The sequence below is a fragment of the Pseudophryne corroboree genome, chromosome 3 (assembly GCF_028390025.1).
Source record: "Pseudophryne corroboree isolate aPseCor3 chromosome 3, aPseCor3.hap2, whole genome shotgun sequence".
Classification (NCBI taxonomy): domain Eukaryota; kingdom Metazoa; phylum Chordata; class Amphibia; order Anura; family Myobatrachidae; genus Pseudophryne; species Pseudophryne corroboree.
Genome location: NC_086446.1, coordinates 709,978,507 through 711,131,939, shown reverse-complemented (window position 1 = coordinate 711,131,939; position 1,153,433 = coordinate 709,978,507). Strand labels below are relative to the sequence as shown.

The 1,153,433-nt window shown below is 46.0% G+C and overlaps 3 protein-coding genes, 3 long non-coding RNA genes and 5 pseudogenes across 13 annotated transcripts in view; 4 read left to right on the top strand and 7 right to left on the bottom strand.

The window, feature by feature from the left end:
- LOC135056670 (alpha-2-macroglobulin-like protein 1) overlaps positions 1–364,231 on the bottom strand; it is a 409,885-nt gene extending 45,654 nt beyond the window's left edge. Inside the window, exons 1-33 of one of the 7 annotated variants that reach the window (XM_063962113.1) lie at positions 364,047–364,231; positions 352,466–352,649; positions 351,667–351,826; positions 340,084–340,136; positions 338,660–338,680; positions 329,530–329,683; positions 329,365–329,449; positions 295,303–295,414; positions 283,447–283,561; positions 241,214–241,323; positions 240,851–241,009; positions 192,779–193,009; positions 191,092–191,158; positions 189,950–190,095; positions 162,798–162,947; positions 162,191–162,358; positions 155,129–155,237; positions 115,008–115,134; positions 103,636–103,861; positions 96,307–96,433; positions 94,048–94,169; positions 90,613–90,673; positions 87,773–87,856; positions 84,034–84,210; positions 69,431–69,512; positions 68,145–68,301; positions 64,526–64,600; positions 59,005–59,167; positions 27,178–27,383; positions 25,867–26,082; positions 23,483–23,610; positions 10,735–10,825; positions 664–732 (exon numbers count right to left, since the gene is read on the bottom strand). In XM_063962113.1, the coding sequence (XP_063818183.1) occupies positions 664–732; positions 10,735–10,825; positions 23,483–23,610; positions 25,867–26,082; positions 27,178–27,383; positions 59,005–59,167; positions 64,526–64,600; positions 68,145–68,301; positions 69,431–69,512; positions 84,034–84,210; positions 87,773–87,856; positions 90,613–90,673; positions 94,048–94,169; positions 96,307–96,433; positions 103,636–103,861; positions 115,008–115,134; positions 155,129–155,237; positions 162,191–162,358; positions 162,798–162,947; positions 189,950–190,095; positions 191,092–191,158; positions 192,779–193,009; positions 240,851–241,009; positions 241,214–241,323; positions 283,447–283,561; positions 295,303–295,414; positions 329,365–329,449; positions 329,530–329,683; positions 338,660–338,680; positions 340,084–340,136; positions 351,667–351,826; positions 352,466–352,649; positions 364,047–364,114 (4,203 nt within the window). In that variant the 5' untranslated portion in view covers positions 364,115–364,231. The other 6 variants (XM_063962120.1, XM_063962116.1, XM_063962114.1 and 3 more) reach the window with 6 other exon arrangements.
- Positions 364,232–370,277: 6,046 nt separating this feature from the next.
- Positions 370,278–370,396, bottom strand: LOC134895448 (5S ribosomal RNA; annotated as a pseudogene).
- An 11,865-nt stretch (positions 370,397–382,261) lies between these two features.
- On the top strand, positions 382,262–382,380 carry LOC134896568 (5S ribosomal RNA; annotated as a pseudogene).
- A 34,986-nt stretch (positions 382,381–417,366) lies between these two features.
- On the top strand, positions 417,367–418,266 carry LOC135058191 (uncharacterized). The gene is made up of 3 exons (XR_010244666.1): positions 417,367–417,514; positions 417,612–417,983; positions 418,065–418,266. It is a non-coding gene; the product is annotated as an uncharacterized LOC135058191 (long non-coding RNA).
- Positions 418,267–419,844: 1,578 nt separating this feature from the next.
- LOC135056669 (uncharacterized) lies at positions 419,845–423,756 on the bottom strand. Its single transcript, XM_063962112.1, has 5 exons — positions 423,358–423,756; positions 422,768–423,274; positions 422,540–422,665; positions 421,385–422,464; positions 419,845–419,955 (listed from the first exon to the last, which is right to left on the bottom strand). Exons 1-4 carry the CDS (start codon positions 423,581–423,583, stop codon positions 421,779–421,781), a joined length of 1,545 nt encoding a protein of 514 aa, XP_063818182.1. The 5' UTR covers positions 423,584–423,756; the 3' UTR covers positions 419,845–419,955; positions 421,385–421,778.
- Positions 423,757–431,901: 8,145 nt separating this feature from the next.
- On the bottom strand, positions 431,902–934,766 carry LOC135056667 (alpha-2-macroglobulin-like). Of its 2 annotated transcripts, XM_063962110.1 has the most exons (37): positions 934,615–934,766; positions 906,828–907,011; positions 892,510–892,678; positions 883,777–883,829; positions 855,050–855,070; positions 854,395–854,551; positions 824,203–824,287; positions 783,294–783,486; positions 742,301–742,415; positions 727,830–727,939; positions 710,077–710,238; positions 682,718–682,933; positions 677,973–678,045; positions 669,695–669,840; positions 653,065–653,220; positions 640,405–640,554; positions 634,844–634,952; positions 625,209–625,299; positions 620,226–620,451; positions 615,254–615,374; positions 610,459–610,580; positions 584,803–584,854; positions 568,675–568,758; positions 568,381–568,557; positions 545,250–545,325; positions 536,562–536,718; positions 497,783–497,851; positions 493,392–493,554; positions 483,101–483,282; positions 481,122–481,337; positions 468,899–469,023; positions 453,430–453,520; positions 449,556–449,624; positions 436,592–436,694; positions 435,926–435,967; positions 435,678–435,812; positions 431,902–432,077 (listed from the first exon to the last, which is right to left on the bottom strand). In XM_063962110.1, the coding sequence occupies exons 1-37, from the start codon at positions 934,680–934,682 to the stop codon at positions 432,052–432,054; spliced, it is 4,494 nt and encodes a 1,497-aa protein (XP_063818180.1). In that variant the 5' UTR covers positions 934,683–934,766; the 3' UTR covers positions 431,902–432,051. The 2 variants fall into 2 exon arrangements, with proteins under 2 accessions (XP_063818180.1, XP_063818181.1); XM_063962111.1 differs by lacking the exons at positions 883,777–883,829; positions 892,510–892,678; positions 906,828–907,011; positions 934,615–934,766 and adding an exon at positions 856,455–857,717.
- Positions 684,543–808,593, top strand: LOC135056668 (uncharacterized). The gene is made up of 3 exons (XR_010244042.1): positions 684,543–685,382; positions 805,686–805,766; positions 806,977–808,593. It is a non-coding gene; the product is annotated as an uncharacterized LOC135056668 (long non-coding RNA).
- A 25,958-nt stretch (positions 934,767–960,724) lies between the features above and the next one.
- LOC134887004 (5S ribosomal RNA) lies at positions 960,725–960,843 on the top strand (annotated as a pseudogene).
- A 36,285-nt stretch (positions 960,844–997,128) lies between these two features.
- On the bottom strand, positions 997,129–1,015,740 carry LOC135058190 (uncharacterized). Its single transcript, XR_010244665.1, has 3 exons — positions 1,015,660–1,015,740; positions 998,034–998,243; positions 997,129–997,197 (listed from the first exon to the last, which is right to left on the bottom strand). It is a non-coding gene; the product is annotated as an uncharacterized LOC135058190 (long non-coding RNA).
- A 23,608-nt stretch (positions 1,015,741–1,039,348) lies between these two features.
- LOC134899764 (U2 spliceosomal RNA) lies at positions 1,039,349–1,039,522 on the bottom strand (annotated as a pseudogene).
- Positions 1,039,523–1,131,929: 92,407 nt separating this feature from the next.
- LOC134899792 (U2 spliceosomal RNA) lies at positions 1,131,930–1,132,087 on the bottom strand (annotated as a pseudogene).
- Positions 1,132,088–1,153,433: the final 21,346 nt, after the last annotated feature.

Genomic DNA, 1,153,433 nt, shown 5'->3' with positions numbered 1-1,153,433 from the left:
GGTTGGTCTGCGTATTGCGATCCAACCTGAATCAGGACCTAATTCAACTAATTTCTGAATTGTTTTAAATTAATACAACAAATATTTCTTATCTTTTTTTAATATTTCTCTAGTGCATAAAATGTTAAAGCTGCGTACAAAGGGGGTAATTCTGAGTTGATAAGCAGCAGCAAGTTTGTTAGCAATTGGGCAAAACCATGTGCACTGCAGGGGAGGCAGATATAACATTTGCAGAGAGAGTTAGATTTGGGTGGGTTATTTTGTTTCTGTGCAGGTTAAATACTGTCTGCTTTATTTTTACACTGCAATTTAGATTTCAGTTTGAACACACCACACCCAAATTTAACTCTCTCTGCACATGTTATATCTGCCCCCCTGCAGTGCACATGGTTTTGCCCAACTGCTAACAAAATTGCTGCTGCGATCAACTCAGAAGTAGGCCCAAAATGTTATAACATGACTCAACATATCTCTCATGGGTTAATGTGTGCTACTAGTAAACATAGATGAGAAAATGAGTAATATAATTATATTGTTAAAATACATAAGTGAGGTGAGTTAGACAATATGACCAATAACACAGAAGAAATATGGACACAAACATTAAGGTCAGGAACGGTATGTCAGCAATGCAGGGTGAGCAGGAAGAAACTAAAGTCACACCTCATTTAGGTACAAGGTAACAACGTCATTCTGGATGTCGCTCCTTTGTATCACTTTCTTTGTCTCCAGCTGTGAATACAAACCAGTGAAGATTCTAGTTATAAAATCAGATGCTATTAACAATAAGAGAAATATAAAAGTAATATATTACAATGTATGGGAAACTCCCTCTATTCTGCCATAATTAGAAAACGGCATTTAACCCTTCAGGAGCGCAAAGGTGACATCAGCCAAAGAAATAATTACTGGGAGCGCAGACAGATAAAATAAACTATTTAATAATCCATTTAATAATACATAGTATTTAAAAACACAACAATTAATTAATTATATAAGGAAAGACATTCAGTATAAAATTACTGCATAATTTAATAATGAAATAAATAAATGACAATACAATATCACACAATAGAAATAATCTGATCAGCAATTGAGGTCCTCATTCAGAGTTGCAAGCAAAGCCAAAAGGCAAACAACGGGCAAAACCATGTTGCACTGCAGGTGGGGCAGATGTAACATGTGCACAGAGAGAGTTAGATTTGGGTGGTTTATATTGTTTCTGCACAGTGTAAATACTGGCTGCTTTATGTTTACACTGCAATTTAGATTTCAGTTTGAACACACCCCACCCAAATCTAACTCTCTCTGCACATGTTACATCTGCCCCACCTGCAGTGCACATGGTTTTGCCCACTTGTGTGCTATCTGGCTTTGCTTGCAACTCTGAATCAGGCCCTGACTTCTAAACCGTCCAAATCACTGTTTTAAGAAAAAGTTGCAGAATGTTGATAAAGTATCACAATGTAATTATCACAGTGCAACCTGCAGCAGGTGAAAGGGATCCTTTTAAATCAGCTGTACTGTATGTTCAGTATTAATACTGTAGCTTGAAATCTGTGATATATTCTAGCACCATTAATTCAGTGATAATATACAGTAATAAGTAGTGATGTGCACCGGAAATTTTTCGGGTTTTGTGTTTTGGTTTTGGATTCGGTTCCGCGGCCGTGTTTTGGATTCGGACGCATTTTGGCAAAAGCTCCCTGGAAATTTTTTTGTCGGATTCGGGTGTGTTTTGGATTCGTTTTTTTTTACAAAAAAACCCTCAAAACAGCTTAAATCATATAATTTGGGGGTCATTTTGATCCCATAGTATTATTAACCTCAATAACCATAATTTCCACTAATTTTCAGTCTATTCTGAACACCTCACACCTCACAATATTATTTTTAGTCCTAAATGTTGCACCAAGGTCGCTGGATGACTAAGCTAAGCGACCCAAGTGGCTGACACAAACACCTGGCCCATCTAGGAGTGGCACTGCAGTGTCAGACAGGATGGCACTTAAAAAAAATAGACCCGAAACAGCACATGATGCAAAGAAAAAAAGAGGCGCAATGAGGTAGCTGTGTGACTAAGCTAAGCGACCCAAGTGGCCGACACAAAGACCCAAGTGGCCGACACAAACACCTGGCCCATCTAGGAGTGGCACTGCAGTGTCAGACAGGATGGCACTTCAAATAAATAGTCCCCAAATAGCACATGATGCAAAGAAAAAAAGAGGCGCAATGAGGTAGCTGTGTGACTAAGCTAACGACCGAAGTGGCCGACACAAACACCTGGCCCATCTAGGAGTGGCACTGCAGTGTCAGGCAGGATGGCACTTCAAAAAAATAGTCCCCAAACAGCACATGATGCAAAGAAAAAAAAGAGGCGCACCAAGGTCGCTGTGTGACTAAGCTAAGCTTTAGCCTTTCTGGGGTCAGCCTCCCCACTACTAGATAAGCAGCAATCAGATACACAGTATTTGTATATACATAGAAGCACCTGGTTTTCCATACCTCCCAACTGTCCCGATTTTCGCGGGACAGTGCCGTTTTTTTGGGACTGTACCGCTGTCCCACCTGCGGGCAGCAGTGTCCCGTGGTGTTGGCGGTGGGGGGGCAGTTGGGAGGCTCTTGTCAATGCGCACAGCATCTGTTCAGTGGAGACAGAGGGAGAGGGGGCATGCCAGCAGCTCACAGAGCGCTGGGCATGCCCTCTCAGTGACAAAACGGGGGCGTGGCTCACGATCGAGGACCCTCCGCAAAGCCATGCCCCCTTTCCATAGGCCACACCCCCTTTTCGGGCGTGCACATAGCAATGTCCCTCTTTGCAATCTGCAAATGTTGGGAGGTATGCTATTCCCCTTGTTGTCTTCAGCAGCCAAACCTTGAGACCTTTAAGTAAAATGTGTCTTCAGGTTTTTATGAAACTGTTAATGATTTGTATTTCTGGCTATTACTGAGGATGTGAGACATGCACATACTGTACATAAGCTTTCCAAGTATAATAATAAAGTTTAGTCTGTCTTAATAATAAACTGTATGACAGAATGGGCCTGATGCAGGTGTTTGAGCACAACCTGGGCGGTGACTGGCAGATGGCCTGAGGCCTGAAGTGTTCACATAAAAAGGCTGTCTCGTGGGCGTGGCCTAACGCTGGAGGAGAGCAGTCGCAGCTCTGAGTAGCTCCTGCTTTTACACCACCCTTTTACCCTCCTAGACCGCTCAATCCCGCTTTCCCTGCTCCATATCCCTACTGCCCATACCCTCCCAACCCCCCTGCTGCTGATTACCCGTGGCCGCGGAATCGGGGAGCGCTGCAGAGGCTCCCGCGGATTGCGGCCCACTGCTCGTCCTCGCGCCGGGGCCTCGATTTATCTGAGGACCCGTCGGGATTCCGGAAGTGCAGAGGAAACAGCGCTCAGACCCTGCTCTCTTCCCATGGCATTCATAGGCTTGTCTGCAACCTGCGGCCGGCCCCACAAGTCCCGCAAACACTCACACCCGCAGGGGGATACGGTGGAAGGACCATCTCCTCACTCCCTGCAATGGAACCCGGCGGCCATTTTCTATCTTGCTCCTGCTGCGGCATACGTCTGTGCAGATCGCAGAGGACCTGGACAGGAGGTACAGCTAAACCACGCATCCCCCCACCTCTGCCGTCTCTCCCTGCCGCCACCTGACTTACACCCGGATATGCCCGTCATCGCTGCAACGGCTCGGGCCCTCTGAGGAGAGACAGTGCTGGCTGCTGGAGGATGCTGCTGGGGATAGGCTGCCTTTCTGACGCCAGCACACCAGAGCTGCCTACTGCCTGCTGAAAGACTTACCACACTGCTGCTGAGGAACCACGGCCTGCTCGCCCTCCTCACCGCTGCCGTTTTGGGGGACATCCTCCAGAGCGGAGATTGCAGACGCCTCCCTCCTAGAACGGCTATAACCCGGCTGAGGCTGAGGAGCCGGGCGGACACCCCTCCACACCGGGCCAGACGCATCTACCCCGCCATCTCTCCTACGGCACCCCCCCCCCCGCTTGCTCAGTGGGAGCCGACTCATTACTTCCTCCCTGCCCTGTCCCTTTCTCCTATACCACGACAGAGAGGGGAGCCTTCCCGGCCCACCAAAACCCTGGTCGCCCCATGCTGCTACCAGATGGACCTGCTCAACCCACCCCGCTGCGCCCTGATATTGGACCCACATAGGGTAGTCCTGGACATCCAGTGGCCACTTTGGCATTACCCCAGCTACAGGAGACCTAGCTACTAGGACAGAGGGAGACGGGAGCTGCACTGACCCGACGGCTGCAACACAGTGCGGTGAGGAACTCTCCCCTGCATTCTGCTGACCGGATCATTACTCCCCCCCACGAGCAGACCTCCGCGGCTATCTGTGATATGGTGGAAGCTACAAACTTCCTATTGTGCCTGGCACCCTAACTCTAACCTCACTGTAGCTAAGCACTTAAAGGCCCACTGCCATCTGGGTGAAGGGTTCTGTCCGGACCTCCACCCCCCTTAGCTGCCACCCTCTTCTTGCATTTCTACTGGGACCTGGCCCTCTTTCTCATCGGCTCCTGGGAGTCATCTCAACCGCAAGGCTCACACGCCCCCCCCCCCTCCGCCCCCCACTTCACCCCACCTCTTGTACATCATGCTCAAGATGAGATGCCACTGAATATCACTACTTAATATGTGAGACCCGCTACACCCTTTACTACTCGGACTCTCTGTGCCTAGCTGCTTTATTTTTACTCAAACCTCCTTGCATGGTAAAGTTCCTGATTCCTTTGCCCGTGATGTCCACAGACACCACTCTGCAATCTCGGGAAGACACTCTATGTGGCGATTCCTCCGAATATGACCACTCGACCACACGCTCACTCTCCCAATGCTCCCGTAAATCACGACCGCTTCTTAAGCAGCCGAAGATGAAACATAAAGACCTGCTAGCGGTACTAGGGCCACTGCTGGATGAGAAGTTGGCGGGCATTAAAGAAGCCATTGAGTCTTCCTCGACCTTGCTGAGTCAACATTCTACTTGCCTTGATGAAGCGGAACAGAGGATATCGACCCTAGAAGATAATCTGGAGGAAGCCCAACGTTCTCTACACGCCAAACAGCTGGAAATCGCTGACCTTTCGGAGAAACTAGATGACCTCGAAAATTGCGGCAAACGTAATAATCTACGGGTTATAGGCATCCCAGAGTCGGTGAGAGGTCATGAACTCTCGGAGCTCCTCTCGGTGGATATTCCGAAGCAACTATCCATGGATCTAAAAGGAGTCCCTCTTGTCATTGAAAGAGCCTATAGAGTAGGGCCTGAAAGGAAGAATTCCTCGGGACGCCCTCGCCCGGTCATCATGCGTATCCTGAATTATGCAGATAAAGCGAGACTCCTTGACCACTACCGCAAAGCTTCCAGCCTCTCCATCAATGGTGATCGCCTCCTCATCTTTCAGGACTTTTCTGCATCGGTAGCCACGAAGCGCAGAGAGTTTGCTCCCATATGCACACACCTCTTTGAGGCGAAGATCAGGTTCTCCCTGCTTTATCCCGCCCGCCTCAGGGTTTTTGAAGATGACAAACCGCGTTTCTTTGAGGATCCTGAGGAAGCCAAATTACACTTCATTATACCTGACACCTGATTGCTGTTTGTATATGACTGTTAGTAGCCCTCCGCTGCCCAAATCTGCATTCGGGTCTCACATAATGTTCTAATGTTTCAGTAAAGTGTGATTGATTCACACCTCTGATCTCGTAACTGTTCTTTTTGCTGTTTATAGATGTTTTCCTTATTGTATGTTTATTTTGTTAGTTTTATCTGCCTAGGCTGGGACCCTTTTACTCCATTGGGGGATTCTCCCCCTGCTCGCTGGGACAGGGTGGGATCCTATTTTATTTTCCACGCTCCTTTTCTGTTCTTTTTCCCAGTAGGGGTGGGTTGACATGTCTACTGACACCCACCCACACCCTCATGTAGAGGGAGATTCGAATGCTACGTTACTCCGTATTGTATCATGGATTGCGGAGGGCCTTAATCACCCAGTTAAGAGGAAGAAAGTGATTTCTCATCTAAAACGCATGTCCCCCCACATAGTACTATTACAAGAGACCCACTGGCTAGACGATCCTAGAAATACCCTGCGAGTCTCCAGGATAGGAGAATGCATCTCGTCTCCGTACCACTCTAAGTCTCGGGGGGTAGCGATTCTTTTTCATTCCAATCTCCAATATACTCTACTCAGAAAACTCTGTGACCCTGAGGGTAGATTTCTATTGTTAGACGTGTGTATTGATAATACAGTTTATACCCTTCTCAATGTATATGCACCTAATATCTCACCCGATTCTTTCTTTGCAGATCTGCTAACAACCCTCCTTTCCTGGGGCAGCCAGAACTTAATTGCTGGCGGAGACTTCAATTTAGTGGTCAACCCATCCATGGACAGATCCAGGGTAAGTGCCACCACTACTACGATTCTTGCACAACTCTTATCATCTTTCTGCTCCCAGTTGGATCTCTTAGACCCCTGGCGGAAACTCCACCCCACTCAAAAAGACTATTCTTTCTATTCTCACCCCCATTCTTCTCACTCTCGAATTGACTATATCTTTACTGCCACTCACCTCCTCCCCAAAGTCACCCACACCTCCATTGACAACATTGTCATATCCGATCATGCCCCTGTATCCCTCCATATTCAACTAAATTTCCCCCCCGGTGGCTCACCCCGCCTACTTGCGTCATTCCGATGACTTCCTTCTCCATATGAAGCAGTCTTGGCTCAACTATAATTTAGATAATGGAGATCAGAGTTCGGACTCGCTAATCTTCTGGGGTGCGGCCAAAGCCGTTTTCTCCGAGGTCACATCATGTCATACACTCATTCTAAACGGAAGGTGTTCTCGTCTCAACTGCAGTCCTTGAGCACAACACTCACCTCAGCATACAGGAGATATACCCAACACGACACCCCCGCCCACAAGGAGGCATATCTTTCGGCCAAACTCATTTACGAAACATTCCTCACGGAAAGAGCCCAACTGTCTCATGATTATCAACGTAACAGATTCCATAGATGGGGCAACAAATCGGGCAAATTATTGGCCAACCTGATCAAAGGCCCTAAATCCCACACATGGGTAAACGCAATTAATAACTCGGGCTCGCTGAGCACTGACCCTGCCGTTATTTGCACCGAATTTAGAGACTTTTATTGATCTCTGTACTCTAAAGGCCCTGATGACCCGGCTGCCAACCTCTCTTTTCTAGGGGAGGCGGCTCTCCCTGTTTTGACTCAGGGGGAGAGAGACTCTCTGGAAAGCCCAATTACGGTTGAGAAGGTTGTTGATGTCATTAAGACCTTACCGAATAATAAAAGCCCTGGTCCTGATGGCTTTGGTGCAGAGTTCTATAAAATGCTCAGAGATGAACTGGCTCCTACCCTCACGTCTCTCTACAATCATATTCTTGCATCCAAACAAACACCGATTAGATTTAATGAGGCCACGATTATAGTCATAGCGAAACCTGGAAAAGATCCCTCCCTACCCGGCTCATACAGGCTGATCTCCCTCCTTAATCAGGATTTTAAAATACTTACAAAATTAATGACCAATAGATTGCAGCTTTGTCTTTCTCGCCTTATATCGCCTGCGCAACTGGGATTCATCAAACACAGACAATCTGTGCTGGGCATCAGGACCGCCCTAGCGACTATCACTTACTTACGTACTCACAATCTTACCAATAACATCCTCATCAACCTCGATGCGGAAAAGGCTTTTGATAAGATTGCCTGGCCCCATCTTGCTAGAGTTTTGTCTTATCAACAGTTTGGCGATAAATTCCGTGGCTTGGTAGAATTCATTTACACTGACCCTACTGCACAGGTAATGGTAAATAACACCTTCGCATCTCCCTTTACCCTTGAAAGTGGGACCAGACAAGGATGCCCTCTCTCCCCTCTCCTTTTTAACCTGGCCCTAGAACCGTTCATACGTTACATTCTCAACCTCTCTGATTTTCGGGGTATTATGATTGGCAATAGGGAGGTCAAGTTGATAGCTTTCGCGGATGACATTCTTCTTTTCACCTCAAACCCAAAACAATCCATTACAGCACTGCAACACGCTATTTCTCGTTTTTCCTCTTTTGCTGGATTCTCAATTAACTTTAACAAATCGGAGGCTCTGGCTATTTTCCCCCATATTACTACAGGGTGGGACACTCCTTTTCTGCTTCGGTGGGCTACTACCCATATCACATATCTTGGGGTCCTTCTTTCCTCAGACCCCACTCGTCTCTACCCTGACAACGTTCATCCTATTCTCACTAAACTCCAGACAGAATTAGCGTTGTGGCAAAATCTACCTCTAAACCTTATGGGTCGCTGTAATCTCGTGAAGATGGCTAGCTTCCCCAAACTGCTCTATGTCCTTCAGATGGTGCCTATCATGCTAACTAAATCTGACCTTTCCCTTCTTAACTCATCTATATCTAAATTTATCTGGTCCAATAATAGACCCAGAATTAGTTTCTTCAAATTGTCTCAGACGGTACAGAATGGTGGGCTGAATCAACCGGATATAGAGCAATACAATAGGGCCTGCCTCCTTCGCTTCACCATGGATTGGCTCAATGACACATCGGTCTTCACTGACTTACTGATTGACTCCCAACTCTGTACCCCCCTCTCTCTCAGCTCTGTTCTGCACACGTCCAAATCTGACTTGTCATCTCTCTCTTTGGACAATATTCTTCTTACCTCTACGGCATTGGCGTGGAGCCTATCTAGGAAATCTCTAAAATTACAATACACTTACTCCTTATTTCTTCCACTAGTCGGGAACCCGTGTTTTCAACGTGGGCAGGCCTCTTATCCCTTTACTATTTGGCAAGCTGTAGGAATTACAAGTATCGTGATCTTCTGAGCCCTAGCAAAAAGCCACTCACTTTTGCGGAAGCACTGAATAAATATAACATAGATCCCTCCCATTACATACAATCTGTCCTTTCTTATCTCCATTTGTCCGATTTTGTTAATAGCCAGGACACCCTCCTGCGCTCCGGGACATGTTCCATCTCATCTCTCTATACCCGTATTCATACAGAACACATTCCCGCGACTGACCTGACCCAAGTACTAACATGGTCCTCTCAAATTCCCTCCATGTCCCCAGACACCGTGATGGACAGCTTTGCAACTTCCCTTAAACTCATCCCGGCTAGTTTATATCAAGAAATGTCCTATAAAATTCTACACAGAGCCTATATCTTCCCAAAGAGGAGCCATTTGATGGGTCTATCTAACTCGGCGAAATGCATGAAATGCTCTGCGCCAGTGGCTGACCTTATGCATTGCTTTTGGCATTGTCCCCTTATTCAAAGGTTTTGGACGGCGCTACAAATATATGGCGCATCCGAGTTGGGTCTACACTTTCAATGCACTGCCTCTTGGGCTATTTTTGGCCATACTCGGGATCAGCCCAAACTTCCTTCTCAGGACACAAAGTTGATTGTGATTCTTTCGGCGCTAGGCAGGAAGGTTATACTCCAACAGTGGATTTCTGACACCCCCCTACACTGCCACTAGCGACCTCTAGACTACTCTTCCTATTCACGATGGACTGGCTAGAAACGACCCTAAATAAGGAAACGCTGACCCCTACCTTATTTCAATGCTGGGGTCGATTTATCAACCAATTGCCCACTCTGACGAAATTGGCTATTAAGCAGAGTTTTCAATATACCACATGGTACGTCCGCCAACTTCAGGCGGATGACCCTCCCATCTCTCCCCCGTGACTACACAATTCTCCACATCTCTCTACCTTTCCTGCTTCCCTCTCCTGACTGATACACCACTTGCTGCAGCTCCCCTTTGTCCTTTCCGCCTCTTCCCCTCCACATCTCTTCTTCGCATCTCCATTGTCTACATGCTTTTTCTCGCTCTGATGATATCTCCATGGATGGGTTGGCGGTCCCTTTGCCCTGGCAGGTACTATATTTTTTCTATGTTTCTTTATTGTTTTTTATATATTGTTCGTCTTTCTGTCTTTTTTGATTTGTATATTAGATATTAGTTTTTCGCTTTCCACTGGGGAGAGCGTATTGGTATGTTACTCTATTTCTACTGTTTATATTTTAGTTTTTGCATTTAAATGACGAACAGTATTTTTCTGGTAATACTTTTTAACATTTTTGGAACCTGTGTCGTCTACAGTTTTGTTTTTGTATACTAGAAAATGGGAAAAGTGAGGTTTCACTTTAGGCCTGTCTGGAAGGTTCCTGTTTCATTATATATCTTTGTATTAGGTTTGTGGCCATGTATACTCCTGATATTGAATGTTGTGTTTTCTGAACCTCAATAAAATATATATTGGAAAAAAAAAAAAGGCTGTCTCGTGGGTGTGTTATGGAAGTATCATGGGCATGTCAGTGAACGTTGCTGCTGCAATTGCAAATGCAGATCTGCAGCTGCAGAGGCCACATTTAGTGGAGGAAACACTGAGCAGGCTGTCACTAGTGTTTATAGTGTGAGTGATGGTGCGCCGATGGTGGAGTGTTCAGAACCACCGATGCAATGGCACTGTCTATGGACACTCTCCATCGCTTGCTGGTGCACAAGGGAAAGGCTGCCATCAGCACTGGCATATTATTGTTCTCACTGTTCCAACAGCAGCCTCTATTCCAAATGCAGTAGCATCCACCTCTGTCTGATCAGGTCCAATGTCACTGACTGACCTGCACTATGGAGCTCCTCACTGGGATGTATCCAGACAGCATCTTTATCTCAATAACAGCCATGTTGGAATGTGCCCGGGAACCTCTGTATCTGCAGGAGGAACAAAACAAAGACATGACAGAGTTACAACAGTTTCAGTTTCACAAGTAATCTTCTATAGTTGCTTACTATCCCCAAATTATAGTTTCTAATGCACTTAATAGTATAATAATACGAGACCGATTTAGCAGACATTAAACCCTGATTACTAAGTGTAAGTAAGGCATTGATGTATTTGCTGCATACAGTACTTCAGATGTCTGTTTTCCATCATGGTTATTTAGAGATGCTCTGGTGTCACAAGCACAGCAACAACCATTGTTCATTGGCCAGAGACTCTGGCACTGTGCCAAAGTCTACAGTCATGCGCAAGTCTCCAAAAACATGGCGTGGCGGACATTTTTCCGGAAACCTGCGCATGTGCTATAGACTCTGGCACTGTACCAGAGTCTCTAGTGCTCAGATAGAGCACTAACAGCGGTGCAGTGTGTGCGGTATGGCCCCCTCTGGACCAGGGGCACTGCACACACCGCACACATTATAGGTACGCCAGTGACTACTGCTGCTACTACCACCACTACTATTGTTACTACTACCACTACTACTGTTACTACCACTACCACTATTATTTCTACTACTACTACTGCTATTATTACTACCACCACTGCTACTATTATTACTACTACTACCACTACTATAACCACTATTTCTACTACTACTACTACTACCACTGCTGCTGCTACTATTACTACTACTACTCTTACTACTACTACTACTACTACTATTACCACTGCTGCTGCTACTACTACTACTACTATAACCACTATTTCTACTACTACTACTACTACTACTACTACCACCACTGCTGCTGCTACTACTACTCTTACTACTACTACTATTGCTACCACTACTACTACTATTATTACTACTACTACCACTACTACTACTACTATTATTACTACTACCACTACTACTATAACCACTATTTCTACTACTACTACTACTACCACTGCTGCTGCTGCTACTACTACTCTTACTACTACTACTATTGCTACCACTACTACTACTATTATTACTACTACTACTACCACTACTACTACTATTATTACTACTACTACCACTACTACTATAACCACTATTTCTACTACTACTACTACTACTACTACTACTACTGCTATTATTACTACCACCACTGCTACTGTTATTACTACTACTACCACTACTATAACCACTATTTCTACTACTACTACTACTACTACTACTATTACCACTGCTGCTGCTACTACTACTACTCTTACTACTACTACTACTACTACTATTACTACTATTGCTGCTGCTATTACTACTACTGCTGCTGCTACCACCACGACTACTACTGCTACTACCACTACTATTTCTTCTACTACTTCTACTATTTCAACCACTACTACTACTATTACTAATACTGCTGCTATTATTACTACTACTACTGCTACCACTACTAATACTATTACTACTATTACTGCTACTACTACTAATACTATTATTGCTACTACTACTACTACTACTATTACTAATACTGCTGCTATTATTACTACTACTACTGCTACCACTACTAATACTATTACTACTATTACTGCTACTACTACTAATACTATTATTGCTACTACTACTACTACTACTTCTAATAATAATAATAATAATAACAATAAAATAATAATAATAATAACAATAAAATAATAATAATAATAATAATAATAATAATAATGACTACTACTACTACTACTACTACTACTAATAATAATAATAATTCAAATTATTATTATTATTATTATTATTGTTATTCTAATTATTATTACTATTGTTAGTTTAGCTTTTATCTATAGGGGTCTGGCATACTAAACAGGATTTTAAAATTGCCAAGGCACACCATCATTTTGGCAAACTGTCATTTATAATATACAATAACAAATATCAACATCTATTGGCCCCCACTGCAATAAAACAAATGCTTTCACCCTGACAGTAATAAAACACATTGCCCCTCACTGTAATAAAGCACATTGGCCCCTGCAGTGAAAAAAACACATTGGCCCCTGCAGTATTAAAACACATTGGCCCCCCACTGTAATAAAACATATTGGCCCTCGCAGTGATAAAACACATTGGCCCCCACTGTAATAAAGCACATTGGCCTCCATGTTAATAAAGCACATTGCCCATGCAGTAATAAAACAAATTGGCACCCATAGTAGTAAAGCACATTGGCCTCCATAGTAATAAAGCACATTGGCCCCCGCATCTGTAAAGCACATTGGCTCCAACAGTTATAAAACACATTGACCCCCACAGTAACTCCACTCATTGCACCCCTCCCAGTAATTCCACAAACTGTCCCCCATAGAAAGTCCACACATAGCCTGCCCCCCCCCCCCACCCCCCAGTAATTGCACACATATAAAAAAAATATAATTATTTCAATTTAACCTGTGGCTGTAAAAATCTTTCCCTCTCAGTGGTGGGAGCAGTGAGGGGTGCTGAGAAGGAATGGAGAAACAGGCAGCATGGAGCAGCAGTGAGCAGGTGGCCAGGTGACTTGGCGTGCGTGACCTATGAGTCACACCACGTAACCATAGGTCAAAGGCCGGCCTACGGAAGAGCACAGCGCTGCTGAGCAGGCAAGTGATGGTGGCGGTAGCTATCTCTGGTGGGTGGAGGTGGCGGGTGGCAGCACACCTGGTAACCGCCCACGGCACACTAGTGTGCCACGGCACAGCAGTTGAAAAACGCTGCCAAATAGGGACAAATAATACATCACACCTATGCTTTGCATAATCTGTATACATTTGTAACAGCTCTAATTAACATAACATGCCAATGATACAGTATAGACATGTCCCATAATGTACCTATAGGGAAAGCTTTCCAATAAAATAATAATGTTTTATATTTGTATGAAAATCGTATTTAGTGGAATTAATTGCATATTATTTATATATTCCAGAAGAGTTATAAAATATTTTTGAAACCCATTACTACCTTAAAACTGTACTTGCGCAATAAAATAAAAATGGTAATAACAGATTAGAATACCAACACACCACTACTGTTTCTGTGTTGTATTTGTCTTTTATGCTAAGATTTTTTTTAATTTATATTCTGTTTGTCAAAAGGTGAACACCATTTTTATTCAATAACTTTTGCCACTATAAACTTCATATAATAACATTCTGTGTTTGTGTTCTTAAAGAATTTTGCTTGGTTTGTTTAGTGCTACATTAATGCAGGGAAATGTTTGATTTACAGTACTTCTGATTAAAAGTAGGTTGTAATTTAATTTTGAGAACATACAGTGGTGAGTTTAATAGTATAAGATCTATTTTGAGGAGTTTATGTAATTTTATGTAAAAATGTTTTGTTTTTTTAAATGTAAATAACATATTTGGGTCACTAAATGGAGAGCAGGGGGGGTCATTCCGAGTTGTTCGCTCGGTAAATTTTTCTGCATCGCATCGATTTTCCGCTTAGTGCGCATGCGCAATGTCCGCAGTGCGACTGCGCCAAGTAAATTTGCTATGCAGTTAGGTATTTTACTCACGGTTTTTTCTTCGTTCTGGTGATCGTAATGTGATTGACAGGAAGTGGGTGTTTCTAGGCGGAAACTGGCCGTTTTATGGGTGTGTGCGAAAAAACGCTACCGTTTCTGGGAAAAACACGGGAGTGGCTGGAGAAACGGAAGAGTGTCTGGGCGAACGCTGGGTATGTTTATGACGTCAAACCAGGAACGACAAGCACTGAACTGATCGCAGATGCCGAGTAAGTCTCGAGCTACTCAGAAACTGCACAGAGATGTCTTTTCGCTATATTGCGAATCTTTCGTTCGCAATTTTAAGAAGCTAAGATTCACTCCCAGTAGGCGGCGGCTTAGCGTGTGTAAAGCTGCTAAAAGCAGCTTGCGAGCGAACAACTCGGAATGAGGGCCAGTGTTTGGTACTCATTATTAGAATATCAGGCCTAATTGGTCACAATTATTTTTTTGTGCTAAAAAAAGCACTATTTGGATTACTGTTAATCAGTATTTAGATAGTAGTATTACTATTTACTAATCACTTTTAAGTACAGATGTGCACCGGACAATTTTCGGGTTTTGTGTTTTGGTTTTGGATTCGGTTCAGCGGTCGTGTTTTGGATTCAGACGCATTTTGGCAAAACCTAACTTTCAAATTTTTGTCGGATTCGGATGCGTTTTGGATTCGGGTGTTTTTTTTTTTTTTTTTTAAACCCTCAAAAACAGCTTAAATCATAGAATTTGGGGGTAATTTTGATCCTATAGTATTATTAACCTCAATAATCATAATTTCCACTCATTTCCAGTCTATTCTGAGCGGTATCCGGACTCCAGGTCGACAGCACAAAGGTCGACACACTTTAGGTCGACACCAATTGGTCGACACACATTAGGTCGACAGGGTCAAAAGGTCGACAGGGTCAAAAGGTCGACATGAACAAGGTCGACATGGAAAAAGGTCGACATGAGTTTTTCATGATTTTTTTCTTTTTTTGAACCTTTTCATACTTAACGATCCACGTGGACTACGATTGGAACGGTAAAGTGTGCCGAGCGAAGCGGTAGCGGAGCGAAGGCACCATGCCCGAAGCATGGCGAGCGAAGCGAGCCATGCGAGGGGACGCGGTGCACTAATTCGGGTTCCCGGTCACTCTACGAAGAAAACGACACCAAAAAAACATAAAAAACTCATGTCGACCTTTTTCCATGTCGACATTGTTCCTGTCGACCTTTTGACCCTGTCGACCTTTTGACCCTGTCGACCTAATGTGTGTCGACCAATTGGTGTCGACCTAAAGTGTGTCGACCTTTGTGCTGTCGACCCTGAGTCCCAGACCCATTCTGAGCACCTCACACCTCACAATATTATTTTTAGTCCTAAAATTTGCACCGAGGTCGCTGGATGACTAAGCTACGCGACCCAAGGGGGCGGCACAAACACCTGGCACATCTAGGAGTGGCACTGCAGACAGGATGGCACTTAAAAAAATAGTCCCCAAACAGCACATGATGCAAAGATAAATAAAAAAAAAACAGGTGCAAGATGGAATTGTCCTTGGGCCCTCCCACCCACCCACCCTTATGTTGTATAAACAGGACATGCACACTTTAACAAACCAATAATTTCCGCAACATGGTCTGCCACACGACTGTGGCTGAAATGACTGGTTGGTTTGGGCCCCCACCAAAAAAGAAGCAATCAATCTCTCCTTGCACAAACTGGCTCTACAGAGGCAAGATGACAGTCCACCTTATCCTCATCCCCCGATTCCTCACCCCTTTCACTGTGTACATCCTCCTCCTCACAGAGTATTAATTCGTCCCCACTGGAATCCACCATCACAGGTCCCTGTGTACTTTCTGGAGGCAATTGCTGGTAAATGTCTCCACGGAGGAATTGATTATAATTCATTTTGATGAACATCATCTTCTCCACATTTTCTGGAAGTAACCTCGTACGCCGATTGCTGACAAGGTGACTGGCTGCACTAAACACTCTTTCGGGCAACTTAGGTAAAATAAAGCCAGTTTGTGCAAGGGCCTCCAAATTGCCTCTGTTTCCTGCCTGTCTGACGTGCCTACTTGGATGCTGTCACACATATAATCCTCCATCATTCTTTCAATTGTGACAGAATCATATGCAGTGACAGTAGACGACATGTCAGTAATCGTTGGCAGGTCCTTCAGTCCGGATCAGATGTCAGCACTCGCTCCAGACTGCCCTGCATCACCGCCAGCGGGTGGGCTCGGAATTCTTAGCCTTTTCCTCACACCCCCAGTTGCGGGAGAATGTGAAAGAGGAGCTGTTGATGGGTCACGTTGCGCTTGACTTGACAAGTGTCTCACCAGCAGGTCTTTGAACCTCTGCAGACTTGTGTCTGCCGGAAAGAGAGATACAACGTAGGCTTTAAACCTAGGATCGAGCACGGTGGCCAAAATGTAGTGCTCTGATTTTAACAGATTGATCACTAGTGAATCCTGGTTAAGCGAATGAAGGGCTCCATCCACAAGTCCCACATGCCTAGCGGAATCGCTCCATTTTAGCTCCTCCTTCAATATCTCCAGCTGCTTCTGCAAAAGCCTGATGAGGGGAATAACCTGACTTAGGCTGGCAGTGTCTGAACTGACTTCACGTGTGGCAAGTTCAAAGGGATTGAGAACCTTGCACAACATGGAAATCATTCTCCACTGCCCTTGAGTCAGGTGCATTCCCCCTCCTTTGCCTATATCATAGACATATGTATAGGCTTGAATGGCCTTTTGCTGCTCCTCCATCCTCTGAAGCATATAGAGGGTTGAATTCCACCTCGTTACCACCTCTTGCTTCAGCTGATGGCAGGGCAGGTTCATGAGTTTTTGCTGATTCTCCTGTCTTCGGCACGCGGTGGCTGTATGCCGAAAGTGGCCCGCAATTCTTCGGGCCACCGACAGCATCTCCTGCACGCCCCTGTCGTTTTTAAAAAAAATATGCACCACCAAATTAATTGTATGTGCAAAACATGGGACTTGCTGGAATTTGTCCACATGTAATGCACGCACAATATTGGTGGCGTTGTCCGATATCACAAATCCCCAGGAGAGTCCAATTGGGGTAAGCCAATCTGCGATGATGTTCCTCAGTTTCCGTAAGATGTTGTCAGCTGTTTGCCTCTTATGGAAAGCGGTGATACAAAGCGTAGCCTTCCTAGCAACGAGTTGGCGTTTGCGAGATGCTGCTACTGGTGCCGCCGCTGTTGTTGTTGCGGGAGGCAATACATCTACCCAGTGGGCTGTCACAGTCATATAGTCCTTAGTCTGCCCTGCTCAACTTGTCCACATGTCCGTGGTTAAGTGGACAGTGGGTACAACTGCATTTTTTAGGACACTGGTGACTCTTTTTCTGACGTCTGTGTACATTCTCGGTATCGCCTGCCTAGAGAAGTGGAACCTAGATGGTATTTGGTACCGGGGACACACTACCTCAAGCAATGCTCTAAGTCCCTGTGAACTAACGGTGGATACCGGACGCACGTCTAACACCAACATAGTTGTCAAGGCCTGAGTTATCCGCTTTGCAACAGGATGACTGCTGTGATATTTCATCTTCCTCGCAAAGGATTTTTGGACAGTCAATTGCTTACTGGAAGTAGTACAAGTGGTCTTACGACTTCCCCTCTGGGATGACGATCGACTCCCAGCAGCAACAACAGCAGCACCACCAGCAGTAGGCGTTACACTCAAGGATCCATCGGAGGAATCCCAGTTAGGAGAGGACTCGTCAGACTTACTAGTGACATGGCCTGCAGGACTATTGGCGTTCCTGTCTAAGGAGGAAATTGATATTGAGGGAGTTGGTGGTGTGGTTTGCAGGAGCTTGGGTACAAGAGGAAGAAGGGATTTAGTTCCGCTGTCACCCAAAGTTTTTGAACTTGTCAATGACTTCTGATGAATGCGCTCCAGGTGACGTATAAGGGAGGATGTTCCTAGGTGGTTAACGTCCTTACCCCTACTTATTACAGCTTGACAAAGGCAACACACGGCTTGACACCTGTTGTCCGCATTTCTGTTAAAACAATTCCACACCGAAGAGGTGATTTTGTTGGTATTTTGACCAGGCATGTCAATGGCCCTAATAATCCCATGGACAACAGGTGTCTCCCCGGGTGACTGACTTAAACAAACCATCTCACCATCAGAATCCTCCTCGTCAATTTCCTCCTCAGCGCCAGCAACACCCATATCCTCATCCTGGTGTACTTCAACAGTGACATATTTGAATATCAGGAACTGGACTGTGGATGCTCCTTCCAGCATTTGCAGGGGGCGTGCAAATGGTGGAAGGAGCCACCTCTTCCCGTCCAGTGTTGGGAAGGTCAGGCATCACACCCGCCGACACATTTGGACTCTCCTTGGGGATTTGTGATTTAGAACGTACAATTCTTTGCTGTGCTTTTGCCAGCTTAACTCTTAATTTTTCTAGCGGGAGGATGAGGGCTGCCATCGTCATGTGAAGCTTAACCACTAGTCATGAAGAACATAGGAGAGGACCTTAGCCGTTCCTTGCCACTCCGTGTCGTAAATGGCATATTGACAAGTTTACGCTTCTCCTCAGACTATTTTAATTTAGATTTTTGGGTCATTTTACTGAACTTTTGCTTTTTGGATTTTACATGCTCTCTACTATGACATTGGGCATCGGCCTTGGCAGACGACGTTGATGGCATTGAATCGTCTCTGCCATGACTAGTGGCAGCAGCTTCAGCACTAGGTGGAAGTGGGTCTTGATCTTTCCCTAATTTACCCTCCACATTTTTGTTCTCCATTTTTTAATGTGTGGAATTATATGCCAATAATATATCTGGAATTAGACGGCGGTAATGTCTGGAATTAGATACCACTACATAGATACCAGATACCACTGTGACTGGAATGATGATAACCTATGCACAGTGAAAGGACACTACCACAGCACCCTACAGCAGAAAGATGCAGCACAAGACACTGGACTAGTATATTGGTAATGTACTGTACTATTACTGAGCACCACAATGCAGCACAAGACAATGAGCAGTGATACTGAGCACTGATGGTGATAATACTGAGAACTGACACTGAGCAGCAAGATGCAGCACAAGACACTGGACTAGTATATTAGTAATATACTGTAGTATTACTGAGCACCACAATGCAGCACAAGACAATGAGCAGTGATACTGAGCACTGATGATGATAATACTGAGAACTGACACTGATCACCAAGATGCAGCACAAGACACTGGACTAGTATATTAGTAATGTACTGTAGTATTACTGAGCACCACAATGCAGCACAAGACAATCAGCAGTGATACTGAGCACTGATGATGATACTACTGAGAACTGACACTGAGCAGCAAGATGCAGCACAAGACAATGAGCAGTGATACTGAGCACTGATGAGGATAATACTGAGAACTGACACTGAGCACAGGGGCGGAAGTCCCGGAGGCAGCGGAGTCGGCTGCCGCCGGGCTCCTAACCTGAAGAGGGCGCCTCGCAGCGCCCACTGACTTTACACAGATTGACATGCGGACGAGCGTCCGCATGTCAATCTGCGGTCTCCCTCCCTGCTGTGTTGGAGGGACACGGAGCGCATAGAGCGTCTCTCCTGTGTCCCTCCCTGGCTCTCTCCCCCGGCGGTCTAATACAGGAAGTGCCGTTCGTGAGCTCTGATTGGCTCACGAACCGGCACTTCCTGTATTAGACCAGCCGGGGGAGAGAGCCAGGGAGGGACACAGGAGAGACGCTCTATGCGCTCCGTGTCCCTCCAACACAAGGGGGGGGGGCAGGCACTGGGGGCATATACCTGGCACTGGGGGGCATATACCTGGCACGAGGGGGGGAGACCTGGCACTGGGGGGCATATACCTGGCACTGGGGGGCATATACCTGGCACTGGGGGGGAAGACCTGGCACTGGGGGGCATATACATGGCACTGTGGGGGAAGACCTGGCACTGGGGGGCATATACCTGGCACTGGGGGGCATATACCTGGCACTGGGGGTGAAGACCTGGCACTGGGGGGCATACACCTGGCACTGGGGGGCATATACCTGGCACTGTGGGGGAAGACCTGGCACTGGGGGGCATATACCTGGCACTGGGGGGCATATACCTGGCACTGGGGCGGGGGGCATATGTGGCACTTGGGAGAGGGATATATTTGGCACTGGGGGCATATACCTGGCACTGTGGGGGAAGATCTGGCACTGGGGGCATATACCTGGCCCTGTGGGGGAATATCTGGCACTGGGGGCATATACCTGGCACTGGGTGCATATACCTAGCCCTGTGGGGGAATATCTGGCACTGGGGGCATATACCTGGCACTGTGGGGGGAAGATCTGGCACTGGGGGCATATACCTGGCCCTGTGGGGGAATATCTGGCACTGGGGGCATACACCTGGCACTGTGGGGGAAGATCTGGCACTGGGGGCATATACCTGGCCCTGTGGGGGGAATATCTGGCACTGGGGGCATATGCCTGGCACTGTGGAGGAATATCAGGCACTGGGGGCATATAGCTGGCACTGTGGGGGAGTAGGCACTGAGGGGGCATATGTGGCACTGTGGTGGAATATTTGGCACTGGGGGGAGCAGGCACTGAGGGGGCATATGTGGCACTGGAGGGGGGGTATATTTGGCACTGGGGGCATGTACCTGGCACTGGAGGCATATACCTGACACTGTGGGGGAATATCTGGCACTGGGGGCATATGTGGCACTGGGAGCACGGCCCTAGCAACAAGCACTACCCCCTAGCAACGAGCATGACACCCAGTGCATGAACCCCCTGGCAACGAGCATGACACCCTGAGCATGAAATCCCCTGGCACCGTGCATGGAACCGCTGGCAACGAGCATGACACCCAGTGCATGAAACCCCTGGCAACAAGCATGACACCCTGAGCATGAAAACCCCTGGCACCGTGCATGGAACCAAGAGCATGAAACCCCTGGCAACGAGCAGGTAATTTAAAAGTAATTAGAAGCCTTACTGTAGAACTTAATGTGTAATGGGCATTACGGTGTGTGGCATAATGTATCACGGACATTGCGGTGTGTGTCATAATGTGTCGGGCATTACGGTGTATGGTATACTATATCGCGGGCATTGTGATATGTGGTATAATGTCTCAGGCTCATTGTGGTGTGTGTTATACTGTGTCAAAGACATTGTATGTGCTATAATGTATCAAGGGCATTGCAGTGTGTAGCATAATGTATAATGGGCATTGTGATTCCTGTCATAATGTGTCACAGGCATTACGGTGTGTGGTATAATGTATCAGGGGCATTGCAGTGTGTAGCATAATGTATAACGGGCATTGCGATTCCTGTCATAATGTGTCGGGGGCATTACGGTGTGTGGCATAATGTGTCTGGGGCATTATGGTGTGTGCATATTGTGTCATGTGCATTATTGTGTGTGGCATAATATCTAAGGGCCACTGCAGTATGTGGCATAATGTATACTGGGCATTACTATAAGGAGGAAAAATTACAAATAATGTAAGGGGCATGAATCAGGATTATTTTTCTTTCCCGTCTGGGCGTGCAGGTTGGAAAACTGGGGTATAACGCAGTCTTTTCCTGCAATGTCACGCCCCTTTATGGTAAGCCACGCCCATCCCAACGAAGCCACACACCCTATACTGCCAATTATGGAGGGGGGGGGGGGGAATCATTTTTTGGCTTGGGGGAGAAAAATTTCTAGTTACGTCACTGAACTGACTCATTCCGGTAAGCCGCCACTACAGCGCAAACCCCAGGAGAGTACGCTGGTGCGCGCCTGCTGTGGGAGGTAGGAGAGGAGCTGCTGCTACCGTTGCCCCGCTGCTGTGGGGAAGGGGGGGACGGTATGGATGGACACACATGCGAGGCGGTGTTTAAGAGCTGGTACCACGCTTGCCTTGGATTCCACTTCCTAATTGCGCTCTGCCTCCGGTAATTGGGGAGGAGAGAAGAGCCTTCTTTCACTACACAAGGTATCCATCTATGCTCCCTTTCTCCCTGTATAAGTGCACTGCCAGTATACTGTATGTATGTTTGTATATATAGATAGAGGTAGGGGTCTGGCACAGCCACATAATAGACTAATACATTGGGTGCCCTCACAGCAAAGTAGTTTAGCAAAATAGAGGTGTTGCGGCACTCCAATGATTTGCACACTGACACCAATTGAAGTAGTGCAACGTTTCAATGCCCGTTTAATAAATCTGCATTTTTGTCATATATACAATGACCCCCATTCTGCCTCATCCCGCCTCATATATACAATGACCCCTCATTCTGCCTATATATATATAGCCTGCAGGATCAATATTGGTGTGGTGTGTGTGTATGTGTATATATATATATATATATATATATATAAAATTTTATTTTTTTGCCTCTATATAGGGGGGCACCTGTATTTATATTGCCTCCGGGCGTCTAGGACGAACTTACGCCACTGACTGAGCAGCAAGATGCAGCACAAGAGAGACATACTACTAATATTACTGAGATGCAATAAGTAAGCACTGATACTGAGCACTGATATTGAGATTTGATACTGAGAGAACGTAGCCACGTCCTCTCTGCTCTCTCTACAATGCACGAGTGAAAATGGTGGTGACGCGCGGCTCTTTATATGGAATCCGAATTTCGCGAGAATCCGACAGCAGGATGTTGACGTTTTGCCTCGTTCGGGTTTTCTGAGTCAGGCAGGAAGAACCGAGTCTGCCTCGGACCCGTGTAAACCACGTGGAGTTCGGGGGGGGTTCGGTTATCGTTATTGTTATTGTTCGGTTATTGATATTGTTCATTGACTACTAGTAAGAGAGTATTGTGTATTGTTTACTACTAAAACAGTGGTGTTTTTTAACCAGTATTACAGTTGTGTCCAGACTCATCTTAGTTGCAATTATTCGCAACCGTGGGTCGTTTGCTGTGACTAGTGTGCCCGTGAACATGTGCTGTGTACTCATCATCGACCCATAGGATTGCATGGTGCGTATGCTGAGACAAACATGTCACACGCGGGCATGACTAGTCGCAATTGTGATGCGTATTTATGCACATGCCACTCATTTGTGACAAGTATGAGTGTGGACATATCTGTAGGTTGGCAATACATCAATAGCATAAAGGACTCACTTAGAATTGATTAAAATATCAAAACTTGTCACTGGATCCTTCCGACATTCTCTTTTTGAAAGTGACTTCACACTTAATGAAAAGGTGGCATCAATGTTGGGTGGAGGGATGTTGTATCTCAGGACTGCCTGTTGGTTTAGGAAAAGAGGATCATATACAACCAGAAAAATACATAAGTAACAGTAAAATCTGCCGTCCTAATGAGTCAGTGCACTGACTTCACTGACAGCACCTTCCCGTTGGTAGCACTACGTGCTAATCACACATAGGACAGGCAGTCCTGGGCTATGATTAGCAGAGAGAGGGCTTCTGCCTTTCCGACAGCGCTTCAGGGCGATGCAGCCAATGCAGCCCCTACAACGGTACCGCCATTTACCAGATACATTACACATGTGCAATGGACCTGTAGGTGCCGCTATTCTGTCTTCAGACTGCACCATGGGCAGCTCCCTCATGGGTAAGTGCTACCACTGTATGTGATGAATATTTGTTGTGACTGTTATACAATATAAAGGTGTTCTTCCTTGCTCTGCATTATATCACGGGTTGTCTGAGACAGTGTGTACAACAAATGTACAAGGATTGTTCACAAGCTGTCCCACAGAAATAGTAAAAGAGGACAGAGGGGGTCCTTCAGACCCAATCGCTGCTGTGTGTTTTCGCACAGCAGCGATTGGGTGTGATCTGCGCATGCACCGATGCCGCAGTGCGTCGGCGCATGCCAGATAGCTGACGGCTGTCTATAACTTGCGATCGCCTCTGACTGACAGGCAGAGGCGGTCGCTGGGCGGGAGGGGGCGGGATGGCGGCGTGGCCGGACCGTGCAGGTAGCGGGCCGAGGCGGCTGCGTGACGTCAAATGCAGCCGCTGTGACCCGGGCAGCGATGAGTAGTTACCGGCCAGCGCGCAGGAGCTGCGCTGGCTGGGAGCTACTCCTAAAGTACAAAAGCATCGCCGCTGTTGTACTTCTGCGAAGGGGCAGGGACTGACATGCGGGGCGGGGCTAGCCCTGTGCTGGGCGTCCCCCCGCATGCCTGAGTGCCTGATCGTGCTATGCTTTTAGCACAGCTATGATCAACTCTGAATCACCCCCAGAGTATCATCATCTCTAAGGGCATGAAACATGTGAGCATTTTGCATAGACTGTGTGTATTTCTGCTAAACTGAAAACACTTCAGATATATTAATCTTCAACCATTGAAGTTTGTTCAAAAATCAGTCTTGTTTTGAATAAGTCTAATAATTGAATAACATTTCCTTATATAGTGCAAGCGTATTCCATGGGCTATGCAAAATTTGTATTCATTTATTTAACTATCCAGTAATTTTATGGAATGTCCCAACCTAGCCAGGCTCTAAGACTAGTCCAATGAAACTTTGCTTCTGTTACAAAACATGGTATCTTGCATCTCATATACATACATACTGTCAGGGCCAGTCTGCCTATCTGGCACTTCTGGCATATGCCAGGAGGGCCGATGGGCTGGTCATGTCCCACAGGGAGTCAGGAAGGTTTGCGCGCAGCACAACCTCCGGCTCTTTGGATTAGTCGCCCGCACCGGTCTCCATGGAAATGGGGGCGTATCACGAGTCCACGTCCCCCAGACTCGCGGCGTGCCCCCACCCGAGACAAGCATCTCCTTGTAAAAGGAGGGCTACCGCAAGTCCACGACCCTCTGATTTGTGGCACGAGCTCATGCTTTGTGTCCGGGCACCCCTTTGACATGCGTGTGCCCCCCCCTCACCGTGACGTGCGCACGCGCCTTCACAAATGCCCGGCCCGATTCGGAGCCCCAGTCTGTCCTTGCAAATTAATTCTAGGTAGGCACAAATGCAGCAATTGTAAAGCACAATGGTATATGCTGCACTATATAGGAAACGGTTAATAAATAAATAATACATATGAGGTCTGCAAACTTGCATTTTCCTCTACATAAATAAATGACTTAGGGCTGTAACACACTGGCCGGTTTCTCCCGGATGGCAAAAAGCCGGACAAACTTCGTCCGGCTTTTTGCCATCCGGGAGAAACCGGCAGAGTCTGTCACACAGGACGGCTTTGAGCCGTGTGTGATGCTGTGCGCATGTGCAGCACCAGACATGGCTTCAGAAAAAACGTTGTGTGTGAAAGCTCCCCTTCACACACACGGTTCACTAGCTGCAAAGACGGCCCGGCGGCCGGATCCTCCAGTGGTGAGACCCGGCTGCAACCCGGCAGCCGGGCCGGGGCCGTGCAGTGTGAAGGGACCCTAGCCCTCACACTGTTAACTACAATGCCGGCACGGGATAAAGTCGGGTAGTGTGTTTTAGCCCGGAGTACAATGATTTCAGCTACTGTAGAGGTAGATTGTGAGTGGGAGAAAGAGATAGAAGTTCCTACTCACCTGCACGAAGACGCAACCACTCCCTGTAGAGGTCACCGTGTACTCTCCGGGGATGGCTGGCAGTGACGCTCTCTGGAGCAGCAGCCGGTTATTGTTATCCACATGGAACTGCTCCAGAAATCCTGACGTAGAAGTGACTGTTACTGTCACATCCCCCTTATCACTATATGTGTACTCAGCATAGCTGGACAGGGCCTGAAGGGCCACAACCGTATCCTGAGAAAGGAAAGAGAAAGTGTAAATATACAAGTGGTACAGAATGTAGGAATAAATATATACTGTATATAATAAAATAGATAATTTTAAAGATAATAATGAAGAGTGAATATAAAAACATGTATTATATAACTGTCAGTGCTTCAAAGTTCAAGTACAGTATGTATTAGTCACTTTGTTACGACTCTATGGGGTGATTCCATTTTTTTTGTGCCTGATTTCTGATGTAAAGTGATGGATGATTGTGGAGCGATATTCAAATGAGTTTTATTTTTCTCATGCACGTCGCACCTAAACCTGTCTAAACTAATGGGGTGATGTGAAAGTGCTGTTTGGGTGCCCAAACAGCGGACTTTTTGCACTTTTCAGCTTGCCACCTCCGGGGGCTGCAAGCTGAAATGTGTCCCCGGGCGGTTATTTGCACCTGAACGGAGCAGCAATGGAGCAGCAACTGAATTGCCCTGTTGGGCACCATCTAGTGGCAACAACAGAGAGAAGAATTAAATTCCACCCTATGCAGCTCATTCAGGTTGGATCACAATTGGTGATCTAAACACAAAAATTACAATGATGATGTGGGCGCACAGAGTGAGCGGGAAACGGGTCGCATTAACCCGGTTTCTCGCTCACACAGCACAGCGAGTCGGGTTGAACACGTGTTCAACTCTGTTCGCTACCCGAGTTGGAATACTGGGTCGCTCGACCCGGATTATTCCAACTGGGCCCTTTTAGACCGCACAGCAACACGGATTATGTGCATTCATGTGCAATAACCCATATTCAAAGCTGGCGGTCTAAAATGGATATAAGAGGTTTGCAGACACTCTTTGCTACAGAAGGTGATCGTGAGGGCAGAGGTCTCAACACCCCCTCAAATCCAGCACCCAGGTTTGCGTGCCCCCCTAACCTCCCCCTAGTTGCGGCCCTGCCTAGAGGAACTTGGCCACAGCAGTCTCGGTCTTCCCCTTGATCTGCAAAGCGAAGAAAATAATAGAAATCATTCTCTGATAACTAGTAACTCTAGTAATGTGTAACTCCCTATACTCACAGACTTTATATTACTAGCATTACTATTCACGCTCTTGTCTATATCACCTGTGTGGATGAGTATCCTCCATATGGGTTCTGCTGCTTGCTCAACCAATTCACAATCTTTGAAGCTATTCCCAGGTCCTTTGTGGGGCCTGAGGTGTAAGCAAGTAGCATATAGGCCGTTAGCTCCACCTCTGCGGATGGTGCTCGGTACCAGTACGGAACATCAGAGGAAGCAGTAGATTCCCGTTTCCAGTGCAACTGCCCATCTGTAGATAAATCGGGAGATATAATACTGTGAGAGATGCAAAGGACAAGCCAAATACTACTAAAGGTGCATACACACGGTGAGATTCGGACTTATCCGATTCTCACCGTGCGACAGGGGGCCGGGTCGGCACTTAGCCAGTATTGCAAGCACATAATAACTGTGCTTGCGATGCTGGCTATGTGCGATTTCAATCCTGACTATCTCTTCTATAGAGATAGTCAGGATTGACTTGCCTGCACAGCCTATTTTTTCTTCCGATGCCGACCGCGCGGGGCCGCGCATCGGCATCGGATCGGGATCGCAAGGTGACTGTCACCTTGCGATCTGCACTATATTTTCTTCCGATTCTGACTATATAGTCAGAATCGGAAGAAAATATCTTACCGTGTGTACACACCTTTAGATACAGATGTGTCCTCATACAACTAGCCCCAATACTGAACGTGACACGGTGCCCCTAGGAAAAGTAATAGCCCCCCTACCACGTAGTTTTATTATTTTTAGTAAAACCGTAGAAGATAAAATACCAGCGCTTGCTGAAAAGAATATATAACTAGAAATAGACAGTGTGAAACATAACAAAACCGTTTATTAAAACAAATAAGTGAAAAGGTTGTGTTTAAAAAAATCTGATATACGTACTAAGAATGTCACAATTACATGATTTCATATGTAATTAACGGCATAAATTGATATTGCCATTGGTCTCACTCACTCTATATCATACCAAATACTGGATTAGGAACTGCTCCAATGTGTGTCTATTAATATCTGCTAATTTAGCAGCAGGGTCTACCAGATAGTGTTATGGCAGTCCCACGCAGTCTCACTGCACTCAATTAGCAGTTGTCAGGTGCTGAAGGGGTTATCCGCAAGGTAGTCAAACACTGCAATCTTAAATCCAATGGAGAGTGAAGCAGTCCAAAGGATATCCAGAAGATTGGTTTCAGGAGTTATAATGGCAAGGTTCAGTCTTTCAGACTCAACACATTTCGCAAAGGCCAAGCGACAGGGCGGGCCTAAGGGTACAGATGTACTGGCCAAGGTTCTAGGGGGCCCTGGCAGGTCCCACAGACAAACTTTGCTGCTGCCGCAACCTATGCTGCAGTATAATCAGCATGTAGCTACGAGGTCCATCCCAGTAGCCGCAGTACTGGGGGGGTGTGGCTGCATACAGTGAAGGAGGCAGGGGGTGTCACATGCTACGCCATCATGTGACGTGACCCAGAAGCGCCTCAGGAAGATGCCGGCTATATGCACTGCATAGGATTTCGCTGCCGCATGTCACCTGACGCGGCATGCTCCTCCAGTAGCACAGGCAGAGACGGCCCTAACCAATATAATGCCCTAGGCAAGATTTTGGCTGGTGCCCCCTAGCACCACCACTAGTTCCGCCTCTGACTCTGCACCCCTTTTCCAGCACCAGGCCAAAAAGGTATGTGTTTTTACTGGCAAGGGGCATGGCCACACAATAGTAACCCTAAGTCAACTTATGCCTCACAGTAGTGCAACTTTATTTACAATTTATCATACGATAGTGTCCCTTATTCACATTACATTACACAGTAGTACCACTTTACCTTATGGCCCTCATTCCGAGTTGATCGGTCGCAAGGCGATTTTAGCAGAGTTACACACGCTAAGACGCCGCCTACTGGGAGTGTATCTTAGCTTCTTAAATTTGCGAACGATGTATTCGCAATATTGCGAATACAAACTACTTAGCAGTTTCAGAGTAGCTCCACACTTACTCGGCATCTGCGATCAGTTCAGTGCTTGTCGTTCCTGGTTTGACGTCACAAACACACCCAGCGTTCGCCCAGACACTCCCCCGTTTCTCCGGCCACTCCTGCGTTTTTTCCGGAAACGGTAGCGTTTTTATCCACACGCCCCTAAAACGCTGTGTTTCCGCCCAGTAACACCCATTTCCTGTCAATCACACTACGATCGCCGGAGCGAAGAAAAAGCCGTGAGTAAAAATACTATCTTCATTGTAAAATTACTTGGCGCAGTCGCAGTGCGAATATTGCGCATGCGTACTAAGCGGATTTTCACTGCGATGCGAGGAAAAATACCGAGCGAACGACTCGGAATGAGGGCCTATATACGTTACTCCTCACAGTAGTGCCCCTCATTCACATAACATCATACTGAATTGCTCCTTATTCACATTACACCACACCATATTGCTCCTTATTCTCATTACACCACACCATATTGCTCTTTATGCTCATTACACCACACTATATTGCTCTTTATTCACATTAGACCACACAGTAGTGCCCTTTCTATACGTTACGCCACACAGTAGAGCACCTTATACACATAATGCCACACATTGTTAATGCATTTATACACATAATGAAACACATAATGTCCCATACACATATGCCACGCATTATTAGTGCCCTTATACACATAATGACACACATAGTGCCTTACACATATGTTACACATTATTAATGCCCTTATACACATAATGACACATATAGTTCCTGGCGTGAGTCATCTGGCAGCTCTGCTAATGTCGGGTGCCTATTTTTTATGAAAATGCATCTTATTTGCATTGCTATGTGGCAAGGATGCACAAGCAGCTTCCGCTGATTAAAATGATATGCGGCATGCCTATATACTGTGTGCGACTGTGACTGTATCTGCATACAAAATGCTACACACACAGAATATAGGCATGCTGCATATCATTTTAATCAGCAGAAGCTGCTGATGCCCCTAGGCATACCAGATGCCCTAGGCAATTGCCTAGTTTGCCTATGCCTAAGGCCGGCTCTGAGCACAGGCCCAGAGTGGGTCGCACACGGCAGCCCAGCAGACTGAACACTGAGCAAGTCCGCAGCCAGCAACTGAGCCCATAGACACAGGGGCAGCTGCAGTATCGGCGGGACAAGAGATGGTATGCTTTACTACCCCCTTTGCTCCCCGTTACAGCACCAGGTATGTACGGAAGGTACTCTGTGCAGGAGTCAACTACACCCGAATAACACCATCACCTGAAGGCTACCTATACTCCCATCCCTCACACATTCACCCCAGGAGGACCAATTTCTTCACAAATTCTCTATTACAGAAAAAACACCATTTGGGTAAGGTAGACCCTCAAGCATTGAGCTTGTACCTGCAAGGGACTCTGGGATGGAGCCCCTAAAAAATGGTTGTACCAGGCCCTGTGATTTCTGTTGCCGGTCCTGCTTTTCTCTGGGCTCTAAACACCCAGCTTCTTCAGGATCATATGTTAGGAGTAAACAGAAGGCTCCCTATAAAAACCTAGTTTGTGGTGGTATAATGCTTTGCTCCTGTATCTTAATTAGTATCACTCAAATAAACCATCCATCAAATTACTTATTACTTAACACATTGGCAATCCTACTATGTCACAACAAATTATATATTAGCATATTGATGTTAGTAGTTTTACCTCTCATGCAGGAAAATATGTTCTCATTGTACAGGGGTGGCCAACCAGTCAGCGACAAAGAGCCAAGAAAAATGTTTGGTTATGTCAAAGAGCCGACACCAAAGAGCCGACACTTTGGGTATGTCATAGAGCAGCAAAAAATGGGGAGTGGACTTGTCAGTCAAATTTCAAATAGGGGAGTCACACCAACTGCCATTTCAAAATGACTCACTGGCAGTTGGTGTGGCTCCCCTATTTGAATTTTGAACTGAGCTGCAGCCCCACCTCTGGAGCCACCCCTGCAGAAGTCCATTTCAATAAAAATAGACGTATTTTGGGTAGCTATTCAAACATTACACAAGTGTGTATTGAAGGTGTATGTTCAGTAAAAAAAAAAGCATTGTGTAATGAATGTAGACACTACAATGGCCCTCATTCCGAGTTGTTCGCTCGGTATTTTTCATCGCATCGCAGTGAAAATCCGCTTAGTACGCATGCGCAATGTTCGCACTGCGACTGCGCCAAGTAACTTTACTATGAAGAAAGTATTTTTACTCACGGCTTTTTCTTCGCTCCGGCGATCGTAATGTGATTGACAGGAAATGGGTGTTACTGGGCGGAAACACGGCGTTTCAGGGGCGTGTGGCTGAAAACGCTACCGTTTCCGGTAAAAACGCAGGAGTGGCCGGAGAAACGGTGGGAGTGCCTGGGCGAACGCTGGGTGTGTTTGTGACGTCAACCAGGAACGACAAGCACTGAACTGATCGCACAGGCAGAGTAAGTCTGGAGCTACTCTGAAACTGCTAAGTAGTTAGTAATCGCAATATTGCGAATACATCGGTCGCAATTTTAAGAAGCTAAGATTCACTCCCAGTAGGCGGCGGCTTAGCGTGTGTAACTCTGCTAAATTCGCCTTGCGACCGATCAACTCGGAATGAGGGCCAATATACAGTCATGTACATATAAAAAAATAGTGTCTTGATTGGCAAATGTTTCAAGTGCAGAGCAATGCAAAAATAAAATGTAATAAACTGTAGATAAAATAATTTGGATTACAAAATCATATTGCTCAATACCCCTGGCCTTAATGACACTCAAATACCACTAACCACTAATCCACAAAGGCCACCAATAAGATGATTCACAGGCCCTACATACTGGGCGATATTTAAGAACAATATGAACGATATTCAAAAATTAATGATATATCATTCATATCATTTAGTGTGGAGGCACCGATGATGAACTATGCGCGGGACCACTGTTGTTCATCATTGGTTTTCTATTGTTAAACATAGCAAGCCAATTTGGACGATATCGTTCAACATTCATTTCGCTCATCGTCCAAATCGCACAAATCGACCACTGTGTAGGGCCTATAAGACTTGCTATCCATTGCCTGTAGTAGCAGTTTAACAGGCATAGATATACTACAAGTGCCAGCATTTCCAGTAGCGACTAGTGGCAAAGCTATCTCTCTGTATACATGCAGCAGATGGGAACACCACTTGTGCAATATTTTTAAAAAGATTGGATGCGTGAACATGCAAAATAAAAACCCTGCCCTGTTGTGACTATTTATACTGTAGTAGTAGTAGGGTAATGTACGTGATTGGTCCTTCTGTCAGGTATCTACATCCACTACTACAGAATTGTATTCAGTACTGTAGTTTTCATCAGCAAAGCATTAACACTCCAGTGGTTAAGCTGTGTAGTGCATGGCATGGATTCTCTTGCGTCATAGCATGCCATGATGGGTATTTACTACAGATGAGCGGGTTCGGTTCTCAGAGAACCGAACCGTACCGAACTTCACCATTCGAGTCCGGTTCTGAGCCAGGCTCGGGTTTTCCGGCCTGGCTCGGAAACCCGAACGAGGCAAAACGTCATCATCTCGCTGTCGGATTCTCGCGGGATTTGGATTCCATATAAGGAGCCACGCGTCGTGGCCATATTCACTCCAGTCTCGGAGAGTGTAGTGAGAGGACGTGTCTCCGTCCTCAGTGTCTGTGTGGGGCGGGAAAGTGGGGTGGCTAGTCTAGTACTGTGTTGTGCTGCTCAGTCCAGTCCAGTGTAGTCAGTGTATTGTGCTGCATCAGTCCAGCCAGTCACAGTGTTGGTGTCCTCTGCTGCTATATGTCCCCAGTGCTGATGGCTGCTGTATAAGTCCCTTGCATTTTTGCTGTGTAGTCTTGCATCAGACCAGGGGTAGTGTCTTGTGCAGCATCAGTCCAGTGACCAGTTACAGTGGTGGTATCCTCTGCTGCCATATATCCAGTGTTACTGCCATATAATTCCCGTGATACTGACGTATAATTCTCGGAATACTGGCGTATAATTCCTGTGATACTGCCATATAATGCCCGTGATACTGGCGTATAATTCCTGTGATACTGGCGTATAATTCCTGTGACATTGCCGTATAATTCCTGTGACACTGCCATATAATTCTCGGAATACTGACGTATAATTCCTGTGATACTGCCATATAATTCCCGTGATACTGGCGTATAATTCCTGTGATACTGCCATATAATTCCCGTGATACTGGCGTATAATTCCTGTGACACTGCCATATAATTCCCATGATACTGGCGTATAATTCCTGTGATATTGGCGTATAATTTTTGTGACATTGCCGTATAATTCCTGTGATATTTCCATATAATTCTCGGAATACTGGTGTATAATTCCTGTGATACTGACGTATAATTCCTGTGATATTGCCATATAATTCTCAGAATTCTGGCGTATAATTCCTGTGATACTGCCATATAATTCCTGTGATACTGCCATATAGTTCCAGTTATCCTGCTGTATAATTCCATATAAATACATATAATTACGTTCAGTGGTGCTGTCCTGTGCTATATATTATTTACTCCAAATAAAGGAGTTATTAATGTTTAATTAATTTTTAGTGTTTGCCCTGTGAGGTGTAGAGGTACGCTCTCTTGTGCCGCATATTCTGTTATATAACTCCAGAAAAATAATGGAGAACAAACATTTGGAGGAAAAAAATAAGATTTTACTCACCGGTAAATCTATTTCTCGTAGTCCGTAGTAGATGCTGGGAACTCCGTAAGGACCATGGGGAATAGCGGCTCCGCAGGAGACTGGGCACAACTAAAGAAAGCTTTAGGACTACCTGGTGTGCACTGGCTCCTCCCTCTATGACCCTCCTCCAGACCTCAGTTAGGATACTGTGCCCAGAAGAGCTGACACAATAAGGAAAGGATTTGGAATCCCAGGTAAGACTCATACCAGCCACACCAATCACACCGTATAACTCGTGATATTATACCCAGTTAACAGTATGAAATATAACTGAGCCTCACTAAGAGATGGCTCATAACAATAACCCTTTAGTAGTTAGGCAATAACTATATACAAGTATTGCAGACAATCCGCACTTGGGACGGGCGCCCAGCATCCACTACGGACTACGAGAAATAGATTTACCGGTGAGTAAAATCTTATTTTCTCTGACGTCCTAGTGGATGCTGGGAACTCCGTAAGGACCATGGGGATTATACCAAAGCTCCCAAACGGGCGGGAGAGTGCGGATGACTCTGCAGCACCGAATGAGCAAACTCAAGGTCCTCCTCAGCCAGGGTATCAAACTTGTAGACTTTTGCAAAAATGTTTGAACCCGACCAAGTAACAGCTCAGCAAAGTTGTAAAACCGAGACCCCTCGGGCAGCCGCCCAAGAAGAGCCCACTTTCCTCGTGGAATGGGCTTTTACAGATTTAGGGTGCGGCAGTCCAGCCACAGAATGTGCAAGTTGAATCGTGCTACAGATCCAGCGAGCAATAGTCTGCTTAGAAGCAGGAGCACCCAGCTTGTTGGGTGCATACAGGATAAATAGCGAGTCAGTTTTCCTGACTCCAGCCGTCCTGGAAACATATTTTCAGGGCCCTGAGTCCTCCAAGTCCCACGTAGCCGCAGGCACCACAAAAGGTTGGTTCACATGAAAAGCTGATACCACCTTAGGAAGGAATTGGGAACGAGTCCTCAATTCCGCCCTATCCATATGAAAATCAGATAAGGGCTTTTGCATGACAAAGCCGCCAATTCTGATACACGCCTGGCCGACGCCAAGGCCAACAGCATGACCACTTTCCACGTGAGGTACCGTATATACTCGAGTATAAGCCGACCTTTTCAGCACATTTTTCTATGCTGAAAAGGCCCCCCTCGGCTTATACTCGAGTCAACGGCTGCAGCAGACGCCGTGGGCTGTGTGGGCGTCCGCTGCAGCCGGCTCCAGGGACAGACACTAGAGGTCATTATTGACCTCTAGTGTCTGCGCGGCGTTGCTATGGGAGAGACGTCATGACGTCTCTCCCATAGAGATAATCGGGTGCCGGGAAGCGGGTGACGGGAAGCGGGCGCCGGCGGCCAGACGGAGCGGCGACCAGACGGAGCGGGTGGACAGATGAAGCGGCGGCCAGACGGAGCGGGTGGACAGATGGAGCGGCGGCCAGACAGAGCGGGTGGATAGACGGAGCGCAGCAGCAGAAGAAGCGGTCGGGAAGCAGGAGCGGGGCAGTGGTAAGTATTGTTTTAGTGTATGTTTGTGTGTTTGTAAGCTGCAACGGGGGCACAGTAACAGGGGGCAAAGAAAGGGGGCACAACAACTACTGGGGGCAAAGAAAGGGGGCACAACAACTACTGGGGGCAAAGAAAGGGGGCACCACAACTACTGGGGCAAAGAAAGAGGGGTCATAACTACTGTGGGCAATGAAAGAGAGGGCATAACTACTGGGGGCAATGAAAGAGAGGGCATAACTACTGGGGGCAATGAAAGAGGGGGCACAACTACTGGGGGCAAAGCAACGGGGGCATGTTTTTATCTGGCACTGTGGGGAGATATCTGTCACTGGGGGTATATGTGGCACTGGGGGCACAACCCTAGAAACAAACATTACACCCTGGCAACAAGCATAACACCTACCGCATGAAATCCCTGGCAACGAGCATGACACCCTGAGCATGAAAACCACTGGCACCGTGTATTTCCCACCCTAGGCTTATACTAGAGTCAGTAATTTTTCCCAGTTTTTTGTGGTAAAATTAGGTGCCTCGGCTTATATTCGGGTCGACTTATACTCGAGTATATACGGTATTTTAGCTCTACGGATTTAAGTGGCTCAACCCCATGCGACTTCAGGAAATCCAACACCACGTTGAGATGCCACGGTGCCACTAGAGGCACAAACGGGGGCTGAATATGCAGCACTCCCTTAACAAAAGTCTGAACTTCAGGCAGTGAAGCCAGTTCTTTTTGGAAGAAAATGTACAGAGCCGAAATCTGGACCTTAATGGAACCCAATTTTAGGCCCGTAGTCACTCCTGACTGTAGGAAGTGCAGAAATCGACCTAGTTGAAATTCCTCCGTTGGGGCCTACCTGGCCTCACACCAAGCAACATATTTTTGCCATATGCGGTGATAATATTTTGCGATCACATCTTTCCTAGCCTTAATCAGCGTAGGAATGACTTCCTCCGGAATGCCTTTTTCCTTTAGGATCCGGTGTTCAACCGCCATGCCGTCAAACACAGCCGTGGTAAGTCTTGGAACAGGCAGGGCCCCTGCTGCAGCAGGTCCTGTCTTAGCGGCAGAGGCCATGGGTCCTCTGAGATCATTTCTTGAAGTTCTGGGTACCAAGCTCTTCTTGGCCAATCCGGAACCACGAGTATAGTTCTTACTCCTCTCCTTCTTAGTATTCTCAGTACCTTGGGTATGAGAGGCAAAGGAAGGAACACATACACCGACTGGTACACCCACGGTGTTACCAGAGCGTCCACAGCTATCGCCTGAGGGTCCCTTGACCTGGCGCAATATCTTTTTAGCTTTTTGTTGAGGCGGGACGCCATCATGTCCACCTGTGGCCTTTCCCAATGGTGTACAATCATTTTGAAGACGTCTGGATGAAGTCCCCACTCTCCCGGGTGGAGGTCGTGCCTGCTGAGAAAGTCTGCTTCCCAGTTGTCCATTCCGGGAATAAACACTGCTGACAGTGCTAACATATGATTTTCCGCCCATCGGAAAATCCTTGTGGCTTCTGCCATCACCATCCTGCTTCTTGTGCCGCCCTCCTGGTTTACATGGGCGACCGCCGTGATGTTGTCTGACTGGATCAGCACTGGCTGGTGTTGAAGCAGGGACTAGCCTGACTTAGGGCATTGTGAATGGCCCTTAGTCCCAGAATATCTATGTGTAGGGAAGTCTCCTGACTTGACCACAGTCCCTGGAAGTTTCTTCCCTGTGTGACTGCCCCCCAGCCTCGAGGGCTGGCATCCGTGGTCACCAGGACCCAGTCCTGAATGCCGAATCTGCGGCCCTTAGAAGATGAGCACTCTGCAGCCACCACAACAGCGACACCCTGGCCCTTGGAGACAGGGTTATCAGCCGATGCATCTGAAGATGCAACCCGGACCACTTGTCCAACAGATCCCACTGGAAGATCCTTGCATGGAACCTGCCGAATGGAATTTCTTCGTAAGAAGCTACCATCTTTCCCAGGACTCGCGTGCATTGATGCACCGACACCTGTATTTGTATTAGGAGGTCTCTGACTAGCGATGACAACTCCTTGGCCTTCTCCTCCGGGAGAAACCCTTTTTCCTGTTCTGTGTCCAGAACCATACCCAGGAACAGTAGACGCGTCGTAGGAACCAGCTGCGACTTTGGACTATTCAGAATCCAGCCGTGCTGTTGTAGCACTTCCCGAGATAGTGCTACTCCGACGAACAACTGTTCCTTGGACCTCGCCCTTTATAAGGAGATCGTCCAAGTGCGGGGTAATTATAACTCCCTTTTTTCGAAGGAGTATCATCATTTCGGCCATTACCTTGGTAAATACCCTCGGTGCCGGGGACAGACCAACGGCAACGTCTGGAATTGGTAATGACAGTCCTGTACCACAATTTTGAGGTACTCCTGGTGAGGAGGGTAAATGGGGACATGCAGGTAAGCATCCTTGATGTCCAGTGATACCATGTAATCCCCTTCGTCCAGGCTTGCAATAACCGCCCTGAGCGATTCCATTTTGAACTTGAACCTTCGTATATAAGTGTTCAAGGATTTAAATTTTAGAATGGGTCTCACCGAACCGTCTGGTTTCGGTACCACAAACATTGTGGAAAAGTAACCCCGGCCTTGTTGAAGGAGGGGTACCTTGATTATCACCTGCTGGAAGTACAGCTTGTGAATTGCCGCCAGTACTACCTCTCCTCGAAGTCAGCAGGCAAGGCTGATTTGAGGTAACGGCGAGGGGGAGTCGCCTCGAACTCCAGCTTGTATCCCTTTGATACTACTTGCAGAACCCAGGGATCCACCTGTGAGCGAGCCCACTGGTCGCTGAAGTTCCCTAGACGCGCCCCCACCGCACCTGGCTCCACCTGTGGAGCCCCAGCATCATGCGGTGGACTCAGAGGAAGCGGGGGAAGATTTTTGATCCTGGGAACTGGCTGTCCGGTGCAGCTTTTTCCCTCTTCCCTTGTCTCTGTGCAGAAAGGAAGCGCCTTTGACCCGCTTGCTTTTCTGAAGCCGAAAGGACTGTACCTTACAATACGGTGCTTTCTTAGGCTGTGAGGAAACTTGAGGTAAATTTTTTCCTTCCCAGCTGTTGCTGTGGATACAAGGTCCCAGAGACCATCCCCAAACAATTCCTCACCCTTATAAGGCAGAATCTTCATGTGCCTTCTAAAGTCAGCATCGCCTGTCCACTGCCGGGTCCCTAATACCCTCCTGGCAGAATGGACATTGCAGTAATTCTGGATGCCAGCCGGCAAATATCCCTCTGTGCATCCCTCATATATAAGACGACGTCTTTAATCTGCTCTATGGTTAGCAAGTAGTATCCCTGTCCTGACAGGGTAATAGACCACGCTGCAGCAGCACTATCCATGCTGAGGCAATTGCAGGTCTCAGTATAGTACCTGAGTGTGTATATACAGACTTCAGGATAGCCTCCTGCTTTTTATCAGCAGGCTCCTTCAAAGTGGCCGTATTCTAAGACGGCAGTGCCACCTTTTTTGACAAACGTGTGAGCGCCTTATCCACCCTAGGGGATATCTCCCAACGTGACCTATCCTGTGGCGGGAAAGGGTACGCCATCAGTAACTTTTTAGAAATTACCAGTTTCTTATCGGGGGAACCCCACGCTTCTTCACACACTTCATTCACTCATCTGATGGGGGAACAAAACACTGTCTGCTTTTTCTCCCCAAACATAAAACCCCTTTTTTTGTGGTACCTGGGTTAATGTCAGAAATGTGTAACACATTTTTCATTGCCGAGATCATGCAACGGATGTTCCTAGTGGATTGTGTATATGTCTCAACCTCGTCGACACTGGAGTCAGACTCCGTTTCGACATCTGTGTCTGCCATCTGAGGTAGCGGGCGTTTTTGAGCCCCTGATGGCCTTTGAGACGCCTGGGCAGGCGCGGGCTGAGAAGCCGGCTGTCCCACAGCTGTTACGTCATCCAGCCTTTTATGTAAGGAGTTGACACTGTCGGTTAATACCTTCCACCTATCCATCCACTCTGGTGTCGGCCCCACAGGGGGCGACATCACATTTATCGGCATCTGCTCCGCCTCCACATAAGCCTCCTCATCAACCATGTCGACACAGCCGTACCGACACACCGCACACACACAGGGAATGCTCTGACTGAGGACAGGACCCCACAAAGTCCTTTGGGGAGACAGAGAGAGAGAGTATGCCAGCACACACCAGAGCGCTATATAATGCAGGGATTCACACTACCCACAGTGATTTTTCCCTTATAGCTGCTATAATACACAGATTTGCGCCTAAATTTAGTGCCCCCCCTCTCTTTTTAACCCTTTGAGCCTGAAAACTACAGGGGAGAGCCTGGGGAGCTGTCTTCCAGCTGCACTGTGAAGAGAAAATGGCGCCAGTGTGCTGAGGGAGATAGCCCCGCCCCTTTTTCGGCTGACTTTCTCCCGCTTTTTTATGGATCCTGGCAGGGGTATTTTACGCATATATAGCCACTAGGACTATATATTGTGATTATTTTGCCAGACAAGGTGTTAATATTGCTGCTCAGGGCGCCCCCCCCCAGCACCCTGCACCCATCAGTGACCAGAGTGTGAGGTGTGCATGAGGAGCAATGGCGCACAGCTGCAGTGCTGTGCGCTACCTTGTTGAAGACCGAAGTCTTCTGCCGCCGATTTTCAGGACCATCTTCTTGCTTCTGGCTCTGTAAGGGGGACGGCGGCGCGGCTTCGGGACCGGACGATCGAGGTCGGGCCCTGTGTTCGATCCCTCTGGAGCTAATGGTGTCCAGTAGCCTAAGAAGCCCAAGCTAGCTGCAAGCAGGTAGGTTCGCTTCTTCTCCCCTTAGTCCCTCGCTGCAGTGAGTCTGTTGCCAGCAGATCTCACTGAAAATAAAAAATCTAAAATAAACTTTCTTTTTCTAGGAGCTCAGGAGAGCCCCTAGTGTGCATCCAGCTCAGCTGGGCACAAGATTCCAACTGAGGTCTGGAGGAGGGTCATAGAGGGAGGAGCCAGTGCAAACCAGGTAGTCCTAAAGCTTTCTTTAGTTGTGCCCAGTCTCCTGCGGAGCCGCTATTCCCCATGGTCCTTACGGAGTTCCCAGCATCCACTAGGACGTCAGAGAAATAGGGAAAGATCAAGAACCACTTCCTCCTAATGCTGAAGCTGCTGCCACTAGCCATGACATAGACGATGAAATGTCATTAATGTCGTCTGCCAAGGCCGATGCCCATTGTGATAGTAGAGGGCATGTAAAATCCAAAAAGCCAAAGTTCAGTAAAAAGACCCAAAAAAAGAAATTGAAATGGTCTGAGGAGAAATGTAAACTTGCCAATATGCCATTTACGACACGTAGTGGCAAGGAATGGCTGAGGCCCTGGCCTATGTTCATGACTAGTGGTTCAGCTTCACATGACGATGGAAGCCCTCATAACTGAGGCCTTGACACTTATGTTGGTGTTAGACGTGCGTCCGGTATCCGCCATTAGTGCAGTGGGATTTAGACAATTGATGGAGGTATTGTGTCCCTGGTACCAAATCCCATCTAGATTCCACTTCACTAGGCAGGCAATAGCGAGATTTTGCCATTTAATTCCAGTGATTTGGACATATAATTATTAATTACAGTGATCTTGCCAATTAATTCCAGTGATTTGGATGTATAATGACAGTGATTTTGCCATTTAATTCCAGTGATTTGGAAGTATAATTATTAATTACAGTGATCTTGCCAATTAATTCCAGTGATTTGAATGTATAATTACAGTGATTTTGCCAATTAATTCCAGTGATTTGGACGTATAATTATTAATTATAGTGATCTTGCCAATTAATTCCAGTGATTTGGACGTATAATTACAGTGATTTTGCCAATTAATTCCAGTGATTTGGATGTATAATTATTAATTACAGTGATCTTGCCAATTAATTCCAGTGATGTGGACGTATAATTCCAGTGATTTTGCCAATTAATTCCAGTGATTTGGACATATAATTATTAATTCCAGTGATCTTGACAATTAATTCCAGTGATTTGGACATATAATTACAGCAATCTTGCCAATTAATTCCAGTGATTTGGACGTATAATTACAGTGATTTTGCCAATTAATTCCAGTGATTTGGACGTATAATTATTAATTACAGTGATCTTGCCAATTAATTCCAGTGATTTGGAGGTATAATTACAGTGAACTTGCCAATTAATTCTAGTGATTTGGATGTATAATTCCAGTGATTTGGACGTATAATTCCAGTTGGAATTGTTTGTGTCGCTTGGCTTAGTCATACAGCTGCTTCATTACACCTCTTCGACATCTTTGTATGAGGTGCTGTTTGGGGCCTAGTTTTTGAAAAGTGCCATCCTGTGTGACACTGCTGTATGAGTCCAGGGGTACTGCTGTATTAGTCCTGGGGTACTGCCGTATAAGTCCACCAATTGCAGATTTTTTTAAAAGCGTGCTGGAGATGCTGTCAGTGGACCGAACAATTGCGGCCCACTCTTGACATTCAGCCACTGCGTGACACTACTAGATGGGCCAGGTGGTTGTGTACTTAGCTTAGTCATACAGCAACCACGGTCCACCCAGGGCCGTCTTAACAGCAGTGCAGGCCCCTGGGCACAGAAATGCACTGGGCCCCCTACCCATCCTCCAGCGGTAGGGGTGGGGGGTGCTATCAGCGGCAGCTTTGATGTCCCGCGGGCGGTAGGGGGGTGTTCTATCTTCTGCTCAGCATGTAGGACCTGGAACAGTAATTTCTGCTAATTACTCATTTACTGCACAGATGGGGCTAAACTGTAGACGGGGGCATTGGGCTGAATGAAGGGGCCCCGGTATATGGCTTCCAGGTTTAATACGTAGGGGAGGGGTGGATAGTGGAGTGGGCTTAATATTCATCATTTTCTAGTGGGAGGGCAGCTTGCTTGAATGCAGATATCTCAAGTTCCTGAAATTAGATTTCTTAGTTTTGAAGGGATAAAAAAAAACTAGAGAGTCCCACCTTTCAGGAGATATTGGGGACTTGGGGATCAGAGTTGAGGAGCCAGAGCAATTCACGAATGCAAATATAAAACTGCATACCAGGCGTGTGGAGCTGGAGCAGGGACCAGCTGCTGGAAGGCTGATATCTCTGGTTCTGGGCATAGTAGAGACAAGCTGCCAGTGTCCTCTAAAAGGGGAGAGTCCCCGCTTTTGGATTATATCCTCATAAAAACTCTAAGTCAGACAGAACCCGAGATATCTGGCTGGGAAGAGTGATTAACAGGCTTGGATGGGGACCACTATTTTCAAGTCGGATATCTCCAGTTCCCCAGGGCCGATTTTCAAAAATCTGGTACCCCTGGAAAGAGAGGACCCTCAGCTATCAGCCTAAGGTCCTTATACTCCTGGGGCTCTTGGGCAAGAGCCCATTGAGCCCATACGAAAAGACGGCCCTGGGTGCACCTTTTTTCTTCTTTGCATCATGTGCTGTTAGGGGCCTTTTTTTTTATATCTGCCCTCCTGTCTGCCACTGCAGTGCCATGCATAGATGGGCCAATTGTTTGTGTCGCTTGGCTTAGTCATACAACTACCTCATTGCAATTCTTTTTCTTCTTTGCATGATGTGCTGTTTGGGGCCTTTTTTTAAATATCTGCCCTCCTGTCTGCCACTGCATTGCCACGCATAGATGGGCCAATTGTTTGTGTCGCTTGGCTTAGTCATTCAACTACCTCATTGCAATTCTTTATCTTCTTTGCATGATGTGCTGTTTGGGGCCTTTTTTTTATATCTGCCCTCCTGTCTGTCACTGCAGTGCCACGCCTAGATGGGCCAATTGTTTGTGTTGCTTGGCTTAGTCATACAACTACCTCATTGCAATTCTTTTTCTTCTTTGCATGATGTGCTGTTTGGAGCCTTTTTTGTTTTATATCTGCCCTCCTGTCTGCCACTGCAGTGCCACTCCTAGGGGTATATTTACTAAGCTCCCGATTTTGAGTTGGTGTTTTTTCATCAAAGTGTCATCTCTGGAATTTACTAAACTGAAATTTCGGCAGTGATGAGAGCATTCGTATTTTTTTGGAAGTCAAAGAAAAAAAATACGAATGAATACACCATCGGTCAAATACGCCTGTTATTTTATACAACTCGGTAATTTACAAAAAATTCGAATTCACAATGACTGCCGGCAATAGCCAAACACTGCCGGGAAAAAATACAAATCGGAAAAAAAAGCAGTTTCAAATAGACCTGCTTTTTTTACCGTGTTCTGATAGGCATGCATGGATCCGTGAGATCCGTGCATGTTTATCAGTGGGAAGGGGTGGGAAGGAGTTAAAAATTCAGAAAAAAAATATTCGTGGGGTCCCCCCTCCTAAGCATAATCAGCCTCGGGCTCTTTGAGCCGATCCTGGTTGTACAAATACGGGGGGAAAATTGACAGGGGTTCCCCCATATTTTAACAACCAGCACCGGGCTCTGCGCCTGGTCCTGGTGCAAAAAATACGGGGGACAAAAGACGTAGGGGTCCCGCGTATCTTTAACACCAGTACTGGGCTCCACTAGTCAGAGAGATAATGCCACAGCCGGGGGACACTTTTATATTGGTCCCTGTGGCCCTGGCATTAAATCACCAACTAGTCACCCCTTGCCGGGGTACCCTGGAGGAGTGGGGACCCCTTAAATTAAGGGGTCCCCCCCTCCATCCACCCAAGGGCCAGGGGTGAAGCCCGAGGCTGTCGCCCCCCATCCAAGGGCGGCAGATGGGAGGCTGATAGCCATAATGTAAAAAAAAGAATATTGTTTTTTGTAGCAGTACTACAAGTCCCATCAAGCCTCCCCCGCAAGCTGGTACTTGGAGAACCACAAGTACCAGCATACGGGGGGAAAACGGGCCCGCTGGTTCCTGTAGTTCTACTACAAAAAAAAAATACCCAAATGAAAACAAAACACACACACCTTGATAGTAAAATTTTATTAAACATACATGCACACTTACATTCATACATACTTACCTATGTTGACATGAAGCAGTCGGTCCCCTTGTCCAGTAGAATCCCGGGATACCTGTAAATAAAAATTATACTTACAAAAAATCCTGTATAGATCGGTCCTCTTCTTTAAGTTTATATTCCAGGGACTTGGCAAAATAAAAAAACAGATTACCCAGACCGCGCACTGAAAGGGGATCCATGTTTACACATGGATCCCCTTTCCTTGACTGGCGGGACCCCCCGTGACTGCTGTCAAAGAGGGTCCCTTCAGCCAATCAGGGAGCGCCACGTCATGGCACTCTCCTGATTGGCTGTGCGCTCCTGAGCTGGCAGTCAGGCTGCGCACTGTAGATACAATGTAGCGCATAGGCGCTCCATTGTATCCAATGGTGGGAACTTTGCGGTCGGCAGTAGATCGCGAGGTTAAGTGGGGTCACTCTTGTGGTTGGCACCACAGGTGTGGAAGGATAGTATACTTGACGACACAGAGGTAGGTAGAGCAGTGGCCTTCTGTACCGTACTGCTATATAGTATATACTGGTGGTCAGCAAACTGTGCAAAACTGAAATGCACCACAGGTATGGATGGATAGTATACTTGACGACACAGAGGTAGGTAGAGCAGTGGCCTTTTGTACTGTACTGCTATATAGTATATACTGGTGGTCAGCAAACTGCAAAACTGAAATGCACCACAGGTATGGATGGATAGTATACTTGACGACACAGAGGTAGGTAGAACAGTGGACTACTGTACCGTACTGCTATATATATATATAGTTATACTGGTGGTCAGCAAACTGTGCAAAACTGAAATGCACCACAGGTATGGATGGATAGTATACTTGATGACACAGAGGTAGGTAGAGCAGTGGCCTTCTGTACCGTACTGCTATATAGTATATACTGGTGGTCAGCAAACTGTGCAAAACTGAAATGCACCACAGGTATGGATGGATAGTATACTTGACGACACAGAGGTAGGTAGAGCAGTGGCCTTTTGTACCGTACTGCTATATAGTATATACTGGTGGTCAGCAAACTGCAAAACTGAAATGCACCACAGGTATGGATGGATAGTATACTTGACGACACAGAGGTAGGTAGAACAGTGGACTACTGTACCGTACTGCTATATATATGTATAGTTATACTGGTGGTCAGCAAACTGTGCAAAACTGAAATGCACCACAGGTATGGATGGATAGTATACTTGACGACACAGAGGTAGGTAGAGCAGTGGCCTTCTGTACCATACTGCTATATAGTATATACTGGTGGTCAGCAAACTGTGCAAAACTGAAATGCACCACAGGTATGGATGGATAGTATACTTGACGACACAGAGGTAGGTAGAGCAGTGGCCTTCTGTACTGTACTCCTATATATTATATACTGGTGGTCAACAAAATTATGCACTGTACTCCTACTATATACTACAATGCAGCACAGATATGGAGCGTTTTTCAGGCAGAGAACGTATAATACTGGTGGTCACTGGTCAGCAAAACTCTGCACTGTACTCCTCCTATAATACTGCTGGTCCCCAGAATAAAGATATTTGCAGCCCCCTGAAAGTTCTGAAACAAAGTGAGAGGACGCCAGCCACGTCCTCTCACTATCATTTCCAATGCACGAGTGAAAAATGGCAGCGACGTGCGGCTCCTTATATAGAATCCGAATCTCGCGAGAATCCGACAGCGGGATGATGACATCCGGGCGCGCTCGGGTTAACCGAGCTATACTGGAGTATCCGAGTATTCCTCGGTCCCGTGTAAAATGGGTGAAGTTCTGGGGGGGTTCGGATTCTGAGGAACCGAACCCGCTCATCACTAATATATATATATATATATATATATATATATATATATATTCTTAGATGCATAAATACACATGTATATATACATGGTGATAAAAACAAGAACTGATGTTAAAAGCTAAGATATGCTTTGGTACATTTTCTGCTATTATGTATAAGAAATAAAGATATAAATTATATATTAACAGTAAAAACATTTATGGATAGAAATGTGGTAATAAAGTAATATATATTGAAGAGCAGAAAAGTCTAGAAAATAGAAATGATATATTTCATTAAGATTTTAGAAAGTAATTAAAACGACCCATGAATGCTTAGGAATCTATGACCATATAGGGTCAAATAAAATTATTAAGTTAAAATGGCCACCTGCATGGTCTTTTGAGAAAAATGGACATACTGTATGACAAGCGCAGTAAGACACGTGAGTAGACCGTTACATGTTATGTCAAGGTGACTTTCCAGAAAATCTACAGATGAGTCTTGATGACATCATCCTACAGATAAGTCTTGATGATATCATCCTACAGATAAGTATAAATATTAGATCTTAAGTGGGCTGAGGAGAAGAGAGAATTGAGAGGAATGGCAACTGCAGAGACACCTAACTATAAACTATTGTTTTCTTTATATTATTTTGTACTTGTACTCTAGTGTTTTTAATGTTAATAAATTATCACTTTAAAAAATAGGACTTTAATTACCTACTGGTAAATCCTTTTCTCGTAGTCCGTAGAGGATGCTGGGGTCCACATTAGCACCATGGGGTATAGACGGGTCCACTAGGAGCCACTGGCACGTTAAGAGTTTAATAGTGTTGGCTGGCTCCTCCCTCTATGCCCCTCCTACCAGACCCAGTCTATAAACTGTTCCCAAGGAGACGGACAACTTTGAGAGAAGGATTTTACACAGATAGTGGCGAGATTCACACCAGTTCACACAGAGGCAAACCAAGCTAACTAGCTTGAAAACTCAGCAATAGCTGAATAACATTACTGAACCAAGTAACAACGCAGTACATTATAAAGAACAAAGCAGTACTGAACCAATGAACAACTGCAGGATAACGATGCGCTGGGCGGGCGCCCAGCATCCTCTACGGACTACGAGAAAAGGATTTACCGGTAGGTAATTAAAATCCTATTTTCTCTTACGTCCTAGAGGATACTGGGGTCCACATTCAGTGCCGTAACTAGACATTTTAGCGCTGTGTGCAAGAAACAGTATCGGTGCCCCCCCACAGGGCCGTAGCTTCATGGGGAAGAGGCGTGGCTACAAAATTATGCCAATTCATATTACGCTGCACAGTAGTCTCCATTATTCAAATTACACGAACAGTAGCGCCACTTACACACCCATTGGCTTCACATGAAAAATAACAAAATAACCTCCAGTGGGTGATGAGTGGCGGTGCTATCGGCGGTGACTGTGATGTCCCATAGGCAGTAGGGGGTGTTCTATCTTTACGAACACATCCTCCAATGGGGAGAAGGGGGGTACAGGACTGTTTGGGAAGAGGGTTAATGAGATGGGGGCGGGGAGGGAGAAAACTAAACTGGAGAAGAGCGGTTATTAGGTTGAATGAGAGGGGGGGGGGTCACTGTGACTGGACTGGATCTCAGGGGTGCTAGGTGAGGGGGCAGTGAGATGGGGAAGTGGGATGGTTGGGGAGGGAAGGGGAAAGACTCTGAGCTGGCAGGGTGGGAGACACTGGGACATAGGGGTGTCAGTAATATGGTAGGGGACACTGGGCTGGAAAAGAGTGAGGCAATGGGAAGAGTGGGGAGGGGTAGTGAGGTGGGGGTGGGCTGGGGTAGAAGGAACATTGGTATGGGGGGATTAGATAACTGACCTGTAGACAGTCTGCTTGCCCACTCCACCATAGCGCATACTGGCCCCACAGTTCATGCTAATGATAAGTCTTACTGTATATCCAGTATAGTATAATTGAAGAATAAGTAGCAGTGTTGTACATACGGCCACCTGTGGAGATGTTGCTGGGCACTGACGCCTAATGACAGCCTGCCCCAGCTCTCCTTCCCAGGTGACAACTCACTTTTTTGAGCTTTCCTCTCTAATTCTCTTCCACAGCTTCCCTGAGTTCATCTCCCCTGCCTTGCTCCGGGTGCTGCTGCTGCCGGCCCCGGCTCTGTGCTCCACCAGCTCTCTCCTGTCTCCTCTATTTTCGGCACGGCCGTTGGTCCAAGCGAGGAGGGGGGCATGGATGCTATTGGGGCGGCTGTCTGGCGCGGCTGTCCAGGGTGGTGTCGATAGAATCCAGTCAGAGGAGAGAGCTGATGGAGGCAGATGAGCGTAGTGCAGCGCAGTGTCTCATACACACACACAGGCCCTTAGAATTAGTGATGAGCGGGTTCGGTTTCTCGGAAACCAAACCCCCCCGAACTTCACCTTGTTTACACGGGTCCGAGGCAGGTTCGAACCTTCCCGCCTTGCTCGGCTAACCCGAGCACGCCCGAACGTCATCATCCCGCTGTCGGATTCTCGCGAGATTCGGATTCTATATAAGCAGCCGCGCGTCGCCGCCATTTTCACTCGTGCATTGGAGATGATAGGTAGAGGACGTGGCTGGCGTCCTCTCCGTTTATTGTAGAAGACAGTTGATTGGTTGTTTATTGCTTAATTCAATTGTGGGGAGGATTGGGGAGCAGCTGTTAGGAGTACAGTGCAGAGTTTTGCTGATAATAAGTGACCACCAGTTTTTATCCGTTCTCTGCCTGAAAAAAATGCTCCATACCATATCTGTGCTCAGTGTGCTGCATAATATATCTGTGCTGAGTGTTCACACTGCTTAATTGTGGGGACTGGGGAGCAGCTATAGCAGGAGTACAGTGCAGAGTTTTTCTGACAGTGACCGCCAGTATACGTTGTCTGCCTGAAAAACACTCCATATCTGTGCTCAGTGTGCTGCTTTATTGTGGGGACTGGGGACCACCAGTATAATTAATATTATATAAGAGGAGTACAGTGCAGAGTGCACTGCTGTACCTACCTCTGTGTCGTCATCCATTAAGTATACTATCCATCTACATTCCATACCTGTGGTGCATTTTAGTTTTGCAGTTTGCAGGACACCCAATTTTCTTGAGATCATAAAGGACAAACTCAGGTCCAATTTCCTGTGACGAGTAGTCCTCTTCACATAGATCTTCAAAGCCCTCACAACATCCAAGGACTTTGATGTAATTGAGGAGTCAGTAGCTACTGGCACCAAAATAGGTTGGTTGATATGAAAAGCAGACACAACCTTTGGAAGGAACTGCTGACGTGTCCTGAGCTCAGCTCTATCTTCATGAAAGATTAAATAGGGGCTTTTACAGGACAAAGCCCCCAATTCTGACACACGTTGAGCAGTAGCTAAGGGCAACAAGGTGACAGCCTTCCATGTGAGAAACTTGATCTCAGCCTCCTGTAAAGGCTCAAACCAATCTGATTGCAGGAAATGCAACACCACGTTAAGATCCCAGGGTGCCGTCAGTGCCACAAAGGGAGGCTGGATGTGCAGAACCCCTTTCAAAAAAGTCTGAACCTCAGGGAGGGTAGCCAATTGTTTCTGGAAGAAAATGGATAAAGCCGAAATCTGGATCTTTATGGATCCCAAACGCAGGCCCATATCCACACCTGCTTGCAGGAAGAGGAGAAACTGTCCAAGTTGAAACTCCACCGTAGGAAATTTTTTGGATTCACACAAAGACACATATTTTTTCCAAATGCGATGATAATGTTTAGACCTTACTCCATTCCTAGCCTGTATCAGGGTAGGAATAACCTTGGTCGGAATACCCTTCCGGGCTAAGATCTGGCGTTCAACCTCCATGCCGTCAAACATAGCCGCAGTAAATCTTGATAAGCGAACGGTCCCTGTTGCAGATAATCCTCGCGAAGAGGAAGAGGCCTCTGATCTTCCAGCTGTAAGTCCAGAAGATCCGCGTACCAAGCTCTCCTTGGCCAGTCCGGAGCAATGAGAATTGCCTGAACCCTTGTTCTCTTTATGAGTTTTAGAATTCTTGGAATGATAGGAAGTGGAGGGAACACATATACTGACTTGAACACCCACGGTGTTACCAGGGCATCCACTGCCACTGCTTGTGGGTCTCTCGACCTGGAACAGTACCTCCGAAGTTTCTTGTTGAGACGTGAGGCCATCATGTCTATTTGAGGCATGCCCCAAAGACTGGTCACCTCTGTGAACACCTCCGAATGAAGGCCCCATTCTCCTGGATGGAGATCGTGCCTGCTGAGGAAGTCTGCTTCCCAATTGTCCACTCCTGGAAGGAAGATTGCTGACAGCACCATTGCATGCTTTTCTGCACAGAGGAGGATTCTTGCTACCTCTGACATAGCAGCTCTGCTCTTTGTTCCTCCCTGTTGGTTTATGTAGGCCACCATCGTCACATTGTCCGACTGTACTTGAATGGCCTGATTTTGCAGAAGATGTGCCGCTTGGTGAAGACCATTGTATACGGCTCTCAGTTCCAGAATATTTATTGGAAGAATGGATTCCAGACTTGACCACCTTCCTTGGAAGGTTTCCCCTTGAGTGACTGCGCACCAACCCCTGAGACTTGCATCCGTGGTTAGAAGGATCCAGTTCTGAACCCTGAACCTGCGGCCCTCCAGAAGGTGAGGCATTTGCAGCCACCAGAGGAGTGAAATCCTTGCTTTCGGCGTCAAACGTATCCTCTGGTGCATGTGTAGGTGAGATCCCGACCACTTGTCTAGGAGATCCAGTTGGAAGGACCGAGCATGAAATCTTCCGTACTGTAGAGCCAGAAGGCGAATGCACTGATGAACCGATACCTGGGTAGGCTTCAAGACATCCCGGACCATTGATTGTATCACTAACACTTTCTCCACCGGTAGAAACACCCTCTGCACTTCCGTGTCGAGGATCATCCCCAGGAAAGACAATCTCTTTGTCGGCTCCAAATGTGACTTTGGAAGGTTCAGGAACCAACCATGTTCCCATAGCAGATGAGTCGTGAGAGCAATGGACTGCAACAACTTCTCCCTGGATGATGCCTTTATCAGCAGATCATCCAGATATGGAATTATGTTCAATCCCTGTCTGCGGAGAACCATCATCTCTACCATCACTTTGGTGAACACCCTCGGTTCCGTGGAGAGACCGAATGGCAGTGCCTGGAACTGATAGTGACTGTCTAAGAGTGCAAATCTGAGATAAGCCTGATGCAGCGGCCAAATCGGAATGTGGAGGTACACATCCTTGATATCTAGGGATACCAGAAACTCTCCCTTCTCCAGACCTGAGATCACTGCTCTCAGAGACTCCTTTTTGAATTTTAACTCCCTCAGATAAGGGTTTAATGATTTCAAGTTCAAAATCGGTCTGACTGAACCATCCGGTTTCGGTACCACGAAAAGGTTGGAATAGTAACCCATGTGTTGCATATGAGGTGGAACTGGAACAATGACCTCTGACTTTTCCAATTTTTGGATGGCTTCCTGTAAGGTAGCCCTTTTTGTCAGTAAAGCTGGCAAGCCTGATTTGAAGAATCAGTTAGGCGGGAGTTCTTGAAACTCCAGTCTGTACCCCTGGGACACAATATCCAGGGATCCAGGCCGGACGACACCCAGACGTGGCTGAAACGTCCGAGTCTCGCACCCACCAGCCCGTTCTCCAGGCTGGGAGGTCCACCGTCATGTTGAGGATTTTGAGGAACCAGAAGCAAGCTTCTGGTCCTGGGAACCTGCAGGTGCAGGCTTTTTGGATTTTGCCCGACCACCTCTAAAGAAGGTGGTAGGGCGATTGGACTTTTTTGTCTTTGCGGTCCGAAAGGACTGCAATGTTGATGAAGAAAAGGGTTTCTTCATAGAAGGAGCAGCTGAGGTGAGAAAGGTCGACTTACCCGCGGTTGCCGTGGAAATCCACGCATCCAACGCTTCCCCAAATAGAGCCTGACCTGTGAAGGGTATGTTCTCCACACTTCTCCTGGATTCCGCGTCCGCAGACCACTGGCGCAGCCAGAGTCCCCTGCGTGCTGAGACAGCCCATGGAAGATATCCTTGCATGCAAAGTACCCAGGTCCTTCATGGACTCCACCATGAAACCAGCAGAATATCTGTAAGTTACGTAAAAAAAATAAAAAAGTTCAATGGCCCTCATTCCGAGTTGATCGCTCGCTAGCTGCTTTTAGCAGCAGTGCACACGCTAGGCCGCCGCCCTCTTGGAGTGTATCTTAGCATAGCAGAAGTGCGAACGAAAGATTAGCAGAATTGCTACTAAAAAATGTCATGACGTTTCTGAGTAGCTCCAGACCTACTCCTTCGTTGCGATCACTGTAGTTAGTTTAGTTCCTGGTTTCACGTCACAAACACACCCTGCGTTCGTCCAGCCACTCCCCCGTTTCTCCAGCCACTCGTGCGTTTTTCTCTGGAACGCCTGCGTTTTTTTAGCACACTCCCTGAAAACACTGTGTTGCCGCCCAGAAACACCCACTTCCTGTCAATCATACTACGAACACTCGAGCGACATAAAAACGTCGCTGGAGCTTGGGTAAAAATTAGTGATGTGCACCGGAAAATTTTCGGGTTTTGTGTTTTGGTTTTGGATTCGGTTCTGCGGCTATGTTTTGGATTCGGACGCGTTTTAGCAAAACCTCCCTGGAAATTTTTTGTCGGATTCGGGTGTGTTTTGGATTCAGGTGTTTTTTTTACAAAAAACCCTCAAAAACAGCTTACATCATAGAATTTGGGAGTCATTTTGATCCCATAGTATTATTAACCTCAATAACCATAATTTCCACTCATTTCCAGTCTATTCTGAACACCTCACACCTCACAATATTATTTTTAGTCCTAAAATTTGCACCGAGGTCGCTGGATGGCTAAGCTAAGCGACCCAAGTGGCCGACACAAACACCTGGCCCATCTAGGAGTGGCACTGCAGTGTCAGACAGGATGGCACTTCAAAAAAATAGTCCCCAAATAGAACATGATGCAAAGAAAAAAAGAGGCGCAATGAGGTAGCTGTGTGACTAAGCTAAGCAACCCAAGTGGCCGACACAAAGACCCAAGTGGCTGACACAAACACCTGGCCCATCTAGGAGTGGCACTACAGTGTCAGACAGGATGGCCCTTCAAAAAAATAGTCCCCAAACAGCACATGATGCAAAGAAAAAAAGAGGTGCACAAAGGTCGCTGGATGGCTAAGCTAAGCGACACAAGTGGCCGACCCAAACACCTGGCCCATCTAGGAGTGGCACTGCAGTGTCAGACCGGATGGCAGATTAAAAAAATAGTCCCCAAACAGCACATGATGCAAAGAAAAAAAGAGGTGCAATGAGGTAGCTGTGTGACTAAGCTAAGCGACCTAAGTGGCTGACACAAACACGTGGCCCATCTAGGAGTGGCAATGCACTGTCCTACTACTATATATATACTGCGCACAACTTAACTGCACCACAGGTATGGCTGGATAGTATACTTGATGACACAGAGGTAGGTAGAGCAGTGGCCTTCAGTACCGTACTGCTATATATTATATACTGGTTGTCAGCAAACTGTGCAAAACTGAAATGCACCACAGGTATGGATGGATAGTATACTTGACGACACAGGGGTAGGTAGAGCAGTGGCCTTCTGTACCGTACTTCTATATATTATATACTGGTGATCAGCAAACTGTGCAAAACTGAAATGCACCACAGGTATGGATGGATAGTATACTTGACGACACAGATGTAGGTAGGGCAGTGGCCTACTGTACCGTACTGCTATATATTATATACTGGTGGTCAGCAAACTGTGCAAAACTGAAATGCACCACAGGAATAGATGGATAGTATACTTGACGACACAGAGGTAGGTAGAGCAGTGGCCTACTGTACAGTACTGCTATATATTATATACTGGTGGTCAGCAAAATTATGCACTGTACTCCTACTATATATACTACAATGCAGCACCGATATGGAGCATTTTTCAGGCAGAGAACGTATAATACTGGTGGTCACTGGTCACTGGTCAGCAAAACTCTGCACTGTACTTCTCCTATATAATACTGGTGGTCCCCAGTCCCCACAATAAAGCAGTGTGAGCACAGATATTTGCAGCACACTGAGCACAGATATGGAGTGTTTTTCAGGCAGAGAACGTATAATACTGGTGGTCACTGGTCACTTGTCAGCAAAACTCTGCACTGTACTTCTCCTATATAATACTGTTGGTCCCACTCCCCAGTCCCCACAATAAAGCAGTGTGAGCACAGATATTTGCAGCACACTGAGCACAGGTATGGAGCGTTTTTTAGGCAGAGAACGTATAATACTGGTGGTCACTGGTCAGCAAAACTCTGCACTGTACTCCTCCTATATAATACTGGTGGTCCCCAGTCCCCACAATAAAGCAGTGTGAGCACAGATATTTGCAGCACACTGAGCAGAGATATGGAGCGTTTTTCAGGCAGAGAACGTATAATACTGGTGGTCACTGGTCACTGGTCAGCAAAACTCTGCACTGTACTCCTCCTATATAATACTGGTGGTCCCCAGTCCCCACATTTAAAGCAGTGTGAGCACAGATATTTGCAGCACACTGAGCACAGATATGGAGTGTTTTTCAGGCAGAGAACGTATAATACTGGTGGTCACTGGTCACTGGTCAGCAAAACTCTGCACTGTACTCCTCCTATATAATACTGGTGGTCCCCAGTCCCCACAATAAAGCAGTGTGAGCACAGATATTTGCAACACACTGAGCACAGATATGGAGCGTTTTTCAGGCAGAGAACGTATAATACTGGTGGTCACTGGTCAGCAAAACTCTGCACTGTCCTCCTACTATATAATACTGCTGGTCCCCAGTCCCTACAATAAAGCAATTAGCAGACTGAGCACAGATATTTGCAGCACACTGAGCACAGTCAGATATGGAGCGTTTTTCAGGCAGAGAACGTAGATATTTGCACTTGCAGCACACTGAGCACAGATGTTTGCAGCACAATTTGCAGCCCACCGAACATTGAAACTGAGAGGACGCCAGCCACGTCCTCTCACGTTCATCTCCAATGCACGAGTAAAAAATGGCGGCGACGTGCGGCTCCTTATATAGAATACAAATCTCGCGAGAATCCGACTGCGGGATGATGACGTTCGGGCGCGCTCGGGTTAACCGAGCAATGCGGGAGGATCTGAGTCTGCTCGGACCCGTGCAAAAAAGGGTGAAGTTCGGGCGGGTTCAGATCCCGAGGATCCGAACCCGCTCATCACTAGTAAAAATATAAACTTTTGTGTGAAAGTACTTAGCGCATGCGCACAGTGAACCATGCGCATGCGCATAACTGCCAATTTTTCACCTTATCGCTGCGCTGCGAAAAACGGCAACGAGCGATCAACTCGGAATGACCACCAATGTCACTTTTATCTATCGTATCTAAGTCCACTAGTAATGTGCTGACCACTTTACTATGGCTTTAGAAATCCGTGCACGAAGCAGTGTATATGAATTTGAGCGTAGTGTCAATCTTACAATCAGCCGGTTATTTTAACGCGGTAGATCCAGCGACAGGTAAAACCACCTTTTTAGACAGTCTGGAGATAGATGCATCAACAATGGGTAGGTTTTCCCATTTTTTCCTATCCTCCTCCTTTTCACTGGGGTTTCCCAGGACTTTTCAAATAATGCGTTTCATTCTTTAGACGCAGAAAAGGTTAGCGAGGCTTTCTTATTGTCTGCGAAGTAAGCTTCCTCAACCTGCTCAGGTGGTGTTTCAGTAATGTGTAACACATCCCTAATGGCCTCAATCATGGGTTGTACCCCCTTTGCAAGGGATGCCACCCCCCTCAGCATATCCCCATCACCGTCTGCCGTGTCAGAGTTGGTATCCATGTCGGCTTGCATAGTCTGGGCAAGTGCACGTTTCTTTGGGTATATGCTAGGGGATTTAGAAGCAGGGCCGAAACTAGGATTTTCGTCACGCGGGGCAAGGCAATAGTTTGCGCCCCCTCCCCCAAAAACAAAATACAAAACAAAAAACAAACTAAAACAAAAAACAAAACAACAACAGTAAAACAAACTCTGTCAGACTAAAATATCAGATTGCCAGGAAATTTGAAAAAAGGAGATACTATTGGATAATATTCCCCTATGTGCATCAAATGCCCTACAGTATGCGTCACATGCCCTGCCAGCGTGTTCAACTACATGCTCCATTGTGTGTCTCCATACATTGCACTATATCATAACACTTCGTCACTGCACTAAATTCTCCTACCCACTGCACTACATCACTATACTACATCCCCTACACGCTGAACTACACTACATGCCCCTATGCTCTGCACTACATACCCTATATGCTAATGCTACACTACATCACTACACTACATCCCCTTATATGCTACACCACATCAGTGTACTACAGCCCCTATATACTACAATACATTACTACACTACATACCCTATATGGTACACTACATCACTACACTACATCCCCTTATATGCTACACCACATCAGTGTACTACATGCCCCTATATACTGCAATACAGTACTACACTACATACCCTATATGGTACACTACATCACTACACTACATCCCCTTATATGCTACACCACATCAGTGCACTAAATGCCCCTATATACTGCAATACATTACTACACTACATACCCTATATGGTAAACTACATGACTACACTACATGCCCTTATATGCTACACCACATCAGTGTACTACATGCCCCTATATACTGCAAGACACTACTACACTACATACCCTATATGGTACACTACATCACTACACAACATCCCCCTATAAGCTACACAAAATCCCCCCATCTGGGAGGCAAAGCGGAGCTTGATACTGCTAACTGAGAGCACAGTGCGCTTCTATAGCTTGTACAGTGCACTGCACGCTAGTCGCAGCACTGCATGGCAAAGAAGAGAGTTTAAGACAGTAGCCGGCATAGAAGACAACCCAGGTACTGGAGCTCACCTGCACAGCATTAGAGCCAGCTGTGGGCAGACAGGTGGGTCAGAGACATTGCCAAGGGTACAGTCTGGTGCCTCACTGGAGCAGCACAGCACTGCCGGTAAAAAAAAAAAACCTGCAAAAAAAACACCTGTTCCTCTGTAACTCCTTGCCGCCCCCTCAAATTCTGCACCTGGGGCGCATGCCCCCTTAGCCCCCCCCCCCTAGTTACGGCCCTGTTAGAAGTAATGGGAACAGAACCCGACCAAACTTCCATAGACTTCCTTAAAACCTGAGTTTCAGTCTCAGTATGGGCAACCCTAGTAGAAATTCCCTTAATGGAAGCCAGCTATTGTGGCTCAGATTCGGAAGTCTGAGACATGATATTATATTCCTGGGTACATGGAGAAGATACTTCCTCTGCAGCATAAGACACAGAGTCCCTGGACATGGTTATGTGAGATACACACACACAGGAAAATGTCAGACACAGTTTCCCCCAAGTACCTTCAGAGAGAGACAGAGTTTGGAACCAGCACACACAGCGCCCCAGAGACAGTTATATAAGAACTGCCTGGCGCTGACTGTGTACCCTTCATAGACTACACAGCGAAATTACAGCCCCCCCCCCCCCTTCTACAACCCCCTGGTACTGCACAGGATAGCTGGAGTCGTGTGGAGGGACAGCGCTCCCTGTCAGCGTTGCTGGAAGTGGATCTGCAGGGAGAAAATGGCGCTGGTGAGCTGCTGGGTCCGCTCTGAGGAGACGCTCCGCCCCAAACATGGCGCGTCTTCCAGCACTATTTGAAATTTTATACTGGCCTGAGGTATGATGCTAGCAGCGTTTACCGGAGTCCCTGATAGCCTGAGTGACCAGTGTAGGGTATTTGCGCTGGTCCAGGGTGCCCCTCATAGCGCCGCACCTGCTGTACCGCTGAGCCTTCGGGAGCACAGTATCAGTACTGCGCTCCCACCCTGTTGCCGCCATTCACACAAGCTCCCCGCCTGTCGGGTCGCCGGTGACACACTCATCACCGGAATCTTCTTGCTCTGTTAAGGGGTGGCGGCATGCTGCGGGAGTGAGCGGTCGCCTCGGGCGGCTAACGATCATCACCCTCAGGAGCTCAGTGTCCTGTCAGCGGAGATAGTGGCCATTAGCCTTTCAGGGTTGGACACTACTCCCCCCTAAGTCCCACGAAGCAGGGAGGCTGTTGCCAGCAGCCTCCCTGTGCCTAAATTACTCTTAGAAAAAATTAAAATAAACAAGCTCTGGGAGCTCCCCTAGCTGTGACCGGCTCCCCCGGGCACATTTTCTAAACTGGGTCTGGTAGGAGGGCCATAGATAGACGAGCCAGGCCACACTATTAAACTCTTAAAGTGCCAGTGGCTCCTAGTGGACCCGTCTATACCCCATGGTACTAATGTGGACCCTAGCATCCTCTAGGACGTAAGAGAAATATTATTAGTAAAACAGGACTAGATATCAAATTAGTTATTTCTAATGTCTCCTTTGTTGTTCATTTTACTGAGACTGTTACAACCTTGTCAATCATCATATGAATGCTTCAGTGCATATTATGTGTTCCAGCCTTTAAGGGTCTCTGTGAAGTGCCTACCTCCACGGAGCAAGATTTTGGACAGATTTCAAGTTCAGGTATCACTTCAGTTAACGCCTGAAGGAGAAATAGAGAGGTTCCAAATTCCCAGAATTTAAAGAAAAAACACATAGAAGAAAAACACTGGCCTTAGATAGTAGAGTGTGAAACTATGTATGACTGAATGAGGTGATTAACAGAAAGTAACAGAAGGAAAGGTTTTAATATAAATATTTTCATTTGGACAAATAAAAAGTTCTTAAGGGACCTTATCAATGGCACATCTGTACTAAAATCTATATGCACTATGTACCAGATATACCTGTCGCTACATATGTTTCTTACCGCCTAGTACTGCTTTTTTTTCCAATTTATCCATCAGCATCTTCCTGAGATCTGTGTCTCCGCACAAAGTGAAGGTGTAGGCCAGCAGAGCTTGAGTGTATACATTGCTCACATCCACAGCAGCCTTCCGCAGGCAGGTCAAAGCATTACTAAGCAGGGGATCCTGCAAAGGAATGAAACCAAATTTGTTATTACCATACAAGTTACGGGATTTAGCTAAAACCTATTACTGTAAGAGAAATGGGAAACAACAGGGTAATTCTAATTTATTGCTTTATTAAAAAAACTCCAACTTCAAGAAGGCCAAAAAAAAATCACTTTTATCATGCAAGATTTCCACATATTTGGGGTCATTCCGAGTTGATCGTAGCTGTGCTAAATTTAGCACAGCTACGATCCTTCACACTGTCACCGCCCCCCCACCCCCGTTTGGTCCGAAAACACGCCTGCTTTGGCCGGACCACTCCCACGTAACGGTGACCAAACGCCCAGCGACCGCCTCTGCCTGTCAATCAGGCAGAAGCGATCGCATCCCTGCTACAGCCTTCAGCCGTCTGGCATGTGCCGGCGCACTACGGCACCGGCGCATGCGAAGTAGGGACCCGTTCGCTCAGCTGCAACAAAAAGCAGCGAGCGAATGGGTCAGAATGACCCCCATAGTACTGACATTCCCCTAGGTCAGTATAGACTTCAGCCCCCATATTAGGCATTACTTGCCAGAGAATAGAGAATCCTTACTTGCCCACTCTCCTGGAACAGCCAAAAAGGCTCCCCAAAATAAGGTGGCTCTCCCACCCCCTGGAAGAGTGGGCAAGTCTCCTGGAGCAAGCCCTACCTGCCACCTAGCCACCAGTTGACTGTATTGCAACATTATAGCCAGGCCCCCCACTGTACAATGCTGGTAATGTCAGCATTGTATAGCGTGGGCATGGTCTCAATAGCCGTGTCACATGACACATCATTCTCCCACACCACTCTTTATATTATAAGCCATGTCCCCAACACCATCATCCGTTGTGCAAACCTGGCTGCTCCCTCCTGGATAGGGCAACCAGAAAGTTGGCAACTATGCATTCACTTCAGTCCCTAGAACCTATTTCAGGAAATGTATCCAACCCTCTAAAGAGTGGACAATTATTATTATTGTTAAAAGTTTCTTATATAGCGCAGCATATTCCGTTGCGCTTTACAATTGGAACAACAGTAATAGAACAAAACTGGGTAATAGAGGTAGGAAGGCCCTGCTCGCAAGCTTACAATCTATAGGGAAATAGGCATTGATAAACAAGGATAGATGCTACCTATTGCATACTGGTCCACAAGATTACAAAGGTTCTTAATGCGCTGTATGAAATGGTCACCAAGCAATGTTGGCCAAAGATCAGGAGGGAGTGAAAGTGAAGATAGACAAAATATGTGAGGTTATGTGTGGAATGTACAGAGGGGACGTAATTAGACAGGGAAGTTATGTGGGTGGGTCCGGAATTTGATAAGCTTGTCTGAAGAGGTGAATTTTCTGCTATGATCTGAGTACCTGGAACTCAAGGAAGTGTGTGGCAACCGGGGAGTTCCAGTACTCACGGGTGAAGCTGTGGCTAGTATGAATGCAGGGCCGTTTCTAGACAATTTGGCTCCCAGTGCGAGATTTCAAAATGCGCCCCCCCATTGGTATAAAAAAAAATTGCGTGCCCCCCCCCCCCCCCCCATATAGCCAGAAAAAAAGCATGCGCGCGCCGAAGGCGCGCGCGCTCCCAACAAGGCTGTGTGGCCTGATTAAAATGGGCGTGGTCTCATTTCAGTGGGCGTGGCCTCGTCTGATATCACACCCACCACAGGGGGAAAAAATAAAAATAAAAAAGTCCCCTTTTTACACATTACACCAGGCAAGTGTCCCCATATTACACAGCGCGGCAGGCAGGTGTCCCCATTTACAAAGTGCGGCAGGCAGGTGTCCCCATTTTACAAAGTGCGGCAGGCAGGTGTCCCCATTTAACAAAGTGCGGCAGGCAGGTATCCCCATTTTACACAGTACGGTAAGCAGATATCCCCATTTTACACAGTACGCAGGCAGGTGTCCCCATTTTACACAGTACGCAGGCACGTGCCCCCATTTTACACAGTACGCAGGCACGTGCCCCCATTTTACACAGTGCGGCAGGTATCCCCATTTTACACAGTACGCAGGCATGTGTCCCCATTTTACACAGTGCGGTAGATATCCCCATTTTACACAGTGCGGTAGGTATCCCCATTTTATACAGTGCAGCAGGTGCCCCCATTTTACACAGTGCGGCAGGTATCCCCATTTTATACAGTGCGGCAGGTATCCCCATTTTATACAGTGCGGCAGGTATCCCCATTTTATACAGTGCAGCAGGTATCCCCATTTTACACAGTGCGGCAGGTATCCCCATTTTATACAGTGCGGCAGGTATCCCCATTTTATACAGTGCGGCAGGTATCCCCATTTTATACAGTGCGGCAGGTGCCCCCATTTTACACAGTGCGGCAGGTATCCCCATTTTACACAGTGCGGCAGGTGCCCCCATTTTACACAGTGCGGCAGGTATCCCCATTTTACACAGTGCGGCAGGTATCCCCATTTTACACAGTGCGGCAGGTATCCCCATTTTATACAGTGCGGCAGGTATCCCCATTTTACACAGTGCGGCAGGTATCCCCATTTTATACAGTGTGGAGGGTGCCCCCATTTTACACAGTGCGGCAGGTGCCCCCATTTTACACAGTGCGGCAGGTGCCCCCATTTTACACAGTGCGGCAGGTATCCCTATTTTACACAGTGCGGCAGGTATCCCTATTTTACACAGTGTGGCAGGTATCCCCATTTTACACAGTGCGGCAGGTGTCAAGTGGGGAGGGAGAGAGAAAGAGAGAGAGAGAGAAAGAGAATACTTACAACTTGCCGCTCTTCGGGTCCCGCGGGCCGGCCGCCTCCTCCGTCGATGGTTATCTTCTCCAGTCCTCTCCTCCCTCTCTCTTCCACCCGAGCGCTCCTGCTCGGGGGGCGGGGCTTCGCGGAATGACGCGTTTGCGTCGTGACGTCACGACGCAAACGCGTCATTCCGCGAAGCCCCGCCCCCCGAGCAGGAGCGCTCGGGTGGAAGAGAGAGGAAAGAGAGGAGTAGTCACGAAGTGCCGCGGCGGGCGCCCCGTGCGGTTGCACGGCTCGCCCGCCGCTAGAAACGGCACTGTATGAATGACAGCAGCAACTACTACTCTACCCCTCACTCCATTACTCCTCCCAGTGGTCAGTTGGTGCCTGCAGAGCTTGTCTTCTCCTTCAGCAGCCACGTTTGAATGGGCGAATTAGGTCCTCCCAGACTACGATGCCCCCAGGTCTTATGAGGAAACAAGGCATCAACCGAGACTGCGAGTGAGTAAGAAAAAGCTAACTAGAACCTGCGACACAAAATATATGAGTGATAGTAAAAGTAACAATGCTCTAACATGTAATAAGCAAATAAACAGTGAGAGCAACATTGCTCACGGATGTTATATACAGAAATGCAAGCAAGCAATGTTTGTGTGGAAACTCCACAAAACCTGTACACAAGGCTGGCTGGATCTGGTCAGGTAATTAATCAGGCAAGGTCTCTGGGTGACGGGCACAACACAGGCTGACAGGATCTCCTACGAGCTGACCAGTACACACTTAAGCAGGAACTATCACCAGCATTTTGGTAGTGGCCAGGACGGGAATATAAATGGTGCTGCACCAATAACCGCAGAAATCCCTAATTACATAATACCGTGCTGCTGTCCTGCTGCACGTCCCTGTACAACAGCTGATTTCCTGTTGCCAGGGATCCAGCGACTCTCAGCGCCCATCGTCTGCCTGTTGCTAGGCGCCAGGCGGGGACCAGGAGATCTTGCACCCAATGTCCACCTGTTGCTAGGCGCCGTGCAGGGGTCAGCGGGAGGAACGGCATCCCGGCTCCAAAGCAACGGCCGGGACGCGCGCCTCCCGGCGCTAACATTTTCAGTGAATGCTTGAGGGTTTGGAGACTAGAAGTGAGTCTTATTGTGCAAGGAGGGCATTCCAGAGTGGGTGCAGCCCAGAAAAGTCCTGTAGTTCTGAGTGTGATCAAGTAATGCAAGTGGATGAGAGACAGATCTTGTGCAGAGTGGAGAGGTCGGGTAGAGAGATATGTTGAGAATATTGAATAGATCTATGTTGGTGCAGTTTGGTAAATAGACTCGTATTTAAGTAAAGGTATTTTATATTTAATACAGTAGAATATTGGTAACCAAAGGTGGGACTGACAAAGTGGATCTGCAGAGGATGAACGTCTATCAAGGAAAATCAGTCTCACAGCTGCATTAAGAATGGAATGTAGTGGTGTGAGCCTATTTTTGTGAAGACCAGTAGAGACTATTGCAATAATCAATGCAAGAGATAATGGGTGGGATGTACTAATGTACATCGCCGCCCATCGCCGCCCTGCGCCACGTTGCTGATCGCATATGTACTAACATATGCAATCAGCATTGCGGAGGACAGCTCTTCCTATAAGAGCTGTCCTCCGCGATGCGCAGCGGCAGCCTGACTTCCGGGATTCGGCCCCAGGAGTCAGTCTGAGCATGCGCGGGGTGACGGGGGCGGCCGCAGGGCATGCTGGCAGGGATCTGATCGGATCCCTCACACAGCACAGCGGAGAGAAGCCCATAAAGCTGGCGTACCCCACCGCGGCGCTGTACTGCCGGCCGTGGGTTAGTACATCCGGAAAATGCGGTAAACAGGGAGTTTACCGCATTTTCCGCTTAGTACATCCCGCCCAATGAGAACAAGGATCAGAGTTTTTGCAGGATCTTGTGTAAGATATGGTCGTATCTTGGATATGTTTCTTAGAGGCATGTAACATGATTAAAGACAGATTGAATGTGGGGAACAGAGGACAGTTTACAGTAAAAAAATTACACTTGGGCAGCGAGCTTGTGGGGTAGGGTTGATTGTTGAATTATCAATATTGATAGAGATATCAGGTGGGTAACTATTATTGGCCAGTGAAAATATAATTAACTCTGTTTTGGAGATATTAAGTTTGAGGTGGCAAGATGACATTCAAGATGAAATGTCCGAAAGGCACTCAGTGACATGCTCCAAAACAGATGGTGACAAATCTGGGGAGGATAGGCAGATTTGAGTATTATCCGTATACAGATGATACTGGAAAACTTGCTCAAAGGAACAAATCTGCTTGTAACTAGCCTAGTTAATGGCACACAGTGGGTGTACTACTAAACATGAGGTTACATGACCCCTTTACACCTCTTGTAACAATGCAAGTTACCTTCAAGATTTCAACTTAAACTACAGTACATCCACATACAGTATTATGGTGCAAGGACAATGTGGCCACCAGATGTGTGTGGCCTGCAGTTGGACCGTCGTAATTTATAAATCACAGTGTGTAAGCTATGTTCAGGAAACTGGCCCATAATCTTTTTCTTACAAAAAAATGTACAGTGTAATTATCTTAAGTTGCTCTTAATCACTTACCTCCAGAGATACACCAGCCTCCAGTAGAGCTATTGTTACATAAGCAGAGAGTGATGTTTCATCTTCCACTCCTCCCTGTAATGCAGAGAACTAGTGTGAACAAAGAGCTGCATACATAGAGTTTTATGCATAATAGCTGTTCTGCTGACAACGCTGACGTAAGGCGTGTGCCTGGCCCACAGAGCATATGCACTGTGGGCTCAGAACCGCTGGTAACACCCGTGCTGCCACCCCGCCGCACTATCACCATCTGCCGCTAGCTACTGTATCTGCAGTGCCTAGCTACTTCTAACATAGGTAGCCGGGCGGCGGGCAGTGCAGCAGTAGAACTTCAAGTCCGTTGTCATGCACTTCCCCTCACGGCTGCCCCATCTGTGTCCACCCACAATTTACCATCAGTGCCGTGCAGATCTGCAGCGTGTGGGTGGCTGCGAGAGGGAGAGGAGGACACCAATGGCTGAGTTAGTGAGCAGCCACAGGAAATATTGTAAGTATAAGTCTCTCCCTTACTCTTTCCTCATATGGACACTACACCAAAAGGGAGGAGAGAGGGACAGTTGTAAAGGGCTCTAGCAGGCATAATCTATACAGGCTCTAGCTGGCATAATGTATAGCTGCTCTATCTGGCATAATGTATAGGTGCACTACCTGGCATAATGTATAGAGGCTCTACCTGGCATATAAAATGTATAGGTGCTCTACCTGGCGTAATGTGTATAAGGGATACTACCTGGCTTAATGTTAATGTGCATAAGGGACTCTGCCTGGCATAATTTGTATAAGGGGCTCTTTCTGGCATAATGTGTATAAGGGGCTCTACCTGGTGTAATGTGTGTAGGGGTACTACTTGACATAATGGGTCTAAGGGGCTCTACCTGATGTAACGTGTATAAGGGGTACTACTGTGTGGTGTATTTTGACTGACGGACACTAGTGTGTGGTGTAATGTGAACTGGCACCATTCTGTGTCCACACCCCTTCCCCTAAAGCCATGACCCTGTTTTAAATAAGGAGGGGGGTACCAATACTCCTTCTGGCACAGTGCACCAAAATGTCTAGTTACAGCACTGTGTGTGAACCTGTATAAGGGCGGAAAAGAGAAGGTACAGATATGTCCTCATACACTGTTGCTCATGGCAAATAGTCCCTCTCGGTGGCTTGGTCTTGGTTGACTCAGAAGTGATGAGCATCTTTCCTGCTACAAATGTGCATCTTATCTGCATAAATCTAACAACTGGAGGCAAGAAAAACATATTGTTAGCTTGCACTGAAACAAAACTGAAAGAAAATTATAATACACTACTCTTGGAGCATCTCAGTCGCGTCGGATAGCTGTATAGGGCAGTGATGGCTAACCTTGACACTCCAGCTGTTGTTGAACTACACATCCCAGCATGCCCTGCATCAGTTTTAGCATGGCCAAATAGCAAAACTGTAGCAGGTCATGCTGGGATGTGTAGTTCAACAACAGCTGGAGTGTCAAGGTTAGCCATTACTGGTATAGGGTATAGATGCTAAGTGTATGAGGACATATCTGTATGCAGAGACTAATAAAATATCACTCATGAAATAATGGGTAAACAAAGCAATCTGATGGATTTGATGGTGGAATGATTGTTGGTGACAGCAGCAGCAGTGCGAGCATTAGCCAATTGGCTTCACTGGTGAATTGCCCAATGTCTGCAGTTGTTACAGTGTACACAGAGTGGACCAGCAGACAAAAACGATCAGAGTACAAGGCCTTTGGTTTAAAATGGCTACTGGATTCTCGAACAGAGAGGCGAGTGGGGAGACTTATTCAGTACCACAGACGGGTAACACTGTATCTAATTATGAATAATCTGAATCAGGGACCATTCCAGGTGGCCTCTCAATGAACAGTATACCGCACATTACATTATATGGGCTACAGATGCAGATGGCATGTCCAAATGCCATTATTACCTGCTGCAAGCAGTGTAAATGCCTGCCTGTTGCTCAGTAACACAAGAATTGGACAGTGAATGATTGAAAACGAGTCTTTGCGGTCTGACAAATTACAGTATGTTTTCAATAACACCATGTAGATCAGTTATTTTCAACCTTTTTTTACTGGCGGCACACCCAACAATATTTTAAAATTGCCAAGGCACACCATCTGTTCCCCACAGATAAAAACAAAATACACACATTGGCCCTCACAGTAAAACAAAAATCCACACATACATTGGACTACACAGAAAAAACAATCACATTGCTCCCCACATAAATCCTATTGCTCCCCACATGAATTATTCACATTGTTCCCCAAATACATCCATACATTCTTATTCTCCTCACATAAATCCTATAGAAATCCTATTGTTCCCCACAGGAGAAATAAAATAACAAATATTATTATCAGCTGTCCTCCTACCCTGTCCCTCTTGTGGCGGGGGTTGTTCATAGTGGAGTATGAGCAGCGGGCTGTCGGGCAGGTGTGGATGTGGGTTGGCAAGGAAAGCTGTGTATGCAGGCGGGAACTGGAAGATGTGTATGCAGGCAGGTGGGCTGGCTGGGTGGTGAGACGCGGCGGCCGTGACCTATGATATCACAGTTTTCAAGGCATAGGTCATGGCTGGAGCACGACTGATCCTCTAAGAAGAGCCTGGGCCAACAGTTCACTCTGCAGGTGCATGAAGCTGCTCTGGCTCCGCGGCACACCTTGCAACTGGTCGCATCACACTAGTGTGCCACGGCACACTGGTTGAAGAAGCCTGATGTAGATGGTAGGGTGAGTAGATGAAGAAAACAACACAAAAGCATGGATCCTTCTGAATAAACTACCATCAAGCATTCAGCAACTGGAAGATGGAGTTAATTGAATTTGGACTAATAACCCCCACTTAACATCCCAACAGTTAGTAGAATCCATGCCTAGAAGAATTTAAGCCATATTAAGGACAAAAGTGGCCCACCAAAGAACTAACCTGGTGGTCTTCCTAAAACTTGATACTTCTATAAACTACACAAGTCTAATGTGTGATATGTATTTACAGAACGTGTTTCTGTAAGTACTGTATATGGAGAGTTAGGGCACAATTTTTTATACAAATGACGTGAATGAGCACAAGTCACATGGCAAAACAAAGGTTGTAGCTGTGCAGTCTGGGTATAGAACAGATAGAATAACATGAAACAATTTCTATTTGGCAGCACAGGTAATGCCTTCCCTCCAGGGGCGGACTGGCCATCTGGCACTACTGGCAAAAGCCAGAAGGACTGATGGCCTGATGGGCTGGTCTATCACACAGAGAGTGGGGCTGGCCAAGAAGCCCAGCCTCCCGGAGCTCTGCTCAGCTGCCTGGATACAGATGGGGAAGTGCCGCAAGGCCATGCCCTCTTTGTTATTGCACACCCCCAGTCCTTTCCTGCTTCCCGCTGTAGTTTATAAAGAACATCTTTCATTTGCTGCAGTATTCCAACTTTCATTGTTATCTTCTTGTCCCATGTCTTATGTATAACTTTAATATGTACATTTTCTTGAGCAGTGTTTTTGTAATTAAACATTTATTTATAATTGCAGTAAAAATAATGTACTGCCACCTACAGTATATCACCTATATGTCCTATTAGCACAATTACTGTACATTCAATGCACCTTCATAGCATTATTGAACAGCCTCCCCACACTGCGGAAGCAGCCGGATGCTTGGCGGTTATTTTTCATCCAGGTGAGGGAGTGATTCAGGTGGTTCTCATCTATAAAGATATAAGGCCGAGCTTTGCTGAAGGACTTCAATACGAATGCAGTCAGCCTGTGGGAAAAAATGGGCACATTATGAGACATTCCTCTATACTAAATATTCATTTAAAGCAAAAATAGCTACAACTTTTGTGGTGTCCACCAATGTATAAACTATTCTCTTAGGATTATCCTTACTGGGCTTGATGGCACAGACATTAGGGGTCATTCCGAGTTTATCGCTCGCTAGCTAGTTTTAGCAGCCGTGCAAACGCTATGCCGCCATTCACTGGGGAGTGTATTTTAGCTTAGCAGAAGTACGAACGCATGTGCAGCCGAGCTCTGCAAAAACAGTTTGTGCAGTTTTAGAGTAGCTCTGAACCTACTCAGCGCTTGCGATCACTTCAGCCTATTCATGTCCGGATTTGACGTCATACACCCGCCCAGCGGACGTCTAGCCACGCCTGCGTTTTTTCAGACACGACTGCGTTTTTGCAAACACTCCCTCAAAACGGTCAGTTGACACCCAGAAACCTGTCAATCTTCTTGCGGCCGTCAGTGCTACTGAAAACTTCGCTACAACCTGTGCACAACCACAACGGGCTTTGTACCCGTACGACGCACGTGCGCATTGCGGCCCATACGCATGCGCAGAAATGCCGATTTTTAGCCTGATCGCTGTGCTGTGAACAACGCCAGCTAGCGATCAACTCGGAATGACCCCCATTGTTATGTGTTTTCAATGGACCTATCCAGTGTTGTAAGTTAGGGTTGATATGGCTGGCAGCAGATATCCAGTACAACCGAGGAAAGCTTGGTTCTAGAGTTCCAAAATGCAAGATCATTTTGTCTGTTGCTTTCATTAATATACCATTGGTTTGCTCCATTCTCAGTTGGCATAATCTGCTTTCTGCCTATGGAGGCAAACTCCATCCAGCTCTGGAAACTGACATTGTATGCATGGATGGACAGTGTCAAATTCCCAGGAGAAGTCTTTCTAAATTGTGAGCGACTCCTCCGATGGATGCCCATGCCCATATCATTCTTGGAGGGTGTTACAACAACATCTACATACAGTATGTACAAATGCTTGTGATCACTGCTGATGTCCCAGATAAACCTTATGAGCATATATAGTGCTGACAGTGACTTTTTATGTAGTCATATATTTATGCACCAGTAACTTAGGCAAAGTTACTTACCAAGTGTTTCCTTCTGGGTCCCTCTTTCCAAAAGCGCTGTACGACCCATCATCACGTTTGTATGTCAGCTGTCTCTGATACCCTGTGGAAAATCACAGAAAAAGTCTATTACTTTCCATTAAGAAAGTTTGGATTAAAAAGTCCAAATTAGAGATGTGCACCGGACATTTTTCGGGTTTTGCGTTTTGGTTTTGGATTCGGTTCCACGGCCGTGTTTTGGATTCGGAAGCGTTTTGGCAAAACCTTGATTAAGAATTTTTGTCGGATTCGGGTGTGTTTTGGATTTGGGTGTTTTTTTTCAAAAACCCCTAAAAAAAACCCAGCTTAAATCATAGAATTTGGGGTTAATTTTGATCCTATAGTATTATTAACCTCAATAACCATAATTTCCACTCATTTCCAGTCTATTCTGAACACCTCACACCTCACAATATTATTTTTAGTCCTAAAATTTGCATTGAGGTCGCTGGATGACTAAGCTAAGCAACCCAAGTGTCCGGCACAAACACCTGGCCCATCTAGGAGTGGCACTGTAGTGTCAGACAGGATGGCACTTAAAAAAATAGTCCCCAAACAGCACATGATGCAAAGATAAAAAAAAAAAAAGAGGTGCAAGATGGAATTGTCCTTGGGCCCTCCTACCCACCCGTATGTTGTATAAACAGGACATGCACACTTTAACAAACCCATCATTTCAGCGACAGGGTCTGCCACACGACTGTGACTGAAATGACTGGTTGGTTTGGGCCCCCACCAAAAAAGAAGCAATCAATCTCTCATTGCACAAACTGGCTCTACAGAGGCAAGATGTCCACCTCCTCCTCATCCTCCGATTCCTCACCCCTTTCACTGTGTACATCCCCCTCCTCACAGATTATTAATTCGTCCCCACTGGAATCCACCATCTCAGGTCCCTGTGTACTTTCTGGAGGCAATTACCGGTGAATGTCTTCACGGAGGAATTGATTATAATTAATTTTGATTAACATCATCTTCTCCACATTTTGTGGAAGTAACCTTGTACGCTGATTGCTGACAAGGTGAGCGACTGCACTAAAGACTCTTTCGGAGTACACACTGGACGGGGGACAACTTAGGTAAAATAAAGTCAGTTTGTGCAAGGGCCTCCAAATTGCCTATTTTTCCTGCCAGTGACAGTCTGACATGCCTACTTAGATGCTGTCACTCATATAATCCTCCACCATTCTTTCAATGGTGACAGAATCACATGCAGTGACAGTAGACGACATGTCAGTAATTGTTGGCAGGTCCGTCAGTCCGGACCAGATGTCAGCACTTGCTCCTGACTGCCCTGCATCACCGCCAGCGGGTGGTTTTGGAAATGTTATCCTTTTCCTGGCAGCTCCAGTGGCGGGAGAAAATGAAGGAGGAGCTGTTGGCGGGTCACGTTCCGCTTGACTTGACAAGTGTCTCACCAGCAGGTCTTTGAACATATGCAGACTTGTGTCTGCCGGAAAGAGAGATACAATGTAGGCTTTAAACCTAGGATCGAACACGATGGCCAAAATGTAGTGCTCTGATTTCAACAGATTGACCACCCGTGAATCCTGGTTTAGCGAATGAAGGGCTCAATCCACAAGTCCCACATGCATAGCGGGATTGCTCTGTTTTAGCTCCTCCTTCAATCTCTCCAGCTGCTTCTGCAAAAGCTTGATGAGGGGAATGACCTGACTTAGGCTGGCAGTGTCTGAACTGACTTCACGTGTGGCAAGTTCAAAGGGTTGGAGAACCTTGCACAACATTGAAATCATTCTCCACTGCTTTGCCTATATCGTAGGCAGATGTATAGGCTTGAATGGCCTTTTGCTGCTCCTCCATCCTCTGAAGCATATAGAGGGTTGAATTCCACCTCGTTACCACCTCTTGCTTCAGCTGATGGCAGGGCTTGTTCAGGAGTGTTTGCTGGTGCTCCAGTCTTCGGCACGCGGTGGGTGAATGCCGAAAGTGGCCCGCAATTCTTCGGGCCACCAGCAGCATCTCCATTACACCCCTGTCGTTTTTTATAAAATTCTGCACCACCAAATTCATTGTATGTGCAAAACATGGGACGTGCTGGAATTTGCCCACATGTTATGCACGCACAATATTGGTGGCATTGTCCGATGTCACATATCCCCAGGAGAGTCCAATTGGGGTAAGCCATTCTGCGATGATGTACCTCAGTTTCCGTAAGAGGTTGTCAGCTGTGTGCCTCTTATGGAAAGCGGTGATACAAAGCGTAGCCTGCCTAGGAATGAGTTGGCTGCTACTGGTGCCGCTGCTGCTGTTGTTGCTGCGGGAGGCAATACTTCTACCCAGTGGGCTGTCACAGTCATGTAGTCCTTAGTCTGCCCTGCTACACTTGTCCACATGTCCGTGGTTAAGTTGACACTGTGTACATCTGCATTTTTTAGGACACTGGTGACTCTTTTTCTGACGTCTGTGTACATTCTCAGTATCGCCTGCCTAGAGAAGTGGAACCTAGATGGGATTTGGTACCGGGGACACACTACCTCAAGAAAATCTCTAAGTCCCTGTGACCTAACGGCGGATACCGTACGCACGTCTAACACCAACATAGTTGTCAAGGCCTGAGTTATCCGCTTTGCAACAGGATGACTGCTGTGATATTTCATCTTCCTCGCAAAGGACTGTTGGACAGTCAATTGCTTACTGGAAGTAGTACAAGTGGTCTTCCAATTTCCCCTCTGGGATGACGATCGACTCCCAGCAGCAGCAACAACAGCAGCGCCAGCAGCAGTAGGCGTTACACTCAAGGATCCATTGGAGGAATCCCAGTCAGGAGAGGACTCGTCGGACTTGCCAGTGACATGGCCTGCAGGACTATTGGCGTTCCTGTCTAAGGAGGAAATTGACACTGAGGGAGTTGGTGGTGTGGTTTGCAGGAGCTTGGGTACAAGAGGAAGAAGGGATTTAGTTGTCAGTGGACTGCTTCTGCTGTCACCCAAAGTTTTTGAACTTGCCACTGACTTCTGATGAATGCGGTCCAGGTGACATATAAGGGAGGATGTTCCTAGGTGGTTAACGTCTTTACCCCTACTTATTACAGCTTGACAAAGGCAACACATGGCTTGACACCTGTTGTCCGCATTTCTGTTAAAATAATTCCACACCGAAGAGGTGATTTTTTTTGTTTTTTGACCAGGCATGTCAATGGCCATATTCATGGATATGGATACTTGAAGAGACACGGAGCTGCAAGATACAGCAATGGCCTACTGTACTATACTACTATATACTGGTGGTCACCAAAATGCTGCACTGTACTACTATATACTGCTCACAACAATGCAGCACAAATATGGATACTTGAAGAGACACGGAGCTGCAAGATACAGCAATGGCCTACTGTACTGTACTGCTATATACTGGTGGTCACCAAAATGCTGCACTGTACTACTATATAGTATATACTGGTCACACAACAATGCAGCAGATATTGAGCGCTGATCAGGATACTAGAACTAAGTCTGACACGGAGCTGCAAGATACAGCAATGGTCTACTGTACTGTACTACTATTATATACTGGTGGTCACCACAATGCAGCACACTGAGCACAGATATTGAGCTTTTCAGGCAGAGAACGTAGCCACGTCCTCTCCGCTCAATCTACAATGCACGAGTGAAAATGGCAGCGACGCGCATTTCTTTATATGGAATACGAATCTCGCGAGAATCCGACAGCGGGATGATGATGTTCGGCCTCGTTTGGGTTAACCGAGCAAGGCGGGAAGATCCGAGGCTGCCTCGGACCCGTGTAAACCACGTGAATTTCGTGGGGGCTCGGATCTCGAAGAACCGAATCCGCTCATCTCTAGTCCAAATATGTTAAAAAGAAAGGAATTTAGGAGCCTAAAGTATATCATGATTATAAGTAATAACCTTCTGTCTCGTGACAGACTCTTTACAAAAAAAAAGATTTTACTCACCGGTAAATCTATTTCTCGTAGTCCGTAGTGGATGCTGGGGACTCCGTAAGGACCATGGGGAACAGCGGCTCCGCAGGAGACTGGGCACATCTAAGAAAGAATTAGGACTACCTGGTGTGCACTGGCTCCTCCCCCTATGACCCTCCTCCAGACCTCAGTTAGGATACTGTGCCCGGAAGAGCTGACACAATAAGGAAGGATATTGAATCCCGGGTAAGACTCATACCAGCCACACCAATCACACCGTATAACTCGTGATATTATACCCAGTCAACAGAGCCTCTCAACAGATGGCTCAACAATAACCCTTTTAGTTAACCATAACTATATACAAGTAATGCAGACAACCCGCACTTGGGACGGGCGCCCAGCATCCACTACGGACTACGAGAAATAGATTTACCGGTGAGTAAAATCTTATTTTCTCTGACGTCCTAGTGGACGCTGGGGACTCAGTAAGGACCATGTGGATTATACCAAAGCTCCCAAACGGGCGGGAGAGTGCGGATGACTCTGCAGCACCGAATGAGAGAACTCCAGGTCCTCCTCAGCCAGGGTATCAAATTTGTAGAATTTTGCAAACGTGTTTGCCCCTGACCAAGTAGCAGCTCGGCAAAGTTGCAAAGCCGAGACCCCTCGGGCAGCCGCCCAAGATGAGCCCACCTTCCTTGTGGAATGGGCCCTTACAGATTTAGGATGCGGCAGTCCAGCCGCGGAATGCGCCAGCTGAATTGTGCTACAAATCCAGCGAGCAGACTCCAGCCGTCCTGGAAACATAATTTTTCAGGGCCCTGACTACGTCCAGTAACTTGGAATCCTCCAAGTCCCTAGTAGCCGCAGGCACTACAATAGGTAAGTTCAAGTGAAAAGCTGACACCACCTTAGGGAGAAACTGAGGACGAGTCCTCAATTCTGCCCTATCCATATGGAAAATCAAATAAGGGCTTTTACATGACAAAGCCGCCAATTCTGATACAAGCCTGCAGGGCCGTCTTTACGTATGGGCTCAATGGGCTCTTGCCCAAGGGCTCCAGGAGTATAAGGGCCCTAGGCTGATAGCCGAGGGTCCCCTCTTTCCAGGGGTACCAGATTTTTGAAAATCGGCCTTGGGGAACCGGAGATATTCAACGTGAAAGCAGTGGTCCCCATCCGAGCCTGTTAATTGCTCTTCCCAGCCAGATATCTCAGGTTCTGTCTGACATAGAGTTTTTCTGAGGGTATAATCCAAAATCTGAGACTCTCCCCTTTTGCTGGACACTGTCAGCTTGTCTCTACTTTGCCCAGAACCAGAGATATCAGCCTTCCAGCAGCTGGTCCCGGCTCCAGATCCACACGCCTGGTATACAGTTTTATATATTCATTTGAGGATTGCTCTGGCTCCTGACCTCTGATCCCCAAGTTCCCAGAACCTTCTGAAAGGTGGGACTCTCTAGTTTTTTATCCAATTCAAAGCTAAGAAATATATTTTCAGGAATTTGAGATATCTGCAGTCAAGCAAGCTGCCCTCCCACCAGAAAATGATGAATATTAAGCCCACTCCATTATCCACCCCTCCCCTACGTATTAAATAGGGATGTGCACTTGAAATTTTTCGGGTTTTGGTTTTGGGTTCGGTTGCGCGGCCGTGTTTTGGGTTTGAACGCATTTTGGCAAAACCTCACCAAATTTTTTTTGTCGGATTCGGGTGTGTTTTGGATTCGGGTATTTAAAAAAAAAAAAAACTAAAAAACAGCTTAAATCATTGAATTTGGGGGTCATTTTGATCCCATAGTATTATTAACCTCAATAACCATAATTTACACTCATTTTCAGTCTATTCTGAACACCTCACACCTCACAATATTATTATTAGTCCGAGGTCGCTGGATGACTAAGCTCAGCGACCCAAGTGGCCGACACAAACACCTGGCCCATCTAGGAGTGGCACTGCATTGTCACGCAGGATGGCCCTTCCAAAAAACACTCCCCAAACAGCACATGACGCAAAGAAAAAAAGAGGCGCAATGAGGTAGCTGTGTGACTAAGCTCAGCGACCCAAGTGGCCGACACAAACACCTGGCCCATCTAGGAGTGGCACTGCAGTGTCACGCAGGATGGCCCTTCCAAAAAACACTCCCCAAACAGCACATGACGCAAAGAAAAAAAGAGGCGCAATGAGGTAGCTGTGTGACTAAGCTCAGCGACCCAAGTGGCCGACACAAACACCTGGCCCATCTAGGAGTGGCACTGCAGTGTCACGCAGGATGGCCCTTCCAAAAAATACTCCCCAAACAGCACATGACGCAAAGAAAAATTAAAGAAAAAAGAGGTGCAAGATGGAATTGTCCTTGGGCCCTCCCACCCACCCTTATGTTGTATAAACAGGACATGCACACTTTAACCAACCCATCATTTCAGTTACAGGGTCTGCCACACGACTGTACCTACAGGGAGGTAGGTATACAATTATGGACGAGCACTGACGACACAGAGATAGCCACAGCCGTGGACTACCATACTGCGTCTGCTAGTATAGATAATATAATAAATATATTACTACTGTAGGTATATAATATAATGACGGACCTGGTGGACACTGTCAGCAGACTCCTAAACTACTAGTATGAAGAAGATAGAAAAAAAAACCCCCACCACAGGTAGGTAGGTATACAATTATGGACGAGCACTGACGACACAGAGATAGCCACAGCCGTGGACTACCGTGCTGCGTCTGCTAGTATAGATAATGTAATAAATATATTACTACTGTAGGTATATAATATAATGACGGACCTGGTGGACACTGTCAGCAGACTCCTAAACTACTAGTATGAAGAAGATAGAAAAAAAAAAAACACCACAGGTAGGTAGGTAGGTATACAATTATGGACGAGCACTGACGACACAGAGATAGCCACAGCCGTGAACTACCGTACTACGTCTGCTAATATAGAGATGATAAAGATGATAGAGATGAAAAAATATATAACACTACTGTAGGTAAATATTTATATAATATAATGAATGACGGACCTGCTGGACACTGTCAGCAGAATGCGTTTATAGAATAAAAAATAAAAAAACACCACAGGAGTGTTTACATTTTTCAGGCAGACAATATACTGGTGGTCAGGTCACTGCTGGCAGCAAAAGTGTGCACTGTACTCCTGCTATAGCTGCTTCCCCAGTCCCCACAATTAAGCAGTGTGAGCACAGAATGATATATCATGCAGCACACTGAGCACAGATAATAGTATGGAGCGTTTTTTTCAGGCAGAGAACGGATAAAAAACTGGTGGTCACTAGCAAAACTCTGCACTGTACTCCTCCTAACAGCTGCTCCCCAATCACCCGCACAATATAAGCAATCAGATCAACTGTGTACTGTCACTGTGTAGTATTAACTATAAACGGAGAGGACGCCAGCCACGTCCTCTCCCTATCAATCTCAATGCACGTGTGAAAATGGCGGTGACGCGCGGCTCCTTATATAGAATCCGAGTCTCGCGAGAATCCGACAGCGGGATGATGACGTTCGGGCGCGCTCAGGTTAACCGAGCAAGGCGGGAGGATCCGAGCCTGCTCGGACCCGTGCAAAAAAAGCTGAAGTTCGGGCGGGTTCGGATTCCGAGGAACCGAACCTGCTCATCACTAGTATTAAACACCCCCTACCACCCCGGAAGTCATGTACCAGGGCTTCTTTATTCAGCCCAATGGCCCCTCTACAGTTTAGTACCCAACAGTCAACCGGCACTGACAGCATGAGTGGCAGTGTGCTTGTTGGTGATAAGCCGGCTCTCGCTATGTATAGTACTTGCTATGTATAGCACAACAATCCACTCCGTGTTGCCCCCCTGCCGCCCACGATAACACCTGACATATTCCTGGCCGCACCACAACAGCACCCTTGTGTAGTCAGCCTTCCGCGATCTCAACCCGCATTTTATCGCCGCCGCCCCCCAGCCGCAGGTCTGATCCGCCGTACACTCAGTGCCTACGGCTCCCGCTGGCCTTGCGATGGGCTGCTACTGCCGAGCAACAGACCATCCTGTCCAATAGTAACTTAAGCTGCCTCCAGCCGCGGCTTTTTGATTGGCTGGGGCGCAAGATGCAGGGAGGAGGTGGGATCCCTGTTATTGCCTTGAGGTTGTGTATTCAGAGGAGAGTGATCTAGAAAGTAAAGTTTAGGATCTCTCCTGTTGTGTGCCTGTCTCATCACAGCCTGTGTTTGCCATCAGCAAAAGTAAGTAAGACAGGCTGTAATATTATAATTTTTTTCTGTAACCAATTAAATTTAGAGTTTATGCTGTGGGTTTTTATATAGTCATATAATGCATGTATATATGCATATGTGTATTTATAAAATATATATACAAATTTGCAAAGGTAATGGTGGCATTCGCAGGTCTTGCAGCGTAAAACTTTAATTACAGCAGTCAGGCGACTTCAAGACTAGCTTGAAGTCGCCTGATTGCTGTAATCAAAGTTTTACGCTGCAAGACTCGCGAGTGCCACCATTACCTTTGCAAATTTGTGCCCACAACCCACTGGAGGGCACCGGGGCAATTATTTTCACAAAGTAAGGAGTGCCGGTCATTGCTGGTTTCTATAAGACACACACCCTGAAGACGGGCCCCGAAACGTTGATAATAAATAGCACAGCTTTCTTCACCTACTCTACAGTATCCTGAGTGCCGCCTTCTGTGGATTTCTGTGTATGTACAGGCTGCCTAGGCCTGTCAGGAAGGCACCAGAGCACATTTTTGTGATGCAATTTGCATAGGAGTGTCGGACCCATACTGCGTATATATATATATATATATATATATATATATATATGAGAGCAGTATAATCATCACCAACTCCTGCACCTGTGTGTATATACCCACTGCCCTGCTTGTTCCCCTCCTTCGGCAGGACCAGTGATGGCGCTGCGCTACTGCACTGGGGTATGAGACGTCATAACATCTCATCCCACAAGAAGGAGACGGGGTGCGAGACTTGAGAGACTGGAGTTGGATTCTGAATCTGCCTGACCGTGTTGGGACCCGCAAGTCAGCTCAGAGATCAGAATAGGGGGAGAAACTCATTCAATATTTGTTATAGTGTGGGGGAGAGAGCTTCATTTAATATACTGCATAAAGGGTGGGGGTGAGAGAGAAAAATATTTAAAGGATGGGGGGATCATTAAGTCTGCACATCACATCAGGGCCGATTCAATTGTTTTTCCTTATGGCTTACACCGGGGGGGGAGAGGGAGGGGGCTGGCATAACGGAGCAGTTTAATTGTTGCTCCATTTAGGCGCCTAGTAGCCGCGGTTCTGACATTTTTTTTCTCGCTGCCCCCTGAGGTGCGAGAAAAAATTTATGTCAAGACAGCACTTTGGACGCCCAAAGCAGGGAGTTTAGATGCGTTTAGGTATCTAAACCTGGTCTATTTGGCGCAACATGTGCGAAGTGCATGGATGTCCAAACACAACTGAATAGTGACAACTGTTTGGACGTCTAAAGAGTCCCATTTAAATGGGATTTTTAGATGCCCAAAACAATTGACTCAGCCCCTAAGAGTCTGCACACGGGCCCTCATTCCGAGTTGTTCGCTCGTTCTTTTTCTTCGCATCGGTGCGATAAGTCACAAACTGCGCATGCGCAATGTTCGCAGTGCGTCTGCGCCAAGTAAATTAGCAAAAAAGTTTGGTAATTTACTCATGGCGTAACAAAGAAATTTCTTCGTTCTGGTGATCGTAATGTGATTGACAGGAAGTGGGTGTTTCTGGGCGGAAACTGACTGTTTTATGGGTGTGTGTGAAAAAACGCTGCCGTTTCTGGAAAAAAAGCGGGAGTGGCTGGAGAAACGGGGGAGTGTCTGGGCGAACGCTGGGTGTGTTTGTGACGTCAAACCAGGAATGAAACTGACTGAACTGATCGCAGTGGCAGAGTAAGTCTCGAGCTACTCAGAAACTGCAAAGAAATTTCTAATCGCTATTCTATTCGCAATTCTGCTAATCTTTCGTTCGCAATTCTGCAAAGCTAAGATTCACTCCCAGTAGGCGGCGGCTTAGCGTGTGCAATGCTGCTAAAAGCAGCTAGCGAGCATACAACTCGGAATGAGGGCCACTATCTTTTGTGAGATGAATTATTGCAAGAGAGATAAGTGTTTATGAGGCCCAAGTAGTAGTAACCAGTGGCCAACTAATCTATGTCATCATCATGTTATATATGTTATATATGTTATATATTTAGGATGACTAATGACATATAGGGCATTACCTCTCCTGTCACAATCCAGGTATGTTTTATAGATTGCCCCTCACTCTGAGAATTATGTCCATTGCGGGGCAGAGGGTATTGGGGGGAGTAGGGGCGGTATTGTGTAGCTTTGCCTAGGGTGTCTTGAAACCTTGTACCGGCCCTGCATGGGCAACCGCCGTGATGTTGTCCGACTGGATCAGAACCGGTTGGTTTTGAAGCAGGGCCTTTGCCTGACTCAGGGCATTGTAAATGGCCCTCAATTCCAGAACATTTATGTGTAGGGAAGTCTTGTGACTTGTCCAAAGTCCTTGGAAGTTTCTTCCCAACGTGACTGCCCCCCAGCCTCGAAGGCTGGCATCCGTGGTCACCAGGACCCAGTCCTGTATGCCGAATCTGCGGCCCTCCACGAGATGAGCACTCTGCAGCCACCACAAGAGAGACACCCTGGTCCGTGGAGACAGGGTTATCAACCGATGCATTTGAAGATGCGATCCGGACCATTGGTCCAAGTGGTCCCACTGAAAAATTCTGGCATGGAACCTGCCGAATGGGATCGCTTCGTAGGAAGCTACCATCTTTCCCAGGACTCGTGTGCAGTGATGTACCGACACCTGTATCGGTTTTAGGAGGCCTCTGACCAGAGATGACAGCTCCTTGGCTTTTTCCTCTGGGAGAAACACTTTTTTCTGGACTGTGTCCAGAATCAATCCCAGGAACAGTAGGCGTGTCGCAGGAACCAGCTGTGACTTTGGAATATTCAGAATCCAACCATGCTGGTGTAGCACCTCCTGAGATAGTGCTACGCCCACTAACAACTGCTCTCTGGATCTCGCTTTTATCAGGAGATCGTCCAAGTATGGGATAATTAAAACTCTCTTTTTTCGAAGGAGTATCATCATTTCGGCCATTACCTTGGTAAATACCCTCGGTGCCGTGGACAGGCCGAACGGCAACGTCTGGAATTGGTAATGACAATCCTGTACCACAAATCTGAGGTACTCCTGGTGAGGATGGTAAATGGGGACATGTAGGTAAGCATCCTTCATGTCCAGAGATACCATGTAATCCCCTTCTTCCAGGCTTGCAATAACCGCCCTGAGCGATTCCATCTTGAACCTGAATTTTTTTAGAAATGTGTTCAAGGATTTTAAATTTAAGATGGGTCTCACCGAACCGTACGGTTTCCGTACCACAAACATTGTGGAATAGTAACCCCGTCCTTGTTGAAGTAGGGGCACTTTGACTATCACCTGCTGGGAATACAGCTTGTGAATTGCCTCTAACACAGCCTCCCTGTCTGAGGGAGTCGTTGATAAGGCAGATTTGAGGAAACGGCGGGGGGGGGGGGGGGTAATGTCTCGAATTCCAGCTTGTACCCCTGAGATACCACTTGAAGGATCCAGGGGTCCACCTGTGAGCGAGCCCACTGATTGCTGAAATGTTTGAGACGGGCCCCCACCGTACCTGGCACCGCCTGTTGAGCCCCAGCGTCATGCGGTGGACTTAGCTGATGAAGCGGGGGAGGACTTGTGTTCCTGGGAACTGTCTGAATGCTGCAGCTTTTTCCCTCTACCTCTGCCTCTGGGCAGAAAGGACGCGCCTCTACCTCGCCTGTTCTTTTGGGGACGAAAGGACTGCACCTGATAATACGGTGCTTTCTTTGGTTGTGAGGGGACATGTGGTAAGAAAGCTGACTTCCCAGCCGTTGCTGTGGACACTAGGTCCGAAAGACCATCCCCAAACAACTCCTCACCCTTGTAAGGCAAAACTTCCATGTGCCTTTTAGAATCTGCATCTCCTGTCCACTGCCGGGTCCATAACCCTCTTCTGGCAGAAATGGACAGCGCACTGATTTGAGATGCCAGCCGGCAAATATCCCTCTGTGCATCTCTTATGTAAAAGACCGCGTCTTTAATATGCTCTATGTTAAGCAATATAGTGTCCCTGTCTAGGGTGTCAATGTTTTCTGACAGGGATTCCGACCACGCCGCTGCAGCACTGCACATCCAGGCTGAAGCAATAGCTGGTCTCAGTATAACACCAGTGTGTGTATATATAGCCTTCAGGAGAGCCTCCTGCTTTCTATCAGCAGGCTCCTTTAGGGCGGCCGTATCCGGAGACGGAAGTGCCACCTTTTTTGACAAACGTGTGAGCGCTTTATCCACCCTAGGTGGTGTTTCCCAACGTGACCTATCCTCTGGCGGGAAAGGGTACGCCATTAGTAATCTTTTTGAAATCACCAATTTTCTATCGGGGGAAGCCCATGCTACCTCACACACATCATTTAATTCTTCAGAAGGGGGAAAAACTACTGGAAGTTTTTTCTCCCCAAACATAATACCCTTTTTTGTGGTACCTGGGGTTACATCAGAAATGTGTAAAACATTTTTCATTGCCTCAATCATATAACGAGTGGCCCTAGTGGACATTACATTTGTGTCATCGTAGTCGACACTGGTATCAGTATCCGTGTCGACATCTGTGTCTGCCATCTGAGGTAGCGGGCGCTTTAAAGCCCCGGATGGCGTTTGAGACGCCTGGGCAGGCACGAGCTGAGAAGCCGGCTGTCCCATATTTGGCATGTCGTCAAATTTTTTATGTAAGGAGTCGACTCTTTTGCATAATTCCTTCCACAAGTCCATCCACTCAGGTGTCTGCCCCGCAGGGGGTGACAACACATTTATAGGCACCTGCTCCTCCTCCACATCAGCCTCCTCATCAAACATGTCGACACAGCCGTACCGACACACCGCACACACACAGGGAATGCTCTGATAGAAGACAGGACCCCACAAAGCCCTTTGGGGAGACAGAGGGAGAGTATGCCAGCACACACCAGAGCGCTATATAATACAGGGATTAACTAAATTATATCCCCTTATAGCTGCTGTATACTTATATTGCGCCTAAATTTGTGCCCCCCCTCTCTTTTTTACCCTTTCTGTAGTGTAGTCTGCAGGGGAGAGCCAGGGAGCTTCCTTCCAGCGGAGCTGTGAGGGAGAAATGGCGCCAGTGTGCTGAGGGAGATAGCTCCGCCCCCTTTTCGGCTGACTTTTCTCCCGCTATTTTCTGTATTCTGGCAGGGGTAATTATCACATATATAGCCTCTGGGGCTATATATTGTGATAATTTTGCCAGCCAAGGTGTATTTATTGCTGCTCAGGGCGCCCCCCCCTAGCGCCCTGCACCCTCAGTGACCGCAGTGTGAAGTGTGTATGAGTAGCAATGGCGCACAGCTGCAGTGCTGTGCGCTACCTTGGAGAAGACTGATGTCTTCAGCCGCCGATTTTCCGGACTCTTCTTGCTTCTGGCTCTGTAAGGGGGCCGGCGGCGCGGCTCCGGGACCGAACATCAATGGACGGTTCCATGCGGTCGATCCCTCTGGAGCTAATGGTGTCCAGTAGCCTAAGAAGCCCAAACTACCCACAGTTAGGTAGGTTTGCTTCTTCTCCCCTTAGTCCCTCGGTGCAGTGAGCCTGTTGCCAGCAGGTCTCACTGTAAAATAAAAAACCTAACATATACTTTCTTTCTAGGAGCTCAGGAGAGCCCCTAGTGTGCATCCAGCTCGAGCCGGGCACAGGATTCTAACTGAGGTCTGGAGGAGGGTCATAGGGGGAGGAGCCAGTGCACACCAGGTAGTCCTAATTCTTTCTTAGATGTGCCCAGTCTCCTGCGGAGCCGCTGTTCCCCATGGTCCTTACGGAGTCCCCAGCATCCACTAGGACGTCAGAGAAATACCCCCCTCTATGTACTGTCTAAATCACAGAGACATAAGGAGCAATAACCACTATACTTGCAAGTTACAGCATGCACCATCCCAGCAAGATCAGCATGGCTACATCTGAACCTCCGAGGGTTATAGGAGGAGTCTTTCACACTTTTTACTGTATCTTCCTGGGAAACACACACAGGGTCAGATTTCGAAGTCGGATGGAGTTTGTGGGGGAGGGATCATAAGATCCACCTCCTGCAAGAATGCAGCCATACTGTAGGTATTAAGTGGTTTACATCATCTGAGGATGGCAAATTGTAAACTTTTGAGGCCAAACTCCATAAAGCATCGCTCTTTGGATTTTGTTACACAGGGGTCAGTTCCCATTGATAATAATAGAGGGCGTGGTCTGTAGCACTAATTAGCCTTTTGCAGGAGAGTTCTGTGAAATCTCCTGCACTAGGCTTTTAGTACATAATGGGAATACATAAAGATCTTTGAGCACCACAAACACTCCACCCTTTATAGATGCAAGCAACCATACTATATAGACAGCAACAATGAAGCTGTGGAGAGTGGAGACCAACTTCTTATCTGTATTAAGAGATAGCTAAAAAGCTTATTTTAAATTAAAGGTGATCATTAAAAAAATATATAAAATAAATAGTTAAAAAATAATATGAAATAGGCAGGTGTAGCATCTCTCACCGCTCTCAAGAAACTTGATGGCTTTGCTCTTGATTTCATTGTTCAGTTGATGAGTCTTCTCCAGATACTGCAGAATAAAGATATTGGGGGCAAACAGAACCATGTTCTGCTCTCCGCAGCCATATGGCATGGCCAAGAGACGGTCCAGGTTCTCCATGGCTGTGCCCATCAGATCCCCTGCAGGGTAACAAAACAAAGCTGATATTATGCAAGGTAACTGAAAAAGGAAATACTGTACCGTAAAAATTGGAGAAGATGGATTCTAATGCTATCATTTTTTTTTGTGTCCAAACGTATCAATTACCAATTATCTGCTCTATGTTCTGGTGGTTCTAAAGATTTAAATATAAGTATGATAATCATATAAGGTTTGTCCCGAGGCAGTTATGTGCAGTGTGCATGCACAATGCAGTGCCCCCGTTTTCCCATCTAACAGCTCCCACTGTGTTGTTGGACAGAGAGAAGAGATCACAGGAAAGTGTGACTGGGGTAAGTGTAGGGGGTAGGGGGAAGTGAGAAGAGAGACTCCTTGTCCTGGCCAAGGGGGGTCATTAAGACCGGATCACACGCTAGTTTTTTTTGGCAGCGCTGCGATCAGGTCAGAACTGCGCATGCGTATGCACCGCAATGCACAGGTGCGTTGCATGGGTACAAAGCGGATCGTAGCTGAGCGATGGATTTAATGAGGAATCCGTTCGCACAGCTGTTCAGAAGGAGATTGACAGGAAGAAGGCGTTTGTGGGTGGCATCTGCTCGTTTTCTGGGTGTTGTTGGAAAAACGCAGGCGTGTCCATGCATTTGCAGGGCGGGTGTCTGATGTCAATTCCGGCCCCAAACAAGCTGAAGTGATCACAGCGGCTGAGTAAGTTCTGGGCAACTCAGAAACTGCACAAAACTTTTTTTGTGCCGCTCGGCTGCATATGAGATCGCATACTTGAAAAGCTAAAATACACTCCCCTATAGGCAGCGACTATCTGATCTCAGCGCTGAAAAAAATAGCTAGCGAATGATTAGGTCTGAATTAGGCCCAAAGTCGGGTAAGATATGCTAGTTTATTATATAATTTTGAATAATGTTTCTCCTCAACATGCTCGGTAGATGTTGGACCACTCAGGTACTGACATCACTGGCACTAGAGGGAGGGTTCGCACCAAGTGTCACTAACTGTAATGTAGCTGGTACTTAGTGCTTGTGATCTCAGCAATGACTGCTCCAATATACTTGTACAATATTATTATTATTTATTATTATCCTTTATTTATATGGCGCCACAAGGGTTCCGCAGCACCCCACTACAGAGTACATGTGCACATAATCAAAACCGGAAAACAGCGACTTACAGTTGAAGACAATATAGGACAAGTACAGGGTAACTAAGCATAACTACACCAGTAGACGACATAGAGATAAGTTCCAAGGTGGCCAAAAAACTGCGGGATTTGGTGCAGTTAAAGATTATTAAAGTAAGAAAAGGGTGAGCACATGAGGGAAGAGGGCCCTACTCGTGAGAGCTCACATTCTAAGGGGAGGGGTAGACAGACAGGGGTGACACAGATGGGGTACATAGAGAGCGTAGAACAGAGGGTTAGGATGAGATTTGGCTGGGTTTGGTGAAGAAGTGGGTCTTGAGAGCCGTTTGAAGTTTTGTAGAGAGGTGGAGAGTCTGAGGGGGAGAGGTAGAGAATTCCAGAGAAAGGGAGCAGCACGTGAAAAATCTTGGAGGTAGGAGTGGGAGGAAGGAATCAGTAGACAGGAGAGTCGGGGTACATTAGCAGAGCGAAGAGGACGGGTGGGAGTGTAAAGGGAGGTAAGATCAGAGATGTAGATGGGAGAGGAGTGGGTGAGGGCTTTGTAAGTGAGTGTGAGAAGTTTGAATTGGATTCTGAAAGGGAAGGGAAGCCAGTGAAGGGCTTGTAGGAGAGGGGAGGTGGACGTAGTGCGTTTGGTGAGGAACATAAGCTGGGCAGCAGCATTGAGGATAGATTGGAGTGGAGAGAGGTAATTGTCAGGGAGGCCAGTCAGGAGGAGATTACAGTAGTCCAGTCTGGAAATAATCAGTGAGTGAGTAATGATCTTAGTGGCATCCTGGGTGAGAAAAGGTCTGATCCTGGAAATGTTTTTGAGATGAAAATGACAGGTTTGTGAGAGGTGCTGAATGTGTGGTTTGAAGGAGAGGGAGGAGTCAAGGATTACACCAAGACTGCGTACTTGGGGGATAGAGTAAAAATGTATAATTTAATAAAACATATACAAATTTATATTTTTTTCTATTTTAGACAAAATCGTTTACTACATCAACTTTTTTATTTATATCTACTAATCGTATTTTGGACCTAGCATTTCCTGGGTCGTGGGGTCTCTCCTTTAAGTCTCCCCTTCTTCCACCCTACACTTCACCCCAGGAGTGACTTAACTTTCAGCTGATCCCCAGCTCCCAGCCTCTAAAAAGGTTAGGTAGTCATCATCAAGTTGATGATGATGACTGACATATTTATACACTGGGCCACATCTATACACAGTGAGCTGTATATAGAGTTGCAAGTATCTGAAAAAAAATACACACAAATCATCGTAATTGCATCCAAGGCATTAAGCTTATCTTTAGGCTGATAGGACCTGGTAATACAATGTTACTTTTTTTTTCACACATTCCTTAATTCACTAGTATTTGTAATGGTGGCCACACAATGCTGCTTGATATTTATATATATTGTCAAAATTAGCACACATGTAGGTGACCAAATAGAGTAAATTCAGGCTGCTCAATGCTTGGTAAAAAAAATCACTTCCAGCTTCCCTGTAGTCTGTTATAACCCTTTCACACTGCACAACCCAGTATCGACCTGGTATATTGCTGGGCCGACATGGGTCGCTGTGCGGTGCAAAAGGGTCACTCTCAAATTACCAGGTCACCTGACCCCATAATTCAACCCGGGAATAAAGAAGGGTTATTACCGGGTTATTACCGGGTCAGGTGCAGTGTGAACGGGATGACGAGTCGATGGAAGAAGATCTAATTTCCCAGCGCCACCTCCGCCCCCGATGCCGCTGCGGTACCCGCCCCCGATGACAACCTGACCTGGTAATATGCTGGGTCAGGAAGCCACTTTACAAGGGTACAATGTCAGGTTGCACCAGGGATGGACCCATTATCAATTCTCTGGTACGACCCAGCATTTGCAATGTGAAAGCGGTATAAGTGTGGCCTGAAGATGGCACCACGTAGATGCGGATATTGATTTGGATGCATTTACTAACAAGTCAAATAATAACTAATCTATTTAGAGCAGATTATCTGTAAATCAAGCACTTTTGATGCCATGCATGTTGCAATATTGTCCCTAGTTCATGACTTCAGTTCCAAAATGACAGCATGTGTAGCCAAGTATAAACCAAGGCCAGTGTCTTTGGAATAGTCGTGAACAAGTATTAAAGCTGTTAATATACATGGACTCTGTACCAGACATTTTCTCATGGCTACACATTTTGTAATAAATAGGTGGCATGTTTGTCTGACATTTTCTACAATTAAAAGATTATTTTAAAATGTTGGCAGACTAGATACTCTCATTAATTAAGTCTGGAATATTGAGAAAGTGTTAAGTGAGGGGAGAGAGTCAATTCCTAGAGATATTTTTTCAGTAGTTTTTAAATTGCTGGAGAATTATTCCATTACTAATGAGGGTACAATAGGTTGGTGAAGTTTGTTAAAGATCTGACTGTACCACATGTTTCTTACCCAACACTGTAACATGGGCTCTCTCAGAATCCTCCAGAATGTTATCAGGAACCTCTAGAGAGATCTTCTCTGTCTTTGAATTCCCTGCAATAGAAAGACCAAAAATAACTTTTTTTTTTAAAAGTCAGAGGTCAACACTTCAGCTGGGTACACACTGGAGGAAGCTAAGTACACACTGGAGGAAGCTGGGTACACAACACACTGGAGGAAGCTGGGTACACACTGGAGGAAGCTCGGTACACACTGGAGGAAACTAGGTACACACTGGAGGAAGATGGGTACACACTGGAGGAAACTGGGTACACACTGGAGGAAGCTGGGTACACACTGGAGGAAGCTGGGTACACATTGGAGGAAGATGGGTACACACTGGAGGAAGCTGGGTACACACTGGAGGAAACTGGGTACACACTGGAGGAAGCTGGGTACACACTGGAGGAAGCTGGGTACACACTGGAGGAAGATGGGTACACACTGGAGGAAGCTGGGTACACATTGGAGGAAGCTGGGTACACACTGGAGGAAGCTGGGTACACACTGGAGGAAGCTGGGTACACACTGGAGGAAGATGGGTACACACTGGAGGAAGCTGGGTACACATTGGAGGAAGCTGGGTACACACTGGAGGAAACTGGGTACACACTGGAGGAAACTGGGTACACACTGGAGGAAGATGGGTACACACTGGAGGAAGATGGGTACACATTGGAGGAAGCTGGGTACACACTGGAGGAAGCTGGGTACACACTGGAGGAAGCTGGATACACACTGCAGGAAGCTGGGTACACACTGGAGGAAGATGGGTACACACTGGAGGAAGCTGGGTACACACTGGAGGAAGATGGGTACACACTGGAGGAAGATGGGTACACACTGGAGGAAGCTGGGTACACATTGGAGGAAGCTGGGTACACACTGGAGGAAACTGGGTACACACTGGAGGAAGATGGGTATACACTGGAGGAAGCTGGGTACACATTGGAGGAAGCTGGGTACACACTGGAGGAAGCTGGGTACACACTGCAGGAAGCTGGGTACACACTGGAGGAAGCTGGGCACACACTGGAGGAAGATGGGTACACACTGGAGGAAACTGGGTACACACTGGAGGAAGCTGGGTACACACTGGAGGAAACTGGGTACACACTGGAGGAAGCTGGGTACACACTGGAGGAAGATGGGTACACACACTGGAGGAAACTGGGTACACACTGGAGGAAGCTGGGTACACACTGGAGGAAGATGGGTACACACTGGAGGAAGATGGGTACACACTGGAAGAAGCTGGGTACACATTGGAGGAAGATGGGTACACACTGGACGAGTTTTTGAAGGATATTGCAGATAACGACATTTCGGAATACATTTTTGTCAAATCGTCCAGTGTGTACGCACTATGGTGGTCATTCCGAGTTGTTTGGTCGCTAGCAGTTTTTAGCAGCCGTGCAAACGCTATGCCGCCGCCCACTGGGAGTGTATTTTAGCTTTGCAGAAGTGCGAACAAAAGGATCGCAGAGCGGCTACAAAGTTTTTTTGTGCAGTTTCAGAGTAGCTCAAAACCTACTCAGCGCTTGCGATCACGTCAGACTGTTCAGCTCCTGTTTTGATGTCACAAATCCGCCCAGCGCTCGCGCAGCCACGCCTGCGTTTTTCCTGGCACGCCTGCGTTTTTCCGAACACTCCCTGAAAACGGTCAGTCGACACCCAGAAACGCCCTCTTCATGTCAATCACACTGCGGCCACCAGTGCGACTGAAATGCTTCGCTAGACCCTGTGCAAAACTACATAGTTCGTTGTGCCCGTACGACGCGCGTGCGCATTGCGCCGCATATGCGCAGAACTGCCGTATTTTGGCCTGATCACTGCGCTGCGAACAAATGCAGCTAGAGATCAACTCAAAATGACCCCCTATATCTTCAATGATGCACGCTCCTGCAGGTTATTAAGGAGGTCTTCTGTCGTCTCTGTTTATGCAGGTCAATTTAGGCTACATCGCTAACGACAGGGTGCATATCGTCCAGTGAATGATGAACGACCCCAGTGAAATTCCTACCCAGTATTTAAATTAGCTGAAAACCCTAGTGTTGGGTCGTTTGTAAAATCGCTCATTGTGTACGCACTATAGGACCGATTCAGCACTGAACGTAGAAGTGCAGAAATCGCTATTTGGTGATTTATGCACTTCTGCGCATGCTTGGGGACTTAGATTGCAATCGCAAGTGATCGCAATCTAAGTCCCGGCGTGGGGTGACAATGGGGTGTTGCGGCAGCGTTTTAGGGGTGTAATGGTGGCATTGGGGGAGGTGTGGTCTGGACAACAGCAGGCGGGTCGAAACGGTTTACGGGGCAGACCTCAGCGGCTCCGTAATGCCACTCGCAGCCTCTGTGACCTAAAATATGGTTGCCCGGCGACTGCCTTCACAGCTAGGCTGCGAAGGCAGGGGGTTAACCTTAAGATGCGAGCGAATTGCTGTTTAGCGATGTGCTTGCATTTTTTTCGCGGGGAGGTCCTGGCATGCGGGGCAGCCTTGCTCTGTGCTGGGTGGCCCCCGCATGCTAAAGAACGGAGTTGTAGTTTTGCAACTCAAGCTGAATTAAGCCCTATATCGTTTGTCCAGGACTCAGGTAAGTTCAAGGGAAATTGTTCAACGATATCATTCATGTTTCATGTCATCCAGTGTGTACTCAGCATTAGGGATGCATTCACAATTAAAACATTTGTGTTTGAAATACAGAAATATGGAATATGAAATTATTATGATGTCACAGAAAGTAAACAATATTATTAGGATGAATTATGCATTTAGGGAAAACAATAAGAGAAGAAGATGCAGCCTCACCTTCTCCCTCTTGGATGCAAAGAAGAGAGCTGTGAGACTTTTCCTCCAGGACACCTCCAGGCTGAGGACACCAACAAATAAAACCAAAACATCTTAAGGGCTTCGAACAATATGGCTACTATAAGAGTTTTTATTTCAGTGTACTTTATTTTCCACAGACAGCAGATACAGTAGTTATAAATAATCATCAGAAAATGTCATATTACAAATTATATAATACCTTTAAATTCATTGGGGTATATTTAATAACATTCGTAATTTTCGGAAAAAGGTCAAAGTTCAATCACGAATGACATCGAAAGTGTAAAACTGCAACTTTTTGAATTTATTACGACTAATTTACTAAGCTGTCGTATTCGGATTTTTCTTTTGTTCCGATGTCAATGTCATTCGTGTTGTTTTTTTTTCATTTTTACGGCAGTGATTAGCATAACACTGCCGACTTTTTAAAAAAGAATCTCGGCCGGATCTGTGTGATCCGTGCTGGGGTTCTTTTTTTTTTTTTTTTTCACGAAACACTGTAAATTCACAAAAAAAAAAATGTGTGGGGTCCCCCCTCCTAAGCATAACCAGCCTCGGGCTCTTTGAGCCGATCCTGGATGCAAAAATATGGGGTAAAAATTGACAGGGGTTCCCCCATATTTAAGCAACCAGCATCGGGCTCTGCGCCTGGCCCTGGTTCCAAAAATACAGGGGACAAAAAGAGTAGGGGTCCCCCGTATTTTTAAAACCAGCACCGTGCTCCACTAGCTGGACAGATAATGCCACAGCCGGGGGTCACTTTTATATAGTGCCCTGCGGCCGTGGCATCAAAAATCCAACTAGTCACCCCTGGCCGGGGAACCCTGGGGGAGTGGGAACCCCTTCAATCAAGGGGTCCCCCCCCCAGCCACCCAAGGGCCAGGGGTGAAGCCCGAGGCTGTCCCCCCCCATCCAATGGGCTGCGGATGGGGGGCTGATAGCTTTTTGTGAAAATTATAAGATATTGTTTTTAGTAGCAGTACTACAAGTCCCAGCAAGCCTCCCCCGCATGCAGGTACTTGGAGAACCACAAGTACCAGCATGCGGCGGAAAAACCGGCCCGCTGGTACCTGTAGTAGTACTACTACTAAAAAAATACCCAAAAAAAGACAAGACACACACACCTTGAAAGTAAAGATTTATTACATACATCCACACAAACATAAATACATACTTACCTATGGCCCCATGCAGGTCGGTCCTCTTCTCCAGTAGAATCCATGGGGTACCTGTTGAATAAATTATACTCACCAGATCCAGGGTCCCAGGCTCCACGTAGCATCCATTTGTAATCTACGTACTTGATTAAAATAAAAAAACGGAGTCCTGACCACGCACTGAAAGGGGACCCATGTTTGCACATGGGTCCCCTTTCCCTGAATGCCAGAAACCCACTCTGACTTCTGTCTAAGTGGGTTTCTTCAGCCAATCAGGGAGTGCCACGTTGTAGCACTCTCCTGATCGGCTGTGTGCTCCTGTACTGAGTGACAGGCGGCACACGGCAGTGTTACAATGTAGCGCCTATGCGCTCCATTGTAACCAATGGTGGGAACTTTCTGCTCAGCGGTGACGTCACTTTAGGTCAACCGCAGGGCAGAAAGTTCCCACCATTGGTTACAATGGAGTGCATAGGCGCTACATTGTAACACTGCCGTGTGCCGCCTGTCACTCAGTACCGGAACACACAGCCGATCAGGAGAGTGCTACAACGTGGCGCTCCCTGATTGGCTGAAGAAACCCACTTAGACAGAAGTCAGAGTGGGTTTCTGGCATTCGGGGAAAGGAGTCCCATGTGAAAACATGGGGCCCCTTTCAGTTCGTGGCTCGGGTCTCCGTTTTGTTATTTTAATCAAGTACCTGGATTACAAATGGATTCCCCGAGGAGCCTGGGATCCTGGATCTGGTGAGTATAATTTATTCAACAGGTACCCCTTGGATTCTACTGGAGAAGAGGACCGACCTGCGTGTGAACATAAGGTAAGTATGTATGTATGTTTGTGTGGATGTCTGTAATAAATCTTTACTTTCAAGGTGTGTGTGTGTCTTGTCTTTTTTTGGGTATTTTTTTAGTAATAGTACTACAGGTACCAGCGGGCCCGTTTTTCCGCCGCATGCTGGTACTTGTGGTTCTCCAAGTACCAGCATGCGGGGGAGGCTTGCTGGGACTTGTAGTACTGCTACTAAAAACAATATCTTTTCATTTTCAACAAAGGCTATCAGCCCCCCATTCATTGGATGGGGGGGACAGCCTCGGGCTTCACCCCTGGCCCTTGGGTGGCTGGGGGGGGGGACCCCTTGATTGAAGGAGTCCCCACTCCCCCAGGGTACCCCGGCCAGGGGTGACTAGTTGGATTTTTTATGCCACAGCCACAGGGCACTATATAAAAGTGACCTCCGGCTGTGGCATTATCTGTCCAGCTAGTGGTGCCCGGTGCTGGTTTTAAAAATACGGGGGACCCCAACTCTTTTTGTCCCCCGTATTTTTGGAACCAGGACCAGGCGCAGAGCCCGATGCTGGTTGCTTAAATATGGGGGAACCCCTGTCAATTTTTCCCCCATATTTCTGCAACCAGGATCGGCTCAAAGAGCCCGAGGCTGGTTATGCTTAGGAGGGGGGACCCCACGCATTTTTTGGGGGGGAAAAAAACACTTTCCCACCCCTTCCCACTGATAGACATGCACGGATCTCATGGATCCGTGCATGCCTATAAAATCACGGATCAAAAAAGCAGGTCTGCTTTTTTTTAGCACTTTTTTGCGATTTGTAATTTTTCACGGCAGTGTTTTCCTCTTTTGAGATTTGCACTTTTTAGTAAATGACCGAGTTCTACTAATTTGCTGGCGTATTTTGACCGATGGTGTATTCATTCGTATTTTTTTACAACTACTTCCAAAAAAATACGAATGCCCTCATTACTGCCGTGATTTGAGTTTAGTAAATGACCGAGATGACACTTTGAAGAAAAAACGGCATCTCGGTCAAAATCGGGACCTTAGTAAATTTACCCCATAGTGTGTTATTCATTATGATAAAATAAAATTAATAAAATGAAGAATAAAATAAAAAGAAAGAAAGAAAGAAAGAAAGAAAGTAAGTGAAATGGTAAATATGAAGATTTATCATTATATTCCTGAAACAGTGATTTATTGGGGGGGGGGGGGGGGGGGGGGTGGTGAGCACAACTTATTTGTTAATGGGTTTGCTGCTTTTATTTCTATATTTATCCTTTTTAATGTTTTTATCATTGCTACTTTTGAAACAAACTAAAATAATCCATTCAGAATTACAGTACGTTGTGCTAATTGTTTAAAATGTGTGTGTTTTTAAACTCCTACCATTTGTAATAAACACACTGTATTGTGGTCACCTATGGTGCACAGACACACTAGATGCATTAGACATTGCATACTGACCTGTACAAGTAAGGGCTTAGTGACTGTGTCAGTGCTGCCTTGCTTAGGGACAACGGGGATCTCATTTTGGCAAATCTCTTTTGTGTCCACAGCCTCTGTCCTCACAGTGATATTTACCTCTCCTGTACAGGGGAACAGTGATAAATCATGTTAGGTTGATACAACTGTGTATATTTTTGAAAAACATTAGTAAAATTATAAAATACCATACGCTACCCCTGTGTATCCTATTTATTACAACTGACAAGAAGAGTTCATTGTCTTCATGTCTAATCTGAATGAACAGCTAGATTGGGAAGCTGGAAATATGACTATGACCAGTATGAACATAACTACATGATAACAACCTCTCCTTGGATATACTGTACCTGACATTTTTCTAATACCTTACAGAGTAACCTGGTCACTGGAAAGTATATACATCATTTAGCAATTAGCATACACTGTACTACTATGAATATTCGTTCAGTATGATTTGCTGATGGGCGGGATGCCGGCTGTAAGTATACCAACAGCGGCATCCAATCCATCATAATCCCAACAGCCTTCCATTCAGTCCCCTAACCCTCACCTTTTCCCTGCCCTCACCCTAACCCTCCCCGGTGGTGCTTAACCCTAATCCTCCCTTCCCTGCTGCCTAACCCTCCCCGCTGGGTGCCTAACCGTAACCTCCCCTTCTATATGCCTAACCCTAACCTTCCTGTCCGTGCACCCTAACCCTGACCTCCCCTTCTATATGCCTAACCCTAACCTTCCTGTCCGTGCTCCCTAACCCTGACCTCCCCTTCTATATGCCTAACCCTAACCTTCCTGTCCGTGCTCCCTAACCCTGACCTCCCCTTCTATATGCCTAACCTTCCTGTCCATGCTCCCTAACCCCCCTTCTATATGCCTAACCCTAACCTTCCTGTCCATGCTCCCTAACCCCCCTTCTATATGCCTAACCCTAACCTTTCTGTCCATGCTCCCTAACCCTAACCTCCCCTTCTATATGCCTAACCCTAACCTTCCCTTCCATGCTCCCTAACCTCCCCTTCTATATGCCTAACCCTAACCTTCCCTTCCATGCTCCCTAACCCTAACCTCCCCTTCTATATGCCTAACCCTAACCTTCCCTTCCATGCTCCCTAACCCTAACCTCCCCTTCTATATGCCTAACTCTAACCTTCCCGTCCGTGCTCCCTAACCCTAACCTCCCCTTCTATATGCCTAATCCTAACCTTCCTGTCCATGCTCCCTAACCCTAACCTCCCCTTCTATATGCTTAACCCTAACCTTCCTGTCCCTGCTCCCTAACCCTAACCCCCCTTGTCCTGCCTAAACCTAACCTCTCCCCTTCCGCAGCAGCGCATCCCACCGTCCGGATGATCGGAATGCCGGCTGTCGGTAATGTGAAACTGGCATCCCAGCCGGCGTCAGTATGTGGACGCCAGCATTGCGTCCTCCCTCGGGATCTCAGCGTCGGTATATTACCACCAGGATCCCAGCCATTGGAAAGCTAACTGCTTCCCGTTTCTCCCTTTCTTACCTCCATTTACTTTCTCAAATAAACGTTCCCTGAGAATAAAGGTAAATTGATAATAAATAATGGGTATCAGGGGGGCTCTTCTAGTGTTAACCACAAACTTCAAAATGTTCTACCAGTCAACAGCAACAGAAAAACAGCAAAATAAGGGCCTGATTCTTAGCTGGATGCATCTGTGGGCACTGTTTGGTCTTGCAGGCTGCTTCCTTCCTTAGGTTAATGCAAGAGTCCACTGGTATATACTGAAAATCCAGGTGTCTGTTTGTTGAAAGCCATCCCACCCACTGTTTAGCCATCCACAGCTGCAGCTGACATCAACACTATCTGGACTTGTACCCACCCCATGCCAGGTGCATAATATCCCTAGGAAACAGGTGTTTCATCCCCATCCAGATGCTATCAAGGAGGATGGAATTTGGCTTACACCCCCATGACTCTCCCAATGACACTTGGATGGAGCACTTCCATGCAATCACATGGTCACCGCTCAGTTACTGCCTAGACGTGCCCATTTCATGGAAAGTGTGGTCATGTGATGTATGGATCAATACCTACGCACTAGCGATCTCTGTGTGGGTGCCTGATCTAGCAATTGCATGGCCAGTCACTGATTTCTTTCTTTGGTGCATACGCAGTATGCTGAAATCAGAGCGCTCCACCTGCGTTCCCTCTTGCATCCGGCAAAGATTCAGGCCCTAATTGCTCAAACTTTTATCTCCAGGATCACACTGTACCCAGCTTAGATGCTTTCAGGCCCCAGTAGAAGGTTTTGCTCTCGTCGGCACACAAGCAGCTGCTGTACTGACAGTCTGCACATGGTGCTTGCTGTAACTCTTGGGTAGGCTGCAGGGTGATCTGTACCTGTGATGACAAAAATAAAATACACAAACACAACGCAATAGATCCTTTTCATTTTTTGTTTAGGAATTATAACATCTAATGTGATTAGATTTTTCAAAAACATCAGCAGGAGCATTGAGTCATGTTTAGCTCCTCTGATGTACAAAGTTTTGTCAAAATTAATCATTTTGTGAACTGGTCACACATTATTATTATTATTTATTGCTGTAGCGCCAATATATATATAGCACTGTACAGACATATAAAGTTGCTGCCCCATTTGTGCTTACAGTCTAAACACACAAACACACAACAAACACACACACACACACACACACACACACACACACACACATTGTAGCAGTGGCACCTTACATGTATGACGTCTGTGGGGCTTAAGTCTGAAAGCAGCACTAGGTGGGGTTTAAGTTCAGGGGTGGGGCTGAAGTCCAGCTTTGGTAGGGAACTGTTAGGGTCTCCTGCCCTGTGCTGCCACGTCGTCATGGCAACCGGGAGACAAGTGCTAGTGGAGTAACCTGAGCGCAGCTGATACTCCGGTTCGGGTCTTTTGCTGTGCAGTGGTATAGGCTCTGTGCACGGCAGGGGATCCGGTGCTGGTTTTTGTGCTCACAGTTTGTGAGGTCTGAGTGGGGCGTGGACAGCACCTGCTTTATAAGGCCTCTTTTCAGGGTAAGCAGATGCTGCTGAATCTTTGTTGGTTAGTCAGTTCATGAAAGTTAGCCAGTACTGTGTAGCTTAGTATTTGTTGTTGCTTACTGCAAATAGGCCTGGGGATTTGGTATTACACTCTGCCAATCCAGACCTAGCAGTAAGACTGGAGTCAGTCGTTTAGCTTGCTGGGGTTCTGTTACTACTCTGTGAACTTAGCAAGTTTGCGGCTGTATTCTAAGACTTGCCTGTCTAATCCTGTCTCACTGTGCTAGGTGTCAGGGGTCAGTTTAGTGGCAGTAAGCTAAAACCTGTGCACTGCAAGTGAGAATCAGGATTGTGGAGACTCTCCTTGTGTCTATCATTCCATCTCTGACCAAGGAGTTTACTGCCACACCCGTTGGTAACCCTTTAGGGTTTTGCTGTTGCCCTTAGCAACAGCATTTCGGGTTCTCTACGTATTAAAACACAACATCTTGTTTTTTCCATCTGAGCAGTTCTAATACAAGGGAGATACCCAGTTCCTTAGCCTCTGGGCTTCTCTGTTCACTTTGTGTGTATTTTGTTACCCTATCACCTTCTGTGTACATTATGTCATATTCCCCAGTTTGTCTGTGAGTCCATTTGTTTTGCATAACAGTTCAAACACCAGTACATTCCTGCAGACACTGGAGTGCATAACAGTTCTGACACCAGTACTTTCCTGCAGGCACTGGTGTGCATAACATATTCAGCAGCCTAATACTCCTGTTGAAATTTTGTGGGAATATGGAGCATACCCCTCAAAATACGTTGCAACAGGTGGTCGATCAGGTGCAGGTCCTGACTCGACAATTTAATGATTTGTCCATTAAAATGCACACCTCCCAGGCTGCTGGCAGAGCTCCCGCAGCAGCAGCACCTGCAGGGGTTAAGGAGCCGAAAGTAAATCTCCCGGATCGTTTTTCTGGAGATCGCTCGCAGTTCTTTTGTTTCAAGGAGAGCTGCAAGCTATACTTCCGGCTTAGGCCTCAGTCTTCTGGGTCGGAGATTCAGCGGGTGGGCATAGTGATTTCCATGCTACAAGGAGACCCACAGGTCTGGGCATATGGGTTGCAGCCTGACTGTCCGTCGCTTAAAAGTGTTGATGCTTTTTTTACGGCACTGGGCATGTTGTATGATGACCCTGACAAGACGGCCTCAGCCGAGGCTCAGATTTCGATCCTTAAGCAAGGGCGAAGGCCAGTTGAGGTTTACTGTACGGAGTTTCGGAGGTTGGCCCATGATACCCAGTGGAATGACTCAGCCCTGAGACACCAGTACCGAAGAGGTCTTTCTAACCAGATAAAGGACCAACTGGTACAATATCCCTTGCCTGATAGCTTGGATCAGCTCATGCAGTTATCCATCCAGGTGGATAGACGGCTGAGAGAGCGTAGGCTTGAAAGGGAGACTGAGATTTCCTTCCTTCCCAAGGGAACCTCAGACTCTGAGGAATTTTCTGAGGAGCCTATGCAGATTGGGGCTACCCGCCACTCCTCGCGTGAGAAGACGCGGAGGAGACAGCAGGGGTTGTGTTTGTACTGTGGGAATAAAGGTCATGTGGTAGTATCATGCCCAGAAAAGCCGGAAAACTTCAGGGCCTGAGGGTGATGGGAAATATCCTCTCAGGCCAGAAGTCAGAATTTCCCAAGAAGACTTTTATCATTCCGGTGACCTTGAAGATCCTCGGTCAAACTGTCAAGACTGAGGCCTTTGTGGACAGTGGGGCCGACGGGGTTTTTATGGACCGCCAATTCGCCCTGAAACACTCTGTTCCCTTAGTACCCTTGGCATCGGAAATTGAGATTTGTGGGTTAAACGGGGAACCATTATCCCAAGGTAAAATTACCTCTTGCACTAGCCAGATTTCTTTGTTTATTGGAGCCACACACTCTGAAAAATTGTCCTTTTATGTGACTGTCTGTACTTTTGCCCCATTGGTGTTGGGGTTACCCTGGTTAAGGGCCCACAATCCTCAATTTGACTGGGTCTCTGGGGAGATTCTTAGTTGGGGTACTGATTGTTTCAGGAGTTGCTTGAGCCTTCCAGTCAGGCTCTCGCAGCTAAGTTTGCCAGGATTGCCAGGGTGTTATGCAGATTTTGCGGACGTGTTCTCCAAAAAAGTTGCAGAGGTACTACCTCCCCATCGCCCCTATGACTGTGCCATTGATTTGTTGTCAAATGCTAAGCTTCCCAAGAGCAGGTTGTACTCCCTGTCACGTCCTGAGACTCAGGCTATGGCAGAGTACATTCAGGAGAACTTGGCTAAGGGATTTATCAGACCTTCACAGTCTCCAGTTGGGTCGGGTTCTTCTTCGTGGGTAAAAAGGACGGTTCGTTGTGACCCTGCATCGACTTCAGGGAATTGAACCGTATCACGATTAAAAACTCATACCCACTGCCTCTCATTTCGGTCTTGTTTGACCAGCTTCGTACTGCCACCATTTTTTCTAAGATTGACCTACGCGGTGCGTACAATCTAATCCGAATAAGAGAGGGGGATGAATGGAAGACTGCCTTTAATACCCACTCAGGGCATTATGAATATTTGGTGATGCCTTTTGGGCTCTGTAATGCCCCGGCAGTCTTCCAGGATTTCATGAATGATGTGCTCAGGGAATATTTGGATAGATTCTTAGTTGTATACTTAGATGACATCCTAATCTTCTCCCATTCCCTGGAGGAACATCGGAAGCATGTACGCTTAGTCCTCCAGAAACTCAGAGACCACCGGCTTGGGGCGAAGCTGGAGAAGTGCGAATTTGAAGTTCAGCAAATCGCATTTCTAGGATATATTATCTCCCCAGAAGGTTTCCAAATGGAGGGTTCCAAGGTACAGGCAGTCCTGGATTGGGTGCAGCCCACTAGTTTGAAGGCGCTTCAGCGTTTCCTGGGCTTTGCGAATTTTTATAGACGATTTATCGCTGGATTTTCGTCTATAGTGGCGCCCTTGGTGGCACTCACTAAGAAAGGGGCGGATGTTGCTCACTGGTCTTGTGAGGCTAAAGCGGCTTTTGCCCGTCTCAAAAGGGCATTTGTTTCGGCCAAGGTGCTGCGACACCCAGATCCAGAGCGTCCTTTTGTGGTGGAGGTGGATGCCTCTGAGATGGGTATTGGGGCAGTGCTTTCTCAGATGGGAGTGTCTGATAATCGCCTTCATCCCTGTGCTTACTTTTCCCGTAAATTTTCGCCTGCCGAGATGAATTATGACGTGGGTAACCGGGAATTGTTGGCTATTAAGGATGCACTCGAGGAGTGGAGACACTGGCTTGAGGGGGCTAAGTTTGTGGTCTCAATTCTCACTGACCATAAGAATCTGGCATATTTAGAGTCAGCGAAGCGTCTCAATGCCAGGCAGGCACGATGGGCTTTGTTTTTTGCTCGCTTTAATTTTTTGATAACATATCGCCCTGGGTCAAAAAACATCAAGGCTGATGCGCTCTCGCGGAGTTTTGCTCCAATCCAGGAGACCACCGAGGAGCCGTTGCCCATTGTTTCCCCATCATGTATTAAAGTGGGCATTACCCAGGACCTCTTATCATTAGTCCTTAGAGCACAGGAGCAGGCTCCTCCAGACCTTCCGGTAGGTCTTTTGTTTGTGCCTCCTAGGTTAAGACAGCGAGTGTTCCTGGAATTCCATGCCAAGAAGTCGGCAGGTCACCCGGGTATTGCCAGAACTCGGGAGTTGCTATCTAGGGCGGTGTGGTGGCCCTCGGTGGCTAAGGATGTGGATCAGTGGGTTCGGGCATGTGACATCTGTGCCCGAAATAAGACTCCTAGAGGGGTTCCTGTTGGCCCATTACATCCACTCTCTATCCCATCTAAGCCATGGACCCACATTTCAATGGATTTTGTGGTGGACTTGCCCAAATCCTCGGGGATGACAGCCATCTGGGTTGTCGTTGACAGGTTTTCGAAGATGGCGCACTTCGTTCCACTGGTTGGGCTGCCATCAGCCAGACGCCTGTCTGAATTATTTATGCTGCATGTTGTGCGTCTCCACGGGTTGCCACTTGATGTGGTCTCTGACCGCGGATCCCAGTTTGTGGCCAAATTCTGGAGGGCATTTTGTTCCGAACTCCAGATTTCTGTCAGCTTGTCGTCAGGCTACCATCCGCAGTCTAATGGGCAGACTGAAAGGGTGAACCAGTCCTTGGAGCAGTTCCTCAGGTGTTATGTCTCCAAGTGTCAGACTGACTGGGTTGCTCATCTGTCCATGGCGGAGTTTGCCTATAACAACGCGGCTCACTCTGCTACAGGGATCTCTCCCTTCCTTTGTGTGTATGGGCATCATCCTAAGGCCAATTCTTTTGACCCCCTGGACTCCACGCCTGGTGGTTCCTCTGTGGTTTCGGTCCTTAGAGGTATTTGGCGGAAAGTGAAGAAAGCCCTTGTGTCTGTGTCATTAGTGACCAAAAGGGTTTTTGATAAGCGGAAAAGACCCTGCAGCTTCAAATTAGGAGACTTCGTCTGGTTGTCTACCAAGAATTTGAAGTTGAGACAGCCATCTCATAAGTTAGGGCCCCGGTTCATCGGCCCTTATAAGATCACCAGGGTTATCAATCCGGTGGCATTTCAGTTAGATCTGCCCCGTTCTTTGGGTATCAATAAAACATTTCATTGTTCCCTTTTAAAACGGGCGATTAGTAATCCTTCTTCCAGTGGAAGACCTTCCCCTCTTCTGATACGTGGCCAGAGGGAGTTTGTTGTTGAAAGGATTCTTGACTCCAAGGTGGTTCGGGGTCGGCTGTAATTTTTGGTGCACTGGAAGGGGTATGGCCCGGAGGAGCGGTCGTGGGTGCGCAGTTGTGATCTTCATGCCCCCAGACTGATACGCTCTTTCTTCTCGCAGTTCCCCGATAAACCCGGTGGTAGGGGTTCTTTGACCTCTCGTCAGAGGGGGGGTACTGTTAGGGTCTCCTGCCCTGTGCTGCCACGTCGTCATGGCAACCGGGAGACAAGTGCTAGTGGAGTAACCTGAGCGCAGCTGATACTCCGGTTCGGGTCTTTTGCTGTGCTGTGGTATAGGCTCTGTGCACGGCAGGGGATCCGGTGCTGGTTTTTGTGCTCACAGTTTGTGAGGTCTGAGTGGGGCGTGGACAGCACCTGCTTTATAAGGCCTCTTTTCAGGGTAAGCAAATGCTGCTGAATCTTTGTTGGTTAGTCAGTTCATGAAAGTTAGCCAGTACTGTGTAGCTTTGTATTTGTTTGTTGCTTACTGCAAATAGGCCTGGGGATTTGGTATTACACTCTGCCAATCCAGACCTAGCAGTAAGACTGGAGTCAGTCGTTTAGCTTGCTGGGGTTCTGTTACTACTCTGTGAACTTAGCAAGTTTGCGGCTGTATTCTAAGACTTGCCTGTCTAATCCTGTCTCACTGTGCTAGGTGTCAGGGGTCAGTTTAGTGGCAGTAAGCTAAAACCTGTGCACTGCAAGTGAGAATTAGGATTGTGGGGACTCTCCTTGTGTCTATCATTCCATCTCTGACCAAGCAGTTTACTGCCACACCCGTTGGTAACCCTTTAGGGTTTTGCTGTTGCCCTTAGCAACAGCATTTCGGGTTCTCTACGTATTAAAAAACAACATCTTGCTTTTTCCATCTGAACAGTTCTAATACAAGGGAGATACCCAGTTCCTTAGCCTCTGGGCTTCTCTGTTCACTTTGTGTGTATTTTGTTACCCTATCACCTTCTGTGTACGTTATGTCATATTCCCCAGTTTGTCTGTGAGTCCATTTGTTTTGCATAACAGTTCAAACACCAGTACATTCCTGCAGACACTGGAGTGCATAACAGTTCTGACACCAGTACTTTCCTGCAGGCACTGGTGTGCATAACAGGAACAGGCTGGCTTCTAGGGACTGCATCAGCTGCAGCCCCTAGGAGTCAGGTTGTGCTTCTGTAATAGCAGGGGAGTGGCTTCCCATGGGAAGTGTTTTTGCTGCTATGGCAGTCTCAGGGGGAGAAAACACCTCCCCCTGGCATTACCTGTCTTGCTGCGATTAGCAGGGAGTGCTTCCTATGGGAAGTCACTGCACCTGGTAGGCAATCCCTGCGCTTGGAAGATTTTACAGGGGGTAGGGGGAGCTGCAATCCTGCAGCCCATACGTATAATCTGCCGCTGGTCAAAAGCCAAATAATTTACCAGTATGTTTACAGATCGAGCTAAACATGCTTGCCTACTCTCCTGGGAAGTCCAAGACTTTCACAAATTTTGGGGATTTCCCCTTGACTCCTGGGAGAGTAGGAAACCCTTCAGAATACTACCCAATTCCCTAGTGTTGAGGGCGGGAAAGGGGCAATATGATGCAGTTTGCAGCAAATAAAATAATCATCTCCATGGCCACCTGGTGTAATTCATCACATTTCAGGTAATGGTGATATAGATTGAGTCACCCTAGCCCCTCGCAGTTGCCACTTGAACCTCCTCTCCAGAAACGTCAGTAACTAAGTACAGGTACATTGTACATCATGTTAGAGAACAGATTTTGTTCCTCGTTTATACGATATCTTGCTGACTGATATATCACTTACCTTTATGCATTGCCTCAGATAGCTAAAGACAGAGGCTTTGAGGGTGAATGTCTCTCCTCGTACCACAGAGTATGGGAGGGCGAGCTCCACAAAGAATGGCTGGAAAACTCGCAGCGATGAAGAAGGAGAGAGTCCAAACCCACTGGGGCCCATACATACAGCTCCTGCATTCCAGTCTGTGATGGTGTCTGGGGCCTTGTGGTGGAGCTCAGCACTGCCAGAATCTCTGGGTAGGACAAAGAAAATATGTTGTTTAGTCCAGTAACTGGGAAATTCATAATTTAAAATCAATTATTGATGAGAATAGCTGACATGAACCAGTGTGGAGTCCAAGAGGGGGACTAAATGTTCTAGTGGATACAGAGGGTCTGATTCAGAGAAAGACGCAATGCCGATGTTTGCATTGTTGTGCAATTACTTCCTACTGCGCATGGGTTCCACTGAGTGTACGCTGCTCTGGATGGGACGGCTGGCATTAGGAACGGCGAGGCAAAACCATGGGAAAAAGATAACGCCATCTGAGATAGGTGATACAGTATGCTTCACTTGCCTGTCAGGGATCTGCGGTTCTCAGAAGAAATAGTACTGGCCATGCGCAATCTCTGTCTCATACACAGTATGGACAGAAGTTATTATGTTACTAGGCAAGCACAACCGCATGGGCTCATGCATGCCCAGTATGGAGACAACTGCAGCTGTTTATTATGCATGTATGGGCTCTTCTGCCAGAGCATGCACTATACTATAAGAAGCATCATAATCAGTTAAAGGTCTTACACTGGAGCATTATGAGGGCTAGTTAAACTTAAAACCGATATCTGGTCGTTAGGTTGACCACACTTAGGTCGACATTCATTAGGTCAACCCCTATTGGTTGACATGGTCATAAAGTCGACTTGGCAAATGTCGACACATGAAAAGGTCGACGTTGTTTTTTTACTATTTGTTTGAACTTTTTCATACTTTACGATCCACGTCAGGCCCGGCCCTACACATACGCTGACTATGCGGCTGCGTTGAGTGCAGGGCCGATGAGGCCGCCGGAGCCGAATTAAGGGGAGTACTCTGTGGGTAAGTACTCTGGGCCCCCCTGCCGCCTGTCACAGATCGGATCTCTATTTCTGATCTGCGGCATGGTGCTGTGCTCCCCAGTGATAGCTGATGTCTCACAGCCGCCGGCGCTGCACCGCCCCTCCCCTTGCCTAGTGCCTAGTACCCGCCATTTATGAGGAATGTTAGGAGGCACAAACGCTCCTCCTGGTCCTTGGACGCAAGCCAGTGGGGCAAAACTGTAAGGTATTTGCTACGAAAATGTGATGCCGATGGGTGGGTTGGGCGTGCAAGATTGTCAGTGAATCTCGGGGATTAATTTGATTAAGAAAGTATGATTTTTTTGAAGATAGTATGTAACTGATCATGTGTATATAATATATATTTCTTTTCTGATACAAATGTTATGTCCCTGAATGTCCCTCTCAGCACCCTAACCCTCCCTGTATCTCCTCCTCAGCGCCCTCACCCTCCTTGTATCTCCCTCTAGCATCCCTGTCCTAACCCCCCCTGTATCTCCCCCTCAGCATCCCTGCGCTCACCCTTCCTGTATCTCCCCCTTAGCACCCTCACCCTCCCTGTATCTCCCCCTCAGTGTCCCTGCATTCACCCTCTCTGTATCTCCTCCTCAGCGCCCTCACCCTCCCTGTATCTCCTCCTCAGCACCCTCATCCTCCCTGTATCTCCTCCTCAGCACCCTCGCCCTCCCTGTATCTCCTCCTCAGCGCCCTCACCCTCCCTGTATCTCCTCCTCAGCACCCTCACCCTCCCTGTATCTCCTCCTCAGCACCCTCACCCTCCCTGTATCTCCTCCTCAGCGCCCTCACCCTCCCTGTATCTCCTCCTCAGCACCCTCATCCTCCCTGTATCTCCTCCTCAGCACCCTCATCCTCCCTGTATCTCCTCCTCAGCGCCCTCACCCTCCCTGTATCTCCTCCTCAGCGCCCTCACCCTCCCTGTATCTCCCCCTCAGCGCCCTCACCCTCTCTGTATCTCCTCCTCAGCACCCTCACCCTCTCTGTATCTCCTCCTCAGCACCCTCACCCTCCCTGTATCTCCTCCTCAGCACCCTCACCCTCCCTGTATCTCCTCCTCAGCACCCTCACCCTCTCTGTATCTCCTCCTCAGCGCCCTCACCCTCCCTGTATCTCCTCCTCAGCGCCCTCACCCTCCCTGTATCTCCTCCTCAGCACCCTCACCCTCTCTGTATCTCCCCCTCAGCGCCCTCACCCTCCCTGTATCTCCTCCTCAGCACCCTCACCCTCTCTGTATCTCCCCCTCAGCATCCCTGTCCTCACCCTCCCTGTATCTCCTCCTCAGCACCATCCCTGTATCTTCCTCTAGCGTCCCTGCCCTCACCCTCCCTGTATCTCTCCCTTTGCACCCTCACCCTCACTGTATCTACCCCTCAACGTCCCTGCCCTCACCTTCCCTGTATCTCCCCCTTAACACCCTCACCCTCCCTGTATCTCCCCCTCAGTGTCCCTGCCTCACCCTCCCTGTATCTCCTCCTCAGCGTCCTCATCCTCCCTGTATCTCCTCCTTAGCACCCTCACCCTCCCTGTATCTCCCCCTCAGCGTCCCTGCCCTCACCCTCCCTGTATCTCTTCCTCAGCACCCTCACCCTCCCTGTTTCTCCCTCTAGCGTCCCAGCCCTCACCCTCCCTGTATCTCTCCCTTAGCACCATCACTCTACCTGTATCTACCCCTCAGTGTCCCTGCCCTCACCCTCCCCGTATCTCTCCCTTAACACCCTCACCCTCCCTGTATCTCCCCTCCAGTGTCCCTGCCCTCGCCTCACCCTACCTGTATGTCCTCCTCAGCGCCTTCATCCTCCCTGTATCTCCTCCTCAGCACCCTCACCCTCCCTGTATCTCCTCCTCAGCGCCCTCACTCTCCCTGTATCTCCCTCTAGTGTCCCGGCCCACACCCTACCTGTATCTCCCCCTTAGCACCCTCATCCTCCCTGTATCTCCCCCTCAGCGCCAATGCCCTCACCCTCCCTATACCTCCCCCTGGGTGTGACGTGTATAAGGGCTCTACTGTGCGGTGCTATGTGAATTGATACTTTTATATGACCACGCCCCTATGTATTCTACAAGGAGGTGCTAAAATATATATTTGTATACCAAGAAAATTAGGCTCAGGCCGGCCCTGATCCACGTGGACTATGATTGGGAATAGTAACGTTGTCCGAAGCGAGGGGATACGGTGCACTAATTGGGGTTCCTGGTAATTTTACGCAGAAAATAAGACCGAAAGTTTTTTTTTAAACTCATGTCGACTTTTTTCAGGTCGATCTTATCCACATCGACCTAATGACCATGTCGACCTATTTCATGTGTCGACCTAGTCACTGTTGACCAAAAGTAGTCGTCCTAATAACTGTTGACCTAGTTACTGTCGAGCCAACGATCCACATCCGTTAAAACCACGCAGGGGGACAAGGTTTCTTCAGGGCACTTGAAGACATCACAAGTTGGATGTCTGGTCATAGATTGCAGTGTTTTAATTCTTTGTCACTTCAATACAGAATAATGCATCACTGCAAGAGAGGTATACACACAATAAGAAGTCCCATAATCTTCAATCCAACCCACATATACTGTGTAGAGAGAGGGAGAAGGAAAGAATACATTAACATCATGCAGTATGCTTTTATTAATGCCACTCAGTGAAGGACAAATCAATAATGTGGATGTTGTGTACAATTTATTATTTAATCGTAAAGTGTTTTATGTGGAAGACATAGACATCTCACAATTTCAAGTTTCCCTTTACTGACAAGAGTGTTTTCTTATCTGAGCGCTGTGCAGATCCGCCGGCTGATCCGTACACTACGCCATCGACAAAACATCAAGCCTTCACTGACTGCTCAAGTAAGTCCTGGGTTGAGCAGATTCAGCTATGTAACTTTTAGTAAATATGGCCACTGTAGCCAGTAGCGGTTCTAGGGGCCGGCATGCAGGGTGGATGCCTGGGGCGCTATGGCCTGGGGGTACAACCACAATCATTGTGCTGTCACCATCTAATTTGATGGTGCCCATCCGCTCTCGCCTGCCACTTACAGCCGCTACTATTGAGTGTCACAGTGCCACCTAAGGCAGTTACTACATCTGCATGCCAGGTGGAAGTGACATCAAGAACCGCCGTGGCCAGAGGAACCCGCTCCGTCCATGAGAAAGATGGAAGGGAGACTGGGACCCACTGCCTCTACCACCTGAAGTATTTGGCGTACTGTGCACCCAACGATACCGCGATAAAATGGACAGAGTGGAACACCTCCATCACACTAGGGAGGACAGAAGAACAAATATGGTCAGTTGTGGATAGTTCCATAACTCAGCAATCTGTGTGTGTCAGTGAGCCCCTGGTCCCTGTGCAATATGTCTGTGTATAAACAGCTCTAATGTGGCATAACATGTATAAGTGTCTCTACTGTTGTGTAATGTGCATAAGCGGCTCTACCGACATGTAACGTGTATTTAAGGCTCTACAATGGCATAATGTGTAAAAGGGACTCTACTGTGGTGTAACATGCATTAGGGGCACTAATGTGTGGCATAACGAGTATTAGGGGCTCTATTAAGTGGTGCAATGTGAATAATAGATACTACTGTGCTGTGTAATGTGAATTGATACTATTCAGTGACCATACCCCTTTCTCATGAAGCCTCGCCCCAATATTTTTGGTGTATACCTTTGGTGTGCTCCGTACCTATTTTTAACATTGGGAGGGGCAGATGGTGAGGTGGTGGCAGTGGTGGAGGGAGGTTACCACAGAAAAATTTTGCTCTGAGCTCCACGGGACTAGAACCGTACCTCATTTTGGCAGCAGTACTGCTAGAGAGAACACAGCCACAGGCACATGTGCACCCATGACAGTTCTACTACATGCCCATAATGCTGCCTCTTTTTGCATTTAATTTTGATTGCCTCTCAGTCTTCACCGAGATTACCAAATGCTTTGTAGTGGTCTCATATTATTGAGATCGGAAACGCAGTTCACACTCGCACAGCAAGCTTTGTCTAGGATATTTGCACATGTGCTTTCAGACTTACCTTTTAACCTGCTTTATGAGGACTTGCTTATGGAGATGCTGGGCACTGGGCACCACTACGTACTGTTGCTGTTGGGAAAGGTGAGCTGCACTTATATGTAGGGATTAGCGGGTTCGGATCTCAGAGATCTGAACCCCTCTGAACTTCACCTTCCGAGCAGGGATCCGAGCCCTGCTCGGGACTTCCCGCCGGGCTCAGATCCCAAAACGAGGCAAAACATTATAATTTCACTGTTGGAATCTTGCGGGGTTTTGGATTCTACATAAGGAGCCGTATGTCGCAGCCATTTTCACTCTGGACTTGGAGAGTGAGGGACACAGACCTCTGTCTGTCTGTGGGTGGTGCTGTACAGGGGTGCTGCTGTCCTGTGCTCTTCTGGGGTGGTACCCTGTGCTGTTATGGGTGCTGCTGTCCTCTGCTGTTCTGGGGTGGTGTATTGTGCTGGTGTACTATGCTGTTAGGGATACTGCTGTCCTGTGCTGTTAGGCGTGCTCTGTCCATGTGTGAATAGAAAATGGCAGTTCACAGCTCCCTTGACCCAGCATGCATAGCTAGCTAACTACGAGAAGTTAGGAGGTACAAAAGAGAACAGACAACTTTGAGATTTTTTGTGCTGACCACTAGAGGGAGTTGGTTATACAGGTCACTGTGACACAAAAACAAATGGATTTAAACAAAGTACGCTGGAAGGCATGACAATGAGGAATCTGATGGTGATGTGGTTTGTTTGCATAAGGCACCAGTGGAGACAGTTGTTGGCCATGGGATAAAAAAAGCCCATTGTCATACCTGGGCAAACTACCCCCCAAATCCACCTCTTTGGTGTGGAATTATTTCTCTGTGAGGATGAGGATGTAAACAATGAAGGGGGTGAGGAATTGGAGGATGAGGATGAGGGCAACACCTTGCCTCTGCAGAGCCAGTTTGTGCAAGGAGAGATTAATTGCTTCTTTTTTGGTGGGGGCCCAAACAAACCAATCATTTCAGCCACAGTCGTGTGGCAGACCCTGTCGCAAAAATTATTGGTTTGTTAAAGCGTGCATGTCCTGTTTATACAATATAAGCGTGGGTGGGAGGGCCTAAGGACATTCCATCTTGCATGTCTTTTCTTTGTCTGCCATATCAGTCCAGGGGTGCTGCCTCACTGCCATTTAAGTCCAGGGGTGCTCTACCTGTCTGCTGTATAATTCTCCAGGGGTGCTACCTATGCTGTATAAGTCCAGGGGTGCTGCCTATCTGCTGTATAAGTCATGGGGTGCTGCCTGTGTTGTATAAGTCCAGGGGTGTAGCCTATCTGCTGTATACATCCAGGGGTGCTGCCTATCTGCTGTATAAATCCAGGGGTGCTGCCTACAGATGGAGCGCTGCTCATCTATCCCTTTAATAGGATTAACTGAGCTAGGGCAGTTGGACATAATCCCCTGCTGTATTGTTCTCTCTGTATTGTATTGCAGCTGAGAATAATAGATGAAAGGCTTATGCTAATAAGCCTTGGTGCACCTAGGCACAGAAGAGAAGGCTAGATGAGTGAGGCTCCATCTGTATCTGCTGTATAAATCCAGAGGCACTGATATAATTCCAGGGGTGCCCTGTCTGAACCTGAACTGTGTACCCAGCATTAGAGAAAGGTTCTTCTCAATTATTTCATGTTAGGGACTCAAATTAATGGCTCCAATTAGTCAATCTTAATTTTGATTATCAATGTTCCACATTTTGGGATTATTTACAAGATGTGCATTTGTTGTACAGGGTTCTTTTCCTTTATTTTGTAAAAGTTTTCTTGATAATTGTACAATGTTAGGGCTGTGTAGGGTTATTACAAGGCCTTGTGGTGTTAGAACAGGCTTTCCCAACCACGGTCCTCAAGGCACACTAACAGTGCAGGTTTTAGTGATATCCAGGCTTCAGCATAGGTGACTTAATTAGTAGCTCACTTATTTTGATTTAACCGTCTGTGCTGCAGCCTGGATATCACTAAAACCTGCACTGTTGGTGTGCCTTGAGGACCGTGGTTGGGAAAGCCTGTGTTAGAAGAACAGAGTTTCAGTGATCTTGCATTGAATCAGCTTTCCATTGCACTGCAGCACTAGATGGGCCAGGAGCTCATCTGAGGCATAAACAGTTACTGAATAAGGGCCCAGAATGGAGTCTCATGGTGGCTTACAGCCAGGAAGATGTCTGGCTTGCCAGGCTGAGGCATGCTGTGGGCACAGAGGTTAGCATTGCTTCCTCTCTGTCACACACCAGAGGCAGTGGCCGCCGTGCTTACCCCTGCGTGTCTGCTGGTCCGTCTGGTGGCCCTAGCCTCCGGCGGTCATCGGGTTCCGGCGTCTGTCTGGCGCTGCTCCCGGCAGTTCCCCGGAGTGTGGGCGCTGCCATTGCACCCGGCTACACGTGGGCGGGGAGCGGGTGGCGTCACAGAACCGCTCCACCAACCCTGTTAGGGCGGGAGATTCAAAACCAGACGCCGGGCTGAGCACCGGCGCCTGAGTATCGTCGATTTTCCAGAGGTGATCTCCAGTGCTCCTGTTACCGCTGTGCTATCTCCTAGAGTTTCCAGCATCCAGTCAACTTTCCCAGCATATCGTGCTGTTCGCTCACCTAGTCTCCAGTGTCTTTAAACAGCGCTCACAAGTTCTTCAATCATCAGTGTCTTTAAACATCGCTCACAAAATCTTCAGTGTCTTTAAACATCGCTCACAAGTTCTTCAATCATCAGTGTCTTTAAACATTGCTCACAAGTTCTTCAATCATCAGTGTCTTTAAACATCGCTCACAAGTTCTTCAATCATCAGTGTCTTTAAACATCGTTCAAAAAATCTTCAGTGTCTTTAAACATCGCTCACAAGTTCTTCAATCATCAGTGTCTTTAAACATTGCTCACAAGTTCTTCAATCATCAGTGTCTTTAAACATCGCTCACAAGTTCTTCAATCATCAGTGTCTTTAAACATCGTTCAAAAAATCTTCAGTGTCTTTAAACATCGCTCACAAGTTCTTCAATCATCAGTGTCTTTAAACATCGCTCACAACTTCTTCAATCATCAGTGTCTCTAAAACATCGCTCACAAATTCTTCAGTGTCTTTTAACATCGCTCACTAGCTCTTCATTCACCAGTGACTTTAAACATTGCTCACAAATTCTTTAGTGCCTTTCACCATCGCTCGCTAGTTCTTTATTCATGTATCTCTAAACATCGCTCACAAATTCTTCAGTAGCCTTTGACATTGCCCACAAGTTCTCTTTCTTCCATGTGTTGCTGTATTGCTCCCTTCCCACAATAAAGTTCTTCAGCATTTTTTTCATCAAACATAATTGTCAGAGTCTTGTATGAGGAAAACCTATATCCGGCCTTCTCTGCTCCGACCCAGCTGTGGTTCCTCTTCCCGACCATCGGAGGAGCCCCCGAGTTCACAACACTCCCAATCCAGGTCAGTGACACTCTCACAGTCCTACTTATAGTATGAAATTAGCTTGGACTGTAGAGTGGTAAGCTCCACTAGGGCAGGGGATCAATAACAAAAAATTCACTGCACAGTCCTGCTTAGTACTGTACCTAACCCACCCGAACTCAACATGCCCCATCCGGGGCTATTGTGGGGGCTCACGAGGGGCTGCTAAAACATCTAAGGGGCCGCTTTATTTAAAAATAAAGTATGAATAAAATGACAAGGACAATTCCATCTTGCACCTCTTTATTTTCTTTGCATTATGTGCTCTTTGGGGCCTAGTTTTTTAAACAGCCTTCCTGTCTGCCACTCCTAGATGGGCCACGTGTTTATGTTGCACACTTGTGTTGCTTAGTTTAGTCATCCAGATCCAAAACACAAAAACAGAAAAGTGTCCATTGCAGATCTCTATTTATATGCAAGGCGCCGTTGGAGGACATGAGACAGCTTACACACTGACTTCCCACTACCAGTACACACACTGGTGGCTGAGAAGAGTGCATAAAACAGGCCACCTCCTACAGACGGATTTGAGAAAGGGGAGCCACACGTGCAGGCCAATAAGGACCATTATAGAATACAGATTACCAACAACAAAAGGGAAGCTGCGCTGGATAGTAATTAATGTATTGTAAAATATGAGAGAGCAAATACATTTCTCTATTAAAACAATTTATTACACCGTTAATAACAGTTTATAAAAACATTCATGTCACATTAGATTGAAAAATGTAAATTAATATATTAAATTGATAGAATGTTACCATCCATGTGCATCTGGAGCAAAGGATTTGTGCTGAAATAGTCCGTTCCTATTATTACCCCTGTGGCAGATAATCTAGTCCAGTGCAAAAGTGCCCAACTTGGGTGGGAGTCCAGTTGAGGGAAACAGAAATTGGACCGTTAGAGGTTAATTCGCTCCAAGGGGGTCATTCCGAGTTGATCGCTAGCTCCATTGTTCGCAGCGCAGCGATCAGGCTAAAAAATGGCATTTCTGCGCATGCGTATGCCCCGCAATGCGCACGCGCGATGTACAGGTACAAAGGCCGTTGTGGTTGTGCACAGGTTGTAGCGAAGTTTTCAGTTGCACTGGCGGCCGCAAGAAGATTGACAGGAAGGGGGCGTTTCTGACCGTTTTCAGGGAGTGTTTGCAAAAACGCAGGCGTGTCTGAAAAAACGCAGGCATGGCTGGACGTTCGCTGGGCGGATGTATGAAGTCAAATCTGGACAGGAATAGGCTGAAGTGATAACAAGCGCTGAGTAGGTTCAGAGCTACTCAGAAACTGCACAAACAGTTTTTGCAGAGCTCGCCTGCACATGCGTTCGCACGTCTGCTAAGCTAAAATACACTCCCCAGTGGGCGGCGGCATAGCGTTTGCACGGCTGCTAAAACTAGCCAGCGAGCGAACAACTCGGAATGACCCCCGAAGTGTCCCTTGATGATGAGCTCCCCATGCATTACGGTCCTCCTAACACAAACTGTTGCTGTTTTCCTCCTCTGGACTCCCACCCAAGTTGGGCACTTTTGCACTGCTACAGGGGTAATAATGGGAACGGACTATTTCAGCACAAATTCTTTGCTCCAGACGCACATGGATGGTAACATTGTATCAACTTAATATACATTTTTTAATCTAATGTGACATGAATGTTTTTTATAAACTGTTATTAATTGTGTATTAAATTGTTTTAATAGACAAAATTATTTGCTCTCTCAAATTGTACAATACATTAATTACTATCCAGTGCAGCCTCCCTTTTGTTGTTGGTTTTCTATATAATTGTGGGAGTGACTTCCCCTGTGTTCTGAGGCAGCTGCTTAGTAAGGCACCTCACATCTATAGCGCCCGAATATACCTTGGTATACTTTTCTTACATAGAATACAGACTACCTGGTGCAGGTGGCCACAAAATGGGTGCGTGGCCTTGTGGGATGGGTGTGGCTTAATGGGAGGGGCATGATCTCGTGGTCCGAACCCCCGTTTCCGGCATTCCGGGGGTTCGGGAGATACGGGCTGCCCCTGGGGAGTGCTATGGCTGCAGTGCCGGCTCCTACACAGTGACAGGAGCCAGGTGCTGCACGTAATGTTAAAGTGCAGCAACCAGCTCCTGTCACTGAGCAGGAGATGACATTTTGGTGTCACCCCCAGAGGGTGACAACTGGGTGCTGCCCGCACCCCCTTATGACGTCACTGCAAATTATAAAGGTGACTGCCAGGAAGAGAGAGCGACACCACAGCGTTGAGTTAACGGAGGACAGGCGTTCAGTTTGCAGATTCTCCCCACCAGCTTTTATTTCACACACAGTGCACGTTTTGCCCGGGCACAGGGACAACCGCCTCCCAATAGCTCTGATACAGCTTGTCACTTCAGGGAACTTAGTACAAAAACCTTTATTTGCACATAGATCTAGTGAATTGCCTCTACGTCCTGGGACTGGTAGTTCCACAAGTTCCTTATCCTGATAATGCAAGCATCATATATATTTATATGAAATCAATCCATTAAGATTAATGTGATGTTTATAAATTATTATATCACTGATGTATATTATAGAGGTTATTTTTGTATAGGAATAGATACTATTGTCTATGCTCATTCTTTAGCTAATAAATTAATTATATTTATTAATTGTGTCCTGGCTTACCTTCCATACCTGTGGTCTTTTTTATTTATTACATTTTTTTATATTTAGCGGTGTACCATTGGATAGATATTGGACAGTAGCAAAACATCGGCCAACTGCAAGAGATCAGCATTATGTCGTGTCTGAATCATGCCTTTGTTTCTGACTTTCAGTGTCTGACTCACCCTACAGCGAAAAGTTGCCAAATCCAGGTCTCTGGGAAATATGTCCGTACTCTTTCCACTTCCTGTGTAACTGGTTGTATTGCATTTCCACTTCCTCCAGTTGCTATTTCTCTATCTGGAGAAAGACCTAACAAGAAACAAAGACATGCATAGGTATATAGGTATTACCTAAAGATTACCTAAAGCATAAAAAAGGAGCAGACTTGAAAGGCCAAGTGGTTCTTATCTGCCGTCAAAGTCTATGGCTCTCATTCCGAGTTGATCGCTCGCTAGCTGCTTTTAGCAGCCGTGCAAATGCTAAGCTGCCGCCCTCTGGGAGTGTATCTTAGCCTAGCAGAAGTGTGAACGAAAGGATCGCAGCGCGGCTCCAAAAAAAAAATTTCAAGCAGGTTCTGAGTAGCTCCAGACCTACTCCTAGCTTGCGATCACTTCAGACTATTTAGTTCCTGTTTTGATGTCACGAACACGCCCTGCGTTCAGCCAGCCACGCCCGCGTTTCCCCAGGCATGCCTGCGTTTTTACCTGACACGCCTGCGTTTTTTAGCACACTCCCGGAAAACGCTCAGTTACCACCCAGAAACACCCACTTCCTGTCAATCACTCAACGATCAGCAGAGCGACTGAAAAGCGCCGCTAGACCTTGTGTAAAATTGTATGGGGCCCATACGCATGCGCAGAATCGCCCATTTTTAGCCTGATCGCTATTCTGCTAAAAACGGCAGCGAGCGAATGACCGCCATGGTTTTGCCCAACTGCTAATAAAATTGCTGCTGCGATCAACTCTGAATTACCCCCATTGTTTTTATCCAGTCTAGGCCGAAAGGTTGCACTGACGTAGCTGGATGACTAAGCTAAGTGAGAGAAGTGGGTGGCACAAACACCTGGCACATCTAGGAGTGGCACTGCAGTGGCAGACAGGATGGCAGTTTTATATACTATGCCCAAACAATGCTCCAAAGAGCACATCATGTAAATAAATAAGGTGCAAGATGCTAAGCTAAGATACACTCCCAGAGGGCGGCGGCCTAGCATTTGCACTGCTGCTAAAAGCAGCTAGCGAGCGATCAACTCGGAATGAGGGCCCATGTGCACTGCAGGTGTGGCAGATATAACATTTGCAGAGAGAGTAAGATTTGGGTGGGTTATTTTGTTTCTGTGCAGGATAAATACTGGCTGCTTTATTTTTACACTGCAATTTAGATTTCAGTTTGGACACACCACACCCAAATCTAACTCTCTCTGCACATGTTATATCTGCCCCCCCTGCAGTGCACATGGGGGGGTCATTCCGAGTTGATCGCTAGCTGCATTTGTTCGCAGCACAGCGATCAGGCTAAAAAATGGCAGTTCTGTGCATGCGTATGTGGCGCAATGCGCACGCGCGACGTATGGGCACAACGAACAATGTAGTTTTGCACAGGGTCTAGTGATGCATTTCAGTTGCACTGCTTGCCGCAGAGTGATTGACATGAAGTGGGCGTTTCTGGGTAGCAACTGTCCGTTTTCAGGGAGTGTGCAGAAAAACGCAGGCGTGGCTGGGCGAATGCTGGGCAGGTTTGTGACGTCAAATCCAGAACTGAATAGTCTGAAGTGATCGCAAGCGCTGAGTAGGTTTTGAGCTACACTTGAACTACACAAAAAAAATTTGTAGCTGCTCTGCGATACAACCGTTCGCACTTCTGCTAAGCTAAAATACACTCTCAGTGGGCGACGGCATAGCGTTTGCGCGGCTGCTAAAATCTGCTAGCAAGCGATCCTCTCGGAATGACTAGTGATGAGCAGGTTCGGTTCCTCGGAATCCGAACCCGCCCGAACTTCAGCTTTTTTTACACGGGGCCGAGCAGGCTCGGATCCTCCCGCCTTGCTCGGTTAACCCGAGCGCGCCCGAACGTCATCATCCCACTGTCGGATTCTCGCGAGGCTCGGATTCTATCGCGAGACTCGGATTCTATATAAGGAGCCGCGCGTCGCCGCCATTTTCACACGTGCATTGAGATTGATAGGGAGAGGACGTGGCTGGCGTCCTCTCCGTTTAGAAAATAGAAATAGAGAGTGAGAGTGAGACACTTGATTTACTGGAGCTTAGGAAGTTAGGAGTACTCAGAGAGTGCAGAGTTTACTAGTGACTGACCAGTGACCACTGACCACCAGTGCAGTTTTATTATTATTTAATATAATCCGTTCTCTGCCTGAAAAAAAACGATACACAGTGTGACACAGTCACATACCATATCTGTGCTAAGCCTCAGTGTGCTGCATCATCTATGTAATACTGTATATCTGACTGTGCTGAGTGCTCACTGCTCACACAGCTTAATTGTGGGGGAGACTGGGGAGCAGTTATAGCAGGAGTACATTTTTTAACAGTGCACACTTTTGCTGCCAGAGTGCCACTGCCACTGTGACTGACCAGTTACCACTGACCACCAGTATATTGTGATTGTCTGCCTGAAAAAGTTAAACACTCGTCGTGTGGTGTTTTTATTCTATAAACGCATTCTGCTGACAGTGTCCAGCAGGTCCGTCATTATATAATATATACCTGTCCGGCTGCAGTAGTGATATATATATATTTTTTATATCATTATCATCCAGTCTATATTAGCAGCAGATGCAGTACGGTAGTCCACGGCTGTAGCTACCTCTGTGTCGGCAGTCGCTCGTCCATCCATAATTGTATACCACCTACCCGTGGTGTTTTTTTTCTTTCTATCTTCTTGATACTAGTAGCTTACTTTAGGAGTCTGCAGTGCTGAGCTGACAGTGTCCAGCAGGTCCGTCATTATATAATATATACCTGTCCGGCTGCAGTAGTGATATATATATATTTTTTATATCATTATCATCCAGTCTATATTAGCAGCAGACGCAGTACGGTAGTCCACGGCTGTAGCTACCTCTGTGTCGGCAGTCGCTCGTCCATCCATAATTGTATACCACCTACCCGTGGTGTTTTTTTTTTTCTATCTTCTTGATACTAGTAGCTTACTTTAGGAGTCTGCAGTGCTGAGCTGACAGTGTCCAGCAGGTCCGTCATTATATAATATATACCTGTCCGGCTGCAGTAGTGATATATATATATTTTTTATATCATTATCATCCAGTCTATATTAGCAGCAGACGCAGTACGGTAGTCCACGGCTGTAGCTACCTCTGTGTCGGCAGTCGCTCGTCCATCCATAATTGTATACCACCTACCCGTGGTGTTTTTTTTTCTTTCTATCTTCTTGATACTAGTAGCTTACTTTAGGAGTCTGCAGTGCTGAGCTGACAGTGTCCAGCAGGTCCGTCATTATATAATATATACCTGTCCGGCTGCAGTAGTGATATATATATATTTTTTATATCATTATCATCCAGTCTATATTAGCAGCAGACGCAGTACGGTAGTCCACGGCTGTAGCTACCTCTGTGTCGGCAGTCGCTCGTCCATCCATAATTGTATACCACCTACCCGTGGTGTTTTTTTTTTTCTATCTTCTTGATACTAGTAGCTTACTTTAGGAGTCTGCAGTGCTGAGCTGACAGTGTCCAGCAGGTCCGTCATTATATAATATATACCTGTCCGGCTGCAGTAGTGATATATATATATTTTTTATATCATTATCTTCCAGTCTATATTAGCAGCAGACGCAGTACGGTAGTCCACGGCTGTAGCTACCTCTGTGTCGGCAGTCGCTCGTCCATCCATAATTGTATACCACCTACCCGTGGTGTTTTTTTTTTCTATCTTCTTGATACTAGTAGCTTACTTTAGGAGTCTGCAGTGCTGAGCTGACAGTGTCCAGCAGGTCCGTCATTATATAATATATACCTGTCCGGCTGCAGTAGTGATATATATATATTTTTTATATCATTATCATCCAGTCTATATTAGCAGCAGACGCAGTACGGTAGTCCACGGCTGTAGCTACCTCTGTGTCGGCAGTCGCTCGTCCATCCATAATTGTATACCACCTACCCGTGGTGTTTTTTTTTCTTTCTATCTTCTTGATACTAGTAGCTTACTTTAGGAGTCTGCAGTGCTGAGCTGACAGTGTCCAGCAGGTCCGTCATTATATAATATATACCTGTCCGGCTGCAGTAGTGATATATATATATTTTTTATATCATTATCATCCAGTCTATATTAGCAGCAGACGCAGTACGGTAGTCCACGGCTGTAGCTACCTCTGTGTCGGCAGTCGCTCGTCCATCCATAATTGTATACCACCTACCCGTGGTGTTTTTTTTTTCTATCTTCTTGATACTAGTAGCTTACTTTAGGAGTCTGCAGTGCTGAGCTGACAGTGTCCAGCAGGTCCGTCATTATATAATATATACCTGTCCGGCTGCAGTAGTGATATATATATATTTTTTATATCATTATCATCCAGTCTATATTAGCAGCAGACGCAGTACGGTAGTCCACGGCTGTAGCTACCTCTGTGTCGGCAGTCGCTCGTCCATCCATAATTGTATACCACCTACCCGTGGTGTTTTTTTTTTTTTCTATCTTCTTGATACTAGTAGCTTACTTTAGGAGTCTGCAGTGCTGAGCTGACAGTGTCCAGCAGGTCCGTCATTATATAATATATACCTGTCCGGCTGCAGTAGTGATATACATATATTTTTTATATCATTATCATCCAGTCTATATTAGCAGCAGACGCAGTACGGTAGTCCACGGCTGTAGCTACCTCTGTGTCGGCAGTCGCTCGTCCATCCATAATTGTATACCACCTACCCGTGGTGTTTTTTTTTCTTTCTATCTTCTTGATACTAGTAGCTTACTTTAGGAGTCTGCAGTGCTGAGCTGACAGTGTCCAGCAGGTCCGTCATTATATAATATATACCTGTCCGGCTGCAGTAGTGATATATATATATTTTTATATCATTATCATCCAGTCTATATTAGCAGCAGACGCAGTACGGTAGTCCACGGCTGTAGCTACCTCTGTGTCGGCAGTCGCTCGTCCATCCATAATTGTATACCACCTACCCGTGGTGTTTTTTTTTCTTTCTATCTTCTTGATACTAGTAGCTTACTTTAGGAGTCTGCAGTGCTGAGCTGACAGTGTCCAGCAGGTCCGTCATTATATAATATATACCTGTCCGGCTGCAGTAGTGATATATATATATTTTTATATCATTATCATCCAGTCTATATTAGCAGCAGACGCAGTACGGTAGTCCACGGCTGTAGCTACCTCTGTGTCGGCAGTCGCTCGTCCATCCATAATTGTATACCACCTACCCGTGGTGTTTTTTTTTCTTTCTATCTTCTTGATACTAGTAGCTTACTTTAGGAGTCTGCAGTGCTGAGCTGACAGTGTCCAGCAGGTCCGTCATTATATAATATATACCTGTCCGGCTGCAGTAGTGATATATATATATTTTTATATCATTATCATCCAGTCTATATTAGCAGCAGACGCAGTACGGTAGTCCACGGCTGTAGCTACCTCTGTGTCGGCAGTCGCTCGTCCATCCATAATTGTATACCACCTACCCGTGGTGTTTTTTTTTTTTCTATCTTCTTGATACTAGTAGCTTACTTTAGGAGTCTGCAGTGCTGAGCTGACAGTGTCCAGCAGGTCTGTCATTATATAATATATACCTGTCCGGCTGCAGTAGTGATATATATATATTTTTTATATCATTATCATCCAGTCTATATTAGCAGCAGACGCAGTACGGTAGTCCACGGCTGTAGCTACCTCTGTGTCGGCAGTCGCTCGTCCATCCATAATTGTATACCACCTACCCGTGGTGTTTTTTTTTTATCTTCTTGATACTAGTAGCTTACTTTAGGAGTCTGCAGTGCTGAGCTGACAGTGTCCAGCAGGTCTGTCATTATATAATATATACCTGTCCGGCTGCAGTAGTGATATATATATATTTTTTATATCATTATCATCCAGTCTATATTAGCAGCAGACGCAGTACGGTAGTCCACGGCTGTAGCTATCTCTGTGTCGGCAGTCGCTCGTCCATCCATAATTGTATACCACCTACCCGTGGTGTTTTTTTTCTATCTTCTTGATACTAGTAGCTTACTTTAGGAGTCTGCAGTGCTGAGCTGACAGTGTCCAGCAGGTCTGTCATTATATAATATATACCTGTCCGGCTGCAGTAGTGATATATATATATTTTTTATATCATTATCATCCAGTCTATATTAGCAGCAGACGCAGTACGGTAGTCCACGGCTGTAGCTACCTCTGTGTCGGCAGTCGCTCGTCCATCCATAATTGTATACCACCTACCCGTGGTGTTTTTTTTTTATCTTCTTGATACTAGTAGCTTACTTTAGGAGTCTGCAGTGCTGAGCTGACAGTGTCCAGCAGGTCCGTCATTATATAATATATACCTGTCCGGCTGCAGTAGTGATATATATATATTTTTTATATCATTATCATCCAGTCTATATTAGCAGCAGACGCAGTACGGTAGTCCACCTCTGTGTCGGCAGTCGCTCGTCATCCATAAGTATACTAGTATCCATCCATCTCCATTGTTTACCTGAGGTGCCTTTTAGTTGTGCCTATTAAAATATGGAGAACAAAAATGTTGAGGTTCCAAAAATAGGGAAAGATCAAGATCGACTTCCACCTCGTGCTGAAGCTGCTGCCACTAGTCATGGCCGAGACGATGAAATGCCATCAACGTCGTCTGCCAAGGACGATGCCCAATGTCATAGTACAGAGCATGTAAAATCCAAAACACCAAATATCAGAAAAAAAGGACTCAAAAATCTAAAATAAAATTGTCGGAGGAGAAGCGTAAACTTGCCAATATGCCATTTACCACACGGAGTGGCAAGGAACGGCTGAGGCCCTGGCCTATGTTCATGGCTAGTGGTTCAGCTTCACATGAGGATGGAAGCACTCAGCCTCTCGCTAGAAAAATGAAAAGACTCAAGCTGGCAAAAGCACAGCAAAGAACTGTGCGTTCTTCGAAATCCCAAATCCACAAGGAGAGTCCAATTGTGTCGGTTGCGATGCCTGACCTTCCCAACACTGGACGTGAAGAGCATGCGCCTTCCACCATTTGCACGCCCCCTGCAAGTGCTGGAAGAAGCACCCGCAGTCCAGTTCCTGATAGTCAGATTGAAGATGTCAGTGTTGAAGTACACCAGGATGAGGAGGATATGGGTGTTGCTGGCGCTGGGGAGGAAATTGACAAGGAGGATTCTGATGGTGAGGTGGTTTGTTTAAGTCAGGCACCCGGGGAGACACCTGTTGTCCGTGGGAGGATTATGGCCATTGACATGCCTGGTGAAAATACCAAAAAAATCAGCTCTTCGGTGCGGAAGTATTTCAACAGAAATGCGGACAACAGGTGTCAAGCCGTGTGTTGCCTTTGTCAAGCTGTAATAAGTAGGGGTAAGGACGTTAACCACCTCGGAACATCCTCCCTTATACGTCACCTGCAGCGCATTCATAATAAGTCAGTGACAAGTTCAAAAACTTTGGGCGACAGCGGAAGCAGTCCACTGACCAGTAAATCCCTTCCTCTTGTAACCAAGCTCACGCAAACCACCCCACCAACTCGCTCAGTGTCAATTTCCTCCTTCCCCAGGAATGCCAATAGTCCTGCAGGCCATGTCACTGGCAATTCTGATGAGTCCTATCCTGCGTGGGATTCCTCCGATGCATCCTTGCGTGTAACGCCTACTGCTGCTGGCGCTGCTGCTGTTGCTGCTGGGAGTCGATGGTCATCCCAGAGGGGAAGTCGTAAGACCACTTTTACTACTTCCACCAAGCAATTGACTGTCCAACAGTCCTTTGCGAGGAAGATGAAATATCACAGCAGTCATCCTGCTGCAAAGCGGATAACTGAGGCCTTGGCATCCTGGGCGGTGAAAAACGTGGTTCCGGTATCCATCATTACTGCAGAGCCAACTAGAGACTTGTTGGAGGTACTGTGTCCCCGGTACCAAATACCATCTAGGTTCCATTTCTCTAGGCAGGCGATACCGAAAATGTACACAGACCTCAGAAAAAGACTCACCAGTGTCCTAAAAAATGCAGTTGTACCCAATGTCCACTTAACCACGGACATGTGGACAAGTGGAGCAGGGTAGGCTCAGGACTATATGACTGTGACAGTCCACTGGGTAGATGTATGGACTCCCGCCGCAAGAACAGCAGCGGCGGCACCAGTAGCAGCATCTTGCAAACGCCAACTCTTTCCTAGGCAGGCTACGCTTTGTATCACCGCTTTCCAGAATACGCACACAGCTGAAAACCTCTTACGGCAACTGAGGAAGATCATCGCGGAATGGCTTACCCCAATTGGACTCTCCTGTGGATTTGTGGCATCGGACAACGCCAGCAATATTGTGTGTGCATTAAATCTGGGCAAATTCCAGCACGTCCTATGTTTTGCACATACCTTGAATTTGGTGGTGCAGAATTATTTAAAAAACGACAGGGGCGTGCAAGAGATGCTGTCGGTGGCCAGAAGAATTGCGGGACACTTTCGGCGTACAGGCACCACGTACAGAAGACTGGAGCACCACCAAAAACACCTGAACCTGCCCTGCCATCATCTGAAGCAAGAAGTGGTAACGAGGTGGAATTCAACCCTCTATATGCTTCAGAGGTTGGAGGAGCAGCAAAAGGCCATTCAAGCCTATACAACTGAGCACGATATAGGAGGTGGAATGCACCTGTCTCAAGCGCAGTGGAGAATGATTTCAACGTTGTGCAAGGTTCTGCTGCCCTTTGAACTTGCCACACGTGAAGTCAGTTCAGACACTGCCAGCCTGAGTCAGGTCATTCCCCTCATCAGGCTTTTGCAAAAGAAGCTGGAGACATTGAAGGAGGAGCTAAGACAGAGCGATTCCGCTAGGCATGTGGGACTTGTGGATGGAGCACTTAATTCGCTTAACAAGGATTCACGGGTGGTCAATCTGTTGAAATCAGAGCACTACATTTTGGCCACCGTGCTCGATCCTAGATTTAAAACCTACCTTGGATCTCTCTTTCCGGCAGACACAAGTCTGCTGGGGTTCAAAGAACTGCTGGTGAGAAAATTGTCAAGTCAAGCGGAACGCGACCTGTCAACATCTCCTCCTTCACATTCTCCCGTAACTGGGGGTGCGAGGAAAAGGCTCAGAATTCCGAGCCCACCCGCTGGCGGTGATGCAGGGCAGTCTGGAGCGACTGCTGATGCTGACATCTTGTCCGGACTGAAGGACCTGACAACGATTACGGACATGTCGTCTACTGTCACTGCATATGATTCTCTCCCCATTGAAAGAATGGTGGAGGATTATATGAGTGACCGCATCCAAGTAGGCACGTCAGACAGTCCGTACTTATACTGGCAGGAAAAAGAGGCAATTTGGAGGCCCTTGCACAAACTGGCTTTATTCTACCTAAGTTGCACTCCCACAAGTGTGTACTCCGAAAGAGTGTTTAGTGCCGCCGCTCACCTTGTCAGCAATCGGCGTACGAGGTTACATCCAGAAAATGTGGAGAAGATGATGTTCATTAAAATGAATTATAATCAATTCCTCCGTGGAGACACTGATCAGCAGCAATTGCCTCCACAACGTACACAGGGAGCTGAGATGGTGGATTCCAGTGGGGACGAATTGATAATCTGTGAGGAGGGGGATGTACACGGTGATATATCGGAGGATGATGATGAGGTGGACATCTTGCCTCTGTAGAGCCAGTTTGTGCAAGGAGAGATTAATTGCTTCTTTTTTGGTGGGGGTCCAAACCAACCCGTCATTTCAGTCACAGTCGTGTGGCAGACCCTGTCATTGAAATGATAGGTTGGTTAAAGTGTGCATGTCCTGTTTATACAACATAAGGGTGGGTGGGAGGGCCCAAGGACAATTCCATCTTGCACCTCTTTTTTCTTTCATTTTTCTTTGCGTCATGTGCTGTTTGGGGAGTGTTTTTTGGAAGGGCCATCCTGCGTGACACTGCAGTGCCACTCCTAGATGGGCCAGGTGTTTGTGTCGGCCACTTGGGTCGCTTATCTTAGTCACACAGCTACCTCATTGCGCCTCTTTTTTTCTTTGCGTCATGTGCTGTTTGGGGAGTAGTTTTTTGAAGGGCCAGCCTGCGTGACACTGCACTGCCACTCCTAGATGGGCCAGGTGTTTGTGTCGGCCACTAGGGTCGCTTAGCTTACTCACACAGCTACCTCATTGTGCCTCTTTTTTTCTTTGCGTCATGTGCTGTTTGGGGAGTGTTTTTTGGAAGGGCCATCCTGCGTGACACTGCAGTGCCACTCCTAGATGGGCCAGGTGTTTGTGTCGGCCACTTGGGTCGCTTATCTTAGTCACACAGCTACCTCATTGCGCCTCTTTTTTTCTTTGCGTCATGTGCTGTTTGGGGAGTAGTTTTTTGAAGGGCCAGTCTGCGTGACACTGCAGTGCCACTGCTAGATGGGCCAGGTGTTTGTGTCGGCCACTAGGGTCGCTTAGCTTACTCACACAGCTACCTCATTGCGCCTCTTTTTTTCTTTGCGTCATGTGCTGTTTGGGGAGTAGTTTTTGGAAGGGCCATCCTGCGTGACACTGCAGTGCCACTCCTAGATGGGCCAGGTGTTTGTGTCGGCCACTAGGGTCGCTTAGCTTACTCACACAGCTACCTCATTGCGCCTCTTTTTTTCTTTGCGTCATGTGCTGTTTGGGGAGTGTTTTTTGGAAGGGCCATCCTGCGTGACACTGCAGTGCCACTCCTAGATGGGCCAGGTGTTTGTGTCGGCCACTTGGGTCGCTTATCTTAGTCACACAGCTACCTCATTGCGTTTTTTTTTTCTTTGCGTCATGTGCTGTTAGGGGAGTAGTTTTTTGAAGGGACATCCTGCCTGAAACTGCAGTGCCACTCCTAGATGGGCCAGGTGTTTGTGTCGGCCACTTGGGTCGCTGAGCTTAGTCATCCAGCGACCTCGGTGCAAATTTTAGGACTAAAAATAATATTGTGAGGTGTGAGGTGTTCAGAATAGACTGAAAATGAGTGGAAATTATGGTTATTGAGGTTAATAATACTATGGGATCAAAATGACCCCCAAAGTCAATGATTTAAGCTGTTTTTTAGTTTTTTTTTAAAAAAACACCCGAATCCAAAACACACCCGAATCCGACAAAAAAAATTCGGTGAGGTTTTGCCAAAACGCGTTCGAACCCAAAACACGGCCGCGGAACCGAACCCAAAACCAAAACACAAAACCCGAAAAATTTCCGGTGCTCATCACTAGGAATGACCCCCATGGTTTTGCCCAACTGCTAATAAATTTGCTGCTGCAATCAACTCTGAATTAGGCCCAATATTGTGAGCTGTGAAGTGTTCAAAATAGACTGGAAATGAGTGAAAATGAATGTTAATGAGGTTAATAATACTGTAGGAACTAAAACACCCCCAAATTATGTGATTTTAGCTGTTTTTATTATTTTAAAATAAAATAGAACCAAAGCCAAAACACACAAGGGCGGTTTTGGCAAAACCAATCCAAAAACAAAACACGAAAAAAAAAAACCCCGAAACCCCTGAAAAATGAGGACCAGCAGCTGTTTAATAAACATTGCCTAGCACCTGGGAACGCTGTCTTCGCCTGGCATCCTGGTTGCCAGGCATCTGGCGTCTCCTGCCAGGCACTGTGGCCGCAGCGCCAGCGTTGCTAGGCACCGGGCTGGGACTGTGGGGGCACTTTCCTGCCGCAATGTGTAAAATGGGGACACTTGCCTGCTGTAATGTGTAAAATGGGGGCACGTGCCTGCCGCAATGTGTAAAATGGGGACTCGTGCCTGCCGCAATGTGTAAAATGGGGACACTTGCCTGTTGTACTGTGTAAAATGGGGGCACTTTCCTGCCGCAATGTGTAAAATGGGGACACTTTCCTTCCGCAATGTGTAAAATGGGGACACTTTCCTTCCGCAATGTGTAAAATGGGGACACTTTCCTGCCGCAATGTGTACAATGGGGACACTTTCCTGCCGCAATGTGTAAAATGGGGACACTTTCCTGCCGCAATGTGTAAAATGGGGACACTTTCCTGCCGCAATGTGTAAAATGGGGACACGTGCCTGCCGCAATGTGTAAAATGGGGACACTTGCCTGCCGTACTGTGTAAAATGGGGGCATGTGCCTTCCACAATGTGTAAAATGGGGACACTTTCCTGCCGTAATGTGTAAAATGAGGACACTTGCCTACCGTGCTGTGTAAAATGGGGACACTTTCCTACCGTGCTGTGTAAAATGGGGACACTTTCCTACCGTGCTGTGTAAAATGGGGACACTTGCCTGCCGTGCTGGGTAAAATGGGGACACTTGCCTGCCGTGCTGTGTAAAATGGGGACACTTGCCTGCCGTGCTGGGTAAAATGGGGACACTTGCCTGCCGTGCTGTGTAAAATGGGGTCGCGTGCCTGCTGTAATGTGTAAAATGAGGCTTTTTTTTTTTTTTATCCTGTGGTGGCCACGATGAGATCAGATGAGATCACGCCCATCTTAAAGTCATGCCCATTTTAATGAGGCCACGCCCCCTTGCCAGGAGCGCACGCGCTTTCGGCGCGCGCATGGTTTTCCTCTTTATATCTATGGGGGGGGCGTATTTTATCTTATGTGAATGGGGGGGGGGGGGCATTTTAAATCTCGCACTGGGAGCCAAATTGTCTAGAAACGGCCCTGGAGATCCGTCCGTGGCATTTTAACTTCATCCCGCATATCTATGTGCCACTGAGTCTGAATCTGTGTATAAAGGGCTCAGATGCAAGCAGACGTGGCTGTTCCTTATGCCAAGTACCGTTGTGCTTCATCTGCATCTTTGTATGTGTGTTATACTCAGGGCCGGCTCCAGGCGTATATGTGTGTTATACTCAGGGCCGGCTCCAGGCGCCACACGCTGGCGCAAACATGTTGGAGCCTGGAGCCGGCCCTGTCCTAGCCCTGCGTGCGCCGCGCTGTTCGGCGCCGGCGTCTGATGTAAGACAATGGCGCCGCACAGCGCGCACAGATCACTAGGGCACAGGCGCCGCACAGCGCGCCTGCCTACAGCTGCATTCCCCCTCCCTCATCGCCGGCGCCCGGCACATCAGGTACTCAGGGGACATATGTGGCACACTGGGGGCATTAATGTTTCTGTCACTGTGGGGGCATATCTGGCACTGGGGGCATTAATGTATCTGGCACTGTGGGGGTATATCTGGCACTGGGGGCATTAATGTATCTGGCACTGTGGGGGCATATCTGGCACTGGGGGCATTAAGGTATCTATCACTGTGGGGGCATATCTGGCACTGGGGGCATTAATGTATCTGGCACTGTGAGGGCATATCTGGCACTGGGGGCATTAATGTATCTATCACTGTGGGGGCATATCTGGCACTGGGGGCATTAATGTATCTGGCACTGTGGAGGAATATCTGGCACTGGGGGCATTAATGTATCTGGCACTGTGGGGGCATATCTGGCACTGGGGGCATTAATGTATCTGGCACTGGGGGCATTAATGTATCTATCACTGTGGGGGCATATCTGGCACTGGGGGCATTAATGTATCTGGCACTGTGGGGGAATATCTGGCACTGGGGGCATTAATGTATCTGGCACTGTGGGGGCATATTTGGCACTGGGGGCATTAATGTATCTGGCACTGTGGGGGAATATCTGGCACTGGGGGCATTAATGTATCTGGCACTGTGGGGGCATATCTGGCACTGGGGGCATTAATGTATCTGGCACTGTGGGGGCATATCTGGCACTGGGGGCATTAATGTATCTATCACTGTGGAGGCATATCTGGCACTGGGGGCATTAATGTATCTGGCACTGTGGGGGCATATCTGGCACTGGGGGCATTAATGTATCTGGCACTGGGGGCATATCTGGCACGGGGGCAATAATGTATCTGGCACTGTGGGGGCATTAATGTATCTGGCACTGTGGGGGGCATTAATGTATCTGGCACTGTGGGGGCATTAATGTATCAGGCACTGTGGGGGACATTAATGTATCTGGCACTGCGGGAGCATATCTGGCACTGTGGGGGCATTAATGTATCTGACACTGTGGGGGGCAATAATGTATCTGGCACTGTGTGGGCACTTATGCATCTGGCACTGGGGGCATTTATGCATCTGGCACTGGGGGCATTTATGCATCTGGCACTGGGGGCATTTATGTATCTGGCCCTGTGGGGGCATATCTGGCAATGTGGGGGCATTTTTATATCTGGCACTGTGGGGACATATCTGGCACTGTGGGCATTTTTATATCTGGCACTGTGGGGACATATCTGGCACTGTGTGGGCATTTTTATATCTGGCACTGTGGGGGCACTTATGTATCTGGCACTGTGTGGGCACTTATGTATCTGGCACTGTGGGGGCATTTATGTATCTGGTACTGTGGGGGCATTTATGTATCTGGCACTGTGGGGGGCATATCTGCACTGTGGGGGCATTTATGTATCTGGCACTTTGGGGGCATTTATGTATCTGAACTGTGGGTGCATATCTGGCACTGTGTGGCCATTTATGTAGCTGGCACTGCTGGGGGGCATGTCACGTGTAGCTGGCACTGCCGGGGGGGCATGTCACATGTAGCTGGCACTGCTGGGGGGTATGTCACGTGTAGCTGGCACTGCTGGGGGGCATGTCACGTGTAGCTGGCACTGCTGGGGGGCATGTCATGTGTAGCTGGCACTGCTGGGGGCATGTCATGTAGTGTTCCCGCTAGGCGTCTGTGGCTAGGCAATGTGTCTCAGTGCTCTCCCTGGTGCAATGTGTCTCAGTGCTGTGCCTGGCGCAAAGTGTATAGGAGGTTCTACCTGGTGCACTGTGTATTAGCTGCACTACTGTGTGGTGTAATGCAAATTGCCACTATTATGTGGCCACGTACCTTCCCCACGAAGTAACTCCCCTTAATTTTTGCTGTGCGCCTTCGGCGCGCACTGTCCGTGCTTTGGCATATAGGTGTGGGAACAAAAAGCAGTATGTACATCATTTTGCCCTCCTAACTTAAAAATGTGCCCTCCCTGTGATCAGCACAATGCCCTAAAAAGTGAACACTATCATGTGTAGCTGGCACTGCTGGGGGGCATGTCATGTGTAGCTGGCACTGCTGCGGGGCATGTCATGTGTAGCTGGCACTGATGCGGGGCATGTCATGTCTAGCTGGCACTGCTGCGGGGCATGTCATGGGTAGCTGGCACTGTTGGGAGGCATGTCATGTCTATCTGGCACTGCACATTATGTGTATCCACTATCTGGCACTATACTGGAGACATTGTGTGTAAGGAACACTACTGTGGCTATGTGTAAGGCTGCTAATTGTGTGAAAATATATTTATAGTTTGATGATATGAAGTTACGAGACCACGCCCACTTTTCCAGAGGCCACGCCCACTTTTCCGGGAGCGCGTGCGCGATTACATTTTCTCGCTCAGGGTGCCAGTAGGCCTGGAGCCGGCCCTGGTTATACTGTACCAATACCTGTATGATTAAGTTGCACCATGGCATGTCTGGTATCCTGTTAGCTTTGTCTGCAATGCGGCTAAGAAGTTGTAACTAAATATATGGTACGCTAGTCATATCATTGTCTCAGTCATGCCAGGCTTCTCGTGCCGTATGGAATAAAGATTCTCACTGAGGAAACATCTGTAGGGACTGTGGGCCTGATTATGATTTGGAAGTAAAGAAAATAAGAATTTACTTACCGATAATTCTATTTCTCGTAGTCCGTAGTGGATGCTGGGGACTCCGTAAGGACCATGGGGAATAGCGGCTCCGCAGGAGACTGGGCACAAAAGTAAAGCTTTAGAACTACCTGTTGTGCACTGGCTCCTCCCCCTATGACTCTCCTCCAAGCCTCAGTTAGGATACTGTGCCCGGACGAGCGTACACAATAAGGAAGGATTTTGAATCCCGGGTAAGACTCATACCAGCCACACCAATCACACCATATAACTTGTGATCTAAACCCAGTTAACAGCATGATAACAGAGGAGCCTCTAGAAAAGATGGCTCACTACAGCAATAACCCGATTTTTTGGTAATAATAACTATGTACCAGTATTGCAGACAATCCGCACTTGGGATGGGCGCCCAGCATCCACTACGGACTACGAGAAATAGAATTATCGGTAAGTAAATTCTTATTTTCTCTGACGTCCTAGTGGATGCTGGGGACTCCGTAAGGACCATGGGGATTATACCAAAGCTCCCAAACGGCCAGGAGAGTGCGGATGACTCTGCAGCACCAAATGAGAGAACTCCAGGTCCTCCTCAGCCAGGGTATCAAATTTGTAGAATTTTACAAACGTATTTGCTCCTGACCAAGTAGCTGCTCGGCAAAGTTGTAAAGCCGAGACCCCTCGGGCAGCCGCCCAAGATGAGCCCACCTTCCTTGTGGAATGGGCTTTTTACAGATTTTGGCTGTGGCAGGCCTGCCACAGAATGTGCAAGCTAAATTGTACTACAAATCCAATGAGCAATAGTCTGCTTAGAAGCAGGAGCACCCAGCTTGTTGGGTGCATACAGAATAAACAACGAGTCAGATTTTCTGACTCCAGCCGTCCTGGAAACCTATATTTCCAGGGCCCTGACAACGTCTAGCAACTTGGAGTCCACCAAGTCCCTAGTAGCCGCAGGCACCACAATAGGTTGATTCAGGTGAAACGCTGAAAACCACCTTAGGGAGAAACTGAGGACAAGTCCTCAATTCCGCCCTGTCCGAATGGAAAATCAGATGAGGGCTTTTACAGGATAAAGCCGCCAATTCTGACACGCACCTGGCCCAGGCCAGGGCCAACAGCATGACCACTTTCCATGTGAGATATTTTAACTCCACATAATTAAGTGGTTCAAACCAATGTGACTTTTGGAACCCAAAAAACTACATTTAGATCCCAAGGTGCCACTGGAGGCACAAAAGGAGGCTGTATATACAGTACCCCTTTCACAAACGTCTGAACTTCAGGGACTGAAGCTAGTTCTTTTTGGAAGAAAATTGACAGGGCCGAAATTTGAACCTTAATGGACCCCCATTTCAGGCCCATAGACACTACTGTTTGCAGGAAATGTAGGAATCGACCTAGTTGAAACTTCCTCCGTCGGGGCCTTACTGGCCTCGCACCACGCAACATATTTTCGCCAAATGCGGTGATAATGTTTTGCGGTTATATCTTTCCTGGCTTTGATCAGGATAGGAATGACTTCATCCGGAATGCCTTTCTCCTTCAGGATCCGGCGTTCAACCGCCATGCCGTCAAACGCAGCCGCGGTAAGTCTTGGAACAGACAGGGTCCTTGCTGGAGCAGGTCCCTTCTTATAGGTAGAGGCCACGGATCCTCCGTGAGCATCTCTTGAAGTTCCGGTTACCAAGTCCTTCTTGGCCAATCCGGAGCCACGAATATAGTGCTTACTCCTCTCCATCTTATAAATCTCAGTACCTTCGGTATGAGAGGCAGAGGAGGGAACACATACACTGACTGGTACACCCACTGTGTTACCAGAGCGTCTACAGCTATTGCCTAAGGGTCCCTTGACCTGGCGCAATACCTGTCGAGTTTTATAAACATGTGGAAGACTTCTGGGTGAAGTCCCCACTCTCCCGGGTGGAGGTCGTGTCTGCTGAGGAAGTCTGCTTCCCAGTTGTCCACTCCCGGAATGAATACTGCTGACAGTGCTATCACATGATTTTCCGCCCAGCGAAGAATCCTTGCAGCTTCTGCCATTGCCCTCCTGCTTCTTGTGTCACCCTGTCTGTTTACGTGGGTGACTGCCGTGATGTTGTCCGAATGGATCAACTCCGGGTGACCTTGAAGCAGAGGTCTTGCTGAGCTTAGAGCATTGTAAATGGCCCTTAGCTTCAGGATATTTATGTGAAGTGATGTCTCCAGGCTTGACCATAAGCTCCGGAAATTCCTTCCCTGTGTGACTGCTCCCCAGCCTCGCAGGCTGGCATCCGTGGTCACCAGGACCCAGTCCTGAATGTCGAATCTGCGGCCCTCTAGAAGATGAGCACTCTGCAACCACCACAGGAGAGACACCCTTGTGCTTGGTGACAGGGTTATCCGCTGATGCATCTGAAGATGCGACCCGGACCATTTGTCCAGCAGGTCACACTGGAAAGTTCTTGCGTGGAATCTGCCGAATGGGATTGCTTCGTAGGAAGCCACCATTTTTCCCAGAACCCTTTCATTGATGTACTGAGACTTGGCTCGGTTATAGGAGGTTCCCGACTAGCTCGGATAACTCCCTGACTTTCTCCTCCGGGAGAAACACCTTTTTCTGGACTGTGTCCAGGATCATCCCTAGGAACAGAAGACGAGTCGTCGGAATCAGCTGCGATTTTGGAATATTGAGAATCCAATCGTGCTGCCGCAACACTACCTGAGATAGTGCTACACCGACCTCCAACTGTTCCCTGGATCTTACCCTTATCAGGGAATCGTCCAAGTAAGGGATAACTAAAATTCCCTTCCTTCGAAGGAGTATCATCATTTCGGCCATTACCTTGGTAAAGACCCGGGGTGCCGTGGACCATCCATACGGCAGCGTCTGAAACTGATAGTGACAGTTCTGTACCACAAACCTGAGGTATCCTTGGTGAGAAGGGTAAATTGGGACATGAAGGTAAGCATCCTTGATGTCCCGATACATCATGTAGTCCCCTTCTTCCAGGTTCGCAATCACTGCTCTGAGTAACTCAATCTTGAATTTGAACCTCCGTATGTAAGTGTTCAAGATTTTAGATTTAGAATCGGTCTCACCGAGCCGTCCGGCTTCGGTACCACAACAGTGTGGAATAATACCCCGTTCCCTGTTGCAGGAGGGGTACCTTGATTATCACCTGCTGGGAATACAGCTTGTGAATGGCTTCCAAAACTGCCTCCCTGTCAGAGGGAGACATCGGTAAAGCCGACTTTAGGAAACGGCGAGGGGGAGACGTCTCGAATTCCAATTTGTACCCCTGAGATATCTTGAGACGGGCCCCCACCGTGCCTGATTCTGCTTGTAAAGCCCCAGCGTCATACTGAGGGCTTGGCAGAGGCGGGAGAGGGCTTCTGTTCCTGGGAACTGGCTGATTTCTGCAGCCTTTTTCCTCTCCCTCTGTCACGGGGCAGAAATGAGGAACCTTTTGCCCCCTTGCCTACGAAAGGACTGCGCCTGATAATATGGCGTCTTCTTATGTTGAGAGGCGACCTGGGGTACAAACGTGGATTTCCCAGCTGTTGCCGTGGCCACCAGGTCTGAAAGACCGACCCCAAATAACTCCTCCCCTTAATAAGGCAATACTTCCAAATGCCGTTTGGAATCCGCATCACCTGACCACTGTCGTGTCCATAACCCTCTACTGGCAGAAATGGACAACGCACTTAGACTTGATGCCAGTCGGCAAATATTCCGCTGTGTATCACGCATATATAGAAATGCATCTTTCAAATGCTCTATAGGCAATAATATTCTCAGTCAGGGAATCCGACCACGCCAACCCAGCACTGCACATCCAGGCTGAGGCGATTGCTGGTCGCAGTATAACACCAGTATGTGTGTAAATACATTTTAGGATACCCTCCTGCTTTCTATCAGCAGGATCCTTAAGGGCGGCCATCTCAGGAGAGGGTAGAGCCCTTGTTCTTACAATCGTGTGAGCGCTTTATCCACCCTAGGGGGTGTTTCCCAACGCACCCTAACCTCTGGCGGGAAGGGATATAATGCCAATAACATTTTAGAAATTATCAGTTGTTATCGGGGGAAACCCACTCATCATCACACACCTCATTTAATTTCTCAGATTCAGGAAAACTACAGGTAGTTTTTCCTCACCGAACATAATACCCCTTTTTGGTGGTACTCGTATTATCAGAAATGTGTAAAACATTTTTCATTGCCTCAATCATGTAACGTGTGGCCCTACTGGAAGTCACATTTGTCTCTTCACCGTCGACACTGGAGTCAGTATCCGTGTCGGCGTCTATATCTGCCATCTGAGGTAACGGGCGCTTTAGAGCCCCTGACGGCCTATGAGACGTCTGGACAGGCACAAGCTGAGTAGCCGGCTGTCTCATGTCAACCACTGTCTTTTATACAGAGCTGACACTGTCACGTAATTCCTTCCAACAGTTCATCCACTCAGGTGTCGACCCCCTAGGGGGTGACATCACTATTACAGGCAATCTGCTCCGTCTCCACATCATTTTTCTCCTCATACATGTCGACACAAACGTACCGACACACAGCACACACACAGGGAATGCTCTGATAGAGGACAGGACCCCACTAGCCCTTTGGGATAACCTTATATAAGTGTTTTTCCCCTTATAGCTGCTGTATTTTTAATACTGCGCGTAATTAGTGCCCCGCTCTCTTTTTTAACCCTTTCTGTAGTGTAGTGACTGCAGAGGAGAGCCAGGGAGCTTCCCTCCAACGGAGCTGTGAGGGAAAATGGCGCCAGTGTGCTGAGGAGATAGGCTCCGCCCCCTTCTCGGCGGCCTTATCTCCCGTTTTTCTGTGTATTCTGGCAGGGGTTAAATTCATCCATATAGCCCAGGAGCTATATGTGATGCATTTTTTGCCATCCAAGGTGTTTTTATTGCGTCTCAGGGCGCCCCCCCCAGCGCCCTGCTCCCTCAGTGACCGGAGTGTGAAGTGTGCTGAGAGCAATGGCGCACAGCTGCAGTGCTGTGAGCTACCTTGTTGAAGACAGGACGTCTTCTGCCGCCGATTTTCCGGACCTCTTCTGTCTTCTGGCTCTGTAAGGGGGCCGGCGGCGCGGCTCTGGGACCTATCCATGGCTGGGCCTGTGATCGGTCCCTCTGGAGCTAATGTCCAGTAGCCTAAGAAGCCCAATCCACTCTGCACGCAGGTGAGTTCGCTTCTTCTCCCCTTAGTCCCTCGATGCAGTGAGCCTGTTGCCAGCAGGTCTCACTGAACATAAAAAACCTAAAACTAAACTTTTCACTAAGCAGCTCAGGAGAGCCACCTAGTGTGCACCCTTCTCGTTCGGGCACAAAAATCTAACTGAGGCTTGGAGGAGGGTCATAGGGGGGGGAGCCAGTGCACACCAGGTAGTTCTAAAGCTTTACTTTTGTGCCCAGTCTCCTGCGGAGCCGCTATTCCCCATGGTCCTTACGGAGTCCCCAGCATCCACTACGGACTACGAGAAATAGAATTATCGGTAAGTAAATTCTTATTTTCTTTACTTCCAAATCATAATCAGGCCCACAGTCCCTACAGATGTTTCCTCAGTGAGAATCTTTATTCCATACGGCACGAGAAGCCTGGCATGACTGAGACAATGATATGACTAGCGTACCATATATTTAGTTACAACTTCTTAGCCGCATTGCAGACAAAGCTAACAGGATACCAGACATGCCATGGTGCAACTTAATCATACAGGTATTGGTACAGTATAACCAGGGCCGGCTCCAGGCCTACTGGCACCCTGAGCGAGAAAATGTAATCGCGCACGCGCTCCCGGAAAAGTGGGCGTGGCCTCTGGAAAAGTGGGCCGCTATTCCCCATGGTCCTTACGGAGTCCCCAGCATCCACTAGGACGTCAGAGAAATAATGATTATTATTATATTTTATTTATAAGGCGCCATAAGTGTTTTGCAGCACCGTACATACGGCAGACATTAGAACAATGCAGGCTACACAGAACTTAACATTACAGTAACTGAAACACCAGAACAGAGCACAGGTAATAATTAGCATGACAATTCTCAGTACACAATATAGCTGAGATGTAAGGAAGCACAGGAGTAATCTGTATACTACTGGGGCGGGCAGCCGTTGGAAGAGATAAACGGTTACGAGCGAGAGGAGATACGGGTATAGATGGTTTGCCGAGTAGGAGAGAGCTGTAATTGAAGTGATAGAGTAAAGGGCTGTGAGAACAGGAGGGAAGAGGGCCCTGCTCCAAGGAGCTCACAATCTAGGCGGTGGGGGGAGGCAGACAGGTGACATGAGGTGCCAGCAAGCAGAAGGCGGTCTGATACCAGGAAGTAAGTGAGGCATAGATGGCCAAGGCATGAGGTTGGAGGTTAGGACTGGAGAGTGGCCTTGAGAGACTAGATTGTGCGGAAGAGGTGGGTTTTCAGTGCCCGTTTGACGCTTTGCAAGGCCAGGGAGTGTCTAATAGAGCGAAGGGGTCTGTTCCAGTGAGATAAAAGCAAGTAACTTTGTATCTGGAACAAATCATATTACAATGCAAGGGGTGCCTTTGTATCTGGAACAAATCATATTACAATGCAAGGAGTGCAAATACATTTATATTATTTCTGTGCAGGGTAAATCTGGCTACTTTTGCATGTAACTAGTAGGGATGTGCACCTGAAAATTTTCGGGTTTTGTGTTTTGGTTTTGGGTTCGGTTCCGCGGCCGTGTTTTGGGTTCGAACGTGTTTTGGCAAAACCTCACCGATTTTTTTTTGTCGGATTCGGGTGTGTTTTGGATTCGGGTGTTTTTTTCAAAAAACCCTAAAAAACAGCTTAAATCATAGAATTTGGGGGTAATTTTGATCCCATAGTATTATTAACCTCAATAACCATAATTTCCACTCATTTTCAGTCTATTCTGAACACCTCACACCTCACAATATTATTTTTATTCCTAAAATTTGCACCGAGGTCGCTGGATGGCTAAGCTAAGCGACCCTAGTGGCCGACACAAACACCTGGCCCATCTAGGAGTGGCACTGCAGTGTCACGCAGGATGGCCCTTCCAAAAACTACTCCCCAAACAGCACATGACGCAAAGAAGAAAAAAAAGAGGTGCAATGAGGTAGCTGTGTGAGTAAGCTAAGCGACCCAAGTGGCCGACACAAACACCTGGCCCATCTAGGAGTGGCACTGCAGTGTCACGCAGGATGGCCCTTCCAAAAACTACTCCCCAAACAGCACATAACGCAAAGAAGAAAAAAAAGAGGCGCAATGAGGTAGCTGTGTGAGTAAGCTAAGCGACCCTAGTGCCCGACACAAACACCTGGCCCATCTAGGAGTGGCACTGCAGTGTCACGCAGGATGGCCCTTCCAAAAACTACTCCCCAAACAGCACATGATGCAAAGAAGAAAAAAAAGTGGCGCAATGAGGTAGCTGTGTGAGTAAGCTAAGCGACCCTAGTGGCCGACACAAACACCGGGCCCATCTAGGAGTGGTATCTAAACAGGGGAAGACGTATAGTCTATAGGGCTATGCACAGGCTTTGTTGATGTATATAAAGAATAAAAAAGGCAAATTAACACAGAAACCAGCAATAGGATTCAGATTGGAAAGGCAAATTGCCATTACCCATTTGTATTTGGCTGGAGGTGCACCCGTAAGCAATTATACAGTGTCTAGAGAAAAAAGAGAGGAAGATGACCAAAAGGAGGTCATCCGCCTAAGAAGGCTTACTTTGTGGTGCACTCTTTTTTATCAAATATGTAATGATTATAAAATTAAAACTTAACATTTATTAATAATTTCTAATATCGTGGCCAAAAAACTTGACATAAACAACATATAATGGTCAGTATTGACCTGTAGATATGTATAAGCGTTTTATATTTAACTGGTGAGGATAATGTCATCAGGTTAAGAGTCCTTTCGTATATATCCACACTTATACTATAGCATTGATGGACAATGAGTGAAAATATAAATCAATTTGAACGGGTTGATAGATTATTCAAGGAATATTTCAAAAATACTTTTTATTGTGTCTCTATTCAGTTACCCGATTTGCGATCCTCCTTGTCTCAGTTTGTGCACTCCTTCTGTCGGTAAGAAAAGGAAAATAGTGTCCTCTAATTAGGCAGGAGCAGCGGGTATTAATTAAATCACAAAAAGTGATAATTGCCAGCACACCATAAAGCCTTTAGAGTATTGGTTAAATTACTGATTTGTAAATGCAGCATCCCAGACATGAGTCGGGGAAGTAAGTGCACCTTGGTTATCAGTGACATATGATTACATCGATAATAAATGTTGATACTGTTTTTTAGCCTACATATACTTTAGAACATAATTGGCAAAACAGACAATAATCTTTGCAGTAGATGACTGCTGGTAGATACAATTGGCTAATAAGAGTCAGTACCAATCAGACCATCTGGCAACACCATAGACGTACAGGTGTCATTATAGTAGGTGACAAATAGCACATATATATTGCAAAACAATAAGGGTTCAGTGCCAAGGGTCGGTACCAATCAGATCATCTATCAACCTAGCAGATGAACAGATGTCAATATAATAACTAGATATTTATCACATATGTACAGCAGAAAGATATGGATTCAATGTCAATTATACCATCTATACAGGGAAAAAATCTTCAAAAGGCGTTTTTAAGTTGCTTATCAGTATAAACATTGTATCATTTTGTTTATACATATCAACCTGTAAAAGATAAACCTGATTCCGATCATGCTGTATAATTTAGCCTAAACATAACAGACTGTAATAGAGAAGACACACCTTTGTCTGATTCAGGCTGCACTGATAAGTTGCAGGAAAACACCTAATGAAAAAACCTTTGTCTGAATCAGGCTGCACTGATACAATTCAAGGAAATACACCTTCCCAAATCAATAATCCATAAAACATTCATGTAGATGATATGGTCTATATAGATGACCATAGATGTAGATACATATCTAAATTTCTCTGAGAGGGTGCAGGTATCCCAGCAAATATCGGCCACTTTCCCTATCTACTGTCGTCCCATGTGAATAAATCAGTGAATGGGAACGATGAGAGTTCGGGTAATGCCGTTTACTGGGACAGAAGGAAGAAGTGCGAGTTGCTTCTGCTGTCCATAGGCCGGGCTTCCACTCCCCTGTTGTGTCGCCACAGTGCAGGGGCAGCGGGAGACCCGTCTTGGATGAGAGAGCCGCTCTGAGTTATACAGATAGCGGGTGTGTCTCGTAATTCGTGTATGCACACTGTGTGCAGAGGATCGCTCACGTGACCGGACGCCGGGTCGGGTTTGAGAATTCCACGTTCCCGGAGACAGTGTGCGTCTGGTAAATCAATTGATGACGTACGTTTCACTACGGGCTTGTTCACATCAGAGCGGCTCTCTCATCCAAGACGGGTCTCCCGCTGCCCCTGCACTGTGGCGACACAACAGGGGAGTGGAAGCCCGGCCTATGGACAGCAGAAGCAACTCGCACTTCTTCCTTCTGTCCCAGTAAACGGCATTACCCGAACTCTCATCGTTCCCATTCACTGATTTATTCACATGGGACGACAGTAGATAGGGAAAGTGGCCGATATTTGCTGGGATACCTGCACCCTCTCAGAGAAATTTAGATATGTATCTACATCTATGGTCATCTATATAGACCATATCATCTACATGAATGTTTTATGGATTATTGATTTGGGAAGGTGTATTTCCTTGAATTGTATCAGTGCAGCCTGATTCAGACAAAGGTTTTTTCATTAGGTGTTTTCCTGCAACTTATCAGTGCAGCCTGAATCAGACAAAGGTGTGTCTTCTCTATTACAGTCTGTTATGTTTAGGCTAAATTATACAGCATGATCGGAATCAGGTTTATCTTTTACAGGTTGATATGTATAAACAAAATGATACAATGTTTATACTGATAAGCAACTTAAAAACGCCTTTTGAAGATTTTTTCCCTGTATAGATGGTATAATTGACATTGAATCCATATCTTTCTGCTGTACATATGTGATAAATATCTAGTTATTATATTGACATCTGTTCATCTGCTAGGTTGATAGATGATCTGATTGGTACCGACCCTTGGCACTGAACCCTTATTGTTTTGCAATATATATGTGCTATTTGTCACCTACTATAATGACACCTGTACGTCTATGGTGTTGCCAGATGGTCTGATTGGTACTGACTCTTATTAGCCAATTGTATCTACCAGCAGTCATCTACTGCAAAGATTATTGTCTGTTTTGCCAATTATGTTCTAAAGTATATGTAGGCTAAAAAACAGTATCAACATTTATTATCGATGTAATCATATGTCACTGATAACCAAGGTGCACTTACTTCCCCGACTCATGTCTGGGATGCTGCATTTACAAATCAGTAATTTAACCAATACTCTAAAGGCTTTATGGTGTGCTGGCAATTATCACTTTTTGTGATTTAATTAATACCCGCTGCTCCTGCCTAATTAGAGGACACTATTTTCCTTTTCTTACCGAAAGAAGGAGTGCACAAACTGAGACAAGGAGGATCGCAAATCGGGTAACTGAATAGAGACACAATAAAAAGTATTTTTGAAATATTCCTTGAATAATCTATCAACCCGTTCAAATTGATTTATATTTTCACTCATTGTCCATCAATGCTATAGTATAAGTGTGGATATATACGAAAGGACTCTTAACCTGATGACATTATCCTCACCAGTTAAATATAAAACGCTTATACATATCTACAGGTCAATACTGACCATTATATGTTGTTTATGTCAAGTTTTTTGGCCACGATATTAGAAATTATTAATAAATGTTAAGTTTTAATTTTATAATCATTACATATTTGATAAAAAAGAGTGCACCACAAAGTAAGCCTTCTTAGGCGGATGACCTCCTTTTGGTCATCTTCCTCTCTTTTTTCTCTAGACCATCTAGGAGTGGCACTGCAGTGTCACGCAGGATGGCCCTTCCAAAAACTACTCCCCAAACAGCACATGACGCAAAGAAGAAAAAAAAGAGGCGCAATGAGGTAGCTGTGTGAGTAAGCTAAGCAACCCTAGTGGCCGACACAAACACCTGGCCCATCTAGGAGTGGCACTGCAGTGTCATGCAGGATGGCCCTTCCAAAAAATACTCCCCAAACAGCACATGACGCAAAGAAGAAAAAAAGAAAAAAGAGGTGCAAGATGGGCCCTCCCACCCACCCTTATGTTGTATAAACTGGGACATGCACACTTTAACCAACCCATCATTTCAGCGACAGGGTCTGCCACACGACTGTGACTGAAATGACGGGTTGGTTTGGGCCCCCACCAAAAAAGAAGCAATCAATCTCCCCTTGCACAAACTGGCTCTACAGAGGCAAGATGTCCACCTCATCATCATCGTCCGATTCATCACCCCTTTCACTGTGTACATCCCCCTCTTCACAGATTATTAATTCGTCCCCACTGGAATCCACCATCTCAGATCCCCGTTTACTTTCTGGAGGCAGTTGCTGCTGGTGAATGTCTCCAAGGAGTAATTGATTATAATTCATTTTAATGAACATCATCTTCTCCACATTTTCTGGAAGTAGCCTCGTACGCTGATTGCTGACAAGTTGAGCGGGGGCACTAAACACTCTTTCGGAGTACACACTGGAGGGAGGGCAACTTAGGTAGAATAAAGCCAGTTTGTGCAAGGGCCTCCAAATTGCCTCTTTTCCCTGCCAGTATACGTACGGACTGTCTGACGTGCCTACTTGGATGCGGTCACTCATATAATCCTCCACCATTCTTTCAATGGTGAGAGAATCATATGCAGTGACAGTAGACGACATGTCAGTAATCGTTGGCAGGTCCTTCAGTTCGGACCAGATGTCAGCATCAGCAGTCGCTCCAGACTGCCCTGCATCACCGCCAGCGGGTGGGCTCGGAATTCGTAGCCTTTTCCTCGCACTCCCAGTTGCGGGAGAATGTGAAGGAGGAGATGTTGACAGGTCGCGTTCCGCTTGACTTGACAATTTTCTCACCAGCAGTTCTTTGAACACCTGCAGACTTGTGTCTGCCGGAAAGAGAGATCCAACGTAGGTTCTAAATCTAGGATCGAGCACGGTGGCCAAAATGTAGTGCTCTGATTTCAACAGATTGACCACACGTGAATCCTGGTTAAGCGAATGAAGGGCTCCATCCACAAGTCCCACATGCCTAGCGGAATCGCTCTGTTTTAGCTCCTCCTTCAATGCCTCCAGCTTCTTCTGCAAAAGCCTGATGAGGGGAATGACCTGACTCAGGCTGGCAGTGTCTGAACTGACTTCACGTGTGGTAAGTTCAAAGGGCAGCAGAACCTTGCACAACGTTGAAATCATTCTCCACTGCGCTTGAGACAGGTGCATTCCACCTCCTTTGCCTATATCGTGGGCAGATGTATAGGCTTGAATGGCCTTTTGCTGCTCCTCCATCCTCTGAAGCATATAGAGGGTTGAATTCCACCTCGTTACCACCTCTTGCTTCAGATGATGGCAGGGCAGGTTCAGGTGGTGCTCCAGTCTTCTGTACGCGGTGCCTGCACGCCGAAAGTGGCCCGCAATTCTTCTGGCCACCGACAGCATCTCTTGCACGCCCCTGACGTTTTTTAAATAATTCTGCACCACCAAATTCAAGGTATGTGCAAAACATGGGACGTGCTGGAATTTGCCCAGATGTAATGCGCGCACAATATTGCTGGCGTTGTCCGATGTCACAAATCCCCAGGAGAGTCCAATTGGGGTAAGCCATTCTGCGATGATCTTCCTCAGTTGCCGTAAGAGGTTTTCAGCTGTGTGCGTATTCTGGAAAGCGGTGATACAAAGCGTAGCCTGCCTAGGAATGAGTTGGCGTTTGCGAGATCCTGCTACTGGTGCCGCCGCTGCTGTTCTTGCAGCGGGAGGCAATACATCTACCCAGTGGGCTGTCACAGTCATGTAGTCCTGAGTCTGCCCTGCTCCACTTGTCCACATGTCCGTGGTTAAGTGGACATTGGGTACAACTGCATTTTTTAGGACACTGGTGAGTCTTTTTCTGACGTCCGTGTACATTCTCGGTATCGCCTGCCTAGAGAAGTGGAACCTAGATGGTATTTGGTAACGGGGGCACACTGCCTCAATAAATTGTCTAGTTCCATGTGAACTAACGGCGGATACTGGACGCACGTCTAACACCAACATAGTTGTCAAGGCCTCAGTTATCCGCTTTGCAGCAGGATGACTGCTGTGATATTTCATCTTCCTCGCAAAGGACTGTTGGACAGTCAATTGCTTACTGGAAGTAGTACAAGTGGTCTTCCGAATTCCCCTCTGGGATGACGATCGACTCCCAGCAGCAACAACAGCAGCGCCAGCAGCAGTAGGCATTACACTCAAGGATGCATCGGAGGAATCCCAGGCAGGAGAGGACTCGTCAGACTTGCCACTGCCAGTGACATGGCCTGCAGGACTATTGGCTTTCCTGGGTAAGGAGGAAATTGACACTGAGGGAGTTGGTGGTGTGGTTTGCGCGAGCTTGGTTACAAGAGGAAGGGATTTACTGGTCAGTGGACTGCTTCCACTGTCGCCCAAAGTTTTTGAACTTGTCACTGACTTATTATGAATGCGCTGCAGGTGACGTATAAGGGAGGATGTTCCGAGGTGGTTAACGTCCTTACCCCTACTTATTACAGCTTAACAAAGGCAACACACGGCTTGACACCTGTTGTCCGCATTTCTGTTGAAATACTTCCACACTGAAGACCTGATTTTTTTTGTATTTTCACCAGGCATGTCAATGGCCATATTCCTCCCACGGACAACAGGTGTCTCCCCGGGTGCCTGACTTAAACAAACCACCTCACCATCAGAATCCTCCTTGTCAATTTCCTCCCCAGCCCAAGCAACACCCATATCCTCATCCTGGTGTACTTCAACACTGACATCTTCAATTTCACTATCAGGAACTGGACTGCGGGTGCTCCTTTCAACACTTGCAGGGGGCGTGCAAATGGTGGAAGGCGCAAGCTCTTCCCGTACAGTGTTGGGAAGGTCAGGCATCGCAACCAATACAATTGGACTCTCCTTTGGGATTTGGGATTTCGAAGAACGCACAGTTCTTTGCTGTGCTTTTGCCGCAAGTCTTTTCTTTTTTCTAGCGAGAGGATGAGTGCTTCCATCCTCATGTGAAGCTGAACCACTAGCCATGAACATAGGCCAGGGCCTCAGCCGTTCCTTGCCACTTCGTGTCGTAAATGGCATATTGGCAAGTTTACGCTTCTCCTCAGACGCTTTTAATTTGGATTTTTGGGTCATTTTTTTACTGATCTTTTGTGTTTTGGATTTTACATGCTCTGTACTATGACATTGGGCATCGGCCTTGGCAGACAACGTTGATGGCATTTCATCGTCTCGGCTATGACTAATGGCAGCAGCTTCAGCACGAGGCGGAAGTGGATCTTGATCTTTCCCTATTTTTTTAACCTCCACATTTTTGTTCTCCATATTTTGCGCACAAGTAAAAGCCACCACAGGTATACAATGTAGATGGATGGATATTATTACTTATACTTATGGACGACGAGTGACGAGTCGACACAGAGGTAGGTACAGCCGTGGCCTACCGTACTGCTGCTTAGTGCTAATATATAAATATAATATACTGTATAACGGACCTGGTGGACACTGTCAGCAGACTGCTAAACAAACTAGCATGAAGAAAGAAAAAAAAAACACCACAGTGTTTTTCAGGCAGACAAACGTATACTGGACTGGTGGTCACTGTCAGCAAAACTGTGCACTGTACTCCTGCTATAACTGCTCCCCAGTCCCCACAATTAGGCAGTGGGAGCAGTGCACTCAGCACAGATATATCATGCAGCAGTGCAGCACACTGAGTGAGCACAAATATGGTGGAGTGTTTTTTTTCAGGCACAGAAACAAGTAACAACGGATTAATTAAACTCAAAATCCTGCACTCCCTAACAGCTGCTCCCCGTCCCCAATCATCCCCACAATTTATAACTAACTAAGTTCTTCTACTATAGTATAGTTCTACTATAAGGAGAGGACGCCAGCCACGTCCTCTTCCTATCAATCTCAATGCATGTGTGAAAATGGCGGTGACGCACGGCTCCTTATATAGAATCCGAGTCTCGCGAGAATCCGACAGCGGGATGATGACTAGTGATGAGCGGTTTCGGTTCCTCGGAATCCGAACCCCCTCTGAACTTCACCCATTTTAAACGGGTCCGAGGCATACTCATATTCTCCCCTATTGCTCGGTTAACCCGAGCGCGCCCGAACATCATCATCCCGCTGTCGGATTCTCGCGAGATTCGGATTCTATATAAGGAGCCGCGCGTCGCCGCCATTTTTCACTCATGCATTGGAAATGATAGTGAGAGGACGTGGCTGGCGTCCTCTCACTTTGTTTCAGGGGGCTGCAAATATCTTTATTCTGAGGACCAGCAGTATTATAGGAGGAGTACAGTGCAGAGTTTTGCTGACCAGTGACCACCAGTATTATACGTTCTCTGCCTGCAAAATGCTCCATATCTGTGCTCAGTGTGCTGCATATATCTGTGCTCACACTGCTTTATTGTGGGGACTGGGGACCAGCAGTATATTATATAGGAGGAGTACAGTGCAGAGTTTTGCTGACCAGTGACCACCAGTATTATACGTTGTCTGCCTGAAAAACGCTCCATATCTGTGCTCAGTGTGCTGCATATATCTGTGCTCACACTGCTTTATTGTGGGGACTTGGGACCACTAGTATTATATAGGAGGAGTACAGTGTAGAGTTTTGCTGACCAGTCACCACCAGTATACGTTCTCTGCCTGAAAAACGCTCCATATCTGTGCTCAGTGTGCTGCATATATCTGTGCTCACACTGCTTTATTGTGGGGACTGGGGACCAGCAGTATTATATAGGAGGAGTACAGTGCAGAGTTTTGCTGACCAGTGACCACCAGTATTATACGTTCTCTGCCTGAAAAACGCTCCATATCTGTGCTCAGTGTGCTGCATATATCTGTGCTCACACTGCTTTATTGTGGGGACTGGGGACCAGCAGTATATTATATAGGAGGAGTACAGTGCAGAGTTTTGCTGACCAGTGACCACCAGTATTATACGTTGTCTGCCTGAAAAACGCTCCATATCTGTGCTCAGTGTGCTGCATATATCTGTGCTCACACTGCTTTATTGTGGGGACTTGGGACCACTAGTATTATATAGGAGGAGTACAGTGTAGAGTTTTGCTGACCAGTCACCACCAGTATTATACGTTCTCTGCCTGAAAAACGCTCCATATTTGTGCTCAGTGTGCTGCATATATCTGTGCTCATATTGCGTTATTGTGGGGACTGGGGACCAGCAGTATTATATAGGAGGAGTACAGTGCAGAGTTTTGCTGACCAGTGACCACCAGTATTATACGTTGTCTGCCTGAAAAACGCTCCATATCTGTGCTGCATTGTAGTATATAGTAGGAGTACAGTGCATAATTTTGCTGACCACCAGTATATAATATATAGCAGTACGGTACAGTAGGCCACTGCTCTACCTACCTCTGTGTCATCAAGTATACTATCCATCCATACCTGTGGTGCATTTCAGTTTTGCACAGTTTGCTGACCACCAGTATATAATATATAGCAGTACGGTACAGTAGGCCACTGCTCTACCTACCTCTGTGTCGTCAAGTATACTATCCATCCATACCTGTGGTGCATTTCAGTTTTGCACAGTTTGCTGACCACCAGTATATAATATATAGCAGTACGGTACAGTAGGCCACTGCTCTACATACCTCTGTGTCGTCAAGTATACTATCCATCCATACCTGTGGTGCATTTCAGTTTTGAACAGTTTGCTGACCACCAGTATATAATATATAGCAGTACGGTACAGTAGGCCACTGCTCTACCTACCTCTGTGTCATCAAGTATACTATCCATCCATACCTGTGGTGCATTTCAGTTGTGCGCAGTATATATATAGTAGTCGGACAGTGCATTGCCACTCCTATATGGGCCAGGTGTTTGTGTCGGCCACTTGGGTCGCTTAGCTTAGTCACACAACTACCTCATTGCTTCTCTTTTTTTCTTTGCATCATGCTGTTTGGGGACTATTTTTTAAATCTGCCATTGTTAGGCGCCGAGGGTCCGCCCGTCAGTGCGGCCCGGCGCCTAGCAACTAGGGACGCCGCATGCGGACAGCCGCCGGCTCCCTAGCAACACTAGACGCCGGGCGCACGGAGCCGCTCAGACCCTAGCAACGGGGACGCCACTGTCGGACCGCGTTCCCCGTTGCTGGGTCTAGATTAATCACCTCATTGGTATCCTGGCCGTGCAGCATGCAGCTGCACGGCATGATTGTTAATTACCCTGTCTGGCTCTTGATTGGAGAGCTCCCAATTAAAAGCACTCTCAGGACTTCTCACAGACGCCGGTAATAGCTTCCTGTTTGCTGTGTCTGTTGCAGAGAGTTTTCCAGTCCTGTCTATCCGGTCGTTCCTGTCCTCAGTGGTCCAATACTCGGAAGTTGTCATCTTTTCCTGGAGTCCAGACCGAGCACCTTTAACATCTTGTGGTGTTCGTGAGTCGCTGCGTAGCCGTGTGTTGCGGCTTGACCGCTTACTATTTATTATTTTGTTATATTGTGTTTCGGAGCTTTTGCGGAGGATTCCGCTCCCACAGATCCACTCTGGTATCCAGCGGTGCTGGATAGGAGTAACGGATTCGTGGATTTTTGGTTGTCCATTTCCCTGGCGGTTTGTCCGCACATACTTCTGGTTTAAGTTAGTTAGCTTGTAGCCCCTGGCCTGGTTGCTTAGTCAGAGGGCCCCTTGTTATCACCCTGTCTCGGATTTCCCTTTGTCTCCCATTAAGACCTGAGGGGGCATCGGAGTTGGGCAGACATAATCCGCCCTTCAAACGCGGCTGCCATGGGCCCAAGCAACCATAGTCTCGCAGGGGATTTCTGATAACACGGGCGAGACAACGGAGTTAGGGCGCCAGGGGTTACTAGGCTTTCCTGCTCCCGTAACCAGCATTCCCTTCCAGTACTCTGACCTCCGTCATAAGATCTCCTCTGGTCAGACGTACTGGTATCATAACATTATTACCGGCCAGACTAAAATTTAAAAATTAAACAGGATTTGATTTTTTCCCCTTATTCAGTTTGGAAGATTTGTCGGCCTCATGAATCCCACTGGTGTAGGGCCAAATCCTGGCCAGCTTCTAGTTAGTCAGATTCAAGAACTTACTCAGATGGTTCAGGATCTATCCCTTCGGGTGAGGTCACAGGAAGATCTGTTACGGACTTCCCCGAGGGTCGTCCCTGAACCGAAAATGCATTTGCCTGACCGTTTTTCTGGGGATAGAAAGCAGTTTTTTAATTTTAAAGAGTCTTGTAAACTTTATTTTCGTTTAAGACCAGTCTCCTCAGGTACGGAATCTCAGCGGGTCGGAATTATTATTTCTTTACTTCAGGGGGATCCCCAGACCTGGGCTTTTGGTTTAAGAACAGACGATCCGGCATTGTTGTCTGTAGACGCCTTTCTGGGGTCTTTAGGGCTATTGTATGATGACCCTGATAGAGAGGCATCCGCCGAGAGTCATTTGCGTGCTCTCAGACAGGGTAAGAATCCCGCAGAGATTTATTGTACGGAGTTTCGCCGTTGGTCGAACGACTGTGGATGGAATGACCCAGCCCTGCGCAGTCAGTTTCGCCTCGGCTTATCTGAGTCTATAAAAGACAGTCTCCTTCAGTATCCCGCTCCTGAGACTCTTGATAAACTCATGGAGCTTTCTATTAAGATTGATCGTCGTCTCAGAGAGCGGAGGGCTGAAAAAGGAGCACCTGTCGGGTCTACTCCTTGTGTTTTTTCCATTCCTGTGGACATAGAGGAGCCCATGCAGATAGGTCTCTCCAAGCTGTCTCCTGAAGAAAGAACCAGAAGGCAAAATTCTGGTCTTTGTTTGTACTGTGGGAGTAAGGGACATTTTGCCCGTAATTGTCCGAACAAGTCGGGAAACGCCTCGACCAAGTGAATTGTGAGGGGGTTCACTTTGGTCTGCAGCTTATCTCCTCAAATAATTCACTGTTAGTCCCAGCTAAAGTTTCCTTTGGCAGCCTCTGTTCCTCGGTGTCGGCTTTTGTTGACAGTGGAGCTGCAGGGAACTTTATGGACTTAACGTGGGCCAAGGCCTTAGGTATTCCTCAGTTAGCCTTGGGTAGGTGTATCACCATGCATGGTTTAGATGGGAGTCCCTTGTCCAATGGGGTTATTTCTCTCGGTACACCTCCTGTACTACTTTCGGTAGGAGCTCTTCATTCCGAAAAAATTGAATTTTTCCTTACCCATTGCCCAGCAGTTCCAGTGGTTCTGGGTCACCCTTGGCTAGCCTTTCATAATCCCATCATTGATTGGCAGTCGGGGGAGATCTCACAATGGGGTACCATCTGTAATAAGGAATGTATTACGCTTCCCATCAGAATAGCTGCTGTCATTCCCGCACCCATTCCTGTGGAATACCAGGATTTTGTTGATGTATTTTCCAAGGGCAATGCGGACATTCTGCCTCCCCATCGGCCTTATGATTGTGCTATTGAGCTAATTCCTGGTGCCACTTTGCCTAAGGGAAGGTTATATGCATTGTCCGGACCAGAAACTGTGGCCATGAATGAGTATGTTAAAGAAAGCCTAGGGAAAGGATTTATCAGGCCATCTAAATCCCCTTTAAGTGCAGGCTTCTTCTTTGTGGAGAAGAAGGATGGATCACTCAGACCTTGCATTGACTTTAGAGCCTTGAATAAAATCTCAGTAAAAAATACTTACCCTTTGCCGCTGATTTCTGTCCTCTTTGATCAGCTACGTTCGGCTGTGATTTTTTCTAAGATTGACCTGAGAGGAGCATATAACCTCATCCGAATCAAGTCAGGGGATGAGTGGAAAACGGCATTCAGTACTCAGTCGGGTCACTATGAGTATCTGGTTATGCCATTCGGCCTGTCTAACGCTCCGGCAGTTTTCCAGGATCTCATTAACGATGTGCTCCGTGATTTTCTTGGAAGATTCGTAGTAGTCTACTTAGACGATATCTTGATATATTCTGACTCTATTGAACAACACGTTACCCAGGTGCGTCAGGTTCTTAAAAAATTACGTGAAAATCACCTATATGCCAAGCTGGAGAAGTGTGAATTTCATGTCACGGAGGTATCCTTTTTAGGGTACATTATTTCCCCTCGGGATTCTGTATGGAACCGAAGAAGCTCCAAGCCATCCTTAGTTGGGCGCAACCCACCAACTTAAAAGCAATTCAGCGCTTTTTAGGGTTTGCGAATTATTATAGAAGATTTATTCACTCTTTCTCCGACCTAGTTGCTCCCATTGTGGCACTGACTAAGAAGGGAGCGGATCCAACCAACTGGTCACGTGAAGCTGAGTTATCTTTTCAGGCCTTGAAACAAGCCTTTGTCTCAGCCCCAGTCCTCAGACATCCCAACCCAGAATTGCCTTTCATTGTTGAGGTTGATGCCTCGGAGGTTGGAGTAGGGGCTATCCTATCTCAGAAGGATCCGGATTCTCTAGAATTACATCCTTGTGCCTTTATGTCCAGGAAATTCTCATCTGCTGAATCCAACTACGATGTTGGTAACCGGGAATTACTGGCTATTAAATGGGCTTTCGAGGAGTGGAGGCATTGGCTTGAGGGAGCAACACATACCATTTCAGTTTTGACTGATCACAAAAATCTTCAGTACATTGAATCAGCTAAACGGCTGAATGCCCGGCAAGCTCGTTGGGCTTTATTTTTTACTCGTTTCAAGTTTATTATCACCTTCAGGCCAGGTTCCAAGAATACCAAGGCGGATGCCCTGTCACGCAGTTTTCTTCCAGTTCATGATAACAGTCCTGTTACTCCCATACTTCCGTCTTCAGTCATTCGGGCAGGCCTCACACAAGATTTATTTACCCAGTTAAAGCAGCTTCAACATCAAGCTCCTGGAAATACTCCTGCTGGTCGTCTTTATGTCCCTGAGTTTTTGAAAGCAACTGTTTTGACGGAGTTTCATGATAGCAAAGTTGCCGGGCATCCGCGGATCGCTAAGACTTTGGAATTAGTCTCCCGCTCAGTATGGTGGCCTGGTCTTTCCAAAGACATTAAGGAGTTTGTTTTTTCGTGTCAGGTCTGTGCACAGCATAAAGTTCCCCGTTCCTTGCCTATCGGTCAACTTATGCCCTTGAATGTTCCTCTCAGGCCATGGTCTCATATTTCCATGGATTTTGTGGTGGACCTCCCTCTGTCAGCTGGATGCCGAGTCATATGGTTGGTAGTTGACCGTTTTAGCAAGATGGCCCATTTCATTGCTCTTCCCCGATTGCCATCTGCCCAGGGATTGGCAGTTTTGTTCCTCCGCCATGTTTTCAGACTCCATGGATTACCCACTGATATTGTTTCTGATCGGGGTCCACAATTCATTGCACAATTTTGGAAGTCTTTTTGTGCCTCTTTAAAGATGAAATTGTCTTTAACGTCTGGCTACCATCCCCAATCCAACAGGCAGACTGAGCGAGTTAATCAATCATTAAAACAATATTTGCGTTTGTACTCGGCCAAACTCCAAAATGACTGGTCCGAGTTTCTTCCGTTGGCGGAGTTTGCTTACAACAATGCCTGTCATTCCTCCACCAATGTGTCTCCATTTTTTACAGTTTTCGGTTTTCACCCCAGAGCTAATTCCTTTTTTCAACATTCCTCTGTCTCCTCGCTGACCTTGACCGCTCATCTCAGACTCATTTGGAGAAAAGTGCACCTTGCTCTCAGAAAAGCGGCATTTCGAGAGAAAAAAAATTCTGACAGGCTCCGGCGGCCGTGCACTTTTAAAGTTGGAGATAGGGTATGGTTGTCGACTCGCAACATTAAACTTCGACAAACCTCAGCCAGATTGGGCCCTAAATTTATTGGACCATTTCATATTATTAAAAAAATCAATCCAGTTGCTTTCCGGTTACGTTTACCAAGAACTCTCCGGATCGGAAATACCTTCCATTGCTCCTTGTTGAAACCATACGTTTCTTCCAGTAGATTTCCTCGGAAGATCTCTCAGGGGAAATCACCAATAGATGTACAGGGTCAGCAGGAGTTCTTGGTGGAGAAGGTTCTCGATTCCAAGTTGTCCCGGGGTCGGCTTTATTTTTTGGTACATTGGAGAGGTTATGGTCCAGAAGAAAGGTCTTGGGTCCTGGATGAGGATCTCCATGCCCCGAGGCTCAAAAAGGCATTTTTTCGAGAATTTCCTCAGAAACCTGGCCTTAGGGGTTCCTTGACCCCTCCTCAAGGGGGGGGTACTGTTAGGCGCCGAGGGTCCGCCCGTCAGTGCGGCCCGGCGCCTAGCAACTAGGGACGCCGCATGCGGACAGCCGCCGGCTCCCTAGCAACGCTAGACGCCGGGCGCACGGAGCCGCTCAGACCCTAGCAACGGGGACGCCACTGTCGGACCGCGTTCCCCGTTGCTGGGTCTAGATTAATCACCTCATTGGTATCCTGGCCGTGCAGCATGCAGCTGCACGGCATGATTGTTAATTACCCTGTCTGGCTCTTGATTGGAGAGCTCCCAATTAAAAGCACTCTCAGGACTTCTCACAGACGCCGGTAATAGCTTCCTGTTTGCTGTGTCTGTTGCAGAGAGTTTTCCAGTCCTGTCTATCCGGTCGTTCCTGTCCTCAGTGGTCCAATACTCGGAAGTTGTCATCTTTTCCTTGAGTCCAGACCGAGCACCTTTAACATCTTGTGGTGTTCGTGAGTCGCGGCGTAGCCGTGTGTTGCGGCTTGACCGCTTACTATTTATTATTTTGTTATATTGTGTTTCGGAGCTTTTGCGGAGGATTCCGCTCCCACAGATCCACTCTGGTATCCAGCGGTGCTGGATAGGAGTAACGGATTCGTGGATTTTTGGTTGTCCTTTTCCCTGGCGGTTTGTCCGCACATACTTCTGGTTTAAGTTAGTTAGCTTGTAGCCCCTGGCCTGGTTGCTTAGTCAGAGGGCCCCTTGTTATCACCCTGTCTCGGATTTCCCTTTGTCTCCCATTAAGACCTGAGGGGGCATCGGAGTTGGGCAGACATAATCCGCCCTTCAAACGCGGCTGCCATGGGCCCAAGCAACCATAGTCTCGCAGGGGATTTCTGATAACACGGGCGAGACAACGGAGTTAGGGCGCCAGGGGTTACTAGGCTTTCCTGCTCCCGTAACCAGCATTCCCTTCCAGTACTCTGACCTCCGTCATAAGATCTCCTCTGGTCAGACGTACTGGTATCATAACAGCCATCCTGTCTGACACTGCAGTGCCACTCCTAGATGGGCCAGGTGTTTGTGTCGGCCACTTGTGTCGCTTAGCTTAGCCATCCAGCGACCTTGGTGCACCTCTTTTTTTCTTTGCATCATGTGCTGTTTGGGGACTATTTTTTAAATCTGCCATCCTGTCTGACACTGCAGTGCCACTCCTAGATGGGCCAGGTGTTTGTGTCGGCCACTTGGGTCGCTTAGCTTAGCCATCCAGCTACCTCGGTGCAAATTTTAGGACTAAAAATAATATTGTGAGGTGTGAGGTGTTCAGAATAGACTGGAAATGAGTGGAAATTATGGTTATTGAGGTTAATAATACTATGGGTCAAATGACCCCCAAATTCTATGATTTTATTTAGATTTTTTTTTTTTAGGGCTTTTTATAAAAAAAAACAAAAAAAAAAACGAATCCAAAACACACCCGAATCCGACGAAAAATTTTCAGGGAGGTTTTGCCAAAACGTGTCCGAATCCAAAACACGGCAGCGGAACTGAATCCAAAACCAAAACACAAAACCCGAAAAATTTCCGGTGCACATCGCTACATGTAACCCACACATGTTAGACAGCTTTATTTTATGTCACCCTTAGATAACAGTGGTGGTCATTCCGAGTTGATCGCTCGTTATTTTTTTTCGCAATGGAGCGATTAGTCGCTAATGCGCATGCGCAATGTCCGCAGTGCGACTGCGCCAAGTAAATTTGCTATTAAGTTAGGTATTTTACTCACGGCATTACGAGGTTTTTTCTTCGTTCTGGTGATCGTAATGTGATTGACAGGAAGTGGGTGTTTCGGGGCAGAAACTGGCTGTTTTATGGGTGTGTGCGAAAAAACGCTGCCGTTTCTGGAAAAAACGCGGGAGTGTCTGAAGAAACGGGGGAGTGTCTGGGCGAACGCTGGGTGTGTTTGTGACGTCAAACCTGGAACGAAACTGCCTGAACTGATCGCAGTGGCAGAGTAAGTCTCGAGCTACTCAGAAACTGCTAAGTACTGTCTATTCGCAAATCTGCTAATCTTTCGTTCGCAAATCTACTATGCTAATATTCACTCCCAGTAGGCGGCGGCTTAGCGTGAGCAAAGCTGCTAAAAGCAGCTTGCGAGCGAACAACTCGGAATGACCACCAGTATTCCTACAACAGTCTTACCTGGTCGTCTAGCCATAGTAACACGCTCAATTTCAAAATATGGTGTTTCTTCTAAACATTTCACAGGCTTCTGAATGTTTGCACTTGTTATTATTTTTAACCGCATGCCCTGTAAGAAAATGCAAAGTAACATAATTATTATTGTCCAGTACTTGCCCCTTATTGATCATTTTCATACATTGGCATATGCAACATTACAGGTTTGTTATGAGGACATTAAGTTTGGGTGACACATCAAAAACTCTCTTTTCAGTAATTTATCCGAATTTTGACTCAAAAATTGTCAATTACACCCAAGGGCGTCTCTAGAGAGGAGGAGACCTGTGTGCAGGCTCCGTCTGGGCTCCCTCTCTATCCGGCAGCGCTATCGCTCTGGGCACTAGTGTCCCTAGGGGACCCTAGCGCTGTCACAGAGTCTAGAGTGCATAGTCGAATCTCCAGGAAAATGGCGCGGCGGCTATTTTCCCAGTGATTTTCCTATTGCGCATGCACAAAACACCAGGAAAATGGCGTCACACCATTTTCCCAGTGATTTCTGCAGCGCTGCTGCTGCGGCATGGGACTCAGTAGGGTAAGCATGAAAAATAATGGGTGCAGGGTGTGCAGTGTGGGCCCCCTCTGGACCCCGGGGCCCATGTGTACCGCATACGCTGCACCCATTATAAATACGCCAGTGATTATACCAAATGTCTTATACATTGAAATATAGCAAAAACATGTTCATGTTTTTTGACTGTAGTGACCTTGAATGGAAAATTAATAATATTAATTAGACCCAAACTCCAGGCGAATCAGAAGTTGTACCCCATGCTCTAGATTACCAGACACTGCAGTGTTGGGACTGGGTGAGGATTTGGGAAAGGAGCATTTTTATTTTACCACCATACATTAAACAGCAATAGTCCAGTGCGGGGCCAGATCAAGGCTGGTGGGGGCACAGCGGCAACAGCATTGTGGGGGCCTCCCACTAGTTAAATTGCTGGTAAAACCATGAGCAGCGCCCCCCCCCCACCCCCCCCCCCCCCATCCTCAGTGTACCTTTAAACACACACACAGCAGCACTTAGGCTGTCGGGACGTAGAAGCAGGGACAGCGAGCCGCTGCATCAGGCGTGGCCAGTCAGGATCAGTGTTTCATAGGAATTCACTGCAGTATCCGCGAGACTGCATGTACATAGCTCCTAGCAGGCCACTGACAGCTAAGCTGCTGGAGTTACACTACTCCACTTGCAGTGTGTGGGGGGCCCTAATGTGTGGGGACACCGGGACTTTGCCCCTGTCGCCCCTCCCTTAATCCGGCCCTGGTCCGATGTAGTCAGGTCCTCCATTGAGAGTTATAGAAGAAAGGAGGAGCAAATACCAGAGTAAATAGGCCGCAGTGTCCCGGTGACAGATTATAACTATACAGTAAATAGAGACACAGCTGTCTGATTCTGTAATGTATGGTATTTATTTACTGATTTTTATAGTCAGTCGATGTTCAAAAATCAATTTGCCAGTCTTTGTGTTTGATGTAATTATGAGCTAAAAGAAATGATATCTGCTGTAATCTGCAGCTAAATGAAAATTTCAGGGATGTTGTCATCAGAGTCGGACCAGCCCACAGGGGAACAGGGGAAACCACCTGTGGGCCCTTCTCCTCTTCTAGGGATCAGGTTCCAGACTCTATCCTAGTGCACTTGAATTATGCATTATACATATGTTACATTATACTTCACAAGAATATGGTTTATTATATACTTAGCAAGGGCCACAGAACATGTACTCTGTAATGGTTAGCCAAACCTCTGTGATGTCTGCCGGCCCCAGTGGTGCAAGTATGCGGGTACACTCGGGTACGGAGTACCCTTAAGAATTTGGCAGCGGGTACGCAGTACCCACTACCACACACTTTGCCGTTACCACAATTATAATGTGCCACAAAGCAACAAGACCATGGTGCTTGGCAGCATGGCGGCTCCTCCCACTTTGTCAGGGTTACTGGGAGTGCGACAGTGGCTGTATTTTCCAGGTTATAATGGAGGCATTACTGTATATTGTTATTAAATTGGGGGCATTACTATATATTTCTATTATACTGGGAGTATCACTATATATTTCTATTATACTGGAGGCATTACTATATATGTTTAGCCTTGCCTCCAGATTCCCCCCAAAAAAGGGGCTGTCACGTGGCCACGCCGCTAGTGTCATGTAGCCACTCCCACTAGCAGCATGTGGCTACGCCCCCTCACAACACATGGCCACGCCCATTTTTCGACACTCAGTACCACTAAGAAAATATTTCTACTTGCACCACTGGCCGGCCCACACACAGAAACTAGAAATATTACGTTATAAAACCATATTAAAAAGCTGTTATTAGACTAGCTAGAATGTACAGTATAGTGAATCCATTACACAATATGCCGGACTGTTGGGCGACTGGTACTTATTACAAATACATTTTATAAAAACAGTGCAAACTCCTTATAATATATTTTCTATTAAGTTCATTAGTAGTGGCAGGTGCAATCCAATTATCACACATAGGGCCAGGGCCGGACTGGCCATCTGGCACTTCTGGCAAATGCCAGAAGGGCCGATGGCCATGTGGGCCGGTCCAGCGCTGACTGAGACACGCTGCTGCTCAGTCCGGCGGCAGCGTGTCTCAGCTGTCAGGAGAGGAGAGCGCCCACCAGCGCGGCGGCGTACAGCGGACTTCAAACCAGCCGCCGGTTCGTGAGCCAATCAGAGCTCGTGGACCGGCAGCCAATCAGACGCTGCCGGTCCGCGAGCTCCGATTGGCTCACGAACCGGCGGCTGGTTTGAACGGAGTCCGCTATACGCCGCTGCACCAGACACAGCCACGCTGGCGGGCGCTACCTCTCCTGACTCACCCGTCCGTCGCAGCCGGAGCCCGGAGGAGCAGCAGCAGCAGCAGTAGTGCAGCAGCGGTAAGCAGCTGCAGCACTGGCTGCTGTGGGGGCAATTGTATACCTGGCACTGTGGGGGCAATTGGCTGGCACTGTGGGGCATTTGTATACCTGGCACTGTGGGGGCAATTGGCTGGCACTGTGGGGCATTTGTATACCTGGCACTGTGGGGGCAATTGTTTACCTGGCACTGTGGGGACATTTGTATACCTGTCAGGTATACAATTGCCCCAACAGTGCCAGATCCACAATTGCCCCCACAGTGTCAGGTATTACCTGACACTGTGGGGGCAATTGTGGATCTGACACTGTGGGGGCAATTGTGGATCTGGCACTGTGGGGGCATTTGTATACCTGGCACTATGGGGGCATTTGTATACCTGGCACTGTGGGGGCATTTGTGGATCTGGCACTGTGGGGGCATTTGTGGATCTGGCACTGTGGGGGCATTTGTGGATCTGGCACTGTGGGGGCATTTGTGGATCTGGCACTGTGGGGGCATTTGTATACCTGGCACTGTGGGGGCATTTGTGGATCTGGCACTGTGGGGGCATTTGTATACCTGGCACTGTGGGGCATTTGTATACCTGGCACTGTGGGGCATTTGTATACCTGGCACTGTGGGGCATTTGTATACCTAGCACTGTGGGGGCATTTGTATACCTGGCACTGTGGGGGCAATTGTGGATCTGGCACTTCACTATTGGGGGCATATAATGTAAATTTCGGCTCATACCGGGTGCTATAATGTGAATTTTGGCTCATACTGTGTGGTATAATGTGAAAGAGGCACCAGTACTAGATAGTATAAGGGGTCCTACTATTGTGGTGCATAATGCGTATAAGGGGTGTATGGTGTGATAAACTACACTGAAGGCCACGCCCCCTTTTGAGTGGCCACGTCCTACAAACTTCACATTTCCATACCCCCACTTAAAAATTTCCACTTCAACCACTGGTTGTGTGTATTTTAATAGAGAATGATGTACGCTTGTATGTTGTTAGAATATTAATTATATTTGTAAGAGCATAGACTAATAAGTGGGAGGAGTCAGGAATAGTAAGGGGAGGAGTCACAGAGGTGGGCCTGTGTGCTTCAAGAATGCCAGGGCCTATTTTTAGTCCCAGTCCAACCCTGCATAGGGCCTAACTCAAGGTCTGATCGCTTGGCTGCATTTTTTGCTGCCCTGCGATCAGATAGTCGCCACCTACAGGGGATAGGGTAAAATCGCTGTGCAAGTGTGCGATCGCATGTGTTGCTGCACAAAAATCAGTTTGTGCAGTCTCTGCTCAGCCCAGGGCTTACTTATCCAATGAGACTGAATCCTTCTGATTGGGGCCGGAGCTGACGTCAGACATCCTCCCTGAAAGCGCTTAAGCCCGTCTGCGTTTTTCTGGACACTCCCTTAAAATGGTCAGTTGCCTCCCACAAATGGCCTCTTCCTGTCAATCACCTTGCGAACGCCCGTGCAAATGGATCATTCGCACCATCCCATCGCTGACCGGCGATGCCCGTTGTAGCCGTCCGACGCGCCGTCGCACTACAGTGCATGCGCAATTAGGATCTAATTGACCGCTGTGCGAAAACGCACAGCAGCGATCAGATCTGAATTAGGGCCATAGTAAATCTATAGTACTTTGGGAATCAACTTGAAGGTCATTTTGGGATCCTATTATTACATTGTTATGCAAGTGAAATTATAGATAAGTGTCAGTAGTACTTTATATACTTTACCGTTTGTCACCTATATTTGTTTATTATTTATACAATGCATATCTGACCTGCTGTGTTTCACTTGTTAATTGTTCCTATTACCATCAGTGAACAAAACATGGGGGGTATCTTATTAGCTGTGGTAATTTGCAGATGCTAATAGGTATGCCAGGGCTATCCTATTAGCCCCTATGCGCCACCCCCCCTTCCTCGATGCCGGCACTCAAAAGCATAATCCGCGATAAGATGGCTGATTGAGTCGCGATAACTCATGGGAACGGGAACTTAGCCCTGATACCATGTGTTTTCGCGCAATGAACTGAAAGGTCCTTTTTCGGCCGATAAAAATGAACCGTAATTGGATACCACGATAATCACCATCGGTCATTAATCACGATATCCAGGTAAAAATGGATCACAATCAATAGGAGACAGACCAATTCAGAAAATGTATGGAATTCATTCTTCAACTTCTACCGTTATAAAAAAATATGTATATGTGCATGAGTATTTGTACCGTATGTGTGTGTGTATGTGTGCGTGTGTGTCACACCAAAATGTTAGACAGAATCACCCCTTGTTTTTAGGTGTCAGGCCACTGTACCTAGGGGAGGAGTGTATCACATATGTGGCTGCAGCCGCGGTAGTTTCTTTTTCTAGTGAAGTGCTGTCCCTCTCAGCCCTAACAGAGGAGCCAGGTGACCTTTAAGTGACCGTTTCCCCAGAGCCGTCACCGAGCACGTGCAGGAGAGTCTGACGAAGGTCCCTGCAGCTAGAAACACTAAGGGGTACATTTACTAAGCAGTGAAAAGAGCGGAGAAGTGAGACAGTGGAGAAGTGCCCATGGCAACCAATCAGCACTGAAGTAACATCTATAATTTGCATACTATAAAATTATACAGAGCTGCTGATTGGTTGATGGGGCAACTTTTCCACTGGCTCACTTCTCCGCTCTTTTCACTGCTTAGTAAATGTCCGATTAATTCTCAGGAAAATCCCCCTCAACTGATTGGGGACTTGGATTGCAAGGTAAACGAGCCTGGGGGCTGGCTGTCTCCAGTGTAATCCAGGCCAGTAAGGTGACAAAGGAGAGGCGGAACTCCCAGCAGGTAAGGGATAAGAGGCAGCCGAGGAGCAGGAGAAAGCTCAGACACAGATGGGAATGTGCCTGTGGTGCAGTCTCACCATGTAGCTGCCAGGAGCTCAGTGTGGTCTGGTGTGAGAGAGGGGATGCCCAGAGGCCAGGAAGATGGGAATGGCAGGAATAGTCTGGGTTCAGCCACTGTACACTGACACAGAGAACTGCACAGTAACAGAATCCCGGCTGTGTTGAGCCTGCGCTAAGATCAGCGGAGGCTCCTACTTACTGTACTTTCAGTAAGTGGACTGTTGCTAACCCCAGCCCAGAGAGGAGAGGAGAGGAGATATGGAGCCCTAGGTCCTGGAACCTGCACAATGGATTCGGCAGGTGCCGGTACCGGCTACTGCGCATGTGCAAACCCCCGGCTTCTATGGATTGCATTGGCTGCAGCCCATAGAAACTGGATTTTTCTGTGTGAAAGGCAGGAAGTGGCTTCTAAGAGGAAGCCAGTTCTTTGCCTATCACAGCCTGGTCTGGCAGTCCTGGAGGGAGGAAACACCTCCCAATGGAACTACATACAGTGTCTGTAACTGACAGGTAGGATTTCCAATAGGAAGTCACTGTCAGTCACAGTGAAGTCAGTGCAGCCTCACGGACTGTATCTGGCTCGCTGACACTGAGGAGTGGCAGATTTTACCTGGGGTGCTGCAGTCCTGCAGCCCATAGATAAAATCTGCCATTGGCTAAGACCTACAGAAGACCCAGGCAATGAGTACCCCAGAAGGTCCATGGTGAGGACCCCTGCTGGAAGTTCAAGAGGCTGCAGGTAGAAAAAGAAAAGATCCCACAGTATACCTCAGGTGCTGATTAGGCTCTGCCCAAGGCTGGAGTAAGACAAGAGGGTTTACAAAGCCCTATACTCCTATAAGTGGGGACATCTAGAACTGTCTTTTCCACAGGTTTTATCTTTTCCGCATAAACCTAATCTGGTGCGCCACAAGTTTTTACTAAATTTGATCAATTACATAGACTGTTTTATTGTTATTATCCTTCTCATTTTTCCTATTAAATTAAGAATCTGTTTTTAAAGAAAAACTGTTGTTGGTAATGTTTTCCCAAGTTAGAATTTTCTAAAGTCTTGCCTGTCTGATAATACCTCGAACCCAGTCTTTGTAAGTACCCCACCCTCAATTTCATTTTTCTGCAAATCATAGGGGTATTATATATATATATATATATATATATATATATACACTGTTTACAGTATATTGCAGATATTTTTTTTCTCAGTTACACATCATGTCATGCAGTATGTACAGTTTGCAAACAATGAATGTGTACAGTCAGATATACCATAAAAAAGCTGTATACATCAACACTGCCTCGATCAATGTTCCAGTTTCTATATGATCGTCTAGGAGACGCAGGTAATAATCCATAGTAGGGATCACATTCATCTTCATTTTCCCTTATACGATGATCATATTCTCCAGTAGACCGGTATGGGAAGAGATTATAAACCTTTTAAAAATGGAAAGTAAATATTAAATTGGTGCCTTTGACAACAGTATCTTTCTGAATCAGTATAACAGCCTTTCCTGTACTGACAAAGTTATTTTTTCCTCTACTGGTTCTCACTCTATGGCACACTGACGGCTCGCTACTCACGCGAGATCCCACATGCAGTCAGGAGCCGGGGGACAGCCAGGGACAGCTCTGTTCTGATTTAGTAATAAATGTGATATAAACGCGAGTGCTGTGTCTGCAAATATGATACTGCATAATGTCATGCCATGTCATCTGTGGGATGAAAACACTCGCTCTATTGACTGGTCATGCACCACCAGTAGCTGACCATAAACCTACAGGGCCAAACCACACACTATTCCATAGACCTCTGCCATAGTATTCCCAAAGTGTGCCCTTCATGTCCGAGTCCAACACTGATTACTGCACTCACTTTATCAGCAGTCAGCTCTTTCTCTGGTTTCATTAGTACCACACTCTGATCCACCACCCTCAGGCCACAGAGAGATCCTGGGGCTGCCTGAACACGGAGTGATACATCTGTTCCTGGGAGAACTTCATCTGGAGAGAACCCGACTGATACCTGGAAAACAGAGTATTTGAGAAAAGAAAAAGTAATAATGACCTACAATCTTCACATGTAATTCCCCTAACAAATACTTGCACTTTGATGGGTGCAGTCCTTGAAAACTGTTGATTTTATTCATTTGCACATACAATCTACAGATTTCCAGATATGTAGTTAGTAAATTATATAATAATAGTACTTAAAGGGATACACCAATTGTGATGCCACTGAAATATAGGGGGACAAAGGACAAACGTACTATAAGAGGTAGGTTTCCTATAGCTTCTAAAACAGGTGGTGGTGTAGCCCATAGCAGCCAATCAGATTAAAGAAAGCACAGTGGTTCCCAAACTTTTTTGAGTCACGGCGCCCTAGAGTATCAGAATTTTTTTCATGGCACCCCTACCCCTAAAGTTTCTTATTCAGATATTACATCAATTTTATTGTGTTTATATGTCATCCATAGGCTCCGTTATGTGGTGAGGAACAAGATGGGCCTCTGTTTGTCCACATATTTTATGTTTGGCAGCCACCAGCACCAGTTTTGCCTATTACATTGATCATAAATAATTTGAATTGGTCCTGGACCACTATCCTGAGGCACCCCTGCAAGTGTCCCAAGGCACCCCAGGGTGCCACGTCACACAGTTTGAGAACTACTGAACTAGCATTTCTCTTTTTGATCCTATAAAATTATAGACAGATTCTGATTGGTCAATATGGACATCACCACTGTTTTAGAAGCTTGAGTAAATCATAAGAGTGGGTGCACACAGAAGTTATGAGAGAATACTAAATATTAAATGATAATGTTTAAAGTATTCTATTTAAATATGTAAAATCTTGTAAATTAAAGAAAGAGTCTTAGATTGGCCACTTGATACAATAGTTTAGATAAGAATGAAAGACCCTGTGTCCGACAGGTAGTAATTAAAGACCCAGGGGGAGATGTACTAAGCCTGAAAAGTGATAAATATCACTGTGATAAAGCACCAGCCAATCGGGTCCTAACTGCCACGTTACAGGCTGTGTTTGAAAAATGACAGGAGCCGATTGGCTGGTGCTTTATCACAGTGATATTTATCACTTATCAAGCTTAGTACATTTGGCCCCCAATGTCCAACAGGTACAGCAGTAAGGAATGTGTCTACCGGGAGGCGGTAGGATCCCGCCGGATGGAATCCCGGCGGTCGAAATACCGACGCCGGAATCCCGACCGGCACAATCCCGACATATTCTCCTTCCGTGGGTGTCCAGAGGGCTGCGCGGCGAGCGAAGCGAGCCCGCAAGGGGCTGCGTTCCGCTCGCCACCCCTGTCAGGATTGTGTGGTCGGGATTCCAGCGTCGGTATTTCGACCGCCGGGATCCCGTCCAGCGGGATTTAGTACTGATCCCTGTCTACCAGGTGGTGTAAGTAAGGAAAAATATGTAGTGATTATCATTATTATTATTATTATTATTATCCTTTATTTATATGGCACCACAAGGGTTCTGCAGCTCCTTACAAAGTACATAAAGAAATGAGCAGAACAAGAAAACAGCGACTTACAGAACAAGATAATGCAGGACAAGTACATGGTTTATAAACATTGCTGCATCAGGGGACAGGACACTCAAATAATCACCAGGGTGGCAGAAACCAAGGGTTAGGTGCCACTGTAGGGAGTATAGAGTAGATGATAGTATAAGTAAGGGAAGGAAAGAATAGAAGGTGATATAGAGAAAAATCACACCCAGATTAAAAATAAATCAAACACCTTGTGTTAGAAAAATGTAGTCAGAAGGAGAACAGACCTAGGCCATGGTGCAGGTGGGATCTCATTTGTGCACAACTGGCACCCCGTGAAGGAGAATGGACCCGCGTTTCACCGAAGGACTTGATCATAAGTCAACTCTAGTTATGTTGTCTTACATATTTTAGATAACATACATTAAAAGTTATTTTCTAGTATTTTGTATTTTCTAATAATTTGTTAGCCCCAAATATTATTTTTGTTCTTTGCCCTCTTGTTACAGTCATACAGTCTTACTACTTTATTAATCTAGAGTCAGTACCAAAATCCTAACTGCATTCTTTCTGGAGACAATTTTCTAAAGTACAGTAGGTGGGTGTTCTGAGATGATAAGAAAAACAATACTATCATCTTCCCTGTGCAAAGTCTGTTCCCTCTTGTTTTGATGCCACTGTAAGACACTGTTTATCTTGGAAAATGCAACCTTTATCTTATTATTAGCTGTTCTACCCGTTCTTTTCACTGGAGTTTATTATTTTCACGGTTGTACATATAAATGAATGTTAATAATTTGGTAAATCTATAGAGATGTAAAGTTGAGACATCTTAATGTTGTAAGTAAATATTAATCCATGGTGTTATCCGAGGAGCACCCGTAGCAGATACGGCAAAAAGTGACAGGACCATTTTTGTAGTTTATTAAATTCTACATACTGGAGGTGCAATCCAAATTTTGATCCGATTGTCAGTTTTGGTCGTTATTGTTCATGCAACGCAAGCCACGCATCAGTAATGATGTCATTATGTCAACCCTCTTTTCATCCACTTTGAGACGGTTTATTAAAAAACTAATTATGTAGTTTTCCTATTTCCCACCTGAAGGATACCTATGTTACATTTCAGCTTCCTAACATATCAGGAAGTAAGAGAATTAGTGATGTCAGTGAGTGAGTGAGTGAGTGAGTGAGTGAGTGAGTGAGTGAGTGAGTGAGTGCTTTTGCATTTATATATATAGAGATTTAGTAAATTGATTTTGGATTTTGGCAGTAAATGGGGGTAGGTCTGCAAATTGTGAAATGTAGCAATACCTCCTTCTTTCATAAAATGTAAAATAATAAAACTCAAAGAAGTTTAATGAGTACTTTTAAAATCTGATTTCCTGCCAGCTGTTGCTAAAGGAAGACTCTTTGCTTTGTTTGTTTTTTGCAGCAACTAAACAAGTGCAGTTATTGAGTAGCGCAATTTATCTGTTTTAAAAACAATAGAATAACATTAATGTTCATTTAAATAAGAATTTACTTACCGATAATTCTATTTCTCGGAGTCCGTAGTGGATGCTGGGGTTCCTGAAAGGACCATGGGGAATAGCGGCTCCGCAGGAGACAGGGCACAAAAGTAAAGCTTTTACAGGTCAGGTGGTGTGTACTGGCTCCTCCCCCTATGACCCTCCTCCAGACTCCAGTTAGGTACTGTGCCCGGACGAGCGTACACAATAAGGGAGGATTTTGAATCCCGGGTAAGACTCATACCAGCCACACCAATCACACCGTACAACTTGTGATCTAAACCCAGTTAACAGTATGATAACAGAGGAGCCTCTGAAAGATGGCTTCCTAAACAATAACCCGAATTAGTTAACAATAACTATGTACAAGTATTGCAGATAATCCGCACTTGGGATGGGCGCCCAGCATCCACTACGGACTCCGAGAAATAGAATTATCGGTAAGTAAATTCTTATTTTCTCTATCGTCCTAAGTGGATGCTGGGGTTCCTGAAAGGACCATGGGGATTATACCAAAGCTCCCAAACGGGCGGGAGAGTGCGGATGACTCTGCAGCACCGAATGAGAGAACTCCAGGTCCTCCTTTGCCAGGGTATCAAATTTGTAAAAATTTACAAACGTGTTCTCCCCTGACCACGTAGCTGCTCGGCAGAGTTGTAATGCCGAGACCCCTCGGGCAGCCGCCCAAGATGAGCCCACCTTCCTTGCGGAATGGGCCTTAACAGATTTAGGCTGTGGCAGGCCTGCCACAGAATGTACAAGTTGAATTTTGTTACAAATCCAACGAGCAATCGACTGCTTAGAAGCAGGTGCACCCAACTTGTTGGGTGCATACAGTATAAACAGCGAGTCAGATTTTCTGACTCCAGCCGTCCTTTAAATGTATATTTTTAAGGCTCTGACAACGTCCAACAACTTGGAGTCCTTCAAGTCGTCTGTAGCCGCAGGCACTACAATAGGCTGGTTCAGGTGAAACGCTGATACCACCTTAGGGAGAAAATGCGGACGCGTCCGCAGCTCTGCCCTATGTCGAATGGAAAATTAAATAAGGGCTTTTATAAAACAAAGCCGCCAGTTCAGATACTCTCCCGGCCGAAGCCAGGGCCAGTAACATAGTCACTTTCCATGTGAGATATTTCAAATCCACATTCTTTAGTGGTTCAAACCAATTGGATTTGAGGAAATCTAAAACTACATTTAGATCCCACGGTGCCACCTTAGGCACCACAGGAGGCTGTATATGCAGTACTCCTTTGATAAAAATCTGGACCTCAGGGACTGAGGCCAATTCTTTTTGGAAGAATATTGATAGGGCCGAAATTTGAACCTTAATAGATCCCAATTTGAGACCCATAGACAATCCTGATTGCAGGAAATGTAGGAAAACGACCCAGTTGAAATTCCTCCATCGGAGCACTCCGCTGCTCGCACCACGCAACATATTTTCGCCAAATACGGCGATAATGCTTCGCGGTGACTTCCTTCCTTGCCTTTATCAAGGTAGGAATGACTTCTTCTGGAATGCCTTTTCCTTTTAGGATCTGGCATTCAAACGCCATGCCGTCAAACGCAGCCGCGGTAAGTCTTGAAAAAGACAAGGACCCTGCTGAAGCAGGTCCCTTCTCAGAAGTAGAGGCCACGGATCGTCCGTGACCATCTCTTGAAGTTCCGGGTACCAAGTCCTTCTTGGCCAATCCGGAGCCACTAGTCTTACTCCTCTTTGCCGTATAATCCTCAATACCTTTGGTATGAGAGGCAGAGGAGGAAACACATATACCGACTGGTACACCCAAGGTGTTACCAGCGCGTCCACAGCTATTGCCTGCGGATCTCTTGACCTGGCGCAATACCTGTCCAGTGTTTTGTTGAGGCGAGACGCCATCATGTCCACCATTGGTTTTACCCAACGGTTTAATAGCATGTGGAAAACTTCTGGATGAAGTCCCCACTCTCCCGGGTGAAGGTCGTGTCTGCTGAGGAAGTCTGCTTCCCAGTTGTCCACGCCCGGGATGAATACTGCTGACAGTGCTATCACGTGATTCTCCGCCCAGCGAAGGATCCTGGCAGCTTCTGCCATTGCCCTCCTGCTTCTTGTGCCGCCCTGTTTGTTTACATGGGCGACTGCCGTGATGTTGTCCGACTGGATCAACACCGGTCTTCCTTGAAGCAGAGGTTCCGCCTGGCTTAGAGCATTGTAGATTGCTCTTAGTTCCAGAATGCTTATGTGAAGAGACTTTTTCAGGCTCGACCACACTCCCTGGAAATTTCTTCCCTGTGTGACTGCTCCCCAGCCTCTCAGGCTGGCATCCGTGGTCACCAGGATCCAATCCTGCATGCCGAATCTGCGGCCCTCCAATAGATGAGCCTCCTGCAACCACCACAGAAGGGATACCCTTGTCCTCGGCGACAGGGTTATCCGCAGGTGCATCTGAAGATGCGACCCTGACCATTTGTCCAACAGATCCCTTTGCATGGAATCTGCCGAAAGGGATTGCTTCGTAAGAAGCTACCATTTTTTCCCAGGACTCTTGTGCATTGATGTACAGACACCTTTCCTGGTTTTAGGAGGTTCCTGACCAGGTCAGATAACTCCTTGGCTTTTTCTTCGGGAAGAAAAACCTTTTTCTGAACTGTGTCCAGAATCATCCCCAGGAACAGCAGACGAGTTGTCGGCATTAATTGGGATTTTGGAATATTCAGAATCCATCCGTGCTGCTTTAGCACCTCTTGAGATAGTGCTAAACCCATCTCTAGCTGTTCTCTGGACCTTGCCCTTATTAGGAGATCGTCCAAGTATGGGATAATTAATACGCCTTTTCTTCGAAGAAGAAATATTATCTCGGCCATTACCTTTGTAAAGACCCGAGGTGCCGTGGACAAACCAAACGGCAGCGTCTGAAACTGATAGTGACAGTTTTGTACAACGAACCTGAGGTACCCCTGGTGTGAGGGGTAATTGGAACGTGGAGATACGCATCCTTGATGTCCAAGGATACCATAAAGTCCCCTTCTTCCAGGTTCGCTATCACTGCTCTGAGTGACTCCATCTTGAACTTGAACTTCTTTATGTACAGGTTCAAGGACTTCAGATTTAGAATAGGCCTTACCGAGCCATCCGGCTTCGGTACCACAAAAAGAGTGGAATAATACCCCTTCCCTTGTTGTAGAAGAGGTACCTTGACTATCACCTGCTGAGAATACAGCTTGTGAATGGCTTCCAAAACCGTCTCCCTTTCTGAGGGGGACGTTGGTAAAGCAGACTTCAGGAAACGGCGAGGTGGCTCTGTCTCTAATTTCAACCTGTACCCCTGAGATATTATCTGCAGGATCCAGGGATTTACCTGCGAGTGAGCCCACTGCGCGCTGTAATTCTTGAGACGACCGCCTACCGCCCCCGAGTCCGCTTGCGAAGCCCCAGCGTCATGCTGAGGCTTTTGTAGAAGCCGGGGAGGGCTTCTGTTCCTGGGAAGGAGCTGCCTGTTGCTGTCTCTTCCCTCGTCCTCTGCCTCGTGGCAGATATGAATAGCCCTTTGCTCTCTTATTTTTAAAGGAACGAAAGGGCTGCGGTTGAAAGGTCGGTGCCTTTTTCTGTTGGGGAGTGACTTGAGGTAGAAAGGTGGATTTCCCGGCCGTAGCCGTGGCCACCAAATCCGATAGACCGACCCCAAATAACTCCTCTACGCATCGCCTGTCCACTGTCGTGTCCATAAAGCTCTTCTGGCCGAAATGGACATAGCACTTACCCGTGATGCCAGTGTGCAGATATCTCTCTGTGCATCACGCATATAAAGAAATGCATCCTTTATTTGTTCTAACGACAGTAAAATATTGTCCCTGTCCAGGGTATCAATATTTTCGATCAGGGACTCTGACCAAACTACCCCAGCACTGCACATCCAGGCAGTCGCAATAGCTGGTCGTAGTATAACACCTGCATGTGTGTATATACCTTTTTGGATATTTTCCATCCTCCTATCTGATGGATCTTTAAGTGCGGCCGTCTCAGGAGAGGGTAACGCCACTTGTTTTGATAAGCGTGTTAGCGCTTTGTCCACCCTAGGAGGTGTTTCCCAGCGCTCCCTAACCTCTGGCGGGAAAGGGTATAAAGCCAATAACTTCTTTGAAATTAGCAGTTTTTTATCGGGGCACCCCACGCTTCATCACACACGTCATTTAATTCTTCTGATTCGGTAAAAACTACTGGTAGTTTTTTCACACCCCACATAATACCCTGTTTAGTGGTACCTGTAGTATCAGCTAAATGTAACATCTCCTTTATTGCCAAAATCATATAACGTGTGGCCCTACTGGAAAATACGGTTGATTCGTCACCTTCACCACCGGAATCAGTGCCTGTGTCTGGGTCTGTGTCGACCGACTGAGGCAAGGGGCGTTTTACAGCCCCTGACGGTGTTTGAGGCGCCTGGACAGGCACTAATTGAGTGTCCGGCCGCCTCATGTCGGCAAACGACTGCTTAAGCGAGTTGACGCTATCCCGTAATTCCACAAATAAAGGCATCCATTCTGGTGTCGACCCCCTAGGAGGTGACATCCTCATATTTGGCAATTGCTCCGCCTCCACACCAATAACGTCCTCATACATGTCGACACACACGTACCGACACACAGCAGACACACAGGGAATGCTCTATACGAAGACAGGACCCACTAGCCCTTTGGGGAGACAGAGGGAGAGTCTGCCAGCACACACCAAAAAGCGCTATATATGACAGGGATAGCCTTATGATTAAGTGCTCCCTTATAGCTGCTTTTATATTAATATATTGCCATTTATTTTGCCCCCCCTCTCTGTTATACCCTGTTTCTGTAGTGCAGTGCAGGGGAGAGACCTGGGAGCCTTCCTGACCAGCGGAGCTGTGACAGAAAATGGCGCCGTGTGCTGAGGAGATAGGCCCCGCCCCTTTTTCGGCGGGCTCGTCTCCCGCTATTTAGTACATTTAGGCAGGGGTAAATATCTCCATATAGCCTCTGGGGCTATATGTGAGGTATTTTTAGCCTTTTTAAAGGTTTTCATTTGCCTCCCAGGGCGCCCCCCCCCCAGCGCCCTGCACCCTCAGTGACTGCCGTGTGAAGTGTGCTGAGAGGAAAATGGCGCACAGCTGCAGTGCTGTGCGCTACCTTAAGAAGACTGCAGGAGTCTTCAGCCGCCGATTCTGGACCTCTTCTTGCTTCAGCATCTGTGAGGGGGCCGGCGGCGTGGCTCCGGTGACCATCCAGGCTGTACCTGTGATCGTCCCTCTGGAGCTTCATGTCCAGTAGCCAAGAAGCCAATCCATCCTGCACGCAGGTGAGTTCACTTCTTCTCCCCTCTGTCCCTCGTTGCAGTGATCCTGTTGCCAGCAGGAATCACTGTAAAATAAAAAACCTAAGCTAAACTCTCTAAGCAGCTCTTTATGAGAGCCACCTAGAATTGCACCCTTCTCGGCCGGGCACAAAAATCTAACTGGAGTCTGGAGGAGGGTCATAGGGGGAGGAGCCAGTACACACCACCTGACCTGTAAAAGCTTTACTTTTGTGCCCTCTCTCCTGCGGAGCCGCTATTCCCCATGGTCCTTTCAGGAACCCCAGCATCCACTTAGGACGATAGAGAAAACTATTTAATAATAAAATGTCATACTTTATAGATTAACCACATTCACCTGCTACCCCGACGCGTTTCATAGTCACCAGGTCTTTGTATAGGCAAATGTGGTAGCGGGTGAAGGTGGTCATCTTTCCATGGGATATTATTATTCCTAACAAGCATATTTACATCAGGACGCCGGAGGGAGGCTAATGGCCCGTACACACTGGCCGGTATATCGGCCGTTCTCTTGAACGGGCATTATATCGTGGGTCCGTCGGCCAGTGTGTATGAGCAAGAAAAAAAGCAATTGTTTCCCCAGCACACTGAATGGATAACAGTAACCTGATATAAATCCCACATGATAATAGAATTCAGAGATCTTCGTTACACATATTTGCGCAAATGTGTGGTTAAGCCCCAAAGCCGCATCAAGGCCTCTCTGTATATTTGGGGTCCCTAGCGCTATATCTAGGTGCAGGGTGTGGCACCCCAAAACACCAGAAAGAGCCAGAAAGCACAGCGTGACATACCAGTGTAAAAAACTATAGTGTTAATAAATTAGTATTTAGGAAGCCGAAGCTATAGAGGGGGTGATACAAACATGAAATGTAATTAAAATAGAGAAATAGTGTTAGAAAATTAATAAGTGAAAAGTGTTAATAGAATGTAAAGGTATGCCACACTAAAGCCATCCAGCTCAGCCAGTCCAGAGGCACCACACCTCACACCTCCATTACCCCAATCTGGGTCTAATATTAACCAGCAAGGAGTCACGTGATAATGGCTCCTTACTAAAATATGTCTAAGCTAAGAGCTACTTACCTTGGAGCAACCCCATAATGCTCCATGTGGCATGTCAGGGCCTGCACCTCCTCCTAGTGCAGAAACCTCTCTGCCTCTCACAACAGACATATAGATTGGTAAATGCTCAATTAGCTTAGTGATATCATTCAGGTGCTCGAAAGGAAGGGGTATTTCTGAGCAAGAAAAAAAGCAATTGTTTCCCCAGCACACTGAATGGATAACAGTAACCTGATATAAATCCCACATGATAATAGAATTCAGAGATCTTCGTTACACATATTTGCGCAAATGTGTGGTTAAATGTGTATGAGCGATAGGTTGTGAACTACATTGTTCGCAGACATATCGCGTCAGCCCTGCAGCACAGCCGATGGGCAATATATCTACCGATATATTGGTGCATCGCTGTGTGTGTACGGGTGATCAGCCGACCGCCCGTACACATGGTGCAGCAGCCAGCGGTGATTGACAGCTGAACTGGGCGGGCATGTGTACACACGCCCGGCCAGTTCATGACGTCAGTCCCCAACGGATCGGGCAGTGTGTATGCACAGCACACTGCCAGATCCGTCCATAGATATATCTGCAGATCAATTGATCTGCAGATATATCTATCAGTGTGTACCCACCTTTACTGTTAAGAATACCGAGGGTCCCGAGTTATTATCATCTTGCCATATTTTTACTGCACGCCCAGCGCTTCCAAGGTCTGGTAAGCAGAATTGCATCATGCTTACTGAGATGCTGCAGTAACTGTAAAGGATGATACAGTGTTTTTAAAGCTGTTTTGTAATAAAATAAGTAAAGAGTACCTTCTATTGGAACTAGTGTTGGAATCCATTATTTTAAGAATATGGATTGAGGAGACGACATTTGCGGCAAACTTGATTATTTGAGAAAGACGGTCACTTTTCTCTGATTGTGATGGTCAGCTGCAGAGTGATTTGAAGCACCTGTGTGGGAAGGCCTTCTTATCTTATGCTGTCTAAAGAGGATGTGGTTAAGATACTGGTAGGTTGTCGGGATCCTGACAGCCAGCATCCTGACCTTAAGTATAGCGGGTGGCATTTCTATAACGGGTGAAGTGTGTGCGGTGCACATGGGCCCATAGATTTGGGGGACCCACACTGCACACACTGCACCCATATATTATATTTACCCTTCCAGAATCCCACGGCGGTGGTCCTGCAGTGCAGGCACAAATCATTCGGAAAATGGCCGCCATGGCCATTTCCGAGTTGTTTGCGCATGCACACTGGAGATGTCCCCGGGAACAAGGCGCGGACGCCATGTTCCCGCAGACCTGCACATGCACAGTAGACTCTGGCATTATGTCAGAGTCTATGTGCTGACAGAGAGGAGGGGCTTGCAATGGAGGCTGCACGCGGGTCCCCTCCTCTCTTAAAACGCCCCTGGCAGGTGGGTTAGGGATTGGGGTGGAGGTTAGGTTTAGGCACCACCCAGGAAGGTTAGGGTTAGGCTGCGTAGGAGAGGAGGAGGTTAGGGTTAGGAGGTAGGGGAGAAGGGATAGCATACTTACCTCACCCCTCTCGGGATATTTAAAGATTGGGATGCTGGCGTCGGTATTGTGACCATCGGTATCCCGTCCGCTAGTCAAAAATTTTGACTCTGTTTAAAGGGTATATCTAAAATGGATATGCTATTTTTCCCTACAAGAAATATTTTGCTCTTTAAAAATGCTTCAAATGGCTGATTTGTGCATATTTGACTTTTTTTTTTTTTCAAAATACGTTTTTGTTTAACTATAAATTAACAAAATGAAAAAATAAAAAAAGTGGAAATAAGGTGATTTTGTAGTAATTTGAGGCCATCTTTTTTTACCACAATAATGATATGTAATTATTGTCCCAAATAAGCTAAGATTAGCTGAAGGCTGTATAAGCCTGAGGCCATATAAGATCCCAACTTTTGGTGATTGGTTGTTTTATGACTAAGCAGTTGCTAGGCAGATCATGTTTCCGGTGGGTTTTACCTATAGGATCAGAGGGTTGTCCGTCAAGCTTTAAGGGGTTGGTCTCAGGATAGTATAGGGCAGGGTCATGTGCCTCAGAATTCCTCTTGCCATTTATTGTATGATCCTGGAAGGCTGAGTAATTGTTTTATCAGATAAGTGATATTGTGGTTTTAGTTTTTCTGTTTTTTTTTCCTTCTCCTTTATTTGTATTGTTCAGTTTTAATTTGCACCCCCTCGCCCTGTTTGCTCAAACCATTTGCTTCCCCCTTTTGTCCCCCCCCCCACCTCCGGCATGCCACGGCCCTGCAGGTCCGCTCCCCCCTCCCGGCGCCTCTGCGATGCTTCTTGCGCCCAGCCCTCCCATTCCCCGAGCGCAGCCTCCCCCAGGTTGGTCCCTGCTACCACGGGTTCGCGGCGGGGTCTGACCACTGCATCCCGCGCCGCTGCTGCTTCCCTTCCTCTCGTACAGCCGGGGAACACGCTGCCCCGGCCGTGACAGGTTAGGTCCATGCTGGGCTCCGGGCGCGGGTGGCCCCGGCGAGCAGTGTTCGCCCGGCGGTTGCCTTGCCGGCCCAGCGGCTTCCAGCGCCTCCCTCGTCTCTTCCCAGCGGGCGGCTCCGGCGTTCGCGGGCGGGCTGCGTGGAGGGAGGGGGGGGCGGCCACCGCTAGGAGTCAGTGTGATTCTGGGGCAACGGGTTTTTCCTGTGCCCCTTCTTGAGTAAAAGGGGTCCGGTTTGTCGGGACCCCCGCCTTTTCACCCAGCAGATATAGTGGGTGCTGGTGTGGATGGGGTGGGCAGCGGCACTGCCAGGGGTATTGCTGCCTCGTCCGCTCCGCCAGTTAGGGGGTCCCCGACCGGGGTGCCCCCGGCAGGGGTCTCTTCCGCACGGCCCCCATTCCCCCCCTGCGTTCCACTTTCCCGCCCTCCTCCGTACTTCCTGCGCCTTGGGGGTTAACCGGGGGTCAGCGGTTCCCCGGTGGCCTCCCCTGGCCCGTCGCGCAGGCGTTCCCCGCAACATTGTGTGCGATGTCCGCTGGGCCCCCCAGTTTCCTCGCTTATCCGGTCGCTGGGGTCTGGCCCCCGTGGTCAGTCAGCTGCACCGGCGTTGGACTTCCGCCCCCAGCGTTGTCGGGCCCGTATCCGGGCCTTCCCCGGCTGCTCCAGCCTCATTGGCCCAGTTTTGGCACCCGCCCCCCCTCCCCGCTCAATTCCCCCCTCCTCGCTCAATTCCCCCCTCCTTTCGGCAGTGTTTCCTGGGTCGACTGGCTACATCCCCTCGCCCACGTGGCTGCCTGTGTACTACAGCGGGTTTGCGCCGGCAGTCGGTCCGGCCATCTCCCACGGCAGTCCTTCCCCCCCAGGGGGTTGCCCCCTCCCCCCCGCCATCGAGCGAGGCTGCTGTGCCCCCGCTCCCGCCTGTTTCCCCCATTACTGTTGATGCGCAGGTTTCTCCTGCACCAGTTGTACCTTATGTTTCCTCCGCTCAGATGATGGCAAGTTCGGGGACATCGGGGTCTTCGTCACTCGGGAAGAATGGCGGCCATGGCACCGACGGGAGATGTTCCACCCCAACCGGAGGCGGGTGAAGCGGATGGCGCGGTTCCGGGTCAGGAGCTGGTGAGCATGCAATTTCCTTCTCATTGTTATTATAGCACTTCTTCCACCTCTTCTAGTAGTGTTTCTTCAGGTTCCCCTTGGCGCCCGCGTAAACTTGCTAGTCTTATTACGTGGCTAAGGCAGTGCGGATGGCGCCGGCGACATCGGTTCCCTCGGAGCCCTCCAGTTATCCGGTACTGGTGCTTTGCGCCAATACGGCCGTTACGCGGGGTGTTCGCAAGCGGTTGTGGGAGACAATCGGGAAAGGGAAGTACGTCGACGTCTTCACCCTTACGGATGAGACGCGGCAGACTTTTGACGCAGCTAAGAAAACGGGGGGCATTGGGAACAATGTTTTTCCATACTGTTCACCTGTGGTTGCGGTGTTTCTCGGTTTTCATGGCTGCTACACCGAATCGCGGCCAGCAGAGTATCCCACCGTGGTTAAATATCGCTTTTTGGTGCATGACATGTACAGGAAGTCCAAGGGCTCCGCTTGGCTAGATTGCGACGGGAGATTCTGTCGTAACCGAGTTGGCAACCCCATTCTGCCCGCGGGTTTCAAAGATGTCGAGGTTTGGTTGGAGGTCACGCAGCGGGTCAAGCCCACGTCAGACGCCGCTGTCAAAATGCCCGTGGCGTCCGGTGTTTAGGGTTTCCGCTCCTCGAAGAACGGCAAGGGCTTTGCCATAACGAAGGTAAATGCACTAGGGGCGTAGATTGTCATTTTCGCCACTCGTGCAAGTTGTGCGGGGCCGGTTACCCTGCAAGGGACTGCACCTCGGTGGCGAGCGGTAAGCCCTCCGCTCCTGCCGATGCCGGGGGAGTTGTTACGTAAGGCTCCCTCCCCTATTCGGGTCCCTGAATTGCGCCGCTGGCTTAGTTTATACCCCTGGCGCTTGGTCTTTTAAAGATGATTACAGATATATCTCAAAAATGGTACCTTATATCAAATGCCAAATATCTCTATATGGACAGTTTTGCTGATACATATAACTCAATATGTAAAAAGAAACAATTTTTATTGAGTTAAAAACAGGCAACATATGTACATGTGACATAAACAATGGGACAAAGTGACTCGTGCATCCAGTGATAAGCCGGATCAACTGATATATAGGATCCTGCTGGGGGGATACTACCCCAATGGATTGTTTCCTGGTGAGTACCACGACTGGTCACCTTGGACCTGATTAAAGTGCAGTGATGGTTTAGGTCTCTGTGCAAAAGCAGGCAATAAAGTGACTGGTGCGTGCGTGGAAATATAGATCTCTCACCGTTAGGTTCCCGTGCGGTGGGCTAGTTTGAAATAAACAAGTGGGTCCAAGGCTGATGGGCCTGGCACCACCGCCACGGGTTTTATCAGCAGGGAATCCTAGAAGTGTGCAGCTCCTTCTCCCCCAGCAGGATCCTATATATCAGTTGATCCGGCTTATCACTGGATGCACGAGTCACTTTGTCCCATTGTCCCATTGTTTATAAAAATTGTTTCTTTTTACATATTGAGTTATATGTATCAGCAAAACTGTCCATATAGAGATATTTGGCATTTGATATAAGGTACCATTTTTGAGATATATCTGTAATCATCTTTAAAAGACCAAGCGCCAGGGGTACCCTCTACAAAACTCTAGTATTTCACTTGTAGAGAAATAGTGTTTTTTCTCCCCTCAGAGGTGTATCTAGGAAGCGGGTCTTTTTCTACTGCGCATCACTGGTTTGTTATATATTTTCCTTGTCTTAGTTTATACCCCGACAAGCCGGCAGCGTTTTTTCCTTTTGGAGGGCTTTAGTCACGGTTTTCGCCTGCCCATTTCGGACTCGGTGCACGTGGTGGCGCATCGGAATTTGAAGGCGGCTCGCAAATTCCTGCACGTGGTCCGGTGGAATGAGGACGCGGAGATCGGCGTGGGGCGCATGTGTTGGCCCCACGCCTTTCCCCCTCAGCCCTCCTTGTGCATCTCCCCCATGGGGGGGTGCCCAAGACGGCCCCGGGTAAGTTCCGCCTGATAAAGCACTTATCGCATCCTCCTGGCGTTCGGTTAATGACTCCATTCCCTCAGTCCTTTGATGAGGCTCTGCGCTGGGTTCGGGACGGTGGTCCGGGGGGCCTGTTTGGCAAAATTAGACGTGGAATCGGTTTTTCGGCGCCTTCCCCTGCACCCGTATTCCCTGCGGTTTCAGGGTTTCAAATTGGGGGCAGAGTTTTATGTGGATCGGTGTCTCCCCATGGGCTGTTCAGGCTACTGCGCCTATTTTGAGAGATTTAGCACCTTTTTGCGTTGGTCCGTTCAGGACGCCTCCGGTCACCCCGGGGTGGCTCGCTACCGGGACGATTTTCTCTTGTGGGCCCAGGGGGCATTTTGGTCTGGGGCGACATTCTGTCGGTTGCCAGGTCCTTGTTCGAAAGTTTGGGGTCTCCCATAGCGCCGGACAAGTGGGAGGACCCCTGTAGTTGTCTTAGCTATTTGAGAATTGAAATAGACACAGTGGCGAGTTGCTGTCGCCTCCCTGAGGATAAAGTGTGTAAGCTTTTGGGTTTAATTCACGATTGTTTGGACAGGCGCAGGGTTCGTTTTAAGTAGATACAGGCGTTGCTGGGTTCCTTTAACTTTGCGTGCCGGATTGGCCCCATGGGTAGGTTTTCTGTCGCAAACTTGAACGGGCCACGGCGGGTACGGTCGGGCAGCATCATACCGTGTACCTCTCCCGCGAGATCAGGGATGATTTGCGAGTTTGGGCTTCTTCTCGGGTGTACTTCAACGGGGAGGTTTTTGCGGCCTCCCCCTTGTTGTTCCAACGGTTGGCTCCAGTTGTTCACTGATGCCTCGGGCAGTCATGGCTTTGGGGCATTTTTTGCCGGGTCGTGGTGCGCTGCTGCTTGGCCATCCTCTTGGGTGGCACGGGGTTTCGCCAGGAACCTCCTTGCTGGAGTTGTTCCCGATCATAGTTGCCCTGGAATTGTGGGCCTGCCAGTCTCGAATCGGGACATCTCGTTCCGTTGCGACAATTTGGGAGTGGTGCACGCTATCAATAATCAGCGTTCTTCTTCTCCACAGGCTTTGCGGTTTTTGCGACATCTGGTGCTGGTTTGCTTGCGGTCCAATATTAATTTCGAGGCCCATCGCGTTCCCGGAATCGACAACGGAGTTGCGCAGGTGTTGGCTCGGTTCCAGTTTGATAAATTCCGGGAGTTGGTTCCGGGAACGGCAGCGGAGGGTTTACCGTGCCCGCCTTCTGTCTGGCGGGTTGTTGAGTCGGGTTAGCTGCTCTGGCCAAGTGTGCGTTTGCTTCTTCCACGCTCAAGGCATATGATGCGGCCTGGCGTGATTGGTCGGCCTTTTAAGTAGGTACAGTGTGGCGGGGGATTTCCCGGCGTACGTTGTGATAGCCTGTGTTTGGGAGCCTTATCGAGGGGGTGGGTCAAAAGCGGGCATGTCTTCTGCCCTTGCGGGCAATTTTTCCTTTCACTTTCGGCTCCACGGGATGACGGACCCCCGGGTCCTTTGTCCTTTCCAAGGCACTTGAAGGATGGGCTAGGATGCGACCGGCACCCGTGAACTCCCGCAGACCCGTGACTTTGCAGCTTCTAACAGAGTTGCTGCGTGTGCTGCCTCGAATTGCAACCTCGGTGTTCGAGGTGGCCCCTTTTTTAATTGTGTTTTGCCGTAGCTTTCTTTGGGGCTTTCAGAGTGAGCGAGTTAGGGGCGTGCAGTAAGGCATCTCGTAAGTCCGGTATGCTTTACAGGAATGTGCACCGGCAGGATGGCCTGTTGCTCTGTAGGATTGTGCGGTCCAAGACAGATCAACAGGTCGGGGTCGCTGGGTGTCCTTGGAGGCCCGGGAGGATGGAGGCGACGGGCGCGGGAGTATCTTCGGTTGAGGCCTTCGGGTGGCGACCAGTTGCTAGTGCATGCGCACGCTGGCCTGCTGAATAAGTTCCAATTTACTGCAGTGTTTAAGAAATGTTTGGAGGCGCTAGGCTTGCGTGGGGCAGACTTCGGTACCCATTCCTTTCGGTTTGGGATGGCTACACATGCTGCGGCTACGGGCTCCTCCCCGGCGGCTTTTCGGGGTGCTGGGCCATTGGAAGTCTGCCTCCTATAAGTCTTATGTCCGTTTTGATAAGATGTAGTTGCGCCTGTTGCGCTAACCAAAAAACTTGTTTTACTCGTCGGTTTTTGAATGCTTACCGTTCAGGAATCGAGGGGGCCTAATTTCAATCGGCTGTTCTCTTAAGGTCCACGGGAGGTTTTTTGAGTTTTCTCCTTCACTTGGGTTATTTCGTTCATTGCATTATCTATGTTTTGTGTTCAAATTTCTGTGTTAGGGTGTTTTTCTTTTTCAGCTGTCGTTGATTTTGGGGAGCATGTGTGGCTGGTTGGCCATTCTTCTGTTTTTTGGGAGGCGAGGCATCCCATGGCACTTAGGGTGGCTGATGTTTTTCGGAGCTAGGGAGTTGCGTTGGGTAGGTGTCAGGGGCTTGCTTTGGGGTGATTTGTTCTCCTTTTTCATCTTGAGCGCCGCTGGGGTCGCCTCAGTTGTATCGTCCTGCATTTAGGTGGCAATGATTTGGGCCGAGCTAAGGGCATAGATTTAATTTTGTCCATTAAGGTGGATTTGGTGGCGATTCGTTGTCACTGGCCAAGAGGCTGTATTGTGTGGCCGGAGATAGTGCCGCGTTTTCATTGGCGGGGTGCGGTGCGTTTCTCAGCTCTGGAGAAAGCTCGCCAGAAGGTGAATGCGGCGGTATCTCTGTTTGTTTGGGCCATAGGGGGAGTAGCTGTCAGGCATCCTTTACTTGTGCTGCGTAATCGGCAGTTCTACAAGGAGGATGGGGTTCATCTTTCTCTGGACGGAGTGCAGGTTTTCCTGGAGGATGTTTTTGGTCCTTTTCGTTAGGGCTCTTTAGTTTGTTCTTATTTGTTGGTTCGGATGGCGGTGGCGGTTTTGTAAACCTTTGGTGGCGGGAAGTCTCTACCAACCAGCGGTCAAATGGGCATAAGTGGTCATTGTGGGACACCCTCTTTAGAACGGCGGCAGGTGTGTCCTTCTCTTGCGGTTGAACATTTAGACGTTCCCCTGCGGGAACCGAACGTTTGCCAGAGAAAAGAGTGGTGAGGCCAGCACAATGCGGGTTATGCAGGAAGGGGCGGGTTTTGGGTACTCCCCTCCTTGGTTGGTGGATTTCATCCAAGTGACTGGAGCTGGTGTCTGGTAGCGACTTTTCCTTTGCCATCCTCCAATCTAAATTTAACTTTGCAATCTAAATTAATTCCAATTCAATTACAATTATAGTTTAAAGAGTTGGGCAGCGATCAATAAATATCGTCTGACCTTTAACTCCAGCTACCGTGTCCGTGTCTTTATTTCAGTGTGTGTGTCGTTTTATTTTAGTGATAAGCTAGCTTAAGAAAGGTTTATGTAATCACAATAAAGTTATGGGCGCCTTATTGAAAACTTCCAATTGCCTAACTAGTTATTAAGGGGGGCAGGGGGTGTCCCAGGAGTTCTTAACCAAGTCCTGACATTTTTATCTAAAAATAGGTATTTTTCCTGACATTGCAAGAAAAAAGCAGCTGTAATTCCTATAGCAATGTTTGTGGCTCAATAACTCACATCTAATTGAATATCAAAAACCCCATGGCTGCGCCACAGGAAACAAATAACAGAATAGGATATGCCCCTATGATCAGAATCTCTGACATGCGGGGGAATGCCCAGCACAGGGCTAGTCTGCCCCGCATGTCAAGCCCTACCCCTCGCCCCCCTCCGGAGAGGTGCGAAAGCATCGCACGGCGGCGATGCTCACACCCGTCGAGTAGCTCCCTGCCTGCGCAGCCTAGCTGCAGTGGCAGGTGGCTATCCGCCATGTTTTGGGTCGCAGCAGCTGCATGTGACATCAAGCATGCCGCTGCGGCCTGCCTCAGCAAACGGTCTGGACACGCATACGTTGTCCAGACCACGCCCCCAGTGGCGCTCATATGTCGCTGGCACGCCCCCTCCCTCCCCACGACCACCTCTGCCTGTCAATCAAGCAGAGGCGATGGAACCAGTGTAATGCTCTCGCATCTCACAGTGTGTACACGCGCAGTACACAATGGGGGTCATTCCAAGTTGATCGTAGCTGTGCTAAATTTAGCACAGCTACGATCATTCACACTGACATGCGGGGGGACGCCCAGCACGGGGCTATCCCACCCCACATGTCAGTGCCGCCACCCAGCCCCCCTGCAGAAGTGCAAAGGCATCACACAGCGGTGAAGCCTTTGCACTACAAGAGTAGCTCCCGACCAGCGCAGCTTTAGCGTGCTGTCCGGGGGCTACTCATTGCTCCCCGGCCCGCAGCGGCTGCGTGTGACGTCACGCAGCTGCCGTGGCCCATCCCCCCAACGGTCCGGCCACGCCTGCGTTGGCCGGACCGCTCCACCTAAACGGCGGCTTAACGCCACCGTCCAGCCCCCTCCCACCCAGCGACCACCTCTGCCTCAGAGGCGATCGCTAGGCAACGACGGCTGCCATGCGCTGGCACCGCAGTGTGCCAGCGCATGCGCAGTTCCAACCCGATCGCTGCATCAAACTGCAGCGAGCGATTGGGTAGGAATGAGCCCCAATAGGCCTCAGGGTGCGATCGCTGCTGTTGTCTGATAATAACACCTATATCCAAGTTCCCTATAATCCTATTCCTAGATTTAAAAAGGAGGTTGATAATTTACTCTTACAGGCATTACAATGTACATGGATTAATGATGATGTATTTGATTATTTATCGGTGGCACACCCTATATGCCCAATTATCTACACCCTCCCTAAGGTGCACAAATCCTTGGACAAACCCCCAGGGAGACCGATAATATCTGCACAGGGATCGCTTTTACAACCGTTGGCACGATTTGTCGATCATTTTTTGCAACCGTGTGTTAAGATGATGGATAGTTATATCCGTGATACTGGTGATCTCTTGGGGGTTTTGACTCGGATTACAGATGATATATCCACCTGCTTTCTAGCAACCCTAGATGTAACATCATTATACACGGTTATCCCTCATGAAGAGGGGATAGCCGCTGTAAGAGAAGCACTGACCAAGGGGCCCTATGAGGGTCCTCCGATTGAGTTCATATTAAGTTTGATCAGATTAGTACTTACATGCAATCATTTTCAATACCAGGACGAGTACTATGTACAATTGGCGGGCACCGCTATGGGATCTAATTTGGCCCCGGTGTTCGCCAATCTGTACATGGCGAAATATGAACAAGAGAATATTTTGGTAAATTATGCTGAGCATATTGTATGCTATAAGAAATACATTGATGATCTCTTTATTATTTGGCGGGGATCCGCTAAATCATTTCAGACCATGGTGGACACCCTTAATGGCCTTAATAGTCCAATTAGATTGTCAGCGACAATCAGTGAATTTACTATTAACTTTTTGGACATCACCATATATAAAGATCCATCTTCACCATCAATACTTGATTATACTCTATACCGTAAGCCCACGGATCGAAATACCCTATTATAGGCATCCAGTCACCACCGAACAAGTTAAAGTCTAATCTACCTGTCTCCCAATGCCTCCGGGTATTAAGAAACAACTCCAATGACACTAATGCTGAAACACAACTACTTGAGTGCAGACAACGTTTTATTGAACGTGGATATGCAGTCTCCATGGTGGAAAATTGTTTGGTCAAAGTACGTAAATTACACATAAGAAACATCGGCAGCAAAAATAAGAATCATGATCGTGTAATATTTAAGACCAGCTGTAACACCAGTTTGCACACTGTGGAAAGAACAATAAGGAAGAATTGGTCTTTGATCAGTACGGACCCCAAATTTAAGAAGGTTGGCAGCAAACCACCTTTACTAAGTGTACAAAGAGGGTCTAACCTGAAGAATATGCTGATGAGACCAACTATGCGACCAACGACGATGTCTGGAACTACTTGGTTGAATGTAAATCCAGGATGTTTCAAATGCTTGCGATGCATGACCTGCAGAGCTATGATTACCGGGCGATTTTTCAACCACCCGTTATACAGGACAAAAGTTCATTTACGACATCACCTTACATGCCTAATGGACCATGTGGTATATTATCTCACTTGCCCATGTGGGAAAAGGTACGTGGGAAAGACTGTGAGAACGTATCGTGAACGTATTAACCAGCACAGGTCCTCAATACAATTGGCACTCACCACTGGTAAAACAGATAAACCAGTGGCTCTTCACTTTATGCAGATGAAACATCAAGTTGCCACATTACGTCATATGATCATTGACTGGATCCCACCACCCCTACGGGGGGGGGGGGGGAGACAGAGGTTTATTACTTCTAAAAAGGGAAGCCTATTGGATTCACTATCTTGGAACAGTATCACCAAGAGGGCTGAATGAAAAGAATCATCTGAGTATCTTTCTTTAAATATATTGGACGTTATGCTCTAAATAATTTGTGGCTGTCCTGTTTGTCTTTTGACTTGTGTCCATTATGGGGAGTCCACCATGGGTATCCAGTGATTCAGTCTATCAATATTGATATTTTAATAATTTATTGTTTGTGTGTATTTGTATGTATTGATTACCAAACTTCTATGCTATTGTTTTGAACCAGTCTGGAATTGCAGATACCTGTTTGGGCTGCCTGATTTATTAAGATTTATTAAGATTGAATTAAGATTGAATTAGATATATTAACTTTGAGCACTGTTACAGTCATATTTACGTAGTTAGCTGTAAACGCTGACGTCTGAGCTGAGTACAGTGCAGCGTGTCACTCTGCGTTCCAATGTCTCGTGCGCACCCGGAAGTGGTAACGCTGGAACTAGAGATGACGGAAGCACCTTGCGGTTCACCCGCGGCGTGCATTCCACAGGTTTGTGCACGTGGAACGGTGAGTGAGGTGAGCACAACTATACTACACTGGCTAAAATGTTTAGATGTGATGCTTATAACGAGCTGGATTGCTCTAATAAGGAGGGGAAATGTGCTGTACGTGTTTGTTAACTACATGATCTTACTGATGAGTTATTTCTGGATTGTGATTGGGTGATGTAATAACGGGCGGACCCCCGGGGGGGTACTTGTAGTTCCACACTGGTGGTCATTTGGTTTGTGATTCTGACGATTGTACACTCTGGTCTAGAAAAAGGTCCGGTTTGGGACGGAAACGTCGACCAACCATGATTAAGCTGCTGATGTGAGGTTTGATAAATAGACTTTTTTGTCTGGTGAGTGCCTTCTTTATATCAAAGTGACTATATATATTTCTATATATATATATACTCTCTTAACGCAGCATATATATATATATATATATATATATATATATATAGCAGCCCAGCGATCAAGTCTAAATTACCCCCTTAGAGTAATCAGGCAGACACTGGTTTTCATTGCTTAAGTAGCAGTGGCTTAATAGAAGCAAATGCAAATCCTAATTATTTAATGTGTATTAACTAGAAATGAGCAGGTTCGGTTCGTCGAGACCCGACCCCCCCCCTCCCCGAACTTCATTTGGTTTACAAGGGTCCGAGGCAGCCTCGGTTTTTCCCGCCTAACACGCAAAACCCGCACGGGGGAAAATGTCATAAACCCGCTGTCGGATTCTCGCGAGATTCGGATTCCATATAAAGAGCCAAGCGCTGCCGCCATTTTAACTCGTGCATTGTCGATTGAGCGAAGAAGACGTGGCTACGCTCTCTGCCTGAAAAGCTCAATATCTGTGCTCAGTGTGCTGCAAATATCTGTGCTCAGTGTGCTGCATTGTGGGGACCAGTATATAGTAGTACAGTGCTGCATTGTGGTGACCACCAGCATATAGTAGTACAGTACAGTTGTCCATTGCTGTATCTTGCAGCTCCGTGTCAGACTCAGTTCTATTCTCCGGATCAGTGCTCAATATCTTTGCTGCATTGTGGGGACCAGTATATAGTAGTACAGTGCTGCATTGTGGTGACCAACAGTATATAGTAGTACAGTACAGTTGTCCATTGCTGTATCTTGCAGCTCCGTGTCAGACTCAGTTCTATTCTCTGGGTCAGTGCTCAATATATTTGCTGCATTGTGGGGACCAGTATATAGTAGTACAGTGCTGCATTGTGGTGACCATCAGTATATAGTAGTACAGTACAGTTGTCCATTGCTGTGTCTTGCAGCTCCGTGTCAGACTCAGTTCTATTCTCCGGATCAGTGCTCAATATCTTTGCTGCATTGTGGGGACCAGTATATAGTAGTACAGTGCTGCATTGTGGTGACCACTATTATATAGTAATACTGTACAGTTGTCCATTGCTGTATCTTGCAGCTCCGTGTCAGACTCAATTCTATTCTCCATATCAGTGCTCAATATCTGTGCTGCATTGTGGGGACCAGTATATAGTAGTACAGTGCTGCATTGTGGTGACCACCAGTATATAGTAGTACAGTACAGTTGTCCATTGCTGTATCTTGCAGCTCCATGTCAGACTCAGTTATAGTCTCCTAATCAGTGCTCAATATCTGTTGCATTGTTGTGACCAGTATATAGTAGTACAGTGCTGCATTGTGGTGACCACCAGTATATAGTAGTACAATACAGTTGTCCATTGCTGTATCATGTAGCTGGCATATAATTCCACACATTAAAAAATGGAGAACAAAAATGTGGAGGGTAAAATAGGGAAAGATCAAGATCCATTTCCACCTAGTGCTGAAGCTGCTGCCACTAGTCATGGCAGAGACGATGAAATGCCATCAATGTCATCTGGCAAGGCCGATGCCCAATGTCATAGTAGAGAGCATGTAAAATCCAAAAAACAAAAGTTCAGTAAAATGACCCAAAAATCTAAATTAAAAGCGTCTGAGGAGAAGCGTAAACTTGCCAATATGCCATTTACGACACGGAGTGGCAAGGAACGGCTGAGGCCCACTCCTATGTTCCTCATGACTAGTGGGTCAGCTTCACATGAGGATGGAAGCACTCATCCTCCTGCTAGAAAAATGAAAAGAGTTAAGCTGGCAAAAGCACAGCAAAGAACTGCATTCTTCTCAATCACAAATCCCCAAGGAGAGTCCAATTGTGTCGGTTGCGATGCCTGACCTTCCCAACACTGGACGGGAAGAAGTGGCTCCTTCCACCATTTGCACGCCCCTGCAAGTGCTGGAAGGAGCACCCACAGTACAGTTCCTGATATTCAAATTGAAGATGTCACTGTTGAAGTAGACCAGGATGAGGATATGTGTGTTGCTGGCGCTGAGGGGGAAATTGACCAGGAGGATTCTGATGGAGAGGTGGTTTGTTTAAGTCAGGCACCCGGGGAGACACCTGTTGTCCATGGGATAATTAAGGCCATTGACATGCCTGGTCAAAATACCAAAAAAATCATCTCTTTGGTGTGGAATTATTTCAACAGAAATGCGGACAACTGGTGTCAAGCCGTGTGTTGCCTTTGTCAAGCTGGATATACGTCACCTGGAGCGCATTCATCAGAAGTCATTGACAAGTTCAAAAACTTTGGATGACAGCGGAAGCTCCTGCAAACCAAGCTCCTGCAAACCACCCCACCAACTCCCTCAGTGTCAATTTGGTGTTAAACATGTGTCCGGTATCCGGCGTTAGTTCACAGGGACTTAGAGAATTTCTTGAGGTAGTGTGTCCCCGGTACCAAATACCATCTAGGTTCCACTTCTCTAGGCAGTCGATACCGAGAATGTACACAGACGTCAGAAAAAGAGTTACCAGTGTCCTAAAAAATGCAGTTGTACCCAATGTCCACTTAACCACGGACATGTGGACAAGTGGAGCAGGGCAGACTAAGGACTATATGACTGTGACAGCCCACTGGGGTAGATGTATTGCCTCCCGCAGCAACAACAGTAGTGGCGGCACCAGTAGCAGCATCTCGCAAACGCCAACTCGTTCCTAGGCAGGCTACGCTTTGTATCACCGCTTTCCATAAGAGGAACACAGCTGACAACCTCTTATGGAAACTTAGGAACATCATCGCAGATTGGCTTACCCCAATTGGACTCTCCTGGGGATTTGTGACATCGGACAACGCCACCAATATTGTGCATGCATTACATGTGGGCAAATTCCAGCATGTCCCATGTTTTGCACATACAATGAATTTGGTGGTGTAGAATTTTTAAAAAAATGAGAGGGGCGTGCAAGAGATGCTGTCGATGGCCCGAAGAATTGCGGACCACTTTCGGCATTCAGCCACTGCGTCCCAAAGACTGGAGCACCAGCAAACACTCCTAAACATTCCCCGCCATTAGCTGAAGCAAGAGGTGGTAACGAGGTGGAATTCAACCCTCTATATGCTTCAGAGGATGGAGGAGCAGCAAAAGGCCATTCAAGCCTATACATCTGCCTACGATATAGGCAAAGGTGGGGGAATGCACCTGACTCAAGCGCAGTGGAGAATGATTTCAACGTTGTGCAAGGTTCTGCAACCCTTTGAACTTGCCACACATGAAGTCAGTTCAGACACTGCCAGCCTATGTCAGGTCATTCCCCTCATCAGGCTTTTGCAGAAGCAGCCGGAGAGATTGAAGGAGGAGCTAAAATGGAGTGATTCCGCTAGGCATGTGGGACTTGTGGATGGAGCCCTTCATTTGCTTAACCAGGATTGGCGGGTGCTCAATCTGTTGAAATCAGAGCACTACATTTTGGCCACCGTGCTCGATCCTAGGTTTAAAGCCTATGTTGTATCTCACTTTCCGGCAGACACAAGTCTGCATATGTTCAAAGACCTGCTGTTGAGACAATTGTCAAGTCAAGCGGAACGTGACCCGCCAACAGCTCCTCCTTCATTTTCTACCGCCACTGGAGCTGCCAGGAAAATAATCAAATTTCTAAAACCACCCACTGGCGGTGATGCAGGGCAGTCAGGAGCAAAAACTGACATCTGGTCCAGACTGAAGGACCTGCCAACGATTACTGACATGTCGTCTACTGTCCCTGCATATGATTCTGTCACCATTGAAAGAATGGTGGAGGATTATATGAGTGACAGCATCCAAGTAGGCACGTCAGACAGTCCGTACGTATGCTGGCAGGAAAAAGAGGCAATTTGGAGGCCCTTGCACAAACTGGCTTTATTTTACCGAAGTTGCCACCCTCCAGCTTGTACTCCGAAAGAGTGTTTAGTGCAGCCGGTTACCTTGTCAGCGATCGGCGTACGAGGTTACTTCCACAAAATGTGGAGAAATGATGTTCATCAAAATGAATTATAATCAATTCCTCTGTGGAGACATTTACCAGCAATTGCCTCCAGAAAGTACACAGGGAACTGTGATGGTGGATTCCAGTGGGGACGAATTAATACTCTGTGAGGAGGGGGATGTACACGATGAAAGGGGCGAGGAATCGGAGGATGATGATGAGGTCGACATCTTGCCTCTGTAGAGCCAGTTTGTGCAAGGAGAGATTGATTGCTTCTTTTTTGGTGGGGGCCCAAACCAACCAGCCATTTCAGCCACAGTCGTGTGGCAGACCCTGTTGCTGAAATGATGGGTTTGTTAAAGTGTGCATGTCCTGTTTATACAACATAAGGGTGGGTGCACCTCTTTTTTTTACATTTATGTGTCTTTGCCATCCTGTCTGACACTGCAGTGCCACTCCTAGATGGGCCAGGTGTTTGTGCCGGCCACTTGGGTCGCTTTGCTTAGTCATCCAGTATCCTTGGTGCAAATTTTAGGACTAAAAATAATATTGTGAGGTGTTCAGAATAGACTGGAAATGATGGTTATTGAGGTTAATAATACTATGGGATCAAAATTACCCCCAAATTTTATGATTTAAGCTGTTTTTGAGGGGGTTTTGAAAAAAAAACACCCGAATCCGACAAAAAATTTTAAGGGAGGTTTTGCCAAAACGCATCCGAATCCAAAACCAAAACACAAAACCCAAAAAATTTCCGGTGCATATCTCTAGTATTAACAGTCTATTACTGTACATGGAGTAATAAAAGCATTTCAAATTTGTGAGTTCAGTTCCCACTTAAATGAAAAGGAGATACAGTTTTCAGACAACTCACTTTGTGTTTGAAACATCCTAGAGTTGTGAATTTTTTTGAATCTGCCAACATCTCTCCATTAGGCAGTAACATGTATAGAATTATTTGAAGGCTTGAAGATGTCCCCGCACTCAAAGGTAGCTTCAAGGTGGTCTGACCACGAATGTCTGTGAGAGATAGATAACACATACAGTAGGTAGATAACATGATCCTGTTTCTATGGTAAAACGGTAAAATGGGATAGAAGTCTTTTAGGTAATAATGGCCTGTTTTGACCACACAGTTGTTATGCTTTCAGCATACTGTACTGTAACAATAGATCCAATACATGTCCCATTATAACAGTTCTGTGATTCCCTAACGGGGGTTGGGTCAGGTGGGGGATGTATCATACTGTACCTTGGATGGAGACAATGGACCAACCAATCAGCTTCAGGCTGTGTATGACAAATGACAGTTAGGAGCTGCTTGGTTGGTGCATTATCTCTCCAAGGTTTGATATATTTCCCTCAGAAAAAGACCACTATCAGATTATTGTGTCTCGCTTTTTCTGTAATATTCTGGGAAGCAGTGTGGTCTCAGGAACAGTCGGAGGGCCATAGACTTGTCACCTTGGGTATAGGGGGTCATTCTGACCCGATCGTACACTGCAGTATTTTGCAACCGTGCGATCGTGTCCGGAATGCGCATGCGCTGCGGCCAAAATGCGCAGGCGCGTCGCTGCCTGGTGACGGGGAACGCCAGGCAGCGAATGTTCTAACGATGATTTCGATCACAGCGATGATCGCAAGGTGACTGACAGCAGAAATGCGTTCCGGGGTGGCAACTGACCGTTTTCTGGGAGTGGAGAGGAAAACGCAGGCGTGTCCAGGCATTTGCGGGGCGGGTGTCTGACGTCAATTCCGGGACCTGACAGGCTGAAGTAATCGCAGTAGCTGAGTAAGCCCAGAGCTACACAGAAACTGCACAATATGTTTTTGTACAGCTTCCCTGCACAAGCATTCGCACACTTGCACAGCTAAAATATACTCCCCCATAGGCGGTGACTATCTGATCGCACGGCCTGCAAAAAGTTGCAGCGTGTGATCAACTTGGAATGACCCCCATAGTTTATAGCTTTGGAGACACTTTCCCCAGCAGAGTTTTGCCTTTTATTATTTTACCTTCATTACTATTTTCCAGGTTGATTTCTAAAGACCCAGAGTCTTGTATAGATCCTTTGGAAGCCACCTGTGGAACAATGTTTAAGTATACATCAATATACTGTATACATACTTTTAAACAATGTAATGATATATTTCTATGTCCAGGACAATGATGTACAATGTAAGATCTTTAAACCTGCTCCCTGGCAACTCCATGTTATTCTGCACCCTACAATAAACAAATTATTGGGATATGTACCTCCTGCATAGTAGTAAAGGGGAACATTACACACTTCCATTCTGCTGTTCATTGTTATTGTATTAGACTATACTGACTGCAAATGACAGAGTAAATTGACACAAAAATAACAGAGACATTGGGAATCATTATAAGGTACATTCTGCTTCCATTGTATCTCTCAGAGCACCTTCCCAGCTAGTTTTAATCTACTTAGGGATTTTCCAGAATCAGGGCACCACTTGGGTGGACATCCCTAATAAAATGTTCAACACCTTATAGTCCTTCCTGCCCCTACAGTAACAATTTTGTGACCCTACTAAGCCTTAGCAAACTGACATTTATTCCATAACTACAGTATATAGGGGATAATTCAGACCTGATCGGTGCTGTGAGTTTTCGCACAGCAGTGGTCAGGTCTGAACTGTGCATGCGCTGGCGCATGCCAAACAGCTGACGGCTGTCTCAGCCCTGCGATCGCCTCTGCCTGACTGACAGGCAGGGGCAGTCGCTGGGCGGGAGGAGGCGGGTCGGTGGTGTTTGGCTGCCATTTAGGGGGTGCGGTCCGGGCAACGCAGGCATGCCCGGACCATTGGGGGGGCGGGCCGTGGCAGCTGCATGACATCACACGCAGCTGCTGTGACCCAGGCAGCAATGAGTAGCTCCTGCCAGCGCAGCTCCTGCGCGCTGGCAGGAGCTACTCGTCGCTGCCAGGGTCGCAGCGGCAGCGTGTGACATCACGCAGCCAACACGGCTCGCCCGGGAGCTACTCTTCAAGTACAAAAGCATTGCCGCTGTGCGATGTTTTTGTACTTGTGTGGCGGGGCAGGGCCTGATATGTGGGGTGGACTAGTCCTGTACAGGGCTTCCCCCCGTATGTCAGGGAAGCTGATCGTAGATGTGCTAAATTTAGCACATCTACGATCAGGTCTGAATTAGCCCCCTAGTGTAGAGGCTCAATTTAAGAAACAGGATCTTCACAGCTTCCAAGTTCCTGACATTATTTAAAGGATTAACACAGAAAAAAAATAAACAACCTATAAAGGGATGGCAAAATTAGGCAACTCAGGAAATGTCGATAAGCTAGGTAATGCCCTATTGAGATGGAGTTATCTATACCCAGCATAGGGACAAGCATAGACCCATCCTGCTTTGCTGTATCCTTGCCGGGATACAGGACATATATAGGTGGCTGCCACACACCACTCACTTCAAGCTAAACTTTCACAGTAGTGAGAAGAGTTGAAGACCAAGGAAAATATTAAGAGTAATCATTGATAAATACCTGTGTTATCCAACTTTACAAAATTAAAGGTAATGACAAGTTTGGCCCATGTTAATAAATTGAGCAAAAGTGAGAGCAAAAGGTGTCTGGTGATACTTCTGTTCTATTTATTATCAGGGTTACTAAGAGGATAAATACTTACTACTCATTTAACTACAGACATATTGCAACAAAGTCCTCACCAGGTAATGTAGTTTAATATACTTGGCCTCCTTTTCTAGATCTGTGTGTTTAATGATATAGTCCACCTGGACCTCCTGTTGACCCTCACATGGCAAAACTTTATCCAGGGATTGGATTTTCAGCAAGCTGTTGCTTCGAGAGTACAAGTGGTAAAGATGCAGGCTCCCAAAACCATACTGTGCTCTAACTATGCCACGCTGAAAAGGTAATTCCTCCATGTAGGTTTTTGCCTGTGAAGGAAAAATATACTTGTAAAAACAGGGGTATCCAGTAGTGATGAGCGGGTTCAGTTCCTCGGAATCCGAACCCGCCCGAACTTCACCTTTTTTTTTACACGGGTCCGAGCGTCTCGGATCCTCCCGCCTTGCTCGGTTAACCCGAGCGCGCCCGAACGTCATCATCCCGCTGTCGGATTCTCGCGAGACTCGGATTCTATATAAGGAGCCGCGCGTCGCCGCCATTTTCACACGTGCATTGAGATTGATAGGGAGAGGACGTAGCTGGCGTCCTCTCCGTAATAGAAAAGACTAAGTCTAAGAGTGACATTGTTATAATTGTGGGGAGGATTGGGGACGGGGAGAAGCTGTTAGGGAGCACAGTGCAGGGTTTTGATTATACCACCAGTGATTTTAATCCTTTGTTTCTCTGCCTGAAAAAAACGCTCCACCATATCTGTGGCTGTGCTCACTCAGTGTGCTGCACTGCTGCATGATATATCTGTGCTGAGTGCACTGCTCTGCTCACACTGCCTAATTGTGGGGACTGGGGAGCAGTTATAGCAGGAGTACAGTGCACAGTTTTGCTGACAGTGACCACCAGTCCAGTATACGTTTGTCTGCCTGAAAAACACTGTGGTGTTTTTTTTTCTATCTTCATGCTAGTTTGTTTAGCAGTCTGCTGACAGTGTCCACCAGGTCCGTTATACAGTATATTATATATATATATATATATATAAGCAGCAGTACGGTAGGCCACGGCTGTACCTACCTCTGTGTCGTCAGTGCACTCGTCGTCCATAAGTATAAGTAATACTATACTATCCATCCATCTACATTGTATACGTGTGGTGTTTTTTTTTCTTTCTTCATACTAGTTTAGCAGTCTGCTGACAGTGTCCACCAGGTCCGTTATACAGTATATTATATATATATATAAGCAGCAGTACGGTAGGCCACGGCTGTACCTACCTCTGTGTCATCAGTGCACTCGTCGTCCATAAGTATAAGTAATACTATACTATCCATCCATCTACATTGTATACCTGTGGTGTTTTTTTTTTCTTTCTTCATACTAGTTTAGCAGTCTGCTGACAGTGTCCACCAGGTCCGTTATACAGTATATTATATATATATAAGCAGCAGTACGGTAGGCCACGGCTGTACCTACCTTTGTGTCGTCAGTGCACTCGTCGTCCATAAGTATAAGTAATACTATACTATCCATCCATCTACATTGTATACCTGTGGTGTGTTTTTTTTCTTTCTTCATACTAGTTTAGCAGTCTGCTGACAGTGTCCACCAGGTCCGTTATACAGTATATTATATATATATATAAGCAGCAGTACGGTAGGCCACGGCTGTACCTACCTCTGTGTCGTCAGTGCACTCGTCGTCCATAAGTATAAGTAATACTATACTATCCATCCATCTACATTGTATACCTGTGGTGTTTTTTTTTTCTTTCTTCATACTAGTTTAGCAGTCTGCTGACAGTGTCCACCAGGTCCGTTATACAGTATATTATATATATATAAGCAGCAGTACGGTAGGCCAAGGCTGTACCTACCTCTGTGTCGTCAGTGCACTCGTCGTCCATAAGTATAAGTAATACTATACTATCCATCCATCTACATTGTATACCTGTGGTGGCTTTTAGTTGTGCGCAAAATATGGAGAACAAAAATGTGGAGGTTAAAAAAATAGGGAAAGATCAAGATCCACTTCCACCTCGTGCTGAAGCTGCTGCCACTAGTCATGGCCGAGATGATGAAATGCCATCAACGTCGTCTGCCAAGGCCGATGCCCAATGTCATAGTACAGAGCATGTAAAATCCAAAACACAAAAGATCAGTAAAAAAATTACCCAAAAATCAAAATTAAAAGCGTCTGAGGAGAAGCGTAAACTTGCCAATATGCCATTTACGACACGGAGTGGCAAGGAACGGCTGAGGCCTCGGCCTATGTTCATGGCTAGTGGTTCAGCTTCACATGAGGATGGAAGCACTCATCCTCTCGCTAGAAAAAAGAAAAGACTTGCGGCAAAAGCACAGCAAAGAACTGTGCGTTCTTCGAAATCACAAATCCCAAAGGAGAGTCCAATTGTGTCGGTTGCGATGCCTGACCTTCCCAACACTGGACGGGAAGAGCTTGCACCTTCCACCATTTGCACGCCCCTTGCAAGTGTTGAACGGAGCACCCGCAGTCCAGTTCCTGATAGTGAAATTGAAGATGTCAGTGTTGAAGTACACCAGGATGAGGATATGGGTGTTGCTTGGGCTGGGGAGGAAATTGACAAGGAGGATTCTGATGGTGAGGTGGTTTGTTTAAGTCAGGAACCCGGGGAGACACCTGTTGTCCGTGGGAGTAATATGGCCATTGACATGCCTGGTGAAAATACAAAAAAAAATCAGCTCTTCAGTGTGGAAGTATTTCAACAGAAATGCGGACAACAGGTGTCAAGCCGTGTGTTGCCTTTGTCAAGCTGTAATAAGTAGGGGTAAGGACGTTAACCACCTCGGAACATCCTCCCTTATACGTCACCTGCAGTGCATTCTGTTAGGCGCCGGGGTCCGCTCGTCTGCGCGGCCCGGCGCCTAGCAACTAGAGACGCCGTGCGCGTACAGCCGCCGGCTCCCTAGCAACGCTAGACGCCGGGCGCGCTGAGCCGCACTGACCCTAGCAACGGGGACGCCACTGGCGGACCGCGTTCCCCGTTGCTAGGCTGAAGGGGTTAAGATATTCACTTGCTCTCTGGCCGTGCAGCAAGGCAGCTGCACGGCATTTACTCCAATCAGCCTTTTAGCAGCTGATTGGAGGACTTCTTGTTAAATACACTCCCAGGGCTTCTCACAGACGCCGGTAATAGCTTCCTGCATGCTGTCTTTGTTTGCTGAGAGTATGTTTCCAGTCCTGCTGTATCCGGTCATTCTGGTCCTCTGAAGTCCTGTACTCGGGAGCTATCATCTCGTCCCTGGAGTCCTGACTGATCACCGTTATCATCCCGTGGTGTTCGTGAGTCACGGCTCTGCCGTGTGTAGCGGCTCGGCCGTTTTTCCCCTTATATTTTGTGTTTGGAGCATTTGCGGAGGGTTCCGCTTCCACAGGTCCACTCTGGTATTCGGCGGTGCCGGGTAGGAGTATTGGACAAGTGGATATTTTGGTTGTCCTATTCCCTGGTGGTTCCTCCGCACATACTTTAGGTTTTTGTTAGCTCGTAGCCCCTGGCCTGGTTGTTTAGTTAGAGGGCCTCTTGTCATCATCCTGTCTCGGATTTCCCTTTGTCTCTCACTAAGACCGGGGGGCATCGGAGTTGGGCAGACATAATCCGCCCTTCAAACGCGGCTGCCAAGGGCTCAAGAAACCATAGTCTCGCAAGGGATTTCTGATAGCACGGGTGAGACAACAGAGTTAGGGCGCCAGGGGCTATTGTTCTTTCCTGCTCCCTTCCCCAGCATTCCGTTCCAGTGCTCCGGTCCTAGCCATAAGATCTCCTCTGACCTGAAGTGCTGGAATCATAACACATTCATAATAAGTCAGTGACAAGTTCAAAAACTTTGGGCGACAGTGGAAGCAGTCCACTGACCAGTAAATCCCTTCCTCTTGTAACCAAGCTCGCGCAAACCACACCACCAACTGCCTCAGTGTCAATTTCCTCCTTACACAGGAAAGCCAATAGTCCTGCAGGCCATGTCACTGGCAAGTCTGATGAGTCCTCTCCTGCCTGGGATTCCTCCGATGCATCCTTGAGTGTAACGCCTACTGCTGCTGGCGCTGCTGTTGTTGCTGCTGGGAGTCGATCGTCATCCCAGAGGGGAAGTCGGAAGACCACTTGTACTACTTCCAGTAAGCAATTGACTGTCCAACAGTCCTTTGCGAGGAAGATGAAATATCACAGCAGTCATCCTGTTGCAAAGCGGATAACTGAGGCCTTGACAACTATGTTGGTGTTAGACGTGCGTCCGGTATCCGCCGTTAGTTCACAGGGAACTAGACAATTTCTTGAGGTAGTGTGCCCCCGTTACCAAATACCATCTAGGTTCCACTTCTCTAGGCAGGCGATACCGAGAATGTACACAGACGTCAGAAAAAGACTCACCAGTTTCCTAAAAAATGCAGTTGTACCCAATGTCCACTTAACCACGGACATGTGGACAAGTGGAGCAGGGCAGACTCAGGACTACATGACTGTGACAGCCCACTGGGTAGATGTATTGCCTCCCGCTGCAAGAACAGCAGCGGCGGCACCAGTAGCAGCATCTCGCAAACGCCAACTCGTTCCTAGGCAGGCTACGCTTTGTATCACCGCTTTTCAGAATACGCACACAGCTGAAAACCTCTTACGGCAACTGAGGAAGATCATCGCAGAATGGCTTACCCCAATTGGACTCTCCTGGGGATTTGTGGCATCGGACAACGCCAGCAATATTGTGCGTGCATTACATCTGGGCAAATTCCAGCAAGTCCCATGTTTTGCACATACCTTGAATTTGGTGGTGCAGAATTATTTAAAAAACGACAGGGGCGTGCAAGAGATGCTGTCGGTGGCCAGAAGAATTACGGGCCACTTTTGGCGTGCAGGCACCGCGTACAGAAGACTGGAACACCACCAAAAAAACCTGAACCTGCCCTGCCATCATCTGAAGCAAGAGGTGGTAACGAGATGGAATTCAACCCTCTATATGCTTCAGAGGATGGAGGAGCAGCAAAAGGCCATTCAAGCCTATACATCTGCCCACGATATAGGCAAAGGAGGTGGAATGCACCTGTCTCAAGCGCTGTAGAGAATGATTTCAACGTTGTGCAAGGTTCTGCTGCCCTTTGAACTTGCCACACGTGAAGTCAGTTCAGACACTGCCAGCCTGAGTCAGGTCATTCCCCTCATCAGGCTTTTGCAGAAGAAGCTGGAGGCATTGAAGGAGGAGCAAAAACAGAGCGATTCCGCTAGGCATGTGGGACTTGTGGATGGAGCCCTTCATTCACTTAACCAGGATTCACGGGTGGTCAATCTGTTGAAATCAGAGCACTACATTTTGGCCACCGTGCTCGAACATAGATTGAAAACCTACGTTGGATCTCTCTTTCCGGCAGACACAAGTCTGCAGAGGTTCAAAGACCTGCTGGTGAGAAAATTGTCAAATCAAGCGGAACGCGACCTGTCAACATCTCCTCCTTCACATTCTCCCGCAACTGGGGGTGCGAGGAAAAGGCTACGAATTCCGAGCCCACCCGCTGGCAGTGATTCAGGGCAGTCTGGAGCGACTGCTGATGCTGACATCTGGTCCGGACTGAAGGACCTGCCAGCGATTACTGACATGTCGTCTACTGTCACTGCATATGATTCTCTCACCATTGAAAGAATGGTGGAGGATTATATGAGTGACCGCATCCAAGTAGGCACGTCAGACAGTCCGTACATATACTGGCAGGGAAAAGAGGCAATTTGGAGGCCCTTGCACAAACTGGCCTTATTCTACCTAAGTTGCCCTCCCTCCAGTGTGTACTCCGAAAGAGTGTTTAGTGCCGCCGCTCACCTTGTCAGCAATCGGCGTACGAGGTTACTTCCAGAAAATGTGGAGAAGATGATGTTCATTAAAAAGAATTATAATCAATTCCTCCATGGAGACATTCACCAGCAGCAATTGCCTCCAGAAAGTACACGGGGATCTGAGATGGTGGATTCCAGTGGGGACGAATTAATAATCTGTGAGGAGTGGGATGTACACAGTGAAAGGGGTGATGAATCGGACGATGATGATGAGGTGGACATCTTGCCTCTGTAGAGCCAGTTTGTGCAAGGAGAGATTGATTGCTTCTTTTTTGGTGGGGGCCCAAACCTACCAGTCATTTCAGTCACAATCGTGTGGCAGACCCTGTCGCTGAAATGATGGGTTGGTTAAAGTGTGCATGTCCTGTTTATACAACATAAGGGTGGGTGGGAGGGCCCAAGGACAATTCCATCTTGCACCTCTTTTTTCTTTCATTTTTCTTTGCGTCATGTGCTGTTTGGGGAGTATTTTTTGGAAGGTCCATCCTGCCTGACACTGCAGTGCCACTCCTAGATGGGCCAGGTGTTTGTGTCGGCCACTAGGGTCGCTTAGCTTACTCACACAGCTACCTCATTGCGCCTCTTTTTTTCTTTGCGTCATGTGCTGTTTGGGGAGGGGAGTATTTTTTGGAAGGGCCATCCTGCGTGACACTGCAGTGCCACTCCTAGATGGGCCAGGTGTTTGTGTCGGCCACTAGGGTCGCTTAGCTTACTCACACAGCTACCTCATTGCGCCTCTTTTTTTCTTCTTTGCGTCATGTGCTGTTTGGGGAGTATTTTTTTGAATGGCCATCCTGCGTGACACTGCAGTGCCACTCCTAGATGGGCCAGGTGTTTGTGTCGGCCACTAGGGTCGCTTAGCTTAGTCACACAGCTACCTCATTACGCCTCTTTTTTTCTTTGCGTCATGTGCTGTTTGGGGAGGGGAGTATTTTTTTGAAAGGCCATCCTGTGTGACACTGCAGTGCCACTCCTAGATGGGCCAGGTGTTTGTGTCGGCCACTAGGGTCGCTTAGCTTACTCACACAGCTACCTCATTGCGCCTCTTTTTTTTCTTCTTTGCGTCATGTGCTGTTTGGGGAGTATTTTTTGGAAGGGCCATCCTGCCTGACACTGCAGTGCCACTCCTAGATGGGCCAGGTGTTTGTGTCGGCCACTAGGGTCGCTTAGCTTACTCACACAGCTACCTCGTTGCGCCTCTTTTTTTTCTTCTTTGCGTCATGTGCTGTTTGGGGAGTATTTTTTGGAAGGGCCATCCTGCCTGACACTGCAGTGCCACTCCTAGATGGGCCAGGTGTTTGTGTCGGCCACTAGGGTCGCTTAGCTTACTCACACAGCTACCTCATTGCGCCTCTTTTTTTTCTTCTTTGCGTCATGTGCTGTTTGGGGAGTATTTTTTGGAAGGGCCATCCTGCCTGACACTGCAGTGCCACTCCTAGATGGGCCAGGTGTTTGTGTCGGCCACTTGGGTCGCTTAGCCTAGCCATCCAACGACCTCGGTGCAAATTTTAGGAATAAAAATAATATTGTGAGGTGTGAGGTGTTCAGAATAGACTGAAAATGAGTGGAAATTATGGTTATTGAGGTTAATAATACTATGGGATCAAAATGACCCCCAAATTCAATGATTTAAGCAGTTTTTTAGGTTTTTTGAAAAAAACACCCAAATCCAAAACACACCCGAATCCGACAAAAAAAATTCGGTGAGGTTTTGCCAAAACGCGTTCGAACCCAAAACACAGCGGCGGAACCGAACCCAAAACCAAAACACAAAACCCGAAAAATGTCCGGTGCACATCACTAGTATCCAGTCTATAGATCTACAGTGACTAGATAGACAGTCAACAGGTCAACATCGAATGGTCAACATGCATAAAGTCGACTTAGTCAAAAGTTCAACATGGTCATTAGGTCAACCTATGAAAGGTTGACAGTGCTTATGGTCGACATGTACAAAAGGTCGACAGGTTCAAATGGATGGCATGCCAATGGTCGACACAGCATATGGTCGACATGGACTTGGACTACAGCTGGGAACAGTAACCTGTGCCGATTGCAGCTGTAATGGAGTGAGGCACATTGCCTGAAGCATGGCAAGTGAACGCGGTGCACTAATTGAGGGTCCACGACACCAAAAAAATGCAAAAATTTGGTGTCAACCTTTTTATTTGTCAATCATTTCCCCTGTTGACCTTTTCTTGTGTTGACCTTTTGTACCTGTCAACCTTTTCCTGTGTTGACATTCTATAGGTCAACCTAATGACCATGTCGATCTTTTGTCCATGTTGACCTTTTCACCGTCGACCATATGGTGTCAACCTATTGATTGTAGGACTTCTTACAGTAGATTTATTGACCCATAACCAAAAACAAGAACGACAGTTTGTTTAAAACTTTATTTACAGTATACTGTACACGACACAGAACAAACTAGGAAAATATGAATTACTAATGTAAATTGTAATACCCTCAAAGTAAATAGACAGGCATTGAAATAAAAAAAATAAAAAAATACTTAAGCGGTGCAGATGGAGCCATGTTTATCTTGCCATTTAAGATTAACTGAGCCAGGTCAGTCAGACTTAATCCCTTTCTGTAACGACTTTGGGACGAATTCTGAGTTGATCGCAGCATCAAATTTGTTAGCAGTTGGGCAAAACCATGGCCCTCATTCCGAGTTGTTCGCTCTGTATTTTTCATCGCATCGCAATGAAAATCCGCTTAGTACGCATGCGCAATGTTCGCACTGCGACTGCGCCAAGTAACTTTGCTATGAAGAAAGTAATTTTACTCACGGCTTTTTCATCGCTCCGGCGATCGTAATGTGATTGACAGGAAATGGGTGTTACTGGGCGGAAACACGGCGTTTTAGGGGCGTGTGGCTGAAAACGCTACCGTTTCCGGAAAAAACGCAGGAGTGGCCGGAGAAACGGTGGGAGTGCCTGGGCGAACGCTGGGTGTGTTTATGACGTCAACCGGGAACGACAAGCACTGAACTGATCGCACAGGCAGAGTAAGTCTGAAGCTACTCTAAAACTGCTACGAGGTTTGTGATCGCAATATTGCGAATACTTCGGTCGCACTTTTAAGAAGCTAAGATACACTCCCAGTAGGCGGCGGCTTAGCGTGTGTAACTCTGCTACATTCGCATTGCGACCGATCAACTCGGAATGAGGGCCCATGTGCACTGCAGGAGGGGCAGATGTAACATGTGCAGAGAGAGTTAGATTTGGGTGTGGCATGTTCAAACTGAAATCTAAATTGCAGTGTAAAAATAATGCAGCCAGTATTAACCCTGCACAGAAACAAAATAACCCACCCAAATCTAATTCTCTCTGCACATGTTATATCTGCCCCCCCCTGCAGTGCACATGGTTTTGCCCAACTGCTAACAAACTTGCTGCTGCGATCAACTCAGAATTACCCCCTTAATCCCCTGATGTATTGTTTTCTCTGTATTGTATTGCAGCAGAGAACAATAGATGAAGGGTTTATGCTAATAAACCATGGTGTGCCTAGGCGCAGCAGAGAAGACAAGATAAATGTGGCTCCATCTGTACAACATTTTTTAGTTTCCCCTGTGTGTCTATTAGCTTTGAGCATTTTACATTTTAGTGACGTGTATTTTACTAGTTAAATTTATGTTAGATATAAATAAAGTCTTTATGTATGATTAGGAGTCCATTTATAAAAAATAAAATCAGTTTATCTCCAGCATTTTAGCTGGAGAAAGTAAGATATTTAATTTTTCCATATATAGTGCAGTAAAAAGTGCAGAGATATCACAGATTTTTATACCTCTTTGTTTCACCTGTCAGATTTTTTGCAGTTCCCATAGTTGGCAATGGGGGCTTTGCAGGTTCGGTATTTGGGAGTGATTAGCACATCTACAATCAGTTTCTCTGACATGCGGGGGGACACTGAGCACGGGGCTACCCCCCCACCCCCACCCACCCGGGGCTACCCCCCCACCCCCACCCACAGGTACTAAAGGTGCACCTGGCAAGTAACTCCCTGCCTGCGCCGCCTAGCTGCACTGGCAGGCAAGTTTGGGTTTGCCGCGGCTGCGTGTGATGGCGCCCCATCAGCGGTCTAGACATGACTGCGTTGTCCGGTCCATGCCAATTGGGCACCCCACCCCCAATTGGCATGCCCCCTCCTGCCTCGCATCTGCCTGTCAATCAGGCGGGCTCACTCCAGAAGTGGCTTCAGAGTGCGATCGCTGTTGTAGCGGTGATCGCCTCTGAATTACTCCCTTTATAAAGATGAGAGAAGTTTCACTTCTCTCATCTTTTGTGCAAAATCTAAAGCCATCTCTGGATGGGATTACTCGTCTGCTTACCTGGAGTTCATATGAAGTCCATCCGGTCTACTCATTCTTCTAAACCACAGTGGTACTGGCTCGCACATGCACAAGTTATAAATATACAGATTGCTTGCAGCAGTACCAGCTCGCACATGTGCAGACCCAAAATGCACAAATTCTTTACTGCCCATGCACAGCAGAACTGGCTTGTCCATGAGCAAGGCTAATAGTACCTAAGTGTGCATGGGCAGCCTTACAGGTGCACACTACCAGTACATATCGAAAAGTCTTTCAAATTTGTGGAAAACTTCTTAAATGGTCATCAGTGGGCACAAATCCCTCACCAGGATAGCTGTTATATTCAATAGTTGTCCTAGTAGGGTGAACATGGTAAATACTAATAAAAATAGTAAATAAAAAATGCCGAAAAGTTTGCTAATTATTTTTGGAATCTTTCTAATTAGTCCAGGGCCAGATTAACAATGGGGCAGATGGTACTACAACTCCAGGCCTCCACCTCAAAATAGGTGCTTCATCATGACAACATGAAAATGACCAGCCACCCAGCTGGCCACACGGTTGGTCATAAATCATAAGGATTAAAATTGTATTTCTATTTACCTCACAAAAGGATGCAATTTTTTAAATTAATTTTTGGAGACATTGGGGCTCACAGGGGTGTACCAGGGATGTGCGGTGAGGTAAATGGCTCAGGAGGCCCTGGCTAGTACCAGAGCCATATCTACACACAATATATGAACCCAAGGGTTCCTGTGGACATTATACACAGGTGCAGCAGTACATTATATAGTAGAGATGTGCGGCTGGCACATTTCGTGTTTTGTTTTTTTGGTTTTGGTTCTAATTCCATTTTAGTGTTTTGGTTTTGGCTTGGTTTTGCCAAAACCACCCTTTCGTGTTTTGGTTTTGGTTTTGGATCTGGATGATTTTTGAAAACCCCCCCACATAAAAACAGCTAAAATAAAAAAAATTGGGGGTCATTTTGCTCCTACAGTATTATAACCTCAATAACAATCATTTCCACTCATTTCCAGTCTATTCGAAACACCTCACACCTCACAATATTGTTTTTAGGCCTAAAAGTTGCACCGAGGTGGCTGTGTGACTAAGCTAAGCGACACAAGTGTGTGGCACAATCACCTGCCCATCTAGAAGTGGCACTGCAGTTGCAGACAAGATTGTACTAATCAAAAACTAATCCCCAAACTGCACATGATGCAAAGAAGAAAAAGAAGTGCAATGAGGTAGCTGGATGGCCAAGCTAAGCGACACAAGTGTGCAGCACAAACACCTGGCCCATCTAGGAGTAGAACTGCAGTTACAGACAGGATGGCAGATTAAAAAAAATAGGCCCCAAACAGCACATGATGCAAAGAAGAAAAAGAGGTGCAATGAGGTAGCTGGATGGCCAAGCTAAGCTACACAAGTGTGCGGCACAAACACCTGGCCCATCTAGGAGTAGAACTGCAGTTACAGACAGGATGGCACTTAAAAAAACTAGTCCCCAAACAGCACATGATGCAAAGAAGAAAAAGAGGTGCAAGATGGAATTGTCCTTGGGCCCTCCCACCCACCCTTATGTTGTATAAACAGGACATGCATTAACAAACCAATCATTTCAGCAACAGGGTCTGCCACACGACTGTGGCTGAAATGACTGGTTTGTTTAGGCCCACACCAAAAAAGAAGCAATTAATCTCTACTTGCACAAACCGGCTCTACATAGGGAAGATGTCCACCTCATCATCATCTTCCGATTCCTCACCCCTTTCACCATGTACATCCTCCTCACTGAGTATTAATTCGTCCCCACTGGAATCCACCATCACAGGTCCCTGTGTACGTTCTGGAGGCAATTGCTGGTAAAGGTCTTCCCGAAAGACTTTATAATTCATTTTGATGAACATCATCTTCTCCACATTTTGTGGAGGTAACCTCCTACGCTGATCGCTGACAAGGTTACCGGCTGCACTAAACACTCTTTTCGGAGTACACACTGGAGGGGGGGGGGGGCAACTTCGCTAAAATAAAGCCAGTTTGTGCAAGGGCCTCCAAATTGCCTCTTTTTCCTGCCAGTATACGTATGGACTGTCTGACATGCCTACTTGGATGATGTCACTCATGTAATCCTCCACCATTCTTTCAATGGTGACAGAATCATATGCAGTGACAGTAGACATGTCAGTAATCGTTGGCAGGTCCTTCAGTCTGGACCAGATGTCAGCTTTCACTCCTGACTTCCCTGCATCACCGCCAGCGGGTGGGCTAGGAAATCTTATCCTTTTCCTTGCAGCCCCAGTGGCGGGAGAAATTAAAGGAGCAGCTGTTGACAGGTCAGGTTCGCTTGAGTTGACAATTTACTAACCTGCAAGTCTTTGCACCTCTGCACACTTGTGTCTGCTGGAAAGAGAACATAGGCTTTAAACCTAGGATCGAGCATGGTGGCCAAAATGTAGTGCTCTGATATCAACAGATTGACCACCCTTGAATCCTGGCAAAGCGAATGAAGGGCTCCATCCACAAGTCCCACACACTTTGCGGAATTGCTCCATCTTAGCTCCTCCTTCAATTTCTCCAGCTGCTTCTGCAAAAGCCTGATGAGGGGAATGACCTGACTCAAGCTGGCAGTGTCTGAACTGACTTTACGTGTGGCAAGTTCAAAGGGTTGGAGAACCTTGCATAAGACGGAAATCATTCTCCACTGTGCTTGAGTCAGGTGCATTACCCCTCCTTTGCCTATATCGTAGGCAGTTGTATAGGCTTGAATGGCCTTTTGCTGCACCTCCGTCCTCTGAAGCATATAGAGTGTTGAATTCCACCTCGTTACCACCTCTTGATTCAGTTGATGGCGGAGCAGGTTCAGGAGTGTTTGCTGGTGCTCCAGTCTTCGGCACGCAGTGGCAGAGTACCAAAAGTGGCCCGCAATTTTTCGGGCCACCGACAGCATCTTCTGCACACCCCAATCAATTTTCAAAAATTTCTGCACCACCAAATTAATTGTATGTGCAAAACATGGGACATGCTGGAATTTGCCCAGTTGTAATGCACGCACAATATTGGTGGCGTTGTCCGATATCACAAATCCCCAGGAGAGTCCAGTTGGGGTAAGCCATTCTGTGATGATGTTCCTCAGTTTCCGTAAGAGGTTGTCAGCTGTGTGCCTCTTATGGAAAGCGGTGATACATAGCGTAGCCTGCCTAGGAATGAGTTGGCGTTTGCAAGATGCTGCTACTGGTGCCGCTGCGGGAGGCAATACATCTACCCAGTGGGCTGTTACAGTCATATAGTCCTTAGTCTGTCCTGTTCCACTTGTCCACATGTCCGTGGTTAAGTGGACACTGGATACAACTGCATTTTTTAGGACACTGGTGACTCTTTTTCTGACGTCTGTGTACATTCTCGGTATCGCCTGCCTAGAGAAGTGGAACCTAGGATGGGTATTGATACCGGGGACACAGTAACTCAAACAAATCTTTAAGTGACTCTGAACTAATGGTGGATACCGGAGGCACGTCTAACACCAACATAGCTGTCAAGGCCTCAATTATCTTCTTTGCAAAAGGATGACTGCTGTCATATTTCATCTTCCTCACAAAGGACTGTTGGACAGTCAATTGCTTACTGGAAGTAGTACAAGTGGTCTTCCGACTTCCCATCTGGGATGACGATCGACTCCCAGCAGCAACAACAGCAGTGGCAGCTACAGCAGGCGTACCACTCAAGGATCCTACGGAGGAACCCCGGTTAGGAGAGGACTCCTCAGTCTTGACAGTGACATGGCCTGCAGGACTACGGACGTTCCTGACTGAGGAAGTTGACGTTGAGGGAGTTGAAGGCCTGATTTAAACAAACCACATCACCATCAGAATCCTCAACGTCAACTTCCTCCTCAGCGCCAGCAACACCCATATCCTCATCCTGGTGTACTTCAACAGTGACATCTTCAATTTCAATATCAGGAACTGGACTGTGGGTGCTACTTCCAGCACTTGCAGGGGGCATGCAAATGGTGGAAGGAGCCACCTCTTCCCATCCAGTGTTGGGAAGGTCAGGCATTGCAACCGCCGACACACTTGGACTCTCCTTGGGGATTTGTGATACCATCTTAGAACGCACAGTTCTTTGCTGTGCTTTTGCCAGCTTAACTCTTATAATTTGTCTAGCGGGAGGGTGAGGGATTCCATCATCATGTGAAGCTGAACCACTAGCCATGAACATAGGCCAGAGCCTCAGACGTTCCTTGCCACTCTGTGTCGTAAATGGCATATTGGCAAGTTTACGTTTCTCCTCAGATGAATCAAATTTCTTTTTTTGGTTCTATTTACTGAACTTTGGCTTTTTGGATTTTACATGCCCTCTACTATCACATTGGGCATCGGCCTTGGCAGACGACGTTGATGGCATTTCATCATTTATGTCATGGCTAGTGGCAGCATCTTCAGCACTAGGAGGAAGTGGTTCTTGATCTTTCCCTATTAACTCCTTAAAATGTTTGTTCTCCATTATTTTTCTGGAGTTATATAACACAAAATGCGGCACAAGACAGCGTACCCCTACACCTCACAGGGCAAAAATTAAACACCTGTAAAAATAATTTGGATTAAATGCTAATAACCCCTTTATTTGGAGTAAATAATATACAGCAAAGGGCAGCACCACTGAATTTATATGGCAGCACCACTGGACTGGATTTATACGGAATTATATGGATTTTTATGGAATTATACGGCAGTATAACTGAAATTATATGCCAGTGTCACGGGAATTCTACGGCAATATCACAGGAATTATACGCCAGTATTCCGAGAATTATACGGCAATGTCACAGGAATTATACGCCAGTATTCAGAGAATTATACGGCAATGTCGCAGGAATTATACGCCAGTATCACGGGAATTATACAGCAATATCACAGGAATTATACTGCAATGTCACAGGAATTATACGCCAGTATTCCGAGAATTATACGGCAATGTCACAGGAATTATACGGCAATGTCACAGGAATTATACGGCAATGTCACAGGAATTATACGCCAGTACCACAGGAATTATACGCCAGTATCATGGGAATTATACGGCAATATCACAGGAATTATACGGCAATGTCACAGGAATTATACGCCAGTATTCAGAGAATTATACGGCAATGTCACAGGAATTATACGCCAGTATTCTGAGAATTATACGGCAATATTACAGGAATTATATGCCAGTATTCCGAGAATTATACGGCAATGTCACAGAAATTATACGCCAGTATCACGAGAATTATACGGCAATAACACTGGATATATGGCAGCAGAGGATAACACCACTGTGACTGGTCACTGGACTGATGCTGCACAAGAGAGACACTACCCCTGGTCTGATGCAAGACAACACAGCTAAAATGCAAGGAACTTATACAGCAGCCATCAGCACTGGGGACATATAGCAGCAGAGGACACCAACACTGTGACTGGCTGGACTGATGCAGCATAAGACACTGACTACACTGTACTGGACTGAGCAGCACAAGACAGCAGTAAGTAGACTCGCTATGCCACTTTCCCACCCCCACACACACACTGAGGATGAAGACACGTTCTCTCACTACACTCTCCGAGACTGGAGCAAAAATGGCCGTGACACACGGCTCCTTATATGGAATCCAAATCCCGCGAGAATCCGACAGCGGAATGATGACGTTTTGCCGAGTTCGGGTTTCCGAGTCAAGAGGGAAGATCCGAGCCTGGCTCGGATCAGGACTCGGAAGCCAAAGTTCGAGGGGGTTCGGTTCTCTGAGAACCGAACCCGCTCATCTCTATTATATACTGATGGAAATTTGGTCTCACCTGCCATAGACTTTTTACACCAGAGTTTTGACTATAAAATTGATTAGAATAAAACAAAGAAGATATTTCTAATATATTCTTTGTATTTTTCATATACTTTGTACTGTCATAACTCTGGGGTATACGTTAGTATGACAAGAAAGGCTCTGCCTCACCTGGTTCACCTCATCGCACGTCACTGGGGTGTATATGCCCTCATGGCAATGGCCACACCGACACATCACTGGTCACACCTCCTTCACTTCTCACAATAAACCTTGGATCAATTTTAGCCCCAAGAACGTGTGGCTCCTAATCCAGCCCTGAAATAGACTCGGGAATCGCCAGCGGTGACCATCACTTGGGTTCTACTGCAACAGCATCAGCATGCAATTCACCGGGACACATAGCTCTGTGATGAGCAGATAAAACAATAGTATTTTTCATGGCTATTTGACAAACTCCTCAGTACATAGGTCATATCATTTATCATGGAGTGGTTTACTAGAGATGAGCGGGTTAGGTTCCCTGAGAACCGAACACCCCCTGAACTTCACTACCCGAGCCCGGATCCGAGTCATGCTCGGATTTTCCTGCCTGACTCGGAAACCAGAACGAGGCAAAAAGTCATCATCCCGCTGTCGGATTTTCGCGGGGTTTAGATTCCATATAAGGAGCCGCGCGTCACCGCCATTTTCACTCCGGCATTGGAGAGTGTAGCGAGAGGGTGTGTCTCCGTCCCCAGTATCCTGCATCAGTTCAGTGGTAGTGTCTTGTGCTGCATCAGTACAGTCACAGTGGTGGTGTCCTCTGCTGCCAAATGTCCAGTGCTGCTGTATAAGTCCAGTCCAGTTGTGCTGTGTTGTGCTGCATCAGTCCAGTGGTGCTGTATTGTGCTGCATCAGTCCAGTCACAGTGGTGGTGTCCTCTGCTGCCATATGTCCAGTGCTGCTGTATAAGACCAGTCCAGTGGTGCAGTGTTGTCCTGCATCAGTACAGTGGTGCTGTATTGTGCTGCATCAGTCCAGTCACAGTGGTGGTGTCCTCTGCTGCCATATGTCAAGTGCTGCTGTATAAGTCCAGTCATTGCAGTAGTGCTGTGTTGTCCTGCATCAGTACAGTGATAGTGTCTTGTGCTGCATCAGTCCAGTCACAGTGGTGGTGTCCTCTGCTGCCATATGTCTAGTGCTGCTGTATATGTCCAGTTCATTGCAGTCGTGCTGTGTTATCCTGCATCAGTCCAGTGGTGGTGTCCCTGTGCTGCTGTATATGTCCAGTGGTACTGCCGTATATGTTGTTATTGTTACATTTTATTTATAGGGCGCCACAAGTGTTTTGTGGCGCCGTACAAAGGACAGTACAGGGAGACAGAACTTAGTATTACACTAAATAAATAATAAAAATAGAGTACAGGTAACAAAGAGCACCACAATTATCAAAACATAATACAGCTTATATGTAAGTAGCAAGGGAGTAATCATTGTACTACTTGGGGCCATAGATAGAGATGAGCCTTTACCAGTAGGAGAAAAAGCAGGTAAAGATGGTCGCTGAGTGAAATGTGTCGAGAACAGGGCTTAGACAACAAGAGGCAAGAGGGCCCTGCTCTGAAGAGCTAATAATCTAGTGGTGGGGGGGAGGTGACAGACAGATGACATGAGGTGTAAACAACAGGAGGAAGCCTGATGGCAGTATGCAAGCAAAGCAGAGATGTTCAAGGCATCGGGCAGGGGGATGGAGGAGCAGCCTAAGGACTAGGTTATGCATCAGAGGGGTACGCTTTGATGAATAGGTGGGTTTTTAGTGCCCGTTTGAAGCTTTGCAAGGTCGGGGAGAGCCTAATGGAGCGGGGGAGCGCGTTCCAATGAAGGGGTGCAGCACGGGCAAAATCTTGAACTCGTGCATGGGAAGCAGTGACCAAGGCAGAGGAGTGGCGATGGTCATCGGCCGGCCGTAGTGGGTGGGAATGGAGTATGAAGGGAGAGGAGGTTGGAGATGTAGGGAGCAGTGGAATTAGAGATGGCCTTGTATGTGAGGGTGAGGAGTTTGAAGCGGGTTCTGTAGGGTAATGGGAGACAGTGTAGATTTTGTCGAAGGGGAGTGGGAGAAGTGGAGCGGAGGGAGAGGATGATGAGCCTAGCTGCGGAGTTGAGGACAGATTGGAGGGGAGCGAGATGAGAACAAGTGAGGCCAGTGAGGAGAACATTGCAGTAGTTGAGTCGTGAGATGACCAGTGAGTGTATGATAAGTTTAGTTGCACTCTGGGAGAGAAATGGCCTAATGCGAGCAATGTTGTGTAGCTGAAACCGACAAGATTGCGCCAGAGCTTGGATGTAGGGTGCAAAGGAGAGGGAGGAGTCAAGAGTGATGCCCAGGCAGCGGAGTTGGGGAACGGGGGAGATGATAGTGTTGTCAACAGTGATAGAGATATTTGTAGGGGGTGTTGCTCTGGCTGGGGGAAAAAGACAATGAGTTCAGTTTTGTCCACGTTGAGCTTCAGAGAGACATCCAGGTGGAGATGGCAGAGAGGCAGCTGGAGACCTGAGAGAGGACAGAGGGGGACAGATCAGGATAGGAGAGGTAGAGTTGTGTGTCATCAGCATAGAGGTGGTATTGAAGGCCAAAGGAGTTAATGAGCGCACCCATGGAAGAGGTGTACAGGGAGAACAGAAGGGGTCCTAGGACAGAACCCTCAGGGACAACAACAGGAAGGATGGAAGAGTGTGAGGTGGTTCCGGAGGCAGACACAGAGAAGGAGCGGTTAGTGAGGTAAAAGGCAAACCAGTCAAGGACGGTGCTAGAGAGGCCAACGTTTTGGAGTGTGTAGAGGAGGAGAGGGTGATCCACAGTGTCAAAGGCAGCAGAGAGGTCCAGAAGGATGAGCAGAGAGAAATGGCCCTTGGATTTGGCTGAAAGCAGGTCATTGGTGACTTTCACCAGGGCAGTCTTGGTGGAAGGAGAGTGTTGAAAGTTTCAAAGAGTCGGCGTGGACTGGAGGACTGAGAAGAGATAATTGCTTGGAAAAAGGATTGCTTGGCAAGAGAAAGAGCAGAGCTGTAGGAGGAGAGAATAATCTTGAAATGTCAGAAGTCCGCCAGAGAGTGAGATCTCCTCCAGGAGTGTTCTGCGGAGCGTGAACCTTTTTGTGGGAATCGTGTTAGTTTGGTGTGCCAGGGTTGAGGTTTGGAGCAGTGGAGGGGTATAGAGGAGAGGGGGGCCACAGAGTCGACAGCAGCGGTAAGGGAAGAGTTAAAGAAGGAGGCTACCTGGTTGGGACAAGTCATAGTGGAAAGAGGAGAGAGGAAGATCTTGAGGGAGGACAGGATAACGGGGTTGAGAGACCCGAGATTGCGTCTGGTGATGGTGGGTCTGGGCGTGGAGAGGAGAGGGGAAGATGAGAGGGTGAAAGAAAGGAGATGGTGGTCAGAGAGAGGGAAGGAAGAGTTTGAGAAATCAGAGAGATCACATCGGTGGGTGAAGACAAGGTCGAGGGAGTGGCTGAGATTGTGAGTAGGGGTGGAGGACCATTGAGAAAGTCCAATGTAGGTGGAAAGGGTAAGAAGATTAGTGGAAGCTGCATTAGTGATGTCGATAGGGATGTTAAAGTCACCGAGGATGATAAAGGGGAGGTTGAAGTAGAGAAAGTAGGGAAGCCAGGCAGAAAAGTTGTCAAGGAAAGGTGAACAGCGGCCAGGGGGGCGGTAGATCACTGCCACATGGAGGTGAATGGGGTAGAAGAGGCGGATAGTGTGGACCTCAACGGTGGAGAAGGTGAGGGAGGGCTCAGGTGGGATGACACAAAAGGTGCAGTTTGGGGAGAGAAGGATGCCCACGCCTCCACCCTGGCAGCCATCAGGTCTGACCGTGTAGGTGAAGGAGAGGCCTCCATAGGAGAGGGCAGCAGGGGAGGTTGTCTCAGAGGAGGAGAACCAGGTTTCAGTGATAGCGAGCAGGTTAAAAGAGTGGGAGATGAAGAGGTCGTGGATAGTTGGCAGCTTGATCTAATATTCCAGAGTGCACAGGAGAAGGGAAGGGAGGGGACAGGGGACATGGGGATCAGGTTGGATGGGTTCTGAATGCGTGTGGGTGGTCTGTAAAATAGGGGGGCTGACCTAACAGTGAGGATTGGTATGGGACAGGATCAAGGAGCCATAATTCCAGTACAGTAATGTTGTTCAGAGGAATAATATAGAATGGAGTTGGTGTAATATAGAAAGAACAATGAGAAGGGGGGTGTAATAAAAGCAGAGACAGTGCAAACCGTTTTTTGGAAAATAATAGAAGGAACGGAAAGGCTGAGAATGTTACACAGTGGTTGTAAAGAGTATAAATGAGGAGCAGAAAGCAACGTGTGAGAGCAGTATGGCTGTTACTTAATCAGACAGGGAGGTCAGTGTCCAGGCTGTGCGGGTTACAAGTGTTGGTGGTACTGGATTAGGTTACTCTCTGTAGTATGTTGATTGCAAGTCTTTTTTACAGGTGGGATATATATACAGTAGTCTGCTGTCCCTCTGTTTCTCTCCTGTTTATCTCCGAGTATCTCCAAAGGTCATATCCTCATACTTAACACTAACATACTTTGCAGCAAAGATGCTATGCAGCCAGTGGCTTTGCAGCCAAACATGTACTGATTAAATATAAATGCCCACATTGATAAAGGCTGGATTGATAACAGCACCCACCTTCTGAAACCCCACCCACAACAAAAGGTAACCTATAGGTGTGCATAACAACAGACCAGTACATCCCCCACTAGTACACAGTGATTTCCTACTATAGTAGTGGCTAGGAATAACTAATTATAAACAAAGTTGAAGGTTACCTATCACAATTCAAAAAAGCATGAAAGTTGCAGGAATGAGATTGATGTATGAGTGAGATAAAGTTAAGTGAAACTGCCGTATATGTCCAACGGTACTGCCATATAAATCCAGTGATACTGCCGTATATGTCCAGTGGTACTGCCATATTATTCCAGTGGTACTGGCGTATAAATCCAGTCCAGTGATACTGCTATATATGTCCAGTAATAAAGTCGTATATGTACAGTGGTAATGCCGTATAAATCCAGTGATACTGGCGTATAAACCAGTGATACTGGCGTATAAATCCAGTCCAGTGATACTGCCGTATATGTCCAGTGGTACTGCCATATAAATCCAGTGATACTGCTGTATATGTCCAGTGGTACTGCCATATAAATCCAGTGGTATTGTCGTATAAATCCAGTCCAGTGATACTGCTGTATAATACCAGTGATACTGCCGTATAAGCAGGGCCGGCTCAGGGTCTTTTTGCGCCCCGGGCGGCCATAAGGGGCATGGTCAGTTATGCCCCCTGTACAGTAGTAGCACCGCTGAAATGTGTGGTGCGCGATGACGTCATTGCACACCGCACACCAAAGGTCCTCTCCACGAAGGAAAACTAGACGCTACACATCTAGTTCCTTTCGTGGAGAGGACCTTTGCTGTGCGGTGCGCGATGACGTCAACGCGCACCGCACATCATTACAGAAAAGGTCCTCTCCACGAAGGGAAACTAGACGCGTAGTGCCAAGGAACGGTTAAGGCCCTGGCCTATGTTCATGACTAGTGGTTCAGCTTCACATGACGATGGAAGCACTCATCCTCCCGCTAGACAAATGATAAGAGTTAAGCTGGCAAAAGCACAGCAAAGAACTGTGCGTTCTAAGATGGTATCACAAATCCCAAAGGAGAGTCCAAGTGTGTCGGCGGTTGCGATGCCTGACCTTCCCAACACTGGATGGGAAGAGGTGGCTCCTTCCACCATTTGCACGCTCTCTGAAAGTGCTGGAAGTAGCACCCACACTCCAGTTTCTGATATTCAAATTGAAGATGTCACTGTTGAAGTTCACCAGGATGAGGATATGGGTGTTGCTGGCGCTAAGGAGGAAGTTGATTAGGAGGATTCTGATGGTGATGTGGTTTGTTTAAATCAGGCACCGTTGGGAGACAGTTGTTGTCTGTGGGATGAATAAGCCCATTGTCATGCCTGGGCAAAATACCAAAAAAGCCACCTCTTCGGTGTGGAATTATTTCTTCACAAATCCGGGCAACAGGTGTCAAGCCATGTGTTGCCTCTGTCAATCTGTAATAAGTAGGGGAAACGACGTTAACGTTAACCACGCTGGAACATCCTCCCTTATACGTCACCTGCTGCGCATTCATCAGAAGTCAGTGTCAAGTTGTGAAAGCAGTTAGCAGTCCACTGACACCTGAATCCTTTCTTCCTCTTGTACCCAAGCTCCTGCAAGCCACACCACCAACTCCCTCAACGTCAATTTCCTCCTCACGAATGTCAGTAGTCCTGCAGGCCATGTCACTGTCAAGACTGAGGAGTCCTCTCCTAACTGGATTCCTCCGGAGGATCCTTGAGTGGTACGCCTACTGCTGCTGGTGCTGCTGCTGCTGTTGTTGCTGCTGGGAGTCAATCGTCATTCCAGAGGGGAAGTCAGAAGACCACTTTTACTACTTCCAGTAAGCAATTGACTGTCCAACAGTACGTTGTGAGGAAGATGAAATATGACAGCAGTCATCCATTTGCAAAGCGGATAAATGAGGCCTTGACAGCTATGTTGGTGTTAGACGTGTGTCCGGTATCCGCCATTAGTTCAGTGGGACTTAGAGAATTGATGGAGGTAGTGTCCTACCGTCCCAAATCCCATCTAGGCTCCACTTCACTAGGCAGGCGATATCAAGAATGTACAGAGACGTCAGAAAAAGTGTCCTCAGTGTCCTAAAAAATGCAGTTGTACCCACTGTCCACTTAACCATGGACATATGGACAAGTGGAACAGGGCAGACTAAGGACTATATGACTGTGAAAGCCCAATGGGTAGATGTATTGCCTACCACAGCAACAACAGCAGTGGCACCAGTAGCAGCATCTCACAAACGCCAACTCATTCCTAGGCAGGCTACGCTATGTATCACCGCTTTCCGTAAGAGGCACACCACTGACAACATCTTACGGAAAGCGAGGGACATCATCGCACAATGGCTTACCACAAATAGACTCTCCTGGGGATTTGTGATATCGGACAATGCCACCAATATTGTGCGTGCATTACATCTGGGAAAATTCCAGCATGTCCCATGTTTTGCACATACAATTAATTTGGTGGTGCAGAATTTTTTGAAAAATGACACGGGCGTGCAGGAGAAGCTATCGGTGGCCCGAAAAATTGTGGGCTACTTTCGGCATTCAGCCACCGCGTGCCGAAGACTGGAGCGCCAGCAAACACTCCTGAACCTGCCCTGCCATCACCTGAAGCAAGAGGTGGTAACGAGGTGGAATTCAACACTCTATATGCTTCAGAGGATGGAGGAGCAGCAAAAGGCCATTCAAGCTTATACATCCACCTACGATATAGGCAAAGGAGGGGGAATGCACCTGACTTAAGCGCAGTGGAGAATGATTTCCGTCTTGTGCAAGGTTCTCCAACCCTTCGAACTTGCCACACGTGAAGTCAGTTCAGACACTGCCAGCTTGAGTCAGGTCATTCACCTCATCAGGCTTTTGCAGAAGCAGCTGGAGAAATTGAAGCTGAGACGGAGCGATTCCGCAAAGTATGTTGGACTTGTGGATGGAGCCCTTCATTCGCTTAACCAGGATTCATTTTGGCCACCGTGCTCGATCCTAGGTTTAAAGCCTACGTTGTATCTCTCTTTCCGGCAGACACAAGTCTGCAGAGGTTCAAAGACCTGCTGGTGAAAAAATTGTCAACTCAAGTGGAATGTGACCCGACAACAGCTCCTCCTTCATTTTCTCCCGTAACTTGGGCTGCAAGGAAAAGGATAAGATTTCCTAGCCCACCGGCTGGTGGTGATGCAGGGCAGTCAGGAGTGAGTGCTGACATCTGGTCTGGACTGAAGGACCTGCAAATGACTACTGACATGTCTACTGTCACTGCATATGATTCTGTCACCATTGAAAGAATGGTGGAGGATTATATTAGTGACAGCATCCAAGTAGGCATGTCAGACAATCTGTATGTATGCTGGCAGGAAAAAAAGGAAAAAAAGGCAATTTGGATGTCCTTGCACAAACTGGCTTTATTTTACCTAAGTTTCCCCCCCCTCCAGTGTGTTCCTCGAAAGAGAGCACTAAGCAGCCGGTAACCATGTCAGCGATGGGAGTAGGAGGTTACTTCCACAAAATGTGGAGATGATGTTCATCAAAATAAATTATAAATTCCTTTGGGAAGAACTTGACCAGCAATTGCCTCCAGAAAGTACACAGGGACCTGTGATGGTGGATTCCAGTGGAGACGAATGAATACTCTATGAGAAGGTGGATGTACAGAGTGAAAGGAGTGAGGAGTCGGAGGATGAGGATGAGGTAGACATCTTGCCTCTGTAGAGCCAGTTTGTGCAAGGAGAGATTGATTGCTTCTATTTTGGTGGGGGCCCAAACCAACCAGTCATTTCAGCCACAGTCGTGTGGCAGACCCTGTCGCTGAAATGATTGGTTTGTTAAAGTGTGCATGTCCTGTTTATACAACATAAGAGTGGGTGGGAGGGCCCAAGGACAATTCCATCTTGCACCTCTTTTTCGCCTTTGCATCATGTGCTGTTTGGGGACACTGCCGTACAAGTCCAGGGGTACTGCCGTATAAGTCCAGTCTAGTGGTGCTGTCTTGTGCTGAATCAGTCCAGTGGTGGTGTCTTGTGCTGCCATAAGTCCAGTGGTGGCGTCCTGTGCTGTATATTATTTACTCCAAATAAAAGAGTTATATACATTACTTATATTATTATCCAAATACTTTTTGCTTCCTATTATTATAACAGCTCCAAGTAAAAGGGTTATTATTATACAAATTAAGTTTACAGGCTTTGACGCACGTGTATGTGTGTGTGTGTGGTTCAGGGGTACGCTCTCCTGTGCCACCAATATTGTGCGTGTATTACATCTAGTCAAATTCCAGCACGTCCCATGTTGTTTGTGCCACACACTTGTGTCGCTTAGCTTAGTCATCCAGCTACTTCATTGCAACTCTTTTACTTCTTTGCATGATGTGCTGTTTGGGGCCTAGTTTTTTTAAGTGCCATCCTGTCTGCAACTGCAGTGCCACTCCTAGATGGGCCAGGTGTTTGTGCCGCACACTTGTGTCGCTTAGCTTAGTCATCCAGCCACCTCGGTGAAACCTTTTGGCCTAAAAACAATATTGTGAGGTGTGAGGTGTTCAGAATATACTGGAAATGAGTGGAAATGAATGTTACTGAGGTTAATAATACCATAGGCTAAAAATGACCCCCAAATTCTGTGATTTTAGCTGTTTTTATGTTTTTTTCAAAAATCATCCAGATCCAAAACCAAAACACGAAAGGGTGGTTATGGCAAAACCAATCCAGATCCAAAAAACAACCATGGAACCAGAACCAAAACACGAAAAGTGCCCGCTGCACATCTCTATGTTTACTAACTGGGAGGACAAAGAGGATATGTACAATATGAAAATAAAATTTGGTAAGGTCTGGATCATACTTGTCTACTTTGTTTTGTTTTTTTCCTATCCAGGAGAGAAGTGTTGAATCAAAAATATTACATACAGAAAACATGCAAACTCCACACATTATGATTCGCTATGGTTGCGAATACGCGCAGCGAGCACAGCAATATATGTTATCATACGTACTCACACAGACACGCCACAAAGATATATTCAACACATATTTCATACCACACATAAATTAAACATGTCAAACACCATATATTTTAAGGTTTTAAATTATATAATGGAGTATAACATCATGTATGTGTATTGTTGGAGCGGAGCAAGATGGACATGTCGTGCTTGATGTCAAAATGATCGGAGGAATGAGTGTTAATTTGATTCCTGTGATTCGATTGTAGCACATTGCAATGCGTAGTTATGATTAAATTTAGGAATATAAAGTCACTCTTATTAGAACAAAAGACATCCTGCTTCTTCAAGGCTGGACATTGCTTGCTTATGAACTGACCAATGACTCATCATGAATGAGAAAGTTCCCTCCCCTGGACCAATAACAGAAGTACTCCCCCAACATACACAGTATATAGCTGATTGTAGACTCACAAAAAGTCTCTGTTTTGCTATCTTTCTGCTACTTTGCGCATCGAGAGTGAGGGAGAGATGGAGGAAATGGAACTGAGGTTGCATTGAGCAAATGGGGTAATTGTATGCTGGCTGTGACTGTAATGGATTCTTTTGTAACAACTGTTTCCTGTGTAAATTGTAACCATGTAACCAGATATATACTGTACATGTGATATATTGTATACATACCCTTTTAAATATCAAATATATACATCAATGAGCTTTGGAACTCATAAATGTGTGCGTGTACTTGTTTTCTCTTAAGGGATGTAGTGTTTGCGACATACAGCGCACTTTTATCGTATATGGTAATAAGATGCGCCTTGCATCAGCAACATATATTAGCGCTGGCATTTTAAATATTTATTAGAAAATAATCTGACTCTAACAGATGGAGGCAGCGTCCGCGATATCATGTACTTAATGATGCACTCTACAGATGCTGCGGTGGTCTACCAGCTAACGATGGACGCATCTTGATGCTGCTGAATCACTTCTCATTTGTTTTTTTGCGTTATCAGTAAGGCGCGGATATGAAATTCTAGGGACAATATATATTTCTTTGTTGTGTGAGTATGACAAAGAAATGCACTATTTAAAATGCTAAAGTGTATTTTTATTGTTGCAAATAAGTCATATTGTGTTTGATTCAGATTGGATTGTTCATCTATTAAGTACATTTAAAGAGCATTTAAAAGTTGGTGCATAGGCATGATATAGCTTAGCTAGCATGCTGAGGACAATTCGCATACTTTTAAACCCAGGACTAACTGGTGCTTGTATAATTTGTGATTTCTTTGTGACAAAGGAGCTAGCCACATGGCCTGTCCACCATCTTGCCCAAGCACATGGCTGGGAATGAGGGGGAGGAGTGGCCATTTTAGGAAGGTCACCCTATCCACCTAGCTAAACAGCTGACTTTCAGTGTGTTTAAAACAATCAGTTTCCTTTGTCACAAATAAACAACATATATGCACAGATCCAACACCATTTAAAAGCTACCAATTAATTTATTTAACCCATACCATAGTCAATTACAAATAGTTTCAATTGGGCCTAGTGAGAGTTAATAGTGAAATGAATACTTGATGTAAGAGTTACACACAGATATAAAAAGTTTTTTTTCTCTCTCCAGGATTTAGATAGCTCTGTTTGCTAGGGTAGGATAGCCATTGAAATGTTAATTAACTTGTTCAACCACCCTCTTAAACAGGCATATGAACCTCTGTTGATATGCAAATTATAGAGGCTCTGAGAGAAACTACATTCATTCATTGTGTGTTTACGAATACATATGCTGGGTGAGGGGTCTCATAGAAGTGCAGTAAATGGTGTGTGTGTGTGTGTGTGTGTGTGTGTGTGTGTGTGTGTGTGTATGTATGTATATATATATATATATTATTATATATATGGGTATTTATATCAGCGTATGTTCTGCAAGATAGCTATACAATCTGAATCATAGCATTTAAATTATAGTCAATAGTCATTATAGATCTGCTTAGAATCGGATACATTTATTTGTTATACATTTTGTGTAGTTCTTTAAGTAGGAAATTAAAAAAAAAAAAAAAAACGCAGTCCCGTCCTAAAATTTTAGGTAAGCACTCAAAGGAGGATTACCCGTGTGGGCGACTTCCAGCGGGTGTGAGGAACAAAAGTGTATTGTGTAGTGAGCAGTAGCATTTTGCTCACATTGATCGTGATAAATGTGGTATATTGAGTTGCGAATGCATGGTATAGAAGTACGTGAGGTAAACGTACAAAAACGCGCACGGGGTTGCGTAAGCACACAAGGTTGCGTGAAGTAGTGAGCGCAAGTTTAACCACACAATAGAAATAAATTTAAAAGCAGTATAGAAGACATATTTATACAATAGCAAGTAACTATCCGATTTTAAAAGCAGATTACTGTAATATTTTGTTTAAAGTGTACTACCTCTGGGGCAAGCTATCAATCAAAGGGAGTGATATTTTTCTGTACAGAAAAACATTGTGTGTTAGTGTGAGCTGAAAGTAGGAGTGGATGTATAGAACCGTGATACCATTTGCATTATTTTGCGAAGTTGTGTCATATGCGCTTTGTAGAGCATACGCAGATGTGATTTGTGTAAACAAAGGGGTTTTTCACTGAGTTCCTCAGGAAATTTCCCTGGTGGGCATTCACTGGAAAGGGTGATCGATAAATTGTTTCTCATCCTCCAAAAATTCCAGTGGATAGATACCGAAAAGGAATTTTTCGCTGACTCTCTCAGGAATATAATCCAACATAACCTCCACTGAAAGAAATTACAGTGCTGAAGGGTCTGGTAGGAGCCTAAGGTTGGGTACAACGGGTTTTCCACTATTCGGAGTGGGTCGTAGTACTGGCCAGCGGAGGCAGGAGCGAGAGAAAGCGCTCGGTAAGAACTTTCACCTTTTGCTCACATTGTCATTTGGGGATCGTGTCAAAAGTCTGCGATGGGAACCAAGTGCACAAGCGGAAAACATTTGGCAGCCAGGGTTCAGGCTGGATAGCGGAGGCCAAGAGGGCCCGCTTGGTTTATAGTGAGTAGGAAGTACGGTCCCTACATGGAGGCTCTTTGGTGACGAATGGGTACGAATGAGAGTGGATGATAGGGCATCATTTCCTAGAGTTGGTGGGTTTGATCCTGAGGTATTGCAGGTAGTATGTCTAACCAAAGTCATATAAGACAAGAACGGAAATATAATAACTGTTTGAACTTGTAGGAACAATAAATAAGTAAAAAAGAGAAAGCAGGTACACCGCCATATGTAGATGTGGAAGCAGTTACAGCTAGCATACAAACTATAGAAAATAATAAAAATAAAAATATGAAAAATATGAATGTAACTTATATATGTACTAATGAATGTCAAAGTTTTATTTAGGAGGAGAAGGCGACCCTACTGGTTTCAGCCATTTCTCATGCACTCAGAGGAGTATCCAACTGGTAAAAGAGGAGGTGTAGCCTGCAGGGGAAGTGGCTGAGACCAGTGAAACTGGTAAGTATGGAGTCATTCAAGTACTAATATAGTAAAACCCAAAAATAAAATAAAAAAATAAAAAAAGTAACATCATAAATGGAGAATATCCTGTCCGCACATTAGTATTTCCCAGTAAGAAAGCGGACAGAGATAGGATAACTCCCGGGTATTTCTTTTAGTTACCACATAAGAAGTATTCATTTCTAGTAATGCCCCTAGTCAAGATGAGCTCGGAAATGTTTGTTGGACCATGTACAGACCGTTAATACGTGATGAGAAGGATTGAATGAATACTTCACATGACCTAGAAGCTTGTTGTTGTTTTTTCTTTTGCAGTACTAGAAAATTCTCCGTCTGGATAAGATCACTGGTAAACACTAATTCGGCAATTGGGAGGAATGAGAGAAGTGCAACATTACCCTTTGACAAAACCTGCAGAAGTTACGATTGGGCCTCTATGATGCTAAACCCTTTCTTTTTTTTCCTAGCAGCAGTGTCCCCTGACTAACTTAATCAACAGAGATTTTGTTAAATGTGAAATAGATACAGTATATTGTACTCCTGCTCAGGAACTACAAGGTATGTTAGACACTCCTCAAAGACTAATGTTGCATTCTACTGTTCTAGATTCATGTCCATCACAGGTAGAGGAAATTATCTCACAAATACCGGGTTCCCTATGAATTTAGGATGAACAGGACACTGGATTGATGGCTGAGGTAGTCCCAGTAGTGACACAGCAAGCACAAGTTTTAAGGGGGGGTAGACCAAGTAGTTAATCAGTTCCCTGTAGTGCCCAAACCAGTTGTCACTTTAATAAAATCCTCTCCACCTCTACAAACTTATCTGTCACCAACCTCTATTCTGTTATTCTTCACAGTTTCCTCTTCATCTTTTGCTTTCAATACATGGACCCGATTCTCCCAAGGTTTCGAGTGACAGCCTGAGTATTGTCTCCCATGCCCTGCATGAATGTTTACAGTCCTTTCAGCCAGAGAATGGGTCGGTGCTGATACAATATGTTGATGATTTGTTGTTGTGCGCTGATTCATTTGAGTCATCCCTGGCAGATACGAAGCAGTTTCTGTTTCGTCTTTTCCAGACAGGACACCAGGTCTCAAGGGATAAACCGCAGTTGTGAAGGACAAGGGTCAAATACCTGGGACGTAGTACTGGTACATGACTTGACAGTTCATACACCACATGCCGTATTGGTCCTTAAAAGTTCTACCCAAACCCGGTATGTCTCATCAGCATGATGGCACCAGTATTACTGCAGTGTGCCTTGTCATGCACAAAGGGTGGAGGATGAGAATACTGGTGAAGGGAAATTTTGTATAGACACTGATATGCATGATGGTATGGAATATCAGAATCAGACCTTTACTATGAGACCAGATATAAGTGACAGCCCGCTGGTGAACGCAGACCTGATATATTCTTCTTCTTTTTCTCCTCTAGAGATGTTTTTTTTCTTTTCTTTTTTGAGTGATGATCATGGCACTCTACATTGCAATCACACAACAGTTAAATTAAGATACAAATTTGTGTTCCCTACAGGAAAAGGAGGTCTGGAAGGCGAAGGGGTATGGTCAGAAGTCCTCAGGACTCTGGAGAGATGGACAAGGTAAGCCAGTGGCTCCCAGGGCGTATCTCCCAAGCCTAGCTGAGGCGGCACATGGTCTGACTCACCTAGGGTAAGAAAGGTATGTGCAAATTGGTAAGAGCTTACTGGCATGCACCAGGGTTCTCTTCTCAGGCAAGCAGGAAAGCAATGACATGTCTTACTTGCATCAGGAAGAACATTTGGTAAGGGAGTACCAACAGAGCCATCCCATACTCCTCCTGCAGACGGACCTTTTTCAGATAACACAAATTGACTTTGTACAGTTAACACCCTGTAGGAATTTGAATTATGTATTGGTGTGCACTGATGTTTTCTCAAACTGGGTAGAGGCATATCCTGCTGCCACAAATAATGCTGTGTTTACTGCATAGAAAATTGTGCAGAAATTTGTGTGTAGATATGGTATCATTAGGAGTTGGAGCAAAGTGATAGCTTGAAACTGGACTAGTGTTATGTATCATCGGAACCACTCCCAGATCCCCACTTAACGAATCACCCTCTTCAAAAAAATTATTTTTTATTTTTTTTGGAAGACAACCTCATGTCATGATCAATCCGCACAATGATCAGAAATACACCAATGAGGTGACAGTACAGTACTTTAACGAGATGAGCCAGCATTTGAGAACTTGACAAAAGAACTTGAAACTGTTGATTCCTGGTATGCCAAATACTAACTGTCTTGATTGTGAACTAAGAGACTGTGTGATTGTTCTTACACTCAGGTTGCCTAATAGACAGGTGGGAAGGACCGTACCAAGTTTTGTTGACAGCACGATCCCAGTGCAAGTAGCCGGGAGAGAGACTTGGGTCCACGATTCCCATCGCAGAAAAGTCGGTAGTCCGGAAGGAACTCGTAAATGGAGTGAGATCGCAGAAGTATCAACAAAGAGTCTGTTCTATGAAGACTGAGAGGCGGCACTGTTGAACAGTACCTGAGCATACTAAAGGAGTACAGAAAGACCAGTCATTGTAATTGATTTGCTATGGGCAAGATTTGTTTTGTTCTATCTTTCTTTTTCCCATTGACAAACATTTTTTTTCTCAGGACGTTCTATTTTTGTGAGGTCTTTCAAGAGGAGTCGAGTGTGGGACTGGAACTAGTTCTGGAGAAAGGAGTGATGTCTTTCTAGGATCCCAGGATCAGCCTATCACTTTGTTAAAGCCAGAGAAAATCAAAGGTCTAGTAGTTACGGAGTTCGGAGGTAACGTGATAGGCTATTGTCTGAGGAATACTGTATTTTGTAGTTATTGGGACCCTATAATTGAAGATGAGTGCATCCAGAGATGTCAGTCTAGCAATAAGGCAGCATTTGATAGACATCCCTTGAGTGATTACCACTCACTAGTGGGTAAGGTCTTAAACCAAACGGAATGTTGGATGTGCTCACAGGTACCTCTAAGATGAAATGATGCAGGATTAGTGCCATATTTTTTAGAGTTAGCTGAGGTACTTGAATTACACAAAGAGGGGGGGGGACAGGTGGACAAGGAATATAATATAGCTAGACCCCCTAGTAATAAGATCCACCAGTACCATAGATAAATCCCTTGTATGTTTAAATCTCACCAATTTCAGGAAATCAGGAAATTGGGAGGTAATCAGGAACAATCAGGCAATGGCTATTCACACTCAGCAGATAAAGAGCTCATTAATATATGTGGAAGAAAGGTTTATGAATGTCTCTCCCCGAACTCCAAAGGTTTATGTTATTTAGGAAGGGCACTACTAATAACCCTTGTTCAATGATAAAACAGACCTAGCATACATTCCAGAAATGGAAACAATGTTCAGAAAATGATAGGAATGTATATAACATGAACATTTTATATGTCTCTTTCACGATTTGTTTGTGTTTTCTCCCTCTACCCAGCAAAACCTCTATCGAATCTGAACATCAGTGTACAAAGACGTAGGTACATGTATGTGTGAAACGTTCGTTCAAATCAGACATCATAGGCCATAGCAGTGTCCCAGCATACTCTATAGGTTGAATGTCGTCCCACACCCAACCAGCGGTCCCGTGACCGCCGAGTGCATATAGAGGATGTCTCGTCCTCCTCCCTGTCTTCTCCAAATATAGTCAATGTCTGATTTGCGAAATGATTACATATGTGTGTCTCGGTCACCGATTATGTGTTTGAAATATTTTTCTTCTGTTAATAATTTATGGCAGTTATTGTTAACTGCCAAAGGGTGGACTGTCAAAGTCCAAAATATTACATACAGAAAACATACAAACTCCACACATTATGAGTCGCTATGCTTGCAAATACGCGCAGCGAGCACAGCAATATATGGTAACAAACGCACTCACACAGACACGCCACAAAGATATATTCAACACATATTTCATACCACACATAAATTAAACATGTCAAACACCAGACATTATAAGGTTTTAAATTATATAATGGAGTATAACATCATGTCCTGCTTGGTGTCAAAATGATCGGAGGAATGAGTATGTTAATTTCTCTGACGTCCTAGTGGATGCTGGGAACTCTGTAAGGACCATGGGGAATAGCGGCTCCGCAGGAGACTGGGCACAAAAGTAAAGCTTTAGGACTACCTGGTGTGCACTGGCTCCTCCCCCTATGACCCTCCTCCAAGCCTCAGTTAGATTTTTGTGCCCGGCCGAGAAGGGTGCACACTAGGGGCTCTCCTGAGCTTCTTAGTGAAAGTTTAGTTTTAGGTTTTTTATTTTCAGTGAGACCTGCTGGCAACAGGCTCACTGCATCGAGGGACTAAGGGGAGAAGAAGAGAACCTGCCTGCTTGCAGCCAGCTTGGGCTTCTTGGCTACTGGACACCATTAGCTCCAGAGGGACCGAACACAGGCCCAGCCTCGGAGTCCGGTCCCAGAGCCGCGCCGCCGGCCCCCTTACAGAGCCAGAAGCAAGAAGAGGTCCGGAAAATCGGCGGCAGAAGACATCAGTCTTCACCAAGGAAGCGCACAGCACTGCAGCTGTGCGCCATTGCTCCTCATACACACCTCACACTGCAGTCACTGAGGGTGCAGGGCGCTGGGGGGGGGCGCCCTGAGCAGCAATAAAAACACCTTGGCTGGCAAACATACATCACGTATAACCCCCAGGGCTATATGGATGTATTTTAACCCCTGCCAGAATCCATAAAAATGCGGGAGAAAAGTCAGCGAAAAAGGGGCGGAGCCTATCTCCTCAGCACACTGGCGCCATTTTCTCTCACAGCTCCGTTGGAGGGAAGCTCCCTGGCTCTCCCCTGCAGTTACTACACTACAGAAAGGGGTTAAAAAAGAGAGGGGGGCACTAATTAGGCGCAGTATTAATAAAACAGCAGCTATAAGGGGAAAAACACTTCTATAAGGTTATCCCTGTATATATATAGCGCTCTGGTGTGTGCTGGCATACTCTCCCTCTGTCTCCCCAAAGGGCTAGTGGGGTCCTGTCCTCTATCAGAGCATTCCCTGTGTGTGTGCTGTGTGTCGGTACGATTGTGTCGACATGTATGAGGAGGAAAATGGTGTGGAGGCGGAGCAATTGCCTGATATGGAGATGTCACCCCCTAGGGAGTCGACACCTGAGTGGCTGAGCTTATGGAAGGAATTACGTGACAGTGTCAGCTCTTTACAAAAGATTGATGACATGAGACAGCCGGCTACTCAGCCTGTGCCTGTCCAGGTGTCTCAAAAGCCATCAGGGGCTCTAAAACGCCCGTTACCTCAGATGGCAGATACAGACGCCGACACGGATACTGACTCCAGTGTCGACGATTAAGAGACGAATGTGACTTCCAGTAGGGCCACACGTTACATGATTGAGGCTATGGAAAATGTTTTACATATTTCTGATAATACCAGTACCACTAAAAAGGGTATTATGTTGGGTGAGAAAAAACTGCCGGTAGTTTTTCCTGCATCTGAGGAATTAAATGAAGTGTGTGATGATGCGTGGGTTTCCCCCGATAAAAACTGTTAATTCCTAAAAAGTTATTAGCATCATACCCCTTCCCGCCGGAGGATAGGGCACGTTGGGAAACACCCCCTAGGGTGGATAAAGCGCTCACACGCTTGTCTAAACAGGTGGCACTACCGTCCCTGGATACGGCCGCCCTTAAGGAACCTGCTGACAGAAAGCAGGAAAATATCCTAAAAATGTATATACACTCACACGGGTGTGATACTGCGACCAGCAATCGCCTCAGCCTGGATGTGAAGTGCTGGGGTGGCTTGGTCGGATTCCCTGACTGACAATATTGATACCCTAGATAGGGACAGTATATTACTGACTATAGAGCATTTAAAAGATGCATTTCTATATATGCGTGATGCACAGAGGGATATTTGCCGACTGGCATCAAGAGTAAGTGCGCTGTCCATTTCTGCCAGAAGAGGGTTATGGACAAGACAGTGGTCAGGTGATGCTGATTCCAAAAGGCATATGGAAGTATTGCCTTATAAAAGGGAGGTGTTATTTGGGGTAGGTCTAACAGACCTGGTGGCCACGGCAACGGCTGGGAAATCCACATTTTTACCCCAGGTAGCCTCTCAACATAAGAAGACGCCGTATTATCAGGCGCAGTCCTTTAGGCCCCATAAGGGCAAGCGGGCAAAAGACTCCTCATTTCTGCCCCGTGGCAGAGGGAGAGGAAAAAGGCTGCAGCAGAAGCCATTCACAAGCTGTATTCCCAGCAGGTGATAATCAAGGTACCCCTCCTACAACAGGGAAAGGGGTATTATTCCACGCTGTTTGTGGTACCGAAGCCGGACGGCTCGGTGAGACTTATTTTAAATCTGAAATCCTTGAACACTTACATACAAAGGTTCAAATTCAAGATGGAGTCACTCAGAGCGGTGATTGCGAACCTGGAAGAAGGGGATTATATGGTGTCTCTGGACATCAAGGATGCTTATCTCCATGTCCCAATTTACCCTTCTCACCAAGGGTACCTCAGGTTTGTGGTACAGAACTGTCACTATCAGTTTCAGACGCTGCAGTTTGGTTTGTCCACGGCACCCCGGGTCTTTACCAAAGTAATGGCCGAAATGATGATACTCCTTCGAAGGAAGGGAGTTTTAGTTATCCCTTACTTGGACGATCTCCTGATAAGGGCAAGATCCAGGGAACAGTTGGTAGTCGGGGTAGCACTATCTCAAGTAGTGTTGCGGCAGCACGGTTGGATTCTCAATATTCCAAAATCGCAGCTGATCCCGACGACACGTCTTCTATTCCTAGGGATGATCCTGGACACAGTCCAGAAAAAGGTGTTTCTCCCGGAGGAGAAAGCCAGGGAGTTATCCGAACTAGTCAGAAACCTCCTAAAACCAGGCCAAGTGTCAGTGCATCAGTGCACAAGGGTCCTGGGAAAAATGGTGGCTTCCTACGAAGCAATTCCATTCGGCAGATTCCACGCAAGAACTTTCCAGTGGGACCTGCTGGACAAATGGTCTGGATCGCATCTTCAGATGCATCAGCGGATAACCCTGTCACCAAAGACAAGTGTGTCTCTCCTGTGGTGGTTGCAGAGTGCTCATCTTCTAGAGGGCCGCAGATTCGGCATTCAGGACTGGGTCCTGGTGACCACGGATGCCAGCCTGCGAGGCTGGGGAGCAGTCACACAGGGAAGAAATTTCCAGGGCTTGTGGTCAAGCCTGGAGACATCACTTCGCCAAGCAAGACCTCTACTTCAAGGTCAGCCGGTGCTGATCCAGTCGGACAACATCACGGCAGTCGCCCACGTAAACAGACAGGGCGGCACAAGAAGCAGGAGGGCAATGGCAGAAGCTGCAAGGATTTTTCGCTGGGCGGAAAATCATGTGATAGCATTGTCAGCAGTGTTCATTCCGGGAGTGGACAACTGGGAAGCAGACTTCCTCAGCAGGCACGTCCTCCACCCGGGAGAGTGGGGACTTCACCCAGAAGTCTTCCACATGATTGTAAACCGTTGGGAAAAACCAAAGGTGGACATGATGGCGTCCCGCCTAAACAAAAAATTGGACAGGTATTGCGCCAGGTCAAGGGACCCTCGGGTAACACCGTGGGTGTACCAGTCAGTGTATGTGTTCCCTCCACTTCCTCTCATACCAAAAGTACTGAGAATTATAAGACGGAGGGGAGTAAGAACTATACTCGTGTCTCCGGATTGGCCAAGAAGGACTTGGTACCGGAACTTCAAGAGATGCTCACGGAGGACCCGTGGCCTCTACCTCTAAGAAGGGACCTGCTCCAGCAAGGACCCTGTCTATTCCAAGACTTACCGCGGCTGCGTTTGACGGCAGGGCGGTTGAACGCCGGATCCTGAAGGAAAAAGGCATTCCGGATGAAGTCATCCCTACCCTGATCAAGCCAGGAAGGATGTAACCGCAAAGCATTATCACCGCATTTGGCGAAAATATGTTGCGTGGTGCGAGGCCAGTAAGGCCCCGATGGAGGAATTTCAACTAGGTCGATTCCTGCATTTCCTGTAAACAGGAGTGTCTATGGGCCTAAAATTGGGGTCCATTAAGGTTCAAATTTCGGCCCTGTCAATTTTCTTCCAGAAAGAACTAGCTTCAGTTCCTGAAGTTCAGACGTTTGTAAAAGGGGTACTGCATATACAGCCTCCTTTTGTGCCTCCAGTGGCACTTTGGGATCTCAATGTAGTTTTGGGGTTCCTAAAGTCACATTGGTTTGAACCACTTAAATCTGTGGAGTTAAAATATCTCACATGGAAAGTGGTCATGTTGTTGGCCCTGGCCTCGGCCAGGCGCGTGTCAGAATTGGCGGGCTTTATCCTGTAAAAGCCCTTATCTGATCTTCCATTCAGACAGGGCGGAATTGAGGACTTGTCCTCATTTTCTCCCTAAGGTGGTTTCAGTGTTTCATCTGAACCAACCTATTGTGGTACCTGCGGCTACTAGTGACTTGGAGGACTCCAAGTTGTTGGACGTAGTCAGGGCCTTGAAAATATATGTTTCCAGGACGGCTGGAGTCAGAAAATCTGACTCGCTGTTTATCCTGTATGCACCCAACAAGCTGGGTGCTCCTGCTTCTAAGCAGACTATTGCTCGTTGGATTTGTAATACAATTCAGCTTGCACATTCTGTGGCAGGCCTGCCACAGCCAAAATCTGTAAAAGCCCATTCCACAAGGAAGGTGGGCTCATCTTGGGCGGCTGCCCGAGGGGTCTCGGCTTTGCAACTTTGCCGAGCAGCTACTTGGTCAGGGGAAAACACGTTTGCTAAATTCTACAAATTTGATACCCTGGCTGAGGAGGACCTGGAGTTCTCTCATTCAGTGCTGCAGAGTCATCCGCACTCTCCCGCCCGTTTGGGAGCTTTGGTATAATCCCCATGGTCCTTACGGAGTTCCCAGCATCCACTAGGACGTCAGAGAAAATAAGAATTTACTTACCGATAATTCTATTTCTCGTAGTCCGTAGTGGATGCTGGGCGCCCATCCCAAGTGCGGATAGTCTGCAATACTTGTACATGGTTATTGTTAACTAAATCGGGTTATTGTTGTGAGCCATCTATCCAGAGGCTCCTCTGTTATCATGCTGTTAACTGGGTTCAGATCACAAGTTGTACGGTGTGATTGGTGTGGCTGGTATGAGTCTTACCCGGGATTCATAAATCCTTCCTTATTGTGTACGCTCGTCCGGGCACAGAATCCTAACTGAGGCTTGGAGGAGGGTCAAAGGGGGAGGAGCCAGTGCACACCAGGTAGTCCTAAAGCTTTACTTTTGTGCCCAGTCTCCTGCGGAGCCGCTATTCCCCATGGTCCTTACGGAGTTCCCAGCATCCACTACGGACTACGAGAAATAGAATTATCGGTAAGTAAATTCTTATTTTGATACCTGTGATTCGATTGTAGCACATTGCAATGCGTAGTTATGATTAAATGTAGGAATATAAAGTCACTCTTATTAGAACAAAAGACATCCTGCTTCTTCAAGGCTGGACATTGCTTGCACATGAACTGACCAATGACTCATCATGAATGAGAAAGTTCCCTCCCCTGGACCAATAACAGAAGACATGTACTCCCCCAACATACACAGTGTATAGCTGATTGGAGACTCACAAGAAGTCTCTGTTTTGCTTTCTTTCTGCTACTGTGAGCATCGAGAGAGAGGGAGAGATGGAGGAAATGGAACTGAGAGTGCATTGAGCAAATGGAGTAATTGTATGCTGGCTGTGACTTTGACTGTAATGGATTATTTTGTTACAACTGCTTCCTGTGTAAATTGTAACAATGTAACCATATATATACTGTACATGTGATATATTGTATACATACTAGAGATGTGCACCGGACATTTTTCGGGTTTTGTGTTTTGGTTTTGGATTCGGTTCCGCGGCCGTGTTTTGGATTCGGACGCGTTTTGGCAAAACCTCCCTGAAAATTTTTGGTTGGATATGGGTGTGTTTTGGATTTGGGTGTTTTTTTTCAAAAAACCCTCAAAAACAGCTTAAATCATAGAATTTGGAGGCAATTTTGATCCCATAGTATTATTAACCTCAATAACCATAATTTCCACTCATTTCCAGTCTATTCTGAGCACCTCACACCTCACAATATTATTTTTATTCCTAAAATTTGCGCAGATGTAGCTGGTTGACTAAGCTAAGTGACCCAAGTGGCCGGCACAAACACCTGGCCCATCTTGGAGTGGCACTGCAGTGTCAGACAGGTTGGCACTTAAAAAAATTGGCCCCAAACAGCACATGATGCCAAGAAAAAAAGAGGCGCACCAAGGTCGCTGGATGGCTAAGCTAAGCGACCCAAGTGGCCGACACAAACACCTGGCCCATCTAGGAGTGGCACTGCAGTGTCAGAGAGGATGGCACTTAAAAAAATAGTCCCCAAACAGCACATCATGCAAAGAAAAGAGAACAAGAGGTGCACTGTGGTCGCTGGACGGTTAAGCTAAGCGACACACACACCTCAATATCACAGGAATTATTTGTTCTAATCAATGGTATTATTGGTCCATATCACTGGAAGAAAATGACAAAATCACAGGAATTATTCGTTCTAATCAATGGTATTAGTGGTCCAAATCACTGGAAGAAAATGACAAAATCACTGGAATTATTCATAAACATTTGTAGAAAGTCGCTGCTTTCTGATTACAGAAATGCTCAGATATTCCTGCGAATCCACAATCCCTTCCCAGAGGAAAAAGAAATTGAGAAACCGTTGTTTGAGAACGTTTGTTCTCTTTCCCTTACAAAGGAACAAACCACTTTCCAAGAAGACTGATGTTTTTGGGATTATGGAGACATAATGTTTTTGAATATAAATCCTAAAGCAGGTGGTGTATTAGAGCAAAAGAGTGCAAGAGACCAGCCATGCAGTTTCTGAAATATTATGACAAAATGTTACTGTATTTCATAAGCACTCATTCCTAAGTCTGCTAAGTACTGTTTGGTATACTGTATCTGGCTTCCATGAGGTAGTTATCCATTATTTCAGCTTCCATTTACCTTTTTGAAAGCGGTAGAAGTTATCGATTCTTTTTTTTTTTTTCCCCTATTTTAAATTTTCTCCTGCATAGCCCAGTAAAATGTTGCAATGTCAAGTATTGACTTTTGCCTTCTGGGGATCCACTTCTTCACCAAACCCAGTCAAATCTCATCCTAACCCTCTGTTTCACGTTCTCTATGTACCCCATCTGTGTCACCCATGTCTGTCTACCCCTCCCCTTTAGATTGTAAGCTCTCACGAGCAGGGCCCTCTTCCCTCATGTGCTTATCCTTTGTCTTACTTTAATAATCTTCAACTGTACCACATCCAGCAGTCTTCTGCCACCTGATACTTATTCCAGTGTCATCTGCTGATGTAACTATGTTTCTCTGACGTCCTAAGTGGATGCTGGGGACTCCGTCAGGACCATGGGGATTAGCGGCTCCGCAGGAGACAGGGCACAAAAGTAAAAGCTTTAGGATCAGGTGGTGTGCACTGGCTCCTCCCCCTATGACCCTCCTCCAAGCCTCAGTTAGGTTTTTGTGCCCGTCCGAGCAGGGTGCAATCTAGGTGGCTCTCCTAAAGAGCTGCTTAGAAAAAGTTTTGTTAGGTTTTTTATTTTCAGTGAGTCCTGCTGGCAACAGGCTCACTGCAACGAGGGACTTAGGGGAGAAGAAGTGAACTCACCTGCGTGCAGGATGGATTGGCTTCTTAGGCTACTGGACACTAGCTCCAGAGGGACGATCACAGGTACAGCCTGGATGGGTCACCGGAGCCGCGCCGCCGACCCCCTTGCAGATGCCGAAAAGAGAAGAGGTCCAGAAACCGGCGGCTGAAGACTTCTCAGTCTTCATGAGGTAGCGCACAGCACTGCAGCTGTGCGCCATTGCTCTCGGCACACTTCACACCAACGGTCACTGAGGGTGCAGGGCGCTGGGGGGGGGCGCCCTGGGCAGCAATGAAAAATACCTATTCTGGCTAAAATACATCACATATAGCCCCTGGGGCTATATGGATGTATTTAACCCCTGCCAGGTTTTCCGAAAAACCGGGAGAAGAAGCCCGCCGAAAAGGGGGCGGGGCCTATTCTCCTCAGCACACAGCGCCATTTTCCCTCACAGAACTGCTGGTGGGAAGGCTCCCAGGCTCTCCCCTGCACTGCACTACAGAAACAGGGTTAAAACAGAGAGGGGGGGCACTTATTTGGCGATATTATTATATATTAAGATGCTATAAGGGAAAACACTTATATAAGGTTGTCCCTGTATAATATAGCGTTTTGGTGTGTGCTGGCAAACTCTCCCTCTGTCTCCCCAAAGGGCTAGTGGGGTCCTGTCCTCTATCAGAGCATTCCCTGTGTGTGTGCTGTGTGTCGGTACGTGTGTGTCGACATGTATGAGGACGAGGTTGGTGAGGAGGCGGAGCAATTGCCTGTAATGGTGATGTCACTCTCTAGGGAGTCGACACCGGAATGGATGGCTTATTTAAGGAATTACGTGATAATGTCAACACGCTGCAGAGACGGCCGGCAAACAAATTAGTACCTGTCCAGGCGTCTCAAACACCGTCAGGGGCTTTAAAACGCCCATTTACCTCAGTCGGTCGACACAGACACGGACACTGACTCCAGTGTCGACGGTGAAGAAACAAACGTATTTTCCATATAGGGCCACACGTTACATGTTAAGGGCAATGAAGGAGGTGTTACATATTTCTGATACTACAAGTACCACAAAAAAGGGTATTATGTGGGGTGTGAAAAAACTACCTGTAGTTTTTCCTGAATCAGATAAATTAAATGAAGTGTGTGATGATGCGTGGGTTTCCCCCGATAGAAACACCCCTTATGGTGGATAAGGCGCTCACACGCTTATCAAAACAAGTGGCGTTACCGTCTCCAGATACGGCCGCCCTCAAGGAGCCAGAAGATAGGAGGCTGGAAAATATCCTAAAAAGTATATACACACATACTGGTGTTTTACTGCGACCAGCGATCGCCTCAGCCTGGATGTGCAGCGCTGGGATGGCTTGGTCGGATTCCCTGACTGAAAATATTGATACCCTGGACAGGGACAGTATTTTATTGACTATAGAGCATTTAAAGGATGCATTTCTATATATGCGAGATGCACAGAGGGATATTTGCACGTAAGTGCGATGTCCATATCTGCCAGAAGATGTTTATGGACACGACAGTGGTCAGGTGATGCAGATTCCAAACGGCACATGGAAGTATTGCCGTATAAAGGGGAGGAGTTATTTGGGGTCGGTCCATCGGACCTGGTGGCCACGGCAACAGCTGGAAAATCCACCTTTTTTACCCCAAGTCACATCTCAGCAGAAAAAGACACCGTCTTTTCAGCCTCAGCCTCAGTCCTTTCGTCCCCATAAGGGCAAGCGGGCAAAAGGCCAGTCATATCTGCCCAGGGATAGAGGAAAGGGAAGAAGACTGCAGCAGGCAGCCCTTTCCCAGGAACAGAAGCCCTCCACCGCTTCTGCCAAGTCCTCAGCATGACGCTGGGGCCGTACAAGCGGACTCAGGTGCGGTGGGGGGTCGTCTCAAGAGTTTCAGCGCGTAGTGGGCTCACTCGCAAGTGGACCCCTGGATCCTACAAGTAGAATCCCAGGGGTACAGATTGGAAATTCGAGACGTCTCCCCCTCGCAGGCTCCTGAAGTCTGCTTTACCAACGTCTCCCTCCGACAGGGAGGCAGTATTGGAAACAATTCACAAGCTGTATTCCCAGCAGGTGATAATCAAAGTACCCCTCCTACAACAAGGAAAGGGGTATTATTCCACACTATATTGTGGTACTGAAGCCAGAGGGCTCGGTGAGACCTATTCTAAATCTGAAATTTTTGAACACTTACATACAAAGGTTCAAATCAAGATGGAGTCACTCAGAGCAGTGATAGCGAACCAGGAAGAAGGGGACTATATGGTGTCCCTGGACATCAAGGATGCTTACCTCCATGTCCCAAATTGCCCTTCTCACCAAGGGTACCTCAGGTTCGTGGTACAGAACTGTCACTATCAGTTTCAGACGCTGCCGTTTGGATTGTCCACGGCACCCCGGGTCTTTACCAAGGTAATGGCCAAAATGATGATTCTTCTTCAAAGAAAAGGCGTCTTAATTATCCCTTATTTGGACGATCTCCTGATAAGGGCAAGGTCCAGAGAACAGTTGGAGGTCGGGGTAGCACTATCTCAAGTAGTTCTACGACAGCACGGGTGGATTCTAAATATTCCAAAATCGCAGCTGTTTCCGACGACACGTCTCCTGTTCCTAGGGATGATTCTGGACACAGTCCAGAAAAAGGTGTTTCTCCCGGAGGAGAAAGCCAGGGAGTTATCCGAGCTAGTCAGGAACCTCCTAAAACCAGGAAAAGTGTCAGTGCATCATTGCACAAGGGTCCTGGGAAAAATGGTGGCTTCTTACGAAGCGATTCCATTCGGCAGATTCCACGCAATAACTTTTCAGTGGGATCTGCTGGACAAATGGTCCGGATCGCATCTTCAGATGCATCAGCGGATAACCCTATCTCCAAGGACAAGGGTGTCTCTCCTGTGGTGGTTACAGAGTGCTCATCTTCTAGAGGGCCGCAGATTCGGCATTCAGGATTGGATGCTGGTGACCACGGATGCCAGCCTGAGAGGCTGGGGAGCAGTCACACCGGGAAAAAATTTCCAGGGAGTGTGATCAAGTCTGGAGACTACTCTCCACATAAATATACTGGAGCTAAGGGCAATTTACAATGCTCTAAGCTTAGCAAGACCTCTGCTTCAAGGTCAGCCGGTATTGATCCAGTGGTACAACATCACGGCAGTCGCCCACGTAAACAGACAGGGCGGCACAAGAAGCAGGAGGGCAATGGCAGAAACTGCAAGGATTCTTCGCTGGGCGGAAAATCATGTGATAGCACTGTCAGCAGTGTTCATTCCGGGAGTGGACAACTGGGAAGCAGACTTCCTCAGCAGGCACGACCTCCACCCGGGAGAGTGGGGACTTCATCGGGAAGTCTTCCACATGATTGTGAACCGTTGGGAAAGACCAAAGGTGGACATGATGGCGTCCCGCCTGAACAAAAAACTGGACAGGTATTGCGCCAGGTTAAGAGACCCTCAGGCAATAGCTGTGGATGTTCTGGTAACACCGTGGGTGTACCAGTCGGTGTATGTGTTCCCTCCTCTGCTTCTCATACCCAAGGTACTGAGAATTATAAGACGTAGAGGAGTAAGAACTATACTCGTGGCTCCGGATTGGCCAAGAAGGACTTGGTACCCGGAACTTCAAGAGATGCTCACAGAGGAGTCATGGCCTCTGCCGCTAAGAAGGGACTTGCTTCAGCAAGTACCATGTCTGTTCCAAGACTTACCGCGGCTGCGTTTGACGGCATGGCGGTTGAACGCCGGATCCTAAGGGAAAAAGGCATTCCGGAAGAGGTCATTCCTACCCTGGTCAAAGCCAGGAAGGAGGTGACCGCACAACATTATCACCACATGTGGCGAAAATATGTTGCGTGGTGTGAGGCCAGGAAGGCCCCACGAAGAAATTTCAACTCGGTCGATTCCTGCATTTCCTGCAAACAGGAGTGTCTATGGGCCTCAAATTGGGGTCCATTAAGGTTCAAATTTCGGCCCTGTCGATTTTCTTCCAGAAAGAATTGGCTTCAGTTCCTGAAGTCCAGAAGTTTGTCAAGGGAGTACTGCATATACAACCCCCTTTTGTGCCTCCAGTGGCACTGTGGGATCTCAACGTAGTTCTGGGATTCCTCAAATCACATTGGTTTAAACCGCTCAAATCTGTGGATTTGAAATATCTCACATGGAAAGTGACCATGCTGTTGGCCCTGGCCTCGGCCAGGCGAGTGTCAGAATTGGCGGCTTTGTCTCACAAAAGCCCATATCTGATTGTCCATTCGGACAGGGCAGAGCTGCGGACTCGTCCCCAGTTTCTCCCTAAGGTGGTGTCAGTGTTTCACCTGAACCAGCTTATTGTGGTACCTGCGGCTACTAGGGACTTGGAGGACTCCAAGTTGCTAGATGTTGTCAGGGCCCTGAAAAAGATAGGTTTCCAGGACGGCTGGAGTCAGGAAAACTGACTTGCTGTTATCCTGTATGCACCCAACAAACTGGGTGCTCTTGCTTCTAAGCAGACGATTGCTAGTTGGATGTGTAGTACAATTCAGCTTGCACATTCTGTGGCAGGCCTGCCACAGCCAAAATATGTAAATGCCCATATCACAAGGAAGGTGGGCTCATCTAGTGCGGCTGCCCGAGGGGTCTCGGCTTTACAACTTTGCCAAGCAGCTACTTGGTCAGGGGCACACCCTGACTGAGGAGGACCTGGAGTTCTCTCATTCGGTGCTGCAGAGTCATCCGCACTCTCCCGCCCGTTTGGGAGCTTTGGTATAATCCCCATGGTCCTGACAGAGTCCCCAGCATCCACTTAGGACGTCAGAGAAAATAAGAATTTACTTACCGATAATTCTATTTCTCGTAGTCCGTAGTGGATGCTGGGCGCCCATCCCAAGTGCGGATTGTCTGCAATACTTGTACATAGTTATTGTTACAAAAATCGGGTTATTATTGTTGTGAGCCATCTTTTCAGAGGCTCCGCTGTTATCATGCTGTTAACTGGGTTCAGATCACAGGTTGTACAGTGTGATTGGTGTGGCTGGTATGAGTCTTACCCGGGATTCAAAATCCTTCCTTATTGTGTACGCTCGTCCGGGCACAGTATCCTAACTGAGGCTTGGAGGAGGGTCATAGGGGGAGGAGCCAGTGCACACCACCTGATCCTAAAGCTTTTACTTTTGTGCCCTGTCTCCTGCGGAGCCGCTAATCCCCATGGTCCTGACGGAGTCCCCAGCATCCACTACGGACTACGAGAAATAGAATTATCGGTAAGTAAATTCTTATTTTATTTACCCTGTACTTGTCCTATACTGTCATCAACTGTAAATTGCTGTTTTCCTGTTTGATTATTTATGTACTCTGTAATTGGGCACTGTGGAACCCTTGTGGTGCCATATAAATAAAGGAAATAATAATAATAATATAGGGTGTATAATCCCCAGGTGTATCTCACACATTGCTCAGTACAGATTACAGGATGTATAAAATCACCAGGTGTATAACACACGTCGCACAGTACAGTATATATACTGGTCACAATAATGCAGCGCAGAGATAGTATACTTGACAAAGAGCTGCAAGATACACAGCAATGGCCTACTGTACTGTACTTTATATGTATACTGCTGGTCCAAAAAAAGGCTGCACTGTCCTACTATATACTGCTCACAATAATGCAGCACAGAGATAGTATACTTGAAGAGCTGCAAGATACACAGCAATGGCCTACTGTACTGTACTATATATGTATACTGCTGGTCACCAAAATGCTGCACTGTCCTACTATAGTATATACTGCTCACAATAATGCAGCACAGAGATACAAGATACACATCAATAGCCTACTGTACTGTACTACTAGAATACTGGTGGTCCCCAGTATGCAGCACACTGAGCACAGATATTTGCAGCACACTGAGCACAGATATAGAGCATTTTCAGGAAGAGAACGTAGATATTTTCAGCACACTGAGCACAGATATTTGCAGTACACTGAGCACAGATATTTGCAGCACACTGAGCACAGATTACGGAGCTTTTCATGGAGAGAACGCTGCCACGTCCTCTCCATTCAACTTCAATGCACGAGTGAAAATGGCGGCGATGCGCAGCTCCTTATATAGAATAAGAATCTCGCGAGAATCCGACAGCAGAATGATGACGTTCGGGCGCGTTCTGGTTAACCGAGCAAGGCGGCAAGATCCGAGGCTGCCTCGGAACCGTGTAAAATGGGTGAAGTTCGGGGGGTTCGGATCCCGAGGAACCGAAGCCGCTCATCTCTAATACATACCCTTTTAAATATCAAATATATACATCAGTGAGCTTTGGAACTCATAAATGTGTGCTTGTACTTGTTTTCTCTTAAGGGATGTTGTGTTTGCGATGTACAGCGCACTTTTATCGTATATGGTAATAAGATGCGCCTTGCGTTGGCAACATATATTAGCGCTGGCATTTTAAATATTTATTAGAAAATATTCTAACTCTAACAGAAGATACAGGTGGGCAGTGACAGGGGTGTGGCCAGGCTAGTTGTGTCATTAAGCTCCACACTATCATAGGAAATTTTCTGTGATTCGTCTAATTTTTACATAGGGGCCCTCATTCCGAGTTGATCGGTCGCAATGCGAATGTAGCAGAGTTACACACGCTAAGCCGCCGCCTACTGGGAGTGTATCTTAGCATCTTAAAAGTGCGACCGAAGTAATCGCAATATTGCGATCACAAACCTCGTAGCAGTTTTAGAGTAGCTTCAGACTTACTCTGCCTGTGCGATCAGTTCAGTGCTTGTCGTTCCTGGTTGACGTCACAAACACACCCAGCGTTCGCCCAGGCACTCCCACCGTTTCTCCGGCCACTCCTGCGTTTTTTCCGGAAACGGTAGCGTTTTCAGCCACACGCCCCTAAAACGCCGTGCTTCCGCCCAGTAACACCCATTTCCTGTCAATCACATTACGATCGCCGGAGCGATGAAAAAGCCGTGAGTAAAATTACTTTCTTCATAGCAAAGATACTTGGCGCAGTCGCAGTGCGAACATTGCGCATGCGTACTAAGCGGATTTTCATTGCGATGCGATGAAAAATACAGAGCGAACAACTCGGAATGAGGGCCAGAGTTAGGCCCAAAGTGAAGCGCTGTCATAGAAATATGTCACTATGCCCTGCCCCCTCCTTGAGGACACCAGGATTTCCTTCATTATTCTTCCCACTCTGTCCACTTCAATAAGAAGTGGTCGGGATGCAGGATGAGTGCCTACTCTTCTGGGGCTGTGGGGGAGTACCCCAATAATCGGTGTCTTTTGCAGGATCCATGAGAGTAGGCAAGTATGGTCTGGATGAGAAAAATGTATTACTGTATACAAATCTGTATGGTTGCTCACCGTCACTGTTATGCGACCCTTCCATCCAGTTGTGTTCATTGTAAAGGAAGCTTGGCCATTCTCATTTGTCACTAAAGTCTGGTCGAATGTACCATGGCGTTTTTGAAGATAAACTTTAATGCCTAGTAAAGGATTATCATCAGCATCCACCACCTTAACCTAAAATACACCAAAAATGATAGGTTAATGAAGAAAAAAAAGCTTTACTAGAATGTTCATAATATGGTGAGGATGTGCAGTGGCATCACATTATGTTGAACTGAATTCCCCCTCCTCCTTTCCTAGTGTACATTAGGAATAAGAACTGGCCTTCACAAATGGCAGTTATTGTTCATGGATTCAGCTGTACTGTATATAACTCACCATTCCACTGTATGGGAACCCAGGCTTGTAGTACGTCTGAGTATCAACAAAAGACAGCTTTTCTATTACCGCAGATAAAAGTGTTGCACTCTCTGTTTGTAACTGAATTCCTACAAGAAGAGGGAAGATTATAGTTGGGAGCGAAATCACAGACCAACATACACGGTCGAATCCCATTACGAGTGACCACCAGCTAATAGCCAGATTAACCGCCATGTGCAGCACAGGCAGCAGCTAGACCTTTGCTGAATGGTCATTTTAGACACACGTCTGGTAGCCCCCAGGTTCATTTTGATGGTGAGCTGCTCCACTGTAGCATGTCGGTCAGCCCTCAAACACCTTCACTGGTATAGCTATAATGGGTGCAGTGTGCGCTGTACACATGGGCCCCTGAGTCCAGAGGGGGCCCCCACCGCACACACTGCACTCATATTTTGAAAACGTACCCCTCCGGAGTCCTGCGTCAACGTCAGCAGTGCTGTGGAATCACCGTGAAAATGTCGCAGCGGCCATTTTCACAGTGTTCTGCGCATGCGCTGCAGAGAAATCAGTGGGGAAATAGCGGCTACAGTACATCATTTTCCCGGGGATCTGCGCATACGCAGTAGAGTCTGAACCCTCCAGTACTCAGACTCTCCAGTGCTGCCGGCAGAGAGGAGGGGGCCCGAAAGGAGAAGGCTGCACACGGGCCTCCTCCTCTCCCTGAGGACCTTCGTAGCCGACGTTCACCTTTCACATCAATAGCACGGGGTGCTCTGCAGTTTGCACGCCGGTTATTCGCAATGGTGCCATTTGTCCAGTCACGATACACCTTCACCACAACAGCACGCCAACAGTTCACAAACTGCGCTGTGACAAAAATACTACCACCCTTGGCCCGAAAGCCGATAATCATAACTTTTTGCAACTCTGATAAAACGCCCCTTTTACCCATCACAGAAATGAGTGATATGTGTGCAGACGGCCTATAGCACATCTTATATACCCACCAGGCCAGCGCACGTCGCATGACTTACTTCAAGGGCTACGCACTGCCGACATCAAATGTAGGAGGTGGTCATAATAATTAATAATATGACTCAACTGTGTGTTAAAATCTGTAAGTAGTGACACATTCATTAGTGAAATATATACAGTACTACAAGTACACAACTGTGTAAGACTTTGAATACTGTTGCAAATCCCAGCAGTGGGAGTACAGGATTTATGTGTGTGTGCGTGTTTGTGTGTACAGTATGTGTGTGATTATGTACTGTACATGTAGTGAAATTTTGTTTGTACTGTATGTCTACTGGATCTAATCCTCACAAATCTTTGCTTTTTGGGCCTAATTCATGTTTGTAAACTATGGCCCTCATTCCGAGTTGATCGCTCGCTAGCTGCTTTTAGCAGCAGTGCAAACGCTAAGCCGTCGCCCTCTGGGAGTGTATCTTAGCTTAGCAGAATTGCGACCAAAAGGATCACAGCTCTGCTACAAAAATAGATTGTGCAGTTTCTGAGTAGCTCGAGACTGACTCCTAGCTAGCGATCACTTCAGACTGTTTAGTTCCTGTTATGACGTCACAAACACGCCCTGCGTTCGGCTAGCCACGCCTACGTTTCCCCAGCCACTCCTGCGTTTTTACCCGACACGCCTGCGTTTTTTCACACACTCCCCGCAAACGGTCAGTTACCTCCCAGAAACACCCACTTCCTGTCAATCACTCTGCGGCCAGCAGTCCGACTGAAAAGCGTCGCTAGACCTTGTGTGAAACTGCATTGACTTTTGTGAAAGTACATCGCACGTGCGCACTGCGCACCATAAGCATGCGCAGAAGTGCCGCTTTTTCACCTAATCACCGCGCTGCGAACGAAAGCAGCTAGCGATCAACTCGGTATGAGGGCCTATGGCCAATGTTCACACAATGGAGCAATTGTCAGCAAACTGGTCATGTGCTGCGATCACACTGCACATGTCAAGCTGCGATGCTGCTTACAATGCAGATTTCATGGGAAAGTGATTGACCGGAAATGACCGCATGGAAGTGTTAACAGGGAGTAGTTGCAAAAATGCAGGCATGTCATTGCCGTTTGTGGGGTGTGTACCTGCTGTCAGCTGCGAGCTTGTATGTACAAAAACATGGCATCTGCATCGCTACTGCCGTGTCCAGTCTACATAGCCATAGAAAACAGTGTTCCTCATTTCTGCGTATAGGCTGCGAATATGTATGCAATGGCTCCGGTGGGTGTCTCTTTTCATTTCTGGGCAGCAGCTTTACTTGCTAGTGGGGCGGATTGGCCATTGGGTTCACCAGGAGGATTCCTGGTAGGCTGACTTGTCTGTGGAGCCATTTTTGTGTGTTGTCATGTGGCTCCACCCCCACATGACAGACGGCCCACCGCACGCACTCAGTACACTGCATTGTCCCCATTCATTCTGTTATTCCATCTCTGAATTACAGCAACTCCGCCATCCAGTGATGTTGCCATGGCTACACGGTATGTAATGTTATACCTCTTGTGCTGCCCATGTCGGGCCACAAATACAAAATTTTACAGGGCCACTTTTAGTCCCTACTCCGCCCCTGGTCTCAGACACAGCTGCAGCAAAAGATGTAAGGAAGGCCACAATTGTGTACAATCAGGGCCTATGAGGAGGGATCTTGCCCCCCTCAACAACCACACCCCCTAATTAGACCATATCCCCATTAGGGCTGCTTCCATAATATTTCCCGGGCTGGTTTTCCATCTCAATCTGCCCCTGCTTGCTAGTATCAGCAGTTGCGAAGCTGTGAAAACCGCACATGCTAAAGTGTGTGCATACAAACATAATTTAGGCCCTTATTACCCTGATCAGTAGCGGATCTTGCCACGGGCAAGCAGGACTTTTGCCCGGGGCCCGGCCCTCCGGAGGGTGACGGCGCCATCCGGAAGGCGCCGCACCAGGGCAAGATCCGCTGCTGCTGTGCCCCCACTTCTGCGTATGCGGCACAATGCGCACGCGCAATGTACTTTCACAACGGCCGATGTAGTTTCACACAAGGTCTAAAGAAGCTTTTCAGTCGCACTGCTGGCCGCAGAGTGATTGACATGAAGTGGGCGTTTCTGGGTGTCAAGTGACCGTTTTCAGGGAGTCTTTGGAAAAACGCAGGCGTGGCTGGGCGAGCGCAGGGCGTGTTCGTGACGTCAAAACAGGAACTGAACAGTCTGAAGTGATCACAAGCGCTGAGTAGGTCTGAAGCTACTCTGAAACTGCACAAAATTATTTTGTAGCTGATCTGCAATCCTTTCGTTCGCACTTCTGCTAAGCTAAAATACACTCCCAGCTGGGAGGCGGCATAGCGTTTGCACGGCTGCTAAAAACTGCTAGCGAGCGAACAACTCAGAATGACCCCCATAGTACCCAGTCTTGAGCCGATCTACAACCTGAAGCTGCTGCATGGTAAGTGTGTGCGTGCAATGTATATGTGAATGTATGACACATGCAAGTGTGCTATATATAAGGGCCCTCATTCCGAGTTGTTCGCTCGCAAGCTGCTTTTAGCAGCTTTGCACACGCTAAGCCGCCGCCTACTGGGAGTGAATCTTAGCTTCTTAAAATTGCGAACGAAAGATTCTCAAAATTGTGATTACACACCTCTTAGCAGTTTTCTGAGTAGCTCCAGACTTACTCGGCATCTGCGATCAGTTCAGTGCTTGTCGTTCCTGGTTTGACGTCACAAACACACCCAGCATTCGCCCAGACACTCCTCCGTTTCTCCAGCCACTCCCGCGTTTTTCCCAGAAACTGTAGCGTTTTTTCCCACACGCCCCTAAAACGGCCTGTTTCCGCCCAGAAACACTCACTTCCTGTCAATCACACTCCGATCGCCTGAGCGAAGAAAAAGCCGTGAGTAAAATACCTAACTGCATAGCAAATTTACTTGGCGCAGTCGCACTGCAGACATTGCGCATGCGCATTAAGCGGAAAATCGCTGCGATGCGAAGAAATTTACAGAGCGAACAACTCGGAATGAGGGCCAATGTAACAAACAAGTTCTGCACACTCATACTGTGGTAATTGCAGGTGCTTGGTCATATATGTAAAGATACAAACAAAGTGGAAGGTCTGTAGAAGGAGATGTCACACAATCTCCAATGGAATAGGAGCAAGAAAAAGATTTTCTACTACCTTAATGCGCTATCCAACACAATACATTACATAGGGTAGAGGTGGGATAATATACAAAAAAACTGTGATATCACAAATGGTAGATCAAGAGGTATTCCCAAACAGATATTTCTACAGTCCTGGTATATGTTTGGGAATTGGTAAAAAGGGAGAGATAAACTCTGCGCTTGAAACAATGTATCTAAAGGACATGTGAAGTCTGACACAGAAGATTGACTCAGTACACTTGGAATATAATAAAAAGCAACTTTATATATTGTCTATTGAAACAGAGAATATGGCAGTTTGTAGAGATAAATGTATAAAAATTTAGACAATTTACTCACATGTACTGTCTAGATATAAACATACAACATACAATAAATTTGTTAAAATAACATTTTCAAATGGTGATAATAAAAAATCCGAAAATCACAGACACTGGCGTCCCAGTGTATTAATTGGGATTAAAGATTCTCGCAGTAGTAATTAATAGTTCCACAGTCTCAGAAAGAGATATAACTTTACGAAGAGTGTTACAAACTATATTTAAAGCTCCCGTGCTGGTTCCTGCATTAGTGTGCAAACAGGGTCCTTTTGAATGAATTAAATGCACGTGGAGATGATTGTGATATTTCTCGAACAGGTGTTAATTGGCTTAGATAAGAAGCAGCATTCATATAGTTAAAGCCGCCGTGATTGAAATTTCTGGAAACGGGTGTTAGGCCCCACAGCGAGGGTCACATAGAACTCACCCGACCAGTGTCTCTGAAGCCGTGCGGCAGTGAAGAATCCAACGTGCGGCTGTCACGGATGGGCTGAGCTGCTGGCTGCGGGCCGACCAGTTCTCTGAAGCCGTGCGGCTGTCACGGATGAATTGAGCTGCAAGCTACGGGCCGACCAGTGTCTCTAAAGCCGTGCGGCACTGAAGAATCCAACGTGCGGCAGTGAGCTGCGACCAGGGCTGTCGCGTATGAGCTGAGCTGCAGACTGCGGGCTGCGCGCTGTGTCCACACAGCAGGTATCACCAAATGAAATGAATGATGTAACAGAAAGTGGGCGTCAACGCGTTTCGTCTCCTAGCAACGGAGACTTCCTCAAGACAGATATCTTCCCTCCTCCTAGTCACGAATATATACCTGTCTAATAACTTTCATTTCAATCAGTTGTGTTTTAATTGCTAATTAATACCATTTTCTATAATTAATATCTAAAATAAACACACTAACAAAAACCATATGAAATAATATAAACTAATATGAATATACTGCAGTCTTTATAAAATATACTAAATGTGTACTGAGTCAAACGTTTATAATATGATAAGATGGGAACTTAATGATTTGATTGGAAACAATTTAGGCATAATATCAAAGTCGTCTGGGTTTATATTCTACCTAGTATCCTTCCTGAGTCTCTAAGTAGTAAAACCTACACATGATGTCTAGCTACCTGTTATAGGCCCTCATTCCGAGTTGTTCGCTCGGTATTTTTCATCGCATCGCAGTGAAAATCCGCTTAGTACGCATGCGCAATGTTCGCACTGCGACTGCGCCAAGTAACTTTACTATGAAGAAAGTATTTTTACTCACGGCTTTTTCTTCGCTCCGGCGATCGTAATGTGATTGACAGGAAATGGGTGTTACTGGGCGGATACACGGCGTTTCAGGGGCGTGTGGCTGAAAACGCTACCGTTTCCGGAAAAAACGCAGGAGTGGCCGGGGAAACGGTGGGAGTGCCTGGGCGAACGCTGGGTGTGTTTGTGACGTCAACCAGGAACGACAAGCACTGAAATGATCGCACAGGCAGAGTAAGTCTGGAGCTACTCTGAAACTGCTAACTCGTTTGTAATCGCAATATTGCGCGTACGTCGGTCGCAATTTTAAGAAGCTAAGATTCACTCCCAGTAGGCGGCGGCTTAGCGTGTGTAACTCTGCTACATTCGCCTTGCGAGCGAACAACTCGGAATGAGGGCCATATATCGATATATGCCTAGTACATAATTATGAATAAACCTACATCGGCCAATTATTTTGTTATAATAGACCAAACTAAACATAAATATAAAAGATAATTACTATAAGACATACATATTCAACGCAAAATGGTTTCTGGTACCAAAACCAATTGAAATTTAAAGGTATAATGATTTTGAGGTTCTCTCTGAATTGCTCTCAGGATCATATATAGATAAATATGTCAATGTTGAAAATGAAATTTAAACAACCATACAGTTGATATTAATGTAAAATAAACAATACATGAAAAATAAATAAATAATACATATATAATAAAAATATAATAAAGAAAAATATATATTAATAAATAAATAATAAATAATAAAAAAATATATGTAAATAAATAATAAATAGTGAAAAATTGATACATGAGAATAAAAATTTATTTTTAATATGATGGAAAATAGAGTAGAAGATGGATCTAAGTGAATAACTCTTTTAGGCTACCTATACTGTAATTCTTCGATAGAACAAACTAATCTAATAAGATTATCATGTGAATGTGCATAATTTAATCCATTTATTTGGATTAAGCAAGGTAGAACTCTAAACTATTAAAACTAGTAAAACTAGCAGGTGGCCTATAGATTTAGTCTAAACATGAATAATCTAGAGCTTCATTAAGACCATTTGGATAGAGAGAATCTAATTTAAAAATCCATGATGATTCTCCCAGACAAAGTTTACGAAATCTGTCACCTCCCCTTTTTGTGCTGGCAAATTGTTCTAGCCCAACAATAGAGAGGGATGATGGATCACCATTATGTGCTCTTGAAAAATGCCGGGACACACTATGAGTTTGAAGTTTTTTAATGATGTTTAACCTGTGTTCTCTGAATCTAGTTTTAATTGATCTGGTTGTTCTTCCCACGTATTGGAGAGAGCATGAGCATTGTAATAGGTATACGCAATATTCTGAGTCACAATTGATAAATTGTTTTATCTGAAAAGTGGTGCCATTAATTTGGGAGGTTACACAAGATACTTTGTTCCTCATATGTTTACATGTTAGGCATACCTTTTTGTTGCATCGGAAATTCCCTATCGGTTTCTTTGGTAACCAAATAGGGTTTGTATCTAAAGTTATAGGTTTAAGGTAGCTAGGAGCCAACATTTCTTTTAAATTGGTATTTCTTTTAAATATAATTAGTGGTTTGTCTGATAAGCTTTGGTTTAGAACTGGATCTTGTTTAACTATCTCAAAATTACTTTGAATTATCTTTTTTATACTCTTGGACTTATTATTAAATTTGGAAATGAATTTAACGGTGTCTACTGTAGAGAAACTGTTCAGTTTACTTTTAGATTCGCTTTTTACTTTGTTAAGGTTCTGAGGCTTATCTTCTTTAGCGATAATAACTTTCAAAAGTGAATTAGCATAAATCTGTGAATCCTCTAAGAGTTGAGGAGGATAACCTCTTTCTCCGAACTGTTTCAAAAGATCTTTAACTTGAGAGAGAAATGCTGTATCCTCAGAGCAGTTGCGTCTAAATCTCATGATTTGATTTTTTGGAATATTTGTTATCCAAGGTTTATAATGACTGCTTGAATAATGAAGGTAATTACCTGTACCCACCGGTTTAATATAATTGGTAGATATAATTTTGTCATTAGAAACAGAAAACATGATATCAAGAAAGTGAGTGGTGAAAAAATCAAAATTAAAAGTGAATTGTAAATTATAAGAGTTATCATTCAGAAAATTCACAAAATTAAGTGCTTGTTGGTGACCCCCATTCCAAATGATAAATAAATCGTCTATGTAACGGCCATAGAGAACCAGGTTCTCTCTATATGGGCCGCTCCAGATGTACTCCTCTTCGAAGCGGCCCATATAGAGGTTGGCAAAACTAGGTGCAAACCTGGTCCCCATGGCCGTCCCAAGGCGTTGTAAATAATAAAGATTGTCAAACAAAAAATAATTGTGAGTTAAAATAAAAGAAATTGCTTCCAGTACAAAGTCACGTCGACCTGGTTGGATATTAGGGTCACTATCTAAATAGTGTTTGACCGCATTGATCCCTCCTTGATGGGGTATATTGGTATAAAGTGATTGTACGTCTAGGGTTAAAAAACCCCAGTCTTTATTCCAGTTTTTTCCTACTGTTTGTTGTAGTATCTGTTGGGTATCCTTAATGTATGATTTTAACATGGTGACGTGGCTTTGTAGATGGAAGTCAACAAAATGTGATAAATTAGATGTAAGTGAATCCACTCCCGAAATAATAGGTCTCCCCGGTAGATGTAACAAATCTTTGTGAATTTTAGGTAAGTGATAAAAAATAGGTGTGACGGGATGTGAGGGCAACAAAAAATAATATTCATCTTCTGATATCACATCATCTTCTTTCACCTTTTGTAATACATTTTTTAATTCTAACAGAAAAGGGGTACTTGGGTTACTCGATAATAATGTATAGTAATCTGTGTTATTGAGTTGTCTATGAGCTTCTGCAACATAGTCAGATCTCGATTGTAGTACTATACCACCTCCCTTATCAGCTGACTTTATCACTAATGAGGAATTATCCTTAAAAGCTTTAATTGCATTTCTCTCTGTTTTAGTTAAGTTCTGCATATGATAAACTGAGGAATTTCTTTTATTTCTTTCTGTTTTCTGGCACAAAGTCTTGAAGTCTTTCAAAGTTTTATTATAGAAAATAGTGATGGCTGCACTTTTTTGATCCAAAGGGAAAAAGTTTGATTTCCTTTTAAATCTCGGACGTGTAGACTCAGAGTTATTAGTTGTTATATCAAATAATTTGACTTCCTGGTCATTACTTTCCTTTTGTAGTTCTTCTAACATCTGAAGACCTGCTTTATCCGTATCATCCAAGATGATAGGTGAGGTTTCAGTATCTGGGTGATGGCTATTCAGTTTTTTGGTAGCGAAATATCGCTTCCTGCACAGGTCTCTAGTAAATTTATTTAAATCAACAAATAGTTCGAAAATATTTGGTTCCTTGCTAGGGACAAAATTTAAGCCTTTTTGTAGTAGTCGTATTTGGTCAGTAGTTAGGTTTTCAGAGGAGAGATTGTATATCCCTTTACTATCTACTTGTACCTCGCTTTTCTTGGACCTCTTTCTTCCACCTCTACATCCTCGTTTTCTCTGTATCTTTTTGGGGTGTGATTGGAAAGAGTTCTGTATGGGTTGGGGTGGTGGAATGCATTCAGCCTGGAAAAATCCTCTGACTGTTCCATATGGTTAACCCCAGTGCGATGTGTTTTTGTATGGTCTGGGTATTCCCTAGTATTGGATCTATTAGGATAAAATTGTTTTAGTGGTCTATTCTGTTTGGGTGTAGAGGGGCCTACTTCAGAATTTACTTGGAATCTATTTTGAGGTGATCTATAATTAGATTCGTGTGAATAGTTATTAAATCTAGGGTTCTCAGATCTGGTTTTTTGTTTGTTATACGTTCTTACTTTATTTGTTCTATAGTCTTCCTGGTCTCTAGACCATTTCTTCTTCTTATTGAATATGAGATCTTTCTCAAACCTTTCCACTCTGTTATTGATTTGTTCATCTTTTTCCTTAAAAGAAGGGTGATCTTTAAAGCTTATAAGGTCATCTTTGATTTTATCAATTTTTTTGACTGTGTATTCGACTTTATCGTTTCTATATTTCACAAGGAGCTTCATAAGTGACAGAGAACACATGTCTAAAGTTTCATCCCACTCTTTTTGGAGGTTAGGGTTATCATTAATAGATAAATGTTTAAAAACCCTTAATCCTCTAGGGATGACTTTAGCATCAATATATTTCTGTAATGAAATACTGTCCCACCAATTACGCATTTCATCTTTTAGTAGGTCTTCTAATTGGTAGAACAGTTTATTCATGTCTGGGTCCGTCTGGCTAATAACCTTCTCTCCTTCATATGTAAATGAGGAAAGATATTGATCCCGTCTACTCTTTCTGTCATAATAACTTTTAAATTCTGCCATGTCAGACTGCACAAAAATTATGGAAATAAATTTTCCCTTGATTAATTATTAGAAATTAATAATCTGTAAGTATTAATGTAGCTGCCAGGGTATAGCTAATTTTACATATTTTTACATATGTTTGGGAATACCTCTTGATCTACCATTTGTAATATCACAGTTTTTTTTGTATATTATCCCACCTCTACCCTATATATGTAAAGATAGCATTCCTGTTCCAGTAATGCAAAAGACCAGCACACCATATTGCAAAATAGAAAATTTATAAGTGTCAGTCCAATGTCTCAAAGTGTCATAAATGCTGTTATCCACATAAAGTGCAAAATATACGTTATGGTAAGAACTTATAACTAGTGATGTGCACCGGACATTTTTCGGGTTTTGCGTTTTGGTTTTGGATTCGGTTCCGCGGCCGTGTTTTGGATTCGGACGCGTTTTGGCAAAACCTCCCTGAAATTTTTTTGTCGGATTCGGGTGTGTTTTGGATTCGGGTGTTTTTTTACAAAAAACCCTCAGAAACAGCTTAAATAATAGAATGTGGGGGTCATTTTGATCCCATAGTATTATTAACCTCAATAACCATAATTTCCACTAATTTCCAGTCTATTCTGAACACCTCACACCTCACAATATTATTATTAGTCCTAAAATTTGCACCGAGGTCGCTGGATGGATAAGCTAAGCGACCCAAGTGGCCGACACATACACCTGGCCCATCTAGGAGTGGCACTGCAGTGTCAGACAGGATGGCAGATTTAAAAAATAGTCCCCAAACAGCACATGTTGCAAAGAAAAAAAGAGGTGCACCAAGGTCGCTGGATGGCTAAGCTAAGCGACACAGGTGGCCGACACAAACACCTGGCCCATCTAGGAGTGGCACTGCAATGTCAGACAGGATGGCAGATTTAAAAAATAGTCCCCAAACAGCACATGATGCAAAGAAAAAAAGAGGTGCAATGAGGTAGCTGTGTGACTAAGCTAAGCGACACAAGTGGCCGACACAAACACCTGACCCATCTAGGAGTGGCACTGCAGTGTCAGACAGGATGGCAGATTTAAAAAATAGTCCCCAAACAGCACATGATGCAAAGAAAAAAAGAGGTGCACCAAGGTCGCTGGATGGCTAAGCTAAGCGACACAAGTGGCCGACACAAACACCTGGCCCATCTAGGAGTGGCTCCCAAACACATTTAAACATACGGTGCCCGTGTTGGAACAATCGGCTACCTATGACAGCAGGTACCATGCCGAAGAAGTCACGTGTAACAGGAGATGCATAAGCGACTGACAGCTCAGTAGGCTGAGGATTAATAGAACATACAGGGAAAAGACATTGGGCCGGTAACAGGTTTTACTGCTATATTACTGCTTAGTACATCCCGCCCTCCAGGGCCGTTTCTAGACAATTTGGCTCCCAGTGCGAGATTTCAAAATGCGCCCCCCACATTGCTCTAAAAAAAAATTGCGTGCCCCCCCCCCCATATAGCCATAAAAAGAAAAAGCATGCGCGCGCCAAAGGTGTGCGCGCTCCAGACAAGGGTGTGTGGCCTGATTAAAATGGGCGTGGTCTCATTAAAGTGGGTGTGGCCTCGTCTGATATCATCACACCCACCACAGGGGGAAAAAAATATCACCATTTTACACAGTACGCAGGCAGGTGCCCCCATTTTACAAAGTGCAGCAGGCAGGTGTCCCCATTTTACACAGTGCGGCAGGCAGGTTTCAAGTGGGGCGGAAGGAAGGGGGAGAGAGAGAAAGAATACTTACATCTTCCCGCTCTTCGGTCCCGCCGACTCACATCCCTCGCGCCGGCCGCCTCCTCCTTCCATGCTTATCTCCTTATCTCCTCTCCCCGAGCGCTCCTGCTCGGGGGGCGGTGCTTCGCGGAATGACGCGTTTGCGTCGTGACATCACGACGCAAACGCGTCATTACATGAAACTCCGCCCCCCGAGCAGGAGCGCTCGGGGAGAGGAGATAAGGAGTCACAAAGTGCAGCGGCGGGCGCCCCGTGCGGTTGCACGGCTCTCCCGCCGCTAGAAACGCCACTGCTGCCCTCACTCTCTCTCTCTCTCTCTCTCTCTCTCTCAGTTTGTAAGTATAATGTTCATTTTTACAGGTACCCCTACCCTATTGGATTCTACTGGACAAGTGGACGTGATCAGCGTGGGATGTAGGTAAGTAATCTGTCTCTCATTTTTACAGGTACAGCTATTGGATTTTATTGGACCAATGGATGTGACCGGTGTGGGATGTAGGTAAGTACAGTATGTGTGAGTGTGTAAGTGTGTTTTAATAAATTTTTACTTTCACGGTGTGTGAGTTGTGTTTTTATTTGGATATTTTTGTTGTTGTAGAACTACAGGTACCAGCGGGCCCGTTATTTCCCCGCATGCTGGTACTTGAGGTTCTCCAAGTACCAGCAATCGGGGGAGGCTTGCTGGGCCTTGTAGTTCCACAACAAAAAAACAATATTCTTTTTTTTACACACATGACTATCAGCCCGGCACCCACCGCCCAGGGGTGCTGGGGACAGCCTCGGGCTTCACCCCTGGTCCTTGGGTGCCTGGGGGGGAGGTGACCCCTAGAATTAAGGGGTCTCCACTCCTCCAGGGAACCCCGGCCAGGGGTGACTAGTTGGAGGGGTAATGCCACGGCCATAGGGACCTACATAAATGTGTCCCCCGGCTGTGGCATTATGTCCCTGGCTAGTGGAGCCCGGTGCTGGTTTTAAAAATATGGGAAAAGTGGGAGGGGCTAGACCAGTTAGGGAATATGTCCACCTGGTCCCCCCAGGGAACTTTCCTGCACAACCAGTGTCGGTTGCCAGCGAAACCCCTTTGGGCAGTAACCCAGAGATAGACAGTACCCTGAAGTGCCTGTCACAGAGCTTACCCTGGTCTGGAATGTCGGATGATGCCCAGACCAACTGTAACGCTGGTGCCATGCATTGGCAGCTGGGGCACCCCAGTGTTTGTGTTGTCTCTGGGTCTCCGTCCATAGGAGAACCCTTACAGCAAGTTGCTGTGACATAGCAAGTCCCCTGCCTGTGCGCAGTATATCAGGGAAAACATGCAGCCTCCCTGTGGTGGATGCCACATGGGATCCAGAGGCTGGTGGTCTGGCCGCCATCCCTGTGATACAGGTAGTGGACAAGGAGGTAAGAGCAGACCTAGGTGACAGGGTAGGTGTCCCAAGTCATAGGTCGACAGAGGAGGATTGGAGGACAGGTCTGACAGTTAGGACAGACAGATGCCAGCTAGGACTGGCAGAGGTGCAGTGCCTGGGGCACCTTGTGGGAGGAGACAGGGGTAGGCCCAGACCAGAGGAGGTAGGGGCGACCAGAGGCTGTCCCTGACCCACATCACCCAGACTGGTACTGACCTTAGAACTTGTAAGGCCCTACGGACATGTTGTGACTGACTTTAGTTCTGTAGTGAATTCCTTTACAGAGATGACTAGGAAGGGCAATCCCAAGTCAGTGGACTTTGCACCCACTTGTGAGTTGGAATTCCAGTCATTGAAGGAGTCTCTGGTACCCGGTCCAGGGCTGATGGTGCATATTCTTGACCAGGACGTTGTGGTACGAACTACAGCGCCACTGCATGGACTGGGGGCAGTACCAAGCAAGGAGGAGCCATATGGCCAGGAGCACCATGTGGCCTGTTTGAGCAGAGCACTGCTATGGTGGGAGGTAGCATATGCCACAATTGGGACACCTTGGGTGGTACTTGTGTGTACATTGGACCAGTTTTTACATTATTTGTGTATCTAACCCCCCACAGTGGTGACTTACCACCCACCTGTTAGGTGGCTGCAACCTACCTTGGGGAAATCTGACAGACTTTTGTGGTGGAGCCTTGAACTTGGACCTCATGTGGACTACATGAACATTGTGTACTCACGAAGAAAGGCCCACTGCACTATGGATGAACTGTCTAGGCCGGAGCCTACACCCCTAGGTAGCGTCCCCTTCAACCCAAGAGACTGTGGGACCAGGAACCGAATCGTAGAGACATGGCTCCCTGGTTTTCCCGCATGAATTGAGGGGTTGGGGGGGAGTGTGGCCGGAGAGACCCTGCAGCCACATGTGTAATGGCGGCCGCAGCACTGAAGGAGTAAAACCCCAGTGCCCGACGCCATATTGACTGAACAATGGGTGCTTGGCGCCACTTTTAAACTATGTACTGGCGCTGGGTGTCATATTTAAAATGTATAGGGCGCTAGGCGCCGGGTGTTTAAAATGTTTTAAAATATATTTTATGTGTGCCACGGTCCCGGACCTCTCCGGTGACTGCGGCAGTGAGGAAGCCCCCCGGGCTGAGCTGTATGTGCGCATCGGGGAAGAAGGGAGAGCCGCTGTGTGGGCTGAGGCCCGGTAGCTATGCTTATGGCACCTCTGCGCTATGGAGAGGGAAGCCGCTGCAGCCGGGAGATCAGCTCCCGCTGCAGCACTTGGAGTGTGGCCGGAGAGACCCTCCTGCCACAATGGTGTATAGAGGCAAAATGTCGTCCTCATCCTCAGATTCCCCACTCCCCCTTCAGTGTTTACATCCTCATCCTCACAGAGAAATATTATTCAAACAAACAAAACCACATAATTTAGGTGTCAGTGGACTTCTTACGCTAATACCCTAAGTTTCTAAACTTGACAATAACTTATGATGAATAGGCTGCAGGTGACGTATAATGGAGATTGTTCCAAGGTGGTTAACATCCTTACCCCTACTTATTATGGATTGACAAAGGGAATAGATGGCTATACGCTTCTGCATTTATGGAGAAATAATTCCACACCGAAGAGGTGGCTTTCTTGGTAGTTTGCCCAGGCATGACAATGGGCTTATTCATGCCACAGACAACAACTGTCTCCCCCAGTGCCTGATTTAAACAACCACACCACCATCAGAATCCTCCTCGTCAACTTCCTCCTCAGCACCAGCAACACCCATATCCTCATCCTGGTGTACTTCAACAGTGACATCTTCAATTTCAATATCAGAAACTGGACTGTGGGTGCTACTTCCAGCACTTGCAGGTGGTGTGCAAATGGTCGAAGTAGCCACCTCTTCCTGTCCAGTGTTGGGAAGGTCAGGCATCGCAACCGCCGACACACTTGGACTCTCCTTGGGGATTTGTGATACCATCTTAGAACGCACAGTTCTTTTCTGTGCTTTGCCAGCTTAACTCTTTTCATTTTTCTAGTGGGAGGATGAGAGCTTCCATCGTCATGTGAAGCTGAACCACTAGTCATTAACATAGGCCAGGGCATAAGCCATTCCTTGCCACTCTGTGTCGTAAATGGCATATTGGCAAGTCTATGTTTCTCCTCAGACCATTTAAATTTCTTTTTGTGGGTCATTTTACTGAACTTTGGCTTTTTGGATTTCACATGCCCTCTACTATGACATTGGGCATCAGCCTTGGCAGACGACGTTGATGGCATTTCATCGACTATGTCATGACTAGTGGCAGCAGTTTCAGCACTAGGTGGAAGTGGTTCTTGATCTCTCCCTATTTTATCCTCCAAATTTTTGTTCCCTATTGTTTTTCTGGAGTTATATTACAGTATGCGGCACAGGAGAGCATACCCCTACACCACACAGGGCAAACACTGTAAAAATTATTTTGATAATTACCCTTTTATTTGGAGTTATTATAATAATATGCAGCACAGGAGAGTGTACCCCTAAACCAGACACACACACACGCACACACACACACACACACACACACACACACACACACGGCAAAGCCTGTAAAAAGTGTTTGGAAGGTTTCCTTGCTATGAGCATTGTTTGAATTACCTGTTGTGAGAATCCTCTTGACTTCAGGATGGAAGTCTCAAGAGCAACACCGTCAAAGACAATCGATCCAGGTGTCTGTGAGAACAAGGACCTTGAGACAGTAGATCTGGACTTTGAGGGAGTAGAAATGGAGCATCCATCGACATCCTCTGCAGATCTGTGTACCAATGTCTTCTGGACCAAGCCGGAGCTATTAGTATCACATTTTACCTTTCTTGTTTTACCTTTCTCATCACCCTGGGTAATAGGGTGATTGGTGGAAACACATAGGCCATATGAAAGTCCCATCTCACTGATAGGGCATCCACAAAGATCGCTTTGGGATCCTATGTTTTTGAACCATTTGCGGGAACTTTGTTGGTCTGATGGGACACCATGAGATCTTTCACCGGCAACTCCCACTTGTCGACCAGGATCTTGAAGACCTTGGGGTGTAGAGAGCATTCGTTTGCATGAATGGCTTGTTGACTGAGAAAATCCGCTTCCCAGTTTAGGACTCCCGGAATGAACACTGCGGACAAAGCTGGATTCTGAAGTTCTGCCCACTTTAATGTTTGACTTACCGCATTGCTTTCTGGCTGCGAGTTCCTCCCTGATGGTTGAGGTACGCTACTGGTGTCGCATTGTCCGAGCGGATCTGAACTGGTTTCCCCTGAAGGATGTCCTTTGCCTGAATCAGTGCCATGGCCCAGAGTTCCAATATATTTATTGGCAGGCAACTTTCTTCCTTGGTCCACGGTCCCCGGAAACAAATCCTTCCTGACACCGCTCCCCAGCCCTGAAGGCAGGCATCCATTGTCAGAATTTCCCAATCTGATATCCAAAAGGACTGTAGTCTGCGTTTTTATTGTCTCATGAAAACCATCAATCCCATCACATTGCTGCATGAATGGATACCTTTCAACTGTGTAGCAGCTCCTGAATCCTTGACTGAAGTTTGGCTATTTTGCTCAGAGGTAAAGTTACTCTCTGAAGACTCAAATCCAATACAGCCCCCAAGTGAGTCATCTGCTGTGATGGAACCAGAGACAATTAATGAGCCATCCGTGCTTCTGCTGACATGCTATTGTCTGCTGCAGATGACACAGAAGCAATTCGTGAGACTGTGCCAGGATTAAGAGATTGTCGAGGAAAGGAAAAATTATTTACCCCTGCTGGTGGAGATAGCTGCCATTACCACCATAATCTTTGTAAATACTCTGGGGGCTGTGGCCAATCCAAATGGCAGGGCCTGGAACTGAAAATGTTAATAGTGTAACCTATCCCTGGTACAGAAGGTTGAACTATCCACTCAGCTAAACTTGATAATGTCTGTGCAAACGTAGCCCATGGGGGTACTTAAACCTGTGTTTTTTCTTGGATTTTTCTAGAGACTTTGGTGAAAGCTACAACAATTTACACACAAACCATTCTGAACCAGATCCTGAGAGGTTAACCCAGCTTTGTAAGGCAAACATGATATGAGTGTTGGTGCTGCTGTGAGTGTATTTTCCTCACCCTTGCCGCTCTTAGACATGATAAATAATCACACTCTTGAACAGTGTACTACACAATTTGTGACTGTAATCACTTTAAATTTTGTAAAAGTGACATACAATCCGACCCTACCCTGCTTTGGACCAGCATTGAGGATCGGAATAGACAGAAAAAACTGACAGAATTATAGTAAAGTCAGCAATCACACTAGCAATCAGTCACAGGTTATACATTAGTATAATAATCAATATGAGCACATAATCAACTACAAATACATTTCAAGTATGTACAGTAGGAGAAACATATTACTGCATTACCTTATATAGGATTTAACCGTATTCAATCACACAGTGAAAGAAAACAACAGTAATAATTATCAAACTCATATGCATTAGGCACTTATCCAATTATTTGTACTCAAAGGTAGATAGAGACTTAGTGCTGTATTACCCGTGCTCAGTAGAGTGGGATACAGGGAGACTCACCCCGCTTCCAAGACTGATCAATACGTTAGCGAATGCTGAGTGGATCCAGACGCTAATAGTGTACACAACCGCTCTGTGAAACTACAGTGAACACAGATGCACAAGTGAACACTGACGCACCAGCCACACAGCCGCCTATGCTGCGACTGGGTCCCCTTAGATATACAGCGTCTCAGACGGAATCGGGAAAACAGTTCATGGTGGGAGACTCGGAGGAAACTGGTCATGAACCGGGGGGGAGGGGCAACCAGGGGAGCATCTGACACCCCACTGCTGACATCAACCCAAGGGATTACAGCCTCATACTACCCCTGGAGCCTATGATCCCTAAGGCCTAGCGCTGGTGCATCCTAGGTGGCAGCCGCGTCAGCAACTGTTTGGTAGTCTCCTCCCAAAACAGTGTGGCTGTGTCTGCATTCCCCTTCTAAGCAGAACTGATGCCTTACCTTCTCCCCATGCTGTGGCCACATCCTGGTAACGTCTGCTGGACTTGATAGTATATCCAATACAGACAACTGCCGAAACAACACCATACTAGTGGGTAAGCGTTGTCGCGACCAGGCGGGGAGTTGTTGGTGCGACTCTTTCTAAGGTACGTATAAGACGCTTTTTAGAAAGACCACTCAAGAAAAATAGTAAGACTATAAAAATAAAATAAGCAAGCTTAAAGCGGTTAAAAAACAGCAGCCATCTTGACCATGGACCGGCTCCTGCTGCACCAATCAAAAAACTGATTTGTCTGAGCCAGGAGTCAGGGATATATGGACTGGCCCGTTGCATGCTGGGAGGCCAAAAAGCTTTGACCGTTTGATGCAAATCCGCTTGAGAAATATTGCAAATAAGTTCAGATACAAACATCATAGAATGAGGTAGAATGAGGAAATCTGCAACATGTGACTGACAGCCCAACAGCTGCCATTTCAGTGACCTCTGGGACCTTCTTCATGGGGGGCAAAGCTTAGTACTTTACGTGAATGATGGTATTTATTAGTGATGTGCACCGGACATTTTTTGTGTTTTGTGTTTTGGTTTTGGATTCGGTTCCGCGGCCGTGTTTTGGATTCAGATACGTTTTGGCAAAACCTCCCTGAAATTTTTTTGTCGGATTCGGGTGTGTTTTGAGTTTGGGTGTTTTTTACAAAATCTCTCAAAAACAGCTCAAATCATAGAATTCGGGGGTCATTTTGATCCCATAGTATTATTAACCTCAATAACCATAATTTCCACTCATTTCCAGTCTATTCTGAACACCTCACATCTCACAATATTATTTTTAGTCCTAAAATTTGCACCGAGGTCGTTGGATGACTAAGCTAAACGACACAAGTGGCCAACACAAACACCTGGCCCATCTAGGAGTGGCACTGCAGTGTCAGGCAGGATGGCACTTCAAAAAAATAGTCCCCAAACAACACATGATGCAAAGAACAATGAAAGAAAAAAGAGGTGCAAGATGGAATTGTCCTTGGGCCCTCCCACCCACCCTTATGTTGTATAAACAGGACATGCACGCTTTAATAAACCCATCATTTCAGCCACAGGGTCTGCCGCACGACTGTGGCTGAAATGACTGGTTGGTTTGGGCCCCCACCAAAAAAGAAGCAATCAATCTCTCCTTGCACAAACTGGCTTTACAGAGGCAAGATGACGTTCCACCTCATCCACATCCCCCGATTTCCTCACCCCTTTCACTGTGTACATCGTCCTCCTCACAGAGTATTAATTCGTCCCCACTGGAATCCACCATCAGAGGTCCCTGTGTACTTTCTGGAGGCAATTGCTGGCAAATGTCTCCACGGAGGAATTGATTATAATTCATTTTGATGAACATCATCTTCTCCACATTTTCTGGAAGTAACCTCGTACGGGATTGCTGAGAAGGTGACTGGCTGCACTAAACACTCTTTCGGAATACACACTGGAGGGGGGGGGGCAACTTAGGTAAAATAAAGCCAGTTTGTGCAAGGGCCTCCAAATTGCCTCTTTTTACTGCCAGTATACGTACGGACTGTCTGACGTGCCTACTTGGATGCGGTCACTCATATAATCCTCCACCATTCTTTCAATGGTGACAGAATCATATGCAGTGACAGTAGACGACATGTCAGTAATCGTTGGCAGGTCCTTCAGTCCGGACCAGGTGTCAGCACTCGCTCCAGACTGCCCTGCATCACCGCCAGTGGGTGGGCTCGGAATTTTTAGCCTTTTCCTCGCAGCCCCAGTTGCGGGAGAATGTGAAGGAGGAGATGTTGACGGGTCACGTTCCGCTTGACTTGACAAGTGTCTCACCAGCAGGTCTTTGCACCTCTGCAGACTTGTGTCTGCCGGAAAGAGAGATACAACGTAGGCTTTAAACCTAGTATCAAGCACGGTGGCCAAAATGTAGTGCTCTGATTTCAACAGATTGACCACCCGTGAATCCTGGTTAAGCGAATTAAGGGCTCCATCCACAAATCCCACATGCCTAGCGGAATCGCTCCGTTTTAGCTCCTCCTTTAATCTCTCCAGCTGCTTCTGCAAAAGCCTGATGAGGGGAATGACCTGACTCAGGCTGGCAGTGTCTGAACTGACTTCACGTGTAAAGGGAAAAAATGCTCTGCGCACCAAAAATCACTTAGAATTAATTAATTGATTAATTAAGTGCAGTCTAGCAAGTAGAATGATTGACTCAATGATGCTTGACCTTTTTTAAATAAAAAATATTTTATCAAACAATAAATGACACAAAACAAAATATATAAAACAAACAATACATATATATATATATATATGGCAATTTAAAAACCAGAGGTTTTCACCTCTTGTATATATAAACAGAAACACTGTATTAGGCTTTATAAACGTGCTGTTTAAACAGCATACAATGGGGTAAATTTACTAAGGTCCCGATTTTGACCGAGATGCCGTTTTTTCTTCAAAGTGTCATCTCGGTCATTTACTAAACTCAAATCACGGCAGAGATGAGGGCATTCGTATTTTTTTGCAAGTAGTTGTAAAAAAATACGAATGAATACACCATCGGTCAAAATACGCCAGCAAATTAGTAGAACTCGGTCATTTACTAAAAAGTGCAAATCTCCAAAGAGGAAAACACTGCCGTGAAAAATTACAAATCGCAAAAAAGTGCTAAAAAAAAGCAGACCTGCTTTATTGAGCCGTGATTGCATAGGCATGCAGGGATCCATGAGATCCGTGCATGTCTATCAGTGGGAAGGGGTGGGAAAGTGGTTTTTTTAACAAAAAAAAATGCGTGGGGTCCCCCCTCCTAAGCATAACCAGCCTCGGGCTCTTTGAGCCGATCCTGGTTGCAAAAATATGGGGAAAAAAATGACAGGGGTTCCCCCATATTTAAGCAACCAGCATCGGGCTCTGCGCCTGGTCCTGGTCCCAAAAATACGGGGGACAAAAAGAGTAGGGGTCCCCCGTATTTTTAAAACCAGCACCGGGCTCCTCTAGCTGGACAGATAATGCCACAGCTGGGGGTCACTTTTATATAGTGCCCTGCGGCCGTGGCATCAAAAATCCAACTAGTCACCCCTGGCCGGGGTACCCTGGGGGAGTGGGGACCCCTTCAATCAAGGGGTCCCCCCCCCCAGCCACCCAAGGGCCAGGGGTGAAGCCCGAGGCTGTCCCCCCCCCCCATCCAATGGGCTGCGGATGGGGGGGCTGATAGCCTTTGTTGTAAATGAAAAGATATTGTTTTTAGTAGCAGTACTACAAGTCCCAGCAAGCCTCCCCCGCATGCTGGTACTTGGAGAACCACAAGTACCAGCATGCGGCGGAAAAACGGGCCCGCTGGTACCTGTAGTACTACTACTAAAAAAATACCCAAAAAAACACAAGACACACACACCTTGAAAGTATAATTTTATTACATACATACACACAAACATACAAACATACTTACCTTATGTTCACACGCAGGTCGGTCCTCTTCTCCAGTAGTATCCAAGGGGTACCTGTTGAAAAAATTCTACTCACCAGATCCAAGGTCCCAGGGTCCTCGGGGCATCCATGTTTAATCCACGTACTTGAATAAAATAACAAACCGCATACACGAGCCACGAACTGAAAGGGGCCCCATGTTTTCACATGGGACTCCTTTCCCCGAATGCCAGAAACCCACTCTGACTTCTGTCTAAGTGGGTTTCTTCAGCCAATCAGGGAGCGCCACGTTGTAGCACTCTCCTGATCAGCTGTGTGCTCCTGTCCTCACTGACAGGCGGCACACGGCAGTGTTACAATGTAGCGCCTATGCGCTACATTGTAACCAATGCTGGGAACTTTCTGCCCTGCGGTTGACCTAAAGTGACGTCACCGCTGAGCAGAAAGTTCCCAGCATTGGTTACAATGTAGCGCATAGGCGCTACATTGTAACACTGCCGTGTGCTGCCTGTCATTCAGTACAGGAGCACACAGCCGATCAGGAGAGTGCTACAACGTGGCGCTGCCTGATTGGCTGAAGAAACCCACTTAGACAGAAGTCAGAGTGGGTTTCTGGCATTCGGGGAAAGGAGTCCCATGTGAAAACATGGGGCCCCTTTCAGTTCGTGGCTCGTGTATGCGGTTTGTTATTTTATTCAAGTACGTGGATTAAACATGGATGCCCCGAGGACCCTGGGACCTTGGATCTGGTGAGTAGAATTTTTTCAACAGGTACCCCTTGGATACTACTGGAGAAGAGGACCGACCTGCGTGTGAACATAAGGTAAGTATGTTTGTATGTTTGTGTGTATGTATGTAATAAAATTATACTTTCAAGGTGTGTGTGTCTTGTGTTTTTTGGGTATTTTTTTAGTAGTAGTACTACAGGTACCAGCGGGCCCGTTTTTCCGCCGCATGCTGGTACTTGTGGTTCTCCAAGTACCAGCATGCGGGGGAGGCTTGCTGGGACTTGTAGTACTGCTACTAAAAACAATATCTTTTCATTTACAACAAAGGCTATCAGCCCCCCCATCCGCAGCCCATTGGATGGGGGGGGGGGACAGCCTCGGGCTTCACCGCTGGCCCTTGGGTGGCTGGGGGGGGGGGGACCCCTTGATTGAAGGGGTCCCCACTCCCCCAGGGTACCCCGGCCAGGGGTGACTAGTTGGATTTTTGATGCCACGGCCGCAGGGCACTATATAAAAGTGACCCCTGGCTGTGGCATTATCTGTCCAGCTAGTGGAGCCCGGTGCTGGTTTTAAAAGTACGGGGGACCCCTACTCTTTTTGTCCCCCGTATTTTTGGGACCAGGACCAGGCGCAGAGCCCGATGCTGGTTGCTTAAATATGGGGGAACCCCTGTCATTTTTTTGCCCATATTTTTGCAACCAGGATCGGCTCAAAGAGCCCGAGGCTGGTTATGCTTAGGAGGGGGGACCCCACGCAATTTTTTTTAAAGATTTTACAGTGTTTAATTTAAAAAAAAAAAAAAAATGAACCCCAGCACGGATCACACAGATCCGGCCGAGATTAATTGTAAAAAAAGTCGGCAGTGTTTTGCAAATCACTGCCGTAAAAATGAGAAAAAAACCACGAATGACATCGACATCGGAACAAAAGAAAAACACGAATACGACAGCTTAGTAAATTAGTCGTAATCAATTCAAAAAGTTGCAGTTTTACACTTTCGATGTCATTCGTGATTGAACTTTGACCTTTTCCCGAAAATTACGAATGTTAGTAAATTTACCCCAATGTATCTAAAATGCAGATCAGATATCTTAAGTAAAAGAAGCTCTCTACAGAGAACAACAATTGATTCTGACACTGGCGTCCCAGTGTGGAATCATATATAATGTCCACAGATGGCTCCACAATATGAAATTATTAAAAGCAAAGCAAACGGTAATAATTACCCCCGTGCTGATACCTGAGATGTAATGCAGAGTCCTGTATGCATTTGCACGAGGAAGATGTAAAGATTTGTGATTGCTGCCACAATATTAATTAAAGGACAGACTTGCTGGAATACTAATTCTCAGTTGTGAAAAGCCGTCAGTTGACCATCAGATGATGAGATATAGGGAGTTTCCCAGCGAGGGACGTGATCCGTATAGCTAGCAGTAACAGCATGAAACGGCAGCTGATGGCTGGCGCCGCAATGGTCTCACAGCGGAGATCCGTCTGTGTCCAGCTGATCGCTGCAGGACTCTGATGCAGGAACGCCGTTAGCAACTGGACTCCCTTTAACCTCACTGCGGAGGTAGGATCTTGTAGGTCACTTGGCTTAGATGTAAATAAAACCGGAGTATTGGAGCCGAGATAATAGGAGCCCGTCTGTGGAGTAACAGATATCCACTGCACTGAACTTGTAAAAAGGGGCGTCAACGCGTTTCGTCTCCTAGCAACGGAGACTTCCTCAAGACGAGGAAGATGAGGAAGTCTCCGTTGCTAGGAGATGAAACGCGTTGACGCCCCTTTTTACAAGTTCAGTGCAGTGGATATCTGTTACTCCACAGACGGGCTCCTATTATCTCGGCTCCAATACTCCGGTTTTATTTACATCTAAGCCAAGTGACCTACAAGATCCTACCTCCGCAGTGAGGTTAAAGGGAGTCCAGTTGCTAACGGCGTTCCTGCATCAGAGTCCTGCAGCGATCAGCTGGACACAGACGGATCTCCGCTGTGAGACCATTGCGGCGCCAGCCATCAGCTGCCGTTTCATGCTGTTACTGCTAGCTATACGGATCACGTCCCTCGCTGGGAAACTCCCTATATCTCATCATCTGATGGTCAACTGACGGCTTTTCACAACGGAGAATTAGTATTCCAGCAAGTCTGTCCTTTAATTAATATTGTGGCAGCAATCACAAATCTTTACATCTTCCTCGTGCAAATGCATACAGGACTCTGCATTACATCTCAGGTATCAGCACGGGGGTAATTATTACCGTTTGCTTTGCTTTTAATAATTTCATATTGTGGAGCCATCTGTGGACATTATATATGATTCCACACTGGGACGCCAGTGTCAGAATCAATTGTTGTTCTCTGTAGAGAGCTTCTTTTACTTAAGATATCTGATCTGCATTTTAGATACATTGTATGCTGTTTAAACAGCACGTTTATAAAGCCTAATACAGTGTTTCTGTTTATATATACAAGAGGTGAAAACCTCTGGTTTTTAAATTGCCATATATATATATATGTATTGTTTGTTCTATATATTTTGTTTTGTGTCATTTATTGTTTGATAAAATATTTTTTATTTAAAAAAGGTCAAGCATCATTGAGTCAATCATTCTACTTGCTAGACTGCACTTAATTAATCAATTAATTAATTCTAAGTGATTTTTGGTGCGCATAGCATTTTTTCCCTTTTCTTGTGCTTCAATTAGTTGTTCAGCCTAACCAGCTGTTTTGCTCAGCAGCCCATTAGGTCACGATTTTTATTGATTAGCATTTGGAAATTATCACCATATATTGTATTTCAGCGCCAGATATATATACAGTTTGAGATCTATCTCTAGCTGTATGTGTTTATAATTTTTCACGGTGACTTCACGTGTGGCAAGTTCAAAGGGTTGCAGAACCTTGCACAACGTTGAAATCATTCTCCACTGCGCTTGAGTCAGGTGTATTCCCCCTCTTTTGTCTATATCGTAGGCAGATGTATAGGCTTGAATGGCCTTTTGCTGCTCCTCCATACTCTGAAGCATATAGAGGGTTGAATTTAACCTCGTTACCACCTCTTGCTTCAGATGACGGCGGGACATGTTCAGGAGTGTTTGCTGGTGCTCCAGTCTTCGGCATGCGGTGGCTGAATGCCGAAAGGGGCTCGCAATTCTAAGGGCCACCAACAGCATTTCTTGAATGTCCCTGTCGTTTTTCAAAATATTCTGCACCACCAAATTCAATGTATGTGCAAAACATGGGACGTGCTGTAATTTGCCCACATGTAATGCACGCACAATATTGGTGGCGTTGTCCGATGTCACAAATCCCCAGGAGAGTCCAATTGGGGTAAGCCATTCTGCGATGATGTTCCTCAGTTTCCATAAGAGGTTGTCAGCTGTGTGCCTCTTCTGGAAAGCGGTGATACAAAGCGTAGCCTGCCTAGGAACGAGTTGTCGTTTGCGAGATGCTGCTACTGGTGCCGCCGCTGCTGTTCTTGCTGCGGGAGGCAATACATCTACCCAGTGGGCTGTCACAGTCATATAGTCCTGAGTCTGCCCTGCTCCACTTGTCCACATGTCCGTGGTTAAGTGGACATTGGGTACAACTGCATTTTTTAGGACACTGGTGACTCTTTTTCTGATGTCTGTGTACATTCTCGGTATCGCCTGCCTAGAGAAGTGGAATCTTGATGGTATTTGGTACCGGGGACACACTACCTCAATAAATTGTGTAATTCCCTGTGAATTAACGGTGGATACCGGACGCACGTCTAACACCAACACAGCTGCCAAGGCCTGAGTTATCCGCTTTGCAGCAGGATGACTGCTGTGATATTTCATCTTCCTCGCAAAGGACTGTTGGACAGTCAATTGCTTACTGGAAGTAGTACAAGTGGTCTTCCGACTTCCCCTCTGGGATGACAATCAACTCCCAGCAGCAACAACAGCAGCACCAGCAGCAGTAGGCGTTACACTCAAGGATCCATCGGAGGAATCCTAGTTAGGAGAGGACTCGTCAGACTTGCCAGTGACATGGCCTGCAGGACTATTGGCGTTCCTGTCGAAGGAGGAAATTGACACTGAGGGAGTTGGTGGTGTGGTTTGCAGGTGCTTGGGTACAAGAGGAAGGGATTTAGTTGTCAGTGGACTGCTTCCGCTGCCACCCAAAGTTTTGAACTTGTCAATGACTTCTGATGAATGCGCTCCAGGTGACGTATAAGGGAGGATGTTTCTAGGTGGTTAACGTCCTTACCCCTACTTATTACAGCTTGACAAAGGCAACACGGCTTGACACCTGTTGTCCACATTTCTGTTAAAATAATTCCACACCGAAGAGGTGATTTTTTTTTGTAAGTTGACCAGGCATGTCAATGGCCATATTCATCCCACGGACAACAGGTGTCTCCCCAGGTGCCTGACTTAAACAAACCACCTCACCATCAGAATCCTCCTTGTCAATTTCCTCCTCAGCACCAGCAAAACCTAAATCCTCATCCTGGTGTACTTCAACAGTGACATCTTCAATTTGACTATCAGGAACTGGACTGTGGGTGCTTCTTACAGCACTTGCAGGGGGTGTGCAAATGGTGGAAGGCGCCACCTCTTCCCGTCCAGTGTTGGGATTGTCAGGCATCGCAACCGACACAATTGGACTCTCCTTGGGGATTTGTGATTTAGAAGAATGCACAGTTCTTTGCTGTGCTTTTGCCATCGTTAATCTTTTCAGTTTTCTAGCGGGAGGATGAGTGCTTCCATCATCATGTGAAGCTGAACCACTAGTCATGAGGAACATAGGAGAGGGCCTTAGCCGTTCCTTGCCACTCCGTGTCGTAAATGGCATATTGGCAAGTTTACGCTTCTCCGCAGACGCTTTTATTTTAGATTTTTGGGTCATTTTACTGAACTCTTGTTTTTTGGATTTTACATGCTCTCTATTATGACATTGGGCATCGGCCTTGGCAGACGACGTTGATGGCATTTCATTGTCTCGGCCATGACTAGTGGCAGCAGCTTCAGCACGAGTTGGAAGTGGATCTTCATCTTTCCCTATTTTACCCTCCACATTTTTGTTCTCAATTTTTTAATGTGTGGAATTATATGCCAGTAATATATCAATAGCAATGGCCTACTGTACTGTACTATATGTATACTGGTGGTCACCAACATGCTGCACAGTCCTACTATATACTAGACACAATAATGCACCACAGAGATAGTAAACTTGACACAGAGCTGCAAGATACACAGCAATGGCCTACTGTACTGTACTATATGTATACTGCTGGTCACCAAAATGATGCACTGTCCTACTATATACTGCTCACAATAATACAGCACAGAGATAACATACTAGACACAGAGCTGCAAGATACACAGCAATGGCCTACTGTACTGTACTATATGTATACTGCTGGTCACCAAAATGCTGCACTGTCCTGATATATATTGCTCACAATAATGCAGCGCAGAGATAGTATACTTTACACAGAGCTGCAAGATACACAGCAATGGCCTACTGTACTGTACTATATGTATACTGCTGGTCACCAAAATGCTGCACAATCCTACTATAGTATATACTGCTCACAATAATGCAGCACAGAGATACAAGATACACAGCAATGGCCTACTGTACTGTACTGTACTATATATGTATACTGCTGGTCACCAAAATGCTGCACTGTCCTACTATATACTTCTCACAATAATGCAGCACAGAGATAGTATACTTCGCACAGAGCTGCAAGATACACAGCAATGGCCTACTGTACTGTACTATATATGTATACTGCTGGTCACCAAAATGCTGCACTGTCCTACTATATACTGCTCACAATAATGCAGCACAGAGATAGTATACTTCGCACAGAGCTGCAAGATACACAGCAATGGCCTACTGTACTGTACTATATATGTATACTGCTGGCCATCAAAATGCTGCACTGTCCTACTATAGTATATACTGCTCACAATAATGCAGCACAGAGATACAAGATACACAGCAATGGCCTACTGTACTGTACTACTATAATACTGGTGGTACAGCACACTGAGCACAGATATTTGCAGCACACTGACCTCAGATAAAGAGCGTTTTCAGGCAGAGAACGTAGATATTTTCAGCACACTGAGCACAGATATTTGCAGCACACTGAGCACAGATTACAGAGCCTTTCAGGGAGAGAACGCTGCCACGTCCTCTCCATTCAATCTCCAAAGCATGAGTGAAAATGGCGGTGACGCGCGGCTCCTTATATAAAATATGAATCTCACGAGAATCCGACAGCTGGATGATGACGTTCGGGCGCGTTCTGGTTAACCGAGCAAGGCGGGAAGATCCGAGGCTGCCTCGGACCCATGTAAAATGGGTGAAGTTCGGGGGGGTTCGGATCTCGATGAACCGAACCCGCTCATCTCTAATATATATATATATATATATATATATATATATATAAAAATAAGTGATGAGCGGGTTCGGTTCCTCGGGTCCGAGGCATACTTGGATTCTCCCGTATGGCTCGGTTAACCCGAGCGCCCAAACGTCATAATTCCACTGTCGGATTCTCGCGAGATTCGGATTCTATATAAGCAGCCGCGCGACAACGCCATTTTCACTCGTGCATTGGAAATGTTAGGGAGAGGACGTGGCTGGTGTCCTCTCCGTGTATTGTTGATGCAAATATTTGTGCTTGCTTTACTTATTGCTTAATTGTGGGGACTGGGGAGCAGCTGTATATTAACATAGGAGGAGTACAGTGCAGAGTTTTGCTGACCAGTGACCACCAGTATACGTTGTCTGCCTTAAAAACACTCCATATCTGTGCTGCATTGTAGACAGTATATAGTAGGAGTACAGTGCATTATTTTGCTGACCACCAGTATATAATATATAGGAGTACGGTACAGAAGGCAACTGCTGTACCTACCTCTGTGTCGTCAAGTATACTATCCATCCATATCTGTGGTGCATTTCAGTTTTGCACAGTTTGCTGACCACCAGTATATAATATATAGCAGTACGGTAGAGTAGGCCACTGCAGTACCTACCTCTGTGTCGTCAAGTATACTATCCATCCATACCTGTGGTGCATTTCAGTTTTGCACAGTTTGCTGACCACCAGTATATAATATACAGCAGTGCGGTACAGTAAGCCACTGCTGTACCTACCTCTGTGTCGTCAAGTATACTATCCATCCATACCTGTGGTGCATTTCAGTTTTGCACAGTTTGCTGACCACCAGTATATAATATATAGCAGTACGGTACAGTAGGCCACTGCTGTACCTACCTCTGTGTCGTCAAGTATACTATCCATCCATACCTGTGGTGCATTTCAGTTTTGCACAGTTTGCTGACCACCAGTATATAATATATAGCAGAGCGGTACAGTAGGCCACTGCTGTATCTACCTCTGTGTCGTATAGTATACTATCCATCCATACTTGTGGTGCATTTCAGTTTTGCACAGTTTGCTGACTACCAGTATATAATATATAGCAGTACGGTAGAGTAGGCCACTGCAGTACCTACCTCTGTGTCGTCAAGTATACTATCCATCCATACCTGTGGTGCATTTCAGTTTTGCACAGTTTGCTGACCACCAGTATATAATATATAGCAGTACGGTACAGTAGGCCACTGCTGTACCTACCTCTGTGTCGTCAAGTATACTATCCATCCATACCTGTGGTGCATTTCAGTTTTGCACAGTTTGCTGACCACCAGTTTATAATATATAGCAGAGCGGTACAGTAGGCCACTGCTGTATCTACCTCTGTGTCGTCAAGTATACTATCCATCCATACTTGTGGTGCATTTCAGTTTTGCACAGTTTGCTGACTACCAGTATATAATATATAGCATTACGGTACAGTAGGCCACTGCTGTACCTACCTCTGTGTCGTCAAGTATACTATCCATCCATACCTGTGATGCATTTCAGTTGTGCGCAGTATATATAGTAGTAGGCCGTTGCTATTGATACTGGCATATAATTCCACACATTAAAAAATGGAGAAGAAAAATGTGGAGGTTAAAATAGGGAAAGATCAAGATCCACTTCCACCTCGTGCTGAAGCTGCTGCCACTAGTCATGGCCGAGACGATGAAATGCCATCAACGTCGTCTGCCAAGGCCGATGCCCAATGTCATAGTAGAGAGCATGTAAAATCCAAAAAACAAAAGTTCAGTAAAATGACCCAAAAATCAAAATTGAAAGCATCTGATGAGAAGCGTAAACTTGCCAATATGCCATTTACGACACGGAGTGGCAAGGAACAGCTGAGGCCCTGGCCTATGTTCATGGCTAGTGGTTCAGATTCACATGAGGATGGAAGCACTCATCCTCTCGCTAGAAAAATTAAAAGACTTGAGCTGGCAAAAGCACAGCAAAGAACTGTGCGTTCTTCTAAATCACAAATACCCAAGGAGAGTCCAATTGTGTCGGTTGCAATGCCTGACCTTCCCAACACTGGACGGGAAGAGCTTGCGCCTTCCACCATTTGCATGCCCCCTGCAAGTGCTGGAAGGAGCACCCGCAGTCCAGTTCCTGATAGTCAAATTGTAGATGTCACTGTTGAAGTACATAAGGATGAGGATATGGGTGTTGCTGGTGCTGGGGAGGAAATGGACAAGGAGGATTCTGATGGTGAGGTGGTTTGTTTAAGTCAGGCACCCGGGGAGACACCTGTTGTCCGTGGGCCATTGACATGCATGGTCAAAATACAAAAAAATCAGCTCTTCGGTGTGGAATTATTTCAACACAAATGCGGAGGTGTCAAGCCATGTGTTGCCTTTGTCAAGCTGTAATAAGTAGGGGTAAGGACGTTAACCACCTAGGAACATCCTCCCTTATACGTCACCTGGACCGCATTCATCAGAAGTCAGTGACAAGTTCAAAAACTTTGGGTGACAGCGGAAGGAGTCCACTGACAACTTAATCCCTTCCTCTTGTACCCAAGCACCTGCAAACCACACCACCAACTCCCTCAGTGTCAATTTCCTCCTTACCCAGGAAAGCCAATAGTCCTGCAGGCAATGTCACTGGCAAGTCTGACGAGTCCTCTCCTGCCTGGGATTCCTCCGATGCATCCTTGAGTGTAACGCCTACTGCTGCTGGCGCTGCTGTTGCTGCTGCTGGGAGTCGATCGTCATCCCAGAGGGGAAGTCGGAAGACCACTTGTACGAAGTAGTACAGTAAGCAATTGACTGTCCAACAGTCCTTTGCGAGGAAGATGAAATATCACAGCAGTCATCGTGCTGCAAAGCGGATAACTCAGGCCGTGGCAGCTGTGTTGGTGTTAGACGTGTGTCCGGTATCCACCGTTAATTCACAGGGAATTAGACAATTTATTGAGGTAGTGTGTCCCCGGTATCAAATACCATCTAGGTTCCATTTCTCTAGGCAGGCGATACCGAGAATGTACACAGACCTCAGAAAAAGAGTCACCAGTGTCCTAAAAAATGCAGTTGTACCCAATGTCCACTTAACCACGGACATGTGGACAAGTGGAGCAGGGCAGACCCAGGACTATATGACTGTGACAGCCCACTGGGTAGATGTATTGCCTCCTGCAGCAAGAACAGCAGCGGCGTCACCAGTAGCAGCATCTCACAATCGCCAACTCGTTCCTAGGCAGTCTACGCTTTGTATTACCACTTTCCAGAAGAGGCACACAGCTGACAACCTCTTACGGAAACTGAGGAACATCATCGCAGAATGGCTTACCCCAATTGGACTCTCCTGGGGATTTGTGACATCGGACAACGCCACCAATATTGTGCGTGCATTACATGTGGGCAAATTCCAGCACGTCCCATGTTTTGCACATACATTGAATTTGGTGGTGCAGAATTATTGAAAAAACGTCAGGGGCGTGCAAGAGATGCTGTCGGTGGCCCGAAGAATTGCGGGCCACTTTCGGCATTCAGCCACCGCGTGCCGAAGACTGGAGCACCACCAAACATTCCTGAACCTGCCCTGCCATCATCTGAAGCAAGAGGTGGTAACGAGGTGGAATTCAACCCTCTATATGCTTCAGAGGATGGATTAGCAGCAAAAGGCCATTCAAGCCTATACATCTGCCCACGATATAGGCAAAGTAGGGGGAATGCACCAGACTCAAGCGCAGTGGAGAATGATTTCAACGTTGTGCAAGGTTCTGCAACCCTTTGAACTTGCCACACGTGAAGTCAGTTCAGACACTGCCAGCCTGAGTCAGGTCATTCCCCTCATCAGGCTTTTGCAGAAGAAGCTGGAGACATTGAAGGAGGAGCTAAAACAGAGCAATTCCGCTAGGCATGTGGGACTTGTGGATGAAGCCCTGAATTCGCTTAACCAGGATTCACGGGTGGTCAATCTGTTGAAATCCGAGCACTACATTTTGGCCACCGTGCTCGATACTAGGTTTAAAGCCTACGTTGTATCTCTCTTTCCGGCAGACACAAGTCTGCAGAGGTTCAAAGACCTGCTGGTGAGAAAATTGTCAAGTCAAGCAGAACGTGACCCGTCAACATCTCCTCCTTCACATTCTCCCGCAACTGGGGGTGCGAGGAAAAGGCTAAGAATTCCGAGCCCACCCGCTGGCGGTGATGCAGGGCAGTCTGGACCGAGTGCTGACATCTGGTCCGGACTGAAGGACCTGCCAACGATTACTGACATGTCGTCTACTGTCACTGCATATGATTCTCTCACCATTGAAAGAATGATGGAGGATTATATGAGTAACCGCTTCCAAGTAGGCACGTCAGACAGTCCGTACGTATGCTGGCAGGAAAAAGAGGCAATTTGGAGGCCCTTGCAAAAACTGGCTTTATTCTACCTAAGTTGCCCTCCCTCCAATATGTACTCCGAAATAGTGTTTAGTGCAGCCGCTCACCTTGTCAGCAATCGGTGTATGAGGTTACTTCCAGAAAATGTGGAGAAGATGATGTTCATCAAAATGAATTATAAATCAATTCCTCCGTGGAGACATTCACCAGCAGCAATTGCCTCCAGAAAGTACACAGGGACCTGAGATGGTGGATTCCAGTGGGGACGAATTAATAATCTTTGAGGAGGGGGATGTACACAGTGAAAGGGGTGAGGAATCGGAGGATGATGATGAGGTGGACAACTTGCCTCTGTAGAGCCAGTTTGTGCAAGGAGAGATTGATTGCTTCTTTTTTTGGTGGGGGCCCAAACCAACCAGTCATTTCAGTCACAGTCGTGTGGCAGACCCTGTCGCTAAAATGATGGGTTCGCTAAAGTGTGCTTGTCCTGTTTATACAACATAAGGGTGGGTGGGAGGGCCCAAGGACAATTCCATCTTGCACCTCTTTTTTCTTTCATTTTTCTTTGCATCATGTGCTGTTTGGGGACAATTTTTTTGAAGTGCCATCCTGCCTGACACTGCAGTGCCACTCCTAGATGGGCCAGATGTTTGTGCCGGCCACTTGTGTCGCTTAGCTTAGTCACCCAGCGACCTTGGTTCGCCTCTTTTTTTCTTTGCATCATGTGCTGTTTGGGGACTATTTGTTTGAAGTGCCATCCTGCCTGACACTGCAGTGCCACTCCTAGATGGGCCAGGTGATTGTGCCGGCCACTTGTGTCGCTTAGCTTAGTCACCCAGCGATCTTGGTTCGCCTCTTTTTTTCTTTGCATCATGTGCTGTTTGGGGACTATTTGTTTGAAGTGTCATCCTGCCTGACACTGCAGTGCCACTCCTAGATGGGCCAGGTGTTTTTGTCGGCCACTTGTGTCGCTTAGCTTAGTCACACAGCGACATTGGTGCGCCTCTTTTTTTCTTTGCATCATGTACTGTTTGGGGACTAATTTTTTGAAGTGCCATCCTGTCTGACACTGCAGTGCCACTCCTAGATGGGCCAGGTGTTTGTGTCGGCCACTTGTGTCGCTTAGCTTAGTCACACAGCGACCTTGTTGCGCCTCTTTTTTTCTTTGCATCATGTGCTGTTTGGGGACTATTTTTTTGAAGTGCCATCCTGCCTGACACTGCAGTGCCACTCCTAGATGGGCCAGGTGTTTGTGTCGGCCACTTGTGTCGCTTAGCTTAGTCACGCAGCGACCTTGGTGCGCCTCTTTTTTTCTTTGCATCATGTGCTGTTTGGGGACAATTTTTTTGAAGTGCCATCCTACTTGACACTGCAGTGCCACTCCTAGATGGGCCAGGTGTTTGTGTCGGCCACTTGTGTCGCTTAGCTTATTCACACAGCGACCTTGGTGCGCCTCTTTTTTTCTTTGCATCATGTGCTGTTTGGGGACTATTTTTTTGAAGTGCAATCCTGCCTGACACTGCAGTGCCACTCCTAGATGGGCCAGGTGTTTGTGTCGGCCACTTGTGTCGCTTAGCTTAGCCATCCAGCGACCTCGGTGCAAATTTTAGGATTAAAAATAATATTGTGAGGTGTGAGGTGTTCAGAATAGTCTGAAAATTAGTGTAAATTATGGTTATTGAGGTTAATAATACTATGGGATCAAAATGACCCCCAAATTCTATGATTTAAGCTGTTTTTGAGGGTTTTTTGTAAAAAAAACACCCGAATCCAAAACACACCCGAATCCGCCCCAAAAATCTCAGGGAGGTTTTGCCAAAACGCGTCCGAATCCAAAACACGGCCATGGAACCGAATCCAAAACCAAAACACAAAACCCGAAAAATGTCCGGTGCACATCACTAATATATATATATTTATATATATATATATATATACACGCACACAGTGGTTGAAGTAGAAATTTTGAAGCGGGGGTATGGAAAAGTGAAGACTCCGGAAAAGGGTGTATGCTCACTCCAGAAAATGGGTTGTGGCCACTAAAAAGTGGGCCCTTAGGTGTAGTGTACCACACCATATACCCTTTATACACATTATGCACCACAATATATGACCCCTTATACTATCTAGTACTGGTGCTCCTTCACAGTATGCCACATGGAATGAGCCAAAATTCACACAGAATGAGACAAAATTCTCATTGTGCCAAATGCAATGAGCCAAAAATTACACAGAATGAGCCAAAATTAACATTATGTCATGTTGAATGAGCCAACATTCACATTATACTACACAGTATGAGCTGCAATTCAGGGACAGGGAGAGTGACAGAGGGACAGAGAGAGTGACAGCAGGAGAGGGAGAGTGACAGCGGTACAGGGAGAGTGACTGCGGGGACATAGGAACATGGAGAGTGACAGCGTGGACAGGGAGAGTGACAGTAGGGAGAGGGACAGGAAGAGTGACAGTAGGGACACAGGTACAGGGAGAGTGACAGCAGGGGCATAGGGACAGGGAGAGTGACAGTAGGGACACAGGTACAGTGAGAGTGACAGCATGGGCAAAGGGACAGGTAGAGTGACAGCGGGACATAGGGACAGGAAGAGTAACAGCAGGGACAGTTAGAGTGACAGCTGGACATTGGAACAGGGGAGAGTGACAGTAGGGACATAGGGACAGGGAGAGTGGCAGCAGGGACACAGGGAGAGTGACAGTAGGGACATAGGAACAGGAAGAATGACAGCAGGGACATAAGGACAGGGAGAGTGACAGCGGACATAAGGACAGGGAGAGTGACAGAGAGAGGGACAGCAACGATATACAGAAGGGAGAGAGAAAGGCATCAGTGTAAAATTAACCTAATCAGCAGCAGTGGTATGGAGGAGGCTGTGACTGGCGACATGGAGGATGAGGAGGTTGTGGTCAGCAGAGGTGCAGAGTTGGCTGCTGGTTGCGGTGGATGAGGAGGCTTTGGTCAGCGGTGCGGATGCTAGGGCGCCGATGCGCAGGAGGCGGCGGTGCAGAGCAGGAGGCTGTGGGTGCAAGGAGCTGTGGGCGGCAGCTCGTGGGAGGCAGCGGTGCAGAGCAAGAGGCTGTGGGTGCGAAGAAGACAGCGGGCGGTGGCGGTGGTGGCCTTTGTTGCAGCTCTGGTCTGCCTATGACCGCCGCTAGATCAAATCCGCCACGTACCGGCAGCCAATCAGGAGTGGTCATGCGGCCACTCCTGATTGGCTACCGGTTCAATAGCACTGAATCTGAAATACTGCGACAGCGGGGGTCTAAGTTTGTCCTCGAAGTGTCTGTATTCCATACCGGCGTATACCGGCCCACTTGGAGCACTGTATAATAAAAAAACATTCTTCTGTGTTGCACAAGCTGTGTTAACCATAAGTGATTCCAGGCATATGTCTATTCCTTCCTGTGGTACTGCATTCCCAACAACCCTTTTTCCATGGGGCTCAATAGTCTGTGTAAATTGCAATATAGGAGGCACATAGTAGTGAAGGAGATTAAAACATTCAGACTTTACTCAATGCAATTAAAATCACCTACATAAAACATGTGTGATATCTAAGAGAATTGGTTCACAATAAGATCATTATGGTAAAACATTAGAGTCTAACATGGACCACATGTCCCGGCTCCAGAGGCGGAACTACCGCCAGTGCAACCAATGCGTTGCACTGGGGCCCACCTCTGTCAGGGGCCCAAAGAATGTAATGAGTCAAACTGACTCATTACTTGCCGCTGTGTGCTGCGGGCAACCGCTGCCCGCAGCACACAGCGCCGGAGAGAAGAGGAGCAGCGGTACGGGGGGAGAAGGAGGAGGAGGGAGGTGGTGGAGGGAGCCGCAGCAGCGGCTTTACTACTGGTTGAGGCGCTGCTGCTGCTGGCCCTCTGCTTCACTATAGGCTGTCTTCCAAGAACAGCCTATAGTGAAGCAGAGGGGCAGCAGCAGCAGCGCCTCCACCAATAACACAGCGCTGCTGCGGCTCCCTCCTCCACCTCCCTCCTCCTCCTTCTCTCCTGCGTGGGAATCGTGAGTGACCAGAAGCTACACCGAGGAGCCTGAGCCAGCGGAGAGGGTAAGTATAATTCATTCTTTCTTTCTTTTTTTCTTTTCTTTCTTATCTTTCTTTCTTTCTACAAAAAGGGGGACTGTCTGCCGCAATGTGTAAAAAGGGGGAATCTGCCTGCCGCAATGTGTAAAAAGGGTGAATCTGCTTGCCGCAATGTGTAAAAATCTGGGAATCTGCTTGCCGCAATGTGTAAAAAGGGGGAATCTGCCTGCCGCAATGTGTAAAAAGGGGGAATCTGCTTGCCGCAATGTGTAAAAGGGGGGAATCTGCCTGCCGCAATGTGTAAAAGGGGGGAATCTGCCTGCCGCAATGTGTAAAAAGGGGGAATCTGCCTGCCGAACTGTGTAAAAAGGGGAATGCTGTCTGCCGTAATGTGTAACAAGGGCACGCTGTCTGCTGTAATGTGTAACAAGGGCACGCTGTCTGCCGTAATGTGTAAAAAGGGGACGCTGTCTGCCGTTATGTGTAAAAAGGGCACGCTGTCTGCCGTTATGTGTAAAAAGGTGACGCTGTCTGCCGTTATGTGTAAAAAGGGCACGCTGTCTGCCGTTATGTGTAAAAAGTGTACGCTGTCTGCCGCTATGTGTAACAAGGGCACGCTGTCTGCCGTTATGTGTAAAAAATGTACGCTGTCTGCCGCTATATTTAACAAGGGCACGCTGTCTGCCGTTATGTGTAAAATGTGTATGCTGTCACTGTCTGCCGCTATGTGTAACAAGGGCACGCTGTCTGCCGTTATGTGTAAAAAGGGGGACTCTGTCTGCCGTAATGTGTAAAAAATGCACGCTGTCTGCCGCTATGTGTAAAAATGGCACGCTGTCTGCCGTTATCTGTAAAAAATGCACGCTGTCTGCCGCTATGTGTAAAAAGGGCGCGCTGTCTGCCGTTATGTGTAAAAATGGGGACGCTGTCTGCCGTAATGTGTAAAAAAGGGACGCTGTCTGGTGTAAGGTGTAAAAGAGTCTCTACCTGGTGTAGTGGTGCTACTGTGCGGCGTCATTTGAATTATGGAGACTACTGTGCACCGTTTTATGAATTGGTATTATTTTGTGGCCACACCCCTTCCCCACGAAGCCACGCCACTATGTATTTTTGCGTGCGCCTACGGCGCGCACTGCCCCTGTCTTGCATGCAGGGGTGGGGCTCTGATGCCGTTTCTTGCACACAGTGCTAAAATGTCTAGTTACCGCACTGTTGCTAGGTATCCATTTCTCTGGCCCTGAGCAGGTCCCCCTCACCAGATCCTCTCCAGGGGTGAGGGGGTGGACCAAAGCATTTTGTCGCACCTGGGCCCACCGCTCGCTAGTTCCGCCACTGCCGGTCTCAGACCACGTTCCAGACTTGTTTCCTGGTCCCGTGACGTCACTGCGTGGTTTACAAGGATGTGATGCTGTGACGTCATGGGTCCCAGAGAACGAGTCTGAAGCATGGTCAGAGACCAGACATGTGGTCCATATGAGATCCATATAGGATTTGACCTGTGGCAGTCACTGGAAGTTCTGGGGCATGCATACAGAGAGAAGCCTTCCATAAAGGACACTGTATCTCTTCCATTGGATCACTAAAGTTAAGTGCCTTCATCACTTTGTTTTTTAGAAATATATATATATTTATAATACAGACCAGATGAGAGCAGCACTTAGGAGATAAATGAAGTCACACGAACGTGGTAATAGCCTCAGTCAATGTCTCAGGGATTATCTCAATTTCATCAGGACCTGATGAAAATGAGATAATCATTAAAATATGGACTGTGTCAATGGTGTCACATTGGAGCAGGCAATGGCGGTCATCTTCACATACATATTCCCTCCCTCCCCGGGCGGTGGATGCTGAGTTGATAGCTTTTAAGTGTAAAAAATAGAATTACTATTGTCTTTTACAAGTGGAATTAGAGGTCCCAACAAGCCTCCCACGCATGCAGGGCAGTGACATGCGGTGAGGTTAATGCCTGGGGAGGCACTGGCTAGCATCAGAGCCAGATTTACACACAAAAAAAAATTGGTATGCATACCAAACGACTGGCACGCCAGTTCCAAATGGTTACTTTGCCTGGTGCACTCTCAACCATATCCTACACCTGATGACAATATTTACTCATGGAAACGTTGTGTGATACACTGCTGTGTCCAACGTTGCAAGGAAGAGTGTGTGTGTATATATATATATATATATATATATATATATATATATATATATATATATATATGTATATTTGTGCGTTGATATCGGGATCCTGGCGGTCGGGATGCAAAATACCAACAACGTCATCCTAATGTTTAAAATACTGACACTGGCTAAATTTAAAAGTGACCCCAAAAACCCCTAACCCACCTTTCCCGCAGCCTAAACCCAAACCCTCCCCGGTGGTGCCTAATCCTAACCCTCTTTGCAGCCTAAATCTAACCCTCCCTCCCGTGCAGCCTAACCTTAATCCTCCCTCCCCACAGCCTAACCATAACCATCCCCCAGAAGGGTTACCTAACCCTCCCATCCCCCCCCACCCCAGCATACCTTTATATAAATAGATATATAAATAAAGGAGAAAAAAGGCACTGTACTCATTTAAATATAACACACAGAATGAAGTATGCACATATGCACAGAGCGGTACACACACTCTCATCTATTTAATGAGAGAACTGAGCCCACCCAATGCCTCACATTAACCGGGTACCTGCTGGTCTCCTTTCCTCCCCCCCATCGCTGGCAGTGCTGGTGTCCTCTCCTGTCACTCGTCCGCTGGACTTCTGATGTGGGAAAGGAGAGACTGAGCTCGGCGGCTGGCGGTGGACAGGGGACCCAGGTCTGCGCACTGCTCCCCCGGGATGCGGCCAGGTTTCATTTGCTAGGTGCTCAAATCTCCCTCCGGCATGCAGGGCCCGGCGGCACAGTGGGAAATGGCTTCATCTGCGCGGGGGAAGGTATGCGCTCACATGCCTCCAGAGGCTCCAGGTTTTGTCACAGCGGGTACGGGATGCAGAAAATAGGCAGCCTCGGCCATTGTGCTGCTGCTATCCGAGCTCCGGTCACTTCCTGGATGGTCACATGACACATCCAAGGTCTCCAATCATAGCTGGAGCCACTGTGATGCATGCCTCAGTTGGCTCTTTTTTAAGTGCTGTGATTGGACTCTGTGTAACCCCATCTCACTCTACTGTCAGCGCTGCAGCAGTCCCCAACTATGAGACGTGAGGCAAAGCTGTTGCTGCCTCATGTCTAGTTTCTACCTGCAGTTCCAGAGAGATCTGCAAAACTGGACAGTTTTACAGTAACTATACAAATTATTACTTTAGTACAAAGAAGATGTTTCTAAGTTATAAATATCTTCTTTGTATTATTCTAATAATTTTTATAGTTAAAACTCAGGAGTACTGACAGGGAGTATGACAGGTGAGGCTCTGCCTCCCCTGCCTCCCCTGACTGCACGTCCCTGATGCAGGGCCCTCTGGTACTGGTAGTTCTCCTATAACTAAAAATTCAAAAGAGACAGAGACACTGTAGAAAGTAAAAGTTTATTAAACACCCTTGCACACACATATTCACACTTATATTCACACTCACACCTACTTACCTACATCCCCTTTAGACATTCACATCCTCTTGTCCAGTAGAATCTACTGTAACCTGTAAAACAACACTCACCTATTCCAGTGTAGATCGGTCCACACGGATGTAAGAGATCCATGTGTGTCCACATAGATATCCTTTCCCGAATGTCGGCATTTACGTGACTTCTATCACCAGCATAGCTCCCAGCCAATCAGGGAGCACCATGTAGTGCCGCTCCACTGATTGGCTATGTGCTCTTAAGCTGCCAATTACGGCTTTTCCCATAAGCTTCTATGGTGAGTAACCTACATAGTAGCCTATGATGGGAACCGCTATATTCGGTGGTTAACCACAAGGTTAATAGAGGTGAACAACATGGTTGTCATCTTGTACTGCACAGCTGGACAGTTTACTTAAAGATGTTACTGCTACAATAATGTCAGTAATATATACTCAAGCACTTATAAACTAGCGCAGCGTACAAGACTAAGACCACCCTGGGATTCTGATTAGGTAAAGACAAGAAGAAATTAGAGCAGCTTTGCTTGCATACTTTTAATAAAGATACTGTCAATTCTGAACTCACAGACAATGCAAACGGTAGCTTGTGAAACTGACAATTGTCAGTGTTTTTGCCTACAGAATTTAGAACAGCAATACGATTAAGTTCTGTGGGTAAAAGTATAAATAAGCTTACATTTTGTAAATAAACCCCTTCTATAAGAACCTCCCAGTGTCCTTGAAAGGAAGATGTTCCCTTCATAGGATTGTGCCAATACTGTGAGAGTTTGATGATTTTGCAGTAATTACTGGAGTATGTGTTTCCAGCTAGAATTATAAAATAATTCAGCCGTGATTCAGACCATAAGCAGATGGCTGTCCATGGACAATTGTAGCACAAGCAGGGCCATAGAGAGTGTTTCCGTGCCTCGGTACTTGGGGATGTAGCCTAATGTAAGGGGGCGTGGTCATGCATCCTTAAAAAAAAAAAGCACAGAAAAAACAGTATTTGTAGCATTGCAAAGTACGGATATGCGCTCCAGATGGATGCACCGTCCTGGCCCCTGCCATGAGCAGATTAAGGCTTGCACGATCAGTGTGATTGCTTCCCCTGCACAGCCAGAGGAGTCTTCTGCTCCCACCTCAATCCAGCACACAGCAGCTGCTGACAGGTATGGTAGGAGGGTGGACCCCCATCAGGCTCCACCCCCCCCCTTCCCCCTTATCGCAACTGAGCACAAGGCCCATGATTATTCCTTATATTTATACATTTACATTTCTTTTGCATTCTTTAGGCTACTTTTGTAATGAATTATGATTGTACAAGCTGTGTTTTGTGAATAATAATACTCATACAGCAAACTTACCTGTCCCTTCCTCTATGATAGAGGCTGATCCCTTCAATCGGTTTAGCATGTAACTGTTGTTTAGTTTAAAAACGTCAGACATCATTTCTATTACACGACATCCTGATGCATCCAACTGAGGGTAAGAGACACAATATCAAAAGCTTTCTTGTTTTCTTGCTAATAATATAACTTTGCATTTCTTATGTTTCAGCTTAACTCTTAAGGCCCCTATTCACTAGTGCGATCTGGGCTCTTTATATGCAATAGAGATGAATTGCTGAGACGGATTGCATGAAAAGTGACACATCGCATGTCCTTTTCGTGCGAATGCAATGCGAGGCGCGTTCCCGTGTTCGCAGATCACACGGGCTGACCATTATATTTATCTCAATCGCACAGAAATAGGTTTAATAACGTTAGATCGCATGCGATAAATCACATGTAAAAAATACACTCAAGTAGCAAATCAAAATCGCAGGGCTCCCGGGAAGCTGCCGGCCAGATTGCAGGAAAAAAGTATCCAACTCATTGCTGAGATAAACCTCGCTAGTGGATGGGGGCCTTACAGTTATAGAAGAGCACTGATTTGTGCTCTAATTGTGTTTAAAGTTTAACAGATTTCAGGCGCTTATACACAGAAACAGACTGTCCAATCAGCATTCAGGGATTTTAGTAGGATAAATACATACAGTATATTTGTCTCCTTTATTAAAAAGGACTACATTAATTCATGGTTGCTTGATTATCCAGATGAAAGCCCCTGTACATCAGCAATCACAATTTATTGTTTCACAGATCCTGTGATTTTTTATTTTTTTGCAGATACTGTATATAGGTGGTCATTCCGAGTTGTTCGCTAGCTGCTTTCGGTCGCAGCGTGGCGATCAGCCAAAAAATCGTCGATTTTGTGCATGCGCATGGACCGCAGTGCGCACGCGCGAAGTACTTTCACACAAAAGTATGCAGTTTTACACAAGGTCTTGCGCCGCTTTTCTGTCGCACGAGGGGCATTTCTGGGAGGTAACTGGCCGTTTTCCGGGAGTGTGCTAAAAAACGCAGGCATGTCAGGTCAAAACGCAAGTGTGCCTTGGGAAACGGGGGGGAGTGGCTGGCCGAACGCAGGGCGTGTTTGTGACGTCAAAACAGGAACCAAACTGACTACAGTGATCGCAAGGTAGGAGTAGGTTTGGAGCTACTCAGAAACAACTCGAAAATATTTACGAGCAGTTTTGCTATCATTTCGGTCGCACTTCTGCTAAGCTAAGATACACTCCCAGAGGGCGGCGGCCTAGCATGTGCATTGCTGCTAAAAGCAGCTAGCGAGCGAACAACTCGGAAGGAGGGCCATAGTTACAATGCCCATACATTACAAATTTATTTCAGTGATCTGCAGATCTTTTCCTTCCAAACATTTGGAAGTGATCTTCAGATCTTGAAAGTACCCATACATCCCCTCAATCAATTGTAATTTTACCAGTCAAATGTAGAAAATTTAAATAATGGGAGGTACTGCTACTACCCACAACCTCTCTTCTACTCTTAAACTGAATAACAGTACTCTACCACTATATAAATAAATACAGTAAACACCCTTCTGTTAACCACTTAACTGACAATTTTTTCCCCAAAAACCGCTCAGAAATTGTCTATTTTTTATGAGTGAATTAGGTGAAGAACATGAATTTAACCTTATCCAAAATGATTTTATTTAAAAAAAAATAAGATTTTACTTACCGGTAAATATATTTCTCGTAGTCCGTAGTGGATGCTGGGGACTCCGTAAGGACCATGGGGGGAATAGACGGGCTCCGCAGGAAACATGGGCACTTTAAGAAAGAATTTAGATTCTGGTGTTCTCTGGCTCCTCCCTCTATGTCCCTCCTCCAGACCTCAGTTAGAGAAACTGTGCCCGGAAGAGCTGACAGTACAAGGAAAGGATTTTGGAAATCCAGGGCAAGACTCATACCAGCCACACCAATCACACCGTATAACTTGTGATAAACTCACCCAGTCAACAGTATGAACAACAACAGAGCATCAGTTCAACCCTGATGCAACAATAACATAGCCCTTATTGCAGCAATAACTATATACAAGTACTGCAGACAATCCGCACTTGGGACGGGCGCCCAGCATCCACTACGGACTACGAGAAATAGATTTACAGGTAAGTAAAATCCTAATTTCTCTAACGTCCTAGTGGATGCTGGTGACTCCGTAAGGACCATGGGGATTATACCAAAGCTCCCAAACGGGCGGGAGAGTGCGGATGACTCTGCAGCACCGATTGAGCAAACAATAGGTCCTCCTCAGCCAGGGTATCAAACTTGTAGAACTTTGCAAAAGTGTTTGAACCTGACCAAGTAGCAGCTCGGCATAGTTGTAATGCCAAGACCCCTCGGGCAGCCGCCCAAGAAGATCCCACCTTCCTAGTGGAATGGGCTTTAACTGATTTTGGCAGTGGCAATCCAGCCGCAGAATGAGCCTGCTGAATCGTGTTACAGATCCAGCGAGCAATAGTTTGCTTTGAAGCAGGAGCACCCAGATTGTTGGATGCATACAGGATAAACAGTGACTCCGTTTTCCTGACTCTAGCCATTCTGGCTACATAAACCTTCAAAGCCCTGACCACATCCAGTAACTCGGAATTCTCCAAGTCACGAGTAGCCACAGGCACCACAATAGGTTGGTTCATATGAAAAGATGACACCACTTTTGACAGAAATTGTGGACGGGTCCGCAATTCTACTCTATCCATATGGAAAACCAGATAGGGGCTTTTATGTGACAAAGCCGCTAATTCTGACACACGCCTAGCCGAAGCCAAGGCTAATAGCATGACCACTTTCCACGTGAGATATTTTAACTCCACCATTTTAAGAGGTTCAAACCAGTGTGATATCAGGAAACTTAACACCACGTTAAGAGCCCAAGGTGCCACTAGAGGCACAAAAGGAGGCTGAATATGCAGCACTCCCTTACAAACGTCTGAACTTCTGGTAGAGAAGCCAACTCTTTTCAAAAGAAAATGGATAGGGCCGAAATCTGGACCTTAATGGAACCCAATTTTAGGCCCAAATTCACTCCTGACTGTAGGAAGTGAAGGAAACGGCCCAGCTGAAATTCCTCTGTAGGAGCATTCCTGGCCTCACACCAAGAAACATATTTTCGCCATATACGGTGATAATGTTTAGCTGTCACATCCTACCTAGCCTTTATCCGCGTAGGAATGACCTCGTCCGGAATGCCCTTTTCTGCGGGGACGGCGTTCAACCGCCATGCCGTCAAACGCAGCCGCGGTAAGTCTTGGAACAGACAGGGCCCCTGTTGCAACAGGTCCTGTCTTAGAGGAAGAGGCCACGGGTCCTCTGTGAGCATTTCTTGAAGATCTGGATACCAGGTCCTTCGTGGCCAATCTGGAACAATGAGGATTGTTCTCACTCCTCTTTTTCTTATTATCCTCAGCACCTTGGGTATGAGAGGAAGAGGAGGAAATAAATAGACCGACTGGAACACCCACGGTGTCACCAGTGCGTCCACAGCTATCGCCTGAGGGTCTCATTACCTGGCGCAATACCTCTGTAGCTTTTTGTTGAGGCGGGATGCCATCATATCCACCTGTGGCAGTTCCCACCGACTTGCAATCTGCGTGAAGACTTCTTGATGAAGTCCCCACTCTCCCGGGTGGAGGTCATGCCTGCTGAGGAAGTCTGCTTCCCAGTTGTCCACTCCCGGGATGAACACTGCTGACAGTGCGCTTACGTGATTCTCCACCCAGCGAAGAATTCTGGTGGCTTCTGACTGAATCAGAACCGGTTGGTCGCGAAGCAGGGTCTCCGCTTGACGTAGGGCGTTGTATACGGCCCTTAGTTCCAGGATGTTGATGTGAAGGTAAGTCTCCTGACTTACCCACAGAGCTTGGAACTTTTTTCCCTGTGTGACTGCTCCCCACCCTTGGAGGCTTGCATCCGTGGTCACCAGGATCCAGTCCTGAATGCCAAATCTGCGGCCCTCGAGAAGATGAGCACTCTGCAGCCACCACAGGAGAGACACCCTGGCCCTGGGGGATAGGGTGATTAACCGATGCATCTGAAGATGTGATCCGGACCACTTGTCCAGTAAGTCCCATTGAAAGGTCCTCGCATGGAACCTGCCGAAGGGAATGGCCTCGTATGACACCATCATCCTTCCCAGGACTCGAGTGCAGTGATGCACTGACACCTGTTTTGGTTTTAATAGGTTCCTGACCAGTGTCATGAGCTCCTGAGCTCTCTCTATCGGGAGATAAACCCTTTTGTCTAGAATCATGCCTAGGAAAGGCAGATGAGCCGTAGGAACCAACTGCGACTTTGGAATATTTAGAATCCAGCCGTGTTGCCGTTACACTTCCAGAGAAAGTGATACGCTGTTCAGCAACTGCTCTCTTGATCTCGCTTTTATGAGGAGATCGTCCCAGTACGGGATAATTGTGACACCTTGCTTCCGCAGGAGCACCATCATTTCCGCCATTACCTTGGTGAAGATTCTTGGGGCCGTGGAGAGACCAAACGGCAACGTCTGAAATTGGTAATGACAATCCTGAACCGCAAATCTGGGGTACGCCTGATGAGGTGGATAAACGGGGACATGAAGGTATGCATCCTTTATGTCCAGAGACACCATATAATCTCCCCTTTTCAGGCTTGCTATGACCGCTCTTAGCGATTCCATCTTGAACTTGAACCCTTTCAGGTATATGTTCAGGGATTTTAAATTCAATATGGGTCTGACCGAACCGTCCAGTTTCGGGACTACAACATGGTCGAATAATAACCCCCTCCTTGTTGAAGGAGGGGAACCTTGACCACCACCTGTTGAAGATACAATTTGTGAATTGCAGTTAACACTATTTCCCCTCGTGGGGGGAAGCCGGCAGGGCCTTCGGTGAGGGGGCATCTCCTCAAAGTCCAGCTTGTATCCCTGAGACACAATATTGCCCAGGGATCCAACAGGGAGTGAACTCACTTGTGGCTGAAATTACGAAGTCGTGCCTCCCACCGGGCCTAGCTCCGCCTTTGGAGCCCCAGCGACATGCGGTGGATTTTGTAGAGGCCGGGGAGGACTTCTGTTCCTGGGAACTAGCTGTGTTGTGCAGCTTCTTTCCTCTGCTCCTGCCTCTGGCAAGAAAGGACGCACCTCGGACTTTCTTGTTTCTTTGTGATCGAAAGGCTGCATTTGATAATGTCATGCTTTCCTAGGCTGTGCAGGAATATAAGGCAAAAGATCAGAATTACCAGCCATAGCTGTGGAGATCAGGTCCGAGATCCCTTCTCCACACAATCCTCAGCCTTCCATATGCCTCTTAAGTCGGCATCACCTGTCCATTGCATATCTACAGGACACGTCAAGCAGAAATCGACATAGCGTTGACTCTAGAACCCAGTAGACTAATGCCTTTTTGGGCATGTTTTATATATATATATATATATATATATATATATCTTAAGACAGCATCTTTAATATATATATCTATATATATATATATATATATATATAATTATATATACATACTAGGGTCTCAATCTTTGCTGATAAGGTACCTGTCCACGCTGCTACAGCGCTATAAACCCATGCCGACACAATCGCCGGTCTGAGTAGTGTACCAGAATGTGCACGCTATCTGCAGGATCCCTGTGGATAGCTGTTAAGTCAGGGCTACCTTTTGAGCAAACGTTACACCCTAGGGGAAGATTCCCATCGTATCCTGGCCCTAGTAGGGGAAGGATACTCCCTGAGAATTCTTTGTGGGAAACTGCAGTCTCTTGTCTGGAGATTCCCACTCTTTTTCATCATGAGAGGAGGGAAATTTACCTCAGCTTTCTTCCCCTTAAACATGTGTAACCTTGTGTCAGGGACAGATGAGTTATAAGTGATATGCAAATCATCTTTTATTACAATAATCATATATTGAATACTTTCCTGCCATTTTGGCTGTAACTTTGCATTATTGTAGTCGACACTGGAGTCAGACTCCGTGTCAATATCAGTGTCTATTATTTTGGATAGTGAGCATTGAGAGACTCTGAAGGTCTCTGCGACATAGGGACAGACATGGGTAGATTCCCTGTCTGTTCTCTAATCTTTTGTGCAATAAATTCACCTTAGCACTTAATTACACATATCCAAACGGGTGTCGGCGTTGTCGACGGAGACACCCCTCACACACATATTTGCTCCATCTCCTCCTTAGGGGAGCCTTTTACCTCAGACATGTCGACACACACGTACCGACACAACACACACTCAGGGAATGCTCATCTGAAGACAATTCCCCCACAAGGCCCTTTGGAGAGACAGAGAGAGAGTATGCCAGCACACACCCCAGCACTATTAACCCAGGAATAACACAGTAACTTAATGTTAACTCAGTAGCTGCTGTTTATAATGATTTTTGCGCCTAATTATGTGCCCCCCCCTCTCTTTTTACCCTCTTCTACTGTGTATCTGCAGGGGAGAGGCTGGGGAGCTTCCTCTCAGCGGTGCTGTGGAGAAAAACATGGCGCTGGTGAGTGCTGAGGAAGAAGCCCCACCCCCTCGACGGCGGGCTTCTGTCCCGCTTAAATATACATTTTCTTGGCGGGGGCTCATACATATATACAGTGCCCAACTGTATATATGCTAAACTTTTGCCAAAGAGGTCCCAATTGCTGCCCAGGGCGCCCCCCCCTGCGCCCTGCACCCTTACAGTGACCGGAGTATGTGAGGTGTGTGTGGGAGCAATGGCGCACAGCTGCAGAGGACTGGAGTCTTCTGCCGCCGATTTCGAAGTCTTCTTGCTTTTTATGCTCACCCGGCTTCTGTCTTCTGGCTCTGCGAGGGGGACGTCGGCGCGGCTCTGGGATCGGACGACGAGGGTGAGATCCTGTGTACGATCCTTCTGGAGCTAAAGGTGTCAAGTAGCCTAAGAAGCAGAACCTATCTTCAGAGAGTAGGGCTGCTTCTCTCCCCTCTGTCTCACGATGCAGGGAGTCTGTTGCCAGCAGAGCTCCCTGAAAATAAAAAACCTAACAAAATACTTTCTTACAGCAAGCTCAGGAGAGCTCACTGAACAGTCCGGGAACAGATTCAAACTGAGGTCTGGAGGAGGGACATAGAGGGAGGAGCCAGAGCACACCAGAATCTAAATTCTTTCTTAAAGTGCCCATGTCTCCTGCGGAGCCCGTCTATCCCCCCCCCCCCCCCCCCCCCCCCCCCCCCCATGGTCCTTACAAAGTCCCCAGCATCCACTAGGACATTAGAGAAAAGAAAAAAAAAATTTTAAAATGTTTTTAAAGAAAATAATTTCCCCCAAACATCGAAACATCGCCCGGGAAGATCGGTAACATCGGAACATTGGTAACATGGGCCCTCATTCCGAGTTGTTCGCTCGCTAGCTGCTTTTAGCAGCTTTGCACACGCTAAGCCGCCACCTACTGGGAGTGAATCTTAGCTTTGCAGAATAGCGAATGAAAGATTCGCAGAATTGCGAATAGAATAGCGATCAGAAATTTCTTTGCAGTTTCCGAGTAGCTCGATACTTACTCTGCCACTGCGATCAGTTCAGTGCTTTCGTTCCTGGTTTGACGTCGTAAAACACACCTAGCGTTCGCCCAGACACTCCCCCATTTCTCCAGACACTCCCGCGTTTCTCCAGCCACTCCCGTGTTTTTTCTGAAAATGCCAGCGTTTTTTCACACATTCCCATAAAACGGTCAGTTTCCTCCCAGAAACACCCACTTCCTGTCAATCACACTCCGATCAGCAGAACGATAAAAAATCATCGCTAAGTCGTGAGTAAAATACCAAACTTCTTTGCAAATTTACTTGGCGCAGCCGCAGTGCGAACATTGCGCATGCGCAGTTTGCGGAAAATTGCCTTGATGCAAAGAAAATTAACGAGCGAACAACTCGGAATGAGGGCCACCGTGACCATGGCGACTTTACTTTTTACACCGAAGACAGCTGCCAGGTACACGGGGGAGGGAGGGGGGGAAGGGGTGTTTTACACTTCCCCAGAGACTGCTATTGTCTGCAGTCACTGGGTGGGGGGTCCTGCTGTGCTGAGCGATCAGCAGTGATCGGCAGCACGGCAAACTCTGGAGGAGGGTGCATTGAGGCAGAGGAACCTTCCGGTCCCTCTGACAGCAGCAGTGTAGGGAAGTTTCTCTTCCCTGCCACTGCAAACACTGTGTATCTGACTGGTCGCATCCTGTGCAACCAGGTCAGATAAAGCACTTGCTGGTGTGGTCACATATGATGCGACCATGCCAGGCAAGTGGTTAATAGTGAACAATTAGGGGAAAAATACATGAAATCCCCCACAAAGCATAACCAGCCCCAGACTCTTTAAGCCGGCCCTGGTTCAAAATATATAGGAAACAAAATGTGTAGGGGTTCCCCATATTTAATAAACCAGCACCAATCTTCCCTAGCAGGGGGGTAATGCTACAGTCAGAGGACACACTTGACAGGGTTCTCCGGCCCTAACTATTCAGCCCAAGTCAGGGATTTGCAGGTATGTGGGGACTCCCCATAGTAAAGGGCTCCCCCCTCTCCAGTCTACCCCAGGCCTGAGCTGAAGCCTGGGGCTATCCCTCGCACCTTTTGGTGGTGGGTGTGAGGTTACTAGATGACATAAGTAATGTTGTCCATTACAGGGGGACTACAGATCCAAGCAAGTATACCCCAGCATGCTACCACTACTACTACTACTATTACTACTACTACAACTACTACTATTATTGCTGCTGCTACTACTGCTGCTACTACTATTATTATTATTACTACTACTATTAATACAACTACTACTACTTCTATTGCTGCTACTATAACTACTACCACCAAAAACTACTACTACTCTTGCTACTACTGTTACTATTACCACTACTTCTATTGTTAATACAACTACTACTACTATTACTACCACCACTACTACTACTACTACTACTATTACTACTATGACTACTACCACTATTACTACTACCGTAACTATTACTACTATTACTACTATGACTTCTACCACTACAACTACTACTACTATTAATTCTACCATGACTATGATTGCTACTAGTACTATTACTACTACTATTACTAATACCACTACTATTACTACTACCACTACTATTACTACTACTATTACTACTACTACTACTACTACCACCACCACTATTACTACTACCGTAACTACTACTACTACTACTACTATGACTTCTACCACTACAACTACTACTACTATTAATTCTACCATGACTATGATTGCTACTAGTACTATTGCTGCTGCTGCTGCTGCTACTATTACTACTACTACTACTACTACTATTATTACTACTACTACTATTAATTCTACCACTACTACTACTATTACTACCACCACTACTACTACTACTACTACTACTACTACTACTACTACCACCACTACTACTACTACTACTACTACTACCACTACTATTAATTCTACCACTACTACTACTATTACTACTACCACCACCACCACCACCACCACTACTACTACTACTACTACTACTACTACCACCACCACCACTTTTGCTACTACTTCTATTACTACTACCACCACTACTAATACTACTATTACTACTACCACTTTTACTACTACTTTCACCACTACTACTACCATTACTATTACTACTACTACTACTACCACCACCACCACCACCACCACCACTACTACTACTACTACCACTACTACTACTACTACTACTACTACTACTACTACTACTACTACTACTACCACTACTACTACGACTATTGCTGCTACTACTACTACCACTACTGTTACTATTACTACCACTACTACTACCACCACTACTATTACTTCTACTACTGTTACTACCACTATTATTACTACTTCTACCATTACTACTACTAAAACTACAATTTCTATTACCACCACTACTACTAATAATAATAATAATGTAGTGCTTTTCTGCAATAAAATTTGCAGCACTCTACAGAGATCATGAACATAATAGACAGGGTTACATTTGCAGAAACTACAAAAACCGGGAACATAATGCAGAGATGAGGCAGCCACTTCCAGTCATTAGTTGCAGGAATTATGCATTCTACCCACAAAGGTACCAGGCGAGGCAGCCATCTTGGGTGCACTACATAGTATGCATGGAGCAGAATAGCCAATGTCTGGGCATGCACGGCCTGATTCTTAGCTAGGCCTGATTCTGTGAAAATGAATGCATCTCCTATTTCCACGTCATCTGCAAATGCATCTGGTTCACAAAGCATGGTGTGCGTTTGCACCGCATCATGTGTCTGACCATGGCCCTCATTCCGAGTTGTTCGCTCGCAAGCACACGCTAAGCCGCCGCCTACTGGGAGTGAATCTTAGCATAGTAGATTTGCGAACGAAAGATTAGCAGATTTGCGAATAGACAGTTCTTAGCAGTTTCTGAGTAGCTCGAGACTTACTCTGCCACTGCGATCAGTTCAGTCAGTTTCGTTCCTGGTTTGACGTCACAAACACACCCAGCGTTCACCCATACACTCCCCCATTTCCTCAGACACTCCCGCGTTTTTCCCAGAAACGGCAGCGTTTTTTCACACACTCCCATAAAACGTCCAGTTTCCGCCCAGAAACACCCACTTCCTGTCAATCACACAACGATCAACAGAACGAAGAAAAAACCTTGTAATGCCGAGAGTAAAATACCAAACTTCTTAGCAAATTTACTTGGTGCAGTCGCAGTGCGAACATTGCGTATGCGCAATTAGCGGAAAATCGCTGCGATGCGAAGAAAATTACCAAGCGAACAACTCGGAATGAGGGCCCATGCTAGCTCACTAGGTGAGTTCAGCAACTTGGAGGCCAGCATGTCTGTGTGGTAACTGGGCGGCGGCGTGGCTATATCTAATGCGGGTGAGCATGTACAGCTCACTGCCGTTCTGAGGCATGTGTATGGGAGAGGGACGCCCGCCTCTGACATGGGACTAGTGCAAGTGCCAACACTAATGATAGAGTTGCGTCTGCGGTCACTAGAACAGTGGTCGGGGACAGGCTGCACTTTCAGATGCACAGACTAGAGATATATGTCGGCCTAGCACAGGAAAGTACATACAATGCTGTAGGGACATGTGACCACAAGACCATGTGACTCCGAATCAGGCCCATAATGAGGAGCTACAGAACATTAAAGCAAGATACATGTAATATCATCACATCCACACTAATAACACAGTCAGGCCACATCTCCTTGTGTCATCAGTATGTTCCTGCGCTCAGGTACTCCCAGCTACAGGCACAGTGTAGTTATGCATTACTTTATTACAATACAGTACTCCTCTATAATCATTACAATACAATGTACACACACACACACACACACACACACACACACACATACGTATGTTGGTTACCATTCTTTTTAAATGAAAGAACTCAGTGTAAGTCCAACTCAGATACATTTGAGAACATAATAATAGAGATGAAATAGACACCACACTGAAACTACAACACTTTGATTCTTGATGCTCACTAAAGGGGCCTACACACTGGGCAATATCTTGAAAGATATGAACGATATTATTCATAAATAAATGATAAATCGTTCATATCCTTCAGTGTGAATGCTTCAACGATGAACGATGCGCATGCCCGCAATCGTTCATTGTTGAACGATCATCGTTTAAACATGCCAGTCAATTTGGACGATATAGATGTATGTACTCTCATATTGTGCAAATTGACCATCGGTATCTTCCAGTGTGTAGGCTGAATCGACCATCGATATTATCGTTGGCCGATAATATCATTGGTCGATAATATCGTTGTTTGAATACATCACCCAGTGTGTAGGGGGCTTTAGACATCCATTCTGATCTCACCTTTCCAGTGAAATGAGCACAAACATCTGAATGTTTCATCCATCGGAATCTATGAGCCTCCTGGCACACACTAGCCTTATATTCCCCTTGTACTGGTTTTCCATATGTGTATCTAGGAGGGATTGGAGACAAATAACATCTAAATATTAATAAAATACAGACAATTCCCACCCCATCTCTATTTTTTAAAAGACTTCCCCCAAACCTCCATTACAGGCAGCACGCATCGACCTCTGCCCCCTGCTGGAGACTGCAACTACCGCAGGTAGCGCAAGCAGGGGAGGAAGTGCCGATGACTGGGATGCTGCTGCAGCCGCACCTCTCCATAATTGTCCCGCCAGCTTTCTCCGTCGCCTAATTGGTACCCTCAGCTGCCGCAAAAGCGCCAGAGTGATGGAAATTGCGGCGCTGTCAGTACTGGCCAGGTGCGGGGCAGAGTCCGGATAGTGTTCCCCACAGCTTCTTCCCTCCCCAAGCCCTTGTCTGCCTGCCTCCGGGTCCCCCAGTTCACCTACACCTGCAGTGTGTGGCTGGCTGGACGTGGGCTAGTGCCTCCTCTGGGAACAGCCTTCCGCCTTTCCCTCCTCCTGCCTCACACGTTCCTCCCCTCTTCTTCCCCCTCGGCTCTCCTGCCCTAAACCCTCTGTCCCCTCTCAAAGTACCCAAATTAACAACGTTGTGGACCATCCTCGTGCCCACTGATACGCACCCCCCTGCCATAGAGTCTACTGTACTGTCAGCCGGGCTCTTGGAGTTTCAGATCAGCGGCACTTTATTTATTACAGCCTGCCCTCTGACCCCCTATGTCGCAGCCTGCGCTCTGAACCCTCCCTACCTGTCGCAGCCTGCCCTCTGCCCCTTCCTTACCTGTCGCAGCCTGCCCTCTGACCCCTACTTACCTGTCGCAGCCTGCCCTCTGACTCCTACTTACCTGTCACAGCCTGTCCTCAGACCCCTCCCTGCCTGTTGTAGCCGGCCCTCTGACCCCTCCTTACGTATCAACCTGCCCTCTGACCCCTCCTTACCTGTCGCAGCCTGTCCTCTGATATCCTACCAGTTACAGCCTGCCCTCTGACCCCCTATTTTGCAGCCTACCCTCTGACCCCTCCTTACCTGTTGCAGCCTGCCCTCTGACCCCTCCTTACCTGTCAGCCTGCCCTCTGACCCCCTCCTTACCTGTCAGCCTACCCTCTGACCCCTCCTTACCTGTCAGCCTGCACTCTGACCCCTACTTACCTGTCGCAGCCTATCCTCAGAACCCTCCCTGCCTGTCGCAGCCGGCCCTCTGCGCATGTGCGGCAGCCGCATTGCATGACAGGGACACACGGCAAAGACAGGGACATCGACGAAAGCAATCACAGCAGCAATCGCAAGAATATTGACAGGCGGAAAGGCATTCCAGGGCGGATACTCACCGTTTTCTGGGAGTGGTGAGTCCAACGCAGGTGTATCCAGGTGTTTGCAGGGCGGGTGCCTGACGTAAACTCCGGGACCAGTCACACTGAAGACATCGCAGCCGGTGAGTATGTCAGGACGGACCTGCTTAGAAACTGCAAAAAATATTTTTGCATAGCAGCGCTGCACAAGCGTTCGCAGCCTTGCTATGCAAAAAATCCCTCCCCCATAGGTGGTGACTAATTGATCGCACGGGCTGCAAAAAGAAGCTTTGTGCGATCAACTCGGAATGAGGGCCAATGTCCGTGGGTTTTTTATTCCCCCATAGGAGCAAATGTATTGGGGGGATATATATATATATATATATATATATATATATATACATACATATACATACACACAGTATATAAATATATACTGAATTGGGGGTTCTATTGTTTGGCAACGTCTCTTCCTTGTGAGATCTTTTGCGCGCACTGTCCCATTACAAAGTTTGTCTCATCAAGGGGCGCAAAAATCTACATTCGCTTACCAAAAGAATTAAGCTCAGTCCGGCCCTACGTAGATTCATCCTCCCGGCTCACACCATGCACCTGCCGCACTCTCTTTCACCGCTCATGCTCTCCTCCCGTACCGCACTCTCAATCATCTTGTAACATTGCAGCCACGCCAATGCCACAGGCCCAGGCAGCGTTCCTCTCAGGAGGAAGAGATGTCATTAGCGGAAACAGCTGAGACAGTTCAGCAGAGACTGCCACTGAGATACTAAGTCACCACTCAAAGAGAGGGGCCCAGGCATATATATATGAGCCAAGCATTCAGTAGTTACCGGAGTGTACCTGCAATATATACTGAATGCTTGGCTTTTATTATTTCTAACTTACTGTCCAGACCAGCCAGGGGGAATAACATGTACCATGTGGCATAATGTGAATTTGGCTCATACTGTGTGACATAATGTGAATTTGGGCTCATACATTGTAACGTAATGTGAATTTGGCTCATACTGTGTGGTGTAATGTGAATTTCGGCTCATACTGTGTGGCATAATGTGGATTTTGGCTCATACTGTGTGGCATAATGGGGATTTTCGGCTCATACTGTGTGGGGTAATGTGGATTTCGGCTCATACTGTGTGGCATAATGTGGATTTTGGCTCATACTGTGTGGCATAATGTGGATTTTGGCTCATACTGTGTGGCATAATGTGGATTTCGGCTCATACTGTGTGGGGTAATGTGGATTTCAGCTCATAATGTGTGGCATAATGTGGATTTCGGCTCATACTGTGTGACATAATGTGAATTTGGGCTCATACATTGTAACGTAATGTGAATTTGGCTCATACTGTATGGTGTAATGTGAATTTCGGCTCATACTGTGTGGCATAATGTGGATTTTGGCTCATACTGTGTGGCATAATGTGGATTTTGGCTCATACTGTGTGGCATAATGTGGATTTTGGCTCATACTGTGTGGCATAATGTGGATTTCGGCTCATACTGTGTGGGGTAATGTGGATTTCAGCTCATAATGTGTGGCATAATGTGGATTTCGGCTCATACTGTGTTACATAATGTGAATTTGGGCTCATACATTGTAACGTAATGTGAATTTGGCTCATACTGTATGGTGTAATGTGAATTTCGGCTCATACTGTGTGGCATAATGTGGATTTTGGCTCATACTGTGTGGCATAATGTGGATTTTGGCTCATACTGTGTGGCATAATTTGGATTTTGGCTCATACTGTGTGGCATAATGTGGATTTCGGCTCATACTGTGTGGCATAATGTGGATTTCGGCTCATACTGTATGGTGTAATGTGAATTTCGGCTCATACTGTGTGGCATAATGTGGATTTTGGCTCATACTGTGTGGCATAATGTGGATTTTGGCTCATACTGTGTGGCATAATGGGGATTTCGGCTCATACTGTGTGGCATAATGTGGATTTTGGCTCATACTGTGTGGCATAATTTGGATTTTGGCTCATAATGTGTGGCATAATGTGGATTTCGGCTCATACTATGTGGCATAATGTGGATTTCGCCTCATACCGTGTGGCATAATATGGATTTCGGCTCATATTGTGTGGCATAATGTGAATAAAGGGCACTACTGTCAATAGCTGGTGAGCATGGGGACATGTGTGACATATGCTGGTGTCATACAGAGGAGGAGTGTGATGGCATAGAAAGAGGCAGATGTGGCTGTGCTGGAACATGTGTATATTTTAAACTACTTTTGTTATATTAAAACTCAAATGTTCGGCCCTCTAAATCTCCCATACTTTTCATAATGTCCCACTCAAAATTACGGTGTAGGTGCTTGGGCATGCAAGGGGTGGGGTGTGGGTGGTACAGATGCACCTCAGCCCACCACTCTCTAGTTCCGCCACTGGGTCAGGGATAGGTTGGAAAAGTGTAAGCAGTGATAGGATGCAGCGGCAGCTAGGACTCAGGGTTATGCCGTAGCGGACAGTCAGTACTAGCTGGTGGTCGCACCATTATGTTTCATTTTATTTATCTGGGGTGTATTATATCTACTTTATTATTAGGAACTAGGCAGAAATTATATTAAGCCACGTGATTTTACTGAAAGAATGTAAAATTGTGCTAGACAAGTCCCTGGGCGGTGTTGGACACGCCCAAAAGGCGGTGCTAGACACACCCAAAAGGCAGTGGTAGACACACTCCTCCTGTAGTGCACCCCCTAATAAAATTAGCTGCGCACGCCTATGGCCTTATACAGGGTTCGCCACACAGTAGAGAGCCTTACACAGGGTGCGCCATACAGTAGAGATCCTTATACAGGGTGCGCCACACAGTAGAGAAGCTTATACATGTTACAACACATAGGGGGGTATTCAGTTATTGCCGGATTTTTCATCCAGTCTAAAAATCGTCAATTATTGGTCATTTTTAGGGCGAATGACATTTCCCCTATTCAGTGCATGTGCAGGATTTTTCAACTGGTCAAAAATTCCATCACTAACGAAAAACACGTGGATCTGTGAATTTCCTGGTGAGCCATGTGTTTTGACGAATTTGCAGGCATTTTCGCCCGTTTTTTGGGTCTGTTTTCTCCCATGCCAATTTGACAAAAAAAGTGAAACGTCGTGGGCGAAAAGGGATTACAAAATGGGCGAAAAACCCGCAATTAAATACCCATGGTCGAATTATACAGTTTTTTCGGCTAGCCGAAATTGAATACCCCACATAATAGAGAAGCTTATACACGTTATGCCACACAGTAGAGAGGCTTATACATGGTACACCACACAGTAGAGAGGCTTATACATGGTACGCTACACAGTAGAGAGGCTTATACACGTTGCGACACACAGTAGAGAGGCTTATACATAGTACGCTACACAGTAGCGAGGCTTATACATGGTACACCACACAGTACACAGGCTTATACACGGTACGCCACACAGTAGAGAGCCTTATACATGGTACGCCACACAGTAGAGAGGCTTATTCATGGTACGCCACACAGTAGAGAGGCTTATACATGGTACGCCACACAGTAGAGAGGCATATACACGGTACGCCACACAGTAGAGAGGCTTATACACGGTACGCCACACAGTAGAGAGCCTTATACATGGTACACCACACAGTAGAGAGCCGTATACACGGTACGCCACACAGTAGAGAGGCTTATAAATGGTACACAACACAGTAGAGAGGCTTATATACGGTGCGCCACACAGTAGAGAGGCTTATACATGGTACACCACACAGTAGAGAGGCTTTTACACGGTACGCAACACAGTAGAGAGCCTTATACATGGTACGCCACACAGTAGAGAGGCTTATACACGGTACGCCACACAGTACAGAGGCTTATACACGGTACGCCACACAGTAGAGAGCCTTATACATGGTACGCCACACAGTAGAGAGGCTTATACATGGTACGCCACACAGTAGAGAGGCTTATACATGGAACGCCACACAGTAGAGAGGCTTATACACGGTACGCCACACAGTAGAGAGGCTTATACACGGTACACCACACAGTCGAGAGCCTTATACATGGTACGCTACACAGTAGAGAGGCTTATACACGGTACGCCACACAGTAGAGAGCCTTATACATGGTACGCCACACAGTAGAGCGACGCACACGTCAACATTTACAACCAGGAATGTGAGACAAATACAGATGAAGACAGCCTTATCGTTGCCGCGATGTGTTGGAACTGGCGTACGCATCACAGCAAGCTGCAGTGAAAGCCGTACTGTGGCTAGTCGCTGCCTCCGTTCACTCCATAGATGTCTATGGCTTGCATGCGTACACACACACGCGCTTCATAGACATGGGCACACTAGTCGCGCCATCCATGCCGTGATGCGAACTCATCGCGGGTTGGATGAGTGTGGCTACATCTATAGATATGGATATATATACACACACACACACACACATAGTAAAACATACGCAAAGCAAGACACATATACACAGACACATCCACAGAAAACACACACACACACACACACACACACACACACACACACACACCACATAAATACAGATAGCAAAATACATATACAGTATATACACAGAAACACACACACCCATAGCTCAACACACACACACACACACACACACACACACACACACACACACACACACACAGCTAAACAGACATAGCAAAATACACATACAGTATATACAGACAGACACACACACACACACACACACACACACCCCCATAGCTAAACACACACACACGCACGCACACACACACACACACACACACACACACACACACACAGACATAGCAAAATACATATAGAGTATACACTGAAACAAACACACACCCATAGCTAAACACACACACACACACACACACACACACAACACATAAAATAAGAATTTACTCACCGGTAATTCTATTTCTCGTAGTCCGTAGTGGATGCTGAGGACTCCGTAAGGACCATGGGGAATAGACGGCTCCGCAGGAGACTGGGCACATCTAAAGAAAGATTTAGGACTATCTGGTGTGCACTGGCTCCTCCCCCTATGACCCTCCTCCAAGCCTCAGTTAGGACACTGTGCGCGGAAGAACTGACACAATAAGGAAGGAAGGATTTTGAATCCCGGGTAAGACTCATACCAGCCACACCAATCACACCATATAACTCGTGATAGGAACCCCGGTTAACAGTATGATAACAATGGAGCCTCTGAACAGATGGCTCGCAATAACAACCCGATTTGTGTAACAATAACTATTTACAAGTATTGCAGACAATCCGCACTTGGGATGGGCGCCCAGCATCCACTACGGACTACGAGAAATAGAATTACCGGTGAGTAAATTCTTATTTTCTCTGACGTCCTAGTGGATGCTGGGGACTCCGTAAGGACCATGGGGATTATACCAAAGCTCCCAAACGGGTGGGAGAGTGGGGATGACTCTGCAGCACCGAATGAGAGAACTCCAGGTCCTCCTCAGCCAGGGTATCAAATTTTTTGAATTTTGCAAACGTGTTTGCCCCTGACCAAGTAGCAGCTCGGCAAAGTTGTAAAGCCGAGACCCCTCGGGCAGCCGCCCAAGATGAGCCCACCTTCCTTGTGGAATGGGCTTTTACAGATTTAGGCTGCGGTAGTCCCACCGCAGAATGTGCCAGCTGAATAGTGCTACAACTCCAACGCGTGATAGTCTGCTTAGAAGCAGGAGCACCCAGCTTGTTGGGTGCATACAGGATAAACAGCGAGTCAGTTCCTGACTCCAGCCGTCCTGGAAACATAAATTTTCAGGGCCCTGACTACGTCCAGTAACTTGGAATCCTCCAAGTCCCTAGTAGCCGCAGGCACCACAATAGGCTGGTTCAAGTGAAAAGCCGATACCACCTTCGGGAGGAACTGAGGACGAGTCCTCAACTCTGCCCTATCCATATGGAAAATCAGATAAGGGCTTTTACAAGATAAAGCCGCCAATTCTGATACACGCCTGGCCGAAGCCAGGGCCAACAACATGACCACTTTCCACGTGAGATATTTCAAATCCACAGTCTTAAGTGGCTCAAACCAATGTGATTTCAGGAACTCCAAAATCACATTGAGATCCCAAGGTGCCACTGGGGGCACAAAAGGAGGCTGAATATGCAGAACTCCTTTGACAAAAGTCTGAACTTCAGGCAGTGAAGCCAGTTCTTTCTGGAAGAAAATCGACAGAGCCGAAATCTGGACCTTAATGGACCCCAATTTGAGGCCTAACGTCACCCCTGCTTGCAGGAAATGCAGGAATCGACCCAGTTGAAATTCCTCCGTTGGGGCCTTCCTGGCCTCACACCGAGCAACATATTTCCGTCAAATGCGGTGATAATGTTTTGCAGTGACATCCTTCCTGGCTTTGATCAGGGTAGGGATGACTTCCTCCGGAATGCCTTTTTCCTTCAGGATCCGGTGTTCAACCGCCATGCCGTCAAACGCAGCCGCGGTAAGTCTTGGAACAGGCAGGGCCCCTGCTGCAGCAGGTCCCGCCTGAGCAGTAGAGGCCATGGGTCCTCTGAAAGCATCTCTTGAAGTTCTGGGTACCAAGCTCTTCTTGGCCAATCCGGAACCACGAGTATAGTTTTCACTCCTCGCCTTCGTATTATTCGCAGTACCTTGGGAATGAGAGGCAGAGGAGGAAACACATAAACCGACTGGTACACCCACGGTGTTACTAGAGCGTCCACAGCGATCGCCTGAGGGTCCCTTGACCTGGCGCAATATCTTTTTAGCTTTTTGTTGAGACGGGACGCCATCATGTCCACCTGTGGTCTTTCCCAACGGTTTACCAACATTTGGAAGACTTCTGGATGAAGTCCCCATTCTCCCGGGTGGAGGTCGTGCCTGCTGAGGAAGTCTGCTTCCCAGTTGTCCACTCCCGGAATGAACACTGCTGTCAGTGCTAACACATGATTTTCCGCCTATCGAAGAATCCTTGTGGCTTCTGCCATTGCCCTCCTGCTTCTTGTGCCGCCCTGTCTGTTTACATGGGCGACCGCCGTGATGTTGTCTGATTGGATCAGTACCGGCTGGTTCTGAAGCAGGGGCCTTGCTTGGCTTAGGGCATTGTAAATGGCCCTTAGCTCCAGAATATTTATGTGAAGTGAAATCTCCTGATTTGACCACAGTCCTTGGAAATTTCTTCCCTGTGTGACTGCACCCCAGCCCCGAAGGCTGGCATCCGTGGTCACCAGGACCCAGTCCTGTATTCCGAATCGGCGGCCCTCTAGAAGATGAGCCCTCTGCAGCCACCACAGCAGTGACACCCTGGTCCTTGCCGACAGGGTTATCCGCTGCTGCATCTGGAGATGGGACCCGGACCATTCGTCCAACAGGTCCCACTGGAAAGTCCTTGTGTGGAACCTTCCGAATGGAATTGCTTCGTACGAAGCTACCATTTTTCCCAGGACTCGTGTGCATTGATGTACCGACACCTGTCCTGGTTTTAGGAGGCTTCTGACTAGAGATGACAACTCCTCTGCTTTTTCCAGTGGAAGAAACACTTTTTTCTGGTCTGTGTCCAGAATCATTCCCAGGAACAGAAGACGTGTCGTCGGGACCAGCTGTGATTTTGGAATATTGAGAATCCAGCCGTGCTGTTGCAGCACTTCCCGAGAAAGTGCTACCCCCACTACCAGCTGTTCCTTGGACCTCGCCTTTATCAGGAGATCGTCCAAGTACGGGATAATTAAAACTCCCTTCTTGCGAAGGAGTATCATCATTTCGGCCATTACCTTGGTAAAGACCCTCGGTGCCGTGGATTACCGAAACGGCAGCGTCTGGAACTGATAGTGACAGTCCCGTACCACAAAACCTGAGGTACTCCTGGTGAGGAGGGTAAATGGGGACATGCAGGTAAGCATCCTTGATGTCCAGGGAGACCCTGTAATCCTCCTCGTCCAGGCTCGCAATAAACGCCCTGAGCGATTCCATCTTGAACTTGAATCTTTTGATATATGTGTTCAAGGATTTGAAATTTAAGATGGGTCTCACCGAACCGTCCGGTTTCGGTACCACAAACATTGTGGAATAGTAACCCTTTCCTTGTTGAAGGAGGGGTACCTTGACAATCACTTGCTGTGAATACAGTTTTTGGATAGCCACCAACACTGCCTCCCTGGCCGAGGGAGTTGCCGGTAAGGCAGATTTTAGGAAACGGCGGGGGGGAGACGTCTCGAATTCCAGCCTGTACCCCTGAGATACTACTTGAAGGACCCAGGGATCCACCTGTGAGAGAACCCACTGTGCGCTGAAATTTCTGAGACGGGGCCCCACCGTACCCGGGTCCGCCTGAGCAGCCCCAGCGTCATGCTGTGGACTTACCGGACGCAGGGGAGGACTTCTGCTCTTGGGAACTAGCTGTGTGCTGCAGCTTTGTCCCTCTACCTTTACCTCTCGGCAGAAAGGATGAGCCTCTAGCCCTCTTGCTTTTCTGGGGCCGTAAAGATTGTACCTGATAATATGGTGCTTTCTTTTGCTGTGGGGTTGCCTGTGGCAAAAAAGTTGATTTCCCAGCAGTAGCTGTGGAAACAAGGTGTGAAAGACCATCCCCAAGCAGTTCCACCCCCTTATAGGGCAAAACTTCCATGTGCCGTTTTGCATCGGCATCGTCTGACCATTGCCGAGTCCCTAACCCCCGCCTGGCGGCAATAGACATAACGCTTATTTTTGATGCCAGCTGCCAAATATCCCTCTGTGCATCACGCATGTATAAGACGGCGTCTTTTATTGTCAGCAAAATATTGTCTCAATATAATGCCCGTGTGTGTGTAAATAGCTTTTAGGGTAGTTTCCTGTTTTCTTTCATCAGGTTCCTTCAGGGCGGCCGTATCCGGAGATGGTAGTGCCACCTTTTTTGATAAACGTGTCAGCGCTTTATCTACCCTAGGGGGTGTTTCCCAACGTGACCTATCCTCTGGCGGGAAAGGGTACGCTGCCAATAACCGTTTAGAAATTATCAATTTCTTATCGGGGGAAGTCCACGCTTCCTCACACACCTCATTTAATTCCTCAGATGCAGGAAAAACTACTGGTAGTTTTTTCTCTCCAAACATAATACCCTTTTTTGTGGTACCCGGGGTATTATCAGAAATGTGTAATACATTTTTCATTGCCTCAATCATGTAACGGGTGGACCTATTGGAGGGTACACTAGTCTCATTGTCGTCGACACTGGAGTCGGTATCCGTGTCGACATCTGTGTCTGCCATCTGAGGTAGCGGGCGTTTTAAAGCCCCTGATGACATTTGAGACGCTGGAACAGGCACAAGCTGAGTAGCCGGCTGTCCTATGTCGACAACCTTTTATGTAAGGAGTTGACACTGTCACGTAATTCCTTCCATAAGTCCATCCACACAGGTGTCGACCCCGCAGGGGGTGACATCACATTCACAGGCATTTGCTCCGCCTCCACATCATTATCCTCATCATACATGTCGACACAGCAGTACCGACACACAGCACACACACACAGTGAATGCTCTGACCGAGGACAGGACCCCACAAAGCCCTTTGGGGAGACAGAGGGAGAGTATGCCAGCACACACCAGAGCGCTATATACCACAGGGATATCACCTATAGAGAGTGTTTTCCCTTATAGCTGCATTATTATAATATACTGCGCCTAAATTTCGTCCCCCCCCCCCCCCCCCTCTCTTTTTAACCCTTTCTGTAGTGCAGGACTGCAGGGGAGAGCCAGGGAGCGATCCCTCCAGCGGAGCTGTGAGGGAAAATGGCGCCAGTGTGCTGAGGGAGATGGCTCCGCCCCTTTCTCGGCGGGCTTTCTCCCGCTATTTTAATAATTCTGGCAGGGGTTAATTTACACCTATATAGCCCCTGGGGTTATATATGGTGTCAGTTTGCCAGCCAAGGTGTTATTTATTGCTGCTCAGGGCGTTTCCCCCCAGCGCCCTGCACCCATCAGGGACCGCAGTGTGTGGTGTGCATGAGGAGCAATGGCGCACAGCTGCAGTGCTGTGCGCTACCTTGGAGAAGACAGAAGTCTTCAGCCGCCGATTTTCCGGACCTTCTTGCTTCTGGCTCTGTAAGGGGGACGGCGGCGCGGCTCCGGGAACGGACGACGAGGTTGGGTCCTGTGTTCGATCCCTCTGGAGCTAATGGTGTCCAGTAGCCTAAGAAGCCCAAGCTACCACCACTTAGGTAGGTTCGCTTCTTCTCCCCTTAGTCCCTCGTTGCAGTGAGCCTGTTGCCAGCAGGTCTCACTGTAAAATAAAAAACCTAAAATATACTTTCTTTCTAGGTGCTCAGGAGATCCCCTAGTGTGCATCCAGCTCGGCCGGGCACAGAAATCTAACTGAGGCTTGGAGGAGGGTCATAGGGGGAGGAGCCAGTGCACACCTGATAGTCCTAAATCTTTCTTTAGATGTGCCCAGTCTCCTGCGAGCCGTCTATTCCCCATGGTCCTTACGGAGTCCCCAGCATCCACTAGGACGTCAGAGAAATACAGCTAAACACACATAGCAAAATACATATACAGTATATACACAGAAACACACACACCCATAGCTAAACACACACACACACACACACACACACACACACACACAGAGCCGGATTAAGGGGGGGGGGGGGGGCTCTGGGGATAAGTACCCCTGGGCCCCATGCTGTGAGAGGGCCCCCGTCACCCGCCGCAGATCGGATCTCTATCACCGATCCGATCTGCGACGATGCTCTCCCTGTTCACCCACTGACTGCCGTCAAACAACTGCAGCCGCGCCAGCGCTGCAGACTTCTATTGGGCAGCAGGTCCGAACGATGGCGCCGCTGTCCAATGATGACTGAGTCTGCAGCCTGCGGCTTCCTGACTGGTTGGAGCGCAGGCTGCAGGGGAAGAAGGAGGCAGGATCCCGGCCATGTACAGCCTCGGCGCGGGAGGAAGGTTGTTGTACCCGGCGGAGGAAAGAGGGGAAAGTGCTCTCCTCCTGTGCAGTGTGTGTGTGTCACTCGTCACAGCCTGTCTTTCTCGTCAGCACAGCAGCGCAAATGTAAGACAGGCTGAATTAACTTTTTTAATGTAATTAAAATGTGAAGTTAATGTTCTGGGTATGTATGTATATATATATATATATATATATATATATGTGTGTGTGTGTATATATATATATATATATATATATACTGTATATATACTGTATATATACTAGAGATGAGCGGGTTCGGTTCCTCGGAATCCGAACCCGCCCGAACTTCAGCTTTTTTTCCACGGGTCCGAGCAGGCTCGGATCCTCCCGCCTTGCTCGGTTAACCCGAGCGCGCCCGAACGTCATCATCCCGCTGTCGGATTCTCGCGAGACTCGGATTCTATATAAGGAGCCGCGCGTCGCCGCCATTTTCACACGTGCATTGAGATTGATAGGGAGAGGACGTGGCTGGCGTCCTCTCCGTTTAGACTTAGAGACACTTGATTTACCACTAATTTAGTAATTTTGGGGAGCATTAGGAGTACTCAGAGTGCAGAGTTTTGCTGATAGTTAGTGACCACCAGTTTTATTTATTATTTATAATCCGTTCTCTGCCTGAAAAAAAAAATACCATATCTGTGCTCAGCCTCAGTGTGCTGCATGATTGATAATATCATCTATGTATATCTGACTGTGCTGAGTGCTCACTGCTCACACAGCTTAATTGTGGGGGAGACTGGGGAGCAGTTATAGCAGGAGTACAGTGCACACTTTTGCTGCCAGTGTGACTGACCAGTGACCACCAGTATATTGTCTGCCTGAAAAAGTTAAACAAACACTCCTGTGGTGTTTTTTTTTTTTATTCTATAAACGCATTCTGCTGACAGTGTCCAGCAGGTCCGTCATTCATTATATTATATAAATATTTACCTGCAGTAGTGTTATATTTTTTTTGTTCATCTCTATCATCTTTATCATTCATGTCAGTGCTCGTCCATAATTGTATACCTACCTACCTACCTACCTGTGGTGGGGTTTTTTTTTCTATCTTCTTCATACTAGTAGTTTAGGAGTCTGCTGACAGTGTCCAGCAGGTCCGTCATTATATAATATATACCTGCAGTAGTGATATATATATATATTTTTTATATCATTATCATCTCTATACTAGCAGACACAGTACGGTAGTCCACGGCTGTAGCTACCTCTGTGTCGTCAGTGCTCGTCCATAATTGTATACCTACCTGTGGTGGGTATTTTTTTTCTATCTTCTTCATACTAGTAGTTTAGGAGTCTGCTGACAGTGTCCAGCAGGTCCGTCATTATATTATATATACCTGCAGTAGTGATATATATATATTTTTTATATCATTATCATCTCTATACTAGCAGACACAGTACGGTAGTCCACGGCTGTAGCTACCTCTGTGTCGTCAGTGCTCGTCCATAATTGTATACCCACCTGTGGTGGGTTTTTTTTTCTATCTTCTTCATACTAGTAGTTCAGCAGTCTGCTGACAGTGTCCAGCAGGTCCGTCATTATATATTTTCTCTATCGTCCTAAGTGGATGCTGGGGTTCCTGAAAGGACCATGGGGAATAGCGGCTCCGCAGGAGACAGGGCACAAAAAAGTAAAGCTTTTACCAGATCAGGTGGTGTGCACTGGCTCCTCCCCCTATGACCCTCCTCCAGACTCTAGTTAGATTTTGTGCCCGAACGAGAAGGGTGCAATCTAGGTGGCTCTCCTAAAGAGCTGCTTAGAGAAAGTTTAGCTTAGGTTTTTTACTTTACAGTGAGTCCTGCTGGCAACAGGATCACTGCAACGAGGGACTTAGGGGAGAAGTAGTGAACTCACCTGCGTGCAGAGTGGATTTGCTGCTTGGCTACTGGACACTAGCTCCAGAGGGACGATCACAGGTACAGCCTGGATGGTCACCGGAGCCGCGCCGCCGGCCCCCTTGCAGACGCTGAAGAGAGAAGAGGTCCAAAATCGGCGGCTGAAGACTCCTGAGTCTTCATAAAGGTAGCGCACAGCACTGCAGCTGTGCGCCATTTTCCTCTCAGCACACTTCACACAACAGTCACTGAGGGTGCAGAGCGCTGGGGGGGGCGCTCTGAGAGGCAAATAAAAACCTTATTAGAGGCAAAAAATACCTCACATATAGCCCACAGAGGCTATATGGAGATATTTAACCCCTGCCTAACTTCAAAAATAGCGGGAGACGAGCCCGCCGAAAAAGGGGCGGGGCCTATCTCCTCAGCACACAGCGCCATTTTCTCTCACAGAAAAGCTGGAGAGAAGGCTCCCAGGCTCTCCCCTGCACTGCACTACAGAAACAGGGTTAAAACAGAGAGGGGGGGCACTGATTTTGGCGATATTGTATATATATAAAAGATGCTATAAGGGAGAAACACTTATATAAGGTTGTCCCTATATAATTATAGCGTTTTTGGTGTGTGCTGGCAGACTCTCCCTCTGTCTCCCCAAAGGGCTAGTGGGTCCTGTCCTCTGTCAGAGCATTCCCGGTGTGTGTGCTGTGTGTCGGTACGTGTGTGTCGACATGTATGAGGACGATGATGGTGAGGAGGCGGAGAAATTGCCTGTAATGGTGATGTCACTCTCTAGGGAGTCGACACCGGAATGGATGGCTTATTTAGAGAATTACGTGAGAATGTCAACACGCTGCAAGGTCGGTTGACGACATGAGACGGCCGACAATCTATTAGGACCGGTCCAGGCGTCTCAGAAACACCGTCACGCCCATTTACCTCAGTCGGTCGACACAGACACAGACACGGACACTGAATACAGTGTCGACGGTGAATAAACAAACGTATTTCTCATTAGGGCCACACGTTAAGGGCAATGAAGGAGGTGTTACGTGTTTCTGATACTACAAGTACCACAAGAAAGGGTATTATGTGGGAGTGAAAAAACTACCTGTAGTTTTTCCTGAATCAGATAAAATAAAATGAAGTGTGTGATGATGCGTAGGGTTACCCCGATAGCAAATATTGGCGTTATACCCTTTCCCGCCAGAAATAGGGTACGTTGGGAAACACCCCTTAGGGTGATAAGGCGCTCACACGCTTATCAAGTGGCGTTACCGTCTCCAGATACGGCCGCCCTCAAGGAGCCAGCTGATAGGAAGCTGGAAAAATATCCTAAAAAGTATATACACACATACGGTGGTTATACTGCGACCAGCGATCGCCATCAGCCTGGAGATGCAGTGCTGGGTTGGCTTGGTCGGATTCCCTGACTGAAAATATTTTATTCATGTAGAGCATTTAATAGGATGCATTCTATATATATGTATGTGAGATGCACAGAGGGATATTTGCTCTCTGGCATCAAGATAAGTGCGTTGTCCATATCTCCCAGAAGATGTCAGGGACACGACAGTGGTCAGGTGATACAGATCCCATACGGCAGATGGAAGTATTGCTGTATAAAGGGAAGGAGTTATTTGGGGGTCGGTCCATCGGACCTGGGGACCACAGCAACAGCTGGGAAATCCAACCTTTTTTACCCCAAGTTACATCTCAGCTAAAAAAGACACCGTCTTTTCAGCCTCAATTTTTCCTTTCCCATGAGGGCATGCAGGCAAAAGGCCAGTCATATCTGCCCAGACATAGAGGTAAGGGAAGTAGACTGCAGCAGGCAGCCCTTTCCCAGGAAAAGAAGCCCTCCACCGCGTCTGCCAAGTCCTCAGCATGACGCTGGGGCCGTGCAAGCGGACTCAAGGTGGGGGGGTAGTCTCAAGAGTCTCAGGGCGCAGTGGGATCACTCGCAAGTTGACCCCTAGATCGTACGAGTATTATCCCAGGGGTAAAGATTGGAGAGTCGAGACATCTTCTCCTCGCAGGTTCCTGAAGTCTGCTTTACCAACGGCTCCCTCCGACAGGGAGGCAGCATTGGAAACAATTCACAAGCTGTATATCCAGCAGGTGATAATCAAAGTACCCCTCCTACGACAAGGAAAAGGGTATTATTTTTCCACACTATATTGTGGTACTGAAGCCAGACGGCTTGGTGACACATAGTCTAAATCTAAAATGTTTTGAACACTTACATAAAAGGTTCAAATCGAGATAAAGTCACTCAGAGCAGTGATAGCGAACCGGAAAAAAGGGGACTATATGGTGTCCCTGGACATCAAGGATTACCTCCATGTCCAAATTTTGTCCTTCTCATCAAGGGTACCTCTGGTTCGTGGTACAGAACTGTCAATATCAGTTTCAGACGATGCCGTTTGAATTATCCACGGCACCCCGGGCCTTTTTACCAAGGTAATGGCCGAAAAGATGTTTCTTCAAAGAAAAAAGGCATCTAAATTATCCCTTACTTGCACGACCTAAAAAGGGCAAGTTCCAGAGAACAGTTGGAGGTCGGAAGAGCACTATCTAAAGTAGTTCTTCGACGGCACGACTGGATTCTAAATATTCCAAGAATCGCAGTTGTTTTCCGACGATACGTCTGCTGTTCCTAGGGATGATTCTGGACACGGTTCAGAAAAAGGTTTTTCTTCCCGAGGAAAAAGCCAAGGAGTTATCCGACCTGTCAGGAACCTCCTAAAACCAGGAAAGGTGTCTGTACATCAATGCACAAGAGTCCTGGGAAAAATGGTGGCTTTTTACGAAGCAATTCCATTCGGCAGATTCCATGCAAGAATTTTCCAAAGGGATCTGTTGGACAAATGGTCAGGGTCGCATCCTCAGATGCACCTGCGAATAACCCTGTCGCCAAGGACAAGGGTATATCTTCTGTGGTGGTTGCAAAAGGCTCATCTATTGGAGGGCCGCAGATTCGGCATACAGGATTTGATCCTGGTGACCACGGACGCCAGCCTGAGAGGTTGGGGAGCAGTCACACAAGGAAGAAACTTCCAGGGGGTATGGACGAACCTGGAAAAGTCTCTTCACATAAACATTCTGGTACTAAGAGCAATCTAAAATGCTCTAAGCCAGGCGGAACCACTCCTGCAAGGAAAACCGGTGTTGATTCAGTCGGACAACATCACGGCGGTCGCCCATGTAAACAGACAGGGCGGCACAAGAAGCAGGAGTGCAATGGCAGAAGCTGCCAAGACTGCCAAGATTCTTCGCTGGGCGGAGAATCACGTAATAGCACTGTCAGCAGTGTTCTTCCCGGGCGTGGACAACTGGGAAGCAGACTTCCTCAGCAGACACGATATTCACCCGGGAGAGGGGGGTCTTCATCCAGAAGTCTTCCACATGCTAATAAACTGTTGGGAAAGACCAATGGTAGACATGATGGCGTCTCGCCTCAACAAGAAACTGGACAAGTATTGCGCCAGGTCAAGAGATCCACAGGCAATAGCTGTGGACGCACTGGTAACACCTTGGGTGTACAAATCAGTATATGTGTTTCCTCCTCTGCCTCTCATACCAAAGGTATTGAAGATTATACGGTGAGGAGGAGTAAGAACAATACTAGTGGCTCCGGATTGGCCAAGAAGGACTTGGTACCCGGAACTTCAAGAGTTGGTCACGGACGACCCGTGCCCTCTACTTCTGAGAAGGGACCTGCTACAACAGGGTCCCTGTCTCTTTCAAGAATTACCGCGGCTGCGTTTGACGGCATGGCGGTTGAACGCCAGATCCTAAAAGGGAAAGGCATTCCAGAAGGAGTCATTCCTACCTTGATTAAGGCAAGGAAGGAAGTCACCGCGAAACATTATCACCGCATTTGGCGAAAATATGTCGCGTGGTGCGAGGATCGGAGTGTTCCGACGGAGGAATTTCAACTGGGTCGTTTCCTACATTTCCTACAATCAGGATTGTCTATGGGTCTCAAATTGAGATCTATTAAGGTTCAAATTTCGGCCCTGTCAATATTCTTCCAAAAAGAATTGGCCTCAGTTCCTGAGGTACAGACTTTTGTTAAAGGAGTACTGCATATACAGCCTCCTGTGGTGCCTCCGGTGGCACCGTGGGATCTAAATGTAGTTTTAGATTTCCTCAAATCCCATTGGTTTGAACCATTGAAAAAGGTGGATTTTAAATATCTCACATGGAAAGTGACTATGTTACTGGCCCTGGCTTCCGCCAGGAGAGTATCTGAATTGGCGGCTTTATCTTATAAAAGCCCTTATCTAATCTTCCATTCGGATAGGGCAGAACTGAGGACTCGTCCGCATTTTCTCCCTAAGGTGGTATCAGCGTTTCGCCTGAACCAACCTATTGTGGTGCCTGCGGCCACTGGCGACTTGGAGGACTCCAAGTTGTTGGACGTTGTCAGAGCCTTAAAAATATACATTTCAAGGACGGCTGAAGTCAGAAAATCTGACTCGCTGTTGATACTATATGCACCCAACAAGTTGGGTGCCCCTGCTTCTAAGCAGACGATTGCTCGTTGGATTTGTAACACAATTCAACTTGCTCATTCTGTGGCAGGCCTGCCACAGCCTAAATCTGTTAAGGCCCATTCCACAAGGAAGGTGGGCTCATCTTGGGCGGCTGCCCGAGGGGTCTCGGCATTACAATTCTGCCGAGCAGCTACGTGGTCGGGGGAAAACACGTTTGTAAAATTCTACAAATTTGATACCCTGGCAAAAGAGGACTTGGAATTCTCTCATTCGGTGCTGCAGAGTCATCCGCACTCTCCCGCCCGTTTGGGAGCTTTGGTATAATCCCCATGGTCCTTTCAGGAACCCCAGCATCCACTTAGGACGATAGAGAAAATAAGAATTTACTTACCGATAATTCTATTTCTCGGAGTCCGTAGTGGATGCTGGGCGCCCATCCCAAGTGCGGATTATCTGCAATACTGTACATAGTTATTGTTAACAAATTCGGGTTATATTGTTAAGGAGCCATCTTTAAGAGGCTCTTTCTGTTATCATACTGTTAACTGGGTCTAGATCACAAGTTGTACGGTGTGATTGGTGTGGCTGGTATGAGTCTTACCCGGGATTCAAATTGCCTCCCTTATTGTGTACGCTCGTCCGGGCACAGTACCTAACTGGAGTCTGGAGGAGGGTCATAGGGGGAGGAGCCAGTGCACACCACCTGATCTGGTAAAAGCTTTACTTTTTTGTGCCCTGTCTCCTGCGGAGCCGCTATTCCCCATGGTCCTTTCAGGAACCCCAGCATCCACTACGGACTCCGAGAAATAGAATTATCGGTAAGTAAATTCTTATTATATATACCTGCAGTAGTGATATATATATATATTTTTTATATCATTATCATCTCTATACTAGCAGACGCAGTACGGTAGTCCACGGCTGTAGCTACCTCTGTGTCGTCAGTCACTCGTCATCCATAAGTATACTAGTATCCATCCATCTCCATTGTTTACCTGAGGTGCCTTTTAGTTGTGCCTATTAAAATATGGAGTACAAAAATGTTGAGGTTCCAAAAATAGGGAAAGATGAAGATCCACTTCCACCTCGTGCTGAAGCTGCTGCCACTAGTCATGGCCGAGACAATGAAATTCCATCAACGTCGTCTGCCAAGGCCGATGCCCAATGTCATAGTACAGAGCATGTAAAATCCAAAACACAAAATATCAGTAAAAAAAGGACTCAAAAATCTAAAATAAAATCGTCGTCGGAGAAGCATAAACTTGCCAATATGCCATTTACCACACGGAGTGGCAAAAAACGGCTGAGGCCCTGGCCTATGTTCATGGCTAGTGGTTCAGCTTCACATGAGGATAGAAGCACTCAGCCTCTCGCTAGAAAAATGAAAAGACTTAAGCTGGCAAAAGCACAGCAAAGAACTGTGCGTTCTTCGAAATCACAAATCCACAAGGAGAGTCCAATTGTGTCGTTTGCGATGCCTGACCTTCCCAACACTGGACGTGAAGAGCATGCGCCTTCCACCATTTGCACGCCCCCTGCAAGTGCTGGAAGGAGCACCCGCAGTCCAGTTCCTGATAGTCAGATTGAAGATGTCAGTGTTGAAGTACACCAGGATGAGGAGGATATGGGTGTTGCTGGCGCTGGGGAGAAAATTGACAAGGAGGATTCTGATGGTGAGGTGATTTGTTTAAGTCAGGCACCCGGGGAGACACCTGTTGTCCGTGGGAGGAATATGGCCATTGACATGCCTGGTGAAAATACCAAAAAAATCAGCTCTTCGGTGTGGAAGTATTTCAACAGAAATGCGGACAACAGGTGTCAAGCCGTGTGTTGCCTTTGTCAAGCTGTAATAAGTAGGGGTAAGGTAAGGACGTTAACCACCTCGGAACATCCTCCCTTATACGTCACCTGCAGCGCATTCATCATAAGTCAGTGACAAGTTCAAAAACTTTGGGCGACAGCGGAAGCAGTCCACTGACCAGTAAATCCCTTCCTCTTGTAACCAAGCTCACGCAAACCACCCCACCAACTCCCTCAGTGTCAATTTCCTCCTTCCCCAGGAATGCCAATAGTCCTGCAGGCCATGTCACTGGCAATTCTGATGAGTCCTCTCCTGCCTGGGATTCCTCCGATGCATCCTTGCGTGTAACGCCTACTGCTGCTTTCGCTGCTGTTGTTGCTGCTGGGAGTCGATGGTCATCCCAGAGGGGAAGTCGTAAGACCACTTTTACTACTTCCACCAAGCAATTGACTGTCCAACAGTCCTTTGCGAGGAAGATGAAATATCACAGCAGTCATCCTGCTGCAAAGCAGATAACTGAGGCCTTGGCATCCTGGGCGGTGAGAAACGTGGTTTTGGTATCCATCATTACTGCAGAGCCAACTATAGACTTGTTTGAGGTACTGTGTCCCCGGTACCAAATACCATCTAGGTTCCATTTCTCTAGGCAGGCGATACCGAAAATGTACACAGACCTCAGAAAAAGACTCACCAGTGTCCTAAAAAATGCAGTTGTACCCAATGTCCACTTAACCACGGACATGTGGACAAGTGGAGCAGGGCAGACTCAGGACTATATGACTGTGACAGCCCACTGGGTAGATGTATTGACTCCCGCTGCAAGAACAGCAGCGGCGGCACCAGTAGCAGCATCTCGCAAACGCCAACTCTTTCCTAGGCAGGCTACGCTTTGTATCACCGCTTTCCAGAATACGCACACAGCTGAAAACCTCTTACGGCAACTGAGGAAGATCATCGCAGAATGGCTTACCCCAATTGGACTCTCCTGTGGATTTGTTGCAATATTGTGCGTGTATTATATCTGGGCAAATTCCAGTCCCATGTTTTGCACATACCTTGAATTTGGTGGTGCAGAATTATTTAAAAAACGACAGGGGCGTGCAAGAGATGCTGTCGGTGGCCAGAAGAATTGCGGGACACTTTCGGCGTACAGGCACCATGTACAGAAGACTGGAGCAACACCAAAAACACCTGAACCTGCCCTGCCATCATCTGAAGCAAGAAGTGGTAACGAGGTGGAATTCAACCCTCTAAATGCTTCAGAGGTTGGAGGAGCAGCAAAAGGCCATTCAAGCCTATACATCTGACCACGATATAGGAGGTGGAATGCACCTGTCTCAAGCGCAGTGGAGAATGATTTCAACGTTGTGCAAGGTTCTGCAACCTTTTGAACTTGCCACACGTGAAGTCAGTTCAGACACTGCCAGCCTTAGTCAGGTCATTCCCCTCATCAGGCTTTTGCAGAAGAAGCTGGAGACATTGAAGGAGGAGCTAACACAGAGCGATTCAGCTAGGCATGTGGGACTTGTGGATGGAGCCCTTCATTCGCTTAACCAGGATTCACGGGTGGTCAATCTGTTGAAATCAGAGCACTACATTTTGGCCACCGTGCTCGATCCTAGATTTAAAACCTACGTTGTATCTCTCTTTCCGGCAGACACAAGTCTGCAGGGGTTCAAAGACCTGCTGGTGAGAAAATTATCAAGTCAAGTGGAACTTGATCGGTCAACAGCTCCTCCTTCACATTCTCCCGCAATTGGGGGTGCGAGGAAAAGGCTACAAATTCCGAGCCCACCCGCTGGCGGTGATGCAGGGCAGTCTGGAGCGAATGCTGATGCTGACATCTGGTCCGGACTGAAGGACCTGCCAACGATTACGGACATGTCGTCTACTGTCACTGCATATGATTCTCTCACCATTGAAAGAATGGTGGAGGATTATATGAGTGACCGCAACCAAGTAGGCACGTCAGACAGTCCGTACGTATACTGGCAGGAAAAAGAGGCAATTTGGAGGCCCTTGCACAAACTGGCTTTATTCTACCTAAGTTGCCCTCCCACAAGTGTGTACTCCAAAAGAGTGTTTAGTGCCGCAGCTCACCTTGTCAGCAATCGGCGTACGAGGTTACTTCCAGAAAATGTGGAGAAGATGATGTTCATTAAAATGAATTATAATCAATTCCTCCGTGGAGACATTCACCAGCAGCAATTGCCTCCACAAAGTACACAGGGAGCTGAGATGGTGGATTCCAGTGGGGATGAATTGATAATCTGTGAGGAGGGGGATGTACACGGTGATGAATCGGAGGATGATGATGAGGTGGACATCTTGCCTCTGTAGAGCCAGTTTGTGCAAGGAGAGATTAATTGCTTCTTTTTTGATAGGGGTCCAAACCAACCCGTCATTTCAGTCACAGTCGTGTGGCAGACCCTGTCACTGAAATGATGGGTTGGTTAAAGTGTGCATGTCCTGTTTATACAACATAAGGGTGGGTGGGAGGGCCCAAGGACAATTCCATCTTGCACCTCTTTTTTCTTTAATTTTTCTTTGCGTCATGTGCTGTTTGGGGAGTAGTTTTTTGAAGGGCCAGCCTGCGTGACACTGCAGTGCCACTCCTAGATGGGCCAGGTGTTTGTGTCGGCCACTAGGGTCGCTTAGCTTACTCACACAGCTACCTCATTGCGCCTCTTTTTTTCTTTGCGTCATGTGCTGTTTGGGGAGTGTTTTTTGGAAGGGCCATCCTGCGTGACACTGCAGTGCCACTCCTAGATGGGCCAGGTGTTTGTGTCGGCCACTAGGGTCGCTTAGCTTACTCACACAGCTACCTCTTTGCGCCTCTTTTTTTTCTTCTTTGCGTCATGTGCTGTTTGGGGAGTATTTTTTGGAAGGGCCATCCTGCGTGACACTGCAGTGCCACTCCTAGATGGGCCAGGTGTTTGTATCGGCCACTAGGGTCGCTTAGCTTACTCACACAGCTACCTCATTGCGCCTCTTTTTTTCTTTGCGTCATGTGCTGTTTGGGGAGTGTTTTTTGGAAGGGCCATCCTGCGTGACACTGCAGTGCCACTCCTAGATGGGCCAGGTGTTTGTGTCGGCCACTAGGGTCGCTTAGCTTACTCACACAGCTACCTCATTGCGCCTCTTTTTTTCTTTGCGTCATGTGCTGTTTGAGGAGTGTTTTTTGGAAGGGCCATCCTGCGTGACACTGCAGTGCCACTCCTAGATGGGCCAGGTGTTTGTGTCGGCCACTAGGGTCGCTTAGCTTACTCACACAGCTACCTCATTGCGCCTCTTTTTTTCTTTGCGTCATGTGCTGTTTGGGGAGTGTTTTTTGGAAGGGCCATCCTGCGTGACACTGCAGTGCCACTCCTAGATGGGCCAGGTGTTTGTGTCGGCCACTAGGGTCGCTTAGCTTACTCACACAGCTACCTCATTGCGCCTCTTTTTTTCTTTGCGTCATGTGCTGTTTGGGGAGTGTTTTTTGGAAGGGCCATCCTGCGTGACACTGCAGTGCCACTCCTAGATGGGCCAGGTGTTTGTGTCGGCCACTAGGGTCGCTTAGCTTAGCCATCCAGCGACCTCGGTGCAAATTTTAGGACTAAAAATAATATTGTGAAGTGTGAGGTGTTCAGAATAGACTGAAAATGAGTGGAAACTATGGTTATTGAGGTTAATAATACTTTGGGATCAAAATGACCCCCAAATTCTATGATTTAAGCTGTTTTTTAGGGTTTTTTGAAAAAAACACCCGAATCCAAAACACACCCGAATCCGACAAAAAAAATTCGGTGAGGTTTTGCCAAAACGCATTCGAACCCAAAACACGGCCGCGGAACCGAACCCAAAACCAAAACACAAAACCCGAAAAATTTCCGGTGCACATCTCTAATATATACTGTATATTATGTGTTTGTATGTATAATGTATATACGTATTTTTATATGTGTGTGTCTATATATATATATATATATATATATATATATATATAGACTCGGCGACGCGGCACTCGGCTTCTCAGCAAATGAAAGACGGACAACTTCTGTCTATGTCAACGTTTCAATGTACTGTTCACATTTTCGTCAGGACGAATGTTTCAATACATTGAAACGTTGACATAGGCAGAAGTTGTCCGTCTTTCATTTGCTGAGAAGCCGAGTGCCGAGCCGCCGAGTCTATTTATTACCTACCTTTGCGATGGCACCGGCACTGTTCATTAATGATAACTATGGAGTGGCAGACTCCGGAGCCGGCTGTATATATATATATATACTAGGTGCTTCATCGCGCCCTACGGGCGCTCTTCACACCGTCGCAAGGGGCTACGCCCCCTTAACCCTTGCATGCCTTTCTGGGGTTCAATATTTGTGTTATATGGAGTATCACCTGCATTCCTTTGTTAGTGGTTAAATATTGCACAATGAAAGGGTGTGCGATGGTGAAGGAGGCGCAGCCCCTTGCGACGGCGTGAACAGCACCTGCAGGCCACAATGTACAGAATATAGCGGGTGCGGGGGGTACTGCGGATGGTGTCTGTAGATGCTGCGGATGGAGGGGGGGCGGAAGTGGGGGTGGGGCTCGGATGGGGAAGGGTTGGGAGGTGCTGCGGGTGGGGGAGGGGCAGAGGAGTGGGGGGATGCAGATGGGGAGGGGTCCGGAGGCACTGCAGGTGGGGGAGGGGCAGGGGTGCCATGGGTGGGGGAGGGGCAGGTGTGGGGATGTTGCAGATGGGTGAAGGGTTCCGGAGGTGCTGTGGGATGGGAAGGGGCGGGAGTGCCACTGGTGGGGTAGGGGTCCGTAGGCGCCATGGGTAGGGGAGGGGCAGGTACGGGTGTTGCGGCAGATGGGGAAGGAGGTCCGGAGGTGCTGCAGGTGGTGGTGGGGCAGGTGCGGGGGTGCCATTGGTGGGGGAGGGGTGGGTGAGGGGGGACCGCGGATGGAGGAGGGTGTCTGCAGATGCTGCAGGTGGAGGGGGGCAGGTGTGGGGGAGACATATAAGGGGGGTGAATGGTGGAGGGGGCCTGGAGATTGCTGGGGGTGGTGAAGGGGCGGAGGAGTGGGAGCCGCGGGTGGTGTAGGGGGTCTGGAGGCACAGCATGTGGGGGAGGGGTGGAGTGCCGCATGTGGTGGAGGGGAAGGTGCGGAGGTGTGGTGCATTGGGGAGAGGTCTGGAGGTGCTGCGGGTACTGTACCTGCCAAAAAGGTAGTTGGAGGGTATGCAGTAACAGGGCCAGGACAGGGGTGACAGGGTCAGAACAGGGTTGACTGGGCCAGGACAGGGGTGACAGGGTCAGAACAGGGGTGACAGGGTCAGAACAGGGGTGACGGGGCCAGGACAGGGGTGACGGGGCCAGGACATGGGCGACGGGGCCAGGACAGAAATGACAGGGACAGGATAGGGGTGACAGGGTCAGTGTAGGGGCGGCAGGACCAGGACAGGGTGACAGGGCCAGTATAGGGTTGACAGAGCAAGCACAGGGGTGACAGGGCCAGGATAGGGGTAGCCGGGCCAGCATAAGGGTGACAGGGCCAGGATAAGGGTGAAAGGGCCAGGATAAGGGTGAAAGGGCCAGGATAAGGGTGGCAGGTCAAGGCCAGGGGTGACAGGGACATGACAGAACACAGGGCACGGGAGAGATTGGTATTAGGGACAGAACAGTGGTGACAGACAGATGTGTCTTACCGGAGTCACTGCTGCTGGCTGCTGCTGTTCCACTCCAACCTGTTGGCATCTGCTGCTGGTGGAGACTTGGCATGGCTGACTCTCTTAGGCTGTATTCCTGCTTCCTCTGCCCTTCCACATCACTCCCCCCCCCTCCTCAGTCACACACCGCAGACCTCGCGCAGCTGCCGGGCACTGTGGTAAGGTGAGACTGGGAGTGACTGGTTAGCCCCCAGGAGATGCTGCGGCTGGAGGGAGGAGGGGGTCATAGCATGCACGTGGCACGGACCTCATGGCTGCTGGGCACTATGGTAAGGGGAGACTGGGAGTGACTGGTTAGCTCCCAGGAGACGCTGATGCTGGAGGGAGGAGGGGGTCAGAGCCTGCAAGCAGCGCGGACTTCTGCAGCGCTACCCGCCGGCTAAAGTGTGTGAAGGAGCTGGGCGCAACTCACTGCGGGTGGCAGCGCTGCAGCTAGCGGTGGGGTTGCCGGGGCTGGAGATAACAGAGGCAGTACGGATAGTGCACAGCGGCTGGTGACCCACAAAACTACAGCTAAGAAGCGTGGAGTGTGCCAGAATGTGACGCTCCTCCCCGCCAGAGAGACCCTGCTGAGTATGCTGATGTGGGGGTCAAGTATGGCATACCCCCTCACACACCCCCATACCTCCCAAATGTCCCAATTTTCGCGGGACAGACCCATTTTTTGGGGTCTGTCCCGCTGTCCCACCCGCGGGTCGCAGTGTCCTGCGGGGGGGGGGGGAGCAGTTTGAAAGCTCCTGTACTCGCTGTTCTGCTTAGCAGAGCAGCGGTGAATAGTGGAGACAGAGGGAGAGGGGACATCAGGGGGTACGGATTAAGGGGGGGTTCCAGCAGCAGAGCCGGATTAAGGGGGGGGGCAGGCGGTACGTACCGTTGGCCCCACAGTTTTAGGGGCCCTCCCGGCTTGAGTAGCTCTGTCCCAGCTCAGAAGCTCCCCCGTCCTGCCAGCAACAGCATTGTGCTACAGTCAGCACACGCTGCTGCGTATTGGCAGGTCTGTGGTGTTACAGGGAGGCAGCAGTCTCCCTGCTTTCTTCTGCCTGTGCGGGTGTGTAGGGGGAGCGACCACCTCCTCTGGATTTAGCCCTAGCTGAGGGGCCAAAATTCCATAAAAAAAAATAATAATAAAAAAAAAAAAAAAATCCCGGAATTTGCATAATGGGGCGTGGCCTCGCGTCCCGCGATTAGGCCACGCCCCCAACCCACAGCAGGCACAGCAATGAGATAGGGCTCCCCTGTCTCAAGTACCCTGTGCCCCCCGGACTCATAATCAGCCCCTGGGGGCATGCCAGCAGCTCACAGAGCGCTGGGCATGCCCCCTCACTGACGAAAACGGGGCCCTCCCGTGAAGCCACGCCCCCTTTTCGCCGTGTGTGTGTGTGTGTGTGTGTGTGTGTGTGTGTGTGTGTGTGTGTGTGTGTGAAAGCTGGGAGGAATGCAGTTACGCACCCCTGCCTGTGCCATGTCCATACTATCTGCTTCTGCAGCTGCTCCTAGTGTCCTATAGATTTGGCCAGATCTGTGACTCATTTGACTAACTCCGCCCACTGTTGTGACTCCGCCCAGCGTTAGCAAATGAATCACAAGATCACAGATCTGGGCTATTATATAGGAAATATATATATATATATATATATATATATATATACATATATATACACACACACACACATATCATATGTAGAAGATAAAATATCCAAGCTACAGTACCCGATCCTCCCCTAGTTCAAATTGCACAGCGTGTGTCATTTTTTTATATATATATATATATATATATATATATATATATATATATCCTGATTTTAATTTTAGACTATAGGGCCCCCTTTTTTTAAGTACCCCAGGCCCCCTGAAGCCTTAATCCGGCTCTGCACACACAGCTAAACAGACATAGCAAAATACACATACAGTATATACACACACACACACACACACACACACACACACACACACACACACACACAGACAGCTACACAGACATAGCAAAATACATATACAGTATATACACAGAAACACACACACACCCATAGCTAAACACACACACACCACACCACACCACACACACACACACACACACACACACACACACACACACACACACACACACACACAGCTAAACAGACATAGCAAAATACACATACAGTATATACAGACGCACACACACACACACACACAGACAGCTACACAGACATAGCAAAATACATATACAGTATATACAGAAACACACACGCACCCAGTAATACAGACATAGGAAAATACATATAGAGTGTACACTGAAACACACACACACCCATAGCTAAACACACACATTGCCAGCAAAACACAAACTCTTTACTTTACATATGTTTTCATTTTCCACAAGTTGCACACTTTCCACCTCCTAGGCTAGCTCTGGCTCCGGCAAAGCTCCTCACTGTGCAGGGGCTGAGTGCACTGTGACGTGATGTCTCCTCAGTCCTCACACTTCTGTATACACACACTGCTGCCGTAACTCACCTCTCCCTCCCCCTCCCTCCCTCTCCTCCCCTGTCCAGTATGCAGTGACTCAGTCCAGGAAGCTGAGAGCTGCAGCTGAGATGAAGGGTGATGTGATCACCCTTCTCACATCACTGGTGCCGGGGACCGCAAACAGGCTTCCTCAGTTAGGAGTCTAGGACCCGCAGCAGTAGCTCAGCGGTAGCAGCGTGTAATGAGTCAGTCTGACTCATTATACTGCTGCCGGCTATGGGCCCCTTCACAGCGCTGGGCCCCAGTGCACTGCACCGCTTGCACTGCCGCAAGTTCCGCCTCTGATTTCAGCATTATCGCTGAAATTGTGGATTGATCCTGCCGGCGCAGCGTGGCTGTGACGGCAGGAGGGCCACCGCCATCTTTTTGATCGGATGACACGCAGCAGCCCCGATCACGCCCATGCCACGCCCCCTTCCAGAAGCCTCCACCCCCATTTCCCTGCCACCGACCCCGCAACGCTCCAACTCTGCCTTGGAAACAGAGCGTTGCTGCCCAGCGAACGCCTCTGCGTGTCACCCGCAGTACATGTGAGGACATGAGCAGGACAGGCCCTGCGCATGCGCCTGCTGGGTGAGCGTAAAAATTCCGGTTGGATTGCAATTGGGATCCAACCTGAATTAGGCTCTATCATCATGGAGAAACAGTGGAGGAGTTAGTAGGTGATTGGTCAGCAGACACTTGCTGCTAAAGTTCTGCAGATGCAGATTGTGCCGCTGGGACAATACTGAAGGATTGGCTCCTCTAGCAATATCAAATTGTACAATTCCAGGCCCAGGTCTATTGGAGGGGCTCATGGGGGAACCGCAGAGAGAGAGAGAGGGGAGTGACTGCTGAAGTTGCAGCCTCTCTTTCCAGCCCAGCACACACGTTACTGGGTGAGGGCTGGAGAGAGAGGCAGATGCAGAAGCAGTCACTCTTCTCTCTCCATGCGTGATGTGCAAGAGGAGGGTGGTGATCGTTCATCACACCCACTACCGCCCGCTCCCACCGCCCATTTGCCCCCATGCCGGCACTCCCCGGTGTGGCACGGGCAGCCACTTTGTGGGTGTGCAGAAAACTAATACTTTTAGTATTTCCAATGAAGGGGGTCTGGTCACACCTCCCTGCACAACTGTCAGCGCCCCATGTAAGTTATCATATAGACAACTGTTTCTGTTACCGGATGTTCCCTATTAGCTTTGCTGCACAAGAATTAATTTAACACTTTGTTGTAATATAATCTACTTTAATTATGCAATTTAAGAACATCAACCAATTTATCTCCTCAGTACAGTGTTAATGCAATGAGTGATTGATAATTAAGAAGCTTTAAGCAATTCCGAGCAGGAAAATCTCACTGAAAAGTAAAAACAGGAATGTGTTTCCTGCAATTCCATGAGATCTTATTTTTAAAACAAATTGTAAAAAATATAATTGTATTTTCTTCTCTGATGATTAATCTCATGAAAGACTGAAATGAATCAATATATCCCTTGCTTTAATGATAAAGGGCAATTAGTTTGCAATCGCAAAGCAGGGCAAGGATTAAACATAATCTTGCATAATTAGTTGGTCAAAGGTGTATTACCGGGTGCGGTATGTTAGGTAGATAAGACTTAGATCGACAGTGTCTAGGTCGACCACTATTGATCAACAGTAAGTAGGTCGACATGGTTTCTAGATCGACAGGGACTCTACTGTAGGTCACATGTTCTAGGTCGAAATTAGTTTCTTAACTTTTTTTAGTGTTGTTTTCTCCGTACAGTGACCGGGAACCCCAGTTAGTGCACCGTGTCCCCTCGCATGGCTCGCTTTGCTCGCCATGCTTCGGGCAAGATGCCTCTCTCCACTACCGCTGCGCTCGGCACAGGTCACCGTTCCCAATTGTAGTCCATGTGGATCGTAAAGTATGGAAAAGTTCTAAAAATGAAAAATAAGTGGAAAACTCATGTCGACCTTATGTCATGTCGACCTAGAGCAGGGGTGGCCAACCAGTCAGTGGCAAAGAGCCAGAAAAGATCTGTAGTCAAGGGTAGGAGCCATATCATGCGAAAATGGGGGCGTGGCATAGTTGTCACAAAGCCACGCCCCATTTTTATGTGCACACCTTTCGGTTTGACGTTTGTAGGAGTATCACCTTGTGTCATAACCCCATTTTTATAGTCATGTTGTACAGTGCCACATACAAATAAAGTCCCTGTACAGTGCCACATACATATCAAAACACCAAAAAATGGGTGCCTCCACAATGAAAAATACATATTATAATATGTAATACATATTAAATACAAATACATATACATGGCCCCACAGTGCCAGATACATATATTCCTCCACAGTGCCAGATACATATTTTCCTCCACAATGCCAGATACAAATATGCCCCCACAGTCCCAGATACATATATGACCCCATAGTGCTAGATATGTAACCACTGCCAGATGCACATCTCCCCAGTGCCAGATATGCCCCCACTGCCAGATACACATCTCCCCAGTGCCAGATATGCCCCCACTGCCAGATACACATCTCCCCAGTGCCAGATATGCCCCCACTGCCAGATACACATCTCCCCAGTGCCAGATATGCCCCCAGTGTAAGATACACATGTCCCCCAGTGCCAGATATGCCCCCCAGTGCCAGATACACATGTCCTCCCAGTGCCAGATATGCCCACAGTGCCAAATATGCACCCACTGCTAGCTACACGTCTCCCCAGTGCCAGATATGCCCCCAGTGCCAAATATGCCCCCACTGCCAGATACACGTCCCCCCAGTGCCAGATATGCCCCCACTGTCAGCTACACGTCTCCCCAGTGCCAGATATTCCCCCACCTCCAGCTACACGTCTTCTCAGTGCCAGATATGCCCCCAGTGCCAGATACACGTCCCCCAAGTGCCACATATGCCCCCAGTGCCAGAAACACATGTCCCCCCAGTGCCAGATATGCCCCCAGTGTAAGATACACATGTCCCCACACTGCGCCCCCCCAAGTGCTGCTCACCGCCGCGCTGCTGCTCTGCTCAGTCTGCTGCTTGTGAGGGGAGGATAGTGCAGCGTGTGCCTCTCCTGCCCCTCAGTCTCCACTCTCCGGTGGCGTTGATTTGCTCTAATTAAGCACTGGTCCATGAGCCAATCAGAGTTCGCGGACCGGCAGCTAAGACTCCTGATTGGCTGCCGGTCCACGAGCTCTGATTGGCTCACGGACCGGCGCTGGGCACTGCAGACTAGGGCAGCGGGAGGCACCGCGGGAGTTTACGAGCCACATGCAGAGATAGAAAGAGCCGCATGCAGCTCGAGAGCCGCGGGTTGGCCACCGTTGACCTAGAGCATGTCGACCTAGAGTCCCTGTCGACCTACTTACTGTTGACCAATATTGGTCAACATAGACAGTGTTGACCTACTTACTGTCAACCTAAAGACCGGATCCCGTTTTACCGTATTACTATTACCCAACCTCTGTTAGTTCGGCATAATGATTAATCCGGCATAATGATTAATCCGGCTCAGTGTGACAGCATCCAGAGTTTTACCTCCGGTTCTGGTCCCTGCGGCCTTCCTATTAGCTGGCTGGTGTGGCTGTGGCAGATAGGAGCTGTGGCAGCGAGGTCCTCCGGTGCGGCTTCCGGGTGTCTTGTGGCTGGGGTCTGGGCCCTGGGGAGTGGAGCATGGCAGCCAGAGGTGTCTGTTTCCAAGTGTTCTGTTGCTGGAGTACAGCGTCTGGGAGGCTGAGGCCTGAGGTAGTGGCTGTGTGCTGGTTCCACATATGTCCTCTGTGCAGGGAGCTGCCATGTTGGAGACCAAGCCAAGCCAATAGGTATCCCAGTTCGCATTCAGCAAATCCGCTACAGTCTTCCCTTATAAAAAGGGGTTGATGCTTAGTCATGTTGCCAGTGCTTCAAGTTACTTGCTGCTGTAAGGTGCTCAAGCTCTGTGCTCCCAGGTTAACCCCTGGTATCCTGGTTCTGTTGTGGCTGCCCAGTGGTCAGTTCTGTTAATGCAGTCCTTTGCTCCCAGTCCACCTGCTCTTGCGGTTTAAACACTGGGTCTTCTATCTGGTAGAGGGTCTCCGTTTTCTGACAGTGCTCACAGCGATCCTACCTTCAACATCATTCTTCAAGTCGTCTCTTCATTCAGTGTTCTTCAGCATCGTTTACAAATCACAAGTCATCTCTTCATTCACTGTTCTACTGCATCGTTTACAAATCACAAGTCATCTGTTCATTCAGAGTTCTTCGGTATCATTTACAAATCACAAGTCACTTCTTCATTCAATATTCTTCAGCATTGTTTACAAGTCACGAACATTTCATCTTTCAGAATTCACTCAGACTTATCTCCTAGTCGTCGTGTATGATTGAGGTCTCAGTAAAGCTGAATTAATCTTTCTTCAGTGTATCGTTCTCATTCATTGTTCTCATTGCCTACCCCTCTACATCTGCGGGCCTAAGTCCATTAAATCCATGAGTAAGAACTACATTCAGCCATCTTGTTTCCTTCCTTTGCCGAAAGCTGCTCCCTCAGTCAATTGTCAGTCGTCAGATCCTCAACTCAAGCCGAGCGTGACACAGTGCTTGGACCAAGGGTGCTGGAAAATTGGTGGTGTACCTGTATTGGGATGTAGTTGGCAACCCAGCATTTCAGATCATGGCAGTTAGAATGCCGATGCAGGAATTCCAAATGGAAGTATGCCAAAGTGAATTAGGGTTAGGCTGCAGGGGGGAGGGTTAGGGATTGGCTGTGGGAAAGGAGGGTTAGGGGAAGGGTCAAGATTAGTGTTACCTTCCTCCAGTGCCCCTGTCGGGATTTCAAACAGTCGGGATGCTGGTGTCATCAACCCTCTGTATTATACATTAATATTAGTTATTAGCTCCACTACTAAGGGGTGTGCAGAATACCCTTAGTGGTGTCAGGTTGGTTTTCTGTGAAAATCCACATAAGGTTTAAAATATGATCATTAGTAAAATTTCTTAAATATGTTGGTTCTTGGCTGGGCTGGACTTGCAATCTGGCACTTCTGGCAAAAGTCAGAAGGTCAGGTGGCCAGATGGCCTTGTATAGCCATGAAAAGGCCTGGCTGAGCAGCTTTGCCTCCTGGCACTCTACTTGTCAGACTGGGGCATGCCATGAGGATACACACCCATGACTTGCGGCACATCCCTATGCGGTGTGGCCATGCACTCTTGAGGCGTGGCCATGTCCCTCTTTCTTTGTGCAAAGGGGATGTCGGGGCCACATTGAAGCCTCAGTCCATCGCTGGTTCATGGGTTAGGAAGTTTTGACAAAAAAAAAAAAGTTTTTTTTTTTAAGTAATTGGCATAATTATCTATAATATAAAACAAATATTGTTGGATCTTATATCTGGTTATCATTTAAAGATTTTTCACCCACAAAATCTTAGACTTACCTGCCACATATTTTAACTGTGAAGTTTGCGCTGTTAAACCTAACAAACTTGGGAAGCTCCAGGGTGACCTCAAATTTTGGAAGCACTGTAAACATATATTGTGTATGAATTAGAGAATATACAGAAATCCAGTTCTAAATATTAGATAATTGGAAGCTTTCTAACCGTATTCCTCTACACTAAAGGTTTGCACAGTGTCTTTCACCCTTATAGAATATCCCCCCAGTTGGGGCTCAGAGGAGAGAGGAAGGGACAGCTCAGCAATTCCCTGATTGAGGCTCACATTCAGCCACTGACCAATCCGGTTCTTTCCTGGATCCTGTAAGACGAAATAAGGTGGATGCATAAACTTTATTTTATATAAAAATGTGTTTGATGCCATCATCATATACAGTGGTGCTTAAAAGTTTGTGAACCCTTCAGAAATTTCTATATTTCTGTAGAAATTTGGCCTACAACTACCTCAGATTTTCACACAAGTCCTAAAAGTAGATAAAGAGAACCAAATCAAACACATGAGACAAAAAATTGGATGTGCTCATTTTTTTTATTGAGAAAAATTATCCAATATCACATATCTATGAGTGGCAAAAGTATGTGAACATTTGCTTTCAGTATCCAGTATGACCCCCCCCCCCCCCCCCTTCCTCCTTGTGCACCTATAACTGCATGTAAACATTTACGGAAATTCTTGATTAGTCCTGAACATCGGCTTGAAGGAATTTTACCCCATTCCTCCATACAAAACAGCTTCAACTCTGTTATGTTGGTGGGTTTCCTCCAATGAACTGCTCGCTTCAGGTCGTTTCACAACATTTGGATTGGATTAAGGTCAAGACTTGGCCATTCCAAAACTTTAAATGTACTGTATTCTTCTTTAACCATCCTTTGGGCAAATGACTTGTGTGCTTTAGGTCGCTGTCTTGCTGCATGACCCACGTTCTCTTCGATGCAGCTCATGGACAGATTTCCTGACATTTTCCTTTAGAATATTCTGGTATAATTCAGAATTAATTGTCCCATCAATGATGGCAAGTCATCCTGGGTCAGATGCAGCAAAACAATGATACCACCACCACCACCACCATGTTTCACAGATGGTGTGAAGTTTTTATGCTGGAATGCAGTGTTCTCCTTTATCCAAACATAATACGTCTCGCTTAAACCAAAAAGCTCTAATTTGGACTCATCAGTCCACAAAACATTGTTCCAATAGCCTCCTGGCTTGTCCAGGTGATCTTTAGCAAACTGCTGACAGGAATCAAAGTTCTTTTTGAAGAGCAGCGTCTTTCACCTTGTGCCATGCACACCATTGTTGTTCAGTGTCCTCCTGATGGTGGTAATTAACATTACTTATTGTCAGAAAGACCTTCAGTTGCTTAGAGGTTACCTTGGGTTCCTTTGTGACCTTGCAAACTATTAGACACCTTGCTCTTTGTCATGACTGTAGTTTTGTGAACCCGGCATGTATGTGAAGTCTGTGCAGGTAACTGGAGGACTGTGTGAATATTGGCTGGTCTTTGGGAATCAGTGAGGTGAGATGAAGAGCTCAAGGAAGACTCTGGACGATGAAGTAGGTACAAAAAGTAAGATTTAATGGAGTAACGATAATTCACAGAGGCTGAGGTTACCCCAATGACTGAACTGAAGAATGTAGTTAATAATTGTAAAATTATGCTGTAGCACTCTGTATGAAGAACAATGAACTGAAGACTGTGGCTGTGTCTTTAAGATGAGACTGAAGATTAATGTGGCTGTATCTTTAAGACGAAAACTGCAGAATACTGTGACTGTGTCTTTAAGACGAGACTGAAGAATACTGCAGCTGTGTCTTTAAGACAATACTGAAGAATACTGTGGCTGTGTCTTTAAGATGAGACTGATACTGGATATAACTGGTAACACAACTGTAGTCCGGATGGGTAGCAAAAAAGCAGAGTTTTATAGAAACCAAGGTAATAGCGTTACCTCTTTGGGAGCTCAGCTACCAAACTCATACTAAGCTGTGTGACTCGAGGAACTGGCAGCTTCTGTAACACAAGTTACATAGTAGTTACATAGTTGTTGAGGTTGAAAAAAGACAGATGACCATCGAGTTCAACCTGTATAATAAATGTTTTTTTTTTTTATCCTAATAAAATGCTGTATCCTTGGATATTTTTTTTCTGCTAGGAATTTATCTAACCCATTTTTGAACTTATTGATTGAGTCCACCATTACTACCTTCTCTGGCAAAGAATATCAAATCTTTACTGTTCTTACTGTGAAGAACCCTTTTCTCCGTTGTGTATGGAATTTTTTTTCTTCTAACCTCAGGGCGTGTCCTCGTGTCCTATGTAGTGTTTTTTTGATAAACAAATCGTTTGATAAATCCTTGTATTGTCCCTTAAGGTATTTAAAAATATTAATAATGTCTCCTCTTAATCGCCTCTTTTCCAGTGTAAACAAATCTAACCTTTTAACGGCTAGATGCATCATCGCTTGGAAAGTGATAAAATTGAGAGTGAAAATTTACCAGCCAATCAGCTCCTAACTGCCATGTCACAGGCTGTGTTTGAAAAATGGCAGTTAGGAGCTGATTGGCTGGTACTTTTTCACTCTCCATTTTATCACTTTCCAAGCGATGATGCATCTGGCCCATAGTCTTTCCTCATAATCCAGTGCCTCTAACCCCTTAACCAGTTTGGTGGCTCTCCTCTGAACCTTTTCGAGTTCCAAGATATCTTTTTTTATAGTGAGGTGCCCAGAACTGTACACAATATTTCAGGTGTTGCCGCACCAATGATTTATACAGTGGCAGGATTACACTATCATCCCTTGTCTCCATTCCCCATTTAATGCATGCTAACACCTTATTTGCTTTTGTTGCTGCATTTTGACATTGCGTACTGTTACCAAGTTTATTCTCGATGAGCACTCCCAAATCTTTTTCAACTACTGTTATCCCTACATTTTCCCCAATTAGTTTATAGGCTGCCTGATTGTTCTTAGTCACAAAGTGCATAACTTTACATTTGTCTGTATTGAACCTCATTCTCCATTTATCCACCCAGATCTCAAGTATAGATAAGTCATTCTGTAGAGACTCAACATCCTTGTCTGAATTAATTACTTTACATAGCTTAGTATCATCTGCGAAAATTGATACTGTGCTTTCCAATCCCTCTCCTAGGTCATTAATGAATAAATTAAACAACAATGGTCTGAGTACTGAACCCTGTGGTATTCCACTGAGCACTGAAACCCATTCAGAGTACATCCCATTAAACCCCACTCGCTGTTCCCTATTGAACAGCCAATTATTCACTCAAGTACAAATAGTGTCCCCTACCCCAAGCTTCCTTAATTTGAGAATTAGTCTCTTATGCGGAACTTTGTCAAAGGCCTTAGCGAAGTCCAAAAATATCACATCCACTGCATGACCATGATCAATATTATTGCTCACTTTCTCTTAGAAGCTTATTAAGTTAGTTTGACAGAATCTGTCCTTCACAAAACCATGCTGATTCCTAGTAATAACCTTGGAAGCATCCAAGTACTCAAGTATGCTGTCCCGTAATATACCTTCTAGTAATTTCCCCTCTATAGATGTCAAACTTACCGGTCTATAGTTACCTGGGTGAGTTTTAATATCCTTTTTAAATATTGGCACTACCTCTGCTATACGCCAGTCCTTTGGTATCGTTCCTGATCTAATTGACTCTCTGAAAATCAAATATAGTGGTCTTGATCTCTACATTAAGTTCCATAAGAACCCTGGAGTGGAGTCCATCCGGCCCAGGAGATTTATTTATCTTAATTTTACTTAGTCTCTCCCGGACTACATCCTCGTTTAACCAAGTACCTAGCATCGGGTCATTTTCGTAGACTTACACAAGTCCCTTTACTTATACTTACTGGTCCTTGGTGATTGGTGAACAGAGTCAGGTGATTTAGAGAGTCTCAGGCTGGCACAGGATTGGATAGCTCCTGGTCAGGTGATTAGACCCTGTCATGTCAGTACTCCAGGTTAGGCTCTGATGTGGAGTGAGGCCTAGTAGGCCAGGAAAACACTGAAGCCTAAACTCCTAAAATGAACAGCGGATGCTGGCATTTAGGTCCAAGCGCTAGAGAGCTGAGTACAGTGGAGAATGTATCTGGTGACCACTGGAGTCAGAGAGGCATATAGTATAATGACAACAATGACTGCTGTGTAGGCACAGCATAGAGAGACTTGCTGAATTCAATATTCACACAGAAGGTTAATCAACACAGGTGCAGCTCATTAACTCTCACCTTCCAGGCAGAGAACTCAGCACTCAGGTAACTCATGGTACTGGCAAGCTGATTATCCCAGTGAGCAGAAAAAACTCAGGATCCAGGACAGATGGCCAAGGTAAATCACCAAATATGAGAAATACAGTCAGGATCATGGCACTCTTGGTGTGATCTTTGTTTGTCGACCACTCATGGAGATAAAGGTCTGGAATCTCCTCCATTTGTACTGTTGATTTGTGGAGTACAAACTCTTTAGAGATAGTTTGTAACTTTTTCCAGCCTGATGAGCATCAACAACTCTTCTTCTGAGGAGCACAGAAATCTTCTTTGTTTGTGGCATGATACATTTCCACAAACGTGTTGTGAACATCAGACTTTGATGTTCTTTTAAAAAGACATGTTGGTCACTCACACCTGATTGTCATCCCATAGATTGAAAATACCTGACTTTCACCTTCAAAATATCTGCTAAGCCTAAAGGTCACATACTTTTGCCACTCACAGATATGTGATATTGGATCATTTTCCTAGATATAAAAATGAGCATGTCTAATTTCTTTGTCTCATCTGTTTGATTTGGTCCACTTTATCTACTTTTAGGACTTGTTTTAAAGTCCACATGTCACCGGTAATATAGAAAATTCTGAAGGGTTCACAAACTTTCACGCACCACTGTAGGTGCTCTGTGCTGTTGGAAAGTGCTTATAATACTCAGTCAGTGACTTCCCGCTCAGCTTCAGTCATCTTACCACATCATGATACTGCCCCTATTACATGTATTGCTGTCCTTGCTAACATTATCACATAAGTGGACAGTCCTATAGCACCCATATGATCACATAACTCATCCCTTAACATACTCCTGTAACGCTGTGTTCTATTAGGTACAGGTTGTTCTGTCACCACCCACTGCAAAACTGGGAGCAAAGGGGTCAGTTCAATCATGGGAGAAGGACAGGCAATGCCTGCAATGTTCCGTTGTAATGCCAGCAATGGCATCCTTAATTTGCCTGATTTTACCCCTAAATTGTGCATTTTACACCCAAACTGCAGTTTAGATTTCAGTTTGGGCATACCCCACCCAAATCTAATGCCGGGTACACACTAAACCACAGGTTCTCAAACTCGGTCCTCAGGACCCCACACAGTTCTCCAGTTTTCCAGGTCACCTGTGTATTTTTAAAATGTGACAGTTGGTCATATAAACAGTGCACCTGGCGGGTGACTTGGAAAACATGAGCTGTGTGGGGTCCTGAGGACCGAGTTTGAAAACCACTGCACTAGACGATATGCTCCATGACCGATATCATCAGTGTTTCCCCTTGACGTCCCGGGCAAGCAAGGTAGTGCAGACAGACTAAATGATATTGCTAACGTTATCATTTAGTGACGTCATCCTGCATCCGTACATGTATCGTCAATGACATTGTCAAAATTTTACCTGCATGTACAGACGACAGAACACCTAGTTAACGATAGAGGTGTGCGGTGGGCACTTTTCGTGTTTTGTGTTTTGGTTTTGGTTCTGGTTCCATGCTCGTGTTTTGGATCTGGATTGGTTTTGCCAAAACCACCCTTTCATGTTTTGGTTTTGGTTTTGGATCTGGATGATTTTTGGGAAAAAACATAAAAACAGTGGCAGACAGTGTGGCACTAAAAAAAACAGTCCCCAAACAGCACATCATGCAAAGAAGTAAAAGAGGTGCAATGAGGTAGCTGAATGACTAAGCTAAGTGACACAAGTGTGCGACACAAACACCTGGCCCATCTAGGAGTGGCACTGCAGTTGCAGACAGGATGGCACTTAAAAAAACTAGGCCCCAAACAGCACATCATGCAAAGAAGAAAAAGAGGTGCAATGTGACGTAGCTGGATGACTAAGCTAAGCGACACAAGTGTGTGGCACAAAGAACATGGGACGTGCTGGAATTTGCCCAGATGTAATACACGCACAATATTGGTGGCACAGGACAGCATACCCCTAAACCACACACACACACGGCAAAGCCAGTAAAATTAATTTGGATAATAATAACCCTTTTATTCGGAGCTATTATAATAATATGCAGCACAGGCGAGCGTACCCCTACACCACACAGGGCAAACCCTGTAAAAATGATTTGGATAATAATATAAGTAATGTATATAACCCTTTTATCTGGACTAAATAATATACAGCACAGGACACCACCACTGGACTTATGGCAGCACAAGACACCACCACTGGACTGATGCAGCACAAGACAGCACCACTGGACTGGACTTATACGGCAGTACCACTGGACTGGATTTATACGGCAGGATAAATGGACTTATACTGCAGTATCACTGGAATTATATGGCAGTACCACTGGACTTATACTGCAGTAGCACTGGACTGGATTTATATGGCAGTATCACTGGACTGGATTTATACGGCAGTATCACTGGACTTATACCCCAGTACCACTGGAATTATATGGTAGTATCACTGGAATTATAAGTCAGTTTCACTTGATTTATATGCCAGTACCACTGGATTTATACGGTAGTACTACTGGACATATACGGCAGTATCACTGGAATTATATGGCAGTACCACTGGACATATACGGAAGTATCACTGGAATTATATGGCAGTACCACTGGACATATACGGCATTATCACTGGATTTATACGGCAGTACCGCTGGACATATACAGCAGTATCACTGGACATATATGGCAGTATCAATGGACATATACGGCAGTACCACTGGACATATACAGCAGCACAGGGACACCACCACTGGACTGATGCAGGACAACACAGCACCACTGAACTGGTCTGGACTTATACAGCAGCACTGGACATATGGCAGCAGAGGACACCACCACCGTGACTGGACTGATGCAGCACAAGACACCACCACTGGACTGATGCAGCACAACACAGCACCACTGGACTTATACAACAGCACTGGACATATAGCAGCAGAGGACACCACCACTGTGACTGGACTGATGCAGCACAAGACACTACCACTGTACTGATGCTGGACACTGAAGAACACTGAGGACGGAGAAACGTCCACTCGCTACACTCTCCAATGCCGGAGTGAAAATGGCAGTGACGCGCGGCTCCTTATATGGAATCCAAACCCCGTGAGAATCCGACAACGGGATGATGATGTGTTTCCTTGTTCTGGTTTCTGGTTTTCATGTGGGAAAACCCGAGCCTGACTCGGATCCAGGCTCGGGTAGTGAAGTTGGGGGGGGTTTGGTTCTCAGGGAACCGAACCCACTCATCTCTAGTTAACGACAATGGGAGCGCGCATCGTTAACGATATTGTGTGTACACACTGGACAATATTACAAATGATATCACTGAAAATAGTGAAAATGAGCTATATCACTTAAAATATCACCTAATGTGTAACCAGCTTAACTCTCTGCACATGTTACATCTGCCGCATCTGCAGTGCAGCGTGGTATGTCCAGGTGCACAGTTACTTGTTCTGTGTTTGCTTTGCTCCCAACTCTGAATCAGCCTCAGCTGCTTCTCTGCATTATTATGTGCTGTAATATATATTTTATATGTCACAAAGGAAACCACAGTATGGGCCTGAAACAGAGTTGGGAGCAACGCAATAACAGCATATAACTTTGCTCCTTTGCAACCCATTTTGCACATCGGGTGGGTGTAACATGAGTAAAGCGATTTAAGGGTTTATTTTACAGATTTGCGGTTCGGTTTTCTGAAATACAAACGCACCCGAACTTAGGGGTTCTGAGTCTAATCCAGTTCCAGTTCAGAATCACTTTGGGGTTCCCTGTGGAACCTAGTCCTAGCTTGGGTCTGCTGCCAGTTCAGAACTTGGATTTTAAAACTAAACTCAGGTTTCGGATTGCATGTAATCAGGTCCAAATGATATGATTTTAGCTGTTTTAATGCAGTGCAGTGCCACTCTTAGATGGGCCAGGTGTTTGTGTCGGCCACTTGTGTCGCTTAGCTTAGTCACACAGCGATCTTAGTGCGCCTCTTTTTTTCTTTGCGTCATGTGCTGTTTGGGGACTATTTTTTTGAAGTGCCATCCTGTCTGACACTGCAGTGCCACTCCTAGATGGGCCAGGTGTTTGTGTCGGCCACTTGTGTCGCTTAGCTTAGCCATCCAGCGACCTCGGTGCAAATTTTAGGACTAAAAATAATATTGTGAGGTGTGAGGTGTTCAGAATAGACTGAAAATTTGTGGAAATTACGGTTATTGAGGTTAATAATACTATGGGAACAAAATTACCCCCAAATTCTATAATTTAAGCTGTTTTTGAGGGTTTTTTGTAAAAAAAAAAAACGAATCCAAAACACACCCGAATCCGACAAAAATATTTCAGGGAGGTTTTGCCAAAACGCGTCCGAATCCAAAACACGGCCGCGGAACCGAATCCAAAACCAAAACACAAAACCCGAAAAATGTCCGGTGCACATCACTAATTCAAACTGAAATCTAAATTGAAGTGTAAAAATAAAGCAGCCAGTATTTACTCTGCACAGAAACAAAATAACCCACCCAAATCTAAATCTCTCTGCACATGTTATATCTGCCCCCCCCCCCTCCTGCAGTGCACATGGTTTTGCCCAATTGCTAATAAACTTGAAGCTGCGATCAACTCAGAATTACCCCCATAGTACTTACCCAATTTGTGTGATATTAGTTAGTGCAGAGGGTGTCAGGGGCACAAATATGAAAACACTGCTCTAGTGAGTCTTCGCACCTGTCTTAATTTCTGGGTGTATGATCACTTCCTATTGTTTATTACTACAGTATTTGTAGAAAGTGCTTGTTTAGACTGTAAATATTATATTATCTGCCTGAAGCATTGTTAGGAAACTGTTGCCTGAGGAAGAATACAATGTATTGTTTTGTTGTTTTAATGTATTGTTTTTTTTTTTTTTTTTGTTTAACATAGAAAAATACCCAGTTGCACACTTCCTTTAATTAGCTGAAGCAGTACATGGATATTTTATTAAGAGTAATAATAATAATAATAATAATAATAATAAAAAAACATTTTTTTTTACCTGTAATTCTATAACTGGCAACTGAAAAAGAAACAAAAAACATATTTAAAAAATAAATTAATTACAGTCCACTAGCGTACATTTGTTGAGGACAACTGTTCATAGGGTCGCCATAAGTCGGCAGTGACTTGACGGCACATAACAACAACAACAACAACAATAATAATAATAATAATAATAATAATAATAATAATAATATATATACATATATGAAACTCTCTGCTTATTGTTTCAGAAAATGTGTTTGATTTAGTTTGTGTTCCTACAGTGATTGATTTCAGTTTGTGTTCCTACAGTGATACTGCTAAGTGTGTTCCAATTTTGTTTTTGTACAATGCAACTGAAATTTGTGTACCGTACAGTAATTGAATGACATACTGTAGCTAAAAATCATTACATGCTTGAGACCATTGTTTCTCAAATGATCAAATCACACAATTTTAGATTATTACAAATTGTGGTTGTTTCATTTCTACCAAACTTTGTCATAAATCAGACTGTCCGGCATTTACATCAATGTGTAGAAATGGTTTGTATCTTGCACTGTCAGTTACCTGTGCTTGCAGTAATGTGCAGTTAATGGCCCTCATTCCCAGTTGATCGCTCGCTAGCTATTTTTTGCAGAGCAGCGATCAGATAATCGCCGCCTCTAGGGGGAGTGTATTTTCTCTTTGCAAGTGTGCGATCGCTTGTGCAGCTGAGGGGGATGAAAAAGTTTTTTGCAGTTTCTGAGTAGCACTGGACTTACTCAGCCCTTGCGATCACTTCAGCCTGTCCGGTCCCGGAATTGACGTCAGACACCCGCCCGGCAAACACCTGGACACGCCTGCGTTTTCCCTACCACTCCCAGAAAATGGTCAGTTGACACCCATAAACGCCCTCTTTCTGTCAATCTCCTTGCGATCGGTTGTGTGAATGGATTCGTCGCTAGAAGCATTGCACAGCAACGATGCTGTTTGCACCCGTACGACGCGCGTGTGCATTGCGGTGCATACGCATGCGCAGTAGTAACCTGATCGCTGCGCTGCGAAAAATGGCAGCGTGCGATCAACTCAGAATGAGGGCCAATATGCGATGGCTTTAGTTACACATCCATGCTCTGATGTAATTAAAGCTCAAATTCCCATGGCATAAAAATACGTGCCAAGGGTGACGGAGCTAATTTTATTGGAGACTTGTACTGTAGCTTAGGCAATACTTACACTTGCTCCTTCAGAGTATTGTTATATGTTGTTGCCCAGCCAGATATGTTATTGGTTTTATTGCCATTAAATATAGAAAAACACTACTTTGTGTACAACGCACAGGAATACAGCCAAATTTGCCTATACAACATAATAAATGGAAGATGAACAAATACTAAAGTATTATGCAGAGATTTATGTTTGATGGTTTGTTTTGCTTGTTGTGTGAGTCAGACTTACCAAAATGTTGTTTGGTTTAAATTCTTCATCAAGGGACAGAATTCTGAATCTCACTGCAAAAAAGTATAAATATGAAGCTTAACGTCACAAGATTGACTGATACTTTATCTATTCACAAAACTTGGGAGAGTCAACTTCATAGATAAAACACATATTTACAACTATGCCTTCACAGGTGAGATTGTTCATCTCGTGGTTAAATTATAGAACTTAGAAATACTGTTTAGACATGATATTCTAAAGCTGCATCTCCAACCAATCTCAAGTGACACAGTTAAAAGTTTTCATATTTTTACAACACTTTGACTCAACTGTAGCTCATCCTACAACAGACATTGGGCCCAAGGCCAGATTAACAATGGGGCGGATGGAGCTACAGCTCCAGGCCCCAGGTAAGAATAGGCCCATCAAAATTATAGCATTATGATGAATAACTGCCCAAATGGTCACATAGTTGCCATAAATGATAAGAATTTAAATTATATTTCTAATTTTTCCACAAAGTAATGCCGTTTTTCTACTTTTACGTATTTTGGGAAACATTGGGGCTCATAGTGTAGGTGGTGTAACATGTTCACATGGCACTGGCCCCACCTACACAGCATTAGCCACACCTCTTCAACTTCTCACAATAGGCCCTTGATCATCTTCAACCCCAGGCCCATGTGGACCTTAATCTGGCCCTGATTGGTCCTAATTCAGACTGGATTGCTGCAGCGGCAGCAATCGCAGTCGGACGCCCTTTGGGGAGTGGCGCACTGCGCACCCAGGGAGACCCAGTGAGATGCTAAAAGCATCTCAGGGCTGCGATCGGCTCTGCCTGATTGGCAGGCAGAGGCAGTCATGAGGCGGGAGGGGGCGTGCCAACGGCGTTAGAACTAGAGATGTGCGAAGGACACTTTTTGGATTTTGTGTTTTGGTTTTGGATCTGGATCCCCGCTCGTGTTTTTGGATCTGGATTGGTTTTGCCAAAACCACCCTTTTGGGTTTTGGTTATGGTTTTGGCAGTGGCGTAACTAGATATTTTAGTGCTGTGTGCAAGAAATGGCTTTGGTGCCTCCCCTTATCTAAAACAGAGCCAGTGCGCAGTAAATAATACCAATGCATAGTAATATCAATGCACAGTAGTCTCCATTATTCAATTGACGCCACATAGTAGTGCCACTATACTAGGTAGAGCCCATTTTACACATTACGGCAGGTATAGTCCCCTTTTACACATTACGGCATATGCGTTGTGTGCAGTGCCAGATACATATACCCCCAGTGCCAGGTACACATATGCCCCCAGCGCCAGGTACACATATATCCCCAGTGCCATATACACATATGCCCCCCAAAGCCAGGTACACATATATCCCCAGTGCCAGGTACACATATGCCCCCAGTGCCAGATACACATATGCCCATATGCCCCCAGTGCCAGGTACACATATGCCCCCAGTGCCAGGTACACATATACCCCCAGTGACAAACACACATATTCCCCGCAGGGCCAGGTACACATATACCCCCAGTTCCAGGTACATATATGCCCCTAGTGCCAGGTACACATATGCCCCCAGTGCCAGATACACATATACCCCCAGTGCCAGATACACATATGCCCCCAGTGCCAGGTACACATATGCCCCCGGTGCCAGGTACACATATACGCCCAGTGCCAGGTACACATATGCCCCAGCAGTGGCGGAACTTGCGTGTGTTAAGCCCAGGTGCAAAAATATGGTCTGGACCCCCCTCCTCAATCCAATGACAGTGAGTGACTGGGGAGAAGCAGTGAGAGATAGCGGGAGATGCTGTGGTGACTGGGGAGACAGTGGGTGATAGGAAGAGGCAGTGGGTGACAGGAAGAGGCAGTGGGTGATGGTGATGGAGAGGTAGAGGGTAACAGGCAGAGGCAGACAGGAAGAGGCAGTGAGTGACTGTGGAGTAAGTGGGTGATGGACAGGTAGAGGATAACAGGCAGAGTCAGACAGGAAGAGGCAGTGGGTGACTGGAAGATATACGGTAGAAGAAGACAGCAAGAGGCAGGGGGTAACAGCAGAAGTCAGAGGGTAAATGGAAGGTAGAGATTGACAGGGAGAAGCTGACAAGGAGACTGTTGGTGATGGGAGGGGCAGTGTGTGACAGGGGAAGACTGAAGGCGATATCTGTGAGGTGGCTAGAGGCAGACACACTTCAATATTGTGCATTTTTGGAACCATTGTGAATGAGAACCACTGTAACATCCATTCCGTGCAGTCGCAGTTGCTGGCTCAGGTACTGCACAAAGCAGTAGTCCAATAATGTTTTTATGGGAAGCGGTTAATTTGCCAACTGTCGGGATCCCAGTGGTCAAGATACAAATGCTGGCATCCCAACAGCTGACAATGCTGACAGCCAGAATAGGGGTGCAACAGGGCTATTCCCACTCGTGGGTACCCATGACACCCATAGAGTGAGAATAGATCATGAAGGTCCTGTGGCGAGTGTAGTGAGCCACTTAGCCCGCAAGGTGACTCTTACCACTTGCCCCGCTGCTGGCATTCTGACGGGTGAGATACCGCTGTCGAAACACTGACAGCTGGCATCCCGTCAAATCATATGTAAACAGTTTTTATGCCCTACTTTTGCTACCTCATGACTGGCTCAGTCTGTGAGATGTGCACAGGCAGAGTCAGCACTATGGAAGCTGGAACGGGCAGAGAGGGGATCATGTGAGGCAGAGCAGCTCCTCATATATACGTTCGGCCAAGATTGACACTTCTTCCTGGCGGCACCAGGGCAGAATCAGGCAGCGCATGTCTCTGCTGCTGTAGAACTACAAGCATCACACTAGCACAGGTCTACAGCATGATTACAGGGGGGACATCATGGCTCCTGCACCTTCCTGATCCCCTCAAATCTCCTGACCCTCCCCCCCTTACTTTTTAGATCAATGAAGGCCAGCCTGTGTGGAGCTGAAACCTGCCAGTGTGGCCTCCTGTGTCAGCTCTGTAGACTCTCTGCCACCTCTGCTGCTGTAGTCCTGGTGGTAGGTGAGGCCCGTAGGACGTAGTGCCGGTGCGGAGGAAGTGTGACAGTACAGCAGCGCATGGTTACCACCACTGTCAGCACTATGGAGCCGGGGCGAGCAAAAACGGGATCACTTGAGGCAGGAGCAGAGCAGCTCCTCATATACACCCGTCCGACATTCATCCCGGCTTGACCGCAGTCAGCACCCAGCAAATCACTTGGGAGGAGGGAGGCCATAGAGGTGGACCAGGGATAGACAAGAGATGGGGAGGAGGGTCCTTCCTCCTCCTGCCGGAATGCTTTGATAGTGTATGTGCTGCCGCCGGACTCTGGAGAGGAGCAGCTCCAGGCCCGGGGGCAGGGGAGGAGGAGGAGGGAGCCACAGCAGTGCAAATGTCATTGGTGGTGGCGCCGCTGCAGCTGTCCCTCTCCTTCACATGGACTGGCTGCGATCGCTCCCTCCCTCTCCGGAGTCCGTTGGCAGCACACACAGGCGGCTTGTAATGAGTTAGTTTGACTCATTACAATGCTGCTGACTTTAGGCCAAGGATGAGAGCAGTTGCGCCCTCAGGGCGACTGTGCTGTGTGCCAGGCACACCCGGCACACACGTAGTTACGGCCCTGGGTTTTGGATCTGGATGGTTTTTTAAAAAAACATAAAAACAGCTAAAATCACAGAATTTGGGGGTAATTTTGATCATACAGTATTATTAATCTCAATAACATACATTTCCACTTATTTCCAATCTATTCTAAACACCTCACAATATTGTTTTTAGGCCAAAAGGTTGCACCGAGGTCGCTGGATGACTACGCTAAGCAACACAAGTGGATGGCACAAACACCTGGCCCATCTAGGAGTGGCACTGCAGTGGCAGACTGGATGGCAGTTTTAAAAAAAATTGGCCCCAAAGAGCACATGATGCAAAGAAAAAAAAGAGGTGCAAGATAGACTTGTCTGGGGCCCTCCCACCCAGCCATATGTTTTTCAAACAGGACATGCCCAGCTTAATAAACCCATCATTTCAGCGACAGGAGGTCCACCTGGAAAATGCTCGCCAAGTACTCCGAATCATAGCTAGCTACAAACATACCGCCTCCTTCTTTGATGACTTTTCACATTATGAGAAGAGGCAAGAGGAAGAGGACAGTGTCAAGAAGGTGGATAAAAATTAGAAAGGCACATGTAATCAGGAACAACATACAGGCTTTCACCTCCGCTCCTATATTGGTATGGAACAGAAGGGAGTTCAACCAAGCAAATATATAATTTTTAATTACCACATTACTGGACAAACTGAAAAACTAGGGGCCAAAGCCTCCAAATTTGTACCCCCTTCTCCATGTTCAGGGATTAAGATAATCTTATATTTAATTCTGGGATGCAAATAAAACTAGTGTATACCACAGGATCAAGATTTGATATTTTCCCCTCCATGGAGTATGGAGACTTATTTTGTGAAAATCTCGTGGGTTTCTTTTTTTCCCATTTTTTATTGCATTTTTATTTATATATTTTGTGGCAGATGCCTTATTTTTTATTTTTCACAACTCCCAGTTACACGCATGTGAGCATACCTGTGTGTTCCAATTACATGCCACCATGAGACTCCATACTGGGCCTTATTCAGTAACTGTTTGTGCTTCACAGGAACTCCTGGCTCATCTAGTGATGTAGTGCAATGGAAAGCTGATGCAATGCAAGATCACTGAAACTCTGTTCTTCTAACACCGCAAGGTCTTGCGAGAACCCTACGCAGCCCTTGGTTAAAGAACATCCCTTTACAACAAATGCGCATCTTCTAAATAAATTATCCCAAAATGTGGAACATCAATAATAAATCAAAATTAAGGTTGACTAATTTAAGTCATTCATTTGAGTGAGTCCCTAACATGAAATAATTGAGAAGAACCTCTCTCTAATGCTCTGGCAGAAAATATCACTTTTACCTCTCCGCAGCTGCACTGGATTATGATTCAGTCTCTTCTGAGTCACACTGACTTTGGCCACACATGTGGTCTCTCCCCACTTTATTTAAAAACACTTCATCAAAATAATAATTTCCATTTCCACCTTTGTGGCTATGTTTTCACAAATCTCTTTGTGATGTTGAAGCTTGTTTCATATCTGCTCTAGGCTTTCATTTAAATCTAGGATCAAGTACTGCAGCACTGCTGGAATTATACGGCAGCACCCCTAGATTTATACAGCATAGGCAGTACCCCTGGAGAACGGCACAGCACAGCAGACAGGCAACAGCATGCCTAAATGGCAGTGGAGTAGCACCCCTCGACTGATAGGGCGAGGGGATGCACCCCATATAGGACAGCGCCCCTGGAATGATGTGGCAAAGAAAAGAAGTGCAAGATGGAATTGTCCTTGGGCCCTCCCACCGAACACTTATGTTGTATAAACAGGACATGCACACTTTAACAAACCAATCATTTCAGCGACAGGGTCTGCCACATGACTGTGGCTGAAATTATTGGTTTGTTTGGGCCCCCACCAAAAAACAAAAAAAAACAAAAAAAAAACATTAATCTTTCCTTGCACAAACAGGCTCTACAGTGGCAGGATGTCATCCTCATCCTCAGACACCCCCCCCCCCCTTCTTCAGTGTTTACATCCTCATCCTCACAGATAAATAATTTTCAAACAAAACCACATAATTTAGGTGTCAGTGGACTGCTTACACTATTACCCAAAGTTTCTGAACTTGACAATGATTTATGATGAACGTGCTGCAGGTGACGTATAAAGGAGAATGTTCCTAGGTGGTTAACGTACTTACCCCTACTTATTAGGGATTGACAAAGGCAACAGATGGCTTGACACCTGTTGTCCGGATTTGTGATTAAATAATTCCACACCGAAGAGGTGGCTTTTTTGGTATTTTGCCCAGGCATAACAATGGGCTTTTTCATCCCATGGCCAACAACTGTCTCCACTGGTGCCTTAGTCAAACAAACCACACCACCATCAGAATCCTCATCGACAACTCCCTCCGCAGCACCAGCTATACCCATATCCTCCTCATCCTGGTGTACTTCTACAGTGACATCCTCAATCTCAATATCAGCAACTGGACTGGTGGTGCTCCTCCCAGCACTTGCAGAGGGTGTGCAAATGGTAGTAGTAGCCTCCTCTCCCATACAGTGTTGTGATGGTCAGGCTTAGACATCGCAACCGCGGATAGTGCCAGCACCCCTGTATTTTCACAACACCCCTGTAATTTTACAGCATACAAGACAAGGCCAGTGTACATATATTTTCACTGCACCCCTGTATGTTTACTGCATACAGGACCAGTGTACTTTTATTTTAAGAACAGCACCCCTGTATTTTTACAGCATACAGGACCAGTGTACTTTTATTTTAACAACAGCACCCCTGTATTTTTATAGCATACAGGACCAGTGTACTTCTATTTTAACTACAGCACCCCTGTATTTTTACAGCATACAGGACCAGTGTACTTTTATTTTAACAGCACCCCTGTATTTTTACAGCATACAAGACCAGAGTACATTGATTTTCACTGCACCCCAGTATTTTTATAGCATATAAGACAGGGCCAGTGTACTTTTATTTTAACAATAGCACCCCAGAATTTTTACAGCATACAAGACAGGGCCAGTGTCCATTTATTTTCACTGCACCCTAGATTTATTACAGCATACAAGACAAGGGCCAGTGTACATTGATTTTACTTCACCCCAGAATTTTTGCAGCATACAAGACAGCGCCAGTGTACATTTATTTTACTGCACCCCCCATACATTTTGCAGCATACAAGACAGGGCCAGTGTACATTTATTTTACTGCACCCCAGAATTTTTGCAGCATACAAGACAGGGCTAGTGTACATTTATTTTACAGCACCCCAGAATTTTTGCAGCATACAAGACAGGGCCAGTGTAAATTTATTTTACTGCACCCCAGAATTTTTGCAGCATACAAGACAGGGCCAGTGTACATTTATTTTACTGCACCCCAGAATTTTTGCAGCATACAAGACAGGGCTAGTGTACATTTATTTTACTGCACACCTGCATTTTTACAGCATACAAGACAGGGCCAGTGTACATTTATTTTAACAACAGCACCCCTGAATTTTTACAGCATAAAAGACAGGACCAGCACTCCTGTATTTTCACTGCATACAGGAGGACAGTGCCCCTGCCCCCTGTACAACACAGTGACAGCCAGGACAGCAACACCCATGTACAGCTGCAGCACCCCTAACTGTACATGAAACACCAGTAACAGCCCGGACAGCACCACTAACAGCACAGGTACACCACAGTGACAGGATCAGCACCCCTACTGAGCAAACGCAGACCCCACAAGACACCACCTCCCACAGAGAGACAGAGGTCTGTTTCCCTCAGTCTCCAAGTCATACTTGCCTACTTTTGAAAAAGCATTTCAGGGAGATTGTGAAAGTAAAACCTATCAGTGCGGACGTGTACTGCTACATCTAAGAGGCGTGTCACGATAATGACTTACATCCAAATGTTAATGAGCCCCAAAGTTAGAAAGATCTACTTGTTAATGAAAAGACACTGATATAATGCAGGATTTGTTCGTGTATTGTGTTTTGCAAGAGGTCAGTGGCGTAACTAGAAATTTTTCTCCCCCAAGCCAAAAAATTCTTCGCCCCCCCCCCCTCTCCCCCATGCCCCATAATTGGGAGTAATAAAGGGATAAATATGCGCAGCAAAAAAAGGAGCGTGGCTTTGTTTGAATGGGCGTGGCTTCACATAAAGGGGCGTGCCATTGCAGGAAAAGACTACCTTATACCCCAGTTTTGCAACCTGCACACCCAGACGTTGGCCACCACAGGAAAGAAAAATAATCCTGATTCATGCCCCTTACATTATTTGTCATTTTTCCTCCTTATAGTAATGCCCAGTATATATTATGCCACATACTGCAATGGCCCTTAGACATTATGCCACACACAATAATGCACATGACACAATATGCACACACTGTAATGCCCCCGACACATTATGCCACACACCGTAATGCCTGTGACACATTATGACAGGAATCGCAATGCCCGTTATACATTATGCTACACACTGCAATGCCCCTGATACATTATAGCACATACAATGTCTGTGACACATTATGCCACACAATGCAATGACCTTGAGACATTATACCACAATGCCCGTGATATAGTATACCATACACCGTAATGCCTGTGACACATACCGCAATGCCCTGCCCGTTATACCCTATGCCACACACCGCAATGCCCGTTATGTATTATGCCACACTGCAATGACCCTGAGACATTATACCACATACCACAATGCCCGTGATATAGTATACCACACACCATAATGCCTGACACATTATGACACACACCGCAATGTCCGTGATACATTATGCCACACACTGCAATGACCCTGAGACATTATACCACATATCACAATGCCCGCGATATAGTATACCATACACCATAATGCCTGTGACACATTATGACACACACCGCAATGTCCGTGATACATTATGCCACACACCGTAATGCCCATTACACATTAAGTCCTACAGTAAGGTTTCTAATTACTTTTCAATTACCTGCTCGTTGTCAGGGGTTTCATGCACTGGGTGTCATGCTCGTGGCCAGGGGTTTCATGCTCTTGGTTCTATGCACGGTGCCAGGGGTTTTCATGCTCAGGGTGTCATGCACATTGCCAGGGGTTTCATGCACTGGGTGTCATGCTCATTGCCAGGTGTTTCATGCACTGGGTGTCATGCTTGTTGCCAGGTGTTTCATGCACTGGGTGTCATGCTCGTTGCTAGGAGGTAGTCCTTGTTGTTACGGCTGTGCTCCCAGTGCCACATATGCCCCCAGTGCCAGATATTCCCCCCCCAGTGCCAGATATTCCCCCCAGTGCCAGATATGCCCCCAGTGCCAGATATTCCCCTCGTGCCATATATGCCCCCAGTGCCAGATATCCCCCCCCCCAGTGCCAGATATTCCCCCCCAGTGCCACATATGCCCCAGTGCCATATATTCCCCCCAGTGCCATATATTCCCCCAGTGCCAGATATCCCCCCCAGTGCCATATATGCCCCCAGTGCCAGATATTCCCCCCCAGTGCCACATATGCCCCAGTGCCAGATATTCCCCCCCAGTGCCATATATGCCCCCAGTGCCAGATATTTCCCCCAGTGCCACATATGCCCCAGTGTCAGATATTCCCCCTCACTGCGTGATCCCCCCCCCCCCCCCCCCCCCGCCGCCGCTCCCCCTCTGCTTGTTGGAGGGACACGGAGGGCACAGCGCGCGCCTCTCCTGTGTCCCTCCTGCATCTCCGGCAGCCGCGGGTCTAATAGGGGGAAGTGCCGTTCGTGAGCTCTAATTGGCTCACGAACCGGCACTTCCTTTATTAGACCCGCGGCCGGGGGAGAGCCAGGAGGGACACAGGAGAGGCGCGCGCTGTGCCCTCCGTGTCCCTCCAACAAGCAGCGGAGGGAAGGAGACCGCAGACTGACATGCGGACGCTCGTCCGCATGTCAGTCTGCTCTAAATCAGTTACGCCACTGCAAGAGGTTCTATATACTGTAAATGGCCGCAAGAAACCTTATTTAAAATGCATGTAATCATAGCGATTATTGTGCCGTATAACCAATACAGGGAAATGGCACTGATGAGCCCATTTGAATGTATATATCTTTGATTTATTCCCCCCTCCCAAGAATGTAACAGCTATATAATGGGCGTAATCAGGGAGATTGATGGACTACTCAGGGAGTCAGGGAGATTGCTTCTATTTCAGGGAGTCTCCTGCAGAATGGGTGAGGGTAGACAACTGTGCTGCAAGTCCAGAGTGAACATGGCGGCGACGTGCTGCTCCTTATATGGAATCCAAAACCTGCGAGAATCCGACAGCAGCATGATGAAGTTTTGCCTCGTTCTCGTTTCTGAGTCTGGTGGGAAGTCCCGAGCTGGACTCAGAAACTGGCTCAGAACGGAGTGTTTGGGGGGGTTCGGTTCTCTGAGAACCTAACCCGCTCATTTCTAATTAGAAGCCATTGGTGGGGTGCAGTCCAGACAATGCAGACATGTCCGAACCATTGTGGAGGTGGGCTGCAGTGGCTGTGTGACATCATATGCAGCCGCTGCAACCCAGGACGTGGCGGGTAGCCGCCTGCCAGTGCAGCTAGGCTGTGCAGGTAGGGAACTACTCGGCAGGTGCAAAGCATTGCCGCCGTGCTATGCTTTCGTACCTGTGCGGGGGGGGGGGGGGGGGGGCTGACATACGGGGTGGACTAGCCCTGTGCTGGGTGTCCCCCAGCATGTCTGAGTAACTGATCGTAGATGTGCTAAATTTATAGATATATTGCATGTCTGAGTAACTGATCGTAGATGTGCTAAATATATATATATATATATATATATATATATATATATATATAATGGGATAGACCTAATGATAGCGCGAAGTATGGAGCTCAACCTTAAGACGTACTCCCTGTTAGATGGAGTACAATGGTACAGATACAGAAAAAAGGTGATGTCTAAGGGAGCTTATCTGAGGTTAAATCTTCCAGGATTTGACCACAATTCACTTAAAAAAACTCCAATTTATTTATATAAAAGTATTCAACAATGAGTCACAGTGAATAACAAATGGCTGACATAATTAAAATACAGACATCAGATATGGAAACAGTATAATGTGAACAATCTGTTAATCCAATTATGTTTTCTTAATTAGTACATATCCGATGTTCTCATATCCGAACCAAACCCAACGTGTTTCGTCCAAATGGACTTCATCAGGGGCTCATTATCAAAATGGTCAAAAGGACATAAAAGAATGGATGACTAATCTATGATCGTTTTTATCCCACAAAAAATCAGTAAAACAGTCTGCTGACTAGGAGAAGCCACTCTTCCTACTGAGCATTGTCTACACAAACGACATTGTGGCTTATAGTGAATTCAGCATTATTGTGTTACTGTTTGCCTTATCGAGTTGGCTTATTCAACAAAAATCTAGCTGTGAATTCAGCGTATTTTTATTGCATCTGTTATTGCAAGTATGTTTTACTGATTTTTTGTGGGATAAATACGATCATAGATTGGTCATCCAGTCTTTTATGTTCTTCCGACCATTTTGATAATGAGCCCCTGATGAAGTCCTGTTGGACGAAACGCATTGGGTTTGGTCCAGATATGAGAACATCGAATACTGTATGTACTAATTAAGAAAACATCATTGGATTAACAGATTGTTCACATTATACTGTTTCCATATCTGATGTCTGTATTTTAGTTATGTCAGCCATTTGTTATTCACTGTGACTCATTGTTAAATACTTTTATATAAATAAATTGGAGTTTTTTTTAAGTGAATTGTGGTCAAATCCTAGAAGATTTAACCTCAGATAGCTCCCTTAGACACCACCTTTATTATGTATGTATGTATGTATATATATATATATATATATATATATTGCTAAAATGGAGTTAGAAAATGTACAAATTTATAATTTTAATTAAGATTGATTGGGATTTGTGGTTTTTCTTCATATGGCCGCAGCCTACACCATTTATTTACCAGTTTGTCCTGGTTTATACACTGGCTTGTCTGTCTGGACTACAACAACAGATCTTTTCTTCTTCACAAGAACTTTCTTGCTTTTGGTTATGGTTTCCCCTGCACTTTTAATGGAGACTTCCAGTGTGCCAACCACCTCCTTCTGCTCAGGATCAGGAACCTACACAGGGATGAGCCACATTAGAAAGTAAATTTTATAAATGACAAGGTTTTGTTAGTTTACCAGTATATTCTGCATTTTTAAATAGGGCCTGTACTGTAGTCTCCAGGATAGTATGATTCTAATGTGGAAGTAAAGTAAAAAAACACAAAAAAGCAACAACAACAACAACCACCACCACCACCAAGTAACTGTTTAAATGGGCAAAACCATGATGCACTGCAGGTGGGGCAGATGTAACATGTGCAGAGAGAGTTAGATTTGAGTGTGGGGTGTCCAAACTGAAATATAAATTGCAGGGTAAGAATAAAGCTGTCTAACATACTTAATGTAGGCTACATGCAAAAGCAGCCAGTATTTATCCTGCACAGAAAAATATAAATGTATTTGCTCTACTTGCATGGCAACATGGTTTATTCCAGATATAAATTTGCTTTTTTTTTTTTTTTTTGCTTTACTTCCAAATCATAATCAGCCCCATTGTGCTGTAAAGTATTCATGTGTTCTATATACTATGCTTTTGCCTAAAATTACAGAGAATACATTACTTACCATGGCCATTGTTATGCTCTGTTTATATATTATGTGTGCATATCTTCAAATAATATAAAGCAGACTACATAGAAATATAGTTTTTACCTGGAGTGGTAAGCAGGTGAATGCGGAACCCGGCTGGAAGGTTCTGTCTATGAGTGTTATATTCTTATTATCCAGGTTTAGTGATATCTGCACCCTGCTCTCTCCCTGAGCTCCCTCCAGGTGTAAACAAATGTTCTCCGGGTGATGGGAGATAATCTCAGAAGGGAAGATGACAGCATAGTGCCTGTGTACATAGAGGATTTATAAATTACAGTCCAGTTATAACTTATTACAGACCATGGTAAAGTAAAACACATCAATATGTGAAGGGTTATTTTACAACCAATAAAGAAAAATTAATTTATAAGGGCAACAATTCTTTACATTTTTTTCTATATACATTTTTGGTCTGCAGGACTCAAATTACTCTCAGTGGCAATTGCTGTAGCTAGTTATGAGTACCTAAGTCACCTTGAGCTTGTAGAACCCACTTGCTGAGAGTCTCACGTTTAACAGCCCCCTTTCCCAGAACTACAGTTGTTCACTGGTACTTGTCAGCTGCCAGGACTCTAAGTAGTGTAAGCTAAAGATCACAGACAAATATATTTCAACTGAACAGAACCCCTGGGACTACTAAAACTATATACAGAAAACAGCATGCCATATCTTCAGTATAGCATAGGCAATCTTCACTGAAGTGTTTGCTCATCAGTTTTCCAAGTAGCACTAATAAATGTTTTTCTGGACAATTCTGTCCAATAATACAAGTATTTACCACAATAGAAAATTGATGAGTAATAACACATTTTTTGCATGCATAGGTAAGTGGCTTGTATAGAAATATTACATAGTTCTTTACAACGGCACAGGTATATTGTACAGTAGATATTTGCAAACATCTAATGGCTTTCCTGAACAGCACAAGTGATTTGCACAACAGCAAGCGATTGAATACATAAACTAACAGATTAAGGGCACTATAATGAAATGCCACACAGTACTTTTCAATAGGCACACATCATTAGCACTGTAGCAAGATACTTAGCAGATCTTTCAAATAGTCCAGGTTAACTTCACCATATAAGCAGGTAACAGGCTTTCCAAATGATACAGGCCAATGAACTTTACTGAGCAGCTTAGAGCATAATCCATGTACAGTATGCATCAGGACAAAACAGGATCAGACTGATTACAATCCACAACAGAGTGTCCAATGAGACTCCCTATAAGGGCTGAACATCCAATTAGCCCCAGTCAAAGAATCACACAAGATTCTAACTCCAGCTACAGCAATCTGGAGTCAGAACGAAGCCTAGCACAATGAGACCTAGGGGGTAATTCCAAGTTGATCGCAGCAGGAATTCTGTTAGCAATTGGGCAAAACCATGTGCACTGCAGGGGAGGCAGATATAACATGTGCAGAGAGAGTTAGATTTGGGTGTGGTGTGTTCAATCTGCAATCTAATTTGCAGTGTAAAAATAAAGCAGCCAGTATTTACACTGCACAGAAATAAAATAAGCCACCCAAATCTAACTCTCTCTGCAAATGTTATATCTGCCTCCCCTGCAGTGCACATGGTTTTGCCCAACTGCTAAAAAATTTCCTGCTGCGATCAACTTGGAATTACCCCCCTAGTCTGAGCAAGAGACTGATTGGAGCTCAAAGAACTAACCCAACCATGATCTACTAAACTGCACTTATCACAGATTCTAACACTAGTGCAGGGAATTACATGGTAGTGTTAAAAATAAGATTTTACTTACCGATAAATCTATTTCTCGTAGTCCGTAGTGGATGCTGGGGACTCCGTCAGGACCATGGGGATTAGCGGCTCCGCAGGAGACAGGGCACAAAACTAAAGCTTTAGGATCAGGTGGTGTGTACTTGCTCCTCCCCCTATGACCCTCCTCCAAGCCTCAGTTAGGATACTGTGCCCGGACGAGCGTACACAATAAGGAAGGATATTGAATCCCGGGTAAGACTCATACCAGCCACACCAATCACACCGTATAACTTGTGATCTAAACCCAGTTAACAGTATGACAAACGTAGGAGCCTCTGAACAGACGGCTCACAACAAATAACAACCCGATTTTTTTGTAACAATAACTATGTACAAGTATTGCAGACAATCCGCACTTGGGATGGGCGCCCAGCATCCACTACGGACTACGAGAAATAGATTTATCGGTAAGTAAAATCTTATTTTCTCTGACGTCCTAAGTGGATGCTGGGGACTCCGTCAGGACCATGGGGATTATACCAAAGCTCCCAAACGGGCGGGAGAGTGCGGATGACTCTGCAGCACCGAATGAGAGAACTCCAGGTCCTCTTTAGCCAGGGTATCAAATTTGTAGAATTTTACAAACGTGTTCTCCCCCGACCACGTAGCTGCTCGGCAGAGTTGTAATGCCGAGACCCCTCGGGCAGCCGCCCAGGATGAGCCCACCTTCCTTGTGGAATGGGCCTTGACAGATTTAGGCTGTGGCAGGCCTGCCACAGAATGTGCAAGTTGAATTGTGCTACAAATCCAACGAGCAATCGTCTGCTTAGAAGCAGGAGCACCCAGCTTGTTGGGTGCATACAGTATAAACAGCGAGTCAGATTTTCTGACTCCAGCCGTCCTTGAAATGTATATTTTCAATGCCCTGACAACGTCCAGCAACTTGGAATCTTCCAAATCGCTAGTAGCCGCAGGCACCACAATAGGCTGGTTCAGGTGAAACGCTGACACCACCTTAGGCAGAAACTGAGGACGCGTCCGCAGTTCTGCCCTGTCCGAATGGAAAATCAGATATGGGCTCTTATACGATAAAGCCGCCAATTCTGATACTCTCCTGGCTGAAGCCAGGGCCAGTAGCATGGTTACTTTCCATGTAAGATATTTCAAATCCACCGATTTGAGTGGCTCAAACCAATGGGATTTGAGAAATCCAAAACTACATTCAGGTCCCACGGAGCCACTGGGGGCACAACCGGGGGCTGTATATGTAGTACTCCTTTTACAAAAGTCTGGACTTCAGGAACTGAAGCCAATTCTTTCTGGAAGAAAATCGACAGGGCCGAAATTTGAACCTTAATGGACCCCAATTTGAGGCCCATAGACAATCCTGTTTGCAGGAAATGTAGGAATCGACCCAGTTGAAATTCCTCCATGGGGGCCTTCCTGGCCTCACACCACGCAACATATTTTCTCCAAATGCGGTGATAATGTTGTGCAGTCACCTCCTTCCTGGCTTTAACCAGTGTAGGAATGACCTCTTCTGGAATGCCTTTTTCCTTTAGAATTCGGCGTTCAACCGCCATGCCGTCAAACGCAGCCGCGGTAAGTCTTGGAATAGACACGGTCCCTGCTGAATCAGGTCCCGTCTTAGAGGTAGAGGCCACGGATTTTCCGTGAGCATCTCCTGAAGTTCCGGGTACCAAGTTCTTCTTGGCCAATCCGGAGCCACGAGTATCGTTCTTACTCCCCTTTGCCGTATAATTCTCAGTACTTTGGGTATGAGAGGCAGAGGAGGAAACACATACACTGACTGGTACACCCACGGTGTTACCAGAGCGTCCACAGCTATTGCCTGAGGGTCTCTTGACCTGGCGCAATACCTGTCCAGTTTTTTGTTGAGGCGAGACGCCATCATATCCACCTTTGGTTTTTCCCAACGGTTTACAATCATGTGGAAGACTTCTGGATGAAGTCCCCACTCTCCCGGGTGTAGATCGTGTCTGCTGAGGAAGTCTGCTTCCCAGTTGTCTACTCCCGGAATGAACACTGCTGACAGTGCTATCACATGATCTTCCGCCCAGCGAAGAATCCTTGCAGCTTCTGCCATTGTTCTCCTGCTTCTTGTGCCGCCCTGTCTGTTTACGTGGGCGACTGCCGTGATGTTGTCCGACTGGATCAACACCGGCTGACCCTGAAGCAGGGGTTTTGCCAGGCTTAGAGCATTGTAAATTTCTCTTAGCTCCAGTATATTTATATGAAGAGACATCTCCAGGCTTGACCATACTCCCTGGAAGTTTCTTCCCTGTGTGACCGCTCCCCAGCCTCTCAGACTGGCATCCGTGGTCACCTTGACCCAGTCCTGTATGCCGAATCTGCGGCCCTCTAACAGATGAGCACTCTGCAACCACCACAGAATAGACACCCTTGTCCGTGGCGATAAGGTTATCCGCTGATGCATCTGCAGATGCGATCCGGACCATTTGTCCAGCAGATCCCACTGAAAAGTTCGTGCGTGGAATCTGCCGAATGGAATTGCTTCGTAAGAAGCCACCATCTTTCCCAGGACTCTTGTGCATTGATGCACAGACACTTTTCCTGGTTTTAGGAGGTTCCTGACAAGTTCGGATAACTCCTTGGCTTTCTCCTCCGGAAGAAACACCTTTTTCTGAACCGTGTCCAGAATCATTCCCAGGAACAGCAGACGTGTTGTCGGGGTCAACTGAGATTTTGGAAAATTCAGAATCCACCCGTGTTGTTGCAGCACTACTTGGGTTAGTGCTACTCCGTCCTCCAGCTGTTCTCTGGACCTTGCCCTTATCAGGAGATCGTCCAAGTAAGGACTAATTAATACGCCTCTTCTTCGCAGAAGAATCATCATTTCGGCCATTACCTTGGTAAAGACCCGAGGTGCGGTGGACAATCCAAACGGCAGCGTCTGAAACTGATAATGACAGTTTTGCACTACGAACCTGAGGTACCCTTGATGTGAAGGGCAAATTGGGACATGCAGGTAAGCATCCTTTATGTCCAGGGACACCATAAAGTCCCCTTCTTCCAGATTCGCTATCACTGCTCTGAGTGATTCCATCTTGAACTTGAATTTTTGTATGTACAGGTTCAAAGATTTCAGATTTAGAATAGGTCTTACCGAGCCGTCCGGCTTCGGTACCACAAATAGCGTGGAGTAATACCCCTTTCCCTGTTGTAGGAGGGGTACCTTGACTATCACCTGCTGAGAAAACAGCTTGTGAATGGCTTCCAATACCGTCGCCCTGTCTGAGGGAGACGTTGGCAAAGCAGACTTTAGGAACCGGCGAGGGGGAGACTTCTCGAATTCCAACCTGTAACCCAGAGATACTACCTGCAGGATCCAAGGGTCCACCTGTGAGCAAGCCCACTGTGCGCTGAAATTCCTGAGTCGACCCCCCACCGCTCCTGAGTCCGCTTGTACAGCCCCAGCGTCATGCTGAGGGCTTTGCAGAACCCTGAGAGGGCTTCTGTTCCTGGGCAGGGGCTGCTTGCTGCCCTCTCTTACCCCTTCCTCTGCCCCGGGGCAGATATGACTGTCCTTTTGCCCTCTTCTTATAGGACCGAAAGGACTGCGGCTGAAAAGACGGTGTCTTTTTCTGTTGGGAGGGGGTCTGAGGTAAAAAGGTGGATTTTCCGGCAGTTGCCGTGGCCACCAGATCCGATAGACCTACGCCAAATAATTCTTCCCCTTTATACGGCAATACTTGTCGTTTGGAATCCGCATCACCTGACCACTGTCGCGTCCATAAACTTCTTCTGGCAGATATGGACATCGCACTTACTCTCGATGCCAGAGTGCAAATATCCCTCTGAGCATCTCGCATATAAAGAAAAGCATCCTTTAATTGCTCTATAGTCAATAAAATACTGTCCCTATCCAGGGTATCAATATTTTCAGTCAGGGAATCCGACCAGACCACCCCAGCACTGCACATCCAGGCTGAGGCGATGGCTGGTCGCAGTATAACACCAGTATGTGTGTATATACTCTTTAGGGTAGTTTCCAGCCTCCTATCAGCTGGATCCTTGAGGGCGGCCGTATCAGGAGACGGTAACGCCACTTGTTTTGATAAGCGTGTGAGCGCCTTATCCACCCTAGGGGGTGTTTCCCAGCGCGCCCTAACCTCTGGCGGGAAAGGGTATAATGCCAATAACTTTTTTGAAATTAGCACTTTTTTATCTGGGTTAACCCACGCTTCATCACATACATCATTCAATTCCTCTGATTCAGGAAAAACTACAGGTAGTTTTTTCACCCCCCACATAATACCCCTTTTTGTGGTACTTGCAGTATCAGAGATATGCAAAGCCTCCTTCATTGCCGTGATCATATAACGTGTGACTCTACTTGAAAATACGTTTGTTTCTTCACCGTCGACACTAGATTCAGTGTCCGTGTCTGGGTCTGTGTCGACCGACTGAGGTAGAGGGCGTTTTACAGCCCCTGACGGTGTCTGAGACGCCTGGGCAGGTACCAACTGGTTTTCCGGACGTCTCATGTCGTCAACTGATGTAATGTGCTGACATTATCACGTAATTCCATAAACAAAGCCATCCATTCCGGTGTCGACTCCCTGGGGGGTGACATCACCATTACCGGCAATTGCTCTGCCTCCACACCAACATCGTCCTCATACATGTCGACACACACGTACCGACACACAGCAGACACACAGGGAATGCTCTTATCGAAGACAGGACCCCACTAGCCCTTTGGGGAGACAGAGGGAGAGTTTGCCAGCACACACCCAAGCGCTATAATATATATGGGAACAACCTTATATAAGTGTTGTATCCTTATAGCAGCTTAAATATATAAAATATCGCCATAAAAAGTGCCCCCCCTCTCTGTTTTACCCTGTTTCTGTAGTGCAGTGCAGGGGAGAGTCCTGGGAGCCTTCCTCACAGCGGAGCTGAGCAGGAAAATGGCGCTGTGTGCTGAGGAGAATAAGCCCCGCCCCCTATTCCGGCGGGCTTTTCTCCCGTAGTTTGTAATATCTGGCAGGGGTTAAATACATCCATATAGCCTCAAGGGCTATATGTGATGTATTTTTTTAGCCATAAAAGGTATTTACATTGCTGCCCAGGGCGCCCCCAGCAGCGCCCTGCACCCTCCGTGACCGTTGGTGAGAAGTGTGTGACAAACAATGGCGCACAGCTGCAGTGCTGTGCGCTACCTTCAAGAAGACTGAAGAGCCTTCTGCCGCCGGTTTCTGGACCTTCAATCTTCAGCATCTGCAAGGGGGGTCGGCGGCGCGGCTCCGGGACGAACCCCAGGGTGAGACCTGTGTTCCGACTCCCTCTGGAGCTAATGGTGTCCAGTAGCCTAAGAAGCCAATCCATCCTGCACGCAGGTGAGTTGAACTTCTCTCCCCTAAGTCCCTCGATGCAGTGAGCCTGTTGCCAGCAGGACTCACTGAAAATAATAAACCTAAAAACTTTTTCTAAGCAGCTCCTTAAGAGAGCCACCTAGATTGCACCCTGCTCGGACGGGCACAAAAACCTAACTGAGGCTTGGAGGAGGGTCATAGGGGGAGGAGCCAGTACACACCACCTGATCCTAAAGCTTTAGTTTTGTGCCCTGTCTCCTGCGGAGCCGCTAATCCCCATGGTCCTGACGGAGTCCCCAGCATCCACTTAGGACGTCAGAGAAATGTCATAGCAGTGTAGCAACTTTTTGTACATTTGTAAATTAAGTTGTGTTGACCAGCCAGCACCCATGGAATATTCTCAATTACTTGGCTTCACGTCTGCTAATACAAAATGATCATTTATACTTTGCTTTGGTGTTCATTATTTGATAATACATACTACAGTAATTGCACTTTGCACTACAGTATGTTAACATTGTGATATGCCTTTTGGTGGTGTAGTCAACATGTCAATGTGTTAACTTTTTCAACATGTGAAATGTGATTCTGACATTCTACAAAGAACAGCAGCGGGGGAGTTAAGGTTAGGCTGAGGGGGTGGAGTGGTAGGATTAGTGACTATGGAAAGGGTTAGGGTTAAGCTAGGTTAGAGGAGGTTAGGGTAAGGTAATAGGGGGATTGTTAGCGATACTCGCCAACAGAAGTGACACTGGATCCACCGGAAGCCCTCATCAGGTTACCCTTGGACCTTAAGACATTGCTGCAGCCGCCAAACCAGCTAAGTCTCCACTAGACCACCAAGGATGCTTTGTCGACATTCTAATCATGTCCACAGTTTATCAATGTCGTCATGATGAATGTCAATGTGACCAACGTCAACTATGCAAGCATTACTCCATGCTGCATGTTGACATTATATCCATATAGACATTATGCCCATGTCGCCATAGATTAACAGGCAGAGGCGTTAGAACGCTATTGGTGGGGCATGGTCCGGACAATGTAGGCATATCCGGACCGTTGCAGGGGCGGGCCGCAGCGTCTGCTTTATGTCTCAAGCAGCCACTGCGACTTGGGACATGGCAGGTAGCCGCCTGCCAGCGCAGCGAGAGTTAGATTTGGGTGGGTTATAGTGTTTCTGTGCAGGAAAAATACTGGCTGCTTCATTTTTGCACTGCAATTTAGATTTCAGTTTTAACACACCCCACCCAAATCTAACTCTCTCTGCACATGTTATATCTGCCCCACCTGTAGTGCACATGTTTTTGCCCATTAGCTAACAAATTTGCTGCTGCGATCAGATATGAATTAGGCCCCAGGTACAGACAGGTGTGCTTTCATGCAGGGGTGTATCTATCCATTGGCCAGGATGGCACTCGCCAGGGGAGCCGACAGAAGAGGGGTGCCACCTGGAGGTGCCACCCGCGGCCAAGGGGTAGACTTACACAGACTAGGCACTAGGCAGTTACCTGCTCATACCGGAGACATGCAGCACAGCAGTCACTCGGTGTAATTAGCGCCAATGTCCGGTACCGCACTTCAGTGAAGGGCTGCTGGAAGCTGTAGTTTTACTTAGAGCTGCTTCACTGAAGTGTGGTGCCGGACATCGTTGCTAATTACACCGAGTGACTGCTGTGCTGCATGTCTGTGCCTTGCACACAGCGCAGGATGACCTGGGGCGCAATCAGCCGGCCTCACAATCTACTCTCAGGTGATGAGACTGTCAGCTCCACCTCCCCCCGCCCCAAAGCCGGAGCTAGCAGTACAGCTCATGAAGCCGCGAGTAATGCCCGCCCCCTGCCAACACAGAGCCGCAATGATCTCCGCCTCCTCCCCCAGCCAAGCCAGAGCTTATAGTGCTGCAGCGCGTGAAGCTGCAATGTACGTCCTCCACCCACCCGCCTCCTCTCCCAGCCAAGCCGCTGCCGCCCGCTCGCCCACTGAAGCCGCCGCCCGTGCACCTGTGTCCCGCTGAAGCCGCTGCTGCTGCTGAGGTCCTGGCAGTACTGCGGCTGAGTTCTGCCTGTGAAGTGGACTCTGTCAGGAGGAGTCAGGAGCCGGTAACAGCGCTGGAAGAACGTACACATCACGTAAGTGCCTACACAGACACTACACTACACTAAACTAAACTACACTACACTTCACTATATTACACTACACTTCACTACAGTACACTACACTACACCACAGTACACTTCACTACACTACACTCTAAGGGTGGGGGGGTGTAAGGGGGAATCTGCCTGCCTCACTGTGTTAAAGGGGGACTCTGCCTTCCATAATGTGTAAAAGGGGGACCTATCCTGCTGTAACGTGTAAAAGAGGGACTCTGCCTGCTGTAACGTGTAAAAGGTGGATGCTGTCTGCCGTTATGTGTAAAAAGGGGACGCTGTCTGCCGTAATGTGTAAAAAAGGGACGCTGTCTGCCGTAATGTGTAAAAAAGGGGACGCTGTCTGCAGTAATGTGTAAAAAAGGGGACGCTGTCTGCCGTAATGTGTAAAAAAGGGGATGCTGTTTGCCGTTATGTGTAAAAAAGGGGACACTGTCTGCCGTAATGTGTAAAAAAGGGGATGCTGTCTGCTGTAATGTGTAAAAAAGGGGACGCTGTCTGCCGTAATGTGTAAAAAGGGGAATCTGTCTGCCGTAATGTGAAAAAGGGGCACTACCTGGTGTAGTGGCGCTACTGTGCAGTGTAATTTGAATAATGGAGACTACTGTGCACCATTGTATGAATTGGTATTATTTTGTGGCCACACCCCTTTCCCATGAAGCCACGACCCTATATTTTTTTGCGCACGCCTATGGAGCGCACTGCCGCCTGGTTACGTTAAGGGGGGGTGCCGATGCCATTTCTTGCACACAGCGCTAAAATTTCTAGTTACGGCACTGGTCTCCGGTACGAACAGGTAACTGCCTAGTGCCTAGTCTATGTAAGCAGTGGCGTAACTACCATAGGGGCAGGGGATGCGGTTGCTATGGGGCCCAGGCTGTCACAGGGGCCCTGGACCCACCGCTTCCCCTACACCAAGTCAGTGACGCTGCTGCAGTACAGTGCTCCTGCTCCTCTCTCTGCCTGTGTGTACATAGCAGAGCGCTGGGAGCAGTACAGGCAGTGGTGACATTAGAGCCAGTACAGCAGATGGAGAGGGAGGGGGGTCAGCACTGTCCTTACCGGTGATGCGCAGCTCCTCGTGCTGTGCACCTCCTTCCCCGATAACAGCCGCAGCAGTGCAGCACTTCCCCGTCATGGAGTGGCAGTGACACAGAGAAAGAGCCCGGCGCAGCAGCAGGTGGATGGCAGCTTCCAAGGAGCAGCTGAATAAGCTGTGGCTGCTCCACTTCACCAAGGCAAGGACCGACCTGAATGTGCACACTACACACCTGGGGGGCCACACCAGCATATAGACATGTGGGTTGGGGGGCCACACCTGAACACACACATCTGCAGGCCACACCTTTACACACATCGGGGATGGGGGACCACACTTGCACATACACACACACTGCGCTCGCCACAGGTTCTATTCCCACTCTATGGGTGTCAAGGACACCCACAAGTGGGAATAGAACCTGTGTGGCGGCATTCTGGCTGCCGACATTGTAAGCGGTTGGGATTCCGGCATCAGTATTCTGACCGCCGGGATCTCAACCGCCAATAAAGCAACTACATCCCCTCCTCTGTGTCTTTCACCGAAACCAATACCTACTACTGTGCTGAGTGACCACTCGCACTCAAGACATTTATAGCAGTGATGCAGTGAGTGAGTCAGGCAAGCAACCCAAGGGCAGTGCTGCCATCCCCTGTCCCAGCCAATGCCTCCCCATCTAACCACCCCTCACCTATCCTAGTGTCCACCATCTCCACCATCCCAATGTCTCTCACCCTGTTAGTTCAGTGTATCCCCACCACCCCTCCCCATTCGGCCAACGTCCCCCAAGCCATTGCCCCCCCCCCCCCACCTAACCCCCACAGCCAGTACGGTGTATATATATATATATATATATATATATATACACACACACACACACACACACACACACACACACACACACACATATGGCGTAACATGTACAAGGGGTACTACTGTGTTACATAACCTGTATAAGGGATACTACTGTGTGGAGTAACGTGAATGACGGACACTACTGTGCGGTGTAATGTGAGTAAGGGGCACTGCCATGTGGTGTAATTTGAATTGTGGGTACTATTGTGTGGCCACACTCTTTTACGGCCTTCTCCATTTTAAATATGGCGGGGGGCGCCAGTCCCTTACTTTGCCATGGGCACTCCGACCCCTAGATACAACCCTGCTTTCATGCATAAGTTATTTGAGCATGCGCAGTGTATTTTAATGTATTACACTATACAAACTGCTGTAGTACTCACAAATGATAAAGTATTATTTACTCATGCATAATTATATAAGCCTACAAATACAGTACATCAAGAAGTGATATATGGAAACATTGTATACTTCCAGACATACATATAAAAGGCAAGTAAAATCACTCACAGTTTCTCTGACAAAGCCCCAGAGATGTGCAGTAGGATCAGCCCAAGACACAAGGTGCAGGAAGCCATGTCGCTGGATGAGAGGCCAGCTAGTGATTGTGTCCCTTGTTGTATGTGTTTGCTTTACTCCGTTACATTGCCTCTACACACCCACATTCGTAGTATTATTCAGCGGAAGACACGATGGACATTGAACACAGCACAACAAATATTTGTAAAGCAGAATGGTCACCTCAAGGCTGCTGGAAGTGTAGGAGGGTTGTACCGTACATGAGTAAATAAAACATTTTATGCCAAATTCACAAAAAGTTAAAACATTTGTGAATACTTTGTTCAAAGGGTCAGTCTTTAAAATGTTATCACAAAAGCACAAAATGGGATGCAATGGTCGCTGCCTTCGGCCAGTCTGCATAACCTGAAGCTTTCTCAGGCTGACCGTCAGGCCAAGGTCAACGAAGTCTTTGTCCGACAATGCAACATAATCCCCGTTTTGAAGAACAATCCTGGTTGCTGCCTCCGCTCCTTCCCTCAAATGCCGAAGCCTGTCAACCTTACTGCAGCAAAGGAGGCGCTATGAGAGATTACGTAGATCCTGTTCTGCACATGCAAAGACCAACAAACATTGAATTAGAACATAAACTTACATATTAATCTGAATGAGGCCTTCACAATTTAGGCTATGATCATTGATGTATCCATTGATGGACAGGTATGGACTTAGTATGAATGATATCAGGATAAAGGAGGAGTGGTTTCATGTTAGTACTTGAAAGGGGCGAGATCATCACCTCTTTCTTGCTTGTAGTGGCAGTTGGTTACACCTGTATGTCACGTGACTAATAAATGAACAGGAGCAGATATATATATATATATATATACACTGCTCAAAAAAATAAAGGGAACACTAAAATAACACATCCTAGATCTGAAAGAATGAAATATTCTTATTAAATACTTTGTTCTTTACATAGTTGAATGTGCTGACAACAAAATCACACAACAATTATCAATGGAAATCAAATTTATTAACCCATGGAGGTCTGGATTTGGAGTCACCCTCAAAATTAAAGTGGAAAAACACACTACAGGCTGATCCAACTTTAATGTAATGTCCTTAAAACAAGTCAAAATGAGGCTCAGTAGTGTGTGTGGCCTCCACGTGCCTGTATGACCTCCCTACAATGCCTGGGCATGCTTCTGATGAGGTGGCGGATGGTCTCCTGAGGGATCTCCTCCCAGACCTGGACTACAGCATCCGCCAACTCCTGGACAGTCTGTGGTGCAACGTGGCATTGGTGGATGGAGCGAGACATGATGTCCCAGATGTGCTCAATTGGATTCAGGTCTGGGGAACGGGCGGGCCAGTCCATAGCATCAATGCCTTCATCGTGCAGGAACTGCTGACATACTCCAGCCACATGAGTTCTAGCATTGTCTTGCATTAGGAGGAACCCAGGGCCAACCGCACCAGCATATGGTCTCACAAGGGGTCTGAGGATCTCACCTCGGTACCTAATAGCAGTCAGGCTACCCCTGGCGAGCACATGGAGGGCTTGGCGGCCCCCTAAAGAAATGCCACACCAAACCATTACTGACCCACTGCCAAACCGGTTATGCTGGAGGATGTTGCAGGCAGCAGAACGTTCTCCTTGGCGTCTCCAGACTCTGTCACGTCTGTCACATGTGCTCAGTGAGAACCTGCTTTCATCTGTGAAGAGCACAGGGCGCCAGTGGCGAATTTGCCAATCTTGGTGTTCTCTGGCAAATGCCAAACGTCCTGCACGGTGTTGGGCTGTAAGCACAACCCCCACCTGTGGACGTCGGGCCCTCATACCACCCTCATGGAGTCTGTTTCTGATCATTTGAGTAGACACATGCACATTTGTGGCTTGCTGGAGGTCATTTTGCAGGGCTCTGGCAGTGCTCCTCCTGTTCCTCCTTGCACAAAGGCAGAGGTAGTGGTCCTGCTGCTGGGTTGTTGCCCTCCTACGCCCTTCTCCACGTCTCCTGATGTACTGGCCTGTCTCCTGGTAGCGCCTCCATGCTCTGGACACTACGCTGACAGACACAGCAAACCTTCTTGCCACAGCTCGCATTGATGTGCCATCCTGGATGAGCTGCACTACCTGAGCCACTTGTGTGGGTTGTAGGGAGGTCATACAGGCACGTGGAGGCCACACACACTACTGAGCCTCATTTTGACTTGTTTTAAGGACATTACATCAAAGTTGGATCAGCCTGTAGTGTGTTTTTCCACTTTAATTTTGAGGGTGACTCCAAATCCAGACCTCCATGGGTTAATAAATTTGATTTCCATTGATAATTTTTGTGTGATTTTGTTGTCAGCACATTCAACTATGTAAAGAACAAAGTATTTAATAAGAATATTTCATTCATTCAGATCTAGGATGTGTTATTTTAGTGTTCCTTTTATTTTTTTGAGCAGTGTATATATGTGGCCCATACCTTATACCCCATCCTCTCAGGACCATTTTAACAGCTTTGTAGGCCCTGGGAAAAGCAATGCACTGTGACCCCTACAAACCCGTTCATGGGAACCAATTAAAAAAAAATCATAATCTAACTCTCTCTGTCATGTTACATCTGCCACACCTGCAGTGCACATGGCTTTGCCCATTGGAGAAAGATTTTACTTTTGCGATCAGGTGTGAATTAGGCCCTATATACAGGAGTGTGTGAGTGGATTTATAATCAATATTTATTCTATACAGGTGGATATAGATAATGTTTATGGACTTTGAATACTTTTATTGATCTTATATCTTATGCAATATATTGTGATTATTCTTTTATAAAGAAAACCGTCCAATCTGTTGTGTATATATATATATATATATATATATATATATATATATATCACAAAAAGATTTCTGAGGGTGCACATACCAAATCAATTAGTTAAATTCTCATCCAGCAACCAATTATATCCGTATAAAAAAATTTTTTATATTAAAATGTATTTACATTTCTCTCATACAATTTAAGACAATAACATACAATATATAGTAGGAACAAGTAAGTTGCTAATCCCCTTTATATAAGTGAAAAAGGTAACAAGGTACTGGTATATAGACGAAGTTGATCTTTAACCCAATGCATTTCGTCCTCAGATGGACTTCATCAGAGGCATGAGTTTTTGAAGAACCGTTAAGTTGTATTCATTACTGGAGCCATCATCTTTAGGCTGGTTATAAGCGATAGACGTATACGCTTTATGTCCAAAAATCAATAAAATTCCTGTATGTTGTAGTGAATATTTTCATTCAGGTAATCCCTTGTGTTTGTCTAGGCTTTTGATTGAATAGTAATTCTATAAAAGTGATTGAAAGTGCACCACGTGACAATTAAATACTAATAAATAGTCGGTCCACTTTTTTCAGCAGATGTGGGACCGATATAGTGTCCAACTAATATCCAATTGCTTTGATCAAAAAGTGCAATATAGTGAAGACCAGTCCATATGTGTCTATCTCCCCTCCTAAATTGCAAGATATATATATATTAGTGCTGGGCAACGATTAAAATTTTTAATCGCAATTAATCGCAGGATTTCATGCGATTAATAGCGATTAATCGTATTGTTAGCCGACTAAAGACAATAATGAATTCAAAAGTAGTGTATTGCGCACTTTTAGTACTTCTATATGAACTACACAGCAAAAACATTTGGTTTGCAGTTTTCCATTAACACAGTAGCATTTAAAAAACTTTAAAAATTAAAATTAAAAAATAAAATATGTTTTCTGAGAATATAAATCTGTTTTCTTACCCAGATTTTTCTTCCCACCAGATTGGACAGATATATTTTAGGTGTGTAGTACTCTCCTTTTCATACAAGTCATGTATTCTTCTTGTGATGGTGCGTCTTGAGGAGGCTCATACGTGCTGTCATTCGTTGCGATCCTAAGAACATTCCTCAGACCGACATCTTCGACAATACTAATTGGCCTGCAGTTTGTAGCTATCCACTTCGCTATGTTATTTGTTAGCTTTTCTTGCTTTTGTTTATCTATACTTCTCCCATACGCTGTATCCAATGTAGTCTGCCGAAGCTTGCCTCCACTGTTTGTTTGAGTGGGTGAGTTGCTGGCATCAACGGTGTGTATTGCATTTAAGTGATACTTCAGACTCGAAGTACTCCGGTGATAAGAAAATTCAGCTTTGCAGTGTTTACAAATAACTTTGGTTTTATCAACTGTGCCATCTGGTAGAGATTTAAAATGAAAATGTCCATGTAAGATTTCGGTTCCTTTCTCCATTTTCTGTGAAAACATTTTTAAATAAATAAAATAAAATTTATTAAAAAAAAGTAAAACAAACTGTATTTTTTGTTTATAGCAGATTAGGTACCCCAGCAATAAAAGGGAGTATAATAGCTCAGCAGGGAGACCTTAATGAACGAAGGAGGCCCAAACTTCCACTAACTCTCCTGTTAATATAAGCAATATCAGCCCCAATGTACATAAACCCGTCACATCCAGTCCCACAGCGGCGTTGATAGAACTTGCGCGCACGCTGCGGAACCATTCTCATCCAGTCCCACAGCGGCACCCGCCAGAGAAGAGAAGGGCTGCCCTGCTCGCTGCAACCCACGCGACTGAGGTTTCTCCTCAGCCGCGTAACTAAGTTACCCAGTTCCGGCCAGCGCGCGCTACGGGATCCCACTCACCCAGTCCCACTGCTTGTGTTCTAGCTTAGAACTCTTAGAGCTTAGGCTCTGTATAAAAACCAGTACTCACAGAGATATTGTGAAGATGTCTCGGTCTCAAGAGGTTATGGCGGCTGGCGGCTTCCTCCTCTCCCGCGGCATCCGGTGGCTTCCTCTTCTCCGGCGGCATCCAGCGGCTTCTCCATCAAGGGGGTCAGATGAATAACTGCTTCCGGCGGCTTCTTCCGGCGCAGCAGCATTAACGGCGTTAACAATATTATCGCCGTTATTGCCTTATGGCGTTAACGCGTTAATAACGCGTTATCTTGCCCAGCACTAATATATATGTATATATATATATGGGAAAAAAACGGGGATGAGGGATATATAGCGACCACGGTGTCAGTGCAACAAGTATAAAATTGCCAATTCTATTAAATTAAAAGGTATTAATTAGTGTACAGTTATACATAAAAAGAAACATGTAAAAACAATGGGACAATACTAAAAACACAGCTGAACTAAAAGCACTTAAAATGATTATATAAAAACTACAATAAGAACAAGTATTAAGGTTTTTTCCTTATCTTAAATGAGGTAGGTGAAGGTTCCCAACGCGTTTTGTCTGATAAGACTTCTTCAAGGGGTAGGGATACAATGGACCTACAAGTCTATTTATAGCCAATATGGCTTGGTGGGAGGGTCCTAGCTTCACAGGGAGTCATGTGATACAATTATATGCTAAATACTTCCAATCTACTAAATAGTGCAGTCTAAAAGGTGTCAGGTTATTGGGAGCTGCTATTAAGTAAAAACGAGTGAGTTTCAGAGTTTTAAAAGAACTTAAAAGCATTGAAATCCGTTTTAAACATTCCAATTGTGGCACTTCTGCCACACTTCCGGTGACGGAAGACGCGAATCGGCACTTCCGCCCCACTTCCGGTTGCGTCTGCGCATGCGCCTGCGGCGGTGCAATGTTGTTACATAGTCCTCAGTACATCCTCCTAATGTCTGTGATCCAGGGGAAAAAAAGAGAGTCTCTTATTATGTTCTTTCCCGGCGGCCATATTTGGTAGGATTTTGTCCATAGGTTTTCCGGCTGCGTTGGCCATTTTCTAGTGTATCATGTATGTCAATGCTCCGGTATCCATGGTGACCATTCCACATAGAAATAAAGATAAATTACATCAGAGGTGCATGATTATCAGTTCACATTCATATATTAGCAGCTTCAGATGGATAGTGAAATAGTATATTATTAATCTCATATTATTAAAATGACTAAAAAATTAAAGGTGCAAGTGCTTGTTTAAATTATAATAGTGACTCAGAATTGTTTATGTACATAGAGTGACTCAGGATTATTTATTATTTAAAATATAAAATATAACTAACAGTGCTAAGATTCCCTTATCTTTATAAGGTGCTTGTGCATTAATAATTTAAGTAGTGAGTATATAAGTACGGTGTATATATCTATTGGTGCTTGTATACCACGTGCTGTTTTATTAAATTTATATTATATAGAGTGTGTACCTTTCTCAGGCCACTATTGATTTGTGTACTATACAGTACCTGATCTTCCCAGATGGTCCCCCCTACTGGTACTGATCAGGCCCAACGCTGCTTGGCTTCCAAGATCAGACGTGTTTGGGCATTTCCAGCGTGGTGTGACTGTAACGACGTTGTGCCTTATGGATTCACACTCCAACCCTTGCGATATTCACTAAAGTGTTTATTTTACTCTGAAAAAGTGAACATTAGTGATTGTGAGCTGACTCGGGGGGGGGGGGGGTTGGAACGGGGAGAGGAAAGCTTGCACTTAGATTCATCTCATTGGTGCAAATGTGTTTAAAAAATTGGTTAAAACGTTCAATATCTCCATCCCAGATTATTAAAATATCGTCAATATATCTCCGATAAAAAATTAAGTGGCTTTTAAAATCCTGATGATCATATATAAAAGCTTTCTCCCAACATCCCATAAAAAGATTTGCGAAACTGGGCGCGAAAATAGTACCCATTGCAGTGCCGCACTGCTGCAGATAAAACTGATCCAGGAATTTAAAATAATTATGATGAAGAATAAAATGCATGATGTCGCAAATGAAATTTTTATGCTTAGTTGTTAATGTGTCATCTTTATCCAAAAATTCCTTACAAGCTGTTACTCCCTTCTCATGTTCGATACATGTGTAGAGTGATTGTACGTCTATTGTGACCCACATGTATGAATCTTTCCACTCAATATCCTTCAGAAGGCTCAGTACCGATGTGGTATCTTTGAGATATGATGGGAGATCCTTTAAATAAGGTTTTAAAAAGACATCAGCGTATTCAGACAAGTTAGAAGTAAGTGAGTCTATGCCCACCACAATTGGTCTTCCGGGCGGGTTGTCCAAGCTCTTATGAATTTTAGGTAAAAAATAAAATATGGGGGTAGTGGGGTCTGATCTCATTAAGCATTGGTACTCCTCCTTAGTGATAATTTCTGTTCTTAAACCATGCAATAAAAGTGTCCTCAATTCTTCAATGTAATCATCCTTCGGATCTTTAGTAAGCTTTTTATAAGACTCTCCATCTGATAACAGTCTTTCTGCCTCTGCAATGTATTTGATCCGATCCATGATGACCAGCCCCCCCCCCCCTACCCTTGTCAGCTTGTTTTATAATTATCACTTTATTTTTCTGTAGATTTTTCAGGGCCTCACTTTCTCTGTTATTTAGATTCTTCTCTTTAATTTTCTCCTGGTCCATGTCACCCAGGTCCTTTTTTCCAATTCGTAAAACATACTTATATTGCTACCCTTTGACTCTAAAGGGTAGAACTTAGAGGTTGGTTTTAGGCCTGATTTGGAGCGGCTTTCATCATTCGCTATGACTGCATCCTCTATTTTTAGGAAGTGTCTTTTCAGCGTTAATTTCCTGACAAATTTGGTCAGATCTATGAATGTATCAAACTTGTTAAGACCTTCTGTTGGTGCAAATGATAGTCCTTTATCTAATAGGGATATTTCTGGTTCTGTTAAAACATGTTGGGAAAGGTTGAATATACCCTTTTTGCTTGGATTAGTTGCTATACTGTTCTTTTTTTGTATTCCCTCCCTCCTGCCTCCTTGGGATCCTCTTCTTCTGTATACCTTCTTTTGAGGGGCAATGCATGATGTATGTCTTCCCTTATCGTATTTCTTATGTTGTGCTTCGGTCTTGCACCCGTTCTTTGAGATAAAAAATCCTGGTCGCTATTTGAGCCATGTCTCTGCAAGATTGAAAATCTGTTGGATGTTTTCAGACTGCTGTTAGGAGTGTTTTTGTTGTTGTTTTGTATGGCGTTGGTCCTTGTAGTGACGGATTTCCAACTTCCTCTGTCTGTCCTTTGATTCAACTGTCTGTTGGAGTTGAACCTGCTCCAATTCTTTACTCTACCTTGTTCGTAATCGTTCTTGTCCCTTAAGAACTTTTTTTCTTTTCCTTTGATCACCTCTGCCTCAATATGCTCCATTTTCTTGTTTGGTAGGATTTTGTCCATAGGTTTTCAGGCTGCGGTGGCCATTTTCTAGTGTATCATGTATGTCAATGCTCCGGTATCCATGGTGACCATTCCACATAGAAATAAAGATAAATTACATCAGAGGTGCATGATTATCAGTTCACATTCATATATTAGCAGCTTCAGATGGATAGTGAAATAGGATATTATTAATCTCATATTATTAAAATGATAAAAAAATTAAAGGTGCAAGTGATTGTTTAAATTATAATAGTGACTCAGAATAGTTTATGTACATCGAGTGACTTAGGATAATTTATTATTTAAAATATAAAATATAACTAACAGTGCTAAGTTTCCCTTATCTTTATAAGGTGCTTGTGCATTAATAATTTAAGTAGTGCGTATATAAGTGCGGTGTATATATCTATTGGTGCTTGTATACCACGTGCTGTTTTACTAAATTAATATTATATAGAGTGTGTACCATTCTCAGGCCACTATTTATTTGCATACTATACAGTACCTGATCTTCCCAGATGGTCCCCCCTACTGGTACTAATGAGGCCCAACGCTGCTTGGCTTCCAAGATCAGACGTGTTTTGGCATTTACAGCATGGTGTGACTGTAACAACGTTGTGCCTTATGGATTCACACTCCAACCCTTGCAATATTTACTAAAGTGTTTATTTTACTCTGAAATAGTGAACATTAGTGATTGTGAGCTGACTCGGGTTGGGGGGGGTTGGAACTTGGGAGAGGAAAGCTTGCACTAACGAACCAACCCAATCTGGTGATTTAGATGATTTATTTTGGGGTATTGTAAGACTTCTCACAAAAGAGGTTAAAACATGGTGGGATGTTAAGGGCTTAGAGCACTATATATCAATGGACAGAGTTCCAAGGGGCCTAAGACTACTCAAACAAACTACGTTTGGCAACCAGGAGGGAACATTTATGGAAAAATGGGACAAAATATTGCACACCTGTTCTATAGACTTAATGAAACTCCTCATCGATGAAAAGAAAAAATCCCTCTTATCCCTTGAGACTGATATTAAACTGACGGAGAGAGAACTTGAACCTTTCAAAGATAAGGAGGACTACAAAATCAACGAAACAGTATTGAACAAGAAACTGGAGCATATTGAGGCAGAGGTGATCAAAGGAAAAGAAAAAAAGTTCTTAAGGGACAAGAACGATTACGAACAAGGTAGAGTAAAGAATTGGAGCAGGTTCAACTCCAACAGACAGTTGAATCAAAGGACAGACAGAGGAAGTTGGAAATCCGTCACTACAAGGACCAACGCCATACAAAACAACAACAAAAACACTCCTAACAGCAGTCTAAAAACATCCAACAGATTTTCAATCTTGCAGAGACATGGCTCAAATAGCGACCAGGATTTTTTATCTCAAAGAACGGGTGCAAGACCGAAGCACAACATAAGAAATACGATGAGGGAAGACATACATCATGCATCTCCCCCCAAAAGAAGGTATACAGAAGAAGAGGATCCCGAGGAGGCAGTAGGGAGGGAATACAAAAAAGAACAGTATAACACCTAATCCGAGCAAAAAGGGTATATTCAACCTTTCCCAACATGTTTTAACAGAACCAGAAATATCCCTATTAGATAAAGGACTATCATTTGCACCAACAGAAGGTCTTAACAAGTTTGATACATTCATAGATCTGACCAAATTTGTCAGGAAATTAACGCTGAAAAGACACTTCCTAAAAATAGAGGATGCAGTCATAGCAAATGATGAAAGCTGCTCCAAATCAGGCCTAAAACCAACCTCTAAGTTCTACCCTTTAGAGTCAAAGGGTAGCAATATAAGTATGTTTTACGAATTGGTAAAAAAGGACCTGTGTGACATGGACCAGGAGAAAATTAAAGAGAAGAATCTAAATAACAGAGAAAGTGAGGCCCTGAAAAATCTACAGAAAAATAAAGGGATAATTATAAAACAAGCTGACAAAGGGGGGGTGGGGGTCATCATGGATCGGATCAAATACATTGCAGAGGTAGAAAGACTGTTATCAGATGGAGAGTCTTATAAAAAGCTTACTAAAGATCCGAAGGATGATTGCATTGAAGAATTGAGGTCACTTTTATTGCATGGTTTAAGAACAGAAATTATCACTAAGGAGGAGTACCAATTCTTAATGAGATCAGACCCCACTACCCCCATATTTTATTTTTTACCTAAAATTCATAAGAGCTTGGACAACCCGCCCGGAAGACCAATTGTGGTGGGCATAGACTCACTTACTTCTAACTTGTCTGAATACGCTGATGTCTTTTTAAAACCTTATTTAAAGGATCTCCCATCATATCTCAAAGATACCACATCGGTACTGAGCCTTCTGAAGGATATTGAGTGGAAGGATTCATACATGTGGGTCACAATAGACGTACAATCACTTTACACATGTATCGAACATGAGAAGGGAGTAACAGCTTGTAAGGAATTTTTGGATAAAGATGACACATTAACAACTAATCATAAAGATTTCATTTGCGACATCATGCATTTTATTCTTTATCATAATTATTTTAAATTCCTGGATCAGTTTTATCTGCAGCAGTGCGGCACTGCAATGGGTACTATTTTCGTGCCCAGTTTCGCAAATCTTTTTATGGGATGTTGGGAGAAAGCTTTTATATATGATCATCAGGATTTTAAAAGCCACTTAATTTTTTATCGGAGATATATTGACGATAATAAGAATTTACTCACCGGTAATTCTATTTCTCGTAGTCCGTAGTGGATGCTGGGGACTCCGTAAGGACCATGGGGAATAGACGGCTCCGCAGGAGACTGGGCACATCTAAGAAAGATTTAGGACTATCTGGTGTGCACTGGCTCCTCCTCCTATGACCCTCCTCCAAGCCTCAGTTAGGAACTGTGCCCGGAAGAGCTGACACAATAAGGAAGGATTTTTGAATCCCGGGTAAGACTCATACCAGCCACACCAATCACACCATATAACACGTGATAGGAACCCCGGTTAACAGTATGATAACAAAAGGAGCCTCTGAAGAGATGGCTCACAACAAAACCCGATTTTTGTAACAATAACTATGTACAGGTATTGCAGACAATCCGCACTTGGGATGGGCGCCCAGCATCCACTACGGACTACGAGAAATAGAATAACCGGTGAGTAAATTCTTATTTTCTCTGACGTCCTAGTGGATGCTGGGGACTCCGTAAGGACCATGGGGATTATACCAAAGCTCCCAAACGGGCGGGAGAGTGCGGATGACTCTGCAGCACCGAATGAGAGAATTCCAGGTCCTCCTCTGCCAGGGTATCAAATTTGTAGAATTTTGCAAACGTGTTTGCCCCCGACCAAGTAGCAGCTCGGCAAAGTTGTAAAGCCGAGACCCCTCGGGCAGCCGCCCAAGATGAGCCCACCTTCCGTGTGGAATGGGCTTTTACAGATTTAGGCTGCGGTAAGCCTACCGCAGAATGCGCCAGCTGAATAGTGCTACAAATCCAGCGCGCAATAGACTGCTTAGAAGCAGGAGCACCCAGCTTGGTGGGTGCATACAGGATAAACAGCGAGTCAGTCTTTCTGACTCCAGCCGTCCTGGAAATATACATTTTTAGGGCCCTGACTACGTCCAGCAACTTGGAATCCTCCAATTCCCTAGTAGCCGCAGGCACCACGATAGGTTGGTTCAAGTGAAAAGCTGAGACCACCTTTGGGAGAAACTGAGGACGAGTCCTCAATTCTGCCCTATCCATATGGAAAATCAGATAAGGGCTTTTACAAGACAAAGCCGCCAATTCTGAAACCCGCCTGGCCGACGCCAAGGCCAACAGCATGACCACTTTCCACGTGAGATATTTTAAATCCACAGTCTTAAGTGGTTCGAACCAATGTGATTTCAGGAATGCCAAAACCACATTGAGATCCCAAGGTGCCACTGGGGGCACAAAAGGAGGCTGAATATGCAGTACTCCTTTGACAAAAGTCTGAACTTCGGGCAGTGAAGCCAGTTCTTTTTGGAAGAAAATCGACAGAGCCGAAATCTGGACCTTTATGGACCCCAATTTGAGGCCCAACGTCACCCCTGCTTGCAGGAAGTGCAGGAATCGACCCAGTTGAAATTCCTCCGTCGGGGCCTTCATGGCCTCACACCAAGCAACATATTTTCGCCAAATGCGGTGATAATGTCTTGCGGTGACATCCTTCCTGGCTTTGATCAGGGTAGGGATGACTTCCTCAGGAATACCCTTTTCCTTCAGGATCCAGTGTTCAACCGCCATGCCGTCAAACGCAGCCGCGGTAAGTCTTGGAACAGACAGGGTCCCTGCTGCAGCAGGTCCTGTCTGAGCGGCAGAGGCCAAGGGTCCTCTGTAAGCATCTCTTGAAGTTCCGGGTACCAAGCTCTTCTTGGCCAATCCGGAACCACGAGTATGGTTTTCACTCCTCACCTTCTTATTATTCTCAGTACCTTGGGTATGAGAGGTAGAGAAGGAAACACATAAACCGACTGGTACACCCATGGTGTCACTAGAGCGTCCACCGCTATCGCCTGAGGGTCTCTTGACCTGGCGCAATATCTTTTCAACTTCTTGTTGAGGCGGGACGCCATCATGTCTACCTGTGGTTTTTCCCACCGGTTGACCAGCATTTGGAAGACTTCTGGATGAAGTCCCCATTCTCCCGGGTGGAGGTCGTGTCTGCTGAGGAAGTCTGCTTCCCAGTTGTCCACTCCCGGAATGAACACTGCCGTCAGTGCTAACACATGATTCTCTGCCCATCTGAGAATCCTTGTGGCTTCTGCCATCGCCATCCTGCTTCTCGTGCCGCCCTGTCTGTTTACATGGGTGACCGCCGTGATGTTGTCTGACTGGATCAGTACCGGCTGGTTTTGAAGCAGGGGTCTTGCCTGGCTTAGGGCATTGTAAATGGCCCTTAGCTCCAGGATATTTATGTGAAGAGAAATCTCCTGATTTGACCACAGTCCTTGGAAATTTCTTCCCTTTGTGACTGCCCCCCAGCCCCGAAGGCTGGCATCCGTGGTCACCAGGACCCAGTCCTGTATTCTGAATCTGCGGCCCTCTAGTAGATGAGCCCTCTGCAGCCACCACAGCAGCGACACCCTGGTTCTGGCCGATAGGGTTATCCGCTGTTGCATCTGGAGATGGGACCCGGACCATTTGTCCAACAGGTCCCACTGGAACGTCCTTGCGTGGAACCCTCCGAATGGAATTGCTTCGTACGAAGCTACCATTTTGCCCAGGACTCGTGTGCATTGATGTACCGACACTTTTCCTGGTTTTAGGATGTCTCTGACCAGAGATGACAATTCCTCGGCTTTTTCCAGTGGAAGAAACACTCTTTTCTGGTCTGTGTCCAGAATCATTCCCAGGAACAGAAGACGTGTCGTCGGGACCAGCTGTGACTTTGGAATGTTTAGAATCCAGCCGTGCTGATGTAGCACTTCCTGAGAAAGTGCCACCCCCACTATCAACTGTTCTTTGGACCTCGCCTTTATCAGGAGATCGTCCAAGTACGGGATAATTAAAACTCCCTTCCTGCGAAGGAGTATCATCATTTCGGCCATTACCTTGGTAAAGACCCTCGGTGCCGTGGATAACCCGAACGGCAGCATCTGGAACTGATAGTGACAGTCCTGTACCACAAATCTGAGGTACTCCTGGTGCGGAGGGTAAATGGGGACATGCAGGTACGCATCCTTGATGTCCAGGGATACCATGTAATCCCCCTCCTCCAGGCTCGCAATAACCGCCCTGAGCGATTCCATCTTGAACTTGAACCTTTTGATATAAGTGTTCAAGGTTTTTAAGTTTAAGATGGGTCTCACCGAACCGTCCGGTTTCGGTACCACAAACATTGTGGAGTAGTAAGCCTTTCCTTGCTGAAGGAGGGGTACCTTGACGATCACTTTCTGTGAATACAGTTTTTGAATAGCCACCAACACTGCCTCCCTGGCAGAGGGAGTTGACGGCAAGGCAGATTTTAGGAAACGGCGGGGGGGAGACGTCTCGAATTCCAGCCTGTACCCCTGAGATACTACTTGAAGGACCCAGGGATCCACTTGTGAGAGAACCCACTGTGCGCTGAAAAACCTGAGACGTGCCCCCACCGTTCCCGATTCCGCTTGAGCAGCCCCAGCGTCATGCTGTGGACTTACCGGACGCAGAGGAGGACTTCTGCTCCTGGGAACTAGCTGTGTGCTGCAGCTTTTTCCCCCTTCCTCTGCCCCTCGGCAGAAAGGATGAGCCTCTAGCCCGCTTATTTTTCTGGGGCCGAAAGGACTGTACCTGATAATACGGTGCTTTCTTTTGCTGTGGGGTAGCCTGTGGCAAAAAAGTCGATTTCCCAGCAGTAGCTGTGGAAACGAGGTCTGAAAGACCTTCCCCAAAAAGTTCCACCCCTTTATAGGGTAAAACTTCCATGTGCCGCTTGGAGTCGGCATCACCTGACCATTGCCTAGTCCATAACCCCCGTCTGGCGGCAATGGACATAGCGCTTATTTTTGATGCCAGACGGCAAATATCCCTCTGTGCATCACGCATGTATAAGACCGCGTCTTTTATATGGTCAATCGTTAGCAAAATATTGTCCCTATCCATGGTATCAATGTTTTCCGACAGGGAGTCTGACCACGCAGCAGCAGCACTGCACATCCAAGCTGATGCAATAGCGGGTCTCAATATAATGCCAGTGTGTGTGTATATAGCTTTAAGGGTACTTTCCAGCTTTCTATCAGCAGGTTCTTTTAGGGCGGCCGTATCCGGAGACGGTAGTGCCACCTTCTTTGATAAGCGTGTCAATGCTTTATCTACCCTAGGGGGTGTTTCCCAGCGTGACCTATCCTCTGGCGGGAAAGGGTACGCCGCCATTAACCGTTTAGAAATGATCAATTTCTTATCTGGGGAAGTCCACGCTTCCTCACACACCTCATTTAGGGGGTAATTCCAAGTTGATAGCAGCAGGAAATTTTTTAGCAGTTGGGCAAAACCATGTGCACTGCAGGTGTGGCAGAAATAACATTTGCAGAGAGAGTTAGATTTGGGTGGGTTATTTTATTTCTGTGCAGGGTAAATACTGGCTGCTTTATTTTTACACTGCAAATTAGATTGCAGATTGAACACACCACACCCAAATCTAACTCTCTCTGCAAATGTTATATCTGCCTCCCCTGCAGTGCACATGGTTTTGCCCAATTGCTAACAGAATTCCTGCTGCGATCAACTTGGAATTACCCCCTTAATTCGTCAGATGCAGGAAAAACTACTGGTAGTTTTTTCTCACCAAACATAATACCCTTTTTTGTGGTACCTGGGGTATCATCAGAAATGTGTAAAACATTTTTCATAGCCTCAATCATATAACGGGTGGATCTATTGGAGGGTACACTCGTCTCATCATCGTCGACACTGGAGTCGGTATCCGTGTCGACATCTGTATCTGTCATCTGAGGTAGTGGGCGTTTTATAGCCCCTGATGACATTTGAGACGCTTGGACAGGCACAAGCTGAGTAGCCGGCTGTCCTATGTCGTCAAACCTTTTATGTAAGGAGCTGACACTGTCACGTAATTCCTTCCATAAGTCCATCCACACTGGTGTCGACCCCGCAGGGGGTGACATCACATTCACAGGCATTTGCTCCGCCTCCACATCATTATCCTCATCATACATGTCGACACAGCAGTACCGACACACAGCAGACACACAGGGAATGCTCTTACAGAGGACAGGACCCCACAAAGCCCTTTGGGGAGACATAGGGAGAGTATGCCAGCACACACCAGGGCGCTATATAACACAGGGATATCACTATACAGAGTGTTTTCCCCTATAGCTGCCTATAATATATATATATACTGCGCCTAAATTGTGCCCCCCCTCTCTTTTTACCCTTTCTGTAGTGCAGGACTGCAGGGGAGAGCCAGGGAGCTTCCTTCCAGCGAAGCTGTGAGGGAATAATTGCGCCAGTGTGCTGAGGGAGTTGGCTCCGCCCCTTTTTCGGCGGGCTTTCTCCCGCTATTTTATCGTTTCTGGCAGGGGTTAATATACACCTATATAGCCTCTGGGGCTATATATGGTGTTAGTTTTGCCAGCCAAGGTGTTATTATTGCTGCTCAGGGCGCCCCCCCCCCAGCGCCCTGCACCCATCAGTGACCGCAGTGTGTGGTGTGCATGAGGAGCAATGGCGCACAGCTGCAGTGCTGTGCGCTACCTTGGAGAAGACAGAAGTCTTCAGCTGCCGATTTTCCGGACCACCTTCTTGTTTCTGGCTCTGTAAGGGGGACGGCGGCGCGGCTCCGGGAACGGACGACGAGGTCGGGTCCGGTGTTCGATCCCTCTGGAGCTAATGGTGTCCAGTGGTTGTCTAAGAAGCCCAAGCTACCACCACTTAGGTAGGTTCGCTTCTTCTCCCCTTAGTCCCTCGTTGCAGTGAGCCTGTTGCCAGCAGGTCTCACTGAAAATAAAAAACCTAAACTATACTTTCTTCTAGGAGCTCAGGAGAGCCCCTAGTGTGCATTCAGCTCAGCCGGGCACAGAAATCTAACTGAGGCTTGGAGGAGGGTCATAGGGGGAGGAGCCAGTGCACACCAGATAGTCCTAAATCTTTCTTAGATGTGCCCAGTCTCCTGCGGAGCCGTCTATTCCCCATGGTCCTTACGGAGTCCCCAGCATCCACTAGGACGTCAGAGAAATTTTAATAATCTGGGATGGAGATATTGAACGTTTTAACCAATTTTTTAAACACATTTGCACCAATGAGATGAATCTTGCTTTTACATCCAATGTGAACAAAGAACACATCGAGTTCCTGGACTTGATTCTCACAGGGAAAAATTTAAAAATTACCACAAAAAACAATATTAAACACGTGGACACTAACAGTTATCTCCACTACAAGAGCAATCATCTGAAGAGTTGGAAGAATAACATTCCATTTTCCCAATTTAGTAGAATTAAAAGGAATTGCAGCAAACCAGAGGACTGTCAAGCACAGCTGGAGCTGTATAATAGCAGATTCGAGCAAAAAGAATATCCAGATACCATTTTGAAAGAAACCATCACCAGAACCAATATGGTTGAAAGACCCAAATTGCTAGAATATAAAACAAGGGAGAAAACAAAAGACTCCACGGCTTTTGTAACAACCTTCAACCGGCATGAAAAATCCATCCGAGAAACATTTAGGAACTACTGGAGAATACTGCTCATGTATCCTATTCTTAAGGAAATCCTCCCTCCTCATCCTGAAATAGTTTTTAAAAAATCACAGAACCTGAAGGATATTTTAGCACCAAGTATGTTGAGGACTGACCAAGATAAAGACCACACCTGGCCCAAATGTGTGGGCTCCTACAAGTGCGGGCGATGCAATGTATGTAGATACCTACACCCCAACAGGAAAACCTTTATGGACATGGAGAAGAAAAAGGAATACAGAATTAAGAAATATATGAATTGTAATACTCAATCGGTCATTTACCTCCTAGAATGTGACTGTGGCAAACAATACATCGGGAAGACAAAGAGACCGCTGAAGTTGAGGATACAGGAACACATGAGGAACATTAGGAACAAAGTGGAGAGCCACGCTGTCTCCAAACATTTTACCTCAACACATAACTCCAATCCAGAAGCCTTGACATTCAAAGCCATAGAACTGGTGAAATTGGGAGAGAGAGGAGGAGATCTCGCCAACAAACTGTCATGTAGAGAGATGTTTTGGATATTCCAATCACAGACATTACAGCCGAAAGGATTCAACGACAATTACGAGATCGCTCCCTTTATATAAAATACGGTATTAAAACCTCATTCATCTCCCATCATTCCTATTCCATCCCCCTTCCCTCACCCCGCCCGGTCCCTTCATTCCCTTACTAAGTGCAAGCTTTCCTCTCCCCGTTCCAACCCCCCCCCCCCCCCCCCCCCCCCCCGAGTCAGCTCACAATCACTAATGTTCACTATTTTAGAGTAAAATAAACACTTTAGTAAATATCGCAAGGGTTGGAGTGTGAATCCATAAGGCACAATGTCGTTACAGTCACACCACGCTGGAAATGCCCAAACACGTCTGATCTTGGAAGCCAAGCAGCGTTGGGCCTGATCAGTACCAGTAGGGGGGACCAGCTGGGAAGATCAGGTATTGTATAGTACACAAATCAATAGTGGCCTGAGAAAGGTACACACTCTATATAATATAAATTTTGTAAAACAGCACGTGGTATACAAACACCAATAGATATATACACCGTACTTATATACTCACTACTTAAATTATTAATGCACAAGCACCTTATAAAGATAAGGGAATCTTAGCACTGTTAGTTATATTTTATATTTTAAATAATAAATTATCCTGAGTCACTCTATGTACATAAACTATTCTGAGTCACTATTATAATTTAAACAATCACTTGCACCTTTAATTTTTTAGTCATTGTAATAATATGAGATTAATAATATACTAATTCACTATCCATCTGAAGCTGCTAATATATGAATGTGAACTGATAATCATGCACCTCTGATGTAATTTATCTTTATTTCTTTGTGGAATGGTCACCATGGATACCGGAGCATGGACATACATGATACACTAGAAAATGGCCACCGCAGCCTGAACACCTATGGACAAAATCCTACCAAATATGGCCGCCGGGAAAGAACATAATAAGAGACTCTCTTTTTTCTCCCTGGATCACAGACATTAGGAGGATGTACTGAGGACTATGTAACAACATTGCGCCGCCGCGGGCGCATGCGCAGACGCATGCGCCGACGCAACCGGAAGTGGGGCGGAAGTGACGATTCGCGTCTTCCTTCACTGGAAGTGTGGCGGAAGTGCCGCAATTGTAATGTTTAAGACGGATTTCAATGCTTTTAAGTTCTTTTAAAACTCTGAAACTCACTCGTTTTTACTTAATAGCAGCTCCCAATAACCTGACACCTTTTAGACTGCACTATTTAGTAGATTGGAAGTATTTAGCATATACTGTAATTGTATCACATGACTCCCTGTGAAGCTAGGACCCTCCCACCAAGCCATATTGGCTATAAATAGACTTGTAGGTCCATTGTATCCCTACCCCTTGAAGAAGTCTTATCAGACTAAACGCGTTGGGAACCTTCACCTACCTCATTTAAGATAAGGAAAAAACCTTAATACTTGTTCTTATTGTAGTTTTTATATAATCATTTTAAGTGCTTTTAGTTCAGCTGTGTTTTTATTATTGTCCCATTTTTTTACATGTTTCTTTTTATGTATAACTGTACACCAGCGTTTTTCAACCGCTGTGCCGCGGCACACTAGTGTGCCGCCAGCGGTTCTGAGATGTGCCGCCAGAGATGCCCGCTGCATAACCCTGCCGCTGCCTCACTTGAAATTATATTGTCCGATTACGGGCTCCGGCGGCGCTGGGCTCTTCCGGGTAGCCCAGACGCAGCCTGGCCAGTAACCTGTATGGAGCAGCAGCGTGACTCAGCGTGCTCCTCCACGTCACCTGCGCGCCCAGTGCTCCTCCACGTCACCTGCCGGCCGAATGCTGCTCCTGTGTCCTCGGTCCTCACCGCTGTCTGCAACGCTGAAGGAGGGAGACAGTAAACAGCTCCTGCCTCCTCCACAGCTACAGAACTAACCTACTCAAGTACAGTAGGTTCCTGTAAATTTTTATTTATTGTTACTGTGGTGGCCAATGTGTGTTGTAACTAATATAGGGGCCAGTATGTTCTGCATTTACCATGCGGGCCAATTTGTGCAGCAATTACCGTGGGGGCCAATGTGTCCTGCAATTACTGTGGGGGGCCATTATGTGCTGCAATAACATGGGGGCCAATATTTTATGCAACTATTGTGGGGGCCAATGTGTGCTGCAATTACTGTGGGGGCCAATGCGTTTAAATGGCTGAGGGGGCCAATATGTGTTTTGTTCCTGTTTAGGTCAATGTGTGTTGACCCCCCCCCCCCCCCCCCCCCCCCGTAGTGGTTGTGGGGAACTGATGGTGTGCCTTGGCAATTTAAAAATTCTGTTCGGTGTGCCGTGAGTTGAAAATGGTTGAAAATCACTGCTGTACACTAATAAATACCTTTTAATTTAATAGAATTGGCAATTTTATACTTGTTGCACTGACACCGTGGTCGCTATATATCCCTCATCCCCCCTTTTTTTCATAAATTATATCCAGTGAATCACCATCCCTGTACATTTTTTAGGGATTCAGCTGACGCCCCAGTAGTAGCATAGGGGAGTGTCACATAAACTTGCCATTATCCTCTATACAACATATCTGTTTTTATCACTAGTGGCGCAATATTAATCCTTGTTCCGTATATATATATATATATATATATATATATATATAGAGGAACAGGTAAGGCACTCCATATAACCAAATACACCGCCGGTGCCTACGTAAAATCAAGTAGATATATCCAAGCAAGGACGTGGCACTCGTGCATAACAAAATCACATACTCATATGTAATTAGTAACGTTTCAGTGGACTCACCACTGTCGTCAGACTTTATTGAAAAAGACAGATAAAACATACCTATTTAAACCACCCGCGTGAACTCCTTCAGCTGTTCAACGCCCGAACATCCGGGCGGGGGCTGCGGAAATGATGTCATGATACTAATTAGCAAATTGAGTGCATGAAACCATCACCATGGAAACCAGAAAAGGAGCGTATATAGCGCTATAACATAAATAAAACAGTAACAATAAGTAGCAAATGCAGTGTAGCAACAAACATGTTCAAGAGGAAACAACATGTAACGTTAATATTGTAACTTAGAGTATCACTCTAAAACAAAAACGAAAAACCTGCATAGCTAGATCAAATACAATATAATAAATACGAGTGAGAGATCAGTGTGATCTGGTATAATTAATATTAAGGCGCTAAAACATATATATATATTAAGAGACACAGAATAGAATCTTTGTGCGAGATACAGCAGCTTAAACCCACAATTCTACCAGATATGCAATTCAACAAAAACTCTTTCTTGATTTTCTACTGCAACCCCTATTATGTGAGGAACCTAGTTTTTTGATGGATACCACAGCATTTCTCAATAAATTAGAGTCTGTAGGATCGGTACCTGACGGTTGCTGGCTGGCAACCATCGATGTTGTGAGTTTATATACTTCCATCCCGCATGCCATGGGGTTAACAGCAGTAAAAAGATTTCTTGTCAAAAAACAGGCGTTTGATGCTGGCAAAATTGAAATAATCCTGTTATTGCTTGAATTGGTCCTGACAAATAATTTTTTTCTTTATGACAAACAATTCTTTAGGCAAATTCAGGGGTGTGCAATGGGATCGGCTGTATCTCCGACATACGCAAACATTTTGATGTTTGCGATTGAGGAAGATCTATTTTATAATAATGAGATCTTTAAAGCCCAAGCTATCCTTTTTTGCCGTTATATAGATGATCTGTTTGTTATCTGGAAAGGAGATCAAAACACTTTAATAGACATCTTAGATCAACATAATTCGAGTGATAGTACCATTAAATTCACATTTGATATGAATCAAAGTGAGATCAATTTTCTTGATGCTACAGTCAGGATTTTGGATGGTAAATTAACCACTACAATTTATGTTAAGCCTACTGACCGCAGCCAATTATTACACGCACATAGCTGCCATCCATCATCTCTCAAAAGAGGGCTTCCTTATTCCCAGATGATTCGGATAATGAGACTAAATAGTGATATCAAATTGGCGACACAACAAATTGACACGTTAATTGTAAAATTACTTAGTAGGGGTTACTCACGTGAGTTGTTGTTGACAGCCAAAACTAAAGTTTTGGCATTGGATAGATCTACACTATTGAAGAAGAAAAGTATTAATGGGCCACAGAGAGCGAGGTTCCCCTGGGTTAATAAATTTACCAATAAATCTGAAGCAATTGCGAAAGTTTCAAAGAAAAACTGGCCAATTATTGAAACAGATCAACAGTTACACCTGACTAATACTAATCTAATGCCATGTTACTCTAGGGGTAAAAATCTCAGAGACTATTTGGTTAAGACTGATGTCTTAAATTGAACCCCAGTATTGGACAATCTGCTACACATTTTTTGTCAATACCTAATACTAAATTAGGGTGTATCAGATGTACGTGTGTAACGTGTCAATTCTTATTGGCTGGTGATTCTTTTTATCACCCTCACACCGGTAAAAAAATCATGATCAAACATCGGCTTACATGTAACTCTACGCATACAGTTTATCAGATCATATGCCCTTGTGGGCTTAGTTACATTGGGAAATCAGATAGAAAATTCAAGGAAAGGATGACATGTCACCGCTCAGCCATTAGGAATGCCTTGCAAACGGGTAGTAGTGACCAACCCGTTGCAAGACATTTTGCAGCCTGTAAACATCCCATTAGCAGTCTCCGCTATAGGATGATTGACCATGTTCCCAGTAACATCAGAGGAGGTGACCGTAGTTCCAAATTGCTACGACTTGAAGCAAGATGGATATCTAAACTTGATGTAATACATCCAAGAGGCCTTAACGAACATCTATCATATGCCTGCTTTTTATAAACATTGTTATAAACATATGTTTTGACATCTTCAGTTTTTGTTGAATTGCATATCTGGTAGAATTGTGGGTTTAAGCTGCTGTATCTCGCACAAAGATTCTATTCTGTGTCTCTTAATATATATATATATATATATATATATATGTTTTAGCGCCTTAATATTAATTATACCAGATCACACTGATCTCTCACTCGTATTTATTATATTGTATTTGATCTAGCTATGCAGGTTTTTCGTTTTTGTTTTAGAGTGATACTCTAAGTTACAATATTAACGTTACATGTTGTTTCCTCTTGAACATGTTTGTTGCTACACTGCATTTGCTACTTATTGTTACTGTTTTATTTATGTTATAGCGCTATATACGCTCCTTTTCTGGTTTCCATGGTGATGGTTTCATGCACTCAATTTGCTAATTAGTATCATGACATCATTTCCGCAGCCCCCGCCCGGATGTTCGGGCGTGGAACAGCTGAATGAGTTCACGCGGGTGGTTTAAATAGGTATGTTTTATCTGTCTTTTTCAATAAAGTCTGACGACAGTGGTGAGTCCACTGAAACGTTACTAATTACATATGAGTATGTGATTTTGTTATGCACGAGTGCCACGTCCTTGCTTGGATATATATATATATATATATATAAATACTGCATATATATACTGTATATCTCTTTTAAAGCCAGCGCTGGTTCATCTATTTTCTCTTGTTTAATATTGTAGGCTGATTTTATCATTAATCCTTCATACCAGTGCACCTTGGACCATTTGGTTTTTAACTGATAACAGGTTGTTGGCAGAATTATGAAAGCCTGAGCCGAGGAAAAGGGAAAGGATGGGGCGGAGAGTAAGAATATAGACTTACTATACTGTTTATTATCAATAGAACATGACATTTATATTAATTGAAATATTTTACTAGTATCAGCCATGATACTGTGTCACACTCATTATCCTGCACCAGCAACCTTTATATTGAACATTGTGAGGCTGCTCTTCAACATTTTCTTTCTCCAAAATCTTGCCTGTGTTATCTCACTTCTATAGCTCATACTGATCTGATGTACAATGCTATTGGCTTTATATAGAGATGTGCGGTGGGCAATTTTTGTGTTTTGTGTTTTTGGTCTGGTTCCATGCTTGTGTTTTGGATCTGGATTAGTTTTGCCAAAGCCACCCTTTCATGTTTTGGTTTTGGATGATTTTTGAAAAAAACATAAAAACAGCTAAAATCACAGAATTTGGGGGTAATTTTGATCCTACGGTATTATTAACCTCAATAACATTCATTTCCACTCATATCCAGTCTGTTCTGAACATCTCATACCTCACAATATTGTTTTTAGACCAAAGTGTTGCACCGAGGTGGCTGTATGACTAAGCAAAGCGACACAAGTGTGCGGCACATACACCTGGCCCATCTAGGAGTGGCACTGCAGTGTGAGACAGGATGGCACTTTTAAAAAATAGTCCCCAAACAGCAAATCATGCAAAGAAGAAAAAGAGGTGCGATGAGGTAGCTGCAGGGCCGGCGCTACCACTAGGCAGCTTTAGGCAGCTGCCTATGGGCGCCGGCACTTGAAGGGCGGCGCTGAGTGGAACGCCATGAGGGATGAGACATATGAGGAGTCCCAAATATGTAGTGAAAACAGTTTAAGGGAAGAAAATTGTGCGCAGTCTAGCTGCTGGAAGAGACACACTTTCCTGAAGGATCCTACTCCCTTCACCATAAGTGCCACAATAAAAAGAAGAAATGGAAAGTGTAACTTATCCTGCGCTCGTCTTTTTCATTGACAATGATCGGTTGCTCAAATGTAGATTTTGTTGGAGCATAAAAAATTAAAGAAAGTGGATAATAGTGAAGCACAATTTAATACATTTAAAATTCATATATCACACTTTAAAATTTCAAATACATAATTATAGCAGCAATAATTGGATAAAAATGTATTGCACAGAAATCCCATGGGCAAACAAAACAGGTGGATAATTACCAATGTTTAAAGAACTGTAAAGACAGTTCTAAACCAGCATGCAGGTTTTTGTTTTGGAGGATCCCGGAAATCCCCTCACTCATCGTATGACTGGAACCAAATGGTAAGTCCTCCAGTACGTTGTCCCACGGCTCCTGTGCGTTTCCACCGACGCGTTTCTACTCCAAACAGGAGTCTTTTTCAAGGTGTGTTGTTCATCCTACTGCTGCCTTAGTACTGATACTTAAACTGTCAGATAACCAATCGGAACGTCACCTACTCAGCTGGACCCTATACACAGCTGATTCTATCGTGTCCCATGGTCCTTTGCGGTAGGTGACGTCTCTTTGTATTCCCGGCCGCATCCTCCCTCAACGCCGTGTAGCGTAAGTTTGGTTTCCATAGTAACTTGTATTTCCGTGCCGTCTTTCGTTTAGATGTCTCCATGGTGACGGTCACTTCCTGTGGTGTTTCCGAGTAGCAGTGGCGCTATGGGTTCGTGTCACACGGGTTTATACATCCTCTACATAGCGTGTGGCCCCATCATTTCAAAATCCAACTGTCCGCATGTGTTAAATACTCATGTTTGTTAAAGAAAAATCCATTTTAATCCTATTACTCGGCAACCCGTGCCGCGACGTCACTTCCGGTGATGTCATCTATCGAAAATAGTAAACAATCATAATGACATTAAAAAACTTTTATAGGATATATAGATGCATAGATATAACACAGAGAAATAATTACAAAGCAAGTCCTGCACCCTTTCCTGTTTACAGAAACCATTTTATCTCAAAGTCACTATTCAGACCGTCAGGCTTTAATGTCCGCAATTCGTAAATGGTTTGCATTTCAGATTGGGCCAGCTGGGTTGCAATGTCATTTCTTCTCCAGCTGGAGATAAACGATGGGGCCACACGCTATGTAGAGGATGTATAAACAAGTTACTATGGAAACCAAACTTACGCTACACGGCGTTGAGGGAGGATGCGGCCGGGAATACAAAGAGACGTCACCTACCGCAAAGGACCATGGGACATGATAGAATCAGCTGTGTATAGGGTCCAGCTGAGTAGGTGACGTTCCGATTGGTTATCTGACAGTTTAAGTATCAGTACTAAGGCAGCAGTAGGATGAACAACACACCTTGAAAAAGACTCCTGTTTGGAGTAGAAACGCATCGGTGGAAACGCACAGGAGCCGTGGGACAACGTACTGGAGGACTTACCATTTGGTTCCAGTCATACGAGGAGTGAGGGGATTTCCGGGATCCTCCAAAACAAAAACCCGCATGCTGGTTTAGAACTGTCTTTACAGTTCTTTCTCTATCGTCCTTGTGGATGCTGGGGTTCCTGAAAGGACCATGGGGAATAGCGGCTCCGCAGGAGACAGGGCACAAAAAGTAAAGCTTTCCGATCAGGTGGTGTGCACTGGCTCCTCCCCCCATGACCCTCCTCCAGACTCCAGTTAGATTTTTGTGCCCGGCCGAGAAGGGTGCAATCTAGGTGGCTCTCCTAAAGAGCTGCTTAGAGAAAGTTTAGCTTAGGTTTTTTATTTTACAGTGAGTCCTGCTGGCAACAGGATCACTGCAACGAGGGACTTAGGGGAGAAGGAGTGAACTCACCTGCGTGCAGGATGGATTGGCTTCTTGGCTACTGGACATCAGCTCCAGAGGGACGATCACAGGTACAGCCTGGATGGTCACCGGAGCCGCGCCGCCGGCCCCCTTGCAGATGCTGAAGTAAGAAGAGGTCCAGAATCGGCGGCTGAAGACTCCTGCAGTCTTCTAAAGGTAGCGCACAGCACTGCAGCTGTGCGCCATTTTCCTCTCAGCACACTTCACACGGCAGTCACTGAGGGTGCAGGGCGCTGGGAGGGGGGCGCCCTGGGAGGCAAATGAAAACCTTTTTTGGCGAAAAATACCTCACATATAGCCCCAGAGGCTATATGGAGATATTTAACCCCTGCCAAGATTCACTAAATAGCGGGAGACGAGCCCGCCGAAAAAGGGGCGGGGCCTATCTCCTCAGCACACAGCGCCATTTTCTCTCACAGAAAGCCTGGAGAGAAGGCTCCCAGGCTCTCCCCTGCACTGCACTACAGAAACAGGGTTAAAACAGAGAGGGGGGGCACTGATTTTGGCGATATTGAGATATATATAAAGATGCTATAAGGGAAAACACTTATATAAGGTTGTCCCTATATAATTATAGCGTTTTGGTGTGTGCTGGCAAACTCTCCCTCTGTCTCCCCAAAGGGCTAGTGTGGGTCCTGTCCTCTGTCAGAGCATTCCCGGTGTGTGTGCTGTGTGTCGGTACGTGTGTGTCGACATGTATGAGGACGATGTTGGTGAGGAGGCGGAGAAATTGCCTGTAATGGTGATGTCACTCTCTAGGGAGTCGACACCGGAATGGATGGCTTATTTAGGGAATTACGTGAGAATGTCAACACGCTGCAAGGTCGGTTGACGACGTGAGACGGCCGACAAACGGTCCAGGCGTCTCAGAAACACCGTCAGGGGCGTTAAAAACGCCCATTTACCTCAGTCGGTCGACACAGACACAGACACGGACACTGAATCCAGTGTCGACGGTGAATAAACAAACGTATTTCTCATTAGGGCCACACGTTAAGGGCAATGAAGGAGGTGTTGCATATTTCTGATACTACAAGTACCACAAAAAAGGGTATTATGTGGGAGTGAAAAAACTACCTGTAGTTTTTCCTGAATCAGATAAAATAAAATGAAGTGTGTGATGATGCGTGGGGTTACCCCGATAGCAAATATTGGCGTTATACCCTTTCCCGCCAGAAATTAGGGCGCGTTGGGAAACACCCCTTAGGGTGATAAGGCGCTCACACGCTTATCAAGTGGCGTTACCGTCTCCAGATACGGCCGCCCTCAAGGAGCCAGCTGATAGGAAGCTGGAAAGATATCCTAAAAAGTATATACACACATACGGTGGTTATACTGCGACCAGCGATCGCCATCAGCCTGGAGATGCAGTGCTGGGTTGGCTTGGTCGGATTCCCTGACTGAAAATATTTTATTCATATAGAGCATTTAATAGGATGCATTCTATATATATGTACGTGAGATGCACAGAGGGATATTTGCTCTCTGGCATCAAGATAAGTACGTTGTCCATATCACCCAGAAGATGTCATGGACACGACAGTGGTCAGGTGATACAGATCCCATACGGCACATGGAAGTATTGCCGTATAAAGGGAAGGAGTTAGTTGGGGTCGGTCCATCGGACCTGGGGACCACGGCAACAGCTGGGAAATCCAACCTTTTTACCCCAAGTTACATCTCAGCTGAAAAAGACACCGTCTTTTCAGCCTCAATCCTTCCTTTCCCATGAGGGCATGCAGGCAAAAGGCCAGTCATATCTGCCCAGACATAGAGGTAAGGGAAGTAGACTGCAGCAGGCAGCCCCTTCCCAGGAAAAGAAGCCCTCCACCGCGTCTGCCAAGTCCTCAGCATGACGCTGGGGCCATGCAAGCGGACTCAAGGTGGGGGGGTAGTCTCAAGAGTCTCAGCGCGCAGTGGGATCACTCGCAGGTTGACCCCTAGATAGTACAAGTATTATCCCAGGGGTACAGATTGGAGAGTCGAGACATCTTCTCCTCGCAGGTTTCTGAAGTCTGCTTTACCAACGGCTTCCTCCGACAGGGAGGCAGCATTGGAAACAATTCACAAGCTGTATATCCAGCAGGTGATAATCAAAGTACCCCTCCTACAACAAGGAAAAGGGTATTATTTTTCCACACTATATTGTGGTACTGAAGCCAGACGGCTTGGTGAGACATAGTCTAAACTGAAATCTTTGAACACTTACATAAAAGGTTCAAATCGAGATGGAGTCACTCAGAGCAGTGATAGCGAACCGGAAAAAAGGGGACTATATGGTGTCCCTGGACATCAAGGATTACCTCCATGTCCAAATTTGCCCTTCTCAACAAGGGTACCTCTGGTTCATGGTACAGAACTGTCAATATCAGTTTCAGACGATGCCGTTTGAATTATCCACGGCACCCCGGGCCTTTTACCAAGGTAATGGCCGAAAAGATGCTTCTTCAAAGAAAAAAGGCATCTAAATTATCCCTTACTTGGACGATATCCTGAAAAGGGCAAGTTCCAGAGAACAGTTGGAGGTCGGAAGAGCACTATCTAAAGTAGTTCTACGACAGCACGACTGGATTCTAAATATTCCAAGAATCGCAGCTGTTTTCCGACGATACGTCTGCTGTTCCTAGGAATGATTCTGGGCATAGTCCAGAAAAAGGTGTTCCTCCGGGAGGAAAGGGCCAAGGAGTTATTCGACCTAGTCAGAAACCTCCTAAAACCAGGCCAAGTATCAGTGCATCAATGCACAGGAGTCCTGGGAAAAATGGTGGCTTCTTACGAAGCGATTCCATTCGGCAGATCTCAGGGGATTTGCTGGACGAATGGTCCGGATCGCATTTTCAGATGCATCAGCGGATAATCCTGTCTCCAAGGACAAGGGTGTCTCTTCTGTGGGGGCTGCAGAGTGCTCATCTTTTAGAGGGCAGCACACTCAGCATTCAGGACTGTGTTCTGGGGACCACGGATACCAGCCTGAGAGGCTGGGGAGTAGTCACACAGGGAAAAAATTTCCAAGGAAGTGTGGTCAAGTCTGGAGACTTCTCTCCACATGAATATACTGGAGCTAAGGGCAATTTACAATGCTCTGAGCCTAGGAAGACTCCTGCTTCAAAGTCAACCGGTGCTGATCCAGTAGGACATCATCATGGCGGTCGCCCACGTTATCAGACGGGGCGACACAAGAAGCAGGAGGGCAATGACAGCAAGGATTCTTCGCTGGGCGGAAAATCATGTGATAACACTGTCAGCAGTGTTCATTCCGGGAGTGGGCAACTGGGAAGATTTCCTCAGCATAAATGAATTCCACCCGGAAAAGTGGAAACTTAATCTGGAAGTTTCCACATGATTGTAAACCGTTGGGAAAGACCAAAGGTGGTTATGATGGCGTCCCACCTGAAGCGCCAGGTCAAGAGACACTCAGGCAATAGCTGGGACGCTCTGGTAACACCGTCGGTGTACCAGTCGGTGTATGTGTTCCATCCTCTGCTTTTCATACCCAATGTATTGAAAATGATAGGAAGGAGAGGAGTAAGAACTATACTCGTGGCTCCGGTTTGGCCAAGAAGGACTTGGTTCCCGGAACTTCAAGAGATACTAAGAAGGGTCTTGATTCGGCAAGAACCGTGTCTGTTCCGGGACTTACCGCAGCTGCGTTGACGCCAAGGCGGGTGAACGCCGGATCCTAAGGGAAAGAGGCATTCCGGAAGAGGTCATCCCTACCCTGGTCAGAGCCAGGAAGGAGGTGACCACACAACATTATCACCACTTAGGTGAAAATATGTGCCAGGGTGTGAGTCCAGGAAGGCTCCACGGAAGAATTTCAACTAGGTTAATTTCTACATTTCCTGCAAACAGGAGTGTCTATGGGTCTCAAATTGGGTCCATTAAGGTTCAAATTTCGGCCTGTTGATTTTCTTCCAGAAAGAAATTGGCTTCAGTTCCTGAAGTCCAGAAGTTGTTAAGGGAGTACTGCATATACAGCCCCTTTGATGTCTCCAGTGGCACTGGGCGATCTCAACGTAGTTTTGGGATTCCTAAAAAATCACATTGGTTTAAACAACTCAAATCTGTGGATTTGATATATCTCACATGGAAAATGACCATGCTGTTGGTCCTGGCCTCGGCCAGGCGAGTGTCAGAATTGGCGGCTTTATCTCACAAAGCCATATCTGATTGTCCATTCGGACAGAGCAAAGCTGCGGACTCGTCCCCAGTTTCTCCTTAAGGTGGTGTCAGCGTTTCACCTGAACCAGCTTATTGTGGTACCTGCGGCTACTAGGGACTTGGAGGACTCCAAGTTGCTGGATGTTATCAGGGCCCTGAAAATATAGTTTCCAGGTTGGCTGGAGTCAGGAAATCTGACTTGCTGTTTATCCTGTATGCACCCAACAATGTTGGGTGCTTCTGCTTCTAAGCAGTCGATTGCTCGTGGGATTGGTAGCACAATTCAACTTGCACATTCTGTGGCAGGCCTGCCACAGTCTAAATCTGTTAAGGCCCATTCCACAAGGAAGGTGGGCTCATCTTGGGCGGCTGCCCGAGGGGTCTCGGCATTACAACTTTGCCGAGCAGCTACGTGGTCGGGGGAGAACACGTTTGTAAAATTCTACAAATTTGATACCCTGGCAAAAGAGGACCTGGAGTTCTCTCATTCGGTGCTGCAGAGTCATCCGCACTCTCCCGCCCGTTTGGGAGCTTTGGTATAATCCCCATGGTCCTTTCAGGAACCCCAGCATCCACAAGGACGATAGAGAAAATAAGAATTTACTTACCGATAATTCTATTTCTCGGAGTCCGTAGTGGATGCTGGGCGCCCATCCCAAGTGCGGATTATCTGCAATACTTGTACATAGTTATTGCTAACTAAATCGGGTTATTGTTGTTGTGAGCCATCTTTTCAGAGGCTCCGCTGTTATCATACTGTTAACTGGGTTCAGATCACAGGTTGTACAGTGTGATTGGTGTGGCTGGTATGAGTCTTACCCGGGATTCAAAATTCCTCCCTTATTGTGTACGCTCGTCCGGGCACAGTACCTAACTGGAGTCTGGAGGAGGGTCATGGGGGGAGGAGCCAGTGCACACCACCTGATCGGAAAGCTTTACTTTTTGTGCCCTGTCTCCTGCGGAGCCGCTATTCCCCATGGTCCTTTCAGGAACCCCAGCATCCACTACGGACTCCGAGAAATAGAATTATCGGTAAGTAAATTCTTATTTTAAACATTGGTAATTATCCACCTGTTTTGTTTGCCCATGGGATTTCTGTGCAATACATTTTTATCCAATTATTGCTGCTATAATTATGTATTTGAAATTTTAAAGTGTGATATATGAATTTTAAATGTATTAAATTGTGCTTCACTATTATCCACTTTCTTTAATTTTTTATGCTCCAACAAAATCTACATTTGAGCATCCGATCATTGTCAATGAAAAAGACGAGCGCAGGATAAGTTACACTTTCCATTTCTTCTTTTTATGTGAGGAGTCCCGCTCACCCGATGCCAGATCTGCCGGTCGGGGCTGAAGCTGCATGTCATCCTGAGCCAGGCACTTCCTCTCACCCTTGGTACGGTAGTTGTTCATTTGCGTTTCCTGCTGCGGCAGTGTTGCCAATCACAGCGGCATCACAGCGGGGAGGAGATTACTGCGGGGCGATCATGCCTGCAGCTCAGCTGGGAGGAGTTGAGGGCGGCCTGATTAATACATTAGCCATCGATCCACTAATGTAGTCCAGTTCACACAGAACGAGAGGGAGGGTGGCAACATGTTTTGGGGGCGGGCTGTTTCAGTGTGGGTGAGTCATATGGAATGTGCTCAGCTTAGACTCACTCGCAGCCGGACCAGTTTGTTCAGCTGCAGCTGGTGACTTCTGTCCAGCAGCGGTAGTATGGGCACTCTTATATTCAGGCTGACGCTGGGAGGAAGGCAAAGCCATATACAGGGAACTCCTGCCCCCGCCTCCGCCTAGCTCCTCAACTAGTGCTGCACGATATTCTTGATCTCTGCAGAGACAGTCTCTGCCCTGCTAAGCTCTAGAGGCTGGTCCCTCCCCCAAGATCAGCCACCAATGAGCAGCATTCTATTTTCACAGACCCACCCCTATTTCTCAACCTTCTTCCTCCTTTGGGGCGCCAACCCCAAAATACCACCATTCCCAAGATGGAAAATTAGTTTATGCTAATGCTGGTCCTAACAGTGCCGCGGATCCCCTGTTCACTGGCCTCACTCAAGTTAGTGATGTGGCTGCGCTACACCTCTCTCATTCTGTCAGCAGGACAAGGTTGAAGCCCCCTCGCTGCAGGCTGACCCCGGAAGTGCAGGTGGGCGAGCAGGCTTCTCTCTTCCCTCACACTGTCCTGCGTTGGCATTGTCCCAGCATATCTCCCCCCTCCAAGTGCATTCCAGCACATTCATTGCTGAGGGGAAAGTTGATGCAGAATTGTAACTCCCTCTCCAGCACTGGAGCTGGAGAGAGGAGAAGAAATGTGGGGAGGAGTGGTGCTGTTATTATGGGAGATTAATGGGGCAGTATGTCAAACTGTGAAGGGGGCATTATTTGTGTATCTATCTGCCATGTCTCTCTTTCTTTCCCCCATGTCTCTCTCCCCGTGTCTCGCTTTCCCCATGTCTCGTTCTCTCTCTTTCCCCCATGTCCCTCTCTTTCCCCCATGTCTCGCTATCTCTCTTCCTCCCCATGTCACTCTTGGCTCTGACACCTACAGTACTTACACCCTGCCATTAGTGCAGAGGGCACCTCACCTGGACCCTGCAGCTGCTCGTGGCACCTGCCTTTTGATTATCTCTATATGGTGTGTGTGGGGGTGGGGTGGCAGGAGGGCTTGGCGGTTAACTGATAGAGTAAGTGCCATCAACCCTAGTTACGCCTCTGCCGGCAGCCAGTACCCCGTGCATGAGTGCATCTCCAAGGGAAACATCCACCGGCTGCCCTCCGGCTATGTTTCTATATTTATAGCCAGATGTCTCCCTAACCCTAACCCCTTTAAACCAAACTGATAGACCAACGCCAATATCCTATCCTTAATACCCTAACCCCATCCCCAAACTAACCCTAATACCATAACCCAAATCGCTAAAACAACCCTAATACCCTATCCCTAATATCCTTGACCAAACCAGTAAACTAACCCTAATACTCTCTAGTCCAAAACCCTAAAGGACAGACTGGATGGGCCATATGGTCCCTGTGTGCCGTCAAATTGTATGTTAAGAAAATATTCTTTCGCGCAGCACTAACATTATCAGGAAGTGGCTGTGGAACTTATAGCGGTATTCAAATGATATGTCACGCCCAACGGCCCTCATTCCGAGTTGTTCGCTCGCAAGCTGCTTTTAGAAGCTTTGCACACGCTAAGCCGCCGCCTACTGGGAGTGAATCTTAGCTTATCAAAATTGCGAACGAAAGATTAGCAAAATTGCGAATAGACACTTCTTAGCAGTTTCTGAGTAGCTCCAGACTTACTCGGCAACTGCGATCAGTTCAGTGCTTTTCGTTCCTGGTTTGACGTCACAAACACTCCCAGCGTTCGGCCAGACACTCCTCCGTTTCTCCAGCCACTCCCGCGGTTTTCCCAGAAACGGCAGCGTTTTTTCGCACACACCCATAAAACGGCCAGTTTCCGCCCAGAAACACCCACTTCCTGTCAATCACATTACGATCACCAGAATGAAGAAAAAACCTCGTAATGCCGTGAGTAAAATACCTAACTGCATAGCAAATTTACTTGGCGCAGTCGCACTGTGGACATTGCGCATGCGCATTAGCGACTAATCGCTCCGTTGCGAGAAAAATATAACGAACGAACAACTCGGAATGACCCCCAATATCCTTTCTAAAGTGATCCCCGTTATTGCACATATCATGCCCTTAGTAATCAGGTTTAGCTGTGTACAGGGTTAGGGCGCCTCGCTACCCCAGGGGTTGCGAGCTGAAATTATAATGCCACACCCGTCAGCAGAAACAGAACGTGTGTAGAATGGGGCAGAAAAAATTGAATACCGCCCATAAGATGCAGCCTTCGCACTTTTTCACCTGATGGGCTGGGTATTGGGGGTGATTCCGAGTTGATCGCAGCAGGATTTTTGTTAGCAAATGGGCAAAACCATTTGCACTGCAGGGGAGGCAGATATAACATGTGCAGAAAGAGTTAGATTTGGGTGGGTTATTTTGTTTCTGTGCAGGGTAAATACTGGCTGCTTTATTTTTACACTGCAATTTAGATTGCAGATTGAACACACCCCACCCAAATCTAACTCTCTCTGCACATGTTACATCTGCCCCCCCTGCAGTGCACATGGTTTTGCCCATTTGCTAACAAAATTCCTGCTGCAATCAACTCGGAATTACCCCCATTGTGGGGAAGGGTGCACTGAAGATTTGCCTAGGGTGCTGAGAAACCTTGCACCGGCCCTGGGTAGCTGTATGACTAAGCTAAGTGACACAAGTGTGCAGCACAAACAGCTGGTCCATCTAGGAGTGGCACTGCAATGGCAGACAGGATGGCACTTAAAAAATAGTCCCCAAACAGCACATCATGCAAACAAGAAAAAGAGGTGCAATGTGAGGTAGCTGTATGACTAAGCTAAGTGACACAAGTGTGTAGCACAAACAGCTGGCCCATCTAGGAGTGGCACTGCAGTGGCAGACAGGATGGCACTTAAAAAATAGTCCCCAAACAGCACATCATGCAAAGAAGAAAAAGAGATGCAATGAGGTAGCTGTATGATTAAGCTAAGGGACACAAGTATGCGGCACAAACAACATGGGACATGCTGGAAATTGCCCAGATGTAATACATGCACAATATTGGTGGCACAGGAGAGCATACCCTTAAACCACACACACACGGCAAAGCCTGTAAAATTAATTTGGATAATAATAACCCTTTTATTTGGAGCTATTATAATAATATGCAGCACAGGCGAGCGTACCCCTACACCACACAGGGCAAACCCTGTAAAAATTATTTGGATAATAATATAAGTAATGTATTTAACCCTTTTATTTGGAGTAAATAATATACAGCACAGGACACCACCACTGGACTTATGGCAGCACAAGACACCACCACTGGACTGGACTTATACGGCAGCACCCCTGGACTTATACGGCAGTACCCCTGGACTTGTACAGCAGTGTCAGACAGGATGGCACTTTAAAAAGCTAGTCCCCAAACAGCACATCATGCAAAGAAATAAAAGAGGTGCAATGAGGTAGCTGTATGACTAAGCTAAGTGACACAAGTGTGCGGCACAAACACTTGGCCCATCTATGAGTGGCACTGTAGTGGCATACAGGATGGCACTTAAAAAAAATAGTCCCCAAACAGCACATTATGCAAAGAAGAAAAAGAGGTGCAATGAGGAAGCTGTATGACTAAGCTTAGCGACACAAGTGTGCGGCACAAACACCTGGCCCATCTAGGAGTGGCACTACAGTGGCAGACAGGATGGCACTTAAAAAAAATAGTCCGCAAACAGCACATCATGCAAAGAACTAAAAGAGGTGCAATGAGGTAGCTGTATGACTAAGCTAAGCGACATAAGTGTGCGGCACAAACACCTGGCCCATCTAGGGTTGGCATTACAGTCCCACTGCACTAATGGCAGATACCAGATGCACGTCTAACACCAGCATAGTTGTTATGGTCTCAGTAATCCGCTTTGCAACAGGGTGACTGCTGTCATATATCATCTTCCTCGCAAAGGACTGTTGGATAGTCAGTTGCTTAGTTGAAGTAGTACAAGTGGTCTTCCGACTTCCCCTCTAGGATGATGATCGACTCCCAGCAGCAACAACAGCAGTGGCAGCAGCAGCAGTAGGAGGAAGTGGTTCTTGATCTTTCCCTATTTTATCCTCCAAATTTTTGTTCTCCATTATTTTTCTGGCGTTATATAACAAAATGCAACACAGGAGAGCGTACCTCTACACCACACAGGGAAAACCCTGTAAAATTGATTTGGTTTAAATACTAATAACCCCTTTATTTGAAGTAAATAATATACAGCACAGGACAGCACCACTATACTTATATGGCAGCACCACTGGACTGGACTTATACGGAAGTACCACTGGACATATACGGCAGTATCACTGGAATTATATGGCAGTACCACTGGACATATATGGCAGTATCACTGGACTGGATGTACATGCCAGTACCACTGGATTTATACGGCAGTATCACTGGACATATACAGCAGTATCACTGGACATATACGGCAGTATCACTGGACTTCTACGGCAGTATCACTGGACTGGATTTATACGCCAGTACCACTGGGTTTATACGGCAGTATCACTGGACATATAAGACAGTATCATTGGACTTATATGGCAGTATCACTGGACTGGATTTTATACGCCAGTACCACTGGGTTTATACGGCAGTATCACTGGACATATAAGGCAGTATCATTGGACTTATACGGCAGTATTACTGGACTGGGTTTTATACGCCAGTACCACTGGGTTTGTACGGCAGTATCACTGGACATATAAGGCAGTGTCACTGGACATATACAGCAGTATCACTGGACTTATACGGCAGTATCACTGGACTGGATTTATATGCCAGTACCACTGGATTAATACGGCAGTACCACTGGACATATATGGCAGTACCACTTGACTTATACAGCAGCACAGGGACACCACCACTGGACTGATGCAGGACAACACAGCACCACTGCAATGGACTGGACTTATACAGCAGCAGTGGACATATGGCAGCAGAGGATACCACCACTGTGACTGGACTGATGCAGCACTAGACACTACCACTGTACTGATGCAGAACAACACAGCATCACTGCACTGGATTTATACGGCTATACTGAACATATGGCAGCAGAGGACACCACCACTAGTACTGGACTGATGCAGCATAAGACACTACACTGGACTGAGCAGCACAAGACAGCACTGGATTTGCCACCCCACTTTCCCTCCCGCGCAGACACTAAGGACGGAGACACGTCCTCTCGCTACACTCTCCAATGCTGGAGTGAAAATGGCGGGGATGCGCGGCTCCTTATATGGAATACAAAACCTGCGAGAATCCGACAGCGGGATGATGGCGTTTTGCCTTGTTCTGGTTACCGAGTCAGGCGGGAAAACCTGAGCCGGGCTCGGATCCGGGCTTGGGTAGTGAAGTCCAGTAGGGTTGGATTCTCAGGGAACCGAACCCGCTCATCTCTAGTTTTATATGGTTTTCATTTTTTCAGTGATATTAACTTTGCTATAATTCTTGCCATTTAATGTGCTATAATGCAATGGCTTGCTTTCTAATTCTCTTGTTTGCCTCGACCATTTACCATCTTGTCTTCTAGCTGCATTCCTGTTTGTCTCTATGTTGGATTAACCATTTACTGAATTGGGCTATTTATTCACCCTGCTTCACAGCACTTTTGCAAAATTCTCTGTGGGGTACAGTAAATGGACTAGTCTCTGGTTCTCAAATTTAATATTTCTCACCTCCCCCTATATGTTACTATTGCCTTGACATGCATCTGATCAATTGCTGCTGCTTGGACCTTGCTTTCTTAATCCTTATCTGCTGATGTATGCTGGGCTATGTACTGTATACATTGAATGACTACAGGGGCTCCTGTCACACATTATGACACTGACCATGTCTCTGTTTATATATAGAACTGTGTCTTCCCACGTTTATATTCCCCCATTCTTCCCCTACTGTATTTCTTTTTTCTGTATCCAATGTATTTTGGAAAAAGATGTCAATAAACATCTATTGATGATATATATATATATATATTTTAAATCAGGAAACGCAGCAGTGTTTTCTTGGAGCTGTAAGCCCCTAGAAAGCTGAATAGTGAACATGACTCACCATTGAGGCACCAGCCTTGTGCTGACTAGTCCTAGGCTGGATGTAGAGAGCCAAACAATTGTGATATTCCTGTAATAATGATAAACAGCCCTGGTTGTATAGCCAAAGGGCTGGTTAAGGATTTGTGGGAAGGAACACATTGCATATTTCTAAAATGTACTATTATTATTATTATTATTATTATTATTAAACATTGCAACAAAAGTGGTCTAAGCTATCAGCCACTTAGTAACATAGTAACATAGTCGGTGAGGTTGAAAAAAGACTAGTAGTCCATCGAATTCAACCTGAATTATACTGCATTCCCTATTCTATTTAGGTTAAAGGCTATGAGGGTCATTCTGACCTGATTGCAGCATGCTTTAATTTGCACAGCTGCGACCAGGTCACTACTGCGAATGCGCGGGGGACGTAATGCGCACGTCTGTCATTGCCCGGTGACTATGAAGAAAGTGGTCGCAGCGGCGACCGCAAGAAGATTGACTGCAGGAAGGCGTTCCGGGGTGGCAACTCACCATTTGGAGCTGTTTTTGGGGAGTGGTAAGGAAAATGCAGGCGTGTCCAGGTGAACAAAGGGTGGATGTCTGATGTCAAAGCCGTACACATCATCGCTGGATCCATCGCACAGGGTTTTTAGTATAGCAGGGCTGCACATGCTTTCGCAGCCCTGCTATGCTAAAATACACTCCCCCATAGGCGGAGTATAGTTGATCACACGGGCTGCAAAAAGCAGCTTCGTGCAATCAACTCGGAATGAGGGCCAATATCCTCATATATCTTTTTCAGTTAGAAATTTGTCTAACCCATTTTTAAATGCATTGACTGAGTTAGACATTACAACCTTCTCTGGCAGTGTATTAAATATTTTAGTGCAAATGTTTGACAGTAACCTCCACTTTGACCTCAGATGCTTACAGTTACAATATTGTGACCTTATTGTATGTGTGCTTTTTAAATTGTACTATTTTAACATATTTGCAATTGAAAATACACTGTAAATGCATAGTGACATCAAGATATGCTCTAAGCATAAAAAAGACAGTACCAGTCATCATGATCAGCTGTATGTTGTAAACTGTTTTTTCTCCATGCACTGTACCACAGTGAGGCACAGAGGTTTTATGGATAAACAATTTTCATTCCTGATGTCTCTAATCACATTTAAAGAGCCACATACCTGACATCCATACAGCAAGTGGATTCCTGTGGAACCTCTCCATAAGCAAATAGGAGGTGTGACAGAATACTCTCAGTTTATTCCATGGGACTCCACAAAGGTTTGTTATAAGGTGTCATTAAAACTTTCACACAGACCATTAATCTGTGGGTGGTAGGGACAGGCTATCTGGTGTTCGTCTGTAGCTTCATGTTTTATAGAGGATCTGTGTTAAGTTAGACATAAACTGGGCACCCTGATCAGTTATTATTTCTTTTGGGTACCCTACCCTAAATAAAAAGGATTTAAGGGCTCAGCCACCTTGTCTTCCTCTATGAAGGAAAGATCTATGGCTTTTGTGTAGCACATGACATAGTTCGCCATAGTGAGGATCTATTCTTTGCACAAAATACTGCGAATGACAAAAAAGCCACAAATAATGTACATGTTCCCACTTCAAATGCTATTCTATAATGGACAGGGTTGCATTACAGGAGCATGTCCAACATCTCTAAGCTGTGTCACCATATGACAAGCAAAAAAGGAGTGACATTACAGTAGTTCACTATATCAGTTCCTGTTATTTGCTGTAAAAATTGTGCACCAAACAGGACATAGATTTCTGCAAGCCTAAATATCCTGCTATGGGGACAGTGGTGTATTAAGAGAGGAAGGGACCCATCTGCAGTGTCCACACTGGCACTCTTCTTTATATCTGGCAGCTAGACAGTACTTTGATAGTATATACTAGTGCATAACCTACTTATGGTGATGTTGAGAGCGTGCAATTTTGACACCTCATTTGTGTTGATTTGGGCTAGTTGCTTAAATTGAGTACCCATAAGTTCAACTTGCCTCTCTCCAAAGGAAGCCACAGCCTGTAGATGGTGTTGATGTGGGAGCTTCAGGTTGAGGAATTAGTGGTATTGGACTAGACACAGCAGGTGGTGTAAACACAGGGTAGCTGCTCAGTCACTCCAGAAGCACATTTCAAGTGCATGAAAACGGACAGGTCACATCTACAGGGACCAACATGCCTTCCAAATGCTGATCCCATACAATGCATGCTGGTCCCTGTAGTGCTAATGGGAGATCCCAGAAGTGGCTCCTAGGTAAGCTAGCCCTCAATCTGGATGTATTTTTGTATGGGCCTTTATCATGAGACCTTACTAAAGACAATCACATGTCCCCAAGTGGGCACTGCGATCATGTAGTGTAGAATCTGCTGATGTCAGAGAAACCATGAAGGGGCTTGGCAGGTTCTTATGTATTTGCAAATATATGTAACAAATATCTCTGAAATTCTATTACCATATACTGTAGTTTTCAAATATTGTTACAAGTGCTAGTTTGTGTGTAAGGAGATACCAAGGGGAAAAAGCACCCCCTTTTCTGTTTACAGTAGGTGCTGTGTCAAACAATTCATGTGTTATCATCTCATCCTCATGTTCTTGGTCAGGGCCTTCTTTGGCATGTGCTGCAGTTGCTGCTGTGACATCAAGCACAGGATTTCAGTATCTGAAATAATATATAAGTAAGTATACTGTGGCACACAATTTGTTTTCACACAATACAGAAATAGATTTGAGGTCATGTAGCAAAGGACACAGAAGTTGATTAAAAAATAAAACACTTGTACAGTGTATCACATACTACAAATTTATCATAAAAGCAAATGGTTCTGAAACTCATCATTTTTGAACAGCAACAGTAGTGCAAAAACTCCAGTTAACATTAGACAGCAATTTGTGCATAAAGCACCATCAATTCCAAACAAATGTATTCAAAAACAACAGTGTTTCTTTACTGTCTTCACTTTCCATTACATTCATATTTATTTATCTATGTTGAAACCACCTTGTGCAAAAACTCATTGCCTAACAAATATTTGTTGTACTGTGCTTCATTTCCTCTTTTCTGATGAAAAACGTCATGAACATGAGTGTGTAGAGCCACAATAACACATTGCGGCATACAGATACAAGCGACACACTCATCAGCTGAGCTAGAATCCTGCACAATGGTGTCTTATTCCTTGTATATGGGACTGACTCTGCACATCTCTTGGACATTGGCAGCAAAACTGTTATGGAATTTATTTACCTTTCTATATGTATTTCTGGATGGATATAATGTTTTTATACATAATGTTTTTGTGGGAATGATGTATATAAATAAGCAGGGACACATAATATTTAATCATTCAGAACACTTACAAGTTTAAAAAAAACAACCCTGGTGGTTCTGGGGCTGAGAATGAGTACTATGACAATTTGCATAGGGTAATGCAGGATATTGCACTGTGTATGCTCACACAGTAAACATACAAACAGGGCTACAGCAGAAGCCATGAGCACCATGGATCAGCCTCACCACTACCACTTCATGTGGTAGTAGAAGAGGGGGGCAGGACCAGGACGCTGAGTGACAGGTGGCTCTACAGGCTGCAGGGTGTCATTCTAGGCAAAATAGAAACTGAATTCAGGTACTAGCAGGGTAGTGACAGTGCCTGCCCCATCGTCTCAGCATTGGCACAGGTAACACACCCCTACTTATTACATACCTCCCAACTGTCCCGCATTCAGTGGGAAAGTCTCATTTTCCAAGTGTCCAAGAATGGCGGGTAAGCAGCTGGTGAATAGACGTTGTGAGCATGTGCACAGTGTCTATTCACAGTGCATGGAGAGCCTGGGGGCATGCCGAGCATCTTGGAGAGTGCTGGGCATGCCCCCACAGTGACGGGAACGAAGGTGCTGAGAAGCATCGCCCCTGTTCCTGAGGCCCCACCCTCTTTGTGGCCAAGGGGGCGCCTTCGGCGTGCCAAGTGTAACGATCCTCTTGCCACCAATGTTGTGAGGTATGCTTATTGCCCTTTTCACACATATGGGCAATTGCAGACCTGGAACTTGAAACACCTTATGACTGGAGAGGTAGAAGGTGTTAGGGAAGGCTTGGTCAAACATTTACATTAAGAGCATTGTTATGAAAATGTGGCGTGAGATGTGTGTGGCTCTGCGTACTGTACATATGGGCAGAAATATGATATTTTTGCTTTCACTTTTTGTTACAGACATTTACTGTATGCCATTGCAAAAACAAATCTTCATCTGCCTGTCTATGAGCTTCCAGTAATCAGAAAACATGTAATTTAAAGAAAAAAAGTTTGCATGCAAAAGATAAAAGATCAAATTATATCACCCTCCACAAATCAAAATACTGAATTCAATTATAACACTTTGGCCTATATTTTAAGGACAGGCAGCAGATTGTAACGTGAAATGGGGATCCATGTGCTGATCTTTTGTATCAATAAATAATATCTCTATAGATTTCCTAGCAGATGATATCCGCAGTTAACCCAGAAGACTTATAATAACTCTACATCATTGTTTAAAAATAAGGACATGGACAACAGGAGTTGGGATTAATTTAGGTCAAATTTATTTTAACATCATCCAATCAAAATTCCAGCAATTTCTGAATATTAATTTATTAGTATGGTGATGGACAACACAGAATGGACTTAAAATACAGGAACATACATGCAGATCATTCAACTCTCCTGAACAGCACTCCCGGACAGGCTGTGTCAGTCACTGGCAGGGACCGATTGGCCTATAATGAAATAAAGGAAAGCACACCCATCTACAATACCTAACCAATTAACTAATATGTCCGTTCTTTCTGCCACAATACAATCGACACAACAAATAAATGGGTGGGAGGAGAAGTGTGGAGAAGTGAGCCAGTGGAGAAGTTGCCCATGGCAACCAATCAGCTGCTCCGTACAATTGTGTAGTATGCAAATTATACATGTTACTTCAATGCCGATTGGTTGCTATGGGCAACTTATCCACTGGCTCACTTCTCCACACTTTTCACTGCTTCATGAATAGAGATAAAGTGGACGGAGATAAAGTACCAGCCAATCAGCTCCTAACTGCCATGTTACTGGCTGTTTTCAAAAATGTCAGTTAGGAGCTGGTTGGCTGGTACTTTATCTCCGTCCACTTTATCTCCATCTAAGGCTTAGTAAATAGACTCCGTGTGTAACCAGGCTCATGCATAAATAATGCCTTAAGCTCCTCTTTTATGAAATGTGTTAACAATAAATAGAATATTTTATTGATTGACTGATTCATTTATTTAGTTGATATCTCTCTAGATGTAATTTATATAACCTTTTATTTATAACTAAATACTTCTCAATCATCTGAATTTTTTCTGGACAGCCCCACCTTGAATTAACTGTTCTACTGTCCAATAATCCATACTCTTATCCAGATGTGTGGGAAGTAGAGAGGAATATCCCCTGCTGTACACAGTGGAGTGTGTATTTTTAGGAAGCGAGAACAGTAGGGGGGTGGCCTAGCACTGGAAAAGTGTTACATAATCTCACAGAATTTGCTAATTTTAGGATAATTGCAACTGCAAAATAGTTTGGCTCATTATAATAATGTGAGTGCTTGTACAATTTTTCACCAACACCTTTAAAATGTGTAATATTCTCTTTATTTGGCTATTGAACCACTTTAACAGCAATATCACAAATGTAGCATTCATCCGAAAAATACAGTGTCCCGCTGGTGGGGGGAATGTTGGGAGAGCCTTTGATATCTGCTGTTCTGCTCTGCAAAGCAGCCGTTTATGACTGAATAGATGGCGTGCACACGTGCATTGCAGCTAATAAACGCAGACAGGTGATCCATGTATAAGCTACAGTGATTGCCAATGAGAGCAATTAAGGTGATCAGCGCCATCTTCACTCCAGACTTGGAGAGTGCACAGTACTGTATTCGGTGCTGTAATCGGACAGGCAGGTTAGGGAAGGGGAAGAGGAGAGAGCAGAGGGGTTGCGGCAGGAGAGTTGAGTTAACCTGGGATGCTGCTTGTGTAGGTTTTCTGTGACTGTCACTGTGTTAGGGCTCTGCATAGTAGACAGTGCACTGCATATAGCAAACTGTTGCTGTGTATAGGAGCAGGTGTTGTTCTCTGTCTATGAGGGGCTGCGTACTGCCGTCACTACTGCTATGTATCCTCTATGTGTGATTCAGAGCAAAAAATATATTTCTATTGGTGCATCACTCTGACTACTAGTACAGCAGCTGCCATTCACTACTGCTATGTATCCTCTATGTGTGATCCAATGCAAAAAATATATTTCTATTGGTGCGTCACTCAGTGACGACTACCAGTACTGCCGTACACAACTGCTATATATCCTCTGTGTGTGATCCAAAGCAAAAAATATATTTCTGTTAGTGCATCACTCAGTTCTGACTAGTACTGCGGCTTCAGTACTCTTCTGCTATATATCTGATATATCTGTGTGTGATCCAAAGTCAAAAATATATTTCTATGTATTTGAAAGGGGTGCTCTGTCTGCTGTATCTGAAAGGGGTGATCTGTCCGTCCATCCAGGGGCTCCTCCCCAGTGTAAAATTAAAATAATAAAAGCTAAAAACAAAAAGCCTACAATTATAATTACAAAAAAAATCAATTTTTTCGTTTGTGTTGTACCCCAGTGTACTATACAAATTTTATTTTATTTTCATAAGTATTGTACACTGCTGGTCAGACCGCAGTATATTATTTCCTACTCATAAATGCATTTTGTGATGCTGTCAGTATAGTCAACCGCAGTATGTAATTATTATATATATATTTCTGATTCATTTGTACGACATTGTAACCGCAGTGTGTGATATAAAAAAATAATATATATATTTTTTGATTTAAATTAATATTTTGTGATGTGTCATCCCAGTATACGCCCAGGGACTGCAGCTGCTCCGTGCATCTAGGGGTGCTCTGTCAGTCCACCCAAAATAAAAGACATCTTTTTTTATATTTTGTGCTGTATCCTCCCAGAATACATCCAGGCGTGCTCCGTCCATTTAAGGGTGTGGTGTCTGTAGCTCATAATCTTATTATAACTTATTGTCCTATTTTCATAACTCTTCTTATCACAGCATTGTAATTAATTCAAATTCATATTTTAATAATAATTATAAATTAGATAAATTTAAATTAAATGAATATAAATAAACTCTCCAAACTCATATAGGGAACTTTCTGCATATCAAAGATATCTTGGTCGAAGTTAAGAATTTGATTCTAAATAAATTATATTCAATTAAAATAAATTGAAATTAAAATAAATTAAATCTAAAATATTGTCTTTTTTTATTCTTCTTTGCCTTAATCATCTTTTTGTGAACTGAAATCTTGAGCCTTGTTTAATGCATCTTTTTTTATATGCATTTTTTTTTGTCCTCCTAGTATATACTTCCAAGGGCTGCTGCTGCACCGTCCAGCCACCTCGGTGCAACCTTTTGGCCTAAACTGGATAAAAACAATATAGTGAGCTCAGGGGTGCTTTAAGAGAGGAGGAGACCCGGGTGCAGCCTCCTCCGTTCAGGTCCCCTCCTTTCTGACAGCAGCGCGGCAGCCATTTTCCCTGAGCTTTCTCTACTGCGTATGCGCAGAAATCCGTGAAAATGGCCGCTGGGCCATTTTCACAGAGTTTTAATACCGCCGTGGACATTGCCGCGGGACTCTACGGGTGAGTATTTAGAAAATGGGTGCAGCGTGTGCGATGGGGGCCCCCTCTAGACTCACGGGCCCGTGTGCACGGCACACACTGCACCCATTATAGAAACGCCAGTGAGTGAGCTGTGAGGTGTTCAGAATGGTCTGGAAATGAGTGGAAATGAATGTTATTGAGGTTAATAATACTGTAGGAACAAAAACACCCACAAATTCTGTTTTCAAAAAAATACAGATCCAAAACCAAAACCCGCAAGGGTGGTTTTGGCAAAACCAATCAAGATCCAAAACACAAGGGAGATCTAGATCCACAACCAAAACACAAAACCTGAAAAATGGCCCGGTGCACACCGCTAGTTCTTTGAAAGTATGACTCATAAACAGACCCTTTATGAGGTGCAACATCAAACTCCAAAACTAGTCATAATAGTAAAAAAATAAGAATTTACTTACCGATAATTCTATTTCTCGTAGTCCGTAGTGGATGCTGGGGACTCCGTCAGGACCATGGGGTTTAGCGGCTCCGCAGGAGACAGGGCACAATAATAAAAGCTTTAGGATCAGGTGGTGTGCACTGGCTCCTCCCCCTATGACCCTCCTCCAAGCCTCAGTTAGGATACTGTGCCCGGACGAGCGTGCATAATAAGGAAGGATATTGAATCCCGGGTAAGACTCATACCAGCCACACCAATCACACCGTACAACCTGTGATCTGAACCCAGTTAACAGTATGATAACAACGAAGGAGCCTCTGAAAAGATGGCTCACAACAAGAATAACCCGATTTTTGTAACAATAACTATGTACAAGTATTGCAGACAATCCGCACTTGGGATGGGCGCCCAGCATCCACTACGGACTACGAGAAATAGAATTATCGGTAAGTAAATTCTTATTTTCTCTAACGTCCTAAGTGGATGCTGGGGACTCCGTCAGGACCATGGGGATTATACCAAAGCTCCCAAACGGGCGGGAGAGTGCGGATGACTCTGCAGCACCGAATGAGAGAACTCCAGGTCCTCCTCAGTCAGGGTGTGCCCCTGACCAAGTAGCAGCTCGGCAAAGTTGTAAAGCCGAGACTCCTCGGGCAGCCGCCCAAGATGAGCCCACTTCCTTGTGGAATGGGCTTTTACTGATTTTGGCTGTGGCAAGCCTGCCACAGAATGTGCAAGCTGAATTGTACTACAAATCCAGCGAGCAATCGTCTGCTTAGAAGCAGGAACACCCATCTTGTTGGGTGCATACAGGCTAAACAGCGAGTCAGATTTTCTGACTCCAGTCGTCCTGGAAACATATATTTTCAGGGCCCTGACAACGTCAAGTAACTTGGAGTCCTCCAAGTCCCTAGTAACCGCAGGTACCACAATAGGTTGGTTCATGTGAAAAACAGAAAACACCTTAAGGAGAAATCGAGGACGAGTCCTTAATTCTGCCCTGTCAGAATGAAAAATTAAGTAAGGGCTTTTATATGATAAAGCCGCCCATTCTGACACACGCCTGGCTGAAGCCAGGGCTAATAGAATCTTCACCTTCCATGTGAAATATTTTAATTCCACAGTGGTGAGTGGATCAAACCAATGTGACTTTAGGAAACTCAAAACAACATTGAGATCCCAAGGTGCCACTGGGGGCACAAAAGGAGGCTGTATATGCAGTACCCCTTTTACAAACGTCTGAACTTCAGGCACTGAAGCCAGTTCTTTCTGGAAGAAATTCGACATGGTCGAAATTTGAACCTTAATGGGCCCTAATTTTAGGCCCATAGACAGTCCTGTTTTCAGGAAATGTAGGAAACGACCCAGTTGGAATTCCTCTGTAGGGACCTTCTTGGCCTCACACCACGCAACATATTTTCGCCAAATGCGGTGAAAATGTTTTGCGGTTACATCCTTCCTGGCTTCGACCAGGGTAGGGATGACTTCATCTGGAATGCCCTTTCAGGATCCGGCGTTCAACTGCCATGCCGTCAAACGCAGCCGTGGTAAGTCTTGGAACAGACAAGGCCCCTGCTGGAGCAGGTCCTTTCTTAAAGGTAGAGGCCACGGTTCTTCCGTGAGCATCTCTTGAAGTTCCGGGTACCAAGTCCTTCTTGACACATCCGGAACCACGAGTATCGTTCTTACTCATCTCCTTCTTATGATTCTCAGTACTTTTGGTATGAGATGCATAGGAGGGAACACATACCCTGACTGGTACACCCACAGTGTTACCAGAGCGTCCACCGCTATTGCCTGAGGGTCCCTTGACCTGGCGCAATATTTGTCTAGTTTTTTGTTCAGGCGGGACGCCATCATGTCCACCTTTGGTTTTTCCCAACGGTTTACAATCATGTGGAAGACTTCCCGCTGAAGTCCCCACTCTCCCGGGTGGAGGTTATGCCTGCTGAGGAAGTCTGCTTCCCAGTTTTCCACTCCCGGAATTAACACTGCTGAGAGTGTTATCACATGATTTTTCGCCCAGCGAAGAATCCTTGCAGTTTCTGCCATTTCCCTCCTGCTTCATGTGCCGCCCTGTCTGTTTACGTGGGCGACTGCCGTGATGTTGTCCCACTGGATCAATACCGGCTGACCTTGAAGCAGAGGTCTTGCTAAGCTTAGAGCCTTGTAAATTGCCCTTAGCTCCAGTATATTTATGTGGAGAGAAGTCTCCAGACTTGATCACACTCCCTGGAAATTTTTTTTCTTTTCTTTGTGTGACTGCTCCCCAGCCACTCAGGCTGGCATCCGTGGTCACCAGGACCCAGTCCTGAATGTCGAATCTGCGGCCCTTTCATAGATGAGCACTCTGCAGCCACCGCAGAAGAAAACACCCTTGTCCTTGGAGACAGGGTTATCCGCTGATGCATCTGAAGATGCGATCCGGACCATTTCCCAGCAGATTCCACTGAAAGGTTCTTGCGTGAAATCTACCGAATGGGATCGCTTTGTAAGAAACCACCATTTTTCACAGGACCCTTGTGCAATGATGCACTGATACTTTTCCTGGTTTTAGGAGGTTCCTGACTAGCTCGGATAACTCCCTGGCCTTCTTCTCCGGGAGAAAACATCCTTTTCTGGACTGTGTCCAGAATCATTCCTAGGAACATTAGACGTGTCGTCGGAAAAAGCTGCGATTTTGGAATATTTAGAATCCACTCGTGCTGTTGTAGAACTACTTGAGATAGTGCTACTCCGACCGCCAACTGTTCTCTGGACCTTGCCCTTATCAGGAAAGCGTCCATATTTCTTTTAGGAAGAATCATCATTTCGGCCATTACCATGGTAAAGACCCGGGGTGCCGTGGACAATCCAAACGGCAGCTTCTGAACTGATAGTGACAGTTCTGTACCACGAACCTGAGATACCCTTGGTGAGAAGGACAAAATTTGGACATGTAGGTAAGCGTCCCTGATATCCAGTGACACCATATCGTCCTGGTTCGCTATCACTGCTCTGAGTGACTCCATCTTGATTTGAACCCTTGTATGTAATTGTTCAAATCTTTTAGATCTCACCGAGCCGTTTGGCTTCAGTACCACAATATAGTGTGGAATAATACCCCTTCCCTTGTTGTAGGAGGGGTACTTTGATTATTACCTGCTGGGAATACAGCCTGTGAATTTTTTTCCAATACTGCCTCCCTGTCGGAGGGAGACGTTGGTAAAGCAGACTTCAGGAACTTGTGAGGGGAAGACGTCTCGAATTTCCAATGTACACCTGGGATACTACGTGTAGGATCCAGGAGTCCACTTGCGAGTGAGCCCACTGCGTGCTGAAACTCTTGAGATGACCCCCCACCGCACCTGAGTCCGCTTGTATGGCCCCAGCGTCATGCTGCGGACTTGGCAGAAGCTGTGGAGGACTTCTGTTCCTGGGAATGGGCTGCCTGCTGCAGTCTTCTTCCCTTTCCTCTAACCCTGGGCAGATATGACTGGCCTTTTGCCCGCCTGCCTTTATGGGTACGAAAGGACTGAGACTGAAAAGACTGTGTCCTTTTCTGCTGAGATGTGACTTGGGGTAACAAAAGTGGATTTTCCAGCTGTTGCCATGGCCACCAGGTCCGATGGACCGCCCCTTTATACGGCAATACTTCCATGTGCCGTCTGGAATCTGCATCACCTGACCACTGTCGTGTCTATAAACATCGTCTGGCAGATATGGACATCACATCTACTCTTGATGCCAGAATGCAAATATCCCTCTGCGCATCTCGCATATATAGAAATGCATCCTTAAAATGCTCTATAGTCAATAAAATATTGTTCCTGTCAAGGGTATCAATATTTTCAGTCAGGAAATCCGACCAAGCCCCCCCAGCGCTGCACATCCAGGCTGAGGCGATTGCTGGTCGTAGTATAACACCAGTATGTGTGTATATACTTTTTAGGATATTTTTCAGCTTCCTATCAGCTGGCTCTTTGAGGGCGGCCGTATCTGGAGACGGTAACGCCACTTGTTTTTATAAGCGTGTGAGCGCCTTATCCACCCTAAGGTGTGTTTCCCAACTCGCCCTCACTTCTGGCGGGAAAGGGTATACCTCCAATAATTTTCTATCGGAGGAAACCCACGTATCATCACACACTTTAATTTATCTGATTCAGGAAAAACTACAAGTAGATTATTCCCACCCTACATAATACCCTTATTTGTGGTACTTGTAGTATCAGAAATATGTAACACCTCCTTCATTGCCCTTAACATGTAACGTGTGGCCCTAAAGGAAAATACGTTTGTTTCTTCACCGTCGACACTGAAGTCAGTGTCCGTGTCTGTGTCTGTGTCGACCAACTGAGGTAAATGGGCGTTTTTACAAGCCCCTGACGGTGTCTGAGACGCCTGGACAGGTACTAATTTGTTTGCCGGCCGTCTCATGTCGTCAACCGACCTTGCATCGTGTTGACATTATCACGTAATTCCTAAATAAGCCATCCATTCCGGTGTCGACTCCCTAGAGAGTGACATCACCAATACAGGCAATTTGCTCCGCCTCCTCACCAACATCGTCCTCCTACATGTCGACACACACGTACCGACACACAGCACACACACAGGGAATGCTCTGATAGAGGACAGGACCCCACTAGCCCTTTGGGGAGACAGAGGGAGAGTTTGCCAGCACACACCAAAAACGCTATAATTATACAGGGACAACCCCTTATACAAGTGTTTTCCCTTATAGCATTTTCACATATGTAATCATATCGCCAAATAAGTGCCCCCCCTCTCTGTTTTAACCCTGTTTCTGTAGTGCAGTGCAGGGGAGAGCCTGGGAGCCTTCCTCACAGCAGAGCTGAGCAGGAAAATGGCGCCGTGTGCTGAGGAGAATAGGCCCCGCCCCCTAAAACGGCGGGCTCTTCTCCCGAAGTTTGTGAGATCTGGCAGGGGTTAAATACATCCATATAGCCTCAAGGGCTATATGTGATGTATTTTAGCCATAAAAAAGGTATAATACATTGCTGCCCAGGGCGCCCCCCCCAGCGCCCTGCACCCTCAGTGACCGCTGGTATGAAGTGTGCTGACAACAATGGCGCACAGCTGCAGTGCTGTGCGCTACCTTATGAAGACTGAAAGTCTTCTGCCGCCTGTTTCTGGACCTCTGGACCTCTTCAACTTCGGCATCTGCAAGGGGGGTCGGCGGCACGGCTCCGGGACGAACCCCAGGGTGAGACCTGTGTTCCGACTCCCTCTGGAGCTAATGGTGTCCAGTAGCCTAAGAAGCAAATCCATCCTGCACGCAGGTGAGTTTACTTCTCTCCCCTAAGTCCCTCGTAGCAGTGAGCCTGTTGCCAGCAGGACTCACTGAAAATAAAAAACCTAACTTAAACTTTTATTCTAAGCAGCTCAGGAGAGCCACCTAGATTGCACCCTTCTCGGCCGGGCACAAAAATCTAACTGAGGCTTGGAGGAGGGTCATAGGGGGAGGAGCCAGTGCACACCACCTGATCCTAAAGCTTTTATTATTGTGCCCTGTCTCCTGCGGAGCCGCTAAACCCCATGGTCCTGACGGAGTCCCCAGCATCCACTTAGGACGTTAGAGAAAAAAGATTGTTAATTGGTGCCCCGAGAAGACAGGGACGTGCAGTCAGGGGAGGCAAGGGAGGCAGTGCCTCCCCTGACATTAATGATGAAAATAACACAAAGCAGATACTTATGATACATGTTATTAGGTATATGCAATTGCGGTCGAATTCCAGAAAAAGTCGAATTCCGGAACGAATTCGCCTCAAAAAAACAATTCGCCTATGCAGTACAGTACTTTATCGCAAAAAAACGGACATTCAAAATTCGACTTTTGGCAATTCGACTTTTTTCGCATTCGACTTTTCTGCAATGGTATAGATGCTGCAATTCGCCCAAAGCATATTCAATTCAAGTTTGGAAATTCGCCTGCAGTGCTTTTCGACCGCAAATTCGCCTATTTTAGTCCGCCTCAGTTGACTGGCGGGATCTAAAAAAAAAAATTTAGTACATGTTTTTTTTGGATATTTGAGGATTGCTAGTAGCATATCTATTTATATTTGAAAGGATTATCTACTTGGTTTGTCTTTTTTTGCTTCACAAGTATTATTTAATTGATTTTTTTAAAGGAATATTTTTTTCTTCAATCTCCTGAGGGAAATTTACCCATGATTCCACAGTTTTTCCCAGGATACACTTCTGCAAAGCCCCTCCTATCTCCTCACTCCCAGGTTTGAGACTACAGGGAGAAGGAGCCATTTTACAGTCAGCTCTGTGGAATCGTTTTTTTAGGAAAATTCCTGCGTTTTAAAACACATTCCTATTTTTGTACTGACTACAATGATGGAGCCTTTTTCTGACCAGATTGTGATGTTCATGCTGGCTGCAAGCATGATGGAGGAAGAAAGTGCTGATGAACATCAGGATCCAGGTCAGCAAATGTCTGCATTGGGTGAGCCAGTATTGCGGGTTTCATTTCCACGTCCACGCCAGTATCGCACTAGGCGTGAACTGGAGGATCTCAGCGAGTTCGAGGTGATACAAAATTATCGCTTATCGACTCGCGACATATATTCGCTGTACGCTCTGTTGGAGGCCGACTTGGAACCTCGGGCACGGACAAATCGTGCAATCAGCGGTTTTCAGAAACTGCTGGGGACGTTACATTTTTTGGCGTCAGGCACATTCCAGCCTACACTGTCTCAAACATGCGGTTTTTCACAGTCGACACTGTCGCGCTGTATAACCCAGGTCATTAGGGCTTTCCGCAAATTGACGATCCAGTACATCACATTTCCAGAGACGGACAGCGAATGTCGTGAGATCAAATTAGGCTTTTTCAACAAATACAAATTTCCCAATGTGCTGGGCGCGATTGACTGTACCCACGTGCAGATCAGACCGCCACGGAATTCAGAGGAATGTTTTCGGAACCGAAAACAGTTCCAATCCCTGAACGTGCAGGCGGTCTGTGATGTAAACATGAGATTTTTGAACATTTTTGTGGGATTTCCTGGATCATCTCACGACTCCTTCATCCTAAGCCAGTCATCGCTGTTTGACAAGTTTGAAACAGGAAACATGCCTGGTGGCTGGCTGTTAGGTATGTATTTTCATTTTTTTATTTTTTTATTATTTTATTATTATTATTTTTTATTATTTTTTACAAGTACCTAACATTTTTTTTATATTTTCTATAGGCGATGCGGGTTATCCAAACAAACCGTGGCTGTTGACCCCATTGTCTAATCCTGTTGGTAGAGCAGAAAAACGTTACCAAGAGACACACATTGCATCGAGGGGAGTAATTGAGCGTGCCTTCGGTGTACTTAAAAGCCGGTTTCGATGTTTAGACACTTCCGGCGGTGCTCTTTTGTACTCACCGTCGAAGGTTTGCGGCATGGTAAATGCATGTTGTATTTTACACAACATATGTGTCGCAAACCGTTTGCCGGTGACTCTTCGTCGCAGTGCTTTCCGACGCGGGAACCGGTCTTCTGCTCTACCGGTGGGTATGGACGAAGGAGAGGATTCCCGGCGGACATTGATCCAAAATTATTTTGCAGTTGCCTGTGAGTATACTGACATTTGTATTATCGTGTAAACTGACATTGGAATATTTTTAAAAAAACCTCTTCATTTATGTATTTCAGAGTTTTACATCCTGTTGATGTATATCCCCAGGCCATGTTTGTACAGTTCGTTACCCCGTTTTATCCTGTTGTTGGGTTCCCGCAAATATTTGATCCTTTTATCCAACTCTACCATGGGTGAACCTACTGGTGATGTGGACCTGACCCTCCGCCATGTAGCAGACAACCCCCCCTCAGGTGAGATGTATTGCCCAAAACTCCCTTGTCCAAAATCACCCCGGCATGTCCAAAGTGCAGCCCTCCGGCATTTGCAAGACTGCACATCCAAGCATTCCCTGAAACAGCAATGCTAGGGAATGTTTGGATGTGTAGTGATGCAAGTGCAGGAGGGTTGCATTTGGGCCGCTGCAACCCGCTTGTGTTGTGTGGACTGTTGTATGTACCTCTTTTTCCAGCCCCAGGGTGACACTATCACCCATATCTGGATGCTCAAACTTTTCTCTTCCACAGGTCCTGCGATGTATCTTCCCAAGTGGCGTGGATGTGAGGAGACACGACATTTCACCTGATGTTCCATGGGTGACCCTACTGGTGATGTGGACCTGACCCTCCGCCATGTAGCAGACAACCCCCCCTCAGGTGAGATGTATTGCCCAAAACTCCCTTGTCCAAAATCACCCCGGCATGTCCAAAGTGCAGCCCTCCGGCATTTGCAAGACTGCACATCCAAGCATTCCCTGAAACAGCAATGCTAGGGAATGTTTGGATGTGTAGTGATGCAAGTGCAGGAGGGTTGCATTTGGGCCGCTGCAACCCGCTTGTGTTGTGTGGACTGTTGTATGTACCTCTTTTTCCAGCCCCAGGGTGACACTATCACCCATATCTGGATGCTCAAACTTTTCTCTTCCACAGGTCCTGCGATGTATCTTCCCAAGTGGCGTGGATGTGAGGAGACACGACATTTCACCTGATGTTCCATGGGTGACCCTACTGGTGATGTGGACCTGACCCTCCGCCATGTAGCAGACAACCCCCCCTCAGGTGAGATGTATTGCCCAAAACTCCCTTGTCCAAAATCACCCCGGCATGTCCAAAGTGCAGCCCTCCGGCATTTGCAAGACTGCACATCCAAACATTCCCTGAAACAGCAATGCTAGGGAATGTTTGGATGTGTAGTGATGCAAGTGCAGGAGGGTTGCATTTGGGCCGCTGCAACCCGCTTGTGTTGTGTGGACTGTTGTATGTACCTCTTTTTCCAGTCCCAGGGTGACACTATCACCCATATCTGGATGCTCAAACTTTTCTCTTCCACAGGTCCTGCGATGTATCTTCCCAAGTGGCGTGGATGTGAGGAGACACGACATTTCACCTGATGTTCCATGGGTGACCCTACTGGTGATGTGGACCTGACCCTCCGCCATGTAGCAGACAACCCCCCCTCAGGTGAGATGTATTGCCCAAAACTCCCTTGTCCAAAATCACCCCGGCATGTCCAAAGTGCAGCCCTCCGGCATTTGCAAGACTGCACATCCAAGCATTCCCTGAAACAGCAATGCTAGGGAATGTTTGGATGTGTAGTGATGCAAGTGCAGGAGGGTTGAATTTGGGCCGCTGCAACCCGCTTGTGTTGTGTGGACTGTTGTATGTACCTCTTTTTCCAGCCCCAGGGTGACACTATCACCCATATCTGGAAGCTCATACTTTTCTCTTCCACAGGTCTTCCGGTGTATCCTTCCTAAGTGGTGTGGATGTGAAGAGACAGTTCCCTTGATGTTCCCTGGGCAATCTACTTACGTACAATTCAAATGCATTACAAATTTTAATAAAAACCACAGGAAACTTCTATTTTTAAAAGTTTATTGAAGAAAAATTTTTAATAAAGTTTGAAGGTTAATTAAAACAAAAAAGTAGTTTGTTCTTCTTTACGTTCTTTTCTTGTGTATATAGATATCTGTGGGGAAAAGAAAAAAAAGTATATTAAAGTAAAGACACACTAAACTCATGTTCATTTATTTTCACTAAAAATTGGTGGAACAACACAGCCCAGCATGACCCATTGCTGGACTGTGTGGTTCTACAGAGGCATGCGGTTCAAAGTGAAAGAGTGGCGTCAGTGGTCAGCACTTTGACACGCTAACATTTGTGGAACAACACAGCCCAGCATGACCCATTGCTGGACTGTGTGGTTCTACAGAGGCATGCGGTTCAAAGTGAAAGAGTGGCGTCAGTGGTCAGCACTTTGACACGCTAACATTTGTGGAACAACACAGCCCAGCATGACCCATTGCTGGACTGTGTGGTTCTACAGAGGCATGCGGTTCAAAGTGAAAGAGTGGCGTCAGTGGTCAGCACTTTGACACGCTAACATTTGTGGAACAACACAGCCCAGCATGACCCATTGCTGGACTGTGTGGTTCTACAGAGGCATGCGGTTCAAAGTGAAAGAGTGGCGTCAGTGGTCAGCACTTTGACACGCTAACATTTGTGGAACAACACAGCCCAGCATGACCCATTGCTGGACTGTGTGGTTCTACAGAGGCATGCGGTTCAAAGTGAAAGAGTGGCGTCAGTGGTCAGCACTTTGACACGCTAACATTTGTGGAACAACACAGCCCAGCATGACCCATTGCTGGACTGTGTGGTTCTACAGAGGCATGCGGTTCAAAGTGAAAGAGTGGCGTCAGTGGTCAGCACTTTGACACGCTAACATTTGTGGAACAACACAGCCCAGCATGACCCATTGCTGGACTGTGTGGTTCTACAGAGGCATGCGGTTCAAAGTGAAAGAGTGGCGTCAGTGGTCAGCACTTTGACACGCTAACATTTGTGGAACAACACAGCCCAGCATGACCCATTGCTGGACTGTGTGGTTCTACAGAGGCATGCGGTTCAAAGTGAAAGAGTGGCGTCAGTGGTCAGCACTTTGACACGCTAACATTTGTGGAACAACACAGCCCAGCATGACCCATTGCTGGACTGTGTGGTTCTACAGAGGCATGCGGTTCAAAGTGAAAGAGTGGCGTCAGTGGTCAGCACTTTGACACGCTAACATTTGTGGAACAACACAGCCCAGCATGACCCATTGCTGGACTGTGTGGTTCTACAGAGGCATGCAGTTCAAAGTGAAAGAGTGGCGTCAGTGGTCAGCACTTTGACACGCTAACATTTGTGGAACAACACAGCCCAGCATGACCCATTGCTGGACTGTGTGGTTCTACAGAGGCATGCGGTTCAAAGTGAAAGAGTGGCGTCAGTGGTCAGCACTTTGACACGCTAACATTTGTGGAACAACACAGCCCAGCATGACCCATTGCTGGACTGTGTGGTTCTACAGAGGCATGCGGTTCAAATTTTCTTGAATGAAACATGGTTCTACTCACCTTGGTACGCACAACACAAACTTATGCCGTCCACTTCATTTTTCCCCACCAATCCTATGAAGAAGACAAAAACACAGACTAGTGAATAGTAAATTCACACAATTAAAGCCTACTGTACACCATTACAAAAAGGATTTTTGGAAGAAAAAAGTGGTATCAGAATAGCTCTTTGGCCCATCATACACGTAGCCACAAGGAGCTTTCATCCGTTACCACACGCGCCCGCATACATGCCCGCGCATGTATGCCTACACAAAGCTCCTTGGTAGTACCCGGTCACGGGTGGGGAAGCCCAACACAGAAAACAATAGTAAGAAAAAAAAAAAACTAATGGGAGGGGAAGAAAGGGATACACGAAAAACATTTGTAAATAAATAAAACAATACGACCGGGTTTATGGTGGAAGTCTGTCCGGATCCTCTTCTTCCCCCTGATAGGGCGTGGATGTCCTGGGAGGCTGGGGAGTATGGTGACTGGTCCTCTGTGCCCATGCTGCTGAAGATTGTGTGGCCGGTGGTGGAGGCATCTGGGGGGTGGGGTACATCCCTGTATATCCCTGGTACATCTGTGACTGTCTGTACTGGGATGGGACTTGACGAAGGGTACGAGGCGTCCTTGTGGTTTGCGACGGCGGATATGGTGGATCACCAGCGTGTTGATTAGCTGTTCCTGGGAGCTTATCATAGATCATCTGCAGTGTGGTTGCGATGACCTGTTGGCTGGATGAGGAGTGTCGATGACTCTCCGACATGTTTTTATTGCTTGCTACCAGACATGCAGTGTTGTCCACGAGCCGGGTCATGGATTCGGCCAGAATGTTAAGTACGGTCATACTCTCCCTATGATCTTGCATTCTGACCTGTAGTATTGTGGCCGTGCTGTCGGAAAGAGTCTTTTGCAGTTCAAGCAGACTGTTTGCCATTTTCTTCATTGTCCTCTCAATGTTGTCCAGTCTGCTTCCCACGACATTTGTGTATGTATCCTGGCGTGTCCCAATCTCTGATGCCAGGGTGTGAACCCTCTGAACAGTTGAGGGATTCTGCCCTTCCTGGATGTCTGCCACAACTTGGATTTGGGCAGCTGAAAAGAAAATTAGACAATATTATACACATTCATCATACATTTTTTTGAAGGCTCACAATTCAATTTACTCACGCAGGGATGTAGTAACTGGAGCCTCCTGCACTTCCACCTCGTCATCCTCTGACGACTCCTGTAGGAGATCCGGCCTGAAGTAGGAACCAATCCCCGAAGCTAGTCCGCTGCTGGTTCGTGGCACCACTGTTTGCAAAATAATTTTTTTGGGAAAGTTAATAAACTTTACACAACTGCTGACCCCCCCCCCCCCCTCCACCCTCCCACACACACAAAATAAATACAAACCTTCTCCATCCTGTGATGCCGCTGCTCCAGGAGCTCCACTTGTCCTCGTTTCGGAAGACTTTTCAAGGGTCTGGCTGGATACGTCTGCACGGCTGTCCTCAAACCCAAGAAAAGCTTCGTCTGTTAACCCTGTAGACTCAAACAGATCGGGTGATGGGTCCACAAGGGTTGTGTCTTGAGGCTCTTCAGTCACAGTCCCAGAGCTCCTGGAGAGACGACGATCTGGTGATGGCCTGCGCGCAGGAGCTGTAGTTTGGCGCCCATCTTGTGGTGTGGTCGCCGACGGTGTCTGGCGCACAGGTGAGAGTCTGTGCGCCGACGTCGTCTGGTGCACAGGTGACAAACTGCGCGATGACGAACTGTGGCGCACAGGTGACGATCTGTGTGCTCGCGATGCTTGCGGCGCAGTTGATGGTCCGCGCGCTGCTGCCGATGCCTGCTGCACAGGTGACGGTCCGTGCGCTGGCGATGTCCTGTGCGCAGGTGATGTCCTCTGGGCAGGCCTGTCTGAAAAAAAAAAAAAAAAAAAACACATTTAGCACATACAAACATTTTAAAGGGAAGTACAGCTCATGTGAATGTATTCTTACCATCAGACCTCCTTTTGGACGGCTTATCTCCCGCCTTCTTCCGTCTTCTGGGCGGTTCTTCCTCCTCGGGAAAGCCAGCAGGACGGCTAGAGTCCACACCTCCGCGAACTCCTTCGACCATGGCAGGGTTCATGCGCCTTCTAATAACATCCTCCCAGGGTAGCCACTTCAGGTTGAGAGCCGGGCCACCTCCCGTAGCTGTCTCATGTCGGCGCTGAATCCCCATCTTCTTCTTGGTCTGTCTGCGGCAATCACTGTACCGCTTCAAGCAATTTCTGGTGCTCCGGCGGTTTCCAGATATTGCAGTGACTTGACTCGCAATGGATTCCCAGATGCTTCGCTTTGTCCTAGCTGCTGTTGTCTGTGCCCTTGGTCCATACAAAACGTCGTAGGACCTGTCGACGCAATCCACTAGGGTACAGTTTTACGCCTCAGTGTATCTGGGTCCACGCACCTTTTTCTGTCCTGCATCTTCACCAGAGGCTTCCTCCTCCGACTGCTCCTCTGGCTGGCTTCTTGCCTTTAGGGATTAAAAAAAATAAAAATAAATAATAATAAGATCGGTATGTACCTGTGAGTGTCAGTATCCCTGGCATTGCGCACATATTCCAGTAGGTGTGCATGGCATTGCGCAAACTACAGTAAAGAAAGTTTGATGCTAATTGTGTCTGCAGGTGTGGTTAGTACCTTTCTACTAGGCTTTTTCTTGGACTTCTCATGGGCCCTTGACGACCGCGGCTGGTCACTACATGCCTGGGCGGTCGTATCCGCCTCCTGGGTTGGCTCCCACTCCTCGTTGCTATGAAGGGATAGATCCGAGGGGGTGGGGGAAGGGGCGGATCGGGTCTGCTTGTCCTTTGACATCTCTGTTATAAAATAAAATAAAAATAAAATAAACATACATACATACATACATACATGTATAAATGGCTGACCCACACAAAATGGCTGACCCACACAAAATGGCTGACCCACACTGTCGACTAAACTTGCTCCAAATCACCCCAAAATGGCCAGAAAGCATCCCAACACACTCAGGAGGTACACCACAGCAAAATTAGGCGGGAAAACACATGTTTGCCAAACTGCCGACAACACAGGTCGACCAGGCTGTCGACTAAACTTGCTCCAAATCACCCCAAAATGGCCAGAAAGCATCCCAACACACTCAGGAGGTACACCACAGCAAAATTAGGCGGGAAAACACATGTTTGCCAAACAGTCTACAGCACAGGTCGACCAGGCTGTCGACTAAACTTGCTCCAAATCACCCCAAAATGGCCAGAAAGCATCCCAGCACACTCAGGAGGAACACCACAGCAAAATTAGGCGGGAAAACACATGTTTGCCAAACTGCCGACAGCACAGGTCGACCAGGCTGTCGACTAAACTTGCTCCAAATCACCCCAAAATGGCCAGAAAGCATCCCAACACACTCAGGAGGTACACCACAGCAAAATTAGGCGGGAAAACACATGTTTGCCAAACAGTCTACAGCACAGGTCGACCAGGCTGTCGACTAAACTTGCTCCAAATCACCCCAAAATGGCCAGAAAGCATCCCAGCACACTCAGGAGGAACACCACAGCAAAATTAGGCGGGAAAACACATGTTTGCCAAACAGTCTACAGCACAGGTCGACCAGGCTGTCGACTAAACTTGCTCCAAATCACCCCAAAATGGCCAGAAAGCACCCCAACACACTCAGGAGGTACACCACAGCAAAATTAGGCGGGAAAACACATGTTTGCCAAACAGTCTACAGCACAGGTCGACCAGGCTGTCGACTAAACTTGCTCCAAATCACCCCAAAATGGCCAGAAAGCATCCCAGCACACTCAGGAGGAACACCACAGCAAAATTAGGCGGGAAAACACATGTTTGCCAAACAGTCTACGGCACAGGTTGACCAGGCTGTCGACTAAACTTGCTCCAAATCACCCCAAAATGGCCAGAAAGCATCCCAGCACACTCAGGAGGAACACCACAGCAAAATTAGGCGGGAAAACACATGTTTGCCAAACTGCCGACAGCACAGGTCGACCAGGCTGTCGACTAAACTTGCTCCAAATCACCCCAAAATGGCCAGAAAGCATCCCAACACACTCAGGAGGTACACCACAGCAAAATTAGGCGGGAAAACACATGTTTGCCAAACAGTCTACAGCACAGGTCGACCAGGCTGTCGACTAAACTTGCTCCAAATCACCCCAAAATGGCCAGAAAGCATCCCAGCACACTCAGGAGGAACACCACAGCAAAATTAGGCGGGAAAACACATGTTTGCCAAACAGTCTACAGCACAGGTCGACCAGGCTGTCGACTAAACTTGCTCCAAATCACCCCAAAATGGCCAGAAAGCATCCCAACACACTCAGGAGGTACACCAATGCTAATAGAAGACCCAAAAAAGTCAATTTAAGAATAAAAAAAAAACGTGAAAAACTACCCCAAAACACAAGTCTCCCCCAAAAAATGCAGCAACACAAGCAAGGGGCTATACACATACCTGCACACATACACAAACACCCCATGTACACCTCATGGCAACCCCCACTACACAAACACATACATGCAACACCAGACACACATGTGGTACTTACCTACAAATGTAGTAAAAGCTCCTAAAATGGCTCTCCTCCGGGTAACAGGAATCCTCCTGACTGTCCTGGAATAAAGCCTGCTGGGGTGTCCAAACGATATCCACAGCAAACAACCAAATTGCTAGCTCTGCACCTCCTCACACCTCTCTGCAGGTTCACAAAATGGCTGCAGAGCACGCAGCAAACAAGCCCTAATAAAGGGCTGCTTTCGGCGGGAAGGCGAATTCAGTACTCCCACTACTCGCCAATTGGCCGTAATCCGCCTGGGGGTGGGTCGAATCAGTTATACATTGAATATGGTGAATTCAGGGTCCCGGCGACAGGGCTGCGGCTGGCGATAGCGGGCGAATTATACAGGGGCGGATTAAATGACGCGATTCGCCCGCTATTGCATATACCCCATGTGTCATAAGTATCTGCTTTAGCTTTTGTATTATTTTAGTAATTATTACCTTTGTAAAAGCGGTCCTCTAAGTGTTTGTGAGGCAGCGCTGTCAGTGCCTCCCACTGTCACTGTGTAAGGGCCCACTGTCACTGTGTAAGGGCTGGTAGCGGAAGGCAGGGCCAGGGATTTGAAAGGTGAAAGCCATTGAAAAAAATCACTATAAGCGGCACCTACTTGAAGTGCCGCTTTGAAGCTGCGATTGGGCAGTGCGTGAGTAGAGGAGGACACTTTCCGGCTACAGGACTCGGCTACAGGAGACAGGCGCAGCACGTGTTTGGTTCCGGGGCGGCCAGCACTGACTAAGCTGTGGAGAGCGGAGGAATCAGTGGCCGCGGTGAGGAGAATTTAGACGGTGAGCACTGGAAATCTCTCTCTCTCTCTCTCTCCCTCCGAACAGGACCGAGCTTCACTAGATTATATGTAAGTATAATTTTATTTTCATGTGCTACAGGTACCGGCCCAAGTAGCGCACGCAAGGGGGGTTTCTGGTTGCACAGATACCCCCCCTGATGGACTTAATTTGCTTTTTAGAGACGGAGACAGCTGTGTCTCTGTCTCAACAGTGGGGGAACCCCCGGAGACAACGAAGGCGCCTGCAGCAGGGCACCAAGACCTGAAGGGACACTTCTCCTCTGCTCCATTATCCCAGTACTCAAAGCTCCCACTCTGTTACTAGTCTGACAAAGGACTGAGAAGAGCGGAGCACTGATCAGCTTCAGTGGCGCTCCCGCTCCCTTGTAACTACCATCGTCAGTGGCGCACCCAGGGGGGGTTTCCGAGTACCCAGAAACCCCCCTCCACTAAAAAAAAAAAAATTTTTTTTTTTTTTTTTTTTTTTTTTTTTTAGCTGCATGAGTATTATTAATGACTGTCTAGCGTCCTCTGCAGCCTGCTGTCTTCCTGGTGACACTTGTAAGTGCAATAAAAGTTTACTTTATTTTAATTATAGTACATATATATCCATGTGCATACATATATACACATGTATATACATACATACATACATATAAACACACACACATATGATATATATATACATGTGTATATATATGTGTACTGTATGTGTGTGTACATATATATATATATATATATGTATGCATGTTTAATATGCTATGTATATGTGTGTGTGTGTGTGTGTGTGTGTGTGTGTGTGTGTGTATATATATATATATATTTTGTATGATGATCTGGCACTCACTGGTGGTGATGACAATTTGGTCCGGTGCCCTTACTGGTCCTCCACGGGCTGGAAGATGTAAATGGAAGCTGGATAGTACGGCACTCAGACGCTGATAAGCAAATTGAATGGGAGCCCTTGGTAGCTGTCAACGTTTCAATTTAATACATTTTTCTCAAGACATACACACACATACATAAAAGCACTCACCTTATATCCCCTCACCACTAGTGCATGTTGCGCGGGCCGGAGCGGGGACCGCCTACCGCCGGAGTCCGTCGGGCGGCAATCTCCCGTCAGCTGTGGCGCAGTCTGATGACGTCATCGCGCTTAACGCGATGCACGTCGGGTGTCATGTTTAATATGCTATGTATATGTGTATATGTATGTGTGTGTGTGTGTGTGTGTGTATATATATATATGTGTAGATATATATATATACACATACACACACACAGACACACTAGTTTTACGGACCCAGCATATACTGGGTCACCTCAGTCCCCACCCCCGTGATTGGCTCCGCCCAGTTCTGGAAACCCCCACATGCAAATCCTGCGTTTGCCACTGATCGTGTAGCTGGTTCGGTCATAGAGGGAGTCAGGACATGTGCCCTGAAGAGGAGTCGCTGTGGCAGAGGCTTGGAGTAGGGTTATGCAGGTCCATATCTTCGCTGGTTGCCTGCTCCTGCACAGGGATGCAGAGGTGACGCTGTCTGCCAGGGGAGCCGGAGTAGAGAGCGGCACTTGGGTAAGAGATGGAGGCTCAGATATTCCCCAAACCCCTCACAGTCTCAGTGTCCATGGGCTATATTTAATAACAAAAATAGTTCACAATACTTCACTGCTGCGGGGCAGGGGTACCTGCGTCTTTATCCATCCTGATCACCCCCCTCCCAGTGCCCCCCTCCTCCTCCACAGTGACACTCATCCGGAGCTTCTTACCCGGATCACACATCTCCATCTTCCCCAATATATCCGTGCCGTGTGTTATGCAGAGCTCCCTGGCAGTGATTTGCCCAGGCTTTTTGTGAATAGAATCTTCCAGGACTTCAGTGTGCAGGTCACATCAGCTCAAGGATCTTGATGGGTTTTCAAAGTACGTTTTTACTGATGGGCACAGTGGGGGGGATGTGGGGGGGGGGGGGGGGGGGGGGCACATTACAGAACATACTGTACAGAAAGGGAGTTAAGAAACACAAGAACAGAGAAACAATGGAAGGGGTGTGTCAGAAGCATATTTTGGTAAGCAGCAATGAGAACACACACACACACACACACACACACACACACACACACACACTACTGATGGGGTAAGGAGAACATTATAATAATAACTACTAAGTGGTGGTGGCGCGAGGAGCACATTATACTATTACTGATGGAGGGGTGAGGAGCACATTATATTAATAACTGATATGTGGGGAGCATATTATAATCATTACTGAGGTTTGGTGAAGAGTACATTATAATAATTAATGATGGGGTGCTTTTGAAGTCTACAGGAGGCAGAGTTTTCTCAACAGTGCATCATTGCACTTACTATTTAATTATACAAGTTACTGGATGCAGTCTCAGGGGGATCCGGTCTGAAGATCGACAGTGCCTAGGTCGACAATGTTTAGGTCGACCACTATAGGTCGACAGTCACTAGGTCGACATGGATGGAAGGTCGACAGGGTTTCTAGGTCAACATGTGCTAGGTCGACAGGTCTAAAGGTCGACATGAGTTTTTTTTTTAATTTTATTTTTTTTTATTTTTTCATACTTAACGATCCATGTGGACTACGATTGGAACGGTAAAGTGTGCCGAGAGAAGTGGTAGCGGAGTGAAGGCACCATGCCCGAAGCATGGCGAGCGAAGCAAGCCATGCGAGGGGACGCGGTGCGCTAATTTGGGATCCCGGTCATTTTACAAAGAAAACAACAAAAAAAAAACTCATGACGACCTTTAGACCTGTCGACCTAGCACATGTCGACCTAGAAACCCTGTCGACCTTCCATCCATGTCGACCTAGTGACTGTCGACCTATAGTGGTCGACCTAAACATTGTCGACCTAGGCACTGTCGATAAAACGAACCACACCCGTCTCAGGAAGTATACATTTGAAATTCTCCAAGGGTGTGCAGTTACATAAAAAAAATACTGCATGTGAGCAGTGGCAGGCTGCACCATTAACCTGTGAGGCTATCCTTGAATAGGATCCAATATATCTGGGGTGTGACGATATATGGGTTACCAAAAGCAGATATAACCTTTTCGCTGAATTGCTGTCACAAATAACTCTGAGTATCTGCATGTTGCAACAAAGTATATGTTTTAAACCATCTGGAGTAACTGTATCCACTGTGGACACCAACTGATACATTTGTATCTTTATACTATTCTTATATCCATCACTGAGCAGACAGCACCAGCATGAGGCATACAACGTCAGGGGATCACATGGGATCAGTACTAAATGCCGCCGTCCGGAATCCCGGCGGTCGAAATACCGACGCCGGAATCCCGGCCACACAATCCCGACAGGGGTGGCGAGCGGAACACAGCCCCTTGCAGGCTCGCTTCACTCGCCACGCTGTGGGCACGGTGCCTCGCTACGCTCGGCACACTATTATATTCTCCCACTGTGGGTGTCGTGGACAACCACGGAGGGAGAATATGTTGGGATTGTGGCGGTCGGGATTCCGGCCTCAGTATTTCGACCGCCGGGATTCCGGCCGAACGCATCTTGACCGCATCCCGATCACATATGTAAGTGTTCTTGTGTGTTTATATGTGTGTCTGTAGGTGTTTATGTGTTTTATGTGTTTGTGTATGTTTTTATGTACAGAATGTATGTGTTTGTGTGTATACTGTATGCAGGTGTGTTTGTATAGTGTATATGTATGTGTGCATGTTTATAATTTTGTGTTCTATATGTGTATATATATGTATGTGTTCTAAGGGTGTGTATGTATGTGTATGTGGAACCCACCCTTTCCCACCTTTAAATCCTGCGTTTGCCTCTGACAAATATCTGGAAACCCCCCCAGGAAAATCCTGCGTTTACTCCTGGCGATTCTACTGGACAAGTGGACGTGACCGGCGTGGGATGTAGGTAAGTACGTGTGAGTGTGAAAGTGTGTTTTAATAAATTTTTACTATCACGGTGTGTGTGTTGTGTTTTTATTTGGGTATTTTTGTTGTTGTAGAACTACAGGTACCAGCGAGCCCGTTATTTCCCCGCATGCTGGTACTTGTGGTTATCCAAGCACCAGCAAGCGGGGGAGGCTTGCTGGGCCTTGTAATTCCACAACAAAAACAATATTCTTTTTTTTACACACATGGCTATCAGCCCGGCACCCACCGCCCAGGGGTGCTGGGGACAGTCTCGGGTTTCACCCATGGCCCTTGGGTGCCTGGAGTGGGGTACCCCTTTATTTAAGGGGTCACCACTCCTCCAGGGGTGACTAGTTGGGGGGGTAATGCCAGGGCCGCAGGGCCCAATAGAAGAGTGTCCCCCGGCTGTGGCATTATCTCCCTGGCTAGTGGAGCCCGGTGCTGGTTTTAAAAATACAGGGGACCCCTACCTCTTCCCCACCCCCCCGTATTTTTGGAACCAGGACTGGACTAAGAGCCCGGTGCTGGTTGTCTAAATACGGGGAACCCCTGTCTAATATTTTCCCAGTATTTAAACAACCAGGACTGGCTGAAAGAGCCCGAGGCTGGTTATAATTAGGAGGGGGGACCTAACGCATTTTTTTTTAAACCATTCACACCCTTTTCCAAAGATAACCATGCATGGATCTCACTGATCCCTGCATGACTATCGCAACACGCCAGCAAAAAGCAGGTCTCTTTGAAAGCTCCATATTTTTTAAGAATTCTATACTTTCCCGGCAGTGTTTGGCTAATGTCGGATGTGATTTGGAATACAAATTCTTAGTAAATTACCGAGTTCTATTAAATAACACTCGTGTTTGACCGATGGTCTATTGATTCATATTTGTGGGCTCAGGGGCAGAAGCGGCATTGGCTCGGCGGCAGTAGGGGTGATCAGTAGGATTCGGCTGACATTAGGCTGTAGTGCCTCACCAGCCACTGACCTCACCGCACGCCACTGCGAGAAGAGTGATGGTTACTCCCAGAATTGTTTTTTACTATTTCTGGAATTATTATTTTATATACATTGTTTTCTGAATTTCTCAACAGGGTGCCATGAAAAAAATTCTGATGCTTATGGGTGCCATGATTCAAGGAAGTTTGAGAACCTGTGACATAAACTATGCATTTATTTATTTATTTATATTTATAATACAAAAATCACCAGCATTAATAATCTGTATATTGTTTATTGAATGTTGTATTACAAGAAGCAGAATTATTTATTATGGGAATCATGTCCTGTCTGCTATATGCAGGTAGATTACACATATTCTGGGCACAGAGGATGCAGCGTGTGATGTCATCCAATAATGATTCATGATTAGTGGGATTCTTTTTTTTCAATTCCTGTCATAGAGAGAATCAGATGAAAAGATTGTCAGGTTAGGGATTTGATTTGGGCTCCAGGCTAGCTATACTGGGCAGGTCTGGTTTAAACTGGAGTGAGTGAATAGGTGACGTGCCAGTGAAACAATATGGAAGGAATATGGACAGTCTAAACATGCTTGGGATGGAAAGCAGTTAGCTTCCCGATGGTCTATATACCGACGCCGGGATCCCAAGGGAGGACAGAATCCCGATGTTGAAATACCGATACCAGACGGAATGTCGGTGTAAAAATACCGACAGTCCGATCGTCTTGACAGCGGGACGCGCTGTTGTCCTGCCACAGGGGGATGGGGGGGGGGGGGGGGAGGTTAGGTTTAGGCAGCAGAAGGGAAGGCTAGGGTTAGGGACCAGGGAGGGAGGGTTAGGCACATAGAAAGGGAGGTGTGGGTTAGGCACCAAGCAGGGAGGGTTAGGTTTAGGCAGCAGGGACAGGAGGGTCAGGGTTAGGCACCACCGGGGAGGGTTAGGGTTAGGCACCACCGGGGAGGGTTAGGGTTAGCCACCACCGGGGAGGGTTAGGTACCACCGGGGAGGGTTAGGGATAGGCACCACCGCGGAGGGTTAGGGTTAGCCACCACCGGGGAGGGTTAGGGTTAGGCAACACTGGGGAGGGTTAGGGTTAGGCACCACCGGGGAGGGTTAGGGTTAGCCACCACCGGGGAGGGTTAGGGTTAGGCACCACTGGGGAGGGTTAGGGTTAGCCACCACCGGGGAGGGTTAGGGTTAGGCACCACTGGGGAGGGTTAGGGTTAGGCACCACCGGGGAGGGTTAGGGTTAGCCACCACCGGGAAGGGTTAGGTACCACCGGGGAGGGTTAGGTACCACCGGGGAGGGTTAGGGTTAGGCACCACCGGGGAGGGTTAGGGTTAGGCACCACCAGGGAGGGTTAGGGTTAGCCACCCCCGGGGAGGGTTAGGTACCACCGGGGAGGGTTAGGTTTAGGCACCACCAGGGAGGGTTAGGTTTAGGCACCACCGGGGAGGGTTAGATTTAGGCACCCACAAGGGAGGTTTAGGGCAGGGAAAAGGTGAGGTTTGGGCGGCTAAATTGGGGGCTGTCGGTATTATGATGGACGGATGCTACTGTTGGTATACTGCCAACCGGCATTACGTCCATCGGTCACTCATACTACACCCCTTGGGATATGTGCCCTCTGCAGATGATGATTGGAAGCCTGCAGGCTGAGACAGGTACTGCACAATGATATTAGCAGACTGTAACTTGAACTGTCCATGGGAGTACACACTTGAGCTGAACAATAATATTTAACAGACAGTGGTAACTAAGGCATGCAGGAATATACTTGTAGAGACTGAACATAGGGGGTCATTCTGAGTTAATCGCACGCTGCAGATTTTCGCAGTGCAGCGATCAGGTTACTACTGCGCATGCGTATGCATCGCAATGCGCACACGCGTCGTATGGGTACAAACAGCTTTGTTGCTGTGCAAGGCTTCTAGCGGCGAATCCATTCGCACAACCGATCGCAAGGAGATTGACAGGAAGAGGGCGTTTACTTTATGGGTGTCAACTGACCGTTTTCTGGGAGTGGTAGGGAAAACGCAGGCGTGTACAAGCGTTTGCAGGGCGGGTGTCTGACATCCATTCCGCGACTGGACAGGCTGAAGTGATCGCCAGGGCTGAGTAAGTTCAGACCTACTCAGAAACTGCAAAAAACTTTTTCATCCCCCTCAGCTGCACAAGCGATCGCACACTTGCAAAGCGAAAATACACTCCCCCTAGAGGCGGCGATTATCTGATCGCTGCTCTGCAAAAAATAGCTAGCGTGCAATCAACTTGGAATGAGGGCCATAGTACAGTAGAATACAGGATGAGTCCACAGGCAGGAAAGTGCAGGATTAATGAGAGCACACAGAATTATGCAGGCTGAGGTAATACTTTCATGTACTGCAGGCTGGTAATGATGTGCACTAGGGGGCTAATTCCAAGTTGATCGCAGCAGGAAATTATTTAGCAGTTGGGCAAAACCATGTGCAGTGCAGGGGGGGGGGCAGATATAACATTTGCAGAGAGAGTTAGATTTGGGTGGGTTATTTTGTTTCTGTGCAGGGTAAATACTGGCTGCTTTATTTTTACACTGCAAATTAGATTGCAGGTTGAACACAGCAGACCCAAATCTAACTCTCTCTGCACATGTTATATCTGCCTCCCCTGCAGTGCACATGGTTTTGCCCAATTGCTAACAGAATTCCTGCTGCGATCAACTTGGAATTACCCCCATACTGTGACTGTGTGAGTGCTCAGTAGTAATTTCCAGCACTTGGAGTATACCAGCAGTACACAGAGGTCTGTGAATAGTGCTTAGTAATACTGGCAGCACAGCAGGAACACACTGGAGATTGTGGATTGGCATATTGACAACCTGTGGCTCTACAAGTGCAGCAGAATTCTGTACTTACTGAGACTTTTATTTCCACAGCAACTGTAGGTCTCTGGGTTGTATAAACATTGCATTGAGTGTACTATTAAATATCTGATATGAAGCGCTCCAGAGTCAATTAAAGGACAATGGAAAAATGTGGAAGGGACTAGCGATGGCTCCTACCTGGGTGGAGGAGGAGGGCTGCTGCCGCCTTGTCCCTGTTGCCTGGTCCCTGCTGCCACCTGTGTCCCCACACCTGTATTATGTGGTTTACAGACTCCAGGACCAAGCACTTCACAGTACTGTGCATGCGCAAAACCCTGGCTTCTATGGACTGCATCAGCTGCAGTCCATAGAAGCTGGCTAGGGCTGACGAAGCAGGAAGTGACATCCTACAAGAAGCCAGCTCTCTGCTATTCGCAGCCTGGTCTGGCAGTCCCGGAGGGTGGAAACATCTCCCAATAGGAAGGCAGTCTCACGGACTGGGTCTGGATTCACTGATACTAAGCTGGGTAGCAGATTTTACCTGTGGAGGGGCCCATAGGTAAAAACAGCCACTGGAAGGGACTAAGATATTTCTCTAGATATATATATATATATATATATATATATATCTATCACGTCCTGTCGGCGGCACTCCGGTATCACAAAGACACAACAGCAGGTTTAGCAGAAACAACGTTTGGAAGCTTTAATCACTTTGTCTTGTTGTTTCTGCTAAACCTGCTGTTGTGTCTTTGTGATACCGGAGTGCCGCCGACAGGACGTGATATATGACCCGTTGCTACACGGGTTTAGGAAGGCACCAGGAAGTTGCGGTTTGTAAATTGGGAGTGCTGCCAAATATCCTTGTATATATATATATATATATATATATATATATATATATATATATATATTGTAGCCATGTTCATCAATCCTGCAGCTTGACGTATTTGCAGCAATTCAGACGTAGCAAGTGTGCCCACGACTAGCACACTAAGCTGCAGCTCAGCGTAGTAAGTCGCACCCGCACCTTGGCGCAGCACGTGTGCCAATGCAGCTCAGCCGCAGAATGGATAAGCATGGCTGCATCTGTAGTTCAATCATCCAATCCAATGTGAAAAAGAAGAGCAGAGGACAAAAACGAAAGGAAAGGAATGATCTCAGTGTGGAACATAAATGAGAGCCCAACCTGGAAAGAAACACCATATGGCTTGTGACACACTGGAATCGAAGCAGCAGGCTCTCTGTTCACAATGTTCCCTGGTGATACCGGAATGGCCACAATCCCTCCTCTCAGAGACACCGACTCTGCAGTGACCTTTCACTGGAAGAGATACATATAGAAGTCAGGTATTACAACTGACAAATCAATTATCCCTTTTTTAGATAAAAAAGCATCTTCAGTGCTGAAAATAGACCACTTAGCGTCTTCCTTACCTGCACTGCAGGGAGAGTTATACTCTGTTATAGCTTGTTCATCTACAATAGAAGAGGAGAGACACATTTTTTTATTTATTTTTCCATGGGGACAGTAGTTCTTGCTAATAAGCATCTCCTATGCCTGGTAAAGATTCCTGTTCAGCATGTAAAATGCTATAGAGGTAGTTTTGCCATAGTAATAAAAAAAAGTATTGAAAACCAACTTCACAGAGATAATCAAGCAAATACAGTATTACTACTTTTGGAGCACATTATCCTGGAAAAATAGCCAGTGGTTCCCAAACTTTTTTTTAGTCATGGCACTCTAAAGTATAAAAAATTTGTCACTGCACCCATAGGCCAAAAATTCTTATTGAGGAATTAGCAAAAAAAAAATTATTACATTAAGTAAATTGTGTTTATACAGTATGTCATCCTTAGGATTAGTTATGTGGTGAGGGCCAGAATTCACTTTTGTTTGTCCACATACAGGTATTTTATGACTGGAAGCCACTAGCACTGGCTTTGGCCATTACATGGACAAGTAATAATTTGAGTTGGTCCTGGACCAGCAACACGAGGCCCCCCTGCAAGCGCCCCGAGGCACCCAGTTTGGGAACCACTGCACTACAGTGTGTCAACAATAAATGCGTGTATTGTAATATTATGTGTATTTCCACTTACCAGGAATATAATAATCATACACTATGACATTCGCAGGCTGCAGATTTTCCACACGTGTTTCTTGTCTCAATCCAAAAGTAAAACTCTCAGCTTCGTGAGTGAGCTATGAAAGAACAGACATCAATGAAGGTAATCTATCAGCCTCAGGTGAATAGTGCACATTGTGTCTAGTCATAGAAAGCTGGAGGGTGATCTGGCAGTGTTGTATTCATTTTCTGCGGTGTTACATTTACTTTCATTTTATGCAGGTTTTCATGTTGGCATACAGGGTTCAGTATGAGTTGCCGATGGATGGGATGCCGGCGGTCAGTGTACCGATAGCGGCATCCCATCCATCATAATCCCGACAGCTCCACATTTATCCCCCTAACCCTCACCTTTTCCCTACCCTAACCCTCCCTTGTGGGTGCCTAACCCTAACCCTCCCCGGTGGTGCCTAACCCTGACTCTCCCTTCCCCGCTGCCTAAACCTAACCCTCCCTGCTAGGTGCCTAACCCTGACCTCCCCTTCTATGTGCCTAACCCTCCCTTCCCTATCCCTAACCCTAATCTTCCCATGCCCCTGCACCCTAAGGCTAACCCCCCCGCCTGCTGCCTAAACCTAACCTCCCTCCACCCCCCCACCCCCCCACACACACACACCAGGAAAGCAGTGCATCCCGCAGTCAGCCTGATCGGGATGCTGGCTGGTGGTATTTTGACTCCGGCAACCCATTTGGCATCGATATTTAGACGCCGGGACTGTGTCCTCATTCGGGTTCCCGGCGTCGGTATTTCGACCACCGGGAACCCGTTCGTCGGGAAGCTAACTGCTTCCCAGCATACAGTATGCAATCAGCCAGCTCTAGAACGTGAGTAGTACAGATGTAATATACTGTAGGAAAGGAATTTGGTGGTTGGGTTCCAGATGATAGGTTGACAGTCATCATGGCGTCAGTCAATATGTCGACACTGCATGGCCGACATGTATTCGGTCGACAGGTACAAAAGGTTGACATGGTCAACATGTTGACGTGTAAAATGCCGACATTGCTTAAGGTTGACAAGTTCAAAAGGTCAACAGGTTCAAATGGTCAAAATTACAATGGTCGACACACCTATGGTCAACACAAGTTTTTTATTTTCATTTTTTAAAACCTTTTTTTATCATTTACACCATCCACGTGGACAGTGATAGCAGAACGAGGCAGCTTGCCTGAAGCGTGGTAAGCGAAGGGAGCCCGTGAGGGTACACGTTTCCACTAATTTGGCTTACATGTGGTTAAACTTACAAACGAAAAACACAAAAAAACTCGTGTTGACTGTTTTTGTATAGATGATTTCAATGTCTACCTTTTCCCTGTGCCTTTTGTGGTGTCTGCCTTTTACTTATCGACCTATTGACCCTATCAACCTTTTGACTCAGTTGACCTACTGCTTGTTGATCATATGGCGTCGACCTATTTCTGGTCGACCCATTGATCCCACACAATTGGTGGATACAGGCAGCCCCACCATGCTCCTGTACTCTGCGCTTTGGCTTTGAATAAATATAACGGAACTGGATATAAAGTAGTACATGCAGCAGAGCAGCAGTGGATTGTGTCCATATGAATCAGAAATCTAAATACATAATTAACAAGCTGATCAATAACAGATCAATGTTCAGCATTTATGTTTTGTTCAAATTGAAAAAAACAGAAATTAATAAAATGCACAAATAAAAGAATATTGGGCCTAATTCAGACCTGATCGCTCCTCTGCGAGTTTGCAGAGGTTTGTGATCAGATAGTCGCCGCCCAGACAGAGTGAAAGCCCGCCCTCTGCAAGTCAGCATACGCCGTGCGAAAAGACAGTCAGCTGCAAATCTGTTTGCAACTCACTCACGATCAAATGTTTTTTCCAGTCTGTGCAGTCTGTGCGTAGCCTGTACTCCTACAGTGCAATACAAACAGGCTGATCGGGGATGTAGCTGACGTCACACACCCTCCCAGAAAACGCTTGGGAACGCCTGCATTTTTTCCAGGCACTCCCAGAAAACCGGCAGTTACCACCCCCAAACGTCCTCTTCCTGTCAATCAACTAGCGATTGAAAAAGACGATGAATTATTTCACACTTTGGCCTTGCGCGTGCACACGAAGATCGGTACACATGCGCAGTCGTTTTCTAATTGGCCGCACAGTGAATTCGCACAACAGCGATTATGTCTGAATTAGGCCCATTGTCCGTACCATTAATTAACCATATAAAATATAAAGGGCCTGATTCAGAGGAGCACACACAATCATCTGCGTCTGCGTCCTTTGCTGCAGCCACATCTGCTTCTTAATGCTACTCCTGTGACCTGTGAGCTTCCTACGGAGATGCCCACTGGCAGTGGCACTAATTTGTGTGTATTTAGATGCATCATCTGTCACTCTCACCAGCCCTATAGCAGGTGCAATTGTCTGCTTGAATCTAGCATCCTGTGTCGGCGCTACTGCATCTTTAGACACAGCTGCTATACACGTCACACGTCTGTTAACAGATAGGGGGAAGGGGAGAATGGATGTCTTCTGCACTAGTCACTGGTGGATTAGCTTTTCATTGGTTTATAGATTATGATTTCCCCATTTTATATATATAATATTATTTATTCTTGGTCATACATTGGGGGTGCTGCCATAGAAAGTGAGGAAGACAGTAACAAAGTGAGAGGAAAGATTGTCTCTTAGTTGGCGTACAATAGAGAAAAGATGAATTACAGTATACTGTATATAAAATAAAACTTTTAATATTAATCAATTAAAATGTGATGTGAAAAATATAGGAAAAATTGTACAATAAACAAAAATATTATAACAATAAAAATTGGATTCACTGTGTCTTATTTATTGAGTCTTTTATATTACTTCTGAGTGTGTCACCTTTTTATGGGATCTCAACCAAGGTGGTTATTGAGAAATCTGCTCTTATTGTATTTTCCGCCACGAGTCAGTTTATCTATGCAGTATTGTGTGCAACAATTTTTGAAGGATGTAGCGCAATATCAAACAGTATACTAATAAGTTTTTTTTGCCCTGAGGAAGCTGATGTGGAACATACACGTGGGCTTTTTGGAGCGGCATTAGCACGTCCGCTGTTTTCACTGTGTAAAATGTCAATGTACTGATAATAAGTAGAGATGTGCGGCGGGCACTTTTCGTGTTTTGCGTTTTGGTTTTGGATCTGGATCGCCGCTCATGTTTTTAGATCTGGATTGGTTTTACCAAAACCACCCTTTTGGGATTTGGGTTTGGTTTTGGATCTGGATGATTTTGAAAAAAACATAAAAACAGCTAAAATCACAGAATTTGGGGGTAATTTTGATCCTACGGTATTATTAATCTCAATAACATTCATTTCCACTCATTTCCAGTCTATTCTGAACACCTCACACCTCACAGTATTGTTTTTAGGCCAAAAGGTTGCACCGAGGTGGCTGTATGACTAAGCTAAGCGACACAAGTGTGCGGCACAAACACCTGGCCCATCTAGGAGTTGCACTGCAGTGTCAGACAGGATGACAGATTAAAAAAATAGGCCCCAAACAGCACATGATGCGAAGAAGAAAAAGAGGTGCACAGAGGTTGCTGTATGACTAAGCTAAGCGACACAAGTGTGAGGCACAAACACCTGGCCCATCTAGGAGTGACACTGCAGTGTCAGACAGGATGGCAGATATAAAAAAGGCACCAAACAGCACATCATGCAAAGATGAAAAAGAGGTGCAATGATGTAGCTGTATGACTAAGCTAAGCGACACAAACAATTGGCCCATCTAGAAGTGGCATTACAGTGTCAGACAGGATGGCACTTAAAAACCACACGGAGCAACAATATAATTATACTAAATAAAGTTACAAACATATACAAATGAGCACCTACAGTATGTGAGTAATTATATAATATAGAGTGTATTTCCCTATGAGACTGTGTAATGCACCACATTAATCAAATACCAACAGCTGTTTGTGATTTCTGACTGGGTGTGCAGCACACACTAACTTCCTTGAATGGGGAAAGGATAAGCTGCAGAAAGCTATTATATACGACACATTGTGTGTGGATTGAATACAGAGCAGGCCCTAGGCATAGGCAAACTAGGCAAATGCCTAGGGCCACCAGCAGCTTCTGCTAATTAAAATTATATGCGGCATGCCTATATTCTGTCTGTAGCATTTCATATGCAGATACAGCCACAGTCGCAACACAGTATATAGGCATGCTGCATATCATTTTATTCAGCAGAAGCTGCTTCTGCACCCTAGCCACATAGCAATGCAAATAAGATGCATTTTCATTAAAGAAGATGCCCGATATTAGCAGAGCTGCCAGCTGACTCACGCCAGGCATCTCCTGCTGCATGGCGCATTGAGGCAAGATGTATGAGGACACATCTCTATCCAAGCAGAGGCAGAGGTCACAGTGTTAGCAGCCATGTGAGAGCTGTATGTGGGTGGGTTGGTTGTGCAGTAGTGTTTTGCATATGTGTAATGGGCATTATGCGTGTAGTGTATAAATGGGGTGGTATTCATGTTCATGTGACCGCTGGTCAGCTGACTGACAGTCACATGACCTCCTCCACGAGCCCGGCGGCTCACTTTCCCGATGGTCGGCATGCCAACCAACAGAGACTATTTACACTCGTGGGTGTCCACGACACCCATAGAGTGGGAATAGAACATGTGGCGACCGAAGGTCGCCAACGAGCCCGCAGCGTGGCGAGCACAGCGAGCCCGCAAGGGGCTTGCTGCACTCGCCCCTCCCCACCGGGATCCCAGCATCGGTATGCTGCCGGGATCCCGGCGTCGGTAAGCTGACCGGCGGTCAGGAGACCGCCGGTCAGCCATACTACACCCGTATAAATGCATATGTGTAAGAGGCACTATGTGTGTCATGTGTATAAGGGCATTAATAATGTGCGGCATATGTGCAAGGCCTTCTATATGTGTATAAGGGCATTAATAAAGTTTGGCATAATGTGTAAGGTTCATTATGTTTATAAGGACATTAACAATGTGTTTATTATGTGTTAGGGGCATTACTGTGTGGTATTATGTGTATAAAGGCATTACTAATGTGTGGCATTATGTGTATAAGCTGCTCTACTGTGTGGTGTTACGTACAGAAAGGACACTATTGTGTGGTGTAACGTGAATAAAGAGCAATATGGTGTGGTGTAATGTGAATAAGGGGCACTACTGTGACCAGTAAAGTATATAAGGTAAAGTGGTACTACTGTGTGATTTAACGTGAAGAAGGGACACTATCGCATGAAAATATGAATAAAATTGCACTACTGTGTGGTGTAATTTGAATTGGGGGCACTATTGTGTGGCCACACCCCTTCCCATCAAGAACACGCCCCTTTTTGAGCTGTGCGCTGAATGTGTGCACTGTTCCAATTTAAAATACAGGGGGTAGGAACACCCAAAAAAGGACTGCTATGGGTGAGGGGTGATGGTGCTGGGAAAGGGGTGCAGGGTCAGAGGCGGAACTAGCAGCAGTGCTAGGGGGCACCAGCCAAAATCGTGCCTAGGGCATCATATTGTTTAGGGCCGGCTCTGATTGAATAGCAGCATTGTACAAAACAAGGTGTAACACTGCAATTTATTTCAATTGACTATGAGCTTTCCTGGATAGGAAAGAGATTAGACACATAAATCACAGCATATGGGCCCTCATTCCGAGTTCATCGGTCGCAATGCGAATGTAGCAGAGTTACACACGCTAAGCCGCCGCCTACTGGGAGTGAATCTTAGCTTCTTAAAACTGCGACCAAAGGAATCGCAATATTGCGATCACAAACCTCGTAGCAGTTTTAGAGTAGCTTCAGACTTACTCTGCCTGTGCGATCAGTTCAGTGCTTGTCGTTCCTGGTTGATGTCACAAACACACCCAGCGTTCGCCCAGGCACTCCCACCGTTTCTCCGGCCACTCCTGCGTTTTTTCCGGAAACGGTAGCGTTTTCAGCCACACGCCCCTAAAACGCCGTGCTTCCGCCCAGTAACACCCATTTCCTGTCAATCACATTACGATCGCCGGAGCGATGAAAAAGCAGTGAGTATAATTACTTTCTTCATAGCAAAGTTACTTGGCGCAGTCGCAGTGCGAACATTGCGCATGCGTACTAAGCGGATTTTCATTGCGATGCGATGAAAAATACCGAGCGAACAACTCGGAATGAGGGCCATAATACACCAATCAAGCACTGAATAGCAATGCTGTATGATACATTATGTTACAACACAGCCTATTCTAACTAGTCAGGAACAGCAGGCCCTAAGTGGAATGTGTTTTGACCATTTTGTTCACATTTATTTAATACTGCAAGCAGTTTTTGCTACCTAGGGGCACTTATGAGTGCCATTCTATATTCTATAAGGAACAATTATATTGCACTATCCTAATACCTACCACCATAGCCTACCAACTATATTGAGAAACACATCAGTGACTGTTGGTAATAATTTATCTCAATATGCTGCAGCAAGCTATTATATACGACACATTGGGGGTCATTCCGAGTTGATCGCTCGCTGCAGATTTTTGCAGCGCAGCAATCAGGTAAAAAAATGGCAAAACTACGCATGCGCAGGTGCCGCAATGCACAGGCGCATTGTATGGGTACAAAGAGCATCGTTGCTGTGCAATGGATCTAACGAGGAATCCATTCGCGCAGCCGATTGCAAGGAGAATGACAGAAAGAGGGCTTTTCATGGGTGTCAACTGACCGTTTTCTGGGAGTGGTAGGGAAAACGCAGGCATGTCCGGGCGTTTGCAGGGCGGGTGTCTGACGTCAATTCCGGCACCAAAAAGACTGAAGTGATCGCAAGCGCTGAGTAAGTCCAGCGCTACTCAGAAACTGCACAAAATGTTTTTGCAGAGCCCGGCTGCAAAGGCGTTCGCACTTCTGCAAAGCGAAAATACACTCCCCCGTGGGCGGCGACTATGTGTTTGCACGGCTGCTAAAACTAGCTAGCGAGCAATCAACTCGGAATTACCCCATTGTGTGTGGATTGAATAGCAACATTGGCGGATTCAGGGAGGGGGCACCAAGGCACGTGCCCCCCCTGTCATTGTCAGGCTTTTTTTTTTATTGTACTTGCTGCCGGCATTAATAGTATCTGCAGCAGCAGCTTGGTCAAAGGTTCAGCAGCAGCTCCGCGGCTTCCGCCTCCTTGAGCTCTGCTCTGCAAGCTTCCCGGACCCAGCTGCCTGTCAGTCATCAGAAGAGTGAAGACGGGAGGGAAGGTGAGGTCAAAAGAATGCTCCAATTTATGGCAGAGGGAGACAAGGAGATTCCAACATATGCTTTTCAACCTCCTCTCCCCTCTGCTCCACACAGTCACATGTCACACACCTACGGGATCCCACCAGCCAGTATGTAGGGCGGGCTGCTGCAGAAACTGCCAGTAATACATAAACATGCATTGACTTATTGCCCACACACGGCAGCTACAGTAAGTTCAACTATAAGTGTGTCTGCTGCTCTGAGTATATGCATTTACTAGTCTGCTTCAATGAGTTTTGTAGGTGCAGGCTAAAATCCTAAACTATGCCGCATTTCTGACCTGACCCAGACAAAAAAGTGCAACAGGTCAACATAAAACAAACTGGAGACAGCCAGGAATACAGAAGGACAGCATAAAAATAATCAATCCTCTTGTTTTCTGATATAGTAGGTACATAAAAGCCTGGTAGCCATATATTAAAATATTGTAAATATATAACATCACACATTTTAAAAAAACTTCCAAGGACCCATTTTATATTCTAAAGAATGCGCTTTATTATTTGGCTTACTTTTCAGTCATTAGCTTTACATCATCACCGTTAATGACAGATCTTTGTGAATTTTAAATACAGGTAAATGTTTATTAAATAAATCCATGTGCTCTGCATTTATATTTAGAATGGAGAATACTTGTGGTTATATACAGTACTGTAGCATGTGGAAAATGTATGTGTTTTAAAATAAAATATAGATTTACTTGACTGCTAGTAGTGGTTTCATACAGCACTTACTAACACTCTATGGGGCCTATGTATCAAGCTTTTTACCATAACATGATGTAGAAACTGAATTTTCTGCATAATTTTATGGCTTGTGGCTATATACTAATACCATAATGCAGGAGATATCACAAAATCTCTTGCTGAATGCTTATTAGCACTACCAATCCCGGGCCGTTTTTCAATCCCGGGATTCGGGATTGAAAAACGGTCAATCCCGGGATTGCAGTAGGGACCAGTGAAGGTTGTAGGGAGCAGCGCTGGAGGGAGGGTGTAGGTAGTGGTGCGGGAGGTAGGGAGGGTGTTGGTAGTGGTGCGGTGCGGGAGGTAGGGAGGCGGTAGGTAGCAGTGCGGGAGGGTGGGTGTAGGTATTGGTGCGATTGGGAGGATGTATGTAGCGGCGCGGAAGGGTTAGTAGCGGCGCGAGAGGGAGGGTGGGTGTAAGTAATGACACTTACTATTAGGCGGGCAGCCACGGCAGCCATGGACTCACTGAACGAGGGAGCATTTCAAATGAAGCGCCGGCCGCCAGCCAACCAGAGCTGGCGAACCGGCAGCCAATCAGGGAAGCGATCGCAGCAGTGACTCCTGATTGGCTGCTGCGGCAGCTTGCCTGATTGGCTGCCGAGCCGCCAGCTCCGATTGGCTGGCGGCCGGCGCTACATTTGAAGTGCTGCCGCGTTCAGCTTGTCCATGGCTGCCGCGGCCTCCCGCCTAGTAGTAAGTGTCATTACTTACACCCACCCTCCCGCACATGCGCACTGTAATCCATTGAATCCCGGGATTGGAAGCTCCAATCCCGGGATTCAAATCCCGGTATTTTTGGGCCCAAATCCTGGGATCCCGCCGATCCGGGATTGGCCTCCCTAGTCACACCCCACAACTATGCTTTCCCAATCACAGTGCCCCCCCTGTCATTTTTTTCTGGATCCGCCCCTGAATAGCAACATTGTACAAAACAATGCAAGCAGTTTTTACTACTTAGGGGAACTCACGAGTGCCATTCTATATTCTATAAGGAACAATTATATTGCACTATCCTAATACCTACCACCATAGCCTACCAACTATATTGAGAAACACATCAGTGACTGTTGGTAATAATTTATCTCAATGTGGAATGATTGTGAGCAGTATTATCAATGTGGGGAATCCACAAACTTGGAGGTTATAAGTGCACTATTATTTTGCACATATAGGTGGTTTCACTAACAGAGGCGTAGCTAGGGTTTTTGGAGCCCAGGGCAAGATGTAAAACGGCGCCCCCCCCAAAAAAAAAAAAAAAAAAAAGCAGACAAAAAGAAGCATGTGCGCCAAAAAATAGGCATGGCCATACACCAGAAGGGGTGTGGCTACGCTCCAGAAGGGGTGTGGCCACTGAAAATGGCCCACAGTGCCAATTACATTGCCCCACAGTGCCAGATACAATGCCCACAGTGCCGGATACATGCCCCCACAGTGCCGGAAATATGCCCCACAGTGCCAGTTACATTGCCCCACAGTGCCGGATACATGCCCCACAGTGCCAGTTACATTGCCCCACAGTGCCAATTACATTGCCCCACCGTGCCAGTTACATTGCCCCACAGTGCCAGATACAATGCCCCACAGTGCCAGATACATGCCCCACTGTGCCAGATACATGCCCCACAGTGCCAGTTACATTGCCCCACAGTGCCAGTTACATTGCCCCACAGTGCCAGTTACATTGCCCCACAGTGCCGGATACATGCCCCACAGTGCCAGTTACATTGCCCCACAGTGCCAGTTACATTGCCCCACAGTGCCGGATACATGCCCCACAGTGCCAGTTACATTGCCCCACAGTGCCAATTACATTGCCCCACAGTGCCAGATACATGCCCACAGTGCCAGTTACATGCCCCACAGTGCCAGATACATGCCCCACTGTGCCAGATACATGCCCCACAGTGCCCGGCCCAACTCAGTGCCAGTTACATGCTCCATTTGGTGCCAGATACATGCCCCACTGTGCCCGTGCCCCCCCTCCCCCCGTTCACTCACCGGCCGCTTATGTGAGGGGAGGAGAGCGCAGCGCAGCGCCTCTCCTTACCCTCACCGCTCCATCCAGGTCTCCCGTCCCGTCTCCGGCGGCTGTGTCTGGCGCCGGTTCGCTAGCCAATCAGAGCTCGCGGACCGGCAGCCAATCAGGAGCCGGTCCGCAAGCTCTGATTGGCTAACGCCGGAGACCGGACACAGCAGCGCTGCTAGTGCTGGCAGCGGCGGTGAGGGGAGGGAGAGACACTGCGCTCTCCTCCACTCACATTTAGGGTTGACGGGGGCGAGTGGGTCATGATGCCCTGGCCGCCGGCGGCGCCCCACTCGCCCTACCCTAGATACGCCTCTGTTCACTAACCTGACAAGTTCTTAAACCACTGAGTGCAATTTATTATATACTAGTATAAGCTGATCTGTCCCATGGCAATACATGAATGGCCACAAATATATGATAATGGACAAGAAACAGCTATGATCTAGATCAACGGTACCGTATTAGTATACTGTTTGATATTGCGCTACATCCTTCAAAAATTGTTGCATACAATACTGCATAGATAAACTGACTCGTGGCGGAAAATACAGTAAGAGCAGATTTCTCGATAACCACCTTGGTTGAGATCTCAGAAAGAGGTGACACACTTAGATGTAATATAAAAGACTCAATAAATAAGACAGTGGCTGGTATTCAATTATTTTCACCCCCTTCTACACCCGTTCTGTTTCTGCTGACGGGCATGCTATAATCATTTCAGCTCGCTACCCCTGGGGTAGTGAGGGCGCCCAACTCTTTATGCAGCTAAAACTGATTACTATGGGCGCGATATGCGCAATAACGGGGATCACTTTAGAAAAGAGATTGGGCATGATATATCATTTGAATACCACCCATTGACTCCAATTGTAATTGTTAGAATATTTTTGTTTATTGTACAATTTTTCCTATATTTTTCACATCACATTTAATTGATTAATATTAAAAGTAATATTTTACATATAATTAATATTTTATTTTTTGTGCGCCAACTAAGAGACAATCTTTCCTTTCACTTTGTTACACGTTACACATCACACTTCTGGCAAGACACCCACCTGTTACCTACCTGGAACGCCCCCTGAAATTCACTTTCCCTGCGCCCAAATTCATTCTGTATCAGTGTTTGCTAGCCATTGGGATGAATGCAAAGTGCGACTGGAACTCATGCTCAGACATAAAACATCCGCCGCTTTTCTGTGCCTCTGAATCAGGCCCACAATCTTTAACATTTAAAAACACCATGTACAAATGTATCCATATTCGTACAATGGCCCTCATTCCGAGTTGATCGCTAACTGCCATTGTTCGCTGCAATCATTTTAAAAATGGCAAATCTGCGCATGCGTATGCACCGCAATGCACACGTGCGGCGTATGGGTACAATGAGCATCGTGGCTTAGCACAGGTTCTAGCGACGCTTTCGGTCGCACTGGCGGACGCAAGGGGATTGACAGGAAGTGGGTATTTCTGGGTGTCAACTGACCGTTTTCTGGGAGTGTTTGGAAAAATGCAGGTGTGGCCGGGGCGTTTGCTGGGTGGGTATCGGACGTCATTACTGTATCACTCGTCGCAGCAATCATCGCACAGAATAAGTAACTACAGGGCTGGTTTTGTTCTGCACAAAATATGTTTGCAGCCGCTCTGCTGCACAGGCGTTCGCACTCCTGCAAAGCAAAAATACACTCCCCCGTGGGCGGCGACTATGCGTTTGCACGGCTGCTAAAAGTAGCTAGCAAGTGATCAACTCGGAGTGAGGGCAAGTATGAGTAGATGCGCTGAATGATGTACTGGGTGCACATTACATAACACAGCAAAGGATATCACAAATAGATCTGTTGCAGGGTCATTCATAAAAAGAATCTTAATGGGCTCATTTATCAATGAGTGATAAATTTCACTGTGAGTGATAAATTGCACCAGCCAATCAGCTCCTAACTGCCATGTTACAGACCTTAGCCCCCATTTATCAAGCCTTGGAGAGTGATAAATAGCACGGTGATAAAGTACCAACCAATCTGCTCCTAACTGTCATGTCACAGGCTGTGTTTGAAAAATGACAGTTAGGAGCTGGTTGGCTGGTCATTTATCACCATGTTATTTATCACTCTCCAATGCTTGATAAATCTGGTCCTATGGCCCTCATTCCGAGTTGATCGGTCGCAAGGCGAATTTAGCAGAGTTACACACGCTAAGCCTACGCCTACTGGGAGTGTATCTTAGCATCTTAAAATTGCGACCGAAGTATTCGCAATATTGCGATCACAAACTACTTAGCAGTTTTAGAGTAGCTCCACACTTACTCTGCCTGTGCGATCAGTTCAGTGCTTGTCGTTCCTGGTTTGACGTCACAAACACACCCAGCGTTCGCTCAGACACTCCCCCGTTTCTCCGGCCACTCCTGCGTTTTTTCCGGAAACGGTAGCGTTTTTTCCCACACGCCCCTAAAACGCTGTGTTTCCGCCCAGTAACACCCATTTCCTGTCAATCACACTACGATCGCCAGAGCGATGAAAAAGCCGTGAGTAAAAATACTATCTTCTTAGCAAAATAACTTGGCGCAGTCGCAGTGCGAACATTGCGCATGCGTACTAAGCGGATTTTCACTGCGATGCGATGAAAAAGAACGAGCGATCAACTCGGAATGAGGGCCTATATTTTAAAAATGAAAGTTAGGAGCTGATTGGCTGGTGCAATTTATCACAGTGAAATTTATCACTCATTGATAAATGATCCCATAAATTCTATAATTAGGAAATTGCAGTCTGAACAGCAGAGCAGTTTTCAGCAAAGCTAAATGTTGAGATCTTAAATTACCCTCTGTGGATTTATAGGACTTACCTACTGTACCCTGAATTATGTTTGACATGCTAAATATAGCCACATTCCCTTACCTTGTCCAAGTAAATGGTGATCTTATCCACTGAGACCTCTGTTCTGTTTACTGTAGGATTCTTCTCCAACTGCAGAAAAGACAATTATTATGGATATGATGAGTTCCTTTCTGATCTACACACATTGCATTTTCAATAAGTCACCGTTTATCTATAGCACATGTTATAACAATGTTGTACATTCCAAACTGGATCACATTGCTTCCATAGAATCTTAGACTGTAGTTTTGAAAAAATAATCTTGACTTCGTTAATCCAATTAACAATCAGTCTATATTTTAGCAATACAATTTCACAAATATCCATTTAATGCATTTAATATTTCCCTAGAATATGTTTAAAAGATACTGTAACTAGGTATATTTTTTATAATTTACAGGGATAATATTGTATCCTTATATACAGTATAATGCAAATAGTGTCACAACACTAACAGCACATTACATACAGTAGCATTACTGTAATTATATTTTCCATTCCCAGTTCAAAGGGCTCTTCCCATTCTGAAAAAATTGAAACCCACTGCCCTTAGAAATGCTTCATATTTGTAATGTATTCATTATGTGATCTTTATTTTAAATACATTTGAGACTGTGGATTTCCATAAAGATTGTTATATATCTTAAGTGGCATTGCAATTGATCCAAGAGCCTCTATCACTGCTATATACGTACAGTACATTGGCCCTTATTCCGAGTTGAACGCACCAAGCAACTTTTTGCTGCTGGTGCAATCAACTAATCTTCGCCCATTGGGGTGTGTATTTTAGCATAGCAGGGCTGCGAACGCTTGAGCAGCCCTGCTATGCTAAAAAAGTTTTACACAATACACAAGACCAGCCCTAGACATACTTACCCTGTGCGACGGGTCCAGCGATGATGGTCACGGCTTTGACGTCAGACATCCGCCCTCTGTACGCCTGGACACGCCTGTGTTTTTCCTACCACTTTCCGAAAAAACGGCTTCAAACGGTCAGTTGACGTCCCAGAACGCCTTCCTGCTGTCAAACTTCTTGCGGACGCCGCTGCGACCGCTTCCTTCGCTGGCAGCATCGTTGCCTGGCAACGGAGGTCGCCGGGCAACAACGCACGCTCGCAATGTGCACACCGCGCATGCGCATTCCAGACCCGATTGCACTGCTGCGAAGAAGTGCAGCGTGCGATCGGGTCGGAATGAGGGCTAATGCCCGATGTGAAATACCCCCTCACACTTGTTGGCGTGGTTGGAGGATTTAATATTGTGGGATTGATGTATTGGGGAATGCCTCTCACCTTCCTATTGTTCCAAATCTTGTGGATTGTTTCCACAAAGCACCCATATTCCATTCTCATCTCTGCAAAAGACAATGAGAGATACTATCTGCTCCTAGATATTCAGATATATGATACTTAAATATTTTTTTTTACATTTATGCTCCAAATGCTCACCTGGGGAATTGCTTTCAAATCATTTTTCACGTTTATGGTAGAGACAACTACTGTATTGAATCATTCTCTGAGTAGTCTACAACACTGTAGATGATCCTGTAGTTACCAATTTGTCTACCCCATCCACTATTGTTGACCACCACTGAACACGTATTTCCCAACTGAAAACAATGCTTTCCCTAGTAGTCTCTTTGAGATTGTCCAATCTTACTTACTGGTTTTATACATTCCACTTTCAGGTTCATGGTTCCTTCTTTCAGCTTGATTACCTATTGTCCTCTAAAGAACTCCTCACTGGCACTACAGGAGCCTGTACCCCCTTCTGGTGATTCCCCTCCTACCTACGTCACTCTGAGCAATACCAACAGTTTCTTAAATTGATATGGCCAGAATTCTTAGATGACAGGAGTCTTGTGGGAAACCCCTAAAGCTGTCATGAGATTACATATTATGTCATACAGCATGTGGCTAATAGAAATAAAGATATCCGAAATCAACAGTCTGAGTTGCAGCATTCTCACGGTTGATACTCTTCAAAAGAATATCATATAATTTATGTTCAATCCCGCAGATTACTGGACAGTTTTCTTATTGTCCAGGCTTTTTCACTGGAGGAGTAGGATAGGAAAGCCATTGGTGAATACAATTAAATCAATGAACCAATGGCCCCAAATTTTGGTAATTTGAGATTGAGACACTCATACTGATCTACAACATACCAAAAAAACTATAATTTTTGGGGATTCTACCAAGTGACTAAGGGAGCAATAAAATTGTTAATTATTATTAATTGTATCAACTGCAATCAAAAAGTGTATGGAAAGGGTCCCCCTCCCTAATTTTCTCTGTTTCTGGAGAAGCTCTGCCATGTCTTTAGAAATAGTTTGGTAATACCCCTCTCACACCACACAAATACCCCAATATATTGACGGGTCGCTGTGCGGTGTGAAAGGGGTCAGTGACGAATTCCCACATTGCCTGACCTGGTAATTCAACCCGGGAATAAAGAAGGGTTATTCCCGGGTTTAATACCAGGTTAGGTTCAGTGTGAACAGGTTGCCGGGTCGGTGCGACCCTGGACCTGTTCACAGCAGAGGCGGCGTGGAGATGATCTCATCTCCAAGCACCACCTCCGTGCCCGCCCCCAATGCCAGCTTTGTCCCCGACCCCGATGTCAACCCAACCTATATTGCTGGGTTGGGAAGCCAATGTGAAAGGGTCCAATGCCAGGTCGCACCTGGGAAGGACCCGTTTCCAATTCCCCAGTGCGACCCGGCATTGCATTCTGAAAGTGGTATTAGAGGATTCTTTGCAGAAAAAGATTCCACTCACCATTTTTTTTGAGACATGGGAAAGCTTTATTGATACCCTGACCCCCTCCGTTCATGAGCAACTGTGGAAGTGTTTTAGAAGTACATTATGGTACAAGACCAGAATATGACCAGATCCATGTTCCACCTCCTCCTTTCCATGGGACTTGAGACACCTCACAGCATGTGCCCTAATGTGTCATTTATATTTGCTCTATGTCTTCCTTTTGACCTGTCAACATAGTACATGTCGACCTAGTGACCTGGTCGACCTAATGCAGGTCGACCAATAGTGTCGACCTAATGACTGTCGACCTAATTTGTGTCGACCCAACGACCCATAACCGTCACTGTATGTGTCTTCTGTTTATATTTGCCTTCCAACAGGTGAGGAGCAGCTAGGTTGGGAATGCAGTGTTTGTTGGCTGACATAGAGGACATAAGAGATTTGTCACTGGTACTTTAAGAAGGGACCTGGTCACCTTTCATAGATGAGCAACTATTTCTATGTCAAGTAAGGGGAAGTAGGTTTCTCCACAGCCAGGGATGCATCAGGCAGTGGAAGACCCCAAATCTGCCTGTCTTAATTCTAGCACAACAGTGTGATGAAAGGTTAATGGTTGTGTAAATTTGGGATGTAGTTGTGTCACATCATTACCGACAGCTACATCCTGCCCCACTCTAAATCCCAACAGTCAGCATGTCGACTACCAGGGACTATTCCCACTCGTGGGTTTCCATGACACCATAGAGTAGGAATAGAACCTGTAGTGAGCACAACTTGCCACCGAGCCCGCAAGGGTCTTGTTGCGCTCGCCCCCTCCCCACCAGAATTCCTCCGCTGGGATCCCGTGGTCAGTATGCTGACCGCCAGGATCCCCAGCAGCAGTAACGCATATCCAACCCGTAAGTTTGGGTGTCTAAGTGGAACCAACAACCACTAGGTGACTTATTTTAGGGAATATTTTTCTTACAGTGCAGTATATCTTGTATATTTAGTCTACAAGCTTAGGCATGGCACTCCTCTTGCTTTGACATTTACAGGGTCAGCAACAGACAGCAACAGACTTCCATATCTGAAGTCCCACAGTTAATTTAGAAAGTTACTGTATGTAAATAATTGTTTGAATTTCTCACCTTTTTAACACTTTTTTCATCAGCATGAAATCCGGAAAGGAACTCCACCATAATGATTGCCATGTTGGTAACCGCACGTCTTCCTGAGTATCTACAACAAAATGGAAGATTATGATATGTACGTTCTAGGTTCATGAGGTCCATAAAGTAAAAATTAGCAAACCTGGGAAAGCAACAAAAGGACCTTAAGAAAGAAACACAGGTGGTGGTTAGGGTAAGATTCCAGCACAGAGAGAACTGTCTGAACTATTTACCCTACCAGTCTCAAACTGAAGTAAAAAGGAGGACTTTTACCCGCTCATAACAAAACCCCATCAGAAACCTTCCCGAATCATCCAATTTCACGGTAAGGCAGATCCGGACAAGTTCTGACCAACTCAGAATAGGACAGACATACACAAAAGTGCAGAAATTTGCACCTGCATATGCAATGCAATCCAAACCAAGTCCCAGTTTGGATAGTCACGTGTTCCGGAATTCAGATTTTAAATCTAAATTTTGAGTTCTGGATTGCAAAAATTGCATAATTTTAGCGGTTTTTAATTTTTTTTAATGTTTATCAATTTTTTTATCGAACCCAAATAAACAAATCCGAACAATTACAATTGAGGAACTGGCATATCTATAATGCGTGCAAGGTGTGCAGTGCACATGGGCCCCTGGGTCCAGGGAGGGTGCCACACTTCACACCTTTCACCCATTTAATTACACTTACTGCTCCATTGGCCTGTCGCTGGCTGCAAGGCTGAAGAAATCACTAGGAAAATTGCAGCCACAGCCATTTTCCAGTGATTCGTGCATGCAGAATGGAGATGTCCCCGGGAACGTGGTGCAGGCACCATGTTACCAGAGACCTGCGCATGCGCAGTAGACGAAGGACCCACACAATGCCAGAATCTACTGCACCGTCAGAAAGGAGGGGGCCCGATACGGTGGCACTCCAGTGTGAAGAAGGCACCAAGTTCAAATAAGGCAATCAAGATATAACATGTGCAGAGAGATTTAGATTTGGGTGGGTTATATTGTTTCTGTGCAGGGTAAATACTGGCTGCTTTATTTTTATACTGCAATTTAGATTTCAGTTTTTACTAGAGATGTGCAGCGGAAATTTTTCGGGTTTTGTGTTTTGGTATTGGATTCGGGTCCGCGGCCGTGTTTTGGATTCGGACGCGTTTTGGCAAAACCTCTCTTAAAATTTTTTGTCGGATTCGGGTGTTTTTTCCCAAAAACCCTCAAAAACAGCTTAAATCATAGAATTTGGGGGTAATTTTGATCCTACAGTATTATTAACCTCAATAACCATAATTTCCACTCATTTCCAGTCTATTCTGAACACCTCACACCTCACAATATTATTTTTAGTCCTAAAATTTGCACCAAGGTCGCTGGATGACTAAGCTAAGCGACCCAAGTGGGCGGCACAAACACCTGGCCCATCTAGGAGTGGCACTGCAGTGTCAGACAGGATGGCACTTAAAAAAAATTGGCCCCAAACAGCACATGATGCAAAAAAAAAAAAAAAAAGAGGTGCAAACCTATCATTTCAGTGACATGGTCTGCCACACGACTGTGGCTGAAATGACTGGTTGGTTTGTGCCCCCACCAAAAAAAGAAGCAATCAATCTCTTCTTGCTCAAACTGGCTCTACAGAGGCAAAATATTGACCTCATCATCATCCTCCGATTCCTCACCCCTTTCACTGTGTACATCCCCCTCCTCACAGAGTATTAATTCGTCCCCACTGGAATCCACAATCACAGGTCCCTGTGTACTTTCTGGAGGCAATTGCTGGTGAATGTCTCCACAGAGGAATTGATTATAATTCAGTTTGATGAACATCATCTTCTCCACATTTTGTGGAAGTAACCTCGTACGCAGTGCCGGCCCAAACCAATATGATGCCCTAGGCAAGATATTGGTTGGTGCCCCCTAGCACCACCGCTGGTTCCGCCTCTGACCTTGCACCTCTTTCCCAGCACCATCACCCCTCACCCAAAGCAGTCCTTATTTTGGTGTTTGTACCCTTATATTTTAAATAGGAACAGTTCGCACATTTGTCGCACAGCTCAAAAAGGGGTGTGTTTGCTGGCAAGGGGCATGGCCACACAATAACCCCAATTCCAATTACGCCACACAGTACTGCAACTTTATTCACATTTATTTGATCATGCGATAGTGTCCATAATTCATATTACATCCCACAGTAGTATCACTTTACCTTATAAACGTTACTCCTCACAGTAGAGCCCCTTACTCACATTACATCACACTGAATTTCTCCTTATTCACATTACACCACACCTTTTTGCTCTTCATTCACATTAGACGACACAGTAGTGTCCTTTCTATATGCAACGCCACATCGTAGAGCACCTGAGCACCTTATACACATAATGCCACACATTAGTAATGCATTTATACACATTACACACAGTAATGCCCCTTACACATATGAGACACCTTATAACTGTCCTTGTAAACATAATGCGCCTTACACATTATGACAACCTTTATTAATGCACTTTTACACATAATGTCCTTTACACATATGCCGCACATTAATGCCCTTATACACATAATGACACATAGTGCCCCTACACATTTACTGCACATTATTAGTGCCCCTATACACATAATGACACACATACAGTAGTACCCTGTTACACATATGCTGCACATTATTAATGCCCTTATACACATGACACACATAGTGCCCCTTACACATATGTTGCATATTATTAATGCATTTTTACATGACAGACATAATGCTCCTTACACATATTCTGAACACTACTGCACAACCAACCCACTCACATGCACACAGCACTCACACTGCCACTAACACTGTGACCTCTGCCTCTGCTTGGATACAGATGTGTCCTCATAAATCTTGCCTCAATGCTAACGTCGGGCATTTTTATTTTTTTTATGAAAATGCTTCTTATTTGCATTGCTATGTTGCTAGGATGCACAAGCAGCTTCTGCTGATTAAAATGATATGCAGCATGCCTATATACTGTGTGAGACTGTGACTGTATCTGCATATGAAATGCTGAACACAGAATATAGGCATGCCATATATCATTTTAATCAGCAGAAACTGCTGTTGCCCCTAGGTATATCAAATGCCCTAGGCAATTGCATATGCCTATGACCGGCTCTGCTCGTACGCCGATCGCTGACAAGGTGACCGGCTGCACTAAACACTCTTTCGGAGTACACACTGGAGGGTGGGGGGGGGGGGGGGGGGGGGCAACTTAGGTACAATAAAGCCAGTTTGTGCAAGGGCCTCCAAATTGGCTCTTTTTCCTGCCAGTATACGTACGGACTGTCTGACGTGCCTGCTTGGATGCGGTCACTCATATAATCCTCCACCATTCTTTCAATGGTGACAGAAGACAGAATCATATGCAGTGACAGTAGACAACATGCCAGTAATCGTTGGCAGGTCCTTCAGGCCGGACCAGATGTCAGTTTTCGCTCCTGACTGCCCTGCATCACAGACAGTGGGTGGGCTCGGAATTCTTATCCTTTTACTCGCAGCCCCAGTTGTGGGAGAATGTGAAGGAGGAGCTGTCGACGGGTCACGTTCCGCTTGAGTTGACAAATTTCTCACCAGCAGGTCTTTGAACTTAAGCAGACTTGTGTCTGCCGGAAAGAGAGATACAACGTAGGCTTTAAACCTAGGATCGAGCACGATGACCAAAATGTAGTGCTCTGATTTCAACAGATTGACCACCCGTGAATCCTGGTTAAGCAAATTAAGGGCTCCATCCACAAGTCCCACATGCCTAGCGGAATCGCTCCATTTTAGCTCCTCCTTCAATCTCTCCAGCTGCTTCTGCAAAAGCCTGATGAGGGGAATGACCTGAATTCAGGCTGGCAGTGTCTGAATTGACTTCATGTGTGGCAAGTTCAAAGGGTTGCAGAACCTTGCACAACATTGAAATCACTCTCCACTGTGCTTGAGTCAGGTGCATTCCTCCTCCTTTGCCTATATCGTAGGCAGATGTATAGGCTTGAATGGCCTTTTGCTGCTCCTCCATCCTCTGAAGCATATAGAGGGTTGAATTCCACCTCGTTACCACCTCTTGCTTCAGCTGATGGAGGGGCAGATTCAGGAGTGTTTGCTGGTGCTCCAGTCTTCGGCACGCGGTGGCTGAATGCCGAAAGTGGCCCGCAATTCTTCGGGCCACCGACAGCATCTCTTGCACGCCTCTGTAATTTTGTAAAAAACTCTGCACCACCAAATTAATTGTATGTGCAAAACATGGGACGTGCTGGAATTTGCCCACATGTAATGCACGCACAATATTGGTGGCGTTGTCCGATGTCACAAATCCCCAGGAGAGTCCAACTGGGGTAAGCCAATCTGCGATGATGTTCCTCAGTTTCCGTAAGAGGTTGTCAGCTGTGTGCCTATTATGGAAAGCTGTGATACAAAGCGTAGCCTGCCTAGGAACGAGTTGGTGTTTGTGAGATGCTGCTACTGGTGCCGCCGCTGCTGTTGTTGCTGTGGGAGGCAATACATCTACCCAGTGGGCTGTCACAGTCATATAGTCCTGAGTCTGCCCTGCTCCACTTGTCCACATGTCCGTGGTTAAGTGGACATTGGGCACAACTGCATTTTTTAGGACACTGGTGACTCTTTTTCGGATGTCTGTGTACATTCTCGGTATCGCCTGCCTAGAGAAGTGGAACCTAGATTGTATTTGGTACCGGGGACACACTACCTCAAGAAATTCTCTAAGTCCCTGTGAATTAACGGTGGATACCGGACACACATCTAACACCAACACAGCTGCCAAGGCCTGAGTTATCCGCTTTGCAACAGGATGACTGCTGTGATATTTCATCTTCCTCGCAAAGGACTGTTGGACAGTCAATTGCTTACTGGAAGTAGTACAAGTGGTCTTCTGACTTCCCCTCTGGGATGACGATCGACTCCCAGCAACAACAACAGCAGCGCCAGCAGCAGTAGGCATTACACTCAAGGATCCATCGGAGGAATCCTAGTTAGGAGAGGACTCGTCAGACTTGCCAGTGATATAGCCTGCAGGACTATTGGCATTGCTGTCTAAGGAGGAAATTGACACTGAGGGAGTTGGTGGTGTGGTTTGCAGGAGCTTGGGTACAAGAGGAATAAGGGATTTAGTTGTCAGTGGACTGCTTCCTCTGTTACCCAAAGTTTTGAACTTGTCAATGACTTCTGATGAATGCACCCCAGGTGATGTATAAGGGAGGATGTTCCTAGGTGGTTAACGTCCTTACCCCTACTTATTACAGCTTGACAAAAGCAACAAACAGCTTGACACCTGTTCGCATTTCTGTTCAAATAATTCCACACCGTAGAGGTGATTTTTTTTGTAATTTGACCAGGCATGTCAATGGCCATATTCATCCCACGGACAACAGATGTCTCCCTGGGTGCCTGACTTAAACAAACCACCTCACCATCAGAATCCTCCTTGTTGTCACGATCCGGGTATCTGGACGCCATTACTTACCTTTCAGATGCCTCCTAAGGCTGGCTCAGTGCTCCAGGACCGGATCTCATCTGTTATTCTGATGTCCACATTCCTGCCTCCTCTCCTGTCACTCTGAGACGCTGTCACAGTGGCGCCATGTTACATCCGGAATGGCGTCTCCTGCGGCCTCCGCCGCCGTCCCTGAGTTTCTGCATGCAGGATGTCAGAGTGGCACTTACGTCAGCCGCGGCCTCCGCTGTGCCCGCGTGGTTCAAATGTGCACTCATCAGTCTGGCGTCTCCTGTTTACTGTGGCCGGCGCCGCCATTACTGTTAAAGTTCCCACATGGATTACAAACCAATTGTTAGGCGCCGGGGTCCGCTCGTCGGTGCGGCCCGGCGCCTAGCAACCAGGGACGCCGTGCGCGTACAGCCGCCGGCTCCCTGGCAACGCTAGACGCCGGGCGCACGGAGCCGCACGGACCCTAGCAACGGGGACGCCACTTACGGACTGCGTTTCCCCGTTGCTGGGTTCAATTTAATTAATAGATATCTGTTTTCCTGGCCATGCAGCTTGGCAGCTGTATGGCATCTAATCCAATCAGCCTCCAAACAGCTGATTGGAGGACTCCCTGTTAAATACACTTCCTGGGCTTCTCACAGACGCCGGTAATAGCTTCCTGCATGCTGAATCTGTTTGCTGTGAGTGTTTCCAGTCCTGCTGTATCCGGTCGTTCCTGTTCTCAGTTGTCCTGTACTCGGAAGTCGTCATCTGTTCCTGGAGTCCTGACTGAGCACCTTTTGAACATCCAGTGGAGTTCGTGAGTCACGGCGTAGCCGTGTGTTGCGGCTTGGGCCGCTTTATTATTTGTCATTTATTATTTGTGTTTCGGAGCTTTTGCGGAGGATTCCGCTCCCACAGATCCACTCTGGTATCCAGCGGTGCTGGGTAGGAGTACGGACTAGTGGATTTTGGTTGTCCTTTTCCCTGGCGGGTTACCGCACATACCTCAGGTTTAGTCAGTTAGCTTGTAGCCCCTGGCCTGGTTGTTTAGTCAGAGGGCCCCTTGTTATCACCCTGTCTCGGATTTCCCTTTGTCTCCCATTAAGACCTGAGGGGGCATCGGATTTGGGCAGACATAATCCGCCCTTCAAACGCGGCTGCCATGGGCTCAAGCAACCATAGTCTCGCAGGGGATTTCTGACAACACGGGCGAGACAACGGAGTTAGGGCGCCAGGGGCTACTTTCTATTCCCGCTCCCTTCCCCAGCATTCCGTTCCAGTGCTCCGGTCCTTGCAATAGGACCACCTCAGACCAGAGTGCTGGAATCATAACATTATTACCGGCCAAACCAAAACTTAAAATTAAACAGGGTTTGATTTTTTCCCTTATTCAGTTTTGTAAGAATTGTCGGCCCCATGAATCCCACTGGTTTAGGGCCAAATCCTGGCCAGCTTCTAGTTAGCCAGATTCAAGAACTTACTCAAATGGTTCAGGATCTTTCCCTTCGGGTGAAGTCGCAGGAAGATCTTTTACGAACTTCCCCGAGGGTAGTCCCTGAACCAAAAATGCACTTGCCTGACCGTTTTTCTGGTGATAGGAAGCAGTTTTTTTAATTTTAAAGAGTCCTGTAAACTTTATTTTCGTTTATGACCAATCTCCTCAGGTACTGAATCTCAGCGGGTCGGAATTATTATTTCTTTGCTCCAGGGGGATCCCCAGACCTGGGCTTTTGGTTTAAAAGCAGAGGATCCGGCATTGTTGTCAGTAGACGCCTTTCTGGGGTCTTTAGGGCTTTTGTATGATGACCCTGATAGGGAGGCATCCGCCGAGAGTCAGTTACGCGCTCTCAGACAAGGTAGAAATCCTGCAGAGGTTTTTTGTACAGAGTTTCGCCGTTGGTCGAACGACTGTGGCTGGAATGACCCAGCTCTGCGCAGTCAGTTTCGCCTCGGCTTATCTGAGTCTATAAAAGACAGTCTCCTTCAGTATCCCGCTCCTGAGACGCTCGATAAACTCATGGAGCTTTCTATTAAGATTGATCGTCGTCTCAGAGAGCGGAGGGCTGAAAAAGGAGCACCTGTCAGGTCTACTCCTTGTGTATTTTCCATTCCTGAAGACATAGAGGAGCCCATGCAGATGGGTCTCTCCAGGCTGTCTCCAGAAGAAAGAGCCAGAAGGCAAAACTCTGGTCTTTGTTTGTACTGTGGGGGTAAGGGACATTTTGCCCGTAATTGTCCGAACAAGTCGGGAAACGCCTCGACCAAGTGAATTGTGAGGGGGTTCACTTTGGTCTGCGGCTTATCTCCTCGAGTAACTCCCTGTTAGTCCCAGCTAAAGTTTCCTTTGGCAGCCTCAGTTCTTCGGTGTCGGCTTTTGTTGACAGTGGAGCTGCAGGGAACTTTATGGACTTAACGTGGGCCAAGGCCTTAGGTATTCCTCAGTTAACCTTGGGTAGGTGTATCACCATGCATGGTTTAGATGGGAGTCCCTTGTCCAATGGGGTTATTTCCCTCTGTACACCCCCTGTACTACTTACGGTAGGAGCTCTTCATTCCGAAAAGATTGAGTTTTTCCTTACCCATTGCCCAGCAGTTCCAGTGGTTCTGGGTCACCCTTGGCTGGCCTTTCATAATCCCATCATTGATTGGCAGTCGGGGGAGATCTCACAATGGGGTACCATCTGTAATAAGGAATGTATTACGTTTCCCGTCAGAATAGCTGCTGCCATTCCTGAACCCATTCCCGTGGAATACCAGGACTTTGTTGATGTATTTTCCAAGGGCAATGCGGACATTCTGCCTCCCCATCGGCCTTATGATTGTGCTATTGAGCTAATTCCTGGTGCCACATTGCCAAAGGGAAGGTTATATGCATTGTCCGGACCAGAAACTGCGGCCATGAATGAGTATGTTAAGGAGAGCCTAGGGAAAGGATTTATCAGGCCATCTAAATCCCCTTTAAGTGCAGGCTTCTTCTTTGTGGAGAAGAAAGATGGATCACTCAGACTTTGCATTGACTTTAGAGCTCTGAATAAGATCTCAATTAAAAATACTTACCCTCTGCCGCTGATTTCTGTCCTCTTTGATCAGCTGCGTTCGGCTGTGATTTTTTCTAAGATTGACCTGAGGGGAGCGTATAACCTCATCCGAATCAAGTCGGGAGATGAGTGGAAAACGGCGTTCAGTACTCAGTCGGGTCACTACGAGTATCTGGTGATGCCGTTCGGCTTGTCTAACGCTCCGGCAGTTTTCCAGGATCTTATTAACGATGTGCTCCGTGATTTTCTTGGAAGATTCGTGGTCGTTTACTTAGACGATATCCTGATCTATTCTGACTCTATAGAACAACATGTTACCCAGGTGCGTCAGGTTCTTCAAAAATTACGTGAAAATCACCTTTATGCCAAGCTGGAGAAGTGTGAGTTTCATGTCACGGAGGTATCCTTTTTAGGGTACATTATTTCCCCTCGGGGATTCTGTATGGAACCAAAGAAGCTCCAAGCCATCCTTAGTTGGGCGCAACCCACCAACTTAAAAGCAATTCAGCGCTTTTTAGGGTTTGCGAATTATTATAGAAGATTTATTCATTCTTTTTCCGACCTGGTTGCTCCCATTGTGGCACTGACTAGGAAGGGAGCGGATCCTACCAACTGGTCACGTGAAGCTGAGTTATCATTTCAGGCCTTGAAACAAGCTTTCGTCTCAGCCCCAGTCCTCAGACATCCCAACCCAGAATTGCCCTTCATTGTTGAGGTTGATGCCTCGGAGGTTGGAGTGGGGGCTATCCTATCTCAGAAGGATCCGGACTCTCTAGAATTACATCCTTGTGCCTTTATGTCCAGGAAATTCTCTTCCGCTGAATCCAACTACGATGTTGGTAACCGGGAGTTACTGGCTATTAAATGGGCTTTCGAGGAGTGGAGGCATTGGCTTGAGGGAGCAACACATACCATTTCAGTATTGACTGACCACAAAAATCTTCAGTACATCGAATCAGCTAAACGGCTGAATGCCCGGCAGGCTCGTTGGGCTTTATTTTTTACTCGTTTCAAGTTTATTATCACCTTCAGGCCAGGTTCCAAGAATACCAAGGCGGATGCCCTGTCACGCAGTTTTCTTCCAGTTCATAATAACAGTCCTGTTACTCCCATACTTCCGTCTTCAGTCATTTGGGCAGGCCTCACACAAGATTTATTTACCCAGTTAAAGCAGCTTCAACATCAAGCTCCTGGAAATACTCCTGCTGGTCGTCTTTATGTCCCTGAGTTTTTGAGAGCTACTGTTTTGACTGAGTTTCATGATAGCAAAGTTGCCGGGCATCCGGGGACCTCTAAGACTTTGGAATTAGTCTCCCGCTCAGTATGGTGGCCTGGTCTTTCTAAAGACATTAAGGAGTTTGTTTTTTCTTGTCAGGTCTGTGCACAGCATAAAGTTCCCCGTTCCTTGCCCATCGGGCAACTTATGCCCTTAAATGTTCCTCTCAGGCCATGGTCTCATATTTCCATGGATTTTGTGGTAGACCTCCCTCTGTCAGCCGGATTCCGAGTCATATGGGTGGTAGTGGACCGTTTTAGCAAGATGGCCCATTTCATTGCTCTTCCCCGACTGCCATCTGCCCAGGAATTGGCAGTTTTGTTTCTCCGCCATGTTTTCAGACTTCATGGGTTACCCACTGATATTGTTTCTGATCGGGGTCCACAATTCATTGCACAATTTTGGAAGTCTTTTTGTGCCTCATTAAAGATGAAATTGTCTTTAACGTCCGGCTACCATCCCCAATCCAACGGGCAGACCGAGCGAGTTAATCAATCATTAAAACAGTATTTGCGTTTGTACTCAGCCAAACTCCAGAATGATTGGTCCGAGTTTCTTCCTTTGGCGGAGTTTGCTTACAACAATTCTTGTCATTCCTCCACTAATGTGTCTCCATTCTTTTCAGTTTTTGGTTTTCACCCCAGAGCTAATTCTTTTTTTCAACATTCCTCTGTCTCCTCGCTAACCTTAACCTCTCATCTCAGACTCATTTGGAGAAAAGTGCACCTTGCTCTCAGAAAAGCGGCATTTCGAGAGAAAAAAATTTCTGACAGGCTCCGGCGGCCTTGCACTTTTAAGGTGGGAGATAGGGTATGGTTGTCGACTCGTAACATTAAACTTCGACAAACCTCAGCTAGATTGGGCCCCAAATTTATTGGACCATTTCATATTATTAAAAAAATCAATCCAGTTGCTTTCCGGTTACGTTTACCAAGAGCTCTCCGGATCGGAAATACGTTCCATTGCTCCTTGTTGAAACCATACGTTTCTTCCAGTAGATTTCCTCGGAAGATCTCTCAGGGGAAATCACCAGTAGATGTACAGGGTCATCAGGAGTTCTTGGTGGAGAAGGTTCTCGATTCCAAATTGTCCCGGGGTCGGCTTTATTTTCTGGTGCACTGGAGAGGCTATGGTCCAGAGGAAAGGTCTTGGGTCCTGGATAAGGATCTCCATGCCCCGAGGCTCAAGAGGGCATTTTTTCGGGAATTTCCTCGGAAACCTGGCTTTAGGGGTTCCTTGACCCCTCCTCAAGGGGGGGGTACTGTTAGGCGCTGGGGTCCGCTCGTCGGTGCGGCCCGGCGCCTAGCAACCAGGGACGCCGTGCGCGTACAGCCGCCGGCTCCCTGGCAACGCTAGACGCCGGGCGCACGGAGCCGCATGGACCCTAGCAACGGGGACGCCACTTACGGACTGCGTTTCCCCGTTGCTGGGTTCAATTTAATTAATAGATATCTGTTTTCCTGGCCATGCAGCTTGGCAGCTGTATGGCATCTAATCCAATCAGCCTCCAAACAGCTGATTGGAGGACTCCCTGTTAAATACACTTCCTGGGCTTCTCACAGACGCCGGTAATAGCTTCCTGCATGCTGAATCTGTTTGCTGTGAGTGTTTCCAGTCCTGCTGTATCCGGTCGTTCCTGTTCTCAGTTGTCCTGTACTCGGAAGTCGTCATCTGTTCCTGGAGTCCTGACTGAGCACCTTTTAAACATCCAGTGGAGTTCGTGAGTCACGGCGTAGCCGTGTGTTGCGGCTTGGGCCGCTTTATTATTTGTCATTTATTATTTGTGTTTCGGAGCTTTTGCGGAGGATTCCGCTCCCACAGATCCACTCTGGTATCCAGCGGTGCTGGGTAGGAGTACGGACTAGTGGATTTTGGTTGTCCTTTTCCCTGGCGGGTTACCGCACATACCTCAGGTTTAGTCAGTTAGCTTGTAGCCCCTGGCCTGGTTGTTTAGTCAGAGGGCCCCTTGTTATCACTCTGTCTCGGATTTCCCTTTGTCTCCCATTAAGACCTGAGGGGGCATCGGAGTTGGGCAGACATAATCCGCCCTTCAAACGCGGCTGCCATGGGCTCAAGCAACCATAGTCTCGCAGGGGATTTCTGACAACACGGGCGAGACAACGGAGTTAGGGCGCCAGTGGCTACTTTCTATTCCCGCTCCCTTCCCCAGCATTCCGTTCCAGTGCTCCGGTCCTTGCAATAGGACCACCTCAGACCAGAGTGCTGGAATCATAACATTAATCTTCCCTCCAAGTGTCTGCATGGGCGCAGCCATGTTGGATTCTGTCACCTGCTCAAATTCCTCCAATTCATTGTTTGCATTGTAATCTGCATAATTGGCTAGCCAATCCCTTCCTTGCTGCAGGTATAAGTATTCTGTGCCTGAGCAAGGAAGGCGTCAGTGCTTTGGTTGTCAAACCTAGTTCCAGTTTGTCTCTCTTTCCTGTGGTTGTTTTCCAGATTCCAGCTACCATCTACAAACCTCCACTAAAGAGACCCGCTTCAGTTCATCATCTGCGGTGCAGCCTGACTCTCCAATTCTCTGGGACTCATCTGTTTCCAGTTACAGAATTACCTGCTTCCAGCCTAGCTTCCAGCAGAGTTCAGCTTTTCTTAAAGGGCTGGTATCATTTCTACAGATTACCACTCACCACCGGTACTTTTATTTCACCGCTCTCAAGCTCCATATATCAGTCATATTTCATCGCTCTCAAGCGTCATTTATTATTTGGCTGGTTCCATCCAGCAATCCACTCCGTGCTTACATCAGTTTGGTTCCAGCCAGTACCCACAGCAGCCATTTTATCCACAGCAGCCCAGCTTTTCCTGGAACACCAGCTGGTACGATCCTGGGCTATCTCCATTGCTACAGTCGGGCCTGGTAAGGACTTTCCAACTAGAAGATAATAAGAACTGTCTCATACTACCAGAGCCCTGTGGCCCTTGCCACCCTGTAGTACCCAGGAACTGTATTATTTCTCTGCTGATTTTATGTTTCTCTTTTATTGCTGCTGTGATGCATGGAGTTTGTCAAAATAAACATCATTGACTTTTATCCTGGTTGTCGTGGTCACGCCTTCGGGCAATTCTTCTACGTGTAACTTACATGTCTAGGGGTCTGATACAACCTCCCAGGTTCCACTACACCTCAGCCCCTACAACTGAGGCTGCCTCCCGTCAGCTCAGGCCCACAGTTGTGACACTTGTCAATTTCCTCCTCAGCGCCAGCAACACCCATATCCTCATCCTGGTGTACTTCAACAGTGACATCTTCAATTTGACTATCAGAAACTGGACTGTGTGTGCTCCTTCCAGCACTTGCAGGGGGCGTGCAAATGGTGGAAGGAGCCACCTCTTCCCGTCCAGTGTTGGGAAGGTCAGGCATCGCAACCGACACAATTGGACTCTCCTTGGGGATTAGTGATTTAGAAGAATGCACAGTGCTTTGCTGTGCTTTTGCCAGCTTAACTCTTTTCATTTTTCTAGCGGGAGCATGAGGGCTTCCATTATCATGTGAAGCTGAACCACTGCCATGAAGATAGGCCAGGGCCTCAGCCTTTCCTTGCCACTCCGTGTCGTAAATGGCATATTGGCAAGTTTACGCTTCTCCTCAGACACTTTTAATTTAGATTTTTGGGTCATTTTACTGAACTTTAGTTTTTTGGATTTTACATGCTCTCTACTTTGACATTGGGCATCGGCCTTGGCAGATGACGTTGATGGCATTTCATAATCTCTGCCATGACTAGTGGCAGCAGCTTCAGCACTAGGTGGAAGTGGATCTTGATCTTTCCCTATTTTACCCTCCACATTTTTGTTCTCCATTTTTTAATGTGTGTAATTATATGCCAGTAATATTATTATATCAATAGCAATAGCCTACTGTACTGTACTACTATATATACTGCTCACAACAATGCAGCACAGATATGGATACTTGAAGTGACACGGAGCTGCAAGATACAGCAATGGCCTACTGTACTGTACAACTATATACTGTTGGTCACCAAAATGCTGCACTGTACTACTATATATACTGCTCACAACAATGCAGCACAGATATGGATACTTGTAGTGACATGGAGCTGCAAGATACAGCAATGGCCTACTGTACTGTACAACTATATACTGTTGGTCACCAAAATGCTGCACTATACTACTATATATACTGCTCACAACAATGCATCACAGATATGGATACTTGAAGTGACACGGAGCTGCAAGATACAGCAATAGCCTACTGTACTGTACAACTATATACTGTTGGTCACCAAAATGCTGCACTGTACTACTATATATACTGCTCACAACAATGCAGCACAGATATGGATACTTGCAGTGACATGGAGCTGCAAGATACAGCAATGGCCTACTGTACTGTACAACTATATACTGTTGGTCACCAAAATGCTGCACTATACTACTATATATACTGCTCACAACAATGCAGCACAGATATGGATACTTGCAGTGACACGGAGCTGCAAGATACAGCAATGGCCTACTGTACTGTACAACTATATACTGTTGGTCACCAAAATGCTGCACTGTACTACTATATATACTGCTCACAACAATGCAGCACAGATATGGAATGGACACTTGAAGTGACACGGAGCTGCAAGATACAGCAATGGCCTACAGTACTGTACTATACTGGTGGTCACCAAAATGCTGCACTGTACTACTATATAGTATACTGGTCACACAATAATGCAGCAGATATTGAGCACTGATCAGGATACTGTCTAGAACTGAGTCTGACACGCAGCTGCAAGATACAGAAATGGCCTACAGTACTGTAATGCAGCACACTGAGCACAGATATTTTCAACATACTGAGCACAGATATGGAGCTTTTCAGGGAGAGAATGTAGCCACATCCTCTCCATTCAATCTCCAATGCGCGAGTGTAAATGGCGGCAATGCGCGGCTCTTTATATGGAATACAAATCTCGCGAGAATCCGACAGCGGGATGATGACATTCAGCCTCGTTCAGGTTAACCGAGCAAGGCGGGAAGATCCGAGGCTGCCTCGGACTCGTGTAAAATACGTGAAGTTCAGGGGGGTTCGGATCTCGATGAACCGAACCCGCTCATCTCTAGTTTTAACACACCTCACCCAAGTATAACTCTCTCTGCACGTTATATCTTTTCCCCCCTGCAGTACACATGGTTTTTCCCAACTGCTAACAAATTTGCTGCTACGGTCAGGTCTGAATTAGGCCCTCAGTTCGGTACGCAATTAACATAAAATTTAAATTGAGCATTTTTCGGTACACTGCGCATGCGCTGTGGGCGCACGACACGTGTACACATTTATAGTGTGATCGCACCTCTAAGGGATCAAACTATGAGTGACAGTGGCGGCCTCCGGTGGATGCTGTTTCGCCATTGCGGGAGAGTGGTATTGCCATCGCAGATGTGGCTGGACCGTTTTCGGGGTGGCTGCATAACGTCACACGCAGCTTGTCCAATGGAAACAATAGCGATTGTCCACCTGCATACACAACCTAGTTACGGCTGCAGGGGGTCATCCACAATTACTGCAACCGCAATATAAATTGCGGTTGCAGCCGCTGGGCGCCGATAAGCATGCGATTGCTATTTAGCAGAATCTGCAATCCAAGATGGATAGGGTCCCATGCGTGGGATTAAAGAAGACTTTATAATGATATTCTTACCTGACATCAACATGGACCTCAAAATGTGTTTGTCCATCATGGGTGCAGACGGCTGGCTCAGTGCTTACATTCAGGGCAAAATGGGCATCAGAATTGTCAGGAAGACTGTTGTAATGGAGGTGTGACTGCGGACAGAGCAATATGGGATTAGAACAACCTGACTTTAAACAAATTCACAAACATTAATGTAGAAAATATTTTTAAATGAATATTGACATTATTATGTAATGAAATAACAAACCATAGACTGTGGAGTAGGAAGAATAACCAGATCTATTGTCTCAATACATAAAAAAAAAATGTTGCAATTCCTGTTCATGTTCAGTGCAATATGATTGGAATTTGATAACCATTAATAATATGATTTTTTTTGTACAGTAAGTGTTATAGCATTTTAACATGAAACTGATTTTTCAGTAGCACCTCCTAAAACCTCCTTTTGGGGTTGCAACTGTATCAGTTGATCTGATACAGTATATCAATAAATGTGAAATCTTTTTAAACCCATATTCTGATTTATTGTAGGCTAAGCCATTTCACTCGCACCAGTGCTGTAACAAGACATTTTGGTGCCCTGTGCCAGAAAAAGAAATGGTGCCCCCTCTCCCACCATGTTTTAAACAGGGGCTGAAGGTATGCACCAAAAATATAGGGGCATGACTTTATGGGAAGGGGCGTGGCCACAGAATTGTACCAATTCACATTACACGGCACAGTAGTGTCCCTTATAATGTTACACCATGGCAGAGCCCCTTATACACATTATTCCATGGTATAGCCCCTTACACACATAGCACAACAGTAGAGGCCCTAATACACATTTCACAACCATAGAGCCCCTGACACACATGATGCCAGGTAAAGCCCACATTATGCAAGGTAGAGCCCACATTATGCCAGGTTGAGCCCCTGATACACCTTATGCCAGGTAGAGCCCACATTATGCAAGGTAGAGCCCACATTATTCCAGGTAGAGCCCCTGATATACCTTATGCCAGGTACAGCCCACATGCAAGGTAGAGCCCCTGATACACATTATGCCAGGTACAGTGGGTATGTGTGTGTAAGAGTAGAGTGGAGTGTCAGTGAGTAGTGTGTGAGTGTTTAATAGCAGAGTGTATTGTCAGCGAGGTGTGTTTGTGTGTGTGTGTGTGTGTGTGTGTGTGCGTAAGAGCAGGGTGTAGTGTCAGTGAGCTGTGTGTGTGTGTAAGAGCAGGGTGTAGTGTCAGTGAGCTGTGTGTGTGTGTAAGAGCAGGGTGTAGTGTCAGTGAGGTTGGTGTGTGTGTGTGTGTGTGTGTGTGTGTGTGTGTGTGAGCAACCAAACTATCATTAAACGATCATCACCAGCAGCTGCAGGCAGGAGTCTTTTCCTCTAACCAGGAAGTACTGACACACACTGCAGAAGAAGGGATGGAGCACACACGGGAAGGGGGGGGGGGGGGCAAGCTCTGATTGCCCAGCGCTCTGCCTGCTGTAATGTACACAGCAGCCAGCGCTGCAGCAATCTGCACACAGGTCGCCCATCGGGTGCTGTGCCTACATACTGCCGCCACACATTGCTGTGCAGAACTGCCAGTGGGGCCCACGGTGCTGTGCTCACAGTCCATATGCGCTGTGGACCAGGCACCGCTGGCACACACCTAGTTACGGTCATGACTTGCACCTTCATAGCTTGTATACATTTATTAATAGACTTAGGGTTTTCACTTTAAAATTATGATATTTTCAGAAAATATTCAAACACAATATTACCACAAAGTGATTAACCTTTGAATTGTTTATTTATGTAAGAGTTTATGTCATAAGTACCGAATAACTAATTGTTATGTACTGTAGTTCTATGTATTAATATTCCAGACATTCTTACATGTCCCTATGGAAGATCTTTATCACAATGTTAATCACCTAGAGGAAACAAATAAATAAGTGAGATTTCACTGTTTGTTTAGTCCTTTTGATGTATATTGTTCCCATCTGTCCATCCAAAAGCATAATCTTCAGATGGAGCCTCCGTTATCTTGGCTGGCTTAGGCATTAGTCACAATCTGGCATATGCAGCGTGTCTGGGCACAAGGAGGCGTGCCTAGTTGTAGGGAGGTGCAGAGAGCATTTGGCGTTACCTTTGAGTGTAATACCTGCGGGACCTTAGTAAATATACCCCTAAGTTCCTGGATGCCAAATCACTGCGCTTAGCATCTCTGTACAGTATTTTGTATTTGAGTACTAAATAGCATGAACAGCTTGTAACATACTCTGCTGTAAAGGCTACGTTTTGCATATAATGGGGAGAGATAAAAGCTCCTCCCTAAGTTCCTGGATGCCAAATCACCGTACTTAGCATCTCTGTACAGTAATTTGTATTTGAGTACTAAATAGCATGAACAGTTTGTAATGTACAGTGGCAAGTGTTATCTTTCTAAGTATAATGGAGATAAAAACTCCTCCCTAAGTTCCTGGATGCGAAATCACTGTGGTTAGCATCTCTGTACAGTAATTTGTATTTGAGTACTAAATAGCACGAACAGCTTGTAATGTACAGTAGCAAGTGTTATCTTTCTAAGTATAATGGAGATAAAAACTCCTCCCTAAGTTCCTGGATGCCAAATCACAATGCTTAGCATCTCTGAATAGTATTTTGCATTTGAGTACAGAATAGCACGAACAGCTTGTAACATACAACGGCAAGTGTTATTTTTCTAAGTATAATGGGGTGAGATAAAAGCTCCTCCCTTAGTTCCTGGAAGCCAAATCACTGTTCTTAGCGTCTCTGTACAGTAATTTGTATTTGAGTACTAAATAGCATGAACAGCTTGTAACGTACTCTGCTGTAATGGCTACTGCAGCAAGTGTTGTATTTATAAGTATAATGGGGAGAGATAAAAGCTCCTTCCTAAGTTCCTGGACAACAAATTAACGTGTTTAGGATTTCCTTCCAGTATTATCTATCTAGCCAGAAACCCTGCATCCCGGGCAAGCTGGGTGGACAACTGGAGGGGACCTGACACGTGGTTGCTTGCCATTTCCATTTGCAGTGTCACATAAACTAGTGGTTGGTCTGACCCGAAAGCCAAGAGTCTCCTCTTTTGTGTGGTATTGGTCCAGAGTCTCTGGAACACCCAGAACCAGAGATATCAGGATGCAGAGAGGGCCCATTTTCCCATAGACTAAAATGGGAACGTTAATTCAGACCCACCATGGGTTCCGACGCTTGCCATGAGCCTATTGGGGGTCATAAAAACTTGGGGCTGGAATCCTCCGGTAGCTAATCATCTCCGCTTCCATACCAACCTAATTCTGAGCTGATTGGTCTCTCAGAACCAGAGATATTAATATTTAAGCCCATTTTAATTTAATTTCATTTAATAGCTCACATAAACTGAACGTCAATGGACCATTGCTTTAACACGTTCGTTTGTGTCTGTACACACTACTTTTATTAATTAATTTATTGGTTTCTTTTTTTGGGTCCCGACAGACAATTAATATTTTTGACAGCGTCTCTGAACTCCGCTGATTAATCCCCACCTCCCCCCTCACCCTTCCCCCTCCCCTTTATGCTGTTAAGGGACTTGGATGCTCATAATGCAGTACACCATTTTAAGCCACTACCTCCCCCTACCCCCATCCCACTTCCCCCTGGGAGCCTGCACAGTTCATACAGTAAACATGGAGGGAGGTCAGGTTACAATAAATGTACAACACAATACTGTACTGTATATGAAAATCAGACAGAGACTGCAGGCGCTTTGGTAGATGTGCAAATGGTACAGTAGCAGTGATCCCTTCTCATAAAGTACAACCCAGATTCTGTAACGCCGACGATCTATAGTACTGTGTTGCTCGAACAGTTAGTTGCATCAGAATACACTAATTTATATTTACTGGCTGCTGTGTATTTTAGATAGCGGAATAAGTCACTCCTGCAGATTTTCCCTGATTTATGTGAAACCTGTATGCACCCTTCCATTGAATGTATTTCAATGGATTACAAAGAAAAAAAATAATAAAGTGAATGTCAGGGGAAAAAAATACATTGGCATTTTGGGAATCAAACCCGGGACTCTTAGCGTGGGAGGCGGAAGACTTCACCGCTTGCCCACCTCGCTGCATGGAAGATGCACAAGTTCATGTGTAAAAGTACTGCAATCAGCGATTCCTTCCCATTGGTGTTCGTTTATGCCGTTAGGAGACTTGGATGCTCATATGCAAAACACGGTATTTAGTGCACTGTACATACTTTAAAGTCAATGAACTACTGGGGCCATTCCGAGTTGATCGCTAGCTGCCGTTGTTCGCTGCACAGCGATCAGGCAAAAAATTGGCATTTCTGCGCATGCGTATGGGCCGCATTGCACACGTGCAACGTACTTTCACAAAAAACTATGCCGTTTCACACAAGGTCGAGCGACGCTTTTCAGTCGCACTGCTGATCGGTGAGTGATTGACAGGAAAGGGGTGTTTCTGGGAGGTAACTGACCATTTTCTGGGAGTGTGCTTTAAAACGCAGGCGCGTCAGATGAAACCACAGGCGTTCCTAGGGAAACTGGGGAGTGACTGGCCGAACGCAGGGCGTGTTTGTGACGTCAAAACAGGAACTAAATAGACTGGTGATCGCAAGGTAGGAGTAGGTCTGCAGCTACATAGAAACTGCTTGAAAATATCTTTGCATCAGCGCTGCAATCCTTTCGGTCGCACTTCTGCTAAGCTAAGATACACTCCCAGAGGGCGGCGGCTTAGCGTGTACACTGCTGATAAAAGCAGCCAGCGAGCGATCAACTCAGAATGAGGGCCTACATTATTTATTTCACACATTAGTTGCGTCTGCATACACTATTTTCATTTTTACTCTATTGCTTTGTCTACGGGACTTGAATGCTCACATGCAGTAACAAGGCAATTGACAAGTGTTTTTTTAACTAGAGATGTGCACCGGAAATTTTTCGGATTTTGTGTTTTGGTTTTGGATTCAGTTCCACGGCCGTGTTTTGGATTCGGACGCGTTTTGGCAAAACCTCCCTGAAATTTTTTGTCCTAAAATTTGCACCGAGGTCGCTGGATGACTAAGCTAAGCGACCCAAGTGGCTGGCACAAACACCTGGCCCATCTAGGAGTGGCACTGCAGTGTCAGACAGGATGGCACTTAAAAAAATTAGCCCCAAACAGCACATGATGCAGAGTTAAATTAAAAAAAGAGGTGCAAGATGGAATTGTCCTTGGGCCCTCCCTCCCACCCTTATGTTGTATAAACAGGACATGCACACTTTAACAAACCCATCATTTCAGCCACACGCTCTGCCACACAACTGTGGCTGAAATGACTGGTTGGTTTGGGCCCCCACCAAAAAAGAAGCAATCAATCTCTCCTTGCACAAACTGGCTCTACAGAGGCAAGATTTCCACCTCCTCCTCATCCTCCGATTCCTCACCCCTTTCAATGTGTACATCCTCCTCACAGAGTATTAATTCGTCCCCACTGGAATCCACCATCTCAGGTCCCTGTGTACTTTCTGGAGGCAATTGCTGGTGAATGTCTCCACGGAGGAGTTGATTATAATTAATTTTGATGAACATCATCTTCTCCACATTTTCTGGAAGTAACCTCATACGCTGATTGCTGACAAGGTGACCGGCTGCACTAAACACTTTCGGAGTACACACTGGAAGGGGGGCAACTTAGTTAAATAAAGCCAGTTTGTGCAATGGCCTCCAAATTGCCTCTTTTTCCTGCCAGTATACGTACAGTCCGTCTGACGTGCCTACTTGGATGCGGTCACTCATATAATCCTCCACCATTCTTTCAATGGTGACAGAATCATATATGCAGTGACAGTAGACGACATGTCAGTAATCGTTGGCAGGTCCTTCAGTCCGGACCAGATGTCAGCACTCTCTCCAGACTGCCCTGCATCACAGCCAGCGGGTGGGCTCGGAATTCTTAGCCTTTTCCTCGCAGCCCCAGTTGTAGGAGAATGTGAAGGAGGAGCTGTTGACGGGTCACGTTCCGCTTGACTTGACAAGTGTCTCACCAGCAGGTCTTTGAACATGTGCAGACTTGTGTCTGCTGGAAAGAGAGATACAACATAGGCTTTAAACCTAGGATCGAGCACGGTGGCCAAATGTAGTGCTCTGATTTCAACAGATTGACCACCCATGAATCCTGGTTAAGCAAATTAAGGGCTCCATCCACAAGTTCCACATGCCTAGCGTAATCACTCCGTTTTAGCTCCTCCTTCAATCTCTCCAGCTGCTTCTGCAAAAGCCCGATGAGGGGAATGAACTGACTCAGGCTGGCAGTGTCTGAACTGACTTCACGTGTGGCAAGTTCAAAGGGTTGCAGAACCTTGCACAACATTGAAATCATTCTCCACTGCGCTTGAGTCAGGTGCATTCCCCCTCCTTTGCCTATATCGTAGGCATATGTATAGGCTTGAATGGCCTTTTGCTGCTCCTCCATCCTCTGAAGCATATAGATGGTTGAATTCCACCTTGTTACCACCTCTTGCTTCAGATGATGGCGGGGCAGGTTCAGGAGTATTTGCTGGTGCACCAGTCTACGGCATGCGGTGGCTGAATGCCGAAAGTGGCCGGCAATTCTTCGGGCCACCGACAGCATCTCTTGAATGCCCCTGTTGTTTATTTAAAAATTCTGCACCACCAAATTCAATGTATGTGCAAAACATGGGACGTGCTGGAATTTGCCCACATGTAATGCATGCACAATATTGGTGGCGTTGTCCAATGTCACAAATCCCCAGGAGAGTCCAATTGGGGTAAGCCAATCTGCGATGATTTTCCTCAGTTTCCGTAAGAGGTTGTCAGCTGTGTACCTCTTATGGAAAGCGGTGATACAAAGCGTAGCCTTCCTAGGAACGAGTTGGCGTTAGCGAGATGCTGCTACTGGTGCCGCCGCTGCTGTTGTTGCTGTGGGAGGCAATACATCTACCCAGTGGGCTGTCACAGTCATATAGTCCTGAGTCTGCCCTGCTTCACTTGTCCACATGTCCGTGGTTAAGTGGACATTGGGTACAACTGCATTTTTTAGGACACTGGTGACTCTTTTTCGGACGTCTGTGTACATTCTCGGTATCGCCTGCCTAGAGAAGTGGACCCTAGATGATATTTGGTACCGGGGACACACTAACTCAATAAATTGTCTAATTCCCTGTGAATTAACGGTGGATACCGGACACACATCTAACACCAACACAGCTGCCAAGGCCTGAGTTATCTGCTTTACAGCAGGATGACTGCTGTGATATTTCATCTTCCTCGCAAAGGACTGTTGGACAGTCAATTGCTTACTGGAAGTAGTACAAGTGGTCTTCCGACTTCCCCTCTGGAATGACAATCGACTCCCAGGAGCAACAACAGCAGCGCCAGCAGCAGTAGGCGTTACACTCAAGGATCCATCGGAGGAATCCCATATAGGAGAGGACTCATCAGACTTGCCAGTGGCATGGTCTGCAGGACTATTGGCGTTCCTGTCTAAGGAGGAAATTGACACTGAGGGAGTTGGTGGTGTGGTTTGCGGGAGCTTGGGTACAAGAGGAAAGGATTTAGTTGTCAGTGGACTGCTTCCGCTGCCACCCAAAGTTTTTGAACTTGTCAATGACTTCTGATGAATGTGCTCCAGGTGACGTATAAGGGAGAATGTTCCTAGGTGGTTAGCGTCCTTACCTCTACTTATTACAGCTTGACAAAGGCAAAACACGGCTTGACACCTGTTGTCCGCATTTCTATTAAAATAATTCTACACCGAAGAGGTGATTTTTTTTGTAATTTAACCAGGCATGTCAATGGCCATATTCATCCCATGGACAACAGGTGTCTCCCCGGGTGCCTGACTTAAACAAACCACCTCACTATCAGAATCCTCCTTTGCAATTTCCTCCTTAGCGCCAGCAACACCCATATCCTCATCCTGGTGTACTTCAACAGTGACATCTTCAATTTGACTATCAGGAACTGGACTGTGGGTGCTCCTTCCAGCACTTGCAGGGGGCGTGCAAATGGCGGAAGGAGCCACCTCTTCCCATCCAGTGTTGGGAAGGTCAGGCACAATTGGACTCTCCTTGGGGATTTGTGATTTAGAAGAATGCACAGTTCTTTGCTGTGCTTTTGCCATCTTAACTCATTTCAGTTTTCTAGCGGGAGGATGAGTGCTTCCATCCTCATGTGAAGCTGAACCACTAGCCATGAACATAGGCCAGGGCCTCAGCCGTTCCTTGCCACTCCGTGAAGTAAATGGCAAATTGGCAAGTTTACGCTTCTCCTCAGACGCTTTTAATTTTGATTTTTGGGTATTTTACTGAACTTTAGTTTTTTGGATTTTACATGCTCTCTGCTATGACATTGGGCATCGGCCTTGGCAGACGATGTTGATGGCATTTCATCGTCTCAGCCATGACTAGTGGCAGCAGCTTCAGCACGAGGTGGAAGTTGATCTTGATCTTTCCATGTTTTACCCTTCACATTTTTGTTCTCCCTTTTTTAATGTGTGGAATTATATGCCAGTAATATATCAATAGCAATGGCCTACTGTACTGTACTAAATATGTGTACTCTGGAGGGCGGGGGTAGCAAGTCTGCGCTGTATAGGACTGAGACAGCTGGCCGTGTGGAGAGTGCCAGAGCTCCCTAAGGGCTCAGTACAAAAGTGCAAAATGAAAAAGGGTGTGTGCTCTCTCTACAATGGCGCTGGTCTCTCTTACAGGCACCTATGTATGTGGCTAATACCCAGGTGTGAAAGTGTATGTTGAAACATACTGGTATGATAAATAAAATGGAATTTAATACGCCTATTGGGAATCCTCTACCATCTATTCCAGCATAACTTGGGGCACAAAACTACGACATTGGAGTCGCTACATTGACGACATCCTGTTCTTTTGGAATGGAAGTAAGGGCGATTTGGAGACTTTTAGCCAAAATCTTAATGAGAATTCAGTTAATCTCAACTTTGTCTTCGCTATAAATCAGAATGAAGTGAATTTCCTAACTCTTTCTATATATATTAAAGATGGAATCATTCATACCAAAACTTTCCATAAACCCACGGACACACAAAATTATATATCTACAGACAGTGAACACCATCAGAACTGGCTCCAAGGGATACCAAAGAGTCAATTCATCCGTATAAGAAGGAATTGCAGTGAACAAATGGAATGTGAAACACAAATTGATTATCTGAAGAACATCTTCCTGAAGAAAGGATACCATTCCGAAAAGATTGAAAAAACGGCTGAAGAAATCAAATCCAGTGAAAGAGAACCGCTCATTCAAGACCAGAAGACCAAAAAGGAATCCACATCAGAAAGTCAATGGGCCTTTCTCACAGGCTTCAACTCAGATTACAAATATTTTGAAAGAATCATTCACAAACATTTGCACATCCTCCAAGGAGATCCGATAGTAAGAAACATTCTTCCAAGCAAACCTAAATTCATATACCGTAAGGCAGCCAATCTAAAGAGCAAACCGGTACGAAGTGCCCTACCTGTGAAAAACACCAATCCAATAAGAACTGCTGGCTTTCACAGATGCGTTCTATGTGCGGGGTGCAGAAGCATCAAAACGGAGAAAACCAAATACACAGAAGTCATCATTAATGGTAATAAATTATAGATTCATGACTTCATCACATGCAATACTTCCAGTGTCATCTACCTCATCATGTGCAAATGCGGTAAATCCTATGTGGGTAGAACTTCAAGGGCCTTGAAAACATGCATAGGGGAACATTTGCGCAACATCTGTAAAGGCCTTGCCACCCACCATCTCTCAGACCACTTCCGGAAGGAACATCAGTGTTCCACCAATTCAATTGCCTACTTTGTAGGTCTCCGGAATATCAGGTTCACATGGAAAGATAGGAATCTAGAAGCCAACCTAGCAAAAGCAGAAATGAGGATGATATTCAATTTACAAACCCTTTCCCCCAATGGTCTTAATCAAGACTTTGAAATCAAATAGTTTCTTTAACATCGTACCAGCCACATCATCTATCCATCACCACTTAGACATGCTTAATGGCCCTCCTTTTTCAGGTGTATACCTTACTTAGAATCATTTATTCCTATTATTTATTTATTGTTGTATTTCCTTTTTTCATGTCAATGAGGAACTACATTGTTTCTACATGAGAATGCCCTTCAACGACCACTACGAAAGTACTGTGATCCATCCTTTTCACCGGACATCTATATAAGTGTACCTCTACTTCAAGCTAATAAAGTGCACCATGGGACATATTTGAATATTAATTCCGGTTATAATTTCTGTTTATTTGTATTGGAAACAATCCAAATGCTGTCTAATGACCATCAAAAACGATTGTCCACCACTTTTTCCACTCATAGAAGTTGATATTTTCTCAGGAGAGAGCAATGGACACTGTGGAATGCATTTCTGACATCATTTCCGGTAAAAACATCCCTTGAATGGACCGCAAACGTCACTTCTGGTCTGAAGTGACCATTTCCCGCCATTTTTGGTCTTTTTTCACTGGCTAAAAGACATTTAAAAGGATCCCCATCAAGCCACAAATATATCTTGCCTTGAAGAAGGGACCAGGCTGTCCCGAAACACGTTGGAGATACCTTGTGGCGCTGACCACCCCCTGGACGTTTGGCAGACTGTTTTCCTGATTACCTGGAAGGGAATTTGATCAGAGGAGCCACCAGCAGGGTATTTCCCGGGGTACCCTGCCTTTATTTGACACCTGCGGCTCCTCCACCTGCATCGGTAGGATCACATTCCCCCCATGGCCTGTTCCCAGTCCACTTGTTTTTTTATGTATTGCTTGTTTTTAGACATTGCATGTTAGTATTGTATTATATTCCATTTAATTTACCATACCAGTGTGTTTCAACATACACTTTCACACCTGGGTATTATCCACATACATAGGTGCCGTAAAAGAGACCAGCGCCATTGTAGAGAGAGCATACACCCTTTTTCATATATGTGTACTGTTGGTCACCAAAATGCTGCACTGTAATACTTTATATACTGCTCACAAAAATGCAGCACAGATATGGAATGGATACTTGCAGTGACACAGAGCTGCAAGATACATCAATGGCCAACTGTACAACTATATACTGTTGGGTCACCAAAATGTTGCACTGTAATACTATATATACTGCTCACAAAAATGCAGCACAGATATGGAAAGGATACTTGCAGTGACACTGAGCTGCAAGATACAGCAATGGCCTACTGTACACAACTATATACTGTTGGGTCACCAAAATGCTGCACTGTAATACTATATATTCTGCTCACAAAAATGCAGCACAGATATGGAATGGATACTTGCAGTGACACAGAGCTGCAAGATACATCAATGGCCAACTGTACTGTACTACTATAAGTATAGTTATATACTGGTGGTCCCCAGTCCCCACAATAAAGCACACTGAGCACAGATATTTGCAGCACACTGAACACAGATTACGGAGCTTTTCAGGGAGAGAACGCAGCCACGTCCTCTCCGTTCAATCTCCATTGCACGAGTGAAAATGGCGGCGACGCACGGCTCTTTATATAGAATACGAATCTCGCGAGAATCCGACAGTGGGGTGATGATGTTCGGCCTCGTTCGGGTTAACCGAGCAAGACGGGAAGATCCGAGGCTGCCTCGGAACAGTGTAAAATGGGTGAAGTTCAGGGGAGGTTTGTATCTCGGAGAACCGAACCCACTCATCTCTAGTTTTATCACATTAGTTTGCATCTGTATAAACTATTTTTTTTCTCTCTCTCCGTCTGACCATCGGTCACCATCTCTGTGTACAGTATGCAGTACATATATTAACATTACAGTCGTCGCTGACCATTTGCCAGAGCTTGTACTGTAGATCAATCCACTGCTATTCGATCTAAAGTACTAGATTAGTGGAGCATTAGCCACCCAGTGGTGGAAATGTGTATTGCATGCTGAGTATGTAGTCGTGCATCAACGTGCCTGTCCGTGATTAAACTCAGCAACCCAAGCTATCGCCTAGGAGTGACTAAACCTTCGTTTAGGCAGAGAAACAGCCAAGATAATGGAGAACCCATCTGTATTGTACCTATCAAGTTATACTGCATTGTGTGTAGTGTGTTTTAATATGTTGGGCGATATAACATTTTTGACAATTATATATATATATATATATATAAAAATATATATTGCTGTAAATACAGTTATAAATGTTCTGAGAAGCAAGTTTATACTTACTTGTACATAGACATAGCTGTTTCCTGTGACAGTCACTGTGTATTCCCCAGGGAACTCTGGGAGGTCTACTGTTTGTAGGAGAAGGCTGTTAGTTTTATCCACGTGAATCTCTTTATAAAACCCAGACTCTGACTCAACCGTCACTGTTGCATCTCCCTTCTTATGGTGCATGGCCTTGGCATATTTAGCCAGAGCTTGAAGAGCTACTGTAGTGTCCTATAAAACAAAATGATCACATCTTTCAGAGATAAGTATAGGCTCCACTAACTAACAAGTAATGTGATTTTGTTGTTGTAATAGGATGCGGGTATGTGACCGACGCCTGGATCCCGCACACTCAATAGCCAACCAACAGAGACTGTTTCCACGCGTGGGTGTCCATGACACCCATAAACTGTGGGATTAGTACTTGCGGCGAGTGCAGCAAGCCACTGTGCCCACTGCGTGGCGAGCGCAGTGTGCCCACAAGGGACTACTTTGTGCTCAACAACTGCTGGATAAAATAATGGGGGATTATTTTATCCAGCAGTTGTTAATTTTACACCCCATAATAGTGTTCTGGTTTATTTTATGAACTATGGTAGCTAGTCCCATTGTAAGGCTGTCAGTACACATTATGCAACACAGCGCCCACAATTCACATTATGACAAACAGTGTCCCCAGTTTATATTGTGCAACACTACAGTGCCACAATTCATATTATGTAACATTATAATCACTGGAAAGATGGTGCTGGCTTTAAGTATAGGTTCACTCCGGAGGGGAAGGGGGGGGGGGGCAGTGGACCAGGGCCCGGGTAATTAGTACTACCCCTCCTCTCAGAGCCACTGTTTACAGATAACAGGAGTGTAATGTATGTGGATAATTGGATTTCTTCCAGATGAACACAGAAGCGCCGGCAGTTGAACACAGCATATGAACAGATGCTCATGGCAGTTATTAGTAGGAACAGTGATGTGAGTACAATCCTTGTCCTGACTGGCCTGCAGTATTCACCTGACAGGAATCCAATATGGCTGCACCCATGCAGCCATCCTGTTTGTTTACAATAGTGATACAGGCAGCCAGAAGGAACAATGATGGCCATAAGGTGACACTACTGGACATGGTAACAGGGTTCAAACCCCAATGTGTGACAATCTCTCCCACTGCAACATGCTTCACCTGCTCCCTATCCTCCAGTTCAAACTCCTCTCCTATCTCCCACTTTATGTCCACCCCTCCTTCCATACACTTTCTTCTTCCACTTCCCACATCTCTACCCTGGTTAACTCCTCAGCACTCACTTGCAAGACTTTCCCTGTCCCGTCCCATCCTTTAGAACCCGTTCCCTCACCAAATCTGACTTTCTACTATTCTCTCTAGATTTACATGTGTACTCAAAGCCACACCTCTTTATTAAAGTCTACCAGGCCTCCTCCTTATCTCCATTAACCTTTCCTTCCTTGACTATCACTTCTTCCAAATTCACCCACCAACGTTGTAGAATGTACTCACTAAATCAGAGGTTCCCAAACTGTGTGCCGTGGCTCCCTGGGGTGCCTCAGGACACTTGCAGGGGTGCCCTGGGTTGGTGGTACAGGACCAATTCAAATTATTCATGGTCAATATAATAGGCAAAACAAGTGCTGGTGGCTGCCAGTCATAAAATATGTGGACAAAGAGAAGCAAATCTTGTCCCTCACCACACAACTGACCCTAAGGATGACATAGAAATGCAATCTACTTAATGTAAGATTTCTTTCTAAAGTTCTCAAGAAGAAAGTTTTGGCCTATGGCGCCGTGATTCAAAAAAGTTTGGAAACCACTGCACTAAATGCTATCATGAATCTAATTGGTTTTTTTTTCTCAACTATTTTCACTGCTTGATACATCAACTAATAAAATGGTGAAATATTTGACAGAAATAATTTTACCACCATCAACGTAAGTCTGAAGATAGGTTTGGAGTTATTGTACTGTAAAAGGGAAGTGTAACCTCATTGGAGAAGTATCCTCCCGATGCTGACTGTTGTCCCACAATCCAACGGACGATATCTGCACTCTCCTCAAGATCTCTCTGGGTTGTTGTCTTTTCAGAAAGCAAAGCAAGAATGACATATGAAGAGAACTCAACGTTTCCATGTCGGTCGCTGCTTTTTTTCCAGTACTTAGAGCCATCTATTTGAAGTTTCCCAATAAGAATAAAGCAAGAAATTAATACTCGTCCTATTAAACAACTATACATGATGTACCAATAATGCCACATAATTTAGACGGTAGACGTGCGGATTTAATTCTATGCATCTAGCAAAACTTCAATCTATTTACTGCAGCTAGACTTATCTTCCTCTCATCAGGATCAAAACTAGGGTATGGCAGACGATGACTTGCACACCACGCAATGTTCATGCAGGCGCACCGGCTACATTTACCCCTATTGTCTGGCTCTGCATTGTTGTTTGACAGTTGCAGCATTTCCTGCTGTGTATATTGCAGCAAGCAGTGTTGGCCACCCCGAGTGTCATCCCCCGTGTGGTGTGCAGTGCAGCTGGAGACGTGGAGCGGCGGGTCCTGTAGCTGCCCACAGAGGAGAAGCAGCAGGTTGTGCTGAAGTTCTGCTGTCTACCATGGTGTACAGATGGAGACATGCTCAATGAACATGGCTACATCACAGGTGGGGGCGAGCGACTTGCCTAGGTGCACCTGTGCCATAGTCCGCCGCTGAGCGTACACAGATGCTCCCATTCACTTTAAATGGGGCTCGTGCGTGTCTACGAAGCATGCGCATCCCCTTCACTCCCGGCGGTCCACCTTGCTGGGCGCACCTAGGCACAGACGGAGCCATGATTAGTGTGGCTACAGCTGTAAGTGACACGCTCTCTTTCTCAGGTGTAGGGCCTACCTGGCATTATGTGAATAGGTGGCTACTTGGTGTAATGTGTATAGGTGGCTACATGACATAATACGTATAAGTGGCTACCTGGCATAATATGTATAAGGGACTCTACTCTGGTGTAATGTGTATAAGGGGTACTACTGTGTGGTGTAATGTGACTAATCTACACTACTGTGCAGTGTAATGTGATATGAATTGTGAGGCCATACCCCTTACCAATGAAGCCATCGGTGCGCACTGTACCTATTTTTTTATGGGGGGGGGGGGGGTGGCACCAATTCTCCCTCTGGCAAAGGCACTGGCTACCCTTCCCCCACAGAATTCTTTTTAAACTCCTCACCCTCATAAGGCTCTCTCCATCTCCACTGCTCCCTACAACTTCAACCTCATTTCCATCCATGCTCACTCACGCCATCTCTGGTTGACCAATTACTGCCACATGACCTCTCATCTGACAACCAAATCACTCTCGCGAATCCAGGATTTCTCCCTTGCATGTAATACTATCCACTAGCCTGAATTGCTTCAAACGGTCATTGAAAACTCACCTGTTCTTAAAAACATACCAGTCATCTATTTAACCACTTCACCATACATTCACCTATACACTAATTACTACCCCTGTACTCCTTTACCCATCTAGGCTATCAGTAGCTGTGTTGATCGTTATAGTGTTACTTGTAATGTTTTTGTTTATTGTATGGTTCTGTTTTACAATGTATTGTCTTATTATTTGCCTATATGGGGCTGTGGACCACATGAGGTGCCATATAAATAAATAATAATTATATGCACTAGTAATATAAAGAAAGGTACAAGAAATACTTGCAGTTTATATAGAGGAGCAAAATGTCTGTTGGTATTACACTGTGCTGCAATAACTGCAGTATGCTTTAAAAGATTTAGGGGTATATTTACTAACCCTTGGATGGAGATAAAGAGGGCGAAGATAAAGTACCAACTAATCAACTCCTAACTGCCATGCTACAGACTGTGTTTGGAAAAAATGATATCTAGGAGCTGGTTGGTTGGTAGTTTATCTCCGTCCACTTTAAGGATCATCCAAACATAATAGAATAGCTGTATAGTGTGTCAAAAAAATGTGCAAACTCTAAATACATGAGGGCTGTACATGTATAGAAAATCAAATAAACATTGGGGCAGATGTATTAACCTGGAGAAGGCATAAGGAAGTGATAAACCAGTGATATGTGCAAGGTGATAAAGGCACTTGCCAATCAGCTCCAATATGTAAATTAACAGTTAGGATCTGATTGGCTGGTGCCTTTATCACCTTGCACATATCACTGGTTTATCACTTCCTTATGCCTTCTCCAGGTTAATACATCTGCCCCAATATTAGAAAATAGTAGATCCACTAATTACTCATTTTTATGAGATAATGAAAATAATAGAGAGATCCTCCTATAGTGGGTGTAGTATGGTATGCCGGCGGTCGGGCTCCCGGCTTCCAGCATACCAGCGCCGGGAGCCCAACCGCCGGCATACCGACAGTGTGGCGAGCGCAAATGAGCCCCTTGCGGGCTCGCTGCGCTCGCCACGCTGCGGGCACGGTGGCGCACGCTATTTTATTCTCCCTCCAGGGGGGTCGTGGACCCCCACGAGGGAGAATAAGTGTCGGTATGCCGGCTGTCGGGATTCCGGCGCCGGTATACTGTGCGCCGGGAGCCCGACAGCCGGCATACTGAAGACCACCCCCTATAGTACAATAATATTTTATTTAGAATATAGTATCACTTTATACAGTAACTGGTCAGTTGCAAGGGCCCTTTAATTGACCACTGCTGTCATGGCCCACCATGCAGCCTATGCTGGATACAGGTCCTGGTTGCTTGACAAGCAAACAGGATGCTGCATCTTTTCCGGCTGATAGGACTGTTGGTACCCGCCCGGTGCCTTGCAACTTGGATGCTTCAGCCACACTGACTGCTGGTAACCGCCGCGTGCCTGGCAACTGTGATGGTGGATGCAGATGATGTTTCCGGTTGCCGGGTAACCAGGGCAAAGGAAGGTACTCTCAGAGAGAACATGCAGCAGCGCAGCTGAAAGTCTTTAGCTAATTACTGTTCCCTCTGGCTTGCTGGGGTAAGCCCCTACTGCTGGAGGTATTAAGTCTTGGTGAACATATCAAGTACTAAGGGAACAGTGGGGGGGTTGTTATTGGCAGAAGACCCTCTTGAGGGCTCTAGGGGTCTCACCACAATAGTTCCTGAGTTCCCTGCAACGTCTTGCAAGTCCATGTATCTTCACATTTATCAAGTCCAAGAAATTCACACATTTATCAAGTCCAAGAATCACTATTCTAAGCAAGTCCAAGAGTCTCAACATTAAGCAAGTCAAAGTTCCTAACAGTATATCCAGCCCACAATACTGTAGCTGGGAGCTCCTGCTGGTCAGGATGGAACCAATGCAGTAAAATGCTGCTCAAATTTTTGCCAACCAGTTCCAGAGTCGCATCCAACAGCTCAAGGTGTTTAACCTTCGTGTTTACTCCCAAGAAGAGGTTAGGAGTTCCAATGCCTCTCCACAAGCAGTGGCAAAGGAACTGAAACTCAATCTACCTGATCGGTTTTCTGAAGATTGAAAGTAATTCCTAAATTTCCAGGAGAGTTGCAAACTCTATTTCTGGATCCAAGACTCAACGTGTTGGTATTGTTATTTCCCTCCTCCAAGGCGACCCTCAGTCCTGGGCCTTTGGTCTACCATCTGATCATTCCTGTCTTTGTTTAAGTGATATCCTCTTCTCAGCGCTGGGAGTGCTTTATGATGATCCAGATCGGGCAGCATCCACAGAGGCACATCTGCGCTCATTAAAACAGGGGAGGAATTCTGCAGAGTTTCAACCCTGGGCTAATGACTGTGGCTGGAACGATCCGGCTCTCCGGAGTCAGTTCTGGCTAGGCCTCATCGAACAAATTAAAGATCATCTGTTGCAGTATCCTATACTAGAGTCACTTGATGCAGTTGGCGATCAGGATAGACCAGCATATCCAAGAATGCAGGATAGAGAAGGAGATGCTCTTATCGTTGTCCCCAGTGGGCCATACCAGAGTCTTCTGAAGATGTTGTGGAACCAATGCAGATTGGGGCCTTCCGCTTGATATCCCAAGAGAAGGCCAGGCGACGCAAAGTTGTCTTGTGCCGGTATTGCAGAGGCAAAGGACATTTGGCGAGTTTTTGTCCACAGAAGGTGGGAAATGTCAAGGCCTGAGCAAAGAAGGAGCAGTTTTCTCAGGCCTATCGTCCATTTCCCCATTAAGATAACAAATCAAGAGGTAGTGATTGAAGTTCAGGCCTTCTTGGATAGTGGTGCCGCAGGAAACTTCATGGATCTTGATTTCACCCATTCCTGAGGCATCTATAAGGAAGATCTGGAGTCACTAATCTGCTTTTGGACACCAGTCCTCCGCTTATCAGTTGGTGCCTTGTATTCAAAAGATATGTTCTTTTTCCTCATCCAATGTCCTCATTTTTGGGTTACCTTGGCTGAGAATTCATAACCTAGTCTTCAACTGGAGAACCAGTGAATTAGTTCAGTGGAGTTTGGAGTGTTTCCAGAAATGTCTGTCAATTCCAGATTCAATTAAATTCTGAGTTGTGCAGCCTGTTCCTGAGGGGTTATCTATCCAATATCATTCTTATGCTGACATCTTCTCCAAACAGCATGCCAATTACTTGCCCCCCACAAGATCCCTATGATTGTGTTATCAACCTGATGCCCAGTGCTAAGCTCCCCATGGGTCAGCTTTATGCTCTGTCTCTGCACGAAACTAAGGCAATGGAGGAAAACATCCAAGAAAATCTAAAGAAAGGATTCATTCATCCTTCAAAATCACCTGTGGGAGCAGGGTCTTTTTTTCTGGTCAAGAAAGACAGTTCCCTTCAGCCATGCATCGATTATAGAGGCCTGAATAAGGTTACAGTCAAGAACTCGTATCCGCTACCTCTCATCTCTGTCCTGTTCGATCAGTTAAGGAAGGCCATGATCTTCTTCAAGATTGACCTGCGTGGAGCATATAATTTTATCAGGATAAAATAGGGAGAAGTATGGAAGACTGCCTTCAACACCCATTCAGGTCATTACAAATATTTGGTAATGCCTTTTGGTCTTTCAAATGCCCCAGCAGTGTTCCAGGATCTCATTAATGACTTTCTTTGGGAATTCTTGGGAAGATTTGTTGCCGTTTACCTGGACAACATTTTGATTTATTCTAAGTCCCTTCAGGAACATCGTGCTCATGTCACAGCAGTCCTCCAAAAGCTCAGATAATATCATTTGTACACCAAACTGGAGAAAAGTGAGTTCAAAGTAGAGAAGATTTTGTTCTGGGGGTATATTACCACTCCTAAATGGTTTTCAATGGACCCCAAAAAACTCCAAGCTGTCCTTGATTGGGTCTCTCCCACAAAAGTAAAGGCCATACAATGCTGTCTGGGCTTTGCCAACTATTATAGGAGATTTAGTCACTTTATCTCCACAATCGTGGCACCTGTTGTGGAACTGATTAAGAAAGGTGTAGACCCCACTCATTGGTCTTCACAGGAACTACAGGCATTTTGTCTCAGCTCCGTTCCTTCGTCATCCTGTCCAGATCTGCCTTTCATTGTAGAAGTCGATGCTGTTGAGGTCAGAGTAGGACCCATTCTTTCTCAGGAAGATCCATTCGATCTCAAACTCCATCCTTGTGCCTTTCTATCACGGAAGTTTTCTCCAGCTGAAGTCAATTATGATGTGAGGAATCATGAACTCCTGGTGGTCAAGTGGGCTCTGGAGGAATGGAGACATTGGCTGGAGGGTGCCAAGGTATTCACAGATCACAAGAACTTATCGTACTGTGAGTCTGCAAAAAGACTGAATTCCCGGCAGGCAAGGTGGGCACTCTTCTTCGCAAGGTTTCATTTTGTAAGCACTTACAGACCTGGGTTCAGGAACATGAAGGCAGATGTCCTGTCTCAGATTTTCCTTCCAGTTCAAGAAGTCTCCCAGTCTCTAGTACCAATCATTTCACCAAAGCGCATCCTTACCGGTCTAACTGTAGATCTTGCCTCACGTATCTTCTCAGTGCAAGCACAAGCTTCTTCAAAAAACACCGTCTGGATTTTTATTTGTTCCTAAAAATCTCAGAACTGTTGTATTATCAGAATTTAATTTCAGTAATACCTCTGGGCACCCAGTGATCTTTAAAACATTGGATCTCCATGTGAGGTCTGTGCCAGGAACAAAACCCCTCGAGGTTTACCGTCTGGACATTTATTGCCTTTGTTAGTTAGACCTTGGACCCATCTTTCCATGCATTTCATTGTGGTTCTTCTTAAGTCTCCCAAGTGTTCTGTTATCTGGGTCGTAGTTGATAGCATCAGTAAATTGGCCCACTTCATTCCTCTGATCAAGCTTCCAAGAACCAAGGATCTTGCCACCCTTTTCATTCAACATATTTTCAGAATTCATGGATTACCCCAGGACATTGTCTCAGATAGAGGCACTCAGTTCATTGCACGTTTCTGAAGATCTTTTTGTTCTGAATTGGGAATTAACCTTAGTTTTTCTTCAGGATATCATCCACAAACATAACGAGTAAATCAATCCCTTGAACAGTATCTGCGTTGTTATGTTTACAAGTGTCAAAATGATTGGGTTGAACATCTACCTTTTGCTGAATTTGCATGTAATAATTCTGGACATTCCTCTATTACCATGTCCCACTTCTTCTGTGTTTCTGGTTTCCATCCCAAGTCAAATGCCTTCACTCCTTCTCAACGGGCTGACTCATCTGTTGCTCCTGTGTTTCGTCTTAGGAAGATTTGTAAGAAGGTACATCAAGCTTTGAAAATGTATGCTCATTCAAAGAGATTTGCTGAAATGTCGCGGACACCATTTACTTTCAAAGTCGGTGATATGGTCTGGTTGTCTGCTTGAAATATTAAGCTTCATCAACCTTCTCAAAACTTAGGACCCCATTACATTGGTCCATTTCAAATCATTCAGCAAGTCAATCCTGTTGCCCAGGTCTTTGAAGATTAATAACACATTTCATTGCTCTTTGTTCAAGCCTGTATTTCTTTCCAAAAGATTCAAGGGTGGTGGTTCCAGGAGACCTCCTCCAGTTATGGTTCAAAGATGTAAAGAATATGTGGTTAAGAAGATCTTGAACTCCAAGTCTGTACGTGGGTGAGTATATTTCTTGGTCCGTTGGAAGGGCTACGGCCCAGAGGAGAGAGCATGGATTCCTGGAAGACTTCTTCGCTCTCCTGAACTCAAAAGATCCTTTTTAAGGGAAATTTCTCTTAAACCTGGGTCCATGGGTTCCCTAACCCCACTTCAATGGGGTGGGTACTGTCACGATCCGCCGTGCGGCACATGCTGGATGCAGGTCCCGGTCATTGCCAGGCAACCAGGGCGCTGTTTCTCATCCGGCTGCTAGGGTTGTTGGTCCCTGTCTGGCAACCTTGATCCAGAGGCCACACTGGCCGCTGGGAACCGCTGTGTGCCTGGCAATCGGGAGGTCAGATGCAGATGGTGTTTCTGGTTGCTGGGTAACCAGGGGACAGGAAGGTGCTATCAGTGAGAATGTGTATCAGTGCAGCTTCACACTTTAGCTAATTACTGTTTCGCTGGCTTGCTGGGAGCTGATTGGTGCAGCTGCCCTTTATATCTTCTCCTGGCCATTTCCCCAGTGCTCGGTATAGTTTACAATTGCTGTGTAAAATGCTGGTCTTCTTATTCTTATTCTATTTTGATCTCTGTCCTGTGGATACTCTGCCGGAATCCCTGTCTGTCAGTTTCCAGTTTTCTGTTCTGCTTGCTTTACCTTGGTCTTTTGGGGCGTTCACCATCTACCAATCCAGTCTCCTCGACTGGAAGCGTGTACACCACCTGCTCTTAAGACATCTGCCCAGAAGAAGGCTAAACCAACTTGTGCCTCATACCCCGGGCTGTCGTGGACCTTAGTCTCAGCAGTCACTCAGTACTATTCGGGCCTTCAGTCTATTGAGTGAGCCCCTACTGCTGGAGGTATTAAGTCTAGGCAGCCATCTAAGTACTGGTGGACGTATCAAGTACTGAGGGAACAGCAGGGGGGTTGTTTTTGGTGGAAGACCCTCTTGAGACCCCAATAGTTCTGGAGTTCCCTGTAACATTTTGTCCAAGTATCTTCAAGTTCATCAAGTCCAAGAATTTCCCACATTTATCAAGTCCAAGAATCACTATTCTAAGCAAGTCCAAGAGTCTAAACATTAAGCAAGTTCAAGTTGCTACATACAATATGTTTTATTGGTTCAGAAATGTTTTTACGTTTATATTCATTATTAAACATTTTTACTAGAAAGTTATTTATTGGGCAATATTATTCATATTACAGTGTGAGAATAAAGAGATTAATACTCTACCTGTTGTAACCTGTTTGCCTCATAACTTATACTGAGAGTAAAGTACTGAACACTGCAGTTTCTATATAAAATAATACAATAATATTGGATGATCTCTTTATAATGTAACATCTAATGAAAATTAGTAATTTGAGTACCGTCTTTTTTTAAGTTCTTTTGAGCTGCTGGATACAAACCCCATTAAAAACTATTTGGCACTCACTCTAAAGGCGCCAGTCAGGAACACTATTTAGCATTTACATGAATTTGCTGCACAGTTAGTTAGCTCAATTACACATTAAAAAAACAAGTTATTTTGTCTAACAAAATATTTTTTTTTCTTGTAATGTTACCATTTGTTTCATGTAGAAGTTGCACCCATACAATGTTTATACTACAACATATCCAACGTATCTTGTAATTTTTGCTGACAATGGGTCTGATTCAGGTTGGATTGCAAATTCTGCTAAGTAGCAGAATTTGCCTTCCTTGTGAATGCATGCTGGGGGCCACCCTTCGCAAGGCAAGGCCGCCCAGTACGCTGACCACCACTCCCCCGTCTCCAAGTGGAACTGACGGAACACAGTTCTGCCCCATTCCGGCTCACTTTAACCCCTGTACTGGTGTAATATTATCAAACTCTCCAAGGAAACTATGAGAACAGAGGACCCACAGGACCTGGAGTTCAGGCTACTTAATCGATACCCCAACTGCAGCATATACTATACAATAACTTTACTCGGCATCTAGATAAAATAGCAAAAGCTGTACTCTCAACTCACTGGAGAACCCCATCCCCTTTTCCATTAAAGAGAGGTATATAATTATGGACTTCTACTGCAGATTGTTACTAAGTTTCTGATCTTCAGTATTTGGTTTCCATGGCTGGAACATGAAAAATTTGTCATCTATAATTTGAATATTCAATCATGACCTATGGCCTTTCAATTCTACTATCCTGTATAATTCTCCTTTCTCCTTGTGAGATTGTCAGAAGTTTTCGTGATTCTAGTAAGTCTACCCTTGGTTTTTTCTTAAGGGCTGCACAATACACTGACTCGCCTCCATTGTTTGGGGTTACCTTTGGTTTCCTAGGATAATATAGTAGACTTATACCACTTTTAAACCAAATACTGCCGGTCGCAGCGGGGAGCCTGACATGGGTGCTACCCGACTGCAAACCTGCCTCAGGTCCCTTCCGCACTGCAATTACCAACCCTGTATATTGCTGGGTTGGTGATCTTGCTGATGGCGCAGTGGGGGCTGTACTGGGAGATCACATTATCAGATTCACTGTAAACGAGAAGCCGGCTCGCTACCATATACACAGCACAGTTTGCCGGGTTGAACCCCTACAAACTACCCGATTATCCCAACTTGGCCCTTTTACACCAACCAGCAACACGGGTTATGCACGTTCATGTGCAATAACCCATGTTATATGCTGGTGGTATAAAAGGGGTATTATTGAGCTTTAATACACAGGAATCCAATGCTAGAGACTCCATGCTGTACTGGAGGTGTTTTCACTGCTGATCCTATCCTTTATTTTCCACTGTTTCTCTGTTTGACTTTACATTTTCAACTTTAAGATACTGAAATCTGTTACAGTATGTGATCCAATATGATACTGTTGAACTATTGTAGCATTTCTTGCATGAAACTATGTTTATTTAATGTACTGTATAAACAGTTATTACATATCCGGTAAACCAGTCCTAGCTTTCTGACTCTATAGCCCTGTGGTAGTCAACGTGCAGACCTCCAGTTGCTGTTGAACTACATATGCCAGCATGGCCTGCCACAGTTTAAGCATGCCCTAATAGTAAAACTATGGCAGGGCATGCTGGGATGTGTAGTTCCCCCAGCAGCTACTGGGCTGCAAGTTGAATGTCCCTGTTGTAACCTTTCTGAATTTCCTTATCTACAATTTTACTGTCCAAACTGAGCAGCTGCCAATCAAAGTCGATGTATTGATCTACGAAAATGTGCATGAAATCATTACCTTTCTTTATCGCAGTCTCCTCCAATCTCTTCAGTGTCTCTTGTCTTAGTTCACTGTCTCCTGACAGAGAGAAGGCATAGGCCAGGAGAGCCTGGGCGTAGACAGATGTAACGTTGTGTGCTCCATTCCTCAAACACTTCAAGGCATTTTCCACAATGCTTCCCTAAACATAGAACACTGACGTGAGGGAGAAACTGGCAAAGGAAGAAATAAGTGACCAAACCTGGTATCCCCGGTAAAAGAGGTAGAAAAAGTCAAAAAGCTCAATGACCCTTGAATGAGGTGTTTCTACAGATCACTTTTTGCAAACAAAAGTAGCAGAATATAGTATTCCAATTGTGCACTATTTCCAGAAAAGTTAATTTGCTTTTCTTGACAGAACTCCTAGAAGACCAATGACCACAGTAAAGATAAAGAAAACAAATTATTGTAGAAATAAAAAATCATTAACAATAAGTTAGCTGAGAAATTTGAGTGTGAGCTGGCGAGTCCATGGATAGGGCATAATTAGCACTTAACAAGCTGTAGTCTGTCTCATATAAAGAGTCTCACCATGCACCATGAGCTATTCAATTAAAGACGCTCCCCCGCGTGGTAAGCTCCAGAGGTTTACCCCATGGCTAAAGCTCTGCTCTGAGCTTTTCAATTAGAGATGCTACACCAGGTGGTAAGCCCTCATAGCTTTAGGATTTGAAAGGCAAAATGCATCATCAGGGGCTTACTGCATAAGGTAACCCATAGATTCCAAGCACTTAGTGTTAATGCACATTAGCCACAAGTTTACCGCGTAGAAAAATTCCCTCATAATTGAATGCACTGGTGCATTACACCTGGAGCTTTAGCTGCATGGTAAACACTGTAGTTAATTTAATCTACTCCTAACAGGGAATTCAAACAATCACTTCAGGTTTTTTTTTTTTTTTTTGGGGGGGGGAAGGGGTGTTTATAAATTAACTTTAACTAAATAAAACTGTTTTACATAGTGCTGATTTGTAAAGTGCTTTTTGTCTATGTGTAATTGCACAAATTCAGTCATGCAGGGTCGAACTGGCCAATAGGGGTACATGGGAAACCCCCAATGGGCCCCACTGTCTGCGGGCCTACCTTCTCCTCTAGGGATCAAGTTCTAGAATATGCACTTGAGTTACTGTACACATATGTCTATCATGCATGCACTATCAGTATTTACTAATTTAATATAATATGTGTGTAATTATCTCAGTAGGGGAACCAAAAATGTGTGATTTTTGAATTTTTGATAAGGGATACTCAGTATTCAGCAAAAGAAGAAAAATGGGCTGTACTATCGGTGCACACAAAGAGAGGTGGTCTGGTTATCACTTCTCCATAAAATGTAACTTTTATTATTATTCTCATAAAAATAGTATAGAATGTCTTTATTTAGACTACAAGTTAAGGCGAAACATAGAGGTTAAAATCATTGACATAGACAAAACATATAGAAGTGCGATAGAAGTTAATAAATGTGAATAAAGATTAAAAATGTGTGTCAGCGTTCTTCATTCTAATGTCCAAAAAATTTTTATATTTATCCCACACTAAGCCAGTAATCAATTATTCTTTAGTTTGTCCACATTATATATATGGATATTAATCTCACTGTATACTCAATGTAAGATTTCTATAATATAGAGGTATATTAGAGAGTGCAGGTCCTGTTTAGTGTTGTAATAATAGTTCAAAATTCCATAATAGGTCTTAGACCAAAGCAGATGAATCAATTATTGCTATTTCTAATTGCAGTGCCAGACACCTTAGCCGTTATCCAGCAGGTAGTAATAACACTAATTGCACTGGTGGAATGTAACACTAATGAATATAGTGAGCGTTATTTAGTATATAGTCTACTATGAATGTATAATACACCGTTTAGAGAATATATATATATCTCCTCAGTAAAGGCAATGCACTAGGTCTGATTATAATAGGTGATACACCTTAGAGGATGTATACCTTCATTAATTAATTATGTGATAGTTATGATAATCTGGTGCACACACAATTATTGTCCTTAGAGGATAAGCACCCTCATTATTTGGGACTGGTGGTACCCTCTCAACTGATCACATTTGAATCCATACATATAAAGATGATAGGTATATTGTAATTTATATATGGTAGCATACCTCCCAACATGACCCTCTCCAGGAGGGACACAATGCTCTGCTTCTGGACTTCACTCTTAATGTGTGATTGCCATCACCTGTGCTGAAACACCTTTCTTATCCATTACCCTGTTCAGCAAAGGTGCCGGAAATCATAAATTACGAGGGAAGTCCAGAAGCAGAGCATTGTGTCCCTCCTGGAGGGGGTTATGTTGGGAGGTATGTGGTAATACCTCATTATGAGGTGTATCACTGGGCCAATAAATCATGCACACCTTTTAAATATCCAAGGTATACTATTATAGGAGAGATTTTATAAGTGCATTCTATACTAATGTGAGGAGCATATGATTATTGTGAAACATCCGTGGTATAACTGTCCTTATAAGGATGCAACAAATGTTTCAATCTTAATCTCCAATACTATCTAAATCAGAGGTTCTCAAACTCGGTCCTCGGGGGCACACACAGTGCATGTTTTGCAGGTAACCCAGCAGGTGCACAGGTGTATTAATTACTCACTGACACATTTTAAAAGGTCCACAGGTGGAGCTAATTATTTCACTTGCGATTCTGTGAGGAGACCTGCAAAACATGCACTGTGTGTGCCCCCGAGGACCGAGTTTGAGAATCTCTGATCTAAATGAATGCACAGACACCATAATTGCTAACAGATGGCAACAATGTCAGCCTAGTATTGAGACACTGTATATACAAAGGAGAAATGTATGCAGGTTGTGTGACATCTGGGATAGAATCCAGCAGACAAGCACAATAAATGTCTTAATACCAACATTTACAACTACTCAATGAGCACGCAGTTGTGCTGTGCGATTAGTGAGCAATTATAAAATCAATATCTGAATTAATGTTATCTATGAATGTGCAGAATAAATAAAATCTCTCCTACAATAGTATACCTTGGATATTTAAAAGGTGTGCATGATTTATTGGCCCAGTGATACACCTCATAATGAGGTATTACCATATATAAATTACAATATACCTATCATCTTTATATGTATGGATTCAAATGTGATCAGTTGAGAGGGTACCACCAGTCCCAAATAATGAGGGTGCTTCTCCTCTAAGGACAATAATTGTGTGTGCACCAGATTATCATAACTATCACATAATTAATTAATGAAGGTATACATCTTCTAAGGTGTATCACCTATTATAATCAGACCTAGTGCATTGCCTTTACTGAGGAGATATATATATATATATTCTCTAAACGGTGTATTATACATTCATAGTAGACTATATACTAAATAACGCTCACTATATTCATTAGTGTTACATTCCACCAGTGCAATTAGTGTTATTACTACCTGCTGGATAACGGCTAAAGGTGTCTGGCACTGCAATTAGAAATAGCAATAATTGATTCATCTGCTTTGGTCTAAGACCTATTATGGAATTTTGAACTATTATTACAACACTAAACAGGACCTGCACTCTCTAATATACCTCTATATTATAGAAATCTTACATTGAGTATACAGTGAGATTAATATCCATAAATATAATGTGGACAAACTAAAGAATAATTGATTACTGGCTTAGTGTGGGATAAATATTAAATTTTTTGGGAGATTAGAATGAAGAACGCTGACACACATTTTTAATCTTTATTCACATTCATTAACTTCTATCGCACTTCTATATGTTTTGTCTATGTCAATGATTTTAACCTCTATGTTTCGCCTTAACTTGTAGTTTAAATAAAGACATTCTATACTATTTTTATGAGAATAATAATAAAAGTTAAATTTTATGGAGAAGTGATAACCAGACCACCTCTCTTTGTGTGCACCGATAGTACAGCCCTTTTTTCTTCTTTTGCTGACATTCACTCTAGCTGTAGTTGGTAGCACCCCCATAATAAATGGTAATCACCAATAATTTATAGGGGTCTCTCAAGGAACCTTTGTTCCAAATTCTTATCTAGTTAATTGTGTGTGTGCAGATACATCCCTATACTCAGTATTCATCAAGGGGCCCATGCACTCTCTAATGGCTAGCCAAAATATCTGGGGTGGCTGACCACACCACTAAATATGGGCCCCTACTACTGCATTTCCCCAGTGGGCCATTCATGCCCCAGTCCGACAGTGCGGTCATGGGCAATCAGTGTAATACTGACCAATTTTGTTTGAGCTCCATTTTTACCAATTCTTTTTTTATGTTCAGCTGTCCTTAGCTTTCTGAAATGCAATAAGGATCAGCATTAACAGAGAATGAATAAAGAAGGTAACTTACATTGTAGGCCTGAGGATGCTCCAGCAGTGAGATGAGGACATAGGCAGTTTGTGCAATTTCATTATCTGCCTGACTCATGAAAGAGATGGAAAAAACAGACAGATGTCAGCCAGCATTTTGATCTAGTTATAGTTTATAACATTAACTTAAAGTGTTTCCACATGATTATCATGGACTGCATTCATGTCTCTGGAATATTATATACACTGAAGTGCCAAAAGTCATCGGACGGCAGTATGTAAAGGTAATGATAGGTGGCGCCACCGTGCTGTGCGGCTTGGAAATGCTCGGACCTGCATATGACATCTTGTGAGTGAACACCGGCTAGGCTGCACATGACAAAGTGACGTGAATTATTGAAGTACAAACGGGGCATGATAGTGGGTTGCCTGACGGTTGGGACAGTCCATTTTCGAAGTTGTGTGGACATTCAATATTCTTCGATCTACGGTGTCATGTGTTTACCAGGAATACCTCATAGAAAGCATTACCATCCACCATGGACAGCAAAGTTGCAGACCACAGGTGCTTAATGATTGTGACCAGCAGCGTCTGACTCAAATTGCATCCACATTCAATGCAGGAGGTACCAGATGCATACAGTATCTAGCAGGTCAGAGCAGCATTGTTTAGCTCCATGGGATAAGGGAGAAGAAGACCCACTAGAGTGCCCTTGCTAACATTACGATACCGGACACAGCGCCTCACCAGGGATCATGACATCGCTAATTAGACCCTGGAGGACTGGCAAAATGTGGTGTGGTCCAATGAGACATGGTTCCATTTGTTTTGGGCTGATGGCAGTGTTCAGGTATGCCATGGTCCCCAGTTATCAACAAGGCACCATGCAGGCTGGTGGTGGTTCAATAATGGTGTGGGGTGTGCAATATTCCAGCAGGATAATGTACCATATCATCAGACCCAAGTTGTCCGGAATTGATTCGAGGAGCATTCTGGAGTGTTCAGATGAATGGTATGGCTACCATGTTTGCCCGACATGAACCCAATTGATCATTTATAGTATGTGGAGGAGAGGTCCATTCGTGCATAATATCCTACACCGACAAATATTAGGGAGCTGTGGGAAGCTATTCAGACTGTATGGGTCAACATCTCTTCAGGGTTCTTTAGTATACTTGTGGAATCAATGCCATGTTCAGTTGCTGCACTTTGCCATGCTAGAGTGAATCCCACACGATATTAGGCATCTATCCCATGATTTTTGGCACTTCAGTGTGTAAGCATTCACCAGGCTTGCTTGAAGATGTATACATTTTACAGGTTACATACCAACAGATTACAGGTGCCTTTGTCGACATTTTGGTCCCCTAAGGACCTGTGTCAAGACCTTAGACTTGTCAGCCAAATTGAACAAACCCATATGACTGCACAATAAGGCCTAAAAATACCTCATGAGTGCACCCTGGCCTAAGCCACATGGAGATACCACCAGAAGTGATGTCATCAAGGCACGTTCCTTAGGAGCGGCCGCACGGGGCACCTGATTCCTAAGGGCGAATATCAGTTGGCCCGTTAGTTAAATTAAAAATGGCGCTGTGGGTTCACATATGTATCTGGCACTACACTATTGGGGGCGAATGTGTTACTGGCACTGCACTACTGGGGTCATTATGTGAATCTGTCAATCTACTGGGGTCATTATGTGTATCATTATGTGTATCTGGCACTATACTGGGATCATTATGTGTATCTGGCACTATACTGGAATGTTATGTGTATCTGACACTATACTGGGGACATTATATGTAAGGAAACCCGCTGTGGGTGTTATGTGTAAGGCTGCTTATTGTGTGTATAAAGGGGGTGTGAAAATATATTTATAGTTTGATAATATAAAGTTGCAAGGCCAAGCCCACTTTCCCAGGGGGTAGGGGGCGCTTCAAATTTTCTTGCTCAGGGTGCTAGTAGGCTGGAGCCGGCCCTGTTTGCCACATTGTGTTTATAGTATAAAATATGTCAGCTAAATTGAACAAACCCATATGACTGCACATTTAGGCTTATAAATACCTCATGAGTGCACCCTGGCCTAAGTCACATGGAGATACCACCAGAAGTAATGTCATTCCTATGTGTCACCAGGACCAGCTCGAGGCATGTAACTTAGGAGCGGCTGCACGGGGCGCCCGACTTCTAAGGGCGGCCATCAGCTGGCCCATCAGTTAAGTAAAAAATGGCACCGGTTCGTCAGACCAATCAGTACTGCACTACTGGGGTCATTATGTGTAGCTGGCAATCTCTACCGGGGTCATTATGTGTATGTGGCACTATACTGGGATCATTATGTGTATCTGGCATTATATTGGAATGTTATATGTATCTGACACTATACTGGGAACATTATATGTAAGGAAACCTACTGTAGGCGTTATGTGTAAGGCTTCTTATTGTGTGCATAAAGGGGGGTGTTAAAATATATTTATAGTTTAATAATATAAATTTGCGAGGCCATGCCCACTTTCCCAGTAGCGCATGTGCGCCTTGGGTGCGCGCATTGGGGTTAGCGGCGCTTCAAAATTTCTCACTCAAGGTGCTAGTAGGCTGGAGCCGGTCATGTGTGTCACATTGTGTTAATAGTATAAAATATGTAAACCGTGCTCCTGACACTCAAGATAACAGTTCAATTGAAAGAGCACAGGCAACCCGTTGCCACAAGATATAACTGACCAAACCTTGAACTCAGCACTCAGAAAACAAGTTGCCCTGTATGCGTTCTACACCCGTGGAATGCACAACTGGAAGTTCCGATGACGCTGCATCAAACATCTGGTCGGTGCTGCCTTCAATGGATTGCAAATCCAGAACTTCCAGTCTCAGGACATCCACATGCGTTCCATATACAGTACGTGGAACGCAAATGCCATAACCATAGTAATGGAACTGTGTCCAAATACTAAGGATGTCGTTTGTCACCACAGTCACCATCAGGGGTGCTGGTGGGAACCAAGACATAGTACCCTTTAATTAAACCTAAATAAAGGGGCTCAGGCGAGGGGGCATATGATGGTATCTAGGCATAACCAATGACATAATTAACATCAAGCAAACAATATGCCAATAATATATATCAAAACACCACAAAAGTGCAATAATATTAGAGCTCTCAACCAATTGTAAAAAAAATTAAATATTGGACTGATTATCAGGTTTACTGATTGAAAACATACACTCAGAGAATTATTCTCATTCAGTCCCCTTCGGGGATAGTGAATTCCAAATGATGGTGGAAATTTACTAAGCTCCCGATTTGATTCGAGTTTGTATTTTAATACGAAAATGCAACTCAGAAATTTACTAAACACAAATCTCGGCGGTGTTGGGGCAATTCGTATTGAGATACACTGCCGTCCACACAAATACGAATTAATAGACCATCGGTCAAACACAGTTGATTTTTCACATACACCTCATACAACGTAGGAATAATCAAAGGATTTGTATTCTCAATCACTGCCAACAATAGCCAAATACTGCCATAAAAGCATGGAATTCATACTAAAAATATATCTTTCAAACAGACCTGTTTTTGGCTGGCGTGTTTGGGGAGTCATGCATTGATCAGTGAGATCCGTGCATGCGTCTCTGTATAAAAGTGTGTGTAATAGTAAACAAAAAAAAAATTGTGTGGGGTCCCCGCTCCTAAGCATAACCAGCACCGGGCTCTTTGAGCTGGTCTCCGTGCTTAAAATACCAGAGAAAAAATGCGTAGGGTCTCCCTGTATTTTAAACAGCAGCACTGGGCTTTTAGACCGGTCCCGGTTCCAAAAATAAGGGGGGAAAAGGATGTAGGGGTCCCCTGTATTTTTTAAACCAGCACCGGTCCCCACTAGTCAAGGAGATAATGCCACAGCCGGAGGACACATTTATGCTGGTTCCTGCGGCAGTGGCATTAAACCCTCAACTACTAGTCACCCCTAGCCTAGTTTCCTGGGGGAGTGAGGACCCCCCCCCCCCCCCCCCCAATAAAGGGGTATCCACCCCACGGCTGTGGGTGGCGACTTCAGAGCTTGTTTGTGTAAAAAATAGAAATAAATATTGTCTTTTGCTGTGGAACTACAAGTCCCAACAAGCCTCCCCCTGTATGCTTGTACTTGGAGAACCACAAGTACCAGCATGTGGTGCATTAAAGGGCCCACTGATACCTGTAGTTCCACAACAAAATAAATATTCAAATAAAGACAATTCACACACACTGTGACAGCACAACTTTAATAAATCACGTCCACTTGCCCAGTAGAATCCTTAGGGTACCTGTAAAGAATATATATATGTATACTCACCTGTTTCCAGTAAAGATCAGTCCTCTTCGTTCCATGTGGAGATCAATGGGTTAAAAAAACAAAACAGTTCTTATGGTGGGAACCTGCGGTCTGCAAGAGTGACCTCAAATAACCTTGCGGTCTACCGCAGACTGCAGGTTCTCACCATAGGGGTTACTGCCCACCTTACAGCATTCACTGACCCTCATCACTGCACCACATATTGCAGAGAGCATTGCAGTTCCCACCATATGACTTAGAGAGTGTTGCAGTGCCATATCATAGAACGTAGAGTGTTGCAGTACCCAGAAAATGGAATCAGTGGTACAGTACTTCATTTTGATGCCTACAAAATGTGATGGTGACCTCCGCCTGCAGCCGCCGCCACTGGGTCAGTCAACAGCTGACTGCCTGGCCAGTCCGACCCTGACTGCAGTGGCAAAGTGGAGGAACCAGGGGCACCAGTACGTTTCTAGCTTGCTCAAGATATAATTTCATTTTTGCACCATGATTAATACATTTATAATTATTACTATTATTATTAAAAACACACACAATGTTTCCCATGGGGAATAAAAACACACACATTGTCTCCCACTTGAGGTGAGGGGGGAAATCACACATTGGGGGAGAAATGCATACAGTCTCCCACAGGAAGGGGGAGTGCAGACACACGACACACACACAAACACACACATTGTCCCTCACAGGGAACATATAAAACACATTGACCCCTTCAGGAAAAAAAAAATGTCTTTAACGAACAAAAAACAAAACACATTGGCACCCACAAAATATATATATATATATATATATATATATTGTTCCTTGCAGAAATAAAAGAAAACACATTATCAGTTTGTTACACACACACACAAACACACACACACACACACACACACACACACACACACACACACACACACACACATTGTCCCCCACAGGAAGTAAATAAAAAGCACAGCCCCACATAGAAGACTTACCTGAGCTCCTGTTCTGTCAGCTGCAGACGGCACCTGCAACCCTATGGGGTGGTTGCCCTTATGAAGTTACTCGGTTGAAATGCCCCTTGAGCTAGTCCTGGGCATATGGCAGAAAGTAGACTGCGACAGGTATTGAGCAGAGGTCAGGCTGCGACAGGTAGGAAGTAGCAGGATTTGACAGGTAGGAAGCAGAGAGCAGGTTGTGACCGGAAGGGGGCAGAAGGCAGGCTGTGACAGGTAGGGGGTCAGAGGGCAGGCTGCGACAGGTACGGAGGGATCAGAGGACAGGCTGTGACTGGTAGACAAGGGTCATAGGACAGGTTGCGACAGGTAAGGGAGGGACAGAGGGCAGGCTGCTACAGGTAGGGGTTCAGTGGACAGGCTGCGACAAGTAAGGAGGGGTCAGAGGGCAGGCTGTGATAGGTAGTGAGAGATCAGAGGACAGGCTGCTACAGGTAGGGGGTCAGAGGACTGGCTGTGACAAGTAGGGAGGGGTCAGAGGGCAGGCTGTGAAAGGTAAGGAGGGAGAGAGATGCAGATGCACAACCCTCACAATTAACATGGAGTGTAATTGAAGTTCTTAGTAGAGATGAGCGGGTTCGGTTCCTCGGAATCCGAACCCGCCCGAACTTCAGCTTTTTTTACACGGATCCGAGCGACTCGGATCTTCCCGCCTTGCTCGGTTAACCCGAGCGCGCCCGAACGTCATCATGACGCTGTCGGATTCTCGCGAGGCTCGGATTCTATCGCGAGACTCGGATTCTATATAAGGAGCCGCGCGCCGCCGCCATTTTCACACGTGCATTGAGATTGATAGGGAGAGGACGTGGCTGGCGTCCTCTCCATTTAGATTAGAAGAGAGAGAGTGAGATTGAGACAGAGACACTTGATTTACTGGAGCTTAGGAGTACTAGAGAGTGCAGAGTTTACTAGTGACTGACCACTGACCAGTGACCACCAGTGCAGTTTTATTTAATATAATCCGTTCTCTGCCTGAAAAAAACGATACACAGTGACTCAGTCACATACCATATCTGTGCTCAGCCCAGTGTGCTGCATCATCTATGTATAATATCTGACTGTGCTCACACAGCTTAATTGTGGGGGAGACAGGGGAGCAGTTATAGGTTATAGCAGGAGCCAGGAGTACATATTATTAAAATTAAACAGTGCACACTTTTGCTGCAGGAGTGCCACTGCCAGTGTGACTGACCAGTGACCTGACCACACTGACCACCAGTATAGTATACTATATTGTGATTGCCTGAAAAAGTTAAACACTCGTCGTGTGACTTGTGTGGTGTTTTTTTATTCTATAAAAAACTCATTCTGCTGACAGTGTCCAGCAGGTCCGTCATTATATAATATATACCTGTCCGGCTGCAGTAGTGATATATATATATTTTTTACATCATTATTTATCATCCAGTCGCAGCAGACACAGTACGGTAGTTCACGGCTGTAGCTACCTCTGTGTCGGCACTCGGCAGTCCATCCATAATTGTATACCACCTACCCGTGGTTTTTTTTTTCTTTCTTCTTTATACATACTACATCTCATTATCATCCAGTCTATATTAGCAGCAGACACAGTACAGTACGGTAGTCCACGGCTGTAGCTACCTCTGTGTCGGCACTCGGCAGTCCATCCATAATTGTATACCACCTACCCGTGGTTTTTTTTTTCTTCTTTATACATACTACATCTCATTATCATCCAGTCTATATTAGCAGTAGACACAGTACAGTACAGTAGTCCACGGCTGTAGCTACCTCTGTGTCGGCACTCGGCAGTCCATCCATAATTGTATACCACCTACCCGTGGTTTTTTTTTTCTTCTTTATACATACTACATCTCATTATCATCCAGTCTATATTAGCAGCAGACACAGTACAGTACGGTAGTCCACGGCTGTAGCTACCTCTGTGTCGCACTCGGCAGTCCATCCATAATTGTATACCACCTACCCGTGGTTTTTTTTCTTTCTTCTTTATACATACTACATCTCATTATCAACCAGTCTATATTAGCAGCAGACACAGTACAGTACGGTAGTCCACGGCTGTAGCTACCTCTGTGTCGGCACTCGGCAGTCCGTCCATAATTGTATACCACCTACCCGTGGTTTTTTTTTCTTTCTTCTTTATACATACTACATCTCATTATCATCCAGTCTATATTAGCAGCAGACACAGTACAGTACGGTAGTCCACGGCTGTAGCTACCTCTGTGTCGGCACTCGGCAGTCCATCCATAATTGTATACCACCTACCCGTGGTTTTTTTTTCTTCTTTATACATACTACATCTCATTATCATCCAGTCTATATTAGCAGCAGACACAGTACAGTACGGTAGTCCACGGCTGTAGCTACCTCTGTGTCGGCACTCGGCAGTCCATCCATAATTGTATACCACCTACCCGTGGGTTTTTTTTCTTTCTTCTTTATACATACTACATCTTATTATCATCCAGTCTATATTTGCAGCAGACACAGTACAGTACGGTAGTCCACGGCTGTAGCTACCTCTGTGTCGGCACTCGGCAGTCCGTCCATAATTGTATACCACCTACCCGTGGTTTTTTTTTCTTTCTTCTTTATACATACTACATCTCATTATCATCCAGTCTATATTAGCAGCAGACACAGTACAGTACAGTAGTCCACGGCTGTAGCTACCTCTGTGTCGGCACTCGGCAGTCCATCCATAATTGTATACCACCTACCCGTGGTTTTTTTTTCTTTCTTCTTTATACATACTACATCTCATTATCATCCAGTCTATATTAGCAGCAGACACAGTACAGTACGGTAGTCCACGGCTGTAGCTACCTCTGTGTCGGCACTCGGCAGTCCATCCATAATTGTATACCACCTACCCGTGGTTTTTTTTTCTTTCTTCTTTATACATACTACATCTCATTATCATCCAGTCTATATTAGCAGCAGACACAGTACAGTACAGTAGTCCACGGCTGTAGCTACCTCTGTGTCGGCACTCGGCAGTCCATCCATAATTGTATACCACCTACCCGTGGTTTTTTTTTTCTTCTTTATACATACTACATCTCATTATCATCCAGTCTATATTAGCAGCAGACACAGTACAGTACGGTAGTCCACGGCTGTAGCTACCTCTGTGTCGGCACTCGGCAGTCCATCCATAATTGTATACCACCTACCCGTGGTTTTTTTTTCTTCTTTATACATACTACATCTCATTATCATCCAGTCTATATTAGCAGCAGACACAGTACAGTACGGTAGTCCACGGCTGTAGCTACCTCTGTGTCGGCACTCGGCAGTCCATCCATAATTGTATACCACCTACCCATGGTTTTTTTTTCTTCTTTATACATACTACATCTCATTATCATCCAGTCTATATTAGCAGCAGACACAGTACAGTACGGTAGTCCACGGCTGTAGCTACCTCTGTGTCGGCACTCGGCAGTCCGTCCATAATTGTATACCACCTACCCGTGGTTTTTTTTTCTTTCTTCTTTATACATACATACTACATCTCTTTATTAACCAGTCTATATTAGCAGCAGACACAGTACGGTAGTCCACGGCTGTAGCTACCTCTGTGTCAGCACTCGGCAGTCCGTCCATAATTGTATACCACCTACCCGTGGTTTTTTTTTCTTTCTTCTTTATACATACATACTACATCTCTTTATCAACCAGTCTATATTAGCAGCAGACACAGTACAGTACGGTAGTCCACGGCTGTAGCTACCTCTGTGTCGGCACTCGGCAGTCCATCCATAATTGTATACTAGTATCCATCCATCTCCATTGTTTACCTGAGGTGCCTTTTAGTTGTGCCTATTAAAATATGGAGAACAAAAATGTTGAGGTTCCAAAATTAGGGAAAGATCAAGATCCACTTCCACCTCGTGCTGAAGCTGCTGCCACTAGTCATGGCCGAGACGATGAAATGCCAGCAACGTCGCCTGCCAAGGCCGATGCCCAATGTCATAGTACAGAGCATGTCAAATCCAAAACACCAAATATCAGTAAAAAAAGGACTCCAAAACCTAAAATAAAATTGTCGGAGGAGAAGCGTAAACTTGCCAATATGCCATTTACCACACGGAGTGGCAAGGAACGGCTGAGGCCCTGGCCTATGTTCATGGCTAGTGGTTCAGCTTCACATGAGGATGGAAGCACTCAGCCTCTCGCTAGAAAAATGAAAAGACTCAAGCTGGAAAAAGCACAGCAAAGAACTGTGCGTTCTTCGAAATCCCAAATCCACAAGGAGAGTCCAATTGTGTCGGTTGCGATGCCTGACCTTCCCAACACTGGACGTGAAGAGCATGCGCCTTCCACCATTTGCACGCCCCCTGCAAGTGCTGGAAGGAGCACCCGCAGTCCAGTTCCTGATAGTCAGATTGAAGATGTCAGTGTTGAAGTACACCAGGATGAGGAGGATATGGGTGTTGCTGGCGCTGGGGAGGAAATTGACCAGGAGGATTCTGATGGTGAGGTGGTTTGTTTAAGTCAGGCACCCGGGGAGACACCTGTTGTCCGTGGGAGGAATATGGCCGTTGAAATGCCTGGTGAAAATACCAAAAAAATCAGCTCTTCGGTGTGGAAGTATTTCACCAGAAATGCGGACAACATTTGTCAAGCCGTGTGTTCCCTTTGTCAAGCTGTAATAAGTAGGGGTAAGGACGTTAACCACCTCGGAACATCCTCCCTTATACGTCACCTGCAGCGCATTCATAATAAGTCAGTGACAAGTTCAAAAACTTTGGCCGACAGCGGAAGCAGTCCACTGACCAGTAAATCCCTTCCTCTTGTAACCAAGCTCACGCAAACCACCCCACCAACTCCCTCAGTGTCAATTTCCTCCTTCCCCAGGAATGCCAATAGTCCTGCAGGCCATGTCACTGGCAATTCTGATGATTCCTCTCCTGCCTGGGATTCCTCCGATGCATCCTTGCGTGTAACGCCTACTGCTGCTGGCGCTGCTGTTGTTGCTGCTGGGAGTCGATGGTCATCCCAGAGGGGAAGTCGTAAGCCCACTTGTACTACTTCCAGTAAGCAATTGACTGTTCAACAGTCCTTTGCGAGGAAGATGAAATATCACAGCAGTCATCCTGCTGCAAAGCGGATAACTGAGGCCTTGACAACTATGTTGGTGTTAGACGTGCGTCCGGTATCCGCCGTTAGTTCACAGGGAACTAGACAATTTATTGAGGCAGTGTGCCCCCGTTACCAAATACCATCTAGGTTCCACTTCTCTAGGCAGGCGATACCGAGAATGTACACGGACGTCAGAAAAAGACTCACCAGTGTCCTAAAAAATGCAGTTGTACCCAATGTCAACTTAACCACGGACATGTGGACAAGTGGAGCAGGGCAGGGTCAGGACTATATGACTGTGACAGCCCACTGGGTAGATGTATGGACTCCCGCCGCAAGAACAGCAGCGGCGGCACCAGTAGCAGCATCTCGCAAACGCCAACTCTTTCCTAGGCAGGCTACGCTTTGTATCACCGGTTTCCAGAATACGCACACAGCTGAAAACCTCTTACGGCAACTGAGGAAGATCATCGCGGAATGGCTTACCCCAATTGGACTCTCCTGTGGATTTGTGGCATCGGACAACGCCAGCAATATTGTGTGTGCATTAAATATGGGCAAATTCCAGCACGTCCCATGTTTTGCACATACCTTGAATTTGGTGGTGCAGAATTTTTTAAAAAACGACAGGGGCGTGCAAGAGATGCTGTCGGTGGCCAGAAGAATTGCGGGACACTTTCGGCGTACAGGCACCACGTACAGAAGACTGGAGCACCACCAAAAACTACTGAACCTGCCCTGCCATCATCTGAAGCAAGAAGTGGTAACGAGGTGGAATTCAACCCTCTATATGCTTCAGAGGTTGGAGGAGCAGCAAAAGGCCATTCAAGCCTATACAATTGAGCACGATATAGGAGGTGGAATGCACCTGTCTCAAGCGCAGTGGAGAATGATTTCAACGTTGTGCAAGGTTCTGATGCCCTTTGAACTTGCCACACGTGAAGTCAGTTCAGACACTGCCAGCCTGAGTCAGGTCATTCCCCTCATCAGGCTTTTGCAGAAGAAGCTGGAGACATTGAAGGAGGAGCTAACACGGAGCGATTCCGCTAGGCATGTGGGACTTGTGGATGGAGCCCTTAATTCGCTTAACAAGGATTCACGGGTGGTCAATCTGTTGAAATCAGAGCACTACATTTTGGCCACCATGCTCGATCCTAGATTTAAAGCCTACCTTGGATCTCTCTTTCCGGCAGACACAAGTCTGCTGGGGTTGAAAGACCTGCTGGTGAGAAAATTGTCAAGTCAAGCGGAACGCGACCTGTCAACATCTCCTCCTTCACATTCTCCCGCAACTGGGGGTGCGAGGAAAAGGCTCATAATTCCGAGCCCACCCGCTGGCGGTGATGCAGGGCAGTCTGGAGCGACTGCTGATGCTGACATCTGGTCCGGACTGAAGGACCTGACAACGATTACGGACATGTCGTCTACTGTCACTGCATATGATTCTCTCAACATTGAAAGAATGGTGGAGGATTATATGAGTGACCGCATCCAAGTAGGCACGTCACACAGTCCGTACTTATACTGGCAGGAAAAAGAGGCAATTTGGAGGCCCTTGCACAAACTGGCTTTATTCTACCTAAGTTGCCCTCCCACAAGTGTGTACTCCGAAAGAGTGTTTAGTGCCGCCGCTCACCTTGTCAGCAATCGGCGTACGAGGTTACATCCAGAAAATGTGGAGAAGATGATGTTCATTAAAATGAATTATAATCAATTCCTCCGCGGAGACATTGACCAGCAGCAATTGCCTCCACAAAGTACACAGGGAGCTGAGATGGTGGATTCCAGTGGGGACGAATTGATAATCTGTGAGGAGGGGGATGTACACGGTGATATATCGGAGGATGATGATGAGGTGGACATCTTGCCTCTGTAGAGCCAGTTTGTGCAAGGAGAGATTAATTGCTTCTTTTTTTGGGGGGGTCCAAACCAACCCGTCATATCAGTCACAGTCATGTGGCAGACCCTGTCACTGAAATGATGGGTTGGTTAAAGTGTGCATGTCCTGTTTTGTTTATACAACATAAGGGTGGGTGGGAGGGCCCAAGGACAATTCCATCTTGCACCTCTTTTTTCTTTTATTTTTCTTTGCGTCATGTGCTGTTTGGGGAGGGTTTTTTGGAAGGGCCATCCTGCGTGACACTGCAGTGCCACTCCTAGATGGGCCCGGTGTTTGTGTCGGCCACTAGGGTCGCTTATCTTACTCACACAGTCAGCTACCTCATTGCGCCTCTTTTTTTCTTTGCGTCATGTGCTGTTTGGGGAGGGTTTTTTGGAAGGGACATCCTGCGTGACACTGCAGTGCCACTCCTAGATGGGCCCGGTGTTTGTGTCGGCCACTAGGGTCGCTTATCTTACTCACACAGTCAGCTACCTCATTGCGCCTCTTTTTTTCTTTGCGTCATGTGCTGTTTGGGGAGGGTTTTTTGGAAGGGACATCCTGCGTGACACTGCAGTGCCACTCCTAGATGGGCCCGGTGTTTGTGTCGGCCACTAGGGTCGCTTATCTTACTCACACAGCTACCTCATTGCGCCTCTTTTTTTCTTTGCGTCATGTGCTGTTTGGGGAGGGTTTTTTGGAAGGGACATCCTGCGTGACACTGCAGTGCCACTCCTAGATGGGCCCGGTGTTTGTGTCGGCCACTAGGGTCGCTTATCTTACTCACACAGCGACCTCGGTGCAAATTTTAGGACTAAAAATAATATTGTGAGGTGTGAGGTATTCAGAATAGACTGAAAATGAGTGGAAATTATGGTTTTTGAGGTTAATAATACTTTGGGATCAAAATGACCCCCAAATTCTATGATTTAAGCTGTTTTTTAGGGTTTTTTTGAAAAAAACACCCGAATCCAAAACACACCCGAATCCGACAAAAAAAATTCGGTGAGGTTTTGCCAAAACGCGGTCGAACCCAAAACACGGCCGCGGAACCGAACCCAAAACCAAAACACAAAACCCGAAAAATTTCCGGCGCTCATCTCTAGTTCTTAGCACACATTTGCGCAAATATGCGGGCCCATGTACCGTGGCCAGGTGACTTCATCACATGGGTCCCTAACATTCCTAATACTATCACATTCTATAAATTTATTCAGAATTTACCTCTAAATTGGGCCATATCAATGTGTAATCTGAAATGCAGAAACCCAGCTAATTAAAACACCTGAGGGTGAATGGGAGGAGTGCCAATCCAGTGGAAGGAAGCCTTGCCTTCCACTATACAATATATATACCAATATAGTGGAAAAAAGGGGGGAACCTGGATTGCACATCCTATTACTAAAGATATCAAGAGGTGCTATCATGCTGAGGCTTCTAATACTATGCTGGAGGAAGAGAGATGCAGATGCACACCCTTAGCAATCTCTCTTCCTCCAGCATAGTATTAGAAGCCTCAGCATGATAGCACCTCTTGATATTTTTACTGTCGGAGCTAGGTGCAGGTGGGACTTGGGGGTGGGGGAGGACCAAGAGGCAGGCAGAAAAGGGCTGTGGGTAGGTAAGAGGCTTGAAAGGCGTTGGATACAGTGTGGGAGCAGACACAAGAGAAGGAGAAAGCACCGCCGCCGCCAGCGTCTGGCGTCACCGGAAGCCAAAGACCCGAACTTCTGGTCAAAGCGCATAGCGCACACAGCGGGACCTGACTTAGGGTAAGCCAGGGACAGTGTTCAGAGCGGGACTATTGTGTTTCTCCAGCCAGCTCCACACCAAACACCCAGAAGGGGCTGTAAACATTGGGTCACCATTGTTTTTATATTTTTTATATGTTTCATACATGTTCTTATACATGTTTTAAAAAAGTATTTTTTCCTAGTGTCCGTCTTTCATCCATTTTTTTAATAAATTTTTTCTTGCTACACCCACTGCACTTTCTTGCTTTCTTCTTTTTCTTTCTTTTCTTTCTTCATTTTCCGCCATCATTTTCCTCTCCATTGCTGCACACACATCAACACAGCGCTCAGTCACACTTTCATACATTGATCCCTCGATCCATAAACTGAGCAGATCAAAAGTGCAGGAAACTATCATTTTTACCATACAAATACTTACTGTGACCCGGGTGCCAGTACTGACCAGTGCCACTCTCAAATGCCAGTACTGCATCCGTGATTCCCACTCCCCGCCCTGTTCCGGCAATACAGGCACTAATTAGGTGATGAAGGAAGCTGGCTGGGACAATGACGTAAGTGTGCCCCCTTCACCCGGCGGCCACTGCCTCCATTGTCTTCAGCATTGTCAACCCAGACAGTGGTAATCCTCCTCCACACCATGCACACATCAATGCCTGCGGGGATGTGCAGCAAATTTGTCAGATAGATTAACTTAATGTAAATCTAATTCCTTAATGTCCTCACCGTTTCCCTATGTATATTAGGCCACATGGGCATATCAGATAGTAAATTACATGGTCTAGTAAGCACGTCAAATGATGTTTCAATGTAATTCTAGTTCCATTTTGCAAATGACAAATATATTGGGCCTAATTCAGACCTGATCGCTGCTGTGCGTTTTCGCACAGCAGTGATCAGGTCTGAACTGCGTATGCGCTGGAGCCGCAGTGCACCATCGCATGCCAGACAGCCGACGGCCGTGTCAGCCCTGCGGTCGCCTCTGCATGATTGACAGGCAGAGGCGGTTGCTGGGCAGGAGGGGGCGGGCCGGCGGCGATTGGCTGCAATTTTATGGGCGTGGTCCAGGCGTGCATGAACCGTGCGGGGGGCGGGCCGCGGCAGGAGCTGCGCTGGTAGGGAGCTACTCTTCAAGTACAAAAGCATCGCCACTGTGCAATGCTTTTGTACTTGTGCAGCGGGTTGAGGACCTGAGATGCGGGGTGGACTAGCCCTGTGCTGGGCATCCCATTGCATGTCAGGGAAGCTGTTCATAGATGTGCTAAATTTAGGTCTGAATTAGGCCCATTGTCCACTGATTAATGATCTACAAGTTGTGCAATTGAGACATTTGAAGCACCCAATGTGTGATTTCCCCCCCTCTCCCCCCCTTCGGGGGGGGGACAGTGTGTGTATTTTTTCTCCATATTGAACATTGCGTTTAATAATAATAAAAGGAATAATTATAAATGTTATTAATTATGGATGGTGCCAAAATTAAATTAAATCATGGAACCCCCGCAAGCTAAAAACGTACTCGCGCCCCTGGTTCCTGCACTTTGCCACTGCAGCCATGGTCGGACTGGCCAGGCAGTCAGCTGTTGACTGACCCAGTGGTGGGGGCTGCAGACGGTGGTAACCATGACATTGTGTTGGCATCAAAATGAAGCACCACTGATTCCATTTTCTGGGCACTGCGACACTCTGCGTTCTATGATAGTGCACTGAGACATTCTGCATTATATGGCGGGCACTGCAACACTCTCTAAGTCATATGGTGGGAACTGCAATGCTCTCTGCAGTATGTGGTGCAGAGAGGAGGGTTAGTGAGTGCTGTGAGGTGGGCAGTAAAGAGAGAAATATGTGTTGATGCGAGAGGGCAAGTAAATGGTGCTGTAAGGACAGTCAGTGAATGCTGTGAGGTGGGCAGTAACTTTGTCCGTGTGTCAGTGTATAAACACTAAGTTTGGTGGTGGAATAATCTGCTAGGGGGCACCAGCTAAATCTTGCTTAGGCCACCAAATTGGTGAGGGCCGGCTCTGGGTGGATACATCATTTGGATACACTATCCCTTAAGGACTGAATGAGAATAATTCTGAGTGTATTTTTGTGACTTCAGCATGACCTCTTGTGAATAACTCACCCTCCCCTTCTGATTTCATTTTTTTTTTAACACTTTGCCTGATAATCAGTACAATATTTTAATTTTAATATTTTTACAGTTGGTTGAATGTTCTAATATTATTGTGCTTTGGTGATGTATTGATATATATTATTGGTATATTGTTTGGCTGATGTTATTTATGTAATTGGTTATGACTGGATACCATCATATGCCCCCTGGCTTGAGCCCCTCTTATTTGGGTTTAAATTATGTGAGAGAGAAAGAGAGAGAGACAATTTGTATTCTATTTCTTGGTTCCCACCCTTACTGCTGATGGTGCCTATGTGGTGTGTGTCCTTAGTATTTGGACACAACACTGTTAATATGGTTATGGCATTTGCGTTCCACATACTGTACACGGAACGCGTGTGGGTGTCCTGAGACCGGAAGTTATGGTTTTGCAATTCATTGAAGACAGCACCGACCAGATGTTTGATGCAGCGTCATTTGAACTTCCAGTTGTGCATTCTGCGGCTGTGGAACGTATACGGGACAAAAAGTTTTATGAACGATGTAGTGCAGCGGTGGCCAACCAGTGGCTCTTGAGCCGCATGTGGCTCTTTCTTTATTCAAATGTGGCTCCCAACACTCTAAATCATGTGACCACAACAGATACAGAAACCACTGCACTCCAGCCAGACACGCAGCAGCACTACAGGGACTGAAAACTGAAGGAGCCAGATACTAGAGGTGAGACACCCACCAGCAAACAGAGGACACATTAGGGGCTGCTGCAATGGCACGAGCTGATGGGGGGGCTGTACTGATACATGAGGGTGTGCTAGAGTGACACAGGGCAGAGCTGGCTGGAGAGACACAGGAGGGTCCTGGCTGGAGTGACCCGGGAGGGTGCTGTAAGTAGTGACACATGGAAGAGCTGGCTGGAGTGATACAGGAGGGTGGTAGCAGGAGTGACACATGGGGGAGCTGGCTGGAGTGACATAGGAGGGTGGTAGCAGGAGTGACACATGGGGGAGCTGGCTGGAGTGATATAGGAGGGTGGTAGCAGGAGTGACACATGGGGGAGCTGGCTGGAGTGACATAGGAGGGTGGTAGCAGGAGTGACACATAGGGGAGCTGGCTGGAGTGACACAGCAGGGTCTTGGCAGTAGTTACACATGAGATAGCTGGCTGGAGTGACATAGGAGGGTGGTAGCAGGAGTGACACATGGGATAGCTGGCTGGAGTGACACAGCAGGGCCTTGGCAGGGGTGGTCTTCTGTATGCCGAATGTCAGGATCCCGGCGCACAGTATACTGGTGCCAGACTCCCGACACCCGGCATACCGACAACTATTCTCCCTCATGGGGGTTCACGACCCCCGTGGAGAGAGAATAAAATAGTGTGGCGCGCTCCTTTGCGCTCACCACGCTGTCGGTATGCCGGAGGTCGGGCTCCCGGCGCCTGTATGCTGGTCGCCGGGAGCCCGAGCGCTGGCATACCGTACTACACCCCTTGACAGTAGTTACACATGGGAGAGCTGGCTGGAGTGACACAGGAGGGTGGTAGCAGGAGTGACACACGGGAGAGCTAGCTGGAGTGACATAGGAGGGTGGTAGCAGGACACATGGTAGAGCTGGCTGGAGTGACAGGAGGGTATTGGCATTAGTGACACATGGGAGACCTAGCTGGAGTGACACAACAGGGTCTTGGCAGTAGTGACACATGGGAGAGCTGGCTGGAGTGATACAGCAGGGTCTTGGCAGTAGAGATACATGGGAGAACTGCCTGGAGTGACATGGGGGAGCTGGCAGGAGTGACATAGGAGGGTGCTAACAGGAGTGACACATGGAAGAGCTGGCTGGAGTGACAGGAGGGTGTTGGCAGGAGTGACACATGGGAGAGCTGGCTGGAGTGACACAGCAGGGTCTTGGCAGTAGTCACACATGGGAGAGCTGCCTGTAGTGACATGGGGGAGCTGGCTGGAGTGACATAGGAGGGTGCTAACAGGAGTGACACATGGAAGAGCTGGCTGGAGTGACAGGAGGGTGTTGGCAGGAGTGACACATGGGAGAGCTGGCTGGAGTGACACAGCAGGGTCTTGGCTGGAGTGACACATGGGAGAACTGGCTGAAGTAACACGGGGGAGCTGGCTGGAGTGACATAGGAGGGTGCTAGCAGGAGGGACACATGGGGGAGCTGAAGTTTATTATGTGAATCTATCTTTTTCAATTATTTTATGTGAAATTGGCTTTTTCATTGGATCTGGCTTAAATTTTTTTTAATTTTATGTCGTTCTGGCTTTTTCAATGTATTTTATACCAGGGGTGTGGTCTAGCTGGCACAAGGCCACATTCCATGTTTGCATGTGCGCCATCGGCTCGATGTCGGATCTTTGACGTACCTAACAAGGTTTTTTGGCTCTTTGTCACTGACTGGTTGGCCACCCCTGATGTAATGCTTCAAGGTTTGGTCAGTAATATCTTGTGTTAACGAGTTGCCTGTGTTCTTTCTATTGAGCCATTATCCTGAGTGTCAGGAGCACGATTTTTAAAAAATATATAATTAACACAATGTGACACATAGGGATGGCGTCACTTCTGGTGGCTTAGACCAGGGTGCACTCATGAGGTATTTATAGGCCCAGTTGTGCAGGCAGATGGATTTGTTCAATTTGGCTGACAAGTCTAAGGTCTTGACATAGGTCCTTAGGGGACCAAAACATCGACAAAGGCACCTGTACTCCGCGGTATGTATATCTTTAAACAATCATGGTGAGTCCTCTCTTTTATTTTGAAGAATATATGTGGACCTTCTCAAATATATAGATCACTCTAAGCCAGGCATTCCCAACCGCGGTCCTCAAGGCACACCAACAGTGCAGGTTTTAGTGATATCCAGGCTTCAGCACAGATGGTTAAATCAAAATAACTGAGGTACTAATTAAGTCACCTGTGTTCAAGCCTGGATATCACTAAAGCCAGGACTGTTAGTGTGCCTTGAGGACCGAGGTTGGGAAACACTGCTCTAAGCATCGGATTCCTATGCTGACTACTGAGAGTGCGGCTCTATCACAACACTATATATATTTATTGGTAATCTGGTAAATAAATAAAAGTAATGCTTTAAGGCCCGTACACACTGGTCGATATATCGGCCATTCTCTTGAACGGCCGATACATCGCGGGACCGTAGGCCAATGTGTATGGGCGACATGTCTGTGAACTCCGTCGTTCACAGACGTAGAGTGTCGGCTGCGCAGCACAGCCGACGGCCAATATATCTAACGATATATTGGCCGTCGGCCGTACACATGCTGCGGCGGCCGGCGGTGATTGACAGGTGAACTGGGCAGGCACCCGCCCGCCCAGTTCATGACGTCAGTCCCCCAACAGATCGGGCAGTGTGTATGCACAGCACACTGCCCGATCCGTACATAGATATATCTGCAGATCAATTGATCTGCAGATATATCTACTAGTGTGTACCCATCTTTACCGGCAGCATAAATGAAACAAAAACAACAAACAACTAGCCCTTGTTCAGGGCACTAACTCACTTCTCTACCCCTCACAATACTGCAGGTATATCCATAGGTTTTGACCTGGCTTGGCTGCATGGCCAAACTTAGGAAGTAGTTAAAGTGGCGGTCGTCACGGGGCCTCCACATTCAGAGGTCCCCCACACATGGTCATCTGACCCTGTAATTGGGACAGGGGCTGCCACTGCTCAGACTGCATACAGTGCAGCGCAGAGCGGCTCCCAAGTGCCCTCATCAGCGGCACATGACACAACATGTCTGTACCACTGATGAAGGGACTTGAAAGCTGCTCTACCCTGTGCTACATGCAGTCTGAGCAGCGTCAACCCCGGTCCCAATTGCAGGGTCAGAAGAATGCAGAGCACGGGAGATGATTACCCGGGTGCTGGGGGGATTGGGGGTTGGGGATAGCTGGATTGCACTGTGGCCATATTGGGTGGGGGGTGTTCAGGAAATGGGGTCAATTTATTGGAGAGGGCCCCCATGATTTAGTTGTCCCGGGGCCCCCACAAGCCTTAATCCAGGCTTGCTTGACTGCCACAACTATTCACATACAGGGGTCTATTCAATTCAAGTCAGAATTCCCGACTTTAAGGTTGAATCCATATTCAACCTATTCAATCAAACTGCCATTTATCCGACAAGTCAGAAATTACGACTTGTCGGAAAACATGTGGATCGGCGTATTAGCTGCGGATCCACGTGTTTTGTTGGATTTGCAGCCAAATCCAACAGGTTTTAGCCCAGTTTCCGACAATGTCAATCCAACTTTAAAATAAGTCAGATTGGCATTGTCGGGAATGGCCCAAACCTGTCTGATTTGGCCGCAAATTGAATACTGAAATGTCGGATCCTTTCCGCCGGAAAGCATCCGACATCAATTGAATATACCCCACACTCTCAGTCCTCTCTCTGCCAGGTAAGGCAGCCCCTGGCCTACTAATACTCAAGGCCCACTGGCCTGACTACTTCTCACAACATAAGCACAGTCGCAGAGATTGGTGGTCTTCCATGCCTTCTGTAGGTTTAGACACTGGCTTGCTGGCACACTGGGTTCTTTGACTTCCACAGCGGCCTGACTGGCTTTTGCAACCCCACCTGGGATGGGCACACAGGCAGCAGCCTCACCTATCTGTAACATCTCGCACAGCTGAGCTCACCCATGCTCACCCAGCCTAATGTCTGGAGAGTGTTTCCACTTTCCAGCCATTAGGTGTGTTCGCATCTTCCTTTTCTTCCCTGTGTGGGTGGATCCCTCCTGCCACAGAGAGAATCCATGGCTCCCTACCGGCATTTGCCTTCATACTGTCCATATATACATACAGTATATATATATATATATATATATATATATGGGAGAGAAGGGGGGATGAGGGATATATAGCGACCACGGTATCAATAAAATTAAAATTGCCAATTGTAACAATAAAAAATATTATTTATTACCATACAATTGAACATAAAAGAGACACAAAAAATGGGACAATAATAAATACACAGCTGAACTAAAAACACTAAATGAAAGTATGAGTAAATAAAACCAAATTTTCCTTATCTTAGAATGAGGTAGGTACAGGTCAACCAACGCATTTCGTCTGATGAGACTTCTTGAAGAAGTCTCATCAGACGAAACGCGTTGGTTGACCTGTACCTCATTCTAAGATAAGGAAAATTTGGTTTTATTCACTCATACTTTCATTTAGTGTTTTTAGTTCAGCTGTGTATTTATTATTGTCCCATTTTTTATGTGTCTATTTTTATGTTCAATTTTATGGTAATAAATAATATTTTTTATTGTTACAATTGGCAATTTTAATTTTATTGATACCGTGGTCGCTATATATCCCTTATCCCCCCCATCTCCTACATTGTTTTCAGGGAATTACCACCCCTGTATATATTGAGGGACTAAGCTGACGCCCCATTAGCAGCACAGGGGAGTGTCACATAGGATTCCCATCTTAAATACAACATATCTGTTTTTATCACATGTGGCGCAGTATTAATCTTTGTTTTTTATATATATATATATATATATATATATATATATATACATATTTACAATAGGATTATATAGTTCAGCTGTAATTGTTGTGCCATTCATTTAAAAGGTGCCCTCTAAAGCAGTGTTTTTCAACCTTGGCCCGCTATGGAACCCCTAGCAGTTCGTGTTTTCAAGGTATCCTCAGGAATAATTAGTACCTGTAATCAGCTAGATAATCTGGAAAGCATGCACTGTAGGGCCGGGTACAGGGGCGTTTTAAGAGAGGAGGGGGCCCGTACGCAGACTCCGAGTCGGACCCTCCTCTCCATGGTGCCGTAGGATCTGGCATTTTGATGGAGTCTACTGCGTATGCGCAAGTCTCCGGAAACATAGCGTCATGATAGAAACGCCAATGGCCGGGTACATATTAGCATGATATTGGTATTATATGTAATTTACAGGCAAATCGGAATGACATATCGTTTGACTCAATTGCACGCTCCCATGAGTTATATACAATATCTTTTGGTTGGCCATGCTGCACAGCCAATCAGAAGATATCGTGTATGATGTGCTGCAATTAAATGCAGGACAGATCAAAATATTGTTCAGTTGTTCATAGAATTGCACAGTGTGTACGGCCAATCTCATCTAGTCTAGGATGAAGGGAATTCATCCCGACCATTGTGCTGACAGGCCGTCTCCACGTCACTGCTTTCTGGTATGTACCTGGCCTTGTAGTTCCATGAGGACCAGGTTGAGAAACATTACTCTAAATCATGTCCACAAATGGAGAACCACAACAGTCACATTTACTAAGCAGTGCACGCAGTCCTTGAAATCACAAGTCTCACAGGAGGTGGGATTAGTGGCACGAAGGCTGCCTATTAAAGCAGTGTGTGTGTGGGGGGGGGGGGGGGGTCTGGGATGAAGTACAGTAACTCAGTCTTATAAAGATAACACTCTCATAATTTGAAAAGCCACACTTGTATATTTGTGTAATAAGTAGCACCTTCGGTTTTTTCTAATTTTGACTGAATGGCTCATGCTGGCTTTGGTTGGGGGAAAGGAACACAGAAGGCACACTCATTTGTATGGCATATTAGCATTCTGCATGTACCGTGAAAACGAGAGATGCCTGTCATGAGTCAGCCGTTAGTTGCCAGGCAGCTCTGCTAACGTTGGGCATCTTTTTTGCCATAAATACATATTATATGCATAGCTATGTGAATTCTGCTGATTAAAATGATATGCGACATGCCTATATTCTGTATGTGAGTCCGGCTGTATCTGCATATGATTTCCAGGAAAACACTGTAATGTAGAATTTTGTTCGCAGATACATCCACAATCTCACACTGAATATAGGAATGCCGCATATCGGCCCTCATTCCGAGTTGTTCGCTCGCAAGGCGATTTTAGCAGTATTGCACACGCTAAGCCGCCGCCTACTGGGAGTGAATCTTAGCTTCTTAAAATTGCGAACGACGTATTCGCAATATTGCGATTACACACCTCTTAGCAGTTTCTGAGTAGCTTCAGACTTACTCGGCATCTGCGATCAGTTCAGTGCTTGTCGTTCCTGGTTTGACGTCACAAACACACCCAGCGTTCGCCCAGACACTCCCCTGTTTCTCCAGCCACTCCCGCGTTTTTCCCCGGAAACGGTAGCGTTTTTTCCCACACGCCCATAAAACGGCCTGTTTCCGCCCAGAAACACACACTTCCTGTCAATCACATTACGATCGCCTGAGCAATGAAAAAGGCGTGAGTAAAATCCAAACTTCTTAGCAAATTTACTTGGCGCAGTCGCAGTGCGGACATTGCGCATGCGCACTAAGCGGAAAATCGCTGCGATGCGAAGAAATTTTCAGAGCGAACGACTCGGAATGACCTCCATCATTTTAATCAGCAGAAACTGATTGTGCGTCCTATTTGCATAGCAATGTGTATAAGACAGCTCACTCAAGCCAGGCATCTCTCGATCACTAGCTGCATGCACAATGCTAACATGCCTTACAAATGAATGTGACTTCTGTGGCTTCTGGGTTCCCTTCCTTCAGCCAAAGCCAGCAGGAGCCATTCATTTACATACAGTAGTCTACCGGCCGTGCTGAGTTGGTTATTTACTAAGCAGTACACCCAGTCCGAGAAATCACAAGTCTCACAGAGGGAGGAATTAGGGATAGGTGAGGACAACTATTTAAGAAATACAATACAAATCTGTTCTTTGCGGGAATCGAACCCTAGCTCATATGCATGGTAACCATCGGTGATACCACTAGAGAGCTATGACTGACACCTGCAGTGACATAGTGATGTTGCTCATTGTAACTTTTTTTTTAGAGTGCTGTGTGTCCCAACTCTATCACCGATTGTAATGATTTTTTTTCTTTTAGAGAGCTGTGTAGAACTCTGAAAAGTGCTTTTCTTTGTGTGCGTTGGAGAGGTGGAGCCAATCTGTTTCTGTGTTCAAATGTATACTTAATGTTGAGATCATCTAAAAAAAAGTAGTTCTTAAACTATAAGCATCGTTTGACTTTACAATGGAGACTTCACACATGCACAATGGTGGTTTTCAAAAGCGACACCTGGTGGACGAACACCAGTATTGCACTTGACGGAGACTTTGGGGCTGATTCAGACCTGATCGGTGCTGTGCGTTTTCACACAGCAGCGTTCAGGTCTGAACTGCACATGCGCCAGCGCATGCCAGATAGCCGACGGCTGTCTTAGCCCTCCGATCGCCTCTGCCTGATTGACAGGCAGAGCCGGTCGCTGGGCGGGAGGGGGCGGGCAGGCGTTGCGGTCCGGGCAACACAGGCGTTCCCGGACTGCTAGGGAGGTGGGCCACGGTTGCTGCGTGACGTCACAGGCAGCCGCTGCGACCCGGGCAGCAATGAGTAGCTACCTGCCAGCGCACAGAAGCTGCGCTGGCTGGGAGCTACTCATGAAGTACAAAAGCATCGCTGCAGTGCAATGCTTTTGTACTTCTGCTGGAAGGGAGGGCCTGACATGCGAGGCACACTAGCCCTGTGTTGGGCGTCCCCCCGCATGTCAGTGTGCCTGATCGTAGATATGCTAAATTTAGCACAGCTACGATCATCATGTCTGAGTTAGGCCCTTAATTGATTACACTGTGACTGACTACACCACGCTGTGACAAGGCGCAGGCAAACGTAATGTGACTAGTTTTTTGTACTGTATGCCAAACAGAGGATAGATGAGCATGGCTGCATCTGTACATGGGTCATTGACAGGGAAGGTTATCCCTCCTGACAATGCTAAATTCCTTTGTCGTATAAACAACCCTTTATGAAGCTAAGAACACTGTACGCTGTTTACTTAAGAAGTACCGTAATGGTACGCTATCTGCGTAGCGATCGCTCAGCCGTAGGCGAGACGCTCAAGCGTCACGTTCGCTCACGGCCCAGTGATCACAGGACACGTTATTGGTTATGTCTAGGGGAATGATTCGCTGTAGCGTAGCGTACGCTCGAGACCACGAGGAGGTCACCAGCGGTGCAGGCGCTCACAGCACAATACCTTTATATTTAAACCTTTTAACAATGTAATGCGCTATATATCTTAATGTGAATACAGGGTGTAAGTGCAACCTTGTGTAACCTGACTAACTACAAAGCTGATTGAACGTCACCGACGCTCAAGTGAACACTTAACACTATAGAAAATACACAGATACTTGTTTAGGGTTCCAAAGCCTATTATCTGTATTATATCTAGTATACTTGTAAAAGAGTAACACAGTACAAATGATACACTACAATATAACAAAGACTTCCTAACCAAACACCTAACTAAGGGATAAACTACAATACTATCCTGATCTAATACAATACAATACAATACAATAAAGTTTAGTCTAGGGGAGATATGAGAGAAAAGAGAAAATAGAGAGAGAGAAATAGACACAGAGGGAGAGAGAGAAATTGGCTCACAGAAAGACAATGATTACGGAGAGAACTTACGCACAAGGGTATGATCGCCAGCGCCTCGATATCCAGCTCCCGATTATCAGCAGATAACCGTTGATGAGAGAGTGAGAGCTGGATGTGGTCGGTCTGCCTATTTATGCCCCACACTCAATGCAATCTCCTAGTCCCTACAATCCTACAGTTTATTGGACACAGGAATTCGGCCCTGTACTGTAACCAAAGGTCATAGGTTGATTCATACAGGTGGGCTGTGCTGATTTCCAACAGCTCAGGTGGGTGGGGAACTGGGTTTCCCGCCGCATACCTGAGTATGTGCAAATCATAGAAATGGACATAAACTTCTTATGTCCATAACTATTCGCACGAGCGATTAATACGCTCCAAACCAACACCGGAATATTGCTAATTAAATACTCTTCCGATGGGTATCAAACACTGCTGTATGACTCCTGTTAGACCCTTCGTGCAATACAAAGAGGGATTCCTCCGCTCAGGGACATTCTATCTAAACCAAACTTACAGAAACTATTGAGGGGAACATGATCTATAAACTACATTAATTGTGAACTTTTGTAACGAATGAGTCGCACGCTACGATCACATAAACTCTACCGTAAATGCGCATACTGCGCGTGCGAGTGCACGCTATTGCGGGTATGCGCTTCCACGGGAGAGCGTACGCATGCGCAGCACGGACCAGTGTGCGGTGCAAATATGGCAGTGTGCACTAAGACATTTTTCTGACTTTGACAGTCCACCCTTTGGCAGTCAATAATAACTGCCACAAAATATTTAAGGAGAAAAATGTAAGTCAGGGGTTAATTGATTTCCATGGTGGGGAAAGGAAGAAGAATGGAGTAGGTGTGAAGAGAGTATGACCTAGTGAGAAAGTAGAAGCATGTGTGTATGAGTCCATGTTTGGAGGGTCATGTATCATCGTGCCGTACGTGTGGTAAATCAAGCTTCGAGGTATTGCGAAGTATACATTTGAATTCCTTCTTATCCTGTGGTACAGGTCTGTGGATGGGCTGTCAAACTCTACCGAGCTCATTTCGGCTGTGGTTGTAACACAATGGGGATGCACATTTTAGTTGATGATACATGAATTGGGGGGGGTATGTGGTTGCTGCTATCTGTGCCTGTATTCCCTATCGACTATGTGTGTTATTGCCTGAGGGTTGCAGAGATGAAGATAAAGAACACTTACGAAAAATGCAATGATATTCTATGTCAGGGTAATGTACGTTCGTCGATTGAGGTCTTGATTGGTGTCGGTTGATTGGAGTCTTCTTCTTTGTGCTTTTGCTCATAAATCGTGAGTAAAGCATACAACGTCCATGGATTTACAAAAAATGTTGGGCTAGCGTGGTTTTAAAGTTCCTAGGGAAACTGGGGTACCCATGGCATTGTCCATCAAAATCTTGTTTATCAGGTCGTCTGCTCTTCTTCTTTCCATCTTTCCGTTGTCGGCCCCTTGGCTCATCAAATCCTTCGTCTACGTGGGTCTTTGTACCTCGGAGGAAAACATAGAAATGGGTGAAAGGCGGACCGTATACTCATTACGTCATGGTTTCTAGCATTGGGTCATAAATCAAATCCAGGTTAATTACAGTTTCCTCACTCCTTAAGCTCATCACTTTCGTACTTTGCTTACACCTCATCAAAGCCTGCCCGCATCTAAATATCAATCCAAACGATATAACGACACCCAAAATACATAGGAGAAACTTTCCAACATCCATTATGACTCCTTGAGCCCAGTCTCCTAAACCGGAGAACCAATTTCGCGGGTTCAACCATGACACCCAACCAGTCAGCTCATTACCTACAGCAGCAAGGGTGAGATTGTGTTTTCGACGAAATTCCCACTTTAATTGCAGAATATCGTCCATCTTTTGGTCTATGACCTCTACCGGATCCTCGGTGCTATTTGTGATATACGTGCAACACTTTATGCCGTACTGTGTTGCCAATGTAACACAATATCCGCCTGTTACTGCTGTAAGATAATTAAGAATCATCCTATGCTGAACTAGTTCTGTTTTGTAAGCTTGAAGTTCTCTTCCAGTGTATCTAAACGTGTCATCATACATTTCAGTGATATTATCTAACAAATTGGCGAGTGCGGAAATGTATCTATAATTCATCACACCTCGAGCGGTGCGAGTGAAATCTAACGCTACCAGAACCTGAATCCCGGTGGATTCATGGATAAGATCAGAGGCCGGATGCTCTAACCTTTCTGACAGTTGTCTTTTAACAAGGTGCTCGTAGTGAGTGTGAGTATAAGGAGTTTGGGCACCACGGTGTATGTCCTTCATTTTGTCATGTGTAACAGTCATTACTTCAGGCAATACTTTTCCAATATAACACAATCCTTCAGAGTTTGGGGCAAGCCACTTGTACGCCTTTCTCCCGCATATGAAATATGCATCATCGGGGAGAACATAAGGGACGGAGAAGGACATGACCATGTTACAAACCTTCCAGGTGAAATCTCCTGACCCTAATTCTTCCATCTGCCTAATGCACGTATCGGTTTGTACGATATGTGCACAGTATCCTGGTGATACCTCTCCAACTTTAGTAATCCTATTTCCTAAGGTATATCGATACCGGAAAGATTTTCCTCTACTGGCTATGTGGCGTACGAGCTCTGTATCTGTAGGCATTCTATCTGCTCTGTGTGAAAAGGTCATGGTAAGGTTGCTCCATGACACTTCCCAATTTCCCGGTTTTCTGGGATTGGAGATGTTAAAACATATGAGGGACCTATCCACATGGTATTGGTGGAGCTTCAAACTAGGAGGGCTGGAGATGTTAAACCTCCGGTCCACCGGTCTCCCACCACTTAGCTCAAGTACCTCCCCTAACGTTAAAGGAAATGGTACTAGCCCTGATTTACTGTGACCCTGAGGTACTTGAGAGCATACCCAACAATCTGTTTGGTTTAACACGTTACCCACTAGAGAGTGATAGTCACTCAATGGATGCCGGTCCATATGGATATTAAAACTAGATTGGCATTTCTTTATGCATCCATCTTCAACCAGATTATCACATAGCCTACAGATACAATTTTCCTCAGCTAACAATCCATCACAATTTCTTCTATCGGATCGTTTTCTGATACTCGCCTTTGCTTGTTGGTTTGGTTGATCTTGGAAAACTACGCCTCCATCATCATAATCGGAACCCATTCCAGAACCTCTCTCGACCTCTATGGTACTCTCGCCGGAACAGACTGCTCTGGTCAACATCATGGTTAACATCAAAATCCGGACCACAGTCTCTTGGGGCAAGTCCATCTTTGAGGAGGAAATAGAGAAGAATGAGAAGGGGGAAAAAGAAATTTTAAAGGAGAGGGGATGGGAAGTGGAGAAAACAATAAAAGGGAGAGGGGAGTCGACAGCTGCTTTCGGTCTTCAAGGCTCAGGTGCCGCCTCAGTCCTCCTGGAACAGACACTCTAGTGATACAACCTCTACCGTCTGTTCCTTATCACGGGACTTCTCTGGATCAGCAACCTTCTTGCAGTGGGATGAATGGACCCAAGTCTCTCTCTCAGCAACCTTCAATGCTGTGGTGCTAGTCAATAAGACCTGGTATGGTCCTTCCCATCTATCAATAAGACAACCTGAGCGTAGAAAATTTCGTATCATTACATAATCCCCAGGTTCAATGTCATGACAATTACTATCTGGTAAATCAGGAATCACCAACTTCAGATTATCATTTTGATTCCTCAACTGTTTACTCATGTTAATCAAGTACTTTACAGTTACTTCATTGTTACATTTCAAATCATCCTGAGGGTTAATCATGACATGCGGTTGTCGACCAAACAAGATTTCAAAAGGGGACAGATTAAGAGGGGACCTGGGAGTGGTTCTGATGCTATACAAAACAATGGGTAAAGCTTCTGGCCACGTCAATCCTGTCTCTGCCATTACTTTACTCAATTTATTTTTAATAGTGCTGTTCACTCTTTCGACCTTCGCGCTCGCCTGTGGACGGTACGGAGTGTGCAGCTTACTATCAATTCCCATCAACTTACACATTCCTTGAAAGACATCACCTGTAAAATGGGTACCCCTATCACTTTCAATGATTCTAGGGATACCATATCTACATACAAATTCCTGCACAATTTTCTTAGCTGTAAACATAGCGGTATTTGTAGCTGTTGGAAAAGCTTCGACCCAATTCGAGAAAACATCTATACAAACAAGTACATATTTCAAATTTCTACATGGGGGTAATTGAATGAAGTCAATTTGTATTACTTGGAAAGGGCCGCCGGCAGGTGGGATATGGGATGGTTCTGTTGGTATTGCTTTTCCAATATTCTTTCTCAGACAGGTAAGGCATGACATTGCTCTTTTACTAGCATGAGAGGAGAATCCTGGGGCGCACCAGTATGCTCTTACCAATTTGCACATCCCCTCCTTGCCTAGATGAGTCAGCCCGTGAGCTGCTTCAGCCAGACACGGAAGGTATGCCCTGGGGGCCACTGGTTTACCATGTCCATCCGTCCAGAGCCCTGAGGACTCCTGGCCATATCCCTTTGCCTTCCAGACTGCTCTCTCCTGAGTGGAACACAAATTCTGCATTTCACACAACTTTCGTGTGTTGATGGTATTAAATACCATCAGTTGTGTGGTGTCTGTCCGTATGGGGGTAGCAGCTGCAAGCTTTGCAGCTTCGTCTGCTCGGCTGTTACCAAGGGATACTGGGTCTTGGCTATATGTATGTGCTTTACATTTGATAACAGCCACTCTGTCGGGTTCCTGTATCGCTGTTAGAAGCCTTTTTATGTGAGCTGCATGCGCTATCGGTGTACCAGCTGCCGTCATGAAATTTCTGAGACGCCATAGCGCTCCGAAATCATGGACTACCCCGAACGCGTATCTAGAATCGGTGTAGATATTGGCAGACTTACCCTTAGCCAATTCACATGCTCTGGTTAGGGCGACCAGTTCAGCAACCTGGGCTGAGTGAGGTGGGCCTAGCGGTTCCGCTTCTATGGTGTCTTGGTCATCTACGACTGCGTATCCAGTACCCAAGTCTCCCGAGTCTGACTGTCTGTGACAACTACCGTCCGTGTAGAACGTGAGTTCTGCATCTTCTAGTGGATTGTCACTGATGTCAGGCCTTGCGGTAAAATTTTGGGTCAAATATTCCATACAATCATGTGTATCTTCCTTTGCATTAAATCCTCCTTCCCCATCACTCTCACCTCCCACCCTTTGTGCCTGTCCAGGCACACCTGGGAGAAATGTTGCAGGATTTAATGCGCTGCATCTCCTTATGGTGATGTTTACTGGGGCCATTAATGCCAATTCCCATCTCGTAAACCTTGCTGATGAGACATGTCTGGTTTGGGCAGAATTCAATAAGGCCGATACCGCATGTGGTGTATGGATTGTGAGGTTGTGGCCTAGCACGACATCTTCGCTTTTCGTCACTAGCAATGCTATCGCCGCAACGCTACGCAAGCATGTGGGGAGGGATCGCGCTACCGTGTCTAGCTGAGCGCTGTAGTATGCAACTGGCCTGCTGGCATCACCGTGTTTTTGTGTTAGTACACCTGCTGCGCACCCAGCACTTTCTGTTCCGTATAGTTCAAAGGGTTTCCCATAGTCTGGCATACCTAGTGCTGGTGCCTGCGTTAGGCACTGTTTGAGTCTCTCAAATGCTGTTTCGGATTCGTCTGTATGCGAAATCCGATCAGGTTTGTTTGAGGAGACCATTTCCTGCAAAGGTAGCGCCAATATGGAAAACCCTGGGATCCAATTACGGCAATACCCACACATTCCTAAAAACGTCCTGATCTGTTGCTGGGTTTGTGGCAGTGTCATGTCTCTAATGGCTTGGATTCTATCAGCGGTCAGGTGTCTCAGTCCTTGTGTTAGACAGTGTCCCAAATATTTTACCTTAGTCTGGCATAATTGCAACTTGTCTTTGGAAACCTTGTGACCTGTGTCTGAAAGATGAAACAGGAGCTGTTTCGTATCCTTCAGGGAAGCTTCCAGTGAATCTGAACACAGCAGTAAATCATCCACATACTGTATTAATACTGACCCACTCTCTGGTTGAAAAGACTGTAAACAATCATGCAAAGCCTGAGAAAATATACTTGGACTGTCTATGAAACCTTGGGGTAATCGAGTCCACGTATATTGGACTCCTCTGTATGTGAATGCAAACAAATATTGGCTGTCAGGGTGCAGAGGTACCGAAAAGAAAGCGGAGCAGAGGTCAATAACAGTGAAAAATTTGGCAGTGGGAGGAATTTGCATTAGGATGACAGCTGGATTAGGCACTACGGGGAACTGACTCTCGACTATTTTGTTAATCCCCCTTAGATCCTGCACTAGCCTGTAACCCCTCCCCCCACTCTTTTTAACAGGGAAGATGGGACTATTTGCTGTGCTGGACGTTCTTACTAGAATGCCCTGTTGTAGCAAGCGCTCTATTACGGGAAAAACTCCTAACTCCACCTCTGGCTTCAGAGGATACTGTGGGATTTTTGGAGCTATCCTACCTTCTTTTACTTGTACTACTACTGGAGCTACGTTTGCCATTAATCCAGTGTCCTGTCCATCTTTTGTCCAAAGTGACTCTGGTATCTGAGATGTCATCTCTTCTATTTGGGATGGATTCCTATTTGTCATAATGGAATGTGACATTAATTTTGATGGGGAGTCTAACATGTCTCGTACTTCCTGAGCGTGATTCTCAGGGATGTCCAAGAATACACCTTCAGGAGTACAATAAATGACGCAACCCATTTTACATAGTAAATCTCTTCCCAGGAGATTAGTTGGTGCAGATGCAGCCAGCAAAAAGGAATGCTTGGTATGCAAAGGCCCTATTGTAATCTCGGCTGGTTTGCTAACAGGGTAGTGCTGGACTACTCCTGTTACTCCTATGGCTGGAACTGTCCTACCAGTGGTTCTCATGCCCACTGTCGAATTGATCACTGACTTGGCCGCCCCTGTGTCTACAAGAAAGTTTAAAGTTTTACCAGCCACATTGATTGCAATCTCTGGTTCGCTTCCAAGACTGGCAATCAATTTAACTGGTTGCAGATTACAGGTATGGCCACACCCCTATTGGGTATGCTGACCTCCCTGAATCCCATTGGCAGCAACTATTTGTGCGGGGTTTAGTTGGGAACTACCAGAGGCATGCCAATCTCTGTTCGGAGGGTATCTTTTTGTTTCCCCTGTATGTGGCTCAAAACTCCGCCTCTGTGGACCCTGCTCCCAATGTCGTGTGTTGTGTTGTTGTCTAGGGGGTTGAAAAGATCTTTGTACATTTCTTACTCTACAGTCTCGTGCATAGTGTCCCTGTCTGTTACAAGAAAAACATGTTATTACACTTGCCTTACCCACAGGATTCGGTGGTACATACGCAGGCTGCCTTGTGGTCAGCGCCTGTATACTTACTGACATCAACTTATCACTTTGCGACTCCCTGTGCCTAGTGATGTTTCTGTCATGATCAATAGCAGCCTCTCTCAAGCCGGACACTGACAGACCTCGCCAACATGGTTGTGTGGTCTGTACCCTAGTTTTTAATGTTTCTTTCAAACCATCCATCAGTACAGATACTGCTACTTCTCGATGGTTTGGGTTGGTCTTTATGTCTTCTATACCAGTGTACTTTGCCATTTCTAATAGTGCCCGGTGAAAATATTCTATTGCCGTTTCGGACTCCTTTTGCTTAATGGAAAATATTTTATTCCATTTAACAATGGCTGGGAAATACTCTTTTAGCTGTAAATTTATCCTTTTTACATTATCCTTATTGTACACGTCTGTAAGCGGTACATCTTTATCCAATGCACAATCGGCTAAAAACTGAGTTGCATCAACATTGGAAGGTAAACAAGCTCTTAGCAGTATCTGCCAATCCTTGTTGTTGGGCTCTAAAGTGTTTCCTAAATCCCTGATGTATTTTTGGCTAGCAACTAAGTCCTTCCTGGGGTCAGGAAATTCGGACACTATTGTTCTTATTTCCATTCTGGAAAATGGGGCGTACATGGCAATATTCCTTATGGGAGTGGCTCCAGACACATCTGTTTTTCCATTGGGAACTGCTATTACCCTTACAGGAGCAATTCTAACAGCCTCTTCCTGTGTAGATTCTACAGCTTGTTGTGGTACAATTGTTTCAGTGTAGTGCATGGTGCCGTACTTACCCGTTGACACGACCTCACCTATCCCTCCGCTAGGGGCTTTCACTAATCTCGTGGGTGTCGCTGTGCCTACTGTGGTCTCTGCTATGGTGGCTGCAAGAGAGAGAGCTGAAATTGTTGCTGAATCGTCTTCTTGATCACACTCCTGAGGAAGGTTCAAAACAGGGTACATCTTGCACGGGTTAATACTTGCATGAGTTATTCGGTTAACATCATTTACATTTACAGGGTTACTAAGAGTTTGTGTTTTACAACCCAGTGCGTTTCTCTCCGCAATCAACTTCTCTCCTGCAATGTATGGTGGAGGAGGAGCTGTGGCAATCAACTTCCTGACTGCCCCAGATCCTGCTGCCAGAGCCAAACCTCTCTGTATCTCACCTTCCTGGTGCCATAACTGTAAGTAATCATGATGCTGAATTCGTCTCTTTGATGATTTTACGAGACATATCCTCCTCCTTAAATTTTGTAACACCTCTGGACTGAAGCTACCTATTCTTGGGAACTTGTCCCTGTCTTGTACAGTCATTCTTTGCCATTCATCACATAAAACCTCTGTGTGACTACCGTATTTTTCACACATAATGTATCTTGCCGACCCAATTGGTCGGTCCTCCGAATCAACCTGAACCTGGGTTGATCGCCCCCTACCGGAACAAATGGCCCCCATAATCTGTAGGCGTTGCTTATTCCTCCTTGGATCTTTTATCTCAAGGTTTTCAGCGAACCCTTACAAACAAACCAAGATGTCCTTGGGCAGGCCGGCGGTGGTGGTTTATCAAGTACCCCACTTACTTCTCGCCCACGTTGGCCTGTGCCGCAATCACTGTAACCAGAGCTGTGGTACCCAACCCAGGGCCCCTGTAAACCTTTACTTACTGGGGCGTGCTGGACCTACCAGTCCCCAGCAAGTATCGGTTGTTGGATAGTTCCTGAGTGACCAGCGAACTTCCCTTCCAAAAATAAAAAATTACACAAATCACGTCAGAATGTACAAATAGCGTTTGTGACCACTTTACTCTAATGGTATTTAGGTCAGATTACTAACTACTGCACACAATTACGTGTGGTCCAATCGTTCAGTACACGAGCACTACTTGTCATGTACTGAAAGACCAATGGAATCGATGTTTCCGGCCGCGATTCCTTCAGCAAGAGCTTATGGCCTATATGGGTTCTGCACCAACACCCCAGGCGTTGTGCCACTGGACTTTTATAGCGGACCTTTTACCTTACGACCTCCTGGTCTTGTTCCTTATGACCTCCTGGTCTTGTTACCTTATGGTCCGCTATACTCTAATGCTCAAATATTATTTTAACCAGGGATGCCTCCCTAGCCACCGTATATGTCACTTACACGTATGTTCCTCGACGAGTACTCGACTTTCCTTTTGGTTCCACCTTTAAAATTGTATAAACTTTTGTATACAAAACACACTCACTCAACACATGTACACTTTTGTTTCTATATCTATTTCTGCGCAGAAATTGTCTTCAGGCCAAGAGTGTTACCAATTAGGAGCAGGATCTGTTAAACTAAATTTCAGATTTTCCAAAAATAGATTTGCGTTATTTACCGCTTCGCGTTATCTACCGCTGTGCGTTACTTATCGCTTTTGCGCTAATTATCGCTTTTCGTGACTTGGGCTACGTGGGCGTAACCAGACGCTACGTTGCGTAGTGTACGCTGCGTGCGTCTGCCTTTTGGATTGCGTACGCTAGTCTTTGTTAGCGACACGTGTACGCAATGCAAAGGATCCACCGTAACACAATATATTTATTTATCAATGTAGATGATCCCTGATCATCTACCGCAATCCACACTGACTGCCTTGTATCTCAGACAAACCGTGTGTTTGTTCTATACTTTAACTTATTACCTCTACTTTTAAATAACAGCAAATCTCTTTTTAGCACTTTCTATCAACTATAAAAAAATTGGCAAACAGGAATAGTGATATACGAAATTTGAAAAAGAAATGCAGATAAATGTATGCGTACGCAAGACAAAAGAAAAATAAACAGTTTTAAAAGACACAAGCGTTTTGTTCTTACTTCCGGTTACCGGATTCCTTCGGCACTCTTTACCTAAGCGAAGCAGACGCTTATCCCGTCAGCAACTGCGAGACAACCTCCCACCCTTTGCTGGGGGATAATGTCTGCTGATCTACCTAGTGCAGATATGAGAAGGACCGGACGAGCCCGCAATTGACAATGCTAAATTCCTTTGTCGTATAAACAACCCTTTATGAAGCTAAGAACACTGTACGCTGTTTACTTAAGAAGTACCGTAATGGTACGCTATCTGCGTAGCGATCGCTCAGCCGTAGGCGAGACGCTCAAGCGTCACGTTCGCTCACGGCCCAGTGATCACAGGACACGTTATTGGTTATGTCTAGGGGAATGATTCGCTGTAGCGTAGCGTACGCTCGAGACCACGAGGAGGTCACCAGCGGTGCAGGCGCTCACAGCACAATACCTTTATATTTAAACCTTTTAACAATGTAATGCGCTATATATCTTAATGTGAATACAGGGTGTAAGTGCAACCTTGTGTAACCTGACTAACTACAAAGCTGATTGAACGTCACCGACGCTCAAGTGAACACTTAACACTATAGAAAATACACAGATACTTGTTTAGGGTTCCAAAGCCTATTATCTGTATTATATCTAGTATACTTGTAAAAGAGTAACACAGTACAAATGATACACTACAATATAACAAAGACTTCCTAACCAAACACCTAACTAAGGGATAAACTACAGTACTATCCTGATCTAATACAATACAATACAATACAATAAAGTTTAGTCTAGGGGAGATATGAGAGAAAAGAGAAAATAGAGAGAGAGAAATAGACACAGAGGGAGAGAGAGAAATTGGCTCACAGAAAGACAATGATTACGGAGAGAACTTACGCACAAGGGTATGATCGCCAGCGCCTCGATATCCAGCTCCCGATTATCAGCAGATAACCGTTGATGAGAGAGTGAGAGCTGGATGTGGTCGGTCTGCCTATTTATGCCCCACACTCAATGCAATCTCCTAGTCCCTACAATCCTACAGTTTATTGGACACAGGAATTCGGCCCTGTACTGTAACCAAAGGTCATAGGTTGATTCATACAGGTGGGCTGTGCTGATTTCCAACAGCTCAGGTGGGTGGGGAACTGGGTTTCCCGCCGCATACCTGAGTATGTGCAAATCATAGAAATGGACATAAACTTCTTATGTCCATAACTATTCGCACGAGCGATTAATACGCTCCAAACCAACACCGGAATATTGCTAATTAAATACTCTTCCGATGGGTATCAAACACTGCTGTATGACTCCTGTTAGACCCTTCGTGCAATACAAAGAGGGATTCCTCCGCTCAGGGACATTCTATCTAAACCAAACTTACAGAAACTATTGAGGGGAACATGATCTATAAACTACATTAATTGTGAACTTTTGTAACGAATGAGTCGCACGCTACGATCACATAAACTCTACCGTAAATGCGCATACTGCGCGTGCGAGTGCACGCTATTGCGGGTATGCGCTTCCACGGGAGAGCGTACGCATGCGCAGCACGGACCAGTGTGCGGTGCAAATATGGCAGTGTGCACTAAGACATTTTTCTGACTTTGACACTCCTCAGTTGTGGACCAGATTGCAGATGCACACTCTGGGGTTCATTCCGTCACCGGGCAATACCCAGAAGAAAGTGATCGCTAGCGTGATCGCAAGAAGATTGACAGCGGGGAGGCGTTCTGGGGCGGATACTCACCGTTTTCCGGGTGTGGAGATCCCAACGCAGGTGTGTCCAGGCGTTTGGAGGACGTCAATTCTGGGACCTTCGTCGCTGGATCCATTGCACAAGGTAAGTAACTGCAGGGCTGGTCTTGTTCTGCACAAAACGTCTTTAGCATAGCAGGGCTGCACAAGCGTTCGCAGCTTTGCTATGCTAAAATACACCTCCCCATAGGCGGCGTCTAGTTGATCGCACGCGCAGCAAAAAGTTGCTACGTGCGATCAACACGGAATGACCCACACTGTGCTGACAGCAGTCACACCTTACCAGCAAGGCTATGTGTACTATATTGGTTAAACAGGCTAGTGCAGGGGTTCTCAAACTCGGTACTCAGGACCCCACACAGTGCATGTTTTGCAGGTAACCCAGCAGGTGCACAGGTGTATTAATTACTCACTGACACATTTTAAAAGGTCCACAGGTGGAGCTAATAATTTCACTTGTGATTCTGTGAGGAGACCTGCAAAACATGCACCGTGTGTTCCCCCGAGGACCGAGTTTGAGAACCTGTGGGCTAGTGACTAGTTCAGCATTGTATGGAGGATTGGCCCTCATTCCGAGTTGTTCGCTCGGAGTTTTTCATCGCATCGCAGTGAGAATTCTCTTAGTGCGCATGCGCAATGTTCGCACTGCGACTGCGCCAAGTAACTTTACTATGAAGAAAGTAAGTTTACTCACGGCATTTTCATCGCTCCGACGTTCGCATTGTGATTGACAGGAAATGGGTGTTACTGGGCGGATGCACGGCGTTTTAGGGGCGTGTGGCTGAAAACGCTACCGTTTCCGGAAAAAACGCAGGAGTGGCCGGAGAAACGGTGGGAGTGCCTGGGCGAACGCTGGGTGTGTTTATGACGTCAGCCAGGAACGAAAAGCACTGAACTGATCGCACAGGCAGAGTAAGTCTGAAGCTACTCAGAAACTGCTAACTCGTTTGTAATCGCAATATTGCGCGTACGTCGGTCGCAATTTTAAGAAGCTAAGATTCACTCCCAGTAGGCGGCGGCTTAGCGTGTGTAACTCTGCTACATTCGCCTTGCGAGCGAACAACTCGGAATGAGGGCCATTGTTTAAATGGTTTTATGTTATATATGGTTTTATTTATTTTTAGAATTGCTGTTTTAATGGCTGCTTTTTTGTCACATATTGAGTCAAGCACATATCAGGTACAACATCAATAACTTGGGACTTGTCCACTCAAAGTCAAATGTAAGAAATCAGTGCGCACCTGGAAGTCATTATTAAAGTAAGACCCTTTTCCTTCAAAACAGCCATTGGGTAACTGTTGATTTTGCAACCAGGTGACAGCTTGCTGAGCATGAGTTTCATCTATATAGATGAAGTCCTGAGCTCTGCTAAAAGCCTTTACTACATAGGCTGTGAGCCTGTAAGAGAACACAAAACATTGAACTGTAGCATAATAAATAAATTTCTTGTATCATAAGCAACTCTAGATCATGCATTAACTCAGAGGTTCCCAAACTGTGTGCCGTGGCTCGCTGGGGTGGCTTGGGACACTTGCAGGGGTTCCCTGGGTTGGTGGTCCAGGACCAATTCAAATTATTCATGGTCAATATAATAGCCAAAACCAGTGCTGGTGGCTACCAGTCATATGTGGACATACAGAAGCCAATCTTGTCCCTCACCACACAACTGACCCTAAGGATGACATATAAATGCAATCTACTTAATGTAATATTTCTTTCTAAATTTCTCAATAAGAAATTTTTGGCCTAGGGGTGCCGTGAAAAAAATTCTGTTATTCTAGGGCGCCGTGATTCAAAAAGGTTTGGAAACCACTGCATTAACTTGTTAAATATACTTTTTAATATATAAATAATAAAACAAAACATCACAACACAACACATACTGTATGCAGCTGCTATTTTGAGTAAAAGTGGGTAAGAGGTCAGATCATGTTTCGGGCCTCTCCGAGGTCCGTCATCTGTCCTGATGACGGAAGCCGGAGAGGCTTAAAATGTGATGTTGACGCATATTGTAATGTGACGTTAGACGCATTGATATGCACTATTATAAAAGTTACTGTACATCATACAGAAACCCTGGGGTGCCGTGCTTGGTGTTGAACTGTGTCCTCCCCTATTACATTATGTGTGTATGTGTATGTGTGTGTAGTATATACTGGTTTACTTGCTGGGCCACTTAAGTCTCCACCCCTTTCTCAGCACTGCCCCGGCATCCTTGGTCAGAGCTCCGAGCAGATGAGAGTTTTTAACTCTTCCTGTTCCCCTGGTGGTGATACCCAGCAATCTGGAAAACACGGAGTTCCAAACCACTATTGCTCCTGCAGAATACCCAGACTTGCTTGCTTTCCTAGCCCTTGGAGGGAGCTGATCCCACAGGAATATGGGCAATTCAGGTGAGACACAACAACCCCTGTCACCAATATTATATATATATATTTATATATATACATGATTCAAAATGTAAAGCCATTTATACTTTGAATTTTCATTATATATTGGATTTCAACTATTCGTTGTTTTACAAGTTCTAAAGGATTTCAGTCCGTTAATTTAAAGCCAATAACAGAGGGCCATACAAGAGAGCCACTGTTACAGTAGAACTACATCAAAAGTTGCGATACAATGCAGATTTGTATTCTGAAACACTATAGAGACATATCCCTGAAGAAGACTCCAAGGAGACGAAACGCATTGTTTCTGTATGTGGAGAATTTTATAGTCGTCATACAGAATGCTGACAATTTTATGTGACCTTTCACTGTATTAAATTTGAATGTCATTTTATAAAGTGTTGACGGAAATTTTTATAACTTTTATCAATTCACTAAGGGGTACACCCATCTAGCCCTTCCTATCTTATCCTAATAACAGACCACCTCAAGAGGTGTGAATCACACAAGAGCTCTCACAAACTTCTTTGTATATATATATATATATATATATATATACATATACAGTGGGGATCGAAAGTTTGGGCACCCCAGGCAAAAATTCATTTTAAAGTGCAAAAATAAGCCAAGGAAAGATGGAAAAATTTCCTAAAGGCATCAAATTAAAGATTAGACATTCTTATAACATGTCTGCAAAAGTTTGATTTTATTTCCATCATTTACACTTTCAAAAGAACAGAAAACAAAAAATGGTGTCTGCAAAAGTTTGGGCACCCTGCAGAGTTAATACCTTGTACTGCCCCCTTTGGCAAGTATCACAGCTTGTAAACGCTTTTTGTAGCCAGCCAAGAGTCTTTCAATTCTTGTTTGAGGTATCTTCGCCCATTCTTCCTTACAAAAGTCTTCCAGTTCTTTGAGATTCCTGGGCTGTCTGTGACGCACTGCTCTTTTAAGGTCTATCCATAGATTTTTAATTATATTGAGGTCAGGAGATTGTGAAGGCCATGGCAAAACCTTCAGTTTACGCCTCTTGATGTAATCCACCGTGGATTTTGAGGTGTGTTTAGGATCATTATCCATTTGTAGAAGCCAGCCTCTCTATAACTTCAGCTTTTTCACAGATGGCATCAAGTTAGTGTCCAAAATTTGCTGGAATCTTATTGAATCCATTTTTCCTTCAACTCATGAAATGTTCCCTGTGCCACTGGCTGCAATACAATCCCAAAGCATGATTGATCCACCCCCATGCTTAACAGTTGGACAGAGGTTCTTTTCATAAAATTCTGTGCCCTTCCTTCTCCAAACGTACCTTTGCTCATTCCGGCAAAAGTTATATTTTAACCTCATCGGTCCACAGAACTTTATTCCAAAATGCATCAGGCTTGTCTATATGTTAATTGCAAAGTTCAAACACTGATTTTTGTGGTGAGGACGTAGAAGAGGTTTTCTTCTGATGACTCTTCCATGAAGACCATATTTGCACAAGTATCTCTTTATAGTGGAATAGTGTACCACAACTCCAGTGTCTACCAGATCTTCCTAGAGGGATCGTGCAGATCATTGCTCTCACACTACCAGGCTCAGATTGACACACAGGCTGCTAGCAATCCACATCATATGTTTAAATGTATGTGATGTTTTTCTTGCCATTTCCTATGTATATGATTGCATTTACTGTGGATAGCTAGAGTAGTTTTAGTCTGATTACCCACCCTGTGCAATTTGTTCTTTGATCAATTAGCATTTCAATCAGGTGACCAAATGTTCAGAGGTAGGCCTATTCTTAATCAGAGACAGTATTTCTTTAGGTTTAGTTAAGTGGTCAGCTTGCTGGGGGTAGCTTGCGTAGATTATAATAAGTGTGGATTTAAGAAGTGTGTTATCCGAACAGTTAAAAAAAACAGTTGAAAAACATCAAGGAAAGGTAACTTACTTTTACTACTTACTCCTACTCCACTTTAACCCAAGAAAGCACAAACAACCACAGCATGTTCATCAGACTACTGTTTCTTATTACTATTCATGGAATTCTCACCAAATTTCACACATTTTACACTCACCCTGAAACTCACCCCTCTGTGCACGTTGCAGCTTCTATTCTCCCCTCCCCTCTTCTAACCAGTCATGAGCTTTATACTTACTTCTCTGCAAGTACTTTGACAACCACAATTGGCCACCAGAATAAACACTCGCAAACATCCACCAATATTTATCTCACTCTTCTGCTTTTATTAGCTGGTGACATATCACCAAATCCAGGCCCCAACCACCTTTCTCTCTCACACTTTTCTGTCTCAAAACAACATAGAAATCCATCTAACCTCATAAATATCACGTGTCTCCCATCTCCCTCCAAGTCACTAAAATGTGCCTTATTGAATGCACGCTCTGTTTGCAACAAATTAACACCCATCCATGACCTCTTCATATCTCACAACTTTAATCTGCTGGCTATACAGAAACATGGCTCACACAATCAGACACGGCCTCCCCTGCAGCACTGTCACACGGTGGTTTCCACTTCACACACACATCTAGGCCTAATAATAGTAAAGGTGGTGGGGTTTGAATCTTACTGTCACATTTTTTTCACATACACTGTTCTACCTCAGGTTCCATCACTCGCATTCACATAATTTGAAGTTCACTCTATCAGGATTTTCACCCCCTTCTCTCTGCGTGTTGCAGCTATCTATCGCCCTCCTGGGCAACCTAAACAACAATTTCTAGAAGATTTTTCTGCCTGGCTCTCACACTTCTTATCTTCTGACATCTCCACCATCATTATGGGCGATTTCAATATAGCTCTTGACAGTCCACAATCTGTTCATGCATTCAAACTCCTCTCTCTAACCTCCTCTCTTGGCCTAACCCAATGGTCCGACTCCTCTACTCACCAGGAGGGCCACTGACTTGATCTTGTGTTCACCAGGCTCTGCTCAGTTTCCCAACTCATTAACACTCCTTTTCCTCTCTCTGATCACAACCTGATCACCTTCACAATCTCTTCTATTACTTTAAATTCTAGGACACTAAAACCAAGCAAGCCTCCTCTAACACGCAGAAATACTAACAATATAAATTTACAACAACTTTCCACTTCTCTGCAACAACGTCTCTCACCAATCTCTACATTCACCACACCTGACACTGCTGTATCCCACCTGCACCAGACCCTAGAGAGTGCCCTTGATGAAGTTGCTCCAGCTACCCATCACACTCCACGTAGGCTTAGATTCCAACCATGGCACTCTAAATAAACAAGACACCTACAAAAACTGTCACATAAGGTAGAACGTCAGTGGCGGAAATCTCAGAATCCAAGTGACTTTCTCACATATAAGACTACCTACCACTCCTATCGTCAGGCCCTGGACACTGCCAAACAAACATATTTCCAATCTCTCATCTCTTATCATGCCACCAACACCAAACGACTTTTTAATACATTTAAATCACTTCTTTACCCTCCCTCACCTCCCCCACTAGCTACTATCAGTGCACAAGAACTTGCTTCCTACTTCAAGGATAAGATTGATAAAATCCGAGATGAAATGGTATGCTCTAACTCAGCCAGTGACCTGCTCAAATCGCTATCTGAACCCTCTGGCTCTTTCTCTTCATTTGATCCCACAAGTGAAGATGAAGTATCAACACTCTTTTCATCCTCCTACTCCATTACCTCTCCTCTTGATCCTATACCATCACAGGTCAGCAAAAGTTTGTCTCCTGTGCTTATCCCAACCTTAACTAAAATCTGTAATCTCTCTCTCTCTACTGGCACCTTTCCATCTCTGTTTAAACATGCAGTGATTACTCCCATTCTGAAAAAACACAACTCTGACCCAAACACACTCTCTAACTACCGTCCCATTTCTCAGCTACCCAGTCCCTCCAAGCTACTTGAGAGACTTGCCTACACTCGCCTTACACACTTTCTTAATTCCCACAACTTACTGGACCCACTTCAGTCAGGCTTTCGTGCCCAACACTCCACGGAGATGGCACTGACCAAAGTAGTGAATGATCTGGTCACTGCTAGATCAAAAGGCCATTACACACTACTTATTCTTATAGATCTCTCTGCTGCTTTTGACACTGTTGACCACTCTCTTCTCATACAAACACTAGAGTCCCTAGGTCTTCAGGACACAGCCCTTACTTGGTTCTCATCCTACCTATCTAATCGATCTTTCAGTGTTCGCTTCTCTGATTCTACCTCCTCTTCTCTACCTCTATCAGTTGGAGTACCGCAAGGCTCAGTCTTAGGTCGTCTGCTTTTCTCAATCTATACCTCCTCTCTTGGTAAACTAATCAGCTCCTTTGGATTTCAGTATCATTTGTACGCTGATGATACTCAAATCTACCTATCCTCCCCAGATTTATCACCATCTGTATTGGCTCGTGTCACTGGATGCCTGTCTGCCATTTCATCTTGGATGTCATCTCGCCATCTCAAACTCAACATTTCCAAAACAGAATTAATTATTTTCCCCCCAGCTAAGGGTAGTTACCAACCTGATATTGCCATAACTGTTGACAATGCAACTATCCACCCTACCCCACAAGCTCGCTGCCTAGGTGTCATCCTTGACTCTGAACTGTCGTTTGTTCCACACATTCAATCTGTCTCTAAATCATGTTACATGCACCTTAAAAACATATCCAAAATACGCCCTTATATTACACAAGACACTGCAAAAACTCTGATCCATGCACTCATCATCTCCCGCATTGATTATTGTAATAGTCTCCTTACTGGTCTTCCCAAACATAGGCTCTCACCACTTCAATCCATTTTAAATGCAGCTGCGAGGCTAATCTTCTTCGCCAGACGTTCTTTGTCTGCTGATCCGCTCTGTCAGTCCCTCCATTGGTTACCAGTATTCTACCGTGTCAAATATAAAATACTTTTACTTACGTACAAGGCTATTACCCAAACTGCACCATCATACATCTCCTCACTCATCTCAAAATATCTCCCTACCAGACCCCTTCGCTCTGCACAAGATCTGCGTCTCTCATCCAGATGTATTACCTGTTCCCACTCAAAATTACAGGACTTTACCAGGGCTTCACCCACTCTGTGGAATGCCCTCCCACGCACAATAAGATTCTCCACTAGTCTCCAAACCTTTAAACGTTCCCTGAAAACTCATCTCTTCAGACAAGCCTATCAAATTCCTGACCCACACACATAACCTTCAATGCTTCTCTATCCAGTTACATCCTCTCTATACAGTCCCCATAACCTCACATTTTGTCTTCCAACATTGCTGGGTGATCATATCATACAACCCACTAAGAAGCTAGCAATCTAGGGAAACATTATGTAACAGGTTGCATCTATCCTTGTGTATCAATACCTATTTCCCTCTAGATTGTAAGCTTGCGAGCAGGGCCTTCCTACCGCTATGTCTGTCTTTGCCCTGTTTTGTTCTATAACTGTTGTTCTAATTGTAAAGTGCAACGGAATATGCTGCGCTATGTAAGAAACTGCTAATAAATAAATAATAAATAAATAAATAAACGTGGATTTTGACTTGCTTTTCTCACAATCCTGCGAGCTGTTCTGTCTGATATTTTTCTTGGTCTTCCAGATCTTGCTTTAACTTCCACTGTTCCTGATGACTGCCATTTCTTAATTACATTCCGAACAGAGGATATGGGCATCTGATAACGCTTTGCTATCTTCTTATAGCCTTCTCCTGCTTTGTGAGCATCAACTATTCTCAGTTTCAGTGTTCTACACAACTGCTTAGAGGAACCCATGGTGCCGATTGTTGGAGCAAGGTCAGATGAGTCTGGGCTTTTTAAAACCTTTGAGATTGACATCACCTGGTCTTTCCAGACGATGAATGAGAACAATCCATGACACTGCCAGGTCTCAGCTGTCCAAAGGGGGCAGTACAAGGTATTAACTCTGCAGGGTGCCCAAACCTTTGCAGACGCCATTTTTTGTTTTCTGTTCTTTTGATAGCGTAAATGATGGGAAAAAAAATCAAACTTTTTTTGACATGTTATAAGAATGTCTAATCTGTAATTTGATGTCTTTTGGAGATTTTTCCATCTTTCCTTGGCTTCTTTTTGCACATTAAAATGAATTTTTGCTTGGGGTGCCCAAACTTTCGATCCCCACTGTATATATATATATATATATATATATATAAATGCGAAAAGCCCTCACTCACTCACTCACTCACTCACTCGCTCACTCACTCGCTCACTCATCACTAATTCTCTTACTTCCCAATATGTTAGGAAGCTGAAATCTAACATAGGTATTCTTTACGTGGGAAATAGGAAAACTACGTAATTAGGATTTTAATAAACCTCCCATAAGGGGATGAAAAGAGGGTTGACATAATGATATCATTACAGATGCGTGGCTTGTGTTGCTTGATCAAATAAAGCCCAAACAGACAATCGGATCAAACTATGGATTGCACCTACAGAGTGTAGAATTTATTAAACTACAAAAATGGTCCTGTCACTTTTTACCGTATCTGCTACTGGTGCTCCACGGGTAATGCCAAGAACCATGGATTAATATTTACCTACATTAAGACGTCTCAAATTTACATCTCTATAGATTTTCCAAATTTTTAACACTCATTTATATATACAACCATGAAAATCAGAAACTCCCCATTACTTTTCCGCCACATGTCTGATACATTGTGTTTCTCGATCACACTCTGCCAAGGTACTGACAGCTGCTTCCACCAGTCAGGACCCACAATCTATCACCTATCCACGGTGGTATCCACACACCACAAGTGCCGCCACGAACGCGTCTCCCTCCTCTGCTGCTGCAGTGCTGGTGCACAGAGAAAACTTTATACATACCAGCAACTACGGTCAGCAGTCACCAAAGAGACCGCCACAGCAGGTTAAATATATTGATCCTGCTATATTAATTGTGCTGATGGTTTGGAGAACTTTCCGGGATGTCAACCTAAGCACAGCAAACTAATTGTGACATTATTCAATAACAGCGGTACATATGTAATCCAACGCAGCTGGAGGTCGCCTCCCGCAGGAGTCAAGGTGTTCTGAAACACAGAAAAAAATCTAATATTCGAAATGCCTCTGGTCTCCAACATTTTGGATTTTTGAGACTCAACCTGAATTTATAGTGTATATCTCTATCTACTACATATAAAAGAAAAAATACTATAAAATAACAAAGCTTACGGCTGGAGAAAAAAAATTGCAGCCCAACCGTTCAAAGTGGTCTAGCTCCTCCCCCAACAAACACAAAACTGAATAGCCTGTGTCAGGAGGCGGGGATATAGGGGGTGGCCCATTGCATCCTGGGAGTCTGAATAGCTTAACTCTTTGGTACCCTTTCCGCTTTCGCTACTATATATCCCAAGGTAGATCCTGTGGATCACTGTGGACCCTGATAGAGAAACATTCATACGTTGTAGAGTGAAATTAACTTAAGTACCATACTAAATACATATGTAGAAAATATTCTAAAATTGATCTCTGACAGATCTTTTCATTAAGTGCACATAAATATTTCATACATACCATACATTGGCTTTAATCCCTGAAATTAATCCATAAGAACCGTCTTCTCTTTTATATGTCAGTTGTTTCTGGTAACCTGGAGAGACAAAGCAATTCCTGTAATACTGTACACACCACTATCTACAGTACAGTATAGTACAATAATGCTGTTTCTTTTTTTCATCTAGAATTTGAAAACAATGCTACAGTGTTGACAACTTACCACCTCTTAAAAGAGAGACTTATGGGAGAAAATAGTTTTTTTTACAGTAAAATTTTAATATTTTCTATATAGGTGACTACAGGTGCCAGCGTGTCCTTAATGTCCAGGCATGCTGGCACATGTTATTCTACAAGTGCTGGCATGCCAGGGCAGGCTTGCTGAGACATGCAGTCAAGCTGTACATAACAGTATTGATTATTTTAATACCACTTTTTGCGGTCCACTGGCACCAGGAATTCCACTAGTAACCCCCTAGTCCTGGTGATTTGGATTTTTAACTATCTGAACTAGCACATCTCTAATATATATGCCTATGAAATATTATATATATATATATATATATATATATATATATATATATAATTTTTTGGAGGATGAGAGGAATGGATTATCTGTGAATTTGAGGATATTTCATGATAGTAATAAATTAGAGATGTGCGACTGGCACTTTTTCGTGTTTTGTGTTTTGGTTCTAATTCCACTTTCGTGTTTTGGTTTTGGCTTGGTTTTGCCAAAACCACCCTTTCGTGTTTTGGTTTTGGATCTGGATGATTTAAAAAAAACAACATAAAAACAGCTAAAATCACAGAATGTGGGGGTAAATTTGCTCCTACGGTATTATTAACCTCAATAACAATCATTTCCACTCATTTCCAGTCTGTTCTGAATACCTCACAATATTGTTTTAGGCCAAAAGGTTGCACCGAGGTTGCTGGATGACTAAGCTAAGCGACACAAGTGGACAACACAAACACCTGGCCCATCTAGGAGTGGCACTGCAGTGTCAGACAGGAGGGCAGATTTAAAAAATAGGCCCCAAACAGCACATGATGCAAAGAAGAAAAAGAGGTGCAATAAGGTAGCTGGATGACGACAAAAGTGTGCGGCACAAACCCCTGGCCCATCTAGGAGTGACACTGCAGTGGCAGACAGGATGGCAGATTTAAAAAATAGGCCCCAAACAGCACATGATGTAAAGAAGAAAAAATAAGATTTTAAACCTACCGGTAAATCTTTTTCTCGTAGTCCGTAGAGGATGCTGGGGACTCCGTAAGGACCATGGGATAGATGGGCTCCGCAGAAGACATGGGCACTTTAAGAAAGACTTTAGGTATGGGTGTGCACTGGCTCCTCCCTCTATGCACCTCCTCCAGACCTCAGTTAAAGAAACTGTGCCCAGAGGAGACGGACAGTACGAGGAAAGGATTTTTGTTCAACCAAGGGAAAGATTCATACCAGCCCACACCATTCACACAGTATAACTTGTGATAAACTAACCAGTTAACAGTATAAAAAACCAACACAGCATCAGTCGGAGACCGATGAAACTATAACATAACCCTTATGTAAGCAAAACCATATACAAGTCTTGCAGAAGTAGTCCGCACTTGGGACGGGCACGCAGCACCCTCTACAGACTACGAGAAAAAGATTTACCGGTAGGTTTAAAATCTTATTTTCTCTTACGTCCTAGAGGATGCTGGGGACTCCGTAAGGACCATGGGGATTATACCAAAGCTCCCAAACGGGCGGGAGAGTGCGGATGACTCTGCAGCACCGATTGAGCAAACAGGAGGTCCTCCTCAGCCAGGGTATCAAACTTATAGAACTTTGCAAAGGTGTTTGAACCCGACCAAGTAGCAGCTCGGCACAGCTGTAGTGCCGAGACCCCTCGGGCAGCCACCCAAGACGAGCCCACCTTCCTTGTGGAATGGGCCTTGACTGATTTTGGTAACGGCAATCCAGCCGTCGCATGCGCCTGCTGAATCGTGTTACAGATCCAGCGAGCAATAGTCTGCTTTGAAGCAGGAGCGCCAACCTTGTTGGCTGCATACAGGACAAACAGTGCTTCTGTTTTTCTGACTCTAGCCGTTCTGGCCACGTAAATTTTCAACGCCCTGACCACATCAAGGGACTCAGAATCCTCCAAGTCTTGTGTAGCCACAGGCACCACAATAGGTTGGTTCATATGAAAAGATGACACCACCTTAGGCAAAAATTGAGGACGGGTCCGCAATTCCACTCTATCCATATGGAAAACTAGATAGGGGCTTTTGTGAGACAAAGCTGCCAATTCAGACACTCGCCTAGCCGAAGCCAAGACTAACAACATGACCACCTTCCAAGTGAGATATTTTAACTCCACCATTTTAAGTGGTTCACCAGTGCGACTTAAGGAAACTCAACACCACGTTAAGGTCCCAAGGTGCCACCGGAGGTACAAAAGGAGGCTGAATATGCAGCACTCCCTTCACAAAAGTCTGTACTTCTGGGAGAGAAGCCAATTCTTTTGAAAGAAAATGGATAAGGCCAAAATCTGAACCTTAATGGAGCCTAATTTTAGGCCCAAATTCACTCCAGTTTGTAGGAAGTGAAGGAAACGGCCCAGATGGAATTCTTCCGTAGGAGCATTCCTGGCCTCACACCAAGAAACATATTTTCGCCATATACGGTGATAATGTTTAGCTGTCACATCCTTCCTAGCCTTTATCAGAGTAGGAATGACCTCATCTGGAATGCCCTTTTCCGCTAGGATCCGGCGTTCAACCGCCATGCCGTCAAACACAGCCGCGGTAAGTCTTGGAACAGACAGGGCCCCTGTTGCAACAGGTCCTGTCTTAGAGGAAGAGGCCACGGATCTTCTGTGAGCATCTCCTGCAGATCCGGATACCAGGCCCTTCGCGGCCAGTCTGGAAAAATTAGAATTTTTTGTACTTGTCTTTTTCTTATTATTCTCAACACCTTTGGGATGAGAGGAAGAGGAGGAAACACATTGACCGACTGGAACACCCACGCTGTCACTAGGGCGTCCACAGCTTCCACCTGAGGGTCTCTTGACCTGGCGCAATACCTCTGCAGCTTTTTGTTGAGGCGGGACGCCATCATGTCTATCTGGGGCAGGCCCCACTAACTTGCAATCTGTGCAAAGATTCCTGATGAAGTCCCCACTCTCCTGGATGCAGGTCGTGTCTGCTGAGGAAGTCTGCTTCCCAGTTGTCCACTCCCGGAATGAACACTGCTGACAGTGCGCTTACATGATATTCCGCCAAGCGAAGAATCCTGGTGGCTTCCTCCATTGCCACTCTGCTCCTTGTGCTGGATCAGAAATGGTACATCATGAAGCAAGGTCTCCGCTTGACGAAGGGCGTTGGATATGGCCCTCAGCTCCAGGACGTTGATGTGAAGACAAGTCTCTTGACTTGACCAAAGACCCTGGAAGTTTCTTCCTTGCGTGACTGCTCCTCAACCTCGGAGGCTCGCGTCCGTGGTCACCAGAACCCAGTACTGAATGCCAAATCTGCGGCCCTCTAGAAGGTGAGCACTCTTCAGCCACCACAGGAGAGATATCCTGGCCCTGGGGGACAGGGCGATCAACTGATGAATCTGTAGATGTGACCCGGACCACTTGTCCAGTAGGTCCCATTGGAAGGTCCTCGCATGGAACCTGCCCAATGGAATGGCCTCGTAAGATGCCACCATCTTTCCCAGGACTCGAGTGCAGTGATGCACTGACATCTGTTTTGCTTTCAATAGGTTCCTGACCAGAGTCATGAGTTCTTGAGCCTTTTCCATTGGAAGATAAACCCTTTTCTGGTCCGAATCCAGAATCATGCCCAACAAGGTCAGACGAGTCGTAGGAACCAGCTATGACTTTGGGATATTGAGAATCCAGCCATGTTGCTGTAACACCTTCAGTGAAAGTGACACGCTGTTCAGTAACTGCTCTCGTGATCTCGCTTTTATGTGGAGATTGTCCAAGTACGGGATAATTGTGACACCCTGCTTGCGCAGGAGCACCATCATTTCTGCCATTACCTTGGTGAAAATTCTCGGTGCCGTGGAAAGCCCAAATGGCAACGTCTGAAATTGGTAATGACAATCCTGTACCGCAAATCTCAGGTACGCCTGATGAGGTGGATATATAGGAACATGAAGGTATGCATCCTTTATGTCCAGAGATATCATAAAATCCCCCCCCCCCTTCCAGGCTGGCGATGACCGCCCTGAGCGATTCCATCTTGAACTTGAACCTTTTCAAGTATAGGCTCAGGGATTTTAAATTTCAAATGGGTCTGACCAAACCGTCCGGTTTCGGGACTACAAACAGGGTTGAGTAATATCCCCTCCCTTGTTGAAGTAGGGGAACCTTGACCACCATCTGTTGGATATACAATTTGTGAATTGCATTTAACACTATCTCCCTTTCTGGGGGAGAAGTCGGCAGGGCCGATTTGAAAAACCGGCGAGGAGGCACCTCTTCGAATTCCAGCTTGTAACCCTGAGAAACAATTTCTATTGCCCAGGGATCCACCTGTGAGTGAACCCAGTTGTGGCTGAAAATTCGAAGACGTGCCCCCACTGGGGCGGACTCCCTTAACGGAGCCCCAGCATCATGCGGTGGATTTTGTAGAGGCCGGGGAGGACTTCTGTTCCTGGGAACTAGCTGTGTTGTGCAGCTTCTTTCCTTGCCCTTACCTCTGGCAAGAAAGGACGCACCTCGTACTCTCTTGTTTCTTTGTGACCGAAAGGACTGCTTTTGATAATGTGGTGCTTTCTTAGGCTGTGAGGGAATATAAGGCAAAAAAAATTATTTACCAACTGTAGCTGTGGAGACCAGGTCCGAGATACCTTCCCCAAACAATTCCTGACCCTTGTAAGGTAAAACCTCCATATTCCTCTTTGAGTCGGCATCACCAGTCCATTTCCGGGTCCATAGGACTCGTCTAGCAGAAATCGACATAGCGTTGATTCTAGAACCCAGTCTCTTTGAGCATCTCTCATATATAAGACAGCATCTTTTAAATGTCCTAGGGTCAATAAGATGGTATCCTTATCCAGGGTTTCAATTTCCGCTGATAAGGTATCTGTCCATGCTGCTACAGCGCTACACACCCAAGCTGACGCAATAGCCGGTCTGAGTTAAGGTACCCGAATGTAAATGGACTTCAAGGTAACCTCCTGCTTGCGATCAGCAGGATCCCTAAGGGTAGCCGTATCTTGGGATGGCAGCGCTACCTTTTTGGATAAGCGTGTCAACGCTTTGTCCACCCTAGGGGAGGATTCCCACCGCATCCTGTCCGATGGCGGGAAAGGATACGCCATAAGAATCCTTTTTGTGAATCTGCAGGTTTTTTGTCTGGAGATTCCCAAGCTTTTTCACATAACTCGTTCAGCTCATGTGAGGGAGGAAAGGTTACCTCAGGTTTCTTTCCCTTATACATGTGTACCCTTGTGTCCGGGACAGGGGGTTCCTCTGTGATATGCAAAACATCTTTCATTGCAATAATCATATATCGAATACATTTAGCGAATTTTGGCTGTAACTTTGCATCATCGTAGTCGACACTGGAGTCAGAATCCGTGTCGGTATCTGTGTCTACTATTTGGGATAGTGGGCACTTTTGAGACCCCGAAGGTCCCTGCGACATAGGGACAGGCATGGGTTGACTCGCTGGCTGTTCCCTAGCTTCCGCTTTGTCTAATCTTTTGTGCAATAAATTTACATTAGAACTTAAAACATTCCACATATCCACCCAGTCAGGTGTCGGCGTTGCTCCTCCTCCTCCTCCCTAGGACAACCTTCTACCTCAGACATGTCGACACACGCGTACCGACACACCACACACTCAGGGAATCCTCTTATCTGAAGACAGTTCCCCCACAAGGCCCTTTGGAGAGACAGACAGAGAGTATGCCAGCACACACCCAGAGCTATATGACCCAGGAAAAAACACACACAATATGTTTACCCAGATAGCACTGTATGTATTTTGCGCCAAATATGTGCCCCCCCCTTCTTTAAAACCCTCTTTCACCGTGGGTAAGCAGGGGAGTCCGGGGAGCTTCCTCTCAGGCCAGCGCTGTGCTGTGGAGAAAATGGCGCTGGTGAGTGCTGAGGAACAAGCCCCGCCCCCTCGGCGGCGGGCTTCTGTCCCGCTCAAATATGTAAAAACCTGGCTGGGGCTCTTTATATATACAGTGCCCAGCTGTATATATATATATATATATATATATATACTTTTGCCAGAAAAGAGGTTTATTGCTGTCCAGGGCGCCCCCCCCTGCGCCCTGCACCCTTACAGTGACTGCCGTTTGTGTGTGCTGTGTGGGAGCAATGGCGCACAGTTTTACTGCTGTGCGTTACCTCAGTGAAGATCTGAAGTCTTCTGCCTCCTCTGATGTCTTCTTTCTTCTCATACTCACCCGGCTTCTATCTTCCGGCTCTGCGAGGACGGCGGTGCGGCTCTGGGACGGACGGCGAGGGTGAGACCTGCGTACCGATCCCTCTGGAGCTAATGGTGTCCAGTAGCCTAAGAAACAGCGCCTAACATTAAAGTAGGTCTGTTTCTCTCTCTCCTCAGTCCCTCGATACAGGGAGTCTGTTGCCAGCAGGCTCCCTAAAAATAAAAACCTTACAAATATACTTTCTTTCAGGAAACTCCGGAGAGCTCCCTGTAATGCACCCAGTCTCCTCTGGGCACAGTAGTAAACTGAGGTCTGGAGGAGGGGCATAGAGGGAGGAGCCAGTGCACACCCATACCTAAAGTCTTTCTTAAAGTGCCCATGTCTCCTGCGGAGCCCGTCTATCCCATGGTCCTTACAGAGTCCCCAGCATCCTTTAGGACGTAAGAGAAAGAGGAGCAATGAGATAGCTGGATGACTAAGCTAAGCGACACAAGTGTGCGGCACAAACACCTGGCCCATCTAGGAGTGGCACTGCAGTGGCAGACAGGAGGGCAGATATTAAAAAAGGTCCCAAACAGCACATCATGCAAAGAAGAAAAATAATTGTAATGAGGTAGTTGTATGACTAAGCCAAGCGACACAAACAATTGGCCCATCTATGCGTGGCACTGCAGTGGTAGGCAGGAGGGCAGATTTTTTTTAAAAAAGGCCCCAAACAGCACATCATGCACAGAAGAAAAAGAATTGCAATGAGGTAGTTGTATGACTAAGCCAAGCGACACAAACAATTGGCCCATCTAGGAGTGGCACTGCAGTGGCAGACAGAAGGGCAGATATCAAAAAAAGACCCCTAACAGCACATGATGCAAAGAAGAAAAAAAGGTGCACTGAGGTTGCTGTATGACTAAGCTAAGTGAAACACAACCACCTGGTCCATCTAGTAGTGTTACGCAGTGGCTGAATGTCGAGAGTGGGCCGCAATTGTTCGGTCCACTGACAGCATCTACAGCACGCTCCAGTCACTTTAAAAAAAATCTGCAATTGGTGGACTTATACAGCAGTACCCCAGGACTTATAAAGCAGTGTCACACAGGATGGCACTTTTCAAAAACTAGGCCCCAAACAGCACCTCATGCAAAGATGTCAAAGAGGTGCAAAGAGGTAGCTGTATGACTAAGCCAAGCGACACAAACAATTCTAACTGGAATTATACGTCCAAATCACTGGAATAATATGTCCAAATCACTGGAATTAATTGGCAAGATCACTGTAATTAATAATTATACGTCCAAATCACTGGAATTATACGTCCAAATCACTGGAATTAATTGTCAAGATCACTGTAATTAATAATTATACATCCAAATCACTGGAATTAAATGGCAAAATCTTGCTATCGCCTGCCTAGTGAAGTGGAATCTAGATGGGATTTGGTACCTGGGACACAATACCTCCATCAATTGTCTAAATCCCGCTGCACTAATGGCGGATACCGGACGCATGTCTAACACCAACATAAGTGTCAAGGCCTCAGTTATGAGGGCGTCATGTAACATAGTAACATAGTATCTGAGGTTGAAAAAAGACAATTGTCCATCGAGTTCAACCTATTTGTGGTGTCCTATGCATGATGATTTGACTAAAATTTCTGACTGATGCTGCTGTCAGCCATTGCATTTTATCCCTATTTATAGTAACTATAATGCATGACTATGCACCATACCCCTGGATATCCTTATCCAATAGGAATTTATCTAACCCATTCTTAAAGGTGTTGACAGATTCCGCCATTACAACTCCCTCGGGCAGGGAATTCCAAACACGTATTGTCCTTACCGTGAAAAAGCCTTTACGCTGTATTGTGCGGAATCTCCTCTCCTCTAACCTGAGCGAGTGTCCACGAGTCCTCTGTGTTGATCTAACCAAAAACAGGTCCCGCGCAAGCTCTGTGTATTGTCCCCTTATATATTTGTAGATGTTGATCATATCCCCTCTTAGTCTTCGCTTTTCCAATGTAAACATGCCTAGTCTTTCAAGCCTTTCCTTGTATTCCATCGTCTCCATGCCCTTAATTAGTTTGGTCGCCCTCCTCTGTACCTTTTCAAGCTCCAGGATATCCTTTTTGTAGTACGGTGCCCAGAACTGTACACAGTATTCAAGGTGTGGCCTCACTAGTGATTTATATAACGGGAGTATAATGCTCTCGTCCCTAGCATCAATACCCCGTTTTATGCATGCTAATATCTTATTAGCCTTCTTTGCTGCAGTCCTACTTTGGGTACTACTGCTTAGCTTGCTATCTATGAGGACACCTAAGTCCTTTTCCAGTACAGAATCCCCTAATTTTACCCCATTTAGTAGGTAGGTGTAATTTTTGTTCTTGTTACCACAGTGCATTACTTTACACTTGTCTGTGTTGAAGCCCATTCTCCATTTGGCTGCCCATGCTTCTAATTTAACTAAGTCGTTCTGAAGAGACTCGGCATCCTCCTCTGTATTTATAGCCTTACACAATTTGGTATCATCTGCAAAAATTGACACCATGCTCTCTAGACCTTCTGTTAGGTCGTTAATGAAAATATTGAACAATAGCGGTCCTAATACTGAGCCTTGCGGCACACCACTTAGCACTTCAGTCCAAGTTGAAAAAGATCCATTAACCACAACGCGCTGCTTCCTATTATCTAACCAGTTTTTGAGCCAAGTGCATATTGTGCTTCCTAGCCCTGTGAAGCTGAACCACTAGTCTTGAACATAGGCCAGGGCCTCAGCCGTTCCTTGCCACTCCGTGTCGTAAATGGCATATTGCCAAGTTTATGTTTCTCCTCAGACCATTTAAATTTCTTTTTTTGGGTCTTTTTACTGAACTTTGGCTTTTTGGATTTTACATGCCCTCTACTATCACAATGGGCATCGGCCTTGGCAGACGACGTTGATGGCATTTCATCGTCTATGTCATGGCTAGTGGCAGCAGCTTCAGCACTAGGAGGAAGTGGTTCTTGATCTTTCCCTATTTTATCCTCCAAATGTTTGTTCTACATTATTTTTCTGGAGTTATATAACACAATATGTGGCACAGGAATGACTGATGGCCAGGACACTACCTCTGGTCTGATGCAGCACAACACAGCAACACTGTAAGGGACTTGTTGTTGTTGTTATTATTATTATACGGCAGCAGTGGACATATCGCAGCAGCGTATACCACTGTGACTGGCTCGTCACTGGAATGACTGATGGACAGGACACTACCACTGGTCTGATGCAGCACAACACAACAACACTGTAAGGGACTTATGCAGCTACACTGGATATATGGCAGCAGAGGACACCACCACTGTGACTGGTCACTGGACTGATGCACAAGAGACTTCCCCTGGTCTAATGCAGGACAACACAGCACCACTGAAAGGGACTTATACAGCTACACTGGATATATGGCAGCAGAGGCCACCACCACTGTGACTGGTCACTGGACTGATGCTGCACAAGAGAGACACCACCCCTGGTCTGATGCAAGACCACACAGCAAAAATGCAAGGGACTTATACAGTAGCCAGCAGCACTGGGGACATACAGCAGCAGATGACACCAACACTGTGACTGGCTGGACTGATGCAGCATAATACACTGACTACACTGGAATGGACTGAGCAGCACAACACAGCACAAGACTCAACACATCCTCTCACTACACTCTCCGAGCCTGAAGTGAAAATGGCCGCGACGCGCGGCTCCTTATATGGAATCCAAATCTTGCAAGAATCCGACAGCAGGATGATGACGTTTTGCCTCATTCTGGTTTCCAAGTCAGGCTTAGGTACCTCTGTTCCCAAGAGACATAGGGTGTTATTCAGACGTGGAAGTAAACCAAAGAAAGCATGCAACTGGACAAAACCATGTTACACTACAGAACACCTCCCAACATCTGTATCTTCTAAGTCGGGACCCCCGCGCGGCCAAGCCTAGTGCCACCAAAAGGGGCATGGGGTGTGGCAAAGGGTGTGTGGCTTCGAGAAAATGAAGCGTTCACGGGCCAAGCCTCCAATTTTAGTCACATTGCGGTCATGGCCAGCGCTCTGTAAGCTGCTGGCCATTGCCCAGTCCCTCTGGCTCCCTCAGCGTCTATTGACCTCTGCTCTGCTTTGCACTAAGCAGAGTAGCAAGTGACAGGGGGTCTCCCCCCTCACCGCCGGACACTGCGGCCTATGGAAGGGACAGCAGGACAGACCCAGAAAACGGGACTGTACCGCGAAAATCAGGACAGTTGGGAGGTATGCTACAGGTGGACAGATGTAACATGTGCAAGAAAGATTTAGATTTGGGTGGGGGGTGTCCAAACTGAAATATAATTTGCAGTGTAAAAATAAAGCTGTCTAACATTTGTGGGCTACATACAAAAGCAGCCAGCATTTACCCTGCACAGAAAAAATATAAATGTATTTCCTCCCCTTGCATTGCAAAATGGTTTGTTCCAGATAAAAACTTACAGGTATATGCTTTTTTTGCCTTACTTCCAAATCTGAATCAAGCCCTTTGGTTTTAACTGCTTTATGAAGAGTTCATTGGTATGATAGAATTCCAGCTTACTGTGCCAGCCTTATTTTGGGGCTCCCCTTGTATATTTAGGTATAGGTGTTGATGTTTGTGCTTCTAGTGCAATACTGTATATATTTATACACACCTTTTGGGGCTAATTCAAGGTTGATTGCGAAATAAATTTTTCCTCTAATGGGCAAAACCATGGGGGTAATTCTGAGTTGATCGCAGCAGCAAGTTTGTTAGCAATTGGGCAAAACCATGTGCACTGCAGGGGGGGCAGATATAACATGTGCAGAGAGAGTTAGATTTGTGTGGGTTATTTTGTTTCTGTGCAGAGTAAATACTGGCTGCTTTATTTTTACACTGCAATTTAGATTTCAGTTTGAATACACCCCACCCAAATCTAACTCTCTCTGCACATGTTATATCTGCCCCTCCTGCAGTGCACATGGGCCCTCATTCCGAGTTGTTCGCTCGGTATTTTTCATCGCATCGCAGTGAAAATCCGCTTAGTACGCATGCGCAATGTTCGCACTGCGACTGCGCCAAGTAACTTTACTATGATGAAAGTATTTTTACTCACGGCTTTTTCTTCGCTCCGGCGATCGTAATGTGATTGACAGGAAATGGGTGTTACTGGGCGGAAACACGGCGTTTCAGGGGCGTGTGGCTGAAAACGCTACCGTTTCCGGAAAAAACGCAGGAGTGGCCGGAGAAACGGTGGGAGTGCCTGGGCGAACGCTGGGTGTGTTTGTGACGTCAACCAGGAACGACAAGCACTGAAATGATCGCACAGGCAGAGTAAGTCTGAAGCTACTCTGAAACTGCTAACTCGTTTGTAATCGCAATATTGCGCGTACGTCGGTCGCAATTTTAAGAAGCTAAGATTCACTCCCAGTAGGCGGCGGCTTAGCGTGTGTAACTCTGCTACATTCGCCTTGCGAGCGAACAACTCGGAATGAGGGCCATGGTTTTGCCCAACTGCTAACATATTTGCTGCTGCGATCAACTCAGAATTAGGCCCCATGTGCACTGCAGATATAACATGTGCAGAAAGAGTTAGATTTGGGTGTTGTGTTCAAACTGAAATCTAGATTGCAGAGTAAAAATAAAGCAGCCAGTATTTACCCTGCACAGAAACAATATAACCCACCCAAATCTAACTTTCTCTGCACACAGGGCCGGTGCAAGGTTTATTGGCACCGTAGGCAAAACTTCAGACTACACCCCATCCTCCTTTCCTCCTCTTTTATTTATTATTTCTGTTCGGCGTTGAAGCATGCACTACATCAGCAGATCCCCCTGTTGTGCAATTGTATAAAAATATCTACAAACTGGTGATGCCTAACCCTAACCCTCCCTTTCCCGCTGCCTAACCCTAACCCTCCCCCGCCGGTCCATAACCCTAACCTTCCCTCTGCTTTCCCCTTCTTCACCCTAAACCTAACCTCCTAAACCTAACTCCAGTGCGTCCCGCTATCAGGACGTTCAGGAAGCCGTCTGTCGGCATCGGTATGTTGACGCCGGAATGGTGTCCTTGTTCAGGATGCTGGCGTCGGTATAGCGACCATCGGTATCCCATCCGTTGGTTAGGTAACTGCTTCCCATTGTCACCCATACACAGCTGTCACCCACTGTCACCCATACACAACTGTCACCCACTGTCACCTATACACAGCTGTCACCCATACAACTATCACCCACTGTCACCTATACACAGCTGTCACCCACTGTCACCCATACACAGCTGTCACCCACTGTCACCCATACACAGCTGTCACCCACTATCACCTATACACAGCTGTCACCCATACAACTGTCACCCACTGTCACCTATACACATCTGTCACCTATACACAGCAGTCACCCACTGTCACCCATACACAGCTGTCACCCACTGTCGCCCATAAACAGCTGTCACCCACTGTCACCTATACACAGCTGTCACCCATACAACTGTCACCCACTCTCACCTATACACAGCTGTCACCCAAACAACTGTCAGCCACTGTCACCTATACACAGCTGTCACCCACTGTCACCTATACACAGCTGTCACCCATACAGCTGTCACCCACTCTCACCTATACACAGCTGTCACCCATACAACTGTTACCCACTGTCACCTATACACAGCTGTCACCCACTGTCACCTATACACAGCTGTCACTTATACACAGCTGTCACCCACTGTCACCCATACACAGCTGTCACCCACTGTCACCCATACACAACTGTCACCCACTGTCACCTATACACAGCTGTCACCCATGCAACTGTCACCCACTGTCACCTATACACACAGCTGTCACCCACTGTCACCTATACACAGCTGTCACTTATACACAGCAGTCACCCACTGTCACCCATACACAGCTGTCACCCACTGTCACCCATACACAGCTGTCACCCACTGTCACCTATACACAGCTGTCACCCATACAACTGTCACCCACTCTCACCTATACACAGCTGTCACCCATACAACTGTCACCCACTGTCACCTATACACATCTGTCACCTATACACAGCAGTCAGCCACTGTCACCCATACACAGCTGTCACCCACTGTCACCCATAAATAGCTGTCACCCACTGTCCCCTATACACAGCTGTCACCCATACAACTGTCACCCACTCTCACCTATACACAGCTGTCACCCAAACAACTGTCAGCCACTGTCACCTATACACAGCTGTCACCCACTGTCACCTATACACAGCTGTCACCCATGCAGCTGTCACCCACTCTCACCTATACACAGCTGTCACCGATACAACTGTTACCCACTGTCACCTATACACAGCTGTCACCCACTGTCACCTATACACAGCTGTCACCCATACAACTGTCACCCACTCTCACCTATACACAGCTGTCACCCACTGTCACCGATACACAGCAGTCATCCACTGTCACCTATACACAGCTCTCACCCACTGTCACCTATACACAGCTGTCACCCACTATCACCTATACACAGCTGTCACCCATACAACTGTCACCCACTGTCACCCATACACAGCTGTCACCCACTGTCACCTGTCACCCACTGTCACCTATACACAGCTGTCACCCACTGTCACCTATACACAGCTGTCACCCATACAACTGTCACCCACTGTCACCTATACACAGCAGTCACCCACTGTCACCCATACAGCTGTCACCCACTGTCACCTATACACAGCTGTCACCCATACAACTGTCACCCACTCTCACCTATACACAGCAGTCACCCACTGTCACCCATACACAGCTGTCACCCACTGTCACCCATACACAGCTGTCACACAATCTCTCACTCATCTCGCTCGGAAAATTTCTTCGCATCGCAGCGATTTTCCGCTTAGTGCGCATGCGCAATGTCCGCACTGCAACTGCGCCAAGTAAATTTGCAAAGAAGTTTGGATTTTTACTCACGCCTTTTTCATCGCTCAGGCGATCGTAATGTGATTGACAGGAAGTGGGTGTTTCTGGGCGGAAACAGGCTGTTTTATGGGCGTGTGGGAAAAAACGCTACCGTTTCAGGGAAAAACGCGGGAGTGGCTGGAGAAACGGAGGAGTGTCTGGGCGAACGCTGGGTGTGTTTGTGACGTCAAACCAGGAACGACAAGCACTGAACTGATCGCACTGGCAGAGTAAGTTTCGAGCTACTCAGAAACTGCACAGAGATGTCTTTTCGCAATGTTGCGAATCTTTCGTTCGCAATTTTAAGATGCTAAGATTCACTCCCAGTAGGCGGCGGCTTAGCGTGTGCAATACTGCTAAAATCGCCTTGCGAGCGAACAACTCGGAATGACCCCCATGGTTTTGCCCATTAGAGGAAAATGTGATTTTGCAATAAACCTTGAATTAGGCCCTTAGTGTATATTAGGAGTGTTTGCCACATGGCAATTTTAGGGAAGTACACATTATAAAATACCAAGCCTTGGACGCTATTGTTACAGTATATTCTAATGTTCCTGTTGTTGACATACTGTATAAATGATATAGATGTGTCCTCGTTCATCTTACACACAATAGGTATGCACATGTTGCGTATAAGACTAGCTGTGCCGAACTGCGTATAGTCGCACCCATGACTATACAATGCTCTTCATATGGGCCGCGGGTGCAAGGGTACACATGCACCCATGCCCGGGCACTCTTGCCACGACTACATTACTGCAATGCGTATGCATAACAGGTAAGATTAAATGGGAACTGTATTTACCAGTTAACCTACAACTATTTATATTAGTACAGCATGTCCACAGTATTATTATAGTATGATAGTATGATTTGATACTGTATATTTATCTACTATATAAAAGCGAAAATTTGTCCTTCTGTCTTTCTATACAAATCCACAGTTTACAAGCTATGATCGTGAAATTTTACATATGAGGGTATTAAAACATGGCAGAGGCAACTAAAACAATTAGATATCCCTAGCACCACTAGGGGGAGGAGACAGCAGCACAGAGAATATCAGCAGACAGCATAACTCCAGAATTGCTGGAGCAATGTACTCAAAAATTGGTACAGATATGCCTTACAATCTGGTAACAAATACTGTGCGGGTAAGACACCCCTAGCACGCCTAAGGGTGAGGCAGCAGCACAGAGTTTTTCAGCAGACAGCATAACTCTGGAATGCCTGGAGCAATTTACACCAAACTTGCTACACATATGACTTACACTCTGGGAACAAACTCTCTGGGGGTAACACACCACTTGAAGATAAATAAAGTGTATAATTGCGCTTACACTGTACAAGGATGTGTGTATCTTGGTCTGAAGCTCTCTTAGGTTTCAAGACAAAAAATGAGCAATGGACCAGAGAGGGAAACCTTTTCAATGATAGAAAAAGACAAAAAACACAATAGTGCAAGTATGTCAAAACAGAGTGTGGTTCCCTTTAATGGTCAATTATCAAACTCACAAACGTAGGTTTTTTGAAAGCATGTCAAATTATGATGGGTCGTGGGTATGGAACACGAATGGATGGTGCTTCTTCCTTATGGGAGAGTGGAGGAACTGGAAGAAAGTAAAGTGCAATAGTGCAAAAACCTCATGTGCAAAATGGCAGTTTTAATTAGCACCGAAAAGCACTCACAAACATATATAAAAAAACTTAAAGCAGCTGTGGCTACACTTGGACGTTTTCTTGGACTTGGAGCTTCACTGGGAACCCCCCTTTGAGTATCCGGAACTCTGTGGGACTTTCATGAGACTTATCCCTTGATAAGTATAGACTCCATCCATCAGCTTTTATTACACGCTCTGTTTTTATATATGTTTGTGAGTGCTTTTCGGTGCTAATTAAAACTGCCATTTTGCACATGAGGTTTTTGCACTATTGCACTTTACTTTCTTCCAGTTCCTCCACTCTCCCATAAGGAAGAAGCACCATCCATTCGTGTTCCATACCCACGACCCATCATAATTTGACATGCTTTCAAAAAACCTACGTTTGTGAGTTTGATAATTGACCATTAAAGGGAACCACACTCTGTTTTGACATACTTGCACTATTGTGTTTTTTGTCTTTTTCTATCATTGAAAAGGTTTCCCTCTCTGGTCCATTGCTCATTTTTTGTCTTGAAACCTAAGAGAGCTTCAGACCAAGATACACACATCCTTGTACAGTGTAAGCGCAATTATACACTTTATTTATCTTCAATTGTATACCCTTGAAATTTTTGTGAATATTTCGCAAAGTGTATGTGCTGCTTGTTTTACAGTGTACTCTGCGCAGTTATCACAACACCTTCTTTCTATTTGTTCTGGTAACACACCACTAGCAACCCTAGGGGTGGGCCAGCAGCACAGAGTATATCAGGACATGCATGATATGTCAGTGATGACAGGGCTGCATGTGACAGGCCCAGTGACATAATGTGAAGAGGAGAATGGAGGCATCAGGAAGCCACAGACTGAGAGTTATATAGTGGAAGTAGCACGGTCTCCCAGCAGCACAGAGTATATCAGGAGATACATAATGTGCTACGCTATATAAGAAACTGTAAATAAATCGATAATTTCACAGGGGCACTGACATGATGTGAGGAGGGGAATGGACGCAGCAGGAAGCCACAGACTGAGAGTTGTATAGTGGGAAGAGCAGGGTCCCTTGGGTGAACAAAAAGGGGTCCGGCCACTACATAAAGTGCGTCAGGGAAGCAAGATATGCCTATATACTAGATCTCCAACCAACGTAAATTAACGAACAACTATCATTCTAATTTACCATCCTCATCCCGTAGCAAAGCACGGGTATTCAGCTATCTACAATGTTATTTATACTGTGTGTTTAATATTTACATTTATTTTTTGTAAACAGACATTCTTAAAATCCCGGGCAATGCCGGGTACTCCAGCTAGTATTCAATATATAAGCTGTATTTTATTCATATTTTTTACTGTTGGTGTCATGATGAATGTGTTCTTTGTAGCTCTGGTTTCCTTGGTGATGGGTATACATGTGCTTTATCACCGGGTTCCCCTGGCATGATGACGTCACTTATGGTACTCCGAGAGAATACTGTCGAAGCTTGCCGAGTAAGTATATAATGGTCAATGATCCAAATGTGGACATATATAGTAACACAAAGTAACAACCTGTTGCAGCATGCTGGGCACATCAATTGCGCCAGATTTGAATGTCCCTCCTATAAATGGCTGTCTCTGAACACTATTCAGTGCCAGATTATAGGCTCCCATACCATGCTGCAGCTGCAGCCTTGTGCTAATTGTGACACAGTGTAAACTACGTTCCTGGTTCCTGTTCCCTGTGCCATCCCGGATTCCTGTCTCCGTGCTTCATTCCTGTTCCATTCCAGGTACCCATCTCCTTGTGCTTACTCTGTGTTCCTGCTGAATCACTTTACTGCAGTCTGCTATTCCAGTTTCTGCTACAGTGCATACAAGCCTCTGTATCTGGAAACCCAGACAGAGGGCCGCAACCTGCTTATCAGGTTCAGCTAAGTCCAAACCACCCTGCATGGTTCCCTCGTGAACATTACCGGACCATTAAACTCTGGGTCTTTATTCTGGGCCTCTTTCAATCCCACGATCCATCCATGACTTTGTGACACAACCACACATTATCACAAATCGGAGGTAATGAAGAAAAAATATGTTATTAGAGTGGCTGAAGAAGGGAGAGAAATAGTCCTCCTCAGTCTCCAAAATCGTACATAGGTCCTCCTCGGTTTGCATATAGACATGGCCCAAATCTAAAGGCTCTTCTAGTGGCTGCAAATTACTCTGAAAAGACCCCTAAGAAAAGGACCCATTGGTTAACCAGTAAACCTGGTGAATATAAGTCCTTTGGATGTACCAGTTGTCAATTTATTTTTACAGGCAATATATGTATTAACCTGCAAGGTCAGAGGAAATACAGTATCAAATTTAGGGCCTGATTCAGACCTGATCGATGCTGTGCGTTTTTGCAGCAGTCTGCGATCAGATAGCTGCCGCCCATGGAGAGTGAAAACCCACCCCGTGCAGTTGTGCGATCGCATGCGTATGGCGTGCAAAATTTCCGCCAGGCAGCAGACAGCTGCAAATCCGTTTGCAACTCACTCACTATCAAATTATTTTTCCATACTGTGCAGTCTGTGCGTAGCCCAGGACTTACTGCTACAGTGCAATAGAATCAGGCTGATCACGTTCGGAGCTGATGTCACACACCCGCCCTGAAAACGCATGGGAAAGCCTGTGGTTTTCCTGACACTCCCAGAAAATGTCCAGTTACCACCCAAAAATAACCTCTTTCTGTCAATCAGCTTGCGATCGTCCGTGCAATCGAAATTTTCGCACCATCCCGTCACTGTTTGGCGATGTGCCTGCTCATTGCGGTGCATAAGCATGTGCAGTCATTCGATAATTGCCCGCTGCGCGATTTCACAGGTCTGAATCGGGCCCTTAGCCTGGATTGCAATAGCAGATTTGTGGTTTTCATTTTGAAACAATCATGTAATCTTATCTATGTGGGCAAAACAAGAAGGGTGCTAAAGGAACGGTTAAGAATTAAGAAGTATTTAGGATCAGCAAATTCCCAGCTGGATGTTCAGAGCCTACCTGTGGTGAGATTTTTTTTGGGGGGGCAGAAAAAAACACAGAGTGGGGCAACAAAAATGCTTTATCATTGACCATATTCAACCACTATGAAGAGGAGCGGACAGAGGGAAAAGAGCTTCTCCTACAATGAAAATGGACAGTGTCGGACTGGGGCATGAAGGGCCCACCTGGGGGATACTGTTGTAGGGACCTATGCTTAAGGGTGTGGCCAGGCTCCACTGGGGCGTGGCCAGCCACCACAGAGGTTTGGCTAACCATGACAGAGTACACGTTCTGTTCCCCTTGTAAATAAATAATAAACCATGTTCTTGTGAAGTATAATGCAACATAAGCATAATGCTTAATTCAAGTGCACTAGGATAGAGTCTGGAACCTGATCCCTAGAAGAGGAGGAGGGCCCACACGCACTGAGGCCCACAGGTGGTTTCCACTGTTCCCCTGTGTGCCAGTCCGACCCTGAAAACGGAGATGGATTCACAGGCTTAATACCCTGCCACCTCAAGGCTCAATGATAATTACAAAATGAGATGATTTCTATGAAGATATTTTGATCATTTTTCAAAACTTATAGGGATCCTTTATGTTTGTATGCTAATGCTTTAGAGACGCAGCTGAGTGTCTCATAGAGATAAATGAAATGTTGCATGATGACACTGTTTTATATATTTTTGGGGGGCACCACTGAGTGTATCAATCAGTACTTCTTTCCTACCACATTCATATGTTTGTGGATGATTCAACATGTTACGATTATTGCTCTCTGAGTAACACGATGTGGTACATAAGATATAGCTTGTCATTATTATAATCTTTTATTTATATGGCGCCACAAGAGATCTGCAGCACCCGATTACAGAGTACATAAACGAATAATCAAAACAGGAAAATAGCGACTTACAGTTGAAGACAACATAGGACAAGTACAGGGTAAATAAACACAACGACATCAGCAGATGACACTGAAATAAGTTTCAGGGTGGCAGAAAACTGCAGGATTTGGTGCAGTTGAAGATTATTAAATTAAGAAAAGGATAAGTACATGAGGGAAGAGGGCCCTACTCATGAGAGCTTACATTCTAAAGGAGAGGGGCAAACAGACAGAAGTGACAGAGATGGGGTAGACAGAGCGTGGAACAGAGGGTTAGGATGAGATTTGGCTGGGTTTGGTGAAGAAGTGAGTCTTGAGAGCCCGTATTAAGTTTGTAGAGAGGTGGAGAGTCTAAGGGGGAGAGGTAGAAAATTAAAGAGAAAGGGAGCAGCACGTGAAAAATCTTGGAGATAGGAGTGGGAGGTAGTAATCAGTAGGCAGGAGAGCCAGCGTGCATTAGCAGAGCGAAGAGGACAGGTGGGAGTGTAAAGGGAGATAAGGTCAGAGATGTAAATGGGAAAGTAGTGAGTCTGAGCTTTGTAGGTGAGTGTGAGAAGCTTGAATTTGATTCTGAAAGAGAAGGGAAGACAGTGAAGGGCTTTTAGGAGAGGGGAAGTGGACATAGTGCGTTTGGTGAGGAAGATGAGGTGGGCTGCAGCATTGAGGATAGATTGGATTGGAGAGAAGCATTTGTCAGGAATGCCAGTCAGGAGGACATTACAGTAGTCTAGTCTGGAGATGACCAGTGAATGGATAATGATCTAAGTAGCATCCTGGGTGGGAAAAGGTCTGATCCTGGAAATATTTTTGAGATGAAAATGGCAGGTTTGTGAGAGGTGCTGAATGTGTGGTTTGAAGGAGAAGGAGGAGTCTTGGATTACTCAAAGACAGCGCACTTGGGGGCTACAGGAGATAGTCGTGCCATCAATGGATAATGAGATTGTGGGAGGTGAGGCTGTGCGGGAGGGTAGGAAGATGATCAGCTAAGTCTTAGACATGTTGAGTTTAAGAAAGCACTGGGACATCCAAGAAGAGATAGCAGAGAAACAGTTGGAGATATGAGTGAGAAGAGCGGGGAAAACGTCCGGGGAGGAAAGGTAGATTTGAGGAGCATCAGCATAGAGATGATATTGGAAGTCAAAAGAACTAATGAGTTCACCTAAAGAGGATGTATAGAGAGAGAGAAAGAGAGGACCAAGAACAGAACCTTGGAGGACACCTACAATTAGTGGAAGTGGGGAGGAGGTGGAGTCATTAAAGGAGACAGAGAAGGAACGTTCAGATAGGTAGGAGGACAGCCAAGAGAGGGCAGTATCATGCAGACCAATGGAGTGAAGGATTTGCAGAAGGAGAGGGTGGTCCACAGTGTCAAAAGTAGCAGAGAGGTCAAGAAGAATAAGCAGAGAGTAGTGGCCCTTAGATTTGGCAGCATGGAGGTCATTGCAGACTTTTGTGAGGGCAGTTTCAGTGGATGTAGAGAGGACGGAAGCCAGACTGGAATGGGTCAAGCAGTGAGTGTGAGGAAAGAAAGGAAGTAAGGCGGTTGTACACAACACTTTCATGGAGTTTGAAGGGAAAAGGGAGGAGACAGATTGGTCGGTAGTTGGAAAGAGTATTTGGATCAAGGGTAGGTTTTTTAAGAATAGGAGAGATGATTGCATTCTTGAAGGCAGAAAGGACAGTGCCTGATGAGAGGGAGATATTGAGAATGTGGGCAAGATGGGAACAGGCAGAAAAAGAGAAGGGAGGCAGGAGGGGATATGGTCAGGTGGGGAGGTAGTGGGGGGGAGGAACAGATGAGGACCATGACTTCCTCACCAGATACAGTACATGGGAGAAAGATGTGAGAGGGGTGGGAAGGGGTGGTAAGCGATAGGAGGTGGCTGGTTGCTGATGGTCTGGTGGGAAGTGATGTCCTGATATACTGTATGGAGTCAATTTTTGAATGTAAAGTATGTGGCAAAGTCAAGAGCAGAGAGTGAAGAGGGAAGACGAGGTGGAGGTGGGCAGAGGAGTGAGTTGAGAGTGGAAAAAGAGACGCCAGGGGTTGGAAGACTGGGAGGAGATGAGGTTTTTTGAAATTGAGTATTTATTTATTTATTTATTTTTTGGGGGGAGGACATGTGAATAGTTTCTTTTTAACAGGTCTGGCTATTACTTCTGAAATTGGCTCTTGTTGTTACTTGAGTCTTTTGCAACTCCGCTTTGTGTTTTAATATGCTGTTTACTGTATATCATCCTGCAGATGTTGTGGATATGAAACCGTTTTGAACATTGCTCTTGCAGCTTGTCTTTTTTATGTCCTTGAAACACTACTGTGTGTTTCAATGTGTTGTTTATATTATCTTGTGGATGCCTTTGTGTTAATTTTACACCCGCTTTTCTGATGGTTCTATTCGTTATATAGTCTGTGACTGCACTTTGGGAATTTGTGGTTGCCACTCTCTGTTATATGTCCAAACTTGGGCCATTTACCATTAAATACTTACTTGCATGCGATGATAGTATTCTCTGCCTTAATATGTCCAATGATATGTGTCTTAGTATACTACAGTATGTGATATATCTAATTTATGGGAAACATATAACATCAGTGGATGAGGCTGAACATATCTGTATATACATATTTACACACACACACACACACACACACACACACACACACACACACACACACACACACACACACACACACACACACATCTAGACTATTATATGAATGCTGCAATAAGTTTAAGAGCAAGGTATCCGGTATTGAGAACCAAGGGGGAATTACTAGCAAAGGTTAAACAGTTTCACTTAAATAAGTATCAATTTTGAGCAAGAAAGGAGCAGTTGGTAGGGGTTACGTTTATGTGACCGCTGGTCACAATACCGACGCCGAGATCCTGGCATCTGAAAATCCCTATGGTCGGCATGCCGTCCAACAGGGACTATTCCCACTCATGGGTGTCCACGACACCCAATAGTGTCAATATAACCTGTGGCGAGCCCGCAAGGGGCTTCGTTGTGCTTGCCCCCCTGCCGGCAATCCGAAAGCCGTGATCCCGCCGTCAGTCACACATACCCAACGCATTGGTAGGTATGCAAGTACTAAGTGGCTGATTCAGAGGTGGACACAAATGGCTGCATGGACATTGCCGGCCCATCGGACATCTAAGTAACCCTCAGATAACTCAGACGGTCCAGCAAAACTATGCTGTGCAGGACCAATGAAACTCCCCTTTGACAATAAAACTTCAGAAAATCCTCAGCTCACGCACCTTTAGTTAGATATTCCAGAGCCTGTTTTTGATAACGCGGTTTTGATTCATTTGTAATCCGCAAGTACTGCAGTGTGTAAACAAATCTAGAAAACTTTGCTATGTTGTGGTTCCCAAGTGATTCCGGCATACGAAGTAGTTTGTCCATGTTAGCGATAGGATTGCCAATGAGATCACCTGCAAAGACAACCTTTAATAGTTAATACAATTGGAATAAAACTAACAAATCTCTACTTGCTAATCCTAATAATATGCTGCAGTCTCTCAGAGTTTATTACCCAAGGGTTTTCTCACCCAGTACAATGATGCGAGCACGTGCGGAACCTGCCACCAGTCTTTCTGGTACTTGGAAGTCAACTGGGATTTTCTCACGGTTATCTGGAAAGAAATAACAATAATTTATTTGAGAACTCAAGATAGTTAATAAAAAGTAAAACAGTTAGTGGACAGTTACAGATGTAAGTAAAAGTAATATTCAGTTATCTGGATAATATGTTCTCATAACAGTCCCAAAAATGTAATATTTTGGAAAATGTATTACATTGTGTAAATAATAGCCATAAAATGCTGATTTAATTTAAGATTCAGCCTATCGATTGATGCTTCTTACCATTTGCAGTTGCATGTTATGCTTGTACTAAAACCCCACTTAACCTACAAATAAACACACAGAGCCTTGTACTTGGTGAACATTTTGTTATTTTAAATACACTGGAAAAGGAGATGAAGAATGAAAGGTGGCAGCAAAGGCATACATTTGTCAGCTGTACTCATAAGGGTACACCAGTTAGATCTACTACCACTAGCACTCACTAAGTTCTCATCTTTGGTTGTGACACTAGCCTACCTGGGTCTGGATTAAGCCTTGGGGGTGCTCAAAGCACTTAAGACAGGGGGTCCCCAATATAAGGTGGGGTATATATATTAAATTGTGCATACCTCCCAACATGTCCCATTCCAGGAGGGACAAAATACTCTCTACCTGGACTTCACACTTAATATTAGTGATGTGCACCGGAAATTTTTCGGATTTTGTGTTTTGGTTTTGGATTCGGTTCCGCAGCCGTGTTTTGAATTCGGACGCATTTTGGCAAAACCTCCCTGAAAAATTTTTGTCGGATTCGGGTGTGTTTTGGATTTGGGTGTTTTTTTACAAAAAACCCTCAAAAACAGCTTAAATCATAGAATTTGGGGGTCATTTTGATCCCATAGTATTATTAACCTCAATAACCATAATTTCCACTAATTTCCAGTCTATTCTGAACACCTCACACCTCACAATATTATTATTAGTCCTAAAATTTGCACCGAGGTCGCTGGATGGCTAAGCTAAGTGACCCAAGTGGCCGACACTGTTACGCACACCAGTGCTAACAGGAGTATACCGGTGTATGAACAGAGAGGGATGCGAAGCAAATGAACTCACAGACAGTATAACATAACATACACAGGAGGTGATGGAATAACTAATAAACACAAAGTGAACGGAGTAGCCCAAAGGCTCAGGAACTGGGTGTCTCCCTAGTGTCAGGAATGCTCAGATGGAATAGAGCGGACAATGAAGCGAGATGTAGTGATTTAACATGTGGAGCACCCGAAATGATGTTGCTAAGAGCAACAGAAAAAACCCCAAAGGGTTACCAACGGGTGTGGGAATAAACTCCTTGGTCAGAGATAGAAATATAGACACAAGGAGAGTATCCACAATCCTAACCCCCACTTGCAGGGCACAGGTTCAGCTTACTGCCACTAAACTGACACCTGGACGCCCTGCACAGTGAGGAAGGATTAAGCAAGCAGGTCTGAGAGTACAGCCGCAAACCTGCTGGGTTCACAGAATAGCAAAAGAACCCCAGCAGGTTAAACAACTGACTCCACTCTTACTGCTAGGTCCGGATTGGCAGAATGAAGTACCGAATCCCAAGGCCTATTTGCAGTAAGCAACAAGTAAATACAAAGTCACACAGTACTAGCTAACTCTCTGGAACTGACTAACAAACAAAGATTCAGCAGCATTTGCCTAGCCTGAGAGGATGGTTTATATAGCAGGTGCTGTCCACGCCCCACTCAGACCTCACAGACTGTGAGCACAAAACCAGCGCCGGATTCCCTGCCGTGCACAGAGCCTGTAACCACTACACAGTAAAAATCCGGACCGGAGTATCAGCTACGCTCAGGTTACTTCGCTAACACTTGCCTCCCAGTTGCCATGGCGATGTGGCAGCACAGAGCAGGAGATCCTAACAGTACCCCCCTCTGACGAGGGGTCAAAGAACCCCTACCACCGGGTTTATCGGGGAACTGCGAGAAGAAAGAGCGTATCAGTCTGGGGGCATGAAGATCACAACTGCGCACCCACGACCGCTCCTCCGGGCCATACCCCTTCCAGTGCACCAAAAATGACAGCCGACCCCGAATCATCTAGGAGTCAAGAACCCTTTCAACCACAAACTCCCTCTGACCCCGTATCAGAAGAGGAGAAGGTCTTCCACTGGAAGAAGGATTACTAACCGCCAGTTTTAAAAGGGAACAATGAAATGTTTTATTGATACCCAATGAACGGGGCAGATCTAACTGAAATGCCACCAGATTGATAACCCTGGTGATCTTATAAGGGCCGATGAACCGGGGGCCTAACTTATGAGATGGCTGTCTCAACTTCAAATTCTTGGTGGACAACCAGACGAAGTCTCCTAATTTGAAGCTGCAGGGTCTTCTCCGCTTATCAAAAACTCTTTTGGTCACTAATGACACAGACACAAGGGCTTTCTTCACTTTCCTCCAAATAATCCTAAGGGCCGAAACCACAGAGGAACCCCCAGGCGTGGAATCCAGGAGGTCAAAAGAATTGGCCTTAGGATGATGCCCATACACACAAAGGAAGGGAGAGATCCCTGTAGCAGAGTGAGCTGCGTTGTTATAGGCAAACTCCGCCATGGACAGATGAGCAACCCAGTCATTATGACACTTGGAGACATAACACCTGAGGAACTGCTCCAAGGACTGGTTCACCCTCTCAGTCTGCCCATTAGACTGTGGATGGTAGCCTGACGACAAGCTCACAGAAATCTGGAGATCAGAACAAAATGCCCTCCAGAATTTGGCCACAAACTGGGATCCACGGTCAGAGACCACATCAAGTGGCAACCCGTGGAGGCGCACAACATGCTGCATAAATAACTCAGACAGGCATCTGGCCGATGGCAACCCAACCAGTGGAACGAAATGCGCCATCTTCGAAAACCTGTCAACGACAACCCAAATGGCTGTCATCCCCGAGGATTTGGGTAAGTCCACCACAAAATCCATGGAAATGTGGGTCCATGGCTTAGATGGAATAGAGAGTGGATGTAATGGGCCAACAGGAACCCCTCTAGGAGTTTTATTTCGGGCACAAACGTCACATGCCCGAACCCACTGGTCCACATCCCTAGCCACCGAGGGCCACCACACCGCCCTAGACAGCAACTCCCGAGTTCTGGCAATACCCGGATGCCCTGCCGACCTCTTGGCATGGAATTCCAGGAACACTCGCTGTCTTAACCTAGGAGGCACAAACAAGAGACCTACCGGAATGTCTGGAGGAGCCTGCTCCTGTGCTCTAAGGACTAATGACAAGAGGTCCTGGGTAATGCCCACTTTAATACATGATGGGGACACAATGGGCAATGGCTCCTCGGTGGTCTCTTGGACGGGAGCAAAACTCTGCGAGAGCGCATCAGCCTTGATGTTTTTTGACCCAGGGCGATATGTTATCAAAAAATTAAAGCGAGCAAAAAACAAAGCCCATCGTGCCTGCCTGGCATTGAGCCGCTTCGCTGACTCTAAATATGCCAGATTTTTATGGTCGGTGAGAATTGAGACCACAAACTTAGCCCCCTCAAGCCAGTGTCTCCACTCCCCGAGTGCATCCTTTATAGCCAACAATTCCCGGTTACCCACATCATAATTCATCTCGGCAGACGAAAATTTACGGGAAAAGTAAGCACAGGGATGAAGGCGATTATCAGACACCCCCATCTGAGAGAGCACTGCCCCAATACCTATCTCAGAGGCATCCACTTCTACCACAAAAGGACGCTCTGGATCTGGGTGTCGCAGCACCTTGGCCGAGACAAATGCCCTTTTGAGATGGTCAAAGGCCACTTTGGCCTCATAAGACCAGTGAGCAACATCCGCCCCTTTCTTAGTGAGTGCCACCAAGGGGGCCACTATAGATGAAAATCCAGCGATAAACCATCTATAAAAATTCGCAAAGCCCAGAAAACGCTGAAGCGCCTTCAAACTAGTGGGCTGCACCCAATCCAGGACTGCCAGTACCTTAGAACCCTCCATTTGGAAACCTTCTGAGGAGATAATATACCCTTGAAATGCGATTTGCTGGACTTCAAATTCGCACTTCTCCAGCTTCGCCCCAAGCTGGTGGTCTCTGAGTTTCTGGAGGACTAAGCGTACATGCTTCCGATGTTCCTCCAGGGAATGGGAGAAGATTAGGATGTCATCTAGATAAACAACTAAGAATCTATCCAAATATTCCCTGAGCACATCGTTTATGAATTCCTGGAAGACTGCCGGGGCATTAGAGAGCCCAAAAGGCATCACCAAATATTCATAATGCCCTGAGTGGGTATTAAAGGCAGTCTTCCATTCATCCCCCTCTCTTATTCGGATTAGATTGTAAGCACCGCGTAGGTCAATCTTAGAAAAAATGGTGGCAGTACGAAGCTGGTCAAACAAAACCGAAATGAGAGGCAGTGGGTACGAGTTTTTAATCGTGATACGGTTCAATTCCCTGAAGTCGATGCAGGGTCGCAACGAACCGTCCTTTTTACCCACGAAGAAGAACCCCGACCCAACTGGGGACTGTGAGGGTCTGATAAATCCCTTAGCCAAGTTCTCCTGAATGTACTCTGCCATAGCCTGAGTCTCAGGACGTGACAGGGAGTACAACCTGCTCTTGGGAAGCTTTGCATCCGGCAACAAATCAATAGCACAGTCATAGGGGCGATGGGGAGGTAGTACCTCCGCAACTTTTTTGGAGAACACATCCGCAAAATCTGCATAACATCCTGGCAATCCTGGCAAATTTAGCTGCGAGAGCCTGACTGGAAGGCTCAAGCAACTCCTGAAACAATCACTACCCCAACTAAGAATCTCCCCAGAGACCCAGTCAAATTGAGGGTTATGGGCCCTTAACCAGGGTAACCCCAAAACCAATGGGGCAAAAGAACAGATAGTCACATAGAAAGACAATTTTTCAGAGTGTGTGGCTCCAATAAACAAAGGAATTTGGCTGGTGCAGGAGGTAATCTTACCCTGGGGCAATGGTTCCCCGTTTAACCCACAGATCTCAATCTCTGATGCCAAAGGTACTGAGGGATCAGAGTGTTCCAGGGCGAATTGACGGTCCATGAAAACCCCATCGGCCCCACTGTCAACAAAGGCCTCAGTCTTGACAGTTTGACCGAGGATCTCCAAAGTCACCGGAATGAGAAAAGTCTTTTTGGGAAATTCTGACTTCTGGCCTGACAGGATATTTCCCATCACCCTCAGTCCCTGAAGTTTTCCAGCTTTTCTGGGCATGATACTACAACATGACCTTTATTCCCACAGTACAAACACAAACCCTGCTGTCTCCTCCGCGTCTTCTCACGCGAAGAGAGGTGGGTAGCCCCAATCTGCATAGGCTCCTCAGAATATTCCTCAGAGTCTGAGGTTCCCTTGGGAAAAAAGGAAACTGCGGTCTCCCTTTCAAGCCTACGCTCTCTCAGCCGTCTATCCACCCGGATGGATAACTGCATGAGCTGATCTAAGCTATCAGGCGAGGGATATTGTACCAGTTGGTCCTTTATCTGGTCAGAAAGGCCCCTTCGGTACTGGTTTCTCAGGGCTGGGTCATTCCACTGGGTATCATGAGCCAACCTCCGAAACTCCATACTATAAACCTCAGCTGGCCGTCGCCCTTGCTTAAGGACCGTAATCTGAGCCTCGGCTGAAACCATCTTGTCAGGGTCATCATACAAAATACCCAGTGCCGTAAAAAAAGCATCAACACTTTTAAGCGACGGACAGTCAGGCTGCAACCCATATGCCCAGACCTGTGGGTCTCCTTGTAGCAAGGAAATCACCATGCCCACCCGCTGAATCTCCGACCCAGAAGACTGGGGCCTAAGCCTGAAATATAGCTTACAGCTCTCCCTGAAACAAAAGAACTGCGAGCGATCTCCAGAAAAACGATCCGGGAGATTTACTTTCGGCTCCTTAACCCCTGAACTTGCCGCTGCTGCTGCGGGAGCTCCGCTAGCGGCCTGCGGGGTGTTCATTTTAATGGACATCTCATTAAATTGTCGAGTCAGGACCTGCACCTGATCGACCACCTGTTGCAAAGTATTTTGAGGGGTATGCTCCATATTCCCACAAAATTTCAACAGGAGTAAGGCTGCTGAATATGTTACGCACACCAGTGCTAACAGGAGTATACCGGTGTATGAACAGAGAGGGATGCAAAGCAAATGAACTCACAGACAGTATAACATAACATACGCAGGAGGTAATGGAATAACTAATAAACACAAAGTGAACGGAGAAGCCCAAAGGCTCAGGAACTGGGTGTCTCCCTAGTGTCAGGAATGCTCAGATGGAATAGAGCGGACAATGAAGCGAGATGTAGTGATTTAACATGTGGAGCACCCGAAATGATGTTGCTAAGAGCAACAGAAAAAACCCCAAAGGGTTACCAACGGGTGTGGGAATAAACTCCTTGGTCAGAGATAGAAATATAGACACAAGGAGAGTATCCACAATCCTAACCCCCACTTGCAGGGCACAGATTCAGCTTACTGCCACTAAACTGACACCTGGACGCCCTGCACAGTGAGGGAGGATTAAGCAAGCAGGTCTGAGAGTACAGCCGCAAACCTGCTGGGTTCACAGAATAGCAAAAGAACCCCAGCAGGTTAAACAACCTACTCCAGTCTTACTGCTAGGTCCGGATTGGCAGAATGAAGTACCGAATCCCAAGGCCTATTTGCAGTAAGCAACAAGTAAATACAAAGTCACACAGTACTAGCTAACTCTCTGGAACTGACTAACAAACAAAGATTCAGCAGCATTTGCATAGCCTGAGAGGATGGTTTATATAGCAGGTGCTGTCCACGCCCCACTCAGACCTCACAGACTGTGAGCACAAAACCAGCGCCGGATTCCCTGCCGTGCAAAGAGCCTGTAACCACTACACAGTAAAAACCCGGACCGGAGTATCAGCTGCGCTCAGGTTACTTCGCTAACACTTGCCTCCCGGTTGCCATGGCGATGTGGCAGCACAGAGCAGGAGATCCTAACAGACACAAACACCTGGCCCATCTAGGTGTGGCACTGCAGTGTCAGACAGGAAGGCAGATTTAAAAAATAGTCCCCAAACTGCACATGATGCAAAGAAAAAAGAGGTGCACCAAGGTCGCTGGATGGCTAAGCTAAGCGACCCAAGTGGGCGACACAAACACCTGGCCCATCTAGGAGTGGCACTGCAGTGTCAGACAGGATGGCAGATTTAAAAAATAGTCCCCAAACAGCACATGATGCAAAGAAAAAAAAGAGGTGCAATGAGGTAGCTGTGTGACTAAGTTAAGCGACCCAAGTGGTCGACACAAACACATGGCCCATCTAGGAGTGGCACTGCAGTTTTCTAGCGAGAGGATGAGTGCTTCCATCCTCATGTGAATCTGAACCACTAGCCATGAACATAGGCCAGGGCCTCTGCCGTTCCTTGCCACTCCGTGTCGTAAATGGCATATTGGCAAGTTTACACTTCAATCAGACGCTTTTAATTTTGATTTTTGGGTCATTTTGCTGAACTTTTGTAGTATACTTGACAACACAGAGGTAGAGCAGTGGACTACTGTACCGTACTGCTATATATATATATATATATATATACTGGTGGTCACAGCAACATTCTGCACTGTCCTCCTACTATATACTACAATGCAGCACAGGTATGGATGGATAGTATACTTGACGACACAGAGGTAGAGCAGTGGACTACTGTACCGTACTGCTATATATATACTGGTGGTCACAGCAACATTCTGCACTGTCCCCTCCTACTATATACTGCGCACAACTTAAATGCAGCACAGCTATGGATGCATAGTATACCTGACGACACAGAGGTAGTGCAGTGGACTACTGTACCGTACTGCTATATATATACTGGTGGTCACAGCAACATTCTGCACTGTCCCATCCTACTATATACTGCACACAACTAAAATGCAGCACAGGTATGGATGCATAGTATATTTGACGACACAGAGGTAGAGCAGTGGACTACTGTACCGTACTGCTATATATATACTAGTGATGAGCGGTTTCGGTTTCTCGGAAACCGAACACCCCGCCCCCCCCCCCCCCCCCGAACTTCACCCTTTTTACACGGGTCCGAGCCATACTCGGATTCTCCCGTATGGCTCGGGTAATCCGAGCGCGCCCGAACGTCATCATCCCGCTGTCGGATTCTCGCAAGATTCGGATTCTATATAAGCAGCCGCGCGTCGCCGCCATTTTCACTCATGCATTGGAAATGTTAGGGAGAGGACGTGGCTGGCGTCCTCTCCGTTTATGTTGAACTTGATTGTGCATTAATGCTTAATTGTGGGGAGGACTGGGGAGCAGCTGTATTATATAGCACGAGTACAGTGCAGAGTTTTGCTGACAGTGACCACCAGTATACGTTGTCTGCCTGAAAAATAACGCTCCATATCTGTGCTCAGTGTGCTGCATATATATCTGTGCTCACACTGCTTAATTGTGGGGAATGGGGAGCAGCTGTATATTATATAGCAGGAGTACAGTGCAGAGTTTTGCTGACAGTGACCACCAGTATACGTTGTGTGCATGAAAAACACTCCCTATCTGTGCTCAGTGTGCTGCTTTATTGTGGTGACTGGGGACCACCAGTATAATTAATATTATATAGGAGGAGTACAGTGCAGAGTTTTGCTGACCAGTGACCACCAGTATATAATATATAGCAGTATGGTACGGAAGGCCACTGCTGTACCTACCTCTGTGTCGTCATTAAGTATACTATCCATCTACATTCTATACCTGTGGTGCATTTTAGTTTTGCAGTTTGCTGACACAGTGACCACCAGTATATATAGCAGTAGGCCGCTTAGCTTAGTCACACAGCGACCTTGGTGCGCCTCTTTTTTTATTTGCATCATGTGCTGTTTGGGGACAATTTTTTTGAAGTGCCATCCTGTCTGACACTGCAGTGCCACTCCTAGATGGGCCAGGTGTTTGTGTCGGCCACTTGTGTCGCTTAGCTTTATGGTTATTGAGGTTAATAATACCATGGGATCAAAATGACCCCCAAATTCTATGATTTAAGCTGTTTTTTAGGGTTTTTTGAAAAAAACACCCGAATCCAAAACACACCCGAATCCGACAAAAAAATTTCAGGGAGGTTTTGCCAAAACGCGTCCGAATACAAAACACGGCCGCGGAACCGAATCCAAAACCAAAACACAAAACCCGAAAAATGTCCGGTGCACATCACTAATATATACTGGTGGTCAGCAACATTCTGCACTGTCCCCTCCTACTATATATACTGCGCACAACTAAAATGCAGCACAGGTATGGATGCATAGTATACTTGACGACACAGAGGTAGAGCAGTGGACTACTGTACCGTACTGCTATATATATAGTGGTGGTCACAGCAACATTCTGCACTGTCCTCCTACTATATACTGCAATGCAGCCCAGGTATGGATGGATAGTATACTTGATGACACAGAGGTAGAGCAATGGACTACTGTACCGTACTGCGAGATATATACTGGTGGTCAGCAAAATTCTGCACTGTCATCCTACTATATACTACAATGCAGCACAGATATGGATGGATAGTATACTTGACGACACAGAGGTAGAGCAATGGACTACTGTACCATACTGCTAGATATATACTGGTGGTCAGCAAAATTCTGCACTGTCCTCCTACTATATACTACAATGCAGCACAGATATGGATTGATAGTATACTTGATGACACAGAGGAAGAGCAATGGACTACTGTACCATACTGCTAGATATATACTGGTGGTCAGCAAAATTCTGCACTGTCCTGCTACTATATACTACAATACAGCACAGATATGGATGGATGGTATACTTGACGACACAGAGGTAGAGCAGTGGACTACTGTACCATACTGCTATATAAAAACTGGTGGTCACAGCAACATTCTGCACTTTCCTCCTACGATATACTACAATGCAGCACAGGTATGGATGGATAGTATACTTGACGACACAGAGGTAGAGCAATGGACTACTGTACCGTACTGCTAGATATATACTGGTGGTCAGCAAAATTCTGCACTGTCCTACTACTATATACTACAATGCAGCACAGATATGGATGGATAGTATACTTGACGACACAGAGGTAGAGCAGTGGACTACTGTACCATACTGCTATATAAAAACTGGTGGTCACAGCAACATTCTGCACTTTCCTCCTACGATATACTACAATGCAGCACAGGTATGGATGGATAGTATACTTGATGACACAAAGGTAGAGCAATGGACTACTGTACCGTACTGCTAGATATATACTGGTGGTCAGCAAAATTCTGCACTGTCCTCCTACTATATACTACAATGCAGCACAGATATGAATGGATAGTATACTTGACGACACAGAGGTAGAGCAGTGGACTGCTGTACCGGGTCTGGGACTCAGGGTCAACAACAAAAAGGTCGACACACCTTAGGTCGGCATGGACAAAAAGTCGACATGGTCAAAAGGTCGACAGGAACAAGGTCAACATGGAAAAAGGTCGACATGAGTTTTTTATGTTTTTTTGGTGTCGTTTTCCTCGTAGAGTGACCGGGTACCCCAATTAGTGCACCGCGTCCCCTCGCATGGCTCGCTTCGCTCGCCATGCTTCGGGCATGGTGCCTTCGCTCCGCTCTGCTTCGCTCGGCACAGATTACCGTTTCAATCGTAGTCCACGTGGATCGTTAAGTATGAAAAGGTTCCAAAAAAGAAAAAAACATAAAAAACTAATGTCGACATTTTGTCCATGTCGACCTAAGGTGTGTCAACTAATTGGTGTCGACCTAAGGTGTGTCGACCTTTTTGTTGTCGACCTGGAGTCCGGATACCACTGTACCGAACTGCTATATATATATATGTATATATATATATATATATATATATATATACTGGTGGTCACAGCAACATTCTGCACTGTCCCCTCCTACTACATACTGCGCACAACTAAAATGCAGCACAGGTATGGATGCATAGTATACTTGACGACACAGAGGTAGAGCAGTGGACTACTGTTCCGTACTGCTATATATATACTGGTGGTCACAGCAACATTCTGCACTGTCCTCCTACTATATACTACAGTGCAGCACAGGTATGGATGCATAGTATACTTGACGACACAGAGGTAGAGCGGTGGACTACTGTACCGTACTGCTATATATATATACTGGTGGTCAGCAACATTCTGCACTGTCCCCTCCTACTATATATACTGCGCACAACTAAAATGCAGCACAGGTATGGATGCATAGTATACTTGACGACACAGAGGTAGAGCAGTGGACTACTGTACCGTACTGATATATATATACTGGTGGTCACAGCAACATTGTGCACTGTCCCCTCCTAATATATACTGCGCACAACTAACATGCAGCACAGGTATGGATGCATAGTATACTTGACGACACAGAGGTAGAGCAGTGGACTACTGTACCGTACTTCTATATATATACTGGTGGTCACAGCAACATTATAGACTGTCCTTCTACTATATACTACCATGCAGTACAGGTATGGATGGATAGTATACTTGACGACACAGAGGTAGAGCAATGGACTACTGTACCATACCGCTAGATATATACTGGTGGTCAGCAAAATTCTGCACTGTCCTCCTACTAGATACTACAATGCAGCACAGATATGGAGCGTTTTCAGGCAGAGAACGTAGATATTTTCAGCACACTGAGCACAGATATTTGCAAGCACACTGAGCACAGATATTTGCAGCACACTGAGCACAGATATTTGCAGCACACTGAACACAGAAACTGAGAGAATGCTGCACGTCCTCTCGCTATCATCTCCAATGCACGAGTGAAAATGGCGGCGACGCGCGGCTCCTTATATAGAATACTAATCTCGTGAGAATCCGACATCGGGATGACGACGTTCGGGCGTGCTCGGATTAACCGAGCAAGGCGGGGCGGGAAGATCCGAGGCTGCCTCAGAACCGTGTAAAATGGGTGATGTTCGGGGGGGTTCGGATCCCGAGGAACCGAACCCGCTCATAACTACTTAATATATGATTGGCGTTACCTGTGTATACAGTAACTATTTAATTAATAAGAAAGGTAGTTCAACACAGGTGATTGCAATCATAAATTAAGTAGGAAGTCTAGGTAGAGAGAATTTTTTCCCTCCTGGAATGGGTCATGGTGGGAGGTATAGATTGCGTATATTGAATTTAAACCAACGGTGTATATTCATTTTAACTAATAGTTCAATAATGCCTGGGAACTGTTTATAGCTCCACATAATTGAAAGACAACTATTTGTGGAACAAAGACAACTTAACCTTAAAATACACATAGAAAAATAAAATAATTTATCTTATCGCATACAAGAATAGCAGCAGGCTCTGTACTACTTACACACTGGGACAGGACTCAGGAGCACTCTCTGTGTGTGTCTCTATCTCTAGACCCAAATGGTTTAGATGCATAACAGTTTACACAGAACTCAGACACCCAGGCAGGGAGATAGAAGCTGGGATCCCTGTGTCACTTACAGCTGTCTCCACCCTCCTATCTCTCCTCTGGTCAGAAAGCTATGTCTGTAGCTCATGAAACATGATTTTCCTGTGGCTCTGCCTGAACTGCATACTGTCCTGTTTGCATTCTGGCTGCTTGTTCTGCTGCTGCTTATGAGGAAAAGCTAGTGATGTCAGTGTGCTCTAGCCAGGGGACCCCCTGACAAATGCCCGGCATCCCCTCTTAATCTGGAAGGGGGGAGGGGGGGGGGGGCTGCACAACTCATCCCCTGATTATGATGCTTTCCTGCCCACATTAGAAATAAGAAGAAACCCAACACACCAACTAGTAGCCAGCAAAGGGAGGGACAAGTGAGAGAACCAGTACACATAGGTGTGCGCAGGGAGGGTTCCTGGTGCGCACAGGCACCCCCTTATGTCTGGCACCCTGATCTCACATGAATGATGCAGCGATCGCCGAGCAGGCTGATTACTGTCCCCTCTGCGCTGCACCCTGCCAGGACTGCATTACTGACCGGACACCTGGGTTAATCAAGGGTGCCACTGCCACCGGCTTTCAAACTCCCGGCTCCACCTCCATGTACAAAAACAGCGTGATGTGATGTGATTACATCATGCTGCTCGCATGCCCACCTGTCATACCCGCCACACGCTCACCTCTCTCCTTCTATGCTATGCCAATGCCAGGCACTGATGAGGAGCAGCATGCAGCCAGCGTTCCTCTTAGGAAGAGAAATTCAATACTGGTCGGCAGCAGCATTGACACGTCACTCGTTTTTCCAGCAGCAGCAGTACTAGTCTGTGACTGTCAGTGTCAGATTAGTTACTCACTTGTAAGTAAGCTGCTGCAGCTTGCAGGGGAAAGAGAGGGGGAGCCAGACCAGGCTGCGGAGCAGCAGTGTAATTGCAGTGAGTGCCATCAGGGGTGTTTGTTTGGTGCACTCCACAACATCTGACAACGTATCTGCTTTATTAGGATTGGTACAAGGGTGGATATTTTATATTGCGTTGACCGTCAATAGATGGTGCTAGACACGCCCCTCCAACGGTGCACCCCCTAATAAAATGTGCTGCGCACGCCTATGCCAGTACATAGCAAATATCTATACCTGCATCTCCTCTCGCTCATTACTGTTTATCTCCTCCAGTGGCTGCCTGCCCCCAGTAGTATGATAAATACTCCTTTTGCTTCCTTTCATACTGGCTGTAGTGTGTACTGACAACTGTGTTGATAATTGTTACCTTTAAAATAAAATTTTAATTTTCCTAAATGACGGGAGGTGACCCATTATTATGTGCCCCATTACCCATGTGTTCAGACAAAACATGTTCAAACACCTGCAAGTGAGACAAACTCAAGTCCGAAGCCCCCAGGGTGGCACAGGCACTGTGCGAGCTGGCTCCTCATGCGTCAGACATGTCCAAGTGATCTTGAAGAACTTTCATATTACGACATCTTTGCACTTTTGTTTAAGATGTCTTTATTTTATTTATTTTTTTCCAATGGTAATTCATTGCTAAAATAAATATTACACAAATAAATATCTTCTAGAAGATATTAAGCATGAACCTGTGAAAACAATGTGAAAGACAAAAATGTACAGGCCCTCATTCCGAGTTGTTCGCTCGGTAAATTTCTTTGCATCGCAGCGATTTTCCGCTTAGTGCGCATGCGCAATGTCCGCACTGCGACTGCGCCAAGTAAATTGGCTATGAAGTTAGGTATTTTACTCACGGCTTTTTCTTCGTTGAGGCGATCGTAATGTGATTGACAGGAAGTGGGTGTTTCTGGGCGGAAACTGGACGTTTTATGGGAGTGTGTGAAAAAAACGCTACAGTTTCTGGGAAAAACGCGGGAGTGGCTGGAGAAACGGAGGAGTGTCTGGGCGAACGCTGGGTGTGTTTGTGACGTCAAACCACGAACGACAAGCACTGAAGTGATCGCAGATGCCGAGTAAGTCTGGAGCTACTCTGAAACTGCTAAGAGGTGTGTAATCGCAATTTTGAGAATCTTTCGTTCGCAATTTTAAGAAGCTAAGATTCACTCCCAGTAGGCGGCGGCTTAGCGTGTGCAAAGCTGCTAAAAGCAGCTTGCGAGCGAACAACTCGGAATGAGGGCCACAGTACAGTATCATGGAATAAAATGAATAATTACTCCGTAATAATGGTAAGGCATTGCTAGTATTCTATGTTCTTTATGTGCAAACAACATTTAAGATAAAGGTAACTATAACTATGACTTTTGTCAAAATATATTTTTGTTAAATACCTTGTATTTAATTATAGGTAAATACACTTTTCTTTGCTCTAAGCCAGTGAGTTTTACACACACACACACACACACACACACACACACACACACACACACACACACACACACACACACACACACACACACACACACACACTACCCAGAAAGATATGTAATATTTTTATCTTTTATAGTATATCTAAAAAATATGTAAAACATTTATTTCATTTTTGTTTGTTTATTTATTTATTAATTTAGGAAAGAGTAGAACTGGAAGCTCAGAGAGATCTTCCAGTTCCGTAAATGTGACTTGATCGGAGTCTTCCGGAATGATAAGTGATCCTTATTGTTCTGTATATTTGTCTCCTTGGCACTACAATAATGGTGAATAACTGCAATAATTTATTTCTTGTTGATAAAAAAACATATACAGTGTATATTTCACTATGATAATGATTACAGCGATAAATAGGGGAGGCAATCAATTTGCCGGCTGTTGGGGTCCCGGCGGTCAGGATACCGATACCGGAATCCCGACTGCCAACAATGCCCACAGCCGGAATACCGGCTCACAGGGGCTATTCCCACTCGTAGGTGTCCACGACACCCATAGAGTGGGAGTAGATCCTGTGGTAAGTGCAGCGAGCCACCGAGCACGCAACATGGCGAGTGCAGCAAGCCCACAAGGGAACTCTTAGCCCTCGCACCGCTGCCGGCATTCTGGTGGACGGGATGCCGCTGTCGGGATTCTGACAGCCGGCATCCCGTCTGCTGGGAAAACATATGTATTCCACAAATAGAGCCCTAAGGGGTCTGATTAAAAGGTGGACACCTTATTGATTTTTAATTTTATGCAATTTTTTAAAAACTGGGGCTCCAGTCACAATGCCTTAGAGAGCCCTTGGGGCGGGGCAGAGACAATGATGGGGAGAGTTTGGCAAAATGGGGCATGTTAGCCCATTTTGTAGGCATGCAGATTTACTGGCCTTTGAAGCAGAGTTCTGGTGGCCATTCTGAGTAACGTTAGGGTTACTCAGATGGCCAGTACCTTCCCAGTAGTGATCTGATTCTGCATCTGTGGACCCAGCAGCGATTCATAGAAGGGAGCAGTGGGAGATTCTTTTCTTAAGACACCTCCTGTGGCTCTGCATAATACTGCACAGCCGCTGCATACAAAGTCACAATGGCTGTTTCCTTCTCTGAGTCAGGCCCCAAGTACAGGAGACAGTTTACTGACTTATAATTGAGTTTTCAAGTAAAGCAGGTTGTAACATCTACAGTACTATCATCATGTCTCATTGACCTGCATCTTTATCTTACCTCCCGGGTAGATAAGGAAGGTCTCTGTCTTTTGTTCTTCATGTCCTCTAGCCTACAAGAAGCAAAAAGTTAAAATAAAATAGTATTGATGGACTCTGTTGGACATACTGCATCGGAGGACAATCATGGTGAGGGGATGCGGTCAATTTACCTACAATCAAAATCCTGATGGTCAAAATCCCAAAAGCAATTGACTGACGGTCAAAATCCCGACATTTAAAATACAGACAAGGTCAAAATACTGACATTTAAAATGTCGACAGGTCAAAAAGTGGACATGAGTTTTTCATGATTTTTTCATTGAAACCAACTTGTTCATACTTTACCCTCCCAGTGGACAAGGAGGGGGAATATAATACTTTGCCGAGCGAGCCATGCGAGGGGACATGATACACTTATACGGTGACATACACAACAAAATAAAAAAAATGAAAAACCCGTGTCGACTTTTTGACCTGTTGACATTTCAAATGTTGGTATTTTGACCATGTTGGTATTTTGACCTTGTCGGGATTTTGACCGTCGGTCAATTGTTGTTGGGATTTTGACCGTCGGGATTTTGATTGTATGTATTTCATACTAAACCCCATAGTGAGCTTTCAAATACAGGTGGACCAAATGTAATAGTCTCCAGGTACTGTAGGTTTTGACTTGAAAAAAAAATTGCTGCTTTTTATCTCACAACTAATTTGCAGAAACACCTGCACTTTCGGAAACTCAGAGGCTGTTACATTTGGCCCTAATACTTCACATACTGTATAAAACAAGAACCTACAGGTTAATATTAAAATGTTTCTATTATGATCACAATAGTAAAACAAAAATGCAAATCATTGAAATAATTGGACCAATGAGCTAATTAAACAAAATAATCAGCATGTGGTCAGGGTTTGAACATCAATACATAGACTGAGTATACTGATCTCTCTGTGTGTGGCTTTGAATTAGTGCTGCAAGGGGTCCAGCCAGGAATGTAGATGGTGAGAGTGTGAACCTGAAATAACCACTGTGCAAACACAATAAATGTGTGACAATAGGGGTCATTCCGAGTTGATCGCACGCTGCAACTTTTTGCTGCCCGTGCGATCAGATAGACGCCGCCTATGGGGGAGTGTATTTTAGCATAGCAAGTGTGCGATCGCTTGTGCAGGGGAGTGGGGCAAAAAGTTTTGTGTAGTTTCTGAGTAGCTCTGTACTTACTCAGCCGCTGCGATCTCTTCAGCCTGTCAGGTCCCGCAAATTGACGTCAGACACCCACCCTGCAAACGCCTCCACACACCTGCGTTTCCCTCACCACTCCCAGAAAACGGTCAGTTTACACCCAGATCTGCCACCGTGCTGTCAATCTTGTTGCGGACTCCGCTGCGATTGCTTCCATCGCTGTTCTTGTCGCTGCCTGGTGACGGCCGTCGCCAGGCAATGACGCGCCTGCGCATTGCTGCCCATGCGCATGTGCAGTTGTGACCCATTCGCACGGCTGCGAAAAATTGCAGCGTGCGAACGGGTCGGAATGACCCCCAGTATGTTTTATTTAGAGTCACAATGCTCTTGACTGAGGTTGTATCATTTAGGATTTATCCTTAACTTGTATACTGGTATAAGATTCCCAGATAGGATGAGGACCATTGTAGTGTTGGGGAATAGGGTAATTCCTTAGGAACACTCTTAGTATAATGTAGTTAGGCTATGGGGTAAATTTATTAAGATGGGAGTTCTATTCAAAATGGGATGTTGGTCATAGCAACCAATCAGATTCCAGGTATTATCTTCTAGAAGGTGCCAGATAAATAAGAAGTAGAATCTGATGGTTGCTATGGGCAACATCCCATCTTGAATAGAACTCCCATCTTAGAAAATGTACCCCTATATGTCTCGGTATGGTGATCTCAAGCCACCTTTAATTGTTGGGTAATCTAGACAAGTTCTTGTAGTGTTCAAGTTCTCCATCTCAAAAATATTTCCAGGATCAGACCCTTTCTCACCCTGGATGATACTAAGACCCCCATCCACTCACTGGTCATCTCCAGACTGGACTACTGTACTCTCCTCCTATCTGGCACCCCCTGACAAACACCTCTCTCCACTCCAATCTATCCTCAATCCTCCTGCCCGGCTAATCTTACTCTCCAGATGTACTACATCCACCTCCCCTCTCTTTCAAGGTCTACACTGGCTCCCCTTCCCCTTCAAAATCCAATTCAAGCTTCTCACACTCACCTACAAAGCCCTCACTCATTCCTCACCCATTTATATGTAACCCCTATTACAGTTGACAATTTGTATGCAATGTTTATTGTAACAAGTGTCTCCACCCAAGCGTTTGTAACCACAGATGTTTTAGGGTAGGCTTGGGAATACCCTTGAGAGTAGGGCCCAATAAATCTCACATCTACAATCCATTACATTTACATACAGGGGGACGCCCAACACAGGGCAAGCCCACCCCATATGCCGGGTCCAGACCCACTGCACACATGCGAAAAAAACGCATGTTTAGGGTAGCCCTGTACCTACACAGATAGCTACCCGCCATGTTTCTGGTTCCAGAGGCTATGTGTGATGTCACGCAGCCACCGCTGTGGGGGCATATGTGTTCAAGGTTTTTACCTGTGGGGGCCAATGTGTTATTTCATGCGAGACAGTCATTACACTCTGTGCAGCAAGGCTACATCCCTTTTTTGTTATACCACGCCCACTTTTTGTTATACCACACCCTCTTGTTTGTTATGCCACGCCCCTTTTTGGACGCGCGCCTGTGGCTATTATTCCACCTAGGTAGATCACAAAATCTTTTCAGCTTTCAAAGTAGATCGCCGACTACAAAAGTCTGGCCACCCCTGCTGTATATGAAAGTTAATGTTCTCTGGTCCTATCTAATTTGACACCTAGCAGTTCTGGCTACAGTAACTCCCTTAGTGAGTAGATTACAGTCAGGGCTTAAACTGGTCATGGAGAGGTGGTGGAACTCATTTCCCCAGCCACATAACCTCACCCCACCCACCTACTTTTAGGCGGAGCCAGGATAGTGCTGGGATTTTCAGTGCTGCTTATACACAGAAGTGGCCCGTATACACACACTGCCCACAGTAGTGCCCCTGTCACTCCTGCAGCTCACTACCTGTGTCCCTCCAGGAGCTCTGGGCCCTGTATTCCTACAACAGCTTCCCCACCTCTCTGTGCTCCTCCAGCCCCCTCTCATCTTGTCTTCAGCATGCACAGAGCCTGCTCCTCTTCATGGCTCTTCATTTCAGTGGTGGTGATGGCATGACATGACAAGCGCGGACCTGGGGAGGGGACAAATGTCATCTGACAGACACAGTATGTATGAGTACCAGGAACAGAAGGGGGAGGTGGCTGCAGCTCAGTGCCGTAACTAGCCATTTTAGCGCTGTGGGCAAGAAACAGCATTGGTGCCCCCCCTTCCCCCACAAATATAAAACAGGGCCAATGCGCGCCGTAGGAGGCCTCCAAAAATATATGGGCGTGGCTTCATGGGGAAGGGGTGTGGCCACATAGCTCCCTTTTACACGGTATGGCAAGCAGAGTCCCCCTTTTACACATTAGGCAGCAGAGTCCCCCTTTTTACACATTAGGCAGCAGAGTCCCCATTTTTACACATTAAGCAGCAGAGTCCCCCTTTGTTACATATTACAGTGAGAGAGAGCGTGAGAGTGAGTGAGAGTGTGTGTGTGACCTGTTCAGGCGATACGGCATCCAGGAGTACCAAGCACAGTACAAGCTCTCCAGTCCCTCTCCACAGCTTACGCGGTGCAGACCCTCATGTACAGGCGCTCCACTCCTTCTCCACAGCTGCCGCAGCGCCTGGTCTCACTGGCGGCATCACTACATGCAGCAGCTGCTCATGTATGGGTGCACGCTACTGAAGGACCGCTCCCACTCACTCTTGAGGAAGGTAGATGGGCAAGCATTAGTATGATTCTGCAATAAAGCCAATGTCACTCCATTTTGTTATATACAATAGATTATAAGCTTACTTTAGTATTAAGATATGAGATGTTTAAAATATGCCTGGAAGAAGGAAAATTACAGTTGGCTGAAAGGAAACAAAAAGAAGAACTTGTGGCAAAGCCATTTCCAAGAAACGAAGCAAAAAGAAGAACTTGTGGCAAAGCTTCTGAGAAATGGAGAAAGAAAAGGAAAAAAGCAGGCGTTATCAGGAAAAGGACACAACTCTGAGGTTAAACTGTAAACTCCTCTGTGTTTTTTTCAAACAGGTATAAATATATGTATGTAAGAACATTAAACCAGATTGAATACACCAGGCAGTGTGTGGTCATTTGATTTCTCCAGCTGGCTGCATGGCACGTATATTTTATTCACAGATTCTGAATACAAAAGACAGGCTGTTGTTGGAGTCCTCTCAGAGAAGGCTGAGGCTAAAGGAGGTTTACCTCCAACATTTTCATGGTGCCGAAACCCGGGAAGCCAAGAAGTTGAATAGAGGAGCAACAAGTCACCTGACTCTAGACGTTGGAACCGTTTAAACCGCGGTAAGTAACAAATTGATTGCGATTTTCACCAATTGTTACTTTACGTGTTTTAACGTCTGTGTCAGAAGTGTCAGTTTTCTCTGTTCAACTCAAGCGCTTCCTAGTAAAAGCCTTGCCTCTTTTGTATCAGAACAGTAATGTAAATTTATGTCTGAAATTGAAGAATGTATTGATTTTGAAAGCTCATATGGTTGTGGGTGTTGTACTGTTAGTTTAAAGTGGTTTGTGCAAGGTCCTCATGGGTCAGTAAATATTACATTTGTTGCATGCACTGAAAAAAGATATATCAGGTTTTAAAAGGTGTAAGGGACATCAAGAAGATGTTTATGGTAAAACTGTGGGTTATATGAAAGGTATATTAACAACAGGATGTCATGGTTTTGTTAATCTAAGGGAAGGGAAGGACTTGCGCCAGATACTGAAAGAACCAGAACCTGAAAGATTCTTTTGTCCCTATTCTGTCAGACCCACCAGATTGAGATTTACCTTGATAACGGAAGAGTGTGAGTCCACCCATAAGGAAACTGAATGATTACAGGTGTGTGTAATCAGTAGGACAGAGATAAACCTGTAGTGATCAGGAAACCCATCTTTACAATAATCAACATAGAGTACTGAAATTGTGTAACTCATATCGGAGAGAGAAGTGTTGATAAGTTGGCAGAAGGCAGGATGGGTACCTCTAATAGCAAGGGTGAATTAACCCCTGTGGAAATAATTAAACAGGTGGTGGGACCACATGCAGTTAAAGATATAGCCAAGGTATTTAAAAGGGGAGGATTTCTTCCAGATGGGGAATTTAACACTGACAAATTGAGAAAGTTCAGAATCTGTAATAGGGAATGGATAGAAAAACGCAAGAAAGGGGATCAGGTTTATATTTGTCTAACAGAAGGGAGAAATGGGAGCAGGAGGAGGAAAGGAAGAAGAAAGAGAGGGAAGATGACCAGCATATGACAGTCTGTTTAGCAACTACAGGAACGAACCAGGGCCATAATGTGCCAGTTATTCCCAATCCGCCCCCTCCTCCACCTGTATTACCAGTCCCCGTACCTACACTAGTCACAGATCCACCCCCTTACCCCGCAAATCTGGGAACCCCAGGGCAACCTCCTATAGTATGGAACCAGTACCCCGATTTAACTAAATGTCCCCAATGTGCATCTCTGTTGGAACCAGAGAGGATGACCTGTCCCAACTGTACACCCCAGATAGGAACAGGCCACAGAACTCCATTAATGATAAATAGACTGAAACCGTACAACCTGCACGGTCAAGGGGAAATGCATTCAGGATTCCCATTGTCTCATAAAGACAAAAGAAAACTGAGAAAGGGGAGACTGGGATCAAGAAATGTATTTTACACTGAAGCAGAAAATGGAACTCTTCAGATGCATGAAATTGAGGAAGAAGATGAATCAGAAAACTTAAATGTTCCTGCTTGTTACCCAGTACGTACCTTTGCCTATGTCAATCCAAGAGAAGGACAGCCTATATTAGCGGATGAGGAGGGATATGTTCAAGGACAAAATAATTTTAGACCACAATTTTTTATAAGAGAACAGCATACCCCTTTTTCAGTAATGGAAGTTACAGCCATAATAAAAGATAGCCCAGATCCATACAAACAGCCTGGACGGTTTGGGTTATATATGGAGACTATGTGTAATTTACATTCCGCAGCATGGGTAGATGTGGAATAAATATGTAAAAATAAATTAGCAGAGGGTGATCTAAGACAGATTAAGGATATGGCAGCTCATCAAGCCACTGATTATCATGAACAGATAGAAGATGTACTAGAAGCACAAAGGAAAACTATAGCCAGTGGACCACAATTTGTGGCACGCCTAAGGAGATGGTGTTATTTAAGAAATCAAAGGTATCCAGAAGCCGTTGGACCACAGGGAGAACAACCGTTTAGAAGTAACCTTTGTAAAATTAAGGATATGGTCCGAAATGAAGGTTTGGACCCAGAATCAGAAGCAGGAGCAGAAGAAAGGATGGTCAGATACCGAGTATTGGAAGGTTTAAGACCAAGTCTAAAACAGAAAATAAATTACTAGTACTCCTGCATATAGGTCTACACCTATGGATCAAATTCTGGATACAGTAGAGGCCTTAGAAGATCTGGAAAAGGAAGAAAAGGAGAAAAAGGTAGCCAAACCAAAACCGTCTACCTGGTCACAGAAGAAGGCTCAAAGAAAAAAAAAATTAAAAGGGGAAGGAAGAGCCACGATCAAGCCCGAATCAGGAAAATGCTTCTGGTGCAAGAAACCAGGACACTTCAAAAGAGACTGTCGCACATATAAGAGTTGGATAGAGAAAAGGGCAATCAAACCCCCTAGGATAAGTCAGACTGAAGTCCCGGCACCCCAGTACCAGTGATACTCCCGATGAACCCCTCCGACAGAATGGAAGATGGGTTTATTAAAGTCAAACTGACAACGGGAGAAAATGTTTCCTGCTTGCTTGATACTGGAGCAAGCCAATCAGTTATAAGACAGGAAGAAGTACCAGCGCATCTCATTACAGGAAAACCAGTGACAGCAAAGGGATTAAGTCAGGGGTGGGCAATTATTTCAGCTGGGGGGCCGCTTAACACTTCCCACGAATATTCGAGGGCCACACACAAAATACTCAAAAAGAGTCCCCTTTTTACACATTACGGCAGATAGCGTCCCCTTTTTACACATTACGGCAGACATCGTCCCCCTTTTTACACATTACAGCAGACAGCGCCCCCGTTTTTACACATTACGGCAGACATTGTTCCCCTTTTTACACATTACGGCAGATAGCGTCCCCTTTTTACACATTACGGCAGACATCGTCCCCCTTTTTACACATTACAGCAGACAGCGCCCCCGTTTTTACACATTACGGCAGACATTGTTCCCCTTTTTACACATTACGGCAGACTGCGTCCACTTTTTACACATTACGGCAGACATCATCCCCCTTTTTACACATTACAGCAGACAGCGCCCCCGTTTTTACACATTACGGCAGAAATTGTCCCCCTTTTTACACATTACAGCAGACTGCGTCCACTTTTTACACATTACGGCAGACATCATCCCCCTTTTTACACATTACAGCAGACAGCGCCCCCGTTTTTACACATTACGGCAGAAATTGTCCCCCTTTTTACACATTACGGCAGACTGTGTCCACTTTTTACACATTACGGCAGACTGCGTCCCCTTTTTACACATTACGGCAGACTGCGTCCCCCTTTTTACACATTACGGCAGACTGCGTCCCCTTTTTACACATTACGGCAGACATCGTCCCCCTTTTAACACATTACAGCAGACAGTGCCTCCGTTTTTACACATTATGGCAGACATCATCCCACTTTTTACACATTACGGCAGACAGCATCACCCTTTTTTACACATTACGGCAGACAGTCCCTACCCCCCTATCCCCTCCCTCCCTCCCCTAAACCCATATTGTAGTTTTTAACTCAGCTGCCTCCCCACCCCTAAACCTATATGGCAGCTTAAGCAGTGATCCAGGGGCTGGCAGGACAGGGGGTTTACCTGTTCGTCACAGTGGCAGACGATCCCCGCTGTCCGATGATGCCGCCTGGAGTCACTGCTGATGTGGCCTCTTGCTCCCGCTCGCTGGCCGCTGCTTCTTCTCCTCACTCAGCCGCCAAGCGCAGTGCCTGCCCCCCGTGCCGCCCAGCGCGCTTGGTAACAGAGGAAATCCCGGTCAGCTGACCTTGTGACGTGACCGGGATTTCCTCAGCGGCGCCTCGTCTGAGAACAGTGCAATGACAAGCGGCCTGTCGGGCCGCTTGTCATTGCACTCTAATGGGGCACAGCGGGCCAGGCACGATCGGTCCGCGGGCCGCATCCGGCCCGCGGGCCGCCTGTTGCCCACCCCTAGATTAAGTGGAGAAAAGATCCAGCTGAGGAAAACTAGGATCCTCAATGTACAAGTACAAGGACATCCACATAAAATCCCAGTAGAGTTCCTAGTATCTCCCATCTGCCCACTCAACTTGCTGGGAGCAGATTTGCTGCAGAAACTACAAGCAAGTATTCTGTACAGAGGGAACAAGGTGATATTCAAGACAGCACTATCACAAACAGACTATGATCAAGTGCAAGCCGCTATACAGATATTTCTAGCAACCACTGCAGAAGAGGATGAAGAAGAAACCCCAGAACAAATTAAAATCTGGCGAGGATGGGGAGTTCCAGACAAGGTATGGGAAAAAGGAAAAAAAGATGTGGGAACCATAAAGGTCCAACCTGTGAAGCTATCAAACCAGGAAATGTACCAGTAACTATAAAACAGTACCCCTTGAACAAGGAACAGACAGCAGCCATAGGAGTACAGATCAAAGATATGCTTGCACATGATGGACAGCAATATTGCTGGACAAGACTTTCTCAAGGAAGAGCTACAAGCACATCAGAGTTCACAGAAGCCACGGCCACAGTCTTGAAGAAATGGTCACCTGAGTATCCAGAAGAGACAATATCATTGTTAAAGTTTCTTGCAGATAAAGACTACCGAGTGACACAAGCCAAGCTGAAATTTGCCCAGAAGAAGGTGATATTCCTAGGACACTGCATTTCTCAAGGAACATGCCACCTTAGAACAGAAAGAATAAAAGTTATACTGAATGCTCCAAATCCACAGACCTTAACACAGAAAAGAGCCTTTCTAGGTTTGGTGTCCTATGTCAGAGACTGGATACCAGGAGCTTTAGCCCTTATGCAACCACTGTATAATGCCAAGAAGACTGCTACAAACTCCCAAGAAGAGCAAGAGACACAGTGGGTGGCTGTTAAACAGATGAAGGAAGCCATATGTTCAGCTCCAGCCCTGGGACTCCCAGACTACACAAAGCCTTTTACCTTGTTCTGCCATAAACATAGGGGACATGCAACAGGAGTCCTGACACAGGAGGTCGCTTATTATTCAGCAGCGCTGGATGGAGTGATGCAAGGATCACCAACCTGCATAAGGTCAGTAGCAGCTGCAGCCATCCTAAAGGACAAATGTGCAGATGTTGTGTTAGATCATCCACTTACCATACAAGTTCCACATGCAGTCACAGAAATACTGCAACAGGCATCTACAAGACATCTCAGCACAGCAAGGCTGACAAAATATGAAGTAGCCCTTCTATCAGCAAGCAACCTTACTATTAAGAGATGTAGCACTCTCAACCCTGCAACTTTACTACCTTTAAAGATGAACCTGACGGTTCAAAAGGAGGGAAAGATGAAGAAGTACAGCCAGAGGAAAGAACAGAACCATACCCGGAACAAGAACATGACTGTATAGCCCTCATGGAGGAAGAAATACAGCCAGATTGGAAGATTGATGACAGATCGATACATAATACAATTTTTTTCTTTTTTACAGATGGTTCTAGCTACTATGTTCAAGGATACAGGGTGGCGGGGTATGCAATTGTTTCTCCGCATGAAGTCTGGAAGAACAGAAGTTTCCTTACAGCAGCAGGTAAACTTATAAAGAATGGGCATCTAATACAAAGACTAACAAGAGCATTGAAACTGCCCAAACAAATGGCTGTTATAAAGACCAAAGCAAATACTAAGGAATAAACAGAAGAAAGCAAGGGCAGAGGCGTATCTAGCACGGGGCGAGCAGGGCACGTGCCCTGGGCGCCATGGCAGCCCCAACAGAGGGGGGCGCCACCGGCACCTGCACGGCCCACTCGCCCCATGCTTCAGGGATTCCGCCGGCCCAGGAGCCTCCCCCTACTCCCCCCTGCAAAGTGACTCTGTACGCGCATGCGCGTGCGCGACCTCGGGGGGGGGGGGGGGGGGGGGCGTGCGGCCCCTGAACAGCAGTGAGTGCAGGTGAGCGGGAAGGGGGTGCGGGACATTTTGTATGTGTGTGTGTGTTAAGTGTGTGTGTGTTAATTGTGTGTGTGTCGGACAGTGTGCGTGTGTGTTGTGTGTGGGACAGTGCGTGTGTGTGGGACAGTGTGAGTGTGTTAATTGTGTGTGTGGGACAGTTTGAGTGTGTGTAAATTGTGTGTGTGTGTGGGACAGTGTGCGTGTGTTAATTGTGTGTGTGTTAATTGTGTGTGTGTGTGACAGTGTGAGTGTGTTAATTGTGTGTGTGGGACAGTGCGTGTTTGTTAATTGTGTGTGTGTGTGTGACAGTGTGAGTGTGTTAATTGTGTGTGTGGGACAGTTTTGAGTGCGTGTTAATTGTGTGTGTGTGGGACAGTGTGCGTGTGCGTTAATTGTGTATGTGTGGGACAGTGTGAGTGTGTTAATTGTGTGTGTGTGTGTGGGACAGTGTGAGTGTGTTAATTGTGTGTGTGTGGGACAGTTTGAGTGTGTGTTAATTGTGTGTGTGTGGGACAGTGTGCGTGTGTGTTAATTGTGTGTGTGGGGGACAGTGTGCGTGTGTATTAATTGTGTGTGTGTGGGACAGTGTGCGTGTGTGTTAATTGTGTGTGTGTGGGACAGTGTGCGTGTGTTAAGTGTGTGTGTGTGTGTGTGTGTGACAGTGTGAGTGTGTTAATTGTGTGTGTGTGGGACAGTGCGTGTTTGTTAATTGTGTGTGTGGGACAGTGTGCGTGTGTGTATTTGTGTGTGTGGACAGTGTGCGTGTGTGTTATTTGTGTGTGGGACAGTGTGCGTGTGTTAATTGTGTGTGTGTGTTAATTGTCCCGGCGGTTATTGGCGTCTGTAGTGTGCGCCCCGTCCTCCTCCGCTGCCGCTGACCGGAGCGGCGGTGTGCGGCTCTCCCCCTCTTCCGCCGGCTCCGTCCTCCCGTCGTGGCCCTGCAGTGTGTGCCGGTCTCCCCAGCAGCAGCAGGTTAGTCTCCCCCCCCCCCTCTCTCTCTCTCTCTCTCTCTCTCTTTCCTCCTGTGGATTGCAGTTTGTAAGTATCATTTTAATTTTTACAGGTACCCCTATTGGATTCTACTGGACAAGTGGACGTGACCGGCGTGGGATGTAGGTAAGTAATCTGTCTCTCATTTTTACAGATTCCCCTACTGGATTCTACTGGACAAGTGGACGTGACCAGCGTGGGATGTAGGTAAGTAATCTGTCTCTCATTTTTACAGATTCCCCTACTGGATTCTACTGGACAAGTGGACGTGACCAGCGTGGGATGTAGGTAAGTAATGTGTCTCTCATTTTTACAGGTACCCCTATTGGATTCTACTGGACAAGTGGACGTGATCGGCGTGGGATGTAGGTAAGTAATCTCTCTCTCATTTTCACAGGTACCCCTATTGGATTCTACTGGACAAGTGGACGTGACCAGCGTGGGATGTAGGTAAGTAATCTGTCTCTCATTTTTACAGGTACCCCTATTGGATTCTACTGGACAAGTGGACGTGACCGGCGTGGGATATAGGTAAGTATGTGTGAGTGTGTCAGTGTGCTTTAATAAATTTTTACTGTCACGGTGTGTGAGTTGTGTTTTTATTTGGGTATTTTTTCTGTTGTAGAACTACAGGTACCGGCGGGCCCGTTATTTCCCTGCATGTTGGTACTTGAGGTTCTCCAAGTACCAGCAAGCGGGGGAGGCTTTCTGGGCCTTGTAGTTCCACAACAAAAAATAATATTCTTTTTTTACTTACATCCAGCTGGGTGGGCGAGCCGGGCGGGTGGAAAGCCAGCAGCAGGGGCAGCATGCCGGATATCAGCAGCCGAGGGTGGGGGCTGTAATGCACATGAGGAGCCCAAAGCCGGAGATCAGCAGCATGCTGACCGGCAATAAGCAGCTTCTGCTTCCGCGTTCAACATGCTGCTGATCTCCGGCTTTGGGCTACGCAGGGTTCGGGGGATGGGTGTCCTCTGCCGGTGTACTGCAGCTCCAGGGGTGCGGGCTCCGGAGGCTTTCAGCACTGTTGAATATCCAGCTGCCTCAAGTATGTACAGCCCGCACCCTCTGCTGCTGATATCCGGCATGCTGCTGCTGGCTGTCCCCCTGCCCGGCTCGGCCACACAGCTGTATGGTGAGAAGGGCATCTCAGTTCCTGAGGTTTAACACATATGCCTCAGAAAATGGCCTCTGCGGTAAACGATACTAATGCTTACCGTGACAGTAACAGCGGGGATGAAGGCGCACATCGGGATCCTGCAGCATGAAACAAGAACCCTTCGGAGCGCAGCAGACCACACTGAAAAGGGTGCATACCCGGTGCGGTGCTCTGCATCCCGGGTGGTGCCGAAGATGTGGAGTGTCGGAGGTGGCAGAAGCGCCGCAGCTTGGGGTGAGAAACCGCTGCAGCCCTTCCGCTGCTAAACTCTGCAATTAGTCTATTAAGGGGGTGGGCTCCCCTCATCATAGTGCCCCACAGGCCATGTTAATTCTGGGTGTAGGATCCCCTAACTCTATAATGGGAATTTTGGCTCATATCATGTGCTGTAACGTGAATTTTGGCTAATACCGTGTGCTATAATGTGAATTTCGGCTCATACTATGTGGGGTAATGTGAATTTTGGCTCATTCCGTGTGCTGTAATGTGAATTTCGGCTCATACCGTGTGCTGTAATGTGAATTTCGGCTCATACCATGTGGGGAAATGTGAATTTTGGCTCATACCATGTGGAGTAATGTGAATTTTGGCTCATACCGTGTGCTATAATGTGAATTTCGGCTCATACCATGTGCTATAATGTGAATTTTGGCTCATACCATGTGGGGTAATGTGAATTTCGGCTCATACTGTGTGCTATAATGTGAATTTCGGCTCATGCCGTGTGGGGCAATGTGAATTTCGGCTCATACTGTGTGCTATAATGTGAATTTCGGCTCATACCGTGTGCTATAATGTGAAAGGGGCACCAGTACTAGATAGTATAAGGGGTCCTACTACACTGAAGGACACGCCCCTTTTGAGTGACCGCGCCCCTTTTCCGGAGCGCGCGCGCCTTCGGCGCGCGCATAATTGCTATCTGCACTCTTTCATTCCACTTTCAAAAATTCAACTTCGACCACTGCACCTACATACACATACATACACACCCTGACATCTTTATATGCAGTGACACCGGTGGCGTCTGCACATACTTTCCTTTTGTATTTTTTTTTTATTATCATTTTATTAATTTATTATTTTTATTAAGAAAAAATTATTATGATTTTTTTTTTTTGGGGGGGAGGGGGGGGGCGCACCATTATTGATCTTGCCCTGGGCTCCAAAAACCCTAGTTACGCCTCTGAGCAAGGGTAATGCATATGCAGATGCAGAAGCAGGGAAAGCAGCCCTAAAGAACAAACATGAACCAGCCATTTATGTTCAGGAAGAAGCAGAAGAAGTGAACATAAAGACTCTCATCAAGCTGCAAGAATAAGCTAAAATAGAACACAAGACATGGGAAAAGATGGGAGCCAAAGCAACCTGTTTAGGTTTATGGAAGAAAGAAGATAAATGGTGCCTGCCTAGAGCACTATACCCACCTATGCTATGTGTATCCCATGGATCAGATCACAAGGGAAAAGAACAAATGACAAGGCTGGTACAGGACCATTGGATAGCACCAGGATTCTATGTGAAAAAAAAAAAAAGAATTTTACAGACCAATGTTGGATATGTGCAGAGAACAATCCAGGAAGAAGAAAAAGAACAAGCCTTGGACAGACACCACAAGCTTATTTTCCTTTCCAGAGACTACAAATGGACTATATACACATGCCAAAGCATGGAACATATGAATATGCCCTAACATGTACTGACATTTTTAGCAGATGGCCTGAGGCGGGGCCAGTGGCCAAAGCAAATGCCATCTCTACTGCAAAGAAAATAATAGCAGCAATAGTGTGCAGATTTGGGGTTCCAGAAGTAATAGAACGTCTGAATGGGACCCTAAAGCTTAAAATACAAAAGGACATGCAAGAGACAGGGAAAGCATAGGTAGAGTGCTTGCCCTTAGCATTGTTTGCAGTTAGAACACCACCAGGCAAGGAAACAGGGTACTCACCTTATGAGGTTTTATTTGGGACAAAACCCAAGACAGGGAGTTATTTGCCCTAGGAACTGCAGCATAAACATGGAAATATGACAGAGTATATAAAACAGTTGAATGAACATTTAACTGAAATACATTCTCAAGTTTTATCCTCAGGACCTGAAAGAGCTGATCTTGGACCACATAGCATTCTGATTGGCGATTGGATCTACCTAGAAAGACACGTGAGAGGAGCACTTGAGCCCAGATATGATGGTCCTTTCCAAGTATTGCTAGTGACCCCCACCTCGGTGAAACTCGAGGGTCGAGATTCGTGGGTGCATGCATCGCACTGCAAAAAGACCAAGATCACTATTAAACCCCCAGGAAAGTAATAACTATGAATTTACTTGGACCTAAGCATAATAGGTCCCTGTGGGGGGTTATTTGGGATCCGCAATGTTGGTTGTTGCAATTGTATTTACTGTACATCTGGTAAAAACGCCTGTAAGTCAAGGCCCTACTCCAGCCCCTGAGATAAGTAGGAAAAATACCCTGTAACCATGAATAAATACCCCTGAAGTGTAAGAAAGGCATGCAGTGTGGCCAATACCACCATGTGCAAAAATGGAAGGCAGGGATAAATGTTTGTGTGAGTGTGGACAGGAACCAATGGAAAAAGCAATAGAATGTCAGAAACAATGTAAATTCAATTATAGTACATGGGGAAAATACTTTGCAAAGATACAGACATGTTGGAAGTGTTACCCAGAAAACAGTTTGAAATGGTCATGTATGACTGGATGTTGGACAAGGCCCTCCCTGCATAATAATAATAATAATAATAATTTTATTTATATAGCGCTCTTTCTCCAATAGGACTCAAGGCGCTTAACAGATACACAGCATAATATAGTACAGAAAAATAATGAAGTACATTTTTCATAAAATACAGAAGCATGAAGATACTAAAAGAGACACTATGGAAATGCTTGAGTAAACAGGAAAGTCTTGAGTCTACTTTTGAAGGATTCTATAGTTGGGGCCTCTCGCACTGTGCTGGGAAGTGAGTTCCATAGAGTCGGAGCCGCATGACTAAAAGCTCGACCCCCAGATGAATTACGGTAGATTCTAGGTACTGCTAAAAGTCCTTCATCTACAGATCGCAGTAATCGAGTGGGGCAGTATGGGATCAGAAGCTGTTTCAGGTACCTTGGGCCTTGGTCATGTAATGCTTTGAAACTCAGTAAGCCAATCTTGAAGAGGATTCGCCATCTTACAGGCAGCCAGTGAAGGGAGTAGAGGATGGGTGTTATGTGGCTGGAACGGGGCTGGTTGGTTAACAGCCTGGCAGCTGTGTTTTGCACCAGCTGTAAGCGTTGCAATTCTTTTGCTGGTAGACCAAGGTAGAGGGCATTACAGTAGTCTAATCGAGATGATACAAATGCATGTATGACTTTTGGCATATCATCTGAGGGAATTAGGTGCTTGATTCTGGCTATGTTCCTCAGGTGAAAGAATGAGGATTTGATTGTGGCTGATATCTGATGTTTAAGTGTCAAGCCATCATCCAGGACAACGCCAAGATTCCGCACATGATCACTGGTCTGTAATTCTGAATCCCCGAGTGTAAGTCCAGTTGGTTGGCTATGCTGCAGTCTTGTCCTTTGATGTTGCGGTCGTATTATAAGGACCTCTGTTTTATCCGGGTTCAGTCGCAGCCAACTGGCGCTCATCCACTCCTGTAGTTCAGCTAGACAGCCATTCAGGGTTGCTACTGGGTTATCAGTGCCCGGAGCAAAGGACAAGTACAGTTGTGTATCATCTGCATAGCAGTGGTAGACCAGGCCATGGCGCCTGATTATTTCGCCCAATGGGAGCATGTATACTGCAAAAAGCATGGGGGATAGTATAGAACCTTGTGGGACACCACATGGCAATGGCACTGGTGGTGATGAGTATAATCCAGATGATACTCTCTGTGACCTGCCTGTGAGAAATGATTTGAACCAGTTTAGGACTGTGCCATCCAGACCACAGAAGTGTATCAGTCGCTCAATCAGAAGCCCGTGGTCCACGGTATCAAATGCTGCCGAGAGATCCAGAAGGATTAATATTGAACAGTCACCTCTGTCTTTTGCCATCAGAAGATCATTTAACACACACACCAGGGCTGTTTCAGTGCTATGTCTTCTCCTGAATCCTGATTGAAATGGATCATAAATATCATGGGTTGTCAGGCGAGTTTCCAGTTGATTTGCAACCACTTTCTCAATAACCTTTCCTAGGAAAGGAAGGTTTGATACCGGTCTGTAGTTGGACATGCAGTCGGGATCTAAATTAGGTTTTTTAAGAAGTGGTCTAACAATTGCTTCCTTTAGGGGTCCAGGAAAAATGCCTGTCTGCAAAGAGCATTGAACAATTTTTGCAAAGACAGGACCGATTATATCCGTACAACCTATTAGAAGCTTGGTTGAGGCTGGGTCCAGGCCACAGGTGGTGGGACGCAAAATCCGAGCAATTTCAGCAGTGTCCTTTACATCCACTGGGTCAAAGCTGGTCCATGAAGGCAGGTAGCTTATATTGGCAGGCTTTGTAGTTTGGCTCTCCTTTGATGGCACTGTGGATATTCCAGCCCGGATGGTGGATATTTTATCTGCAAAGAAGTTTGCAAACTCGTTGCATCTTGCTTGGGAAAGGGTCTCATCAGTCTGCAGGCATGCTGGCTTGCAAAGCATCTCCACTGTGCGGAAAAGTTGAGCTGGCCTATTGTTTGCTGCTGTGATCTCATTTGACAGGAACTGTGATTTCTTGCGAGTGATTGTCGATTGATATTCTTCGTTATGCTTTATTAGTTTTATTTTGTCATCCACTAGGTTAGTCTTCCTCCATCGTCTTTCCAGTCTACGCCCCCTTTTCTTGAGCTCACTAACACTGTTGTCGTACCATGGAGCTTGACGATGTGGTTTACGAGGTCTTATACGCACAGGGGCGATAATATCAATTGCAGCCTTAACATCCCTATTATAATAACGGACTAGGGAACAGGGCATAAGAGTAACGCATGGGCATAGCTGTTAGAAGCCAGGCGTAAGAGAGACAGGAGGGCAGTAAGAAAAAATGCAGGAAATAGAAGATATAAAACAGCAGTTTGTGAGAAAGGTGGAGGAATCATCATGGACATGGGGAGACTGGGATTTTGGATGGTTAAACCGTGCAATTTGGTTAAAGGGGATTGGAGGATGGTTAATAGGCATTGTTCTCCTAATTGTAAATGTAGCTGGAGTATGTTTATTGGTATATGTACTCATACGTATTATTCTCTGTTGTATTTCATGCACTTCGAAAAAAGTAAAACGCAAGATAAACAAAAAGAAACCTGCTAAACACGCAAGATTCGAGCATACAGAGGAAATGGATGAACGTGACCAAGATGAATATGATGATATTGAATCACGTAATGACAGACCACCCGTCTACAAAAATGGAAGCAATCAAAAAAGACTGTAAAAAGGACTCTTATGCATCTATGCCTTGTGACTATTTTGTCTGTACGGGATGGTTATTACCCTCCCCTGGCAATAGGCCTAGGGAGACAGACGTACTTGACCAGGTCATCGCCTGGCCTGCTCGGCGAAGTAGGGTAGCGAGGTATAGTGTGATGTCTTTTTGAGAATCAAAAGGAGGGAAAATGAGGAAGGTAAATGGGCAAGCATTAGTATGATTCTGCAATAAAGCCAATGTCACTCCATTTTGTTATATACAATAGATTATAAGCTTACTTTAGTATTAAGATATGAGATGTTTAAAATATGCCTGGAAGAAGGAAAATTACAGTTGGCTGAAAGGAAACAAAAAGAAGAACTTGTGGCAAAGCCATTTCCAAGAAACGAAGCAAAAAGAAGAACTTGTGGCAAAGCTTCTGAGAAATGGAGAAAGAAAAGGAAAAAAGCAGGCGTTATCAGGAAAAGGACACAACTCTGAGGTTAAACTGTAAACTCCTCTGTGTTTTTTTCAAACAGGTATAAATATATGTATGTAAGAACATTAAACCAGAACTCAGATTGAATACACCAGGCAGTGTGTGGTCATTTGATTTCTCCAGCTGGCTGCACGGCACGTATATTTTATTCACAGATTCTGAATACAAAAGACAGGCTGTTGTTGGAGTCCTCTCAGAGAAGGCTGAGGCTAAAGGAGGTTTACCTCCAACACTCTCCATGTCAACGAAGGCAGCAGGGATCACCAGCGGAATTACCACACGTCGAGCTGTGTGGCCATCACTCCACTTCCCTTACACAAGCGGCGGCTGGAGACATGAGCCGGCGTACAGCCGAAATTTCAGTACCTCACTGAATACAATGGGTGTACGTGGGGGTGTGCTGCCAGATGGTGCGCCTCCATTGCAGTTGTGCTGTGGGCAAGGCACCATCGGCACACATCTAGTTACGGCACTGCTGCAGCTCATCAGTGACACTAGCGCTTTCTGCATCATTTATTGACGTGGGTGACGGGGCGGGCTTTTCTGATGGAAAACTCAGTTCCACCTTCTCCCCTGCCCCCCCCCCCCCACCACCACCACTTTAAACCCTTGGTGCAGTAGTCTTTTACAGACTACAGATGGCTCTAGTAACCGGCTCCAGCCAATTACCAGTAGTGCTCATGCCTAGCCACACCTAGCAGCTCAGGCATTGGTGAGCAGTGAATTCCTTTATGCTATGGGTCACTGACGGCTGTAGAGGATGGTGGAAACAGCTTCCCTGGTCTCTGACTCTGCTCCATAGCATTGACTGACAGCGGCTCTGCCTCTGAGTGGTACCCAGTCTTCCGGGTACAGGTCTCAAGCTCCACCTCCCCAGTCCAGCCGGTCTCCGCAGTGTGAAGTTTCACAGTAATTCAGGGGCAGGGGCATAGCCAGAACTTTGTGGGCCCCATAGCAACATTTTGAAGGGACCCCCATCCCAATGCTTCTAGAGAGACACTTCTCTGCAGCAGTTGATAATTTTATGCCCTATAATCGTACCCTATTTTATTTTCTGGACCATAGTAGAGCCTAATTTAATGTTATGCCCCATAGTAGTGCCCTAGTTTCTTTCATGAATCGTATTAGTGCTTAAGTTCACCCTATGTCACATTTCAGAGCTGCCAGTGCACATTATGCCGCACAGTACCCCCAATTCACATTCTGATATATTGTGCCTCATTGCAGTGCCCAGGTTCATATTATATAACATTAAAATGCCATCCAGTTCATTTTATACAACACTACAATGAGCAGGTCCAGGGACACACCTAGATATATTGCAGGCCCCAAGAAAAAAGTTTGAAAGGACCCCTACGTACCACCCAGTGGCGAAAAATTTATATAACACATGTAACTGTGACAGGAAAGGTGGGCCCCTCTCAGCTGTGGGCCCCATAGCAGCTGCACTACCTGCACCTATGGTAGCTACCCCCCCTGTATATAACACATATATGGGGCTGCTATGGGCCCCATAGCAGCTGCACTACCTGCACCTATGGTAGCTACGCCCCCTGTATATAACACATATATGGGGCTGCTATGGGGCCCAGAGCTGGGAGGGGCCACCTTCCCTGTGAAAGGGAAGGTGGGCCCCTCTCAGCTCTGGGCCCCACAGCAGCTGCACTGCCTGCACCTATGGTAGCTACGCCCTTGTTCAGGGGTATTGCAGCTCTCCAGCCAGACAGTGGAGTACAGTGTCTGTGTCCTGCAGTAGTGCACCCAATGATACGTTTCGGCAAGCCTGCCTTTCTCAAGGATCCTTGAATAAGGCAGGGCTTGGAGAAACACGTTGGTTGACAAGTGCACACGCATGCACTATGGCAGGACACTGACACTGTGCTCTATTCTCCGGCTGGAGAACAACAAGCAGCTCTGAATTACCGCGAGAATTCATGCAAGATTTTACACTGCAGGGACAGACTTTAATGAATGCGCAGATGGACGATAATCACTCAATTGTGACAGCAATCAGCATTGCATACAACTCTGAGTCAGGCCCTACATTAGAATCAAGAATATGCCAAAAAAAACTTTTATATATTCATGTAGCAAAATAATATCCTGTATATTGAATAGTCACAGTATTTTTTTTTAGAAAATTACATGTAAAGTTATATAGCTATAGAATGAGTGTAAATCAGTATACTGTAGCTGTTAATGAAGCATAAAAGCAAATTTGCCTACGCTCAATACAGTAGTTACTACAGTATACTGCTGACAAATTCTAAAGGCCCACAAGTGGTCAGGAAACCATCATTATAGGTCCCGAGTATGCAGTTTGGGAAACATTGCACTATTTCAATCTGCTATTATACGGTTTACACTATTATTATCACCTTTTTCCTTTTGACGGCGTAAATGAAAAGACTTATGTATCAATTTCTGTTCACTGATTTATTATAAATACATATCACCTTAACAAGATCCATATCTATTGCTGGTACTGGAGGGCTTGTGCAACAATATGTACCAATGACAATGACAACCAACAGACATTTAACATATAGTAACTTTCAATATACACTATATGGACAAAAGTATTCGGATGACTGACCATTAAACAAGCACAGACTATAATGACACACTTTAATATGGAGTTGGTCCCCCTTTTGCAGCTATAACCGCTTTCACTCTTCTTGGAAGGCTTTACACAAGATTTTGGAGTGTATCTGTGGGAATTTGTCCCCATTCATTCTGAAGAGCATTTATGAGGTCAGGCATTGATGTTGGACGAGTAGGCCTGGCTTCCAAACTCTATTCCAGTTTATCCAAAAGGTGCTCAATGGGGTTGAATTCAGGGCTCTGTTCTTCCACACCAAACTCATCAAACAATGGCCCTCATTCCGACCTGATCGCTAGCAGGCTACGTTTAGCACGGCTGTGATCAGGTAGTCGCCGTCTACAGGGGAGGGGGGGAATCGCTGTGCAGGGGAGCGCTCGCTTGTGCAAAGAGCTGCACAAACAAAAGTTTGTGCAGTTTCTACACTACTCACCCGTTGCAATCATCCAGGACGGAGCTGACATCAGGATCCCTCCCTCGAAACAGCTGGGCACGCCTGCGTTCGGACGGCCACTCCCTGAAAACGGTCAGTTGACGCCTGCGGCCGGCCTCTTCCTATTAATCTTCTTGCGGTCACAGGTGCGATCGCTTTCTTTATTAGTTCTGTCACTCCCTGGCGATGGGCATCGCCAGGGACCGGCACGCCTGCGCATTGTGGTCGCGTCGTATGCGCAGTTCAGATCTGATCGCACCGCTGTAAAAAACTGCAGCATGCGATCGGGTCAGAATGACCCCCCCATGTCTTTATAGTCCCGGCTTTGTGCACTGGGGCATACATGTTGGAATAGAAAATGGCCTTATCCAAACTGTTGCCACAAAGTTGGAAGCATAGCATTGTCCAAAATGTCTTGGTATGCTGAAGTATTAAGCTTGCCCTTCACTAAAGATAAGGGGCCTAGCCCCAGGGCCGGATTAACAATGGGGCCGATGGAGCCGCAGCCCCAGGCCCCCCACTGGAAATAGGCCCACAGATCCCCTGCAGTTCAGATAGTGTTGACAGGAAAAAAAACTTTTCTCCTGTTATCACCAATAGCATTCCCTCACTCGACTCCTGTCACGAGAGACAGAACTCTGCCTATCCCCTCTGAAGCTGCCAGCAGCTGTCACTGCCCAATGAAGCACATACCCAGGATCGAAGTAAGCTCCTCCCCCCAGATCGTGATAAGCTCCGCCTCCTGGTGCATCTACAGCTTTGCCCACGATTGCTCAAAGTTCTTCTCACTTGCCATCCCAAGCTGTGTCTCTGTGGGACCTTTATAAACTTACTCAGCCCCCTGGTTCTTCCACTGCTGAGTCCCCTGGCCCCTGTTGCCTGAAGCCACACCCCCGGGCCGTTCTAAGCCCCGCCGACTGGACAGTACACTGCAGTGCAGTGCTCCCCGCCTGTGTGATCTGTGAGGTGTTCTGCAGCTGAGGTTTGAGGTACAAAGGAGTATATGCTGTGTAGCCCTATGCCCAGGACTTTCTCACACTTAAAGTTATGTGTGGATGTTCTGTGACCTTAATGGCATACTGTTTTAATTTATCATGCATGATAATCAATTGAATTCCGGCCAGTGTGTATACGGACACTACCTTGCAGTGTAATGTGACTATCAGACTCTGCCGTGCGGTGTAATGTGACTATCAGACGCTGCCGTGCGGTGTAACGTAACTATCAGACACTGCCGTGCAGTGTAATGTAACTATCGGACACTGCCGTGTAGTGTAATGTGACTAGGACAGTACTGAGCGGTGTAATGTAACTGTCGGACGCTGCCGTGTGGTGTAATGTAACTATCGGACGCTGCCATGCGGTGTAATGTGACTATCGGACGCTGCCATGCGGTGTAATGTGACTATCGGACGCTGCCGTGCGGTGTAATGTGACTATCGGACGCTGCCGTGCAGTGTAATGTAATTTGGACACTACTGTGCAGTGTATTGTAACTATCGGATGCTGCTGTGCGGTGTAATGTAACTATCAGCGCTGCCGTGCAGTGCAATGTGACTCGGACACTAGTGCACGGGGTAATGTAAATATCGGATGCTGCCATGCGATGTAATGTGACTAGGTTACTACTGAGCAGTGTAATGTACAGTAACTGTCGGACGCTGCAGTTCGGTGTAATGTAATTATCGGACACTGCCATGCGGTGTAATGTGACTCGGACACTAGTGTGCAGTGTAATGTGACTATCGGACGCTGCCGTGCGGTGTAATGTGACTATCGGACGCTGCCGTGCGGTGTAATGTGACTATCGGACGCTGCCGTGCGGTGTAATGTGACTATCGGACGCTGCCGTGCAGTGTAATGTGACTCAGACACTACTGTGCAGCGTAATGTGACTCGGACACTACTGTGCAGTGTAATGTGACTATCGGACGCTGCTGTGCGGTGTAATGTGACTATCGGACGCTGCCGTGCGGTGTAATGTGACTATCGGACGCTGCCGTGCAGTGTAATGTGACTCAGACACTACTGTGCAGCGTAATGTGACTCGGACACTACTGTGCAGTGTAATGTGACTATCGGACGCTGCCGTGCGGTGTAATGTGACTATCGGACGCTGCCGTGCGGTGTAATGTGACTATCGGACGCTGTTGTGCGGTGTAATGTGACTCAGACACTAGTGTACGGTGTAATGTAAATATCGGACGCTGCCATGCGGTGTAATGCGACTAGGTCACTACTGAGCAGTGTAATGTACAGTAACTGTCGGACGCTGCAGTTTGGTGTAATGTAATTATTGGACGCTGCCATGAGGTGTAATGTGACTTGGACACTACTGTGCAGTGTAATGTGACTCGGACACTACTGTGCAGTGTAATGTGACTATCGGACGCTGCCGTGCGGTGTAATGTGACTATCGGACGGTGCAGTTCGGTGTAATGTGACTCAGACACTACTGTGCAGTGTAATGTGACTATTGGACGCTGCCGTGCGGTGTAATGTGACTTGGACACTAGTGTACGGTGTAATGTAAATATCGGACGCTGCCATGCGGTGTAATACGACTAGGTCACTACTGAGCAGTGTAATGTACAGTAACTGTCGGACGCTGCAGTTTGGTGTAATGTAATTATTGGACGCTGCCGTGCAGTGTAATGTGACTCGGACACTACTGTGCAGTGTAATGTGACTCGGATACTACTGTGCGGTGTCATGTGACTATCGGACGTTGCTGTGCGGTGTAACATGTCTCGGACACTACCGTGCAGTGTAATGTAACTAGCAGACGCTACCGTGCGGTGGAATGTAACTATCAGATGCTGCTGTGTGGTGTCATGTGACTCAGACACTACTGTGCGTTGTAATGTAACTATCGGACACTGCTGTGCGGTGTAATGTAATTATCGGACGCTGCCGTGCGGTGTAATGTGACTCGGACACTACTGTGCTGTGTATTGTAACTATCGGACGCTGCCGTGCAGTGTATTGTAACTATCGGACGGTGCTATACGGTGCAATGTAACTATCGGACGGTGCTGTGCAATGTAACTACCGGACGCTGCCGTGTGGTGTATTGTAACTATCGGACGTTGCTGTGCGGTGTAATGTAACTATCGGACGGTGCTGTGCGGTGTATTGTAACTCGGACACTACTATGCCGTGTAATGTGATTCAGATACTACTGTGCGGTGTAATGTAACTATCGGACGTTGCTGTGCGATGCAAAGTGTCTCGGACACTACCGTGCTGTGTAATGTAACTAGCAGACGATACCGTGCGGTGGAATGTAACTATCAGATACTGCTGTGCGGTGTCATGTGACTCGGACACTACTATGCGGTGTAATCTAACTAATGGACACTGCTTTGCAGTGTAACAATAGGCCTTTCCTATATTTCAGCTCCAGGCCCATGTGCACATTAATCTGGCACTGCCTAGCCCAATCCCTGAAAAGCAGCCCCATACCATTATCCCTCCTCCACCAAACTTCACAGTTGGCATAATGCAACAGTCACAATGTTCTTTCAGCATCTGCCAAACCCAGACTTGCCCATCTGACTGCCAAACAGAGAAGTGTGATAAGTCTTTCCACAGAACACGTTTCCAGTGCTCCACAGTCCAGTGTCGGTGTGCTTTAGTTTACACCACTCCATCCGACGCTTGGCATTCGACTTGGTGGTGTGAGGCCATGGAAACCCATTCCATTAATCTCCCGTCGCACAGTTTTTGTGCTAACATTAATGCCACTATAATTTTGGAACTCTGCAGCAATGGAACCAGCAGAGCGTTGGTGACTTTTACACCCCATATATCTGAACAGTCAGTGACTGTGCTCTGTAATGTTATGTGGTCTTCTGCTTCATGGCTGAGTTACTGTTGTTCCTAAACGCTTCCATTTTTTAAATAATATCGCTTACAGTTGACCGTGGAATATCCAGCAGGGATGAAATTTCACAAACCATCTTATTGCAGAGGTGGCATCCTATCACAGTACCACGCTTGAAGTCACTGAGCTCTTCAGGACAAACCATTTTGTATCACAAATGTTTGCAAATGGAGACTGCATGGCTAGGTGCTAGATTTTATACACCTGTGGCAGCGGGTCTGATTGAAACACCTGAATTCATTCATTAACAGGTGTGGCCAAATACTTTTGTCCATATAGTGTAGTATCAGGTAACCTTTGATGTTATACGACCATTCACCTCTTACCTTGACCACAATAGTTTTTTCAATAGAGTCTTCTCTGTGATCCTTTCCCAACAAAAATGGATCTGCATTGCAACCTCCATCCACATGCAGAGAACCAATGGTCACATGGATCTTTAAGTTCTCTGAAAAGTGAAGGTAGAACAACATTATGCAGCACGTTGAATAGATCCCATATTTTAAAAATATACTTTCTGATACTTCATTAATACTACTAGTAGTTTGGACTAGTCATTCACCGGGTCGCTAAGTTTGTTCCCGGAGTTGAAGAGATAATTTTCTTCTCTCCTCTCCCACCTTTCCATCTCTCTTCCCAATCTTCCTCTCATCTCCCTCTCTTCTTCTGTTCCTCCCATATCTCTCTTCTCAATCTCTGCCTCTTCTTCCCACCTTTCTATTTACACAACTTAATACCATCTTCATATCTCCCATTCTTCCAGCCATTGTTGTCTACCCCTTTTCTTGCAATCTCTCTCCTCTTCCTCTCAGCTGTCTTTCTCTCTCTACTCTGTCTTCCTCCAATTTCTCTCTCTATATCTCTCTCCCTCATTTCCCATCTTCCTTCTGTCTCTCTTTCTCTCTCACCTGTCTTCTTCCAATCTCTCTCTCTCTCTCTCTCTCTCTCTCTCTCTCTCTCTTGCTCCCACTCCCCCCTTTTCCTCCAATCTCTCGCCCTCTCTTCCCCATAGTAAGGAGTTTCTGGTGGTAGAGGAAAGCAAAATAGGGGGTACTGATTGGCAGAGGGCAGTGTAGTAGTAGTAGTAGTAGTTGTTGCTGTGTGGTGGTGGACAGCAGAGTAAGGGTTTCTTGGGTGGCTCAGGGGATAGTCAGTAGCGGAACAGGGGTGGAGGGTAGAAAAGCAAGGGATTGCTGGATGATAGAGTAGCACTCACTTGGTAGGTGATTGAAATTATGGGGAATGGCAGGTATGTCAGTGACACCTGTAGGGATGTGAGTGGATGCACAAGGTAAGCACGCACACACCTCCATTTGGCTATCACTGCTCTGACTAGGATCATGTTTATTAGGTAATGGGTTGGTGAGTGGGGGCATGCGGGGACTACGTTGTAGCTCGGAGGCCATGGGCCATGTAGGAGTGTGTGCACCTCCCTTTAACTGCATTTGATTTAAAAAACTGTCACATCTCATACAAGTTGCTTGTGTATATTATCTCTCTTTGACTGATCACTTGGTCCATATTTTCCATTACTGCTTTCCAGGACTCCATCTCAGAGGATTGAGTAATCCAATACAATAGGTTATATTTTGAAGGTTCATTGGCAGCTACGTCTACACTAGGTCAGTAATGAAAATATATGCTACTCTTAATAATTCCACGTTATATGTCTTTTAATCCCATCATAAATTGTAATATGTATAACTATTAATGATGATGATGATGATGATGATTGTTAATTTACATGTTGCTTTGCATAAGGTGTATTGTAGATGGTGTTATTTTTACTAGAGATGTGCTGAACCCCCATGTTTTGGTATTGGTTCTGATTCATCACCGTGTTTTGGAAAAACTATTCTCAAATGTTTAGGTTCGGATTGGTTTTTAGTTCAGTTAAAAATTGATAAAAGATTGACAATCATTTATAAAAATCGATTAAAACCGATGAAAACCGCTAAAATCATGTACATTTTACAATCCAAAACCCCAAAATCTGATTTAAAAACTGAATTCTGAACTGCTAGTAGATACGAACCGGGACTTGGTTTGGATCGGATCTCATCTGGAGATTCAGATCGCTATTGGTTCAATGCGGCTCAACAAAATTAGTTTGGATTTGGATTTCTGGAGAACATCTTTATGTTTTACACATCTAGTAATTAGATAAAGTAGGAGAGTCTGACAACTGATACAATAAAAAAAAACCTCATCTTTGATTTTTGTGGTTTATACAGTGCATCCGGAAAGTATTCACAGTGCTTCACTTTTCCACATTTTGTTATGTTACAGCCTTATTCCAAAATTGAATAAATTTCCTCAAAATTCTACATACAATACCCCATAATGACAACATGAAAAAAGTTTTTTTTAGATTTTTGCAAATGTATTAAAAATAAAAAACTAAGAAGTCACTGTTATGAAGGAGAAACAGCCAGGGGTGGATTAAGGGGTGATCCCGCCCCTAGGCACAACAGTAACGGCCGCCCCCCACCCCACCTGACAATTTTTATATTTTTATTGATTGGTTATAAGCCCTCATTTTATGATAGACAATTTAATAGAATCATTAAAACAAATCCACTATGTAATTTTTTTATTTTAATTATGTACACTTATTTACTAAGTAGGACAGTTTACAGGGGCCGTACGTGCATGTCCTACCCACTTACACTCCATTCAAGATGGCATATGGTAGAGTACAGTGGAAATATTTAGCAGTTACTGGTACTTTTTGGGCTGACAGTACCAACACAAGCATCAAGTGTCGCCCCCAAACAAGTGCCGCCCCTAAGCACGTGCCTCACGTGCATAATGGGAAATTTGCCACTGGAAACACTTGGCATCTTTATACATCTGAAGCTACCAGCTGCTACTCCATCATGTCTTCTGTGATAGGCTGGGAAAGTGGCGCTTAGCAATGCTGTCAATGCCAATCAATCCACTACCACTTTGATGGACATAAGATCATGCCCCTACTTACCGCCTCTTAGCCAGGGCCGGATTAACAATGAGGCGTTGGAGCTGCAGCTCCAGGCCCCCCACTGAAAATAGGCCTACAGGATCTAATGCAATGCAGATAATGTTGACAGGGGAAGAAAAAACTTTTCTCCTGTCATCACAAACAGCATTCCGCCAGTCCAGTCACAACAACCAGCTAAAGCTTTGCCAATCCCCTCCCAAGCTGCTAGCAGCCCTGCACAACCAACCAGCCAACCTCCGTGTCACCCCAAGCTCCACCGCAGGCCTGCGCTAAGCCCCGCCCCAGGTCACGCTAAGCCCCTCCCCCTTAGTTTGGTGTTTGTGTACAAGGGGCCAGCACCAGCATTTATCACCCCCACCCCACCCCATACAGCTGTCATCTGCTCCGGTGTCCCGTGTACTTCACCCAGCCTGTCACACTCCCATCATTTGTACCACTCCGCCAGCTGGACCACTTTTCATTATCCCATCCCTCATTCACTGCCTCACCTACACTCCCAAGATTTCCTCTCTCTCTCTCTCTCTCTCTCTCTCTGTCTGCCCCTGGTCTCTCTCTCTCTTTGCTCCAGGTATCTCTCCCTGCTCCAAGAGTCTCTTTCTCTTTGCTCCAAGTGTCTCTCTCTCTCTTTTTCTGCTCCATGTTTCTCTCTGCTTCAAGTGTCTTTTTGCCCTCCCTCTCTGCTCCACATCTCTCTCTCTCTCTCTCTCTCTCTCTGATCCATGTCTCCCTCTCTGTGCTCCACATTTTTCTCTCTCTGCTCTATGTCTCTCTTTCTCTATCTCCCTCTCCCTCTCTCTCTGCTCCACGTCTCTCTCTCTGCTCCACATTTTTCTCTCTCTGCTCCTTCTCTCTCTCTCTCTGCTCCGCGTCTCTCTCTCTCTCTGCTCCACGTCTCTCTCTCTGCTCTGCGTCCCTCTCTCACTCTCTCTCTGTTCCATGTCTCCCTCTCTCTGCTCCACATCTTTCTCTCTCTGCTCCACATCTATCTCTCTCTACTCCACGTCTCTCTCTCTCTCTACTCCTTGTCTCTCTCTCTCTCTGCTCCCCGTCTCTCTTTCTCTGCTCCACGTCTCTCTCTGCTCCACGTCTCTCTGTCACTCTGCGTCCCTCTCTCACTCTCTCTCTGCTCCATGTCTCCCTCTCTCTGCTCCACATCTTTCTCTCTCTGCTCCACATCTATCTCTCTCTACTCCACGTCTCTCTCTCTCTACTTCACGTCTCTCTCTCTCTACTCCACGTCTCTCTCTCTCTCTACTCCACGTCTCTCTCTCTCTACTCCACATCTCTCTCTCTACTCCACATCTCTCTCTCTCTATTCAATGTCTCTCTCTCTGCTCCATGTCTCCCTTTCTCTGCTCCACGTCTCTCTCTCTCTACTTCACGTCTCTCTCTCTCTACTCCACGTCTCTCTCTCTCTCTACTCCACGTCTCTCTCTCTCTACTCCACATCTCTCTCTCCACTCCACATCTCTCTCTCTCTATTCAATGTCTCTCTCTCTGCTCCATGTCTCCCTTTCTCTGCTCCACGTCTCTCTCTGTGCTCCACGTCTCTCTCTCTCTCTGCTCCACGCCTCTCTCTCTGCTCCACAACTTTCTCTCTCTGCTCCATGGGGGTCATTCCGACCCGATTGCACGCTGCAGTTTATCGCAGTGCAGCAATCGGGTCGGAACTGCGCATGCGCCGTTGGTGCATAACGATCGCCTCTGAGGCAGAGGCGGTCGCTGGGCAGGAGGGGGATGGACGGCAGAATTAAGCTGCCATTTAGGTGGCACGGTCCGGCCAACGCAGGCATGGCCGGACCGTTGGGGGGGGCGGGCCGCGGCAGCTGCGTGACATCACAGGCAGCCGCTGTGACCCGTGGCAGCGAAGAGATGCAAAAGCATTGCCGCTGGTCCCTCGAGAAAAAAATTATCCCCTGCCTAACCCCCCATAACCCGACTCTGTGCAGCGACACACAATAGGCCCTTCATGAATTTCAGCTCCAGGCCCATGTAGACATTAATCTGGCACTGCTCTTAGCAGAAGGGTGAGACACAATGCAAGTTTTACATTATTGAAAGTCTATTATGAGAGAAGGTACAATATCTGTTTTGTAAGACGAAAGAGTTTCAGATTACTATATACAGTAATTATATTTTACTCAGGTTTAAGACTGTGGCATCCCAGGTAAAGTAGGTTGAGTGGCCTTCACAGACACATCTGGCCTGCTCCTTGCTGTGGACTGTTGTGAAATCCTCTGAATCAGACAGTGCAGCCACCACCTGTAGTAATAAGAGAGTAAATGTGTCAATAATGAGTGAATAGTCTAGAGTAGACCACAGGTTCTCAAACTTGGTCCTCAGGACCCCACACGGTTCATGTTTTGCAGGTCACCTGCAGAATTTTAAAATGTGACAGTTGGTGATACACAGTGCAGCTGCCGGGTGACATGGAAAACATGAACTGTGTGGGGTCCTGAGGACCGAGTTTGAGAACCTCTGGTCTAGACAATGTGGTCTTTAGAACTAAAACAGGCAAAATAGTGTACTACGTAAGATTTGATAAAGAAATGAAGGAATTTAATAAATTACTAATATATGGCCAGCTAAAGCTAAAAGTCTGTATTTTAGAGGTAATTGGAGAAAGTAATAAGTCTAGCACTATACAGCCTTAGGTGGGACAAAGCCATTGAAAAGTAATAACTGTTATACAGTATAGGGTGATAATATTTATGTAACTGTTTAATAGATAAAATATTTACAATATTTTAATACATTTATAAAACTTGCCAGCGCTCTTTTGGTTGTTTTTTTCGATGGTGTTACAGATGTAGCTGGGCTCAGATTTGCCTCTGTGCGTCCTAGTCACGGCAAAGCTGGTGTGGTAGTGTGCCAGCGGACAATGACACGTGCATGCATGCACTGCTAAAGGAGTACAAGGGACTGTGGCTAGACACAGCCTGGCGTATTAAGTTGCACCCATGGCACGCCACCCGTGCCGCGGGTGCATTGAGCATGGCTACATCTGTAAGTTACGTTTATAAGAAAAGGAGATAATTACAGTTTAAGATAAATTATTAGAACTTAGAAAGTGGACATATTGTAGCACTTTTATCCACAGAATATATCAGTAAATAGACTACCAACATTCCAAATAACATAGGGGTTCATTCCGACCTGATCGCACGCTAGTTTTTTCACTGCGGTACGATCAGGTCAAAACTGCGCATGCGTATGCACCGCAATGTGCAGGCACGTCCAACGGGTACAAAGAGGATCGTTGCTGAGCGATGTGAGCGATGGATTTAACGAAGAATCCATTCGCACAGCTGATCGCAAGAAGATTGACAGGAAGAAGGTATTTGTGGGTGGCAACTGACCATTTCCTGGGAGTGTTTGGAAAAACGCAGGCGTGTCCAAGTGTTTGCAGGGCGGGTGTCTGACGTCAATTCCGGACACAAGCAGGCTGAAGTTATCGCAGCGGCTGAGTAAGTTCTGGTCAACTCAAAAACTGCACAAAACTTTTTTGTACTGCTCGGCTGCACAAGTGTTCGCACACTTGCAAAGCAAAAATACACTCCCCTATGGGCGGCGGACTATCTGATCGCAGCGCTGCAAAAAGTAGCTAGCGAGCGATCAACTCGGAATGACCCCCATTGTCACTATGATCCCTGGGTCATAGCAATTTTTCAAAAAATTGTTATATAACACCTTTAATCTCTCTCCTCTTCAGTTATATCTGTGTGGCAGAGCAGCGAATCTTATTGGGCACAGTAGGCCTCAGAGAGCATTTTATGTATAGTGATCAAAGCTTTACAGATGTGTCCTCAACTCCTCATAGACCTATCTGGACTTGCCGGTGTCTGTGTGCCCCCTACTCACGTTGGGCATTGTATTCTCCTACATAGGATCTCTTGTTACCAACAAGCTAGAAGCCAGCACACATATACCCCTTTCACACTGCAAAAATAACCCAGTATCGACCCGGTATATTTCTGGGTCAACACAGGTCGATGTGCGGTGTGAAAGGGGCCATGGTCGAATTCCCGGGTCGCCTGACCCGGTAATTCAACCTGGGAATAAAGCAGTGTTATTCCCGGGTTAAATACCGGGTCAGGTGCAGTGTGAACGAGTTGCCAGGTAGATGCGTTCACTGCATAGGGAGAAGCGGCGCAGACATGGTGTCATCTCCCAGTGCTTCCTCCGCACCCACCCATGATGCCGGCTCCGCCCCCATCCACGATATCAACCCAACAGGTTGGGAGGGCAGTGTGAAAGGGTCCAATGCCGTGTCCCACCTGGTAAGGACCAGTTTCCAATTCCCGGGTGGGATACGGCATTGCGATGTGAAAGGGGTAATAGCTATACGGAGCCACTGCCCTGCACCAGATCACTAGCATACAGTGTGCACACACCATCAGTCCAGACAGCATGGGATTCGAGTGCACCGGAGCAGCACATTCTGACTATCTAGCAGCACGGAGCTGCGGCTCTGCATTTGTTCATCATCACGCGGTGTGCATGTCACTACTTCGGCTGGCACAGGAGTTGAGTGTGCCGAAGCTGCGCTGCCAGGTCAGGTAAGCGGCGAATGGTCGGTCAAGCCACAACCAGATTTCTGCAAGTGATTTGGTGAGAAAACCGTTCTGTAAGGTCACAATAATTAAATCCATATTGCAAGACCCTTTGTCACTGTGGGATTGACTGTTTATCTGAGAGTCCTTGCGTTGCACGTCATCTGTGATATTATTTTGATACATTTGGACAGTTTGTTACATATGGTAACTGTTGCAATTATCCACCATTATTCACCTCTGCAAAATAATATATATATGAATTCAGGGCCGAAACTAGGATTTTCGTCACCCGGGGCAAGGCAGAAAATTGGCGCCCCCCTCCCAAAAAAACAAACAAACTCTGTCAGACTAAAATAATCATATTATCAAAAAATGCGAAAAAAGAGGATACTATTGGACAATATTCCCCTATGTGCCTCAAATACCCGCCAGCGTGTTCAACTACATGCTCCTTTGTGTGTCCCCATACATTGCACTATATCATAACACTTCATCACTGCACTACATTCCCCTATCCACTGCACTACATCACTATACCAGCTGCGGGCAGACAGGTGGGTCAGAAACATTGCCCTGGGAGCTGTCTCCCCCCCCCCCCCCCCCCCCCTAGTTACGGCCCTGATGAATTGTTTGGCATTACACCAGCTCTTAGTCTGTAATTTTATTTATAAGTAGACTTACTGTACATATTAATAATTAAGTGCTACTAGTTGTATATTGTTGTACTTTTATATCATACCTTCGTTTACAGTGTTTCCACTCCCGGGAGGTATTAATTATATTCATATGTGTAATTATGTATTTTGATGGTTTTATTAAAATTGATTAATCTTAACAGGTGACTGTGTTAATAAAGCACAACCTGTGTTTCTTCTTCCTTATACACCTAGCCTCAATACATCATGTGGCGTGAAAAGCCTGCCACAAGTGAACTGCCAGGTCCCGGGTGACTCTGCTTGCATCAAGGTTTTTTGTATGTTTTGTATTGCCTGGATTTGTGTCTTAGTTGCATTGTGATGTAACAAAACTGCTTCACGAGTCTGTACTGATTCATTTTATATCAACACTTGTATATCTGTGTGCGACTGAGTCTGTATACGAGGCACAACAGAACTTGGAGTGAAAAAAAAAAAGCACTGTGGCCACTGCATTGTAGCACTTCATATACAGACTCAGACGCAGTCACACACAGATATACAAGTGTCGCATTTCAAATGAATCAGTACAGTCTCATAAAACAGTTTTGTCACATGACATTGTGACTGAGGTGTAGGAGAAAAAGATGTCAAGTTGCACGGAACCTGGTGCATCAAGAAGGACTGTTTGGCACGACTGCAACAATAGTTAACAGGACACATCTATAATTCATTAGGAGGAGAGCTACAGTTGCACCCTCAGTTGGATAAGAATACAAAATTGAGGATTCTGGGCATTTATTGTGACACATTAATATATATACCAAGGTGCACAATATAATGCTCGCTGATAAAATATTCTTTTTACGTGTCATTGTTAGATATACGGAATGGTAATTTCTATTTCCTCACTGACAGAAAAAAAAAGCCCTAAGCAAATAAGTAATCTACGCGATCAGATTTACATTGTAGATTATTATTTTTACCTATTTTTGCAGTATACAAACAAATTATTCAATGCTGTGGTTGGCAAACGGGCATTTTAAGGGGTTTAGTATGAAATACATACAATCAAAATCCCGATGGTCAAAGTACCGACAATAATTGACCGACGGTCAAAATACAGACAAGGTCAAAATCCCAACAAGGTCAAAATCCCGACTTTTAAAATACCAACAAGGCCAAAATACCGAAATTTAAAATGTCGACAGGTCAAAAAGTCGACACAAGTGTTTCACTGTTTTTTTTGGTGTGTATGTTGACATAGGTCAACATGGACACCGTATAAATGTATTTTGTCCCCTCGCGTCAGGCACGGTGCCTCGCTGCGCTCAGCACACTATTATATTCCCCCTCCAGGTCCACAGGGATGGTAAAGAAGGAACAAATCGTTTTCAATTAAAAAATTTTGAAAAATTCATGTTGAATTTTTGACCTGTCGACGTTTTAAATGTTAGTATTTTGACCTTGTCGGGATTTTGACCGTCAGTCAATGGTTGTCGGTATGTTGGCCGTCGGGATTTTGATTGTAGGTAAATTGACCGCATCCCCATTTTGTGAGAGGAGAGGGCCCGTGTGAAGACTCCGTGCAGGCCCCCTCCAGTCTGGCAGCAAGCAGACTCTGGCTTTATGCCAGAGTCTACTGTGCAAGTGCAGGTCTCCGAGAACATGGTGCTGCTCTTTGTTCCCGGGGACATCTCCAGTGTGCATGCACAAATCACCAGGAAACTGGCCACCGTGCCACAGAACTCTGCTGGCCTCCACCACAGGACTTCAGAGGGATAAGAATAATGAATGGTGCAGAGTGTGCGGTGTGGGATCCCAGGGGCCCATGTGCACCGCACACCTTGCACCCATTATAGATACACCTATGTTGACAATACATTTTATTTTACTATTACTAATGATTGTACAGTACTTACCAGCATACATTTCTTCTCATAGCTAAAGAGCAGGGCTTTTATTGTAAATTTCTCTTCTTGCACCACAGAGTAGGGTAATATCAGGTCGATGAAGTATGGTTGGAAGGTGGTCAGCACTACATCCTTTATCTCACCAATCCCAGACATCCCCAGGCAGATGACATCAGTTTCCCACTTGGTGATACTATCAGGGGTAGTCAGGTTTAGCTCTGTGTGTCCCTCTGGGCTATAAGAAAAGAGTACTGTAGTTCTGTATCGTTCCTTATGTTGTTAAAACTTACAAGCAAAAATTAGTGCTGATTTACAGATGCTGCCCATAGCAACCAATCATGTTCTAGCTATTATCTTCTAGAAGGTGCTATTTAATTGATACAGATGTGTCCTATTGGTTTGTTGCTGCGTTTTGCAGCATACAGTAGTGGCACCGCGATGCACAGGCATCATGGCATGCTGGGATTAGTCGCAACCGCAAGCGGCCCCATTGACTGTAATGGATAGCGGAAGTGTGCATACACTGCGATTCACTTGAAAGGATACAACGGGACACATCTGTAAGTAGAATCTGTTTTGTTGCTATGGCCAACAGCTCAACCTTTGTAAAGGCGCACTTTAGTAAATATACCCCATAAAGTCCATTTTCACCACATACCCTGCACCTATTATAGACATTAAGAAGCAGCACAAGATTCAACTAATCATAAAGTCTCCTGTATACTGGTAGTAATATCTTGTAAACTCTTTAACAGGTTAAACAAATCCAGTTTAGATCATTCACACCATACTGTATGTCTGCTATATTCACACCGTACTGTATGTCTGCTATATTCACACCGTACTGTATGTCTGCTATATTCACACCGTACTGTATGTCTGCTATATTCACACCATACTGTATGTCTGCTATATTCACACCGTACTGTATGTCTGCTATATTCACACCGTACTGTATGTCTGCTATATTCACACCGTACTGTATGTCTGCTATATTCACACCATACTGTATGTCTGCTATATTCACAATGTCTGCTTGTCAATGCTGTAGGACTTCCCCACATTTCTGTAGTGACATTCTGTACTCTGCTCACTGCTATTCCATTCATCTGTAACTGCTTTCTTTCAGAATATGGCAGCTCAACATACAGTACCTGCTTATTACACTGCAAACAGCACTCTCAACATACCTGCTTATCACACTGCAAACAGCACTCTCAACATACCTGCAAATCACACTGCAAACAGCATTCTCAACATACCTGCAAATCACACTGCATACTTCACTCTCAACATACCTGCTTATCACACTGCAAACAGCACTCTCAACATTACTGCAAATCACACTGCAAACTTCACTCTCAACATACCTGCTTATCACACTGCAAACTTAATCCCCACATACCTGCTTATCACACTGCAAACTTCACTCTCAACATACCTGCTTATCACACTGCAAACAGCATTCTCAATATACCTGCAAATCACACTGCATACTACACTCTCAACATACCTGCTTATCACACTGCAAACTGCACTCCCAACATACCTGCTTATCACACTGCATGCTTCACTCCCAACATACCTGCTTATCACACTGCAAACTGCACTCCCAACATAACTGCTCATCACACTGCATACTTCACTCCCAACATACCTGCTCATCACACTGCAAACTGCACTCCCAACATTCCTGCTTATTACACTGCAAACTGCACTCTCAACATACCTGCTTATCACACTGCAAACTGCACTCCCAACATATCTACTTATCACACTGCAAACTGCACTCTCAACATATCTGCTTATCACACTGCAAACTTCACTCTCAACATACCCGCTTATCACACTGCATACTTCACTCCCAACATACCTACTTATCACACTGGAAACTGCACTCCCAGCATAACTGCGCATCACACTGCATACTTCACTCCCAACATACCTGGTTATCACACTGCAAACTGTACTCCCAACATACCTGCTTATCACACTGCATACTTCACTCCCAACACAAGCTGAGGAGAAAATGGCCCAGTCAGTGGGTAAAGGAGGCAAAACTTTTTTAGGTATATAAGCGAAAGGAGAAAAACAAAAGGCGGAATAATAAAACTAAAGAAAGACACTGGGAGTCTTGTTGAGGGAGACAATTTAATAGCAGATCATCTTAATAATTATTTTTGCTCAGTATTTACTACTGAAAGAGAGTGGAAGGGGCCACAGTTAAGTTGCAGGGATATTCAGGACAATGACACAAGTACATTTACAGAGGAGAAGGTCCTAACAGAACTCTCAAAGCTGAAAGTGGACAAATCTATGGGGCTAGATCGGATATATCCAAGGATACTAAAAGAACTTAAAGAGGTGCTGATAGCACCACTGACAGAATTATTCAACCAGTCATAAGCTACAGGAGTAATTCCAGAGGACTGGAAAAGAGCAAACGTAGTCCCACTGCGCAAAAGTGGAAGCAAGGAAGAGGCAAACAACTACAGACCAGTGAGTCTTACATCAGTAGTAGGGAAATTGATGGAAACACTCTTAAAAGAAAGAGTTGTAGATTATCTCAAATCCAGCAATTTACAGGATCCCAAACAGCATGGATTCACTGGGGGGAGATCATGTCAAACAAATTTTATTGACTTTTTTGACTGTGTGACTAAAGTGATGGATAAAGGTGGAGCCATGGATATAGCTTATCTAGACTTTAGTAAGGCTTTTGACACAGTTCCACATCGCAGACTGCTAAATAAACTTGAAAGTTTGGGATTGGATATTAGGATTATTGAATGAATAAGATCTTGGTTGAAGTATAGAAAACAGAGAGTTGTGGTAAATGGAGTGCATTCACAGGAGGGAAATGTTACCAGTGGAGTACCCCAGGGATCTGTACTTGGACCAGTGCTTTTTAATATCTCTATTGGTGACATTGCAAATGGCATTAAAGGGAAAGTATGCCTTTTTGCAGATGACACAAAGGTATGCAACAGGGTAGACACACCAGGTGGGGTAAAACAAATGATTGAGGATCTAGGTAGACTATATGAATGGTCAAGAGTGAGGCAATTACAGTTTAATGCCAAAAAATGCTAAATCATGCACTTGGGTCTCAAAAATCCAAAGGCTAAATGTACTATTAATGGCACTATACTGGAAACTACTGAGGAGGAAAGGGATCTAGGAGTCACTACTTCAGATGACTTAAAGGCAGGTAAGCAATGTAACAAAGCAATGAGGAAGGCTAGTCAGATGCTTGGCTGCATTGGGAGAGGAATCAGCAGCAGAAGAAAGAAGTAATAATGCCACTGTATACAGCAGGTCATTGGTACAGACTCATCTAGAATACTGTGTTCAATTCTGGAGGCCATATCTTCAAAAGGATATTAATACATTAGAAACTGTACAAAGAAGGGCAACTAAAATGGTGCATGGCCTACATCACAAAACATACCCAGAAAGACTAAGAAATCTCAATATGTATAGTTTGGAGCAGAGGAGGGAAAGGGGGGACATGATAGAAACTTTCAAATATATCAAGGGTTTTAACAAAGTCCAGGAGAGAAACATTCTCCAAATGAAGAGAAGCAATAGGACACAAGGACAGCACTGAGACTGGAGGGGGGGAGGTTCAGGGGAAATTTGCAGAAAATTCCTTCACAGAAAGGGTAGTGGACAAGTGGAATAGCCTCCCATCAGAGGTGGTAGAGGCTAAGACAGTAGAGCAATTTAAACATGCATGGGATAGACATAAGGATATACTTACAAAGAAATAAGGATCAAATAAGGTTAGAGATAAAAATAATGTAAAAAAAAAATGGGGGCAGACTAGATGGGCCAAGTGGTTCTTATCTGCCGACAAATTCTATGTTTCGATGTAACATACCTGCTTATCACACTGCAAACGGCACTCCCGACATACCTGCTTATCACACTGCATACTTCACTCTCAACATACCTGCTTATCACACTGCAAATGTCACTCTCAACATACCTGATTATTACACTGCAAACTTGTCTCTCAACATACCTGCTTATCACAGTGCAAACGTCACTCTCAACATACCTGCTTATCACACTGCAAACGTCACTCTCAACATACCTGCTTATCACACTGCAAACTGCACTCCCAACATACCTGCTTAATTTATCACACTGCAAACTTGTCTCTCAACATACCTGCTTATCACACTGCAAACTGCACTCCCAACATACCTGCTTATTACACTGCAAACTTGTCTCTCAACATACCTGCTTATCACAGTGCAAACGTCACTCCCAACATACCTGCTTATCACACTGCAAACTGCACTCCCAACATACCTGCTTATCACACTGCAAATGTCACTCTCAACATACCTGCTTATCACACTGCAAATGTCACTCTCACCATACCTGCCATTGGGATCCCGGCTGTCTCAATACCAATGCTGGGATCCTGACATGGGTACTATATCGTCACTGGAATACCGGCAAAGTGGGTGATTCTCCCTCTGTGGGTGTCCACAACACCCATAGAGGGAGAATAGAACCTGCAGCGGGCTTCGGTGCGCTTGACCCCCCACCCCGCCGGCATTCTGGCGCTGAGGATGCCGATGTCAGTATACTGACATTCGGCATCCTGTGCGTCAGCATCCCTTACATATCCCAGAGAACCTGCAGACAGAAGGAAATACTGTGGTCTTGGGGAACTTGGAAACAAGCACCTCGTGTTTTCCTGCACACAAAAGGTCAAAAAATAGCTCTTTGTGCTGTGAGCCCAGTATATGTTCTCCATACTTTACATCACACTATTATGGATAATACCATCGTGGGTTCTCAGAAAACTGATACTGAACAACCGTAATGCAATGTGTGACATTTTTGTCATTTTAGCTTCTAAGAATAATTGTATAAGTAGAAACTTATTTGTTTCTCATGTTAGCTGGAATAATAGGTACAGTAACCTCCAAAATGACAGACATTGTATAATAGTTACAGCAGGGAAACACTCACCCCACAGAAACTAAGTCAAACAACCAGGTGTCTTGGAAGTATCTTCTTTTGAGATGCTTCTTCCGCTTTTGATCCACTTGAGTGAAAGTGACTGGCATAAGGTGAATGGGACAGAAGAAGCAAATGAACAAATAAAGTAACAGTTATATCTGATTGCATTAAGGGCCTGATTCTGGTTTGCAAGGAAAACAAAAATCCCAGTAACTGGGCAAAACCATGCTGAACTGCAAGTGGGGCAGATGTAATATATGCAGAGTAGAGTTGAGCGGGTTCAGTTTTACTCGGATTTACTCGGTTCTCAAAACGGCATCTTATTGGCTCACGGACGTCACGTGTTTTGGATAGCCAATAAGAAACATCTGGATAAAACCGAACTGGCGTTAATTCTGGCGTTACATTCGAACCCGCTCATCTCTAGTGCAGAGAGAGTTATATGTGGGTGGGGTGTATTCAAAGTGAAATCTAAACTGCAGTGTAAAAATAAAGCTATCTAACATTTGTGGGCTACATGCAAAAGCAGCCAGTATTTACCCTGCACAGCAGAAAATAAAAATGTATTTGCTCCCATTATATGGCAACGTGGTTTGTTCCAGACCCAGTTACTTGTTTTTTTTTGCTTTACTTACACATATGAATCAGGCCCATTGTGACATACAGCACCATAAGTAACATGAACCATTTTACAGTAAGTCTTGTATTGGACTTTAATTGTATGTTTACCTCAGATTTTTTCCAAGCAATAATTATAAGACTCTCAGGAAACACTAGACAAATAAAAGAGTATCACTTACAGATGTGGCCGCTGTGATCTTACCCACGAATGACCAGATCGCAATTGTGACAAGCTGAGCCCTGATCGTGGGAATGCTCTTACCATGCGATGCTATGGATATCAGGTGTGTGCACAGTGCACGCGCACACCAGCGGGTATGCTAATCGCAGCAAATGTGTTGCATTTGCCGCAATTTGCTTGTAGGATAAGCTGGGACACAGCTGTATAGTGCCCGATTCTGAGTCAGACAGAACTTGGCCAGATCTGCCTTTTTGTGAAATAGGAAAAATAGAGTAGTGTCATTGTGATCGCATGTAACAGCCCCGACTTGTGGAGCGTGCCATGGGAGTGACCTGGGTGTGTATCAAGATCTCTGCGTGACTCTAAGGCATGTGTACAGGGAAGGGAAGTCTGTTTATGAAAATGTGCCCAATAAATACATTATAAAGAGTAAAGATTATTTGTAATTAGATATACATAGTAACATAACATAGTAACATAGTAACTAAGGTTGAAAAAAGACAATTGTCCATCGAGTTCAACCCGTTTGTGGTCTCCTATGTAGTTTTATTTTAGGACTAGTTATTTTTATGTTTTGACTAGTTATATTAACTTTAATGCGTGACTACGCACCATAACCCTGAATATCTTTATCCAATAGGAATTTATCTAACCCATTCTTAAAGGTGTTGACTGAGTCCGCAGTTACTACTCTATCAGGCAGGGAATTCCAAACACATATTGTCCTTACTGTGAAAAAACCTTTTCGCCTCAATGTGCGGAAACTCCTCTCCTCTAACCTAAGCGAGTGACCACGTGTCCTCTGTGCTGATCTTATAGAAAACAGGTCCCTCGAAAGCTCTGTGTATTGACCCCTTATATATTTGTAGATGTTGATCATGTCCCCTCTTAGTCTTCTCTTTTCCAATGTAAACATGCCTAGCCTTGCAAGCCTTTCCTCGTATTCCAGCATCTCCATGTCCTTAATTAGTTTGGTCGCCCGCCTCTGAACCTTTTCTAGCTCCAGGATATCCTTTTTGTAATATGGTGCCCAAAATTGCCCCATATATGTGTGCACTTAAACTTCCAACATGGCACAGCTAGGAAACAGAGTGGCACTGCAGTGGCAGACAGGGTGGCAGTTTAAAAAACTATACAAATGTTCGTCATCTACACAAGAAGACAGTCAGCAATGCTCCAAACAGCACATAATACAAAGAATAGTGGTGCAAGATGGAATCCCATAGATAGTAAGCCTGCGAGCAGGGCCCTCCTGCCTCTATGACTGTTTGTTTTAACCCAGATTTGTCATCTAATTGTGTCCAGTTGTAAAGCGCAATGGAATTTGCTGCGCTATATAAGAAACTGTTAATAAATAAATAAAAAAATAAATTGTCCTTGGGCCCTCCCACCCACCTTTATGTTGTATATATTAAACAGGACATGCACAGTTTAACAAACCAATCATTTCAGCCACAGGGACTGTCACTTAAGTTGTGGCTGAAATGATTGGTTGGTTTGGCCTCCCACAAAACAAGCTGGCAATGGGCGGTGAGCATTGCAGGCAGTGATCAGACTTAAACTGGCTCTACATAGGCAACATGATGTCATCATCTTCATCATCCAATTCCTCATCCCTATCAGTATATACATCCTCTTCTTCACACAGTATTACTTTGTCCCCGCTGGAATATGCTATATTATGTGCCTCTTTATTTTGTGGACATAATTGTTGGTAAAGGTCATCCTTGTGGAATTGGAAACTCATTTTGATGAACATCGTCTTTTCCACATTTTGGGGAAGTAACCTCTTACACCGATCACTGACGAGGTTCTGGCTGCGCTGAAAGCTCTTACTGAGTACACACTGGAGGAGGGGCAACTTAAGTAAAGCAAAGCCAGTTTGTGCAAGGGCCTCCAAAGTGCCTTTTTTTATACTGAATTTTTATGTCAGCATGTTGACTTGTGCTGCTCATCTCCACATTTGCAGAGTGAGCTCAAATGGTGGAAGGAGCCTCCTCTTTGAGTACAGTATTGGAAAGGTCAGGCTCACACATGGCACCTGCGGACACACTTGGACTCTCCTCAGGGATTTGTGATGTTTTGGAACACACAGTTGGTTCCCGTGCCTTAACAAGTTGAATTTTTTTGACCCTTCTACAGAGAGAAGGGCTTACATCATCATAAAAGGCAGAACCTCCAGACATAAATATAGACCAAGGCCTTAGCCTTTTCTTGCCACTGCATGTGGTGAATGGCATGTTGGCAATTTCATTTTTTTCAGTTTTTTCTTTTCCACTGTAAAATTATAATGCTTTTTTGATTTTACATGCCCTGACTTAAGCCGTCTATGCCCTTGGGCATCGGCCTTAGTAGATGACGTTGACGTACTTATATCGGCATGACTGCTGACAGCACCTGCACCACTAGTATGTACTTCTTGCTCTCCTCTCAATTGTTTGTTTCCCATATCTGTCCACAAACACGAATGAAGTGGGGTACAGCACACACAATTTGTACAAAAAATGTAACACCTTCAGTGTGGAACAATACATGTATGAGTCAGAGATAGTTATCGAACACTGCAGTTTAAATTCACCAACAGTGTCACATAATACGTGTATAAATGTGAAATAAAATATATTACACTGCGGTTGACCTTCACCAACAGTGGGGTAAATTTACTAAGATTCGTGTTGCAGGCGATTTCTGCCGAGATCAATCTCAGCTGACATTGGCCGTTTGAGACTGCAACTCTTTTTTGTACCGTGTTTTTTCAATTAGACTTCACTAATGTCAATGTCATTCGTATTGTCCGGCAGTGTTTTACGGGAGAGATTAGTTAAACACTGCCAGACATAACACAAAGAAGCCATGCAGGGCTTCATTGTGTACAGTATTTAAATAGTTAAAAATAAATTGCGTGGGGTCCCCCCTCCTGAATATAACCAGACCCGGGCTCTTTCAGCCAGTCCTGGTTGTTAAAATACTGGGGAAAATTGCACAGGTGTTCTACATATTTTAACATCCAGCACCAGGCTCTTGGACCAGTCCTGGTTCCAAAAATATGGGGGACAAAGGACGTAGGTCCCCCGCATTTTTGAAACCAGCACAGGGCTCTACTAGCCCTAATGCCACAGCCGGATGACACATTTAAATAGGTCACTGGGGCAGTGGCATTACGCCCCCCCCCCCCAACTAGTCACCCCTGGCCGGGGTTCCCTGGGGGAGTGGGGACCCCTATAATAAAGGGGTCCCCCCTCCAGGCACCCAAGGGCGTGGGATGAAGTCCGGGTCTGTGACTTCCATCCATGGGCTGTGGATGGCAGGCTGATAGCCCTTGTGTCAAAAAATAAATAAATATTGTCTTTTACCTGTGGAACTACAGGTCCCCAGCAAGCCTGCCCTGCATGCTGGTACTTTGAGAACCACAGTACCAGCGTGTGGGGCATTAAAGGGCCCGCTGGTACCTGTAGTTACACTTGTAAAATAAATACTACAATAAAGACAGCACACACACACACCATGAAAGTACAACTTTAATTAAATGTACATGCTTGCTTACACACTCACATATACTTACCTAGTGTCCCACGGAGCCCCTCGGTCCTCTTGTCTAGTAGAATCCACAGGTACCTGTAAAATAAAAAAATATACTCACCTAATCCAGTGTAGATCGGTCCTCTTCGGTCCATGTAGGCATCCAGGGGTTAAAAAAAACAAACTGCAAAACTCCCGGTACATGCAACTGAAGGGGATCCATGTTTACACATGGATCCCCTTTCCCAGAATGGCGGGATCCCTCATGACTGCTGTCACTTAGGGACCCACCAGCCAAACAGGGAGCACCACGTCATAGCGCTTTCCTGATTGGCTGTGCACTCCCCGCCTGCCAATCAAGCGGAGCGCATGGGCAGTAATAGAAATCCCCATTATCGCCTATGCCGGGAACCTGCGGTCTGCAGTAGACTGCAAGGTTAATTGAGGTCACCCAGAAGAGTAACTCTTTACTACATTTTTTTATAGAGAAGCATGCATGGATCTCACTGATCCGTACATGATTCTCCAAACACGCCAACCAAAAGCAGGTCTATTTGAAAGTTCTATTTCTATACGAATTCCATGTTTTTCCAGCAGTTTTTGGCTATTGTCGGCAGTGATTGAGAATAAGAATCCTTAGTAAATTTCCGTGTTGTATAAGGTGTATGTGAAAAAACAACCGTGTTTGACCGATGGTCTGTTGATTCATATTCGTGTGTACGGCAGTGTATCGCAATACGAATTTCCCCAACACTGCCGAGATTTGTGTTTAGTAAATTTACGAGTTGCTTTTTCGGCCGAAAATGCAATCTCGAATCAAATTGGGACCGTAGTAAATTTCCACCAGTGTCAAACAATACGTGTATGAGTAGGAAATAAATTATATTACTGTGGTACAACCTTTACCCATAGCGTCACATAATATGTGTATGAGTACGAAATAAAATTAACTACACTGTAGTTGACCTTCACCAACAGTGTCACACAATACATGTATGAGTAGGAAATGAAATGTATTACTGTGATACCACCTTCACCCACAGCATCAAACAATACGTTTATGAGTATGAAATTAAATATACTACACTGTGGTTGATTTTCACCAACAGTGTCACACAATACGTATATGAGTAGGAAATAAAATATATTACTGTGGTACCACCTTTACCCACAGCGTCACACAATACGTCTGTGCATCAGAAATAGTAATAGAAATAGTCGGAAATAGTAATCGAACACTGCATTTGATCTTCATTAATAGTGTCGCACAATAGATACTAAATAATAATATACTGCAGTCTGACCGGCAGTGTCACAGTACTTAATAATAAAAAAATAAAAAATTGTTTAGTACACTGGGGTACCGCACAAAAAAAAAATAGTTCTAATTAGATTTTTAGGCTTTTTCTTTTTAGCTTTTATTATTTTCATTTTACACTGGGGCGGAGCCCCTGGATGGACTGACAGATCACCTCTTTCAGATACAGTAGAATGAGCACACCTGGACTGATACAGCAGACAGGGCACCCCCGAACTGATACAGCAGACAGGGCACCCCTGGACTGATACAGCACACAGGGCACCCCTGGACTTATACAGCAGACAGTGCACCCCTGGACTGATACAGCAGGCAGGGCACCCCTGGACTGATACAGCAGGCAGGGCACCCCTCGGACTGATACAGCAGGCAGGGCACCCCTGGACTGATACAGCAGACAGGGCACCCCTGGACTGATACAGCAGGCAGGGCACCCCTTGGACTGATACAGCAGGCAGGGCACCCCTGGACTGATACAGCAGGCAGGGCACCCCTGGACTGATACAGCAGACAGGGCACCCCTGGACTGATACAGCAGGCAGGGCACCCCTGGACTGATACAGCAGACAGGGCACCCCTGGACTTATACAGCAGACAGGGCACCCCTGGTCTGATACAGCAGACAGTGCACCCCTGGACTGATACAGCAGGCAGGGCACTCCTGGACTGATACAGCAGACAGGGCACCCCTGGGCTGATACAGCAAACAGGGCACCCCTGGACTGATACAGCAGGCAGGGCATCCCTGGACTGATACAGCATACAGGGCAACCCTGGACTGATACAGCAGACAGGGCACCCCAGGACTTATACAGCAGACAGGGCACCCCTGGACTGATACAGCAGATAGAGCACCCCTGGACTGATACAGCAGGCAGGGCACCCCTGGACTGATACAGTAGGCAGGGCACCCCTGGACTTATACAGCAGACAGAGCACCCCTGGACTGATACAGCAGGCAGGGCGCCCCTGGACTGATACAGCAGACAGGGCACCCATGGACTGATACAGCAGACAGGGCACCCATGGACTGATACAGCAAACAGGGCACCCCTGGACTTATACAGCAGACAGAGCACCCCTGGACTTATACAGCAGGCAGGGCACCCCTAGACTGATACAGCAGACAGGGCACCCCTGGACTTATACAGCAGACAGAGCACTCCTGGGCTGATACAGCAGACCGTGCACCCCTGGACTGATACAGCAGACAGGGCCCCCCTGGACTTATACAGCAGACAGGGCACCCCTGGACTGATACAGCAAACAGGGCACCCCTGGACTGATACAGCAAACAGGGCACCCCTAGACTGATACAGCAGACAGGGCACCCCTGGACTTATACAGCAGACAGGGCACCCCTGGACTGATACAGCAGACAGGGCACCCCTGGACTGATACAGCAGACAGGGCACCCCTGGACGGATACAGCAGACAGGGCACCCCTGGACTGATACAGCAGACAGGGCACCCCTGGACTGATACAGCAGACAGGGCACCGCTGGACTGATACAGCAGACAGGGCACCCCTGGACTGATACAGCAGACAGGGCACCGCTGGACTTATACAGCAGACAGGGCACCCCTGGACTGATACAGCAGACAGGGCACCGCTGGACTTATACAGCAGACAGGGCACCCCTGGGCTGATACAGCAAACAGGGCACCCCTGGACTGATACTGCAGACAGGGCACCCCTGGACTGATACAGCAGACAGAGCACCCCTGGACTGACAAAGCAGGCAGGGCACCCCTGGACTTATACAGCAGGCAGGGCATCCCTGGACTGATACAGCAGGCAGGGCATCCCTGGACTGATACAGCACACAGGGCACCCATGGACTGATACAGCGGAGAGAGCACTCCTGCACTGATACAGCAGACAGGGCACCCCTGGACTGATACAGCGGAGAGAGCACTCCTGCACTGATACAGCAGACAGGGCACCCCTGGACTGATACAGCAAACAGGGCACCCCTGGACTGATACAGCAGACAGGGCACCCCTGGACTTATACAGCAGACAGGGCACCCCTGGACTTATACAGCAGACAGGGCACCCCTGGACTGATACAGCAGACAGGGCACCCCTGGACTTATACAGCAGACAGGGCACCCCTGGACTGATACAGCAGACAGAGCACCCCTGGACTGACACAGCAGACAGGGCATCCCTGGTCTGATACAGCAGGCAGGGCACCCCTGGACTGATACAGCAGACAGGGCACCCCTGGACTTATACAGCAGACAGGGCACCCCTGGACTGATACAGCAGACAGGGCACCCCTGGACTTATACCGCAGACAGGGCACCCCTGGACTGATACAGCAGACAGGGCACCCCTGGACTGATACAGCAGGCAGGGCACCCCTGGACTGATACAGCAGACAGGGCACCCCTGGACTTATACAGCAGACAGGGCACCCCTGGACTTATACAGCAGACAGGGCACCCCTGGACTGATACAGCAGACAGGGCACCCCTGGACTGATACAGCAGGCAGGGCACTCCTGGACTTATACAGCAGACAGGGCACCCCTGGACTTATACAGCAGACAGGGCACCCCTGGACTTATACAGCAGACAGAGCACCCCTGGACTGATACAGCAGGCAGGGCACCCCTGGACTGATACAGCAGACAGGGCACCCCTGGACTGATACAGCAGGCAGGGCACCCCTGGACTGATACAGCAGACAGGGCACCCTTGGACTGATACAGCAGAGAGAGCACCCGCTCCATGCCAGACAACTCAGTAGTGAGACTGACATGTACACTCCAGTACACTCTCCACAGCCGGAGTGAAAATGGTGCAGATCACCGGGGACCTTTTATATAATCCAAAACCCGCGAGAATCCAACAGCGGGATGATGATGTTTTGTCTCATTTTGGGATCAGAGTATAGTGGGAAACCTCAAATCGGACTCGGATCCGGACTCGGATCGTGAAGTTCGGGTGGGTCCGGTTCTTGGGAGAACAGGACACCGCTCATCTCTACTTGTAATGAGTTTAAATTTTCATGATCTAATAATAGTGATGACTATAATGCATTATATAGAAATAGGAATACTGCACATGCTAATGAGCCAATGAAACTAAAACTCTGAGAATTAATGAATATTTGAAGGAAAAACATGACATGCATGCAAATAAGTAAAATAGCCAAATCAAATTGTAAGTAAACTACAAGTAAATGTATAGGGTTTTTACAAATACTGTGTGCTTAAACAAGCTGGAAATAAGGTTTAAGGGCCTAATTCAGAATCGTTCGCTGAAGTGCTAAAATCGCTATTTGTCAAAATGGGGTTGAGGTGGCCAATTTTAGCACTTCTGCTTATGTGCGCACGCCAATGTGTGCATGCACGAGAACCTAAACTATGATTACATGTGATCACAGTCTAAGTCCCGGTGAGGGGTGGGAACAGGGTGTTGATGCAGCATTTTTTAAGCATAGATACGCCATTTAGGGGGTGCAGTCCAGACAACGGAAGCATGTCTGGACCGTTTGTGGGGCACGCGCAACCGCTGTGACCCGCAATATGGCTGCCCGGTGACTGCCTTCGCATCTAGGCTGCGAAGGCTGAGGGTAAAATCTTAAGAAGCAAGCACATCACTGTATAGTGATGCGCTCGCATTTTAGCGGGTGGGGGATTGCCCGGAATGTGGGGCAACCTTGCCCTGTGCTGCTCGGCCCCCTGCATGCTAGGGACTTGAGTTGTAGTTTTGCAATTTCTCGTAAAACTACAACTCATGCTCAAGTAGTCCCTAAATTCCATGTTTCATAATGAGTTTGCTATAAGTCTGAATCAACTTTTGCCACTTTCACTTTTATATTGTTGTACACTGGTTTAAATTGACCTTATTCTGTATACATTATATGCAGTTTTTGGCTTATTGAAAATGATATGTGAAAGACAACAAATTGGTAGAATAGGCTAAAGTAGTTTGTATGTGTAGTCAAAAGTTTCTCTTTCTACTGGAACAATCTCAGTTTGTGAAGACATACCTTTATTAGCCTTTGTTTTCTTTGGAGGGCGGAAACTGATCTCAGGTGGTGGGGCACATTTCACTGGTTTGTATATCCGAGTGTTGGTGAAAACTTTTAGATTGCGTGTCTGCATGAGAAAGAAATATATTAATAAACTAAAACTAATAAATAACATTGATGATCCAAAGAAACTACATTTACTTCAGATGCCAAAAAAGTGAATTACTAAATATGTCGTCTTAGTATTTTACTTACTGCAGTATATTGTTCAGTAATCACAGAGTGGGTTTCTTCATGGATATAAATGGAGTGGTCACAGACAGCCATGGACAGATTGGCATTTGACCTCACCTAGAGATTTCCCTGTAGGCCAGGGTCAGACATGAGGTGACCACCTGATGGCATTTTCTCTAGAAGGCCTGTTACTACTTTGTGAGGTTCTGGGCAACTAAACTCATTAATTGCTGATACTGTCACACAGCATTGTTTCTATGTGGCTTCTGTGGCCAATGGGAGTCCCGTAGGACCAAATTTATGAATACAACTATAAGGAGGCTGAGGGAGCAATGAGAGAGAAGAGTTCCAGAGTATTGTGGGTAGCAAAGCTCCTGAGGGCGGAAGAATAAACAGGGAAGTATGTGATTTGGAGAGCGAGGAAACTCTGATGTGAAAATAAAAGAAGAGGAGTTTAATATGGAAAATCAGGCAAGCAACAGAAATGTACAGGAAATACAGGGGAAATGTATCTGTAGACAACGGGTTCAGTATCAAATACCTACAATCAAAATCCCGATGGTCAAAATACCGACAACAATTGACCGACGGTCAAAATACTGACATTTAAAATGTCGACAGGTCAAAAAATCAACGCGCGTTTTTCATTATTTTCTTGTTGTGTATGTCAACATAGGTCAACATTGACACTGTAAAGTGTACCGCGCGCGTCCTCTCGCATGGTCCGCTGTGCTCGCCATTCTTCAGGCACGGAGCCTCGCTGTGCTCGGCACACTATTATATTCCCCTTCCAGGTCCACTGGGATGGTAAAGTATAAACAAGAAAAAATCATGAAATACTCATGTCAGCTTTTTGACCTGCCGACATTTTAAATGTCAGTAATTTGACCTTGTCTGTATTCTAAATGCCGGTATTTTGACCATGTCGGGATTTTGACCTTGTTGGGATTTTGACCGTCGGTCAATGGTTGTTGGGATTTTGACCGTCGGGATTTTGATTGAGGTAAATTGATCGCATCCCGTAGACCATAGGTTCTCAAACTCGGTTCTCAGGACCCCACACAGTGCATGTTTTGCAGGTAACCCAGCAGGTGGTGTATTAATTGCTCACTGACACATTTTAAAAGGTCCACAGGTGGAACTAATTATTTCACTTGTGATTCTGTGAGGAGACCTCCAAAACATGCACTGTGTGGGGTCCTGAGGACCGAGTTTGAGAACCTGTGCCATAGACAATATATAATATTATCCCTTGGTTATTGTGAAAGGTGTCTGGTAAAATCTGGGTTGCATGCATACTGGATACTGCCCAGGATGTTACTTTCTGCTTTGAACAGGGAGTTACTGTAAACACTTCAGAGGGGTGTGGTTCGTTTTATCGACAGTGTCTAGGTCGACAATGTTTAGGTCGACCACTGTAGGTCGACATGGATGGAAGGTCGAGAGGGTTTCTAGGTCGACATGTGCTAGGTCGACAGGTCTAAAGGTCGACATGAGGATTTTTTTTTTTTTTGGTGTCGTTTTCTTTGTAAAGTGACCGGGATCCCAAATTAGTGCACCGTGTCCCATCGCATGGCTTGCTTCGCTCGCCATGCATCGGGCATGGTGCCTTCGCTTCGCGCGGCACATTTTACCGTTCCAATCGTAGTCCACGTGGATCGTTAAGTATGAAACCCCCCCAATTTTTTTTTTAAAAACTCATGTCGACCTTGAGACCTGTCGACCTAGAAACCCTGTCGACCTTCCATCCATGTCGACCTAGTGACTGTCGACCTATAGTGGTTGACCTAAACATTGTCGACCTAGACACTGTCGATCTTCAGACCGGATCCCACTTCAGAGTGTACCTATGTATAGTATTCCCTTTAAGAAGGGGGATGGTTTTGAGTATAGGAGTCCTGTGTTGATGATGCATTGTGTTACTGTTGCTGAGATAAGCTGTACTGAACTGCTAATAAAACCCAGTAGCAGCACTCAATCCAAATAGTCAGTTTGCGGTGCAGGGTCCAGAGAAAATCCATAAACACACTCACCTCATCCACTGCAGAAATGCAGGAGAACCAGCACTCACATTTAGCAGCTGCAGGAAAGTTTATTTCAACATAAGCAAGGTACACATACATACAGGGGCAGATTAGTCATAGAGCTCACCAGGAAGATTCCTGGAAGGCCAATGGCCCTAATTCTGAGTTGATCGCTAGCTGCCGTTGTTCGCTGCATAGCGTTCATTTTAAAAACTGGCAAAACTACGCATGCATATGGGCCGCAATGTGCACGCGTACAAAGAGCATCGTTGTTTTGCAATGCTTCTAGCGACGATTCCATTCGCACAGCCGATCACAAGGAGATTGATAGGAAGTGAGAGTTTATGGGTGTCAACAGACCGTTTTCTGGGAATGTTTGGAAAAACGCAGGCGTGTCCAGGCGTTTGCTGGGTGGGTATCTGATGTCAATTCTGGGACCTTCGTCGCAGCCATCATCGCACAGAATACAGGGCTAGTCTTGTTTTGCACAAAATGTTTTTGTACCCCTCGGCTGCACAGGCGTTCGCACTCTTGCAAAGCAAAAATACACTCCCCCATGGACGGCAACTATGCGTTTGCATGGCTGCTAAAAGTAGCTAGCGAGCGATCAACTCGGAATAAGGGCCAATGGGGGTCATTCCGAGTTAATAACATGTAGCAACTTTTTGCTGCTCATGCGATCAACTAGACGCTGCCTATGGGGGAGTGTATTTTAGCATAGCAGGGCTGCGATCGCTTGTGCAGCCCTGCTATGCCAAAAAACTTTCCTGCAAAACAAGACCAGGGTCAGACTTACTTACCCTGTGTGACGGATCCAGCAACGAAGGTCCCGGGATTGACATCAGACATCCGCCCTCCAAACTCCTGGACACGCCTGCGTTCGCCGCACCACGCCTGGAAAACGGTGAGTTCACACCCGGGAATTCCTCCTGTCTGTCAGTCTTCTTGCGATCGCCGCTGCAATCACTTTTTCTGCTGGCGGCGGCGCTGCCCAACGATCGCATGCTGCCGTTCATCGCAGCACAGCGATCAGGTCAGAAGTATGCATGCGCCGGTGCTGCAGTGCGCCGGTGCATGGCTGATCGCCGATGACTGTCGTTGCCTAGCGATCGCCTCTTCCTCATTGACAGGCAGATGCGGTCGCTGGGTGGAAGGGGGTGGCATGAAAGTTTTGTGGGCGCGGTCCGGCCAATGCAGGCGTGGCTGGATCGTGCGGGAGGTGGGCTGCAGCGGCTGCATGACATCACACGCAGCCGCTACGACACGGGCAGCAACTAGTAGCTCCCGACCAGCATGCAAAAGCTGCGCTGGCTGGGAGCTACTCCTGAAGTGCAAAAGCATTGCCGCTGAGCGATGCTTTTGTACTTCAGCGACGGGGTAGGGACTGACATGCGGGGCGGGCTAGGCCTGTGTTGGGCGTGCCCCCGCATGTCAGTGTGGATGATCGTAGCTGTGCTAAATTTAGCACAGCTATGATCAACTCTGAATCACCCCCTCAGTACACTGCACTGTCCCCATTCATTCTGTTATTCCATCTCTGCAGTACAGCATATCTGCCATCCACTGATGCTGCCATGGTTACAGGGTATGTTATATCTCTTGTGCTGCCCACGTTGGGCCACTCTACAAATTTTCCAGGGCCACTTTTAGTTCCCAATCCGCCCCTGGTCTCAGACACAACTGCAGCAAAAGGCACAAGGAAAGCCGCAATTGCATACAATCAGGACCTATAAAGAGGGATCCCTCCTTCAACAGACCCCACCCCCTCATCAGACCACACCCCCATTAGGGCTGATTCCATACATTTCCCCGGCTGGTTTTCCATCCCAGTCTGCCCCTGCATACATATGCAATGATATACACTGGGGGCCCAACGGTCTATTTCAACTGCTACCAGTTTTCCTCAGGGAACATGTGTAACAGTGGAATCCAAGCATTAAAGGGGCTACTTCAGACCTGATCGCTAGGCTGCATTTTCGTACAGCGGGCGATCAGGTCTAAACTGCGCATGCGTTGCAATGTGCTGGCGCGTCACACGGGTACAAAGCGGATCGCCGCTCAGCGATGGGTTTGTGTGAAGAATCCATTCACACGGGCGTTCACAAGGGGAATGACAGGAAGAAGGCACTTGTGAGTGGCCAATGACCGTTTTCTGGGAGTGTTTGGAAAACGCAGGTGTGTCCAAGCGTTTGCAGGGCGGGTGCCTGACGTCAATTCCAGTCCCAGACAGGCTGATGTGATCGCAGCGGCTGAGTAAGTCCTGTGCTACTCAGAGACTGCACAAAATCTGTTTGTACAGCTCTGCTACACATGCGTTCGCACACTTGCAAAGCTAAAATACACTCCCCTATGGGTGGCGACTATGCGAACGCAGGACTTCAAAAAACCCTAGCGAGTGAACAGGTCTGAAATAAGCCACTAAGGGGTGCATGTACTAAGCAGTGATAAAAGTGGAGAAGTGAGCCAGTGGAGAAATTTACCATGGCAACCAATCAGCTGCTCCATACAATTGTATAGTATGCAAATTAGAAATGTTATGTCGATGCTGATAGGTTGCCATGGGCAACTTCTCCACTGGCTCACTTTACTTTTATCACTGCTTTGTACATGTCCCCCTAAGTACCTCGGGTATCACAGTTGCAGTAAAGGAACAATTGGCATTACCCAATGTCTGTTTTTTTATGACTTGAAGACACGGCCGAGTGTTTCTAAAAGGCGTACGATATGTTTCACCAATGTATGGTATGGGGAACGGGTGGTATTCATGTGACCGACGGTCGGGAGACCGACAGTCACATGACCTCCTCCAGCCTCCCGACCCCACTATCCCGATGGTCGGCATGCCGACCAACAGGGACTATTTCCACTCGTGGGTGTCCATGACACCCATAGAGTGGGAATAGAACCCGTGGCGACCATAGGTCGCCACCGAGCCCGCAAGGGGCTTGCTGCACTCGCCTCTCCCCGCCGGGATCCCGGCGTCGGTATGCTGCCGGGATCCCGGCGTCGGTTAGCTGACCGGCGGTCAGGAGACCGCCGGTCAGCCATACTACACCCATGGGGAACCCCTAGTAATTTTTTCCCTGTATTTTAGCAACCAGGACCAGCTCCTGGACTGGTTATATAATAAGTTTTATAAGTGCGATTTGATGCGATTTTTAGCACATCGTAGTCGCTACCTATTACATCTAGCCCCAGGTATGAAAACTTTTTTCTCAGAGTTCTAGAGACTGGATGTCATTTCTCTATATATAATTTTTTTATTATGCTCTCAAAACAATGCAAACAGATATTAGATAAAATACAGGTAATTGTTTTTACCTCAAACATATAATGAGTATCAGCAACTAAATACCCAGCCCTCTGATGTTCAGGAATCTCATTTCCTTGGCATTGGTGTTTTACTGGATCTTCTGTCAATCTGCGCTGTCTTTCGTAGCCAAGATTTAATCTCCGTGCAATTTTTGATTGCTATACCCAAAATGAAAACATAAAAATGGTGTTAGATTGCTCCAAATTGTTATATATAATTTAAAAAACATTATTTTTCTGTGATTGCTATTAATATATTACTGAAATATTGATAGTAAGCCCTTTATTGTAGAGCAGAAATTCCTAAACTCTGCCATTACAGTCCAGGTTTTAAGGCTATCCATGACTGACTTAGCAAATTGACTGAGGTGCTAATACAGGGGCAGACAGAAGCATAGAAACACAGATTTTGATGGCAGATAAGAACCACTTGGCCCATCCAGTCTGCCATTTTTTTTTACCATATTTTTACCTCAAACCTTAATTGATCCTTATTTCTTTGTAAGTATATCCTAATGTCTATCCCATGCATGTTTCAATTGCTCTACTGTCTTAGCCTCTACCACCTCTGTTGGGAGGCTATTTCACTTATCCACTACCCTTTCTGGAAAGTAATTTTTCCTCAAATTTCCATTGAACCTCCCTCCCCCTACAGTGTGTCACCTGGAGAGCATGTCTGCTCTCCAGGTGCCTTTTTGCTAGTGATGGCCATCGGTGCATTCGCCATCATTGGTTGCCATCGTTGGTGAAACTGTGAGTGGACATCGATAGTCATCAACTATGCTATGGGAGATCATCGATAGTTTCACCCATCAATGGTCATCCCTGTTATTTCAGTGAATAACCCGCAAGCCAATCACAGCCTGGGGGCCGGGCTTCATGGGTGTCAGGGGCGGAGCTATGCTACTTGTCCCTATGCCTTTCGAAAAAATTTTTGCTTATGCTGTGCCATCTGGTTCTCTCCCATCGATGGCAATACCATTCTACATCAGCCTTAAACCATTGCTCACCCTCACATCACTGCAATTCATGCATATGACGGAGCAGCAGCTGTCTTGCAGAATCTACACACCGTGAGACTCCTATTCCTTTTATCTCTATAGTGTACCCCTGCAGGGTCTATTGCAATACTATTCTACTCAGAATCAATATATATGTTTACCAATCAATTTGATTATTTATGATAATATAGCTCCAAAAAGAAGGAGGCAGACATATCTTTAAATCAGCAATACTGTCCAAAACTGCAGACTCATGTGGCTACAATAGGCATACATAGTATCCATCAAAGTGACATTCAATGCATTTGGACATACCCTGATTTGTTTCAATATTATCACCATCCCAAGCAGAGCTACATTCTCAGTCTGACACAAAATCAGTCACCAACCGCAACAAAGTATCGTTTGCTATCACACAGAAGAAACATGTTATATGTTAGCTTGAAGGCTTTTAGAGATGAAGTGCTGACGTCATTTAAATGTCTCTTATGTTTCTTTGTAAATGTTAATATTTTTTCATCTATATACTGTAACTGAAGTATCTTCAATTCCATACGATGTGATCTACCATTTACCATTTTCCTATCAAAATGCATCATATGTTGCAATCACAAAGGCTTTTGATATGGAGTATTATTAGTAGGAGACTATTCATGTAATTATTGTGTTTGTGATTTAATTTTGAATAAATGGACTGTCAATCTGTTTCACCTTGACGAGTGTTTTTACATCGAAGCACACTGCACTCTGCTAATCGTATTTCAGGCTTCGTCCATCTCAGAATTGTATTCTACTGCAATTTTCATTACATGTGACTGCCTACAGGTTCTTACTGAGTCCCCTTTTTTTCTTGTTTTCTTTTGCTATGTCCTATGTGTAATTCATCTCAGAGGCGACCACATACTTATTCTAAATTTACTTAATAAACGTAAAGTTTTAATAAAATTAATTTTTTCACAGACAGAGTGCCCCAAATAAGAGCGTTTCTTTTTCTTTCTATCTCTACCATTTCCTAAAAGTCATCTTTTTTGCTTTCACAATACTTGCTACGTCTCTTGCAAACCACACTGGCTTCCTTTTCCTTGTGTTTTTCCTAACACTTTTGATACAAAGGTCTGTTGCCTTTAATAATGCACTTTTTAATGTTTCCCACCTCACCTGCATGGCTTCCAAGTTCCTCCACTGTGCCAAAGAATCGCTTACACATTTTCCCATCCCTACAAAATCAGCCTACCTAAAATCTAACACCTTTGTTTCTCATATGTCCTAGAGGATGCTGGGGTCATCATAGAACCATGGGGTATAGACGGGATCAGCAGGAGACATGGGCACTTTAAGACTTTGAAAGGGTGTGAACTGGCTACTCCCACTATGCCCCTCCTCCAGACTCCAGTTTTAGAATTGTGCCCAGTGAGACTGGAGGCGCTACAGGGGAGCTCTACTGAGTTTCTCTGAAAATACTTTTTGTTAGGTTTTTTATGTTCAGGGAGGCTGCTGGCAACAGTCTCCCTGCTTCGTGGGACTTAGGGGAGAGAAGTATGACCAACTTATAGTGAGTTCAATGGCTCTGCTTCTTACTACAGGACACCATTAGCTCCTGAGGGTGCTGATCGCTGGGTACGCCTAGATGCTCACTCCCGCAGCCTGCCGTCACCCCCTTACAGAGCCAGAAGTCAGGAGACAGGTGAGTAGCAGAAGAAAAGAAGACTTCAGTGACGGCATTCTCTGAGGTACCGAGCGGACGCTGCGCACCAAGCTCCCACATACACACAGCACTACAGGGTGCAGGGCGCAGGGGGGGGCGCCCTGGGCAGCTAATAAATCCTCAGTGGACACTGGCAAGAGGAGACATTAGTGCCGAGGCACTGTCCTAACCCCCGCCAGTATAATCATATAGTAAAAGAAGCGGGACGGAAGCGTGCCATTAAGGGGCGGAGCTTCATCCTCACAGCTCACTCGGCACCATTTCCTCCCCATCAGGCTGCAGAGACGCTGGTCCTTCCTTCACACTGACAAGTATCAGGGTGCAAAACGGGGGGGGGGGGGGGGGGGCACTGGCTAATTTGGTGCAATATACCTTATATTAAAAGTGCTGCAGGTCTGGGGCATTTATTAGGCGCTTCAGAACCGCTGATTGAGCGCTGGGGTGTGAGCTGGCAATTTCCCTCTGTGTCTCTCTGACAGGCTTTCCTGTGGGTCTGTCCCCTATAAGCCCAATGTGTCTGTGGGTGTTTATTACACGTGTGTCTGAGGCTGAGTGCTCTTCACAGGAGGAGGCGGTATTAGAGACACAAAAGGAAGTGGGGGTGACCATGTCGGCCCCGCCGACTCCTCATTGGGTAAATGTGTTGAATGCTTTGAATGCTAATGTGGCTCGTATTGGTAAGAGATTAGACAAGTCTGAGTCTCAGACACAGGCATGGAAGAAGTCTGTGGAGGATATGTTATTACAAGTCCAGGTCCCCTCGGGGTCACAGAAACGTACGTTGGCCCAGTTGGCAGACACTGATACCGACATGGACACTGATTCCAGTGTCAACTATAACGATTCCAGGTTAGATCCAAAATTGGCAAAGAGCATTCAGTACATGATTGTGGCAGTTAAAGAGGTATTACATATAACTGAGGACCCGGCTGTCCCTGATAAAAGGGTCTGTATGTATAAGGAAAGGAAACCTGAGATAACGTTTCCTCCCTCTCATGAACTGAACACGCTATTTCAAAAAGTCTGGGAAGGTCCTGACAGAAAGTTTCAGATTCCCAGAAGAATTACGGTAGCTTATCCGTTTCCCTCGGCGGATAGGGAAATGTGGGAGTCACCCCCCACGGTGGACAAGGCCCTGTCACGTTTGTCTAAAAAGGTGGCTCTCCCGTCACCTGACACGGCGGCCCTTAAGGATCCTGCGGATCGTAAACTAGAAACTACGTTAAAGTCCATTTATGCGACCACAGGTACGCTACTCAGACCTGTCATTGCATCTGCGTGGGTGAGTAGTGCTTTCGAAAAGTGGGCAGACAACTTGTCTTCTGAAATAGATACCCTAGATAGGGATAGCATCCTTTTGACGCTGGGTTATATCAAGGATGCTGCAGCATACCTTAAGGAAGCTGCGAAAGATATTGGTCTTTTGGGATCAAAGGCCAATGCCATGGCAGTCTCAGCTAGGCGAGCGTTGTGGATTCACCAATGGAATGCTGATGCTGATTCCAAGAAAAGTATGGAATCTCTACCATATAAAGGTAAGGCCTTATTTGGTGACAGCCTTGATGATTTGGTATCTACAGCTACCGCGGGTAAGTCATCCTTTTTGCCTTATGTTCCTCCACAACAAAAGAAAACGCACCACTATCAGATGCAGTCCTTTCGGCTCAATAAATACAGAAAGGGCCAAGGTTCTTCCTTCCTTGCTACTAGAGGACGGGGAAGAGGTAAACGATCACCAGCCTTGTCAGGCTCTCAGGAGCAGAAGTCTTCCCAGGCTTCAGCCAATTCCAACGCATGACGTTGGGGCTCCTATGCGGGAGTCTGCACCAGTGGGGGCACGTCTCAAACTCTTCAGTCAGTTTTGGGTTCGTTCGGACCTAGACCCATTGACCGGGAGTAACCTCAACCGCTGACCGCAAAGTTCCCATCATTGGATACAATGGTACGCCTATGCGCTACATTGTATCTTCACTGCACAGCCTCACTGACACTACAGGAGATCACAGCCAATCAGGAGGGTGCCACGACGTGGCGCTCCCTGATTGGCTGAAGGGACCCTCTTTGACAGGAGTCAGGGGGGGTCCCGGCAGACGGGGAAAGGGGTCCCATGTGTAAACATGGGACCCTTTTCAGTGGGTGGATCGGGTATGCGGTTTGTTTTTTTGCCAAGTACATGGATTATAAAAAAAAGGACATGACACACTAGATTTAGGTGAGTATAATTTTATTTTGAGGTACCCTGGAATCGACGTTGAGACGTGGGCCGAGTCGGCATCTGAACATAGGTAAGTATGTGTGTGTCGGAATGTATGTAATAAAGTTGTACTTTCAAGGTGTGTGTGTCCTGTTTTTATTTGGGTGTTTTTTTTGCAGAAGAACTATAGGTACCAGCGGGCCCGTTTAACCCCTGCATGCTGGTACTTGTGGTTCTCCAAGTACCAGCTTGCGGGGGAGGCTTGCAGGGACTTGTAGTTCTTGTGCAAAAAACAATATTCTTTATTTTACACTTGGCTATCAGCCCCCCATCCGCAGCCCATGGATGGGGGGGGGGACAGCCTCGGGCTTCATCCCTGGCCCTTGGGTGGCTGGAGGGGGGGACCCCTTGATTTAAGGGGTCCCCACTCCTCCAGGGTATCCCGGCCAGGGGTGACTAGTTAGTGATTTAATGCCAGGGCCGCAGGGACCTATATAAAAGTGTCCCCCGGCTGTGACATTATCTCTCTGACTAGTGGAGCCCGGTGCTGGTTCAAAAAATATGGGGGACCCCTACGCTTTTTGTCCCCCATATTCTTTGCACCAGGACCAGGCGCAGAGCCCGGTGCTGGTTGATCAAATATGGGGGAACCCCTGTCAATTTTCCCCCCATATTTTTTCAACCAGGACCGGCTCAAAGAGCCCGAGGCTGGTTTGGCTTAGGAGGGGGGACCCCACGCAATTTTTTTCATAATTTGTAACACTTTAAACACCTTTTTAAAGGTACACAATGAAGCCCTGCACGGATCTCACAGATCCGGCCGGGATTCCTTGTGTTTTGTCAGGCAGTGTTTTACTCATCACTCCCGTAAAACACTGCCTGACATTACGAATCACATCGACATTGGAAAAAACTAATGTGGAAAACTCGGCAGCTTAGTAAATGACCGTATCAGGATTCAAATAGTTGCAGTAAAATGCATCCGATACCATTCGAGATCAAACACCCTTAAAAACGGCTAAAACAAGAATATTAGTAAATATACCCCATGGTTGGCTCCTAAACTTGCCAAAATCACGGTTGATTCCGATGATGCGGTTGTCGTTTTTGGGAATGATATTGGACACAGAACTACAGATAGTCTTTCTTCCAGTGGAAAAGGCTCTGGAACTTCAGAATCTGGTCAAACAAATTTTGAAACCAGCAAGAGTGTCAATCCATCAATGCATTCGGTTGCTGGGGAAGATGGTTGCGGCCTACGAGGCCATTCAGTTTGGCAGGTTCCATGCTAGAGTGTTCCAGTGGGATCTGTTGGACAAGTGGTCCGGGTCCCACCTACACATGCACCGGAGGATAATCCTGTCTTCCAAGACCAGGGTATCACTCCTGTGGTGGCTGCACAGCTCTCACCTCCTAGAGGGGCGCAGGTTCGGGATACAGGACTGGATCCTAGTGACCACGGATGCAAGCCTCCAAGGCTGGGGGGCAGTCACAATGGGAGAAAACGTCCAAGGAAGATGGTCAAGTCAGGAGACTTGTCTCCACATAAATGTTCTGGAGTTAAGGGCCATTTACAACGGCCTTCTGCAAGCGGAACATCTTCTTCGAGATCTGCCTGTACTGATCCAGTCGGACAATGTAACAGCAGTAGCGTACATAAACCGTCAGGGCGGAACGAAAAGCAGAGCGGCAATGGCAGAAGCCACAAGGATTTTCCGCTGGGCGGAAAAGCATACAAGCGCTCTGTCAGCGATCTTCATTCTAGGAGTGGACAACTGGGAAGCAGACTTCCTCAGCAGACACGATCTCCATCCAGGAGAGTGGGGCCTCCAACAAGAAGTCTTTGCAGTGGTGACAAGTCGTTGGGGAGTTCCTCAAGTAGACATGATGGCATCTCGTCTCTACAAGAAGCTTCTGAGATATTGTTACAGGTCAAGGGACCCTCAAGCAATTGCAGTGGATGCACTGGTGACACCGTGGGTGTTTCAGTCGGTGTATGTATTCCCTCCACTTCCTCTCATTCCAAAGGTTCTAAAGATCATAAGAAGAACAAAGATCCAGGCGATCCTCATTGTGCCAGACTGGCCAAGGAGGGCTTGGTATCCAGATCCTCAGGAATTACTCATCGGAGATCCCTGGCCTCTTCCTCTGCGCGAGGACCTGTTACAACAGGGGCCGTGCGTGTATCAGGATTTACCGTGGCTACGTTTGACGGCATGGCAGTTGAGCGCAAAATCCTAGCCGTAAGGGTATTCCTAGTGGAGTCATTCCCACACTTATTCAGGCCAGAAAAGGGGTAACGTCTAAACATTACCACCGTATTTGGAGAAAATATGTTTCTTGGTGTGAATCCAAGGGGGCTCCTACGGAAGAGTTTCGGCTAGGACGTTTTCTCCATTTTCTGCAAGCAGGTGTGGATGCGGGCCTAAAATTAGGCTCAATTAAGGTACAGATTTCAGCCTTATCGGTTTTCTTTCAGAAACAATTGGCCTCCCTTCCAGAAGTTCAGACTTTCGTGAAAGGCGTGTTGCACATCCAACCTCCATTGGTGCCTCCAGTGGCACCTTGGGATCTTAATGTGGTGTTGCAGTTCCTTCAATCACATTGGTTTGAACCTTTACGGAAGGTGGAGTTGAAATTCCTCACTTGGAAAGTGGTCATCCTGTTGGCCTTGGCATCTGCAAGGCGGGTGTCTGAGTTAGCGGCCTTGTCTCACAAGAGCCCTTATTTGATCTTCCATGAAGATAGAGCTGAATTGAGGACACGTCAACAATTTCTACCGAAGGTGGTTTCCTCTTTCCACATGAACCAACCTATTGTGGTGCCTGTGGCTACTGATGCCTTTGCTGAGTCAAAATCTCTGGATGTGGTCAGAGGTTTGAAGATTTATGTCGCCAGAACGGCTCAGATTAGGAAAATAGAGGCTCTGTTTGTCCTGTATGCTCCCAACAGGTTGGGTGTCCTGCTTCCAAGCAGACCATTGCACGCTGGATCTGTAACATGATTCAGCATGCTCATTCCACGGCTGGATTGCTGTTACCGGAATCGGTGAAGGCCCATTCTACTAGAAAGGTGGGCTCATCCTGGGCGGCTGCCCGGGGGGTCTCGGCATTGCAACTTTGCCGAGCAGCTACTTGGTCGGGGTCAAACACATTTGCAAAGTTCTACAAGTTTGACACCTTGGCCGATGAAGACCTTAAGTTTGGTCAATCGGTGCTGCAGAGTCATCCGCACTCTCCCGCCCGTTCTAGAGCTTTGGTATAACCCCATGGTTCTATGATGACCCCAGCATCCTCTAGGACGTATGAGAAAATAGGATTTTAATACCTACCGGTAAATCCTTTTCTCTTAGTCCGTAGAGGATGCTGGGCGCCCGTCCCAGTGCGTACTGTATCTGCAGTTATTAGTTGTGGTTACACACATGTTGTGTTACGTTTATTGTCAGCATGTTGCTGCTATTGTTCATGCCGTTGGCTTGTGTTCTGTTGAATGCCACGTTGTGCGGCATGCTTGAGGTGTGAGCTGGTATGAATCTCACCTTAGTTTTAACAATAAATCGAAATGTCCGTCTCCCTGGGCACAGTTCCTATAACTGGAGTCTGGAGGAAGGGCATAGAGGGAGGAGCCAGTTAACACCCTTTCAAAGTCTTAAAGTGCCCATGTCTCCTGCGGATCCCGTCTATACCCCATGGTTCTATGATGACCCCAGCATCCTCTACGGACTAAGAGAAAAGGATTTACCGGTAGGTATTAAAATCATATTTTTTTGTATGGGATGAGTCAGTCTCTGTCTTTCAGCTGAACCATACTGCTTGATGATCACTGGATCCCAGGTTTTCACCCACTTTTACGTCAGATATTCTGTCTCCATTGGTAAGTAATGAGGAAATTGGGTTAAGGATGCCGCACAGGACTAAGTGATGTATGGTAAATAACTATTTTGATGAAGTTTCCGAGAAAACCGACAGGCCAGACAAAAATCTGGAATTTGTCACCATCTACCAATTGAGGGAACTCCTATAGGTAGATAAATGGTGATTGTCGGTGGTGCTCCCGTAGGTCCAAATACATAGGTAGTAGAGAAAAAGAAAGACAAGAAAAAATGACCTTTGTTGGGAACACTCACTCTCGGAAACAATTATAAGCTTTAATGTGTGTAAGCAATAATGTAAAGATGAAGTGATTTAAAACGTAACTTTTAATAATATTTGAATAAAATATAAGTACACCAAAACATTTTTGTAAATAAATGTGGCTATAATAAATATAAACCACCAACTAAGCTAAGACTGCGAATATATTGATGAATGAATTAGGCATTGATTACAAACCCATCAGGCATTTGCCCGTTATTCTGCAAGGTTAGTGTAGTTGCTGATGTAGTGCCGTCAGAAACCTTCAACACCTGGTATTCCTTGGTGGTCACTTTGGAACACAAAGGAATACCAGGTGTTGCGGGTGGAGGGCCGCGGTGGCTGCGTGATGTCACACGCAGCCGCTGCGACCCAGACAGCGACAGATAGCTCCCTGCCAGTGCGCAGGAGCTGTGCAGGTAGGGAGCTACTCGTCAAGTACAAAACCATCGCCGCTGTGCAATGCTTTGTACTTGTGCTGGGAAGGGGGGGTAGGGCCAGACATGTGGGGCGGATTAGCCCTGTACTGGGCATGTCTGAGTAAGTGACAACATTTTGCACGGCTAAGATGAGGTCTGAATTAGGCCCATAGCTTTTAGAGTTTTGTTTGTACTTTTCCTGTTCCTAGCTATGGCCCTCATTCCGAGTTGATCGGTCGCAAGGCGAATGTAGCAGAGTTACACACGCTAAGCCGCCGCCTACTGGGAGTGTATCTTAGCTTCTTAAAATTGCGACCGATGTATTCGCAATATTGCGATTACTAACTACTTAGCAGTTTCAGAGTAGCTCCACACTTACTCTGCCTGTGCGATCATTTCAGTGCTTGTCGTTCCTGGTTGACGTCACAAACACACCCAGCGTTCGCCCAGGCACTCCCACCGTTTCTCCGGCCACTCCTGCGTTTTTTCCGGAAACGGTAGCGTTTTCAGCCACACGCCCCTGAAACGCCGTGTTTCCGCCCAGTAACACCCATTTCCTGTCAATCACATTACGATCGCCGGAGCGAAGAAAAAGCCGTGAGTAAAAATACTTTCTACATAGTAAAGTTACTTGGCGCAGTCGCAGTGCGAACTTTGCGCATGCGTACTAAGCGGATTTTCACTGCGATGCGATGAAAAAGAACGAGCGAACAACTCGGAATGAGGGCCTATGTTCATCTCTCTGCCTATGTTTATTTGGTTTGATCTGAATTATCTTCTGTTGCTGTGGATATGCTTCCTATTCCCTTTGCCTGCAGAAACAATTCCTCTGGGATGGGGGAGCAGATTGCTTTGTTCCTATTTGGTTCACTGCCCCACTTAGATGTACTAAGCCTTGGAGAATGATAAAGCGGGGATAGATAAAATACCAGCCAATCAGCTCCTAACTGCCATGTTACAGGCTGTGTCTGAAAAATAACAGGAGCTGACTGGTTGGTACTTGATCTCTCTCCACTTTACCACTTTCCAACTCTTGGTATATCTATCACACATACTCCTTCATACCCAATGTCACACACTTTCTCACGCACTGACACACACACTCACTCTCATACAGTCTGACAAGCACACTCCTGCAGGAAGTGGTAAGTCTGTGCTCCTATTGGTTGAGTGACAGTGGAGCTGTGTCAGAGGTGCACACACAGGATTTGTGAATGACAGCCCTCATTCCGAGTCGTTCGCTCGGTAATTTTCTTCGCATCGCAGCGTTTTTCTGCTTAGTACGCATGCGCAATGTTCGCACTGCGACTGCGCCAAGTAATTTTGCTATGAAGATAGTTTTTTTACTCACGGCTTTTTCTTCGCTCCGGCGATCGTAATGTGATTGACAGGAAATGGGTGTTACTGGGCGGAAACACAGCGTTTTATGGGCGTGTGGATAAAAACGCTACCGTTTCCGGAAAAAACGCGGGAGTGGCTGGAGAAACGGAGGAGTGTCTGGGCGAACGCTGGGTGTGTTTATGACGTCAAACCAGGAACGACAAGCACTGAACTGATCGCAGATGCCGAGTAAGTCTGAAGCTACTCTGAAACTGCTAAGTAGTTTGTAATCGCAATATTGCGAATACATCGTTCGCAATTTTAAGAAGCTAAGATTCACTCCCAGTAGGCGGCGGCTTAGCGTGTGTAACTCTGCTAAAATCGCCTTGCGAGCGAACAACTCGGAATGAGGGCCGACAAGTAGTCAGCATTTGGGGGTGGTAACTGGGCATGGTAAGAAAAACAGTGTGTTTCGACCATTTTCTGGCCATTCTCTAGTCAGCCACTGCAAAATCATCTGCAGCTGGAGAGGCCCAGGCATCTTAGGAGATCCACTCAGTCTGAGACAGAACAGAGCTGCTCAAAGGTTTGATGGACTGCCAATGCTACTGCTTCTGTACAGCACGTGAACAGCTGATGTGAGATGCCGGCAGTGGCTGTCCCTGTGCACAAGATGGAGGCTAAGCCATTAAAATATTTTCGCAAATCCCCTGCAAACAAAATTGCAGCTGCTCATGCAACTGTGTTATTTCTGAATTAGATCCTGGGCTAGATGCATCATTGCTTGGAGAGTGAAAAAATGGAGAAAGAAAAAGCACCAGCCAATCAGGTCCTGTCTGCCATGTCACAGGCTGTGTTTGAAAAATGACAGTTAGGAGCTGATTGGCTGGTACTTTTTCACTCTCCATTTTATCACTTTCCAAGCGATGATGTATCTGGCCCCCTCTCTCATACTTGTCTACTTTTTATTTCTCCTCTTCGGGAGAAGCTGCCCATGCGTTCATTATCTGTAGCAGTGATACTAACTGATGCCTGTTCAGCCAACTGCGTATGCGTGACCTTAGGTCATGTATGCGCACAGCCAAAGGTCACGTTTTGCAGCAGCAGAGGGTTTCACTTGGATCCCTCTGTTGCAACCGCGGACTTCCTTCTAATAAGAAGGAATGGGGCTTCAAAAAGCAGTACCATCTGATCAGGGGTGTTTCTAGAGAGGAGGGGACCCGTGTGCAGACTCCGTGTGTGGGCCCGCTCCTCTCCTGTAGCCGTCACCGCCACTGCTAGCGCTCTCAGCGCTAAGACTCTGGCACAGTGCCAGAGTCTACATCGCATGCGTAGGACTCCGAAAAATGGCCGCTGCATCATTTTTCCGGAGACCTGCGCATGCGCTGTAGACTCTGGCACTGTGCCAGAGTCTCTAGAGCTCAGTGCGCTAGCAGCGGTGGTGACGGCTACAGGAGAGGAGGGGGCCCGCACACAGTCGCCGATAGACGCCGGAAAGGTAAGTATAGAAGAAATGGGTGCAGTGTGTGCGGTGTGGGCCCCCTCTGGACTCAGGGGCCCCGTGTGCACCACACACACTGCACCCATTATAGATACGCCAGTGTATCTGATGATGGCATTGGTCAAACTGTAAGGGGCCCATTAGTGATGCTGAGTAGGCCCCTTGTGTAATCCATTACAAAAAGTTGATATTAATATTTATGTACTCATGCCATCACTAATGCAGAATAGCACAAAACGTTTATACAATCTTTTGAACCATATTCATTCTTAAAATCATCAACTATTTTGTTTACTAAGTGATGTCAGAAAACCACATTAGGAAATGAAAATAAATGTGAACAACTGTAGTGCCTATCTTTATCCATATGCTGCATAATAATGAATTTAAACTTACAAGAGCATCTATATATGAGGTGGCTTCATAAGGGTTTTGACGTAATAAACCTTTATCCACAGATCGCACGGAGCACCAGGAACCAGACTCGGCTGTAACTTTAAGATTCACCTTTTCTCCAGGATGGACCTGAGCTTCAGAGAAACTGACTTGCACCTGTGAAATATTGAGCATTAAGGAAAAGATAAAAGGAAGATCTGAAAAATAAAATGGAAGGCGCCCCTTCTCCCAGCCAAACCCCCCCACCCAGTGCAAGGAACCCACACCTACTTGCAGCAGGCTCCTCCCTATTTTGCTTTCAACTTTCTGTCATTTCTTCAGAAGGATGGCCCATGTGCAGAATGCAGCAAAGACTGGGGCAGATGTATTAACCTGGAGAAGGGATAAAGAAGTGATAAAGCAGTGATAAACGCAAGGTGATAACGCGCCAGCCAATCATTAAGGATTTGAAAAATGACAGTTAGGAGCTGACTGGCTGGTGCGGTATCACCTTGCACTTATCACTGCTTTATCACTTCTTTATCCCTGCTCCAGGCTTAATACATCTGCCCCATTGTGAGCTATGGATGCGATTTTAGGTTTAGATCTTGTCTGAAAATGTTGATTTTCATAATCCCCTGGGGAAAAAGTGCTCAGTTGTGAGCGGTCAGTGCAGCTGACTGGATGGCATTGTGCTGTGCTTACAACAATCCGCTCTGCAGTATTTACTTTTAAACATATTTAGTGCAAATAATTTTATCCACAGGGGAGCCATGAGGCCCTAACTAATATTTAACAACAAAACCAAATCAGAATACCATATCATCCATCCACAGGTGTGCTTTGTACATGTGCAGTGGTGTCTGCCCCTATTTATACCATTGGTTCTTTGTATCCTGAATTGGCATGACTGGGTGATGGGGCAGGTGTGGCCAATTGCTGACGGCATGGCCACACCCCTTCATCATAGAAATCCCAAAATAAACAACCATGTGCACCACCATACAGCGGCATTGCACATCGAGGAAGGGGGTAATCTTCCCCCTGTACAGCTGGTCTGCAAGCCCAGGTAATTAGCATCAGTTCCTATGTCTTGCACCCCTGCCTGTAGGTCAAAAGGACTTTCAGACCTAGAAAATATACTACTGTAGGTTTGCTAAGTATAGCTCTTGTGCACCACGGTATGCTCTCCTGACTGTGCAAAAGCTTGAACTGTTCCCCCTCACGGATAGATGAACAACTCAGAGTATTTTTTATTTTTGTCAGTTCACTATGCAAGTTACCCTGTATGGTCACTATGATACTTGTTCTCCTATATAGGCTGACCAAGGGCATCTTAACAGAGTAGGAGCCCCGTATCCAACCTCCTCCGTTGGGCCCCCCATCTCTGCAGCCGGTGCTAGGGATGGACATTGATGGCCGATGTTTGCTAACCATCAATGTTTTTCTTTTGATGTGAGTGGTTTTACCATTCGATGGTGGCATCCCAATGTTTGTCACAATCGAATGGTAATGATTTGATGGGGTACCCATTGTTTACTGTTTCTTTAATTTCTGAGAGCTGCACTGTCCCTGGCTCCTTCCTGGCTGCTGTGGGTCTGCATCAGGGGCATCTTGGGTTCGTTGGAGGCTGTCTCTGCAACTCTCTGTCTGTCTCAGACGTGACTGCTCTGATTTCTCCCCTCTCTAGTCTGCGACTAGGCAACAGGTCACAAAACTAGCTCTGACTGGCTCTCTGCAGCAGCAGCCAGCTAGCTAGCTACACAGCTCATGAGGCTATCATCGTTGTGAACTATTACTATTAAGCACCCTACACTGGGAGTCAGGATCGGAAGACACTGTCCTCCTGACTCCTACTAATCCCAGCATGTCACACTTCTGTGTGTGTTGTTGTGGTCCAGTCCGACTCTGTCAATGGTGATTGAGTGAATCGGTTGGATAGATCAGTCAGTGCTGCAGATAGTCACTGCTGTCACTCCCTTGTGTGACATCCTGCAGTGAGCTGCTCCACCTCTGGCTACTCCCACTGGTGACAGATGCTCTGTCCAACTCCGCCCTCTGCGGCCGCACTGCAGGAATACTGCACATGCGCCACTCCATATAACAGCATCAGTTACTATTCCAGGCCCCAGCCCCAATCCTGCCCCCTGTCAACCTTGCTGAAGGGGTTTGCGCATGCGCATAGCATATGAATAGTTTTTTCCTTCTAATTCTTTTGATGTGATGGTTAGTCACCATCGCATCGAAAGTTTTAATGATGGAAGCCCAGCCATCATTTGATGGTTGGCTTCCGATATCCATCCCTAGCCGGCGCCCATCAGCGTAATAGAGTCTGAGCACTAGAGGGTGCACAGATTCTATTGCACATGCGCAAATCTCTGGGGAAATGGTGTGGCGGGCATTTTTCCAGAGGTTTTCTCACTGTGCATGCGCAAATCTCCAGAAAAATGGCCGCAGCACCATTTACCTCAGATTTGAGGATTGATGCTACCACTAGCGGGGGACACCGGAGAGGTGAGTATTTAAAACGTGGGTGCAGGGTGTGTGGTGTGGGCCCCCCTGAACACCAGGGGCCTGTGTGCACCGCACACACTGTGTCACAACTGAGGGCTGGTGAAGGTAGCTGGAAGCCTCAGTTATGGGGGCTGATGGGTACTGGAATTTAGGAGGACTGAGTGGACTCCTAGACATATACGTCAGACAGTAGCAGTAAGTGCCCGAAGGCGTGACCACGACAACTGGAATATCTTTGAGGATATTTATTAAATAAAAAGTCATATAAGGTGCAATGAAATAAACAAAAGTCACAGGTGAGTATACCTGGGCTCCAGCAGCACTCAGGATAGATGGAATAATGACATGTGACTAGAGTCCATCATGGCTGCACCCATAGACAGGAACTGAAGGGGAATTAAGTACTGTGAAGCATGTGTAACAATGGCTGCGGAGGCCGCAGCAGCAGAGACACACGGAGGACGCACATCCAGGAGAGGACCACAGGTGCGGCGGCGACGGCCGTGATGGGGCCGAGAACGCTGCACCTCCGTGAGTACATATACCGACGCAGCCGCTGAAACCAGCGCTGCAAGCAAAAACCATAGCTAAAGCCTGGCCCTGGCCCGCTGAGCCAACCTCAGGAGACACCTAACGGGTAGAAAATGGTGTCTCAGTACCCGGATCGTGACAGCACCCCCCCCTTTAGGAGTGGCCCCAGGACACTTCTTTGGTTTACGTGGGTACCTGGAATGAAATTTTTGGACCAATTTAGGAGCGTAAACATCAGAAACATTCGTCCAAGAGCGTTCCTCAGGACCATAGCCCTTCCAATCTATCAAATACTGGAGATGACCATATCTGATACGGGAATCCAGTATCTGGGCGACCTCATACTCAACACCTCGTTGAGTTTGGACCTTGGGAGCAGAGGGTAACACGGAATGAAAACGATTCAAAATCACTGGTTTGAGGAACATGGAACGTCTTCGGGACTTTCAATAACGGAGGTAGTTGAAGTTTGTAAGCCACTGGGTTAACAACTTCTCAATTAAGAAAGGGCCGATGTAGCGGGGGGCGAATTTCATACTCGGAACCCTCAGTCGTAGATTCTTCGTGGATAGCCAAACACGGTCACCAACTTTTAGGGCAGGAATTGCCCTGCGCTTCCTATCTGCAAATCTCATATACCTGGAGGATGCTTTCAACAGAGCCGCACGAACATTCTTCTAGTTATTTGAAAACTGTCGAATCGTGATGTCAGCTGCAGGCACGGATGTTGCTGGAAGCTGCTGGAACTCAGGCACCATTGGATGAAACCCATAATTGGTGAGGAATGGCGTGGAGGAAGATGAAGAATGGTACTGATTGTTATGACAGAATTCGGCCCACGGGAGCAGTTGAACCCAATCATCCTGGGAGGAGGATACATAGAGATGGAGGAAGGCCTCCAAGTCTTGATTCACCCTCTCAGTCTGCCCATTGGTTTGAGGATGATAGGCTGTAGAGAACTTTAGCTTGACTTGGAGTGATTGACAAAGGCTTCGCCAGAACTTGGCCACAAACTGAACACCTCTATCAGAAATGATCTCCTCAGGGAGACCATGCAATCTGAAGATCTCTTGATTAAAGACTTGTGCCAACTTGGGAGCTGACGGAAGACCGGTGAGCGGGATGAAAGGTGCCATCTTGGTGAACCGGTCAACTACCACTCAGATGGTATTGAATTTATTACACATAGGGAGATCCGTGACAAAGTCCATCGAGAGATGAGTCCACGGACGATGAGGAATAGACAAAGGAACCAGTTGCCCAGCGGGAGACTGGCGGGGTACTTTGTGTTGGGCACATTTTGGGCAGGAGGCCACAAACTCAGTAATGTCCTTCTTTAGGGTCGGCCACCAGTATGATCTGGAAACAAATTCTAAGGTCTTGCGTATGCCCGCGTGCCCGGCAAAGTAAGAGGAATGTGCCCAATGCAAGAGCTTCTTTCTGAGAGCCAGATTCACTAAACTTTTCCCTGGCGGGGGCATAGAGTTTATCCTCACTGCGGAGAACGCCACTGGATTAATGATATAATGCTTGTCAGTAGATTCAGACTCATTTACTTGCTCCCAGGAGCGGGAAAGGGCATCGGCCTTACGATTTTGTGACCCAGGACAAAACTGCAACTTGAAATCAAATCTGGAAAATAAAAGTGCCCACCTGGCTTGACGAGGGTTAAGACATTGAGCGCCTTTAAGATACAGGAGTTTTTTGTGATCCGTCATAATAGTGATGGGATGAGAAGCTCCCTCCAACAGGTACCTCCATTCTTCCAAAACGAGCTTAATCGCCAAAAGTTCTTGATCGCCGATGGCGTAGTTATGCTCTGCAGGAGAGAATTTTCATGAGAAGAAGCCACAGGGATGTAGATGACCATCATTAGCTCTTTGAGACAGTACTGCCCCCACTCCAACAGAAGAGGCGTCCACCTCTAGGATGAAGGGCGAGCTGGTATCTGGCTGTTTCAAAACTGGAGCAGTGATGAATCTTTGTTTTAACAAATGAAATGCTTGGTAAGCTTCCTCTGGCCATTTGGAAGGATTGGCACCCTTTTTGGTAAGAGCCGTGATTGGCGCTACAATGGTGGAAAAGTCTCGAATAAATTTCCTGTAGTAATTGGCAAACCCCAGGAACCTTTGGATGCCCTTGAGGTTTACAGGAATCGGCCAATCTTGGATCGCTTGAAGTTTCTCGGGATACATCTCCAGACCGGAACTGGATACTACATACCCCAGGAACGGGATGGATTTAACTTTAAAGACGCACTTTTCCAGTTTGCAATATAGATGATTGGTATGGAGACGGGACAAGACCTCTTTCACCCTGAACCGATGTTCCTCCAAATCATTTGTGAAGATAAGTATATCATCGAGATAAACCACAACGTGACGGTAAAGAATGTCTCTGAAGATTTCATTCACGAAGTGTTGGAATACCGCTGGATCATTGCTGAGTCCTAAAGGCATGACGAGGTACTCGTAATGTCCGTCACGGGTGTTAAAGCGGTCTTCAACTCGTCACCCTTTCGGAATACGGATGAGATTATAAGCACCCCTCAGATCTAGCTTTGTGAAGATAGTGGCTCCACTGACACGGTCAAACAGCTCGGTGATAAGCGGCAGAGGGTATCAAATTTTCACTGTGATGTTATTCAGACCCCGGTAGTCAATACAAGGCCGCAGACCACCATCTTTCTTCTTCACAAAGAAGAAGCCTGCGCCAGCTGGAGAAGATGAAGGCCGAATGAAACCTTTAGCCAGGTTTTCCTTAACATACTCCTCCATGGAGTGGGTCTCAGGCAACGACAATGGATATGTGCGACCACGAGGAGGAGTTTTCCCTGGAATGAGATCGATAGGACAGTCCCATTCTCTATGAGGAGGAAGAATGTCGGCCGAAGACTTGCTGAATACATCAGTGAAATCTTGATATGGAGAAGGTGGAACATCAGGAGACTTAGAGGAGGATTTACAAACTGGAAGCACTTTCTGTAGACATGTCTTGGAACAGGAAGGACCCCATGCCAGGATATGGGTCGTCATCCAATCGACTTGGGGATTATGCAGACGAAGCCATGGGAGACCTAGAACCACAGGATGAGTGGCCCTTGGGATTACCAGGAAGGAAATCAACTCGGTGTGCAGGACCCCTACCTTCAGACGGATAGGTAGGGTCTTGGAGGTAATCACCGCATCAGAAATTCTACTGCCGTCCATGGCAGTTAAAGAAATTGGAGATAAAAGTCTCTCAGTGGGTAGAAACCACTGCTTAACGAACCTTTCAGTAATAAAGTTTCCGGCTGCTCCAAAATCCAATAAGGCAACAAGATTCTTGGTACGCTGAGCCATTTGAAGAGAAACTGAAAGGTTACAGTCGCTTGAAGGCGGAGAGGAATACATTACTCTTAGCTGACCCTCTCCTTGGCGGGCTAGGATTTGGAGTTTCCCGGACGCTCGGGACAGGCGTTAATGAGGTGGGAAGGTGCAGCACAGTACAGGCACAGGTGGTTGGACAAACGTCTTCTGTGCTCTGCTGGAGACAGTCGTGAATTACCTATCTGCATAGGTTCGTCTTTAGAAGGAGATGGCTGATGAGGAGGAGGAACAGAGAGGGTCTTATGAGCTGTTGATCTGCCTCGCTCCAAAGCCCTTTCGCGGAACCGTAGGTCAACTTTAGTGCAGAGCGATATGAGCTCGTTCAGTTTTGAGGGCAAGTCTCTAGTGGCGAGCTCATCTTTAATATGTTCAGACAACCCTTGCTAGAACGCTGCATAGAGGGCTTCCTCATTCCAGGATACTTCGGATGCCAACGTCTGAAATTGTACAATATACTGGCCGACAGTTCTTGTCCCTTGACGTAGCCGAAGGATCTCAAAAGAAGCTGACGATACTCGACCTGGCTCAACAAAAATTTGTCTGAATGTTGCCACGAAGTCAGAGTAGGATGACAGTAGGGTATCCGATCTTTCCCATAGGGGCGATGCCCAGTCAAGAGCGGAACCACTGAGTAGGGAGATGATATATGCCACCTTAGTGTGGTCTGTAGAAAAACTGCTGGGCTGCAACTCAAAGTGGATCTCGCACTGGTTTAGGAAACCCCTGCAGGCTTTTGGGGATCCATCATATTTGGTTGTCGGAAAGTGGAGACATGGAGGAGAAATGGGTATGGTGGGTGGGGATACCATCGGAGCAACTACTGTCGGCATACTGGGCGCTCCTGACCCACGGAGGGTAGCTTGAATTTTATCCAGTCGGGAAGAGAGGTCCTGGAGACATCGAATAACATGGCCCTGTGCAGCCTCCTGATGTTCGAGACGGGCTGCCAGTTCTTGCATGGGCCTGGTCCCTTGGACTTGGTCTCCAACCGGATCCATTCGGTCAGTGCTTACTGTCACAACTGAGGGCTGGTGAAAGTAGCTGGAAGCCTCAGTTATGGGGGCTGACGGGTATCGGAATTTAGGAGGACTGAGTGGACTCCTAGACATACGTCAGACAGTAGCAATAAGTGCCCGAAGGCGTGACCACGACAACTGGAATATCTTTGAGGATATTTATTAAATAAAAAGCCATATAAGGTGCAATGAAATAAACAAAAGTCACAGGTGAGTATAATACAGCTGGTTAGGACCAGTAATCCGGAATGAGTGTGAAAGTTCAGTATAACACTTGGGAGCCCAGGTGAGGTATAACGTGAAGTTGGGAATAGCAGGTGAACTGTAAATAATACTGGGGTGCTCAGTCAAATAATAAATGAAGCTGGGGTTCGTGGAAAAAGTGTAGGCAAAGCTGGGGTTTGCAGGAGAGCTGTAGAAGAAGCTGGGGTTCGCAGGAGAGCTGTAGAAGAAGCTGGGGTTCGCAGGAACACAAAGGGTAACTGGAGAGTGGCTACTGGAAAGCCGGAGCATAACCCTTTAGTTAGCACTTGGGTGCGGGAGCAAAGATGACAGGCTGCACCACAGGGCTTAACACTGGAGAGCTGGAACAACACCGCAAGGTGAAACCACCAGGGAGTCAGGCTGAACTGCAGGAGAAGTCCACAGTGAACTGCACATTGTATACACAGGATAGACAATGGAAGCACTGACAACCTTCTGGGAGTGGAGACAGGATATTTATATCAGATGAACAACAGGGATTGGCTGACCATAGGCCCTCATTCCGAGTTGTTCGCTCGCTAGCTGTTTTTAGCAGCTTTGCACACGCTAAGCCACCGCCTACTGGGAGTGAATCTTAGCTTTGCAGAATTGCGAACGAAAGATTAGCAGAACTGCGAAAATAAATTTCTTTGCAGTTTCTGAGTAGCTCGAGACTTACTCTGCCACTGCGATCAGTTCAGTCAGTTTCGTTCCTGGTTTGACGTCACAAACACACCCAGCATTCGCCCAGACACTCCCCCGTTTCTCCAGCCACTCCCGCTTTTTTCCCAGAAACGGCAGCGTTTTTTCGCACACACCCATAAAACGGCCAGTTTCCGCCCAGAAAGACCCACTTCCTGTCAATCACACTTCGATCACCAGAACGAAGAAATTTCTTCGTTAAGCCGTGAGTAAAATACCAAACTATTTTTGCAAATTTACTTGGCGCAGACGCACTGCGAACATTGCGCATGCACAGTTTGCGACTAATTGCCCCGTTGCGAAAAACATTAACGAGCGAACAACTCGGAATGAGGGCCATAATACCTGGGTTCCAGCAGCACTGAGGATAGGTGGAAAAATGACATGTGACTAGAGTCCATCATGGCTGCGCCCATAGACAGGAACTAAAGGGGAATTAAGTACTGTGAAGCATGTGTAACAATGGCTGCGGAGGCCGCAGCAGCAGAGACACACGGAGGACGCACATCCAGGAGAGGACCACAGGCGCGATGGCCGCGACGGGGCCGAGAGCGCTGCACCTCCGTGAGTACATATACCGAGGCGGCCGCTGAAACCAGCGCTGCGAGCAATAACCATAGCTAAAGCCCGGCCCTGGCCCTGGCCCACTGAGCCAACCTCAGGAGACACATAACGGGTAGAAAATGGTGTCTCAGTACCTGGATCGTGACACACTGCACTCATTATAGATATGCCACTGAGGCCGACCTGGAACAATGGCCCTCATTCCGAGTTGTTAGATCGTTAGCTGCTTTTAGCAGCATTGCACACGCTAGGCCGCCACCCTCTGGGAGTGAATCTTAGCTTAGCAGAATAGCGAACGAAAGATTCGCAGAATAGCGAAAATAAATTTCTTAGCAGTTTCTGAGTAGCTCCAGACCTACTCACAAATAGCGATCAGCTCAGGCCGTTTCGTTCCTGGTTTGACGTCACACACACGCCCAGCGTTCGGGCAGCCACTCCCCCGTTTCCCCAGACACTCCCGCGTTTTTCCCTGACACGCCTGCGTTTTTCCGCACACTCCCAGAAAACGGCCAGTTTCCGCCCAGAAACACCCACTTCCTGTCAATCACACTCCGATCACTTCAACGATGAAAATTCTTCGTTCGGACGTGAGTAAATCTACTAAGTTTTGAGCAAAAATACTTAGCGCATGCGCACTGCGTACCATGCGCATGCGCATTTTTGCCTTAATCGCTCCGTAGCGAAAATTGGCAACCAGTGAACAACTCGGAATGACCACCCAATAGCAGCTAGAAAGCTGCTGAACACCAGCAACTGCAATGTAAGTATATTGGTGGTCATTCCGAGTTGTTCGCTCGCTGCCGTTTTTAGCAGAATAGCGATCAGGCTAAAAATGGGCGATTCTGCGCATGCGTATGGGCCGCAGGGCGCACACGCTAAGTATTTTCACACAAAACTATGCAATTTTACACAGGTCCGAGCTACGCTTTTCAGTCGCTCTGCTGATCGGTGAGTGATTGACAGGAAGTGGGTGTTTCTGGGCGGAAACTGACCGTTTTCCAGGAGTGTGCTAAAAAACGCAGGCGTGCCAGGGAAAAACGCAGGAGTGGCTGGAGAAACGGGGGAGTGGCTGGACGAACGCAGGGCGTGTTTGTGACGTCAAACCAGGAACTAAACGGACTGAGGTGATCGCAATCTAGGAGTAGGTCTGGAGCTACTCAGAAACTGCAGGGAAATATTTAATAGCAGAACTGCTAACCTTTCGTTCGCAATTCTGCTAAGCTAAGATTCACTCCCAGAGGGCGGCGGCCTAGCATGTGCAATGCTGCTAAAAGCAGCTAGCGAGCTAACAACTCGGAATGAGGGCCATTGTTTTTATTTATATAGTTCCCCACAAAACCTTAACAGTCAGCTCCAACAACTCCCATAGGCAGTTTCAAAATCGTGGATCACTTTGGTGCATATCTGTTTAAAATACAGCAATTTACAGTATTACGAATAAAATATTAGCAGATATTACTTTCCAGATGAAATGAATTGAAAAGTGTGCCACTCTTAAAGACTAGATTCAAGTTTATTTAAAAGTACAATTGTCTTTTTAGAAATTTCCTTTCAAACATTCAAGGTTATATTTACAAATATGTGATTAAAGAAAATATTATATTCACTGACTATTGCAGAGGGAGAAATCTATCATTGCAATTTAACAAAAAAAGGGGATTTTTGTCCTAACCTGTAAAAGCCTTTCTTGGAGTCCATGGGGGAAACTCGGATATGTTGGGTATAGTGGAGCAGTGGAGACTGGGCACCAAACAGTTAACTTTGTTTTCCCAGCTGCATAGGCTCCCTCTCCCCTATACCCCAATCCCCATCTTTAGGACCAATTAGGTTATCAAGCCCAAGAACAGGGAGCAGGAGAAAAGGAGAAGGAACACCGGCACATACACAAGTCAGACACACCTTCTGCTGCCTAGAGAAGATCTGGAACAGACACACACCCCACTAGACAGGGATGTTGTGGTGAGCACCCATTGGTCCCCTTGGACTCTGAGAAAAGGATTTTATAGGTAAGGACCAAAAATTCCCTTTTCTCTTACATCCATGGGGGACACTGGGATGTGCTAGGATGTCCCAAAGCAGTATTCCTAAGGGGAGGGATGCTAGTGGGCTGCACTGAGAACCCCATACCCAATCAGTGGAGATGAAGGTGTCAAAGCAGTAGAAGTTGCTAATCATGTGGTCAAAGGACCATGTAGCCACCTTACAAAGCTGCTCGGCAGAGGCACCAAGCCGAGTTGCCCAAGAAGTTCCCACTAACTTGGTAGAATGAGCATGAACCGAGGCAGGGGCAGTTAGTTCAGCCAACAAGTAGGTCTGGCAAATAGTCAAGTGAAGCCAGTGGGCCAAAGTCTGTTTGGTAGCTGGCCAACCCCACTCATGAAAATAGTAAAGAACAAAGAGGGAATCTGATTTACAAAAGTCCTGTGTCCTGTCCACATAGATACAGAGGGCCCACAAAATTTCTAGGGAGACCTGCTCCAGAGAAGAATCTGGTACCTGAAAGGAAGAAACAACAATTTCTTGGTTGATATGAAAGCGTCAAACAACCTATAAAAGATAGTCCAGATGCGCCCGATGGACATCCTGATCAGGATGAAATATCAGAAAAGGTGAGCAATGAGATAACATGCTCAAGACTGATTTACCAGATGTACTATATCCAGTGGTTCAAAAGGAGAGGACTGGTGGGTCCTCAGCACCAAGGACAAGTCCCACTAAGCCAATCGGGGAATGAAAGTAGGCTTAATATTGAGGACCCCCTGCATAAAAGTTGGCATGTCCAGTAACAGAGCCACCTTCTGGAAAAGGACAGAGAGAGAGAGCTGATACCTGGACCTTAATGGAGGAAAGGCATAGTCCCAAAACCCAACACACTTGTACAAACTACAAGACTAGTGACAGACAAAAAGACTGGGGGTTCAAACCACTCACAGAACACCAAAAATAAGCTTTTCAGACTGGATAGTATATTGTAGCTGAAGAAGGCTTTCTGGCTAAAAATAGATGTCTCAAGAGCTACCCCATCAAAGCAAGATGGGCCAGGACTGGGTGAAGACATGGGCCCTGAGGCAGAAGATCCTGTCTTAGAGGGAGACACCATGGAAAGTCAAAGAAAAGACACAGAAAATCAGTTTATTTGCCCTGCATGGTCAATCTGGAGTGAAGAAAATCACAATGCTGCCCTCCAACTTTAGTTTGCAGAGAACCCGTGGTATCATTGAAATTGGAGGAAAAATGCAAAGGAGCGAAAAGTTCCAATGAACAATAAAGGTATCCATCAGAAGGGCTCCGGGTCTCTGGTGCCGGAGCACTATCGAGGCAGTTTGTGGTGGTGCCCTGAGGCCATAGTTTTCGATGTCCGGATGACCCCAGCAAAGGACCAGTAAATGAAACACGTCTGTGTGTACAGACCACTCACCTAAGTGAACGTATTGGAGGCTTATAAAGTTAATCTCCCAGTTCTGGATCCCTGGACTGTACACTGCTGAAAGAGCTGGAAGGAAACGCTCAGCCCACTGAAGAATACGGCTCACTTCCCTCATGGCGGCCCAACTATGATTGCTGCCTAGATGAATTATTTAGGCAACAGTAGTTGCATTGTCCAGCTGGACCTTGACAGGTCTGGGTAGGAGGAGAAGCTTGACAGAGTGCACTGTAGACTGCACAAAACTCCACAATGTTTATTGACAGCAGAGCCTGACAAACTGTCCAATGGCCCTGAAATATTTGCTGACAAGTTCCCACCCCACAGCCCTGAAGACTCACATTGATGGTGAGCAGAACCCAGTCCTGGATCCAGAAAGGGTGACCCTTGTCCAAGTGCAGGTGGTGAAGCCACCAAAGAAAGGAGTGACGCACCTCCCGAGACAGAATGATAGTTTGAGACTTAAGATGAAGAAGGGAGTGGTTTCACTGGGAAATAAGCTTTATCTGTAAAGGTTGGGAATGAAACTGGGCATACTCCACCATGTCGAGCTGGAGATTAACGTTCCCTGTACCTGCATGCAGGAGTGAATCGACACTCAGCCACAATGAAGGAAGGTGCATATTAAAAAGTCACAGAAAAGGTTGTATTCTTGAGGCACTTTAAAAAGTTTAACCTTCCTCAAGAGTTGCTGACATTTTTTTACTCTGCAATAATTGAGTCTGTGTTACGTACCTCAATTATAGTTTGGTTTGGCTCAGGTAGCAAATGAGACGAGTTTAGGCTTTAAAGGGTAGTGAGGACAGTGGAAAGGATCATTGGGGTAAGTCTCCCACTCGTCCAGGAGTTGTATCTGTCCCTGGTGAGGAAACTTGTAAGGAACATCAAAAGGGGTCAGTTGCATCCTGGTTGTGATTTGTTTCAATTACTTCCGTCAGGCAGCCGCTACAGAGCACTGCAAGCAAAGACATCTCAATATCTCAAAAGCTTCTTCCAACAAGCTGTTCACTTGATGAATACCTGAAGTGTTGGACTTGATCAGTACTATATTATTGATTAAATTTATGATATTCTTTAATGGTTTTTAATGGCTGGTATTATGTATGTATTGTATTATGTATTCTAAATTGTATGTAAGGTGCTTATGTATGTGAGTATTGGGTGTAGCAGCAGACCAGGGTAAATTCCCAATATATGGGAGTATATCTGGCAAATAGAGTTGATTTTGATTCTGAATCTTAGTCTGTAGAAATAGCAGCATGTCCCTGGGAAGAAACCCTCACTATACAGTAAGTAAGGCTCCCATGGATAGCATCTCTGGCGTAATGGTGGATATTTGCAAACTGATCATCCACCCATGGTACTGGAGGAGGTCCAAAGAGAGGCAGCGGTGGTCCTAAAGGACATTCAGAGATTGAACCAGAAGATGGAGGTTGTTCAAATATGGTATAATGGGGACCCCCTTGCACCTGAGATCCACCGTCATTACTACCATGACTTTTGTGGAAACACATAGAGCTGTGGAAAGACCAAATGGCAATGTTCGAAATTGGAAGTTATCCACCAATACCACAAACTTGACAACGTGCTGGTTATTGTCCTATATCGGAATATTTAAGTAGGCACCCTGGATATCTAAGAAGACCATAAAAATCCCCAATTCCAGTGCCAGGATGATGGAGACTTGATTTGGAACTTGGGAACCTGGAGAAACTGGTTGAGCAACTTCAGGTTAAAGATAGGGTGGAAGGAGCCATCCATAAGAACTAAAAACAGGATGGTGTAAAAACCCATACAGTACCTGTCTGAGAAGGGGGAACTCGGACAATAACGTTGGAGGCTAGAAGAGACCAAATGGATTTCCTTAGACTACCTTTCTGGGATCCGCCATAAGGTGTGTGGAAAATAATTTAATTGGAGTACTCGCCCTGAAGATCAGAGTATAACGTTAGGACACAACGCCCCTTACCCAGGTGTCAGAAGTTATTGTCATCCAGGAGTCTAAGAAAAGCAGAAGGCGGTCTCTTGCACTGGGGGTTCCTAGGTGGGAGCATGCCCCATCATGTGGCAGGCTCATTGGCCAGCTTGGTAACAGGATGGTAGCTCAACCAGGATTGTCTACTTTTGAACGTAGAGCACTTAGTGGAGGAACCCTGGGATCTGGAATAAGATTGACTTTATGCCTTTGACTTGCAGTCAAAAGAAACAAAAGGAAAAAACCTGTCTAGTTAGGGGATGCAGAAGGGAGGAAGGCAGTCTGAGAAGCCACCACTATAGCCACGTTCTTATCGAGCTCAGGACACAACTTCTCCAGAGTAAGTTAGAGCTTCAAGAGCCTTTTGGAGTTTAAATCCACATACCAAGTACAAAGACAGAGGGCTTTTCTGGCTGCAACTGCTGATGCAAAGACTTTGGAAGAAAGGATACCAGAGTCAAGGGCAGCTTCACCGAGATAGACACATGCTTCTTAGATATGATCAATCATGAATAATACTGTAACTCTGTTCTGAGGGCATCAGAGTGGAGACCATCCTCTACAGAATCTTCTCAATGCCCCAAGGCTTTGGCCACTCAGGCAGATGTAAGTGTCAGAAACGAGGATGCACTGGCAAAAATAGACTTGAGGAAATTTTTCTGCTTTCTATCCATAGTGTGCTTGAGAGAGGCCACATTTGGAATAGGGAGGGAAGTAGACTTAAACAAATGAGCAATATGCACGTCCTCTGGAAGCGGATACTCCCACTTAGCATCTAAATGAGGATAAAAGGTAGATATGGGCTTGGAAACTAAGAAGTGCTTGTTGGGGTGCACCTAAGCTTCTGCTAGGTGATCCCCTAGTTGAGCAAAAGAGGGAAACATGGCTGTCTCCTTTTTACACTTAAAGAAAGGGGTATCTGACATGGAACTGGGTCAGAATCTTTTATCAGGATAGCGGACTTCACAGCTTTGTTCAATGCATCCACTTCAGCCTGAACCTTAGAGTCATCTGGAAAAAAAGAGGTTTCCAACTCCAAAGTTAGAGATAGGTTATCCTCCTGACGTGAGGAATCATCTGACTCAGGGTCATAACCAGAAAAGGGCTGTCTCATCTTGCAGACGTGTGCTTAGATGGCTGGTCAAGCATGTGCTGGAGTGAGCGAGACTCCTTCACAAGGCCCTGCACCAACTGAGACAAATGCTGCACCCATGCTGGTTCTGTTAGTATGGTCTGTCAATCCCCAGGAGTTGAGAGGGCATCTCTTGTGGTCTGATAGTGTGTCTGTGAATTCCCAGGTGTCGAGAAGGCACCTAATCCTGTGGTACATAGCCTGGAGAGGGGATGCACCAAGGGTTGGGGGAGGACACAGGGAAAGCTGTCCTCCCTAGTCTGGCAGACCCCAGAAATATGACTACTAAGTAAAATAGTGCCCCATTGCAGAGAAAAGACCTGGCCCTCTGATGTGCTGGTCTTGGCTGGGCTCCATGGGGTGCATGGAGCCAGCCAGGAACACTGACCCTGTTGCTAACAATCCAGCTGCCAGGACAGGGGAGTCCATGGAGCGGCGGTGGAGATGTCTGTGACATTGACTCGCCACCGGCTCAATGGTATAAAAATTGATTATAAAGAAAACAAATACAGACTTATTATTAGCCCCTAAAAAAAGTGCCAAGTTCTTGGGCACTAAACTAAAACTGTCCCTTTAGGCTGGGAGTAGGGTATAGTGGAGTCTGTGCCACTGTAGAAAAGAAAGTCAACTGTTTGGTTCCCCGTCTCCACTGCTCCACTATACCCAGCATATCCCAGTGTCCCTTATAGATGTAAGAGAAAAAACCTGTGCCAATGCAACTGATTGCTTATCTCCTTGGTGATATTGGCTTGCCTCTGTCAGAAGAGACTAACCTCCTTAGAGCCACTCCATATCCCCTCTACAAGTGTGTGACTAAGATTTGTCGGGTCACATACATGCACTGGTCTGTTAGCTTACACTTGGGCTTCCAGTTGCATATTCTTCAAAAACATTTAAAGAAATATAAACAAAAATAAATAAATAAAATAAATCTGCTTCCCCAAGCAATGCTGGAGCCAGACAGCGAACACTATCTCTGGCATTGCCTGGTGATAGCTATGGGGCTTCTTAAATAGGAAGAAGCCCTTTCTCCGATGAACAGGCCAATATGCCTAATTTAAGTGTCTTTTCCCTATAATGAGTAAACCCCTTAATTTTTCCTACTTCAATAATTTTCGGCTTCCATGTGACTGTAACTCCCCTTTGAAGCATTCTGGTATTATCTGTGCTTAGTTTACTCACCTTGTTCTTGGAGCATTCTGAAACAACATATCTTACTGTATTGGCAATAGTTTCTCCACTGGGCAATACAGAGAAAACAAAGACATTGAAATACGGGATTATTTCAGCATCTACGTGTACGTTTATAGTGAATGACCCACGCAGAGCTGGAAACAAAACAAAATATATGAATTAGAAACAATCTTGATTTGACTGTACTGTTACATTATATGAATAAACATACTTACAATATGTAAGACATATTGTTGTGGATTTGTTTGAATAGGCACTAACATAACTGAATACCATGCACACAGGTGGTCATTCCGAGATGATCGCTCGCTAGCTACTTTTTGCAGCGCTGTGATCAGATAGCCGCCTATAGTGGAGTGTATTTTCGCATTGCAAGTGTGTGAAAGCTTGTGCAGCCGAGTGTAAAAAAAGTTTTGTGCAGTTTCTGAGTAGGTTTGAACTTACTCAGCCGCTGTGATCACTTCAGCCTGTTCGGGCCCGGAATTGACGTCAGACACTCGCCCCACAAACGCTTGGACATGCCTGCGTTTGTCCAAACACTCACAGAAAACGGTCAGTTGCCACCCACAAACGCCTTCTTCCTGTCAATCTCCTTGCGATCAGCTGTGAAAATGGATTCTTCGTTAAATCCATCGCTCAGCAACGATCCGCTTTGTACCCCTATGATGCGTATGTGCATTAATGTGCATGCGCAGTTTTGACCTGATTGCACCACAGCGAAAAAACCTAGCGTGCGATCAGGTCGGAATGACCCCCATGGAGACAGACTGAGGCCTCTAACTTGCATCTCTTGGTCCAAGAGATTCTTCAGATAAGACTATTTTTATCTATTTTTATGTACAGGCATTTTTTATTATTGTCATTGTGTGAATTAAAGTGTATGCTGACGCATAGAAGATTGCAATAAGGAGTATGCAATACATGTGATTCATCCAGTGGTTCTATACCACCATATATGGCACATCTTCATTACTGTTCCAGCATACCGTTACTAACCATTGTCTGCTGATCTACATCATTCATCTTCCCAGTTGTAAACTGGAGTGTTGTTTGTAGGTTATTTTATTGTATTATATATACGGGTATCCTTTTCTGATTTGGACACAAATCCTCTTTATACCACATTCCTGCACTTAACTTAAGAGCTCGTTGTTTTTCAGTTACAATACCCTTTATTAAATAACACATTTCAATATACCGTCATACCCAGGATTAAAACCTATAACCTGTTGAATTCTAATCAAACACCCTACTCATTGAGCTATTTGATACTGCATAAAAACTATGAACACTATATGAAGCTACTGGTACTTTGTAAAAAAAAAAAAAAAAAATCAACATTGCAATTGAGCTGATCTATGTAAGGGGGGCACACACGGAAAGATCTGTGCTTAAATTCTAAGTAATCTGACTAGATTGATTAGAAATTAAGCACGGACCTCTCCATGTGTAGGGTGCCGGCGACAGATATGCGTGACCCCACGCGTCGCTATCGCCAGTGCTGGATTGGCCTTGGTGAAATGAGCCCCCCCCGACTCTCCCTCCCCCCCTCGCTCATTACACATCGCGCTGTGTGCTGAACGGGAGAGAGATGTGTGCTCAGCGGTATGTGCTAGATCGCTCAACACACATCTCTCCCCATGTGTACAGGCCTGTAGTGTGCAGCCACACATCCAATCTCTTCCAGCCACACACTACATGGATCTGCTCAGCTGCAATGCTGATCATTTTTTCACAGGGTGGGCTTCAAATAGTTAGAATTCTCTATCTTAGAATTATCTACCTTTCTGTGCAAAGGCAGATAGCTCAATGAGTAGATTGCCTGACTGCAATGCCACAGGCAATGAATTCACATCTTGAAATGGGTTCAGCATCTTGAAATGTAATAAAGGACAGTGTGACTGAATTAGACAGAAATCTCAAGTTGAGTTCATGAATGTTGTATAGGTATCAGCGATAGAAGGGGTCAGGGTAGGAGACAGGGACAGTAAGGAGATGCTGGCCTTCAAAGAGGGGGAAAACTGCAAGTGATAGTAAATAAAACAGATAAATGACAAGTGCCGCTAACAGCACCCCCTACCCTACAGCACTATGTGCGGTGCCTCCTCCTAGTTACGGCCCTGGTCCACGCACATTGGCCACAATGCACGTACACTGGCTGTCATATTGTGATGGCATCCCGGAAGGATGTGACTGCAATATTATTGACAGCAGCAGGTGTCGGGTGGGCGGCGCTGGGGGGCATTTCGGGAAAAATGTAGGTGTGCCCAGAGCATTATTGGGGTAGCTGTGTGAGATCAAAGGCAGCCACTCCGATAAAAAATGGCGGCGATGTGCCTTCCTTCACAGCTAGGCTGCGCAGGCAGGGGGCTACTGTTATATTGTAGAGACAGTAAAGAGGCCGCAATTGAATTGCAATCGCATCACTGGCAGCAATTAGCATGCTGTGAGGCCTTGCCCTCTGCTGGGCGGCCCCCAGCATGCGATCGGCAGCAGTTACAGTATTGCTTTTTTAGCAAACCTGCAACTCATGCTGAATTAGGTCCATAATTTTTAACATCAAGGAAAGCCACCAGACTGAACGACAATGGCGAATTTCCCACTAGGCACGTGCCTAGGGGCAGCACTTGCTGGGGGGCGGCACACCTGGCTGATAAGTGTCAGGTGATTCTTTTTTTCATCATTTCTTTTTTTTTATATTTTGTTTAGCAAATGATGGGAGTGGGACAATAGGCAGCAAATTGTTGTCCAGGAGTTGGTAGTAGGGTGAGGTTTGGGCTGCTTTGCTGGTCTCAAGGCATCCAGACTGGCACCCAAAATGAATTGGGCAATGAGAGAGCTGGTCTTAGGCATAGGCAAACTAGGAAAATGCCTAGGGCATTTGGAATGCCTAGGGGCACAAGCAGCTTCTGCTGATTAAAATGATATGTGGCATGCCTATATTCTGTGTGTGACTGCGGCTGCATCTGCATTCAAAATGGTAAGTTACTGTGGTTTCCTGGAAATCACTGTTACTTAGCATTTTGTATGCAGAAACAGCCACAGTCGCACACAGACTATACTGTAAGCATGCTGCATATCATTTTAATCAGCAGAAGCTGATTGTGCATCCTAGCCATATAACAATGCAAATAAGATGCATTTTCAGCAAAAAAGGTACCCAATGTTAGCAGAGCTGCCAGCTGACTCATGTCAGGCATCTCCTACTGCATGGTGTATTGAGACAAGATGTATGAGGACGCATCTGTATCCAAGCAAACGCAGAGGTCACAGTGTTAGCGGCCATGTGAGTGTTGTGTGTGGGAGGGTTAGTTGTGCGATAGTGTTTGGCATTATGTGTGTCATGTGTATAAATGCATTAATAATGTGCGGCATATGTGTAAGGGACATTATGTGCATAAGGGCATTAATAATGAGAGGAATATGTGTAAGGCGCATTATGTTTCTAAGGACATTAATAATGTGTGTCGTATGTGTAAGGGGCATTACTGTATGGTATTATGTGTATAAATGCATTACTAAAGTGTGGCATTATGTGTAGAAGGTGCTCTACTGTGTTGCGTAACGTATAGAAAGGGCACTACTGTGTGCTCTAATGTGAATAAAGAGCAATATGATGTGGTGTAATGTGAATAAGGAGCAATTCAGTGTGATGTAATGTGAATAAGGGGCACTACTGTGAGGAGTCATGTTTATAAGGTAAAGTGGTACTACTGTTTGTTGTAACGTGAATAAGGGTCACTAGCGCATGATAAAATGTGAATAAAGTTGCACTACTGTGTGGCGTAATATGAATTGTGGGTACTATTGTGCGGCCATGCCCCTTCCCAGCAAGAACACGCCCCTTTTTGGTCTGTGCGCTGAATGTGAAAACTGTTCTTATTTAAAATATAGGAGGTAGGAGCACCAAAATGAGGACTGCTTTGGGTGAGAGGTGATGGTGCTGGGAAAGGGGTGCAGGGTCAGAGGCGGAACTAGCGGCGGTGCTAGGAGGCACCAGACAAAATCTTGCCTAGGCATCATATTGGTTATGGCCGCCTCTGAGCAATTACGTGATTGGGTGGGGGGTGCTAATAATGTGCTTACGGGTGGCCTGGCCCCTAAATCCGCCCCTGCTGAACAAGAGAGTGATTAGTGGTCCTTGCGAAAGGTAGGAGACCTGGAAGCCGGATCAGTTTCCTTCTTATTCAATACTGTAATAGGAGACACCATAACTGAGAAGCCATGAATAAGTCTTCTATAGTATTGGCGTATACCATATATCTTCATATAGCTCATACTTTCTCTGAGTCAACGGAAAAACCTTCTGCTGAGAAGAAATATCCGACAAATGAGACTACTACAAACTAAACAAACGTGATTATGATATTGAGGAAATAAAGTAAATAAGATACGAATATTATCCAAGTGCTAGAAAAAGCACATAAGTGATATTTTGAGTGGGTATTTTGGAGCTTTTGCCTGGCGCATATTTCTGGTACAGTATATCTGCTGTGTTACTTTGTCATGTTGGGGCTGTTCCTTACCTAATGCCCATTGGTGACAGATAAAAGCACCAAAATACCAGCTCATAATATCACTTCTGTGCTTTTTCTAGCACTTATGTAACATTCTTATCTAATTTACTTTATTTCCTCAATATCATAATCAAGGGATTTTAAAAAGTTTTAAAGTTGTATGTGTACAAGAGTTTGTGTAAATGTATATTGAATGTCTGTGTAGATCTATGAGTTTGCCTATTGGACATGAGTTGGGGGTAGCATTGGAGGTAAACTTTGGGGAGATATATCAAGTAGTGAAAAGAGTGGAGAAGTGGACCAGTGGAGAAGTTGCAAATAGCAACCAATTTAATTTGAGGCAGCATTTATCAAGTACATTCTATAAAATGATAGGTAGAAGCTGATTGGTTGTTCACCCGTTAGGCAGTCCCTACTCCTATCTAGTGTCTCCAACCCACATATCAGACGACTTTCAGGGAAGAGGCAGCCTTTTTTTGTATCCAAGATGGCAGATGTGGAAGTGCTGTATCCACAAAGGGTTCACTACGGATTGCCGGCGGTCGGGTTCCCGGCGACCAGCATACCGGCGCCGGGAGCCCGACCGCCGGCTTACCGACAGTGTGGCGGGCGGCAAATGAGCCCCTTGCGGGCTCGCTGCGCTCGCCACACTACGGCCACACTATTTTATTCTCCCTCTAGGGGGGTCGTGGACCCCCACGAGGGAGAATAAGTGTCGGTATGCCGACTGTCGGGCTCCCGGCGCTGGTATACTGAGCGCCGGGAGCCCGACCGATGGCATACAGAAGACCACCCTCCACAAAGAGTACTATATATCGGCCACCTTGGATTTAAACTAAGGCTGCTTTTTCCCTGGGAGATGGCTGAGATGTGGGGAGGAGACAACAGCAGCAAGTATCATATGTCAAGGGTTGGGGGGAATGTATAGTCTACAGCAGGGGTGGCCGGACTTTTGGGACCTGGGATCTACTCTTTGTTCACTTACTTACCGGTGATCTACCGACGTCAAAAACAACACTAATACTGACGCACACATTTAAAAATAGCATTAAGATTGACGCCATCAAATAACAACATCAATAATAACGTGCACATTTAAAAATAGCATTAAGATTGACGCCATAAAATAACAGCACCAATAACACATACATTTTAAAAAAATCATTACGAATGGCGCCATCAAATAACAGCACCAATAACAGACATACACCCATGTACAGAATACCCCCCTTTCCACTCCCATTGCAGAACAGCCCGCTGTGCAATATACCCCCCCATGTGGTGGTTCCCTCCATTGCAATTCTTCCCCCCCTCCCAGTGCAGAACAGCCACTGTGTGACATCCCCTTCTGTGCAGACCCCCCCCCCATGCTTGCAGGATAGTCTGCTGTGCAACATACTGTCCCCCTTCATGTGCAGATTCCCCCTATGCAGATCCCCCTCCCCCACCGAGTACATAATAGACCCCTGTGCACAACTCACGCTGGCTGGCTTGAATGGCTCCCCGCTAGCTGGCTTGAGTAGCTTGCTCCCCACTGGCTGGCTTGAGTGGCTGGCTACCCACTGGCTGGCTTGAGTGGCTGGCTCCCCACTGGCTGGCTTGAGTGGCTGGCTCCCCACTGGCTGGCTTGAGTGGCTTGCTCCCCACTGGCTGGCTTGAGTGGCTGACTCTCCGCTGGCTGGCTCCCCGCTGTCATGTGCCTGCTCACACTGTGCCTGCTCCCGCTTCCAGCTGCCGCTCGCCTGCCACTGCTGACTGGATCAAACCAGATCCAACAGGCGCACAGGTTCCTCACATCGCGATCCCAATGATGCATTGCGCAGGTGCGTGGCTGACATCATGACTCGGACCCGGCAAGTCACAGTTGTGAGGCGGCAAGTCACAGTTGTAATGATGAAGTTGGTCGCGATCTACCGGCAGGAGCTCTGCGAGCTACCGGTAGCTTGTGATCAATGTTTTGGCTAGCAGTGGTCTACAGTATGTCCTGAGGGAAAGGGTGGGAGCTCAGATTGTGTATGTACCAGGGAAGCAGGTAGCCTATGTCTGGGGGGGAGGCAATCACGAGACCACCTGTCAGGATCCCAGCAGTCACAAGCCCGAGACCAAAATCCCGACAGGTGGGGAAATGCCTCCACCGGAATCAGAATCAGAATCAGCTTTATTGGCCAGGTGTACTCACGTACACTAGGAATTCTTTGTGGTACAATGCATCGCCAAGCAGCAACATGAAGGGGGAATACATAGCATACGAAGGGGGAAGAACATAGCATACATTACACACATTACACGTATGAGTTGATACTGCACATTGCAACTGTACAATAGACTCAACATATTAGACATATTATACATGTAGGACTAAACACAAAGGCTGCTTGGCGAGGCAGCCATCCGCGGCGCCAACTAGAACTCAAACAATGCACATAATACAGAAGATTTAAGTATTACATCAAAAGATAAACCACACAGACAATAAAGACAGAAAGCATAATGCAGGGTTGGTGTAAGCATTTTGGGTAATAACCTCCAGGGGTTGTGTATTCCACCCTCACAAGGTACCAGGTGCGGCAGCCATCTTAGGCGCTCTGCGTAGGATTACCCAGGGTGGAATAGTCCACCCCTAGAAGAGAACACAAAACGGGGAGATTGCAGAGTCCTTAGGTTCAGAGTAGGGTTCCAGTAAAACCATCAGGTCCATGTATTTTTCATCCCATCCACAAGTTTACCAGATAAGGCAGCCATGTTGGGCGCACTACGAAGGTTACACAGTGGGAGATGAGCCATACAAGGGCCAAATGCATTCACAAGAAAACTGACACGAGTGTAGGAGTATGCTATACCCTGCATGGAAAGATCCAAATGAAGCACACCCTGCCCATGGAGGAACCATCCGAGGCAGCCATGTGAGGCGCACTGTGTAGGTTACTGCTGGCAGGGTGTGCAACCAATGGAGGTACACATTACAGGAATAGCACACAGTGGGGGGAAAGTACCCTGTAAGAAGAAAGAAAAGAAAGACACATTTGCAGGAAAACATTAATTTGTGAAAATGATAAATGTCCTGGTCTCATGAGAGCAGTGCGGGTGTGTGTGAGAGTGTGGGGAGCAGTGCGGGTGGGTGTAAGAATGTGGAGTGCACACTAATGTCCAATGGAACTGACCCAGCAAAATCTGGTCCTGATGCGCACGCCCCTCAGTTCCCTGCTCAGCTTGAGGGGTAGTCTTGGGGGCAGTCATGATGTTCTTGGACAGAGAAGTAGTAGGCATTGGTCCTGGTGTTCTCAAGGCAGAGGTGAGGAGAGGCCACATGATGGTCCCGAGTTGCAGTGTTTGGGGAAATTGTATTATTCGAGATTTTAGCGTAGTCCAAATCCAGTTCAAACTCCGGTTCTAACTCCATTCTTAAATCATATTCTTAACAATTGCATTCTTCACAATTGCAAGCAGGCCAAGTCCTGAATACCGGCGCCACAGGCTTTTCTCCCTCTGTGGGTGTCCACGACACCCATGGAGGGAGAATATAACCTGTGGTGAGCGCAGTGTGCCACCGAGCCCGCAATGGACTTTCTAGCGCTTGCCCCGCTGCTGGAATACTGGTTGCCGGGATGCCGCTGTTGGCATCTTGACAGCCGACATCCCGGCCACCGATAAAAAGTATGTATTTGTACACCTATGGTAATGTACTAAATATTATATATATTATATATCCTGCAATATTTATGTTTTGTATATACGATTAATATACTCACTCTGGGTTCTTGATGCATCTTTAATGTCTAATTTATGTTCTTTGTAAGAAACAACTCCACCTTTAGACAATACCTGTACAAGCAAAGGGTGAAAGTTATTTATTCTTAAATGAGAAACTAGTATTATTTAACAGCAGACAAGCGGATGTCAGAAATATACTGTGGGGCCTATGTAGTAAGTCTTGGAGAGAGATAGGGATCTATTCATTGAGCAATGAAAAGAGTGGAGAAGTGTACCAGTGGAGTTGCCCATGGCAACCAATCATCTTTGAAGTAAAATCTATCAAGTGCAATCTATAAAATTATACATAATAGCTGCTTGATTGCCATAGGCAACTTCTCTGCGGACTCACTTCTCCACTCTTTTCACTGCTCCATAGATAGACCCCATTAAGTGGGGAGAGATATAGTACCAGCCAATCAGCACCTAACTGCCATGTTACAGGCTTGGTTTGAAAAATGACAGGAGCTGGTTGGCTGGTACTTTATCTTCATCCACTTTATCTCTCTCCTAGGCTTAGGGCCTAATTCAGTAAGAGTAGCAGATTCTGCCTTTATGTGTATACTACTTTATACTTTTGCTATAGCATGCTGGGGGCCACCCATCGCAGGGCAAGGCTGTCCAGGTGCTACCCACTGCCCACCAACTGCGACCACGCTCTATTTGAGATTGTGTCCCAATTAGAGCGTGGTCGGAGAAACTATAGAAGCCTCCTGCGGGCACATCCTGGCTTCGACACCAGGAGTCCCACCGCCATTTTTTTTGCAAGAGCGACTGCATGTGACGACATGCAGCTGCCCCAAAAACACCGGCGACTTACCCCCGTTTCCCTGGCGCTGCCCAAAAACACTCCATCGCCACCCCCCAGCCCACGAACGCCTCTGCCGGTCAATCCGGCAGAGGTGTTCAGTTAATGTGACCCAACCGCGTTAACTGCTCACGCACATGCAGGACAGGACCTGCGCGTGCGCACCGTGGGGCCTTCTTAAAAACTGTGATCGCGTCCCATTTGCCATGTGACCTGAATTAGACCCTTGGGGCCTAATTCAGTAAGAGTTGCAGATTCTGCTTTTTAGCTGAATCTGCTACTCTTGCAATCGCATGCTGGGGTCCGCACACCGCAGGACAAGACCACCCAGCATGCTATTCACCGGCAACCCACTGCAATTACGTTCTAATTGCGATTGCAACACAATTAGAGCATGGTCGCAGAACCTGTGGGAGCCTCCTACCGCGCAGGATGGTCACCAATCTCAGACATTAGTGATGCAACCTGAATTAGTCCCTTAGTACATAGACCCCTGTATGTCCTGTCATTTGGACGCATGCATATTGTGACTCAGATGCATGCGCAGGCGATAGTACACTGGCCACTTGCATAAATATCGGAATCAGACCCTAAATGGTCATACCTGAAAAATATGACTTTGAAGTAATATCGCATTACAAGTAATGAATCCATCCATTCCCCCCACACACACCAGAACACATACTATTTCCCAGCGGTGCACAGCTGCAATATGTAGTTGCACTGAGGTTATTTGTGCTGTTCATATAGTTATGTCTGGGCAGGCTGATTCCAGTCTCTGAGGAGGCCCTTACTGTGTCCTTCACACTCCACTTACATGGAGGATAACGCGGTGACGCACAATTTGCATGTTTTTCTACTGTGCAGGCTTCACAGCCAACTACCAGTAATAATAAGGGGTATCTCCATTTGCAGCTGTAGAAGCACAACTGAGCGGCATTGGTACATCAGGTCTGAACTGCGCATGCGCCGGCGCTGCCGTATGCCGGCGCATGCCAGACAGCTGACGGCTGTCTCAGTCCTGCGATCGCCTCTGCCTGATTGACAGGCAGAGGCGGTCGTTGGGCGGGAGGGGGCGGGCCTGCGGCGTTTGGCTGCCATTTGCAGGGCCTGTTCTGGGCAAATCAGGCATGCCCAGACCATTGGGGGGGGGGGGGGGGGGCACGGCGGCTGCCTGACATCACACACAGTCGCTGTGACCCGGGCAGCGACAAGTAGCTCCCTGCCAGCACGCAGTGCTGCGCTGGCTGGGAGCTACTCTTCCAGTACAAAAGCATTGCCGCTGTGCGATGCTTTTGTACTTGTGCGGCGGGGCAGGGACAGCTATGCGGGGCGGGCTAGCTCTGTGCTGGGCGTCCCCCCGCATGTCAGTGAAGCTGATCGTAGAGGTGCTAAATTTAGTACATCTACAATCAGGTCTGAATCAGCACCATACTGTAGGCTAAATTTAGCAAGGGTATGACCATAGGCGGATCCAGGGAAGGGGGGGGGGCACTCGGGCCCGTGCCCCCCCCCCCCCCTCCCCTGTCATTTCTGACTTCTTTTATTTTTGTCAAAAGGAGAACAGCAGCAGCACTACTGCTATTTCTGTTGATAAAAGAGCCGGCAGGCACTAGGACCCGCCGCGGCTCTAACAGCAAGTCTGTGTGGTAACCAATGGTGAGGCTGGAGCTGCAGCTCCAGCCTCCACCTGTTCACACCGCAACCTACCTCCCTCACTGCCAGCCAGCCAGAGTCCAGCCCAGGTTTCTGGGCTTCAAATGCCAGCATCGAGTAAGACTGTTACTTATGACGGCGCAGAAAGCTTCATTAGCCCTCACTGCACCGCACAGTTTCCCAGCGCTTCCTCCTCCACTTCCTTAACCACCATGCTAGGTGAAGTCAAACTCAGCCTCAGCTTTGAGAAGGCGGCCCGTGTGATTGTGACAGGGCTGTCCTGCAGATGTCTTATGCTGCTTGTTGTAGATCCAGCTGGCTGCTTCTGCTAATTAAAGATGTGCAGTTTGTGTCCTGCAGTCTGAGTCTTAGTGCAGTGCCCAAAACAAGGCATGCTGCACCTGCCACCACCAACTAAACACTATAATAATTATATTGTGCTGGGGTGCCTTCCAGGCTCCCATAACTAATGGAACAGGTGACCAACATTTCAAGGCCCAACCAGCCTTTTCATCAGGGTGAAACATTGGCAATAAACCAGCGCTCCTACAGCCAATCATTACCTGATGGCGTATTCTGTGAGGCAACGCCCCCTGTGATACCCCTTATCTGGGAGCACGTGTGCCTTAGGTGCATGTAAATGTAACTATTACCATTCCCCTATCATGGTGCCCCCCCCCCCCCCTTTAATTTTCTTATGGCTCCGCCCCTGGGTGTGACTATGGAAATGCGGGCTATACAGAGTTATATACAGTACATATGTGTCATTTTGCTTATTTTTGCACAGATCTTTTGCACTAAGGTTATTGCTGGGCAGATTTATGGATGGGTAGAGTTTGGCCACAGAGATGCTCAGAAACAAAACAAACTATGGATATACACACAATGCACTGCAATTACAGTCATTGTGCATTCAACGGAACTCTCCGCCCTCCGGGATCTCCTCACATTTGTATTTTGGGAGGATAATAACATAAAGAACATACAAACTCTTCTCAGATAATAAGAACTGAACCCATATGCTGTGGAGTAGCAATTCTAAAAATGTACCACAATGCCACCCATAGAGAAGTGGGTGGGATGTATTACACTGAATAATGTAACTGGCTAAAATTTGAAGGGCGTTTAAATATTTATACTGTCTATATTTAAATTCAAAACAACTTAATTTACTCCCAAACAAACTTACATATTGGTGTTTTCATTGCGAGGCTTATTCTTCATTTCTTAAAGCTAGCGAAATATTATTTTCCACCTACTTTTAAAGAAAGGAAGTAACAGGACTATTCATTGTATAGGTCAGTGGTTCTTAAACTGTGTGCCGTGACACCCAGGGGTGCCTCAGGACACTTACAGGGGTGCCTTGGATTGGTGGTCCAGACCATTTAAAATTATTTATGATCAATATAATAGACAAAACCAAAGCTTGTGGCTTCCAACCATAAAATATGTGGACAAACAGAAGCAAATCTTGTCCCTCACCACATAACTGAGCCTAAGTATGATATATAAACACAATTTAATTAATTTAATATTTTTTCTAAATGTATCAATCCGAAACTTTTGGCCTAGCGGTGCCGTGAAAATAATTCTGATACTCTGGGGTGCCGTGATTAAAAAAAGTTTGGGAACCACTGGTATAGGTAATGCAGGAGACAACACTAATATCTCTTGCTCACCTTGCTGCACCGATGTGGCCTGCCATTACCATACACTAGTATGGGGACCCTCATTCATCAAACTCGGAAATTAAAGGTTTTGTACTTTGATAGCAGGAACTGATGCCATCTTCAAATGATGTTATCTCCTGAAGCCCCCTTATTCCTGATCCAGGTTGCTGTGAAGGAACCAATTGGCCCTAGTTCATGCATGTTTAGTGGGCCTACTGTAATTCAGACCTGATCGCAGCAGAAAATTTGTTCTCTGACGGGCAAAACCATGTGCACTGCAGGAAAGGGGAGGCAGATATAACATGTGCAGAGAGAGTTAGATTTGGGTGGGTTATTTTGTTTCTGTGCAGGGTAAATACTGGCTGCTTTATTTTTACACTGCAATTTAGATTTCAGTTTGAACACACCCCACCCAAATCTAACTCTCTCTGCACATATTATATCTGCCCCCCCTGCAGTGCACATGGCTTTGCCCATTAGAGAACAAATTTGCTGCTGTGATCAGGTCTGAATTAGGCCCAGTATCCGCTGCTGCTCTCACGGCACACTGGACACATAATTAATGTCCTCCAATGATGAATATGCCTCTAATTGCATAAAGAATACTTACAAAGTAGAACAAAGTGAGATGATCAGAATTAGGATCCAGGCTGTTCTTACTGATCTCATATTTCACAGTCGCTGACACGTCAGAGTCACAGGAAACGCGGTCTGAATTTTTCTCGACAATCAGAAAGCTGTCACTCTCAGAGTACAAGGGGACAAGCCAGTTTGTTGTCCGTGAATAATAATAGTCATTATCTTCATTCTCTGATGAAAACATTGCCTGAGGATGCAACATAACAGAAAAGTCACCCAGTGGGAAGGCTGAGAATAATTTGAAGTATTGTAACTTATATAAATCATTGCTTGCAAAATGACAAAATGTAAATAGTTCCAGAAACAGGATGAAATCTGTGAAACCATTTCAGAAATGAATGAATTAGTAATTTTAAGACAGAAGGTCACATACCACCCGTGTCTATCAACCTTTTAATTTACTAGAATTTTTTATCAGGACACACAAACATACATAAAATCTTACCTTATATCCCCATCACTGTGTTGAAAGATGCGCCTGTCTGGCAGCCCCCGTTGACAGACACGACTGGTATGTGTTCTTCTATCCAGCTCAGAGTGCCTAAATGGCTGAGGAGGCACTGCTAGTACCAGAGCCAGATTCACACGCAATATATGAGCCAAAGGGCACTGAAAACTCACCTGTTCATCAAAGTGTACCCTTCCGCATAACCTAGTCTTGAGGCTGCTTTCCCATCCTCACACTTTGGCCATCCCTGCCTCACTTTCTTCCTGACACCAGGCCACCTTCCGCTTGCTTGTACCTCATGTCACCTGTCTGTCTCCCTCTCCCCCTAGATTGTAAGCTCCTTGGAGCAGGGCCCTCTTCCCCCCTGTTCTCACAGCCCTCTTCCTTTGCACCTCAATTACAGCTCTCTCCTACTCAGCGACTGTCTATACCTGCATCTCCTCCTGCTCGTGACTTTTCATCTTATCCAACAGCTGCCCTTCCCCAATAGTACGCTGATTACTCCTGTGCTTCCTTACATCTCAGCTTTATTGTGTACTGAGAACTGTGGTGCTAATTGTTACCTGTACTCTGTTTTAGTTTTCTAGTTTTCTAAGATGTTAAGTTCTGTATGCCCTGTAATTTTCTAATGTGTGTTGTATGTAGGGTGCTGTGAAACACTTGTGGTGCCTTATAAATACATAAATAAATAATAATAATACTAATAATAATACTACTAATAATAATAATAATAATAATAATAATAATAATGCGGGCATTGTACGCAGGTGCAGCAGTATATACTCCTGGAAAATTTGCTGAGTTTTGATCAGAGATGTGCGGAAAGGATAGTTTTGACTATAAAAATGATTAGCATAAACAAAGGTATTTCTAGTATATTTTTGTATTGTTCATATACTTTATATAGTCAAAACTCTTGTGTATTTGTTAGTATGACAGGAAAGGCTCTGTCTCACCTCACCGCACATCACTGATAACTGAGAAACTTGATTTTACTTTATGAAGTCTTTACAGAATCTCAAAGCTCCTTAAGGCTTAGCCACTAAAACAATGGGATTTTTCCATTCACTGTTTGATTCCACTGTGACCCCTAAGTGCAGCATCTCTCCACTTCCCGTTTTACTGCTGCCCATTTGGCCTCAGGTATACGATATGACCTTTGTTTTATCACCGGGTGGAGTAACAATATAATGCTGTATGAACTTAGTGGATTTCCCCGTGAGGGCAGAGAAGACACCCTGGTACTGTGCTACTACGTTTACCACTTCTTGTGTCTGTCTAGGACTCAAAGTGGCTTCATTGGGCCCATGACATTCTGGGGTTTTCACAGTGACTAAAGAGTGTCAGGAATCTGCATTTTCCATTGCATCACTGCTGTGGAACTACAGGTCCCAGCAGTTCCAGTTCTGTTCCAGTCTACAGTCTCCTGCAGCCCACAGCTCACCGTGCTCCACCTAACCAGTTCAGTTCTGTTCCAGTTCTGGTTTTCAGTCCTCTGCAGCCTGGAATGCTGCAGCCAACTCACAGCTGATCTGGACACCTAATCCAGCTAGTATCTCTGCCTGCAGTTTGTGTCCAATCACTGCTGGGCAGGAGGTATAACTTCCAGTTTGTGGCTCTCTCACATCGCCTTGGACAACACGTCACATCCCGTGAACAGGCGGCTCCTGTTTGCAATCCTCTGTCTACAGAGATTTCCTTGTGTATTAGACCTGTGGAACAACAGGTCCCAGCTGTTCAAGTTCCGTTCCTGTTCCCAGCTGTTCCAGTTGTTCCTGTGGAACTACAAGTTCCAGCAACCCCTCCAGCTCTCCTGCGACATTCAGTGTGCAAGTTCCTGTGTTCCTGTGGAACTACAAGTTCCAGCAACCACTCCAGCTCTCCTGCTGCATTCAGTGTGTAAGTTCCTGTGTTCCAGTCTCCAGATCCCCGTGTTCCTGGTTACCTGCTTGTTACTCCGTGTTCCTGGTTATCCTACTACAGCTCCGTGGAACTACAAGCATCAGCAATTCCTGCATTCATTTACAGGCTTCACACCAATCTCCAACACAGTGTGCTTCAGCCTCAGCTGTAGAGACTCCATCTCCAGGTGCAGCTCATCACCTCACCTGTGAATCAGCTTGCAAGCTGCCTGTGCTTTCCAATAGCACTGTGAACCCTGCATCAAGTCTTCTTCATCTGCTACCAGGTTTGCTACCATTATCATCACCTCTGCTGGCTCCACGTGTTTATCATCTCTGGTTCCCATACCAGCATATTGCCATAGACTCTCACTGTATTGCCATAGACTCTCACTGTATTGCCATAGACTCTCACTGTTTTGCCATAGACTCTCAGCTTCCACGCTGCATCATACCCATTGCATTTATTATTTATTTCTCCAAGTATTCCTGCTGCCATATTGTTTTATCTTTCTGCTTAATAAACAACATTGTGCACATGCGCAGGAATCCAATCCAGTATCCTCACTTCTTCCATCCTACCTCCACTGACCCACTAGCGCCCCCTCCGGGGACACAAACCAGACCGAACCTGACAAAGAGGGCTGACTGGCACTTTCTTTCCAAGGCTTCAACAAATTCACATGATAGACTTGTACATCTTTCCTTCTACCCTCCTGCCATACCTTTATAGTCACATGTCTTACCACCTGTATGATCTCATAAGGGCCTCACCATTGGGCATATAGTTTACTTTCAGTAGTAGGCATGAGTACCAGTACCTTGTCACCCAGATTAGAGGTCTGGCTGTCAGTGATAATGTCATAATGGCGTTTTTGACACTGTTGAGCCCTTCTCATGTGTTCGTTCAGAAGTGGCACAATTTACCTTAGATGGGCGTACAACTGGGACACATACTGAAAGATGTTAGGCTCTTGAGACAATTACTACTCTGACCATTCTTTTAACAGATCTAATATCCCTCTGGGCTGTTTATCATAGAGAAGTTTGAAGGGGTTAAACCCCATAGAAGCTTGGGGTACCTCTAGAAACTGCAAAAATGAGATAAGGTAAGAGTAGGTCCCAATCTCGCTTCTCCTGTGACACCGCCCTTTTTATCATCTGCTTAAAGATTTGGTTAAAGCGTCTCTTTCATTAATTTAGATACAAAAGGGGTTCCCTGGTCCATCAGGACCTCTTTTGGTCTTCTAAGACGGGTATGCAGCATCAACAACTCCTGGGCAATAGTGCTAGATTTTATGTTATGTAGTTGTATAGCCTCTGGATTCCTGGTGGCATAGTCCAACATCACAAATATATACTGATGCCCATGAGCAGATTTTTTAACTGTGCCTGTCAGATCCATACCAATTTGCTCAAAAAGCACAAAAACGATAGGCATGTAACCAAGGGCACCTTAAATTTTGGTTGCGGTAAGGTCTTTTGGCACACTGGGCATTCCTGACAATACTGTATTTATTTTACTGCTGCATGAATGCCTGGCCAGAAGAACCATACCTGGATATGCTGGACAGTTTTCTCCTCCCCTAAATGGCCGACCCATAAATGCATGTGAGCTGCCCTCAATACCAGCTGCTTGTGTTTCCGGGGAACCAGCAACTGGTATATCCTTTGACCTTGCAAATAAGTTACACGGTACAACAAATTGTTTTTCACCACAAAATAAGGTACACCTTCAGATGGTAAAGCAGAGTTTACCTTACCATTTACCACTACCATATTTAAAAAAAAAAACATTGGACAAGTTGCCATTGTTCTGTTGATCACGCCCCAAGTCCTCCATAGACACACTTTCACCAATGAGGGACCAATGTGTCTCAATCTCACTTTCCCCCTGCTGCTCTCTTGCAAGAGAGGGCTTTACAGTCATACAACCTTGACCTTCAGTAGATCTTGGCCCCTGGGACCAAGATCTTTTGCCAAGGATTAGCGGATAAAGAGGTTTGGATGCTACTATTGCTACCATTTTTACTGGTTGTCCTTTAATCACCACCGGCAGGTGCACTCATGGGCATTATTCTATGTACTCATCCATACACAGCAGCTTTACTTGGCGTAAATCCTGGTCAGGCCCAGAATGAAACAGAATAGTAGAAATTATAGACAATGCACTGCTAGTGTCAACCAAGGCACAGATATCCCGGCCTTCAACCTGTACCATTAGATGAAACAGGGTAGTTTCAGTTGGGGAAATACTTCCAGCCACCATGTTGACTACGGGTTATGCTGTTCTCCCTGCGCTGAAATCCATCAGTTCACCCTGCTTTGGGTAGTCCTGCCATATATGACCAGGCTCACTGCACTCAAAACATATGGCTGGAGGTGGGTTTTGTAGTTTAACAACGGGGACCTAGGTTCTGGGCTAAGGTATTGGCTGTAACCCCTGCTTGGCTTTATTACATTTTCCCCAGGTCGGCTACCTCTCAATCACCACTGCTAACTCCTCAAATGTCTGGGGAATAGCCTGCAGGGCACAGTGCTGTACACTTAGCATCCAGAAATACATGTTAAGTAAGGGCTGGGGTGAAATGTAATAGGGTGTGAGACTTGTTGCAGGTCTAAAGTCGCACATACACACTGCGTTTGCTCCGTAATCCTTAGTAATAGGCTGCGAGTTGAAGAGTTAAGAACTTCACCATTGAAGTCTATGAGGAAGGACCGGTTGGCTTAAATATTTCCACTAACAGCCAATCAGCAGCATGTTTCATTGGTAGCAGCCGTTGATTGGTTGGCAGCCATAAAGGTGACAGAAAAAAAAGGGGAAATAGGCAGCTCTAATAGTTGAAATAAAACTGGATTGTCTGTAACGGTGCATTTGATTTAATAAAATTAGTAGATACACATACAATACATATACATAAAAATTAGAATTAGAAAGGTCACCCCAAATGTGCGCAAATTGGCCAGTTGATTATTGGATGACTTATAGCTGCAAAGGACAGTTTTAGTCTCCTTTAGAACTGATAGCACAGATTAGTAAACGAGTTTGGTCTGTCTTTTTCTGAGTCTAAATATTAAATAAGGATTTAATAATTTGAACTGTACTGTATTATGTCGTTTTACTGCAATGGATTGATCTGTCAGGTGTTTGTGATAGATAATTAGTAAGGTATAAATACACTGTTCACTGAGCCAAAAGTATCACCTTGAAAAAGCTGCTAAGCCTGGCTGCGAAACGCATCGGTGGGCTTATGGTCACCCCTATTTTGAGGATCTTTTATTGATGTGCATGCCGACTTTCCCTTTGGATTGAACTTAATCAATTTATGGACCATCTCCTATCATCTATCTACCACAGACTGCAATATTGAAGACAACCGTAGCTCTGGTGAGGACCGTTATTGAATTTATCCTTGGGACTATCCTCTAGCGATGTTATGCAGTCGGTATGACATAATGGACTGTGCTATCAGTTCTAAAGGAGACTAAAACTGTCCTTTGCAGCTATAAGCTATCCAATAATCAACTGGCCAATTTGCGCAAATTTGGTGTATCCTTTCTAATTCTAATTTTAATTTTTATGTATATGTGTTGTATGTGTATCTACAAATTTTATTAAATCAAATGCACCGGTACAGACAATCCAGTTTTATTTAAACTATTAGCGCTGCCTATTTCCCCCTTTTTTTCTGTTATAAACAATTTGTAGGATTGACTAATCCTATTTTGGTAGCAGCTGATTAGTGAACCAGTCCTAAATAAGCGCCTGACCTTTAACCTTTTGGTTGTTTTGCAATCTTGTTACACATAGTCCTTGGCTGGGCAGCATGGGCTGTTTCACTAATTTTAGTGAAAGACTCAGTAGAAGACAGACCTATTTGTCTAAATGGAAAGTATCAACAGAAGACAAATCAGAAAGGCTTGGTTTCAAGCTAAAAGATGATTTCCAGAAATTGGAGGATTTATTAAAGCCAGAGACCAGACACTGGTTGGACAGTGTCAACTTACAGAAGTACTTAGATAGAAAAATAATACCTAGGGGTCTAAGACTCTTTAAACCCTCCATATTTCAGGATGATGAAATTTTTCAATCTAAGTGGCACTTGTTATTGGATAAGTGTTCATTGGCACTAATGGAGTTGGTGATTGATTTCAGGTCTACTAAGGTGAAGGGAATTGCGGGAGAAATTGAATCATTAAAAGCGAGATTAGAACCATATAGTCATGAGAGAGAATTTGTAGAGAGGGACTCACTCATAACAGAGAGTCACTAAATTTGAGAACTTACTCTTAGAAAATAAATGTCGGAAATTCCAACGTGACATAGGAGACTATAAGTCAGGTTGTTCTAGGACTTTTAGACAACAAAAAAAGGAGATATGGAATAGTGACAATACTAGGAAACCAAATAATGTAGATCAATATGTAAACCAAACAGATAGACGTCAGGCGAATAGCCCTAGAAATTATCAAAGAAATAGGAGGAGACTTGATGATTCATCTCACTTAATTGAAGTGAGAGATACGTATTTATCAAAAAAAATTAATGAGGACGTCACCCAAACCAATTGTTTGGATCTAGGGGCAAGACCTAAACTTAGGGATGACAAGAAGAACTCTACAAAATAGCATTTTTTAGATCAACGAAAAAGACAGCTTCAGGACAGGGACAGGGAGTGGCGAAGAGAACCACCAAAATGGAGAAGAAATTCAAGTTTAGAGGAAGTAGGGCGGGCCGGAAGAAGACAGCAAAGAAACTAAAAAGATTAAAACTAGCTGGCCAGATAAAGAATGTTTTTAATTTATCATCCAGGAAATTATCAGATAATGAATTAGTTACTAAGAAAGGGACTAAACTTTTGTCCATCTACTCCCCCGAATATTTTTGATTTGTTCATGGAACTGAATAGGTTTATTAGAACCCTTTGCTGAAATTTTTTTTTGCTAAACTCTATATAAAAATAAAGAGTTGGCCTCTCCCATTTTGTTAGATACAGAAGACACCGTTGCTCTTGAAATCCTAGTTGACCTCTTGAAAGAGAGTGAAATGGAAGACACATCCAAATCTAAACTTCTATTTGATAGTAACATAGATAGGAAACGTTTGAAAAATAAATCTAACTTTTACCCTATTAAAGCCAAAGGGTCCAATATTGAGAGTTCCTATAAGACTACACTTGATGAGTTCAAAAAACTATGTAGAGATACCACTAAAATCTCAAAAAAGAAATCTAATCTGTCGAAATGGGAAGAGAAGGCCCTACGCAAACTTATGAAAGACAATTCAATTGTCGTAAAGGCGGCAGATAAAGGGGGTGGTCTCATAATACAAGATCGAGTAGACTATGTACAGGAGGCCAAGAAAAAACTCAGGAATAAAGCATTCTACACCATATTGAGTAGAGATCCCACTCAAGGCTGGTAGAACTCCAGGACCATTTGTCACAAGCTTTTGATGATAGGGTCATTACAAAGGATGAACTACAGTTCATCTTTTGTCCACATCCTGTCACACCAGTATACTACCATCTTCCGAAAATTCACAAATACCTCACTGCACCCCCCGGTCGCCCTATTATTTCAGGTGTTAATTCTTTGACTTCTAATTTATCTTTTTATGTTGATTCTTTTTTGCAACCTCGAGTTTCTCAGTTAAGGTCACACATTAAAGACACCACCTACTTTTTGAATCTTATTAATTCATTTGTATAGAAGGACTCGTACGCATTTCTAACTCTTGATGTACAGAGTATATATATGAATATACCCCATGAGTTGGGAATTCGTGCAGTCGCAAAACGATTGACCGAAGATGGTGACCTTACTGAGAAACTTTGAGAGTTTATTCTTGATTCTATTTACTTTACCCTTAAACACAACTATTTCTTATTTTTTGACACATTTTATTTGCAGTTGATGGGGACGGTCATGGGGACCAGGTTCACGCCGAGTTACGCTAACCTGTACATGGGCGAGGTCGAGGACCAGCTCGTGTGGGGGGGAGGGCAGATTCGGAATGCACCTGGTCCATTATGGCCATTATATCGATGATTTATTTATTATTTGGGATGGGGATCACGCATCTGCTCACTCTTTTGTTTCTTCTCTGAACAATAATATTTATAATTTATCATTCACTTATTCCTACCATCCCTCTACTATAAATTTTTTGGATATTACTCTCACAGTTGAGGATAATAAGATTTCAACCTGTAACTTTATAAAGGAGGTAGGCACTAATGCCTATCTCCATTATAAAAGTGCACATTTTTTGCCCTGGAAAAAAAGCATTACAACGCAATTGTTCTGATTTAACATCTTTTGACAGACAATCTAAATATATGGCTGAGTCTTTTCTTACAAGGGATTATCCAGAACATTTGGTACAAAGAGCAGTGCAGGATGCAAGAGCTCTGGATAGAGATACACTGTTGGTAGCAAAAAAGAGAACTAGGGATGTTGCATCGGAGAAGGCTATTTCCTTTATTTCTACCTTTAACAACTGTCATCAGGATATTAGAGATATTGTATTAAAAAAATTATAATATTCTCAAACAGGACAACATCCTATGCAATATTCTTCCAGTTAGACCTCGCTTTATATTTTGGAGAAATAAAACCCTAAAGAACGTCTTAGCACCAAGTTGCTTAAAGGTAATTAAAGCACCTAAAGCCGAAATAACTAGTGGTAGTAATTGGCTGATACAGTGTAATCCTAGAACAAAAGGTTTCTTTAAATGCAGAAAAAGTAGATGTATCACTTGTGACTATACTTTGGACCACTCATTAACAGTTAGAACAAAATGTGAAGATATACCCTATGAAATAAAAAGTTTTATTAACTGTACAACAACATATGTAATTTACCTATTAGTTTGTGGATGTGGCCTAAATTATATAGGGAGGACGACCCGACCATTAAAGACACGTTTTTTGAACATCGGAGAAACATCTTAAAGAAAGTATTGACACATAGCATTTCAAAGCATTATAATGATGTTCATGACAGTAACCCAAGATGTTTAAGATTCCTAAGACCTTTAGAGGTGGGGATCGCTATACGAAATTATGCAAACAAGAGGTGTTCTGGATGCTGAAGATGAATTGTATATATCCTGCTGGCTTAAACGGATCTGTAGAATTGAATGTAGTACTTTAAGACTTATTTAGGGCTATTATTAGATCAACTGTTGATTTCCATCTCCTTCCCTTTCTATCTTCCCCCCTACTTCCCCAGTGGCTCTCTCTTTCCCTCTCTTTGGGTTGAGAACATAATTATCTGATTAGTTCTGCTAATGAATGTAGGCTAGTGAGGCCTTTTGAATATATATATATATATATATATATATATATATATATATATATATATATATATATATATATATATATATATATATATATATATATACAGGTTGAGTATCCCATATCCAAATATTCCGAAATACGGAATATTCCGAAATACGGACTTTTTTGAGTGAGATTGAGATAGTGAAACCTTTGTTTTTTGATGGCTCAATGTACACAAACTTTGTTTAATACACAAAGTTATTACAAATATTGTATTAAATGACCTTCAGGCTGTGTGTATAAGGTGTATATGAAACATAAATGAATTGTGTGAATGTATACACACTTTGTTTAATGCACAAAGTTATAAAAAATATTGGCTAAAATGACCTTCAGGCTGTGTGTATAAGGTGTATATGTAACATAAATGCATTCTGTGCTTAGATTTAAGTCCCATCACCATGATATCTCATTATGGTATGCAATTATTCCAAAATACGGAAAAATCCCATATCCAAAATACCTCTGGTCCCAAGCATTTTGGATAAGGGAGACTCAACCTGTATATGTGTATATATATATATATATATATATATATATATATATATATATATATATATATATATATATATTGACAATGCTAAATTCCTTTGTCGTATAACAACCCTTTATGAAGCTAAGAACACTGTACGCTGTATACTTAAGAAGTACCGTAATGGTACGCTAGTTGCGTAACGATCGCTCAGCCGTAGGCGAGACGCTCAAGCGTCACGTTCGCTCACGGCCCAGCGATCACAGGACACGTTATTGGTTATGTCTAGGGTAATGATTCGCTATGGCGTAGCTTACGCTCGAGACCACGAGGAGGTCACCAGCGATGCAGACGCTCACAACACTATACCTTTATGATAAAACCTTATACCAATGAAATACACTGAATACCTTAATGTGAGTACAGGGTGTAAGTGCAACCTTGTGTAACCTGACTAACTACAAAGCTGCTTGAGCGTCACCGACACTCAAGTGAACACTTAACACTATAGGAAATACACAGATGCTGGTTTAGGTTCCAAAGCCTATTAACTGTATTATATCTAATATACTTGTAAAAGGGGATAACAGTACAAATGATACACTACAATATAACAGAGACTTCCTAACCACAGAACTAAACAATAAATACAAAAAGACAATACTACACTGACCTAAACGCAATACAATACAATGCTATAATACTATGGGAGATATAAGAGGAAAGAGGAGAGAGAGAGAGAGAGAGAGATAGAGAGAAATTGGCTCACAGAAAGACGATGATTACGGAGAGAAACTTACGCACAAAGGGTATGATCGCCTGCGCCTCGATATCCAGCTCCCGGCTATCAGCAGATAACCGTTGATGAGAGAGTGAGAGCTGGATGTGGTCGGCCTGCCTATTTATGCCCCACACACAATGCAATCTCCTGGTCCTACAATCCCATTGTCCATTGGCCGAAGGAATTCGGCCCTGCATCATAACAAAAGGTCATAGGGTGATTCATACAGGTGGGCTGTGACGATTTCCAACAGCTCAGGTGGGTGGGAAACTGGGTTTCCCGCCGCATACCTGAGTATGTGTAATTAATAGAAATGGACATAAACTTCTTATGTCCATAACTATTCGCACGAGCGATTAATACGCTCCAAACCAACACCGGAATATTGCTAATTAAATACTCTTCCGATGGGTACCAAACACTGCTGTATGATTCCTGTTAGACCCTTCGTACGATATAAAGAGGGATTCCTCAGCTCTGGGAAATTGTATTTTAACCAAACTTTCAGAATCTATCAAAGGGACCATGATCTATAAACTACATTAATTGTGAAAATATGTAACGAATGAGTCGCACGCTACGACTATATAAACTCTACCGTAAATACGCATACCGCGCCTGCGAGTGCACGCTATTGCGGGTATGCGCCTCCACGGGAGAGCGTACGCACGCGCAGCGCGGACCAGTGTGCGGTGCAAATATGGCAACGTGCATTGAGACATTTTTCTGACTTTGACAGTCCACCCTTTGGCAGTCAATAATAACTGCCACAAAACATTTAAGGAGAAAAATGTAAGTCAGGGGTTAATTGATTTCCATGGTTGGGTAGGGGAGGAGAGAGGAGAAGGTGTGAAGAGGGTATGACCTAGTGAGATAGCAGAAGCATGTGTGTATGAATCCATGTTTGGGGGGTCATGTATCATCGTGCCGTACGTGTTGTAAATCAAGCTTCGAGGTATTGCGAAGTATACATTTGAATTCCTTCTTATCCTGTGGTACAGGTCTGTGGATGGGCTGTCAAACTTTACCGAGCTCATTTCGGATTTTGAACAAAATGGGGAGCACATTTTAGTTGATGATACATGAGTGGGGGAGGTATGTGGTTGCTGATATCTGTGCCTGTATTCCCTATCGTCTATGTGTGTCATTACCTGAGGGTTGTAGAGATGAAGATAAAGAACACTTACGAAAAATGCAATGATATTCTATGTCAGGGAAATGTACATCTGTTGTTGAAGTTGTGTTCGGTATCTGTTGAGAGTCGTCTTCTTTGCGCTGTTTTGCTCCTTAGGCATGAGCAACAAGCTTTGTCAGTGCCATCAGATTTACAAAAATGTTGGGCTAGCGTGAGTTTAAAAATACTAGGGAAACTGGGGATCCATGGCAAAGTTCATCAAGTGTCCATATTTAAAGTTGTCAAATCTTCTTCTTTGGTCAATCCGTTGTCTGTATACATCTCGTCTCGTCAGCTTCCTCGTCCAAGGGGGTCTTTGTATCTTGGAGAAAAGCAGAAAAACAGGTGAAAGAAACGGACCGTATAATCGCATTTTCATCACATCCTGGTTTCTATCATTGGGTCATAAATCAAATCCAGGTTAATTACGGTTTCCTCACTCCTCAAGCTCATCACTTTTGTACTTTGTTTGCACCTCATTAAAGCCTGCCCGCATCTAAATATCAATCCAATCGATATAACGACACCCAAGATACATAGTAGAAACTTTCCAACATCCATTATGACTCCTTGAGCCCACTCTCCCAAACCGGAGAACCAATTTCGCGGGTTCAACCATGACACCCAACTAGTCAGCTCATTACCTACAGCAGCAAGGGTGAGATTGTGTTTTCGACGAAATTCCCACTTCAATTGGAGAATATCGTCCATCTTTTGGTCTATGACCTCTACCGGATCCTCGGTGCTATTCGTGATATACGTGCAACACTTTATGCCGTACTGTGTTGCCAATGTAACACAATATCCGCCTGTTACTGCTGTAAGATAATTAAGAACCATTCTATGCTGTACCAGTTCTGTTTTGTAAGCTTGAAGTTCTCTTCCAGTGTATCTAAACGTGTCATCATACATTTCAGTGATATTATCTAACAAATTGGCGAGTGCGGAAATGTATCTATAATTCATCACTCCTCGAGCGGTACGAGTGAAATCTAACGCTACCAGAACCTGAATCCCAGTGGATTCATGGATAAGATCGGAGGCCGGATGCTCTAACCTTTCTGACAGTTGTCTTTTAACTCGGTGCTCGTAATGAGTGTGAGTATAAGGAGCTTGGGCACCACGGTGTATGTCCTTCATTTTGTCATGTGTAACAGTCATCACTTCAGGCAATACTTTTCCAATATAACACAATCCTTCAGAGTTTGGGGCAAGCCACTTGTACGCCTTTCTCCCGCATATGAAATATGCATCATCGGGGAGAACATAAGGGACGGAGAAGGACATGATCATGTTACAAACCTTCCAGGTGAAATCTCCTGACCCTAATTCTTCCATCTGCTTAATGCACGTATCGGTTTGTACGATATGTGCACAGTATCCTGGTGATACCTCTCCAACTCTAGTAATCCTATTTCCTAAGGTATATCGATACCGGAAAGATTTTCCTCTACTGGCTATGTGGCGTACGAGCTCTGTATCTGTAGGCATTCTATCTGCTCTGTGTGAAAAGGTCATGGTAAGGTTGCTCCATGACACTTCCCAATTTCCCGGTTTTCTGGGATTGGAGATGTTAAAACATAAGAGGGACCTATCCACATGGTATTGGTGGAGCTTCAAACTAGGAGGGCTGGAGATGTTAAACCTCCGGTCCACCGGTCTCCCACCACTTAGCTCAAGTACCTCCCCTAACGTTAAAGGAAATGGTACTAGCCCTGATTTGCTGTGACCCTGAGGTACTTGAGAGCATACCCAACAATCTGTTTGGTTTAACACGTTACCCACTAAGGAGTGATAGTCACTCAATGGATGCCGGTCTATATGGATATTAAAACTAGATTGGCATTTCTTTATGCATCCATCTTCAACCAGATTATCACAGAGCCTACAGATACAATTTTCTTCAGCTAACAATCCATCACAATTTCTTCTATCGGATCGTTTTCTGATACTCGCCTTTGCTTGTTGGTTTGGTTGATCTTGGAAAACTACGCCTCCATCATCCTAATCGGAACCCATTCCAGAACCTCTTTCGACCTCTATGGTACTCTCGCCGGAACAGACTGCTCTGGTCAACATCATGGTTAACATCAAAATCCGGATCACAGTCTCTTGGGGCAAGTCCATCTTTGAGGAGGAAATAGAGAAGAATGAGAAGGGGGAAAAATAAATTTTAAGGGAGAGGGGCTGGGAAGTGGAGAAAAACAATAAAAGGGAGAAGGGAGTCGACAACTGCTTTCGGTCTTCAAGGCTCAGGTGCTGCCTCAGTCCTCCTGGAACAGACACTCCAGTGATACAACCTCTACCGTCTGTTCCTTATCACGGGACTTCTCTGGATCGGCCACCTTTTTGCAGTGGGATGAATGGACCCAAGTCTCTCTCTCAGCAACCTTCAATGCTGTGGTGCTAGTCAATAAGACCTGGTATGGTCCTTCCCATCTATCAATAAGACAACCTGAGCGTAGAAAATTTCGTATCATTACATAATCCCCAGGTTCAATGTCATGACAATTACTATCTGGTAAATCAGGAATCATCAACTTCAGATTATCATTTTGATTCCTCAACTGCTTACTCATGTTAATCAAGTACTTTACAGTTACTTCATTGTTACATTTCAAATCATCCTGAGGGTTAATCATGACATGCGGTTGTCGACCAAACAAGATTTCAAAAGGGGACAGATTAAGAGGGGACCTGGGAGTGGTTCCGATGCTATACAAAACAATGGGTAAAGCTTCTGGCCACGTCAATCCTGTCTCTGCCATTACTTTACTCAATTTATTTTTAATAGTGCTGTTCACTCTTTCGACCTTCGCACTCGCCTGTGGACGGTACGGAGTGTGCAGCTTGCTATCAATTCCCATCAATTTACACATTCCTTGAAAGACATCACCTGTAAAATGGGTACCCCTATCACTTTCAATGATTCTAGGGATACCATATCTACATACAAATTCCTGCACAATTTTCTTAGCTGTAAACATAGCGGTATTTGTAGCTGCTGGAAAAGCTTCGACCCAATTCGAGAAAACATCTATACAGACAAGTACATATTTCAAATTTCGACATGGGGGTAATTGAATGAAGTCAATTTGTATTACCTGGAAAGGGCCGCCGGCAGGTGGGATATGGGATGGTTCTGTAGGTATTGCTTTTCCAATATTCTTTCTCAGACAGGTAAGGCATGACATTGCTCTTTTACCCGCATGAGAGGAGAATCCTGGGGCGCACCAGTATGCTCTTACCAATTTGCACATCCCCTCCTTGCCTAGATGAGTCAGCCCGTGAGCTGCTTCAGCCAGACATGGAAGGTATGCCCTGGGGGCCACTGGTTTACCATGTCCATCCGTCCAGAGCCCTGAGGACTCCTGGCCATATCCCTTTGCCTTCCAGACTGCTCTTTCCTGTGTGGAACACAAATTCTGCATCTCACACAACTTCTGTGTGTTGATGGTATTAAATACCATCAACTGTGTGGTGTTTGTCCGTGTGGGGGTAGCAGCTGCAAGCTTTGCGGCTTCGTCTGCTCGGCTGTTACCAAGGGATACTGGGTCTTGGCTATATGTATGTGCTTTACATTTGATAACAGCCACTCTGTCGGGTTCCTGTATCGCTGTTAGAAGCCTTTTTATATGAGCTGCATGCGCTATCGGTGTACCAGCCGCCGTCATGAAATTTCTGAGCCGCCATAGTGCTCCGAAATCATGGACTACCCCGAACGCGTATCTGGAATCGGTGTAGATATTGGCTGACTTACCCTTAGCCAATTCACATGCTCTGGTTAGGGCGACCAGTTCAGCAACCTGGGCTGAGTGAGGTGGGCCTAGCGGTTCCGCTTCTATGGTGTCTTGGTCATCTACGACTGCGTATCCAGTACACAAGTCTCCCGAGTCTGACTGTCTGTGACAACTACCGTCCGTGTAGAACGTGAGTTCTGCATCTTCCAGTGGATTGTCACTGATGTCAGGCCTTGCGGTAAAATTTTGGGTCAAATATTCCATACAATCATGTGTATCTTCCTTTGCATTAAATCCTCCTTCCCCATCACTCTCACCTTCCACCCTTTGTGTCTGACCAGGCACACCTGGGAGAAATGTTGCAGGATTTAATGCGCTGCATCTCCTTATGGTGATGTTTACGGGGGCCATTAATGCCAATTCCCATCTTGTAAACCTTGCTGATGAGACGTGTCTGGTTTGGGCAGAATTCAATAAGGCAGATACCGCATGCGGTGTATGGATTGTGAGGTTGTGGCCTAGCACAACATCTTCGCTTTTTGTCACTAGCAATGCTATCGCCGCAACGCTACGCAAGCATGTGGGGAGGGATCGCGCTACCGTGTCTAGCTGAGCGCTGTAGTATGCAATTGGCCTGCTGGCATCACCGTGTTTTTGTGTTAGTACACCTGCTGCGCACCCAGCACTTTCTGTTCCGTATAGTTCAAAGGGTTTCCCATAGTCTGGCATACCTAGTGCTGGTGCCTGCGTTAGGCACTGTTTGAGTCTCTCAAATGCTGTTTCAGATTCGTCTGTATGCGAAATCCGATCAGGTTTGTTTGAAGAGACCATTTCCTGCAAAGGTAGCGCCAATATGGAAAACCCTGGGATCCAATTACGGCAATACCCACACATTCCTAAAAACGTCCTGATCTGTTGCTGGGTTTGTGGCAGTGTCATGTCTCTAATGGCTTGGATTCTATCAGCGGTCAGGTGTCTCAGTCCTTGTGTTAGACAGTGTCCCAAATATTTTACCTTAGCTTGGCATAATTGCAACTTGTCTTTGGAAACCTTGTGACCTGTGTCTGAAAGATGAAACAGGAGCTGTTTCGTATCCTTCAGGGATGCCTCCAATGAATCAGAACACAGTAGTAGATCATCCACGTACTGTATCAACACTGATCCACTCTCCGGTTGGAAAGACTGTAAACAATCATGCAAAGCCTGAGAAAATATACTTGGACTATCTATGAAACCTTGGGGTAACCGAGTCCACGTGTATTGGACTCCTCTGTATGTGAATGCAAACAAATATTGGCTGTCAGGGTGCAGAGGTACCGAAAAGAAAGCGGAGCAGAGGTCAATAACAGTGAAAAATTTGGCAGTGGGAGGAATTTGCATTAGGATGACAGCTGGATTAGGCACTACGGGGAACTGACTCTCAACTATTTTGTTAATCCCCCTTAGATCCTGCACTAGCCTGTAACCCCTCCCCCCACTCTTTTTAACAGGGAAGATGGGACTATTTGCTGTGCTGGACGTTCTTACTAGAATGCCCTGTTGTAGCAAGCGCTCTATTACGGGAAAAACTCCTAACTCCACCTCTGGCTTCAGAGGATACTGTGGGATTTTTGGAGCTATCCTACCATCTTTTACTTGTACAACTACTGGAGCTACGTTTGCCATTAATCCAGTGTCCTGTCCATCTTTTGTCCACAGTGACTCTGGTATCTGAGATATCATCTCTTCTACTTGGGATGGATTCCTATTTGTCATAATGGAATGTGACATTAATTTTGATGGGGAGTCTAGCATGTCTCGTACTTCCTGAGCGTGATTCTCAGGGATGTCCAAGAATACACCCTCAGGAGTACAATAAATGACGCAACCCATTTTACATAGTAAGTCTCTCCCCAGGAGATTAGTTGGTGCCGATGCAGCCAGCAAAAAGGAATGCTTGGTATGCAAAGGCCCTATTGTAATCTCGGCTGGTTTGCTAACAGGGTAGTGCTGGACTACTCCTGTTACTCCCATGGCTGGAATTGTCCTACCAGTGGTTCTCATGCCCACTGTCGAATTTATCACTGACTTGGCCGCCCCTGTGTCTACAAGAAAGTTTAAAGTTTTACCAGCCACATTGATTGCAATCTCTGGTTCGCTTCCAAGACTGGCAATCAACTTAACTGGCTGCAGATTACAGGTATGGCCACACCCCTATTGGGTATGCTGACCTCCCTGAATCCCGCTGGCAGCAACTACTTGTGAGGGAGTTAGCTGGGAACTACCAGAGGCATGCCAATCTCTGTTCGGGGGATATCTTTTTGTTTCCCCTGTATGTGGCTCAAAACTCCGCCTCTGTGGACCCTGCTCCCAATGTCGTGTGTTGTGTTGTTGTCTAGGGGGTTGAAAAGATCTTTGTACATTCTTTGTTCTACATTCTCGTGCAAAGTGTCCCGGTCTGTTACAAGAAAAACATGTTATTACACTTGCCTTACCCACAGGATTCGGTGGTACATACGCAGGCTGCCTTGTGGTCAGCGCCTGTATACTTACGGACATCAACTTATCACTTTGCGACTCTCTGTGCCTAGTGATGTTTCTGTCGTGATCAATAGCAGCCTCTCTCAAGCCGGACACTGACAGACCTCGCCAGCATGGTTGCGTGGTCTGAACCCTAGTCTTTAATGTTTCCTTTAAACCATCCATCAGTACAGATACTGCTACTTCCCGATGGTTTGGGTTGGTCTTAATGTCTTCTATACCAGTGTACTTTGCCATTTCTAATAGTGCCCGGTGAAAATATTCTGTTGCCGTTTCGGACTCCTTTTGCTTAATGGAAAATATCTTGTTCCATTTAACAACGGCTGGGAAATACTCCTTTAGCTGTAAATTTATCCTTTTTACATTATCCTTGTTGTACACGTCTGTAAGCGGTTCATCTTTATCCAATGCACAATCAGCTAAAAACTGAGTTGCATCAACATTGGAAGGTAAACAAGCTCTTAGCAGTATCTGCCAATCCTTGTTGTTGGGTTCTACAGTGTTACCTAGATCCCTGATGTATTTTTGGCTAGCAACTAAATCCTTCCTGGGGTCAGGAAATTCGGACACTATTGTTCTTAATTCCATTCTGGAAAATGGAGTGTACATGGCAATGTTCCTTATGGGAGTGGCTCCAGACACATCTGTTTTTCCATTGGGAACTGCTATTACCCTTACAGGAGCAATTCTAACAGCCTCTTCCTGTGTAGATTCTACAGCTTGTTGTGGTACAATTGTTTCAGTGTAGTGCATGGTGCCGTACTTACCCGTTGACACGACCTCACCTATCCCTCCGCTAGGGGCTTTCACTAATCTCGTGGGTGTCGCTGTGCCTACTGTGGTCTCTGCTATGGTGGCTGCAAGAGAGAGAGCTGAAATTGTTGCTGAATCGTCTTCTTGATCACACTCCTGAGGAAGGTTCAAAACAGGGTACATCTTGCACGGGTTAATACTTGCATGAGTTATTTGGTTAACATCATTAACATTTACAGTGTTACTAAGAGTTTGTGTTTTACAACCCAGTGCGTTTCTCTCCGCAATCAACCTCTCTCCTGCAATGTATGGTGGAGGAGGAGCTGTGGCAATCAACTTCCTGACTGCCCCAGATCCTGCCGCCAGAGCCAAACCTCTCTGTATCTCACCTTCCTGGTGCCATAACTGTAAACAATCATGATGATGTTGAATTCGTCTCTTTGTTGATTTTACGAGACATATCCTCCTCCTTAAATTTTGTAACACTTCTGGACTGAAGCTACCTATTCTTGGGAATTTGTCCCTGTCTTGTACAGTCATTCTCTCCCATTCATCACATAAAGATTCGGTGTGAATTCCATATTTTTCACACATTACATATCGTGCCGACCCAACTGGTCGGTTCACAGAATCAACCTGAACCAGGGTTGATCGCCCCCTACCTGAGCAACTGGCCCCCATAGTCTGCAGGTGTTGCTTAGTCCTCCTTGGATCTCTGTATCAAGGTTTTCAGCAAGCCTTTACAGACAACCAAATTACTCCACAGTAGGCCGGCGGTGGCGGTTTACCGAGTACCCCACTCACTCGCCCACCTCGACCAATACGACCTGATCACACCGATATGGTGCTGGCGTACTCGATACAGGGCCCCTATGGAACCTTCAGTTTACTGGAACATATGAGGGTTACCCGCAGGACACTTACTCTTTCCAGTAAAGTTGGGGTTGTTAGATAGTTCCTGAGTGACCAGCGAACTTCCCTTCCAAAAATAAAAAATTACACAAATCACGTCAGAATGTACAGATAGCGTTTGTGACCACTTTACTCTAATGGTATTCGGTCAGATTACTAACTACTGCACACAATTACGTGTGGTCCAATCGTTCAGTACACGAGCACTACTTGTCATGTACTGAAAGATCAATGGAATCGATGTTTCCGGCCGCGATTCCTTCAGCAAGAGCTTATGGCCTATATGGGTTCTGCACCAACACCCCAGGCGTTGTGCCACTGGACTTTTATAGCGGACCTTTTACCTTACGACCTCCTGGTCTTGTTACCTTATGACCTCCTGGTCTTGTTACCTTATGGTCCGCTATACTCTAATGCTCAAATATTATTTAACCAGGGATGCCTCCCTAGCCACCGTATATGTCACTTACACGTATGTCCCTTGACGAGTACCTGGCTTTCCTTTTGGTTCCACCTTAAAGTTGTATAAACTTTTGTATACAAAACACACTCACTCAACACATGTACACTTTTGTTTCTATATCTATTTCTGCGCAGAAATTGTCTTTAGGCCAAAAGTGTTACCAATTAGGAGCAGGATCTGTTAAACTAAATTTCAGATTTTTCCAAAAATAGATTCGCGTTATCTACCGCTGTGCGTTACTTATCGCCTTTGCGTTACTTCACTTTATCACAGCTTGAGCTACGTGGGCGTAACCGGACGCTACGTTGCGTAATGAACGCTGCGTGCGTCTGCCTTTGGATTGCGTACGCTAGTCTTTGTTAGCGACACGTGTACGCAATATAAAGATCCACCGTAACACAATTTCTATTTTTATAAATGTAAATGATCCCTGATCATCTACCGCAATCCACACTGACTGCCTTGTATCTCAGACAAACCGTGTGTTTGTTCTATACTTTAACTATCACCTCTACTATGAAATAACAGCAAATCTCTTTTTAGCACTTTCTATCAACTATAAAATTGGCAAACAGGAATAGTGATATACGAAAATGAAACAGAAATGCAGATATATGCGTGCGTACGCAAGACAAAAGAAAAATAAACAGTTTTAAAAAGACACAAGCGTTTTGTTCTTACTTCCGGTTCCCGGATTCCTTCAGCACTCTTTATCTAAGCGAAGCAGACGCTTATCCCGCCAGCACTATGAGACAACCTCCCACCCTTTGCTGGAGGGATAATGTCCGCTGATCTACCTAGTGCAGATATGAGAAGGATAGGACGAGTCCCCAATTGACAATGCTAAATTCCTTTGTCGTATAACAACCCTTTATGAAGCTAAGAACACTGTACGCTGTTTACTTAAGAAGTACCGTAATGGTACGCTAGTTGCGTAACGATCGCTCAGCCGTAGGCGAGACGCTCAAGCGTCACGTTCGCTCACGGCCCAGCGATCACAGGACACGTTATTGGTTATGTCTAGGGTAATGATTCGCTATGGCGTAGCTTACGCTCGAGACCACGAGGAGGTCACCAGCGATGCAGACGCTCACAACACTATACCTTTATGATAAAACCTTATACCAATGAAATACACTGAATACCTTAATGTGAGTACAGGGTGTAAGTGCAACCTTGTGTAACCTGACTAACTACAAAGCTGCTTGAGCGTCACCGACACTCAAGTGAACACTTAACACTATAGGAAATACACAGATGCTGGTTTAGGTTCCAAAGCCTATTAACTGTATTATATCTAATATACTTGTAAAAGGGGATAACAGTACAAATGATACACTACAATATAACAGAGACTTCCTAACCACAGAACTAAACAATAAATACAAAAAGACAATACTACACTGACCTAAACGCAATACAATACAATGCTATAATACTATGGGAGATATAAGAGGAAAGAGGAGAGAGAGAGAGAGAGAGAGATAGAGATAGAGAGAAATTGGCTCACAGAAAGACAATGATTACGGAGAGAAACTTACGCACAAAGGGTATGATCGCCTGCGCCTCGATATCCAGCTCCCGGCTATCAGCAGATAACCGTTGATGAGAGAGTGAGAGCTGGATGTGGTCGGCCTGCCTATTTATGCCCCACACACAATGCAATCTCCTGGTCCTACAATCCCATTGTCCATTGGCCGAAGGAATTCGGCCCTGCATCATAACAAAAGGTCATAGGGTGATTCATACAGGTGGGCTGTGACGATTTCCAACAGCTCAGGTGGGTGGGAAACTGGGTTTCCCGCCGCATACCTGAGTATGTGTAATTAATAGAAATGGACATAAACTTCTTATGTCCATAACTATTCGCACGAGCGATTAATACGCTCCAAACCAACACCGGAATATTGCTAATTAAATACTCTTCCGATGGGTACCAAACACTGCTGTATGATTCCTGTTAGACCCTTCGTACGATATAAAGAGGGATTCCTCAGCTCTGGGACATTGTATTTTAACCAAACTTTCAGAATCTATCAAAGGGACCATGATCTATAAACTACATTAATTGTGAAAATATGTAACGAATGAGTCGCACGCTACGACTATATAAACTCTACCGTAAATACGCATACCGCGCCTGCGAGTGCACGCTATTGCGGGTATGCGCCTCCACGGGAGAGCGTACGCACGCGCAGCGCGGACCAGTGTGCGGTGCAAATATGGCAACGTGCATTGAGACATTTTTCTGACTTTGACAATATATATATAATGTTTTTATTTTGAGATTAGATATATAAAGACATTTTTTTGGTGAAATGCACGATGTGCTACATGGTCCGGATATGACCTTATTAATTTGAAATCACCGGACTCTGTTTGGGGTTTTATTATAACATTATTATGTCATCTGTTGTTAATAAAGAGAAACTTTGTGTTTAACATATAAATCTTACTGATATAATGTATATAGTTTTAATATATGAATGATGAATGGGTACAATATATATAAAATTGGTCTGTTTACTTCCGGTAAGAGTTAAGGAGTGAGACGCAGAATGCGTGCCAAAGTCCGGAAGTGACATCACTAGACGAAAGTCTCATAACTATAGGTGCGCCACATAAACAAGTGACGCACGCGGAGATATAGATGCCGCCTTCCGGTAAATGTTAGGAGTGAGACGCATAATGCGTGTCAGAGCCCCGAAGTGATCTCAGCGGCCGGAAGACACATGACTGTATGGACGCTTGATTACTAAGGAGTGATTGTAAAAACGTGACCTTCTAAATAAATGACGTCACTGAACGGAAGTCACGTGTTTCCATGCATCTCACCACCTGGAAGTATTTTTGAGTTTTGCTAAATAAACTTTGTAAATATAATGAATTTTAAAAGATTAGTAAACAACTTTGGTCTGTCTTTTTCTGAGTCTAAATAGGATTTAATAATTTGAACTGTATTATGTCGTTTTACTGCAATGGATTGATCTGTCAGGTGTTTGTGATAGATAATTAGTAAGGTATAAATACACTGTTCACTGAGCCAAAAGTATCACCTTGAAAAAGCTGCTAAGCCTGGCAGTGAAACGCGTCTGTGGACATATGGTCACCGCTATTTTGAGGATCTTTTATTGATGTGCATGCCGACTTTCCCTTTGGATTGGACTTAATCAATTCATGGACCATCTCCTATCATCTACCTACCATAGACTGCAATATTGAAGACAACCGTAGCTCTGGTGAGGACCGTTATTGAATTTATCCTTGGGACTATCCTCTAGCGGATGTTATGCAGTCAGTATGACATAATGGACTGTGCTATCAGTTCTGAAGGAGACTAAAACTGTCCTTTGCAGCTATAAGCCATCCGATAATCAACTGCCCAATTTGCGCAAATTTGGGGTGACCTTTCTAATTCTAATTTTAATTTTTATGTATATGTGTTGTATGTGTATCTAGTCTACAAATTTTATTAAATCAAATACACCAGTACAGACAATCCAGTTTTATTTAAACAATTAGCGCTGCCTACTGTATTTCCCCCTTTTTTCTGTTATAAACAATTTGTAGGATTGACTAATCCTATTTTGGTAGCAGCTGATTAGTGAACCAGCCCTAAATAAGCGCCTGACCTTTAATCTTTTGGTTATTTTGCAATAAAGGTGACAGAACTCATGTGGAAAAGAGCTATATTGTATGTGTATACAGTAAAGCTCTTCTATGTTTTGAGCTATGTTTTCCACAAAGCTTGGAAGGCACACCAGGTCCCATTGTTTGGCAGTTCAGTGATGTTGCTGCCTGACATACAGAGATACGGAGCATGGAAACCGGAAGTAGCGCGCGTTCCAGGGAGTTTGGAAAGCATGCAAAGTTTTTCTATAAATTTAAGTCTATAGCTTTTTATTATTGGCTCTAGAATATTATAAGGTTGGTTATAGAGGAATATGAGCCTCTAGACGTTATGGAGAATGTTGTAGACACACTGATCTGGGCTAATTGGGAATGTTCTGGTCTGGAATAATCAGGTTCCACTTAAGGATATATATATACAGTATAGACCCATGTCCACCACACACCTTGACAAAGGATCCTGGAGAGCAGAAACGTGTTGGTGACCAAACAGACCATACCAGCAATTGTGTGGGGAGAATAAGGAAGTGGTAACCCTAGTGCTGAGCCAGTATCCTAGACCCGGGAGGTACTGTGTCATCACACAATCTGTTTTGGGTGGGCACGTCTGACACCCCACACTATCTGGCAAGCATGTTTGTATACTAGCAATGGATTTTTATATTTCTTTCACTGTTTTTTTTATATGTCTAGAACTCTTTTTATGTGTAAAAATGAAATGGTACTTCACTATATATGTGTGGACTGGGAAAGTGTTTGAGAAGGACACACCACCATAAGGGAGAGGATGTTTATGCTGCAGAATTCCTTGGAAAGGAATCATTGGTATCACTGTGATTGGACTAATTGCTATGAATTGAAATTTTGAGAGAGTTTGGAGAAAGAAACCTTGTGATTGGAACTGAGAATAGATTGATCTTCTGCTATCCCAGGGGTGTGCACACATGCAAACTTTTGACTTTATCCTGTAAGTATGTATAATTTGTCGTGGCATTCTACATGGACAAGGGGACCGACCGACACTTGGGACAAGTGTATGTGTTAAAGTTTTATGGGTCTATGCTGTGTGTGTGTGTACTGTGTAAGTTTTTATATTTCTTTTACTAATGGTACTCCAAGTTACTGGCATGCAGGAGTGACTTACAGGGACCTGTATTCCTACCATAATAGACAATATCATTTAAATCTGACATTAATTGTATACTGTCAACTTCTTACCCACCGCCTATGGGTGTAGGGGATAGCCTCGGGCTTCAGCCCAGGCCTGGGGTAGAGTGGAGAGGCAGGAAGCCTTTATTGGGGGTTCCCTACTTCCCCAGCCTGGGCTGAATAGTTAGGGGGGATTAATGCTTTGGCCAGGGGACCCTGTGAAGTGTATCCCATGACTGTGGCATTACCCCCCTGCTAGTAGAGCACGGTGCTGGTTCTAAAAGATTTGGGGATCCCTGACTCATTTTGTTTCCTGTATTTTTAGAATCAGGGCTAGCTCCAAAAGTCTGTAACTGATCAAATAAATACAGGGGACCTACACATTTTGTTCCCTGTATTTTTTTAACCAGGGCTGAGAGCCAAGGGCTAGTTATGCTTTGGAGGGGTGGGAGTTGAATTACCTATGGACACAATACCGAAGGTCATAATCAGGGTTGGACTGGCCCACAGGGGTACAGGGGAAGACACAGATGGGCCCCACTGCCAGGGGGCCCACCTCCTCCTCTAGGGATCAGATTCCAGACTGTACACTTGAATTGTACATTATACATATTATCTACATTGCATTGCAGCTATTAATCTGGTACATTATCATGCATGCACTAGCAGTATTTACTATATATATTTATCATGGGGCCCATTCCATGGTTAGCCAAGCCTGGCCACACCCCTAAGCATGAGCCACTACCACTGCATTCCCTCGGTGGGCCCTCCATGCCTCAGTCCATCACTGTTCATAATCCTGACAGCCATTGACCGACAGTCAAAATACCAACACGGCCAAAATAACGTCATTCATTATGCCGACATGTTCAAAATGCTGACAAAGTCAGAATAGCGCCATTTGCAATGCCAACATGTCAAAATGTCAACATGCATTTTTGAAGGAATTTTTGCCCAATAACATACTAGTTCATACTTTACCATTCCAGTGGACCTGGAGGAGAAATATAACAGTGCAGTGAGCCATGTGAGGGGACGCAGCACACTTAGACGGTGTCCGTCGACATTGACACCAAAAACCCAGAAAAACTCATGTCTGTATTTTGACATGTCGGCGTTTCAAATGGCGGTATTGAATATCAGTATTTTGACCATGTTGGTATTTTGACTGTAGGTCAATGGCTGTTGGGATTATGACAGTCGGTATTGTGTCCGTCGGTAAATCATACTGAACTCCTTTGGAGGGATCCCATGTCATTTTTACAAAAAATGTTTATTTACTTTTACACACAGAAGCCTGCATGGATCTCACTGATAAGGTGCAGGCGTCTGTCATAGGGGGTCATTCCAAGTTGATCGTAGCTGTGATAAATTAAGCACAGCTACGATCATTCACATTGACATGCGGGGAGATGCCCAGCACAGGGCTAGACCACCCCGCATGTCAGTGCCGGCTCCCCCCCCCCCCCACCGCAGAAGTGGAAAGGCATCGCACAGCGGCGATGCCTTTGCACTTCAAGAGTAGCTCCCGGCCAGCGCAGCTTTAGTGTGCTGGCCGGGAGCTACTCTTCACTCCCAAGCCCCCGGCCCGCAGTGGCTGCATGTGACGTCACGCAGCCACTGAGGGCCACTCCCCGCACGGTCCCACCACGCCTGCATTGGCCGGACGGCACCCACGAAACGGCGGCTAATCGCCGCCGTTTCACCCCTCCCGCCCATCAACCACCTCTGGCTGTCAATCAGGCAGAGGCAATCGTACCGCAGCGATGGGCGGTCATGCACCGGCGCACTTTGGCGCATGTGCAGTTCTTACCCGATCGCTAGCCAGAAAGGGCCTTGTATAAAATCAGTGGAGCCCACCAGGTAATTACCCAGCTACTCTGCAGCCCAGTCTGTACATGCACTCCTGTCATTGGTAGATGCAAAACCTTTCATGAATTCCTGCACATCCTCATGTCACAAGACAGAAGTTACACTAAAGGCTCACATTATTGCAGATGACCTTTTTGTCTTTTGTCATTGCTTTATGTAACTTACGAGTAATCCCATATCTTTTTCCCATGTAGAGGTGTTGAACATAAAATGAGCAATTCCATTGTTGTCTGTCACCACATTTGCGATTATATCCTCATCCTCCATCGTAGATAAAGTAATGGCTTCATTGGCCAAGGGCTGCTTATTTTCATCAGTAACGAGTAGCTGGGAATGAAAAATTTAAACTACTGGTTAGAACCTTCGTATAATACATATAGGGGCATTTTCAATTAGCCACAGGGATTACCCCACTGCTAATTGTCAGCACTGTCCGATTCAATTACTGTAGCTGCGGGAACCTGAAAGGAGAAATGCCCATTAAAAATGCAGATTCTGTATCGTAATGCACAGGCCTGGGGCAGATTTATTAAGCCTGGAGAAGTGATAAAGCAGTGATAAATGCAAGGTGATAATGCACCAGCCAATCAGCTCATAATTGTCAATTTACATATTGGAGCTGATTGGCTGGTGCGTTATCACTTTGCATTTATCACTGCTTTATCACTTTTCCAGGCTTAATACATCTGCCCCAGGGTACCCAATTGATTCCATATTTTACGTGGATCAATGGGTTAGAGTGTGTTAACCTAGTGATTACCAGGCGTGGAAAAGGCTAATTAACTAAATAGTTTTTCCCCGCACATCACAATCAATTAGCTGTTGGTTAATCCCTGCGGCTAAATGAATATGCCCCATACAGTTACACCATACTTGCCTACCTGACCCTCTCCATGAGGGAGAAAATGCTCTGTTCCTGGACTTTCCTGGTAATGTATGATTGCCATCACCTGTGGTGAGCTAGTTAATTGATAAGAAAGGTGTTTCACCACAGGTGATTGCAATCATACATTACCAGGAAAGTCCAGGAGCAGAGCGTTTTCTCCCTCATGGAGAGGGTCAGGTAGGCAAGTATGAGTTACAGATTACTCTGTATTTATCACACTGCCCCTTTCACAGTAAAGATATACTGTTCTGTACTGTAGATTTACATATTCTATACTCCAATACAATAAGAATTATTTGCTTCTGTGCATGCGCAAAATATCCTGGATTCCCGCACGGTGCACGCGTTACCTTGGCACATGCACAAAGGCACTGTTGCACATGTAAATGCTGGCATCAGAGTGGGTGGGGCAAAGCAATAGGAATTCCTGGGAGGTGGCCTGAAAGTAGCGCAGATAAAAGGCCATCTCATGGGCGTGTGATGGGATTGTCGCAAACGTGTTACTGCAAGCAGACATGTTCAGATGGAGACATTGCACCTGCCATAGGCTGCTGGTACAAGTGTTGATGGTGAGCAGATGGTGATCTGTGTTAAGTCACCAGCGGTGTTACTTTATACAGGGGCACAGAAAATATGCAACTCAGGGCTTGCACTCTCCGGCGCATGCTAGTGCACTAGGGGAAGGCTTAAAATACTGTAGCATTAGCATATTATTGCACCGTGACTGCACCAATGGGCGCTAGTGCGGATGCAGCAGCCTCCATTTCTGAATCAGGCCTTCTGTGTATACTGTCGGTTTTGACAAAAAAAAATCTGCTCTAAAATTTTCGCTGTCTCGATTTAAACGTTTACCATGTGTAGGTAGAATATCATAGCCCAAAAAGGTTATTATATAACGAAACAAGCTGCCACATTACATAAGGGACCACGTTTTGTATATGCCGAGTCTCTTCAGAACGACTTAGTCAAACTAGAAGCATGGGCAGCAAAATGGAAAATTACCTTCAATACAGACAAGTGTAAGGTAATGCACTGTGGTCGCAAGAACAAAAATAACACCTATAGTACATACTAAATGGGATAATATTAGGGGATTCTGTACTGGAAAAAAGACTTAGGTAATCACATAGATAGCAAACTAAGCATCAGTACCCAGAGTATTATTGCAGCAAAGAAGGCTAATAAGATATTAGCATGCATAAATTGGGGAATTGATGCAAGGGACGAGAGTGTTATATTCCCATTATTTAAATCATTAGTGAGGCCACATCTTGAATACTGTGTACAATTTCGGGCACCATACTACAAAAAGGATATCCTGGAGCTAGAAAAGGTTCAGCGGTGGGCGACCAAACTAATTAAGGAGACGCTGGAATACGAGGAAAGGCTTGCAAGGCTAGGCATGTTTACACTGGAAAAGAGGAGACTAAGAGGGGACATGATCAACATTTACAAATAGTATATAAGGGGACAATACACAGAGCTTGCGCGGGACCTGTTTTTGATAAGATCAGCACAGAGGACACGTGGACATTCGCTTAGGTTAGAGTAGAGGAGATTCCACACAAAGTGGCGAAAAAGGTTTTTTTACAGTAAGGACAATACGTGTTTGTAACTCCCTACCTGAGAGAGTAGTAATGGTGGACTCAGTCAACACCTTTAAGAATGGGTCGTTAGATAAATTCCTAATGGATAAGGATATTCAGGATTATAGTGCGTAGTTACGCACTATAGTTATAAAAAAAAGAGGAATAAAACACAATGGCCAACATCAGCATCAGACAAAAATAATACTGACCACAAATAGGTTGAACTCGATGGACAAATTGTCTTTTTTTCTCTAACGTCCTAAGTGGATGCTGGGGACTCCGTCAGGACCATGGGGAATAGCGGCTCCGCAGGAGACAGGGCACAAAAATAAAGCTTTAGGATTAGGTGGTGTGTATTGGCTCCTCCCCCTATGACCCTCCTCCAAGCCTCAGTTAGGTTTTTGTGCCCGTCCGAGCAGGGTGCAATCTAGGTGGCTCTCCTAAAGAGCTGCTTAGAAAAAGTTTTTAGGTTTTTTATTTTCAGTGAGTCCTGCTTGCAACAGGCTCACTGCATCGAGGGACTTAGGGGAGAGAATTTCAACTCACTTGCGTGCAGGATGGATTGGATTCTTAGGCTACTGGACACCATTAGCTCCAGAGGGAGTCGGAACACAGGTCTCACCCTGGGGTTCGTTCCGGAGCCGCGCCGCCGACCCCCCTTACAGATGCTGAAGATTGAAGGTCCGGAAACAGGCGGCAGAAGGCTCTTCAGTCTTCATGAAGGTAGTGCACAGCACTGCAGCTGTGCGCCATTGTTGTCACACACTTCACACCAAGCGGTCACGGAGGGTGCAGGGCGCTGCTGGGGGCGCCCTGGGCAGCAATATTTAATACCTTTATGGCAAAAGAATACATCACATATAGCCATTGAGGCTATATGTATGTATTTAACCCATGCCAGATATCTAAAACTCCGGGAGAAAAGCCCGCCGAAATAGGGGGCGGGGCTTATTCTCCTCAGCACACAGCGCCATTTTCCTGCTCAGCTCCGCTGTGAGGAAGGCTCCCAGGACTCTCCCCTGCACTGCACTACAGAAACAGGGTAAAACAGAGAGGGGGGGCATTTTTTGGCGATATTTTGATATATTTAAGCTGCTATAAGGAACAACACTTATATAAGGTTGTTCCCATATATATTATAGCGCTTGGGTGTGTGCTGGCAAACTCTCCCTCTGTCTCCCCAAAGGGCTAGTGGGGTCCTGTCTTCGATAAGAGCATTCCCTGTGTGTCTGCTGTGTGTCGGTACATGTGTGTCGACATGTATGAGGACGATGTTGGTGTGGAGGCAGAGCAATTGCCGATAATGGTGATGTCACCCCCCAGGGAGTCGACACCGGAATGGATGGCTTTGTTTATGGAATTACGTGATAATGTCAGCACATTACAAAAATCAGTTGACGACATGAGACGGCCGGCAAACCAGTTAGTACCTGCCCAGGCGTCTCAGACACCGTCAGGGGCTGTAAAGCGCCCTTTACCTCAGTCGGTCGACACAGACCCAGACACAGACACTGAATCTAGTGTCGACGGTGATGAAACAAACGTATTTTCAAGTAGGGCCACACGTTATATGATCACGGCAATGAAGGAGGCTTTGCATATCTCTGATACTGCAAGTACCACAAAAAGGGGTATTATGTAGGGGGTGAAAAACTACCTGTAGTTTTTCCTGAATCAGAGGAATTAAATGATGTATGTGATGAAGCGTGGGTTAACCCAGATAGAAAAGGGCTAATTTCAAAAAAGTTATTAGCATTATACCCTTTCCCGCCAGAGGTTAGGGCGCGCTGGGAAACACCCCCTAGGGTGGATAAGGCGCTCACACGCTTATCAAAACAAGTGGCGTTACCGTCTCCTGATACGGCCGCTAGAGATGAGCGGGTTCGGTTTCTTTGAATCCGAACCCGCACGAACTTCACTTTTTTTTTCACGGGTCCGAGCGACTCGGATCTTCCCGCCTTGCTCGGTTAACCCGAGCGCGCCCGAACGTCATCATGACGCTGTCGGATTCTCGCGAGACTCGGATTCTATATAAGGAGCCGCGCGTCGCCGCCATTTTCACACGTGCATTGAGATTGATAGGGAGAGGACGTGGCTGGCGTCCTCTCCATTAGAATAGATTAGAAGAGAGAGAGAGAGAGAGAGATTGTGCAGACAGAGTTTACCACAGTGACCAGTGCAGTTGTTGTTAAGTTAACTTTTATTTAATATATCCGTTCTCTGCTATATCCGTTCTCTGCCTGAAAAAAACGATACACAGCAGTCACACAGTGTGACTCAGTCTGTGTGCACTCAGCTCAGCCCAGTGTGCTGCACATCAATGTATAAAAGCTTATAATAATTGTGGGGGAGACTGGGGAGCACTGCAGGTTGTTATAGCAGGAGCCAGGAGTACATAATATTATATTAATTTAAAATTAAACAGTGCACACTTTTGCTGCAGGAGTGCCACTGCCAGTGTGACTAGTGGTGACCAGTGCCTGACCACCAGTATAGTAGTATATTGTTGTATACTATCTCTTTATCAACCAGTCTATATTAGCAGCAGACACAGTACAGTGCGGTAGTTCACGGCTGTGGCTACCTCTGTGTCGGCAGTCGGCAGGCAGTCCGTCCATCCATAATTGTATTATAATATATACCACCTAACCGTGGTTTTTTTTTCATTCTTTATACCGTCATAGTGTCATACTAGTTGTTACGAGTATACTACTATCTCTTTATCAACCAGTGTACAGTGCGGTAGTTCACGGCTGTGGCTACCTCTGTGTCGGCAGTCGGCAGGCAGTCCGTCCATCCATAATTGTATTATAATATATACCACCTAACCGTGGTTTTTTTTTCATTCTTTATACCGTCATAGTCAGTCATACTAGTTGTTACGAGTATACTACTATCTCTTTATCAACCAGTGTACAGTGCGGTAGTTCACGGCTGTGGCTACCTCTGTGTCGGCACTCGGCAGGCAGTCCGTCCATCCATAATTGTATTATAATATATACCACCTAACCGTGGTTTTTTTTTTCATTCTTTATACCGTCATAGTGTCATACTAGTTGTTACGAGTATACTACTATCTCTTTATCAACCAGTGTACAGTGCGGTAGTTCACGGCTGTGGCTACCTCTGTGTCGGCAGTCGGCAGGCAGTCCGTCCATCCATAATTGTATTATAATATATACCACCTAACCGTGGTTTTTTTTTCATTCTTTATACCGTCATAGTGTCATACTAGTTGTTACGAGTATACTACTATCTCTTTATCAACCAGTGTACAGTGCGGTAGTTCACGGCTGTGGCTACCTCTGTGTCGGAACTCGGCAGGCAGTCCGTCCATCCATAATTGTATTACAATATATACCACCTAACCGTGGTTTTTTTTTCATTCTTTATACCGTCATAGTCAGTCATACTAGTTGTTACGAGTATACTACTATCTCTTTATCAACCAGTGTACAGTGCGGTAGTTCACGGCTGTGGCTACCTCTGTGTCGGAACTCGGCAGGCAGTCCGTCCATCCATAATTGTATTATTATAATATATACCACCTAACCGTGGTTTTTTTTTCATTCTTTATACCGTCATAGTGTCATACTAGTTGTTACGAGTATACTACTATCTCTTTATCAACCAGTGTACAGTGCGGTAGTTCACGGCTGTGGCTACCTCTGTGTCGGCAGTCGGCAGGCAGTCCGTCCATCCATAATTGTATTATAATATATACCACCTAACCGTGGTTTTTTTTTCATTCTTTATACCGTCATAGTCAGTCATACTAGTTGTTACGAGTATACTACTATCTCTTTATCAACCAGTGTACAGTGCGGTAGTTCACGGCTGTGGCTACCTCTGTGTCGGAACTCGGCAGGCAGTCCGTCCATCCATAATTGTATTACAATATATACCACCTAACCGTGGTTTTTTTTTCATTCTTTATACCGTCATAGTCAGTCATACTAGTTGTTACGAGTATACTACTATCTCTTTATCAACCAGTGTACAGTGCGGTAGTTCACGGCTGTGGCTACCTCTGTGTCGGCACTCGGCAGGCAGTCCGTCCATCCATAATTGTATTACAATATATACCACCTAACCGTGGTTTTTTTATACCACCTAACCGTGGCAGTCCGTCCATAATTGTATACTAGTATCCAATCCATCCATCTCCATTGTTTACCTGAGGTGCCTTTTAGTTCTGCCTATAAAATATGGAGAACAAAAAAGTTGAGGTTCCAAAATTAGGGAAAGATCAAGATCCACTTCCACCTCGTGCTGAAGCTGCTGCCACTAGTCATGGCCGAGACGATGAAATGCCAGCAACGTCGTCTGCCAAGGCCGATGCCCAATGTCATAGTACAGAGCATGTCAAATCCAAAACACCAAATATCAGAAAAAAAAGGACTCCAAAACCTAAAATAAAATTGTCGGAGGAGAAGCGTAAACTTGCCAATATGCCATTTACCACACGGAGTGGCAAGGAACGGCTGAGGCCCTGGCCTATGTTCATGGCTAGTGGTTCAGCTTCACATGAGGATGGAAGCACTCAGCCTCTCGCTAGAAAACTGAAAAGACTCAAGCTGGCAAAAGCACCGCAAAGAACTGTGCGTTCTTTGAAATCCCAAATCCACAAGGAGAGTCCAATTGTGTCGGTTGCGATGCCTGACCTTCCCAACACTGGACGTGAAGAGCATGCGCCTTCCACTATTTGCATGCCCCCTGCAAGTGCTGGAAGGAGCACCCGCAGTCCAGTTCCTGATAGTCAGATTGAAGATGTCAGTGTTGAAGTACACCAGGATGAGGAGGATATGGGTGTTGCTGGCGCTGGGGAGGAAATTGACCAGAAGGATTCTGATGGTGAGGTGGTTTGTTTAAGTCAGGCACCCGGGGAGACACCTGTTGTCCGTGGGAGGAATATGGCCGTTGACATGCCAGGTGAAAATACCAAAAAAATCAGCTCTTCGGTGTGGAGGTATTTCACCAGAAATGCGGACAACAGGTGTCAAGCCGTGTGTTCCCTTTGTCAAGCTGTAATAAGTAGGGGTAAGGACGTTAACCACCTCGGAACATCCTCCCTTATACGTCACCTGCAGCGCATTCATAATAAGTCAGTGACAAGTTCAAAAACTTTGGGTGACAGCGGAAGCAGTCCACTGACCAGTAAATCCCTTCCTCTTGTAACCAAGCTCACGCAAACCACCCCACCAACTCCCTCAGTGTCAATTTCCTCCTTCCCCAGGAATGCCAATAGTCCTGCAGGCCATGTCACTGGCAAGTCTGACGAGTCCTCTCCTGCCTGGGATTCCTCCGATGCATCCTTGCGTGTAACGCCTACTGCTGCTGGCGCTGCTGTTGTTGCCGCTGGGAGTCGATGGTCATCCCAGAGGGGAAGTCGTAAGCCCACTTGTACTACTTCCAGTAAGCAATTGACTGTTCAACAGTCCTTTGCGAGGAAGATGAAATATCACAGCAGTCATCCTACTGCAAAGCGGATAACTGAGTCCTTGACAACTATGTTGGTGTTAGACGTGCGTCCGGTATCCGCCGTTAGTTCACAGGGAACTAGACAATTTATTGAGGCAGTGTGCCCCCGTTACCAAATACCATCTAGGTTCCACTTCTCTAGGCAGGCGATACCGAGAATGTACACGGACGTCAGAAAAAGACTCACCAGTGTCCTAAAAAATGCAGTTGTACCCAATGTCCACTTAACCACGGACATGTGGACAAGTGGAGCAGGGCAGGGTCAGGACTATATGACTGTGACAGCCCACTGGGTAGATGTATGGACTCCCGCCGCAAGAACAGCAGCGGCGGCACCAGTAGCAGCATCTCGCAAACGCCAACTCTTTCCTAGGCAGGCTACGCTTTGTATCACCGCTTTCCAGAATACGCACACAGCTGAAAACCTCTTACGGCAACTGAGGAAGATCATCGCGGAATGGCTTACCCCAATTGGACTCTCCTGTGGATTTGTGGCATCGGACAACGCCAGCAATATTGTGTGTGCATTAAATATGGGCAAATTCCAGCACGTCCCATGTTTTGCACATACCTTGAATTTGGTGGTGCAGAATTTTTTAAAAAACGACAGGGGCGTGCAAGAGATGCTGTCGGTGGCCAGAAAAATTGCGGGACACTTTCGGCGTACAGGCACCACGTACAGAAGACTGGAGCACCACCAAAAACTACTGAACCTGCCCTGCCATCATCTGAAGCAAGAAGTGGTAACGAGGTGGAATTCAACCCTCTATATGCTTCAGAGGTTGGAGGAGCAGCAAAAGGCCATTCAAGCCTATACAATTGAGCACGATATAGGAGATGGAATGCACCTGTCTCAAGTGCAGTGGAGAATGATTTCAACGTTGTGCAAGGTTCTGATGCCCTTTGAACTTGCCACACGTGAAGTCAGTTCAGACACTGCCAGCCTGAGTCAGGTCATTCCCCTCATCAGGCTTTTGCAGAAGAAGCTGGAGGCATTGAAGAAGGAGCTAACACGGAGCGATTCCGCTAGGCATGTGGGACTTGTGGATGCAGCCCTTAATTCGCTTAACAAGGATTCACGGGTGGTCAATCTGTTGAAATCAGAGCACTACATTTTGGCCACCGTGCTCGATCCTAGATTTAAAGCCTACCTTGGATCTCTCTTTCCGGCAGACACAGGTCTGCTGGGGTTGAAAGACCTGCTGGTGACAAAATTGTCAAGTCAAGCGGAACGCGACCTGTCAACATCTCCTCCTTCACATTCTCCCGCAACTGGGGGTGCGAGGAAAAGGCTCAGAATTCCGAGCCCACCCGCTGGCGGTGATGCAGGGCAGTCTGGAGCGACTGCTGATGCTGACATCTGGTCCGGACTGAAGGACCTGACAACGATTACGGACATGTCGTCTACTGTCACTGCATATGATTCTCTCAACATTGATAGAATGGTGGAGGATTATATGAGTGACCGCATCCAAGTAGGCACGTCACACAGTCCGTACTTATACTGGCAGGAAAAAGAGGCAATTTGGAGGCCCTTGCACAAACTGGCTTTATTCTACCTAAGTTGCCCTCCCACAAGTGTGTACTCCGAAAGAGTGTTTAGTGCCGCCGCTCACCTTGTCAGCAATCGGCGTACGAGGTTACATCCAGAAAATGTGGAGAAGATGATGTTCATTAAAATGAATTATAATCAATTCCTCCGCGGAGACATTGACCAGCAGCAATTGCCTCCACAAAGTACACAGGGAGCTGAGATGGTGGATTCCAGTGGGGACGAATTGATAATCTGTGAGGAGGGGGATGTACACGGTGATATATCGGAGGGTGAAGATGAGGTGGACATCTTGCCTCTATAGAGCCAGTTTGTGCAAGGAGAGATTAATTGCTTCTTTTTTGGGGGGGGTCCAAACCAACCCGTCATATCAGTCACAGTCGTGTGGCAGACCCTGTCACTGAAATGATGGGTTGGTTAAAGTGTGCATGTCCTGTTTTGTTTATACAACATAAGGGTGGGTGGGAGGGCCCAAGGATAATTCCATCTTGCACCTCTTTTTTCTTTTCTTTTTCTTTGCATCATGTGCTGATTGGGGAGGGTTTTTTGGAAGGGACATCCTGCGTGACACTGCAGTGCCACTCCTAGATGGGCCCGGTGTTTGTGTCGGCCACTAGGGTCGCTAATCTTACTCACACAGCTACCTCATTGCGCCTCTTTTTTTCTTTGCGTCATGTGCTGTTTGGGGAGGGTTTTTTGGAAGGGACATCCTGCGTGACACTGCAGTGCCACTCCTAGATGGGCCCGGTGTTTGTGTCGGCCACTAGGGTCGCTAATCTTACTCACACAGTCAGCTACCTCATTGCGCCTCTTTTTTTCTTTGCGTCATGTGCTGTTTGGGGAGGGTTTTTTGGAAGGGCCATCCTGCGTGACACTGCAGTGCCACTCCTAGATGGGCCCGGTGTTTGTGTCGGCCACTAGGGTCGCTAATCTTACTCACACAGCTACCTCATTGCGCCTCTTTTTTTCTTTGCGTCATGTGCTGTTTGGGGAGGGTTTTTTGGAAGGGCCATCCTGCGTGACACTGCAGTGCCACTCCTAGATGGGCCCGGTGTTTGTGTCGGCCACTAGGGTCGCTAATCTTACTCACACAGCTACCTCATTGCGCCTCTTTTTTTCTTTGCGTCATGTGCTGTTTGGGGAGGGTTTTTTGGAAGGGACATCCTGCGTGACACTGCAGTGCCACTCCTAGATGGGCCCGGTGTTTGTGTCGGCCACTAGGGTCGCTTATCTTACTCACACAGCGACCTCGGTGCAAATTTTAGGACTAAAAATAATATTGTGAGGTGTGAGGTATTCAGAATAGACTGAAAATGAGTGTAAATTATGGTTTTTGAGGTTAATAATACTTTGGGATCAAAATGACCCCCAAATTCTATGATTTAAGCTGTTTTTTAGTGTTTTTGGAAAAAAACACCCGAATCCAAAACACACCCGAATCCGACAAAAATAATTCGGTGAGGTTTTGCCAAAACGCGTTCGAACCCAAAACACGGCCGCGGAACCGAACCCAAAACCAAATCACAAAACCCGAAAAATTTCAGGCGCTCATCTCTAACGGCCGCCCTCAGGGATCCAGCTGATAGGAGACTGGAAACTACCCTAAAAAGTATATACACACATACTGGTGTTATACTGCGACCAGCCATCGCCTCAGCCTGGATGTGCAGTGCTGGGGTCGTCTGGTTGGATTCCCTGACTGAAAATATTGATACCCTGGATAGGGACAGTATTTTATTGACTATAGAGCAATTAAAGGATGCTTTCCTTTATATGCGAGATGCTCAGAGAGATATTTGCACTCTGGCATCGAGAGTAAATGCGATGTCCATATCTGCCAGAAGGAGTTTATGGACGCGACAGTGGTCAGGTGATGCGGATTCCAAACGACATATGGAAGTATTGCCGTATAAAGGGGAGGAATTATTTGGCGTCGGTCTATCGGATCTGGTGGCCACGGCAACTGCCGGAAAATCCACCTTTTTACCTCAGACCCCCTCCCAACAGAAAAAGACACCGTCTTTTCAGCCGCAGTCCTTTCGGTCCTATAAGAACAAGCGGACAAAAGGACAGTCATATCTGCCTCGGGGCAGAGGAAGGGGTAAGAGAGGGCAGCAAGCAGCCCCTGCCCAGGAACAGAAGCCCTCTCAGGGTTCTGCAAAGCCCTCAGCATGACGCTGGGGCCTTACAAGCGGACTCAGGAGCGGTGGGGGGTCGACTCAAGAATTTCAGCGCACAGTGGGCTTGCTCACAGGTGGACCCCTGGATCCTGCAGGTAGTATCTCAGGGTTACAGGTTGGAATTCGAGAAGTCTCCCCCTCGCAGGTTCCTAAAGTCTGCTTTGCCAACGTCTCCCTCAGACAGGGCGACGGTATTGGAAGCCATTCACAAGCTGTTTTCTCAGCAGGTGATAGTCAAGGTACCCCTCCTACAACAGGGAAAGGGGTATTACTCCACGCTATTTGTGGTACCGAAGCCGGACGGCTCGGTAAGACCTATTCTAAATCTGAAATCTTTGAACCTGTACATACAAAAATTCAAGTTCAAGATGGAGTCACTCAGAGCAGTGATAGCGAATCTGGAAGAAGGGGACTTTATGGTGTCCCTGGACATAAAGGATGCTTACCTGCATGTCCCAATTTGCCCTTCACATCAAGGGTACCTCAGGTTCGTGGTGCAAAACTGTCATTATCAGTTTCAGACGCTGCCGTTTGGATTGTCCACGGCACCTCGGGTCTTTACCGAGGTAATGGCCGAAATGATGATTCTTCTGCGAAGAAGAGGCGTATTAATTATCCCTTACTTGGACGATCTCCTGATAAGGGCAAGGTCCAGAGAACAGCTGGAGGACGGAGTAGCACTAACCCGACTAGTGCTGCAACAACACGGGTGGATTCTGAATTTTCCAAAATCTCAGTTGACCCCGACGACACGTCTGCTGTTCCTGGGAATGATTCTGGACACGGTTCAGAAAAAGGTGTTTCTTCCGGAGGAGAAAGCCAGGGAGTTATCCGAACTTGTCAGGAACCTCCTAAAACCAGGGAAAGTGTCTGTGCATCAATGCACAAGAGTCCTGGGAAAGATGGTGGCTTCTTACGAAGCGATTCCATTCGGCCGATTCCACGCACAAACTTTTCAGTGGGATCTGCTGGACAAATGGTCCGGATCACATCTGCAGATGCATCAGCGGATAACCTTATCGCCACGGACAAGGGTGTCTCTTCTGTGGTGGTTGCAGAGTGCTCATCTGTTAGAGGGCCGCAGATTCGGCATACAGGACTGGGTCCTGGTGACCACGGATGCCAGTCTGAGAGGCTGGGGAGCGGTCACACAGGGAAGAAACTTCCAGGGAGTATGGTCAAGCCTGGAGATGTCTCTTCACATAAATATACTGGAGCTAAGAGCGATTTACAATGCTCTAAGTCTGGCAAAACCCCTGCTTCAGGGTCAGCCGGTGTTGATCCAGTCGGACAACATCACGGCAGTCGCCCACGTAAACAGACAGGGCGGCACAAGAAGCAGGACAGCAATGGCAGAAGCTGCAAGGATTCTTCGCTGGGCGGAAGATCATGTGATAGCACTGTCAGCAGTATTCATTCCGGGAGTGGACAACTGGGAAGCAGACTTCCTCAGCAGACACGATCTACACCTGGGAGAGTGGGGACTTCATCCAGAAGTCTTCCACATGATTGTGAACCGTTGGGAAAAACCAATGGTGGATATGATGGCGTCCCGCCTCAACAAAAAACTTGACAGGTATTGCGCCAGGTCAAGAGACCCTCAGGCAATAGCTGTGGACGCTCTGGTAACACCGTGGGTGTTCCAGTCAGTGTATGTGTTCCCTCCTCTGCCTCTCATACCAAAAGTACTGAGAATTATACGGCAAAAGGGAGTAAGAACGATACTAGTGGCTCCGGATTGGCCAAGAAGAACTTGGTACCCGGAACTTCAAGAGATGCTCACGGAGGATCCGTGGCCTCTACCTCTAAGACGGGACCTGCTTCAGCAGGGACCGTGTCTATTCCAAGACTTACCGCGGCTGCGTTTGACGGCATGGCGGTTGAACGCCGAATTCTAAGGGAAAAAGGCATTCCGGAAGAGGTCATTCCTACACTGGTAAAAGCCAGGAAGGAGGTGACTGCACAACATTATCACCGCATTTGGAGGAAATATGTTGCGTGGTGTGAGGCCAGGAAGGCCCCCACGGAGGAATTTCAACTGGGTCGATTCCTACATTTCCTGCAAACAGGATTGTCTATGGGCCTCAAATTGGGGTCCATTAAGGTTCAAATTTCGGCCCTGTCGATTTTCTTCCAGAAAGAATTGGCTTCAGTTCCTGAAGTCCAGACTTTTGTAAAAGGAGTACTACATATACAGCCCCCGGTTGTGCCCCCAGTGGCACCGTGGGATCTTAATGTAGTCTTGGATTTTCTCAAATCCCATTTGTTTGAGCCGCTCAAATCGGTGGAGTTGAAGTATCTTACATGGAAAGTAACCATGCTACTGGCCCTGGCTTCAGCCAGGAGAGTATCAGAATTGGCGGCTTTATCATATAAGAGCCCATATCTGATTTTCCATACGGACAGGGCAGAACTGCGGACGCGTCCTCATTTTCTGCCTAAGGTGGTGTCAGCGTTTCACCTGAACCAGCCTATTGTGGTGCCTGCGGCTACTAACGATTTGGAGGATTCCAAGTTGTTGGACGTGGTCCGGGCATTGAAAATATATATTTCAAGAACGGCGGGAGTCAGAAAGTCTGACTCACTGTTTATATTGTATGCACCCAACAAGATGGGTGCTCCTGCTTCTAAGCAGACGATTGCTCGTTGGATTTGTAGCACAATTCAACTTGCACATTCTGTGGCAGGCTTGCCACAACCTAAATCTGTCAAGGCCCATTCCACAAGGAAAGTGGGCTCATCCTGGGCGGCTGCCCGGGGGGTCTCGGCATTACAACTCTGCCGAGCTGCTACTTGGTCAGGGGCAAACACGTTTGCAAAATTCTACAAATTTGATACCCTGGCTGAGGAGGACCTTGAGTTCTCTCATTCGGTGCTGCAGAGTCATCCGCACTCTCCCGCCCGTTTGGGAGCTTTGGTATAATCCCCATGGTCCTGACGGAGTCCCCAGCATCCACTTAGGACGTTAGAGAAAATAAGAATTTACTTACCGATAATTCTATTTCTCGTAGTCCGTAGTGGATGCTGGGCGCCCATCCCAAGTGCGGATTGTCTGCAATACTTGTACATAGTTATTGTTACAAACAAATTCGGGTTGTTATTGTTGTGAGCCGTTTTTTCAGAGGCTCCTACGTTTGTCATACTGTTAACTGGGTTCAGATCACAAGTTATACGGTGTGATTGGTGTGGCTGGTATGAGTCTTACCCGGGATTCAATATCCTTCCTTATTGTGTACGCTCGTCCGGGCACAGTATCCTAACTGAGGCTTGGAGGAGGGTCATAGGGGGAGGAGCCAGTACACACCACCTAATCCTAAAGCTTTATTTTTGTGCCCTGTCTCCTGCGGAGCCGCTATTCCCCATGGTCCTGACGGAGTCCCCAGCATCCACTACGGACTACGAGAAATAGAATTATCGGTAAGTAAATTCTTATTTTCAACCTCAGATACTATGTTACTATGTTACTACAATATGTAATATGGGGGAGATATGGGCTTTAGATACCGCATCTGTGTAAAATTTTATTTTTTTCGGGACACGGTTTCAGTTATTACCCGGTGATTAACAGACAATAACTATTAAAGTTGCCAAACATATGGGCACTGTGTCTTGAAAGACGTGAGTTGGAATAAATATCCCAATCACTCATTTGCTTCCATATCCCAGAAAACAAACAACAATTGTCGTTCTTGGCTAAATGTGTTTGAATTAAACAACTTGGGGGGGATGTAATAGGATGTGAAAATCAGAATGTCCGAGATTTTGTGCTAGTTTGCTGTGCTGTTTTTTTTAAGTGGCAATCATTTACATGGCAAAATTAAACTGATTTTCCATGTAAATGATTGCCACTTTAAAAAAAACAGGAGAACTCTCACAAAATCTCTCACTTTCTGATTCTCACACCCTATTACATCCCTTCCTTGTCTGAGAGATAGTTTTTGGCCATTTCCTGGGTTTGGGAGCAAATTGCTGATTGTCATTTGCTCCTATCCATTACCAAATGGTTATGACAATCAACCAACTAGTTGGATGGAAGTTGGTATAATGTATGGCCAGCTTTAAGGGGGCAAACTGTTTGAAACATAAGACTCCCCTATGTGCGTGGGCCAGTATGGGGGAGACATGGGCATAACGTACCCTTCTCCCATCTATGGAAAATATTTATTTTCCAAAGCGCTGGGGGATATTTGCTGGTGATTACAGGTGATCACCAGACAACTGCTGCTTAGAGGGACACATAATTTGAAAGAGGGATCCTCCTCTTTCTAAGGTGGGTGGCGCTTAATTATTTGTAGCTAGTTTAGGAAGATCTCCCCCCCCCCCCTTTCTCATACACAGGCAGCATTATTTTTGTGCAGTGCATTGGTAATGTCTATTCATCAGTTTATCACCAGATATTAACATTTATGTAGGCACACTACGCCTGATTTGGATTTGGAAGCAAGACATAAAAAGCACGTAAGTTTGTATCTTGAACAAACCATTTTGCAATGCAAAGGAAGGAAATACATTTATAATGTTTCTGTACAGGATAAATACTGGCTAAGTTTGTATGTAGACCACAAATATTATATGTCACGACCCCAGGGGTTGCTGGTAATGTCAGTCCCTGTTTTCCTACCTGTCAGGCTGTTTGTGAGGGTCCAGCATTCTCTGACTGTCCAGCGGGCGTGCTGTTCACACGGCCGCAGTAGTCACATCGGTTGGGGCTAGGTCCTCTGTGGGCGATGCTCCTGCCGAACCAGCAGCATGGACGATGCCATCATGCCTAGTGTCAGCTGACCAGTCTCTGACCAATTCAATGCAGCCTGAGTGTCAGCTGACGCTTCCAGCCAATCCCGTATCACCCAGGGGTATTAAGCTTCCTTCCCTCCAAGGCTCTGGTTGCCAGTGCCATAAGTCACACAGCTCTGTGTGTGAGCTTTAAAGCTGCACTTCTTTGGGTATTCTACTACTGCACAGTACCTGTGTTCTCTGATTTTCTCAATTTGCAATTCCATCTGCATTTCCACGGGATCATTATGAGTGTCATCATTCCAGTCCCAGCCCGGTCAGCACTCCAGTGTCATCACTACGATCCCATTTAATAACACCATCGGTTCCACTCTGATACTGCAGTCGCCATCGGTTCCACTCCGATATTGCAGTCACCATCGGTTCCAGTCCAATATTGCAGTAACCATCAGTTCCAATCTGATATTACAGTCACCATTGGTTCCAGTCTGATAATGCAGTCACCATCGGTTCCACTCCGATATTACAGTCACCATTGGTTCCAGTCTAATATCACAAATATCAGCAGTCCCAGTCTCTTGTGTTAGCTCAGGTGACCCAGTCAGGGGGCCACGACCGGCCTGTCAGGTGCAGCGAAAACCAAATTCCCTGGAGAAGACCACCGGTGGGGTAAAATCCACGCCCCTGCTCTGGGTCTAGTAAGTGCCTGGCACTAGTTCTGGAACTCATTCTGACATTCCTCAAGTCCAGATCTAACTCACAACTGATATGAGAAGGAACTACATGAAACCTCCTAGCTTCCAGCACAACATTACTCCAGCCACAGACAGCACTGACACAGGTCCGGAGACATCTACATACCAAATCCAGAAATTAAATAGCTTTATATTTACAATGCAATTTAGATTTCAGTTTGGACATACCCCAGCCAAATCTAAACTAAATTTTTCTGCACGTTACATCTGCCCCATCTGCAATACTACATGGTTTTGCCTAGTTACTTGCTTTTTTGGTTTGCTTCCACGTCTGAATAACCCCACTGTTTGAAATAGGGGAATCCCGTCTTTCAAATGAGACTACCCCCTTCTTTCTATGTTATATGTTGGTGGCGATAGAGGGACTTAGACTGCTCCCACCAAAATTTTCAAATACAAAATTCAAATGTAAACCGGAAATGGGAACTTTTAGCAATATTTTTACAAATCATCATTTACTAAATGACACCTATACACTAATGTTCCTGTATCTTATTTGGGGCAGATGTATTAAGCCTGGAGAAGTGATAAAGCAGTGATAAGTGCAAGGTGATAACGCACCAGCCAGTCAGCTCCTCGCTGTCAATTTACATATTGGAGCTGATTGGCTGGTGCGTTATCACCTTGCACTTATCACTGCTTTATCACTTCTCCGAGCTTAATACACCTGCCCCAATCTATTTTATGTAAAAATAAATTTAAACAAACATTCTTCCACAATCTTGCATAAAATCTCCTTACCTTGCCTGTAAGTGGAACACCTTTATAGTACGAACGTCTAAAGTCCCCAATAAATCTAATCTGTCGGTAATTCCCAAGGTAGAGGTTGGCTGATGCTTTCTCATTGTGACCTATACAAAAGAGAGATTTTTAAAACAATTTACTGTATCAAATAGATTTTGAACACCAGTCAGCTTCATATTCACTTTAAGCATGGTGGGCCTGACTCTGATGTGGTTGGGATTGCAGCTGTGCAATACCGTACCACAAATATTCAAATGTAGCAGGAGGAGTCTGTAGGAAATAGATGCCTCCTACATCCATATGCGAGATCTGAGTGCTGTGTTTAAGGACACAGTATTGGATCACCATCGCAACCATCAGTTGCAGCTCACGATGGTGGCAGCCCTCGGCCAGTCTACGTAAGCCGATGCTTACTCAGACTGGCTGCCAAAACCGGTCAGCCGGGTCCAGGAAGTCTGCATCCAACGATACAGACCCTAAGTCCGGCACATCTGCAAAACATTTTTGTAAAATGGACCTGGTTTCAACCCGTGCTCTGCTCCCTAAACGACACAGCATGTCAATCACGCTGCAGATAAGGAGGGGGGGGGGGGGGTGCTGTGAGCGAAGGTCCCGAACCCTCTTCTCTGGTCTTTTGAGTATGACCAAAGGACAGTGCATACAGAATGATACAAGTTTTGGCTTTCAGTTCCTCAACGGAAACACTGCAGATGAGCTTTCGAAACACACCAAGATTTATTTTTATATCACCTCTGAGGTGACAGAAATATTTTTTTTGCCACAACTTTCAATCAAATGGCTTTTTCTCCAAGAAAACTAAACAAAAAGTAAAAATCTTAATTTGTTACTGTTAAAACAAAGGTCTCCACAATGGCCTTAATTCAAGGTTGATTGCAAAATAACAATTTCCTCTAATGCGCAAAACCATGAGCACTGCAGGAGGGGGGGGGGGATAGATATAACATCATCAGCGGGTTAGATTTGGCTGGGTTATATTGTTTCTGTAAAAATATATGTGTGCATGTGTGCACCGTGCTTATATCTTTTGGGTAAGCAGCTCAATAAACGATAAATAACTACAATAAAGGAAATGAGCGCTAAGTGTGTCTAGTAGAAATAAAAACGAAATAATAAAAAATTAATATGAATAGTGGCACCTGAAAAAGAGATAATGATTAAAATAAATGTTTACACTCCTTTTGGAATAAGTATGTTGTATGTGGATCCGCAGCTCTGGCTGCACCGTGGAGATCTAACTGACCCTATCCTACCTTCAGAGTCCGGGCCATAGGCTCCACTGTTCTGCTTTCCAGAGTGTGCTGACTTGATGCTTCCCTGCCGGACAGCTCCGGATGACTTCACTTGGGAGCGGCGGTGGTTTGTAGCTGATGGCGGCTGTTGATGGTAAGTGCGCCGCTGGTCAGAGTCTGATTGCGGGTCCACATAAAGCCTTCAATGCGTTTAATGCATCTGATGCACTTTTTTAAGGATAGCTTGTAGCTCAAATAATTGTCTTTTTTATAGCTAAAAATCTTTATTGATAGGACTGGAAATAACCGGAAGTGTTTAAAAAAGGTGGGAACCTCATGTTTTTAGGAACTCCATTTTATTCTACATACAGTGTATGGAAAAAAATCCTTTCAATTCTATAAAGGTGCCACTATGTCTGTAAATAATAAAAAAATATAATTTTTTTTTAAAGAAAAAAATTATATATTTAATATAAATGACGGAAAAAGGGGTATAAAAAGCTAAAGTGTTTTTTATAAAAGATAATTTTATAAAAAAGCATTCAATTCAAAGTCAATGTTGAGACCTTTTGGTTCTAATGTTTGTAATTTGAAAATCAACTGTGATTCACATTTTTTTTAGTTCTTTTATGTAGTCTCCCCCTCTCCAATTTTGGTTAATCTTCTGGATTGCCATGTAGGATAAATGTTCAGGATTTTTCTTGTGTTTCTGCAGAAAGTGATTTGATAAACTGTGTGTTGTAAGACCTTTTTTATGTTGTACACATGTTCTGATAGTCTAGTTTTACATTTTCTCTTTGTTTGTCCCACGTATTGCAATTTACATGGGCATTGTAGAAGATAAATGACGCCTTCCGATTCACAAGTGATATGTTCTTTCACCGAGTATTCCCTTCCAGAGCTGTTTGACATGTTATTGTGTTAATAAATAAATTATGTTATTGTGTTAAAAAATAAATTGTGTTATTGGTTTCCTAGATTGATTATGAATTTTTCTGCAGTTGCTGCAGTTAAAACAGCGGTAGAATCCTTTGTTTTTATTGCCATAGTTGTGTTAGTTGTCTTTGATGGAAGGAAACTCCTTACTAATTCCTGTTTTATATTTTTTGCATGTTTGTATATAATCCTCCCTTTGTCTCATATGTTGTTTTAACTCTTCATCTAGTTGAAGAATATGTTAGTGTTTTTTTAACATGTTTTCTATTAGTCAGTAATTTCTGTTGAATTGCGTAATGAACAACACTTCTTTGTTTTCTTCACTTTGATGTTTTTGTTGATACTTAATTAACTCCTTCCTTTCTAGTTTGCTGGCTTCTTCTATTTGTTTCTTCAATGCATGTTTGTGGTATCCCTTCATGATGAAGTTATTCATTAGAGTTTCACTTTGTTCTTTAAAAAGGTCCTGTTCCATACAATTACGTCTTATGCACCTGAATTGTCAGTATGCACCTGAATTGTCCAGTGGGGATGTTTCTCCCCAATCACTATGATGGTTGCTGGAAATTGGTAGAACGGTATTACCATTCACCTCCTTTATATGGGTTTCTGTATGAATTCTGTTTTCTCTGATGAAGATTTCTAAATCTAGAAAAATTATATTGTGTTTACTAGTAACTGTGTTCCCTCTCTTCTCCATCCCACATAAAGAAGACGTTGTCTATATATCTATGCTATATTTAAAAATTTGCCCTATATTTGTTGTTCGTCCAGACGTACTCATTTTCCCATTTGGAGATGAAGAGGTTAGAATATGAAGGTGCAAATGGTGTCCCCATTGCCATCTTGCACGACTGGAGATAAAATTTATCATTATTTTAGAAATAGTTATGTCTTAATATGAAATTAATGTTGTCCATTGTGAAATTGATATGTTGATTTGGCATATCTGTACTTGATGAAAGATAATGTCGGGTATGATCGCACCCAATTTCAGAAATATTCATAGTCAATCTACAAAACCAATAACATAATTCATTTCAAACAGCTCTGGAAGGGAGTACTCAGTGAAAGAACATATCACTTGTGAATCAGATGGCATCGTTTATCTTCTACAATGCCCATGTTAATTGCAATACGTGAGACAAATGAAGAGAACGTTTAAAACCAGACTATCAGAACATGTGTACAACATAAAAAAGGTCTTACAACACACATCTTATCAAATCACTTTCTACAGAAACACAAGAAAAATCCTGCACATTTATCCTACATGGCAATCCAGAAGATTAACCAAAATTGGAGAAGGGAAGATCACATAAAAGAACTAAAAAATATGTGAATCAAAGTGGATTTTCGAATTACAAACGTTAGAACCAAAAGGTCTCAACATTGACTTTGAATTTAATGCTTTTTTATAAAATTATCTTCATCTTTTTGTACCCCTTTTTTGGTCTTTTATATTAAATATATACATTTTTTTAATAAAATAAATGTTTATATTCTTTTATTATTTGCAGACATATAGCCTAATTCAGACCTGATCGTAGCAGCAATTTCCTCTATTATATTGTTTCTGTGTAGGGTAAATACTGGCTGCTTTATTTTTACACTGCAATTTAGATTTCAGTTTGAACATACCCCACCTAATTCTAACTCTCTCTGCACATTATATCTGCCCCATCTGCAGTGCACATGGTTTTGCCCATTAGAGGAAAATTTTATTTTGCAATCAACCTTGAATTAGAACCTATGTTCCATTATTTAGCTGATAGTGTATGACCATGGAATATTTTACAGAGATGAATTTGGTGATAGATACCTCCTAGCTGAATTGCAATATGCATTATGATTGGCCATGAGGCTCAGTAGAAGCATACTGGGATAAGGATGGCTTCCCAGGATTACATTTCAACTGTGTGAAAGGCATACACTATGCAGAGGCAGATTCTAAAATAAGTACAATCTAGGGCATTGTCTATTTCCATGCAAAAATGATGGAATGGCAAGTGCCTTCTTATTGGCCAGCCATGCCACACATCCCCATTGCAATTATCCTCATCATCTTCAACCTCCTCTTCTTCTTCTTCTTCTTCTTCTTCTTCTTCTTCTTCTGAATAATAATAATAATAATAATAATAATAGTAACAATAATAATCATTATCATACAATTTTATTTATTTGTATAGCGCCTTTCTCCAATAGGACTCAAGGAGTTTTGACAGATTGTTCATCAGATGCAGGTTTGAGATCTGCTGAAAAAATTGGATAAGTGTATATGCATAGATTGGATGTGGAATCTGCAACCGGGTCTACAGTAGGATTGTATAAACAGTGTGATCTGTAGTTGGATCTCCTGGGCATTGGTCAAGTCTATACCAAGCTTAACAGTACAATAATCCCGCAATCTCCACATAACATTAACCCTCTCGACAGTAATTCCATGTAACATTGACCATCCGCAATTCCCTCACAGCACTAACCTACACACATCAAGCTAATAACATTGATGTTTGACACAAACCAGGTCACACAATCCCCTACAACCCCAAACCTGCAGATCTAATTAGAATGAGTAAGTAGTCCAGCAGAATATTAAAAAAAAAATAAGATTTTACTCACCGGTAAATCTATTTCTCGTAGTCCGTAGTGGATGCTGGGGACTCCGTAAGGACCATGGGGAATAGACGGGCTCCGCAGGAGACTGGGCACTCTAAAGAAAGATTTAGTACTATCTGGTGTGCACTGGCTCCTCCCTCTATGCCCCTCCTCCAGACCTCAGTTAAGGAAACTGTGCCCGGAAGAGCTGACATTACAAGGAAAGGATTTTTGGAATCCAGGGTAAGACTCACACCAGCCACACCAATCACACCGTATAACTTGTGATAAACTTACCCAGTTAACAGTATGAACAACAACAGAGCATCAGATAAACCTGATGCAACCATAAAATAACCCTTAGTTAAGCAATAACTATATACAAGTATTGCAGAAGAAGTCCGGACTTGAGACGGGCGCCCAGCATCCACTACGGACTACGAGAAATAGATTTACCGGTGAGTAAAATCTTATTTTCTCTAACGTCCTAGTGGATGCTGGGGACTCCGTAAGGACCATGGGGATTATACCAAAGCCTCCAAACAGGCGGGAGAGTGCGGATGACTCTGCAGCACCGAATAGGCAAGCACAAGGTCCTCCTCAGCCAGGGTATCAAACTTGTAGAATTTTGCAAATGTGTTTGAACCCGACCAAGTCGCAGCTCGGCAAAGCTGTAATGCCGAGACCCCTCGGGCAGCCGCCCAAGAAGAGCCCACCTTCCTCGTGGAATGGGCTTTCACTGATTTTGGATGCGGCAACCCAGCCGCAGAATGAGCCTGCTGAATCGTGTTACAGATCCAGCGAGCAATAGTTTGCTTTGAAGCAGGAGCACCCAGCTTGTTGGATGCATACAGGATAAACAGCGAGTCAGTCTTCCTGACTCCAGCCGTTCTGGTTACATAAATCTTCAAAGCCCGGACTACGTCAAGCAACTTGGAATCCTCCAAGTCACGAGTAGCCGCAGGCACCACAATAGGTTGGTTCAAATGAAAAGATGACACCACCTTTTGCTGAAATTGCGGACGAGTCTGCAATTCTGCCCTGTCCATATGGAAAACCAGATAGGGGCTTTTACATGACAAAGCCGCCAATTCTGACACACGCCTAGCCGAAGCTAAGGCCAACAGCATGACCACTTTCCACGTGAGATACTTTAGCTCCACGGTTTTAATTGGCTCAAACCAGTGGGATTTCAGGAAACTCAACACCACGTTAAGATCCCAAGGTGCCACTAGTGGCACAAAAGGGGGCTGAATATGCAGCACTCCCTTAACAAACGTCTGAACCTGCGGCAGTAAAGCCAGTTCTTTTTGAAAGAAAATGGATAGGGCCGAAATCTGGACCTTTATGGACCCTAATTTTAGGCCCATAGTCACTCCTGACTGTAGGAAGTGCAGGAATCGACCCAGCTGGAATTCCTCTGTAGGGGCCTTCCTGGCCTCACACCAAGCAACACATTTTCGCCATATACGGTGATAATGCTTTGCTGTCACGTCCTTCCTCGCCTTTATCAGCGTAGGAATAACTTCATCTGGAATGCCTTTTTCCGCTAGGATCCGGCGTTCAACCGCCATGCCGTCAAACGCAGCCGCGGTAAGTCTTGGAACAGACAGGGCCCTTGTTGCAACAGGTCCTGTCTGAGAGGCAGAGGCCATGGGTCCTCTGTGAGCATTTCTTGCAGTTCCGGGTACCAAGTCCTTCTTGGCCAATCCGGAACAATGAGTATTGTTCTCACTTCTCTTTTTCTTACGATTCTCAGCACCTTGGGTAAGAAAGGAAGAAGAGGAAACACATAAACCGACTGGAACATCCACGGTGTCACCAGTGCGTCTATAGCTATCGCCTGAGAGTCTCTTGACCTGGCGCAATACCTCTGTAGCTTTTTATTGAGGCGGGATGCCATCATGTCCACCTGTGGCAGTCCCCACCGACCTACAATCTGCGCGAAGACTTCTTGATGAAGTCCCCACTCTCCTGGGTGGAGGTCGTGCCTGCAGGGGAAGTCTGCTTCCCAGTTGTCCACTCCCGGAATGAACACTGCTGACAGTGCGCTTACATGATTCTCCGCCCAGCGAAGAATTCTGGTGGCTTCTACCATCGCCACCCTGCTCCTTGTGCCGCCATGGTGTTTTACATGAGCCACTGCGGTGATATTGTCTGACTGAATCAGAACCGGCAGGGTCTCCGCTTGACTTAGGGCGATGCATATGGCCCTTAATTCCAGGATATTTATGTGAAGGCAAGTCTCCTGACTTGACCTCTGCCCTTGGAATTTGTTTTCCTTGTGTGACTGCCCCCCACCCTTGGAGGCTTGTATCCGTGGTCACCAGGACCCAGTCCTGAGTGCCGAAACTGCGACCTTCGAGAAGGTGAGCACTCTGCAGCCACCACAGGAGAGACACCCTGGCCCTGGGGGATAGGGTGATTAACCGATGCATCTGAAGATGTGATCCGGACCACTTGTCCCGTAAGTCCCATTGGAAGGTCCTCTCATGGAACCTGCCGAAGGGAATGGCATCGTACGATACCACCATCCTTCCCAGGACTCGAGTGCAGTGATGCACTGACACCTGTTTTGGTTTCAATAGATTCCTGACCAGTGTCACAAGCTCCTAAACTCTCTCTATCGGGAGATAAACCCCTTTTCTGGTCTGTGTCTAGGATCATGCCTAGAAGAGTCAGATGAGCTGTAGGAACCAACTGCGACACTGGAATACATAGAATTCAGCCGTGTTGCCGTTACACTTCCAGAGAAAGTGATACGCTGTTTCGCAACTGCTCTCTCAATCTCACTCTTATGAGGAGATCTACCAAAAACGTGATACTAGTGACACCTTGCTTCCGCAGGAGCACCATCATTTCCGCCATCACTTTGGTGAAAACTCTCAGGGCCGCGGAGAGACCAACCGGCCACGTCAGAAATTGGTAATGACAAGTCCGTACCGCAATTCTGAGGTACGCCTGATTAGGTGGATAAATGGGGACACGAAGGTATGCATCCCTTTTGCCCCGAGACACCATAAAATCTCCCCCTTTTTAGGCTTGCAATGACCGCTCTTAGCGATTTCATCTTGCACTTGAACCTTTCCAGGTATATGTTCAGGGATTTTAAATTCAATATGGGTCTGACCGAACCTTCCTGTTTCGGGACTACAACCTGGTGGAATAATAACCCCCTCCTTGTTGAAGGAAGGAAACCTTGACCACCACCTGTTGAAAATACAACTTGTGAATTGCAGTTAACCCTGTTACCCTCTCGCAGGGGGAAGCCGGCAGGGCCGTCAGTGAGGAGGCATCTTCTCCAAATCCAGCTTGTATCCCGGAGACACAACATTTATTGCCCAGGGATCTAATAGGGAGTGAACCCACTTGTGGCTGAACTTACGAAAGCGTGCCCCCACCGGGCCTAGCTCCGCCTGTGGAGCTCCAGCGACATGCGGTGGATTTTTGTAGAGGCCGGGGAGGACTTCTGTTCATGGGAACTAGCTGTGTTGTGCAGCTTCTTTTCTCTGCCCCCGCCTCTGGCAAGAAAGGACGCACCTCTGACTTTCTTGTGTCTTTATTCGAAAGGCTGCATTTGATAATGCCGTGCTTTCCTAGGCTGTGCAGGAATATAAGGCAAAATATCAGAATTACCAACTATAGCTGTGGAGACCAGGTCCGAGAACCCTTCACACAATCCTCAGCCTTCCATATGCCTCTTAAGTCGGCATCATCTGTCCATTGCATATTCTACAGGACACGTCAAGCAGAAATCGACATATCTTTGACTCTAGGACTCAGTATACACATGTCTCCTTGGGTATGTCTTATATATATATACATATCTCTTAAGACAGCATCTTTTTCTATATATACCTATACATATCTATATGTATACTAGGGTCTCAATCTCTGCTGATAAGGTACCTGTCCACGCTGCCACAGCGCTATAAACCCATGCCGACACAATCGCCGGTCTGAGTAGTGTACCAGAATGTGTTAACCCAGTAGCTGCTGTATATATTGTTTTTACGCCAAATTTATGTGCCCCCACTCTCTTTTTACCCTCTTCTACCGTGATTCTGCAGGGGAGAGCCTAGGGAGCTTCCTCTCAGCGGTGCTGTGGAGAGAAAATGGCGCTGGTGAGTGCTGAGGAAGAAGGCCCCGCCCCCTCAGCGGCGGGCTTCTGTCCCGTTTCTGTGTAAAAATAATTGACGGGGCTCGTACATATATACAGTTCCTGACTGTATAGATGTATAATTTTGCCAAAAGGTATCTTAATTGCTGCCCAGCCCCCTCCCCCCCCCCCTGCGCCCTGCACCCTACAGTGACCGGAGTGTGCGGGTGTGCTGTGGGAGCAATGGCGCACAGCTGCAGTGCTGTGCGCTACCTTAAGTGAAGACAGGAGTCTTCTGCCGCCGATTTCGATGTCTTCCTGCTTCTGCTGCTTCTGTACTTCTGGCTCTGCGAGGGGGACGGCGGCGCGGCTCCGGGAACGGACGATCAAGGTTAGGTACCTGTGTTCGATCCCTCTGGAGCTAATGGTGTCCAGTAGCCTAAGAAGCGCAACCTAGCCGCAGTTAGTAGGTTTGCTTCTCTCCCCTCAGTCCCACGTAGCAGAGAGTCTGTTGCCAGCAGAAGCTCTCTGAAAATAAAAAACCTAACTAAAATACTTTCTTTCTTAGTAAGCTCAGGAGAGCCCACTAAAGGCACCCAGCTCTGGCCGGGCACAGATTCTAACTGAGGTCTGGAGGAGGGGCATAGAGGGAGGAGCCAGTGCACACCAGATAGTACTAAATCTTTCTTTAGAGTGCCCAGTCTCCTGCGGAGCCCATCTATTCCCCATGGTCCTTACGGAGTCCCCAGCATCCACTAGGACGTTAGAGAAAACCAAAAAACAAAAGCAGGTGGCAGAACACTGGCAGACCTCGTGTCTCTACTCCAGCAGTAACAAGGTTGGTAAAGTCATTAGAAAATGTTGCCAGCTGTATTTGTAGATATAAAACATAAATACTGTGTTTCCTGTGCCATATAAGGGCAGAACATCGAGTGTACCCCGTGGGCCGTGCAGATCTCCTACTCCGGGCTCTGGATGACGGAGGTCACTGCTGGGACTGCACATGAGTGCACACCATTCCCCTACTACAGGGCTGGCCAAACCAGTCCTCGAGATCTACCAACAGGTCATGTTTTCCAGGCCTCCTGGAGATCTGTAGGCTTGTCAGTTAGGAATGAATGCAGCACATCTTGATTGGTAATGACTACGGGTTCACTACTGCTGGCCGGCGGTCGGGCTCCCGGCGACCAGCATCCCGGCGCCGGGAGCCCGACCGCCGGCTTACCGACAGCTTGGCGAGCGCAAATGAGCACCTGTGTACTAGCTAGGTGGTCTGGAAAAGTGAACTGTTGGTAGATCTTGAGGCCTGGTTTGGCCAGCCATGCCCTACTAGATGCCTGGTGCTACTGTAATGCTGGGGGTCCTGAATCTCGCTGCTGCAAATCTCCTCCACAGTGTCTGCGGATAGTGGTCTGGCTGTAAGCTCCTCTGCTGTGGGACTTCTGACGGCAATTAGATGTCTGCCTCCTTGTGTCTATTGCTGCTCGGGGGCACTTCGGAAGGTTGGTGTTTGTGGTGCTCTTCTCCTGGGACTCCTGGAGTATGTGACTGAACCGTCTCCTGCTGCTTCAGTGACATAGGTTTTATCTTCCTCCCTTGGGACCCCTTTGAAGCATTGCCATCTACTCTGGGTCCCCTGTGGTCCTGCTCTTGGCTGACCTGTCTGCGGTGGTCATAGGTTATTTTTCTGCTGGACGTTTTCCCATGTATGAGTGTATGCACTCCATCTAGTGGTACACTTTGTTATTGCATGCTTCCAGAATATAGGCCCTCATTCCGAGTTGTTCGCTCGGTAAAAATCTTCGCATCGCAGCGATTTTCCGCTTAATGCGCATGCGCAATGTTCGCACTGCGACTGCGCCAAGTAAATTTGCTATGCACTTAGTAATTTTACTCACGGCTTTTTCATCGTTCTGGCGATCGTAATGTGGGTGTTACTGGGCGGAAACAGGCCGTTTTATGGGCGTGTGGGAAAAAACGCTACCGTTTCCGGAAAAAACGCAGGAGTGGCCGGAGAAACGGAGGAGTGTCTGGGCGAACGCTGGGTGTGTTTGTGACGTCAAACCAGGATCGACAAGCAGTGAAATGATCGCAGATGCCGAGTAAGTCTGGAGCTACTCAGAAACTGCTACGAGGTGTGTAATCGCAATATTGCGAATACATCGTTCGCAATTTTAAGATGCTAAGATTCACTCCCAGTAGGTGGCGGCTTAGCATGAGCAAATCTGCTAAAATCCGCTTGCGAGCGAACAACTCGGAATGACCCCCATAGTTTTATATGTTCTCTACAAACTGTACTGCCCTACAGTTTTGATATTTCTCATTTACCAAGTGTCATTCTGTGCCTTCCACATAACACAATTTTACTTGTGATATTCTACTGTTGTGTGCTGTATTCACATTGCTTTATAATTCCACATCACTTAGTTTTACATGTGATATTCTATTGTTTTATGCCACAATACTGCAATTTAGTGTTGAACTTAATGTTCTAGTATCAACAACACTTGATACTGGTGTTGCTGTACTTTTCTAATACATTACATAAAGAGTCAAATTCATTCTATGTATCACTATGGCAACGTTTGATACTACATTGATTGCTCAACAATTGGCGACAGAGTTGCTAAAACTTCTTTTGCCTGAGTTAGATAAATGATTTGATTGCTTAAGTTCCTCGTTTGACCGTGCTCTAACCCCTTTATCTAACTATACAGTCCACTATGATACACAGGAACAGGGGTTAGATAGGGGTGGGCAACAGGCGGCCCGCGGACCGATCCTGCCTGGCCCGCTGTGCCCACCAGAGTGCAATGACAAGCGGCCCGACATGCCGCTTGTCATTGCACTGCTCTCAGACGCGGCGCCGCTGAGGAAATCCCGATCACGTCACAGGGTCAGCTGACCAGGATTTCCTCTGTTATCATGCGCTGGGCGGCACGGGGGGCGGGCACTGCAGTGAGAAGGAGCGGTGGCCGAGAAGCGGCGGCCAGTTAGGAGAGGAAGCGGCGGGCAGCGAGCGAGAGCAGGAGAGGCCAAATCAGCAGTGACTCCGGCCGGCAGCAGCGCAGATCATCGGACAGCGGGGATCGTCTGCCACTGTGACAAACAGGTAAACCCCCTGTCCAGCCAGCCCCTGGATCACTGCTTAAGCTGCCATATAGGTTTAGGGGTGGGGAGGGAGGGGAGTTAAAAACTGCAATATGGGTTTGGGGGGGGGGGGGGGGAAGGGGGGTAGGGACAGTCTGCCGTAATGTGTAAAAACAGGGGGGCTGTCTGCCGTAATGTATAAAAACGGGGGCGCTGTCTGCCGTAATGTGTAAAAAGGGGACGCTGTCTGCCGTAATGTGTAAAAACGGGGGCGCTGTCTGCCGTAATGTGTAAAAACGGGGGCGCTGTCTGCTGTAATGTGTAAAAAGGGGATGCTGTCTGTCGTAATGTGTAAAAAGGGGGACGCTGTCTGCCGTAATGTGTAAAAAGGGGACGCTGTCTGCCGTAATGTGTAAATACGGGGGTGCTGTCTGCCGTAATGTGTAAAAACGGGGGCGCTGTCTGTCGTAATGAGTAAAAAGGGGGAAGCTGTCTGACGTAATGTGTAAAAATGGCACGCAGTCTGCCGTAACGTGTAAAAAGGGATCTCTTTTTGAGTATTTTGTGTGTGGCCCTCGAATATTCACTGGAAGTGTTAAGCAGCCCCCCAGCTGAAATAACTGCCCACCCCTGGGTTAGAGGCTTCCAAAGTATCCTTTGTCCCTCAACCTGACTCAAACCAGGCATTTGCTAGTTATACAGCTGAAGATACCGAAAAAGGCACTGTGTCCACTGACCTACAGTCGTCGCTCACTCCGCACATATTTAAAATAGAACCTGTGGAGGCTCCTAATTGTGTTCTTGAGCAAACTTTGTTCAACCCATTCCTTTTGACATTAACCCGGGTCTCAGCCCTTAACATTGTGGGAGGACAAGATACATTGATACATTATACAATAGATACATTGTGGGAGGACAAGACCCATATACTATCCACTGGGAGAGAAGGTTATAGCAGTACGGGTCTTGTCATGGTTAGTGGGCCGCAATTGTTTGTTAAGCAACTTACATTACACCCCTCTTTGTTTGCTTTATCTCTGTTTCATGGTCTCATAGAATTTGTGACTTGAAGTGGTCTGTTCTTACTTACCATCTTGGTTACAAAACCTTATGGATATCAATTACCTGATGTGTCCTACATAAACGTCTCCCTTTTATGTCAATAAGATTTCTTCTTTATACTTTCTCCTATAGTTGTAATGTTTCTCATAATTTGTATTATTTCTTTGTTTAAACACTGATTTTATTTATTTTATTTAAGATATTTTTGATGACTGCCCTATACTGGTCACCTCAGTCATTGCTCAACTTATGTGAACCTGATTTTGTTTTTTTATACATTGTATACTTTACCATTGTTTCTGAGCACCAATGGTTTCATGGCATAAAATGCTATGTAAATACTTTGTTTAGTATTTTCTTATTCATGTGAGTTTTCATATTATCTTTTGTTATCTGCTCTCAAGCCATTTGGTATATTGCAACAGAATGCATCCTAAATACTTACCTGCTTATTGCATTATCTATGTAAATTGCTAGTTGAGCTGAGTGACTAATATGGTCTCATACTAATTTCTGTCCATTACAATATACCATAATGTTTAGTGTAAAGTTCTCCGGGAAATACTGACCAGCAGTTGCTTCCCACTTCTTTTGGTTTGGAAAATTAGAAAAAGCAGTGGTGAAGCTAAAGCATTAAGGGGGTCATTCAGAGTTGATCGCTCACTAGCTACTTTTAGCAGCCGTGCAAACGCATAGTCGCCACCCACGGGGGAGTATATTTTCACTTTACAAGTGTGCGAATGCCTGTGCAGCTGAGCAGTACAAAATCATTTTGTGCAGAACAAGATTAGCCCTGCAGTTACTTATCCTGTGCGATGAATCCAGCGACGGAGGTCCCGGAATTGACGTCAGACACCCGCCCTGCAAATGCCTGGACACGCCTGCGTTTTGCCAAACACTCCCAGAAAACAGTGAGTTGACACCCAGCAACGCCCTCTTCCTGTCAATCTCCTTGCGATCGGCTGTGCAAATGGAATCTTTACTAGATCCAGTACACAACAATGATGCTCTTTGCACCCGTACGATGAGCGTGCACATTGCGGCGCATACGCATGTGCAGTTTTGTTATATTTTTTACCTGATCGCTGTGCTGCAAAAATCGGCAGTGAGTGAACATGACCCTCTAAGTGCAGTCACTCTCTGGTATATTATGCAGATTTTTCAAGTGGTTTCTATTATTGTGTCTAGCACTATGTTTTCTTTGTCTCATCTAAGTTTCTTTTTGAATGGTCTGTAACAACACTGACATATTGTATCAATATGCTCACATCAAAATGTTACATATGTTGTATCTACTGTTTGTAATGTCTGTCACTGATGCTTATGCTTCAATAATAAAAAAAAGTAAAAAAAAAACCCATCAATATTGTTTGGTGACTTTTCACCTTTGAGCAATATTAGTACTTAACATTATTTTTCTTACAAATTCTTACCTGTGCCGTGTTCTGTCAGAGAAGTTTTTATTTTTAAATATGTTTCACGATCTGATCTTGAGAAATTGAAGAAACTAAGGTCGATCTCCCTGGATAGACATCCTTTGCTATCAGTCTACAAAATATAAGTTACAAAGTATAAATAAGATAAAGTTTAAACAAGGAAGTCAAAAGTATTGATGGAATGTGGGCTACCCCCTAATCAGCGGGCAGGGCCGTGCATGCCCAAGAGGTATAGTGATTAGTAACAATGACTACCAATATCTGTTAAGTGGGGAAACTTAGAAATACTTTAAGTCTCATCCAGTGCAGATGTTATTTATGGGCTGCACATCCCCCTCTCAGTAATATTCGCCACTTCTGTGTGACTGCATTGGCTCAGTGGCTTCACTTTGACTGGCAGTGACTTCCTATTGGAAGTCCTACTTGCCATTTAGCAGTCACCCGCAGGATAGGCAGTGCCATTGGGAGGTCTTTCCTCCCTCCGGGACTGCCAGACCGGGCTGCAATTAGTGGAGCTGGTTTCCTGTAGGAAGCTACTCCCTGCCTGATCGTCAGCCCAAATCCAACTTCTATGGGCTGCAGCCAATGCAGTCCATAGAAGCCAGGGGTTGCCCATGCACACTCTAGCAATGCTTGTGCACATGTGCAGGTTCTTGCACCTGCTAGATCCATTGCGCAGGTGCCAGAACCTGGATCTGGATCTCTCCTCACACTTTCTGGCATGGGCAGTGGCAGATCCATGCCGAAAAAAGATAGGAGCTGCCGCTGGTCTCATCTAACATAATTGTGGGTTTTGTCCCCTCTTTCCTCCATTCCAACACAGAACATGAGACTTTACAGATGTGTCAACTTACATCTAGCCTCTCTGCAGGTTAGAGGGTCTTTTCATGCAACTTTGTCCATTATTCACAAAATGATGTGGATAAGATGCACAAGGAGCTTTTACTGATTAAATAGATATATGGCATGGCTATATTCTGTGCGTGACCACGCCTGTACAGTATCTGCATATGTAATTCTACTAAACCATATTTTCCTAAAAAAACACATTGTCCTCCACAGACATTTTTTTTTTATTGTCCCAGCCCCTTCCCCACCCCTCCCCCACAGAAGACAGACCTGAGGTGACCAGCCGCAGCTTCAGAAAGTGCAGAAGTGCATTTAGTGAAGCAGCCAACAAGAATAACCTTCATTCATATTATTCTGCATGCATATGCATCGCAGCCGGGCTCCCATTGAGGTGAATGGCTGCCAGCTGACATTGTAAAGTATGCATAGCGAGAGCATACGTACGCACGTGTTCTGCTATGCTGCGAGTTGTATGTTTCCATGTGAATGCATAGCAGCAACAACTGAAGAGGACCCATCTGTATAATACACAGATGCTCAGTAAATTAACAAAGGGAATTTCAATTTTAACACTAAGGGCAGGATGTACTAATGAGAAAATGTGATTTCCCTTATATACTAAGCCCTGGCTGCCAGGGCTTCGGTGCAGAGGGTAATTCCAGCAAAAGCTGGCGTTACCCTATAGAAGGCTATGGACTTTCTCTACACATTGGTGCTGTCAGCAGGTTCTGATCAAACCCCTCCCAGCATCCTCTGCGGTCTCCACATCAGAGGCGTAACTAAGGGGGGTCGGGCAGGGCACGTGCCCTGGGCGCTGTAGCAGGCCCAGCAGAGGGGGGCGCTGCCGGCCAGGGCATCATGCCCGCCCGCCCCGCTATTGCCGCCCGTTACTATAGCGCCGCACTGCGCTGGAGCACTATGCAGCTCCCTGCCTCCGTCATGTGTGTTCTTCTACTTGGAGCCGAGAGCGTGACCGCAGGCAGTGACAGCATCACGCTCCCGGAGCTGTACACAGGCAATCGGGCTCGGCTCCTCTTCACTTCACGGAGATAGGCAGAGTTGCGCAGCGGCTAGTCCAGGACAGTATAAGTCTGAAGAGTCTGTCCTGGACTCCTGGATCAGCCGCTGCGCAACTCTGCCTATCCCCGTCAATCTCCCTTTCTCTCTGCCTATCCCCGTCAAGGAGCTCAGTGCCGTCACTGGAGTTTATCTACATGATTCTTGCTTTCCGGATGCCCAGAGGGGTCACGCAAGTCAGGTTCTGTTCCTGACCATAAACCGCCTGCACAGGAATGGGATCTTCCACATTTTGGGGGCTGATATCATCTGTAAGTACAGAACATACTTATCAGTAGTGAGAGACTCTGTGTGTGTGTGTGTGTGTGTGTGTGTGTGTGTGTGTGTGTGTGTGTGTGTGCTACAGAGGTGGCGTTCTCCTAGTACCTCTATACTTAGCAGTAAGCCTTCCTCACCATCCACCTACATTACTCCTTTCCTCATCCTCAGCCACAGTCCTCATTACAGTATATAGAATCACACGGCTGCAGATGCCTGGGCGTTAGTTGTGTAGTTAGTGCCTGGGTGTCAGTTGTGTAGTTAGTGTCTGGGTGTCGGTCAGAGGCGTAACTAAGGGGGGTCAGGCAGGGCAGGGCACATTCCCTGGGCGCCGTCGCAGGCCGAGCAGAGGGGGGAGTTGCCGGCCAGGTCATCATGCCCGTCCGCCCCTGCTATTGCAGCCCGTTACTATAGCGCTACTGCCACCCGTTACCATAGCGCCGCACTGCATCGGCGCACTATGCAGCTCCCTGCCTCCGTCCTGTGTGTGCTGCTGCTGGAAGCCGGGAGCGTGACCGCAATGACAGTGTCAAACTCCCGGAGCTGTACAGGCAAACGGGCTCGGCTCCTCTTCACTTCACGGGTATAGGGATAGGCAGAGTTGCACAGCGGCTGATCCAGGAGTCCAGGACAGTATAAATCTGAAGAGTCTGTCTTGGACTCCTGGATCAGCCGCTGCGCTACTCTGCCTATCCCCGTCAATCTCCTTTTCTCTCTGCCTATCCCCGTCAATCTCCCGCATCGCCTCCTCCTGCCTCCCGCGTTTTCTCCTCCCGCTTATCTTATATCCCCCCATGGCCGCATAATGTTTTGCTGGGCTGCGGGGTCCAGAAGCATTTGAGCATTGCAAATACCGGATCGCCCAGCTTGGGACACCACGGAGCTGCCTCCCCACCTAAAGGTACTGTTTGTATGTGTAACTGCTGTCAATAGCACCTCTCCTCTGCTTAAATCTCTCTCCCCATTGCCACTCCCCCTTGCGCTCTCTCCCCCCATATGCCTCTTTCTCCTCATGCCCCTCTCTTCCAAGCCCCCCTCCTCTCTCCCTCTTAATGTCCCATCTCTCTTCATGCCTCCTTTCTCTCTGTATGCCTCTCTCTCCATGCCCCCTTGCTATCTCCCCCCATGTCCCCCCTCTAGAATACCGGGTCCTAGAATGTGAATTTTGGTTCATACCGTGTCCTAGAATGTGAATTTTGGTTCATACCGTGTCCTAGAATGTGAATTTTGGTTCACACCGTGTGCTAGAATGTGAATTTCGGCTCATTCAGTGTGCTATAATATGAATTTCGGCTCATACTGTGTGCTACAATGTGAATTTCGGCTCATTCAGTGTGCTGTAATGTGATTTTCGGCTCATTCAGTGTGCTACAATGTGAGTTTCGGCTCATTCAGTGTGCTACAATGTGAGTTTCGGCTCAGTGTGCTACAATGTGAATTTCGGCTCATTCAGTGTGCTATAATATGAATTTCGGCTCATTCAGTGTGCTATAATATGAATTTCGGCTCATTCAGTGTGCTACAATGTGAGTTTCGGCTCAGTGTGCTATAATATGAATTTAGGCTCATTCAGTGTGCTATAATGTGAGTTTTGGCTCATTCAGTGTGCTACAATGTGAATTTCGGCTCATTCAGTGTGCTACAATGTGAGTTTCGGCTCAGTGTGCTACAATGTGAATTTCGGCTCATTCAGTGTGCTAAAATTTGAAAGGGGCACCGGTACTAGAGAGCATAAGGGGTATTACTACACTGAAGGACACGCCCCCTGTTTAGTGGACACACCCCTTTTCCCAGAGCGTGCGCGCATAATTCCACCCTTTTTTTTTGGGGGGGGGGGGGCGGCGCCATTAGTGATCTTGCCCTGGGCTCCAAAATCCCTAGTTACGCCTCTGCTCCACATCCTTCTGCGCAAGCGCAGATGGACTTCCGGGTCATAAACACGGAAGTCTAAGGACCGGCAGCCATCACAAAAGGCAGCTCTTATTGTTACATATGCGAATAGTATTGGCGCAATATGTAGCAGGATGTTCCACAAGAGGTTGGTACATCCCGCCCTACGAGGCAAATGTACTAAGCATTGGAGAGAAATAAAGTGGAGAGAAATATAGTGGAGATTAACTACCAATCAGCTCATAACTGTCATTTTTCAAATACAGCCTGTAACATGGTAGTTAGGAGCTGATTGGTTGGTACTTTATCTTTCTCCAATCTATCACTCTCTCATGCTTAGTACATCTTCTGACTAGTTGTGAATTGTCGAGGCACCAGTTCTAACATTGGGTTCTCACATACTGTAACAATTGCTCCTATTATAGGGAGGTACCCACAAGCAGCGGCGGAACTACCACTGGTGCAGCTGGGGCTATGCCAAGGGGCACGCAGTCACCCAGACCTGCAGTGAGTTTTAATCACATGCATCCACCACTGCAGAATGCAGTCAGGTGCGGGCTCCCATCGCGCCAGATAACTCGCGATCGTTGCACCCATTAATGAAGTTCTGCCCCCCGGCTATCCATTCAATTTCCCCTCTACTCTCCCAGCTGTCACCAGGAGGGCTGGTGGGCGGCGCTTGTGGTGCGACAACCAGGGAATGAGATCATGATGTCTAATCCCTGAAGAGAGAAGGCTTGAGTTTGTGCAGAGCTGCAAGAGGAGCCTATCTGCTGGCTAGCCAGCTTGAGCCCTCCCAGCCCCAGCAGCCCATATAGGCAGAAGAAGACAGAGGTAAAAGCAGAGGAGCAGGAAAGTAAAAAACGAGGCAGAGGGCGAGAGCACAAAGGGTCATTATATTTACATTGTGTAATGGCGTGGGGGAGGTAGAAATAGGTTTATATACTGTAAGTGAAGGGGTGAGGGGAACAATTGACTAAATATATGCAGGGCAGAGGAGGGGGACAGTATAATTATTACATTGATAAGAGAATGAGTTGGAGGATGTAATAAGAGGAATAAAATTTTTTTTCCAAGTAATAGAGTGGAGTTTGTGTGTGTTCTTATATATATATATATATATATATATATATATATATATATATTCATATATATATATATATATATATATATATTCATATATATATAAATTCAACAGTTTCTAATAAAAGCTAAAATAATAACATTGTGTAATTATCTTTCTTAAATTATTGTACATTGTAATATGTACAACAAAACACTGTATATTTGTAATCAGTCATAACATTATTTTATGCTGGGTTTTCCTAGACATGTATTTCACACTGTACAGTATATTGAAATGCAATGCAAATCATTTCAAAATTACTACTGCCTATGTGAGTGTGCATACATTTCATAACATGGACCACACTCAGGCTTCAATACAAACACATTTTGCAGCAGTTTTTGGCCACAAATTGCTTTTTTATTTGTCTTTTTTTTGTGTACATGTGCATCCTTTAGTGGTGCTCATCTGTTTTTCTTTTAATGAGAAGTTGTAATTATGTCTTCCTATGTCAAGGGGGCTGTGTGGCAGAGTAAAGGGATAATCATCTGCAGATCAGGGAGGACCCTCACCTTTTCCTTAATTAGGACCAGCTAAGGTAAAAAAAACCAGGCTAGGTCAGTTAGTAGGGGGGTGTGTGTGGGAGAGGCAGTACCTTTAGCAGCTCTCTTTATCCTGGAGAAATCTGCACACTGAAACTGCTGTGAATACTCTGCCTGTTTGCACTGCTGTCTTCAAGTAAGCTGAACTGTTATATTTGAATTGGTGACTGTACCCTTTGTAAGAAGCTATTACAGTATCTATGGCTGTCAGCCGGAAATAAAGCTTACTTGTTTGCAATACCTCTTCCTCCCATTGGTTGTCTGGAACTTACCCGCTACATTGTGGTGTCAGAGTGAGATAAAGTGCGTCCTGTGCTGAGGATCCTAAACAGACAACCGTAGAAGCCGTTATGCAACAGATGTTGAAGTTCTTTAAACAGCAGCAAGCAGTAGTGAATGATCCAGTACTTCACAAAATGCAGGCCTTAGACGACGTGGCGGCCTTTCTTACGACTTTTGAAAGGGTTGCAACCTTGCATGCATGACCCATAGAATCCTGATCCCTATAGATTGCCCCTCTGCTAACAGGGAAGGCCTGAGCTGCATATGCCGCCTTCTCGCTGGAAGATGCAAAAGACTATGACCATGTGAAGGATGCTGTAGCCGACCCATTTGTCCTCTATCCAGAAGCATACTGGTGAAAATTCAGGTATGTCTCCTATGACCCTGATGTGAGGCCACGTGTTGAGGCCCAAAAGTTAGCCAGCTTTGCTGTTAAGTGGCTCCAGATGGACCAAAATAACTCTAGTGGAGTTTATCACTTTGGAACAGTTTACTTCTCTTCTTCCTGCCAAGATTGCTCACTGGATCCAGCTGCATTGAGTTGACACTTTAGCCTCCGCAGTCCGGCTAGTGGAAAATGCATTGTTGGCACAGGAAGGTACTGTATGGAGAACCTTTCTACTTTAATTATGCCATAATCTCCACGTCTGTCCCTATAGTGACCATTACCTCGGGGTAAGGTGTCCCCATGTCAGGATCCGGATAGACGCCAGACTCCCTTGCAGATGCTGCTCTCAGAGAAATTGAGGCAGACAGCTCCTCCCTTCGCTATGAGTAAAGAGGGTTTTAGGCAGAGAAGTAATTTTACAGGGAGGGCATTGGCCGCTCATTTCCCAGGAAGTTGGAGGTCCAGAGCTGTCGACTTCCCCAACAACTCCAGTGCAGGTTTGTGTCAGGAACTGGTGCAGAATACGGAATTTGGGATCAGATACCAAATGGTTGACGTTACCCAGAACAGAGGCACAGAATCTAACACGCCAGGAGGTTTTCACCAGGGAACTCCGCAAGGGGATATGGGCTTTGTGGCTCCCAATGTGCAGGTCACGGCCCCCTGTTTGGGTCACTTGATACCTGAACTGGACTAGAGTTATGGCAGAGGTGTTGTATGATAGTCCAGAGGTATACGGCAAACCGCAGGGGTACGCAGGAACAAACAGGAACTGGAGAAGGTGGCGGGGTGTGCATGGCCAGATGGTACACTGGAGCCGTGGAGATGGAACAACAGCAGGAACACTAGGAGGGACACAGGAGGTAGCGGTACATGGATGGACTGGGGTGCAGGCACTTGGAGACAGGGTAACGGTAGTTGGCAGACTAAGTTCGTCAGCAAGGTGTTGAAGCTGGAATTCAATGCAGGAGCAAGGCAAAACCCGCTGGACAGATGAACTGAGACCAGAGAGGAACCAGAGAGCAGAACACCGTATGGAGTAGCTATAACTGGCAAAGCATCTTGGGATTGAGAGGCTTAAAAGAACAGGCTGGACCAATTAGCTGTGAGCACCAGACAGGCCCCCAGTAATTGATATATCATGCAGCTGCAGTGCAGACTGAGCAGGCTGACAGGCTGAATAGTAGGATTCAGGTAACCAGCTGTAATTATAGAATGCAGACACCTGTGGAGTCAGTTGCTGAATGCAGGAGCTGAGGCACTGGGAGACAACTATGCAGGAGCTAGCTGTGACGTGTAGTTCCACAAACTGAGGCAGAGGTAAGTCATAAGAATAACTAGCAAAACATGAGTAATATGCTCAGGATTGTAACAGTACCCCTGCCTTGAAGAGGGGTTAAGAAACCCTAGAACCAGGCTTATCCGGAAATTCATGGAAGAAAGACCTCTTAAGTCTGGGTGCATGAATAAACCTCTCTGGTACCCAGGTTCTCTCTCCTGGACCGTAACCCTTCAAATGTATGAGGAAATTAACTTGAACCCTCCTGAACTTGGAATCCAGGATCTTTTCCACAACAAACTCCTGGTGACCTGAACCAACACAGCGACAGGCCTTCTGGAAGGAGATCTTCTGAAGCTCTGGGATACAAATGCTTGTTTCAACAAGGAACAGTGTAAAGTGTTATTATTCTTAAGTGATTTCGATAAGAGGAGTTGAAAGGGTACTGGAGTAATCTGTCTATTAATCCAGAATGGACCAATGAACCTAGGCCCAAATTTTTGAGATGGTTGGCATAACTTGATATTTAGGGTGGACAGCCACACCATGTCACCTACTTTAAAAGTACAAGGTCTTCATCGTCTGTCAGAAAATTTCTTGGAACGAACAGAGACTTGGTTGAGTGCTAGACGTACTCTCCTCCAAATTTTCCTTGGACGAGCTACAGGATCAAAGAAAGAAGTCTGTTGCTGCAGGATGTCAAAAGTGTTAGACCTAGGATGGAAACCCGAGAGACAAAAGAAGGGTGACATGGATGAGGAAGAGTGACTGGAATTATTATAGGCAAATTCAGCAAATGCCAGATTGTCCACCCAATCATTATGGTACTTGGAAACATAAAAACTGTTCAAGAAACTGGTTCACTCGCTCAGTTGTTTCATCAATAACAGGAAAAAATCTAGTTGTTTTCAGAAGAGCAAACACTCTAAAACAAAAATTAGCACCTAGTTTTTTCAAAAGAAAACATAAAGATACAGATACTATAGCCAATGCAGAAAATATTTTTAAGTTGCCCCCCAAACCTAATGGTTTCTTTAAATGTGGGAGGGACAAACTGTGAGAGGACCTTTTGTCTCATTTTCATTACACCCACAAATAGGTGTCAGCAGCTTGGATACAATTTGGCTCAAAAGGGCAAGTATACTTGTTACTTTTTATTATTACAGAAACAGTATCACAAAAAGTTATTTGGATGCTTATTGAAGTATTACAGTTCAATTAATCCAAGGAACTGATTACACTAAACCAAGGAGAAATCCATATGGACTGTGTCATTTTATAAAGTTTATAACTCCAAGGATACTGTTTAATTTATTATATTAGTGACAAATTGTAATCGTGAATTAGTTTGGTACAAAGCGGCTGATGTGCATAAAAAGTTTTTATTTTTATTTTAGTCTGTGAAAACCATCAAAAGGTTTAAATTCCCCCTAATAGTTACAATAAAATATCTTAATATTCTTTCTGTTTGTGCTCTCCATTTCTTTTAGTTCTCTCTGGTATTCACAGGGTTGCTAATACCTTGGCTTGTGGTAGCAGCAAACAGAAAATTAGCAGAAAAAACTAGATCATAAGCGCCTTGTCTTTTTCTTTTGGATGTGTGTCCCCCGCCTACAGTCGAGGTGAAGCCACGGCCTCGATCAACGGTCCTCACAGGACACATTTGTGACCGCATTGCTGCTGTTGGACCACTGACACTCTCCACCAGGAATATATGCTGCCTCCCACCACTTCATCCCACCTGCTGGCTCCATTATTTGACAGGCTGACCATCCCCCTGAGGCCGAGACACGAGGCTCTGGTACTGCGGCTTCATCCGCCTGCCATCGTGGATTTGCCCCAGTTTGAAACGCGCACCCTCCCACTGCATTAATAACTGTGTGGATGCCTTTCCAGCACCCTGCTTCCCCTTCCAGGATCCTGTCCCTCTGCATGCCTAAATAGGCTACACTGAGGTGGGTGCTTGCAGTGTTTATCTATAAATGCCTTAAGGGGTTCTGATTTACTGGACCGCTTTAGATACCTTACGGTCATTCCACATTAGGGCTCTTCATGGTGAAGTCTGAGACTACTGGTCCTTACTTACTATGATTTCCCTCCTTTGCTATCCCAGAGAATCGCTATTACTGTCTGGTGTTGTGACAAACATTTGTGCTGCAGCACTCATATTCCTCTTGGTAACAAACAACCTGGAATCTGATTTTCCAGCTATCCTCCCCTAACTTTTGCTACAAATTAAATCAGCTTTTCATTATTGAAATACTCTGGTTTCCTGTTGGGCTGGATTTAATATAATTGACCAGATGGAATACCTCTCTGGATTCAGATAAAGGCAACTCACAGTGCAGCAAGAGGTGTGTGTTGGTACTCTTTTTCCACCACATTGTTCACCACCTGGAAATGCTGTCCAATACCATATTTCACACCCCAGAGAGTGGATACGTCTCCAAATATTTTTCTGCAATCTGTGAATACTGACTACAAAAATTTACCTATGGAACTAATATCCGAATTTCAACAAAAGTTAAGAAGAAAGGGCCTAAGGAAATTTCCCATCACTTCCTTTGCCAAGGTAGACAACCTTTGCCTCAATCTCCTTCAAGTCCTTCACTATCATCAGAGATGGACCAAGTGTCATCACCTGCCACTAGGGGTAATATCCAAAATCTACAGGCTCTTATTATGAACTTAAAGACTCTTACACTACCGCACTTCAAAAAGCTGTAGATGAGCTTAAAGCAGACATGACAGAACTCTCCTACTTCCTCACTTGAAACTCATGTGGATAGAGTATAGACAAAGAAAAAAACTCCCAAGCGCTATGGAATCTGATAAAACACTTCTTGCTTAAATTACTGGATCACACTGGTATGATATATCTATAATAGTATAAAATGACCATCAGTATTCACACATCAGTAATGAAATGATTTTGTTTATTTAAAATATGTCTGCACACGATTAATACATTTATCTGTTTCTAAATTAAAACAGTGAATCCTAATACCGGTATACAACATTTATAACAATACAACATGTAACATAGAATTCTCAAAAATGTCTCAAAAATATGTTTACAAAAAATCCAAACACCTCTTGGAATTTAGGTGCTTGTTTCACCTTCTAGTTGATGCTAGAGCACCACAACACGTCTGCCGGCAGACATCCGATGCTTTGCTCCTCTTACCACTCATGGTTTAACAAGTAAGCTGCGGAGATCCCGAACTCTGAAAAACGCTTCAGGTAGCTACTAATGACACCATTTGAACTTTGATAAATAGTTAACATCAGCCTGGTAGGATTTTCCTAAAAAGGACATTGTTGACTGTTTTGGATATACCAGCTGATACACCAGAGAAGGTGAAACAAGCACCTAAATTCCAAGAGGTGTTTGGATTTTTTGTAAACATATTTTTGAGACATTTTTGAGAATTCTATGTTACATGTTGTATTGTTATAAATGTTGTATACCGGTATTAGGATTCACTGTTTTAATTTAGAAACAGATAAATGTATTAATCGTGTGCAGACATATTTTAAATAAACAAAATCATTTCATTACTGATGTGTGAATACTGATGGTCATTTTATACTATTATAGATATATCATACCAGTGTGATCCAGTAATTTAAGCAAGAAGTGTTTTATCAGATTCCATAGCGCTTGGGAGTTTTTTTCTTTGTCTATACGTATCTTTTGGGAAAGGTGGATTCCCTCTATACTCCGATAGCAGCTTATTTATCTGTTAGCGATAAGTGCAGTCCTTACTTGTTGTTTTGTCATGTGGATAGAGGCCAAGAGGATCATGATAACTTCTCCAAGGAGATGAACTACTATTACAGGAAGCCCACTCCCTCATCTTATCCTCCCCCCCTCAACCTGCCAATCAAACATGCTTTGGTTTCACCTATTCTCAAAAAAACCAACCTCAACCATTCTTCACTCACTAGTTACTAGAGATGAGCGCCTGAAATTTTTCGGGTTTTGTGTTTTGGTTTTGGGTTCGGTTCCGCGGCCGTGTTTTGGGTTCGAACGCGTTTTGGCAAAACCTCACCGAATTTTTTTTGTCGGATTCGGGTGTGTTTTGGATTCGGGTGTTTTTTTCAAAAAACACTAAAAAACAGCTTAAATCATAGAATTTGGGGGTCATTTTGATCCCAAAGTATTATTAACCTCAAAAACCATAATTTACACTCATTTTCAGTCTATTCTGAATACCTCACACCTCACAATATTATTTTTAGTCCTAAAATTTGCACCGAGGTCGCTGTGTGAGTAAGATAAGCGACCCTAGTGGCCGACACAAACACCGGGCCCATCTAGGAGTGGCACTGCAGTGTCACGCAGGATGTCCCTTCCAAAAAACCCTCCCCAAACAGCACATGACGCAAAGAAAAAAAGAGGCGCAATGAGGTAGCTGTGTGAGTAAGATTAGCGACCCTAGTGGCCGACACAAACACCGGGCCCATCTAGGAGTGGCACTGCAGTGTCACGCAGGATGTCCCTTCCAAAAAACCCTCCCCAAACAGCACATGACGCAAAGAAAAAAAGAGGCGCAATGAGGTAGCTGTGTGAGTAAGATTAGCGACCCTAGTGGCCGACACAAACACCGGGCCCATCTAGGAGTGGCACTGCAGTGTCACGCAGGATGTCCCTTCCAAAAAACCCTCCCCAAACAGCACATGACGCAAAGAAAAAAAGAGGCGCAATGAGGTAGCTGACTGTGTGAGTAAGATTAGCGACCCTAGTGGCCGACACAAACACCGGGCCCATTTAGGAGTGGCACTGCAGTGTCACGCAGGATGTCCCTTCCAAAAAACCCTCCCCAATCAGCACATGATGCAAAGAAAAAGAAAAGAAAAAAGAGGTGCAAGATGGAATTGTCCTTGGGCCCTCCCACCCACCCTTATGTTGTATAAACAAAACAGGACATGCACACTTTAACCAACCCATCATTTCAGTGACAGGGTCTGCCACACGACTGTGACTGATATGACGGGTTGGTTTGGACCCCCCCAAAAAAGAAGCAATTAATCTCTCCTTGCACAAACTGGCTCTACAGAGGCAAGATGTCCACCTCATCATCACCCTCCGATATATCACCGTGTACATCCCCCTCCTCACAGATTATCAATTCGTCCCCACTGGAATCCACCATCTCAGCTCCCTGTGTACTTTGTGGAGGCAATTGCTGCTGGTCAATGTCTCCGCGGAGGAATTGATTATAATTCATTTTAATGAACATCATCTTCTCCACATTTTCTGGATGTAACCTCGTACGCCGATTGCTGACAAGGTGAGCGGCGGCACTAAACACTCTTTCGGAGTACACACTTGTGGGAGGGCAACTTAGGTAGAATAAAGCCAGTTTGTGCAAGGGCCTCCAAATTGCCTCTTTTTCCTGCCAGTACAAGTACGGACTGTGTGACATGCCTACTTGGATGCGGTCACTCATATAATCCTCCACCATTCTATCAATGTTGAGAGAATCATATGCAGTGACAGTAGACGACATGTCCGTAATCGTTGTCAGGTCCTTCAGTCCGGACCAGATGTCAGCATCAGCAGTCGCTCCAGACTGCCCTGCATCACCGCCAGCGGGTGGGCTCGGAATTCTGAGCCTTTTCCTCGCACCCCCAGTTGCGGGAGAATGTGAAGGAGGAGATGTTGACAGGTCGCGTTCCGCTTGACTTGACAATTTTGTCACCAGCAGGTCTTTCAACCCCAGCAGACTTGTGTCTGCCGGAAAGAGAGATCCAAGGTAGGCTTTAAATCTAGGATCGAGCACGGTGGCCAAAATGTAGTGCTCTGATTTCAACAGATTGACCACCCGTGAATCCTTGTTAAGCGAATTAAGGGCTCCATCCACAAGTCCCACATGCCTAGCGGAATCGCTCCGTGTTAGCTCCTCCTTCAATGTCTCCAGCTTCTTCTGCAAAAGCCTGATGAGGGGAATGACCTGACTCAGGCTGGCAGTGTCTGAACTGACTTCACGTGTGGCAAGTTCAAAGGGCATCAGAACCTTGCACAACGTTGAAATCATTCTCCACTGCGCTTGAGACAGGTGCATTCCACCTACTATATCGTGCTCAATTGTATAGGCTTGAATGGCCTTTTGCTGCTCCTCCAACCTCTGAAGCATATAGAGGGTTGAATTCCACCTCGTTACCACTTCTTGCTTCAGATGATGGCAGGGCAGGTTCAGTAGTTTTTGGTGGTGCTCCAGTCTTCTGTACGTGGTGCCTGTACGCCGAAAGTGTCCCGCAATTCTTCTGGCCACCGACAGCATCTCTTGCACGCCCCTGTCGTTTTTTAAAAAATTCTGCACCACCAAATTCAAGGTATGTGCAAAACATGGGACGTGCTGGAATTTGCCCATATTTAATGCACACACAATATTGCTGGCGTTGTCCGATGCCACAAATCCACAGGAGAGTCCAATTGGGGTAAGCCATTCCGCGATGATCTTCCTCAGTTGCCGTAAGAGGTTTTCAGCTGTGTGCGTATTCTGGAAAGCGGTGATACAAAGCGTAGCCTGCCTAGGAAAGAGTTGACGTTTGCGAGATGCTGCTACTGGTGCCGCCGCTGCTGTTCTTGCGGCGGGAGTCCATACATCTACCCAGTGGGCTGTCACAGTCATATAGTCCTGACCCTGCCCTGCTCCACTTGTCCACATGTCCGTGGTTAAGTGGACATTGGGTACAACTGCATTTTTTAGGACACTGGTGAGTCTTTTTCTGACGTCCGTGTACATTCTCGGTATCGCCTGCCTAGAGAAGTGGAACCTAGATGGTATTTGGTAACGGGGGCACACTGCCTCAATAAATTGTCTAGTTCCCTGTGAACTAACGGCGGATACCGGACGCACGTCTAACACCAACATAGTTGTCAAGGCCTCAGTTATCCGCTTTGCAGTAGGATGACTGCTGTGATATTTCATCTTCCTCGCAAAGGACTGTTGAACAGTCAATTGCTTACTGGAAGTAGTACAAGTGGGCTTACGACTTCCCCTCTGGGATGACCATCGACTCCCAGCGGCAACAACAGCAGCGCCAGCAGCAGTAGGCGTTACACGCAAGGATGCATCGGAGGAATCCCAGGCAGGAGAGGACTCGTCAGAATTGCCAGTGACATGGCCTGCAGGACTATTGGCATTCCTGGGGAAGGAGGAAATTGACACTGAGGGAGTTGGTGGGGTGGTTTGCGTGAGCTTGGTTACAAGAGGAAGGGATTTACTGGTCAGTGGACTGCTTCCGCTGTCACCCAAAGTTTTTGAACTTGTCACTGACTTATTATGAATGCGCTGCAGGTGACGTATAAGGGAGGATGTTCCGAGGTGGTTAACGTCCTTACCCCTACTTATTACAGCTTGACAAAGGGAACACACGGCTTGACACCTGTTGTCCGCATTTCTGGTGAAATACCTCCACACCGAAGAGCTGATTTTTTTGGTATTTTCACCTGGCATGTCAACGGCCATATTCCTCCCACGGACAACAGGTGTCTCCCCGGGTGCCAGACTTAAACAAACCACCTCACCATCAGAATCCTCCTGGTCAATTTCCTCCCCAGCGCCAGCAACACCCATATCCTCCTCATCCTGGTGTACTTCAACACTGACATCTTCAATCTGACTATCAGGAACTGGACTGCGGGTGCTCCTTCCAGCACTTGCAGGGGGCGTGCAAATGGTGGAAGGCGCATGCTCTTCATGTCCAGTGTTGGGAAGGTCAGGCATTGCAACCGACACAATTGGACTCTCCTTGTGGATTTGGGATTTCGAAGAATGCACAGTTCTTTGCTGTGCTGCTTTTGCCAGCTTGAGTCTTTTCATTTTTCTAGCGAGAGGCTGAGTGCTTCCATCCTCATGTGAAGCTGAACCACTAGCCATGAACATAGGCCAGGGCCTCAGCCGTTCCTTGCCACTCCGTGTCGTAAATGGCATATTGGCAAGTTTACGCTTCTCCTCCGACAATTTTATTTTAGGTTTTGGAGTCCTTTTTTTTCTGATATTTGGTGTTTTGGATTTGACATGCTCTGTACTATGACATTGGGCATCGGCCTTGGCAGACGACGTTGCTGGCATTTCATCGTCTCGGCCATGACTAGTGGCAGCAGCTTCAGCACGAGGTGGAAGTGGATCTTGATCTTTCCCTAATTTTGGAATCTCAACATTTTTGTTCTCCATATTTTAATAGGCACAACTAAAAGGCACCTCAGGTAAACAATGGAGATGGATACTAGTATACAATTATGGACTGCCTGCCGAGTGCAGACACAGAGGTAGCCACAGCCGTGAACTACCGTACTGTACTGTGTCTGCTGCTAATATAGACTGGTTGATAAAGAGATAGTATACTCGTAACTAGTATGACTATAAAGAAAGAAAAAAAAACCACGGTTAGGTGGTATATACAATTATGGACGGGCTGCCGAGTGCCGACACAGAGGTAGCCACAGCCGTGAACTACCGCACTGTACTGTGTCTGCTGCTAATATATAGACTGGTTGATAAAGAGATAGTATACTCGTAACTAGTATGTATGTATAAAGAAAGAAAAAAAAACCACGGTTAGGTGGTATATACAATTATGGACGGGCTGCCGAGTGCCGACACAGAGGTAGCCACAGCTGTGAACTACCGCACTGTACTGTGTCTGCTGCTAATATATAGACTGGTTGATAAAGAGATAGTATACTCGTAACTAGTATGTATGTATAAAGAAAGAAAAAAAAAACACGGTTAGGTGGTATATACAATTATGGACGGGCTGCCGAGTGCCGACACAGAGGTAGCCACAGCCGTGAACTACCGCACTGTACTGTGTCTGCTGCTAATATAGACTGGTTGATAAAGAGATAGTATACTCGTAACTAGTATGTATGTATAAAGAAAGAAAAAAAAACCACGGTTAGGTGGTATATACAATTATGGACGGGCTGCCGAGTGCCGACACAGAGGTAGCCACAGCCGTGAACTACCGCACTGTACTGTGTCTGCTGCTAATATAGACTGGTTGATAAAGAGATAGTATACTCGTAACTAGTATGACTATAAAGAAAGAAAAAAAAAACCACGGTTAGGTGGTATATACAATTATGGACGGGCTGCCGAGTGCCGACACAGAGGTAGCCACAGCCGTGAACTACCGCACTGTACTGTGTCTGCTGCTAATATATAGACTGGTTGATAAAGAGATAGTATACTCGTAACTAGTATGTATGTATAAAGAAAAAAAAAAAACCACGGTTAGGTGGTATATACAATTATGGACGGGCTGCCGAGTGCCGACACAGAGGTAGCCACAGCCGTGAACTACCGCACTGTACTGTGTCTGCTGCTAATATATAGACTGGTTGATAAAGAGATAGTATACTCGTAACTAGTATGTATGTATAAAGAAAGAAAAAAAAACCACGGTTAGGTGGTATATACAATTATGGACGGGCTGCCGAGTGCCGACACAGAGGTAGCCACAGCCGTGAACTACCGCACTGTACTGTGTCTGCTGCTAATATATAGACTGGTTGATAAAGAGATAGTATACTCGTAACTAGTATGTATGTATAAAGAAAGAAAAAAAAACCACGGTTAGGTGGTATATACAATTATGGACGGGCTGCCGAGTGCCGACACAGAGGTAGCCACAGCCGTGAACTACCGCACTGTACTGTGTCTGCTGCTAATATAGACTGGTTGATAAAGAGATAGTATACTCGTAACTAGTATGTATGTATAAAGAAAGAAAAAAAAACCACGGTTAGGTGGTATATACAATTATGGACGGGCTGCCGAGTGCCGACACAGAGGTAGCCACAGCCGTGAACTACCGCACTGTACTGTGTCTGCTGCTAATATAGACTGGTTGATAAAGAGATAGTATACTCGTAACTAGTATGACTATAAAGAAAGAAAAAAAAACCACGGTTAGGTGGTATATACAATTATGGACGGGCTGCCGAGTGCCGACACAGAGGTAGCCACAGCCGTGAGCTACCGCACTGTACTGTGTCTGCTGCTAATATAGACTGGTTGATAAAGAGATAGTATACTACTAATATTATATATACTGGTGGTCAGGTCACTGGTCACTAGTCACACTGGCAGTGGCACTCCTGCAGCAAAAGTGTGCACTGTTTAATTTTAATATAATATTATGTACTCCTGGCTCCTGCTATAACCTATAACTGGCACTGCAGTGCTCCCCAGTCTCCCCCACAATTATAAGCTGTGTGAGCTGAGCACAGTCAGATATATATATACATTGATGCAGCACACTGGGCTGAGCAGTGCACACAGATATGGTATGTGACTGAGTCACTGTGTGTATCGTTTTTTTCAGGCAGAGAACGGATATATTAAATAAAACAAACAACTGCACTGTCTGGTGGTCACTGTGGTCGTCAGTCACTAAACTCTGCACTCTCTTCTACAGTATCACAGCCTCAGGTCAATCTCTCTCTCTCTCTCTCTCAACCCTAATCTAAATGGAGAGGACGCCAGCCACGTCCTCTCCCTATCAATCTCAATGCACGTGTGAAAATGGCGGCGACGCGCGGCTCCTTATATAGAATCCGAGTCTCGCGAGAATCCGACAGCGTCATGATGACGTTCGGGCGCGCTCGGGTTAACCGAGCAAGGCGGGAGGATCCGAGTCTGCTCGGACCCGTGAAAAAAACATGAAGTTCGTGCGGGTTCGGATTCAGAGAAACCGAACCCGCTCATCTCTACTAGTTACTGCCCCATCTCTCTTCTCCCATTCGCCTCCAAACTCCTGGTCTACAGACATCTCACAAGCTACCTCTCTGACAACTCCATCCTTGATCCACTACAATCTGGCTTTCGCCCACTCCACTTCACCGAGACTGCCCTGATGAAAGTCACCAATTACCTGATGTCGGCCAAATCCAGGGGCCACTTCTCTTTGCTCATCCTTCTGGACCTCTCTGCTGCCCTTGACACCATGGATAATCCTCCCCTCCTCCGCACGCTCCAAAACATTGACCTCTCTAGCACTGTCCTTAACTGGTTTACCTCTTACCTCCCTAACCGCTCCTTCTCTGTGTCTGCCTCCGGCATCACCTCGCACCCTTCCATCCTTCCTGTTGGTGTCTTTCAGGGTTCTGTCCTAGGCCCCCATCTGTTCTCCCTATACACCTCTTCCCTGGGTGCGCTCATTAACTCCTTTGGTCTTCAATACCACCTCTATGCTGATAACACACAACTCTACCTCTCCTCTCCTGATCTGTCCCCCTCTGTCCTCTCTCAGGTTTCCAGCTGTCTCTCTGCCAACTCCTCAATGTCTGAGCGCTCTCTGAAGCTCAACATGGACAAAACTGAACTCATTATCTTTCTCCCAGTCAGAGCAACACTCCCTACCAATAGGGCTGATTCGGACCTGATCGGTGCTGTGCGAAACGATCAGGTCTGAACTGCACATGCACCGGCACCGCAATGCGCCGGCGCATGCCAGACAGCTGACGGCTGTCTTAGCCCTGCGATCACCTCTGCCTGATTAACAGGCAGAGGCAGTTGCTGGGTGGGAGGGAGCTAGCTGGCGGTGTTTGGCCGCCGTTTAGAGGGAGCGGTCCAGGCTATGCAGGCATGGCCGGACCATTGGGGGGCGGGCTGCTGTGGCTGCGTGACATCACATGCAGCCGCTGCAACCTGGGCAGCGATGAGTAGCTCCCTTCCAGGTTGCAAGAGCTTGGAGTTACTCCTGAAGTGCAAAAGCATCGCCGTTGTGAGATGCTTTTGTACTTGTGCGACGGGGCAGGGACTGACATGCGGGGCGGGCTATCCCTGTGCTGGGCATCCCAATGCATGTCAGTTTGACTGATCATAGATGTGCTAAATTTAGCACATTTACAATCAGGTCTAAATAAGCCCCAGTATCTCTATCACTGTTGACAACACCATCATCTCCCCCGTTCCCCAACTCCACTGCTTGGGCGTCCCTCTTGACTCCTCCCTCTCCTTTGCACCCCACATCCAAGCTCTGGCACAATCCTGTCGGTTCCAGCTACACAACATTGCTAGCATCAGGCCATTTCTCTCCCAGAGTGCAACTAAACTTATCATCTACTCACTGGTCATCTCACAACTCGACTACTGCAATGTTCTGCTCACTGGCCTCGCTCCCATCTTGCCCCATCCAATCTGTCCTCAACTCCACTGCTAGACTTATCTTCCTCACCCGTCACTCCACTTCTGCCTCTCTCCTTCAACAAAATCTACACTGGCTCCCATTCCCCTACAGAATCCTCTTCAAACTCCTCACCCTCACATACAAGGCCATCTCTATTTCCACTGCTCCCTACATCTCCAACCTCCTCTCCATTCATACTCCTTCCCGCCCCCTTTGGTCGGCCAATGACCGTCGTCTCTCCTCTTCCCTGGTCACTGCTTCCCATGCTCGACTTCAAGATTTTGCCCATGCTGCATTTCTTCATTGGAAAATGCTTCCCCGCTCCATTAGACTCTCCCCAACCTTGCAAAGCTTCAAACGGGGCACTGAAAACCCACCTATTCATCAAAGCATAGCCTTCCCATGCATAACCTAGTCCTGAGGCTGCTCCTCCATCCCTCTACCTCATGCCTTTGTGTACATCTTGCCATCAGGCTACCTCCCACTTGCTTGCACCTCATGTCATCTCTCTGTCACCCCTTCCCACTAGATTGTTAACTCTTCAGAGCAGGGCCCTCTTTCCTCTTGTTGTCTAATCCCTGTTCTTGACACATTTCACTTGCAGCTCTCTCCTACTCAGCGACCATCTTTACCTGCTATTTCTCCTGCTGGTAAAGGCTCATCTCTATCTATGACCGCCAGCCCCAAGTAGTATAATGATTACTCCCTCGCTACTTACATCTCAGATGTTAGCTCTTTGTTACCTGTACTCTATTTTTGTTATTTATTTACTGTAATGCTAAGTTTTGTCTCCCTGTACTATTCTTTGTACGGTGCTGTGAAACACTTGTGGCGCCTTGTAAATAAAATGTAATAATAATAATTACAGTGAGCTAGATCTGAGGGAGAAAAACGAAGATCTGGACAAATGGGAGAAATGTAATAACCTGCATATATGTAATATCCCTGAAACCATAGCACCCAGTGATATAGAACCCTATCTCATTCGACTCTTTATGCACCTTCTTCCTTCGGTAGATGCTTCTAATTGAAAGGGCTCATAGAGCCTTAAGGCCTAGACCAAAGGATAATAACCCTCCTAGATATATAATTCTCAAGTTGCTCTCTTTAAAACCTAGAACATGAACACTACGGATAGTAGATCTTCATCTTGCATTACGTTCGAAGGGTCCAAACTTCAGATCTTTCAAGACCTTGCTCCTTCAACTATTGCCAAAAGAAGAGAATTACGTACAGTAACTGTGTAACTGATAGAAAATTGTTATAAATACAAGTGGGGATTTCCTTTTCATTTACTGTAGATGTCAAAGGGAAACCTAATATTACTGGCTTTAGTAAATTTTTTGGTTCGCAGTCTGGTAAATGTTTGTGAATATAGTATCTGATCATTGCATCCTAAGGTACTTTAACTGGAGCCACACTTTTAGCATACTACACGTTAGAAATTTTATGAAGAATATGTTTTAAAAAAAAGTCAAATTACGGCATACGTTCTTAATATCCACAGATTTTTCTTGTTTTTTATTGCATTCTTGTTCTGGGTGGGAATTGTTGGTATCCCATTCAGGCCTCAATACACCCACTGTTAGGGATTATTGTATTTAAAGCTGTATAGTTAATTTTGTGTCTCGGGTTTTAATCCCAATCATTAAATACCGCCCCAAGCTCTCCTCTTTGCTAGTAGTGGTCTGCCATAATTCTTGGTGGTCCTAGCTACTTTCCCCGTTCCTTTCCCAATTTTGTTTTTTGTTATAATTTTGATATACTAGCAGAGTACATTCCTAATCCTCAACTGTAACTTTATTTTATCTCTATTCCTTCATTATGCCTTTTAAATACTAAGGGCCTTAATATCCCACAAAAACACTCGTTTATTTCATACTCTGAAACGCCTTCATTGCAATTATATTTTTCTGCAAGAAAACCACCTCAAATCAAATGGCCATCCCTCATTAGCTTCTAAACATTACCCAAATGTATATTATTCTAACAACGTCTCTAAAAGAAATGGAGTGGCTTCATTCATCTTTTCCATTTGTTTTATCAGATATCAAATCTGACCCTGAGGGCCGTTATCTAATTTTTAAGGGTAATCTGGGACATGAAGAGATTACCCTAGCCAAAGTTTATGCTCCTAATTCGGGCCATTCCCAATTTTTTACAATTTTTTTTGTATTCTCCCCAATTTTAGAGGTGGTAATACACTAGTAGGAGGTGATTTTAATATGGTTCTACTCCCATCTTTGTATAAATCAGGTAATCTAAGAGATAAATTCCCTGTTCCCGGGTCGGCGGCTCTTCGGAGGCACATGGCTGAAGATGGTTTATTTGACATATGGAGATCTCTCAATCCCACAGTTAGGGATTATACTTTCTATTCCAACCCTCATGACACCTATTTGCATATTGATATATGTTTAGGATGCACCTCCTTACCCAAGACAGCAGTTCATTATTCAATCTCCCCTAACTCATGGTCTGACTATTCCCTGCTATAGGCTTCTTTCAGGCTCTTAGAGATTACTTCTGGTAGACCCTCATAGAGGCTGAATGAAATGCTTTTGAAACTTCCACAGTTTCAAGAAATGGTGAAGGAACATTTACAGGAATACTTCCAGCTCAATTCTTCTGATGACATAACTTTCCCTATGGTCTGGGAGGCTCATAAATCGGTGATTAGAGGGTATATAATTCAGTCTGCCTCTCACAGCAATGAATCTCAGGAGGCACTGATAGCGACTCTAAACGCTGACATCGCCTCTTTAAACCAGGAATACAAAAGAACGCTGTCTAGAAAGACCATGTCTCAACCTTCGCAGAAACAGGCCGAGCTGCAGGTTCTCCTTGCCAAAAGAGTTGATAGAAGCCTCAGATGGGCTAATCAAAAATTTTATGACAAGAGCAATAAAGCTCATACTTTATTAGCCCATAGACTTCGGTCCAAACAGGCTTTGCAGGTTGTTTCTTCTATTAGAGATTTTTCAGGGAACATGGTATATAATCCTAAAGATATCAACAGGGTTTTTGCCGATTATTATGAAGCACTGTACAATTTGACTGCCCCATCTGACTCTTCATCCCATACTCAGGGAATCCAACAATATTTGAATTCTTGCATGCTTCCTAACATCTGAGTTTACAGCTCATGCCTTTGGGGTTGACATCACTGAGGAGGAATTTGCTTCTGCTCTCAAGGAACAAAAATCATTGAAGGCTCCTGGTCCTGATGGGTTCACAATGGCTTACTACAAGTCATTTGCACAGCAACTTTCTCCTCAGATGATTCAGCTTTTCAATGCAGTCTTGCACAGAGCATGGTTTCATCCAAATTCTTTTCCCTCTAGAATAATTGTTATTCACAAACCAGGGAAAATCCTTCTCTTTGCTCCAGCTATCGTCCCATTTCCTTGATCAACACTGACCTTAAATTGTTTGCTAAATGGAGTGCTGCCTTTGTTAACACATTCAGATCAGGTGGGCTTTATCCCTCGGCACCTGGCTTCAGACAATACCAGACGTACCATAGATTTAATACACTATTCTAATAATCACAAGATTCCCTCAATTGTCTTGGCCTTGGATGCGGAAAAGGTGTTTGACCACCTCTTTTGGCTTTTTATGCTTACCACAGTAGGGGATGTAGTTATGTCACAATACCAGCACCTACATCCCGGACCCTCACTATCCCGATGGTTGGCATGCCAACCAGCAGGGTCTATTCCCACTTGTAGAAAAAAGAATGGGTACCAGCGCTGGCTATATGAGGTCAAGTTGATAGACTATCAGCAGTAGTAAATATAATAATCACATTAATATTTAAATGATAGTAATAATAATAATAATAATACTACGGATGGTTTGTTCTATGTAAAAAGATAACATTTAATAACATCTCATATAAGACAATGCTAAAAGAAAAGGAATTCCTCTTGCCACTAGGTGGCGATAAAAAATTGGATATAGCTTATCTGGGCAGAATTCATAGGTTCCACAATCTCCTATATTAAAGTATGTCCAAATTATCTGTTTTATCTGGACTCCACTCTCCCAATCGGACATACTTTAATATAGGAGATTGTGGAACCTATGAATTCTGCCCAGATAAGCTATATCCAATTTTTTATCGCCACCTAGTGGCAAGAGGAATTCCTTTTCTTTTAGCATTGTCTTATATGAGATGTTATTAAATGTTATCTTTTTACATAGAACAAACCATCCGTAGTATTATTATTATTATTATTATTACTATCATTTAAATATTAATGTGATTATTATATTTACTACTGCTGATAGTATATCAACTTGACCTCATATAGCCAGCGCTGGTACCCATTCTTTTTTCTACTATTTAGTTTTTGAGGAACTGACCTTCCTCTTACCTGCTGCTGTTGGCCGCGCACCTGCTTATTTGTTATCTGTTCTATTCCCACTTGTGGGTGTACACCCATGGAGTGGAAATAGAACCTGTGGCAAGCGCCACTTTCCACTGAGCCTGCAGAGTGGTGAGCGCAGCAAGCCCGCAAGGGGCTTCGCTGCACTCGCCACCCTCCCCAACCAGGCATCTAAATGCCAGAATCCCGCCATAAGTATTGTGAGCGGCGGTCTCCTGACTGCCAGTCACACATACCACATACCCAACCCCTCAGTAGGCATATGTGGTAATTTTTTACAGCCCATAAAAGCTCTTTATTCTCACCCAACGTCAACTATTGTGATGGATGGCTTGCTCTCCTTTCTTTTTGCTCAGGGAAATGGGACAAGGCAGAAGAGTCCCCTCTCCCTGCTTATATTTGCTATCTGCATGGAACCATTAGTGGCTAGAATTAGAGCAAATCCTAATATCAGGGGTATTGAAGTGGGGAAGAATCAATATAAAGTGTCTCTTTTTGCAGACGACATCTCTCCTTGTCTAACCCCTTAGTATCTCTTCCTAATCTCCAGTCGGAGTTGCAAAGTTATGGCTCCCTTTCAGGACACAAAATTAACTGCACTTGTGGGGGGTCATTCCGACCCAATCGCATGCTGCAGTTTTTCGCAGCCGTGCGATCGGGTTCGGAATGCACATGCAAAGCAGGTGCAATTCGCAGGCGCGTCGCTGCCCGGCGACGGGGACCGCCGGGCAGCGACAGAACTTACCACAGAATCCATCGCAGCGGCGATTGCAAGGTGACTGACAGAAGGAAGGCGTTCTGGGGTGTCAACTGACCGTTTTCTGGGAGTGGTGAGGAAAACGCAGGCGTGTCCAGGCATTTGCAGTGCGGGTGTCTGACGTCAATTCCGGGACCTGACAGGCTGAAGTGATCGCAGTGGGTAAGTAAGTCCAGAGCTACTCAGAAATTGCACAATTTTTTTTGCATAGCTCGGCTGCACAAGGGATAGCAGCCTTGCTATGCAAAAATACACTCCCCCATAGGTGGCGTGAAGTTGATCTCACGGACTGCAAAAAGAGGCAGCGTGCGATCAACTCGGAATGATGGCCTAAGTATGAAGCTATGGTTCTTTGTGTTCCTGCTCAACAACTTACCACGCTTACCTCGTATTTCTCTTACGTCCTAGAGGATGCTGGGGTTCCATTTAGTACCATGGGGTATAGACGGTTCCACTAGGAACCATTGGCACTTTAAGAGTTTAATAGTGTGGGCTGGCTCCTCTATCTATGCCCCTCCTACCAGAATCAGTTTAGAAATTGTGCCCGGAGGAGCCGGTCACAGCTAGGGGAGCTCCTTGGAGTTTTCTTCATTTTTTTTATTTAATAGAGTAAAGTAGGTTACAGGAAGGCTGCTGGCAACAGCCTGCCTGCTTCGTGGGACTTAGGGGGGAGGGGTGTAGGAATCAACTCTTGAAGTTAATGGTTCTCTATCTCCGCTGACAGGACACTGAGCTCCTGAGGGTGCTGATCGCAAGCCCACGAGGCGACCACTCACTCCCGCAGCACGGCCGCCACCCCCTAAAAGAGCCAGAAGAAAGAAGAGTGGTGAGTACAGCACTGGTGGCCCGGTTAGCGGGTTGCCGGTGGGAATGTCGGCACAAGCTGGGAGCGCAGCTCTGATAGGCTGCGCTCTGGGAAGGCTCAGCAACATACGGTGTGGTGCTTTGTGGGGTGTTCTGAGCCAGCGCGGATAACCCTACATTGGTCCAGCAGCTAACAGGGGCTGATCCCACTGTTAGCAATAAAATCCTCAGGTCAGTATAAACAATTTGTGTGGGAAGCCGCACACCATTACAGAGGGCAGGGCTTCTCCTCAGAGCGGATCCAGCACTTACCAGCTTCATTTTCTCCCTGCAGATCACAGAGAACGCTGCCAGGGAGCGCTGCCCTCCAAATAACTCCAGCTATCCTATGTGGTAACAGGGTGTTATAGACAGGGGGGGATTATTAAGGATGGTTAGTCTGCACCAGGCTTTTATCATAATAACTGCCTACAGGGGCGCTGTGTGGCTGGCTCCTTATACTCTGTGACTCTCTGAAGGTACTCTGGGGAAACCTGTGTCTGACATTTTCCCGTGTGTGTAAGTGCGTATATCTCACATTACAATGTCTAAGGACTCTGTGTCCTGTGCTGCCGAGTGTTTCCTGAGGAGTCTATTCCATGTACTCAGGACTGCAATATACTTTCCCAGCCTTCTGAATCAGAACCCCCATGGGTGGATTCTTTAACGGGAATGATATCCCAGATTTCAATAAGGATATCACATACTGAGCAAGAAACACACTTTTTGAGAAAATCTGTGGATGTTTTGACATACTCAGCCCCACTGCTTCGTCTAAGACCCTGCTACATACCCACAAAAATGTACACTTGCCCAGATAATGCAAGCTAACACTGATACCGACTCTGATACAGGGGATGGTGATGGGGATATGGAGTGGGGGATGCATCACTTGCTAAAGGGGTGCAACTAATGATTAAAGCCATTAGGGACATTTTAAATATTACTGAGAAGGTACCTGAGCAGGTAGAGGAATCTTATTTTACAGAAAGTAAGAAATCCTCACTTACCTTCCCAGCTTCTAAGTAGTTAAACTCTTTGTTTGAAAAGTCCTGGGAAAATAAAAAATAAAAAATTCCAGATCCCAAAAAGGGTTCTCATTGCTTTCCCTTTCCCTGAAGAGGACAGAAAAAAATGTGAAAACCCCCCTATAGTAGACGCTTCTGTGTCTAGGTTGTCAAAAAAGGTGGTTTTACTTGTCCCTGGTTCAACCGCTTTGAAAAAGCTGGATGACCGCAAGATTGAGACTACGCTAAAATCACTATACACAGCTGCAGGCGTAGCTTTAAAGCCCACTATTTCTTGTGCATGGATTTCTACAGCCATAGTAAAGTGGTCAGACACATTGCTAGAGGACTTAGATACTATGGATAGGAGTGACATTGAATTGTTTTTGCGTCACGTACAGGATTCTGCAGGTTTCATAGATGAGGCCATGAAGGATCTTGGCATGCTAAACGCAAGGGCTACTTCCATGGCAGTCTCAGCACGCAGGGGTCTCTGGCTATGCCAATAGACTGCGGATGCAGAATCCAAGAGAACTGTGGAGAACCTACCCTTCACAGGTCAGGATCTGTTTGGGGACGCATTGGATGTGTGGATCTCCACGGCAACTTTTCAACCTTTCTTCCCTTAGCAGCACCACCGGCTAGAAAATCTTATCCTACGTCTACACTGCAGTCCTTTCGGACTGCAAAATTTAAGAAACCCAAATCCCCTTCCACTTTCTTTAGAGGAGGTCTGGGAAAATCCAGAAAACCTGTACAAACAGGTTCTCAGGAACAAAAACCAGGTTCTGCTTCCTCAAAATCTTCAGCATGACGGTGGACCTCCCAGCCTGGAGATCGGGCAGGTGGGAGCGAGATTAAAAGATTTCAGTCACATCTGGGCGTCATCATGCCTAGACCCCTGGGTAAAAGATATTGATGGCCAGGGGTACAGACTGGAGTTTCAAATGCTCCCACCTCACAGATTCTTCAAATCAGGCTTACCAGCTTCACTGACAAAAAGTGCTACCCTACAGGATGCCATTCAAAAATTGGTTCAAACAAATGTCATTGTTTCAGTTTCACCTCACCTACAACACAAGGGTTATTATTCAAACCTGTTTGTGGTACCGAAACTGGACGGTTTAGTAAGGCCGATATTAAATCTAAAGTCATTGAACCCCTACTTGAGGGAATTCAAATTCAAGATGGAGTCTCTGAGAGAGGTGATCTCAGCTCAGGAGGAGGGGGAATTCCTAGTATCCCTGGATATCAAGGATGCGTACCTTCACATTCCAATCTGGCCGCCTCACCAGGCTTATCTCAGATTTGCGCTGCTGGACTGTCACTATCAGTTCCAGGCACTGCCATTTGGCCTCTCCACAGCACCGAGGGTGTTCACCAAGGTCATGGCAGAGATGATGCTACTCCTCCGCAGGCAAGGAGTGAACATAATTCCATGTCTGGACGATCTGCTGATAAAAGCATCTTCCAGGGAGAGGCTGTAACAGAGTATTGCTCTCTCAACTCGACTACTCCAGGATCATGGGTGGATCTTGAACCTTCCAAAGTCACATTTGGAGCTGACAAGGAAACTGCCCTTCCTGGGGATGATACTCGACACGGAAGTGCAGAGGGTGTTTCTACCGGTGGAAAAAGCGTTGGTGATCCAATCAATGGTACGGGATGTCCTGAAGCCAGCCCGGGTATCGGTTCAACAGTGCATTCACCCTCTGGGGAAGATGGTAGCCTCCTAAGAGGCTCTACAGTACAGAAGTTTCCATGCACGGTCCTTCACTGGATCTCCTGGACAAATGGTCGGGATCACATCTTCACATGCACCAGCGAATACGCCTGTCGCCAAAAGCCAGAATTTCACTCCTATGGTGGCTGCAAACTTCTCACCTACTCGATGGCCGTAGGTTCGGGATTCAGAATTGGATCCTTCTAACCACGGATGCAAGTCTCAAAGGTTGGGGAGCAGTCACCCAAGGGGCAAACTTCCAAGGAAAGTGACCAAGTCTGGAATCCATCCTTCTAATAAACATTCTGGAACTAAGGGCCATATACAACGGCCTTCTACAAGCGGCACATCTTCTGCAAGATCAGGCCATTCAGATTCAGTCAGATAATGTAACGGCAGTATCCTACATAAACCGACAGGGCGGAACGAAGAGCAGAGCGGCAATGTCAGAGGTAACAAGAATCCTCCTCTGGGCAGAAAAACACGCGGTGGTGCTGTCAGCAATCTTCATTCCGGGAGTGGACAACTGGGAAGCGGACTTCCTCAGCAGACACGATCTCCATCCAGGAGAATGCGGCCTCCACCCGGAGGTGTTTGCAGAGGTGACAAGCTGATGTGGTGTACCTAAGATAGACATGATGGCCTCTCGCCTCAACAAGAAGCTTTGGAGGTACTGTTCCAGGTTGAGAGACCCACAAGCAGTGGCAGTGGACCCCCTGGTAACTCCGTGGGTGTTCCAGTCAGTGTATGTGTTCCCTCCACTTCCATCATCCCAAGGATTCTCAAACTAATAAAAAGAACAAAAGTTCAGGCGATCCTCATTGCTCCAGACTGGCCAAGAAAGGCTTGGTACGCTGATCTTCTGGAATTACTGCTGGAGGATCCGAGACCTCCTCCTCTTCGCGAGGACCTTCTTCATCAGGGGCCATTCGCCTATCAAGACTTACCACGGCTACATTTGATAGCATGGAGGTTGAACGCCAGATCTTAGCTCGGAAGGGCATTCCAAACAAGGTCATTCCTACCCTGATACAGGCTAGGAAGGGAGTAATGTCTAAACATTACCATTGGATTTGGAAAAAGTATGTGTCTTGGTGTAAATCCAAGAAGGGTGGAGTTCAACTAGAACAGTTTCTCCTCTTTCTGCAAGCAGATGTGGATGTGGGCCTACGCTTGGGCTCCATTAAGGTCCAGATTTCGGCCTTGTCCATTTTCTTCCAGAAACAATTGGCTGTTCTCCCTGAGGTTCAGACATTCTTGAAAGGGGTTCTGCACATCCAACCACCCTTTGTGCCTCCTACGGCACCTTGGGATCTTAATGTGGTGCTGCCAGTGGCGCACCCAGGGGGGGTTTCCGATTACCCAGAAACCCCCCTCCACTAAAAAAAAAAAAAAAAAAAATTTTTTTTTTTTTAAAGCTGCATGAGTATTATTAATGACTGTCTAGCGTCCTCTGCAGCCTGCTGTCTTCCTGGTGGCACTTGCAAGTGCAATAAAAGTTTACTTTATTTTAATTATAGTACATATATATCCATGTGCATACATATATACACATACATACATACATACATACATATAAACACACACACACATATGATATACATATATACATATATATACATGTGTATATATATGTGTACTGTATGTGTGTGTACATGTATATATATATATGTATGCATGTTTAATATGCTATGTATATGTGTATATGGGTTCACTACGATCTCCCGGCGACCAGCATACCTGCGCCGGGAGGCCGGCCGCCGGCTTACCGACAGTGTGGCGAGCACAAATGAGCCCCTTGTGGGCTCGCTGCGCTCGCCACGCTACGTGCACGGTGGCGCCTATTCTATTCTCCCTCCAGGGGGGTCGTGGAACCCCACGAGGGAGAATAAGTGTCGGTATGCCAGCGGTCGGGCTCCCAGCGCCGGTATGCTGGTCGCCGGGAGCCCGACCGCCGGCATACTGAAGACCACCCGTGTATATGTATGTGTGTGTGTATGTATATATATATATATATATATATATGTGTGTAGATATATGTATGTATAGATATATATATATATATATATATATACACATACACACACACACAGACACACTAGTTTTACGGACCCAGCATATACTGGATCACCTCAGTCCCCACCCCCGTGATTGGCTCCGCCCAGTTCTGGAAACCCCCCCTTGCAAATCCTGCGTTTGCCACTGGCTGCAGTTCCTGCAATCGGATTGGTTCAAGCCTTTGCAGGAGGTGGACTCAAGTTTCTTACTTGGAAGGCTGTCACACTGTTGGCATTGGCATCTGCGAGACATGTGTGTCAGAATTGGGGGCATTGTCATACAAGAGCCCCTACTTGATTTTCCACGAAGATAGAGCTTAGCTTAGAACGCGTCAGCAATTTCTTCCAAAGTTTGTGTCAGTTTTTCATATCAATCAACCTATTTTGGTGCCAGTGGCTGCTGACTCCTCAATTACCTCAAAGTCCTTGGATGTTGTGAGGGCTTTGAAAATATATCTGAAAAGAACTTCTCGTCACAGGATGTCGGACGCTCTGCTTGTCCTTTATGATCCCAACAAGGTTGGGTGTCCTGCTTCTAAGCAGACAATTTCTTGCTGGATCAGGTTTACTATCCAGCATGCTTATTCTATGGCAGGCTTGCCATGTCCAAGATCTGTTAAGGCCCACTCTACTCATAAAGTGGTTTCTTCCTGGGCAGCTGCCTAGGGTGTCTCGGCTTTACAGCTTTGCCGAACAGCTACTTGGTCGGGGTCAAACATGTTTGCTAAGTTCTACAAGTTTGATACTTTGGCCTCTGAGGACCTAAAGTTTGGTCAATCTGTTCTGCAGGAACCTCAGCACTCTCGCTCCCGTACTGGGAGCTTTGGTACATCCCCATGGTACTAAATGGAACCCCAGCATCCTCTAGGACGTAAGAGAAAATAGGATTTTAATTACCTACCGGTAAATCCTTTTCTTGTAGTCCGTAGATGATGCTGGGCGTCCGCCCAGTGCTTCGTATTCCTGCATGGTTACTTGGTTAAGTATTGTTGGTTCAGTCGTTGCTGAATTGTTCCAAGTTGGTTAGCTTGGCTTTCCTTTTTTGTTATGTGTAAGCTGGTGTGAATCTCACCACTATCTGTGGATTTCCTTCTCTCGAAGTATATCCGTCTCCTCGGGCACAGTTTCTAGACTGATTCTGGTAGGAGGGGCATAGAGGGAGGAGCCAGACCACACTATTTAACTCTTAAAGTGCTAGCGGCTCCTAGTGGACCCGTCTATACCCTATGGTACTAAATAGAACTGCAGCATCCTCTACGGACTACGAGAAAAGGATTTACCAGTAGGTAATTATAAATCCTATTTTTTCCTTTACATGGCACCCTAAGGCAATCAAATACCTTTTTTCACGGTGCAGCAGCGGCAACCGCCAGTCCTCCCTCTTCGTGGGTCCCATTAGTGCTGGGTCCCTTGCTCCAGCGCAGCAGGGGAAGCGGTCTCCGGGTGGCTGGCTTCCTTACTGGGGACTGCCGTGTCCTCCGGGTGCTGCCATCTTCCTCCATCACTGCCAAGGTCACTGGCCAATCGTGGCACCCCAGCAAGTGATGTGGGCTGCGCAACCAATAGCGGTGAGGCAGGAGATTCAAAAGGAAGTGCCAGGAGGTTCCCCGGTGCCTGAGTATTGTTGCTGCTGGCGTCACCTCCCGGGCACCTGTTGTTCCTTTGCAGCCACTACCTATTTCCAGTGTGAAGCTTTATCACAGTACCAGTACCAGCCCGGTTCATTGTGTCAGTACCAATAAAAGCCCGGATCAAAGTACCAGCCTGGTTCATTGTGTCAGTACCAATAACAGCCCTGATCACAGTACCAGTGCCAGCCCGGTACATTGGTTACGAATCCAGTTATATCCGGTATCAGCCTGGATCCTATGCTGCAAGACCAGTGACATCCAGTACCAGCCCGGTTCTTTGGTTGCGAATTCAGTTACATCCGGTACCAGCCTGGATCCCAGTTGCGAATTCAGTTATATCCGATACCAGCCCGGATCCTATGCTGCAAGTCCAGTGATATCCGGTTTCAGTCTGGTTCCTTAGTTGCGAATCCAGTTATATCCAGTACTAGTCCAGATTATTGTTGCGAATCCAGTTCCAATTCTGTTCTGCATCCATTGGCTGCAGAAATCCTACATCCGGCCCTCTCTGTTCCGGTATAGACCCAGTTCCACTTCCGACCATCGGAAGCATCCCTGGGTACCCAACCCTCAAGCCCCATGACACCTTGGCATTTCTATCACTAAGTCTTACTCTCTTTTATACTAGGCTAACTATTCCCCTATGTTTCAATCGCTAGCTAAAGATTTAGCGCAGTGTCACTCTCTATATCTTGTGATTTGGGAGGATTAATACGATTAAAATGAATCTTCTTCCTAGACTATTGTATCTATTTCAGACTCTGCCATACCTGTTTCGATTTCGGCACTAGATTTCATGCAAGTGATTTGTAATCGCTTTATCTGGGCACATGGTAAACCTCATATTCATAGAACCGTATTTGCTAAACCTGTACCTAATGGAGGCCTTAGTCTCCCAGTACTTTGCTCATATTACCACGCAGCCCACTTAAATCAGATAATATAGTGGCATTCCGAACCCGGATACAGAAGATGGGTAGATCTTAAAAATTATATATTTTGAGCCGGACAAGTTGACGAGATGGTATGGCTTCCTACAGTAGGTCACTTAGATCACTTAGGTCACTTAGATCGGCTTGTGCAATACCAACTGTATGCTTCACTCTCAAACTGCGGGACAAACTTCTCATATCTCTTGATTTGGCCCAGTTCCCTTCTCCTATGTCCCCTATCTGGAATCACCCTTTTTTTTTTCTATTATGTGATGAGCGCATGGCCTCTTATTGGTAAAACCTACAAATTGTTCGGTTTAAACATTCACTCTGGACACATTTGCTGACCTTTAATCTAACTACTCAATCCCTGCATTTTACAAATTCCAATATACCCAAATTATGAGTTTTGTCAACTCTCAGTTTCCCTCCAGTAAACTTTGCATGCTCTCTCAATTTGAATGCATATGTTCATACCCAATAGGCCGTAAAAGTAATGTTTCTGTCATAGAAACCTTCTACAAAACCACTCTCGAAGATTTCCGTCACCTTTGTAGATCCAAACAAAATAACAAACGGCCCAATCTGACAAAACAAGAGAGAATAGATCTAAATAGACTTACAAAGGACTCTTCATTGGTTATTAAAGAAGCGGACAAGGGGGGGGGGGCTCATCATCCAGGATAGGGACGATTATGTATCAGAGGCATTTAGACAACTGAAGGATACAAAATACTATCAGGTTTTACCCAGTGATCCAACCAATAATTTTCTAAAAGAATTACAAACCTTATTAGATGGAGCACATCAAGATGGGGTTATTTCCAGGGAGGAACTTAGGTTTCATTTACCCAATTTTCCTACCATTCCGGTTTACTATCACTTACCTAAAATCCACAAGTCCCTCACATCACCCCCGGGACGACCTATTATTTCTGGTATTAATTCCCTAACCTCATCCTTGTCAGCCTATGTCGACAGTTTTTTGCAACCTCGTGTCTCTCGGTTGAGGTCACATATTACAGACACCATACACTTTCTCCAATTAATACAGAATGTGGAGTGGAAACCAACTTATGCTTTTGCGACTTTAGATGTTTCGGCTATCTATACGAACATCCCTCATAAGTTAGGGGTCCAAGTGATACATGAGATACTTTCCCAAGATCATGACCTCTCCGAGAGACATGAACAATTTCTAGTCGACTCTATTTCATTTATTCTCTCACATAACTACTTTCTTTTTTCGGACACTTTTTTTCTTCAAACTATGGGGACGGCCATGGGGACCAGGTTTGCCCTGAGCTACGCCAACCTGTACGTCGGTCAACTTGAGGACCGATATGTGTTGCATGGTGGGCTCGGGGACAGACTGGTCTTCTATGGCCGCTACATAGATGATCTTTTTATAATTTGGGATGGGGATTTGGACACATTTTCGCAGTTTGTTTGTTTTCTCAACACTAACACTTATAATTTACAGTTCACTTCACAATTTAGCAAAACCAATATTTCCTTCCTCGATATAGCCCTAAGTGTTGAAGATAATCAGATTACAACTACAAATTTTGTGAAAGAAGTAGGGAATAATGGCTACTTGCATTATAAAAGCGCACACTATGACCCCTGGAAAAATAACATTCCAAGGGGCCAACTGATGCGACTGCGTAGGAACTGTTCCACCATGGAATCTTTTTTGTTACAAGCAGACCAATTACTCCAGAAATTCAGAGATAGAGAATACCCTCAATACATACTAGCTATTGCCATGAAAGAGACATTGGCAATGGATAGACAGTCATTATTGGTCCATAAAACCAAAGCTGTGCACCCAGATAAAAAGAATAGGGAGTTGGCCTTTATCTCAAAGTTTAATAATGAATCAAAAAACATCAAATCCATTATTAAACAGAACTATCCAATGCTAAAAAGTGACCCTATTTTGTCCAAAGTACTCCCCCCCAACCCAGAGTTCATATTTAAGAAAAACAAGTCCCTAAAAACAATTCTGGCCCCTAGCCAACTGAAAACCATGCATTCAAAGATTACTAAAGATATTTCACGGATATCTCCACTGATTAATGGTTTTTATAAGTGTGGGGCAAACCGGTGCACAACCTGTCTTTATGTGTGCAACAAAACCAAGGGAGTTGTTTCTCCTGTTGATCAGAAAATTCTTAAAATATCCAGCTTCATCAATTGTAACACTACTTGGGTTATTTACCGTCTACAATGCAGTTGTAAATTGAATTATGTAGGTAGGACAACCAGAAGCTTAAAACTTAGATTCATGGAGCATCGCAGGAACATCATCAATGGGGTAATGAATCATAGCGTCCCGAGACACTTTCTTAAATTTCACAACAAAGATCCATCATCTTTAACTATTATAGGCCTAGAACATATTAAAAAACAGAAAGAGGAGGAGATAGGTACACCCGCCTATGTAAACAGGAAATCTTCTGGACATTTCAACTCGATTCATTATACCCCTGTGGCCTCAATGAGGCCTTAGAGCTGAACGCACTTTTGTGAAAGGGGAGGGCTACCTATGAATACCGATGTATGTGTATTATAATAATGAATGAATATTAAAAAATTACAACTTATTCTATGTGACCTGGACATATTCTGAGAGATCTAAGTATTTATACGAATGAGTAGTTTCGGATCAACTAACCTGTTTAATACGAATATATATGAGGTGCCGCAATATTCATGTTTCATTATATATTCTGGGATAGAATTTTTGGGATAATTTTTAATGATCTCCAGTGCTGTTAGGCTATTTACTATGGCTTTATGTGTGGTTCATGAGATCCATTAGAAACCACCTGCACTACATCATGTGACCAAGATTAGAAGAAAAAATATATGTGATCAATGGAGAAACTAGAGTATTGTATTTATTCATCAAAATCTGATTAACTTTTGAATCGGATGATGTTGTGAGTGTGGTGCCAGCCCAGGGGGAGGGGGGTGTGTGCCAGGTGCAAGATGTGACAGCGCTGCGGTCGCGTGGTGCGCCGGGTGGCGCTTTCTCTCCGGTGGTGACATCACGCTCACATTGTTGAAAAGACTCATAATACTACGATGTATTTTTTCATGATTATGGCTTCTAGCGTTGCTAGGTTACCGGGCGTAGCTCTATCACATGACCACAACAGGGTCATGTGACCGAGTTAAGTTGACCTTAACTTTCTGTTCCGCATTCATAAAAGATGTTCGGGGGTTTTTTAAATAAAGATTTCTAACGTTGCTTAGCAACGAGTTGAATCGCGGGGTCACGTGATCGGACTCAGATCACAGGACCAATCCTGATTGGTTATTTGAACTATCTCTTGCTTTAGATTGAAAGAGAGGCTTGACACTCACGCCTAATGTATTACCGAATCTCTTCCTAGTTCCGGGAAGAGCGATCATGTGACCATAATGAGTTTACTAAATAGTGTTTTTAAGCACTTTCTACACTTCGTTTTTACTAATGTTTAATAGGACTGTTTTCTGGCATCTGATTAAATAATATAATTAGATTAGTGTTTAAATTTGATAATTTTATTTAATTGATTAGTTATTGCACACCTGCGGGGCATCAGGATCAACACTGCTATATAAGGGCTTTCTGTACACTGCATCTACACCTTGAAAAAGCTGCGCCAGCAGTGAAACACGTTGGTGATAAGACTGGGACCTTCAAACTGCAAGATTCGCCTGTAATCCAACTATTGGGAATGGTGATCCCTATGGGACAACTTTTGGGAAGGCAACAACATCAGGACCTTGCTATGGTTCAATTCCCTTACTGGTACCAGCACGGGACAACTAAATAAGTGAGAGGACCTCCATTTCCAAGGAGTGCTAACCTACTGGAGGACTCACTACAGTGAACTGTTAACACCGTACAAAATTTCCCTAGGATAAGGCTTCTTGCAATATACCCAGCATTTCAAGAATTTTTCTCAAAATTTAGCAGTGTTGATTTTGGCCCTATTTTTAATTGTGGTACCTATATCAATTTTTATTAATTAATTTTTTTCTGTTGCAACAGTAATTATATGCCAATGTGCATGAAATTGATGGTGTATGTTCTTAATAAATTTCTTATTATATATCTAACTAGTTATTAGCGCCGAATTGTTTTTACCTTTTCTGTTTCTATCAAAGGGTCTAACTAGCCCTTCCATTCAGCAGCTTGAGGATCCACAACACTTGTCAGCGCCATCCTACCTTGGTAGTCCTTTTTTACAACGTTTCTGTCATATACTGCTCCATTTTGACCCCAACTACCCCCGACCGAGAATTTCATGAGTTATCATGGGAGGCAGATCTCCCGAACCCTATTGACGATGAAGAGTGGTCAACCATTAGGTCTAGAATAGCTAAAGCTTCCATTAGTGTGACTATCAGAGAGACATGTTACAAGGTATACACAAGATGGTACTTGGTACCGTCTATGCTTCACAAAATGTTTCCATCATCCTCGAATTTATGCTGTGGTGAAGTAGGCACATTGTGGTGAAGTAGGCACATTTTTTCACACATGGTGGACATGTCCAATAATACAAGGCTTTTGTACTCAAATGTGGCACTGCTGTCAAGGATTTTGGGTACACCCGTATCAAGAGATGTCACAGTGGCATTATTACATACTCCGGTTCATTGTGTCAGTAAGCACCATGATAAGTGAATTGTCAATGTATGTAATGCCACTAAATCACTGATCGCTAAGAACTGGAAATCCTTGATGGCTCCATCACTGAATGCCCTTCATACTTGTGTTCATTTTGTGGCCTCTATGGAGTACAATACGAGTTTACAAAAAAGCTCTATGACTAATTTCCATACTTTATGGTCTCCTTGGTACCTCTGTTATTTTTCCCCTCTCCCTTGACTCTGCTAGTGATCTTTCATATTCTTTTCCTCTTGTCTTTGAGCTTTGTTATTTTTTTTCTCTATGTGGCAAACAATATTTAGCTGGTGGTTCCCCTGTTTTTATACTGTCAGGGGACCTTTGACAGGGTTTGTAACTGTTTTTTTTATATTGTCAATATTCTCTGTACTATGTATTTTATATGTATACATTGTCAGTCTTTTGATGGTAAAATTTGTTGTGTTCTTTTGTATAGAAATTTGACTTAAGTAAAAATAATTGTTTTACAAAAAAAATTGGTTGGGGATGTAAATTATGAGGTCTCCCAACCTGATTCCCGTAGAGGTAGGCAGATATACCATGTTAATTTGTTGAAAGCATGGAAGGACCAAGAGGTTTTTTTTGTAGACCCTGCTAGTGGCCATACTGACCTTGGTATACAGTTTCCCCAGTTGGAAGGGATCTCTTCTCCCCTTGAACCTCAAGGTTCATACAATTTGAAACCTCCCTTGGGGAACCTTCTTAAAGAGTTCTCAGATTTTTTTCCAGATAAACCAGAGAGAACCGATTTAGTCTTACATGACAACATAACCCCACCAGGGGTAGTTGTTAGACAAATAACGTATAGGCTTCCAAAGGGGAAACAAGCACAAGTAATCAAGGAAGTACAATAGATGTTGAAGTTAGAGGTAATTGAGGAGTTGTTTAGCCACTGGTGTAGACCTATTGTGTTGGTCCAGAAGCCAACTGGTTCTACAAGGTTTTGTGTAGACTTCCAAAAAGTTAATGCAGTCTCAAAATTTGATGCCTACCCTGCTTGAAAGATTAGGTTTGGCCAGATATATTTCTAATGCAAGACTAACAATGTGGTACCTGGCTCTCCAGCCTTTTTCTTTTGAAGTCCGGCATCGACCGGGATGTCTACATATGAATGCAGATTTTTTTGTCCTGAACACAGCGGAAAAGCCTGGCTTGCACCACGGGTGACCTAGATTCATCCTTTAATGGGGGAGGTATGTGGCAGAGTGGGTCTCTCCCACATTCTGAGGAAAGGGTTAATCACCTGCAGTTCAGGGAGGAACCACATCCTTTCCTTAAATAAGACAAGCTAAGTTATAAAAACCAGGCCGAATGAGTTAGTAGGGGGGGATGTGTGGGAGAAGCAGTACCTTTAGCAGCTCTCTCTATCATGGAGATATCTGCACACTGAAACTGCTGTGAATACTCTGCCTGTTTGCACTGCTGTCTTCAAATAAGCTAAACTGTTATATTTAAATTGTTGACGGTACCCTTTGTAAGAAGCTATTATAGTGGCTATGCCTGTCAGCCAGAAATAAAGCTTATTTGTTTGCAATATCTCTGCCTCCCATTGGTCATCTGGAACTTACCCGCTACATGCTGATACGGGGAATGGAGTGGGCATGTAGACATAGGCAAAGTACAATAAGAGTAAATCAGTGCACAAGTGGAATTTAAGAAATGTAAAAAAAAAATATTTTGTGCTTTGTTTGATTTTCATTGGCTTCAGGCAAATTGGGTAATTATTAGCTACACTTTCTTGCCATTAACTGTAATGTGTTTGTGTTTTGTTCTGTGTTTTTGGGGAACTTTTGTGCTCACAGTGAAGCCTCACCTCCTGTTGTATTCTTGGGGCATCTGCTCCTATTACGTGCATGGGGAGGAAGGTGCATTTGCTACCTATGTAGAATTGCCGCTTCTCAGTTTTGCAGCCAGTCCTGTCTAGGTAGCAAAAGGCGTTTTTTTTTCTCCAGTCGCAATTTGCATTTGCACATAGGATACTATTTAGAGTTGGACATATAGTATGTGCTTATATGTGTTGTACTAGTTTTACAATAGTGTGCACACTACTATATACATTTCAATACATAGATATACTAGATGATATCCAAGCTCAAGTTAAAATTCCAAGCTAAAATTCTCTAAAGTTCATTATCTTAACTGATCTCCATGTAACCTTTAGAGACTATTGTTAAACAGTTGAGGATTTGAAACTAATACATTATGGGATGTATTCTGAGTTGGGTATCCGGGTGGTAGGTCAACACTACTTATGTTGATAGTCAATAGGTCGACTATCTCTATTGGTCGACATTGATATGGTTGACACATTAAAATGGTCTACATGGGACAGGTCGACACATGAAAAGTCATTATGTTTTTTTTAATAGATTTTTTAATTTTTCATACTTTATCATCCACGTGGACTTCGATAGGGACTAATAACCTGTGCCAAGTGCAGCGGCAGCGGAGCGAGGAAGCTTGCAAGGGGACGCAATGCACTAAATGGGGTTCCTCGTCATGTTACGGAAAAAACAACACCAAAAACAGTCAAACAATCCATATCAACCTTTTCATGTGTTGACTTTTCCCTTGGCGACCATTTTCCATGTCGACCATGTTAATGTCGACCAATAGTGGTCGACCTTAACTAGGTCAACCCTTTATACCATAACCTTTGAGTGGGACACAAAGTGGCTTACTATCATATGCTAATGCGAGTTTCCATCGGCCTAATGAGAGGATCCATGTGGCTTCAAGCAGGAAGCCGCTCCGTCCACTGTTTTGCCATCCACAGATGCAAGTGTCACCATTAGTATTGCCGTTTGCCCCATTTATAGTGCAACATTTTGAAGGAAAATACAAAAGCATAGACTTTTGGTTTAGAAAATCAGAAAAAAATGTTTTTTCAAAGTGGTCCCTAATTTGACTAGTCCGGAGAAAATTTTTAAAATGATCCTTTCAAAGTACTGAAGCTAACACTTTTGTATGTTGTTAGTTATAGCAGAGATCACCCAAATTCAGAACAAAATAATCAAATGGGTTTGAATAAAACACTTTTCTGTACAGATTATTATCAATATTTGTAATTCTGTAAATTTATGTATACTGATATTTTATATACTGTAGTTCTTCTTACCTTCACATTACTTATTTTTAGGCATTGTTCTGAATGTTGTTGATCTTCATCATCATCATCATCATCATCATCATCATCATCATCATCTTCACCGCTCAACATTGATTCCCTAAGCCGTGTCCAGTAGACAGCAAGTGAACTAGGGCAGAGAGTAATATCAATGGTGCCCTCTACAGGCTTTCCATAGATGTAACTAGAAAAAAAAGAGATGAGTTTAAGATACAGACAGTTGTAGTGATGCCATCCCAAGATACATTTATTCTTCTACTTCTACTTAAGTTTTGGATGGTCAGTCCAAATTTATGGGTTTTCATATTGCCAGCCTCATTGGGATGTATGTTTTTAATTACTGATTTGTCCTCATACACCTATTCTTCTTGTGTCTTATGTCACAAGTTAGATGCTCTGCCACAGGCAGCGATTCCTGTGCTTGAGTCTTTTTTCCCAAATTTTGCTTCACTAGTAGTGTACTAAGTAACTAATAATGTACTAAGGGGGCAATTCAGACCTGATTGCTGTTGTGCAAATTCGCAAGGTGGCCAATTACACTGGTCAAAAAAAAATGTGTTGAGTTTTTATTTTAATGACTATTTTCTGATTCTCTCTATTGAAAAATAACCAAAACCTTTGTTTATTTTTTTAAAACTTTGCTTTTGTCCCTTTTTGCAATGATCAATAAATAAATATAAGTTTTTGAATGACCATATAAGGAGATTAGTATTTTAGAGGGGACGAGCGGGGGGGGGGGGGGGGGGGGGGGGGGGGGGGCGGGAGAAGCAAGTGGTATTCTGACCCTCAGTACATGTAAGCAGTGTGTAACTATTCAGATAGCTAAACCATGTCCATCTCTTAATGCAGGGATGATGAGATTTCTAGAGCTATAAACCTTTTATTAATACAGACTGCAATGATTGTCCATATAATATAGCTGTAGTTCTGCAGAATAGATCACTGTATACAGAGCTGGATTAAGGGGGGGTCCCTGGGGGTAAGTGCCCCGGGCCCCCCATTCTAAAAGGGCCCCCAGCCGCCTGCCACAGATCGGACCTCTCATAGCGATCCGATCTGTGGTTGCACTCCCAGGTCACTGCTTCAAAGCCGCAGCGCCAGCGCCGCATCACAGGACAGGGCAGCTGTCTAATAGTGTATGCACAGGAGCAGCCTGCGGCTCAGTCATTGGCTGGGTGCTCAGGCTGCATGAAAGGAGGAAGCGACTGTGTGGCTTGGAGCCAATTTGGAGGAGATAGATGAACCAGCTGTCCCTGCCCTGAAAGTAAGGCTACTGCCATCATAAAAAAATTTAAATTGTAGGCTCTGGGATAGATAGATATATATATATATATATATATATACTGTGTGTGTATACATATATATATATATATGTGTGTGTGTGTGTGTGTGTATATATATATTTATATATATAGATATATATATATATATATATATATACACAGTATAGATAGATATCGATACAAATATATATATATATATACACTGCTCAAAAAAATAAAGGGAACACTAAAATAACACATCCTAGACCTGAATAAATGAAATATTCTTATTAAATACTTTGTTCTTTACATAGTTGAATGTGCTGACAACAAAATCACACAAAAATTATCAATGGAAATCAAATTTATTAACCCATGAAGGTCTGGATTTGGAGTCACACTCAAAATAAAAGTGGAAAAACACACTACAGGCTGATCCAGCTTTGATGTAATGTCCTTAAAACAAGTCAAAATGAGGCTCAGTAGTGTCTGTGGCCTCCTCGTGCCTGTATGACCTCCCTACAATGCCTGGGCATGCTCCTGATGAGGTGGCAGATGGTCTCCTGAGGGATCTCCTCCCAGACCTGGACTAAAGCATCTGCCAATTCCTGGACAGTCTGTGGTGCAACGTGGCATTGGTGGATGGAGCGAGACATGATGTCCCAGATGTGCTCAATTGGATTCAGGTCTGGGGAACGAGCGGGCCAGTCCATAGCATCAATGCCTTCGTCTTGCAGGAACTGCTGACACACTCCAGCCACATGAGGTCTAGCATTGTCTTGCATTAGGAGGAACCCAGGGCCAACCGCACCAGCATATGGTCTCACAAGGGGTCTGAGGATCTCATCTCGGTACCTAATAGCAGTCAGGCTACCTCTGGCGAGCACATGGAGGGCTGTGCGGCCCCCCAAAGAAATGCCACCCCACACCATTACCGACCCACTGCCATACCGGTCATGCTGGAGGATGTTGCAGGCAGCAGAACGTTCTCCTTGGCGTCTCCAGACTCTGTCATGTCTGTCACATGTGCTCAGTGAGAACCTGCTTTCATCTGTGAAGGGCACAGGGTGCCAGTGGCGAATTTGCCAATCTTGGTGTTCTCTGGCAAATGCCAAACGTCCTGTACGGTGTTGGGCTGTAAGCACAACCCACACCTGTGGCCGTCAGGCCCTCATACCACCCTCATGGAGTCTGTTTCTGATCATTTGAGTAGACACATGCACATTTGTGGCTTGCTGGAGGTCATTTTGCAGGGCTCTGGCAGTGCTCCTCCTGTTCCTCCTTGCACAAAGGTGGAGGTAGCGGTTCTGCTGCTGGGTTGTTGCCCTCCTACGGCCTCCTCCTCGTCTCCTGATGTACTGGCCTGTCTCCTGGTAGCGCCTCCATGCTCTGGACACTACGCTGACAGACACAGCAAACCTACTTGCCACAGCTCGCATTGATGTGCCATCCTGGATGAGCTGCACTACCTGAGCCACTTGTGTGGGTTGTAGGGAGGTCATAAAGGCACGTGGAGGCCACACACACTACTGAGCCTCATTTTGACTTGTTTTAAGCACATTACATCAAAGTTGGATCAGCCTGTAGTGTGTTTTTCCACTTTAATTTTGAGGGTGACTCCAAATCCAGACCTCCATGGGTTAATAAATTTGATTTTTAATGATAATTTTTGTGTGATTTTGTTGTCAGCACATTCAACTATGTAAAGAACAAAGTATTTAATAAGAATATTTCATTCATTCAGATCTAGGATGTGTTATTTCAGTGTTCCCTTTATTTTTTTGAGCAGTGTATATATCTATCTATCAGATAGATAGATAGATAGATAGATAGATAGATAGATAGATAGATAGATAGATAGATTATCCGTGATGCCTATATAGTGATATGTATGATTTCTATATATACACATAATTCTTCTGTCTGCCTCTTTATTAGGGGCCCTTCTGTTTGAAGTGCCCCGGGCCCCCCATAGCCTTAATCTGGCTCTGACTATATATGTAACAAATAAGAGGAAAAACAGTGCATGGAAATAAGATATAAGTCTCTGGGGTAGAGAAGACTTAACACAGCTTGTCAGCAACTCATGCACAGATAACTGATACCCCTTTCACACCAGCAGCTTTGAACACGGGTTATTGGCACATGAGCGCGCATAACCCATGTTCCTGTGCGGCGTGAAAGGTACCAGGGGCAATATACCGGGTTGAGCGACCCGGTATTTCAACCCTGCTAGCAAGCAGAGATGAACTAGTGTTCAACCCGGCTCGCTGTGCGGTGTGAACGGGAGCCTGGTCATTGCGGCCCGTTTCCCATTCACAGTGTGTGGACGGGTGGCGCTTGGAGATCATGTGATCTCCCAGCACTGCCCACGCTGCGTCACCGCTGACGTCACCAACCAGGCAATATGCCGGGTTGCAGTCTGTGGTGTGAAAGGGGTATTGAGGCAGGTTGCACACTGGGAGCTCCCGTGTCATGCTCCTGGGTGCGTCCCGCATAAGGACGGTGTGAAAGTGGTATTAGTAGTAACAAAAATGGAGGATCTAACCCTTTGACCTATCACATGGCAAAAGGCAGCTAAGCATAGACAAACACACATAACACACACACACACACACACACACACACACACACACACACACCATGGATGCCTATTCGGAAGAGCAAGGTGAACGTTTTCATTAAGATGTGATGGGCTTTGAACGTCATTATCAGAGGCAATACAATGAGAGTATGATGGGGGGATTATATTTGTGGGCTGATACGAGAAAGTCTATACAATCACAGAAGTTTGTTTTAAAAATATATATAGATTGTAAATACAGTAAAAGTAATTCAAATTCATAACAAATGTTTGTTTTATTTTTACATACAATAAAGTTATGAAAATAGGGACATTTTCTTAAAATCTGTAATTTCATTCTGATAGCTACAAAAGCAAATTTTTGGGTAAAACTATTTTTTCTTTAATTAGTAATGTGGAAGAAATAAAAATCAATATGCAGAACCCAGGCTCAAAATTTGTGTTGACCGGTGTTAACGATCAACTGTGCATGCGTACGGAACGTAATCCACTCGCGTAAGGCCAAATTGCAAAAAAATATAGCATATTTTTTGATTGCTAGGCGTACTCAAGTTGATTGCCAGGAAGCGGGCATTTGGGGGTGGTACTGTAACTGGACATTTTCTGGGAGTGTCAGTAAAAATGCAGGCATGGTCAAGTGTTTTCAGTGAGGGTGTGTGACGTCAGCTCCGGCCCCAATCAGCCTGTTTCTATCCTGGGCTACGCACAGACTGGAAAAATCATTCGATGGTGAGTGAGTTGCGAACAGATTTGCAGCTGACCGGCATACGCAGACTTGCACGGGGCAGGTATTCACTCTGTCTGGGTGGCGACTATCTGATAGCAAACCTCTGCAAATTCGCAGAGGTGCGATCAGGTCTCAATTAGGCCCTAAATTCTGTTTTTAGGATTAGCATTTTTTTTTTTTTTACCCAAAGAAAATGTTGTTAATTACTTATCAGATTAAGCCTAGGACCTCTCTCTTCTACCTCTTTACCCAGATTATGTTCTGTTTCCTGAATATTGCACCTTAATGTGATAAAAGTCGGTAATACTGTACAAACGATATTGTATTAAGTAGCAGATTAAGATGCATACTGTAAGAAAAAGTTGCGTAGCGTGGCTAAGTTGCAAGGTCTGTGGTAAGACAAAAGGGGCTATTTGGTGCAGTTTGCGGATACAGTAGGTGTATCACATCTGTATGCACCAAATTCATAATAGTAATTACCGGACTTTGCCTTCCGAGTCCGGATCCGAGTTAGGCTCGGTTTTTCCCGCATGACTCGGAGACCCAAACGCGGCAAAACGTCATCATCCCGCTGTCGGATTCTCGCAGGATTTGGATTCCATATAAGGAGCCACGTGTCCCCGCCATTTTCACTCCAGTCTCGGAGAGTGTATAGAGAGGACGTGTCCTCAGTGTTCAGTGTCTGTGTGGGGGCGGTAAAGTGGGGTGGCAAGTGTTGTGCTGCTCACTCCAGTCCAGTGTAGTCACTCAGTGTATTGTGCTGCATCAGTCCAGGTAGTCACAGTGTTGGTGTCCTCTGCTGCCATATATCCAATGTAGCTGTATAAAGTGGTGCTGTGTTGTGCAGACCAGTCCAGTGTAGTCAGCGAGACATGATGTCCCAGATGTGCTCAATTGGATTCAGGTCTGGGGAACGGGCGAGCCAGTCCATAGCATCAATGCCTTCGTCTTGCAGGAACTGCTGACACACTCCAACCACATGAGGTCTAGCATTGTCGTGCTTTAGGAGGTACCCATGGCCAACCGCACCACCATATGGTCTCACAAGGGGTCTGAGGATCTCATCTCGGTACCTAATGGCTGTCAGGCTACCTCTGGTGAGCACATGGGGGGCTGTGCGGACCCCCAAAGAAATGCCACCCCACACCATTACTGACCCACTGCCAAACCGGTCATGCTGCAGGATGTTGCAGGCAGCAGAACGTTCTCCTTGGCGTCTCCAGACTCTGTCACGTCTGTCACATGGGCTCAGTGAGAACCTGCTTTCATCTGTGAAGAGCACAGGTCGCCAGTGGCGAATTTGCCAATCTTGGTGTTCTCTGGCAAATGCCAAACGTCCTGCACGGTGTTGGGCTGTAAGCACAACCCCCACCAGTGGACGTCGGGCCCTCATACCACCCTCATGGAGTCTGTTTCTGATCGTCTGAGTAGACACATGCACATTTGTGGCTTGCTGGAGGTCATTTTGCAGGGCTCTGGCAGTGCTCCTCCTGTTCCTCCTTGCACAAAGGCGGAGGTAGCGGTCCTGCTGCTGGGTTGTTGCCCTCCTACGGCCTCCTCCATGTCTCCTGATATACTGGCCTGTCTCCTGGTAGCGCCTCCATGCTCTGGACACTACGCTGACAGACACAGCAAACCTTCTTGCCACAGCTCGCATTGATGTGCCATCCTGGATGAGCTGCACTACCTGAGCCACTTGTGTGGGTTGTAGGGAGGTCATACAGGCACGTGGAGGCCACAGACACTACCTTGCCTCATTTTGACTTGTTTTAAGGACATTACATCAAAGTTGGATCAGCCTGTAGTGTGTTTTTCCACTTTCATTTTGAGTGTGACTCCAAATCCAGACCTCCATGGGTTAATAAATTTGATTTCCATTGATAATTTTTGTGTGATTTTGTTGTCAGCACATTCAACTATGTAAAGAACAAAGTATTTAATAAGAATATTTCATTCATTCAGATCTAGGATGTGTTATTTTAGTGTTCCCTTTATTTTTTTGAGCAGTGTATATATATATATACAAAGAACCCTGCACTCTCCTTAGCTGTTTCATTCACCTTAATGCTTTACTATACAACTAGATAAACAATGGGGTTTTGGTTCATGAATTGTACATAAACTTTCACATAGATTTTTTAGAGACCTGGCAACTGCTGCTTCATAGGAAAAAAATGTCCTTACCTGGTTTAAAGCTTACCTGCCACACTTATGGCTTTTAAAAGGTAAGACACAAGTGTGCTTACCTGCTTTAAAGCTCACAAGTGTGCATACCTGCTTTAAAGGGGTGTAGTACGGGTGACCGGCGGTCTCCTGACCGCCGGTCACCTTACCGATGCCGGGATCCCGGCAGCATACCGACGCCGGGATCCCGGCGTGGAGGGGCGAGTGCAGCAAGCCCCTTGCGGGCTCGCTGCGCTCGCCATGCTGCGGGCTCGGTGGCGACCTGCGGTCGCCACGGGTTCTGTTCCCACTCTATGGGTGTCGTGGACACCCACGAGTGGAAATAGTCCCTGTTGGTCGGCATGCCGACCATCGGGATAGTGAGCCGTCGGGCTCACGGAGGAGGTCATGTGACTGTCGGTCAGCCGACCGGCGGTCACATGACTACCACCCCTTTAAAGGTCACATGCCAACTGACTTCTGGCTTTCACAATGAGACAGTCACCAACACACCTAGGTAGAAGCTGAGCCAGGTTAAAGGTAGTGATGAGCGGGTTCGGTTCCTCGGAAACCGAACCCCCCCAAACTTCACCCATTTTACACGGGTCCGAGGCATACTCGGATTCTCCCGTATGGCTCGGTTAACCCGTGCGCGCCCGAACGTCATCATCCCGCTGTCGGATTCTCGCGAGATTCGGATTCTATATAAGCAGCCGCGCGTCGCCGCCATTTTCACTCGTGCATTGGAAATGTTAGGGAGAGGACGTGGCTGGCGTCCTCTCCGTTTATTCATTGTTGAGTTGATGAAAATATTTGTGCTTGCTTATATCATTGTGGGGACTGGGGAGCAGCTTTATATTAATATAGGAGGAGTACAGTGCAGAGTTTTGCTGATCAGTGACCACCAGTTTTATCCGTTCTCTGCCTGAAAAAAACGCTCCTTATCTGTGCTCAGTGTGCTGCATATATCTGTGCTCACACTGCTTAATTGTGGGGACTGGGGAGCAGCTGTATTATATAGCAGGAGTACAGTGCAGAGTTTTGCTGACAGTGACCACCAGTATACGTTGTCTGCCTGAAAAACACTCCATATCTGTGCTCAGTGTGCTGCATATATCTGTGCTCACACTGCTTTATTGTGGGGACTGGGGACCACAAGTATAATATTATATAGGAGTACAGTGCAGAGTTTTGCTGACCAGTGACCACCAGTATATGTTGTCTGCCTGAAAAACACTCCATATCTGTGCTGCATTGTGTAGTACTGTATATAGTAGTACAGTGCATAATTTTGCTGACCAACAGTATATAATATATAGGAGTACGGTACAGAAGGCCACTGCTGTACCTACCTCTGTGTCGTCAAGTATACTATCCATCCATACCTGTGGTGCATTTCAGTTTTGCACAGTTTGCTGACCACCAGTATATAATATATAGCATTACGGTACAGTAGTCCACTGCTGTACATACCTCTGTGTCGTCAAGTATACTATCCATCTAGATTCTATACCTGTGGTGCATTTCAGTTGTGCAGTTTGCTGACACAGTGACCACCAGTATATATAGCAGTACGGTACGTAAGGCCACTGCTGTACCTACCTCTGTGTTGTCAAGTATACTATCCATCTAGATTCTATACCTGTGGTGCATTTTAGTCTTGCAGTTTGCTGACAGTGACCACCAGTATATATAGCAGTACGGTACGGTAGGCCACCTCTGTACCTACCTCTGTGTCGTCAAGTATACTATCCATCTAGATTCTATACCTGTGGTGCATTTCAGTTGTGCAGTTTGCTGACACAGTGACCACCAGTATATATAGCAGTACGGTACGGAAGGCCACTGCTGTACCTACCTCTGTGTCGTCAAGTATACTATCCATCTACATTCTATACCTGTGGTGCATTTTAGTTTTGCAGTTTGCTGACACAGTGACCACCAGTATATATAGCAGTACGGTACGGAAGGCCACTGCTGTACCTACCTCTGTGTCGTCATTAAGTATACTATCCATCTACATTCTATACCTGTGGTGCATTTTAGTTTTGCAGTTTGCTGACACAGTGACCACCAGTATATATAGCAGTATGGTACGGAAGGCCACTGCTGTACCTACCTCTGTGTCGTAAAGTATACTATCCATCTACATTCTAAACATAGGGTGCATTTTAGTTTTGCAGTTTGCTGACAGTGACCACCAGTATATATAGCAGTACGGTACGGAAGGCCACTGCTGTACCTACCTCTGTGTCGTCAAGTATACTATCCATCTACATTCTATACCTGTGGTGCATTTCAGTTGTGCAGTTTGCTGACAGTGACCACCAGTATATATAGCAGTACGGTACGGAAGGCCACTGCTGTACCTACCTCTGTGTCGTCAAGTATACTATCCATCTACATTCTATACCTGTGGTGCATTTTAGTTTTGCAGTTTGCTGGCAGTGACCACCAGTATATATAGCAGTACGGTACGGAAGGCCACTGCTGTACCTACCTCTGTGTCGTCAAGTATACTATCCATCTACATTCTATACCTGTGGTGAATTTCAGTTGTGCAGTTTGCTGACACAGTGACCACCAGTATATATAGCAGTACGGTACGGAAGGCCACTGCTGTACCTACCTCTGTGTCGTCAAGTATACTATCCATCTACATTCTATACCTGTGGTGCATTTTAGTTTTGCAGTTTGCTGACACAGTGACCACCAGCATATATAGCAGTACGGTACGGAAGGCCACTGCTGTACCTACCTCTGTGTCGTCATTAAGTATACTATCCATCTACATTCTATACCTGTGGTGCATTTTAGTTTTGCAGTTTGCTGACACAGTGACCACCAGTATATATAGCAGTACGGTACGGAAGGACACTGCTGTACCTACCTCTGTGTCGTCATTGAGTATACTATCCATCTACATTCTATACCTGTGGTGCATTTTAGTTTTGCAGTTTGCTGACACAGTGACCACCAGTATATATAGCAGTACGGTACGGAAGGCCACTGCTCTACCTACCTCTGTCACACAGCGACCTTGGTGCACCTCTTTTTTTCTTTGCATCATCAGCTGTTTGGGGACAATTTTTTTGTAGTGCCATCCTGCCTGACACTGCAGTGCCACTCCTAGATGGGCCAGGTGTTTGTGTCGGCCACTTGTGTCGCTTAGCTTAGTCACACAGCAACCTTGGTGCGCCTCATTTTTCTTTGCATCATGTGCTGTTTGGGGACAATTTTTTTGAAGTGCCATCCTGCCTGACTTTGCAGTGCCACTCCTAGATGGGCCAGGTGTTTGTGTCGGCCACTTGTGTCGCTTAGCTTAGCCATCCAGCGACCACGGTGCAAATTTTAGGACTAAAAATAATATTGTGAGGTGTTCAGAATAGACTGGAAATGAGTGGAAATTATGGTTATTGAGGTTAATAATACTATGGGATCAAAATGACCCCCAAATTCTATGATTTAAGCTGTTTTTTAGGGTTTTTTGAAAAAAACACCCGAATACGAAACACACCCGAATCCGACAAAAAAATTTCGGTGAGGTTTTGCCAAAACGCGTCCGAATCCAAAACACGGCAGCGGAACCGAATCCAAAACCAAAACACAAAACCCGAAAAACATCACTAGCATTATGTATGGTTGACCAGGGCCGGCCCTAGGCATAGGCAACTAGGCAAATGCCTAGGGCATTTGATATGCCTATGGGGCACAAGCAGCTTCTGCTGATTAAAATGATATGCGGTATGCCTATATTCTGCGTGTGACTGCGGCTGTATCTGCATACGAAATGCTACTGTATGTTACAGTGTATTCCTGGAAATCACTGTAATGTAGCATTTAGTTTGTGTCATCATGTGTATAATAATGCATGGCATATGTGAAAGGGTCATTACAGTATGTGTGTCATTATGTGTAGAAGGGCATTAATAATGTGCGGCATATGTGTAAGGGACATTATATGTATAAGGGCATTAATAAAGGTTGGCATAATGTGTAAGGTGCATTATGCTTATAAGGACATTAATAATGTGTAAGGGGCAATACTGTGTGGTACTATGTGTATAAAGGCATTACTAATGAGTGGCATTATGTGTATAAGGTGCTCTACCGTGTGGCGTAACGTATAGAAAAGGCACTACTGTGTGGTCTAATGTGAATAAAGATCAATATGGTGTGGTGTAATGTGAATAAGGAGCAATTCAGTGTGATGTAATGTGAATAATAATGGCACTATTGTGAGGAGTAACGTATATATAAAGTAAAGTGGTACTACTGTGTGATGTAATGTGAATAAGGGACTCTATCGCATGATAAAATGTGACTAAAGTTGCACTACTATGTGGCGTAATTTGAGTTGGGGTACTATTGTGTGGCCATGCCCCTTACCAGCAAGAACATGCCCCTTTTTGGGCTGTGCACCCAATGTGCGCACTGCTCCTATTTAAAATATAGGGAGTAAGAGCACTAAAATGAGGACTGCTTTGGGTGAGGAGTGATGGTGCTGGGAAAGGGGTGCAGGGTCAGAGGCAGAACTAGCGGTAGGGGACACCAGCCAAAATCTTGCCTAGGGCATCTTATTGGTTAGGGCCAGCTCTGTTGTTGACCAAATATATTGAGCAAATTTCAAGATGCTGCAGTTGATCTACAAGGCTATCATAATCAACAGAATTTCCTAATTTCATATCTTAGGTGTACAGGTTGAGTATCCCTTATCGAAAATGCTTGGAACTAGAAGTATTTTGGTTATCAGATTTTTCCGTATTTTGGAATAATTGCATACTATAATGAGAGATCATAGCGATAGGACCCAAGTCTGAGCACAGAATGCATTTATGTTTCATATACACCTTTTACACACACAGCCTGATGGTAAATGTAGCTAATATTTTTAATAACTGTGCATTAAACAAAGTTTGTGTACATACACACAATTCATTTATGTTGCATATACACTTTACACACACAGCCTGTAGGTCAATTAATACAATATTTTTAATAACTTTGTATATTAAGCAAAGTTTGTGTACATTGAGCCATCAGAAAACAAAGGTTTCACTATCTCAGTCTCACTCAAAAACTTCTGTATTTCGGAATATTCCGTATTTCGGAATATTTGAATATGGGATACTCAACCTGTATTATATTACTTCCGCTGGCTCTGTCTGAATTTACTGAATTTGCTACAGTTTATACAGTAGGTGTTGCATTAAACCAAGAGGATTGTCCAGTGTGCTACTGTAAGGTAACATGTGCCCTCTCTCCCTACAGTATGTCATGCTGGGGAGGGGGCTTAAGACTGCACACCTATAGCTGCCAGTAATGTGAGGTGCTACCTACTGAGACTTGTAGTTCTACAGAGAAAAGAGGGGGGGGGGGTGTTGTAGGTGCACTATCTCTAGCATGTCCTTAAGAGAGATTATAGGGACCTAGGACAAAAATTAAAGGCAAGGACATCTAAGGTAATATTCTCTGAAATATTACCTGTACCACGCACTAGTCCAGGAAGGCAGAGGGAGATTAGGGAGGTAAATGTGTGGCTTAGAGACTGGTGTAGGAAGGAGGGGTTTGTGTTCTTAGAACACTGGGCGGACTTCTCAGTCAGGCACCATCTTTTTGGACGCGATGGATTGCACCTGAATGAGGAGGGAGCAGCGGTGCTAGGGGGTAGTATGGTTAGAAGGGGGTCTGGGACTCAGGATCGACAGCAAAAAGGTCGACAAACATTAGGTTGAGGCCAATTGGTCGACACTCCTTAGGTCGACATGGACAAAAGGTCGACATGGACAAAAGGTCGACAGGAACAAGGTCGACATGGAAAAAGGTCGACATGAGTTTTTTGTTGTTGTTGTTTTCTTCGTAGAGTGACCGGGAACCCCAATTAGTGCACCGCGTCCCCTCGCATGGCTCGCTTCGCTCGCCATGCTTTGGGCATGGTGCCTTCGCTCCGCTACCGCTTCGCTCGGCACAGATTACCGTTCCAATTGTAGTCCACGTGGATCGTTAAGTAAGAAAAGGTTCCAAAAAAAAGAAAAAAATCGTGAAAAACTCATGTCAACCTTTTTCCATGTCGACCTTGTTCCTGTCGACCTTTTGTCCATGTCGACCTTTTGTCCATATTGACCTAAGGTTTGTCGACCAATTGGCGTCGACCTAAGGTTTGTCGACCTTTTTGCTGTCGATCTGGAGTCCGGATACCGTTAGAAGGTTGGAGGAGATTTTAAACTAGGTGTCTGGGGGGAGGGATTAGAAAGAATTAGTGGGACAACTAGAGAGCAAAGAATAGTGGGAGGTATACAGTATATTGGGGGAGGAGAGGGGGGAAGGAGTGAAATAGTCAGCAATGGTAATTTAAGGGATACCATGGTTCCTAAGGAAATGTTATGCACAACAGAACTTGCAGATCATGGAATTAATAAACTTAAGTGTATTATTGCAAATGGAAGAAGCCTAACAAGTAAAATGGGGGAATTAGAGGCAATTGCACATAATGACCATTATGACATAATAGGCATTACTGAGACATGGAGGGACGATTCTCACGACTGGACGGCAAACATCGAGGGATACACTTTCTCCAGGAGAGATAGGATTAATAAAAAGGGAGGGGGTGTTTGTTTCTATGTTAAACCATTCTTAAAACCATATTTAAAGGAGGTCAGTTATGAAGGGACTGGAGATAATGTAGAGTCATTATGGGTTGAGATTTCGAGTGGTGGTAAAGATACAAAAAAACTTTTAATAGGGACATGCTATAAACCGCCAGATATTAGTGTGGCTGACGAATTACAACTCTTGCAGAAAATTGAAAAAGCTGCAGGTATGGGGGACGTCGTTATTGTTGGGGATTTCAATTACCCGGCATAAATTGGAACACCGAAACACTAAATACAGCTAGGGGTAACAGGTTCTTAAACATGCTAAAAGATCATTACTTGTCCCAGGTAATTGAGGGCCAACTAGGCAAGGGGCTATACTGGACCTAGTACTAACTAATAATGAGGAAATAATAACAAATACTAAAGTAGGGGAGACCCTAGGAAATAGCGATCACAATATGATCACATTCGATATCTCAAAAACAACAATATAAGGGTTTAACCAAGATTTTTAACTTTAGGAAAGCAAATTTCACATTGCTGAAACAAGCAATGAAGGAAACTAATTGGGAAATTGTATTTCATGGTAAGAATACTGCTGAAATGTGGGGCGTTTTTACAACTGCACTCAATAAATACACTAATTTATATATTCCCAAAGTCAACAAAAACAGAAGTAGGAAATCCAAACCGATGTGGTTTAATAAAAAGGTCAAGGAACAAATGGATAAAAAGAGGCGTGCTTTCAAAGCATTTAAGTCTGACGGAAGGTGGAATCATTCCAGTTGTACAAGGAATGTAACAAAAAATGCAAAAAAGCGATTAGAGCAGCTAAAATAGAAAACGAAAAACAAATCGCAAAGGAGAGTAAAACAAACCCCAAAAAGTTATTTAATTATATAAACGGTAAAGGGTTGAAAAGGGAGAATATTGGGCCCTTAAAGGGTAAGCTGGATGTCTTGATTAATGATGATAGGGAAAAAGCAGATTTATTTAATAAATTCTTTCCATCAGTATTAACGAAAGAGGACAGGTTGACGAGAGTAGAGCATAACATAAATAATAATAATGACCCATTGCTTGGTACTTGCTTAAACGAGGGAGTAATCCGGTAGAGACTAAGTAAAATTAAGATAAGTAAATCTCCTGGGCCGGATGGACTCCACCCCAGGGTTCTTATGGAACTCAATGTAGAGATATCGAAACCTCTATATTTGATCTGTAGCGAGTCAATTAGATCAGGAATAATACCAAAGGTCTGGCGTATAGCAGAGGTAGTCCCAATATTTAAAAAGGGTATTAAAACGCTCCCTGGGAACTATAGAACGGTTAGCTTGACATCTATAGTGGGGAAAATACTAGAAGGTATATTAAGGGATAGCATTCTAGAGTACTTGAATACCTCCAAGGTTATTACTAGGCATCAACATGGATTTGTGAAGGACAGGTCATGTCAAACTAATTTAATAAGCTTCTACGAGAAAGTGAGCGATAATATTGATAAGGGTCAAGCAGTGGATGTGATCTTTTTAGACTTCTCTAAGGATTTTTGACAAAGTTCCACACAGGAGACTAATTCTCAAACTAAGAGAGCTTGGGGTAGGAAACACTATCTGTACTTGGGTGAGTAATTGGCTGTTTAATAGGGAACAGCGAGTGGTGGCTAATGGGATGTACTCTGAATGGGCTTCAGTACTCAGTGGAATACCTCAGGGCTCAGTACTCGGGCCATTGCTGTTTAATATATTCATTAATGACCTAGGTGAGGGACTGGAAAGCACAGTGTCAGTTTTCACAGATGATACTAAATTATGTAGAATAATTAATTCAGACAAGGATGTTGAGTCTCTACAGAATGACCTATCTAAACTAGAGGCCTGGGCAGACAAATGGAGAATGAGGTTCAATATAGACAAATGTAAAGTTATGCACCTTGGGACTAAGAACAATCAGGCAGCCTATAAACTAAATGGGGGAAAATGTAGGAATAACGGTAGTTGAAAAGGATCTGGGTGTGCTCATCGATAATAAACTTGGTAGCAGTACGCAATGTCAAAATGCAGCAACAAAGGCTAATAAGGTGTTATCATGCATAAAACAGGGGTATGGAGACAAGGGATGAGAGTGTAATCCTGCCTCTGTATAAATCATTGGTGCGACCACACCTGAAATATTGTGTACAGTTTTGGGCACCATATTCTAAAAAAGATATCTGGTTAAGGGGTTAGAGGCACTGGACGATGAGGAAAGACTTAAAAGGCTTGATATGTTCACACTGGAAAAGAGGCGACCGAGAGGGGACATCATTAATATATATAAATACATTAAGGGACAATACAAGGATCTATCAAACAATTTGTTTACCAAAAAAACACTACATAGGACACGAGGACACCCCCTGAGGTTAGAGGAGAAAAAATTCCATACCCAACGGAGAAAGGGATTCTTCAAAGTAAGAGCAGTAAGGATTCGGAAATTCTCTGCCAGAGAAGGAAGTAATGGTGGACTCAATCAATAAGTTTAAAAATGGATTAGATAAATTCCTAGCTGAAAAAAATATCCAGGGATACAGCATTTAATTAATATTTAAAAAATAAAAAAAATAATGTAATGTACAATAGGTTGAACTCGATGGACATTTGTCTTTTTTCAACCTCAACAACTATGTAACTATATCATACAGCTTAGCATATAATAAATAGTGGAGTTTGGTTATGTATTGATCAATGCATGTAGCTGCAGACCCACGGGCAAGGGACTCCACTCTGCTGCAGTACCTAACACTATAGGGGTTCAAACCTAGGGCACGGGACCCCCAAACCACCACAGCCAAGCGACCCCAGGGCATCGCAGGGAATGATTATGTGTAGTGAGAAGAATTAAGGAATAGGTGAGAAAAGAGTGTTATGGGATGAATTAATATAAGTGAAAAGGGTGTGACATGTATAATAAAAACAAACAGTGAAAGTGCCAAATTAAATGTAATGCTGCGATGCCCTGTTGTCACCCGGCCACGGCAGTCCAGAAGGCCCCGCACCTCAGGAACCACCCCATTACTGACTTATAGTACAGAATAATTGGACTTACCTAGAATTGTGCCATATATAAAAGTGCAGTCATGCTCGGTATCCTAGTTAAAATAAATGAGGGTCAAGTGTGGACAGGTGCAAGTCCAAAGAATGAAGGTGTCTCACTCCTTCAGGTGTGTCTATATAAGACACTTTTAGTTTGCTAGGGAGGGGCCTTAAGACTGCACACCTATAGCTGCCAGTAATGTGAGGTGCTACCTACTGAGACTGTTAGTTCTACAGAGAAAATGGGGGGTGTTGTAGGCAGGGGCATAGGGAGGGCAGTTCCGGTGGAGCGCACACTCCAGGTGCCGGAAACTTCAGAGGGCGCCGACAGCACAAGCAGGCTGGGCGCTACCCGCTCGGCAAGGTCTGTAAAAGCAGGGAGGTGCTGGGCTTGAGAGGGGCACCGCTCTCCCTCCCTGCTCTGCAACCTGCTGATGCTCAGCGTGCGTGTGACACTGTAAAGGGCTGCGGCGCCGGGCTGCAGCACGAACAACAGAGGTGGCTCTTGATCTCCTCCCTGTGCCAGGGCCCCTCCCCATCCTACTTACTCCTCCCCGCTGCACTAGTCATGTAGGAAGACAAGCAGCAGCACCGCCCCCCTCTCTCCACTCCCTGTCCGTCAGAGCAGCCCTGAGACGAGGAGCAGCACTGGCAGCCAGCCACACGAGGATCAGGTTAGTCAGTGCTGCTGCATATAAACAAAAGGCGGTGGGGGGAGAAACTGTCCTATTAGTGTGTGCTGGGGGGAGGGGGGTACCTATTAGTGTGTGCTGGGGGGAGGGGGGTACTATTAATGTGTGCTGGGGGAGGGGGGACCTATTAGTGTGTGCTGGGGCGAGGGGGGACCTATTAGTGTGTGCTGGGGGGGAGGAGGGTCCTATTAATGTGTGCTGGGAGGAGGGGTGTCCTATTAGTGTGTGCTGGGGGGAGGGGTGTCCTATTAGTTTGTGTTGGGGGGTGGGGGGATCTATTAGTGTGTGCTGGGGGGAGGGGGGACCTATTAGTGTGTGCTGGATGGAGGGGGGTCCTATTAGTGTGTGCTGGGGGGAGGGGGGTCCTATTAATGTGTGCTGGGGAGAGGGGTGTCCTATTAGTGTGTGCTGGGGGGAGGGGTGTCCTATTAGTGTGTGCTGGGGGGAGGGGTGTACTATTAGTGTGTGCTGGGGGGAGGGGGGACCTGTTAGTGTGTGCTGTGGGGAGGGGGGGTCTTATTAATGTGTGCTGGGGGGAGGAATGTCCTATTAGTGTGTGCAGTGGAGGGGGTGCAAATTTTAGTGAGAGGGGAGGAGGATGTAGGGTAGTGTTGATGTAGTGTGTGGGGTGCAGGGTAGCAGTGGTAGTGTCGTGTGTGCGGGGTGGGGGATGCAGGGTAGCGGTGATGTAGTGTGTGGGGTGCAGGGTAGCAGTGGTAGTGTTGTGTGTGCGGGGTGGGGTATGCAGGGTAGCGGTGATGTAGTGTGTGGGGTGTAGGGTAGCAGTGGTAGTGTCATGTGTGCGGGGTGGGGAATGCAGGGTAGCGGCGATGTAGTGTGTGGGGTGCAGGGTAACAGTGGTAGTGTCGTGTGAGTGGAGTGGGGGATGCAGGGTAGCAGCGATGTAGTGTGTAGGGTGCAGGGTAACAGTGGTAGTGTCATGTGTGCGGGGTGGGGGATGCAGGGTAGCGGCGATGTAGTGTGTGGGGGGAGGAATGTCCTATTAGTGTGTGCAGGGGAAGGGGTGCAAATTTTTGTGAGAGGGGAGGAGGATGCAGGGTAGTGGTGATGTAGTGTGTGGGGTGCAGGGTAGCAGTGGTAGTGTCGTGTGTGCGGGGTGGGGGATGCAGGGTAGCGGTGATGTAGTGTGTGGGGTGCAGGGTAGCATTGGTAGTGTCGTGTGTGCGGGGTGGGGGATGCAGGGTAGTGGTGATGTAGTGTGTGGGGCGCAGGGTAGCAGTGGTAGTGTCGTGTGTGCGGGGTGGGGTATGCAGGGTAGCGGTGATGTAGTGTGTGGGGTGTAGGGTAGCAGTGGTAGTGTCATGTGTGCGGGGTGGGGAATGCAGGGTAGCGGCGATGTAGTGTGTGGGGTGCAGGGTAACAGTGGTAGTGTCGTGTGAGTGGAGTGGGGGATGCAGGGTAGCAGCGATGTAGTGTGTAGGGTGCAGGGTAACAGTGGTAGTGTCAAGTGTGCGGGGTGGGGGATGCAGGGTAGCGGCGATGCAGTGTGTGGGGGAGGAATGTCCTATTAGTGTGTGCAGGGGAGGGGGTTCAAATTTTTGTGAGAGGGGAGGAGGATGCAGGGTAGCGGTGATGTAGTGTGTGGGGTGCAGGGTAGCAGAGGTAGTGTCGTGTGTGCGGGGTGGGGGATGCAGGGTAGCGGCGATGTAGTGTGTGGGGTGCAGGGTAGCAGTGGTAGTGTCGTGTGTGCGGGGTGGGGGATGCAGGGTAGCGGTGATGTAGTGTGTGGGGCGCAGGGTAGCAGTGGTAGTGTCGTGTGTGCGGGGTGGGGGATGCAGGGTAGCGGCGATGTAGTGTGTGGGGTGCAGGGTAGCAGTGGTAGTGTCGTGTGTGCGAGGTGGGGGATGCAGGGTAGCGGTTATGTAGTGTGTGGGGTGCAGGGTAGCAGTGGTAGTGTCGTGTGTGCGGGGTGGGGGATGCAGGGTAGCGGCGATGTAGTGTGTGGGGTGCAGGGTAGCAGTGGTAGTGTCGTGTGTGCGAGGTGGGGGATGCAGGGTAGCGGTGATGTAGTGTGTGGGGTGCAGGGTAGCAGTGGTAGTGTCATGTTTGCGGGGTGGGGGATGCAGGGTAGCGGTGATGTAGTGTGTAGGCTGCAGGGTAACAGTGGTAGTGTCGTGTGAGTGGAGTGGGGGATGCAGGGTAGAGGCGATGTAGTGTGTGGGCTGCAGGGTAGCAGTGGTAGTGTCATGTGTGCGGGGTGGGGGATGCAGGGTAGCGGTGATGTAGTGTGTGAGGTGCAGGGTAACAGTGGTAGTGTCATGTGTGCGGGGTGGGGATGCAGGGTAGCGGCGATGTGTGTGGGGTGCAGGGTAGCAGTGGTAGTGTTGTGTGTGCGGGGTGGGGGATGCACGGTAATGGCGATGTAGTGTGTAGGGTAGCAGTGGTAGTGTCGTATGTGCGGGGTGGGGGATGCAGGGTAGCGGCGATGTAGTGTGTGGGGTGCAGGGTAGCAGTGGTAGTGTCATGTGTGCGGGGCGGGGAATGCAGGGTAGCAGTGATGTAGTGTGTGGGGTGCAGGGTAACAATGGTAGTGTCATGTGTACGAGGTGGGGGATGCAGGGTAGCGGTGATGTGTGTGGGGTGCAGGGTAGCAGTGGTAGTGTCGTGTGTGCGGGGTGGGGGATGCACGGTAATGGCGATGTAGTGTGTAGGGTAGCAGTGGTAGTGTTGTGTGTGCGGGGTGGGGGATGCAGGGTAGCGGTGATGTGTGTGGGGTGCAGGGTAGCAGTGGTAGTGTCATGTGTGCGGGGTGGGGGATGCACAGTAATGGCGATGTAGTGTGTAGGGTAGTAGTGGTAGTGTCGTGTGTGCGGGGTGGGGGATGCAGGGTAGCGGTGATGTAATGTGTGGGGCGCAGGGTAGCAGTGGTAGTGTCATGTGTACGGGGTGGGGGATGCAGGGTAGCGGTGATGTGTGTGGGGTGCAGGGTAGCAGTGGTAGTGTCGTGTGTGCGGGGTGGGGGATGCACGGTAATGGCGATGTAGTGTGTAGGGTAGCAGTGGTAGTGTCGTGTGTGGGGGGTGGGGGATGCAGGGTAGCAGTGATGTAGTGTGTGGGGTGCAGGGTAACAATGGTAGTGTCATGTGTACGGGGTGGGGGATGCAGGGTAGCGGTGATGTGTGTGGGGTGCAGGGTAGCAGTGGTAGTGTCGTGTGTGCGGGGTGGGGGATGCAGGGTAGCGGTGATGTGTGTGGGGTGCAGGGTAGCAGTGGTAGTGTCGTGTGTGCGGGGTGGGGGATGCACGGTAATGGCGATGTAGTGTGTAGGGTAGCAGTGGTAGTGTCGTGTGTGCGGGGTGGGGGATGCAGGGTAGCGGCGATGTAGTGTGTGAGGTGCAAGGTAGCAGTGGTAGTGTCGTGTGTGCGGGGTGGGGGATGCAGGGTAGCTGCGATGTAGTGTGTGGGGTGCAGGGTAGCAGTGGTAGTGTCGTGTGTGCGGGGTGGGGGATGCACGGTAATGGCGATGTAGTGTGTAGGGTAGCAGTGGTAGTGTTGTGTGTGCGGGGTGGGGGATGCAGGGTAGCGGTGATGTGTGTGGGGTGCAGGGTAGCAGTGGTAGTGTCATGTGTGCGGGGTGGGGGATGCACGGTAATGGCGATGTAGTGTGCAGGGTAGTAGTGGTAGTGTCGTGTGTGCGGGGTGGGGGATGCAGGGTAGCGGTGATGTAATGTGTGGGGCGCAGGGTAGCAGTGGTAGTGTCATGTGTGCGGGGTGGGGGATGCAGGGTAGCGGCGATGTAGTGTGTGGGTTGCAGGGTAGCAGTGGTAGTGTCATGTGTGCAGTGTGGGGGATGCAGGGTAGCGGCGATGTAGTGTAGTATACGTGGAAGAGCGGCGGGGGTAGTATGTACCTGTCCTGTGTCTGGTCGTCCCTGGAAGATCTCTCTGTGACACTGGAGGAGAAAAAGAGAACCGGAGGAGATGCAGCGTTGCGGAAGGTGAGTAATTAAAGACAAATTAAGCTAATTGGAGAATTCCAATTGCTTAATTAGTCATTATGGGGGCACAGCAGTATAGAGCAATTCTGACCAATCTTCCTAAAGATATGGATTTTAGGAAAATCTGGTCGTGATCTGGGTCTGGGAGGAAAAAAATAGAAAATACCTGCTCCCAATTGAATAGCAAAAATGTGTGTGTTTAATGTTTATCGGGGGGGGCGCCGTGGCGTGAGCTTGCTCCGGGAGCCATGGCTCCACGCTACACCTCTGGTTGTAGGTGCCCTGTCTCTAGCATTACTGATATCATACAGCTTAGCATATTATAAATAGTGGAGTTTGGTTGAGACTCAGTAGGTAATGCAAGTGATCTCTCCTGAAGAGATCACTTGTATATGTAGTCTGACGCACTTCCAGCTGTCGGCATACCCAGCATCACAGGTATTTGTGTACTTGTAGTTGTAGCTGTCTCGTGAAAGATTACAGGATAAATTCACTAAGGGTTGATTTTGTGTTTTTCTGCAATATCCCGTCAATTTAGCAAATCAGAGATTTATTAAAAGCAAAACCGATAGGAAATTGCAGGTAAATGGGACTTTATCCAGCATTACACCATCAGAACAAGCATCAAAAAATTTCCATATACAGAAATACATATCCTAGATTTACTAAGAATCACGGTAAAACTGATATAACCCATAAATTTTTTTGCATCATAGTACAAGAAATAAAAAGACATGCCTGTGAGCAGCAGGTTTGCCTGAACCCCTGCACAGATCTGTATGATCGGTGCAAGCTTTGTTGTGTAAAAGAATAAAGTTAGCTTAAATCAGAGATGAGCGGATTCGGTTTTACTCGGATTTACTCTGTTCTCAAAACGGCATTTTATTGGCTCACGGATGTCACGTGTTTTGAATAGCCAATAAGATGCCGTTTTGAGAACCGAGTAAATCCGAGTAAAACCGAATCCGCTCATCTCTAGCTTAAATTATTATTTTTTTTAATTGTAAGGTCCCCTTCATAAAACCATAACCAGCCCTGGACCTCTCAGCCTGGTGTGGTAACTGGAAAATTGCGGAAAACTGGCATGGGGTCCCCCCAATTTTCCAATAATCAGCACCTGTCTGAAGCAGCCAGGGGGGTTTGCCATAGCAGTGGGTCAGACAGCATATTCACTACTGTCCGTTTGGGTTTTTTATTTTATTTTTATTTTAAGAAGAACAATGGACTTCTAAATGTACCAAAGATGACCCGATACATAGTTTTGAGAGTATGAATTTTTTCAATGTATTATTCTTAATACATACTTAGCCTGTCATTGTTTTCAGATTTTCTTCACAGGTGGACTAGAGATGCCAGCAGGCCCTTAATGTCCTGGGATGATTTTTATGATGTTCTGATCTTTGTGGGTAAGTTTGCATCTTGTCTTTTTCTGTCTTAGAATTTCCACTGCCTTACAATACATTTTTTTATAACTCCTGGAACTCTGAGATGCTTGCAATAAACAGTTGATCATGCAGTATTGCTACATCTGTTTAGGAGGTGTGGCAGTGGTGGAAGTTCATCCCAGTTGCCTAGAGGCAAGATAAATACTGGTGCCCCCCCCCCCCCCCGCTATATTTAGATAAATATATATACATTTCATTGTCATTTATTTTAAATCACACAATTCTTAGCAGTCAAACCCAGGATTAGAACCCATGATCGGTTACACTGACAGCAGGCATTTTACTGGTAGAGCTATTTGCTCCTGCATAGGAAGCATGAGAATTCTAACTATATGTAGTTACGTGTAATTGTCAGAGAAGTATCTTCATATACAGTAGTTAGAATTCTCATATTTCCTATACAGGAGCAAATAGCTTCATCAGTTAGGTGTCTGCTTCCAGTGTACTAGGTTGAGGGTTATAATCCTGGGTATGACACTTGTAAAATGTGTTTCTATAATAAAGAGGGTGTGACTTGTAAGGTGCAGGGACCAGTGAGGAAGTCGGCCACTGAAGAGATAGCGGCAGCTATCAATTAACTTAATTGAATGGTGTTACGGAATGGGAAGAGAGGTGCCCCCCTTCAGAGCAGGAGCCCGGCAGCAGATGCCTGCGTTGCCTCTCAGAGTTACGCCTCTGAGGTGAGGCGTCCCTGGTGGGTGTTGTCTCCAAGTTTTAGGATTAAAATTCGATCATTTTATAATTATAGGCCTTTCAATATTATGTTTGATCTTGTTCATACCTAATAATTAGCAGTTTTTTTTCCCTTCCAGTTCCTTTTATTTATTTGCCGCCAAGGCTCATCTATGCTTACAGTATTCTGCCCTGGGTAGTTTTTTTTTTCACCTCACCATTTTTTTATTTGCAATTGTATTTGCAATTTTGATTTGCATATTGTCTTCTTTTGATATTTTCCTTAATGATGAAACCACTAGTACACAAAATGTTTTTCAGGCTCTCCCAATCCATGTTCCTCTAAAGTAATCCACACTCTTTTGTGTTACAGCAAACACATTTTTTTTTAGGTTGAAAAAAAAAAAAACTAATTGTGAAAATATATGTACTATTAGAATATTAGAATCTGTTAATGAGTATGATCTTGGTGTCACCAATGTACTTTATTTTCTTGCAGCTCATTTTTTTGCAATGGGTCATCTGGCATTCAAAGCCTTTCTCAAGAATCTGGGTGACAACTGAACCTGTACTGGTTTCCATTTTCCTGCTTTTATGGAGTTCTCATTCCTGAACATTTAGATTTGAGACAGATTCACACAATATATTTCTCCATAAACAATGGAATCAGGTTACTCATGCCTTCTCTCTCCTTGCCTCCCCATATATCTCACCCCAATATGGAGTAACTGATATGAGTACCTAATGTGACCTTGAGCTTATAGAAGCCACTTGTTGAGTGCTTCATCTTAAACAGCCCCCTTTCCTGAAACTACAGTCGTTCACTGGTACTAAGTAGCTGCCAGGATGTTATCTCTAAGTAGTGTAAGCTCAACTTCACAGACACATATTTAATGGGAACAGGACACCTTAGAGACTACTAAAACTATATACAGAAAACAGCATGCCAGATCTTCAATATAGCACAGGCAATCTTCACTGAAAAATATGCTCGTTAGTTTTACAAATAGCTCTAACAAATATTTTTCTGGACAATTCTCTCAAAGAATACAAGTCTTTTCCACAATAGAGGATCAATGAGAAGTAACAGATTATTTAATGTATAGCTAAATACATTGTAAATAAAAAATACACAATTCTCTCCAATAGCAAAAATATGTTTTACAGAGACATGAAATGATAAGTAGTAACAGGTTTTCTGCATGCATCAAATACCACAAATAATTTGCACAGCAGCAAGCTACAACACTAAATAGATCTTCAGAATACTCCAGATTAATAGCACTATAATGAAATGTCACATAGTTCTTTTCAATATGCACAAATCATATCACTGAAGATCTGTAAAATACTTAGCAGATATTTCAAAGAGTCCAGGTTTACTTCACCATAGAAATATATCATCTGGTAACAGGCCTTCCAAATGATACAAGCAGATAAACTTTATTGAGCAGCTCAGAGCATAAATTCACTTATGCGTCAGGAAAAGACAGGATCTGACTGATTACAGCCCCCAACAGTGTGTCTTGGGTGACTTCCTATAAGGACTGAAACATCCAATCAGCAGTATTCTAATTACAGCTGCAGAAATTAGGAGTCGGAACGAAGCCTAGTACTATGATACATAGTTGTACAGCTGACTGGTTACCAGAAGACTGATTCAAGCTTACAAAACTACCCTGACCATGATCTAGTGTACTAAGCTGTGCTTATTACAGATTCTTACACTAACAGACTTTTCTCCTGGACTGGGCCATAATGTAGTACCTCCATAAAGTTTGTGATTCAGTTCAGTCAGTGCTGGTTTGGCACCTCTTCCCCAGAGTGACAGAGTCTAAGAAGGCTCAGATATCCATCAGGGACCCTGCAAGCAAATTGGCTAACCACTACTGAAAGCTCAGAAGTTGTGGACCTATGGGTAAACACCAGTCATGACTACCAGGAAGAGGGTAAGGAGAAGTTGCTGTTCAGGTTCAATATCAACTGTGCAAAATTACAACCCTCTGAGTTAATATCTTCTGTTCCGGCAAGCATCTCAAAGTTTTAAATTATCTGTAAAAATTTAGAAAATTACGTGTTTTTGAAGTTTGGTCGGCCCAACCTTAAAGCTGGGCATGCAGGTCATAAAAGTAATCTTTGGGTCTCCCAATGTATGAATAAAAATCGCCATGACCTGAGAATTATTTGTGATTGGTGTGAAGAGGTCATTGAAAATTACAAAAGTAGTGAAAATCTGAGGATTTTTGAAGAAATCAAGTCATGTCTTGTACCAGCCTTTAGCCCACCCTACACCCTCAGAACCCACCACATGAAGGTACAGGGCACTTTTGGATCTCATAAACCTCAGGTTGGGCACTAAGGCCAAACTCCACCATCACTTTTGTGTTTTTCAACCCACCCTAACACAGAGGTATGAGAAACCAAAAATATGTAAATGAGGATACTGAAAAGCTGAGGCACCAGGAGGTCAACAAGAGTGATGACAGATATAAGTAGCAATGGGAGGCATGAGGTCCCAGGAGGTCAGCAGATTCTACGGGATGTAGTTATGTGACCAGCAGTCAGGAGACCGCCGGTCACAATACCGACCCCTGCATCCCGATCGGGTGAAATTCTGACAGTCGTCATGCGGACTAGCAGGGACTATTCACACTTGTGGGTGTCCACGACACCCATAGAGTGGGAAAAGAACCTGTGGCGCAGCTCGCCACCGAGCCTGCAGCGTGGCAAGCACAGTGAGCCCGCAAGAGGCTTAGTTGTGCTCGCCTCCCCCATCCCCCGCCAGCATTCAGCTGCCGGGAACCCGCGGTCGGTATACTGACCGCCAGGATCCACAGCGTCGGTAACCCCTACCCAACCCAATTCTACAGTATGCAGCACTGAAAAACACAAGGAATCCCAGGGAGACTGAAGTACAAACTCCAAAGGGTTAGATGAATTTTTAGCATAGAGCAGCACAGAAACTGTAAATACACTGGTGTGGCCACTTGCACAATCCAGGAAAGATGGTGGCCCCTATGGAACTGTAACAGTGATGACTAAGAGAACACATGCTGCTTAAGGGAACCTTTAGCACACAAAACCTGCTAAATAAATCCCATGGTCAGTGGCATCAGAAGGGTAGTGCGGGCCGTACCTGTGTGTCACCCTCGGAGGGGATGACACCCGGCTTCTCCACCATGACAGGAGCCGGGTTCTGCTGTGTGACATTCTCTTGCAGCACCTGGCTCTTGTCATAGAGGAGGAGCCAACTGTGCAGATGCTGGTCTCCAGTGGCAGCCCAGCATCTCCAGGGATGCTGGGCTGCCCCCAGAGTGATGTCATCAGAAATCCTGTCTAAGCCACGCCGCTTTAACTTTGTCCATGCCCCCTTTTTTGGCCCTGCATTTCCAGTGCACAAGGGTGATATGGAGTGCCCACCGGGAGTCACCAGACGTGGTGACGCCTCTGCCCATGGTCCATTGTGTAATAAAATCCCATTCACACTCTTGTAATGTCTCTTAGATTACTGTAATCTTTTCCTCAGCAGACAATTGAACACCTGTCTAAGCGACCTGCTAGATTGAGCCTGCATGGCAGGCCAATCTAGCACCAGCTATAGCGATGTGCGGGGCTGCGCATTGCTATCGTTGTGGGGGGTACACACGGAGCGATAATGCTTAAAATCTAAGCAATCTAGTCAGATTGCTTAGATTATCGCTCCGCGAGTACCCCCCTTTAGCCCTTTCCAATCAATCCTTAATTTCACTGTCTATTTTCCTATCTTTCCTTACTACAGCACTGCTGTCCTCTATGCCAATCACTCAGTTAGATTCTTATCCAGCATTTAAACATGGCCTTAATACTCATCTCATCTTTTGAAGCCTTGCACCCATACACTAAGTGTAAAAACTCTTCAATCACTGATGCAAACATCACCCCTTCTATCCATCCATAGATCCTCTAGAATGTTAGATCTTGTGAACAGTGCCCATTATCTGTTTGTAGTCCGTTTTCAATTATGCAAACTGCGAGTCTGTAATTTTAATGATGTAATAATTAGTGATGTGCACCGGACATTTTTGGGTTTTGTGTTTTGGTTTTGGATTCGGTTCCGCGGCCGTGTTTTGGATTCGGACGCGTTTTGGCAAAACCTCACCGAAATTTTTTTGTCGGATTCGGGTGTGTTTTGGATTCGGGTGTTTTTTTCAAAAAACCCTAAAAAACAGCTTAAATCATTGAATTTGGGGGTCATTTTGATCCCATAGTATTATTAACCTCAATAACCATAATTTCCACTCATTTCCAGTCTATTCTGAACACCTCACAATATTATTTTTAGTCCTAAAATTTGCACCGAGGTCGCTGGATGGCTAAGCTAAGCGACACAAGTGGCCGACACAAACACCTGGCCCATCTAGGAGTGTCACTGCAGTGTCAGGCAGGATGGCACTTCAACAAAATTGTCCCCAAACAGCACATGATGCAAAGAAAAAAAAGAGGCGCACCAAGGTCGCTGTGTGACTAAGCTAAGCAACACAAGTGGCCGACACAAACACCTGGCCCATCTAGGAGTGGCACTGCAGTGTCAGGCAGGATGGCACTTCAAAAAAATTGTCCCCAAACAGCACGTGACATGATGCAAAGAAAAAGTAAAGAAAAAAGAGGTGCAAGATGGAAATGTCCTTGGGCCCTCCCACCCACCCTTATGTTGTATAAAACAGGACATGCACACTTTAACGAACCCATCATTTCAGCGACAGGGTCTGGCACACGACTGTGACTGAAATGACTAGTTGGTTTGGGCCACCACCAAAAAAAGAAGCAATCAATCTCTCCTTGCACAAACTGGCTCTACAGAGGCAAGATGTCCACCTCATCATCATCCTCCGATTCCTCACCCCTTTCACTGTGTACATCCCCCTCCTCACAGATTATTAATTCGTCCCCACTGGAATCCACCATCTCAGGTCCCTGTGTACTTTGTGGAGACAATTGCTGCTGGTGAATGTCTCCACGGAGGAATTGATTATAATTCATTTTGATGAACATCATCTTCTCCACCTTTTCTGGAAGTAACCTCGTACGCCGATTGCTGACAAGGTGAGCGGCTGCACTAAACACTCTTTCGGAGTACACACTGGAGGGAGGGCAACTTAGGTATAATAAAGCCAGTTTGTGCAAGGCCTCCAAATTGCCTCTTTTTCCTGCCAGTATACGTATGGACTGTCTGACGTGCCTACTTGGATGCGGTCACTCATATAATCCTCCACCATTCTTTCAATGGTGAGAGAATCATATGAAGTGACAGTAGACGACATGTCAGTAATCGTTGGCAGGTCCTTCAGTCCGGACCAGATGTCAGCACTCGCTCCAGACTGCCCTGCATCACCGCCAGCGGGTGGGCTCGGAATTCTTAGCCTTTTCCTCGCACCCCCAGTTGCGGGAGAATGTGAAGGAGGAGATGTTGACGGGTCACGTTCCGCTTGACTTGACAATTTTCTCACCAGCAGGTCTTTGAACCTCTGCAGACTTGTGTCTGCCGGAAAGAGAGATACAACGTAGGTTTTAAATCTAGGATCGAGCACGGTGGCCAAAATGTAGTGCTCTGATTTCAACAGATTGACCACCCGTGAATCCTGGTTAAGCGAATTAAGGGCTCCATCCACAAGTCCCACATGCCTAGCGGAATCACTCTGTTTTAGCTCCTCCTTCAATGTCTCCAGCTTCTTCTGCAAAAGCCTGATGAGGGGAATGACCTGACTCAGGATGGCAGTGTCTGAACTGACTTCACGTGTGGCAAGTTCAAAGGGTTGCAGAACCTTGCACAACGTTGAAATCATTTTCCACTGCGCTTGAGACAGGTGCATTCCCCCTCCTTTGCCTATATCGTGGCCAGATGTATAGGCTTGAATGGCCTTTTGCTGCTCCTCCATCCTCTGAAGCATATAGAGGGTTGAATTCCACCTCGTTACCACCTCTTGCTTCAGATGATGGCAGGGCAGGTTCAGGACTGTTTGGTGGTGCTCCAGTCTTCTGTATGCAGTGGCTGAATGCCGAAAGTGGCCCGCAATTCTTCGGGCCACCGACAGCATCTCTTGCACGCCCCTGTCGTTTTTTAAATAATTCTGCACCACCAAATTCAATGTATGTGCAAAACATGGGACGTGCTGGAATTTGCCCAGATGTAATGCACGCACAATATTGCTGGCGTTGTCCGATATCACAAATCCCCAGGAGAGTCCAATTGGGGTAAGCCATTCTGCGATGATGTTCCTCAGTTTCCGTAAGAGGTTGTCAGCTGTGTGCCTCTTCTGGAAAGCGGTGATACAAAGCGTAGCCTGCCTAGGAACGAGTTGGCGTTTGCGAGATGCTGCTACTGGTGCCGCTGCTGCTGTTCTTGCTGCGGGAGGCCATACATCTACCCAGTGGGCTGTCACAGTCATATAGTCCTGAGTCTGCCCTGCTCCACTTGTCCACATGTCCGTGGTTAAGTGGACACTGGTTACAACTGCATTTTTTAGGACACTGGTGAGTCTTTTTCTGAGGTCTGTGTACATTTTCGGTATCGCCTGCCTAGAGAAATGGAACCTAGATGGTATTTGGTACCGGGGACACAGTACCTCAATCAAGCCTCTGAATTAACGGTGGATACCGGAACCACGTTTCTCACCGCCAAGGCTGCCAAGGCCTGAGTTATCTGCTTTGCAGCAGGATGACTGCTGTGATATTTCATCTTCCTCGCAAAGGACTGTTGAACAGTCAATTGCTTACTGGAAGTAGTACAAGTGGTCTTCTGACTTCCCCTATGGGATGACGATCGACTCCCAGCAGCTACAACAGCAGCGCCAGCAGCAGTAGGCGTTACACTCAAGGATGCATCGGAGGAATCCCAGGCAGGAGAGGACTCGTCAGACTTGCCAGTGACATGGCCTGCAGGACTATTGGCTTTCCTGGGTAAGGAGGAAATTGACACTGAGGGAGTTGGCGGTGTGGTTTGCAGGAGCTTGGTTACAAGAGGAAGCGATTTAGTGGTCAGTGGACTGCTTCCGCTGTCACCCAAAGTTTTTGAACTTGTCACTGACTTATGATGAATGCGCTGCAGGTGACGTATAAGGGAGGATGTTCCGAGGTGGTTAACGTCCTTACCCCTACTTATTACAGCTTGACAAAGGCAACACACGGCTTGACACCTTTTGTCCGCATTTGTGTTGAAATAATTCCACACCGAAGAGCTGATTTTTTTTGTATTTTGACCAGGCATGTCAATGGCCATATTCGTCCCATGGACAACAGGTTTCTCCCCGGGTGCCTGACTTAAACAAACCACCTCACCATCAGAATCCTCCTTGTCAATTTCCTCCCCAGCGCCAGCAACACCCATATCCTCATCCTGGTGTACTTCAACAGTGACATCTTCAATTTGACTATCAGGAACTGGACTGCGGGTGCTCCTTCCAGCACTTAGAGCGCAAGCTCTTCCCGTCCAGTGTTGGGAAGGTCAGGCATCGCAACCGACACAATTGGACTCTCCTTGGGTATTTGTGATTTAGAAGAATGCACAGTTCTTTGCTGTGCTTTTGCCAGCTTAAGTCTTTTCATTTTTCTAGCGAGAGGATGAGTGCTTCCATCCTCATGTGAAGCTGAACCACTAGCCATGAACATAGGCCAGGGCCTCAGCCGTTCCTTGCCACTCCGTGTCGTAAATGGCATATTGGCAAGTTTACGCTTCTCCTCAGACGCTTTTAATTTTGATTTTTGGGTCATTTTACTGAACTTTTGTTTTTTGGATTTTACATGCTCTCTACTATAACATTGGGCATCGGCCTTGGCAGACGACGTTGATGGCATTTCATCGTCTTGGCCATGACTAGTGGCAGCAGCTTCAGCACGAGGTGGAAGTGGATCTTGATCTTTCCCTATTTTTTTAACCTCCACAATTTTGTTCTCCATTTTTTAATGTGTGGAATTATATGCCAGTATCAATAGCAATGGCCTACTACTATATATACTGCGCACAACTAAAATGCACCACAGGTATAGAATGTAGATGGATAGTATACTTAATGATGACACAGAGGTAGGTACAGCAGTGGCCTTCCGTACCGTACTGCTATATATAGTATACTGGTGGTCACTGTGTCAGCAAACTGCAAAACTAAAATGCACCACAGGTTTAGAATGTAGATGGATAGTACACTTAATGACGACAAAGAGGTAGGTACAGCAGTGGCCTTCCATACCGTACTGCTATATATAGTATACTGGTGGTCACTGTGTCAGCAAACTGCAAAACTAAAATGCACCACAGGTAAAGAATGTAGATGGATAGTACACTTAATGACGACACAGAGGTAGGTACAGCAGTGGCCTTCCGTACCGTACTGCTATATATTATATACTGGTGGTCACTGGTCAGCAAAACTCTGCACTGTACTCCTCCTATATAATATTAATTATACTGGTGGTCCCCAGTCCCCACAATAAAGCAGCACACTGAGCACAGATATGGAGCGTTTTTCAGGCACACAACGTATACTGGTGGTCACTGTCAGCAAAACTCTGCACTGTACTCCTGCTATATAATACAGCTGCTCCCCAGTCCCCACAATTAAGCAGTGTGAGCACAGATATATGCAGCACACTGAGCACAGATATGGAGCATTATTTTTCAGGCAGAGAACGGATAACTGGTGGTCACTGATCAGCAAAACTCTGCACTGTACTCCTCCTATATTATACAGCTGCTCCCCAGCCCTCCCCACAATTAAGCAATAATGCACAATCAAGTTCGACATAAACGGAGAGGATGCCAGCCACGTCCTCTCCCTAACATTTCCAATGCACGAGTGAAAATGGCGGTGACGCGCGGCTGCTTATATAGAATCCGAATCTCGCGAGAATCCGACAGCGGGATGATGACCTTCGGGCACGCTCGGGTTACCCGAGCCATACGGGAGAATCCGAGTATGGCTCGGACCCGTGTAAAAAGGGTGAAGTTCGGGGGGGTTCGGTTTCCGAGAAACCGAACCCGCTCATCACTAGTAATAATTATATTTGTAAAGCTAAAGTATTTAGAGTTTTCTGTAAATGTCCCCAGTAGTCAGCTTTTGTAATGTTGCAGTATGTTCCATTCACTTTGTAGTAGTAATAATAATATTATGAATAATAATAATAATAATAACAATAATAATAATAATAATAATAATATGACCCATTTGTAATCCAAAACATTGCTCTGAAATTCCCAAATCATGAATCATGTGCTGTAGAAAACCAGTGCGTTCAGAGCTGTCCCAACAGAAGTCCCTGTGTTAGCTTGGCCAAACTCTAGACTAGTTTGTAATGTTTTTGAGGCACGTAATCTACTATATATATATATATATATATATATATATATATATCTCCTATATAATAGCCCTATTCTGTGACCTTGTGATTCATTTGCTAACGCTGGGCGGAGTTACAACAGTGGGCGGAGTTAGTCAAATGAGTCACAGAGATCTGGCCAACTCTACAGGAGACTAGGAGCAGAAGCAGATAGAATGGGCATTGGGCATGGCACAGGCAGGGGTGCAGACCTCCCAGCTTTCTGCAGGAGCTTTCTCCAGGCAGAAGGAGGGACACACACACACACTCGGCGAAAAGGGGGCGTGGCTTCACGGGAGGGTCCCCGTTTTCGTCAGTGAGGGAGCATGCCCAGCGCTCTGTGAGCTGCTGGCATGCTCCCAGGGGCTGATTATGAGTCCGGGGGGCCCAGGGCACTTGTGACAGGGGAGCCCTATCTCATTGCTGTGCCTGCTGTGGGTTGGGGGCGTGGCCTAATCGCGCCCGCGCGGCCACGCCCCCTTATGCAAATTTCGATTTTTATTTTTTTGATGGGATTTTGGCCCCTCAGCTAGGGCTAAATCCAGAGGAGGTGGTCGCTCCCCCCTTACACACCCGCACAGGCAGAAGAAAGCAGGGAGACTGCTGCCTCCCTGCAACACCACAGACCTGCCTACACGTAGCAGCGTGCGCTGACTGTAGCACAATGCTGCCGCTGTTACTGGCAGGACGGGGGGGGGTAGCTTCTGAGCTGGGACAGAGCTACTCCAGCCGGGGGGTCCCCTAAAACTGTGGGGCCAACGGTACGTATGCCCTGCCCCCCCCACCTTAATCCGGCTCTGCTGCTGGAACCCCCCCATTAATCCGTACCCCCTGATGCCCCCTCTCCCTCTGTCTCCACTATTCACCGCTGCTCTGCTAAGCAGAACAGCGAGTACAGGAGCTTTCCAACTGCCCCCCCACCGCCGGACACTGCGACCCGCGGGTGGGACAGCGGGACAGACCCCAAAAAATGGGACTGTCCCGCGAAAATCGGGACATTTGGGAGGTATGGGGGTGTGTGAGGGGTATGTCATACAGACAGACGGGCACCGGCTCACTGTGTGCTTGACCCCCCACATCGGCATACTCAGCAGGGTCTCTCTGATGCGGAGGAGCGTCACTTTCTGGCACACTCCACGCTTCTTAGCTGCAGTTTAGTGGGGCACCTGCTGCTGTGCAGGTTCCATACTGCCTCTGTTATCTCCAGCCCCGGCAACCCCACCGCTAGCTGCAGCGCTGCCACCCGCAGTGGAGTGCGCCCAGCTCATTCACACACTTTAGCTGGCGGGTAGCGCTGCAGAAATCCGAGCTGCTTGCAGGCTCTGACCCACTCCTCCCTCCAGCCGCAGCGTCTCCTGGGAGCTAACCAGTCACTCCCAGTCTCCCCTTACCACAGTGCCCGGAAGCCGTGAGGTCCGCGCCACGTGCATGCTATGACCCCCTCCTCCCTCCAGCCGCAGCATCTCCTGGGGGCTAACCAGTCATTTCCAGTCTCACCTTACCACAGTGCCCGGCAGCTGCGCAAGGTCTGCGGTGTGTGACTGAGGAGGGGGGGAGGGATGCGGACGGGCAGAGGAAGCAGGACTCCAGCCTGAGAGAGTCAGCCATGCCAAGTCTCCAGCAGCAGCAGATCCCAACAGGTTGGAGTGGAACAGCAGCAGCCAGTAGCAGTGACTCCGGTAAGACACATCTGTCTGTCACCACTGTTTTGTCCCTAATACCAATCTCTCCCGTGCCCTGTGTTCTGTCATGTCCCTGTCACCCCTGGCCTTGCCCTGCCACCCTTATCCTGGCCCTTTCACCCTTATCCTGGCCCTGTCACCCTTATCCTGTCCCTATCATTTCTGTCCTGGCCCCGTCACCCCTGTCCTGGCCCCGTCACCCCTGTCCTGGCCCCGTCAACCCTGTACTGACCCTGTCACCCCTGTCCTGGCTCTGTTACTGCATACCCTCCAACTACCTTTTATGGCATGTACAGTACCCGCAGCGCCTCCAGACCTCTCCCCAATGCACCACACCTCCGCACCTTCCCCTCCACCACATGCGGCACTCCACCCCTCCCCCACATGCTGTGCCTCCAGACCCCCTACACCACCCGTGGCTCCCACTTCTCCACCCCTTCACCACCCACAGCACCTCCAGGCCCCTTCCACCATTCACCCCCCTTATATGTCTCCCCCAACACCTGCTCCCCTCCACCCGCAGCATCTGCAGACACCCTCCTCCATCAGCGGTCCCCCCCTCCCCCACCCCTCCCCCACCAATGGCACCCCCGCACCTGCCCCTCCACCACCTGCAGCACCTCCGGACCTCCTTTCCCATCCGCCGCAACACCCATACCTGCCCCTACCCTACCCATGGTGCCTGCGGTCCCCTACCCAACCCCCGGCACTCCCGTCCCTTCCCATCCAACAGCACCTCCGGAACCCTTCATCCATCCACAACATCCCCACACCTGCCCCTCTCCCACCCGTGGCACCCCTGCCCCTCCCCCACCTTCAGTGCCTCCGGACCCCTCCCCCATCTGCATCCCCCACTCCTCTGCCCCTCCCCCACGCGCAGCACCTCCCGAACCTTCCCCATCCGGACCCCACCCCCACTTCTGCCTCCCTCCACCCGCAGCATCTACAGACACCATCCGCAGTCCCCCCCACACCCGCTACATTCTGTACATCGTGCCCTGCAGGTGCTGTTCACGCCGTCGCAAGGGGCTGCGCCTCCTTCACCATCACACGCCCTTTCATTGTGCAATATTTAACAACTAACAAAGGAATGCAGGTAATACTCCATATAATACAAATATTAAACCCCAGAAAGGCATGCAAGGGTTAAGGGGGCGTAGCCCCTTGCGACGGTGTGAAGAGCGCCCGTAGGGCGCGATGAAGCACCTAGTATATATATATATATATATATATATAGGGTAATTCGTGGATTTTTCCACATAAACCAGTACACCATAAGTAGCAGAAATTTAAATTCATTTAATACTAATTGTTTCACCGGGCACCCAGTTAAAGATTGGAAAGTGTGTGCGATTTATCTCGCTTTTTATATATATATATATATATATATCCCAGAAAAACGGCACTGGAGGCTTGTATATGCAAACGAGGTTGTATTAAAGGTAGACGTTGACGTTTCGGAGCTTATGCCCCGTCCTCAGTACCAAATACAGAAGCAACTTACATTGACAAGACAAACATTTAAATACCTTACACTGGGTCGCACCGTCCTCGCCGCCACACGCCGGTGTCCGCACTTCTGGCCATCGTCTCACATCTCCTCCTGTTCTGCGGACGTCACCGTTGCCATAGACACGCTGGACGTGCGCGTCACGGTTGCCAAGGGCACGCACAGCGTGCGTGTCACAGGCTGAATCGCGGCCCATACAGTGCAGGGGGTGGATACATGAAACCAGGAAGGGGACTCACACCGTGGGTGAAGAGTAGAACGGGCTGTAAAATCAAAAACACATAATGAAAAATAACAACATGCAAATATACAAATTCACAGTGACATATCTATGCACTAGGTGGAGATGCATTACATCGCTTATGCCATATGCTATAACCTATATACTATAGCGATCACCACATGCCGAGAAAAGTACACAACATATATATCCCGGACAATACCATGTATGTATCTATATATGTCTAAGCACAGTACCATATAGGCAAGTATACCTAAACTAGAAAGGGTGAATTTTAAAGCAAATTCCAATTAATCTTGTCATTTAAACCACCAGGGAAGAAGGTGTTTAATCTCATTATCCATCTAGACTCTTTTTCCAACAGGGCCTTAGCTCTGTCTCCTCCCCTTAAAGTAAGGGGTACATGGTCGATCCCAAAATATCTAATATCATCCAGGGTATGTTTTGCCCTCTTAAAATGACGTGCTACGGGTTGGTCAATGGGTTTACCCTCGAGGGTTAGCTTAATGGCAGATCTATGTGCTGCCATCCTCTCACTAAGCTTCCGTGTGGTCTGCCCCACGTAATACAAACCGCACGGACAGACCACAATGTAAACCACAAAAGATGTGCTGCACGTAATGACGTGTCTGATGTTATATCGTTTGTCTATATGCGGATGTTTAAAATCTTTACACACCACCATGTATTTGCATGTAGCACATTTAGGGCATCTATAACACCCTGGTGTCTTATAGGAGATATTAGGGATAGCTTTCTTACCCATCCCTGTAATGTCCGATTTGACCAAGCGGTCCCTAAGGTTACTGCCACGTCTAAAGGCTGTAATAGGTCTAATTTCTTTAAACACTGGAAGATCGGGGTCTGAGCTAACTAAGGGCCACAATGCTTTGGTTGCTCTACTTATAATAGGGCTAGCTGTGGTATAATCACAGGCCCAAGGTAAGATCTTTTGATTACTTTTTTGTCCAGATTGTAATAAATCAGATCTGGACATCAACACGGAAGCTTAGTGAGAGGATGGCAGCACATAGATCTGCCATTAAGCTAACCCTCGAGGGTAAACCCATTGACCAACCCGTAGCACGTCATTTTAAGAGGGCAAAACATACCCTGGATGATATTAGATATTTTGGGATCGACCATGTACCCCTTACTTTAAGGGGAGGAGACAGAGCTAAGGCCCTGTTGGAAAAAGAGTCTAGATGGATAATGAGATTAAACACCTTCTTCCCTGGTGGTTTAAATGACAAGATTAATTGGAATTTGCTTTAAAATTCACCCTTTCTAGTTTAGGTATACTTGCCTATATGGTACTGTGCTTAGACATATATAGATACATACATGGTATTGTCCGGGATATATATGTTGTGTACTTTTCTCGGCATGTGGTGATCGCTATAGTATATAGGTTATAGCATATGGCATAAGCGATGTAATGCATCTCCACCTAGTGCATAGATATGTCACTGTGAATTTGTATATTTGCATGTTGTTATTTTTCATTATGTGTTTTTGATTTTACAGCCCGTTCTACTCTTCACCCACGGTGTGAGTCCCCTTCCTGGTTTCATGTATCCACCCCCTGCACTGTATGGGCCGCGATTCAGCCTGTGACACGCACGCTGTGCGTGCCCATGGCAACCGTGACGCGCACGTCCAGCGTGTCTATGGCAACGGTGACGTCCGCAGAACAGGAGGAGATGTGAGACGATGGCCGGAAGTGCGGACACCGGCGTGTGGCGGCGAGGACGGTGCGACCCAGTGTAAGGTATTTAAATGTTTGTCTTGTCAATGTAAGTTGCTTCTGTATTTGGTACTGAGGACGGGGCATAAGCTCCGAAACGTCAACATCTACCTTTAATACAACCTCGTTTGCATATACAAGCCTCCAGTGCCGTTTTTCTGGGATCTACATGCTGTTTGATATCCAGGCACGGGGCGAAGTTGTTCATTTGGATGGGAGTGCCGGCTGCTATGGATCATTTATATATATATATATATATATATTATTAGTAAGGTGATGTGCGGCCTCAAGGATAGTTTCCAAATAGGTATGTTAGGTCATTTGTTTTGTGGTGAATTATGGGTGGATAGATTGGGAATAGAGGTGGTCATTCCGAGTTGTTCGCTCTGTAAATTTCTTCGCATCGCAGCGTTTTTCCGCTAATTGCGCATGCGCAATGTTCGCACTGCGACTGCACCAAGTAAATTTGCTATGCAGTTAGGAATTTTACTCACGGCTTTTTCATCGTTCTGGTGATCGTAATGTGATTGACAGGAAGTGGGTGTTTCTGGGCGGAAACTGGCCGTTTTATGGGCGTGTGCGAAAAAACGCTACCGTTTCTGGGAAAAACGCGGGAGTGGCCGGAGAAACGGAGGAGTGTCTGGGCGAACGCTGGGTGTGTTTGTGACGTCAAACCAGGAACGACAAGCACTGAACTGATCGCAGATGCCGAGTAAGTCTCGAGTTACTCAGAAACTGCACAGAGATGTCTTAACGCAATATTGCGAATCTTTCGTTCGCAATTTTAAGATGCTAAGATTCACTCCCAGTAGGCGGCGGCTTAGCGTGTGCAAAGCTGCTAAAAGCAGCTTGCGAGCGAACAACTCGGAATGAGGGCCAGAGATAGTTAATTGTTTTTGTTTAATGGGATAGAAGAGGAATCTAAATAAAAATATGTTTTATATAAATGTTATTTGTTTTTATTGGTATGTCTGTCTAAGATGTATGCATAAGAAGAAAGTTATTCCATTTCAATGTAAAATATTAAAATGTTTTTTTAAATAAAAATCAAACTATGTTTAGCTTCTCTGAAAAATTATGATGATGATAATAATAATAATAATAATAATAATAATAATAATAATAATAATAATAATAATAAAGTAATATAACATTGTTTAAACACCATTGTGAGTATATGGAATATTTGTGCAGAGTTTCAGTTTTGTAATAAATGTTACAGCTGAAATATATATGGGGGGATAAGAGCTCTTGCTGTTGGTGGCACTGTGGCAGGTCACTAGTGCTTCTGTTTACTAATTCTATATAACAATGAGTGGGTGCATGCAAGTGGACACATTACCACTTCCATCTGTGCCACACTCTGTGACTTGTCTTTGATTTACTGACTTGGGTGGTCATTCCGAGTTGTTCGCTCGCTAGCTGTTTTTAGCAGCCGTGCAAACGCTAAGCCGCCACCCTCTGGGAGTGTATCTTAGCTTAGCAAAAGTGCGAACGAAAGGATCGCAGAGCGGCTGCAAAATATTTTTATGCAGTTTCAGCGTAGCTTCAGACCTACTCAGCGCTTGCGATCACTTCAGACTGTTCAGTTCCTGTTTTGACATCACAAACACACCCTGCGTTCGGCCAGCCACGCCTGCGTTATTCCAGGCACGCCTACGTTTTTACGATCGCTCCCAGAAAACGGTCAGTTTATACCCAGAAACGCCCCCTTCCTGTCAATCACTCTGCAGCCAGCAGTGCGACTGAAATGCTTCGCTAGACCTTTTGTAAAAAAACATCGGCTGTTGTGAAAGTACGTCGTGCATGTGCATTGCGCCGCATACGCATGTGCAGAATTGCCGTTTTTTTGCCTAATCGCTGCGCTGCGAACGAAAACAGCTAGTGATCAACTCGGAATGACCACCCTGGTGTGGTATAAAAATATACAGTAACTAGAGAGACAGTCATAAGGTCCACCCCATATGGTCAACATGCATTAGGTTGAAAGGGTCAAAAGGTCAACAGTTAAAAGGTAGACAGTGGGTAAAGTCGACAGGGTCAAAAGGTCGCCATGACAATGATCGACACAAAAGTAGTCAATACAAGGTTTTTTTGAGTGTCATTTTGTATGTCTCTAAACGCATACCCTCACAGGCTCACTTCACTCACCACACTTCAGGCAAGGTGGCTCGTCCAGCTACCACTGCTCTTGCCACAGGTTAGTAGTCCCAATCGTAGTCGACGTGGATGATAAAACAAGATCCCTCTCCTCCAAAAATAATTCCATATGAATAAAGTATGTGAGCATGATGGTAGCCTTCAGGACCAAGCTCTGAAAAAACTACGCACATACATCTCAGGCGGGGGCACCCAGGCATGCCGGCGAGCACACAGAACTGCTCCCATTCACTTTGAATGGGGCACATGTGCGTCTATGATGCACTCGCGTCCCATTCGTGCCTGGGAGTCTGATGGAGCCACGATTAGCGTGGCTACATCTGTAGCGGTCAATTTGCTGTTCCCATTTAGAATAATGGGGACTGCGATCTGCAGTGCTAATAAGACTTTCACTGGAAAATTGGGTGAAAGCTCCTGCATTAGGCTATTGATACACAGCAGCAAGACATAAACCAGCTTCTACATAATTATAGATTTATGGGGCATGATAAAAATGCCCCTGGACGTTTTGTGAGGTTAATACTTTGTACGTGAATGTTTGGTCTGTTGGCACAGCCCCCCCCCCCCCCTCCTCCGATCAAGCAGAAATTGTGATCGCACCGCAATTTCTGCTTGATAGCAGAAAATAGGGTTGCCTCCTGCTGGCGCAACTTAGCTGCGCCCCCAGGAGGGCCATCGCCATCTTTCTGATCATGGCGGCTGCATGTGACATCATACTGCCTCTGCAATCACACCCACACTACGGGCCTTGCTTTGAGGACGCCGCCCCCTTTTCCCTGCCTCCACCTCTGCAACACCCCATCTCCGCTTAGGAAACAGAGCGTTCCCGCCCCGCAAATGCCTCTGCCTGATTGACAGGCAGAGGCATTTGCATTTTCTGCAGATGCTGCACATGCGCCTGCATCCTTATTTTTGTATTTTTTGCAGTTAAATCAGCCCCACAGTGTGTAAGTGTGCATTACGTGTAATACGGTACTCCTGCCATGGGGAGAGTGTGACTTTCTGTAGTTATACTGTACGATTATGAGTAATCTTACCTGCCACAAGACTCCAGTTGAAAAGATTTATCTGTCATAGACACATTAGACGGGAAGTTGATCTTTACTTCAAATCTTTTTGGTACTGAAAGGAATAAAAATTAAAAATTAAATAGCAAATCTCAAGCACAAAATCAGAAATGAAAACATTTTGTTTATCTTCCATGGTTATGTTAGAATAGGTCAACAGTCAAACGGTTGAAACCAAATGGCTGACATGCAAAAAGTCGACATGTGAAAAAGGTCAGCACATTGAAAAGGCTGACACGAGAGATGAGCGGGTTCGGTTCTCAGAGAATCAAATCCCCCCGAACATCCCATTCCGAGCCCGGATCCGAGTCTCCACCAGACTCGGAAACCAGAACGAGGCAAAACATCATCACCCCACTGTCGGATTATCGCAGGTTTTGGATTCCATGTAAGGAGCCGCACGTTGCCACCATTTTCGCTCCGGACTTGGCGAGTGAGAGAGACAGACCTCTGTTTCTCTCTGTGGGTGGTGGCATCGGGTGGGGTCAGCGTGTGCTCTCTAGGGGTGCTGTTATGGGTGCTGTCCTGTCACTGTGATGTTTGGGGTGTTGTCCTGGCTGTCACTGGTGTGTCATGTGCTGTTAGGGGTGCTGCAGGTGTACATGGGTGATGCTGTCACTGTGTTGTACAGGGGGCAGGAGCACTGTCCTCCTGAATGCTGTGAAAATACAGGGGTGTTGGCTGTAAAAAAATCTGGGGTGCAGTGAAAATAAATGTTCACTGGCCCTGTTTTGTATGCTGTAAAAAATCTGTGGTGCAGTAAAATAAATGTACACTGGCCCTGTCTTGTATGCTGTAAAAATACAGGGGTGCTGTTGTTAAAATAAAAGTACACTGGCCCTCTATGCTGTAAAATACAGGGGTGCAGTGAAAATAAATGTACACTGGCCTTGCCTTGTATGCTGTAAAATTACAGAGGTGTTGTGAAAATACAGGGGTGCTGGCACTGTCCGTGGTTGCGATGTCTAGGCCTGTGTCAGGTTCAGTTTGGTTTGTGTCCCCGGAGGGGGCGCTAGTGGGTCAGTGGAGGTAGGATGGAAGAAGTGAGGAAACTGGATTGAATTCCTGCGCATGTGCGCGATGTTGTTTATTAAGCAGAAAGATAAAACAATATGGCAGCAGGAATACTTGTAATAACAAACAATAAATGCAAATGAATATGGTGCAGCTTGGAAGCTGAGAGTCTATGACAATAACAGTATGACTATATAGTTGAACAAGGAACCAATATGCTGGTATGGGAACCAGAGATTATTAAAACGTGGAGCCAGCAGAGATGATGATATTGGTAGCAAACCTGGTAGCAGATGCAGGAGACTCTAGTGAATGTTCACAGTGCAGTTCGTTAAGCACAGGCAGCTAGCAAGCCGCTTCACAGGTGAGGTGATGGAATGCACCTGGAGAGTCTCTACTGCTGAGGCTGAAGCACACTGTGGTTGTAGATAGGTGTGGAGCCAAATACAGATGCAGGGTTTGCTGATGCTTGTAGTTCCACGGAGATGTAGCAAGGTAACCAGGAACACGGAGGAACAGGAAGGTAACCAGGAACACGGAAGAACAGGAGGGTAACCAGGAACACGGAGGATCCAGGAAGGTAACCAGGAACACGGAGGAACAGGAAGGTAACCAGGAACACAGAGGAACAGGAAGGTAACCAGGAACACGGAGGAACAGGAGGGTAACCAGGAACACGGAGGATCCAGGAAGGTAACCAGGAACACGGAGGAACAGGAAGGTAACCAGGAACATGGAGGAACAGGAGGGTAACCAGGAACATGGAGGATCCAGGAAGGTAACCAGGAACACGGAGGAACAGGAAGGTAACCAGGAACACGGAGGATCCAGGAAGGTAACCAGGAACACAGGGGAACTGGAGACTGGAACACAGGAACTTGCACACTGAATGTTGCAGGAGAGCTGGAGAGGTTGCTGGAACTTGTAGTTCCACAGGAACCCTGGAACAGCTGGAAACTGGAACAGAACTGGAACAGCTGGGACCTGTAGTTCCACAGGTCCAATACACAGGGATATCTCTGTAGACAGAGGACTGCAAACAGGAGACGCCTGTTCACAGAATGTGACGTGTTGTCCAAGGCGATGAGACTGAGCCAGGAACTGGAGTTTAAACACCTTGGTCTGTGATGATTGGATGATCTCTGTGAGAACACACCCTGCTGGATTGGGTGTTCAGATCAGCTGTGAGTTAACTGGAGCTGGTGATTAACCGGGAGAATAACACTGTAGACAGTTAATGCCATGCACTGCTGGTTGCTGGCTGGGATCAGTAGTGCACCGGGAGTTAATGCTGTCTAACTAGAAACACTGTGTACCCCAGGCTGCTGGCTGAAACCAGTGGTTACCAAAAGATAGAACTGGTTAGGTGGAGCACAGTGAGCTGTGGGCTGCAGGAGACTGCAGACTGGAACTGCTGGAACCTGTAGTTCCACAGGTTCAATTCACAGGGAATACTCTGAAAACAGAGGACTGAAGCCAGGAGACCTCTGTTCACTGGAAGTGACGCAATGGAGACTGCGGATTCCTGACAGTACCCCCCCTTTTATGGGTGGGCACCGAACACCCACGCTGGAACTTGGAGGATCCTTGAAAAAGAACTTAGGAATACACAAAAGCAGAGGTCCTCAAAAGTCTTCCCAACTTTCATCTTCAGAAGACAGATTTTCCTCGTCAGAACAAGTAGACCATTCATAGTCATTTGAGACAGAATTTACTTCCTGGGAAAAGGCATAGCTAGGAAGGATAGAACCTCCCATAATGTAACTTGAGTCTTCATCAACAAACTCACTTTCAGAGTCAAAGTCCAGGTCTAGTGTGGTCATGGAAGCCTTTTGTTTAGGAACAACATTATCTGAGACAACCTGTGGACCAGTGAATTTGAAGCTATATGAGACACCAGGACTAGGGGTAACGGCAGCATAGCCAACACTTACATCAACAGATGGTAGACTTTGAACTGGTTTTTGAGCTCTCCAATTCTTGTAATTCTTGAAATCTCTGATACATTGATTCAACAGAACCTGATCGTGTTTGGAAAGAGTTGAGTCGAAAAACTGAGAACTGGAAGACTGATCAGTAGACTGAGCAGATGTTGAATCCGGGGAGTCAATACTTTCAGAAGTGTTGCTGTAGGATGGAGACACGGAAGTATATGCAACTTTCAAATCTGAAGTCTGATAACCTTGTCTTGACTTTGCAGCTTGGAAATCTTTAATAGCTTGGTCTAATGTATCCTGATCTTGCACAGACAGAGATGTTGGAGAGGATTTAGCAGTAGACAAACTGTTGACAAATTGGCCAGAATGCCCAGATGACTTTGAATGCTTAAACTTTGGAGCAAACTCCTGTTTTACGGCTTCGCAGAAAGCCGGAAGATCACTCAGTAGCGGATCTTTAGATTCAATGAGAGGATTCGCCCAGTCCAGTGCTCTACCTTTGCAGAACAGGAGGAAGTATCTGATTCCATTGGCTGGAGTAATACTCACTGAAGATTCTGACTCAGTAAAAGCGAGGTATTGGCTCGCCACTGCACGGAACTGAGCATAGTCACCATCAAAGTAGACTAGAGCTTGTGTATCTAGTGGACACTTGGAAGGCTGAATGTCAGTTGAAGTCTCGGAAGACAATGTAGGACACTTGAGAGTAGAGGACTGGAATAAGCATTCAGAAGCAAGAGTAGAATCCACTTGAAATGCTCGAGGGTGGAGAGAGGACGTCATCTCCTGGATTGACTGACGGGAATTCTCAGCTGAGGTTGACTGAACGCTAGAAGCTTCATCTTGGGGTGAGATGCTTAGAGCCTCCATCTGGGTTGCGGCAACTGCAATATCTGCAAGAACTGTAGACTCTGGACATAGCGACAGGAGTTGCTTACTTGAAACACTGGAGAGAACCACACCGGGTTCAGAGGAACTGGAATCGGCAGGAACAGATGGCAACTTTGGACAAATGGATGGATCCAGGATTTGTACAGGACTACTTGAATTGACTTGAACTGAAGGAGGCTGATCTGGACAGACGGATGAGACCGGATTGGGTCCAGAAAAGCTTGAACCGGCTGGAACCGGAGGAGTCTTCGGACTGACGGATAAGACCGGATTTGATCCGAAGAGACTGGAATCGGCTGGAACCGAAGGAGGCTTACTGGAATCGGCTGGAACCGAAGGAGGCTTACTGGAATCAGCTGGAACCGAAGGAGGCTGATCCGGACAGACGGATGGGACCGGATTGGGTCCAGAAAAGCTTGAACCGGCTGGAACCGGAGGAGTCTTCGTACTGACAGATAGGACCGGATTTGATCCGAAGAGACTGGAATCGGCTGGAACCGAAGGAGGTAGCCCATCATTGGAGCCACTCAGGCTGGTTGGAACCAGTGGAGACTTTGGACCGACGGCTGGAACAGGGCAAGGTCCATTGACACTTGACTCTGTATAGACAGAATTCGGATGTTCTGATGATCCCTCTTGGAGTGGTACTGAGCTGGTAGCACTCTCTGAAGTTGGCAAACAAAAGTTCATGTCTGTATCTGTGGCTTTAAGAATTCCTCCTGGGATCTTGGCCCTGGATTCCTCACTTGAGGCTGAAACTCCAAAGACCCCTCCTGGGGTTAATAGATCAGACACACTTCTTTGAGTTGCATGCCCGGATGCCACTTCTGGAACCTGAACATCAGATACCCCTTCTGGGGTCACAACATCAGATGCCCCACCTGGGGCTGTAGACACAGACGCCCCTTCTCGGGCTGTAGACACAGACGCCCCTTCTCGGGCTGTAGGCACAGATGACCCCTCTCGGGCTGTAGGCGCAGATGACCCCTCTCGGGCTGTAGGTGCAGATGACCCCTCTCGGGCTGTAGGCGCAGATGACCCCTCTCGGGCTGTAGGCGCAGATGACCCCTCTCGGGCTGTAGGCGCAGATGACCCCTCTCGGGCTGTAGGCGCAGATGACCCCTCTCGGGCTGTAGGCGCAGATGACCCCTCTCGGGCTGTAGGCGCAGATAACCCCTCTCGGGCTGTAGGCGCAGATGATCCCTCTCGGGCTGTAGGCACAGATGCCCCTTCTCGGGCTGTAGGCACAGATGCCCCTTCTCGGGCTGTAGGCTCAGATGCCCCTTCTCGGGCTGTAGGCACAGATGCCCCTTCTCGGGCTGTAGGCACAGATACTACTTTAGTTATGGGTAACATAGATAGTCTCTGTTGATTTCTGAACTTGGGCTTGGGTCCATTTGTCACAGGACCCCAATCGTAGACTTTTTGGATGCTCCTGTCCAGGGTAAAGGAACTTGAAACTGTAGAGGATACGTTGGAAGGTTTGCAGGTGAAAACACTGTGATGTTGGGACCTGTCACCAACTTTTGAGTTGCGGAAGGAACAGTCCTTAATAAGATGACTAGAACTCCCACAGTAAAAGCAGAGGTGAAGCTGCTTGCGATGCCGGCGTTCAGCTTCCGTGAGTTTGGAGCGCGGGTAGCTCTGGAACTGCCCTCTCTCTGCATAAGAGAAGAGACTTTAGTTTGAAGAAAAGTTGACAGGGAGGTCGCACTAGTCTCAATACTTTGAGCAGTACTCTTCACTGCGTTTAAAGCACCACCCAGGATTTCTGGCATTATTGGGATGATTTTTGTTAGGAGACTTTGAAGTTGTTCCAATAGATGATAAAGAGTGCTTATTGGTTCAGAGTTCACAGCAGACAACAAAGGAGTCTTGAAACTTTCAAAGGAGGAAGTCGCTCTCTTAGGAGAATTAGCTGTGAAGGGACTGCCATAGGACTGACTTGAGCAACATCCATCCACAGGAACGGATTGTGCAGGGAAAGTTGAAATGACTGGAGCAGGAGCGACTTGAACAGGAACTGGAGAAACAACAGAACTTGGAAGGGATTGCTGCAAGGTATCCAAACGGATAGACATTCCCTGTAGAAACAGGATCAGTTGTTGTTGTGCAGCCTCATAATCATTGAGTCGTGACACCAAACTCTGGAGTGACACTGACCCCACACTCTGACCACCATCCGGGTCCATGGGCCTTGGACAAACTGTCAGGTTCGGTTTGTGTCCCCGGAGGGGGCGCTAGTGGGTCAGTGGAGGTAGGATGGAAGAAGTGAGGAAACTGGATTGGATTCCTGCGCATGTGCGCGATGTTGTTTATTAAGCAGAAAGATAAAACAATATGGCAGCAGGAATACTTGTAATAACAAACAATAAATGCAAATGAATATGGTGCAGCTTGGAAGCTGAGAGTCTATGACAATAACAGTATGACTGTATAGTTGAACAAGGAACCAATATGCTGGTATGGGAACCAGAGATTATTAAAACGTGGAGGCAGCAGAGATGATGATATTGGTAGCAAACCTGGTAGCAGATGCAGGAGACTCTGGTGAATGTTCACAGTGCAGTTCGTTAAGCACAGGCAGCTAGCAAGCCGCTTCATAGGTGAGGTGATGGAATGCACCTGGAGAGTCTCTACTGCTGAGGCTGAAGCACACTGTGGTTGTAGATAGGTGTGGAGCCAAATACAGATGCAGGGGTTGCTGATGCTTGTAGTTCCACGGAGATGTAGCAAGGTAACCAGGAACACGGAGGAACAGGAAGGTAACCAGGAACACGGAAGAACAGGAGGGTAACCAGGAACACGGAGGATCCAGGAAGGTAACCAGGAACACGGAGGATCCAGGAAGGTAACCAGGAACACGGAGGAACAGGAAGGTAACCAGGAACACGGAGGAACAGGAGGGTAACCAGGAACACGGAGGATCCAGGAAGGTAACCAGGAACACGGAGGAACAGGAAGGTAACCAGGAACACGGAGGATCCAGGAAGGTAACCAGGAACACAGGGGAACTGGAGACTGGAACACAGGAACTTGCACACTGAATGTTGCAGGAGAGCTGGAGAGGTTGCTGGAACTTGTAGTTCCACAGGAACACTGGAACAGCTGGAAACTGGAACGGAACTGGAACAGCTGGGACCTGTAGTTCCACAGGTCCAATACACAGGGATATCTCTGTAGACAGAGGACTGCAAACAGGAGACGCCTGTTCACAGAATGTGACGTGTTGTCCAAGGCGATGAGACTGAGCCAGGAACTGGAGTTTAAACACCTTGGTCTGTGATGATTGGATGATCTCTGTGAGAACACACCCTGCTGGATTGGGTGTTCAGATCAGCTGTGAGTTAACTGGAGCTGGTGATTAACCGGGAGAATAACACTGTAGACAGTTAATGCCATGCACTGCTGGTTGCTGGCTGGGATCAGTAGTGCACCGGGAGTTAATGCTGTCTAACTAAAAACACTGTGTACCCCAGGCTGCTGGCTGAAACCAGTGGTTACCAAAAGATAGAACTGGTTAGGTGGAGCACAGTGAGCTGTGGGCTGCAGGAGACTGCAGACTGGAACTGCTGGAACCTGTAGTTCCACAGGTTCAATTCACAGGGAATACTCTGAAAACAGAGGACTGAAGCCAGGAGACCTCTGTTCACTGGAAGTGACGCAATGGAGACTGCGGATTCCTGACAGCCTGACCTTCACAACACTGTATTAGAAGAGGAGGCTCCTTTGCACACCCTCTGCAAGTGCTGGGAGGAGCACCGCCAGTCCAGTTGCTGATATTGAGATTAAGGATGTCACTGTAGAAGTACACCAGGATGAGGAGGATATGGGTGTAGCTGGTGCTGCGGAGGAAGTTGACGATAAGGATTCTAATGGTGAAGTGGTTTGTTTGAATAAGGCACCAGTGAAGACAGTTGTTGGCCATGGGATGAAAAAGCCCATTGTCATGCCTGGGCAAAATACCAAAACAGCCACCTCTTTGGTGTAGAATTATTTCTCTACAAATCTGGAAAACAGGTGTCAAGCCATAATAAGTAGGGGTAAGAGTGTTAACCACCTACGAACATCCTCCCTTATATGTCACCTGCAGCGCATTCATCAAAAGTCATTTGTTATGATTCCAGCACTCTGGTCTGGTGAGATCTTATAGCAAGGACCTGAGCACTGGAACATAATGCTGGGAAAGGGAACAGGAACGGGAATAGCCCCTGGCGCCCTAAAACCGTTGTCTTGCCCGTGCTGTCAGAAATCTCTTGCGAGACTATGGTTGCTTGAGCCCATGGCAGCCGCGTTTGAAGGGCGGATTACGTCTGCCCAACTCCGATGCCCCCTCAGGTCTTAATGGGAGACAAAGAGAAATCCAAGACAGGGTGATAACAAGGGGCCCTCTAACTAAACAACAAAGCCAGGGGCTACAAACTAACCTAAAACTAGAATATGTGCGGAAAACCGCCAGGGAAAAGGACAACCAAAATACCCACTTGTCCACTCTCCTACCCGGCACCGCCGAGTTCCGGAGAGGACTTGTGGAAGCGGAAACCTCCGCAAATGCTCCGAAACAGAATACAAAATGAAGCTGGCTAGGCCGCAGCACGCGGCAGAGCCGCAACTCACGAAAACCACACGAGATCCTCTGGCGACTATTGCGGGCAATTGAGGACCAGAAGACTCCTTGGGATGAGATGACAACTCCAAGATTCAGGAACTCTGAGGACAGGAATGACCGGACACAGCAGGACTGGAACAGACGTTCAGCAAACCTAAGCAGCATGCAGGAAGCTATTACCGGCGTCTGTGTGAAGCACTGAGAAGGTATTTAACAGGGAGTCCTCCAATCAGATGTCCAGAGCCTGATTAGCATAAATGCCGTGCAGCTGCCTTGCTGCACGACCAGAAGACAAGTGTATGTGTGGTTAACTTGATTGACCCTGCAACGGGGAGCGGGGTCCGCCCGTGGCGTCCCCGTTGCTAGGGTCTAGGCGGCTCAGCGCGCCCGGCGTCCCAGCGTTGGTAGGGAGCCGGCGGCTCAGCGCGCACGGCGTCCCAGCGTTGCTAGGGACCCGGCGGCTAGCACGCACGGCGTCCCTAGTTGCTAGGCGCCGGGCCGCGAGGACATCGTGGACCACGGCGCCTAACAGTACCCCCCCCCCTTGAGGAGGGGTCAACGAACCCCTAAAGCCAGGTTTCTGAGGAAATTCCAGAAAAAATGCTCTCTTGAGTTTAGGGGCATGAAGATCCTTATCCAGGACCCAAGACCTTTCCTCCGGACCATAGCCTTTCCAGTGAACCAAAAAATAAAGCCGACCCCGGGACATTCTAGAATCAAGAACTTTCTCTACCAAGAACTCCTGTTGTCCCTGCACATCCACTGGAGATCTACCCTGAGAGATCCTCCGAGGAAATCTACTGGAAGAAACATATTGTTTCAACAGGGAACAGTGAAAAGTATTTCCAATTCTGAGAGATCTTGGTAAACGTAGCCGAAAGGCAACTGGGTTGACCTTCTTAATAATAAGAAACGGTCCAATAAATTTGGGTCCCAGTCTAGCCGAGGATTGTCGAAGCTTGATGTTGCGAGTAGACAACCACACCTTATCTCCCACCTTAAAAGTGCAAGGACGTCGGAGCCTGTCAGAAATTTCTTCTCTCGGAAGGCCGCTTTTCTGAGAGCAAGGTGCACTTTTCTCCAAATTGCTCTGAGATGGGAGGTTAAGGTCAGCGAGGAGACTGGAGAATAATGAAAAAAAGAATTGGCTCTGGGGTGAAAACCAAAAACTGAAAAGAATGGAGACTCTTTGGTGGAGGAATGACAAGAGTTATTATAAGCAAATTCAGCCAAAGGGAGAAACTCGGACCAATCATTCTGGAGTTTGGCTGAATACAAACGTAAATATTGTTTTAATGACTGGTTGACTCGTTCGGTTTGCCCGTTAGACTGTGGGTGATAACCAGATGTTAAAGACAGTTTCATCTCCAATGAGGCACAAAATCGTTTCCAGAATTGTGCGATGAATTGGGGACCCCGATCAGAAACAATATCAGTGGGCAAACCATGAAGCCTGAACACATGGCGGAGGAACAAAACTGCCAACCCTTGAGCAGAAGGCAATCGGGGAAGAGCAATAAAATGAGCCATTTTACTAAAACGGTCCACTACCACCCAAATGACTCGGAATCCGGCTGAAAGGGGAAGGTCAACCACGAAATCCATGGAGATATGAGACCATGGCCTGAGAGGAACAGTTAAAGGCATGAGTTGCCCGATAGGCAACGAACGAGGAACCTTATGCTGTGCACAAACCTGACAGGAATGGACGAATTCCTTGACGTCTTTAGAAAGACTAGGCCACCACACTGAGCGAGAGAGTAACTCCAAGGTCTTAGTGATACCCGGATGCCCTGAGACTTTGTTGTCATGAAACTCAGTTAAAACAGTGGCTCTCAAAAATTCAGGGACATAAAGACGTCCAGCAGGAGTAAGTCTAGGAGCTTGGTGTTGAAGCTGGTTTAACTGGGTAAATAAATCCTGTGTGAGGCCTGCCCGGATGACCGAAGATGGAACTATAGGGGTAACAACAGGATTGCTATTGTGAACCGGAAGAAAGCTACGTGACAGGGCATCAGCTTTCGTATTCTTGGAACCAGGCCTGAAAGTGATGATAAACCTGAAACGAGTAAAAAATAATGCCCAACGTGCCTGCCGAGCATTAAGCCGTTTAGCTGATTCAATATATTGCAGGTTCTTATGGTCAGTTAAAACCGAAATAGTATGTCTAGCTCCCTCCAGCCAATGCCTCCATTCCTCGAAAGCCCATTTTACTGCCAGTAACTTCCGATTACCAACGTCATAGTTGGATTCAGCGGAGGAGAATTTCCTGGACATAAAGGCACAAGGATGTAACTCCAGAGACTCCGGATCTTCTTGAGAAAGGACAGCCCCCACTCCAACCTCTGAGGCATCAACCTCCACAATAAAGGGCAATTCCGGATTAGGATGTCTGAGGACAGGAGCCGAGACAAAGGCTTGTTTCAAGACCTGGAAAGACAACTCAGCTTCAAGCGACCAATTGGAATGATCCGCTCTTTTTTTAGTCAGAGCTACTATGGGAGCAACCAGGTCAGAAAAAGAATGAATGAACCGCCTATAATAATTTGCAAACCCTAAAAAGCGCTGAATTGCTTTTAAATTAGTGGGTTGCGCCCAATTAAGGATGGCCTGGAGCTTCTTCGGTTCCATGGAAAATCCCTGGGGAGAAATTATGTACCCTAAAAAAGATACTTCTGTGATGTGAAAATCACACTTCTCCAGCTTGGCATATAAATGATTCTCACGTAACTTTTGAAGAACCAGACGCACCTGGGTAACATGTTGTTTCATCGATTCAGAATAAATCAAGATGTCGTCTAAATAAACGACCACAAATTTCCTTAGGAAGTCACGGAGAACATCGTTAATGAGGTCTTGAAAAACTGCCGGAGCATTTGACAGGCCGAACGGCATCACCAGGTATTCATAGTGACCCGACTGAGTGCTGAAAGCCGTCTTCCACTCATCCCCAGATTTAATTCGGATGAGGTTTTAAGCTCCCCTAAGGTCAATTTTAGAAAAAATCACGGCGGAACGTAACTGATCAAAAAGCACAGAAATTAACGGCAAAGGATAGGTGTTTTTAACGGAGATCTTATTCAGAGCCCTAAAATCAATGCATGGTCTAAGCAAGCCATCTTTTTTCTCCACAAAGAAAAAAACAGCATTTAAAGGAGATTTCGATGGTCTAATAAATCCCTTCTTTAGGCTTTCCTGAATATAATTATTCATGGCCGTGGTTTCTGGCCCGGACAAGGCATATAATCTCCCCTTAGGCAAAGTGGCACCTGGAACTAGCTCAATTGCACAATCATAGGGCCGATGGGGAGGCAGAATGTCGCATTGCCTTTGGAGAAGACATCGGCAAACTCCTGGTATTCCACAGGAATGAGCTCTGGGACGACTGCTGCAACTCTGACTGGATACAAAATACATTCTTTAACACAAAAAGTACCCCATTGGGAAATCTCCCCGGACCGCCAATCAATGGTGGGATTATGAAAGGCAAGCCAAGGGTGACCCAAAACAACAGGAACTGCCGGGCAATGTGTAAGGTAGAACTCAATATCTTCAGAATGTAAGGCTCCTACTGTAAGTACTACTGGAGGTGTACGGTGAGTAATTACCCCATTGGAAAGCGGACCCCCATCTAAGCCGTGCATGGTGATACATCTATCTAACGGTAAATGTGGAATGCCTAAGGCCTTAGCCCAAGTTAAATCCATAAAGTTTCCTGCAGCTCCACTGTCGACAAAAGCCGACACCAAAGAACTGAGGCTGCCAAAGGAACCCTTAACAGGGACTAATAGAGAGTTGTTTGAGGAGATAAGCTGCAGACCTAAGTGAACCCCCTCACAATTCACCTGGTCAGAGCGTTTCCCGACTTGTTCGGGCAGTTACGAGCAAAATGTCCCTTATCCCCACAGTACAAACAAAGACCGGATTTTTGTCTTCTGGTTCTTTCCTCAGGAGACAGCCGGGAGAGACCTATCTGCATAGGCTCCTCGACGTCCTCTGGGAAGGTATAAACACAAGGACTAGACCTTACAGTTGTTTCTCTTTCAGCCCTCCGCTCTCGGAGACGACGATCAATCTTTATAGCAAGCTCCATGAGTTTATCGAGAGTCTCAGGAGCGGGGTACTGGAGGAGACTGTCTTTAATAATTCAGATAAACCGAGGCGAAACTGACTGCGCAGGGCCGGGTCATTCCAGCCACAGTCGTTCGACCAACGGCGAAACTCGGTACAATAAACCTCCGCTGGATTTCTACCTTGTTTGAGAGCGCGCAGATGACTCTCAGCGGACGCCTCTCTATCTGGGTCATCATACAAGAGCCCTAATGACTTAAAAAAGGCGTCTAGAGATAACAACGCAGGATCCTCAGCTTTTAAACCAAATGTCCAGGTCTGAGGATCCCCCTGGAGTAAAGAAATAATAATCCCAACCCGCTGAGATTCGGTACCAGAGGATGTAGGTCTTAAACGAAAATAAAGCTTACAGGCTTCTTTAAAATTAAAAAAATATTTTCTGTCACCGGAAAAACAGTCGGGAAAATGCATCTTTGGTTCAGGGACTACCTTCGGGGAGGCTCGCAAAAGATCTTCCTGCGATCTCACCCGAAGAGAAAGATCCTGAACCATCTGAGTAAGTTCTTGAATCTGGTTGACTAAGAGCTGACCGGGATTTGGCCCTAAACCTGTCGGATTCATGAGGCCGATAAACTCTCACAAAATCAGAATGAGAAAAAATTAAACCCCGTTTAATTTTAAGTTTTGGTATGGCCGGTAATAATGTTATGATTCCAGCACTCTGGTCTGGGGAGATCTTATAGCAAGGACCTGAGCACTGGAACGTAATGCTGGGAAAGGGAGCGGGAACGGGAATAGCCCTTGGCGCCCTAACTCCGTTGTCTCGCCCGTGCTGTCAGAAATCTCTTGCGAGACTATGGTTGCTTGAGCCCATGGCAGCCGCGTTTGAAGGGCGGATTACGTCTGCCCAACTCCGATGCCCCCTCAGGTCTTAATGGGAGACAAAGAGAAATCCGAGGCAGGGTGATAACAAGGGGCCCTCTAACTAAACAACAAAGCCAGGGGCTACAAACTAACCTAAAACTAGAATATGTGCGGAAAACCACCAGGGAAAAGGACAACCAAAATACCCACTTGTCCACTCTCCTACCCGGCACCGCCGAGTTCCGGAGAGGACTTGTGGAAGCGGAAACCTCTGCAAATGCTCCGAAACAGAATACAAAATGAAGCGGGCTAGGCCGCAGCACGCGGCAGAGCCGCAACTCACGAAAACCACACGAGATCCTCTGGCGACTATTGCGGGCAATTGAGGACCAGAAGACTCCTTGGGATGAGATGACAACTCCAAGATTCAGGAACTCTGAGGACAGGAATGACCGGACACAGCAGGACTGGACAGACGTTCAGCAAACCTAAGCAGCATGCAGGAAGCTATTACCGGCGTCTGTGTGAAGCACTGAGAAGGTATTTAACAGGGAGTCCTCCAATCAGATGTCCAGAGCTTGATTAGCATAAATGCCGTGCAGCTGCCTTGCTGCACGACCAGAAGACAAGTGTATGTGTGGTTAACTTGATTGACCCTGCAACGGGGAGAGCGGTCCGCCCGTGGCGTCCCTGTTGCTAGGGTCTAGGCGGCTCAGCGCGCCCGGCATCCCAGCGTTGCTAGGGAGCCGGCGGCTCAGCGCGCACGGCGTCCCAGCGTTGCTAGGGACCCGGCGGCTAGCACGCTCGGCGTCCCTAGTTGCTAGGCACCGGGCCGCGAGGACCACGGCGCCTAACATCATTGTCAAGTTCAGAAACTTTGGGTAATAGTGTAAGCAGTCCACTGACACCTAAATGATGTGGTTTGTTTGAATATTATTTCTGTGAGGATGTAAACACTAAAGGGGGGGTCTGAGGATGAGGACGACATCTTGCCACTGTAGAGCCAGTTTGTGCAAGGAGAGATTACTTGCTTTTTTTTTTTTGGTGGAGGCCCAAACAAATCAATCATTTCGGCCGCAGTTGTATGGCAGACCCTAGCCTAGAGCAGATATGAAACAAGCTTCAACATCACAAACAGAGGTATGGAAATTGCTATTTTGACGAAGTGTTTTTAAATAAAGTGGAGAGAGACCACATTTGTGGCCAAAGTCAGTCTGACTCAGAAGAGACTGAATCATAATCTAGTGCAACTGCCGGAGAGGTAAACGTGATATTTTCTGCTGGAGCATTAGAGAAAGGTTCTTCTCAATTATTTCATGTTAGGGATTCAGTCAAATGAATGGCTCCAATTAGTCAACCTTAGTTTTGATTTATTATTGATGTTCCACATTTTGGGATTATTTATTTATAAGATGTGCATTTGTTGTACAGGGATCTTCTTTTCTTAAAGGCTGCGTAGGGTTATCGCAAGACCTTGCGGTGTTAGAAGAACAGAGTTTCAGTGATCTTGCATTGCATCAGCTTTCCATTGCACTGCAGCACTAGTTGGGCCAGAAGCTCCTGTGAGGCACAAACAGTTATGGAATAAGGCCCAGTATGGAGTCTCATGGTGGCTTACAGCCAGGAAGATGTCTGGCTTGCAAGGCTGAGGCATGCTGTGGGCACATAGGTTAGCATTGCTTCCTCCCACAGTCCTACTTATAGTATGAAATGATTTTCGACTGTAGAGTGGTAAGCTCCACTAGGTCAGGGGCTCAATAACAAAAACATTCACTGCTCAGTCCTGCTTAGTACTGCATCGAACCCACCCAAACTCAACTTGCCACATCCAGGGCTCCTGTGGGGGCTCAGGAGGGGCTGCTAAAACATCTAAGGGGCTGCTTTATTTGAAAATTAAATATTAAAAAATAAACAAGTCACACAGGTATGCTCACATGGGTGTAACTGGGAGCTGTGAAAAACAAAAATAAGGCATCTGCCACAAAATATGTTAATACAAATGCAATATAAAAAAATGGAAAAAAAGAAACCCACGAGATCTGCACAAAACAAGTCTCCAGACTTCGTGGATGGGGAAATATCCAATCTTGATCCTATGGTATACACTAGTTTATTTGCATCCCATCATAAATCTGAGATTATCTTAATCCCTGAAAATGGAGAAGGGGGTACAAATATGGAGGCTATGGCCCCTAGTTTTTCAGTTTGTCCAGTAATGCGGTAATTAATTATATATTTTCTTGGTAGAAGTCCTTTCCGCTCCACACCAATATAGGAGTGGAGGTGAAAGCCTGTGTGTTGTTCCTGATTGCGTGTGCCTCTCTAATTTTTAATCACCTTCTTGACACTGGGGGGCCGATTCAGACCTGATCACTGCTGTGCGTTTCCGCACAGCGGTTGATCAGGTCTGAACTGCGCATGCATATGCACCGCAATGCGCAGGCGCGACGGGCCACAGCGACTGGGAGCGCAGGGCAGCGACGGGATGGTGCGAAAAAAGCAATTGCACGGGCGATCGCAAGGTGACTGACAGGAAGAGGCCATTTGTGGGTGGTAACTGACTGTTTTAGAGGGGTGTCCGGAAAAAAAAAGGAAGGACCAGGCATTTGGAGGGAGTGTTTCTGACATCAGCACCTAGCTATAATTCGGAGAACTTGCCGAGCTTTTTCCAGGGGGACCACCTGTCACTGAAATGATGGGTTTATTAAACTGTGTATATCCTGTTTAAACAACAGAAGGGTGATTGAGAGGGCCCAAGGACAATTCCATCTTGCACCTCTTTGTTTTGTTTTTTCTTTGCATTATGTGCTCTTTGGGGTCTAGATTTTAAAACTGCCATCCTGTCTGCCACAGCAGTGCCACGTGTTTGTGCCGCCCACTTGTGTCACTTAGCTTTGTCATTCTGCAATCTCGGTGCAACCTATTGGCATAAAAACAATAGTGTGAGGTGTTCAGAATACACTGGAAATAAGTGGAAATGAATGTTATTGAGGTTCATAATAGCGTAGGATCAAAATTACCCCCAAATACTGTGATTTTTAGCTGTTTTTATGTTTTTTTCAAAAATCATCCAGATCCAAAACCAAAACCCGAAAGGGTGGTTTTGGCAAAACCAATCCAGATCCAAAACACGAGCGGGGATCCAGATCCAAAACCAAAACACAAAACCCAAAAAGTGTCCACCGCACATAAGTTGACACAGGAATGGTCCACACATGAAAAGGTTGTCATGTTTTTGTGCCAAATTTGAACTACCAGCACACTACAATTAGTGTACCGCATCCCCTGGCATGGCTCACTTATTTATTTATTATTTATTTATTACCAGTTACAGTATTTATATAGCGCACACATATTACTCAGCACTTTTCGGGGCATATTTGGCCTTTCACATCAGTCCTTGCCCCAGTGGAGCTTACATTCTATATTCCCTATCACATGTACACACATTCACACTTAGGGTTAATATTTGTTGGGAGCCAGTCAACCTACCAGTATATTTTTGGATTATGGGAGGAAACCAGAGTACCCAGAAGCACGGGGAGAATATTCAAACTCTACACAGTTACGGCAATGGTGGGATTTGAACCCATGATCTCAGTGTTTTGAGGCAGCAATGCTAACCATTACACCATCCGTGCTGCCTCACTTAGCTCACCATGCTTCTAACAAGGTGCCTTGCTCCACTGCCACTGCCCTCGGCACAGTTTACCGTTCCCAATTGTAGTCCACATGGGTAGTGAAGTATGAAAAAGTAAAAAAAAAAAAAAACTTATGTCAACCATGTCGAGCATTTTAACCTGTCAACTTTTTCACCATGTCATCCGTATGCGTGTCGACCATTTGTTGTCGACCTATTTCCACACTGACTGTAAATACAATGACATTATTTAGTGGCAGTTGCAGAGGTGGGGCTGCAGCGCAGTCCAAAATTCAAATAGGGGAGCCACACCAACTGCCAGTGAGTACAGGCCAGCGATGTTAGGCAGTGTTGGGGTGGCTCCCCTATATGAATTTTGGACTGAGCTGCAGCCCCACCTCTGGATCCGCCAATGATTATGATCATGTACCATGGTGAAACCCATTCTGCCTTTCAGCGGTTCCAGGTGAAAACTGGAGGAGGTGGTGTTTGACACTGTTAGAATGACACAGTATCCAGGTAGGCCACTTTGTGCAACAGGCATGGGCAATTGAAAGTTGTACCCATTTCGATCACAACTGCACTTCCATCTGCAGAGGTGTAATAGTAATGTTCAGAGAGGGTGTGTCAATGGAACTATGTCCCAGCATAAATATGTTTCCAGACATAAGGTTTGCACCTAGTGTAGAGCAGGTTGCAGTACACACTTATAATTGTGATGTCACAGCATGCAGGAACCCAGTGCTTTTTTACTGGGACTGTTGGCGCTGGTTCCCTAGGGCTCCATTGTGGATGCTGTGGTGAGTTGTCTCCTACCCTAGCCAGCTGTCCATTTCCCTACCTGTCGTGGTGACTGCCGGCAGCTTTCATCTCTCCCCCGACTGCTGGCACTGGCACCTCTTCATCTCCTGGCTGCTCTGGCTCGGCTACAGGTAGTGGCGGCACGCATAGGGACACATGCTCTGCTATGTTCTAATTTAAAGAGAACTATTAATTTGAACCATTCCTTATATAAGGAAATCTCTGAGCACTATCCAGTGCCAGAGTATAAGGCTCTTATTCTGTACTCTAGCATACATTCTGTTAAAGCTCCCACTGTGAATCATGTGTTTCGATCCAGTCCCTCTGATGATTCTCCTTGCCAGCTCCCTTAGGGGAACATTTACTAAGCAGTGATAAGAGCGGAGAAGTGAGCCAGTGGAGAATTTTCCCATGGCAACCAATCAGCACTGAAGTAACAGCTATAATTTGCATACTATAAAATGATACAGAGCTGCTGATTGGTTGATGGGGCAATTTCTCCACTGGCTCACTTCTCCGCTCTTATCACTGCTTAGTAAATGTCATCCTTAGTGCTGCTCTAGTAACTTCCTGGTTTCAACTTTGACTATTCTTCTGACCTGATTCTACCTGTCCCCTGCGACCATATTGCCTACCTGGTTGTGACCCATTTTAATCAACTACGCTCCAGTACACCTCATGTCAACGAGTCTCACTACCTGCCTTCAGTTACTCCATGGTTCACCAGTCCTGTATATACGAACCCAGTCAGAGGGCCATGACCTGCGCATCGGTCACAGCAAAGCCCAAACCCCCATGAGTGGGTCCCAGGTGAAAACCACAGATATGCTCGACTCCATGTCTTTGCTCCGGTTATTAGCAAATCCTACAAGTACAGTCAGTATCCACACCATCTCTACGAGAGTTGTGACAGGTGACTAACAGCAAGCCAAGCATACACATAGCAGACACTGCCATAGATACGGTACGGCTCCTAGCCAATCAATGCTTCCACATTCAGTTCAAAGACGCTATCCTCGGAGTGCCCTGTCATTTCAAGTGGCCACTGCACAATGCGAGTGGACTATATGTGTAACGAAGTGGAACTAGCACCTACAAGAATTTGGTTAGTACAGCATGGGTGTGTTTTTGAGTGTTTTTTTTTCTAATTTTTCATAAAGGATTAACACATTTGTTGTGTTAAGGCCGGTACTCACCGGCAGATGTGGGAGAGATGTGTGCTGAGCGAACCGCTGTCAGGATGTGCGCATTGCAACTAGTGAGGGCATCTCGGCTTCTCATCAGCACCCCTCGCCGCTAACTGCTCTGGCGCACGGTCCACGGGGGAGGGGGGGGGACCTCAGGGATATCTTACACAGCTGCCGCCGGCCACCTCAAGCAGTTACTTTTCATTGTGGTCCTGGAGCATCACTCGAGTATAAGCCGAGGGTGGGCTTTTTCAGCACAAAAAATGTGCTGAAAAACTTGGCTTATACTCGAGTATACGGTAATTATTTTTTTTAACTATAAAACTAAAGTACAGTAGGTATACACGTGTCCACTTGAGTTGACAACATGCATCTGCAACATTCAATATTGGGGGTCATTCCGAGTTGATCGCTCGCTAGCTGTTTTTAGCAGCCGTGCAAACGCTAAGCTGCCGCCCTCTGGGAGTGTATTTTAGCTTAGCAGAAGTGCGAACGAAAGGATCGCAGAGCGACTACAAAATAAAATTGTGCAGGTTTAGAGTAGCTCCAGACCTACTCCTAGCTTGCGATCACTTCAGATTGTTCAGATCCAGATTTGACGTCACAAACACGCCCTGCGTTCTCCCTGCCACGCCTACATTTTTCCTGACAAGCCTGCATTTTTTCGAACACTCCCTGAAAACGGTCAGTTGACACCCACAAATGCCCTCTTCCTGTCAATCACTCTGCGGGCAGAAGTGCGACTGAAAAGCTTCGCTAGACCTTGTGTAAAAATACATCAGCCGTTGTGAAAGTTCGTTGTGCGTGCGCATTGCGCTGCATATGCATGCGTAGAAGTGCCATTTTTTTTGCATCATCGCTGCACAGCGAACATTTTCAGCTAGCAATCAACTCGGAATGACCCCCATTGCCCTATTATCATGGAACAGTATTTTAACCGTGAAAGTTTTTTTTTTTTTACAAAAAACTACAGCAACAAATATGTCTAAATATGTCTGGTATGGTTCCAATTTGTTCTCATTATGTTGCTTACTGTATTTTTTTCTCCAGAGACAAAAAAAATCCTCTAAGTTGAAAACAATATATTTTTTATGCCTATTTATGGATATATTCATCCAGAAACAAAAATGTCCTCAGTATTTATAATACAAATATTTTTGTTCCACTCTGAGTTTGCTACCTGAGTCTTTACAAACTGAATTTGACTGATTTTAACACTTGCCATGAAAGTTGGAATAGAACCCTGGACACAAAGGGGGGAATTAAAATCCTCACACGCCCCCCCCCCCCCCCCATCTCCCTTCTAAAGTGACGGGCAATAGAGGGGTGATATTCAAATGGCCCCCGTTATGGTGCTGATCGCGCCCAGTACAGACGTGTTTAGGCGCGCAAAGCACCTAAACCCAACTAAACTAATGAAAAGACCCATATGGGCGCCCAAACGGGTCTCTTTTCGTGCATTTCAGCTCTCTACCTCCGGGGGTAGCGAGCTCAAATGAACTTGTCATGCCCATCGGCAGTAACATTAGAATACTGCCGGCGGGCACGATCATGGCTTGGAGGGGGAAGGAAACATTTGAATTCAGCCCAAAAGCTCAAAACACTGCATGCAGCTGTAGTTAATTTTACATCTGCAAGTTGTATTGTGGCACCTGTCAGCATGTTGAGCATCTGTAAGCTTTGGCCAGGGATTTCCCAAACGGTTTTCAGGGGGTGCCTTTGATATGGCCCTGTGCTACAATGGAGGTGGCATCGCAGTTGACCTTCCTCTTCAATGTTACTCAATAGAGCCAGCATTAATAAATGCTCGAGCAATGGCTGCTTTGAAATCCAAATGCTTCTTGTCACTGAATCCAGACATTAGATACAGCAGCCATGCATTTACACAAGTCACATCAAGAAAGTGAAAAAACACCTGAATGTACCATTTCCTGTTTTTGCAACTGTGTGGGTACATCGCCACACACTGATTCATGAGATCCACTCCCCACCACGTGCGTGTTATACTGCTCTGTATCTAGCCCAGTTGTTAGATACTCCTGATATCTGAAGACAATAAGAACTATACTAATAAAGCGTCCACCACTACTGCTGCTAATGATAATGATTTGAAAGCATTTATCACTTAAATAAGTTAAAATAACAAATAATAATAAATATAATGTCAGCTGTCAAGACTGGTATATATGGCTATTATACGAGGGAAATATTTAGTATAGATATATATGCTAGGATAAGCTATGCGTGCAGTATAGATCTATGTATAGCACGACGTCCACTGAAATGGACATGTGAGTATTTGATTAAAACATCTGCCATTCTATGGCCTAAACAATACTTTCCTTATTTTTGTACCTGCTTTACTATCTTTGAGTAAAAATATCTTACAGAAATCCATGAAGGGCTTGGTGCTCGTGAACTTAGCTCAGCCATTTCATTTTGACCTTATTGTTTTTGGCATACCTTCTAATTTTGGTAGAGGTCGTTGTAAGAGGACACAAAGCACTAGTGATGCCAATAGTTTCCTAAGGATATAATAACTTAAAAACAGCTGTCCACTTTAGTGGCCTCTATGAATGAAAGCATTATTGCAGCAGTTCCCAAACTCAGCCCTCAAGGCACCCCAACAGTCCAGGTTTTAAGATTATCCATGGTTGAGTACAGATGGTTAAATCAAACTTACTGATGTATTCATTAAGTCACCTGTTCTCAAGCATGGATATCCTTAAAACTTGGATTGTTAGGGTACCTTGAGGGTTAAGTTTTAGAAACTCTGCTTTAATGAAAAAGTATGTTTTGAGTGCACCTTTGAAGCTGGAGTGCATTTCAGAGGAGTTCCTAAGGAGGGGGTGGAGGGGTATTTCATTTTAAAGATGCCATAAAAGTCATTTATTATGGTCTCTGGCGGTGCCCATTTTACAGGCTTCTCAACCCAGCTCCCTTAACCCCCGCAGTACAACTGTGTACACACACAAGCTAGTGGCAGTCTGTTATCCTCCAGTCCCCCTACCTGGGTTATTGCTACACTGGCCCTCTGACTCTGTACCAAAATACATGCTACTGGCTCCCACTGGATTCTCAGTGCAGTCTGAGACCTCCATTTATTCCTCCTCTGCTGTATCACATTCTCCTGCCCTGGAGCTCCATCTCCTGGCCATTTCGCCCTGTTACGGCCAGACCATGCTTCAGTTCCCTTTGATACTGCTACTTAGAGGAATGCTCAGTTAAATCTCCCTGGGTGCTGCCCTGGGGGCTTCACAATTGTCATTTCTACTCGCAATATAATGGAACTCTGACTCAGTCCGCTTTTGCTCAGCTTCATTTTGTAGTTGTTCTTTACTTCCGGGACTATGCCTAGGTCCAGAAAGTCTATACCCCCTGCAGATCTTACTACTTTTATTTCTAAAATGAAGCCTAGTTCTTCTAAACCAGCTCCTAATTCCCAATCCGCCCCTATCTCCGAGTCTGAGGAAGAATCACCTGTGCTAAACTCCTCCATGAAAGACTGAATTTCCTCCATTCTAAATGAGATGAAGTCGCTGAAACAGGCTTTCCACTCAGAGATCCACAAAGCTATCTCTGGTCTCAAGGACGAGATCTCCGATCTAGGTGCACGCACTAATGATGTCAAACAGAAACTCGATGAAGTGGCCACTTTTCAGCAAGAGATGGAACGCTCTGTCTATGTTATGCAGGAAGACATCTATATCCTCCAGGACCAGCAAGAGGATACAGATAATTGCGCGAGACATAATAATTTACGTATCAAAAATATCCCTGAGTCGGTGGAACCTGCCCAATTGGAAGACTTCCTAGTCCGCTTTTTCCAGCATCTTCTACCGGACACTCCGACTGATCAGTTCCTACTAGATAGAGCCCATCGCTCACTGAGACAGAAACCTCCACCGACGTCTCCTCCGAGAGATGTGGTTTTATGGGGCTGCTATTTCAAGACCAAAGACAAAGTTCTGGCTGCTGCCTGCAACAAAGACTATTGCCTATTTGAAACGTATAAGTTACTGGTGTTTCAGGACCTATCTCCTATCACCCTCAAGAGACGTTTCGACCTGAAGGAATATACCCAAATCCTCAGGGAGAACCAAATACGTTATAGGTGGGGTTATCCCTTTGCCCTGATAGTACAACTTGATGGGAGGAGGCTGCTGGTGAGATCCAAGGAAGAGGCCCACCAGCTTCTTTTGAAACTCAACTTATCTCCCCCGAAGCCAGACGCATCTTCCCCCCCGCAAGCTGCATCGGGACTCCAATGGCCCCAGGCTCTCCCCTACCGCAGAGAGCGCCTAGACGCCTTTGGTCGACAGTCCCGGCTAAAACCTCGTCCAGACGTAACCCTCCATGAACTTCTCCTCCCGGATGGTTTGCTGGGTTATTGTACTTTGCTATTCAATATGTTTATTTATGTCTTAGAGGTTTCATATTCACCTTTGCTGAGCTTATTTGGTTAAGCCTACGCTTATAGTGCTAACGTAGTTCCGAGTTGGTGTTTTCTTTTTTTTTTTTTTTTGTCAAAAGTTAACATGATCCCCCAGGGTCTCCCGGTTCATTCTCCTTTTGGTCCATTGGTGTTCGACGCCACGCCCTCCGTTAAGCCATTATGGCCAGTTATGAGCATGAGGGAGATTTTTTCTCATTCAACGCCCCATATGAGTGCTCAAACGTGTGGACCCGTACTGTGAGTACAGTGGGTCTTTGACCTGGTTTTCTGATTCTTTTTTTTTTACATTGTTATTTCTTTTCCTTTTCTCCTCTCCCTTTCTTTCTCCCACTACCTATTTCTCTTCTACTCCTTGCTACTTCTTTCTCCTTTTGTTTTCGAGGGGGCCCACCATGTGATGTTAGAGGTAATTTAGATATGCTCTTGTATATACTATTATGTCGGTTAACATAATAACCTACAGTGTGAAGGGATTAAACAGCCCCCAAATGAGGACTAAATTATTCCTTTTCCTGAAATAAGCTAGGGGAGATCTGGTGTTCCTAGAGGAGACACACTTTAGAGGCACCTCACATCCTGAATTACGTTCTAGATGTTATCCAGTGGTTATTCATGCATGTGACCATAATCATAAAAAGCGTGGTGTTGCTATAATGATCCCAGCCCATCTACACCTGGAGCCAGATAAATTTATTAGAGACAAAAGGGGTAGTTCCTTATCATCGTGGGCAAACTTAATACTGTTCCCATTACTTTGATCAACGTCTACGCCCCTAATGTTAATCAGGCCTCCTTTTTCACCTCTTTGGATTCTAAGATTGCGCAGTGTAGGAAGGGTGATATTTTGATGGCAGGGAATTTTAATACCATTCTTCACCACAGGTTAGATCGTTCCCATTCCCTACCTCCTTCTCAGTCTCACACTAACAACCGTAATTCTAGAGCTCTGTTGTCATTACTAAAAAACCACCTGTTGTTTGACTCCTGGAGAATCCTCGATCCCTTAGCTAAAGATTATACATTCTTCTCCCCGGTACATAATCTTTACACGAGAATTGATACGATTATGATTGGGAGGGATTTAGCCTCTAAAATTCAAAAGATTCTTATACACCCAATAACATGGTCTGACCATGCCCCTGTGTCTTTAATTCTTTCCGGTATATCCCACGCTCTTCTCCAACGTGATGATGTCTTACCTCAAATTCCGATTATTTTAGCTTGAATCAGACTCCTGGTATGTCTGATATGACCTTGTGGGAGGCACACAAAGCGGTCCTCAGGGGTTATTTTATTCAGATCGCTGCTAGGCTCACTAAACAGCGCTCCCATAAGATCTTAGAACCGACCAACTACATCATCTAAAATAAATTTATAGGTCGTCCCTGAGCCCAACTGACCTGGATCAGTTGCTGAAAGTTAGAGGAGAACTCAATATGTTACTGTCTCACAAGACAGAACAATGGGGGTCATTCTGAGTTGATCGCTAGCTGCCGTTCGCAGCGCAGCGATCAGGCTAAAAAGCAGCACTTCTGCGCATGCGTATGGGGCGCAATGCACACGTGCGACGTACTTTCACAAAAGCCGATGTAGTTTCACATAAGGTCTAGCGATGCTTTTCAGTCGCACTGCTGGCCGCAGAGTGATTGACAGGAAAGGGGCGTTTCTGGGAGGTAACTGACCATTTTCAGGGAGTGTGCTGAAAAACGCAGGCGTATCAAATACAAACGCAGGCGTGCCTGGGAGAACGCAGGTGTGGCTGGCCGAACGCAGGGCGTGTTTGTGACGTCAAAACAGGAACTAAATAGTCTGAAGTGATCGCAAGCTAGGAGTAGGTCAGGAGCTACTCAGAAACTGCTCGAAAATATTTTGCTGCCGTTCTGCGATCCTTTCGTTCGCACTTCTGCTAAGCTAAGATACAATCCCAGAGGGCGGCGGCTTAGCGTTTGCACGGCTGCTAGAAGCAGCTAGCGAGCGAACAACTCGGAATGAGGGCCTATGTCTCAGACGCCTTAATCAATTATATTATGAAAAAGGGGTTAAGGCGGATAAAATCCTCACCAGAAAACTGAGAGCTCAGATCTCCTCCAAAAATATCTAATCGATTCAGACCAAACAAGCGCTATTGACTTATGATCCTGATCACATTCTTAGAGAATTTGAGGAATATTATGAATCATTATATAATGCTGATGTTCACATCCTCTCCGAAATTCTGTGATGGGATTGAGTCCTTTTTGTACAAATACAATCTACTGAAATTAAGTCAGTCAGTGGTATATCAGTTGGGCTCAGAGTTAACTACCGAGGAATTAGAGAATGACCTTAAGATTCAGAAATCGGGCAAGGCCCCTGGGCCAGACGGTATGTCCATTATGTATTTTAAGAAATTCAAGGGTATCCTACTACCTCACCTTTGTCAGGCTCCAGAGCCTTACCTCCGGTGGGTGCTCCCGCGAGTTACCGTCCCACTGGTTGGCGCGGCTGCGGCGGCAGGTCCTCCTGGACAGATGTGCGGCTGCCAAGGTCTGGGGGCCGAGGGTCTGGAGAGCCGGGCACTGCGTCGGGGATCCCTGCGGTAAGGTCCTCTGTGGTGACACAGTATAATGTGTCAGAGACAGAAGCTGGCTAAAGCTGTGTGTTAACAGCTTAGTATGTCTCCTGTGCTGGGGGCAGCCATGTTGGAGACCAGAGTATTACCAATGAAGTTCCCAATCTGTGTCCAGCCAATCCTGCGTATTCTCCCCTTACAAAAGGGGGCTGGCTCAGAAGGAGAGTGCCAGTGCTTCAAGTTACCTCCTTGTGAAAGGTTCTCCAGCTCTGTGCTCCCAGGTTACTTCTGGTTCCCTGGTCCTGGTTGCTCTCATCCATCGGTTACCTAAATGCTGCTGCAGTCCTGCTGTCTAAGTCCATTGCCACTCGTGGATGCACTCATGGGGTCCCAGGACGTAGAGGAGCTCCAGGTGCTAACGGCGGTTCCTGCAGATGTCTTTATTTCTTCAAAGTTCAAGTTCTTCAGCCTCGTCTTTCAATCACAAACCACAGTCTTCATTTCTTCAAAGTCCAAGTTTTTCAGCCTCGTCTTTCAATCACAAACCACAGTCTTCATTTCTTCAAAGTCCAAGTTCTTCAGCTTCATCTTTCAATCACAAACCAGTCTTCATTTCTTCAAGTCCAAGTTTTTCAGCCTCATCTTTCAATCACAAACCACAGTCTTCATTTCTTCAAGTCCAAGTTTTTCAGCCTCGTCTTTCAATCACAAACCACATCTTCATTTCTTCAAAGTCCAAGTTTTTCAGCTTCATCTTTCAATCACAAACCACAGTCTTCATTTCTTCAAGTCCAAGTTTTTCAGCCTCGTCTTTCACTCACAAACCACATCTTCATTTCTTCAAAGTCCAAGTTTTTCAGCCTCGTCTTTCAATCACAAACCACAATCTTCATTTCTTCAAAGTCCAAGTTCTTCATCTTCATCTTTCAATCACAAACCACAGTCTTCATTTCTTCAAAGTCCAAGTTCTTTGGCCTCATCTTTCAATCACAAACCACGTCTTCATTTCTTCAAAGTCCAAGTACTTCAGCCTCGTCATTTAATCATAAAACACAGTCTTCAGTTCTTTTTTACCGGAGGTCCTCAGCTTCACTCTTCAAGTCATTTAACCATAGACTCTAATTCTTCCAGTTTCTTCTATTTCTCCAATATTCGTATACAACCTGATTATTCATTAAAACTACAGTTATCTTCCTACGAAGTCCTCCTTTTCTTTACGCCCTCCGGCCAACGTTAACACTTAGTTTGGCTTCCACCCCATGAGGAGGAATTACATTCAGCCACCTTGTTTACTCTCCTTACAGGTAGCTGTCCCTTCAGCCAAAACTCGGTTATCAGAACCCCAACTTACGCCGAGCCTGACAACCTTTGCAGACTCTTTAATGGGTTTCTTAGGGGCGAACCTTTGTCTCCCCACACGCTAGAGGCTCGAATTGTCCTGATCCATAAAGTTGGGAAAGATCCCAACTCGTGTTCCAGGTATCGCCCGATTTCCTTACTAAACAATATTATTAAACTTTTCGGCAAAATTTTAGATCTAAGGTTGAATTTGTTTCTTCCACAATTGATACATGCTGGTGGGCTTCATCCCAGTCCGACAAGCTACAGACTCGGAGAACTATTAATCTGGTTCATACGATTAATATATCTAAATTACCTTCTATCCTTCTCTCGCTCGATGCAGAGAAGGCTTTTGATAAAATTGTATGGCCTTTCATGTTTGCTGCTCTGCGTAAGTTCGGCCTGGGAGGAAGCCTACTTCAGGGCATCCAGGCTCTCTACTCTAACCCGCCAGCGAGAGTTTGGGTAAATGGTAAAGACTCTCGCCTATTCCAGATTAATAATGGCACGCGACAGGGGTGCCCTCTGTCTCCATTAATATTTGCTATGACAATCGAGCCTCTGGCGTGTATGGTAAGGGTTAACTCTGATATAAAAGGTATAGTAGTTGGAGACGTGGAGTTTAAATTATCTTTGTTTGCGGATGATGTTTTGCGAACTCTCTCCTCCCCTCACACATCTATTCCTAACCTGTTTCAAACTCTATCATCATATTCTTTTTATTCGGGTTACTGTATTAACTATGCTAAATCAGAGGCTCTACCCCTACATCTTAGTGAAGATACCAGATCTCCCCTAGCTGCTAACTTTAATTTCTCCTGGCGCTCTAAGAAAATAAAATACTTGGGCGTCTTTATTATGAACTCTTATGTGTCCCTGTACTCTGAGAATTTTCCGACTCTTTTTAATTGTATTGAGTCTGACCTGCGAGCATGGGACAAGCAAATAATAGCTTGGTTTGGATGCATAGTCTCAGTAAAAATGAATGTCTTGCCTAGGCTTTTATATTTGATTCAAACAATTCCGGTACGCATTCCCACGGATGCTTTGTGCCGAATGCAGAAACTTTTATTGAAATTCATATGGTCTATTAAACCCCCCAGGATTAAGACTTCAACTTTAATAAGAAGCCCAGTCGCTGGGGGTAGAGGTCTGCCGGATATACAAAAATATTATCATGCAACTCACTTAAGCCAGGCACTCAATTGGTTTTCTCAATCCCCTCATCTGCCCTGGATACAAATCGAGCTTTTGTTGGCCAAAACCTCCACTTTGGCATCCCTTCTGACACCACTTACACCTAATCAGGTGGTGCGGGCCTGCGCTCCTACTACAAAGTTCACCTGTTCCCGGTGGTTTTTCTGCATTCAGCACTATAAGCTTTCCACATTCCTGTCTCCCATCACCTCTATCTGGGATAACCCAGATTTTCCTCCTGGCTCCTCCTTGCACCCACACTCGTGGTTTCATCTGAATCCATGGCCTAGACTGGTCTTCGACTTTATTGAGGACACCTCCTAGCATTCTTTAGATGTTTTAAATGACAAATATGGAATCCCCACGTCCAGTGCTTTACGAGTATTTACAACTTCGCTCCTTTTTAAACTCCCTACCAAAATCTAAAGTTATTCGCCAACTTACCCATTTTGAAGGACTCTGTATTTACTCCCCTATGCGACAAGATATTATCTCCATACTTTACGGTCTAATACACTCTCTAAAGTCGGCTGACATCCTCCCACATGAAAGTAAATGGGAACAAGACTTGGGCCCTCCACCTGGGGAAGACTCATGGGAAATCATATGACAAAATGTTGCTCAGTCTTCTATTTCTTCTCTAATTAAAGAGAATCCCTATAAAGTCTATACTAGGTGGTATCTACTACCAGCAAAACTGAATAGGATTTTCCCTGGGTCTTCCCCATTATGTTGGAGAGAGTGTGGTCAAATTGGAGATTTTAAACACATTTGGTGGTCCGGCCCCAAAATGTGTCCTTTCTAGGACCAAATTGAAACCCTTATTGGGTCCATCCTTTCCTCCCAGGTGCCCTTGGGTTCCTGGACAGTTTTGCTGGGCCTCCCTTTGTCTGATTTAAGTAGTATTGCTAATAAGATTGCTCTCCAAATTCTCCACGCTGCCAGATGTGTGATAGCTAAATGTTGGAAAAAGTCAGTTTCTCCACATATAAGCATGGTACTGATTAAAATATGGTAAATCTCTATGATGGAGAAAATGACTGCTTCCTTGCGTGATAGGTCAGACAAATATGTACGAATTTGGGAACCATGGTTCTCTTACTCTAAAACCTCTATCTCACGGGTATGATATATCACTTTGGAATTGTACTACTCATGCTTATATATGGTTATATTGCTATTTTTTATGTTTATATATGATGAATGTTTCTCTCATCCTCACGCTATGAGTTTCTATCTGAAACTCTTCATGGTGGTTTCCATCCCCCCTCTTCTCTCTTTCTTCTTCTTTCTCTTCCTCGTCTTCTTCCTTGTCTCTTTCCTATTTTCATTTTTATATGGGTTTATGTGTCGGTATACCGTACCGTCCTTTTTAAACTCGGTTTATAGAAAATTAATGTCGGAATATGTGCAGTTGATGTACCTCTTATCTGGTATCCTGTGTGATACCCTGTGCGTTATTTTGAAATGTTCTGCAATGTCATTTCTTTTTTGTCTGTATTGGTTTATGCGACATTTTTCCAATAAAAATATTTCTCTATAAAAAAGTAATTTATTAATATGATATACTAATAATACAGATTTATTTTTTCTTGTAACTCACCGTATTCAGAGACAGTAATTTGTTTTTCACATTCATCAGGTATGTAAATTTTATATTTTCCAAAAGATAGCTCATTTGCCAAAGAGAAGCTAAAATCAGCAATCCCATAGTTTGAAGTTACATTCAGCCATTGTCCAATGCGGTAACCATTTGGGTCCTGTGGGCAAGCACAGTAACAATGGAATTGCTTAATCCCCTGTGAAATTTAACTTATTATTTCTTTCTAAACTACAGCTGGTAAAACAGAAATATTGGGCGTTTAATGAAGAAGCACTCAACGGATCCTCAATTTGTATTGTAAAGACAATAACTCATCTTAAATCAAATTATTTTATATGTTTCTCAGACACAAGCAATTGTTTAAAATATCATCATCAGATGTACAATACTGAGTAATTTTGTGTAGTAAGATTTTCTGCAACAAGTAAAATATTGTAGTATGTACGATAAACACAGAATTTAAAATGTGAGAATATTTAGGGTTTTTCTTTTTCCAAATAAAAGGGGTATAATTGAAACTGAGTGAATTTAGTAAATACCATCCAAAATATTTTAATAAGTAGAATAATAAAAAATCAAATAATAAAAGCAAAGTAACTAATTGAAAATACAGTATAGTACAATAAGTTGCAGAATGCATTAATGTTTTACCAACCATCAGCTCGATTACAGCAATCTGAAAGCAAAATAAAAAGAGATTGAAGTGAAAAACAGTATACAGTAGTACATTTTTGTTTATCCCATACAAATCTCAACTACAGTAGCTCTGTACATCATATTTATTCTATCTTAACCGGAAATTTTGAGATGTACATATTCACCAAAAGGTGACTGATATAGCCGTCAGACACAAAGTGCAGTTTTGATACATTAAAACTATTTTTTATTGTCCCTGCTGGTTCTGATAATTGTATGATTTTACTTGTTGACTTGGCACTGGAGTCAGGACCGTCTTTTTGTATGGGCCCAATGGGCAGCTGTCTAAGGGCCCCAGAAGTATAAGGGCCTTAGGCTGATAGCTGAGGGTCCCTTTTTTCCAGGGGTACCAGATTTGTGAAAACTGGCCCTGGGAAACTGGAGATATCCGACTTCTAAGCAGTGGTCCCCAGCCAAGCCTGTTAATTACTCTTCCCAGACAGATATCTTGGGTTATGTATGACAGAGTTTTTCTGAGTGTATAATCCAAAAGCTGGGACTCTCCCCTTTCTGTGGTCACTGGCAGCTTGTCTCTACTATGCCCAAAACCAAAGATATATCAGCCTTCCAGCAGATGGTCCCTGCTCCAGCTCCACACGCCTGGTATGCAGTTTTCTATTTTCATCGGATTGCTCTGACTCCTGAACTCTGATCCCCTAGTCCCAAGTCCCCATTGAAAGCAAGGAAATCTTTTTCCAGGTACTAGAGATACAGTATCTGCAGTCAAGTAAGCTGCCCTCCCACTGGAAAATGATGAATGTTAAGACCACTCCACAGTATCCACACCTCCCCTGCATATTAAACACCCCCTACCCCTGGAAGTCATGTACCGGGGCCTCTTCATTCAGCCCAATGCGCCTTCTACAGTTTAGTGTTCTCCCTCCCGTCCCATCTCCCACCTTCTATCTGTGCAGTAATTAGCAGAAATTACTGCTCCAGGTCCTAAAATCTGAGCGGAAGATAGAACACCCCCTACCACCCGCGTGACATAAAGCTGCTGCTGATAGTTCCCCTACCGCTGGAGGATGGGTAGGGGCCCAGTGCATTGATTTGCCCAGGGGCCTACACTGCTGTTAAAATGGTCCTGACTGGAGGTTATTTATTGATTTGTGCTGCTTCCATCACTGAATATAGATATCATTAACAACACCCCTGCTTCACCCAGTCACATCCAACCCCACACTCACTACTACTAGAACCCCAGTAGCACCCAGACATATCCCCCCATATTTACTGCCAACACCCCATAAGCACCCAGACAGACAGGCTCTTCTCACCCTGCATTGACTGCAAACAGTAGAGCACAACTCAGACACACACTCCTCCCCCAATTAACTAGCAACACCATAATATACAAACACTACCTGTTGCTGATCATGGTCTTCCATTTTTGCCATTTGCTGTTCGCTCAGCAACAGCAGAGGCAGCAGGTCCCATGTGTGTGAGCAGGTAGAGCCAGCAAAAAAAGAGAGAGGCCATTCACTCCAACCTGTTTCGCAGTGCCGTAACTAGACATTTTAGCGCTGTGTGCAAGAAACAGCATCTGCCCCCCCATATACAAAACAGGGCCAATGTACATTGTAGGCTTGCACAAAAAAAATATGGGGGCATGGCTTCATGGGGAGGGGGCGTGGCCACAGAAATCCCTTTTACAGATTACATCAGGCAGAGCTCCCTTTTTACACATTACGGCAGGTAGAGCCCCCTTTTTTACACATTAGGCAGGCAGAGCCCCCTTTACACATTAGAGCAGCAAAGTCCCCCTTTTACATATTAGGCAGCAGAGTCCCCCTATTTTTTACACATTAGGCAGACAGAGACCCTATTTTTACACATTATGGCAGGCAGTCCCCCTTTTGTTACACATTATGGCAGGCAGTCCCCTTTTTTCAAACATTATGGCAGGCAGTCTCCATTTTTTAAACATTATGGCAGGTAGTCCCCCTTTTTTTACACATTATATGAGAGAGTGTGTTATACTCACCTGTGACGAGCAAGCAGGCCTGTCCTCTCCTCTTCCCGCCCTATGCTGCACTCTTCGCAGGGCATTGTGGGTGGGCAGGGGCAGGCTGGGAGAGACGTCATTACTCCAAGCACATGGGGAGGGGGAGCTGCAGTGCTAACCGGCTACCTATGTGAGAGTAGCCAGGCAATGCTGCCGGGCGGTGACGGCGGGGGAACGTGGGCTGGACCCAACAGTGTGATGGCGGTGGAGCTGTCAGGCGGGTGTTGCCGGTGGTCCTGTGCCTCCAGAGCATCTGTGCTGTGTGCCAGGCACCACTGGCACACACCACGTTGCAGCCCTGCTATTTCCTATTTATTTTAACTACATTGGTGTGTTTTCTTGCAGGAGATCCATCTCCAGGCTGGTACCGGACTCCAGGGTGGTGGTCCTGTGAGAGGGAGGAACACAGCACATGCCCTGTGGGTTACTTGCTTATTCCTACTCTGGGGCGCATAAAGCATGGGCCAGGGAATGGAAGTGCATCGGTGAGTGAAATCATTGATGTTCCTCCATTGCACAGCTTTCTACCATCTATGGTCACATACAGTTTCACTATCGATGGCAAACACGATGGTGAGAGCACCAATAGCCATCCCTAGTATGGGCTGCTGGGAAAGGAAGTGCCTGCCTGTCAGCTGAGGTTGACACCACATCACTGCTGAGGTAACACTAGGATTCAGACTGAGCTAGTCACAGTGCAGTTACACAGGTACCTGCAGCTGACTAGTGGGCATAGCCCAGCATTGTATCTTCAGCTTCTGAGCCTCAATTCATCAGTGGAAGAAATGATTAGCACTGCATGAGTTGCACAGGGACCATACAAAAATACTGTAAACTTAAACCCACATATATGTACAGACTACCCTTATTTACCTCTTACCAGTTCCAAGATGACGGAGAAGGACCATTATATTTATGTAACAAGTTAGCAGTCAGCACTCCAGATTCAGCCTTGTTATACTAATTCTGACACAGAAGAAACGCTCAGACTCAAGATACAGTATACTGTATATTTTTAACGCTACCAGCTACAGTACCATTCCTTAGGAAAGAAGTTATATTGGAAGCCTCAGTTAATATCAAAGTGAACTCTTAGCTCCCAGGCATAACGGCCAGACAGGTACGTTACCAAGAAAGGAAGTAATTCCACCCTGACACAAATGTAGGGCTACAAGGATTATTTAAATACTAAACCTCTATGTACACCAACAAGCTTGGCCAAACAACACCTGCTGTAATAAAGTGTTATGTACTAGTTACAGTATATATATATATATATATATATATATATATATATATATATATATATTAGAGATGAGCGGGTTCGGTTTCTCTGAAACCGAACCCGCACGAACTTCATGTTTTTTTCACGGGTCCGAGCAGACTCGGATCCTCCCGCCTTGCTCGGTTAACCCGAGCGCGCCCGAACGTCATCATGACGCTGTCGGATTCTCGCGAGACTCGGATTCTATATAAGGAGCCGCGCGTCGCCGCCATTTTCACACGTGCATTGAGATTGATAGGGAGAGGACGTGGCTGGCGTCCTCTCCATTAGAAATTAGATTAGAAGAGAGAGAGAGATTGTGCAGAGTCAGACAGAGTTTACCACAGTGACCAGTGCAGTTGTTGTTAGTTAACTTTTATTTATTTTAATATAATATATCCGTTCTCTGCTATATCCGTTCTCTGCCTGAAAAAAAACGATACACAGCAGCAGCCAGTCACACAGTGTGACTCAGTCTGTGTGCACTCAGCTCAGCCCAGTGTGCTGCACATCAATGTATAAAAGGCAAAGCTTATAATAATTGTGGGGGAGACTGGGGAGCACTGCAGGTTGTTATAGCAGGAGCCCCCAGGAGTACATAATATTATATTAATTTAAAATTAAACAGTGCACACTTTTGCTGCAGGAGTGCCACTGCCAGTGTGACTAGTGGTGACCAGTGCCTGACCACCAGTATAGTAGTATATTGTTGTATGTATTGTATACTATCTCTTTATCAACCAGTCTATATTAGCAGCAGACACAGTACAGTGCGGTAGTTCACGGCTGTGGCTACCTCTGTGTCGGCAGTCGGAACTCGGCAGGCAGTCCGTCCATCCATAATTGTATTACAATATATACCACCTAACCGTGGTATTTTTTTTTCTTTCTTTATACCGTCGTCATAGTGTCATACTAGTTGTTACGAGTATACTACTATCTCTTTATCAACCAGTGTACAGTGCGGTAGTTCACGGCTGTGGCTACCTCTGTGTCGGCAGTCGGCAGGCAGTCCGTCCATCCATAATTGTATTATTATTATAATATATACCACCTAACCGTGGTTTTTTTTTCATTCTTTATACCGTCATAGTGTCATACTAGTTGTTACGAGTATACTACTATCTCTTTATCAACCAGTGTACAGTGCGGTAGTTCACGGCTGTGGCTACCTCTGTGTCGGCAGTCGGCAGGCAGTCCGTCCATCCATAATTGTATTATTATTATAATATATACCACCTAACCGTGGTTTTTTTTTCATTCTTTATACCGTCGTCATAGTGTCATACTAGTTGTTACGAGTATACTACTATCTCTTTATCAACCAGTGTACAGTGCGGTAGTTCACGGCTGTGGCTACCTCTGTGTCGGCAGTCGGCAGGCAGTCCGTCCATCCATAATTGTATTATTATTATAATATATACCACCTAACCGTGGTTTTTTTTTCATTCTTTATACCGTCGTCATAGTGTCATACTAGTTGTTACGAGTATACTACTATCTCTTTATCAACCAGTGTACAGTGCGGTAGTTCACGGCTGTGGCTACCTCTGTGTCGGCAGTCGGCAGGCAGTCCGTCCATCCATAATTGTATTATTATTATAATATATACCACCTAACCGTGGTTTTTTTTTCATTCTTTATACCGTCGTCATAGTGTCATACTAGTTGTTACGAGTATACTACTATCTCTTTATCAACCAGTGTACAGTGCGGTAGTTCACGGCTGTGGCTACCTCTGTGTCGGCAGTCGGCAGGCAGTCCGTCCATCCATAATTGTATTATTATTATAATATATACCACCTAACTGTGGTATTTTTTTTTCTTTCTTTATACCGTCGTCATAGTGTCATACTAGTTGTTACGAGTATACTACTATCTCTTTATCAACCAGTGTACAGTGCGGTAGTTCACGGCTGTGGCTACCTCTGTGTCGGCAGTCGGCAGGCAGTCCGTCCATCCATAATTGTATTATTATTATAATATATACCACCTAACTGTGGTATTTTTTTTTCTTTCTTTATACCGTCGTCATAGTGTCATACTAGTTGTTACGAGTATACTACTATCTCTTTATCAACCAGTGTACAGTGCGGTAGTTCACGGCTGTGGCTACCTCTGTGTCGGCAGTCGGCAGGCAGTCCGTCCATCCATAATTGTATTATTATTATAATATATACCACCTAACCGTGGTTTTTTTTTCATTCTTTATACCGTCGTCATAGTGTCATACTAGTTGTTACGAGTATACTACTATCTCTTTATCAACCAGTGTACAGTGCGGTAGTTCACGGCTGTGGCTACCTCTGTGTCGGCAGTCGGCAGGCAGTCCGTCCATCCATAATTGTATTATTATTATAATATATACCACCTAACCGTGGTTTTTTTATACCACCTAACCGTGGCAGTCCGTCCATAATTGTATACTAGTATCCAATCCATCCATCTCCATTGTTTACCTGAGGTGCCTTTTAGTTCTGCCTATAAAATATGGAGAACAAAAAAGTTGAGGTTCCAAAATTAGGGAAAGATCAAGATCCACTTCCACCTCGTGCTGAAGCTGCTGCCACTAGTCATGGCCGAGACGATGAAATGCCAGCAACGTCGTCTGCCAAGGCCGATGCCCAATGTCATAGTACAGAGCATGTCAAATCCAAAACACCAAATATCAGAAAAAAAAGGACTCCAAAACCTAAAATAAAATTGTCGGAGGAGAAGCGTAAACTTGCCAATATGCCATTTACCACACGGAGTGGCAAGGAACGGCTGAGGCCCTGGCCTATGTTCATGGCTAGTGGTTCAGCTTCACATGAGGATGGAAGCACTCAGCCTCTCGCTAGAAAACTGAAAAGACTCAAGCTGGCAAAAGCACCGCAAAGAACTGTGCGTTCTTTGAAATCCCAAATCCACAAGGAGAGTCCAATTGTGTCGTTTGCGATGCCTGACCTTCCCAACACTGGACGTGAAGAGCATGCGCCTTCCACTATTTGCATGCCCCCTGCAAGTGCTGGAAGGAGCACCCGCAGTCCAGTTCCTGATAGTCAGATTGAAGATGTCAGTGTTGAAGTACACCAGGATGAGGAGGATATGGGTGTTGCTGGCGCTGGGGAGGAAATTGACCAGGAGGATTCTGATGGTGAGGTGGTTTGTTTAAGTCAGGCACCCGGGGAGACACCTGTTGTCCGTGGGAGGAATATGGCCGTTGACATGCCAGGTGAAAATACCAAAAAAATCAGCTCTTCGGTGTGGAGGTATTTCACCAGAAATGCGGACAACAGGTGTCAAGCCGTGTGTTCCCTTTGTCAAGCTGTAATAAGTAGGGGTAAGGACGTTAACCACCTCGGAACATCCTCCCTTATACGTCACCTGCAGCGCATTCATAATAAGTCAGTGACAAGTTCAAAAACTTTGGGTGACAGCGGAAGCAGTCCACTGACCAGTAAATCCCTTCCTCTTGTAACCAAGCTCACGCAAACCACCCCACCAACTCCCTCAGTGTCAATTTCCTCCTTCCCCAGGAATGCCAATAGTCCTGCAGGCCATGTCACTGGCAAGTCTGACGAGTCCTCTCCTGCCTGGGATTCCTCCGATGCATCCTTGCGTGTAACGCCTACTGCTGCTGGCGCTGCTGTTGTTGCCGCTGGGAGTCGATGGTCATCCCAGAGGGGAAGTCTTAAGCCCACTTGTACTACTTCCAGTAAGCAATTGACTGTTCAACAGTCCTTTGCGAGGAAGATGAAATATCACAGCAGTCATCCTACTGCAAAGCGGATAACTGAGTCCTTGACAACTATGTTGGTGTTAGACGTGTGTCCGGTATCCGCCGTTAGTTCACAGGGAACTAGACAATTTATTGAGGCAGTGTGCCCCCGTTACCAAATACCATCTAGGTTCCACTTCTCTAGGCAGGCGATACCGAGAATGTACACGGACGTCAGAAAAAGACTCACCAGTGTCCTAAAAAATGCAGTTGTACCCAATGTCCACTTAACCACGGACATGTGGACAAGTGGAGCAGGGCAGGGTCAGGACTATATGACTGTGACAGCCCACTGGGTAGATGTATGGACTCCCGCCGCAAGAACAGCAGCGGCGGCACCAGTAGCAGCATCTCGCAAACGCCAACTCTTTCCTAGGCAGGCTACGCTTTGTATCACCGCTTTCCAGAATACGCACACAGCTGAAAACCTCTTACGGCAACTGAGGAAGATCATCGCGGAATGGCTTACCCCAATTGGACTCTCCTGTGGATTTGTGGCATCGGACAACGCCAGCAATATTGTGTGTGCATTAAATATGGGCAAATTCCAGCACGTCCCATGTTTTGCACATACCTTGAATTTGGTGGTGCAGAATTTTTTAAAAAACGACAGGGGCGTGCAAGAGATGCTGTCGGTGGCCAGAAAAATTGCGGGACACTTTCGGCGTACAGGCACCACGTACAGAAGACTGGAGCACCACCAAAAACTACTGAACCTGCCCTGCCATCATCTGAAGCAAGAAGTGGTAACGAGGTGGAATTCAACCCTCTATATGCTTCAGAGGTTGGAGGAGCAGCAAAAGGCCATTCAAGCCTATACAATTGAGCACGATATAGGAGATGGAATGCACCTGTCTCAAGTGCAGTGGAGAATGATTTCAACGTTGTGCAAGGTTCTGATGCCCTTTGAACTTGCCACACGTGAAGTCAGTTCAGACACTGCCAGCCTGAGTCAGGTCATTCCCCTCATCAGGCTTTTGCAGAAGAAGCTGGAGGCATTGAAGAAGGAGCTAACACGGAGCGATTCCGCTAGGCATGTGGGACTTGTGGATGCAGCCCTTAATTCGCTTAACAAGGATTCACGGGTGGTCAATCTGTTGAAATCAGAGCACTACATTTTGGCCACCGTGCTCGATCCTAGATTTAAAGCCTACCTTGGATCTCTCTTTCCGGCAGACACAGGTCTGCTGGGGTTGAAAGACCTGCTGGTGACAAAATTGTCAAGTCAAGCGGAACGCGACCTGTCAACATCTCCTCCTTCACATTCTCCCGCAACTGGGGGTGCGAGGAAAAGGCTCAGAATTCCGAGCCCACCCGCTGGCGGTGATGCAGGGCAGTCTGGAGCGACTGCTGATGCTGACATCTGGTCCGGACTGAAGGACCTGACAACGATTACGGACATGTCGTCTACTGTCACTGCATATGATTCTCTCAACATTGATAGAATGGTGGAGGATTATATGAGTGACCGCATCCAAGTAGGCACGTCACACAGTCCGTACTTATACTGGCAGGAAAAAGAGGCAATTTGGAGGCCCTTGCACAAACTGGCTTTATTCTACCTAAGTTGCCCTCCCACAAGTGTGTACTCCGAAAGAGTGTTTAGTGCCGCCGCTCACCTTGTCAGCAATCGGCGTACGAGGTTACATCCAGAAAATGTGGAGAAGATGATGTTCATTAAAATGAATTATAATCAATTCCTCCGCGGAGACATTGACCAGCAGCAATTGCCTCCACAAAGTACACAGGGAGCTGAGATGGTGGATTCCAGTGGGGACGAATTGATAATCTGTGAGGAGGGGGATGTACACGGTGATATATCGGAGGGTGAAGATGAGGTGGACATCTTGCCTCTGTAGAGCCAGTTTGTGCAAGGAGAGATTAATTGCTTCTTTTTTGGGGGGGGTCCAAACCAACCCGTCATATCAGTCACAGTCGTGTGGCAGACCCTGTCACTGAAATGATGGGTTGGTTAAAGTGTGCATGTCCTGTTTTGTTTATACAACATAAGGGTGGGTGGGAGGGCCCAAGGATAATTCCATCTTGCACCTCTTTTTTCTTTTCTTTTTCTTTGCATCATGTGCTGATTGGGGAGGGTTTTTTGGAAGGGACATCCTGCGTGACACTGCAGTGCCACTCCTAGATGGGCCCGGTGTTTGTGTCGGCCACTAGGGTCGCTAATCTTACTCACACAGCTACCTCATTGTGCCTCTTTTTTTCTTTGCGTCATGTGCTGTTTGGGGAGGGTTTTTTGGAAGGGACATCCTGCGTGACACTGCAGTGCCACTCCTAGATGGGCCCGGTGTTTGTGTCGGCCACTAGGGTCGCTTATCTTTCTCACACAGCTACCTCATTGCGCCTCTTTTTTTCTTTGCGTCATGTGCTGTTTGGGGAGGGTTTTTTGGAAGGGACATCCTGCGTGACACTGCAGTGCCACTCCTAGATGGGCCCGGTGTTTGTGTCGGCCACTAGGGTCGCTTATCTTTCTCACACAGTCAGCTACCTCATTGCGCCTCTTTTTTTCTTTGCGTCATGTGCTGTTTGGGGAGGGTTTTTTGGAAGGGACATCCTGCGTGACACTGCAGTGCCACTCCTAGATGGGCCCGGTGTTTGTGTCGGCCACTAGGGTCGCTTATCTTTCTCACACAGTCAGCTACCTCATTGCGCCTCTTTTTTTCTTTGCGTCATGTGCTGTTTGGGGAGGGTTTTTTGGAAGGGACATCCTGCGTGACACTGCAGTGCCACTCCTAGATGGGCCCGGTGTTTGTGTCGGCCACTAGGGTCGCTTATCTTACTCACACAGCGACCTCGGTGCAAATTTTAGGACTAAAAATAATATTGTGAGGTGTGATGTGTTCAGAATAGGCTGAAAATGAGTGTAAATTATGTTTTTTGAGGTTAATAATACTTTGGGATCAAAATTACCCCCAAATTCTATGATTTAAGCTGTTTTTTAGGGTTTTTTGAAAAAAACACCCGAATCCAAAACACACCCGAATCCGACAAAAATAATTCGGTGAGGTTTTGCCAAAACGCGTTCGAACCCAAAACACGGCCGCGGAACCGAACCCAAAACCAAAACACAAAACCCGAAAAATTTCAGGCGCTCATCTCTAATATATATATATATATATAGAGAAATACATATTAGAGATGAGCGGGTTCGGTTCTCAGAGAACCAAAACCTACCGGACTTCACGCTCTGAGCCCGGTTCTGAGTCAGGCTGGGGTTTTCCCACCTGACTCAGAAACCGAAACGAGGCAAAACGTCATCCCACTGTCAGATTCTCGTGGGATTTGGATTCCATATAAGGAGCCGCGCGTCGCGGCCATTTTCACTCCAGTCTCGGAGAGTGTATTGAGAGGACGTGTCCTCAGTGTCTGTGTGGGCGGAAAAGTGGGGTGGCGAGTCTTGTGCTGTGTTGTGCTGCTCAGTCCAGTCCAGTGTAGTCAGTGTGTTGTGCTGCATCAGTCCAGCCAGTCACAGTGTTGGTGTCCTCTGCTGCTATATGTCGCCAGTGCTGCTGGCTGCTGTATAAGTCCCTTGCATTTTTGCTGTGTTGTCATGCATCAGACCAGGGGTAGTGTCTCTCTTGTGCAGCATCAGTCCAGTAACCAGTCACAGTGGTGGTGTCCTCTGCTGCCATATATCCAGTGTAGCTGTACAAGTCACTTTCAGTGGTGCTGTGTTGTCCTGCATTAGACCAGGGGAAGTCTCTTGTGCATCAGTCCAGTGACCAGTCACAGAGGTGGTGTCTTCTGCTGCCATATATCCAGTGTAGCTGTATAAGTTCCTTTCAGTGGTGCTGTGTTGTCCTGCATCAGACCAGTGGTAGTGTCCTGGCCATCAGTCATTCCAGTGACGAGGCAATCACAGTGGTATACGCTGCTGCTATATGTCCACTGCTGCCATATAATAATAATAATAATAACAACAACAACACCAAGTTCCTTACAGTGTTGTTGTGTTGTGCTGCATCAGGCCAGTAGTAGTGTCCTGGCCATCAGTCATTCCAGTGACCAGTCAGAGTGGTATGAGCTGCTGCTATATGTCCACTGCTGCCGTATTATTATAATAATAACAACAACAACAACAACAACAACAAGTCCCTTACAGTGTTGTTGTGTTGTGCTGCATCAGACCATTGGTTGGTAGTGTCCTGACCATCAGTCATTCCAGTGACTAGGCAGTCACAGTGGTATACGCTGCAGCTATATGTCCAATGCTGCCATATAATAATAATAACAACAACAACAACAACAACAACAACAACAAGTCCCTTACAATGTTGTTGTGTTGTGCTGCATCAGACCAGTGGTAGTGTCCAGGCCATCAGTCATTCCATTCATTCCTGTTCCGCATATTGTCTTATATAACTCCCAAAAAATAATGGAGAACAAAAATTTGGAGGATAAAATAGGGAAAGATCAAGAACCACTTCCTCCTAGTGCTGAAGCTGCTGCCACTAGCCATGACATAGATGATGAAATGCCATCAACGTCGTCTGCCAACGACGATGCCCAATGTGATAGTAGAGAGCATGTAAAATCCAAAAAGCCAAAGTTCAGTAAAAAGAACAAAAAAAAAGAAATTTAAATCGTCTGAGGAGAAACGTAAACTTGCCAATATGCCATTTACCACACGGAGTGGCAAGGAACAGCTGAGGCCCTGGCCTATGTTCATGGCTAGTGGTTCAGCTTCACATGACGATGGAAGCCCTCATCCTCCAGCTAGAAAAATTAAAAGAGCTAAGCTGGAAAAAGCACAGAAAAGAACTGTGCGTTCTGAGATGGTATCACAGATCCCCAAGGAGAGTCCAAGTGTGTCGGCGGTTGCGATGCTTGACCTTCCCAACACTAGACGGGAAGAGATGGCTCCTTCCACAATTTCCACGCCCCCTGAAAGTGCTGGAAGGAGCACCCACAGTCAAGTTTCTGATATTGAAATTGAAGATGTCACTGTTGAAGTACACCAGGATGAGGATATGTGTCACGATCTAGGTAATTCCTTATCAGTATTAACCTTCCAAATGCCTCCTGAGACTGTCCCAGTGTTCAAAGCCTGGATTCCATCTGCACTTTCTGTGTGCAGCACGCTGCATCTCATTGTCTCAAATCTCTTTACTGTGATTCTGGCAGCTTCATGGTTAAAGCTCACATTCAAGTTACAAACAATCTTTCCCTCCAAAAGCTACCATGGGCGCAGCCATGTTTTCCTAATCACATGTTACCTTTCAGCCTATCAGCTGCACTCTGCTCTCAGCCTGATTACACATCAGCTGCACTCTGGTCTCTGGTTAATCAGCCAGCCAATCCCTGCTTCCCAGCAGGTATAAATATCCTGTTCCTGGGGTGGAAAGATGTCAGTGCTTCAATTGTCTTCAGTGATTCCAGTGTGCAGTTCTCCCCATGGACTTTCTCTGCAGTACAGCCTGACTCCCTGGTGATTATACTCTGCAGTGTAACCCGACACTCCAGTGATTAACCCTCTACAGTCTACCCTGATTCACCTGTGTCTGAACTCCGGCTTCCCAGTAGCCATTCTCCAGCTTCTTCTCCAGGGATCCCCAGCATCACTTCATGCTTCACCTGTGCTTCTAAGTACAATAGTGCATTTCTATCTGCGAACCCCAGCTTTACTCAAAGCTTACCAACGATCCCAAAGTAACCATCGGTGTTCCGTCATCGATTCCAAGTCACCATCGGTGTTCCGTCATCGATCCCAAGCATTTCTCTGAACTGTGTTTCCTATTACCAGTACCAAGTCATCAGTATTCCTCTGAACTGTGTTTAATAAAACCTTTGAACTTTCCCTTGTTGTCGTGGTCACGCCTTCGGGCATTTGTTCTAAAGGTTCCCTGCATGTCCAAGAACCCTGTACTGCCTCCCAGGTACACATATACCTCAGCCCCTACAACTGAGGCTTCACCCTGGTCAGCACCAGCCCTCAGTTGTGACAGTAAGCACTGACCTAATGGATCCGGCCGGAGACCAGGTCCAAGCGACCAGGCCGATGCAAGAACTTGCAGCCTGCCTTGAACGTCAGGAGACTGCACAGGGCCATGTGATCCGCTGTCTCCAGGACCTCTCCTCTCGGCTGGATGGAATACAAGTAACCCTCCGTGGTTCAGGGGCGTCCAGTGTGCCGACTGCAGTACCTTTGGTGGTATTCCCACCCACCATTCCCGTTTCTGCTCCTTGTCTCCATTTACCGACGCCTGCCAAGTTTGATGGTTCCCCAAAAGCCTGTCGGGGTTTCCTAAATCAGTGTGAGATATATTTTGAGTTACAGCTTGGCAGTTTCCCAACTAACCACACCACGGTTGCTTACATCATCTCCCTCCTCAGTGGCTCCGCCCTCGATTGGGTATCACCTCTATGGGAGAAGTCTGATGCCCTGCTCTCTTCATATGCAGATTTCGTGGCAACCTTCAGGCGCATCTTTGATGAACCAGGTCGTGTGACCTCTGCCTTCTCTGATATCCTCTGGCTACGTCAGGGGACAAGAAAAGTCGGTAAATATCTGGTACAGTACCAGATCCTAGCGTCCAAACTTTCCTGGAATGATGATGCTCTTTACTCAGCCCAAGGAGGGGCGTCTGTGTCTACAACCCAAGGAGTGGCATCTGTGTCTACAGCCCAAGGAGGGGCGTCTGTGTCTACAGCCCAAGGAGGGGTATCCAATGTTCAAGCTCTAGTAGGGGCATATGAGTCTTCTCAAAAAGGAGTTTCTGATCTGTCAACCCCAGGAGGGGTGCTGGAGAAAACAACCCTGAGAGAGGTGTCTGATTCATCAACCCCAGGAGGGGTCACCAAAGTTTCTGTCCCAAGGGAAGTATCCAGAGCCAAGTTCCCAGATGGAAATTTGTGCGCTACAGATGCAGTTATTAACTCCTGTTTGCCGTCTTTAGAGAGCACCACCCTGTTGGCATCCAGCATGGACCAGGTCCAGGATGGTCTAACTGAACACTCGGATACCACTCATTCCGGTTCTAACCGGATTCTGACTCCTTCAGTTCCAGCTGATTCAACTGTCTTTAGACTCAATCCAGTTCCATCCATCTGTCTGAAGATTCCTTCGGTTCCAGCCGATTCCGATATCTCTGGACCCAATCCGGTTCCATCCGTAGGTCCAAAGACTCCGTCAGTTCCAGCTGATTCAACCGTCAATCCGAAGACTCCTCCGGTCCCAGCCGGTTCAAGCTTTTCTGGACCCAATCCGGTCCCATCCGTCTGTCCGGATCAGCCTCCTTCGGTGCCAGACGATTCCAATACCTTCGGATCTAATCCAGTCCTATCCGTCGGTCTAAAGTCTCCGCCGGTCTCAACCGGTTCAAGGTTGTCTGGACTTAATTTGGTCTCGTCCATAGATCCGGTACAGTCTCCTCTGGTCCCAGCCAGTTCAAGTTCATCAGGATTCAATCTAGATCCTTCCATTTGTTCAGGTAAAGAACTTATAAGAAGTGTCCTGGGGCCACTCCTAAAGGAGGGGGTGCTGTCTCGATCTAGGTAATTCCTTATCAGCATTTACCTTCCAAATGCCTCCTGAGACTGTCCCAGTGTTCCAAGCCTGGATTCCATCTGCACTGTCTGTGTGCAGCATGCTGCATCTCATTGTCTCAAATCTCTTTACTGTGATTCTGGCAGCTTCATGGTTAAAGCTCACATTCAAGTTACAAACAATCTTTCTCTCCAAAAGCTACCATGGGCGAAGCCATGTTTTCCTAATCACATGTTACCTTTCAGCCTATCAGCTGCACTCTGCTCTCAGCCTGATTACACATCAGCTGCACTCTGGTCTCTGGTCAATCAGCCAGCCAATCCCTGCTTCCCAGCAGGTATAAATATCCTGTTCCTGGGGCGGAAAGATGTCAGTGCTTCAATTGTCTTCAGTGATTCCAGTGTGCAGTTCTCCCATGGACTTTCTCTGCAGTACAGCCTGACTCCCTGGTGATTATACTCTGCAGTGTAACCCGATACTCCAGTGATTAACCCTCTACAGTCTACCCTGATTCACCTGTGTCTGAACTCCGGCTTCCCAGCAGCCATTCTCCAGCTTCTTCTCCAGCGATCCCCAGCATCACTTCATGCTTCACCTGTGCTTCTAAGTACAATAGTGCATTATCTGCGAACCCCAGCTTTACTCAAAGCTTACCAACGATCCCAACGTAACCATCGGTGTTCCGTCATCGATTCCAAATCACCATCGGTGTTCCGTCATCGATCCCAAGCATTTCTCTGAACTGTGTTTCCTATTACCAGTACCAAGTCATCAGTATTCCTCTGAAATGTGTTTAATAAAACTTTTGAACTATCCCTTGTTGTCGTGGTTACGCCTTCGGGCATTTGTTCTAAAGGTTCCCTGCATGTCCAAGAACCCTGTACTGTCTCCCAGGTACACATATACCTCAGCCCCTACAACTGAGGCTTCCCCCTGGTCAGCACCAGCCCTCAGTTGTGACAATATGGGTGTTGCTGGCACTGAGGAGGAAGTTGACGATGAGGATTCTGATGGTGATGTGGTTTGTTTAAGTCAGGCACCGGGGGAGACACCTGTTGTCTGTGGGATGATGAAGCCCATTGTGATGCCTGGGCAAACTACCAAAAAAGCCACCTCTTCGGTGTGGAATTATTTCTCCACAAATCCGGACAACAGGTGTCAAGCCATCTGTTGCCTTTGTCAATCTGTAATAAGTAGGGGTAAGGATGTTAACCACCTAGGAACATCCTCCCTTATACATCACCAGCAGTGCATTCATCATAAGTCAGTGTCAAGTTGTGAAACTTTGGGTAAGAGCGTAAGCAGTCCACTGACACCTAAATCCCTTCTACCTCCTGTACCCAAGCTCCTGCAAGCCACACCACCAACTCCCTTAATGTCAACTTCCTCCTCAGTCAGGAACGTCAGTAGTCCTGCAGGCCATGTCACTGTCAAGACTGAGGAGTCCTCTACTAACCGGGATTCCTCCGTAGGATCCTTGAGTGATACACCTGCTGTTGCTGCCGCTGCTGTTGTTGCTGCTGGGAGTCGATCGTCATCCCAGAGGGGAAGTCGGAAGACCACTTGTACTACTTCCAGTAAGCAATTGACTGTCCAACAGTCCTTTGTGAGGAAGATGAAATATGACAACCGTCATCCTTTTGCAAAGGGTATAACTGAGGCCTTGACAGCTATGTTGGTGTTAGACGTGCATCCGGTATCCGCCATTAGTTCAGTGGGAGTTAGAGAATTGTTTGAGGTACTGTGTCCCCGGTATCAAATCCCATCTAGGTTCCACTTCTCCAGGCAGGCGATACCGAGAATGTACACAGACGTCAGAAAAAGAGTCACCAGTGTCCTACAAAATGCGGTTGTATCCAATGTCCACTTAACCACGGACATGTAGACAAGTGGAACAGGGCAGACAAAGGACTATATGACTGTAGCAGCCAACTGGGTAGATGTATGGCCTCCCGCAGCAACAACAGCAGTGGCACCAGTAGCAGAATCTCGCAAATGCCAACTCGTTCCTAGGCAGGCTACGATATGTATCACCGCTTTCCGTAAGAGGCACACAGCTGACAACCTCTTACGGAAACTGAGGAACATCATTGCAGAATGGCTTACACCAATTGGACAATCCTGGGGATTTGTGATATCGGACAACGCCAACAATATTGTGCGTGCATTAAATCTGGGAAAATTCCAGCATGTCCCACGTTTTGCACATACAATTAATTTGGTGGTGCAGAATTTTTTGAAAAATGACAGGGGTGTGCAGGAGATGCTGTCGGTGGCCCGAAAAATTGCGGTCCACTTTCGGCATTCTGCCACTGCGTGCCGAAGACTGGAGCGCCAGCAAACACTCCTGAATCTGCACTGCCATCAACTGAAGCAAGAGGTGGTAACGAGGTGGAATTGAACACTCTATATGCTTCAGAGGATGGAGGAGCAGCAAAAGGCCATTCAAGCCTATACATCCACCTACAATATAGGCCAAGGAGGGGTAATGCACTTGACTCAAGCGCAGTGGAGAATGATTTCCGTCTTGTGCAAGGTTCTCCAACCCTTCGAGCTTGCCAAACGCGAAGTCAGTTCAGACACTGCCAGCTTGAGTCAGGTCATTTCCCTCATCAGGCTTTTGCAGAAGCAGCTGGATAAATTGAAGAAGGAGCTAAGACGGAGCGATTCCGCAAAGTATGTGGGACTTGTGGATGGAGCCCTATATTCGCTTTGCCAGGATTCAAGGGTGGTCAATCTGTTGAAATCAAAGCACTACATTTTGGCCACCGTGCTCGATCTTAGGTATAAAGCCTACGTTATATCTCTCTTTCCAGCAGACACAAGTGTGCAGAGGTGCAAAGACCTGCTGGTTAGTAAATTGTCAACTCAAGCGGAACGTGACCCGTCAACAGCTCCTCCTTCAATTTCTCCCGCCACTGGGGCTGCAAGGAAAAGGATAAGATTTCCTAGCCCACCCACTGGCGGTGATGCAGGGCAGTCAGGAGCGAAAGCTGACATCTGGTCCAGACTGAAGGACCTGCCAATGATTACTGACATGTCTACTGTTACTGCATATGATTCTGTCACCATTGAAAGAATGGTGGAGGATTATATGAGTGACAGCATCCAAGTAGGCATGTCAGACAGTCCGTATGTATACTGGCAGGAAAAAGAGGCAATTTGGATGCCCTTGCACAAACTGGCTTTATTTTACCTAAGTAGCCCCCCTCCAGTGTGTACTCCGAAAGAGTGTTTAGTGCAGCCGGTAACCTTGTCAGCGATCGGCGTAGGAGGTTACTTCCACTAAATGTGGTGAAGATGATGTTCATCAAAATGAATTATAAAGTCCTCCGGGAAGACCTTTACCAGCAATTGCCTCCAGAAAGTACACAGGGACCTGTGATGGTGGATTCCAGTGGGGACGAATTAATACTCTGTGAAGAGAAGCATGTACACAGTGAAAGGGGTGAGGAATCGGAGGATGAGGATGAGGTCGACATCTTGCATATGTAGAGCAAGTTTGTGCAAGGAGAGATTGATTGCTTCTTTTTTGGTGGGGGCCCAAGCCAACCAGTCATTTCAGCCACAGTCATGTGGCAGACCCTGTTACTGAAATGACTGGTTTGTTAAAGTGTGCATGTCCTGTTTATACAACATACGATTGGGTGGGAGGGCCTAAGGACAATTCCATCTTGCACCTCTTTTTCTTCTTTGCATCATATGCTGTTTGGGGACTAGTTTTTTGAGTGCCATCCTGTCTGTAACTGCAGTGCCACTCCTAGATGGGCCAAGTGTTTGTGTCGCACACTTGTGTCGCTTAGCTTAGCCATCCAGCTACCTCATTGCACCTCTTTTTCTTCTTTGCATCATGTGCTGTTTGGGGCCTATTTATTAAATCTGCCATCCTGTCTGCCACTGCAGTGCCACTCCTAGATGGGCCAGGTGTCTGTGCTGCACACTTGTGTCGCTTAGCTTGGCCATCCAGCTACCTAATTGCACCTCTTTTTCTTCTTTGCATCATGTGATGTTTGGGGACTAGTTTTTAAACAGTGCCATCTTGTCTGGAACTACAGTGCCACTCCTAGATGGGCCAGGTGTTTGTGCCGCACACTTGTGTCGCTTAGCTTAGTCATACAGCCACGTCGGTGCAACTTTTAGGCCTAAAAACAATATTGTGAGGTGTTCAGAATAGATTAGAAATGAGTGGAATGAATGTTATTGAGGTTAATTATACCGTTGGAGCAAAATTACCCCCAAATTCAAAATCAAGCCAAAACCAAAACGTGAAATTAGAACCAAAACACAAAAAGTGCCACCGCACATCTCTAATATATATATGTATGGCTATCTTCTTTCTGTTTTGTCTAGTACCATAACTGTACTTTGTATGGTCTAGTTATTGTATTTTATTATCTAGATTCAATACCCCTGAGGAAGTCCCACGGGACGAAACGCGTTGGGTTCTTCAGATTGACATTCTGTTATACTGTCGAAGTTACAGCAACAAGGAATTACATCCATAATAGCTGTTAAGGTGTTGAATTCATCATGTCATTGAACAATTTGGAAATGAATCAATTTGTTCTGAGTCTGTTAATACATTTTTAAATTAATCTGTTGTATGAATAATTTAGATAGTGATTGATGGTGTACAATAATATCCCCTATAATTAGCGCCCTCAGATCTTGTTTTGTATTTTTTATTTATTGGACTTTAGCTGACAGAAAATCCTTCTAGAGGTGCTGCTTGTGTTATTCTTTAGCGCAATTTGGGAATCTTGTCTGTATATATATATATATATATATATATATATATTCCAAACACATCATACAAGCAGCGGCACTCGGAGACTTCCACAGGTGAAAAAATGGTTATGTGAATTTATTCCATATTACAATATGATCAGGCCAACGTTTCGGGGCACACACGCCCCTTTGTCAAGGTGAACCAAAAGTGCAAAATACAAATAAACACAGTACCTAATAGTGCAGAGAAGACCCAGTGGCGGGAAGTTGCGCGACCATGGACAGACTGTGCGTCTCGTCCGGCCGTCTCAGGTGTGGTGACGTCATCAGTGCGCCGTGGAGTCCCCCGTCTCAGCGCCGTCGGCCTCCTGCGTTGCCTAGGGAACCTGGACGCAGCCGTAGCCCCTGCTTCCGGTGTAATGCGTCTCCATGGAAACCCGGCTTCCGCGGGTGCCCGGCTGTTGGACTGCAACTCTATTTTCGCCGCACTGAAGACCCTGTGTGAACAAACAAATACAAACTTATCTAGCACTGTAGGGAACTAATAAAATTGTTAAATCAACCAAACGTTATGTATTCCTAAACATTGTATCTGTACATACTGCTGTCTGCCATTACAGTACTATTTGTTTCCAATAATAACAGCGCCCATGTTCGCCTAGCATACACTTAGTTGTATTGGCCCGAAATACTGCACTGTGGTTCATAATAAACAGTCAACATACTAATAGGAATATCATCTAAAATACATTCCACTGTATCTTGTCATTCAAGCCCTTTGGTCTAATAGTGTCCAGCATGAACATCCACCTGGTCTCCATACGCAGTAGCTGTCCATGTCGGTCACCTCCTCTTATCCTCTTGGGGACATGATCAATAATGCAAAAACTTAATTCTTTCAGATCATGTCCTCTCTCAACGAAGTGCTTAGCCACAGGTTGATCAGTGGATTTTCCAGTTAACGCAGCTTTGATGGAAGATTTGTGCATGGCAAAACGTTCCCTGAAGGTGCGTATAGTCTTGCCCACGTACTGGAGCTGACACGGGCAAGTTATTACATATACAACGAACGTGGTGGTGCAGGAGAGGACGTGATTGATCTTAAAGGATCTGCCTGTGACACAAGATGTAAATGTGCTGCCTGGATTCATAAATTTGCATGTGTCACATCCCAGGCACCTGTAGCAGCCCGGGGGCTTGGATAAAAACGTGGACGCTGTTACTTTGCCGAACCCTGTAATGTCCGCATGTACCACCATGTCTTTAATGTTCTTACTTCTGGTGTAACAAGCCATCGGTTTCCTTTGCCGAAATGAGGATAAACTTTTGTCTGTTGAAATTATGGGCCAAAGAGCCTTGAGTGCTCTTGGCACCACCGGACTTGAGGTTTGTTACCAAATACAATACCTCAAGTCCGGTGGTGCCAAGAGCACTCAAGGCTCTTTGGCTTGTTACACCAGAAGTAAGAACATTAAAGACATGGTGGTACATGCGGACATTACAGGGTTCGGCAAAGTAACAGCGTCCACGTTTTTATCCAAGCCCCCGGGCTGCTACAGGTGCCTGGGATGTGACACATGCAAATTTATGAATCCAGGCAGCACATTTACATCTTGTGTCACAGGCAGATCCTTTAAGATCAATCACGTCCTCTCCTGCACCACCACGTTCGTTGTATATGTAATAACTTGCCCTTGTCAGCTCCAGTACGTGGGCAAGACTATACGCACCTTCAGGGAACGTTTTGCCATGCACAAATCTTCCATCAAAGCTGCGTTAACTGGAAAATCCACTGATCAACCTGTGGCTAAGCACTTCGTTGAGAGAGGACATGATCTGAAAGAATTACGTTTTTGCATTATTGATCATGTCCCCAAGAGGATAAGAGGAGGTGACCGACATGGACAGCTACTGCGTATGGAGACCAGGTGGATGTTCATGCTGGACACTATTAGACCAAAGGGCTTGAATGACAAGATACAGTGGAATGTATTTTAGATGATATTCCTATTAGTATGTTGACTGTTTATTATGAACCACAGTGCAGTATTTCGGGCCAATACAACTAAGTGTATGCTAGGCGAACATGGGCGCTGTTATTATTGGAAACAAATAGTACTGTAATGGTAGACAGCATTATGTACAGATACAATGTTTAGGAATACATAACGTTTGGTTGATTTAACAATTTTATTAGTTCCCTACAGTGCTAGATAAGTTTGTATTTGTTTGTTCACACAGGGTCTTCAGTGCGGCGAAAATAGAGTTGCAGTCCAACAGCCGGGCACCCGCGGAAGCCGGGTTTCCATGGAGACGCATTACACCGGAAGCAGGGGCTACGGCTGCGTCCAGGTTCCCTAGGCAACGCAGGAGGCCGACGGCGCTGAGACGGGGGACTCCACGGCGCACTGATGACGTCACCACACCGAGACGGCCGGACGAGACGCACAGTCTGTCCATGGTCGCGCAACTTCCCGCCACTGGGTCTTCTCTGCACTATAAGGTACTGTGTTTATTTGTATTTTGCACTTTTGGTTCACCTTGACAAAGGGGCGTGTGTGCCCCGAAACGTTGGCCTGATCATATTGTAATATGGAATAAATTCACATAACCATTTTTTCACCTGTGGAAGTCTCCGAGTGCTGCTGCTTGTATGATGTGTTTGGAATATTGACTGTTTTCAGAGGGCACCGGAGCAAAAATACTGTGAGAGGTGAGTGCCGGTCCTATACGCCATATATATATATATATATATATATATATAATTTATATATATATTTTTTTGTGTGTGTGTGTGTGTGTGTATATATATGAGATGCGCGGCAGGCACTTTTTGTGTTTTGTGTTTTGGTACTAATTCCACTTTCGTGTTTTGGTTTTGGCTTGGTTTTGCCAAAACTGCCCTTTCATGTTTTCGTTTTGGTTTTTGATCTGGATGATTTTTTAAAAAAACATAAAAACAGCTACAATCACAGAATTTGGGGGTAATTTTGCTCCTACGGTATTATTAACCTCAATAACATTCATTTCCACTCATTTCCAGTCTATTCTGAACATCTCACGCCTCACAATATTGTTTTTAGGCCTAAAAGTTGCACCAAGGTTGCTGTATGACTAATCTAAGTGACACAAGTGTGCGGCACAAACACCTGGCCCATCTAGGAGTGGCACTGCAATTGCAGACAAGATGGCACTCTTCAAAAACTAGTCCCCAAACAGCACATGATGCAAAGAAGAAAAAGAGGTGCAATTAGGCAGCTTGATGGCCAAGCTAAGCGACACAAGTGTGCGCCACAAACACCTGGCCCATCTAGGAGTTGCACTGCAGTTACAGACAGGATGGCACTTAAAAAAACTAGTTCCCAAACAGTACATGATGCAAAGAAGAAAAAAAGGTGCAAGATGAAATTGTCCTTGTGCCCTCCCACCCACCCTTATGTTGTATAAACAGGACATGCACACTTTAACAAACCAGTCATTTCAGTAACAGGGTCTGCCACACGACTGTGGCTGAAATGACTGGTTGGCTTGGGCCCCCACCAAAAAAGAAGCAATCAATCGATCCTTGCACAAACTGGCTCTACATAGGCAAGATGTCGACTTCATCCTCCGATTCCTCACCCCTTTCACTGTGTACATCCTCCTCCTCACAGAGTATTAATTTGTCCCCACTGGAATCCACCATCACAGGTTCCTGTGTACTTTCTGGAGGCAATTGCTGGTAAAGGTCTTCCCGAGGAATTTGTCATTCATTTTTATGAACATCATCTTCACCACATTTAGTGGAAGTAACCTCCTACGCCGATTGCTGACAAGGTTACCGGCTGCACTAAACACTCTTTCGGAGTACACACTGGAGGGGGGCTACTTAGGTAAAATAAAGCCAGTTTGTGCAAGGGCATCCAAATTGCCTCTTTTTCCTGCCAGTATACATACGGACTGTATGACATGCCTACTTGGATGCTGTCACTCATATAATCCTCCACCATTCTTTCAATGGTGACAGAATCAAATGCAGTGACAGTAGACATGTCAGTAATCGTTGGCAGGTCCTTCAGTCCGGACCAGATGTCAGCTTTCGCTCCTGACTGCCCTGCATCACTGCCAGCGGGTGGGCTAGGAAATCTTATCCTTTTCCTTCCAGCCCCAGTGGCGGGAGAAATTGAAGGAGGAGCTGTTGACGGGTCACGTTCCGCTTGAGTTGACAATTTACTAACCAGCAGGCCTTTGCACTTCTTCACATTGTGTCTGCTGGAAAGAGAGATACAACGTAGGTTTTAAACCTAGGATCGAGCACGGTGGCCAAAATGTAATGCTCTGATTTCAACAGATTGACCACCCTTGAATCCTGGCAAAGCGAATGAAGGGCTCAATCCACAAGTCCCACATACTTTGCAGAATCACTCCGTCTTAGCTCCTCTTTCAATTCATCCAACTGCTTCTGCAAAAGCCTGATGAGGGGAATGACCTGACTCAAGCTGGCAATGTCTGAACTGATTTCACGTGTGGCAAGTTCGAAGGGTTGGAGAACCTTGCACAAGACGGAAATCATTCTCCACTGTGCATGAGTCAGGTGCATTACCCCTCCTTTGCCTATATCTAGGAGCGGTCCTTGGTGTGGGCAAGCAGTGCCTGCGCCCAGGGTGCTGCGTCCTGGGGGCGCGCCCGCTGTCACCCCGAAGGCACCGCCGCCTGCCCGCACGCCGCTCCCCCGGCTGCAGCAGATGCCGTGAGCTGTATGGGCGTCCGCTGCAGCCGGCTCCAGCGACAGACACTAGAGGTCAGTATTGACCTCTAGTGTCTGTGCGGGGCTGCTATGAGAGAGACGTCATGACGTCTCTCCCATAGAGAGAAGCCGGCGGCCAGACGGAGCAGCAGCAGCGATCGGGAAGCAGGAGCTGGGCAGTGGTAAGTATTGTTTTTTTTTAATTTTTGTGTGTGCACAACAAAGAAACGGGGCACAACTACTGGGGGCAAATAAACGGGGCACAACTACTGGGGGCAAATAAACGGGGCACAACTACTGGGGGCAAAGAAAGAGGGGGCACAACTACTGGGGGCAAAGAAAGAGGGGGCACAACTGCTGGGGGCAAAGAAACGGGGCACAACTACTGGGGGCAAAGAAAGAGGTGGCACAACTGCTGGGGGCAAAGAAAGGGGGCACAACTACTGGGGGCAAAGAAAGAGGGGGCACAACTGCTGGGGGCAAAGAAACAGGGCACAACTACTGGGGCAAAGAAAGAGGGGGCACAACTACTGGGGGCAAAGAAATGGGGCACAACTACTGGGGGCAAAGAAAGAGGGGGCACAACTACTGTGGGCAAAGAAAGAGGGGGCATAACTACTGGGGGCAAAGCAACAGGGGGCACAACTACTGGGGGCAAATCAACTGGGGGGCCCAAGTACTAGGGGCAAATCTGGGGGCACAGCTACTGGGAGCATAACTGTGGCCACGCCCCTCCCCTATGAGGCCACGCCCCTATTTCTTTTGCGCCCACAAACTGTTTTGCCGGGGGGGGGGGGGGGCGCCAGTGGAAACTTTCGCACTGGGCGTCACAAGGTGTAGAACCGGCCCTGCCTATATCGTAGGTGGATGTATAGGCTTGAATGGCCTTTTGCACAAGACGGAAATCATTCTCCACTGCGCTTGAGTCAAGTGCATTACCCCTCCTTGGCCTATATTGTAGGTGGATGTATAGGCTTGAATGGCCTTTTGCTGCTCCTCCATCCTCTGAAGTATATAGAGTTTTGAATTCCACCTCGTTACCACCTCTTGCTTCAATTGATGGCGGGGCAGGTTCAGGAGTATTTGCTGGCACTCAAGTCTTCAGCACGCAGTGGCAGAATGCCGAAAGTGGACCGCAATTTTTCGGGCCACCGACAGCATCTCCTGCACACCCCTGTCATTTTCCAAAAAATTCTGCACCACCAAATTAATTGTATGTGCAAAACATGGGACATGCTGGAATTTTCCCAGATTTAATGCACGCACAATATTGGTGGCGTTGTCCGATATCACAAATCCCCAGGAGAGTCCAATTGGGGTAAGCCATTCTGCGATGATGTTCCTCAGTTTCCGTAAGAGGTTGACAGCTGTGTGCCTCTTAGGGAAAGCGGTGATACATAGCGTAGCCTGCCTAGGAACGAGTTGGCGTTTGCGAGATGCTGCTACTGGTGCCGCTGCTGTTGTTGCTGCGGGAGGCCATACATCTACCCAGTGGGCTGTTACAGTCATATAGTCCTTAGTCTGCCCTGTTCCACTTGTCCAAATGTCCGTGGTTAAGTGGACACTGGATACAACTGAATTTTGTAGGACACTGGTGACTCTTTTTCTGACATCTGTGTACATTCTCGGTATCGCCTGCCTGGAGAAGTGGAACCTAGATGGGATTTGATACCGGGGACACAGTACCTCAAACAATTCTCTAAGTCCCACTGAACTAAGGGCGGATACCGGATGCACGTCTAACACCAACATAGCTGTCAAGGCCTCAGTTATCCGCTTTGCAAAAGAATGACTGTTGTCATATTTCATCTTCCTCACAAAGGACTGTTGGACAGTCAATTGCTTACTGGAAGTAGTACGAGTGGTCTTCCGACTTCCCCTCTGGGATGACGATCGACTCCCAGCAGCAACAACAGCAGCGGCAGCAAGAGCAGACGTACCACTCAAGGATCCTACGGAGGAATCCTGGTTAGGAGAGGACTCCTCAGTCTTGACAGTGACATGGCCTGCAGGACTACTGACATTCCTGACTGAGGAGGAAGTTGACGTTGAGGGAGTTGTGTGGCTTGCAGGAGCTTGGGTACAGGAGGAAGAAGGGATTTAGGTGTCAGTGGACTGCTTACACTCTTACCAAAAGTTTCACAACTTGACACTGACTTCTGATGAATGCGCAGCAGGTGAAGTATAAGGGTGGATGTTCCTAGTTGGTTAACATCCTTATCCCTACTTTTTACAGATTGACAGAGGCAACAGATGGCTTGACACCTGTTGTCCGGATTTGTGGAGAAATAATTCCACACTGAAGAGGTGGCTTTTTTGGTAATTTGCCCAGGCATCAAAATGGGCTTCTTCATCCCAAGGACAACAGGTGTCTCCCCCGGTGCCTGACATAATCAAACCACATCACCATCAGAATCCTCATCGTCAACTTCCTCCTCAGCGCCAGCAACACCCATATCCTTTTCCTGTTGTACTTCAACAGTGACATCTTCAATTTGAATATCAGGAACTGGACTGTGGGTGCTCCTTCCAGCACTTGCAGGGGGTGTGCAAATGGTGGAAGGAGCCACCTCTTCCCATCCATTGTTGGGAAGATCAGGCATCGCAATTGCCAACACACTTGGACTCTCCTTGAGGATTTGTGAGACCATCTCAGAACGCGCAGTTCTTTTCTGTGCTCTTTCCAGCTAAACTCTTCTAATTTTTCTAGCTGGAGGATGAGGGCTTCCATCGTCATGTGAAGCTGAACCACTAGCTATGAACATAGGCCAGGGCCTCAGCCATTCCTTGCCACTCCGTGGCGTAAATGGCACATTGGCAAGTTTACGTTTCGACTCAGACGATTTAAATTTCTTTTTTGGGGTCTTTTTACTGAACTTTGGCTTTTTGGATTTTACATGCCCTCTACTATCACATTGGGCATCAGCCTTGGCAGACGACGTTGATGGCATTTCATCGTCTATGTCATGGCTAGTGGAAGCAGCTTCAGCACTAGGAGGAAGTGGTTCATCTTGATCTTTCCCTATGTTATCCTCAAAATTTTTGTTCTCCATTATTTTTTGGGAGTTATATGAGACAATATGCGGCACAGGAATGTCTGGAATGACTGATGGACAGGACACTACCACTGGTCTGATGCAGCACAACACAACAACACTGTAAGGGACTTGTGGTGGTTGTTGTTGTTATTATTATTATTATTATTATTATTATTTTATTATACGGCAGCAGTGGACATATAGCAGCAGCGTATACCACTGTGACTGCCTTGTCACTGGAATGACTGATGAGACTGGACATTACCACTAGTCTGATGCAGCACAACACAACAACACTGTAAGGGACTTGTGGTTGTTGTTATAATTATTATACGGCAGCAGTGGACATATAGCAGCGTATATATCGTCACTGGAATGACTGATGGCCAGGACACTACCACTGGTCTGATGCAGCACAACACAGCAACACTGTAAGGGACTTGTGGTTGTTGTTATAATTATTATACGGCAGCAGTGGACATATAGCAGCAGCGTATATCGTCACTGGAATGACTGATGAACAGGACACTACCACTGGTCTGATGCAGCACAACACAACAACACTGTAAGGAACTTGTGGTTGTTGTTATAATTATTATACGGCAGCAGTGGACATATAGCAGCAGCGAATATCGTCACTGGAATGACTGATGAGACAGGACACTACCACTGGTCTGAGGCAGCACAACACAACAATACTTTATACAGCTACACTGGATATATGGCAGCAGAGAACTCCAACACTGTTACTGGCTGGACTGATGCAGCACAATACATTGACTACATTGGACTGGACAGCACAAGACTTGTTGCCACCCCACTTTCCCGCCCTTACACAGACACTGGAGCACGGAGACATGTCCTCTCACTACACTCTCCGAGACTGGAGTGATGCGCGGCTCCTTATATGGAATTCAATCCCGCGAGAATCCGACAGCGGGATGATGACGTTTTGCCATGTTCAGTTTTCCGAGTCAGGCGGGAAAACCCGAGCCGGGCTCGGAACCGAACTCAGAAGGCAAAGTCCAGTAGGGTTCGGTTCTCTGAGAACACACACACACACACACACACACACACACATATATATATTTGTGTGTATATATATATATATATATATATATAAATAAATCTCTGTCCTTGATCCTATTGTACATAATACAGTATGTATATATTCTTAAGTAGGGACAAGTAGGGGAGTAAAATGAGTGTATCTAGGCCTCCATTTAGTTATGGGAATATTTGTGGTATTTAAGAAATAGTTTATCTTTACCTTAATACTAAAGTTTCTTGTAGGATTACTCATGATCCAGATAAATATGCCTAAGAAGATGCTGGGTTGAACCATCTCCGACCAGGGGGTTCCTCTGGAAGAGGGGGGCCCAGGGGTACTCAACACCTGATCCCCCTTTCTCAATCCATCACTGGCTACAGTGTCTATCTATATACTGTATTCCTATCTATAGCTTATTTTTTTATTATATATTATTCATTTGACAAGAGTTCTCACTGATAAAAATACTCTACAGCAAAGCCCTGTTTAAAAATGAGTTTCTATTTAGCTGCTGTTCTTTCCACATTGTGTCCTTTGCTCCTCCTGCTCGGTAATAATAAGGATATTTCTACTTATGGAATTTCATGGTATGCAGGAAGGAAGACAAACTCGCCTTTTTCTTTGCAGCTTGGAGTTCCAAGTTCATCGACATCACCCGAAACCTCACTGAAATCATTGAAAAACTATGTCAGGGAACATATCTTTACTTTTTCAGCCATAAAAATCATCCCCATAAGTAATCTACAATTATATAGACTATACGGAATATCTGCTGCAATTCATCATTCAACAGACTATGGGATTGGTTGTACGTATCGCTATTTTTCTAAAACTGTTTTGTAGCAGTTTGCTAGTGGTCAGTGGCGTAACTACTGCCCCCGCAGTCCTCGCGGTGGCTTGGGGGCGAGGGGCTGCGGGGGCGCCACTGATTTAGAACAGATTGACATGCGGACGAGCGTCCGCATGTCAATCTGCGATCTCCTCTCCCTCCCTGCGGTGCCTGCTCCCCCGGCCCCCCCCTATGTGTTGGAAGGACACGAGCGCATCGCGCGTCTCTCCTGTGTCCCTCCTGGCTCTCCCCCGGCCGGTCTAAGGAAGCAAGTGCCGTTCGTGAGCTCTGATTAGCTCACGAACGGCACTTCCTTTATTAGACCAGCCGGGGGAGAGCCAGGAGGGACACAGGAGAGACGCGCGATGTGCTCGTGTCCCTCCAACACATAGGGGGGGGCCGGGGGAGCAGGCACTGGGGCATATACCCGGCACTGGGGACATATACCTGGCACTGGGGGGGCAGATCTGGCACTGGGGACATATACCTGGCACTGGGGGGGCATATACCCGGCACTTAGGGCATGTACCTGGCACTGGGGGCATATACCTGGCACTGGGGGGACATATACCCGGCACTGGGGGCATGTACCTGGCACTGGGGGCATGTACCTGGCACTGGGGGCATATACCCGGCACTGGGGGGGGCATATACCTGGCACTGGGGGGGCATATACCCGGCACTGGAGGCATATACCTGGCACTGGGGGGGAAGCAGGCACTGGGGGGGAATATCTGGCACTCTGGGCATGTACCTGGCACTGGGGGCATATACCCAGCACTGGGGGGGCATATACCCGGCACTGGGGGCATATACCTGGCACTGGGGGGGCATATACCCGGCACTGGGGGCATATACCTGGCACTGGGGGGGAAGCAGGCACTGGGGGGGAATATCTGGCACTGGGGGCATATACCTGGCACTGGGGGCATATAACTGGCACTGGGGGGGAAAGTACCTGGCACTGGGGGCATATACCTGGCACTGGGGGCATATACCTGGCACTGGGGGGAATATCTGGCACTGTGGGAGAATATCTGGCACTGGGGGGGCATATACCTGGCACTGGGGGCATATACCTGGCACTGGGGGGGCATATACCTGGCACTGGGGGAATATACCTGGCACTGGGGGGGCATATACCCGGCACTGGGGGCATATACCCGGGACTGGGGGAGCATATACCTGGCACTGGGGGGGAAGCAGGCACTGGGAGGGAATATCTGGCACTGGGGGCATATGCCGGGCACTGTGGGGGAATGTCTGGCACTGGGGGCATATACCTGGCACTGGGGGGGGGGGGAATATCTGGCACTGGGGGGGCATATACCTGGCACTGGGGGCATATACCTGGCACTGGAGGGGGGGATATCTGGCACTGGGGGCATATACCTGGCACTGGGGGGGAATATCTGGCACTGGGGGGAAAGCAGGCACTGTGGGGGAATATCTGGCACTGGGAGGGGGGGGGGGGCATATACCTGGCACTGTGGGGGAATATCTGGCACTGGGTGCATATACCTGGCACTGTGGGGGAATATCTGGCACTGGGTGCATATACCTGGCACTGTGGGGGAATATCTGGCACTGGGAGCATATGTGGCACTGGGAGCACGGCCCTAGCAACAAGCACTACCCCCTAGCAACGAGCATGACACCCAGTGCATGAAACCCCTGGCAACGAGCATGACATCCTGGCACCGTGCATGGAACCAAGAGCATGAAACCCCTGGCAACGAGCAGGTAATTTAAAAGTAATTGGAAGCCTTACTGTAGAACTTAATGTGTAATGGGCATTACGGTGTGTGGCATAATGTATCACGGACATTGCAGTGTGTGTCATAATGTATCTGGCATTACGGTGTGTTGTATACTATGTCACGGGCATTGTGGTATGTGGTATAATGTCTCAGGATCATTGTGGTGTGTGTCATACTGTGTCACAGACATTGTATGTGCTATAATGTATCAGGGGCATTGCAGTGTGTAGCATAATGTATAACGGGCATTGCGATTCCTGTCATAATGTGTCACAGGCATTACGGTGTGTGGCATAATGTGTCGGGGGCATTACGGTGTGTGGCATAATGTGTAGGGGGCATTACGGTGTGTGGCATAATGTGTCGGGGGCATTACGGTGTGTGGCATAATGTGTCGGGGGCATTACGGTGTGTGGCATAATGTGTCGGGGGCATTACGGTGTGTGCATATTGTGTCATGTGCATTATTGTCAGTGATCGCAAAAACGCGCTATGGCGCGTATTTTACCCAGAAACAGCCGCCCGGGACTCACATTTAGAAGATGAGCGGGTCCCACAGGACGCGCTCATCTGAATATGTGTTTGCATGTGTTAAGCCTGTCAGCGGAATGCAGGAGGTGACTGGCTGTTTCCTCGGCCAATCACCTCCTGTAGTCTCCATCCAATCACAGCCTGCAGCATCTCCCGCTTTGAATCCTGCTCCCCGCCAGCACATGAATCTGTGCTGCAGGGCTGACAGACTGGCCCCGCTCATCCGGCTCCACTGCCGCTCTGCCGCCAGCACCCTCCTCTGCGACTGGGAGTACAGCTCCGGATCTGCCCGCCGCCACCCCCCTACCCGGGACCCGCTCAACGCCCCACCGAGACCCGACAACTACCTTCCAGCAGGAGCCGGCCGGGCTGCGCAGCTCCCGCTGTAGGTAAGCAGTAGACATTGCTGCATCGCCCCGCTTCACCTGGAGTAGCTGGTGCAGATGCGGGATGTCCGGGGGCTGCAAGCTCCGTGTGTGCAATGTGAGGCCGCTCAGAGTGTCAGGGCCTCACTGACACCATTTTTCTGACAGCACAGTGCAGTGAGTGCACTGGCACAAGTAGCCAGCCGGCGCCGCAGCATGAAGGAGCTATCTGTGAAATCGCAAGCAGAGGCTGGCAAGAAGGAGCTCCTCCGATCGCTTCCCCTGACGGGCTGGCCACTGCTAAATATACCAGTAATCAGTACAACTGTGCAGTGACACTGACTTTCCCATTGCACCTGGGGCTCCACTACTTTGACACAGTTGGAACTGATTATCGGTATATTTAGCAGTGGCCAGCCCGTCAGGGGAAGCGATTGGACGAGCTCCTTCTTGCCAGAGAACAGCCTCTGCTTGCGATTTCACATAGAGCTCCTCCAGGCTGCGGCTACTACAGGCGCAGGCTGGCTACTTGTGCCAGTGCACTCACTGCACTGTGCTGTCAGAAAAAATGGTGAGTGTCAGTGAGTTGCTGCTGGGGGCGGAACCACTTGTGTCAAACGGCCCCTTCGTGCAACTGGAGGTGATAAGTGAGTGGTTACTGCAATGTGCCTCAGTGCTCTACCAGGCGCATTGTGTATAATAACGTGCTCTACCAGGCGCATTGTGTATAATAATGTGTTCTACCTGGCGCAATGTGTATAATAACGTGTTCTACCTGGCGCAATGTGTATGATAACGTGCTCTACCTGGCGCAATGTGTATGATAACGTGTTCTACCTGGCGCAATGTGTATGATAACGTGTTCTACCTGGCGCAATGTGTATGATAACGTGTTCTACCTGGCGCAATGTGTATGATAACGTGCTCTACCTGGTGCAATGTGTATAATAACGTGCTCTACCAGGCGCAATGTGTATGATAACGTGCTCTACCTAGTGCAATGTGTATAATAACGTGCTCTACCAGGCGCATTGTGTATAATAACGTGTTCTACCTAGTGCAATGTGTATTATAATGTGCTCTACCAGGCGCATTGTGTATAATAACGTGTTCTACCTGGCGCAATGTGGCTGATAATGTGCTCTACCAGGCGCATTGTGTATAATAACGTGCTCTACCAGGCGCATTTTGTATAATAACGTGTTCTACCTGACGCAATGTGTATGATAACTTGCTCTACCTAGCGGCAATGTGTATGATAACTTGCTCTACCTAGCGGCAATGTGTATGATAACATGCTCTACCTGATGCAATGTGTATTATAACTTGCTCTACCTAGCGGCAATGTGTATGATAACATGCTCTACCTGGCGCAATGTGTATGATAACGTGCTCTACCTGGCGCAGTGTGTATAACGTGTTCTACCTGGCGCACTGTGTATGATAACGTGCTCTACCTGGTGCAAAGTGTATGACGTGCTGTACCTGGTGCAAAGTGTATGACGTGCTGTACCTGGTGCAAAGTGTATGACGTGCTGTACCTGGTGCAAAGTGTATGACGTGATCTACCTGGATCAGTGTGCATAGGAGGTTCTACCTGGTGCAATGTGTATAAGCGCCACTACTGTGTGGTGTAATGTGAATTGACACTATTATGTGGTCACGCCCCTTCCCTATGAAGCCACGCCCCTAAAATTTTGCGGCGCGCCTACGTCGCGCATTACCTGCTCTTTATGGTCTCAGTGGTCTAACACCAATTCACTTTCTGCCTAAGGGCACCAAAATGTCTAGTTACAGCTCTGGTGCAGGGTGTCCTGCATGCTACACAGCCCAGCAGCATTGTCACCCCATCCCCCCCATCTTGCAACACTTTTGTAGTGTCCAAACAAGATTAAAATTAATAAGAACCTTCATTCCGATGGGACCCATAAAAAGACCGGTAGGACCCCAATTTTTAAAAGTGAAGGGTCCCTGGGACCCACTTTTTTTTTGGCTCAGCGCGATCACTGATTGTGTGTGGAATAATGTCTAAGGGCCATTGCAGTATGTGGAATAATGTATACTGGGCATTACTATAAGGAGGAAAAATGACAAATAATGTAAGGGGCATGAATCAGGATTATTTTTCTTTCCTGTGGTGGCCAACGTCTGGGCGTGCAGGTTGCAAAACTGGGGTATAAGGTAGTCTTTTCCTGCAATGCCACGCCCTCCACGCAAAGCCACGCCCATTTCGACAAAGCCACACACCCTTTTTGCCTTTGCTAGTGCCAATTACGGGGTGTATGGGGGGGGGGGGGGGGGGGCGCCAAAGGATTTTTTGGCTTGGGGGAGAAAAATTTCTAGTTACGCCACTGCTAGTGGTAGAACTATACAAATTCTGGCTGATCCACTGCAATTAGCAACTCCACAATGCCAAAAATTCTGATACAAAGTAGTGAGGAGGAAAATATAGTCTAAAAGAAATCATTTTATACAAAGCAAATAAAAAAATATAATTGTGCCAACAATCAAGCACTTGAGTCACCAGGTCACTGATATCGATTGTACGTGGGGACATCTGATTTGCTGAGCTGAATCAGCCTCTTAATGTGGTCAAAGGTGATTGAGATGAAGCTCAGCAGTCACAACACTGAATAACATTTGTCTCCTGCCAACCTGTTTCATCTCTAACTGGCAGAACTGTATAAGCCAATTACACATATTCTTAGAAACAAAATTGTTGTTTCTATTGTAAAGGTAAGTGCTAAAATGGATAGTTCTGCTTTGCGGTGTCCCACAATACAGCTCATCTGTAAAGAAGAAGACACATCGGTGTTCACAACCTTCACTTCTATTTCACAGTCCCTCCAGCCAGCAATAGCCAATGAGGTTTGTCCTTCACAACTGTGCAAGTTGCATACAGCGGAACTGTGCTGTAGGGGTATATTAAATAAGAGTCGGATCCATTCCGACATGCAGTTGTTGGAATGGATCCGACAACCCCTTTTCAATGGATGTCCAAATCCGACTGTCAGATTTGGCCGTACACAGGGTCCTGTCCTGCTGCTGCTGTCAGCGGCTGCGGATGCGCTGACAGCAGCGGCCAGGAGTGCAGATGGCGGCGGGTGAGAGCGGGACGGCAGCGGGGGTAAGCTGGGCAGCGGGGGGAGCAGAGATCGGCAGCTGGCGGGGGGAGCTGGCTGCTGGGGGACATGTCTGTGGTGGCGAGGGGAGGCGCTGCAGGGAGAGAGGTTTGGCCCCATTTCCGACAGAAGCACATGGATCGGGAATTCCTGACTATGCGTAAAAGAACAGCCCCTATTGAATAGGTCGGAACCCCTTCCGACCTATTTCTTTCGGAAGCTGCCGTCTTTCCGACAAGACGGCAGCTTCCAACAGTTATTGAATGCAGCCCTTAATTGCTATGTGTGGTTTAAGATAATCTGTTGTTAACAGTTACTACTAAAATGTTTTTGGCATATGAACAGTGGGTCCGCTTCAGCAATGATTGCAGAAGTGCGGAAATCGCTGTTTGGTGATTTCTGCGCAAGCATGCATGCCACTGTGCGCAGTGCGATCGTAGTCTAAGTCCCGGTGGGGAGCGGTCATGGGTAGGCGTTTTGGGGGCATGGTCCGGACAATGGAGGCGTGTCCATACTGTTTGCAGGGTGGGCCGCGGTGGCTGTGTGACTTCACGCTCAGCCGATGCGACACAAAATATGGCGGCCCAGCAACCGCATTTCAGCGGAAGGGGGTTAGGGGTCAGGAGGACCTGCGATTTCTGTGCAAAACTACAACTCACGCTAAATCGGGCCCAGTATTGCTATATTAACCAAGGTATCTATTTGTCTTTGTAGTGGATTTGCTCCAGGGCATTTACAGGAATAGTATTGCAAACTGGTGAAAGCTATTACAAGCTTCTTACTATACCAGAATGTGAAGGATGCTGCTTTATTAACCAAAGCAAAGCTTATTTATCATACTAACAACACCTCACAGTGCATTGAGAGTCTGTTGCAAGCTATATAGATAGTTGTGTCATTAAACTCTATATCAAGTTCATATATGCAATTCAAACTGCATTCAAAATAAATTGAATTAATCATATTAGTTATATAAACAGTATATGAATACACAGAATATATTATCGTTTGAGATGCTGGATATACTGTATCTAAGTTTTAATATATAAGTATTTTAAATGATTAGCAGTCTATATGTAATGTATAACAATTGATTACACTGGGTGCGTGTTTTATGTACTGTATACAGTTTGTGTATGTAATGAATGCAATTGTTTTTGACAAACAACGCTTCATTACTATATTGTTGTTTTTTGTTGTTTTTTCCCTTTATCTGGGATTTTTCAGTAATCTTTTTAGTGGAGCAGCAGTTTGTCAAGTAATTAAATCCACCGTTCTTTTTAATTAGCCCCTGATTACGCTTTTTTCCTTTTTTTTTGGTATGTACAGTAAACTGCCAGGAATGCCACCAAAATCAATATACTTCTAACGGGTGTAGTACGGGTGACCGGCGGTCTCCTGACCGCCGGTCACCTTACCGACGCCGGTATCCCGGCAGCATACCGACGCCGGGATCCCGGCGGGGAGGGGCGAGTGCAGCAAGCCCCTTGTGGGCTCGCTGCGCTCGCCACGCTGCGGGCTCGGTGACGACCTGCGGTCGCCACGGGTTCTATTCCCACTCTATGGGTGTCGTGGACACCCACGAGTGGAAATAGTCCCTGTTAGTCGGCATGCCGACCATCGGGATAGTGAGCCGTCGGGCTCACGGAGGAGGTCATGTGACTGTCGGTCAGCCGACCGGCGGTCACATGACTACCACCCCTTCTAACACATCATTGCTGGAACTATAACACTATTTCACACTTTCTATAAAGCCCGTAAGGGTCATACTACATGTTAGGAAGATTAATATCATCCAGTTTTCCTTCTGTTATCTTTCCTCTCTTTTTTGACTATTGAAATTCATACCAATTGAATGACAGTACCATGTCCTCCAGATATTGTATGGACTATACAGTAACTGTCAATTCAGGATCTAATGATCCACACATAGGGGTCTATTTACTAAGCCTTGGATGGAGATAAAGTACCAGCCAATCAGCATCTACTTGCCATGGCACAGGCTGGGTTTGAAAAATGACAGTTAGGAGCCGATTGGCTGGTACTTTATCTCCGTCCACTTTAGCTCCAGCCAAGGCTTAGTAAATAGACCCCTTAGTTTTGAATTTCTGTTTTCTTTGAGGATATTGGGTCTAACCCAAAGATTTAAATTATTATAAAACTTATATTTTAACAGTAATACATATAACAAAGAGCGCCCCACAGAGAAGTCTTCTTTTTTTCTCTGTTGGGCATGCATGTTTATCACATGTGACTCTGGGTGCACCACCAACTTGTATGGCCCTATTCTTTGATAATAGCCCTACAAATACGGGACCTATACTTTGATATTGTTGATTCCGTAAAAATTTTTTACAGTAAAATCTTATAAACAGGATTTAGGGGTATATTCAGGATTGTTAGCAAACCAAAAAAGCACACTAATGGGCAAAACCATGTTGCACTGCTGGTGGGGCAGATGTAACATGTGCAGAGAGAGAGTTAGATTTGGGTGGTTATGTTGTTTCTGTGCATGGTAAATACTGGCTGCTTTATTTTTACACTGCAATTTAGATTTCAGTTCGAACATACCCCACTTAAATCTAACTCTCTCTGCACATGTTACATCTGCCCCACCTGCAGTGTAGCATGGTTTTGCCCATTGGTGTGCTTTTTTGGTTTGCTAACAAACCTGAACATGGCACCTAGTGCAGTGTCATTTCCACAGTTTTTCTACTAATGAAAAACATCCAGTCCTACCTGTATCACCCGCTTTGTATTCTGCTTTATCCGTCTGGATGAAGCACACATCAAATGATTTCAATATGATTATCTTCTTGACCTCTTTGATTCCATTGATGTGTTCTCCAGATGCAGATACATGGAACAACCAGATTGACCAGTCTTCTTCTACCTCTAATGCAGGGACCTGATGACAAACGGAGAATCATACTAAGTCATCATTATTTGACCAAGAGGGGCTTACTGCCCTTCTAGGCATCTTTTGAGGGTTACATTTAGAAGATCCAAAAATGTACCTATAGTAAACACAGTGGTTTGGAGCTGAAACCCATAGTCAGTCCGTAGTGGACCTCAGCAGGTGGACCTCAGCAGGTTGAAAGTGTGGAAAAACTAATACTGCTAGTGGTGGTTTACCCAAGTAGTCTGCTAGACAATCTTTATTTGATGATAATTTAGCAAATTAATTAACTGGTAAATGGGAGGAAGCAGTGAACAACTCAACTTCTATTTGTTTCATAGAGCTTCTTAGAGGACATTTCTCTAACGTCCTAGTGGATGCTGGGGACTCCGTAAGGACCATGGGGAATAGACGGGCTCCGCAGGAGACTGGGCACTCTAAGAAAGATTTAGTACTACTGGTGTGCACTGGCTCCTCCCTCTATGCCCCTCCTCCAGACCTCAGTTAGAATCTGTGCCCGGACAGAGCTGGGTGCTACTTAGGGAGCTCTCCTGAGCTTGCTGATAAGAAAGTATTTTAGTTAGGTTTTTTATTTTCAGAGAGCTTCTGCTGGCAACAGACTCTCTGCTACGTGGGACTGAGGGGAGAGAAGCAAACCTACTAACTGCGGCTAGGTTGCGCTTCTTAGGCTACTGTACACCATTAGCTCCAGAGGGATCGAACACAGGACCTGACCTTGTCGTCCGTTCCCGGAGCCGCGCCGCCGTCCCCTTCGCAGAGCCAGAAGACAGAAGCCGGCGGGTGAAGCAAGAAGACGTCAAAATCGACGGCAGAAGACTCCTGTCTTCATATGAGGTAGCGCACAGCACTGCAGCTGTGCGCCATTGCTCCCACATTACACCCACACACTCCGGTCACTGTAGGGTGCAGGGCGCAGGGGGGGGGGGCGCCCTGGGCAGCAATTCAGTACCTCCTGGCAAAAGCAGCATATATACAGTTGGACACTGTAATGTGCATGAGCCCCCGCCATTATTTTTACACAAAATCGCGGGACAGAAGCCCGCCGCTGAGGGGGCGGGGCCTTCTTCCTCAGCACTCACCAGCGCCATTTTCTCTCCACAGCTCCGCTGAGAGGAAGCTCCCCAGGCTCTCCCTGCAGAAGCACGATAGAGAGGGTGAAAAAGAGAGGGGGGGGCACATAAATTTGGCGTAAAAACAATATATACAGCAGCTACTGGGTTAACACTAAGTTACTGTGTGATTCCTGGGTCATATAGTGCTGGGGTGTGTGCTGGCATACTCTCTCTCTGTCTCTCCAAAGGGCCTTGTGGGGGAACTGTCTTCAAATAGAGCATCCCATGTGTGTGTGGTGTGTCGGTACGTGTGTGTCGACATGTCTGAGGTAAAAGGCTCCCCTAAGGAGGAGATAGAGCAAATATGTGTGTGAGAGGGTGTCTCCGTCGACAACGCCGACACCTGTTTGGATATGTGTAAGTGCTAAGGTGAATTTATTGCACAAAAGATTAGAGAACAGACAGGAAATCTACCCATGTCTGTCCCTATGTCACAGAGACCTTCAGAGTCTCACAATGCTCACTATTCAAAATAATAAACACTGATATCGACACGGAGTTTGACTCCAGTGTCGACTACGATAATGCAAAGATACAGCCAAAATGGCAGAAAGGTATTCAATATATGATTATTGTAATAAAAGATGATTTGCATATCACTGATGACTCATTTGTCCCTGACACAAGGGTACACATGTTAAGGGGAAGAAAGCTGAGGTAAATATCCCTCCTCTCATGAGGAAAAAAAGAGCGGGAATCTCCAGACAAGAGACTGCAGCTTCCCACAAAAAAATTCTCAGGCAGTATCCTTTCCCCACTAGGGCCAGGATGGGATGGGAATCTTCCCCTAGGGTGTCACGTTTGCCCAGAAGGTAGCACTAGCTATTCTCAGGGATCCTGCAGATAGCGTGCACATTCTGGTACACTACTCAGACCGGCGATTGCGTCGGCATGGGTTTATAGCGCTGTGGCAGCGTGGACAGGTACCTTATCAGCAGAGATTGAGACCCTAGTATGCATATAGATATATATATGTATATATATAGAGATATATATATATTAAAGATGCTGTCTTAAGAAATATGTATATATATAAAACATGCCCAAAGAGACATGAGTATACTGGGTCCTAGAGTCAAAGCTATGTCGATTTCTGCTTGACGTGTCCTGTAGAATATGTAATGGACAGATGATGCCGACTTAAGCAGGGACGTGCAGTCAGGGGAGGCAGTGCCTCCCCTGTCATAATGATTAAAATAATAAAAAGAAGATATTTATAACAGAGTCTGTTATCAATATCTTTTTTCCTTATTTTAATAATCCCCCCCCTGTGGCTGCTTGTGAGGGTGGGAGGCAGCGGGAGAGGTGCCTCCCGCTGCTAACATTAAAACTCCGGGCAGCGGGGGGCGGGCAGGGGGCGGGGCGCAGCAATGGGCTGTGAAAGCCCATTGAAAATGAATGGACAAGCGGCACCTATACTGGTGCCGCAATGACAGGGGCGTGCAATGAATGCACGCCCCTGTCAGTGTCCAGATGTGATTGGCCCAGCGGATCCAGTGCTGGATCCGCTGTCCAATCACCCCCTTCCCGGCTGCAGCAGGCGCCGTGGGCTGTGTGGGCGCCCGCTGCAGCCAGCGCCGCTACTATGGGAGAGACGTCATGAGTCATGACGTTTCTCCCATAGTACAGCAGAGACGAGCCGGCGGCGGACGGACGGAAGACAGCGCTGCAGGAGCGGTAAGTATGTGTGTGTGTTTTTTTTTTATGTGTTTGTGTTGGGGCACAGCAAGAGGGGCACAACAACTGGGGGCACAGCAACTGGGGGGCACAACAACTGGGGGGCACAACAACTGGGGGGCACAGCAACTGGCACAGCAACAGGGGCACAGCAAGAGGGGCACAGCAACTGGGGGGCACAACAACAAGGGGCACAGCAACTGGGGGGCACTGCAACAGGGGCACAGCAACTGGGGGGCACAACAACAAGGGGCACAGCAAGAGGGACACAGCAACTGGGGGGCACAGCAACTGGGGGGAACAACAACAAGGGGCACAGCAACAGGGGCACAGCAACTGGGGGGCACAACAACAAGGGGCACAGCAACAGGGGCACAGCAACTGGGGGGCACAACAACAAGGGGCACAGCAACAGGGGCACAGCAACTGGGGGACACAACAACAAGGGGCACAGCTATAAGGGGCACAAGTACAAGGGGCACAGCAACTGGGTGGCACAATTACAAGGGGCACAGCAACTGGGGGCACAGCAACTGGGGGCACAGCAACTGGGGGGCACAACTACAAGGGGCACAGCAATTGGGGGGCTCAACTATAAGGGGCACAGCAACTGGGGGCACAATTACAGGGGTCACAGCTACTGGGGGCAAAGCGACTGGGGGCACAACTACTTCGGGTACAGCTAGGGGCAAAGCTACAAGGGGCACAGCGACTGGGGGCACAGCGACTGGGGGCACAACTACAAGGGGCACAGCAACGGGCACAGCAACTGGGGGGCGCAACAACAAGGGGTACAGCAACTGGGGGGCACAGCAACAGGGGCACAGCAACTGAGGGGCGCAACAACAAGGGGCACAGCAACTGGGGGGCGCAACAACAAGGGGCACAGCAACAGGGGCACAGCAACTGGGGGGCACATCAACAAGGGGCACAGCAACTGGGGGGCACAACAACAAGGGGCACAGCAACAGGGGCACAACAACAAGGGGCACAGCTATAAGGGGCACAAGTACAAGGGGCACAGCAACTGGGGGGCACAGCCACAAGGGGCAAAGCTACAGGGGGCACAGCTACAAGGGGCACAGCGACTGGGGGCACAACTACAGGGGTCACAACTACTCGGGGCACTGCTACTGGGGGCACTGCTACAGGGGGCAAAGCTACTAGGGGTACAGCTACTAGGCTCACAACTATTAGGGGAGCCTGCTCTCCATCAACCCAGTTAGCAGCAGCACTCTCCCCTGTCTGTGCTAACGTCTTCCCGCGTCAGCGAGGGCATAATGGGGGTAATTCCAAGTTGATCGCAGCAGGATTTTTGATAGCAATTGGGCAAAACCATGTGCACTGCAGGGGGGGCAGATGTAACATGTGCAGTGAGAGTTAGATTTGGGTCGGTTATTTTATTTCTGTGCAGGGTAAATACTGGCTGCTTTATTTTTACACTGCAAATTAGATTGCAGATTGAACACACCACACCCAAATCTAACTCTCTCTGCACATGTTATATCTGCCCCCCCCTGCAGTGCACATGGTTTTGCCCAACTGCTAAAAAGTTTCCTGCTGCGATCAACTTGGAATTAGCCCCAATATTCATTAATTTCTCTCTCTCTCGCTCTCTCTCTCTCCTCCTGTGGATTACTTTGTTTGTAAGTATAATTTTCATTTTTACAGGTACCCCTTTTGAATTCTACTGGACAAGTGGACGTGACCGGCGTGGGATGTAGGTAAGTGATCTCTCTCTCATTTTTACAGGAACCACCTATTGGATTCTACTGGACAAGTGGACGTGACCGGCGTGGGATGTAGGTAAGTATGTGTGAGTGTGTAAGTGTGTTTTAATACATTTTTACTTTCACGGTGTGTGTGTTGTGTTTTTATTTGGGTATTTTTGTTGTTGTAGAACTACAGGTACCAGCGGGCCCGTTATTTCCCCGCATGCTGGCACTTGAGGTTCTCCAAGTACCCACAAGCGGGGGAGGCTTGCTGGGCATTGTAGTTCCACAACAAAAAACAATATTCTTTTTTATACACACTTATGGCTATCAGCCCGGCACCCACCGCCCAGGGGTGCTGGGGACAGCCTCGGGCTTCACCCCTTGCCCTTGGGTGCCTGGAGGAAGGGGACCTCTTGATTTAAGGGGTCCCCACTCCTCCAGGGAACCTCGGCCAGGGGTGACTAGTTGGGGGGGTAATGCCACGGCCGCAGGGACCTACATAAATGTGTCCCCCGGCTGTGGCATTATGTCCCTGGCTAGTGGAGTCCGGTGCTGGTTTTAAAAATACGGGGGAGCCCTACATCTTTTGTCCCCCGTATTTTTGGAACCAGGACCGGTCTTAGAGCCCGGTGCTGGTTGTCTAAATACGGGGAACCCCTGTCCAATTTTTTCCCAGTATTTAAACAACCAGGACCGGCTCAAAGAGCCCGAGGCTGGTTATACTTAGGAAGGGGGACCTCACGCATTTTTTTTTTTACATTTTTTAACCCATTCAGATCCTTCTCCATTAAGTTAATGGAAGCCCTGGACAACAAAATTGCATTCATGTCCTCCTCCCACTCCCTTCCCAAACACTAATTTTTATTTTTTTCTATAAAAATGTACAATATATCACAAGTATGATGAGCAGGCAGGCAGCGGGCATTGGCGGCATCGGACTGAGGTGCAAATTAGTGGCGGAGGGCTGGGTCAGTTGATGGTGGGCTAGTTTGTAAGCCATTGGCGGTGGCAGCAGGCATCGGCTAAGTGGCAGTAGTGGGCATTGGCTCGGCGGCGGTAGGGGTCATCGGCAGGATTCGGCAGACATTATGGCTGTAGTGCCTCACCAGCCTCTGACCTCACCGCACGCCACTGGACTTAAGAGGCATATGGAAGGCTGAGGATTGTGTGGAGAAGGGTTCTCGGACCTGGTCTCCACAGATATAGCTGGTAATTCTGATATTTTGCCTTATATTCCTGCACAGCCTAGGAAAGCACGACATTATCAAATGCAGCCTTTCAAATAGAGAAACAAGAAAGTCCGAGGTGCGTCCTTTCTTGCCAGAGGCGGGGGCAGAGGAAAGAAGCTGCACAACACAGCTAGTTCCCAGGAACAGAAGTCCTCCCCGGCCTCTACAAAAATCCACCGCATGTCGCTGGGGCTCCACAGGCGGAGCTGGGCCCGGTGGGGGCACGCCTTCGTAAGTTTAGCCACAAGTGGGTTCACTCCCTGTTAGATCCCTGGGCAATAGATATTGTGTCTCAGGGATACAAGCTGGACTTTGAGAAGATGCCCCCTCACCGACGGCCCTGCCGGCTTCCCCCCACGAGAGGGAAACAGTGTTAACTGCAATTCACAAATTGTATCTTCAACAGGTGGTGGTCAAGGTTCCCCTCCTTCAACAAGGAGGGGGTTATTATTCGACCATGTTGTAGTCCTGAAACGGTTCGGTCGGACCCATATTGAATTTAAAATCCCTGAACATATACCTGAAAAGGTTCAAGTTCAAGATGGAATCGCTAAGAGCGGTTATTGCAAGCCTGAAAGGGGGAGATTTTATGGTGACTCGGGTCATAAAGGATGCATACCTTCATGTCCCCATTTATCCACCTCATCAGGCGTACCTCAGAATTGCGGTACGGGATTGTCATTACCAATTTCAGATGTTGCCGTTTGGTCTCTCCACGGCCTCGAGAATATTCACCAAGGTAATGGCAGAAATGATGGTGCTCCTGCGGAAGCAAGGTGTCACTATTATCACGTACTTGGACGATCTCCTCATAAAAGCGAGATCAAGAGAGCAGTTGCTGAACAGCGTATCACTTTCTCTGGAAGTGTAACGGCAACACGGCTGGATTCTATATACTCCAAAGTTGCAGTTGGTTCTTACAGCTCGTCTGCCTCTCCTAGGCATGATCCTAGACACAAACCAGAAAAGGGTTTATCTCCCGATAGAGAGAGCTCAGGAGCTCGTGACACTGGTCAGGAATCTATTAAAACCAAAACAGGTGTCAGTGCATCACTGCACTCGAGTCCTGGGAAGGAGGGTGACATCATACGAGGCCATTCCCTTCGGCAGGTTCCATACGAGAACCTTCCAATTGGACTTACTGGACAAGTGGTCTGGATCACATCTTCAGATGCATCGGTTAATCACCCTATCCCCCAGAGCCAGGGTGTCTCTCCTGTGGAGGCTGCAGAGTGCTCACCTTCTCGAAGGTCGCAGATTCGGCATTCAGGAATGGGTCCTGGTGACCACGGATGCAAGCCTCCGAGGGTGGGGGGCAGTCACACAGGGAAGAAATTTCCAAGGGCTGTGGTCAAGGCAGGAGACTTGCCTTCACATCATTATCCTGGAACTAAGGGCCATATACAACGCCCTAAGTCAAGCGGAGACCCTGCTTCGCGACCAACCGGTTCTGATTCAGTCAGACAATATCACCGCAGTGGCTCATGTAAAACACCAAGGCGGCACAAGGAGCAGGGTGGCGATGGTAGAAACCACCAGAATTCTTCGCTGGGTGGAGAATCACGTAACGCACTGTCAGCAGTGTTCATTCCGGGAGTGGACAACTGGGAAGCAGACTTCCTCAGCAGGCACGACCTCCACCCGGGAGAGTGGGGACTTCATCAAGAAGTCTTCGCGCAGATTGTAGGTCGGGGGGAACTGCCACAGGGGGACATGATGGCATCCCGCCTCAACAAAAAGCTACAGAGGTATTGCGCCAGGTCAAGAGACTCTCAGGCGATAGCTTTAGACGCACTGGTGACACCGTCGATGTTCCAGTCGGTTTATGTGTTTCCTCCTTTTCCTCTATTACCCAAGGTGCTGAGAATCATAAAGAAAAGAGGAGTGAGAACAATACTCATTGTTCCGGATTGGCCAAGAAGGTCTTGGTATCCAGAGCTGCAAGAAATGCTCACAGAGGACCCATGGCCTCTGCCTCTAGGGCAGGATCTGTTGCAGCAGTGACCTTGTATGTCCCAAGACTTACCGCAGCTGCGTTTGACGGCATGGCGGTTGGACGCCGGATCCTAGTATAAAAGAGGGATTCCGGATGAGGTTATTCCTACGCTGATAAGGGCTAGGAAGGACGTGACGGCTAAACATTATCACCGTATACGGCGAAAATATGTTGCTGGGTGTGAGGCCAGAAATGCCTCTACAGAGGAATTCCAGCTGGGCTGTTTCCTTCACTTCCTACAGTCGGGAGTGACTTTGGGCCTAGAATTGGGGTCCATTAAGGTCCAGATTTCGGCCCTATCCATTTTCTTTCACACAAAAACTAGCTTCTCTACCTGAAGTTCAGACGTTTGTAAAGGGAGTGCTGCATATTCAGCCCCTTTTTTGTGCCACCAGTGGCACCTTGGGATCTTAACGTGGTGTTGAGTTTCCTGAAATCTCCCTGGTTGAGCCGCTTAAGACCGTGGAGTTAAAATATCTCACGTGGAAAGTGGTCAAGAATTGGCGGCTTGTCATGTAAAAGCCCCTATCTGGTTTTCCATATGGACAGGGCAGAATTACGGACTCGTCCGCAATTTCTGCCAAAGGTGGTATCATCTTTTCATTTGAACCAACCTATTTTGGTGCCTGCGGCTACTCGTGACTTGGAGGATTCCAAGTGACTAGATGTGGTCAGGGCTTTGAAGATTTATGTAACCAGAACGGCTGGAGTCAGGAAACCTGACTCGCTGTTTATCCTGTATGCATCCAACAAGCTGGGTGCTCCTGCTTCAAAGCAAACTATTGCTCGCTGGATCTGTAACACGATTCAGCAGGCTCATTCTGCGGCTGGCTTGCCGCCTCCAAAATCAGTAAAAGCCCATTCCACAAGGAAGGTGGGCTCTTCTTGGGTGGCTGCCCGAGGGGTCTCGGCATTACAGCTTTGCCGAGCAGCTACTTGGTCAGGTTCAAACACGTGTGCAAAGTTCTACAAGTTTGATACCCTGGCTGAGGAGGACCTTGTGTTTGCTCATTCGGTGCTGCAGAGTCATCCGCACTCTCCCGCCCGTTTGGGAGCTTTGGTATAATCCCCATGGTCCTTACGGAGTCCCCAGCATCCACTAAGACGTTAGAGAAAATACGATTTTACTCACCGGTAAATCTATTTCTCGTAGTCCGTAGTGGATGCTGGGCGCCCGTCCCAAGTGCGGACTTCTTCTGCAATACTTGTATATAGTTATTGCTTAAATAAGGGTTATGTTATGCTTGCATCAGGTTTGTCTGATGCTCTGTTGTTGTTCATACTGTTGACTGGGTATGTTATCACAAGTTATACGGTGTGATTGGTGTGGCTGGTATGAGTCTTACCCTGGATTCCAAAATCCTTTCCATGTAATATCAGCTCTTCCGGGCACAGTTTCCTTAACTGAGGTCTGGAGGAGGGGCATAGAGGGAGGAGCCAGTGCACACCAGTAGTACTAAATCTTTCTTAGAGTGCCCAGTCTCCTGCGGAGCCCGTCTATTCCCAGTGGCAAACGCAGGATTTCTAGAGGGGGGTTTCCAAATGCCTTACACAATCTCCCACTCTGCGGAACATTGGAGCAAGTGCGGGAGTCTAGGGAAGCGGTAGAAGAACCTAGTAACAACATTGGTCTTTTTATACACTGTATAGTGTATAGAAATCAGTATTACTATTTAACACTATAGATGGTCTATAGTATAGGCTGTAGCAAACATTTAAATAATATAAATAAGTGGTCAGGAAAAGGGTAAACATTCCATAATAATAAATACACAAACATAACAGAACCAGTACTGTACTTTCTAAGCACACATTCTCCCACCTCTTGGTAAGGCTCCTATCTCTTCTTCCTGGCAGCTACTCTCTGGTCCGGTGAATTGCTTGAAGACTCAGATCCACACACACAGCAATCTTGGTAGAAAAAGCTGGTTCCACTGGGAATGTGCAGCAGCTCTGCTCTGTCCCTTACAATGCATGATATGGTGGCAACTCTAGTAATCATATTTATATACCATTGCTATTGTCATAATTTGAGCCACTTGCCCAGAGAGGGGGGTTTCCAGGCAACCGGAACCCCCCCCCCCCCCCTGCGTTTGCCTATGATTCCCCATGGTCCTTACGGAGTCCCCAGCATCCACTACGGACTACGAGAAATAGATTTACCGGTGAGTAGAATCTTATTTTTTTGAGCAGTTATACTTATTGGAGCTGAGTCAAACACAAGTGGAAATGCTGATGGTTCATATGGATTTCAGCATACTATGCACATGCTAAAGACAGAAATTGGTGACTGCGCATGTGCTAAATCAGATTTAAGCAAAAGGATGAAGTTCACTCATATCTTCATATAAGATCCATCCTCCAACAGACATTGGTAGTCATTCCGAGTTGTTCGCTCTGTATTTTTTTCTCGCAACGGAGCGATTAGTCGCTAATGCGCATGCGCAATGTTCGCAGTGCGACTGCGCCAAGTAAATTTGCTATGCAGTTAGGTATTTTACTCACGGCATTACGAGTTTTTTTCTTTGTTCTGGTGATCGTAATGTGATTGACAGGAAGTGGGTGTTTCTGGGCGGAAACAGGCCGTTTTATGGGTGTGTGCGAAAAAACGCTACCGTTTCTGGGAAAAACGCGGGAGTGGCTGGAGAAACGGGGGAGTGTCTGGGCGAACGCTGGGTGTGTTTGTGACGTCAAACCAGGAATGACAAGCACTGAACTGATCGCAGATGCCGAGTAAGTCTGGAGCTACTCAGAAACTGCTAAGAAGTGTCTATTCGCAATTTTGCTAATCTTTCGTTCGCAATTTTGATAAGCTAAGATTCACTCCCAGAGGGCGGCGGCTTAGCGTGTGCAATGCTGCTAAAAGCAGCTTGCGAGCGAACAACTCGGAATGAGGGCCATTAGTCTTGAAAATGGGTGTTTCTGTGCTGTAATTAAGAGGTGATTGCTGAGGCTGCGAACATACATTATGAACAGTGGCTGGAATAAGCTTCCACTTGCAGTTGCATGGGCATTTAGTATATATGTAGTTTGTTTGCTAGTTTATTTATTATTATTTATTAACAGTTTCTTATATAGCGCAGCAAATTCCGTTGCGCTTTACAATTTGGAATAACAATAACAAAATGGGTGATAACAAACAGTCATAGAGGTAGGAAGGCCCTGCTCGCAAGCTTACAATCTATAGGGAAATAGGCATGTGTACATAAGGAAAGGTGCTATCTATTGCATAGAATGAGAAGACATGTGAGGATATGTGTGGACTGTACAGAGTGGATGCAATTTGATAGGAAGGTTTATGAAAGTTATGTGGGCGGTTCTGGAATTTGATACGCTTGCCTAAAGAGGTGAGTTTTCAGGGAACGCTTGAAGGTTTGGAGACTAGAGGAGAGTCTTATTGTGCGTGGTAGGGCATTCCACAGAGTGGGTGCAGCCCGATGAAAGTCCTGCAATCGTGAGTGGGAGCGAGTAATGAGTGTGGATGAGAGACGCAGGTCTTGTGAAGAGCAAAGAGGTCGGGTTGGGAGATATTTTGAGATAAGCGAAGTGATGTACGTTGGTGTAGTTTGGTTAATGGCCTTGTGTGTGAGTAAAAGTATTTTATATTGAATGCGGTAGAGTACAGGTAACCAATGGAGGGACTGACAGAGTGGATCTGCAGACGATGAACATCTAGCGAGGAAGATAAGCCTCGCCGCTGCATTCAGAATGGATTGTAGTGGTGAGAGTCTCGTTTTGGGAAGACCAGTTAGGAGACTATTGCAGTAATCAATGCGGGAGATAATGAGACCGTGGATTAGAGTTTTAGCAGTGTCTTGTGTAAGGTATGGTCGTATTTTGGATATGTTTTTTAATGTGGGGAACATAGGACAGATCAGAGTCAAGGATGACAGCTAGGCAGCGAGCTTGTGGGGTAGGGTAGATAGTCGAGTTTTCAACAGTGATAGAGATATCAGGTTGGTACCTACTATTGGCCGGTGGAAATATAATTAACTCTGTCTTTGAAATATTCAGTTTGAGGTAGCGAGATGTCATCCAGGATGAAATGGCAGAAAGGCATTCAGTGACACGGTCCAGTACAGATAGGGACAAGTCAGGTGAGGATAGGTAGATTTGATAATCATCTGCGTACAGATGATACTGAAAACCAAAAGAGCTGATTAGTTTACCAAGAGATGAGGTATAGATAGAGAAAAGCAGAGGACCCAAGACTGAGCCTTGCGGTACTCCAACTGAAAGAGGTAGTGAAGAGGAGGTAGATTCAGAGAAGCGAACACTGAAGGAGCGATTAGATAGGTAGGATAGGAACCAAGAAAGGGCTGTGTCTTTAAGACCTAGGGATTGTAATGTCTGTATGAGAAGAGAGTGGTCTACAGTGTCAAATGCAGCAGATAGATCTAGAAGAATAAGTAGTGAGTAATGGCCTTAAGACTTCGTAGTGACCAAATCATTAACCACTTTAGTCAGTGCTGTGTCTGTGGAGTGTTGAAAACGGAAGCCTGACTGAAGTGGGTCCAATAAAGTGTATGAATTAAGAAAGTGTGTGAGTCGAGTGTAGGCAAGTCTCTCAAGTACTAAAAAAGATTTGGATCTCCTATCCTCTGCGCTCCCCAAATATATAGATACGTGAAGAAGGGAATAAACCTCTACTTATCTTAGGAGGTCGATATTATTTTCACACGTCCCACCTTCTTCTCGTTAGGTTTTATTATGAGTATTAATAGATGGTGTTATTCCAAAAAGGTCCAACAATTCATGTAAGAGAAAATAAAACACAATCTAGTGTATTACCGTCATACAGATCCCTTCATTGAATAAAAATACAACATGGGTCTATGGATTCAGATCAATAATAAGTGTGATCCACACGTATGTATAAAATACAATTTTTTAATACTAAAAAAGTTCCAATTATCAAGTATGCTTCAGTCACATTGATATATGACACATGTCCACTTTTACATCCAGTAATATGTGAGGGTGGCTTCCTACCAGATTTTGGAGTTTAGAAGTGCTTATAAAAAAGCTGTGCAGATGTCTCAGCAGCCCCAGGGAAAACCAGCTTCAATGGTCAGCACCCCGTCTTCTCCTCGTCTGGTATGTCCGTCACAGATCCTCACCGTTAACCAACGCGTTTCGATCAGATTCGCTGGTCTTTATCGAGGCATAGTCTTAAGTGTAATATGCCTTGATAAAGACCAGCGAATCTGATCGAAACGCGTTGGTTAACGGTGAGGATCTGTGACGGACATACCAGACGAGGAGAAGACGGGGTGCTGACCATTGAAGCTGGTTTTCCCTGGGGCTGCTGAGACATCTGCACAGCTTTTTTATAAGCACTTCTAAACTCCAAAATCTGGTAGGAAGCCACCCTCACATATTACTGGATGTAAAAGTGGACATGTGTCATATATCAATGTGACTGAAGCATACTTGATAATTGGAACTTTTTTAGTATTAAAAAATTGTATTTTATACATACGTGTGGATCACACTTATTATTGATCTGAATCCATAGACCCATGTTGTATTTTTATTCAATGAAGGGATCTGTATGACGGTAATACACTAGATTGTGTTTTATTTTCTCTTACATGAATTGTTGGACCTTTTTGGAATAACACCATCTATTAATACTCATAATAAAACCTAACGAGAAGAAGGTGGGACGTGTGAAAATAATATCGACCTCCTAAGATAAGTAGAGGTTTATTCCCTTCTTCACGTATCTATATATTTGGGGAGCGCAGTGGATAGGAGATCCAAATCTTTTTTAGTATCTGGTTAACCTCATTGGGGTGAGGGTAACGCCCCTTTTTGGATTACCATTCCCCTGCTGCTCTAAAGCGCTTTTTTATACAGGTGTTTCTTTTTCCAAGTCTCTCAAGTAGTTTAGAGAGACAAGGGAGCTGAGAGATAGGGCGGTAGTTTGAGAGAGCATTAGGGTCAGAATTTTGTTTCTTTAAAATGGGAGTAATCACTGCATGCTTGAAGAGTGAAGGAAAAATACCAGTAGAGAGAGAGAGATTACATATGTTAGTTAAGGTAGGGATGAGCACCAGAGACAGAGCTTTACTTATTTGTGAAGGTAAAGGATCAAGAGGAGAGGTAGTGGAGAAGCAGGATGAGAAGAGTGATGATACTTCATCTTCTTTTGTGGGATCAAATGAAGAAAGAGTGCCAGAGGGTTCAGGTAAAGAATGGAGCAGGTCACTGGCTGCCGAAGAGCATACCATTTCATTTCAGATCTTATCAATCTTCTCCTTGAAGTAGGAAGTAGGAAGCAAGATCCTGTGCCTTGATAGTGGCTGGTGGGGTAGGTGAGGGAGGATTCAGAAGTGACTGGTTGTAAAGATTTCACAGCAACAGCTGGCAAACAGACATTTCATGTATGTAAGTTATACTCACCCGGAAAGGGAAACAATGGAAGAAATCCGGGGTGTCTATTTTGTGGTCAACAACAACTTTAACTTGTTCCTCTTTCTGCAGCTCTAGTCTAACGTTAACGTCCCCCTTCAGGCCAAAGAAGGTGATACAAGCTTTCTGCTGGGACTCCTGCATGGACCATGCAGGAACTGTGATCACATACCGCCTGGATAGACACAGGATACACGAAGATCAAGAACACTTATACATTGATGATAAAAACAAAGCGGCTGATACTGCGTGGGGAGCACAGTTAAACCAGCAAATAACTTTGCAGCTTGGCAATACCATGTTGCTCTCGCCTCCCCCCCCCCTCCCCCTCGGCATTCTACTGCTGGGATCTTGTAGTCGATATACTGACCGCCAGGATCCCCAGCTTCGGTAGCCTGTACCCAACCCACAAATGTATTTAGATTTTTGAGGGGTGTGCCCAAACTCAAATTTAGATCGCAGTTTACGAATAAAGTTGTCCAGCATTTGTGGGCTACATGCAAAAGCAGGCTGTATTTACCCTACATGCAAAAACAATAGAGGGGATATCCAATTAGCAGCAGTAATTTACCGCTGCTAATGGATTTGTCTGGGCTATCATAATAGCCCAGATGCTGGCGCTTATCAGGGATTATGCTTTGCGTGTCTCAGGCATGTAAAGCATAATCTCTGATAAACAGTCCTCAGAGCTGCGATAACACATGGGTTCCGGGAACTTATACTGGATCCCATGTGTTATCACCTAAAAAAACAGGACATTTTTTGGCTGAAAAAAAGTGGCCTATAATTGGATAGCCTGATAAACGCCATCGGGATAAAATCTCGATAGTAGCCCCTTTTTTTATGCTGATAATTTTTTTTTTTTAAACATTTCTTTCTTTATTGAAGCATTTCTTTAAATAAAGTAGCAATAAGCACAGTAACATTGTGGATGATAATCAAAGAGAAAAAAAGAAAAGAAAAAAAAAGAAAAACAAAACAAAAAAGACATAACATATCAGTCACATAATATAGTACATGGCGCAAGGAGGAACATAAATGCAGGCAATTTGTACAATATTATAAGGTACCAAGCAACATCTGTAAATGCTCCACAGACCTACAGAGAGACAGGAACACGGCATAACCACTAATCAGCGCTATCAAACGCGATGGGAGGGTCTCTAAGAAAAATCCTGGTTTCATACCAGAGTGTGTTGCGAAAACATAGACTAATGGCCTCTTTAGTGCGAGTAGGAAGTGTTTCAATAAAACTTTCCCATGTTGCGAAAAATGATTCTGTGCGAGATTCTTTTTGAAGTGAGGCCTCCAGCCAATCCATATGACAAATGAAAAATAGTTTGTCTCTAAACATTTCTAGTGTCGGAGCAGAGCTATGGACCCACATTTGCAAGACAGCTTTCCTAGCTGCCGATGAGATTGCCAACAACAATTTTTTAACAGGTTTGGGAACTCTGATACCAGGGGGTGTGACGCCAAATATGGCCCATTCCGGTGTAAGAGGAATGTAATTCACTAAATGTTGGGAGGCAAAGCGCCATACTGCTATCCAGAACCGTCTTAAAAGTGGACAGGCCCAGAAACAGTGATAAAGATCAGCCGAATGATGGCCACATTTGGGGCAAGAAGGATCAGCTAATAGGCCTATCAAGAAACCCCTGTGTGGAGAAATATAAGATCTATGAAAGATATTAAGGTACATTTCTGTGTATTTAGCAGCTGGGAACGTAGCTATTGAAAAATGTAACATGTGCAGTAACCCATCTACATCTAAGTTGGGAAAGTGTTCCAACCATTGGGCTATACCAGTTTTATATAGAGAATGATCTAGTGTGGTATGGAGTTGTTTGTAGTAGAATGAAATAGCCCCTTTGGATTGTTCTGGTCGCATTAATATTTGGTCTAATTGATTTCCCCAATCAGTTGGAGGTATTAGTCTGGAAATTTTACTGACATAATGTTGGGCTTGAAAGAAAGCAAAGTTCTGGGGGCCAATACAAGGGTATTTAGATAAGGCCTCCGCATATGTTAGTGGTTTATGGGATCTAGGGTTAATGAGCTGGCCTATGTTGCAAATTCCTAAAGATGTCCAGTTATTAAAAGAAGAAGCGGCCTCTCCATTTTGAAAACCCGGATTACGTAACAAAGGCAATGTCACAACTGAGGGCCTGAGCTGACGGGAGGCAGCCTCAGTTGTAGGGGCTGAGATGTACCGGAACCTGGGAGGTTGTATCAGACCCCTGGACATGTAAGTAACATGAATAATAACTGCCCGAAGGCGTGACCACGACAACTTGGATAAAAGTCAATGATGTTTATTATGACAACTCCGCAACACAGCAGCAGTAAAAGAAAACGTAAAAGTCAGCAAAGAATAAATACAGTTCCTGGGTACTACAGGATGGCAGGAGCCACAGGGCACTGGTAGTGTGAGATAGTTCTTATGATCTTCTAGATGGAAAGTCCTTACCAGGCCCGACTGTAGCAATGGAGATAACCCAGGATTGTGCCAGCTGGTGTTCCAGGAAAAGCTGGGTTGCTGAAGATAAAACAGCTGCTGTGGATACTGGCTGGAACCAGATTGTTGTTAGCACGGAGTGGATGCTGGCTGGAACCAGTTAAATAATAAATGAACTTGGGAGCGATGAAATATGAACTGAAATGTAGAACTTGAGAGCGGAGAAATAATAATACCGGTGGAGAGTGGTAAAGTGTAGAAAGGACACCGGCCCTTTAAGGGAAGCTGTACTCTGCTGGAAGCTGAGCTGGAAGCAGGTAATGTTGTAGCTGGAAACAGATGAATCCACAATGGATTGGAGAGTCAGGCTACACCGCAGGTGGAATGCTGGTGCGGGTCTCTATGGTGGAAGTCTTGAGACAGGAGCTGGAACCTGGAAGACAATCACAGGAGAGAGACAAACAGGAACTAGGTTTGACAACCAAAGCACTGACGCCTTCCTTGCTCAGGCACAGTGTATTTATACCTGCAGCAAGGAAGGGATTGGCTAGGCAATTATGCAGATTAACAATACTGACAACAGATTGGAGGAAATGATCAGCTGACAGAATCCAAGATGGCTGCGCCCATGCAGACACTTGGAGGGAAGTTTGGTTTGTAATCCATGTGGTAATGAAAACAGTAATGGCGGCGCCGGCCACTGGAGACAGGAGACGCCAGGCTGACAAGTGCACATCCAACCACGCGGACACAGCGGAGGCCGCGGCTGACGTAATCGCCACTCTGACACTCTGCATGCAGAAGCTCAGGGACAGCGGCGGAGGCCGCAGGAGACGCCATGCCAGATGTAATAAGGCGTTACTGTGACAGCGTCTCAGAGAGACAGGAGAGGATGCAGGAATGTGAACATTAGGATAACAGATGGGATCCGGTCCTGGAGCGCTGAGCCAGCCTTAGGAGGCATCTGATGGGTAAGAAATGGCGTCCAGATACCCGGATCGTGACAGCACCCCCCCCTTTAGGAATGGCCCCAGGACACTTCTTTGGCTTTTGAGGAAACTTGGAATGGAATCTCCGGACCAAGGCAGGAGCATGGACATCAGAAGCATTGGTCCATGAACGTTCCTCAGGGCCGTAACCCTTCCAGTCAATAAGATACTGTAGTTGACCGTAACGGTGACGTGAGTCCAGGATCTTGGCCACTTCATACTCAACGCCTCGTTGAGTTTGGACTTTCGGAGTTGGAGGAAGTGAGGAATGAAACCGATTCAAGATCAGCGGTTTCAACAGGGAAACATGGAATGTCCTGGGTATTTTTAAGAAGGGAGGCAACTGGAGTCTGTAAGCAACAGGATTGATGACTTGTTCAATCTTGAAAGGACCGATATAGCGAGGTGCAAACTTCATACTGGGAACTCTTAACCTCAAATTCTTCGTGGATAACCATACCCGATCACCCACCTTGAGAGCAGGAACTGCTCGACGCTTCTTATCCGCAAACTTCTTGTACCTGAACGATGCCTTGAGCAGAGCTGATCGTACGCTCTTCCAGATATTGGCAAACTGATGCAAGGTGATATCCACTGCGGGAACAGAAGTTGCTGGAAGCGGTTGGAACTCAGGAACTTTAGGGTGGAATCCAAAGTTAGTGAAGAATGGTGTTGAAGCAGATGAAGAATGATACTGGTTGTTATGACAGAACTCGGCCCAGGGGAGTAATTGAACCCAGTCATCTTGAGAGGAGGACACATAGATGCGGAGGAAGGCCTCCAAGTCCTGATTCACCCTCTCGGTTTGACCATTGGTCTGAGGATGGTAAGCCGTGGAAAACTTTAGCTTGACTTGGAGGACTTGACATAAACTTCGCCAGAATTTGGCTGTGAATTGAACTCCTCGATCTGAGATAATTTCTTCAGGAAGACCGTGGAGTCGGAAGATCTCTTGTATGAATACTTGAGCCAACTTGGAAGCTGACGGAAGACCGGTGAGAGGAATGAAGTGTGCCATCTTGGTGAACCGGTCAACTACCACCCAGATGGTATTGAACTTGTTGCACATGGGTAAGTCTGTAATGAAATCCATCGACAAGTGGGTCCATGGTCGACGGGGAACGGATAGTGGAACCAGTTGCCCCGCAGGCGACTGGCGGGATACTTTATGTTGGGCACACTTTGGGCAAGATGCAATAAACTCCAAGACGTCCTTTTTCAGAGTTGGCCACCAATAGGACCTAGAGATAAACTCCAGGGTTTTTTGGATACCTGTATGTCCGGCAAAACGGGAAGCATGGGCCCAATGCATGAGCTTCTTCCTTAGCATCGGCTTCACAAAACTTTTCCCTGATGGGGGCGTAGAGTCCATCCCTACCGTGGAGAATGCCAACGGATTTATAATAGGATGCTTGTCTGAAGACTCTGACTCATTTTCTTGCTCCCATGAGCGGGAAAGGGCATCGGCCTTGCGATTCTGAGAGCCCGGACAGAACTGGAGTTTAAAGTCGAACCTGGAAAAGAAAAGTGCCCATCTGGCCTGACGAGGGTTGAGACATTGTGCGCCTTTCAGATATAAAAGGTTCTTGTGGTCTGTAAGTATGGTGATTGAATGAGAAGCTCCCTCCAACAGATACCTCCACTCTTCTAGAGCGAGCTTGATGGCTAGCAACTCCTGGTCGCCAATGGCATAGTTGCGCTCAGCTGGGGAGAACTTCCGGGAGAAGAAACTGCAAGGGTGTAAATGGCCATCTTTAGCCCTCTGAGATAACACCGCTCCTACTCCAACGGAGGAGGCATCCACCTCTAAGATGAAAGGAGAGTCGATGTCAGGCTGTTTCAGAACAGGCGCAGAGATGAACCTTTGTTTTAAAAGATGAAATGCTTGCATGGCTTCTTCAGACCACTTGGACGGGTTAGCACCCTTCTTAGTGAAAGCAGTAATAGGCGCCACAATGGTGGAAATGTCTCGTATAAACTTTCGGTAATAGTTGGCGAACCCTAAGAACCTCTGGACCCCTTTGAGGGTTAAGGGTACCGGCCAATTTTGGATTGCTTGTAGTTTCTCAGGATCCATCTCTAGTCCGGAACCGGACACAATGTACCCTAGAAACGGAATGGACTTGACTTCAAAGACGCATTTCTCTAATTTGCAATAGAGATGATTGACACGGAGACGGGACAGAACCTCTTTAACCCAAAAACGATGTTCCTCTAAATCGTTGGCAAAAATGAGGATATCGTCTAGATAGACCACGACATGACGGTATAGAATGTCTCTGAAGATCTCATTGACAAAATGCTGGAAGACAGCTGGAGCATTGCTCAATCCGAAGGGCATGACGAGGTACTCATAATGTCCGTCACGGGTGTTAAAGGCGGTCTTCCACTCGTCACCCTCACGGATCCGGATGAGATTGTATGCACCTCGCAAGTCCAGCTTTGTAAAGATGGTAGCTCCGCTAACTCTGTCAAAGAGCTCAGTAATCAGGGGTAAAGGATAACGGTTCTTGATGGTAATGTCGTTCAAACCTCTGTAGTCGATGCACGGCCGCAGACCACCATCTTTCTTTTTTACAAAAAAGAAGCCTGCGCCGGCTGGAGAAGAAGAAGGTCGAATGAACCCCTTTGCTAGGTTCTCTTTAATATATTCCTCCATAGAATGCGTCTCAGGCAGAGACAACGGATAAGTTCGGCCTCGAGGTGGAACCTTCCCTGGAACGAGATCAATCGGACAGTCCCATTCTCTATGGGGAGGAAGGATATCAGCAGAAGCTTTACTGAACACATCCGTGAAATCTTGATATGGAGGAGGTGGAACATCAGACGACCTGGGGGAGGAAGAACAGACAGGCAATACTTTAAACAAACATGTCTCAGCACAGGAGGAACCCCATGCCAGGATTTGCGTAGTCGTCCAATCAATTGTAGGATTGTGAAGACGGAGCCATGGAAGGCCCAGGACCACAGGATGTGTGGCTCTTGGAATCACTAAAAAAGAAATAAGTTCGGAATGAAGAACTCCCACTCTCAGACGAACTGGTAGAGTCCTTAAAGAAATGACTGCATCAAAAATTTTGCTGCCATCCACGGCAGTTAAAGAAATGGACGAAGGAAGTCTCTCGGTGGGTAGGGACCACCGTTTAACATAGGCTTCGGTAATAAAGTTCCCAGCTGCTCCGGAATCAAGGAGGGCAATGACGTTCCGATAACGTTGAGCAACTTGAAGCGAGACTGGGAGATTACAATCTTGAGGAGATGGAGAGGAGATCATTACTCCTAGCCGGCCCTCTCCTTGGCGAGCTAGGATTTGGAGTTTCCCGGACGTTTGGGACAGGCATTAATGGTGTGAGACGGAGCTGCACAATAGAGACAGAGAAACTCGGAGAGACGTCTTCGGCGCTCAGCAGGAGTTAAACGGGAACGACCAAGTTGCATGGGCTCATGTTTAGATGGTGACAGTTGACGAGGAGGAGGAGCAGAAGATTTTGGAGCAGATGATCTTCCACGCTCAGTTGTTCTCTCTCTGAAACGTAAATCAACTTTCGTGCAGAGTGAGATTAGCTCATCTAACTTAGAAGGTAAGTCTCTGGTAGCTAACTCATCTTTAATACGCTCAGATAAGCCATGCCAGAATGCAGCATACAGGGCCTCGTCGTTCCATGCCAGTTCGGATGCCAGGATCTGGAACTGTATCAGATATTGTCCTACAGTACGTGACCCCTGCGCGTAAACGGAGAATCTCGGATGAAGCTGAGGTTACCCGGCCTGGCTCGTCGAAGATGCGCCTGAATGTTGACACGAAGGCAGTGTAGGAAGATAGCAGGGTGTCGGACCTCTCCCATAACGGTGATGCCCAATCAAGGGCTGAGCCACTGAGAAGAGAAATAATGTAGGCAATTTTTGTACGGTCACTGGGAAAATTGCCAGGTTGTAGCTCAAACTGAATCTCACACTGGTTGAGAAATCCCCTGCAGAATCTTGGAGATCCGTCAAATTTTGCTGGCGTTGGAAGATGAAGACGTGGAGCAGAAATGGGTAAGGTGGGTGGGGTTATAGCTGGAGTCACTGTGGTTGACGCACCAGACGCGCCTGATCCACGGAGAGTTGTCTGAATCCCATCCAGCCGAGTAGAGAGATCCTGGAGACAGCGGATGATGTGGCCCTGTGCAGCCTCCTGATGTTCTAGTCGGGCTGCCAGTTCTTGCATCGGCCTGGCCGCTTGATCCTGGTCTCCGGCTGGATTCATTAGGTCAGTGCTTACTGTCAAAACTGAGGGCCTGAGCTGACGGGAGGCAGCCTCAGTTGTAGGGGCTGAGATGTACCGGAACCTGGGAGGTTGTATCAGACCCCTGGACATGTAAGTAACATGAATAATAACTGCCCGAAGGCGTGACCACGACAACTTGGATAAAAGTCAATGATGTTTATTATGACAACTCCGCAACACAGCAGCAGTAAAAGAAAACGTAAAAGTCAGCAAAGAATAAATACAGTTCCTGGGTATTACAGGATGGCAGGAGCCACAGGGCACTGGTAGTGTGAGATAGTTCTTATGATCTTCTAGATGGAAAGTCCTTACCAGGCCCGACTGTAGCAATGGAGATAACCCAGGATTGTGCCAGCTGGTGTTCCAGGAAAAGCTGGGTTGCTGAAGATAAAACAGCTGCTGTGGATACTGGCTGGAACCAGACTGTTGTTAGCACGGAGTGGATGCTGGCTGGAACCAGTTAAATAATAAATGAACTTGGGAGCGATGAAATATGAACTGAAATGTAGAACTTGAGAGCGGAGAAATAATAATACCGGTGGAGAGTGGTAAAGTGTAGAAAGGACACCGGCCCTTTAAGGGAAGCTGTACTCTGCTGGAAGCTGAGCTGGAAGCAGGTAATGTTGTAGCTGGAAACAGATGAATCCACAATGGATTGGAGAGTCAGGCTACACCGCAGGTGGAATGCTGGTGCGGGTCTCTATGGTGGAAGTCTTGAGACAGGAGCTGGAACCTGGAAGACAATCACAGGAGAGAGACAAACAGGAACTAGGTTTGACAACCAAAGCACTGACGCCTTCCTTGCTCAGGCACAGTGTATTTATACCTGCAGCAAGGAAGGGATTGGCTAGGCAATTATGCAGATTAACAATACTGACAACAGATTGGAGGAAATGATCAGCTGACAGAATCCAAGATGGCTGCGCCCATGCAGACACTTGGAGGGAAGTTTGGTTTGTAATCCATGTGGTAATGAAAACAGTAATGGCGGCGCCGGCCACTGGAGACAGGAGACGCCAGGCTGACAAGTGCACATCCAACCACGCGGACACAGCGGAGGCCGCGGCTGACGTAATCGCCACTCTGACACTCTGCATGCAGAAGCTCAGGGACAGCGGCGGAGGCCGCAGGAGACGCCATGCCAGATGTAATAAGGCGTTACTGTGACAGCGTCTCAGAGAGACAGGAGAGGATGCAGGAATGTGAACATTAGGATAACAGATGGGATCCGGTCCTGGAGCGCTGAGCCAGCCTTAGGAGGCATCTGATGGGTAAGAAATGGCGTCCAGATACCCGGATCGTGACAGCACCCCCCCCTTTAGGAATGGCCCCAGGACACTTCTTTGGCTTTTGAGGAAACTTGGAATGGAATCTCCGGACCAAGGCAGGAGCATGGACATCAGAAGCATTGGTCCATGAACGTTCCTCAGGGCCGTAACCCTTCCAGTCAATAAGATACTGTAGTTGACCGTAACGGTGACGTGAGTCCAGGATCTTGGCCACTTCATACTCAACGCCTCGTTGAGTTTGGACTTTCGGAGTTGGAGGAAGTGAGGAATGAAACCGATTCAAGATCAGCGGTTTCAACAGGGAAACATGGAATGTCCTGGGTATTTTTAAGAAGTGAGGCAACTGGAGTCTGTAAGCAACAGGATTGATGACTTGTTCAATCTTGAAAGGACCGATATAGCGAGGTGCAAACTTCATACTGGGAACTCTTAACCTCAAATTCTTCGTGGATAACCATACCCGATCACCCACCTTGAGAGCAGGAACTGCTCGACGCTTCTTATCCGCAAACTTCTTGTACCTGAACGATGCCTTGAGCAGAGCTGATCGTACGCTCTTCCAGATATTGGCAAACTGATGCAAGGTGATATCCACTGCGGGAACAGAAGTTGCTGGAAGCGGTTGGAACTCAGGAACTTTAGGGTGGAATCCAAAGTTAGTGAAGAATGGTGTTGAAGCAGATGAAGAATGATACTGGTTGTTATGACAGAACTCGGCCCAGGGGAGTAATTGAACCCAGTCATCTTGAGAGGAGGACACATAGATGCGGAGGAAGGCCTCCAAGTCCTGATTCACCCTCTCGGTTTGACCATTGGTCTGAGGATGGTAAGCCGTGGAAAACTTTAGCTTGACTTGGAGGACTTGACATAAACTTCGCCAGAATTTGGCTGTGAATTGAACTCCTCGATCTGAGATAATTTCTTCAGGAAGACCGTGGAGTCGGAAGATCTCTTGTATGAATACTTGAGCCAACTTGGAAGCTGACGGAAGACCGGTGAGAGGAATGAAGTGTGCCATCTTGGTGAACCGGTCAACTACCACCCAGATGGTATTGAACTTGTTGCACATGGGTAAGTCTGTAATGAAATCCATCGACAAGTGGGTCCATGGTCGACGGGGAACGGATAGTGGAACCAGTTGCCCCGCAGGCGACTGGCGGGATACTTTATGTTGGGCACACTTTGGGCAAGATGCAATAAACTCCAAGACGTCCTTTTTCAGAGTTGGCCACCAATAGGACCTAGAGATAAACTCCAGGGTTTTTTGGATACCTGTATGTCCGGCAAAACGGGAAGCATGGGCCCAATGCATGAGCTTCTTCCTTAGCATCGGCTTCACAAAACTTTTCCCTGATGGGGGCGTAGAGTCCATCCCTACCGTGGAGAATGCCAACGGATTTATAATAGGATGCTTGTCTGAAGACTCTGACTCATTTTCTTGCTCCCATGAGCGGGAAAGGGCATCGGCCTTGCGATTCTGAGAGCCCGGACAGAACTGGAGTTTAAAGTCGAACCTGGAAAAGAAAAGTGCCCATCTGGCCTGACGAGGGTTGAGACATTGTGCGCCTTTCAGATATAAAAGGTTCTTGTGGTCTGTAAGTATGGTGATTGAATGAGAAGCTCCCTCCAACAGATACCTCCACTCTTCTAGAGCGAGCTTGATGGCTAGCAACTCCTGGTCGCCAATGGCATAGTTGCGCTCAGCTGGGGAGAACTTCCGGGAGAAGAAACTGCAAGGGTGTAAATGGCCATCTTTAGCCCTCTGAGATAACACCGCTCCTACTCCAACGGAGGAGGCATCCACCTCTAAGATGAAAGGAGAGTCGATGTCAGGCTGTTTCAGAACAGGCGCAGAGATGAACCTTTGTTTTAAAAGATGAAATGCTTGCATGGCTTCTTCAGACCACTTGGACGGGTTAGCACCCTTCTTAGTGAAAGCAGTAATAGGCGCCACAATGGTGGAAATGTCTCGTATAAACTTTCGGTAATAGTTGGCGAACCCTAAGAACCTCTGGACCCCTTTGAGGGTTAAGGGTACCGGCCAATTTTGGATTGCTTGTAGTTTCTCAGGATCCATCTCTAGTCCGGAACCGGACACAATGTACCCTAGAAACGGAATGGACTTGACTTCAAAGACGCATTTCTCTAATTTGCAATAGAGATGATTGACACGGAGACGGGACAGAACCTCTTTAACCCAAAAACGATGTTCCTCTAAATCGTTGGCAAAAATGAGGATATCGTCTAGATAGACCACGACATGACGGTATAGAATGTCTCTGAAGATCTCATTGACAAAATGCTGGAAGACAGCTGGAGCATTGCTCAATCCGAAGGGCATGACGAGGTACTCATAATGTCCGTCACGGGTGTTAAAGGCGGTCTTCCACTCGTCACCCTCACGGATCCGGATGAGATTGTATGCACCTCGCAAGTCCAGCTTTGTAAAGATGGTAGCTCCGCTAACTCTGTCAAAGAGCTCAGTAATCAGGGGTAAAGGATAACGGTTCTTGATGGTAATGTCGTTCAAACCTCTGTAGTCGATGCACGGCCGCAGACCACCATCTTTCTTTTTTACAAAAAAGAAGCCTGCGCCGGCTGGAGAAGAAGAAGGTCGAATGAACCCCTTTGCTAGGTTCTCTTTAATATATTCCTCCATAGAATGCGTCTCAGGCAGAGACAACGGATAAGTTCGGCCTCGAGGTGGAACCTTCCCTGGAACGAGATCAATCGGACAGTCCCATTCTCTATGAGGAGGAAGGATATCAGCAGAAGCTTTACTGAACACATCCGTGAAATCTTGATATGGAGGAGGTGGAACATCAGACGACCTGGGGGAGGAAGAACAGACAGGCAATACTTTAAACAAACATGTCTCAGCACAGGAGGAACCCCATGCCAGGATTTGCGTAGTCGTCCAATCAATTGTAGGATTGTGAAGACGGAGCCATGGAAGGCCCAGGACCACAGGATGTGTGGCTCTTGGAATCACTAAAAAAGAAATAAGTTCGGAATGAAGAACTCCCACTCTCAGACGAACTGGTAGAGTCCTTAAAGAAATGACTGCATCAAAAATTTTGCTGCCATCCACGGCAGTTAAAGAAATGGACGAAGGAAGTCTCTCGGTGGGTAGGGACCACCGTTTAACATAGGCTTCGGTAATAAAGTTCCCAGCTGCTCCGGAATCAAGGAGGGCAATGACGTTCCGATAACGTTGAGCAACTTGAAGCGAGACTGGGAGATTACAATCTTGAGGAGATGGAGAGGAGATCATTACTCCTAGCCGGCCCTCTCCTTGGCGAGCTAGGATTTGGAGTTTCCCGGACGTTTGGGACAGGCATTAATGGTGTGAGACGGAGCTGCACAATAGAGACAGAGAAACTCGGAGAGACGTCTTCGGCGCTCAGCAGGAGTTAAACGGGAACGACCAAGTTGCATGGGCTCATGTTTAGATGGTGACAGTTGACGAGGAGGAGGAGCAGAAGATTTTGGAGCAGATGATCTTCCACGCTCAGTTGCTCTCTCTCTGAAACGTAAATCAACTTTCGTGCAGAGTGAGATTAGCTCATCTAACTTAGAAGGTAAGTCTCTGGTAGCTAACTCATCTTTAATACGCTCAGATAAGCCATGCCAGAATGCAGCATACAGGGCCTCGTCGTTCCATGCCAGTTCGGATGCCAGGATCTGGAACTGTATCAGATATTGTCCTACAGTACGTGACCCCTGCGCGTAAACGGAGAATCTCGGATGAAGCTGAGGTTACCCGGCCTGGCTCGTCGAAGATGCGCCTGAATGTTGACACGAAGGCAGTGTAGGAAGATAGCAGGGTGTCGGACCTCTCCCATAACGGTGATGCCCAATCAAGGGCTGAGCCACTGAGAAGAGAAATAATGTAGGCAATTTTTGTACGGTCACTGGGAAAATTGCCAGGTTGTAGCTCAAACTGAATCTCACACTGGTTGAGAAATCCCCTGCAGAATCTTGGAGATCCGTCAAATTTTGCTGGCGTTGGAAGATGAAGACGTGGAGCAGAAATGGGTAAGGTGGGTGGGGTTATAGCTGGAGTCACTGTGGTTGACGCACCAGACGCGCCTGATCCACGGAGAGTTGTCTGAATCCCATCCAGCCGAGTAGAGAGATCCTGGAGACAGCGGATGATGTGGCCCTGTGCAGCCTCCTGATGTTCTAGTCGGGCTGCCAGTTCTTGCATCGGCCTGGCCGCTTGATCCTGGTCTCCGGCTGGATTCATTAGGTCAGTGCTTACTGTCACAACTGAGGGCCTGAGCTGACGGGAGGCAGCCTCAGTTGTAGGGGCTGAGATGTACCGGAACCTGGGAGGTTGTATCAGACCCCTGGACATGTAAGTAACATGAATAATAACTGCCCGAAGGCGTGACCACGACAACTTGGATAAAAGTCAATGATGTTTATTATGACAACTCCGCAACACAGCAGCAGTAAAAGAAAACGTAAAAGTCAGCAAAGAATAAATACAGTTCCTGGGTATTACAGGATGGCAGGAGCCACAGGGCACTGGTAGTGTGAGATAGTTCTTATGATCTTCTAGATGGAAAGTCCTTACCAGGCCCGACTGTAGCAATGGAGATAACCCAGGATTGTGCCAGCTGGTGTTCCAGGAAAAGCTGGGTTGCTGAAGATAAAACAGCTGCTGTGGATACTGGCTGGAACCAGACTGTTGTTAGCACGGAGTGGATGCTGGCTGGAACCAGTTAAATAATAAATGAACTTGGGAGCGATGAAATATGAACTGAAATGTAGAACTTGAGAGCGGAGAAATAATAATACCGGTGGAGAGTGGTAAAGTGTAGAAAGGACACCGGCCCTTTAAGGGGAGCTGTACTCTGCTGGAAGCAGGTAATGTTGTAGCTGGAAACAGATGAATCCACAATGGATTGGAGAGTCAGGCTACACCGCAGGTGGAATGCTGGTGCGGGTCTCTATGGTGGAAGTCTTGAGACAGGAGCTGGAACCTGGAAGACAATCACAGGAGAGAGACAAACAGGAACTAGGTTTGACAACCAAAGCACTGACGCCTTCCTTGCTCAGGCACAGTGTATTTATACCTGCAGCAAGGAAGGGATTGGCTAGGCAATTATGCAGATTAACAATACTGACAACAGATTGGAGGAAATGATCAGCTGACAAAATCCAAGATGGCTGCGCCCATGCAGACACTTGGAGGGAAGTTTGGTTTGTAATCCATGTGGTAATGAAAACAGTAATGGCGGCGCCGGCCACTGGAGACAGGAGACGCCAGGCTGACAAGTGCACATCCAACCACGCGGACACAGCGGAGGCCGCGGCTGACGTAATCGCCACTCTGACACTCTGCATGCAGAAGCTCAGGGACGGCGGCGGAGGCCGCAGGAGACGCCATGCCAGATGTAATAAGGCGTTACTGTGACAGCGTCTCAGAGAGACAGGAGAGGATGCAGGAATGTGAACATTAGGATAACAGATGGGATCCGGTCCTGGAGCGCTGAGCCAGCCTTAGGAGGCATCTGATGGGTAAGAAATGGCGTCCAGATACCCGGATCGTGACAGGCAAATGGATAGATATATGTTTATGTAATTTGTATTTATGTCTCAAAGACAGCCAAACTTTCCTCGTAGTCATTAAGAGGGGATTAATCTTTAAATCAGAGGAAATCTCGGCGTCAGTCAGGTGTAGAAAAGCTACCAAGGACACATGCGGAATGAAATTTTGTTCGAGAAGTGAGTCAGCGTAGGTGTGGGTACTAGACAACCAGTCTTTGATATAACGAGCATGGGAAGCATAACTATACGTCAGAATGTCTGGAAAGTTAACTCCCCCATTGGTTTTAGGCTGACCTAGTTTAAATAGACCAATTCTCGCCTGCTTGTTGTTCCAAATAAATTTCCTAAAGGCCGCCGTTATTTGTAAGAGATCTTGTCTAGAAAGCAGATGGGGGAGGACTTGTAGTGGGTAAAGGAGTTTTGGGAAGTATATCATTTTAATTATGTTCGTCCTTCCTAAAAAGGAAAGTGGCAAGTGTACCATCGCCTCGAGATCCCTCGTGAGTTTTGAAAGTGTTTTCCCAATATTTACATCATAAAGGTCTATAATGTTCTTGGGGAGAAGAACTCCCAGGTATGGAAGTTTCTTTTTAGTCCAGTTTAAAGGTAATTGTGTCGCCCACAAAGGTCTATAAAAGCCCTTTTTCAGATAGAGTGCACTAGATTTTTCAAAGTTAAAGAAAAAGCCAGAGAGAGATCCCACCCTGTCAAGCAATTCCAGTAATGGCCTGAGGGAATGTTTAGGATTAGACATGTGAATCAGAACATCATCCGCAAATGCAGTGAGTTTTACTTCCACCGAGCCAACCGAAATACCCTTCAGGGTGGGCCAAGAATCAATTATACGGAGTAAAGGGTCGAGGGACAAATTAAAAAGTAAGGGAGATAAAGGACAGCCCTGGCGGGTACCTCTAGACATGACAATAGGATCACTTCTCGTGCCGTTTATTAAGAGAAGAGTTGTGGGGGAGCTATAGAAGAACTGTATAAGATTGATAAAATCTGAGCCAAATTTCTGGTTGATAGAACTTTAAATAAGAAGGGCCAGGATACCGTATCAAAAGCTTTCTGAGCGTCTAGGCTCAGGAGCATATTGGGAACGGTGGGATTATTGTTGGAAGCAACAATGGAAGCAATGGCTGTACGAATACCTTTGACTAGTTGTCTGCCTCGAGTGAAGCCTAATTGATGAGGTGAACAAAAGGGAAGAAGAGAATAGTTGTAGTCGAGAGGACATTATTTTGGATAGAATTTTAAAGTCCACATTTAATAGAGTAATAGGACGATAGGAGCTCAATAGTGTAGGGTCGCGGTCAGGTTTCGGAATGAGAGTTGTAAAGGCAGCGTTAAAGGAGGGGTAGTATGGGCGTTTTTTATGGATAGTGCGATACAGTTCTAACCATGTCGGGACAATGTCAGTAGACAGGATTTTAAAGTACTCTCCCGAAAATCCATCTGGTCCCGGTGCTTTACCAGTATGTAAGGAAGAGATTGCCAACCTTATTTCCTCCTCAGTAATTTCTGAGTTCAAAAGGTCAATTTGTTCTGGATCTAGACTAGGTAAGTTGGCCTCTCCAATAATGTCATCTAACGACTCTGGGGTCGATGGTCTAGCAGAATATAGCTTACAATAGTAATCATAAAAGGCCTTTGATATGTCAGAGGTTCGTGTCAGACAAAGAGAAGTCCTAGTGTCTTTAATGGAAACAATATGGTTTCTTCGCTTATAGCCTTTAGTTAATGAGGCCAATAAACGTCCCGTCCTGGCACCCCATCTGTAATATTTATTTTTCGTGTAGTCTAGTCGCGATTGAGCCTGGGAAAGTAAAAAGTTTTCCAATATAGATTTAGCCTGATTGTATATAATTAATTTTTCCTCCGAGGGGTCTGCCACATACTCAGCAAACGTAGTCTGCACCTTATGGGAGAGGGAGCGATATTGGTCTTTTTGAATCTTATTGCGACCAGATACGTATGAGATGATACTACCACGCATCACAGACTTCGATGCTTCCCAGAAAAGAACCGGGTCATTCCAGTGTGTGATGTTGTTGTCTACATAGTCTAGCCAGTTACGTTTCAAGTATTCCTTGAATTTTTCTGATTGGAATAAATATGCAGGAAATCTCCAGGTGCGGTGTGTGGGACCTGTGCGTGGCATCCTAAATGAAAATCCAATCGGCGCGTGATCCGAAACCAGAATCTCAGCAATATTTGCGGAAGTCACTTCGGAAATTAGGGAGTCCGCCACTAAAAAACAGTCTATGCGAGAGACCGTGCGGTGGACCCCCGAATGGAAAGTAAAGGATTTATCTGATGGATTAAAAAGTCTCCAAACATCAGTCACTTGGAGCCCCAATATAAATTTCACTAGTGCAGACCAGATAGGAGAATGTCGGTTGGACGGGATTGGAGTTTTATCCAGGGTCGGATCACGCACCGTATTGAAGTCCCCTCCAAGTATTAATGGAAAAGCCTCCAGCTGTTGTATCAGGAAGGTTACCTTAGTCAAAAATTCGGACACCTGAGTGTTGGGAGGGTATATATTCATAAGAGTGTATGTGGCATCTCCAATCTTAACATCTTTCAGTAAATATCGACCATCAGGATCCGGGACAATGTTTAAAATGGTGTATGGGAGGTGTCGTGCAAAAAGGATAGCCACCCCTCTGGTCTTATTTACAAATGAGGCCGAAAAACAATCACCTAACCAGCCAGCGCGGAGGGAGGAACCATCACCTTCCTTCCAGTGGGTTTCTTGTAGGAAAATGATGTCTGGACTGAATTTCTTAAGATGGGATAAGACCCTGTGACGCTTAATGGGGGTATTGAGCCCGCCTACATTCCATGATAGGCATTTAATCGAGTCGTGGGGAGGCAGGTACGGCAAATTATGTATATTACTTGCCATCATCCAATCCCAGATTTCACTGCGATAGGTCCACCACACGGTCCCATCAATGCATGGTGGGGTCCCCCGTCCCAGCAAGCGGAGGACAGCCCATCAAACCCATTCTCGGCTAGGTGTTCCCATCTCTCTGCCACCATTGCGCCAAAATACAACATAAACATTTGTAAGTATAATAGATTAAACATATCACAATTATCAAGAAATAAGAAGTCATGCTTCAATAACCTTTTCTGAGTTTTCTCATACCAAAAATTTTCCTGGAGGATCACAGTGACAACACTGCAACCAACTCTTAGAATCAACAAAAAACAAACAGTAAACAGAATGTGGAGAGCCATTCTCCTAAGTAATAACATAATAACTGTTAACTGAAGAGGGGCGAGTAGAAAATAGAACCTCGTCCCGCATCGCTAAATTGAGAACAGTGTAAAAGTACATAAACAATACTTGTGTTCGCAAACCCATTCAGCGATTGGGAGATCTCTGGGATAGCGTTACTGGTGAACTCTGTAGGGAGAGGGGGGGACAGAAAATGCCTGCGGGCCTCTTCTGGGTCATCAAAGAAAAGAGTGCGGCCATTATCAGTGACCCTCAGTCTGGCAGGGTAAAGCAAGGCAAAGCGTTTTTGCGATTCTACTAAAAATTTGCAAACAGGTGAGAATGCTCTGCGTTTTTGGGTGACCGCCACTGAAAAATCTTGGAAAATCAATATACGGGTACCTTCAATGACTAATTTGCCCATTTTCTTATATGCACGTAGTATTATTTCCTTCGTCCTATAATCAAAGTAACGGGCCACCACCGGCCTTGGAGGGGGATTAGGACCTTCCCGCTCAGCCCCCACCCTATGAACCCTTTCAACCTGGTGGAATTCCATCTTGTCGGATATATGGAGAGCAGGAACTAATTGAGAGGCCAGGAAGTCACCCAATAGGGAAGGTTTGACATGTTCTGGGATACCAACAAAGCGAAGATTATTTCTCCTATTTCGATTTTCTAGTTCATCTAGCTTGTCTTGGAGCTCCCGAATCATGCCAATGGACGAGTCAGCCGAGGACTCCACGTTGTGGACCGTGTCCTCTAGATCACTGACTCTCTGCTCCACCTCCGATATTCTCGAGGTATTCGAAGCCACTTCTCGCAGGGCGGACTGAAATGAATCTCTAAATTCGTCTAATTTCCTATCAATATGGGGCATTAGCACCGAGAGAATCTCTTTAGCAGTTTGGGACACTGGGGGGGTCGTGTCAGGTTGGGACGTGAGGTCGGGGTTCCCATCCAAATTTGTTACGGGCTGTGACTGAGAAGGGGAAGAACCACCTGTCTTATGTGACTTTCTTCTGACCATATTTTCTGATACGGTTCTGTTCAGAAACCTCTCCATTAATTATGAAATGTTTAATAGGAAAGATCCAAGAGGATCGGACACTATTCACCAGTAAATAGAAGTATCAGATGAGAAACATCTGAAATCGTAAAGTATATCGCCCCAAGAGGGTATGTAAAATATCACATAATTAAATATAAATCCTACACCTCTTAGCTATATAGCAACACGGCAACTTAACAGCAAACTCTGATATTATAAAAGAGGTAATGCCGATCTAAATATTAAATATTACATGTAAAAAGAATATTTGTGCGTGAGGTGGCAAAAGTAGTAATAAGTGATTTGGATAGAATCAGAGTATAAGTTAATAATATTGTACCAGCGAGGTATATAATATGCACAATAATAGCAATCGGCCACAGGGTGGCAGTGTCTACCAGGCCAGTGAGCAAAATTACAACAATCTGCACAGGATCAGTGTGAAGAGAAAAAAAAAAGGTATATAATAGCATTTGAATGGAAATGAGAGGGGGAATAGGGAGAGAAGGGCAGCATCAGAGGAGTAAGGAAATGAGAGGAGAGGCAAAGGAAAAATAAGAGGAAAGTGTAATAATAAGAATTTACTTACCGATAATTCTATTTCTCGTAGTCCGTAGTGGATGCTGGGGACTCCGTCAGGACCATGGGGAATAGCGGCTCCGCAGGAGACAGGGCACAAAAAGTAAGCTTTTAGGATCACATGGTGTGTACTGGCTCCTCCCCCTATGACCCTCCTCCAAGCCTCAGTTAGGTACTGTGCCCGGACGAGCGTACACAATAAGGAAGGATATTGAACCCCGGGTAAGACTCATACCAGCCACACCAATCACACCGTATAACTTGTGATCTGAACCCAGTTAACAGTATGACAAACGTAGGAGCCTCTGAACAGACGGCTCACAACAAATAACAACCCGATTTTTTTGTAACAATAACTATGTACAAGTATTGCAGACAATCCGCACTTGGGATGGGCGCCCAGCATCCACTACGGACTACGAGAAATAGAATTATCGGTAAGTAAATTCTTATTTTCTCTAACGTCCTAAGTGGATGCTGGGGACTCCGTCAGGACCATGGGGATTATACCAAAGCTCCCAAACGGGCGGGAGAGTGCGGATGACTCTGCAGCACCGAATGAGAGAACTCAAGGTCCTCCTCAGCCAGGGTATCAAATTTGTAGAATTTTGCAAACGTGTTTGCCCCTGACCAAGTAGCAGCTCGGCAGAGTTGTAATGCCGAGACTCCCCGGGCAGCCGCCCAGGATGAGCCCACTTTCCTTGTGGAATGGGCCTTGACAGATTTAGGTTGTGGCAAGCCTGCCACAGAATGTGCAAGTTGAATTGTGCTACAAATCCAACGAGCAATCGTCTGCTTAGAAGCAGGAGCACCCATCTTGTTGGGTGCATACAATATAAGCAGTGAGTCAGACTTTCTGACTCCAGCCGTTCTTGAAATATATATTTTCAATGCCCGGACCACGTCCAACAACTTGGAATCCTCCAACTCGTTAGTAGCCGCAGGCACCACAATAGGCTGGTTCAGGTGAAACGCTGACACCACCTTAGGCAGAAAATGAGGACGCGTCCGCAGTTCTGCCCTGTCCGTATGGAAAATCAGATATGGGCTCTTATATGATAAAGCCGCCAATTCTGATACTCTCCTGGCTGAAGCCAGGGCCAGTAGCATGGTTACTTTCCATGTAAGATACTTCATCTCCACCGATTTGAGCGGCTCAAACCAATGGGATTTTAGAAAATCCAAGACTACGTTAAGATCCCACGGTGCCACTGGGGGCACAACCGGGGGCTGTATATGTAGTACTCCTTTTACAAAAGTCTGGACTTCAGGAACTGAAGCCAATTCTTTCTGGAAGAAAATCGACAGGGCCGAAATTTGAACCTTAATGGACCCCAATTTGAGGCCCATAGACAATCCTGTTTGCAGGAAATGTAGGAATCGACCCAGTTGAAATTCCTCCGTGGGGGCCTTCCTGGCCTCACACCACGCAACATATTTCCTCCAAATGCGGTGATAATGTTGTGCAGTCACCTCCTTCCTGGCCTTTACCAGTGTAGGAATGACCTCTTCCGGAATGCCTTTTTCCTTTAGAATTCGGCGTTCAACCGCCATGCCGTCAAACGCAGCCGCGGTAAGTCTTGGAATAGACACGGTCCCTGCTGAAGCAGGTCCCGTCTTAGAGGTAGAGGCCACGGATCCTCCGTGAGCATCTCTTGAAGTTCCGGGTACCAAGTTCTTCTTGGCCAATCCGGAGCCACTAGTATCGTTCTTACTCCCTTTTGCCGTATAATTCTCAGTACTTTTGGTATGAGAGGCAGAGGAGGGAACACATACACTGACTGGAACACCCACGGTGTTACCAGAGCGTCCACAGCTATTGCCTGAGGATCTCTTGACCTGGCGCAATACCTGTCCAGTTTTTTGTTGAGGCGGGACGCCATCATATCCACCATTGGTTTTTCCCAACGGTTCACAATCATGTGGAAGACTTCTAGATGAAGTCCCCACTCTCCCGGGTGTAGATCGTGTCTGCTGAGGAAGTCTGCTTCCCAGTTGTCCACTCCCGGAATGAACACTGCTGACAGTGCTATCACATGATCTTCCGCCCAGCGAAGAATCCTTGCAGCTTCTGCCATTGCTGTCCTGCTTCTTGTGCCGCCCTGTCTGTTTACGTGGGCGACTGCCGTGATGTTGTCCGACTGGATCAACACCGGCTGACCCTGAAGCAGGGGTTTTGCCAGACTTAGAGCATTGTAAATCGCTCTTAGCTCCAGTATATTTATGTGAAGAGACATCTCCAGGCTTGACCATACTCCCTGGAAGTTTCTTACTTGTGTGACCGCTCCCCAGCCTCTCAGACTGGCATCCGTGGTCACCAGGACCCAGTCCTGTATGCCGAATCTGCGGCCCTCTAACAGATGAGCACTCTGCAACCACCACAGAAGAGACACCCTTGTCCGTGGCGATAAGGTTATCCGCTGATGCATCTGCAGATGCGATCCGGACCATTTGTCCAGCAGATCCCACTGAAAAGTTCGTGCGTGGAATCTGCCGAATGGAATCGCTTCGTAAGAAGCCACCATCTTTCCCAGGACTCTTGTGCATTGATGCACAGACACTGTCCCTGGTTTTAGGAGGTTCCTGACAAGTTCGGATAGCTCCCTGGCTTTCTCCTCCGGAAGAAACACCTTTTTCTGAACCGTGTCCAGAATCATTCCCAGGAACAGCAGACGTGTCGTCGGGGTCAACTGAGATTTTGGAAAATTCAGAATCCACCCGTGTTGTTGCAGCACTAGTTGGGTTAGTGCTACTCCGTCTTCCAGCTGTTCTCTGGATCTTGCCCTTATCAGGAGATCGTCCAAGTAAGGGATAATTAATACGCCTCTTCTTCGTAGAAGGATCATCATTTCGGCCATTACCTTGGTAAAGACCCGAGGTGCCGTGGACAATCCAAACGGCAGCGTCTGAAACTGATAATGACAGTTTTGCACCACGAACCTGAGGTACCCTTGATGTGAAGGGCAAATTGGGACATGCAGGTAAGCGTCCTTTATGTCCAGGGACACCATAAAGTCCCCTTCTTCCAGATTCGCTATCACTGCTCTGAGTGACTCCATCTTGAACTTGAATTTTTGTATGTACAGGTTCAAAGATTTGAGATTTAGAATAGGTCTTACCGAGCCGTCCGGCTTCGGTACCACAAATAGCGTGGAGTAATACCCCTTTCCCTGTTGTAGGAGGGGTACCTTGACTATCACCTGCTGAGCAAACAGCTTGTGAATGGCTTCCAATACCGTCGCCCTGTCTGAGGGAGACGTTGGCAAAGCAGACTTTAGGAACCGGCGAGGGGGAGACTTCTCGAATTCCAACCTGTAACCCTGAGATACTACCTGTAGAATCCAGGGGTCCACCTGTGAGCAAGCCCACTGTGCGCTGAAATTCTTGAGTCGACCCCCCACCGTTCCTGAGTCCGCTTGTAAGGCCCCAGCGTCATGCTGAGGGCTTTGCAGAACCCTGGGAGGGCTTCTGTTCCTGGGCAGGGGCTGCTTGCTGCCCTCTCTTACCCCTTCCTCTGCCCCGAGGCAGATATGACTGTCCTTTTGTCCGCTTGTTCTTATAGGAACGAAAGGACTGCGGCTGAAAAGACGGTGTCTTTTTCTGTTGGGAGGGGGTCTGAGGTAAAAAAGTGAATTTTCCGGCAGTTGCCGTAGCCACCAGATCCGATAGACCGACGCCAAATAATTCCTCCCCTTTATACGGCAATACTTCCATATGTCGTTTGGAATCCGCATCACCTGACCACTGTCGCGTCCATAAACTCCTTCTGGCAGATATGGACATCGCATTTACTCTCGATGCCAGAGTGCAAATATCTCTCTGCGCATCTCGCATATAAAGGAAAGCATCCTTTAATTGCTCTATAGTCAATAAAATACTGTCCCTATCCAGGGTATCAATATTTTCAGTCAGGGAATCCAACCAGACGACCCCAGCACTGCACATCCAGGCTGAGGCGATGGCTGGTCGCAGTATAACACCAGTATGAGTGTATATACTTTTCAGGGTAGTTTCCAGCCTCCTATCAGCTGGATCCTTGAGGGCGGCCGTATCAGGAGACGGTAACGCCACTTGTTTTGATAAGCGTGTGAGCGCCTTATCCACCCTAGGGGGTGTTTCCCAGCGCGCCCTAACCTCTGTCGGGAAAGGGTATAATGCTAATAACTTTTTTGAAATTAGCATTTTTCTATCTGGGTTAACCCACGCTTCATCACATACATCATTTAATTCCTCTGATTCAGGAAAAACTACAGGTAGTTTTTTCACCCCCCACATAATACCCCTTTTTGTGGTACTTGTAGTATCAGAGATATGCAAAGCCTCCTTCATTGCCGTGATCATATAACGTGTGGCCCTACTTGAAAATACGTTTGTTTCATCACCGTCGACACTAGATTCAGTGTCTGTGTCTGGGTCTGTGTCGACCGACTGAGGTAAAGGGCGCTTTACAGCCCCTGACGGTGTCTGAGACGCCTGGGCAGGTACTAACTGGTTTGCCGGCCGTCTCATGTCGTCAACTGATTTTTGTAATGTGCTGACATTATCACGTAATTCCATAAACAAAGCCATCCATTCCGGTGTCGACTCCCTGGGGGGTGACATCACCATTATCGGCAATTGCTCTGCCTCCACGCCAACATCGTCCTCATACATGTCGACACACACGTACCGACACACAGCAGACACACAGGGAATGCTCTTATCGAAGACAGGACCCCACTAGCCCTTTGGGGAGACAGAGGGAGAGTTTGCCAGCACACACCCAAGCGCTATAATATATATGGGAACAACCCTATATAAGTGTTGTTCCTTATAGCCGCTTAAATATATAAAAATATCGCCAAAATATGCCCCCCCTCTCTGTTTTACCCTGTTTCTGTAGTGCAGTGCAGGGGAGAGTCCTGGGAGCCTTCCTCACAGCGGAGCTGAGCAGGAAAATGGCGATGTGTGCTGAGGAGAATAAGCCCCGCCCCCTATTCCGGCGGGCTTTTCTCCCGGAGTTTTAGACATTTGGCATGGGTTAAATACATACATATAGCCTTAATGGCTATATGTGATGTATTCTTTTGCCATAAAAGGTATTATATATTGCTGCCCAGGGCGCCCCCAGCAGCGCCCTGCACCCTCCGTGACCGTCTGGTGTGAAGTGTGTGACAACAATGGCGCACAGCTGCAGTGCTGTGCGCTACCTTCATGAAGACTGAAGAGCCTTCTGCCGCCTGTTTCCGGACCTTCAATCTTCAGCATCTGTAAGGGGGGTCGGCGGCGCGGCTCCGGGACGAACCCCAGGGTGAGACCTGTGTTCCGACTCCCTCTGGAGCTAATGGTGTCCAGTAGCCAAAGAATCCAATCCATCCTGCACGCAGGTGAGTTGAAATTCTCTCCCCTAAGTCCCTCGATGCAGTGAGCCTGTTGCCAGCAGGACTCACTGAAAATAAAAAACCTAAAAAACTTTTTCTAAGCAGCTCTTTAGGAGAGCCACCTAGATTGCACCCTGCTCGGACGGGCACAAAAACCTAACTGAGGCTTGGAGGAGGGTCATAGGGGGAGGAGCCAGTACACACCATGTGATCCTAAAAGCTTACTTTTTGTGCCCTGTCTCCTGCGGAGCCGCTATTCCCCATGGTCCTGACGGAGTCCCCAGCATCCACTTAGGACGTTAGAGAAATATAAAATGAATACAATAAAAAGAAAATGAGAACAGAGGTGGTAATGATACCAGACACACTCCAATATTCAGCAGTTCTGTAGCGTCCAGGAGCTCCAGCAAGGCCCAGGGGCTGTCACAGTAGAGGCAAAAAGCACCAGCAGCGTCCCTCTGGGTCAAAATAAGCAGCTGTCCCCACTCAGATCACCAGGATCCCTTTCAGAGCACAGGAAAGGCGGCCGCTATATTGCGGTATACGGCCAACAAAACCTCAGGTCTCCAAGCCGTGGCAGCGGGTCTTCAAAGGTAGGAAGCCGACATCAGCGGGTGTACAGCGCTGGGGGGGTCGTCGGGAGCATTCGTCCCTGGCCACGGGCACTTCTGTAAGCAGGGGCCTCGGTAGCAGGACCATCCGCTGCGGGTGTAAGCAGGGCCAGCCTCCTAGGAAAGCGTCGGGGTAGGTGAGTCACCGTCAGGGTGATGCAGCTCCGAGCGTCTCAGTCTCTCACCCCCGTCTCCGTCAGGCTCAGCTGTCGATGAGGTCCAGCCGCCGCTCACCGCACCCACAGCCGCAGCACGACCGCAGCCCAGGCACCCGACGGGCAGCTCCGGGACGCCGCGGAAGATATGGTGTGCCGGGGGGGGGGGGGGGGGGTGAAGCAGCAGTCTTCGCTCGGGCCAGAGCGCAACAGGCAGTCCGTGGCCTTCCGTGGGGGAGCACAGGCAGGCAAGTCAGGGAGCGCGGGCACTCACAACGCGGCGGCCCATGTACGGGCCCGACTCCGGGGAACGGGGCTCTCGTCTAGGTCTCCGCTCCAAGACAGGTATCAGCAGGTACCTCTGTGTGTGGGGAAGACAATCCCGTATAGGTAGATTAGGTGGGTAGCTGGAAAATGGGTAGATGGCGATGGATTTGAGCCAGTATGAGCAGAGCTCTATTAAAACGTGGCCATCTTGGATGCGCCACCCACCGGAAGTCCTTATGCTGATAAATTAAGTTGGCTATTAGGATATTAGGATTAGGATGTATTTGTACTGCTTACTGTACACTTTTTTATTTGCTTCTAACTCAAAATCAACCACAAAATGTAGGATACAGCTAATTTTATCAGGAATTCATGTAGGAGTTACAATTATTATTATTATTATTATTATTATTATTATCATTCTTTTTATTAATATACTACTATTATTATTATTAATAATAATAATAATAATAATAATAGCAATTATAATTTTTATTAATGTACTATAATTATTATTATTATTTTTATTATTAATAATCATTATTATTTGTATTCATATATTATTATTATTATTATTATCATTCTTTTTATTAATATACTACTATTATTATTATTATTATTATTAATAATAATAATAATAGCAATTATAATTTTTATTAATGTACTATAATTATTATTATTATTATTTTTGTTATTAATAATCATTATTATTTGTATTCATATATTATTATTTTTATTATTATTATTATTATTACTAGTATTATTAGTATTACTGTAATTGCTATTACATACTCTCATGGCATTAGAAGCACAAACAAGGTTTAAAAAAAAATCTTTAGATTATATCTTTTGACTTCGGCCATAAACATTTATTGGTAATAAGATGTCAAGGCTGCGTTTCCAATGTACTGTATGGATATATGATCTCAGTAGTATTAAATAATGGGGAAAGCTTTGCTTTTCACTGCTTGTTTTAAGCCATTGTACCAATAGAGGTCAATTGGGATAGAGGTACAGTAAGTGGCAGTCAGAGAGGTATCACAGGAGAAATCATTAATTTCTCTGCAGTTTACCTCTTAATAAATTGGGAGAAGCTATAGTAAACCAGTAGAAAAAGGCTTATTTTAGCTTCAGTGATAGACCAGATATTGACAGAAATAAATAGTACGGTATGTCCCCTCACTAATCTCAGCAGTATTTTAGGGAAACATAAATAAATACAGTGATAAATGAATGAAGGATATGGTCCTAAAGAAGTAGTAGATATAGATTTTTTTTTTACATTTTAAACCTACACATTTTCAGATGGGTCTTCAAACCAGTCAAGGTAGGTGCATCCCTACAATGATGATGATTCCAAATATAAGGTAGTGGGCAACAACCTCAAAATACTCCTGGTGGACACTTAGATACAGGGGAAAATTTATCAGAGCTTGAAAAAAGATTAAATGGAGAGCGTTAAAGTACCGATCAATCAACACCTGTCCTTTTCTGTAAAATGGCAGTTCGAAACTGATTCTCGTCACAATAAATATCCCCCTTTATCTCTTTCTAAGCTCTGATAAATCTTCCCCATAATACTGTAGTTTCTTAAGTAAAGGAGAACAGAATTGTACATAGAGATTTGTTGTACTGTAGATCACAAATAAATCTTAGTGTCTGACAAATCTGACCATGAAAATGAGGAATTAGAGCACTGGTCATAAATATAAAACCCAGACATCTAGAGCAAATGTGCTGCTAGCCATCATTTCTCTGCTTTGTACGGTAAATGACAATGCATATTAATGTGGAGACAGGAAAACTGTGCATTCAGTGGAAAATACAATATACAGTATACAGACATTATACCCTGATGTATTATAAAGTACCGAATACAGTACCTGTATATATATGACTGACCTTTTTTACCTCTTTATAATACAAAACATATACAGTATTTACAAGAATATCTGACTTACGGGTCTGATGCTGATATACATGTTGAGCTGTAGATGACCAGACATACGGACACCAGGAGAAGCTGCATGTTGGGTCACAAAGCACCTCCAGGGAAATTATCCCTCTGCTGTCTTATACTGTATATAACCTGCCACCCCCTCGGCTGGAAACATTGAGGGCATTAAACTTCTGTGGGAGACACTTGGCTGGACAGAAGGATTTCAGTACATGACCTGTAATTTGCTATGCAGGTTGTGTTAATGAATTCGAGCCAATGTATACAGACACCACCTCCGCAGCTTTTCTACTAGTTCATTTACTGTGAATTTGTTTCAGACAATGTTGAGTACTGTGAGGAAAATGTACTTTTCTCTCTCTTAACTTTTCTAATAGGACCTACACACTGGCCGATATTCCTCAAAGATATGAACGATCTCGTTCATAATTGAACAAGATACCGTTCATATCTTAGAGTGTGGAGTCTCCAGCGATGAACGATGCGTGGCCCCACGCTCGTTCATCGCTGGTGCCCTGTCGGCTATGCATACATGCCAATATGGATGATCTCGTCCATATTTGCCTGCACTTCAATGCAGTCGGGTGACGGGGGAGTGAAGAAACGTCACTCCCCCCGTCACTGCCCCTCCGCCGCCGGGTCGCCCGTCAGCTGTATCCGCCGTCACTTTCCCTACATTTACACTTTCCCTACATTGCTCCTTCTCCTTTTTCCAGGGCAGGATGTACAGTATCATGCATCGCGTATTGCATGTGATACTTCCCATTACTTATTACATGCATAATTGCATACATTGATGCCATGTGCATAAATATGCAATTAAAGGACAAGTTTTCTGATAAGAGCTGTCCTGGATAGAGTAGGTATGAAATAGTCCATATACATGTAAAAAAAACAACAACAAAAACTGTGTCTACCTTTTTCTTTTTTTGTCAACCATTTTTATGTCAACATTTTGACTCTGTCGACTTTTTGTACTGTCTACCTTTTTATGTTGATCTTTTGACCCTGTGGACATTTTGACCCTGTTGACCTAATGTCTGTCTAACATGTGGTGTCTATCTATTGACTGTCTAACTAGACACTGGGTGGGATGTACTAATGTACATTGCCGCCCTGCGCCACGATGCTGATCGCATATGTACTAACATATGCGATCAGCATTGCGGACAGCTCTTCCGATAAGAGCTGTCCTCCGCGATGCGCAGCGGCAGCCTGACTTCCGGGATTCGGCCCCAGGAGTCAGTCTGCGCATGCGCGGGGTGACGGGGGCGGCCGCAGGGCATGCTGGGAGGGATCCGATCGGATCCCTCACACAGCGCAGAGAAGACCATAGGCTTCTATGAACTATCGCCAACTAAAGCTGGCGTACCCCGCTGCGGCGCTGTCCTGCCGGCCGGGGGTTAGTACAACAGGTTGTGGGTTTTTTTCCCCCAAAACTGATTTTTATTGTATTTTGCACTAGTAAAAACACCAGACAGAATGTAATATGGTGATAATCAAATCAGGTCATGCAGAAAGTAAAGGATCACATAATGAGTGTCATGTATAAATGCAGACCAAAAATAAAATTCAAAAAAATCGGTCAGAATGCGGGGAGTGAGAAAGAGGAAGGGATACCAGTAGTATCCGAGGAAGCTGGGAGACATAAGACGGAGGTGGGTGAGTGGGGGGTGAGAGAAGGCAGAGGGGGAGTAAGTGGGGAGGTGGGGGATAAGCACCACTATCATGACTTAATAGAATAACAGTAGCGGTGGTGATGAAATCAATATTTAAACACCAATAGTATACTGGAAGCCAGGGCCGTAACTAGGTGTGTGCTTAGCGCACTTGCAGTGGGAGCGCATTTGTGCTGTGAGCTCCTGAACGGCCGCGCTAGCAGATGCAGAGCTGTTCGGCACTGCGGGAGTACCTGCTGCAGGCACCTGACTTCTGCCGCTGGTGCTGGGCAGCAGATCCCGACTCCAGTGCCTCCTCCTCCTCCTCCTCCTCTCCCGGGACAGCTCCGCCTCCAGCCCAGGTGCCCCTGCTATATGCTATTGGTTTTTTTTATTAAAGGAGCGTGGTCACGGAGGTCCGTGATTAGGCCACGCTCCCGACTTTTGCTTGTCCCTCTGTGATTATCTGTGTGCACCCTAGCCCTGCCTGCTACCTCTGCGGGACTTGCAGGCAACGTGTGTGTGATTCCGACCCCTGCCGGCCGCCGAGGAGCTTTGTATGCGAGTGTCCGTACAGGGGGCGTGTCTGACAGGTTGTCAGTTGAGAGACAGGAAACGAGAGCTAAGAGCCGGCTTCCCTCACGAAGCTGCGGCTGCTGCTCCTGTGAGACTGTCAGCTCTGCACACAGAGTGGAGGGGTCCGTGCGCTGCTGTGTGCTGGGACTCAGGACACATTACAGCCTCCTGCCCCGCTGCTGCTGTGCCCGGACAGAGGGAGGGAGGGGGGAGCAGCACAGGGAGATGCTGGTGCTGTGCTACATACAAGTCATCTATAGCCACTTGCTGCATACAGGGGGGGGGGGGCATGTACTGTCTGAAATTCTAAAATACAGTATTATGTATATTAAATAATGAATTACCCCTTGCCCCATTGAAGGGGGGCACACAGGCACATGTGTGTGACCCCCATGTCATTTAGAAGATTTTTTTTTTTACTTCCACTATAGCATGGGGGTCACAAGGGTTTGGCTCCTGGTGTCAGCCCTCCCCGTGCAGCCCTATGACTGATCACTGGGCCTTAATCAGAGCCGCTGTGTTTGCGAAGTTTTAACGAAGAATCCATACGCAAAGCCGATCGCAAGAAGATTGCCAGAAAGAGGGCGTTTATGGGTGTCAACTGACCGTTTTCTGGGAGTGGTAGGGAAAACGCAGGCGTGTCCGTGCGTTTGGAGGGCGGGTGTCTGACGTCAATTCCGGCACCAAAAAGGCTGAAGTGATCGTAAGCGCTGAGTAAGTCTAGACCTACTCTGAAACTGCAAAATGTTTCTGCAGAGCTCCGCTGCACAGGCGTTCGCACACTTGCAAAGCAAAAATACACCCCCCCTTGGGCGGCGACTATGATTTTGCACAGCTGCTATGAACAGATAGCGAGCGAACAACTTGGAATGAGGGCCATAATGCGCATGCGTGACCCTTCACCATGCAATCGCATACCAGAAGGATGCGATTGCTAGGTGATTGATGGGCGGCGACGCAGCATTGGGGGAGAGGACATCTGGAAAAGTAGGCGTGTCATGGCCATTTTGGGGGCCAGTCTATGATGTCGCCTGCGTTTCCTGCTTATAGAAAAATAGTGGTGGTGCCCCTGTCTACGCAGCCAGGCTGCGCAAGCAGGGGTCGACCTCTAATTATTATTATCCTTTATTTATATGGCCCCACAAGGGTTCCACAGCGCCCAATTACAGAGTACATAAACAAATAAAACGGGAAAACAGCAAATTACAGTTGACGACAACATAGGACAAGTACAGGGTAAATAAACATAGCTACATCAGCAGATGACACTGGAAAAAGCATAATTAATTTGCGAAAGCATCGCAGTTTCTGGGCAGCCCCCAGCATGTGAGTCTATGGTAGCAGATTTTACTGCGTGTGAAAAAATTATGCGACCAATTCTGAATAGCCACCACAGCCCACAGCAATTAGGGGCGTAATAAGGGTGGTGCGAGTGAGTGAGTCAGTCGGCGGGTTTGCTTACATGGTCGGAGCTGGTCGCCGGCCACATAGTCCCCTCTGCATGTCCCACATACGAGCCAGTGGTGGATTGCCGTTGCCCCAGCAGAAAAAGGCACTGATATAGTAGCGCCGGTTCCTGGCTCCCGGCAGCGTTGCATGTCTTCTGTATTGAAGACGCAATGCTGCCTGACAAAAGAGCAGAGAGAAGGCTGCAAGATTTTGAGAGATGGAGGCGAGGGTCCATGGCAGGGGTACAGGGGTTGGCACTGTAACCAAAAAACACAGGAGTGAAGGGGACAATTAAAATAACCCAGAGAAGTGGGAGCACTTTCCGGGTACTGGAATAGGGTGCAGACCACCTTAGATTGCCGTGCCAGGTGCTGAAAGTGGTTGCAGAACCTCAAAGCTATGTTAGACAGCAGTTCCAGGTGCCAGAACGGGTAGCAGATCAGCGTAGATAGCTATTCCAGGTGCCGGAACGGGGCGCAGACCATCTTAGCTATCCACTCCGGGTGCCAGAATGGGCCGAAGACCACCCTACATTGTCGTTCTGGGGGCTGGAAGGAGGTGCAGAACACCAGGACCACCTTACACAGCCAGAATGAATGCCACAAATATGCCGCAGACCACTTTTGATAGCTACTCCAGGTGCATGAACAGGCAGCAGGCCACCTTAGATTGTCGTCCCGTGTGCTGGAAGGGGCGAAGAACACCAAGACCACCTTACACAGCCAGAACGGGTGCAGGAACAGGCACCAGATCACTGTAGATAGCCAATCCAGGTGCCAGAATGGGCCACAAATCACCATAGATAGGCATTCAGAGTGTCGGAGCAGGGATAGACCACCATAGATAGCCATTCCAGGCGCCGTAACGGGGCGCAGACCAGATTAGAAAGCCGTTCCGGGTACCGGAATAGGGTGCAAAACACCCAGACTACATTACGCAGCCATTCTGGGTGCCGTGATAAAGCTGATTATTTATCTTGAACTTAAGCTATATACTTATTAAAGACAACATACGCAATAGGCGCACGAGGTGCCGTAATGGTACGCACTTAGCGTAACAGACGCTAGGCCGTGGTCGAGACGCACGAGCGGCACGTTCGCTCATGGCTTACGCTTGGTATCGAGCACGCTATAGGCGGTACGAGTACCGTAATGCTACGCTATTAGCGTAGTGGACGCTGTACCGCGAGAGCAGGATACAAGCGGCGCTGACGCTCACAGATCTACACACAGACAACCTTGTAACAATACACTGTAAGGGTATGCTTACGCTGTAAACCTTATTACTGTAATACTACCACAATGTAACGCTGATTAACCTTTATGATATGAAAGCTGTTTGAGCGACTGAGACGCTCAATAACCCTTAGTAATAAATGATGAAATACACAAGACCTGATGTAGATTTAAAAACCACTCCGGCTCTAACACCAGGTGGATGATTCTTTTAGTATAAAAAGGGGAAAACAATACATCTGATACACTACAGATCTAACATTAATACCTAAACAGAATATCTAGACATAAATACAAACATTAACAAATTATTGAAAATACAGATACATAGTATGAGAATGACTGGCATACATTAACCGGGTAACAAAGTGGCCACAGAGAAACATACCATACGGGGAAACACTCGCAAGCGCGACCGGATCCAGTCCTCCAATTATCCGACTGATAATTGTTGATGAGAGAGAGTCTTGTGTCACCAAGCCTATTGCAAGCTATATTTATTTACTAACTCAAGACATACTACAATAGATACTGTGTGCTCTCTTTCCATTGGTTAGGGGGTGGGACATGTACTGCACCTGGGATCATTGGTTAGTTCAAGAAGTGGGCGATGGCTAGGACTTGTTAGTATTCTAAATTCCTCTTTGTCTGATTATATTGAGGAAAGCTATTGTTTTGGATCTTCCAAACAAACTCTGTCTCTGGGCTTTGTTTACCCCACCTTCAGTTGAGACAATTGACAACTCAGCACTCATTATTCTGGAGAGAAACCTGGTTCTATTCATAAACAAAGGTGTAAGCCCTATTCATAGAATCTCAAAGCTTAGTGTAAATAAGGCTATTGTATTCAGTCTGTGGGAAAGAAATGACTGAATTCCATTCACCTACTCTGCACTTATGTGTAATTTATTCGGAATGCAATTAATCTTATTTTCTACTTCTGTGCATAACCATGAGCAGGAACTATGCGAATCCCTCCCAATTATCATAGGCACAACACCCCTTCAATACCCCACAGCTGGACACCAACCACTACCCTCCAACCTTTGTCTGAGCCCTCCCAGCATGCAAAGAGGAATCTCTCTGTCTAAGAGGTTTTAAACTTACCATACTTGCTGACATTGTTAATGGGAATATTAACTATAATATATTATTATGCTATTTGGGTTAAATATGTCGCGATCGAGTCGCACGCTACAAGCTCACAAACTCCGCCGTATTTACACATCCCATGCGCACGAGACGCTGGAGCGTCCCTTACAAAATCTGCGGGGATGTGTACGTACGGGGGACCAGGCGACGAGCAGCATGCGCACACATTAGGGGTTAATACAAGGCATATGAATCATGATATTTTTCGACTCTGACAGTCCAGCCTTTGGCAGTCACCAATAACTGCCACTTCCTAAACAAAACAGAAAAATATATGTCATCATGTAAATACCTTTTTATGATTGGGTAAGGGAGGAGAGGAGAAGGTGAGAAAGATATGACCTAGTGAGATAGTAGAAGCATGTGTGTATGAATCCATGTCTGAGGGGTCATGTATCATCGTGCCGTACGTGTTCTAAATCAAGCTTCGAGGTATTGCGAAGTATACATTTGAATCCTTCTTATCCCGTATTAAGGGTCTGTTGATGGGCTGTCAAACTCTTCCGAGCTCTTTTCGGCTTTTGGTTGCAACAAATGGGGGAGCACATTTAGTTGATGATACATGAATGGGGGGAACATGTGAATGCTGATATATGTGTCTATATTCCCTGTCGACTATGTGTGTCATTACCTGAAGGTTGTAGTGGTGAAGATAAGAAACAATTGTTATGAATGCAGTCGTAAAACTATGTGAGTTTTAATAGACAGTCGCCGATTGAGGTCTTGTCTGATGTCTTGTCTTGATGTACATGTTGTCTGTTGTCTCTCGGTGCCTTTGCTGTAAGTGGGGAAGCAAAAGCTGTTCCAGTGTCCATAAAATTACAGTCTCTAAAGTATTGGGCTTTCGTAAAAAGTTAAAGTCACTAGGGATATTGGGGGTCTGTGACACAGTTCAGCAATGGTCTGTATTAAAGAGGTTGTCAAATTCTTCTTCCAAGCGGATGTCTCTGTACCTTGGAGGAAAACAAAGGAGAAACGGGTGAAACAAACGGACCGTGGAATCACATTTTCATCACAACATTGGGGTAAATTTACTAAGAATCGTTTTTTCCCGTTTGAGGTCAAAGTTCAATCACGAATGACATCGAAAGTGTAAATATGCAACTTTTTGAATTGATTACGACTAATTTACTAAGCTGCCGTATTCTGCATTTTCGGTTTTTCCGATGTCGATGTCATTCGTTTTTTTAGCCAGTGTTTTGCGTGAGTGACTTGTAAAACACTGCCGACTTTAATAGAATGAATCTCGGCCGGATCTGAGAGATCCGTGCTGGGCTTCATTGTGCACCTTGTAACCAATGGTGGGAACTTTGTGGTCAGCGGTGAGGTTACTTTCGGTCACCCGCTGACCACAAAGTTCCCACCATTGGTTACAATGGAGCGCATAGGCGCTACATTGTAACACTGCCGTGTGCCGCCTGTCAGACAGTACAGGAGCACACAGCCGATCAGGAGGGTGCCACAACGTGGCGCTCCCTGATTGGCTGAAGAAACCCTCTTAGACATAAGTCAGAGGGGGTTTCTGGCATTCGGGGAAAGGGGTCCCATGTGAAAACATGGGGCCCCTTTCAGTTCGTGGTCGGGTGTCTGTTTTTTTATTTTTACAAGTACGTGGATTACAAATGGATTACCCGAGGAGCCCTCTACACTGGATTTGGTGAGTAGCATTTTTTCAACAGGTACAGCATGGATTCTACATGGAGAAGAGGACCGACCCTCGTGTGAACATAAGGTAAGTATGTGTATATGGTGGTGTGTATGTATGCATTAAAGATATACTTTCAAGGTGTGTGTGTTATGTCTTTATTGGGGTATTTTTTTAGTAGTAGTACTACAGGTACCAGCAGCCCCGGTTTTCCGCCGCATGCTGGTACTTGTGGTTCTCCAAGTACCAGCTTGCGGGGGAGGCTTGCTGGGACTTGTAGTACTGCTACTAAAAACAATATTCATAACTTACAACAAAGGCTATCAGCCCCCCATCCGCAGCCCATTGGATGGGGGGACAGCCTCGGGCTTCACCCCTGGCCCTTGGGTGGCTGGAGGGGGGACCCCTTGATTGAAGGTGTCCCCACTCCCCCAGGGTACCCCGGTCAGGGGTGACTAGTTGGGTATTTAATGCCACGGCCGCAGGGCGCTGTATAAAAGTGAACCCCGGCTGTGGCATTATCTGTCCAGCTAGTGGAGCCCGGTGCTGGTTTCAGAAATATGGGGGACTCCTACGCTTTTTGTCCCCCGTATTTTTGGAACCAGGACCAGGCGCAGAGCCTGGTGCTGGTTGTTTAAATATTGGGGAACCCCTGTCAATTTTTTCCCCATATTTTTGCAACCAGGACCGGCTCAAAGAGCCCGAGGCTGGTTTGGCTTAGAAGGGGGGACCCCACGCAATTTTTTTTCACAAAATTAACACTTTCCCATCCCCTTCCCACTGATAAACATGCACGGATCTCATGGATCCCTGCATGCCTATCCAAACACGGGATAAAAAAGCAGGTCTGGGTTTTTTTTAGCACTTTTTTACGATTTGTATTTCTGCACGGCAGTGTTTGGCTATTGTCGGCAGTGTTTGTGATTTGCACTTTTTAGTAAATTCCCGATTTCTACCAAATTGCAGGCGTATTTGACCGATGGTGTATTGATTCGTGATTTTTTCCTAGGACTTCCAAAATATTACGAATGCCCTCATCACTGCCGTGATTTTTGCTTAGTAAATTACCGAGATGACACTTTGAAGAAAAAATGGCATCTCGGTCAAAATCGGGACCTTAGTAAATATACCCCATTGTCTCTATCGTTGGGTCGTAAATTAAATTAGTTGTTGTTATTCCAGTGTCCTCGCTCCTCAGACTCATCACTCTGGTACTACATTTACACTTCATTAAAGTCCGAACGCATCTAAATATCAGACCAACCAATATGACGACTCCCAGAATACACAAGAGAAATTTCCCTACATCCATGATACCTTGGGCCCATTCTCCTAAACCCGAGAACCAATTTCGTGGGTTCAACCATGACACCCAACTGGTCAGCTCATTACTCACAGCAGCGAGTGTGAGATTGTGTTTCCTTCGGAACTCCCACTTCAATTGCAAAATGTCATCCATCTTTTGGTCTATGACCTCGGCCGGGTCTTCAGTGCTGTTTGTAATATACGTGCAGCACTTTACTCCATACTGAGTTGCTAGGGTAACACAATACCCGCCTGTCACTGCTGTGAGGTAATTGAGAATCGTCCTATGCTGAACCAGCTCTGTTTTGTAGGCTTGTAACTCTCTCCCAGTATACCTGAACGTGTCGTCATACATTTCGGTGATATTGTCTAACAAATTTGCTAGCGCAGATATATACCTATAATTTATCACTCCTCTGGCGGTACGAGTGATATCTAACGCGAGTAGGAATTGAATCCCAGTGGATTCATGGATCAGATCAGAAGCCGGATGCTCTGTTTTCTCTATCAGGTGCCGTTTAACGACATGCTCGTAATGAGTGTGAGTATAAGGAGCTTGGGCACCGCGGTGAATGTCTTTCATTTTGTTATGGGATACAGTCATTACTTCAGGCAGTACTTTTCCAATGTAACACAATCCCTCTGAGTTTGGGGCAAGCCACTTATACGCCTTCCTCCCGCATATGAAATATGCATCATCGGGGAGAACATATGGGACTGAGTATGACATAACCATGTTACAAACTTTCCATGTGAAATCTCCTAACCCTAATTCTCCCATCTGTCTAGTACACGTATCTGGTTGTATGATATGTGCACAGTATCCTGGTGATACTTCTCCAACTCGCATGGTCCTACTTCCTAGAGTGTACCTATACTGGAAATATTTTCCACTGTTGACTATGTGGTGCATAAGCTCTGTATCTATGGGCATTCTGTCGGCTCTGTGTGAAAAGGTCATGGTTTGATTACTCCATGACACTTCTCAATTTCCCGGCTTTCGGGGATTGGACATGTTAAAGCATACTAAGGACCTATCCACATGATATTGGTGGAGCTTCAAACTAGGAGGACTAGAGATATTAAACCTCTTGTCCACCGGTCTCCCACCACTTAACTCAAGTACCTCTCCTACAGATAAAGGGAATGGTACTAGTCCTGATTTGCTATGACCTTGAGGTACTTGAGAGCATACCCAACAGTCTGTCTGGTTTAACACTTTACCCACTAAGGAGTGATAGTCACTCAATGGATGCCGGTCCATGTGGATATTAAAACTGGACTGACATTTCTTGATGCACCCATCCTCAACTATATTGTCACAATGCCTACAGATGCAGTTCTCTTCAGCTAACAATCCTTCACAATGTCTATTAATAACATAGCTACTGGATCGTTTTCTGGTACTCGCCTTTACTCGGTGATTGTGTTGCTCTTGGAAATCTACGCCTCCATCCTGGTCATCAGATTCCATTCTAGATCCTTTCTCGACCTCACTGGAACTCTCACCGAAACAGACTGCTCTGGTCAACATCAGGGTCAACAGGAAAACACGGACTGCAGTCTCTTGGGGCGAGTCCATCTTACAGGAGGAGAAAGAGAAATTTGTAATGGGGAGACAGAAAATAATTGAAGGGGGAAAAAAAACTTGTTACGATGATTTGTCCTCTAGTCTTGTTGTTCTTCTTGCTCAGATGTCATCTCAAAGGTGCTGTCTCTCAGTCTTCCCAAAACGAACACTCCGGTGATACAATATTCCTTCCAAATCAGCGATCTTTCTGTAAGGAGCATAAATCTTGCATTTGTATAACTTTTGTGTGACATACCATCCGTAAAACATGAAAGAACAAAAAGAGAGAGAACAATTTGAAAAGGAAAAACATTATCAGATTTTCATCAACAGGCTGTCACATCAACATGTCCACCGGTATCTCTGCATAATCTCCCCCCACCAGTATTTCCCCTCTCCACCCTTTGTGTCTGGCCAAACACAACGATGTTAGTAAGACATACTGGGGTTAGGTAGACCTCTGAAAAGACCAAGTAGCCATGTGACGTTTGAGTTCTGTTGGTGAACGTCAGAGATGGGGAAAAAGAAACATTTACAGATAAATTACAAAGTTTACCCGGCCGTTCCTGTGTCTACAAGGAACTGACCTCCTAATATCATTGACTGTAACCTCAGGTTTACTATCAGTCCTAATGATCACCTTTCCTGACTGCATATTACAGGTGCGGCCCAAACTTCTTCCTAGGTGATTCCTGATTACAATTTCGTGTATCATGACTTTGCTCATGTTTTTGTCTAGGGGGTTGATATACCTTCTGTGGATCTTTAAACCAACAACTTCGTGCATAATGACCTTCCTTCTGGCAGCTATAACATCTTATCACCTTTGACTTACCCACAGGGATCTGAGGCTTCTTACCTCCCTGTGACTCCCTGTGCTTGCTGATGTTTTGATCATGCCCCATAGCAGCCTTTCTTAATGCAGCCACCGAGATATTTCTCCAGTTTGGGTTGGTGGTCTGTACCCTTTTTCTCAATACTACCTTTAAACCATCTATTAATACCTTAACCGCTATATCGCTATGCTGTGTATTTTTCTCAATGTCCGTGATCCCAGTGTCTCTAGCCATTGTTTTCAGTGCTCGATTGAAATAATCAGAAGTACTTTCCCCCTCTCCTTGTCTTATGGAGAAGATTTTGTTCCACTCGACAACAGATGGGAAATATACTCCTAACTGTCGGTTGACCTGCTTAATACATTCCTGATTGTGTTCCTCCGTACGAGGTACTTCTGTGTCTAATTTACAATCAGTAATAAATTTCGCAAGGTCAACATTGGAGGGCAAACATGCCCTCAGCACTGTCCGCCAACCTTTGTTGGTGGGTTCTGTGGAGTTTCCTAGTTCTTTAATAAACCTCTGACATGCAACTAGATCTTTCCTAGGATCAGGGAATTCAGACATAATTGCTCCTAATTCTGTCCGGGACCAGGGACGGTGCATTGCACTGTTCCTGGCGGGAGTGATTCCCAGAGCGTCAGTCTGTCCATTTGGGACTGTGATCACCCTGACAGGATTAAATTCAACCACATCATCTTGTGTTGGCTCTACAATATGAGGTACATTTGTTTGTGCATGATATATAACACCGTACTTACCTGTGGACACGACCTCACCTGACCCTCCATTAGGGGGTTTGATTACTGCCTTTACCGAATTGGTCGCGTCCACCTGGATGTCTTGTATGATGGCTGCTGGAAAAGGTGCCGACATCGTGCTGGGCTCACTTTCTTGCTTGTAATCCTGAGAGAAGTTCAACATGGAGTGCAACTTGCACGGGTTAGAATTTGTACATTTATCAGTTTTCCTTCTATCATTATTACATTTGTTACAATTATTCTTATCATTAATATTCATTTTACTCTTATCACTACTACATTGGTTAAGTGCACCCTTTTCGTGTACCCGTATGCCATTCTCTGCAGCCACTTTTTTCCCTACTATATACGGTGGTGGTGCCGTTGCCATCAGACTTCTACCAGGATGTGAATTTGCTTTTTGAGCTAATTTCTGTTGTATTTCACTCTCTTGTTGCCATACCTGTAAACAATCATAATGTCTAATCCTCTGCTTTGCAGATTTTATTAGACCTATCCTTTTTCTTAGATTCTGCAATACCTCAGGATTCAAACTGCCTACCCGGGGAAACTGTTCCCCATCATTCTCAGTCATTCGTTCCCATTCTTTGCATAATACCTGTGTGTGTGATCCATCTCACACATTGTATACCATGTTGACCCTTTGGGCCAACAAATACCAACGTGAACCCTTGTTGGACGTCCCTTCTTTGAGCAACTGGCCCCCATCATTTGCAGATATTGCTGTTTTAGCAAATTCTTACAAAACAAACCAAGTTCCCCTCGGTAAGGCGACGGTGAAAGTTCAACTAGTGCCTTCACTCACTTACGCCCCAATTGGCCAATACGAGTTCCAGCAATGTGCCCACCACTGGTCGTACCCAATTCGCGGGATCTTTTTTTTTCTTGTAACCTCTATTTACTGGGGCGTGTGGGAGTATGCTACCCTCCCCAGTAAGTATTGGTTGTTGGAGATTTCCTGAGTGAACAGCGATAACAAAAACCTACACAAATCACGTTAGAATGTACAAATAGCGTTTATGATCCCACAATAAATTTTTAATGGGTATCAAGGTAACAAACTAATGCACACAATTACATGCGGTACAGTCGCACTTCGTATAAATAACTATTATTTATACGCCTTACGACCAGCGGAATCGTTTGTTTAGGCTGTGAAACCTTCAGCCGGAGCTCAACTTGTGTCTATATGGGTACTACGCAAACCCCCTGGACTGCGCTTCAACCTTCGCAATTCTTTTTTTGTTTGCGAATACTACTTGCTCCTTTACCTTATATAATGTTAACGCGGGCAAGCCAGTCCCACGCCACCAAGTGTCCACTCACCTGATGTGGTCTCCGACGGGATCCCGATTTCTGGGTTCACAAAAGAATACCTTTATTTCCACACTCACTCCTATTCCTTCATATACACTCTAATCTTTCTGTACAGAAATTCCTTTCATACAGGCAGTAGTCCAATTCCTGGGTTTTGCAATAGAAAAAGGTTCTCTTTAAACTAAACTTTTTGGCAACTGAACAAACTTATGCTATTATCAGGTGGCTATTATACCACCCACACTAAAACAATGTTTTCATGTGATCTGAGTTTCAGTGGGCGTAACCGTACGCAGGTTGCGTAATGTACGCCACGTGTGTACGCCTTTGCGTCATGTACGTAATCTCGCACGTTGCCCGAGACACGAACGCACAAAGTCCAGATACACCAAATAAATTTCCTCAGTACATGTCTAACAATCAATTCTAATGGCAACAAGAGTGACTATGCGAAAATACACAAAATAAAATACAGGTGTATGTGCATGTATTGTGTGCGCAAATGGCGCCAAACAGAGAGAGAGAGAGAAAGAGAGAGAGAGAGAGAGAGAGAGAGAGAAAAAAAATAAGAATTTACTTACCGATAATTCTATTTCTCGTAGTCCGTAGTGGATGCTGGGGACTCCGTCAGGACCATGGGGAATAGCGGCTCCGCAGGAGACAGGGCACAAAAGTAAAAGCTTTAGGATCAGGTGGTGTGCACTGGCTCCTCCCCCTATGACCCTCCTCCAAGCCTCAGTTAGGATACTGTGCCCGGACGAGCGTACACAATAAGGAAGGATTTTGAATCCCGGGTAAGACTCATACCAGCCACACCAATCACACTGTACAACCTGTGATCTGAACCCAGTTAACAGCATGATAACAGCGGAGCCTCTGAAAAGATGGCTCACAAGAATAATAACCCGATTTTTGTAACAATAACTATGTACAAGTATTGCAGACAATCCGCACTTGGGATGGGCGCCCAGCATCCACTACGGACTACGAGAAATAGAATTATCGGTAAGTAAATTCTTATTTTCTCTGACGTCCTAAGTGGATGCTGGGGACTCCGTCAGGACCATGGGGATTATACCAAAGCTCCCAAACGGGCGGGAGAGTGCGGATGACTCTGCCGCACCGAGTGAGAGAACTCCAGGTCCCCTCAGCCAGGGTGTGTCCCTGACCAAGTAGCAGCTCGGCAAAGTTGTAAAGCCGAGACCCCTCGGGCAGCCGCCCAAGATGAGCCCACCTTCCTTGTGGAATGGGCATTTACATATTTTGGCTGTGGCAGGCCTGCCACAGAATGAGCAAGCTGAATTGTACTACACATCCAACTAGCAATCGTCTGCTTAGAAGCAAGAGCACCCAGTTTGTTGGGTGCATACAGGATAACAGCAAGTCAGTTTTCCTGACTCCAGCCGTCCTGGAAACCTATATTTTCAGGGCCCTGACAACATCTAGCAACTTGGAGTACTCCAAGTCCCTAGTATCCGCAGGTACCACAATAAGCTGGTTCAGGTGAAACGCTGACACCACCTTAGGGAGAAACTGGGGACGAGTCCGCAGCTCTGCCCTGTCCGAATGGACAATCAGATATGGGCTTTTGTGAGACAAAGCCGCCAATTCTGACACTCGCCTGGCCGAGGCCAGGGCCAACAGCATGGTCACTTTCCATGTGAGATATTTCAAATCCACAGATTTGAGCGGTTTAAACCAATGTGATTTGAGGAATCCCAGAACTACGTTGAGATCCCACAGTGCCACTGGAGGCACAAAAGGGGGTTGTATATGCAGTACTCCCTTGACAAACTTCTGGACTTCAGGAACTGAAGCCAATTCTTTCTGGAAGAAATTCGACAGGGCCGAAATTTGAACCTTAATGGACCCCAATTTGAGGCACATAGACACTCCTGTTTGCAGGAAATGTAGGAATCGACCGAGTTGAAATTCCTCCGTGGGGGCCTTCCTGGCCTCACACCATGCAACATATTTTAGCCAAATGCGGTGATAATGTTGTGTGGTCACCTCCTTCCTGGCTCTGACCAGGGTAGGGATGACCTCTTCCGGAATGCCTTTTTCCCTTAGGATCCGGCGTTCAACCGCCATGCCGTCAAACGCAGCCGCGGTAAGTCTTGGAACAGACATGATCCTTGCTGAAGCAAGTCCCTTCTTAGTATCTCTTGAAGTTCCGGGTACCAAGTCCTTCTTGGCCAATCCGGAGCCACGAGTATAGTTCTTACTCCTCTCCTTCTTATAATTCTCAGTACCTTGGGTATGAGAGGCAGAGGAGGGAACACATACACCGACTGGTACACCCACGGTGTTACCAGAGCGTCCCAGCTATTGCCTGAGGGTCTCTTGACCTGGCGCAATACCTGTCCAGTTTTTTGTTCAGACGGGACGCCATCATGTCCACCTTTGGTCTTTCCCAACGGTTCACAATCATGTGGAAGACTTCCAGATGAAGTCTCCACTCTCCCGGGTGGAGGTCGTGCCTGCTGAGGAAGTCTGCTTCCCAGTTGTCCACTCCCGGAATGAACACCGCTAACAGTGTTATCACATGATTTTTCGCCCAGCGAAGAATCCTTGCTGCCATTGCCCTCCTGCTTCTTGTGCCGCCCTGTCTGTTTACGTGGGCGGCTGCCGTGATGTTGTCCGACTGGATCAGCACCGGTTGACTTTGAAGCAGAGGTCTTCCTAGGCTCAGAGCATTGTAAATTGCCCTTAGCTCCAGTATATTTATGTGGAGAGAAGTCTCCAGACTTGACCACACTCCTTGGAAATTTCTTCCCTGTGTGACTGCTCCCCAGCCTCTCAGGCTGGCATCCGTGGTCACCAGGACCCAGTCCTGAATGCCGAATCTGCTGCCCTCTAGTAGATGAGCACTCTGCAGCCACCACAGAAGAGACACCCTTGTCCTTGGAGACAGGATTATCCGCTGATGCATCTGAAGATGCGATCCGGACCATTCGTCCAGCAGATCCCACTGAAAAATTATTTCGTGAAATCTGCCGAATGGAATCGCTTCGTAAGAAGCCACCATTTTTCCCAGGACTCTTGTGCATTGATGCACTGACACTTGGCCTGGTTCTAGGAGGTTCCTAACTAGCTCGGATAACTCCCAGGCTTTCTCCTCCGGGAGAAACACCTTTTTCTGGACTGTGTCCAGAATCATCCCTAGTAACAGCAGACGTGTCGTCGGAATCAGCTGCGATTTTGGAATATTTAGAATCCACCCGTGCTGTCGTAGAACTACTTGAGATAGTGCTACTCCGACCTCCAACTGTTCTCTGGACCTTGCCCTTATCAGGAGATCGTCCAAGTAAGGGATAATTAAGACGCCTTTTCTTTGAAGAAGAATCATCATTTCGGCCATTACCTTGGTAAAGACCCGGGGTGCCGTGGACAATCCAAACGGCAGCGTCTGAAACTGATAGTGACAGTTCTGTACCACGAACCTGAGGTACCCTTGGTGAGAAGGGCAATTTGGGACATGGAGGTAAGCATCCTTGATGTCCAGGGACACCATATAGTCCCCTTCTTCCTGGTTCGCTATCACTGCTCTGAGTGACTCCATCTTGATTTGAACCTTTGTATGTAAGTGTTCAAAGATTTCAGATTTAGAATAGATCTCACCGAGCCGTCTGGCTTCAGTACCACAAATAGTGTGGAATAATACCCTTTTCCTTGTTGTAGGAGGGGTACTTTGATTATCACCTGCTGGGAATACAGCTTGTGAATTGTTTCCAATAATGCCTCCCTGTCGGAGGGAGACGTTGGTAAAGCAGATTTCAGGAACCTGCGAGGGGGAGACGTCTCGAATTTCCAATCTGTACCCCTGGGATACTACTTGTAGGATCCAGGGGTCCACTTGCGAGTGAGCCCACTGCGCGCTGAAACTCTTGAGACGACCCCCCCCACCGCACCTGAGTCCGCTTGTACGGCCCCAGCGTCATGCTGAGGACTTGGCAGAAGCGGTGGAGGGCTTCTGTTCCTGGGAAGGGGCTGCCTGCTGCAGTCTTCTTCCGTTCCTCTACCCCTGGGCAGATATGACTGGCCTTTTGCCCGCTTGCCCTTATGGGGACGAAAGGACTGAGGCTGAAAAGACGGTGTCTTTTTCTGCTGAGATGTGACTTGGGGTAAAAAGGTGGATTTTCCAGCTGTTGCCGTGGCCACCAGGTCCGATGGACCGACCCCAAATAACTCCTCCCCTTTATACGGCAATACTTCCATGTGCCGTTTGGATTCTGCATCACCTGACCACTGTCGTGTCCATAAACATCTTCTGGCAGACATGGACATCGCACTTACTCATGATGCCAGAGTGCAAATATCCCTCTGTGCATCTCGTATATATAGAAATGCTCTATAGTCAATAAAATACTGTCCCTGTCAAGGGTATCAATATTTTCAGTCAGGGAATCCGACCAAGCCACCCCAGCGCTGCACATCCAGGCTGAGGCGATCGCTGGTCGCAGTATAACACCAGTATGTGTGTATATACTTTTTAGGATATTTTCCAGCCTCCTATTAGCTGGCTCCTTGAGGGCGGCCGTATCTGGAGACGGTAACGCCACTTGTTTTGATAAGCGTGTGAGCGCCTTTAATTTTCTATCGGGGGAAACCCACGCATCATCACACACTTCAATTTATTTATCTGATTCAGGAAAAACTACAGGCAGTTTTTTCACACCCCACATAATACCCTTTTTTGTGGTACTTGTAGTATCAGAAATATGTAACACCTCCTTCATTGCCCTTAACAAGTAACGTGTGGCCCTAATGGAAAATACGTTTGTTTCTTCACCGTCGACACTGGAGTCAGTGTCCGTGTCTGTGTCTGTGTCGACCGACTGAGGTAATGGGCGTTTTAAAGCACCTGACGGTGTTTGAGACGCTTGGACAGGTACTAATTGGTTTGCCGTCCGTCTCATGTCGTCAACCGACCTTGCAGCTTGTTGACATTATCACGTAATTCCCTAAATAAGCCATCCATTCCGGTGTCGACTCCCTAGAGAGTGACATCACCATTACAGGCAATTGCTCCGTCTCCTCACCAACATTGTCCTCATACATGTCGACACACACGTACCGACACACAGCACACACACAGGGAATGCTCTGATAGAGGACAGGACCCCACTAGCCCTTTGGGGAGACAGAGGGAGAGTTTGCCAGCACACACCAAAACGCTATAATTTTACAGGGACAACCTTATATAAGTGTTTTCCCTTATAGCATCTTAATATGTAATAATATCGCCACAAAAATGCCCCCCCTCTCTGTTTTAACCCTGTTTCTGTAGTGCAGTGCAGGGGAGAGCCTGGGAGCCTTCCCACCAGCAGTTCTGTGAGGGAAAATGGCGCTGTGTGCTGAGGAGAATAGGCCCCGCCCCCTTTTCGGTGGGCTTCTTCTCCCGTTTTTCTGACAACCTGGCAGGGGTTAAATACATCCATATAGCCCCAGGGGCTATATGTGATGTATTTTTAGCCAGCATAGGTACTTTCATTGCTGCCCAGGGCGCCCCCCCAAGCGCCCTGCACCCTCAGTGACCGTTGGTGTGAAGTGTGCTGAGAGCAATGGCGCACAGCTGCAGTGCTGTGCGCTACCTTAAGAAGACTGGGAAGTCTTCAGCCGCCGATTTCTGGACCTCTTCTCTCTTCAGCATCTGCAAGGGGGTCGGCGGCGCGGCTCCGGTGACCCATCCAGGCTGTACCTGTGATCGTCCCTCTGGAGCTAGTGTCCAGTAGCCTAAGAAGCCAATCCATCCTGCACGCAGGTGAGTTCACTCCTTCTCCCCTAAGTCCCTCGATGCAGTGAGCCTGTTGCCAGCAGGACTCACTGAAAATAAAAAACCTAACAAAACTTTTACTCTAAGCAGCTCTTTAGGAGAGCCACCTAGATTGCACCCTTCTCGGCCGGGCACAAAGATCTAACTGAGGCTTGGAGGAGGGTCATAGGGGGAGGAGCCAGTGCACACCACCTGATCCTAAAGCTTTTACTTTTGTGCCCTGTCTCCTGCGGAGCCGCTATTCCCCATGGTCCTGACGGAGTCCCCAGCATCCACTTAGGACGTCAGAGAAAACAGATTTAAAACAATAGCTGTATGTTCTTACCTTCCTCGGATTCCACCAGCATCCCTACAAACCAAGAGAAGCAGACACAGACGCACATCCGATCAGCACTACAAGATACTACCTATCCGCCCTTTTGCTGATCGATAAAGTCTGTTGTTTTCGCCTGACTGCGGATATGAGGTTGACCGGACTAGCCCCCAATTGATAAAGCTGATTATTTATCTTGAGCTTAAGCTATATACTTATTAAAGACAACATACGCAATAGGCGCACGAGGTGCCGTAATGGTACGCACTTAGCGTAACAGACGCTAGGCCGTGGTCGAGACGCACGAGCGGCACGTTCGCTCATGGCTTACGCTTGGTATCGAGCACGCTATAGGCGGTCCGAGTACCGGATAGCTACGCTATTAGCGTAGTGGACGCTGTACTGCGAGAGCGGGATACAAGCGGCGCTGACGCTCACAGATCTACACACAGACAACCTTGTAACAATACACTGTAAGGGTATGCTTACGCTGTAAACCTTATTACTGTAATACTACCACAATGTAACGCTGATTAACCTTTATGATATGAAAGCTGTTTGAGCGACTGAGACGCTCAATAACCCTTAGTAATAAATGATGAAATACACAAGATCTGATGTAGATTTAAAAACCACTCCGGCTCTAACACCAGGTGGATGATTCTTTTAGTATAAAAAGGGGAAAACAATACATCTGATACACTACAGATCTAACATTAATACCTAAACAGAATATCTAGACATAAATACAAACATTAACAAATTATTGAAAATACAGATACATAGTATGAGAATGACTGGCATACATTAACCGGGTAACAAAGTGGCCACAGAGAAACATACCATACGGGGAAACTCTCGCAAGCGCGACCGGATCCAGTCCTCCAATTATCCGACTGATAATTGTTGATGAGAGAGAGTCTTGTGTCACCAAGCCTATTGCAAGCTATATTTATTTACTAACTCAAGACATACTACAATAGATACTGTGTGCTCTCTTTCCATTGGTTAGGGGGTGGGACATGTACTGCACCTGGGATCATTGGTTAGTTCAAGAAGTGGGCGATGGCTAGGACTTGTTAGTATTCTAAATTCCTCTTTGTCTGATTATATTTAGGAAAGCTATTGTTTTGGATCTTCCAAACAAACTCTGTCTCTGGGCTTTGTTTACCCCACCTTCAGTTGAGACAATTGACAACTCAGCAATCATTATTCTGGAGAGAAACCTGGTTCTATTCATAAACAAAGGTGTAAGCCCTCTTCATAGAATCTCAAAGCTTAGTGTAAATAAGGCTATTGTATTCAGTCTGTGGGAAAGAAATGACTGAATTCCATTCACCTACTCTGCACTTGTGTGTAATTTATTTGGAATGCAATTAATCTTATTTTCTACTTCTGTGCATAACCATGAGCAGGAACTATGCGAATCCCTCCCAATTATCATAGGCACAACACCCCTTCAATACCCCACAGCTGGACACCAACCACTGCCCTCCAACCTTTGTCTGAGCCCTCCCAGCATGCAAAGAGGAATCTCTCTGTCTAAGAGGTTTTAAACTTACCATACTTGCTGACATTGTTAATGGGAATATTAACTATAATATATTATTACGCTATTTGGGTTAAATATGTCGCGATCGAGTCGCACGCTACAAGCTCACAAACTCCGCCGTATTTACACATCCCATGCGCACGAGACGCTGGAGCGTCCCTTACAAAGTCTGCGGGGATGTGTACGCACGGGGTACCAGGCGACGAGCAGCATGCGCACACATTAGGGGTTAATACAAGGCATATGAATCATGATATTTTTCGACCCTGACAGCCGATACAGTCAGCAGATCACCATAGATAGCATTTCTTGTGCTGGAACCGGGAGCAATCCGCCGTACATAGTCGACACGGGACGCAGACCACATCAGATAGCTATTTAGTGTACCGGAACGTGGTGCAGGACATCCAGACCACATTACACAGCCATTGCGGGTGCCGGACCAGACAGCAGATCACCGTAGATAGCATTCCGGGTGCCGGAACAGAGCGCAGTCCACCTTAGATAGCCGTTCCGGGTGCCGGAATGGACCGCAGACCACCTTAGATAGCTGTTTCGGGTGCTGGAAGGAGGTGCAACAATCCAAGACCACATTGCACAGCCATTCCGGGTGCCGGACCAGGCAGCAGATCACCGTAGATAGCATTCCGAGTGCCGGAACAGAGCGCAGTCCACCTTAGATAGCCGTTCCAGGTGCCGATACAGGATGTAGACCACATTAGATAGCTATTTTATGTACCGGAACGGGGTGCAGGACATCCAGACCACATTACACAGCCATTCCGGGTGCCGGACCAGGTAGCAGATCACATTCGATAGCTATTTTGTGTACCGGAACGGAATGCAGGACATCCAGACTACATTACACAGCCATTTTGGGTGCCGGACCAGGCAGCAGATCACCAAAGATAGCATTCCGGGTGCCGGAACAGAACGCAGACCACATTAGATATCTATTTAGTGTACCAGAACGGGGTGCAGGACATCCAGACCACATTTCACAGGCATTCCTGGTGCCAGACCAGGCAGCAGATCACCGTAGATAGCATTCCGGGTGCTGGAACAGGGCGCAGTCCACTTTAGATAGCCATTCCGGGTGCCGGAACGAGGCATAGACCACATTAGATAGCCATTCCGGGTACAGAAATGGAGTGCAGAACACCCAGACCTTATTACACAGCCATTCCGGGTGCCGGAACAGGCAGCAGATCATCGTAGATAGCCATTATGTGTACCGGAATAGGGCGCAGTCCACCTTAGAAAGCCGTTCCGGTATCCAGAACAGGATGCAGACGTCCTTAGATAGCTGTTTCATGTGCCGGAATGGTGTGCAGATCACCCAGACAACCTTAGACAGCTGTTCAGGGTGCCGGAATAGGGCGCAGACCACTTTAGATACCTGTTCCGGGTGCTGGAACAGGGAGCAGACCAGCTTAGACAACGTTCCGGGTGCCGGAACAGGATGTAAACCGCTTTAGATGGGTGGTCTTCTGTATGCCGCCGGCCAGGCTCCCGACGTCCAGCATCCCGGCGCCAGAATCCCGACCGCCGGCATACCGATTGACCACGACCCCCCCGGAGGGAGAATAGATAGCGTGGCGCGCGAGGCGCGCGTAGTGCGCCACCGTGCCCGCAGCATGGCGAGCGCAGCGAGCCTGCAAGGGGCTCAATTGCGCTCACCCAGCTGTCGGTATGCCGGCGGTCGGGATTCCGGCGCCGGTATGTTGGTCGCCGGGAGCCCGGCCGCCAGCATACATTACTACACCCCTTTAGATATCTGTTTCATGTGCCGGAATAGTGTGCAGGACACCCAGACAACCTTTGATAGCTGGGGGAGTGGTGAGACACTGGAGGAGAGGAGCTGACAGAGAGGGGCGGGGGGGGGGGGGGGGGGGTGATGAGACGCTGGAGGAGAGGAGCGGACTGTGAGGGTGGGGGTAGTGGTGAGACACTGGAGGAAAGGAGCAAACAGCAAAAAGGGGGGGTGAGACACTGAAGGAGAGGAGTCGGCAGCAAGGTGGGTGGTGAGATACCAAGGGACAGGAGCCTGCAGCAGTGGGGGTAGTGAGACACTAAGGGACAGGAGCCGGCAGCAAGGGGGTGGTGGTGAGACACTGGATGAGCCGACTGAGAGCAGCCGGCAGTGGGAGAGGGCACACTACGGAGAGGATGTGGGGGCAGTGTGCCCTGGGCATGAGCAGAGAGTGCCGGGAAGGAAGCACAGAGAGCGTGGACACTGGGGAGAGGATGTGCTGGTAGGGAGTGCTGGACATGGGTAGAGAGTGCTGGTAGGGAGCACATAGAGCAGGGCACTTACAGCTGTCAATATAGGCTGGCATAGGCAGTCAGTGGGAAGACAGCGCAGTTGAGGGGAAAAAGTATCACATTTCCAAAAAGCTGACCTCGCAGAAAGAGCGGCTTTTCGGAAGAGATACATTTAGGAGAGTCTGTTGATGAATAGCATTCATCATATGCCAGCCTATTTTGACAGCTGTGAGTGCCCTGCTCTCTGCGCTCCCTAACAGCATTCTCTCCCCAAGTCCAGCACTCCCCCTCCGTACATGTTCTCCCCAGTGTCCCCGTTCTCTGCGCTTCCCTCCTGTCACCCCCTGCCTAAGTCCAGCGCACCCTGCCCCCACATTCACTCCATAGTGTGCCCTCTCCCTCTGCTGGCTCCTCTCATCCGGCTCATCTAGTATCTCACCACCACCACCCCCCCTTGCTGCCAGCTCCTGTCCCTCAGTATCTCACCCACCCCTTGCTGTCAGCTCCAGTGTCTCACCACTCCACCGCCTCATCCCCCCGTTGCTGTTGGCTCCTCTTCTCCAGTGTCCCACCACTACCCCCACCAGGGATGGACTGAGGCCTCTTTCCGGTCCTGGCATCCGTGTGCGCGCCTAAACAGGGGCACGTGCGCAGAGAAAGGAGTGCGCAGACACTGCAAATGGGGGAATGCCTCGAGTCATGGGGCGTGGACTCGCGGCACAAACCCATATTGCATAGCAACGGGGGGCACGGACACTGCAAACGGGGGAGTGCCGTTAGTCATGGGGAGTAGAATCGCAGCGTGCCCCCATATTGCTTAGCAACTGGGGGCATGGACACTGCAAATGGGGGCGTGCTGTGAGTCAGGGGGTGTGGACTCGCAGCATGCCACCATATTGCTTAGCAATGGGGCACTACAGCGGCGGACAAAACAGAGAGCCGGGAGATGCACTGCACACGTCGTTCCTGGCTCTCTGTGGACCGGACCGGCCCGCCAACCCATTGGCCCTTCTGGCATTTGCCAGAAGTGAGAGATGGCCAGTCCGGCCCTGAACCTCGCTGTCGGTGCCTCTCCTCCAGAGTCTCACCACCACAAGGTGCAGTGTAAAATTAAAAATACACAGAGTGGGACCACTGGAAGAGTTTATTAATTACAATTTTAATTAAAACACTGTGGTATAAATAAACATATCAAAATAAAATATAAAACCAGACAATAATAAGAAGTATTCTATAATTAGGAGAAATATGCTGGCAACAATGTAGTAAAAAATGCTTTTTGGGAACTTGATGAATAGCACAATTTCCACATCCCCATTATTTAGTATGAGAGTGTGGAAATTATCGTGGCAGGTTTGTAACAAGGAGATATGAGTGATATTCAGGGACAAAGGGGGTCATTCCGAGTTGTTCGCTCGTTATTTTTTTTCGCAACGGAGCAATTAGTCGCGAATGCGCATGCGCAATGTCCGCAGTGCGACTGCGCCAAGTAAATTTGCTATGCAGTTAGGAATTTTACTCACGGTTTTTTCTTCGTTCTGGTGATCGTAATGTGATTGACAGGAAGTGGGTGTTTCTGGGCGGAAACTGGCCGTTTTATGGGTGTGTGCGAAAAAACGCTATCGTTTCTGGGAAAAACGCGGGAGTGGCTGGAGAAACGGAGGAGTGTCTGGGCGAACGCTGGGTGTGTTTGTGACGTCAAACCAGGAACGACAAGCACTTAACTGATCGCAGATGCCGAGTAAGTTTGAAGCTATAAAACATGGGGAGACAAAAGGAACCCGGAAGTGAACAAGCCTGAGGGCGAAACGCGTCTTCCACGTCCTGACACTGGGGTCTCGTCGACACCTCCTTATCCTGGCATCTGCCATATCCATCTCTGTGCTCTGCTGGCTTTCTTACACCCTGGTGAAACCGTAAGATCTACTATCCGGTGGCTGCATGCCACGGATAGCAACTGTTACTGCAAAATCCTAGCCAACCTGCCTTATCACCTAGTCTACAATGCATATTATAGTGGTAATTAATTAGGGGCATCTATATTCTTTTGTAAGCAGTAAAGTCTCACCATTAGATGTATGTAAATCAACATACACCTTCACCTCTAGGAATGCATTTTGCACTTATCTGCCTTTATCACTTCATGCCTTCCCAGTAATTAGTGTATGAACCTAATGAGTATGCACCTAGTACAGGTTCTAATTACTTGAATGTCCTATCTATAACCAGAGGCTAATATTGAATATCTGGTGACTTATGAGTCAATGTATTTGTTAACGGATATATGCATGTATAGTTTGGAAATAAGCTGATACCTCAGCACATAACTCGGCAGATTCTTACCTCTTTTTGTGCCTTGCAACAAATCTGCAGTACCAGAGCAACTACATATTTACCTAGCTCACTCAGAACTGCAGATCATTTACTATCTGTTTGACTAAATTACAATATATCAGCAGCCAGTCTCTCTTCCAACTGTAGAACCAAATCTTATCACTTTATCTTACTAAGATCACCATTTTTCGTGGACTCTCATTTACGATTCCCGGTACATTGCACCACGTGAGTGGGAATTCTGGAATTGGGTCTAACGTAAAAAGCAGATCCACTTATTTTCACGATTCTTTTTCTGATACTTTCCTATCAACTTCTAACTTTCAACATTCCTAAATAGGTGCACTCTCATTGGCGTTCGCATAAAACTCTCTACTACCATACCACGTTGTCAGCGCCCAATCTCGTCTGATCTTGGAAGCTAAACAACGTTGGGCCAGGTCAGTACCAGGAAGGGAGACCACCTGCGAATACTTGGTGTTGTAGAGCAGGATCTTCCTCATTTATGTGGTAATATCACCAACAGCAGTATCACCACTTTCTACTATTCTATCCAACCTAGCCTTATGGTCACTGGCACCATTACTGTGATGTGTAAAACTTCTCACTATCATCATCACTGTTTCCAATTCTTATGAGTACAAGTGATTTTTGTCTATAATACATGAGAGGAGTGACCACTGATCACTACTCTAATCCCTGATAAGCCTAAGAGCACAGTCTCATACTTCCTATATATCTTTGTGTGTCGACCACCCCGTGGTTCCATCAATACAGCAAGTCTGTACTGGTCAAGGGGAATGGGGGTATGACCAATTCAATGTCTACAACCCTTCCATACATTCTTTACCAATAAAGAGACCAGAACATTTTAATTAAGATGCTACATATTTTGCATTTTTGAGGGACAGATCTTTGGGAAGCACCTACATTTCTAACAATACGAATAAAAGTTATGTTTTAAATATACTTTTCTCAATCATATCATATTGATTTGTTTCTATAAGAGTGCGCCCACACAAGAGCCTTCTTTTGTCTCCCCATGTTTTAAAGTTTGCATACTTTCTGGCTCTGGGTGCACCACCAACAAGGACAAGACTAACATTTATATGTGTATATATCTTTCATACACAATATAGTAAGGGCCACCTCCTGCCCTTCTCTCCCTTGTGTTATAAGGGAACTCCACTGTCCAATTTTGGTATTCTCCTTTACTTATTTGCAGGATTATCTCTAATTATTAATCGGTGCCGGATCGCCCAAGTTTTCTTTAAGTTTGAAGCTACTCAGAAACTGCTAAGAGGTGTGTAATCGCAATTTTGAGAATCTTTCGTTCGCAAATTTACTATGCTAAGATTCACTCCCAGTAGGCGGCGGCTTAGCGTGTGCAAAGCTGCTAAAAGCAGCTTGCGAGCTAACAACTCGGAATGACCCCCCCAAATGCAAAATTTTATTGCAATGATTATTATTAATAAATTGGTAATGCTTGAATTGTGTACCTGCAACCTGGTCCAGGAACAGAGCATTCTGTTCCTCCTGGAGAAGGTCATGTTGGGAGGTATGCTGTCCTATATATTGGTTTTAATTAGGTTCCTGACATTTCTTAGACTGCATGCAGAGCAAGGTGAGTCCTGCACAAATGTATATTGGATTATCAGATGGGGGTGCATTTCCGGGGTGTGAGTCCCCCTAGACCATACTTGCCTACATGATATTTCTCCTCTCCAGGAGAAGCCCGGAGAGGAGACGCTGCAGGAGTCTTCGGGGAGCTGGGCCGGACTGTGACATCATCAAGCCCCGCCCCCCACATCGGGAAATGCCATGATTTGCGGGTCCGTGGGAAGGGGCGTGGCTAAAATGATGCGATTTGCATCATTTTAACCCCTTCCCCACCCAACGGACTCGTAGATAAGGGAGATTATCTCTCCATCCTGCGCGCATCACTAGGGTGCGAGCAGGATGCGGGAGACCTGCCCATTCTTCCGGGGGTGCGAGAGGCTACCCCCAAAAATGGGAGCCTCTAGCAGCTTCCGGGAGAGTAGGTAAGTATACCCTGGACTGTTGTGGCTGTTTTGCCTCAGGAGCAACACATAGAAACACTTATTTTCATATTTACTTTCATCCCTATCGAGTGTTTGTTTCAATGTCATTAATTTCCTACCTTCACTTTTCACTACTTTACCTCTCACTACTTTATCTCTCACTTCATTACCTTTCACTAATTTAACCCTGCTCTTATCAGCAGCCTCGCTCACTAACCTATTTTCACTAAATATTTTTTCACTTTTGTGTTGCCCTGGGGTCACTTAGCTGCCTCATTTTGGGGGGTCCCGTGCCCAGGATTTGTACCCCCCAAAATGTTAGGGACTTGCCCGACTAATAAGGTCACCTAGACGCGGTGGGCAAGCCGTTACTTATGGCCATAACTATGCGAAGCACCTCACTCAAAATGCAAAATTTTATTGCAATGATTATTATTAATAAATAGGTAATGCTTGAATTGTGCACCTGCAACCTTTTTCTTTGTATGCGGTTCTACTGAAAGGTCTCCGCAGGGTCGCACCTCTCATTACCGGTGTACACCCCAGGACCCTGTATACCTAATGCTGTGTATTTACATACACGATAGAAGGCCAGAGACCCCTTCTACCTGGTGGTAGCACCCACGCCCACCTGTCCCATACCTCCCAACACGTCCCTCTCCAGGAGGGACACAATGCTCTGCTTCTGGACTTTTCTCTTAATTTAAGATTGCTGGCACCTGTGTTGAACAGATTAATGGATAAGAAAGGTGTTTCAGCACAGGTGATGGCAACAGGGGCGGAAGTACCGGAGGCAATGGAGTCGGCTGCCTTCTCCATTGCCTCTGGTTCACTTACATCACTGCGCACCAGTCACTTACAGTGAGCGTACAGTATATGCTCACGAGCAGCATTTCATTTAGTATAAGTGGAGACGGTGTTTGCCAGCTGTGTGTCCGCCCCCTGACAACCCAGCAGCACGGCCCCACCCCCTGACAACCCGGCTGCCTGCTCTAGCCCCTGCACTCGGCTCCCTGACTTCCGCCTACGGACGCCCCGGCTGTATGGATCCTGCCTCAGACACCCACGGCTGGCCAGCTCCCGCATGCAGCGGCATGTCCAGCAGCGGTAGGCAGTGGTGTCTGCATGAGGAGTAATGGGTGAGTAGAGGGGATTGACAGAGAAGGCTGATGGTGCGGAGACAGAGAGAGAGAGAGTATATGTGGCTATGTGTATAGTTGTGATTGTGTGTGCACATATGTATATATGTGGCTGTGTATATGTTATGTGTGTGTGTGTGTGTGTGTGTGTGTGTGTGTGTGTGTGTGTATATGTATGTGTATGTGGTTGTTTGTGTATATTATATGTATATACAGTATGTGGCTGTGTATGTGTGTCTGTGTGTGTTTATATATGGCTATGTATATATGTGGCTGTGTGTATATGTATATACCTGTTTGATCTTGGCATGTCCAGACCACGTAGATGGGATAGCACAGTACATATTACACACCACCAGCATGCTCACAGCTACCATCATCCTCTATTAATTTTGACTGGCATGGTCTACGGAAATGAGAGACGGGACATTTTTAGAGTTATTTCACATGGGGCAGTTTTGGCTGTCCAGCTGTAAATCGGACAGCTTTTTACCTTTGTTTTGTTCCGGTGGAAGGAACTACTACATTAGGCCTTCCACACACTGCATGAACACGGAATGGCTGCCGTGTTACAGCCGTCTTCACCACTGAGTAGGATCGCATGCTCACAATGTTCATCATGGCAAAAAGCTATTGTGTATGAAAGTCACTGATCACGGCCAAAAAAACAAGTGGCTTTTTGCCGGCCAGTGAAAACTGCCCTGTGTGAAATAACCCTTAAGGAGCCGCTCACTTATTACCAGCTCCAGTTGCTGCACCTGACCTCTTACAGGTCAGGGGGGGTGGGGTTAATGGGGAAGGGTAGGGTAGGGTAGGGGGGGACCATCATCTATTTTGCCTCCGGGCGTCTGGTATGAACTTACGCCCCTGGATGGCAATCATACATTAAGAGGGAAGTCCAGGAAGAGAGCATTGGTAATGTTTGAATTGTGCACCTGCAACCTTTTTCTTTGTATGCAGTTCTACTGAAAGGTCTCCACAGGGTCGCACCTCTCATTACTGGTGTGCACCTCAGGTCCCCTCCCCTGTCTTAAATCGAATCAGATCTTGTTTATATTTATTGATCTGTACTGACAATGTTGTGGCCCAGTCACATGTCGTATCTGACAATTTGCAGCTCCCTATTAGCCTCTTCTATCACCAATAAGATGAGGTCAAAAGACGTTTTGTTTAGTACTGCAGCCCATTTTCTACAGAATTGTGGGCTATAGCGTCCTATATTTGGGGTATTGTGATTGCGGAATCCGCTCCCTGAAGTAATCCGAAAGGGATACTCCATGCAAGAAAAAGTCTGTCTCTTTCTTTTTAAGTTTACGTAAACAAAAATAACACTGCTCATTTATTTGCTCTTGTTCCGTTAATGTTAAATGATCCTTGAATAATATCCTTTCAGCATCCACATCAGATAAGGTCAGTAATTCACCTCTGATTAAAGCGATATGCTGGAAGCCAGGTGTATCCTCACTGACTGTTTCCATATAGTGCAGAAATTGTGCAATACGTGCAAAAAATTGTAAAGTGCTCTCCCGTTATTAGTGACTGATGATCGGTACCTTGTTCAAGTGGAGCAGGTGCCTCCAATACTGGTATGGTATTCACCATCCAAATGCAGCATATTCGTAGTCTTTGGCACTCCTCACCTCCCTGCGTTCAAATGACCCGGTGCCATCCGTATACAATGTACAAAGACCCACGATCAGTCGGTGGCACTCAATAGGTACTAAAAACCGAATGTACTAATCCGTAGTTCTACATTTCGGTTTTATTTCTCAAAACTGTCATCAGGAATAAAATAGTACAAAACATTCCTACCTTAAGTAGTTTTCACACACCCAGTGTACTGGTGCACCAGCGCGCCAATTCTGATTTGAGCTGGACTCCTGTCAACTGCGTCTACATCAGCGCCCGTCAGAAAAAAGTGGATACCCATCACCATAGAAACAGTCAAAGGGCTCAGCTTCATGCATTATTCAAACTAGTTATTTGCAACAATGTTGCAAACTATAACAAGACATCTTTGGTTACAAGTGATTACAGTGTTACACAGAATCAGCAATCACCTGCATAATATACATTCATTGAAAGCAACTATGAGGCTTCTGACATCAGGTGGCTTCTGACGAAGTGTGATACGAAACGCGTTGGGCCGTGGCCTGTCTGATGCACGGTGTCCACCTGTGTAGCTGCTCTGACCGTCCATCCCGGTGAGGTGTCCCGACGGGTCATGGCTTAGTTGAAGCCGGCAGTGTGGTGTGAGGTCCCAGGCGGATAAATGGGCCCCTGGGTAAGGGGCCCATTTATCTTGGATCGCATATTAAATGTGATCTGGGCGGGATCTTACCACCAAGGATCGCATTGTAATCCTATCAGTTGAATGTACCATCCAGCACCCGCATGGACAAGGGCTCCAAAAGATGTGCTGGTAGGACTGCTGGGACCGCTGTGCATGTGCGGTCAGCCACTTCCGTGGAGGGTTCCAGAGGAACCCTCTGCTGGCTACAACCGCGATCTGGAGCCCTTAGGCTACAACGGTAGCTGCAGGGACCAATGTATTCCAGATATTGATACATCAGGCAGCGTTGCATCTTCCCTGGAAACCTATGGGGGATGTGGCAGTGGGCGGCAATGGAGGGATCTCCATTACCTGCTGCAGTCCCTCCTTCTTATGTACAGGGGATTTTCTATATTTGCAGCAAACCCCTGAAAATGGGTGTTTTCTCTGACGTCCTAGTGGATGCTGGGACTCCGTAAGGACCATGGGGATATAGCGGCTCCGCAGGAGACAGGGCACAAAATAAAAGCTAAGGATCAGGTGGTGTGCACTGGCTCCTCCCCCTATGACCCTCCTCCAAGCCTCAGTTAGATTTTTGTGCCCGGCCGAGAAGGGTGCAATCTAGGTGGCTCTCCTGAGCTGCTTAGAATAAAAGTTTAGTTAGGTTTTTTTATTTTCAGTGAGTCCTGCTGGCAACAGGCTCACTGCATCGTGGGACTAAGGGGAGAAGAAACGGACTCACCTGAGTGCAGAGTGGATCGGGTTTCTTAGGCTACTGGACACTAGCTCCAGAGGGACGATCACAGGTTCAGCCTGGATGGGTCACCGGAGCCGCGCCGCCGTCCCCCTTACAGAGCCAGAAGAGACAAAGAAGTCCGGTGAAATCGGCGGCAGAAGACATCCTGCCTTCAGACTAAGGTAGCGCACAGCACCGCAGCTGTGCGCCATTGCTCTCAGCACACTTCACACTCCGGTCACTGAGGGTGCAGGGCGCTGGGGGGGGAGCGCCCTGAGACGCAATATAACAGAATACCTTAGGTGGCAAAACAGAATACATCACATATAGCTCCTGGGCTATATGGATGTATTTTAATCCCCTGCCATTTTACACAAAAAAGCGGGAGATAAGGACGTCGTGAAGGGGCGGAGCCTATCTCCTCAGCACACAAGCGCCATTTTCCCTCACAGCTCCGCTGGAAGGACGGCTCCCTGACTCTCCCCTGCAGTCCTGCTTCAGAATCAGGGTAAAAAAGAGAAGGGGGGGCATTGTTGGCAGCAAATAACAATAATTAACAGCAGCTATAAGGGAATAACACTTATATAAGGTTATCCCTGTATATATATATAGCGCTGGGTGTGTGCTGGCAGACTCTCCCTCTGTCTCTCCAAAGGGCTAAGTGGGGTCCTGTCCTCTATCAGAGCATTCCCGGTGTGTGTGTGCTGTGTGTCGGTACGCGTGTGTCGACATGTATGAGGAGGAAAATTATGTGGAGGCGGAGCAGTTGCCTGCGTTGGTGATGTCACCCCCTAGGGAGTCGACACCTGACTGGATGATTGTATTTAAACAATTAAGTGATAATGTCAGCAATTTGCAAAAAACTGTTGACGACATGAGACAGCCGGCAAATCAGTTAGTGCCTGTCCAGGCGTCTCAGACACCGTCAGGGGCGCTAAAACGCCCGTTACCTCAGTGGGTCGACACAGACCCTGACACAGATACTGAGTCTAGTGTCGACGGTGACGAGACAAACGTAATGTCCAGTAGGGCCACACGTTACATGATCACGGCAATGAAAGAGGCATTGAACCTTTCTGACACTACAAGTACCACAAAGAAGGGTATTATGTGGGGTGAGAAAAAACTACCAATATTTTTTCCTGAGTCAGAGGAAATAAATGAGGTGTGTGAAAAAGCGTGGGTTTCTCCCGATAAAAAACAGCTAATTTCTAAAAAATTATTAGCATTATATCCTTTCCCGCCAGAGGTTAGGGCGCGTTGGGAAACACCCCCTAGGGTAGATAAGGCGCTCACACGTTTATCTAAACAAGTAGCGTTACCGTCTCCTGATACGGCTACCCTCAAAGAACCAGCTGATAGAAGGCTGGAAAATATCCTAAAAAGTATATACACACATACTGGTGTTATACTGCGACCAGCAATCGCCTCAGCCTGGATGTGCAGTGCTGGAGTCGCATGGTCGGATTCCCTGACTGAGAATATTGATACCCTGGATAGGGACAATATTTTGTTAACTATAGAACATTTAAAGGATGCATTATTATATATGCGTGATGCACAGAGGGATATTTGCACCCTGGCATCAAGAGTAAGTGCTATGTCCATCTCTGCCAGAAGAGCGTTGTGGACGCGACAGTGGTCAGGGGATGCGGATTCCAAACGGCACATGGAAGTATTGCCGTATAAAGGGGAGGAGTTATTTGGGGCTGGTCTATCGGACCTGGTGGCCACGGCAACGGCTGGAAAATCCACCTTTTTACCCCAGGTCACTCCACATCAGCAGAAAAAGACACCGTCTTTTCAATCTCAGTCCTTTCGTTCCCATAAGTACAAGCGAGCAAAAGGCCACTCCTTTCTGCCCCGGGGCAGAGGAAGAGGAAAAAGACTGCACCATGCAGCCGCTTCCCAAGAGCAGAAGCCCTCGCCTGCTTCTGCCAAGTCTTCAGCATGACGCTGGGGCTTTACAAGCAGACTCAGATATGGTGGGGGCCCGTCTCAAAAATTTCAACGCGCAGTGGGCTCACTCGCAAGTGGATCCCTGGATTCTACAGGTAGTATCGCAGGGGTACAAACTGGAATTCGAGGCGTTTCCCCCTCATCGTTTCCTGAAGTCTGCTTTACCAAAGTCTCCCTCCGACAGGGAGGCAGTTCTAGAAGCCATTCACAAGCTGTATTCCCAGCAGGTGATAATCAAGGTACCCCTCCTGCAACAAGGAAAGGGGTATTATTCCACGCTGTTTGTGGTACCGAAGCCGGACGGCTCGGTGAGACCAATTTTAAATCTGAAATCCTTGAACACTTACATAAAAAGGTTCAAATTCAAGATGGAGTCACTCAAAGCAGTGATAGCGAACCTGGAAGAAGGGGACTATATGGTGTCTCTGGACATCAAAGATGCTTATCTCCACGTCCCGATATACCCTTCTCACCAAGGGTACCTCAGGTTTGTAGTACTAAACTGTCATTATCAGTTTCAGACGCTGCCGTTTGGATTGTCCACGGCACCTCGGGTCTTTACCAAGGTAATGGCCGAAATGATGATTCTTCTACGAAGAAAAGGCATTTCAATTATCCCTTACTTGGACGATCTCCTGATAAGGGCAAGATCCAGGGAACAGTTAGAAGTCGGAGTAGCACTATCTCAGGTAGTGTTACGTCAGCACGGGTGGATTCTAAATATTCCAAAATCGCAGCTGATTCCAACGACACGTCTACTGTTCCTAGGAATGATTCTGGACACAGTCCAGAAGAAGGTGTTTCTCCCGGAGGAGAAGGCCAGGGAGTTATCCGAGCTAGTCAGGAACCTCCTAAAACCAGGACAGGTCTCAGTGCATCAGTGCACGAGGGTCCTGGGGAAAATGGTGGCTTCTTACGAAGCGATTCCATTCGGAAGATTCCATGCAAGAACATTTCAGTGGGATCTACTGGACAAATGGTCCGGATCGCATCTGCAGATGCATCAGCGGATAACCCTGTCGCCAAAGACAAGGGTGTCTCTCCTGTGGTGGCTGCAGAGTGCTCATCTACTAGAGGGCCGCAGATTTGGCATTCAGGATTGGATGCTGGTAACCACGGATGCCAGCCTGAGAGGCTGGGGAGCAGTCACACAGGGAAGGAATTTCCAGGGCCTGTGGTCAAGCTTGGAAACGTCTCTTCATATAAACATTCTGGAACTAAGGGCCATTTACAATGCCCTAAGTCAAGCAAAACCTCTGCTTCAGGGTCAGGCGGTGTTGATCCAATCGGACAACATCACGTCAGTCGCCCACGTAAACAGACAGGGCGGCACGAGAAGCAGGAGGGCAATGGCAGAAGCTGCAAGGATTCTTCGCTGGGCGGAAAATCATGTGATAGCACTGTCAGCAGTATTCATTCCGGGAGTGGACAACTGGGAAGCAGACTTCCTCAGCAGACACGACCTTCACCCGGGAGAGTGGGGACTTCACCCAGAAGTCTTCCACCTGATTGTAAACCGTTGGGAAAAACCAAAGGTGGACATGATGGCGTCACGTCTAAACAAAAAACTGGACAGATATTGCGCCAGGTCAAGGGACCCTCAGGCAATAGCAGTGGACGCTCTGGTAACGCCGTGGGTGTACCAGTCAGTGTATGTGTTCCCTCCTCTGCCTCTAATACCAAAAGTACTGAGAATCATAAGAAGGAGAGGAGTAAGAACTATACTCGTGGTTCCGGATTGGCCAAGACGGACTTGGTACCCGGAACTTCAAGAGATGCTCACGGACGAACCGTGGCCTCTAACTCTAAGAAAGGACCTGCTACTGCAGGGGCCTTGTCTGTTCCAAGACTTACCGCGGCTGCGTTTGACGGCATGGCGGTTGAACGCTGGATCCTGAGGGAAAAAGGCATTCCAGAAGAAGTCATCCCTACTCTGGTCAAAGCCAGGAAGGACGTAACCGCAAAACATTATCACCGCATTTGGCGTAAATATGTTGCGTGGTGTGAGGCCAAGAAGGCCCCTACAGAGGAATTTCAACTGGGTCGTTTCCTTCATTTCCTGCAAACAGGACTGTCTATGGGCCTAAAATTAGGGTCCATTAAGGTTCAAATTTCGGCCCTGTCGATTTTCTTCCAGAAAGAACTGGCTTCAGTACCTGAAGTTCAGACATTTGTAAAAGGGGTGCTGCACATACAGCCTCCTTTTGTGCCTCCTGTGGCACCTTGGGATCTCAATGTGGTGTTGAGTTTTCTAAAGTCACATTGGTTTGAACCACTTTCCACTGTGGACTTAAAATATCTCACATGGAAGGTGTCGATGCTGTTAGCCTTGGCTTCAGCCAGGCGTGTGTCAGAATTGGCGGCTTTATCATATAAAAGCCCTTACTTGATATTTCATTCTGACAGGGCGGAATTGAGGACTCGTCCTCAATTTCTACCTAAGGTGGTTTCTGCATTTCACATGAACCAACCTATTGTGGTACCTGCGGCTACCAGGGACTTAGAGGACTCTAAGTTGCTTGACGTTGTCAGGGCCTTGAAAATATATGTTTCCAGGACGGCTGGAGTCAGAAAATCTGACTCGCTGTTTATCCTGTATGCACCCAACAAGCTGGGTGCTCCTGCTTCTAAGCAGACGATTGCTCGTTGGATTTGTAGTACAATTCAGCTTGCACATTCTGTGGCAGGATTGCCACAGCCAAAATCAGTAAAAGCCCATTCCACAAGGAAGGTGGGCTCATCTTGGGCGGCTGCCCGAGGGGTCTCGGCTTTACAACTTTGCCGAGCAGCTACTTGGTCAGGGGCAAACACGTTTGCTAAATTCTACAAATTTGATACCCTGGCTGAGGAGGACCTGGAGTTCTCTCATTCGGTGCTGCAGAGTCATCCGCACTCTCCCGCCCGTTTGGGAGCTTTGGTATAATCCCCATGGTCCTTACGAAGTCCCAGCATCCACTAGGACGTCAGAGAAAATAAGATTTTACTTACCGATAAATCTATTTCTCGTAGTCCGTAGTGGATGCTGGGCGCCCATCCCTAGTTCGGATTGTCTGCAATACTTGTATATAGTTATTGTTACAAAAATTCGGGTTATTATTGTTGTGAGCCATCTTTTCAGAGGCTCCTTTGCGTTTATCATACTGTTAACTGGGTTCAGATCACAAGTTGTACGGTGTGATTGGTGTGGCTGGTATGAGTCTTACCCGGGATTCAATATCCTTCCTTATTATGTACGCTCGTCCGGGCACAGTATCCTAACTGAGGCTTGGAGGAGGGTCATAGGGGGAGGAGCCAGTGCACACCACCTGATCCTTAAGCTTTTATTTTGTGCCCTGTCTCCTGCGGAGCCGCTATATCCCCATGGTCCTTACGGAGTCCCAGCATCCACTACGGACTACGAGAAATAGATTTATCGGTAAGTAAAATCTTATTTTCTGGGATATAGCCACAAATATATTATGATAAATGGGACCCTATGTCTCTTAAGGCCCCCATCCACTAATGAGACATATATGAACTGAAGATCGGATCCAATTTTCCCCTGACCTTCCCGGAAGCTTCCCAGGAGTCCTGCAATTATGATTTGCAAGTGAGTGGTTATTTTTACATCTGATGAATCGCATCCGATTGTGTACAAATGTATTCCGATGTGCACCTTCTCTGCCGATTGCAATAAATATTCATGGCAGCCATGCCGATCTGTGATTCCAATACGAGGAGCATGGGAACGCGCCTTGGATCGGAGGAAAATGACATGCAATGTGACACTTTTCATCCGGTACATCAAACAGAAAGCTCGGACTCAGATGAAAATTGGTCATATCGCACTAGTGGATGGGGGCAGAGCCGGATTAAGAGGGGGGCCCCGGGGGTAAATAGAGTCTGGGTAGATGGCAGTTAGGGCAAGGAGAGGGTTAGGGGCAGGCAGTGCTGGAGAGTAGGGAGGGGGTAAGGGTACAGTAGATGGCAGATTGGGCAGTACCGGGACTCAGAGCACACAGATACCCGCCGCCACCACCACGGGAACAATAAGCACACCTGTCACTTACACCCGCCAGAGCGATGAGCGTCTCCTCTTCTCTCTCCCCCCCACAGCCACAGGGACACTGAGCACACAGCCAGCTGCAGCTCTCCCCCGCCGAAGCCGAGCACTGAGCATCCGGACCCATGTTCCCCCGGCCGCCTACCAGACACGGGGACACTGAGCAGGATGCCATTTACCCCCGCAGGAGCCGAGCCATGAGCACCTGGCCTCACGTCCTCTCCAAACCCCCCTGCGCACCAGCCACGGGAACACTGGGAACCACTCCCCCATCGCTGCGGAAACATCCAGTCCCTCCATCCAGTCCAATCCAGCTGGGCTGCCGTGGAGCGCGTCCCAGGGACCCGCCCACCCGCAGCGAGGGGTGATGGATCTGCCGTTAGTGGAAGAAGTCCTTTCCTCCCTGGGTGAAAGTGCCGCCCCTGGTCATCGGGGCGGGTAAGAGAAAGGAGGGGGAGTGAACGACGCAGCAGTGAAGGAGTGGTGAGCAAAGAGCGGTGGCCTTACATATATATATTAGTGATGTGCACCGGAAATTTTTCGAGTTTTGTGTTTTGGTTTTGGATTCGGTTCAGCGGCCGTGTTTTGGATTCGGACGCGTTTTGGCAAAACCTCCCTGAAATTTTTTTGTCGGATTCGGGTGTGTTTTGGATTCTGGTGTTTTTTTTACAAAAAAACTCTCAAAAACAGCTTAAATCATAGAATTTGTGGGTCATTTTGATCCCATAGTATTATTAACCTCAATAACCACAATTTCCACTCATTTGCAGTCTATTCTGAACACCTCACACCTCACAATATTATTTTTAGTCCTAAAATTTGCACAGAGTCAGGTGCATTCCCCCTCCTTTGCCTATATCGTAGGCAGATGTATAGGCTTGAATGGCCTTTTGCTGCTCCTCCATCCTCTGAAACATATAGAGGGTTGAATTCCACCTCGTTACCACCTCTTGCTTCAGATGATGGCAGGGCAGGTTCAGGACTGTTTGCTGGTGCTCTAGTCTTCGGCACGCGGTGGCTGAATGCCGAAAGTGGCCCGCAATTCTTCGGGCCACCGACAGCATCTCTTGCACGCCCTTGTCGTTTTTTAAATAATTCTGCACCACCAAATTCAATGTATGTGCAAAACATGGTACGTGCTGGAATTTGCCCAGATGTAATGCACTCACAATATTGGTGGCGTTGTCCGATGTCACAAATCCCCAGGAGAGTCCAATTGGGGCAAGCCATTCTGCGATGATGTTCCTCAGTTTCCGTAAGAGGTTGTCAGCTGTGTGCCTCTTATGGAAAGCGGTGATACAAAGTGTAGCCTGCCTAGGAATGAGTTGGCGTTTGCGAGATGCTGCTACTGGTGCCGCTGCTGCTGTTCTTGCTGCGGGAGGCAATATATCTACCCAGTGGGCTGTCACAGTCATATAGTCCTGAGTCTGCCCTGCTCCACTTGTCCACATGTCCGTGGTTAAGTGGACATTGGCTACAACTGCATTTTTTAGGACACTGGTGACTCTTTTTCTGATGTCTGTGTACATTTTCGGTATCGCCTGCCTAGAGAAATGGAACCTAGATGGTATTTGGTACCGGGGACACAGTACCTCAATCAAGTCTCTAGTTGCCTGTGAATTAACGGTGGATACCGGAAACATGTTTCTCACCACCCAGGCTGCCAAGGTTTGAGTTATCCGCTTTGCAGCAGGATGACTGCTGTGATATTTCATCTTTCTCGCAAAGGACTGTTGGACAGTCAATTGCTTACTTGAAGTAGTACAAGTGGTCTTCCGACTTCCTCTCTGGGATGACGATCGACTCCCAGCAGCAACAACAGCAGCGCCAGCAGCAGTAGGTGTTACACTCAAGGATGCATCGGAGGAATCCCAGGCAGGAGAGGACTCGTCAGACTTGACAGTGACATGGCCTGCATGACTATTGGCTTTCCTGTCTAAGGAGGAAATTGACACTAAGGGAGTTGGTGGTGTGATTTGCAGGAGCTTGGTTACAAGAGGAAGGGATTTAGTGGTCAGTGGACTGCTTCCGCTGTAATCCAAAGTTTTTGAACTTTTCACTGACTTCTGATAAATGCGGTCCAGGTGACGTATAAGGGAGGATGTTCCTAGGTGGTTAACGTCCTTACCCCTACTTATTACAGCTTGACAAAGGCAACACACGGCGTGACACCAGTTGTCCGCATTTCTGTTGAAATAATTCCACACCGAAGAGGTGATTTTTTTTGTATTTTGACCAGGCATGTCAATGGCCATATTCGTCCCACAGACAACAGGTGTCTCCCCGGGTGCCTGACTTAAACAAACCACCTCACCATCAGAATCCTCCTTGTCAATTTCCTCCCCAGCGCCAGCAACACCCATATCCTCATCCTGGTGTACTTCAACAGTGACATCTTCAATTTGACTATCAGGAACTGGACTGCAGGTGCTCCTTCCAGCACTTGCAGGGGGCGTGCAAATGGTGGAAGGTGCCACCTCTTCCCGTCCAGTGTTGGGAAGGTCAGGCATCGCAACCAACACAATTGGACTCCCCTTGGGGATTTGTGATTTAGAAGAACGCACAGTTCTTTGCTGTGCTTTTGCCATCTTAACTCTTTTAAGTTTTCTAGCAGGAGGATGAGTGCTTCCATCCTCAGGTGAAGCTGAACCACTAGCGTTGAACATAGGCCAGGGCCTCAGCCGTTCCTTGCCACTCCGTGTCGTAAATGGCACATTGGCAAGTTTACGCTTCTCCACTTTTTAATGTGAGGAATTATATGCCAGTAATATATCAATAGCAATGGCCTACTACTATATATACTGCGCACAACTGAAATGCACCACAGGTATGGATGGATAGTATACTTGACGACACACAGGTAGGTAGAGCAGTGGCCTACTGTACCATACTGCCATATAGTATATACTGGTGGTCAGCAAACTGTGCAAAACTTAAATGCACCACAGGTATGGATGGATAGTATACTTGACGACATAGAGGTAGGAAGAGCAGTGGCCTACTGTACCGTACTGCTATATAGTATATACTGGTGGTCAGCAAACTGTGCAAAACTGAAATGCACCACAGGTATGGATGGATAGTATACTTGACGACACAGAGGTAGGAAGAGCAGTGGCCTACTGTACCGTACTGCTATAAATTATATACTGGTGGACAGCAAACTGTGCAAAACTGAAATGCACCACAGGTATGGATGGATAGTATACTTGACGACACAGAGGTAGGTAGAGCAGTGGCCTACTTATATCGTGGAGCCGCTATGGCCGTTAGACTGAATACACGTGCTACGCACTTTGTACGCTATTTGCGTACAGAGTCCCGTACGTGGAACATACTTGGCGTACACACGCCGCGCTGAGTGTACAGAGTACGCACAGCGCACGCACACACAATTGATAACCTTTAAACCTAATTCGTAATGCAGTGCAATGTTATTCTTACACTCCAAACCATGTGCCGCAAAGCACTGTAATGATGTTATACTTTAAACCTTAAGTAGCGCTGGCGGTATAAAGTACCCGCAGTGCATACACCTTATCAATACTTATAAACCTTATACAGATAAATACACTTTAAACCCTTGCAGGAAAGTGAGGACACAACACCGATTTGTAGTTGAAACCACAGGGTTCTAAGTCCACAGTGGATTATTTCAAAAGGTAAAACAGTACAAATCATACACTACAGGCTAACAAGATAAATCTAAAACAGAATAATGGCTACAGTCAATGTACATACGTGAGAGTGTTCGCAAGCGCAACCCGGCCGGTCCTCCGCTTGTCAGGTAGAAAGCGTTCAGAGTCTTCTGACCGGCCCGGCAACAACGGGCTTTTTATACACAACTTACATACGCAATACAATGGTTACTGTAATCTCATTGTCCATTGGACACAGAGATGTGTCTTTACATTACAGGAGAGGTCATAGGTTGATTTGAAAAGGTGGGCGATGTCTTTCTCAACAGCTCTTGTGGGTGGTATCCTCTGGATTCCTGCCGCATACATAATATACAGTAAATACAGTTACTGTCTATATTCTACTTCTGCACATAACTATACGCTGGAACATGTGATCTGTCTCTTACCAATACTGGAATGTAACCCTTAAAATACCCTACAGTTGGATAATAGACATCACCTTCTAACCTTTATTTGACCCTTCCTATCATGCAAAGGCGAATCCTTTAGTCCTGGAACTGTTTAAACTGTTGATACTCGCTGAAGTGGTGCAAGGGAGCTATATCTAAAATGTACACTATTTGGGTTAAATATGTAATGTTCTAATAACCCTCTATGCGCTCACAAACTCCGCCGTAAATACCCATACCCCGCGCATGATCGCAGGAGCGATCCTACGCAAATTGTGGATATGTGCACGCACGGCGGATTAAGTGCACGCGCAGCGGGCATGTACAGGGGGTTAGTACATGGTGTATGCATTACAATATTTTTCAACTTTGACAGTCCACCCTTTGGCAGTCAACAATAACTGCCACTATCTAAACATTAAACAGAAAAATATACAATACAATATCTACAGATGATTGGATAAAAATATACAATACATTATCCATAGATGGTTGGATGGTAGGAGGAGAGGTGTAGGCGGGAAATGTATGACCTAGTGGGATAGTAAAAGCATGTATGTATGAAATCCATGTCTGAGGGGCATGTATCATCGTGCCGTATATGTTCTAGATAAGCTTCGAGGTATTGGAAGTATACATTAAATCCTTCTCATCCCGTATTAAGGGTCTGTAAGTGGGCCAACAAACACTACCGAGCTCTTTTCGGCTTCTTGTTCCAACAAATGGGGTGCACATTTAGTTGATGATACATGGACGGGGAACACATGTGAATGCTAATATGTGGGTATCACCTGTCGACTATGTGTGTCACTACCTGAAGGTTGTAGAGATGAAGATAAGAAACATATCAAAAATACATTCACATAACATTTGCGTAATCATTCTTGGGTGTTGATTGAAGTCTTCTCCGGATGGGTGTATTTTTGCTGAGGGAAAACAAAGGAGAAACGGGTGAAAGAAACGGACCGTGGAATCACGTCTTATCACAACATTGTCTCTATTGATGGGTCATAAATTAAATCAGTTGCTGTAACAATGCCCCCGCTCCTTAAACTCATCACTTTGGTACCGTGCTTGCGCCGCGTTAAAATTCGAACACACTTAAATATCAAGCCAATCATTATGACAACTCCCAGGATACAAAGGAGAGACTTTCCTACACTCACGATAACATTTTGAGCCCATTCTCCTAAACCTGAGAACCAATTGCGTGGGTTCAACCATGAGACCCAGCCGGTCAGTTCATTACTCACAGCAGTAAGGATAAGGTTGTGTCTCCTCCGGAACTCCCACTTCAATTGCAAGATATCGTCCATCTTTTGATCTATGACCTCGGTTGGGTCATCAGTGCTGTTTGTGATATATGTGCAGCACTTCACACCATACTGAGTTGCCAAAGTGACACAGTACCCGCCTGTCACCGCTGTGATATAATTGAGAACCATCCTGTGCTGGATCAGTTCCGTTTTGTAAGCTTGCAACTCCCTCCCAGTATACCTGAAGGTGTCATCATACATCTCGTGATATTATCTATTAGGTTCGCTAGCGCGTGGATATACCTATAATTTATAATTCCTCTGGTGGTACGGGTGATGTCTAACGCGAGTAGGAATTGAATCCCGGTGGATTCGTGGATCAAATCAGAGGCTACGTGCTCTGTCCTATCTATGAGGTGTCTCTTATCGATGTGTTCATAGTGAGTATGAGTGTAAGGAGCTTGAGCATTGCGGAGAACGTCTTTCATCTTATCATGGGTTATGGTCATTACTTCTGGCAACACTCTTCCAATGTAACACAATCCCTCTGAGTTTGGGGCAAGCCACTTATACGCCTTCCTCCCGCATATGAAATATGCATCATCGGGGAGAACATATGGGACAGAATATGACATTACCATATTGCAAACCTTCCAGGTGAAAAATCATATCCCTAACTCTCTCATCTGTTCAGTACACGTATCAGGCTGTATGATATGCGCACAGTACCCTGGTGATACTTCTCCAACCCGCATGGTCCTACTTCCTAGAGTATACCTATACCGAAAATACCTTCCACCGTCGGCTATTTGGCGTATAAGTTCAGAGTCTACGGGCATTTTGTCGGCTCTGTGTGAGAATGTCATGGTTTGGTTATTCCACGTCACTTCCCAATTTCCCGGCTTTCGGGAATTGGAAATGTTGAAACATACTAAGGATCTATCTACATGGTACTGGTGGAGCTTCAAACTAGGGGGCCTAGAAATATTATATTTCTTGTCCACCGGTCTCCCACCCCGTAATTCAAGTACCTCATCTATTGTTAAAGGATACGGCACTAGTCCTGACTTGCTCTGACCTTGAGGTACTTGTGAGCACACCCAGCATTCTGTTTGGTTTAAAACCTTACCCACTAATGAGTGATAATCACTCAATGGATGACGGTCCATGTTGATATTAAGGCTGGACTGACATCTCTGGATACACCCGTCCTCAACTATGTTTTCACAGTTTCTACAAATACAATTTTCCTCAGCCAATAACCCTTCACAGTGCCTCCTAGTTTCTTGACTACCAGATCGTTTTCTGATACTCGCCTTTGCTCGGTGGATGTGTTGCTCTTGGAATTCTACAAATCCGTCCTTGCCATCAGAACCCATTCCAGATCCTTCCTCGACCTCTCTGGTACTCTCACCGAAACAGACTGCTCTGGTCAACAACAGGGTCAACAGAAAAACACGGAATGCAGTCTCTTGGGGTAAGTCCATCTTGTTAAGGGGAGAGAAAAAGGAGCAAGAAAGGGGGGAGAGGAGGGTAATGGGAGATGGAGAAAATAATAAAAAAGGAAAAAGAAAAATTGGTCCGACAACCGCCTTTGGTCTTGTAGTTCTCCGTGCTCAGGTGTCGTGACAATAGTCCTGCCTCTCAACCTTCCCGGAACAGGCACTCCAGTGATACGATTTCCTCTACACTCTGCTCTTTGTCACTGGCTTTCTCTGGGTCAGCGACCTTCTTACAGTGGGACGAGTGGACCCAAGTCTCTCTTTCGGCAACCTTTAATGCTGTCGTGCTGGGTAGTAAGACTTGGTACGGTCCTTCCCACCTGTCAATGAGGCAACCTGAGCGCAGAAAATTTTGAATCATTACATAATCCCCAGGTTCAATGTCATGATAATTACTGTTTGGTAGGTCAGGAATCACCAGCTTTAGATTTCTGTTTTGATTCCTCAACTGCTGGCTCATCTTAACCATATATTTTACAGTCACCTCATTATTGCATTTCAAATCATCCTGGGGGTCAATCATTACATGGGGTTGTCGACCAAAAAGAATCTCAAAGGGTGATAGGTTAAGGGGGGACCTGGGAGTGGTTCTGATGCTGTACAATACAAGTGGCAAAGCTTCTGGCCACAACAATCCAGTTTCAGCCATCACTTTGCTCAGCTTGTTCTTAATAGTGCTGTTTACTCTTTCCACCTTTGCACTCGCCTGTGGGCGGTACGGAGTATGCAGCTTGCTCCAGTACACCTTGCCAAGGCATCCGAATTTGAAAGCAACCGCGGGTTTGTTCTCCCCGCCAGCCGCCTCACCTTTACAGAGATCTTAGAACAGTCACGGACTTGGCCTTTCCGCTAGCCGTCTACACGGCTTTCTGCTAGCCGTCCACATCACATACGGCTCTCACTCCACAGTGAACTCACGGTTCCCTCTCCTTTGTGGCATTCGCATCATTGGGCATTGCAGGATACATCGCCGAGGACGCTCGGCTCTGGACCAGCCCACACAAGGAGAGGTATTTAATCCGTGCCCAATACCGGGTTTATCCGCAATTTGATGGTATGGGACATTCATTCAACTGATTATCCACTGTGTCCTCAGCATTCAGCTTTGCGGCTATTACCACTCATTATTTCAAATATCAGCTGGACTCTGTATTTTATGTGAACCTTCTTTTAGAGAACTGACACAGTTGGTGTCTATTGAATCGGATATACTGAGCTAAGGTGTGCTTTCTTAAATAATTTTTAATATTGTATTGTCACAACGAAGTTACTTATATCTATGGTTAATAAATCAACTCCATATACATCGGCTCTCTTAATTCATTATTGTTCCTTTTCCCTGATATTATGCGCAGCTGATTCTTTTGTTCCTATCAGCTTGCTATTAATCCCCATCAGTTTGCACATTACCTGAAAGACTTCACCTATAAAATGGGTACCCCTATCGCTTTCAATTATCCTAGGGATACCATATCTGCACACAAATTCCTGCACAATTTTCTTTGCAGTAAACGTAGCAGTATTTGTGGCAGCGGGGAACGCTTCTACCCAATTTGAAAACACATCAATACAAACTAACACATATTTAAAATTTCTGCAGGGTGGCAACTGTATGAAATCAATCTGTATTACCTGAAAAGGGCCGTCTGTTGGCGGGATATGGGATGGTTCTGTTGGTATTGACTTTCCAATATTCTTCCTCAAGCAGATAAGACATGTCATTGCTCTCTTACCCGCATGAGAAGAGAATCCTGGCGCACACCAGTAGGCTCTCACCAGCTTACACATACCCTCTTTGCCCAGATGAGTCAGACCGTGTGCCGCCTCAGCTAAGCTTGGAAGATATGACCTGGGGGCTACTGGCTTACCCTGTCCATCTGTCCAGAGTCCTGAGGACTCCTGGCCATATCCTTTTGACCTCCAGACTGCCTTTTCCTGTGGAGAACACAAATTTTGCATTTCACTTAATTTTTGTGTGTTGACGGTATTGAATACCATCAGTTGTGTGATATCTGTCTGTATGGGGGTGCTGGCTGCTGATTTAGCAGCTTCGTCTGCCCGGCTGTTACCAAGTGACACTGGGCCTTGACTGTAAGTGTGGGCTTTGCACTTGATAACAGCCACTCTGTCAGGTTCCTGTATCGCTGTTAGAAGCCTTTTTATATGGGATGCATGCGCTACAGGTGTGCCAGCTGCCGTCATGAAATTTCTGAGGTGCCATAGGGCCCTGAAATCATGCACTACTCCAAAGGCATACCTAGAATCTGTATATATATTGGCTGACTTACCCTTAGCCAATTTACACGCTCTGGTTAGGGCGACCAGCTCAGCAACTTGTGCTGAGTGCGGTGGGCCCAGGGGCTCAGCTTCTATGATACCTTTGTCATCTACGACTGCGTATCCAGTACACAAGTCTCCCAAGTCCGTCTGTCTGTGGCAACTACCGTCAGTGTAAAAAGTAAAATCTACGCCTTCCAGTGGGTTGTCACTAATGTTGGGTCTTGCAGTGAAAGTTTGGTTCAGATATTCCATACAATCATGTGTGTCAGTGTCTAAACTAAATCCTCCTTCACCATCATTCTCATCCTCCACCCTTTGTGCCTGTCCAGGCACACCTGGGAGATAAGTTGCAGGATTTAGTGCACTGCATCTCTCTATGGTGATGTTTACAGGGGCCATAAGTGCTAATTCCCACCTTGTAAACCGTGCTGATGAGACATGTCTGGTTTGGGCAGAGTTCAGTAAGGCTGACACTGCATGAGGTGTATGGATGGTCAGGTTGTGTCCTAACACTACGTATTCGCTTTTACTCACTAGCAATGCTATCGCTGCAACACTTCGCCAGCATGTGGGGAGAGACCGTGCTACGGTGTCCAACTGTGCACTGTAGTAAGCTACCGGCCTGCTGGCATCACCATGTCTCTGGGTTAGGACACCTGCCGCACACCCAGCACTTTCCATACCGTACAACTCAAAGGGTTTCCCATAATCTGGCATGCCTAATGCAGGTGCCTGTGATAGGCATTGTTTAAATCTCTCAAATGCCAGTTCGGACTCATCTTTGTGAGAGATCCGATCTGGTTTGTTCGAGGAGACCATTTCCTGCAAAGGTAAAGCCAGTATGGAGAATCCTGGGATCCAGTTTCGGCAGTACCCACACATTCCAAGGAAAGTGCGGATCTGCTGCTGGGTTTGTGGCAGAGTCATGTCGCGAATCGCCTGTATTCTATCAGCGGTGAGGTGTCTAAGTCCTTGTGTCAAGCAATGTCCCAAATATTTTACCTTGGCCTGGCACAACTGTAACTTATCCTTTGAAACCTTGTGTCCCGTATTAGAAAGGTGAAACAGAAGCTGTTTCGTGTCTTTCAAGGACGACTCGAGTGAATCTGAACACAGCAGTAAGTCATCTACATACTGTATCAATACTAATCCGCTCTCAGGTTGAAAGGATTGTAAACAGTCATGCAAAGCCTGGGAGAAAATACTTGGGCTGTCAATGAAACCTTGGGGTAGGCGAGTCCAGGTGTACTGTACTCCCCTGTATGTAAATGCAAACAAATATTGGCTGTCAGGGTGCAGAGGGACCGAAAAGAAAGCAGAACAGAGGTCAATGACAGTGAAAAATTTTGCAGTAGGGGGAATTTGCATGAGGATGACAGCTGGGTTTGGCACTACGGGGAATTGGCTCTCAACTATCTTGTTTATCCCCCTTAGATCCTGCACTAGCCTGTAACCCCTCCCCCCACTCTTTTTCACCGGGAAGATGGGACTATTGGCAGTGCTGGACGTCCTAACTAGGATGCCCTTTGTAGCAAGCGCTCTATGACTGGGTACACTCCTAATTCCACCTCTGGCTTCAGAGGATACTGTGGGATTTTTGGTGCTATCCTACCATCTTTTACTTGCACAACTACAGAAGCTACATTTGCCATCAATCCAGTGTCTTGTCCATCTTTGGTCCAGAGGGATTCCGGTATCTGGGAGATCATTTCCTCTACCTTGGATGGACACCTGTCTATAGCAACAGAGTGTGACATTAACCTTTGTGGGGTGTCTAACATATCCTGCACTTCCTGAACGTGATTCTCGGGTATATCCAAGAAGACACCCTCAGGAGTACAATATATAACACACCTCATCTTATACAATAAATCTCTCCCAAGTAGATTAGTCGGAGCCGATGCAGCTAGCAAAAAGGAATGCTTGGTCTGCAAAGGCCCTATCGTAATCTCCGCTGGTCTACTTGAAGGGTAGTGTTTCACTACTCCTGTTACCCCCATTGAGGAAATTGTTTTACCCGTGGTTTTCATACCTACCGTTGAATTTAACACTGACCTGGCCGCCCCTGTATCTACAAGGAAAGCTAGTGATCTACCAGCTACATCAACTGTGACCACTTTCAAGGCTAGCAATCAACTTCACTGACTGCAAACTACAGGTGTGGCCTAACCCCTATTGTATGTTGTGACCCTCCCGCAGTGCTCTGGCAGCTACAATATGTGAGGGGGGTAGCTGAGAATTTCCAGAGGTCTGCCAGTCCCTCCTAGGTGGGTACCTCCTTGTTTCCCCTGCGTGTGGCTCATAATTCCTCCTATGCGATCCCTGATCCCAATTACGTGTGTTATGCTGTGAGTCATGTTCTGGTCTAGGGGGTCGATATACGTTATGTGTGCCTTTATAATTACAGTTCCGTGCGTAATGTCCTTCCCTCTGGCAGTTAAAACATTTTACTGTATACGACTTACCATCAGGGGTCTGGGGTTTTGGCTGATGTGGCTTCGTTGTCAGGGCTTTTATACTTACTGTCATCAGCTTATCCCCCTGTGACTCCCTGTGCTTAATGATGTTCCGATCGTGCTCGATAGCGGACTCTCTTAATGCAGCCACCGAGATACCTCTCCAGTTAGGTTGAGTGGTTTGTACCCTTGTTCTCAACGTTTCTTTTAAGCCGTCCATTAATACTGACACAGCTACCTCTCTATGATGTACATTTTCCTTAATGTCCTCGACCCCAGTGTATCTAGCCATTTCCTGCAGTGCTCGATGGAAATATTCAGAAGCAGTTTCACCTTCTTTTTGGCTTATGGAAAAGATTTTATTCCACTTGACAACTCTAGGGAAATATACTCCTAATTGTAGATTGATCTGTCGTACATTCTCCTGAGTGTATTCATCAGTGAGAGGTACTTCTACGTCTAATTTACAATCAGCAATGAATTTCACAGGGTCAATATTGGAGGGCAAACATGCCCGTAGCACTGTTCGCCAATATTTGTTTGTGGGTTCAGTGGCGTTACCTAATTCTCTAATAAACCTCTGACATGCGGCTAGATCCTTTCTGGGATCGGGAAATTCAGACATAATAATTGTCCTCAATTCTATCCGGGACCAAGGACAATGCATAGCAATGTTCCTGATGGGAGTGACTCCCTGAGCGTCAGTCTTCCCATTGGGGACTGCGATCACCCTGACAGGATTTAGTTCAATTACATCATTCTGAGTTGCTTCTACAATGTGAGGTGCAATTGTCTTTGCATAATGTACTGTACCGTACTTACCGGTGGACACGACCTCACCTGTCCCTCCGCTAGGGGCCTTTGCTACTGCTCTTACTGGTTGGGCCGTGCCCACTTGTGTGTCTTGTATGGTGGCTGCTAGAGAGAGTGGGCTCATCTTCTTGGTCGCAGTCCTGAGGTAAGTTTAAGATGGGATACAACTTGCACGGGTTAGCATTAATACAGTTATCAAGTTCACTCTTATCATATATTAGTATGCCATTGTCTGTAGCCACTTTCTCCCCTGTAATATACGGTGGTGGTGGTGCAGTTGCTATCAGTTTCCTGCTAGGGTTGGAACCGGCTGCGTGAGCTAGTTCCCTCTGCATATCACCCTCTTGTTGCCATAAATGTAAACAGTTTGCGTGTCTGACCCTTTGTTTTCGGGATTTTAACAGACATATCCTAATCCTTAAATTCTGCAACACCTCTGGATTAAAACTGCCTACTTTAGGGAATGGTTCCCTATCTTCCGCAGTCATACGTTCCCATTCATTGCATAAAACCTCTGCGTGTGATCCATATTTCCCACACATTATGTACCTCGCAGACCCCTTGGGCCGCGGAATATCAACCTGAACCCTGGTTGATCGTCCCTTACTTGAGCAACTGGCCCCCATATTTTGCAGGTATTGCCTTCTCAGCTAATTCCTAAAAAACAAACAAAATACTCAATATAAGGCAACGGTGAAAGTTCAACGAGTGCTCTCTCACCCACTCACGCCCATGTTGGCCAATACACCTAAACACTGTCGTCAGCGCCGGTACGTACCCAACCTAGGGCCCCTGTGTAACCTCTATTTACTGGAAGTATATGGGAGTGACTTACCCTTCCCAGTAAATATTGGTCGTTGGAGATTTTCTGAGTGACCAGAGAAACTCCCTTAAAATAAAAAAAAAATGTTACACAAATCACATTTGCGTATGCTACACCTAGCGCTTATGATCCCGCGATTTTACGCAAAGCTCGTAAAAGGGCATCACGTTGAGCTAAGTATTGCATCCACGAATGCGCGGTCCAATTGCACAGCGTATAGGTAACTGTTACTTATCCGCCATACGACCAATGGAATCGTTTTTCAGGCTGCGAAACCTCAGCCGGAGCGTATCTGAACGGGCCTATATGGGTTCTCCGCCAACCACCTGGGCTGCGATCTCTAAACAAAAACCTCGCTGACCTTTGGTCTGCGGTACTCTAAACCTTCGCTGACCTTTGGTCTGCGATATCTACTACTTTGCTCCTTTGTACTTTAATCAATGTTAACGTGAGCAAGCCACTCTCACGCTACCAAGTGTCCACTCACCTGGTGTGGTCTCCTACGGGATCCCGAATTCCCTGGGTCCACAAAACCTTTATTGTTTGCACACTCACGCTCGTTCACTCATATACACTTTGTTTTTTTCTGTACAGAAAATTAACTTTCATTCAGATAAAACAGCCTTAGTGCCAGAGGTAATACAGTAAAAAAGGTTTTTAAACTAAATATTGGAAACTGGACAATTTGTGCTATTATCGCGTGGCTACAGTCTCGCGCCTAAACTAAAACAATGCTATTGTGTGATTTGTACTTAGCGGTCGTACTTTTATGCACGTTGCGTAAACACGCCACGTGTGTATGCCTTTACGTTGCGTACGCAGTCCCGTACTCTGTCCGAGACACGTGTACAAAGGCCGTACGTCCGCAGTACTACAAATCCCACACTTCTATAAATGTAAGCGATATTTAACTATAATCGCTCACTTAACACTACACACAGTTTCTTCTGTATAAACCTTTACAACTAGGCCAGGCTGCGTGTGCGTCTTACACTTACTTCCTTAAATATTAAATCTATATTTTAACTAAATAGCAACAAATTTTCTCAGTACAGGTCAAAATGAATCTAATAATCGCTACTTATGGCAATAATGCGGGCAGATATGCAAAGTACAAAATACAGGTGTATGTGTGTGTTGTGTGCGCATTTGGCGCCAGACAGAAATTTAGACTTTAAAAATAGCTTTGCGTTCTTACCTTACGGATCCCTCCAGCATCCCTACAAACCATGCAGGGCAGACGCTTATCTAATCAGCACTAGTGTATCCACCAACCAAGAGAAGGCTTACGGTAGATACCTTTCCGCCCTTTGCTGATAGATAAAGTCTGCGTAAACCTGCTAGGCTGTGGGTATGAGGAAAAATCGGATGATGCCCCCAATTGATAGTGTCGATATTATCTTAAACCATATAGCTATACCTCTAGATACACTTATATCGTGGAGCCGCTATGGCCGTTAGACTGAATACACGTGCTACGCACTTTGTACCTATTTGCGTACAGAGTCCCGTACGTGGTACGTACTTGGGGTACACACGCCGCGCTGAGTGTACAGAGTACGCACAGCGCACGCACACACAATTGATAACCTTTAAACCTAATTCGTAATGCAATGCAATGTTATTCTTACACTCCAAACCATGTGCCGCAAAGCATGTAATGATGTTATACTTTAAACCTTAAGTAGCGCTGGCGGTATAAAGTACCCGCAGTGCGTACACCTTATCAATACTTATAAACCTTATACAGATAAATACACTTTAAACCCTTGCAGGAAAGTGAGGACACAACACTGATTTGTAGTTGAAACCACAGGGTTATAAGGCCACAGTGGATTATTTCAAAAGGTAAAACAGTACAAATCATACACTACAGGCTAACAAGATAAATCTAAAACAGAATAATGGCAACAGTCAATGTACATACGTGAGAATGTTCGCAAGCGCAACCCGGCCGGTCCTCCGCTTGTCAGGTAGAAAGCGTTCAGAGTCTTCTGACCGGCCAGGCAACAACGGGCTTTTTATAGACAACTTACATACGCAATACAATGGTTACTGTAGTCTCATTGTCCATTGGACACAGAGATGTGTCTTTACATTACAGGAGAGGTCATAGGTTGATTTGAAAAGGTGGGCGATGTCTTTCTCAACAGCTCTTGTGGGTGGTATCCTCTGGATTCCCGCCGCATACATAATATACAGTAAATACAGTTAATGTCTATATTCTACTTCTGCACATAACTATACGCTGGAACATGCGATCTGTATATAACCAATACCAGACTGTTACCCTTAAAATACCCTACAGTTGGATACTAGACATCACCTTCTAACCTTTATATGACCCTTCCTATCATGCAAAGGCGAATCCTTTAGTCCTGGAACTGTTTAAACTGTTGATACTCGCTGAAGTGGTGCAAGGGAGCTATATCTAAAATGTGCACTATTTGGGTTAAATATGTAATGTTCTAATAACCCTCTATGCGCTCACAAACTCCGCCGTAAATACCCATACCCCACGCATGATCGCAGGAGCGATCCTACGCAAATTGCGGATATGTGCACGCACGGCGGATTAAGTGCACGCGCAGCGGGCATGTGCAGGGGGTTAGTACATGGTGTATGCATTACAATATTTTTCGACTTTGACATATTATATACTGGTGGACAGCAAACTGTGCAAAACTGAAATGCACCACAGGTATGGATGGATACTAGTATACTTGACGACACAGAGGTAGGTAGAGCAGTGGCCTACTGTACCGTACTGCTATATAGTATATGCTGGTGGTCAGCAAACTGTGCAAAACTGAAATGCACCACAGGTATGGATGATTAGTATACTTGACGACACAGAGGTAGGTAGAGCAGTGGCCTACTGTACCGTACTGCTATATAGTATATACTGGTGGTCAGCAAATTGTGCAAAACTGAAATGCACCACAGGTATGGATGGATACTAGTATACTTGACGACACAGAGGTAGGTAGAGCAGTGGCCTACTGTACCATTCTGCTATATAGTATATACTGGTGGTCAGCAAACTGTGCAAAACTGAAATGCACCACAGGTATGGATGGATAGTATACTTGACGACACAGAGGTAGGTAGATCAATGGCCTTCTGTACCATACTAATATATAGTATATACTGGTGGTCAGCAAACTGTGCAAAACTGAAATGCACCGCAGGTATGGATGGATAGTATACTTGACGACACAGAGGTAGGTAGAGCAGTGGACTACTGTACCGTACTGCTATATATATATAGTTGTACTGGTGGTCAGCAAAATTCTGCACTGTCCTCCTACTATATACTATAATGCAGCACAGATATGGAGCGTTTTTCAGGCAGAGAACGTATAATACTGGTGGTCACTGGTCACTGGTCAGCAAAACTCTGCACTGTCCTCCTACTATATAATACTGCTGGCCCCAGTCCCCACAATAAAGCAATTAGCACACTGAGCACAGATATTTGCAGCACACTGAGCACAGTCAGATATGGAGCGTTTTTCAGGCAGAGAACGTAGATATTTGCACTTGCGGCACACTGAGCACAGATATTTGCAGCACACTGAGCACAGATATTTGCAGCACAATTTGCAGCCCACTGAACATAGAAACTGAGAGGACGCCAGCCACATCCTCTCACGATCATCTCCAATGCACGAGTGAAAAATGGCGACGACGCGCGGCTCCTTATATAGAATACGAATCTCGCGAGAATCCGGCCACGGGATGATGACGTTCGGGTGCGCTCGGGTTAACCGAGCAAGGCGGGAGGATCCGAGTCTGCCTCGGACCCGTGTAAAATGGGTGAAGTTCGGGGGGGTTCGGATCCCGAGGACCCGAACCCGCTCATCACTAATATATATATATATATATATATTTTATGTTGTTTTACTCCGCACCACCCATCAAGTGCCGGTGCCCATAGGCAGCTGCCTAAAGTGGTAGCGCCGGCCCTGACTGCGACACAGCTACAGGGGGCACAACTACTGGGGGCACAGCTTCAAGGGGCAAAGCTAAAGGAGGCACAGCAACAAGGGGCACAGTGACTGGAACATAGCTACAGGGGGCACAGCAACTGGGGGCACAACTACTGGGGGCACAGCTACAAGGGGCATAGCTACTGGGGGCAAAGCTACAAGGGGCACAGCTACAGGGGGCACAGCGACTGGGGGCACAACTACAGGGGTTACAACTACTCTGGGCACAGATAGGGGGCACAGCTACAAAGGGCACAGCTACAGGTGGCACAGCAACTGGGGTCACAACTACAGGGGTCACAACTACAGGGGGCACAACATACTGGGGGCACAACAACTGGGGGCACAGCTACAAGGGGCAAAGCTACAGGGGGCACAGCAACTGGGGGCACAGCGACTGGGGGCACAGCGACTGGGGTCACAACTACTGGGGTCACACAGCTACAAGGGGCACAGCTACAGGGGGCACAGCTACAGGGGGCACAGCAACTGGGGGCATAGCTACAAGGGGCACAGCTACTGGGGGCAAAGCTACAGGGGGCACAGCTACAAGAGGCACAGCGACTGGGGGCACAACTACAGGGGTCACAACTACTGGGGGCACAACTACAGGGGTCACAACTACTGGGGGCACTGCTACTGGGGACAAAGCTACAGGGGTCACAACTACTGGGGGCACAGCTACTGGTCTCAAAACTATTGGGGGCACTGCTACAGAGGGCACAGCTGCTGGGGGCACAAATACTGGGGGTACAGCTACAGGGGGGCACAAGTACAAGGAGATAACTGTGGCCAAGCCCCTTCCCAATGAAGAAGACATGCCCTGGGCGCCACAAGCTCTAGAACCGGCCCTGTGTCCAATCACCCACAGGCGGCGCTGGAGGCGGAAGTGGCGGTGCCTGTGTGCTTGAGACTGAGTTCGGTGGCCGGGTAGGACCCCCCCCCCCCCTCATTCCTCCTCCGGCGTGGCACATGTGTGCGGTGGGCTGGGTAGGAATCCCCCCGCCCTCATTCCTCCACCGGCGCCTGCTCCGTCCTCCCAGCCAGCAGCAGCACTCCCCCCTGTCTGTGCTAACGTCCTCCCGCGTCAGTGAGTGCATAATATTCATTCATCTCTCTCTCTCTCTCTCTCTCTCTCTCTCTCCTCCTGTGGATTACTTTGTCTGTAAGTATAATTTTCATTTTTACAGGTACACCTATTGGATTCTACATAGACAAGTGGACGTGATTCTCAGCGTGGGATGTAGCAGGTAAGTAATCTCTCTCTCATTTTTACAGGTACCCCTATTGGATTCTACATGGACAAGTGGACGTGACCGGCGTGGGATGTATGTAAGTATTTTAATTGGGTATTTTTTTGTTGTTGTAGAACTACAGGTACCAGCGGGCCCGTTATTTCCCTGCATGCTGGTACTTGAGGTTCTCCAAGTACCAGCAAGTGGGGGAGGCTTGCTGGGCCTTGTAGTTCCACAACAAAAACAATATTCTTCTTTTACACACTTATGGCTATCAGCCCGGCACCCACCGCCCAGGGGTGCTGGGGACAGCCTCGGGCTTCACCCCTGGCCCTTGGTTGCCTGGAGGGGGGGACCCCTTGATTTAAGGGGTCCCCACTCCTCCAGTGAACCCCGGCCAGGGGTGACTAGTTGGCGGGGTAATCCCACGGCCGCAGGGACCTACATAAATGTGTCCCCCAGCTGTGGCATTATGTCCCTGGCTAGTGGAGCCCGGTGCTGGTTTTAAAAATACAGGTGACCCCTACATCTTTTGTCCCCCGTATTTTTGGAACCAGGACCGGACTAAGAGCTGGTTGTCTAAATATGGGGAACCCCTGTCCAATTTTTTTCCCAGTATTTAAACAACCAGGACCGGCTCAAAGAGCCCAAGGCTGGTTATACTTAGGAAGGGGGGACCTCACGCATTTTTTTTTTACATTTTTAACCCATTCAGACCCTTCTCTATTAAGTTAATGGAAGCCCTGGACAACAACATTGCATTCATGTCCTCCTCCCACTCCCTCCCAGTCCCAAACACTATTTTTTTTTCTATAAAAATGTACAATATATCACAAGTATGATGAGCAGGCAGGCAGCGGGCATTGGCGGCATCGGACTGAGATGCAAATAAGTGGCGGAGGGCTAGGTCAGTTGATGGTGGGCGAGTTTGTAAGCCATTGGCGGTGGCAGCGGGCAGCGGCTCAGAGGCAGTAGCGGGCATTGGCTCGGTGGCAGTAGGGGTCATCGGCAGGATTCGTCGGACATTATGGCTGTAGTGCCTCACCAGCCACTGACCTCACCACACGCCACTGATATATATATATAAAATTACATATAGCCCGGCATTCCTCAAATGGTAAATGCGCTCTGATGCCTCCAGTCAGAGCCGGCGCAACCCGCTCAGCAGAGTCTGCAAAGCAGGGAGGCGCTGGCCAAGAGAGGCGCTCTCCCTGCTCTGAGACTCCGCTGCTGTGCGCTGCTGCTGCCGGCTGCCACAGCAACAAGAGGCTCGAGACCAGTCCACCAGCAGATCTTCCCTCCCTCCTCCTACCAGCAGAACACGCAAGGGGGGGGGGGATTCACTCCATCGTCCGCACAGGCTGGCCACTTTCACTTTCTATTCCACGTCCTGGCTGCAGCGGCAGCCTGCTTGTGATTTATGACATGAAGCTGTTCTCCGTTCTCCCTGCTCTCCAGCCCTCCCCCTCTACAACATGCTGATGCAGGGGCTTGAGTGTGGTCAGAGCAGGCCGAGTTTAACTCTTTGAAACCTGTTTTCTAATGTATTGAAGAATGCTGCTGCTGTAAGTGTGTGCTTTCTATATATTTTTTTGGTTACCAGAGCTCTATCTATCTAGGGGGTGGGGGGAAGAGAGCAATTATTATATGTATAAGTGGCACCGAAACTGTGGGCATGTGTATAAGTAGCACACATGTATATGTGTAACTGTATACGTGACACTGATACCGTGGGCATTATTATGTGTGTAAGCGGCACTGCTACCATGGGCATTATTGTGTGTGTAAGCGGCACTGCTACTGTGGGCATTATTGTGTGTGTAAGCGGCACTGATACCGTGGGCATTATTGTGTGTGTAAGCGGCACTGCTACCGTGGGCATTATTGTGTGTGTAAGCGGCACTGATACCGTGGGCATTATTATGTGTGTAAGCGGCACTGCTACCGTGGGCATTATTGTGTGTGTAAGCGGCATTGCTACCGTGGGCATTATTGTGTGTGTAAACGGCACTGCTACCGTGGGCATTATTGTGTGTGTAAGCGGCACTGCTACCGTGGGCATTATTATGTGTGTAAGCGGCACTGCTACCGTGGGCATTATTATGTGTGTAAGCGGCACTGCTACCGTGGGCATTATTATGTGTGTAAGCGGCACTGCTACCGTGGGCATTATTGTGTGTGTAAGCGGCACTGATATCATGGGCATTATTATGTGTATAAGCGGCACTGATATCATGGGCATTATTATGTGTATAAGCGGCACTGCTACCGTGGGCATTAGTGTGTGTGTAAGCGGCACTGATATCATGGGCATTATTATGTATATAAGCGGCACTGATATCATGGGCATTATTATGTGTATAAGCGGCACTGATACCGTGGGCATTATTGTTTGTATAAGCGGCACTGCTACCGTGGGCATTATTATGTGTAACTGTATACGTGGCACTGATACCGTGGGCATTATTATGTGCTATCATGGGAATTGTGTATATGGGGCACTACTGTGTAGCATAACGTGAATATGGGGCAGTACTGTGTGACGTAATATGAAATAGGGGCTCTACATACTGACGATACTTTTGTGCTACTGTGTGGTGTAATTAGAATTTGGGGTACAATTGTGTGGGCACACCCCTTCCTTGTGAGACCTCACTTGCCTTCAGTGTGTGCTTTCCCTTTATTAAGTATTGGAGAGAGGGCGCAAATTTATAGTTTGCAGGGAGGCGCCAAACACCCTAGCACCGGCCCTGCCTCCAGTGTATATATATATATATATATATATATATACACAGTATATATATACAGTATCCGGAGGTGCGGCACTCCTGGCGGCTTGGAAAATGACTTTTATTCCGTCATTTTCATCAGGTATGAAAATGACGGAATAAAAGTCTTTGAAACATTGTCTTCACATGCTGCTATACAGACTTTTTTCTCCAAGCCGCCAGGAGTGCCACACCTCCGGATCAGAGCCGGATTAAGGGGGGGTCACAGGGGGTAAGTACCCCGGGGCCCCCTAATCTAAGAGGGCCCCCCACCACTCACGGATCGAATCTTAAACACCAATCCGCAGTGCCGCAACAGCAGGCACTAGCAGCCGTCATACTGACAGCGCCGCACTGCTGTTGTGCCGCCAGCGACCGCCAAATTTGAAAGCCTGCACTGGCTCTCAGTGTAATTAACTGGCCGCACGGTTGCTGGGGATTCACCAGAGATCTCCGATGGTTTATAGACACGCCCTCTTCTGTAAGGGGGCAGAGCTCAGCCAGGCTGCATGCATTCTTCTCCCTTATTTCCGGCCGGCGCCTGGGTGCGCTTTGACTTTATGACGCTGCGGAGAATCCAGAGGAGGCAGTCATACTGAAGGACGAATGCACTGAAGCTGGTGAGTTTGGGCAGTGTGCACCACAGAGCCGCGCGGGAGGGTAGGTCGCGCATCTCTACTACATGACAGTATTTCCATAAGTAATCTGAGTGCAGCCACTTTCTAGCCTGCATAAATGGAGCCTTAAAAAATGTACTATAAAAGAGACTAGTAGAAGTACTGTAGATGTTACCTACTAAAATCGTCACAGCTTCTTTCTAATGGCTTGACTGTAACACTGCATACTCATGTATGGCTTATATTGATGAAGGTCTACCAATATATAACACCAGTGGTTAATGCACCTTTGCGACATGTCAGACTAGTATAATTAACAAAATATTCCTGGACCTGTAATAAGGTAATGTGTAGCAATTGTTTTTACTGGACTAGCTCAAATCTATAACCAGACCCTTAATATTACCCTGAATACTGCAGCAAATTATGTAATAACAGGTTTAGGGTTTTAGATTAATTCTCTCTAATGTTGTTCTCTCCTGGTGTAACCCAGGCCCATATACTACTGTTCTCTCCTGGTGTAACCCAGGCACAGGTGTAGTATGGCTGACCGGCGGACAGGAGACCGCCGGTCAGCTTACCGACGCCGGGATCCCGGCAGCATTCTGACGCCGGGCGGGGAGGGGCGAGTGCAGCAAGCTCCTTGCGGGCTCGCTGCGCTTGCCACGCTGCGGGCTCGGTGGTGACCTGCGGTCACCACGGGTTCTATTCCCACTCTATGGGTGTCGTGGACACCCACGAGTGGAAATAGTCCCTGTTGGTCGGCATGCCGACCATCGGAATAGTGAGGGGTCGGGATGGTGAAGGAGGTCATGTGACTGTCGGTCTCCCGACCGCCGGTCACATGAATACCACCCCCCAGGCACATGTACTCCTGGTGTAACCCAGGTGCATATACTACTGTTCTCTCCCGGTGTCTGACCTATATCCCCCTTCATTCCCACGGACATGATGAACTACTGATTAAATTATGTATGTATGATTAGTTTGTGGGGAAAACTTTGGGGCCCCCCTGTCTTAAAAGCACCGGGCCCCCCAAAGCCTTAATCCGGCTCTGCTCCGGATACTGTATGTAATATATTGTGAGGGCCCCCGGTGCATTTGACTGTTTATTAGGAGAGCCGGGCAATATGTACATATATAGATATAGAGATAGATATATAGATGTAGATATATATATATATATATATATATATATATATATATATATATATATATATATATATATATATATATATACACAAGAATAGCCGGCACTCTCTCCTAGTGTAAAATGATGCCTTGGTGCCTCCCAAGCTGGTTTGGCAACCGGATACAATGTGGGAAATGGTGGCACTCACAGGACTTGTTCCAATAATAAATGACACAGCGGTCAAGAATCAAAAGTCAACGTTTCGTTAATTTAATAACGTCATCAGGATACAAACAGAACAAAAGACACAATTTATAGCCACTTACCCCACCTTGTGTGTCCCTGCCATCGCCGTCGGCGCCGGGTCCTGTGACAATACCCTCCGGCGCTGCGCACTTCCTGTGCGCCCAGCCCCGTCTGGCGGTTGCTAGGGAACCAAACCACAATAACAGTGATAGCATGAATGGAAACAGCGCGAGCACTGATGCGCTGTTTCCATTCATGCTGTCACTGTTATTGTTCTGTTTGTATCCTGATGACGTTATTAAATTAACGAAACGTTGACTTTTGATTCTTGACGCTGTGTCATTTATTATTGGAACAAGTCCTGTGAGTGCCACCATTTCCCACATTATATATATATATATATATATATATATATATATATATATATATACTGTAGATATATATGTGTGTGTGTGTGTGTGTGTGTGTGTGTGTGTGTGTGTGTGTGTGTGTGTGTGTGTGTGTGTGTGTGTGTGTGCCCTCCAAATTGGTAGTAACATTTGCAAAGAGACAAGGCATCACTCCGAGTCTTTGAAGCAATTCACAAAGGTGTATTAAACACTCATCTTATACACCAACATTTCCGGGCTTCCCATGCCGCCGCCCTGCCGCCGCGATCAGTCCTTCTCTGCACCTCCGCCTCCTCCGCACCATGCCGGCCACAGCCTCCTCATCCACTGCACCACAGACCACAGCATCCTCAGCACCGCCGCTGCTAAATACTGTAGGTAATCTTACCCTGCTGCTTTTCTATCTCCCTAGTCCCTACTGTATGCCCTTGCTGTCCCTCCCTCTGTCACTCTCCCTGTCCCTATGTCCCTGCTCATTCTGTGTGCTATAATGTGAATTTCGGCTCATACTGTGTGCTATAATGTGAATTTCGGCTCATTCTGTGTGCTATAATGTGAATTTCGGCTCATTCTGTGTGCTATAATGTGAATTTCGGCTCATTCTTTGTGCTATATTGTGAATTTCGGCTCATTCTGTGTCGTATAATGTGAATTTCGGCTCATACTGTGTGGTATAATGTGAAAGGGGCATCAGTACTAGGTAGTATAAGGGGTCCTACAATTGTGGTGCATAATGTGTATAAGGGGTATATGGTGTGGTAAACTACACTGAAGGACACGCATCCTTTTGAGTGGCCACGCCCCCTTCCCTGGAGGCACCTGCATAATTGCAACCTTCACTTTTCCATACCCCCACTTCAAAATTTCCGCTTCGACCACTGTACATAGGTATATATATATCTGAAAGTAGAGGAAGAAACAGCAGAGCGCCTATAGTGTAGTATCCCTTAAATTAGTTTTCGTCACACGCAAGAATAATATTGCGTACCGGATTACGGCTTGACTCACTGCCTATCGGTCCCCTTGGTCTTCTAGTCCACGTCTCTGTCGGAATCTAGATAGAGTCAGGAGACAGGGAATCGCTATATAGCGTAGTAGTTACTCGGAAGTTAGTGTCAATTTTTACGTCTCACATAAAATTACATGCGTACCAGATAAAACAATAATTTGTGCATGTCAGTATGAATACTTAAGTCCTGGTCCTCATCAGAGGGTGGCGGTCATCTGGAGACCTTTGGATGATATAGTAATGCTCCAATCAATAATTCTTATAAGAAGTTATAAATTTATTAGATATACAGAAGTTATAAAAAAAGGGTCAAATTGCAGAGCTTTTAAATGACATGAGTGTCAGCAATGGTAGGTCGGCAAGTCGGTAGTTCCGTGTCTATAGTGTAGTGTCAGGGATATTTTATCCAGCCTCCTTTATCCTTTCATTCAAGACTCCCACCCCTGAACTCTATATACAGACTCTGCTTACCCCAGCTCCACTCCTATCTGTGTGTCCACCCAATCCCCTGTAATCTCTTTGCCCTATTGTCTTCTACCTTACTAGGTCATTTATGGGTTGTATTTCTGTTACAGGTATACACACACACACACATATACAAATACACACAGCCACATATACACACACACACACTGCCACAAATACACACACTTATATAGAAATACACAGTCACATATACACACACACATATACATAGACACGTAGCCACATATATACATATACACACACAGCCACATATATACTCAGACACACAGCACGATATACACACACTATGCCCCCCCTGACACTCTCCCCAGTCATTCCCTCTTCTCACCAGTTACACCACACACTATGCCCACCCCAGCACTCTCCCCCCTTCCCCAGTCATTACCCCTTCTCACCAGTTGCCGGGCAGCGGGGTGTCAGCATGCGGGATCCAGGCATATGCACTATCAGGTGGAGGGAGCCGGGCAGTGGGATGTCACCATTTGAGAGCCGGAGCCAAGCATATGCGCTGTCAGATGGAGGGAGCCAGAGCCAGGCATACGCGCTGACCATGGGTGGATGCCGAGCAATCAGCGGGAGTCAAGCAGCCTTGGGAGGGCAGTTACCTAGAAAGTATGCAACCAAAATGGAATAAAAATCAAAACATCTCAAAGACAAAGAGAGAAGCCATACAATCATTGAGTGACAAGAGAAATATAGTGATTAAACCGGCAGATAAGTGGGGAGGGGTGGTGGTATTGAATCTTGAGAAGTATGAGATCGAAATAAAAAACAGCTTGATGATAGAGAAACATACACCACCCCCCCAAGGAGTAATCCGAATGAAAGAATAGAGAGAGATCTAAAAATTCTAACTACTAAATATTAGTGCTGAGCGGGTTCGGTTCCTCGGAAACCAAACCCCCCCGAACTTCACCCATTTTACACGGGTCCGAGGTATACTCGGATTCTCCCGTATGGCTCGGTTAATCCGAGCGAGCCCGAACGTCATCATCCCGCTGTCGGATTCTCGCGAGATTCGGATTCTATATAAGGAGCAGCGCGTCACCGCCATTTTCACTCGTGCATTGGAAATGTTAGGGAGAGGACGTGGCTGGCGTCCTCTCCGTTTGTGCTTATTGCTTAATTGTGGGGACTGGGGAGCAGCTGTATTATATAGGAGGAGTACAGTGCAGAGTTTTGCTGACCAGTGACCACCAGTATACGTTGTCTGCCTGAAAAACGCTCCATATCTGTGCTCAGTGTGCTGCATATATCTGTGCTCACACTGCTTTATTGTGGGTACTGGGGACCACCAGTATATTATATAGGAGGAGTACAGTGCAGAGTTTTGCTGACCAGTGACCACCAGTATACGTTGTCTGCCTGAAAAACGCTCCATATCTGTGCTCAGTGTGCTGCATATATCTGTGCTCCAATTGCTTTATTGTGGGTACTGGGGACCACCAGTATATTATATAGGAGGAGTACAGTGCAGAGTTTTGCTGACCAGTGACCACCAGTATATATAGCAGTACGGTACGGAAGGCCACTGCTCTACCTACCTCTGTGTCGTCAAGTATACTATCCATCTAGATTCTATACCTGTGGTGCATTTTAGTTTTGCAGTTTGCTGACAGTGACCACCAGTATATATAGCAGTACGGTACGGAAGGCCACTGCTCTACCTACCATTTCTGTTGTCAAGTATACTATCCATCTAGATTCTATACCTGTGGTGCATTTTAGTTTTGCAGTTTGCTGACAGTGACCACTAGTATATATAGCAGTACAGTACGGAAGGCCACTGCTCTACCTACCTCTGTGTCGTCAAGTATACTATCCATCTAGATTCTATACCTGTGGTGCATTTTAGTTTTGCAGTTTGCTGACAGTGACAACCAGTATATATAGCAGTACGGTACGGAAGGCCACTGCTCTACCTACCTCTGTGTCGTCAAGTATACTATCCATCTAGATTCTATACCTGTGGTGCATTTTAGTTTTGCAGTTTGCTGACAGTGACCACCAGTATATATAGCAGTACGGTACGGAAGGCCATTGCTCTACCTACCTCTGTGTCGTCAAGTATACTATCCATCTAGATTCTATACCTGTGGTGCATTTTAGTTTTGCAGTTTGCTGACAGTGACCACCAGTATATATAGCAGTACGGTACGGAAGGCCACTGCTCTACCTACCTCTGTGTCGTCAAGTATACTATCCATCTAGATTCTATACCTGTGGTGGATTTTAGTTTTGCAGTTTGCTGACAGTGACCACCAGTATATATAGCAGTACAGTATGGAAGGCCACTGCTCTAACTACCTCTGTGTCGTCAAGTATACTATCCATCTAGATTCTATACCTGTGATGCCTTTTAGTTTTGCAGTTTGCTGACAGTGACCACCAGTATATATAGCAGTACGGTACGGAAGGCCACTGCTCTACCTACCTCTGTGTTGTCAAGTATACTATCCATCTAGATTCTATACCTGTGGTGCATTTTAGTTTTGCAGTTTGCTTACAGTGACCACCAGTATATATAGCCGTACGGTACGGAAGGCCACTGCTCTACCTACCTCTGTGTCATCAAGTATACTATCCATCCATACCTGTGGTGCATTTCAGTTGTGCGCAGTATATATAGTAGTAGGCCATTGCTATTGATACTGGCATATAATTCCACACATTAAAAAATGGAGAACAAAAATGTGGAGGTTAAAATAGGAAAAGATCAAGATCCACTTCACCTCGTGCTGAAGCTGCTGCCACTAGTCATGGCCGAGAGGATGAAATGCCATCAACGTCGTCTGTCCAATGTCATAGTAGAGAGCATGTAAAATCCAAAAAACAAAAGTTCAGTAAAATGACCCAAAAATTAAAATTGAAAGCGTCTGATGAGAAGCGTAAACTTGCCAATATGCCATTTACGACACGGAGTGGCAAGGAACGGCTGAGGCCCTGGCCTATGTTCATGGCTAGTGGTTCAGCTTCACATGAGGATGGAAGCACTCATCCTCTCGCTAGAAAACTGCAGTGCCACTCCTAGATGGGCCAGGTGTTTGTGTCGGCCACTTGGGTCGCTTAGCTTAGTCACACAGCGACCTTGGTGCGCCTCTTTTTTTCTTTGCATCATGTGCTGTTTGGGGACTATTTTTTTTAAGTGCCATCCTGCCTGACACTGCAGTGCCACTCCTAGATGGGCCAGGTGTTTGTGTCGGCCACTTGGGTCGCTTAGCTTAGTCACACAGCTACCTCATTGCGCCTCTTTTTTTCTCTGCATCATGTGCTGTTTGGGGACTATTTTTTGAAGTGCCATCCTGTCTGACACTGCAGTGCCACTCCTAGATGGGCCAGGTGTTTGTGTCGGCCACTTGTGTCGCTTAGCTTAGCCATCCAGCGACCTCGGTGCAAATTTTAGGACTAAAAATAATATTGTGAGGTGTGAGGTGTTCAGAATAGACTGAAAATGAGTGTAAATTATGGTTATTGAGGTTAATAATACTATGGGATCAATATGACCCCCAAATTCTATGACTGTTTTTGAGGGTTTTTTGTAAAAAACACTCGAATCCAAAACACACCCGAATCCGACAAAAAAATTTCCAGGGAGGTTTTGGCAAAACGCGTCCGAATCCAAAACATGGCCGCGGAACCGAATCCAAAACCAAAACACAAAACCTGAAAAATTTCCGGTGCACATCTCTACTAAATATAAAAATGAAAGAATTTTAACAGAAAAAGAGGAAAGCTATATTAATATAAAGAACCTCACCCTGCCAGTGTTCTATATTTTGCCCAAGATTCATAAAGATCTCGAGAATCCCCCTGGGAAGCCCATTGTGGCAGGAACAGATTCGGTCACATCTAATCTATCTCATTTTATTGATTATGATCTCCAGCCCTAAGTTTTAAAAACCAGATCTTGTATAAAAGACACCATGGATATTCTCCAGAAATTAGATGGATTTAAATGGCAATCTAATTTTATTTTAGGAACTGCAGATGTGAGCAGCTTGTATACAATTATTGATCACGAGAAAGGGATACAAGCTGCAGAGTACCATCTTAGGAACAGTATGGTGGAGGAGGAGAAGATACGCTTCATTTTAGAAAGTATCACATTTAATTTAAATAATATTTTTTTTTCTGGCATGATGAAGGTTTTATCAACAGAAAAAAGGCACGGCTATGGGCACAGTTTGCCCCAGCGTATGCCAACCTTTTTATGAGCTTGTGGGAGGATGAGAAGATATGGGCAGCCAATAATCCATTTTTAGAAAATATTAAACTTTGGTATAGATTCATAGATGATATTATTTTTATATGGGAAGAAGATGAGCAGCTTTTAGATTCCTTTTGTACTGCTTTGAATGTTAATGATTTTAATATATTTTTAACAGTCACCACCAGCCAAACAGAAATTCACTTTTTAGACCTCATATTATATATAGAAGAAGGCTCTCTCAAAACAAAATCCTTTTTTAAAACCACAGACAGTAATTCGTACAATTCTACTAAAAGTAACCACCATCCAAGTTGGATAAAGAATGTCCCAAAGGGCCAAATTAGGAGGATGAGACGTAATTGTATGGATATGGATATTTTTAAAGAACAATCAGAAAATTTGCAACACAAATTTGTAGCGAAGGGATACAATGGATTTGTAATGGATAAACATATTGAAGATCTAGTAAACGTAGAAAGGAAAGATCTTCTAAAGCCAAGTATCGATAAAAAGAACAACTATAAACGGTGGAATTCCATAGATGTGGGTTATGTATAATGTGTGGGCACTATACTTTTCAATCAAGCAAAACAGAAGATTTTAAATCTACAGTAACAGGGACCATTTATTGTATTAATGATTTTATTACCTGTAATACTAAAAACTGTGTTAATCTTATGGAATGCAGCTGTGGACTGCAATATATTGGTCGGACATCAAGTCCCCTGAAGGATCGGTGGGCGGAGCATTGTTGCAACATCAAGAAGGGGTATGAAAATCACTTGGTGTCCAACCATTTTAAAGAAATGCATAATAACTGTATGGCATTAACAAGAGTTTTGGGAATAAAAGTGGTTCAGACTCATTGGAGAAAAGTAATATAGAAGAGGTCCTGGCTCAAACAGAAATGAAGTGGATTTATGATATGGGATCTTTAGCCCCACGGGGACTCAATCTTGAATTTTAACTGAAGTGGTTTTTATAATCCATCCCATGCGAAAATTTATTATATCCACCATTTTATTATATTTATTTATTTATTCATTATATTTATTAATTGGTATATATTTATATTCATGAAATTTACATCCACTTCCTATAAATGTAATAATGGTTATGACTATAATGCACAGATCATGGATGACAGAGGGTGAGAAGAGGAAGGAGAGAGTGTTATACAGAGGGAGAAGAGGCAGGAGAGAGTGTTATACAGAGTGAGATATGAGGAAGAAGAGTTATATAGAGGGAGAGAGGAGGAAGGAGAGTGTTATATAGAGGGAGCGAGGAGGAAAGAGATGCTGTTATACAGAGGGTGAGAAGAGGAAGGAGAGGTTGTTATACAGAGTGAGAAGAGGAAGGAGAGAGTGTTATACAGAGGGTGAGAACAGGAAGGAGAGAGTGCTATACAGAGGGTGGGAACAGGAAGGAGGGAGTGCTATACAGAGGGTGAAGAGGGAGGATAGAGTGTTATACAGAGGGAGATACGAGGAAGGAGAGGTTGTTAAACAGAGGTAGAGAGGAAAGGAGAGGGTGTTATACAGAGGGAGAGATAAGGAAGGAGAGAGTGTTATACAGGGGGAGAGATAAGATAGGGGAGAGTTATACAGGGGGAGAGATAAGATAGGGGATAGTTATACAGGGGGAGAGATAAGATAGGGGTGAATGATATACAGGGGGAGAGATAAGATAGGGGAGAGTGTTATACAGAGGGAGAGATAAGATAGGGGATAGTTATACAGGGGGAGAGATAAGATAGGGGTGAATGATATACAGGGGGAGAGATAAGATAGGGGAGAGTGTTAAACGGGGAGAGATAAGATAGGGGAGACTGTTATACAGGGGGAGAGTTAAGATAGGGGAGAGTATTGTGGCAAACACTTAGAACCTGCCCGTGCCGGCCCTTATCTCCCCCAGTTCGCTGGGTCAAAAGAGGTAGGTGGCTTTCATGGGCCCCTCCCAATAAAGTTTTCCCCAAATTTGTCAAATAAATCTTCGGTACCGATCCTGTTCGTGGACGCCAAGTTGTGATAGCCGGGCAGCGGCCGCTCCATCAGTTATTTTTAAAAAAAGCATTGCACACCAGGCCATGTCATCACATAAGCAAGCAGTTTATTCACAGTTCAGACAGGGTTATCACGACAGTAACATTTAACTCCTTGTTCTCCTCTCCAGCGCAATATTCATATGGGTTACATCAAGTTACATCTCCTTTCATTTGCTTCACGGGCAATAACAGCATTTACAGTGATGTGACATCATTACAGTACAGTACATACCAGCGCAGTCTCTGGGAATCAGTAGTGCGGCTTTCGCAAACTGAAATTCATTTTAGTGTGCTCTCCCCCATTCGCTAGGGGCTCTATCTATACGGGATCTCATGTACACGTTACTGGGGGCCTTCCGCCAAACGTGGTTCCTACCACTCACCCAGCTCGTCCTATCCCGCAGACTCACACCTCCCGTCCTGCTTCTTGGGTACCCCTGAAGGTCCTTTGTTCCTGGTTCCTTCCACTGTACTCTGCATACTGTGGCTCTCACACTGCACTCTCCATCTCTCACTGAAGCTGCTGGCTCTCCCTCTCTTCATAGCAACACCCACACGCTGCTCTTCTTTCCATCATGCCAGGGACTGTGGAGTGCCATTCTTGTTCCACAGTCCCCAGCCTGCGTTTCTCCTGGACACTTAGCCTGTGCCTTCCATCCTCAGTCCTCAGCTCACACTGAACTGTCCTGTGCTCTGTTCCTTCTTCTAAAATCCCCCTGCACTTCCTGTCCTAACCCCCTACATGTGGCAGGGTCTGCTAGAACTGGTTTGGGGCCATAAAACTCCCCCACTCACTGATAAGAATTAAATGGCTTTTGGAACTTTCCAATATCTCTTGTCTCCTAACATTCCAGTATGCCACAGTATTATACAGAGGGAGAGATAGGATAGGGGAGAGTTATACAGGGGGAGAGATAAGATAGGGGAGAATGATATACAGGGGGAGAGATAAGATAGGGGAGACTGTTATACAGGGGGAGAGAATTATACAGAGGTAGAGAAGAAGGAGAGTGTTATACAGAGGGAGATGAGGAAGAGAGTGACAGACTAAAGGTGTGTATACACGGTGAGATTTATCCTTGCGATTTTAACTATATAGTCAAAATCGCAAGGAAAGTTAGTGCAAATCGCACTATGGGGGTCATTCCGAGTTGTTCGCTCTGTATTTTTTTCTCGCAACGGAGCGATTAGTCGCTAATGCGCATGCGCAATGTCCGCAGTGCGACTGCGCCAAGTAAATTTGCTATGCAGTTAGGTATTTTACTCACGGCATTACGAGGTTTTTTCTTCGTTCTGGTGATCGTAATGTGATTGACAGGAAGTGGGTGTTTCTGGGCGGAAACTGGCCGTTTTATGGGTGTGTGCGAAAAAACGCTACCGTTTCTGGGAAAAACGCGGGAGTGGCTGGAGAAACGGAGGAGTGTCTGGGCGAACGCTGGGTGTGTTTGTGACGTCAAACCAGGAACGACAAATACTGAACTGATCGCAGATGCCGAGTAAGTGTGGAGCTACTCAGAAACTGCTAAGAAGTGTCTATTCGCAATTTTGCTAATCTTTCGTTCGCAATTTTGATAAGCTAAGATTCACTCCCAGTAGGCGGCGGCTTAGCGTGTGCAATGCTGCTAAAAGCAGCTTGCGAGCGAACAACTCGGAATGACCCCCTATGTTAGGCAGCTTAGGAAAGATAGACTGAGCAGGCAAGTCAATCTTGACTATGGTGGTCAGTTTATCGCAGCGCAGTGATCGGATTGGAACTGCGCATGCGTCGGCGCTGCAGTGTGCCGGCGCATGCCGGATGGCCGAAGGCCATCGCTTCCTAGCGATCGCCTCTGCCTGAGGTGGTCGCTGGGAGGGAGGGGGCGCAGTCCGGCCAACGCAGGCGTGGCAAGAACGTGCTGGGGGGGGGGGGGGGCGCAGTGGCTGCGTGGTGTCACACACAGCCACTGCGACCAGGGGCAGCGACGATCAACTACCAGCCAGCCGCAGGAGCTGCGCTGACCGGGAGTTACTGTGCGATGCTTTTGTACTTGTGCGGGGGGGGGGGGCGGGCGGACTGACATGCGGGGCAGACTAACCCTGTGCTGGGCGTCCCCCCGCATGTCTGGGAAGATGATCGTAGCTGTGCTAAATTTAGCACAGCTACGATCAACTCAGAATCACCCCCTTTATACTGTACTATCTAGAGAAAGTATAGTCAAAATTGGCACTTAGTCAAAATTGCACATAGTTAAAAATTGATGCTTCTGGGCCCTGGGGGAATTCAGGGGAAATTGCAAAGTCAAAATCGAAGATAGTCAAAATCTCACCATGTGTATACACCTTTACACACTCCCTGTCACCTCTCCTGCTCTGGAGTGGACCTTCTGTCTCTTCCTAGGAATACTGCTGCCGGAGCTTGGCTCCGCACCCTGACAGCCTGAGTGCTCAGCTCACCGCAGTGAGGGCTGTCTCACTGTCTCCTCTTCTGCAGTGCTGTACTGTCGGGCCGGCAATAGTAACAGCGCAGTAGCTGCATCACACAGCCAGACCCACTCTGACTGAGTGATCAAACTGGAAGTAAACTACAGCCACCAGCAACCATTGCTGCCAGTAGATTCCAGCATCAAGGGCTGCTGGCTGCCCAGATTTATTCCTATTGAGAGGTCGTGAGGCTGGTGCTGCCAGATAGTGTTCCCACAGTGCACACACCCAGTTACGGCCCTGATTACAGGTGATTACACTAATGGGGCTGCCATCAGAAATTGAGGGGCCCGGGACTGAAAAAATAGACAGCGCGCCCGCCCCCCCCCCCGAAAAAAAAAGATTCTAACGCACCGCCCCACCCCTATGTGATGTCACACATTGTGACGATACATAAAGGTGGAGCATTGCAGATCTGCAGTAATAATGCGCAGGGAGGTCTTGTTTTAATAAGTCCTCCCTGCACATCAGCATGTTGTTGATGCAGAGCCTGGTGCAGCTCTCTATGTATCAGCAGTAGGAGCCAGGAGTGGGGTGGGGGGCCTCTCTGTAAGCGTGCAGGACTCCAGTCCTCCCCGATGGCTGTCCTGGTACCACATGTAAATGTTTAGATGTGTATTGCAGTATCACATGCACTAAACCATACCTCCCAACTGTCCCGAATTTCGCGGGACAGTCCCTGTTTTGGGACTGTCCCGCTGTCCCTCCCGCGGTGCTGGGAGGGGGGAAGCAGTTGGGAGGCTCTGTCACTCGCTGCCCTGCTTAGCAGAGCAGCATTTAATAGACGCTGTGTGCATGTGCACAGCGTCTATTCACTGGAGACAGAAGGAGAGGGGGCATGCCAGCAGCTCACAGAGCGCTGGACATGCCCCCTTAGTGACAAAAAAGGGGGGCGTGACCAGCGATTGCGGCACTGCCACAAAACATGCCCCTTTTGCTTAGTCCACGCCCCCTCATCAACGCGGTCGCATGACTGAAGTGTCCCACGTTCACTGGATGAAATGTATGGTATGATTAAACTGAAGTGTTAATACCATCAGTTCTTACATACAAGGACAAAACTATAATTGTGCAAAGTTCTTGCTGAGGTTACTGGGTAACTACAGATTTGTCCTCAAACATCTATCCTTTTTGCACCATATTAGTAATTTCAAACTTTTTCCTAAATGTAGCATCTTATTCACATCATTGCCACATACAAAAATGCTTAGAGTATACTAGGTGCAGTTTTCATCTGTATTAAAGAAAAAAACATGCGTACTGTAAATGTAACCATACTGTGCTGCATGACCAATACATCAACATTTTTGTACTCTAAAAATAAAGTCAGTATGGGCAGGGGCGGATCCAGAAGAAAATGATAGGGGGGGCACCATGGAAGGGGCAAGTACATTTGCGTGCGGCTTCGGTGCATGTGAGGTGGCGCTTCTTATATAATGCCAGCAGTTGTAGCGCTCATTATGCAATGTCCACTGTACTGGTAGTGCCCCTTATATAGACCCCATAGTAGTGTTGCCCCTTATGCAATGCCCGTATTGCCCCCAGTAGTAATGTTGCCTGTAGTAATGCCCCCAGTCATTTAGCGCCCTAGTAGTTATGCCCCCAGTGGTAATGCCCCTGCAGTTATGACCCCAGTAGTTTACCCTCCCCCCCGTTGCCTGCTTGTAGTTTAGCCACCAGTAGTTATGCCCACCCCTGTAGTTTAGCCCCCAAGTAGTAATGCCCCTGTAGTTACGCTGCCAGTAGTAATGCCCCTGTAGTTACGCCGCCAGTAGTAATGCCCTCCTGTAGTTTGCCCCTAGTAGTTAGCCCCTTTGTAGTTGGCTACCAGTAATAATGTCCCCCAGTAGTGTGCCCCCAGTAGATGCCCCCAGTAATAATGTTCCCCAGTAGTAATGCCCCCTAGGAGTTTGCCCCAATAGATGACCCCCCAGTAGTAATGCCCCCCAGTAATAATGCCCCCAGTTGTGATACACCCAGTAGATGCCACCAGTAATAATGTCCCCCAGTAGTTTGCCCCCAGTAGATGCCCCCCAGTAAAAATGTCCCCCAGTAGTTTGCCCCCAGTAGTAATGCCCCCCAAGTAGTAATGCCCCTTGTTGATGTCCCCCAGTAGTAATGCCCCCAGTAGTAATGCCCCCAGTAGATGTTCCCCCAGTAATAATGCCCTCAGTAGTAATGCCCCCCCACCCAGTAGTAATGTCCCTTGTTAAGGCACCCCAGTAGTAATGCCCCCAGTAGGTGCTCCCCCAGTAATAATGCCCCCAGTAGTAATGCCCCCCACACCCAGTAGTAATATCCCTTGTTGATGCCCCCCAGTAGTAATGTCCCACCCATAGTTTGCCGCCAGTAGATGCCCCCGCTGCACTGAGGAAGAGAAAACACAACATACTTACCGAGCCCCGTTCCCGCTTCCAGACCGCTGCAGTACTCCTCTTGGTGTCCGCTCCTCAGCACTATGAGAGAGACGTCATGACTGACGTCTCTCCCATAGCGCACGCCGCACAGTGACAGCGCCGGAGGCAGGAGCTCAGTACTGAGCTCCTGCCTCTGGCTTTCGGTGAGGAGAGACGGGCGCCCGCTGGTAACACAATCTCAGCGGGCGCCCGTCATCTCCCTGTGCGGTGCCGGGGGTGCGGGGGACGGAGGCCGGAGGCCACAAATGACAGGGGGGGGGGGGGCACGGGCCCGAGTGCCCCCCCCCTGGATCCACCACTGAGTTGCACTGCAGGTGGGGCAGATGTAACATGTAAAGAGAGAGTTAGATTTGGGTGGGTTATATTGTTTATGTGCATGGTAAATACTGGCTGCATAATTTCTACACTACAATTTAGATTTTGTTTGAACACACACCACCTAAATCTAACTCTCTCTGCACATGTTACATCTGTCCAACCTGCACTACAACATGGTGATGCCCAATTGCTAACTTTTTTGGTTTGTTAACAAAACTGAATAACCTCCTATGTTCCTTATAATCTGTATACTCAGCCCTGGTCTGGGACTCCGGGTCGACAACAAAAAGGTCGACACACCTTAGGTCAACGTCAATTGGTCGACACACCTTAGGCCGACATGGACAAAAGGTCGACATAGACAAAGGGTCGACAGGGACAAGGTCGACATGGAAAAAGGTAGACATGAGTTTTTAATGTTTTTTTGTGTTGTTTTCTTCGTAGAGTGACCGGGAACCCCAATTAGTGCACCGTGTCCCCTCGCATGGCTCGCTTCGCTCGCCATGCTTCGGGCATGGTGCCTTCGCTTCGCTCGGCACAGATTACTGTTCCAATCGTAGTCCACGTGGATCATTAAGTATGAAAAGGTTCCAAAAAAGAAAAAAAAAACGTGAAAATCTCCTGTCGACCTTTTTCCATGTCGACCTAAAGTGTGTCGACCAATTGGTGACGACCTAAGGTGTGTCGACCTTTTTGTTGTCAGCCTAGAGTCCGGATACCACTTAGCCCTAGGTTGAGGAGGTAGAGCTAGAACAACATCTACAGTAAGCAGTGCACAGAGCTTATCAGTAGGTACTTCCAATCTAAATTGTACTGTTTATCTGAATATCTGTCTACAGTATGTAAGTCTTTTTTTCTAAATACTGTATGTATTGATATTGTATCTGCAATTTTTCACTTATTTTTAAATGGTGCCACCAAGGGTGGTATCCGTTCAGATGGTCGACCATGTTATGGTCGACAGTCATTAGGTCGACCACTATTGGTTGACATTGACATGGACGCATGGTCGACACATGAAAATGGTCGACACGTGAAAGGTCGATACATGAAAAGGTCGACATGAGTTTTTTTAACTTTTTTTCTTTTGGGGGAACTTTTCCATACTTTACGATCCAGGTGGACTACGATTGGAACGGTAATCTGTGCCTAGCGAAGTGGTAGCGGAGCGAAGGCACCATGCCCGAAGCATGGCGAGCGAAGCGAGCCATGCGAGGGGACGCGGTGCACTAATTGGGGTTCCCAGTCACTTTACGCAAAAAACGACACAAAAAAGGTAAAAAAACTCATGTCGACATTTTCATGTGTCGACCATTTTCATGTGTCAACCATGTGTCCATGTCGACCATGTCAATGTCGACCAATAGTGGTCGACCTAATGACTGTCGACCATAACATGGTCGACCATTCATACCGGAACCAAATTTACTAAGGTGGGAGATTTTTAGAACTGGTGATGTTGCCCATAGCAACTAATCAGATTGTATCTATTATCTTCTAGAAGCAGCTAGATAAATGTTAAGTAGAATCTGATTGGTTTCTATGGGCAACATCACCAGTTCTAAAAAACTCCAACCTTAGTAAATTTACCCCCAAGTGTCTATAGTGCAGTCAGGGCCGGTGCTAGGGTATTCGGTGCCTCCCTGCAAACTATAATTTTTCGCCCTCCCTTAACTTATAAACGGACAGCACACACGGCAAGCATACACTGCAAAAAAGGGGGTGTGGTCTCACAAAGAAGGGGCATGTGTAATACCCTGGAACTGCAAGCACAAGGCAACTGTGGCAATACAGGTGCCAGCATGACTGTGTAATAAAAGTAAAAGGTTTGCTGGAGTTGCATAGAACTGAGCCAGCAGCCTACAGCTTGCAGCACAGAATGGGTTAACAGCCCAGCTCACAGCAAGACAGATCAGTCTGCAAATAGCAAAGGCATGACTCGCCAATTTGCAGCTCAGCGCGGGAAATCCCAGATGGAATGTTTCCCCGGGAATAAAAGGTTACAAAAGGCTGTCATGCAGCAGCAGCATGGTCTTTGCAGCCCAGAAGCAGGAAGTGTTAGCAGAAGCACGTGTGTTAGCTAGCAGAAGCGTTAAGGGGTTAGCCAGAAAAATGTAGTCTCAGTGAGAGCTTCTTACATGTTCATGTGGGGAAAGATGCCAGACACAGCAAGGCACCTGACAGAGACCGCAGTGTGAGAGCAGCAGTACTCAGAATCCAGTGAAAGGGTGATGCCAGGGCAAGAGTGTGTTACAGGTGGGAGTCTCTGGAGAGGATGTATCTGGGTGAGTGGTCGGAAGCCACGCGGTATGATTAGAAGCCCCCCATGGACAAGAGTCCTCGCTATGGAAGAGAGAGAGATGGTAACCTGGTATGTGTAGCACTACTGATCACAGAATGCCATGGTACCAGAGGCGGAACTACTGCCAGTGCAACCAGTGCGTTGCACTGGGGCCCGCCACTGTCCAGGCGCCCAAAGCATGTAATGAGTCAAACTGACTCATTACATGTCGCTGTGTGCTGCGGGCAACTGCTGCCTGCAGCACACAGCCACCCGCAGGACACAGGAGAGGAGCACAGCGCAGCGGTCACGGGGGTAAGGAGAAGGAGGGAGGTGGAGGAGGGAGCCACAGCAGCGCTTTGTTACTGGTTGAGGCGCTGCTGCTGTCCCTCTACTTCACTATAGGCTGTCTTCCGCCGCTGTGAAGCGCATCCCAGCCATTCACAGCGGCGGAGAACAGCCTATAGTGAAGCAGAGGGACAGCAGCAGCAGCGCCTCCACCAATAACACAGCGCTGCTGCGGCTCCCTCCTCCTCCTTCTCTCCTGCCCGGGAATCGTGATCCATCTCTGCCAGAAGCTGCACCAAGGAGCCTGAGCCAGCGGAGAGGGTAAGTATAATTCTTTCTTTCTTTCTTTCTTTCTTTCTCTTTCTTCATGTGCAAAAAGGGGGACTGTCTGCCGTGATGTGTAAAAAGGGGGAATCTGCCTGCCGTAATGTGTAAAAAGGGGGGATCTGCCTGACATAATGTGTAAAAAGGGGGAATCTGCCTGCCGCAATGTGTAAAAAGGGGGAATCTGCCTGACGTGATGTGTAAAAAGGGGGAATCTGCCTGCCGTGATGTGTAAAAAGGGGACGCTGTCTGCCACAATGTGTAACAAGGGCACGATGTCTGCCGTAATGTGTAAAAAGGGGACGCTGTCTGCCGTTATGTGTAAAAAGGGCACGCTGTCTGCCATTATGTGTAAAAAGTGTACGCTGTCTGCCGTTATGTGTAAAAAGGGCACGCTGTCTGCCGCTATGTGTAAAAGGGGCACGCTGTCTGCCGTTATGTGTAAAAAGGGGGACGCATGACTGCCGTAATGTGTAAAAAGGGGACGCTGTCTGCCGTAATGTGTAAAAGAGGAATCTGTCTGCCGTAAGGTGTAAAAGGGTCTCTACCTGGTGTAGTGGTGCTACTGTGCGGCGTAATTTGAATAATGGAGACTACTGTGCACCGTTTTATGAATTGATATTATTTTGTGGCCACACCCCTTCACCACGAAGCCAAGCCACTATGTATTTTTGCACGCGCCTACGGCGCGCACTGCCCCTGTTTTGCATGCAGGGGTGGGGCTCCGATGCCGTTTCTTGCACACAGTGCTAAAATGTCTAGTTACGGCACTGTTGCTAGGTATCCATTTCTCTGGCCCCGAGCAGGTCCCCCTCACCAGATCCTCACCAGGGGTGAGGGGGTGAACTTGGTTGGGATGGGGGGGGGGGGGGGCAAAGCATTTTGTCGCACCTGGGCCCGCCGCTCGCTAGTTCCGCCACTGCCTGGTACGTATTGCTGTGCGCCATATTCATGCCACTGTAATTAAGTGATGCGCTGGAGGAGGTGCCCTGATATGTGTGTTGAGGAGTGTTCAGAAGTTATCCCTGCTATATCCCTGCTTTGATGTTAAAATAAACCGTTATTCTGTTTTATGAGATGGCCTGGCGCCCAATTCTTTATGCGCTGCACCGACACCTGTAGTCCACTCCCACAATGCAACTGTAATTAAACGGGTGGTCTTCAGTATGCCGAATGTCGGGATCCCGGCGCACAGTATACCGGCGCTGGAATCCCGACACCCGGCATACCGACAGCTATTCTCCCTCGTGGGGGTCCACGACCCCCCTGGAGGGAGAATAAAATAGTGTGGCGCGCGTAGCGCGACACCGTGCCCGCAGCGTGGCGAGCGCAGCGAGCCCGCAAGGGCCTCCTTTGCGCTCGCCACGCTGTCGGTATGCCGGCGGTCTGGCTCCCGGCGCCGGTATGCTGGTCGCCGGGAGCCCGACCGCCGGCATACCATACTACACCCAATTATACACCTGATTATTCTGTGTCTGAACCCATGACCAGCCGGGGCAGAGCAAGTTTGATGCAGCATACACAGTGACTGCGGTTTTGCATACCTAGTACCAGTGGGGTTTTACACATGGCCTCATACTATTACCTTCAATTCAAATTATTCCACACAGTAGCACAATCTTATTCACATTACACTGCACGTAGTCCCCATGATTCATATTACACCACAACGTTGCACCATAAAGTAATATCCCTTAGATACATTACACCACACAGTAGTAACTCTTATACACAATTTCCACAGTGGTGCCCCTTATACTCAATACCTTCGTAGCAGTATAGGCCCCTGGGTAAGGCAATGCACAGGGGCCCCTACCCTATTGGCTGCAGCTGTGATGTCGAGGGGAGGGAGAGGTGGCCAGGAACATATGCAGGACATGATTTTTAGGGAGGGGGCTTATATATGTATTTTCTAACAATAACAAAACAGTGGAGTTTAAGTTCGTGTATTGATCAATGCATTTAATAATAATAATTATTATTATTTTATTTATATAGCGCTCTTTCTCCAATAGGACTCAAGGCGCTTAATAGATACATAGCATAATATAGTACAGAAAATATGTAGTACACTTAAGCCTGCAGCCACCGGCAAGGAACCCCACTATACTGCAGGTCCTACTCTATTGCTCAAAATAATCAGGGGTGCCCTCAAAGGTCCAGGGATAGGACCGAAACGTCGATGTGAACATATGCTATTTTATTGATGTGACATGAATAAAACACATTAAGAAGACTGGTGAGTTTGGGTGGTCTTCAGTATGCCGGCTGTTGGGATCCCGGCGTTCAGTATACCGGCGCCAGAATCCCGACACTCGGCATACCGACAATTATTCTCCCTCTTGGGGGTCAACGACCCCCCCCCCCCCCTGGAGGGAGAATAAATTGTGTGGCACGCATAGCGCGCCACCGTGCCCCCAGCGAGTCAGCAAGGGGCTCATTTGCGGTCGCCCAGCTGCCTGTATGCCGGCGGTCGGGATCCCGGCCGCCAGCATCCCATACTACACCCGTGAGTCCACCCCTGATTTTGTAGTTTTGTATTTAAAGGGATATATGTGGATGTAACTCTGGGGGAGAGTTAGATGGAGGGTGAATGCAGGAATGCTGAGGGGAAGTTAGAGGGAGGATGAGGGCAGGGACGCTGTGGGGGGAGTTAGGGGGATGGTGAAGGCAGGGATGCTGGGGGGGAGTTAGGGGGATGGTGAAGGCAGGGACGCTGGGGGGAAGTTAGAGGGAGGATGAGGGCAGAGACGCTGTGGGGGGGAGTTAGGGGGATGGTGAAGGCAGGGACGCTGGGGGGGAGTTAGGGGGATGGTGAAGGCAGGGATGCTGGGGGGGAGTTAGGGGGATGGTGAAGGCAGGGACGCTGGGGGGAAGTTAGAGGGAGGATGAGGGCAGAGACGCTGTGGGGGGGAGTTAGGGGGATGGTGAAGGCAGGGACGCTGTGGGGGAGAGTTAGAGGGAGGGTGAATGCAGGAATGTTGGGGGGAAGTTAGAGGGAGGATGAGGGCAGAGACGCTGTGGGGGGGAGTTAGGGGGATGGTGAAGGCAGGGACGCTGTGGGGGAGAGTTAGATGGAGGGTGAATGCAGGAATGCTGGGGGGAAGTTAGAGGGAGGATGAGGGCAGAGACGCTGTGGGGGGGAGTTAGGGGGATGGTGAAGGCAGGGACGCTGGGGGGGAGTTAGGGGGATGGTGAAGGCAGGGACGCTGGGGGGAAGTTAGAGGGCGGATGAGGGCAGAGACGCTGTGGGGGGGAGTTAGGGGGATGGTGAAGGCAGGGACGCTGTGGGGGGAGAGTTAGATGGAGGGTGAATGCAGGAATGCTGGGGGGAAGTTAGAGGGAGGATGAGGGCAGGGACGCTGTGGGGGGGAGTTAGGGGGATGGTGAAGGCAGGGACGCTGGGGGGGAGTTAGGGGGAAGGTGAAAGCAGGGACACTGAAGGAGAGTTAGAGGGACAGTGAGGGCGTGTAAGACATACAGTACTTCTCCTGACATGCTTTCTGTAGAATTTTATTTCAAATTATGTGTATATAAATGTGTGTGTGTTCGTGTGTAACATTAAAAATTATATATTTATTAGAATAAAAGAATGCAGCTAAATCTAAGTGTGGGATGACAATCAAACTTCATATGTAGAGTATATGCTATGCAACGAGTGTCCGTTACTGTCACTTACAGTACATGATATTGGTTGAATCAATGCCTCCTCGCTTCTTCTGGGACAAGCAGCTGTTGGCTCTCTGATGCCTCCTCCCGGGCTCCGCCTCCCATGTGTGCTTCTTTAAATCCACGGGTAGCTGCGGCATCACGTGATGATGTCACGCTAGGAGCAAAGCCTAACCCTCCCCCTGCAATGACTAACCGGGGAGGAGCTCCTGGTTTAATGAAGCACACACGGGAGGCGGAGCCCGGGACGGGACTCGGACCTGCTAGTTTAATCTGGGCAGGCAGCAACAGCGGATGCTTATTATATTTAAAAACGTATGCTATATCGATAAGGAGACAGAGAAGGAGAGGCGGGACCTTCATGCTGCCGGGGCCACTGCTGCATGTCATATCACTATTACAGGCGTAGTCTGCGGCAACTGACAGTACTAACAGTGCACACAATAGCATAGCTCAGCAAGGTGGCAGAGCGGGGAGAGCGCCTCTCCTGCCCGGCGCCAACCTGCTTTGCAGACCTTGCTGAGTGGGTAGTGCCGTGCCTGAGTGCAGTTCAACCATCACCCGCTTTACGCACTGGCAATACAGGTTGCTGTTTTTGGTTTGCAGTAATAATAAACTAAGTTTGTCATTAATGGTCTTTCAGTAACCTGAGCTCTATAAAATAGAAATGTAACTGTTAGCAATGGGGCACAGCAGGAAGAGAGCACCCAGGCAGCGTTATCAGCACAATTGTTGACCTTATGTAAATGTTTGGATATGTACTAGCGGCTAGCCTATCAGAAGTACTGAACTTTAGACCAAACTTTGGGCTTCATTCAGACCTGATTCAGATCTGATTGCAGCAGCAAAATCTTTCTCTAATGGGCAAAACTATGTGCACTGCAGGGGGGGGGGGCAGATGTAACATGTGCAGAGAGAGGTAGATTTGGGTGGGTTATATTGTTTCTGTGCAGGGTAAATACTGGCTGCTTTATTTTTACACTGCAATTTAGATTTCAGGTTGAACATGCCCCACCCAAATCTAACTCTATCTGCACATGTTACATCCCCCCCCCTGCAGTGCCCATTAGAGAAATTTTTTTATGCTGCGATCAAATCTGAATTAGGCCCAATGTTACTCTACACAGTCCTTTCTGAGATTAATATCATATGAAACACATCTCTGTGCATTCACTGTAACTGGAGTGATTTTCATTAAGATGCTATACAGGACACAAGAGACATAGGGCATGACTCAGAGGTGGATGTTGCTACAAACGTCTTTGCATATGTTTGCGCAGTCATGTCTCCCCTGGTGTAGATGTCTGCGTCTGACTGTGCAAGGACTGAGACGTCCATTTTGAGCAGCTATACACATTGTTATACCCTCAGTGCGTGCTTACACATCACCATCGTAACTTGCAACTGCGCCAAGAGGGGGTGGTGGGTACTCTTTACCCTGGCTCTCCCCCCCCCCCCCCTTCCTTCCCCGCTGTAGACAGTGCTGGCACTTGGAGCAGGGAGAGAGGGTAGTGACTGCTGCAGCAGCAGCCTCCCTCTCCAGCTAAGCACACACGCTCCTGTGTGCTGCGCTGGCGAGAGAGGCAGATGCAGAAGAGGAGAGTGACTCCTCTCTCTCCTAGGCTGCGTGAAGTACAGGAGGGGGGAGGGAGGTTGATTGCAGCCACCTGCCTGCTGTCGGCGCCCAGCAGACCCCACTGCCAGTGCCGGTGCAACAACACCCCATCCCGTGCGCAGCAAAATAACTAAGATGTTTTTGTAGTTCCTAAGGAGGGGGGGTTGGCCACTCCTTTCTACATTGGATGCGCCCCTCTCCAGTACCTGGGCCTGGCAGAGCTGACGGCGTCCCTGTTGATATATGGCAGTCTCTCCTTCTAACTAGGGCCTGTTATGTCTGTGTCTGTGCGTCTGTGTATGCAGCCACTTTTACTAACACGCCTGAGACACTCCCGTAACACGCCCATGAAAGCAACCATTTGTGTGTGCACTTTTAGCCACCTCCCAGTCACCCACCACTCAGGAACGTCCTGAACTTTTCTACAACATTTCTGATAATGGGCCTAATTCATGGTTGAACGCAAATGTATTAGCAAAAGCATACAGTAGTTGCAATCAATTGCAAAGTGAACACAGCGTCTATTCTAGTGATGTGCACCGGACATTTTTCGGGTTTTGTGTTTTGGATTCGGTTCCGCGCCGTGTTTTGGATTTGAACGCGTTTTGGCAAAACCTCCCTGAAATTTTTTTGTCGGATTCGGGTGTGTTTTGGATTTGGGTACAAAACCCCCTAAAAAACAGCTTAAATCATAGAATTTGGGGGTCATTTCGATCCCATAGTATTATTAACCTCAATAACCACAATTTCCACTCATTTTTAGTCTATTCTGAATACCTCACACCTCACAATAATATTTTTAGTCCTAAAATTTGCACCGAGGTCGCTGGATGACTAAGCTAAGCGACCCAAGTGGCCGACACAAACACCTGGCCCATCTAGGAGTGGCACTGCAGTGTCAGACAGGATGGCACTTCAAAAAAATAGTCCCCAAACAGCACATGATGCAAAGAAAAAAAGAGGCGCACCAAGGTCGCTGGATGGCTTAGCTAAGCGACACAAGTGGCCGACACAAACACCTGGCCCATCTAGAAGTGGCACTGCAGTGTCAGGCAGGATGGCACTTCAAAAAAATAGTCCCCAAACAGCACATGATTAGAGATGTGCACCGGACATTTTTCGGGTTTTGTGTTTTGGTTTTGAATTCGGTTCCGCGGCCGTGTTTTGGATTCGGACGCGTTTTGCCAAAACCTCCCTGAAAATTTTTTGTCGGATTCGGGTGTGTTTTGGATTCGGGTACAAAAACCCCTCAAAAATAGCTTAAATCATAGAATTTGGGGGTCATTTTGATCCCATAGTATTATTAGCCTCAATAACCATAATTTCCACTCATTTTCAGTCTATTCTGAACACCTCACACCTCACAATATTATTTTTAGTCCTAAAATTTGCACCAAGGTCGTGCTGTTTGGGGACTATTTTTTTGAAGTGCCATCCTGCCTGACACTGCAGTGCCACTTCTAGATGGGCCAGGTGTTTGTGTCGGCCACTTGTGTCGCTTAGCTTAGCCATCCAGCGACCTTGGTGCACCTCTTTTTTTCTTTGCATCATGTGCTGTTTGGGGACTATTTTTTTGAAGTGCCATTCTGTCTGACACTGCAGTGCCACTCCTAGATGGGCCAGGTGTTCGTGTCGGACACTTGTGTCGCTTAGCTTTGCCATCCAGCGACCTTGGTGCACCTCTTTTTTTCTTTGCATCATGTGCTGTTTGGGGACTATTTTTTTGAAGTGCCATCCTGTCTGACACTGCAGTGCCACTCCTAGATGGGCCAGGTGTTTGTGTCGGCCACTTGGGTCACTTAGCTTAGTCATCCAGCTACCTCGGTGCAAATTTTAGGACTAAAAATAATATTGTGAGGTGTGAGGTTTTCAGAATAGACTGAAAATGAGTGGAAATTATGGTTATTGAGGTTAATAATACTATGGGATCAAAATGACCACCAAATTCTATGATTTAAGCTGTTTTTGAGGGGTTTTTGTACCCGAAGCCAAAACACACCCGAATCCGGCAAAAAATTTTCAGGGAGGTTTTAGCAAAACGCGTCCGAATACAAAACACGGCCGCGGAACCGAATCCAAAACCAAAACACAAAACCCGAAAAATGTCCGGTGCACATCTCTAAAATGGAGACATGAAGTAGACACAAAATGAGACTCCACAGTGCAGTTTTACTGTGTGTGTTTTTTTATCAATTGCAGCATTTTCGTGATCAAGCAAATATTGCATATATTTTTGTAACAATGTAACTCTGGTTACAAAATCCCACTAAATCAGTTTGGCAATGCAAGACGTTTGCAAATGCACACCCACTTGCCATTGTAAAAAGCAATTCAATGGTCAGCAGTCTTTTTTAGAGGATGGAATAGTAAAGGTGCACCAGTCTCGTAGGTACTGCAATACCAGCTCAATGCGTGGAGTGGACAGGAAAAAGAAAAAAGAAAAGCATTCTGATACCATCATGGAAAATGCACCTCTTGCTGCTTCGGCTACATTCAGCACACGTACTGTACTCAACCTATCTAGACTAGATTTGGCCACGACCAAGAAATCCTGACAAGCAGGCACACATTCCCTCTAGAGATGAGCGGGTTCGGTTCCTCGGAATCCGAACCCGCCCGAACTTCATGTTTTTTTTCACGGGTCCGAGCGACTCGGATCTTCCCGCCTTGCTCGGTTAACCCGAGCGCGCCCCGAACGTCATCATGACGCTGTCGGATTCTCGCGAGACTCGGATTCTATATAAGGAGCCGCGCGTCGCCGCCATTTTCACACGTGCATTGAGATTGATAGGGAGAGGACGTGGCTGGCGTCCTCTCCATTTAGATTAGAAGAGAGAGAGTGAGATTGATTTGAGACAGAGACACTTGATTTACTGGAGCTTAGGAGTACTGTAGAGAGTGCAGAGTTTAGTAGTGACTGACCACAGTGACCACCAGACAGTGCAGTTTTATTTAATATAATCCGTTCTCTGCCTGAAAAAAACGATACACAGTGACTCAGTCACATACCATATCTGTGTGCACTGCTCAGCCCAGTGTGCTGCATCATCTATGTATATATCTGACTGTGCTCACACAGCTTATAATTGTGGGGGAGACTGGGGAGCAGTGCCAGTTATAGGTTATAGCAGGAGCCAGGAGTACATATTATTAAAATTAAACAGTGCACACTTTTGCTGCAGGAGTGCCACTGCCAGTGTGACTGACCAGTGACCTGACCACACTGACCACCAGTATAGTTAGTAGTATACTATATTGTGATTGCCTGAAAAAGTTAAACACTCATCGTGTGACTTGTGTGGTGTTTTTTTTTTTATTCTATAAAAAACTCATTCTGCTGACAGACAGTGTCCAGCAGGTCCGTCATTATATAATATATACCTGTCCGGCTGCAGTAGTGATATATATATATTTTTTATATCATTATTTATCATCCAGTTGCAGCAGACACAGTACGGTAGTTCACGGCTGTAGCTACCTCTGTGTCGGCACTCGGCAGTCCATCCATAATTGTATACCACCTACCCGTGGTTTTTTTTTCTTTCTTCTTTATACATACATACTACATCTCTTTATCAACCAGTCTATATTAGCAGCAGACACAGTACAGTAGTCCACGGCTGTAGCTACCTCTGTGTCGGCACTCGGCAGTCCATCCATAATTGTATACCACCTACCCGTGGTTTTTTTTTCTTTCTTCTTTATACATACATACTACATCTCTTTATCAACCAGTCTATATTATCAGCAGACACAGTACAGTACGGTAGTCCACGGCTGTAGCTACCTCTGTGTCGGCACTCGGCAGTCCGTCCATAATTGTATACCACCTACCCGTGTTTTTTTTTTCTTTCTTCTTTATACATACATACTACATCTCTTTATCAACCAGTCTATATTAGCAGCAGACACAGTACAGTAGTCCACGGCTGTAGCTACCTCTGTGTCGGCACTCGGCAGTCAATCCATAATTGTATACCACCTACCCGTGGTTTTTTTTTTCTTTCTTCTTTATACATACATACTACATCTCTTTATCAACCAGTCTATATTAGCAGCAGACACAGTACAGTACGGTAGTCCACGGCTGTAGCTACCTCTGTGTCGGCACTCGGCAGTCCGTCCATAATTGTATACCACCTACCCGTGGTTTTTTTTTCTTTCTTCTTTATACATACATACTACATCTCTTTATCAACCAGTCTATATTAGCAGCAGACACAGTACAGTAGTCCACAGCTGTAGCTACCTCTGTGTCGGCACTCGGCAGTCCATCCATAATTGTATACCACCTACCCGTGTTTTTTTTTCTTTCTTCTTTATACATACATACTACATCTCTTTATCAACCAGTCTATATTAGCAGCAGACACAGTACAGTACGGTAGTCCACGGCTGTAGCTACCTCTGTGTCGGCACTCGGCAGTCCGTCCATAATTGTATACCACCTACCCGTGTTTTTTTTTTTCTTTCTTCTTTATACATACTACATCTCATTATCATCCAGTCTATATTAGCAGCAGACACAGTACAGTACGGTAGTCCACGGCTGTAGCTACCTCTGTGTCGGCACTCGGCAGTCCGTCCATAATTGTATACCACCTACCCGTGTTTTTTTTTTTTTCTTTCTTCTTTATACATACTACATCTCATTATCAACCAGTCTATATTAGCAGCAGACACAGTACGGTAGTCCACGGCTGTAGCTACCTCTGTGTCGGCACTCGGCAGTCCGTCCATAATTGTATACCACCTACCCGTGTTTTTTTTTTTCTTTCTTCTTTATACATACTACATCTCATTATCAACCAGTCTATATTAGCAGCAGACACAGTACGGTAGTCCACGGCTGTAGCTACCTCTGTGTCGGCACTCGGCAGTCCATCCATAATTGTATACCACCTACCCGTGGTTTTTTTTTCTTTCTTCTTTATACATACATACTACATCTCATTATCATCCAGTCTATATTAGCAGCAGACACAGTACAGTACAATAGTCCACGGCTGTAGCTACCTCTGTGTCGGCACTCGGCAGTCCATCCATAATTGTATACTAGTATCCATCCATCTCCATTGTTTACCTGAGGTGCCTTTTAGTTGTGCCTATTAAAATATGGAGAACAAAAATGTTGAGGTTCCAAAATTAGGGAAAGATCAAGATCCACTTCACCCTCGTGCTGAAGCTGCTGCCACTAGTCATGGCCGAGACGATGAAATGCCAGCAACGTCGTCTGCCAAGGCCGATGCCCAATGTCATAGTACAGAGCATGTCAAATCCAAAACACCAAATATCAGTAAAAAAAAGGACTCCAAAACCTAAAATAAAATTGTCGGAGGAGAAGCGTAAACTTGCCAATATGCCATTTACCACACGGAGTGGCAAGGAACGGCTGAGGCCCTGGCCTATGTTCATGGCTAGTGGTTCAGCTTCACATGAGGATGGAAGCACTCAGCCTCTCGCTAGAAAACTGAAAAGACTCAAGCTGGCAAAAGCACCGCAAAGAACTGTGCGTTCTTCGAAATCCCAAATCCACAAGGAGAGTCCAATTGTGTCGGTTGCGATGCCTGACCTTCCCAACACTGGACGTGAAGAGCATGCGCCTTCCACCATTTGCACGCCCCCTGCAAGTGCTGGAAGGAGCACCCGCAGGCCAGTTCCTGATAGTCAGATTGAAGATGTCAGTGTTGAAGTACACCAGGATAAGGAGGATATGGGTGTTGCTGGCGCTGGGGAGGAAATTGACCAGGAGGATTCTGATGGTGAGGTGGTTTGTTTAAGTCAGGCACCCGGGGAGACACCTGTTGTCCGTGGGAGGAATATGGCCGTTGACATGCCTGGTGAAAATACCAAAAAAATCAGCTCTTCGGTGTGGAAGTATTTCACCAGAAATGCGGACAACATTTGTCAAGCCGTGTGTTCCCTTTGTCAAGCTGTAATAAGTAGGGGTAAGGACGTTAACCACCTCGGAACATCCTCCCTTATACGTCACCTGCAGCGCATTCATAATAAGTCAGTGACAAGTTCAAAAACTTTGGGCGACAGCGGAAGCAGTCCACTGACCAGTAAATCCCTTCCTCTTGTAACCAAGCTCACGCAAACCACCCCACCAACTCCCTCAGTGTCAATTTCCTCCTTCCCCAGGAATGCCAATAGTCCTGCAGGCCATGTCACTGGCAATTCTGACGAGTCCTCTCCTGCCTGGGATTCCTCCGATGCATCCTTGCGTGTAACGCCTACTGCTGCTGGCGCTGCTGTTGTTGCTGCTGGGAGTCGATGGTCATCCCAGAGGGGAAGTCGTAAGCCCACTTGTACTACTTCCAGTAAGCAATTGACTGTCCAACAGTCCTTTGCGAGGAAGATGAAATATCACAGCAGTCATCCTGCTGCAAAGCGGATAACTGAGGCCTTGACAACTATGTTGGTGTTAGACGTGCGTCCGGTATCCGCCGTTAGTTCACAGGGAACTAGACAATTTATTGAGGCAGTGTGCCCCCGTTACCAAATACCATCTAGGTTCCACTTCTGTAGGCAGGCGATACCGAGAATGTACACGGACGTCAGAAAAAGACTCACCAGTGTCCTAAAAAATGCAGTTGTACCCAATGTCCACTTAACCACGGACATGTGGACAAGTGGAGCAGGGCAGGGTCAAGACTATATGACTGTGACAGCCCACTGGGTAGATGTATGGACTCCCGCCGCAAGAACAGCAGCGGCGGCACCAGTAGCAGCATCTCGCAAACGCCAACTCTTTCCTAGGCAGGCTACGCTTTGTATCACCGCTTTCCAGAATACGCACACAGCTAAAAACCTCTTACGGCAACTGAGGAAGATCATCGCAGAATGGCTTACCCCAATTGGACTCTCCTGTGGATTTGTGGCATCGGACAACGCCAGCAATATTGTGTGTGCATTAAATATGGGCAAATTCCAGCACGTCCCATGTTTTGCACATACCTTGAATTTGGTGGTGCAGAATTTTTTAAAAAACGACAGGGGCGTGCAAGAGATGCTGTCGGTGGCCAGAAGAATTGCGGGACACTTTCGGCGTACAGGCACCACGTACAGAAGACTGGAGCACCACCAAAAACTACTGAACCTGCCCTGCCATCATCTGAAGCAAGAAGTGGTAACGAGGTGGAATTCAACCCTCTATATGCTTCAGAGGTTGGAGGAGCAGCAAAAGGCCATTCAAGCCTATACAATTGAGCACGATATAGGAGGTGGAATGCACCTGTCTCAAGTGCAGTGGAGAATGATTTCAACGTTGTGCAAGGTTCTGATGCCCTTTGAACTTGCCACACGTGAAGTCAGTTCAGACACTGCCAGCCTGAGTCAGGTCATTCCCCTCATCAGGCTTTTGCAGAAGAAGCTGGAGACATTGAAGGAGGAGCTAACACGGAGCGATTCCGCTAGGCATGTGGGACTTGTGGATGGAGCCCTTAATTCGCTTAACAAGGATTCACGGGTGGTCAATCTGTTGAAATCAGAGCACTACATTTTGGCCACCGTGCTCGATCCTAGATTTAAAACCTACCTTGGATCTCTCTTTCCAGCAGACACAAGTCTGCTGGGGTTGAAAGACCTGCTGGTGAGAAAATTGTCAAGTCAAGCGGAACGCGACCTGTCAACATCTCCTCCTTCACATTCTCCCGCAACTGGGGGTGCGAGGAAAAGGCTCAGAATTCCGAGCCCACCCGCTGGCGGTGATGCAGGGCAGTCTGGAGCGACTGCTGATGCTGACATCTGGTCCGGACTGAAGGACCTGACAACGATTACGGACATGTCGTCTACTGTCACTGCATATGATTCTCTCAACATTGAAAGAATGGTGGAGGATTATATGAGTGACCGCATCCAAGTAGGCACGTCACACAGTCCGTACTTATACTGGCAGGAAAAAGAGGCAATTTGGAGGCCCTTGCACAAACTGGCTTTATTCTACCTAAGTTGCCCTCCCACAAGTGTGTACTCCGAAAGAGTGTTTAGTGCCGCCGCTCACCTTGTCAGCAATCGGCGTACGAGGTTACATCCAGAAAATGTGGAGAAGATGATGTTCATTAAAATGAATTATAATCAATTCCTCCGCGGAGACATTGACCAGCAGCAATTGCCTCCACAAAGTACACAGGGAGCTGAGATGGTGGATTCCAGTGGGGACGAATTGATAATCTGTGAGGAGGGGGATGTACACGGTGATATATCGGAGGATGATGAGGAGGTGGACATCTTGCCTCTGTAGAGCCAGTTTGTGCAAGGAGAGATTAATTGCTTCTTTTTTGGGGGGGGTCCAAACCAACCCGTCATATCAGTCACAGTCGTGTGGCAGACCCTGTCACTGAAATGATGGGTTGGTTAAAGTGTGCATGTCCTGTTTATACAACATAAGGGTGGGTGGGAGGGCCCAAGGACAATTCCATCTTGCACCTCTTTTTTCTTTTATTTTTCTTTGCGTCATGTGCTGTTTGGGGAGGGTTTTTTGGAAGGGCCATCCTGCGTGACACTGCAGTGCCACTCCTAGATGGGCCCGGTGTTTGTGTCGGCCACTAGGGTCGCTTATCTTACTCACACAGTCAGCTACCTCATTGCGCCTCTTTTTTTCTTTGCGTCATGTGCTGTTTGGGGAGGGTTTTTTGGAAGGGCCATCCTGCGTGACACTGCAGTGCCACTCCTAGATGGGCCCGGTGTTTGTGTCGGCCACTAGGGTCGCTTATCTTACTCACACAGTCAGCTACCTCATTGCGCCTCTTTTTTTCTTTGCGTCATGTGCTGTTTGGGGAGGGTTTTTTGGAAGGGCCATCCTGCGTGACACTGCAGTGCCACTCCTAGATGGGCCCGGTGTTTGTGTCGGCCACTAGGGTCGCTTATCTTACTCACACAGTCAGCTACCTCATTGCGCCTCTTTTTTTCTTTGCGTCATGTGCTGTTTGGGGAGGGTTTTTTGGAAGGGACATCCTGCGTGACACTGCAGTGCCACTCCTAGATGGGCCCGGTGTTTGTGTCGGCCACTAGGGTCGCTTATCTTACTCACACAGTCAGCTACCTCATTGCGCCTCTTTTTTTCTTTGCGTCATGTGCTGTTTGGGGAGGGTTTTTTGGAAGGGACATCCTGCGTGACACTGCAGTGCCACTCCTAGATGGGCCCGGTGTTTGTGTCGGCCACTAGGGTCGCTTATCTTACTCACACAGCTACCTCATTGCGCCTCTTTTTTTCTTTGCGTCATGTGCTGTTTGGGGAGGGTTTTTTGGAAGGGACATCCTGCGTGACACTGCAGTGCCACTCCTAGATGGGCCCGGTGTTTGTGTCGGCCACTAGGGTCGCTTATCTTACTCACACAGCGACCTCGGTGCAAATTTTAGGACTAAAAATAATATTGTGAGGTGTGAGGTATTCAGAATAGACTGAAAATGAGTGTAAATTATGGTTTTTGAGGTTAATAATACTTTGGGATCAAAATGACCCCCAAATTCTATGATTTAAGCTGTTTTTTAGGGTTTTTTGAAAAAAACACCCGAATCCAAAACACACCCGAATCCGACAAAAAAAATTCGGTGAGGTTTTGCCAAAACGCGGTCGAACCCAAAACACGGCCGCGGAACCGAACCCAAAACCAAAACACAAAACCCGAAAAATTTCCGGCGCTCATCTCTAATTCCCTCCCTCCCTCACTCCTGCATCCTGAGTTCTCCTCTTCTCTTGCTCGCAGATGATGCATAATCATTTGCATGTGCTCCACATCCAACACCCATACCCAGTGGCAAACGCAGGATTTGCATGGGGAGGCTTCCAGAACTAGGTGGAGCCAATCACGGGGGTGGGGACTGAGGTGACCCAGTATATGCTGGGTCCGTAAAACTAGTGTGTCTGTGTGTGTGTGTGTGTGTGTATATGTATATATATATATATATATATATACATATCTACACATATATAGGGTTCACTATGGTATGCCGGCGGACAGGCTCCCGGCGACCAGCATACCGGCGCCGGGAGCCCGACCGCCGGCTTACCGACAGTGTGGCGAGCGCAAATGAGCCCCTTGCGGCCTCGCTGCGCTTGCCATGCTACGGGCATGCACACCACGCTATTTTATTCTCCCTCCAGGGGGGTCGTGGACCCCCACGAGGGAGAACAATTGTCGGTATGCCGGCTGTCGGGATCCCGGCGACGGTATACTGTGCACCCGGATCCCGTCAGTCGGCATACTGAAGACCACCCCATATATATACCGTGTGTGTATATACACACACACACACACACACACACACACACACGCACACACACACACATACATACATACATATACACATATACATAGCATATTAAAAATGCATATATATATATATATATATATATACACACACACATACAGTACATGTATATATACACATGTATATATATATATCATATGTGTGTGTGTGTGTGTGTGTGTGTTTATATGTATGTATGTATATACATGTGTATATATGTATGCACATCTCCTATATAATAGCCCAGATCTGTGATCTTGTGATTCATTTGCTAACGCTGGGCGGAGTCACAACAGTGGGCGGAGTTAGTCAAATGAGTCACAGATCTGGCCAAATCTATAGGACACTAGGAGCAGCTGCAGAAGCAGATAGTAATGTATGGACATGGCACATGCAGGGGTGCATACCTCCCAGCTTTCACACACACACACTCACACACACACACACACACACACACACACACACACACGGCGACAAGGGGGCGTGGCTTCGCGGGAGGGCCCCGTTTTCGTCAGTGAGGGGTCATGCCCAGCGCTCTGAGAGCTGCTGGCATGCCCCCAGGGGCTGATTATGAGTCCGGGGGGCACAGGGTACTTGAGACAGGGGAGCCCTATCTCATTGCTGTGCCAGCTGTGGGTTGGGGGCGTGGCCTAATCGCGGGACGCGAGGCCACGCCCCATTATGCAAATTACGGGATTTTTTTTATTTTTATCTATTTTTATGGTATTTTGGCCCCTCAGCTAGAGGTAAATCCAGACGGGATGGTCGCTCCCCCCCTACAAACCCGCACAGGGAGAAGAAAGCAGGGAGACTGCTGCCTCCCTGTAACACCACAGACCTGCCAATACGCAGCAGCGTGTGCTGACTGTAGCACAATGCTGCCGCTGTTGCTGGCAGGACGGGGGAGCTTCAGAGCTGGGACAGAGCTACTCCAGCCAGGGGGCCCCCTAAAACTGTGGGGCCAACGGTACGTACCGCCTGCCCCCCCCCCCCCTTAATCCGGCTCTGCTGCTGGAACCCCCCCTTAATCCGTACCCCCTGATGCCCCCTCTCCCTCTGTCTCCACTATTCACCGCTGCTCTGCTAAGCAGAACAGCGAGTACCGGAGCTTTCCAACTGCCCCCCCCCCCCCCCCACCGCAGGACACTGCGACCCGCGGGTGGGACAGCGGGACAGACCCCAAAAAATGGGACTGTCCCGCGAAAATTGGGACATTTGGGAGGTATGCCATACTTGACCGCCACATCAGCATACTCAGCAGGGTCTCTCTGGCAGGGAGGAGCGTCACATTCTGGCACACTCCACGCTTCTTAGCTGTTGTTTTGTGGGTCACCAGCCGCTGTGCACTTTCCGTACTGCCTCTGTTATCTCCAGCCCCTGCGACCCCACCGCTAGCTGCAGCGCTGCCACCCGCAGTGAGTTGCGCCCAGCTCCTTCACACACTTTAGCCGGCGGGTAGCGCTGCAGAAGTCTGCGCTGCTTGCAGGCTCTGACCCCCTCCTCCCTCCAGCATCAGCGTCTCCTGGGAGCTAACCAGTCACTCCCAGTCTCCCCTTACCATAGTGCCCAGCAGCCGTGAGGTCCGCGCCACGTGCATGCTATGACCCCCTCCTCCCTCCAGCCGCAGCATCTCCTGGGGGCTAACCAGTCACTCCCAGTCTCACCTTACCACAGTGCCCGGCAGCTGCGCGAGGTCTGCGGTGTGTGACTGAGGAGGGGGGGGGAGTGATGCGGACGGGCAGAGGAAGCAGGAATACAGCCTAAGAGAGTCAGCCATGCCAAGTCTCCACCAGCAGCAGATGCCAACAGGTTGGAGTGGAACAGCAGCAGCCAGCAGCAGTGACTCCGGTAAGACACATCTGTCTGTCACCACTGTTCTGTCCCTAATACCAATCTCTCCCGTGCCCTGTGTTCTGTCATGTCCCTGTAACCCCTGGCCTTGACCTGCCACCCTTATCCTGGCCCTTTCACCCTTATCCTGGCCCATTCACCCTTATCCTGGCCCTGTCACCCTTATGCTGGCCCTGCTACCCCTATCCTGGCCCTGTCACCCCTGTGCTTGCCCTGTCAACCCTATACTGGCCCTGACACCCCTGTCCTGGTCCTGCCGCCCCTACACTGACCCTGTCACCCCTATCCTGTCCCTGTCATTTCTGTCCTGGCCCCGTCGCCCATGTCCTGGGCCCGTCACCCCTGTCCTGGCCCCGTCACCCCTGTTCTGACCCTGTCACCCCTGTTCTGACCCTGTCACCCCTGTCCTAGCCCAGTCAACCCTGTTCTGACCCTGTCACCCCTGTCCTGGCCCTGTTACTGCATACCCTCCAACTACCTTTTTGGCAGGTACAGTACCCGCAGCACCTCCAGACCTCTCCCCAATGCACCACACCTCCGCACCTCCCCCTCCACCACATGCGGCACTCCACCCCTCCCCCACATGCTGTGCTTCCAGACCCCCTACACCACCCGTGGCTCCCACTCCTCCGCCCCTTCACCACCCCCAGCAATCTCCAGGCCCCCTCCACCATTCACCCCCCTTATATGTCTCCCCCACACCTGCCCCCCTCCACCCGCAGCATCTGCAGACACCCTCCTCCATCCGCGGTCCCCCCCTCACCCACCCCTCCCCCACCAATGGCACCCCCGCACCTGCCCCACCACCACCTGCAGCACCTCCGGACCTCCTTCCCCATCTGCCGCAACACCCGTACCTGCCCCTCCCCTACCCATGGCGCCTACGGACCCCTACCCCACCAGTGGCACTCCCGCCCCTTCCCATCCCACAGCACCTCCGGAACCCTTCACCCATCTGCAACATCCCCACACTTGCCCCTCCCCCACCTGCAGTGCCTCCGGACCCCTCCCCCATCTGCATCCCCCACTCCTCTGCCCCTCCCCCACCCGCAGCACCTCCCAACCCTTCCCCATCCGGGCCCCACCCCCACTTCCGCCCCCCCTCCATCCGCAGCATCTACAGACACCATCCGCAGTACCCCCCGCACCCGCTACATTCTGTACATTGTGGCCTGCAGGTGCTGTTCACGCCGTCGCAAGGGGCTGCGCCTCCTTCACCATCGCACACCCTTTCATTGTGCAATATTTAACCACTAACAAAGGAATGCAGGTGATACTCCATATAACACAAATATTGAATCCCAGAAAGGCATGCAAGGGTTAAGGGGGCGTAGCCCCTTGCGACGGTGTGAAGAGCGCCCGTAGGGCGCGATGAAGCACCTAGTGGATATATATGTACTATAATTAAAATAAAGTAAACTTTAATTGCACTTACAAGTGCCACCAGGAAGACAGCAGGCTGCAGAGGACGCTAGACAGCCATTAATAATACTCATGCAGCTAAAAAAAAAATATTTTTAGTGGAGGGGGGTTTCTGGGTGCTCGGAAACCCCCCTGGGTGCGCCACTGACACCCATGAGCCAACTGCCACACCCATCCTGGCTCAGTGATTTTCAAGTTTGCACAATGCTATGCAATCCATCCATCTATTAATCATGCAAGCAAGCAAGCAAGCAGTGTGATGTTGTTCTTCTTCTTCATCAACGGAAAGGTTCTCTGGTTGCACCGAATCTTCCCATGTCATCCAGATTAATTATTTCCACAGGCCCATGAAATCGGATTTTTAATTTTTAAATAGGTAGCTAGCAGTTCCTGCCTACAGGATGCATCTTCTATGTTGCATCTTCTGTGATGCTTCTATGATGTGTATTCTGTGATGTCACAATCAGCTTGCTTGGGTTTGAGTGTATAGGCTGCATTTGTATGCTGACAGCCACTTGAGGGAGACACACACCAGGAGATGCAGCGAGCATATCAATGGAGATGGATCCTTTCCTGCCTGTCCAGCAAGCACACCCACATCCTGCAGCCAGTCTGGTCACAAAACAATGCCCCCAAACAATGGGTTGAAAAGCCAAATTATAGGATAATAGTAAGTCATCTATTTAGGTATTAGTTTAGAAGTGGAAAATTTTGTTAGTTCGCTCGTAATTCCAAATTTGGACTGAGGCCTACCTAGGCTTCACATCCTGATAGCCCCCCAGCATTTAAATTTGCCTTGGATAGTAGTATGGAATTAAATGGAGACAGGAAGTGGACACAAAATCAGACTCCACAATGCAGTTTTCATTTTAATCAATTGATACATTTTCGTGATCAAGCAATTATTGCTTATCATTTTGCAACTATGTAACTCTAATTGCAAAATCCCCCTAAGACAGTTGGCCAATGCAAGACCTTTGGCTCCGTGCTTTTCAAGTTTGCACAATGCTATGCAATCCATCCATCAATCAATCATGCAAGCAACGAAGCAAGCAGTGTGATGTTCTTCTTCTTCAACGGATGGTTCTCTGTTTGTGCTGAACCTTCCCATGACATACAGAATAATTATTTTCACAGGCCCATGAAAAGGATTTTTTTTAAAAAATAGGCAGCTAGGAGTTCCTGCCTACAGGATACTTCTTCTATGTTGTGTCTTCTGTGATGCTTCTATGATGCATCTTCTGTGATGTCACAATGAGCTTGCTTGGGTTTGGGTGTATAGGCTGCATTTGTTTGCTGACATCCACTTGAGGGAGACACACACCAGGAGATGCAGCATATCATCGGAGGTCGTTCCTTTTCCTGCCTTTCCAACAAATGCACCATACTTGCCTACCTGACCCTCTCCATGAGGGAGAAAATGCTCTGGTCCTGGACTTTCCTGGTAATGTATGATTGCCATCACCTGTGGTGAGCTAGTTAATTGATAAGAAAGGTGTTTCACCACAGGTGATGGCAATCATACATTACCAGGAAAGTCCAGGAACAGAGCATTTTCTCCCTCATGGAGAGGGTCAGGTAGGCAAGTATGATATATACATATATCATAGGCAAATGCAGGGGGGTTCCAGTTGCCTGGAAACCCCCCTCTCTAGACCACACCATGACCACTATATCAATTGTATACAGTATAATACAATTTTACTAGAGCTGCATGTTTTAAAGATCTCCTCAGTATTACAAATAAATCATTAGCAACACTGGTGGATCTTTTAAAATGTGTCAGCCAGTAATTAATACACATGTGTGCACCAACTAGGAGATCTGTAAAACATGCACTGTTAGGGGTGCTCTGCTATAGACCATCTATAGGGTTAATTATTAATACTGCAATGTGTACATGGACAGTTTTTATGTCCTTCTGTCGCTCTCCCAGCCTTGCTGCAATGCTCTGGATTGGTGCCCACATCTGATATAAACCATTCAGCGCAGGATGTCTCTACTGCCACATCTATTGGCTTACTGTGATCACTGGCCCTGTATATGTGGGAATTATGACACACAGGGGGCAATTCAGACCTGATCATAGCAGCAAATTTGTTAGCAGTTGGGCAAAACCATGGGGGTCATTCCGAGTTGTTCGCTCGGTACATTTTTTCGCATCGCAGCGATTTTCCGCTTAGTGCGCATGCGCAATGTCCGCAGTGCGACTGCGCCAAGTAAATTTGCTATGCAGTTAGGTTTTTTACTCACGGTTTTTTCTTCGTTCTGGTGATCGTAATGTGATTGACAGGAAGTGGGTGTTTCTGGGCGGAAACTGGCCGTTTTATGGGTGTGTGCGAAAAACGCTGCCGTTTCTGGGAAAAACGCGGGAGTGGCTGGAGAAACGGAGGAGTGTCTGGGCGAACGTTGGGTGTGTTTATGACGTCAAACCAGGAACGACAAGCACTGAACTGATCGCAGATGCCGAGTAAGTCTCGAGCTATTCAGAAACTGCACAGAGATGTCTTTTCGCTATATTGCGAATCTTTCATTCGCAATTTTAAGAAGCTAAGATTCACTCCCAGTAGGCGGCGGCTTAGCGTGTGCAAAGCTGCTAAAAGCAGCTTGCGAGCGAACAACTCGGAATGACCCCCCATGTGCACTGCTGGGGGTTCAGATGTAACATGTGCAGAGAGACTTGGGCGGGGTGTGTTCAAACTGAAATCTAAATTACAGTGTAGAAATAAAGCAGCCAGTATTTATCCTGCACAGAAACAAAATAACCCACCCAGTGGTGGAACTAGCGAGCGGTGGGCCCAGGTGTGACAAAATGCTATGCCCCCCCCCCCCCCCCCTCCCCATCCCATCCAAGTCCACTCCCTCACCCCTGGAGAGGATCTGATGAGGGGGACCTGCTCAGGGCCAGAAAAATGGATAACTAGCAACAGTGCCGTAACTAGACATTTTAGCACTGTGTGCAAGAAACGGCATCGGAGCCCCACCCCTGCATGCAAAACAGGGGCTGTGCGCGCAAAAATACATAGGGGTGTGGCTTCATGGGGAAGGGGTATGGCCACAAAATAATACCAATTCATAAAACGGTGCACAGTGGTCTCCATTATTCAAATTATGCAGCACAGTAGCACCACTACACCAGGGGAAAGGAAAGGAAAAGGAAAAGGAAAGGGAAAGGAAAGGATCTCCGCTGGCTCAGGCTTCTCGGTGCAGCTTCTCCAGAGATCCCGGGCAGGAGAGGAGGAGGGAGGTGGAGGAGGGAACCGCAGCAGCGCTGTGTTATTGGTGGAGGCGGTGCTGCTGCTGTCCCAGTCCTCCACCATAGGCTGTCCTCCACCGCTGTGAATTCTGGGATGCGCTTCACAGTGGCGGAAGACAGCCTAGATTGAAACAGAGGGACAGCAGCAGCAGCGCCTCAACCAATAAAACAGCGCTGCTGCGGCTCTCTCCTCCTCCTTCCCCCTGTGGCAGCTGCGCTCCTCTCCTCTCCTGTGTCCTGCGGGCGGCTGTGTACTGCGGGCAGTGGTTGCCCGCAGCACACAGCGGCATGTAATGAGTCAGTTTGACTCATTACATGCTTTGGGCCCCTGGACAGTGGCGGGCCCCAGTGCAATGCACTGGTTGCACTGGCGATAGTTCCGCCTCTGAACCCACCCAAATCTAACTCTCTCTGCACATGTTATATCTGCCCCCCGCCCAACTGCTAACAAATTTGCTGCTACAATCAGGTCTGAATTACCCCCACAGTATATTGCACTTTGTATGATGCATTTACATACCTCCCAACATGTCCCTCTCCAGGAGGGACACAATGCTCTGCTTCTGGACTTTTCTCTTAATTTAAGATTGCTGGCACCTGTGTTGAACAGGTTAATGGATAAGAAAGGTGTTTCAGCACAGGTGATGGCAATCATAAATTAAGAGAAAAGTCCAGGAACAGAGCATTCTGTCCCTCCTGGAGAGGGTCATGTTGGGAGGTATGCATTTATAGCTGCTTCATGGTAATTTTGCTTTCTTAATGGACACATTCACTCATTAACAAAGTATCACAGTGGTTTATAATGCATTAATAACATAAGGGTATATAAAACAGCATATTTGGAGACTAATGAATATAAGGCACATTACAATGAGCATGCCAAAATTTAGGCTCAATCTCTGAATAAACTAACTCCACAGATGCACAGTACACTTATTATTGCACCGATAAGATGTGACAATATGGTATGCAAGCCAGAAGCCAGCACGTTTCTCTTTGTATACTTATAATGGGAGACGCGTGATAGGCTGCTTCGGATCACATGACCACAGAGACACTGTGAACAGAAAGTGTTAAATGCATCTCCCATACTTGTTATGGGAGGCACAAGATTGGTTGATCAAGTCACATGATGTAAGAGACGCATTCTGATTGGTCAATGGATATCAATATAGCCCTGCTAAAGGCTGTAGTCTGGTTTGCCTGTGGAAAAGGCCTATAGAAAACATGTGTTGGCAGTGTTTAGCTGCTATCATGCTTTCTAAATGTTTACTTGATTTTTTAAATTATATTTCTATAGGGCTGGTGGTATGTGGTATATAGCTCATACAATCATAATACTATTATTTATGTGAGCACTGAACTTTACATAAGAGCTGTTTAAACACTGAATTATGGACAAGAAATAGTTTACATTAATACTAAAATCCCTATGGAGATATATCTGGGGAATTGGCCATACTAATTGTTGCTAAAGAATAGAACATGCTGTGTGAATCCTGCCCAATAACTCCTAATTAGTGAAGTGCTGCAGCCAAACAGCATAAGGTGTGTCCCACATGTTATACTTCAGACAAAAAACACAGTATTGTATAAAGAGCACATGTTATGCTTCAGATAAAAACACAGTATTGTATAAAAAGCACGTTATGCTTCAGATAAAAACACAGTTTTGTATAAAAATAAAAGCACATGCCATGCTTCAGGTAAAAGCACAGTATTATATAAAAAGCAAATGTTATGCTTCAGCTAAAAACACTGTATTGTATAAAAAGCACATGCTATGCTTCAGGTAAAAACACAGCATTGTATAAAAAAAACACATGCCATGCTTCAGATAAAAACACAGTATTGTATAAAAAGCACATGTTCTGCTTGAGATAAAAACAGTATTGTATAAAAAGCACATGTTCTGCTTGAGATAAAAACAGTATTGTGTAAAAAGCACATGTTAGGCTTCAGATAAAAACACAGTATTGCAGGGACGTGCGGAAAGTGTATGTTACAGTATGCTTCAGATAAAAACACAGTACTGTGTAATAAACACATATGCTTCAGATAAAAATACAGTATTGTGTAAAAAGCACATGTCATGAAAAACACAGTATTATATACAAAGCACATCTTATGCTTCAGATAAAAACACAGTATTATTGTATAACTAGTGTGGTATTGCAGTGTTTAAGCACAGGGTGTGTCCTATATTAATAGAATTACTGATACACAAATATGGTTAAAATGGTGAATCACAATCAATATTATGCTAACTAAATAACTTTTACTTATGAGTCATAAACTTGTGTGATCGCTACAGCCACATGTGTGCAAATAAATAACTGCAATAACAAAGGAAAACTGTGTAATAATACATTTTAGCTCAGTGAACACACAAACAGCATTTTTTAGTACAACTCATAAATGCTATATTTGTTTCAAAGAGCAACTACGCTGTCAGTTGATATAAAAAAAGCAACAAATTATAAATGGCTGTTATATTTAACAGCACAATCTGAACTGTCTGAGCACATTACAGCCACATAAACAGAGGTGCTATCATTAACCCTTTATAAACTCCTAATATAATATACTAGTAATTTTGTGTGAGGGATATTGTTTTATAGCTACAGCTGTCACATGTATGTAAATAAATGACTACAACAATAAAGGAAAACTGTGTAATGATAAACTTTTTTTTTAACTTAGTGAACATATAAGCAGCATTTATCAGCATAATCTATAAATATTACTTACATGCAGTGTCGGACTGTGGCATGAAGGGACCACCGGGGGAATGCAGTGATAGGGGACCATACGTAAGGGTGTGGCCAGCCTACAAAGGGGGTGTGGCCAGCCTCCACAGAGGCTTGAAATACACAATAGTTTAGTGCAGTGTAATGCAACATATCTACCATGTATAATACAAGTGCACAGTCTGGAACCTGATCCCTAGAGGAAGGAGTGGGGCCTACCGGTGGTTTCCCTGGTACCCCTGTGGGCCAGTCCGACCCTGCTTACATGTGTTTCAGAAAACAGCTACAATGACAGAGGATATTGAAAAGTAACACCTTAAACCACAGCAAATCACTGTCTTAATATCAAGAGACATTTTTAATGTTCATCTCTTTCTATGTACATGTGACCCATATTAACTGATTACTGCTGAATAGTCACTGATTTATACTTACCGGTATGTGATTGTGATATCTCCATCCATATGAATATGCTCCATGATAATAAAGTAACATTGGGTGTAGTTCATTCAGCCTAATGGTCATATAGACTGTATCTGGACATGAATAATACTTACCAGTATAATTCAAATTAACTGAGTATAATACAGTGGTATATAAAGAAAAACATTTATAATCTTCTATAAATACCCAATTTATGATACCAATTTTACATACTGTATGAGGAGTGTTGGATCAAACACATGGCTGTCGCTGCTTCATAGATACCAAGGATATCTTGAATAAATGGATTAACTTATACACCTATTGAACAGCTGGTTCCCCAGTCAACAATACACTTACTAAATAATTACCATTTTAAACGGGAGTGGTATGGCTGACCGGCGGTCAGCATACCAACGCCGGGATCCCGGCAACGGAATCCCGGCAGGGGTGGGGCAAGTGCAGCAAGCCCCTTGCGGGCTCTATTCCCACTCTATGGGTGTCATGGACACCCACGAGTGGGAATAGTCCCTGTTGGTCGGCATGACGACTGTCGGGATAGTGAGGGGGCGGGATGTTGGGGGAAGTCATGTGACCATCTGTCTCCTGACCTTCGGTCACATGAATACATCCCTTGTAAACCTATTCCTCAGTATCAAAACATCACCCTATTTCATTTATATTGAGAGTATATGAATCTAATTGTAAATTAATATAACAGGTAGCGAGCCTTGTTTTTATTGTCACTTTAAGCACTCGACTCACTGTGTGTGTTATATATACGTATGTCTAATTTTATTGTCTTTTTTTTCATGGTTGTACATTTTTAACAATCCTAATAAAGCTTATATCTTAACTACATTTATCTGCACCAACAAAGAGACATTCTTTCTTCTTTTTTTCTTGTCCGTAATCTTGTGTCTGGCAGTAACCCCGACAACCTATTGATTTATATTCAATCTCTGGTTATTAATTGGGGTTATTCTTAGTGATAAATACATATCTTTATTTATCTAGTGCAGAGTTATATCCCATTTCCCATCCCCTTGGTTTATCCTGACTGACAAGTAGGCGCAGCGTACGACACACACATTCCTTCACTCCTGCATCGTGAGTTTTCTCTCCTCTCTTGCTGGCTGGATGATGCACAATCATTTGCATGTGCTCCGCCTCCGACAACCACACCCACCAGCCATCTGCCTCCCATCCCTGGCTCCGTGCTTATCACACTTAACTCAATGCTATGTAGTCCATTAATCAAGTCGTGGGACAGTCATTCTTCAACGGAAGGTTCCCTGGTTGCGCCGAAACCTTCCCATGAAATCCAGATTATTTCAAGAAGCCCGTCCATCAAAGCAGATTTTAAATTTTTCACTGCGGTAGAACGGCTCGGTGATGTCATCATGATGCGCCCTCTGTGATGTCATCGTGATGCGTTCTCTGTGATGTCATCATGATGCATCCTCCATTATGTCATCATGATGCATCCTCTATTTTGTCATGTTGCGTCCTCTATGATGCAACAATGAGCTTGGCCATGGGTGTAGATCTGCTGCATTTGATTGCTGACAGCCACTTGAGAGAGACACACACCAGGAGATAGATGCAGCATATACATACAACAAAGGTTGTTCCTTTACTGCCTTTACAGCAAACACCCTCACACCTCCTGCAGCCAGTCTAGATACCACAAAAAAATAAAAAATACCCAAACACGAAAGGTCGAAAAGCCAAACTACAGAATGATAAGAAGAGTAAGTTATATATATAGGAATATATTTTGAAGTCGGAAAGTTTGAATTCAGGACTTAGGCATAGGTAGGCCTCACATCCACATGACCCCCCCAGCGTTTAAATTTACCTTGGATAGCAGGATGGAATTCAATGGAGACAAAAGTAGACACAAAACAAGACTCCACACAGCAGTTTTCAGGTGTTTTGGTTTCTTTTTTTAATCAATTGTCGCATTTGCATGGAACAAACAACACTTGAATACTTTTTTGGAACAATATAAGCTTAGTTTCAAAATCACCCTAAATCAATCCATTTAGCAATGCAAGACCTTTGCAAATGCACACCCTCAGAAAAAGCACCTGAGTCAGTAGTCTATTTTTGGAGGACGGAATAGGAAAGGTGCACCAGTCCCGGAGGTACTGCAATAACAGGTCAATGCGCGGAGTGGACAGAGCAAGCTCTTCTTCTATCTCCCTTTTGTAAAAATCCATTTAATATATGGCCCCCAGATAGAGGGCATATCAGATATTAAACTGATAAGAACAGAATGTTTTATTGAATAAGCAGTCTTTATTGACATAAGGAAGAACAAAACATACATAAACATTACACACATGAATACCATGTCGCAGCACAGCTAAAACACAATACAAATGCAGACGGTATAGTACATTTCAAGAACTACAGCATAAGGCCATTATACTGTACACTATAAATCATGTTATGCACTATGCATATAAACTTTACACAAATACATCAGTTAGGCTATGGGTGTGTAGGGTGAGGGAGGGGGAATCACAAGCCCAAAGCTTTATTGAAAAACAGACACATATAAGGGGAGGGTCGATAAATAGAAAGACATCAATAAAACAGACATTGTGAATGGGGGAAAGAGGCCACGGTCCCAGGGCCGAAACTAGGTTTTTCAGCATCCGGGGCAAGGCAGTAATATGGCGCCCCCCCCCCCCCCCCGAAAAAAAAAAAAAAAAATATATATATATAAAAATAAGTCAATAAGAAAATAATATATATATATATATATATATATATATATATAGAGAGAGAGAGAGAGAGAGAGAGAGAGAGAAATAAATAAATAAAAATTAAAGTAATAGTATTAATAAATAACTAAAAAAAATACTATAAAAATCCATAAAACAAAAAATAATAATAAGCAAACTTATTCTCATCACTCTGCCAGAGGCATGTGCAGGACATTTTATTAGGGTGTGCACTGTGTTTAGAACCTCCGGTTGGGTTTGTCTAGCACTGTTTTAAAATTAGTGACATTGCATTGATACTAATCACATATACACTAACATATGCGATTAGTACCATAAAGGGCAGCTCTCCCGATAAGAGTTTTCCTTTGTGATTAGTGACAGCCACTGGACTTCCGGGTTTATGCCCCGGAAGTCCGTCTTTGCATGCACAGAAGGATGCAGTGACTGCGGGGGTGCTGGGAGGGATCCTTCTGACAGCACAATATGAAAAGAAGTACATAGGCTTCTATAGAGTAACGCCAGCAAAAGTTGGCATTACCCTCCGCACTCACCATAAGTCGCTGTCACTGTCTACCTCCCACGTCGGAGTCCTCATGGCAGTGGCATCCTCCTCCTCAGTCATGGACGGCGGTGCTGCTGTGTGCTGCTGCTCCTCTCTCTATGCTTGGCTGTGATGTGACATCAGGCCCCGACATACACTGCTCTTGCCGAGGTGCGGATCTTCTCAGCAGCCAGCAATACCTCGTTGCTTCTGTTCATTGGGCAGTGGGACTCCATCGCCTTCAGCAGAAAAGGAGGAAAGGTAAGGTGGTGACAAGTGGAATAAAAATGAGGCTGGCTGGCTGGAGGAGGAGCAGGACAAGAGAAAGGTGGAGGGGGACATAGAGACATACACATTGCAGCTGGAGGGGGTACATGGAGACATACATACTGGTTACTGGGTGAGGGGGACAGACACACTGTGGCTGGATGGGGAATATAGAGACATAGTGACAGGTGGGGGGGGGAGAGGGTGACGTATATAGTGGTGACTGGAGTGAGGACAGGGGGACATGGAGACGACACACTGGTAACTGTGGGAGGGGATAGGAGGACATGGAAATGTACCACACTAGTGACTGGGGAGAGACATACAAACTGGTGGCTGTGGTAGGGGAAGGGGGCATGGAGACGTATACATTGATGACTGGGGTGGGGGAAGGGGGACATGGAGACGTACACATAGTTGAGTGCGGCGGGGGAAGGGGTCATGGAGGCAAGCACACTGGTGACTATGGGGGGAGAAGAGGGACATGGAGACCTACACACAGGTGAATGGGGTGGGAGGAGGGGGCTATGGAGATGAGGGGGGAGGGGAGCACATTGAAACATACTACACATTGGTGAATGGACTAGGAGGAACATGGAGAAACACACGCTGCAGCTAAAGGGTAGAACATGGAGACCTATACACTGTAGCCTGGATCCTGGGAGAAACAGAAATGTACAGTGTGAAGGGAGCAGGACAGGGGCAGAGGTGCTCAGAGCTTCAGACAGGAACTGAGCAGAGATGAGAGTGATAATGTCAAATTTTACCTTAAAACATAAAGCTATACACTATTACCATGGAGCCGCTATGGCCGCTAGACTTATTACACTCACTACGGACTAAGTACGCTATTTGCGCACTGAGTACCGTAGAGGTACGCACTTAGCGTAGCAGACGCTAGGCCGTGGGCGCGACGCACGAGCGACACGTACGCTCACGGATTCACGCTTCGTACCAAGCACGCTACTGCCGTACCGTGTAACGTACTGCTACGCTATTAGCGTAGCAGACGCTACGCCGTGAGAGTGAGACACGAGCGGCACGGACGCTCACAGAATGATATACAGTAAACCTTGTTAATAAAACAGTGTAAGAATATGCTTATACTCTAAACCTTAGTAGTCAAATACTGCAACGATGTAACGCCTTAAAACCTTAACAATGTGAATGCTGTTAGAGCGATTAAGACGCTAAGAAAGCCCTTTGCAGGAAAGTGAAAACACAACACCAGGTTTTGGTAAAACCACAGCGGCTCTAACACCGCAGTGGATTATTCAGAGAAAAAGGAGAAAACAGATACAAGTTATACACTACAAGCTAAAAAGGAAATCTAACAGAATAACAGAGAATAATGATGAACAATGGCTACAGAGAATATACATACGTGGGAAATCTTTCGCAAGCGCGACCTGGATCCAGTCCTCAGCTATTCAGGTAGAAAGCCTTCAGAGTCTGAGGCTGGCCAGGCAACAGTGGTCTTTATATACACAACATACATTCACAATACAATGGTCCCTGTAGTCTCATTGTTCATTGGACACAGGGATGTGTCTCTACATTACAGCAAAGGTCATAGGTGGATTTGAACAGGTGGGCTGTGTCTTTCCCCAACTGCTATGGTGGGAGGTATCTGGATTCCCGCCGCATGTGTAATTTACAGCAAATACAGTTAATGTTCATAATCTACTTCTGTACATAACTATACGCAGGAGCGAGCGATCCTTTCCTAACTAACATTGGAATGTTACCCTTAAAATACCCTACAGCTGGATACTAGACACCACCTTTCAACCTTTATCTGACCCTTCCTATCATGCAAAGAGGAATCTCTCTATCCAGGAACTGTTTAAACTAATCATACTCGCTGACATGGTCTAGGGGAATATTATCTACAAAATGCACTATTTGAGTTAAATATGCTACGTTCGAGTCACACGCTACATGCTCACAAACTCCGCCGTAAATACACATCTCATGCGCACGAGACGCTGGAGCGTCTCTTACGCAACTTGCGGGTATGTGTACGCACGGGGGACCAGGTGCACGAGCAGCGTGCATGTGCATGAGGGGTTAGTACAAGGGATATGCATCATGATATTTTTTTGACTTTGACAGTCCACCCTTTGGCAGTCAACAATAACTGCCACTATCCAAACAATTAAGCAGAAAAATATACAATACAATGAAATACCTATAAATGATTGGGTGGAGGGAGGAGAGGAGAAGGTGGGAAATGTATGACCTAGTGGGATAGTAAAAGCATGTATGTATGAAATTCATGTCTGAGGGGTCATGTATCATCATGCCGTACATGTTCTAGATAAGCTTTGAGGTATTGCGAAGTATACATTAAATCCTTCTTATCCCGTATTAAGGGTCTGTAAGTGGGCTAACAAACACTACCAAGCTCTTTTCGGCTTCTTGTTCCAACAAATGGGGTGCACATAAGTTGATGATACATGGAGGGGGAAAACATGTGAGTGCTAATATATGTACCTATATCACCTGTCGACTATGTGTGTCACTACCTGAAGATCGTAGAGATGAAGATAAGAAACATATGTCACAAATACATTCATATGATAATATGTGTAATTGTCCTTGGGTGTCTGTTGAAGTCTTGTCCGGGTAGGTGCATCCTTGCTGTGGGTGATAAGCAAAGTCTTTCAAGTGTCCATACGAAGTCTTTTAAAGTCTCTAAAGTATCTCGCAAAGTCTGTGAAAAAGTTCATCAAAGGTCTGTGGAAATGTTCATCAATGGTCTGTAGAAATGTGCATCAAAATCTTCTTCCGAGTGGATGTCTTTTTACCTTGGAGAAAAACAAAGGAGAAACGGGTGAAAGAAACGGACCGTGGAATCACGTCTTATCACAACATTGTCTCGATTGATGGGTCATAAATTAAACCAGTTGTTGTAACAATGCCCTCGCTCCTCAAACTCATCACTCTGGTACTGCGCTTGCAATGCATTAAAATCCGAACACATCTAAATATCAAACCAATCATTATGACAACTCCCAGGATACAAAGGAGAAATTTCCCTACATTCACGATAACATTTTGAGCCCATTCTCCTAAACCTGAGAACCAATTGCGTGGGTTCAACCATGAAACCCAGCCGGTCAGTTTATTACTCACAGCAGTAAGGGTAAGGTTGTGTTTCCTTCGGAACTCCCATTTCAATTGCAAGATATCGTCCATCTTTTGATCTATGACTTCGGTTGGGTCATCGGTGCTGTTTATGATGTGTACAGCACTTCACACCATACTGAGTTGCTAGGGTGACACAATATCCGCCTGTCACCGCTGTGATGTAATTGAGAACCATCCTGTGCTGGATCAGTTCTGTTTTGTAAGCTTGCAATTCCCTCCCAGTATACCTGAAGGTGTCGTCATACATTTCGGTGATATTGTCTATCAGGTTCGCTAGCGCATTAATATACCTAAAATTTATAACTCCTCTGGCGGTACGGGTGATATCTAACGCGAGTAGGAATTGAATCCCAGTGGATTCGTGGATCAAATCAGAGGCTGCGTGCTCTGTCCTATCTATAAGGTGTCTCTTAACAATGTGTTTGTAGTGAGTGTGAGTGTAAGGAGCTTGAGAATTGCGGTGAACGTCTTTCATCTTATCATGTGTAATGGTTATTACTTCTGGCAATACTCTTCCAATGTAACACAATCCCTCCGAGTTTGGGGCAAGCCACTTATACGCCTTCCTCCCACATATGAAATATGCATCATCGGGGAGGACATATGGGACAGAATATGACATCACCATATTGCAAACCTTCCAGGTGAAGAATCCTATCCCTAACTCTCTCATCTGTTCAGTACACGTATCAGGCTGTATGATATGCGCACAGTATCCTGATGACACTTCTCCAACCCGCATGGTCCTACTTCCTAGAGTATACCTATACTGAGAATATCTCCCACTGTCGGCTATTTGGCGTATAAGTTCTGAGTCTACGGGCATTCTATCGGCTCTGTGTGAAAATGCCATGGTTTGGTTGTTCCATGTCACTTCCCAATTTCCTGGCTTTCGGGGATTGGAAATGTTAAAACATACTAAGGACCTATCCACATGATATTGGTGGAGCTTCAAACTAGGAGGCCTAGAAATATTAAATTTCTTGTCCACCGGTCTCCCACCCCTTAATTCAAGTACCTCATCTATTGTTAAAGAGTATGGTACTAGTCCTGACTTGCTCTGACCTTGAGGTACTTGTGAGCACACCCAGCATTCCATTTGGTTTAAAACCTTACCCACTAATGAGTGATAGTCACTCAATGGATGACGGTCCATGTTGATATTAAGGCTGGACTGACATCTCTGGATGCACCCGTCCTCAACTATGTTTTCACAATTCCTACAGATACAATTCTCCTCAGCTAACAATCCTTCACAATGTCTCCTAGTGTCATGACTACCAGATCGTTTTCTGATACTCGCCTTTGCTCGGTGACTGTGTTGCTCTTGGAATTCTACTAATCTGTCCTTGTCATCAGAACCCATTCCAGAACCTTTCTCGACCTCTCTGGTACTCTCACCGAAATAGACTGTTCTGGTCAACAACAGGGTCAACAGGAAAACCCGGAACGCAGTCTCTTGGGGTAAGTCCGTCTTGCAGGAGGGGAAAGAAAGAGTGGTAATGGGAGGTAAAGAAAATAATAAAAGGGAAAGAAAACTGGTGCGATAACCGCCTCTAGTCTTTTTGTTTTCTGTGCTCAGATGCCGTCTCAACAGTGCTGCCTCTCAGTCTTCCCGAAATAGACACTCCAGTGACACGCTGTTCTCTCCGAGTCAGCGACCTTTCTGTAAGGAGCATAAATCTTGCATTACCATTTGTTTAACTGTTGTGTGACATACCATCCGTAGAACATGAAAAAACAAAAAAAGAGAAAAATTTTCAGATTTCTGTTCACCATCAGGCTGTCACACCAACATGTCTATCGGTATCTCTGCACAGTCTCCCCCACCAGCATTTCCACTCTCCACCCTCTGTGCATGGCCAGGCACAATGATGCTGGTAAGATACACTGGGGTTGGGTAGACCTCTGAAAAGACCAAATAGACATGTGACGTTTGAGCTGTAGTTCTGCTGGTGAACGTCAGAGATGAAGAGGAAACATTTAAAGATAAATCACAGAATTTACCTGGCCGCCCCTGTATCCACAAGGAATGACCTACCAATTACATCAATTGTGACCTCAGGTTCACTTCCAAGGCTCGCAATTAATTTCACTGGCTGTAGACTACAGGTGCGGCCCAAAATTTTCCCTATGTGATCCCTGATTCCAATTACATGCGTCATAACTTTGGTCGTTTTCTTGTCTAGGGGGTCGATATACCTTATGTGGGTCTCTTAATCTGCAATTCCGTGCAATATGTCCTTCCTTATGGCAGTTATAACATTTTACTACATACGACTTACCATCAGGGGTCTGGGGTTTCGGCTGATGTGGCCTTGTTGTAAGGGCCTGTATACTTTGTCAAAGTCAGAAAAATATCACGATGCACACTGCCATATTTGCACCTCATACAGGTCTGCGCTGCGCATGCGTGCGCTCTCCCGTGCGTGCGCATACTCGCTGTTGCGGGCACCCGCGGGCGCGCGGTATGTGCATTTACGGTAGAGTTCATGTGTTCGTAGCGTGCGACTCAATCGTTACATATTTTCACTATATAATGTATTTTGTAGATCATGGTCCCTTTGATAGAATCTGAAAGTTTGGTTAATGTAGCATGTTCATGGACAGAGAAATCCCCCTTTGTTTGATACGAAGGGTCAGACAGGAGTAATACAGTGGTGTTTAGTATCCATCGGAAGAGTATTTAATTAGCAATATTCCGGTGTTGGTTTGAAGCGGATTAATCGCTCGTGCGAATAGTTATGGACATAAGAAGTTTATGAACATTTACTGTATTTGCACTTACTTATCCATGCGGCGGGAAACCCAGTTTCCCTCCCACCTGAGCTGTTGGAAATAGTCACAGCCCACCTGTATGAATCAACCTATGACCTTTTGTTATAATGCGAGGAGGAATTCCTGTGTCCAATGAACAATGAGATTGTAGGGACCATTGAATTGTATTGTGTGTGGGGCATAAATAGACAAGCCGATCACATCCAGCTCTCACTCTTCAACGGTTATCATTGCTGAAAATCGGGAGCTTGATGTCCAGAGGCGCATGCGATCGTTTCCTTTGTGCGTAAGTTTTCTCCGCAATCATATAGTCTTTCTTGTGGTTATGGGCCATTTCTCTCTCTCTTCTCTTTCTCTCGTATTCTCTTAAACGTAATAGTATTGTATTGTATTTCATGTGTAGTTATCTGGTTAGGTAGTCTATGTTATATTGTAGTGTATGACTTGTATTGTATTAATTCTTTTGCAAGTATAACATTCATAATATATATATTAGGCGTTGGACCCTAAGCACGGTATCTGTGTATTTCTTATAGTGTTAAGTATTCTCAGAGCGTCGGTGACGCTCAAACAGCTTTTAAGTTAATAAGGTTACACTGTGTTGCATCTACACCCTATCTCTACACAAAGGTTTTACAGCATAGTACATTGTTTATGGTTTAGATATAAAGGTTTAACATTGTGAGCGTCTGCGCCGCTCGTGATCTCCTCGTGGTCTCGAGCGTCCGCTACGCTGATAGCGTAGCATTACGGTAGTCGCTCACCTATAAGTGTGCCCGATACCAACAGCGTATTCTCGTGAGCGTCTGTATCGCTCGAGCAGCCCGCTCCCGATACAGCGTCCGTTACGCTATAGCGAATCATTACGTTAGTCGGCAGCCAATAGCGTGCCTGCCTGTGATCTCTTTGCCGTGAGCGAACGTGACGCTTGAGCGTCTCGACCACGGCTAAGCGATTGTTACGCAACGAGCGTACCCTTACGGTACTCCATACGTAAATAGCGTACAGTGTTCTTAGACCTCATAAAGGGTTTTATATAAGATAAATATTTAGCTTTATCAATTGGCGGCTCGTCCTGTCCTTCACATATCTCTGCTAGGTAATTTCAGCAAACATTATCCATCAGCAAAGGGCGGGAGATCATATTCTTCGCAGTGCTGACGGGATAAGCGTCTGCTTCGCTTAGTAAAGGGTGCTGAAGGAATCCGGAACCGGAGGTAAGAACAACACGCTAGTGTCTTTTAAAACTGTTTATTTCTGTCTTGCGTACACACGCACATATCTGCATTTCTTTTTCATTCGTGTATTTTCATATATCACTCTCCTGTTTGCCATTTTATAATTGATAAAACGTGCTAAGAGAGATTTGTCGCTATTTCACAGTTAAAGTGTAAAAGTAATGCGTTAAGGGATAAAGTGTAAAACACACACAGCTCTACCTAAAGGTAAAAGGAGAGATTGGTGTGTTGCGCGGTAGACGATCGAGGATCATCTACATTGATAAAACGTGTTAGTTGTGTTACGGTGGACATTGGTTTTGTGTACACGTGTCTCTAACAAAGGACTGAGACTCGCGTACGCAAAGGCCGACGCACGCAGCGTAAATTACGCAACGGAGCGTCTGGGTACGCCCACGTAACTCAAGTCACACGATAGTGTTGATTTTTAAGTAGCGCAAAAGGCGATAAGTAACACAACAGGCGATAAGTAACGCAACAAGCGATAAATAGCGCATCAGGCGATAAATAGCGCAAATCTATTTTAAATCCGAAATTTAAATTAACAGATCCTTCTCCAAATTTACAACACATCTGGTCTAAAGAAAAATTTCTGCGCAGAAATAGAAATAGAAACAAAAGTGTGTATGTGATGAGTGAGTGTTTTTAAGTTTTACAATTTTGGGGATTGAACCAAAGAAATCATCGAGTTCTCGTGAAGGTACATACGTGTAAGTGACATACATGGTGGCTAGGGAGGCATCTCTGGTTAAACATATATAAAATTTGAGCATTAGAGTGTAGCAGACCAGGAGGTCATACTGTAACAGACCAGGAGGTCAGACCAGGAGGTCGCATAACAGACCAGGAGGTCCAGGTACAGCAGACAAGGAAGTCTGTTATAGAAACAAGGCACAACACCAAAGAAGGGTTGGTGCGACACCCATATAGGAAAATAAAGCTCAGGCTGAAGGAATTCGCAGCTGCTGAATGTCGATTCCACTGGTCGCTCCGTACATAAGATTAGTTGCTTATGTACTGAACGATTGTACCGCACGTAATTGTGTGCATTAGTTAGTAACCTGACCAGTACCATTTGTGTACAAACCCGGTCATAAACGCTATTTGTACATTCTAACGTGATTTGTGTAATTTTTTATTTTAACCAAAAAGGGAAATTCTCTGGTCACTCAGGAATTATCCGACAACCCCACCTTTACTGGAAAGGGTTAATGCTCTTCGGATCACACCCACATGTTCCAGTAAACTCAGGTTAATAGGGGCCCTGGGTCGAGTACGCCAGCACTATATCAGTGTGTGGGCATATTGGTCGGCGTGGGCGAGTGAGTGAGGTGCTCGGTAAACTTCACCGTCAACCTATCTTTGAATATTTTGGTTTTTTAAGGGTTATCAACACCTGCAAATTATGGGGGCCAGTTGTTCAAGAAGGGGGCGATCAACCTCGGTTCGGGTTGATTCTATAAACCGACCAATCGGGTCGGCAAGGTACGTAATGTGTGAAAAATACGGAAGGCACACAGAAATTTTATGTGATGAATGGGAAAGAATGACAATGCATGATGGGGAGAAATTCCCAAGAATAGGTAGCTTCAGCCCAGAAGTGTTAATGAATTTAAGGAGAAGGATAGGTCTTATTAAACCAGCAAAGAGACGGATCAAACATTATGATTGTTTAAAATTATGGCAACAGGAAAGTGAAATGCAAAGAGAGTTAACTGACATATCTGACTCTCATCTTGGGAGGAGAGACATGGCAATGGAGAGAATTATGGTTGCGGAGAAAGGCACAATGTTGAACAATAAAAACGCACTTAGCAACTGTAGTATAGATGATAAGAATAAGTGTAATAAACATAACAATGATAATTGTAATGCTGTTAAATGTACAACTGTTAACCCGTGCAAGTTGCACCCCATGTCAAACTTCCCTCAGGAATACGAGCAAGAAAGTGAACCCAACACGATGTCGGCACCTCTTCCAGCAGCCATCACACAAGACATCCAGGTGGACGCGACCAAATCGGTAAAGGCAATAATCAAACCCCCTAACGGAGGGTCAGGTGAGGTCGTGTCCACAGGTACGTACAATGTTTTATATCACGCACAAACAAATGTACCCCATATTGTAAGACCAAAACAAGGTGATGTAATTGAGTTTAGTCCTGTCAAGGTGATCACAGTCCCCAATGGGAAGACTGACGATCAGGGAACCATTCCCGCCAAGGACAGTGCAATGCGCTGTCCCTGGTCCCGGACCGAATTGAGATCAATTATGTCTGAATTTCCTGATCCTAGGAAAAATCTAGTCGCATGTCAAAATTTCATTAAAGAACTAGGAAACTCCACAGAACCCACCAACAAAGAGTGGCGGACAGTGCTGAGGGCATGTTTGCCCTCCAGTGTTGACCCTGCGAAATTTATTGCTGATTGTAAATTAGACACGGAGGTACCTTGTACAGAGGAACACAATCAGGAATGTATTAAGCAGATCAACCGACAGTTAGAAATATATTTCCCAGCCATTGTCGAGTGGAACAAAATCTTCTCCATAAGACAAAACGAAGGGGAAAGTATTTCCAATTATTTCAATCGAGCACTGCAAGTAATGGCTAGGAACACTGGGATCACAGACATCAAAACAAGTGCACCGCACAGAGAAGTAGCAGTATCTGTGCTAATGGATGGTTTAAGGGAAGTGTTGAGAGCAAAGATACAGATCACCAATCCATACTGGAGAGATAAATCAGTAACTGCATTAAGGGACTCTGCTGTTGGGCATGAGCAAAGCATCATCAAGCACAGGGAAACAAAGAACCCTCAGATCCCTGTGGTTAAGCCAAAGGTGACAAGGTGTTATAATTGCCAGAAGGAAGGTCATTTTGCAAGAGATTGTAGATCAGGAAGTAGACAAAATTCACATAAACCCCCTAGACAAAGATATGAGCAAAATTATAACACACACAATTATAAACAGGGATCATATAGGAAGAATTTTGAGCCACACCCATAATGTGCAATCAGGAAAGGTGATCATTAGGACTGATGGTAAGCCTGAGGTTATAGTTAATAAATTGGGAGGTCATTCCCTGAAGACACAGGAATGACCGGGTGAAACGTTGTAAATGTATCTGTGAAATGTTTCTTTTTCTCTCTCCCCATCTCTGACGATTATTGGTATGATTCAAACATTGCATATATACTTGGTCTTTGCAGAAGTCTACCAAACCCCAGCATGACCTATCCGCATCAATGTATTCTGGCCAGATACAGACAGTGGAATATGGAAGTGCTGGGGGGAGGGACTGCGCAAGGAAACCATTGGACATGTAGATATGACAGCCTGATGATCTGACAATGTTTTAGAAAATGTTTATGTTTGAAAAATGTTTTTTTTTCTCTGTTGTTTATTGATGTGTTATGTTATATATATATATATATATATGTATATACATATGTGAACGGTTCTCTCTCTCTCGTTGTTTTTTTTTTCCCTCTCCCTCTTCTCACTCATGTTTTCATGTTTTAAAGATGGTATGTCACACATCAGTTAGACAAATGGTAATGCAAGATTTTTTTTGCTCCTTACAGAAAGATCGCTGGTTTGGAGGGAATATTGCATCACCGGAATGTTCGTTTGGAAGACTGAGAGACAGCACCTTTGAGATGACAGCAGAACAAGAAGAACAACAAGACTAGAGAACTTAATTATCGTAACAAGTTTCTCTCCCCCTCAAACTGTTTTCCTGTACCCCCATTACAAATTTCTTCTTTTCTCCTCCTGTAAGATGGACTTGCCCCAAGAGACTGTGATATGGATTTTCCTGTTGACCATGATGTTGACCAGAGCAGTCTGTTCCGGCGAGAGTACCAGTGAGGTCGAGAGAGGTTCTGGAATGGGTTCTGATGACAGAGATGGAGGCGTAGTTTTCCGAGAACAACATAATCAACAAGCAAAGGCGAGTATCAGAAAACGATCCAATAGCATTGATCATAGAAGGAATTGTGAAGGATTGTTAGCTGAAGAAAACTGTATCTGTAGGCTCTGTGACAACGTAGTTGAGGATGGGTGCATCAAGAAATGCCAATCCAGTTTTAATATCCACATGGACCGGCATCCATTGAGTGACTATCACTCCTTAGTGGGTAGTGTGTTAAATCAAACAGATTGTTGGGTATGCTCTCAAGTACCTCAAGGTCATAGCAAATCAGGACTAGTACCATTTCCTTTAACGGTATGGGAGGTACTTGAGCTAAAGGGTGGGAGACCGGTGGACAGGAGGTTTAATATCTCCAGTCCTCCTAGTTTGAAGCTCCACCAATATCATGTTGATAGATCCCTCATATGTTTTAACATTTCCAATCCCCGAAAGCCGGGAAATTGGGAAGTGTCATGGAGTAACCAAACCATGACCTTTTCATATAGAGCAGATAGAATGCCGACAGATACAGAACTTGTACGCCACATAGCCAGTAGAGGAAAATCTTTCCGATATAGGTATACCCTAGGAAATAGGATTACGAGAGTTGGAGAGGTATCACCAGGATACTGTGCACATATCGTACAAGCTGATACGTGTACTAAACAAATGGGAGAATTAGGGTTAGGAGATTTCACATGGAAGATGTGTAATATGGTTATGTCCTACTCCGTCCCATATGCTCTCCCCGATGATGCGTATTTCATATGCGGGAGGAAGGCGTATAAGTGGCTTGCCCCAAACTCTGAAGGATTGTGTTATATTGGAAAAGTACTGCCTGAAGTAATGACTGTATCACATGCCAAAATGAAGGATATACACCGTGTTGCCCAAGCTCCTTATACTCACACCCATTACGAGCACGTAGTTAAACGGCACCTGATAGAAAGAACAGAGCATCCGGCCTCTGACATGATCCATGAATCCACCGGGATTCAGGTTCTAATCGCGTTAGATTTCACTCGCACCGCCAGAGGAGTGTTGAATTATAAATACATATCTGCGCTCGCAAATTTGTTAGACAATATCACAGAAATGTATGATGACACGTTTAGGTATACTGGAAGAGAACTTCAAGCTTATAAAACAGAACTAGTTCAGCATAGAATGATTCTCAATTATCTCACGGCAGTGACAGGTGGATATTGTGTCACACTGGCAACGCAGTACGGCGTGAAATGTTGCACATATATTACAAATAGTACCGAGGACCCGGTCGAGGTCATAGACCAAAAGATGGACGATATTCTCCAATTGAAGTGGGAATTTCGCAGGAGACACAATCTCACTCTTGCTGCTGTGAGTAATGAGCTGACTGGTTGGGTGTCATGGTTGAACCCGCGAAATTGGTTCTCCGGTTTAGGAGAATGGGCTCAAGGAGTCATAATGGATGTAGGGAAGTTCTTAGGTGTTATCATAACGATTGGCTTGATATTTAGATGCGGTCAGGCTTTAATGAAGTGCAAACAAAGTACCAGGGTGATGAGTTTAAGGAGTGAGGAAACTGTAATTCCCATGGATTTGATTTATGACCCAAATGTAGAAACAATGATGAGATGAAAATGCGATTTCTCCGGTCCGTTTCTTTCACCTGTTTTTCCGTTTTCTCCAAGGTAAAAAGACCCACTTGGACGAGGAATTTGATGAGCCGATATACAGACAACAGATGGATTAAAGAAGAAGTTTTGACAACCTGATACACAGATTTTTGATGAACTTTGCCATAGATCCCCAGTTTCCCTAGAAATTTTAAAATTACGCTAGCCCAACACTTTTGTAAATCTATGGACATTGACAAAGCTTTTGCTCGCACCTTATGGGCAAAAGCACAAAGAAGACTGCATTCAACAGACACCGAACAAGACTTCAACCGACAAATGTTCATTTACCTGACATAGAATACCACTGCATTTACCGTAATTATGTCTTTTCTTCATCTCTACAACCTTCAGGTAATTACACACATAGTATAGGGAATACAGGCACAGATATCAGCAACCACATATTCCCCCATTCATGTATCATCAACTAAAATGTGCTCCCCAATTTGTTCAAAATCCGAAAAGAGCTCGGTAAAGTTTGACAGCCCATCCACAGACCCGTACCACGGGATAAGAAGGAATTCAAATGTATACTTCGCAATACCTCGAAGCTTGATTTAAAACACGTACGGCACGATGATACATGACCCCCAAACACGGATTCATACACACATGCTTCTGCTATCTCACTAGGTCATACCCTTTCCCTACCTTCTCCTCTCCTCCCCTACCCAACCATGTAAATGTATTAACCCCTGACATATATTTTTCTCGTTTTGAAATGTTTTAGGAAGTGGCAGTTATTGTTGACTGCCAAAGGGTGGACTGTCAAAGTCAGAAAAATATCACGATGCACACTGCCATATTTGCACCTCATACAGGTCTGCGCTGCGCATGCGTGCGCTCTCCCGTGCGTGCGCATACTCGCTGTTGCGGGCACCCGCGGGCGCGCGGTATGTGCATTTACGGTAGAGTTCATGTGTTCGTAGCGTGCGACTCAATCGTTACATATTTTCACTATATAATGTATTTTGCAGATCATGGTCCCTTTGATAGAATCTGAAAGTTTGGTTAATGTAGCATGTTCATGGACAGAGAAATCCCCCTTTGTTTGATACGAAGGGTCAGACAGGAGTAATACAGTGGTGTTTAGTATCCATCGGAAGAGTATTTAATTAGCAATATTCCGGTGTTGGTTTGAAGCGGATTAATCGCTCGTGCGAATAGTTATGGACATAAGAAGTTTATGAACATTTACTGTATTTGCACTTACTTATCCATGCGGCGGGAAACCCAGTTTCCCTCCCACCTGAGCTGTTGGAAATGGTCACAGCCCACCTGTATGAATCAACCTATGACCTTTTGTTATAATGCGAGGAGGAATTCCTGTGTCCAATGAACAATGAGATTGTAGGGACCATTGAATTGTATTGTGTGTGGGGCATAAATAGACAAGCCGATCACATCCAGCTCTCACTCTTCAACGGTTATCATTGCTGAAAATCGGGAGCTGGATGTCCAGAGGCGCATGCGATCGTTTCCTTTGTGCGTAAGTTTTCTCCGCAATCATATTGTCTTTCTTGTGGTTATGGGCCATTTCTCTCTCTCTTCTCTTTCTCTCGTATTCTCTTAAACGTAATAGTATTGTACTGTATTTCATGTGTAGTTATCTGGTTAGGTAGTCTATGTTATATTGTAGTGTATGACTTGTATTGTATTAATTCTTTTGCAAGTATAACATTCATAATATATATATTAGGCGTTGGACCCTAAGCACGGTATCTGTGTATTTCTTATAGTGTTAAGTATTCTCAGAGCGTCGGTGACGCTCAAACAGCTTTTAAGTTAATAAGGTTACACTGTGTTGCATCTACACCCTATCTCTACACAAAGGTTTTACAGCATAGTACATTGTTTATGGTTTAGATATAAAGGTTTAACATTGTGAGCGTCTGCGCCGCTCGTGATCTCCTCGTGGTCTCGAGCGTCCGCTACGCTGATAGCGTAGCATTACGGTAGTCGCTCACCTATAAGTGTGCCCGATACCAACAGCGTATTCTCGTGAGCGTCTGTATCGCTCGAGCAGCCCGCTCCCGATACAGCGTCCGTTACGCTATAGCGAATCATTACGTTAGTCGGCAGCCAATAGCGTGCCTGCCTGTGATCTCTTTGCCGTGAGCGAACGTGACGCTTGAGCGTCTCGACCACGGCTAAGCGATTGTTACGCAACGAGCGTACCCTTACGGTACTCCATACGTAAATAGCGTACAGTGTTCTTAGACCTCATAAAGGGTTTTATATAAGATAAATATTTAGCTTTATCAACTTACTGTCATCAGCTTATCCCCCTGTGACTCCCTGTGCCTAATGATGTTCCGATCATGCTCAATAGCGGACTCTCTCAAGGCAGCCACCGAGATACCTCTCCAGCTAGGTTGAGTGGTTTGTACCCTGGTTCTCAACACTTTCTTTAACCCGTCCATTAATACAGACACCGCTACCTCCCTATGGTGCACATTATCCTTAATGTCTTCGATCACAGTATATCTAGCCATTTCCTGCAGTGCTCGCTGGAAATAGTCAGAAGCAGTTTCACCTTCTTTTTGTCTAATGGAGAAGATTTTGTTCCATTTGACAACAGTTGGGAAATATACTCCTAACTGCAGATTGATCTGTTTTACGTTCTCCTGATTGTGCTCATCAGTGAGAGGTACCTCTTCGTCTAATTTACAGTCAGCAATAAATTTCACGGGGTCAATATTGGAGGGCAAACATGCCCTCAGCACTGTCCGCCAATCTTTGTTATTGGGTTCGGCGGCGTTACCTAGTTCTTTAATAAACTTTTGACATGCGGCTAGATCTTTACTGGGATCGGGAAATTCAGACATAATTGTCCTCAATTCTGTCAGGGACCAGGGGCAATGCATAGCAATGTTCCTGACGGGAGTGATTCCCAGAGCGTCAGTCTTTCCATTGGGGACTGCGATTACCCTGACAGGATTCAGTTCAATTACATCACTTTGTGTTGACTCTACAATGTGAGGTGCAATTGTTTCTGCATAATGTACAGTACCGTACTTACCTGTGGACACGACCTAACCTGTCCCTCCACTAGGGGCCTTTGCTACTGCTCTTACTGGTTGGGCCGTGCCTACTTGTGTGTCTTGTATGGTGGCTGCTAGAGAGAGTGCCGATATCGTGCTGGGCTCATCTTCTGGGTCGCAGTCCTGAGGGAAGTTTAAGATGGGATACAACTTGCACGGGTTAGCATTAGCATCAATACACTTATCTACTTTACTCTTATCACCATTAATACATTTATTAAGTGCACTCTTATCGTATACCAGTATGCCATTCTCTGTAGCCATTTTCTCCCCTGCAATGTTCGGTGGTGGTGGTGCAGTTGCTATCAGTTTCCTGCTAAGGTTGGAACCAGCTGCTTGAGCTAGTCCCTGTTCTATCTCACCCTCCTGTTGCCAGAACTGTAAACAATCATAATGTCTAATCCTTTGTCTTCCGGATTTTATCAGACATATCCTTCTCCTTAGATTTTGCAACACCACAGGATTAAAACTGCCTACCCTAGGGAACGGTTCCCTATCATCTACAGTCATTCGTTCCCATTCATTGCATAAGACCTCTGCGTGTGATCCATATTTCTCACACATTATGTACCTCGCCGACCCTTTGGGCCGCGGAATATCAACCTGAACCCAGGTTGATCGTCCCTTACTTGAGCAACTGGCCCCCATTCTTTGCAGGTATTGCCTTCTCAGCGAATTCCTACAAAAACCAAATTACTCAATATAAGGCAACGGTGAAAGTTCAACGAGTGCTCTCAACCACTCTCGCCCACGTCGGCCAATACACCTACACACTGTCCGTACCCAAACTAGGGCCCCTGTGTAACCTCTATTTACTGAGAGTGTGTGGGAGTTAGCTACCCCTCCTAGTAAATATCAGTTGCTGGAGATTTCCTGAGTGAATAGCGAAACTCCCTTAAAATAAAAAAAACCTGTTACACAAATCACGTTGCGTGTACAATTAGCGTCTATGACCCCGCGATATTACGCAAATAGCGTAATGGGTATCAAGGTGAACTAACTAATGCACACAGTAACGTGCGGTACAGTCGCACTGCGTATAAGTAACTATTACTTATCCACTGCACGACCAATGGAATCGGTTGTTTAGGCTACGAAACCTAAGCCGGAACGTATTCTCAAAACGGGCCGATATGGGTACTACGCAAACCCCCAGGGCTGCGCTCTCACCGTTGACCTTTCTCAGGCCACGGTTTTCAGAGCTTCGCTTGACTTAGTCAGCGGATTTCTGACTTCGCCGACCTTTTGGTCTGCTGTTACTTGCTACCTTGCTCCTTTATACCTTATCAATGTTAACGTGAGCAAGCCAATCTCACGCCACCAAGTGTTCACTCCACTGGTGTCCTATGGGATCCCGGATCCCGGGTTCACAAAACCTTTATTTGCATACACACGCTCGTTCACTCATATACACTTTGATTTTTCTGTACAGAAAATTAACTTTCATTCAGGTGAAACAGCCTAATCCCAGAGATGACACAATAAGAGAAGGATCTTTTAAACTAAATTTTGGACACTGATCAATTTGTGCTATTATCGCGTGGCTACCGTGTCGCCTAAACTAAAACAATGCTATCGTGTGATTTGTATTAAGTGGGCGTACCTGTACGCACGTTGCGTAAAATACGCCACGTGTGTAGGCCTTTGCGTTGCGTACGCAGTCTCGCACGCTGTCCGAGACACGTGTACAAAGGCCGGATACGCCCGCAGTAACACAAATAACACGCTTCTATAAATGTAAACGATATTTAACTATAATCGCTTACTAACACCACACAGTATCTCCTGTATAAACCTTTATAACTGGGCCAGGCTGCGTGTGTGTTTTACACTTACTCCCTTAAATATTACTCTTTACTTTTAACTAAATAGCAACAAATTTCTCAGCACGTAATCAATGCTAATGGCAAACAAGAGGGTAGATATGCAAAATACACAAATAAAATACAGGTGTGTGCGTGTGTTGCGTGCGCAATTGGCACCAAACCGAAATTAAACAGATTTAAAAAAACAAACAATAGCTTTACGTTCTTACCTTTCGGATCCCACCAGCATCTGTACAAACCATGCGGAGCAGACGCTTATCCAATCAGCACCAGTGTATCCCTGACCACAAAATGGCTAACAGGGGATACTACCTTCCCGCCCTTTGCTGATAGATAAGTCTGCCTTGTCCTGCTAGGCTGCGGATATGAGGAGAACCAGACGATGCCCCCAATTGATAATGTCAAATATTACCTTAAAACATAAAGCTATACACTATTACCGTGGAGCCGCTATGGCCGCTAGACTTATTACACTCACTACGGACTAAGTACGCTATTTGCGCACTGAGTACCGTAGAGGTACGCACTTAGCATAGCAGACGCTAGGCCATGGGCGCGACGCACGAGCGACATGTACGCTCACTGATTCACGCATCGTACCAAGCACGCTATTGGCGTACCGAGTACCGTACTGCTACGCTATTAGCGTAGCAGACGTTGCGCCATGAGAGTGAGACACGAGCGGCACGGACGCTCACCGAATGATATACAGTAAACCTTGTTAATAAAACAATGTAAGAATATGCTTATACTCTAAACCTTAGTAGTCAAATACTGCAACGATGTAACGCCTAAAAACCTTAACAATGTGAATGCTGTTAGAGCGATAAAGACGATAAGAAAGCCCTTTGCAGGAAAGTGAAAACACAACAACGGGTTTTGGTAAAACCACAGCGGCTCTAACACCGCAGTGGATTATTCAGAGAAAAAGGGGAAAACAGATACAAGTTATACACTACAAGCTAACAAGCAATTCTAACAGAATAACAGAGAATAATGATGAACAATGGCTACAGAGAATATACATATGTGGGAAATCTTTCGCAAGCGTGACCTGGATCCAGTCCACAGCTATTCAGGTAGAAAGCCTTCAGAGTCTGAGGCTGGCCAGGCAACAGTGGTCTTTATATACACAACATACATTCACAATACAATGGTCCCTGTAATCTCATTGTTCATTGGACACAGGGATGTGTCTCTACATTACAGCAAAGGTCATAGGTGGATTTGAACAGGTGGGCTGTGTCTTTCCCCAACTGCTCTGGTGGGAGGTATCCTCTGGATTCCCGCTGCATGTGTAATTTACAGCAAATACAGTTAATGTTCATAATCTACTTCTGTACATAACTATACGCAGGAGCGAGCGATCCTTTCCTAACTAACATTGGAATGTTACCCTTAAAATACCCTACAGCTGGATACTAGACACCACCTTTCAACCTTTATCTGACCCTTCCTATAATGCAAAGAGGAATCTCTCTGTCCAGGAACTGTTTAAACTAATCATACTCGCTGACATGGTCTAGGGGAATATTATCTACAAAATGCACTATTTGAGTTAAATATGCTACGTTCGAGTCGCACGCTACACGCTCACAAACTCCGCCGTAAATACACATCTCATGCGCACGAGATGCTGGAGCGCCTCTTACGCAACTTGCGGGTATGTGTACGCACGGGGGACCAGGTGCACGAGCAGTGTGCATGTGCATGAGGGGTTAGTACAAGGGATATGCATCATGATATTTTTTCGACTTTGACAAGAGGAATAGCACAGGTTTGGTGGAGACTTCCTCTTACCAGTGTGGCCAGTTGTGGGGTCCGACTGCTAAACAGATGAGCACCTTCATTGGTTATGAGGTCCAGCTGTCCTCGGCTACAAGTGATGGGCACATTACAGCACAGAGCCGGCAATCGCCCCCAGCTCTGCAACGGCGCTGGTGGCTACACCCGCAGAAGGCAGCACCGTGCTAACCTTCTCCCAACAGTGCTCCTCCTCCCCCCCGTGTCCGCCCACCTGCAGCCGCACAGCCCATAGAGAGGGGGCGGAGCCTCAGAGTAACGGGGGGACAGGATATTCCTTATCAGGGACAAAAAGAAAGCAGCACAATAGTGGCTGGTCCCGGGGGGTGGGAGCAGCCACCGTGCAGGGAAAGGGGGCAGGTGTCGGGCACTGCTGCTGGCTTGCTACATCGGACATGTCAGGCAGTGACATATCTGCAGGTGCGGCAAGACTGCAGCTGGTGTGTGCGGGGGTGGCTGCTGCGGGTTATTAGATCCATGGCCGCATGTGCTTTCAATGCCGCCCACTCAGTGCTGGTGCTGGCTGTGGGAGGCGATTGCCGTGGTCGGGAGTGGAGGAGCAGCTGGCTGAGAGAGCCGGGTGGAGATTTCTGGCGCCCCCTCATTCCGGCGCCCGGGGCACGTGACCCCTTTGCCCCCCCTAGTTAGGGCTCTGATGGTCCCAAGTCTTATTGAGCAGTTCAAACAAAGGTAGAAGGGCAGAAGAAGTGGGGGTTTAGTCCTCTTCTTCCTCAGGACTTTCCATGATAGAATAGTCTCTTAACAGGCTGTGAATCAGCCTGCAAAAGTCCTGGATGGACATCCACGCCCTCCTCAATATGAGATGATTTCTGGCAAGCCACAAAGCGTCTTTAACACAGTTCATAAGCGCCAGGCTTCCTGGATTGCCCCATAAGTGTGGGTGCCAGGGAAAAGTCCATAGATAACTGAGTGATATGAAAGACAGTTCCTTGGCACACAGTCTTTAAGTTCGTTTACCAGGGCATCTAACAACTGTGCACAGGTACAGTCCCAAAAGAGGTGCATAGATGTTTCCTCATGTGTTATGCACCTGGGGCAATGTCTGTACCTGCACAGGTTCCGGGAGTGCATGAATGACCTGAGGAGCAAACTCCCTTGAATAGCCATCCATGACAGGTCTTTGTGTCTGTTTGTGAGCCTTTTGGAGGCTAAATTCTTCCAGACCTGTTTGGCAGTTGCTGAAGGGAGCCCTGGAAAAGGTTCAATTACATTTTTAGCTCTGATCAGCTTATGTATAGTCTTTGGTTTCTACAAGTCAGATTTAACTCCCTACAGTTGGTGCTCCCTCACAAACTTGAACATATCCATCTATAACCAGGGGGTGTTTCAGTTGTAAGGGATAAAGCTATCCCATGTGTCCCAGCCGAGGACCCTCCAAAGGGGCAGGAGACAGAAATGGGACATGGAGTTTCCTGCAGAGTCTTTAAAGTTCTCACACAAAGTACTGCTGATGCAGCTACAAAGAAGGCTCACAGCATGGTGGGGATCTCTGGAATTCCCTTTCTACCTTTGAGGGGTTCCTTGTACATAACTGATCACTTAACTCTGTCCATCTTGGAGCCCCAGATGAAGTGAAACACTGCCCTTATGATGGCCCTGTAGACCTTGACCAGAGGTGGCCTGGCCTGCTCGGTGTACTGCAGAATGGGAAGGATCTTGTTGCGCAGCACAAGTGATTTCCCCTCGATGGTTCATTCTCTGAGGCTCCACAATCCAATTTTCTGTTGAATAGTCACCAGTCTCTAATCCCAGCATTTCAGGGCTGCACCCTCACCAAAAACCAGACTCCAACTATTTTAATGAAGTTAGGCTTGATCACAAAAGGAAATGGTGCAGAGGATGACAGGTTCCACTTAGCAAAGAGCATAGCCTCTGACTTCCCGCAGTTGACTTTAGCCCCTAAAGCTTGGCTAAAGTTCTTGCAGGCCTGTATGGGTGCTGTCACCAAATGCTGGTCTGCACAGAAGACAGTGACATCGTCCATATACAGCAAACACTTGGCCTTTTGTTGATCAGGACCTGGTGCAATGACCCGTCTGATCACTGGATTTCATCTGATGCATACAGCCAGGAGCTCTATAATACAAACAAAAAGAAGAGTATAAAGACGGCAGCTTTGTCTGACTCCAGACAGAACTTAAAAGGGGTCCGTCTTCTAGCCGTTCACCAAAACCGAGCTGTGAATGTCAAGGTACATCAGGTTAACATACGTACAAAACATTTCACCAAGCGCAAATTTATGTAGTACCCTGCCCATCAACTCATGTGAGACACGATCAAAGGCCTTCTCCTGGTCAAGGCTGACCAGAGCCGTGTGCACATTCCCGTCCTTGATGTAATGGACCATGTCTCTGAGGAGGGCAAGGCTGTCTGCAATTCTACAGCAGGGTATGCCACAGGTCTTGTGTGGGTGAATGATCTGTCCAATGACAGCCTAAAGCCTGTTGGCGAGCACCTTGGCAAGGATTTTGTAGTCCACGTTAAGGAGAGAGATGGGCCTCCAAATTTTTCAGCTCACATCTCTCTCCCTTATGCTTATACAAGATTGTGATCATTACCTCCCTCAGCAATGGAGGTATTTTGCCCTCCACCACCATCTCTTCATACAGCTCAAGCAGGTCCAGGCCAATGAGGCCCCACAGCGCTACATAGAGCTCTTCTGGGAGACCATCACTGCCTGGGGTCATGCCCTGCCCAAAGGATCCGGCTGCAGAGTGCAACTCCCCCAATGCCAAATGAGCATCCAGAGCTGCTTTACCTGCAGGATCAATGGTGTTAGTGATAACTGACCTCAGCCTCATAACTGTCCGTTGTCTTAGAGGAGTAGAGGTCACTGTAGTAGTCTGATGACTTTTATTATGCCCTCCTTCCCCTGTCTGGGAGTATTGGTCTCATCTAGCAGCTCAGTCAGGGGTGTGTGACCAGAGTGGAGTTTCCTGAAAAAGAAAGTTGCATTTCTCACCTTTCTCCATGTTCTTTACCTTGGAACGAAAGACAATGTGTCTGGATTCCTCCTCAAAGTGCCTTTTCAGGCACCCTTTGGTCTCATCCAGTTTGTCTCTCATGTCCCAGCCGCACCGTTGGTGGTCCAGCAGGGACTGCAATTGTCTTTGAAGTCTGCTGAAGTTCCTTTTTTGGTTGCACGTCTGTTGTCTGCCTTTAACCTGAAAGAAACTGCAAATGTTATAATTAACATACTCCCAACAGTCACTCATATATTTAAAATAACATTTGTCATTTTTCCATGTGATGTAGGCATCCTTCAGCTCCACCAGCACATCCTCTCTTTCCAGCAGGGCACAATTCAACTTACAGGAGCCTGGGCCAGGAGGAAAACCATTGCCCAGGACTTCTTGGAAGAGAATGGCCCTGTGGTCTGAGAAGAAGCAGGGGACCATGGCATACCTAGTCTGCTTCACTGCTCTAGAGGTAAACACAAAGTCAATGCAGGAACACACACAGCCATTGGGGCGGCTCCACCTTTAATTCACGGAGCCAGCCCCCATGGAGCCCATAGTGTCCTGCAATGATGCTTTGGTCACCATTTCTATAAGCAGTTTAGATGTCACATCAAGCTTAGTAGAGTTGCAGGTGCTACGATCATCCTCCTCCGCAGGGCAGTTGAAGTCTCCTGCCATCACTACCACCCTAGTGGTTGCAAGCTACAGTTGCATGGTCTGGAAAAGCTCCACTCATTCTTACCAGGCGGTGCATACATGCAGATTAGCCTAATAGTCTCCCCTGCCCAGGAGCCGTCAACAATCGGCAATCTGCCGCAGACAAGCTCCTGAACAGAATATAGCGTGAAGAGGCTCCCCCTAATAAGAATGGCAACCCCTGCAGACTTACACTCAACCCCACTGGACCAATAGGAGGCGCCGTGAGACCACTGCCGGCCCAGATGTCTGTAGGATCTGGAGAAGGGGAGAGAACATTCCTGCAACATATACACATTACATTTCTGACCGTATCCTACGCTTATCCTGAATACTCCTCACATTAATGGTGAAAAGAGAAAAAGACACCATTAGTTAGGAGAAAAAGAGAGGTTAGGTCACAGTACATTAGTTACCACTCCAGTCGGGCGATGCGTCCTCTGGATCGGCTACTGGGTTGCCCTGTATGGGTGGCAGCAGGCCGATCTCTATCATCTGTTCGAGCGCGCAGATTTCATCATGATCAGGCTCCACCTCCTGCCCGTGTCATTCCACCATTGCCTCCATTTCTTTCTCCAGCAGAACCGCCAGTTTCTTAGAGTCGGGATCAGCATCTGGGCTGTTTAACTCCTTCCTCCTCGACTGTTTAGCACCTGCAGTGTGCACAAGAGGGGGGAAATCTACCAAGGAGAAGGGTGGTGTAAATGCTGATTTACTTACAGGACTAAAAGCAATGCTTTAAAGCACACACAATACACTTAAAAATCGAGCCGCTGCGGCCGCTGTATTCAATCCTTAATCTACGTACTTATTACTCAGTGTACAAAGTCCCATACTTGTATGCACTTTGCGTACTAACGCCGCAACGGATGTACAAAGTACACGGGGTGCATACACACACAACGACACGCCGTGAGCACTATGCAGCTTCACGTGTCTGTGATAAGGGGTATATTTTTCCTTCTCCTCTATTCCCCTCCTTTTCTCTGTCTGATTCTATTGTTTGTATTATATAACTATATTTCATATCTTTGAAGCAAATGTATAATTTTAACCCTTTTAGTGATTTATTATAATCATCACTAATTGTGTACCTTTTATTAACAAACCCGCAGAGGTTGCATCTAGACATATATATCTTTAAATCATTAGGAATATTCTGTTCATGGAAGAATGCACGCCAATCATATAGAATGTAAAACGTAAGAATGTATTTCAACAAACAATTGCTACTCATAGAATTCACTTTTATCATTAAACAGTATTGGTCAAATACAAGGCAAGTCACCATATAATATCTTCACAGATTCAAACTATATAAGGAAAGAAACAGGATGAAATAAGTGTGAGAGATGTATGTACTGTACTAAATGTGTGTATTTATTACTGGGGAGATATCACTCAAAGCTCTCGGCTAAATCCTAGATTTATTGATATATATTGGAAAGATATATATCTTAGAGAAATATCTTAGGGGATTGGTTTTGGTTTATGTATGTGTGTGTTTGTGTGTGGGGGAGGAGGGGCAGCATGTGACTGCATGGTCCACAGACCGCATGGGACAGAAGCTAGACTCCATTTTGGGAAAACTCCCATGATTCCAAAGTCTGTAACATATGGTTCAAAAGGGAATGCCAGCAGCCATTTTAGGTTTGCAAGTTCAAACACATACCAGACAGGCATATGGTGATCAAGCCCCGTTAGAGGGTGAAACGTACGTCCACAGCAGCACCTGCTCCACAGCGTCATTTGATGCTATTTCCGGAATCCCGATACACGTCACAGGGTCTGGACCTCGGCACGGACAGAGACGCCAGCCACAGCCGCTGCACACGGGGACTCTCTCCCCGCTAGGTACTCAGTGTGCTCTCATCATCTGCACGGCAGTACCTGTCAGCTCTGCTATGACTGTGGTTAACAGGGCTGCAGGGTGCCGTAGCGGATGACAGTAGAAACACCTCTGTCTTTCTTCAGCCCGTTGCCGTCTGGTTAACTCTCTCACCTCCCATTCACTGTGTGCTTGCACACACATGGGAAGGCAGCAGAAGTTTACCAGACAAACGGGACGGGCTTCTTAACTGTCTATTGAAAGAGATCTTATACGTTAGTAATATTTTGTTCGTTGAAAGAAGATATTTATCACCCTGTTATTTCAAAGTTGTTTGCTGAAACAAGATACAGTTACTCTCCCTTCCTCTAGGAGAGTGATAAAACATATTTTTGTTACATTGTTGCTACAAGCGAATTGCCACAAGTATTGTGGAGTATTCCCTTTTTCCTCTCTGTTTCAACCAGCAAGAGAAATCTCATGGAGAAAACCTTTGCCATCTACAAATGTGTACAAATGTTAAGAATTTATTCCTGTAGGAAGGTTCTTATTACACATATACTGTTTCCCAGTTTCAGCAGGAACAACGATTAACTACCAATTATCTTGGACACATGCTGTATCTTATTCACAGGTACCTGGAAACATTCCCTCCGTTGCAAAATTGTTACTGATTCATTTGGATCTTTACAGGAGATACATGTATGTGTGTTACTGTACAGGGGAACGCATGATTACCATTAGTAGATTATGTGTTTCACTTAATCAGCGCAGATAGCGTATGTACTTAGCTACATCAGAGTGCGATATTAGAAATTTGGATATTATAATGTGTAGAGTACTCTGACCATATTAACACTATATGATACTTTTTGTTTCTCCCTTGTACAGATATAAACCGTTACTATTACCTAGATATTTCTTATCTCCAATACTCTTGATAATGCAGCCAGCTGTAGGCAGACCGCTCCGCTTGGAATACTGACGTGCTATAGTGGTTAGAATAATTTTTTCTGACCCTTTTTTCTCACATATATAATTGTTTCCTGAGAATTGTCAATCTTTTCTGTTATACAGTATAATAGATATTTTCACCCGTGGGTTATCCACATATAGAGGCCTGATCAATTAGGTCAATTAACTCTATTCTTGTACTCAATATATGCATTGTGTTTTTGAGTTCAATTTTTCTAAAAAATATATAAAAATTCTTATTAAAAAAAACCCTGTTAGTGAAAGGATAGAAACCATACATTCTAATTGATTAAATAAAAGCTATGTTTTAAATACTAATAACATAGGAGAAAGAGTGCCCCCACAAAGAGGTTTACTTCTTGGTTCCTTGATTCTTTCCAGGAACAATTTCTTTTTGAAGTTCAAACACATGGCATTCTTTGCTAGGCCATAAAGTTACATAGCAGAAGCCATATATAAAACTACATATCTCTGAAAGACTCCACTATATTCCAGAATGTATAAGCTTCAACATAATGCATATGTGCTGATTTCACAATTCCAAGCCATCTAATCAACTTTCACAATTCCAAGCCAACACAGTATCTCAATAACCAGAGCATATTGTATGCTGGCTATGCTATATAATGTAGCCTGTAATTATATGCCAATCCCGGTCTGTACCTTTGGAATAAACACATCCTACATTATGCTAACTTTTCAGCCTTCCAATATCAGATCACCAAGTAACCAGAAATATCAGCATGCCATTGCTATAAGCACATGACTACAGTAACAAAAGGAAGTATGTGTTGACTTCTTATTTCAGCAAGATGCACTATATAAAACCACTACAATCTGTTATAAATCACCATCCACAAATGTATACCAGAGATGCTATTCTACAGATTGTCTAATGCTCCAATTACCATTACAGATTTCAGTGTATTATCACCAACACATAACAATCACATAATTGCACAAGTACCATTAACCTTAAGCCATTTGTATTTCCAAAATAACTATTCTATGCCATTTATCTATGAGATATAGAGAGTATGATACATAGCCTTCCAGGGGAATAACTCCCAAGCTTCCCAGGCGTATCAAGGTCCATGCTTCTGATAGAGTCTTTGTAGCTGTGTGCAGTCAGTGTGGGAGTCAGGAGAAAGAGTGAGCTCTGATTTCAAGTGGGTACAGTATATCATACCTGCAACCTGTGGGTGTGTTTTTCACAGCATGTAGGCTAGCTGTATCAGTGAGCTGAGCTGGCCATGTGCTGGGATTGTCTATTCAGATGCTAACTAGGCCAAGGCTACAGCGTATAGATGTTAATTAGGCTCAGGTTACAGAAGCCAATATTATCAATTCATTCTTTGTATAATAGTAAAATATAATATATGTCTCTAAAATGGATATAAGGGAATTACTCTGTAACAGTCTGAGATAGACTTACAAATCTAGCAGAGAAAGGAGACACGACACCAATTGTATTTAGGAAGTTCGGATCCGACCCGCCAACATATAATTGATAAAAGGGGGTTACAACAAAGATACAATTGCAATAACAGAAAAGAGGCTACAGTCAATGGTACATACGTTTGTTCGCCTGCGCTTCCCGGTCCGTTCCTCCGTCATCAAGGTAGATAACCTTCAGAGATTGAGTGTGTGACCGGGCCGGCAGCTGGCTTTTTATACATGTGTCCAAAACCTAACACAATGGGAACTGTAATCTCTTTGTCTATTGGTCACTGGGATAGTCATTTACAATACAGGAGAGGTCATAGGTCATTTTGAATAGGTGGGTGATGTCTGGTCCAGGTGCACTTGCAGATGTTCTCCACTGGGTTCCCGCCGAATATCAGGAGTACAGTAAATACAGTTAATATTAATATTCTGCTCCTGCGCATAACTATGCACAGGAGCGTGCGATATTCTGCAAACCAACACCGGAATATTGCTCTTAAAATACCCTAGAGCAGGATACCAAACACCACCTAATAACCTAGTTCTCTCCCCTCCTATCCTGTAAAGGTGAATCGCTTTGTTGCTGTACCATTTAAACAAATATAAATCGCTGGTTCGGTGCATGTGGGCTATCTGTACATTGTGCACTATGTGGATTAAATATGTAATCTGTTTTTATGGCTTTTCCATGCGATCACAAATACTACCGTAATTACTCATACCACGTGCTAATACACAGGACCTCGGGAGTGAACATACGCAAACTGCGAATATGTGCACGCACGGCAGAACAAGTACGCGCACGGACACCATCTGTGTGTAGTTTGTATGTGATGTGTGTACTGAAATATTTTCGACTTCGACAGTCCACCCTTTGGCAGTCATCAATAACTGCCATACTACTAAACAGAAAATATTATCTACACAATATATACAAGTTCGGGTGATCAGGGGAGAGTAGAGAGTAGTAGGTGGGAAATGTGTAACCTAGTGGGATAGTAAAAAGCATGTATGTATGAATCAATGTCTGAGGGGCATGTATCATTGTGCCGTATATGTTCTAAATAAGCTTTGAGGTATTGCGAAGTATACATTAAATACTTCTCATCCCCTATTAAGGGTCTGTAAATGGCCAAACAAACACTACCTAGCTCTTTTTGGCTTCTTATTCCAACAAATGGGGTGCACATTTAGTAGATGATACATGGAGGGGGAACATATGTGAATGCTACTATATGTGTATAACACCTGTCGACTATGTGTGCCATTAACTGAGGGTTTGCAGGGATGAAGATTAGACACATATACATAAAAATACAATCACATAAGCATTTTGGGTAGGGCTGACGTCTTTTCCAGTTGGATGTTCTCTGTGTAAGGGGGAAACAGAGAAAAATGGTGAAAGAAACAGGCTATGAAATTAATTTGCAATTCTTATCATAACACTGTCTCTATGGATGGATCATAAACCAAATCTGCTGCTGTAACAGCACCCTCGCTCCTTAGACTCATCAAATTTGTGCCGTGCTTGCGCCGCGTTAGAATTTGAACACACTTAAATATCAAGCCAATAATTATGATGACTCCCAGGATACAAAGGAGAAACTTCCCCACACTCATAATAACATTTAGCGCCCACTCTCCTAACCCTGAACACCATTTGTGTGGGTTCAACCATGGGACCCAGCCGGTCAATTCATTACCCACAGCCGTCAAGGTAAGATTGTGTTTCTTCCGGAATTCCCACTTCAACTGCAAGATCTCGTCCATCTTTTGATCGATGATCTCCGTGGGGTCGTCAGTGCTGTTTGTAATGTATGTAAAGCACTTCACACCATATTGAGTTGCCAGAGTGACACAATATCCACCTGTCACAGCCTTGACATAATTCAGGACCATCCTGTGCTGGACCAACTCCGTCTTGTAGGCTTGTAACTCCCTGCCTGTATACCTAAAGATGTCATCATACATCTCAGTGATATTATCTATCAACTTCGCAAGCGCATGGATGTACCTATAATTTATAGTTCCTCTGGCAGTACGGGTGATATCTAATGCTAGTAGGAACTGAATCCCGGTGGATTCATGGATCAAATCGGAGGCTGCGTGCTCTGCCTTATCTATGAGGTGTCCCTTGAGGATGTGCTCATAGTGGGTATGAGTATAAGGAGTCTGAGCACTGCGGTGAACATCTTTCATTTTGTCGTGGGTTATGGTCATGACCTCTGGTAGTACTCTCCCAATATAACACAATCCCTCAGAGCTCTGAGTAAGCCACTTGTACGCTTTCCTCCCACATATGAAATAGGCATCATCTGGGAGAACATAGGGGACAAAATGTAACATCACAATATTGCAAACTTTCCATGTAAAGAAACCAATCCCTAGTTCTCTCATTTGCTCAGTACAAGTATCAGGCTGGATGATGTGGGCACAATACCCCTGCGATACCTGTCCAACCCACATGGTTTTGCTTCCACGTGTATACCAGTACCGAAAATACTTTCCACTGTTGGCTATCTTGCGTACAAGTTCAGAGTCAATAGGAATCCTATCAGCTCTGTGTGAAAAGGTCATTGTCTAGTTATTCCACATCACTTCCCAATTTCCTGGTTTTCGGAAATTGGAAATATTAAAACACAGCTGGGACCTATCTACATGATACTGGTGGAGCTTCAAACTAGGGGGCCTAGATATATTGAATTTCTTGTTCACCGGTCTCCCAACCCGTAATTAGAGTACCTCATCTATTGCTAAAGGGTACGGCACTAATCCTGACTTACTCTGTCCTTGAGGTACTTGTGAGCACACCCAACATTCTGTCTGGTTTAAGACCTTACCCACTAATGAATGGTAATCACTCAACAGATGTCGGTCCATATCGATATTACTGGTGGACTGACATCTCTGGATGCACCCATCTTCGACTATGTTCTCACAATATTTACAAATACAATATTCATCAGACAATAACCCCTCACATTGCTTCCGAGCTCCATGACTACCAGAGTGCTTATGGATATCAGCCTTTACTCGAGTGATGTGCTGCTCCTGAGATCCTACAAATTCGTACTCACCATCAGAACCCATTACAGATCCTTGCTCAACCTCTCTGGGACCCTCACCAAAACAAATTGTCCTGAGCAAAAACAGTATTACTAGCAGAACCCGAATCGCAGTCTCTTGTGATAGATCCATTTCGTTAGAGGAAAGAAGGAAAATAAGGAGGAGAAAAGAAAGGAAAATGCAGGGGGGGGTGAACAAAGAAAATGGTGCGACAACCGTCCTTAATCTTGTTGCTCTCCGCGCTCAGGTGCCGTTCAACAGTCCTACCTCTCAGCTTTCCCAGAATAGACTCTCTAGTGATATGAGGTTTTCTTCACCTTGCTCTTTGTCACGAGTTTTCTCCAGGTCAGTGACCTTCTTGCAGTGGGACGAATGAACCCAAGTCTCTCTTTCAGCGACTTTTAATGCTGTAGTGCTGGTTAACAAGACTAGGTATGGTCCTTCCTACCTGTCAATGAGGCAACCTGAGCGTAGAAAATTTTGTATCATCACATAATCCCCAGGCTCAATGTCATGATAATTACTGTTCGGTAGGTCGGGAATCACCAGCTTTAGATTTCTTTGTTGATTTCGCTGCTGCTGGCTCATCCTAACCAAATATTTCACAGTTATTTCATTATTGCACTTCAAATCATCCTGGGGGTCTATCATTACATGGGTTTGTCGACCAAAAAGAATTTCAAAGGTTGATAAGTTAAGCGGTGACCTGGGAGTGGTTCTGATGCTGTACAACACTAGTGGCAAAGCTTCTGGCCACAACAATCCAGTTTCAGTTATGACTTTGCTCGGGCTTATTCTTAATAGTGCTGTTCACTCTCTCTACCTTCGCACTTGCCTGTGGTCGGTACGGAATATGTAGCTTGCTATTAATTCCCATCAGTTTGTACATGACCTGAAAGACTTCACCTGTAAAATGGGTACCCCCATCACTTTCAATCATTCTAGGAATACCATATCTGCACACAAATTCCTGCACGATTTTCTTTGCAGTGAACGTGGCAGTATTTGTGGCAGCAGGGAATGCTTCTACCCAGTTGAAAAACACACCAGTACATACTAACACATATTTCAAATTCCTACAGGGTGGTAACTGTATGAAGTCGATTTGCATTACCTGAAAAGGTCCGTCTGTAGGAGGGATATGGGATGGCTCTGTTGGTATTGTCTTACCAATATTCTTCCTCAAGCAAGTAAGACATGTCATTGCTCTCTTACCTGCATGGGAAGAGAATCCTGGCACACTCCAGTAGGCTCTTACCAGCTTGCACATACCCGCATTGCGCAGATGAGTCAGACCGTATGCCGCCTCAGCTAGACTTGGAAGATATGCTCTAGGGGCCACTGGCTTACCGTGTCCACCTGTCCAAAGACCTGAGGACTCCTGATCATACCCCTTCGCCTTCCAGACCACCTTTTCCTGTAGGGAACACAAATTTTGCATTTCAGTAAGCTGCTGTGTGTTGACCATGTTAAATGTCATCAGTGGTGTGATGTTCGTTTGTATGGTGGTGCTTGCTGCTGATTTTGCAGCTTCATCTTCCTGGCTGTTACCAAGTGAGGTTGGGTCTTGGTTGTAAGTGTGTGCTTTACACTTGATAACAGCCACTATGTCTGGTTCCTGTATTTCTGTCAGAAGCCTTTTGATGTGGGACGCATGCTCTACAGGTGTGCCAGCTGCCGTCATGAAATTTCTGAGGCACCACAGGGCCCCTAAATCATGCACCACTCCAAAGGCATACCTAGAGTCTGTGTATATATTAGCTGACTTATCTTTGGGCAACTCGCATGCTCCGGTCAGAGTTACCAGCTCAGAGACTTGTGCTGAGTGTGGTGGGCCAAGGGGTTCTGCTTCTATGATACCTTCATCATTTACAACTGCATATCCGGTGCACAAGTCTCCCGATTCCGTCTGTCTCTGGCAACTACCGTCAGTGTAGAAGGTAAAGACTACTCCTTCCAGTGGGTTGTCACTGATGTCAGGTCTCGCCGTAAAAGTTTGGTTCAGGTATTCCATACAATCATGCGTATCAGTATCTGCACTAAATCCTCCTTCACCATCATTCTCATACTCCACCCTTTGTGCCTGTCCAGGCACACTTGGCAAGTAGGTTACAGGATTTAGTGAGCTGCATCTCTTAATGGTGATGTTTACAGGGGCCATCAGTGATAATTCCCACTTTGTAAATCGAGCAGAGGAGACATGTCTGGTTTGGGGCGGAGTTCAGCAAGGCTGATACTGCATGAGGTGTATGGATGGTCAAGTCATGTCCTAACACTACGTCCTCGCTTTTACTTACCAGCAAAGCTATCGCTGCACCACTTCGCAAGCAATTGGGGAGAGACAGCGCTACAGTGTCCAACTGTGCACTGTAGTAAGCTACTGGTCTGCTGGCATCACCATGTATCTGTGTTAAGACTCCTGCCGCGCACCCAGCACTTTCAGTACTGTACAATTCAAAGGTCTTCTCATAATCTGGCATACCTAATGCAGGTGCTTGTGATAGACACTGTTTGAGTCTCTCAAACGCCAGTTTGGACTCATCTGTGTGAGAGATCCGTTCCGGTTTGCTCGAAGAGACCATTTCTTGCAAAGGTAAAGCCAATATAGAGAACCCTAGAATCCAGTTACGACAGTACCCACACATTCAAAGGAAAGTGCGGATCTGTTGCTGAGTTTGTGGCAGTTTCATGTCGCGAATCGCCTGTATTCTATCAGCGGTGTGGTGCCTAATTCCTTGTGTCAAGCAGAGTCCCAAGTATTTGACCCTGGTCCGGCACAACTGCAACTTATCTTTTGAAACCTTGTGTCCTGTCTGGGAAAGATGAAACAGAAGCTGTTTTGTACCTTTCAAGGATGATTCGAGAGAGTCAGAACACAAGTAGTCATCAACATACTGTATTAGCACTGATCCACTCTCTGGTTGAAAGGATTGTAAACAGTCATGCAAGGCCTGGGAGAAAATACTCGGGCTGTCAATGAAACCTTGGGGTACCAAGTCCAGGTGTACTGTACTCCACTGTACGTAAAAGCAAAGAGGTATTGGCTGTCAGGGTGAAGTGGGGCAGAAAAGAAAGCAGAACAGCAGTCAATGACAGTGAAGAATTTTGTGGTAGAGGGAATTTACATAAGGATGACAGCTGGATTGGGCACTACGGGGAATTGGCTCTCAACTATTTTGTTTATCCCCCTTAGATCCTGCACTAGCCTGTAACCCCTCCCCCCACTATTGGGACTATTGGCGGTGCTAGACGTCCTGACTAGGATGCCCTGCTGTAGCAGCCGCTCTATGACGGGGTACACTCCTAATTCTACCTCTGACTTCAGAGGATATTGAGGGATTTTTGGAGCTATCCGTTACTGGAGCTACATTCGCCATCAATCCAGTGTCATGTCCATCTTTGGTCCAAAGGGAACCCGGTATTTGCGAGATCATTTCCTCTACCTTTGATGGACACATGTCTATAACAATAGAATGCGACATTAGTCTTTGAGGGGTGTCTAATATATCTTGCACATCTTGTGCGTGGTTCTCAGGTATATCCAAGAAGACACCCTCAGGAGTACAGTATATGACAAACCGCATTTTACACAATAAGTCACTGCCGAGTAGATTAGTCGGAGCTGATGCAGCCAATAGGAAAGAATGTTTGGTTTGCAAGGGCCCTATCGTAATCTCTGCAGGTCTACTAAAATGGTATTGTTGCACCGTTCCTGTTACTCCCATTGCCGAAATCGTTTTACCCGTGGTTTTTACACCTGATGTGGAATTCAACACTGACCTGGCCGCCCCTGTGTCTACAAGAAAAGGTAATGGTACACCAGCTACATCAACCATGACCTCAGATTCACTACCAAGGCTAGCAATCAACTTCACTGGCTGCAGACTACAGGTGTGGCCCAACCCCTATTGTGTAGTGGGACCCTCCCACAGCGCATTGGCAGCTACAATATGTGAGGGGGGTAGCTGTGATTTTTCAGAGGCCAGCCAGTCTCTCCTTGGTGGTTACCTCATTGTTTCCCCTCTATGTGGCTCGTAATCTCTTCTATATGGTCCCTGATCCCAATTATGTGAATTGTAGTATGGCTCATATTCAGGTCTAGGGGATCTGTATACGTTATGTGTCCCTTGCAAAATGTCCTTCCTTATTACAATAGAAACATACTATTGACCGTGACTTACCATCAGGGGTCTGGGCTTTTGGCTGATTGGACTTTCCTGTAAGAGCCTGTATACTCACCGTCATCAGCTTATCCCCTTGCGACTCCCTGTGTTTACTGATGTTCCGATTGTGCTCGACAGCGGACTCTCTCAATGCAGCCACCGAAATACCCCTCCAGTTAGGTAGAGAGGTTTGCACCCTTGTCCTCAGTGCCTCCTTTAACCCGTCCATTAACACAGAGACAGCTATCTCCCTGTGATGTGTATTATCCTTAATATCCTCGATCCCAGTGTATCTAGCTATTTCCTGCAGTGCTCGATGGAAATATTCTGATGCCATTTCACCTTCTTTTTGTCTTATGGAGAAGATTTTATTCCATTTAACAACAGTAGGGAAATACACTCTTAATTGCAGGTTGATTTGCCGTACATTTTCCTGATTGTATTCATCAGTGAGAGGTACCTCTGCGTCTAACTTACAATCCGTTATGAATTTCATGATGTCAATATTTAAGGGTAAACACACCCGTAGCACTGTTCGCCAATCTTAATTTGTGGGCTCGTGGGCGTTACCTAACTCTTTAACGAATTTTTGGCATCCGACTAGATCTTTTCTGGGATCGGGGAATTCTGACATAATTGACCTTAACTCTGCTCGGGACCAAGGACAATGCATGGCAATGTTCCTGATGGGAGTCACTCCCTGACTGTCAGTCTTCCCACTGGGGACTGCAATCACCCTGACAGGATTTAGTTCAACTATATCATTTTGACTTGATTCTATAATGCGGGGAGCTATTGTCTCTGCATAGTGTGTGGTACCGTACTTACCAGTGGACACAACCTCACTCACCCCTCCGCTGGGGTGCATCGCTACTACTCTTGGTGGTTGGGCCGTGCCCACCTTGGTGACCTGTATGGTGGCTGGTAGAGAGAGTGCTGATATTGTGCTGGGCTCATCGTCCTGCTCACAATCCTGGGGAAAATTTAAAATGGGATACAGCTGGCAAGGGTTAGGGTTAACACATTTATCTATCACTTTCCTATCTTTTACTGATGCACTATTGCTTGTAGCCAATTTCTCCCCATCCATATATGGTGGTGGTGGTGCGCTCGCAATCGCTTTCCCGCTAGATTTGGAACTTGTTGTGCAAGCCAGTTCCTTCTGCACCTCCCCCTCTTGCTGCCACAGGTTTAAACAATGTGTATGTCTGATCCTTTGTTTTCTGGATTTAATCAGACATATTTTAATCCTTATGTTCTGTAACACCTCTGATTCAAAGCTACCCACCTTTGGGAATGGGGCCCTATCTTCCGCAGTCATACGTACCCACTCATTGCATAAAGCCTCCGTGTGTGAACCATATTTTTCACACATAATAAACCTCGCTGACCCTCTCGGCCGCAATTCTTGCCTTCTCGGTCCCAACTCTTCAGCCTGAACCCTAGCTACCAAACGTCCACTGCTTGTGCAATTGGATCCCATCGCAGACTTTTTGCCTATAAATGCAATCCCCAAATGCACAACACAAATAGACGGTGAAAGACACCTAGCGCTTTCACTCGCTCCTTCTCCGCTGACGTACCACGACTCACTCCAATAGTGACCACCGCGTACCCAGTGAGGCCCTAACCTGGCTTCTATTCACTGGAAGTTTTACGAGTAGCTTACCTTTTCCAGTGAATATCTACCGTTGAAGATTTTCCTGAGAGTGATGAGCGAAAACTTTGCTTTTTGACTTACACAAATCACGCTTGCGTATGCTCTACACAGCACTAATGATACCGCATTTTTACCAAAAGCTCTAAAAGCGGTATCAAGTTGCGCTATGTATTGCACCCACAAACATGCGGTCCAATCGCACAGCGTATAGGTACTTGTTACCTATCCGCCCTACGACCACTGGAATCGAATATACAGGCTGCGATCCTCAGCCGGAGCGTAATACAAACCTTTAAACTTCAATTCACAATTTCTATACTTCTGCACAATGCACAATTCTATATCACGCTCCTCTACAAATCACCTCACGATTTGCGTATTATCTCTATCTGTATTAACGTGAGTCAGCCGCCTCACGCCACCAAGTCTCCACTTACTTGGTGTACCCACGGGACCCGAATTTCTGGGGTTCAAATCCTCTCACTCTACTTTCACTCACTCAAATACACCTTGTTTTTCTTTTCTGTGCAGAAAATTTTTACTCCCTTAGGTCGGCCGCTTTACCCCAGTGGTACTTACAGTTTTTAAACTAAATTTTTTAAGGTAACCTGTTTTTGAAATCAGATAGTTATGTGCTATTGTATTAAATGTATACTATCCCGCCTTTAATTTAACAAATATCGTATGCTTTGTACTTAGCGTCCGTATTCCTATGCAACCTTGCTTAAACACAAGACCAGCATGCCTTTTACGCCACGAGCGCTCTCCTGTACTTTGTCCAGACCACGTGTACCAATGTGCGTCCGCAATAAAACAAATCACACAATCTCTATAAATGTGAACAATACAAACTATAATCGCTCACAAACACAACCCACACTTGTTCTGTATAACCCTTTACGACTGGGCCAGAACTGCGTTTTGTGTTTTTATAATTACTCCCTTAAATACATTTATTTCAAATGTATCTGTATAGCAAACAAATGTATCCGATTTCACACAGGTTTAGAAATGACTAATAACCTATGGCAACACTGTGGGGGGAGTATGCAAAATATTGGTACACTTTGTTACGCTTTTGGCGCCAAAAAAATGACACTGATTTTTAAATAGCTTTTTCCCTGTTTACCTACGGGTTCTATCAGCACCTCTGCAGACCAGACAGAACAGACGCAATCTAACAGCACACAAATAGGGTTTTAAAACATCCATCAACCAGAAAAAGGATTAATGTAAAGATGTATTTCCACCCTTTGCTGATAGATTAAAGTCTGTTATGATCTGCTAGCCTTTGAGTGTGTGTAAAACCGGATCGAGCCCCCAATTGTAAATGCTGATTTAATTACAGGACTAAAAGCAATGCTTTAAAACACACACAATACACTTTAAAATCGAGCCGCTGCGGCCGCTGTATTCAATCCTTAATCTACGTACTTATTACTCAGTTAGCATACAAAGTACCGCAGCGACGGATGTACAAAGTACACGCGGTGCATACACACACGACACGCCGTGAGCACTATGCAGCTTTACGTGTGTCTGAGATACACTTACAAATCTAGCAGAGAAAGGAGACATGACACCAATTGTATTTAGGAAGTTGGGATCCGACCCGCCAACATATAATTGATAAAAGGGGGTTACAACAAAGATACAATTGCAATAACAGAAAAGAGGCTACAGTCAATGTTACATACGTTTGTTCGCCTGCGCTTCCCGGTCCGGTCCTCAGTGATCAAGGTAGATGACCTTCAGAGATTGAGAGAGTGATCGGGCCTGCAGCTGGCTTTTTATACATTTGTCCAAAACCTAACACAATGGGAACTGTAATCTCTTTGTCTATTGGTCACTGGGGTGGTCATTTACAGTACAGGAGAGGTCATAGGTCGTTTTGATTAGGTGGGCGATGTCTGGTCCAGGTGCACTTGCAGATGTTCTCCACTGGGTTCCCGCCGAATATCAGGAGTACAGTAATACAGTTAATATTAATATTCTGCTCCTGCGCATAACTATTCGCAGGAGCGTGCGATCTTCTGCAAACTAACACCGGAATATTGCTCTTAAAATACCCTACAGCAGGATACCAAACACCACCTTATAACCTAGTTCTGTCCCCTCCTATCCTGTGAAGGTGAATCCCTTTGTTGCTGTACCATTTAAACAAATATAAATTGCTGGTAAGGTGCATGTGGGCTATCTGTACATTGTGCACTATGTGGATTAAATATGTAATCTGTTTTTATGGCTTTTCCATGCGATCACAAATACTACCGTAATTACTCATACCACATGCTAATACTCAGGACCGCGGGAGCGATCATACGCAAATTGCGAATATGTGCACGCACGGCAGAACAAGTACGCGCATGGAGGCCATCTGTGTGTAGTTTGTACGTGATGTGTCTACTGAAATATTTTCTACTTCGACAGGGGGACAGTGGGGGTGGAGGTTGGAGAGACGGGGAAGGAGGAGAGAGCAGTAGGAAGAGTTAGGAGGGGTTGTGACAGAGGCAGGGATGGCAGTCTCTGTCATAGAGGGTGGGATAGGGGTAGGGAGGGGGTAGGAATGGAGGTGGGGTGGCAAATTTTTACCCTCCTGAGGATGCTGCTTTTTCCTATGTGCTGCATATTTGGCCTCTTGGGGAGGGAGTCATGTCCAATCACCACCACCGAGTAGGATCTCACCCTACTGGGGCAGTCCCTGTAGAAGATGTCCATTCCACCACAGAGGTTGCATGTCATCCTTTTCACACAGTCGTTGATCTCATGGCTTGCCATCTGGCAGTTAGGCTAAGACCTTGCTGTCTCTTCCAATGTGATCCTTCCCACCGCACTTCCAGCACTTTTGTGGTTGGTCAAGTAATGAAGTAGTCATTTTGATACCCCAAGGGAAAATCACCTTGGCAGGTGTTTGACACCATCTGATCTTGTGTTGTCCTTTGACAGCTTGACAATGACAGCCCACTTTCCTGTCCAGAAGGCGTTTCCATCCAGGATCTTGGAGGGTTCATTGATCACTAAGCAGAATCATCCCAGGAAGGTAACGATGTCTCTGCCATGCGTGTGTGGGTTCCGCATTGAAACCATCACCCGCCTTTCTTCTCTTTGAATAGGGCAATTGACCACAAAGTGAGAGAAAGGGGATTCGGGTCTCGCCACTTTCACGGCTTCCCATTACCTCTTGCAGATGGATATAGAGGCAAAGGTTATGTAGAATATCCCCTTCAGGTAATTCTGGATGCTGAGTGTTTCAGAAGTCAAGAATCCCTGGTCGAGGATCATCTTCTTGCCGAAGGTTTCAGTCATAATTTCCGGCATCCTTCCATCGACCTCCTTCAACTTCATTACCACGGTTTGCTGCATCCAGGGTTCTATGCCTGGAATGGCCTTGGAACAGACCTGGATGGATTCCCCTGGTGCTGCTGCTGCTGCAGGGGCGGTGGAGGAGGAGGAGACCGATTCTGCCTGAGCTTCGGCCGGCTTCTTTCCCTTGTTCCCAGGCTGAGGCCGGCACCAGTGCGGGAGCGGTTGAGGCCATCCTTGCAACTTCTCCTTGCTGTGGTCAAAGGCAGGACAAAGGATCTGCATCGGCGATGAGAGGAGGAGGTCACTTCAGAGGGCAGAGCAAACAACTCTAACCCCCCATTGCAGCTTGTGTGCAAAGCTTTCTCTGCTGAAGTCCCTTTTCCCCTCGCAGTCTTGGCTGGCAGAGGAGGGAGTAGCTTCTCCAGAGGGCAAAGCTAACAAATCTAACCTCTGCTGCAGCTAGGGAGCAATTAAATGCCTCTCCCTCTTCAGTCTACGTCCTTCTCCTCACAGTCTCGGCTTGCAGTCTTTCAGCTTCTCGGCCCAGTGGTATAGCTAAGTACTGAGAAGGACAGTTGGAGGTGCAAGAGACAAGATGCAGCACTGTCAGTCAGTGTGAACTGATAAGAACAGATTTTTGATTGAAAAAGCAATCTTTATTGACATACTGCAAAGAAGCAAAAAACATACATAAACATTACACACACAAGTACCATGTCGCAGCACAGCTAAAACACAATACAAATGCAGATGGTATAGTAAATTTCAAGAATTACAGCATAAGGCATTTAAACATTAAACATATACAACAGTTAATAAGGCTATGGGTGTGGAGGATAGGAAGGTGAGGGAGGGAGAATCACAAGCCCAAAGCTCTATTGAAAGACAGACACATATAAGGGGAGGGTCAATAAATAGAAAGACATGAATAAAACAACAGACATTGTGAATGGGGGAAAGGGGCCATGGGCCCAAGTCTTATTAATACGTTTGAACAAGGGGAGAGGGGCAGAAGTCGTCCTCTTCTTCCTCAGGACTGTACAAGATGGAATAGTCTCTTAGCAGGCTGTGTACAAGCCTACAACAGACCTGGATGGACATCCTCTCCCTTCTCAATATGAGGTGTTTCCTGTCAAGCCACAAAGCGTCCCTAACACAATTCCTAAGGCGCCCGGCCTCCTGGATCTCCCCATAAGTGTGGGTGCCAGGGAATAGTCCATAAAGTACCGAGTGGTACTGTTCGTAAGACAGATCCTTGGCACACAGTCTCTGCGTTCATTTTCCAGGGCATCTAACAGTCTCTGTGAATAAGTACAGTCCCAAAAGAGGTTCAGAGATATTTCCTTGTGAATGAGGCACCAGGGGCAATGTCTGTACCTGCACAAGTTTTGGGAGTGCATGAATGACCGGTGGGGCAAGCACACTTGGATGGCCATCCATGACAAGTCTTTGTGTCTGTTTGTAATCCTTTTGGAGGCCACATACTCCGATACACACTTGGCAGTAGCTGAAGGAAACCCTGGAATCGGCTCCATAACGTCTTTGGCTCTGATGAGCTTGTAGATAGTCTTTGATTTCCACAAGATGGGTTTGACTTCCTCCAGTTGGTGCTTCCTCACAAACTTGTACACATCCAGGTAGAACCATGGGGTAGTCCAGTTGTAAGAGATGGAACTGTCCCACTTATCCCATTTAAGAGTCCTCCGCAAAGGTAATGTAGGAGGAAGAAGTGGGACATGGAGTTCCTGGCAGAGCCGTTGAAATTGTCTATCAGAGTCCTACGGATACAGTTACATACAAAGAAGGCTCGCAGCATGGTGGGGATGTCTGGTATTCCCTTGCCACCTTTGCGGGGCTCCTTGCACATAACAGTGCACTTTACTCTGTCCATTTGAGCCCCAGATGAAGTGGCTAACAGCCCAAGTGATGGCCTTGCAGATCGTGACCAGTGGTGGCCAGGCCTATGCAGTGTACTGAAGGACAGGAAGGATCTCATTCCTCCGCACAAGTGCTTTCCCTTCAATGATAAGTTCTCTGAGGCTCCACAGACCAATTTTCTGTCAAACAGTCGAAAGTATTTTTTCCCAGCACTTCAGGCACGCTACTTCTCCACTGAACCAGACTCCCAGGATTTTGATGAAGTCTGGCTTGACGGTAAATGGGAATGGAGCGGAGGATGACAGGTACCAATTTCCGAAGAGCATAGCCTCTGACTTTCCGCAGTTGACTTTAGCCCTGAAGCTCGCCCGAAGTTCTCGCAGGTCTGGACGAATGCTGTCACCGAACGTTGGTCTGCACAGAAGACAGTGATGTCGTCCATGTACAGCGAACACTTGGCCTTTGGTCGATCACCCCTCTGATCTCTGGATTTTTTCTGATGCATACAGCCAGGAGCTCTATAACACAAACAAAAAGAAGAGGTGAAAGAGGGCAGCCTTGTCTGACCCCAGACAGAACAGGGGTCAGTCTTCCAGCCATTAACCAACAACAAGCTGGGAATCTTGTACAACTCTCATACTCCTCTAAAACGTCCACTCCAGACCTGAAAATAATATCCCTCCCTCTCTCACGCACAAACTTACCAATCTCAGTTCTTGTTTTGAGAATTTTATTTCTTACATCCACACCTTTCTCCCATAACTTATATAAGAAATTGAATTTACTACTCAACTCTCTATAACTGTTCTTTTTTATGTGCCATCTTATAATCAGCTCTCTGAAAAAACTTCCTAATACAGATCTTAAGCCAATCCCTCCATTCAAGTATATCGACCTAAAGACCGTATCCCATTATTTGAACAGAACAGAAAATCAATACGAGATTTCACCCCACCCCTATCAGCATAGTATGTCATAGGAGCTGACTTGCCCATACTAAGTTCAGCAATATCTACCAAACCAAAATCTGAAATATCTCCTACCTGATAGGAAAAACTCTTCCTTTCACTTTTGTCAGCTGATGCATAGACACAAAAAAATTCTAAATTTCCAACCCCTAAATTTGGCAATAATACCCCTTTCACACTGCAAATGCCGTATCCCACCCAGGAATTGGAAACGGGTCCTTCCTGGGTGGGATTCGGCATTGGCCGCTGCTGCAGGCTTCCCCGACCCGGCAATATGCCGGGCGGGTTGCCATAGCAACAGGGGGCGAAGCCGGTGGTGGAGGCGGCTCTGGGAGTTGAGATAATCTCCGTGCGCCTCTCCCTGCTGTAGTAAACTGGTACCCGGAACGCATCGACTGCTTTATTCCCAGGTTGAATTGCCAGGTCAGGCGACCCACGATTTTGGCCATGCCCCTTTCACTCCGCACGCCGCCCCCTGTGCCGGGTCGATACTGAGATATTTGTGCGGTGTGAAAGGGGTATAACTGACATACATCTTCCTCCTTCAATAACAACATAACTATCTTAATTTATTTTATTCTTAAATAAAATACCCACCCAATCATTCTTATTAACACCAGTGCCAGACCACAAGACTTCCCTATAAATCCATTCCTCTATTTTTGGTATACTGGATAACCCACATTCCTGGAAGCATATAAAATCAGCATTTTGTGCTGCAACATATTCCAACACAGCAGCCCTTTTCGTTCTGCTTATAATCAATTTCACTTTAAAAAAAAAAAACTTCAGTTTATACATAAACATAAAAAAGGAAGAAAAAAAATCTTATACTGTATATCCCATCAGCACAAGACATTTCTCCACTCTGTCTGTAATAAATCTCTCATTACACACAGATACAAAAATAAACATCACTTATTCCAAGAAAAAACAAAAAATAAAACGTTTATTTATGCCGCCCATGGTTCAGCACAAAATACACTTAATTTCGACCACAATTTCATAAGCCTCATCTTAAATGAATTTTCCAACAGGGATTTAGCCTTCCTCCTCAGCCTATGCCCTGCTGCCCCTCGTAAGAGGAAGATGGTCCTGCATTTGGGGGTTGTTGCGCCCACCTAAAAAATAAGCAGTTGCCTCTTGTGATCTGTCCAATACAGTGTCAGAGACAGATTCCTCCATTTTCTCACCTCCAGGATCTTCCAGCTGTACTCGAGTCTTCCTAGCCTCACATTCCTGGACCAAAATCTTTCTCACGAGTGAGCCCACTTCCTGACTCGCTACTGAATTCGTCTACCCGTGCAGAAGCAGTGGACAGTGCAGGGCTTGGGAAAGAGTAAAATCTCCATGGAAAGGCGCCGGACTGTAAGCCATTTCCCTTACTATGTAACCACAGTTTCCATCTCATCAGCATAATCTGCCTAGGACTCCTCTGTGACTTCATCATTGCCCTTATCAGGCTCGGCTTGCAGTTCCTCATTAACAGCATCCTCGCCGGACACATCCTTCTCCCTGTTGACCAGTTCAGACGCCATGCCAGCCACACTAGATTTTGCTGGGTTCACTACGGATTGCCGGCGGTCGGGCTCCCGGCGACCAGCATACCGGCGCCGGGAGCCCGACCGCCGGCTTACCGACAGTGTGGCGAGCGCAAATGAGCCCCTTGCGGGCTCGTTGCGCTCACCACGCTACGGGCACGGTGGCGCGCTACGCGCGCCACACTATTTTATTCTCCCACGAGGGAGAATAAGTGTCGGTATGCCAGCTGTCGGGCTCCCGGCGCCGGTATACTGAGTGCCGGGAGCCTGACCGCCGGCATACAGAAGACCACCCGATTTTGCTGCATCCATTTCCTGGAACCATGCCTTCCTAATGCTCACCTTGGCAACAGGACAATTTCGAACTGCATGTCCCACTTTCCCACAAATGTCACAGGTTTTAGTCATCAGGCATGTACCTGCCTCATGTCCAGTCTCTCTGCAATTCCTGCAGACTTTACCCGTACTGCACTACTCCTTTGTATGACCATACATAAAACAGAGCCTGCAAAAATTCAGCTGTCCAAAATAATACAAATAGCCTCTATTTCCACCAATACTAAAGCTAGCAGGCGGATGCTTTGTACCTCCCACATTGTCTGGATCAGGCCTAAGTCTCACCCAAAAATGGATCTTGCCATTAAAAATCCCCAGACCCACCTCAGTGTATGGGTTTTATACATGCATAGTTAATGCAATCTCCTCCAAAGAAAACAAAGGAGTCATCTTCACTAACCTCAGAGGTTCTTGCTCTGTACGCTGCAGTGTTTCATACACATTTAGGCAGAATCCATTCTGATGAAAAGTCACATCAGATTCCTTGCTTAGGAAAGTCCTGAATGCAGTAGAGGTCAGTCAAAGTCACTTCCAATTTTCTCCAGAATCTCCCGATAAATTAAAAGCAATCCATTCTGTGAAGAATCTTTCTGCACTTCAAAACGAATCGTATTTTTGATTCCAGCCATCTTCCAACGAAAGCCTGTTCCCAAGACACCGATTCAGAAAAACGTGCACCGATGTGCGATCCAAACTCGAAAATCCCAGGAGTTTACCAGAGGGAAGCGCCCTAGAAAGCCCCAGCCCAGACCAGGGCAATAAACCCTGATCTGAGCTGAAAGGCAGAGAAAAGATAACCCGAATAGGGGCAGAGTTATGCGCACAGCTGTAAAAGGATCCTGACCCCATAATGGAGACTGACCCCACTGCCCTCCTGATAGGATCTCCATTTTTGCATATCTCACATGCTTACTCTTTACTCTCTATAGATTTACTTTTGGCGGCGATGACAAACCAGGAGAAATCCTGACTGACAAAAATGAGCGGGGCGTGCACACCCACATTCCCTCACTCCTGCATTGTGAGTTTTCTCTCCTCTCTTGCTGGCTGGATGATGCACAATCATTTGCATGTGCTCCACCTCTGACAACCACACCCACCAGCCGTCTGCCGCCCATCCCTGGCTCCATGCTTATCACACTTACACAATGATATGTAGTCCATCAATCAAGCAGTGGAACATTCATTCTTTAATGGCAGGTTCCCTGGTTGAGTCCAACCTTTCCATGAAATCCAGATTATTTCAACAAGCCCATCCATCAAAGCAGATTTAAATTTTTCACTTTAGAGGAAGGGCTCTGTGATGACATTGTGATATGTCCACAGTGATGTCATCATGATTCATCCTCTGTGATGTCATTATTATGTGACACGTGATGTCATCATTATGCGACACATGTGATGTCACAATAGGCTTGGGTGTATGGACTGCATTTGCTTGCTTGCTGACAGCCACTTGAGGGAGACACACACCAGCAGATAGATGCAACATATACATACATCAGAGGTTGTTGCCTCTACAGAAAACGTCCACACCTCCTGCAGCCAGTCTGGACACCTCCAAAATAAAGTACAAAAAATTCCCAAACAAGAAAGGGTTGAAAAGCCAAACTACAGGATGATAATAGTAACTTATGAATTTAGGAATTGATTTAGAAGTCGGAATGTTTGTTAGTTCGCTCTTAGTTCACATTCAGGACTTAGGCTTAGGTAGGCCTCACATCCACATGGCCCCCCAGCATTTAAATTTGCCTTGGAGAGGTGGGGAGGATTTGCGTCTTGGGGTGGATCGATTCCTGGTGAGATAAACACCCAGGGACGCATCAGTAATCATGCTATTCACCGACACGTTATTCTTTTTCAAGGATAGATATAGCATTTGTATCTAAAAAATTGTTAACTAGTATATCTACAATAGAATACAAAGCTAGAGGGATATTGGATCACTCTCCATTAATTATGCACATTGATATTTTAATAGATAGGGGTCAAGGTTTTTGGAAGTTATATATCATTCTTGGTTACTACAAATGGGTGAAGAGTTTGAAATGGAGAAATGATGTCAACAATTTTTTTGGGATAATATGGGCTCAGATTCAGCAGCAGTAACCTGTGATGCCTTTAAGGCATATATGGCGGGGGTCATTAATTAAGAGAATAGCAGAATTAAAAACTCCACATAGGAAAAAAGCATTGGAGCTAGAAAATAAATGCAATGTTTTAGAACAGGCATATCTAAATGACAAATTGGATTGTTCCAGACTAGCCTGGAAGGAGGCACAGAAGGAGTGGATTATGTATATTCTGGAAGGTACAACACGCCAATTGCTATTCAATTCTCACTTTAAATATTTTAACGTGGATAAAACAGGTAGTTACTTGGCTAATCTAATTCATTTGGATAGGCCTTCCAATACTGTAACTAAATTACAACAAACAAGTGAAGTTAATATAGCAAGCACAAGTCCAGAAATTGTGGAAACATTTGTAACTTACTTTCGAGAGGTTTATGACTCTAAGGTATCGCTTAGTTAAGATGAACTGTTGGAATATGTTATGGCAGCTGGTCTTTCCACTATTACAACAGAAGATCAATAGTCTTTAGATGCCCCACTAACAACTGAGGAAATTGAATTGCTAAAAACTAATTTGCTGGGGAAAAAGCCCCCGGAATAGATGGCCTCCCTATAGAAGTGTATAAAAAGCATATAAAGGTATTGACCCCTAGACTGTTGGAATTATTTAGGGCATTTTATGAAGAAAATATATTTCCACGGTCAATGTCTGAGGCGGTAATAATAGTCATCTTAAAATCTGGTAAAGACCCCGAATTGCCGGGATCATTTAGACCTATATCGTTAATATCTACAGATGCTAAGATTTTGGCTAAAATTTTGTCTATGAGATTTAATAAAGTTATAACCAAAATAGTACATCCAGATCAGACAGGATTTATGCCGGGGAAATCTACTTCTGTTAATCTTAGACCACCTATATACACATTTTCAGATTTCACACAGGGAAGAAACATCTCCAGTTATACTTGCATTGGATGCCAATAAGGCGTTTGATTCAGTAGAGTGGTCCTTCCTTTGGGTGGTGATGAGGGCCTATGGGATAGGTCTGGGTTTTATTAAATGGGTTCAGCTGCTATACACATGCCCTAAAGCTCGGGTATCAGTCAACAGATACACTTCATCATCATTTCCACTGACCAGAGGTACAAGACAGGGCTGTCCATTATCCCCAGTGCTATTTGCTTTAGCAATTGAACCATTTGTATTATAAGATCGCACCCAGGTATATCAGGTCTTTCAGATTATATTAAATCAATGCCATTCATTTTATAAGTGATTCAAGACTATTTCAATCTTGACCACCTCCTCCTCCTCCGTACTCTTCCCCCCCAATCCCATTCTTGAGCCCCACGCATACAACAAGCACTCTACCTTACATGCCCCACCACCACCACTCACTCAACACGCATACCAAACACACCCCCACTCTCACCTTACATTAACCATTCACTATTCACTCTGGACAAATCCAACATTTAGATGAGAAGTAACTAATAAATTTAGGTAGCCCTTTCAGTGTATGCAACCATTTTTGAAAAAACAAACAAACCTGAAGATCTAATCAACTAAAAGTGAGGAAATTGTAGAAAAGTTATACCAGTAATTTGAAAAACTAGAAATCTTCCGCCTTCCACTAAGGGGGCTTCAGCTGACACCACAGACAGGACCAGCTGATGGTGTCCAATCTCTCATCCACCAATTCCATCATCGTTTTACCTCGTGTAATATTAAACCCTCCACCTCCTCACAGGGAAGGACTTTATTTCTCAAAGAAACCTGGCACCGTGCATTCCATAAATGATACCTAACCGCTAAACTAATCAAAAAAATTGTGCACAAATCAAAATCATCATACCTGTTGAGTGCCCCATAGACCCATCCCCGGTAATCCAAACCAGAAAGGAAAGGTATACCCAGAGCACTCGACACTCTTATAAATATCTACATTAAAGGGACATTGAAGCAAGAAGTGGTCCATACTTTCCTCCATATCTTGACACTTCACACTCATGATCAGCGGGTCTTCTAAACTTCAAATTCCCCCTAACATAGAGCTTCCCTTGGAAAGAGAGCCAGGCGATGTCCCTAAATTTCAACGGGATCCTCTGAGAATTTATCAGCGAAATCCCTTCAGAACAAACAGTTCCTGGGCAATCCTTCAGGGCCAGTGGGACATGGAAGTGAGTTTGCAAGACCTTCTTCCCCAACTTCTTCCTACCGAGGTCTCTTAACTCCCCCACCTCCAAGCCCCATCACCCAATCGCTCTCAAGCACCGGATCGGGAGATAGCCTCTCCTGGCCCGAAGACTTTTCAAATGACTTCTTTCTATCCATGCTGTGAGAAAGGGGGACACATTCTCGAAAACCATCTGCCCACCGAGGGGGGTCTCTGAAAGATCACCGAAATTTATCTTTAAAAAAGCTGTTATGAAAAAAACAACAGGGTTGACCATATCCAGTCCCCCTTCGGCCCTCTGTTTGCATGTGATACCCCTTTTGACCATGTTAATTTTGTTTCCCCACAGCAGCAGGAAAAACAATGAACCGATTTTTTACCACAATGGTTGCGGCAAAAAACATACATAACTGACATATAAAAACAATGGAATCAAATTGTTTTTGCACAAGTCAACCTTTTCCCTCAGAGAGAATTTCCATCCTCTCCAGCTCTTTACTTTCCGGGTTGCATCTTCTAGTTTCCGTTCCAAATTTGCTGTGGCATAATCACCCTGGTCAAATCTTATACCGAGAATCTTAATTTGCTGACTGGCCATGGGGAGGCTGTCCGAAATGCAAAATCCTTTAGCTTCCTCCCCCATCCAGAAAACTTCACACTTGTCCTGATTTATCATAGAGCCCAAGGCTCCAGAGTATTCGCCTATCAGTTGGTCAACTTCACAAGCCTCTGTCCCTGATGACAGAACTACTGTGATGTCATCAGCATAGGCAGTTACCCTTAGTGGCTCGCCCGGGCCCAGCTGCACCCTCCCACCATGCCACTCTCAATCCTCCAAACAAAAGGATCAATTGTAAACACATAAAGAAGAGGGCTCAGGGGGCAACCCTGATGATCTCCCGAGTTTACCACAAAGGTAGGCCCTACCCAACCATTAACAAGTGGGAAGCTCTCAGCTTTGCTGTACAATACACGTAGCCAAATAACCAATTTTACTGAAATGCCATACCTTTCAAGCAAGGTCCATAGGTACTCATGGTTGACTCGATCAAAAGCCTTGGACTGATCCAGTGCCAGTAAGTACTTAACCCACTTCTCAGCCTTACACCATTCTATGGCCTCCCGGACACCAAGGACAGCACTAAATGTGCTTCAGCCTTTCACCGTACAATGCTGAGAAGCTGAGAGCAACTGGCTGGAAAATTCCATCAGCGTATTAAATATGATTTTTGACAACACCTTTCTGTCCATATTGAGAAGAGCTATGGGACGCCAGTTCTCAATACGTACTGCGTCCTTCCCTTTAGAGAGTAAGAAAAGTGCAGAAAGTCTCATGGAGGGAGGGAGTTCACCCTCTGCCAGACCGCTATTAAAGACCTCCACAAGATGCGGTGCCAGGATATCAGAAAATTCTTTATAAAACTCGGCTATTAAGCCATCTGGCCCAGGTGTCTTTGTTTATGTTAATCCGCCAATTGCTTCTCTGACCTCCTCCACAGATATCTCACTCTTCAAGCAGTCAATTGAGGCATCCAGTTCCACAAGACCTGGTATCCTCCCAAGAAATTCCTCCATTCTTTCTCTGTTAAGTGCCTTCTCAGACAGCAAATCAGTGTAATAGGTTCTGATGACTTCCAGGATGCCCTCTCTCCTCTCCTGCACGACACCCTTTCCATCCATCAGACCTCTGATTTCTTTTATCTCAATCTTTCGCCTACAATTCTGGTAGGGATCTGGGGAGTGGTACGTGTCGTAATCCCTCTCCTGAATCAGAGACGAGAGTTGACTATACTGTAATTGCTGCATCTGAGATTTCACCCGGGAGAATTCCCCATCATCTCCTCTTTCAGAAATCATGTAGTCTAATTTCCTCCTCAAAACACAGTAAGTACTTTTCTTTATCAAGTTTTTCTTAGCTACCAGCCATTTAAAAAGACTTCGGGTTCTCTCTTTGACCTCCTCCCACCACTCTGCCCTACTCCATCCTGCCTCCAACAGTGATTCCTGCGCCTGGAAGAAGTCCCTGAAGGACTGTCTAGCCCTCTCTTCCTTTAGGAGCCCAGAGTTTAGCTTTCATAGGCCCCTCCCTTTCAAAATGGTCTGTGAGGCATTCAGCTAATACGTCAAGAACCCATGATCCAAAAATTCCACCAACCTTACCTATGAAGGCAAAGTCTTGGAAGTTTCTTTAACAACAAAACCTATCTATTTTAGATCTACTCTGACCAGTAAAATAAGTGTAACCAGTGAGGTCTGGATGATGCAGAATGTGGACATCAACCATCCCAGCCTGTCTAACCGTAGAAACTAAATAATTTGAATCATAGCCCATGGTTTTCTTGGAGCCTCCCCTGTCTTTTGGCCTAACAACGGCATTAAAATCGCCTACAAAAACAACCTGCTGGGCCGTAAAAAGAAATGGTTTGATCTTCTTGAAAAGGCATTTCCTATCCCAGGCTGTCTGAGGCCCATAGATGTTAATCAGCCGTAGGTCATGCCCTCTCAAGGTGACATCTAAGTTCATACACCTTCTGATTTGTAACTCAATAACCTTGTGCACAGTTACTATGCCGGCAAAAAGTATCGCCACCCCCACCGTAAGGCTCGGCTGCAAGAGACCAATAGGAAAGCCTACTACTCCACTCACTTTTAGCTTTGTGGAGAGCAGCCAACCAGCTAACCCGGGTCTCCTGCAAAAACAAAATATCAAAATCCTGGGTATTAAAAATTTCAAAAGCCATAAACTGAGCCTTTTCGGAAAGAACGGAAGCCACATTAATCGTGGCGCATCGTATAGGGTGAAGATCCATGTTTCTTGGGTGATTGAGTTTCCTACCCTTATTATCTTTCTTCTCCCCACCACCACCAATACCTCAATCCATGCTTACAACATTCGTACCTGCTTGCATTCCAGCTCCTTCCTCACCTGATCCAGGATCTGGGGGTTTCCGGACCGGATCCACCACAGGAGATTCTTCTCCTACCAAGGATTCCCCAAATCATTTTCCTGTTTCTTCTATGCTTATTTCTTCATTTTCTGAGACCCCCTTCTCCACCCCCACCAAGAGTGACCCCGCTGGATCCCATTCAAGTTCGCTTTCTGAATTTCCTGATGTTTTCTTCAAACTGCCTTTCCTCTCTTTCTTTTTCTTGCCACCTTCCCCACTCCCCCTTTCTCTCTGCTGTCTTTTCCTCACCTTCTTTTGCTTTAGTAGCAACTCCCCATTTTCTCTCACTACCTCTCCCTCCTCTTCATCCTGTGGGAACCGCTTCAAACCTATTAAACAATAGTAGATATTATTTAATTGCTCCTGTCTTCCTTTTCCCTCCTCTCACTACCAGTTGGAATCCTTCTTCCTGTTCCTTCTTACTTTCTTTTCCCTCCTTCCTTCCACCCACCAATTTCCAATCTGTCTTTCCCTCTTGCACCTTCCCTGCACTTTCTTTGCCCATTCCTCCACCTCTCTAACCTTCATCTGTATTTTTGTCTCTTCTCTGCTTTCCCTCCTTTTGTTCCATTCTTTGGTTTATGCCGCCTCTGGACATCTGCTGTATGGGTGGCCCTCACCCCCACATAGGTTACACCTGATGGTGTTGCAGGCACGTGAAGTGTGGACCAGTCCACTGCATAGATTGTATCTGACCGTGTCGCATTCATGGCTCAAATGCCCAGGGACACCGCACTTGAAACAAGTCTGGCTGGCCCTGGTAGAACACCTGAATGCGATCACGGCCTATGTACCAGGCAGACGGCAGATGGCAGATGTTTCTGTAAAGTTTTATTTACTTACAAGGAAGAGCAGTACCTTGTTAGACTAGAGTTATAGCAGCTGCGGCTGCTAAACATAAGTAAATAACCGCTAGGGTATATATGCATGTAGCGTATACACACCAACACGCTGTTCGCACAATGCAGTGACACGTGTGGCTTAAAACACCTTATTCACCAAACAAGAATAGAATGCGACACCAGTAGTTAAATGTTATGTTGTGGTCCAACGCATCAACAATATTTACTCAAAAGATATAAGTAAAAGATACAACAATATTACAGAGAAGAGCTACAACCAATGGTACATATGTTTGTTCGCCAGTGCTCCCGGTTCCAGGCCTCGGTCAGTCTTAGCAAGATGACCCATCAGAGAAAAGATGACCCATCAGAGAATTTAGCTGGTGCCTGGTTAGGGAGCCTTCCTTTTATACAATGGGTCCAAATACAATACGATAGGAAATGTAAGCTCTTCTTCCATAGGTCAAGGGGCAGGTCATTTACAGTACATGAGGGGTCATAGGTTGGTTTGAATGAGTGGGTGATGCTTGGTCCAGGTGTTCTTGCCACTGGGTTCCCACCGAATATCAAGAGTACAGTATTTTCAGTATTTGTGAATATTACAAGTCTGTGCATATCTATGCGCAGAAACATGCGATTAACTGTACATCACAACCGGAACACAGATCTCAAAATACTGCACATCTGGATACCAAACACTAAGTCCTAACCTTGCTCTGTCCCCTCACATCCTGTAAAGCTGGATAACTCTATTGTTCTACCCTTTGAGTAAATGTAACTTGCTGGCAATGTGTGTGGAGACTGTGCAAATTGTGCACTATATGAATTGAATATTGAATATGCCTTTGTAGCTTTTCTGTGCGAATGCATATGCTACCGTATATACTCATACCACGCGCCAATATGCAGGGCTCATGAACCAGTGTATTTAGCGTGCGTGTATGTGTACACACGGCGATTACGCACCCGCACAGAGGACACACTGTGTGGTGTTTGCACGTGGAGTGTGTGTGTAATATTTTCGACTTTGACAGTCCACCCTTTGACAGTAACACAATAACTGTCATAATTTATTAACACAATATTTCTAAACACATAACAGGTGACCTAGACACACACATGTATTTATTTCACAAAGCAGACACTGACTATGGTTGGGGAAGACAGGGAGGAGGATGAGACATCCTCTATATGCACTCGGCGGTCAAGGGACCACTGGTTGGGTGTGGGACAACATTCAGCCTATAGAGTATGCTGGGGCAATGCTATAACCTAAGATTCTAGAAGAGTGGGTTATACCAGCGCACGGGGTGTATATGATTTGGTGGGCTGCTGCAAAAGATAGGGGTGACCACCCTAGAAATACAATATGCAGATCATTTTTGTAGCGCTCAAAAAACCTTATGGTGTACTATGGGAAATTTTATGAAAGGAGAGAGAGTTATGTATAAAATGCAAATTCTTTATTTACTCAATAAACACACTGGTGGAAGTTTTGAATGTAAATGAAAATGAAAGTAATGAAATAAAGTTAATATATCTCCGTATCAGTCAGCAAGCACTGGTTTGTGCATTAACTGTGCTGATTAGTTAACTGTTTCTCTGGTGCAGCGGTGATCTGAACTGTCGTACACTTAGGGTACTGAGTGATAAATATGTCAAGAATGGCTGACAGTTCCAATGAGTTGTCTGCAGTATTATTCTCCCGGTCCAGTTCAAATTGGGGACAAGTCCTGTTATGCTGTGAACCAGCTTTATAAAAGTCAATTAGTGCAGGGAAAGTCAATAAATAAACAGTTTGCGGCATCTCACTAACTGTCCGTGAGTACTAGTACTGTGCTGGCTTGTGGTGATTGTGGTGTTGCCCTGGGGTTTAGAGTTCTGGCGTGTGTGGGGAGTGTAAGGAGGATTGGGAGCTCCGGGCCACAATCGACCCCGTACAACGTCAGTCCTCTAGTCCTTGTCAGTGTACAGACATGGCACCGAGGGCTCAGACGCCATGAGGGGTAGACTAAGTCTGCAGCAGAGGTCCTCTGGTGTAGGCTTGTTCAGAGCCATCATCGCAGCCTGTGCGCCGGAAACAGAACTAACCTTTCCTCCCCCCTCCTCGATTGGTTGCTCTGTATCCTACTGGCTTACCCTCTCCTCTCCGTCCGTAGGTCCTCCTTCGATCGGGTGTGGGGTGTCACGTGACACGCATTCGGCTCGTACCGGTACTTGCTTGACTCACACTGGCTGTATGATGGTTAGAGTGTCAGTCTCTGTGCCCATCGCGTTTCGACCCTCTTGGGGTCTTCATCTGGGGACTGCTTTATAGTTTTCAAATTATTTCCCCCACTCCTTTGTAGGGAGAGATCGTTTGTGATTGGTGACATGTCAGTTGATGCCATTGGTTCTTGTCTGATACACGCCTCCTTTTGTCGATTGTTCAGTATGATTGGTTCCTGTATCTGTCAATCTCATTTGTAAACAGGATCACTATGATTGTATATTGTACTGACTGATCATAGTGAGCTGGGTGTTTTGGAATTGGACCTGCTTAGTCAGCTGTCTTATTACTAAATTATCAATATGTGGGATGTAATGGTGACTAGTATTGGATATATCAGTTAGATGTGATATCTGGATGATTGTGAAAGGTGCTTTGAGCTGATTCCAAAATTGAATTTAGCGTGCCTTGGTAATGAATCAGTCTTAATTGCGGTTATTGCAATTAAGAGATTTAGGATTATGTACGATTGATTCTTATTTGTTATTTATTTTTACTCCATATGCCTTTATTCGCTGTGTTGTTGTAAGATTCCGCTGTCTGTGTTTGTGTTGTGGGCATCAAATCCTAACCTAAAGTAGAAGTTTGTAATCGTGTCGTGGTAATGACTAGTTTCTCAACAGTAATATGATGCAAAATTTGATATATATATATATATGAGAACATATACATACACATATATACCTATAGAACTAATGAATGCTCCAACCATTACCGGACATATGGTTTAATTTGTGGTTGGAGGATGAGGAGAGAGCCAGACTTAGTTGTGTTGATGAAGTACTAGATAACCAATATAACTGGCTAGTAATTGTTGTTTCCTCATCTAGTGGTAAAGTCTGGGGCATAATTTAATGGTGCATTATTGATCTCTCTTGCTGAGGATGCATGTATTCCTGGGATTCTTAATTTTTGCAAATGATTGCTTTCACTTCATTGTCCAGGTTAAGCCCATGCGGTATGAATGTTTTGAGTTCATACATCCATCTTAATTCTGTAGTGTTCATCTGATGTATGAAATCCCCTCCCCTCCAATTGGGCTGTATTTCCTGTATGCCAAGAAATTTTAGTGTGCCTGGCTCGCTGTTGTGTACCTCTTTGTAATGTCTTGACAGGTTATGTTCTTCATAACCTCTTTTTATGTTCCTTATATGTTCGCTTATACGTGTCTTGAGTGGTCGTGTGGTTCTACCTACATACTGTTTCTGACATGAACACTCTAGGAGGTAGATCACCCCTTTGCTATTGCATGTTATCCTTTCTTTCACTTTGTATTGTTTGTTAGTTGTGTTTGATGTAAATTCAGAGAGAGGTTGAGTACTCTGTATTCTTGCATTAGTGCAACCTTGGCAGGAGCCACAATGATAGAAGCCATTCTTGGGGGTGTTGCCACAGATGGTGGTTTGTTTTAGGGATTTTGGGGGGATGTGGTTGTGGACTAATTTTTTCTTAATATCTGGCGCCTTTCTGAATATGAATTTGGGTCTTATTGGTAGAATGTCACTCAAAATTTCATCTTCTAGTAGTAATGGCCAGTGTATCTTGATAATGTTCTGCAATTTTTTGGCTTGACTTGAATAGTTTGTTATGAAGGGAACATTTGTATCGTGGTCTGCCTTGCTTGTCTTGTCTTTATATTTGAGTAACTCAGCCCTTTCTATGGTGTTTACCTCGTCAAAGGCCTGTCTTACTTGATTGGTATCATAGTGTTTCTTTATGAATTTTGTAGCTAGTTCTTGACCTTGTGTTTGGTATTCTTCTAGCTTAGAACAATTCCTTTGTATTCTTAGGAATTGCCCCTTGGGTATTATTTGTAGCCAGCTGGGATGGTGCCAGCTGGTGGCCAGAATGAAACTGTTGACATCTACTGGTTTTTGGAATGTTTTTGTATATATCTGTCCTTGATCTATATAGATGTTGAGATCTAGTAATTCTATATTGACTTTGCTGTACTTGGTGGTGAACTTTAGATAATTGTTGTTAGAGTTCATGTAGTGCAAAAATTCTGTTAATGTGCCCTCTTCTCCCTGCCAAATGAAGAATATATCGTCGATATATCCTTTTCCATAGCGTGAGACTCGCCCCAAACTCTGTGTTTGACCAGATGTTACGGTCCTTCCACCAACTCATAAAGAGGTTGGCATAGCTTGGGGCGAATCTCATGCCCATGGCGGTACCCGTTGTTTGTAAATAGAATTGGTTCTTGAACCACACATAGTTGTAAAATGATTGCTATGCTGTCAAGTATGACTTTTTTTGTAATGGTGTCATACTTCCATCTTTTTGCAAATGGTAGTCGATGCTGGTCAGTCCTTGGTCGTGATCTATTACTGAATATAGAGATGTCACATCTGTTGTCACCAACCACAGGTCGTCATCCCATTGGATGTCTTTCAGGAGGTTGAGAACATGTGTGGTGTCTCTCAGATATGAAGGTTGCTGTTGTACATATGACTGTAAAATATTGTCTAAGTATTCAGAGAGATTTGATGTTAGTGATCCAATGCCCAATATAATAGGTCTCCTCGGGGGATGATTGGGATTCTTGTGTACTTTTGGTAAATAATAAGGTTTTTTTGAGCGCTAAAAAAATTATCTGCCTATAGCCTAAGATGTCTGATTTGAACGAACGTTGCATACATACATGTACCTATGTCTTTGAACACTGATGTCCGGTTTCGGTAGAAGATTTGCTGGGTAGAGGGTGAGAAAAACACAAAAAGATGGTGAAAGAAACAGGCCATGAAATTCATTTACATTCCTATCACAGCACTGTCTCTATCATCAGATCGTATACCAGATCTGCTGCATTTACAACGCACCCGCTCCTAAGACTCATTAAATTTGTCCTATGCCTTTTTCGCTGCATCAGAATTCGAAAATCTAAATACCAGGCCGATAATTATGACAACACCAAGGATACAGAGGAGAAACTTCCCCACATTTGCAATCACACCTTGTGCCCACTCTCCTAACCCAGAGAACCATTTGAGTGGGTTCAACCATTAGGCCCATCCAGTCAATTCATTACCCACAGCTGCTAAAGTGAGATTGTGTCTCCTTCTAAACTCCCATTTCAACTGTAAGATCTCATCCATCTTTTAATCAATGATCTCTGTTGGGTCCTCAGTACTGTTCGTAATATACGTGCAGCACTTCACACCATATTGAAGTCACCAAGGTAATGCAATACCCACCTGTCATGACCGTGACATAATTTAAGACCATCCTGTGTTGGACCAGTTCCTTCTTGTAGGCCTGTAGTTCCCTACCCGTATACCTGAAGGTGTCGTCATACATCTCTGTGATATTATCTATCAAGTTCGCTAGCGCATGGATATACCTATAATTTATGATTCCTCTGGCAGTATGGGTGATATCTAATGCAAGAAGAATCTGAATACCGGTGGATTCATGGATCAAATTAGAGGCTGTGAGCTCTCTCCTGTCTATGAGGTGTCTCTTGAAAATATGTTCATAGTGGGTGTGAGTATAAGGAGGATGAGCGCTGCGATTAATGGCTTTAATTTTGTCATGTGCAATGGTCATGACTTCTGGTAGTACTCTGCCTATGTAACACAACCCTTCAGAGCTCGGAGTAAGCCACTTGTATGCCTTCCTTCCACATATGAAATAAGCATCATCTGGGAGAACATAGGGGACAAAATGCATCAATATCATATCACAGATAATCCTTACGAAGAAACCTGTCCCCAGTTATTCCATCTGCTTGACACAAGTATCTGGCTGGATGATGTGCGCACAATATCCCTGTGACACTTTTCCAGCCCACATGGTTTTGATCCCACGTGTATACTTGTATCAGAAGTACCACCCACTTGCGGCTATCCCACGTACAAGTTCAGAGTTGATGGGCTGTTTGTCAGCTCTGTGTGAGAAGGTAATTGTCTGATTGTTCCAAGTCACTTTCCAATTTCCTGGTCTCCGGAAATTGGTTATGTTGAAACATAATAGTGACCTATCTAGGTGGTACTGGTGGAGCTTTAGGCTAGGGGGTCTAGATATATTGTATTTTCTGTCCACCGGTCTCCCCCTATGCAATTCGGGTACCTCATTTACTGTTAATGGGTATGGCACTAATCCGGATTTACTCTGTCCTTGAGGTACTTGTGAGCACACCCAGCATTCTGTTTGGTTTAAGACCGTACCCACTAATGAGTGATAGTCACTCAAAGGATGTCCGTCAATATTAATATTATTATTGTTTGATTGACATCTCTGGATGCACCCATCTTCGACTATGTTATCGCAGTACTTACATATGCAGTATTCATCAGACAATAACCCTTCACATTGCCTCCGAGCTCCGTGACTACCAGATCTCTTACTTATACCAGCTTTGACCAAAGTGATGGACTGATACTGGGGTCCTACAAATTCATCCTCTCCATCAGGACCCATTTCAGATCCTTGCTTAACTTCTCGAGGGCCTTCACAAAAACAGATTGTCCTGATCAAAAATAAAATCACAAGAAAAATCCGGAATACAGTCTCTTGATGTGGATCCATTTCGGCAGGAGAAAAAAATGAAGGGGGGGGGGTGTTTGGAGAGAAAAAAAATTAAGACAACAGTCTTTGATTTTTTTTCTTTTCACCACGCTCAGGTGCAGTTTCAACAGTCCTGCCTTTCAGCTTTCCCAGAACAGATTCTCCAGTGATATCAGGTTATCTTCACCTCTCTCTTTCTCACAAGTTTTCTCCGGGTTAGCGACCTTCTTGCACTGGGATGAGTGGACCCAAGTCTTTCTTTCGGCAACCTTCAGTGATGTTGTGCTGGTCAACAAAACTTGACACGGTCCTTCCCACCTGTCTATGAGGCAACCTGAGTGTAGAAAATTTTGAATCATCACATAGTCCCCAGGTTCAATTTCATGACAATTACTGTTTGGTAGGTCAGGAATCGCCAGTTTCAGATTCCTTTGCTGGTTTCTCAGTTGCTGACTCATCCTAACCAAGTGTTGCACAGTCATTTCATTATTGCATTTCAGATCATCCTGGCGATCTATCATTACATGGGGCTTTCGTCCAAAAAATATTTCAAAGGGTGATAGGTTAAGCGGTGACCTGGGAGTGGTTCTGATGCTGTACAATACTAGTGGCAGTGCCTCTGGCCACAACAGTCCCGTTTCAGTCATCACTTTGCTCAGCTTATTCTTAATAGTGCTATTCATTCTCTCCACCTTCGCACTGGCCTGTGGCCGGTACGGAGTATGTAGCTTACTATTAATACCCATAAGTCTGCACATGACCTGAAATACTTCACCTGTAAAATGGATACCCATATCACTCTCAATAACATTAGGGATACCATATCTACACACAAATTCCTGCACAATTTTCAAAGCAGTAAACACAGCAGTATTTCTGGCGGCAGGGAATGCCTCTACCCAGTTTGAGAAGACATCAGTACATACCAGTACATATTTCAAATTTCTACAGGGTGGTAGCTGTATGAAGTCGATTTGTATTACCTGGAAAGGTCCGTCTGTAGGAGGGATATGGGATGGCTCTGTCGGTATTGTCTCACCAATATTCTTTCTCAAGCAAGTAAGACATGTCATTGCTTTCTTGCTCACCTGAGAAGAGAACCCTGGTGCACTCCAGTAGACTCTTACCAATTTGCACATACCTTCCTTGCCCAGACGAGTCAGATCATGTGCCACCTCGGCTAGGCTTGGGAGATATGCCCTGGGGGCTTACCTTGTCCATCTCTCCAAAGTCCTGAGGACTGCTGACCATATCCCTTCGCCTTCCAGACCGCCTTCTCCTGTAGGGAACATAAAGCTTGCATTTCAATTAACTGTTGTGAATTTACTGTATTGAATGTCATCAGTTGTGTGGTGGTGCTTTGTATGATGGTGCTTGCTGCCGATTTAGCAGCTTCGTCCGTTCGGCTGTTACCAAGTGAAATTGGGTCTTGGTTGTAAGTGTGTGCTTTACACTTGATAACAGCCACTCTGTCAGGTACCTGTATGGTCGTCAGCAGTCTATTGATGTGTGATGCATGCGCCACATATGTGCCAGCTGCCATCATGAAATTTCTGAGGTGCCACAGGCCCCAAAATCATGCACTACTCCGAAAGCATATCTAGAGTCCATGTATATATTAGCTGACTTACCTTTTGCCACCTCACATGCTCTGGTCAGTGCTACCAGCTCAGTGACTTGTGCTGAGTGAGGTGGACCAAGGGGTTCAGATTCTATAATACCTTCATTGTCTACAACTGCGTATCCAGTACACAGGTCTCCTGAGACTGTCTGTCTATGACAACAACCGTCCATGTAAAACAGGGGTGGGGAACCTTTTTTCTAGCGAGGGCCATTTGGATATTTATAAAATCCATCGGGGGCCATACAAAAATTCTCAATTTAAAAAAATTACCCTGCCCCCCAGTAGGTCTGCCCCTTAGAGGTACTGTGTGTGCGTGCACCAAAAAAAATGGGTATACAAAAGGGACGTGATACACATATGCCCCCAATAGTGCAGTGCCAGATCCACAATTGCCCCCACAGTGCCAGGTATACAAATGCCCCTCACCGTGCCAGGTATACAAATGTCCCTCACCGTGCCAGGTATACAAATGTCCCTCACCGTGCCAGGTATACATATTCCCCCCACCGTGCCAGGTATACAAATGCCCCCCACAGTGCCAGGTATACAAATGCCCCCCACAGTGCCAGGTATACAAATGCCCCCCACCGTGCCAGGTATACAACTGCCCCTCACCGTGTCAGGTATACAACTGCCCCTCACCGTGCCCCTCACCGTGCCAGGTATACATATGCCCCTCACCGTGCCAGGTATACATATGCCCCTCACCGTGCCAGGTATACATATGCCCCTCACCATGCCAGGTATACAGATGCCCGCACAGTGCCAGGTATACATATGCCCCCCACAGCGCCGGGTATACAGATGCCCCCCACAGCGCCGGGTATACAGATGCCCCCACAGTGCCAGCTATACAGATGCCCCCACAGTGCCAGGTACACAGATACCCCCACAGTGCCAGCTATACAGATGCCCCCACAGTGCCAGGTACACAGATGCCCCCGCAGTGCCAGCTATACAGATGCCCCCACAGTGCCTGGTAAACAGATGCCCCCACAATGCCAGCTATACAGATGTCCCCACAGTGCCAGGTACACAGATGCCCCCACAGTGCCAGGTACACAGATGCCCCCACAGCGCCAGGTACACAGATGCCCCCACAGTGCCAGCTATACAGATGCCCCCACAGTGCCAGGTATACAGATGCCCCCACAGTGCCAGGTATACAGATGCCCCCACAGTGCCAGCTATACAGATGCCCCCACAGTGCCAGCTATACAGATGCCTCCACAGTGCCAGCTATACAGATGCCCCCACAGTGCCAGGTACACAGATACCCCCACAGTGCCAGCTATACAGATGCCCCCACAGTGCCAGCTATACAGATGCCCCCACAGTGCCTGGTAAACAGATGCCCCCACAGTGCCAGCTATACAGATGTCCCCACAGTGCCAGGTACACAGATGCCCCCACAGTGCCAGGTACACAGATGCCCCGACAGTGCCAGGTACACAGATGCCCCCACAGTGCCAGGTACACAGATGTCCCCACAGTGCCAGCTATACAGATGCCCCCACAGTGCCAGCTAATCAGATGCCCCCACAGTGCCAGGTAAACAGATACCCCCACAGTGCCAGCTGTACAGATGTCCCCACAGTGCCAGCTATACAGATGTCCCCACAGTGCCAGGTATACAGATGCCCCCACAGTGCCAGGTATACAGATGCCCCCCCCCCCTGTGCTGCTTACCGCTGCTTGCTGACAGGGAGGAGAGCGCGGCTATGTCGGGTGGCGGCGGCGTGTTGGACTTCAAACCAGCCGCCGGTGCGAGAGCCAATCAGAGCTCGCAGGCCGGCAGCCGTGGCTCCTGATTGGCTGCCGGTCCGCGAGCTCTGATTGACTCACGAAGCGGCGGCTAGTTTGAAGTCCTACAAGCCGCCGCCGTCATCCAACATCGCCGCGCTCTTCTCCCTGTCCTGACAGCTGAGACACGCTGCCGCCGGACTGAGCGGCGGCGTGTCTCACTGATAGAAGCGGGTGGGCCGGAGCAAACGGCTTCGCGGGCCGTATATGGCCCGCGGGCCGGAGGTTCCCCACCCCTGGTGTAAAAGGTAAAGTCTACGTCTTCCAGTGGGTTGTCACTAATGTCAGGTCTCTCAGTGAAGGTCTGGTTCAAGTATTCCACACAGTCATGCATATCAGTGTCTGTACTAAATCCTCCTTCACAGTCATTCTCATCCTCCACCCTTTGTGCATGACAAGGCACACTTGGCAAATAAGTTGCAGGATTTAGTGTGCTAAACCTTTTTATGGTGATGTTTACAGGGGCTATCAGTGATAGTTCCCATTTTGTAAACCAAGTGGATGAGACATGTCTGATTTGGGAGGAGTTTAGCAAGGCTGATACTGCATGAGGTGTATGGATTATCAGGTCATGTTCTAACACTACATCTTCACTTTTACTTACCAACAAAGCTATGGCTGCAACACTTCGTAGGCAAGTGGGGAGAGACCATGCTACAGTGTCCAGTTGTGGACTGTAGTAGGCTACCAGTCTGCTGGCATCACCATGTTTCTATGTTAGGACTCCTACCGTGCACCCAGCACTTTCGGTACCATATAACTCAAAAGGTTTCTCATAATCTGGCATCCCCAATGCTGGTGCTTGTGACAAGCACTCTTTTAGTCTCTCAAACGCCAGTTCGGACTCCTTAGTATGAGCGACCCATTCTGGTTTGTTTGAAGAGACCATTTCTTGCAGTGGTAGTGCCAGAATAGAGAACCCCAGAATCCAGTTCCGACAATACCCACACATTACTATAAAAGTGTGAATTTGTTGCTGGGTTTGCGGCAGAGTCATGTCACGGATGGCCTGTATCCTGTCTGTGGTCAGGTGTCTTAGTCCTTGCATCAAGCAGTGTCCCAAGTATTTAACCCTTGTCCAGCACAGCTGTAATTTATCCTTAGAAACCTTGTGTCCTCTCTGGGAGAGGTGAAACAGAAGCTGTTTAGTGTCTGCCAGGGACAACTCAAATGAATCAGAGCATAACAACAAGTCATCAACATATTGTATCAGCACCGACCCATTCTCAGGTTGAAAGGATTGCAAACAGTCATGTAGGGTCCTGGGAGAAAATACTTTGGCTGTCAATGAAACCTTGGGGGAGACGAGTCCAGGTGTACTGTACTCCCCTGTAGGTGAAAGCAAAAAGGTACTGACTGTCGGGGTGAAGAGGAACAGAAAAGAAAGCAGAGCCGAGGTCAATCACAGTGAAGTACTTAGAGGTAGAGGGACTCTGCATGAGGATGACAGCTGGATTGGGGACTACATGGAATTGGCTGTTGACAATTTTGTTTATTTCCCTTAAATCCTGCACTAGCCTGTAACCCCTCCCCCACTCTTTTTCACAGGGATATGGGACTGTTGGCTGTGCTGGACGTCCTGACTAGGATGCCCTGCTGTAGCAGCCGTTCTATGACAGGGTATACTTCTAATTCCACCTCTGGTTTCAGAGGGTACTGAGGGAATTTTGGCGCTATCCTGCCATATTTTATTTGCACTACAACTGGGGCTACATTTGCCATCAATCCAGTGTCCTGTCCATCTTTGGTCCATAAGGAACCCGGTATTGTTTAGATAATTTCCTCTACCTGCGATGGACATGTGTCTAGAATGGTAGAATGCAACAGTAGCCTTTGAGGGGTCTCTAACATATCTTGAACTTCCTGTGCATGGTTCTCAGGGATTTCTAAAAACACACCCTCAGGGGTACAATATATGACACACCGCATTTTACATAATAAATGTCTGCCAAGTAGATTAGTCAGAGCCGATGCAGCCAACAAGAAAGAATGTTTGGTATGCAAGGGCCCTATCGTAACCTCTGCAGGTGTTGTCAAAGAGTTTTGTTGCACTTTTCCCATTACTCCCATTGCCGAAATCGTTTTGCCCGTGGTCATTATTCCTGCTGATGAGTTCAATACAGATCTGGCTGCCCCTGTATCAACAAGGAAAGGTTGTCTTGTGCCAGCTACATTGACCATGACCTCAGGTTCATTTCCAAGGTCAGCAATCAGTTTCACTGGCTTCAGAATACAGGTGTGACCTGACCTCTATTGTGGGTGTTGGCCTTCCCATAGGGCAGGCCTGGCCAACCTGTGGCTCTCCAGCTGTTGTAAAACTACAAGACCCATCATGCCTTGCCACAGTTTTGCTATTAGGGAAAGCTAAAACTGTGGCAGGGCATGCTGGGATGTGTAGTTTCACAACATCTGGAGAGCCACAGGTTGGCCAGGCCTGCCATAGCGCATTGGCAGCTACTATGTGTGAGGGAAATATCTGTGAGATTTCAGAGGCCTGCCAGTCCTTGCTTGGTGGGTACCTCCGTGTTTCCCCCCTGTGTGGCTCATAATCCCTCCTATATGTTTACTGATCCCATCTATGTGTTTGGTAACGTGTCTTGTGTTCTTGTCTAGGGGGTCTATAATTACTATGTGTCTCTGCGTTCCTACATTCTCTGGCAATGCGTCCCTCCCTGCTGCAAACATAACATCTTATTGACCTTCTCCGGTGTTCCACAATGATCTGGGGTTTCGGTTGGTTGGTCATCCCTTCAAGTGCCTCTATACTTACCACCATCAACCATTCCCCTTGCGAATCTTTGTGCTTGATGATATTCCAGTCATGTTCCAAAGCGGATTCTCTCAGGGCATCTACCGTAATCCCCCTCCAATTAGGCAAAGAAATTTGTACTCTGACTTTCAATGCCTCTTTGAGCCCGTCCATTAAAACAGAGACAGCCAACTCCATGTGGTTCACATCATTCTTTATATCCTCTATCCCAGTATATTTAGCCATATCTTGTACTGCTCTATGGAAATATTCGGATGCCAGTTCATTTTCTTTCTGTTTGATTGTGAAAATCTTATTACACTTTACAACTGGGGGAAAATACAATCCTAGTTGTATATTAATCTGTTTTACATTCTTCTGATTGTATTCATCAGTCAGAGGACTGTCTGTTTCTATCTTAGTCTGTTATAAATTTTGGGGGGTCAATATTAGGGGGTAGGCACGCTCTTAACACTGTCCGACAATCTTTGTTTGTGGGTTCATGGGCATTGTTCAGGTCTTTAATAAACTTCTGGCATCCGACTAAATCTTTCCTGGGATCGGGGAATTCTGACATGATTGACTGCAGTTCAGACCTGGACCACGGGTAATACATGGCAATATTCCTGATGGTGGTTACTCCCTGGTTATCAGTTCTCCCATTGGGAACTGCTATTACTCGGACAGGGTTTAACCCAACCACTTCACTCTTGTTTGTCTCAGTGTGGGGAGCTACTGTCTCTGCATAATGAACAGTCCCATACTTACCGGTGGCTATGATCTCACCCATCCCTCCAGTGGAAGACACAGCCACTGCTCTTACCGGTTGGCCTGTGCCCACCTGAGTTTCCTGTATGGTGGTTGCCTGAGAGAGGGCTGAGATCATGCTGGGCTCGTCGTCCTCCTCTGAACCATAATCCTTGGGAGAATTTAGGACAGGGTACAATTTGCATGGGTTAGGGTTAATACAATTACTAAGTGCATTCCTATCATTTCCTGGTATACTATTGGTTGTAGCAGCCTTCTCTCCATCGACATGGCAGTGGTGTGGTGCACTTGCATTCACATTCCTATCTGGTTTGGACTTTGCTATACGAGCAAGTTCCCTTTGCATTTCTCCCTCTTGTTGCCATATGTTTAAACAGTCGTTATGTCTGATCCTTTGTTTCTTGGATTTGATCAGACATATCCTATTTCTAACATTCTGAAGCATCTCTGGTTCAAAACTACCAACCCTAGGAAATGATGCCCTATCCTCAACAGTCATTCGTACCCATTCATCACAAAAAGCCTCTGTGTATGGACCATATTTCCAACACATTATATAACCTGTGGACCCTCTTGGTCTCTGCTCCTCAGCCTGAACCCTGGCTGGCGAACGTTTCTCGCTTGTGCATTTAACTCCCATGTGGACTTTTTAAACACAAACACCAAATGAACAATGCAAGCAAATGATGAAAATTCTCTGAGCTCTTTAACCAACTCCTTCTCCACTGGAAAAAAACATGGTCCACTTCTGTAGTGACTGCCGCGTACCCAGTGAGAACCCTACCAGACCACTCAGCACTGGAAGTATGATGTATTAACAGCAATAAATCAATATGCCACCTTTTTCAGTGGAGGTTACAGGCCTGCTCTTGTTTGGTTTCTATCCATTGGAATTTTCCTGAGTGAGAAACAACTTATCGATCACCCTATCCAATGACTGTCCACCTAGGAATATTTCCTGAGAGAGTCAGCGAAAATTACTTCTCTTTACACAAATCACGTCTGCGTATGCTTTACACAGCATGTATGATGACACAATTGTGCGAAATTACGCAAATGCTATCCCGTTGCACCGTGTATCACACACATGTGCGGTCCAATCGCACGGCTTATAGATACTTGTTATCTATACGCCCTACAATCACCGGAGTCGAATTCACAAGCTGTGTCCACAGCTGGAGCATAATATCAAATCACGCTCCTCCGCATGTTTTACAAAACACACACGGTACGTGCCTATACACCAATACGTAAGGTCGCTTACCTTCACGCCACCGAGCCTCTGCTTACTCAGTGTCTTCTACAGAAACCCAAGTTTGTCCTGGGGTTCAATACACTCACACTTTCTTTTCAACAACCCACACTTGTAGATTTTCTGTACAGAAAAAAAATCACTCCCTTTAATCGATAGCTTGTCCCAGAGGTAGTACACTTATAACAAGATCTTGAGTAATCTGTTCTAAAATCGGATAATTACTTGTTAATGTGTTTTATCCCACTTTAAAATTAACTTCGATTGTGTGGTAAACTTGCGCTCGCTACTTTACGCAACCTTGCGTAAGTACGTAACCGTGCATGTAATCGTGCACATGTGCATGTTCCCATACGCATGCTTCACATACTTTTGTACCATGCCACGTGTCTACCGTGCGTTCACAAATAAATATTCCACACTTCTATCGATCACTGTAAGCAATGGAGCAAATTTATGTTTCTATTGCTTTTGCTTAATACACACTACACCTTTGTTCCCTCACACACGCTGTAAGTCACCCACGAGGATAACTTCCATTGAGTGCTGCCCAAACTTTTAGGCTGGAACAGAGTCCTGTATGTGTTTTACAAGTACCCACTTAAACAAATACACCAAATGTGTAACAAATAACTTATCCAATTCTATGCAGATCTAAAATGACTATTAAAACCTATAGCAACAATGGGGGTAATTTCAAGTTGATCGCAGCAGGAAATTTTTTAGCAGTTGGGCAAAACCATGTGCACTGCAGAGGAGGAAGATATAAGATTTGCAGAGAGAGTTAGATTTGGGTGGGTTATTTTGTTTCTGTGCAGGGTAAATACTGGCTGCTTTATTTTTACACTGCAATTTAGATTGCAGATTGAACTCACCACACCCAAATCTAACTCTCTCTGCACATGTTATATCTGCCCCCCCTGCAGTGCACATGGTTTTGCCCAACTGCTAACAAAAATCCTGCTGCGATCAACTTGGAATTACCCCCAATATGTGAGAAAATACGCAAATATCAGTACGCTTCTGCGCATTTTCGTACCAAAAGTAACACACACAAAGTTTTGCTTTTCCTTGCTGTCCCGCAGTTTGCACCAGCACCTCTGAGACTATACAGGACAGACGTGGTTTAACAACATTAGGAAGTTTTTACACAAAACAAGATTACTTTAGACGCGTCTCCACCCTTTGTTGTTAGACCAAAGTCTGTTAGGCCCTGCAAGTCCGCGAGTATGTGGTGAACCGGTCGAGCCACCAACTGTAAAGTTTGATTTACTTACAAGGAAAAGCAGTACCTTGTTACACTAGAGTTATAGCTGCTGCGGCCACTAAACATAAGTAAATAACCACTAGGGTGTACAGTATATGCACGTTGCATATACGCGCCGACACGCTGTTCGCACAATGCAGCAACATGTGTGGCTGAATACACCGTATTCACCAAACAAGAATAGAATGCAACACCAGTAGTTAAATGTTATGTTGTGGTCCAACGCATCAACAATGTTTACTCAAAAGATACAAGTAAAAGATACAACAATATTACAGAGAAGAGCTACAACCAATTGTACATATGTTTGTTTGCCAGCGCTCCCAGTTCCAGGCCTCGGTCAGTCTTAGCAAGATGACCTTCAGAGAATAAACTGGTGCCTGGTTAGGGAGCCTTCCTTTTATACAATGGGTCCAAATACAATACAATAGGAAATGTAAGCTCTTCTTACATATGTCAAGGGTGAGGTCACTTTACCGTACATGAGGGGTCATAGGTTGGTTTGAATGAGTGGGCGATGCTTGGTCCAGGTGTGCTTGCAAGTCCCCGCCACCGGGTTTCCGCCAAAAATCAAGAGTACAGTATTTACAGTACTTGTGAATATTACAATTCTGCGCATATCTATGAGCAGAAACATGCGATTAACTGCACATCACAACTGGAACACAGATCTCAAAATACTGCACATCTGGATACCAAACACTTAAGGCCCATACACACTTGACGATGCACACATCGTCAACGACTTCCCTTGAACTTCCCTTGAACAGCTGAGCAAACGACATGAGCATACACTACACCAAAGACCAAAGACCAAAGACCAACGACCATTCAGCTTCCAATCTGGACAGTGGATTTAAATAATAGCCTGGCAACAGGGATAAAGAATAAACACAGGGCTGGCAAAAATAGTGGAGAGTGGGCAGGACATATTGAGGGGATAAATAGCATCCAAGCTGGACAGTTTATTTAAATAATGGCCCGGCAACAGGGCTGTCACTGGATAAAGAATAAACACAGGGCTGGCATAGTGGAGAGTGGGCAGGACATATTGAGGGAATAAATAGCATCGGCCATTTTAAAATATATGCATTCATGCTGTTTGCCTAGTTTGGTTTGGTCTATACCAGCTGAACATTCTCATACTGCTATTTTATCTGTACTTTGCTACATCTTTATTTGGTGATGGATCCCTTTCATTACAAAGTGATGGTAGCAGTTGCTGGAGTCGCATTGTTAGCTGAGAGGGAGAGGTTGCAGAAACGGAGAAGGTTTCGCTCTTGCTGGTCAAAGCAGTGGCTTTTGCGGAGGGATGCACTCTCTCACACGGTGCTTCTCTCTGAAATCCGCGAGAACAACCCGGACGACTTTCGCAACTTCTTGCGCATGGATGATGCCACGTTCACGGAGTTGTTGGCTCTGGTGAGGCCTAAAATCGAAAGGCAGGATACAAAGCTGCGCAGGGCTATACCTGCTCAAGAAAGGCTTATTGCAACCCTTCGATTCCTGGCCACTGGCAGGTCCTTGCAAGACCTGAAATTCGGGGCTATCATTTCACCGCAGGCTTTGGGGGTCATAATTCCAGAGACCTGCAAAGCTATATACTCCGTCCTTAGACAGCAGTACTTTAAGGTAACATTTTACTATATGTTTTTTCTCCTTTAAACCTAATTTGCTGCTCCCCTTTATAAAGTCCTGCCACCATTCCCCCCCCCCCTTCCCCCTTATAATATACAGTCAGACTCAAGGGGGTATATTTACTAAGATTTGTATTTGTAGGGATTTGGTGGGAGAATAAACCCGAATAACATCAGTTGTCACCAACAAGAGTGACCCCAATTAACTTCGCGGTTAACCGCAGAGCGCAAAGTTCCCATCATTGGTTACAATAAAAGTGTCCCCTGGCTGTGGCATTATCTCTCTGGCTTGTGGAGCCCGGTGCTGGTTTAAAAAATATGGGGGACCCCTTCGTGTTTTGTCCCCCGTATTTTTTTAACCAGGACAGGACGCACAGCCTGGTGCTGGTTGTTTAAAAAGTGGGGGGAACCCAGTAATTTTTTCCCCTGTACGTTTTCAACCAGGACTGGCTCAAAGAGCCCGAGGCTGGTTATGCATAGGAAGGGGGACCCCACGCAATTGTTTAGTGATTTATAACCCATTCACACCCCCTCACATTGAATATATATCTTGGATTAAATATATGTATTAATTTTTTCTTTGCTATTTTTTTCTGTAGTTGCCCTCAACTGAGGAGGACTGGCTTAATATTGCTGCTGATTTTAATAAACGGTGGAATTTCCCAAACTGTGGAGGAGCCATAGACGGGAAGCACATCCGGATAATCCCACCTGTGAATTCTGGGTCCTTGTATCACAACTACAAGGGTTACTTTAGCATTGTGATGATGGCTATAGTTGATGCAAACTACAATTTCCTGTACGTTGACGTTGGAAAAAATGGCCGTGCATCTGATGGGGGGTCCTTTAAGGACACCCTATTTTATGAGAGACTTGTATCAAGAAGCCTTGAACTTCCACCTGCCTCACATTGCACAAATGGCTTGAACTTTGTCTTTGTTGCTGATGAGGCTTTTGCTTTGCATGAGCATGTTATGAAACCTTATCCTAAAAGAGGATTAACAACAGAGAAGAGGGTATACAATTACCGTCTTTCAAGGGCACGCAGGACAGTAGAGAATGCCTTTGGTATCCTAAGTAATAGGTTTCGTATTTTCCACACTGCAATAAACCTGAGAGTAGATAAAATTAATTGGGTGGTGTTAGCATGTTGTGCCATGCACAATCTACTTAGAAAAAAGAAGATGCCACCTCGCAACCCAGCACGGCCAGAGCCTACAGAAATTGCGAGCAATACCTGTTTCACACCTATATGTAGACCAGAAGCTACAGTAGTGAACCCTACAGATGCGAAAAGGGTCAGGGAAGAATACCTGGCCTATTTCAATGGAGAGGGGGCAGTGGCTTGGCAGGATGAAAGGATTTAAGAAAGGCCAGGTTAAAATAATAAATTCATCTTTTACACCTGCTGTTACTGTATTGCGATTAAATATAATAATTTTTCACATCTGCAATTGTGTGTTTTATTATTCAATAAAATTACTTTTATGTTTTCACCTACTGTTTTGCATGTGTCATAAGTTACGGTAGCTTATAACATGGTAGTTACAAGCATTTAACCTTGCGTGTGTTGGGATTCATACTGTCAGTTGGGAAGAAGGCTGTTAAAATACTCACAGCAGCATCCCACCTTCCTGAATGTTGGCAGTGGAACAAGCGCAAAGAGTCTGCTTGCAGACTCACTGCACATGAAACACTGCGTGTATTGTGGCTGCATGTTCTCAACACAGGATCACCACATCCTCATATAGGGATCATTCCATGTCAGTTTACCATGTGGTTTTTTTAACAAAACAAACACAAACAGCTCAGGCACCATGTTGTCCTAATAGAAAATGTACCACTTCACCCATAAAATTTTAATTTATACCCCTAGATGCCCCACTCCAACACCCCCACACCAGGGCCGTAACTACGTGTGTGCCAAGTGGGCTTGGCACACAGCGCAGTTGCCCTGAGGGCGCAACGGCCAGCGGCATGTAATGAGTCAAATTGACTCATTACATGCCGCCTCTGTTTGCACCGTGCGTGGCTGAAGGGAGAAGAGGACCAGCGCCGGGTTCAAGGAGGGAGGGGGAGCAGGGAGCCGCAGCAGCGCTATTTGATTGGTAGTAAGCGCCGCTGCAGCATCCCCCTCTCATTCTGTATTGGCTGCCCGGCGCTGCTATGGATGCTGGGATGCGGTTCTTTCATCCCAGCATCCATAGCAGCGCCGGGCAGCCAATACAGAAGGAGAGGGGGATGCTGCAGCGGCGATTACTACCAATCAAACAGCGCTGCTGCGGCTCCCTGCTCCCCCTCCCTCCTCCTCCTTCTCATCTCACTGCCTGCACCGAGAGGGAGCTGCCAGCACGAGGAGCCTGTCAGCGGGGAGAAGGTAAGTATATCCCTCTCTCTCTTTCTTTCTCTCTCTCTCTCGGACACCGTCTGCCGCAATGTATAAAAAGGGGGTCTGGCTGCCGCAATGTGCAAAAAGGGGGGGGGGGGGTCCTGGCTGCCGCAATGTGTAAAATGGGGTCCTGGCTGCCGCAATGTGTAAAATGGGGTCCTGGCTGCCGCAATGTGTTAAAAGGGGGCCTGGCTGCCGCAATGTGTAAAGAGGGGGCCTGGCTGCTGCAATGTGTAAAAAGGGGGACTGGCTGCCGTAATGTGTAAAAAGGGGGACGCTGTCTGCTGTAATGTATAAAAGGGGCTCTACCTGGTGTAGTGGCGCTACTGTGCAGCGTAATTTGAATAATGTAGACTACTGTGCACCGTAGTATGAATTGCTATTATTTTGTGGCCACGCCCCTATACATTTTTTGCGTGCCTACAGCGCGCAATGCCCCTATCTTACATGGGGGGGGGGGGCGCCACTGTCGTTTCTTGCACACAGCGCTAAAATGCCTAGTTACGGCACTGCCCCACACCATCACACTGTAGCCCTAGACAGGGTGTAAATTAACACTCAACAACTGTTGTTTTTATTGTTTTTTTTTAATAATAACTTAAAAAAATAACATTTCTGGACTGGATTCATTGAACATACCAGCCCGCTGAGTGTCTCTGGAGAAAAGAATATGTCAATAGGGATGCCGTAACAAAAAAGGCAAACCAGGAGCATATAGAGTACAGTAAAGGCAAAATCAGTAAAGCGACATCCATAGGGTCAAGAAAAGAATCCATTTTCCGAACAGTGACCAACAAAAGAACACAAGAGGTCACAAGCAGGGCCGTAACTACGTGTGTGCCAAGGGGGCTTGGCACACAGCGCAGTTGCCCTGGGGGCGCAACGGCCAGCGGCATGTAATGAGTCAAATTGACTCATTACATGCCGCCTCTGTGTGCGCCGCGCTGGAGGAGAGAGACCAGCGCCGGGTTCAAGGAGGAGGAGGGAGGGGGAGCAGTGAGCCGCAGCAGCGCTATTTGATTGGTAGTAAGCGCCGCTGCAGCATCCCCCTCTCCTTCTGTATTGGCTGCCCGGCGCTGCTATGGATGCTGAGATGCGGTTCCTTCATCCCAGCATCCACAGCAGCGCCAGGCAACCAATACAGAAGGAGAGGGGGATGCTGCAGCGGCGCTTACTACCAATCAAATAGCGCTGCTGCGGCTCCCTGCTCCCCCTCCCTCCTCCTCCTCCTCACCTCACACAGCCTGCACCGAGAGGGAGCCGCACGAGGAGCCTGTCAGCGGGGAGAAGGTAAGTATGTCTCTCTCTCTCCCTTTCTCTCTCTCTCTCTCTCTCTCTCTCTCCCTTTCTCTCTCTCTCTCTCCCTTTCTCTCTCTCTCTCTCTCTCTCTCTCTCAGGGGGACACCGTCTGCCGCAATGTGTAAAAAGGGGTCCTGGCTGCCGCAATGTATAAAAAGGGGGTCTGGCTGCCGCAATGTGTAAAAAGGGGGCCTGGCTGCCGCAATGTGTAAAATGGGGTCCTGGCTGCTGCAATGTGTAAAAAGGGGGACTGGCTGCCGCAATATGTAAAAAGGGGGACTGGCTGCCGCAATGTGTAAAAAGGGGGACTGGCTGCCACAATGTATAAAAAGGGGGTCTGGCTGCCGCAATGTGTAAAAAGGGTGCCTGGCTGCCGCAATGTGTAAAGAGGGGGCCTGGCTGCCGCAATGTGTAAAGAGGGGGACTGGCTGCCGTAATGTGTAAAAAGGGGGGGTCCTGGCTGCCGCAATGTGTAAAATGGGGTCCTGGCTGCCGCAATGTGTAAAATGGGGTCCTGGCTGCCGCAATGTGTAAAAAGGGGGACTGGCTGCCACAATGTATAAAAAGGGGTCTGGCTGCCGCAATGTGTAAAAAGGGTGCCTGGCTGCCGCAATGTGTAAAGAGGGGGCCTGGCTGCCGCAATGTGTAAAGAGGGGGACTGGCTGCCGCAATGTGTAAAAAGGGGGATGCTGTCTGCTGTAATGTGTAAAAGGGGCTCTACCTGGTGTAGTGGCGCTACTGTGCAGCGTAATTTGAATAATGTAGACTACTGTGCACCGTAGTATGAATTGCTGTTATTTTGTGGCCACGCCCCTTCCCCGTGAAGCCACGCCCCTATAAATTTTTCACGCGCCTGCGGCGCGCACTGCCCCTCTCTTACGAGGGGCGCCACTGTCGTTTCTTGCACACAGCGCTAAAATGGCTAGTTACGGCACTGGTCACAAGTCTCAACATCCAGTAACAGAGTCCAAACGAAGTTCGTGACCATCACCGTGGCACTCTTTCCCACTCATGGACGACCTGGAACAAGAACCCAAGGGGTCGCACACAACAATTTCTGAGGTCCAAAAAAACCGGAAAATAAAAATTACATATTGAAAAAAAACGGATCATCTTGGAGAGTGGCCTGCGCACTCATCCAAGCAGAGTGGGTATCACTCGAGACATTGGGAGTGGTGGAAGGTGGTGGAGGGGCCCGCGAAAATGTATGGGAGGGTGGCTGATGCGGAGGAGGATTTGGTTGTGGGGGATGCGCCGGATAGGAAAAACTAGTCATTGTGACTGGGGGAGTGGGCCAACGCAATGTATGTGATGGCAGTATGAGGCGCTCAGGCAATTGGCCATTTTGCGCACATACTAGCGCATCATATACAATGGTTTTGAAACGCTGTCGCTGGGTGGGGTCCAGCGTCTGCATTTCGCAGGCAATATTCATCCCAAAAATCATTTGTTCATCCGGGGGCCTTTGAAGAATCTCCTCCGCACGGTTCAGAAATTGATGTGCACGTTCCTCTCCAGAACTGGAAGTCCGCGGTCCCACCCGACGTCTCCTGGTTGGTGGCTGAGACGGCACGGGTTCAACCTCAATGACTTCCAGCTCTGCGTGCTCAGCCATGGGAGGGTTGCCTTCAGTCGCCAAGGGTGAAAGCTGTAATTGAACCAAAGAATTTGTGCTATTAGCAGTTTTCTTGAAGAAAAAAGTAAAAAAAAATACAAAAAACAGGGGCAATAGACATATAAAAGCAGTGAAAAGAAAGGAAATAAACAAAAACAAAAGTGGTGTAGGGTGTGTTTACCATATATACTATATATCTACTTACCAGCTCCTCAGTACCCACTTCCTCCTCCAGAACTCCCTCGGGCGACTCCGGCATGGCTGAGCACACTGACTCCGTCCTGGGCTCTTGTTCCAGGGTGAACATGAGCAGGTTATAGTACCACAGTGATGGTCTGCGAACTTCATCAGACCCTGCACCTGAACGTTGAGACTCGATCACTCTCTTGTGTTCTTTGTGGAACACTGTTCGGAAGTTTTGGATTCTCTTCTTAACCCACCGGATGTCCGCTTGACTGTTTCTGCCTTTACTGTAATCTATGAGCTCCTGGTATGCCTTCAACTTCTTCTCCCTATTGACATATTCCTTGGACTTAACTCTCCAGAGACACTCATGGCTTCGGTATAATTCAATGAATGCAGTCCAGAAATCATGATCTGAGAATTCAATAGACATAGCTGTAAAAAAAAAAATAAAGGAATTAAAGAGAAAACAAATGTCAATTTTTTTTTAGTTTATATATATTATATATCTATCTATCTATCTATCTATCTATCTATCTATCTATCTATCTATCTATCTATCTATCTATCTATCTATCTATCTATCTATGTATGTATACCTCCACAGTGCCAACATGTATACATGCCCCCACAGTGCCAGAAAATACACATGCCCCCACAGTACCAATGTACACATCAGTGGCGTGCGGTGAAGTCAGTGGCTGCTGAGGCACTACAGCCATAATGGCCTCCGAATCCTGCCGATGACCCCTACCGCTACCGCTTGTGGCGCCCAGGGCGTGGCTTCTTCATAGGGAAGGGGTTTGGCCACAATTATCTCCTTGTACTTGTGCCCCCCTGTAGCTGTACCCCAGTAGCTGTGCCCCCAGTAGTTGTGACCCCTTTAGCTGTGCCTCTTGTAGCTGTGCTCCTTGTAACAGTGCCCCCAGTTTTTGTGCCCCTTGTAGCAGTGCCCTCCGTCTCCGGCCGCCGACTCCTCTCTACTATGTCATGACGTCTCTCCCATAGTAGTGCCGCTCAGACACTAGGGGTCAATAATGACCTCTAGTTTCAGTCAGCGGCTGCAGCGGGCGCCCACACAGCCCACGCCACCTGCTGCAGCCGGGGACAGGGGGGGGAATTAGTATGCGGCTCGCTAGTGATTGGACAGCGGATCCAGCACTGTATCTACTGGGCCAATCACATCTGGGGGACTGACAGGGGCATGCATTCAACGGGGCTGAATGCACGCCCCTGTCATTGAGGCACCAGTAAAGGTGCAGCTTCCACCATTCTTTTTCAAAGGGCTTTCACAGCCCATTGCTGCACCCCACCGCCTGCCCACCCCCCGCTGCTCAGACTTTAACATTAGCAGTGGCAGGCACCTCTCCCGCTGCCTTCCACCCTCACACGCAGCCACATACACAGGGGGGAAATTATTAAAATAATAAATGAAGATATTTATCACCGACTCTGTTATAAATATCTTCTTTTTATTATTTCAATCATTATGACAGGGGAGGCACTGCCTCCTCTGACTGCACGTCCCTGGTACACATGCCCCCACAGTGACAACATATATACATGCCCCCACAGTGCCAATCAGGGCCGGCTCCAGGCCTACTAGCACCCTGGGCGAGAAAATTGCACGTGCGCTCCGCGCGACTTTATATTATCGAACTGTAAATATCTTTTCCCCCTCTACACACACAATTAGCATCCTTACACATAATGTCACACAGTGCCAGATACACATAATATGCCCACACAGTGCCAGATACATATAATATGCCCCCACAGTGCCAGATACATATGCACCCCCAGTGTCAGAAACATGTGCCCCCTGCAGTGCTGCTCACTGCCACTGGCCTCGTCCTACTGCTCCCGCGCTGCCACCGCCTCCGCCACTACTCTGTGTGAGGGGAGGAGAGCGCAGTATGTGGCTGTTCTGCCCCTCACTCCCATCTCCGGCTGTCCCCTGCCTGAAGTCACACTTATCCCTCTCCTGGGCACTGGCCACACACCGCATTACACTGACTGTGTGTGGGCAGGGACATCATTAGGCGGCGTCTGACATCAAACACAGACACCGCACAGAGCACACACTCTACAGTATAAGCCAGCCCTGGGGCGGACTGGGACAGCTGTTATGAGTGGCAGAGCTCCAGGAGCCGGCTCCAATATGGCACAATAAATAGTGGAGCCCTTGAAGAGTGGCGCCCTGTGCGGCCACTCGAGTGGAACGTGCCTGGAGCCGGCCCTGGGGCAAATGTACACATGCCCCCACAGTGCAAACATATACTGCTGCTCAGACTTTAACATTAGCAGTGGCAGGCACCTCTCCCGCTGCCTTCCACCCTCACACGCAGCCACATACACAGGGGGGAAATTATTAAAATAATAAATGAAGATATTTATCACCGACTCTGTTATAAATATCTTCTTTTTATTATTTCAATCATTATGACAGGGGAGGCACTGCCTCCTCTGACTGCACGTCCCTGGTACACATGCCCCCACAGTGACAACATATATACTAGAGATGAGCGCCTGAAATTTTTCGGGTTTTGTGTTTTGGTTTTGGGTTCGGTTCCGCGGCCGTGTTTTGGGTTCGAACGCGTTTTGGCAAAACCTCACCGAATTATTTTTGTCGGATTCGGGTGTGTTTTGGATTCGGGTGTTTTTTTCCAAAAACACTAAAAAACAGCTTAAATCATAGAATTTGGGGGTCATTTTGATCCCAAAGTATTATTAACCTCAAAAACCATAATTTACACTCATTTTCAGTCTATTCTGAATACCTCACACCTCACAATATTATTTTTAGTCCTAAAATTTGCACCGAGGTCGCTGTGTGAGTAAGATAAGCGACCCTAGTGGCCGACACAAACACCGGGCCCATCTAGGAGTGGCACTGCAGTGTCACGCAGGATGTCCCTTCCAAAAAACCCTCCCCAAACAGCACATGACGCAAAGAAAAAAAGAGGCGCAATGAGGTAGCTGTGTGAGTAAGATTAGCGACCCTAGTGGCCGACACAAACACCGGGCCCATCTAGGAGTGGCACTGCAGTGTCACGCAGGATGGCCCTTCCAAAAAACCCTCCCCAAACAGCACATGACGCAAAGAAAAAAAGAGGCGCAATGAGGTAGCTGTGTGAGTAAGATTAGCGACCCTAGTGGCCGACACAAACACCGGGCCCATCTAGGAGTGGCACTGCAGTGTCACGCAGGATGTCCCTTCCAAAAAACCCTCCCCAAACAGCACATGACGCAAAGAAAAAAAGAGGCGCAATGAGGTAGCTGACTGTGTGAGTAAGATTAGCGACCCTAGTGGCCGACACAAACACCGGGCCCATCTAGGAGTGGCACTGCAGTGTCACGCAGGATGTCCCTTCCAAAAAACCCTCCCCAAACAGCACATGACGCAAAGAAAAAAAGAGGCGCAATGAGGTAGCTGTGTGAGTAAGATTAGCGACCCTAGTGGCCGACACAAACACCGGGCCCATCTAGGAGTGGCACTGCAGTGTCACGCAGGATGTCCCTTCCAAAAAACCCTCCCCAATCAGCACATGATGCAAAGAAAAAGAAAAGAAAAAAGAGGTGCAAGATGGAATTATCCTTGGGCCCTCCCACCCACCCTTATGTTGTATAAACAAAACAGGACATGCACACTTTAACCAACCCATCATTTCAGTGACAGGGTCTGCCACACGACTGTGACTGATATGACGGGTTGGTTTGGACCCCCCCCAAAAAAGAAGCAATTAATCTCTCCTTGCACAAACTGGCTCTACAGAGGCAAGATGTCCACCTCATCTTCACCCTCCGATATATCACCGTGTACATCCCCCTCCTCACAGATTATCAATTCGTCCCCACTGGAATCCACCATCTCAGCTCCCTGTGTACTTTGTGGAGGCAATTGCTGCTGGTCAATGTCTCCGCGGAGGAATTGATTATAATTCATTTTAATGAACATCATCTTCTCCACATTTTCTGGATGTAACCTCGTACGCCGATTGCTGACAAGGTGAGCGGCGGCACTAAACACTCTTTCGGAGTACACACTTGTGGGAGGGCAACTTAGGTAGAATAAAGCCAGTTTGTGCAAGGGCCTCCAAATTGCCTCTTTTTCCTGCCAGTATAAGTACGGACTGTGTGACGTGCCTACTTGGATGCGGTCACTCATATAATCCTCCACCATTCTATCAATGTTGAGAGAATCATATGCAGTGACAGTAGACGACATGTCCGTAATCGTTGGCAGGTCCTTCAGTCCGGACCAGATGTCAGCATCAGCAGTCGCTCCAGACTGCCCTGCATCACCGCCAGCGGGTGGGCTCGGAATTCTGAGCCTTTTCCTCGCACCCCCAGTTGCGGGAGAATGTGAAGGAGGAGATGTTGACAGGTCGCGTTCCGCTTGACTTGACAATTTTGTCACCAGCAGGTCTTTCAACCCCAGCAGACCTGTGTCTGCCGGAAAGAGAGATCCAAGGTAGGCTTTAAATCTAGGATCGAGCACGGTGGCCAAAATGTAGTGCTCTGATTTCAACAGATTGACCACCCGTGAATCCTTGTTAAGCGAATTAAGGGCTGCATCCACAAGTCCCACATGCCTAGCGGAATCGCTCCGTGTTAGCTCCTTCTTCAATGCCTCCAGCTTCTTCTGCAAAAGCCTGATGAGGGGAATGACCTGACTCAGGCTGGCAGTGTCTGAACTGACTTCACGTGTGGCAAGTTCAAAGGGCATCAGAACCTTGCACAACGTTGAAATCATTCTCCACTGCACTTGAGACAGGTGCATTCCATCTCCTATATCGTGCTCAATTGTATAGGCTTGAATGGCCTTTTGCTGCTCCTCCAACCTCTGAAGCATATAGAGGGTTGAATTCCACCTCGTTACCACTTCTTGCTTCAGATGATGGCAGGGCAGGTTCAGTAGTTTTTGGTGGTGCTCCAGTCTTCTGTACGTGGTGCCTGTACGCCGAAAGTGTCCCGCAATTTTTCTGGCCACCGACAGCATCTCTTGCACGCCCCTGTCGTTTTTTAAAAAATTCTGCACCACCAAATTCAAGGTATGTGCAAAACATGGGACGTGCTGGAATTTGCCCATATTTAATGCACACACAATATTGCTGGCGTTGTCCGATGCCACAAATCCACAGGAGAGTCCAATTGGGGTAAGCCATTCCGCGATGATCTTCCTCAGTTGCCGTAAGAGGTTTTCAGCTGTGTGCGTATTCTGGAAAGCGGTGATACAAAGCGTAGCCTGCCTAGGAAAGAGTTGGCGTTTGCGAGATGCTGCTACTGGTGCCGCCGCTGCTGTTCTTGCGGCGGGAGTCCATACATCTACCCAGTGGGCTGTCACAGTCATATAGTCCTGACCCTGCCCTGCTCCACTTGTCCACATGTCCGTGGTTAAGTGGACATTGGGTACAACTGCATTTTTTAGGAGACTGGTGAGTCTTTTTCTGACGTCCGTGTACATTCTCGGTATCGCCTGCCTAGAGAAGTGGAACCTAGATGGTATTTGGTAACGGGGGCACACTGCCTCAATAAATTGTCTAGTTCCCTGTGAACTAACGGCGGATACCGGACGCACGTCTAACACCAACATAGTTGTCAAGGACTCAGTTATCCGCTTTGCAGTAGGATGACTGCTGTGATATTTCATCTTCCTCGCAAAGGACTGTTGAACAGTCAATTGCTTACTGGAAGTAGTACAAGTGGGCTTACGACTTCCCCTCTGGGATGACCATCGACTCCCAGCGGCAACAACAGCAGCGCCAGCAGCAGTAGGCGTTACACGCAAGGATGCATCGGAGGAATCCCAGGCAGGAGAGGACTCGTCAGACTTGCCAGTGACATGGCCTGCAGGACTATTGGCATTCCTGGGGAAGGAGGAAATTGACACTGAGGGAGTTGGTGGGGTGGTTTGCGTGAGCTTGGTTACAAGAGGAAGGGATTTACTGGTCAGTGGACTGCTTCCGCTGTCACCCAAAGTTTTTGAACTTGTCACTGACTTATTATGAATGCGCTGCAGGTGACGTATAAGGGAGGATGTTCCGAGGTGGTTAACGTCCTTACCCCTACTTATTACAGCTTGACAAAGGGAACACACGGCTTGACACCTGTTGTCCGCATTTCTGGTGAAATACCTCCACACCGAAGAGCTGATTTTTTTGGTATTTTCACCTGGCATGTCAACGGCCATATTCCTCCCACGGACAACAGGTGTCTCCCCGGGTGCCTGACTTAAACAAACCACCTCACCATCAGAATCCTCCTGGTCAATTTCCTCCCCAGCGCCAGCAACACCCATATCCTCCTCATCCTGGTGTACTTCAACACTGACATCTTCAATCTGACTATCAGGAACTGGACTGCGGGTGCTCCTTCCAGCACTTGCAGGGGGCATGCAAATAGTGGAAGGCGCATGCTCTTCACGTCCAGTGTTGGGAAGGTCAGGCATCGCAAACGACACAATTGGACTCTCCTTGTGGATTTGGGATTTCAAAGAACGCACAGTTCTTTGCGGTGCTTTTGCCAGCTTGAGTCTTTTCAGTTTTCTAGCGAGAGGCTGAGTGCTTCCATCCTCATGTGAAGCTGAACCACTAGCCATGAACATAGGCCAGGGCCTCAGCCGTTCCTTGCCACTCCGTGTGGTAAATGGCATATTGGCAAGTTTACGCTTCTCCTCCGACAATTTTATTTTAGGTTTTGGAGTCCTTTTTTTTCTGATATTTGGTGTTTTGGATTTGACATGCTCTGTACTATGACATTGGGCATCGGCCTTGGCAGACGACGTTGCTGGCATTTCATCGTCTCGGCCATGACTAGTGGCAGCAGCTTCAGCACGAGGTGGAAGTGGATCTTGATCTTTCCCTAATTTTGGAACCTCAACTTTTTTGTTCTCCATATTTTATAGGCAGAACTAAAAGGCACCTCAGGTAAACAATGGAGATGGATGGATTGGATACTAGTATACAATTATGGACGGACTGCCACGGTTAGGTGGTATAAAAAACCCACGGTTAGGTGGTATATATTATAATAATAATACAATTATGGATGGACGGACTGCCTGCCGACTGCCGACACAGAGGTAGCCACAGCCGTGAACTACCGCACTGTACACTGGTTGATAAAGAGATAGTAGTATACTCGTAACAACTAGTATGACACTATGACGACGGTATAAAGAATGAAAAAAAAAACCACGGTTAGGTGGTATATATTATAATAATAATACAATTATGGATGGACGGACTGCCTGCCGACTGCCGACACAGAGGTAGCCACAGCCGTGAACTACCGCACTGTACACTGGTTGATAAAGAGATAGTAGTATACTCGTAACAACTAGTATGACACTATGACGACGGTATAAAGAATGCAAAAAAAAACCACAGTTAGGTGGTATATATTATAATAATAATACAATTATGGATGGACGGACTGCCTGCCGACTGCCGACACAGAGGTAGCCACAGCCGTGAACTACCGCACTGTACACTGGTTGATAAAGAGATAGTAGTATACTCGTAACAACTAGTATGACACTATGACGACGGTATAAAGAATGAAAAAAAAACCACGGTTAGGTGGTATATATTATAATAATAATACAATTATGGATGGACGGACTGCCTGCCGACTGCCGACACAGAGGTAGCCACAGCCGTGAACTACCGCACTGTACACTGGTTGATAAAGAGATAGTAGTATACTCGTAACAATTAGGATGACACTATGACGGTATAAAGAATGAAAAAAAAACCACGGTTAGGTGGTAGGTATATAATAATAAATAATACAATTCTGGTCGGACGGACTGCCTGCCGTGTGCCGACACAGAGGTAGCCACAGCCGTGAACTACCGCACTGTACACTGGTTGATAAAGAGATAGTAGTATACTCGTAACAATTAGGATGACACTATGACGGTATAAAGAATGAAAAAAAAACCACGGTTAGGTGGTAGGTATATAATAATAAATAATACAATTCTGGTCGGACGGACTGCCTGCCGTGTGCCGACACAGAGGTAGCCACAGCCGTGAACTACCGCACTGTACACTGGTTGATAAAGAGATAGTAGTATACTCGTAACAATTAGGATGACACTATGACGGTATAAAGAATGAAAAAAAAACCACGGTTAGGTGGTAGGTATATAATAATAAATAATACAATTCTGGTCGGACGGACTGCCTGCCGTGTGCCGACACAGAGGTAGCCACAGCCGTGAACTACCGCACTGTACACTGGTTGATAAAGAGATAGTAGTATACTCGTAACAATTAGGATGACACTATGACGGTATAAAGAATGAAAAAAAAACCACGGTTAGGTGGTAGGTATATAATAATAAATAATACAATTCTGGTCGGACGGACTGCCTGCCGTGTGCCGACACAGAGGTAGCCACAGCCGTGAACTACCGCACTGTACTGTGTCTGCTGCTAATATAGACTGGTTGATATTTAAAGAGATATTAGTAGTATACAACAATACTATACTGGTGGTCAGGCACTGGTCACCACTCCTGCAGCAAAAGTGTGCACTGTTAATTAATATAATTGTACTCCTGGCTCCTGCTAACAACCTGCAGTGCTCCCCAGTCTCCCCCACAATTAATTATAAGCTTTTAATTTATACATTGATGACTGTGCAGCACACTGGGCTGAGCTGAGTGCACACAGACTGAGTCACACTGTGTGACTGACTGTGCTGTGTATCGTTTTTTTTTTCAGGCAGAGAACGGATATAGCAGAGAGAAGTGAACGGATATATTATATTAAATAAAAGTTAACTAGCAACTGCACTGGTCACTGACTGTGGTAAACTAACTCTGTCTGCGACTCTGCACAATCTCTCTCTATCTAATCTATCTATCTCTATTCTAATGGAGAGGACGCCAGACACGTCCTCTCCCTATCAATCTCAATGCACGAGTGAAAATGGCGGCGACGCGCGGCTCCTTATATAGAATCCGAGTCTCGCGATAGAATCCGAGCCTCGCGAGAATCCGACAGCGTCATGATGACGTTCGGGCGCGCTCGGGTTAACCGAGCAAGGCGGGAAGATCCGAGTCGCTCGGACCCGTGGAAAAAAAAGTGAAGTTCGTGCGGGTTCGGATTCAAAGAAACCGAACCCGCTCATCTCTAATATATACATGCCCCCACAGTGCCAATCAGGGCCGGCTCCAGGCCTACTAGCACCCTGGGCGAGAAAATTGCACGTGCGCTCCGCGCGACTTTATATTATCGAACTGTAAATATCTTTTCCCCCTCTACACACACAATTAGCATCCTTACACATAATGTCACACAGTGCCAGATACACATAATATGCCCACACAGTGCCAGATACATATAATATGCCCCCACAGTGCCAGATACATATGCACCCCCAGTGTCAGAAACATGTGCCCCCTGCAGTGCTGCTCACTGCCACTGGCCTCGTCCTACTGCTCCCGCGCTGCCACCGCCTCCGCCACTACTCTGTGTGAGGGGAGGAGAGCGCAGTATGTGGCTGTTCTGCCCCTCACTCCCATCTCCGGCTGTCCCCTGCCTGAAGTCACACTTATCCCTCTCCTGGGCACTGGCCACACACCGCATTACACTGACTGTGTGTGGGCAGGGACATCATTAGGCGGCGTCTGACATCAAACACAGACACCGCACAGAGCACACACTCTACAGTATAAGCCAGCCCTGGGGCGGACTGGGACAGCTGTTATGAGTGGCAGAGCTCCAGGAGCCGGCTCCAATATGGCACAATAAATAGTGGAGCCCTTGAAGAGTGGCGCCCTGTGCGGCCACTCGAGTGGAACGTGCCTGGAGCCGGCCCTGGGGCAAATGTACACATGCCCCCACAGTGCAAACATATACACATGCCCCCACAGTGCCAAAAAATACATACCCCCACAGTGCCAAAATATGCATGCCCCCACAGTGCCAAAATATGCATGCCCCCGCAGTGCCAAAATATGCATGCCCCCACAGTGCCAAAATATGCATGCTCCCACAGTGCCAAAATATACATGCCCCCACAGTGCCAAAATATACATGCCCCCACAGTGCCAAAATATACATGCCCCCACAGTGCCACACAGACAGCCCCCTGCCGCCAACCCCATGCCCCCCCACCCCCACTGTAGAAAACAAGCAGCCAACTTACCAACTGCTTGAATCTCCTGCTCCTTCCTGGTGCTGTCTTGCTCCGCTGCACGAGGACAGTGTGATGACGCTGGGTGTGGCCGGGAAGTGACTGGGTAGTTGGTCATTCGTCGTTGGTCGTTGGTGTTATACACATTCAGCCACGTCTATGGTCGGCAACGACCATAGTGTAAATTGAGCATACATGCTCCACAGATGAACGATGGACGTTAACGTCCCGCGGGGCCGCGCATCGTTGGTCGTCGGATGCATACACACTTGACGATAATAATGAACGACGTCGTTGATGAGGGCTAAAATGAACGACGTCATTCATTTTATCGTCAAGTGTGTATGGGCCTTAAGTCCTAACCTTGCTCTGTCCCCTCCCATCCTGTAAAGCTGGATAACTCTATTGTTCTACCCTTTGAGTAAATGTAACTTGCTGGCAATGTGTGTGGAGACTATGGTGGTCATTCCGAGTTGTTCGCTCATTGCCGTTTTTCGCAACGGAGCGATTAGATGGAAAATGTGCATGCGCATGGTACGCAGCATGCATGCGTTCAGTAATTTAACACAAAACATTGGAAATTTGCACAAGCGCGAGCGACGTTTTTTCCTCGCTCGAGTGATCGTAGTGTGATTGACAGGAAGTGGGTGTTCCTGGGCGGCAACTCTGCGTTTTCAGGGAGTGTGCTAAAAAAATGCAGGCGTGCCAGGGAAAAACGCAGGAGTGGCTGGAGAAACGGGGGAGTGGCTGTCTGATTGCAGGGCGTGTTTGTGACGTCAAAGCAGGAACTAAACGGACTGAGGTGATCGCAATCTAGGAGTAGGTCTGGAGCTACTCAGAAACTGCAAGGAATTATTTAGTAGCAGTTCTGCTAATCTTTAGTTCGCTATTCTGCTAAGCTAAGATACACTCCCAGAGGGCGGCGGCCTAGCGTTTGCAATGCTGCTAAAAGCAGCTAGCGAGCGAACAACTCTGAATGACCACCAATGTGTAAATTGTGCACTATATGAATTGAATATTGAATATGTCTTTGTAGCTTTTCTGTGCGTATGCGTATGCTACCGTATGTACTCAAACCATGAGCCAATATGCAGGGCTCATGAACCAGTGTATGTAGCGTGCGTGTGTGCGTACAAACGGCGATTACGCGCACGCACAGAGGACACTCTGTGTGGTGTTTGCACGTGGAGTGTGTAATATTTTCGACTTCGACATTTCACACCTTCACTGTTCCTTAACAAACACACATTGACTGTCCACGTGCCACCCCATACTTCTAGTGCAGGGGTGGCCAACCAGTCAGTGACAGAGCCAAAAAACCTTGTTGTGTACATCAAAGAGCCGACATCGAGCCGATGGCGCGCATGCCGCATGCAAAAATGGAATGTGGCCTTGTGCCTGCTAGACCACACCCCTGGTATAAAATACATTGAAATAGCCAGAAGGACATAAAATAAAAAAATTTAAGCCAAATCCATTGAAAAAGCCACTTTCACATAATAAACTTCAGCTACCCCATGTGTCACTCCAGCTAGCTCCCCCATGTGTCACTCCTGCCAACACCTACCTGTCACTCCAGCCAGCTCTTCCATGTGTCACTACTGCTACCACCCTCCTATGTCACTCCAGCCAGCTCTTCCATGTGTCACTCCTGCTACCACCCTCCTATGTCACTCCTGCTACCACCCTCCTATGTCACTCCAGCCAGCTCTCCCATGTGTCACTACTTCCAGCACCCTCCCGCGTTACTCCTGCTAGGACCCTCTGTTGTGGTCACATGATTTAGAGTGTTGGGAGCCACATTTGAATAAAGAGAGAGCCACATGCGGCTCAAGAGCCACAGGTTGGCCACCGCTGTCCTAGTGTATAATCTGATTTTTTCAGTCCTAAAACCTTCTCACACTGCCAACTTAACCAATATTTTATGTCATTTTCTGGGATCATTTCATTCCGTACCAAGATGGATATTTTTGTACTTTCCACTCTTCCCATCATAAAAAAACAAAATCGCTGAAGAATCTTTCACCCTCCAGGTCACTTAGTTTTGAAAAGCACTCCTGCATCACCCTATTTGCCATAAAGGCTACATCAAACTCATTTGAATTTACAGGGTGTATGCAGGAGTACAGCTGTCTAGCCACAAACCCAGAGGGGAAGAGAATCCTAAAGAAGTCCACCTTTGACGGGGCTTCCCCTTTCCCTCTCCATTTGAAATAAATTATTTTCCTCCTTCCAAATCCCCCCAAATCACCACCACATTGCCCAACATTTTCAACATGATTCACAATAGATGGGTGCCCCAGAACCTTTGCGTAGGATTCCTCTGCATCTTTTGAAAAGCCATCTTTTCCTGCAAAAGAATCAGACACAGGGGCAGGGGCTGAGGAAGGGACAGTAGCAGGGACAGAAGAAATGGCATTTACATTTATCACATTCCCAACATCTTTTCCAGGTTCCAAGTTTTTTTTTTTTTCTTTATGTTTTAAAGCAGTGGTGCTAATTGGCTTTGCAGCTGCTAGCATTCTTTCTGGCACTTGCATGTCTCCATATACTGTTTTTACCACATCCCTATCCTGCTCTGAGAGCAAATCCTTGTTTAGTCTTGTTTGTTCCTTGACCATACTGAACCTCTCCACCTCTTTTTCATTTTTATTTTTATTTGTGTTACCATTTTTATTTAATTTATCTTTTTCTTCTTCTTGGCTTCCCTCCCCCCTGCAAAGCCCAAATTGGCCCCTGCCACCCAATCAAAACTTTGGAGCTCCCCCAGCCACCTCCTCTCCTCTTTTGCCGGGGTCACTCACCCCCAATCTGACACTATCACCCAGCATCTTCCAATGCAGCTTTAATTGAGACCGGGACTCCCGCTGATGTCACTTGGTCCCTGGGACGGGGTACCCGCACCACGGGTCTCAGACTGCTCATTCACAATTTTTTCTTTTTTTTTAATTTATATTTATTTCCCCTCTGCTGGCTCCCTCTGCTGCACCACCGGGACCTCCTTGCTGCTCTTGCAACGCCGTCTTTTAACGATCTTTACCGTCCTCTCCCCCACCAGCAGGGGCGCTTTCACCGGTGGTCTCGGGCTTCCCTTCCATTTCCATAGCGACCGGGATCTCCACTCCAACGACACTGTCAGCAGCCACGTCACCGGGGTTCCCTCAACTCCTCTGTTAGTCTGCTGCCGCCGGTTCCGCCCCCCGCCCCCCCCCGTCACCCCGTCACTGGGGATTCCACTCTGAGGCCACTCCCCCTGCACCGCTGGATTCTGCAATGCTACAGGGAAATCCTGGATAGTTGTAGCTGCAATTAACCCCTGCCGCACTGGAGACTTCATCACAGGCCGTTTTGGTGTCTTTTTCCTGGACAATTACCATATTTTCCTTAATGTGAGCCAAGTACAAGGAAAGGTCTTCTAATTGCTCCCTGTAGTGTGGTCTTTCCCATACTTGACATTTATTCCTCCTCTTTCTTGCTACTGTAATCCTACAATTTATCTTTTTGGATTCAAATATTCTTGTAGCGTCATATTTGTCAGAATTTCTTCTGTATCCGACTCCTCTTCAGATTCAGAATTTAATTCCTCTGACATCGGGTACTCCATGTTGTCTTCTTTAACCACTAACCCCATGGCATCCGCAGATCTTGCCTCGGGAGCTGGCGTGCCCCCAAGGGTATCTTCTGCTAGCTCGGGGGGCTCAGGGGAGGCATCATACCAGGACATAGGTTCTATTTCTTTTATTTTAACTTTTTCCACCAGTGGCACCAGCTGCTCACCTCCGTCTTGCAGCTACCCCCCAATCCCCTTACGGGGACTCGCAACCATTATGAAGATCTTCCCAAGCTTAGGGAAAAATGGGAAGTAGATTTGGGTATGTTAACTGAAGAAACATGGAATACTACTTTAGCTTCACCTAAAGGATCAACTAATTCGGTTTATATTACAACAAATACAGTTATTTATTTTACATAGGACTTATCTTACCCCGGTTAGATTAAAGAGAATGGCAGGTAGAAGTTCTGACATGTGCCCAAAGTGTAAAATAGAGGCGGGAATGTTTTGACATCTTCTTTAGGAATGTGTAAGGGTGAAAAAATGTTGGGATAAGGTGAAATATGCGATGATAAACACAGGTGTGACTTCAGACATTATAATGCCTAGGCTATGTACACTGGGAATATGGGAACAGGAATCACTAGACAAATACTGTAAGCAATAAGTTATTAATCTATGTTCAATTGCTAAGGTTAGTATTGCCAGAACATGGATGGCACCTGAGGAACCGAAATTTGCTACTTGGATAGCTTTAGTTAATACTACGATCTCTCACGAAAAATATGGGTATATGATGCGAAATGCTAAGTATATGTTTGATAAAATATGGGATAAAATGGCTTAAATCTGAATACTTTCAGATATCACTGGATTAAACATAAATTGTGCGATCATTGTAAGGGTTAAAGCAGCGATAAAAATATCTGTAAAAAGGAAACAGTTGCGGACAGACATGGTGTATGTGTGTTTTTTTAGAGAAAAATGAATGGTGTATTGCATGAATCCAGGTAACACGTTGAAGATTTAAATATTTAAAAAGATTAGAAGAAGATATATGGGAAAAGATGCACAGATCTGAGGCGAATATGTCTTTATTTCTATGCACAAAGTGATATATGTACACATTATGATATGCATTATATATTTAAGCTAATGAGTTGAATCATGATATAAAGAGGTAATAGTCATATAGAAATTTGAAATATTGAGGTTTAAATAATAAACGTAACAAACACAAAATATTACATGAGTGATTACAACATATAATAATATTGGATATGCACAGTAAGATGCCTAAGATTGGTAGAGGTGGTTAAAATATTTATGATATATATGAATATGTTTGATTAGAAGAGATGTTTGTTAGATGTGGATATGAGGTAAGAATCACATAGTAAAAACTAGATGGCAAATATTTACATAGCTGTAGAAGAAATATAGATATAAGTATACACAACACGATATAGATGAAAATAAATATGTAATAATAATGGGGAAGGAGGGAATACACAGTTATATAATTGAATATGAAGAGCTAAGAGTTAGCCTTAGTACATAGGATGAAGTATCTGTGCAACTTACTCTAAATGATAAATTTAAACTGTAAACAATTAAAATGGGTAAATAGGAGATGTGCCTTAAAAGACAACTCGTCAGGATGTAATGCAATATACAGTACTATATAATGTGTAATATAAATGTATGTATGGTAAATGTATTGTTATGGGATTGTCAATGTTTATTTTTTGCTATGTATTAAAAACAAGTAAATAAAACTACATAAAAAAATGCCTTGGATAGAAGGAGGGAATTCAATGGAGCAAGCTGCTCTTCCATCTCCCTGTTCTAAAAATCCATTTAATATATGGCCCCCAGATAGGGAGCGTATCGGATATTAAGCTGATAAGAACAGATTTTTGATAGAAAAAGAAACAAAAAAATACATAAACATAACAAACATAAGTACTGTGTCGCAGCACAGCCAAAACACAGTACAGATGCAGACGGTATAGTGCAGTTCAAGAACTACGGCACAGGCCAGCCTACACTATAGTTCTCAGACTGCACTATGCATTTAAACTATACAATAATACAACAGTTAATAAGGCTATGGGTGTGGAGGGTAGGAGGGTGAGGGAGGGGGAATCACATGCCCGAAGCTTTATTGAAAGACAGACATACATAAGGGGAGGTGCAATAAATAGAAAGACATCAATAAAACAACAGACATTGTGAATGGGGGAAGGGGCCACGGTCCCAAGTCTCATTAAGCAGTTCAAACAAGGGGAGAGGGGAAGAAGGGGGGTTTAATCCTCTTCTTCCTCAGGGCTGTCCATGATGAAATAGTCTCTTAACAGGCTGTGAACCAGCCTGCAACAGTCCTGGATGGACCTCACCTACCTCCACAATATGAGGCGGTTCCTGGTGAGCCACAAAGCGTCCTTACCACAGTTCATAATGCGCCAGGCTTCCTGGATTGCCCCATAGGTGTGGGTGCCAGAGAATAGTCCGTAGAGTACCAAATGGAACATGAAACAGTTCCTTGGCACACAGTCTTTCAGTTCATTTTCTAGGGCATCCAACAACAACTGAGCACAGGCACAATCCCAAAACAGGTGCATAGATGTTTCCTCATGTATGATGCACCTGGGGCAATGTCTGTACCTGCACAGGTTTCGGGAGTGCATGAATGACCTGAGGGGCAAACCTCCTTGAATGACCATCCACGACAGGTCTTTGTGTCTGTTTGTGAGCCTTTTGGAGGCCACATTCTCCTAGACCTGTTTGGCAGTCACTGAAGGGAGCCCCGGAGTTGGCTCCAAAACGTCTTTAGCTCTGATGAGCTTGTAGATGGTCTTTGGCTTCCACAAGTCAGGTTTAACCCCCTCCAGTTGGTGCTCCCTCACGAACTTGGACACATCCAGGTAAAACCAGGGGGTGTTCCAGTTGTAAGGGATGGAGCTGTCCCATTTGTCCCAGCCAAGGACCCTCCAAAGAGGCAGGAGGAAGAAACATGACATGGAGTTTCCTGCAGACTCTTTAAAGTTCTCACACAATGTCCTGCGGATGCAGTTACACACAAAGAAGGCTTGCAGCATGGTGGGGATATCCGGTATTCCCTTTCCACCTTTGAGGGGCTCCTTGTACATAACCGATCACTTAACTCTGTCCATCTTGGAGCCCCAGATGAAGTGAAACACTGCCCTTGTGATGGTCCTGCAGACCGCGACCAGTGGTGGCCAGGCCTGCGTGGTGTACTGTAGAACGGGTAGGATCTCGTTGCGCAGCACAAGTGATTTCCCCTCAATGGTAAGTTCTCTGAGGCTCCACAATCCAATCTCTGTCGAACAGTCGCCAGTCTCTCGTCCCAGCATTTCAGGGCTGCACCCTCGCCGCTGAACCAGACTCCCAGAATCTTAATGAAGTCGGGCTTGATGGCAAAAGGAAATGGTGTAGAGGATGACCGGTGAGTTGGGAGAGAGCACCTTTCTATCAAACTTAATTGATTTTGACAGGTTAACGCCCACAGCCAGCCCACCGGCCACACCCCCCTTTGATATCAAATTATAGTGCTTGATATCGATTTTCTATAAAATTTATAGAGCTCGATATCAAACTGTATTAAAAGATAATTGCTGCGAAAAGAATGTCGCTCAACACCAGTCGCAGAATGTCACGCAACGCCGCGCGTCAAATCAAGCGGATGAAAGAAGCCTATGAGACAGTATTAAAACCGGGTAGTTTTTAGCAGTATTGATAAATATTATGTTGCGGTTAAAAATAAATTTAAAAGATCCGACATAAGAAAGTGGTTACAAGAACAAGACGCATACACGTTGCACAAACCGGCAATAAAATACTATAAAAGGAACATGTGTGTATTGGGTATAAATTAACAGTGGCAATGCGATTTGGTTTCGCTCATACATCTGTCAAAATGCAATGATGGTATTAAATACATATTAACCGTCATCTATATATTCAGTAAGAGGGCCTGGGCTGAAAGTCTGACAGCTAAGAACGCCGCAACAGTCGCTAATGCTTTTGAAAAAATATTCCAGCAAGGGGAAGTGCCGAAGAAGCTACAAACTGATAACGGTAAAGAGTTTCTAAACATAATCCTAAAAAAGGTATTACAAAAATACGGTATAAATCATTTCACAACCAATAACGATGTGAAAGTGGCGGTTATAGAGCACTTCAATAGGACTTTAAAATCACGAATGTGGCGCTATTTCACGGCAAAGAATACCTACAGATATATAGACATTTTACAAGACTTCATACATAGTTATAATAACATTTACCATAGAACGATTAAGCGCGCTCCAAACATTTTGAATGACTAACGCTTTGCGTGTCTTCAAAGTGACCTACGGTGATTACTTTAGAAGTAAAAAAACACCCGCTTGTTTAGGAGTTGGTGACCACGTCCGTATTTTTAAATATAAGGACTTATTTCAGAAAGGCTACGAACAGAGTTTTTCTGAGGAGATATTTGTAATACGAGGCGTGAACACGAAAGGTCTTAAGCCACTTTACACATTGGAGGATCTCTACGGTAAGACTATTACAGGTAGTTTTTATCCCGAAGAGCTTTAAAGCATACCAAAAAACTATAACAGGGTTTACAAAGTGGAAAAGATTTTAAAAAATAAGACGGTCAGAGGCTGGAAATACACTTTAGTCAAGTGGAGGGGATACCCCGCAAAATTTAACAGTTGGGTCGCGGCATCGGAGATAAAAGATATATAAACAAAGAGGACGATGGATGATAAATCGTTCTACATAACACTGCCGAGTAACCCCTCAGCAGCCACATTCCCGCAAAATAAGATTTCTAACTATACGACAAAGTTGGCTAAACCGATAGACTTAAATGGTGAATGGGAAGTGGCTCTTACAGAGATACAATACCCGCACATGTAAAATACTTTGGAAATACAAGATTGCAGGCTACAAATAACACAGGATGGCATTCTTTCCAAGTCGGTTGTGGATTTCACAACCGTGTGCCTTAAACCCAGTTTTTATAAAACAATCGACGCGCTACTGGATGTAATCAATGCGGAAATTGGGCAGCATAAACTGGAGGCTGGATTAAGACTAACGTACGATCCGCTTGAGCGCGTTGTATAATGCGACAGTAAGCAGCTGTATCAACTTACAGCCGGTGATAAACTGACAAGGATCCTTGGTTTACAACCTAAAACTAAGATTTCTAAACTATGCGCCGACATCAAAGACGGTCAATATACGCTGTACGTGTACACAGACATTATCGAACACCAGAGGGTCGTGGATAGTTATGTACCGCTACTTCGCACTGTTGAAATTAAGGGTTATAACAATGAGGTGATCACAATACGATACGAGAAGCCCGATTAGGTACCATTGTGCAAAGTGCATATTGACACGATAGCCATAGAGATAAAGAACGACCAGAACGAGAACATGGCATTTAAGTTTGGGATAGCGATCGTGAAACTACACTTCAGACGCCGCAAAACGGAATTTTATTAACGAAACAGAATGGTCGCTGTTAAAAATTATGGAGATCCAGCTCTCTATGCACAATATTATAAATCTCAAGCCGGTAATGGATTACCCAGTTTTTCACGGCAGTGCATACATGTATGGTTGCGGATTAGGCAGTATATTTCAAAGTCTTTTCAGAAAGGCTGTGCTGCTTTTCTGAAGAGGCCTGGAGTTAGCAAAACCCCACGTGAAGAACGCAGCAGGCAATATCGCAAAAGACGTCATCGGCCAAGCTACAACGGCTATTGTGAATAAATTACACAAGGCAAACCAAGCGAAGCAAGATGGTTCCGGATTAATTTATACACAGAAAGGGGCGCTTAAACAAAAACAGAAGCGTTCGACGCAAGTTCCACCTTGGTGCATGCCCTTTTTAAACAAAAACCGAGGCAGGCGCAACTTAAATAAAAAAAGGAATCCGAAGCGGAGAGTTGGTGATATTTTTTAAGCATGTCTTTCGTACACAACGAATCCATGGAATGTGCAAAATCTGAGCTTGAACTTTTTGACATGCCCCACTACTCAATCTGAACAACACGCTGCTGCACGTAACCTGTAAAATCGTACGGTCTGACAATAATCCGATACCGCAATGGGCGTGGGCGGCGCTTATTAATTACCCCATAGCAACTTTATTCAACCAGGTGGATGTTTCTTTTGGCGATAGACTCATATCACAATCCAATAATCTTTACGCTTATAGGGCCTACATAGAGACCATACTGAATTATAGATTAGATGCATTATCCACAAAACACACAACATGATTATTTTACAAAGATGTGGCTGGACAACACAACACCAGGGCACTGGATGGGCTAAACACCGGATTTATATAAAGAGCAAACGCAACGGCGCAAAGTCGAACAGTGGAATTGCTAGGGCCACTACACTGCGACCTTTTCCATCAACATAAGATAGTCTTAAACGCTGCTGATTTGAAGATAAAACTCACCAGAAACAAAGACTCATTCTGCTTAATGTTGGCGGAGGCGGACGCTTTTAAAATTCAGATCGTCGCTGCGTCCCTGTTTGTGAAAAGAGTTCAGGTTTCACCAGCCGTCCGGATTGGACATGCTTAGGCCTTGTTAAATGGCAACGCAAAATACGGGATTGATCGTGTTGGTATGAAAATATACAGCGTACCAACGGGTAGTAGAGTATTTAATTTAGAAAATCTGTTTTTAGACCAAGTACCAAAAACAGTTATAGCCGTGTTTGTAGACAACAAAGCGTTTTCAGGAGCCTATGACAGGAACCCTATACGTTTTGAACATAAAAACGTAAACTTTGCATCCCTTTACCTGGATGGCAACCCACATCCCTAGATATTTAAAACATTGCGCAGTTACTGTTTTTTTTTTTTTTCTTTAATAAATATAAGCAGTATTGAATTATATATATAAAAATATAAGGAAAAAATATATATATTATAAGAGTGGCTCTGTATAAATCAGTGATGAGATCGGGAGACGTCCGCAAATATCTCAAATAACATTTATTACATATACATAAACTTAAAAACAAACATCTAAAATATTAGTCACCTTTCAAGCATGCATATAGCCATTTTTAACTTGAATAAGGGAATAATCCCTGATTAGCATAGAATATGTATAATTAATTAAATAGCTGCCTTGGTAACACTTTATGTGAATAAATGCTGAAGTACTGAATAAGCAGTGTGTAACACTATATTGAACAGTCTTTGATACTGGGTCCACACACGGAATTGCTACTTTGTATGCCGGCGTCCCGGCTGTGATAGAAACAGTTCAGTGTGAAACTGAAAGCAGTATTTATAGTTACCACTAATTCTCCCTGCTAGGATGACGAATCCATCTTTTTTTTCACCCGGTGGTGAGGCCGTCACCGCCCCGTGTGGTGTACGCCGGGATGGGATATCCTGATGGGTGGAACTGTAGACTCTCAGCCAAGGTGCGCTCACTACGGGCTCCGATATTTACTGATCGGCCAGATAGCTGCGGTGCTGGATTGCCTATGGCTGCAGTGGTTCACCACCTCTACTGGATAGATGTAATAGCAGGGTGGGTAGTAGACGGTGATCAGTGCTTTCAGCTTCCCATGATGGTACACCAGTATATGTTTTCAGGAGTGCGGTATCAATGCGTTTCATCCCACAATGCCTTGGGACTTCCTCAAGATTGACACTCCTTTGGATTAATCCTCTTTTATAGCTGACCTTAATTATCAGTTAGCTTCAGCTGTGGGCACTTGTTTCATTTATAGTTGTCCTCACACTTTTATTATAGGTGTATATAATTTTATCAGAACATCCTAATTATTTTAAATATATATTCATAAATAAATAAACATAAATATAAGATATAAAGTATAAAATATGCGCGGAAAGGTCTCCCAACCTTATTAGAATTTAATTGTGATGTCTCTCATCTGTGTGTGAATTCAGTAAAATTCAGGTACAAGCATAGACATAGTTTAACCTTCAGGTGTATCACTCACTCACATACTCACTCAGAGACTTTCTGTAAAAAATGTTTTGTATCCTTAATATGAGAGTTCAATTTGCTGACGTGACCCTGTAAGTGAGCATCGACAAATTGTGACAAATCAGAAGTGAGGGACCCAATACCAGAAATAATAGGTATTGATCGTTTTGTTTCAAATTTTGTAAGACTTCTCCCAAGAAGTCATTGTCTGAGTCATTATACAGTTAGATATATACAGTCTTGTGTAACTTGTAATCAACGTTGTGTTTGAAGCGTTTTATGTACAAGGCGTCATATATACGCTGCTTTTCTAATAAACAATGTTGTTTATTAAACTTTATATCGCTTGATTGAGATTTCTTCCGTGTATATCAATTAGAAACAATGAACAAAACGCTGTTTTATAAATCATTAGTATATTTTATTGGTATATACAAATCATAGTTACAGAAATATAGGCGTTGAATAACACATTAAAACTTCACATTTAAAACATTACATAAAATATTATTGACGCAATACAAGTTAAACATTCTGGTGCAAAATACCCACACAAAATACAGTGTATAAAAATAGTATAAATTAGTTATTTGTTATAGTTTCAGCCACTGTGTTTCCTGAAATAGATTTACGTCTCTTTTCCTAGGTAGTAAGTAGCCATGCGGCGTTGTTAATCCCGGGGAGCTTAAAACATTTATTTGACTTTTTTTAAGGGTTTGTAGCGACATGGGTGGTTACAGTGCCATCAAAGTTGCCCTGCTTCTCAGCTTTTAAGCGATCTAGGTACATTCTATTTACCGCATTGCCAATGATGGTTGAGGGAATATTTAATTCAGACATAGCGCGCATAAATTCAGACCAACCGCTTGGCGTATTACGACTCATCATGCCGTGGCTTTGCGTGATGCTTCTTATTAGATCTAACATGTTGGAACCTGATACAGCGCTGCCTTTATACAGAAACTCCCCTTTACTGTTCCAGTTTGTGATGTGTTTAGAGCGGGTCATTTTAATCAATAGTATTTCACAGGTTTTTTTATACCTAGCATTAACACCGCTCAAAATCTCATGATAAACAGCATCGGTAGCAAACGGCTGTGCCGTATTATTTGATTCATCAACAGGTTTTGCAACGGGGGATAAAAGAGCTAAAGTTGGCATTTCACTATCAGCTTGTTTACTCAACACCAGATACCTCTGCAACAATGCTGTATATCGCTTTGCCTTTTCATATTCTGATAAATCGTTATTCTGTAGTATTTTCACAATCTCTACATCTAAACCGTGCGTTGCTGTTTTACGTATGTCGTCGCTGTTCGGCTTGTTATGTAAATGGTCTATCTGATTCTGAGGCACCAGATACATTTTCTCAGCGTACTCCATTAGCGATTAGACAATAGTCCTGTAATTAATGGTATAGCAAAACCAAGCAGCGAACCGATAAAACCACCGATTGTTTAACCAAGCTCTTCTTTTTTCCAATGGCACATTTCTTATTACAAAGCAATTTTATAAGCTCTCGCTTCTTTTTAAGGTAGTTCAACTGTTTTTGAGACAGAGGTATTTTACCTTTAAGCGTGTTGAGTGCTATCTCACAAATTGCCGTGACTAAATCGTTTGAAGTGTTGGATAAAATAGCTTTTCTTTGGGACGGGCTGGCTTTAATTAACGTTTTTAAAAGCGCCCAATTACGCCTTATCTGACCTGACATGTTCACCATTGTTAGAATGACAATGAATGACTAAAGGTTGTACGGTTATGGCTTTGTAGGACCGCGCTTCTTAATGACAAAAGCGACAGGTGTGTCTGGTGGGAATAAGCCACTTCGTCGATGATAATTGTCAAGAGAGTTGTTTCTTAAATCAACCAGTAAATACCCATAAGGGGTGTCCGTTGCAGATTCGTAGGATTCGAGAAAAAAACGATATTTTGATGGGTACATTTGTCTAGCCAGAATGCCCACCTGCATTTTATTCCAGGGGTTTTTGAACAGGACCATATATTTTGTTTTTAAATGTATTGTCCTGCTCTTTTTACCTTGACAAAATATGTTTTGTACAAGGTACAGGATACTGAGATTACGATGGTGTACATACTTTGTGAAAGCTTTCTCAACCTCAGAATTATTGCTAGCTGCGTCCATCAGATCATCAATCACTGTTAAATGAATCTTATCAGGGGGAAAAGTTGATCTTTGCTAAAAGACTCTGGTAAACCCTCTATAAAATGCATACCGGGGAAATCACGGAGAAGTTGGTCGTATATAGGTTGCCAACAGGTGTAAAACCAAACAACATTATCAGGTACATGCATCATATGCATAGCAGCGTGCTGCAACAGCGTTTTCACCAAAAAAACTTTTACCCAAATTGGACGGGCCCGTTAAATACAAGAGAAAGGGTGCATTTTGTAATATTTTCACATATCGTATGAGTTATTTTTGAAAGTTAAATGGCTTGTATACACACTGATTGTACCAAGCTGTAAAATCAGATAATTCATCTGGCATCATGTATTGTGGACCAAAATACTCTATTATCGGCATAGCCCCTATGTAATTTTGGTTATCAGCTGTGTTAAAAAAAAATGTGGGAAATAACCTTTAGTACCGTCAAACCCCATCGCCTTTGGTAACTTGTTAAGCCGCATGGGTAAAAAATGTAAAGAGTCGATAAACCTTATCTTCAAATCTTTTACTGTGATGCACATTATGTAGCTGCCTCTAGGTAATAAATGCATCTTTAATTTCTCCTTAATCAGCTGGCACATCACAAAATACGCATCATAACGACCGGCATTATGGGCTCTGAATGTGTAATGTGCAAATTTTGGTTTCATGAACATCTTCACAAAATCTTCAATACACGTAACACCCTTAAACCCCCCAGTCTTTCTCACCCGTTAATGTTAGAGCGTAACAGTAGTTTGGTATGTGCACCTCCGTCTCCTGCATACACTCAAAATCATAAAAGATGTATTTCTTTGTGGGTTCTTCTGGCTTGATGGTTTGCATATAACACAAATGGTTTGAAAACCCATCAACGGTCACCTTAGAGATGGGGCACTTTAGGCCTTGGCAGTTATGGTCTGTTCGCCGGTAGAGACAACACATGTCACAATATGCATGTTCAAGACAGGATATTTTGTAATCAAAAGCTAAAGCTTTGTGTAGCTCTAAACATTCGTTTGATCGACAAAATACCCTACACACCGAACACCTTAACGCAGTCACCCATCGTCAATACAATCCGACCTGTGACAAGCCTTACAAAAGAAAAGACAATCGTGATTATTTCTGTGATGGTAAGTGCTATGACAACAGCTGCAATAATTTTGGGCACCAAGAAACGCTTTGATATCGAGTATCCCATGAAAGTGACAATTGTGATATAGCACAAACAGGGTGTCTTTGTAACGGCTGTCTGAACAATGGTATCTCCAGTCTCCATTACTGTAATCCAGGATCTTAACAGTAACATTTAAGTAATTTTCAAAAAATGCAACGTCCCTAAAGATGACCGCTTTATCAATCGGTAGATTCAAAGCTTTATGTAGTTGGATCGCTCTCTTGTATTACATGGTCATTGGCGTTGTTAACTTTATCCAGAAGTTTACAGACGCTAGTGGGCAAACACAGGTTATTATCGATGTTTTTGAAATCGTACAAATAACATCTGCTGTACGGTAGGCATCGTAATTCCCTGCCTGTCAAACCTCCGCCCATCCTGTTCCTAAAAACACTGATCACAAACCTTAAACCTGTGTATAATAAGAATTCAGTGTTACTTTGAAGTGCGTTTGTAATCTGCTTAAAAAAACTGTCCACCTCTAATGTTTCTTGCGGCTTACGATGGGAAAAGATAGCGTTGTGTAAACCGTCCCCCTCCAATCTAAGCTGAACGCGGTCGGAAGGATCCACGCCAGCTAGGAAGCCATCGAGCATGGCCTGTATAGACGTATGAACGGCTCAAACCCCCTCTACAAATGATGTAACCCTGTCCAAATTAACAAACTCATAATGGTTGTGGTACTCCACGGCTCTGAAATTTGGTCGTTGTCGTTCATAACTGTTAATCGCTTCAAAGTATACATGTTGCCGACCTTCGTTATTACCGGGTGACTCAACCCCGTGTCCCTCATTATGTAAGGGGGTTGCAACGCGTTCAATATTGTCAGGTTGTGATTCGTCAATCGGTAATGCTTGGGGTGGCAATTGTTCTAAATCTACATTCCGCGCACCCTGCTCCCCGCCTACCACACGTTCCCCCGGGTTGGTGATTGTTCTAAGTCTACATTCCTCGCACTCTGCTCCCCGCCTACCACATGTTCCCAGGATGGTGAATGTTCTAAGTCTACAAACCTCGCCCTCTGTCCCCCACCTATCACCCATTCCTAGTGCTGTTTGCGCTTTCTCAATCTGGTTAATGTTGTTACAGCCTGTTTCACCTTTGCACGTCGGAATAACTGTGAGATTTTGTATGTTACACAAGGTTTAATTCGTGGGTTTCTTTTACAGACATTTAAATTTAAAACACGTTTCAAACCATTGCCTAACATGCCTAGTCACGGATCAGTTTCAATTATTTCTGCAAAATGATGTATGTTGGCTTTAATAAATGCAGTTGTCATAAATGACCAATCTATGTATTTTGACATGACATTTATATACGTCTCAACAACTTATTTAATAATGTCTTGTTTACATTTAAAACTGTGGCTCACACATTTAATGTGTTTTAACAAATACCTGGCATTTACACTCATGTTCTCAACATCTTCCCGTATCTTACCCATCAATGCGTAAAATTGTATTTCAGCGTCTTGGCCTACTTGTTCTGTATTTTGACTTCCATCAAATATGTCAGGCACTATCCGTGCACCGGGGCACATGCATCGAACGATGCGTAGTCGGGTGATAGCCCGCACGCAGGGGCACACGCATCTGCCGATGCGTGTGCCCCGGCATCCGTGGTAAAAATATTGGGCGTTGATGTTACCCAATCAACCGCTGTAGTATTACCAGGAATTCCTGCAACAGCTGATAACATTTCATCAGAACTATTTTGCTGTTCTTGTGTCGTTGACTCTACACAGGGAGTAAAAAACTCTTGCGCATTTATGTCCTCAATATTTGATAGCTCATCATTACAGCTATGTGTCTTGTTTCTGTTTCAGAGCAATCCTGTGTATCAGGAATTATGAGTACATCAGATTGCGACAATTGCTGAACTTTCATATCAGAGCAATCATGTGTATCAGGAATTATGATTACATTGGATTGCGACAATTGCTTAACTTTCATTCTTGAGAGGCGTGATGCTCTCTTAACCTTTACAGTCTTTGTATTACCAGCGACATCCCGGTCTGCAGTGTTAAATGACGTGTGTTTTGCTGTTATATCGCCCTCGGTACTTATGCTTGATACAGTTTGTAACGCGGTCCTTCTCCGTTGCGGCGTATCATTTTCGGAATACGACAATTTTCTTTTAAGATTGGTAAATGCTGAATTATGACTTTTCTTGTTCGTTCTTGGTCGAGCCGGCCTGCGTTTGTTCGGGTTAATACCGCCGTGATGCATCCCCATAACCAATGGCCTAGCATTCTCCTTTAGGCAGTTATGTACGATCGACGGTGTTGCAAATTGTTGGTACTTCGTTTCAGCGATGGTTGCGCGAATTGTTGTTTTCCCACTTGTGCTAGACCTGTGTATTTGCGCATCTGCATCATTGCCTCCTGGTATCGTTGGATCATATCGCGCTACAGCGTCATCTGTAATACATATATTATAAAATAATTATAAACACAGACGCACGAAAAACAGCATTTAAGTTACTGTATAACAATATACCATATAACAATGTAATCAGACGCACGTAAAACAGCATTTAAGTTACTGTATAACAATATACTGTATAACAATGTATTCAGATGCACGTAAAACAGCCGGTCACCACCGCCGAGTAGGATCTCGCCCTACTGGGGCAGTCCCTGTAGACGTGGTCCATCTTACCACACAGGTTGCAGGTTTTCCTCGTGGGGCAGTCTTTTGTCTCATGGCTGGCCATGTGGCAATTCCTGCAAGCCGGGACCTTGCAGTCATTCATCACGTGCTCCTTCCCGCCACACTTCCTGCAGTTTCGTGGCTGGTCGGTGTAGTGAAGAATTCCTACGGATCTCCCCAGGGAAAAGCACTGTGGGAGGTGCTTGACTCCTTCTGGGCACGAGGTGTCTTTTTGCAATTTGACGATCACTGCCCACTTTCCGGTCCAGAATCCATTCGCGTCCAGAATTCTTGTGGGGTCTCTGAAGACGGAGGAGAACCAGCTGAGAAAGGTGACAATGTCTCTGATGGGCACGTGTGGGTTGCGCATTGAAACCATCACCCGCCTTTCCTCTCTTTGAATAGGGCTATTGCCCACAAAGCGAGAGAAAGGGGACTCAGGCCTAGTCACTTTCACTGCCTCCCAGTACCTCTTGCAGATGGTAATGGAGGCGAATGTCATGTAGAAGATCCCCTTCAGGTAATTCTGCATGCTCGAGGGTTTCAGCGGTCAAGAAGCCCTGGTTGAGGATTATCTTCTTTCCAAAGGTATCAACCATAATGTCCGGCATCCGTACATCCACCTCCTTGAGCTTCATCACCACAGTTTGCCTCATCCAGGGCTCCAGGGACGGTTTGTCCTCAGAGCTCTCCTGGGTGGGCACCGGTGGCGATGTCGCTGCAGGGGTGGTGGCGCTGGAAGCGGCTGATCCGGTCGGACCTTTGGCGGGTGTCTTCGCCGGCTACTTCCCAGCGAGGGGGGCCAGGGCGGAGGTGGGAGCTGGTACAGCAGGGGCTGGAGCAGCGGCGGCTGGGGCAGCGGTGGCCATCCTCTTGGATCCCTTGGCGCAGGAGGCGGGGCAAAGGATCAGCATCGTCGTCGAGAGGAGGAGAGGTGGTCGGTCGCTTCAGAGGGCAGAGCAAATAAGTCTAACCCTCCAGTGCAGCTAGGGAGCGATGCAGTGCTTTCTCCGGCAAAGGCCCTTTTTTCCACGCAGTCTTGCTGGCGGATGGGGGTATCTTCTCCAGAGGGCAGAGCAAACAAGTCTAACCCTCTGCTGCAGCTGGTGGGTGATGCAAATCTTCTCCCTCTTTAAGTGATCTCCTTCTCCTCGCAGTCTCGGCTTCGTATCTCCTAGCTTCTCGGCCCAGGTTGTACAACTTAGTCCTGAGAAGGACTGTTGGCGGTCCATGAAACAAGGCAGCACTGTCAGTCAGTGTAAGCTGATAAGAATAGATTTTTTTTAAACCAATAGGTTTACTTAAGCTCATTTCAAATTACATAGGTCATATTTCCATAATGCTTTTCAGAACCATGGACTTAGAGCATGTCATCATTCTGTTCTTAACTTTTTAATATATGAAAGCCAAATTGTACAAAGATCCGGTAACACCGTGTCCCAACAAATTAACTAGAAATTTTATATTTTCACCAGATGTTTCCATTTTTTAGATTTCCATATACCTTCAGCATCATCTGAACCATCTCCTTTCCTCTTATCCCACATATAGCAAAAATACAGTTTGTCGAGAACCATACTGAAACAGTCCTTTACTTGGAAGTTCTCCTTCTTAAAGATATACAAATTCCTTGTGTCCCACAGCACCTCTTTCACACAAGTAATTAACAACCATAGTAATCTTCCTTTAATTTTCCCACATGCCCCTATCCCAAATAAGACAATTTCTAATGAAATAGCAGGTATCCCTGTTAATTCTTTGCACAAGGGTTGCAAACTCTTCCACCCACCCTGAGCTACTCCACATTCCCAGAATATATGAGATATATTTTCCCTCCCATAGCATCTTTCCCAAGGGCATTTTTCAGATCTTATTAAATCTCTCCCTTGTAACCACTCTCTGACCGGTAAGGCTCGGTGTAAGCTAAGCCACACTATGTCCTTTTGTTTGTTAGTAATTCCATCTGTCTGTAAATTCCTCCATACTTTAACAGTCTGCTTCTGAGTTAAAAGATCAATGCTTACAGTCTCCTCATCTTTCTTAATGAACTCTTTTATTTTATTTTTTTGATGTAATTCTATTTTACTAGCATTTTCTAGTTTAAATTTCCTCAGGAAAAATAACATCCTTTCGTACCACTGAGGACACACAAAAGAAACAGGTCTCCTTAAATCATAATCACACCACTTTAGTTTCCAAAAAATACTTCCAGCTACATATCTTGCCATAAAGGCTGCCATATTACCTTTCCCTAAAATTTTTATTATAGTCATAACAAAATTAAAACCAAGAAAAATTCAATATCTGGAAATTCGAAACCCCCTTTCCGACGTGACTTTAGCACAATTTCCCTTTTTAACTTTTTCAATTTTGAAGTTCCAAAAAAAGAGAAAAAGGGCCCTATGAATCTTTCTTAAACATATTCCAGATGGCGGGAAAATATTTGACACAAATAGTAAAAGTGGCAAAATTACTGCCTTAATTACCAAAAGTCTTCCACTAAAGGACATTTCTCTCAGCTTCCAGAAACTCAGTTTCCTCTCAATCTTCTTCTGTACATCAATCCAGTTTTCTTGACCTCTCAAGTTCTTATCAAATTTTACACCCAATATTTGTATACTACCTTCAGTCTTTTTTTATTTCTCTGTCTACAAATCCATTATCTCTCCCAAAACATTTAATTTCACTTTTTTGACAATTAATTTTAAAGTCAGATGCCCCACAGAACATAGAAAAGCACAGCTTTGCCCTCCTAACTGCTCTTTCTGATTCACTCAAGAAACACATGTCATCCATATAGCTTAAAACTTTGATGACTTTTCCACCACTACCTGGTACTAGGAAGCCTTTTATAACCTTGTCTTTTCTGACTAAATTTAATAATGGCTCTATAGCACAAATAAAAACAAGTGGAGAGAGGGGGCACCCTTGTTCTCACTCCTGATTTCACTCTGTTACTTAAAAAACCATTAACCAAAAAGAAACTTCCAACACCTTCATAAAGACATCTAATCACTCTAACAAATTTTACAGGGAACCCCATTTTTAACAGGACCTGGAATAGAAAGACATGGGATAACCTGTCGTACGCTTTTTCAAAATCTACTGAAAATAACATCCTCTCCTCACAATCCCATAAAATGTCCCTTAATAAAACTAAATTATCCTCCATCCCTCTATTTGGCACTCCACATACCTGTCCTTCCTGCACTACCTGCTCTATAACATCCCTCATCCTAAAGAAAATTAACTGCAAAGATTTTATAATCCACATTTAGTAATGTGATCGGTCTCCCATTCTTAAGATCTCTCCTATCCCCTTTTTTAAAGGTTAACACTACCACACCTTCCTTCATTGTTTTGGCTAAAGTTGCATGTTTCCACATATATTTACATACATCGACGATATCATTACCAATTTGTTCCCAAAAACATATATAAAATGCCACAGACAGGCCATCTTTACCTGGTGTTTTATTTTTTGACATTGCATTTACCACCCTTTTCACCTCCTCATGTTTTATTTCATTCACCAGTCCTGGCATATCCTCCTCATATACTTTATTTTCCACAGCATTTAACACCTCTTCTACCAATCCATTATCTCTCACTTTATCTACATATAATGTCTCGTAATATTTGACAATAGTGCCCCTCACTTCCACACTTTTAACCTCCACACCTTGCTCATTTAAAAGTATATCCATATCCCTTTTGGCCATGCTTTTCTTAAAAAAGAACCTGGTGCATTTCTCAACTTTCTCTAATTTATCTATTTTTGCTCTATATATGATTTATTTGCCTTTCTCATAAAGCATCTTGTTTAATTCCTTCCGTGCATCTTTAATTTCATTGCAATCGTCAAATCCATTATCCCTCCGTTTATACAAGGACTCTAACCAAGCATTTAATTTCTTATAAGTTTGTTTTTTTCTCATTGCTAATTTATATCCCCATTTTTTAAAGAATTTCTTGCACATTTCCTTAACCCATTCCCATTATAAAACAATATTTAGGAAATCCCCTTTTTTCCCACCCAAACCTTATATTGTACCACGAAGGCTTTTTTAATTTCCTCATTCTCCAAGACACTAATATTAAGTTTCCACAAACCTTTCCCACTCAGCATATTTATATTAATTCCCAAATCACATCTAATACATTCGTGGTCCGAAAACCCTACTCCCCTCTGACTATAATTACACACCTCCCATCCCTTGGACACAAAGCAATAATCTAATCTGGAATGAATCCCCCCTCTATCAGTGTGGTAGGTATTTGGCACAGGGGTAACCCTGCAAACCATTACCATATCAATTAGTTGAAAGTCACTTACTATTTGACTAAATATTTTCCCTGTACAATCAGTTTGGCCTTTTAGTTTACACATACGTCCCAACATGACCCTCTCCAGGAGGGACACAATGCTCTGCTCCTGGACTTCCCTCTTAATGTATGATTGCCATCACCTGTGCTGAAACACCTTTCTTATCCATTAACCCAGGGGTTCTCAAACTCGGTCCTCAGGTAACCCAGCAAGTGTACTGTTGTATTAATTACTCAGACACATTTTAAAAGGTCCACAGGTGGAGCTAATTATTTCACTTGTGATTCTGTGAGGAGACCTGCAAAACATGCACTGTGTGGGGTCCTGAGGACCGAGTTTGAGAACCTGTGCATTAACCTGTTCAACACAAATGCAGACAATCATAAATTAAGAGGAAAGTCCATAAACAACATTGTGTCTCTCCTGGAGAGGGTCATGTAGGGAGATATGGTTTACAATTTAGATACCCCACAACTATTAATGGACTTTTACCTGGTAGAAAATTTTTTTTTTCTCAAATAAAGCTTTCCTTTCTGCTCTATTAACAGGGGCATAGACATTCACCAGCCTAAATACATGACTTTTATATTTAAGTGTCACCAGAATACACCTGCCAATTGTATCACTACATAGTTATCCACTTTAATATCTTTATTTTGAATTAAAATCCCTATCCCATTGTTGTTATTCCTTTGAGACACTGACCAAACCGCTGTACCATATGGCCACTCAGCCTGAGGTGGAGCCTCACTAAGCCCACATTCCTGAACACAAATAATGTCCCCCTCATTTATATATAGCTCCTGTAACACTGCAGCCCTTTTAGCCCTGGATTTGAACATCCTTACATTCAAGGATGAAACCCTAAATTGTCTTATTATGGAGCAGCAGCAGCAGTGACCCCCCGCTCACACCCAGTCAGACTCAGGTTCAAAAGTTCACCTGCAGTCTGATTGCTCCCCTGCACCCCACATCTGCAGCAAACATCAGCTGATTAAGGCCGGTCAAAAGGTCAGAGCTGAGTGACCCTTTAGTGGAAAGTAGAGATGAGCGCCTGAAATTTTTCGGGTTTTGTGTTTTGGTTTTGGGTTCGGTTCCGCGGCCGTGTTTTGGGTTCGAACGCGTTTTGGCAAAACCTCACCGAATTTTTTTTGTCGGATTCGGGTGTGTTTTGGATTCGGGTGTTTTTTTCCAAAAACACTAAAAAACAGCTTAAATCATAGAATTTGGGGGTCATTTTGATCCCAAAGTATTATTAACCTCAAAAACCATAATTTACACTCATTTTCAGTCTATTCTGAATACCTCACACCTCACAATATTATTTTTAGTCCTAAAATTTGCACCGAGGTCGCTGTGTGAGTAAGATAAGCGACCCTAGTGGCCGACACAAACACCGGGCCCATCTAGGAGTGGCACTGCAGTGTCACGCAGGATGTCCCTTCCAAAAAACCCTCCCCAAACAGCACATGACGCAAAGAAAAAAAGAGGCGCAATGAGGTAGCTGTGTGAGTAAGATTAGCGACCCTAGTGGCCGACACAAACACCGGGCCCATCTAGGAGTGGCACTGCAGTGTCACGCAGGATGTCCCTTCCAAAAAACCCTCCCCAAACAGCACATGACGCAAAGAAAAAAAGAGGCGCAATGAGGTAGCTGACTGTGTGAGTAAGATTAGCGACCCTAGTGGCCGACACAAACACCGGGCCCATCTAGGAGTGGCACTGCAGTGTCACGCAGGATGTCCCTTCCAAAAAACCCTCCCCAATCAGCACATGATGCAAAGAAAAAGAAAAGAAAAAAGAGGTGCAAGATGGAATTGTCCTTGGGCCCTCCCACCCACCCTTATGTTGTATAAACAAAACAGGACATGCACACTTTAACCAACCCATCATTTCAGTGACAGGGTCTGCCACACGACTGTGACTGATATGACGGGTTGGTTTGGACCCCCCCCAAAAAAGAAGCAATTAATCTCTCCTTGCACAAACTGGCTCTACAGAGGCAAGATGTCCACCTCATCTTCACCCTCCGATATATCACCGTGTACATCCCCCTCCTCACAGATTATCAATTCGTCCCCACTGGAATCCACCATCTCAGCTCCCTGTGTACTTTGTGGAGGCAATTGCTGCTGGTCAATGTCTCCGCGGAGGAATTGATTATAATTCATTTTAATGAACATCATCTTCTCCACATTTTCTGGATGTAACCTCGTACGCCGATTGCTGACAAGGTGAGCGGCGGCACTAAACACTCTTTCGGAGTACACACTTGTGGGAGGGCAACTTAGGTAGAATAAAGCCAGTTTGTGCAAGGGCCTCCAAATTGCCTCTTTTTCCTGCCAGTATAAGTACGGACTGTGTGACGTGCCTACTTGGATGCGGTCACTCATATAATCCTCCACCATTCTATCAATGTTGAGAGAATCATATGCAGTGACAGTAGACGACATGTCCGTAATCGTTGTCAGGTCCTTCAGTCCGGACCAGATGTCAGCATCAGCAGTCGCTCCAGACTGCCCTGCATCACCGCCAGCGGGTGGGCTCGGAATTCTGAGCCTTTTCCTCGCACCCCCAGTTGCGGGAGAATGTGAAGGAGGAGATGTTGACAGGTCGCGTTCCGCTTGACTTGACAATTTTGTCACCAGCAGGTCTTTCAACCCCAGCAGACTTGTGTCTGCCGGAAAGAGAGATCCAAGGTAGGCTTTAAATCTAAGATCGAGCACGGTGGCCAAAATGTAGTGCTCTGATTTCAACAGATTGACCACCCGTGAATCCTTGTTAAGCGAATTAAGGGCTCCATCCACAAGTCCCACATGCCTAGCGGAATCGCTCCGTGTTAGCTCCTCCTTCAATGTCTCCAGCTTCTTCTGCAAAAGCCTGATGAGGGGAATGACCTGACTCAGGCTGGCAGTGTCTGAACTGACTTCACGTGTGGCAAGTTCAAAGGGCATCAGAACCTTGCACAACGTTGAAATCATTCTCCACTGCGCTTGAGACAGGTGCATTCCACCTACTATATCGTGCTCAATTGTATAGGCTTGAATGGCCTTTTGCTGCTCCTCCAACCTCTGAAGCATATAGAGGGTTGAATTCCACCTCGTTACCACTTCTTGCTTCAGATGATGGCAGGGCAGGTTCAGTAGTTTTTGGTGGTGCTCCAGTCTTCTGTACGTGGTGCCTGTACGCCGAAAGTGTCCCGCAATTTTTCTGGCCACCGACAGCATCTCTTGCACGCCCCTGTCGTTTTTTAAAAAATTCTGCACCACCAAATTCAAGGTATGTGCAAAACATGGGACGTGCTGGAATTTGCCCATATTTAATGCACACACAATATTGCTGGCGTTGTCCGATGCCACAAATCCACAGGAGAGTCCAATTGGGGTAAGCCATTCCGCGATGATCTTCCTCAGTTGCCGTAAGAGGTTTTCAGCTGTGTGCGTATTCTGGAAAGCGGTGATACAAAGCGTAGCCTGCCTAGGAAAGAGTTGGCGTTTGCGAGATGCTGCTACTGGTGCCGCCGCTGCTGTTCTTGCGGCGGGAGTCCATACATCTACCCAGTGGGCTGTCACAGTCATATAGTCCTGACCCTGCCCTGCTCCACTTGTCCACATGTCCGTGGTTAAGTGGACATTGGGTACAACTGCATTTTTTAGGACACTGGTGAGTCTTTTTCTGACGTCCGTGTACATTCTCGGTATCGCCTGCCTAGAGAAGTGGAACCTAGATGGTATTTGGTAACGGGGGCACACTGCCTCAATAAATTGTCTAGTTCCCTGTGAACTAACGGCGGATACCGGACGCACGTCTAACACCAACATAGTTGTCAAGGACACAGTTATCCGCTTTGCAGTAGGATGACTGCTGTGATATTTCATCTTCCTCGCAAAGGACTGTTGAACAGTCAATTGCTTACTGGAAGTAGTACAAGTGGGCTTACGACTTCCCCTCTGGGATGACCATCGACTCCCAGCGGCAACAACAGCAGCGCCAGCAGCAGTAGGCGTTACACGCAAGGATGCATCGGAGGAATCCCAGGCAGGAGAGGACTCGTCAGAATTGCCAGTGACATGGCCTGCAGGACTATTGGCATTCCTGGGGAAGGAGGAAATTGACACTGAGGGAGTTGGTGGGGTGGTTTGCGTGAGCTTGGTTACAAGAGGAAGGGATTTACTGGTCAGTGGACTGCTTCCGCTGTCACCCAAAGTTTTTGAACTTGTCACTGACTTATTATGAATGCGCTGCAGGTGACGTATAAGGGAGGATGTTCCGAGGTGGTTAACGTCCTTACCCCTACTTATTACAGCTTGACAAAGGGAACACACGGCTTGACACCTGTTGTCCGCATTTCTGGTGAAATACCTCCACACCGAAGAGCTGATTTTTTTGGTATTTTCACCTGGCATGTCAACGGCCATATTCCTCCCACGGACAACAGGTGTCTCCCCGGGTGCCTGACTTAAACAAACCACCTCACCATCAGAATCCTCCTGGTCAATTTCCTCCCCAGCGCCAGCAACACCCATATCCTCCTCATCCTGGTGTACTTCAACACTGACATCTTCAATCTGACTATCAGGAACTGGACTGCGGGTGCTCCTTCCAGCACTTGCAGGGGGCGTGCAAATGGTGGAAGGCGCATGCTCTTCACGTCCAGTGTTGGGAAGGTCAGGCATCGCAACCGACACAATTGGACTCTCCTTGTGGATTTGGGATTTCAAAGAACGCACAGTTCTTTGCGGTGCTTTTGCCAGCTTGAGTCTTTTCAGTTTTCTAGCGAGAGGCTGAGTGCTTCCATCCTCATGTGAAGCTGAACCACTAGCCATGAACATAGGCCAGGGCCTCAGCCGTTCCTTGCCACTCCGTGTGGTAAATGGCATATTGGCAAGTTTACGCTTCTCCTCCGACAATTTTATTTTAGGTTTTGGAGTCCTTTTTTTACTGATATTT

Excerpts from the sequence above, each read along its gene's own strand:
- LOC135056667 (XM_063962110.1), bottom strand. The coding sequence starts at position 934,682 with ATGCAGCTTCTCCTGGTGTCCGTATGTCTGGTCATCTACAGCTCAACA. Across the intron at positions 640,555-653,064 it reads CCTCATATATAGATGCTCTT|CAATCAAAAATTGCACGGAG; the intron begins GTAAGTTTAAAT and ends TTTTGGGTATAG. Across the intron at positions 435,968-436,591 it reads GTATGATTATTATATTCCTG|ATGAACAAGCTATAACAGAG; the intron begins GTAAGTGGAAAT and ends CTTCTATTGTAG.
- LOC135056669 (XM_063962112.1), bottom strand. The coding sequence starts at position 423,583 with ATGGGGATTCAGCGCCGACATGAGACAGCTACGGGAGGTGGCCCGGCT. Across the intron at positions 423,275-423,357 it reads GTCCAAAAGGAGGTCTGATG|ACAGGCCTGCCCAGAGGACA; the intron begins GTAAGAATACAT and ends TTTTTTTTTCAG. Across the intron at positions 422,465-422,539 it reads TCCAGTTACTACATCCCTGC|CTGCCCAAATCCAAGTTGTG; the intron begins GTGAGTAAATTG and ends TTTTCTTTTCAG.